General features: G+C 38.3%; 8 protein-coding genes and 3 pseudogenes across 13 annotated transcripts; 5 read left to right on the forward strand and 6 right to left on the reverse strand.

Annotated features, from left to right (window-relative positions):
• Window positions 1-18,787: 18,787 nt before the first annotated feature.
• On the reverse strand, window positions 18,788-408,327 carry Rtl4 (retrotransposon Gag like 4). 2 transcript variants are annotated; one of them, XM_085684322.2, is made up of 5 exons: window positions 408,241-408,327; window positions 248,176-248,273; window positions 154,437-154,474; window positions 30,621-30,664; window positions 18,788-21,831 (listed from the first exon to the last, which is right to left on the reverse strand). In XM_085684322.2, exon 5 carries the CDS (start codon window positions 21,581-21,583, stop codon window positions 20,666-20,668), a length of 918 nt encoding a protein of 305 aa, XP_085540448.1. In that variant the 5' UTR covers window positions 21,584-21,831; window positions 30,621-30,664; window positions 154,437-154,474; window positions 248,176-248,273; window positions 408,241-408,327; the 3' UTR covers window positions 18,788-20,665. The 2 variants fall into 2 exon arrangements, with proteins under 2 accessions (XP_085540448.1, XP_048297884.1); XM_048441927.3 differs by lacking the exon at window positions 154,437-154,474.
• LOC125405573 (jupiter microtubule associated homolog 1 pseudogene) lies at window positions 321,433-321,850 on the forward strand (annotated as a pseudogene).
• Window positions 408,328-408,586: 259 nt separating the features above from the next.
• On the forward strand, window positions 408,587-686,304 carry Trpc5 (transient receptor potential cation channel subfamily C member 5). The gene is made up of 11 exons (XM_048441898.3): window positions 408,587-409,452; window positions 533,182-533,580; window positions 574,088-574,609; window positions 621,533-621,869; window positions 623,967-624,106; window positions 629,898-630,220; window positions 645,913-646,108; window positions 673,137-673,340; window positions 673,576-673,617; window positions 675,845-675,934; window positions 678,695-686,304. Exons 2-11 carry the CDS (start codon window positions 533,203-533,205, stop codon window positions 679,385-679,387), a joined length of 2,925 nt encoding a protein of 974 aa, XP_048297855.1. The 5' UTR covers window positions 408,587-409,452; window positions 533,182-533,202; the 3' UTR covers window positions 679,388-686,304.
• On the reverse strand, window positions 577,919-581,043 carry Trpc5os (TRPC5 opposite strand). The gene has a single exon (XM_048441912.3). It carries the CDS (start codon window positions 580,986-580,988, stop codon window positions 580,656-580,658), a length of 333 nt encoding a protein of 110 aa, XP_048297869.2. The 5' UTR covers window positions 580,989-581,043; the 3' UTR covers window positions 577,919-580,655.
• Window positions 619,342-619,897, forward strand: LOC146889216 (small ribosomal subunit protein eS24 pseudogene; annotated as a pseudogene).
• Window positions 686,305-694,296: 7,992 nt separating the features above from the next.
• LOC125405366 (UDP-N-acetylglucosamine transferase subunit ALG13) lies at window positions 694,297-742,410 on the reverse strand. 4 transcript variants are annotated; one of them, XM_087903102.1, is made up of 24 exons: window positions 742,271-742,410; window positions 733,985-734,068; window positions 732,572-732,622; window positions 731,831-731,877; window positions 731,141-731,213; window positions 727,705-727,786; window positions 727,362-727,524; window positions 726,097-726,172; window positions 725,208-725,316; window positions 723,425-723,489; window positions 722,637-722,737; window positions 721,105-721,232; window positions 720,148-720,394; window positions 719,650-719,763; window positions 719,150-719,288; window positions 718,521-718,641; window positions 717,551-717,583; window positions 717,403-717,458; window positions 709,057-709,125; window positions 706,613-706,778; window positions 704,339-704,512; window positions 699,696-699,736; window positions 697,766-697,946; window positions 694,297-695,199 (listed from the first exon to the last, which is right to left on the reverse strand). In XM_087903102.1, exons 2-24 carry the CDS (start codon window positions 734,012-734,014, stop codon window positions 694,943-694,945), a joined length of 2,523 nt encoding a protein of 840 aa, XP_087759228.1. In that variant the 5' UTR covers window positions 734,015-734,068; window positions 742,271-742,410; the 3' UTR covers window positions 694,297-694,942. The 4 variants fall into 4 exon arrangements, with proteins under 4 accessions (XP_087759228.1, XP_087759226.1, XP_048297792.1 ...); XM_087903100.1 differs by lacking the exon at window positions 742,271-742,410 and adding an exon at window positions 734,690-734,827 and having other exon boundaries at window positions 706,613-706,661; XM_048441835.3 differs by lacking the exon at window positions 742,271-742,410 and adding an exon at window positions 734,690-734,827.
• LOC146889215 (UDP-N-acetylglucosamine transferase subunit ALG13) lies at window positions 734,900-750,677 on the reverse strand. 2 transcript variants are annotated; one of them, XM_087903103.1, is made up of 4 exons: window positions 750,522-750,677; window positions 748,517-748,679; window positions 746,011-746,149; window positions 734,900-735,037 (listed from the first exon to the last, which is right to left on the reverse strand). In XM_087903103.1, exons 1-4 carry the CDS (start codon window positions 750,600-750,602, stop codon window positions 734,938-734,940), a joined length of 483 nt encoding a protein of 160 aa, XP_087759229.1. In that variant the 5' UTR covers window positions 750,603-750,677; the 3' UTR covers window positions 734,900-734,937. The 2 variants fall into 2 exon arrangements, with proteins under 2 accessions (XP_087759229.1, XP_048297826.3); XM_048441869.3 differs by lacking the exon at window positions 734,900-735,037 and adding an exon at window positions 742,203-743,484.
• A 46,656-nt stretch (window positions 750,678-797,333) lies between these two features.
• LOC125405562 (glutamine synthetase pseudogene) lies at window positions 797,334-798,345 on the reverse strand (annotated as a pseudogene).
• Window positions 798,346-882,793: 84,448 nt separating this feature from the next.
• On the reverse strand, window positions 882,794-894,934 carry Sertm2 (serine rich and transmembrane domain containing 2). Its single transcript, XM_048441819.3, has 3 exons — window positions 894,717-894,934; window positions 894,456-894,556; window positions 882,794-887,208 (listed from the first exon to the last, which is right to left on the reverse strand). Exon 3 carries the CDS (start codon window positions 886,408-886,410, stop codon window positions 886,141-886,143), a length of 270 nt encoding a protein of 89 aa, XP_048297776.1. The 5' UTR covers window positions 886,411-887,208; window positions 894,456-894,556; window positions 894,717-894,934; the 3' UTR covers window positions 882,794-886,140.
• Window positions 894,935-1,006,944: 112,010 nt separating this feature from the next.
• Window positions 1,006,945-1,091,767, forward strand: Dcx (doublecortin). The gene is made up of 7 exons (XM_085685074.2): window positions 1,006,945-1,007,158; window positions 1,008,737-1,009,126; window positions 1,016,808-1,017,148; window positions 1,059,369-1,059,471; window positions 1,061,677-1,061,814; window positions 1,076,609-1,076,703; window positions 1,083,749-1,091,767. Exons 2-7 carry the CDS (start codon window positions 1,008,763-1,008,765, stop codon window positions 1,083,803-1,083,805), a joined length of 1,098 nt encoding a protein of 365 aa, XP_085541200.1. The 5' UTR covers window positions 1,006,945-1,007,158; window positions 1,008,737-1,008,762; the 3' UTR covers window positions 1,083,806-1,091,767.
• Window positions 1,091,768-1,121,998: 30,231 nt separating this feature from the next.
• On the forward strand, window positions 1,121,999-1,147,944 carry Capn6 (calpain 6). Its single transcript, XM_048441780.3, has 13 exons — window positions 1,121,999-1,122,118; window positions 1,128,363-1,128,542; window positions 1,138,965-1,139,096; window positions 1,140,431-1,140,639; window positions 1,141,138-1,141,330; window positions 1,141,912-1,142,105; window positions 1,142,343-1,142,420; window positions 1,142,515-1,142,701; window positions 1,144,095-1,144,217; window positions 1,144,382-1,144,584; window positions 1,145,137-1,145,258; window positions 1,145,622-1,145,758; window positions 1,146,323-1,147,944. Exons 2-13 carry the CDS (start codon window positions 1,128,378-1,128,380, stop codon window positions 1,146,503-1,146,505), a joined length of 1,926 nt encoding a protein of 641 aa, XP_048297737.1. The 5' UTR covers window positions 1,121,999-1,122,118; window positions 1,128,363-1,128,377; the 3' UTR covers window positions 1,146,506-1,147,944.
• The last annotated feature ends 5,489 nt before the right edge of the window (window positions 1,147,945-1,153,433 follow it).

A 1,153,433-nucleotide genomic window follows, 5' to 3' on the forward strand; every position in this document is an offset into this window, starting at 1 on the left:
GTACTATGGCATATAATCTGTGCAGTCTCAAAGAATTCTATGAAAGGGCTCTTACTATACCCTTCATAAATAATGAGTAGTTGTCCTACAGTTCTTCATTTCTGTTCTTGGGTTTCCTAAACGATTCTGATGGGATGACCAAACTAGAGTGTGATATATGCTTTGCCTTATGTGGGTTTTGATTCTTTCGATCTTCCAGACTCCCTAGAAAGAATTTCTCTGGTCCCTGATACTCTGTATTCCACCTGGCCTCCAGTTCCATATTCCTACTCAGCAACTACTACCTCTCCTGATTCTTATTGGGGGACTTCTGGCAGAGGGACAAGGAGACTCAGGAACATGTTTGTTTTTTATTTTTCTGTAAACAGCATGCCACCCTCAGGTGGCATCTTTGCAGAACTTTTGACAGGTGATTTTGTGGAGGTAAACCTCTAATCTTCCTCAATTAGAAGCCAAACTCTTTCCACTGTGAAAATGATGCTGCCTTTCAGAGGCATCACTATTGGCTGTGGATTGAGATGGCAGTCCTGTGAATAGAGATTGATTTTGTTGTCCTTTGATGGGCATTGAATGTGCTAGTAGGAGGAATAATCTCACAAGTGAATCCTAAGAACTGATGAAAGCTTACATCCACTTGATGTTTATGCTCATGTCCAAGAATATATAGCACCAAACAGGAAAAAATACCACCCAAAAGAACTTCAGTGTTAGATAAAGGCAGAGGAGAAACACTGTCCCTATTCCCCTCAGTCAGACAACAAGAGGGAAGCAGGTAGGCTAACTGCAGATCTTCGCTTCTCTCCCTGCCGCCGAGTCCAGTCTGCCGCTCTCACCCCAATACTGTAGCAGAACACCAAATATGGCCTCCCATCTCTCCAGTCTCTATTTCCTGGGCATCATGTAGATCTTCTCCTATAACCTTCCTTCCCAACACATCCCATTGTCCCAGCCCCCAGCTGCAGCAGGCAGACCCTAGGAACCCACCCGCAAAGCCTGCCAGAGAAGCAGGAAGGTCAGTAAATCAAGTAGGTCAGCTTCAAACCTTTACCCCCTCCTCTCTCCAAGTCCAATCCCAGAGTCTCATCCACAGCTCTGTAGAACACTGTCTGTAGTGGCCTCTCTGCACTCTCTACTCCATTATGAGGGAACTCAGCAAATCCTGGTAGAACACCCGCTATCCTCCTTTTCTAGACCCCCTAAACTCCCTTATGTCTTCTAGCCCATTCCTATTTCTAACGGTCAGCTCCCAATACCTAGAAAAATATTCTACCTGAATTCCAAGTAGAGACACCTGTGAAAATCCCAGAACTCCCTACCAGTCAAACTACAGTGACCACACTCTCCTAAAAGCCAGAGAGGGCAACAGAAACCAAAGAACAAAGTACCTACCCAAAAAGATCAGATCAGATATCAGCATCTAGAATTATGATTACCCCAAACCCAGATGCCTAGACACCAGTGTAAACATAAAATCAGTAACAGTCAAGACAATGTCTTCATTAGAGCCCAACAACCTCAACATAGTAATCCCTGAGTGGTAGGCAGAAATCATGTGATCATCTCAGAAGATAGAGAAAGGGCCTTCGACAAAAATCCAGAATAATTGCATGATAAAATCCTTGAAGCAAGTAGAAACAGAGGAAATGTATCTGAACATATTAAATCTTCTGTATAACAAGGTGATAGTCAAAGAAAACCCAGAAATATTTCCATGAAGATCAGAAAAGAGACATTCCTGTCTACTTGCTCTGTGCCCACTCAATATAGTGCTTAACATTTTAAGTAAAATATTAATACAAGATAAAAACAAAAATATACAATTAGCAAAGGAAAAAGTGAAAATATTCTTATTTTTGGATGATGTAATCCTTATTTTTAGATATAATTCTATAGGTAAAATTCTAAAGCAATGGTTGTCAACCTGTGAGTCATGACCCCTTTGTGGGTGATATATTAGATATCCTGCATATTAGATATTAACATTATAATTCATAAATGTAGCAAAATTACAGTTATGAAGTAGCAATGAAATAATTTTATGGTTGAGTATAGTAATATTTCATTTGTATTTTAATAAATAAAGCTTGCCTGAAGATCAGAGAGTAAAGCAGCCCCACTAGTCATTCATACACACCAGGCTGTGGTGACACACACTTTTAATCCCAGTAGCCGCACTAGTTAGCCATAGAAGCCAGACAGTAATGGTGCACACATTTAGTCCTATTACTAGAGAGAAATATAAGACTCAAGGAGACAGGTCTCTGGCTCAGTCTAATTCTGAAATTCCTGGATGCAGGATCGACTTTTCAGACTGTGGTAGGTGTAAGAATCAGTGGCTTGCTGCTTTGCTTTTCTGATCTCCAGGTTGAACCCCTGTTCTCTGTCTCTGGGTTTTTATTATTTGTACTACACTTGGGAGCAACCTCAACATGAGGAACTGTATTAAAAGGTTATAGCATTAGAAAGGTTGAGAACCACTGACACTGAATCCTAAAGAAAACTCTTTGAGCTGATGAACACTTTCAGCAAAGCAGCAGGATACAAAATTAACCTACAAGGCTGGAGAGATTGCTTATTAGGATCACTAACTGTTCTTCTAAAGGACCCATGTTCTATTCCCAGCATCCACATGCTGGGTCACAACCACCTGCAATTCAAGTCCCAAAGGATGTGATGTGCACTTTTGGTGCATGCGCGCGCAGACACACAAACACACACACACACACACACACACAATGCATAGTTATATACACAGAAAAAACACCCATACAAATAAAATTCAAAGAATTAAAAGCCAATAAAACAAAATCAACACGCAAAATTCTGTAGCCTTTCTATATAACAGTGACACACATACTGAGAAAGAAATCAGAGAAACAATCATATTCATAAATGTCTCAAAAATATTTGAATAAATCTAATGAAAGAAGCAAGCAATTTCTAAAGCAAAATCTTCAAAACACTAAAGAAACAAATTGAGGAGGACACTAGCTATTTAATTCTCATGAACTGGAAGAATTACTATTGTAAAAATATCCATTTTATCAACTATAATCTCAGATTCAATCCAATTCCAATAAAAAATACCATTTTTCATGCAAACAGAAAGTCAGGAAATATGAATTGCTCTGAATAGCCATAGAAATCCTATGCAAAAAAGAACAAATATAGAGGTATTGCTATATCTGACTTAGTGTTATACTTCATAGCCATGGCGACAAATACAGTGTGCTACTACTAGTAGGAAAACAGAAGCATAATTCAATGAATAGAAACAAAGACCCAGATATAAACTCATGTAGCTAAAGCCAACTGATTTTAAGCAGAGATTTCAAAAATACATGTTGGAGAAAAAAAATAACAGCCTCTTTGAGAAATAGTGCTAGGATTCCTTCCCTAAGTCTCACTCTGTGCAAGATGATGATGATGATGATGATGATGATGATGATAATTCCAAATGAACCACAGACCTCAATGTAGGATCTGAAAATCTGAAACTATTAGGAGGAAAGTAAAGAAAAAAATGTTCCAAGGTATAGGAATATGAAAGGGTTGTCTGACTAGGACTCCAGTTTCTTAGTATATAAAGCCAATGTTTCAAGAATATGATCCCTGAAATGAAAAAGAAAAAGTTAATGGAGTCAAGAATGAGTCTTCAGAATGTCACAAAATCATTGCCAGCTATACATCTAACAGATGATTAATATCTAGAATAGAAAAATAGTTTTTACAAACAAAACAGCAAGATATCAAAAAACCCTCATTAGTTAGATTTCTATGAGACAGTTTTCAAACAAAACAAAACACAAACACCATTGTCTTGATTAGGGTTACTGTCGCTGTGATGAAACTCCATGATGAAAAGCAGCTTAAGGAGGAAAGGGTTTATTGCACTCAACTTCCACATAACAGTTTATCAAAAGCAGTGAAGGTAGGAACTCAGGCATGGCTCTCTGACTTACTTAATCTGCTTTCTTACAGAACCCAGACCACCAGCTTAGAACTGGCCTCACCCACAATGGACTGGACCCTGCTACATCAATCACTAACTTAGAAAATGCTTTACAGCCTTGCTTACAGCTCCATTTTACGGAGATATTTTCTCAATTGAGATTCCCTTCTCTCCGATGACTGTAGCCTGTGTCAAGTTGACATAAAGTTAGAGATCACAATTCACCCCCTGTTAATTTGACACACAACACTTTTTAAGATGTAACCTTTCATTTTGGTTCATTCCGCCAAGATCTTAGATTAATAAATATAAAACAAACACAAAGCATATTACAAACATCAAAATCAGTCTTTTCCAATTCAAACACTTTAAATTTTAAACGCTGTAAAAGAAAATCCAAAAAGTCTCTTTTAAAATCCAAAGTCTCTTTTAAAAATTCGAAGTCTTTCAACTGTGGACTCCTTAAAATTACAAAATAAGCTAAATACTTTCTTACTTCAAGAGAGAAAAATCAATATATAATCACAATTTAAACAAATAAAAGCTGAACTCCAACAGTGTAAATGATTAAATGTTCAATATCTGGAGTTCACTCTCTGTCTTTTAGGCTCCTCTAAAGGGCTTAGATCACTTCTCCAGCTCTGCACTCCACTCTCCAGTACACCCAGCTTGTCTTCTAAGCTCCAGCAGGCTCCACTCCACAGCTGCTGCTGTCCTTGGTGGTCCTCCCATCATACTGGCATCTCGAAAATGTTGGTGTGTTCTATTGCAACTGAGCTGTGCTTTCACCAATAGCCTCTTCTGGGCTCCCTTCATGGTACAAAGTTTTAACTTTTCTCCATGACCCCTTCAGTCCTGGGCTTCCATTGCCACTGAAGCTGCACCTTCAGCAATGGCCTCTCACAGTGCCAAGCCTCAGCTGCTCTCCATGACCTGTTCATGCCTTCAAAAACAGTACCACCCAGATGACTTGAACCACCAAGTTTGGCTGCCAGCTCAAAGTTCAACCTTTTCCTGCCTCTGGAACACAGCTTCTTTATGCTCCCAGGAAGCATATTCCAGAAGATTTCACTTCAACAATTCTGGTCTTGTCTTAATCACCTCTAGTTTCTCAGCTCCCGCTGATCAGCATCAAGTATCCCAGCAAAGCAAAGTTTTCGCTTTAGTAGTTCTAGTATCTTGTTAATTATATTCCATTTCTCAACTCCAGTTAACCTGACCCCATGGATTCTTCACACAAATGGCCTGATAAAGTCTTTGTTTCCCTCTGAAACTTCAAACACGAGGCTTGAATCATGTGCATGGCTTCAAAAATCTTATCTTCTAAGTTCTTATAGAACAGCACACTGAGATCTTAATACTCAATGGCTTTTCTACTTAATGTTCCGAAGTCCTTCCATAGTCTTGCCCAAAACAACATAGTCAAATCTGTCACCAAAATATCGCACTATTGTAGTACAAATTTGTTTTAGCTAGGGTTACTGTTGCTGTGATGAAACACCATGACCAAAAACAACCTGAAGAGGAAAGGATCTATTCGACTCACAGTTCTACATAACAGTTCATCATCAATAGTAGTAAGAGAAGAAACTCTCAGATAGGGAAGAAACCTGGAGAAGAAGTGCTGCTTACTGGCTTGCTTCCCTGTGACTTGCCCTCCCACATCAATCACTAATTTAGAAAATGCTTTAGAGGCTTGCTTACAGCCCAATCTTTGTTATTACCTTAGAAATAATACCAATCAAAATTTCCCCTTCCTCCCCTCCTCTCACTTCCCCCTACTCCCTCACATACCCTTCCCCCACCCTCTCCAGTCCTAAGAGAGGGTAAGGTACTCTGCCATGTGGGAAGTCCAAGGCCTTCTCCACTACATCCAGGCTTAGGAAGGTAAGCATCCAAATAATATAGGATCCCAAAAAACAATTCATGCAATAGAGACAAATCCCAGTGCCATTATCATTGGTCCCGCAGTAAGCCCCAATTGTCACCCACATTTAGAGGGTCCAGTTTGATTCTGTGCTAATTCAGTCCCAGTCCAGCCGGCCTTGGTGAGCTCCCATTAGATCATGTACACTGTCTCAGTGGGTGGACCAACTTCTCGTTGTCCTGACTTCCTTGCTCATATTCTACCTCCTTCAGCTTTTCAACTGGACCTTGAGAGCTCAGTCCAGACAAAACTGAGCTTTTTGTCAATAGACAAAATGGCAACCTACTGAATGGGTGAAGATCTTCACCAACCCCACATCAGACAAAGGTCTGATTTCCAAAATAAATAAAGAACTCAAGAAACTAGATATCAAAATTATAAATAACCCAATTTAAAAGTTGTGTACTGAACTGAACAGAGAATTCTCAACAGATGAATCTCAAATGGCCAAAAGATACTTAAAGACATGTTCAACTTCCTTAGCTATCAGGGGAATGCAAATAAAAACAGCTTTGAGATAACACCTTATACCTATCAGAATGGCTAAAATCAAAAACACCAATGATAGCTTATGCTGTAACATGAAGGGGTCTGCTTGTTGGGGTATCTGTCCCACCTGGTACCCCACAGCCAGCAAGTCACAAAGAAAATCACACAGAGGACTCCCTAAGATTATAAACTGATTGACTCATTAGCTCAGGCTACTTATTAGCTCTTATAACTTATGTAAGCCCATTATTTTTATCTATGTTAGCCACATGGCTCAGTACCATTTTCAGCAGGGCAGCTTACATCTTTCCTCTCCGGTGGTCTGGGCAGAACTGCGGAGGGAGCTTCCTGCTTCCCAGAATACTCCTGTTCTCATTGCCCTGCCTCTACTTCCTGTTTGGTTGACCCACCTATACTTCCTGCCTGGCTAATCAGCATTTTATTAAAATATATGATTGATTGAATACAGACAATTCTCCCACACCATTATGCTGGACAGGATGTGGAGTAAGGGGAACACTCATCCACGATTGGTGGGAATGCAAACTTGTGCAACTCTTTGGAAATCAGTGTGGCAGTTTCTCAGAAAATTAGGAGTCAACCTACCTCAGGATCCAGCAATACCACTCTTGGGAATATACCCAAGTGACACCCAATATTACTACAAAAACATTTGTTCAACTATGTTCATAGCAGCACTATTTGTAATAGCCAGAACCTGTTTATAGCCCAATCTTATGAAGGCATTTTCTCAGTTAGGGTTTCTTCCTTTCAAATGATCATAGTCTATGTCAAGTTGCTATAAAATTAGCACTCACAGCCATTAAACATATGAAAAACATTTAAATTAACTATCTTTCAGAGAAATCGAAACTAACACATTGAGATTTCCTTCCTTCCCTATCAGAATGGCAATTATTAAGAATGCATATAATAGTAAATGATGTCAGAAATGTCCATGAAATAGATTAAAGATCTCAATATCAATCTGACCATGCTGAACATGATAGAAGAGAAAGTGGAAAGTAGCCTTCAATAGATGAGCACAGAAGACCACTTCCTAAACATAACCCCAGTATCAGAAACACTGGAGAACAACAATAAATAAATGGGACTTCCTGAAATAGAAGTTTCTATAATGCAAAGGACACAGTCAATAAGACAAAAAGTCAGCCTACTGAATGGGAGAAAATCTTCACCAACTCCACATCAGACAAAGGACTGATCTCCAAAACATATTAAAAAAAAACTCAAGAAATTAGACATTAAAATTCTAAACAACCCAACTAAAAATGGAGTACTGAACGAAACAGAGAATTCTCAACAGAAGAATATCAAATGGCCAAAAGATACTTAAGGAAATGTTAAACTTCCTTAGCTATCAGGGAAATGAAAATCAAAACACTCTGAGATACCATTTACAGCTGTCAGCTAAGATCAAAAACACTAATGGTAGCTTTTGCTGGAGAGGATGAGTAAGGGGAACACTCATCCATTGCTGGTGGGAATGAAAACTTGTACAACCATTTTGGAAGTCAGTATGGTGGTGTCTTAGAAAATTGTCAATCAACTTACCTCAGGATTCAGCAATGCCACTCTAGGGAATATACCCAAGTGACACCCAATAGTACTACAAAAGCATTTGTTCAACTATGTTTATAGCAACATTATTTGTAATAGCCAGATCCTGCAAACAACCCAGATGCCCCTCAACTGAAGAATGGGTAAAGAAAATGAGGCACATTTACACTTTAGAGTACTAATCAGTGAAAAAATCAGTGGAAAAAGAAAACAATGATATCTTGAATTTTGCATGCAAATGGATGGAATTAGAAAATATTATCCTGAGTGTGGTAACCCAGGCCCAACAAGATGAATATGGTATGTACTCACTCATAACTGGATACTAGCTATAAACAAAGGACATTGAGCCTGTAGTTCATTATCTTAAAGAAGCTAAGTAATAAGGTGAACCCAGAGAAAAATATGTATAGATCACCTGGAAATTTGAAACAGACAGGATTGACTAGCAATGTTAGGAGCATGGAGGTGGTGGAGAGGGGAGGGTAGAAGGAGAAGAAGAGGTGAAAAGGGAAGAGTAGAGAAGAACTTGAGGGAATGGAGTGGTCGAGATGGAGGAAGGACAGAGATGAGAGCAAGGAGAGAGATATCTTGATTGAGGGAGCCATTATAGGGTTAGCAGAAACCCGGCTCTAGAGAAATTCCCAGGAATCCAAAAGAAAGACCCCACCTAGGACCGTGGACAATAGAGAAGAGAGAGCCCAATCTTGACTTGCCCTGTAGTCAGACTGATGTTTATCTTTAATATCACCATAGAGCCTTTATCCAACAACTGATGGAGGCAGAGGCAGAGACCCACATCCGAGCACTAGACTGAGCTCCCAAAGTCCAGTTGAAAAGTAGAAGAAATGAGAATATGAGCAAGGAGGTCAAGACCATGACGGGTTCATTACTAAAACAGTTTGCCTGAGCTAATGGGAGCACACCAACTCCAGCTGAATGGGGAAGGAACAAGCATAGGAACAAATCAGTTCCTCTGAATGTAGTTGACAGTTGCATGGCTGGGGCAGACTGAAGGACCACTGGCAGTGGCACCAGGACTTATCCCTACTGCATGTACTGGCATTTTGGGATCTTATTCTCTTTGGATAGATACCTTGCTCGACTTAGATAAAGTAGGGAAGGCCTTGGACTTTCCACAAGGCCATGTGCCCTAGCTACCATTTGTCTTTCAGGTAAGGTAGGAGCTTGAGGTTTAAGCTCTTTGCAAGGTGTTTGCTCTGTACAGGGTCAGCCTATATCCAACCATTGTCAAAGAAAAACTCATGGATACAGAAGAATATATAAAGATTTTTCCTGGCTGAGAATTCAAAAACTTCTTTAGTCAATTTAAATGTGGGATATGATGCTTAAGACTGATATCCCTTTCCCAATAGCATCACTACAATGTGGAGACTTTCTTACTGTTACCAAGCAACTAACAACTATTTGCTGTCAATTCTTAAGTTGGAGAAAGTGGTTGGTTTAAAAATAGCACAGCTTCAATTGAGAAAAATCATTGTATTGGGAGCTTTAGGGTTGTAAAGGAGAGAAAGAACTGCATAATATGCCTTCCTTAAAGGATCATATTGGCTTATATGGTTGATACTGTACAGACAGGTCCTGACTCAGTAATGCATATTACCAAGATCTGTTTTCTTCTCCTTTACTTCTCAGGTGTGTTTCTGCAGCAAATCTTAAGCAATAGATTTTCTTCCTTTGATCACTGATCACAAGGTGACTGATAGTAACAGTCAGGCAGGACCTTCTGCATTCCACTGTAGTTAGGAGCAGGTAAGAGAGCACCCTTACAGCATTCTCAGGAATAGTCATAAAATTCATATGTACATAAGTTCAGGATACAAGCCTGCCTCCTGGGAAAGGCACAGAGGCTCAGTCAAAGATGTTGGATGGTAGACAGAAGTCTTGTTTTCAGGGTTGGAGGTAAAATGCTACCCAAGAAAGTAGACTGAAAAAAGCAGGAATTTTTATCTCCACACAAAAATTAGACTGAATAGTCAAAATAAGAATGGTTGCCTGGAAGGCAAACAGCAAATATCTGATACAATCATATCTGTTCAATCTCTTATTTTTTGATAAATAAAATGTGCTAGTGTATATGGATGTGGAAATTTCAAAAGCTCCTAACCCTAGATGAAGACCTACAGGCAATTAATACCCATGGAGAGAGGGAAAATCAGTCTTCTCCAGGGACAAGCCTTCTGATAGATTATCCAATACAAAGTGATCAATCCCAAGCTCAGATATACATATGAAACAACATTAAATGGAATGTACACATACACACCCCCCCCACACACACTTAAACAAGAGGTCACAAATTCAAGAAAGAATGGAGTGACATGAGAGCAGTTGACGGGAGAGAAGAAGGGATGGAAATGATATACACAGACAACTCAAATATGAAATTTTCAAAACAACCTTTAATTTTAAAAGGAGAAATATTACATCCAAAATAATTAAAATTGGGAGACTTTTATTTACTCTAGACAAATCTTGCAAAATAAAAGAAAAAATTTCATGATAAATAAATGTCATGGAAACTAAACTAATGTTTAGCCTACCAAAATGTTTTAGACAAGCAGCTATACCAAGACTACTAAATGACATCACCTTGTCATATATGTTAAACATGGAGAGGCACATATTAAAAAAATGTAGGAAACAAACCTTTTATAAAGAGAAATCTAAACAGTGGTAGACATCAATAATTGGTGTTCTTTTATAATTTAAATCACTGTAGACATATATGGTGACTATTAATGCATTGTACTCTATTTTTTGAAAATTTCTAAGAAAATAGATATTCAAAGTGTTCTTGCCATATATAAATGGCATGGGTCTGAGTTAATGCTCATGTAAACCAACTTAGGTTAGCCATTTCACACTGTATACATGTTTCAAAACATCATGTTATCCTTGATAGAAATATGTACCTTTTATGATGGGGTTGGAGAAACTCTTCTTCAGTAATATAGCTACTGATAAGTTGCCCATTATCCTATAAATAATCCCTTATTCATGCTCCTATAAGCAACCTTTTTTAAACTTATTGATTTACAAAAACAAAACACATGTAAAGAGAAAGAGGACTACTTAGAAAGAAAGAAGTAGTGGGGATGGGAAAGGAGACAGTAATATAGATGAATGTGATTGAAATAAATTATATAACTGTATGCAACTGTCATAATGAAAGCCATCATTATATGTGAGAAACATGATAATACAGAGCTTACTAATAGGAAAAAAGTAAAACCAACTATTAGAGCTTAGGGTGATTGTTTCAATACTTACCTGATAGGCTCAAGGTACTTGTACAGTTAAAATTATTGGTGACACTTGCCAAGGGGTTTATATAGAGTTGCAGCCTTGCTACTGGAAATGTGCCACTATGGGTAGCCATTGAGTGTGCAAAGCTTGATTCCACTACCAGTTCACTCTCAGCTTTGTGTTTCCAGTTGAAAAGCTGTCTCTCAGTTTCCTGCTCTGGTTACCTACTGCCACATTGTCCCTACCATTGTGTTCTCTACCACTTTGGAATTGTAAGCCAAAATAACCTATTCCTTCTATAAGTTGCCTTGGTCAACTTTTTAGCACTGCAATAGAAAAGTAACTAAGACAGGTAGAAATGGGCTATTTCTGTAAAGAAACTGACCATGTGAGTTTTTGAGGAATGTGGAAGACCTTAGGACTTTGGATTAGAAAAACGGTTGAAAGCTACAAGTGCATCTTTATGGGCCAATGTAGTAGGACCGTGGGAGATAGCAGCGGTGAGAACTAGGTTGACTGTGAAGGCCCAGCTCAAGAAGTTTCTGAGTGGAACAATATTTGCCCCTGGGCAGAGGGCTGTGATATTTTGATAAAAATATCTGGATGACTTCTTTTTTGTCCTAAGATCTTGCCTGAAGCAAAATTGAAAAAGTGTGGGCTAATTTCTTTGACAGAGGAAATATCAAGAATCTCCTATGTTGGTATTATTATTAATGTTTATGTGGGTGTAAAATGATAAACAGAAAGTAATGCAGAAAGAAAGAAAACATATACTGTTTGGAGGAAAAGAAAGTACTATGAAGCTCAATGTTGCAGTCAAGGCAGGCACTGAGTGGGGCCATAATTATTAAGGAGACCAGCACAATTAAGGAGGGGGCTTCTTCTCTTCACTAAAACAAGAAAATTCCACAAAGGCAAGACTTCCACCACCTCATTCTGGTGAAAAGCAGAAAGCCTAAGGAGGTTTTTTTGATCCCAGAACACAACTGAATGAAAACACCTTCTGCTAATTTGCTTTAACGGGAAGCATGTCCATCCCAAGCTGGCAGTCAAACTTGGCTATTGTCCAAGCTAATGGAAGTATGAAAAATGAAAGAGGAAGGGGTATGTTGATCTTCCTCAGTGGTTTCAGCATGTGGCAAGCAGAATGTGACAGGGGTGTCCCTGAGAAGGCAAGGGCCTAACAGAGGCCACGGAGTGAGGCTGTGAATGTGAAGCCTGGGTTGTGGTGGAGAACCCAAGAGGTAGATTCCAGCACTGTGAGACATCTGCAAAGGAGAGCTGCAAACAGCAACCCACAGGAAATTAGAGAGAGGTATGCTTCATGCAGTAGATCTGAGGTCTGAGCAATCTATTCTTTTAAACTAACTTACCGAACATTGGACATGTAGCTACAGGGTTTGGCTCTTGCCCCACTGAGATTTGTCTTATGTCGGCGCAGTATTTCCTCACTATGCCCCTTTGTCACCTTTTTGGAAGAAAATGCACACCCAGTTCCATTGTATGTTGGAAATCTGTAGTTTGCTTTTTGATTTTAGAAGGAGTTATATTAAGAGATCATCTTGCATCCTAAAAGAGTCTTTGTACTTTTTTATCTGTATCGAGACTACAAAAGACAATGGAGACTTTTGAAGTTGGACAACGTGTATTATGCATTGTGATAAGGCTAAGAGTCTATGGGGGCTAGGGAGTGGAATGTGGTAGGTGGAAAGAGAAATATACTCCACAGCCTCAGGCACTTAAACACTTGGTCCTCCATTGGTGGTACTGTTTGAGTGAAATTGTGGAGATTTGCAGTCTTGTTAGAGGAATTATGCCACTGTGAACAGGCTTTGAGAGTTCATTCTCTGTTGTGTCTTTGTGGTTGAGGAGAAGATCTCTTAGATTTCCGTTCTGACTGCCTGCTGCCATGCTGCCCCATTATTATGTACCCTCTTCATCCAGAACTGTAAGCCAAAATGAGCTTTTTTCTACAAGTTCCCTTGCTCATGGCATTTTATCACAGTAATAGAAAATCAACTAATACAAGGGGTCAGGAGGCTTTTATAAAAAGGATCAGTTAATAAATATTTTTGATTCATTGGGCTGTGCATATAATAACAGGAGAGCAGACAAGATACTACATAAAAGAATGAATATGATTGAGTACCAGTAAAATTTTATTTACAATCCAAATTATAGGTTGGACTTGCCTCATAGGTGATAGTTTTTTTGGATATTGCTATAGATGGAAAATAATATACAGTGTAGAGTATGTAAATGTAAGTATATTTGAGACATACTGATGTTACTATCATCTTGATGCCTATGTTCCATATACTTAACCACTATAAACTTCAGCTTTTGCATCTGCATAGTAATGAGAACAATTATGGATATCTGAAAGGGTTGTTGTGGGAATTAAAGAAAAATGTGGCATAGCTAAAAAGGCACATATAGAAAATTGTCAATAAAATGTGGCTGCTATTTGATAATCATTAACATTAAGCAAATAGTGGGATTTCTGATGGATAATATTGTTTGGAAGTTGACAGGATCTAGAATCACCTAGAAGAAAAATATCAAGGTATGTTTCTAAGGGATTATTGAGTTTAGGTTAGCCTCTTGGCAGGCCCGTGAAAGATTATCTAGATTAGATTAACTGGAACATCTGTCTTCGTTGGATTCAGCAGCATCTCAAGCCATGAGGTACTGGACTGAATGAAAACAAGCAAACATGCTAGTAGCAGCATTTTTTGCCCTCTGCTTACTAACTGGAGATGTCCTATGACCAGTTGCCTCCAGCTCCTGCTGTCATGACTCCCCAATTATGGTGGACTGTGACTTTGAACTAGGAGCCACTTTTCTTCACTGAGTTGTCATTATCATGTAATTTTGTGTCAGCATTGCGGAAAGTAACTAACACCCAAAATACATACCATGAAATGACACTACTGTCATAAAATAAACCTGCCCATCTGTACTTAGGGCATAAGATTTGGTTTGTTGGCAGAATATGGAAATGCTTGAAACTTTGGCCCCCATAAAGTCCCTGAATGCTATAAGCAGAGATAAATGGGCCATTCTGATGAGATATTGGAAGAGCAGAATGCCGAGAGACCAATGGAAAAATGGAGGTAAGGCTAATGAGTGGTGTAGGATAATTGTCTATATTCTGTCAATCATGTTTTAAATAAATGTTGATTGGCCAGGCAGGAAGTATAGGTGGGTCAACTAGACAGGAAGTAGAGGCAGGGCAATGAGAACAGGAGAATGCTAGGAAGGAGGAAGACCATTTCTCCCATTCCTGCCCAGACCACCGAGAAGCAAGTTGTAACCCGCCCAGCTGTGAAAGGTACCGAGCCATGTGGCTAACATAGATAAGAACAATGGGTTAATATAAGCTATAAGAGCTAATAAGTAGCATGAGCTAATGAGTCAATCAGTTTATAATCTTATGGAGTCCTTTGTGCGATTTTCTTTGAGACTTGCCAGCTGTGGGTTACCGGGCAGGACAGAAACCTTCATGTTACAAATGAGGTTTCCGAGAACAAATGCTCTATCAGGAACTGAGTGCATATGGTGTTGTGGCCACTTTTCTAAACAGCAGCAATCAACACCGACACAGATTCTTTCACCTTCTTTCACAGATTGAGAGAGTACTGTTTTTAAATTATATATAAGCTGAATTTAACCCACATAAAGGAAAGCTTGATTTAAATGGCAGGGTGTAACCTTGCGGTCTCTATTGTATCATTTATTACAAATTGAAAACAAGTGGATTTAAAAATGAATTCATGGATGAAAGACTCATCATTAATAACTAAGGGAAACATACTTGATAGTTGTTGTCAAACGTAATATTAATATGCAAAAAGAACAAGCTTGTCTTCCTATGAATACCCTTAAGAGTCAGTTTGTTGGATTGGATATTCCCTGAGGCTGATGCTTTAAAGCACTTATCAAGTGTAAATAGCTAATAACTGATATCTGAATTAATAAAAATGTATATTAACCTTGAGTTTTATGTGATGGTGGCCTATAACAAGCATCAAAAGACAATAAACTTGTCCTTATCTCCTGGCATTATTCAATAACTGCAAACAATGTTGTTTAAAAATGACTCAATAGCCTTAAATGAAGTAATAGAAGTATGGAGGCCTTTTGTTAGTTAGAAACTGTTAGAGTCCTGACTCAACAAACAGGAGCCTACCCAGTCAGATAATGTAGACGCAGTGTATTTTTAGATGTGTCAAGTAATTAGAAACACAAATGAAATTTCAAAGTCCTAGAAAGAACTGATTTGTTCTGTGCTTCGTTTATAGACTGCTGTCCAGAAAATGAGTTTCAACCAGTTGCTATGTGAATACCAGTTATTAGAGTGGCTGTTTGTTATCGAGCCTGTGGGAGGTGTAATTAAGTCAGCTAAACTAATCAGGATGGGCGTGACTTCAGCATATTCCCCTTCTGTCTCCCATAGCACAAAGCTGTAGCAACAGAAAGATATGCTTTGGGATCGTGGTGTGGCTTAGTGGTAGAGTGCTTGCCTGAAATGTGTGAGACCCTTGGCTACATCCCAGCAGTTAAAATATATATATATACTAGCATGAAAAGAGAAAAGACGAGATGTGCTCTCATTTTTATCTCAGTTACAAACAACATGACTGGGGTAGATAAGTCAGCTGTTCCAAATCTTTATTCATTATCCTTAAATTGAATTTATAACACCTACCTCATCAATATGCAGTGAGCATGAAATGTTATAAATGGATATTCCATCTTTTAGTAATATGAGACTTAACTGAGAACCATTGACAAATCAAAGTTCTCATTACAGTGTCTGGCATAAAGTAGGTGTCAACCAACAATTAACTTCCCATTTCCTAAACATATTCAGAGCCAGATTTTATAGCCAAGTGGATGAAAGACTACTTTATCTGAATCAAAGACTCATAGTCCTCCACTATGTTACTATGAAATGAATGGGATTAGTGACTACAACCCTAACCAACTTCTCACTGAGCTGGATAGATAGAATCCTCATAGTTGTTTAATCTACATGTTAGACATCAATAAAAGGAGAAAGAAGTTCAAGTATACCTAATAATGGAAATCACTATTAGGTAGTAATACCAGCAATTTAGTGTGTGGATGCCCAAACTGTAGTTGTGTTCAAAGACTAGAGAGCATGGGATGCGTCCTGAGATACAATTACCAAAATTGTTCTATTGACCCTACTAATTGATCTAACTCACTTATGAAACTTTTATTTTTAATCATTGTCTGTGAATTTCGAGCCATGAGGACAATAAAGATCTTTAAGACAAGATTTTGTGGGAAGCATTTTTCATTCTTCTGATAGCAGCTTCTGAACCTTAATAAAGAGACAGTTACAGAGGCCACCAATGCAGAGGACTTTTCAGATGTAACACAAACTCCCACATCCATACTAAGTGTGTGTGGTACTTGATTTTGACAACATTCTGGTAGAAATTCCATATAAACTAAATGTTATGTTTTTGGAGATCACATGAGAGAAGGTGCATTCAGGGAGGTATGGCCATAGACTCTATTTGTCTTCAGAGGTAATGACTGTAGTAATAAAATCAAAGTTCTGCATGGTGACATCCCAGAATTAAAGAAAGGGTGAGTAATTAGATCAACGTGAGTAAAAGCAAGAGATGTGATTTTCCTCTAGTATTTTGTAATTGGTACAAAATGGAGGTGGGGTAAGTAAGATCAATCATATACTTCTCCCTCACTAGCGTGTTTTTCAGTGGGTAAAGTCTAGTTACATCTTCATCCGTGGGAATATACTCAGACAGACTTCGAATTCAGTAGAAATGGAAAAATCAACTACTTTTTGCAAGCACCTTGTTCTGATATGCATAGAAGTAGATTAGGGATGATAGGAATTTTATTTAATCTCTAGACAGAGGCTAGAAATAAAGGGAGAAGCCAGCTACTGTTGAGGAAAGACATCCAGGGAGACTGGCACCAGTATACCTACTGGGATTCACACTGTGGTACTGACTTTATGTAGGGAATTTTCTCAGAGTACTCAGAGGTGTGTGGGATAATACAAAGGATTACTGCTAGTAATCCCCTCAGGAAACTCCTGTGTAAGGCAAACACCTTCTTTACTTACAGTGGGAAGCAACTGCCAAACAGGCTAGAAGACTTGAGTCCGGTGACCAGGGAATATGTCTAAAACAAAATTGAAATAAGAAAGTAACTATAGTCATAGTACTAGGAGACCAATCAGTAAAAAGAAAGTGGGGTGAGTATCACAAGAGCTGATGATACAAATTGGGATGGCTTCATAACACAATCCCTGCCAAATGGAATACAGGGCAGTATCCCATCTCTGAGATTAAGGATATCAGTGTTCTATTTTTAGTTATTCTTTCTATGTATAGGCATTATACAAATCATTCTGTTGTTAATGTCTTCTGCCCACTTAGGATTGGGGCCTACCTCACTGGATGAACTCAATCAACAGAATAATCTCCTTAACGCTGTATCCTTGGCTAGAGGGAGGGGTTTCTAAAGCCTTTTACAGTAACAGACTATACCTTTGAATGTGTGATACATCTATTTTGTGTGTGTGGATTCTAATTCGTTTCATTAAGTCCAATTACTTCTAATTTCTTTTATAACTCTGTTATGCTAACTTATCCGTCATTCCAGTTGAATTTGACAGTATATAGTGCATGATTACTCTATAATCATTTTTAATGATAAAATGTTTGACAGTCAGAAGTACAGAATTTTGACAACTCTCCATTGCTTTGTTCTACAAACTTCTTGAATGAGGCCATGCAAAAGATGTCGTTTACTGAGAATAATTCATAAAGATACACCCAGAAGTGAAAAAGGAGTTGAAGCTCTTAGCCGTGAATTGAGTACCTTCTTTTGGACATTGTGAAGTTCAAAGATTTCTTGCAATAAATGTTATGAATCTTGAAAAGATGGTTCATGGTGATAAATAGGTGGCCTTAAGGAAAAGAAGCATAACTCATCAACTTACATGTTGAATATTCCTATTGACATCAAAAGCACATAGTATATTCAGTAAGAAACTGACTAAAGGGCCATTTGAGTGAGTTTCTATTTAGAAATTATGCCTATCTTGACAATTTTCACAAAAATATACTTGAATCATCTAATCTATAATCATGAATTTCCTCTCTGTATGTGGAAGTGTTCTTTAACTACTTCTAACAATGCTTTGTATTTTTCATTATAAAAGTCTTAAATTCTTCTTATTAAATTGTAGTCATGGATCTGGATGTTTCATTTACATAAATGAATTTATTTACTTTACATTGTTGAATGTTTGTTGCACATTTGCATAAATATGATTAAGTTTTCTATATTGACATTGTATCATGTGACCTTACAATTTTTTCTAGTAATTTTGAATTGGGTATATATTTGCATGTTCTTTGAGAATTTCTTTTGCATGTTCTTTATGAATTTCTGCATTTTAGATGATGTCATCTACAAATAAAAGTGGGTTTATTTTTTTTCTTCTACTACTTCCCCCAAGAAAATAAATGAAAGAAGAAAAAGAACATGACAATAGGTCATTTGGAATAGTCTTTTATTATAGAATTGGAAGAGATAGATGATGATTATTTATGGTAATCTCAGAATCAATCAACATTTAAACAACCCTTTTTGATAAAATTTCTCATACAATCTCAGTATTGCAAAGGGGATTTCTTAGCACAATCCGAGTATGTATATTCATATCATCTTACTATGGCAGTTTAAAGAGTAATGTAGATATAACACAAGCTACTGACAAAAGAACTAAGTGCTTGTGAATGCAAGTAGGGACTGACACAGTGGTTAGTGAGGCACTGATGGATGAAGAGATATTCTTGGTACAACAAGATGAGAGCAGTAAGGCTCAATATGGGATTCAGTATTGAAAAATAAGCACAATTCTCCAGGATCAAGACCAAAGTGCAATGGCACTTCATGTTCTCAGAGACCTTGGTGACTACTAACGAATATTCAATGAGTGATCTTCAGAAGATCCATTACAGAGAACTACATCAGCACCGACAAGCAAGGAACAAAGAACTGACAATTACCAGCAAATACTGAGCAACATTAGATGTTAACATTTCTAAGAAGTTGTGCCTTTCTAGCACATCATTCCACTTTTTGCAGAAGCATCATCTACACCATCTATTTATACACAGAGCTGATGTGTGCCAAGAGTACAAGACAAGCAAAAGAACACCCCAGTTCTTGAGTTTTGTGCACAGATGGTGTTAATGTATATGCACAGGGTTTTTCAGATGAGTTGGTTGCAAAAGTTCCATGTCATCTCATTGCTTTCTGATGTCCTCAATTAGATGACAACACCCAAAGGTGGTCCATTAGAATATAGTTTGGTAGCAATTGGCAGTGTTTTTAAATGGTGAGGCCTAGAAAATCACAACTACTGCAGGCTGGAAAATGAGCTCTTGGTGGAGATTTGTCTCTATTCAGGTAGCAAGAATGTGCTGCTGTTAAGTAACTACAATATTACACCTTAAACAACAGTTTACAAATAACTTAGTTGTTTCTTATCCTAAACCATAAGACTTAGCCATCGATATGTTCAAGTCTCAAATAGAAACATTAGTGTAGATATGACTAAGCTTGGGTTGGCGGATTTAAAGTATGCTAATTACCAAAAAGGCTATTCCTCAAAGAAAGGTGCCCGTGATTAAGCAGTACTCAGTTCAAATGATGATAAAATCTGATTTGCCAATAGTCAAGAAGTTCAACAGGTTGGATAAGTAGGTGTCTTTAGATGGAAACAAAATATATAGTTTCATGGAAAGGTAGTAGATATTCAGGTCCAGTAAGATTGGCTTGTATCAGCACTATATTCTGATTAATAGGCAGAACAGAATTCAGATTCTAGTCTCTCAATGACAAGAATATTGGTAGGATATGATGATGCCACTATGATCGCAAAGAACCTGAACAAGTAAATAACTAAGACACAGGTCAGTAAAGAAGATAAAAGCTTTGGACTCTGTCCTAGACACACAAGCTATAGGACTTGAACCATCAGAGTCAACCAAGATTTCCCTTCATTGGTAAGGAAGTGAAACTCAATATATTGTTAGTGTTAATATTTTGTATGTGTGACTCAGACTGGAGAGACTTTTATCTGCAAAATTTCAAAATTCTTGAAAAAAATGGCCATAACTAGAAAGTTCCTGTTCGTTGTCTTCATCATTGTTGCTGTGTCAAGTTTGGTCAGGGGCCATCTTCCAACCAACAATTTCCAGTTGTTTAAATTCCTGGCAACATAAATATTCGTGCTTGTTTTTAAGATGATGTCACAGCAACTCATTTGTATTTTGCAATTTGTGAAAGTTAATAAATCACTAAGGCCAATGGTGAAAGGGCTATGTGTTTACAAAGTGATTTCCTATACTCCTTTTACTTGTGAGCTACATTTTTCTCCTTGCTGGAGTTCGAGAACGTTTAGCAAGGCATTCTCTTGTGAAATGATCAGCCTGGCTACAGTAAAGACATAACTGAGTTTCTTGCTGGCGGGCTCTCTTGGCTGGGGTGACGGGCAGTTGGGCTCCCTGATTTTGCTTGGGCTCATCCTTGGCTTGTAGACCTATGGGACTGAGGAAGGATTGGTGGTGATTGCTTGTGGACGAGAACATTGGAACCTGACTTTCTGACTGTAGGAGTTCTGGCCTGTCTTTGTATTTTTTGTCTAGCTGAATGCACTGAGTGACCAAATCTGGTAGATTGCTCATTATATCTGTGATTTCTTCATCCTGGGTAGGCTCAGTTTGTTCCTTTTGGAAGTTGTTGCTCTGACTGGTCTCACTATAACTCAGATTTTGAGGAAGAACTTGGAAAGCAGTAGCATCCTGCTGATTGTTGTCTCTACTGTTAACCTTAACATTCAGAGGCAGGGTAATTTCTTGTTTCATGGGTTCACCAAATGACTGCTGTAACTCAAGAAGCAAGTTTTCATATTGTTTCAATAGATTACTCTGGTTGGACTCAGAAACGACATCACAACTTTGCATCTGCTGAGATAGGTAGTCAAAAAAGTGCTTGACTCGGGCATCATCTGCAGGATTGGAAATCTTGAGAGCTGTCAAATAGGTAGTTACCTGAGCAAGAAACCCTGTGGCACTGGTTGGCTTACCATGAAATTGAGGAAGATGGTTGCCTGAATAGGGTACAGATATCACTGGGGTATTCGGGACAGGCACAACTTGCTCTCTTAAAGTGGGGTTATCATCATTTGGGTGCTGCATTTGTGATGGTACAATCAGGTTATCTCCTTTCAACAAGGAAGTCTCTGCCTTTAAGGTAGGTGGCGATTCTGTATACTTTTCCATTGTCTTCTGGAATTATGTAGAACTGGATAGAAATTCAGTATCAGTATATAAGACCAAGGGGCAGGCAGTGGTTTGGTTTGGGATCAGAAAAGACACTGTCATGTACAAGCAGGAAACAGCTATTCAATGTCACTAGAGAATGCTGAGAGTTGAGCTGAAGAGATGCCACAAGAATGTTATCTTCTATTCCTCACAGCTTTTTCATGGAGAATGTCAGTGTTCAACACGCTCAGAAGACACACATCACTCTGGAACACACAGAAGAGAGGATTTGTATTAAGGAAATATCATAGACACAGTAATATTTCTGCCCTCTCTTTCTTTGTAAGTATAGACATTAAACTTCATACTAACCCTTTATTCTAAAATGTCTTTTATAATCACTGTCAAAGATTTTAGATTAGAGTTCAAAATAGCATTGGCTATCATCCAGACCAACAAAATTTATGATTTCACAGATTGAAAACAAAGACTCAGAGAAACAAAAATGTTCGCTCAAGGTCACCCAGCTAGTTAATATCAGATTTGGTATGCTCATCAGGGCAGCAATCCAAAACAGCACTTCCTCCAGCAATTCATATTCTGCTTGAGTGTTATGATACATCATACTACTGATCATTCAAAACCTGATATGGGGACAAGAACATTGGATCTCAACAGAGGGGTTTTTTAGGAATACAGAAATCCAAGTCCCATCACGGACCCACTGAATAACTTTTCACACTTTGTCAAAATTTCCAGTGTGATTAGAATGTGTATTGTGGTTTGAGAATTACTTTGTTTAAAATGAAATGATTACTGACTGTATTTCACACTCACTCCTTTAAGTCTATTTTACTGCCAGATATCTGGATGCGGTGTTGTTAGTTAATCTGTTTTTTTCCCTACCATGTCCTTGTCTGAGGTCACATTTTTGTTGCCATGGAAATAATTAGGACATCACAAGTAAGATGAGTACATAAGGTTGAGAACCTCACAAATAAGAACAGGATGTTCTTAAAGGTATAAAGATAAAAATGTTCAACACTCTTCCAAGAACTGATAAATAGGATAAAGTAATGAATAAAAATCAAAAATATTCCCCTAACATATAACATGTCAGTTGGTTTGAACTATGCTTTACTTTAGTCTCTTTCATTGCTCTTCCTTTCGGGGCATATAATCTATATGTACTTATTAAAGGACTTTTAAAAATGTACTTATATGTACTACCAGGAGGCAAAAAAGTACATCACTGAATCTTTCAAACTATCAGTCTCTCAATGGATAGGAGGTGGACCTAGGGAAAAAAACCAATATTACTGTCATGCTACGGGGACATAGCAACAAATAAACTCCTAGTGGCATTCTGCTCTGCCCATGGATCAGAGTCTTGATCATCTATCATGAGAGAAGCTTCTTTGTGCAGTAGATGAGACCTAATACAGACCCATAACTGGACAATTTATAGCTACTGAGAGCCCTTGAGATGCCAGTCCTAAATGATGTTTTCATCACTTTCTCTTCCACCAGGGTTCAGGAAGCTATGTAGAAAAGAAGGCAGAAAGATTGGAAGAGCCAGAAGGGATGGTGGGCACCAAGGAAACTCTGTCTTCCAGATACAAGAGGACTGAATGAATATTTGAACTCAGAGACTGTGGCAACATCCACAAGTTCAAACCAGGCACGGTCCCAGGGCTGGGAGGGGGAAGTGGATACCAGCTCCCATACCTAATCGAAAAGCTATGTCCAATTGACATCCGCTTGCAAAGGAATCATTATTTTTCTCCAGTGGAGTCTCATTGGGTATATTAACTACACTTAAGGGGGAGCCCATGCCCAGCAATAGATGGTCTAAGGATGGACCCATGCCCAACAGTAGATGGGCAGCACTAAATGAAACTCAGTGATATTTTTGTAGATTGTTTTATCTCATATTGCTTTGTTTAGGTATTTTTGTTTTACAGGCATTTTGGTTATATACTATGATGTCTGGTTTTATGCTTTTGGTATGTGTTTATTGTGCATTTTTCTTCGTTTTTGCTGCTGGTTTGTTTGTTTTTATTTGTTTGATTTCCAAAGTGAGAAATAGAAAGGATTGAAGTTAGCAAGAAGTTAGCAAGGATTGGGGAAAAGTTGAGGGAGGGGAAAATGTGATCAGGATATATTATATGAATATGTATATATACATACATATATATATATATATGCATATCTGAGCAGTAACTGCAATCAATGCACTTGGACTTGGGAGTCCAATTCAGGAGAGATTAAGAATTTGGAGAAAGGTACAGGCTAGTCAGAGCTACAAAGTGAGATGTTATCAGTAACACACAATTAACCAAGACTTGTTTTCATAGGTTTCTTTGAACAGTCCAATGCTCTAGACTAGTGGAATGCATTGTAAGACTGAAACAGCATAAAACTATAGTCTAGAAGTCTGTGACAAACACTAGTAAGGATTACTTTTGATCACAAATAAGTCATTTATGTGTAAGTTTCAGTATATATATATATATATATATATATATATATATATATAGTCTAGGTGGCAAAAACACAGGATTTCTTCTAAAATGAGTTCAGTACAGTTGAGCGATGAGTGCTTACTCATGAGGCCTATGCATATCACGTGCCGATGGAGGAGAAAGAGCCATTTCTTGTTTCCTTTTCATATCTTAGTATTCTGGAGCCCTGTTATACCTTCTAAATACCTCCTTTCTAGGTTACCATCTGTGACTATATCTTTATCATTCTTGATCGGTTTCAACCAGTACTAAGATAATAAAATGTTAACAAGAGCTAATCATCAGTTTATCTCAGGATATTACTTTTTACTCAATATGTGTAACAATCAACTTGGTTCCAGTGTCTAGAAAGCCTGCTTCAGGGATTCTGGGGTGGGTTCCAAGAATCAGTACTCTCCCAACCTGGACTGCTCTTGATTTGTGATGTAGATAGTTTCTGTGCAAAGTATGGTACCTCAAGGAATAAAGATGTAGTAGTAGTGTCACAGAGAAGTAAGGATTGGAAGGAGGTATCTTTCAAAATAAGAAGGTGCTTGAGAGATATGGCAGAGTTGATGCCTTATTTGACTTTTACATAAAACCCATAAACAGCAGACACCATCTTTCAGACAGCAGCAGAATGCAATACACAACAGGCTCTGCAGAAAGAATGATTTGGGCCCAACCCAACCGACTCAACCAAAAGCTGTATGGTCTGGGCAATTTATATAATCTCTCTGAGAATCACTGTACAAACTTTAATATATTTCTTACAAAATATAAGCTCAGTATTTCTCTTTCTCTCTGCATAATATATATATATATATGTTTCTGTTATATGTATATAAAATGTGTGTGTATATGTGTTCAACAATATGTTTGTGTTCAAATGTATATGCATGGATCACAGCTTTTCTCCTATGGCATTATTCATATTGAATGCATGTCATTAGTCAGTAATGTATAGCCTCTGGCCTAAGTCAAGAATGAGTTTTCAATTACATTTTGTCTTTAGTCTTAACAGTGCTAAATGTGGTTATCAAGGCACAATATTTCTCCAACTCACCATGAACATTTTCACAGCACAATAAATACATCTACTCATAAAAGAAATGCTTCTAACACCTACCTCCCAGTGGTTTTCATGGCTAACTGGAATGAACAGACAACTGCACAGCTCCATGCATATGGAAAAGACCCCATAAATGTTAGGTATCATTTTTCTAGGTCCATAGGTGTGTCATCTGTGTTTTATAAGTCAAGTTTCACCTTTTCCGACTTCAGAAAGGTGACACAGAGCATTATTGTTTATTATATAACATTTCCTGCAGTATCTGGGGAAATATCCCATAATTAAGCCATTAAAATTTCAGCAGGAAAAATGTTTGAATATTCATACTGAATTGGATATAGACAAAATTCATGTCAAACCAGGCCAAGTTTTGCTGCCAACTAGGTTTTATCAACAAAATAATGAAAAAGTGGCTTCCATCTCATAGGCCTCTTTGATTTCAGAATTGAAAGAAGAAGCATTTATAGATCTCCAGTAAACTCCTTTTTTTTTAATTGGCAAGGTATGGTTATAAATTTCCCTTTATGCCTTTGCCTTTTGCCCTTTCCTTTTATTTTCAGCAATTTCATATCTTTGTGAGGGCTCTTGATTCTATATAGCATTATGTATTCAAGGTGGCTTAGCATTTAATATTCCTAATTATGTAGCAGGGATGAAACACTTGGTAAGATTAAAAGCATTAGCCTACATGCAAATCATAGAATGCCACTGTTGTCAATGGCAAATACCCATTCCCTCGGAGAAAATATACCTGGTCATTTCGGTTAGAAAATTACTTTTTCCTAAGATCATTGACCTTCTGTTGGATTCCCAATAGAAGATACTATTGCAAAGACTACCAATCTGAAGGATTGGGCCTTCAAGAGCCAAAGCAGAAACAAAGCAGCAACCTTAAATGCATACGTTTTGGAGCATCAGACTAGTATAACTGGACCAGATCCGATACAAAACTGCATAGAGATAGACCTTTTCTTAATATGGACACAACACACTTCAGTGATGACAACCATAACTCCAAATACTTTTAGTATTAAAATACTTTTAGTAAACTGTTGTGAACCATTTTCTTTATATTCATTTGTCTCAAAAACATAGTTAATAGTTTCTCTGGACATAAAATGTCCTTCTAAAACCTTTTGAAACCACATTGGAAGAAATACCTTGCTGTAGCTCAGATCTATAATGTGCTACAAAAAAAAAGGGTTTGGTTTTTATCTTAGCTCAAGTAGAAGCTGATGTGACCTTTAAGATGTAGGACATGACAAAAGGCGCAGATCACCAATGCAAGTTTTGAAAGGGATACTGGGTTCATAGTCCAGTCTTTATTACTCTATTTCCATGTTCTGGACTCTATTAAAAGCCTAAAAGCAGCAGGGCTGACTACAGATCAAAACCTCCAGACCAGTGAGCCAAAATTAATCTTTTGCTCCCCTTATCTGACTGGTTCTAGTAGCAGAAAACTGACTGTCTCCGGCCATCAGTGCTCTATTGTCTGTAAGACAAGTTTTTCTATCTCTAGACCTAAGTACCTTTATCTCCATACTGAAGAATATTGGGCTTCTTAGTAAACTTTAGTGTACTCTAAAAATTATAACTCAAGTGGTTAGCAGAGGAGCAAGGAGTGCTTCTTTAGACATTCCTGGTAATACTGATTTAGGTGATCCTCAGCTTTATCTTGAAAATATTAGAGACTGACCACACACACATATCAACACACACACACACACACACACACACACACACACACACACACTGTCTCACATATAATTACAAGGTTCTCAGAAGCTTCTGGACTTTTACCATATAGAATTTTTGATTTCCTATGTGGAAAGTCTGGGACATTGACTCTGGGATGAAACCTGGCAATATGACTAGTAAATATCCTGTGCAAGTGAGGTTGAAGCAGAAATTGCAGCTACTGCTTTTGAGAAACTTTCGGTTTAGTGCTTTCGAAGGTCATGTTTTAGCATTGTCTACATTTTTGGATGAAGGGAGGAGTCAGGGCTTCACTTTTTAGCTTAGATTGGACTGAAATTGCTATGTAGCCAGGGGCTGGCCTCAAACTCACATTCTTCCTAATTCATCAGCCAAGATTCCGGGTATGTACCTCAATACTGAGTTTGTCGTTTTCAGAAGTAAAAAATATATATATATATATATGTGTGTGTGTGTGTGTGTGTGTGTGTGTGTCTCCCAAAGCCCCTAAAGTATGGTACATGGATTTTTTTTTTTAAGCCTTCAGTACTTTCTTAAGTAGTGTTTCAGTGAAGGTCAGGTCTGGGCACGTGACTTTCGGCTAACTTGGAGATAAAAGACCATAGGTAACAGCGGAGTTTACCCTCTTCTTGGGACTTTGTGGCTCCCTTCCAAAGGATACAACATTCTATTCTTCTTTATCTATGAATAACAGAATAGTTGCCCACAAACCCCCTATTATAACCACAGCAGCACAGCTGCCGTGACTTACGTTCTCTTGGCCATTGAAATGAATCAGAACTCTCAGACTTTCTTTTAATTTTCTCTCTCCTTTTATCCTCAGCCGGAGCCATAGTTTAGCTTTTTATGAAGTTACAAGTAACATGAAAATTCCGTCCCCCTTCCCCAGTTTTCCTTAATAATGTTTCTTAAGTTATCAGGGAGCTACACTTGCTACATGGAGATTTCTCTAAGATTTTATCACTCAATAGCCACTTTCATGTTCATTATGTCATTTCCTGGCTACAGTTTTGCCGTTTTTCAAGTCATAAAGCAAGCTACTGAAATCTTAAGTCTAAGTCAGGGAGCAAGGGAGGAGTTTGAGACAGAAGCAGTATTCTTCAAATGACTCTCATGGAGACTGCTTTATTCTCTGAGATGAGGAAAGGACTAGTTAAAGCTAGAATTGGGAAAATGGGAATAGAGATGGGATGACTATCTTTGTAAGATAAGTTGCGAGTTCTATATCATTGGAGAATAAGCAGAACTAGAATTCCTCCATGGTGGGACATTAGAATAGAGACTCCAAGTGTCAGAAAACAGCGAGGCATCATAAAAGTGATATTGTTCTTTCAGACCCATGGATTCTATAACTTGCCTGAACGTGGAGATAAACTATGAGGAAATGGCTGTTAAGTGAGTAGATTCCCACCTGCATGTCTCCCACTTAAGCCAAACTTTACCCATTGTGAGCCCATACTACAGTCCCTATTCCTGGGGGAGACTTAGCGCCTAAGATACACAGGTCTTGTTTACTAATTTGAAGGCTTAGCTGGGTTTCTTTGTTCCCTATGCTTACATCATTTCAAAGAGTACATGCTGTTTCAAGTAAACAATTAGGGAAAGAATGGAAAAATTCTGATCTACAGATCGCAAATAGTCATAAAATGAGCCCTTTAAATTTGAAATGAAAGGTCTTCTCCTGCATTCGTGTTCCCTGCTGTCTCTTTCATCTTTAATTCATTAAGTGCAATTCACTTAGTGCTGAATACCACTTGCAACTGATGAGCTGACAGAGCCTAGCCCACTTAGATTCAAACTTCCTTTGCATTTGCAGGTCCCTGTGGTGTTGGGCAACCTGCTGCTCTGCTCAAGGTAGAGAAAGCTTAATATATACAACTTAGTATGTATCATGTTTCCTGGTTGCAGGAAATCTTGTAAAAGCCACACATTAGTAGTCGTTCTCAACCTGGGGGTTGTGAACCTTGTGGGGTCAAATGACTCTTTCACAGGGGTCTCCTAGCAGATATCTTGCCTATCAGAGATTTACCTTATGATTCCTAACAGTAGCGACATTACAGTTAGGAAGTAGCAACAAAAATAACTTTGTGGTTGGGGGTCAGCATAACATGAGGAACTGTATTAGAAAGTTTGAGAACCACTTGATTAGAGAGATCTTACAAATGAAGAATGTGAGACTCAAGAAGCAGAAATTGGTTTGAGTCATGTTTATGGGCCACTGTACCCTGGTCTAATTCCAGGCCCTTACTAGTTAGTGTTTTTGTCCTCACAAAGTCTTGACTGAGAGGGAGTAAGTTATACAGAGATTATATGCTCCATGACAGTCAAGAACGGGCACTCTGTTATTCCATAGCTGGTAACATCTCACATACGTGTAGAGGATTTTGTGCTTTCTAAGTATCCTACTACTATTTCACTCATCTCTTGGATAAGCTGTGAAGTTGGGAAGGCATGGCAGCCTCATTCAATCCAGCTCGGTAAAATAAGGAGAACATAGAGTCTGTAGGAAAGTGATGGGAAGTTTTTGATGTGAATTGGGGGCAGGGAAGCAAGGGGTGGGTATGGGTATGATTAACATACATTATATATATATATGTATGACATTTTCAAAGAAGAAAGGAAAAAAGTGTTTAAAAGACTACAATTATTTGATGTTCAATTTGGAACTAGAATCCTCAGCATGTGTATTTAACACAACTGTGCCCTTGAAGGTAGTTTTCAATGGTGTTTTTTTTTTAATCTGAAAGTTTGAAATGAGATACTTTGAATCAAAATCCAAATCTCACTTAACCCAGACTGTGAGACCTTTAACAAGTTACCTCTGTGAGCCTTAGTTATCACATCTGCAACATCTGTGTTGCTAAGAGAGTAAATTTATGTATCTCACATATAGCTGAGGCAATATCATATATACAATTACTGGCATTTAGTAGATGTCAACATTAGCAACCATTTACAGCATTGTATTTTCTGCAGACACTGGAAATGTGCTGTCCAAAAATCCTTGTCACCAGCATCTGTTTCTATCTGAAGACCTGTATTGTTATGGAAAAAGTAATTGTGCCCATCTTCAGATGTGCAGCAAAAAGGTGGCTTAATATAAGTCATTTAACATATGACCTGCCCACATATTTTTCCATTGCAATATTTGTATCACTTGTAATGGATTATTAAACATCTATATCTCTTATTAAACTATAAGAGAAAGGAGAGAAAAATCCAACTTCATCATTATATCCCCAGAACACAACATCCTTTTTTCTATATACAGAGGCACTCAGTAATTCTCCTTTGAATTTATAACATTTATCCACAGTAGCCATAGACACAACTAGATACTGCAGAGCTGGTTCTACTGTTCCTATCCACTATATAGATCATCTTTTATTCTTTACTAAAATGAGCAGAAAATCCATCCATGTACCAGTGCATCTAAAATGTGTTCATACCACAGATGTGTTAATCAACCATATAGAAATAATGTAGGTAAAGAACTGATGCATTTGGGTTAATGTTCAGGAGACGGGTTTCCCAACCTTATACTTACTCACTCACCTTTGGAGAGCAGTGAGAAGAAATGTTTTGTTTGGATGTGTATGTAATTTAGCTTGTACCTTTTCCTCTGTTAGAAAAGGTTTCCACTATCCCAGACCCTAAATCAAGATTGTATAGAGACTTGGAAAGAAAATAAATGCAAATGAAGAGTTATTTAAAGATATGGCATTTAAAGTTAAGCTTTAGTGAAGATGGGAAAATCACTTACCTCTCATGTATAATTGGGCCACAAAGTTGAGCAATGCGGAAATTCTGGAGAAAATGAAAACAAAAGGTAGAAATAGGTGGGATTCTCTCAGCGTTTGACCACCAACAGTAGCAAACCAATTTCTATATCCTTATTACTAGAGCTATCCCCTTTTATATGTTGGCTTTCCTTAGCTCCTTGACATTGAGACAGACAGTGGTTTATGCATATCTCTGACTTTAACAGTTGCTTAGATGCTGGCATTCTTCTTAGGCATGTTAATGTCCTTAAGCTTCATTTTCATTATGCATAATTGGAGCCTCTATTATCCACCACAGATGGTTGATCATTGTGTTTAATAAATCTTTAGTGAATGCTTGTTTTGTGCCAGACACTACGTTGGACACTAGGAAACAGTAATGAGCCCTCATGAAGTATAACACTGTAGAACACTGGAATTCATGCATATAAACTTCTTAACTTAGCACTGCTTTATAACATCCACTTAATAAGAGATAGCTACTGTTGTAATACTTAAGATATGAGGATGTACTAATTAGCACAGGATCCAGAATTAGATTTGGATTTCAATTCTAGTTTAATGATATCAACATCATGTAATAACTCTGAGGATCTAGATATGTTTTAGACTTCATCTATGCCTAAATTTCTTCACCTATGCCTAAATTTCTTCACCAGTAAACTAATAATGAACATAAATTTTTGTAAGATTTGGGATTTAAAACTTATCCTTTCTAAAGGCCAATAACTCTGGTCTGAAAATGTTATAAGCTAATCAAGGGTAAGATGCATCTCAAACTTACTGCAATTTGCTAATGCAAAAAGGAAAATTAAAGAAAGAATATTGTTAGAAAGATCACTAACAGGTCACAATCTATGTGCAGATATTGACAGTTCATAGGTACACAGTCTATGTGCATATATTGCAGGGATTGACAGTTTATAGGTAGTAAGTAAACAGTTCCCTGCTTAATATCCACCACAGGTGAGAAAACATTGTTACTATACTCATGACCCTTCCTTACAACAGACAAAAATGTAAACTTTGAACTTCTGACTCAAGGAAGGTCATGATTGCTTCTTTCTTTCTAATAAGTCATATTCCAACAATATCTAAATTTCTATGCATAAGACTGGCTTAAAATATGTTTTATTGGCTATATGTTTTACCAAACTAAAATGATTTGAAAAGCTTAGTTAATCTTTTAGCTTTTTTTGTTTCTGTTTTTTGGAGACAGGTCTCTCTCTCTCTCTCTCTCTCTCTCTCTCTCTCTCTCTCTCTCTCTCTCTCACACACACACACACACACACACACACACACACACACTATGTAGCCCCAGCCTGCATGGAATTCACTATGTAGACCTGGATGGCCTTGCGCCTACAGAGAGCCACCTGCCTTTCCCTCCAGAGTGCTTGGATTAAAGGTCTGCACCACACCTAGCCTCAGTGAATGGGTTTTGGCAAACATATGCAAAACACCACTGTTTAACACCACCACATCTGAAGATGATAGATTTCTAGTACCTCCAGATTCAGTCATGCTACTGTCAGTTAGTTTACCCATCATTAGTTCCAAGCCACCACAGATTTACTTTTGGTTCCATTAGGTTGACCTTTTCTCAACACTTAATATAAGTTTTATCATACAGCATGTGGTCATTGAGTCTGCTTTCTTTCATTTATAATGCTTTCAAGGGTTCACCCACATTGCGGCATATCTCAATATCCCATTCCCCTTAATTGCCAAAACTATTCAAGTGAATGCATATAATACATTTTATTTCAAGTTATTGGTAGAGTTTTTGTCATTTTTTTTAGTTTCAGGGAACTACAAATAAAGCCACTGGGAAGTTTTGCATAGAGTTCCGGGAGCATACATGCATTTTCTTCTTTTCAAATTCATTAAAGTACATTTGACAAGTAAGAATGCTGCATATTTAAAGTATAACATGATATTTTGATATACGTATGCACAGTGAAATGCTTATTGAAAACATATCTTTTGATTAAATATATAAAAGGTGTTCATGAGATAAGTCAATGTTTAACTTAAGAAACTACAAGCTGTTTTCTACAGTGATTGTACCATTTTTTCATTCTCAATTATAATGTACCTTATCAATATTTGTCTTTGAACAAATGCTCAGCCTTTATATTTTTCTGTATTTGGTGTCACAGTAGTTTTGAATGGCATGAGTTGTTTGTCCTTTCTCCTATTTTTCTACTATAATATTTATCTTTATATCTATTTTGCTTTTTATAACTAAAACTTTATTGTAAAGAACTTTTCAAATAAAATATATTATGCAGTGTGATTAGCCAGATCCAAAGTCTATACATGATCTTTTATACAATTAGAAGTTCTGGAGCTTCACATTGTCTTTTAAACCTTTACTATGACTTATATTTTATGCATTTATCCATAAAGAAAAAATAAATTACATAGTTAAAACTAGATAATCAATTAGCTTCACACCCTCTTTCATGAATTGTGTCTTCACTATCTGGATTTAAATCCTTCCTCATTACCTAATGTTTGCTAGGATCCACAAGAATACACAGTAGAAGACAATTGATATTAACAAGGACGACCCACCAGACAAGACATTGTCTGATGGAGGATAAACTCATAAACAAGGTTTATGGATCCATTGCCTATGAGTTCAGATTGATTCTGCCTGTAATTCTCTTACGAGAAACCATGACATGACTTCTCCCGTAAAACAGCCATGAGATTTATCCCACAACCTTGGCAGTGTGTTTCTCCCTTTTTGGGCACCATTATTCCTGTGTACTGACAGAAGGATGACTTCACCGCACACTGTAATTCTCTTGAATAAAACAATCCCTCATAGTTCAGCCTCTCTTCCACAAAATGGTGAGAAACCTAGAAGCATGTTCTCTATAATTAGCTAAGCTGACAGGGCAAATTAGCTATACTGAGAGACTCGGTGTATGGATCACAAGCTAGACTTTTCACAGATTATACTTAAGGACATAATTGCAGATGTCGGGTTTGTTAAATCAAGGTCTTTTAGACACACAGAGAGATGGACCACTTGCCAGCTTCTCTAGCCAGTCCCAGCTGATAATGGAGACCAGCAACAACTCCCTAATAAATTCCTTAGCAATTACCACTCTGCACGAACTTCTAACCTCAGTTTATGGTACAAAATTCAAGGCTCAGCTAACTAGCTGCTTATGCTTAAGTCCTCAAATGTATATGGGTAGCAAGAATTACAGTTAACCAATCAGCCAAGTGAAGAGAAATAACTTTAAGCAAGAAAAGGTTCACAAATAGCCCTGAAAGCAGAAGACGGTCTGGCCTCTCAGTTTTGACTAAAAAGGTTGCACGCTTCCCTCCTTGTACTGTGGGGCTACATAGAGGAAAAAGAAATGTATCCTTAGGCTTGTTTAGAATTCTCTGACTGTCACTGCTCCCATTAGACACAGCATGTAGTTTATGAACTAGTCAAACTAGGTACCCATGGAAGACTGGAGAAATGTCAAAGATAAAGGAACCAAAGCCTCTAAATACGTATTTCAAAGCAGGGCAACAGATGAAGACTTCCAAACTCCTTCTCAGCTTGGTTTTCACATTCACAAAGACCTATCAAAAATTGTCCATCTGCCAATGCTTTTCCTATCCAACACCCTCTAGCCTTGATATGGTACTGTATGTTTTTAGAATCCTGCTTACTTCAACTGACAGCTTTTTTTTGATCGACCCACCAGCAGTAATATCACTTTAATTCATCTTCACACTTTAAGACTGTCAAGTCATTCTAACTTCTGTGAGGAAGTGTCACTGCAAAGGAAACTGGTTGCAGTGTGCCACTAGACCTTAGGGGTTCAGTCTCCGGGGAGTCTTGAAAGTTATGCCAGAGTGACTGCTTCCAAGCCACATGATCTCTTATTTTCATTGAAAAAATAATTCAAGAAATAAAAACAAAATGAAAGTATATAAATATGTTCAGCTGGTTCTATAGACAACCCTGTATTATCCAAGAAACAAAACACAGAATCAATATCTTTAGGAATGATTACTGTATCAGTCATCAAATGAGTTTAAGTTAAAGTAGAGGCAATGTCGTGTACTAAATTGTCATTGATAGTGCATTTGTCATTGATAGTGGCAAGACATGCAGGACATTTGTATTCTTCTATCTTCTACTCTTTCTTTTGCCCAAGGGACCCATTTCATTTTTGAAGTTATGCTACAAAGTAATTGGTTTCATACAATGTTTAATCAATCATTTTCATCTTCAAATGTGCTTTCTAGGACAACTGACATTAAAATGTGACAAAAGGAAAAATTATCCAGCTTATATATCATCTGAAAACAACAAGAAGTCCACTTGCTTTATGTTATTCCCGGAAGATGATAACGACCGTATGTACTGATTGAGCTTTAGCTAATTTTAAAGAAAATAAACCTTATCACTAATTTTTGACATACGCCCTAGAGATTCCATATTCAACAATGATGGAAGTTGTGATTTTTAATGACTTATTCAGGTATGATCATCACTGAAGAGGACAAAAGAATACTGGAAACAAACCATGACTTTCACAATTAATATAGAATGTTCCTGCAAAAAAATGTTTCATTTTCTATACAGTGTACCCGAGTAGTGGCAAAGATGTGACGTTAATCAGCTAAAATCCATTGAGATCTTATTTGTAACAGTTCAAAATCCAGCATCTTGGGTTGGAATTTAACAGAGTGGTAGATCATGAGTTTATCTGGGATGATGCTGAGAGTTCAATGCCCATCGCTAATACATAAATAATGAACTGTTAGGAATTCGGTGTGTAGCTCAGTGGTAAAATGTTTAGTGTGAATAAAGCCCTCTGTTCATCTTACCTAAGAAAGAGCATGCATGAGTCAAGGTCTATTGATGAGGACCTAAAGGAGGTAGACAGGAAGCTGATGGGTTTCCTTTCATGTCTCTGAGTTCCATACAGTCACAGATTTATCCAGAGTTACTTATGTTAAAGTTCATTAGCAACAGCTTTCAACATTCCTTGAGTGCTTTGCTTTGGTTTTTGCTATGGTTTGTCTCACAGATATTCATACATTTGATGGTTGGTTCTCAATATAGTGATGTTAAGGGTGTAGAGCCTTTAAGAGGTGGAGTTAGAGTACGAAGAGATTAGGAGTTAGGGATAATCCTTTGGAAAGGATTAAGATTTTGTGACACAACAGCACTGTCACTCAAGAGTAGGTTGCTATTTTTAAAAAAGGTATGTCTCTCTTCACTCTCTGTTTTTCTATCTTGCTGAGTGCTATATCCTACTACATGCTTTACCACCATGATTCCATATGCTATGATCCTATTGAAGCCATCACCACCCTGATTCCATATTCTGTCATGTGACTTAGGAATGTAGACACTCACCTGAGGGCAAACAGTGAGGAACTAAGTAGTTAACATTACAACCACTTAATAATAACTTGAATTAAGTCTATTTGTTGACACCTGGGGAAATCTTTCAGCTCCAGGATCATAGTGTAATATTAACTTATAGTCAAGATGAGCATCAAAAATATAAAGGAAAAAATGATCCAAATAATGATCAAATAGCTATCAAATTACTGAAGAGCTATAGCTTTATCTACAAATTTTTAAAATGGGTCTTCAGCCCACCTAAACAATAATGCTAGAGGAGACCTAAAACATGCTAGGTATGGATGCCAATGGAAGATAACCCATAGCAACTTCTACTACTACCATCACTTACAAAGTATTTGTTTTGAGCCTGACTAACATATTCATTTACATGTATAATTTCATATAGTTATGAAAACAACCTAGTAAAGTCGCATTTACTTTACAATGAAGAAAATGATTGTGAAAGGCTAATGGAGTTCCTAAAACCTTATATTAAGTAAATTGCAATGTTCAAAGTCAAACCCATGTTCTTTTGATTGAGAAGTTCCACAGATTCACAAATTATATTGGACTGGTTAACCAGTTAATGTCTGGTAATAACTACACTGGAATTGATCGAAATAATTTATTAGTTTGTGGAATTCCTCGAGTTCTCAACTTGCTTTTTTTTCTATGATTTGAATATTGCTTAGTGACCAAAAGTTCATGTGCTGGAACCTTGCTTCCTTGTGTGGTGTGGATGAGATGGAGAAACCATAAAGAAATGAAACCAGTGAAAGAGAACTAGTTGAATTATGTTGAATTTCATCAGGATTCAGTTTGGTTTTATAAGTTTCAGTTTTCAGGGACCCACGTATGTTGTCTGTTAGGTACAGGACCATTTCTTTTACTGTTTTTCTGTCATGTTGTGACATAACCAACGAGGCATTCATCCGAGCACTGGTAACATGTTTGGATTTCTCCAGCCACTAGAAACATGCTTGACCTAAGCTCCATTATTTGACAAGGTTACCCAAGCTCATGTATTTCATCAAAGCAACAAAAATCCTATTAAGGCAATCTATCTGCCTCCTTCGATCCATTGTATAACATTCTATTACTTCTTAGACTTTTCTACAAAACAAAGTTGTAGTAAGTTGAATTAGCTTGGGTAGGACAGTAGGGAGATGACCAGCAAGAAACAAGGTAAGAGTGGTGGTTCGAATGAGAACATCTCCCATAGGTTCATAGGTTTGGTCCTCAATTAGTGGAACTGTTTGGGAATGATCATAGGCATGGCCTTGATGCAAGAGTTGTGCTACTGGGGTTGGCTTTTGAGGTTTCAAGAGTCCAGGCTGGGCCCAGGGTTTCTCTCTCTGCCTGCTGCCTTCAGATCAGGATATAAAGTTCAAAATTCATGCTCCAGCGTCAGACCCACTTACTTCCCACTAGGATGATGGTAGACTAACCGTCTAAAACTGTAAACAAGCCCCCAACTAAAGGTTTTCTTTTGTAAGAATTTCCTTAGGCATGGTATCTCTTGACAGTAATTGAATAGTAACTAAGGCAGTAGGATATATAATTGGATTTAATAAATTTGGAAGCTTTCCCATGAAACTTGTTTATCATCTCCACATACTACAATTAATATGTGAACAACACAAATTATCCCTGTTTTACAGATGACAAAAGCAAAAGAGTCCCCCATGGAGGTCAAATGTCCTAAATGCCAACCCTGTATTTGATAGCTAATAAGTACCCTGTGTCTGTCTGTGAGCATCTTTGTTTACGGCTGCCTTTATCTGAGACATGAGGAAATCGCTACTGTTGGGTCAAGTTGATCAGAGGGGAAGGCTGAAAGTTATACAACACAGCAAACCTGAGTCTATATGCCAGGTTTGGAGTACTAGAGAAGTATTAGAAACTTACGTGAGAAATCCCACAATTTAAGTGGAATATTGTCACCTCTTAAAATTGGAAAAAATGTTATTCATCAGGGATTGACAAGGGTTTTTCTGGTTACTCCAGATAGCCTATTGATTTATACAAATGAACATGTAGAATGGAATCATATTTGCTTTCAGAAACACTATTTTTTGTTCCTGAGGAGACTGGTAATTTTATGAGACCCATTGATTTTTATAAAAGTGACAGGATTTAGTCTTGAGCTCCCATGTCTGTGGCAAGAGGAAAGGCTGGCACCTTCAAATCTGAGATCTTTTTGATAATGAGAAGTAGGCTGTGAAATTTATACCCTAAAATATCTATGCCTCTTCCAATTCAATCTATTCCATTTTTGTGTTTTATTATTAAGCAACTCTAGTTTGCATAAAGAGATATTGAATACAATTCATTAAAAAGGAGAAGAAACTTCTGATACAATGCTTATAATAAAATAATATGCAAAAGAATCAAATACTTGAACATGGTCATCTGATAAAAAGACAAAAGAAAGAAACAGAGGATGTGTGTTTAGCTTTAATAACCTAATGAATTGTCCTTAGGGGGAAATGCTTAAAGAAAGAACTTTAAATCTTTGTTTATGCCTTGCCAGTGATTCTCAAGGTATGTTCATTTGACTCATTTGTGATCAATTTTTCTGGCTTCCTCCTTACATTATGCTTTCTGTCAGCTTCCTGGCTGTCACCCTGTGAACTTCCCATTTTACTGCAACCTCCCTGTCTCACACCAAGAATGAGCTCAAATGCAAAGGAAGCCAATTACTAGTGATGTGTCATGAAGGCATGGGCGTTGTTAGTAATCACTATCCACTTCCTTCATGCTATTTTGAAATTACATTTTCCTACAATGAAGACAGTAATGCTATTTCCTGAAACCCCTGGGAAGAATGGTAACTACACAAAAGTTGTAGCAATCACAGATGCTTCATAAATGCTATTTTCTCCTTTGGAAAATGACTGGGTGCAGAGCTGACATTCAATTTGAATAATTTCTGAAGATCACAAAAATGTGCAATGGACTGTGAGTATAGAGAGATGCTAGGTGGTGGTGACGATGGTGTGACGGCCAAAGGATATTGTAGCTGGTGCAGAAAGGATCCACGGTGCTGGACATGGTGCTATAGCCAACACTCCTAGCACCCAAGAATCCTAGCAATATTTTATTTAAAAGTCATAAAGTAGAATATTAGAGACCATCCTGAGGTACATCTGTTTCCCAGCTAAAAATAAGGTGACTCGTGGTAATAAGTGCCCAGAAGACAAGAAATAAGTTCCTAAAATTCTAAGCTTTACTTCTGGCTTATAATTCTCATGCAACAAGCTTAAAAGTAACTGCTCAGTCTCCAAAGCAAGTACACATTTGAACAAAATGGAAAAACCAGAGCTGTTCTTAAAATAGAACAGAACATTATGGTCCAGTGTGAGCCAACAACTGAGTCTCAAATTTAAGTGTCAGAGAGACAGACAGAGAGACTAGCTTACCAACGAGCTCACCTAAGTAGAAATTCATGAGCTTTCACCAGAGACAATGTAGAGGAAGTAAAACCTGAGTTACAGTTCCTAAGTTACCTGTGGGTCCAAGTGGACAAGAATGAGTTAAGAACTTTTGGGTCGTTCAGTATTAGGGCACTCACAGGCTTTTGTGTGGCTCACTCCAGCAATGCCTCAAGGTTCTCACAGCGAAGATCAGAGAAAAAATATTCTGCTGTTATCAGCATGTGGAGAGGGAAAGTAACCATTATGAAATCCTGCAGAGCGTTCTGCTTTTCTTAACAAGGAATGCCCCAAGGAGAAAATATTTAATCAAAACCTAATTCAGTGTATTTTTATCAGCACTTAACCTTCCTAGGCTACTGGCCATACAGAAACCCAGGTCTCTCCAGACCTCTATGTAAGTAAAGGTAAATATCCTATTGTAGCCCTCCCTGACATTTGATGTAAAGGAAGAGAGACATCCAAGTCCAGCCCCTACTAGTTGTTATTTCTCATATAAAGGGTAAACAAAAACTTGAGAAGTACTTGTCATATTCACTTGCCATAGGTACAGGCTTGCCAAAAATTGGGGACTGCTTCCTAAACTATGGAATGCTTCACCTCCCCTTACAAAAGGGCTCTTAATTTCAGTTGATTTTGTTTTCTTTTCACAATACATGTACAAAGCAGAATAAAAAACAAGAAAGGCAATGTGAAGACCGCAAACACATGAGAACCAGTAAGGCGTGCCCAAACCTAAACTGAATAAAAATTCTGCTCCTGTCTATGCATGTGACATGATTAGTTGTGTCCGGTTTCTTCTTTATTATCCCTGTTTAAAGGACCTGGAATTGTGAGTTACAGTAAGTCATTTATAACTTAGGTTGATTTTTGTTAGAGTATTTTATCATAGCAACAAAGATGAATATAGAATGATATTTTATAATTATATCCATTACTTATAGAAAACTATAAAGCAATCATTGATAAAAGATCTTTAAAAATTGAAAAGCAAAACAAACTATGATTAATATACCAAGGACTTTATTGGAAAAGGAGACATAGGAAAGCAGGAACATACGGGACATGTAAACAGGAATAGAAACTCGAAAGTGTGTTAAATAGAAATGTGCTGGGCGGTGGTGGCGCACACCTTTAATCCCAGCACTCATGAGGCAGGTGGATCTCTGTGAGTTCAAGGACAGCCTGATCTACAGAGCTAGTTCCATGGCAGCCAGGGCTGTTACACAGAGAAACCTTGTCTCAAAAGAAAAAAAAAAAAGGGAAACAGAAATGTTACAGACGTACAACAATGTAACTCATATTCAGAATCATGTCAATGTGTAAACTAAATAAGTTGATCTTATCCAACTACAGAATAAAACAGTGGCTATGAGAAGGTGAGAAGACTTTTCAAGTGGGAGGATGGGAGTAATATGTCTAACAGGTACTGTGGCGCCGTCAAATAGAACACATAATTGATAAAAAAATAATAACACATAACTGCCAATGCTTGGTAGCACATTGAGGAATTATGGTTGATAACTAATTTAATATATGAAAATAGCTAGTAGGCAAACATTCCATGACCCAACACAAGGATATGGAAAATATTTAAGCTGATACCAAAGTACCTTACTCTAGTTTTTATATGCTATATAGACACATTCAAATATCATGTTATACATTACTACATACATAGTATATATAAGAAGGAATAAGTTAAGGCATATATATGTGTGTGTGTTTCTGCATATATATATATATATATATATATATATATATATATATATATATATATATACTATTTTATGTCAGAAATAAAAGTAATTTAAAAATACCCTGCATCCCTGATGAAGAATATCTTTGTTAGGCTAATTAAATTAATGCACTAGGCAAGGTTGTGGAAGAAGTCTATGAGTTTGCTTATATGACAATAGAAAACTCCGGTTATAAAGCAAAGAAGAAAGGGAATCAGAAGATAATACAAGGACTACACATAAAAGGGGAAAATGTGTAAGAAGGAGGATGGATAATAAAAACTGGCAATTTCCCCCAAAAATTAATGTCAGGCATTGAACAAATTTCTAGTAATCATAAAAATCAATAATTAGGAAAAATCACTTCCTCCAAAATTAAAACAATTTTCTGATATGAGGACTATTACTTTTTTACTTCACATAAATATTTTTAATGAGGGGCAATTTATATTTATACACTGGCAAAGGTAAGAGCCATAATAGAATTTTCACAAATATGGAATGAAATATTTAGTGCTAAGAGAAAAAAATCTACTAATCTAGAATGCAGTCCCTACGAAAGCATCATTCTAAACTGAAGGAGAACATCATGAAATATATTATCAGTAGGCATACTTGGCCAGAAAGTGTTAGAGAGAAGGAGGTCAAATTTCACTTTATTGCTCAGGGTATTTGCTAGTGTGCATTTGCATGGGAACTATGCTAGAAAGAGTAGTAAAGAGCAATTGGGACAGTTACAATACTTTCTTGTTCTAAAGCACTAAAGTTCTACTTCATGCAATTTGAAATGGACTTTGATTCAAAAATACAAGCTACAAGTTAAAACAAACACAGAAATCATTTAAAAAGAAATATTCACATAAAATACAACACAATAAAAAGGAGGAAGGAATTGTATATACAACTGCTTAGGGAATTGCAAATGAAAACAACATTGAGCTATTCCTGAATGTCTGTTTTAAAGAATTGAACAAAATGACTGGAAATGGTGAATGCTGGCCATGATATTGAACAAGAGCAACTTAAGTATTCATTGTGGATGACAGAGCACAAAAGAACCCTTTTGAGGATCATTTGGCAGTTTTTATTTTATATAAAGCTCAACATCCTCTTACTATATGAGCTAAGAATGGTTTTCTTTGCTATTTCCCTAGGGAAATTAAAGGTTTTTCTATACAAAAAAATGCTCATGCATATTTTGTCAGTTCTATTCATATTTTAGCAGACAGTAAATTACATTAACTGGCTGATATATTCAGATATTGTAACATCATCTAGGACTCCAATAAAATTACCTATTAAGCCATTAAGAGGCATGAAGGAAACTCACATATAGTGAAAGAAGTTAATTTGAAAAAAATTCTACACATTGCATGCTTCTAAATAGAATCACTCTAGAAAAGAGAAATCTGAACCAATAATAAAAATATTGATGATTGTCAGGAAATGGGACAGGGGAAAGCAATTGAAAAGATGGATCACAGAGGATTTTTAGGACAATGAACTAGTCTATGATAAATTAAATATTACAGTGATACACATGACATTACAGATTCATCAAAACCCTTAGAGTGTTCAATACCAAGTGGGAAGCTTAATGAACATTTGGAGGAATGGGTAATAATGATGAGGTAAGTCTATTGATTATAACAAATAAGTCCCTGCAGTAAGGGATGCTGACAGTGGAGGATATATGCAGAGAAGATGTATATAGGACATCCCTGTACTTCTTGTTCAGTTCTATTATGAACCTCAAACTATTTTGGAAACTAAAGTACGTTAGTGACCATTAGGTAAACCCATATTAAAAAAAACTTGATAAGATGTCATCTTGCACAGTTAGAAAGATTACTGCTAAAAATGCAAAAATTAACAAAGGTTAGTAATGGAGAGAAAGGTGAATAGTTAAGCCAATATGAAAAGTGGCACCATGATTGTACAGAAAGGACAAAATATTAGACTAAAAGAAGATATAGAAGTATAGCTCAGTAGAGAGTGTTTACCTAGCTTCACAGCTACAGTTTTATCTTGGACACTTTATCTTCAGAAACAAACAAAAATAAAATTACTACTTTACCAACTGTCCTATTTCTGAGTATGTATACAAACGAATAAAATAAGTACGTTGAAGAAATATTTACATACTGTATTCATTGCAGCACTAATTATAATTCCATCACAATTGAATCAATAGACTTATATATTGGTGAAAGGAGGAAAGAGCCATGAAAAATGAAGGGAATCTTGTCATTTTGGCAAAAAAGTATCGAAGTAGAGGACTCTATGGGATTCAAAATTGAGTGGGCACAAGGACACAAATACGGCATGTTTTCATTCACAGGGAAGCTGAAAAGGTTCATCCTGTGGGTGAGAATATAGTGATTATCAGCAGCTAGGAGAGGAAGCAGGTGGGCGAACAGAAGAAGGAAGTTGATTAATGGGTGATAAAATTCAGTTGGAAAGAACAAGAATTCTAAGGTAACTATATTTTACAGCAATTTGTTTTCAATTTTACATAGCTACAGGACAGAAATTTGGAGATTCCTAACAAAAATGATAAGAAGTACAAGTTATCCTAATTTGATGATTCTAAATTGCATATCTATATTAAATCATCACAGTGTATTTATCTACATGTACAATTACATGTCTCAACAAAAATTAAACGTCCATCCTACATAAAATATATTATTTTTAAAAAACAGTAAACAAATATATTTTAATGTCATATCTTTTTATTTTTTATGCTTAATATGCTAGGAGAAAATAAAACCAAAGCAGTTGAAAGCCTATTTCTAGGTGAGCATTATGACATTAATGCTTTTAAGTTGCTTTTCACATGGTGACATTTTATGAAATTGCTACCCAGCCTGTTTCAGACTGGTTGCAATCTTAGTAAAACTGTGGACACGGAAGATCCCCATCCTGGGCAAGGATCCAAAAAGTTCATTAGTCACAACCTCACAATGGGATAGCTGCCAAAAGATTTCTTTGCAACCCCCTCACACAATGAGAATCAACCTTTATGTTTTCAATGAGGATTTTGCAATGGCTATGAACTTTCTGTATCTTGAAGTCAAAAAGATAAATCAGATTGTGTGTAGACAGATCAAGGAGAATGACTAATTAGAAATAATTATGTTTAAGCCACAGATCCTCACAAATATTAACAGAGATCATGTTATTTGTTACCTTGTCAACTTGTGTTTATTAACAATACTGAATCAACACACTCCATAGTGTGTCTTTAGTATAGGAGGTCCTTCTTTCTGTGTGTTGCTTGTATTGGTTAATGAATAAAGAAACTGTCTTGGCCTGATAGGGCAGAACTTAGGTAGGTGGAGAAGACAGAACTAAATTCTGAGAGGAAGAAAACAGAGTCAGGAGACGCCATGGACCCACCATCGGAGATAGACAGGCTGAGCCTTTGCTGGTAGGCCAAGACCTTGTGGGAATATACAGATTAATAGAAATGGGTTAAATTAAGATGTAAGAATTAGCCAATAAGAAACTAGAGCGAATGGGCCAAGCAGTGACTTAATTAATACAGTTTCTTTGTGGTGATTCTGGGGCTAATCTAGGTGGGCAGCCCAGACAAACAAGAGGCCTGATCTTCCTTGCAACATGTCTTAACATTGTTATGATTGGACATGAGGCAATTTATATTCTTTCCTTTATAGGAAATCTACAAATAGGGAGTCCCAGTTAGATACATAATTCCTTTTGCATTTTCATGACAGGTTCTCATTAATCCATGAGGGAAGTTTGTAAAATTATCTGTGGCACTAGATATATAAACTAAGAGCTGGTTATTGCAATAGGTACTAACCACTGATATATATAGCAGAAGGACATGGGCAGAGATGTATAAGAAAATTGAACTGATGTAATTCAAGGATATGATGCAGCATTGGGGATTTTACAAAAGAGAGATAATAAATAAGCAATATCCAAGAACTTGGGCAGGAGGTCAATTAATCCCTGTACTGGTTTAAATCAAAGAGCAATATGACCTAGAAAACGTATGTTGTGTACTGTCTTTTTTTCAAATATTGCTCCATCCATCTATCCATCCATTCATTCATTTCAAGATCATTTTTTAAAAAATTTAGGAACCCTAGTCAGGTGGTGGTGGTGTAGACTTTTAATACCAGTACTCAAGGAGTCAGAGACAGGTGAATTTCTGTGAGTTTAAGAGTTTGAGAACATCCTGGTCTACGTAGCAAGTTCTAGGACAGCCAAGGCTGTTATATAGAGAAACCTCATCTTGAAAAAACAAACAAACAAAAGCAAAGGAAAAAATATGGAATCCCTTGATAATATATGTGGAACTCTATGAAACTTAAGGTAATAGTTTGAAAATCACATGGCACAGAGTTTAACTGGTAAATTTTACGACACTCTGCTTCAATGAGTTTAGGATTAAAGACTTGGGAATATTTGGCAAATCGTTATGTTTTCATGCATGTAAGACTAAAGTCTATTAATCAAAACCATCCAGCTAGTCTATGATTAGACTACTAGACAAGAGATGAAGAATGAATCAATCCATTTTCTGGCAACTCGTAAGGCTTCCAGGGTAAAAATCAGATACCCTCTCCAATAACAAAATAAAGCAACAGAAAAGCTTGCCTATAGTCACCTATTCTAAACAATACTTTCTGTCAAATGTAATTCTACTTGGCAATGTATTATTTATTATTATTAAATAACAGTGACAAAGGACGAATCAAACATAATTAAATATGAATAATTAAAAATGTTCTCAGTGAATCACTGGTAGCTAATATAGGCATTACTATATGATACACATGAGAAGATGAAATTCTAAGAACATTAATAGAAACAAGGGTGCAGACAGAAAAAGCCCAGGTTCGCTTAACCACAATACAATGTTCTACTAGTTCATTCAGTTCACCCTTATACAGAAGATGACTAAAAAGAAATGAGTCTCTGGTGCAGTCCCCACCAGCAGGCAAGCAGGTAAGAGAACTGCCTTCAGGCTGTGTCCCCACCCCCGCCACCAACTGGACTCTGTTCCTCCAAGACCCACTGCCACCCAGTCCCATGTACCTGAATATCTTCCTCATAGCCAACCCTCCCCCTCAACCCAGAATACTATATAGGAACAAGTACAAACCACACCAGTTGGAGAAACAGGTAAGTGATTGCTTCTCTACTGGATTGCCCCTATGTCCAGACCCTAACTAAATCCCAGGGCACACCCTGTGTCCCTTCCCCTCTCAACCAAGCACCAGCAAGGCAACAAAGCCCTAGTCCTGTCTCTGGTGGAACTCCACTGCTCTAGTGGAATCCCCACCAGCCTGCAAGCAGGCACCCGAACACCCTCTCTTTGGCCACTCCTCCCCTGAAACTCCTACAAATGAGATAGGCACAGATGTAAACCATACCACTTGGAAGAACAGGCATGGGCACAAGCCACACTAGTTAGAAAAACAGAGGAGTAAACACCGGTGTAAGAATGTATTCAGCAACCAAAAGACCAATGTGGTACTACCACAACTCAGTGATCCTATAACAAGACCTGAACATTCCAATGCAGCTGAAACACAAGAAAATAAACTTAAAAGTAACTTTATGAAGATGATAGAAGCTATTAAAGAGGAAATATATAATTCTCTTAAAGAACTTAAGGAAGAGACAAACAAAAAATTGGAAGAAATCAATAAATTCTTTAAAGAAAGCCAAGAAAAAAAACATCAAACAAGTGAAGGAAATGGTTTAAGACTTGAAAATTGAAATTGAAACAACAAAGAAAATACAGCCAAGAGAATTCTGGTAATGGAAAATCTGGGAAAACGATTGGGGACTACAAATATAAGCATCACCAACAGAATACAGGAAGAAGAGGAGAGAGAATCTCAATTGTTGAAGATACAAAAGAAGAAATAGATTCATCAGTCAAAGAAAATATTATATTCAATAAAATCTTAAAACATAGAGGAAATCTGTGACACAATGAAAAGATAAAAATCTAAGAATAATAGGGATAGAAAAAAAGGAGAAGAACTCCAGCTCAAAGGCACAGAAATATATTAAACAAAATTATAGAGGAAAACTTTCCCAACCTAAGGAAGAACATGCCTATAAAGGTACAAGAAGCTTACAGAACACCAAATAGACAAAATCAAAAAAAGTTCCCTCACCATATAATAATCAAATCAATAAACATGCAGAAGAAAGAAAGAATTTTAAGAGCTGTAAGAAAAAAGTCCAAGTAACATATAAAGCCAGACCTATCCGAATTAGAACCAACTTCTCAATGGAAACTCTAAAGTCAGAAGATTCACTAAGGGACCACGAATGTCAGGCCAGACTACTATATGAAACAAAACTTTCAATCACCATAGATGGAGAAAACAAGATAATTCTTGACAAAATCAGATTTAAACAATACCTAGCACAACAGAAAGTACTAGAAGGAAAACTCCAACCCAAGTAACTCAGCTACATCCACGAAAACATGGACAATAGATAATCTTACAACATTAAAAACCCAAAGAAGTGAAGCACAAACACTACCACCACCATTCAAACCAAAGAGGAATTAATAATCACTGGCCAATAACATCTCAAAATTAATAGACTCAATTCTCCAATAAAAAAGGCACAGGCTAACAGAATGGAACAAAAATCAGGATTCATCCTTCTGCTGCATACAAGAAAGACACCTCTATTTCAAAGATAAAAATTACCTCAGAGTAAAGAATTGGGAAAAGTTTTCTCCAATTATATGTGCCTAAGAAGCAAGCTGGAGTAGCTATCCAAATATCTAACAAAATGGATTTCAAACTAAAGTTAATTAAAAGATATGGAGAAAAACATTTCATATTTACCAAAGGAAAAACCTATCAAGAAGTCTCAATTCTGAATGTCTATACCTCCAAATACAAGGGCACCCATAATTGTAAATGAAATATTACTAAATCTTAAATCACATGTCAAAACCCATACACTGATATTAAGAGATTTTAACACCCCACTATCACTCCTAGACAGGTCTGCCAAACAGAAACTTAACAGAGAAATAAAGGAACTAACAGGCATTATGATTCAAATGGGCTTAACAGAATTCTATAGAACATTCCACCCAAACACAAAAGAATATACCTTCTTCTCAGAACTTCATAGAACCTTCTCTACAGTTGACTACAAACTCAGTCATAAAGCATTTCTTAACAGATACAAAAAATTGGAATAAATCCTTGTATCTTTTTGGACAGGTTAAAGTTAGAGTTCAACAACAACACAAACTACAGAAAATTTACAAACTCATGGAAACTAAACACCTCTCAACTGAATCACCACTGTGTCAAGGAAGAAATAAGGAAAGGAATTAAAGACCTCCTAGAATTCAATGAAAATGATTTGACAACAAACCCAAATTTATGGGACACTATGAAAGCAGTGCTAAGAGGAAAGTTCATAGCGCTAAGTGCCTATATAAAGAATTCACACAAGCGACTTAAAAGAAGCAAACTCACCCAGGAGAGGTAGATGACTGGAGATAATTACACTCAGGGCTGAAACCAATAAAACTGAAACAAAGAGACCAATACAAAGAATCAATGAAATAAAGAGTTGGTTCTTTGAGAAAATAAAAATAGACAAAACCTTAACCAAACTAACCAAAAGGCAGAGAGACAATATTCAAATTAACAAACTCAAAAATGAAAAGGGTGACATGACAAGAGACTCCAAATGAAATCCAGGGACTCGTGAAGTCATACTTCAGAAACCTGTACTCCACAAAATTGGAAAATCTATAGCAACTGGACAATTCTCTGTAGCTGAGTGGCATTAGATTATTACATGTGTATTTGCTACTGGTGCTTGTGGTATCTGATGTTCACCATACCTCAGTTTACAAATACATCTGTAGTGCTATGTGAATTAACTCCAAAATTGATTCCAAACCTCAAAGAGGGCCCTGGAATCAATTGGTAATGTCTTCCATGGACTCAGGAATAGGGAGGGAAGCAGGTAGGCTAAGTATCTGCAGGAAGTCAATGCAAATTCATTAGATCAAAGCAGCTTTACAGAAGACTCAGCTGAGTTAAGCTGCCATGAATAATGGATTGGTGCATTTTATTGATAAATTCTGATTATACTGAATGAGGAAAGAATCTATGTTTAATATGAGCAGAATTTTTTTCAAAGAAATAAGTTCAAGGTCATCCTTACTTACTATATATAGTATACTTACTATATATAGTATATATAGTAAGTCTGATCAATCTGGGTTGCCTGAGATCCTGTATTTTGATAAATAAGTAACAAATGGAGAAATTTTGAACTTTCATCATAATATCCCATTTACATCTCTATGTGATGCTCATATTGCATTGAACCCACGATCTTAAACTCTAGAAATGTCCTACTGATCACTGAACTCTCCATTCTGTGCTGGCTTGACCTCTTGGTTTAGCTTATTTTTCTTAGCTCATTAGGGATTTTTCCATTCTCCTCTTCAGTTCCACACAAAGATCCATTTCCTGTGATGTGCCTCATGAAGGAAAAGAAAATCAGCAAGCCAAATAAATATACCACACCAAACAAAACCACCAAATGAAATTAATACACCAAGCCGAACAAATATACCAAACCTAAGAAAGAAAATAAACTCCATCATAGAGTTGCTGCTTTGGACTCAATATGTCACTTAAATTTTGGATTGGATTTTCTGAGTCAAAAGGACATTAATTTGGACATTCAATTGTGAGTATACATTGTTTTTATGTTCTTGAATTGTTTCCTAAAAAAATGAGGATGTAAAGAATGTTGGTTACAAGTATGGAATCTCCTTTAATATTGCTCTATGACTTTGTGCAAACAACTTTACCTTTCAAAGTCTAAGTGATTTCATCTATAAACTGTGAGCTACATCTTCCTCTTTCAGTCATTAATTAAAAAGTTAAATGGTATGTGAAGAGAAAAACTCTTTACAGTATTAATTCTAGATTGCAAACCTGTTGCATTCATTTTAAAAACTACCTATCATATTTTAGTGTTTTGTGTAAATTATGCTTTTTGGCCTCATGGCATCATATTGTGAAATTGAATGACAGTTGATATACTCTTTGCAAACTGTGTTCTAGTCCACATGCTTTAATGAATGCCTACTATGTGTCTATTCTTGTATTGGTGATATAAAAATTGGTATAATTCATACAATGTCATGATTTTAGTAAAATACGTACAATAACACTGGTTTGACACTTATCACATGGTAATAATAATACAATAGGATACAAAGGAGGGAAATTTTAAGTCCACTTGTTTATCAAGTAATGTGTCATATGCTCTTCTCGTTTTTTATTGATTTGTATTGAGCTCTACATTTTTCTTTTCTCCCATCCCTGCCTCTCCTCTCCCCCTTCAGCCCTCCCCCAAGGTCCCCATGCTCCCAATTTACTGATTTCTTTCTCATTTTTTTATCATGAAGACTATACACATTTTTGTTTTATTTTGTTTTCATCCCACTTCAAATTTGGCGTAAAATACTTCTGGCAGAGCCGGAATGTAAATCAGGTCTGTTTGATTCCACAGGTCATGATCTTAAGCACTCTACTTCTACTTCCTAAGAGATGACCTTCTTAGTGAAAGGACACCTTTTCCTGTTTGATCTCATAAACACTTTCACATTATTCCATCTCTGTCCACTTCCTTTTTTAATCACTACAGTTTAAAATGTCCTTTGGCATAACAAAATGAGTCAGGAGAAATTTATGGTAACTGCTTCTTTAGTCTCCACCTAGACTTTCTAGAGTTATCCAGCTGTAATGGAAGACAATATTGGCAAGCATTGGCAATCCACTTACACTCAAGCTTCAGGACTTACAGGCTCAACTTAAGCTAAATAGATGTGTCCCCAGTTCAAATATGTGATCCATTCTATATTCATTTTTTATTATTATAAAAATATCTGAATGTTTTATAATGGAAAGGGGCTTATTTATCTCATAGTTTCAGAGAATGAAAAACCTAAGTTGGAGTATCTGTTTGGCCTCTGTTTGACCCTTTTGAGTGTATTACAATATAGCAGATAGTGCCATGGCAGAACAACTTGAGATGCTCTTGGGACAAACTCCTGGATAGAAGCTCTTGTGAACAATTTCTGGAGGAGAGAGAGAGAGAGAGAGAGAGAGAGAGAGAGAGAGAGAGAGAGAGAGAGACTAACTTCCAGATAAGATGCACTTTCCACTTGACACAGTAAATGAGAAGAGTCAGAATAAGACAATGTAGACTATATTTCCAAGAAGAAATAAGAAATGCTTCTTAATTTCATGGAGATCATGATGAGATATGTGGAAAGTAAGAAGGAAAAGAATGGAATTTGGAAAGGATAGATACAGTTCCTCCACTTTTATAGGTTCCCCCACCATGGTTATGCTGTGAGCCTGGTATAACTCTCAGTTCTGTGGTTAATTATGACACTCCCTACACACTCAGGGGTCATACCTCAGGTAGAATGCTAGCCATGCTAGAGAATATGGTCTGGGGGCTATCAGGAGGGTAAGAGGAGCTGCTGACATAAAAATTGTAAAGTTAAGTGTGGTTAACAAAGGTAGTTAGTATGCAAAGAAGGGAAGTTATTAAATGAAGACAACTCTGGAGAAAATTGAACAAAAATCTAATTCAATATCAGAATGAACCATAGGAAAAGCAAGAGTTCACATGTTCAACAAACACTCCCTACTACATATAACCAGCAATACCAATTGCCATGGACCCATGAAGAAGCTGTTTCAACACTTGGACTTTTTGTTTTCTAACTTTTATGTTTTGATTACACTTCTAGTGAAACTTTTTCTTTTTTATGCCTATAAAATATATTCTATTTAAATTCATATATTCATAATTTTTCCTCACACTTTTCGTTATTAGGCATTTTTTTCTTTCTTTTCAGTTTATTTTATTATTATACTGTTTTTTCCCTGTATGTGTCACTTTTTAATTCTGCTCTACTTTCAGTAGTGTCTCTCTTTGTTTTAAAGCGCTTATGTTTTTATTTTAATACATTTCTTCCATTTAACTAATGTTTCAAACCTTCTCAATAGAAATTTTTTTGTGTTGTTTTCTGGATTTTTGGAATATATTGTTCTCTTCTCTACAACTCCATTTGTATTTCTTTTGTTTACCTTTTGTCTCCTCCTGTTTTCCTCTTTCTCTGCATCCTTACTTCATCTTGCTTTCTTCCTATGTTAATAATAAATAGTTTTTAATCTCATAGCACATTCTGCATTTGATTTGGCACTTTCTGTTTGCTATATTTAGCAACCCTATATCTTATATTTAACAGAGAAAATGGATGCTTCAAAAGAAGTCAGTATTCACTCAGGTCAAGAACACTAATCCAGTACTATAGAAAATTCTGAAGGGAATATTACAGTATACACAAAGGAGGATAAAAGAAAGTCATAAGGTCAGGAACACAGGAAATAATACATTTCATGAGATGTCAACAAAGGAGAGATGGAAAAGATTCCATCATGTTCAACACAGTAACCAGCAAGTTCTTAATACTAATCAGAAGAATGAAAAGAACAAACAATAATCCAATCAACCAGAAAAATAACACAATTATAGAAATCAGTAACTATCTCTCAGTTACAATCTCAAGGGTAAATGGCCTCAAATAGCCGATGCAGAGAAGCAGACTGACTCAGTGAGTGGATTAAAAAGCTATCTCTTGTTTCAAGAACTGTATCTCACTGATGAACACACACAGAGTCTGAGGCAAAAGATAGATTTATCAAGTAATAAAATTCATAAACAAGGGGGTGTGACTATTCTAATATCTGGTAAAATAAACTTCACATAAAACTAGTCTATTGAAGCAATACTAACCTGATATTAAAGTCAGGTAAGGATAATAAAAGAAAAAGGGAACTATAGCGCCTTGGACACAGACACAAAAATCCTTGATAAAATTGCTACAATCCAAACTATAGAATTAGTTGGGTGCATAGGGGTTCACGGAGACAGAAGCGATAAACAAAAAGCTGGTATGGGTCTGAGTTATGTCCTCTGCATATATCTTATGTCTAAGAAGCTTGGTGGGACTCCCATCAGTGGGATTGAGGTACTGTCTCTGACTCCTTTTGCCTGCTTTTGGGACCCTTTTCCTCCTACTGAGATGTCTTGTCCAGTCTTGATATGACAATTTGTGCCTAGACTTATTGTTATATGTTATGCCCTATTTGGTTTGTATGTCCAGGAAGCCTGCACTTTTCTTTGGAAAATGGGAGAGGAGTTGAGCTGAGGGAAATGGGAGGTGGAGTTGAACTGAGAGGATTGAAGGGAGGGGAAACTGCAGTCTGGACATAATGTTTTAGAGAAAAGAAAGAGTAAAATAAAGAAAGGAAGGGATTAATATGATAATCATACATCACAATTGAGTTGGTTTCATTAAAGTGATGGAAATATGGTTCAACATATACCAATCAAAGTGGTAATTTCTAGTGAAGCTACAAATTGCTGTGGGTGGTATGGAAACCAGCATGGAAGTTTCTCAAAAAACAACATACCACTCAACTCTAACTTTTTTTGTTCCTATATGTGAAGGACTGTGAGCTATCATGCCTCAGAGATATTTGCATATCCATATTGATTGTTACTGTTTAATTTACAATAGCTAGAAAATTACACTACTCTAGGAAGAACAGATAAAGTAAATGTTATACAAATGTAAAATTAAGGTATATTTGGATGTAAAGAAAAAATTATAATATTTGGAGAAAATTTTAAAATTGGAAACATTATGTTAAGATAAATCAGACTCAAATAAATATTACATTCATTGTCCCACGGAGTATATACATTCACATTTGTATATATGTTTATAAACACGGATATGAGGTGTACATGGATCTTGAATTTGGAAAGTGATGTATGAGAGAGAAGGAAGATATCCCAAGTGAGTGAGTGAAAAGGGAAGGGGTATAATGTAATTTGCAATGGCGTTCATGTGACAGGAAATCAAAAAGTAGTAGTATTTTTTAGGAAGCCGATGACCTGCATGGTAAGTGGAGATGGATAGAGATAAATAGAACAAAGTAAAATGGTATGTATATATACAAAGATCATCAGGAAACTCATCATTTTGTAAGACAAATTACAGGTACTTAAATAAACTTGAAAGATAATGTGGCAAAATATCCAGATTCCAGGAAGATAGTGGTTTTACACTTTTCATAACAGCCAACCCTTACAGTGTCCCACAAGAACTAAACTAGTCCATTTCTAGGGCAGTGATCCAATAATCTAACCATCTTTCACTGGGCTCTGACTCCTATGGGTTTTAATACCTACTGACAGTACCAAACTGGCGAATCTCTAGGACATGAATCTTCAAGTAAAATAGCCAGTTCATAGCAATTGTCAACTATGTCACAGCCATAATGGCCTAATTATTTCATACTCTCCAGTCACTTATAAGAAATTGTCTAGACCACTCTAAGGTAAAGCGAGATATAACAGGGTTAATCCATTTCTAATCCTTCCTCAGAATTTTGGTAGAGTCATCAAGAACTTTGGAAGAAGAAAAAGAAATCATAGCCACCTACTCACTGTCTTAGTGTTAAGTGCTAGTTTAGCTCTTCACAGAGAGAAAAAAAATCCCATTTCTAGTTGTTAATGTAATTTTCCGTGCTTTGAAGCCCTACTCAGTAATCTAAGGAAACTAACATTTTAGATCCTGTAGCAGGGTTAGGACATTAGTTTGATAATATTTTTTGCCATAAGGTATTTTTATTTCAGGAACTATGGTAGCCAGTGTCACATCTCTTCCAATTACCAAAGATTTGACTTTTTTCTGGGGAGTCTTCATAAGGTCAAAGGATCTACAACGACAACCATTCCCTCTCTTGTTACAAAAAGTGTCCTAATCCCCTCTGCATTTCTGATGTGGGCACAGGTTATACCTGGTTACTGCTGTAGATCTGTCAATAAACATATTTAACTTTTTTTATGGACGTTTGTTTCATTCCATGAGGTCTTTGTGCTATAGTTTTATTTAGTCTGTAATGTGGCCAAGATAAACGTCATTATTTTTCCTTCATATATGGCAAAACTAAAACAAAAGGCAATGTTCTAAAACAGAAGCAGTGGTTTATATCCACTGTAGTCATCACTTGGTAGATGGAGGTAGCATGATTTGTAGTTCAATTTGGGTTATAAGAACTGTCTCAAAAATCCTTTAAACTGGAAGGAAATTTGAAAGCCAGATCTCTTCTTATTCTTGTTTGTTCTTGTAGACAATCTATACATCCCACAGTTTAAACAAGACATAGATGTTGCTCCTGTTGTAAAACAACACAAGAGAGACCTTTGCAGTGGGTATCATCGGGGGTGAGTCCAAACAGTGGTGGCTGATAGAATATGTCATGCAGACAGAATTTGAGTGTGGAGTTTATTGAGATAAAGAGAATGTGAAGGGAAGAGAGAATGGGAGAGACAGAGATCAGAGAGATAGACAGAGAGAAGGAGAGACAGACAGACAGAACTCTGTCTCTGTTAGAAAAGAAGAGAGAAGGGAGTGGGCCGAACTTGTCTCATAAAGGGACCTTTGTACCTGCATGCAGACTAGGAACCTGGCTGGACAGGGTACAGCCTGGGTACATCCTGTCAGATGACAGGGCAGGCAAGCATAATGCCTGAATCCTAACATCTCCTATATCACTAGATATTCTAGTAGTCATATAATATGTTTCTTCTTAATCACTTCAGAGCCTCTGAGATTCTAGAACCTTGTCTGAGCACAGACAGAGATTTATACCTCACTGGATATTTGGATAAGCCCTGAAAGGAACTTCTTGAAGATTTAGGGTGCTAAACCTAGTTGTATAATCCCAATGTGTTTAGGCTAAGGATTAATTCTTTTTTGCACCCAATAGTAAATAATATCTAATAGTTACCAACTGTTTTCCCTGAGACAGGAAGCATACTATATGCTTTGCAGAATTCATTCCATTTTCTCTCTTAACTAATCTATGAAAGCATGAACTCTTTTACTCTTTATTGTTTTGTGGTTTTAACCATATAAATATGTTGTCCATCTCCCTAATAGTACAATACTAGAGGCTTTCTAAGGTACAAAGAAATAAATTCAAAAAAGTTGAGCATATGCATCTGATTCCCAAATGCATTGCTATGTGTGAATTATGAACAGATTTTTGAAATATGAAACACTGTATACCTTAGCCATTCAAACCACAATTCAATTATTTCTGCTTTATTCATATCAGGTAGCCATCATCATAGTCAATTTTTGAATATATAATTTCAGTTCCACATAACTAACCTCTTTACTCTGGTGTTTTATAGTAGAGACTGGTCTGGTGTGTACCTAACTCTCTGTTGAAAATTCATTGAAGATCAAACACTTAAATGCCACAAATAACACCCAAAGGTGATGAAAATCAACCCTGGGAAGAATTGTGGAAGCTAAGAAAGACCCTGTATTTTAAAGAGTAGCTGAAATTGATTTGTGCTGTAATATGTACCTAATTAATTTTTAAAGTCATCCAAAAACATGGGCTTTTATTTAAAAATTCTCCGGTTTTATTATATAACATAAATTTAATTGTGTGTATGAGAAAAGAATATCTGTGGGTTGGATTCAAATTCTTCACCACTAGTTTGTACTTCTCTACCCAAGAGGTATGGTTACTAAGATTCAGTTTGGTTGGGCTATCTTTTTCTATCTACATAATTGGAATTGGAGTTACCTGCCTTTATAACTTTGAGTTGCCTATGCTTTTGACTACTGTTGTTTGAGGTCGCTTGTTTGTTTCTAGTTGCTCGGATCTGAAATAATCACACAGAAACCATAGTATTTGCAATGCTGTTTGGCCGATAGCTTAAGCATATTTCTGGCTAATTTATAATTTAAATTAAACAATCTCCATTAATCTGTGTATTGTCATGAAGCTGAGGCTAACTGGGTAAAGTTCCATCCGGTGTCTGTCTCTGGCGGGGCTACATAGCTTCTCACTGACTTCGTCTTCTTTATCACAGCACTCAGTTTAGTATCTCCCACCTAGCTATGTTCTGCCTTGCTATAGGCCAAAGAAATTTCTTTATTCATTAACCAAATAAAAGCAACACATAGACAGAAGGACCTCCCACATCAGACTTCAGTAAAAATGTTGCTTTCCAGTTAACTTTTTGAAAAGTCTCATTTCATATTAGCTCATATCTAAGCTGTGTTCACTCTCTGAAAAGAGATTTGAATGGTACACCCTGTATGGTTTTCAAAAGATACTACTTGTAGTAAGTTTTTTTTCACTGAGAAACTTTGTGTTCCAACTGCCTGATCTCAAATACCTGGCAGCCACTTCCCAAATTATTATACAAGCTTATATTAAATTATAAATGCTCAGCTAATAACTTAGGCTTATATTAACTAGCTCTTACATTTTAAGTTAACCCATATTCCTTATTTATGCTCTGTCATGTGGTGGTACCTTCATTAGCATTCTGTATTCATCTCTTGTTCCCTCTGCCTCTCTCTGGCTGGTAGCTTCTGACTCTCTCCTTCTTCCCAGCATTTTTCTTCAGTTGTTGAACAGTCAGCTTATTTATTAAATCAATCATAGTGACAAATCTTCACAGTGTACAAAGGAAAGTTTTTCCACAGCAGAATGGTAAACCCTTTACCATTTTCCAAAGAAACTACTTGTAGCAAGTTTATCTTACTGAGAAGTCAAATCTCATACCCAGACTCTAGTTTGTCACTAAAATTCAAAGTATAAAGTAAATATCGTTTTTGCTTTCTCAACCTCCAAGTGTATTCTCAACATCAAGACAGGAATGGAATATCTGTCACTGACATTCTCCCTTTTCTGTCAGATCACACTGCCCACCAGGTGTTTTTGCCAACTTTTCACCAATGGGGATCATTCAAAGGCTGCATTTGTATGGGTGCTTACCTTAAAAGTTACGTTGTGTTAAGGATTAGATGATGTGTACCAGATTTCTATGATAGTGTATGAACCTTGGCAGATAGTCATTAAAAATAAAAGTACTGTTTACCATTTTGCTAGGGTTTGTGACAGTATACATTCCTGGTGAGAGGAAATATAGCAGAATATGACTGGCCTACTTTATGAATAATATAAATGCAGTGTTTCTGACATAATGTGGCCCATCTGAAATAAGAAATAAGAAAATAGTCACAATCTCCCTCAGTCTGGGCCTTGCTTGACACCTTCATCATAGTGAATACAAGAATGCAAGGCTCCAGTCACACTGTCCTAGTGTGTGATAGGTGCTGGTTTTGCTAATTCGACAAGATCGATGGAATATTAGCCTGGCCATAACCTCAGCATTGTTATGGCATTTCACTGGCAAGTCATGTAAAAAAGGCTCTTGTTCACTCTCACAGGCATCAGTACTACAGAAATGAAAGTTCATTTTAGACAGAGTGGTGTCCTTTTAGTTACTATAGTAAGGGGGTTAACACAAGATAGGAAGTTATTATGGTCTGAATTATGTTCCCCTGCCCTCAAACCTGCACTGAATTCCTAGCACCTAACATCATGGAATGTAAACAATTTTAAGAAATAATGTCATAGTCTATTTTATTTATTTTACTGCTATGACAAATCTACAGCTTAGGCAGTTTATAAAGAAAATAAATTTTTTCTCACAGGTGTGGAGGGTGGAAAGTCAAAGATTTAATGACAGTCTCTGAGGAGAGGTTTCTTGCCTCATCAAATCATGGCAGAGGATATCATATGGTAAACATGTAAGGGAAGGGGTAGAAGCAATTGAACACTCAAGAAAGAAGTTCAATTTATAAGAAATTACCCTACAATGGTGATCTAAGTCCCATGCCCAATGATAAAGGCATCAATCCATCCACAAGCATGTAACCTTGAGGACTTAATAACTCATAAAGTTCTCATCTCCCAATACTGCAATGATGGGGATTAAGTGTCAGCATGAATTTGGAAGTAGCATTCAAATAATAACAAACTCTTTGCCAAAGTAATCAAGTTGAGATGAGATCATAGTGGATTATGACAGCCACACAATCTAATGTATTAAGTACTTTTAAGGAAGGGAGAGACACATAGACAAGACAGACAAACACAAAGGAAAGACCATTATATGAAGACATAGATGCACAAAAGGAAGACACCCATGGGATGATAGAAACAGAGCTTAGCATGATGTAGTTATACATAAAACATCAAAGACTGTCAGTAAGAGCTAGAAGCTAGGGAAGAAGAAAGTTTGACCCTGTTGATATCTTTATTTTGGATTTCTAGCTGGTACATTCATAGGGCAATATATTTTTCTTCTTTCAAGTCCTTCTGTATGCTGTATTTTGTTATCACAGCTCTAGGTAAACAACCTAGGAGGCAGAATAGAAGGAGAGTACTATTGAAAGTCAGGAAACTCCTGGTTTTTTTATTTTTAAATTCTTAGCTTGGATGATGAATTAATATCTCTGAGTTTTATTTATAAATAAGTCTCATAAATGTTGTAAGGAGGCTGCTAGTTAGCTCCTATGGGCTTAGCCCCAAACTTATCACACAGAAACTATTAATTAAATCACTGCTTGGCCCATTAACTCTAGCTTCTTATTGGCTAACTCTTACATATTAATTTAACTCATTTTTATTATTCTGTGTATCACCACGTGGCTGTGACTTACTGGCTAAAGTTCTGGCGTATGTCTCTGGCAGGGCTACATGGCTTCTTCACTGACTCCAGCTCTTTTCTCTCAGCACTGAATTTAGTGTTTCCCACCTAGCTCTGTTCTACCCAATCAGGCCAAGCCAGTTTCTTTATTAACGAATAGTATTCACAATATACAGAGAAATATCCCAAATCGCATGAATAAAATAATAACATCAATTTTGAGCCAATAGGATTATTATAACGATTAATTTTGAAGATAAGAGTCTATAACATAATGACTTTTCCACAGTCATAAACATATATTTTTAGAACCCAGTTTAGTTTAAAGATACATAAATGTCTCATGCCTGCATAACCTCGAACCCAGAAACTTCTATGGCATATATACAATAGTAATTCCTGAGGTATACACTTCTTCTTAAGTATATACCCAATAGAAATGCATGTGTAAGAGTGTTCATAGAAACAACACAAAGAATACTTTAAAACACTGTAAGGTTGTTAACATTAAAATGAAAAATAACTGTGGTATATTCGTACAATGTAGTGCTACATAGCAATTAGTAGGAGTTGCTCATAAATGCCAAATGGGATGCTGATCTCTAATGCAGTTATGAATGAAAAAGATAAGAAACAAAACAATACAGATTCTAAACAAACATAAAATTTAAAACTCAGGTAAAAATAATATGCGTTATAAGCCCTAATGGTGAGTGAGCTTGAGAGAAAGCATTGGCTGGAAGCAGCATTAGGAAAGTGTCTGAGCTGCTGGTAACAATGTTTTCAGATAGGGAGATTGGTTACTTGGGCACTTTCACTTTGAAAACGTCTCAAGTTGTGTATATGATATTTTAATGAAAATTTTAAAAATGTATACCACTTGACTTAATAATTTCATATATAAAACTTCTACCTAAGGGAAAATAAAATGATTTACCTGAGAAGTATCAGTATAGCTATATTATAATTCAGAAGAAATAAACTATATGATATGCCCACATAATGCAATCAGCATTAGGTCGGAAATTATTTCATATACATTCTTCAATAAAAAGTTGCTTTATCAACTTCAATTGACTGTTCGTTAATGATACTGTTAGAGATTGCTGAACTTCATACTTTTTTTACTCTGTTTTTCAGTCACAAGGGAGACTAACTTGTCTGAGTAATGTGCCTGCCCAAGCCACCTTCTGTTCATGTCAACAGCAGAATAAATATGAGCATGAGATGAACTGGGCCTGGGCCATGCAGTATTTAAGGCTGAAGAACAATAGAACATCAGTCAACTGGTGGAGAGCAAAGGTTGCAGCTTATATGAGAGAAACACTAAATGAATAGCACTAGAGCATCTGGCAAAATATTTGCAATTAAAAGAAATATAGAGTGCTATTTTACTTCTTACGCCACAAAATCTAGATATCTCAAAGTGGGTAGCCTTAAAGACAACAACAGAAAAAGAAACTTAAAAATAAATATATTTTGACATACAGAAGGTCTTTTGAATCTTGACTCAAATTCTTGAAGCCCTAAAGGCAAGACCATACCATTTAGAAGTTCTTCATGGAAAAAAAATGAATGATATGAAAAGAATTAAATACAACTTTGGATTGTCATATTAACAAATCTACATCAGATGCAGAAATACCCCTCTCCTTACACAGGTTCATTATGTATTCCAGAATAGTCTTGAACTTGTGATCCTCTTGCCTAAAATGCCCAGTACTGAGATGATAGGAATGAATCACCATGCTAGGCTGAACAATTTTCTTAACAAAAGGTCTTTACAACTCCAAAATCTGGATCATGCTCAATAAAAGCTGGGGAAAGAAAATAAAAAAGCAGTTCACAGGAAAATACAAAAGTTATGCAAAAATAAACACATTTGCATGCAAAATTCAAGATGTCATTGTTTTATACCACTGAGTAAAACTCTATTGTATATATGTTCCACACCTTTTTTAACCATTCTTCTATTGAGGGGCACCTAGGTTGTTTCCAGGTTCTGGCTATTACAAATAGTGCTGCTATGAACATAGTTGAACAAATTCTTTTGTGGTATGATAGGGCATATCTTGGGTATATTCCCAACCAAAAAGAGGAATATGAACCTTCATCTGGTGATGGATGGAGATAGAGACAGAGATCCACATTGGAACACTGGACTTAACTCCCTAGATCCAAACGAGAAGCAGAAGGAAAGAGAACGTGAGCAAAGAAGGCAAGACCAGAGGGAACCTTCACCTGTTGATGGATGGAGATTGAGACAGAGACCCACATTGGAGCACTGGACTGAGCCCCCAAGGTCTAAATGAGGAACAGAAGGAGGGAGAACATGAACAAGAAAGGCAGGACCGTGAGGAGTGCGTTCACCCACTGATACAAGGGGACTGATCTAATGAGAGTTCACCAAGGCCAGTTGGACTGGGACTGAACGAGCACTTGATCCAACCAGATTCTCTGAATGTGGCCGGATTCTCTGAATGTGGCTGGCATGGGGTCTTTCTCAAAAGCCATTGACAATGACACTGGGACTTGTTTCCTCTGCATATACTGGATTTTTGGGATCCAGTCTGTTTGGATGCTCACCTTCCTGGACCTGGAGGGAGGGAGGAGGAACTTGAACTTCCCACAGGGCAGGAAATCCTGACTGCTCTTAGGGATGGAGAGGGAGGAGGAGAGGGAGTGGGGGAAGTGGGAGGGTGTTGGGAGGAGGGGCAGAAATGGAAACTTTTATAAATTAATAAACTTTTATAAAAAAAATAAACACAATTACATAGTACTTAACCTAGAGCAAGGTACTGCTTTGAGTGATTTGCACAATGCAGTCCTATCCCACAACAACCCTATAAAATTGGGGATGGTATGACTCATATTACAGAAAATGAAACTAAGAAACAGCGAATTTAAGTGACTTGCCCAAGGCAACACTGTGCTAAATAATCATCCTGGGTTTTGAACTTATGTTTAATTGTTCACATGCTGTTTGAACATTTTAGCATGCACACATGAATTATTTTTCAATTGCCAATAATGCCACTGGCAAACAAATTACAGAGACTATCAAATTATTTAAATTGGCTCAATGAATGTCCATATTCAAATTATCTGACATTTATAAAGGCATAATACGCATCAGGTTTTATTCTGTTTATGTTTTATCATAAACAGTTCTATTTTTTCTTTTCTAGTTCTTTCAGAGTTTTATGCAACATATTTTGACAATATTTATCCTATCCTCAAACTCTTTCCAAATCCACTCCCTGTCCCCTACCCACCCAACACTGTTTCATCTTTTTTATCCCTAATGATCATTTTGTCAGGCCCAAAATTTTATGATTATGTGGTCTTCCACTTGAGTGTGGTAGACTTCCCAGAGAAAATCTTTGAGAAAACTTAACAATTGGTAATAGCTCTACAGCTAGGGGATAGGATTGTGTGAACCTCCACTTCCACTCCTTGTGCTGGGATTTGGTCTGGCATGGGCTTGCACAGGTTTTCTGCACGCTGTCAGAACTCTTATGCATATATATATATATATATATATATATATATATATACACATGCTGTGTGAAGAGTGGGTTTCCTTGTAATTATCTACCACACCCGGATCTCACAATCTTCCCATCCCCTCTTCCCCAATGACGCTTGATAGTACAAATATAAACTCTTCTAACTTTCTTCTCTGTTTTTGTAATAAAATACTGACCAAAGAAACTTGTGGGAGGGGCGGAATCAAACTTACTCCGCATAAAGGTTATAGTCTATCATCAAAGGAAGTTAGAGAAAAAAAAAAAAAAACTCAAGACAGGAACGGAGGCAGATTCCATGAAAAAAAGGTTGCTTACGGGTTTGAAATACACGACATACTCAGTTACCTTTCTTTTCTTCTTTTTTAATTGATTTTAATTGAGCTCTACATTTTTCTCTGCTCCCTTCCCTGCCTCTCTCCTCCCCCTTAAGCCCTCCCCCAAGGTCCCCATGCTCCCAATTTATGCAGAAGATCTTGTCTTTTTCTACTTTCTACTTCCCATGTAGATTAGATCTATGTGAGTCTCTCTTAGTGTCCTCATTGTTGTCTAAATTCTCTGGGATTGTGGTTTGTAGGCTGGCTTTCTTTGTTTTATTTTTAATCAGCTACCTCCCTAACAGAGTGTGGATATACCTGCCTGAGAGTGGCAATGACCACATACATCAATTAGCAATCAAGAAAATGCTCCAGGCATGCCTGCAGGCCAGTATGATAGAGGTAATTCCCTAATTTGGCTTGTTCTTTCCACACATGCCAAGTTGAAAATAAAGATGAGTTATCAAATATACAATACAAAATATACACAAAATAGAAATACAAATAGATGAGTTTAAAAATGAAGAAAATCCTAGAACTCTTTCCATATTCCTATTCATTGACTTGTAAGCTTTGGGTTTCCCCTATTGTACAGAATAGTGCTGTATACCTGAGTCAGTAAACTCTTTACTTAAAGAGCCAGACAGCAAGCATTTTAAATTTCATGAGCTACCTGTTTTCTATTGAAACTATTTAAATCTTCCATTGTAGTACAGAAGCATCAAGAGATAATAGGTAAAGAAGTGGATATGGCCATGGACCAATAAGATTTCATTTCAACTTTCTAGGTTACAACTTGTAAGCATCCTCCATAGGTTACTAGTTGTGCCATCCTTTTGTAGCTATGCTGTTTTATCCAGAGGATCCATTGCTGATATGGTGCTTTTTACTATTGGAGGGTGTTGCTTCCCTAGGGTCATAGTCACAGACATGACTGTAAGACTTTAGAATGTGTCAGTAGAGATTTTGTGCTGTGATCCAACTTCTGTTCTTAATTACTGCTCATCTTCGGAGTTTCACCTCCCTGATGTTCCTCTTCTTTCACCCACTTTTACATATTCAGATGCAAATCCAGATGGACCTAACTTCACTAATTATATCTTCATTGTAGTTGAGGAGAAGTGTCATTATTCTTTCCATTTAAAGGCATTTATTTGCTCTGTAGTTACAGACACCAGGGGACAAGTGTTAACAAAGAAGAAAAATGAAAAGAAGAATAGAGTTTATAATGAACCCTCTTAGAGATTAGGAAAGGATTGTGTATGAAGTATTAGTGAGCTAATGTTCTTTCATAATCATACTTTTAAAAAATTGAGACAGACCTTCCACATTGTGGCTCAGATTGCTTCAAAACTGATGTAGCCCAGACTGACCTCAAATTCATGGCAAAGTAGTGGAAATGTGGCATGAGCCACTGTGTCTTGCTTATACTTTCATACTCTACTGAATATTTTGTCTGGAATGGTTTTACAATGGATCAAGAGAAAAACAGGATAGACATTGAAATTAATTGGCTACAACAGTATGTTATTTGCACATATGGAATTCTTTATGTTATTTAGCTCAGTGGGATTCGGATTCTTCCTTCCAAACTTGAATACTGTCAAATCTCACAGTCAAAGTGATCTCTAAATTTATCAAGTCAGCTTCACCCATTAAAGAAATTACCGTGCTGTCAGCCGTGATGGAAAACTGCCACTATATTCTGTTGTATATGCATATACATATTACATAAACATATCATATATATGGTATTTTGTAAGGCATTCTACAAAACACTCTTGTTGCAACATTTTTCTTTTTTACATTGCGCTATAATATGCTGTTTAGAACCTTCACTTTCTACACACCGACCTTTGTTAGTCCTAAGAGAACCACACAGAAAAGGCATAGGTAAATCTACAGAGAGTGTACTATATTTTACTCATTTTCTCTTTTACACACTGTATTGTGTTTTTTTAGCCTTTACTTATTGATACAGTCTTTAGTCCATTTATAATTCTATCCATTGTCTTTCCAGTTAGTGTACTTCCTATCACAGAGGCATGCACAATTATTTAGCTATTTAAAAATTTTTAATTTGTTTTTTTTCACTTTTATTTGTACAATAGTTTTTTAAAGGCAAGAATCTAACTATCAATGACTGAAAATTTTGAGTATTACTTCAGATCAGGTATTGAGCACATATATGTATTATTCATTTAATCACTCAATGTTACTATAAAATGTGTGCTATTAGTCCTGAAAGTTAAATGTGAAGAAATTAAAACACAGATGAAAAATAAATGACCTAAGATATCATCATTAGAAAACGCAACTGGGACATGAACCTACCTCTGATTCCAAAGTTCAAGCTTCACACAATCAGTCTACACATCATTATTACTGCATGCAAGCACTTTTCCATGGTCACATATGTACTACATTTAGCTCATGTCAAACTTAAAAGCAACTGAACAATTAAGTAGCCATTGAAAAAAATCCAGAACTTTTTCCATCAAGTCACTGGTAAGTTGGGTTCTCTACCTTCTAATTATTTTAACTTAGCCATTCACCTTGGCATTTATCCATGCCACATTTTATTTTATTATTTTTAACCAATAATTTCACTTGTCACGCTAACACGATTGTTAGGATGAATTAAAATAAAATATAATGATGTGTGTGTTGGAAAATATCACAAGGAAGCCCATCACTTAATTCTAACCTAAAAATTACAGTGACAATGGATCTTACAGGTTGGTGTGGGATCCAAGGGCTATAAATTAGGCTGTCACCCTGATCTGCAAAGTAGATGATAATCCTTATACTCTCCTGGGGCATATGCCCTCTAACTCTTTCTGGCTCATAGTGTCAGATCTTAAGGATGATTTCTTTTGTATTTCTGACCACTGTGACTCTCGGTTACTATTTGTTTTCCAATGGCAAGACCTCTACACTCAGGTTACTCAGTAGTTTTCTTTTTCTAACTCACCCCAGGGTTTTGGGTTAGTGTCAAACTCTATAGATAAGCCCTAGATAAAGACTTATCAGTTCTTAAAATTTTCTTTGAGAGTAGACTACTTCAGATTGTACACAATTAATTTATTTTCATTTATTTAAACAATATTTTTTAATTCTTTGAGAATTTTATACAAGGGATTCTGATCATATTAATCCCCCATAAACCCACTACAGATCTGTTCTAACTTAAACAACTTGTCTCATGTAGATAGAAAGTTTCTCTTTCAAATACCCAAATCTATTTTTCAAAGATCTAGTTCCTGAAATTTACAATAATCCCAGGCACAAGGAGACTTTCCAGTCACTTCAACTATCTCATTTTATCTATGTGACCACCAGCCATAAAATAAATAAGGACCCTCTCAAGCATAGCAAGATTTAGTAGAATCTGAATTCCCCACTTCAAACTGATACCCTACTAAACTTCGATAGAACCGAAGAATCAATAGACTGTATTCCTTAAAATACACAGGCCCTGGAGGCACTTACCTCCACTGCACATGTGCAAAGAGGGGTAGTACTCGGGGTTTTAACTCAAAATTTAGGTCCCTTTCAGAGCCAAGTCACTTTTTGAAATTTGTTTATTTTTTTAAAAAGTTTTTCTCATTTTTCTTCCCTCCACCTTCTCCCCAACCCACCCCATCCACTCCTCAGAGAGGGTAAGTAATCCTATAGGGAGTCAACAAAGTCTAGCAAATCATTTTGAGGCAGGACCAAGGCCCTTCCCACTATATCTAGGCCAACCAAGGTATCCCTTCATGGAGAATGAGCTCCAAAAAGCCACTACAAGCAGTAGGGATAAATCCTGGTCCCACTGTCAGTGACCCCATAGACTTCCCCAGTCATACAACTGTCACCCACATTCAGAGGGTCTAATTCAGTCCTATGCTGGTTCCCCTGCTATCAGGCTGGTGTTGCTGAGCTCCCTTTAGCTTAGGTACATTGTTTCCGTTGGTGTTCCCATCGTGGTCTTGGCCCCTTTGCTCAAATTATTGGTCTTCCCTCTCTTCGACTGGGCTTTGAGAGCTCACCCCTGTCTTCTGCTATGGATCTCTGCATCTACTTCCATCAGCTACTGGATGGTGGTTTTATAGTGACAAGGTAGTCATCAATTTGACTACTGGGAAAGGCCAGTTCATGCACCCTCTCCTAGTCATTTTTAATTCTAATTCTTCAGACCTTTTGGTGCAGACTGACCCCTCCTTTTCTTGGGGCACTTGGCACTGTGACTCTTTGGGTTGTGAAGACCTCTAACTTATTTTTGAGATGGAATATAATAGTTTAGAATACAAAACCCAGAGAACCCTATTTCAAGGGCCATGGGTTGTGTAATTTTCTGGTTCTCACTTGATGCAGGAGAATTGTCTGTATTCTGTCAATCATATTTTAATAAAACGCTGATTGGCCAGGCAGGCAGTATAGGCAGGAAAACCAGACAGGAAGTAAAGGTGATGCAATGAGAACAGGAGAATTCTGGGAAGCAGGGAGGTTCCTCTGCCGCTCCTATGCAGACCACCGAAGAGGCAGCATGTAACTTGCCCAGCTGAGAAAGGTACGGAGCCATGTAAGGCTAGCATAGATTAGAATAATGGGTTAAGATAAGTTATAAGAGCTAATAAGTAGCCTGACTAATGGGCCAATCAGTTTATAACCTAATGTAGACTTTGTGTTATTTTCCTTTTGGGACATGCCGGCTGTGGGGTACCAGGCGGGACAGAAACCCCAACAAGCCGGCCCCTCATACTACACTCACTGATTAAAACATCTGGTTGTTTTTCAGAATACTTCTTTTCTGTAAAATAAATGTTAAGATTAAAACATCTAGTTGTTTTTCAGAATACTTCTTTTCTGTAAAATAAATGTTAAGATATTGATGCTGAGAAAATAAGTGGATCTAGGATAAGAGAATGAGAAAAGATCTCCAAAACAAATCAGTCTTACTGTCCATCAACACTGGAAATGGTTAATAAATGATGTCACAGCCATGCAATAAGCTATTACTGTAAGAAGATAGAAAATTGCTTTATAAATAGAAAACATACAAGACTTTGTCCCCAAATGGTAAGAACTAATAAAAGAATTAAACTGCAGAATAAAACAATCTCTAGTGCTATTATATGACAATAAGGAAATATCTGAAATAGGAATCCAGAAAGCAACCCCTTTTTAATAGAACAAGAAATAAATATGATCAGAGAAGTGAAATGTCTGTACAGTCAAAATTATAAATACTTATGAAAAAATTCACACTGGGTATGTGATGTGGGATTCCCTTCAGTATGCTGTGAATACCATTGGTTAATAAAGAATCTGCTTCAGCCTGTGATAGGGTAGAGTAGAGCTAGGCAGGGAAAACTAAACTGAATACTGGGAGAAAGGAAGCAGAATCAGGAAACACCAGGTAGCTGCGGCAAGGAACAGATGTGCTGGTACTTTACTCAGTAAGCTATAGCCAAGTGGCTATACATAGATTAATAAAAAAGGATTAATTTAAGATATGAGTTAGCCAGAAATATGCTTAAGCCATTGGTCAAACCGTATTGTAAATAATATCATTCTATATGGTTATTTTGGGGCTGATCAACTGGGAACTATCTAGCAGCCTCCTACTATAAATCAGCCTCCTACTACAAATTGGCACTCCAATGTGTGCTAGCTAAATCCACATAAAACATGCGAAGGCTTGGATAAAAATTCTAAACACTAAAAACCAACATTTAACCATATTTTGTATGGTCTCTGCTTGCTGGCAGCATGCTGCAGCTTCTTTAAGAGAGGTCTTCTTGATTCAGTAGTAACAACAATAACAAAAAACCCACATTGTTTCAAAACAGCAGCATCTTGGTTCTCCATCACAAACAAACTCTGACTCTTTCAGGAGGCCTAGCATTTAAGTGGAGTTTGTGAGCAGAGTGCTACAAACTGATTAATGGTATGACATAGACACACTGTATACCTGAAACAGGAACACTGTGCATGACTTGCAGAGACAGTGAACATGTTTCCACCATGTTGGACTGAGCTGAGCCAAAAGGCAAAGCAGCCTTGGTCATAGCCAAGACCACTTAACATTTAAAAAGAAAGAAAGAATGAAATAAATAAATAAATAAATAGATAAATAAATTCTGGTCAGAAAAGGATTATAGATATGCAATAAATACAAATCTATTTGGAAAAGACCTCTAAATGGGCCACAGTGTTGGATAAATGTACATAGATTTGGGAGAGGGAACAAAAAGGAGTATAGAGAGTTAAAAAAGAAGTAAATTATTTTTGAAAGAATATTTAAAGAAAACAAAGTCTTTAATGAGACAGAGTACAGACAATCATAGATTAAAAGGAGTAAAGAAAAATAAGCCACGTAAAGATGGACAATACACAGAGAGTCTGGATTATGTATATTATTGTGATTTCTTTGAATTTTTTGACTGAAGAGAGACATTTGATTCTGGGAACTGCTAAGCTAAACCAACATATATGTTTCAAAGGTTTCTTTACTTTAAAATTTGGTTTAAGGATATGTTGCTTTGGAAAAGAGGTTCTTTGTTTCCACAGTAGATGAGAACCTATGGATTTCTTCCAGACTAATGTGGTTTGATGGAGCAAGACCTCATTGAAAGGTCGCCATGAACACCCCCCCAAAAATTACTTCTCTCAACAAAAAGCAGGAAACAATTTCGAAAGAACTACACCCATATTCCCAAATATTATTTATAAATAGTTGCTTACATTTAAAGGGGGCTAAGATATAGAGGTGAATACTTTGCATTGGTATGGATCTCGATTTATTGATACAAATTTTAGGTAATTTTGTTATATGTATATAACTGCTCTTGATTAAGATATTGTGTTTGTGCAGCTCATTTAAAATGTAATATATAATTAAGAAATATAATTTAATAGATAGTCATCTGTAATAGTCAAGCTTGTAATCATGTTAGTTTTCTAGATATATAGAGATACATTTCTGTTAGATAGGCATTCTTCAGATCTTTCAGAGACATTCAGAATGTGACATTTAAAATGTTTTAAGATCTTAAGACTTTTCATGAAAATAAGACACATCTGTTCCTGGCAGCACCAATAACTTCAAGAGGAAGATGGGCACCGAAGAGGCTCTTTATGGAGTTTGCTAGTCATTTGGGCAAGAAATTGCTCATGCATGGACTGCTTGATATTATACTTTATGAACTAGACATGCATGACCCATAGAAAAATGGTCAAAAAGCTACTAAAGTTGCCTAAAGAAGGTGAGGCAGTCTTTCAGGGTTCCTGCTTCATTAAAGAGTCTGCCAGACATCCTGCAGAACACAGAAGAAAGCAACTGACAGTCTTTGTCATTACAAGGCAGAACATATCTTCAAATTTTCTGCTTCATGGAAATGTCTGTTGGATACTATGGGCCTGTGGGCTGAAGATTGTATGCCCCAATGGTACAGAAGAACTTTGGTTGACTATCCATGTAGCGAGATGTCTCTGTCAATTCTAGAGTTTTGAAGTTGCTTACAATGCACTTCCTTTAATTTAGATAATATTATATCCTTCAGGAGTCTTTTATGGAGTTGAAGAATTTATAGTTATAGTTTTCCTTAGTTATGATAAAAGATAAAGTAGATATAAATATTGTAACTGTAATTCATTTTTGATACCTGTTTTGTTATACATAATTTTACTATGCTGAAGTTATAAACCTTCCTTTTTATTCAGATAGAAAAGGGGAGGAGATGTGGGATTCCCCTCTGTATGCTGTGAATACCATTGGTTAATAAAGAATCTGCCTTGGCCTGTGATAGAGTAGAGCTAGGTGTGAAAACTAAACTGAATGCTGGGAGAAAGGAGGTGAGGTCAGGAGACATTATGTAGCCACTGCCTGGAGAAGACATGCAGGAAATTTACCCAGTAAGCCACAGCCATGTGGCTATACATAGACTAATAGAAATGGAATCATTTAAGATATGAGTTAGTCAGAAATATGCTTAAGCTATTGGCCAAACAGTATTGCAAATAATATAGTTTCTGTGTGGTTATTTCAGGGCTGAGCAGTCGGGAACTAACTAGCAGTCTCTACAACAGGTATGTGGTTCAAACGGTAGAATGTTTTCCTAACGTGAATAAAGATTTGACCTCAGTATTCATTACTACATAAACCACAAGCACTTACTAGTCTGTGCTACATGAGAACGTGGAGAGAGAAAGAGAGAGAGAGAGAGAGAGAGAGAGAGAGAGAGAGAGAGAGAGAGAGAGAGAGAGAGAGAGAGAGAGAGGTGAACTGGGAAAATTACTGCTGTTTAAATAACCTAGAGTGGTCTACAGATTAAATGAAATCTTTATCTGAATACCAAAAAATTTCTTCAAAGAAATGCAAAAGCCATTCTAAAATTTATATAGAAATCAGAAACACACACACACTAAAAATAAAAATCAGACAGATACCACCATCTGGAGCAGAAAGAAAATATCTGGAATATCTGAATTCAAAATGTCCTTTATGAGCTAGAGAAGGGGTTAATATTATTCAAATGCTCAATAATACTGCACTTGCCTAGTATACATGTGGTCCTGGTTTCATCCTGCAGTGCTATGACCATAAGAAAAGAAGCACTAATATAATACAATGTGGCAGCTATCAAAACAACATAGTGCAAACATAAATCAGGACACATATGCCAATAGAACAGAATAGAAAGCATAAAAGTGTATCCATGAATCAACAGTCAACAGTTTTTGACAAAATTGCCAAGAATACCTCATAAAGAAATGAAAGTCTTTTCAGTAAATGAGCCTTAGAAACTGTACATTCATATATAGAAGAATGAAACCAGGCAACTAAATTATTTCAATTATAGAAATATGGTAAAATTGATTAAAGGCTAAGATGTTAGACCAGAAATCATGTAATTAGCAGAAGGCACATAGGTAAAATGCTTTCAGGAAATTTTAATGGGCGAAAAAAATATGCACAAGATCACAAAAGTATAGAAAACGAATGAAGATACCGACCAATATGATTATATACAATAAATATAAAGCATCTGTACAGCAGGAAAAACACTTGACAGAGCCTGCAAACAGCTTACAAGATGGGCGAAAAAGATAGCAATGCTTCATCCAGAAAAGGTTTTGTATTTGCTAGTTTCCCATTGTTGTGACAAAGTACCTGGATATAGTGGGGAGGACCTTGGACTTCCCACAGGGCAGGGTTCCCTGCCCTCTCTCAAGCAGGGAGTGAGAGGGAGGACAGGGTGTGGGGGAGTGGGAGGGGACTGGGAGGAGGGAAGGAAGTGTAAATATTTGAATGGAAAAATAAATAAAAAGGAAGACCTTGGCCATCAGTGGGTAAAGAAATTGCTACCAAGTCTGAGAATCTGAGTTCTGGCCCTGGAATTTGCCTAGTGAAGGAGAGAAGCAAATCCTGAAAATTGTCCTCTGACTTCCACACACAACATGGCATATGCATATGCATGCACATAAACATAAATAAATATAATTCTAAGATTTTTTTGAAAAAAGAACGACTCATCTTAGAGACTTCATTTCATAGTTTTCTGAATGTATTGTGCCTGAGCCTGTGGCAAGGCCTATAAGGGAAGAAAGGGGTGGTAAAGTAAATGTACTCACTTCACGGCAGCAAGAGATGAGAGGATGGGCAAAATTATATCCTTCAAAGTCATGACCCTAGTGATCTAATGCTTTCAGCTCTGTCCAGACTCCTAATATCTCATTCATCAATGACTTCTCAATAGTTATAGCCCTTATAATACAATCCTCTCTTAAGGTCCAGCCTCTAAACTTTGATGAATTGGTGATCAAACCTTCAATATAAGTCATTTGTGTATGCTTTTTAACTAAACCATAACTTGATTAATAACCAGAATAAAAAAGAACACTAAAACTCAGTAGCATTAACCTAAATAACCAAGTTAAACATGTGTAACAGAATTAGACATTTAAAAAAGATTTACTAATGGTCAAAACTCTGTGGAAAAAATGTTTACTGTGCTTGTCAACATAAAAATGCAAATCAAACATAAAAAGTTGATTAATATATTTTAAGAAGAACAGATATTATTAGAAATATAAAAATGCTCCTTAAGATTATAAAACTGGGTACCATTGTCTAATTGTGGTGGGAATGTAAATTCATATAGACTTATATTGGTCACTAAAATTAAGATAGAACTATTCTAATTCTGCAATCCCAATACACACATAAGAAAAATAAATTCAGAATGTTGAAAAAAAGTATCTGGACCCCAATATTCATAATAAGAATATTCACAATAGCCAAAAAGTGCAAATAATATAACCGTCCACTAACTGATTTTTAAAATCGTGATATATATACAAGCTGGAATACTATTCCATTCATTTGTAGGATCAATTCTATTCTTGTCATTTATCACATCATAGATAGTAAAAACAGTCATATTAAATTAAGTAGTCTAGGCACATCATGTCATTCTCCTCATTAATTGTCTTAGGTTCTTTTTCTGTTGCTGGATAAAATACTCTGACTACAGCAACTTCAGGAAGGAAGAGTTGATTTGGCTCTTGATTCCAAGTTACAGTTATCACTGTGGGAAAGTCAAGGCAGAAGGAACTAGACAGATAATCATAGCACATCACTAGTCAAGAGGAGGTAGAAACTAATTCATTCATTCATAACATTTTTTTCTTTCTTTCTCCTCTCTTATACAGTCTAGTACCCCATAAACAAAGAATAGAGCTGCCCAATACTCCCACATTAAATAATGTTGTTAAGATAATCTCTGATATTGTCTGATGTTATTTTCCAAGCTAATTCTGTATTGTGTTACGTTGACAATGAAAACCAGTCACAAGTCCCACAAGTCCACCCCTTGTCAATCTGACACACAAGCACATCATTTTACACCATAAACACCATAACTTCTTGTCTCCATAAGCCATGGCTACCTTATACTATAAAAGCACACACAGTCCAACTTTAAAAGTTCTCATATTCATTCATTCACATATTCATACTCATCACAGTCCCAACACTTTAAAAGTCCAAAGTTTCTTTACTGTGATCCACTGTAAAACCAAAACATTAAATCATACAGCTCCATCACCTGCATCTAGGGATTTTGATGGAATTGTCTTGGTTCCAAGGGGTTTTGGTAGCTCTGTCCCTCTAGTTGCATTACCTGCAGTACACACAGCATCATTCTGAGTCCTATTCCAGTTTCATCCCATGCTTGCAGCCCCCTTGGAAGATGTCCTGTGTTCTGACATCACTAATGTGCTGGGGTCTCCACTGAAGCTGTGTCATTTTCACAGATTCATTCATTGATGTCCAATGGCCTCTCCTCACGTACTCCAACCCTTATACACAGTACCTGAACTTAGGTATGCTGCATGACCTCCTCAATCTTGCTTGAATTATACCTCAAAACTCACTACCATGAGGATTATATTGCCAAATTCTCCTTCCAGCTTAATATAAATACTGGCTCTCTTGGACTACATCTGTATTAGATTCTGTGTGATGACCAAGAAGAAACATGCTTTATTACTTAGTGCAGAGTGACAGATTTATTTTAAATGGCACTAACTGCTAACAGTTACACCTGATTTTATTGTCTGCATTCTTCTTATCTGAAACCTTAAGCTTGCCCACATGCCTTTCCTTCATAGATCAAATTAGTCAATTTTATTTCCATTGAACTTCAGGCAGGACTAAAAGTGGCCCCAGCACCTTGCAGTAGTAGTCTGAGTAATTAATATATAAACATAAAATGATACATATGGTATTTTATTAGTGCTATTACCCAAAACACAAGACAATAATTTAAAAGAAGGAAAACTTATTCTGAATCATGCTTTTTGAGGTTTTTGTCTGTATCCCTTTACTTCTGTGGATTCCAAACACTTTGTGAGATAATACATCATAGTGGTGGGAGCCCATGTGATAGAAGCTACTCATGTTGGGACAGTCAGGAAACAGAGAAAGGGAATATAAGAAGACAAGGAAAAATATAACATCTGGAGACGTGCCCCCAGTCATGATTTCTCTCAGGTAGATTTCTTTCCTAACATCTCCACCACCTACTGAAGTAGTTCCAGTACAAAAGATTCATGTGTTCAACACATGAGTCTATCACAGTTCATATTTAATGTATATGCCAAACATAGATAATTTTGAAATGCCATAAAATGGTGTGACAGACAAAGATAGATAGACATTTGTGATTTACTGTACATTAAGATCAATTATTTCTTCCTGTAAAAAGAGTTCAACATACACAGAACATACTGTGTTGCATAAATTATCTTTGTAGGGGCTGGAGAGATGGCTCAGAGGTTAAGAGCACTGACTGCTCTTCCAAAGGTCCTGAGTTCCATTCCCAGCAACCACATGGCCCACAAATCACAATCCCAGAGAACCTAGACAGCAATGAGGACCCTAAGAGAGATATACATGGATCTAATCTACATGGGAAGTAGAAAAAGGCAAGCTCTCCTGAGTAAATTTGGAACATGGGGACCTTGGGAGAGGGTTAAAAAGGAGGGGAGAGGAGAGGTAGGGAGGGGAGCAGAGAAAAATGTAGAGCTCAATAAAAATCAGTAAAAAATCCTGAAGATCAGATAAGCAGAACAGTAAGCCATTAGGTAAGTCTTTTATCTCTACCAATGCTCAGACTGAAGGGGCAATCTTCAGACTGCCTAGACTGCACTGTGCCTCAACCAAATCTCACTCTCCAATGTGTTCTTGTCTTCTCTTCCTTATATTGCTCTCTCTACCCAGAAATACCACTCCTGTCTCCACCTCCCTAGTGCTGGGATTAAAGGCATGGGATCCCAAGTGCTTGGATTACCTTTGTGTGAGTTATATTTCTCACTTTTAGACAGATTCAATCTCATGTAGCTCAGGGTGGCCTTGAGTCCTGGGATTAAAAGTGTGTGCCACCTCTACCTGGCCTCTAGTGGCTTAGCTCTGCACTATGATCATCAGGGGAGCTTTATTTATTATAACACAAACAAAATATCACTACAACATAAAGTGCAAGTCCACCAGGAAGTGGAGAACTTACAAAAGGCATTTTTAAAGCCAAGGTGTGCTTATACTTAGCAGACACCCTATCCAGAATACAGCCTACTATAACGAGAATTGGAGGATGAATTGCATTGTGGTAAGATGTGGGGTGGGTATGGAATATGCTTTTCTTTCATAGAGCAGATGAAGGATGACGTTGAAAGCAGATATGCATAAAAGTTAACACAAGACTCAAACTCTGATATATTTTTAGGAAATAACACTTAAGAAAATTGAGAATTTCACAACCATCTCTTTAAAAACTGTTCCTGAATATTTCTTGGAAAGTTTTTGTGTACCCTTGAAGTTACTTGCATTCCAATCTGGAGACTTTTAACTTAGAAAACATGTATATGTCCACTGCAAGACGCTTTTGCATTAAAAACAAGCATCAGCAAAGTCATATCATTCAGAAATCAAGATTGATTAATTTAGAATCTGAAAGCCTAGGGGCCAAGTAAACTACATCTAAACAATTTTAAAGAATTTGGGATTCAGTTCTGCCTAGGAGATAGAAAAAGGAACATGGTGAATTTGGAGTAATGCATCAAATTTATGTCAGGAGCTCTCCTTTCTCTCATTGCACATTTTGAAACCCAGATTTCTAAGTTTGTGTTTGTACTTTAAGAAGAACAAATATGAGTGGGGAAGAAGAAGAGAGAAAGAGAGGGAGAGAGAGAGAAAGACAGATAGAGAGGAGGAGACACCAAGAAAGAGAAAGATGGGGGAGAGGGAGGGGAAAGAGAGAACGGGAGAGGAAGAAGAGGGAGAGGGAGGGAGAGAGGCAGGGAGGGAGAGAGTGTCTTTTTCAAAGGTTGCAAACACTGAGCAACAACTTTGGGAACAGAGCTACATAAAATACCTGGTCCAGGAGCCTTTCAGCCTGCAAGTAATAAGCTGAAGATGTGATGCCTGTGTGCAGCAGGGCAGGACTGGTTCTTCCCAGACTCGAGGGCTGATGGTGCCTCTCCCTCCCTTGCGAATACACAAACTGACAGGTGGCAGCTTGCTTTTCAAACTGCTTTTCAAAATATTTGCATACGAATTATGCAGAGAAAAAAATGCTCCTTACCATAGTAATAATGGATTCTTATTCAGCTGGGATTAATAATCATTATATTTGCCTGCAGGAAATTATAAATATTTATAAGCAAATACTCTCTTGAGATTTAAATATCACACAGAGGATTTAGCGATTGGTGCTGGGAAGGAAATACACAATGGGACACAGTGCATAAAGCTATGACTAAAGTCCCAGGCCAATTGCTCTGTTTATCACACAGCAAGCTGATAAGCAGGCTTAGTCTCTGGTCAAGTATTAAAGTCCTCAGGTTACCATTTTTGCTACTTTTAACAGTATACTTTTATTTTGGATGGTCTTTTTCATAGTTGTCATGGTCAGTCTCATGGCTGTATTGTATTTGCCCCCTACCTCTCTCGACATGTTGTCCACAAAACTGATTTCCTTCTTGACATTCTTACTTGGATGTGCAGTACTCAGATCTCAAGCTATGTTAAAAACTGAACCATCATTCTACCCACAACATCCCTCATTAAAAGGGCTAGCTTCTCTGCACTTCCTACTGCACAGCCCACACCTGGAAAGCCTTCTGTGGTTTACCTTCCAAATGTATCCAGAACCCACTTGCTTCTTGCCACAGTCATTGATACCACACTGATTATTTTAACAACTATAATTGCCTCCCTCAGGTGCTATAATAGACTCCTTTAAAATCAAACTACAGTACAAGTGATATTTACTTTATTGGGAATCCCTAAATACCTCAACCATTGCTTCTATAGAGTAGGCTATCAGTAAATATCTACTGGGCAAGGTCGCATATGGCATAGTCCCCAAAGATCCACACTTTTACCACTTAGTTAAGTAGCTAAGGGATTTCAATTCAACAGGTACTTTGTTTGAATGGAGGCTTCCTATTATTGGAGACATGGCCCAGAATGGGGTATTGAGATCCATCTGCTTCTCTATGTCCATGTTCTGCCATGAGAACAATTCTACCACTCCTTTGCAACCATAGTATATTGTGTTAACAAGACTGCAAAGCAATGAGACTGGTAGATCATGGACTAGAACATTCCAAACAAGCCATAATAAAATTCTCTTTCTAGGTTGATTGTTTTAGGCATTTAATACAGTTCAGGAAAGCTGACTATCTCACTTACTAAGCAAAGGCAGATTTGTAATCACTTTGTTCCTTCCCAAAGACCCAAGGAATTACACCCCCAAATATAGGAGCTTCACTCATCCACTCATTTAATAAGCATGTATTCAAATATTGACTGTGTGCTATGAAGACCTAAGAAAAGAACTCGACTGTCTAGATGATCATAGATAATTCTAAGTGAGACCCTATATATTCCTACAGAGATGTCTGAGTTTTAATTCTCTTTCTATTTGAAGGCCCCTAGATAACTCAAAACTGAACTATGCAATTTCTACCAAAATTAAACTGCATCCTAAGGTTGAAACAATATAAAAACACCCTGACTTGGGCAGATACTCTGCTGCTTTCTGTTTATTCTCCAATACATAGCCCCAAGTCTATACAAGCAGACCTTCTGGCAACAAGATTGATTCCAAGAGGTATGCCAGTCATTAACTGCTCTAAATTCCCATTAGTTTTTCCAGTTCCTCTTAGTCTGAGATTAAATATGGGCACATTGTATGCTGACATAAAAAACACAGATAAGCAGTAGCTAAGGTCTTTCCAAGCATCATAATTATTTTGAAGATATAAATGAGGTGCCATGTGAATGTGTAATCTAACCATTAGCAGCACATTACTAACTTTAATGGGTCTGAAAACAGGTTTAGATTGTGTTATATGCACACAATTGTTTTTTTTTACTAATTTTTATTAGAGTAGTTCTTCATTGGGTTAAAAACAAGAATTATCTAGGTCATTAAAGCTTGTCCTTTTATTGCTAAAATGTCAATAAGCATGAGGCCTCAGCCCTACACAAAAAAATAAATGCAACTTAGTAAATTGGAAGTGTAGAGAGGTAGTCATCCACAAGGAAGGACATACCACTTGTTTGTTCAGTGGCCAAATTTCAGCCATAAAACATATATACAATCAACACTATATGGACTCAAAGGGTTTTATTTGGGAATATATATATATATATACATACATACATACACATGTATATGTATATATATATGAATATATATACACATACATACATACTCAAATATATATATATATATGCTTGAAATAATGATGAAAAAGGTGGTTATGAATTTGAAAGAGTAGGAAGGGCTGTATGAAAGGGTTGCTATGGAATAAAGGTAGAAGAGAAATGTAAAAAAAAAATGCAATCTCTGGTGATCTTGTCTGCTTCCAATTTCCAGGAGGATCTATATATGTTTTTCTTTAGGTTTACCTTATTATTTAGCTTCTCTAGGATCAAGAACTATAGGCTCAATATCCTTTGTTTATGGCTAGAATCAACTAATGTGTGAGTACATAACATATACATCTTTTTGGGTCTGGGTTATCTCACTCAGTATAGTGTTTTCTATTCCCATCCATTTTCATATAAAATTCAAGATGTCATTGTTTTTTTTCTTCTGAGTAGAACTCTAATGTGTTTATGTACCACACTTTCTTTATCCATTCTTTCATTAAGGGGCACCTAGGTTGTTTCCAGGTTCTGGCTATTACAAATAGTGCTGCTATGAACATAGTTGAACAAATGCTTTTGTAGTATGATTGTGCATCTCTTGGGTATATTCCCAAGAGTGGAATTTCTGGATCCTGAAATAGGTTGACTCCAAGTTTCCTGAGAAACCGCCACACTGATTTCCAAAGTGATTGCACAAGTTTGCATTCTCACCAGCAATAGATGAGTGTTCCCCTTACATCCTCTCCAGCATAGGTTATCATTGGTCTTTTTGATTTTAGCAATTCTGACAGGTGTAATATGGTATCTCAAAGTTGTTTTGATTTGCATTTCCCTGATTGTTAAGGAAGTTGAACATGACCCTAATTATCTTTTGGCCATTTGAACTTCTGTTGAAAATTCTCTGTTCAGTTCAGTTCAGTAATCCCTTTTTTTAATTGGGTTATTCAGAATTTCAAATGTAGAGTTTCTTGAGTTCTTTATATATGTTGGAGGGCAGGCCATGGGGGTGGGGTTGAGAGAAGGGGAGAGGAAGAGAGAGAAGGGAGAAGAGGAGGATTGGGGAGAGTTTGGGGAAATGGGATGGTTGAGATGAAAGAAGGGTGGATATGGGAGCAAGGAAGAAGATATCTTAATTAAGGGAGCCATTTTAGGGTTGGCAAGAGACTTGGCTCTAGAGGGGTTCCCAGGTGTCCAAGGGGATGTCCCCAGATAGGTCCTTGGGCAGTAGAGGAAAGGGTGCCTGAACTGGCCTTGTCCCATAGTCACACTGATGAATATCTTGCATATCACCATAGAACCTTCATCCGATGATGAATGGAGATAGAGACATAGACTCATATTGGAGCAGTGAACTGAGCTCCCAAGGTCCAGATGAAGAGCAGAAGGAGGAAGAACATGAGCAAGGAAGTCATGGCCATGAGGGGTTTGTCCACCCACTGAGACGGTGTGACTGATCTAATGGGAGCTTACCAAATCCAGCTGGACCAGGACTGAATGAGCATGTGATCAAATCGGACTCTCTGAATGTGGCTGACAATGGGGACTGACAGTGAAGCCAATAATAATGACACTGGAATTTGATGCTACTGCATGTACTGACTTTTTGGGATCCTAGTCTGTTTGGATCCATACCTTCCTAGGCCTGGATGGAAGGGAGAGGGCCGTGGACTTCCCACAGGGCAGGCTACCCTGCTCTCTCTTAGGGCTGGAGGGGAGGGGGAATGGGGGTGTGGGAGGGAAATAGGAGGAGGGGAGGAGGTGGAAATTTTGAATGGTATTTTTTATAAAGCAATAAAAAAGAAAAAAGAAAGAAAAAGAAAGAAAGAAAATGGAATCTCAAAATTAAACTAAAAATGTAAAAAATACTGTAAAAACAAAAGCTTTGAGTAGACCTCAGTGTTATCTAAGTCTAAGATTACCTAGTCCAGTATTTTGTGCTCATTGGCATTTCAGCCCAAGTAATGCTTTGTTGATAGGAAGGTGTTATCATGTGTGTTGCAGAGACTAGCTGCATGTGAATATTTTCCCATCAGGATGCTGGTAACCCCCAGATTTCCTGAGGCTGAAAGGTAAAATGACTCCAAATATGGCTAAATGAACTCTGGGCCAGGGTCTGAATGGCTATTTCTCTGTATTGGGAGCTAATGGTTTAATCTAAGTTCATTTCATAAATAAAGAAAGCAAATAGTGACTCCAAAAGGAAACAGAACCATCCCCGTCTATACTGTTACCCACATCAAAAATGTGAGTTCTTCCTTGGTTTCTTCATGCATCTCACACAAAATATACAATGTACTACCTGCACTATGTTCAAAATCTTTTTAAAATCCATCTTCTCTCCTACCTACAACAATCGCTGTCTTGGATACTAATACTTTCTTTCCCATGGATTGTTAGAAAAGCTAATTAAACATACTGCCTGAGTCTAGTTTTGCTCCCTCTCAAATCTGTTTACCCCACAGTGACTAGACTCAACATTTAAAATTTAAAGATTGGTTTATTTCACTCCAATACTTAACACTCATTGTTGGCATCCTGTGCTGCAATGTCTCTTGTCTTTCTGTATTTCTCAGATGAAAATGTGATCTCAAGAAGATAAAGACTATGTCTCTTTTTTTAATTCATCTATCTTCAGTGATGAGCACATAGGAGAATGTTTTTTTTTCTTGTATTTGATGCTGAATCAGTGGAAGAAATTTGGGGGGACTGAGTATTAATGTAGTTGTTACTACAACATGCAGTCTCCCCTTCATATTGAAAGAGCACAGAGAAAAACTTGTGTTGTAAGTCTACACTTCCTTAAATAGAAGATACTTAATATAATGTAAGAGATTTTTCCTGGTGACTTACTGTCATCATTAAACGCAATATGGTGTTTTCATGCATTGATGCTTTAGGAGCTAGAAGGAGAGGTGTTATTATTTCACTTGGCATTTGAAAGTCCCAAAGAACTGAAATTTTTTCCTGTGTCTTTTTACTTAGCAATTTCTAGTCATGTGTCATTCCTTATAGCTCTCAAGATGATTGATGCAAATCTCCAAGGAATAGGTGCAGGGGAGCCCCAGGCTCTGTTCCCTTTCTATTCTGGTGTTTTGAACTTGTTATATACAGAGAAAAAAGAGGCCAATTATGCTAGAACTGTATACAGAAAACTGAAACTAAATTGTCACAGGCTGATCATGGAGTAAATGCCTTTCTGTGAAATAAATATAAGTGTTAGGTAATACAGCAGTTAGGCATCTAGCAGCTATTTGGACCATTAGTAGTATTTTGTATACTTTTTCTGCTTCTTGGCTGTGCTCCAGCAGGAAGTGGCTGCCAGAAAGGAAATTACCTACTCCTTTCCATTACATACATAGATGAGAATCCATGCCCTGCTTCCTAAGGTCAAAATACACCTCCCAGGATTCTGTTGCAGTGTAGACTTAGGCCTCAAGACTTAACATTCGACACCTTAGAAATCTACAGTGCCTTCGAAGAAAAGGAAGCATTTGATATTATTTGCAAATGATGCTAACACAAATGTATATGAAGCTTGCATAAGTTTGTGGTACGTAGCTATAAATGAAGAGGAAACTTAACTTTCAAAGAGGCATTTGATAGACTGAGGTCCATGAAAAATGTGTGTCACACATCTTTTGTAGGCAGCCTAGCATATTAATGAAATAAATCATTGAATTCATTGAATAAACAGATCTTTATCTTGAAAAGTAGAACACTTGTCTTGGTAGAGGATCTGAATTACATGAGCATACATTCTGCTACAAAATTATTTAATGGAAGGACGAAATGTGCCTCAATGTTTTTTTAAGAAGTTAAAATACCTGTGTTCTAATGTAAGCAACAGCTCAAATCCAAAACTAAACTCCAGGGAGGCATCAGAAGTGAAGAAAGGTAGAAGAATATACTCCATACCAGAGGAAACAGATTCTGCATGAACAGCTAGAAGAACTTGTCCAGAAACATTAACTCTACTAAAAGTTCTGCCATGAATAAAAAGGGTAGGAGTATGTTGAGTTGGGTTCAGCTGGGTGGAGAGAGATAGGAGTAATAGAAGAGAATAAAACCAGGCAAGCAAAGTTAGACCACTTGCCTATGTGGCTGTAGTTAATACATTTCTAATACCCTTATACTTAAGAAGGTATGGGGTAAACAAACAACAAAAAGGTGGGACCCTTTGTCTCCTGAGTCCTGGGAAGACCAGCTAGCCCTGTTGCCCTGCTGAGCAGTTCTTCCCAGAGAGGCCCTTTGTCTCCTGAGTCCTGGGAAGACCAGCTAGCCCTGTTGCCCTGCTGAGCAGTTCTTCCCAGAGAGGTGAGTGGGTGCTAGCCTGGGCAGCCTGCCTGCCTGTCTGGGAAGGGAGCACAGCCCTCCCCCCCTCAGCTTCTGCGGCAGGGTCTTCGGTGTTCCAAGGGACCCCTCCCCTCCCCCCACTGCTGCGGGCCCTTTGTCTCCTGAGTCCTGGGAAGACCAGCTAGCCCTGTTGCCCTGCTGAGCAGTTCTTCCCAGAGAGGTGAGTGGGTGCTCACCACTGCCCAGGAAGAGAGCACAGCCCCCCCCCAGCATCTGCAGCAGGGTCTTTGGTGTTCCAAGGGACCCCTCCCCTCCCCCCACTGCTGCGGGCCCTTTGTCTCCTGAGTCCTGGGAAGACCAGCTAGCCCTGTTGCCCTGCTGAGCAGTTCTTCCCAGAGAGGGCTGAGGAGCTCTATCCAGAGAGTGCTGTGAAGTCCTACCCAGAGAGTGCTGAGGAGTTCTATCCAGAAAGTGCTGAGGAGTTTCATCCAGAGTGGAAGAGATGGGCAGGCGCCAATGCAAGAATTCCTCCAACAACCTGAAAGGCAACATGACACCGCCAGAATCCAGGGAGCTCGAAACTAGAAGAATTGAACACCCTACGCCAGAAGAAATAGAAGAAATTGACTCTAAGCGCTTCTTTATGAAAATAATAGAGGAAATTAAACAGGAGGTGAAAATCTGCCGTAAAGAAATGGAAGATAAGTATAACAAAAAAATTGAGGAAATGAGTAAAGAAATGGAAGAGAAATATACCAAAAAGTTTGAAGAAATGAGTAAATCCGTAAATGAAATTCTAGGAAACCAAGAAAAAACAATCAAACAGGTAATAGAAACAGTTCAAGATTTGAAAACTGAAATGGAGTCAATGAAGAAATCACAAACCGAGGGCCGGCTGGCTATGGAAAATCTGGGTAAACGAACAGAGACTTCAGAAACAAGCTTAACCAATAGAATACAAGAGATAGAAGAAAGAATCTCAGACTCTGAGGACACCATAGAGAAATTAAACACTCTGTCCAAAGAAAACAGCAAATCCAACAAATTCTCATCACAAAACATTCAGGAACTGTGGGACACAATAAAAAAACCAAATCTAAGAATAATAGGAGTAGAAGAAGGAGAAGAATTGCATTTCAAAGGTCCAGAAAATATACTCAACAAAATTATAGAAGAAGAACTTTCCCATCCTAAAGAACGATATTCCTATGAAGGTTCAAGAAGCATACAGAACACCGAATAGACTGGATCAGAAAAAAACATCCCCTCGTCATATAGTAATCAAAACACAAAGCATTCAGACTAAAGAAAGGATATTGAAAGCTGCAAAGGAAAAAGGTCAAGTAACTTATAAAGGTAAACCTATCAGACTTACACCAGACTTCTCTATGGAAACCATGAAAGCCAGAAGGTCCTGGATAGAGGTACTGCAGAAACTAAGAGACAATGGATGCAAACCCAGACTACTTTACCCAGCCAAGCTATTGTTCACTATCAACGGAGAAAACAAAATATTCCAGGATAAAAACAAATTTAAACAATACGTAGCTACTAATCCAGCCTTACAGAGAATACTAGAAGGAAAATCACAACCCAAGGAATCCAACATTCCCAACACTGCCTACATTAACTCAGACATTTAGCGACCCTCCACAAGCACAACTCAAAGAAGGAAAACACATACACGCTACTACCCAAAAAAATGACCGGAGTCATCGATCACTGGTCATTAATATCACTTAATATCAATGGTCTCAACTCACCTATAAAGAGGCACAGACTTAGAGATTGGATACGAAAACAGGATCCAACATTCTGCTGTCTACAAGAAACACACCTCAACCACAAAGACAGACACCTACTCAGAGTAAAGGGTTGGGAAAAGGTTTTCCAAGCAAATGGACCTAAGAAACAAGCGGGTGTGGCCATTCTAATATCTAACAAAATCGACTTCAAACTAAAATCAATCAGAAGAGATGGAGATGGACATTTCATACTCATAACAGGAACAATTCATCAGGAAGAAGTCTCAATCTTGAATATCTATGCCCCTAATATAAAGGCACCCACATATGTAAAAGAAACTCTTCTAGAACTCAAGGCAGTCATCAAACCACACACACTAATAGTAGGAGACTTCAACACTCCTCTCTCACCAATGGACAGGTCAATCAGACAGAAACCTAACAGAGAAATAAGAGATTTACTGGAGGTACTGAATCAAATGGACTTAACAGACATCTATAGAACACTCCACCCAAATAGGAAAGAGTATACCTTCTTCTCTGCAGCTCATGGAACCTTCTCGAAAATTGACCACATACTTGGTAACAAAGCAAACTTCCACAGATACAAAAAAATATTAGTGACCACCTGTGTCTTGTCAGATCACCATGGATTAAAATTAGAATTCAACAACAATGGTACCCCCATGAAGCCAACAAACTCATGGAAGTTGAACAGTCAACTACTAAATCACCCCTGGGTCAAGGAAGAAATAAAGGAAGAAATTAAAGTCTTCCTTGAATATAATGAAAACAAAGACACAACGTATTCAAACCTATGGGACACAATGAAAGCAGTGCTAAGAGGAAAGTTCATAGCACTAAGTGCCCACCTAAAGAAAACAGAGAAAGCACACATTGGAGACTTAACAACACACTTGAAAGCTCTAGAAAAAAAAGAAGCTGATTTACCCAGGAGGAGTAGAAGACTGGAAATAATCAAACTGAGGGCTGAAATCAACAAAATAGAAACACAGAAAACAATTCAAAGAATCAATGAAGCAAAAAGCTGGTTCTTGGAGAAAATTAACAAGATTGACAAACCCCTATCCAAACTAATCAAACGGCAGAGAGAGAACTTGCAAATTAATAGGATCAGAAATGAAAAGGGGGACATAACCACAGACACAGAGGAAATACAGAGAATCATTAGATCTTACTACGAAAGTTTATATGCCACAAAGTTGGAAAATGTAAAAGAAATGGACATTTTTTTAGATAAGTACCATATACCAAAGTTGAACCAAGACCAGGTGAACAATCTAAATAGACCTGTTAGTCGTGAAGAACTAGAAGCTGTTATCAAAAATCTCCCTACCAAAAAAAGCCCAGGACCAGATGGTTTCAATGCAGAATTCTACCAGAACTTCCAGGAAGAGCTAATACCTATACTCCTTAATGTATTCCACAATATAGAAAAAGAAAAGTCACTGCCAAACTCCTTTTATGAAGCTACAGTCACCCTAATACCAAAACCACACAAAGACACAACCAAGAAAGAGAATTACAGGCCAATCTCACTCATGAACATCGATGCGAAAATTCTCAATAAAATACTGGCAAACCGAATCCAAGAACACATTAGAAAAATCATCCATTATGATCAAGTAGGCTTCATCCCAGAGATGCAGGGATGGTTCAACATACACAAATCTATCAATGTAATCCATCATATAAATAAACGGAAAGAAAAAAATCATATGATCATTTCATTGGATGCTGAAAAAGCGTTTGACAAAATTCAACACCCTTTTATGATAAAGGTGTTGGAGAGACTGGGGATACAAGGATCATACCTAAATATAATAAAAGCAATATACAGCAAGCCGACAGCTAACATCAAATTGAATGGAGAGAAACTCAAAGCCTTTCCACTAAAATCAGGAACACGACAAGGCTGTCCACTCTCTCCATACCTCTTCAATATAGTGCTTGAAGTTCTAGCAATAGCAATAAGACAACATAAGGGGATCAAGGGGATTCGAAATGGAAAGGATGAAGTGAAACTTTCGTTATTTGCAGACGATATGATAGTGTACATATGCGACCCCAAAAACTCTACCAAAGAACTCCTACAGCTGATAAACACCTTTAGTAACGTGGCAGGATACAAGATCAACTCCAAAAAATCAGTGGCACTCCTATACACAAAGGATAAAGAAACGGAGAGGGAAATCAGAGAAACATCACCTTTCACGATAGCCACAAACACCATAAAATATCTTGGGGTTACTCTAACCAAGGATGTGAAAGACCTATTTGACAAGAACTTTAAGCCTTTGAAAAGAGAAATTGAGGAGGATACCAGAAAATGGAAAGACCTCCCCTGCTCTTGGATTGGGAGAATCAACATAGTAAAAATGGCAATTCTACCAAAAGCAATCTACAGATTCAATGCAATCCCCATCAAAATCCCATCAAACTTCTTCACAGACCTTGAGAGAACAATAATTAAGTTTATATGGAAAAACAAAAAACCCAGGATAGCCAAAACAATCTTATACAATAAAGGAACTTCTGGAGGCATTACTATCCCTGACTTCAAACTCTATTACAGAGCTACAGTATTGAAAACAGCTTGGTATTGGCATAAGAACAGAGAAGTCGACCTATGGAATCGAATAGAAGACCCAGATACTAACCCTCAAACCTACGAACACCTAATTTTTGACAAGGGAGCTAAAGGTATACAATGGAAGAAGGAAAGCGTCTTTAACAAATGGTGCTGGCATAACTGGATGTCAACCTGTAGAAGAATGAAAATAGATCCATATCTATCACCTTGCACAAAACTCAAGTCCAAATGGATTAAAGACATCAACATCAATCTGTCCACTTTGAACCTGATAGAAGAGAAAGTGGGAAGTAGTCTACAAGATATAGGCACAGGAGGCCATTTCCTAAGTAGGACCCCAGCAGCACAGACAATAAGAGAAACAATGAATAAATGGGACCTGCTGAAACTGAGAAGCTTCTGTAAAGCAAAGGACACTGTCAGTAAGACAAAAAGGCTGCCTTCTGACTGGGAGAAGATCTTCACCAACCCCTCATAAGACAAAGGTCTGATCTCCAGAATATACAAAGAACTCAAGAAACTAGACACTAAAACTCTAATTAACCCAATTAAAAAATGGGGTACTGATCTGAACAGAGAATTCACAACAGATGAACTTCTAATGGCCAGAAGACACTTAAGGTCATGCTCAACCTCCTTAGCGATCAGGGAAATGCAAATCAAAACCACTTTGAGATACCATCTTACACCTGTCAGAATAGCTAAAGTTAAAAACACCAATGATAACCTATGCTGGAGGGGATGTGGAATGAGGGGAACACTCATCCATTGTTGGTGGGAATGCAAACTTGTGCAGCCACTTTGGAAATCAGTGTGGAGGTTTCTCAGGAAACTGGGAGTCAACCTCCCTCAGGACCCAGCAATTCCTCTCTTGGGAATATACCCTAGAGATGCCCAAACATACTACAAAAGCGTTTGTTCAACTATGTTCATAGCAGCACTATTTGTAATAGCCAGAACCTGGAAACAGCCTAGGTGCCCCTCAATAGAAGAATGGTTAAAGAAGGTGTGGAACATATACACATTAGAGTTTTACTCAGCGGTAAAAAATAATGACATCTTGAATTTTGCATGCAAATGGATGGACATAGAAAACGCTTTACTGAGTGAGGTAAGCCAGACCCAAAAAGAGGAATATGGTATGTACTCACTCATAAGTGGATTCTAACCATAATTAAAGGTCTTTGAGCCTATTATTCGTGATCCTAGAGAAGCTAAATAAGAAGACGAACCTGATGAAGATTATTTACCTATCCGCCAGGGGGTAGGAAATAGTCAAGAGTCCCAGGTAACCTTGGGTGCATGGGGGGGGGTGGGAGGGTTGATGGAAGGGGAGAGGGTTAGAGAGAAGGGAGTAGGGGAGGAATGGAGAAAGCTCGGTTGACCGGGATGGGGGGAAGGGAGGAAGGATGAATGTGGGATCAGGGAAGAATATATTTCAACTAAGGGAGTCATATTAGAGTTTACAGGAAACTTGATTATATATGGGATCCCAGGTCCAAGGAGAGATCCCCAGATTGTTCTCTGGACAGAGGAGGGGGTGCCTGAACCGGCCTTGGCCCGTGACCATACTGATGAATATTTTGCTTATCACCATAGATCCCTCATCTGGCGTTGGATGACGATACAGATTGAGGCCTGCGTTGGAGCACCGAACTGAGCCCCCCAAGATCCAAACGAGGAGCAAAAGGAGGAAGAAAATGACGAAGGACTGCGAGGGATACTATCACCCACTGATACAAGGGGTCGGATCTAATGAGAGTTTACCAAGGCCACATGGACCGTGACTGAACGAGCATGTGATCCAACCAGATTCTCTGAATGTGGCCGGATTTTCTGAATGTGGCTGGCCTGCAGTCTTTCTGAGAAGCCATTGACAATGACACTGGGACTGGTTTCCTCTGCATATACTGGATTTTTGGGATCCAGTCTGTTTGGATGCTCACCTTCCTGGACCTGGAGTGAGGGGGGAGGAACTTGGACTTCCCACAGGGCAGGAGAACCTGACTTCCCTAGGGGACAAAGAGGGAGGAGGAGAGGGAGGGGGGGAGTGGGAGGGCGTTGGGAGGAGGGGCGTAAATGGAAACTTTTTATAATTTAATAAAATTACAAAAAAAAAAACAAAAAGGTGAAGGACAGGCAATTGAAGGCAGAAATCAGAAGCAGAAGCACTCAAGTCTGAAGAGATATTAAGGGTCCGATTTTCAGTCTAAATATCTCTGGTATCGACATGAAGTCCCCTTGTTAGTTTTTTTCCCATCTGGAGTTGGGTGAATTCATAGGCTATATATGAATATCTTATATTTAAATAATTTTTCAAAAACTACACAACACTGGCAGTTTGCAAGCCTTAATATATGTCTGAGATTTGCATAATTGCATAATTAGCAATGTTGACACTTGTAGAAATAAGTTTAGTTTCTCACTCAAACTGATCTGGGATAGTTGTGTGCTACAAAATGTCTGACCTCCTATAGCTTTCAAGTAAATAAAGTCCACTTAGCATGGATCTTTGAAGACTTAGTCTCTGTATTTCTCTAATCCATGTTCATCTTTTTCTTCCTTGGCATTGTGTCCCCAGCACACTTATTTTCTTTTCAATTCCTTGTAATCACCAACCTCTATTTTGCCTCTGGATTTCTATATTCATTGTTTCTCTTGCCTGGGACTTGTTCTTTCATGCATAACATCCCCATTGGCATACTTCTACTGATACCTGTGGCATCAACATGGACATAACCTCTGGGAAGTTTTCCCTGCCCCTGTACAAGACTGAATCAGGCAGAAGCTCTTCAGTACTCTTTAATAGAATGAACATTTTATCTTTATTCCATTTTGCTGCCTAAAATTATAACTATTAGTAGACTGTGAGTTTCATAAAGGGCTTGACACTTCTATACAAATTTGACTAATGCAATATGGTGTTATATGCAGAAAGTATTTATTAAATTCAATTAACATAAACAATGATTTGATTTCAAAAGATGTGCTGGATCATAAATTATCTATGGCAGAAAAATTATCTGCACCTGTCCTTCCTAGCCCATTTAATTCAACAAGTCTTGAATGAACACGCCTGTAACATCCATGGTATTGAGTTCTGGTAACACTTGGGTTGCTATTATTGTCTATAAAATAAAAATAATTTGCTTCTATAATAATTAAAACAAAATAACCTTATCACAAATGGTTTTGCTTCCCTTTGTCCATAGTTACCTCCTGAAAATCCCTTCCCATCAGTGCTTCTGGCTCACGCTGACTGTACATCTCACTGTGGTCACTTACTGAAGTTCCTGTTTATGGGTCAGTTCTCAAGCTGCTGAAGAGTTTGTGTTTAATATGGAGAGTGTGTCATGTCTATGCCAATGGTGCTGAAGGTTAATGGTGCTTCAGATAATGAGATTTTATTAAAGATATCCTAGCACAAGGAACATGTTAAATTAGAGGATGCTTTACAGAATGCAGTTAAACAGAATGAGTGTCTATTTTTGCAGAAAAGCTGTGACTTTCCTTCTGCCTCTTGTTTGTGTTTTTTCAGTGGTTATCATTCATAAGTAAAAATTAGAAACTTTGTAAAGATTGACCTTTCTTTACCATGGGAGTAGCAAGGCTCCCCACAACTGTGCTCAACTAAAAAACTTCTATAGAGGGATTATCGGAGGTTATATCAGAACCAAATGGAAGACTACCATATAGGTGAACCTACAATTTTCTAGTGTTTTTCCCTCTTTAATTTAAAAGTAGCAGGCTTCACTTTATTAATTTCAGTGAAGATGGCATTTTACCCTAGAGACAGATGTTCCAAGCATTTAATAGGAAAAAAAATGTTGTTGATGTATCTATCCCTTTGTTTTTCAGCAAATTGGAAAGATCGGAGAACCTTGTTGAGATGGTCTACTGCCAAGCCATATTCCTTGCATTGCCTACCTGGGTCTTTGCTGCCAAAGAACAGCCTGCTGTTGTTTGCCATCGACTTCCCAGTGTTCTCATAACACAGGCTGACTTAGGAAAAATGCCTCTCTAAATCTTAATCTTTCTTCTCTTCCACCTTATACCTGAGAAGATCATTTTGTCATTTCCTTGGGAAACAGAAAAGAGGAATCGAGCCTTGAAATGAAAGAAGAGTGAGGCAAGATGAGCTACAGAGAAAACTTTTTGTTTTTAATGTGAACCCTTGGGAGAGACACAGTTAAGACCCTGGAATGATATTTCTGTATGCTAGAGTCAAAAGAACTAAAATTCAATACTCTGACTAACAGTCTCAATTTTCTCAAGACCAATCTTAGGATATAGACATTCAGTGTGAACATCAGTATACTACCCAGAAAATCTTGCATGATTGTTTTACCCAATATACAAGTAAGAAACTGAATCTGCTGTAGAGACGACAATAAAAGAAATTGTAGCCTGGAGTTTCCTTAACTTGTGCATTATGGGAATCAACCACTACACAAAAGATGTATACTGAGTAGAGCCATGTTTCTCATTTGATGCCCTGTCACTAGCACAGGTAACAGTAGCAAGAGCTCACTATTTGGTTGTCGATTGAGTAAACAAATACAAAAGCTTTTGTACTGTCTTTCATATGGACATCAAAAAAGTACTAGCTAAAATATTCTAGTTGTCGTTTCAAGATCATATACATGTAACTTCCTAGACAGACATCTATGCAAAAGAGATCTAAATATGTATGTGTAATTCAAATATTCTTTGGATCAATGATAGCAGAGAGAGAACAGGGAGTCTATATTCATTTTGAAGTGGCATATATTGTTGACAAAAATATAACGTTAAAAGTATGAAACAGAAGAAGAGAATTTAAATTACTATTCCAATGAAAGAGCCAGCCTGGATCTAGCTGAATAGTTAGTGACTGTGAAGAAATGCAAAATGAATGGATTTCAAAATAAGGCTTCTTTATAGCAGAAATTCCAACTAACCAAAGTGAAATGCTATCATTAAAGGTGAAAAAGAAAGAATGAGAAGGAGATGGAGTCAGGGAAAGAGGCAGAAAAATGAATGGACTGAAAAGCAGAGATGTATTGGTAACTTAAATGTGTCTTATTCATGTAGTTTTAAGGCCATAGCTCATGGAAGATATTCTACATGTTTCCCTAGACAATGTCAAGAGAAGCCCTCTCTTGTATGGAAAAAGACTGTTGTATAGGGATTGCTTTGCAAGGTAGAAGGAGAAAAGGATGTGCATGATGGAGTCTGTGGTTTCCCTTACAGCAAACATATTGGAGTTGTCTCTATAGAATGTGACAAAGCTCAGAATTCTTGGTCTTGAAATAAAGAGGATAAAACAGAAAGTATGAAGTTTTAGAAAATGTTTTAGAGAATTGGAGCAAAAAGCTAAATTGTAACAATTATCTTTCCCCAAGTGCAGGAGTCAGAGGCAGTGAGATAGAAAGAAACAAGATATATAACTAAAAACATAGACCCAAGGGAAAAAATGGGACTAGAAAGATTGATAGTTGAATGCTTTTAAATCTATTGAAATAAACTATCACTATTTGGGATTTGTGGGTGTGTATTGTATGTGTGTGCCTGTACTTGTCTGCCTTAGCACGTACCATATTATCTTGTTTACCAAGTGCAGTGACAACTCAGCTGGGGAATTTTTTTTCCATTAGGAAGGAAGGACAGCTGTGCACTTGGCAAGATGATGTTAAGCAAATTTTGGGCTGACCTTTTGTATAAAATGATGTGAATGTATTATGAATGTTTTCTGTCCCGTGTGCTGGCTAACTTAAAGCTGATTTTATTTAAATAAAATAAGAATTTTTATCTTTAAATTTATTTTTCTTCTCTGCCTCTGTACCCCATGTATAACTCCAGGTACACTGTCAGAAGACATAATATTTTGAGTTGGGTTCCGTGACTATCTCCAATGACTGATTGTGCACATCAGGATTAATTACATGCTTTTATGTTTTTTATTTAGTATACAAAAGGAGAAGACTACAAATTTTTAAAGCAAGGTTTTTGACTAATGAGTTCCCTTGCCATAACACTGTTGTGAACAAAGGGCCAAAGAGAAATGCTGCTGTGAGTTTAGGAAAGAGGAGAAAACCCCAGAAAAGTATGTAGCCACTTAGCAATCCAGATGATTGGATGAGGACACACAATAACAACTGTACAATGAAAATAAGCAGGAAGGAAAAGAAAAGAATAGATTTGCTCTTTTCTTAACGATATTCTGATGCAGGTCTTTTGGTAAGAAACAAAAACAATGACTTCCTGGGGATTGCTGCCTTATACTTCCTGAAGTAGGCCATCAGTGCTCTATTCTGTTAAATTTTAAACATCCATTCTTCTCCATGTGAATTCCTGTGCTGTAGATTTGGTTCTGGATAACACCTCCAACAATGGAATCTAGAACTTGAGACCTAAAACAAGGACAGATTGGTGAGCCAAGATCGTGAGGAAAACCTTGTGTTCCCAATTCATAGCTGCGTGGAAAGTGACCCAGGAGTGAAGGTATTGTTACCATTAGCAGATGTCAAAGGAGAAAAGATCAACAGTACAATCTGCAAAATAATGGCTGAGGGACAGGAAATCATAAAAGCCACAAATGGAGCTCCTGCTTCAAGTTCATGCAAAAGGGGTTTAATGTATACAACACATGTGGAGGAAAAAAGCTAAAACATTATCCTTACATAACCAACATTTATTGCTCACAATTGCGGTTATTATGATTATTCCACATTAACCTTGTGTAAGAGCCTGTGAGCCTTCCCATATTCCTACATGAACATCAGTCTGATTTAGTAAATTACTTCTCCCATTTGTAAAATTGTACCTTTCACAATATGCATTAGTCCTGGTTAGTGGTGGGGGAGCAGACATACATTGCCTGCATCAGGATGCTGTGCTGTGTTGTGGTGCCTGTGAAGTAGATTTAGAAGCCATAAATGTGCTATATTAAGGAGCCTGGACTTCAATGTCACTCATAATGGGCAGTCAGCATTAGCTATAAAAGGAATGGCAGAAGCATCAATTAAGGGGGGAAAAACGCTTGCTTTTTTTCCCCCTCAGTCCAAAGAGGCCGGAGGATGGAGAGAAAGTAGTATAATATAATATTAAGAATAGACAAAGAGAAAATTTCCCATTCTGGATGCAGGCCCGTGCACTAAGGAAAATGAGAAGAAATAAACAAAGTTTGAGCATATCTGTAGCGTTTTTATTAACTGAAAAATTCATAATGTTCAAAATGAAATCATTCTGGTAACTGAAAGTACTCAACTAAACACAGAATCTTCCCAAGAGTTATGTAAGACAACAAGGGGAAATCACCCAAATTCTAGTTCATGTTCAAGTCCTGGTTATTTATTTTTATTAACTGCTTCTGAAGTCTAACAATAATAATAGACAAGTAAGGTATTATTTATTTAATTAAACTGTACAGTTCTGACGGATCACTATCTTAGAGACCTATTGTTTATATTGGCAGGCTAACAGTCATATTTCAACAAGGAAACATAGATTACTGAGAAATTTATTCTTGGTCAGTTCCAGCTTGATTTGTCAAAGCCCTGTGTCCCATGTGGGCTATCTAATAGGCCCTTCCTTAAGTTATCGAAGTCAGCCAAAGACAATAGCAAAGATCTACATTGTTGTGGGAGTTTCTTGGGCCTCTCTGAAGAATAGCTCAAAGAAAGGTTTCCCATACCTGGTATTGAGGATTTTATTAAGGACGCTATTCCTTTTGGGAAAAGAATTATTAGCTCAAGTGGTGTAACATCATTTAACTTTATACATGCATACACACACACATGCATACGTGTGCGTGCACACACTTAACTAAGCATAAAACGTGGCTGGCAATAAAGGCTGACTGAGAAGCCAAGGACAATGGCACTGGGATTTTATTCTACTGAATGGACTAACTTTGTGGGAGCCTGGTTTGTTTGGATGCTCACCTTTATAGACCTGTATGGAGGGGGCAGGAAACCCTGGCTGCTCTTAAGACTAGAGAGGGAGGAGGAGGTGGGGAGTGGGAAGTGGGGAGGGGGAGGGATAAGGGAGGCAGGGAAGAGGTGGAAATTTTTAGTAAACAAATAAAATTTTAAAAAATACTACACTTCCCTATGTCTTTTTCAAAGACATTGAGCCTATAATTCGTGATCCTAGAGAAGCTAAATAAGAAGGTGAACCCAAAGAAAATCATATAGTTATCCTCCTGGATATTGGAAGTAGACAAGGTTGCCAGGCAAAACTTGGGTGCACAGGGGTGTGTGTGGGGGTATATGTAAGGAAAGATGGGTAGAGAGAAGGGAGAAGGGGAGGATTAGGGAGAGCTTGGGGGAATGGGATGGGTGAGATGGAGGAAGGGTGGATATGGGAGCAGGGAAGCAAATATCTTAATTAAGGGAGCCATTTTAGAGTTTGCAAGAGACTTGACTCTAGAGGGGTTCCCAGTTCCAAGGAGAGGTCCCCAGATTGTTCATTGGGCAGCAGAGGAGAGGATGCCTGAACTGACCTTGTCCCATAGCCACACTGATGAATATCTTGCATATCACCATAGAACCTTCATCTGGCGATAGATGGAGATAGAGACAGAAACCCACATTGGAGCACTGGACTTAGCTCCCAAGGTCTAAATGAGGAGCAGAAGGAGGGAGAACATGAACAAGGAAGTCAGGACCACGAGGGGTGTATCCACCCACGAAGACAGTGGGACTGATTTAATGGGAGCTCACCAAGGCCGGCTGGACTGGGAGTGATGGGGCGTGTGATGAGGCCGGACTCTCTGAATGTGGCTGGCAATGAAGGCTGACTGAGAAGCCAAGGACAATGGCACTGGGTTTTGATTCTATTGCATGGACTGACTTTGTGGGAGCTTGATTTGTTTGGATGCTCACCTTTATAGACTTGGATGGAGTGGGGAGGACCTTGGACTTCCCACGGGGCAGGGAACCCTGACTGCTCTTAGGACTAGAAAGGGAGGGGGAGGTAGGGAGGGGAATGGAAAAAGGAGGCGGGGAAGAGGTGGAAATTTTTAATTAATTAGTTAATTAATTTAAAAAAATAGCCATAATGTTCTCAAGTAGGAGTCAGGTTGACACAGGAGGAGTTGGAGACAGTTAAGGGAGGTGTGAAAATGATGTAATTACAGTACTCATGTATGAATTCTCAGAAAAATAAAAATGAACTTAAAAATACTAATAAGAAATTGTTCTTTGACTTTGAATCAGTACTATTTGTATGTTGTCAAATTCATTTTCTAAAATCATATCTGAGTATTCATTGATCTAGATGAATCATAAAATGTAATTTCCTTGACCAAAGTATCAATTTAAGTATGACCACTTGACCTAATTCATGCCAACAAAGAAGAGCAGATAAGACTTCCACAGAAAGTAGTGGGAAAAAAATTCTGTCTTCCTCTATGTAATTTAGTGGGAGTTGGAGGTATGAAACTGTGTCAGCCACTTAACTAGTGTCATGAGAGAGGTTAGGAATCACCAAAAACCACCATGTGAAGTATTAAGACAAAGCCAGTACATCTGTTAGGATACAAAGATGCAGACAGAAAGATTGAGTTGTCATATTAATCAACATCCATGGAATTTAAATAAAATTATGCAAAAACTAAATTATACAAATTAATTTGATTTGTATTTTTAATTACTCAAAGCAGAATACTAATGAATAACTTAATTCTGCCTTGTTTTTTTTTGTTTCTTTGTTCTCTTTTCTGCAAAATGAGCCAGTTAGGTTTGACAATCTGTCACCTACAGGTGGCCATTAATTTACAGATGTATTTTAGAATGGTTTAAAACTGAGTTTGTATAATGCATTGAATAACCAATATTATAAAATAGAGAAAATAATACCACAAGATCCGTATTTGTGGTATATGAACAGTGTAAGAGGAGGGCCCGCTAGTTCATCCCGGCAGCCCAGAACCAAAATAATCACACAGGAATTGTGTTCATTAAATCACTGCTTGGCCCATTAGCTCTATCTTCTTATTGGCTAACTCGTACATCTTAATTTAACTCATTTCTATTAATCTGTATATCATCACAAGGTCATGACCTACCAGCAAAGTTTTAGCACATCCACCTCTGGCTGTGGATCCATGGTGTCTTCTGTCTCCCTCCTTCTTCCTCCCAGCATTCAATCCAGTCCTATCCACCTACCTAAGTTTTGCCCTATCAGGCCAAGGCAGTTTCTTTATTCATTAACCAATACAAGCAACACATAGACAGAAGGATCTCCATCACCAGAATAATACTGATAACATTTTCTCTAGGTCTGAGGCATATAAATCAATTCTTATTTAAAAGTTTGCCTTAATTCCTTCTAATTGTTGTAATCTATGCCCTTGAGGTCAAGACATCACTAGAAAGCTTTCTAGTATTACTACTCAATGTATAAATGGGCATGTCTAGAGAGAAGATGCTAATAGTATGCTAGCAGCCAAACACCAAAGACTGGCTATATCAGCATCGTTTGTCAAATAAGGTCATTTAATAACTAGGTGAGGTACTAGGTAACTAGGTTGTATCAGCCAATATTTTTGATGTCTTAAGTTCCATGCTGCATTTGAACCTTGACAACAGCTTAAGCACAGTACAAATGAGGATGAGACAGGATTTAAGTGATATTATTTATATACCAGGGAAGCACATATTGGTATTTTTGTTTCTTAAATGGTCTTTTAGTCTGAGGTTTTCATTAGGATGTCTATTGCTTTGAAGAGACATCATTACCAATGCAATTCCTATAACGAAAACATTTAATCAAGGAGGCTCACTTACAGTTTCACAAGTTCAATTAGTCCATTATCATTATGGCAGGAAGCATGGCAGCATTCAAGCAGATATGGTGCTGGAGGAGTAGCTGAGAGTCATACAAATGGCAGGCAACAGAAAGTGGACTGAGACACTAGGATGAGCATAGGAAACATTAAAGCCCACTCCCATAGTGATGCACTTCCTCCAACAAGGCCATGCCCACTCTAATAAAGCCATACATCCTAATGGTACCACTCCCTATGAGATTATGGGGGTCGATTATATTCAAACTACCACACCTGGTTAAAGAGTAAATCCATTCCTTTTGATAAAACCATACCATGAGATTTCAAAATGGGAAAATGATTGAAGATTAGTCAATAGAAGTACAATTCCCTTTTAGCAACAGTGACTGGCTCGAGAGTGAGCTCACGATCCAACTTTTTTAATCAAAGAAGTTCCTAAGATACTATGAGAATAATTAGAGATGAGGAGCTTGTTTTTCTGTGATTGTTCATATAGTAGAATGTAATAACTTTAGAGATGCACAATGTCTTTTCTATTATATTTCAAGGGTTAGTTTCTAGCACAAACAATGGAGCAGAGAGAGGCTAGAGATCTCTACGGCTAGCATTTGGAATCTCTGCTATACTCAGTTAAGTTCCTGAGACTGAAAACATTCCTGCTTTGATACAGTCACCCTTATTTACTCTAGTTTGGATTGTTCTGTCATTCGTGAAGTGCTGACATTAAGAAGTGGCACTTTATTGTATATCCTGGCCAGTTGTTTTGTCAGCTTGACACAGACTTAGAGTTGTTTTCGAAAAGAGAACCTCAACTGAAAAAAAAAATATCCCCATCAGAGTGGCTCACAGGCAAGTCTGTAATGGATTTTCTTAGTGGTTGATGCGGGAGGGCCCAGCTCACTTTAGACCTTGCCACCCTGAGCTGACAGCTCTGGGTGCTTTAAGAAATCAGGCCGTGCAAGCCAGTTAGCAGCATTACCTCATGGCCTCTGCTTTAGTTCCTACTTCAGATTCCTGCCTTGGGGTCCTGCCTCAATATCTGCGAATGATAGAGAATTACATGAGAGTTATAAGTTGGAAGAATTCCTTTTCTCCCCAAGTTGCTTCATCAAGACATTTTTTAAAAGCAATGGAAACCCTAAGAAATCTTTACTAAATTGTAAATGTTACCTTGGTCCCTGATTTGGATAGTGGTTACTTTGGGGTTGGAATAAATTTGGAACTCAACAAAGGAAAAAGTTTAAGTAACATATAAAGGTAAACCTATCAAAATTACATCTGACTTCTTAATGGAAACCATGAAACCCAGAAGGTCCTGGATAGATGTGCTGCAGACACTAAAAGACCATGTGTGCAAGCCTAGATTACTATACCCAGAAATACTTTCATTCACCATCGATGAAGAAATCAAGATATTCCAGGACAAAAACAGATTTAAACAATATGTATTCACAAACTCAGCCTTACTGAAAGTACGAGAAGGAAAACCCAAGAAAGCTAACTACACCCACAAAAACACAGACATATGATAACCCCTGCCAGTATAGCCCAAAGAAGGGAAACACACAAACACTACTCCCAAAAAATAACCAGAGTTAACAAGCACTGGTCATTAATATCGCTTAATAACAATGGACTCAATTCACATATAAAAAGACACAGGCTAAGAGAATGGATATGAAAACAGGATCCAGCCTTCTGCTGTATAAAAGAAATGCACCTCAACCTCAAAGACAGACACTACCTCAGAGTAAAGGGTTGCGAAAAGGTTTTTCAATCAAATGGAACTAAGAAACAAGCAGGTGTGGCTACCCTAATATCTAACAAAATTGATTTTAAACTAAAATCAATAAGGAGAGATGGAGAAGGACACTTTGTACACATAACAGGAAGAATTCATCAATATGGAGTCTCAATCTTGAATATCTATGCCCCTAATACAAGAGCACCCATATATGTAGAAGAAACATTACTAAAACTTAAATTGCACATCAAACCCCATACACTAATAGTAGGAGACTTCAACACTCCACTATCATCAATGGACAGGTAAACCAGACAGAAACTTAACAGAGAAATAAGAGAATTAACAGATGTAATGAATCAAATGGACTAAACAGACATATATAGAACATTCCACCCAAAGACAAAGAATATACCTTCTTCTTAGCACCTCATGGAACCTTCTTTAGGTATGTGTATTGTCACCACATACTTGGTAACAAAACAAACCTCCACAGATACAAAAAAAAAAGTGAGTAACTCCCTGTGTCTTATCAGATCACCATGGATTAAAGTTAGAATTTCACATCAATCCTACTCTCAGAAAGCCTACAAACTCATGGAAATTTAACAGTCAACTACTGAACCACCCCTGGATCAAGGAATAAATAAAGAAAGAAATTAATGTCTTTCTTGAATTCAATGAAAATGAAGGCATAACATATCCAAACCCTACAAGACACTATAAAAGTAGTGCTAAGAGGAAAGTTCATAGCACTAAGTGTTCACATAAAGAAAATGGAGAAAGCTCACATTAGTGACTTAACAGTACACCTGAAAGCTCTAGAACAAAAAGAAGCAGACTCACCCAGGAGGAGTAGAAGACAAGACATAATCAAATTGTGGGCTGAAATCAACAAAATAGAAACAAAGAAAACAATATAAAGAATCAATGAAACAAAGAGCTGGTTCTTTGAGAAAATCAACAAGATTAACAAACCCTTATCCAAACTAATCAAAAAGAGGAGAGAAAACATTCAAATTAACAAAATCAGAAATGAAAAAGGGGGTATAACAACAGACTCTGAGGAAATTCAGAGGATAATTAGGTCTTACTACAAAAACCTGTACTCCACAAAATTGGAAAATGTAAAATAAATGAATAGTTTTTAGATAGATGCCGTATACCAAAATTAAATCAAGACCAGGTGAGCAATTTAAATAGATCTATTAGCTGCAAGGAAATAGAAGCTGTCATCAAAAACCTCCCAACCAAAAAAAGCACAGTGCTGGATGGTTTTAATGCAGAATTCTCCCAGAACTTCCAAGAAGAACTAATACCTATACTCCTCAATAGAAACAAATAATAGAAACAAAAGGGACATTGCCAACCTCTTTTTTATCAAAGCTACAGTTACCCCAATATCAAAACCGCACAAAGACTCAACAAAGAAAAAGAATTACAGCCCAGTCTCACTCAAAAACATGGATGCGAAAATTCTGAATAAAATAATGGCAAACCAAATCCAAGAATACATCAAAAAAAATCATGTATCATGATCAAGTAGGCTTCATCCCAGAGATGCAAGCTTAGTTCAACATACAAAAATCTATCAACGTAATCTATCATATAAATAAACTGAAAGAAAAACCATATGATCATTTCATTAGATGCTGAAAAAAATTTGACAAAATCCAACACCCCTTCACTACAAAGGTCTTGGAGAGATTAGGGATACAAGGATCATACCTGAAAATAATAAAAAACAATATGCAACAAGCCGACAGCTAACATCAAATTAAATGGAGAGAAACTCAAAGCGATTTCACTAAAATCAGGAACAAGACAATACTGTCCACTCTCTCCATAGCTCTTCAACATAGTTCTTGAAGTTTTAGCAATGGCAGTAAGACAAAATAAGGAAATTAAGGGGATTCAAATTGGAAAGGAAGAAGTCAAACTTTCTTTATTTCCAAATGATATGATAGTGTACATAACTGGCCCCAAAAAGTGTACCAGAGAACTTATACAGCTCATAAATACCTTCAGTGATGTGTCAGGATACAAGATGAACTCAAAAACATTAGTAGCCCTTCTATACACAAAGGATAAAGAAGCTTAGAGGGAAATCAGGGAAACATCACCGTTCACAATAGCCACAAATAACATAAAACACAAGAAAATAGTGTTCCTTGGCAACACTAACCAAGGAAGTGAAAGATCTATTAGACAAGAATTTTAAGTTTTTGAACAAATAAATTGAAGAAAATACCAGAAAATGAAAAGATCTTCTATGCTCTTGGACAGGAAGGATCAACATAGTAAAAATGGCAATCCTACCAAAAGAAATCTATAGATTCAATGAAATCCCCATCAAAATCACATAAAAGTTCTTCACAGACATTGTAAAAACAAGGAAGTCAGGACCGCAAGGGTACTCCCACCCACTGAGACAGCAGGGCTGATCTAATGGGAGCTCACCAAGGCCATCTGGACTGGGACTGATTGAGCATGTGATCAAACTAGACTCTCTAAACATGGCTGACAATGAGGGCTGACTGAGAAACCAAGGACAATGGCACTGGATTTTGATTCTACTGCATGTGCTGGCTTTGTGGAAGCCTAGTCTCTTTGGATGCTCACCTTCCTAGACCTGGATGGAGGGGAAAGGTCCTTGGACTTCCCACAGGGCAGGGAACCCTGACTGCTCTTTGGACAATAGAGGGAGGGGAAGGGGGAAAGGGGGAGGGAAATGGGAGAAGGTGGAAATTTTTAATAAAAAATGCAAGAAAAGATGAACATTAAAAAAATAATGATAATCAACTTCATATGGAAAAACAAAAAGCCCAGGTAGCCAAAACAATCCTATACAATAAAGGAACTCCCAGAACCATTATCATCCCTGACATCAAGCTCTATTACAGAGCTACAGTAATCAAAAGAGCTTGGTATTGGTATAAGAATAGAGATGATGACCAATGGAATTGAAGACCTGGATATTAATCCACACACCTATGAACAGCTGATTTTGGACAAAGAAGCTAGAATTATACAATGGAAGAAAGAAATCATCTTCAACAAATAGTGCTGGCATAACTTGGTGTCAATATATCGAAGAATAAAATAGATCTGTATCTATCGCCATGCACAAAACTCAAGTTCAAATGTATTAAAAACCTCAATATCAATCTCACCACTCTGAATCTGATAGAAGAGAAAGTGGGAAGTAACCTTCAATGCATGGGCACAGGAGACCACTTCCTAAATATAACCCCAGTAGAACAGACACTAAGAACAACATAAATAAATGGGACCTCGTAAAACTGAGAAGATTCTGTAAAGCAAAGAACACAGTCAATAAGACAAAAAGGCAGCCTACTGAATGGGAAAAGATCTTCACCAACCTCACATCAGACAAAGGACTGATCTCCAAGATATATAAAGAACTCAAGAAATTAGACAGTAAAATTCTAGATAACCCAAATTTTTTTTTAAAAAAAAGGAGTACTAAACTAAACAGAGAATTCTCAACTGACAAATTTCAAATGGCCAATATATACTTTAAGGAAATGTTCAGCTTCCTTAGTGATCAGGGAAATGCAAATCAAATCAACTCTGAGATAATATCTTACACCTATCAGAATGGCTAAGATCAAAAACACCAATAATAGCTTATGCTGGAGAGGATGTGGAGTAAGGGGAACACTCATCCATTGCTGGTGGGAATGTAATCTTGTACAACCACTTTGGAAATCAGTATGACAGTTTTTCAGAAAATTGGGAACCAACCTACTTTAGAATCCAGCAATACTACTCTTGGGCATATACTCAAAAGATTCTCAATCATAGTACAAAAGCATTTGTTCAATTATGTTTATAGCAGCATTATTTGTAATAGCCAGAACCTGGAAACAACCAAGATGCACCTCCACTGAATAATGGGTAAAGAAATTGTGGCACATTTACACATTGGAGTACTACTCACCAGTAATATGTATATATATTATGCATACATGTATATATGACACACACATATATATATATGACATAGTACAAATAACTGCAGGATTATTTTCTACACATTACATACTTCCATTTTATTTCTTTTAGAATCTTTCTTTCCCATTCATCTTTCTAAATATAATTAAAATTCCTGTTTATGATCTGAACTAACATGGATATAGTTCTGTTTTGTAACTAATTGGTTTAATCCTTGTACCAGACCAAGGATAAAGCAGCTTCAGTGTAAAACCTTCTGGATAAGAAAAAAAAAAAAACAATGAAAAGCTAAATATTTTGGGTTGGTCTGCAGTACGGATTTGAACATAAAATAGTCTGCTATGACTGTAGTGCTCAACTCTCAATTTGGAGTCTGAAATCTGTGGCCTGGTTTAGTTGAGCATGGAGTTATGGAATATCTGTGCCACAAGTGTTCATAACAATGTTTAATTTATCATCTCAACTACTCTTTGTGTACACATCCAGGAACTCTTCTCATATCAATTAATGAACTCTATGTTTTCATAAGGATACTGTGATAACATCAACATGAGATCCAGTCGTCATTTGGCAAGGCACATGCCAGGTTAATTGTAGATGGCTTAGTGGATTATATCTGTGATGGAAGAGAGAACAGATGATTCTCACTGTAAATTTAAATAGTCTGAAAATGTGTGCCTTAAAATGTGGCATTATTCTCTTCCTGATTTTTGTGTGCCTGCCCAGAATTAGCCGACCAACTTGTTCTGTAAGTAAAAATAAAAACAATACTGCAGAGGAACATGGAAGGATTGGACCACATGGTCAAAGCAGGCAGGCATCTTAGTGGAAAGTGTACTCTTTGGAGTAACTTGAGGTTATATTCTAGTATGTTGGACAGATACACTGATTCTTGAGTCTAAAGAGTTCAGTCACAGGAGGGGTACAAGTTCTTATTGCCCTGAGAAAGGAGCTGAGAAGGAACACATAGGTGTAAGAGAAACAGGCCAGTTTTGCTCAAGATACAGGTCCAGGGTGGGAACCAGGCTGAAGCAATAGAAGACATGAGCAACACAAAGGCCATGCTGTGCAAAGTTAGGGTTTTTATATAACATTACATGGGCTTTTGGCTCATTTGTATAGCATACACATTTAGCATGCTCTATTCCATGTAGTTTTAGACAGTTATACATAGCATATTTTTAGGACCTTAAATGTCTACCCAAGGCTTTGTGTATATATAATGATCCATAGGTCACCTTCAGACATTCAGGAGTACCTGTGACATTTAGTCAACCTGGGCAGCCATGTTGTAGCTTTCCTCTTGGTCAACTGGATGTGTTATGTTAATTTTGTATGGCTTTGGGGCAAGGCCTTTAGGACCTTATTCTGAGGCTTATTCTCCTGCCTCAAACAAATAGCCAATTAAGGCTTAGGAGAATCCCATGCTGGTGTGGAAAAATACTAAACTTCTTGCAGTTCTGACAACATCATGCCCATTAACTCTCTTTAATTGTTTCCTAAGTCAGCTCATTAGACCAGCAAGGGACTGTTTGGAAATAAGAAGAAACTTCAATTTCTGAAGGATTTCTTGTAAGTTCAACTCTTAGAGAAGTATCTCAGGCTCCAAAAGAATTACAGCCATGACCCCATGCTGACAGGGAATGGGCAGGGGCACTGACAGAACACAGGAGACAGTTTAAATTCTAAACAGAGAAACATATGCCTCTCCCTGCTGAGAACGAAGAAAACCTAAAAACAGAGACAGAAACAGCAACCCAAGGTCCAACAGTTTCCTCCCCAGAAAAGGAGAGGTCCAAGTGTCTCACAGATAAATCTGTGCTATCTCCAGGTTTGGTTCCCACACGTTCAGAAACATTGTAAGTTTCTCCAGGTGCCATAGGCAGGAAATAGGTTTTTCTCCCTTCTTGCTCAAATAGAAAATAAGTAACTATTCTTTACCAACTTCAGTTTTCCTTGTTCTTTTAGAATCAAGAAGGTGTGTATGGTACCAGGTAATGAACCTGAGCAGTGTATCTTGGGGTGACTTTTGTAGCCTTGAAAGAAGGGTGCTAAGCTTTCCTCTAACATGGTGTAGTCAATATCTCTGTCTTTTTCTCCTTGCCCTCTCTCCATTCTCAAGTCTAAATAACAGAGAAAATGTAGGTACCCCCCCCGCCGTTGTCATATTGCGGCTTCAATTTTAATTCTTCTCCTTGGGCAGAAATTAATATTTTTTTACATGCTACTCCTACCTCTTAGCTTTTGTTCATTTCTTTTCCTCCCCCCCTCCCGCCCCGTTTTATTGCTGTGAGGAGAATACTTTCTTGTATTAGTGAAGTTACTAAAATGAGGTTGTTTTTATTAAAAACTCCCACTCTGCCAAGGTTACATGAGAAATTAATAATCATCTAAAACCTGTTTAAGCAACTTCGAATTAGAAGAGAAAATGAGTAATTTTTCCATCGATTGTCAAATGTATTTTTCTTCGTGCAGACTTGATTGTTTCCTCCTGTCTGAGGAAGAGGCACAGCTAGTTGTCAGAGACACAGAAGTGTCAACAGACAAGCAACATTTCCATGACATAATGGATGTGATTCCCTAATGCATTCTTGGTAAATGTAAGGACTCAGCGGGGGTTAATCATTTACAGCAACAGCAGGCCCTAGTCTTTCAGGCTCTCCTCTGCACTTCTGGAGAGGAGACCATTGCCAGCTAGACTTCCCAAGGGTGAAACTCTGAGAGGGTTTAACAATAGATGCTCAGGCCCATTAACCTTGCCAAACTCTTTCTATTGTATTAAACCTCACCTTTTTCTCTAATACAAGGTTGAGTTTGTGACTGCAAGTTCAAAGAACCCCCACTGTTTTTTAGCTCAAATAGCAACATGGTAAAATGTTGCTGTCTTCCAAGCTACCCATTACTTCTGAAGGAAGAAAATTCTAAGGCACAGGCTGTGATCTTTAAAACATTCAATTCTTTTGAAATACTAGAGAGACACAAAGATTTCTTTTATATCAACAAGTGAAGGCAACTTTTTTCACTATACTTGATAATCCAAAGCCATTTTCATGCTTGTATATAACATATTTTGAGTATTTTCTCAAGATATGCCCTATCACCTCCCCCTCTCCCTCTCCTTTTCTCCTATTAAATCTCCTTTGTTGGCCTAGATGACTTTGTTTCAGCTTTCATGTTATTTATACATCTGTGCCTTTACGTACCTATATCAAATCTAGGAGCCCCAAATGAAAGAAAATAAACGAGGTTTGGCTTTCTGAGATTGGTTTATTCATTTACCATGATTTCTGTCAGAATCATCTCTTTACCTGCGAATGACACAACCTCATTCTTTATGGCTGAAAGAAATTGCACTGTGTAGACATATTATATTTTCTTTACTCACTGCTTTCTTTTTGGACACCGAGGTTGGTTCCTTAAATTAGATATATATGCTGCTACAGTGAACATTGATATGCAAATGCCTCTGGGATATGTTGATTTGAGGTCCTTTAGGAACATGCTCAGCAGTGGCATAGCTGGCTCATATGGCAGATCAATCGTAGTTTTATGATTTTATTCTCTGACAATTTTGTATATGAGCAATGCATTTACATTATATCCCCTTACTACTTACTACCTCTAACTTTTCCCATGTCTCCTTCCTCCTTCTCAAATTTATGGCTTATTATTCCTTATTTATTATTGTTAAATATATACTTCTTTATAATATATACATAAATACATAAAATATATCATATATGCACATTATAAAACAACAGGCTGAGTTCATTGAGTATTGCTCCTATTATATGTGTTAGTTTCTTGAGAAACATCCATACTGGTTTCCTTCATTTCTGGACTAGTTTACAGTCTCACCAGCAGCAGGAAAAGGATCCTTTCTGTCCATATCCTTGCCAGTACTTTTGTTTTCTAAATGTGTACCATTCCAACTGGGGTGAGATAGAATCTCAAATTAGTCTTAACTTTTATTTCTTTGATAGGTAGTGAGGCTGAACATCTTTGGGTGTGTAATGGCTAATCATCTCTTTCTTTTAAAAAGTATTTTATTTTCAATAATGTGTATGTAAGGAGACAGGTTTGTGGACACAAGTGCAGTTTCTGGACACAAGTACAATACCTGTCAAGGCCACAAAGAAGATGCATACATTGAAGCTGGAGTTAAGAAGGTTGTCTGCTGTGTAAAATGGATGTTGAAACTCTGGTTCTCTACAAGGGTAGCCCTGTGTTTCGTATATATAATTTAGTACACTGTGTTTTGACTATATTCACCCTTAATACCCAGATTCCCCATTTACCAACTCACCTAACTTTGTTTCTCCTTCTCCTTCTCCTTCTCCTTCTTCCTTCTTCTCCTTCTTCTCCTTCTCCTCCTCCTCCTCTTCCTCCTCCTTCTCCTTCTTCTCCTTCTTCGCTTCTTGGCTTCAAGGCCAATTTGTGTTGCTCAAATATTCTTGGATATATAGCTTTCCACTGGAGAAGGGTTGAATTATCAGGGAATACTCTTAAGAGAAAATTGATCCCTTCTCTGTTGACAGCTCCTCAGCTAGGACTGGGACTTTATGCCCAACTCTTCTGTTCATGCTGAGTTTGGGCCTAACTTGGCCTTTCAGGGGCTGGGTACATGTTTTTACAGCCACTGTGAGTTCATATATGCATATATATTATATATCTATATAAATGTCATATGCATATATACACTATGTACACACATATGTTGTTTCCATATATACATACATGTGTGTATGTGTATATACAGTGCATATGTATGTATGTATATATATATATATATATATATATATGAATCTACTGCTGTGTCTAGATACTATTATATAACACTCTTATTTTTACAGTCCTGCACCTTATTCTGCAATGGTATTTGATCATCGGGAGGCAGAGGTGTAGTAAATATTCTCCATTTAAGACTTAGCATTCTGCAATCTCTTATTCTATGCACCTTGACCAGTTATGCATCTTTGTGTTAATTATTGTCCATTACAAACAGCCGCTTCGAGAGGTGATCAATGCATTCATCTATATGCACAGCAATAACTCATTAGAAGCTGGTTTAATACTATGTTCATTTAGCAGAGTAATAGTAGCATGTTATTCCCTTGGGCCCTATGACCTGTCTAGTCATAAGTTATTGGATCAATAATGATGCCAGGTATGGCTTTCATCTTTTGGAGTAGGACTTAAATCTAAGCAAAGGGTAGTTAGCTACTTCCTTGAGTTCATGCCATTATTGCATGTCTTGCAAGGCCAATAATTACTGTGATTAACAGGATTCACAGATGACAAAGATTGATGATTACTTTTCTACTTTCCTGGCCTATATAATATCTTCCTTCTTTCTGAAATCTAGGCAGTAAGGGTTAAGTTTCCAAGTCGGTACAAGATTAATTTCTCCATATTCTATGACTCAAGTATGCAGCGGCTTTAGCAATAAGGTCTTATCACTAAGTTACAGAGCATGTGGTCTTTGGTTTCACACTGACCTAAAACTTTAAGAGAAGTTACTCAGTTTCTAATATCATGCATTTCATTTGTTATCATATGGTGTCTAGTAGGAATATTTTGCCTCATACAGCAATTCCATTTTAACTATTTATATGTATGTGTGCACATATTTTAGAAATCTTCTAAAGTCATTGATTGCATATGACTATTTTGAAAAAGTTTTTATTGTTAATTATCCCTCCCAGTATTCATTCCTCACCTTGTTCTCCCCTTTCCCACCCCAATTTAATCTTTCCTGCTCCAGAATTTCCTTTTAAATCATTTATACCAGAGTATTCTGTCTCCTCTTCCTTGAAAGCCCCTCACCCTGACCTGTTAGGATTTTCCTGAGCTATAAATTAAGAAATACACTATCAAAAGCAGTTGTATGTAATATAAAGTCAGGATTTTGAATAAATAGCAAAGACAACTTTGGTCATATAAGATAGATAATAACTTTGTGTTACATTATTAATGATTAGACAGAAAAAAAACAATAGCCCTCATAATAAAGAGTCAATTAAAATGCATACAATATTCCCACATGTTTTCTCTTTTCAGATATTATTTAGGATCATAGCATAGTTGAATCCTGGTATCTGAAAAGTGGGGAAATTTCACTTTCTAATGGTAAGCAAACCTGCTATGGTTGGTTTATGCAACATTTTCTATGTTATATGTAAGTTGCTTTCTGATTTATTTATTGATTCTGGGTTCTCTTCTTGTCGGCAGAACAGAAATAAAACAGATTAAAAGAATAGCAATAATTACCTGATTGATTTGGAACTTTAAAAATGAAAACAAATGCAATCTATTAATATATTATTTACTTATTTATTTATTTTTAGATAAGTTGTCATGCACTGTTTCTTTCCCACCAACAATATATAAAGATTTTTTTCTTTTACTTTCACATTCTCAACAGAATTTTGTATTGTTAGATGCCATGATCTCAAATCATCTGCAAAGTTACATTCCCAATAACTTAGGGATCTTCCATAAGGCCCTATCTACTAAAGTTTTCACCAATATTACTAGCCTGGTAGACAATCCTTTCACACTTGAGCCATTGGAAGACATACGACATCCAAACAATAGCAGGAGATTAATGTTTACACATAAAGGGAAAGGTTAGGAAAGGCTTGAATACTAAACACAGCAAAGTGAAAAGACACTCCTCCTCATCCAATTTTCTACCACTCATTATTATGATTTCCAAACTACACTTGTTACTTTTTCAGTTATGGTAGTGACCAAGTTACCAATGTCAACCATGTTGATGCTAGTCCTGGGATGCTCCATTTAAAAAAAATATCCATGTCAAAGTTTGGAAAGACTGTAATATCTTTAGAGATTAACAATATGTAATTTGTACACTGAATTCTCTGAAAAGTCTTTTATCAAATAAATAATTTATATCTTTGCATTTCTCAAAACAATTTGATCATAGAAACTCTTTTTATAGAATTCTTACAAGCATTCATTGAGACTGATCCTAAGGGATAAAGAGGATATTTTAAAAGACACTAGTATAGGATAATAAACAATTTAACTTATCTATCAAAACATTAATAAGGAATAATGAAACAGAAAACAGTAAATAATCTAGTAATTAAACAATAATAGTAATCAGTAAATAGGATGGAAGAAGAAATAGGCATTGTCAAAACAGAAGTCTATCCAATCACAACCAGACACAATGCAAAAGAACAGATGTTTGTGTGGATCCCAGCCTCAATGGATACATCTACATCAGGGCTTCTGCATCTGTAGCTCAGGGAACAAGGTGAAAGAGGAGACATAAAGTTTATGAGAGCAAGAATAAGAGGAAGCCTGATGTGAAAGTCTCTCCTCAAAGTAGCTGCATAAATAAGGTGGTCGCATCTGCTGTAAATGGAAGTTTCTTTGAGAAAGTATGGTAGCTACACTTATCTGTGAGTTTAAGAATAAAATTTAGAACATAGTAAGGAATTATACTGATCTAGTAAAATGGTCGTAGTAGACTCTTTTGCAAAGTCTGTGAACTCACTTGGCTAGATTTCCAGAAGCAGGCATGATTTCCCTCCTGTTAAGTGAGTAAGTCCAATTAGACAGCTGTCGGTTATCGTCAACATGGGAATTTCACTTATTTCACACACACACACACACAGACACACACATATATACATATATATACATGTATATATATGTATGTATATGTATGTATATGTATGTATATATATATATTTCCATGCTGGTACTTGCTGTGTTTCACAGGTATTGTAGCTCTTTTGTTGCTTCCCTACTTTGGCAGCTGACAGGGTACTCTCCAGAACACTGGAAGCTGAACCACAGTAAAGATATTTTCATGGCAGATTCAGCTTGAATCATCTGAGTCTTGTGTTCTATGAATTCCGTGTCTTTAGCAATAGGGATCCAACCTTAACCTCTGAGAAGCAACGGAGGACTACAACAATAACCTATATTGTTTATGGAGTTACCTGGACTACTCTCACCAATCATTCAAAGGGGGGTTTCCTGTGCCTGGTCTTGGAGGTTTTGTTCTTATATGGTTCACTCCTAAACAAAGAACTACAGGAAACTAATGACTGTTGGGAGAATAACTAGCCTTTCCCAAGGATGAACCCCCTTATTGTTTGTCCAAATCAGAATAGAAAGCCTGGAAACCACATACCTACTGACAAAAAAGTGAATTCAGAACGCTGTACTTCACTTATACTTGCATACACTTAGACAGAGAGAGGGGAAGAGAAATAGGGAGAGAGAGAGAGAGAGAAAGCGAGAGCGAATGATGAGCTATGTTTCTATGAGTTGGAAGACATCTTCAAAACCTGGGAGTCTAAGATTAGACTAATTGTTCTCAATTATCTAAAACATTAGATCTCATGAAGAATTTGTGGAAAACACCAGTGTTCAGCATCCACTCAAGACCAACATAATCAGAATTTCTATAGATGAGTACCAATCATCTTATTATTTAAGGTGTCACAAGTGATTCAATATGTAGTCATAGTTCACAGTAGCTGAGTTATGATTTTAACCCTTGACTAAAAGTTATGATTCTACTAGATTAAAAATAATACATCAAAGAATAAGGGAGACTATTATACTTAAGGAAAGGAAGGGAGCTAGTGAGTGGTGGATGAAGCTAGAGAGGAGAACGTGGAGTGAATATGATCAAATATATTATATACATCTATGAAAGGATCATAATGAACGCCACTATTTTGTACAATGAGTGTATACTAGCAAAATGTGATGCTTCAAATATAGCAGAGCTAATGATTCAATTATTCTATGTTGCATTTACACATATGTAGAATAGGTAACAAACACCAAAGTGTGACCTGGAGAGGCATTCAATAGATTTATCCTCCTTCTATCTCTAAATTTCCATTGAGTTACAAAATTCTAGAGTTTTTTCTTTTAGAGATGTTATTTTATATTAGCCCTCCCAAAAAGTCCCTTCTTAATGCAAATGCTCTCTAGAGTAAAAGAACATTAAAGCTATTATTAGTCACTGGCACTATGTACTATAATGTATTAGCTTGTCACCTAACAAGGCCAGGAGGGACTAGGGAGGATAGAGGAAAAGAAACATTACTTACATAGGTGTGCCAAGAATTACATCAAAAGTTTACTGTCTTCCTTCCTTGTACTCCTCTGTCGCCCTCCCATTTTATTATGAAGATTACTCATCTGACCCTCTACATTTGCTGCTGTGAACTAATTGAGCCATTTTTATCCATTTTGTTTCTGATGGTGAAATTGTATTTTGTATCCTATAAGGAAATGGAGTAAGAGAGCTATTTTTGATGTTAATAACGCTTTTCAGTAATGACTTCCACTAACCAGTGCTGTTAAAATATCAGATAATGACAGGTTGATTCTAGACAGCCCTTCAAACTACCCTGCTAAAATCTGATGCTGTAGTCCTCCAATTTAATGCTATGGACCTGGTGAGCTTTGGCACAAAAAAAGTTATTTGTATCCCCAGTATCACTTTAAAAAAAATAAAACAAAGCAACAACTGCTAATCTGGGGGATAAAAAGCAAACTGCTACAGAAGATGTAAATAAGGTGAAAATGAGCAAGAATTACAGCACTACCACCTTGCGTCCCTCATGTTGACTTTAACATATTCTGGAGAGTGAAATAAAAAGTTAAAAGATCTCAAAAACTGAGTTCTTTGGAGATCCCATTCATCCTAACTAGAGTATCCAATACCATTTGTACAAATTCATTGACTTTTATACCCATTATTTGACCACGGATTGAACATTATGGAGCCTTAACACTTTACTTTTAAAAGAAATTGTGTGTGTGTGTGTGTGTGTGTGTGTGAGAGAGAGAGAGAGAGAGAGAGAGAGAGAGAGAGAGAGAGAGAGAGAGAATCCTCAGGAGAGTCCACATTAGTTTTCTTATTGAAACACGACCTCTCACTAAATTCTGGGGCATGCCATTTAGATGAGGCTGCCTGACCAGAGGTCTCTATAGAGCTCCTGCTATCTCTTTTTTACCAGATGGATGATGGGGCTAAAACTTAGGTCCTCACAGTTGTTTAGCAAACATTTTATGGATTAGTTTATCTACCCAAATCCAAGAGATTTCTTTTATTGCCAGAGTTTATGTATCACCCTTCTTTTTTACTCATAATTTTGTGAGTCACACTTGATTGGCACTCGATGATAACATTTTTGCACACAGTCAGGCCTTAATGATATCTGATTTTCAACCTCTACTACATTTGGTATCAGCAAGCTTCCCTACATCTCTTTTCCCCTTTGGTTCATTTTCTGTTATATAATGCACAATAAGCCCTTGTTCACAAATGCTTTTACTTGCTCCTTGAGAGAGGGAGTATGCTGTGTATATGCAACATATCAAAGTATTCATAAAATCTTTTCCCTCTAACATCCTCCTCGGAGGATTTCCACCCTTAAAAAATAGCTTGGACTATTGGTTCCAACAATTTCTTCAATTCTCAGTTATTTCATCTACGTTCTATGCATAATTTTCTATACTACAGAACCCCTCTGAATCCACTGATTTAGTTCTTATCAAGGTTTTCATAAACACACATTGAATTCATAAACAATTCAGTAAAAATGGTTCACTAAACTGGTTACATAAGCTCTGTTTAAATTACTGAGTTTATTTTGTGCTTTGTTCATGATAGTACCCTTCTTCATGTGCACTGACATATTCTTTCGAGGACTGAACTGTATTCAGAGGAAACAAAGAGAAGACGTCATCTTCATAACACAGGTAAAAATACATTATCTTAAATATTTGGCTCTTTCAGCCAGGTACAGATGGATTTTGGTCTAAATTATTCAGAAAACTGTAACTCCTTAACAATTTTAGATGTGTGTGTGTGTGTGTGTGTGTGTGTGTGTGTGTGTGAGAGAGAGAGAGAGAGAGAGAGAGAGACAGACAGACAGACAGACAGACAGAGACAGAGACAGAGAGACAGAGATTTTACTTATTTTCTGTTATCAGTATACCCAGTCTACTGGTCTGCTCTACTAAATATACTATGCTATTATCTTCCTAAACTCTAGATCAGGCATAAGAAAACTCTCATCCACAGGACAAATCATTTCCTTAGTCTGTGTTTATAAATGAAGTATTGTTGGCACCCTGCCATATTCTTTTGCTCACACACTGACTAATGTTGATTTGAGGCTGTAATAGGAGAGCTGGAAGTTAGAGCAGAAGCTTTGTTTTCTACACAAACTGAAATATTTATTACTTATCCTTTTGCATGCACAAGAATAACATTTCTTGGCACCTGTCCTGTTTCTTTTTCATTGATTCTGTACATCACTACTGCATTCAGTGTTCTAAACGACACTTTTGCCATGTCACATTCCTGTTCAAAAACCTTAAGTAGACAATTGATATGTAGACAGTATACACCGTTATGAACTTACTTGTTTTTAGTGTCCAGAATGCATTGCTTTAAAAAAAAACAATTTGAAGTTCATCCTTACTACAACGTCTCTTATTTCATAGAAATATAAAGTTATTTCCTTAACCTAACATCCAAGGCCTTTTCTTAACCATGTTTTTAATCGTTCCATATAGGAATCACTATTTTTCTGAACCAGTTGCTTATCTATAATCTTTAACCTAATTTGGATCCCTCTTAACTGTCTTCTTTGCTTTTTTGAACATGAAATAGTTCTCTTTCTCCTTTACTGGGACAGTCTTTCTTCTAACCTGCTGCCCAAATATGATTAAGAATATTGCCCCTTTCCAGTCCCCAAATTATTCTAAATTGAACAAACACAATTTACAAGTATCTTAATTATAAATTCTATTCAAACTTAAGAACTACTTTAAGCTGTTCTAATTCAAGCAAGCCTTTGCTTGATGAAACTCACACAGTGCTTTCAATCTCCTGATTATTCTGCTGTCAAACTGACACAGCCTAGAGTCACCTAACCTGAAGCTTGGCTCAGATCCGACTTGCCTCTAAATTTGTCTGTGGGAGATTTTCTTTATTGGTAATTGATGTAGAAGGGGCTCAGTACACTGTAGGCAGCATCATTCCCTTGACAGGAAGTCCTAGGTTGTATGAGAAAGCAAGATAAGCATTGTTCTGCGAGCAAGCCAGTTAGCAGCATTTCTCTATGTTTTCTCTTTCAGGTTCCTGCCTTGTATTCCTGCCTTGACTTCTCTCAATGACGGACTATGACGTGCAAGTATGAGTCAAATAATTCCTTTCATCCCCAAAGTGATTTAATCACGATGCTTTTATAAGACCAATCAAACTAGAATTCTCTTTCAAGGTTTTAGTATCTACCTACTTTGCAAAAACAGTATCTTTCTAGGTAATCTTGAATGGCCTGATACTGTATAGTCTATGTTGGCCTCAAATTAGTGGAAATTTTTATATTTAACCTCATAAATGCTGGGATTAAAAGAGGGTACCAGTATATTTTTCTTAGTATCTAAACACTAATATCTATAGTATTGAGTCTTAGACCAGAGAGACAGACTTTTATTTTTGTAATAATGACATTCAATTAGAATATAACTACTCAGCCGGGTGGTGGTGGCACACACCTTTAATCACAGCACTCTGGAGGCAGAGACAGGTGGATCCCTGTGAATTCGAGGCCAGCCTGGTCTACAAGAGCTATTTCCAGGACAGGCTCCAAGGCTGTAGAGAAACCCTGCCTCAAAAACCCCAAATATATCTATATCTGTCTATATCTATGTGTCTGTCTATCTATCTATCTATCTATCTATCTATCTATCTATCTATCTATCTATCTATCTATCTGTCTGAACTCTCTAAAGAGGAAACATGCCATAAATTTATAAATTTATCCCTGTTTATCATCTAGATATTTTTTCATATGCGTAAATTGAATTATGTATCTTCATTAATCAACTTACATACAATTGCACAACTATATGCAACCACGACATACATAGAAAATTCATATTAGATTTATCTTTATAATCTAAAACAAGAATAGTGTAGGTAGCTATTAATCCCTTTTTGACATTACTGGTAAGTCTTTGATCTTTCAAATCATTTTTGATAAACCTCTATTTAGCTTTTATGGCTTGACCATTTTCATTCTCAAAGTGGAACAGCAGAAAGAATATTGTCATAGAAATCTAAGGATTGGAATTTTAAATTTTGGTTCCATCACTACTTATTCTACTCTCTAGGCATTAATTTTCTTATCAGTCAGAGAAACAAGTTTATACTAGTTTACTTATAAGAGCTAAAAATTGCAAGTTACAATACTGAAATAATTAATTAATATAACAAGCAGATGACTTTCTCAATATGGTTTTGGATAAGTAATATATTCCATAGAATTAGCTGGATCCATCTGCAATTAATTTATCAGTCACAAATTGATTTTCCCAACCACTTTTTGTTTAATTACTCCAAATGTTGTATCTGAGACAGAGAAAATTTATTTAGACTGTGTGAGACTGTGCATACTAAACACATATGTTCTGTTAATGAACTTATCTGGTTAATGGGATTTGGGGAGGGGGGAGAATCTGAGAACACAGAAACTTTTCTTTTCCTCCTAGATCTCAATTACAAACTACTTGTTTTTCTAACCTAACTGGGCACTTGTGCCCATGTGTATCTGGATTCAAGAATGCCTAACACAGAAATTTCTCCTTCCCTTGTACATGGAAGGTGTATGAACCCTATATTATAGACCCTCAAATGAAAATTGCAAATAGATAAAATATTGAAATTTGTGGTGGTTAGGTTTGAAGTATAGTTTCACTTCAAAAAGTTTAAATTTATGATGCCTAGACTTGCCTTGAACTCATGATCATCCTGCCTCTCTGTGTTCTGAGTGAAGGCATTTTAAGTATGGGCTACTATGCCTGAATAGATCATGATTGCCAAGTCACTGGGATTTATAAAAATTGAAAAAGAAATTGAAGTAACTCAAGCCTTTCTTCCATGATATTTAAGGAAAATTAAGAAGAAAACATGTAGAAAAATTATCGACATACTTCAACAGGAGGGCTACTGTGCCTAATTCCTAGTACTGCAGGGATAGAGAGTGCATCATATTCACTACAGAGTTACTGACACATGAGGCATGCCACCTACCAGAATCTCAAACAGCTGAAAACATAAATAGGCAATCTCGTCTCCAAATACCGAGCAGCCAGTAGGAAAAAGATAAAGCAGAGTATTGAATATGTAATCAGTGAAAGCCACCTTCTGGAAGGAACAACCAATACATGGGTAATGAAAATGTGATTCATATATAAAATGGAATTTTGTTCAGCTGTATAGAAATTATGAAATCCACAGGAAAATGAATAGAGCTAGAAAAACTCATTCTAATTAAGATATTCCAGGGTTAGAAAACAACCAGGTCATATTCTCTTTCATATGTACATGCTAGATTTGAAACTTTAGGTGTTATGTATGGGCAAATTAAAGTATTCATAGGAGGCAGGAAAAAAATATGAAGTCATGAGAGGTGGAGGGAGATTTCAAAGAAATGGGGACAGAATGGTGGCGTGTAGGGAAAAAGAGATACAATGAAACAGAAATGATTAGGTAGGGTGAGGTATAAAAAGGTAAGGTAGAGACTGAAATAAGAGTAGGGTTAACTAACATTAAATACTTCTGAAAGTGCTCTATGCACATCTACTACTGTAATAATTACATATGCATATGTATGTTTTTTAATTAACCCTATCACAGTTGGGAAGCTAAGAGGCCCCCAGGCTGAGTCTACTACTATTCTCCAGCTAAATATCTAAGAGTATCAAACTGGCCTTTAAGTTTGTATCTCTCCACCCATGTAGATAGATAGAATTAATCTAGGTACTGTATATGAGAAAGACAAGGAATATGTGTCTTTCATAACTCACATTATCCTCAGTTACTCTTTCCACTTCCCTTTAAATCTCTTCCTCATTCTACACACTCCCAATTCTAATTTAGTAATATATTAGTATATATTCATATTAATACCTGTGATGTTTAGTTTTCTATATCTGGCTTATTTCACTTAACATAATGTTTGCCAGCTACATTTATTTTCCTAAAAGTAACATAATTTCATTATTTTTGTCATATCTGAACAAAGTTCTATTGTGTGAATATACTTCATTTGCTTTATCTGTTCATCTATATTTAGCTACTTAATGTACAGGTATCTCTGTTGGATGTTGACTTAGATTCCTTTGCTTTATACAAAGAAGGCTACAGTTAGGTAGTTTCATGTTCGCTTTTTTTTTTATTGAACAGCCTGCATTATTACTTCCATACTGGCTGACCTGTCTAAATTCCCACAAACAATATGTAAATTTCTTTTTGTTATGATTGATATTATTGTCAAATAATATCAAGAAACATGAAAATATAATTTACAATTGGGAAAATGCTTTCAAAAAATAATTCTGATGAGGTTCTATTAATCACATTGTATAGTAGTATCTTGAAACTGAGCAATAGTACAAATAACAGAATTAAAACTGTATGGAGGTTTTGAATATATATAAATTTGTTAAAGTAATATACAGAAATAACAAAGACATAAAAATATGTTCAATATCACACATATACTGTGGGATAAGTGCAAAACAAACATGATGAGCTATTAACTAATATCCTTTTTCTGTACTATTAGAAGTACTGACAATAACAGCAAGTGGCCTGTTGTACACATACACACCACACACACACACACAAACATATCAATAATTAATGCATTAAAAATGTGAAAAAGAGTAAGTAGGGGTAAGTGGGAGGATCTGTAGTGAAGAAAGGGAAGTAAGAAATGATGTTATACTCTACTCTCAAAAAATAAAAGAAATAATATTTCTGGTTGCTGAATCTGTACAAAGAATTCACTTGGTTTTTAACCAGTCTTACAGATATTTAGAAATTCTAAAGGAGTCACCACATAACTCAGCATTCAAATTCCTAGATCTATCCAAGAAAATTAATAATCATATGTTAATAGAGAAACTTGTAAACAAAGATTATAGCAGCATTGTTCATAATTGCATCAAAGTAGAAGTAACATAATATTGATCAATGCATGAATGGTTAGCCAAAACTATGTAACACATATCATTTAAAAACATAAATAAATGCAATGCTTGTATATGCTATAAATATTGATGAATCTTGAAAACACTATGTTAAACGATAAGATATAAGATGCCTGCATTATAATATTCTATTATAATCAAATTTACAAACATAGGAAGTACATTAATAGTTTCAGTCACATAGATTATCGGCACCGAGGAAATCAGTCAAGCTGATGCATGAATTATAATAATATAAAATAGTAATAAAACCCTTTCAGAAATATAAACTAGAAAGCATATGACAATGTAATAAAGAAGTAGGCAGAGGTAAGAAAGAAGCAATTCACAAGTCAGTAAATCCAAAAGATTCACTATCAGCCAAGGAAAGGCAAATTAAAGCAAAAATGAAGTGGGACTTTAAATCTTTTTGAATGGCAAAGTTCAAATCAAGTAGCAACCAGATATTGCTGATGGAAAGTTAAAGCTCTTTTACAAAGCAATCTACAAACACCTATTGAAATAAAACATTAATCTATTCAAGTCAGCAGCTCCATTTCTTACAGCTAATGCCATAGTGATTAAAAACCACACGCACAAACATGTCTATGTCAGCATTCTTTATGGTGATCAAAATAAAAGCAAAAGACTGGAACAAACTAGAGAGTGCTCGCTATTGAGAAAGGGCTGAATAAATTACCCTATATTCACTTAATAGAATATTATCTAGCAATTAGGACTAACACATCACTTCTGTCCAAGACAAATAGAAATAGTTTCAAAGGTATTTTTGATTTATAAAAGCAAGATACAAAAACACATATAATCATGTTGAAAATAAAGACAAAATGTTCAAGGTCTTACCTGTATATTTACATAATATTAAGAAAAATATGGAGTATTAAGGGTAAGCATGAGTTATTGTGAGTTATCTGACAATAGAAAAAAAGAAAAGTAGAAAGCAACGGCATATGAAAATGCAAAGGAAACATGTATGCAGATTATACAGATGTCGATGTAAAAGTAGGAATTCATCTACATATGACACTTGAAAGAATATTAATATTATATAAAATTTTAGTAAGGTAGAATGAGAATGTTTATCTACATGCAATTTTTGTGAATTGGAAAAGTTATATAAGTAATAAATATCATTATTATAAAAGATTAGATTACTAGTATATATATGTAACAATTAAAGTTCCTTCAATATGCAACTGGAACTAGCCTAACTCCAGGCAAACCATTCTTTGGTATATAACACTGAAATTGGCTGGGTATAAATCATTTTGATGGGGTTATAGAGGCAATAAGAAACTTCTGGAAACAGAAGAGAACTTCTGGGTAAAATGGGGGTGGGGCACGTTAGGGGTTGGGAGGTGGTAACATGAGGCATCAGGATGGGAGGGTTGGGACAGGATGGAAGGGTAGAGAAATTAAAGAGATGTCTGGATGGGGTGTGGCTTTATATCTTAAGGAGTCCTCTGTGTCATTTTCTTTGGGGCTAAGCAGCTGGGGGGCTGGGCAGGACAGAAATCCGAACAAGCAGGCCCGGCCTTTTCATGTTACAGAATGGCACCCATGTGGATAACTGCATCCACAGAAAGCCTGAGAAAGCTTGGAAAAGACTAGAGTAAAGCATTTTGGTTTTCAGCCGTAGCAGGAAAAAGGCTGCACTGTTTTAAAACGTCTGCTTTCTGGGCCGTCCTGCCAGGGAAAACGCTGACTCTTTCAAGCGGGCAGTCCAGACTATGGAAACAATGTTGCAGCTTGCTTCCTGGCAAGGACCTTGAAAAGCCTTAAGAGCTTTTGACTGTTGTTTTCTTCATATTCCTTAGTAAATTAAAGACCCACATGGTCAGAAAGAGAGATCTACAGTAAAGAGAGATTCAAAGAGTAAGAAAGCCTCTAAGTGGTTTACAGTGTGTTAAAAATATATGCAGGCTTGAAAGGAAAAAGGTTTAAAGCCTTAAAATAGAAAAGAAAGAAAGAGAGTAGTTGGGTGTGGTGATACACACCTTTAATTCCAGCACTGGGGAGGCAGAGACAGACGGATCTCTGGGAGTTCAAAGATAGCCTGGTCTACAGAGGGAGTTCCAGGACAAAGATATGCAGAGAACCTGTCTCAAAAGGCCAAAAGTTAAAAGTAAAAATAAAAGAAATAGAGGTTAAAATAAAGCCACATAAAGATGGAAAATACACAGAGAATCTTGATACTGTATGCTATTATGCTCTCTTTAAATTGTTTGAATGTGGAGGAAGGAACAACACCTTCTAAAAAATATTTGCTTATAAATGCTGCAAAATTAATCCAAGATAGGTATTTTGAAAATACCTTGGCTTCAGAATTGAAGTCAAAAGGTATGTTACTTTGGAGAAGAGATTTTGCTTTTGTTTCCACAGAAAATGAGAGGCTCTGGATTTATTCGGAGTTAAGAAAAATCATCTTTGACCAAGGGAGACCACCTCAGCAATCTCCGGTAGGAACAGATGGCCCAGATGTCTGAGTTCTTCATCCAGAACAGGTTCAAGACTGCTACCTGAGATGATCAAGACTCACGGGACTTGACTATAGCTCTAAATTTTCTTTAGGTCCCCATAAGATTATCAGCACCCCCAACCAGCAGGAAGTAGCCTGGAATACTACGTCCACATTCCCAAAAACTGGACTATGGATATTTTCCTTTGTTTGTTTTTTATTTTTTAAAAAAGAGGGGGAAGTGGTGTGGGAGAATTGTCTGTATTCTGTCAATCATGTTTTAAATAAACGCTGATTGGCCAGGCAGGAGGTGTAGGTGGAAAAACCAGACAGGAAGTGGAAATGATGCAAGGAGAGCAGGAGAATTCTAGGGAGGAGGAAGCTGATTCCTCCCACTCCTGCCCAGATTACCGAAGCAGCAGGATGTGAGCTGCCCCACTGAAAAAGGTACTGAGCCACATGGCTAACATAGATCAGAAAAATGGGTTAATCAATACATGAGAGTTAGCCAGTAAGAAGCCTGACCTAATGGGCCAATCAGCATTATAACTTATAGAGATCTCTATGTGTGATTTTTCTCTGGGACTAAACAGCTGGGGAAACAGGGCAGAACAAAAACACAAACAAGCTGCCGCCCCTCATGTTACAATATAAGTAATAAACATCATTATTATAAAAGATTAGATTACTAGTATATATATGTAACAATTAAAGTTCCTTCAATATGCAACTGGAACTAGCCTAACTCCAGGCAAACCATTCTTTGGTATATAACACTGAAATTGGCTGGGTATAAATCATTTTGATGGGGTTATAGAGGCAATAAGAAACTTCTGGAAACAGAAGAGAACTTCTGGGTAAAATGGGGGTGGGGCACGTTAGGGGTTGGGAGGTGGTAACATGAGGCATCAGGATGGGAGGGTTGGGACAGGATGGAAGGGTAGAGAAATTAAAGAGATGTCTGGATAGGGTGTGGCATTTTGGGATTAGGGAGAAACCTGGTGGCAGGGAAACTCCCACGAATCTACAAGGATGACCCTACCTAAGACTCCTAGCAATAGTAGAGAGGGAGTTTGAATTGGCCTTCCCCTCTAATCAGATTGGTGACTACCCTAATTGTCATCAGAGAGCCTTTGTCCAGTAACTGATCAGAGTCCATGTAGAGATCCACAGGCAGGCACTGGGCCTGGTCTGGGAATCATGTTGAGCAGAGGGAGGAGGAATTGTAAGAGTCAAGGTCATGGTGGGAACCCACAGAGACAGCAGACCTGAGTTCATGGGAGCTCAAGGACTCTGAATCAACAGCTCGGAAGCCTGGATGGGACCGACCTAAGCCCTCTGCATGTGTGTGACTGTTGTGTAGCCTGGTCTGTTTGTGGGGTTCCAAGCAATTAAGCTGGCTTTTGGAAACCTAGTCCCAATTCTGGGTTGCCTCGCTAGCCTTGATGCAGGCTGAGGAGCTGGGTCCTGCCTCAGCTTGGTGTGCCATACTTTGTTGAGGCCCATGGGAGGCCTGCCCCTTTCGGAACTGAGACAGAGGAGGATTGGTTGTGGTGGAGGGAGAAGGGAGGCAAGGTAAGGGAATAGAATGGGAGGGGGACTGTGAACTAGTGTAAAATAAATGAAAATTATTAATAATAAACTCAATTTAGCCATAAAAATAAACATCATGTAGAGCTTATCCATCAAACTTAAAAATTCTGGAGTCATTGCAAATGTGACAAAGCCTAGGTGGGGAAAACTACACTACTGCTTTCCTGAAACAGTAACGCCAGCTCTTCAACTTTCTCATGCTCTAATATTTTAATTTTAAATGAGTCTAGAAATCAAAAGGTTTCCATGTAGCATCTTTATTACATACTTCTTTTTGTTTACTTTTCTTCATTTACTCCCTAACCCTATCTCCTTGGAAAAGCTTTGTAGTTTTACAGAATCTTTTATTTCAAATTGTTCAGCAATCTTCCAAAATACTGCACATAACCAAAAAGATTAAGTGGTATTTGGATGATAGTCCATGTTAAATTAATGATACACTTTCTGACCATGGAGTACTTAATTTATCAAAATCTGTTCGAAAATGTTCAATTTCTTAAAATATTTGTATCATAAGAAATGAAGACACGTGAGAGTTACACTCAGAATATCTGAGTTCAGTCTCAATTCTACTGTTTTCCAGCTCTTTGATACTGACAGTTGAGTCATATCACTATAAATTAGTTTCCTCTCTCAAAACAGTGTCTAATGAAATACCCTCATGCTATTAAAATATTTAATAAGATATAATAGATTAAAGCAGGTTGCCATTTCCTTTCTCAATATAGACCTTTGGCAAGGTTATTTGACTTTCTATTTTATTATAAATACTATTACAGAGTCCTGAGCCTAAAAATGTTCAGGTGGGTGGTAACATATACTAGCCATCTCTATTCATTTTAATTCTACTTAGGGAAACTTCAGTGTTCAATCTGTGAGCGCATTCACCAACAAAAGAGAAGTCATACAGAAAAGGGTTGTCCAGCATAGAAAGAGATAAATAGCTCCGTAAAAATGTCTATTGCAAATCCAATACAGTGTCTAGGAGCTGTTTATTTTAAACTTGAACTGTAGATCCATGGCTCAGCTAAAGCTTAGAGTATCACCTTACACTCTAATCACCCTTTTCTTTATCACCAGTCCCATTAGTCACATTGACTACATTATCCTTCCAATATATCATCATGTCCTCAGCCAAGAGAATTACTTAATAAATCTTCCAAAGTTTTGCTAGTTTCTTGTTATAGTTTTCTTTCAGTTGCTGTAAGAAACACCATGACAAAACAAACAATTAAACAAACAGAAAAACAAGTTGGGGGATGAAAGATTTTTCTTTCAGCTTCTAGGTTGTAGTTACTGAGAAAAGTCAAGGCGGGAACTTGGAGACAGAACATGAACCATGAAAGAATGGTCCTTACTGACTTTATCTCATGGCTTAATCAAGTTTAATTAATGGCCTAGGCCCACCTGCCCAGTTATGGTACCACCCGCAACAGGTGAGCCATTTCTACACATCATTAATCAATAAAATACCTCCATAGGTATGTCTACAGGCTAATCTGATGGAGGCAACTCTAAATTGAAGTTTCTTCTTTTCAGATGTGTGAACTCAAAAACTAAGATTTGCCACCATACTTCTCAACATTGATCCTAAATATAGAAAGCCATCTAGATCAGAAAACGTTAGTCTCAGAGGACACTCTTCAAGGCCAGCATCAGTATTTCTATAAAAACAACCGCAATGAGAAAAAACTGACCAATTTTAACATGTTGATCATTTAAGAATCCATTCCCAATCCTCAGACATTCTGACAGAATGGTCTTAAAATGGTCATAGACCCAACAGTACCAGATTTGATTCAGGGGAAAGTGGAACAAAATCCAAGACAACAAAAATACAAACATTTTAATCAGAAGTAGAAGCTCAAAAGCATGCATCAAAACTAGTCCATCCAAGAGAAATATAGACACACATCAAAGATCATGCTTTAATGAAAATTTACTGCATCCTTAGCTTGTGCAGGTAATTTCATGCACTCATTCTAGCTCAGCTTATTCTGAAATTTTGAAGCCCCGACAGACTATCTTAGTGACAAAATAGTCTACTTTTGTTGCAATACAACACTTCTCTCTCATTTTGGAACTCCCAATTCTTTTCCCATGGTTCAATTATTGAAATTTCTCTGTAAAGAACATGTCAGAAAGAACATGGCAGAAACAAGGCCCAGAAAGTGCTAACACATTGTAATGATTTCTAATTATTTCTTGCAAGAGATACTTTTCATCAACAGAACACAAATTAACAATATGCATCATATGAATTTCAAACTCATATCAAATAAAATATTTTAAATACACAAATACTGTATAATACCTATCTACATATATTGATCTATCCACATCATTAATAAGAAATCTAGGGCTGAGAAGAGAGTTCAGTCAGTGAAGTGCTTTCTGTGTAAGTTTGAGGACCCATGTTGGATTCTCAGTACCTATGAAATACGTTGGGCCCAGTGGCAAGTGTTGTAGTCCCAATACCAGGGAGGCTAAGACAGGTGGGTTTGTTGATCAGCCAACTCAAACTAATCAGCAGGCCTCATACTGGTGAGAGATATTGACTCTCAAAAGAAAAAAGAAGTAGATGGTATCAGAATGGAAATAACACGAGAATTTCCTTTGTTCCCTACACAAATATACAGGACCCACACACACAAAAAAAAAAAAAAAGAAAAGAAAAGAAAAAGAAAAAGAGATAACTAACTAATCTAGAGTAAGAAAAATACAATGGTGATTAATAATGTGGTAGGAAAATTGAGTGAAAAGAGGTATCAAATTAATTTAGGGGGAGTAATGGAAGTGTGTCTTATCCAAATTAAAGTGAATGATACATGGGTATATGGGTTTATCAGACCTATCCTTATAACTGAAAATAAAGCTACCCTCAGCCTCAATCTTGCAAACCTTTCCTTATAATGGCAATGAATGCAGAGACTCAGGACAGACCAAAATCCTAAGAAAAAGCGACAGTTGCAGGTCTACCCCTAAAGAAGACATTTTGATAAAGCCTTCAAGACTGAGAAAGTGTAAAAGGGAATAGGAAGTATGTAAAAGACAGGAGATTGGGTGAACGGCTGGAAATGCTATTCTGTCTATACCCTCAATACCAGCCACTGGCAGAAACTTAAACAAATGATTGATGCTTGCACTGTGCCCATGCAAGACCATTCAGGGACTGAAGAGTCATGGACAGTGGAGGAGTCGCTAGGTCCTTCTGCTCTACCAATGAACTATTTCATTGGTTGTCAACCATCTCTGGGAGAGTGAATATGACTATCTTCAGTTGGATATCCACTAATGAACCCACCTAGGTTCTAAAGGATAGTTCCAGACCCGTGGTCACACAAATGGCACTTGTTATGTTCATGAAAAGACATAAATTTGAAAGATAGATTTGTTGTAAGATGAGGGCAAGTGCACAGGAGTGCTAGGTGTGTAGAAGCTAAAAGTGCTCAATATGCACTGTACACATGTAACTAAAAATTAAACTATGTAGAATTGTGCATCTAAATGCATGTACTTTATTTTATATAGATTATACCTCAATAGAAATACATATGTGAAAAATGAATAACGGTTTGAGGGTTGAGCTTTTTCTAATTACTATGAAGAGAAGCTTTATATACCTGAAGGAAAGGATATGACTACTCTGTCATATTTGTCAAACATGTCTATGCTATGGAAATTCAAAATGACCTTTTCACTGAAAAGGAAATAAAAAGCAGCAATTTGCAATCCCTTCCCGCACATTCTTTCTGGCATCAGCTGTTACCTCACACCATGGCCAACGTGGCTTATAAAAGAAAGCATTTATATGCAGATTATACTTTCAGGGTATTTGAACCCATGCCCATCATGACAGGGAGAACAGTAGCAAGTAGACATGGTGTTAGAGTAGTTTGAGTCCCAGCATCTACAAAAATGTTGGATGCGTGGCAAGTACTGTCCCATAACCAGGGAGGCTAAGGCACATAGGTCCTTGGGGATTGCTGGTCACCCTGACCAAACTAATCAGCAGGCATTAATCATACTAGTGAGAGATACCAACTCTTAAATGGAAAGAGAAAAGGTAGATGGCGTCTGAATGGAAACAGCACATAAAAATTCCCTTTGTCTTCTACACAAACCCATAATACACATACACAACACACACACACACACACACACACACACACACACATACACGAACCAGAAGCATGAAGCAAAGACAGCTGACTTGCAATGATGTGAATTTCTGAAACCTCAAAGCCCACCCCAGAGACATAGCTCTTCCAACAAGGACATACCTCTTAATTCTTCCCAAATTGTTCTACTGGCTGGGGATTAAGTGTTCAGACATATGGGTCTATGGAAGCTACTCTCAGCCAAACCACCACAGTTAGTTTTGCTCTATAGATCTGACCTTGAAAGAACCAAAAAGACTTGGAGCATTCTTTGTCTTCCCTCTCCTTTCATCTTTAGCTCTTGGCTTGATTATAGGTATATTAAGTTCACACAGTTCACTATTTATAGGTTGTTATGAAGTCTGGCTGTCAGTAATCAATAAATCAGGGCTCGAAGGTTTCTTTAAAAAGAGTCTCTTTTCTAGATGTTAAAATTCAAGCTTTTTATAAAGAGTAATTAAGGCAATGGTTTCTGAATCAGAGGGGAAGTTAAGATTCTATCAGCTAAAATAATTCCACAAAATAATTAAAGGCTGTTCTTTAGAGAGGCAGGTAAACTGCATGGAGCATAACTAGAAAATGGAGTAAAGAGTTTTAAAACTCCTAATAAAAGCTATTTGACATTATTATTACTAGCAACATTCAATCAAAAGCTTACCTATTTAAAATATTTGCTATTCTCTCTCTCTCTCTCTCTCTCTCTCTCTCTCTCTCTCTCTCTCTCTCTCTCTCTGTGTGTGTGTGTGTGTGTGTGTGTGTGTGTGTGAGAGAGAGAGAGAGAGAGAGAGAGAGAGAGAGAGAGAGATTGTATGATGTCTGTATGTGAGTGCCTGCAGCTGCCATAGGAAGGCATCAGTCGTAGTTACAGAGAGTTATCAGCCTCCCCAGTATGGGTGCTGGTAACTGAAGTCAGTTCCTCTGTAAGGGCAACAAATGCTGTTTAACTACTGAGCCATCTTCCCAGACCATACCTGTGGCTTTTCACTCATCAAAATGATGATGTGAAGGCCAGTCATAATAGCATAGGTTTATAATCCCAGTACTGAAAATGTAGAGGTAGGAAATCGTTGCAAGTTTGACGCAAGTGTGGTATACATCAAGAGTTGTAGGACAGTAAAGAATACTTCGTAATGATCCTTTTTCAAAATCAAAACAAAATAAAGGTACAATTAATAAATATGTTCATATGTGATATCCCTCAACTCAGAAAATCACTTCACTTAACAAACATCAACAATATAGTATGTTATTAATATCTGAGAATCCATAAACATAATTAGAATATTCTACAAATCTGATGGAAAGAAGCACAATGAAGAAGTTAAAAGGGCAGCAGATAGGAATCCAAGGTTTGGTTTGTTTCTGTCTTTTATATTGGAGCATATGGTGAAAGGTCATACTGCCCTACTCTTCATTCTGGGTCTCTGTGTCCAGCCTTAATACATGAAGAGGTGTTTAGTCTTACTGTAATTTGATATGCCATGTTTTGTTGATACTCATGGGAGACCTGCCCTTTCCTGAAAAGAAAGAAAGGGGAGTGGATTGGGGGGGTGTAGAAGCAGAGGAGATGAGGAAGGACTGAGAGGAGGGAGGGAAAACTGCAGCTATAATGTAAAATCAATCAATCAATAAATAAGTTTTGGAAAAAGGTCATACTGATAAACTGTCACTTGTCTTGGGGTAGCAATGTTCCAGATGGACATAAAGGAAGATTCTAAGTTTCTGAGGTTTAGGATTGAGAATGACATAAATTTGCTCATACATAACAGGAAGCAATCCCAGAGATTCAGGCAAAGTGAAGCACAAGTAAGATCACTTTTACAAATGAGGGCAACTCGAAGAGGTTTGGGTGTTAATGTTTTCTTGAGATATACAACTTCCCCAAGTAAATATTTCTAAAACAAATGTTTTCTGTAATTGCCACTGGCACCATTGGACACCGTAGGCAGATATATTGGTCTTTATTTGCTTCCTATTCTGTAAGTGAAGCACCACCTACAATTAAAGTTAGTAATCATTTCAAACCGATCCAAAGTAGAATGAATCAATCAGAAGATCATAAGCTTTGGATATGCATAGACCTTTGAGTTCTAAACCTATAACTTACTACATGTGAGACTTTCTTTAACTTCTACATTCCATTCTCTTCCTCTATAAGGTGGTTGGTTATCAAAGTAGTTTTTTCACAGAGTTCAGAAGATTATATTATATGAGAAACATAAAATACCGAGCCATAGTATCTGACACATGTGTAATAAATAGAATAGACAGGAGTTCCCCCTTAATCTTAGCACAAGTCTGATACTTGAGAGTAGAAACGTACATACATCGTTCTATTTGTGTCCTATCACAGCCATCGAGGATAAGGCCAGAGTTGCAGTAAGTAGCTAACACTGAAAATACTCAAGGAAGGAGAAAAACTAAGGGAAAAAAATGGTTTCCCGTGTAAGGCTTGCAAGGCTTGACTAGGAAGCAAAGAATAGGCATTGATCCCATTTGGAAATATTCAGGAATAAGAATAGTATCAACGAAATCACTGCTAAGTAATTACCTCCTTGGGAATGTTCAGAAACGATTTGGCAATGTCACATTCATTAAGGTGGAATTACATGAATTTGCTGATATTGTATTGCTTTTCAGCTGTAAAAACTATAATTTCACGTGATTCAACCACATGTACCGTTGATGAAATTTTAAATTGTTAAAGGGCTTTATTGACATTTTTTGTTGTTTGTTTATTTTCTTCTTCTAAAAAATGAATCAGGGTAGGCTTAGAAATTGTTTCCTACTCCACAGAAAAGAGACATAAGTAGCTTTGATTTGGTAAAAAGGAATCAGTACTATGTGATTGTCAGACTCTAATGTCATATTATTAGTCTCTTTTGCATTTCATATTTATGGTAGCATGTGGCTAAGAGTAAGCTTGTCTTGTAATCTTCCCCTTGTTCTGATTGGAGTCAGAGAGAATTTTGATAGGTCTGTAATTTAGGCAAAATGCTGTTTAGAGACTAAAGAACAGCAGGAAAAATTGGTATCATTCTGTTAACTTGCTAGAGAAAAAGTGGCAAAAGGCAGTGTACTTCTCTGCTTAGAAAAAAGGGGAGGGAGGAGATATTGGCTGTTAATGAAGAGTAAATTGCCACAACTATGGCTTGAAGAATGAACTGAATGGTGTTTGTTAAAGTGAAGGTTGGCATGGAAGTGGAAACAGTATTTGATGGATAAATATTATATTGTTTAAATTCTAGAAAGTTAAAGTCTCTTCTAGGGCCCTTAGAAAGTGTTTAGTCTAATGCTGTTTTATGGATGACAAAATAGAGGTCCAGAGAAGGAAATCAACTTTACTAATATCAAACAACTAATAATTATATGTTCTCAAAATGATACATGTCTAATCTTGACTGAAGACTGAGCTGTAATAAGGAAAACAAATACAGTGAGGTTAATTGCACATTCTTTAGTAATTTTGGTGTGACGAGCAATGGAATGTAGGACCTTGTGTATGTTAGGCCAGCAGTCTACACATCTCCAGCCCCTTATTCTGGTTTATTGAGGCATCAGTTTTATTATAGAATGGTTATTTAAAATTAGCATGAATCATGCATAATAAGAGACAGAAATCTTGAAGCATTCACTGGGCTATTACTTATACAACTTTCAACCTGGATAAAAGGGAAAAAACCTGAATAATTCCAGAGATTGAAAGCAATGAAAAATAGGAACAAACAAACACTCTACTGATGATGGGTATTAAATCTGTCATAACCATTTCAGAGAGAAACCTGGTGTGACATCACTTCATGAAGAAAACACATATCCTATGGTTCACCAAATCTCTTCTTAGTATATATTCCAAGTACATATGCACTTGGTTCCGTATGGGATATATATATATATATGTATATATATATATACATACATACATACATACATATACGTATACATATATCCATCCTGTATTTCTGTCTGGGGTTGGTGACTATCTAGATTTTTAACCTTCAATAAAAAGTGGATGGGTAAAATACAATGGATATGCAATGCACCCCAATTGCATGAAAGTAAATGTATGCAAAAAGCAAACTGAGTCCTGTATATGTATGTATATATATATGGAACATTTGTAAGAAAAAAACTAAAAACAAAAAATGTAGTAAATATCATTTCCATGAATTAGAAACAAAACTAGGGATCTGAGAGTACCTAAGGAAGACAGAAAAGACAGTGCCTTCTGTACTTCAAGACCATTTCAAGGAGCTTGGTCAGATATCTAGCATACATGGTAGGGAAGAATATCTTAAGAAGGCCTAAAACTACATAAGAGAATGAGAAAGATGGAAAAATGGTGGAACATGTTTCTTGAGACAATTGCAATAGGCACAACTACAACAAAACAAAGATAACACTATGAGACATGTTAGGGAAGACGTGTGGAAGTGGTGTCAAGTTGTCAGGTGATAGTATTGTTTTCATATTCAGAATCTGTTTAAGTGCTACATGAAACAAAATTTCCAACAGACATAGACCGTCAGTTTTCCAGAAAGTAGTTTTAAATACCAAATCTAATCTTCCCGACTCTCTTTCCTTAGACCAGTTACTGCTAGCTATGTACGTAACTGACATCAATATGACTGGAGAGCAGAATGCAAATCTGTATGATGACAGCAGCAGAACATTTTTAGTGCACTATTCTGTGAGCTTGGCAGTGTGTAAATAAATCATTAGAGTACTCTCAGCTTTCATGCAGAAAGTATAGTGCTGTGTGTATGGGAAGTATTTTATATTTGCTGAATTACTTTTTAAATTTTTTTTCCTCTAAATATGAAAGTTCAAGTGTCTATCTTCTCTTTCACTTCCTCATAGAGCACCAAGCTTTATGACTTTGTTATCTGACTGACTGTTACTCATTCTTATGGACCTTAGTCATCCCTTCCCTTCATCCACAGTTGCCAAAGCAGTATCCCATAAAAGCACCATAACTATGAGCTCTTTACAACAGCCTAAGATCCTTTTTACATTTACCCTCTCATCTAAGTAAAGAGAGGAGAGAGACAGAGAGAGAGACAGGGAATGTCAACCTAATCATATATCATGTCTGGGAAGAAGCATAACTTCATCTCTTGACAGCTGAGTAACATTAGGCAAGAGATGCCATTTCTGTAAATCTCAGTTTCTTCATGTGCAGCAAAGTAAAAAGGTCATTCAGGATGTTGTGGCAATAAGAAGATCATGCAGAGATCATGAAGCACCGCAGCAGAGAGTTCAAATGTTTTCTGCAATAGTTGTTCATTTTACTATTTCTTCCAACTGCTGCAGCTTTAGAAATCTGAACATGAGAAAACTTTGTACTAAAGTATTCTATGGGACTACTCCTTTCTTTTAAAGCATAGATAGTTTCCAATTAGAATAATCAGCAAACCAATATTATATCTGAATTGCTAAACTTCTACTCAAAGAGAATTGTAAAAGGTATTCTTAGTCTGGATAAAAATATTATGAATGATATCTAATGAGTTTAATTAGTCCAGGTCTAGAAAAGCTATCAAATGATATGCATTTGCAATCTGTCTTCTAATCAACTCCAACTCTGACTCAACACACACTTCACCTTCCGGACAGGGATCAGAATATCTGAGTATAGGGGTAAGTCTGTGTCTTGATGCACAATTTATGGAAATAGACATATAAAATACACAGTTGACCTCAGAAAAAATGGGCATGAAAAGAGAATGTCAAGAGTGTCTTGGCAGGAAGATTTGAAGAGTAGAGTTGAAGAGAGCCAAAATCTGGAAGCACTTGTCATATGCAGACTATTCGCATATGTAGGGTACATAAAGTGGGATTTTAAAAAGCTCATTCTGTTATTCGGAATATACAGTTATCCATTGGTATCCCTGGAAGTGTTGGTTCTAGGAGCCCTCTTGCATACAGAAATCAGAGAATACTTACAGACGTCATATAAATTGTAGACTATAGTATGTATGTTATATAAGTAGTTGTTATGACAAACTCTTAAGGAAATACAGAAAACAAAAGACAGTATATGCCCAGGCAGATATATTTTCAGTTTGTCGAAGTTTATAATTGCAGATCTACAGGACCAACTATACAATGTCTTTTACATTTTGCACTCTATAGAGAGCATATATTGAAGATTTTTTTTAATTTTCCAATCTTTGATATTACAATATGATTACATTGTTGGGTATTTTTATGTCGACTTGACACAAGCTAAAATTATCTGAAAGTAGGAAACCTCAATCATTATGTAAAATGAGAAAAGATTGTTTTCAATAAAAAGAAAGAAAGAAAGAAAGAAAGAAAGAAAGAAAGAAAGTGCTTTCATAAGATCAAGCTGCAGGCAAGCCTGTAGGGTATTTTCTTAATTAGTGATTGATGGGAAAGGGCCTAGGCAATTGTGAAAACCCCTGGGATGGTGGTCCTGGGTTCTATAAGAAAGCGGGCTGAGCAAGCCATGAGGAATAATCCAGTAAGCAGCACCTCTCCATGGTCTCTGCATCAGCTCCTGTCTTCAGGTTCTGGTCCTGTAAGAGTTCCTGTCCTGACTTCCTTCAATGTTCTACTCTAATGTGGAAGTAAAGGACAAATAAATCCTTTTCTCCTCAACTTGCTTTACTCATCACGGCAATAGTAACCCTGACTATGACATTCTATCTTTCCCCTTCCCTTTGCTTCCTTTGAATCCTTCTGGTACCTGTTATGCAATCTTTCAAATTGATGGCCTATTTTCTGACCATTTGTTATTAGACAAATAGCAACTAAAGAAAGAAGAGACCAGAAGAAACAAGCTTCCCCGGGGTAGTGCTGTGAAGATTACTTTGTTATCTAATCAGTTTGCACATGTGACTGGTGTACCTTTGAGCTCAGCATGAAGACACTGTGTTTTATTCATATTATATAGCAAGACCTCTTATACCAGCTCAAGTTAATTTAGAAATTTATTCTCTCATTCCCTAAAGAAATAAAAAGTGTTTTAAATGCAAAATCTTTCCAAAGTTGTCCCAGAAGTCCTGAGGTACTTTCTCCAAAATATATTAATTTTTTCTATACTTGGAAGTCAAGCTCTGTTCCTTATTAGGAAAATATGCATCACTTCCAATCTGAATCTTAGATTATTAATGACAAGCTGTCATTTATCTGTTAGTACTTTACAGATACCATCTCATTTAGTTCTTATAATAACTCTTGTACATGGGAATTATCATCTTCATTTCATAAGTAAAGAAACAGATACAGAATATTGAAGTGACTTTTCCAAGGTCACTCAGCAAACCACAATTCAACCCCAAATCTATCCAAGGGTGTTACTTTCAATTACTATTCATTGTGTCCTTGAAACAGACTAATGGTAGCATTCTTACTGTGCTGGCTAGTTTTATGTCTACATGACACAAACTAGAGTCATCACTGTTGTCTTTGTTAGCCATTTGGCTTGGTACATTTATCAGCAAGGCAGTCCTATCTTGCTTCTTCTGTGTCTGGATGATGATTGCAGACTGAGTCTATTCTCTTCCCAGGATTCTCCTGTTTTCCTTGCCCTGCCTCTACTTCCTGCCTTGTCACCCTGCCTATATTTCCTGCCTGGCTACTGGCCAAACAGCATTTATTTAAAATACAAGTGACAGGGTACAGACCGCTGTCCCACAGCACATCACAGAGGAGAAAACCTCAATTGAGAATATGCTTCCACAAGATCAGGCTGTAGACAAACTTGTATGGCATATTCCTAATTAGTGACCCATAAGGAAGAGCATAATCTATTGTGAGTAGTGTCATCTATGGACTGCTGGTTTTGGTTCTTTAAGAGAAAAGACTGACAGTTGGGTTAGGGAAGCAGGTAGGCTAACTTTAGGTCTTCATCACTCCTTTCTGTTCTTCAAATCCAATCTCCCCAGTCTCATCTCCAGCCCTGTTATCAGGTCACCTGCTGCAGCCTTCCTGCACATCTCCAGGGGATCATTGGAGATCTCCTCCAACCTTCCTTCACATTCATCCAATTGTCCCAGCCACCAACTCCAGTAGGCACTCCTTAACCCACCAGCCAAACCTGCTAGAGAAACAAATATTCCTTAGAAGCAGATGGGCAAGCTCTATATCTTTGTTTTCCCTCCTCTCATCCAAAACTAATCTTCCAGTCTCATGTCCAGCACTGTAGTAGACTATTTGTTGTGGCCTCTCCTTACTCTCTAATCTTATTCCCTGGGGACTAAGCAGATCTTGGCAAAACATCATGCTTTCTTTCTTCTCATCTAGGGAACTCCTCAGTTCCCCAAGAAAATTCCCAGTTTCTAAGTAAAAGCCCTCAATACCTAAGACCTCATTTACTGGGAACTCTTAGTGTCCACTATCAGGGTCCCAGAAAATTACCTACCAGGATTCATGCAGCCACCACACTCTCCTAAGAACCATAGAGAACAACAGAAACCAAGGAAGAAAACACCCACCAACAAAAAACAGGACCATATATCAGCACCTAGAATTACAATCTTCCCAAACATAGGTGCCTAGATATCAATGTGAAAATGCAATCAATAACAACTAGGAAAAATGTTTCCACTAGAGCCCAGCAACCCTACTGCAGCAGGCACTGCATACTGCATCATAACTGAAACGCAAGACAAAGATCTTAAAATACCTTTTATGAATATGATAAGTGTCTATAAGAAGGAAATTTTAAAAATCACCTAAAGAAATATATGAAAACACAAACAAACAGTGGAAGGAAATGGATAAAACAGTTCAAAACTTGAAAGTAGAAATGGAATCAATAAAGAAAATCCCAACTGAGGGAAATCTGGAAATGAAAAAAAAATTAGCCACTGAAACAGGAACCTCAGAGGCAAGCCACATCAACAGAATACAAGAGATGAAAGAGAATCTCAGGCATTGAAGGTACAATAAAAGAAATTAATACCTTGGTTAAAGAAACTGTTAAATCTAAAAAAAGAATCCTGGCACAAAACATACAGAAAACCCAGGACATTATAAAAAGAGCAAAACTAAGAATAATGCGAGAGGAGGAAAGAGAAGAAACCCAGATCAAAGGCACTGAAAATATTTTCAACAAAATCATGGATGGAAATTTTTTTCTAACCTAAAAAGAGAAATGCCTATTAAGGTACTAAAAGCATGCAGAATACCAAATAGACCAAAACAGAAAATAAATTCCCCATAGATCATAATAATCAGAACACTAAATTTTACACAACAAAGAAATAATATTAAAAGCTACAAGGGAAAAAGACCAAGTAACATATAAAGGCAGATGCATTAGAATAACATCTGATTTCTCAAAGGAGACTCTAAAAGCCAGAAGGGCCTAGACAGATGTTTTACAAACTCCAAGAAGCAACAGATGCCAGCAGAGACTACTGTACTCAGTAATACTTTCGATCAGAGTAGACAGAGAAAATAAAATATCCCATGATGAAACCTAATTTAAGCAATATCTAACTACAAGTATGCTAGGTCTCCAACAAACTCAGGACAAATGATTAACTAAGTACCATTAGCATATGAAAGTTCCTCTAGGCTTACTCAGTACCTGTGGCTTCTCTCAGCACTTCTCACCCCACCCCTACCCACACTAAACCTCTCCAGTCCAGGGGCCTTGATTCCCTTCTTGCAACTTCATCTTCCTATATAAATAACCCTATCATCCTGACTACATGTTCTCTTTTGTTCTCTAGGCTCTATTCTTAGCGCTCTCTCTCTCTCTCTCTCTCTCTCTCTCTCTCTCTCTCTCTCTCTCTCTCTCCCCCCCCCTCTATCCTTTCTCTTCCTTACTTCCCCGTTCACTTATGGTGTGGTTCAGTCTGCTGGCCATGTTTAGTCTACCACCTTCTTTCTTTGCTCTGTACTACTCTTCCTGGGTTTCGGCACCAAATGTGAGGGGCATAGTAAGAAACCAAAATAGTCACTCCACAAGTGAAAAGAGGAAAGATTATTGCAAACTGCCAAGGCTGTCTCTTGGGAAAACAGAGAGAAGCAAGGAATAATTAATCCTAGACCTGCAATCAAAATAGGGAAAACACACACACCACCACCACCAACACCACCACCATCATTGCCACCACTAACAACAACAAAATAACAGGATTCAATAAGCACTGCTTATTGATAACTCTCAACATCAATGGTTTTGATTTCCCAAAACCCAGAACAACAAGAAGGCATAAATGGGATCTAAACAGAGAAATTCTGGATCTCAATTACATCATAAATCAAATGGATCTCACATATTTACAGAACCTTTAACTCAAGGATAGAGGAACATATATTCTTTTCAGCAGCTAGTGGAACTTTCTTAAAAATTGAGACATACTCAGACACAAAGCAAGTCTCAATAGATACAAGAAAATTGAAATAAATTCCCACATCCCATCTGACCACCATTAATTAATGCTGAATATCAACAATAGACACTTACAAACTCATGAAAACTGAAAAACTCACTACTGACTGAAACATGGATCAAGATATAGATCCATCCTCACGGAGCCCTCACTATATATTTAGAACCTCATAAGAGCCACCAACAGAATGTACCCCCACACTCTCTCCCTCTATTTCAATTGATCCCTCTCCCACTTCCTTCCAGTCCCTCTTGTATATCCTATTCCTGGTTCTGCTTCTCCCCTTCTGCATTTCCTACTTTTTTCTTCTCTATCATAAAGAAAAGGTCTGCATCTCCAAGATACAAAGAAAACACTCTCCATAAAACCACATACTTCAACACCTTGATCATGAACTTTCAAGTTTCTATAACTGTCCATTCCCTGTTGTCAATGCCACACAAACTCTAGTATTTTGTTATGGTAACCCATAATTGGTAATAGCAAAGCTTGTATCAATAAATAAATGGTGATTTAATTGTCAAATATTTAAATCATCTCTTTCTTCAAATTGTAGTACAAATATGGGCAATCCAGAAGACTAGGCCTTATTTTACCAGATTTTTAAATTTCTCTCACTTCTGGAATCAATATGAGAGACATGGACAAAGGCCATTTTCTCCTTTTTCCATACTCAACACAATTAAGGAGTATTTCTGCTTGAAAAAAAAAAACAATGTGCTAATTTGAAGGGCACTGGGTAGCATTGGTAAGATTCTTTTTTTTCTGTGTTTGGAGACAGAGTTTCTTTATTTTATTGATATTATTGAGTTCTACATTTCTCTCTGTTCCCCTCCCTGCCTCCCCCCCTCCCCTTCAACCCTCCGCCAAGGTCCTCATGCTCCCAATTTACTCAGGAGATCTTGTCTTTTTCTACTTTCCATGTAGATTAGATCTATGTATAACTCTCTTAGGATCCTCATTGTTGTCTACGTTTTCTGGGATTGTGATTTGTAGGCTGGTTTTCTATGCTTTATGTTTAAAACCACTTATGAGTGAGTACATGTGACATTTGTCTTTCTGTGTATGGGTTACTTACTCAAAATGTTTTCTAGTTCCATCCATATTCCTGCAAAATTCAAGATGTCGTTATTTTTTCTACTGTGTAATACCCCATTGTGTAAATGTACCACATTTTCCTTATCCATTTTTTGGTCGAGGAACATTTATGTTTCCAGGTTCTTGCTATAACAAACAATACTGCTATGAACATAGTTGAGCATATGTCCTCGTGGCACAATTGAGCATCCTTTGGATAAATACCCAAAAGTAGTATTACTGGGTCTTAAGGAAGGTTGTTTCCTAATTTTCTCAGAAATCACCATACTGACATCCAGAGGGGCTGTACCAGCTTGCATTCCCACCAGCAATGCAGAAGTGTTCCCTTTTCCCCACAACCTCTCCAGTATAAGTTGTCATCAGTGTTTTTGATCTCGGCCAATATTACAGGTATAAGGTGGAATCTCAGAGCTGTTTTGATTTGCATTTCTCTGATGACTAAGGATGTTGAACATTTCCTTAAGTGACTTTCAGCCATATTAGATTCCTCTGTTGAGAGTTCTCTATTTAGGTCTGTACCCTAATTTTTATTGGATTATTTGCTCTTTTGATGACCAATTTCTTGAGTTCTTTGTATATTTTGAAGATCAGACCTCTGCCTGAGGTCTAATTTATTAATTGTTTTTCTCAGTGTCTGTGATACTAGGGTTATATTTAGGAAATAATCTCCTGTGCCAATGCATTCAAGTGTACTTCCCACTTTCTCTTCTATAAGGTTCAGTGTGGCTGGCTTTATGTTGAGTTCATGTACATGGAGATAGACATGGGTCTGTTTTCATTCTTCTACGTGTTGATATCCAGTTATGCCAGCACCATTTGTTAAATATGCTTTCTTTTTTCCATTTAATATTTTTTTGATTCTTTGTCAAACATCAGGTGTTTGAAGGTGTGTGGATTAATATCCGAATCTTCGATTTAGTTCCCTTGTTCCTCCTGTCTGTTCTTATGCTAATACCAGGCTGTTTTAAGTACTGTAGCTCTGTAGTAGAGTTTGAAGCCAGGGATTGTGATGCCTCCAGAAGTTCTTTTATTATATAGGATTGTTTTGGTTATCCTGGGTTCTTTTGCTTTTCCATATAAGTTGAATACTATTTTTTCAAATTCTGTGAGAAATTTTGCTGGGATTATGATGGGCATTATATTGAATCAGTAGTTTGCTTTTGATAAGATTGCCATTTTTACTATGTTAGTTTTGCCTACCCAAGTGCATGGGAGATCTTTCTACTCTCTGGTGTCTTTTTCAATTTCTTTCTTCAAAGATTTAAAGTTCTTGTCATACAAGTCTTCCCCTTGTTTGCATAGAGTTACTCTGACCTATTTTATGTTATCTGTACCTATTGTGAAGAGTGATGTTTCTCTGATTTCTTTACCAGCCATTTTATCATCTGTATAGAGGAGGGCTACTATTTTTTTTTGAGTTAATCTTGTACCCTGCTACATTACTGAAAGTGTTTATGAGTTGTAGAAGTTTCTTGGTAGAATTTTGGGGGTGGGTTTTTTAACCTATCATACCATCAGCAAATACTGAGAGTTTGATTTCTTTTCTGATTTATATTCCCTTGCACTCCTTTCGGTGTCTTATTGCTCTAGTTAGGACCTCAATAACTATATTGGATAGATATGGAGAGATTGGACAACCTTGTCTTGTTCCTGATTTCAGTGGGATTGCTGGGAGTTCCTCTCCAGTTGGTTTGGGAGTTCCTCTCCAGTTAGTTTGATGATGGCTGTTGGCTTGCTGTATATAGAATTTATTATGTTTAGGTATGTTTCTTGTATCCCTGCTCCCTTCAAGATCTTTATCATGAAGGGATGTTGTATTTTGTCAAAGGCTTTTTTGGCATCTAATGAGATGATCATGTGGTTTTTATTTTTCAGTTTGTTTATATGGAGGATTACATTGACAGATTTTCATATGTTGAACCATCCCTGCATCTCTGGGATGAAGCTGACTTGATCATGGTGGATGATGGGTCTTGATGGGTCTGATGTGTTCTTTGATTCGATTTGCCAGTATTTTATTTAGTATTTTTGCATCAATGTTCATGAGTAAGATTAGTTTGTAATTCTCTTTCTTCATAATGTCTTTCTGTAGTTTGGGTATCAGGGTAATTGTAGCCTCATAAAAAGAATTTGGCAATGTTCCTGTTCTGTTTCTATTGTGTGGAATAATTTGAGGAGTATTAGTATTAGTTCTTCTTTAAAAGTCTTGTAGAATTCTGAGCTGAAACCATCTGGTCCTTGCCTTTTATTGATAGGGAGACTTTTGACGACTGTTTCTATTTCTTATGTAGTTAAAGGTCTGTTTAATTTGCTTTTGATTTAACTTTGGTAAGTGATATTTATCCAAAAGTTGTCCTTTTCCTTTAAGTTTTCCAATTTTGTGGAATACAGGTTTTCAAAGTATAACCTGATGATTCTCTGTATTTCCGCCATGTCTGTTGTTATGCCCCCCTTTTCATTTCTGATTTTGTTAATTTGGATATTCTCTCTCTGCCTTCTGTTTAGTTTGAATAAAGGTTTGTCTATTTTGTTGATTTTCTCAAAGAAACCTACTCTTTGTCTCATTGATTCTTGTATTGTTTTCTTTGTTTCTATTTTTTGTTGATTTCAGCTCTCAATTTGATTTTTTCCTGTCATCTAGTTCTCTTGGGCAAGTTTGCTTCTTTTTGTTCTAAAGTTTTCAAATGTTCTGTTAATTCACTAGAGTGGGATTTTTGCAGCTTCTTTATACAGGCTATGAACTATCCTCTTAATATTGTTTTCATTGTGTCCCATGAATTTGGGTATGTTTAGTGGTCATTTTCATTAAATTTTAGGAAGTCTTTAATTTCTCTCTTTATTTCTTCCTTGATCCATTGATGATTCAGGTGAGCATTGCTTAATTTCCATGTGTATGTGGTATTTCTGGAATTAGTATGTTGATGACTTCTAGTTTTAAACTATGGTGATATGATAAGATACATGGGGTTATTCCAATTCCTTTGTATTTTTTTGAGGTTTCCTTTGTTACCAAGTATGTGGTCAGTTTTTGAGAACGATTCATGAGGGACTGAGAAGAAAGTATATCCTTTTATGTTTGGGTAGAATATGTTATAGATGTCTGTTAAGTCCATTTGAGTCATAACATCTGTTAGTTCCCTTATTTCTCTGTTCATTTTTCGTCTGACTGACCTGTCCAGTGGTAAGAGTAGAGTGTTGAAGTCTCCCACTGTTAGTGCGTGGGGTTTAATGTATGATTTAAGCTTTAGAAGTGTTTCTTTTACATATGACAGTGCTCTTGTATTTGGGGCATAGGTGTTCAGTATTAAGATATCCTCTTGAGGGATTTTCCCTGTGACTAAAATGAAGTGTTCTTCTTTGTCTCTTTTGACTGATTTTAGTTTGAAGTCTATTTTGTCAGATATTAGGATAACCACACCCACTTGTTTCTTAGGTCCATTGGATTGGAATATTTTCCCCAACCCTTTACTCTGAGACACTGTCAGTCTTTGAGGTTGAGGTGTGTTTCTTGTAAGCAGAAGAAAAATGTGTTCTGTTTTTGTATCCAATCAGTTAGCCTGTGCCTTTTTATATGTGACTTGAGTCCTTTTATATTAAGGGATAATAATGACCAGTGATTGCTATCTCCTGTTGCTTTAGAATTCATTGTTGGTGATGTTAATTTATGCATTTTCCCCTTCATTGGGATTTGCTGCTGTGAGACCATTAATTGTCTGTGTTTTTGTTGATGTAGCCAACTTCCTTGGGTTAGAGTTTTCCTTCTAGTACTTTGTGTAGGGCTGGGTTTGTGGCTAGGTGTTGGTTAAATCTAGTTTTGTCATAGAATAACTTGTTTTGTCCTTCTATGGTGTTTGAATGGTTTGCTGGGTATAGTAGTCTGGGCTGTCATCCATGTTCTCTTAATGTCTGCATAACACTTGACCCTGACCTTCTGGCTTTCATTGTCTCCAGTGAAAAGTTGGGTGTAATTCTGATAATTCTGCATTTATATGTTACGTGGCCTTTTTCCTTTGCAGCTCTTAATATTCTTTCTTTACTCTGTATGTTTAGTGTTTTGATTATTATGTGGCAAGGGGACTTTTTTTGCTCCAGTCTATTTGGTGTTCTGTAAGCTTCTTGTATCTTCATAGGCATATCTTTCTTTAGGTTTCTTTAAGTTTTCTTCTATGATTTTGTTAAATATATTTTCTGTGCTTTTGAGTTGAGCTTCTTCTTATTTTATTCCTAGTATTCTTAGGTTTGGCCTTTTCATTGTGTGCCATATTTCTTGGATATTTTGGGTTAAGCTTTTGTTAGACTTAATGTTTTCTTTGACTGATGAGTTTATTTCCTCTATTGTATCTTCAGCGTTTGAGATTCTCTCTTCCATCTCTTGTATTCAGCTGTTCATGCTTGCGTTTGTGCTTCCTGATCCTTTACTCATGATTTCTGTTTTTATAATTCCCTCAGCTTTTGTTTTCTTTATTGATTCTATTTCAGTTTTCAAGTCTTGAATAGTTTCTTTCATATTTTTGATTGCTTTTTCTTCTTCTTTTTTTTTTAAAGGGATTTGTTGATGTCTTCCAATTTTTTTGTTTGCTTTTTCTTCCATTTCATTGAGGGAATTTCTCATTTTCTCTTTAAGAATTTCAAACATTGTCTTCAAGTTATTTTTAAGTCAATTTTTTCTGCTTCATCTATATTTGGTTGTTTAAGTCTTGCTGTTGTAGGATCTTTAGGTTTTACTGGTGTTGTGCTGCTCTTTGTGGTGTTGCATGTATTCTCAACCTTTTCTACTCATCTTTTCTTTTAATAGGTGTGGTTGGGGCTATCTGTGATTCTGTTGATTAATCTTCTAGGTGCCAGTGAATCTAAGGCTCAGATGGTTGTTCCTCGTGTTACAGTCAGTGCCACATTTCTAGCTTCCCCTTTGGTCACTCAGTGTTCCTGGAGATCACTCAGCACTTCCGGGCTTTGCTTCACTCTCTTGGAATTTGCTGTTTCAGGTCTGCTCTAGCCTAGGTTGTCAGCTTAAACCTGTTTCTGTTAATGTCCCTGGTCTGTATCTGCTTCTACAGAAGTCCCTGGCTTGGGTTTGGTCCTGTAAAGGACTCTGGCTCTGGTCTACTCCCCAGGTTCCGGTGCACCCAGACCTGCAGAAGACCAGGCTCCGGCTTACTCCATCAGGGAGGTCCCAGACTCAGACCAGCATAAGTTTCTGATTCCTGCCTATTGCCTTTGATGTACCAGACCAATGCCCAGACCCACAGAGGTCCTGGCTCAGGCCTATTCCCTCTGAGATCCCAGATTCACGCCTGGACCAGCAGAGATCTCTGGTTCCTGCCTACTCCCTTGGAGGTCCCAGATTAATGAACAGTCCCGCAGAGGTCCTGGCTTGGGCCTAGTTCCTCTGAGGTCCTAGACTCATGTCCAGATCTACAGGGGTCCTGGCTTGGGTCTACACCCTTGAATGTCCCAGATTCACATCTGGACCCTCCGGGGTCTCTGGCTCTGGCTCACTCACTCTATGGTTGCTCCCCTGTATGTGTTCTGGTGAAGTTTGCTGTTTCAGGTCTACCCTGGTCAATCCTAGTCCACCAATGTCCCTGAACTCAATCAGCTCCTCCTCCCATGAAGCTTGCCTTCTCAGGCCCACCAAGACAGGGTTTCTCTGTACCTTTGGAAGCTGTCCTTGAACTAGTTCTTATAGACCAGGCTGGCCTTGAACATATGAATAAATTTGGAATCATCTAATACCCTGGTATTTTCTTGATATGTGTAAAAGCTTACTCCATCTAGATATTGGGAAATACTACCTTCTACCTGTTTCTAACGTGTAAAGCACAGACTACTGCATTGAATGAATATCCAGAATAAATCACTGAAATACAATAACTGTCTAAAACCATTCATTGATTTGTAGTATGTGCCAAACAGTAGGCCAATCAAAGTGTAGAACTGCTATTTATACATAGATTATAGATTATAAAGCCAAGTACTGAGAATAGAGATCTGTCAACAGTAGATTCTTCTCAACCTAACTTCTAAATGCTGTTTGCATGTGCTTTTATCTTTTTATTCAATTTTTTATTAGAAATGTCTAACTCATAAACAAGAGTTTTGATGAAAGAAAAATTACCAGGTTCTCAACATAGATTTATCTCAGCATGGTAGGTGATTTTCTTTGTTACATTTTAATGATATAGTACACACTTCATTTTTCATTTTGAACACAGATTTGAGCTCTGTTAGAGGTCTTTCTTCAAGACCTCTCTAATCCTGCTCACTTCCTTTTAGTCCTGTTCCTTTAGTAAAACAACCATAAAATCATACTGCAAGTCAATATTATATTCCTGAAGCCACCTCACATTTCTCAGGAGATCTCAACCCTTTCTTTTATTTGTAACTAGTATTCCTAGGGAAATATCTGTCTGTTGGAGGAAAGATTGTATAGCTCCTCTATAAGTCACTTAAGGAACTTGATTCTCAGTTTCCTCATCGATTAGATAAGGTCAACACAATTGGTGCTATCTGTCTTACCCAGATGGCATGATAAATGACGAGTCCATCCTGTGAGTGGATGATAAGGAGGAGGTAAAGAAGACAGTGAAAACAAAGCGTGGACATATGGCAAGCAATCTGTTATGTGACTTTTCCTGGGGAGTCATGAATAAACATCTGTGACAGACTGAAGGAACAATAATCCTACAGGAGCCTAGCTCAGCTAATCAGTGAGATTACTGGGGTGATTTACAGGAACATGAGTGAAAAGATAGTTACATGAGCACGGATCAGTCAGAAGGCATCACTCATTCAGCCTGGGTGAAGACTCAAAAAAGTCACCGTCTCTCAGCTCCTTGAAAGACTGGCAGGTAGCTCTAGCAATGATTCTTCTCACCACTAGCAATCATCTGCTGCTTACAGAGGCTTGATGATGGGCCTTATGAATATTGTCTATTTCACTGCTTTTTTAGAACATTGTAAGTGTCTAAAGCTTCCCAAGTTTTAAGAGCCTCCTTCTTCCCTCCTCCCTCTTCCCTCCTTCCTGTAGAGGAGAGGTTGTTTCCATTAGGAAGAAATAGCTGTACAACTCAGTATTTGTTGATAGAAGAAAGAACAACACAGAAGGAATCTCATAGCAAGATTGGGACTCTTAGCAGTACTGAAAGTCAGAAGCAGCTGAGAATAGATGAAGTGAGGTTCACAAATGAATGTAAACTCTGGAAGCAACAAAAAAAAAGTGTTGAATCTGAGTAAGAGGAATAGAAAGAAGAAATGACAGGGCAAATGGGAGGGAGTAGAAAGAACACTTGGGGATGAGCTAGAAATATAACTCCATGGTAGAGCACTTGCCTAGCATAGGTGAGTTTCTAGGTTCAATTCTTAGCAAGAACAAAAGTCTTTTAGGGTCTTATAATGTGTGTCCTTCTGGGATTTTTACAATAGTTCTGAAGATTCTGCAGTGGTGAAATTATAATTTTAAATCTATGCTCATATATGTGCCCACTAGTGTGCCTATAGCCAGGGTTTCCAGTTTGCCTGGTTAGATTGTTCTTTCTTTTGTAGGGATTGTTTAAGGCAATGGTCCTGAATTAAATGATACACTGCTGACAAATATATAGGGCAGATCCTCATCAGTAAAAAAGTGATAGCTATTGATAGTGGTTTGCTATTTAGAGAGTAGTAAATTAGAGACAGCATCAGGAGGTATTAACAGGAGGAGTAGGAAATGAAAACATTAGAAGTACTTAGAAGTGCTGAAGATGGTAAGTCCATAGAAAAGTGTCAGCATGAAGATCCCTGGGATCCCAGAGGTGGCATATGTACATGAGGTTCCTCACAAATCCAGAGAGAGGAGGCAAGGAACCTGAGATGGGGCGAGGAAGTGCCAAGGACAAGTTCCTCAGCTTTGGGGATTTAGCTTTTTGACTGTTGTGTACACTGATTGTTCTGGAATAAGCTACCTGCTGTGGCCACTCAAGAAACCCTCCTTCTTTGTTCCTACCAGCTACCTGGTAAATACAGTTTCCAAAGAAGGTCATAGAGAATAGTAAATATTGAGTGGAGATGACTCTTAGTTGGTTACAAGTCTGTACCTACTGCCTCTACATAATGCTAGCATGAGACAGAGAATTGTCAAGCAAATGCTCATCTGGTTGTAGTGAGAGACTTCTTTCTACAATGAATTGCCTATTTTTTTTTTTAAATTTCAGATTAACGAAAGCCTTGCTCATTAAGTATTCTGGAGTCTCCGTGGTAGTGGATTTGAAGACTGGCTCTTCCAGTTATTTATGTGATCTAAAGCATAGTATGAAATCTCTCTAAGCCTTGTTCTTTTCGCTGTTTCATATGTAAAGTAACTGTCCCTACACAACCACTATTAGGTAGAAGTGGAGCTAAGGGCATGTGTAAATTCTAGTTGCATGATTACTGTGGGTTTTTTTTCTGTTTTCACACATTGTTCTCTTGACTAGCACACCAAAGCCTACACCCAGAATGTAAACAGACTCTGAACAAATGTGCTTCAAAATCAAATATTCATTGAGCAGAGTGATGCTGGAGCTTAGACAAAGGGGCAAAGTATAGAAATGGACACCTAAACACGCACTTGCAATCAGTTTCCATTTGCAAATCTGTCATTCTTTCTACTCCCAAGTAACATTTGGCAACGTTTTCTGAAAACAAACAAGTTTTGAAAAAACGTGTATCTTCTAGACCTCCTGGTTCCTATCATTCTTAAGCCAGCATCAAGGTGGAGCAATCCTGTCAGATAGATAGCAGAATTTCAGCCTGAGCGTAGAAGGGTCACTCTAGGTCACACAGTGAAATCTCTGAGGGCTAAAAGAAGTCAAGTGACTTACTCCAAGTTCCATAGAAAGTCAGTGGCTGCGTGAGGAGCTGAATTCAAACCTCCTAATTCTTGTACAGCTTTGCAAAGAAGGTAGTGTGGAAAAATGCTTAAAATTGTGCAATATCCTCCCAGTAGAACAGCACTGGCTGAACAATGGCATGTTTTATTCAGGGAATTACAATTGCGTTCCTTCTCCCTCTGCTGAGCTCTGTTTGGCACATTGTCGGTACTGAAAATGGAGTAGTTGTAATTCACTGAGTACTCACTCTCCCTTCTATGGGCATGCAATGTGCACAGCCATTTCATTGCAAGTAGATTGCTCATGTTAACAATAATCAGCATATATGCCCAGTCTAGATCTAGAAAACAGTTGATATCTCCTAAGATATCTCCTAAGATATCTCAAAAACAAAAGATATCATTTTCATTTTTTGAGAGTACTTAGTGTTGTTCCCAGAGCAAAAGGGATTGAGAGGCTTTTAACATTGACAGATGTCAAAGTCAAGCAAGAAATCCCACCATAGGGAATGGGCTCCAGAAAGCCATTTGCTCAGCCTTGATACAAGAAGAGGGCCTTGATCCTGCCTCAAGTTGGTATTGCAGACCTTGTTGACTCCCCAAGGAAGGCCTTAGCCCTCTGGGGAGCAAATGAGGAAAGGGAAGAAAGAGGGGGCAGAAGTAGGGAAGTGAGGGGGTACTTGGGTTGGTATGTAAAATGAAAAGTAAATTTTTTAATAAAACATAATGGCAGGTCTCTAAGTAATATGTCAGTAAATAATCAAAATAAAAACAGGAGATACAGGGAAAGAAATATGAAGGGATAATATGGGATAAAGGAAGCACAAGGAAAGTTGGCTGGAGAATGTAGGAGTTTAATGGGCGAGTCAGAAAGCATTGCCTGTTTCCCAACAATTACTATCATGTAGCACCTAGTACTATATGGATAGCTGTATGAGGATATTTCCAGAAATAGCATCATCAGCTTGCCCTATCTATTGGGTAACTTTTGTTTGTTTTCACATCCCCAGAAGACATGCAATGTATTTCTCCAAATTTCCTTGACCTGAAAACATGTTTGTGGACTGTTCTATCAGAAGTTCCTTTATACAAATAAATCAATAAAAATATACAATTCTATAGATAGTCTATCTATTCTGGGGCTTATGAATATCTGCTCAAAAAATCAAATTCTTCAGCAGCTCTCCTGGTCTGCCATATTGCCATACGCATGCAGTGTGTAGCTGATGGTGTGGAGAACAAAGCTCTCCACACTTCTAAATGAAGTCTCTGCCATTCTGAGGATCTTTCACTTTGAAGGTCTCTGAGGTGTTGGTGGGGTCTTGGGACCCACAAAAAGAAATGACTCAAATCGTGTTCCTAATCATTAGGCAGCCTTGCATGGGCATCAGTCTGAGCAAGGTTGAGTTCCTTCACCTGAAGATTTAGACCTCTGCACCGATTCACACAATCACATTTGAGTTTAAAAGGAGAGAAGTCTGCATTAGCATCTGCTAAGACTAAATGCAACACTGAGGGATAATAGCTAGCTGATAGTAGATATTAGTGTAAAAATACTTAATGTTACATGATAGTAATATAAGAACTGTTATATCCAAATACAAGATAAAACCAATAACATGTTATAGAGTTAATGAACATAAAGTCAAACAATGCCTATATTGGGTCATTAAAATGTAAAAATAACAATGCATTCCAAGTTTGTTCAAAACCCTAAGCCATTTCCCCAGATATTATTTAAACAGTCTTGAGCAAATACAAATCAAGGTGTGGAGGACTTAGGAAGAATAGATAACATTTTAAATGCCAATACATAATTGTTTAGCTCTGAATGAACCCATTAATAGACTTTGGTGTAGAGTAATTTACAATCTCAGAAAATTATATCTTCTCTGCAAATTGAAGTGAACTTATACTATATTATACCCAAAAATAATATTTAAGTGATTCTAAGGAAATGGTCTAAAAGGACCCTAAGCTGGTTGACAGTGCCCCTCAGTACTTAACAAAACACTAGGATGCATGAAAAGATGACCCATAGGACAATGATATGGAAGTTGCTAACCATGATGAAGAGTGCCTCTGGACTTCATTCCATAGGAAAAAGAGTCATTCTCGATCCTTTAGATGGCACTCAGAAGCAACTCAAGTGTTTTCACCTGGAGGCTTTTAACTTCAATTATACATTTTAAGTGAATATATTCATAATTTTAATAAATATATAGAGACAGTGAGAATACAGATAGGAAAGGGTACCTTTTAAACAGAGGTAGTTATGCTTTTCATTGGTTGAAAAATTAAGCTACAAAAGAGCAAGATAAATGTCTCATCTATCAATGTACTCTCATCACCAAGCACAAAACTGAATACGTGTATATGCTCGACCAATAGTTTTTCAGTAAATTAACTGAGCACTAACTAGATGTTGGGCAATAAGCAATTGATTTAAATTATTTCATTTTATTTTAATGTTAACAATTCTAAGAAATACCTTGTGTCATTACCCACATTATTCAGATTAGGAAAATTATATCTACTATTATAGAGATATTTAACCAACCTTATAAAATATATACGCCAAAATCAAGGACTTAAATTCTTGTCATCTTAAATCCAAAGCCAATATTCTAGTATTCTGCAATTTTGTCCTTTCTTCTATTTGGAAATTCAGACACCTGTTTGAGTTCTTCTATACACTATAAACATTTCTGATACCTCATAATAGTGATCTTTAAATAAACAACTCAGCCTCTGAGCATTTTGAATCACACACACACATGATATTTTTATAACCATTAATAAACTATGTCCGTAAATCTGTGATGCAGTTTGTTCTATTAGCATTGACAATTTACCATGAGCCTTTCAAGCACTGTATTATGCAGGATTTCTATTATTTTAGGTATTTTTCACAGCACTATAAAAACGAAGTAGGTGTTACTATAATTCCGATTTTGCAGATCAGAAAATTAAGGTTTCAAAGAGTGAAGCAAATTTTCACCAGGTGACAGAAATAAGATCTGAACCTACACATGTCTTATCCAGGGCTCATGGCATGAGTCATTCACCAATTCACTTTGATGCATGACAAACTAGCCAAACTAACCTCAAAGAACTTACTCTTGCCTTAGCAAGCGCCAACAGGGCTTGCATGAATAGAAGTCTCCTCTATCTGCAATTTTGACTTTGCTTCTGTATTCCATCAAATCTCTACTTCCTCTGGAAAGTCTCCCCTGATTTTTATATAAATGCATACATGCATACAGACACACATATATGCATATTTAGCAATGTATCCTTTGATGCAGTTCTTATCAACAACATCTGTGGAAAATGCAAAAGGTTATTAACCTGAAGCCCCGCACTGGTCTCCAGCCTCTCCGGTACACAATGTTCCCCCATTCTGCTTGACTAGACTAGAGGCTCACATAGTGGCATGCTTTGGTGCACGGGCTATGGCTTTGATCTCTGTCCCCTATCACAGTAACATCAGAACTGCCGGAACTGCTGGAACAGTAGTGTGGCTACAGTGACACAGGAAGGGCACTGCTTTTAAAAATGTACCCTTTATGTTATTGTTTCTCTAACTACTCACCACAGTGTACATTTAGTGCTGAGAGATTAAAAAACACACATAAGCCAAGTGGATAAAAAGTAAAATATCATCATCCAACTACCTAGGGAGAACGTTTGATGACAGTTGAACAGTTCAGTGCACATCCTTTCAGACGTGTTGTAAGCGTACAGGCTTTTATTTCCTTTCCATTAAGACTCAAACTGTTCAAAGTCATTTGTAAACTGCCTTTTCCGTGAAAATGCAGAGCAAATATTTTACAACTGCACTTAATATGTCCTTATACCATTTTGAAAATGACTCCATCATACCTCATCATAAAATGCAGTTGACTTATAATTGAACATTCAAATAGTGTCAATTCTTTACTATTCAAATAACTGAAAGGAACATAAATGATCCTTTCACTAGGAGAGAAATCAAATAAATACGGTATTATTATTCCATAGGATACCTTGCCACCTTTGTACAGCTTCATGGAGAATGCTAAGTGATCACATGAATTCAGAACCAAGATACATTCTTAAGTAAAATGAGGAAAATGCAAAACTGCATGGAAGGACACTTGCTCAGCGATATTAGTTGCAGATTTATTCATAATAGTCAGTATTTGGAAACAACCTAGATGCCCCTCAATTGTGGAATGGCTAAAGACAATGTGGTACATTTACACAATGGAATATAACTCAGCTGTTAAAAACAATGACATCATGAAATTTATAGACAATTGGATGGAATTAGAAAAAAAAGCATCCTGAGTGAGGTAAGCCAGATCCAGAAAGAAAAACATGGTATGTACTCACTCATTAGTGGGTATTAGATATAAAACAAAGGGTAACTGTGCTGCAAGCTAAATAACAAGGAGGGCTCAAGTGGAGGATGCATGATTCCCACTGTGAAGGAAAATAGAATGGACATTGCTAGTGGAGGATGGGAATAGAAACAAGAAGGATAAAGTGGGGGAAGGATAGAGGGATACAGATACAACTGAAATCTAGGGGCATCTCTGAGACGAGCTAGGAACCTAGACCAATGGAAACACCTAGGGATCTAGGAGGCAGATCCTTACTAAGACTCCTAGTGATAGGGGACACGGAAACTGAGTCAGCTATCTCCTGTAACCAGGATAGGCTTCCAGGGGAGGGACTGGGGTACCTCCTTGAGACCCACATACTGAGAGGTAACTCACCTGAGGGCCAGGACCCAGAGACAGGATACCCCAGAGACCTAGGGTAGAAACAAACACAAAAGGCAAAACAGTAATGAAATGTTTCCTAATGGTATTCTGATATATTCATAAGTTGGTGCCTAACCCAACTGTAATCAGAGAGGCTTCACCCAGCAACTGAAGGAAACAGATCAGCGAAAGCAGAGACCCACAGTCAAACTTTAGGCAAAGCTTAGGGAACCCTGTGGAATAGGGGGAGGAAGGACTGTAGGAGTCAGTTGGGTCAAAGGTACCACAAGAACAACCACAGAACCAACTAACCTGTGCTCATAGGGGCTCACAGAGACTGAACCAATAACCAGGGAGTCTGTACAGGACTGACCTAAGTTCTCTGCATACATATATTACAGTTGTACAACTTGGTGTTTTTGTAGGACTCCTAAAAGCGGATTCTGTCCCCTGTTTTGGTACCCCATTCCTCATACTGGATTGTCTTGTTCAGCCTTAATACATGAGGAGGTGCCTAATTTCACTACAACTTGATATAGCAAGACTGTGAGGCCGGCCTGTATCTGAAGAGAAACAGGAGGAGGAGGAGGAATCGATGACGAGGGAGACTGGGAGGAGAGGAAGGAAGAGAAACTTTGGTTGGGATGGTAAAAACATAGATATGTATATATATATATGTGTGTGTGTGTGTGTGTGTGTGTGTGTGTGTGTGGTGTGTATACGTATATATATATATGTGTAATATATATGTGTATATATATATGAAAAAAGAAAGTACTCTGGCATATTATATACAAATAATTATGTATACAAAGATTTTTCTGGAAGTATATATACAAAATACCAAATTATAAGCAATTGTTTTGCCTAGGGAGATATAAGACAAATGATAGGGGTAAGTTTTTTTTATTTTATATCCATTGAAATCATAAAGAATTTCACCTGGGGCAATATATACATATATAAACACCATGGAGATTGAAAAGAACTTTTTTATTAATATTTGTCATGTTGATTCTAGGTGACTTTTCAACATATTGGAGAAAGAAAATCAGGCTGAAATTACCCTGAAACTTAATGCCAGCAATGGTGACAGATAACACTGTGTCAGGAAAACTAAGTCACGGGGAGATCTGAAAGGCAAGCTTGCCACCCTAGTGCAGAGTCGCTGAAGGCTATGTCTCCAGAGATGAGCTATTGCAGACTATAGAGCTGAAGGTGAAAAAAGGGGGTTTCAATTCTGTTTCTACACATAATGGCTCCTCAGCTGTGCTCTCTAACATGATTAAAGGTTGGCGAAAGGACATCAAGGCTGAGAATTTGGCTGTCATTTTACTCAAAGGAGATACACTTTGAAATGAAATCATGGTCAAAATATATGTAAAAATCCTCATAATCATTCATCATGATACAGTTCACTGGTATCAACACAAAATATTCACTTTTAACTTGATGTATATGTCATAGCTCTAGAGTTAAAAGACATTTGATAACTAGTGATCTTAACACAGTACTTCCTGACTTTCCTAGGACAGGGCAGATGGAAAACAATAATGTTTCTATGACACACTGCAGTCAAATTGTAAGTTTACTCATGGCCAGAAGCAAAGACTGTTCATGGACTCCAGCTGCCCCAGTAGCTACCAGACCACCTAGAGAGATCAATAGCTCAGGACATCCATAACTAGCTCAGAGCAGATCAGTATGCCACAGTTTCCCAGCTGGAAAGCCTAGTTCAAAGAAATAAAGGAACCAACTCCCCAAAGCAACAGTTAAAATAAAAATGCCAGCATGAGTACCCTATCATGAATGACTTGTGGTTGGCAAGAGCAGGCTGAAAAAGGAGAAAGGAACAAAGGCCCTTAGGAACTCACTGATGGAAAGACAGTTGGTGTTCCCTTATACAGCTCAAGAGGAAGAAGGCACATGGGCATTGGCTACTATGTTTTACAGTAGGTTGTTGAATCCAGTTTGTTAGGAGTAAAACCTAATTCAAAATCTTCCCCTAACTTTGCTCTCCTGCATTTAAGTCAAGACACGAGTGTTTTGGGGCTTGAGCACAAAATTGGGTTCCCTGAAGAATCTCATTTCCCCTTTAAAGACGATATCTGATTGTGTGGTTCATTCGGGTCAGGAAAAGGCTGTAGTCAAAAGTACTGAGCAGTTGACACTGGCTAACTAGTTGGTGCATTCTTTCCTGGGGAAGACTCTTTCTCCCACTCTCAGAAATCCTTAGTTGCCTGTAGTATTTTATGTAGGTTTGAAGATACCTGAGCTAAATATATATGCATAGAACAACACTCAATGAAAAAAAGAGGCTGCGAATTTGAAAAAGGGAAAGGAGGGGTATATGGGAGAGTTTTGACGGAGGGGAAAAGGGAAGAGGAAATGATGTGATTGTGATCTCAATAAATAAATGTGATTACTTGTAAAGCAATCATTAAGTATCAGACTACACATCCTTCTTTCCAAATACTAAGTTTCATAGGAGATAAAGAATTTAGAAACCCTGAAGAAAATCTTCTATAAACAGTAAGACAAGGAAAAATAGAAGGCCTGATTTATAACACTCAAAGTCAGAGGAAGACTGAGCCCCTAAAGATTTTAAGGCTCTGTTATCATTCCTCAGTCTCCCTCCCTCCTGCTCCCTCTCTGTTTTCTCTCCTCCTTCTCTCCTCTCTCTCTGATATTCCTTCTTTAATTACTTTCTTCCGTTCTCCCTCTCTTATCTTTATGGATATTGACTGCATGTTAGAACTTTTACATGCTATATTTCCTTTAATTTAGTAGATCAAATAAGGCATAGAAAGCAACACTGTCAGAATCTAAGACATACAATAACTATGAGGCAAACCAGACAAAAGTATTCTGAGGTTATAATTAATACTCAATATTAAGGTCAATTGCTGCCCAGACAGGAGAAATGATTTCTAAGTGATGAATTCAGGAATTAATGGCAAACCTGGGACACAGGCATTTTAATCCAATATAATTATACTACTATCATATCATTAGAACCATCAAGCTAACCAATCAATGAATAAATGTGACCATGTGTGTCAGTATCTATGCCTTTTAAAATACTTTGAATACAGGCTTGACTAGGTCTCAGACTTTGTCTGTACTCAAAATACCGCTTGTCAAAATTAGCAGTTCTCAATAAGTAGCATGTATGAAAAGATCTACAGTTAGAGCTGCCACTGTCCTGATAAGTGTGTCCCAAAACATCCAATACACTTTTCTGTGCTGTACCTCTATTAATTCAATTCATGAAGCCTCATGAGAAATCTAGCATAAATTAACATACATATTGTATCATAAAAATTTTGATAGGCATTCTCTGAGAAAGAGATCTAGAAAACAGCGACTACACTATGGCCAGAAGACTATACTATAATTTTACTTAGGATTTAAGGAAGAAAACAGAAGTAAGAAGCATGAATAATATTACCTTCTGTTCCAGTACATTGTAGCAGATTAGACAAACCTTAGTGGAATGCAGAGAAAAGCATTTGCCCTTGATATATGAAGAGATAAACAGGAACACAGGTTTTCCATTTTCACTGTGTCCCATCCTTTGAAACTAAGAATATCTGAAGGAGAGAAAAGCCATGAAAGAGAAATAAAAACAAAAATGGATTTGCATAGGGTGTAAACTCAGAAAAGAAAAATAAACAGGGAAATCCTGTTTTGAACTGTGACTGAGAATAATCACTTACTGAGTTTCGAAAGAGGAAAAGTGTGTGTGTGTGTGTGTGTGTGTGTGTGTGTGTGTGTGTGTGTAATATCTCAGTGACTTTGAAGAAGTCATCAAACTATGGTATGCAAACCATGTAAAAAAATTTGATTCTCCGTAGTTCCTGGAACACTGTGGGAATTCTAGAGCAGACACAAAGCTTACACACACATACACACACACGCCCCATAATAACTAATATTATAAAGAGTAAATGGACTAATGGGAAGAACTGGGAAATTATAAGGCAACCAAAATAGTATTTGAATTGACTGAGTTCAGGTCCTTCAATATGGCTGGAGTTTGGGGACACAGGTGGAATGGTGATGAGACTGGCGAAAGAGCAAGTAAGGGCCAGGTGCAATAAAAGGAGATGTTGTGTACTGCAAGGGAGGCCTTGGCCCCTGCCGCTCATGAAACCTTAGCCTGTGCTCCTCGTGAAATCTCAACTTTACTGAAAGAAAAGCACTTTGAATCCTTTCTCCAGACTGCACGGAAAATGAAGGAGGTAGGTACCCAGCAGTAATTTTAGCATCAATGAATATATTTCAACAGTATTTTTATTACTATATTTCAACAACATGAATAGAACAGATTATTGTCACTTGCTTAAATTTAGAATTGAAATATGGGGAAGAAGCCTTCATGCAGTATACATTCTATCCAAATTACACAGTGAGTCCAAAAGAATAAAAAATATACTAGTTTAATGAGCTGTACTCAGGTGTATGGTGAACCTGGCATAATAGATAATGAAAATACAAATGGGAAATATCCATTATGATCATTTTCTCTGGAATCCCTCCTATCAGCTATGGATGAAAACAATTGTCCACAATACATAGAAACTATCAGCACAGAAGATTTCTATGAGGGTGAACTTGGATAATGGCGTGGAGAACAGATAGGATGTCCCCTGTGTGGGATCCTGTCGGGTCTCATGTATAGGGTTCTCTGTGGCCTCTGATTTGTGCAAATAGGCAGTTGACAGCAAGGGAAGTGAAGGAAATAACTGGAATGGGCCTTTGCAGAATGCGACTTACTGAAACCACTTGAGAGCAAGGACTGAAGAGGGAAGAAGTGGCGTATACGTATACACTTCAAGGAGGAATGAAGACAGGCAGCTTGTGAATACAACCAAAAAGCAGTAGTGCTCTGGAGGCCCGAGAGAAGGAAGATGCTAAAAGGATGGGCAAGGCAACAAGATCAATTAGGAACAAAAGACTATGAAAAGGGAGATGAAAGAACGTGTCAGCACTTCTCTGGAGACGTTTACTGCGAAGTCTATGTAAGAAACAAATAAACTTTGATACACTTAGAGGAAAGAAAGCTATCTTCAAGGAACAAGTAGCTCTTATGATGCACACAAAAAGGCCTCTGATCGAGAAGCTGTCGGCTACACTACACTATGATTCAACATTCTAAGTCTTAGGAGGCAGAAGTGTTATAAAAGTTGAGTTACAAGAAAATTCCTTTGCAGCAATATCTGATTATGCTAGAGAAACAATGGCCCTTTTGGTCAGAGCTTCATTTTCCAAATCCTTAGCTGGTTCAGTTTGGTGCGACTATTAAAATATTCACTAAACTGGAGCATTCAGAGAGCGAAGATCAGGGATTCAGGTTGCTAATTGCTAATGAAATAAACAGGTTAGGGTTGGAAGTGTAAAATTCCTTATAGGCTTATCTGTTTGAAAACTTGGCTCTCAGCTGAGGCCAGTGATGTAGGATATTGTGGGACCACCTAGTAAATAGGATCTTAACAGAGGGAGTGAGATATAGGGAGAAGGTCTTCTGATTTATAGCCCAACCTGGTTCTGGCCCAAATTCGCTGCTTTCTTACTTGCCGTGGTATAAGCAAAGAGCTTTTTGTTCCTACTTCCACTGCTGCAAACAGTCATGAATTCTGCCATGCCTTCCCTTCCGTATTAGACTATGTCCTTTTAAACTATGAGCCAAAATAAAGTTTCTCTCTCTCTCTCTCTCTCTCTCTCTCTCTCTCTCTCTCTCTCTCTCTCTCTCTCTCTGTGTGTGTGTGTGTGTGTGTGTGTGTGCTTATTTTATCACAGTAATGAGAAAAGCAACTCATAGAGTTGCATTTTTTTAAAAAAAAACCTGAAATTTTTAAATGAACATGCTGATTTCTCCAGTGCTTAGCCAGATGAGTACAGATTCTGCCCTAACTCCGAACATTCTTTCCAGTGTCCCCAGAATCGAGCCTGGATTCCATACCCAGTGTTCTGGCCTAGTTGGGCCAACCTTGTCTATACCATATTCAACTTCCAGTCTTCCCACAGTAACTGCCCCGCCTGCTCCAGACCCAGACCCACAGGCTCATCCCAAGGCTCAGCTAACCTCTCCACCCAGGCAGATCCTGCACATCCTTCTCTAGGGTCTTGCTGAGTGACTCCACCTGATCCTTTCCTCCACACACAATTCTCATTCCCCAGATCTATCCCCAAACTCCAGGCAAGGACCAGGATGCATTCCTTACAAATCAATCCATTCCCCTCTGTCCATCTGAGACATACACAACCTAACCCACACATTCTTTCTCTCTCCCCAACTTGCATATCAGACACAGAAATAACAAAAGTAGTCTACATGCCCAGAGTTCGTCACAAAAATGCAAACAGGAGAAATCAAGATAACATCTCCAATCTGAAAACCCACCAGGCCAACAGAGTTGTTTTTCCATTAGAATTACCTAGATGAATTCCAGAACATAGAATTTAAAAGAGCAATTATAAAGTACATCAAAGAATTAAAATAAATTTAAAAAGACTTGAGGAAACAGTTCAATAAACTTAAGGAGAAAGAACTTAAAGAGACTTAAAGAACTTAAAGAACTTAAAGGTCTTTAACAGACCTGAGTGAGCACTGCCCAATAAAACACAAGCATAAGGCTTATGGAAATGACAACAACAATTAAAAAGTTTAAAATTAACTTCAATAAAGAGAAACATTTAAAATAATTTAAACTGAAACGAAAAGAGAATCAAAACCCAATAACGCAATTAGAAAACTCAAAGGAAATCATTGTACGTAGAATGAATCAAGCAGATAGATATCAGGACTTGAAGTAGAGAATCAAAGCCAAATAAGCAAAGAATATGAAATAAAATTTAAAACATAGGAAGAGAACATATAGGAAATGTGAACCATCATGAAAAGTCCAAACTTTCAAGTTATAGGCATAGATAAGGGAGAAAAATCGCACATCAATGATGTAGACCATGTCTCCAACAAGATCATAAAAGGAAAATTTCCAAAACTTAGGAAAGACATATTTATACTGATACAAGAAGCATATGGAACACCAAGTAAACAAGATCAGAATAGGAAATACCTATTATTGGTAAAGCACTAAGTACACAGAACAACAACAAAATGAGTATTGAAACTGCAAAAGAGCCACAAGTCATATATAAAGGTAAACTCAATGATAAGAACTGATTTCCCACTGGAAACATGGAAAGCAAGAATAGCCTAGGTCAATGCATTCTCAATTCTAAAAGACTTTGTTGGTCAACCTAGACTAAATATACCCAGTAAAACTATCTGCCACAGTTTAAGAAGGTTAAAAAAATTTTGTCCAAATATAAACATTCTACAAATTTATATACAGTATTCAAATTCTACATAAAATATGTGAATCAATACTTCTGTCTAAAGAGAGGAATAAGTAGAGCAAATACCTGAAGAAAAGGAAAGGAAAAGAAGCCATAATGCCAAAACACAAAGGACTACCAAGAAAACAAACAGTATCAAAACTAAACAATGCAATGACTGAACTCAACATACACCTTTCACTAATTATAACTTTAAATAATGATTGCCTCAATTCTCAAATCAAAAGACACAGGCTAAGCTGGACTGTTGATTACTTTCGTCCTTCGGATGCTTTTCTGGCATCTTCTAGCATCATGAAAGCTAGTCCTCAGGGAGGAATCTTTCAGGTCAGAACCAGGCTGGAGGACCTGTAGATCCTGTGTCTGAAAGCGTGTGGTGTCTTCAGCAGTAGGGACCGGACCTGCCATATATACAGAAGTAGGGGTTTGGAAAGAAATAGTAGTGATTTATAATATTTTGTGAGTCTTTTGGACCAACAAGTGAAACGAGGACTTTTCACACTTTATGTGAGGACTTTTATCTTAGATGGCCTATGGCTCTTGGAGGGAGCATTAGCAACCAAGAGGGAAATTTTTAATTTAAACTATTTCTATCTATCTATCTATCTATCTATCTATCTATCTATCTATCTATCTATCTATCTCTATGTATTTACAAAATAACTTATAATAATGACCAGCATGGCATAATAAACCTAAGCATGCAGTAATGGTGTGAACACCATGAAGGTACCCAAAGCTCTCTAATTAGATTCAAGACCTGATCAACAAGAAGAAAATCACACTTAGTACTGGAAACTGAGGCAGTTCCCCTGGACTAGTGAAGTCATGGATCTTGGAGAAGAACCTACAACAACCAATTATCTATTAGACCAGCATAATCCTTAACTACATTCTAAACATTTGCCCTTATCCCTATCACAGGTAAGTATAGTCCTCATCCCTCATTATGGGAACTTGTCTTGACAACATATAGAGAGCATTACTGAAAACAATAACCAATCAAAACACAGAGTTGTGGAGTAAGTCCCAACTAGTGTATCTACAATATAACTACTGTACTGAAGGCTCAAGGATCATTACAGAAGAGCAGATAGAAAGACTCTAAGAGCCAGAGGAACTGCGAATTTGCTGTGGCAGTGTATATTCTAGAAATATCAGAAGCTACTCCAAGGAGTCTCACCAACATGACTGCGTAAACATTATTTGAACAAGAATGACAGCAGCAGACATCCTTAATGCTGACAGAGGAATGCTCATAAAGCCTTAACTGTAAACAAAGTAACTACAAACAACTAAGAAATGCTGAGAACAAGAGAAATAGTCTTCCCCAGAGAAGAATATAGCACACCAATTGATGATCTATTACCACATAGTCATCCCAAAAGCATATATCCAAGTAATGTTATACAGACTGAGCAGGATGTACTTATATATAGGATTTCATATATATAAAACCTTATATGCATCAAGCAGTGGTGGCACACACCTTTAATCCCAGCACTTAGGAGGCAGAGGCAGGCAGATCTCTGTGAGTTTGAGACCAGACAGGTCTACAAGAGTTAGTTCCAGGACAGGCTTCAAAGCTACAAAGAAACCCCATCTCAAAAAACAAAAACAAAAAAAATAAAAAATAAGCAAACAAATAAAATCTTATATGTAACATTTAACAAATATTTGAGAGGGAGCAAGGGAGGGTGTCTGAGGATTTGGAGGGAAGGAAGGAAAAGGGAAAATTGTGTAACAATATTATAATCTCAAAAATTAAAAAGAAAAAGAACATGCTAGATATTTTTGAAAAATTTAGATTAGAAACATTGGCATTGATAACTGTGTAACATATTTAAATACATGACAGATAAAGAAAGATATTGGCAGATAAATGATTGAATTATTGTGTATTTCTAGGAAAAGTTGAAAATATCTAATACACTGCCATCATCTCTGATATCTCTGTTTGTGTTGTGTCTTCCAAGGGTCCTTAAGCTACAGTACTTGATCATTTTATTTTAGTATTCAATTCGATGGGAATTTGTAAGATAGGTGCATCATTCATAAGTGTATATAATACAAATATTTTAGATAAATATATAAATATATATTTCATATACACTTATGATATATATATATATATGGGAAAGAGAATCAATATCATTTATCAGCTTCTCAAAGTGGTCATAAATCATTCAAAGATGAAGAAATCCTTTCAAAAATGTTATATTTACAATGAACAGTTTGTTCAAATAAATATTGTTTTATTTAAAACCCAGCAACTTAGCATTAATACTTAATATTTGGCCAGTTAGTTCTGCCAATCAGTTCTTGACACTAGGCAATCAAGAACCACGTATTTAAATCTTCTTACGGTCAGGAAAACTTTTAGGTTGTTCAAGATAACTAGGCAGGAGAGGAATAGGTGGGGCTGCCAGGTAGAAAGAATAAATAGGAGAGAAGAAGGAGAGAACAAGAAAAGGAGGGGAGGAGGACACCATGTATCAGCAACCCAGCAACACAGCCACAGAGTAAGAAGGAAAAAAAGAGATACAGAAGAAAAAAAGGTAAAATCCCAGAGGCAAAAGGTAGATGGGATAATTTTAGAAAGACTGGCTAGAAATAAGCAAAGTTAAGCCTGGGTATTCAAGTAAGGATAAATCTGTATAATTATTTGGGAGTTGGGTGGTGGGCCCCCAAATAGCAGATAATAAGAAAAAAAAAAAACTCTAGCTATCTTTTAAACAGTGAAGGTGTCTCAACAGTATTTTCTTCAGAAAATAGTATAAACTAGAAACTTTTATGATTTTAATTAGATTTCTTGCAGTGCCAGAGAAGGAACTGATTTTGATCAAGAACCATCCCTTTTGATTTGCCCCAAAGTAGGCATGATTCTTCCAGATGGCCTAATGTTCAGAGGATGGCTTGGGAAAGTGTTTCTCATTCTTAGATTCCGGCATCAACAAATAGCTTCCAGGAGATAAAGATAGCAGGTAATTATATCTTTGCAATAGCTCACTTAAAAATTATGGAAGCTTTAAAAATACAAATGGATAATGGATAGTGCCTTCAGCAGAGTTGGCAGCTAAAGGGCAAAACTATGCAGAAGGAAAAATTAGATATAAGAGGAACATGTGTCTACTAGTAGATCTAAAGTTTTCAGAATTGGCTGTATATCTAGAAAATCAAGGTCAATAATGGAGATCCCCATCTGACTCAGCCAGCCATAGAAATAAAGATGAAAGCACTCCTAACACAAGGTCTAGTTTGTCACATATATCTCTCCAGCCATTTTGTCCACATAGATCATAATGGTCATCATTGACATTATCTTTGAATTACAGAAAACAAGATCCCTAAGAAGATTAAAGACCTGACTGAGGTCCACAATGGCTTTTCCTTTGATTTTCTGCAATCTGTCCATGTTGCTTTAAGGAATGCCTTGGACAGAAGCATTCATAAGTTCAGTAGGAAGAGCAAAGGTGCTCTCTTCACACAGCAGACATGTTCTTGGGAAGTTACATGTAAGTCACAGACTAAAATCCAGCAAGGAGTACACAGTTTGCTCTGCTAAAAGGGGGTTTACATTTATCAGTATGGCTCTTTAAAAATACTATGCACACAGAAACTATGTAACATATTATATATATTAATATTTTTCTTACCAACCACTATATATACATATTCATCCCTTCTTACACACAGAAAGATGGATTGAGCTATTTTACTACAATCTGTGATGAAATATCTAAGTTCCTTCACAACTTATTAAGAAAACAGATGCCCACTTATGAGTGAGTACATACCATGTCCATTTTTCTGGGTCTGGGTTACCTCAGTCAGGATGGTTTTTTCTAGTTCCATGAATTTGCATGCAAATTTCAAGATGCCATTGTTTTTATGTTAAGTAGTACTCCAATGTGTAAATGTGCCACACCTTCTCTATCCATTTGGCATCTAGGTTGTTTCCAGGTTCTGGCTATTACAAATAATGCTGTTATGAACATAGTTGAACAAATGTCCTTATAGTATGACTGAGCATTTTTTGAGTATATGCCAAAGAGTGGTTTTATTGGATCCTGAGGTAGGTTGATTCCCAATTTTCTGAGAAACCACCATACTGATTTCAAAAGTGGGTGTACAAGTTTGCATTCCCACCAACAATGGAAGAGTGTTTACCTTACTCCACATTCTCTCCAACATAAGTTATTATTGGTGTTTTTGATCTTAGTCATTTTGACTGGTGTAAGATGGTATCTCAGATTTGTTTTTATTTGCATTTTCCTGATGGCTAAGGATGTTGAACATTTCCTTACGTGTCTTGGCCATTTGAGATTCTTCTGTTGAGAATTCTCTGTTTATTTCTGTACCCCATTTTGTAATTGGGTTATTTGGAATTTTGATGTCTAATTTCTTGAGTTCTTTATATATTTTGGAGATCACTCTTCTGTCTCATTTGGGGTTAGTGAAGATCTTTTCCCATTCAGTAGACTACATTTTTGTCTTATTGACTGTGTCCTTTGCTTTACAGATGCTTCTCAGTGGATACTAGCTGGAAAGCAAAGGATATTGAGCCTATAGTTTATGATCCTAGTGAAGTTGGGTAACAAGGCAAAAACTAAGAAAAACATACCTAGATCCACCTGGAAAGGGGAAATAGGGAGGATCACCTGACAAGATTGAGAACATGGGGGTGGGGGGAGTAGGGAGAGTGGAAAAGGAAGAAGAGGGGAAAAGAGGAGGGGGAGGAGAACTTGGAAGGGACAGATAGTCAAGACAAAGGAAGGACAGAGATGAGAGCAAGGAAAGAGATATCTGATTGAGGGGGCCATTATGGGGCTAGCAAGTGACCTGGAACTAGAGAAATTCCCAGGAATCCACAAGGATAACCCCAGCTAAGACCCTAAGCAATAGAGGAGAGGGTGCCCAAACTGGCCTTGCCCTGTAGTCAGACTAATGAATATCTTAAATATCAACATAGAACTTTCACACAGCAACAGATGGAGACATAGGCAGAGACCTGCATCAGAGCACTGGACTGAACACTCAAGGTCCACTTGAAGAGTGGGAGGAGTGAGAATATGAGCAAAGAGGTCAAGACCATGGTGGGGACACACACAGAGACAGTTTACCTGAGCTAATTGGAGCGCATCAACTCCAACCAGACAGGGAAGGAAACAGCATAGGTTCAAACTAGTCCTTCTGAATGTGGGTGACAGCTTTATGACTGGGGCAGATTGCAGGGCCACTTGCAGTGGCACCAGAATTTGTCCCCACTGCTTGTACTGGCTTTTTAGGAACTTATTCTCTTTGGACGGATACTTTGCTCAGCCTAGATACAGTAGGGAGGGCCTTGGATCTTCCCCCATAGCAATGTGCCTTACCCTCTCTGAGGAGTGGATGGAGGGTGCACTGAGGGGGTAGGTGGAGGGAATGGGAGGAGGAGAGGGAGTGAGAACTGGGGTTGCTATGTGAAATGAAAAAGTATAGTTTGTTTTCTTTTAAAAGTAAAATAAAAATAAAATGAAAAAAAAAGCAAATATCAAGTTGTTAGGTTTCTAAAATTGCAGTTCAGGGAAATTTCAACTTAATTGGTGTTATAAACCAAATCTTCCAGTGAATCCTGTTTAAAGGAAATATGCACACAGGATATCATGTTTTGTTTTCTCTAATGGTAATCACCACATTTCACAGAATGGTAAACTCAGTACTTTTTCAGGTATTCTTGGAAATGAAGGCACACAGATATTCAGTGTGGGGAAAAAGAGAGATCCTTACTTTGCTAGTGGTTACCCAGTAGTACTGCCAATGTCTCTGAATTCAGAGAGAAGTTTTCTTTTCTTTCTTTTTCTTTCTTTCCTTCCTTCTTTCTTTCTTTCTTTCTTTCTTTCTTTCTTTCTTTCTTTCTTTCTCTCTCTCTCCTTCCTTCCTTCCTTCCTTCCTTCCTTCCTTCCTTCCTTCCTTTCTTTCTTTCTTTCTTTCTTTCTTTCTTTCTTTCTGTTGTTCTTTGTTTTTGAGACAGGGTTTCTCTGTACTGTAGCTTTGGAGCCTGTCCTGGAAATAGCTCTTGTAGACCAGGCTGGCCTCGAACTCACAAAGATCTGCCTGTCTCTGCCTCCCAAGTTCTGGGATTAAAGGTGTATGCCACCACCACCCAGCTCAGAGAGAAGTTTTCTATGAGAGGAAAAGGACTAATGGACTACACAGACTTTTTATTTTTAAATAATCAAGTAAGAGTGCAAAAGCAGAAGATAGTGAAGACTCTTCTATCATTTTGGCTTCCTTGGGTGAGAAATTAATTGTGCTATGAGCAGCTCCCTGAATGTACATCAGACCCGACAAGCAGATTCAGATATTTTCAGAGACTTTAACAGGAGAAAAGAGCATGGAGAATACAAGAAAAAAAAAAAAACAACACACATTCACTCTAGAACTTATTGACAAGATTAATTGCCTCATAACTGCTTTAATAAAAAGACTTCAAGCATATTGCAACTATAATTATCCATAAAACACCTAATAAATTCAATTTCTCCAGAAATTACCCTGCTCCAACTGGGGAGTGTAGGAGAAGTGGGGGAGGAGGCAATTCTGCTCTTTGGAGGGCAGGGAGGATAGAAGGAGAAAGACAGAGGTTTGAGGAGCTAGACAGTTCTTAATTGGTTCAAGCACGTAGGGCTGGGTAGTTTTATTCTGCTTTTCACTTTGTGATGTTTCATAGTGATCTATGTGTCAATTGATTTGCAGGTCAGTGTTTCTGTTTAAAAGAATTTTTTGTGTTTTTTTTTCTTTTTCAAGATAGGTCTTCTCTTTAGCTTTGGAGCCTGTCCTGGAACTAGTTCTTGTAGACCAGGCTGGTCTTGAACTCACAGAAATCTGCCTGTCTCTACCTCCCGAGTGCTGGGATTAAAGGTGTGTGCCACTACCACACACAATATTTAAAAGAATTTTTAAAATGACTGTCACTTGCTTTTTTTCTGTGACCATAGCTGCAGTCTCTGTTTGTATATACAAAAATACTTACTTATGTATGCACAAATTTAGTTCCAGTCGTCTTTAATATGTATATTCCATTTCTCATTCTGGTCACATTGCTCCTGATTAAACTGAAAGCAAGGAAACACTGTTCCATGCTAATTCCCACACTTGCTTCACCCTGCTACCGAGGTCACAATCTACCTGCCTAATGGTTGCTTAAAGCACATTTCCAATGTTTCCACTTCTTTGTTCCCTGAGGCAGACATGCTCAGAGATGGTAATATCCCCCTCCTTTCTATGTGGAACATTTCTAGCTTGGGTCCTAGTCCTACAAACTGCTGCTATGCCCTTGCTGTAAAAGAAGTACAATGACAAAGGGCTGAACTTTACACTGGAAGTCAAAATGAGCCTAGACCCCCTCAAGGGCCATAACATTCTGTGCCAAGTCACTAATTTTATCAAATGTTAATTCCTTTAAATGCCATTTTTTAATCTCTGAAAATGTCAATTCAGTAACACAATTTGTACCTTCAACTTCACAGGGAGATACGATGATATATACAAGAAAAGGACAAATACATGCAGAATGCTTTCACTACTTCATACCTATTTTTCTAAATTCTGAAACAATAATTCCGTGTTAATTATTCTGCTATCAACCACCCTAAATGAATAGACAGGGAGCCCAGTCACAATGGATACATTTGCGACACAACTTGCACACCTAAGGCTAGTGGACCATTGGAGAAGAGGGGGAGGACAGATTGTAAGTATCAGAGGGACTAGAAGTTTGCTGTGAGATCGTGTCTACTAGAAATGTCAGAAGCTACACCCATGAACCTCTTCAATATGACTACCTAAGCATGTCATGAACAAGGAGCATACCAATAGACACGCTAGCGTGGATGAAAGGCCCCAACCCTATAAAAAGAAACACGGGTGACTGAGAGTGGGAGAAATAATCTTCTGCAGGAAGAGCACACCAATTGGTTATCCAATTCTAATGGCCAGAACTGAAAACATGCATATAAATAACATTATATAGACTGAAGAGTATGCATTTATGTGTTTAGGAGCATACATTGTGGTGGTTTGAATGAGAATAGCTCCATAGGTTCCTATATCTGAATGCTTGGTCCGTTGTTGGTGGAACTCTTTGAGAAGTATTATGAAGTGTCCCCTAACAACAAGTGTCCCCTTCTCCAACAGGAGAAGGGGCTTCAAGGTTTCTCTCTCTTTCCCCCTCCTTCTCTCCCTCCTTCCCTCCCTCTCTCCCTCTCTCTCCCTCTTTCTCCCTTCCTCCGTCCCTTACCCCCACCCTCCCCTCATGCTTCTGGATCAGATGTAAGCTCTTGGTTACCACTCCAGTGTTTTGATGCCAGCCTGCCTGCTGCCATTTTCCAGTCATAGTGATCATGGACTGCAAATCTCTGGAACTGTGAGCCCCCGAATTAAATGCTTTCTGAGTTTCATTTGTCATGTTGTAGTGTCACAGAAATAGAAAATGAACTAAAGCATATATGTATATAAGAATACATGTATTTATATAATAATTAAAGCAAAAGGAAGTCAGAAATTTGAAAGAAAGTAGGGGTATATGGAAAAATCTGAAGTGAAGAAAGGGAAGGGGAAAATTATTTAATTATATTATAATCTCAGAAACTACAAGAAATAATTTTTTAAAAGAACTATTAAGTTAATTAAGCCAGGTACAGAAAATAATTATTGTGCTTTTCTGTTCACAGCTTAAGCTGAGAAATTGAGTATTAGCAAAGCTGAACTATGTGTCCAAGGTTACCAGCTTGAATCCATCAGCAGGACTGCATTGCTGTGACTCCAGTGGGCTTTGTCTTTTATGAACTCCATGTTAAAATGTAATAGCTATTACAAGATTTCAAGAGGTGAGACCAGGTGATATTTTTAAGACAAGCTTTGTGATTTGCCATAGTAAATGCACTAATCTTTTCACTCTATTAAGGAACTGATAGATGTGTTAAGTGGCTTTTCAGTTCTTTGACAAGATGCCTCAAATGATCAACTCAAAAGGAGGCAAGATCTATTTAGGGAATGGGATAGAGGAAGACAGAAAGAAGAGAGAAACAGGAAGACAGTGAGAAAGAGAGAGAGAGAGAGAGAGAGAGAGAGAGAGAGAGAGAAGAGAGAGAGGAGAGAGAGAGGAGATTCTCCTATCTCCTTAAAATGCATACTTCAAATGACCCAATGGCTTCCTTTCGGTTCTACCTTCTAAAGACTGTGCTGTACCTCACAGTAGTGAGTGACCAAGCTTGTGACTTATAACCTTCCAATTGGGAAGTTTTAGTTTCAATTATAGCAGTGTCCTAATATATTCTCTGGAAAATGGTTTGCTACAAAAGCCATAATGTACCAGTCCAGCCTGGACAAGTTTCATGCCAGGTTAGGCTATACAGAAAAATTCTGTCTGAAAACAAAGCAAAAACAAAAAGAAGTCCAAAAGTACATTAATCCAACTTGACTATGCTTTGTGAAATCCAAATCTTTCATGACAGAGACCCTCTGGGGACTCTGCAAACAAAAGACTATTTAGATGATGTAAACCTGTGATATTGAACTAAAACCGTGAGCCAAAATTAGTGTATTTCCCTTACCATTCCCAGTCCTGGACTGTTGTGTCTTAATAGCCAAGAACAAGCTAAGATATGTATGAGCCTCCATCCACAGGTTCAAGCCAGTGGTTCATCTGTAACACAATACTGAGCTGCATAAGTAGGAATGTGCAATATTAATAAAATCAAATTTAAGCAGTACCCATTTACAAATCCTGCAGTACAGAAGACACTAGAAAGAAAACTTCAACCACACACAAGAAATAAATAACTCTAGGCCAGCAAATCAAAAGGAGGTAGAACACACACCACAAAAACAAAGTAACAGAAATCAACAAATACCGCTCATTGGTCAGAAGCAAAGCACAAAGGTCCATAAGCCCGCAGATCTTGAGAGAAATCAGGAATGTTAAGCACAGGAATATAGGAACCTATGGAGCTATTCTCATTCAAACCACCACAATTACATTGTCTTTCCAATGGGAAAGATGAAAAACCTGTTCTTCCACCCAGAAACCTGAGAACTGGAAATGATTAAACTGCCTGGTGATCTGAGCTATCTCTTGGGCCAGGCCATATCAAGCTCCCAGAGATAGCTTGTAATCTAAATGACCCTTATAGCCAGAGGCTCCTCCAAGCTCCCACAACCAGGACAAGAGGTAGATAATAGCCCAAATTACCTCTATACTATCGGTATGACTGAGACCAGACAAGACCTTTAGGCCCTTGAGCTAATACAAGTAGCCTATCTCTAGAACCCATCTTCTTGGAGGAAATGACATGTACCCTGAGTTGAGTCTGAATGTAATTGTACTTTGTGCACCAGGGATTGTATTACACCAGGAAACCATTTTTTCAAATTGTATTGGGCTTGAATACATTGGGAATAAATCACCTGTTATTAGACCGCCGAAAATCTGATCTGGTGGATGAAGTCAACCTGCACTGGGTTTTCATTCTTATCTTTTGCATAATTTGCTTCCCTGTATGACACCTGTGTAGAAGGGAGCCACGGGCTGTGTTCCCGCCTGCCACCCAGGTAGCTTTACCTGAAATATTTACACGGAAACTGTATTCTTTTAAACACTGCCTGGCCCATTATCTATAGCATCTTATTGGCTAACTCTCACATCTTGCTTTAACCCATATTTAGTAATCTGTGTAGCACCACGAGGTGGTGGCTTACCGGGAAATATTCAGCATGTCTGACCTGGGGGCTAGCTGCACACCTGCAGAGACATCCCTCAGTCATTGATAATTTTCAACATCAGATCTCAATTCCCCTATAAAAAGACACAGAGTAGCAGAATGGATGTTAAAACGGGATCCCTCCTTCTGCTGCATCCAAAAAACATACCTTAACATTAAAAATAGACATCATCTCAGGATTAAAAAAAGATATTCTAAGAAAATGGACTAGTGTGCCAATTTTCATATTGGACAAAATATACTTCAAAACCATACTAATCAGAAGAGATAGGAAAGGACATTACATATTCATTCAAAGAAACTATCTACCAAGAGGACACTATAATTCTTACCATCTATGCACCAAAGCAAAAGCACACTCAAGTTTGTAAAAGAAAAACTACTACAGTTAAATTGTACCTTAAACCTCACACACTGGATAGTGAGAGACTTCAATACTCCACTCTTGCCAATACATGTCATCCAGACAAAAATCAAATAGAGAAACACTGGAGCTCATGTCACAAAACAACTGGACCTAACGTATATTTGCACAGCATTTCACCCAAACACAAAAGAATATACCATCTTCTCAGCACCTCATTGACTAGAATAGGAGGGTCAACCAGGGAAGCAGAGGTAAAGAGGGGACAAGGGAGGGAATACAGGGAGAAACTGACAAAATAAAGGGCCATTTGAGGGATCATATGGAAATCTGATACAGTAGAAACTTTCTAAGTTATATACATATATGAGATAGAGCCCAATTAGACATTTCTCATCACAAACGAAATTTCAGTACTGGCATTGGGTTACCTCTAATCAAGTTGTTGGTCAAAGAGGTCCCATGGGATGCCCAAACAACATAGGTTGTTACAACGCCTACACAAACTGACAGCAAGACCCGATTGCTGAAAACAATACCTATACAATCCATTGAACATGAAGAAGTAGAGCTAGTGTCTCCCTAGAGCCTTCACCCTACTGCCTAGTGTTCTTGTTATGAAAAGATACTCTTCATGTATCTACTGAATGAGAAATGTAAACCCCAGTCCAGCAACAAACCCTTCAGTCTACAATGCTGTCCTGCCCACACGATAAACTAGTGCAATGGTGACACAAAGCCAACATCTGGTTTGACTTAAGACCTACTCCAGTGCCGTGCTCAGTCATCTTCAGAGAAGTCGCCTCCTGAAGTATATGGGAACAAATGCAGGGAACCATTGTCAGACATCACACAGTGAGTGAGTGACACTGGAACACTCAGTTCTAAATGGGATGTCTCCATCAAATCCCTCCCCTCAGAGTTTAGGAACCAACTAGGAAGAAGAAGTAGAAATAATGTAAGAGGCAGAGGGGGTGGAAAACACCAAGAAAACATGAGCCTCAAAATAAACTGAGCAAAGCTCACATGAACTCACAGAGACTGACGCAGCACGCCCCTGGCCTACACATGTCGCTACCAGGTCATCAGCATATATATTACAGAATTCAGTTTAGCATTTTTATGGGACTCCTCAGTGTGGGAATGAGTGAGTGGGTCGCTGATTCATGTGCCTTCTCCTTGGTTCTTTTTCTTCTGTTGGTTTGTCTTGTCCAACTTCGATATGATAGTTTTTGTTTTGTCTTATTATATTTTACTTGTTATATTTTTTAAAATGCAAGAATGGATAAAGGAAAATCCAGCCACTAGGTTAGTGGCTAACAACTGAACTTTAATTTACACCCTCTGGGAGAAAGAAAATGAGTTTTCTCCAATGGTGATACTGGATATATCAAACACTCCAGGGCAGGCCTCACATTCAGGAGTACTTGACCAGCATATAATGGACTCCATAGTTTTGTTGTTCTGTGTATGCTTTTATTTGGTTACAGTTTGATATTTTTGTCGCTTGTTTTCCTTTTAGGTGTGGTTTTACTTTATTTTCTGAGTTTGGGGGAGTTATGATGTTGCATTGGGTTTTGTTTATTTTTTGAGAGAGAACTTAAAGTTGGATGGGAAGGAAGGGAAAGAGAATGTGGAAGGACTTGGGGGAGGGGAAGATATAATCAAAATACATTTAGAGTTAAAAATGGAAAGGCACAATGTTTCTTCTTTTTGTCTTGCTGAAAATACTGAATGAAGTGAGCTAGAGAGGGGTGTGTATCAGGAGGAGAGAAGTGGGTCTGGATTGGGTCAGAGCAGACACTCATCTTAAAGATCCATGATCAAAAACAACCATCCTTAATTCTTTTTCCATTCATTTCTCTCCAATCTCCCTTTACCTTAAATGTCCATTTTGAGAGGGCTTGTCCTGGTTTAGGACAATAATATACTGAAAACAGGCAAATATTAGTATGTGTGGAAAACAAAATCAACCTTTGGAAAGTGATTTTTTTCTTAACCTTCCAAGCTATGAGCCACATTAATAAAGGGGTCACTGAAAATGTTCCTGAGTGATTTGTATTACATTGTACAATGTCCAATTGCTTAAGAAATCTATTTAGGCAATTGTTTTGAGAATTCCATTAATATTAAAACTCAGGTATGTCAGTGTAACCATTAGAGTATCTTTGACCTTCACTAAATCTGCTTGCCAGGCTTGTTTCAACTTCTTTTTTAAGACTTAACGCCAGAACATTTGAAACAGCTTAGGGAAAGTCAAACGCCTGTGTGTTCTTCAGTGTCATGAATCTCGCTAGAGGCATATCAAAGATGCAAGCCCCTCAAAATGGATTTTCAACTTTGATCAACAAAGGCATTGTGATCACAGGGTATGTGCACTGAGACACTGTTTTTAAAAGAGAAAGGAAGCATAAACATTGGTCGTTTTGCCAGCTTGGCTTAGAATGTGGCGGTAATGAAAAAAACAGGAACCTTCAACTCTGTTGAATCCTTTGAGAAATTGTCCTTTAAATTATTCAGGGTCCATTTGTCTCCATCTAACAGTGCACACAGTGTCAGATTAATTTTCAACAGTTAAGAATTAAGGCTCTTGAGTAACTCTGAGAGAAGAATGGGCTAGTGATACATGCTAAATTGATGATGCCTGGGACAGTATGCCTCTTTTGTGTCAGGGGCTCAATGAGTTGTCAGGAATTAAACAATGTGAGCAGGGGAGGCCAGATGCTTGTGAGTCATGCCCGAAAGTGACAAGGATGTGAAGCACCTTTCCCTTGAAGAATGACTACAATCAAATGCAAAAGATTCTTTCAGATCACATAGCCAGCCAGGCCAGAGAATGGCGCTTGGACTTCTTAGTTTAGAGAACCTTGCCTACTACATTGGTTCATTTTATGTTGAAAATATTGGAGATTGGGTACTTTATTTGAATAAGAGTTTGATTTAGCTCACAGTTATAGATGTTATAGATGCCTGTGTCTTGTTAAAAATGAGCACCTTCTAGTTACATGACAACATGGTAGATAGCATCAGGGCAAGAACACATACAAATGAGTTTACACAGATGATAAGAAAGCCAAAGGCATTGGTGGGGCAGATATGCTATATGTATGCCAATCTTATCTTTCAGGACGTAGTCAGCCTCTTGGAAGAACTATGCAAATCCCTTCCAAGAGCAGCACCCCAACAATTTAGTCACCGTCCACTAAGCCCCAGCCCTTAAATGTTATTCCACTTCTACACTAACATACTAATAGCCAATTTTCCAGCAATCTTTGGGAGACACATTCAAGCCATATACAAACAATAATACCCACTAAACATTAAATTTAGCATAATCTGAATGTTAGATTGTTGATGGTTACAATCACCTGAGATATTAAAGTGATACGGTTCAGGAAAAATGTGTGGCGGGTACAACCCAAGGGTAGAGTACTTGTTTAGAATGCACAAGGCTCTGACATAAATCCTAAATACAAGGAGAGAGAAAGATTTGGGGTTGGGAGAACCGGGAGAAAGGAAGGGAAATGACCTACTCTCGGTTTTTCCTTGTAATAGTGGAGGAAGGTACAACTGATAAAACTGATGCTCAGAGAGGGTTAAGTAGATTATTATTTATGTTCATATAATGTATGATATGAAAGAGGTATTTGAATTCAAAAAATATTGTTTCATATATGCCAAATTGGGTATTCACATTTTCAACTTTTAGTTTTTGGAAAAGAATCCTTCTGCCAAAAACTTGGCAGGGATGGGAAATGTTTCAGCAGTTAAAGTATTTTCCATACAGCAAGAGAAACAGAGTTCAAATTTCCAGAAACCACTAAATACTGGGTGGTCATGACAACCCACTTGTAATTTTAATGGTGGGATGCAGAGAAAGAGGACCTCCAGAGCAAGGTGGCTAGGGAGATTAGATGAACCAGTGAGCCCTAGGTTGGATGAACAAACCCTCCCTAAAAGATATGGTACAAGAACAATTGAAAAAGATTTTCAATATCCACTTCAAGCCCTCCTCCACAAGCATACAAGTACACACACCTATTCACATGTGTGTTTCTACACACTTGCAAAATATGCATGCACACATGCCTACATACCACATACATATGCACATGAAAAAAACTAGCCCAGAAGCCCATAGCTAGGTGTGTGTCTATGTGTATGTGTATGTGTGTGTATGTGTGTGTGTGTGTGTGTGTGTGCAAGAGAGAGAGAGAAAGAAAGAGAGAGAAATAACAGAGATTATGTTTTTTAAGTGTGCCAAAACTATAAATGAAATGCTTCAGTACATTGGTCTAGGAAATGACATTTTTTATGTAACCACAAAAAAAATCATATATTTAAGAGTTTCATGTCTAACTTAAATAAGAAACTCAAACAACTTAATAATAAAGCTTCTAGTCTAATCAAAACATGAGCATAAGCAAAAGATTGGAATAGACATTTGCTAAACGAAGACATAGAAATGGCTTACATGTATACTGAAATGTACTCAGTCACACCAGTCATCAGTGAACTGAAAATCAAAACCACAAAAGCATATTACAACCTCAGGCACACTAAAAAAGACTGTCAACTAAAAAGTAAGCTCACTCATTTTTATAGAAAAAAAGAAGCGAGAAGAAAGTTTTGGTGACAATATGGAAAAAAGAAACCCTACACTGTTAAACAGAAATTTCAGAAAATAGTAAGTAGATTATTATTTAAAAAGCCCAAAATCGAACTATCCTATGACTCAGAAATCCCACTTCAAAGTAAATAACCAAAAGAAATTAAAACTCTATGTTAAAGAGGTGTCCACATATCATATGGTCATTGTCAAATTATTCATAAGAACAAAAATATGGAATTCAAAATTTGACACATACTTTATATTGAATGTGTCTTGTTTTTGAACCATTACCAAGTTAAAGAACAAGAAACGGAACAATTGTAAGGCTGAGACAATTTATAGTCCCTCTTTTGTCTGTTTCTCAAGTTACAGTGTTTTGTTTTCAAATCAACTCTGTGTAGTGTTTCGCATTTTTGTCACATATACTTAGATTTGATAGTTGATTGGAGATTCTGAGAACGCAGATGGGATTTCTGACCGCAGTAATGCAACTACAAGTCTTACGATTAGTGGGACAATAGTTGGATACACTTAATATCTAAACATATTTATTATAAAAGCTCTATTTTATTTTAAAAAGAAGTTTCATTCTGTAGGATAAATTATGTGACCGTCAAAAATTCATGGTGACCTTCTTGAATCATTTGCTCAGAAATTTGGATGTCAGTAGCTCTAGTTCTTGTCATTTGCCTGGTCAAATATCATGAAGAACACTTTCAAATTTCTTTCTAGAGGTAAGGGCTAATAGTCTGTCAAATAATAGAAACTGCCAAACAAAATGGTACAGAGTTAAAAACATGACACAAATCAAGGCTCAAGGAGAAACAAAGGATGGTTTAAGGAACAAGAAAATATTTTAGAATAAAATTCCACTTAGAAACACTGAGAAGTTATGTTCAGAAAGTGGATGATAAACACTAATTTGGGAATTGTATTTTTTTTTTAACTGGACAAGATTCTTTGCATCACTCAAGGTGGGGAATGTACAAGTTAAAATAAAGCTTCCCTAAGTCTGAGCCTTTAATATAAATGTATAAATAAAAAATTATAATATAAATAACATAGAATATATAAAATATAAATATAAATAAAAGTGTATTTCCCTAGATAATTAAATCACTTTCCCATATCAAAAGGGCATGGGATTATTTTCAGCGTCTGGATAATTTTCTAAACATAGCCTGGAGGAAGAAAGCGTTGGGATTTTAGCAACCAGAATCCAATTTCTTGTTATCATAAGTTTCTTACAGTACTCAAGATGTCTGCCATTCATGTTCTCACAAGTCAAAGATTCCTCATTGGATCATCTCTCAATTAACTGTAGTGTTCCTGTTGTTCCCCATGACAGGGAAGTTTAGGATTAACTCATTTGTTTGTTTTGCCTGATTGTGGTGCTGGGGATAGAATCCGCAGTCTTGGGCATGCTAGTCAGCTACATCCCAGACAAATATGTAGTTTTTTTTCTCCCCTGAGGTAAGGAGAGTCTGCCACATATTAAGTATTAAGTGAGAGAATTGAGCTCAGAGTCTGATTCCAAAACCACTTTCAATCATTCCTCTTCAAGAAATCCTCCACTTTACCCTTCTTTCCAGAGGTACATGGTCTCTCTAGTGTGGTCTTTTAACGATGCTATGGGGTAAAACACATTTCATGCTCACAGTTCCCCACTAACAATCTAGAATTCATCTTTCTCAAATTTTTTAGACCAATCAACCTTGGTCTATCTGCATTCTGTAAGACTGCAATATTAGAATCCAGGCACAGCCCTGGCCTCGCTTCTGCAGCAGCCTTTAATCCTTTCACACAAACAGACAGGCAACTTCCTGAGACATTGTCCTTAAGTCCCTAGCAGGTGTCAGGATCGCTCACCTAGGGGAAGCAGGCTTATACAAAAACAGGATTATGGCCACAGTCCCGCTAGCCACCCCCCCTCCAGTTGGAAGCAAGTTTATACTAAATCTTCTGTCATCAACAAAGTATACAAACAGATTCCTACTTCTGCTACAAGGGTTGTTTCTTCTCTTCAGGTGATCCACTATGTTGTCTCCGGTACTAGGGCGTCAACTCTCATAATAGTTCCTTCCACACTGTTTAGAGTTGGTCTTTCTGTCCATAGCATTAAAAATTCTTCCAATGAACACTTTAACCCTGATAATTTATTTCAGTGTCCCTTTGAACTTTCATCTGAGACCCTAGCATAGTCACCCACCCTCGCCATTTCTCTCATTTTCAAACAGGTTGGGAGCAAAACTATTTAACGCTTTGAACAGACTAGCTCTCTAAGAGTAATACAGAGTGTGCTCTATTTCTCAACCTTTAGGATGATGTAAACCTACTGCTGCAATTCCAGAGTATCTTACCACACTAACATCTTACAGAAGACACCTTGGGAAAGACCCATAAAGTCTCACCAACATGGTTGACTAAAGATAAGCTTAACAAGGACAGCAATAGACATGACAAAGTGAAAGAGGTAAGACCCCCAAGACCTCAATCCTTCACACACACACACACACACACACACACACACACACACATATATATATATATATATATATATATATATATATATATATATATATATATGTACGTGGCTGTAGTGATATTTTCTTTATAATCTAACAAATAAAGCTTGCCTGAAGATTAGAGTGCAGAGTTAAGCCACTAGTTAGTCATAGAGGTCAGCCAGTGAAGGCACACACTTTAAATCCCAGCACTCAGGAGACGGAAGCAGATGGATCTCTGTGAGTTCAAGGCCACCCTGGACTACACAAGATTGAATACGTCCGAAATAGGAATAGAGCTCACACAAAGGTGATGCCAGCACTTGGGATCACACATCGTTAATCCCAGCACCAGGGAGGTGGAGACAGGTGTGATATGGCTGTGCAGAGAGGAATATAAGGCAGGAGGAGACAGGAACAGATGCAGTCTGAAATTCAGTCTGAGCAGTACAGCCTTTATTTTCAGAGAGACAGCATTCAATTTGAGAATTTGTAGAGACAGGATCACCCTTTTGGTCTGAGCATTGGTAGAGGTAAGAACTCTAGTGGTTGACTGCTCTGCTTCTCTGATCTTTCAGCACTAACCCCTATATCGGACTCCGGGTTTTTATTATTAAGACCAATTAGAAATCATGCAACAACAGGCAACTCAGTAAAAGCTGGGAGTGGGAGAGGTGATCCTCTCCAGGGAAGAGCACACCAATTGGTTGACCAGTGTTGAACAGTCAGCCTTGAAATCACATACAAGTAACATTACATGGACTTCACAAGTTACATTTAGGAATATATATATATATATATATATATATATATGCATTTAATAAAAACTGATGAAAAAAGACCACAAATTTGAAAGAGAGCAAGGAGGAATAAAAGGGATGATTTAGAGGAAGGAAGGGAGAAATGTTTAAGTATATCATAGTCTCAAAACTTTTTAAAAAACAAATTTAGCTTAATTTAAAAAAGAAAATAGGCACCACTATCTTGGGATCCTTTCAAAATCAATAGTTTGTGTTTCCTTGCACGTATGACCTTGAGCAACATGAATGGATTTACTGGCACATTTTAGAAAAGGACATGGTGCAAGCTGTCAAAAGGTTGACTGGTCTGAATAATGCATTCTTTAAACTGAAAGCCAAAAGTATATAGGGGGAAAAAAAACAAATGAATGGAGATCTCCAAAAAGATAACAGGGAGAGCTGAGAATGGCTGATGAAGCAGGCTCAGAAATGAACTATCCAGCCTCCCTAAGTCTCCCACAGAAGAAATAACACCACAGTGAACCATGCTTACTCACTGTATGGTCTTTCTTTCAAACACTGATTTGCTTCACTTTTCTCTTCAACAATTCTGTGAGACTGGTGTGAGTTTCTCTTCATTTTGTGCAGTGTTAATGATACGGAGTCTGAACATCTCACCCAAAGGCCACCCAATTAGCAAGTTTCAGAGTTGCCTTTGAACCCTTGCTTTGTTTGTCTCTGCAGCTGATGTTCCTAAACGCTGTGCAGAACTACCTTTCCGAGAAAAGGCTGTTCAAAGAATCTATGTAACGGTTCCTGGGAAAAGACCAGAGTTAGCTGGATGCTAGTGCAAAGCTGATCTAAATGACCTGCTCTCGCCTTTAGCCACAAGACTTCCTCCTTTGGATGAAGTCCCAGAAGTTTATATTGTCTGGTGGCTGTTTCCTAAATGTGACTTTGGTGAGTGTAAACTTTTGTCTACTGAAAGCTGAACTCTGAACTACCTATTACTTGACAAAGTGATTGGACTAAATGCCACTGGGAGACAGTGGCCCAATAAGGCAGAATAACACAATTCATTATTGAAGGATGTAAGCCTGACTCTGGTAAATTCTTTAGTTTCAGTACCTCAGTTCATGTGCCTATAAGTAGATGTTAAGACTAAACTAGTGACTATATCAAAAGCCTTAGACTATGACTAGTTCACGATATAGAGTTGCTTAGTTTGAGTTATAATTATTGTCCCCATATGAGGCCTATTCTAATTTGATAATGGTTATCTTCGAGGCCCAAATAAATCAAGAGGAGCATTTTATAGTGTGAGCACTAAAAGAAATCAGAAAGCTAAAAGTAACCTGAGCCAAGAGTCTGTGGAAACAAAGACACTAGTCAAGTAATGCCAAGTACTTGAAATCTTCCTTTCTTGCCAGTGCCATCTTTTGAATTCTACTCCGTGGCTGTCTACAAGACCTTGGAGAGTTTTCTAGCGCTACCTGTTCCCACCTTTTGTGTTTTTAATCTGAATGCATGCCTGCTTCTTAATTATTGCTTTTTTTGTTTGTTTGTTTTGTTTGTCCGAACTGCCGACCTTTCTTTGTCAGGAGACTCTTTATTTTACCACTTCTCTTCATTAGTGTTTTTTATTCCTTTTTTATGTCTACCTCTGTGTCATTGCTGTCATTGCTAGTTTTCAAAACTGTCCAAGATTTCTAATTAAGCATTGAAAATCCCCTGAAGTGTTTACAGAATGGGTTTGCAACAGATTTTTTTTATAAAGGAAACACAACGTTCCTAAAATATAGCCAGGTAGCCCCTGCCCTTGAAATTTTTCTCTAGGCTACCAAACTGAATGTATCAAATTCTCCTTTTCCTCCAGACGAGTCGCCCATGATATTTTACCCAGAACCACTCTTCTGTAGTATTTACCTCGACTAGTGGCTAAGAACCTTGAGGTCTTTAGAGTCACATAGATCTGGATCAGAGCTGTTTGCTAGTGACCTTAGACATGTTATCAATTGCTGTTCAGCTTATTTGAGAATCGATTTTCTTCTGTTTGAAATGTGAACAATGCTAAAACCTACTTTATAGGGTTTTTGGGTATCAGATGAGAGACAGCAAATAAATCTGTCAGTATGGTTCCTAGAACATAACAGTAGTTTACACCGGGGCTTACTATATGGCAAGCAGTGTTTTAGAATGCTTTGTAAGTATTTATTTACTTGCTTCGAATCACATAAGTACCATTGTTTTCTGCAGTTGTGAATGAATCGTGTTCTGCACTGAAAGGGTAGCTCCTTGTTATAGCTCACAAAGCACAGTTGGTATCTAAGCTCCCAAAGTCATTCTCTTCAGCGCCTTGCTTTGGCATCTTCCATGCATTATGTACTCAAACTGTCAACACAATTTCAACAAAGGATGAGAACTTCTTTGCAATTAGTTCATACCAGACTCTGCTGCAAGTTTTCCATATATGAAGTTCATTAATCCTAAATCATAGGAGCTAAGGATGTAGCTCCCCAATCTATAGGTAATGAAATTAAGGTCCAAATATTTAACACAATTTGTTGAAAGTGAGCAAGCAAGTAAATGAAAAAGCAGAATTCTAACCACACATCTGTGAGATGCTACTGGGAATACTATTCATCATCCTGAATATTCTTTCCTCATAAAATAGAAGGCAATAATATTACCTTTTTTATATGATAGTGTACATAAATGACCGCAAAAGTTCTACCAAAGAAATCCTACAGCTGATCAACACCTTTAGTACTGTGGCAAGATACAAGATCAACTCCAAAAAATCAGTTGCCCTCCTATACACAAAGAACAAAGATACAGAGAGGGAAATCAGAGAAACATCACCTTTCACAATAGCCACAAAGAGCATAAAGTATCTTGGGGTAACTCTAACCAAGGAAGTGAAAGATCTATTTGACAAGAACTTTAAGATTTTGAAGAAAGAAATTGAAGAGGATACCAGAAAATGGAAGAATCTCCCATGCTCTTGGATTGGGAGGATCAACAGAGTAAAACTGGCAATTCTACCAAAAACAATCTATAGATTCAATGCAATCCCCATCAAAATCCCAGCGAAATTCTTCACAGACCTTGAGAGAACAATAATAAAGTTTATATGGCAAAACAAAAACCCACAATAGCCAAAACAATCCCTTACAATAAAAGTACTTCCAGAGGCATTACCATCCCTGACTTCAAACTCTATTACAGAGCTACAGTACTGAAAACTGCTTGGTATTGGCACAAAAGCAGAGATGTTGACCAATGGAATTGAATCGAAGACCCAGATCTTAATCCACAAACCTATGAACACCTGATTTTCGACAAAGGAGCTAAAAGTATACAATGGAAGAAAGAAAGCCTCTCTAACAAATGGTGCTGGCATAACTGGATGTCAACCTGTAGAAGAATGAAAATAGATCCATATCTATCACCATGCACAAAACTCAAGTCCAAATGGATTAAAGGCCTCAATATTAATCTGACCACATTGAACCTGATAGAAGAGAAAGTGGGAAGTAGTCTACAAGACATGGGCACAGGAGACCACTTCCTAGGTAGAACCCTAGTAGCACAGACAATAAGAGCAACAATAAATAAGTAGGACCTCCTGAAACTGAGAAGCTTCTGTAAAGCAAAGGACACTGTCAGTAAGACAAAAAGGCTACCTTCCGACTGGGAGAAGATCTTCACCAACCCCTCATTAGTCAAAGCTCTGATCTCCAAAATATATAAAGAACTCAAGAAACTAGACACTAAAACTCTAATTAACCCATTTAAAAAATGGGGTACTGAACTGAACAGAGAAGTCTCAACAGAAGTTTGAAAGGCCAAAAGACACTTAAGGTCATGCTCAACCTCCTTAGCAATCAGGGAAATGCAAATCAAATATTACCATTTTTAAGGCTATCATTTAGTTCATTGCAAACCAGGTGGTGACTGTCTAAAGAAGGTGAAAATTGCTATGTTAAACAGAAAGCTTTTGTCATAAGATTCCATCTAGATATAGAGATGCCAGGATAGCACCCTTAGGTAAAGAAGAGTCATTCTAATGCCCTCAACTGAAAAACAGTAGTAAAGTAAAAGTAAATCTACTTGACCAGAAAAACACTGAAAACAAACATTCTTGAAAATACACCTCTTTCTGTACTTCTAGTAACTTAGTTATGCCCCCCATGAATTTCTGATTAAGTAAATGCCCTGCAGCCAGATCTTAAGGAGGCATTTTCTCAACTGAGTTTCTCTCCTTTCACATAACTCTAGCTTATGTCAACTTGACATAAAACTAGCCAGCGTACTTATTCATTCCAAGTTAATAACCATTCTTTTCGTAACTTACATTGTGGGTAAAATGGAACGCTATACTCTAAAATGACCAAAGAGAATATGAAATTGACCCTGACATTCTTCTACTTAAAAAAATAAATGTAAAAACAAAAAGAATATTTCTCATGCCCGACATGGTAGATCATGCTCACAATCCAAACAGTTGAAGGAATGTGGGGTGGGGGATTGCTTAAAGTCTATGGTTAGACTGAAATATACTGTGAGACTCTACTTCAAAAGCCAGAGATAGGATGAAAGAACGAAAGAAGAAAGGCAGGAAGAAGCTGTACATCATGATTCTTAAATTGTTTAATAAAAAACATTCTGGGGAGGATTATGGTTAAAAGGTACCAAGTTTCAGTTTTATAGAAGAAATAATTTCTAGATACCTGACAAACAACATAGGGACTACGGTAAATCACATTTTAATGTATATTTGAAATTCGCTAATGGAGTAAGAGTTAAATGTTCTTATACAAGCTAGAAACTATCAAATATATGAAGTGATTAATTTAGTAATAAGCTTTATTGTGGCAATTATTCCACAATAATAGATATTAAAATATCATAGTGTAAGATTTAATTATACACAAATTTGTCAATTATTGTATAAAAAGCATTTTAAAATAACAAATTTCTTGAGTTTAAGGCAATATTATAAACCTCTTAAAGACATGGAACATGCATGTGTTCAAGTTTTGGTGTAGTTATAGTTTCATCTTCAGTCTTAGGTACATGATATTTTTATCAAGCACTTAATGAATAAATGCGTGATATAAACAAGTCTCATGTAAAATAACAGTACGTAACTCGTTCTATGCTTTAACAAGTCAAAACACCTTCACACTGCCAGATATTTATGTCGTTTTGTTGTTGTTGTTGTTGTTTCTTTCAGAAGACTGATCTCAGAATTGAAGTCAAGTTTTCATTCACGTTTTAGTCACTATTAATCTTACGTCTTGTCTTATTTATGAAATGTTAAATTTCCCATCTTACCCTTTTGTCTCTGAAAGCCTTTCTTGTTCTCCTTAAATCCTATCAGACAGTATCACCATATCAACTTAGTTCCCATTGTGCCGTTCTTATCTCTTTCTTACAATCTTAAACTGAGGTGGGCCTACTGTTGTTCTATTGTGGTTTCCATTCTCTCCAGAACCAAAAATTTCACAGTATTCCCTCACATTAGGTGGCTCTATCATTGATTCTTGGCTCTGTTTCTTTACCCTACAAAAGCTATACTCACTACAGACTCAGCTGGTATAGGCATCAGTTACCTCTGTATTACTAAATTTCATGAAATAAAGCTCACCATCCTTCAAATGCCCCTTCCCTATACTTGGGATGCAGTTAAAAAGAAGCATATGAGATTATTCACTTTTGTAGATTCAAGTTCAAGAGTACCCCACTCCTTTTGAGTATACTCTTTTTCACCAAGAATACGTTTTCATTGTCAAGGCCTAATGGCTAACCCATTTTTCTTTCAGTGATTGGCACAAGTCTTTCTGCAGTCTTTCAACATGAAGACATTGTCTGAGAAGGACAGAAAAGAAGATGAAATAATAAACTAATTTGAATATAAACTTGATGCCACAAAGCAACTGTTGTCAACTCCATAACCTCTCTTTCTTTTTCTCATCAAAATTTACCTGCCCTATATCTTGCTTCTTAAGGATCATGCTCAATAATGTTACTGGCTTAAAAGTGAATCTGAAGAAAGGCATAAATATGATTAGTGCTATCTCAAAATGCCTCCTTTGTCATTATGGAACCCAAAATGGTCATTTGTTGCCATGGAATTATAAACTGGAAATCTAGGTATCTGACTGTTTTTAATGTATCATTATTTTCTAGTTTTTCAGTACGGTAAAACATCTTTAATCAAACCACAGGCGGTTGAAACAATTATTCATACTAATTGTTGAATACAAAGAGATTTCAAACTGACTGGAAAACAGGTTAATTAGTCCCTGATCTAACTAGTAGTTATGACCTGTTTGAGCAGAATTAAACTTTTTGACCATTGCCATTGGTTTATCCAGGTTTCAGAGAATGGAGGTTGCCTTTATTACAACAGAAAAGAGAAGTGGTCCTCTCTTAAGGTGCTGTCAATGATTTCAATTGAATAATATAAATATTACCTGGAATTTAATTGACTTTCTCCATAATTAATTTTGATGCCACAAAGCAATGATGAATTATGTCTTTCCCTAGAGTGAACACTACCCCTCAAGGCTACTGCGACATGTGGCTAGGAATAAATTGGACAACAAGAGGAGAAAGTGGGCTCCAAGGATCAAATGATTATAAGCAATGCTTAAAAATATTGCTTCTGCATATGTTATTTGAAATTATCTTTGGCTATGTATTGAAAAAGAAAGAACAACTAAGTGGGGGCAGGAATCATAAGAACAAGTTCTATGTCTAGTCTGGGATACAGGCTTTCAAGGCAGAGTGATTTGTGGGGATAAGCTTATCAAGTATGCTCATCAAGCATCTTACCCTAGAACTATTCAATCAACTCACTTACACATCAGTTTACCAACAAAAAAACAGCCACAAAAATATTTACCTTGCTCTGAACTGTCAGGAGTAATAACTTACACATGCAATGCAGAGTCTGATATACACGAGGTCTTTAAGAAGCATTGATTCCTTCTATTCTTTTCCTTGAATTTTGGCTGGGATTTTGGACAAATCATGAACTATCCTAACAAGAAGAAACAGACTTATCTAGTTTAGTGATGTCACTTTTACAGATGACACCAGAATCCAGTAAAGTGTATCTAACCAGGATCTGAGTTCCCTCTCCAGCGTTCTGAGGATGTCTATAATTTTCTGAACTTGCTGTTCCTTTCCACATAAGGACCATGGACAGGACGATCTCTTTATCTGAGTTTTTTTTCTAGGGCTTACATTTAAGTCAGCTTGACATTTTAAATGGACAACCATCAATCTATAGCCCATAATTTTTTATAGCTATGTGCTAAGCAGCTCTGAGAATTACTTGGAATGTGGCTATAATCAAAGCAGACAAAAGAATCAAGGAGCCAAAGAAAAGAAATGCTATGGAGAGGAAACTGACAGAATCTGAAAATCTGCTTTTAAGTGACAAGAAGGAATGGGGGAGGGACACCTCAAATGTAAGTTTGCACAACCGGAAACATCATTGGACTATAAATAGAATTGTGTGTGCATGCATGTGTGTGTGTTTATGTGTGTTTTTCTCTGTGTGTATGTGGGAGAGAGAGAGAAACAGATGTTGGAGATTAGCCCTATCACCTTAAACACACTAGTCATAAACTGCACAACTGAGGTACATTCGCAACTATTAACAGATGCTTAGACTCTTCAAGTAGGAATGGACTGATAGTACCTCAGAAAAGACAATGAGTTCGGTTTCCATGTGCTTTGTTGAAGGGACCAGCAAAGCAAAGCACTCAGGTAGTGACAGGCAGCAGGAAGCCAGCCTTTTGGATATGAGGATGACTTTAGGTTTCAGTGTAAGATTGCGGTACCCTTGGAGCATCTGAATGCAGTTTGTGGTGCAGGGTTCACAACAGAGCTCTGGCTACAGCTAAATAATTGGGATGTATTTACATAAGAATCAGGGAACAGGTGAAGCTAGGGAGGAAGAGAAGAATAAAGGCAAAGTAAATGAATGACAGGAAAGGAAGAATAGAGCAGAACTCCACAGCCTAAGTACATTATTAGACCAGAGGTAAAAGAAGAATTCATTCGGCATAAGAAGTGCTAGTTTTATCTACTTAGTGTTACTCAGGCTGCGTTTTAAGAAGCGTAAGTATAAACCTCACCTTGTTTTATCAATTTTTACTATTTCATGAGCCAGCTGCGTTCTCACTGCATTACAAATTCTCCTGTCCCTGAGGATATCAAAGGACAAAGCGTTCCACATGTACTACCAGCTTGAATGACGGGTGTTACTTAAAAATGAGAAAAACAAATTAAAACCCCCATATGCCGAAGGTTAAACAAGGACTCACTCCCTGACTTCTGAATCAAGCCCATGCCCTGGGTTATCATGACTCGACAGCTACATGTATTTACCTTTACAAGGAGTTTTCATGACTCATATCCAAACTGAATTCTTAAAAGCGCCTTTGTGAAGCTGGCAGAGTAAGGAATATGACCTTTGTTTTACAGGTGAGTTCCCTGAGGCTCAGGGAAATGAACAGATTTATCCAGAGTGATCTGACCCAGTGGCAGGGCTGTCTGTGGGATGCAGGTGCTCATTTTCTTTGCCTACAGCTATCATCCCAGTAATATGCTGCAAAAAAAAGATTATTACGTAGTAGCTTTATATGTGTTCAGAAGAACCTGTTATTTGTGGCTCCAAAATCTGCTTCAGTAATTGATGATAATGCCCATGGTCAAGACCCCAAAGTCAATTTCAAGAGCTCACCATGGTGACAATGCTCATACAGAACACAATATAGACAGCTCTGTCCTTAAAAAAAGATTTCTGAATAGTATATAAAGTCCAAAGGGTATTTCCACAGAGTTTTACTTTCTTACACTAACCACTTTGTAAGTTGTCTGAAGGCAAAACTCACAAAAAGAAGCTGTGTCTACAGAGACTTATGGACTGTGGAGCGTTTGTTATGTTGCAAATCCAGAGGCTAATTGCCTTATCTTGGAATAGGTATAGCCTTCCAGAATAGTCATTCCATGCTCACCTCTGTGTCAGAACTAATATCTTATGGTTAACAGCTAAAAACCCTTTGAAATCCATAAACTTAGCAGGCAACTAGCTCCCACCAATCCAAAAGCTGGGAATGTCATCAGATAGCATCTTGAGTCTGTAGAAAACTTCCCCTCTCTCTCTGTACCTTCCTCTCTGATGTACCCTCTAATAATTTTTTTACTCACCTTGATGTATGGCTTTTGTTGTTCTGTAAAACTATCGAAACTTCATGAAATTGCTCCCAGTTTGGAACATAGAATTTGAGGTAACCGTCAACCTTACACAAGCTAGAGTCATCTAAGAAAAGAAAAGCAAAACTGAGAAAATGCCTCCATAAGATCAGAGATCAGGCTGTAGGCAAGCTTGTAAGGCATTTTCAAAATTAGTGATTGATGGGGGAGGGCACAGCCCATTGTGGGTGGGCCCAATCCTGGCCTAGTGGTACTGTTTTTTTGTTTTTGTGCTTTTTTTTTTTAACAAAGTAGGTTAAAGAAGGCATAAAATAGAAGCCAGTAAGCAGTTCTCCTCCATGGCTTCTGCTTCAGTTCCTGTCTCCAAGTTCATGTTGTACTTAAGTTCCTTCCCTGAGTTTCTTCAGTGGTAGATTATTATGTGAAAATATAAGCTGAAATATACCCTTCCATCTCCCAGTTGCTTTTCCCCGGGATATTTTTTTTCAAAACAATAGAAACCCTAATTAAGAAACTGATATCATACCTTTCTACATACTAGTATAAAAATCTCAAAATATTATAACTGTTAAATTGAGTTTTCAGGGGCTGGACAGATGGTTTAATGTTTAAGAGCATTGGCTGCTCTTTCAGAGAACCCACATGGTAACTCCTAACCTTCTGTGACTCCAGTTCCAGGAGATCTAAAACCCTCTTTTGACTTCTAGGGGTACAAGACATGCAAGTGCAGGCAAAACATCCATACACATAAAAATAACAAAATAATAGTCCATGCCTTATTGCTATCCATGGGAGAGCTTCCCTTTTCTGAATAGAAATGGAGGAGGAGAGGATGGGGGTGCAAATGATAGGTGGGAGAAAGGGAACTATTGTTGGGATGTAAAATAAATAAGTTTTAAAAAACGAAAACGCTTTTAGAGAGAGAATGATTATTTTTATAACTATTTGCTAACAATGGCAGTAGTTATATTACTTGTTAGGTTCATATTCCATCCCAAACTCTTTAGTTTGTATCAAATATCCTTCCCTCACTGTCTACAAATACCTAAGACTCAATCATTCGGTACCATAACAAGAGACCTTCGACAACTACAACATTAAAATCACATGTGTATATGTGTGTGTGTGTGTGTGTATACACATATAAAATATATATAATGTATTATACACATATAATTATATACATAAAAGCCTCACTATCTGATTAACCAGGTTGTATTTATATATTTATGCATGTCTATTTAATAATAATGAAAGAAATAGAAGCTATCAATTTGAGAAAAGTGTAGAGGACCACATTGGAGAGGTTGGAGGGAGAAGATATAGGAGGGATAAAGGGGTGAAGTGATATAATTATGTTTTAACTTTAATTTTTTAATCAAAAAAGAGAGAGACCTTGCTACTCCATAGCCACCCTCATTACTGGTACCATTTCTCTAGTCCCCCAAAATTGTCACTGCTTCTATCACAAAATTAGAGCCTATTTCCTCCTCTTCTTCTTGTTATTGCTAACCAATGACTCATTTTAATGACATAGAAACATGTTGACCCTCTCCAATACTAAACCTATTCAAAATATCTCTTCACATCACACCATCCTGTCAGTTTTTAGATTTCCTTTCCATTGAATCATTATGAAAAGATGTTCTACATTTCATTTTTCTTTTTAACTCTCTGCTTTTTCATTGATACCTCAATTTACTGAAAATTTAATATATCATTCATGACTCCACTGAACGTTCTGACACTGAAGAGGACATTCATCTCTTTCATAATTCCAAATACAATGGATACTTTTCTATTATTAAGTGACCTCTATGTTCTATTTGACATTGTTAACAAACCAGTCCTAAAACTCTTATCATATTTTTATCTTAAACTATTTAATAAAAATTATAAGTATTAAAAATATACAGTGTGATAGTTTAATATATGCATTTAGTCTGTGTTGATTGCCACAAAGTAATGACCACATCCATCAACAAATATAGTAAACCACTGTTGGCGAGGAGTTTGAATTTTGTTCTTTTATTAAACTTCAAGTACATAATGGAGTATTATTAATTATGGGTATCATTCTATATAATAGACACTCAAAATGATTTAGTCATATAAAAAGCAAATCTTGCCATTTACATAGTATGGAAAACATTTTGCTATGAGAAACAAGTTAGGAAAAAAGGGAAATACAGCATGACTCACCTATGTGTAAAATTTTAAAAGTTATACAATAGAAGCAGAGATACAACAGTGTGGCTAGGGGAAGAAGAGTAGAAAAAATGAAGAAAAGTTGTTTGCTCTCCTACTTCGACTTTTCCTGAAATTATCCATTCTAGTTTTCTATCTTCTAGACATTCAGTGTTGCTCAAAACTCCATAGTCTCTTCCTTTGTTCAAATGAGAAATTGTGTTGTCTTCCTATGCCTTCATTAGGGAAAAGATCTCAAATCCCTGTATGTCCTTCCCAGTGCATCTACCTCCCTGATCTGTGATCATCTTCCAGTTAGTCACAAATTTCATTGAGAGGAGAACCCATGTCCTATCTATTATTATATTCATAGTACTTTGCATAAAACTGAAGTTTATAGCCTCTCTTTCTTTGCAGAACTCTCATCAATACTCTGTAAAAACATTTCCTCAGCATATTACCACTCTAGAAATGAAAGCCTTCCTCTAATAAATATATCTGTCCATCAAACTTTTTTTTCCTTTTTACTGCAAAAAGATTTTTTTTCCCTCATATAATATATACTGATTACGATTTTCCCTCTCTCAACTCCTATGAGCTCCTCTTGGATATCTGGATTCACTTTCTTTCTGTTTCTCATGAGAAAACAAAGTTTTCTATGGTATAATAAAATAAAACATAGTAAGACAAAACAAAATTAAAACATCAGAATTGGACAAAACAAACCAACCAAATGAAAGGAACCCAAGAGAAAGCACAAGAAATAAGACCCTTTCGTTTCACACTCAGGAATCCTACAGAAACACTAAACTGGAAAGCCATAATAATGCATGCAGAGGACCAGTAGCATAAAAAGTGAGGATAAATATATGCATATAAGGAAAATAAAAATATAAAATAAAAATATGAGATAATTTTTTTAAAGAATAAAAATACAAAAAAGGTAGAGCCCCACTGGACCATAGTCCAAGAATACAGTCATACAAGAAGAATTTTGGGTGTTTACAAAAATATTTCAAGAAAACAAGTGTCTTGTGCTGTCAGTTTTCTTAAAATATGAAATTGTTTTTTGGAATGTGTTTGCATGTTCCTCCCAGGCATAGCAGATAGGAGTGAGTCTACTTTAGATTATTTATTATTGCCTGTTGTTATTATTCAATTAAATGTTTAAAATATCCTTTATATGACTCTATGGAAAAACATGCTAGTATGGGAAGTCCTTCTGTATATGTATTGCTTTTATTGGTTGATGAATAAAGAAATTGTGTTGGGCCTGTGCGTGGCAGAATAGAGATATAGGCAGGGAACACTGCTGTGGGACAATGGTCTTGTACTTTGTCACTTGTATTTTAATAAAATGCTGATTGACCAAGTAGCCAAGCAGGAAATATAGGTGGGATTACCTGGCAGGAAATGGAAGCAGGGCAATGAGAACAGGAGAATTCTGGGAAGAGGAAAAATCAGTCTACAGTCATCACCTAGGTACAGAGGAAGCAAGATGAGAATGCCTCACTGAAAAAGGTACCAAGCTACATGAATAACATAGACAAGAATAATGGGCTAATTTAAGATGTAAGAATTAGTTAATAAGAAGCCTGAGCTAATATGCCAACCAGTTTATAGTTAATGTAGGCCTCTATGTGTTTCTTTGGGACTGAACAACTGCAGGACTGGGAGGGACAGAAACTTTGGGCAATGAAAACTAAACTGTATGTTGGGAGAAAGCAGGCAAAGTCAAGAAGAGTCAAGGAGACACCATGGAGCTGTCAGAGGAGAAAGAAGCAAGCTGCCAGCTGGAACCTTGATGGTATATGCCATGAACTTTATGGTAAAATGCAAAATAATACAAATGGGTTAACCAAAGATATAAGCGCTAGCTAGCAATACGCTTAAGTGATTGCCCAAGCAGTGATTTTAAATAAAACAGTTTCTGTGTGATTATTTTGGTTCTGGGAGGCTGGGAATGAATAAGAGGCCTCCTACAACAACATGCTATGCCCTTGAGATTCTGTAAGTTTTAACTCATGAGAAATTTACTCATATGACCTTGTTTAAACTTCTGAGTATAAATCATTTGAAGTTCTAAATGAAATTAGCTATTGTATAGAACTTTAGTCTACCTCATTTATCTACTCCATTCTCCCATGTCCCACTGTAGCTAGAACAGTGACAGAGCTTTGACATGGCATTGAGACAAGGGACCTCCAAAGATGCTGCTGACTTCATTTTCTTTTGGTCGTCAACTGCTGGACATGCAGCCTACCCTTAAGAGTAGTTTCCCTGGTGAGACTCCATTAGAGGAAACTTAATTTTTTATTTGAAAATGTTTATCAATTGGAGGTTGCTTCTGGGTTAGGGATGGGGGCATGTGTCTACTTCTCCTTTCACCTCTAGGACACCATCTGGTGTAGACCCATGAAGGCCTTGTGTAAGCGTCCTCAGTCTCTGTTAGTTCATGTGTGTATCAATCCTGTTAACATACAGGGAACTGTTTTCTTGGTGTCCTCAATCCTTTCTAACTCTTACACTCTTTCTACTTTCTCATGTGCAGGGTTTCCCGAACCTGAGGGGATGGATTTGATGAAGACATGCCTTTTAGCGCTACATGTTCCAAAGTCTCTCACTTTCTGCATAATGTCTGGCTATGATATGGGTCTTTGTATTTGTTTCCAGTTGATGCAGAAGGAAGCTTCTCTGATGATGACCAAGCAAGGGACTGAAGTATGAGCATAGCAAAATATCACTAGGACTCATTTCATTGCTATATTTTTGCTTTGTTTTCTATTTCATGGCTGGGTGGTCCAAATATATCTCACTCTCTGAATAATGCTTGGCTATGGTGGGTCTAGCTGCTAGACACTCATATCTGCTGCAGGAAGTAGTTTCTCAGATGATGGTTGAGCAAGGTACTTAGATATGAGTATAGCACAACATCATAAAAGTAATTCTATTGCTATGTTTTGTTTTGCATATTAAGAACAATAGTTCTTGTTATTGCCTTAGGTCCCTGAGCTATTAATTCTAGGTTCTTGATCAATATCAGGTATGGATTCCATCCTGTGGAGCTTTTAGTCAAATTAAGATATAGTTGGTTACCCCAAAATATTTTGGAGGCAGGAAACCATTGTAGTTCAACAGGTTTGTGGCTGTGTTACTGTTTACATTTCTCCTGTGGTGGTGTGCAGAGTACCTTCCCTTGGCAAAGACATCTCTAGAAGGTGTAAAGGCTTTATATAAGCACCATCTCAGCTTCTCCACATTCAATGACCCGTGTTGGTATTGTCTTCAACAATGAGGCCTTACTGTCAGCTTGTAGAGAGCAACCTATAGTCTTGGAAACAGCCTGGGCTGTTTGTGGGGTCTCGTCGGATCCCTTTGGTCAACAACTCAATTAGTTGACTTATTTAGTTAACAAATTAGTTAACCTACTTGTGGTACTAGATGTTTCATTTGGTGACAAGAGGTGCCAGTTTGGCCTCTGTCTCTCCATTATTAGGTATTTTGTTTAGATTTTCCTTATATCGGTATATGTTTCGACTTCACTGGGAGTTATAGCTGTTTAAATTGCTTATCTGATCTTGATTTAACTTTGGTAAGTGGTATGTATATAGGAAATTATCCATTTCTTTTATATTTTTCAATTTGGTAGAGTACCAATTTTTTTTTTGTTTTGGTTTTGAGAGACAGGGTTTCTCTGTAGCTTTGGAACCTTCCTGGAACTAGCTCTTGTAGACCAGGCTGGCCTCTAACTCACAGAGCTCTGCCTGACTCTGCCTCTTGAGTGCTGAAATTAAAAGCATACGCCACCACGGCCTGGCTCAGTACAGATTTTTAAAGCATGTTCTTATGAGTCTCTGGATTTCTTCAGTGTCTGTTTTTATGTCCCCTTGTTCATTTCTAATTTTGTTACTTTTGATCTTGTCTCTCTCTGCCTTTTAGTTAGTTTAGATAAGGGATGCCAATCCTATTGATTTTCTCAATGAACCAGCTCTTTGTTTCTTGATTCTTTGTATTTTTGCTTGTTTCTCTTTTATTTGTTTCAGTGCTGGGTTTAGGTATTTCTTGCTGTCTACTCCTTTTGATTTATTCTAAATTAATTTCACTTACTAGAGTCCTTTTTCCTGTGAAATAAGTTCTCATTTGCAGAGTGAAAGACTCTTGTCAGCTGACAGAAGAACTGCAACAGAAAGGGCCAGCCTTCTTAAAGACTGAAAATGCCACTGACTTCGAGGAAATCTTAAACGCTGTACTTGCTTCCAAGATCAAGTCTCATTGTCATTAGAGATTTCTATGAGCTATAGCTGATATGCAGAAATGAGGTAACAGCCAGCCTTAGCCTTTTGTAAATGGCACTGGTTTTCAATCAACCATGGTTGTGTAGCCTACTTTCAAATCAAAACAAAACAAAAAACAGCATATCACACTAATAACTCCAAAAGAAATCAAAAATGAAACTTCCACTATTTCGAGAGTCAAAGATTGGTCTTTGTTCTGATCCAAAAGTGGAGTTCATCAAGAATGACTGATACAAATTTCTAAAGCAGTAAACCTAGGTTTTTCCCTGCTCCCTAAAATCCATCCTATTAATAATGTCTTCCCTTGGAAAAGAGTTCTAAACCATAGCTAGAGATTTTGTTTCTTTATGTCTTGCAAATAAATATTAAAGTATTGGGGAGTTATAAAAAATATGATTACCTGGCTATGTTTAAGGCAACCTGTAAAGAAGAATAGAAGCAAAGAAGGGTTCTGAAAATTGCTTTGATTGCTAATGGTTTGACAAGCAGCTGCTCACATTACTAACTACCACTTTTTCTTATAATAATGACTAGAATTGCATGTTACATATACCAAAAAGAATACTAAAAAGAAGTAATGTAGCAGCTATGACAATGAAACAGACATCTAGACAGCACTTGATTATAGACCTGTGGGAGGTTATTATACAAGAAAAGGCCTAAATTCTCAAACAAATGTTGAGTGCTTATTGTATGTCAGCACTATGTCAAGTGTTATTTATATTTCCAAGAGCTAATAATTATTGACATCACTAGTTTACTAATAAACACATCAATAATTTTGCTTCCTTTTTGCCAAGGTAAGATCCTACTCTGTTGCTCAGGCTGATCTTGAAGTCCTGGACTCAAATATTTCTCTTATCTGAGTCTTTGAAGTACTAGCACTACATATATGAGCTATTGTACCCATATCTCGCTCACTCGCACACACACACACACACACACACACACACACACACACACATACACACAAACATTCTTTTATTCTGTGCATGGAACTGACCTGGAACCTCACACAAGATAGGCAAGGATTATACCTCTGAATTACACCCCAATTTACGAAAACCAGAAGTATCATCTTTCCCATAACGAGAAATGCTGATGGATTGCTGGGATGTAACTCAGTGGAAGAAGGAATGTTTGCCAAACATATGTGAGGCCCTGAGTGAAATCCCCAGTACCAAAATGTGTTAATGGAGATAAAGACTCCATTTAGAACAGTACTAAATAAAAATGTATGAGGTTTATTTGATGATCATTTTAAACTTTAAATATCATCAAAAAGTATAAAGGAACACTTGCATAAATACAAAGATGTACTATTTTTGAATATTCAAATTCAATATTATAAGATGATGATTCATGTGTTAGTCTGAAGTTTATTGTATTAATTTAATTGTGACCCAAATGGTTATCTCAACAGAAATTTTGTGAATTTAAACAATCAAGAACAGAAGCATGCATACAGCAGTCAGAAAACTAATGAAAAGCATAAAGCAATGGCAATTACAACAAAGCAGGACGACTAGTAGGGACAGATATAGGTCAACAGAGTACATAGTCATGTTGGTGAGACTTCATGGGTGTAGTTGCCCAATGTAAGTTGAACAAGGATGGCACCAATGAAAAGGATAAGGTGGATGAGAAAAAGCCCACAAGATTTCAATACTACACACACACACATGCGTGCACACACAAACTATATGTAACTAACGGGAGCTGGGAATGGGAAAAGTGGTCTTCCCCAGGATAGAGCACACAAACTGCTTATTCAGTACCAAATGGTCAGCCTTGTAAACATACATACAACTAACATATATGGATTGAACAGGTTATATTTAGAAATATATGCATATACTGCATGCATAAAATAAGAATTAATGAAAAAAGATGCCATGATTTTGAAAGAGAGCAAGGAGGGATATACAGAAATTTTGAAGGTAGGAAAAAGAAGGGAGAAACAGAATTATATTATAATCTCAAACATAACTATAATTACTACATGTAATAGATAAAATGTGGGTTAATATATATTACATGACATCATTTGTATTTTTATAATGCATTCCACTGCATATGAGTAGAATATGTGTGCAAGTATTTACACAAAATACTACAATGATTCTTTCAGGAAAATTGGACTAAGAAAGAAATTTACTCTTCATTACTATACCAATTTGTGATGCTCAAATGAATATATACATATTGTATCTGTAAGGACAGAAAACTGATCCAAAATAATAGTAAAATTTAGTAAGTCAAACAAAAATCTAATTTTAAAATGAAAATACATGGGTTTTTTTTTGTTTGTTTGTTTTGGCTCTTTGAGACAGGGTTTTCCTGTAACTTTAGAGCCTGTCCTGGAACTAGATCTTGTAGACCAGGCTGGCCTTGAACTCACAGAGATTCACATGCCTCTGCCTCCCAAGTTCTGGGATTAAAGGCATGTTCCACCACCACCTGGCTGTTATACATGTTCTGACTAATGGGGAACTCAAAAATGTGACCATATGAAAAATATTTGCATGTTGTTGCTAATTACAAGCTAAAATTACACCAATTAAATGACATGACTAATGAAAGGGTTAAAGCAATTTTAGTAACTGTATTATCCAAATCAAGAGAATTTATTGCACCAATTTACTGTGTACACTTTCAGCTATGCCTGCCTAAAGTATTATGTTCATTTCATAAATTAGGAAAGATATTCTAAGAAAAGTATCCAAGAATAAAAAGAACTGAAGAAAAAAACTGAGAATGTTTAGTTTCTGTGCTGTTTATTATTATAATTAATATATAGTTAACATTTTAATTTTTGAGAATTTCATATGTGACTTTCATACGGGATGAGCTCTCATTCTTTCCAGGCACATTATATAGCCAACAGTGACCTTTATCTCCTGATTTTCCTGCTCTATCTCCAAGAGTGCTGGGATTACTGGCTTGTCTGTCATGCATAGTTCTTTTCTTTCTATCTTTCAAGGATTGATTTATAAATGAGAGGCAAGAAAAATTAGAAAAGTATCTTAAAATATGAGAAGACTATGAAGTTAAACTCATTTTACATTCTTCCAAATAGCATTGCTAAATGCTCTATGATCACAGGTGTTGATGGTAGTAGCAAGCCTTAATCAGTATAAGAATGTTCTACCAATCTAGTTGTAAGGTAGAAGCAGAAAGGGAGAAAAATATTTATTCTATCTTCATGCCATATTCGCTGCACCAATAATACTAATCCTCACATCAATACTGCAAGGAAAGTGTTATTATATGTTTTCCATGGAAGAAAATGGAAATCAATAATGATTTTTACCTAAATCCCATACTTTCTTACTTCCTCCCACTATCCATCCTTTCATTTCTCCATTCCTTCTGTTCTTTCTTCTCTTCCTTTTCCCCTCACTTCTTCCCTTCTTCCACCTCCATCTTCTGTATTATGAACAACAAATGTAGGGTCCTATGTATATTAAGCACACCTTCTTCCATTGAGATCCAACACAAGCTAGGACATGGAGTTAAATATTCCTTACCACATTGTCTTTCAGTCATTCTCCTTTGTTCATCCTATAATAATGCAGATAAAATGTTCTTCATAAAGCATAAATCTGATAACCTTTCCTTATTTCCCTGCATAACTGACTTAACTAAGTATACCAAATTCTTCATGATCTGATCTTTGTTTATGTTTCTATTGTCACTTATCGCTTATGGCCATAGAGACTGTTTGTTCATTATCCAGATACATACAAAAAGGGTTAGTGTTTCAGTGGGAAAATATGCATCCCTTATAGCATATTTTCATATATTACCATAATCTGGCCTTGTATGCTATCTTTTATCTGGTTTTCAATTGTTTGTAAATCATACTTAACAACACTTTGATCCTTATTAAAATGGTAAGGAAGACCACTTGAGAGGGACTGGGGCTGTACCTTAGTTGGTAGAGTGCTTGTGCAGTGACAAAATGTCCTAAATTTAATCTAGAACACCACGTAAACTGGGAATGGTAGTGCACTCCTGTAATCCCAGCACTGTAGAGTTAGAGGCAAGGAGTCTGTACTTTGAAGTCACTCCCAGTTAAATAGTGAGTTTGAGGAAATCCAGCTATATGAGCCTCTATCAAGAAAAATGAAAAAGAACTTCCAAGCCTTGCATTAAGGGAGAGAGACAGATTTTAACTCTGAATATTGCAAACATACATGGCAATTTACCAAGGAAAAGAACATAAATGGAGATCAGTGAATGGAAATTTTTCTAAGAGAAGTCTCTAGGGTAGGGAAACTCACCCAATAGGATCCTTGAGAAAAGCAGATGAAGGATTGAGATAGCAAGAGTAAAGGGCAAGAAAACAGATCAAATAGAAAAAGTAGGGAGATAATATAGCAGGATCACTAAAACTCAGCTTCAAAGTCCAAATGCAGGACAGAGACTTAGTCAAGGAAAATGCAGAGGACTTCCACTTTAGTTTGGCCATGAGGAATGTGAAGAGATACAATGGAATTACAGATCTGTAGGGTCAGTCTCAAGTCAAAAGTGATAGAAATGAGACACAGGTGCCAAGCTCTGCGTCACATTTCTATGAGCACTGAATGAAAGGGAGATCAGAATAATATGGACTTCATTTCTGTGAGTCTCCCACAGGTTTGTGATAGCAGCTGAAATGGCCTTTCCGGTTCGGGTATATGAAGTTCCAAGTCAAATCTAGGAACCAAAGCATAGAGATGACTGTGATTTCCAGGGTGTTCCTGGGTGGACTACTGCTGTGAATTTCTTAGTGAACATCCTTGTAGAGTTTTAATTGAAGCTGCTTCTTTCTATTTGTGTGGGAAAATCACACCAGTGATTTGCTAAAGAGGGAATTGAAATGAGCTCAATGAAATGGTGCAAACAGCTTGCAATAGACACATCTCTTCCCTGACAGGAACTTTTTTTGACGTCTATCAGAGAGTGCCAGAGGTAACACTTAGGATAAACAGCCTGAACAACCTAGTCACTTGACAGGTACAAACTAATCATGGGGTCTCATGCTTCCTTCCCTCCTTTGCACCTCAGGAGGCATAAAAGAGGGACAGACTTTTCGTTAAAACCCTAAACATGGCTCAAATCTCTCTTACCTATTATTACACTCCACATCTGGAATAATCTGAATTAGAGTCACTCAGCTAGGCTGGGACATTAAAACAAGAAGATCGCATTGAAAATGGTCCACAGAAGGAGGTAACTGTCTCACCTTCATAGACAAGCTATATGTTTTTTATCAAAGTGTTTTTCACTTCTAGTTTTGACACAAACATAAAAAGGAGGAGTTTTGATTAACTCATCCAACTTGAGTTTTCAGTACATCTGTCCTTGTCAACCCAGGAAAGAAATCTTTATCAATTACTAAAAGCCACTTAATCAAAAAAATTCAGAACCAATTATAGTAGAATGCAATGAGAAGAAAAAAGAAATCACTAAGCCAGTTATCATAGTATGGATTCCAGCCTGTCAGGGTCTCTGAAATCAGATTTGTGAAACTACAGTATCAGGAAAATTAGAGGATACACAGTTTACAGAACTCATAGCATTCTAATGGCAGACTTCGTTAAGTTTATAATTTGAGAGATTTTAAAACTGCATTTCCCAAATTTACACTTATATATGTGCATGTCTCTCTTATTTATAATAAACTATTTTTCAAATTTAAGCTATACTTTTGATTCCTTTTTATTTTTGAGATTATAACATCATTTACCTCTACTTTTTTCTACCTCAAAATGCTACCACAAACTTTCTTACACTCTTTCAAATTCATGGCCTCTTTTTTTTAAATTTTTGCTACGTGTGTGTGTGTGTGTGTGTGTTCCCAAATAAATAAACATAGCCTCAGTTTGTATAATGGCATGTGTGTGTGTGTGTGTGTGTGTGTGTGTGTGTGTGTGTGTGTGTGTTTAGGGCTGACTGATTGATATTAGATGACCAATCAATATGCTCTTCCTTGGGGAAGACTATTTCTCCTAGGCTCAACTCTTCTTAGGTGTCTGTGGGTTTTGTTTAGGGTTGCAGTCTTATAGACTTTCCTTTGTCGATTCTGGCATGTATAATGGAACTATCCTTTTTCATCTCATATTTTGGCAGTCTTTTGAGTGAGACTTTACTGGTGTAGCTTCTGACATTCCTAAAAGAAAGAACCTCACAACAAACTCCCTGTTCCTCTCTCTCATACTCTTTCCACCTCTTTTCTACAATGATCCCCTAAGCTTTAGATTCAGGGGTTGTAGTACAGATATATCAGTTGAAACTGGACTTCACAATTCTGCATGGAACACTGAGTTTTATTTCAGTAATCAATCTGGCATTAGAAGTTGTCAGGCAAGCAAACTACCACAGTAGCTGTCAGTTGTTATGAAAAGGATAAGATCACAGATTAAGAAAAAGGGATTTATATGTATGTAAGTGTGTGTGCATGTGTGTGCTTGTTCATGTGTGTGCGAAGGTTCATAAGAATGGGCATGTATGTGGAGACCAGAGAATAAGTACAGGTGTCATTCCTCAGGTTCCACCTACCTTTTTATGAGACATATCTCACTGACCTGGAGTTCACCAAATAGGCTAGACTGGTTGACCAGAAAACCTTGGGGATCTGTTTATCTCTGTCACTTCAGCATGGCATTGTAAGCACCACCATGGCCAGTTTTTATTGTTCATTTGCTTGCCCTTGTGCCTGCAAATTAAACACTTTACTGATTGAGCCATCTCTCATTCACAAAAGGGTATTTTTATTGCTTTCTTTTATTTGATAAAGATATCATCATATTTCTGACCACTGAAGAAAGAGTGAATAGAAAGCAAAGGAAAAAAAATCAGGAACAAATCAGACTGAAGAGATGACTCATTGGTTAAGAGTACTTCATGAATTAACTGTAATAATCTGTTGCAGAGCAAGAAAACACAAGTCAAAATTTACTTTAAATAGGTTCATTTAGCCCAATTTCATTTTCTCATATGTATGTTTTTTTGATAACATGGACGGCAGAAGTTGTTCATTTAAAGATGTTTCCACCAAAGTTATCCCCTAGAGCTCAGAAAGGACAGGAATCAGATGGACCTCTTTCTTATGCTCCCTTGGAGTAGAAACCTGCTTTCCATTTATCATTGTATCTCATGTTCATAAGGTTCAATAGTATGGTTTTTCATTCGAAAGCTTATAACTTTATCATCTAATTCCTTTGGACAGGGATTGGAAAGAGGGCTCAGTAGTTAAGAGTGCTGGCTGCTATTGCAGACGACCAGTGTTTGATTCCTAACACCCATGTCAGGTGGCTCACAACTGTCCATCATTCCAACTCCTCAGGGTTTAGTGCCTGTTTCTGGCCTCTACATGTGCAAGTATTCACACAAAAGCATACACACATACACAAGTAAAAAAGTCAAAATCTTTAAAAATTCTTTGGATAAAACTATAACCAGGAATTTCCATACATTTTTTATTTTATTATTATTTTTAATTTCCATACATTTTAAATAAAGAAGTATATCTACTTTAAAATGAAAATACTACTTCAGATTCATCTTGGTTTATCATCATTGGGAATTTCGAAATGTAATTTGACACTGTGATTGGAAAAATATTAGAAGAGTGCTGATTGAGAAAGTCAATAAGGTATCTCTTTTAATCCTCCACCCTAAGTTATGAGAAATATAATAATAGGTAAGAGTGAAAGACAGTGCAAAGTAATCTGATGTCATAAATGATTTGATCCAAACTCAATTTAGTCATTCTAGATGCTGTAAGGTTGTAAAAATGAAAAATTTCTTTAGTAAGCCAGCTTTCAAATACCTTTTATACAGTGTTATCTTGTGCAGAATACAAACAGTATAAACAAGGTCTGCACCAAAGATAAAGAATATCTTCCATCATTGTATATTGGACCACTGAAGTAAGTGTAAAAAGAAAGAAAAGGAAAGACTGAGATTTAAGACATGACTCTGTTGTTAATAGTAATTGCTAAGAAACAGAAATATATGTATATCTATACGCATATGTATTTGTATCTGTATCTACGTGTGTGTGTGTGTGTGTTTATGTATTTGGCTCATGTACTTCTAGATGCTGAAATATTCAGGCAGAAAAGAGTTAATGATATGATTCAATTCTAATCTGAAGGTCTTGGAACAAGGAGAATCAATAGTATAAATTATAGCTTCAGTATGAGTCTAAAGATAGAATACTCTCCCAAAGAAAATCAAGTAGTAAGAAAGCAGTTTTTCTTACTCAACTTTTTATTCAGTTAAGTCAAACAGATTACATTAGACCTATTTCCATTAGGGATATGGTCTTTCTACATGTGTTGTACCAGGTCTTCCAATTCATCATTAATCTTATCCAGAAGTGAACAGACACACCGCAAATGATTAACTACATTTGTGTACTCTCTGGTTCATTCATTCAAAATTAACTAAAGCAGGTACTTAGAAACTCAGTTTGTAACTAACTATTGATAAAGATAAATGTCCAGATCAAGCAATAATTTGCCTACTTGTTCATATATTGGTCTCCATTCCTGTCCCTCGAAATCTTTATTAATTGGTATCAGTAAAATTAAATGCTACCTCTCAGTACTTTCCATGCTCTCTCCCAAGTGTCCATCATGGGATCATTTGGTGATAATATGGTAGAAATGTAAGACCTTTTCCTTAACTCACTTATACATTTTTCTAACTGGCTAGGCTTCTTCCAAAAGTGTTGAATCTTTTACTTTTATTTTTTCTCACTATCCACTTGATAATACTGGAGTCTGGCTTAAACACAAGCTGCTACTCAGTCTAGAAAGGATGCTCATAGGACTTAAGAGGGCAGTACTAGAGTTGAAAGGAAGGACCATCAAGGGACAGTTAGGCTCTTACAGAAGAAAACTTCATAGAAACGCACAAAATCTTACATTCAATCTTTCCTCCTTTCCGAATGTCAGAATCCATTTTCCAAACACTTTGGCTCCTGTAGAAGCTATAAGGATGTTAGGGTACATGAGACGCTGCATTCAAAATAGGCACTCTCTCAACAGATGGTGCAAAACTTGGTAGTTGAAGGGAGAAAGCTATTGTTAGGCAACATTTTAAACAAGAAAAATAGTTTGTAGGGGCTAGGGGAGACTGTTTTGTTTTGGTTCAAAACAGTAAATTACCTGAATGGATTACTCTATCTGACAATCTAAGAATGTCAAATTATCCACTGAAAAATCTGGCGTCCTAAACTGCTTCTTGCAAATGTATATTATTTGTTCAACAGATTTTCTGTTCTCAAGTATTTGAGGAGAAATTTTTAACATGTTCTTTGCATCACTAAAGAAAAATAGATTTTTAAAAGGAGACTCTAGAATCTACAGGATGAAACACCACATTTCTCTGGAAATATGCAAGTTCCTCTCGGAAATAATTATAGCTGCCTATAACAAATGGTGACTTTCATTTGTGTTGATCAGACATGAAAGCCTCGACAAGTCACTGCCAACTTCGGGATAATAACATTCCTTGCATCTAAAATCTGAAGAGTTTATAGACACTTATTCCCTTTGTTGTATATGGAGAAAACTGTTGGCCAAATCTGTTTTAAAGACAGCAGATTTGGCAACAATTAAAAAATGTGAGAGAGGCACAGTTTTGTGAGGCCAGTTTTCATGGTTTGAGGCAGTCAATTCTTCCGGTTCTCAAAGCAAATGACTTAAAGTTAAAGCCAATAGTACCTTCAAATATCACTGCTCTGGCCAAAAAATAATTATCACTAGTCATTGGGAATATTCCAAATTGTCTTCTGGAGTAATTCCACTCTATTTTGGACAATAAATTGAAATGAAGCATAGTGGAAAGAACATGAGCTTTGGAATTAGACATAGGTTTCATTTTTGGCTCAGTCATTTACTGGTTGTGATATGTTCAACAAATTACTGAATATTTCTGAGTTTCATTTTCCTGAACTAAAATATAAATAATTGACTTTACCTCCAAAATTTAGTGATAAACAAGTTTTTCTTAAAGCACATGATGTGCCACATGGGTGAACATTATAAAAATAATGCTAAATTGAAAAAATCATTTGTGATGATATATTATAGAATTTTATTCTTGTGAAATAACTAAAGTAGACAAATCTATATGGATAAAACAATCAATTAGTGGTAGCTGGCCATCTGGGAAGGATTGAACAAGGGAATCATTGGTAATGCATACAGGTTTCTTTCGAGGCTGATTTAAATCTTGGTCTTTTAGATGTTACATTTACAGTAATAATTAAAATGGGAGGAGCTGAAGTGTGTGTGTTTTGTTAAATGTTTTATTTCTCCCTATTCCTCTCCCTTTACATGACTCTTTTTGGGTTACTTCAATATTTCATAGAAATTCATTCTACGGTATTTGAATTTTTATAACATAATATATTTATATATAGTTTTAGTAGTTTTCTGTTTATTACTATGTAGAGCTATAGATAGGTGACCCATTATATAAAGACATAGACAGATATGAGAATCAGCGTATTTTACTTTTAAGAATTGTCATATCAGTTTGAGTGACGTTAAGATTTTACATCCATTAGCTATCTTACTCATTTCAGATTTTAAACATAAACAATCAAACTAAATCAAAGTATTAAAAATTTCTTTTTAATACTTTGGGCACCCAATCAAATAATGATATAATTTTTGTTTAAATTTTCTTTAAATCTGACATGGAGATTAGTAATTATATCTGCCTCCAGTTTTACTGACTCCCATGCTTCCTTTCATAAGTTCCATTGAATTCCTTATAGTTGTTATTCCATTTCTATCCCAAGAATTGATTTTCTTTAAGTAGGCACAACAATGATGAAGTTTTAAATTTAATACCATTTTTCTCACCCTTTAACTCTTCTTCTAACCTTTTTATTGCATTGAGTGTAGAGGAATGTATATCCTCAGAAATAATAAATATTGCTATATTAATATACTATTTCCTTATACTTCCCTTTTATTTTTTGAATAGTATTTCTGTTGCTTATAAGATATAGTTTTTATATTTGCTTTCGTACTAATCTTTATGGCTCCTAAGGGGCTTCAGATCAAAAATATATTAATACTCAGTTCTTTATATGTGAGTAATAATTTTGCCAAATTAATGGGTATTCATGCCATTCCAGTTCTCTCTCTCTTGCTCGCTCTCTCGCTCTCTCGCGCTCTCTCTCTCTCTCTCTCTGCCTCACACTTGTGGATCAAGATTTAAGCTTTCAGTTGCTCCAATAACAATTTCTGCTTGCCTAATGCCATGCTCCCCAACATGATAGTCATAAACTCAAACCCTCTGAAACCATAAGCCCCAAATAAACATTTTCTTCTATAAGTTTCCTTAGTAATGGTGATTTATCATAGCAAATAAAAATAACTAACACAGATGTTGATGTCAGGAAATGAGCTATTGTAAATGCTTGACCATGCTGGGTTTGAAGCAATGTACAAGACTTTGGGACTTTAAACTAGGAAAGTAGTTGAATGCTGTAAATACAGCTGAATGGCTATTCTAATAGGAGCGTGGAAGATGATAGTGATGACATTAATGTGGATTATGGAGGTGGTTCATCTCATGAAGAGGGGAATAATATTAGCAGCTGGCATAGAAACCATTCTTGTGGTATTTTTGCAAAGATTGTACCTGCTTTTTACCCTTGCTTTAGAAATCTGCCAGAGCCTAAACTGAAAGATAAGTGGTTTGACTTTCTTGGTGGATGAGATTTCAAGACAACCTAGTATTTACTCTGTTATGTGTTTGTTTGTTTGCTTGTTTTAGCAATCATTCTTATGCAAGAATGCAATGAAGAAGTTAGAATGGTACAAAAGACCTGTACAGTTTGAAGAGAAAAATAGCACCAGGAAATTGACTGTTGGAGTCAAGGCTTACATGGAAAGAGTTAAGGAGATTCAGGAGAGGCCTAACCTGAAAGGTAATAAACTGTGAATGCCCTCAGGATAAGACCCCCACCCAGACAAGCTCCTAACTTGTAAAAAGGGCCTTAAACATATTCTGCTCACAGAAAGTAACAACAAACAAAAGTAAGGGGTAGAGGGCAATGTCAGCTATAAACTAATAGCCATACTTGGCAATGCCTCACACATGATGCTGGCTCTAAAGTCATCAGGGATACAAAGGACTGAGACAGTCATTGAGGCCAGGCATAAGGCAGGAAAATCCCTGCCCAGAAACACCCGAGAAGGCATCGCATGAAGCTATGAAAGAGAAATCTGAGTTATGGTGGAGACCCCAAGATGTCATAGATGCCAGAGCTGTGGGATACCTCCCAAGGACAGCTGCAGACAGGGAATGAACAAGTCAGAGACAGATGTATCTTGCAATAAGAAATGAAAAGCCTGAGTCATCTAAGTCTTTGACTTTATACATGAAACTATAGGATTAGGATTTTTGCCCTGCAGGATTTCATTCTTGCTTTGGTCCATTATTTCCTTACTATGTCCTTATTCTTCAGTTTGGAGTGGTAATATAGATTCTGTGCCATTGCATATTGGAAGTACGTAGGTTGCTTTTTAATTTTACATGGGTTTATAACTAAGAGATTGCCTTGAGTCTCAGAAAAGGTATTAGTCTTTGAACGTTTAAATAGTATTGGGACTGAAATATTATGGGTCCTTGTTGTGGAAATCTACTTGTTTGTTCCCAGCGGCCCAGACTCCCTAAATAATCACACAGAAACTGTATTAATTAAATCACTGCTTGGCCCATTATCTCTAGCTTCTTATTTGCTAACTCGTACATCTTAATTTAACCCATCTGCATTAATCTGTGCATCACCATGAGGTTGTGGCCTACCAACAAAGTTTTAGCACTCTGTCTCTGGTGGAGGCTCCATGGCTTCTCTCTGACTCTGCCTCCTTTCTCCCAGCAATCAGTTTAGTTTTTCCCTCCTATCTACGCTCTGCCCTATCAACAGGTCAGGGAAGTTTCTTTATTCATTAGTGGTAATCACAGCATACAGAGGGGACTTCCAAATCAGGTCATTTCGAAGTTGCATTATGATTTGGTAATGAGAATAATAGGATCAGGGAATTGGAATGTGGAAGTTTGAATGAAAACTGTTTTCTATAGTCTTTGGCATTTGAATACCTCATCCACAATTGGTGGTACTGTTTGGAGAGGCTTCGGAGGCATGGCCTTGCTCAGGAAGTATGACAAAAAGGGTGGGTTTTGAGAACTTAAACACTTGTCCCATTTTAAGTTTGCTCTGTTTCCTGCCTGTGGTTTGAGTTGCAAGTTCTTAGCCGTTCCTACTGCCATGACTGGTTCTTGAAGCAATGCTTCCCTATTGTAATGGTGACAGACTCATCACCCTGCAGCAGCAGTCCAAAATAAACTCTCCCTTGTATAAATTGCCTCCATCATGGTGTTTTAGCACAGCCATAGAAATCCTAACTAAAGTCTTGCTGTTGAGTGGTGTCTATTCCGTAATTACTATTGCCATACCCACTTCTATCTTTCATGGCCATCAGATTCCAGCTTGTTCAGTCTTCCAATGTGGACACAAATACCAGCATATCTCCAGAAATCTTCCAGGCCTTCAGTGCCATACTGGCATTGCTGAGTCATCTAGCCTCCCCAGCACATGGATTGCCAAACCTTACCATGTAAACAAATTGACTTTTGTTAGCTTACAATGATTTATGTTTCATGGAAACATTTTTCAAACACGATGTTTTTTTTTCCCCACACCCCCTTCTTCCCCATTATTTCTCCATTCCTTCTTCTCGCTCACATCTAGTATCCTCCTTTCTATTTTCATGTCACACATGACATTTCTCTTTAACTTTTAATATATATATATTATATATAATTGTTCTATTTCTCCTATTCCTCTAAGGAATCGCAACTAACACACTATAAATAGGGTTTTTTTTGCTCTAGGTTCCTTTACATTTGTTTTTTTTTTCAAAATTTTAATTATTATCTGTAGACAGAAGTTTCTGTCCCGCCTGATCTTACAGCCATTCAGTCCCAAAGAAACACAAAGAGGTTTGTATTAATTATAAACTGTTTGGCTTATTAGTTCACTCTTATTATTATCTAGCTCTTACAAGTTAAATTAACCCATAATTCTCATCTATGTTTAGCTATGTGACTTGGTACTGTTTCTTACTGAAGCATTTTTATCTTGCTTCCTCTGCATCTGGGTGGTAACTGCAGACTGAGCTTTTCCTCTTCCCAGAATTCTACTAATTTGGTCACCCCACCTATACTTCCTGTGTACCTACTGACCAATCAATGTTTTCTTAAACCAATATGAGTGACAACTCTTTACAGGGTTTAAGAGCATTATCTCATAGCAAAGTTCTTGTTTTCAAAACAAGAACTCAGAATATAATCTCTTTTGTTTAGCCATTTCTCCTGACTATTATCAATAACAACTTATAACCAATACTCTAAACAAAGACAAACATCCATAATTTATTTTTTGAAATGTGGGCATAGTTTTCTAGGATACTTCCTGTTGATTGGGGGTGTTGATAAACTTATAGACACAAAACCAAAATTTAGGATTATGGTCAATACCTAACTAGAGTATTCTGTGAGCCTGAATCATCTCAGCCAGTCACCTTGAGGCTGTCCTAGATGTAGAACTCAGAGACAGGGATTCTCTGTGTATCTTTGACTGTCCTGGAATTCACTCTGAATACGAGGCTGACTTTAACTGGCAGAAATTCATCTGCCTCTATCTCCCAAACGCTGGGATTAAAGGTGTGTGAGTCTCCCAAGTGCTGGGATTAAAGGCTTGTGTCATCATACTCAACTACTCTATTTCTTTTCTAAAAATTTTCTCTATCCTTTTTCTTTTCTCTCCAAAGCCTATGTATGATTTCAAATACACTGTAAACCATTTAAAGGGGTTTTTCTGTCTGAATTCGTCTTTATTTTGTATATTTTTATCTTTTTCTTACCACATAAGTCTTTAATTCAATAAGTGATATGGCTAAGATTAAAGCCCTGGGTATGGTGGCTGGATCTGCCCCACTCCTTGGCTTCCTGAAAGTCTAGCTTCATGACAGAGGTACTGGTGAGAGCCACTTTTTTTTTTACCACAACTCTGTGGAGTTTCTAGGTCTATGCCACAACCAAGAAGCATGCTGTTGGGCTGCTCATAAACATCATTTAAGTGTTTTGTATCAGGGCTTCTTAAAAGAGCTGCACAGTTTTTGGTGCTAATGCTGAGTCAGGAAGCCTCTCTTAAAGGAGTCACACATCTGCTTGCCTCTAGCAAACAGAATCTACCTGAGATAGTGCTGCTCCCAAGAAGCCATGCTTGACTTCGTTTTTTTTTTTTTAAGATTTATTTATTTTGTATACAGTATTCTCAGTATTTCATCTGCATGTATACCTGCAGGCCAGAAGATGGTACCAGATCTCATTACAGATGGTTGTGAGCCACCATGTGGTTGTTGGGAATCAAACTCAGGCCCTTTGGAAGAGCAGGCAATGCTCTTAACCACTGAGCTATCTCTCCAGCCTGACTTTGTTCTTTTGTCTGTCTAGAATCCTTTTTTTTTTTAAAGTTTTCTCAGACTTCATGTGGAAACTGTTGCCAAACATTTGAACATTATTTGTACTGCCTGGTCCCGCAGCTGTATTATAAACTATTATTATGAGTTCCTTTGTGTTTACCATATTTGGGGGATCACATGATATTTTTGTCAGAAGCAAAGTATTAATGTTGCTTTTAATTTCAAGCTCTTTTCTATCTAATGATAGGTAGCTATAATTTTTCAGGAGTAGTTTAAGTTAGCATATAAAGTAATGGGTTTAACTAATGACATTTTCTTATTTGTTTCCCATGGCACTTTCTTTCCCCATTACTTTCCCCCTCCTTAGTGATCCTCATCCTTAATCCTTTCTGCTTTCAGGTTATGTGTTTTCTATTAATCTCTTTATTATTCAAATTCTTTCCTTCTTCCCATCCCATTTATAGCAATCTAATGTTTGTGCATGTGTATGTATGAATGCATGCATATATACTAATTAAAATTTGGAATCCTCAAATGAGAAACATAATTTTCAATTAACACAATAAGTTCCAATTCTGATCTTTATTTCTTTAAAATGTCGTGATTTCATTTGTCCTCTTTATAGCTGAGTGAAAGTCTGTTGTGTATATGGACTACATCTTTAAAATCTGTTCTCATGTAAATAAACATGGAGGCCAGGTCCATTTCTTAACTATTGTAACAAACATGGGCATCCAAATACTCTGTGGTATTCTGACTTATATGTCAAGGGGTATACACCCAGAAGTGATATAGTTAGGTAATATAGTATTTCAAATTTTGACTTTTTGAGAATTAACACTTCTGATTTACATAGTAGCTTCCCAAATTTACATTCCCAGTAGTAGGGAATAAGAATGCCTTTCCCCCCTCATTCTCACCAACATCTGCTGTCATTTGTATTCCTCATGATAGTCATTCTGACTAAGTTGAGATGTGATCTCAAAGTAGCTTTAAGCGGTATTCCCTTGATAGCTAAGCTGTTGAAAACATTTTAAAATAGTTAAAAACCTTCCAAATATTTTATTAGGTGTGTGTGTGTGTGTGTGTGTGTGTGTGTATGTGTGTGTGTTAGAGAGAGAGAAAGATAGAGCGAGAGGAGAGAGAGATTGTGCATGTACATACAGCTTCCTGACAAGGACAGAAAAGCATGTCAGTTCTCCAGCGCAGGTGTTGGGACTCAAACTTCAGTCTTCAGGAAGAACAGTACCTACTCAGTCACTGAGATATCCTCTCCAGGTACCATTTTCAAAAAAAAAAAAAAGAGTATTGGTAATTTGTCTTTGCAGAACAGGTTATTCAGTTCATTAAGGCGTTCATTGATTAGATGATATTCTAGCTTCCTGTCTGTTGCTGTATTAAAACATTCTGACAACAGTGTCGAAATAGCTCAGGGGAGGAAAGGGTTTATTTGGCACAATCTACTGTTGAAGGATGGCAGGGAAAGAACTTAGAGCAGTTTACTGCAGTAATATTTTATTTGTATTTTAATAAATAAAGCTTGCCTGAAGATCAGAGACTAAAACAGATTCACCGGTCAGCCTTACAGGCCAAGTAGTGGTAACACACACCTTTAATCCTTGTAGTCATAGTAGTTGCCATAGAAACTGAGTGGTGCATGCCTTTAATCCCAGTGGTGCACACATTTAATCCCAGTCCTAGAGAGGATTATAAAACAGGAGGATCGAGCTCTCAGTTTCAGTCTTATTTTGAGGTTTCCTGGGGGCAGGACCACCATTTTTGGACTGAGGTAGAGGTAAGAGCCAGTGGCGGGCTGTTTTGCTTTTTTCACCTTCAGGTTGAGCCCTGATTTCTCTGAGTTTTTATTAATCATGCTTTAGTTAACCATGAAAGACTATTGCTTGCTGATTTGTTCTCAGGGTCATGATTAGCTAGCTTTTTTACATAGGTTAGGAACATCTTCCCAAGGAATGGGCTGGCACCTTCTGTGTCAATTAACAATCAAGATAGCTCCCCAACAGACATCCTGGTCTTCCTACCTGAGCTCAGGAACTCTCATTGAATACCTTTTCAGATGACTCGAGGCTATCAGATTAACACTTATATGCTTATTTAGGCTCTGCCATTCTTTACATATTCTAGGTATTAATCTTCTGTCTGATGTATAGTTGGAAAATATTTTCTCCCATTCTGTATGCTTTCTTTTCTATTTGCTGATCAATTCCTTAGCTGTGCAGACATTATATGCAGTCTTACCTGGCAGTCCTTAGTGCAATTTCATGTGCTAATGGTGTCCTCTTAGAAAGTTTTGCCTAAACTTATACTTTGAAATTTTTCTAGCCATTTCAGCCTTACATGACTTATGTACCAAGATCTTTAAATAGTTTTTAATTGGTTTTTGTGCAAAGTAAGAGAGATTGACATAATTGCATTCCTTTGTATGTCCTATAGTTGGTTTTATAGGTGTACATATTCTGCCCCATCTGGGAAGCTTTTCCATTCTGTTTCAGCAGTTAATGTTTTTCAGAACCCACTTTTCCTCATCTCCTTCCAAGACTCCTGAAAAGAGGAATGAGTGATCTTTTGTTACTCTTCAACACCCAGGAGATTCTATATATACATTTTAATTATTTTTCAGTGTATTTTCTCTCTGTTTGTCACTCAGTGTCATTTCCATTATTTTGCAGATTCTTTTTATAATTTAAATATTTTGAGAACTTCATACATGAACACTGTATTTACATCATTTCCACTCTTCCCGTATCTCCTACTCTTTCAAATTTACTCCACTATTTATCTGCTTTATAATTTTTTTATTTCTTCACTGTGGTATATTTTTATTATTGTTAATTGAATCACTTTTTTATGGTTAATACTTTTAAATACTTATCAGATAACTCCAGCGTCTGACTTTTCTCAGTGTTATAATCTGTTAATTATCTTCTCTTATTCGGATTATGGTTTTGCTTGTTCTTAATACAAGTATCTTACAATTATATTTTTAAGTATTTAAGTATTAAGATTGGGAGTCTCTACAGCAGTGGTTCTCAATTTCCTAATAGTGCAACCATTTAGTCCTTTTAATTCTTCATGTTGTAGTGATGCCCTGTCATAAAATTATTTTCATTGCTACTTTATAACTGCAGTTTTTCTGCTGTTTATGGATCATAATGTAAATATTTGATATTCAAGATATCTGATATATAACCCCAATGGATCACTATCCACCTGTTGAGAATCACTACACTAGATGCTATTTAACCTTCTTTATCACAGAGTGTCTTAATGTTTAAGTGTGATTTGTTGATATGAGAGGGAGTGTTTATTCACCTTCTGCTTGGTCTATTAATACTGTTGTAGAAAAAGTGAAGGTAACAGTACTCTGCTCCATTGTAGATGATACAATGGAAACTAAGCCTGCAGTGGAAAGGAAATCTAGAAACTTATCCTTGCTAAATTCAGCCTAGGGAACATCAGCTGTAGAGAGGAAGTTCAATTGGAAACTTTAGTTGGCAGCCTCAATTTCCTTGCCTGTTCTTTCTGGAAGTTGTGAGTGCTGGTTTGATGATGTTTGTTCTTATTGTTATTTTCCTTGGAAACTTCACCTAAAGGGACAATCTGCTATTCTCCCAGTAGCACAACCAAGAGAGTAACAAACGTTCAAACATATGCATCCGTGGAAGACTTTCTCATTCAAACTACAGCATTTGTGTCTGTGTGAATTATGTTCACATCATTACAACTGTCCATGGCTGTCAGAGACCTTGGATTTCCCTTGATCTGAAATTATAGAGGGTTGTTAGCTGCCCAGTGTAGATGCTCATATACAGTCATCTCTAAGAGCACTACATTCTCTTAACCAGTGAGCCGCCTCTTCAGCCCCTCTGGTGTAGATCTTAAATGTCATCTAAATGCTATGAGTTAAAGGCTTGGTTGCAGGCTGTAGTGTTACTGGAAAGCAGTATATTTAGGAGGTAAGAAATTAGGTGATTGAGAAAATGCACTTGGCAACAATATTGAACTACCAGCTTGCGTCTCTCCTTTTCTCGCTGTCTCTACTTTCTAGGTGTTCTCATCAAGCAACTTTGCTGTATTAATTCTGTCATGCTGTTTTATGTTTATTTTTCACAGGCTTAATGTAATAGGGCCTATTGACCATTGATTGAAACTTTCAAAATGATGCGACAAAACTAAATCTCCTCCCCTTACAAATATTTTATCGCTGGCATTCCCTAATAGCTATGGTGTTGTAAAACACCTCCAAAACAAACCTTCCCTCCTGGAGGGAAGATTGAGGCTTATAAATCTGAGGCACTAACAAAATTTACAAGGCTTAGAAATCTCAGAAAATTTTAAGATATACAAGGTCCCTCCTCAAAAAGTGTGTGTGTGTGTGTGTGTGTGTGTGTGTTTGTATGTGTGTGTATAACGTGGAGTAAACACATGTCACAACACATGTGTGAAGTTCAGAGGACAGCTTTCTGGAGTCTATTCTTGTTTTCACTTTGTTTTAAGCAAGGGCTTCCCTCCTTTATGCCATCTCTCAACATTTTGAAAGCTAGCTGAGCCATGAACTTACAGATGATTCTCCCGCCTCCATCTTCCACCCTAACACAATAATGCTGGTATATGGAGTGAAAACATCCAAACCCAGGTGATCCGGGTTGCCCAGCAAGGGTTTTACCCACTGAATCTTCTCCTCAGGTGCCTCATACACATCTTTTTAAAAAATATCTCAATGGAAGACAAAGTCACACTTATTTCCCAGTAAAGAGCATATTACTGAAATACAATTTTCTCTGAATGAGTCATTTCATAGTGGGCCCCCTTCCTCATTATGGAACAACGTGACACATTTCTTCAGTACATCATGGCTTTTAGACTTCATTGCATCCCAATTTGTATTCATTCAGCATCATCTAATAGTCTGACCAAAGAGCTATTCATTTAGTGACAAACAATGTGGCATGCGTCCTTTTCGATTCCAGGTATAGAGCTGTTGAAGAAAATATAGGTATTGTTTATTAGTATAATATATTCAGGAGAAAATGTGAAAGAAATGTGTACAGAATGTGTACCTCCATTACCAAAATACTCAGAGTAATTTCACGTTAATGTTTGATGGGCTATTAAGAATTAGGCTATAAAGACTTAAAGGTAAGAAACTGTTTCCTTACTTTATACTGTACTTACACTAGAATAAAGCAGGAGCTAAACCTTGAGGAAATTGCCAATTAGCAGTTAGTAGCCATCTGCCCCTCTAATGAAGGCAATTCTTTTCTTATGAACTAGCCCTTCAGAGGCCACTCAGACTCAAGGGCTATCAAAGATGAAGGTCGCCGGCCTGATTGTCATAGAAATTCTATAACAAAAAGTACGACCCTTATGTAGCCTGTGAATTATTGGGATCAAATAGATATGAAGCCATTTGTTCCGCTCTTTTAGGTGACTAATTCACATACTGCCATCCAAGCCATCAAAGTCTTCCTTCCAGAGCAAAACAATCTTCAGGCAAAATCAGATGAGTTTAGTGTGGTATGATCATAGACAAGGCAACCCTTTTTTTATTACCTCTAAAGTGAAATCATAGGCCAATAGGATGACTCAGAGGGTAAAAGAACTTGAGTTTTATCCCCCAGAATCCAGTGGAAGAATAGGACCAGTGACCAAGTGTTGTTCTCTGACCTCTCTAGGTACATCAGAGACAAGCACACCTGTGTTAATACCCACTAATGACAGTGAGTAAAATAAAAACACAAAGAAAGAAAACCATCATGACATCTATCCTCAAACTACAGGTCATTCCTAATAAAGATGGCGGAGTTAGAAAATACAGTCACTTTACTTAAAAGCCATTAAATTTTCTGAGAAACTGCTATATTGATTTCCAAAGTGGCTGTACAAGTTTGCACTCCCAACAACAATGGAGGAGTGTTCCTCTTGCTCAGCGTTCTCTCCAGCATGAGCTGTCACTTGAGTTTTTGACCTTAGCCAATCTAACAGGTGTAAGATGGAATCTCAGCATGTTGTTGTTGGTTTGGTTTGGTTTTGATTTTGTGAATCAATCAACCTCAACACCCAGCTAGATGTTAAAAACAATGGCATCATGAAATGTGAAGATAAATGGATGGGAAGTAGAAAAACTCACTTTCAGTGAGGAAACCCAGACACGAAAAGAAAAACATGGTATGTACTCATATATAAGTGGATATTCTTTGCAAAGTAAAGGATAACCGTGCAACCATCCACAAATCAAGAGAGGCTAGGTAACAAGGCAAGCTCAAGGGGGGCATGCATATCTCCCTGAAAAGGAGAAATAGAAGTAATTTTGTAGGTGGACTGGGGTGAGTGGGGATGGAGCCCGAGGGATCAAGTGCGAGAGATCCATGTAATTCACAGGGTACATAGGAGGTCATACTTCTATCATAAAATTTCTATGACTATCAGGTCATTGACATTCCTCTTGATAGCCCTTAAATCTGAGTGACCTCTAAGAGGCAGGTTCATAAGGAAAAATCAGACTGAAAGAACTGACTGGAGAGGGGGTCATTTTAGGGTCAGGTAGAAACCTGGTGAAAGGGAAACTATTGAGAATCTACAGGAATTATCCCAGCTAAGATTCCTAGCATGAGGGGATACATAGCCTGAACTGGAGATAGGAAACCTCATCTGGTCTGAAGACTTTGTAGAGTTAGGAACTAGGATTCTTGAAATTGGCATGCAGATGGATGTAACTAGAAAAAACATCCTGACTGAGGTAACCCAGACCCTGAAAGATGAACATGGCATGTACTCACTGTTAAGTAGATACTAACTGTAAGGCGAAGAATAATGAGCCTATAGTCCATGATCCTAGAGAAGCCAAATAACAAAGTAACCCTGAGAAAAACATATATAGATCCTCCTGGGAAGGGGAAATAGACAAAATCTCTTGAGAAAAATGGGAACATGGGAGTGGTGGTGGCGGAGTACGGAAGGTAAAAGGGAAGGAAGAGAGAAGGGAGGAGGAGAACTTGAGGGAATGGGATAGTCAAGATGGAGGAAGGACAGAGATGGAAAGCAAGGAAAGAGATGTTTTTATTGAGCGAGTCATTATGGGGCTAGGAAGAAACCTGACACTAGAAAAATTTCCAGGAATCCACAAGGTTGACCCTAACTAAGACCCTAAGCAATAGAGGAGAGGGTGCCTGAATTGGCCTTGCCCTGTAGTCAGGCTGATAAATATCTTCAATATCACCATAGAAACTTCATCTAGCAACTGATGGAAACAGAGGCAGAGACCTGCATTGGAGCTGCCTCCTAAAGTTCAGTTGAAGAGTGGCAGAGGTAAGAATATTAGCGAAGAGGTCAAGACCATGATGGGGACACCCACGAAAACAGATTACATGAGCTAATCGGAGCTCCCCAACTCTGGCTGGACAGGGAAGGAATCAGCATATGACCAAACTAGACCCTATGAATGTGGGTGACAGTTGTATGACTGGGACAGACTGTGGGGCCACTGGCAGTGGCACCAGGATTTATCCCTACTGCTTGTACTGGCTTTTTGGAACCCATTATCTTTGGATGAATACCTTTCTCAGCTTAGATATAGTAGGGAGGGCTTTGGTCTTTACCCTCTCTGAAGAGTGAATGGGGTTTGGGATGGGGAGGTGGAAGGAATGGGAGGAGGGAAGGGAGTGGGAACTGAGATTGGTATGTAAAATGAAAAGAGATTTGATTTTTTTTTAAATAATGTAACATAAAATGGAAAAAAAAAGAACTAGGGTTTTGTTGCTCTGCTTCTTTGATCTTTCAGTATTTCCACCGATATCTGACTCCAGGTTTTTCTTATTAAGACCAATTAGAATTTTGCACTACAGATAACCTCCGACCTTCAGTCTGCCCTGTCTGTGGCATGCCCTGGGGCAAAGGTGGCACAGATACTGTGGGAGTGACAAACCAATGACTGGTCCAGCGTGAGATCCATGCCACAAGAGTGAGTCCACCCCTGACACTGCCTGGAGCTCCAAGACCCAGAGGCTGGGTGATCCAGGGACCTAGGATAGACTCAAACAGGACTGGAGAAAAAACTTACAATGTAATGATGCCTAATGTTATTCTGCTATGTACATAGATTGGTGGCTAGCACCGTAGTCATCAGAGATGCTTAATCCAGCAATCTGGGGAAACAGATACAAAAACCCACAGCCACTAGGCCAAGCTGGTGAAATTCTCCTGAAGAGAGAGAGGAAGGATTGTAGGAGCCAGAGGGATCAAGGACATCACAAGAAAACCCACAGAATCAACTAACCTGGGCTTATGGGAGCTCAAAGAGACTGAAGTGACAACCAGGGAGCTTGCATCAGACTGACTTAGGCCCCCTGCATGTATGTGGGTTGTGTAGCTTGGTCTTCTTGTGGGACTTCAAATAGAGGGATTAGGAGTTGTCTCTGACTCTTTTCCTGGTTTTTGGGAGCCTAATCCTCATACTGGGTCACCTTGTCCAGTCTTAATACATGGGGAGGTGCTTAGTTTTACTGCAACTTGATATGCCAGGTTGTGTCAGTATCTATTGGAGGCCTGTCCTTTTCTGAAGAGAAACAGAGGAGTAGTTGGGGGAGGAGCAGAGGAGAGGTGGGGGGAAGCATCGGGAGGAGATGAGTGAGGGGAAACTGCAGTCAGGATACAAAATATTTTTTTTTAAAAAGCCATTTAATTTAAGGGCTCTTTCTTTCCTTCCCATATGATGTAGGAAACAAACTTCTAGACAGTTTCTCAGTGTCAAAGTCTGTTTCTGTGGGTCTTCATCTGTTAAGAGAGTGCTTGCAGCATTCCAACTTCTGTTTCTCTTGTTTGTTTCCTTTGATCTTTTGGCTTTTTAATTGAAGGATCCTTGTAACTGAATCAGGCTTTATACAGATAATCCAGGATAATGCCTCCTTCTCAAAATCCTTGTTATTTGCATGAACCAATCCCCCTTTCCATGTAAGATAACATGTTGATGGGTTCCAGGGATTAAGGTACAAACACCTGCAAGGGCTGAGGGCGCCTCCCATATTACTTGGCATAGTTACTGTTCTGTTGCTGTGACGACAGCAGAGCAAGACAACTTATAAAAGAAAGCATCTAATTGGAGGCTTGCTTACTGTTTTAGCAGTGAGATGATTTCCTTTATGGTGGGAAGCATGGCAGCAGAAATGCGGGTGTGGTACTGGAGGGGGCTCATAGATGACACTTTACAGCTGATCAACAAGATAGGGGTAAAGAGACCGGGCAGGGTGCGAGCCTTTGAAATCTTAAAGCACATCTCCAATGATATACATCCTCCATAAACGCCACAGCCCTAACCCCTCCTAAAGTAACCATCAACTGGAAACCAAACATTGAAATATATGAACCTATGAGGCATTCCCATTTAGACTAACACACTATTGCTTTTATTAATTTGTTATCTCAGAGTCCCGAATCCCTTGATCCATAACTCTTGATCTCTTGGCTTATGATATCTGTACTGACTTCCCATTTTACAAATTGGGACATACAAAGGTGCCTTCATACAAAGGTGCCTTCACTTACCTAGGCTGCAGATAGGAAAGAGCAAACCATATTTGAGAAAATGTTAAATGTTATAATGCTAGGCTCCCAGAACCAGTATATCAAAATTAGACAAAGATAAACACTATGTGATCTCCTGGGTTTGCACAAACATTTATTTTCCCTCCCGGGATCTTGAGACAACTTGTCTTTATTTTTAATTTTAATTTAATTTTAAAATTAATGTATTCTTTCTAAGTTCCATACAAATATAGAATACATTCTGGTCATGCTTACCACTCCACACTCTTTTTTTTTCCTTCCCCATTACCAAACTCTTCTCACCTCTCCAAAATTCCCTTCTACTAATAAGTTTTTGTTCTTGCTGGGCTTTTTATTTTGTTTTTGTTTTATGACTCCATGGTTTTACTAGGTCTGCTTTTGTAGGCATGGGTATGGCAGTGACAACTGGTGGAGAATTCATTGGTAAATATGTCACTGAAGAAATGGTTCCACATTCCTGAGAACCCATCAACTTCCAATAGGTCTCCACAGAGTGTCTGGTCTGAGTACCCTATTCTCCATGGGTAACTCTGCAGTCTCCATTGTCTGAGAGATTCCTTCTTATTTTCCTTCATTTCCATTCTGTCTCCAAAGCAATAGCTCTCTTGGTTGCCATGAACATTTGGTAAAGTCTGGGCTACATGACTCTATGTGAATACTTGGAAGGAACTATTTCCATATTACCCGATTTAAAATGGATTATTTCTTCAGTCTTTTTCTAAGTTGCCTCTTGGGATCTGATATTTTCCTATATGCATATGGCAATATTTCCCAGATTTATACAGCCAAGGATAGAGAAGGATCAAAGTCAGAATCCTTATCTTAGGGATGGTTCTTCTCTGGATGCACCAACAAAGCCAATCTGTTGACCTTCTGAGTAGTGTGCCAGATCAAGGTTTATGGGTACCTTGCCTATACCTTAAAGCATATAGCAGAGTTTATTTACTGAATAACAGAACTAGAATTATCAACTTTTCTTAAGTCACAAACACTAACTAAAACAATATTGTCTAGTAATTTGAGAAAAATGTTGAGATTTGAGAGCCAATCCCACTATAGAGTTTGTGTTCAAACTCTGTATTCACAGACAATACTTTCTCATGTTGCCTATTGAAAAACATTCTGTCTATAAAGTCAATGTGAGAGGTATTTTGGGGAGGTCCAAACTGAAAGAATATGGTCATTTTGAAGCACTGAAGAATTGTTAGACTAAGCGGTAGTACAGCATGTCAGGCTGAGGCAATGGAGTTGCCTTATTGAGTTGACTGCAGGGTCAAGTTTGACTCACCTTAGCTGTCCTGTCACTCGATATGGCAGAAGCTGTACTCTGGACTAGGGTGGTTATTTTTCCATGTGTCCTTGACTGAGTTCATTGACATCAGTTGGTGGTAGAGGATAGTATGTGACATTTAAGCCAAAATGAAATGTCTATTCATCCAAGTTTGATATTATCTGTGATGAATAATTTTTGAGTGGGTCTTTGTTGTGTTGCTTAGTTTAGTTCTAAGAATCAATTTAAGACAGGAAATGGAAGGGGAAAGTACATGAGTTCTGAAAATTGGAAAGTCTGTCTTGTAAGCTTTAAGAGTAAAAATATAAAGCATATTGAAGAAACCACTTCTTACTTGGTAAATACTATCCAAACCTGGAAGCTAACCATGAATATAGGCACTCACCAGACCAGAATCATAAATCTCGACTGCGCACTTTGTCCCTTTTTTTTACTCCATTAACTACCAATCAATCATAATGAGATTGTTTGAAAGTAATAAATCAAGTCATTCAGGCTATTACTACACTGGAGGAAATATGGCTGATCCACCTGCTTTAAGTAAGACTTGAAAATAAGATGAATTTTAGTCAAAACAAAAAGAACCTGTCAATTTGGCCTCTCACCAGCCACTCATTTGCTCAAATAAAGATGGAGGGAAAGAGCAGTAAATATAAGATAGGTAGGTAGAATTCAAAGATGAATTACGGTTTGCAACACTTGACCTATGTGCATCCTGTAAAACTCAAAGGCTCTGATATGTTGATCAGTAGTTACAAAGCAAACAAAAAATATGGTGATCGTGATAGTATTTTAGTATTTTGGCTAAAACTCAGGGACTGTCAGAGCACAGTAATACACAGTGTTGAGGATAATGCTATCATAAAGGAAGGGTTTGATCTAGTTGCCAGGAATTTCCCATTATTTTACAAGAGCACAGGTCATTATTTTCAGATACATTGATTTCTGTTTTCAATGTCTCTCTATATATTTACCTGTGTTAAACAGGTACATAATAATACATAAAGTAATAGCATGTCTTCAAACTTAAGAAGAGAAAGCATGTTGATTACCAAGCCAACCATTTACTACTGAGCACAGAAATTTTGTTGTTTTATTTTTATTTTAAAGCAAGTAAGTATTCACCTTATCTTTAAAAAATAATGTCAAAACATTGAGTACAGGGGCTGGAGAGATGACTCAGCAGTTAAGAGCATTGCCTGTTCTTCCAAAGGTCCTGAGTTCAAATCCCAGCAACCAAATGGTGACTCACAACCATGCGTAATGAGGTCTGGTGCCGTCTTCTGGTCTAAAGGCATACACATAGACAGAATATTGTATACATAATAAATAAATGAATATAAAAATACATTGAGTACAAAGGGACTAGCATTTTTTGCATGTCTAATATGTGATAAGGCATTATGCTGATGGAAATTAGTTCTTGTTCCATGTCTGTAAGGGAGCATATTAGCATTACATCTGCATAACAAATATGTGAGGAAACGTCTTATAAAAATGGATTTATTTATATTACAATTTTGGACATTTAAGCACATGATATGTTAGTCTCAAATTTTGAGGCTGTAGCAAATGGTCTGCATACATAGTGGTGCAAAACTGATCTCTTCATGACAAGAGAGAAAATGATAGGAAGAAAAAGAGAAAGAAAGAGGGGGAATGTTGTAATTTGAAAGAAAATGACTCCCAAAGAGTATGGCACTATTAAGAAGTATGGCCTTGTTGCAGTGGGTGTGGCCTTATTGGAGGAAGCACATCACTATGGGTGAAGACTTTGAGGTATCATATGCTCAAGCCACACCTAGGGTTTAGTTCACTTCCTGTAGTCTGTGATGTGAGATTCCCCTATGTATGCTGTAGTTACTATTGATTAATAAAGAAGCTACTTTGGGGTCTATAGAAGGGCAGAACAGAGCTAGGCATGGAAAACTAAACTGAATGCTGGGAGAAAGAAGGCAGAGTAAGGAGAAGCCATGTAGCCCTGCCAGGAACAGATGCTGGGGATGGAAATTTACCTGGTAAGCCACAGCCACCTGGCAATACACAGATTGATGTAGATGGGCAAGTTTAGGATGTAAGAGCTAGCCAATAAGAAGCTATAGCTAATAGCCCAAGCAGTGATTTAATTAATACAGTTTCTGTGTGATTATTTCGGGTCTGGGCAACTGAGAACAAACAAGCGGCCTCCTACAAAAGGTCTGTGCAGATTGATGTAGATGGGCAAGTTTAGGATGTAAGAGCTAGCCAATAAGAAGCTATAGCTAATAGCCCAAACAGTGATTTAATTAATACAGTTTCTGTGTGATTATTTCGGGTCTGGGCAACTGAGAACAAACAAGCGGCCTCCTACAAAAGGTCTGTGTATCAAAAATGCAGAATTCTCCAGTATTATGTCTGCCTGTATGTCACTATACTCCAGGCAACATGCTTCCCACAATGATGAAAATGAACTAAACATCTAAAATCATAAGCTGCCACCTCAATTAAATGTTTTCTTTGTAAGAGTTGCTATGGTCATGGTGTCTCTTTGCAACAATAGAAACCCTAACTAAGGCAGGGAGAAAATGAAGAGAGATATAGAGAGAGCCAAGTGCTTAGACTTCCCACTAAGCCTTACCTCTGGGATATTATATTCCCTAAAATAGTGTTATCTTAGAGACTAAGACTTTTACATATAAGTACCAAAGATAAACCTAAGACCCAAACTATAGTGGAAGCATTATTAACCTTATTAGGAGAAAACAAACACCATAGTTCAAAAAAGTTTCAATGAATTATCTAATGCCACAAATAACTGCTTTATTTAATTTCAAAGTCACAAGCAATAGATTGTCAAATTCTCAATGAAATCTTCCAATAAATAAAATTGATGTTCTGTAATTTAAATTAAAAGTACTGAAATGTCCACCAACAGGCACTATTTCTCTAGTAGCTCACAACTTGACTCCCTGCAAGATATTCAAGGGTTCTTTGAGTCTAAATGGAGAACAGAAGATTGTCCATTTTTCAAGGAGCTATTTCTGTTTAGCTCCAAGTCACTGACTCTGGGCCATAACAATGATGTTTGGCCTTCTTCTGAACTCTCATCACCATGGAAACATCACACTCTGAAAGATGGATCCAATTCAAATACCAAAGGACAAATCAGCTAATAAATCTGGACTAGATTAATATTATATATTTGCTTAAGGTTTATTTCTATCACATGCTCAATTATGTCTATTGTGACCCTTCTGTGAGCCCTTGCTCTGTTACCAGGTACGTAATTGAAAAGTTGTTTAGATAAGGAGTTAGAAGGAAAGAAGTCTGTTTTTTTCTTTGCCTAATAAAACGTAATCGTGTCTTCTGAATTCAAAGAGACATCCATACAACCCTATTTCTGCTTCTTGAACTCAAAGAAGTTGACGGATGTATAGCTACGTACTCGACTATGTTTTGCTTTATGAATAGTAGTAATAAAAGTTTAACATTATTTACATATTCATTTACAGAGAATCGGATCTGAAAACAGTGATAATTTTAAGCCTTCTTTGAGATCCTCTCATGGAACAGGAAGAATGGCAGTTAGAACAGGGTATTTTAAAAAGGTTAAAAAAATTGTTCTACCTAGGTGGGAAGCCAGAAGACTCACATTTACCACTTAAAGAGACAAAGAAAAAGTAGATTTACTGTCTATTTCAGCAAAGGCCCTTGAAATCTCCTCTACCTTATCCAGGTGATCAAACTGACAAACTAAGAAATAGGAAAAATGACTGAATATAATCTTTACCCTATCCTCAGAACACTCAGCATGAGGTCCTAGAGCAAAATCTAATAAGTAGCAATTGACTGTCATTCCCAGATATGTTTAAAGATGCCTGTCATATTCATTTGGGTCAGTTGATCATGAAGGAACAGAGAAACATAGACTGTGCTATGTCATGCAGAAAAGTCTTGTAAGTCCAGTAAAACATACTTAATAGAAATTAAAACGTTTAAACAGCACATTGATATCTATTATCAATAATGCGTAATACCTCCACCATAAGATAAGCAAAACAATGACACTAATTATGACTCCATAATTAGGCTTAAAGTGGTAACCTGACTTCAAAGAGAAATCATGAGAAAGAGGATTTATTGACTTCTATGAGGAAAGCAGACACAATTCTTTGCAGAATATGTGGCTATTTGCCTTATTTGACATTTTGGGGGCTTTACCACTTATATCTGAACTTCGAGTGTTTACTACTTATCTCAGATGACCTTTTTCAAATTTCCATTGATCCATTCAAATTTTAGTACCAGAACCAGCCCTGATCTCATTTACTTGGGCTTCTAGTCTTAATATATTCTATTTTGTAATTGGTCATATTTTTCTTCACCACTTTATCTTCATGTATTAATCTCTGACTATGTCCATGGGAGCAGCAAAAACAAAGTTATATATCACATATATGTGTGTGTGCAAATATATGTATATATATATATGTGTGTGTGTGTGTGTGTGTGTGTGTGTGTGTGCTGTAGTCACAGAAAACTATGTGAAAGTTCTATTTCTATCACATGTTACCATGAGCATATTACTTAACCTCTCTGACCATCAGTTTTATTAGTTGTAAAATGGCACAGGGTTCAGGGACAGTGTTAGAATTTAAGACGTAATGCATCTAAGTGCCTGACACACAGGCAATAAATTGTAACTATTATGATCATTGAGTTTTTAGTCTTCATACTTGGCACAGTGCCTGACATATAATAGACGTTCAGTAAATATTTATTGAGTGGAACCAAACAGCCTACAGAGGCACATAATAAAATATCATCCCTAGAAAGACTGGATAGGAGTAGACAAGATAATTAGTTGGCTAAATGAAAATTAATGATGTTGAATTTTTTTCTGGAGGGGATACCTTTTTGTTATAAATGTCAAGCTTCACTCACCCCTTGGAGGTTTTAGGTGTCTATTGTTTTTCTTTATTAGGAAGCTAGTGAAGAAAGAGTAGACGTAGTGGCTTGGTTTTAATAAACTGATTTTAAAACTTCTTTTATAACAATGTTTAGATAATTATTTATATAATCATATATATATACATATATATATGTGTGTGTGTGTAGATAGATAGATAGACAGACAGACGGACGGACAGACAGACAGACAGGTAGATAGATAGATAGATAGATAGATAGATAGATAGATAGATAGATAGATAGATAGGGAGAGATAGGGAGAGGGGATGATCTTGCTAAGTGAAACAATTCAAACACAAAACGAAAAGTTTGCCTGATCTCACATATATTTAGAATAAAAAACAAAAACCATTCTTATAAGAGCAGAGTTTGAGGCATCTGGTTGATGAAGGATGGGGTTGGGGGAAAATGAAAGATGGTAGTGAAATGATAGGAACTTTTAGTTATAGTATAAACAATCGGAGGGAGGATCTAACAGTAACATGGTAACAGTAGTTACTAATCCTGTATTGACTCTTTGATATCAAATGAGAGAGCAGAGTCTATGTGTATGGACTACAAATGAAAAGAGTATTTTAAAGGTGGTGATGGATGTGTTCATTAATTTGACTAAAATAATCATTTCACAGAGTATGCACATACCAAATCCTCATATTACTGAACATTAGTATACATTATTTAAAGGAATGCAAAGAAATGTACTATGCTTCAATAAAAATGAAAAACTTTTTTTTAAAATTTTTAACTCATAGGCATTACAGAGAAGAGGTCAAACAAAAGCTCATTATGATCCTAAGTTCTGGCAATCATCAGCTCCAAATCTCTTAAATTAGGAGGCTTCCAGAGAAAGGAGTAAGCAGTGCTTTTCCTCAATATGGCTCAAGTCCTTTTTAACTCAGATATAAACCCTATCTTCCACAAGTAGAGAAGGATGCATTGCAAAAGGCTGTTGAAGTACAGCTCCAGAAGTCTCCAGGCCCTGGGCTGTCAGTAAGTGCACACAAGTGTGTCTAAATATTGTCACACCATTATGTGCGGTTTCTTCAGTGAAGGCCAACAGCGAGTGACGTCAGCTGATGCTTGGAAATTCAAGAGGCTACTTTGAGCCTAAGATCCAGAATGAGTCTATGGTAGGATGAGAATCTCTGAACTACATACAACTTTCTCATTTATGAATGGCTAAGTTTATTTTCAATAATCCTCTAACAATTTCCTTCCTATCATACTCTACTATTTAGGTACTGTGCTGACTTTGCCAGTACTGATATTCAACAGGTCTCACTTAACCATTTGTCTGCAATTATACATCTCATTTGCATATATCTTCTACAGTAGTTATTACTGTATAAAACAGACTACCCTGATAAATTCATTTCTGTACAGGTAATCTACAATTATGACATTTGGCAAAGCAGCCTTCAACATTGTCTTAGTTTAAAAAAAAAGCATTGCTGGAAAACTTCAGATATCTGAGACATGGTGTTCCACACCTTTCATCCCAGAAATCAGAAAATAGATAAATCTCTGTGAGTTCAAGGTCATCTTGGTCTACATAGTGAGTTAGTTCTAGGTTATCCAAAGCTACATAGTGAGACATTGACTCAAAAGAAAAAAATTCTTTAGACACCACAAAGTAAGGTTAATAACTCTCTTCTTCATGACACACTTGACAACGATGACTTTGAAGGAATCAGACCTAGGCTTGTGAACTCCAAACACATCTCTTACCTATACCCTAAAGACTCAGTTCATGGATTGGTTTTTGTCTGCTTCTCTCAGAATCTCTTCATCACTTCATCAACTACCGTGCCTGACTACTATCAAAGTACACCATGCATGGAAAGGTAAGGTTTGATATGGAGTGCATGGGCCTCATATTAATCCCAAATACCTCTTTTTGTGTATTCATGTCCCAGGTGGATAATCTTTAAAATAAGAAAGATATTATGATTATCAAGTGAATCATCTATTTGCAAGCATATAAGTTGCAGGACAACTAAACACAAACTCTGCATGTGTTGACATTCACGAACAATATTTGGAACAAGACTATCACCAAAGACAAGTTTAGGTAATGGTAAGAAGAGGAATTGATGATTGACAAATGGGGACATGCTAGAAATATGTTAGTTGATAGAGTACTTTTCTATCATACGTGGAGGACTTGACTTAATCTCTAGTATTGCATAAAAACAGGAGTAGTGGTATATGCCTATTTCCTAGTACTCATGAGGTTCAGGCAGGAGGATCCAAAGTTCCAGGTCATTCTTGGCTATCTAGCAAGTTCAAGGCCAACTTGGGATACATGAGAAACTTTACAAAGTAAAATATCAAACATTTTAGTATTCAAAACACAAGGTTTGGTAAAGGACAAATATATGAAAATCACTATCATTACTTAGGTACTTAATGCCTGTTCAGCACTTCCTATAAATATTTTCCAATCTTTTTAATGACCCTAAAGCATCAGTCATAACACTATTTTACACCTATGGAAACTGAGACTTGTAGAAGTCTACCTCCATACATACCTCATCATTATAGGAACTAGAGTTTGAGTTCATGTATTTATCACTCCCAAACCCACACTCTTATCTTTATTCCCCAGTGCTTTTTAGTACCATGCTCCTGGGTTATTTGGTTAAGGGGAAAGCCTCCAGTAATGGGAAATAACACTAGGAGGGCTTCCTGGAGGAGGATACTAAGCTAGACTTCCTGGGAAAGGTACTGAATGTTTTCAGAGAGGGCTAGAAGAAAAGAAAAATACTGAAATGGAAAACAATATGCACAAAACATATCTCTCAAGTGGGAGATGGTTCTAAACACTAGAGGAAGCATTTAGTGTCCTACCACTTTCTATATCACTGCCGATTTCCTATTCACATCCTCTTATATTCCGCCATTCAGCAGGCTGCTGCCAGCCCATATTAGTCTTGAAGTATCTAAATGTACACATTTTCTCAGTTCAATGCATCCACATATGAACCATTTAATAAACCACGGTAGAATTACTTACACTATAGAAATGATAGGTAATAGACATAATTTTAGCTTTTTCTTGATTTTCTACATTCCTTTCTAAGATAGGTATCAGATATCATTATCAGCACACCATTGAACAAATTCTTCAGTAGTGCGCCCAAGGAATCTGCATTTTTTTCAAAAGCTAATGCTCAAATTCTTCAGTCAATTAGGTTTGAATGATTTTGGCACAGTAATCAGAAAAGTGACTAACATGCTAAAACATGAGCCTCATCACCCAAACTTTTTTCTGACATTCAGCTTCACCATGGAAAAAGCAATTGGTTGAGTACCTGGAGTGCAAACTTTGATCAAAATGAACATGGGTGGGTGGAGGCTGAAGGATGAAATGTACAAAGTAAAAGAGCTATGGCCAATTACAGCTATTCATTCTTAGTCATCCTCTTTCTCACATTTTGCATTATTCACATCCATAATACAGAAGAGAAAATGACTGTAAAATCCAGAGACTACCCAGGGAAGGGGAAGGCCTGGTGCTGGGAAAGCGGTGAATTTAGACAGTCAAATGGAGAAAGTTAAAAGGGTCAGGAAGTATGGTAGCTATGCCAGGAGGCCCCGAAGTTCAAATGCCTGGGTTTCCAAATCTGTCCTTCTATTTATTAATGGTGTCACCTCTGGCAAGTTATTTAATAACTCGGCACCTTGCATTTCTTAGCCATAAAATGTGACTATAATTAGCAACCACATGCTGGGGTTGACATGAAGATTGAATGAGTTCATATTTATGAAATGCTTAAATGAGTGTCTGGCATACAAAAACTATTATCTGTGTTTTTAAAACAAATTGGCTAGTCAGAAAAAGAAAACATTCCTAAGGGCTACGGGTTAGAGACTGCTTTAACTGTATTGTGTTATAGTCTGCCCAAATGTTCGATGAAAATCAAATTACTGTGGACTGCAACATTGAACTCCCATCCTCTATCAAATGCTCGCCTGCATAGCAGTGGAAGGAGACATACTTGTACACACGAACAATATGAAGCCTTTCCTGCTGTTTGTGGCACAGAGCAAACAGGAAACTCAAACAATACCCCCCTCTTCACTATGCAGAAGATTTCTGACTAACTTGATTAATCAAGGTAGAAAGAAATGTATTTATTCAATCTCATTTTGATGCTTTCGCAAACATAATATTGCACTGTTTTTTTCTTTTCATGATATGCCTCTATTGAGATGATGAGTTTTAATTTTTATATTTTAATCGGAATATAACTACACCACCTGCATCTTCTTTTTCCTTCCTACAACCCATGCCAGTTCTCACCTTACTGTCTCATTCCCTCCTAAATTTATTATCTCTTTTCTTTTCACACACTTATGTATATGAATGCATAAGTACAACCTGTGGAGTCCACTTAGCATTTCTTCTATGTGTATTTTGAGATATGTGTTGGATAATCAATTAGAGAGCTCATTCGTGGGAAAGACTAATTCTTCTCTCAGCAGTACTTTCCTGTATCTCTCCATCTAAGGGTGGGCCCTATCAAATTTCCTTTATTCACACTGATATACTGAATTTTTTTGGTTTTTTGAAACTGAGTTTCTCTGTGTAGGTTTGGTGCTTGTCCTAGAACTAGCTTTTGTAGACCAGGCTGGCCTCAAACTCACAGAGATGTGAATGCCTCTGCCTCCTGAATGCTGGGATTAAAAGCATGCACCACCACTGCGAGGCTTGAAATGATTCTTAAGCTAACTGCCGATTCTTCTTTCTCTAGCTCTCTGGATTTTCCCCTGTCCTAGTTGTACTATTAGGACCAAACCTAGACTGCAAAATTCAGAGCATGTATCTAACCATATATGGGTCAAGCTAAGCATATCACTGATTAACATAAATTCAGCATTAAGGCCTACAAGGGAAAAAGTGTGGAAAGGCTAATAGTTTTGCCAGGGAGGAAATGATTATGGTTTCTAGGAATTAGAAGAAGGCATCACTATATGAATAGGAAGGTAGCACCATAAAATCCCACTGAGAAAAACGAGTATTAAGTTACATTGTAACATCTTTCAGTGATAAAAAGAAAACGCTCTACACTAAGTCAGCAGTGAGAACGTTGAAGCAGGAAGATTGCAAGGTCAAGGTCAGTTGGGATACATGACAAGACTTTGCTTCAAATAAACTTCCAGGGGACAAGGATAATAGAGTGTCCTTTAGTTTGTTGAATGAAGCAAGGATAAGAAAGGCATCTATTGTGCAAACTTCTTGAACATTTGATAGGGTCTCCTGGAATATGCTGGAATAGTCCTAGCACATCTTCTCTTAAAGGAAAATATATTAACTAAAAATTCCTTCAAGGTATCCTCTTATGACAATACTAACTGCAAATGTCCACATAAATATCTTGAACGTATACCAGATGTTCCTGAGGATGGAAAACTACAGATTATTGCCCCCTTCTGAACACATACTGAGAAAGGTGTTGTCTCACAGGAGTGGCAGAGGTAGAAGGCACCTTACTTAGCCCACGGCCAGTTTATCCTTTTGTCCTTAAACTACCTGTCTCATTTAAGATATTCAGGTTCAAGTTAGAATAGATTGCAGCAAGGAAATAGAATTCTTTTAAGTAGATAATATAAAACATGTGTAAGGAAACTCAATGATAATTGTATTATCTCTGGCACACTGTCAGGGAATTATCTGCATTGTATTAGGTGGTGGAAGGATGCCAAAAAGCTGTTTAAAATGCAAACCCGGTGGTGCCAGTCAATCAGACTTTGGTTACAAATGAATAAGAGCGCTGGAAGGCCTCATATTCATAATTTTGGTCACCTCCATCTTTACTAACAGTGACAAGAACTGAATACAGTTAACAAGAGCTTGAACAGGCTGGTATAAAAAATCTTTGCGATGATAATCTCATATCCTAACCTTTCTTCCTCTTCTCACATCCAGTTCATACTATTTGCAAAATGTTCCCCCAAGGAGAGATGTTAAGCATCCTGTGCATGCTTCAGCTACTGCTGAGAATTGTCAATAATTCTGTCTTCATGATGCATTAACGTTTGTATCATAATACGCTCAATCTGCACTAAACGAGGGTGAAAACATTAGTAATGATTTTCTTCCCTCCGTCTGCACTCCTTTCACTGGTAACTGTCTAGAAAGCCCACAAGAGTTGTCAGCATTACATACTCCAGGGCCAAGGGATTTTCTTAGCAACCATGTGCCATCAGCCCCATCCAGCATTTGTTTGAATCTTTCTATTGAAGAAATATCTTCAATGCTTTAGATAATACAAAATGTGTTTTTCTCACCATGGCTACTAGAGCTAAGCCTCTTTCTAATTCAGTAGTTCAATATGATTTCCCACATCATAAAATAAATGTCCTGTTCATCATTATGTGATGACCCACATATATAATAGAGAGTATAGAAAAAAGAGGAGATTTCTGTCAAAACTGAGTTCTAATCTTCAACTGATTACACATAGAGTAGTATGATATAGTCCTTTTTTTGTAGTTGGGAATAGATCCCCTGGATATATAAACCTCTATATATTCAAGCAAAATGTAAGTTCTTAATTTTTAGGGTAATAGACAGCTCCTTTGTTGATCTCTCAGAACTTGCAACCCAAACTAGAAAGGGGATCTAAACTTCCATACTGACTGTGAAAGGTCAAAGGAATGGGGGCACCGAATACACTTGAGGCACTTGAGATGAGCTTGAGATAGTTTGCCTTTTCGTATTCATTATATCTGTTGTGCAGAACAAATACCAAGGACTTCTTTACAACTAAAGCTTGAGCAGAACACAAGCGTGCAAACAGTCAGAGCAATTCAGCAATCCCCACGGACCCACAGTTAACTCAAACTATTTCCTAATAAAGAAGCTTTGTGTTGGCTTTTGAAACTCATTTCATTGTTGTCTCCTGTGCTCATAACAGATTGAATTACTTTTAGGAAGCAAAGCCCTCACCATTCTGGATTTAGATAGGTTTGATGAGGTTAATGTGCCATCCATCTGAGCTCATAGAAGTACATGACCTGGGCCTAGCCAATAAGACTGAAGAACATCCAACCATCATGTAAGCCTAGGGAGGTTGGCTACCACATTTTCTAGCAGTTGGGAAGAACACTGTCAAGAACACTACCAAGGAAAAGAAAGATAGAAACAAGAGACAGGAAGACTTGTAATAACCTGGCTGGAACATCTTAACCATATACAAAATCAGCCCCCAAAATGGGGGTTTGATGGATTACTTTTGCCTTGAAAAAACACGTTGAGTTTTTGCTTTTATTAATTATTGTTCACAAATGAAGTTTCAATTCACAAATAACCAAACTATGGTGTCTGTTATTTGGAGAGCACTTCAGAGTTCTTTTTAAAAACCTAATTAATAGAATGTTTATTTTCTTTACTGATAATAGTCTTACCATTGTTTTGATTTGGGTAGAATTCAATTTTACTAGAGACCTTTGAAAAAATATGACATAAGTCCACAAAGCAAATTGTTTTCAAATCAGCAAATACTACTAGAGTAACAAAACAACTGGATTTGAATCTTAAAGAGGTCTCTCTTTTATGTGGTTATCCAAAATTCAATTACATTCTAGGAAAAAAAAACACAGAGCTCCTTTGAGGAGATATGTTTGTATCAAGAGCCAAACTAGAAAAGACGTCTGAGAAATTTTTAATGCATACATATAAGCCTACAAAGACATGACTGAAAGGAATACTGGGGTGGTTTGGATCTAAAGAACTAGAGAGACAGTCATAGTGTAAAAGTTATAATGGCAAAGAACAGAGTGCGAGAAGGTGTGGAGGAAGAAGTACTCTGTACATGGAAATCTTCATGGTTAAGTCTTCAATGTCTAAGCAAAGCCACACCCAATACAAAGTACACAGACTCTAGACTCATAGAGTCTATGTACTCTATGCAAATTATTTGATCATGTCCTCCACTACAGAAACACTTTGGAAGCTATATCCCAATGTATGTAAATTTACTTGTTTATCTGTGACATGCAAATTACATTGTAATCCATTAATATCCCAATGCAAATCATATTATTAGGACAAGATTATTACTTGTCCTAATATAATAATGAATATTATCCATTATTAAGGATAATAGGCATAAATATAAGGCATTATTTGCAAATAGTATTCATGATCATTTTCTTCTTCTTTGGTTTTATTTTAGACTACTTTACCAAATTAATAAAGTCACCACAGTTTTCACTTATAAGGCAATGACGGATGAAAATCTTGTACTAGAAGCAGAAGCACCAATTATGCTATTTATTGCTGTTCATTTCTACTGATAATGTTAGCATGATCGTTAGACAAATGTCAGTTTAACAAAATATTTATTTAAGCTGCATGTTTATTTTGTGAACTTTTATTTTATTAATGACATAAGTATATTCATTTGAGCATATGTAAAGCACAGTGCTTCACAGTGGTTTGAAAACTAATACGTGAGTCTATAGTTCTGGAATTCATAAATGTGGTGGTTTAAGTAGCAATATTTGCCAAATACTTGGTCTCTAGTTGGTGGAGTGTTTAGGAAAGTTTAAGAGACACAGCTTTTCTAGATGAATTATATCACTGTGGACTGGCTTTGAAATTCAAAGTCTCTTGTCATATCTAGGTTTCTCTCTCTCTCTCTCTCTCTCTCTCTCTCTCTCTCTCTCTCTCTCTCCCTCTCTTCCTCTCTCTCCACTTGCATTTGAAAATGTACACCCTCAGCTTTCTGTTTCTGTTAACGTGTCTGATCCTTATTGCCATGCCTCCCCACCATGGTGGACTCTTAACCACTTGGAACCATAACCTCAACTAAACTGTTCTTTCTAAATGTTTATTTTGCTCATCATAGTTTATTATAGCAACAGAAAAGTAACTAAAACAATGGTCTTTCGTAGGGCACAGAATCGATACGTGGTTCTCATTGCTTCTATGTTCATTATTTAATTTCCATTCATATATGGGAGCATCGATCAGGTCTAACCTCTGAACAAAACAGTGTTAGTTTTTCTAATGTTTAATGAGAGCTATTGATTTTAAGACTCATAACATTCTGGGGGATCACTGTTGTCAGGAATGGATCATTAGATCTTTACACAGCTAGTAAGAAATTACTGTATTAAAGTTTTCATTAAGTATGCAAAGTCCAGAGGTTTTAAAATAAGAAACATAGTGACCTCAATTTTTGAATAGAGCTTTTACACTGCTATTGGATCAAATGATTCAATTTCTAACCCTACGGATGCTAGAATGAACTTCCTGTCACTCTTGACTAAAATAAACATGTTTAAGGAGACTATTCTATCCCTGGGTTCTCTTAACCAATACTATATTTTAATTTGCAAATCCATTAAAAAGAAGGAGGGGGTGGGTACCCATTACTGGACATATTTTCATGGAGAGGCAAATGAAGTTGGGGAAGGGAAGAACACAGAATTCAAATATAACCTAGAATTTTAAAGTTGCTTTCACATAAATTTCTGCAACTAAAATTTATAGTCAAATAGCCAATTGACAAAATATTTCTCTAATGCCTAGTTATGGATCCTAAAATAAAGTCTTCTTTTAAAAATGGATTCATTGTTGGGGGATTTGGTCTATGGTAATTATTAATATGCAAGCATTTTATGTTTAGAGGTATGGTTATTATAAATTCATGACATTCTGAAACATTTTATGGAAACCACTTTTGTTGTTTAATTATAGTGTTCATCCTTAATATAAAAGAATATTTTGTTTTGATGAGGCCAAAGTAGACCTCTGTGTCAGGCTTCATCTGAATTTACTAATTTCCTCTGCTGTGTTCCTGACAGAGAAACAGAGCCTCAGGAGAAGGTATCCCAGACGGAGGACAAACCACATCACATTCTCTCTGATTCATAGATCTTAGTTCTGAATGTTTAGATTTGAGTATATAACCTACCTAACCACAGAAGCCAATTGAGGACAAAGGGGCCATAAGGGAGCTCTAGAGAAAGGAAGAGTAGACCACAATTGCTGAGAAAAGATAAAGGGAAGAAATGGGGTGGGAGAATTTAACTGGGAGAGGAGATAAAAGAGAAAAATACTAAGGAGTTTTGAAAATGCCATAAGTAAACATTGTTTCCTAAACTTCTTTAAAACACACACACATATACATATATACATACACAGACACACACACACACACACACACACACATATATATATATATATATATATATATATATATATATATATATATAAATGGAGTTACACAATGTGGAGTCATAATGCTTCCTTCTGGAGCCATTTACTAATCAAAACCCTTAGTGCCAGACCTGGCAAACATCAGTTCAAATTGGTGGTTGGGAGTCCAAGAGACTCACAAAAGCATAAGCTAATGCCATTACTCTATTTTTGACCAGAACTTGAATATAAGACCCTGTTGCTAAAGATATCATACACTTTGGACCTATGCCTTGAAGGAATTGAACTGGACATGACCTGAACACTTCTTCCTGAGAACTAGTTCTCATAGTTCTGGAAGGTGCTATGCAAGCTGTCAATGGATAAAAGTAATGAGCAGTCTTATTTATCTGGGAAGTCTACAAACTACAAAATGACTGTCCCCATGATGTATCTCTAATGGCTCAACAGTGGTATCTTTATCTCCAGAGTAACAGAAAGCTGCTTAGTTAGATTTGAGGCAAGCTCAATATGAAGGACCTCATGCTATAAACCTAGCCAACTACCTATATCTGTAGAGGACATAGACTAGTGAATATCGAACTACCATTTCCTTAAATTAACATAACATCTAACTATGCTAAATACTTATGTGAACATCCATAGATAAGTGCAGGTGTGACCCCCTATAAAAGAAGCTTCTTTATAAAAGCAGACAGAGACTATAACAGAAATCCACAAGTAATCAAACTACAGAGAATCATGGGAGGCCCATTGCCAACTGGTACACATATAGCATATGCCTAAACAGGTAACAACACTGAGAGGGTAGTGGGACATTGGTTGTAAGAGCTGGAGGACAAGGACATTGCTATAAATTAGTGTCTTCTAGAAATGACAGAGATGTTGGAGCCATAAGATCTTAACAATATGGTTGCCTAAATAAGACTTTTATAATGACAGCACCAGTTGGCATGCCAACATGTCTGTGGGAAATTTTACAAGATACAATTTCTAGATGACAAACTACTTGTGGTTAGAGGGTGTTGGGAGGGAGGGAGGGAGAGAGGGAGGGAGAGAGAGAGAGAGAGAGAGAGAGAACCTAGATTTCTATTCCTCAGAGAAAAGAGCCCAATAGGGTATCCAGTCCCAAGTGGTCAACTCTAAACACACATACATATGAACAACACTAAATAAGCTCACACAACACACACATGTGTCTGTGTGTGTCTGTGTAATAGTCGGCTGATTGTGAATATAAATATTTGTTATATATATGTTCTATATGCATATATATGCAATAGTAAAAAATAGTCATGAATACTAAAAAGGTTTGTGAAAGATAGAAGAAGTTGAAAGGGGATAAGAAGAATGAATATTATGTAAATACAGTATTCATACATGAAACTAAAAAATTGATTTTTAAAAATTAAAAAAACAGGAGGAGCTCTTCCCTGAGAGGTGAGTGGGTGCTCGCCTGGGCAGCCTGCCTGTCCTGGAAGAGAGCACAGCCCCTCCCCCCTCAGCTTCGGCAACAGGGTCTTCGGTGTTCCACGGGACCCCTCCCTCCCCCCACTGCTGCAGGCCCTTTGTCTCCCGGGTCCTGGGAAGACCAGCTAGCCACATGAACATGACAAAGGAAATCAGAACCACAAGGGGAGCGATCACCCACTGATACAAGGGGACTGATCTAATGAGAGTTCACCAAGGCCAGTTGGACTGGGATGGAACGAGGACGTGATCCAACCAGATTCTCTGGAGGAGGCTGGATTCTCTGAATGTGGCTGGCCCGAAGTCTTTCTAAAAAGCCATTGACAATGACTCTGGGACTTGCTTCCTCTGCATATTCTGGATTTTTGGGGATCCAGTCTGATTGGATACTCACCTTCCTGGTCCTGGAGGGAGCGGGGAGGAACTTGAACTACCCACAGGGCAGGAAACCCTGACTGCTCTTAGGGGTGAAGAGGGAAGAGGAGAGGGAGTGGGGAGAGTGGGAGGGTGTTGGGAGGAGGGGCGAAAATGGAAACTTTTATATTTTAATAAACTTTAAAAAAAATTAAGAAAAGAGTTCCCATATGATCCCAAAATAATCACTTCTGGGAGCAAACACAAATTAATTTAGAGAAGAGATTTGACCCAACATGTGTATACCCACATTCACAGCACCATTATTCACAAGAGTCAAAGGGTTGAAAGAACCATGTATCTATGAACAGACAAATAAGTAATCAAAGTTTAGCTATACGTTGTAGTACTCTTAGCTTTAAAAGGGCATAAGCTACATGGATGAACCTTGAAAACACTATGGTGAACCAATTAAATATACACAAAAGACAAATTTTTATTGTTTTTACTTCTCTGATATATATATATATATATATATATATATAATTAAGTTTAGAATAGGATAGTAATATTCAAAGTATATAAGAAATTTCTTCAGTTCAATAACAGAAACCCTATCAGTAATCCTATGGGAAATAGGCAAAAGAAAGGAATCAATATTTCTCAAAAGACAAAACAAACAGAAAGGTATAAAATATTATAAACATAAAACAAAGAAAACCAACCTACAAACCACAATCCCAGAGAACTTAGACAACAATGAGGACACTAAGAGAAACTTACATAGATCTAATCTGCATAGGAAATAGAAAAAGAAAAGATCTCCTGAGTAAACTGGGAGCATGGGGACCTTGGCAGAGGGTTGAACGGGGCTGGGAGAGGCAGGGAGGGGAGCAGAGAAAAATGTAGAGCGCAATAAAAATCAATAAAAAAATATTATTAACTACCTCTCATTCCAGTATGTCTAACACCCAGGAAATTGAGGCAAGAAACATGTCATGAATATAAAAAGGTGATGAAATTAGACCACAAAATAAGTTCTATGCCAGCTTGGGGTAGAGAGATAGACATTATCTTTAGAAGAAATTCACTAACCCTCAAGAAAATTCAAATCAGATAGTCAATCATGTTGTTTCACATCCACTTGAATGGCTATTATCAAAAAATTGGTGGGGGCGGAAAGATGTCTCTTTAGTGTTCAGAGCACCTCCTGGTCTTGCAGAGGACCTGGTTTCAGTTCTGAGTACACATATGGTGGCTCACAATTAACTGCAACTCCAGTTGCAGAGATCGCATGCCCTCTTCTGATATCTATGGGCTCCTAAAAGCACATAGTGCAGACACACACACACACACACACACACACACACACACACACACACACACACGAACTAATTAATTAAAAAACAGGATAACAAGTAGAAAGGATATGGATGAAAAGGAAGCCATACATGTGCTCATAAGAATGTAAGTTGGTGCAGTGTCTACTGTCAAACATCATAGAAGTTTCCTCCAAAACACTGAAGTTTCAAAAAAAAATAGTTTTTAGAAAATATAAAGTCAAATGGACAAATAACAAATAAAGAGTAATGGAGACATTGAAACTTGACCAGTAATGCCTGGATGACTTGTTTATCATACCCATTTGCAATCCATTTTTTACACTGTGTCTTATAATACATAAATTTAATTAAACTGACACTTGTGCTAAACAAAAAAACATCTCATGATGGTAATCTCACAGTATGTGTAATTGAAGTCAGGTTCTGGATCTGATGTCTCTATGCGTATATCTGTTGCAACATTATTCACAATAGTCAAGGCACAGAGTTAGCTCAAGTGTCTATAAACAGATTATTGGTAAAGAAGAGATTATGCATCAATGGCAATGCTACTTAGCCTTTGAAAAATGGGAAGTCCTGCCTAATTAGAAAATACAGGTCAACATGGAGGATGCTATGCTAACTAAAATAAATTAGACATAGAAGACAAATGGTTTATGATATCAATTCAATGATTAATATAAAATACATAGAAACAGAGCATAAAAGGAAAATTGCAGAAAGCAGGACAAAAAGATAAAAAGGAGGTAGTACTTGAAGGGAGCAAAGTTTCAATAATTCAAAATGAGTAAGTCTTAAGGTTTGTGAACAACACAGTTCCTATAAAAAAATACTGCATTCTATGCTAACTGTTCTTACTCCCAAATAAAAAATTGAAGAAATAATGCTGGGCGGTGGTGGCACATGCCTTTAATCCCAGCACTAGGGAGACAGAGGCAGGTGGATCTCTGTGAGTTCGAGGCCAGCCTGGTCTACAAGAGCTAGTTCCAGGATAGGCTCTGAAGCTACAGAGAAACCCTGTCTCGAAAAATGAAAAAAAAATGAAGAAATAAAAATAACATGAGGGAATACATTTTTTAAAAGAGGGATATGTTTATGGAACAGATTTTGTTGATGTTTCATAAGCATATACTTATAAAGTTATAAACTTTAAATATTTATAGCATTTTTATGTGAGTAGTGTCTCCAGCAGTGAATTTTGTACAAAGTAAAACAATGATATCCAGTGGATTTGGAAGAGGATCATGAGAGATTATTCTTTAATGTGCTCAAAGTTTCAGCTGAGCAATAAGATTTTTTTCAGACATGTAAGGAATTTATGCTAGTGTAACAGTGAGAACAGACAAAATGCCATTCAACTGATTACTTATAAATGGCTAAAATGTAAAACTATTTGCTATGCATGTTTTATCACAAGTGCAAAAAAGTAACAACAGAAAATCTTTAATGGTAAAAAAATATCCATGTCTATGCATCACCAAAAAGTGTTGTCAATTTTCCTTCTAAATATTTATGCTTGCATCTATAGACAATGACTACCCTCGACCTTGGTCAGACAGTCTTTTTGCAGTGGGCAGTAGTCAATGCAGAGACTTATAGCTGGAGACCTAAGAAGCAAAGACTGAAGGCTTAGCTCTAAACAGGTCATCTTTATCAATCCTCCACCCCCATCCCCCACTAAAGCTCAGTGAGCATCAAAGAGGAGGGGTGGAAAGAATGCAAGAGTTAAGAGATGGGGAGGAGTACTGTGAAATGCTGTCTTCTGGACATGCCATTGCCTTTGTACACAGGAACTCACATCAGCTGTGGTTACTTGCACAAGACCTATATAAGATCAAGCCAACCAAAATTTCCACATTAATGGGGCACATGATTGCTAGGCTTCAGTTCTTATTGAGAAACTATTGTCAGCTGATGTCTGCTGAGACAGGGAGAATTATTCCTTTTTAATTGTATTGCCACTATTAGATTCCTTATGCTCCAATTATGCTTCAGTGGGTAGTCCAACAACAACGCATATTTACCTGAACCTCATGAGTTACCAGAAAATGGAAGACAATAATGAGGAAGGACACAGAAGAAAATATAAGTCAAGAAGAATACGTTTTGGAGTCATGGGGGATGATCAAGGAAAAAGTATGGAGTGAGGGTATATATGGACATATTTTGTTTTATATATGTAAAAAATTCTCAAAGAATAAAAAGCAATTCAAGAAATAACATATGCAAACAACAAGAGAGTACATTCAGCCCTTAATTGTGCTGGGCAGCACCAACTATAGTAGACAGTGTTAGAATTTCAATCTAGATGAAAATTTTTAACAAGCACTGATTTAATATGTTGAAACAAGGGTACTTTCTGTATGCCTAGACTATGTGAAGCACTTCTCTAAAACCATCTTACCTATTTGTTTATATCTTTCTATAATCCTATAGAGTAAATAGTTGTATTAGTCGTATTTCACAGAAAATAATAGAGCATGAAAAATCTAGTGCAGCATGTGACTTTTAAAATATTACTGCATAGTAACACAGTCTGCTATAAGTCCCACATGTTAATTCATAGTAAAAACACAGTTTACTATAAATCCCACATGTTAATGCATAGTAAACACATAGTCTACTATAAATCTCACATGTTAATTCTTTCTTACAAGCAGTTGCCTACTTAGTTGTACTTTAGTTAGTTGCTGTGACTGATTGCTTTGTTATTTATTTTGCTGACTAGATCTCTCAACTTGGAATAAAAGAACAAAAAAGTTTGTTAGGTATTCTTTTGGACAAACATGTTGAGGAGAATAAGTATTTCTGCCCATATGACATACAAGCATATCTACTCCTGGGTTATTTGGTACCTAAAGCTGATGATAGGTAGTGGGAAAGACAGGGAGTGAGCCTGGAAGTCAGCATTCTCATTCATACATCACTGTAATTAAATACAGTGACTCTTGTGAGAACACCTTTTAATAAGTAGAGACTGTTGATTGAACTCGGGCAAGAAAATATCCACTGATAAAATGAGATATACTGAAAGGTGAGGAGGGAAACACTGAGCTGAGACTGCCTTCCTAAGTATTTTGCATCAGTATCACCTGCCAATATATGTGCTCTTCAAATCATCAGTGGTAATCCTCTGTTAGGCCCCCAGGCATATGTGCTTCCAGCTCGATCCTATGAGACTGCAGTAACAGTAATTCAAAAGCTCAGCCTCTCTCTCTGACTAGCAGATAACCAAAATAGCAAGCGAAGCGCATAGTATTTCAGACATGTGGTCAAAGGAAAGCAAGATGTTTTGTTCGGTGCCACAACTACAGTAGCAATGGCCACGCGCGGTGGGCTGAGGATCAAGCCATAGCCTACATAGGTATCTCTTATTTAAATAAAACATAACCAAAATACTACTGTTATCATTTGTAGGGGTAGATAGTACATATTATGATACTACTAGATTATACACTCTTCATTCACCCTATTCTAAAGCCTTGTTTTTATTTCTTCCATGACTATCCTCACAGTTATATTTTCCATAATTTTGTTCATTTCTTAAACTAGACTGCAGACTTTAAGGGAAGGCAGGAACTATCCTTAATTTTGCTTTTTATTTGAAGTTCAATGCTAGCATGGTATGTATATCCAACATATAATTCCAAAACACTTGTGGGGAAAGGACCTAATGGGAGGTGGGACTAACTACAGGGCTCTGTCCTTACCCACGAAACAATGCTGTTTTATTGCTCTGAACTCCCAGGACCTCATTTTGATCAGCAACTAAGATCAGTCTTCTGTAACATTGCACAACAAATGCAAATGTGATTCTAAGAGCTCTGTCAAAACAGGTAGAGAAATTACAGGCAGTTATCCTAAAAAAAGAAAAAACCCAATCTATTAGATGCTGCCTTCCTGTCTGCCTCCCCTACTGTCTAATTCTAGGCAGCACGATTCCAAGTGGAATATATACTCATCCGAAGCATCTAATCACATCGAACAGGCCTGGGTAGAAGTTTACACACACACACACACACACACACACACACACACACACACACACACACAATGTCTGCTCCATCCTCTGGCCCTCTGTTCTAATTAGTCCTTTTTCTAAGCTCCTTTGTAGCTCGGCTTTGAAAAACTGTTAAAATTAAAAGAACATTTTCCAGATCCAATCCCCTCCTTGCACTTCCAAGTCATCAGTTGTCTATTTATGACTGTGTGCTTCATTTTCCTAAGTTCTATTTCTAGGCCACTAATATCATCTCATGCAGAGAGAGATGTATTCAGCATTCCATGTGGTGTCATTTTCTGAAGGGGGTGAAGTCTCATTTTGAATGCCTTACTATTCTTTCTTACAGAGTTTTGGAGCACATAAACCAACTGTCTCAAAGGAATAGCTCCCTTCTGCTACTGCCATCCCTATTACTGAATTCTAATGGTGAACAGTGAATGTGTATACAATGATACAGCTCTCAAGAAAAAAAGTTCTTTCCTCTGGGGACAATTTTATATTCTCCAGGACTTTGTAAACTCTACGTGCAAAAGGCAAGGCAATAACCCACAAGAGACTCAAATATGTACTCGATGATTCACTGCCTTCCATGTTTGTCATATTGCAAATGACTGAGTAATACAGAATCTGCCATGACTGACTGAGTGTTATCATTCAATAAAAGCTACATTACATTGGTGCAGTCATTACATACTTCTCATTAAGAGGTTGCTGAGATTACGCAGTAGGTACTCGTGCTTTTATGAAAGCTTGATGATCTGAGTTCCATACTCAGATCCCATGAAGTGGCAGGAGAGAGTTGACACTTAGAGCTTTCTTCTGACCTCCACAAGCTTACCCTATCCAGAGATCACAATCACACACACACACACACACACACACACACACACACACACACACACACACATACACACACAGTGAGATAGAGAGAATAAATATTTAATTCTCAGTAAAAATTAATATATGTCAGGTACTAGTTAGGTGTTTTATCCATTTTCCCATTTATGCAGTTTTTAGTGATCCCAGCAACTCTTGAAGTTGGTGCCATTACCATTTCCATTCAATACACAAGAGAACTGATCTATAGAGTGGCAAATACCTTACCCCAGGATCAAAAGTTTGAATTGAAAGTTGAGACTATAATAAATTCATCCTACTTCAAAATATCACAGTTTTAATATCCACCTATCTTAGTTACTTTCCTATTGCTGTCATAAAACACCATGACCAAAACATCTTATAGAAGGAAGGGTTTATTTGGACTTAAGTTTCCAGGGCAATGAGTCTGTGGTGGCACGGAAGCAGCACACACAGTGGCTGGAATAGGACACTAAGAGCCTACAGCAGGAGCTGCTAAAATCAAACACAGAGAGTACACTGGGAATGGTGTGAGGCTTTCAAATCTCAAAGTCTGTCCCCAGTAACATATTTTATCCAGCAAGGCCAGACCTCCCAAACTTATCCAGAAAGCATTGTCAGTTGGAGACCAAGTATTAAAATGTTCAGAGAAGAGTAGATCACCTCTTAAATCTACTTAAAGAGAAATTATGGAGGATGTGTCATTCAATCTACCATACTACCGTATAATGTCGTATAATCAGGGAGATAGGAAGGAACAATATAAGGGGGCCAGGGGAAAAATACGTGAAACGATTGTGAGCTTATTTCCATAGTAAAGCAAATTCAAAGAATCCAAATATAAAAAGGCAATTTAGAAAATGACATCCTAACATGTAAGAACATATTTCAGAAAGGAATAGATGTAAGAAGAGGAGGATGTACAAGAGAAATTTCTATAGACATACATACCTCTGAGGAAGAGGTAACAGGAAGTGACTGCCAAAAGATTATTGGCTCTTGGGGATGGATGAGAACAAGATCATTGTGGTGGTTGTATACCTGAGTATTCTAAAAAATTCTGGATTAAAATTTTTATAATTGTGATTGTGTGGTATGTCAATCATATTTTCATAAAGGTCTTTAATAAAACAACAATGAAGGTAAGTATAAAATTAGAAAGCTTAAGAACATACTAATAGAAATATGTTTCAGAAAGAGCTATAAAGCAACTAGGTACTTAAAGTAATTTGTTCTGTAGCTTTTGGAACATACCAGAAAACCTCTTCCTAAATTTACCTGGAAATTTTGAAGGTAGCATCATTGCCTGTCCACATAACAGTGCCTCCTCTGTACATCTGGGCTTGGTTTGCAGAATGGTGGGGACAATAGTCCATATCTACACTAAATCTTCCTTTTTGAAATCAGACTAATGTTATATCCAATTTAATCCTGTTGGTGGAGAGATGTTTTGTACGCCAGTCTGGGAGATGGCAGGCAAGGAAGAGTTATGCCATTGTCACTAGAAACCCAAGAACAATATTCTGAGAACTGATAACAAAAGATATCAGGGCCTAGAGAAAACACAGTATAGACCTTCATGAGGAAGTGGGGCCTGGCTACATACCACATCCTGAAGGTTCTTCAGTAAGTTGAAAATTAGTCCTTTAAACAAAGACTTCCTAATGCAATTGAACTATTCTCAATTTGTTGGTCTCTGGCCTGAAAATGACTCGAGTGCTTAAACTTACACTCATGTCTTCACAGAGTATATATTTAGCATTTGTTTATAATAAAACTTGGTTCATTTTTCAGCAGTTTATTGAATCTGACTTTATAACTTGGTTAGGATCCCCCATTTAACTTGTACAATAAGAAGATAATTATTTTTATTTTTCATTCTCTCCAAATGATCCTTTTTACTGAATATTATCCTGGTTCCTGGAAATAATCTTAATGAATAGTTTTTGTAACCTTTTAATATATTTTAGTATTTCTAAGTAAACACAAGGCTTTGTACATTCTAGGTAAGCTGCCTGCTATGGATCTATATCCCTACCCTAAGGATTTTATATTTTAATTCCTTGCTTAATGATAAAGTGAGAAAATTTGAGAAATAGATTTTGTAACTATTGTTAGAAAAGATAGACACTACAAACACAAATAGGTCTGACCTTATAGTTAATGATTAATGAGGCTGCTCAAATCGAACATGTCACTTGAATTAGTCCACTTCCAACAGGCCACGTTCCCAATACTGCAGAATCAACATCTGTAAAAACACCAATGATTTATTAAGAAAGAGAGGAACATGAACATCTTTTATACACAAACAATTACTTGGTGACCTTCTCCATTGAACCTTTCCCTAACTAATAGTGATTTAGAGTTAGGACGCCATCCATTCATTTAAAGGATAATTTCCCCTGGCTTTGCAACAGATGCTCTGATTTAACCTTTGACCTTAATTCCACAAGTTTCCATTCTTGGCAAAATGAACAAAGTCTTAGTCTAATAACTTTCTCAGTAGGGCATGTTCTTAGGTCATGCAAATAAATGGGGTCAATTTATATAGCATGGCTGGTATCCATTAGTGTTGCTAAGTATATATTTAGAATGTATATGAGCCATACAAGTAGAGTCCAGTATAGCAATCCTGCATTCATTTTATTAAATCTTGAATGCATTAGATCAAGCAATTTTTTAGAGTTTTAGAATTCAAAGCTGGGTCTTAGGAGCCTCTAGAGAAGTCATAAGGGAAAATAATGACTTCACAATCTTATGATTGATCTTTAATACCTCTTTAACCAAACCATTTTTGTATGAAAAAATCACATGAGTAAAATATCAATATTTTATAAATAATTACTGTAGTCTATCCAGACATCATTAATCATGAGCATTCATAGAATCTCCAAATAGTAAATTTAAAGTAACAAAGAAAGCTTCTTTCTCAAAAATACTTGGTTACATTTACTATTCCTTAACTTATCACATCCATTTATTAAACATTTGTCAGTCCCAAAGTAGAGTTAATGACAAGGAAGGATATAAAATAATTGAATAGAATGCGGACAGTAGTGGTTAAAAGAAAAAAAAATGATAGGGTAAGTCAAGATAGACCTCCAAGGAGGCATTTAAAGTGAAATGGTATAGAGAGAAAAGATGAAGCTGGAACTCAGTAGAGTAGTGAAAGAGATGTACAATGATTCATTCTGGATTTAGAGGGATAATTTTGCAACATTAAATGAGTTGAAACATGATTGAACTAGCTCTGGAAAGCCCCGCCTGGATTCTGGAGATCAGTTTCAGGTAGTCAGTCTTGCATAGCTGACCTGTTACTTAATGAGCCATTTCACCAGCCCTTTAAATAGTATAAAGTTCCCGTATATTACATACAGCATGCCTTTCTTATATTGTCTGCTCCTCCATAGCATTTATAAAATTGTGTGGCATTCAGAAATAAAGAAATAAAGTAAAGAAGGAAGAAAGGAAGGAAGGAAAGAGTTGTTTGTGAAAAAAAATAGGGGAGAACCAAGAGAGCATCAAGACTGAGTACTGTAATTTAAGTGAGTAATGATGTTCTCAACATAGGCTGGGGAAAGTATTCAAGACAAACATATCCTGAGTAAAATGGAAAATGGCTGATGACGGATTAAACACAAATTTTGAAAGAAAAAAGAAATCAAAAACTATTCTTCAGCTTTAGCATTAAGAAATTGGATCTGTAACTGGACCAATAAAATCACATGAAAACATAAATAGAACATCATCACAAATAGGATCAACCAAGGTCAAAAGAAGAGTAGAGGACCAAGTTAAAGCAAATTATGTAAATTTCTGGTATGTCGCTAAGAGAGTGTAAGAAGTCAGTGGGATATAAGAGTCTGAGAACAAGAGGAATAATAAATTGAATACTCATCACTCAGAAATGACATAAAAGCTAGAAACCTGACTGAGATTGGGCTGCACAATTTCTAATTAGTCTTAATAATAAAAACCCAGAGTCAGATTTTTAGGGGGTGAAAGCTAAAAGATTAGAGGAAATAGAGCAGTCAGCCACTAGTTCTTAACTCTATGAAACCCTCAAACCGAGCGGAGTATCCTGTCTCAACAAATCCTCAGAAGGAATGCCTTCAGCTCCTGGCTCCTCCCACCTTATATTCCTCTCTCCACCCAGCCATATCCCTTTCTGCCTCTACCTTCCTAGTGCTGGGATTAAAGGCTCGTGACTCCCAATTATTTGGGATTACAGGTATGAGCCATCACCACCTGGTTCTGTTTCTCTTTCAGACTGGATCAATTTTGTGTAACCCAGTGTGGTCTTGTACTCACAGAGCTCCATTTGTCTCTTTCTCCCAAATTTTGGGAGGATTAAAGGCGTGTGCCATCACTTCCCAGACTTTATGGCTAACTAGTGACTAGATCTGCACTCTGGTCATCACACAAGCTACATTTGTTAAAATACAAACAAAAAATCAAAACATTTCCCCTTTTTATCTAAAATAAAAAGGATGCTAGATATGTAACTAAAATGAGAAAAACTATATGCAATAAGTACAATAACTATATGCAGTATATACACATAATAAATAAATCAACAATGTTTAGTCCATTAACAACTAATGAATTCAGTGAAAATACTCCATATCTATGTCAGTAATTACAGATGGTGTAGAGAAATTAGGCCACAAATAAATCCTAGATAATCCCAATGATAAGAGACCAGGAAAAGAGGTGAACAACCAAATTGCAGAAAAGAACCACTGTCAGAAAAAGAGAGACACAGCAGGATGTAGAACCGTGAAGCTCCAGAGGAGAGTATTTCAGGAAGGATGATGTAGTCTTCTTTGTTGAGAATTTCTGAAAGATCAAATAAACTGAAAACAGAAATGATAACAGAATTTCGCCATTTAATAGATCAGTAAGAAGTTTTAGGAAAGAAGTAGGAAGTATAGTTTTTCAACTTTCTGATATGCTGTCACTTATCTAGCCACGTGCATATTCAGGAATAAGAACAGCAATACAGAGAATGAATGATGTAAAAAAAATAGAGAGAAAATTGTGAAGAGTAAACAGCATAAAAAATGTTAACTTTCCCATTATTATATAATACTCTCACTTTAACAGATGAAGTCTTTGACTTCTTAAGGGCTAAAGGAAATAACCACACGACAGATGTTCCTAAAGAAAGACATGCATCCCCTGCTACCCCTGTAGAACAGAACAAGTCAATAAAGATTCAAAATGTGTACAGGGAAATGTCAATATTAATCCTGTGCAGAAGGCATTCAAATCATTGTAGCAGAGAGATATAGAGGCAATTTAAAACCATGACCTTCATCAACGAAGGATATCCTAGAAGCCTTAGCCCATTGTAGTATTGCAACATACAATCACCTCACCCTCCTTGATCTTTCTGTCCAATGGTTAACCAACTCATTTGCCACTGATTTGGGTGTTTCACAAGTACATATCTTCTAGCAAATGGTAGAGATGGACTTCTGAGAAAAACAGATGAAATATACTTGTAATTACAACTAAGCATTCAGTACTGGCTCATTTTAAAGTAACGAGTGTTTCTACAAGTGTGAATATAATTCTTTTATGCTGAAATTAATGCAGAACACTTTATTCATTGCTATTTCTGAGTATATAAGCTTGTTAATCAACAAACCCGCTTTAAGATCTAAGTACACTATACTTTTGAGAAATGAAATCACATGGTACTCAATCTGTTATATTTTCCTATATTAACAGTGATGAATTTGTGTTCAACATAATTTTGTATAGATAATTTTCTAAAATAATCTTATGCTCTTATTTTAAAGGTAAAAGAGTTATACTTTTGTACTAATTAACTATACTTTGCATAGTTTCAACCGTTTTAACCTTAAGTCTATTTATAACATTAATTGGATGAGTTCTTAAGTCATAAATAACTCTTTTACAAGACTGATATTTCATAAAACTTTTAAATAAAAATTCTCTTTGCATAGTGTAGGCTAGTTTAGATCTCATTATGTAGTCAAGGTTGCCCTCAAACTTGTAATCCTATTATCTCTCTGCCTCACAAGTTATGAAATTACACTTGTGCCACCACACCCAGCTAAAGGTGATCTTAATGATTGACTTTGTACAAGACCCTTAACCATATACAAGAATATTTGGGGGACAATATAATGTGTATGTCCTGTGGCCACAAAAATCATCACAGATGATTGGGGAAGTTGTATATCAGTGAGATGAAATTGTATTTCATTATCAACTGTCATATTGAAGTGTTGAAGTATATTCGCCTGAAGCAGCTATTTGCTCTGATAATTATCTGAAGATTTAGAAGGTTTAGAATTACAGCATTAAAGAAAAAATATATATAAACAAGGTAACATGATATATAATCTCCATAGAAGAGTCAATCATAGTTTTATATTTTTTTAAAAAAAATCAATACATGGAACAAAAGCCCCACAATCTAATTTATACTTGCTCCAACTGGAATGAATTACTAATCTATACATTATGTATTGAAATCTACAAAATGATCATGAAAATCAAAGACTTAAATAAATAAAGCAGCCTACCTTGTACATGTACTGTGTAACTCAAAATGTCAGATTTCTCCAAATTGATTCACGTTGAGTTGAAACAATTCCAAAATGGAAACACATCCAGTGTTCATGGATTGGTAGAATTAACATTGTGAAAATGTCTATCCAACCAAAAGCAACCTATAGATTCATTGTAATCTAAATCAAAATATCTACAAAATTCTGTACAGAAAAAAATTCAAAATTCACATAGAAACAAAAAAGACCCTCAGTAGACAAAGCAGTCCTGAACAAAAAGAATTCTGAAAGGATTGCTATTCTAGAATTCAAGATATATAAAACAACATAATACCAGCCAAAACCAACTATGTAGATCAATGGAATCAGAAGAACCAGCCATGAGTAGTTGTAATTACAGTCATATGAATCCTGGCAAAGAAGCCAAAAACATATACTGGAGAAAAATAAAACAGCAACTTCAACAAATGGTGTGAGGAAAGCTTTTGTCCACATGCAGAAGTGTGAAATTAAATCCCTATCTATTACCCTGACAAAAATAACATCCAAGTGGATCAAGGAACCCAAATTGAAACATGAAACAAGAAAAATGATAGAAGAAAGGATAGAGAGGACACTACAAAGTACTGCTTTCAGAAAGGACTTTCTGAATAGGAATACAGGCTCCAAGGAATGAAGGTTAACAATGGATATTTGGGATCTCATAAAACTAAAGAGCCTCTGAACAGCTAAGGAAACAATTGCATAAAGAAACCCACAGAATGAGAGAGAACATCTAACAGAGGATTAATATCCAGAATATACAAAGAATCCAAAAAAAAACCAAAGAAACAATTTTAAAAAAGGCTTAAACTCTAAACATATAGTTTTCAAGAAAATAAATAAGAATGTCTAAGTACTTTTAAAAGGGTTCATCATCCTTATCAGTTAGGAAAATGCAAATAAAAACAACTTTGAGATTTCATCTCACTCTAGTCAGAATAGCTAAAATCAACAAAACAACAGACAACAAATATTGTTGTGGTTGTAGAAAAAAACAAATTCTCATTTATTGTTGTTGGGAATGTAACCTGGGACAGATACACTGTAAATCATTGTGGAGAATTCCTCAAAAAACTAAAAATAAATCTGCTATATGATTTATTTTAGTTGATTTTAGTATAGCATTCCTTGGCATATACCCAAAGGATTCAACATCCTACTGCACCAAGACTTGCTCATCAATGTTCATTTTGGATGTTTTCACAATAGTCATGGAATGAAAATGAGATAAATGCCCTTCTATAAACTAGTGAATAATGAAAATGTGGTGGATATACACTATGGAATATTATTCAACTGTAAAGAAAAATAAAACGAAATTTCCAAGCAATTGGATGTAGCTAATAAAGATTATATTGAGTGAGGTAATACCCAAACCTTCAAACTCTTAGATGTGACTATATAACACAGAACAGCCACAGAAACTAGAAAAATATAAAAAGACCATGGAGGTGGTCTTAGGAGGAGGCTAGCAGGAGTATAGGTGATGTAAATGACTCCAACTGGGAGGAGGGAAGGGGGTCAATACTGAAGGAGAAGAAAAGACAAGTGACAAATGGCACCAAGGTCTTCTGATAAATTCCCAAGGAATCTCATTATTTTATAACTTCATAAAATTATATACAATGCGTGAGTATATGTATTTGTATGTACTTTAAAGGAATTTAAGTTACTTGAGCTGGCACTACTCCCAACAAGAACCATAAACTGCATTAGCTAATTGGTTAAAAAAAAAAGTACTATACACAAGAAACTTCCTTTCAAATAGTTTGTCAGAGTAGTCTAAATGCCCCCCCCCAAACAATACAGATTATCAACATAACCCTTGCTTGCCCCACAGGGGATGCAGACGGGCCTCATATTGATGAAGACACTAGACACTTCGGACACAGGTATCAATAATTAGGGCTTGATATGATCCGAAAGTCTCTTTCCTCCAGTCTAGCTTTTTTTGGCTCTAGAATATACTATGGAAACTAGCAAAGGAGGAAAGAGATTAAATAGCCCTACTCCTCAGCTACAACATATATGAACCTCAACAATTACCAGCATATCAAGATATGCATAAAAGAGCAGTCACTAGCTTTCACATGTCGGTCGCAACCAACAGCTGTCTAATTAGACTTAAAGTCAACTCAAAAGGTGGGGAAGCAATCCTGGTATTCAAACCAAGTTAGAACCCCTGGGCTTGTGAGGTAATAATAGATCTTAGGTACAAATCTACTATAATTTTGATAGACCATTATAAGTCTTTAGTACTTTCTAAATCTTATCCTTATACCCACAGATAAGATAGTTACTGTCCCTCATAGAAAAGATTCTTTTTACAGTAAATGAGGAGCATTATAGAAAACCCACAACTAAATACAACAAAGAGACCAACAGACTGTGGGAAACCCAACCCCAATAAACATATCTACATAACAAAAAACCTGTCATTTATGTTTGTATGGCTCAGGGAAATTTGTGGAAGAGGAGGCAGAAAGGTTGTGAGAGCCAGAATCCAAGAAAGTCTGTTGTGAAACTGTTCTTCCTAGAAATAGGAGCATAAATCAGATCATTATATTGACAATACTAATGGACAAGTTAGTGTGGAAGGGGAAAATTTTCGTTGTGTTCCATGTCTAGAGAAAGAGCTACATGCAACACATGACTGCTGAGAAAAGTTTAGTCTCATCCAGGGATGAATTCCCAGGCAGAGCAGTCAGTATTGAAATCATGTACACAATATTAATAAAATGAACTCAGCATGCAGTGTGTGTATACATCCACATATACACATATATTTATGTAACAATGGTAACAAAATAAGACTATCAACTTGACAGTGAGAGGGGTTTAATAGGTAGATAGCTTGTGGAGACTGGAAGTAGGAACGGAAAAGGGGTAAAGTGATAATTTCATTCAATTAAAAACATTTAAAAATAAGATTTAAACAACTTATAGGCGTGTTGTTTCAGACATAGATAAGCTTACTCTAAAATTTATATGAAAAAATCAAGGGCCCAAGTATAATTAAAGTGATAGTAATAACGAAAATATAAGTTCTCATTCTACTTTATATGAAAGCTGGTAGCACTCCAGATAGTACTACAATAGTGGAAGTTTGGACGTTTAAATAAATGAAATAAAAGAGAGAATATAGAAGTAAATTCAGACAAATATGCTCAAAAGATTTTGAAAAAAAAAACCTTAAAAATATTTAGTAGAGATGGGCAACCTCTTCAGCAAATCATCCTGGAACTATTGAATGCTTTGGGGCGTAAAACTGAAACTCAGCCTGAACCTCCCTCACCTTACACCAAATGTCTAAATGCAGAGCATGAACTTAAATTCAAAACCAAAAACTATAGTACTTAATAAAACGCAAGATAAACATCCTCTGGCTCTAGTAATGAGAAAAAAATTCTTAACACTGATAATTCATAAAATCATAGTCTACAAAAGGAGAACTTGATAAACTGAATTATATTAAATTTTTTAAAAAGTTCTTTGAAATACCCTATGTAGGAACAAGGTACAGACACAGAGGGATGGGAAATAGTTGCAATCAACATGTTCATCACAGGGCTAGTTTCTTGAATATACAAAGAATTCTCAGCACTGAAGCAAATGAACTAAATAGAATATGAGGAAAAGACATTTCATTGAACACTATATATGTATAATAAATTAATATGATAGGTATGGTTAATTATATCAATATAAACTTCCTGTGAGCTGAAGGTCCCTGGAAGGGAGTGCAGGGCCCTTCCAGCTCCTGCTGCAGGGGCTTCTCTGTTCCATATGACCCTGTTTCCTCCAAGCCTGCCCTATTATCTGCAAGGTCCTTGGCTCAGGAAAAGTTCCTGTTCCTGCACTGAGGCTCTCCACCCAGAGGGGTGAGAGTGCTCCTGCCCAGCAAGAAGGTCCCCAGAAGGGAGTGCAGGATACCTCCAGCTCCTGCTGCAGGAGCTTCTTTGTTCCACATGACCCTCCCCTCCCCAGTTCGCCCTTTTTTCTGCGGGGTCCTTGGATTTCCAGAAGTCCTTGTTCCCGTGATGAAGAGATTCACCCAGACAGGTGAGTGTCCCCCAAACTTGCCCTATTGTCTGCGAGTTCCTCGGCTGAGGAACAGTACCTGTTCTTGCACTGAGATGATCCACCCAGAGAGTCAGTCACAGCAAAGATTGGACCAAGACACCAAGACTTTCCTGGCTGCATTTGAAGGAAGAGATGGGCAGGTGCCAATGCAAGAATTCCTCAAACAACTTGAAAGGCAACATGACAACACCAGAATCAAGGGATCATGCAACAAGAAGACCTGAAGACCCTATTCCAGAAGAAGTAGAAGAAATCGACTTTTAATGTAACATTATGAAAATAATAGATGACCTTAAATAGCATGGGAAAAACTGCATTAAAGAAATGGAGAAGACAAACATAAAGGTAGAAGAAATGAATAAATCTCTCAAAGATACACAAGAAAACCAAGAAAAAGCAATCAAATGGGCAATAAAAACAGTTCAAGACTTGAAAAATGAAATGGAGATAATGAAGAAAACACAAACTGAGGGAAGGCTGGATATGGAAAATCTGGGTAAACGAACAGGAACTACAGAGACAAGCATAACCAACAGAATACCAGAGATAGAAGAAAGAATCTCAGACGCTGAATATACTATAGAGGAAATAAACACATTGATTAAAGAAAATAACAAATCCAACAAAATTTTAACACAAAACATCCAGGATATCTGGGACACCATGAAAAGACCAAACCTAAGAATAATAGGGGTAGAAGAAGAAGAATTACAGCTCAAAGGTCCAGGAAATATATTCAACAAAATTATAGAAGAAAACTTTCCCAGCCTAAAGAAGGATATGTCTATGAAGGACCTAAGAAACAAGCGAGTGTGGCTATACTAATATCTAACAAAATTGATTTCAAACTAAAATCAATCAGAAGAGATGGAGATGGACACCTTATTCTCATATCAGGAACAATTCATCAGGAGGAAGTCTCAATCCTGAATATCTACACCCCTAATATAAAAGCACCCACATATGTAAAAGAAACATTACTAAAACTCAAAGCATACATCAAACCACACACTCTAATAGTGGGTGATTTCAACACTCCTCTCTCACCAATGGACAGGTCAACCAGACAGAAACTTAACATAGAAATAAGAGAACTAACAGATGTAATGAACCAAATGGACATAACAGACATCTATAGAACATTCCACCCAAACAGAAAAGAATATCTCTTCTTCTCGGCATCTCATGGAACTTTCTCAAAAATTGATCACATAATTAGTAACAAAGTAAACATCCATAGATATAAAGTAATTGTAGTAATCACCTGTGTACTATCAGATCACCATGGAATAAAGTTAGAATTCAACAACAATCCTACCCCAGAATCCAGCAATTTCACTCTTGGGAATATACCCAAGAAATGCCCAATCATACTACAAAACCATTTGTTCAACTATGTTCATAGCAGCACTATTTGTAATAGCCAGAACTTGGAAACAATGTCGGTGCCCCTCAATAGAAGAATGGATAAAGAAGGTGTGGCACACATACACATTAGAGTTCTACTCAACGGTAAAAATCAATGACATCTTGAATTTTGCATGCAAATGGATGGAAATAGAAAACACTTTACTGAGTGAGATAACCTAGACCCAAAAATATGTATATGGTATGTACTCACTCATAAGTGGATTCTAGCCATAAACAAAGGACATTGAGCCTATAATTCGTGATCCTAGAGAAGCTAAATAAAAAGGTGAACCCAAAGAAAATCAGATAGTCATCCTCCTGGATATTGGAAGTAAACAAGATCGTCAGGCAAAAGTTGGGAGCACGGGGGTGGAGGTGGGGTGGGTGTAAGGGAAGATGGGGAGAGAGAAGGGAGAAGGGGAGAATTGGGGAGAGCTTGGGGGAATGAGATGGTTGAGATGGAGGAAAGGTGGATATGGGAGTAGGGAAGAAGATATCTTAATTAAGGGAGCCATTTTAGGGTTGTCAAGAGACTTGGCTCTAGAGGGGTTCCCAAGAATCCAGGGAGATGTCCCCAGTTAGGTTTTGGGCAGCAGAGGAGAGGATGCCCGAACTGGCCTTATCCCGTAGCCACATTGATGAATATCTTGCATATCACCATAGAACCTTCATCCGGTGATGTATGGAGATAGAGACAGAGACCCACATTGGAGCACTGGTCTGATCTCCCTGGGTCCAGATGAAGAGCAGAAGGAGGGAGAATGTGAGCAAGGAAGTCAGGACTGCGAGGGGTATGTACACCCACTGAGACAGTGTGACTGATCTAATGGGAGCTCACCAAGGCCAGCTGGACTGGGACTGAAGGAGCATGTGATCAGACCAGACTCTCTGAATGTGGCAGAAAATGAGGGCTGACTGAGAAGCCAATGATAATGGCACGTGGGTTTTGATTCTACTGCATGTACTGGTTTTTGGGAGTCTAGTCTGTTTGGATGCACACCTTCCTAGACCTGGATGGAGAGGGGAGGGCCTTGGACTTCCCACAGTCAGGGCACCCTGACTGCTCTTAGGACTGGAGAGGGCGGGGGAGTAGGAGTGGGGGAAGTCGGAGGGAAATGGGAGGAGGTGGAAATTTTTAATAAATAAATAAATTTTAAAAAGCCAAACTGAAAAATAGATAAATAAATGAATAAACAAACTTCCTGTGATGTTTATACCTATGGAAAATAGCATCATGGAGAGAAACTAAAGTTTATTGATGATAATTTAAATGATTTCATTCATTTATTGTATGTGTTTATATTTGTGCATATTCTGTGGCATGCACTCGTAATGTCACAGAACAACTTGTGGAAGTTGGTTTCCTTCTTCCAGCATGCGAGATCTAGCAATCAAATTCAAGTCATCAAGGGTCAGTTTTAATGGCAAACACTTTACCAACTGAACCATCTCATTGACCCTCCATAAGATCTCTGTTTTATTTCTTTTCCTTTTCTTCTTCTCTTCCTTCCTTCCCCTTATTTTCCCTCCACCCCTCTCCTCCCTGTTTTCTCCTTCTCTTTCTTGTTTTGTAACAGAGCTTCATTAAGTAACTTAGAGTGACCTTGAACTCATAATTGCCCTACAGTCATTACAGGTTGTGATTGCAGGCATGCCCCACCATCCCTGGCTTGCATGTAGATTAAAGTACAGTAAAAATAAAAGTATTATAAATCAATAAATATTTAAAAGAAAATTAATACTAAAAAGTGTATATCTGGAAATGAAAATATTTCTCACATAGAAGGAAGTTCTTTTGTAGGCACTCATCTTAGTGGAATTTGCTTTGTCAGAGGCTCTTTTGCTCTCTTACTTGATTCTCAAGTATATTCTCAGTGAGATAGGTACATTTTGGATCTCTCTCCTTTCTGTGTATTGCTTTTCTTTGCCAGGTTCTTGACATGCTTCAAGAGTACTACAACTACCATTGTAAGACAAGTAGGAAAAAATTCTCTTTGGGGAATATAGGACTGGAAGAAAGTAATATGTATGCATATTAGAAAAAACAAGATGTTAGACTCTGGAGAAGGCAAGATTCAAATAATAATTATAGGACAAATGCTTCTTGACTCTTTTTTTCTTTTTTGGCTGTATTCCACCACCCCTTGTAAATACACAGGCGGGCCTTTACATTGGGAGTTGTAATAGGTGCCGATACTAGGATTTCAAAGGGACTGCCTCTGAAGCTAATGAGAATGACTGAGGAATCATAAATGACAATGATGCTTTGAGCTTTGACCATCACTTCTAGTTTACTGTTGTTGACTTTGAATGAGGTAAGTCCACAAGGTTGGTGCTCAAATCAGCCCCAGTATTGTTAATGTGGGTAACTTATCACAGTGTATAAGTATATACAACTTGCAAACTCATAATTTACTAAATAGATTCTGATGTCTACCTGTCAATTTGATCCCTTTGTTCTTGTGTCATGTCAGAGAGAAGAACACTGACTTGGGCCACTGCACAGACAGGTAGTTGAGATCCAAATCCCAGGTATTATAATTAAAAAGTTTTAATCATCAGTTTTCGAGACCTTGAGGAACAAAAATTATTTTTCAGGATGTACTTTCTCCAGGGCCAACAAGTTCAAAGTCAACCCTTCAAGAAATATTTACTAAGAACCCAGTGAATGTCAGGCAATTCTAAGCTCCAGAGATGTGTTAGTAAACAAGTCAGACAAAATGTCTTGCCCTCATGTGTCTTACATAGTAGTGAGGAGAGATAAAATGAACAAATAATATTGACTAGGGACATTATTTACTAAAAAGTAACATGTCCCAGGGTCTTTTATCTTGTCCCATTTATATACACATGGTTATATCTGAAGAGCATGCTCATCTCTCTGTAGAACTTTACAAGCTCCATCTCGGTGCTCCAGTTTCTACTGTCACCTTTTTAGCTGAGCCCTAATCTATCATGTGCTCAGCATCACGATCTCATAGAAGGCCTTCTACTTGTCTTCTGTCTCCTTGTGTGATGAAAAATGGTAATGGATTAGCTATTTGCGAGGCTGAAGAGAAATGATCATAAAAGTGATGCTAACAGAAACTATTTCAAAATTCTGCTTCCAGAATAAAGCACCAAAATACATTTCTATCTATGTCATCCTTAAATACAACTACAATGATGGAAACTACACTAAAAACAAATGGGAGAAGATTCTGAAGAGTATAGAGAAAAAAATCCCAATCTCAACACCAAGCTTAAAATGAATTACTTACATGTTTTGATCTCCCTTTGCATAACTCAGAGTTGTAAACAAAGAACTAATAGCCCAATTTTGTCAATGGTACACATGAAGGGAAAGAAATCTGAGTTGTACTACTCAGAGAAGTAGGAAATAAGTTTAACAGGAGATGAAGTTTTCAACTATACAGTTCATTCTAGCTGCATATCATGTGAATATGGGGGTCTAGCGTAGTACTAGGTAAGATCACATAAACAGATGTTCATTACTGGATATCCAGGAATATTGTCATCATCGGACAAGTGTGGAACTTGGACATCTGTTTTCTTAGCATTAACAAAAACCCATCTTTTTCTTATTATACCTAGCAATCCTTGTTATGGATTGCTCATTGTGTGACTATGCCACATTTCATTTAATCATTTATTAATTCATGAGCACATATGTGGTTCAACATCATAGTTATTGTGAATAATATATCAATAACATGGATATGAAAGCATATCCCTTTAGATATATGCTCAGATGTGAGATAGATGGTAATATGAAAAATCTGTTTTTCTTTTATCGAAAAATTGCCATACTGATATCTATAGTGTCTCTACTACTTCCTACAACAGTGAATGAGGGTTAACTATTCTCCAGATCCTCACAAACATTTGCTATTTTTGTCCCTTTTTGTCATAAATGTTCTGAGATGATTATATCTCATAATGGTTTTAAATTGCATTTCCATGGCTGCTAATGAAGTTGATCTTCCTTTCTTAAAGCTGTTGCCTATTTGAAAGCATTTCTTTAAGCAGTATCTATTCTTACTCTGTACCTACAGTAGTTTGTTATGTGCTTTATAAAGAGCTAGTAGGGCTTAAAGATTCTCAACACAAAGAAATGTTGAATTGCTAAGGAAACTGAGTTGCTAACTATGCTGATTTGATCATTACTGAATAGAGATACTGAAGTATCACAACTTTCCATAAATCCATATGATTTAACCCTAAATCTTAATTTTAAAGCACAAAATAAGCACAAGCATTTAAAAGAAATAATTAAAGCCAACCACTTAATTTCTTGTAAAAAATAGAAAATTATCATTTTACTTTAAGATGCAGATATTATCCTACTCAACCAGAGAAACAAAAATTTTCAGTCAATTTACGTCTCACAAATGCAGATAAAAAAACCCTTCCAAAAGTGTTAACAGTTTCATTTTATAATATAAAAGAGGTCTATATAAATCAAGACACAATAGTATTTGTGTCAGAGGTACATGACTGATTCAGTATTGAAAAACCATTAAATGTACTCCCTGGAAATTCACTGACCATACCGACCAAGGAATCATGTAAGCAATCTTCACTCTCCCTCAATGTCCCCCAATTCCAATGCCCCAGTCTCATCGCTGGCATTGTAGCAAATCACATGCCCCGATGTGGCCTCTTCTTTACTGCCTTCATTTCAGGGAAATCACTCAGATCTTCTCCTATACCCTTCCCCCTTGTCTCAGCTACCACACCTTGGGCACTCCCTGGAAACCCACTGGCCATACCTGCCAGTACATCAGGTAGGTTGTGCTCACTATGCCTCATCTCCTACAATTCCAATACCACATCCTTATTCCCATCTCTGTAGCAGACCACCCACTGTGGTTTCTCCTGTTTCTCTGCCCCTAGTCTCAAGGACCTATAAGGATCTTAGTGGCACAGAAAGCGTTTTTACCTCCTGTAAACCTTCTAATCACCCTATCCCCAGCCCATTCCCATTTCTTAGTGTCAGTTCTGAATACCTAGAAAAAGTTCTACCAAAAACACCCAGTAGACACACTTATCAGGATCTCAGAAACATTGCCTGCCCATCACACAACACACAACCAGTACATTCTCCTGAGAACCAGGGAGGAAAACAGAAACCAATGAACACAACACCCACCCAACAAACAAAAGACCATATATTAGCACCTAGAACTACAATCATGGTACAGCTGTATTTCTGTCAGAGGTATATGACTTCTTTAGTATTGAAAAATCATTAAATGTTCTCCCTGGAAAGCCAGATGCCTATATGCCAGCATAAAAATATAGTAAGAGCCAGGACATTATACCTCCACTAGAGTCAGAAACCCTTCCTGTGGTATATTGTGTATAACAATGGCTCCCATAGGTGCATATATTTAAATGCTTAGTTACCAGGTAGGGGAAGGACAACATTGATAGGGTTACAAGATGTGGCCTTGTTGAAGCAAGTGGGGTTCTGCTTTGAGGTTTCAAAAGCACCCACTAAGCCCAATCTCTCTCTCTCTCTCTCTCTCTCTCTCTCTCTCTCTCTCTCTCTCTCTCTTTCTTTCCCTCTCTCTCTTGGCTGAAGTTGCTGATCAGTATGTAGAACTCAGCAACTTCTTCATCACCATGTCTGTCCATGGGCCACCATGGTTCCTGCCATGATGAAAATGTAATAAGCCTCTGAAACTGTAAACAAGACCCCAACTAAATGCTTGCTTTTATTAGAGTTGCCATGGTCATGGTATCTCTTCACAGCAAAAGAACAATGATTAAAAAATTATAACATAAGGACATGTGCTCAACTATATTCACAGCAGCATTATTTGTCATAGCCAGAACCTGGAAGCAATCTACATGCCCTTCTGGTGTGGGAGAATTGTCTGTATTCTGTCAATCATATTTTAATAAAACGCTGATTGGCCAGGCAGGTAGTATAGGCGGGTCAACCAGACAGGAAGTAGAGGCGGGGCAATGAGAACAGAATAAGGCTATGGAGGAGAAAGGTCCCTCCGCCATTCCTGCGCAGACCACCGAAGAGACAACACGTGAGCTGACAGCTGAAAGAAGTACCAAGCCATATGGCTAACATAGATAATGATAATGGATTAATATAAGTTACAAGGACTAACAAGAAACCTGAGCTAATGGGCCAATCAGCTTTATAATGTTATGGAGTCCTGTGTGTGATTTTCCTTGGGAGTTGCCGGTTGTGGGGTACCGGGTGGAACAGAAACCCCAACAAGCCGGCCCTCATGTTACACCCTTCCATCGAATAATGGATAAGGAAAATGTGGAATGTTTATACAATGGAGTACTACACAGCTTAAAAAAATGACATCTTGAAATTTCCAGGCAAATGGGTGGAGCTAGAAAACATTATATTGAGTGAGGTAACCCAGACCCAGAAAGACAATTATCACATGTACTCACTCATAGGTGCTTTTTAAACATAAAGCAAAGAAAACCAGCCTACAAATCACAATCCCAGAGAACCTAGACAATACTGAGGACCCTAAGAGAGACATACATGGATTTAATATACATGGGAAATAGAAAAAGGCAAGATCTTCCGAGTAAATTGGGAGTGTGGGGATCGTGGGAGAAGGTAGAAGGAGAGGGGGAGAAAATGAAGGGAGCAGAGAAAAAATATAGATCAATTAAACAATTTTAAAATGGAAAGGAAAATATATAAATTTTTAAAAAAGAAAGTACAACAATAGGCTCTAAGAAATATAACATAGTTGAAACACAAGACAATGACTTCAAAATATCTATTATGAATATGCTCAAAGTCCTTAAAAGGATACAAAAATCCAATAATGAAATCTATAGAAAACATAAAAAGCAGAATAAAATGAAGAAAACAGTTCAACACATGAAAATGGAAATAGAATCACTAAAACTGAGAGAAAATGAAATGAAAATTTAGGAACTCTAACTGGAACCTCAGAGGTAAGCCTCAGCAACAGAACACAAGATATGAAAGAGAGAATATCAGATATTGAAGAAAAGATAAATAAAATAGATATGCCTTGGCCATGTTAACAAAATATTTAGACTAAAAGAATCCAGGCACAGAACTTTCAGGATCTGATAAACTATGAAGAGACCAAATCTACATAACAGGAAAAGAGGAAGGAAAAGAAACAAAGGTCAAATGCACAGAAAATATTTTTAACAAAATAATAAAATAATATTTTCCCATCATACACAAAAGAAAAGTTTATTCAGCCATAAAGAAAACAAAGAACAAAGTTTAACTGAAGGAAAATAGATGGAACTAGATACCATCATGTTAAGTGAAATAAACTAAACTCAAAAGGAGAAGTTTTGTCTGTGTATTATCTTCTACATGAGGTCTTCAGAGAAGAAAGAAAAACCAATGCCATTATTATAAAATGGGACTGCTAAGGAATCAGATACATAGGTTGGGGAGAGATGGTAACAAAATGTAATAAAGGTAGTGAATATAATCAAAGAATATTATCAACAGTACTGACTTAGTTAAAGTTTTAATTGCTGTGATGAGACACCATTACCACAATAACTCTTATAAAGTTGGGGTTCCTTGCTTACAGTTTCAGAGGTTCAGTCCTTTAACATCATGATGGGGAACATAGCAATATACAGGCAGATGTGATGCTAGAACTGAGTGTGCTTCATCTGGCAGGCAACAGGAAGTCAACTGACACACTGGGCAGTATCCTGAGCATAGAAACCACAAAGCCTGCCCCCTTAGTGACACACTTCCTCCAACAAGGCCATGCTCACTCCAACAATTCACACTTTTTAACAGCCACTCCCTATAAGATTATGTGAGCCAATTACATTCAAACTACCACAAGTACTAAAATATCACAAAGGAATTTACTATCCTATATGGTTTATACACACACACACACACACACACACACACACACTATATATATATATATATATATATATATATATATATATATATATATATATATACACATGAGGGGTATAAAAGACATCAAGCATGGGAGTATTTAATAGTAACCCCAGTACCTAAGAGGAAGAGACAGGAAGATTGGTATGAGTCTGAGATGAGTCAAAGGTACACTGTGAGATCCTATCTCACACAAGGGAGAAGGAGAAGGAAAAATGAAGAGGGAAAGGAAAGAAGGGAAGGGGAGAGACAAAAAAAGGAAAGGAATGGAAAATGCTTTTCAAAAGAGTTTGAAAAACATTGGTTTATTCTAGCAAAATATAAAAGCTTTATATGATACATAACTATGTTTATGTGTTAGAGTCAGAATATTAAAAAATTATAATTTGCATATAGGTTAAATTTCCATTAAACTCCCATCAAAGTACCAACCAGTCTTTTTTTATTTTTTAATTAAATTTATTTCTTTTATATCCAGACTGCAGTTTCTCTTCTCTCTTCTTTCACACCCTCCCCCATCTCCCTCCTGCCTCCCCAGTCTACTCCTACTCTGTTTCTGTCTAGAAAGGGGCACACTAACCATGGATATCAACAAAGCATTGCACATAAAGTTGTGAAAAGACTAAGCATCTCCTCTTGTGTTGAGACTGGGCAGAGTAACCCAGTATGAGGAATTACATTCCCCAAAGCCAACCAAATCATTAGAGACAGCCCCTGCTCTCACTGTTAGGAGTTCCACAACTTGATCAAGGTACACAACTGTCACATGTATGTAGAGGACCTAGATCAGTCCCATGCTGGCTCCCCCACCCAGGTTATTTTAGCTAAGAGCTAGATCATTCTAATTTTTGAGACTAAAATTTAATTATAGCATTTCTCCCATTCATTTTCTCGTTTCAAAGCCTTCCATATCCATGCCCACACTCTTTTAAATTCATGGTCTCTTTTTGAACTAATTGTTATTGAATACACACACACACACACACACACAAACACACACACATATATATATATATTCCCAAATATAAATAATATAAATTGTTCAGTCTGAAAAATATTACTTTCATTTATATATACATATATAATGGGGAATCAATCCCACACCAGTTAGATTTTAAAGGGGTATTTATTTTGGGGGGTAAAACTTACATACACACAAACTGTCAGGAAAGGAGCCTAGTCACTGGAGCAGGAGCCGGAACCAAGAGAGCAAGCGAGCAAGCCGAGGCTTGCCGTTCTTTTTTAAAGAGAAATATACCACGACCCAGTGGGCTGGTAATTCAGCGGCTATTGGCTGAAGGAACAGAAGGCGCTCCCGCAGCATTGTGGACTCGTACTTCAGCGAGTATTGGCTGAAGGAGCGGAAGGTACTCCCGCAGCGCGCACACACACACACACACACACACACACTCGCATACACACATACACATACATGTATATAAAATTGGCAAAGAAATGACATAAAACTGGCAAAGAAAAAATGAATTCATAATATCCTTATTTACAGATGATATGATTCTTTACTCATCATTTTATCTATAAGTATTACATAATAAAAATCATTTTATATGTATACATGTGTGTGTATGTGTGTATGCGAATGTGTGTGTGTTTTCAGGGCTGGTCATCTGGTATTGGATAGCAAATCAGTGTGCTCTTCCCTGGGAAAAACTAACTCTCTTGCTCCCGACTTTCCTCAGTTGCCTACAGTTCCTTGTGTAGGGTTGAGGACTCATGGGCTTCTCCCTATGCATTTTGGCATGTTCCTTGGTGTCATCACATACCCAGCCCACATTTGGGCAGTCATGTTAGTCAGACTGTATAGGTGTAGCTTCTGATATTCCTAGGAGACACAATCTGACAGCAAACTCCCTGATCCTCTCTCTGGCTCTTACAGTCTTTCTGCCTCCTTTTCTGTACTATTGGTACATGAGTGTTTTGTTAATGTATCAGCTGGGACTGGGCTCCACGAGTGCATTTTGGTCTGCTATGGTTTTCTGTAGTGGACTTTGTCTGCTGCAAAGAGAATTATCCTTTATGAAGGATGAAAACTGCTTTTAAGCAAAAATAGATAAAGCAATTTTGAGGGGAAAATAAAACAAAGTGGTAATAATTTGGTTTCAAGAATAACTTTAAAGTATAATACAAAAGACCATGTGGTATTGGCAAATATAAATATAATGAAAAAAACAGAATTTGTAGAACTAAACCAAAACAAACATGTGAATTGATTTGAGGAAAAAATAGAAAACATTTTACTAAAATTTAGCAATTTTAAATTAATAAAAGTTATTAAATTTTAAATTAAATTAATTAAATTTACTAAAATATTAATTGGATTCTTGGCTTCCTTTCATCAAATCTTATCTTTGTTACTTTTTCATTACAAATATGATTGTTTTCTATCACTTTCACCTTAAGTAGTACTCAATGATAAATACAGCACTTGACAAAAGAAAAGCTACCTTGTAGAGATGAAACTTACCTCAAAATAATAAATGTTATATACAACAAACCCATAGTCAAAATTACATTAAATGAATACAAACTGAGAGCATTTCCTCTAAAATCAGGAAGTAGACAAGGATGCCTACTCTCTTCTCTCTTATTTGATATAGTTCTTGAAGTCTTAGCTATAGCAATTAGTCAAGATAAAGACATAAAACTGGCAAAGAAAAAATGAATTCAGAATATCCTTATTTACAGATGATATGATTCTTTACTCATCATTTTATCTATAAGTATTACATAATAAAAATCATTTTATATGTAAACAAAGACCATACAGAGACCTTGAGGAAACTTGTGGGCTTAAACAATTAAAATAAGGTTGCAGAATACAAAATAAATAATTCTAAAATAGCCTTCATCTTATAGCAGCAATGTAGTCTCAGAGAAAAAATAGAAAAATATCCCATTGAAAATGACTCTAAAAATAAAATATTTATGAATATATTTTCTAAAATAGTGGAAGTAGCCTTTATCAATTCAAATGATAATTTACTTTCATTATTATTCATTCATGAATAAACTATAGATGTTCCAAAATCAGTTGTGACACTTCAAACACAGAGGAAAGGCCAAATCTGTCTCTCTGCTTGTTTTTCAAAGAAAAATTATTGAATATATATAGATATAGATATGTAGATAGATAATTTTAAATAATATATATTCAGACTTTTATACTTTATTTGCAATATTAGGTTAATAAGATAATATGATTCTTATATCTTTTTCATACATCCTTACTACTATTTTACCCTCCTCCATCCTTTCTTCTCTTCTGTATTCATCTCCCTCCTCCCTCTCTAATTATAAGGCCTAAACAAAAATGATAGCAATATGAGACTAAAATTTCAATATTGAAAGGGAAAATATCAAAAGTCGTCAACCTATAGATAAAGAACTAACTCCTAAATAAAGAACTATAAGCAGCTACAGAATGCTGAAGGTGGCAGAAATAGTCTTTTCTAAGAAAGAGGCCCCTAATTAGCTATCTAGTACTATATGGTTAGCCCTGAGATCACTCTTTTGTAGATAGTTAGGTAAATAGACAGACAAACAAAATATTTAATATTAGGTAATGAGGAAGGACTGAATGCAGGTAATGAACACATAATAAAAAAGATATAAAGCTAATTGTTTTAGTAATTTTAACTCTGTTGTGAACTTTTGGGGATTAGTTGTGGTGGATAATAGAAAAAAATGTATTTGATAGTGAAAGTTTAAAATTTACTGTGAAGCTCTACAGTTTAAGAATGGCTATTTTAACTGTATAGAATATCAATTAGATATATAGAATTTTGGATCTGCTTAATTTTGTCTTATAATGTTTCTGCCTGACAGCTTCATTTTTTAATTAAAATTGATTTTTCATTCTATATATTCTGATTACAGTTTTCTGTCCCCCAACTCCTACCAGCTCTTGCCTACTTCTTCACCCACCAAATCCACAGCCTCTAGGTAAATCCATGTGAGCCTGTTTGAAGAGATAACAAGGATTTATTATGATACACTCATGGACACACAAGGTAAATGGCCACCATGTTCCTCTGTTCTCCCAGGGGTGAATGGAATCAGAAGTCCAATCTCTGACCACCACACAAGAAAGAGTGTGACTACCATGTCTGTTCTTTAAAGGGGATCACAATGGCAGACCAGAAGCACTACCTCTATTTGGTCAGATAGCCCAAGGTCATGGGGAGAGTGAATTCTGTAAACAGAGACAGTACTTTCTTTTCCCAGCCACCCAGACCCGAATAATCACACAGAAACTATATTAATTACAACATTGTTTGTCCAATAACTCAGGCATATTTCTAGCTAGCTCTTATATCTTAAATTAACCCATTTCTATTAATCCATGTATCACCATGAGGCTGTGGCTTACCAGTAAGTTTCCAGCATCTTTCACCTTCAACAGTTACATGCATCTGTCTGATTCCACCTTCTTTCCTCCTCTATCTCTGCCTAGATTTCCTGTCTTGCTCTATTTTGCTCTGCCATAGGCCAAAAATAGCTTTTTGTAAACCAATGGTAATTAAACATATTCACAGCATACAGAGGAAAATCCCACATCATAATACCCACTGTATCTTTCCCTTTTGTCTATAAAAGAAGATTCTAAACAAAACTATATACCATAAAGACAATTATCAAGTTTTGTTCAGGAAAAAGAGAGGGTAATAACATACACAAAAATAGAACTAAAACCAAGAAGAACAACATCAAGCAAGAAACGCATACTAAATGTCCAGGCTACAGATAATGGCAAATAACAGAGATTATTTCAATAGCTGTCATACCCTGAAGAGTTTAAGTCTTGTATCTAAAATGCTTTAACTAAGATAGGAGAGTATAGTAACTGCAGATGGGTGCCCTAATGCTGCGGGGGACTTTAGGTGACCATCCAGGCAGTCAGCTGTTTCTGTCATTTCTCACATTTTTCGAAAGTTGCTTGCTTGCACTTGTGCGTACACAATTAATATTATTTTCTTTTGAGGTCTTTAATGGAGTTCAAGACTAGATAGTTATAACTATAGTTTTCCTTAGTTATAATAAAAGATAAATTAGACATAAAATTTTAGACTCACATAGATAGGATAGATGATAAAATGTTTTCTTTAATTTTGTCAAATACAAATAGACTGGATACTGTCACTGATTCTTACTTGATAACTTGATAATTTGCTGCATATAAATTTATGATTTTAAAGCTAAAACCTTCCTTTTAATGAAAAAGAAAAGGGGAGGTAATCTAGGATGTCCTTCTGTACACTGTGAATATGTATTCCACCCATTGGTTAATAAAGAACCTGCTCTGGCCTATGGCAAGATAAACTAGAGTCAGGTGGGATAGCCAAACTGAATACGAGGGGAAAGAAAGGTGAGGGTGAGAGAGATGCCAGTGAGCCACCCATAGAAGAGGATGCCAGAATACTTAAGATAACACTATAGCCACATGGTGATATACATGCTATTAGAAATGGATTAATTTACAAGTGAGAGCTAATCAGAAATATTTTAAGTTATTGTCCAAGCAGTCATATTAATATTAGCCTCTGAGTGATTGAATATTCTATAATGGTTGTGGGGACCAGCAGGCATGAGAGAAACTGGTCCAGTGAGCCCAGTCAAGACAGAGAAAAGCCTCCAACTACAATAACTTTTCTTTCTTTCTCTTTCCCATTAGAATTCAAACTGGCATCTAAAATAATAATAACAACAAGATTAGATAAAAACAAACCAGAATAGCACAGCACAAACAAACCAAAAAAGAACCAAAGAAAAAGCAAAAGAAACACATGCAGATGCTGAGAGACATATTTTCAAGCATAGAAAGCTTATAAGAACAAACTTGGAAAACAATAATAGGTAAGTGAAAGATCTGTAGACATTAACTAAAAGAACAAATGAAAAATGGCCAAAGCACTGTGAGAGAAAACAAACTACAAAGATACCATTAAGTTTTCTTTTGTGTGTGTGTGCTGGTTATCCACTGCTGGGCATGGGACATGCCCTTAAATGTGGTTATCATTTGGAGACAGCTTCTGAGTTAGAGATTGGGGTTTGTGTCTACTTCTCCTCTCAGCCCTGGGACCCCATTTGGCTTAGACACATACAGGACATATTTCTGCTACACAGTCTCTATGAGCTCATATATGAATGAGTCCTGTTGTGCCTAGAAGACCTGTTTCCTTGGTGTCTTCCATCCCCACTGACTCTTATAATTCTTCTGTAAAGTTCCCTGAGCCCTGTGGATTTATTGGAGACATCCCATTTAGGGCTGAGTGTTCCAAACTCTCTCACAATCTGCACATTGTCTGGATCTGACTGTATTTATTCCCACCTGCTGTAGAAGGAAGCTTCTTTGATGATGACTGTGCAAGATACTGATCTATAAGTACAGCAGAATGCCATTGGCAGTCATTTTCTTGTTAAATTCCATTTGCAGAACAATAGAATTTGGTTTTCCCTTATGTCCCTGGCCTATCTAGTCTCAGGTTTTTGGCCACCTAGACAGTATCCAGCATAAGTTCCATCTCATGGAGTGAGCCAATCAGGCAGTGCTTGGCTACTCTAACAACTTTTGTGGCACTATTCCACCAATATACCTTGCAGGCAGGTCACCATTATATATCACAGGACTTGTAGCTGAGTTGGTGTTTATCTTTCCCCTCTGGTGGGTTGCAGAGTACTTTCAGTACTATAAACACTAGCCAAGATGTGTGAAGGCTCTAGGTAGACACCAGCTTGACTTCTTCGAGTTCAGTGAGTTATGTAGGTGTTTTCTTCAGCATTATGATTTTACAATCAGTTTGCAGAAGCCAACCAATAACAATAGTCTGGGCTGTTTGGGAAGTTTCCATGGGGCCATTTTTAGCCAACAAATAGATTAGATGTAACCCATTTCAAGAAATGAAGGTTTCATTTGGTGGCGAGTAATGTCTACTTGGGGCTTTGTCTTACCAATTATTTGGTGATTCCATGTTGATTTCGTTCATATATATATTTAAGAAAATTCTCCTGCATTATGTTTCCATATGATCCTGGAAATGGCCCTCAGTTTTCACTGTCCCTTCCCATATTCTCTTCCTTAACCTTCCTTCCCTCTGCCTCCCTATTTGATCTTCCCATCCCAGTCTCCAACCCCTGTCCACCCAGAACTATATAATCTATTTACCCTCCCTGGGAGATGCTTCCCTCCCCTTTACCTGTTTACTCTGTACTTAGCCTCTGTGGTTACATGGACTGTATCCTGCCTGCTGAAGACTTAGCAGCTAATATACACATATAAGTGCATTAATACCATATTTGTCTTTTGGAGTCTGGAGTATCTCACTTAGGATTATTTGAAAGTTCTTTATAATAATAAAACTTTTATTATTTAAAATAAGAACTACTTCCAGGTGGTAGTGGTGCATTCCTTTAATCCGAGAACTCAGGAGGCAGAGGCAGGTGGATCTCTGTGAGTTCGAGGCCATCCTTGTCTACAGAGTGAGTTCCAAGACAGCTAGATTTACATAGAAAAACCCTCTCTCAATACCCACCCAAAACATACTACCTTTCAGAAAAAGGCATGACATAAGAAACTATGCATTAAAAAATAATTGTTAATTAACACAGAGACTGTGAACAGCTTCTAAACTCCAGGAATTAGAGTCATACACAAGATGCCAAGGGGAAGTATAAATCTCGTTCAGCAAATTCAACATGCTTATCCCCCAATCATCAGTCTAGAAAGTGATAGCAAAGCATTTTTACATAGAGCATTGATTTTAAATATTCCAGACTTCAAAGACAACATTGAGTTCCTCACACCCAAGCCCGCACCTACAGCTTCTTTTTCTTTATTTATTCTTTTATTTTCCTTTTTACGTTTTTGACAATTAGGAGTGAATAGACACCTTTGAACATGGCTAGTAGAAGGGGTAGAAACATGAGTTGAAAGGGCAAATGTATCTATATATCTGGATATATATTGGATATTGGATACATACTAGTCAACTAATTTAATATTAAAAAATATAAATAGAAGGCATGAAATTATACATTCAGTGAGCCAGCTACAAAAGTAATAACAACTTACTTTCTCGGCTCTTCCTTCCTAAGAACCACAACAAAGTCCATAGAAGTGTTTGATAGATTTAGTGTATTTTATGCCAGAATCACCGAATACAGGCTAGGTTATTTATACAGAAGCAGATTTATTTTTCACAGTTCTGGAGTTCAATGCCAATGTGTCAAAGCCTAGAGAGAGAGTTCACTCTGCAACAAAACATGGCAGAAGTGCAAATTGGCATTACAAGGCAGAACAGAAATCAGGAAGAGCCATCCTATTTTTCTGGAACTCACTCCTAAAGTAATAGAACTACTCTTGGGGCAATATTAATATATGCATGAGGCCAGAGCCCTTAGTGTCTAATCACTTCTTAATTCTGTTACAATGGCAATTATATTTCACTTGAAGAAGAAGCAAAAGAAGGAAGCAGAATGTTGAGTGGGGGAACATGGAAGGCTACACACTACTATTATTTGTGCAGGTCTGTTCTACATCTGTTCTATGTCAGTTCATCGTTTTGTATCACCCCTACCTCCCAATGCCCACATTCACTGTCTAATCTAGAGGTTGGGCATGATGGCATTTGGGAATGCCTACTCTGGTTGGACAAAGAAATTCATTCATTAATTATGGGAATAAAGAATTCTGTATTTGGGTAAAAGGTGAATTGTGAGCCTGTACTTCAACAGTTTTTTTAGATCATACATAAAAGCTGTAGCCCTGGGGGAAATAATTGGCTTCACAACAGAATGGGAGTTTCTGCCTATTCAACACAGTTAATGCACCTGCAATGCTTGTCAGGGCTTCTAGAGGACTCTCTGACTTCATAATCCAGAGAGGAAAAACAAACTTCTATTGTATCTTAGGAAAGCTCAGTTCTCCATGAAATTCTCATAGGAAAAGGAAAACTTGCAAGATATTCATACAGCCCACCATCTATGAGAACAAATCTCTAACAAAATTTTACTAACTCTGAACTCTCAAAGAAAGAATGATATAATTTTTCATTCTTCCTTATGACTTAATAAAATTTCTTATGGAAAATGAAATATATATATATATGTGTGTGTGTGTATGTGTGTGTGGTGTGTATACATCTATGTATATATATATATATATATATATATATATATATATATATAATGTTTATACAATCCATTTATATATTGGTGGACACCTAAGCTGAGTCCATGATTAGGCAACTCTGAGTAGTACCACTATAAACATTTATATGCAGGTGTCTTTATTGTATGATAACACTGATTCCTTTGGGTATATTCCCAGGAGTGGTAAAGCTGAGTCATATGGTAGATCTATTTTGCATTTTCACAGACAATATACTGCATGCCAAGCACCCTTAAGAATTTCATAAGCATACAAAAGAAATATAGGACAAGTTCTTGCTTTCAGGAGTTTATACACTAGCTGTAACACACATAAATTAATAGCGAAAGACTCTGGCAATAACAATTGGTCTGAAGATGTCTTTGCTACTTCGTGAACCTGATTTTTGACATTTATAGGTATGAAGGATGTACTACATCCTTAAAGACATTCTCAACTTAAACATTTACTTAAAAATAAGCTCATATAAAAATACAGACATAATTTAATGTGCTACTAAAAAGGAGGCTCAGGTTTTTATTGTTTAGAGTTGATGTTGCGGTAGCTGTTGTTGCTGTTGTTTGAAGATCACATTTTCTATGCCCAGAGCAGAGATATCTTCTCAAAGCATTGGGGTCACTGAAAGTGGAGTGTTGTAAAAGTTCAATGCCAAGACTAAGGAACATTTTCTCTCTAAGGATCACTAAATGCAGTCACGAAAGTCAATGACTCATTCTAAGACCTCCTGGGGGAATATATAGAGGGCAACTCCAAAGTCAGATTTAAAGTTTCCAGGCTCTCTTTGTTCATCATCTGCTGTCTAAATGCAGAAGGATTGGAAGATGATTCGTATCAGGGCCATTATTTTGGCAAAGTGCCCAGCATCTGCCTGAGAATGAAGGCTGTGTTTTGTTGCTCATGAATAAGACTGGTAAATCCTTTGTAACATTGCTGAGGGGACAATGTCAACTTCAAGACAAAAGGTCATACACAGGCTGGAGCTGAGAAGAGTACAACAGTTTAGGTAATGGAGTTGGTCAGGGATTTTTGGACACAGAATTTAGAGTCATTCGGTACTGTTCAACTATAGCTACTGCACCTTTGACAGTTTTTCAGCATTTGTCCCACCTCAATTACTTTATAAGCAAAGTTATAATAATAAATAATAAATAAAGATTGTTAAAGAAACAAGATGTTGTGTGGCGAAGGGTAGGCTCTGTACCTGGCACCTCATAGATAGTCAGGAAACAGTTTATTAGCATCATATTTACCACCATTGTAATAATGAACTTCTGGCCATATTCATGGCAAGGACAGTCTTAACTTATTATAGATGACTTCCCCGAGGTTAAGTGCTTTGAAAGTGTCAACACCACATTAGTTCCTATGGTTTCAAGTCTAAAACCCTTTGGAACATAACGCTTTCCACAATTGGCTTCACCCAGTCTCTCTCATATCATTTGCCATTGAAGTCATTCACTTCCGTGTTCAGGACTGTTCAAATGCCTTATGGTGCTAACCATCACTGGAGTATGATGTCAGTTTTCTAATCTCCAGAGAGTGTATGTGTTAGTTGATCATCCTTGTGCATGGTACTCATGAAGCTTAGGGTAACAGTTGCTTTCACATCCCCGTGGCATGTCAGTTCACTACCTCATGTTGATACAGTCCAGCTGACAGTGATTCACCTTAGTTTCCTAATAAAAATGAAGGTTCTTGTGGCCTTGTCTGCCTAGATCTAACCAATCATTCCCTATTCAGAGAGTGAGGCACTGTTGCAAGGTACCTCCTACGATGGATAGGCCTCTTATTGCATGACTGAGAACCAAAAATACCATCCAATAACAAACTTCGAGTGTTATTTTTCAGGTGGAGTCCCTTAATGACATGACTGAAACTCCAAGACATTCTTGAAAATATTACATTAAACTTTTGATGCTTCTGTCAGATTCACAGCAGGGCATAGAAGCTCCACTCCAAGAGAATACATGAAAAAAGTTTAATTAAGGGGAATCTTTAATTTATGTGTGAATGATAGAATAAGTCAACAAAGGATAGTAAAATTTTCAGACATTGGCAATAGCAGAGTAGCTATTGCCACTCCAGACTACATAGACAAATCTTATGGACTTTCCATATATGTATTTATTAATAGGGTCATTACTACGAAGAGATGCTTGAAAAAGCAATTTAAAGGAGGTAGGTTTTATTTTGGCTCATGGCTGAGAGGAATGTATGATGATAAATGAATGGTAAGAGAGAAACTAGGCCAAAGGTATCAACCGAGAGGCAGAAAAAGGATAATAACTATATTTATCAGATTATCAGACTTTCTCTATTATAATTCAGTGAGTGACCTCAGCTCATGGGATGATACCACCTACTCTCAAAGTAAGTCTTTCCCTCTTAAATAATCCATTCTGGAAAGGACCGCACGGATAGATCCAAAGGTATATTTCACCAGTATTCTAAGCAATTGATTCAAGTTGTCAATCAAAATTAATCATCACACACTCCTACTTGTGACCTTTGGTAGAGTAATTCAGCTACTAACAACCCAGGATAAACTATAAATAATAAATATATGGAAAGCTTTCTCTTCTCATCTATTACCATTGTTTCAAATTGGCTGTACCCAGCCAAGATGTCAAAAGCCAAAAATAGCTGAATTGACACATCAGTGGAGGTCAGACTCCTGAGTGGCCAACTGAATTCAAAAGGTCAATGACTAGGTCTAGAGGGACAAATAGAAACTATTTAGTATAAGTTTAGTATAAGTAGATACTTCTATTTAATACAACTCTTCAATCATTTATTGACAAAGTAGTTATAATCTATAGCATGCCCTTAAAATCTTTCCCTATATTGTGCCAAGTCAGAGCTGTCCACAAGAGAAATTAACCTAAAATTCGAATGATTAAAAATGATAGAATCCATTTTAACACTCTGAAGGTCATTGTGGGACAAACTACCATTTCACTGAATAATTATGATTACTTAATTGGTGACCCATCTCATTGTCATGAAAAAAATTGAAGACTTTAGTTCCTTCAGTTCCCACAAGACATTCTGCTCCAACTTCTCTAAATCCAGCATCAGCTATATATAACGCTCTCTACTGAAGGGAGCTAGCTACTCCTGCATGCCTTCCGCATCCTTAAAGCTAGAGGCGATAAAAGATGAATACAAATTCCAGGTGTTCTCATGGGATCCAGTTTAATCTTCTACACTTTCAATTTGTGTTTGTCCCCTCTCACTCTCCATGCTGATCATGGACTTAACACCAAATGTGAAATTAAAACTTATACCAGGTTTTTTCTTTTGGTTCATCAACCAGCTCCCAAAACATGGCACAGAGACTTATTAGTTTTGAATGTTCAGCCTAGTTTCGGCACATTTCTGGGTAGCTCTTTGAACTTAAATCAACCTGTTTCTCTCTGTCTAACTTTTGCCTCCGGGCTTAGTGCCTTTCTTACTTCTGTATATCTTACTTTCACTGTTTTTCTATGTCTGTTTGTCTGGATGTCTTATGATTTGCTTCTTGCCCTGGGTGTGTTCCTTGTTCTCTTCCCCTTCTTCTCTCATTCTTCCTGAGCCTAGATTTCTCCTCCTCCTATTTATCCTTTCTGCCTGATGGCCCCACCTATCCCTCTCTCTGCCTATCTATTGGACATTCAGTCCTTTATTAGACCAATCAGGTGCCTTAGGCAGGCAAGGTGAAACAAATACATCTTTTCATAATTAAACAAAGGCAGCATAAATGAAAGCAACACATCTTAACACAATTAAAGTAAAATTCTGCAGCATAAACCAATGCAACATATCTTTGTCTAGTTAAAATGATACTCTACAATAGAGACTTGTAGAAACTAACCCACCCCTACAATTGTATAATGGCTAAACGATCTTACTAAAACCCTTTATTCTCTGTTTCTGTGGTGGTTCTACTGGTCTGAAAAAATTTTAATTGAGACCTGGGTAAGCATCATCACTATCTTAAAAGTGAGATAACAAAGACATATAAAGTCAGGTCACTACAGACTGTGACTGCACAGAGAAGACCAAGAGGTGAATGACCAGCCTCCCAGCTGGATAGCCTAGGCTCTAGGCTCTAGGCCCCAGGGCAAAACCCCAGAACCCTGCCCTACCAACTCAGCCACATTAGATAGTCAGTGGGAAAGCCTCCTGCAGGCAGGGTGCTCCAACACCCCATCTGACCCTGCAATCTACAAGTCCCACTCCACCCCAAAACCCACCCACCCCCCACAACCTCAGTGGTTCCCTGCACAGAGCAGACTAAGAGATGAATGAACAGCCTCCTAGCTGGACAGCCCAGTCTCTAGGCTGTAGAGTTCAGGGCAAAACCCCGGGCTCCTCCCCCATCTACCTCAGCTGCAAGGGCAAACCTCCTACAAGCAGGCTGCAACAGCACCCATCCATCAAACCCTGTAATCTCCAAGTCCCAGTCCACCCCCAAACTCACCCATCTCCTGAGACCTCGATGGCTCCCAGAGACACAGACAGCAACTGAACAAAGCAGACCAAGAGCAGCTCCCTGAGACAAAGTGACTGCACTGTTTGGTTCAAGAGAGGATCCCTGAGACACAGACACAAACTGAAACTACTGGACCCAGAGCCAAAGACACTGCCTGCACCAACTGGAAGAAAAGATGGGTAGATGCAATGCAAGAATATATTCTACAACCTAAAGAGCAATATGGTACCAACAAAATCTAGTAGTCCTATAACAGGAAGACATGAACATCCCAACCCAGAAGAAACAGGAGAAAACAACCTTAAAAATAACTTTATGAAGAAGAAAGAGGCCCTTAAAGAGAAAATTAAAATTTTCCTTAAAGAAATGAAGAAAAAGACAAACAAAAAAAATGGAAGAAAATAATAAATCTCTTAAAGAAACCAAGAAAAAGCTGTCATACGAGTGAAGGAAACAGTTTAAGACTTGAAAATTGAAATAGAGGCAATAAAGAAAACACAAACCAAGGGAATTCTGAAAATGGAACGTCTGGGTAAATGAACAGGAACCACAGAGGTAAGCATAAACATAACCAACAGAATATAAGAGAAGGAAGAGAGAATCTCAAGCACTGAAGATACGATAAAGGAAACAGATTCATGAGTCAAAGAAAACATTAAAGCCAACAAAGTCCTAACACAAAGCATCCAGGAAATCAGGAGGCACCATGAAAAGACCAAACCTAAGAATAATAGGGCTAGAAGAAGGAGAATACCAATTCAAAGGCACAAAAAAAATACATTCAACAAAATCATAGAAGAAAATTTTCCCAAGCTAATGAAGGAAATGCTTATGAAGATACAGGAAGTTTACAGAATACCAAATCGACTGGCCCCTTCAAAAAGTCCCCTCACCACATAATATTTCAAAACAAAAAATATGCAGAATAAAGAAAGAATATCAAAAGCTTCAGACCAAGCAATATAAAGGGACAACCAACAGAATAACACCCGATTTCTCAATGGAGACTCTGAAAGCTAGAAAGTCCTAGACAGACATTTTGCAGACAGTAAGAGACTATGAATGCCAATCCAGACGACTATACTAAGCAAAGCTTTCTATCACTGTAGATGGAGAAAACAAGTTATTCTATGACAAAACAAGATTTAAACAATACCTGTCCATAAATTCGGGTCTAGAGAAAGCACTAGAAGGAAAATTCAAACCCAAAGAAGTTAGCCTATAAAAACACACAGGCTAGCAGAATGTATACAAAAACAGGATCCATCCTTCTGCTGCATACAAGAAACACACCTCAACCTCAAGAAAGACATTTCCTCAGAGTAAAGGATTGGGGAAAAACTTTCTAATCAAATTGACCTAAGAAGCAACTTGGTGTAACTATCCTAAAATCTAACAAAATAGACTTCAAACTAAAAGTAATCAAATAGATGAAGAAGGACATTTCATATTCATCACAGGAAAAATTGATTAAGATGAAATCTCAATCCTGAACATTTATGACCCAAATACAAGGGCACCCAAATTGGTAAAAGAAACATTACTAATACTTAAATCACACATCAAACCACACACACTAACAGTGGGAGAATTCAACACCCCACTCTCACCAATGAACAGGTTTGCCAGACAGACAATTAACAGAGACACAAGGAAACTAACAGATATTATAACTCAAATGAACTTAACAGACATCTATAGAACATTTCACCCAAACAGAAAAAATATATTTTCTTCTCAACACCTCATAGAACTTTCTCTAAAATTGATCACATACCTGGTCACAAAGTAAATCTCAAAAAATACAAAAAAATGGAATAATCCCCTGTATCTTATTGGATCACCATGACTTAAAGTTAGAATTCAACAACAATGCAAATTCTACAGAGCTTACAAACTCATGGAAATTGAATAATGCTCAACTGAATCATCCTTGGGTAAAGGAAGAAATAAAGAAATGAAAGACTTCCTAGAGTTCAATGAAAATGAAGGTACAATGTGCTCAAACTTATGGGGCACTATGAAAGCAGTAGTAAAAGGAAAGTTCAAAGCACTAAATGCTTATATAAAGGAGTTGGAGAAATCCCATACTGGTGAATTAACTGAAGACCTGAAAGCTCTAGAACAAAAAGAAACAAATTGACCCAAGAGACGTAGATGACAGGAAATAATCTAATTGAGGGGTGAAATCAATAAAATAGAAACAAAGAGAATAATACAAAGAATCAAGGAATCAAAAAGTTGATTCTTCAAGAAAATCAACAAGATAGTCAAACCCTTATTCAAACTAACCAAAAGACAGAGAAAGAATATCCAAATTAACCAAATCAGAAACGAAAAGGGGGACATAACAACAGACACTCAGGAAATCCAGAGAATCATCAGATCATTTTTCAAAAACCTGTACTCCACAATATTGGAAAATTCAAAAGAAATGAACAACTTTCTTGATAGGTTTATATATCAAAATTAAATAAAGATCAGATAAACAACTTAAATAGACCTATAACCCCTAATGAAATAGATGCAGACATTGAAAGTCTCTCAGAAAAAAAAAATCCAGGACCAGATGGCTTTAGGGCAGAATTCTACCAGAATTTCAAAGAGCTCATTCCAACACTCCTCAAGTTGTTGCAAATAATAGAAACAGAAGAAACATTGCCAAATTGCTTTTTGAACTATAGTTACCCTGATGCCCAAACCACACAAAGGTGCAACAAAGAAAGAGAACTACAGACCAATCTTGCTCATGAACATTGATGTAAAAGTACTCCATAAAATATTGGGAAACAGAATTCAAGAACACATCCAAAAAAAAAAAATCATCCGACATGACCAAGTAGGCTTCATTCCAGAAATACAGGTTTTGTCTAACATATGGAAATCTGTCAATGTAATCCACCATAAAGACAAACTGCAAGAAAAAAATCCCACATGATCATCTCATTAGATGCTGAAAAAGTCTTTGACAAAATCAAATACCCCTTCATGATAAAGGTCTTAGAGAAATCAGGGATACAAGGAACATATATAAACATAATAAAAGCAATTTACAACAATCCTACAGACAACATAAAATTAAATGGAAAGAAACTCAAAATGATTCCACTAAAACCAGAAACAGGACAAGGCTCCCTGCTCACTCTATATCTATTCAATATAGTATGTGAAGTTCTAGGTAGAGCAATAAGACAACAAAAGGGGATCAAGGGTATACAAATTGGAAGCAAAGAAATCAAACTATCCCTATTTGCAGATGATATGATAGTATACATAAGTGACCTTCAAAAATCTACCCAAAAACTCCTAGTGCTGATAAACACCTTCATTAATGTGGCAGGATACAAGAGTAACTCAAAGAAAATCAGTAGTCCTCTGATGTATAAGTGGTAAAATGGCTAAGAAAGAAATCAAAGAAACATAACCCTCCACAACACCCACAGAAATAAAATATCTTTGATTAACTCTAGCCAAGTAAGTGAAAGATCTATATGATAAGAATTTTAAGTCTTTAAAGAAAGAGATTGAAGAAGATATTAGAAAATATAAAGATCTCCCATGTTCTTGAACAGGTAAGGTCAACATAATAAAAATGGCAGTCTAACCAAAAGCAATCTACAGATTCAATGCAATGTCAATCAAAATTCAACACAATTCTTCACAGACCTTGAAAGAATAATACTCAAGTTCATATGGAAAAACAAAAAATCAGAATAGGTAAAACCATTCAGTACAATAAAGGAACTCCTGGAAGTATCACCATTCCTGATTTCAAACTCTACAATAAAGCTGTAGTAATAAAAACAGCTTGGTACTGACATAAAAACAGACACATGGACCAATGGAATCAAAGACCTGACATTAATACACACACACATGAACTCCTGATTTTTGACAGAGAAGCCAAGATAGTACAATGGAAAAAGGAAAACATAATTAACAAATGGTGCGGGCATAACTGGATTTCAACGTTGGAAATAGATTCATATTTATCATCATGCCAAAAACTGAAGTACAAATGGATCAAAGATCTCAACATAAATCCAGTCACACTGAACCTGATAGAATAAATATTGGGAAGTAATCTTGAACACATTAGCACTGGAGTTTACTTCTTAAATATAATACCAGTAGCATGGACACAGAGAGCAACAATCAATAAATAGGACCTCTTGAAACTGAAAAGCTTCTATAAGGCAAAGGACATGGTAAATAAAAAAAATGACAGCCTATAGAATGGGAAAAGTTCTTCACCAACCCCACATCTGACAAAGAAGATGATCTCCAAAATATATAAAGAATTCAGGAAACTAGACATCAAAATACAAAATAATCAAATTAAAAAATGGGGTACAGAATCCTCAGGATAATAATCTCAAATGACTGGAAGACATTTAGGGAATTGATCAACATCCTTAACCTTCAGGGAAGCGCAAATCAAAACAGCTCTGTGATACCATTTTACACCTGTCAGAATGGCTAGGATCAAAAATACTATGGAAAGCTTATGTTGGAAAGGATGTGGAATCAGGGGAATACACCTCCACTACTGGTAGGAGTGGAAACTTATACAGTCACTTTGGAAATCAGTGTGGAGGTTTCTGAGAAAATTGGAACCTCAAGACCAAGCAATACCACTGCTGAGCATATACCCAAAGGATGCTCAGTCATACCACAAGGACACGTGCTCAACAATGTTCCTAGCAGCATTATTTGTAATTGTCAGAATCTGGATACAACCTAGATGCTCCTCAACTGAAGAATGGATAAAGAAAATGTGTTACACTTACACAACTCAGTATTACTAAGGTGTAAAAAAAAAAAAAACCAATGACATCATGAAATTTCCAGGCAAATGGATGGAACTAGCAAAAAAAAAATCCTGAGTGAGGTAACCCAGATTCAGAAAGACAAATACGGTATATACTCAACCATAAGTGGATATTAGACATAAATCAAAAGATAACGAGAGTATAATCTATAGCTCCAGAGAAGTTAGGTAACAGGAAAGACCCTAAGAGGACACATGGATCACTTTGGGAAGGGGAATTAGATGAGATCTCCTGAGTAAACTGTGGGCAAGGGAACACAGTAAAGGGGAAGAGATGGGAGATAAGAACATGAGGGAACACAATGGTGGAGGGTAGAGATGGATGTAGTGGGAGAGCAATGAAAGAGAAATCTTGATAGAGAGTATCACTATGGGGTTAAGGAGAAACCCAGCGCTAGGGAAATTCCCAAAAATCCACAAGGATGACCCCAGCTATTCCTCCTAGCAACAGTGGAGAGGGTGCCCAAACTGGCCTTCCACTGTAATCAGAGTCATCATAGAGCTTTCATCCAGTAACTGATGGAAGCCGATGTAGTGATCTACAGCCAAACACCAGGCTTAGCTCCAGAAACCCAGTCAAAGAGAGGGAGGTGGGAATAAATGATTAAGGAAGGTCAAGATCATGATGGGGAAATCTACAGACAGCTGAACCAAGCTTGTGGAAATTCATGAACTCTAGACCAACAGCTGTGGAGCCTCCATGGGACTGAACTAGGCTCTCCATATGTGGGGAACAGTGGTGAAGTTTAGACTATCTGAGGGGACCCTTGGCAGTAGCTCCAGGATGTTTCCTGCATGAGCCAGCTTGTTGGAGCCTCTTTCCTATGGGGGTTTGTCATGCTTAGCCTTAATGCAGGGGTACCAGCTTGGTACTGCCCCAACTTAATGTGCCAGACTTTGTTGACTCCCAGGAGTGGATAGGGGTGGGCTGGGTGGTGGGGTGAGGGGGGCACAAGGAGGAATTGTGGGAGGTAACTGTAATTAGAATGTAAAGTGAAATTTAAAAAAAATAGGTAAATTGTGAAAAGTCAAAAAATCTGCACAAGAAACAAAGTTTTGAACCCAAGCAATTTAGCATGAGTGTGTGTATGATTATCTACTTGTCAAACCTCAGTTTAAAATTGTGCATAGGGAATTAAATGTGTACTACAAGAAATACAATCCCTTGATAGCACAACAATATCACACAGGAGCCAGAATGTGATTCTGCATTTATCTGCATGCTTATTTAGCACAGCATATCTAAAACTTAATATATCTCTAACAAAATAGCTGATGAAGAAGAAAGAGACTCACTTGTCAGAATTCAATGAAGGGGAAGCAAAAGTGGGATACAGTGGGTGCTTATTTTATAACAGAGAAACTAACCTGCAATAGCACAGCCATGTAGAAGTTGATTTCAGTACTAAGAATCAAGGGAGAGATGGTATAAAGTGCACAAGAATGTGACTCAAGAAATTTGTCCCACAATTCTTTATTTTACTACAGATTTTCTATATAACTCTCCATGAAGTCTCTTTTATCTGATCCTCATTTCATCTTTATAAGATGAAATAATTGGACAGAATGATCTCTAAAAGCCCTCTCAGTTAGAGCATTGTATAGCAAGCAGCCTATTAAATTAAGAACAGTTCAACTTCTAGCGCAGTCAAGAAAGAATCTGGGAATCTCAGGTGACGGAATATTTGCTGCCTGAATAGGGACACAAAGGTTACGCTGACATTCAGATGCTTTTGCTGAAGTTCAGAATGTACCAAGGCATGGAAGGGACAGGTTACTTGTTCTTAAGAGAAGCAAGGCATGGAGGGACAGTTACATGTTCATAATGGAACCAAGGCACAGTGGGCAAGTTCACATTTTCGTAAGAGAACCAAGGCATGAAGGGGACAGTTTTCATGTTCATAAGCAGCTAGCTCTTGCAGTCGTTATAAATTATAAGCCATTTCTCATGCTCAGATCTCATGTGAATTCTTGAGTTACAATAAAAAAGGCAAACACATTCAATTTGGAGAAATGATCTCTTCATCCAAAAAGTCTCCAGGGTAAGTTTTATCAAATAGAAGAATGTGAAAGCAAAGCATGATTCAAGAAAACCACATGACCTTCTGCCTAGAAAATGATGGATCCTTTCTGCCTTGGTCAGGAAGAAAAACATGAACTAGAATTGATTCACTCTATTTTCTTGAGGGAAAAAGTGAGACCGAAAGAACTAGAGATGTCATTTTAAGGCATGTGGATTCAGATTTTCTTATTTTCATATTTTCCTGATATAGTGGATTTGAGTACAAAAATATTTCTTTTGCTCAGTGATTGGTTTTTGTAGTCTGATCTGGATATATTTTGGAATTATATTGAATTAGAATTTAAAAGCATATAAACAGTTTAGTCATCATCCAGTTATCTCAAATAACTATGATAACAGCTTCTGATTTAGTCTAATATCCTGACTGTTTTATATCTAACTGAAAAATTGAGCATAAATGTTTTCTTCTTAGTTTTAAAGAGAATGAGACAATTCTGAAAAGACTGTTGTTAGCACCAGAAAGAGCTATTTCCTGAAAGTGTATGGGTGGAATGATATCACATTACTTTGGCATAAAGTCAATAAGGAAGGTAGTTATTTAATGTAAGAGAAATGAATATCATTTCATTGGGCTAGTTTTTCCCCAACAGGAAAAAAGAACTTAATTAATTGCTAATGAATTATATTAGTTCAAAAAATGAAAAGTACAAACTGAGCTTTGTGTTTGGAATAAAAGCCACATCATGAGAAACCATTTTTCATATCTTACTTATTTGTTCCTTTCCTTATGACATACGTGCTCATTAAATTAATGGGTTCATTCAAATTGTAGAAAGAATGGGGTTTGTGGCAGGTACTATGAAAAGAAAGCAAGAAAGTATTGTCACATTCTTTTTAAGTTTTATTTTAATTGAAAATAGATTTTCTTTCATACAATATATTCTGATTATTGTTTCTCCTCCCCCAACTCTTTGTTCTTGTGGCTCTTTGCATTTCAGAATTTCATGAAGATGATGAGAATCAGAACTTCAGTCCACATTTTTATATTTTCCAGTTTGCCTTGAAAGTCCCTGCATATTTTGGTTTTATTCCAATCTACCTCCTAGATTCATATTATATTGTATTAGAAAAAGATAAGGGAGGTGTGTCACACAAAATATCACAAGGATAAGACATATATGGCATATAGAAGGGAGCTTCAAGTGCCAAGACATAAGAGTGAAGAGAGCATGCACCTACCCTGCAGTAACATTTATCTTTACCATTGCAGTTTTGTGATTATTGCTTTTCTATTACAAAAGAATTTTTCAGACTCTAAACTCTTATTCACTAGCTCTAAAATAGCAACTTTATCCAATCAGCATCTCTATAAGTTCTCTTGTTCTAGATTGTTTTATTTCAGAGCATCTCAATATATTACATATTTGTCTATCGTCTTTGTAAGCCACATGTTGATGATGACTGCTTTTGTCTGTCTTGTTCAGGTACAAGTCTGAACTATATTAGCACCTATAATAGTGATTTGCACATAGGTAAGTCCTCAAAAATGTGTTTAATAAATGAATAAACAGCATCTGATTTTCTGTTTTACTGTATATGAACCTGTGGGCCTCCATGTGGTTAAGATCTACAGTTCTGACCTAATCCTCCCTTTCCTCTGTCTTGTTTACCAGTACCTAACACAAGATTCTGATTAGTGAACTGCACCTACATATTAACCCAGTAAGAAAAATAGCCACATCTGAAGACTTTTGCAAACAGTGGGGACCACCCTCGAAACAACACGTATTGTATATTTTCCTTCCTGAATTTATCTTCTTATGTTACTATATTTTAATGAGTAAAAAGCTTTTGATTTTGACAGCTCCTTTCGATGCTCTAGCAGAAGAGTACAGGTATGCATCACATAATACTCCTAACTAAAGAAGGCCCTCTGCTATCTGGGAAGACTTTCCACTTCATCCCAGCATGCAGCTTCAGGAGGTATGCACACAGAATGGTGAGTGAGGAAGGGAACACCCCTCTACCCAGTCAGATCAGCTGAACTGACACTAGCAATCGGCAGTTAGCAGATATCACAGCCAGGTCATTCAAACCTGATGCTTTTGATCTTATCATAGGAATCAGAAACATCCCTGGTCATCACCCACCACAAGATTCACACCGTTCATCCAGGCTATGTAGACTTACTAGAATTTTTTTCTGTTCTAGGTAATAGTAGCATTTTACTAGGCCAAAATACTGACTCACAGAAATACAAACTTCTACTATACTTACTCTACTTACTTACATTTATTAGAGGACACTATATATGGGGGACTTTGTTACTCCTTTACAAGACATTCTGACCCACTATCCCACCTCTAGAGCGGATAAAGTATATGCGAAAGATTTTGGGAGTTATTTCAGTGCTAGAACTTTGTTTCCAAGACTATTCAATCTAAGCCATTACTTTCTCCTTGACAACTGCCATAATTACATCCTCTATGCAAAGAACATACCAAGGGCACTTCTTTTCCCATTGACAATTCAAGAGACTCTTCACACTCTCTTTGCTCACTCTGTGTTACAGTTAAATTATCTAAAAGGGTGCACAGTCAATTGAGAGAAACTCAGGGAGAACTGAATTGCTTTCTACTTGAGATGTGTATCCAGCAAAAGTTATATGATTTTAAGGAAGCAGTGTAGGAGTTGGAGCTTGAGTGGAATGAGCTGCATGTTGGATGAACTCTCAGAGATGAGATAATGAGAGAGGAGCTCTCTATGATCTTTGACAAATAAACAGGAGGTCTGAGGGTAAAAGATTAAGAGGACAAGTGTGTGTGTTTTTGTGTGTGTGTTCATCTGTATATGTGTGTACTATATGTATATATGGTTTTATACATATATTCATATATTTATGTGCCTGTACATGTGTGTTTATGTGTGCAGAGGCCAGAGGTCAACATCAGTCACCTTCCTCCTTTCCTCTTTATTTTTGAGATAGGGTCTTTCACTGAACTAGTAGCTCAAAAGTTCACCTAGACTGATTATCCATTAAAGTTTATAGACTTGTCTGTCTTCACACATCCCCTTCCCCCAACCTGAGAATTACAGGGCTTCATTACCAACCCAAGCATTTTTATGGATGCTAAGGATTTAAAGTCAGTTCCCCAAAGTTATCCAACAAGCACATTGTCAAGTGAGTCATCTCTCCGGGGCCCATACTGGCATTAATTTAATAAATAAAATTAAATATCTTGGAATAACTTTAGATTCACAAAAAAGTTACAAAGCCTGCTTGTAAGTATCCTTTTGCTTCTCATTCACTTTCCCCTAGTGTTGACAATCACTAAAGATAAATTTTTCACAAATAAGAAATTAATTAACACTGGTGCAGTCCTATTACCTAAATTATGAAACTTCACTAGTTTTTACACCAATTTCATTTCTCTGTTTCTAGATCTAATTCAGGATTACACATTACATGTAAAAGATATCTTTTTGGTGCAACATGATAGCTAATCAGAAGCCAAGACAAGGTCCAGGCTCATCAGAGGGGATTAGCTTGTACTTGGTCTTTTTTCCTGAGTCTAAATACTAGGCACTCTATACTGCATTATGCCTGCAAGAAGAGTTAACTAAATGGCATGCAATGGACAATTTGCAAGAAAAACATCATTCACATACTGGAAAGACATGAGAGAAAGCAAGCTAAATTATAGGTTTCAAATAGAAATCAAGAGTATTAGAAAAAGGAGTTTGATGGCCACTTTGCCAGAGGTTCCAATGTTAAAAGGTTTCAAGAATTTAATCAACGATAAAATAATTGAATACAAGTAACTAATAAAGGGAATGACAGAGGTATGCTCATGTATGAAAAAGGCACTATGAACATACAGAATAAATTCCTTGCCTTCTGTTCTATAAAGAATAACAACCCTATATTATGAAATGGGCATGTAAGAATCACTAAATTTATGTCCATCAAAGTCATCGAATACTACATACCAGGGGTTAGGAAATTGCAGCCCTGAGGGTGAAATCTTGTCTTCTGCTTACTTGTATAAATTTTCATGGAAGGAAGCACTTAGCTTCTCCTACTCTTCTATACATTATCTATGGCTGCTTTTGAATGGCAAAGACAGAGTTGAATAGTTGAAGCTGAGACTGCTAATGGCTTGCAATACCTAAAAGATTAACTTTCCAGCTCTTTATAGATTTAATTAACAGCCAGAGAAATAGAAGTCTAGATAAGTCCTACCAGTGGAAGCTATGTAACCTTTAGTCGATATATGCAGACTCTGATAGAGGTCTGGTATATGACTACTTACATACTCAGTAGTGCAGAAAGCTTCCTAGAATCTCTAGAAATGTCAGATTGTTGAATTTTCTTGCTACTCCATACCCTCTGTGCTAGAGCCTCTCATTAAGAATAAAGCAATAATCCATGGAAAGGATAACTGCATATTGAAAGAAATGAATTATTCCTTAATAATTCTCTGAGAGTTCGTTGTAGTAACAAGATAATTTGAGAACGAAAATGAAGGAAACACAACTTATTTAGATAACTGTATACGTTTGCCAAGATCAAGTTCTCCTCAGGCTACCACTAAAGGACAGTTTGTATCACCTAAGTAATTATTGGATACTTAGGACATGCAAGGTCCCTGTAATTACAAATATGAGATATAAATTATGCTTGAAGTGAGAAATAACAGATACATACTCAACTACCTGTAATAAGAGTACAATGTGGGAAGTACCCAAAACATGTAAGTAGCCCCAATCTTTGCCCTCTTAAGATGGCTCTTCATTTATTCTCCCTACAACATCCTTCCAAAAATTTTCCACTGTGCTACTATGTAATCTCCATCCCAAGGCAAGCACCCTCTCCACAGTACTTAAAGCCACTTCCCACAATAACTCGTTGACTAACTGAATTATGGCTTTAAAAGAACCTTGTTTTCCTTCCATCTCTCTTAAGAGCAGGCTGCTCCATTCTCTTATACTTCAAGAATCTTACTACCACCGTAACTTATTTTACTATTTCCATTTTAGTGATAAGAAAACTAATATTTACAAAGGTCAATCAACTTGGTTACACAGCTGACAGGTAGCAGGACTAGGATGAGGACACGTGGAAATGATTGGCGTCTTTATGAACATTCTAACCAGCCTTTTAGAGCTTTCATCATCCCCCATTATGCTATATTGCTAAAACTGAAACAACTGATGACTAGTACTGAATAAAATATTTTTAGGATCAGGTACTTAGAGTACCTGACACAATGAAATGTTATGTCTGTAGAGGAAAGAGATATTTCCTAGGCTCATTTGATGGTCTGTAACCTGTTCACTCTTGTTTCATAAGGGAAAGACATTTTGGAAAGAACTTTAATTATAACCTTTTGAGCAGTTATTTAATAGGACAAGCATAAGAAGCCAGGTACCAGCTGGAATAAAGACAAATCAAAAGAGATGTAACTCAGGGAACTAACTGGGGTGTATTTAGGAGGATTCTGTTAACCAAAAATGTTTCAAATCATTTGTTCCAGGACCTCTGGTGTGCTGTAAATGAGTTTACATTTGCTAATATGTGGATGACATATTATTCCTGCAGACTCAAGGCTCTGGAGCTCATCTTTTTATACCCGGAGTCCACAGAAATATTATCTACTAATATAACAGTTTCCATACAAGGGGGTGAGAAGCATTGACACCGAAGACAATTGACCTGATATCCCAGGTAGCAAAAATTCCATCCCTTGTGTACCGTGTACAACTCCTGTGCGCCTAATCTGCTTCTATGTTAGAAACACAGTGTTTCTCAAAGCATTTGGACAGTAGAATATTAGTTACTTTTTTGTTGCTTTCACAACATAGTTCACACAAAGCAACATAAGGAATGCAGAATTTCTTTTGGTTCCTAGTTGAAAACAAGTCAGGTGCTGTAGTACACACCTCTATTCCTAGTATTCTCCTTGTGAGGTAGAGGCAGGAGAGGCAGGAGTTCAAGGGCATTCCCAGCTATATAGTAAATTCAAGGCCACATAGTATGTTCAAGGCCAGCATGGACAATAGAGTGGAATCCTATTTAGAAAGATAATAATCATGTTAATTACACTCTATCATGGTGTGAAGACATAATTGGAAAATGAGAGATCTAGTTACATTGGGTCCAAAGGCAAGAAACACAGAGAGATGAGTATCATTGCTTAGTTATGTTTCCCCCATTTTATTCAGTCTGGAACCCCAGCCTGTGATATGAGGCTATCCACATTTAAAATGGCTGTTTCCTACTAGTGAAAGCTCCTTGTATATACCTTTACAAACATGGCCAGAGATGGCTAACCTGGGTGATTCTAACAGGAAAATTCTCAGTGAAGGTTAACCATCAAAGCAGGGAATGAAAAAAAATGTGAACAGATTAAGCAGCGCCCCTAAGAATGAGGTACTCTGATGACATACAAGGTAAACTTGTACAAATTCTTTTAAATCAATTCTGTCTTGGCAGACAATTTGCTTAGCATGCAAGTGAGATGAGTAAGCAGAAATTAGCATATCGCCAAATAGGTGAATATTTCCACAGTCACTATGTCCGTCAGATCATCGCTGATTCAGGGCAGACCAATATATTATGATTCTTCAAATGAATTAATGAGAACATATACAGTCTTAGAAGGCTCTACACTAAATTGTTGATAGTGTTTGTCCCTTGTGCTTCTGCGTCTGTTTACTTTAATATTGAGCATGCATTTGTCCTATACCAAAAATAGAAATGAAGATACTCCCATTTTTGGAAAATAGGTACATGATGCAACTGCTTATTTGTTCTGTGGGAGCAGGAGAGACTTCACAGGTAGAAAATACCACCACAAAAATAAAGCACAAATGTTCTCTTAAATACTTCAAAGTAACATTGAAATTCAGTTTCTGCTATCAAGCAGCTAGAAGAGAAAGTGGGAAGTGTAATTCATAACACAGACATAGGGAAGAACTTTAAAAAATTATCCAGTTTCTTGAGACTTAAGGCTGACACCTGGCAAATGAGACTTCATGTAATTAAAAGGTTCATAACATAAAAATCTGTCAGCAGCATGAGGAGTTACCAAACATGATAAGAGAAAGAAAATATTTGCTAGCTGTACATCTGATAGAGGATTAATATCAAGAATATACAAAAAAACCCAAAAAAACTAAATATCAAGAAACAAACAACCCAAATAAGAATGAGCTCTGAAACTGAACAGAGATCTCCATAAAGAAGTAATATAAGTGGGCACAAAATCTTTTTTATAGGAATTTGAGTAGAAGCACACTACATGGGTATACAATGCTTCCCCCAGAAAACATGGACTATTAAATAATATTCTTAGTGCCGCGTGTAGTCACTTAGGAGTTATGAATTGGTCAATTCTCAGAGCTCTTCCACACACTGCAGCATCTTGCCATTGTTCTTGGATGCTCACAAGAACCTGATGATGTTTTCAGCCTCTATTGCTGAAAACATTGCACATTTTGGTTGCTGGACATAAATCAAGCTGAAACTGAGATGCAAGATTTTCCCTACCAGATAACCTTAACATTACCAAAAGGTTTTGGACATACTGCTGAGAGACAAAAGTAATCAACAATCTTCCTTACTTTTGAATAGTGAGAGCTATAGTGATGATGTTAAAGGCAAAATGTGCCTTTTAGTACAATAAATGCATGAAGGTTATAAGGTTAACCAAACACTTCTGATTGGATTTGTGGCCTGCTTCATGGGAGATAATTTATGTCTGTTATTATGAGCCTGGTCAAAAGTCCATGGCTGGAGATTTCATAACCTCTAGTAGGTAGCCTACTACTACTGTCTTGTTCAATGGATATATTGTTAAACTACTTCCTAAATATTTATGTATATATCCACAGAGTAGTCCTGCTTTCAACCTTGGTCAGAAAAAACATTTCTTTGCAGCAGACCAAGTTAATGCAGAAAGTCACAACTGGTCAGGGTGCTGAGAATAAATGTTAAATGGGTGTTTTACCCAAAGGAAAAGACCACTATGTAACTCACTCCAAGCCTCAGGGAACACTATAGAAGAGGGGATAGAAAACACTAAGAACAAAATGATGGGATGGAGTAACATAATCGTTGCATCATTATCACACAGCAGCTTTGGTTACCAGCACAAAGCATCTCAACATTCTTTTATGGACTGATGAGGGCCACATTAGAACCCACCCTTCTTTGAGGAGTTATTGCCAGCTATTGGTTGCTGGGTGGGCCATTTTTTTTCAGTGGTTTATCCATTGGTAAGTTTTCTATGGTGTAATAGATACCTCCAGACTTAACAAGCATGGGGTTAAAATAAATTTCTGGATGGTGGTGGTACATACACAAGCAGAGGCAAGTAGATCTCTGTGAGTTGGAAGCCAACCTGGTCTCTGTGAGTTCCAGAACAGCAGAGCAGTTACACACCACACACACACACACACACACACACACACACACACACACCTGTCTCAAAAAAACCCAACAGTAATAATAATAAATATCGTTAATGTACAGGGAAGAGTTGAGAGAAAAAGATAGTTCAGCAAGCATGAAAGGGAAATTGGGTGACTGTTATCACAAAACATATATATTGTGAAATGTTCAAATATAGTGGCAAAGTCAAGCAAATGTCTTTTAAGAAATGATATAATTCAATAAAGAATAACTCCAGCTAAGAATCTAAGCAAAATGGTACCTAAACGACTCTTCCCCTGTAATCAGATTAATGACTACCTTAATTGTTACCATAGAACTATCTGTTATCCAGTAACTAATGGAAGCAGATTAGAGATCCACAGCTAAGCAGTGGGCCAAACTCCTAAAGTTCGGTCACAGAGAGGGAAGAGCAATATTATGAGCAAAGGGGCCAAGACCATGATGGGGACACCCACAGACACAGTTGACCTGAGCTAGTGGGAACTCACTGATTCTGGACTGACAGTTAGGGAACTTGCATAGGACTGAACTAGTGCCTCTGAATGTGGGTGGAAGTTGTGTGGCATGGGGAGTGTGTGCGACCACTGGCAGTGGAACCAATATTTATCCCTCGTGCATGAACTGGCTCTTTGGAGCACATTCTCTATGGAGGGATACCTTGCTCAGCTTAGATACAGGGGGATGGGCGCCTAGGTCTTGCCTTAAGTAATATGACAGACTTTGTTGACTCCCCATGGGAGGCGTCCCTCTCTGAGGAGTAGATGGGTGGTGGGATGGGGAGAAGGTGGGGGGAGTAGTAGAACGGGAAGGAGAGGGAACTGGGATTGGAATGTAAAATGAGATTGTTTTAATATATATAATCAATATAAAAATAAATGAAAAAATCTTGTAGAAGTTTTAAAAACTTCTTACTATCTTAGTCCATTCTTTATTTGTGAATACCATAAGACAGGTAACCTATAAAGACTCAGGATTTATTTGGATCAAAGTTCTGATGGACAGAAGTCTAAGAGTATGATGTTAACAACTGGTATAAACTTTCAGGCTATATCATAACACGGTAGAAAGTATCACATGGTGAGTACAAGGGATAATGTCAATTCGGGTTTCTCACCCATCCTTCAAAGCTATCAGTTCATCATGGAGGCTACTCACTGGTAGACATTTTTTTTCCTAATTACTTCCCAACACATGTAATTTGGAGGGCGTATTCAAATCATAGATTCATAGCACAGAGATATAGCATTTTGAAAGTTGTTACAAACATAAAAAGCAATACTAGCAGTCAAGTCAGGAAATCAGTAAGCATTTCCTTTTTTAAAGAAAAAGTAAGGGAAGGCCCTCTGACTGGAGAATTTCAGTCACACAGACATGGGATTGTCTGTGCAAGACAAATGAAAAATAAAAATTAGTGGAAACTCCTGAGTTTCTGGTGAGAGTGTTTAGTTTCCATTAGAAAGAGGCAACAGAGAAAGGAAGCTAAGTAAAATGCAGATGGATTTGCATTTGCCTGAGGAGGAAATTTACCCAAATGCCACTAAAAGAATTTGCTGCACCACTGATTCTTCTTATCTTGCTGTTGTTCTCCCATTTTTCCTTTCCTTAGTGATATAAAAGAATTAATGAACCTAACAAAGTCCCCTAGACAGGATACTGAAAGATTCACCTTGTGAAATGTGAATATGCCATGCAGATGGGACCTTACTGTTTTTGTCACTGACCATAATAACTTGAGACTCTTAAGTAGATCATAAAGTTTGGATATAGTTACCAAGACCTTTTTCACCTGCAGAAGCATGGTGCATTTTTTATTCTGAGGAAGTGTTTGTCATATTTCATTATTTCCTGTCAGATGCACAAAGACAAAAGTGTAGAGTGTGTTTACCTTTAAATAGAAGAAATCAAGAATGGAAACAGAGTATGGAAAACTTTCAAAGTCAAAAGCATAAGATGGATAACCACAGAAGAAGCTCAAATGGTTCATACACATTTCCAAAGTACTTCTTTCTTTGTGTCAGGTTCTGTTTGTAAGATTTCACACACAGGTGTATACCAGTCAGAAAAACAGGTGAGTGACCCACATGTCAGCTGAACTGTCCCACTCCCTAGATTTGGCTCCCAAAGTCTTATTCTGCATCTCACTTCCAGTCCCACTGCCAGACCCCTGCCACCAACTCTTGCAGGCTTCCCTTGCTCAGGTGCAGATCATGTTAATCAGAAGAACAGGTACAGTAGAGGAACTCATGAGGCCAAGTAAGCCAGCAAAACAGACAGGCTAACTCAGGCAGAGGTTCCCTGCTGGATCAGAAACCATACCTGCAGCCAGAATCACAGACAGGCAGGCCAGCAGTGGACTTCTTCCATTCACTGAGTGCACCCAGGCCTCACTTACTTTCTCACCATCACATGTCACCCGCCCCCAAAGTCAGGCAGAAATCCCCTGCTGCACCAAAGATCAAGGTAGCCTCCAGAAGGTCATCCGCTAACTTGGATAGAGACTCCCTACTGGATCAGAGGTCATGGCGGCTACAAGAAATTCTGGCCACAGGTTCCAAAAGACCAAAGAGGAAACAGAAACCAAGTGACAAAGCACCCATTCCATAAAGACAAGCACAGAAATCACCCCCTAGACCTATAATCTTCCCAGATGCAGATGTCTAAATGCTAGTGTAAGAGCACAACCAACCCTGTATGAAGGGCCGCCCCCCCCCCCACATCCAGGCCTAGGAAGCTTTGCATCCAAAGGGTAGAGAGGAGGGTGAGTGGGAGAGTGTGACGGGAAAGGGAGGAGTGGATGAACTGTAAATGTTTGAATGGAAAAAAATAAATATAATAAATAAATAAATAGATATTAAAATGACAAAAAAAGAACACAACCAACAACAGCTAGTGCAATATAGCACAACTGAAGCCCAGATGCTATCCTACAGCAAGACCTGAATATTCCAATGCAGCTGAAATACAAGAAAATGATCTTAAAATCAACATTATAAAGATGATAGTGGTCTTTAAAGAGGAAGTTTTAAAAAAAAAAAAACCCCGAAATGAAATCAAGGAAAAAAACAACAAAGTGGAGAAAATCAATAAATCCGTTAAAGAATGCCAAGAAAAACAAGGGAAAAAAGAACAAAACAAACAGGTAAAGAAACTGTTCAAGACTTGAATATTGAAACAGAAGCAATAAAGAAAACACAAACTGAGGAAATCTGGAAATGGAAAATCTTGCTAGGTGGACAGGAACTACAGATGCAAGTATCACCAACAGAATAGAGACTCTTAGGCATTGAAGATAGGGTAAAAGAAATAGATCCATTGGTCAAAGAAAATGTTAATTCTAAACAATTTGTAAAACAAAACATCCAGGAAATCTGGAACACTATGAAAAGACCAAAACAAAGAGTAATAGGAATAGAAGGAGAAGAATCCCAACTGAAAATCCCAGAAAATATATTTAACAAATTTATTGAAGAAAATTTTTGTAACCGTACAGCCGCTGTGGAAATCAGTGTGGCGGTTTCTCAGGAAACTGGGAGTCAACCCCCCTCAGGACCCAGCAATTCCACTCTTGGGAATATACCCAAGAGATGCCCTATCATACTACAAAAGAATTTGTTCAACTATGTTCATAGCTGCACTATTTGTAATAGCCAGAACCTGGAAACAACCTAGGTGCCCCTCAATAGAAGAATGGTTAAAAAAGGTGTGGAACATATACACATTAGAGTTTTACTCAGCGGTAAAAAACAATGACATCTTGACTTTTGCATGCAAATGGATGGAAATAGAAAACACTTTACTGAGTGAGGTAAGCCAGACCCAAAAAGAGGAATATGGTATGTATTCACTCATAAGTGGATTCTAGTCATAATTAAAGGTCTTTGGGTCTATAATTCGTGATCCTAGAGAAGCTAAATAAGAAGGTGAACCTGAAGAAAATTTATATAGTTATCCTCCTGGATAATAGAACTAGGCAAGATTGCCAAGCAAAGTCGGGTGCATGGGGGGTGGGGGGGGTGGAAGTACAGGAAGATGGTTAGGGAGAGGGGAGCAGGGGAGGAATGGGGAAAGCTCGGTGGACTGGGATGGGGGGAGGGAGGAAGGATGAATATGGGATCAGGGAAGAATATATTTCAACTAAGGGAGTCATTTTAGGGTTTACAGGAGACTTGATTATATATGGGATCCCAGGTCCAAGGAGAGATCCCCAGATTGTTCTCTGGACAGAGGAGAGGGTGCCTGAACCGGCCTTGGCCCATAACCATACTGATGAATATTTTGCTTATCACCATAGATCCTTCATCTGGCGATGGATGGAGATAGAGACAGAGACCCACATTGGAACACTGGACTTAACTCCCTAGGTCCAAACGAGAAGCAGAAGGAAAGAGAACGTGAGCAAAGAAGGCAAGACCAGAGGGAACCTTCATCCGACGATGGATGGCGATACAGACGGAGACCCACATTGGAGCACCGGACTGAGCCCCCCAAGGTCCAAGTGAGGAGCAGAAGGAGGAAGAAAATGAAAAAGTAAATCAGGACTGCGAGGGATGCGATCACCCACGGATACAAGGGGACTGATCTAATGAGAGTTCACCAAGGCCAGTTGGACTGGGATGGAACGAGGACGTGATCCAACCAGATTCTCTGAATGTGGCTGGCCCGAAGTCTTTCTGAAAAGCCATTGACAATGACACTGGGACTTGTTTCCTCTGCATATACTGGATTTTTGGGATCCAGTCTGTTTGGATACTCACCTTCCTGGACCTGGAGGGAGGGGGGAAGAACTTGAACTTCCCACAGGAAGGAAACCCTGACTGCTCTTAGGGATGGAGAGGGAGGAGGAGAGGGAGAGGGGGGAGTGGTAGGGTGTTGGGAGGAGGGGCAGAAATGGAAACTTTTATAATTTGATAAAATTGCTTTCTCATTAAAAAAAAAAGATGGGAATGCCTATAAAGGTACAAGAATATTACAGAATACCAAATAGATTAGACCAGAAAAGAATGTCCCCTCCCTACATAATCAAAACAATAAACATACAGAACAAAGAAAGAATCTTAATAACTGCATGGGAAAAAACACTGAGTAACATACGAAGGCAGATCTATTAGAATTACACCTGACTTCTCAATAAAAACTCTAAAAGCCAGACAGGCTTGGAATAATGATGTCTTTCAGACTCTAAACCCATGAATGCCAGGCCAGACTTCTATATCCAGCAAAACATCACCAAAGATAGAGAAAACAAGATATTTCATGACAAAGTCAAACTTAAAGAAGATCCACATATCCATTCATACAGAAAGGACCAAAAGGAAAACTCCAACAAAGGAGGTTTACTATACCCATGAAAACAAGGCAATAAATAATCTCACTCCAGCAAAATCCAAAGAAGGGGAAAAAACAGACACAAAACACACACATATACACACCAGCACAACCACCACCAATGACAAAAATAATAGGAATTATCAATTATTGGTCATTAATATCACTCAGTATCAATGGTCTCAATTGTCCAATAAAAAGACAGTGGCTAACGCATGGAAGTGAAAACAGGATCCATCCTTCTGATACATAAAAAAATGTATTTCAACACCATAGAGAGATATTACCTCAGAGTAAAGGGTTGGAAAAAGATTTTCCAATCAAATGGACCCAAGACAAAAGCTGGTATTGCTATTCTAATACCTAACAAATAAACTTTAAACCCAAATTAATCAAAAGAGACAGGAAAAGGGGCATTCCATGCCCATCAAGGGAAAAATACACCAAGATGTTGTTTCAGTTCTTAACATGTATGCCCCAAACATAAGAGCACCTACCTTGATAAAAAGAAACACTACTAAAACTTAAATCACACATCAAACATCATGCATTCATATAGAAGACTTCAATACTCCACTCTCATCAATGGACAGATTATCCACACAAAAACTAAACAGGGAAATTTTAGAGCTAACAGATATTATGAATTGAATGAACTTAATAGATATCTACAGAACATTCACCCAAACACAAAAGAATATACCTTCATCAGAGAACATTCTCCAAAAGTAACCTCATATTCAAACACAAAGCAAGTCTCAACAGAAACAAGAAAATTAAAATATTCCTCTGTATCCTATCAAACTACCATGTATTAAACCTCGATATCAACAACAAATTAAATGAGAGAAAGCCTATAAGCTCATGGAAACTGAACAACACTGTACTGAAGAACTACTGGGTCAAAGTAGAAATAAAGAAATTAAAGAGTTTCTAGAATTCAATAAAAAGGGAAGTACTACATTCCCAACTTTATGGGACAAAATTAAAGCAGTACTGAGAGGAACATTCATAGAACAAAGAGCCTTTATGAAGTATTTGGAGAGATCTCATACTGGTAACTTAACAACATGCCTGAAAGCTCTAGAATAAAAAGAAGGAGACACACCTATGATGTGGGATCCCCCTCTGTATACTGTGAATATGGTTTATTGCCATTGGTTAATAAGGAAGGTGCTTCAACCTATGAGAGGCCAGGATATAGTCAAGTTGAAAGAAATAGAGAGTTGACAGAGTCAAGGATATGCCATGTAGCTGCCAAAGGAGAAGGATGCTGTCTGAACGTTTCTGGTAAGCCACAGCTTCATGGCAACACACAGATTAATAGAAATGGGTTAACTTAAGATTAAATTACTAGCTAGAAATACAACTGGGTCATCCACTAAACAGTGTTGGAATTAATATAGTTTCTGTATGATTATTTAGGTCTGGGAGACCAGGAAATTAGGGTACAGTTTCTGTTTACAAATAGTGCCCTCTAACTGGGGTATGGATCCACATATGACCTAAAAATAATAATTTAAAAAAAAAACGGGGTTTCTAGACCTATAAAAACAGGAGTGAAATGTCGCTCCTTGGTAGCTGAAATTTTTTTTCAGATAGGCTCTATTTGCTGGCAGTGAGTGTGGCATGGATCCTTTAAGAGAAGGCTTCCTGACTCAGCATGAACACCAAAGATTGAATGACTCCTTTGAGAGATAGCTTCCTTATTCATGCTGGCAGCATGAACTCTGGTTCTTTGAGGAGGTCCTGCACTTAAATGGGTTTTGTGAGCAACGTGCTACTAGTTACTTATTGACAACTCACTGAGTCCCTGGAGCTGGGGCAGTGAGCATGGCTAGCAGAGGCAGTGAACATACCTCTGCCATTTTGGACAGGGCAGAGCCAACAGGCAGGGCCACAGAGTTGATACTAGCCCATGCCCACTTAGCATTTTAAAAAAGGCACTTCTTGTCAGAAAATGATCAACACTTTCAAAGGACTACAGAATATGGAATTTTAAATATTTTAAGAACTTAGACTTTTCTTAATAGTGAGACATGTCTGCTTCTGGCAGCACTAATTACTTCAGAAAGGTTGATGGGCATTGAAGAAACTTGTTATGGAATTTGTCATCAATTTGACAAGGCTGGTATTTTGGGCAAGAAACTGTTCTTGCCTGGACTGCTTTATGGTATGCTATATGAATTGAATATGTAGGACCCAAAGAAAAGTGACTATTGAACTTTCCAAAAGACAGGATGGTCCTTCAGGGTTCCTACATCACAGAAGAAACTATCAGACATTCTACAAGATACAGAAGAAAGCAACTGATGAAGTATGTCAGTACAAGGCAGAATAGGTCTTCAAATTTCCTGCTTCGTGGATACTATGGGCCTGTAGGCTGAAGATAGATGCCCCAAAGGTACAGAAGAACTTTGAGTGACTTTCCAGGTAGCAAAATGTCTCTTTAATTCTAGAGTTTTGGAAGTTGCTTACAATCCTGTTTACTTAGGTAATATTAAATCCTTCTATGTTCTTTGATGGAGTTGAAGGCTAAATAGTTATATTTAGACTTTTTCTTAGTTATAATACAAAATAAATTATGTGAAGCTTTAGACTCACAAAAATAATTATAATTCTTGCTTAAGACCTGTTTGGTTATAATATATTCTGTAATTTTACTCTGTTAAAGTTAAACCTTTTCTTTGTATTAAGACAGAAAAGGGGAGATGTTGTGGGATTCTCCTCTGTATGCTATGAATATGTTTTATTACCATTGGTTAATAAAGAAGATGCTTTTAGCCTATGGTAGGACAGAATATAACCAGGCTGGAAGGAATAGAGAGAAAGAAGGAAGACTCTAGGACATGCCATGTAGCTGCCAAAAGAGAAAAATGCTGCCTGATCATTTCTGGTAAGCCACAGACTCGTGGCAATATACAGATTAATAGAAATGGATTAATCTAAGATTAAGGAGCTAGCTAGAAATATGCCTGAGTCATTGGCCGAACAGTGTTGTAATAGTTTCTGTGTGATTATTCAGATCTTGGTGGTCGGGAAACAAAAGCACAGTCTTCAGCTCCACACCTAAGAAGAGTAGATGGCAGCAACTAATCAAACTGAGGGTTAAAAACAATAAAATAGAAACAAAGACAACAACACAATGAATCAATGAAACAAAAAGGTGGTTCTTTGAGAAAATAAACAATATTATCAAACCCTCATTCAAATTAGAAGACAGAGAGAGAATATCCAAATTAACAAAAAATCAGAAACCAAAAAAAGGACATAACAACAGATGCCAAGGATATCCAAAGAATCATTAGGCCATATTTCAAAAATCTATACTCCATAAAATTGGAAAATTTAAAACAAATAGACAACTTTCTTGATAGATACCACATACAAAAGTTAAATGAAGATCAGATAAACAATCTAAACACCTATAACACCTAAGGAAACAGAAGCAGTCATTAAAACTCTCCCAAACATAAAAGCACAGAGCCAGATGATTTTAGCACAGAATTCTACCATACCTTCAAACAAGAGCTAATACCTATACTTCTCAAATTATTCCACAAAATAGAAACAGAAGGAACATTGCCAAATTCATTTTTGAGGCCACAGTCACCATGATACCCAAACCACTCAAAGATTTAGCAAAGAAAAATAAATGCAGATCAATTTCTCTAATGAACATTGATGCAAAAATACTCAATAAAATACTGACAAACTGAATTCAAGAACACATCAAAAAGATTATTCACCATGATCAAGTATTCTTCATTCTAGAGATTCAGGGATGGTTCAACATACAAAAAGCATGTCAGTGTACTCCATCATATAAACAAACTGATAGAAAAAAATATGATCATCTCATTAGTTGCTGAAAATGCTTTTGACAAAATCTAATACTCCGTTATGATAAATATCTTGAAGAAATCATGGATAAAGGGGGCATACCTAATCACAAGAAATGCAGTTTACAACATGCCTATAGTCAACATGAAATTAGCTGGAGAGAAAGAAACTCCAAATGATTCCACTAAAATAGGAACAAGACAAGGCTGCACTTTCTCCATATCTGTTCAATATAGTAAATGAAGTTCTAGCTAGAGCAATGAGACAACTCAAGTATTTCAAGTGGATAAAAATTGAAAAGGAAGAAGTCAATATATCACTATTTGCAGATGATATGATAGTATATCTAAGTGATCCAAAGAGTCTACAAGGGAATTACTACAGTTGATAAACACCTTCATCAAAGTGAATGAATACAAAATAAATTCAAACTAGTTCTCCTATACACAAATGACAAACAGACTGAAAAAGAAATCATGGAAACAACACTCTTCAAAATAGCCTCAAATAATATAAAGTATCTTGGAGCAAGTCTCACCAAGCAAGTGAAAGACCTATAAAAAATTGTGTGTGTTTGAAGAAAGAAATTGAAGAATATATTAGTAGATGGAAAGATCTATGTTCGTGGATTGGGAGAATTAACATAGTAAAAATGGCCATCCTACGAAAAGCAGTCTACAGATTAAGTGCAATACATCAAAATTTCAAAACTATACTTTACAGACCTTGAAAGAATAGTACTCAACTTCATATGGAAAACCAAAAATCCTAGGATAACTAAAATAGTCCTGAACAATGAAGAACTTCTGTCAGTATCACCATCCATGTACTACAGAGTTGTAGCCGTAAAAATTGCATGGTATTGACATAAAAATAGACATGTTGATAAGTGGAATCAAATCAAAGACCCAGAAGTAGTTCCAGACAACCATGGATGCCTGATTTTTGACAAGGAAACCAAAATTAGACAACAGAAATGCATTTGCTGCATCTTCAAGGAGGATTTGGACAGTGGGTGGGATGAAGGATCTTTCTGGGAACAAGAAATAGAACAGATTTCTTGGGTTGACTGGGGATAGGTGGGGATAAGAACAGGAAGGATCAGTTTTTAATCAGCCATAAGTAAAATTTAGTCTTTCATGCTTATTGTTGTATATTCTGTATCAATTTCTTTTTTATTATTTATTTATTTATTTATTATTCCATTCAAAAATTTACACTTCCTCCCCTCCTCACATTCCCCTCCTGCTTCCCCACTCATCCTCCTCCCTCCCCCACCCTCCTTAAGAGAGGGCAGGGAACCCTGCCCCATGAGAAGTCCAAGGCCCTTCCCCCTACATCCAGGCCTAGGAAGCTTTGCATCCAAATAGACTAGGGTCCATTGTTTGTACTATTTCTATCATAGTTAAAGTTGAAACAATGTCCTAATAGCCATGAAAACCTTAGCAACCTTATCCTAAATTATGAGTAATACATTCTTGCTACTTAAGCTTTTTTAAATATATAACAATGAGGTTTTCAATGTAATATTCTTGTTGGTTTGCAATACTAACTTTAAAACAATAACATACCCCCTCTTTTTTTGGTCAGGATGGTCATGGGAAAGATGAAATTGAAAGAATTTGATTGTGTTCTCTTACTTAGTTTGACTTTGTAGTTTTGTACATGAATTGTATCAAATATAGAAATGATACAATGGTTAGATTGCTAGAAATTTGTTCAAGGTTTTATAAATGAGTATTCTTAGTAAGATGTCTTTTAAAGTTCTTCCTATAAATGTAATTAAACAAAAAAAAGAACAGGAAGGATCAAATGGGTGGAGTAAATAATGGAAGAAATTGCTGGAATTGAGGGGGGAGTTTGGGGAATGAGGTGGAAACCTAGTGCAAGAGACACACCATGGAATCTATGAGAGTAACCCTAGAAAAGACTCCTAGTAATGGGGGAACTCACCATCTTCTGAAACCTAGCAAAGCCTCTAGTGGAGGGATTTGAATACCCACCCAGACACAAAACCTTCTGCCTATAGCTTGACCTGCCTGATGAATATTCTGAGACTGGAGTCTGGAAGGATCCTCATCAAAGAAACCAGAAAGGCTTCATCTAGCAACTGATGGGAGCAGATGCAGAGCCAAGCATGCAAACATCAGGTAGAGCTTTGGGAGTCCTGCAGAGGACATCAGGAAGTGGTGGGGAGTCCTGCAGAGGACATCAGATAGAGCTTGGGGAGTCCTGCAGAGGAAGGGGAGGAAGAATCAGAGGAACCAGAGGGGTCAGGGACATCATGAGAACACAGTACAGAGAACCAACTGAATGGTACTCATGGGGGCTCTCAGAGATCAAGGAGCATGTACGGGTCTGACCTAGGTACTCTGCTTGTATGTTATGGTTGAATAACTTGGTCTTCATGTGAGATTCCTAACAGTGGGTGATGGGGTTGATTGTGGGGCCCTTTTCCTTCTACTTTCTTGTTCATCCATGTTGCTAAGGTATGTGCCTGGTCTTATAGTATCCTATTATGCCATGTTTGGTTGACATCCCTTGGAAGCCTGTTCTCTTCTGAGGGGAGGCAGAGGGGAGGCAGAGGGTTTGGGGGAGAAGGGAAGTTGGGGGGGATGGAGAGGAGGGAGGGGAAACTGCAGTTGAGACATATGAGACAAGAATAAAATTAAGATTTCACACACATAAATTCATTTTATCATCACACAGCCTTAGGAGGTTCTCTTACTTCACACTTTACAAATAAACAAACTGAAATGCTAGATTTTGACAATAAATGTACTCAAGAGACAGAGATGGAGGGGCGAGTCACCACAAATTTGAATCATATCAAGATTATATATTTTAAAAAAACTAAAAGGATAGGAAGAGAAGGAGGGGAAGGGAGGAAGGAAGAGATGGGGATGGAAGGAGGTATGCAGGGAGAGAGGGTAAGGGAGAGGGAGAAAATGATGTACAGATTCACTCAAATAATTCAGCAAGTGGTATAGCTGAACAACTGAGTCTGGGGTCTTTGCCCACAACTCTTCACTCCATTATTTCTCTAGAAAACAAGGCAGTCCCATGCACAGACTGCAGTAACTCTGAACAAAGGAAAGTTGCTGCAAGTATCCGATCTCAATTTCTCTAGGCCTTTTATTCTCTCCAAACATTCATCTTTCACCTTACTTGCACTCCTTACATTCACTGATACTCAGAACATTCGCAAAGCATTGGCTCCAAGGTCTTAAAATTGAGTCTTTTACATTTTCCTTACTCTTTTGATCTTTTGAGGCTAGTGGTTCTTAATAGGAAAGGCTTCTGTGCCCTTAACACCTGCTCCACTTCTTCCTGCCCACTTGGGTTATTCAAGAACATGGTCTCCATTAGAAATGAAAAATGAAACGGAAGGAATTAAAGAATGTGTGGAGAATGCACTGCATCCTGTGTTTATTCTCCCTATTAGCAGACAGAGAGGCTACGTCAGCAGTAAGCGCTTAGAGTGTTAGCATTTAACAAAAGCCTCTGAAGGACATTACTGAACAATACGAATCCTTGGGCCATCACTAATCTTTCTCAGGAACATCATATGAATTACTCATCCGAGTTCTAAAGAAGAGGCTGATCCTTTGGATGGAGAAAGTTTCAATAAATCAGTTATTCTTTAGGTTGGAAATCTCCTTAATCACCTTATTCCTGAAGACTATAAATTTTTTCAATATGAATTGCTTTTCCTCAATACTTAATTCCAGTTTCAATGAATATTCTTACCATTAATGGCATTTTAATGAAAGGCAAAATGCTAAGATGCAGGCACTCTAAGTCAGGAAAGAAACCTTAAGAAACTTTTGGAGACCCTGATAATGCACTTGTAAGACCCCATCATCCCAGATCTGGAAGAATAAAGAAAAGAAATGCCACACAGGCAAGTCCCTCACACCCTTCTAAGCAAGGCCCTTCTGGTTTTTACCTGTCTATGTAGGAGAAGCGATGTGAATACAAATTTGAAGTAACAAAAAGTACCACAAATAAACTAGAGAAACAATATTTCAAATAGAAGTGAGCGAGCAAGAGAATTGCAGGGAATAAGATTTTGTACTGACCTTGGCTCTGCAGGAGATCGATAATTCAAGGTGATTAGTTTTAGTCAACGCAGTGCTTGGAGAGCTTATTGTGTCACTGTAGCAGAAAGGAAGAACCCAGGTGATATCTAGAGGGAGGATTCAAACATGGGTGGGGGGCAAAGTTCATTTCTTCAAAAATGCTCCACGACGCTAAAGAACAGACAAACTGACCATGGACAATGTATCTTAATCTTTTAGTGGCTATTAAGATTGTGTGCTCTAGTCTCAAAACCAAGATAAATGTGAGCATTTTCACAGCTCTGAGAATGACAATCTTACAGTTGTTGTGTATGTTTTGTGTCATGCTTCTGCACTTTGTTTTCTGAGAATGCATTCTAAAAGCCAGTACAGCAACTTAAGGTGAACATGGCCTATACCAGCTCTGATTCTCAAAGTGGGAATGGTTTGCCATTTCTACACACAATAACACCCAGGAAACAGTATATGATCAGAAACCAAAAAGGAATGTAGCATGATATCAGTAGAGCAGGGTGAACTCCTTGAGTATAGATCATGGAAAGGGACAAAGAAATAGAGTGAACGATGCCAGGTACAAAAATGATTGGAATCTAAAGAAAGGTAGGGGTGCCTGACTCAAGCTGATATCAGGCAGGAAAAACAGGTCTGCGTTGCTCTTTCCAGGAGCTCTTAAATATGAAGTGTACTATAACCAAATAGCCATAACGAGGAATTGAGAAGATTGACAGGTACCCTGAGGGAAGTCAGGAAGGCAAGACTTTGAAACCCTACGACTTTCTAAGGAGGTAAATGGCTTAGAACTAAAAATATGTTGTAGAAACTGATTCTTAGATCTAAAGGAACAGAATATAGAAGTGAGAAGGACAAAGACCTTTGATGCTTGGTAGATAATAGGCAGAGCCAGCAGCACTACCACGGTGCACATATTCCCATGGCCTGTTGGGCTATACCATGGTCAAAGTCTGTCTAGTGAGTATAAGCAGAATTCAGAAAGAAATAGGGTTTATCTATTCCATCCCTGCAAGGTCTTGGTTTTAGCTCTTGTCTAAGACAAGGGGATTTGACTTACCTAATCTTTTATTCTAGAAATAAGTTAATAAAATAAATAAATAAATATGTTTCCTTGTAGATATGGCTATGGAGAAAATAAATGAGTTGTGAAAGCTAACATACCATTTCTAGAGAGCATCCATATAGAAGGCCAGACCCGAGCGATGGCTAGGAACCCTTTGAGAGAACCACTTGTGTACCCCAAATAAACTACAAGGGACTCCAACTAAGAGAGAAGAGACTGCTTTGAGACTATGAAAATGACATGAACTTTGAAGTCATACTCCCAGAGTTTAATCTCAGAACTATCACTCAATATTTGGCTCATCAAAGACAAATCACCCCCCACCTCTGCAGTTGAGATTTCCAGCTCCAATTTTTAAAGAGATAGATAGTTGAGGTTTCAGATAAAATGTATGTTCTTCCTATGATCCTTCCCCCAAACTGTCTAAGGCTGTCTTTGGAGGGAGAAAACTAGTTGACCCGTTCTCAGAGACTGTTGCAATTCCCTCTGGCCTTGAGAGAATGTATTGGAGTCAAGGAGTGCGAGAGTCTCGTAGAGACTCAGCCCATTTTCAAAGGAACTACTGCATAGGAGAGCTTGCGCTCTGTTATGAACCTTAGATTCATCATCTCATTCAATCCTCTCACAGCCCCATGATGGTACTATTCTTCATTTGACAGTACATGAAATTGAAGCGCAGAAACATTCTCTGATATTGCCAAAAGCTTGATGCTAGTACTTTACTGAACTTTAGTCCAAAATTCATTGATCATTGATCTCTCTCTCTCTCTCTCTCTCTCTCTCTCTCTCTCTCTCTCTCGATTACAAATGTTACCACCATGTGAAGTCAAATTTCTAATTATGTAACAAAAGTCTTTATTTTCAGCCAAATTAAATATAGTAGGATTCCATGAGAAGTGCTTTCTGAAGCAAGAAAGACGCTACTCAGTATGCCCATGTCAAAGCATATAGAGACAAGATTGGGCTTAGAAAACAAATACCACCACTTGCATTTGACCTGCGTTCAACAGTTTGCAGAACTCTGGATCAAGGAATAACGCACTGGAGCTTCACATTAATCCTTGAAAATACACGAAGCTGTTATTTTTACTGCTTTCTTTTTCAGAATTAGGATAGTGAGTCTTAAGAAAGTCAAATAACCAGCCCCAGGTAATGAAGTTAGGAACTTGGCAGCACCAACATTTAGATAATAGGATTTCTGACTGGATTCTACACATCTGAGTACTTTCTACAGCTAAGGCATTCTACTGTTGCCTGTGTGATATGAATGCTCAACAAATAATCAATGACATCTACTGCCTGCCTCCAAATCAGGAGGACACAATGCAAATGTGATCTTTGAATCTTAAAGCGCCGAATATGAAAAACAGATAAATGAAGGGAAGTGCAAATTGTGTGCCAGGTGCTTAGTATTCATCATTTAGCATCAGCAGCAGGCGTCAACGTTGAGACAATTCTATTTTCAGATGCCGCTAAATAAATTCATCTCCTTCCCCTGGTATGACAGTAATAGTAATAAATTCTCCTGAATTTTAAAGACAGGACTCTACCTCCTTCCAGCCTCTGTAGCTGAAAATACCACTCAAAATGGGAGGAAACAAACCCATACTAGAAGTTCCTGAATAAGCTGCTCTTAGGGGAGGCTTTTCTACTGGGAATGACAAAGAACATGAAGCAAACCCATGAATTTCTGTGATTGAGTTAATGATAATTAACCATAACAAAAGTCTCCCAGTGGCTTAGTGCTAACGTCACATTTGGACCTGAGGCTTATTCCATTCCATCTGATTTTTTAATCTGAAGAATCATTTCAGTTTAATTGAGACAGGTCAAGACTGCTAGGAAATCCAGTAGGTTAGAAAGTACTGTGAGCACGGGGTTCTAAACTGATTTCTATCATTAATGATGTCAGATGAATCATTTCTGCTTCCATTTGTACAAAACTAAGGCAGGTCCTTTAATCTGCTGCAGGAAAAAACCCATCTGACATGGTTTATTTGGTTTTATAACTAATAATGTAAACATTGTCCCTGCATCATCTATGTCAAAATGCCAAAATATAACAGGAAGAGTGAGAAAAAATTGTTTTCTAGCTGAGAGGAGAAGAACAATCTTCCCTCTTTGGAGGGCAGTTTGTTCCCTTACAGAAGTTTATAGCAGGCAAAATTGATTCAAGTACAGCAGATGTTCTCCCACGGTTTTATTGCTTATCATTGTTATTGTTCTTAAATCAGGATGATTTGGTTATCCATGGACCATATAACAATATTTTCTGTGATAAAACTGTCTATTTCTTTTCTAAAACTTTCTCTTCTAAATTGAAAATGTAATTATGCTTAGTTGGAACCAATATTTCTGAAAATACATACAGTTGAAGAAAATATTAAGTTCTTAAATATTAGAGCATTACCATGTTAAGTATGTGGAAATGGTCTTGATCTGAATGAGGAGGGGACATTGGAACATAGTTTTCTTCAAAAAAAAAAAGAGAAAACTTTAAGACTAGTCCTGGGAAACATCAGGTATGACAGTGTGTGCTTGCAAAAGATTAAATTACATATGTTTATTACAGAAGTTCCTGATACATAGTAGTCACCGAACACAGAAAAAGGTGCTATTTGCTCTTACTTATGTTTCGGATGTTGCCTTTGCCTTCTGCTTCTCTAGCAAGACAACTTCATGTTCTATCTTCTCCAAAGTTCATATTCTCTCTCCCCCGACTCTCTCATAAATGACTAAACTCATTCCCATTGAGGGTCTTACTGTCGATAGAGCTGTTGATATTTTGAAGAGACAATGAAAGGTAAAAGGAGTGTTTTTTTTTTCCCCAAAGGAATTCATCCTTTGTGGGCAAATGCTACCTGCTACCATTCTGATGAATACATAATCAGGAAGAGGATTTCATTTTAGAAATAGAGATGTTCACTACTTGAGAGCAAAGTAATCAGACTGCAAGATTTTCAGGTTCACTAACCTCCTTTACATGCACTTGCAATATAGACTCCTAGTACATGCAATCTCAGCCTGCATGAAGGTCTGCTGAATCACCAGCTACTCAGGAACTGACATGAAAGGATCACTTTAGGCTAGGAGTTCAAGAAGAACAGGCAGTATACCACAGGAATGCTTTGTAGCAAAAGAAAAAAGAAGGGAAGTCTGTTTGTATTTAACTTTTTTCTTTTTTGTTATTTTTTTTAGTTAGAATACAGACTAATAACCTTCATTTTAGCATTTTCATACTTGGATATACTTTATATGTAGTTCTCATTTTCTACTCCATATTACCTTCACCATCTGTCCTCCCTCTGTCTTTCATTCCATTTCCTCTCCCCCAGTAGCACTTCTGTAACTGGCTTTCTTTTGGGCCACCAACCAGCTCCCAAATTATGACACAAAGACTTATTACTTATGAATGCTTGACCTTATCTTATGCTTGTCCCATTAGCTCTTATAACTTATTTTTACATGTTTCTCTTCATCTCCATTTTGCTTTGAGGGTTTTTAATCTTTCTTTCATTCTGTATGTCCCATTTTTCCTGTTTCTTCCATGTCTGGCTGGCCCCAGGCATCTCTTTCTCTCTCTTCCTGTTCCAACCAACCTAGATTCCTCTTTCTCTTTATTCTCTCTGCATGACAGCTTTGCCTATCCCTCCTCTGCCTAGCTATTGGTCATTCTGCTTGTTATTAGACCAATCAGATACCTTAGGCAGGCAAGGTAAAATATCAATACATCTTTACATAAATGAACAAATGTAACATAAGTGAATGGAACACATATTTACATAGTTAAAGTAATATTCCACAACATAAACAAATGTAACACATCTTTACATAGTTAAAGTAATATTCTGCAACATAAACAAATGTAACACATCTTTACATAGTTAAAGTAATATTCTGCAACACCCCTCTTTTGCCTTCATGTCATTTGTGTTCAATTAGCCTCTCTTCCCTACATCCCCTTAGAGCCTTCCTCCTCCCTTATCTTCTCCCTATACTTTGATGAACACACAAACACACAATACATCAACACACATGCATACAGACAAATATACCCGCACAAACATACACACACATAAATTTAAGACACAAGTTTTTGAGTTTTATCTCTAGTGATTCATGGTATGCATATTTGTAATTCCAGGATTCAGGAAATAGACAGAGTCAGGAGGATTTGAAGTTCAAGATAACTCTCAGCTACATAGGAAGTTTGAGGTCAGTGTTGCCTATGTGAGAACCTATCTTTAAAGGAAGAGGAGGAGAAAATGGAAACAGAAAGACTGAGATCACAATTTCAAATAAGTAAGAAAGCATAGCTGTAGATCATATATCAGTCTGAAAGAACAGGCACATTTGTTTATCTGCAGCACAGGAAGGCTTGAACACTGGAGCTTTCTATACTGTTTAAGCACAAGGCAATCACCAATATCATTCATGAACAAGAAAAGGCAGGCAGATGTGTCTTAGTTGCCTGAGGTGTGCAGCACTCACTAATTATGCATATGCAAGATAACTGCTGGTCAGGCAACACATCACTCCTGTCTCTGCCTGTAGTAGAGTATTGACCCAACTAAGGATGGAGAGGACAGATGAAATAAAAGTAGATGGCTAGAGAAGTCTCCAGAGGAGTAGCAACGTTACAGACTTCCCCCAAGAACCACAGGCTTTAGGCTGCAGTGCTCTGACTTTTCTGTCTCAGCTCCTGCCCTGAAGAAAATATTACAATCTTAAAGAATATCAGAGCTACAACTAAGCTAGCTATGTAACTTAGCTACAGCTAAGGTCACTTAAACCAACCTGCCCTCTGCAAATAGGAAATTTATTCTGACCCAGAAGTCATCACTTCACTTAAGGGTTTATTTAACAAAACATATCAGGGAGAAAATAATCAAGTGCATGCAACAGCCCCATGTCCTTCATTCAGGATAAAAGCCATTATTACATATTTTCAGAGAGAAATTGAGGTCGATCCATTAAAGTTATTATCCTGGAGTACAAAAAAAAATTAGAAAGCAACGAAACAGACAACCATGTATTTGCTCACAATCTAACAGACTTTGCTGCTCTTAAAGCTTCTGATTTTTAAAATAAAGCTTTACATACACAGTTTAAATTCTTTGTATGTTTCACTCACCTCGTCATTTTTTCTACCCAGTCCCACAGGTTGTGACTGTATTATTAAACTGGTAGAATCATTCAAAATTGTTTCTTTTTGCTTTTCGCCTTCCTATGTGTTTGTACAGTATATGCTATTTAAATATTTGAAAATGTATGTAAATGGTCCTATAAGCTCTGCACATGCCACATGCATATGTCACATTCATTGTATTTATCCACTCTTCCCCTCAGAGAAAAATTTTGCTTTCTAATTTCACTATAGAAAAATAGTTTGCCATAACTATTTTACAAATATCTTTGTGATTATTGAGTTCAGATGAGAGATTCGCTCTCACATATACAGACAAGGAGAATTTTGAGCATTGGGCGCTGAGAAGCTTCAAATTCATAGAATTTCTCCTCCACACTCAAGTTATCAGCAGATTGAAAATTATTTTTTTAATCTTAAGCCTTAGTAGGACTATTATTAATGCATAAAATTCATACTAGAAAAAAATGTTTATATGTGCAACTACATATGCATTGCAATTCTAAAATCAAAATTATTATATTACCTTTGCAATAAGTGTCACAGGCAATACTGGAAAGTAACACTTCAAACAGAGTACAGGAAAAATGTATTCAGCCTGAACTTGAACTAAGAGGAAAGAAAGAAAGAAAGAAAGAAAGAAAGAAAGAAAGAAAGAAAGAAAGAAAGAAAGAAAGAAAGAAAAAGGGTCTGGTCTTTTTGACCTAGGTTTCTCCCTCCAAACTTATCAATTAAAATCAACCTCTTTTGCTGCCTGAGGAGGAGTGAATTAAAGAGTAAAAGAATGCTTTGAATTCATTTTACCAATGTATAGATGAAGGATGCTTGTTCGTTCCAGGCTTCCCAGACCCAAAATAACCACACAGAAACTATAGTAATTAAAACACAGATTGGCCTATTAGATAAGGCTTCTTATTAACTAACTCTTACATATTAAATAAACCCATTCCTATTATTTTGTATTTTACAACAAGGCTTGTGGCTTACCAATAAGGTTCTGGCAGGTGTCTTTCTCCTTTGGCAGCTACTTGGTGTCTCCCTGACTCTGCCTTCTTTTCTCCTATATCTCTGCTTGGAATTTCAGCCTTGCTCTAGTCTGCTCTGCCATAGACCAAAAGAAGCTTCTTTATTAACCAATGCCAATAGAACATATTCATAGCATACAGAGGGGAATCCCACATCACCTCCCCTTTTCTATCTAGATAAAAAGAAAGATTTTAACTTTAACATAGTAAAATTACATGTACCAAAACAGTTATCAAGCAAGACTTACAGTTGCAATATTTATATCTATTTTATATTTTATGATAATTAAGGAAAACTATAACTATAAATTCTTCAACTCCATCAAAGACTCCAGAAGGATATAATATTACTTAAGTTAACAGGAAGTGCATTGTAAGCAACTTCCAAATCTTTAGAATTGACAGAGATATCTTGCTGCCTGTACAGGTACCCAAAGTCTTCTGTAACATTGGGGCATCCATCTTAAGCCCACAGGCACATAGTATCTGGCAGAATTTTTTGTGAAGCAAGAAATTTGAAAATCTCTTACGTCTTGTTCTGGCAAAGTTCATCAGTTACTTTCTTTTGTGTCCTGCAAGACGTCTGGCAGTTCTCTCATAAAGCAGGAACTCCAAAGGACTGTCTCACCTTATTTTGGCAAGTTTAGTAGTTGGAATTTCACATCACCAATGGACTCCTTCCAGTGTAGAAGAATCAGAGAAGAATCTTCTAGTGTGGAAGAAGCATGACCCAGCCATAACATGATATGACAAGTATCTTCAGTATAATCACATATTGACAAATTAATCACTTGAAATGTCTGTCATTTAGTTGCATTTTCTGACTCTCACTTTCCTCACATGCACATTAACATTGGAATAGTCAGAATTTACATACTTCCAATGTAATAAGAAAAGAAAAGTGGTATCACATTGCATTAATTTGTATTTCTCTAACTCTGAAGCTGGGCATGCTTCAGATTGTTGATTGGTGACGTGCTTGGTTATCCATTTTCAATGTTTCTAGGTTAGCTGTCATCCTTTTTCTTGTTTATGTCAATATGTGCTTAATATACTTGGAATTATTTCCAAGATAGATGTACTGCAGTCTACTTTTGTGTTAACTGTCTTTTGGTGCATAGAAACTTTTCCTTTTATACATTAATTAATTGTGATCCCACTAAGTTTTGTCTTTCTTATGTCATATTTATGAAATCTTTGCCTGATTTGATGCCATGCATTCGACTCTAGGAAAACTTTATAGTTTTTCTTTACCACTTAGTTATTTAATATGTCAAAGCCTCTCTTTCCTTCAGGTTTGTTTTTATTAGCTTTATTGATTATTTTTTTTATTATTTATATATGCACTTGTTACTGCTGTGTATGGCGTTTTAACAATGTTTTCTACATTTAATTGCTGCTATATAACTATGACCTGTATTTTGAAAGTATTTCTCTTGGAGCTGGAAGGATGTCTCAGGTGTTCAGTTCCCATGTTGATGGGAATATTCACAACTACCTGTAATTCCAGCTCTGAGGCTTCTGATGTACTACTCTAGCATACAGGAGCACCTGCCCTCATAGACAAAAAATCTACATATAATCAATAAAATAAATATTTTAAAATATCTATCTTATATATAAATAATTCTGAATTATCTTACAAGTAATTACAGTTTATCTGTAGAGTAGTATTCTTTTTCTAGGTAATTACATCCATTATCTCCATTCATGCTATTTGACTTAAGTATGGGTTATATTTGCTGTGAATTTTGCAATAACATTTTCCCCCTAGTGTACACATTATTTTTCAGGGTTTTTTCCCTGTGTTTTTCTTATAAGTTTCTTATTTTTTTCCTTACACTTATTTATTTCACATGTGTACTAAGCTATCTCATCAGTCCTGTTTCTCTTTTAGATGTCTCCCTTAATGTTCATCCAATTGAATGCTATTCCATTGACAATGAGAGATCATCCTATATCCACATCCTCAGATCTGAATTTATAAGTGTGCATCACCATGCTAAGAGTTTTGATAGTTTTGTGGATGTTAAGATTTTTATACTTGTATGACAAAGATTTTATCAACAGATTTACCTCATAAACTCCTGTTAGAACTTTTGTACACTTACTTTTATTAGTAGCAAACTACAAATGTATGTATTATAATTTTATGTATGTTTTAGTGAGTAACCTTATTTCATTAATCTATTACTAATTTTATAAAATAGTACAGTTGCCCTCCTATACACAAAGGATAAAGAAGCAGAGAGGGAAATCAGAGAAACATCACCTTTCACGATAGCCACAAATAGCATAAAATATCTTGGGGTAACTCTAACCAAGGAAGTGAAAGACCTATTTCATGTCAGTTTTTGATTAGATTTTACATGCAAGAATGGATTGACTTAATTATATAATTTTTATATGATATTTTTTATTGATTTTTTACTGAGCTATACATTTTTCTCTGCTTCACTCCCTGCGTCTCCTCTCCCCTACAACTCTCTCTCTCAAGGTCCCCATGCTCTCAGTTTGCTCAGGAGATCTTGTCATGTTCTACATCCCATGTAGATTAGATCCATGTATGTCTCTTTTAGAGGCCCCATTGTTGTCTAAGTTCTCTGGGATTGTGATTTGTAGGCTGGTTTTCTATGTTTTATGTTTAAAAACCACTTATGAGTGAGTACATATGATTATTGTCTTTCTGGGTCTAGGTTACGTCATTCAAAATGATGTTTTCTAGCTCCATTCATTTGCCTGCAATTTTAAAGATGTCGTTATTTTTTCTGCTGTGTAAATGTACCACATTTTCCTTATCCATTCTTCGATTGAGGGGCATTTAGGTTGTTTCCAGGTTCTGGCTATGACAAACAATGCTGCTATAAACATAGTTGAGCACAAGTACTTGTGGCACGATTGAGCATCCTTTGGATATATACCCACAAGTGGTATTACTGGGTCTTAAGGAAGGTTGTTTCCTAATTTTCTGAGAGATCACCACATTGGGTCTGTACCAGCTTGCATTCCCACCAGGAATGCAGGAGTGTTCCCTTTACCCAATTACCTCTCCAGCATAAGTTGTCATCAGTGTTTTTGATCTTGGCCATTCTTACAGGTATAAGATGGAATCTCAGAGTTGTTTTGATTTGCATTTCTCTGATGACTAAGGATGTTGAGCATTACCTTAGGTGTCTTTCAGTCATTTTAGATTCCTCTGTTGAGAGTTCTCTGTTTAGGTCTGTACTCCATTTTTTTTGTTATAATGTTTGGAGACATCACAATCTCTGACTTCAAACTCTGTTACAGAGCTACAGTACTGAAAACAGTCTGGTATTGGCATAAAAACAGACAGGAAGACCAATGGAACCAAATTTAAGATCTGGATATTAATCCACACACTTTCAAACACCTGATTTTTGACAAATAAGCAAAAAATATAAAATGGAAAAAAGAAAGCATATTTAAAAAAATGGTGATGGCATAACTGTATATGAGCATGTAGAAGAATTAAAATAGATTCATATCTATCACCATTCACAAAACTCAAGTTCAAATGGATCAAAGACCTCAACATAAACCCAGCGACACTAAACCTTATAGAAGAGAAATTCGGATGTACACTTGAACGTATTGGCACAGGAGACCACATCCTAAATATAACCTCAGCAGCACAGACACTGAGAGAAACAATTAATAAATGAGACCTCCTGAAACTGAAAAGCTTCTGTAAAGCAATGTACATGGTCAACAAGACAAAACAACAGCCTACAGAATGGGAAAAGATCTTCACCAACCCCACATCAGATAGAGCTCTGATCTCCAAAATATACAAAGAATTAAAGAAATTGGTCATCAAAAGAACAAATAATCCAATAATTATATAAATTTGTAAGAAAGTCTGAAATTATCTAATGTCTCTTTCCTCCTTTCAAATAAGAGAAAGACTTTAATATGTTCAATATCACTGAAAATCATATTTCTTGTGGTTATTTTCTAGACTTTAGCTTTTCATTGAAAATGTCTGTATGTCATTATTGTATATAGTTCACAATTAATTAAATATTTAGCATAATATATTGCCCCTATAATACTCATTGTTATTTTTCATAATCCATTTTCATTCTGGTTTTCTATTTTGTTAAATTAAAAACTGATATACTCCTTTGTAAAGATTTTTCTGTGGTTGATAAATTATCTTAGTTACAAAAATTTTTTATTTGTCCCTTACTCCTAGATGAAAAAAATTCAATAACTTTAGACTGAGATATATCTTCCCACAGCCCTTTGAATATTAAAAAACCCTTCCATTACTGTCGGTATATTATTCCATATTTTTTTATTTAAAAATTTGATTTCTCTATTTTTATACTTCCAAAAGTGTGTATTTTTCTTTCATTTCTGCATGGTTGACATTTTAAAGTGATGCCTATATATACATGAAAAATTTTAGTGCAGTTTTTAATATTCTGTGGCAGGTTCTCAAGCCCAGGATAGAACTGAACTCCATATGTAGCCAAAAATGAACCTGAATATCTGATCCTCATGCCTCCACCTGCTGAGTACTGAGATTATAGCCACCCAGTTCATGTAATGCTGAAGATAAACCCAGGGCTTCAAACATGTTAGGTAAGTAGTCTACTAACTGAGCTATATCCCAGTCCAATATGCACTTTTTTTCAAAACCATTATCTTTTTACAATGTTTTTTATTTGATTTGTCATTGACTCATTTCCTAATTTCTGATTTCAATGAATATCCCTTTTCAGACATAAGTGTCTTCCATTTCAAGTGATTGTTTTTAAGTATCAGTTGAAATAAGATTAATCAAGGACCCTGTCTCTATGCTTAGCAAGTTTTTAGTTCTCAATATTTATAAACATCTTTCAGCCTAAAGTACAGTCCATAACTAAATGGTTTAGGCCTGGTATGACATTGATCCTTTTCTTGTGGGACTCCTAACAGTGGGAGCACGTGTGTCTCTGACTCTTTTGCCTGCCCTTGGGACTCTTTTCCTCCTATTGAATTTCCTTATCTAGCCTTGATATGAGGGCTTTTAACTGGTCTTATTGTATCTTGTTTTATTGTGGTATCTTGGATGATTGCTCTTTTCTGAAGAAATAGAAGGAAGTGGATCCTAGCAAAAGAGGAGGGAGGTAGGAAGCTGGGAGAAGTGGAGGGAGAGGAAACTGTTGTCAGGATAAGAGAATAATCAATTTTCAATTAAAAAAAGATTTGAAATGTGAGCTTTGGGCTACATTCATACCATGACAGTCATGTGGTATAGGAGGGCCTTCTGTTTATGTGTTGCCTTTATTGGTTAATGAATAAAGAAACTGTCTTGGCCTAGTTGATAGGGAAGAACTTAGGTAGGCAGAGAAGACAGAACTGAATGCTGGGAAGAAGAAAGCAGAGTCAGAGAAACACCAGAGCCACCAGAGTCAGATATGCTGAATCTTTGCCGGTAAGTAACTACCACGTGGCGATATACAGATTAATAGAAATGGGTCAAATTAATATAAGAGTTAGCCAATAAGAATCTAGAGCTAATGGGCCAAGAAGTGTTTTAATGAATATAGTTTCTGTGTGATTATTTTGGTTCTGGGCAATCAGAACGAACAGGCGGGCCCTCTTCCTACAGTCATGTAAATAGGTAAACTATATAGTTGTCAAGAAACATTTATCATCTCACATTGACAGATCTTTAAGTTTTACATTTTGAAGCTGGAGGTAAAGGATAGAGAGGAGCTAGCTGTAAACTGTTAGATGGCTAAAGTCATGTCCAACAATTACACACAGACTGAGAGAGTTCTTATGTGAAGACTAAGAAACATTTTGGTTAAAATAATATAAATAAATTTCTGATCATTAGCTTACCTATGGAAAAATGAAGCAGACTTTTCAATAATCACATTTGATAAAGAATAAGACTGGGCAATGTGGCTCGTAGAGTCCTGTGGGTCATGAATGTGGAGGTGTCTTCTTGGTTCCAGTTGCCTTAGAGTTCTCCCTGTGGCAGCCTACCTCACCCATTGGCACTATACCACTATCCCCACCTTCCAGAGTGTGGACCTCAACAGCAGAAATAGCTCCTGGGTTTTGCCTCCTAGTGGTGGGTCCAATTTTTCATTAAACTTTGATGAAGCAACAGAACAGCCTGTGAAGAAGAGAATGTCCTCTAACATATTGGGAACACTTCAAGAAAAATCCCCAACTTGGGCTAAGTCAACAGGTGACAAGCGCAGTGGTGGCACAAAAGATTAGGAGTCACGTGGAACACTTCTGAAGCAAGCTCTGGAAAAATCTTAGAACTCAAGACAGAAGGTGATATGCATGACAATGCGGACACAGACTTCCAAGCCAACCTGGGGGTAATGGAAAGTAAGCCAATACCTGCTGCTCCTATGCCCACCTGGTGGCTTCAGCCTGGCCCTGGCTCTATCTAAAAGAAACCCAGCCTGTTCTTGGGTTAGTTTCTCCTCTTACAGCTCGTCCCGCTGATATTTTCCATGCTTGTGAACTTAACAGCATCAGCCTGACTATATATCTTTCAGATTTGGGTCATTAAAAAAACCAAACACTTGAAAAGAAAAGGACTAAGACTACAAATTGGTCCAAACAACTCACTAAATAAATAGCAGAGACAATAAAATAAATGCAAGTATAAAAAATCCTGCTGGGATTTCTTTTCCATAATTACTGTATTATATTATTTTAAATATACAGTTTTCAAACAAGTTTACAATACATGCAGAGAAATAAGATATTATAACTTATACATGTGAAAATATGTGGTCAGTAGAAATTTTTCCCAAGGATGCTCAGATGTTGGATTAATTAGACAAAGACAAAGATATCTTCGTTTTGGCTTTTTGAAACAGGGTCTCTCTATGTAACAGGCTTGACTGTCTTGGAACTAGCTGTTGCAGGGAGGTTGTTTGTTGGTTCCCGGCTGCCCAGGTAGCTTTGACCCGAAATAATCACACAGAAACTTTATTAATATAACCATTGCTTGGCTCATTAGCTCTAGCTTCTTATTGGCTAACTCTTATATTAATTTAACCCATTTCTATTAATCTGTGTATGGCCATATGGCTGTGGCTTACCGGGTAAAGTTTTAGCAGTCTGTCTCTGGTACCAGCTCCATGGCTTCTCTCTGACTCGACCTCCTTTTCCTCAACATTTAGTTTAGTTTTCCCTGCCTACCTATATTTTCTGAGCAGGCCCAAGACAGTTTCTTTATTAACCAATGGTATTCAAAGCATACAGAGGAGAATCCCACATCAACTAGCTCTGTAAAGCAAGTTGGCCACAAACTCAAGAGATCCACCTGCCTCTGTCTTCTGAATGCTGGGATTAAAGACATGCACCACCATCACCTGGGCCACAGTTATTTTAAATATGCTGAAAGAACTAAAGAAACATAGGAGACTGATTCCTTAACATTAAAAAATAGATATTATAAAAGGAATCAGATAAAATTATGGTATTGAAAAACACAATAATTACAATTATAAATTCATAAGAAGGGCTTATCATCAGATCTGAGAGGGTCAAAGAATTATTAAACCTGAAGATAGATCAATTAAGTTACAGAGTGTCAATAACAAAGTGAGAAATAATGAAGGAAAAATAAAAACCAAGAGACTGGTGGGTGCTATAAACTACAATATTTATTATAATGATAATTCCACAAGAACAAAAAAAGATAGGACAGATAAACTTTGTGAAGGAAATATAACTAAAATTTCTCCTAATTTGAAAAGAAGCCTTAATCCTACGTCTTCTAAAAGATTAAATAATCCTAAGCAAGATAAACTCAAAGAGATCAACTCATAGACAAATCATAACTAATTTATTCAAAGTGAGGTTGAAAGGAAACCTTTAAAGATATTCAGTTCTACTTATGTACTTTTAACCTAAATATGTCTGCCTTGTAAGTCATCTAAATAGACAAATATAAAATTTATTTTCTTTTTGTTTGCTCATTGTGTTTTTTGTATTTGAGACAGGATTTGCAATGTACCTTGTGTGGCTACAAACTTGCCATCCTGCTGCCTCAGCCTGGCAAGTACTGGAATTACAGGCATTGTCATCATGCTTAGCTAGAGTGTTGCCTTCATAAAAATGAATACTGTAGAGTATTTAAATGAGAAATATCTCTCATAGTCTTGGGGTTTTGTACATTTGGTCTCTAGTTGGTGGCACTGTTCAGTGTGTATAGATTTGCTGGAGGAAGTATGTCTCTGGGGGGAACTTTGAGAACTTAAAGCCTCACCCCACATTCAGTTGGCTTTCTCTGCTTCTTGCATGAGGTTCACTGCTCCTGCTGCCAAGCTTGCCACCTGTTGTCAAGCATTTCTTCCCATACTGAATCCCTTTAGAACCATAAGCACACATATGCTCTTTCTTCCTATAAGTTGCATTGGTCATGGTGTTTTATTACAGCCCTGAAAACGCAACAAATTCAACTTGGATGGCAAAGTGTATGTGCTTTTCTTTGTTATTATATGAATTTACAGAAAGCCTACTAGAGCCATAATCAAAATATTTTTAACAAATCATCTCAGAGAGAGAAAAATACATTGAATAGTAAGTAAACCAATATATAAAAATCATGACAGAAATATTGCAACAGTCACCTTCTGTTTATTCAGTTTGTTTAGGAAATGGTATGTTTCTTAATCACTGGGCAACTAGGAGCTCTCAGTCTGTCTGCTTTACATAAACTGACATTTTTAAACCATCAGGATATAATAATTATATGGATTACACAGAAAACAGAAAATCTACTGCGAGTAACCATTCTTCATCAACTAAACCTTGTTTGTAGCTTTAATGTCTCTGTGAAGACTATGATTTCTCATTATCTAGTAGCAAGGTTGTAACTAATTTTAGAAACTTCGGACGAATGCACACTGTGTTTTGCCAAACGTTAAGTGTTGCTTAAAAATGATCGTATTCCAGATGTCAGGTTGTGTATTCCTTTTTTTTTTTAACAACCAACAGGGTAGAAAATGCCAAGGATCTTTATTTATTTGACCTTTTCCATGAGTTGGACTTCTGATATATATATAAAATGTACAACCTGAGTATAAATTAACCATTCTGAAATTAAATATAATTGCTGTGTCTTGTGGTAAAGTAAGTGCTCTAGAATGGTTTCACGTAACTAATTTAATGCTAGGTAGGTTTTTCTTTAAGATTTTTTTAAGGACAACTTAAGATACAAGTAAGTTCATCCAACTTTCAACTTTAGTAAAGATCAAAGCTGGTAAGAATCTATTTAAAGTGGTTATAAAGAAATTTGAATATTATGGTCTATTCAAGAAAAATAAAATGGAAGTAAAATGAGACCAGAATATTGTTTGTATTAAGCCTATGCCTAGAGTAGAAATAGAGTAGTTCAGAACTGTTGGAGGAAATGTTATCAGAGAGTTTTCAGGACATAAGAGGACAAAAGATATTTCTTCCAAAAGTCTTTACCAAAACTACTTATCTACTTGTGTTGGTCTGGAACACAACCAAAAGCTTAGTTCCTTAAATATAAGAGAAGACATAATTTGTTAGGAGGGAAGTAATTTATTTATTCATTCAACATTGTGTAAGAGAAAGTTACAATGAGCATGACCCTATGAATAAAGCAGACACTGTTTCCATCCACATGGATATGTGGAGGTTATGATCTAATAGTTAATTATCCTTCCTTTAAGTCCTAAATTATACAAACTTCTTTTAATAATTCCTTGAACTCGGGGACTATATAGAGAGATCAATCAGTAAAGAGCTTGCCATACGAGCATGAGGACCTAGGATTAAGGCCAGGAATCAATCTTTTAAAAAAATTCTGTCACCATGTCACCAGCATGCATAAGGTCAGTCCCATGCATGCTCCTTAGCTATCAGTCCAGAGTTTGTGAGCTCCCATGAACTCAGGTCAACTGTCTCTGTGGGTTTCCCCTCCTGATCTTGACACCTCCCCCTTGTTTATATATTCCTTCTTCCTGCTCTTGAACGGGACTGCTAGAGCTTGGCCCAGTGCTTGGCTGTGGATCTCTGCATCTGTTTCCATCAGGTACTGGGTGAAGGTTCTATGATGACAATTGGTCACCAATCTGATTACAGGGGAAAGTCAGTTGAGGCACCCTCTCCACTGTTGCTAGGAGTCTTAGCTGGGAGTCATCCTTGTGGAGTCCTGGGAATTTCCCCAGCACCAAGTTTCTCCCTAACCCTATAATGGTCCCCTATATCAAGATATCTCTTTCATTGTTCTCCCTCTCCATTCCTCCCCAAACTAGATCATCCCAGTCCCTCATGTTCCTATCCCCCATTCCCTCCTCTCTACCTCTACTCCTAGTTTACCAGGGAGATTTCATCTATTTCCCCTTCCCAGGATGATCGATGCAACCTCTTAGGGTCTGCCTTGTTACCTAGCTTCTCTGGGGCTGTGGATTGTAGCCTGGTTATGCTTTGCTGATCAGTAGCTGTCCCTGGCACATGAACTGGCTTTTTGGATCCCATTCCCTATGGTGGGATGCCTTATTCAGCCTTGATGCAGGGGGAGGAATTTGGTCCTGCCTCAGTTTGATATAGCAGGTTTGTTGACTCCCCATGGGAGACCTTACCTTTTCTGATGAGTAGATGGGGGTAGGTAGAAAGGAGGTGGGCAGGAACAGGGGAAGAGGAGGGAGGGAAAACTGTGGTTAGCACGTAAAATAAATAATTTTTTTTAAAAAAACTTGGGTGATATTTCTACATGAAGGGACGAAGACACATGGATCCCTGGGCCTCATAGGCTAAGTAGCCTATAACTTTTGAGTTCTAGGTTTGGTGAGAAATCCTGTCTCAAAAGTCAAAGCAAATGGCTATTGAAGAACAACAACAATGGTTGACATCTGACCTCCACATGCAAATATATATATACATGCACCCACACCAGGACACACAGAAATGTGAATAAACAGAACACACCAAAGAGTACTTCTTACATTTGAATGGGCATAAGTTTAATCCTAGTGGCATAAATCCAAGTGCTAATCCTAGTACTTGGGAGGCTGAGACAGGAGAATCACAAGTTTGAAGCCAGTCTATGCAGCAAACTGAGAGTCTACTCCAATAAAATATAATTAAACAGAACAAAAATGTTTTCCTAAATACCTTCCACAGACCATCTTACATCTGTGTTGACTATCAAACCTTGAAAGTTGGAGCAAAAGAATGGTATCATCCTTCAACACCTTTCAAGATGTAGAACATTAGAACATCTGAAAAAAATGGAACCCTGTAACCTTAATCGAGAGACCATTGAAAGTCCCTAAGACCATACTCTATGTTAAAAAGCTTTGAGGAACAAGATGGCATGCTTAAATTTCTGTGTTCCTCATATGTTCAGTCTGAAGACAGTATTCTCCTTTCAAGCAAAAAGGAAAGTATCTTGAACAAAAGACCTGTATCTTAGTTCTTACATGTTTTGGGCAGACCTGAAAAGAAGAATCAAGCCCCTTCCAAATGACATATTTTGTAGACTTTTGTCAGCACTGCAGTGTGCTGACCAACAAAAGATGATTTCTCCTCTATTGCTTCCCTATAACATGTAATTTGTAAACATGCATAACTGTAAGCATGCATCTTACAGGTTGTCAACATGCATTATTTTGTGATCAGAGGATCATATCTTGGCTCATGATTGTTGTAAAATAGCTTGATTGATCAATCTTTACTTTGAATGGAGTAAAGAAGCACACAAATCTACCATGCTGAGGGGACAAGAAGGAGGACTACAGAATTGAGTGAAATTTATTTTGCTCTTGAGAATATTTAGGGCATACTAAATACATTAAATCTTAGTTTTCCTAGTGGCTAAATAAATGAAAGTGTAAAATGACATTTGGCAATGACAAGAAATCATGAAACTTCCAGCTAACTCCAACACTGGAGAAGTGGCACAAATGGCTTCATTACTGATATTTCTCTATATAACACATAAGAGATAAAGACAAACTTTGGTGAAGATTCAGAACACACTCAACAATCAGTCCTCCCCAGGTTGTGAGGAAGGACTGGAGAGAGCAGTAGAAAGGGAAGAAAAACAAGCACCTGCAAATAATTATCATTTGGGTGACTACAACTCTCCAAGTGCTTTATAATTGCTTTTGGCTCAGCTCTGAGCTGTTTTCCATTGAGTATTTGCTAAGTAACTTAAGAAAGTAAGATGGAAAATGAAGCATCTAGATAAAGTAGCTACAATTCATGACCTATAAAACACTCACTATCAACATTCACAATTGACTTGCATGTCTTAACCTGATTGACAACTGTATTCTTCCCATTTGGAGAATTAAACATGGGAGAGAAATTTAAAATATATTGATACACCCTGGTTGTTCTAATTTCTTTCCAAACAACATTTCATTATGTAGATCAGGGAATACACAAATTCCAAGTGACTCGCCTATCATCACCTACCACCTACACCACCACATCTGGCAAAATTTCATCTGCTTCTTTTTTTTGCTTGTTTGTTTTGTTTTGTTTTCAGTGATGGATATTAAATTCAGGGGACTTTCTTCATATGAATCAAGTACTCTTGTTGCAAGGGAGTCACTTGTGAGCCTCTTGCTGGTTCCCGGCCACCCGACTAACTTAACCCCGAAATAATCACACAGAAACTGTATTAATTAAAACACTGCTTGGCCCATTAGCTCTAGCTTCTTATTGGCTAACTCTTATATCTTAGTTTAACCCATCTCCATTAATCTGTGTGTCACCATGAGGTCGTGGCCTACCACCAAAGTTTCAGCACGTCTATCTCTGGCAGCTCCATGGTGCTTCTCCTACTCCACCCTTCTTTCTCCAAGCATTCAGTTCCATCTTCCCCACCTAACTAAGTTCTGCCCTATCAACAGGTCAAGGCAGTTTCTTTATTCATTAACCAAGAAAAGCAACACCCAGACAGAAGGACCTTCCACACCATACTCTACCATTGAGCTACATCTCAAACCCTCAGGTATATTTCAGAGAATGTGCCCAGATTCCTTCCTCATGGGAGAATGAGAAAATGGAAGAGAGTTCAGCAGCTCCTGCCTGACCTTGCTCTTTAATTACCTTGTGTACATCCAATAATTGGCAATAAGAAGTCTGGAAACAAAAGAGCTTTTGAGAATCCAGAAAAATGGGTAAGTGAAAAAATAACCTCAACTAATGCTTTCTGAAAATAGCATATGACAACTTCTCAGTTCTCTAAGTGCTTCTATCGAAGCAAAAAGCACGGTTGGCCATTTAAGACAAAGTCACTTAATTCCATGTTCCCCTATAGCAATCATAGATTGGCCTTAAGGGTCCATAAATCAGGGTTTGTCTCTTTATATGATAGAACACATGGGCCAGAAGCAAGTTGGAGGTGAAAGGATTTATTTCACTCACAGTTCCATGAAACAGTTCATCATCAAAAGCAGCAAGGATAGGAATTCAATCAAGCAGAGCAGAAACATGAAGGGAGGAGGTGATATAAAGGTCCTGTAGGGCTGCTGCTTACTGATTTGATCTCCAAGGCTTGCCTAGCCTGCTTTCTTATAGAACCCAAGACCACCAGCCCAGGGATGGCACCACTCACAATGGACTGGGCCCTCCTCCATCAATCACTAATTATGAAAATGCCTTACAGCCGAATCTTATGGGGGCATTTTATAAATGGAGATTACCTCCTCTCAGATATGCTAGCTTGTGTCAGGGTGATATATAACTAGTCATGTCTGGCATTCATTGAGGGTAGATTCCCTTCCTTAATCAGTTTTGCAACCTACCTCCTATATCCCTGTTATATACTAATTTTGAGTGATGTGGGATTCCCTTTTGTATGCTATGAATACTATTGGTTAATTAATAAAGAAAATTGGCTTGGTCTGATAGGGCAAAAGAATAGAGGTAGGCAGGGAAAACTAAACTGAATGCTGGTGCTGTGGGAACTCCTTCCGCTCCTTCAGCTAATAGCCTTTAAGATACCAGCCCACTTGGGTGTGGTCTCTTTTGCTTTAAAAGGCAGCGATAGCCCTGTTCTCTCTCTCTCTCTCTCTCTCTCTCTCTCTCTCTCTCTCTCTCTCTCTCTCTCTCTCTCTTTTATAACTACTAGACTCTGTTCCTGGTCACTCAGAGGGCTGTTGTCTAGGGCAGTGATCTGTAAGTTTTCCCCTCAAATAGATAACCCTTTTATTAATCATAATTCCAAACTGGTGTGGGATTGTTTTGTGACTTACGTCTACATGCTTGGAGAAAGAAGGGCAGAATCAGGGAGAAACCATGGAGCCGCCAGAGACATATGTGCTGAAATTTTTCTGGTAGGCCACGACCTCATGGTGATGCATAGATTAATGGAGATGGGTTAAATTAAGACATAAGAGTTAACAAATAAGAAGCTAGAGCTAATGGGCCAAGAAGTGATTTACTTAATACAGTTTCTGTGTGATTATTTCAGGTCTGAGCTACTGAGCTGGCGGGAACCAACAAATGGCTTCCTCCTACATTTGAGGAAAGAAAATATGTTGCAATTGCCTCACCTTAGAATTTGAAATGCCAAGGTTAATCATTGGTAACAACCTTTATAAATAGCGTCCTCAAAGAATGACAATAGCATTTGGTAAAGACAAGAAGGACTTTCCTTGCTTGCCCAGGCAAGGCCAAAAGCCTCCTGCAATAAAGAGGAAATCCTGTTTCACATTTAGAGTTAAAAGGTGAAAAGAAAGAGGATACACCTGCAAACGTGTTAAGAGGAGAGGAATGACGAGCTCCTTAATGATATATGTGCTCACACAGCCCAGAAGTCACTTCCTTAGTGCAGTTATTGCAGATCTCCACTGTTGTCACTTTCCCCTCTTCCTAATAGCCCAAGTCTTCTTGTCCTAATATACTGGTTCTCTCTGGACACTCTCAAACTCTCACCCCATCCTCCACTCGCATACAGTTACTTGCAGAATTCCATTGCTGAGCCTGCCAGCTTTCTTAACCTCTAACTCAGAAAGTCTATTCTTTCTTCCACTTACCTAGCTCCCTCCCTACAGTCAGATATCTATATTGCCTTCCCTGTGTTTATATGTGTGTGTGGTTTCTTGGAATTTTCCTAAACTCCAATAAATTTGCTTTCAAATATTCCTTTGAATCTATTTTTAAATTTTATCTGAAGAATTGAAAGAATCCATGTTCCTCAGAACCATCTGACCTCATAATTTATAATTTCATTGATACCGTCCCTCCACCTTCCTCCATCTACAGTGGCCTCTTAAATTTTTCATCAAAAATACAAATACACATGCGGAAGAGGAGACTTAACATTTAAGAGCACTTTCTCCTTTATCGGAGGACCTAGTTCCCAGCATCCATGCAGGAGCTCACAACAACCTGTAACTCCAGCTCCAGAAGATCCAATGCCTACCGCTAGTATCCATGGGCACCTACATGCACTCACAAACATCCATAATTTTAAAATAAATCTAAAAACACAAACATACTTCACTTTTATATTCATCTTACTGTTTCTTTTATCTAGAAAAGATAATAATCATTATTTATCAAAGTTCTCTACCCTTGTCTCTCATAGCATTATTCAAAGTATGTAATTGCCAAGGTTTTGTCTATGTTTGATATATACTTCCTCCCACTAGAATAGAAGCTCATGAAGTTAGGAGACTGGCCTCTGTTGCTCATTGCTTGTATTGTCTGTGCCAAATATGCTAATGGTGATCTGGTGAATTTTAAATAAATATGAGTCAAATAAACAAATGAGCCACTGAGCAAGTCTTTACAGAAATTAATACTGAATCTTAATAAAGTGTCCCAAAGAATACAGTTTAAAAATTGGTAATTTCCCAAAAAAAAACCATCATGTAAGGGTTTTGATTAAGTGAGGAACATGATGACAGCATGCAATGGTTACTAATGTAAAATCTGGTCACAAGGAATTATCAAAAGCAATTAAAAATATTTTCTCATAGGTGATTTGGAAAGAGAGAAAAAAATAAGTAACTTTTATTATTGTTAATGTTCTGTTCTTCAGATATACGAAAAAAAAAAAAACCTGACAAACAGTTCAGCCCCAAAAGTGTTTTGAGGATTTGACAATTCTGTTAATTGACTTGACTTTTCAAATCATTCAAGGCTTGTTGAAACTTGGCTTATTTTCAAAATAGATCAGATCCATAAGTTTAATTAATGGCATGCTGTCTTTTTTGAAGCCAACATCAAATAATGAAATTTTATATTTGTATCATTTTTAGTTTTCTATTTTTCTTATGTGGATTATTTCATTTAATGTTATTTTGGGAGGTGGATATTATTGATACCACTGTTTTCTACATAAGATTTCCATATAAGAAATCTGAGATATAGAGAGGAAAAAATGTCATTCTCTCTGTTACACACTTTGCATATATCAGAATCAGGATTTTAACCTAATTTCTAGCTCCTGATTGAGTATTATTTTTATGCCTTTTGGACTCCATATTTTGCTCACAGGGAAGTTTGATTTTGTAGGGTAAACACTTTATCCTTCTTTGATGATATTTCTTTGTTTCAGTGCTGAAAGTCTTCTGTTGCAGTAACTCCCTGAGTCTCAGCAAACTTGGATGACTACCCTAGTGTCCATCGAGACCAGAGGTACAATCTCACTCACCATGATTTCTCCTCAACTGTAGCTACATCTCAACTCAATCAAATGTAACTGAGCTTAATAATTTACTATACACATATCTGCTGCATAAGATAACAAAGACTCAAAGAAAACAAAGATTATATACATAATTTTCTTTGTGGTAAACATAGAATGTGATGTAAATAAACATTTACTCAAGAATATTTAATCCTTCTGTTTTGAACAATGTGATCTGTGGGCAGAAAGAAACAGGAAACTTGAGGTTAGAGGGCTTCCTGGGTCAAGAAAAGTAAGGGGTTCTCTGTGCTTTGATTTCAAGCAATATTTTTGCCTTCTGCTCATTTCATAACGATGAAATTAAATATGTATAAAATGACTGGGTACATTAGCAATGTTACATTAGAAAAGCGTGAAAGTGATAACAAGCCTAGCATCTTGTGTGCCTTGTGGTAGGATGGCTTGGTTCTTGAGAGCTATTTCTGTACTCAGAAGTGCCCTGGCAGGTGAGCCATAGATCATTAAAGCCATGGAAATGAACAAATTAGCTTACATCGTTTGGCCAGCGCAGGTACAGTCTTAGCTTGTTCTCATTATGGCCACCTGATGGCTAAACACATAGCATTCTTTCATCCTTCTTGAATCCTATTTACTTATTCATGAAATTTGCCGAATGTGTTCCCTGCCTCTGGGTGCAATTAGCAACAAGCAGGATGTGACATCCTTGTTAGTGCCTAGACCACTTCTCAGAAGGCAGGGAACTCAGAAACAGCCCCATGGTCATGTTTATAGATACTCAAAACAAATGCAAATTAGTAAAATGAATAATATTAAAGTCCTGAACCTCGAAGAGCATGTAACCCACAGTTTCTTTATCCAGAGAGGAAATGACATATGTAAAAAATTCATCTCTGAAACAGCCGGTTGTTTATACTAAGAAATCTGGTGGTGCATTGGTGGCAAAATCTAAGATTAAATCTGAGAAAAGAAACACATGATGAAAAAACAGGGGAAAAAGCATTTGCAGTTTGGCATTTCATTATGAGTCTGATATTTCTACCAGAGCCAGAATGAGAGCCACAATGAGGCTGCTGTCACACTGACCATGGGCGCTGAACTAAAGTAATACTTTTAAGGTGGGCACTCCCCTCCGCATTCCCTGGCAGCTAAAACCTGACAATGCTGACCTTACTACATCAGTCATCAAAATAGATCTACTTTCATTTTGATGTTTCCCTCTGCTCCTTCAACTAGGGATCATCTCAAACTGACAGGCCAGGTGCCTCACTCTCAAAACCCCTTTCCCACTATCTGCATTGCTAAGGAGAGAGGGTAAAGCAGAAAACAGCAGCTATAGAGTTGTGTTATTGTTGTTGTTGTTGTTGTTTTTGCTTTCCAAAGTTCCTCACCAAATAGTACATGAATCGAAAAACCTTTGATCATCTACCCTGCGATATCCCAGTAACTCCTCTGGCTTCATTTCCTATTTTAGATCCAATCTCTTGGTGTTGTTTACAAGACTGAGGACACATGGGGGGTCTCTTGCGTGCACTATACCACTGAGCTGTATCCCCCCCCCTGTGGCGACACTTTCTTTCACTCAGCTTTCATCATGCCCCTAACCTGTACATATGCCAGCCATTGTCTTGGTTGAAGTCCTTTATGTTTGATTTCGACCCTCTGCCTTGAATAGCCTTCCTGACATATCTCCATGTCCTTCTATTTTACTCACATGTGACATTCTCCGTTATCTTTTCCCTAGTATCTCTAAAGCTCCCATTCTGTCACATGGGATACTCTCCATATATCCTGTCACCTTCCTCTGGCTCCTGGGTCCCCCTGGTTCTCACGGTCATCTAGCATACAATGGGATTTTGGGATTTTTTAGTTCTCCTCTTTTAGTACTTTTCTCTTTCAAAAGAGTTCTAAGCTTTAGAAAGTAAGGACTGCTGTCTTTACATAGGGGTCACTAGCACTTAGAAAATGCCCTTTATTCTAGCTATTGTGAAGTGAGCAGGGATAAGTAAAAATGTCTGTGTAGCTGTCGTGGGATCAGTTACACAAGCAATGCTTGCTTCTTTTCTGCTTCTTCTTGCTTGGACTTCTTCATTTATCCTTTCATCGTAAGGTAATGCTTACCTTTTTATGTAAAAAGACAGGGGAAAAAGATTCTGTTTTCTAATCCAATATGCTATTCTGTGCATTTTGATGGTGAATTGGGTGAATTTAGACCATTGGTATTTACAGCGGTTATTAAGAGGCATGCATTGTTCCCTGTCACCTTGAAGATTTTTGCTAATGTTTGGGGCTTTCTTAACATTGCTTTGTTTAATGAGTGCTGTAACAGAGCTAAAAATTTCCGTCTCTAGTCGATTGAGTTTATTTGTTTGTCTTCAGGCTGAAGTATTCCTTCTATTACTGTCTGAAGGGCTGGCTTGGTGGCCACAAACTCTTTTAGCTTATTTTTATCATTAAGGTTTTCTTTTGCCTTTAATTATGACACTTTGTGGGAAATTTTGGTTTTTCAGAATGCAAGCCTTTCTTGATTTTATTATTTGGAATGAAAAGTCATTAGTTATTGTGATGTGAATGTTTTTGTGTAAGACTTGGCCTACTAAAACTTTTAGTATACTTCTTTGCTTTGTACATTTAGTGTATTAACTATAATATGATGTGGAAAGTTGCATTTCTAGTACTGTCTTGTGTCCTGTGTGGTTCTTGTATATGAATGGCCTTCTTTTCCATGTATTTGTGAGATTTTCTTTCATGCTTTTTATTAAAATATTTTCCACGAATTTTACATGAAAAAAAGAAAAAGAAGAAAAGAAAATGCCCTTTAGCAGGGCAGTGGTGGCACACGTTTTTAATCCCTGCACACAGGAAGCAGAGGTAAGTGGATCTCCGTGAATTCGAGGACAGCCTGGTCTACAAGAGCAAGTTCCAGGACAGGCATAAAAACTACAGAGAGGGCCCTTTGTCTTCCGGGTCCTGGGAAGACCAGCTACCCTGTTACACTGCTGAGGAGCTCTTCCCAGAGAGGTGAGTGGGTGCTCGCCTGGGCAGCCTGCCTGTCCGGAAGAGAGCACAGCCCCTCCCCCCTCAGCTTCTGCTGCAGGGTCTTCGGTGTTCCACGGGACCCCTCCCTCCCCCCACTGCTGCGGGCCCTTTGTCTCCGGGGTCCTGGGAAGACCCGCTAGCTCTGTTGCACTGCTGAGGAGTCCTACCCAGAGAGTGCTGAGGAGCTCTATCCAGAGAGTACTGAGAAGTCCTACCCAGAGAGTGTTGAGGAGTTCTATCCAGAAAGTGCAGAGGAGCTTCATCCAGAGTGGTCGAGATGGGCAGGTGCCAATGCAAGAATTCCTGCAACAACCTGAAAGGCAACATGACATCTCCAGAATCCAGGGAGCTCGAAACTAGAATAATTGAACACCCTACTCCAGAAGAAATAGAAGAAACCGACTCTAAGCAGATCTTTATGAAAATAATAGAGGAACTTAAACAGGAGGTGAAAATCTGCCGTAAAGAAATGGAAGATAAGTATAACAAAAAGATTGAGGAAATGAATAAAGAAATGGAAGAGAAATATACCAAAAAGTTTGAAGAAATGAGTAAATCCGTAAATGAAATTTTGGGAAACCAAGAAAAAACAATCAAACAGGTAATAGAAACAGTTCAAGATTTGAAAACTGAAATGGAGTCAATGAAGAAATCACAAACCGAGGGCCGGCTGGCTATGGAAAATCTAGGTAAACGAACAGAGACTTCAGAAACAAGCATAACCAACAGAATACAAGAGATAGAAGAAAGAATCTCAGACTCTGAGGATAACATAGAGAAATTAAACACTCTGACCAAAGAAAACAGCAAATCCAATAAATTCTCATCACAAAACATTCAGGAACTGTGGGACACAATTAAAAAACCAAATCTAAGAATAATAGGAGTAGAAGAAGGAGAAGAATTGCAGATCAAAGGTCCAGAAAATATACTCAACAAAATTATAGAAGAAAACTTTCCCATCCTAAAGAACGATATTCCTATGAAGGTTCAAGAAGCATACAGAACACCGAATAGACTGGCTCAGAAGAAAATATCCCCTCGCCATATAATAATCAAAACACAAAGCATTCAGACTAAAAAAAGGATATTGAGAGCTGCAAAGGAAAAAGGTCAAGTAACGTATAAAGGTAAACCTATCAGACTTACACCAGACTTCTCTATGGAAACCATGAAAGCCAGAACATCCTGGATAGAGGTACTGCAGAAACTAAGAGACCATGGATGCAAGCCCAGACTACTATACCCAGCCAAGCTATTGTTCACTATCAACGGAGAAAACAAAATATTCCAGGATAAAAACAAATTTAAACAATACGTAGCTACTAATCCAGCCTTACCGAGAATATTAGAAGGAAAATCACAACCCAAGGAATCCAACATTCCCAACACTACCTACACTAGCTCAGACATCTAGCGACCCTTCACAAGCACAGCTCAAAGAAGGAAAACACATACACTCTACTACCCAAAAAAATGACCGGAGTCATCAATCACTGGTCATTAATATCACTTAATAAATGGACTTAACTCACCTATAAAGAGGCAGAGACTTAGAGATTGGATACGAAAACAGGATCCAATATTCTGCTGTTTACAAGAAACACACCTCAACCACAAAGACAGACACCTACTCGGAGTAAAGGGTTGGGAAAAGGTTTTCCAAGCAAATGGACCTAAGAAACAAGTGGGTGTGGCCATTCTAATATCTAACAAAATCGACTTCAAACTAAAATCAATCAGAAGAGATGGAGATGGACATTTCATACTCATAACAGGAACAATTCATCAGGAAGAAGTCTCAATCTTGAATATCTATGCCCCTAATATAAAGGCACCCACATATGTAAAAGAAACTCTTCTAGAACTCAAGGCAGTCATCAAACCACACACACTAATAGTAGGAGACTTCAACACTCCTCTCTCACCAATGAACAGGTCATTCAGACAGAAACCTAACAGAGAAATAAGAGATTGATTGGAGGTACTGAATCAAATGGACTTAACAGACATCTATAGAACACTCCACCCAAATAGGAAAGAATATACCTTCTTCTCTGCAGCTCATGGAACCTTCTCGAAGATTGACCACATACTCTGTAACAAAGCAAACTTCCACAGATATAAAAAAATATTAGTAACCACCTGTGTCTTGTCAGATCACCATGGATTAAAATTAGAATTCAACAACAATGGTACCCCCAGGAAGCCAACAAACTCATGGAAGTTGAACAGTCAACTACTAAATCACCCCTGGGTCAAGGAAGAAATAAAGAAAGAAATTAGACTCTTCCTTGAATTTAATGAAAACAAAGACACAACGTATTCAAACCTATGGGACACTATGAAAGCAGTGCTAAGAGGAAAGTTCATAGCACTAAGTGCCCACTTAAAGAAAACGTAGAAAGCACACATTGGAGACTTAACAACACACTTGAAAGCTCTAGAAAAAAATCAAGCTGATTTACCCAGGAGGAGTAGAAGACTGGAAATAATCAAACTGAGGGCTGAAATCAACAAAATAGAAACACAGAAAACAATCCAAAGAATCAATGAAACCAAAAGCTGGTTCTTGGAGAAAATTAACAAGATTGACAAACCCCTATCCAAACTAATCAAACGGCAGAGAGAGAACTTGCAAATTAATAGGATCAGAAATGAAAAGGGGGACATAACCACAGACACAGAGGAAATTCAGAGAATCATTAGATATTACTACGAAAGTTTATATGCCACAAAGTTGGAAAATGTAAAAGAAATGAACACTTTTTTAGATAAGTATCATATACCAAAGTTGAACCAAGACCAGGTGAACAATCTAAATAGACCTGTTAGTCGTGAAGAATTAGAAGCTGTTATCAAAAATCTCCCTACCAAAAAAAGCCCAGGACCAGATGGTTTCAATGCAGAATTCTACCAGAACTTCCAGGAAGAGCTAATACCTATACTCCTTAATGTATTCCACAATATAGAAACAGAAGAGTCACTGCCAAACTCCTTTTATGAAGCTACAGTCACCCTAATACCAAAACCACACAAAGACACAACCAAGAAAGAGAATTACAGGCCAATCTCACTCTTGAACATCGATGCGAAAATTCTCAATACAATACTGGCAAACTGAATCCAAGAACACATTAGAAAAATTATCCATTATGATCAAGTAGGCTTCATCCCAGAGATGCAGGGATGGTTCAACATACGCAAATCTATCAATGTGATCCATCATATAAATAAACTGAAAGAAAAAAACCATATGATCATTTCATTGGATGCTGAAAAAGCATTTGACAAAATTCAACACCCATTTATGATAAAGGTGTTGGAGAGACTGGGGATACAAGGTTCATACCTAAATATAATAAAAGCAATATACAGCAAGCCAACAGCTAACATCAAACTGAACGGAGAGAAACTCAAAGCCTTTCCACTAAAATCAGGAACACGACAAGGCTGTCCACTCTCTCCATACCTCTTCAATATAGTGCTTGAAGTTCTAGCAATAGCAATAAGACAACATAAGGGGATCAAGGGGATTCAAATTGGAAAGGATGAAGTTAAACTTTCGTTATTTGCTGACGATATGATAGTGTACATAAGTGACCCCAAAAACTCTACCAAAGAACTCCTACAGCTGATAAACACCTTTAGTAACGTGGCAGGATACAAGATCAACTCCAAAAAATCAGTGGCCCTCCTATACACAAAAGATAAAGAAGCAGAGAGGGAAATCAGAGAAACATCACCTTTCACAATAGCCACAAATAGCATAAAATATCTTGGGGTTACTCTAACCAAGGAAGTGAAAGACCTATTTGACAAGAACTTTAAGTCTTTGAAGAAAGAAATTGAGGAGGATACCAGAAAATGGAAAGACCTCCCCTGCTCTTGGATTGGGAGAATCAACATAGTAAAAATGGCAATTCTACCAAAAGCAATCTATAGATTCAATGCAATCCCCATCAAAATCCCATCAAACTTCTTCACAGACCTTGAAAAAACAATAATCAAGTTTATATGGCAAAACAAAAAAACCCAGGATAGCCAAAACAATCTTATACAATAAAGGAACTTCTGGAGGCATTACCATCCCTGACTTCAAACTCCATTACAGAGCTACAGTATTGAAAACGGCTTGGTATTGGCATAAGAACAGAGAAGTCGACCTATGGAATCGAATAGAAGACCCGGATACTAACCCTCAAACATATGAACACCTAATTTTCGACAAGGGAGCTAAAGGTATACAATGGAAGAAGGAAAGCATCTTTAACAAATGGTGCTGGCATAACTGGATGTCAACCTGTAGAAGAATGAATGTAGATCCATATCTATCACCATGCACAAAACTCAAGTCCAAATGGATTAAAGACATCAACATCAATCTGTCCACTTTGAACCTGATAGAAGAGAAAGTGGGAAGTAGTCTACAAGATATAGGCACAGGAGGCCACTTCCTAAGTAGGACCCCAGTAGCACAGACAATAAGAAAAACAATGAATAAATGGGACCCACTGAAACTGAGAAGCTTCTGTAAAGCAAAGGACACTGTCAGTAAGACAAAAAGGCTGCCTTCTGACTGGGAGAAGATCTTCACCAACCCCTCATCAGACAAAGGTCTGATCTCCAAAATATACAAAGAACTCAAGAAACTAGACACTAAAACTCTAATTAACCCAATTAAAAAATGGGGTACTGATCTGAACAGAGAATTCACAACAGATGAACTTCGAATGGCCAGAAGACACTTAAGGTCATGCTCAACCTCCTTAGCGATCAGGGAAATGCAAATCAAAACCACTTTGAGATAACATTTTACACCTGTCAGAATAGCTAAACTCAAAAATACCAATGATAGCCTATGCTGGAGAGGATGTGGAATGAGGGGAACACTCATCCATTGTTGGTGGGAATGCAAACTTGTGCAACCACTGTGGAAATCAGTGTGGCGGTTTCTCAGGAAACTGGGAGTCAACCTCCCTCACGACCCAGCAATTTCACTCTTGGGAATATACCCAAGAGATGCCCTATCATACTACAAAAGTATTTGTTCAACTATGTTCATAGCTGCACTATTTGTAATAGCCAGAACATGGAAACAACCTAGGTGCCCCTCAATAGAAGAATGGTTAAAGAAGGTGTGGAACATATATACATTAGAGTTTTACTGAGAGGTAAAGAACAATGACATCTTGAATTTTGCATGCAAATGGATGGAAATAGAAAACGCTTTACTGAGTGAGGTAAGCCAGACCCAAAAAGAGGAATATGGTATGTACTCATTCATAAGTGGATTCTAGCCATAGTTAAAGGTCTTTGAGTCTATAATTTGTGATCCTAGAGAAGCTAGATAAGAAGGTGAACATGAAGAAAATTTATATAGTTATCCTCCTTGATAATAGAACTAGGCAAGATTGCCAAGCAAACTCTGGTGCATGGGGGGGTGGGGGGATGGACGTAAGGGAAGATGGTTAGGGCGAGGGGAGAGGGCGAGAATTGGGGATGGCTTGGGGGAATGGGAGGGGGGAGGGAGGAAGGATGGTTATGGGAGCAGGGAAGTTTATATTGCAACTAAGAGAGCCATTCTAGGGTTTACAAGAGACTTGATTCTGGAGGGGTTCCCAGACAAAATTAAATAAAAATAAATAAATAAATAAATAAATAAATAAATAAATAAATAAATAAAAAGAAAAATAAAAAAAAAGAAAAAGAAAACACTTTACTGAGTCAGGTAAGCCAGACCCAAAAAGAGGAATAAGGTATGTATTCACTCATAAGTGGATTCTAGCCATAATTAAAGGTCTTTGAGCCTATTATTCGTGATCCTAGAGAAGCTAAATAAGAAGTTGAACCTGAAGAAAATTTAGGTAGTTTTCCTCCTGGAGATTGGAAATAGATAGGAGTTCCAGGTAACCAAGGGTGCATGGGGGGTTGGGAGGGTAGTTGGAAGGGGAGAGGGTTAGAGAGAAGGGAGCAGGGGAGGAATGGGGAAAGCTCGGCGGACTGGAAGGGGGGGAGGGAGGAAGGATAGATATGGGTTCAGGGAAGAATATATCTCAACTATGGAAATCAGTTTAGGGTTTACTAGAGACTTGACTGTAAATGGGATCCCAGGTCCAAGGAGAGATCCCCAGATTGTTCTCTGGACAGAGGAGAGGGTGCCTGAACTGGCCTTGGCCCATAACCATACTGATGAATATTTTGCTTATCACCATAGATCCTTCATCTGGCAATGGATGGAGATAGGGACGGGGACCCACGTTGGAACACTGGACTTAACTCCTTACGTCCAAGCGAGAAGCAGAAGGAAGAAGAATGTGAGCAGGGAGGGCAAGATCAGAGGGAACCTTCATCCGGCGATGGATGGCTATGCAGACGGAGACCCACATTGGAGCACCGGACTGAGCCCCCCAAGGTCCAAAGGAGGAGCAGAAGGAGGAAGAACATGAAAAAGAAAATCAGAACTGCAAGGGGAGCGATCACCCCCTGATACAAGGCGACTGATCTAATGAGAGTTCACCAAGGCCAGTTGACTGGGACTGAAGGAGCGCGTGATCCAACCAGATTCTCTGGAGGAGGCTGGATTCCCTGAATGTGGCTGGCCCGAAGTCTTTCTAAAAAGCCATTGACAATGACTCTTGGACTTGTTTCCTCTGCATATTCTGGATTTTTGGAGATCCAGTCTGTTTGGATACTCACCTTCCTGGACCTGGAGGGAGCGGGGAGGAACTTGAACTTCCCACAGGGCAGAAAACCCTGACTGCTCTTAGGGATGGAGAGGGAAGAGGAGAGGGAGTGGGGGGAGTGGGAGGGTGTTGGGAGGAGGGGCGAAAATGGAAACTTTTATATTTTAATAAAAAAAAAACTACAGAGAAACCCTGTCTCGAAAAACAAGAAAGAAAGGAAGAAAGAAAGAAAAGAAAATGCCCTCATTAAGGAAATGTACCTATTAAATAAAGAATATATATATTCTTATTTCTATGCTTATAAGTTATATTTAATATATATTATATTTAAACATATATTTTATATATTATATTTAAATATATATTTAAAATATATAATAAATGTCTATAAATAGAATAAATATGTGGATATATATATGGAAATGAATGAATAAGATTTATCATACACACACATATATATATAAAATATATAAAGTATGAATCTGCTGAGGGTTTCTTATTTCTAAGAGAAGAGAGTGAATGAATGGCTTAAGTGCTTACATAGATAGGCCTCCTTCTGCAGACAGTTTCAGGAGAGGCTTGGATACTTGATAGCTTAGAGATGGCACCCCTCATTCCATATCTACCTTCGAGGCAGTATATCAGAGGCACCCAGTCTTCATCTGATGTACTCAGTGGAAAATACACAATAGCATAATATTTAGTGCTTATTTATGGCTAAAGCTCTATTTCTTAAGCTATCATAAACTGAGAATTATTATATACCAGATCTTTTATATAACACATAAAATGAATACAAGTGAGGGTATATATAATTGCCCTCATTTTGTACAATAGCAAACCAAGACTCACGAGAAACTGAGTAACTTGATGGAAGTCTATGACAAGGGGTGTAGAGAGGTGAGTCAGTATAAAATGTATCACTAGCATCCAGAGATTCTTCTCTCACTTTGCTGCCCTGCTCTAAAGGTAGAGCAAGGGAACATAGGCGTATACAATGTTTTTGGTTTTGTTAATTCTAACCTGTAGGTCAAAGTCATCAGTCTTGGTTTTACATGGCATTTGTAGGAACATTTTCAATTTCCAGCTACAAAATGCTTCTCTAATGACAGGAACTGAATTGCTGCCCTGCCCCACCCCCTGCAGTACATGACAACAAATATCTATCTTTTCCCTTTCAGACTATTCATTAAATTTGCTTGACTATATTTCATCCTATTAGCATTGCTGGCTAGAAGACCAAAGTACCAGGATTTTCCACTCTGTTGCTTTCAGTCTGACCATTCTGACGACAGCATAATACATCATTTATTCCTTGTTTGGTGCATGCTAACAGGAGCTAAAGAATCCCAAGCCTATAGCACTATGCAAGCACCTTCCCAGAGAGAAAAATGTTCCACCAGGCAGAAAATGCGTGGGAAGAACTAGAGCTCATTGAGATATATTAAAAATTGTTCCTATATTTCTTAGAACTACTTTATGACAAAATAATCTGTTATTTATTTGATATATATTGATAGAAGGGACTGATCAGGTCCTGTGGTTAGTGAATATAATGGAAAGGACAATATATGTTTATGTGGTTATGGGAAAGAAATGTATAATTCAACAAATGGCTACATAATGTGGCAAATACCATGGTGGCTGTAAGAGGAAATACAGAGAGCAAACAAACTCCCCCCATTGTTCCAACATTTCCTGGAGGATATAGAAGAGAGTTTTCTTAAAGAGGCAAAGACTTACACAGTTAATTCTGATTTCATCAACCAGACAGTTATATATCAGCCACATTTTCCAAGATACAGTAGTGGACCTTATTCATTTATATGTTTACTTCAAAATGGCATCAGCAGGAAGCCTACATCATGGTTAGTACACTGAACTGCAATGGCCAGGATTCTGGCCCATACATCTTGGTGATTCTAAGGCATATGCTTTAGAAGCACGGTCATTCCCAACACAAGACAGGAGTCAAGTGAAAATCTAAGTTCTGGAATTCTAAAAGCAAAAAGAAAAGCATATTAAATTCTCCCAGTGGAGTGGTTTGTAAGCTACAGAACAGTGAGGTGGGATTAGAATTGTATGTGTAAGCCTGTCAAGACACGAATGACCAGGCCCCTCCCCCAAGGACCTCTGACTGCCAGGTGCCACAGACAGAATACTTTAACTGTGCCAACTGCTGGACCCTGTACCCACCCCACAGAGTAAAGAGCCCAGTCTCTGGACATGAAATCCCACTAATGCCCACCCTGGAAAGTTCTACCCTAAAAAGTTCCACCTCCTTTCAAAAAAAACTCTATATAAATCCTCTATCCTGTTCAATTTGCTGTTGTTTCTTACCCAAGCAGAGGAAGCCACCTCCTGTTTTTTTTCCCCTCCCAATAAATCTCTTGCTGTGCATTGTGACTTTGTGATATTCCTTGGCTTCCAGTAGCAGGAAATCTTTCCCTTCACAGGTATAGGTATAGCCTGACTTCTGACAGCCAGGATACCTTTCCCTCCAGAACTGTAACACCTACAGGTATCGCCTGGCGTCCAACAGCCAGGATATTTTTCCTCCAGATCTGTAACACTTACAGTATGGAATTATTTTTTTTTTCATTTTTCTTTTTGTTTTTTGAGACAGGGTTTCTCTGTGGCTTTGGAGCCTGTCCTAGAACTAGCTCTTGTAGACCAGGCTGGCCTTGAACTCACAGAGATCCTCAGCCTCTGCTTCCTGTGTGCTGGGATTAAAGGCGTGCACCACCACCGCCTGGCCTATGTATGTACCGCCCAGCTCACAATATAGAAATCTTAAAAGGTATCATTTTGATACTTTATATATTGGGTTTCTGGACCTGTTGGTGTCATTTACTTGTTTGTTGCCATGTACTGGGGAGGGTGGGGCAGGGCAGCAATACAGTTCCTGTCCCAATTAAGGATGCTGCTCTAAAGAGGCTAAGAGCATCATCTGTTATAAACATTCTATAGAAAAGGTACTCCTGTACAGAAAACTTTAGGGTAATAATTCTGATGGTGAAGGCCTTGCTGCTACAGGAAGAAATTGGCACGTGATGCCATAGACAAAGAGAAAAGAACGACGAGTATGCTGAATGTCCATTTACTCTCAGCCAGCATCAGAAGTCTTGGAATCAGATCATAATCAGGATTTCAAAGTCAAAATGGCCACATGCAACGTGGCAGAACAAGGAAAGTTGTCCATTGGAGGAATTGGAAGGTACAAATAACAATGTAAGAGGTTTTCACCATCTTACTTCATTATTCATCTACATGAGAGGAGATGTAGTGCTGCAAAAGGGGTCTTGGTCTGGAACTAGCACCAAAGTGTAATGAGACATTGAATTCCCATTAGCATCACATGGGAATAGTAAGAGACACATATACCTAGGCTGCAATCCCAGTGATTCTGATGTAATTATCTGGAGCAAGTCCCAGACCCTGGAATACTGTTAAAGCTTCCAAGATGATTTCAACATGTAGTCAGATGTGAGTGTACTTTTTCACTGATCTTAATCTTAAGCGGACCAGCCTAAGTTTCTCCCTGTTAGTCTGTGGCTCTCAAGGCGTGGTCTCCAAAAAAAAAAAAAAGAAACAGCAATTAGACTCCCACCTCTTTGGGACCCCAATTTCAGATCTATTGAACCAAAAACACTGGGGACGAAGCCTAGCAATCTGTTTAAATGAGGTATCTGGGTGGTAACCACTGGATTTAATCAGCTGTGACATAAAACAATCTATCTTCTCTGCAACAAAGAACAACTATAGGCACCCTGACTTGTTTCTGGAAATAAAGAGAAAATGCTAGTATCTTAAGAATGACTATCACTTTACTTCAAAACTAATATCAACTTATAAGTGAGCACAAACCATGTTTATCTTTCTGGGTTTGAATTACCTCCCTCAGGACGATTTTTACTAGTTCCAACAACTTTCCTATGCATTTCTTAGTGTTATTTTTTTAACAGGTGAGTAATACTCCAAAAGGCAAAGGATCATCATGCTACAATCCATAGAGTCATAGTGGTTAAATAACAAGGAGGGCTTGAGGGGTGTGGTGGTTTGAAAAAAAATGGCCTCCAAAGGAAATAGCACTATTAGAAGGTGTGGCTTTGCTGGAGTAAGTAGAGCCTTTTGGAGGAAGTGTGTCACTGTGGGTGTGGACTTTGGGCTCTCATATATGCTCAAGCCCTGCCCTGTGTCTGAGGTCACTTCCTGTTACTTGCAAGTCAAGATGCAGAAGTCTCAGCTAGTTCTTTATCACCATGTCTGCCTGACCTCCCCCATGTAGCACCATGAGGGTAATGGACTAAACCACTGGAAATGTAAGCCACCTTAATTAAATGTCTTTTTTAAAATAAGAGTTGCCATGGTCATGGTGTCTCATCACAGCAAGAGAAACCCCAACTAACACAGAAGTTGGTACCAGGGACTGGGTTATTGCTGTGATAGGCCTGACCATTCTAGTGTAGGAAGGACTATGAACCTTGGGACTGTGGATTAGACAGGGAGATGAAGGCTATAAGAGCTACTAAATGGGCTATGCTTGGAGGACATTGGAAGCAATTAGTGAGAAGTGTGATTTGAACTGAGGGTGCCTAGCTCAAGAGGTTGCCTAGAGACAAGCTTAGGAAGTAAATTGAATGAGGGAACCATGCATGTTCTAGCCCCAGTAAGCAGCAGAACTTGACTACTTCAGCCATATTGTTCTGGAGTTAAGGAGAGAAGAACGGGGCTATGAAATTTTTCTTGGTGAAGAAAGAATGTCACTGAGGCCAGTCATGTGTCAGGGGTGTCTCTGAATGGAGGCCTAGGGAGGCCATTGTATGAAGCTGTAAAGTTGAAGCTTCGATTGCTTTGGAGATCCCAAGGTGTTGGAGATGCCAGAGCCATGAGATACCCGCTGAGGAGAGGTGGTAACAGGGTATGGGACCAGCCTACACTCTGTTAGGGACTTTTGAAGTTGGAAAGAATGCACTTTTGCATTGGGATATGGCTACAAGTCTTTGGGGACCAGAGACTGAAATGTGGTAGCTTGAAAGAAAATGGCCTCCAAAAGGAGTGGCACTATTAGATATGGCTTCGTTGGAATAGATATGATTTTGTTGGAGGAAGTGTGTCACTGTGGGGGTGGTCTTTGAAGTTTCATATTTGCTCATGCCACACCCAATGTCTGAGACTACTTCCTGTCGCCTGCAAGTCAAGACGTCTGAGTCACAGTTACTTCTCCAGCATCGGGTCTGCCTGCATACCACTATGTCATACCATGATGACAATGGACTAAATCTTTGAAAATGCAAGCCACCCTATTTAAGTTTTATATATATATATGTGTGTGTGTGTGTGTGTGTGTGTGTGTGTGTGTTGCTTTGATCATGGTATTTATTTCACCACAGCAATAGAAACCCTAAGACAAGGGGGTGTTAAGTTGGGGGCATAGTCCCCAGTCCCTAACATCAGTCACAGCCTCCCTGACCTGGGAGTTGCTTTGGTCTGGACTTGAAATCCCAGCATGCCAAGTCAGGACCACTCACACAGGGTATTTATGTGAGCTCCCAAAGGAGAAACATGTGTTCTCCCCCCCCCCCGCCAGTGGTCGCATTTGCGGCCTCCCAGCTACCCCTTGGGGCCACCCAAGAGCACAGGAAGGGGGAATAGAATAGATATTGAGGGTGGATTCTGGGCAGGTAGGGCCAGGAACAGGAAGAATCACATGTGGGGATGATGGCAGGAGAGAGTACTGGGGGAGACAACTGGAATTCAGTTTATCTTGGGGATAACTTAGAAATCAAGTGCAATGGAACACCCAGGAATTTATGAGGATGATGCTATCTAAGACTCCTAGTAATGGGGCATATGAATCCTGAACCAGCCATCTCCTGTAACCAGGCAATTCTTGCAGTGAAGGGTTTGGGACTCCAACCCAGCCACAAACCGTTCAGCCTACAATTTGTTTGGTCTACAAGATGTTGTGGAGTAAAAGGTGGTGCAGAAATGGGAGTGACCAACCAATGATTAGTCCAGTTTGAAACCCTTGCCATGAGCAGGAGTCCACCCCTGACACTGCCTAGAGGGCCAGGAACCAGAGGCTAGATAACTCAGAGCCAAGAGGAGCCTAGCATAATCATCATCAAAGAGGCTTCATCCAGTAACTGATGGAAACAGATGCAGAGACTCACAGCCAAACATCTGCTAATCCTGCAGAAGAGAAGGAGAAAGGATAGTAGGAACCAGAGGAGTCAAGGACACCACTAGAAAGCCCACTGAGTCAATTAACCTGGGCTCATAGAAGCTCACAGAGACTGAGACGACAATCAGAGGGTCTGCATTGGTCTAATCTAGGACCTCTGCATATATGCTACAGTTGTGTAACTTGGTCTTCTTGTGGGACTCATAATAGTGGCAGCAGGGCCTGCCTCTTACTCCTTTGTCCACTTTTGGGACCGTTTTCCTCCTACCGGGTTGCCTCGTTCAGCCTATTTTTACTGCAACTTGATATGTCATGTTTGGTTGGCATTCCTGGGAGGCCTGCCCTTTTCTAAAGGGAAATGGAGGGGGAGTGAATGGGAAGGCAGAGGTGTGCTGGAGGGGAGGGACTAGAAGAAGAGGCAGGAGGGTAAACTGTGGTCAGGATGTAATATATGCGAGAAGAATAATTTTTCAAAAGAATGGGTATCACATCAAACTGTAACTGTTAGGTTTAATCCAATGACAGCAGGTGCTATCTCCTGAAATATTTAATAATTAACAAAATCAATGACTCAAAGATGTAAATTATTTCTGGTACTGAGGGCTTTATTTGCTAGCATATGATTTTTAGTTGGGTTATTGTGTCCTCTGTTACAAGGTAACTCCATCTAAATTCTGTGTGTGTGTGTGTGTGTGTGTGTGTGTGTGTGTGTGTGTGTGTGTACATTTCTACAATATCATACATAAGACTTTCAAAGGGCCTTTAGTGTTAGTTTTACCCCCTATATTCCTTTCTCTGCCATCCCCTCCTAACCCCCTGTCTTTCTAGTCCCCCTGTTACAATTTCTGCTTTATCCTCTTATAACACTATATTAAATTTCCCCTTCCTTGGAAGATTCCTTATACTCCCTGCTCCTTTACTAGCTACCTTGTCTATGTGTGTATTCCAAATAACATACATATCTAAAGTATAAAAGCTAATATCTACATATAGTAGAAAACAAAACATTTTTCTGGGTCTGAGTTACCTCATTTATGACTGTCTCTAGTTCCATCAATTTGTCTGCAAATTTTATAATCTCATTTCCCTTTACAACTGGATAACAGTTGTAATAATGTATAAATGTACCACATTTTCATTATACATTCATAAGTTGATGGACATCTAGGCTGTTTCCAAATTCTGGTTATTATGAATTCAGTAGCAATGAACATGGATAAGCAGACATCTCTATAAAAGACAGAGAATCATCTGGGTATTTATTTAACAAAAATGGCATAGTTAAGTGTTTTGGTAGATGTATTTTCAGCTTTTTAAGTAACCTCCACACTGATTTCCATAATGGCTGTATGATTAATTATATATTTTTGGGACATTGGCCAAATCATTCCCATAGAGCATTCCCCAAACATCACAAGTTATTGCCTATGCTATTGTTTGCCCTCCACATCTTGACAGAAAAACTATTACTAAAACTCCACATACTTATAACATAGAACAAGAGGAAATCTTGCTAGTACACAACTGGAGGTTTCATCCTTATTTGCTACTGTTCCTAATGCTTGAAGCTGCTATAGAGACTACCAAAGGAGGAAAGTCATCATAAATCACAAACAGCTCCCAACTCTCTGAATTATAAAAATGATTTGCCTGCAAGATCTACCTACTAGTACAATAGTAGCTAAACATTATGGGAATAACAAACTACTTGTTTATTGGATTTAAAGCCCATTGTATGAGATGAAACATGTACATAATACGGCTAAAGTGGCCAAGAACCTGAAACTAGATAGGTCATGGGCCCTAAGAGAAAATACTATTATTCTGCTAAAGGAACATAACAATCAAATGAGTACTATTAACATATTGCTACACCCACAGTCAATGAATCACTCAACCCTCATCAGAGAAGCTTTTTTTCAGTAGACAATAATTCACTCAAAGGCCCCCCAACTAGACAGTGCACACAGAGTGAGAGAATTTGGAGCAACCAGGCCTGAATGGGATGTCTTCAGCAAACTCCTACCCTCAGGACTCAAGGATCTATGCAGATGAGGAAGTAGAAAAATTGTACGAGCCTGAGGTGGTGGATGATTCCAAGGAAACAGCTTCGTGTAAGTACAGCAGGGCTGATACACCTATGAATGTGCAGTGTCTGAGAAAACTGAGGGCAAAGACTGTCAAGGATGTGGAGAAAATGTATTCTTCAATTACTGTTGCTGAGATTGCAAATTGGCCCAGTCACTCTGAAAATCAGTGCAGAAAATCCTCAATAAGCTAAAAATAAATATACAATATTCTATACAACTCTTAGACCTATTCCCAAAGGATTCAACATCCTACACCACAGATACTTGCTCAGTCATTTCATTGCTACTCTATTCACAATAGCTAGGAAACGGAAACAACCTAAATATCTTTCACCAGGCACATGGGTAATAAAAATGTAGTACATACACACTATAAAATACTGTAAAGAAAAATGAAATCACCAAAGCCTCAAAGAAAAATGAAATCATGAAACTTGCACGCAGATTGACTTTACTACAAAACATCATGTTGCATGAGGTAAACCACAGAAAGCCAAATGTCACATGTTCTCTCTCGGGCTCCTATATACAAGTATTCAGATTTTAGTACATATCTGGATGAACTGAAGAAACTATCAAAATAAAAGAAGATCATGTAGAGGAGAGAAATAGAGAGGGAAATAGCAGGGAACAAGTGATCTGAAGGGGAAAGTGGAAAAAATGGGAGAAATTTTTACATCAGAAGGATGAGAGAGATAAATACAGAAAAAAGAGGGAAGGGGTAAAATAATGGTAAGGATGTCTACAAAAGTCAAAATGCATCATATTATTATCTATCTACCGATAATTACATAAAATACATATAAGTCTACATGAACATATATATGTAGTTGAAGTTTTTCAATCTGAGATGATAATATTCCCCCAAGCATCATTAGAATATCATCGTTTTTTAAAAGTACTTATTTATTTATTTATTATGTATACAATATTCTGCCTGCAGGCCGGAGGAAGGCCCCAGACCTCATTACAGATGGTTTTGAGCCACCATGAAGTTGCTGGGAATTGAACTCAGGACCTTTGGAAGAGCAGGCAATGCTCTTAACCTCTGAGTCATCTCTCCAGAATATCTAACAAAAATACCAAACACAGGAATTCTAAGCCTTCTTTTGAATTGTTAGTAAGGAATAGCCAAGAGACTCCCAAAATATTATAGGCTATTATTGGTGCCTTTTGTTACCTTACAGAGACTGAAGGTAAGACCCTATTGCTGAAGGCACCAGGTACTTCAGACACAAGGCCAATTGTCTTTGATTTGAGCTGGAAAAAATATGAAAACCTCTTCCCTATGGACTAGCTGTAAGGGTACCAGAAAGGAAATAAACAACTATGAGGCCTATGGACTTCAACAAATACAAACAAATGTCATCCTCATGACAGATAACCATAAGGGTACTATAGTAGCATATATACCTTGTTAATTAGCAACAGCCCTCTGAGCATAAGGCTTACTTAACAAGATAGAAACCATGGCTGGTATCAGAAACTTAGCCGAGGCTAGCAAAGTCATGGATTTTGGAAGAAAACCTACAACTGTCACTTATCTAATCTGTCACAGCTCCTAACTACATTCTAAATATTTATCCTTATACCCAAAGATAAGTATACATCTCACTCCTGTCAAAGAAGCTTCCCTTTGCAGGAAATGGAGACCTACAGAAAAACCATAAATGGTCAAATTGCGAAGAAAAAGAGATCATATTTTATTCAGCCCCAACAAATATATCTACAACACAATTTCTGCACCTAAAGCTTAGGGGACATTGTAGAAGATAGGACAGAAAAGTTGTAAGATCCAGAGGATCAGAAAGTTTGCTATTTGGTTGTGTGTCTTATAAGTACAAAAGAAGTTACATATGTAAGATCTCATCAACATGGTTGCATAAATAAGACTGGAACAATGTTGACACCAATAGAGATGCTAAGAAAGCTCATGGTGCTCAACCCTAGACAACAAAACTACAAACTACAAAATACTGAGATTAAGAGAAATTGTCCTCCCTGGGGAAAAGACACCATTTGGTTATCTAATACCAAATGGTCAGCCCCGAAGTCCTATATGCTGTGGGATAATCCTCTTGCACACTGTAAAGATTTGTTACTCATATCAGTTTAATAAAATGCTGATTGGCCAGTAGCCACGCAGGAAGTATATGCAGGGCAAATAGACTAGGAGAATTTCGGGAAGAGGAAACACAGAGATGCAGTCATCATCCAAAAGCAGAGGAAGTAAGATGAGAATGCTTTACTGAAAAAAATGTACCAAGTCATATGGCTAACCTTAGATAAAAATTATGGGTTAATTTAAATTTTAAGAGGTAGTTAGTAATAAGCATGAACAATAGGCCAAACAGTTTATAATTAATATAAGCATCTGTGTGTTTCTTTGGGACTGAACAACTGCCAAACCGGGTAAGACAGAAACTTCATTCTACACCTATGCATTCAAGTAACATTATACAGATTGAGAAAGTTATATTTGTATGTTTAAAAATACATACATAGGCCAGGCGGTGGTGGCGCACGCCTTTAATCCCAGCACTCGGGAGGCAGAGGCAGGCGGATCTCTGTGAGTTCGAGGCCAGCCTGGTCTACAAGAGCTAGTTCCAGGACAGGCACCAAAAACTACAGAGAAACCCTGTCTCAAAAATAAAAAATAAAAATAAAAATACATACATGTACACATTATACTATACACACAAATACACAGTGATAAATGATCAAAGTATAAAATAAATAAGTAAAACTATGAAAATAATTAACAATGTCTATAACCCCAGAGAGTCACAAGTTGTAAGCCAGCCTGGGTTACATGATGGGTTTCAAATCACTCTAGACCACACAGAGAGACCCTAACTCAAGACAAACAAACAGAGAATTCGAAGGACAAATACTGATTTGTACCTAAAAGATTCTTTTCTTAAAACAAAAAAGAAGGAATTTTGGTTGTAGTAAATGAGGGATAGCTCAGTCTGTATATTGCCTGCTGCCTAAGTATAAGGACTTAAACTGAATCGCAAGGAACCATATAAAGGCATATGCTTATAATCACAGTACTGCAGAGAGACAGAAACAGGAAAATCCCAGGAGTCTAGACTTCTTGGTGAGCTTCAGTTCAGTAAGAGGCCCTGTCTCAAAAACAAGGTAGATGGCCCCCTGAGGAACAACACCTAAGATTGTTCTCTGGTTACCATGTACATGTGTTCCCGTACATTTACTCTCTCTGTCTCTGTCTTTCTCTGTGTCTCTCTCTTTCTCTCTCTCACACACACACACGCACACAAATATAATAATGAGGTGAGAAATATGTTAATTAATTTGATTTAATTACTTCACAATGAATATATAAATCAAAATATGTTGGGCATTGCAAATATATACAACTTTAATTCATCAATTATTGGTTAATAAAGCTGAGGGAAGATATGAAAAAACAATTTTCTAAATGTATTTAAAATTATTAGCATGTGAACTTGGAGAGATGATTCGATGGTTAGAAGAACACTGTATATCCTAGACCTATTTACAATACAACAACTACATACAGCTTTGTAGTTTCCCATGACCTGGTTGAATTGATTAAAACAAGGACAAGACATTTTCATAGTACATGGTTACTGTTTAGTCTACTTAGGAAAGTGCCTTGGGCATAGCCAATGTAGGCATTTACCCACACCCTGATCTTTGACTCGGTACACTGCATCAGGAAAACAAAAAGTACTGCAGAGGAAAGAAACAGTTTTAGAGATCCATACTAATGAGTCAAACATCCAAAGTTTTACATTCGTCCACCTATCAGGATAGATGGCTATATTGCCTTTTTGATTGCTGTTATGGAGAGGCATATATGATTTCTTCTTTGAAAATGAACTTGAAACAACTTTAAATTTCAGTTAATCAAAATAAACACACTAAGGCTGGGAACCTATTGTGCAATGTCTGCCTCCCTCTCTTTTTGCCTCCCTCCCTCCCTCCCTGTCCGCCTCTCTTCTCTATCGGCTTCACCCTCCAAGAGCAAGAGTGAGCCCTAGCAGGTAGCCAGTGATAATGGCTGCCTTGCCTTCCTTCAGTTTCCATTTGAAATGTTCTCTTTCAGGGTTCTACATACTTGTACTACAGACCAGGTTGCAATCTTAATTTAACTCTCTTACTTCACACAGCTTCTTTGAGCTTCCATGTTTAGTGTCGGCAAATATAGATCACAGTATTGTGGTACCAGGACAAAATACCAGAAACTGTTTTCACACTTCTTCATTTGCTAAAGACATATCCTGACAGATCTTGAGAATTAAAATCCATTCTCTTTCTAAAGATCACCAGGGATAACGATCCCAAAACTCTCAAGAACTTTAATACTAGCTATCAATCACCAGTTTCCAAAGAATAGAAGTTACTCAACTTAAGCAAGATGAAAATCAAGTAATGTATTGCTGATGCTCCCAGTCTCCATCATTTCTGTTCTTTCTCTCACTACATTTCCCCACACTCCTTCATGATATCCTCATTGTATTCCAGATTTTGAATGATTTCATATAGTAGATATATACAGACCACTTAGCATAGAAACCCTTCAGGATACAGTTACATTTAAGAAAATAAGCCCAATAATGCTAAAAACAGATTTTAATATCAATGAAATAGAAAGAGAAAGAAGAAAGGAGAACAAAATTGGTACATACATACATAAAGATAAAATAATTTTTACAATTTATGTATCATTAAGGTATATTTAAGCAAAAATAATAACTGGAAAGACATGTAAAATAAAACTTGTGAATATAGTGGAAAAAAGGCTTAGGAGAAACAAATGGAAGTGTTATTGTAAGGCACACATGTGCTACCAAAAGTAGTACAATATTTTATTTACAGATGTATCTTTCACTCTTTTAGAAGTAGTAAAAATATCTAACAGTTAAAGCTTATAAGCCATTAAAGGAGATTAAATGTCATTATAAAAATACAATTCCTCTATATAGCAAATACAAAAACTAAAAAGAGAAAAAGTGATGCATATGATAAATTAAAAAAGAATAGAGAAAAGATTTCAGTCAAATCATAAACACATTACCGTTGTTCAAACAGTTCAATTAAAAGATATATATTTTCAATTTGAATATAATGATACAAATCTGTATAATGTCTAAGAAAAACACTTTTCAAACAAGACAGATATAAACATGTTGAAGAAAAGTGGGTGTTTTTTAAGGATACACTTTGAGAGCTTGTTTGGAGGTTCTAGACAACAATGAGGACCCTAAGAGAAAAATACATAGATCCAATCTATATGGGAAGTAGAAAAAGACAAGATCTCCTGAGTAAATTGGGAGCATGGGAACCTTGGGAGAGGGTTGAAGGGGAGGAGAGAGGCGGGGAGTGGAGCAGATAAAACTGTAGAGCTCAATAAATATCAATGAAAAATCTGAAAGTTAAGGTAACGTTTTATTAGACTGCATTGTGAAACTAGGACTTGTATTCAAGGTACACTGTTGTTTTCCAATTAAAGTATTTGATTTCCTTTTTATAAAAGATATACTTTGTAGACATTATTTAAACACAATTTGGATGACTATTAGTCTATTTTCTTATTGCTATGATAAAATACTGCGACAAAACAGCTTATGAGACAATGAGTTTGTTCTGGTTCATCATGTTGGGAAAGTAAAGGTACCAGTAACTTGAGGTACTTGTCATGTCATGTGCACAATCAGGAAGCAGAGAGTGATGAAAACGTGTTGCTGCTCAGCACTATTTCTGCTTACACTCTCCAGAATCTTAACCTGGAAATTGGGGCATCCACAGTGGGCAGGTCTTTCCACCTTGATCTCTCCCTGTTCCCTCTCTCTGTCATTCTCTTCCTTCATTCCTCTCCCTTTTCCTTTTCCCCACAAATACACACACACACACACACACACACTCCCAGAAGTCTGACTTTTAAGTGATTCGCAATTCTTCTGAGTTGACAATTACTACTGACAATCACTACAATACTGTATAAGAAAATAATTTTAAAAGGAAAATTATACAATGATATCAAAAAATGTAAAAATGCAAAAATCCAAGATTTGTTAGTCTAGCCACATTTGCAATGAAAGGGAACTTCAACTCTTCAATTCTGTAAGAATAGCAATATAAATCTCCATATAATTATTACTTTTTGATGAAATATTATTTCTTTTCCCTTGGGATCAGAAACAAGAAAAGAATATTTATTCTCAACATTTTCATTCAAACCAATAGGATTTGTTTAGCAGCTACCAGTTAGGAAAGGAAAGGCAAAAAAAATCTTACTTAGATCAGAAAGAAAGATGTTAAACTACCTTTTATTTGTAAATAACATGTACAAAATATGTAGATGAATAAATGAAATCTATAAAATAAGTAATCAAAAGTAACATTAGACTCGGAAAAGAATAAATGTAAATATCAATATAAAAACTAATTTCAATCTGGACAATTGGTATCAAACACCTTTTATCCCAGCACATGGGAGATGAGGCAGGCAGATCTCTGTGAGTTTGAGGCCAAACTGGTCTACAAAGGGAATTCCAAGACTGCCAGGACTGTTACACAGAGAAACCATGTCTCAGTAGAAGAAAACGAATTGCATTCATATAGATTACCAATAAAGACTTAAAAATAAATAAAATGAGAAATACTTATGACAGCATCAAAAATGATAAATTTAGGAATGAAGCTGACAAAGCCCATTCAAGACCTCTTTACTGAAACCTATAAACCATTGCTGACAGAAATTGAGTAGTGAAACAAATATAACTGTGCTTATGAGATAGGAGATTCACTATCACTGTCATTTCTCTATAAACTGCTCTTTAAATTTATGGAATGGCATTCAAAATCTGGCATGAATTATAGTTACAGAGAAGAAATTTGTGACCAAGGCAAAAGAGTATACTATAAGAGTTACAGATGCTACAGACATATACCAAATCACACTAAACTGAAGGTTTTTTTGTATGAACCTATTTCATTTTATTTTTGAAACATTTCAATATTCAATACAGGAAGGCCTCAAACTCTGGGTTCCTTTACCTTTGCCTCCCATGTTCTGGGATAACTGGCATGCACTACACTGCTCCTGTCTCTAAGATAAAATTTTAAATGGATTAGTATGCAGACAGATTAATATACTTCTGCCCTCTGAATTTGGTGCCCACTTCCATTTGCATATTTCAGGACTTAATGCCCAGCATAGTTGTAACATGAGGGCCAGCTTGTTGGGGTTTCTGTCCCGCCCAGTACCCCAACAAGCCAGCAAGTCCCAGGGAAAATCACACGGAGTCTACATCAGGTTATAAACTGATTGGCCCATTAGGTCAGGCTACTTATTAGTTCTTATAACTTATCTTAACCCATTATTCTGATCTATGTTAGCCACATGGGCTCGGTACCTTTCTCAGTGTGACAGCTTACATGTTGCCTCTTCGGTGGTCTGTACAGGAATGGCTGAGAGAAAGCTTCTGCTTCCAGAATACTCCCAGTCTCTTTGCTCCACCCCTACTTCCTGTCTGGCTTTCCCGCCTATACTGCCTGCCTGGCCAATCAGCGTTTTATTAAAATATGATTGACAGAATACAGATAATTCTCCCGTACCACATAGTGTTAAAAGGTGGGACCTGTAAGCGATGAATGGATCATGAGAGACAGAGTTTTGAGAGTACCTTTACAAAAGAGGCTTTAGGGAACATGTTTATCATTTCCATATTACACATCCTAGAAAGCAGCAATTAAACTCTCAGTAGACAGTCTCTAGATACCAGTTTGAAATTTTCAGACTCCAGAATTGTATTAGTAAATTTCCTTTGTTTGCAAATTCTTCAGTCTGGGTTATTTCACTATAGCATCTGAAAAGCACAGATCTACCATTTCTGTCTGCAAATAAGAACTAGAGATGGTAACAAAATCACAGGAAAAAAATCCACCTAGAGTTCAGATATTCAGTTCTAATGCCATTCTCCAGGGAAAGGAATTAAATTTAGTTGAAGTATGTGAGTATAGGACATGGAAATCACAGTGTAGGTCTGGACTATCCTGAAGCAAAGTGATTTTTAAAATGGAAGATGGGACCTTATCAAAGAGTTACATATTCAACCTGAAAGAGCTTTGAATGTTCAAAACTGGATCAACTTGAGCTAAATAATGATATTGTGGAACTAAGGTCCCATTTGCTGATGACAATACCTACACAAGTCATTGAACATGGTGATGTTGAGCCAGTGCCTACATAGAGCCTTTACCCCTAAGTTCCAGCATCTTGGATTCAGGAAGGTGTTCTTAATGCTATCAAAAGAAAAAAAACATAAAGCCAGCCACAATGCCTTTATCTACAATGGCGTTTTGCTTGGAAGATATACTAGGGCATAGGTGTCATAAAACTTGAAGAAGTAACCAACCAATAACTGATTTGACATAAAGCACACTCCATGAGATCAAACCCATTTCCAACACTGCATGGGTGAATGAACATCTGAGACTAGATACTCCAGGGACTTAGGGAAAACCATATAATACTGCTCTTAAACAGAGGGAGGGGTCTAGTGATAAAATGACTTCCAATGACATTCTGCTATGCTCATAGATCAGTGCCTTGCTCAGCCATCATCAGAGAAGAGTCCTCCTGCAGTAGATGGGAACAAATACAGAGACTCACAGTCAGATGTTACCCAGAGTTACCCTTGGGACATTCAGCACTAAATGGGATATCTCCACCAAACCACTTTGCTCAGAGTTCAGGGAATTTATAAGAAGAGGAGGTGGAAAAAATTTAAGAGGCAGAGGGGATAAGGACACCAAGAAAACAATGCTCTCGAAATCAACATGAGAAAAGTTCCTTTGAACTCACAGAGACTGAATTAGTATGCAAAGGGCCTGCATGGCTCTCCATCAGATCCCTAGTGTATATATTATGGCTTCCAGATTAGTGTTTTTCTGGAATTCCCAAGGGTGCAAATGAATGGGGCTCTCATTCCTAGGCCTTCTCTTAGAGCTCTTTTCTTTCTATTGGTTTGTCTTGTCCAACTCCAATGTGGTAGCTTTATTTTATCATATTTTAGTTTGTTATTTTTTATGAATGGTGAACGAATGAATGAATGAAAACCTGGCCACTAGGGTAAAGATTAAGAACAGAACGGTCACTTATACTTTCTGGGATAGGAAAAAAATCAGTTTTCTCCAATAGAGAGACACTGAGTATAACAACCATTCCTGGAAAGACTTCATGCTCAGTAGTAGATGATCAACATATAATGGATTTCATAGATTTTTGTGTGTGGCTAATTTGTTTACAGTTTGTTTGTTTGTTTGTTTTCTTTTGGGTGTGGTATTATTTGTTTTCTTGGTTTTGTTGTTGTATTCTGTGTTTATTTGACTTTTTTGAGAAGGAATTTAATGTTGAGTAGTTAAGGAGGAGGACTTGAAAAAGGTAAAGAATATGGTCAAACATATTTGAATTTAAAAATTATTTTAAATAAAAATATTATTTTTTAAAAATTGATAATGTGGGAGTACAGGACAATTAACAAAATATCTGAGAATACTCATACTTACATAAATTCTTCAATAAACAACTGCTTCTCACTCAATAATTCTAATTAATAAATGAAACTGAGTAAGTAAAAAGAATATAGCTATTTGAGCACCATAGTAACAGTTGCTACAGGCAAAGTACACTGATAAATGCTATCACTACTGCATCCAACCTTAAGAAAAAATAGGGTAGTTACATAACTTCTAAATATATTTTCCAAAACTTTTACTAATTACTGTGGTGACTTTAACATATACCCACACATTTGTTTAATAATCCTCCTTCTTGAGGATTAAGATAAATTAATTCATCTCCTCTTAAACTGAAATTGGTCATTTTCATTTTAAAGAATAAACCATGAACACAGAAAAACACTAATTTTATTGAGAAGAAATCCAGCTAATAATACCTGAACCAAGTGATCAAGTTCAGTAAAACTCATGGTAATCATTTGCCACCTATATTATATGAGGAGAAGGGCACTTCAACTCTATGATATTATAACCTTAAATGGACAACCTCAATCCAGTAACAAGAAGACTATCAGACAAATCCAATATGAGGGACAAAATACCATGCTACTGTGTTTCAATAGTGTCAAAGTCAGAAAACTGCAAGTAGAAGAAATCTGATTAAAATCTATGGTCAAATAATATACCAGAATCAATTTACTGATTTTGATTATTGCACCATTTTTAATGTGAGCTATGAGCATTCGAAGAACCTAAAAATAGTGGAGATGGGAAAATTATATATTTTTCAACTCATTTGTAGCTCTAAAATGACTTTTTCAAATGCTTAAAAACTCCATGCAAGATCTGTTGTAGATAATGCCAATTCTAAAATGTGGCATAGTGATTCTAAAATTCAGTTGCAAATGCAAATAATCTAGAACAGCCAAAAACACTTTGGAAGAATAATAAAGCTGGGAGACAAGCTACAAAATTTCAAGATTTTAAAAAGCTCTTTATTGAGGTAACATTGAATATAAAATGCTGCATCTAGGTATTACAGATCAATTTGTAAGTTTGAAGATGACTATGTACCCATGACCCATGAAACCACAATGAAAATCAATTCCATAAAAATGTTTGCCCCTAAAAGGTCTCTCTCTCTCTCTTATATATAATTAGCTTGTCATAAGAACATTTAACATAAAATGTCCTCTGTTGGTACGAGAGAATTGTCTGTATTCTGTCAATCTGTTTATTTTAAATAAACGCTGATTGGCCAGGCAGGAAGTATAGGTGGATCAAGCAGACTGGAAGTAGAGGCAGAGTGATGAGAACAGGAGTATTCTAGGAGGCAGGAAGCTCCCTCCGCACTCCTGCCCAGACTCCAAAGAGGCAAGATGTTATCTGCCCTGCTGAGAAAGGTATTGAGCCATGTGGCTAACATAGATTAGAATAATGGGTTAATATAAGTTACAAGAGATAATAAGAAGCCTGAGTTAATGGGTCAATCAGTTTATAACCTACTGTAGATTCTGTGTGATTTTCTTTGGGGCTTGTTGGCTGTGGGGTACCAGGTGGGACATAAACCCCAACAAGCAGGTCCTTCATGTTACACTCTGTTAATTGAAGTAGAGTAGCAATACTCTATTATAGAGAATTGCTAGTTATAGACACTATGCTCTAGCACTTACTCAGTTTGCCTAATTGAAGCATCATAACATACCCCAAATTTATGGAACACAATGAAAGCAGTGTTAAGAGGAAAGTTCATAGCACTAAATGCCTACATAAAGACACTGGAAAAATCCCACGCTAATGAATTAACAGAACATTTGAAAACATTTGAAAAGAAGCAAACTCACCTAAGAGAAATAGAGGGCAGGAAATAATCAAATTGAGAGCTGAAATCAACAAAATAGAAACAAAGAAAACAATACAAAGAATCAATGAGACAAAGAGTTGGTTCTTTGAGAAAATCAATGAAATAGACAAACCTTTATCCAAACTCACCAAAGGACAGAGAAAGAATATCCAAATTAACAAAATCAGAAAGAAAAAGGGGGACATAACAACAGACACAGAGGAAATTCAGAGAATCATCAGGTCATATTTCGAAAATCTGTACTCCACAAAATTGGAAAACTTAAAGGAAATGAACAATTTTCTCAATAAATATCACTTACCAAAATTAAATCAAGACCAGATCAGAAAATTAAATAGACCTATAATTGTTAAAGAAATAGAGACAGTCATCAAAAGTCTCCCAATCAAAAAAAAAAAAAAAGCCCAGGTCCAGATGGTTTCAGCTCAGAATTCGATAAGATTTTCAAAGAAGAACTAATACCAATACTTTTCTAATTGTTCCACATAATAGAAACAGAAGAAACATTGACAAACTCTTTTTATGAAGCTATAATTACCCTGATACCCAAACTACATAAATACATTACTAAGAAAGAGAATTACAGACCAATCTCACTCATGAACATTGATGCAAAAATACTAAATAAAATACTGGCAAATCGAATCCAAGAACACATCAGAATCATCATTCACCATTATCAAGTCGACTTCATCTCAGAGATGTAGGAATGGTTTAACATACCAAATCCATACTTTCTCCTCTTCCAGATCCTTGCACACCATTTAAATCTCTGTTGTTATGAGTTTCCCTACTTTAATAAGTAGTGCCATATAGGATTTGTCCTATGAATAACTTCCTTAAAATAATGTCTTGCAGGTTCAGCCATGTTGTCACACATGGCTGGGTGTCTTCCTATTTTAAAGACTATGTATATATGTGACATTTTTATTGTCCATTCATCAGTAGATGTTTCAATTGGTGATATATTTTGGATAATATGAATAATGTTTCAAGGAATGAATCTCACCTAAGTCCTGATTTCACTTCCCTGGATTAGAGTTATATGTCACACATTTGTGTTCTAGCCCCACAAGTATAATGGAGGATCTATAAAATAGTAATGGATTTTAGAAAACCATATCACCTAATAACATCTTAGCTATCTTCATGTTGTATCACAATGTATTTCTCATGTGTTTATAGTAACACTAGTATTAACAAACTTGTTAGTTGCCAGTCCCATAAAAGTATAGCATTATCCAATCTGGTATAGTGTATAATAGTAGTGAATGATAATACAATGGCTGTTTTTTTCTATGTTTATTGAACTATACCTTTATTGTTATTTTTATTGTGTCCCCACTTATTTAAAACACTTTAGTATAAAACTTTATGCAAGTCACATTAAAACATTAATTTCACATTGACCACATCTCTTAAATGTATCCTTTCCTGTTTTGCATGATTTGATCATGTTTCTTAATTTAACACAAATTCAGGCGCAATCAACTGTACTATATAGAATATTTTACCATAAAGACTAGACATTCAATATGCACATAGATTTATATGAGCACACTCAGTTTTTAACACAAAGGCAAATTAGGCTAACGTATTTTCCAGAATGGTTCTCCACAAAATGCTATATACAGTAATGTTATTGCTATATCATATAATAGTGCTATTTTTAAATTTACTTTACATTTTTTATCATATTTGTCTATCTGTGAAGAAGTATGCACTTTCTGTATAGATCTTGCCATCTACTATATGAGTTCCAGAGATCAAATTAATCTGGATTGGAAGCAAGTTCCTTTGCTCACTGAGTTCTCCCAAAACAACCTTTTTTTTTTCAGGATCTCTATGCTGTCATCCATAGTGCCTGTACCAATTTACATTCCCACCAAGAACTATACAAGGATTGTCTATAGCTGCACACTTGCCAATGCTTAGTATCTCTTTTACCCATGCTTGCTAGCTTGATGTATGTCAATATGACACAAACTAGAGTCACTGGAGAGGAGGGGACCTCAACTGAGAAAATGCCTCAATAAGATTTGATTATATGCAGGCCTTTTGGGCATTCTCTTAATTAGTGAACGATGGGGGAGGGCCCAGTCCATTGTGGGTAGTGCCACCCCTATGCTGGTATTCCTGGATTCTAAAGGGAAGCAGTCTGAACAATCCATGGGGGAACAAGCCAGTAAGCAGTACCCCTCCATGGCCTGAGCATCAGCTCCTGCCTCCATGTACCAGCCCTGCTTGAGTTTCTTGCCTGACCTCCTTTGATGATGAACATTGCTGTGAAAGGGGAAGTCAAAAATATCCTTTCCTTAACAAGTTGTTTTGGTTATGGTGTTTCACCACTGAAATAGAAAGTTTAACTAAGACAGCAGGTATGAGGAAATTATTTCCTTGGAGTTTTGATTTGTACTTACTGAATGATTAATGACATTTCATCACAGCAATAGGAACCTTAACTAAGACAGCAAGTAAGAAGAAATTATTTTCATTGTAGTTTTGATTTGTACTTACTGGATGATTAATGACATTCACATTAATGATCATGCTGTTCGTCTGTACATAATTTTTAGAGAACTGTCTTTTCAGTTCTTTTGTATGTTTTTTGCAGAGCTAGGAATCCAAGTTAGGGCTTTGTGCATTCTATGCATGAATTCTGTCACCGATAAACAGTTCTAGATATTCCACTCAGTTGTGCTTCCCCTTGTTAGGGAATTTTACGACTTCCTTCTATATCTATCAGCTATCTGCTTTGCAAACGTTTTCCACCATTTTGTAGGTTACATTTTTTTAATTGTTTGTTGTTTTATTTTGGGCTACTTTTTGCCCTGATGGAATTCCATTTGTCTATTTTTGCTTTTGTAAGCTTGTACTTTTAGTATAATGGCCAAGAAATCACCCACAATGTCAATAACAAAGTCCTCCCAATATATTCTTCTAGGAATTATACAGGCTTGGGTCTTTAAGTCTTTAATTCACTTTCGTTGACCTTGTTGAATCATGTGTCATTTCATTCTTCTGTGTGTGACTATCCAGCTTTCTAAACACCCTTCGTTGAAATTCAGACAATTCTCCCTTTGTATTTTCATCACCCTTATTTAAACATCAATGAACTGTATATGTGAGAAAAATGCATAAAAATTGGAAAGGAGAAAACCAATTATCTCTGTATGCAGGTGACATGATTTTATACAAAACAATCCTAAATGTGTTATAAAATAATTATGCCTAATAAATTCAGCAAAGCTGAAGAATAGAAACTGCCAACATACAAAATAACAAGCTATCCACACACTAAGAAATTATCCAAAAGGGAAATGAGTAAAATAATCCCATTAAAAATAGCATTAAGAATGAATTCCCGAGGAATAAAGTTGTTAAGGAAGGAGTTTACAAATACGGACACTGAAAAACGATAAGACACTCAGGATATTTTATAAGGCTAAGTAATTAAAACAGTATGCCATTCACTTAAGAGTGGATCCATGGAACCGTGGAAAAGAACATAGACCCAAGAAATAAACCTACACATACCTGCTCAATTGACCTTTTAGTGGCAAATCAACAGAAGATTTAATAGGAAAACATAGGATTACCAATAGACAGTTCTCTTAAAATTAGTCATATAAAAACTGAAATTCATCTCACAACTTAGAAAAGAGTAAACTGAAAGTTGATCATATACTTAAAAGTAAACCCCCAAATTTTAGAACTTCTAGAAGACATAAAAGAATTCTTTAGGTAAAAGATTCCTTGGATACAGATGTTAAGAAAAAACTCCATCTAAAGTAATTAAAAAACATAAATCTTCAGCAAGAATTTTAATTATTTTCTTGAAAGAAAAATACTAGAGGTGTAGGAAAAGGCAGTCTAAAGACTGAGTACTGGCACAGTGGCACACACCTGTAATTCCAGCTCTTGGGAGGTGGAGACATGAGGATCAAGAGATCAGTGGTGGACCAATAGGATGGATCAGGAGGAGAGGTGCTAGCCACTATGAACAATGACCTTAGTTCAATCCCAGGGATGCATATGAAAAGAGAAGAGAATTACAGTGGAACATACTGACTCCTGCAAGTCACCCTCTGTCTTCTACACACATGACATGGCTTATATGTATGTGCATACATATGAGCACACAAATAAGTAGATGTGATGAATAAGTAAATATACAACATATATCAATGTCTGACTGGGTTACAGAGCAAGTTTGAAGCTAGTCCATACTTTATGAGATCCTGTCTCAAAATAAACAAATAGACGGAGAAAATCATTGCCAAGCTTATGTAATGGATATCCTCCAAATCTCAATATAGCAAACACCAATTTGACTTTCAGGGCTAAGAACTGAATAGGTTAGCTGGGCATGGTGGCACATGCCTTTAATCCCAGCACTACAGAGGCAAAAGCAGCTGGGTCTCTGTGACTATGAGGCCAGCCTGGACTACAAAGCACATTCCAGGACAGCACAGCTAGGGCTTTTACACAGAGAAACCCTGTCTCAAAAGACAAACAAACAAACAAAAAGAATTGAATAAGCACTACAACAAAGAAAATGTACAGATCACCAATAAACATGCAAAAAGATGTTCACTATCATTAGTCCTTTGTTAAGTGTCAACTGAAGCCACAGTGATATACTTTTACATAACTTTTGGAATGACTAAAATTTGATGGAGTAATAATATTAAGTAATAATATTATGGCAAGGATATAAAGCAACTGGAAATTCCATACAGTCTTCTTGGAAATATTCAGTAATGCTTTTACTTTAGAAAATAATTTCACAGTTTCTTTAAATGTTAAAATTTAAACACAAATATGACATAATTTAGTTATTCTACCCTTCAATATTTATACAAGAGAAATGGGAGTGTGTTTCCTTTCAAAGGCCTAAACATGAATATTCACAAACACTAGAAACAATTCAACTATCCATCTGTGTGCAAATAAATTAAAAAAAAAAAAACCTGTCGTATATCCACTCAGGTTTTTTTCCTTCTTCATTCCTTGCCATCATTGCACCACTTTGAATCATAGCATCTCTACTTCTATCTAGGTAGATGAACATTCTGGATCAGATTTCTATTTAGACAAATGTTTTAACTACTGAAATTATGTTTCAAGAGATCTGCAAAGCACTGACCATCCATTCGTGGCACCCATGAAAAAACTGAAAGCATGTACTATGAACCATAGACCAGAACAGGGTCACCTCATACTTGTAGTGAAGCACAGAAGTTTGGTTTGGGGTTTTTGTCTGTTTGCTTTTGTTTTTGTTTAATGTTGGCTTGTTTGGGGTTTTTTTTTTGCCTGTTTGCTAATTTGTTTTCTAAAAATACACACAGTTCTTTTTGAAAAAATAACAATTTAATGTAATCAGCAACTAGAGAGTAAGCTTTGACTGTCACTCAAAATATATCCCCTCGAACACCAGTGAGTAGGAACCAATGTGTACAAAGAATTTGATGCAGAAATGGAGCTTACCATGGTTTTCAGTGTAAACCAATTACTACAGGTGAGTCTAGTAGGAATGTAAGTAGAACATTTGGTCAAAAATTCCCCCGTAGGAATATATCTTAAGATGGGAGAGAAGATAATCATGATAATCATTTCAATATATTTCAATCGTGAGCTGAAAAGACTCAAGATGTCTAGTCCTAGCAGAGCCAGGGTCCTTTGCTCTGTGAAAATACTCTGGTTGAGAGTTCACTTTCACTCCTTTCAGTTCCACATCTAGATTTTCAAATTTCCATCTTAGATTCAAACTATGGGATTCAAAGAACTCTCTGACAATCCCGACTTGTTATGCAAAATTTGCATGCGTATGCCTAATTCTGGGAAGAGAATCTTAAATAATGTCTAGAATGCCAAAGAAGTCTCTACCTCTAAAATATTTGAAATTAGTGATTTGGACCTGGTTTCTGTGAGTAAGCTTGGCATGGAACTCATTCTAAGATCAGAGGTTGCCCACCTGCCTGGCCTGAAAACTCTAGAAGTAACAACTAAGGCTGGGGCTTTATTTTTTTCTGCCTGCCTGGTTATCTGCCTCGCAAAACACATTAACCAAATTGAATCTCTCAAAGTAGTGGGGCGCATGAGGAGAGGTAATGAAGGGAAACAAAAGCTAGGGGTAATGACAGGTTATTTGGTGTTGTGTCTTCTGTTGTTAAGGCACCAAATAACTTGTTTAACTGAACATTTTGTCATTTGATGCACTGCTTCTGTCGCATGTACAGGTAGCCCAATACAAGGGAAAAAGGCTTGGACTTCTTGAGATAAGCTAAACATGGCTTCAAACCAAACTCCATCATCCTGGAGCAAGTTTCAAGGCATTTTTTGGTGGGCGGGGCTTTTCTTTGTTTTCAAAATGGGAATGATAAGTGCCTGTTCCTGTTGCTGTGCAGATAAAATATTACAAGACAAAATGACTGGTAATACAAGGAATGTGCTAATTGGGAAAAAATTACTAGAATCCTCTATTCTCACCATAAAACTATTTGCTGGGTGTTGTTTTTTCTTTCTTTCTATCCTTTTATCTATTATACTGCTTGGCCCCTCCTTTCTCTGTTCATTTCTTAGTCTGTCTTTTCCAGTACCTTCCTACTTCCTTCTCATCTTCCTTTCCTTCGCACACGCTCCTCCTAGTCTACTGTCAGGAAAGAAGGAAATATGAAGCAACGTGAACTATTCTAAGGCAAGAATAGTCAAGGAAAAAGAAAAGGCATTTGCTAAGTAAAACTTAAGAAATATACCAGATCTCATTATTGGAATGCAACATCTTCGCATGAAATTTTATATAAAAATATGCAATTACCTCTAAATTTACCCTGTCCTATGAATGGCTTCTACCTCAGCCAAAACCCGTGACAGGTTTCCTGTTGTACTCAGAGCTGAAAATGAATCCCTGGGTGTCATGGAGATTTGAAGTTCTCCCAAGAGCTTCTGAGCTTTTACTTAAATAAAAATCCAAACATGCAAGTAATGTTTACTCAGGGATTTGTTTGGTGCCTTAATTGAAATACAGCATAAGCTCTCTTACCAATGGAATCAAGACAGATAGATGTCCAGATTGCTGAAGTACCCTTTAAAGTAGTAACAGTAAGTAAGAAATAACACACACGCCTTAGATATGTTTCTAATTTCCAATGTGAATCTATATTCACTTTGCAGTATTCTGATGCAGAATCTAAACCTGCACAGTCAATTTCTCTGGATAAAATGCCCCCATAAATATCATCAATGGTTTCAAATCTTTTATTCCTTTTAACAAGGAAGTAAAACCCAGTACATAGTTATAAGCATATTGAATGAAAAGTCCTATGTTTTACAATTTTGTTCTCAACATGTGTTGCTTAGGCTTCTACTGAACAGCAGTGTTGTTAGTGAGATATATTTGATGGAATTTTTGTATCATTTAGTTTTAACTCTGAAGCATATCATACATAAAGTGAAATGTAGATATAAAATATGTAACATAACCATTAAGTGAACACCCATGTACTCATACCCCAATAGAGCAAATATATCACGCATGGGAAGCTGGCACAGTCGCCCTGTCACAGTTGCATGCATGCTGTCAAAAATCGATCTAGTTCTTTATCTCTACGCCAATAACACACTTCAATGGTGGAACACAATGAGACCTTAAATAGAAGCTGGCCCAAGTGCTCCAACCTTGCTCTTTTTTTGAGATTATTTCAGCCACTCTAAATCTCTTACACTTCTGTCTGAATACAAAGAGAAATTGTCCCCTCAAAAAAAAGCAAAATATTCATACTGGCGTTTTGTTTAGGAGCAGGGTAAATCTACAGACAAATTTGGGGTAACATATCCTAGTAATGTTAAGCCTATCTTCTGACTCATAGATATCTCTCTACTTATTAATATTTCCCAGCAATGAAATAAATTTTCTTATTAATTAGATCTTGTGCATATCATATTAACAAATAGCTAAGAATTTAACATTTTGATGCTATTTTAAAGTTATTGCTTTGTTTATCCTGTTCAATGCTAATGGGAAAAGATAACATTCTTGCATTATTCATCGTTCATCTGAGGGCAAATTCTTGACATTTTAACTTTTAAATTTTATGTTAACTGTAGTAGTTTTTTGGCTAATGCAATTTATCAGGTTAAGAAGATTCCCTTCTGGGTTGCTGAGCATTGTTATAAGGAATAGACACTAGATACCAGACATTGTCAAATACTCTATATATCTACTATGATCATATTCTTTTTCATGTGCCAGCATGGTGAATTAGATTGATAGATATATTGGTTGGAAAAGCAAATCTTGCATTTGTTCTCTCACTATGTCTTATCATTTTATGTATTTTTAGAAACAGTTTATCAATATTTTGTTCAGAATTTCTATTCTTTGACTCATGAAATAAAATGATTTTTAATTATCCTTCCCTGCAAACTTTTGTGTATTTTTGATATTGCGATACTACTGACATGCAGGATGAATTAAGAAATATTCCTTCATCTCCTCTTCAATTTAGTGAAAAGTTCATTTAGGATTTGACTTCATTTCTTATTTAAGGAAATCAGCCTAGAAAGATTGCTTTATTTCCTTTTTCTTTTCCTATTCTTCTTTTCTTCCTTTTTATGTCTCCAAAGGTCTTGCTATTTATCTGAAGCCTCACCTCACATTCATGATCCTTCTGTCTAAAACCCCTGAAAGCTGGTATTGCAGGCATGAGCCACCATGTGTGCCTAACTAAAATGTTTAATTCGTATGTTAATTACTTCCCTGGAATGAGCCTTGGCAACCTGTATCTTTTTAAGTACATAGATAAAAATTTTATGTCTCTAACATTGAGGTTCAATTTAATTTTCAGTATTTTTTTTGAATTTACAAAATATTCAACTATTGTGCACACAGTTTTCTACCCTTTCCTCCTCTTTTGTTGAGAACTCAAGTTAGACATTTTGGTATTCTGCAAACCTCTTCTTTATGATTTTGTGTGTAGAAAGGGAAGAGAGTCTCATAGACCTACTTAAAAACTTCCATCTTTCTTCTAGCTTCCAAGCATAGGAAATGTTCTAGTATTTTAATATCTTGTCAATTAATTCTTTCACCTGTATCATTTGTCACTTTTTTTTCTCCTTATTTGGTGTCTCCCTGTCTTGTTGCCTCTGAAGATATAATAGATAATTTAGTTGTGCAATGTATGTCAGTTGTAGCCACTTGAGAGCTAGAAAATTTTGATTCGTTCAAACACTATTAGTATTACAGTATTGGGCTCCTTGATTTACATATCAGAAAATGTTGACGTTATAAATCATGCCCTCTTCTGTTTTATTTTACTAATATTTCTGTAAGATTCATATAATTTTTTGTTCACCAGTGAAACTATTTGGCATTTATATTTTCAAAGGTTTTTAGATATAAATTTAATTCTTTTAGTTGGTTTTGAGATATTTGTATTGTCTTTTCCTCCTGTAATCTGTTTTAATCTACTGTATATTTTGTTCATAATACTTTTATTTCTAGGGATTATATTTTGCTATAGTTCAAATTCTTTATAATTTCCTGGCCCTTATGAATATTTTAACAATATTTCTTACTTATTTAAGTATTGCACAGGTATTATTTCTAAATCTATGCTGTAAACAGTTTATATTTCACAAATTCAACCCCGGAGGACTTTTGGATCATTTTAACTGACTTTGCAATTTCTCCTGCTACATATTTAGCACAGTTATTTTGGCTGTACATTACTCATTCCTTATTCATTTAGAAATAATTAGAAATTTATTTCTAGAATAACATTTTAAATTTTATTTTTATGTACAGGGGTGTTTTGCCTGCTTGTATATCTGTGGACATTCTTTTCAAATTTAGGTTTATTCACTTTTTATGTATTAATTTTTTACCTTCATGTATGAATATGCACCACATGCATGCGTGCCTATGGCGTGTAGAGCCCAGAAAAGCTGGCTGACTCCCGTCAGTCTGAAGTAACAAATGGTTGTGCACATCATATGGGTGCTAGGAATCTAACATGGGTCCTCTTCAAAAATGTCAAAGGTCCCCAGTTTTCGTGAATCATCGCAGAGACAGCAGAGCTCATTACATTTATGTGTACGCAGTATGTTCAAATGTGAGCATGCATATTGCCAGAAGATAACCATGAGAGGTACTTCTACATTTTCTTTTTGTAGTTTGGGTCTCATTGGCCTGGAATCCCTAAGTAGAATAGGTGGGCTGTCCAGGGAGCTACCTGTTTTCCGACTCAGTACAAATTAATAAGCATATGCCACCATGCCTGACTTTATGAAAAATGCAGTTTGACTTTTTATCTAATAACTTCTGCTTCCCAATATTTCATTTCCTTGTGCTTCCATGTATCTTCGTGGAGGAGGAACTATTCAAACCCTTTCCCTATTTTCCGGCCACTTTGCTATTGAGTTACTGAGTTCTTTATGTTTCATATTAGACATATATAGTTCACATGGTTTATAAATATTTCTCACATTGAGTAGGTTTATATTTTTATTTTTTAAAACATGATCTATGTACAAGTAACATTAATAATGTGATGTCAAATTTATCTTTTTTAATTTATCTACTTTCTATTGTTCCTGCTTTAAGTGTCATTTAAGGCTTTAAGATTTTCAGAATTTTAGTTTAAATACTTAGGTTTGCTCAATTTTGATATTAAAAACAAAACTTATTATTTGAATTTGATAACCTGTTGGGCCAGTGCTGATTATTAAATAGGGCCCTCTTCTCTTTTTATTAATGACAGTGGCACTTTTCTCAAAAACCTGGATATAAGGGTTTATTTCTGAACTGCCAATTTGGTTATACTGCAACCATACGTCTGTCTTTATGCCAGTACCACACATTTTTAATTTTTGTAGTTATGCACTGGGATTTAAAACTTGACATTCTGAGTCTTAACATTTTTCTTCATTTTAAATAATACTTAAGCTAACTGTGATCCTTTAAGCATCTGAAGACCAAATTTTCCTATTTCTTCAAAAAAGAAAAATAAGGCAATGCAGTTTTGATATGGATTTTGCTGCATTTATAGACTGCATTTATTTGTATCACTATCCTAATAATTCTGCCTTCTGATTTATAAGCATGAAAATAGGTTTCTATTGACTTATTTATTTGACATTTTTAATAATATTTTATACTTTTTAGTATTAACACCTTTTATTTTCTTGAACGTTTGTTCCTCTATATTTTAGTCCTTTGGATAATGCTATACATCATTTTCATCTTGTTCCTCGGTACAGTACAGCAACATACTGATTTAGGTGTTGATAATGTGTCAATGAATGAAATCTGGCAAATACTTCTCCCACACTGAGGTACTCATGTACTTTTACCTTTCATTCTATTCATTTGGTATTTTACATTGACAGTTTTGCTTGACCATATCTTTGCATTCATAAAAAATGCAATAATGGCCTGCAGTAATCTTAAATTTCATTAGATATAGTTTGCTATTTTTTTTGGGGGGGGGAGTTTTGCATCAAGGCAAATTACTATATGCTATTGGTTGTTTTTTTCTTTAGTTTCAAAATTAGTCCCTCCTCTTCTATGATTTTAAATAGTTTAGCAAAATAAATGATGTTATCTTTCCTTCAAAATTCTTGTGTAGTTCAACAGTAAAATCATTTGTTCATGGACTTTTATTTTTTGATATTTATTGATCACTACTTCAGTAGCTTTATATAATTTTTCTAAATGGCAAGTCTACTTAAGAAAGATGTGTATTATCTTTGTTAGTCAAGTTAAATAGTGCTCAGTCAAAAAAAATCAACTTCTAGAATCTTTGGTCTTCTTTTTTCTATTTTCTGCTTTATCTAATGAATAATCCTCATTCTTTCCCCCTCTATAAGTTTTCTGTTGAGTTTGCTATCCTTTCTCTACTTTCTTGTTGTATATGCCTAGGGTTTTATCATTATTGTTGTTTCTTATTGCTCAGGGGCTCATGCTCTTTTGTAAGTATTTAACCACTGTGGTGCAACTCAAGTCCTAAAGTTAATTTGTGTATCTGAGATTTCTCTTTATTTCTAATGGAGGTGTTTATAGTGATACTTTTATTTAGTACTATTTTTCTGTACCTTATAAGTTTAGTTATATTGCATTTTCATTTGAATGCATCTTTCAGTCTCAGGATAAAATTATTTCCATCCAGAGATGTTTGCATGCCCTCTGTCAAGCAGCTAGCAACCTGCAAGGTATCACTTTAAATTACATGACTTTGTTTCTAGTATTTTATTGTTTATACATTCACTTCTTAAAGATTTAAACTTCAAATTTGTGTACATCTTAAGTTGAAATATGGGTGAGGACCATCTTGCTTTAATGATTTCTTAGGAATTGGTCATCTTGCTAACATTTTTTTCACAGCAAGACAGCTTTTCATGCTGTCTTCTGAGACTCCAGAATTGCTAAAATTAGTTCACTTTTATTTCATGGGGTTTAGCTTTTTTAGAAAAATTGTCTTTAATAGCTCTTTACTTTAGGTTGACACAAGATAATAACTTCTGTCCCATCTGCCCACTTAAGAGTATAAAAATGATCAATTTCAGTCAGTTTGTTTGACCCAGGCTCTAAATACAAAAGTAGCCTTGGAGTGTAGCTTATAACTTCATCTTTCGGTATCATCTTAGATTTGAACACAGCAATACATTAACAATTAGCCATTTCTTAGTTGCTTTTAAAATAATTTAAATCATATTTTTAAACCAGTGGTTATTAGTTATTTTATTTTTTATTTTAAAAGCAGGAGATTGAACCCAGGATGTTGAGCATGATGCCTGCTTGGAAAAAAAAAAAAAAAAGCTCCACCACTGAGCTACACCCAAACCGCGATGGTTAATTTTTTAATTGGAGAACCTTTTCAATAAATTAGCATTTCCAAGCATGGTGTGGCAGTTCACTTCAGTAATTACAGAATTCTAATATTTGGAAGTTTGATGGAAGAGGACCAGTAGATTTGAGAATTCTCATATAGGAACAAGAAGTAATTTTCCTAGAATTCTGAGATAAACCTTTATAGAGTTGAAATAAACTCACATGAATTTCAATGACTCATCTTTAATTTCTTTACTATAAAACTCATATGGATGTAAACTCATATGAATTTCAATGAATCATCCTTTTAAAGCTTTTCAAATATAAAACATTTTTTACATTTTGTCAATATTGATAAATTAACTTGGCCTAAAATTCTTTTTCTGACTAATATTATAAGATTATTGGGACACTATTGTTTCTTTTTGTATCATTGAAAACTTCTTATACATGATCATATATCTGTCTGGATCTGCTATTTTGAAAATAGGAAGATCTTCAATTAAGGAATAATTCATTGAATATAATCATAATTAAACAAACTCCTTTTATTGAGTCACCTTTGTGAAATTATACTATCTAGAAATTGGTTCATTTCAAAAACAGTTTTCAAAGTATTACCATACAGTATTTCACAATATTCTTTTATTATTCTTTTCTGTATCGTTAGTCAAGTCACTTATTTGATTTATTCTTATATTGTTCATTCAACTGAGTTTTCATATAAATAATAATTCTGTTTTTGTAGTCATGTTTCATTACTTGTCATAATACTAAAATTAGATTACTGAATTGCAAGAAAAGGTACAATTGGCTTAAAATGCAGTGGGAGTAAATACAACTGAATCTTGACTCACAATTCTCAATTGCTGTTGGTGATATTATTCTAGCTTTTAAAAAAAATACACCTCTTAGCTGAAAGCATTGGCATACTCATAGGTTTTTAGATAGACTGGAATCTGTAGTCTTTATTGCAAATCAAATTTCCTATATTTATGCAGGAGGAAAACAACTGTTTCAGTATTCCATGAAGCATTTTAAATGTGCTTTTCAATCTTCATGCTCAGATATGTGGTTGTCTTTGAGTTTACAATAATGTGATACTTTTTGTGCTTTCTCAAGAAAAGGAAAATCACTGGTTTGGGGCTTTTTGTTAAATAACCAATAAACTTCCAAGTGTTAAACAATTTTAAGAATGTATATACATACGAAAAGCCTTGACCTATGAAATCTTTTCTTCCTAAAACTAATTTATGCTACCTATAAATATATTTTTTAAAATAATCTATATTGATTATCACTTGGAAAGGATGATTGGTATGGGAAATCCTTCTGTATATGTGTTGATCGTGTTCGTTAATGAAAAAAGAATCTGCCATGGCCAGTGACAGGGTAGAATAGAGCTAGGCAGGGAAAACTAAACTGAATGCTGGGAGAAAGAAGGCAGAGTCAAGAGGACGCCATGTAGCCCTGCCAGAGACAGATGCCAGATGGAACCTTGCTGGTAAACCACAGTCATGTAGCAAAACACAGATTAAAAGAAATGGGTTAAATTAAGATGTAAGAGCTAGCCAATAAGAAGCTAGAGCTAATAGACCAAGCAGTGATTTCATCAATACATTAACAGACATTGGGTTGATAATGTTGTTAAGTTTAAAGATGGTGTAAAAAACAACAATGGTTATCATCCGTGTTCTCAGTGGTTCTCTATGAAAGTTTCTTGGTTGGTTTCCTTTCTTATTCTTGCAACAGATATGTTGAGCTCCCACAACTCTCTTCAGGCTTGTAAGCACACCTATTCTCATCCTACGTCTTGTTGTCTTTTCATAATTGAAAAGTATGCAATTAAGTCTGAATGCCATCAATGTCCTGCCTTTGCATTCTAATATTTCAGACAATTGTACTCATTATTTTCCTCCTTCATTTCAGAGAAAACGTACCCCCTTCCATTAGGTCTAACATTTCTTCCTCGAAGACAGTAAATCTTTTTTGAGACTAATACATCCTCACAGCTAAGATCAACACCTTCACATACCTGTACTTTAATTCCTTCTCACTAAAGTCACATCCCTTGTTACCTCTTCTATATGGGAACATACTCTCTCTCAAGCCTACCGCAATCCCATCAATGATACATTCCCACATTTGTGACTCTGAACTTGAGCCCTCTTACAGACCCTTCTTCCTGTGTTTTAAATCTATTTTCCAATTAAAAGCAAAGCACACTGTTCAATAGCTACTCTTAAATTTTTAACAGGTGTGTCTACAATTTCCCATGAGAAAGAAACTTGTTGAAAAAAATAGTCAATATAAATATGTCAAAGAAATTTTCTGTATCTACTGACATGATTCTCTGATTTTTGTTCTTGAAGAACTGGTGGGGACAGAGTGAGGATAGGGATGCACATGATTAAAGAGCATCATATGTGTGAAGTTGTGGGAGGTAGATATCTATATGCATATATATGTATGTATATATATATATATATAATTGTGAAGAACTAAATTTCAAAGCATTTTACTTGCAAAAATGTATCCATTTCTTCAACTGCTATTCACTGTTCATCTTGATTTGTGGATGATTATCTTATCAAATATCTGCAATTCATGTTCATAATGGAACTTACAAAACAGATTTCCAAAATATGGGTTTTAGAAATATTAATAATCTCACCATAAAGAGGTAGGCATTACTGATAGTATGATGTCTCCTTTGTTTTATTGTATTTATAATATATGAACCTTCTATGTATATATGTATTATATCATACATACTTGTCCTAGCCAGCTTCCAGAATGAAACTTCAATCCTGCCCATCTCCAGAAACTCACCTTCTTATATAATTCCTGGCTGGATTGTAACAGGGATGGTCTATGTGACAAATATATGCTATCATGATCTTTATGAGATTAAGTTATAGAAAACTGTGGCCTTTCTTTTCCTTAGTATATGTTATTATTTGGATTCCTTGCTTTGGGGGAAGCCAGCAGCTATTAGGATATGAACTTGGACTATTTCTTAATTCATGACAAGAGCCTCCTGGCCAATAGCCACAGAGAATCTGAAGTTTACCTACAATTATCTGAATGAGCCTAGAAGTGGATTCTTCAATCACAGTACATATTTAGTTGACTTTCTGGCATGTTGTCTGAAAACTCATGAAGAAATGTAAGCATGAAATATACAACTAACACCATCCCAGATCCCTCACCCTCACAATCTGTATAATTTTAAATACCTGTTTTTTAGATTCTATGTTTCAATTTAATCATTTACTTAGTGGTAGATAATAAAATAGTATTCTATGACTTTATTCTCCCAATATTACATCCAGAAACATATTTATATCTTATAAATATAAGCCCTGTATTATTTTTAGTTATTGGTTATATTATAACATAAGTATAACAATTTGTAAATCATTTACTATTTACACTTAGGTTGGTTCCACATGCTTGTTGTTACAAACAATATTGTGGTTACAAATAATATATCTACCCATTAAACAATGTACATTAATTGAATTTTTCCTTGGAATAAATTACTTGAAGTGTAATTGCTCGTTTAAACCTATAATGTTTTCAAACACACACACACACACACATACACACACACACACACACATATATACAATTGCCCTTTACCAAAGGCTATATGAATTGATTTTCTACCAATCATATATGTACCCATTTCCATATTTCCATGTGAACATTAGGTTTTTCTATTTTCTTTATTCTAGTTTGAAAATGATATTTCCTTAATTTCACGTATAGTTGAACCTTTATAACATTATTAGTCATATGCATTTGTTTCCTTTGTAAATTAAGTGTTAATAGTGTTTACCTATTTCCTTATTTTGCATCATTTTATAGGTTTATAAAACTGCATTATGTGTCAAGAAAATTTAATCTCATTTCTGGCTTGTATGTTATAAATATTTTCCTGAGTTTTATAATTTTTAATGTGTTTTTTCAAGTTTTTTTTAATTTTGTAGTCAAATATATGTGATACATTGTGGTTTCATTTTTCATGCAAGTAAAACTCTCAAAATGTCTTCTGTGAACCTTTGTGACATTTTTCTTTAAGTAATATCTATGCACTTTAAAATAAACATTTTAATTAAAATAGAAGTATATAACATTTCTTTTTTTTTATTTCTCCTCTTTTTTATTCCTTCCTCCAATCTGTCTCCTGCCCCCCACTATCTTATTGATATCTTCTTCCTCTTTAATATTGTTCCATACACACATTTATGGATATGTATGCACAGATATATAAATACAACCTGCTGCATTCTTTTTCTGTGTGTAGATGGCATTTTTAATCTTAGCTAATTTTGTTTTCACGGTAACACGAATTAAGCACACCTTTTCCACATCCTCACTAGGTTTTGCCCCTGATATAATGGCCAAATATTACCTGATTTATCACTACCTTAACCTCAAGTAGCACAGCTTAGAAACAGGTATCTGCTGATTGAGGGAAAGATAGAGAAATGAGCATAGAAATCTGCCTTTAACCATAATAAAAGGCCTACCATAATCAAACTTATAACTGAGCAGCCACCCATATTGCAAACTCTAAACCAGTGTCCCAGCAATCTTTTGGCTTATTCCACAATGCTAGACTTCCTAGCTCTAAAGGGTATTAAGTTAATTCTCCATAGATTCTCAGATAGACAATCACATTATACTAAATGACTATTTCTTTCTCCTCTTTTTGAATAAACATGCCTCTTAGTTTTCTTGTATTCAGTCTGTGGCTTTCATAATGATGATGGTAACAGTGGTTATTAGAAGCAACACTGACTTATTATTGATTTTAGTAACTATTCTTTGTATTGCCATAATTACAATATTGTCTATTATTGTTATTTTCCATGTAATGGAAATATTTCTCTACTGTAATTAAATACTTACATCAGACTGAATGTTGACTTTCCTTAAGAACCGTTTTGGTATCTATCAATCAAGGTAATCCTTTGAGTTTTTCTTAAACTATTAACATAATTAACTTCATTAAATTATTTTGTGACTGAAATCCAGGTGAAATGAGTGAATAGCACTCTCCAGAGATTGCCTCCTGGCAGAAACATAAATTTAAATAACTATGAACATATGAAAACATCTTCGTTAGTATTAAGGCAGTCATGTAACACAGGTGTATAGCACAAAAACAAAATATTTTTCAAAAAAAGATAAGAAGGAAAGCATTATATTATCTAAATTATCATTCTCTCACCATTGAAAGAGTATTATCCCAGAGGTATCATCTACAGCCAAGAGAGAGGTATTATATGATTGAGATGATTATATGATTATAATATGATTATATGATTATATATATGATTATATATGATTATATGATAAAAGGGAGAAATGAAGACAGAACTTGTCCTTGAACTCTAACAAAAGGTTCATCACAATAAAACTCAGAAATGACCAGGTATGCATATCCCAAATTCCAAACCAATGCCGTAGGCCAAGTGTCTGGATTTCAGAATGTACAGTGGTTATGATCTGTATTCTGTATCACTTCTGAGAGGACTTCAGCTGCCCTTGCCACCACAAAGTCCTCAGTAGCATGCCATCTCCTAGAGGTTTCAAGCGAAACCTAGTGCCATAGCAGCCCCAATAGTCCTTAAGGCTCAGTACAGTGGGCACATGTTTCGTTCCAGCCTCGAGGGCTATGGGCTTCATATCCACACCAGAGGACCCAGTCAATAAGTGTAAATATAGGCTCGAGGTCTAAACAGCAAATGACTTAAACAATAAGCAAACTGCTAAAAAACTAAAATTTAAAAAGAATATGCTGAAAACAGCAAGAGAAAAATTAACAAACACATAAGGAAATTTTAATATGAATACTCGTTATTTCCTGGCAGAATACTTACAAGTCAACAGAAAATAAAATTATAGTCTAAGTGCAAAAGGAAAAAAAAATGTCCCCACACAAGAATACTATCGTCAACAAAACACTTCTTCACGAACAAACAAAAGTTGAGGAAGTTTATCACCAGACTTATATTAAGAACATAACAGAATTCTTCAACCTGAAAAAAACAATGCTATTGAGTAATATATAAAACTATAACACACTAGTAAAAACAAGCATTTAGATTGAAAATGGTTAGTGCTGTAATTATGAAAAATAAGCATACAGATAAAGAATGGTTTAGTACTGTAATTATGGTATTTAAGCCATTTATATCTTTAGTGTGACTGTCAAAATATTTTTTAAATGTCTATAATAATTTGCCAACGGGTATGTAAGGGTAAAAAAATTAACTTTTTCATATATCCTTATGGCTATTTTAACCTCCTTTCTCCTCCCTTTGTATTTACCAGCTGCCCTACCCAGCTATGAAGCCTAGAAAGCACAACAACCAGTATGTTATGATAACCTTAAGGAAGTGGCAGTAGTGCAGTAGTGGCACACATATGTTGGCAATAACCAACAGCTCTCATTTGGACTTAAGACCACTCAACAAGATAGAAATTATGTCTGGTACTGGAAATCTAGGCAACTGTTCAGAGCTAGTTAAATCATGTATCTTAGAGAACCTACAACCACCGCTTTAATAAACCAGCATAATCCCTAGCTACATTCTAAATATCTGTTCTTACTACTCTTCAAGGGAACTTACCTTTTCAACAGATGGAGACCATTATAAGAGACCATTACAGAAAATCACAGTCAAGTACCAATGGATATATCAACAAAACAAGTCCCACACCTGAGGCTCAGGAAACATTATGAAAGAGGGGTAGAAGAGTGTAAGAGTCAGATCATTAGAGAATTTGCTATGAGACTGTGTCTCCTTATAATGTTAGAAGCTACATCCATAAAGAGTCACGAACATGGCGGCCTAATCTTGAGCTGAAAAAGGACAACAACAGATGTGCTAGAATGGACAGGTGAAAAATCACGAGGCCTCAACCCCACACCAAAAAACTGCAAGCAACTAAGAAATGTTGAGAGAGTGAGAAACTGTCTTTCCTAGGCAAGAGCACATAAATTGGTTATCCAGTACCAAATGGTCAGTGCTGAAAATATACATGAGTAACATTATATAGACTACGCATATTATATTTAGAAATATACATATATTTATGCATAACAACTAATGAAAGAAAGAGGCCATAAATGTGAAAGAAAGCAAGGATGGGTATATATGAGGCTTTGTATAAAGGGAAGGGAAAGAAGAAATAATGTAATTATATTATCTCAAAAAATAAAAGAAGTAATAAAAAAGAAGTAAATGGTGATGTTGAAATTCAAATAGGAGAGAGTGTAATAAAAATGTTGTTTTCTCTTATTTTCAATAGTATTTAAATTCTTATTGGTTTAAAGTAATCAATTTTAAGACTTTTATAAATCTCACAGTCATTATAAAGCAAAAACCTGTAATAGGAAAGCAAACATAAATAAGAAACAAAAGCATACCAATAGATAAAACTACTTCATTCCTAGAGACAGATGAGAGACTGCCAAATATTAGGCAGAATTTGAGAATTCCTTTGGAAGAAGTGGAGGAAAGATTTTAGGAACCAGAGTGGTCAAGGACACCACAAGAAAACTAACAGAATAAACTAACATGGGCTCATAGGGGCTCACAGAGACTGAACTACCAGGGAGCCTGCATGGGATTGACCTAGGCACTCTGTACATGTGTTACAGTTGTGTAACTTGGTTTTCTGTGGGACTCCTAACAGTGGGAGTAAGGGCTGTCTCTGACTGTTACCTGATTTGGGGACCCTTTCATCCTATAGCATTGCCTCATCCATTCTTAATAGAAGAGGAGGTACTTAGTCTCACTGCAGCTTAATATACCATGGCTGGCCTGACCTTATCTCTGAAGAGAAACAGAAGAGGAGGAGGAGTCAATGGGTAGGAGAACAAATTAGGAGGAGAGAAAGGAGGGGAAACTTACTTTGGGATGCACAAATAAAAATAAATAAAAACAAAAATAAAAATGTAAAAATTACTTCATTACAAATGAAGATAGCAATGCAAGAAAAACTAAAGAAGACTCTTCAAAGTATCTAGAAAACAATGAACAAATTGTCACCAGTAAGTCCCTCTCCATCAGTAAATATTTGACTGTAAATTAACTCTATAATTAAAAAACTCTGTGGCAGAGTGGAAAAACACAGGATGCTGATGTGGGATTCCCCTTTGTATGTTGTGAATGTGTTTTGTTACCATTACTTAAAGAAGCTGATTGGGCCTATGGCAAGGCAGAACAGAGCTAGGTAGGAAATCCAAGCAGAGACAGGAGAAAAGAAGGCAGAGTCAGAGCGATGCCATGTAGCTGCTGAAGAAAACAGACACCCAGTAACCTCACCAGTAAACCACAAGCCTAGTGGTAAAATACAAGATAATAGGAATGGGTTAATTTAAGATGTAAGAGTTAGTTAATAAGAAGCCTGAGCTAATAGGCTAAGCAGCATTTTAATTAATACAGTACTGTGTAATTATATCAGGTCTGGGTGGCCGGGAATGAGAAAGCAGCCTCCACTTACAGGATGTAACCGTACACTGCCATGCAGACTCCCTTCATATGGAAGGACACATATAAACTGGAAGTTAAGGGATGAAAATTAGGTAAGCATAGAAATACTTAGATAAAAACATATATTGAGTGAGAAATTATTTTTAAAAATGCATATAATTTTAGTTTAGATGTAAAATGAAGTAACACTAATTCATAGTGGAGTACCTAAATAGATAACACTAGTATTAATAGTCTGGGAAGGAAAAACAGACATCCATAGGAACATTACTATCCCAATTTCATCAATAGGCATACTATGTATGTACAAAATTGATACAGAAATATTAAATTTAAACTATACTTTAGCTATGCCAAATGCTACATGATACCCCCAAACTGCATAATATTCATTCATCTCAAGCTTACCTGAAACATTGTCCTGGACAGATTATATGGTAAGCTATAAAATCTAAACAGGTTTAATAAAATTAATAAAAATTATTAAACATATTTTCTGTCCACAATTGTATAAAACTAGATAACATTAACATAAAGAACTTAGAAAAATCAGAAATATATAAAAACCAAAAACCTATTCCTGAACAATTGGTGGCTGACTGAAATGAATTATAAAGTAGATTAAAAGACAGATTAAAATTAATAAAGGATCACTGGTATGAGAAGGTTTACACTATCAAAAAGACTAGTCTAAAAATATTGATGCATTTCTACTCAGGTAAAGCTGCCTTGGTTGGAGAAGAACAAAGTAGAAAATGAACAGACAAATGAGCAAGATTTAATCAACTAATAAAAAATGTCCTGTCACAGAAAAGCCCAGAGTGTGACTGCTTCCACTACTGAATTATATTAAGTTAAAGAATTTGTGTCAATATCTCTTAAACTTTCTTTCAAAAAAAGAGAAAGGAATAGTATCAAAATCATTTCATGAAGCTAGCATTGCATTGCCCTGATAACAAAAATTAAAAATAGGTAATTGAAAACATAATAACTTCTATGGTGAACATAGATGAAAGAATCTTCAACTAGTATATTTGATGGTGAGAATGTCAGGTTGGAATGGATAGTTCAAACCCTGTGATGGCACAAGTGGTTCTGTTTTAAATCAATGGTTCAAAAAGTAAAAGAATGTGCAATTGTGGGAGAGTGACCTTTAGAAAACAGAGGGCTGATAAGAATGGGAGGGCAATGAGGAGGAGTGGGAGTAAATAGAATGTGTTTTATGCATTCATGAAATGGCCAAAGAGTAAATTTAACTAATCAACCAATAAAAATCTTCAAAAATAAAAAATCTGGGGAAAGGGAAGAAGTGGGGGGACTGGGAGGAGGGAAGGGAGGGAAGGTTGTGGTTGGGATGTATTGTATGGGAGGAAGATGAATATGGTATGTACTCACTCATAAGTGGATTCTAGCCATAAATAAATGACATTGGGCCTATAATTCATGATCCTAGAGAAGCTAAATAAGAAGGCAAACCCAAAGAAAATCATATAGTTATCCTCCTGAATATTGGAAGTAGACAAGATTGCCAGGTAAAAGTTGGGTTCATGGGGGTGGGGGTGAGGGATGGGTGTAAGGGGAGATGGGGAGAGAGAGAAGGAAGAAGGGGAGGATTGGGGAGAGCTTGGGGGAATGGGATGGTTGGGATGGAGGAAGGGTGGATATGGGAGCAGGAAAGTATAGATCTTAATTAAGGGAGCAATTCTAGGGTTTGCAAGAGACTTGACTCTAGAGGGGTTCCCAGGTGTCCAAGGAGATGTTCCCAGCTTGTTCCTTGGGCAGCAGAAGAGAGGGTGCCTGATCTGGCCTTATCCCTATAGCCACAATGATGAATATCTTGCATATCGCTATAGAACCTTCTTCTGGTGATGGATGGAGATAGAGACAGAGACCCACATTGGAGCACTGGACTGAGCTCCCAAGGTCCTAATGAGGAACAGGAGGGAGAACATGAGCAAGGAAGTCAGGACCACGAGGGGTGTGTCCACCTACTGAGACTGTGGGACTGATCTAATGGGAGCTCACCAAGGCCAGCTGGATTGGGACTGAAGGAGCATGTGATCAGACCAGACTCTCTGAATGTGGCTGACAATGAGGGCTGACTGAGATGCCAAGGACAATGGCACTGGGTTTTGATTCTACTGCATGGACTGGCTTTGTGGGAGCCTAGTCTGTTTGGATGCTCACCTTCCTAGACCTGGATGGAGGGGGGAGGACCTTGGACTTCCCACGGAGCATGGAACCCTGACTGCTCTTAGGACTGGAGAAGGAGGGAAGGGGGAATGGGGAGAGTGAGGGGGAAATGGGAGGTGGGGAAGAGATGGAAATTTTTAAATAAATAAATAAATCTTAAAAAAAGAGAATTAATTTAAAAAAATAAAAATGAGATAACCAAAGCAGTCTTGAAGCAATTACCATACAGATTTCAAGCTGTATTATGGAGACATAGTAAAAAAAAAACAGCTTGATATTGGCACAAAAAACTAACACATAGCTCAATGAAACAAAATGAAAGACCCAAACTTGTGTCCAAAAAGACAGCTAATACATACTGAGAACATCTTCTTCAACAAGTGGCTTGAAAATTGGAATCACAGCCATGGGAAGAAGTATATAGAATAGAAGAAAAAAATGGTGGAGGGGTGGTTGCGAAAATTTCAACTAGCCAGAAAAAATAAATTCAAGACATATATTATACAACATGGGGACTATAGTTAACCACACAATGCATTATTAATAAATTATTAGAGAGTAGATTTTAAATGTTCTCAGCTTAAAATTATACCTGTGGGATTCAGCTAGTCCACAGTATGTGTATATCTGCATTTCAAAACATTGTATTATTCATAATAAATTCTATTTTATGTGAAAACCTTTAAAAATCAAAAAGGAAATATCCCCGAGAAAACAAGCTGTGCATTTTAAACCGAGTCCTTCTGGGTCAGAGAATATTACTCTTTCCATCACTTCTATATTTATTGGTGTACTACTTTAATGGAATGTTTTAATCCGTATTCATATATGAGGTTTCCCTTTTAGTTCTGTCTTTGCCGTACAAGGTTTTCAGAAGCCAACTCATTGTTAAAAATGATAAGTATCCCTTACTTAAGAAAAACTAAAATCTCACAGAAAGTATCTCTACTGTAAATGTTCGGGGAAAAAACTACTCATTTAAGTGTAGAAAGTATCACTTCTATATTTTTGTTGTTGAGAGACTTGCTAGTTATCTAACAACTTTTGATAAGTTTTATTTTTGTCTTTTGAGACAGGTTCTTTTTTGATCTTTAGCTAAGGTTGCCCTGAAATTCACAATACTCCTGCTTTGGACTCCTGAAATGTTGTGATTACAGGATGTCCAGCAAATCTGGGCATTTTATACTTATTATTTTTCTGTCTTCCTTAATTTGTTTCTGAAAATTTTCACAGAATTTTAGATTTACTACATTGCCATTATCACTACCCCTCTCTCTAACTCCATGCATAAGAGGAAGCAAAATGTGCTTATTTTCACTGAAGGCTCTGGAGTCAGTCTACCTGGGTTTGAAATCTTTCCTTGCCAATTTACTTAAATTCTCAGAATTTCTCAATTTAAAAAAAGAACCTATTTCATCATCTTCTTCACTGTACTGCTGCAATGATGAAAGTAGTTAATTCTATAAATGTGCAAAACAAAACAGTCTCTTAAATATAATTAGCCTTCAATTATTACTGTGTTAGTTTCTTAGGTCTGCCATACAAAATACAGCCAAGTGGAACATTTAAAGCCACATAGATTCATACTCTCTGTTTTGGAGGCCTGGAGTCTTAAAATGGTACAGGGCAATATTCCCCTGAAAAGCTACAGGAGGAGAAAAAAGAAACTGTTTTTTTTTTCTCTCTTCTATTCTCTGGGACCTCCTGGAATTTCATACATGTTAGCATGGCTCAAATTTCTACTATCATCTTCAGGCAGCTTTTGTCTCCATTCCTCTGGTTTTGTGTTCCTGTATTGACAAGGACATTGTTGCTGTATTTAGGACCCACCTTAATCCAGAATGACCTCACCTTAGCTTAATAATATCTGCAAAGCCGCAATTTTCAATAAGGTCACATTCTGAGGTCAGGGGTGATCTCATGAATATTAGGAAGATATAGCTCAAATACATCTAATGTGCATTCTTAGCACTTTTTCCTCTTATCAGTTACCATGGATGTGCTACTGTGGTTCATTTTGAAAACTGACTGGCATTTATTTCTTTTCTGTTTCATTTTTCCTTTGTTATACAAAGTTTTCTTTTCTTCCTGATTTTTAAAAATGTTTTTCTATCTACCTTTATGATTTACTTTTCCCTTTTTTAATTTGGCAAAAATTATAAGAATTTGCTTTTATTTAACCTCTCAATCTATTCTCTAAACTTTTATAATGCCTCATTCATCATTCTTATCAAAACAACATTATTGAAGTTTTTATTTTATTTTTGAGGTCAAATTATTTAATATGATATATTTTCTATGTTTTACATGGTTTGGCTTGGTTATTTAGCTGTGGTTTTTAACATATGGACTCATTTAGTCATGATGATATCTTATGATATTATGGCCTAAATTTTTGGTTTATGAAATACTTTTCTTTTTTGGTGTTAATGATACAGTATTTTAAAATATTTCACAAACATTTAGTTAAGCCATTAATCTTGCAGGCACAAATATGCTGAAATAGTTATTTTCATAGAGCTAAATACTTTAGTTATACTATGAAATTGACATGTATCTTCCTACCTTTCTTTTTTGAGTGTTTGTAATGCAGAAACTTATATTTGTAAATCCAACTGTCTATCTCATCTTTCTTTTTAGGAACAAACGCCTGCCTGATTATTAAATGGGTTTGTTGCCACTCAACATAAAATAGTATGTTTCCAGTTTCGCTCATGGCTACCATGTAACTAGATTCTGACTGCTGTGATATATTGCCTGTGTGGAAGTGGCAGCTCATCTTCCTCTTCCCCCTTCTGAAATATAGAATTGATAGGCTGGAATTGGAAAAGCCAGTTCAGACTACAGAAACACTACAGATTACCCTCAACTTATAATGGAGTTATGACCACATAAAACCATCATAAATTAAAAAATATTTTAAGTCAAAAATTACATTTAATGTAACCTATAAACCAATATAATAACTCTACAGTCCACTTAAAGGGTAGGTCATTTCTTCTCATTCTCATACAGCCAAAGGAGAGTTGTAGTTTAGTTGTGGCCTAATATCACTGGGGGTCCATAGACTAGGGTTGCTAGACTAGGAAAAGATCCAAAGTCAAACTTTGAAATACACAGTAGTCTTATTTTTGTGTTCACAGCATTGCACTGAAATTGTCCTTGATAGCATCCTTTTGCTGCTAAATTCCAAGGTACAGTTTTCAATCATTATTAAACTTTGTCTTTCTAGAACATTTCACACTTAATTTACATGATATGATTTTCTTGTGGCTTTCTTCCAGAAGCTCAGAGTCATATTTCTGACTTCTAAGCTAAATGTTTCACAGTTACATCAAAACTGAATGGCTCCTGTGCCCCCTTAAACTTACTTCCCTTAGTTAATGTTTACATAGCCAAACGTGATAACATCCTTCTTTTTTCTTCCTTCTTAACTGTATTTCCAATTATCTATCAAAGCATACCTCACAAATACCCCTTAAATTGTATCCTAGATAATGTAATAATTCAGATACCCCACTTACTTTTTTCCAGTGCTGGTGCTGAAATCTAGTACATGCTAGGCTGGCACTTTACTGTTGAATAGCAAGCATCTATCCCATTGACTTTGTCTCAGGATATTCTACCTTCATGCTTCTAGCCCCTCCGTCATTCATAAAGCTACCCATCTTAAATATATTTGGTAGTATATCCATCTTGCTTCAAAACCTGTATTGATTCTTCATTGTGAAACTTCATTGTTTTAATTCTCCATTGTTTGCTCCTTTCTTGTAGAAAACCTTTGACTCTAAAAACTCATCACACCTTCCCCACATAATACCTGTGCTCTAGGTACAGATTTCTCATCCCACTAGAAATCATGCCAGATGCACATCTTTTCACGGCCTCATAGGTTGATACCTGTTTTCTTTTAATAGAAGATCATCTTTATGTTCTATTTATGACACAGTTATATTCATCAGTCAAACCCCAGTTAAGATGTCACCTCTTTCAAGAAAACTTCCCTGACTCTCACAGTTAGGACTCAGTCACTGGTGCTCCTTAAGACTATCAGTATTTTTGCTGACACTGTTGCTATAGTATTAATCAAGCTGTTGCTCTCTTATTCGGGGCCCATTTCCCTCCTATATGGAACAAGCTCTATGAGAATCAGAAACTGTAATTTATTGTTAAATCTAGCAGTGCCTACCTCAATAAAAGACTAGTAGCCAGAATCAGATTAAATAAAAGATTCTTGGCTAACTATATACTTATGCACTCCCAGATCACTAGTGCCTAAAATCTCCATTTTCACATTTCTTACTATAGTCAACCTTATTAAAATATGTTTCTTGAATGGGCCTAAAGCATTCATGGTTATTTTACCATATCTTACCTGAAATTGTATGAAATCATGAGTTTTCAATACTATCAGGAAAGAGACATAATATTTTGTTGACAAAAAACTTTGATTCTTTTCCAATAATTATCTGTATCATCTTAGTAGCTAAAGATGAACAATTCATTGTTTTTAATTAATAGCCATGTTCTTTCAGTTGAACATATTGCCATATTTACCTACTGACTACACTGCACATTCCATGATGACAGAGATTTTAGGTCGTTCCCTGAGAAACCCCAATCAACACCTATTTTTTAAATGAACGAGTAATAAAAGTGTGTGTGTGTGTGTGTGTGTGTGTGTGTGTGTGTGTGCGAGCGCGCGCGCGTGCTCGCGTGCATGAACTTATATGAACAGGGAGGCTAAGACAGTTGCCTCAGTGGTTAACAACATGTACTGCTCTTACAGAAGATCCAAGTTAGTTCCCAGGCCCTGTATCAGGCAGCTCACAATCACCAATAATGCCAACAGCAGGGCATCTGACATCATCTTCTCATCTCTGAAAGTACCCACGTAAATGTGTGTGTACAAATAAAAACAAAATGCATCTTTAGTATTAGAAAGAAAGGATAAGGTAGCTAAATTATTATTGTTATTTTGTTTCGGAGCTCCTACCCCCTTTATTAATCAAGGACAAGGCAAAACCTTGAGTCTTTTGCATCAAGGCACACCTCCACAGTCAAGACCTCTTGTAGTTCACAGTCTGTTGTTCTATTATTGGAATCATCTGACCATGGCATCTGTCAGGAGCAATGGAGAACAAATGCTTACTTTGAAGTATGCCCTAAATATCAACTCATGAGAGCATGGTCTACTCATACACTCTAGGATTGCTATTATCCCTTACAGAGCACCTTACTGGGGTGTATATTACTTTTGATCAAATGTCTGCCAAGAAGAAACTTAAGGGGGCAAGGACTCATTTTGGTTCACGGTTTGAGAGAATATAGTCTATTGTGGTAGAGTAGCATAATGGCAGAAGGCTCTAATAAGTGGTGGGACATGAAGCTGGGACTCATACCCGCGCATCTTTTTTGCCCTTTATTTGCTTTTATTTTATCTTTTACATCCTGACTACAGTTTCCCCTCCATCCTCTCCTCCCGGTCCCTCACCACAACCTCCCCTGATCCCCATTCACTCTTCCTGTTTCTATTCAGAAAGGGGTAGTCCTCTCATGGGTATCTGCAAAACATAGCAAGCACATCAAGTTACAGTAAAACTAAAAACACCCTCCCTCATATTAATGCTGAGCAAGGAGACCCAGTATAGGGAGTAGTGCACCTTCACATCTTTTTTTTCCCCTTATTTATTTATTTATTTATTTATTTAAAGAATTTCCACTTCCTCCCCTCCTCCCAATACCCTCCCGCTCCCCCCACTCCCTCTCCTCCTCCCTCACCATTCCCAAGAGCAGTCAGGGTTTCCTGCCCTGTAGGAAATCCAAGTTCCTCCCTCTTCCCTCCAGGTCCAGGAAGGTGAGCATCCAAACAGACCAGGATCCCAAAAAGACAGTTCATACAGATGAAACAAGACCCAGTGTCATTGTCAATGGCTTCTCAGTCAGCCCCCCATGTCAGCCACATTCAGAGAATCCGGTTTAATCACATGCTTGTTCAGTCCCATTCCAGCTGGCCTTGGTGAGCTCTCATTCGATCAGTCCCCTTGTATCAGTGGGTGAACGCACCCGTTGCAGTCCTGACATCCTTTTTCATGTTCTCCTTCCTTCTGCTCTTCATTTGGACCTTGGGGGCTCAGTCCAGTGCGCCAATGTGGGTCTCCGTCTCTATCTCCATCCATCGTCGGATGAAGGTTACCTCTGGTTGTGCTTTCCTTGTTCACAATCTCCCTCCCTCTGCTTCTCATTTGGACCTAGGGAGTTAAGTCCAGTGTTCCAATAAGTGTCTCTGTCTCTATCTCCATCCTTCGCCATATGAAGGTTCTGTGGTGACATGCAAAATATTCATCAGTATGGTTATGGGCCAAGGCCAGTTCAGGCACCTTCTCCTCTGCTGCCCAAGGAACAATCTGGGGACCTCTCCTTGGGCCTGGAAACCCCTCCAGAATCAAGTCTCTTGCAAACCCTAAAATGGCTCCTTTAGTTGAGATATAAACTTCCTTGCTCCCATAACCATCCTTCCTCCCTCCCCCCTCCCATTCTCCCAAGACATCCCCAATCCTCCCCCTCTCCCCTCTCCCTAACCATCTCTCCTTACTTCCACCCCCCCACACACCCCGTGCACCCAAGTTTGCCTGGCAATCTTGTCTACTTCTAATATCCAGGAGGATAACTATATGATTTTCTTCAGGTTCACCTTCTTATTTAGCTTCTCTAGGATCACGAATTATAGACTCAAAGACCTTTAACTATGGCTAGAATCCACTTATGAGTGAGTACATACCATATCCCTCTTTTTGGGTCTGGGTAACCTCACTCAGTAAAGCGTTTTCTATTTCCATCCATTTGCATGCAAAATTCAAGATGTCATTGTTTTTTTTACCGCTGAGTAAAACTCTAATGTGTATATGTTCCACACCTTCTTTAACCATTCTTCTATTGAGGGGCACCTAGGTTGTTTCCAGGTTCTGGCTATTACAAATAGTGCAGATATGAACATAGTTGAATACTTTTGTAGTATGATAGGGCATCTCTTGGGTATATTCCCAAGAGAGGAATTGCTGGGTCCTGAGGGAGGTTGACTCCCAGTTTCCTGAGAAACCGTCACACTGATTTCCACAGTGGCTGCGCAAGTTTGCATTCCCACCAACAATGGATGAGTGTTCCCCTCACTCCACATCCTCTCCAGCATAGGCTATCATTGGTGTTTTTGAGTTTGGCTATTCTGACAGGTTTAAGATGGTATCTCAAAGTGGTTTTGATTTGCATTTCCCTGATCGCTAAGGAGGTTGAGCATGACCTTAAGTGTCTTCTGGCCATTCGAAGTTCATCTGTTGTGAATTCTCTGTTCAGATCAGTACCCCATTTTTAATTGGGTTAATTAGAGATTTAGTGTCTAGTTTCTTGAGTTCTTTGTATATTTTGGAGATCAGACCTTTGTCTGATGAGGGGTTGGTGAAGATCTTCTCCCAGTCAGAAGGCAGCCTTTTTGTCTTACTGACAGTGTCCTTTGCTTTACAGAAGCTTCTCAGTTTCAGTGGGTCCCATTTATTCATTGTTTCTCTTAGTGTCTGTGCTACTGGGGTTCTACTTAGGAAGTGGTCTCCTGTGCCTATGTCTTGTAGACTATTTCCCACTTTCTCTTCTATCAGGTTCAAAGTGGACAGATTAATGTTGATGTCTTTAATCCATTTGGACCTGAGTTTTGTGCATGGTGATAGATATGGATCTACATTCATCCTTCTACAGGTTGACATCCAGTTATGCCAGCACCATTTGTTAAAGATGCTTTCCTTCTTCCATTGTATACCTTTAGCTCCCTTGTCGAAAATTAGGTGTTCATAGGTTTGTGGGTTAATATCTGGGTCTTCTATTCGATTCCATAGGTCGACTTCTCTGTTCTTATGCCAATACCAAGCTGTTTTCAATACTGTAGCTCTGTAATAGAGTTTGAAGTCAGGGATGGTAATGCCTCCAGAAGTTCCTTTATTGTATAAGATTGTTTTGGCTATCCTGGGTTTTTTGTTTTGCCATATAAACTTGATTATTGTTTTTTCAAGGTCTGTGAAGAAGTTTGATGGGATTTTGATGGGGATTGCATTGAATCTATAGATTGCTTTTGGTAGAATTGCCATTTTTACTATGTTGATTCTCCCAATCCAAGAGTAGGGGAAGTCTTTCCATTTTCTGGTATCCTCCTCAATTTCTTTCTTCAAAGACTTAAAGTTCTTGTCAAATAGGTCTTTCACTTCCTTGGTTAGAGTAACCCCAAGATATTTTATGCTATTTGTGGCTACCGTGAAAGGTGATGTTTCTCTGATTTCCCTCTCTGCTTCTTTATCCTTTGTGTATAGGAGGGCAACTGACTTTTGGAGTTGATCTTGTATCTTGCCACATTACTAAAGGTGTTTATCAGCTGTAGAAGTTCTTTGGTAGAGGTTTTGGGGTCGCTTATGTACACTATCATATCGTCAGCAAATAACGAAAGTTTAACTTCATCCTTTCCAATTCGAATCCCCTTGCATCTTAGAACAGAAAGTATCCAGAGGGCCAGAGGGAGGCCAGACTCTAAACTTCAAGACTCATTCCCCAGTCACTTGCTCTAATGGGTTCCAAAACCTCCCAAAACATTACCACCAGCTAAGGAGCAAGCATCCAAACACATGCTCAGATCTAAAGCATAGCATGTAGTTTCATCCATCTACCTTGTGTGTATGCATATATGTATATACATATGTATGTGGTGCGGGAGAATTGTCTGTATTCTGTCAATCATGTTTTAAATAGAAAAATGGGTTAATCAAGATGTGAGAGTTAGCCAATAAGAAGCCTGACCTAAAGGGACAATCAGCTTTATAACTTATAGAGATCTCTGTGCAATTTTTCTCTGGGACTAAACAGCTGGGGGGCCGGGCAGGAAAGAAACCCAAACAAGCAAGCCCCCTCATGTTACAGAATGGCAACCACGTGGATAACTGAATCCACAGAAAGCCTGGGAACACTTGGGAAAGATTAGAGTAAAGCATTTCAGTTTTCAGCAGTAGCAGGAAAAAAGCTGTGCTGTTTTAAAATGCCGCCTTTCTGGGCCGTCCTGCCAGGGAAAACTCTGACACTTTCGAGCAGGCAGTCAAGACCATGGACACAATGTTGCAGCTTCCTTCCTGACAAGGACCCTTAAAACGCATTAAGAGCTTTTCAGTGTTGTCTTCTCCATATTCCTTAGCAAATTAAAGACTCATGTGGTCAGAAAAATAGAGATATACAGTAAACAGAGACTCAAAGAGTAAGAAAACCTCTAAATGGTCTACATTGTGTTAAAAATATATACAGGCTAAAGGTTAAAGTTCTCAGAGTAAAAAAAAAGAAAGAATGAGTAGCCTGGGAGGCAGAGACAGACGGATCTCTGGGAGTTCAAGGATAGCCTGGTCTACAGAGTTATTCCAGGACAAAGATATGCAGAGACCCTGTCTCAAAAGGCCAAAAGTTAAAAGTAAAAATAAGAGAAATAGAGGTTAAAATAAAGCCACGTAAAGATGGAAAATACACAGAGAATCTTGATACTGTATGTTATTTTCTCTCTTTAAATTGTTTGAATGCTGAGGAAGGAGCAACAGCTGCTAAAAGATATTTGCTTATAAATGCTGCAGAATTAATCCAAGATAGGTATTTTGAAAATACCTTGGCTTCAAAATTGAAGTCAAAAGGTATGTTACTTTGAAGAAGAGATTTTTCTTTTGTTTCCACAGAAAACGAGAGGCTCTGGATTTATTCAGAGTTAAGAAAAATCATCTTTGACCAAGGGAGACCACCTGAGCAATCTCTGGTAGGAACAGATGGCCCAGATGTCTGAGTTCTTCATCCAGAACAGGTTCAAGACTACTGCCTAAGATGATCAAGACTCACAGGATACTTCAGTCAGGACTTGATCATAACTCTAAATTTTCTTTAGGTTCCCATAAGATTAGCAGCGCCCTCAACCAGCTGGAAGTAGCCTTAAATACTATGCCCACATTCCCAAAAAATGGACTATGGATATTTTCCTTTTTTTTAAAAAAAAAAAAGAGAGGGGGAAGTGGTGCGGGAGAATTGTCTGTATTCTGTCAATCATGTTTTAAATAAACACTGATTGGCCAGGCAGGAGGTATAGGTGAGAAAACCAGACAGGAAGTGGAAATGATGCAAGGAGAGCAGGAGAATTCTGTGAAGGAGGAAGCTGATTCCTCCCACTCCTGCCCAGACCACTGATGCAGCAGGATGTGAGCTGCCCCACTGAAAAAGGTACTGAGCCACATGGCTAACATAGATTAGAAAAATGGGTTAATCAAGATGTGAGAGTTAGTCAATAAGAAACCTGACCTAAAGGGACAATCAGCTTTATAACTTATAGAGATCACTTCTGTGATTTTTCTTTGGGGCTAAACAGCTGGGGGAACTGGGCAGGACAGAAAACCCCCAACAAACAGGCCCCATCATGTTACATGTATGTATATATACTTAAGCATACATGTATTTTTCTATACATCACAGAATCCTCATAGTGTAGGAATGGCTAGCTGGTCTATGAATTCACAATAGGAACAGCTATACAGCATTGCTTAATATTCCTGTGCAGGTGATGGTGAATCTCTGCTGGATCACTCTGCTTATAAAATCAAATATTACTTCCAGTACAAAATTTTATGAGACTACTGATATATTCCCCACCAAGACTGGCCTCAGAAAACATAGTTTTCATACTGGTGACCTGGCTGGCTTTGAGCATGTCAAAACAAATGTCATCATCAGATCTTTGGTCATAATAGGTTATACTGTATGTGTCAGTACTCAAACTCACTGAACTGACAAATGAGATGTCTATAGTTGGTTGAGACCCACTTGAATTTAATCAAAACTGAATTCTCAGATTCCTTTAAGTAAATTACTATATTAAAGTTGATACATTTACTAATGTGGCCTTGTACTATTGTAAATGTCTTCAACTATCATTTCACTTAATCATCTTAACAAGATGAAGGTAAATGTAACTTTCACATCCATTTTAAAAGTTGAAAAATTAGGCACAGACAGTCATCACTTGTGCTGGAAAGAGTATTCAAGCTCAAAAAGTTTAACTTCACATTCCATATGTCCTCTGACAATTTAAAAGTCATGGCATCCAGATAAATAGTCTTTCTATCCTTTCTGTTGCTCTTATCTTAAATCTCCCAGTCACGTTCTCTGCTATCTCTACCTTCTGTCATTTATTACAAACGTTAATATTTATTCTCCTCTACACACTAACTGGACCAATATTTTGATAACTTCTATGGTATATAGATTTGTTTTTCGATCAATGCACTGAGGCTTCAATTATATTTCCAAATATCCCTTCCCCAATGACTGTACTTCAGCCACTTACTCTCAAAACTAAACTCTTTTTAAATACTTTTTCTTTTTCAAGATTAATATAACTATATCACTTCTCATTCCCATTCCTCCCTCTAAACCTTCCCATGTAACCACCCTTTTGCTTTCTTCTAAATTCATGGCCTCCTTTGTCATCAATTGCTGCTACATACATATATGCATATACACATATTTCTAAATATAACCTTCTATTTCTGTAGAGTGTTACTTGCATGTCTATGTTTTCATGGCTGGAACTATCTAATGCTGTTTTGTGTTGGATAAGCAATTGGTGCCCTCTTCCCTGAGAAAGACTATTTCTCCCACTCACAAACACATTCCTGATTTTCATAAACACCAGCTTCTGTTCATTCTCTCATATGCCTCATTCTAACCTCTCTCTACTTTTCCTTGGAATGCTTTCTCTAATTTAATTCTCAAGATAATGGAGATTCTCAAGATAATGGAGTCTCTCAATCTCAGTTGGACCACTTTCCCATTAACTCCTCTATGTTCACTCTACCCACACTCTCTCCTGATTTTACTTTCCCTATATGGAGCTTTTTATTAAACAGTTCACCTCATTCCTAGCTCCCTCTGTGCACTTAACTTCCACCACACTCACCTAGAAAATCTCACAATAAATTAAGTACCTTCTTTTTCCTCATCTGTACTCAGTAGGTTGAGAAATTTTAAAAGAAACACCATCAACATTGTCTGATGATTCCAGTTCCTTACTTGACTAGGTATCTCATTCTCAAGTTTTTCTCCCATTTCTTCAAAATCTCTAAATCTGGGGTATGGACAGATGGCTCGTCAGTTAAGAGCACTTGCTGTTCTTGCAGAGAATCTTGGTTTGTTCCCCAGAATTCAGAGGGCAACTCATAACCATATGTAACTTGACTTCCTGGGTTTCTATTGCCCTCTTCTGGCCTCCACAGGCACTGCACACATGCAGTACACATATGTCTATGTAGGCAAAAAGAGTCTTACAACACAATAAAACATGAATCTTGAGCCACATGCCCAGCTTTTTAAAACAAACAAAAGAAAATCTCTAAATCCTCACACCCAGACTTTACCTCCTCAGGAAATAGTAAATAGCCACAGAAAATAGTAAAATATCTTAAATATATTGCCCCATCTGCAAACCAAGAAACCTGCAACTTTTCTGAATCTACATTAATACATTTACTCCTTTCATGATGTAACAAAAAAAGCTATTGCTTTGCTCTCCTCTCACATCTAAAGCTATTATTGTCATATTTTTAGTGCATCACTATGCAGTTTATCTCTGCACTGTCCCTATTGATCATTTAAACACCTCAAAATCCTCTTGACATAAATAAGCAAAACTCTCATCCCAACCACCCTGACATCACGTGCCGTACCTCCTGGGTTCACCACTTTATTTCTTCTGCAGTCTGAACAAGCTAACCACATGCTTACTACTTCCATCTCCTCATCTACAATTCACTGCTCAATCCAGGATATTTTCACAAAAATCAAAGAACCAAGGACCATCCATCTTACCATTAACACAGAGAGTTACATTTTGTCCTTATTTCACTAGACTTCTTAGCAACACTTTAGCAACTTCTTAGCAAAACATTGCCAATACTTTCTTCTTAGAGACATTTTTTCTCAGTCACCATCCTCAATTGTCCTCAGAATATCATTCTATTCTCATTGTCCTCACTCCAGTATTCTCTGTTGCCTTTGATGGCCTTTACTTAAGGACTTGATCTTTATAAGCACCAGAGCTTGGCCTTCACAATTTGTCTCTCTTCTCTCTCCTATTTATATTCTCTCCCTAGGTGATATCATTTTAATGCACGGCTTTAAATAACATTTATATGCTGACAACTTCCAAATCTTGCTACTGACCTTGACCTCACTTTTGTACAGCATGAGACATATGTCCAACTTTCTTCCTTCTCCCTTTGGATGTTGTAAAGCCATCTTTAACTTTCCATCTCCTAAACTGAACTCATGTCCCATCTCTGAAATATGCAGATCCATCAATTTATATACATAATTGAAACAGTATCATGATTCACTTACTGGTTCAAGCCAGAAAGCTTAAAAGTCACCTTTGGCACAACACTCCAGAATTCATCATTAAGTTTGACTAATTCTGTTCCATAACTATTTTTTGACTCAATCATCTTCTTTGTATCTTAGATGCCAGTGTTGCTTCTTTCCTATATCATTTTAGAGCCACCCTAGCTGGTCTAGTCTTCTGCCTCTTCAATTCATTCACCATAACCAGATTCATCTAACATTATTTCTTTGTTGCGTACCTCTTCTTCAATAGTATCTCATTATTTTTTAGTGTGAAAGTAAAAGTTCCTAACATGGCAATAAGTCTTTGCACTCTCTCATATAGTTGCATAATTGCATAATATACTCCTTGAATCTTTTTGTTGCTGTTCTTTCCTCTTGGAATCTACAAAGCCATTGCCTTTTTTCAACTTTCTAGAACATGCATTATTTAATGAGTAAATGTGCAATATAAGTAATATGTAGATGATAACCAAGAGAAGAAGGTTGGGACAATATTCCAGACAAAGGTAGTAGCGTATAGATCTTCAAGAAAAAGCCATTCCAAAATCTTTTATAATTATCCTGGTATGGAAAATAAAAGCAGTAGTGGAAATGGAGAGAGAGAATCAATTCTAAGTGATTCAGAATTGCCAATGGACCTTAGTGATTTTATGGATACACAAGCTAAGGGATAGGGAAAAGGCCACAATAAACTCAAGTCTAAAGGTCTGGTATAAGAAAAATCTTAATTATATTTAACTCATTACACTTAAACTAGAGTATTAGAATATAAAAACATTAAAACCATTGAGTTTTAACTGAATATTTAACATGTAAGAGATCAGGTATGAGATGGAACTAAGGATGTTTCCTTGTATGTACATAAGAGATAATTAGGAAGTGGTGTTTTCTATTTCATAGTTATATAAATATAAAAAGAGTAACTTTATAGCTTTTCCATATTGATTATAGAATTATATATAGAAGAGTAAAGCAATAACACACAACGTCCAAATTGAAGAAGCTTAGGAATAAAAAAAATGATATAGAAATATCATAGCAACCTGCCAGCAACAAACTATTTTATACCAATAATTGACTTGACTACAAATTGATAATGTTCTTCAATTTAAAATCAGAGATTAACAGAATATATTTTTAAAACATGATTCAAGTGTGTACTATTTAGATCCAAATGGTAGAAAAAATATTCCATAGGAATAGTCAATAAAATTTAGTCTGAGTAGTGACACTAACACTAGACAAAATGGACTTCAAGTATAAAAAATAGTCACAAGACACAAAAAAGAATATTAAATATTTATAAGAGAAACATAAATAAAGCATAAAGCTATAGACAGTACAGATAAAAACAAGAATCAAATGGTAAATATATATCTAAATGTAATAGTTGAAGACTTCAATGTTCCACTTTCAGTATTATAAAATAAGATGAAAAATCAATAGGAAAAAAAAGGAATTGAATAAATATTCCAAGTCAAATATAAAAGATGTACAGATAGACCTCAGGGATATTACAGAGCTGGTTCAGGTTACAGCAGCAAAATAAAACACAGTAAAGCAAGTCATGTGAATTGTTTTGTTTTCCACTGCACATAAAAGTGATATGTATAGAATACTATAGTCTAGTAAGTATATGAAGCATTATGTCTTTGACAATGTACATATTTCAATTCATAAATTCTTAGGCAATCATTATCACTTTTCATAATGGGGATGGGGGGGGAAGGAGGTAGGATGAATATGGGATCAGGGAACAATATATTTCAACTAAGGGAGCCATTTTAGGGTTTACAGGAGACTTGATTATATATGGGATCCCAGGTCCAAGGAGAAATCCCCCAGATTGCTCTCTGGACAGAGGAGAGGGTGCCTGAATCGGCCGTGGCCCATGACCATACTGATGTATATTTTGCTTATCACCATAGATCCTTCGTCTGGCGAAGGACGGCTATGCAGTCGGAGGCCCACATTGGAGCAACGGATTGAGCCCCCCGAGGTCCGGAGGGGGAGCGGAAGGAGGAGGAACATGAAAGACGAAATCAGTACTGCGAGGGATGCTATCACCCACTGATACAAGGGAATGGATCTGATGAGAATTTACCAGGGCCAGTCGGACTGGGACTGAAGGAGGACGTGACCTAGCCAGATTCTCGGAATTTGGCCGGATTCTCTGACTGTGGCTGGCCCGGGGTCTTTCTGAAAAGTCATTGACTATGACACTGGGACCTGTTTCCTCTGCATATGCTGGATTTTGGGGATCCAGTCTGTTTGGACGCTCGCCTTCCTGTACCTGGAGGGAGGGGGAGGGAGCTGGAGCTTCCCACAGGGCAGGAAACCCTGACTGCCCTGGGGGACGGAGGGGAAGGAGGGGGGGAGTGGGAAGAGTGGGAGGGTGTTGGGAGGGGGGGCGGAAATGGAAACTTTTATAATTTAATAAAATTTACTAAAAAAAAAAAAAGAAAAAAAAAAGAAAAAAAAATAATTCCAATTTGAAGCAACAACAACAACAACAACAAAAAAAAAAAAAAAAAGAATTTATGAATGATGTTTTGTTGTTAGTGGAAGATGATGCTTACGGTTTATGGCCAATGAATGACCATGTAGTTGCTGAGATCATATTTTAGTATAAGACAAGAAAGTATGCTTTGTGAGTTAACTATTTCTTTCATGAAGATTTCTCTGCAGCCTGTGATCCTATTTGAATTTACTCAAGGGAGAAATTTCAAAACTTGAAGTCACTACTCACAAACTCTGCCACAGCTTTGTCAACTAGGTTTACACAATCCCCCTGCCTCAGCATCTTGAGTACTAGAATATAAACAATACATCGCCACATTCAGATCTTTTCACAACTTTTTACAAATCTTCCTCATTAGCTTTAGAACTTGTATTTTCAAATTTCTTTTCTTTTGGAAATAGTGTGTGTGTGTGTGTGTGTGTGTGTGTGTGTATGTGTGTGTGTGTATATGTGTGTGTGTGTGTGTGTGTGTATTTCTGGTCTGGGATTCACTATATTGACCAGGATGATGTCTTTATGTCCTTAAAATCAGAAAGATCCACTTGCTTTTATTTCCCAAGTGCTAGAATTAAAGACACGTGCCACCTACTAAACCAGCACAAATAACTTTCTTCAGCTCATATGGAACATTTTTCAATAATATATATGCTAGAAGTCTCAATTAAATTAAAAAGACAGAAATCATACACAGCATTTTCTCTGACCACAATAAAATGAGTTCATGAATAGAAATCAATAATAAGAATGCTACAGGAAATTTTTGAAATATATAGAACATAAACAACAAATAAATAAAAGAACAAATCATACAGGAAAATTTTAAAATGCTACAAGAGACCAAAGAAGAGACAATTAGCATTAGTTAACTTTAAAAAATAGCCTACATAGAAAGCTCTAAGCTAGCCAACCTTACAGAACTATCTCCAAAAAAATAAAATCCAGACCAATAAAATTTAGCTAGATGCACTAAGAGAAAAAAGGAAATATTCAAAAAACAAAAATTGTTAAATGGAATAGGGTACATTACTGGCATCCATAAAGAAATAAAAATGAATACCAGAATAATAATAAATAGTTACAAATCAGAAATTAGGTAATGTAAGTTGAATAAAATAAAACTTCTAGAAACTTGCAAACTGTAAAAAATGAAGAAGAAATAGAAAATCTAAACAAATCAGTCACAAACATTGAACCTAATCAAAAATTTTACCCACTAAAGCATCTTGTTATGATTTGAATAAGAATGCACTTATAGGGTCATATATTTGAATAGTTGATTATCAGAGTATGGCGCTATTTGACATTTCCTCCAACAAGGCCACACCTCCTAATCTTTCTCAAAAGCCCACACCAGGCCCAGTCCCTCCCTCTCTGCCTGTAAATCAAGATGTAGCTCTCAACTACTTCTCCAGCACATGTCCCCATGGGTGCCACTATGCTCCCCACCATGATAATAATGGACTAAACTTCTGAAAGTTTAAGTAGGCCTTAATGAAATGTTTTCTTTTATGAGTTACCTTGATCATAGTGTCTCCAGTGGCTTCACTGTGCTGCAGCGGTTATTTAAAGAAAAATTAACACCAACACTGGCTAAACAATGGGACCCTACACAGTGGCTCAGTGGGCAAATCACCTGCCTCCCAGCTTGCCAGCTTAGATTCAATCCCTGGGTCCAGATAATAAACAGAAAGAACTTCCTATCTTCTGACTCCCACATGGGTTCTCCTTCCCTTTCTCCCCCCCCCACCCTCCCTCTCTGTCTTGCACACACACATACGCATAAGTAAATATAACAAAATTATAAAGGGAAGAAATACTTCCTTACTCAACTAATAAGACCACTCTTAGTCTGATACCAAAGTCAGACCAAGATACCATAAAAACATACAACAATAGTTTTATACCTCTTATAAATATAAATGAAGAAATATTAGTAAGCTAAACCCAACAACATCATACAAGTACTATTACATATTGTGACTTAGTGGGATTCGTCTTTTAAATGTGTAGCTGTTTCAATATGAAAAAACAGATCTAATATGGAAATGGTAGAATTATGAAAAAAAAGTAGGACTGTCAAAATTGATGTAAGAAAGAAAGAATTCAAGAAAACTAAGCACTATTTCCATGACAGAAACATTCAACAAACTAAGAATAGAAAAGAATTTCTTCAAAGTTCTAGGGAAACCCTGTGATAGCATCAAAGTCAGTAGTGAAACACTGAATGATTTCTCCTAGTATCATGAGCAAACTGAGGTTCCGTATCTTTCTAGTTCTGTGTAATACTATACTAGAAGTTCTAGCCAGAACAATTAGGCAAAAAAAAAAGAAAGAAGTCACATCAAAATTGGGAAATGAAAACTAAAACTTACAAATGGCAAAATCTTATATAGAGAACATCTTTACAAAGGCCACCAAACACTTACTAGAGGGAATGGGTAGGTTGGCAAAATTACAGCATGTAAGATCAAATATGCAAGCATCAGATATATCTGTACACTAGTAATGAGACACCTCAAGATAAAATTTAACAACAATTTAATTTGCCATACTATCAAAAGAATATATTAATAGCAAAAAACAAAAAAGTGTAATATTTACATACTACTAAAGGAAAAGAAACTTTTTTATTGATTTTATTGAGCTATACATTTTTCTCAGCTCCCCTCTCCTTCCCCCCCCAACCGTTTCCCATGGTCCCCATGCTCCCAATTTACTCAGGAGATCTTGTCAAGAAAAGAAACTTTTAAATAGATGAAAAGATACAACATAGACTGAAATAATTCTTAGAATAGAAATAATTCCCAAAGCTATCTAAGAATATGATTTCATAAATATAAAAAATTTAATGAGTTTTTCTAAGAAATAAAAATACTGATCTTCACATCTATATGGGATTGGGAGAAACTCAAAGAGATAAACCAATAAAAAAATAAACTAAAATTAGAGAATTCATACTTCCCAATTTCAAAATTTAATGCAAGCTTTAGTAATCAAAAGAGTTTGTCACTGGCAGAAAGATATGTATAGAGACCAGTAGCATAGAATCAAGGATTCTGAAATAAAGTAACATGTTTATGACCAAATTATTTCCATTTTCAAATGTCTGGATAGGGCAAACTTTACTCTTTTCAAGAGCAAAAATCAGAAGAGGAAAGAGTTCAATTGATTTTTGACAAGGTACCAAGTTCATTCAAAGGGATGACTATATATCTACCAGCAAAAGCATGATGTTGGATCCGTATTCCTTACCCTATAGTAGGGGCAGTTAAAGCGAAGGCCATACCTGCCAATCCCAAAGCTACTCAGCAAATAGTAATAGAGCAACAAGACCTGATTAGAGTTTGCCTTATCAATAGTTACAGCCACCTACCCACAAGAAAGATCGTTTTCAGTGACTCGTGTTTTGCTAGATTCTGTGACTCTATAAATCCACCTTCCAAATTTACTCAGGCCAGTTCCACTTGCATTCTTATTAATGCTGAGCTCAAGGAAGCCCTTAGCTAAACCATTAACTGTGTTTCTATTTACATTTCTTTTGTTAAACATAATGACTATTTTAACTGGAGACCTCATGTCTTGATTACAGGGTTCCTGCTCTGATATAAGCTTGAATATATCTTTGGAAATAAAATATATTTTCAATTACAGTCATTCATGGACCTAATTCAAGCAAAATTTTCATTAAATAAATAATTAGTCTTGGCAAGAGGATTATGTCTTATGAATGTGCAGTTTAAATGTGGCAGTTGTTTCATGTGTTGGTCTTTACAAGTGACACATTTCTACATATTTATATGTTATTGACTAGGAGTTGTCCAAAGCAAGAAATGCAACCCTGACGCACCAAAACCTTATTTTGTACAGCAAGCGCTTGCTCAGCTGATTAAAACAGATATTCCACACTTCCTCCTGCACGTTACTTTGCAGAATTTCTGATCAGAATGCCACAATTCACTTTAGTGTTGTTTGACTTCCTGGGGCAGACATAGTGCTGGGTGTTAAAACCTACAATCACACCAAGACACTTTTTCAACACTCCACAGTATTTTAAGAACAACCTCTTCTTGCATTCTGCTCCATTTCCTTTGCTCTTGTCATTGTTGGGATTTTTCTCTAACACGCAGATAGTTAGGAGCTGCTTCCTTGAGAATAAGCATCTGCTTTCACAGTGTTCAACTGACGACAGTCTTCATGATACCCTGCTCATCTGGATGCGAGGCGCATTGTTAAGATACAAGCACGATATCTGGTGTAGTCATAAGAAGTTTCATGTTGGGTTATGGTAAATAGCAAGACAAAGAGTTATATCTCTAGGGCAGAGTCTGAATGAGAAAGTCACTGTTTTGGGAGAGATAGCAAAACGATGAGAACTCAAGGCTAAATTCAGTCCAAAAACTGGTTATCTATGAAAATCAATAACCTCTTCTTCTGCAGGGAAAGGAAAGCTTCATGCTGGAGCCATTCCTTCCAGATCTCTGCTATAATCAAACACACTAGTGGTAGTGTGTACTTACCAAAAGTTAAATGGCAATGTGGAGGTAGCAAGGAAGCCAAGCATTTGTCGAAACTGATTAATCTGTAGAAATCTATTTTTTCTCACAAATATTCAATATTATCTAAGACTCTGTACAACACACAAGGTGTGGGCATGCCATGTGAGTTGAACTGAGATAAATATGTTTTTTAAAGTAGGGCATGGCTTTAAATGAGAATAGTTGTCAACATGGAGGCGATTTGCTGCTAATGGAACATTTGATCCCATACAGAGATGTTTTCTCTAACACGGTGGGGGGGGGGGATGAGGAAGATGCCTATTGTAAGCTATACATAACGGCACTGCTAACCTTCCCACAGTGAACACTACATCACTACAACATGGAAGCATTGGGTTCTAAATGTGGATAGTATCAAAACTAAGAAACTCTATCTACATCAATCTTTTGGGCTCCATGTATCAATCTCTTTTTGTCCATTACCCTACAGGAAATTTGGATCTACATATGCCATTTACCCCTGTTGGCAAGGCAGTGGGAAGGAAAAATTATGTAAATTGTTAAGTCTCTGCTGTAATGTGACAGCCATAACTGTCAAGAAATTTGAATACAACAAGTCATGGAGGCAAACCAGCCTATAAGTTGGCTAGATGTGGGCTTCAATGAGTCAAATAGTTGCTTTCAGTTTGACTTTGCACCTCTTGTATAGATATGGCCTTTTGTTGTGAACAACCCTGTAAGAATTTAACAGACACATGCTCTCAGCCACCAAAGTAGAAAGGTGAAATAATTATCCTATCTACAGAGACTGTGAGCCAACCAGCCCCAAGGCTGACAAAAATCCCAAACAAAGCCTTGGGCATCTCCTTAAAATAGCTTCTCATACTAAGAGAGCATCCACTACATTTGTTCTGGAATTGTAGATCCTGGAGCTTTGAACTGTTGTTAGCATATCATGTTGTTCATGTGTTAATCTGAAAGAGTTTAGAGGATGGTATAGAAGCTGAATGAGGCAGACTCAAAAAGAGAAATTTTGGTCTTAACCACAATCCATGGGAAAATCACCAAAAGTTGGAAGCACATGTTATTCCCTTATGTTAAAAACAATCACACTGTGTAGAGGACTTTGAAGAAACCACCTCACAAGAACAGGGCTTTCCTTCTGGCTGAGTTTGCTGGGCTTGGAGAATAAGCCTCAGCTGCAGGGCAGTTTTGCCAAGGGAAGTTGGAATCCCCAAACACTTGTCCATAGCCAGCATATTCTACTTACCCTGCAAACCAAAGGAAAGAGTCTCTTAATTACGACATAGATCTGTCTTGCATAGAAAACTGCATGTCAGAGTTTACTAGGTCACAGCAAAACTGCCTAAGAACAAGGCGAAAGGGCAGAAAGCCTCAGAAACAAGCACATCTTAAAAACTATCCCCTAAGTCAGTTTTTAAAAACACCCTGGCGTGTTTAGACAGTACATTTCTACTCTCGCTCTTGCCAGGCTCCGAACTCTTAAATCCTTCACAGTAATTAATACCGTTCTTCTTCAATGTCTGCTTTCCACATAAAAGCTTAGTACTCCAAGATACTCGACCACCTCCTTGCTAGCAGACCAAAGGACAAGGGGAAAGCGTTTTTCTTAGTGGCACAAGAGGAAAGTTGCTAGTTCTCACACAGAACTCGAGCAATCCCAGCTAAAGAGGAACTGTAATGGAAACCCTCAGCTATTTAGGCAAGGGAAGGAGTCCTGGCTCGGTCAGAAAGTCTGTCTGCTCAGGCTCACGGTGTGTGTTCCAGGGACTGCGGGGAAGTACTGTGCCGCTGAGCTTTTTTAAAGCTGGGGTTGTTCTGAGAACGCCCGCAGGGGGAAAACCGCGAAGCTCGGGGTACCAGCTTGGAACCCCAAAAAAGCGGCGCTTTGCATGAAGTTCATTTTCCAGACAGAGCTGGCAAAGGAGACAAAGCAGAGAGGTCTGGGCATTCGGGTGGGGAGGGTCTTGAGATGCTGAAGGTTAAGAGACCTAAGTACCTGTACGGTGAAGTAAAAGTCTCGGGCTTGGGCGGGGTGGGGGGAAACATTCAGCAGATCACAGAAGCGTTTTAAAGGGTTGGCATTTGGAGACTCTCAGAACAGGGTAAGGGGTACAAAGGGGTTGCGGACTGAACAGAGAGGTCTGTCAACTGACCTGAAGACACAAAGATTTAAGAGTCTCCCGAGTGTCCAGTGACACCACCCTTCCCCCAGACACTGAGACCAAAACTAAGCAACTTGGCTCCAAATCTTACAACAAGACTATCACCCTCTGCTTCAGTCTAGCCTGGGTCTTGTGCTCCGAGGCTGCTGGCACCAGGTAAAACTGAATCCTGACAGAAACCTAGAAACCGGCTCCAGAAGATACCAGGTCCCTGAGGACACTGAGCCCCCTGATCCACTGTCCCGCGGGCCACATGCCCTCGCTCCAAACTGATCAACTCCTCTTTCTCCAGGATGACCCGCACAGTTCAGGCGCCACTAACACAGAGCCCTAGTTGAGATGGACGGGTAGGGGTCACTGCCCAAAACAGGAGACACTTGGGGAAATAGGTAAAAAGGAGATTCTGTAAACCAGGCGCCAGAGGCGCTCCTGTACCCGCTCCCCTCACCCGCGCTCAGCCTCCCCTAGCCCCTCGGGTCTCTGCCACCACCCAGGGGAGGGGGAGTCTTGGGGGAAACCAAACGAACGAAACAGAAAATTCCGTACCGAGGGGGGAGAGATGAGACGGTGGGACAGGGCAGCGGGGGCTGACTTGGGGCTGCGGCTGCGGCTTGCGGCTTCTTTCCACCCCTGGCCACCGAGCTACAGAACTGGGAGGAGCGGCTGCCCCTGCAGGCTGCCCCGTCCTCCTGCTTGCCCTCCCCCCTGCCTGCCTTCCCCGCCCCGCCCGCCTCGGCTGAGAGGCGACCGCCAGCTAGGCTTTGGCCAGGGGCTGGGGGAGGTGAGAGGTGCTTTCGCCAACCACTGTTCCTCTCTCTTCTCTCCCCCCCCCGCACCGCTTCCCCCCCCCCCCTCTCTCTCTCTCTCTCTCACACACACACACACACACACACACACACACACACACACAATCAACCGCGACGGGTTCTCCACAGCTCTCAGCCACCCCTAAAAAAGAGAGAGGGAGACGAGCAGCAGAAGAGAACCTGGAGCAGATAGAAGGGACAAGAAGAGCTCAGGGTTGGACATTTTGGGATCTAGGGGTGGGGGGGAGAAAGGGAGCGCGACTCCTTGATTTTTCCCTCCCCACCCCTCTTTGCTTTTCTCTCCCCTTGGCTGGTATAGGATTTTCCTGAAGCAGCAGCAGTAGGGGACAGAAACCTTTAGTCTAGAAAAGAGGGTTGGAGAGGTGACTGGAGCTCCTATCAGCTACCTAGCCTGAGGGTGCGTGCCTGTAAGAGTGTGAATGCGGTTCCTTTCCACGCTCACCCCTCCACACATACTTCTCTTCCTACCAGGGTATCAGTTAGCCTCAATTTCCTGGTGTTGGCTTCTCCCCTTGCTCTTATTGTTTGTGGCTTGCCGCGTGAAGCGGGCGCGTGTGTCTGAAGTGACTCAGGTTGGGAGAAAGAGCTAAGAGAGGACCAGCGAGAGCAGGGCAGAAGCAGCACTGGAGCGAAGAGTTTCGGGCACTGGCGAAGGCGAAAGGTGAGGAGGTCTGGTCAGTCAGAGGGAAGTTTGGCAGTAACTGAAGAGCAAAGAGGGAAACCCAGGTAGGAGTCAGTCCTTGGGTCCCTCTTGGCACCCTGATTCCTCTGCCTGTGCTCAACCACCCACCCACACGGCAGCCACCCGGGACTGTCCCAAGCGGCTGCCTTTTGCGCGCCGCGGAAGAGGAGTCCAAGAAGGCTGTCGCACCACGCGCCCTGGTGCACGGACTCCAGACAACGCAAATCTGAAGAAAGCTCTTGGCCTGGGGTAAGTTGGTAAGGGGCACGGGTGCTGTCCTATTTGTTGCTGCGGAGCAGCAGGGAAATGAGGCTTGAATGAAGGTGCTGAGCTGCTGTGGGCCGGAAAGGTGCTGGCTGGCTAGCTGATTGTGGGCTGGGGTGGTGGGGTGCAAATGGGGACCAGCAACAGATTGTTTTGGGACACCTGGGACAGTCATGAAATGGAGGAGGCAGCCTTGGAGGTTTAGGACTGTTGGCACCTACCGAAAGCATCATTTTCATTAGCAATGTTCTCCTGAATCAGAGCCTAGACAGTGAGTTATTGTGATTTCCTGAGATAGATATTATGCTCCCACCCCACCCCACTCCCGGACAGCCTGCTCTCGGGCCCCTTTAAAATGGTCCCAGGATGAGTGTAAGAATAAAGATACTCAATCTTCAAGGACAGCTTCCAACGAGGGAACCAAGAAGCTGATCCAATAGGGGCTCAGGGACCAGAGCTTCCTTTTACCTTGCTGGTTTTGTAACCTTCAAACTTAAGAGCTGGCCAGTTCAGTTTACCTGGATTCCTTTAAGGAACCCAGAAATGCAAAATGGGGGTACTAGTCAGATCTCTGCTCTACAGTGGACACATTCCTGCACCGTATGCAGCCACTGGAACACTCACAATTGTGTTCCACATACTCAGGTTCTGAGCTCAATTCACAGATCCTGGCCTCCCTGCTGCATCTGTGAGAAAGCCTGGGAGGAGGTCCTTTTCCCTATTGCTGAGGAGGGATGTTTGGCCCACAGCCACGCACCTGGTGATAGCCAAGTGTTTTGCAATATTATCACTCCCTTATGAAAAACCTGGAGCCGGGAAACCGGCCTGGAACACAGAATCCCTGAACTTTACCCGAGTTTATTGTATGAGTAGGAAAGGCAAAGACTAATCAATTATGTTCTACTTAGAGATGGTGTGTGTTTTCCCTGGCTTCGAATGAGTAACAATTACTATACTCACATGGTACCCAGTTGTCTATTGCCATATAGCTATCTTTGTGGTATTTAGCTGGAGTGACGTGTTGATATGTCAGTATTCCCAATTGCCTTTTTTCTATTTCTTGGATTTAGGGGTATTCTATAGATGATTTGCATCGTTTCTCATTTTCCACAAAGTCTTCTTAAAAGCTGAGATTTAAATGGTGCCTTTCACTTATCTTGAAAATCTACTACATTAAAAGGCATGGTAGTACCTTCACATAGTGCCAAGTTAGTTTTAAAGCAAACGTTTAGCCTGAGAAAGGGGGAACAATAAAAGTCTGTAAGGTTGAACAAAGAACAGAATAGCACTTGAAGCCTGTGTTTTAGTTCCAAAGTGTTGCTGTTTTCATAAACTGTGTATCTATATCCATAACCTATATGTGTGGGGGTCTATATCTGTATATAGATAGATTTGGTTCTTTTGCGTGTATATATAGTTTTTCAAGGACTCCAATCAACCCCATACAGTCTGGGACCTGCTTCTGTAGAAGGGAGGGTGCTGAAAGTGTGTGTTCAAAAACATCCATGCTCTTTAATTGAACTTTCTATTTATTAGATGCTACTGAAATATAATTAATTCCCTCCTTTCAACTCGGCAAACAAGGGAAACAGATTCTGCATTAACTGAAACTGTTGATGTTGCGTCAGACAATTTGCTCTAACGCATATTGCCGAGAGACACAGAATGAGGCTTACTCAGGTACAACCTGAAAAGGTGCCCATGCTGTTATTTTGCCCCATTCTGATACAAATCTCTTCTTGTATAGATTAAAATAGCAAGGACAAGAATACAGATGGGTAGAAAAGAACCAACAGCATCACGATTAGGGAAGAACTCTAAGTATCAACAGGGATGAAGCATAAGGTGTTGCGTATTTGCTCTATTCTTAGTTAGGTGAGTATCCAGCTGCTGAAATGGTCCTGACCTGGGATTACTCAAGAGACAGGCAGATAGGCAGCTGCAAGGAGTCAGAAGCAATGTAGACTCAGCTTCCTTGATACAGATTTGCTCGGCTTTAGCATAAGCTTCAAGAGCAGATAAGGATCAGGTGATATCGGCCAGCCTTTCCAGATATAAGATCTGTAATTCTGATTCTGTTCGTTCTAGAGCTAACAACTAAAACAAGCGTGGCACACAGAACCACAGAAGGCAGGGCCAGAAAATCAGAGATTCAGAATGGGGAAACGAAGGGAACAGGAGGGCCAAAGGCGTTTGGAAACACATGGAAAGAAAAGCATCCAGGTGTTTGCTTTGGCTTGAAACAGAATTAGTTCAGAAAATCACCTCAGATGTGAAATACTGTAAAACTCCCTGCAATTCGACTTGTAAACACTGAGTAAACAGTAACAAAATTCCTTAGAAGCAGGGAATTGGGGACCTTGGAGAGCATGTGCAGCCTTGTCATTGCCTTTCACTCCTTAGCATACTAAACTCCAATCTACTAGCCACTCGGGTGTTTAATTATCAAATGAATATTTCACACGTGTCACGCTACTTCCAGCCTGCCTGGCTCCAAATCTTCTAATTTGCCTTTCGCCTGGCTCCGTTGCTGAAGAACAGGAAAGAAACCATTTCTGACTGCTTTCCTTCTGCAGAGACTTGGGTTTGCAGCTGAAAACCCCAAGCTGTTCTGAAGCCTCCTTCTAGCTGGTGGGAAGTGGGGGCCCTCATCATACTTCAAGAAGTGTCCTGTGCCCCATGATGCCACCAAACTTAATCCTGTCCAGTCATTTCCCATGGTTTGGGGAACAGGTATGACACATTTTGCAGCCTAGATTCCGAAACGATGCCAGTCTAGGCAGAAGCAGAAGCTAATCAACCCCGAAAGAGGACTACAGTGAAGTTAGCCCTTATTTCTAGAGACTAGGAGCTGCTGATCCAAGCTGTCCTCTCTCTAACACCCGCTACACTTTCCTCTGTTGATGGGCCCCTAAAGCCCCTGTCCAACGAGACTAGCAGACCCATCCTGTCAGCAAGGAATGTTTCCTGGATGACTCAGCTATGGTCTCATAAACACACATGTATTTTGCATCATCTTCATCTGAGTGAGAGCAGATTGTTTAAAAGAATGAAAGCTCGTGAGGCTCGGAACAATTACAGTTCCCTGGGTCACGGGAATTTTAGAAGTGCCCCGGGTTTGGTTCGCCTTCACTCCTTGCACGGTTGTCCTTTGGATTCTGACAACCAGTGAAATTACCCCCCAGCCATTTTACTTAGCAAAAACGAAATTAAAATTATGCTGAGAAAGTGACAGGTGTAATAGCCTCATTTTTCTCATAGAGAAATCTGTACTTAGAAATTAGAAATGGCTTGTTTAGGTAACAAAACTAGCTAGCGACCAAGCCAAAACAAGAACTCAGGACTATCTTCTCATACTGAATAACTTTGATAAAGATCCCTGGAGATCCTTCCAAGAAATTGACTGGATTCTAAAACCGAATTTACAATCATTATATTCTACTTTCTTCCCATATTTACAGTTACATGTTTTTATTATATAATGTCTAGTTTGTTTGGTTTGAGACAGTCTCATGGTATAGCTTAGTGCGACCTTGAACTCTCAACCCTTCTTCCTCAAGCTCATTAGTACAGGAATCCAATGTATCCTTTCTGTAACAGACAACTGTTATTGCTTTATCTCAACAACTTCTCACTTATCCACTCTCTTCTAAACACACACAGGGCTGTTAAGATGTTTCAGCTATTCTTTAACTGTACTTAAGCTGTACTTGTCAACAAGTCTGACAATTCAAGTTCAATTCCAGGGACACACGTGGTAGTAAGTAGTAAGAACTGCCTCCTGAAGTTCTCTTCTGACCTTTACACCCATACAGTAGTGTATGTACCTCCCAATACACAAAAATATATCAATCTAAATCACACACACACAGACACACACACACACACACAGAGAGAGAGAGAGAGAGACAGAGAGAGAGACAGAGAGAGAGACAGAGACAGAGAGTTGTCTTGCTACTGAAGAAAATATGGCAAATACCCACAACTATTATTCAGAAGGAGATCAAGGCTGATGCAGTATTAATAGGTTTGTACCCAAATAATCTTCAAAATGAGAGAATTACAACACTTCATCAGATAAGTGGAAGACGATTTGTGTAAAATAAATGATGTAGGTAAAGTAAATATAAAAACAGTTTCTAATCTGAACCAATGACCTTGTAAAACACTCCCAATGGGGAAAACATATCATATATAAATCTCTATCTAGGCTTCAATGATGATTTCTTCGAAGAGCAGACATTTGACACAAGATGAAAATGACATTGATTTATCAAAATATTTTACAAAAGTAAGCTCAACAGCAACAAATACCTACATGGTATTTGTTATTTACCATTTTCCATGCAGTATCTCATTTAAACTTTCTCAAGAATATGAAAAAACTACATCTCCATTCATATTTTATAGATGAATCAGTAGCTAAAGCTCAAGGGAATGATGTAATATTCCATTTTATATACATTTAGTGACTTAAGTGTGTACTATACCTGTCACTGTTTTATAGATTAATAATAGTGACTCCCACTTCATCCCTATCCATTAGCAAGTAATACCTTCTTGCTTATTTTGCTCACCCATAAAATATGATTGCTATAATAATTGTAAACTCGGATAAATTCACTATGCATTTGAGTCTGTAAATACTTAGTTGGCATATGTAATCTGGATAGCCTAATTGTAAAGACACAGAGGCAGACCACAATCTCTGAGTGCCAGTTTTTTGATGTGTAAGATACCCAACTGCTGTTGGAACTGAGGTTGCTCAACATGCTTTGACTTTTCAAGTAGATCAGATTCGGATGGCATTAGTCATCGTAGACCATACAGATAGCTAATTTCTAAGATTTCCATGGCCACAGTAATAAACAATACACATTTTAGCAATCATTGAACATTTTTGTATTAGCTTTCTTTTTCTGCTAAGAAAATTTAGCATACACATATTAATCTAGTACTCATTATTAATTTAAAATAGTTCATGTTTAGATTTTTATTGTTGTTGATATCATTTTATAACTCAGTATATCCGATATCTGCTAGGAAACCCACTGAACTAAAATCAAGGAATCAGCAGAATGGTATTTTCTTCTGGAAGTTTGAGGGGAAAATCAATTCCCTTGTTTATCCAGGTTTTCTTGGCACAGTTCACTTCCTTGGGCATAGAACTAAGACCCAGCGTGCTTTGAAGGCATTCAGGGAAGTCCTTTCTAGCTACTAGATGCATTCACATTCCTCAGTATCCTTCTTTAAAGCCAATTACAGCAAGTTGAATCACATTTATAATCTCTTACTCTTCTTTATCTTTCTTCTTCTTCTTCTTCTTCTTCTTCTTCTTCTTCTTCTTCTTCTTCTTCTTCTTCTTCTTCTTCTTCTTCTCTTTCCTCTCTTGTTGTATTTTAAAGTTAATTTACAAACAAATAACGTTTATATGAAGATAGAAAGTTTTTATTTTTGCATACATTGGAAATCTATCAACTGAAGGTGATTACTATATCACCTCAAACTTCTATCACATTTATATGGTGAGTACATTCAAGTTAATCTTTTCTAATTATTTTAATATGTATAATGCATTTGTGGTGAGTACATTCAAGTTCAACTTAATTCTAACTATTTTAATATGTATAATGCATTACAGTTTCTCCAATCTAACTTGAGTTGACTAACTTGAGTTGAGGTGGGAGTGTTACATTGATCCTATTCAGAAATCCAGAATAACCTACATATTTAACTATTTAATATCTTAATGCTGCCTGACACCCCCTTGTCATGTAACATAACACATACAGGTTCTGAGGGTAAGGGTTGGTGAACTGGGAGACCACATCCTCTCTAGCAAAATCTTCTAGGTACTGAGTAGTATAATACATGATATCAAATGATTGTGAGCATAATTTATTTGGTAAGCATTATTCCCATTTAACAGATGAAAGAAGAGGAGTCAGAAGGTACATAGTAGTATATTACATGGCTACTAAATTATACAAGTATAATTATAAATACAAACCTCTCTTCTTTTAAATACTGCATTTTCCCCTATGGTCTACATTATGCTGCCTCTTTTTACCAAAAAGCTCTTTGATTGTTATGATTGTTTGCTCTGTTGTTATTTAGGGCTTTTACTTTCCATAGTTTTAGTTATCAATGACCAACTTCAGTCTGAAAATATTAATTGGAAAATTTCAAAAGTAAATAATTCATGAAATCTCAATTCTGAATTGTGTAATGAAAGTTTATGCTGTTCTGTTTCATTCTGACCAGGACCTAAATCATCCTTCTGTCTAATATATAACACTACATACACTATCTATTCATTAGTCACTTGGTGTCCATCACATTACCAGATTTATCACAGTGTTTGTGTATAAATAATTGCATCTGCATATTAGCCAAGCAGCACCTCACAATCCCTATGACAGTCACCACATTTTCTACCATCAAATAGAAATTTTATCATCTCACAACATCACAGGAAGAAAGATGAATACACTACAACAAAATATTTTGAGAAAGAGAGAGACAGTAAACACATAATTTCCATTGTAGGACATTATAGAATATTATAGACATTATAAATATTCTGTTTTATTATTGATTGTTGATGTCAACCTCTTAATGTACCTAAATTATATTTTTAAGAAGACAGAAAGTAGAAATTTATTCCTTTGAAATTTTTAAAGATACATTTATTTTTATGTGCTTGAATGTTTAGTGTGTAGACATAGACACACACACACACATAGACACATACATGCATGTGTATGTATGCATGTATGCATATATATGCACCGCAGGTGTTTCTGATGCCAGAATAGTCAAAGAGAGAGAACATCAAATTATCTTATTCCCTGGTACTAGAATTATAGGTGGTTGCAAGTCACTATATGGGTTCTGGAAAGGGAATTGAACCTGGGTCATTTCTGTAAGAGCAACAAGTGCTCTTACCAACTCTCCAACAACCTCTAAATCATAAGTTTAACTACATCATAAGTGTGTATGTATAAGAAAAGAGCATAGTACAAATATAGTTTAGTTCTGTCTACAGTTTCAGGTACTAAAGATCTTAGAATATATCACTCCAAAGACGGGAGGGGTGGAGCATAATTAGTTTCTGCATTACTGTGATTAGCTACCTAACTGGAAGCAGCTTAAGGAAAAAGAGGCTTATTTGGGCTCATGATTTGAGATGCTTTGTGGTGATGAAGGCACTGTGATCATGCAGAAACAGGAGCATGTGACAGCTGTTGTTGGTAGTCTGGAAAGAGAAAGACATGGATTCTACATGTCTTTTTTTTCTTCTTACTCAGTCTGGGCCCCTAACGCAACACTGCACCTGATTTTAGGGTAGCTTCTCCCTCCACAGTTAAATCTCTGTTAAGCCATGCCTAGAAGTATGAACTTCTAAACTCAGTCAAGACCATCACGGGAAGGGGGTGGGCACTACTTTATTTTCTTTCCTGTTTTCTCTTCTTTATGTTCCACTGTGCAGAGGTGAACCCTGGGGCTTTGTGTATGTAATGCAAAGGCTCTGCATGGATCCACATCTCCAGCCTTTTATCATCCTTACTAAAATTTTGAATAGGTAATTTATGCCTGTGGTTCAAAAATCGAAATATATAAAAAAGCATTCAAAGCAAACTTCATTCCCACTCTATTTCCCATCTGTGCACCTGCCATCACCCCTATCGTTTTGTTTGTTTTCATCCAAAACTTCTGAATGAAAATATAGGTAACTGTGAATACTAAGATTTCATGCTATGACAAACTGAAGCTCCAGTCCATTTTATTCTTTTGTTATAGCACCATAAGGCAACTTTAGAAGAACTATTTTCAATGTTAAGTGACAAAGAATTAGGTCAATCAGTTATCCCTCCAATCGGTGGTTTCCACTGAGTTTCTAAGATGCGTTATATCCCTATTTAGATCCATGGTGAATACCTGAATAGCTTGAATATTGTATAATCCTAATGTCTCAATTTTGTTGTTTTCTTTCCATTTTATGTAGGTCATTTCAGAGTCTCATAGTTTCAGAAATTAAAAATTGGGGTAAGAGAAGAAAGATAGGAGAAGAAGGAAGAAGAGAAGAAAGATAAAGATGAGAATGAGGACAAGGTGAGGAAGGGAAACAGGAAAAAAAAAGGATGAGCAAGGATTCCACAATACACAGCCGAGGGAGAGCTCTGAAAGATTCACTACATATAGTTTTGTTACTATGTAAAGTAATGAGGGGGTCATGATGCAACGAAGTCCAATACTTTATTTGTAAGTTGTCTTTGAAAACCTTACGCTGCTCTCTCTTATCTTGTAGGAAAATATACAACTCTTACATAATTATCTTCATTGAAACAGCCTGCCACATAGCTAGGTAGCCCCTTATATATAAATAGGTGCCAAGAACAAAGCCAACATAGCTGAATAAATCTAATAACAAAATCAATGTACCAGAGATAATTCCATTTTAAGGCTTGCTGTGAATACTTATTTGTCTTTAGCTTCAACTTCGGAATCTCTTCCTCCCAATGTTAGTAGAAGGCAATGTACATGTATCTTCTAACCAAAAAAAAAAAAAAAACAAAAAAAAACAAAAAAAACATTTGATTGCATTTTTTTCTGTTTGCTTCTATCCTTCAAAGCAGTATTTTTAAGCTTTTGGCAATGATTTGTTAATGTTCTGCTTAGTAGTCAATATGAGTGTTTTAAATGAAATAAGATAGCCAAGCAGTGGTGGCGCATACCTTTAATCCCAGCACTTGGGAGGAAGAGGCAGGCCGATCTCTATGAGCTCAAGGCCAGCCTGGTCTACAAGGGCTAGTTCCAGGACAGGCACCAAAGCTACAGAGAAGCCCTGTCTAAAAATATCTAATAATAATAAAATAATAATAATGTGAACACCAGATAGTAAGAGTAAATATTACCATGTGAAACCTTTTCTCTTTCAGTAACACACATGTATGAATGAAATGTGTGTGTGCATGTGTTATATTTGTACATACATGCCCATGTTTGTGGATGTAGTGGGTCCAAAATAAAACTTTTTTCTTACTTTTTGTTACTGGAAGAAAACTTGATCAACATTTAGGCAAGGAGGGGAGCAGAGAAAAATGCAGAGCTCAATAAAACTCAATTAAAAATGTAAATACTTTCAAATTAACTAATAAATACATATTCCCTGCCTCAAAAAAGTCAACATTGTTTAAAATGCTTGAAACCATTGAAAACATGACAGATGTTATAAATATTCTAAATCCTCATAAATAAATGAATCCCCTTCCATCATTTTGAAAGCTTGACCTTTCTGAGAGTACTCATCTAAGTAGAAAGGGATTCCATACTGTCCCTTGATATCGTAGCTCCTATTCTTGCTATTGGGGAAATGCTCAGAAAGCAGCAAATATCCAAAGAAAAACTAAGAAGCCCTATTTATTTCTGTGATGCACAAACATCTTGAGATTTATTACACATCAGAATTGGGGCCTGTACTTTCCAGTTGTCACTTTCATTGGCATCTCATGGATATATTGCTCAGGGGACCCTGGCTAGTACTGAATGTGGGCTGGAAGTCTGAAACTTGCATGAAATATTTAAACTCAAGGGTTTTTTACTCTGCTGTCAGCTTCAGTCAGTGGTCGTCTCCAGAAATCTTTCCAGAATTAGAAACTTTTAGTCTGATGTTAAACACCAAGCAATGACAAAAGATTGACAATAAAAAGATAAAAAAAAATAATGCCATAGTTTCAGAGCAGAAAAGGACTGACAAAGTCATAGTGAGTAAATAAAATCACCCTGAAATCTTGGTGTGACAAGAGAGGTTTGCCCATGCTAATTGTACTGCAGTTGGGTCAGGGATGTGAACCACGAAAAGACTAGCAGAAAGAGGAGGCCGTATTTAAAAGTGATTAAAATTGTAGTCTTCCGGGGGGTTACTGATACCCTATTTTTAATCAAAGGGCAAGTTTTCACTCAGTATAGACTTGTGCCTAAAAGGAAACCCTATGGAAAACAAACATTCACGCTCATTCTTTTTCCTGTAGAAGCCTACCAAATGGTCAAAACTGAGCCAGATGACAGGAGAAAACATGAAAAGAGATACTAAGATGCCTGGGTATGGCACTGCAATTTAAGCTCTTTATAGAAATTAATACTTCCAGAAGATGTGACATTTGCTGTGGGAAAATTGTGGAGGGCTTTGTGTATAAGGCTGAGGTTGGATCGCATTTGGTGGATGAAAGGAAGAAACAAAATGATTTGGAGATGGGAGGGGAACTAATGATAGCATGTTCAGAAATGAATAATTTGAAGCAGTATTGCAGAAATATTGAACAAAAAGTAAGCATTCCAACTAGGAAGGAATTCCAGAATTCTAGACCCAAAGTTAGAACAGTAGTTAGGTAGAGAATAGGGGCACAAACCTATCAGGCTGATTCTGGCTCTGTCATCTTAACTATGAAAATATAATACTGGAAATATCTACCTTACAAAAATGCTGTAGATTGGAGTCAGTTTACATGTACAAGGTATTCAGCCCATTATCTACCATTTTTATTTGTCAAAACTGATATTGTTGGTATGTAGTGGGAAACCTACATACCAACAATGAAAGATACTATAAAGCTTAGATATACTGTAATAAATGATTGTATGTGTAAGACAAACTTAGTCAAATTATTACTGTGATTTTAAGTTTCTATATATTACTTACCTTTTCCACATTTGTGTGATAAATTACTTGGATCTAAGCAAATTAAGGAATGAGTATATTTTTGGCTCAAAGTTCAAGAGGACAGTCCATCCTAGCAAAGGAGTTCAAGCGTCAAGAACTTGAGGTGGGGGTCACATAAATCATAAATCTCAGGAGGCCAAGAGTGAGGAATGCTTTTGTCAAACTAACTACTTTTGTATGCAGTTTGAACCTAGTCCATGTAATGTTTCCACTCACATTCAGCATGGCTTTTCTCGCTTCAACTTCAAGTAACCTAATCAGTTAATCCCTCACAAGCAGACTTAGAGAGAGGCTATTCTTCAATGATGATTTTAGATACTGTTAGTGTTAGTCAGTGTTAACTATCATAAGTCCACCTCTTTGTCATCTTGATCTATCATTTTAAGCCATAATGTTCCACCCTTTATTTCCATAGGCTCATGACTGTGTCATAATGTAAAATGTATTCCATTTCAAATCACTCCATAGTCCTTAACAGTCCAAACACTGTTCAAAAGCCCAATGTCTCTTCTGGGACTCAAGGTAATGTCTTAAATAAAAGCACCAGCAAAATAAAAATGCTGCATAGTTCCCATAAACAGTTGTACAGAGTAAATATTCATATTTAAAAACAGAGGAATGGGGGCATTAACAGACCAAGGAAAATAGCAAACCAAAGCAGGGCCAACACCATGTCCTTCATCTAGGTTTTATGATAGACTTTTCTGGACTCCAAAGTCATTGTGTAGCCCCATCCCTCTAGCTCCACCAGTTGCAGCACAGATAACCTCTCTCTCTTGAGTTTATTCAAGTTCATGCCTGCAGATTTTTTTTTAACAAATATTCCATAGTTCTGGCATCTTCAATGTCCTTGGGCATCTGCTGGAACATAGACTTTACCTTCACAGCATCACAACACAGCCTCTGGTCTTCCTAATAGTGACCCTGATACTACTATGCATTACCTTGGTTTGGCAGCTAAAATCTTGGAATAAGATCCCATGATCCCCTCAATCTTTATGCCTACAAAACTAGTATTGCATGGACAGCACTGCCAAGTGCTGCTGTTAGCTTGAGATATAGGTTGTCCCTTGAACTAGAACTGCAGTGACTTCTGTCTGCCTAGGCAGTTGTTTTGGAGCATGGCATCACTTCATGAGCATCCTTTATTCAGGCTTTCATCCTTTCAAATAAATTCCCATTTTCACAAATTGAAGTCGTCAATGGGTAAAGTTTTACTCTCAGGACCTTTCCTGTTGTCCCAGTGAAGAAAGTGAAGTTTCTCTCTAATAATTGCAGATGTTTGGCACTATCCCCATTATTCTACTTGCCTGCTATTTTAAACTTTCTCTCAAATTTCTCGACAAACCTCATATCTTTCGTATCATTTTTGTTCTCTTCTGCTAGAGTTCTGAGTAAGAGCAGTAAGTAGTAGTTGCTATCTTGCAATATCTTCCACCACAATTTAATTTCATTAGATTTGAATTCATCCACACGAATAGCCGCTTGTTTACTTCCTGATGGAGTTCCTTCTCCCAGAATCTCTCTAAGCCAGGCTTCCACTTTCAGCATTGTTTTCACCTTTGGGGTAGAGCAAGCTCCCCTAGAACAGTCACTGTGCTCCGCTTGTACAGCAGGAAACATTCCAGCCCGAAGTTCCAGTTTTCTCTACTTTTTTCCTGCAAACAAGTTCCACAGCCTAAGAACCTCATAATCACCTTCACCAGAGCAATACCAGGTAACGAAGAAACTAAAGAAACTATCCCCAAGGAACAGTGAGGGTGTGATGAAACGAGAAGATAATGAGCCAAGGTTTCAATTTACTATTAACTTTGGAGTCAGAGGGACACCCTAATGAAAATGGCCACAGGAACTTTTGAGATATGGCATTGGAATTTGAGCTAAAGTTTAAGAAATTTAGAAAAAATTTTGGGAGGTCACATGCATCCATATATAAAATTTTTTCTCTGGAAAACAGACTAAAAATAACCAAGGAAGAAACCCAGTAGAATGAGAGAATCAAATACAGTTCAACTTCAATGGCCCATGTTTGCTAGAGAAAGAAGGGCCCCCCAAAGAAATGACTAAAAGCAAAAGGAGGTATGTACAAGGCACTTCGGGGATTCTCATAGATGAGAAACTTAAAAATCTGTAACAGATGCACTGTAAATTATGCAATGTGCAAAACGACATTCAATTTTAAAATGTGAATTCCCAGTGTTAATAGGGAGTAGAGAAATGACGCAGTGGTTAAGAGCACTTGCAGCTCTTGCAGAGGACCTGGGTTCAATTCCCAGCAACCACATGATAGCTTCTATCCATCCATAACACCAGTTCTAAAGGGTCTGACTATCACTTCTGGACTCCTTTGTCACTGCTTGCATGTGGTGCTCATACACACATGCAGGCAAAAATTCACTCACATAAAATAAAAAGATACAACATTTAAAATATATATGGTATTTTATTGACTCGAGAAATCTGGAAGGCCTCAGGCATGTTTTAGAACGTGAATGATAGATGACATTTGGAGATGTAGTAGGAGTACTATTCAGATAAGAACAAGTTGTGTAATCAAATGTGAAGAGTTAGAAATCGGTACATAAAATTTAAGGGAAGAGAAAGCTAATAAAACGTGAAGAAGGAGAAAAAGACAAGCAAAAAGAAGAGAAAGCTTGTTTAGTTTTTTCAAATCAATCACAGTGCCAATCTGGGGTTCCAACTGAAGACAAAATGTTCAGTGTCATCCTGTATTTAAAGCCGAACGTTTCATGCAAATGCTTTTTCTTATCACATGAAACTGGACCCCCACCCCCGGCTTAGAAAAGTTAAATGACTGAGTAAACAGTAAAGCTGTTAAAAATAATGACGAATGATCGCTGAAGTAAAAGAACATGTTTGAGTGAAGATCCACGTGGGTGAGTAAAGAATGGTGAATTGAATTTGTGTCACATTGAAATTCTGATGCCAATGGTGCATATAGATACAGTTAAGCAGTTAGCTAGATGGTTGTAATACTCAGAGCAAAAATCTCAGCTAAAATATGCATTTGGCAGCAATTATCTAATGAGGATAGGATAATAAATATTTATTAAGTATATACTATATTAAATATACAGGTCTGGGAGTTTTAAAAACAACAAAGTAAGCATCACAATAATCTTATGAATACATTGCTATTTTTATTCCCATTTAACAAAAGTAATGAAAGAGAATTAGAGAGCGCATGAACTCAAGATCACATAAATAAACTCATGATTTAAGTCAAGTAGGTACAGAACAGAAACCTTGTTCCCAATCTCTACATCAATGGTGGGCGTGAGTTATGCAAGCAGAATCACTGCAGCAGAGCAGAACAGGGTTGTGATATGGTGTCTCCTAGTTTCCCCAGCATGACTGCCTAAATGTAAGGTGAACAAGGACAACAATAGACATGCCAAAGTGGCCAGAGGAAAGACCACGAGACTTCAACCGTACACAAAGAACTACAGGTAACCAAGGTATACTGAGAGTGGGAGAAATTGTCTTCACCAAGAACAGGCACAACAATTGGTTACTCAATACCAAATGGTCAGCCCTACAAGTAATATTATATATGTATATATATATATATATATATATATATATATTGAGCAGGTTATATTTAGGAGTATATATGTATAGACATTTATGCATGAAACAAAAGTTTACTTAAAGCAAAAAGAGGTTATGAATTTAAAAGAGAACAAGGAGAGGCACATATTGCCATCCCCAAAAGAAAAGAACTAGAAAACAATAATTAGGTCAACTGTTGATCCTGGAACATAGTGTTTGAGAGATAGGTGGGAGTAATAAATCACTCAGAACAGATACAGCATTTGTATAGCTAGAAGGAAAACTAGGAATAAGTGGTAGCATCAAAAGAACTTTAGCCATTGGCTATTGCAGAAGCCTTGAATAATGTAGTAGTTAGAGCAGATGCAAGGAAACCACAACCAATGGATGTAACTGACTCTGTTGCCTATTTTTATACAACTTGCAAACTCAACATGCTCTTTACATTTTCAAATGTCTGAAAAAATCAAAAGAATGTATCTCATTATATGAAAATCATATGAAACTTAAAATTTGGTGTCCATAAATAAAGTTTTATTGGAACAGAATCCCTCTCATTTATTTATGTATTGACTATGGCAGCTTTTCTACTACAGTGGCAGGACTGAGCAACAGAGAGTATATGGTATGCTAAGCCCCCAAATTTTCCTCATCTATCCTATTATAGAACATATTTTGCTATTCCTGGCTTAGAGTATGGACTTTCAGACATGGGTACCTAAGTTAAAGTCCTAATTCTGCTGTTCACACATTCATGAGACCTTGAGTAAGTCAGTAAAAATCTCTAGCAACCGCCATCTGTGGTAGTATTCAGGTAGTATCTGTACTGGGCTGACTTTGGCGTTTTGACAGGATATGTCCTCAGCTGCAGCCACTAAGAGCATCTCCTGTGCATTCACTATGTATCCTGTCAGAACCCCAAGGTCAGGCCAGTACAGATCCCTTAATACTAACAATCTGTATCATGGAGACTAAAATATGACAAAACTTTAAAGGATCATTGGAAAGATCAAATAAGTGCATTGCATAGTACCTTGTACATGACAAAGAATGAAATTTATGCCCTGGCAATGCTGAAGCATGCACAGGCAGCCCGTATATGGCAGTTCTGTTGAACTTGTTCATATTGGGTTTCATGATCTAAGTTGATAAGGACAACTGACCAGGTCTCTTCCTCAGGAGGACACCAGATCTCATTACAGATGGATGTGAGCCAACATGTGCTTGCTGGGAATTGAACTCAGTACCTTTAGAAGAGCAGGCACTGCTCTTAACCGCTGAGCCATTTCTCCGGCCCACATTGTACTTAGTAAGGACTTAATAGTCGGTAACTATTATTAATGCTCTGATGTTGTAAAACAAGTGATGGGGATAGATGGAAAGGCAAATTTCTATGATTGGCAAAGGGAATTGAAGATGAGTATTACCAAAATGGAACTACCCTAAAGATTTTTCACAGTGTAGTTGAGGGCTGATGAAGCAACTCCAAGATAAGGAGAAATTTTATTTTTAATAAGAAGACTCAATCAATCACATTCAAGGGCTGAAAAAAAAATGGTATAAATGAGTAAGGACTGAGCACCTGGGAGGACAGGAAGTGGAACCATGTGCTGAGGGAGTAGGATGAGGAAGACCATGAGCGGAGCGGCAGGGTGAGCCTTAGAAAGGGATAGGAACAACTCTTCCTTGAAAAGTAAAATAGAGTTACAAACAACTATAAGATTTGATGGCCAGGCGGTGTTATTGCATGCCTTCAAACTCAGCACTCCAAAGGCAGATGCAGGCGGAGCTCTGTGAGTTTAAGGTCAGACTGGACTACAGAGTGAGTTCCAGGACAGCCAGGACTACATAGAGAAGCCCTGTTTTGAAATAAAACAGCAATCAAACAGTCAGTCAGTCATTAAATAAATAAACAAACAAACAAATAAATGGATGGCTGGATAGAAGGAGGGAGAGAGGGAGAGGGAGAGGGAGAGAGAGAGAGAGAGAGAGAGAGAGAGAGAGAGAGAGAGAGAGAGAGAGAGAGAGAAATGGATGAGTTGGACATAGTATATATACCAAAGTCTATTTCTTCTGTGAGTTCACGAATAAGATTTTCTGTTGTGAGGCAGCAGGGGGATTTGAAGGCACACTAATTAAGGGACATGGGACTTTCACAAGGAAGTTGATCCAGGAGATTCAAAAAGAATATGTAGGAGGTCCTGGTGGGCTTACGGAGCTTGGAAAAGAAGCCTCAGTATGTTAAGCCACACAACTTTCTCCATAGGTATTAGGAAACCTCAAAGGGAAAAAAATCCATCAAATGGAGGATTGAGTGGATTCAGGATTTGGTAGTTGTACTGAAAAGCATAGCAAAAGCAATGACACTACTGGCAACTCTAAGATCCCTTATCAAGCTGTCCTGGGAACCACTGGCTCTGAGACTGTGGCCTTGTCAGCAGGCTATGTAAGTAGTTAACCTTCACCGTGTTCTCATATGCTATATGGTTTTCACACTGGCACTGCCTTCCCAGCCATTTCTCCGTTTCTTTCCCTGAAATCTCCCTGCAGCATAACAGAGACAGACAGTGCATTCAAAATCTCCGAGGGAAAACATAAACTGTGACTTTTATGGAGAAGGAATAATACTTCTGAAGGATGGAGACCAGTACTAGAGACTGTTTGAGTACCTTTCGGAATGCCATGAGCCAAACAATAAAATCGCTTTTAATTTGTGAAATGCAGGACTAGAATTTTATGATGTTCGGCATGGATCCAAATAAAATGCAACAACAGCTGGTATATTAGGTTTTCTCCTTTGAGACTGCAGGGGTAAAATCAGAGGGCTAGCCATCCAACTCTTGTTTGAGCAATCTGAAGTCAAAATAGAGAAGGGGGAAGCAGATATTTTCACAGATGCCCACAGATCCAGAGAATAAATGCTTTGACTGGGAGTTAAGACGACAAAAAAGCAGGAGGACAAATATTCTGCCAAAGGTGCCTACTGAGGCTCTTGGAGACCAGACTTGCAGCCCAGGGTATGCTCCAGATAAGACTCAGCCAGAGTGCCTGAGTGTCCCACTGGGCAGTATAGGTCTCCTGCAGGTATTTCATCTTCTTTCCCTGACCTTCCAGCCTATATAGAAGACTAGCATACATTCCTAGAGAGTTCCAGGTACAATCGAAAGTCTGATAAAATGATGGAGAAGGTAGATTTGCATTCACATAATACTTCACACACCAAAGCCCCTTCTCACATATTATTTTAAATGCACTCATCCAATATCATGAGCACCATACCTAGCATTCAAAAGTTCTAAATTTAATCCCTTGATCTGCTGCTTCCTAGGGGTATGGCTTTAACAAAGACATTGAATCATTCTAAACCTCAGCTCCTATGATTTGATAAATGAAGATAACAGTAATAGTGCCCTTGTGTAGTTGTTGGCCGGATTAATTAACACTGCCTCAAACTCAGCCTCATGCATGGTAAATATTCGTTAACTGCCGTTGCCATCCCGATTTAACATACAGGACGTTAAAGCAAAATTTCCATTAAATTCAGCTTGAAGCCTGGCTCTGTGGCTTACTCTGCTTGCAGATATAAGGCCTTGTACAAGTTGTATAACCTCTTTGAACATCACTCTTCATTGAAATCGGGATTCTTAATCAAAAACTTTATATAGTGTGTGAAAAGTAAATAACAACATAGTGTTTGCAATCATTTTCTCTTGAGAAAGCTTTGCCTCTTTTTAAAGGTAAAGAAGCAAAGGTAAGTTCCCAATAAGCAAATGCTAACCTGGCGTGGGAACCGAACCTCTACTCCCTTTCTGGGACTCTGCCAACTTAGAGTCTCCAAGAAGTGCTTGGTCCTCTGGAGAGATAGCTCAGCAGTTAAGAGCATTTGATACTGCCACAGAGACTCCATGTTTGGTTCCCATCAGGCAGCTCAATGCCTATAATTACAGCTCCAGAGGATCTGAAGCCCTCTTCTGACCTTCTTGGACATCCTCATATATATATATATATATACATGCACAAACCTACACAAACGTATTTTTAAAAAATGGCCCTCCACTCATACATAGGGTGGAAACTTTTAGGGAAGCGTGCGTTTCTTTGAGGCTTATAAGCCAGAATGGCAGCATCACTGACTGACTGGGCTACCTGCTGCAGGCTGACATCAAAAGACAGAATCTCACACCATCATCTTGACTCCAGCACAAGTAAACGCAGAGTATGCCAGCCATATCCACTCAAAATGCTTTCTCCTCCCCACTTCCATCTGACGCTGGTGTTTGCCTCCTCATCATTCTGGATTTGTTCCGTTAGGCCTCAACCTTATTCAAAAGGCGAACTGCCTTAAACATACAATGGTACCTATTACCAATGAGCCAACTATCAGCACAGCAGTCAGGTGACGTTTGCTTGTTCTTTGTTCTTTGACAGGGAAAAGGGAGAAATTTCCAGTATATGATACCTTTTTGGCTTACTGTATGCTAGAAGGCACTGGAGACAGCAGGAAAGACATAATGAATAGACAAAGGTATAGAAAGGAAAGCCTGTTGAAGCAGCCTCTACCCCTTCTTGGGATAAAGGGCAGCAAAGGAAAGATGAATGAACCATCTCTAGCATTGTGAAAGGTACCAGAGCTAGAAGAGGAAAGGTCACAGCCCAGTATTATAAACAGATTGGAAAATCCTTTCTCTACCTTGTTTCTTCACCTGTAAAATGAAGTAATCATGCTATCCACCCCACAAAAACTGCATGACCTACTTCTAAATCCCTGTCCCTGTCTAAGAGATGATTAAAGATCCATTTAACTTAGAACAGGTTCCAGGATTCAGTGACCTTGACCGTGAGATGGCCAGGTGAGATGCACCTGGCATTCCTCCTGGCCCCTCAGCTGTTAAATGGAGCAGTTCTTGCACCTGTCATGCTCCATCTCTCTTCCTGTCTCTGGAAACAGTGAAAGAGTTTGCTAATTCTTCCTAGGCTCAAGAACTGTGGTCTGAACGCAGCAAAATTTGGCCATGGGAAAAGACACATTGTTTCTGAGGCTGAACACCTTCTACTAGCCCGCCGTACCCTTTCAACATACCGGGAATCTCTAGTTCCAAACTGGGGTAGGAAGAACAATGCTGTTTGTGTAAGCCCTTGGGAACATAGCTCTGGAGTTACTAACACAGTGACATAATTGTCGTATCAAATCTGAGGTAGTAGAACACATAGAAGCAATATGGAAAAAAGTTGTCTTGGGAGAGGAAGCAGTGCACCAGTAATTGCCAAAGTTATTATTTTTTTCTCTTCTCCCTTTTCCCCTTCCTTGATCCTACTTGAACCAGAGGAGCCACATGGGTGGTAGTCAAAACAACACAGGCGACAAGGGAAAGACTGGCCAGAACCAGGGACACTTATAGGTCATAGGTGGTCAGGAGTTTTGTAAAAATATCCGCATATATGTCTTACTATCCCACACAAGCATCTTCTGATGGACACAGAAATGAATGAAATGTGATTCATCCTAGTGAGGGAGAGAAGGGAAATGGGAATATTAGTAAAAGAGACAAGTCCTTCAGACCTGTTTATCAGGGCGCTATGTCACTGCTTTAACCACACAGAACTTTGAGCAAGGCTGTCTCCCCGGGTGTGTGAAGGACGTAGGTAGAATTAATTGTAGGATGCTGTGATATCACCCTGACGAAAGACCTCATCATATCCCCCAATAATCCCTGTCTCTAAAGTAACAAGAATGGGGAAGAGCCTTTTTGAAGATGAAAATTTAGGGTTGATAAGGAAGAAACAAGACCAGTCACATTATCGCTCAAGTTCAGCAATTTGAGTTAAGTTTCTGTATACTCCCCTAGATTCCCTTTGTTTTATCAAACAAGTTTTATGAGCCAGACACTGTTTCACAGCTGTTGAATCGTAATGTTCATCACAACCCTCTGAGATAATGACCACAATAATCCCCATTTTAGAGACGACACGAGACAAATCACAAGGACATTCAGTACATTACCCAAGGAACAGAACTAGCTGCTGAGATTACTAGGAGACACAATCTCACAGCAAGCTCCCTGATCCTCTGACTCTTATAATCTTTCTAGCTCATCGTCCAGAATATTCCCTGAGCCTTAGGTGTGGAACTTGTTTTGTGGATTTATTCATTGGCATGGGGCTCAATGACTTTGCATTTTGATTGCTTGTGGTTTTCTGTAATGGTCGCTGCCTGTTGCAAAGAGAAGTTCTGTTGATGAGGGGTGAGGACTCATCTGTAGGTAAAAGGATGAATGTTTAGAGTGTGGTTAGGGATTCTGCTGCTTTAGTAAAACAGTGTCAAAACCTGTGACTTCATTAGCCTGGATAGTTGGCTAGGTTTCCAGTACTGGCTACAATTTCCCTCAACTATAAAGTCTCACCAACATGACTTGCCTAAACATTAGCGGAACCAGGACAACAAAAGATATGTCAAAGTCAACAGGGAATGGACCATGGGGCTTCAACCTTAGATAAAGAACTACAGGCAACTAAGAAACTCTGAGATGGAGAGAAATTGTCTTCTCTAGAGAAGAGCATACCAATTAGTTATCCAATATCAAATGGTTAGCCATAAAAACATACATACAAGCAACATTATACAGACTGAACAGAATACATTTAGGAATATATATATATATATATATATATATATATATATATATATATGAACAATTAATAGAAAGGGTCATGAATTTGAGAGAGAGAAAGACAGGATATATAAGAGGGTTTGAAGAAATGAAAGGGAAGGGCAAAATGATGTAATTATCATCTATCATCTCAAAAATTATAGGAAAAAATCAGCTGTAAGTTGTGAAACCAAAATTCAAACGCAGCCTAGCCCAATTCTACAGAAAAAAAGCCCTAGTCTTTACCACTATGCTATACTACCTGACAACTTAAGTTCAAATTATACTGATCATGTTCTACTGCAGTGAAATATTTGTTGGCATCCTCCTATACTAATATAATAGATAGTAGATCTCATGGGATCCAGGACCAGATCTTGACAGTTCACTATCAAATCCCTAGAGTTTAATTCAAAGACTGGATTACTAAGTGATCTCATTAATGAAATTCAGATTCATTAGTATTCAGTGAAACAGCTAAGTGCTAAATTCATGGGATATTTAGGATAAAACAAAATTGCATAAGATCCAACTTCTAACTTCAGGCTTGCTTTATTTGTAAGACATATAATTGCAATGCCTTGAAATGTGGGGTCATCTTCAGAATATGCACAGAGTTGTAGATGCCTATGGGACCTTCATGAAGCAGAAGGGTTTTTTTTTGTCTACTTAGGAAAATCAGAAGACCAGTATAGAAAGAATGTAAAACCTGACCTAAGGCTTTAAGGAGAAATAGATTTTTCCCGGAGAGCAAGCACCAAGCAGGAACATTCCTGCCAGGAGAAAGACATGAAGAAGGTGAGCCTGGTGATGGGGACAGGTAGTTTCAGGTTACTGGAATACAGCATACATGAGTAGGGCCATGGAAGAGATACGATGAGCTAGGTTGGAGCTTGCTGGTCAGTTGAAACCTTATATTCAGAATAGGATATGCACTCACTTTTAGGTGCATAAAGAGATTAGAGTTGCCATGCCGGTGTTAAAATGAAGACAGAGAAAAACATGAAAATGAGGAGCCCACAAACAGGTGGTTGCTGTAGTTCTGTTAAAGAGATTATTAGTTATTAAACTCATCCAATAGGGCTAGCTATGGGAAGTGTTTTAAAGACGACATTGATAATTCTTGGCAGTAGAATAAAATAGAAAGATAATAGAAAAGGAAGATTTAGAAATGATCCCAAAATTTCTGGCTTGATAAACTGGGTAGATGGCATTGCCCAAAACAGTTATGAAATATATGAGGCATGTTACAATGGGAGTGATGAGTTTTATATTAAATATATTGAGTCGACAGTATGTGTACAAGTATCAAGCACTAGTTGTGGTGTTCAGAAGGCAGCTTGACAGCTCTCGGGCTCAAAAAAAGACAAAAGGAAATTAGATTTTTATCTCATCACTATACAAATCATTCACTGAAGTCATGTATGTGACTGAGATTGGATTTTTTTTATTTTAATCACACAGACCATGATTTGATTCATCTCCATTGAACAAGAACTCTCCAGGTTTTCAGATAAAAGGAGATAAATTGCTTTTTCATGACCTATTCTCCAAACATTTTCTTAGGTAGATTACTCCTGATACACTTCCAAAGAAAATCTCTGTCTCCTACTCTCTAAGCAAAGAGATTACTTTATTTAAATCAATATAAAAATCAAGGAACCATTAGTTATCTAGGCTTAAGGCCTTCAAATGCATTCAGAAAGATAACAGCAGTAAACTTCAATCCCTGTGGTGTATTTAGTTCTCATAGGCCAAAAGGAATCATAAAAACCATGGAAAAAAATCAGGCAGAGAGACAGTGCTGTACAGGGCAGTAAGGAGGAATGTAGGAAAATGAGCAATTCAGCTTCTGCCTCGACTGCCTGGAAGGGACAACTGAGGAGACTAACAGAAGCCCAAGGAATGAAATAATGTGAGAATATCAGAATGCAAGACACCGTGGGCTTGACTGTAGCCTCGAGTTCAAAGAACTCTATAATCTGAAGGTTCAATCACATCCCCTTATCTCAAGATCCAGTGATAACAGATGGATCAAAGAGCCAACAAAGTTCTCTGAGAATATCCTTTCCAAAACACTCCAAGACCTAGCTTTATTTTCTTTAAAAATGGCCTCATGGAGCTAAGGATCCTGAGTACTGGGATTATAGGCACTGGCCTCCACAACTAGTTTATACAGCACTGGGGATTAACTAGAACTCATAACTTGATTCTTTCCTTTTATATTTATTTTAAAAATAGTAATTTTTATTTTCTGTGCATGTATGAGTACACACCAGAACATAGATGGGCTACTTTTATACTTGGTTTTCCGAGAGACAAAAAAAAAGTTGTCAAATCCTCAGAAAATGGTGGTGTTTCTGTGCTACCTTTTGGTTGCTGGGAATGGAACCCAGGTCCTCTGCAAGAGCAACATGTGCTCTTAACTGTTGAACCAACCATTTCTCTGTCCACAAGGCCTAGCTTCTCAAACTGTGAGTTGTGGCCCCACGTGGAGTTAAATAATTGAATGTGTCATTCATGATAAGTTTTTTTTTTAATGATAAAAGATTTCTGAGGATGTGACAACCCAAAATGAACTGTAAGGAATTGCGGCAACTTGGACAGCACTTACCCTGGTGCCATATGGCACCACTAACTTCACTGTAGCCTCGTATCTGAACATGCTGCAGGTGCACTCTGTACCACACATGCCACCACAAAACCCAATACTAATAAGCACTTCCTGAACAGCAAAGCACAGATTCAAGAATGTTGTATGTTATGAGTTGTGTGTTTTTGCTGTATTTGTGAACTTTTCATCTCTTATGAAATCTTATACTGGTGTAATTATGGGAAACAAAGACGTTTCATATTTTCCGACCATGAGTCCTCTACATATAAATTAGTATATCTTTGCACTGGACTGTGTTTTACAAACTGGTTTTTGAGTGGCTGACTTGGACTTCTTTAAAAATTGATAAATGAGGACTAGTGAGATGATTCTGTTGGCAAAGTGTTCTTCTTGCAGGCACAAGGGCATGAGCTCAATCCACAGATTCCTGTCTTAGTTACAGTTTCTCATGCTGTGAAGAGACACCATGACCATGGCAACTCTTATGAAGTAAAACATTTAATTGGTGTGGCTTACCTTTTCAGAGCGTGGTCCATTATCATCAAGGTAAGACATGGTGGCAAGTGGGTAGACATGGTTCTGGAGAAGGACCTGAGAGTTCTACATCTTGATCTGCAGGCAACAGGAGACACCGTGTCATAGGCCTAGCTTGAACATATATAACCTCAATGCCCACCTCCACAGTGACACACTTCCTCTGACAAGACCAGACCTTCTAATAGTGCCACTCCCTATGGATGAAGCACTCAAACATCTGAGTCTATGGGGGCCACCACAGACACTACTGAAAAAAAAAAACCTGGCAATGTACCTTTGTAATTTGATTAGTGGGGATATGGAGATGGGCAGATAGGAAATAGATCTGGTTAGCCTATGTGGTGAGTTTGAAGCTAATAAGAGGCACCATCATTTTTTAAAAATTAGCAATGCCTGAAAATGGCACACAATGTTATCTTCTGGCCTACATATGCATGCACATGCATATAAACACATATACGTACATGTATACATAAAATCGCTAAGTGAATTTTGTTTGAGACTAGGGCATAACTTCTAACAATTTATAAAATGACCCTAAGCATATTCCTGCTGTTTTATGCTATGCATTTATGCCAAATGGAATTCTAAACATTGACCATTATAAACTCTGAAAAATTTTGAAAATGCTCTGCGCGCTGCAACATCAAACAGTCAGGCAAGATTTTAATTCTTTATGTGAAAATAAACCAATACACCCATCTCATCAGGGTGCAAAATTTCTTTCATCTTCAATAAATGGTAAAAATTTATGCATAACAAAAGTTGTTTTAAGATAAATCTCTTTAAAACTTATTTCAGGCAAAGAGGAGTCATGAGTTCAATTAAGGAAGCCTTGGTCAGGGAATAGAGATATTTCCCAGTGGTTAAGAGCACTGGCTGTCTTTCTAGAGGACTCAGGTTTGATTCCCAACACCTTCGTGGCAGCTCACAACTGTCTGTAACTCCAATTTCAGGAGACCCAGTGCCCATTTCTGGCTTCTGTGGGCACCGTATGCACATGGTACTTAGGCATACATATAGGCAAACCACACATATACATAACATGAAAATAAGCAAAAAGAAGCCTTGGTCAAATACATTATTGAATAACACCAAAGCAGAAAAAGGAACATTCCTAGGGATGTCACCACTATTTTTCAGTCTCCTGCACTACATGTGTGAGTGCCCTTAGCTTCTTCCTCGCCTTTTACCAAGATGGACATCCAGTGACTTCATGTCTTGATCATTTCTCCTCTGTGTTTTGTTACCATTTCACCAGATTTCTCCACTTCTGCTATCCTAATTACACCCCTCACCTGCAAGCTAATGTAATTCGCATTACTTTCTTCCTGCCACAAGTTTAATCTTCTCTTGATTTTACCCTTTGCGGAAAACCTTTAAATGTTTCCTCCCAATATAAAGGACAAAGCTCACACTCCTTTCCCGCAGACCATAGACCGTGTGCTACCAGCCACAAACCACATATTCAGTGTAATCTCTGTGTTAATAAGTATTCTGTCAAATTGTGGCTCCTAGTTCTGAAACGCTTCTAATGAGTTAGACAAAGATCAGGGTATTCATTGCTTTGGGTTTACAGCACAGTTTCATATCCAGAGGCCATGTGGCAGAGCAAACCAGGGAATAAATAAGAACAGACCTTGTCTGGGAGCAAGAGTCCTAAGAACTTCCCGGTCCAATGAAGGTTCATAGCATCTGCCAGCAGTGTCACCGTGAGGAATAAGTCCTTAATATGTAGACAGTGAGTGAGATACTATCAATATTCCAAAAACCCCTCTGTTCTAGAAAACCCACAATTTGCAGCATAACCTTTGTCTTTTCCACATTTACTTATATAATACATGCTATCAAGAATAGAAGACACTTTTGGTTTGTTTGTTTGGTTGACTTGGCTTACTGTGTGTGTGTGTGTGTGTGTGTGTGTGTGTGTGTGTGTGTGTGTGTGTGTGTTGGGTGTGTCTGTGGTTGTTATTGCTGTTGTTGACATTACAGAGTGTAACTATATAGCACTGGCTGACCTTCGATTCACTATGAAGTCAAGGCTGACCTCAAACTTGTAATCCTCCTGCCTCAACATTCACCATGCTAAAATTGTAGGCATGCACTACTATGTCAGGAAAGAATACTGGTTTTGCTCTAACATGACTTCTAAAATATTGTCCATCCTTCACAAGACACATCAAAAACCACCACACCCAACAAATATCTAGACTATATCTAGTATCTAAAACCATTGCTAGCTTTCATATGTTTTTATGATTAATCCCTCCTCTGAGTCCATTATACAGCGTCTAAAGACTGCAGTTGACTCTTTTACATCCTTCTTTTATAACATTATCAGCCACTGTGCTATGTTGAAACAATTTTTCTTCCCAGGTAGGTTTTACGGTTCTAGAGAGACTGTATTTCTTTATCTCCATTCCTCACTTCACACCCTGCAAATAACATATTGTCTTGCATATAGTGGGAAAGCCATAAATATTTTTCAATTATTTTTACAACAGCATATTTCTAGTCAGAAATTCTATTTCCTTGGGAGACTGTGACTATCTGGCAGTTTCTAAAGCATCTGCAAGAAGCAGGACAAAAGTAAAATAAGCTGGCTGTCTCAGTACAATACAATTGAATTCCAGATAGAGAAGGAAAACACACTGGTGCTAATTAAATGGAATAGCCTGAAGTAATAATGAATTCTTAAAGTGTGTAGGAGAGAGAGAAATATGACAATAACTCATAATGGAAAATAAGATCATTATATCATTGGAAGGACTTGTTCCTGGTTTTAGACAGAACTAATTGCAAACACTCAAAGCCTTGCAGTTTGCAAACTCACTTCTGTGAATTAATATGAAGAACAAACAGAGGTGGCTGTACCAGAAGAACCTGTTACTGGATTTTTGTTTTTTCTTTGTTCTGTTTCACTCCCTTTCACTCGCTGACTGGTCCATAATCCACTAGAACTCCTCACCTCTCTCATACCGGCGTGTGTGTATGTGTGTGTATAAAAACACAAGCGTAGTAGCTGCCTTGGTAGAGACTGGTCTTCTCTGTCTTTAATAGTTTGCACATGAAATGCCAGCTCAGGCTTCTGTTTTGGAGCTTGTCCCCAGCTGGTGACACTATGTAGGCAGGCTGTGGAACCTTTAAGAGCTAGAGGATGGCTAATGTTTGCACTGACTTGTTGATCAGCAGGGGCAAACCTTTGGGGACCATTAGCCTGGCTTCTAGTTCTGGTTGTTCTGTTCGTTGGCTCACTGTGATGTAAGGGTTGCCCACCACAAGCTCCTGCCACCATCAAGTTCACCATGTTCTTGTCACAGTACTGAACTGAAATGTCCCTGATATCAGCATCCAAAGTCGATCCTTCCTCCATGAAGAAGCTTCTGGTCACTGCAACATGAAAATAAGTAACACCCACGGCATTCTTAAAGAATTCTAATTGTTATGTGACCACAGTCAGAATCCCAAGCGAGATGGTGGAGACTTTCAAGGAACCTATTTCCTGTCATGTTGTGTTTTCACCCAGTTCCTCCTTTACTTCACGTTCTAGTAGGACTCACCCTCATCTCAACTGAAAGGCGAATACAGTCATAGCAGCCCCCCTGTCATTCTGCTTCACATATGGTGTTGCATTCTCTTTAGTTTCAAGTTCTCGGTGGCCTTACAGTGCAGCAAGCCTGTCTCATAACTAAGGATCATCCCAACAGAAGTCCCCTAGAATTTGTGCATCACAAAACAATCCAAAGGGCCCGAAGGCTGGTGTTCAGTAGGTGGTGAAGACACCTCCCACCCCCACCCATTAATTCCTTTCACAGCCTGCCCTGTAGTTTTCATTGTGAATTTTACCAAAATTGAACTTGGCCATAGAGTACAAACAGCTTGGCGCAGTTCAAGAAATCCTGTGGGTGTTTAATTAGTAAACACTTGTGACTGGCTCTAAAAGCCTACAGACTGAATCAGACCCAAATCAGAACATAGGCAATTCAGGGAGTGTTTTCCTCAATAGTAGAAGGATGTTTCCAAGTGTGAAATATAGCATCAAGGTTTAAGAAATGGCCAATTGTAGTAGGGCTCGGAGGAAAGCTGAGAGTAACCCAGCAGGCATTTTCATCTAGGAGTCCAGACAAATATGAAAACGGAGAAAGGCACCTTTTATGTTCTCCAACACACAAGGCATCTGTAGAGGCATGTATTTAAAGAAAAAGCAAATTGCAGCTAACAAACCAACCTTCCTTAGGAAATTCCTTCCACATAGGCTCTGTTGATGACTCTAAATCGATTCGGGGCCATTCATTCAAATCACACTCTAATCAGCTACATACCTTTTGGCAGCGTGATTTACTATGGGAATTTCTGGTGGGAAGTTCTGGTATGTTCATGTGTTCTGTTAGCAGAGCAGCACGGAGCTAAAGTGGGTCACCAATCCGTCTAGGAACAGGAGGCAGAAAGAACCAAGGATTCTGACAGAGAATCTCAATAAGGTTCTTTCTTTCAAATATATTAATATCAATATATAATTTATTATATTAATAGTATGTCATATGTATAAAAACTCTGACATGCATCAATAGTGGAGAATATTGTATATTAAGTCATTTAAAGAGCATATTGTTATTATTGACAACCTCACTTTAACTCATAAAGGCAATATGTTTTGTCCTCTCCTCTCCTCCTTCCAGTTCTGAGTAGCTAGCGCCATGTGGCCCCAACCCAAAATTCTCACTTTGAGCTAGTTCAGCAAATGTAAATGTATCCGTGCATATAGCAGAAATATGTGAAAACTATTGGGTAAGGAATGACCAGGTCCGGTGAAAACAACAGTGATTAATCAAGATGTGCTCGGTGCGCATTTTTATGTAAATGTATGCTTTTTTATATTCTATTAAATTTGTTCTTTGATAATTTCATACATGTATACAGTGCTTCCTAATTATTCCTATCCACTCTCTTTCCACCCAATGTGATTTAAGTTTGAAACTTTTTAAAACCACATGCTTACTAAATATATACTTTGAAGTTTGGAAATCAATTTTTGAGTACCTAATTTTCTTTTTAACACTAACTATGACTAGAAGGGAAAATTAGTGCATTTGTTAGGGTATCTTTCACCTCAAAGATTTTGTTATTTTCTTCTTCACATTGTAGATTAACCAGAATCCTCAAAGGGTCACACTCCAAATGAAATTCTGCAAAAGTCCCTTTCCTTTTATCTTAATATGACTACCCTTATTTCCTACTCTTTTTTGCATAATTCTCCTTTGATTTAAACCAATATACAACATGTCTGCAGCTAGCCATCCAAATTGTCCATAGACGGTCTCCACGAGACATACTCTAGCATTCTCTAGACTATGAAGCTGATGTTAGTCTTGTTCTAAGATAAGCACAGGCGAAATTGAGATAGAAACACTAAGTAAACTGGATGCACTGGGAAAGATGGGGCACAGCGAGTTTTGGAAGCATCTTTTCTTTAACCTTTCTAACTTTCCATCCCTTCCACTGCAACATAATACAAGCAAAAGTTCCAGAAACCTCCTTTATCCACTGAGTGTCTACCCTCAACTAAGCTCTTTGAGGGGATTCTATGCCAATGATCTGAATTTGGGGTTCAGAAATGGAACTGCATCACATGGCAGAAATGTACCAACTGAAAACTATTAGACACAGATGCAGCTGCTAAACTACTTTAAATTGTCATGAAAAGGGGGAGGCAGAGACCATTCCATGTATTACACATGGAATAGTACTAAATATAATATAATATGATATACTATAATATAATTAATATACTATAATATAGTCTTGCTGAATAGCCTTCTGAGGAGTAGAATAGACTTAATGGCACCATGCAGTGACGCAAGGTTTGGTTTAGTGAGTTACAATTAGCCTTTTACCATGTTTGAGCATCGTCAAATAGCAATAAGGTTGGTGAAGATTCAGGATTGTTGAGTCATAGCCCTATGCGAATTTTGAATGGGAATTTGATAGAACCATTAGTATTTGCTAAAGGTTATTTTGCTCATCCTACTCCTTGTATTGGAGAGAGAGAGAGAATGCATGGAGTGGTTAAGGTGTCAGGTTCTGAAACTAGTCACTCTGTGTGTTAATCCCAGTTCCATGATTATCTTTGAAGTCTTGGCAAGTTTTTGTAACTTTTCTGTATCCAATTCCTTTTATCTATAGCATGAGGATAATGATATTTTACCTACAGGGTTACTGTAGAGATTAAATATGAAGCATACAGATCAGTGTCTAGTATGTATTGAGTACTCAAAATTCCGCTATTATTAATATATTTTCTTAACTGCTTTTAAGAGTAAAACTTAAAACCAATGTTTACTATTTTAAAATTTAAAGGGACCTTAAGTAAATCATATCTCTCCCCCGGGTCTCAGTTTCTTTCATTATAAAATGAAAATATCAAAGATTTTGTAGGGATCTTCTTTTTGGTAGCACACACTTTTATTGGAGATCTGCTAATGTCAACTTTTGCCTAAATCTTGGCAAAAGATAATATTATGCATGTCCCCCAGGTTCTGTTAGTCCCCAAGACAGAGGGTGAGCCTTTCTACTCTGCCATTTCTTGGTTCTTTAATCCTGTGACACAAGAAGCACAGAATCAAAGGCTGCCCCCAGCTCATCTGCTTACACCAGCTGTTAGCAAGCAGTGCGGCTCATCTTTTAGCAGTGAAAGCTGCAAGATGAATCTAAGGACAATGTGTTATTTATCGCTTGTCTCCCTTTGTTCCCCATCAAACCTGACATTGGTCAATGGACTCACACAGACCAGCTGGTAGGCAAAGGGACTTCAGTTAATGCAATGGCCTGTTTGTCATCCCTGACTGTTACACTGAATGTCAGGCTTAGATTGCTCCAAAAAGAGTCCAGCCTAGCAGACCTGTTCCAAGCTGGGAGAGGAAATTGTAGCATTGTTCTTTCTTCCCTGGGAGGGGGCTCTGCAGATGTCACTTGGCTTTTTCAAAGCTGTTTTAAAAACAGAATTTTTAATCACTACCCTTAGTTTTCTCGCAAAGATACTGCATGGAAAGTGAGCTCAGGCTCACAGAAATGGCAAGCAAAAACTAGCATAGGTGGTTTTTCACCTTTCAAATATGACCTTACCAAAAAAAGGAGACCATTTGTCATCAGAAACAAAATTATTCAGAGAGCTTATTAAGATACTAGATGTCTGGTACTTACTGAATCTGCCTTGGCAGGACTAGGGTACAAGAATTTGAACTTAATGTCCTTCCCTTAAGATTCATTCGTCTACTATGAATTTGGTCTAATAGTCATCAGATTCTTGAATCCAGCTTGGAAAGTTGATCAGTTTTAGGGGTAATCTCAGTTTTAAATCAGTTATCTTTGGCCAAAATATGGATGTCAAATGGAGATGGAGACAATTAAATTGAATCAAGAGCAATGTTTTCTGTCAGAATAACCCAATAGAAGTCATAGAAGCTCAGGCTTGATACTTCAGGAACAAAGTCCTGCACTTTTTGAAGCCCCAACTATGTGAAGGAGACTTTTGTCTCCAGGAATAATAATAAAAATGTAAGTGGATATGTTCCCTTAATTGTGCACTATAAATTTTTTACATCCATGAACTGTGAAATATAACTTATTTTATAGTCAAGGAAATAGAGAAGTCTTAGAGAAGGAAATCCATTTTTCCAAGGTCACATAGCTAGTTGGTTGGTTATAAATCATAAGTTATTGATGAAAAGAAGAAACTTATTTGACTTATTTGCTTCTCTGCCTCTATTTCCCTCATTCCTCTAAATTTTAAGATTAAAACAGGAAAGATTTATTTAAAATTACATTTATTGGGGTGGGAGGGGTGGAATGGGTTATGTGAGGTACATGGAGGTCAGAGTATAACTTAGTTAGTTCTCTTCTTCCAACATGGAATTTGAACACACGTCATCAGGCATGGCAGTAGCCATCTCTTTGATCCCCACTATTTGTTCTGCTAAATGTATAGTGATGGAGGTTTAATGTTTGTTAGCTAAAATAAAACCTCTTCTACACATTTGTGCAGATCCCTAAAAAGAATTCTAATAGTGCTTATAGTGAACGTGAAAAAGAAAAGATTCAAAACCCCTATTCACAGAGGTTTGGGTGCTCTCGTCAGGCCTTCAAATGACTGGAACTAAACTTTAGGTGTTACAGCTCTCTATAAAGACAGAAAAGCAATTTTAAAAATATCTTACAAGATAGAAGAATAACTATTGTATTAAATTAATTATATAGATTTAAGAAGAATAACCAAACAACTGAAGTTGCCAGCTATAAATGCAGCATGCGCTCACTACTCCTGGTTAGAGAGGTTGCCAAGCACTACCACAGAGAAGGAAACATAATCAATAGGAAAAATGACCCCCTTCCAGAATCAGAGTGAGCATATGCCCTCCACCCCTCGGGATAATGAGTGAGAGCCCATCAATAACTTTTCATGCTCGACTAAGAAGAAAAATATCCATACTACGTGCCTGGAAAACGGACTTGGAGATCATGTAGTTCAATTCTTTTCATTTGATTTCCAAAGAAATTGAGGCTCAGAGAGAGAAATTGATTAACTTGTAATCTCATGGCTAAATATTGCACTATAAGTATTCCCTAAGTAAAGCTCATTGGTAGAATGTGATTTTCACTGAACGATATCCCTTTCCCTGTTACAAAATTGCACAGTGGATCCCTATTGCCTACTGAGTTAAATCTAAGCACCTCAGTTTTTTATTATCTCATCCTTTTATTATTATTAACATGTGACACTCACTCCCTTAAGAATTATATTCTCCTACCTATACCAATCCACATACCCCAAGAATGCCTAGCTCAGAAATCATTGCCCCAGGATCCTCATTATTCTCCTCTGCCTTATCAGATTTATTTTCTGATCTTACATGATATCAGAATATGGTAACATCTGTGTGCTATAGTCAAACCCCATCTGTGTTAGATCAGTTAAATAATATAGTAAATGGAAAGAATAAAACTTGATAAATGCACAGTTTGTGGGCCTTTTAAATACATAGATCAACCTAAACTAGTAACTCATTTAGTATTACCAAACACAAGCCCAGCCAGGTCTCTTGTATTAAGATTTTTGTCACCCTCCATTCCCCTCTTAATTCCAAGGATTTTCTGATTGGAGTGTATGTAAACAAATTACACACATACACAGACACACACACACACGTCATACCCGTGTAACCTGCCTAAAACCACCTCATTGTGTTTTCAAACTGATACTACCAGCAAAGTCTGGTGTCTCAGGTATGTCATGCTGTCTTAGGGTTTCTATTGCTGTGAAGAGACATCATGATCACAGAAATTCTTATAAATTTCATTGAAGTGGTGGCTTACAGTTTCAGAAGTTTAGACCATTATCATCATGGCTCGGAGCATGGCGGCTGGGAGTATGGGGGTGTTCAGGCAGACTTGGTGCTAAAGAAGTATTCATCTTGATTTAAAGGCAACAGTAAGTACACTGTTTTGCTGGGTGTGGCTTAAGCATATATGTGACCTCAAAGCCCACCTCCACAGTGACACACTTTCTCCAACAAGACCACACCTACTCCAACAAGACCACACTTCCTAATAATGCTACTCCCTTTGGGGCCATTTTCTTTCAAGCTACCAAACATGCCAACTAGTAAGCAGTCCAAATGAAGAGCACTGCCAAGTTCAAGGTCCTTAGCTAGAGAGTAAGTTAAACACCAGTCTAGGCAAGTTACTGAGCTCTTGTCTTGAAATTAAAATTAGGAGTAAAGAGAGTAAGGATGTCATTCAGAGGGAGAGTGCTTTTCTAATATGCATGAAGTCCTAGATTAAATCCCAATATCATAAAAAAGAAAAAAAGTAAACTCCAATGCCACCATCCATGAGAGCAGAAAGTGGGATATTAAATATTGTTCTGTCTTTTACAACATACCACAGAGGCCATGTCCTTTGGGATAATAACTGAAGACACCATTTTTCCAGAATGTATTCCTCAAGAATGTTAAGAGGAAATTCAATTCAGCATGAAGACTGTTGGAACAAGCTATGAAAAAAATAGGCCTATTTTGGCAATGTAGACAGTCTTTAAATATTAAAGACCTTAAAGTCATAGTCTATAATATTCTAATATACAATGCACATCTATGAGAGGATAGTAAAGTCTATTGTGAGATTTTATTTGCCCAAGTTATTTGACTGTGGAGCCCTCCTACAGCCCTGCCTGTGACACCTCAGTGTTTTTTTGGAACAAGCTAAATTACTGAATCATGTCCTACACTCTCAAAGCTTTTCTGTACATTTTTATTTCAGCCACAAATATGCAATATTTATACATTAAAATATATTTTATCCCATCACACATGCTGTGCATCTCACTTTCTGAACTGGTGACCCCCTCTAATTGACTATGATTCCAGATGGATCTGGGGGAGGGAGTGGTAGAAAAAACATCATTTCCTACCCAAATTGGAGGCAAGGCAATTCAGAATGCCTTTAAGCAAAGGCAGCCTCATGATAGCTGACGTTATGTAAGCAGAAAGAGATGTAACTGTAATCATGGCAATTCCTAAGAGCTTTCATATGCACTATCTCTTTCTTAATAATTATGATCAGTATGACCATTCCCACTTTATAGATAAAGCTTTGCAAGATCAGATGTTTCGCAAAAAAGTGTTCATCATCAGAGACAAGACTTTAAAGGGGGTCTACACATTCCAATTTCAATGTGTCCTTTAGTGTAACAAGGCCAAAAGAAGAAAGATTATCTTAGCTTTATGATACCCCAAACCCATTGATACCCCAAACTCCTTGCCAGACCAGGAGGCAAGAAAAGGTGAGAGGTATATTTTTAAAGGTTTTCTTTGATTTCTTTTCTACTTCCCAAAGTTAATCATTCTGTTCATTATAGACAGGCCAAAAGCAGCAAATAAACAAAATGAAAATAATTTAAGTACCAATAAACACCCGTAACTATCTATCCAGAAACTATTACCTTTGACACTTTGGCATATAATGTAACAGAGCCCTTTCTATGCACGTTAGGTTCCAAACTATACTTTATTTCATAATCTAGCATTACTGGAATTACACTGTTTTTGAAGTGATGTTCACAGTTGATGCCCTAGTAACCTCCTCATAAAGATGATTAGGCATGAGGATGTGTCTTAAAATTATGCCATCTCAGGTCTAGTGAAAGACCTTATGTTTCCCCCAAATTATGCCAGATTGTTGTTTTGGAGCCTTCTTCCATCACTCTGTAAAACACATCCACTGATTGGGTCCACAGACATTTTCTCAATAAACACCAATTTCAGGGCATTTTTAAAAGTTTTACACTTTTCCTTACTACAAATAGGACCCCAGGAACTCATGATAAGTAAAGAATTAAGAACATACTCTATGCCAGCCATTGTTCTGAATATTTAAAATAGAACAATGGACTCAACCTTCCATGGGTTCTTAGTAGGAACTGCAGACATTAAGCAAGCAAGCATGTGGATACATACTTACAGAAATGTTTGAATGATCAAACTGAATAATGAGAAAATGATTTCTTAGACATTAAGGAAGGCCTTTCTAGAGAAGCTGAGCTCTGAAAGCTGCTCGAAACTAGAAGGGCTGCATCACAGTAGAAGAAAAAACACAACGTGTTTCTTTCCAACCTGGATAAGTGGTCTATTTTTCAACCAGACAGCAAGCTAAAGAGTAAACACAATTATTGTTTTAATTAGCATTTTTAAATTACTTGCAAGACTGAGGCAGGTATGGTGACCAACCTTCTATAATCCCAGCACTGGGACTAGAAGGGAAATAGCGAAGGTAGGTGGATTCTTGCAAAGTTGAGGCCCACCTGGGATGCACAGTGATTTTCAGGCCAGCTTGGGTTATACAGTAAAACCCTGTTTTCAAAACTACGACTGAACATTTATTTTTGCTTTGGTATTTTCTCTCTACCAGAATAGCTTGTATCACCCTACTGGGATCAAATTACGTCTACCAGTAATAACCATGGTAAAAAGTTAAGACGGTGCTTCCCTGAGTGGCTAATCTCCGGAAACTTTTGAGTATATGCTTCTTGTCTGAAAAACCTTTAGAAATGCATTTTCACACTCCAGAACAGACGAACTGAATTGGAAACTCTGAAGGTAGGGGCCTGACAATCTGGGTTTTAATAAATCCATCACATGATTCTGATAATTTGAAAACACTTTCAAGGGGAGACACAATGTCTGTTTGTGAATAGATGTACGTCATCTGATTAACACCTCTACCAAAGATACAAACCAGAGATTATGGGGCTCAGATGAAGAGCGATAAAGCCTTAAGAGTTCATTTATGTACCCATGCAATAAGTGTCTTTAAATACCTACTATACACCAAAGGCTGTACTAGATACTTACAATTCAATAAAGAAACAGGACAAGAGTTATTTCTTTATAAAAATTAACTGTCTAGTAGAGTGATTAGTTGTGAGACTGGGTTCTTGCATACACTTTTGTAAATTTGTTGCTGTTCTTGTTTTGTTTTGGTGTGGTTTTTTGCTGTTATTGGCTTTGGTTTGGGGTTTTTTGGGGTTTTTTTGTTGTTGTTTTGGGGGGTTTTTGAGACAGGGTTTCCCTGTGCAACCTTAGCTGTCCTGGCACTTGCTTTGTAGACCAGGCTGGCCTCAAACTCTAGGATCCACCTGCCTCAGCCTCCCAAGTGCTGGGATTAAAGGTGTGTGCCACTACTGCCCGGCTACATTTGTAAATCTTAAAGAGAAAGAATAATGGAACAATTATAATGTAAATTGAGGAAAGATTATCCAAAGTGAAAGGAGAGAAATGAGCAGAGGTGTCATGGAACTTGATTCTCCTAAGACTGAGCTAGAGACTACTCCAGAACATACATAGATTCCAGATAGGGAAAATGTCATGACTCTACATGATTCTTACAAACCCTGCTAATACTCTGAATTGTATCTGCCTTTTCCCATTTCCAGACAGCCCAGTCCTGACTTCCGTGGATTCTTGAAGTATGCCCCAGGGATTTGTTGCTCTATGTTAATGCAATATATAAAATCGAGTCACCTTGACTTTGCATTTATCTGGCTTATGTAAGCTCTAACCTTTTGCTGCAGTGCAACAGAAATGCCAGACCCATTTTGTCTAGGCATGTAAACAAACACTCAAGGAAACAATATGTCTGGGGACCTGGTGACGGTGAGAGCATGACAGCCCGCAGAGGTGGAGACTCAGGCTTCTGCTCCGAACCTTGGTATAGAGGGAAACGCCATACTCAGACTCCAGTCGACTTCCTAACAGAAGTCATCATTGAAGTAAAAGCTTTCGAAAAAATCCCCAGAACTCTTCCTTCTGGGGAACAATCCGCTGCCAAAAAAGAAAACAACAACAAACTTTATCCAGAGGAGAGATCTGAGGAGTCTGTGATGAGTTTGCAGTCCCACCAAGTCCCTCAGTCAGCTGTCTTTCTTCTTTTCTAACACAGACAAAAAAATACACACAAGTGCTGGGTAGTTTAGCTCCCTATGGTTTTTGGTTAACATAGGGCAAGGTTTCTCAGCCTCATTTGTATAGGCTTGGTAATTCTTTGCTGCAGGGCTCCCTTGTGTATTATGTTTAGGGACATCCATGGACTCTACCCACTACATGCCAACAAATGTCACAGTATATGTAGTCATCAGCAATATTCCCTGGGCAAAACAGAGATCAAATAAAGTTGAGAAATACTAATCTACAAACAAGGTTGTTTAGAAATCATGGACATTAACCTCCAGGGAGCCATGTACATAATACTTTCAAATTTGCTGAATCAAGGCACTCTCAAGGAAGATATAGGCTAAAGTTATAGCTCAAATTCTAGAGTGCTTGTCTATCATGAACAAGACCCTGAACATGATTCCTCGCCAATAATAACAACAACAACAATAATAATTGACAATATTTGAAGGTACATATAAATAATTTTGAGTGTTTAGCTCCCTCTTATTTATATTAAATCTTTAGCTGCCTCATTTGGTATACCTATGTTATCAGAATAATATTTTAATCTCTAAAAATGAATTACTAAGAGCCAACAATTAGAGAACTTGGGAGCAAGTCATGGCAGTGGCTCTATACGGGTATGTGACACATATCCCCCTCTTTCCCTGCGGCTTATTATTCATGAGTTACTTCCTATGCCCAGGAGCCTTTCGCCCTCTATCAGTTATATTAGTTTTGTGTGGATGTTCAATCTTAGTGGCAGAAAACAACAGAAACTCATCCTCTCACAGGTTTGAAGGTGAGAAACTTGAAATTAGTTCCACCGGGATATAATCAAGGCCAGGCTGCCATCAGAGGCTCTGAGTTAAACTCTGTCCCTTGCCTCTTCCAGCCTCCTGTTAACAACTGACACGTTCCTTTGCCTTGTGACCACATTTGCTCTCTCCTCTGCCTCCATAGTCACATTCCCCGCTCTGTTTATGATTGAATCTCTTCTGCCTTCCTTCCATTTTCCCGTATCCTCTAAGAGTCATAGCTTCCAGAGGCATGGATACTTTAGGAGTGTTAGTATCAACCCATCATACTGCCAATTTAGATTGCATAAGTAAAATTTTATGTATACTTTATAGATAAGGAAACAGAGGCTTGACAAAGTTAAAAGGCTCTAAGAATTCCCCTCAGCAACGACCTTTCAGAGCCTCCCCACTTGCCAGTCACTGTTTGGCAAACTCACCTTGCGGCTTTCCCATCTTGAGGTTCTGTGCACATTACTCAAGCATCATATATTTATTATTGCACCAAACACTACGGGCAAAACAGTGGACACAATGCTCTGCTGTCAAGCATGTTTTTACTCCATGTTAGTCTGAAAGGTTATTTGGTTTTTGAGACTATAATATAATTATATCATTTACCCTTTTCTTTCCTTCCTCTAAAGCTTCCCATATACTCCTCCTTGCTCTCTTTCAAACTCATAGCACCTTTTTATTTGGTCATTGTCATCTTCATCATCGTGGTTGTTGTGCGTGTTCCGAAATACATAACCGCAACCTGCTCAGTCTGTATGTTATTTGTATGTGTATGCTTCACAGGCCTGATTGTTCAATGTTAGATAACCAATTGGTGTTTTCTTCCATGAGATAGACTATTTCTTCTGGTCCTAACATTCCTTAGTTGTCTACTCATGCTACCTGTCTCTCAAGTTCACACACACACACACACACACACACACACACACACACGCACAGGCATGTGCACAACCCCACAACATTTCTATAATAATCACCTCCGTGAAATCAAGAATCCAGAACTTCAGCCTCCCCATTTTCGTTTAACCATGGCCCAGGAGGATATAAACCTATTACCCTCACTTATAAAATAATAGGCCACTGTGTAATCATAATCATGAGGAATGAGAAGATAGACTTTTTAAGCTTGAGAAGGTTCTAGAAAGCATCATTTCATACCTAGAGGATTAAGGATGAGAAACCATACATAGATGCACAAAGTATTGGAATAGCACCAGGGAAATGAAAAGAGACTTATTATAGCACAAGAAGAAAGCAAACTATTGCCTTTTAATATTCATCGAGTCTATGGCAGCATGCTGTTTCACACACTCATCAGCATTTTACATTGGCAATAAAGAGTAGGCATATGCCGTGTATAATTTTACAAACCTCTTTCACAAAATAGTCTCTGGATTGGCTCCTCATGACATCTCTATATGAAGGGCAGCTATTCTCATCATTCTATTTCACAGGTGAGAAAAAAAATTTTAGAAATTAATTTTCTCTAGGCAGAATAAATTCCATACTTTCTTTGTAATCATTGTCTCTTCCAAATAATGTATCCCATTTAAGAATGGCATAGGGACATGCCTCATTAAAATTATAGGCCATGCCTACTGACATGTCAGTATTGCATGTTCCCTTTATTTGACACCACAAATGTCCCTTTATTTGTTCAGTTATATTGTTCAACCCTCACTCACTTTTCATGTAATTCAGATACCCGAACAAAAGGTGGCAGTAAGTCCCTGGGGTAAGCGGCTTAAATGCTTTACCTTAAATTGCTAGGTTTGGCTTATATTATGACTAAAGTTTAGATTTCCAGGACTTTATGATGTCAAAATTTATACTTTGCTAGTCCATCTTATTTTAAGTAATATTTTCAGCTATGCTTAAAAGTCATGGACATAAAATTATATTATGAGAATAAAATACGTAACGTGTTATATTTCAAAATAATCTTCTATTAACTACAATATTACCAAAGCTTGGCCTTATCCTCAGGCTGTAAGGTCAGTACTACTTCATTCTAAGTGTTTTGGGGCAAATCCCTTCCTGTGTAGTACATGATGATAAGATTTCTGTTTAACTTAACAACAAAAGAGCCAAGGGCTTTATTCTCAAGAGGGAAAAAGGTTTTTTTCTTTTTTCCCTTTCCTGGTTTCTCTCAAAGCTCTCAGGTAAAGTACTTCAGAAGAACATGAGGCTGTGTCTCTTTTGCAGTTCCTGACTTCCAGCATTTCTGCTTCTCCTCAGCAGAGAATCTATCAAATGGCAACATGTTATTACTGAAAGCAGAGGCCTGCATATTTTTTATTCTAAGACCAAAAATGATAGCACAGTCCCTCTTCCTTTCAGGGATCTGCAAAAGTAGCTCCGTGGTCAGTGCATCATAATCTGTCCATGTTGTGAAGTTTTCTAGAAAATTCTTAACTACCTGCAACTTTTAGAGCGCCTTTCCCACACAGATATGCTTGTTTCGTCCAAGTTAATGGTTATAAACCTAAATGCACACCATAATATCAAATCAAAGAAACCTATTCATGCATATATGCATATATACATAAATATAAAACATGTGTTTGTGTACTTTTATAGAGTGATATGTAATTGCTGAATAATAGATCAACTGGTACATTATAGAAAACACAGTTCATGTTCTCAATGGAAAAGTTGTTACTTTCTAGGCTTGGCACCATGCTACAGATCATGAACATTCAGAAGACATATAAGCTGAAGAAATGTAAGCCACAGCTCCTGCCTCAAGAGATTTGCAAGGCAATTGAGATTCCTAAAGGAAGCAGTTCTATATCATTGTAATATCTACATCAGCACATATTCAAAAGAATGTGTAGAAATGGCATGAAGCACGGTGAATTGCAGTACAAAGTCTCTTGGGAGAGAAATAAAAGGTTAGGTACAAAATGCATAACCATATACCAAAATGAAGAATTAACTCAAGAAGTTAGAGAGGGGAGATTACAGCCCAAATCCAGACATGCCTAGGAAAATCAGAAATCGGGATGGAGAAACATACTCAAGTTATAAGCTATCTAAAGTTAAGGAATGATGATCAATTTTTTAATGATTTATTTATTTTTATTTTATGTGTATTAGTGTTTTGCCTGCATGTATATCTGTGTGAAGGTGTTGGATTCCTTGGAGGTAGAGTGACAGGCAGTTGTGAGCTGCCACGGGGGTGCGGGGAATTGAAGCCAGGTCCTCTGGGAGAGCAGCCAGTGCTCTTAACCACTGAGCCATCTTTCCAGCCCTGATTACCAATTTCTCAACATCTGCTTCTTTATTGTGACTGCATTCTAAAAGTTAAGAATAAAAATGTTTCCAGAGAGAGTCTGTAGTCCCAACTAGTGACAGAAGAGAAAGTAGATGTGGCGAAATGAAGATGACCTGCCGATGGGATGAAAAACAGAGAGAGAAACCTTGGCGCTGAGATGGTAATTCACAAAGCAAGAGCACAGGTCTTCAGTGTTACCAGAAGTCTAAACATGGTGAAGAAAGGTGGAATGCTATATTTGATATGGTGAAACTTGAAGGTTAATGGTACATACGTCCTTAAGAAGCAGTTAAAAGATACAATCCAAGACAAAGAAAGAGAGTTTAAAGAAAGAGCATTCTTTGCTTTTGGATTAACAGAACATGGCCCATTAAAAACATCAAGGTCCTTCTATGTCTAATGTGTCACCTTCTGTTTTTCTCTCATATGTTCAGCTCCGTTCATCTTCCCTTCCAAGTGATCCTATATTTAATGGCTGTCATATGGCTCAAGAAACTTGACCTCAACACTGTCATTTCCTGGATACTAGGAAAAGGACTTATACTAAAGTCCTTGCAGAAGAGAATTTTCAGATAAGATATGCACTAGTCATATCTGCAAAGAGCATCTGTCAGCTTCCTCGTAGGCTACACATAGGGAACTGGCTTCTAATCCTTAACACTGACTCTCGCATGCTGCTTCTCCTGAGTGGACTGAAACATGCAAATTAACGCCAGTTTATTTGATGAGCATTTGAGTCATCACTGTTCTACTGTCCATAAAGTAAATGAAAACAAATTTCAAGTTGACCAGCTTACCTAAGACTGTTGAGAACAAGATAGCCAAGGCTATAAAATGCCTTTCAGCAAATCAAAGGAACCACATACATAAAATATGTTGGTGTCTTTCCAGCTACGGAGCAAGGGGCTATATAATCCATGGGGAAAAATAGATCAGAGTCTCCTGTCATTTTCAAGGCACTGGTCCAGAAATTAGCAAACAAAATCTCAGCAAGATATCTTAAATCCTCTTTACCAGCTGAGTTAGTCAGTTGTACATAAAAAAATTTAAAGAGACAGGACTTCAGTTACTAAGGAGATTATGTCTGCTTCTTAGTCTAGTGATTGTTAGAAGAATATGAGGGTCTCCCTTTTCACTTTCTGAGATTTCAGTTCCCTATGGTCAGTGGTGGCCCAAAACTGTTATGTGAAAATTCTAGATATAAACCATTCACAACTTTTAAATTGTTCGCTATCCTGAGGAGTATGATGAAATCTTGCACCAACTCATTTTTTTGCCCAACTGATAAATGACTTATCCACTTGTCCAGTGTATCCATGCTGTATGTACTGCCCCCTCTGATAGTCACCTAATATCTTCTCTGTTATCAGATTTATTCTTACAGTATCACAGCAATTGTGATCAAGTAACCTTTGTTTTACTTAATAGCAGCCTCAAAGTGCAAGAATGGTAACATTAACTATTTAGATATATCACAGAATAGCCATAGAGTGCCTCTCAAACGTGAAAGATAAAAGTACAATAAGATATTTTGAGAGAGATCATAACCACATAACTATTTTACAGTATATTGTCATTATTCTGTTTTAGTATTATTGTTTAGCCCTTGTTAGTTATATTCTTACATTCAACCTAATCTTAAGTATTCATGTATAGAAAAAGTATACATATAGAATTTAGTACTATCTGTAAGGAGGCATCATTGTATCGTATAGGAACATACTTTCTACAGATAGTGAAGGACAGGAGTATAGTCGTTTGAACAGTGTATACTGGAGAGTCTGGCTACCAGGATTCAAATCTCAGATCTGGCAACTTGGAGCTGCATAACCATAAGCAAGTTTTTTCAGCTCTCTAAGCCTCTGTGGTCTCTGTAAGCTGGAGATAATAGCACGACATTAGCTCACAAAGAGGATTGCATGAATCAATGTATTTACAACACATAACATAGTATCTGACACACAGTAAGTATTCAAAGAAAACTACAAACGTGGTTTGAGTTTCTTCCAAACTGGGTGACTCTTTGACATCAGCTCCATAGGTATTAGCAAGAAACAAACTATAATGCTAATGCTTAGAATTATTAATAATTTTATACAAATATATTCACTTCCATGCTTATACATAATGTAACAGACTCAGTTAAACCTCCACCTCCTCACACTTACCACTTCAGTGCATGAAATCCCAAATTTCTACTGTAAATATTGCCATTTCTTTTTTTCTGTACATATCTTTTTTATTACTTTATAAATAATACCAATCAAAATTTCCACTTCCTCCCCTCCTCCCACTTCCCTCCTGCTCCCCAAATCCCTTCTCCTCTCCCCCTCCAGTCCTAAGAGAGGGCAGGGTACCCTGCCCTGTGGGAAGTCCAAGGCCTTCCCCGCTACATCCAGGCCTAGGAAGGTGTGCATCCAAATAGAATAGGATCCCAAAAAGCCAGGACATGCAGTAGAGACAAATCCCAGTGCCATTATCATTGGCTTCTCAGTCTGCCCCAATTGTCAGCCACATTCAGCGGGTCCAGTTTGATCCCATGCTCGTTCAGTCCCAGTCCAGCTGGCTTTGGTGAGCTCCCATTAGATCAGGCACACTGTCTCAGTGGGTGGATCAACCCCTTGTGGTCCTGACTCCCTTGCTCATATTCTCCCTCCTTCTGCTCTTCAATTGGACCTTGGGAGCTCAGTCCAGTGTTCCGATGTGGGTCTTTGTCTGTATCTCCAACCATCACTGGATGAAGGTTCTGTGGTGATATTTAAGATAGTCATCAGTCTGACTACAGGACAAGGCCAGTTCAGGCACCCTTTCCTCCACTGTCCAGGGTCCTAGCTGGGGTCATCCCCATGGACTCCTGGGATCCCCTCCAGAGCTAAGCCTCTTGCAACCCCAAAATGGCTCCCTCAATTAGGATATCTCCTTCCCTGCTCACATATCTGTCCTTCCTCCATCTCAACCATCCCACTCCCCCAAGCTCTCCCCAACTCTCCCCTTCTCTCTCTCACATTAGAGACTTAACAGCACACTCGTCATTTCTTTTGCTGACTTTCTCTGGATTCCAGAGCCCACTTTTTCAATCCCTGGTGATGCAATGAGCATACAACGAGAGTAATAGCATTCCCATGAAGACTAATAAATGTGCAGATGTATTTAAACTCCAGCCATTCTCTATGGTAGCTAGTTCAATTATACTCTCACTATGACCTGCCTACTATTTTATTTTATTTTATATTTCATGACCCCATCTGGAACCAGGATTTTCTTCAACTCACAAAGAAACTACTTAACAATTTCTGTGATTGTCTCAGGATCAGTTTCTCAGTAAACAAAAAACTAAACTCTTCTCATAAACCTATGAGAAAACAAAGAGCAAACATCATACATTCTGCCACAAAGAAACTGAATTGTATATCATATGAATAACGAAAGAGCTAGACCTAGAAGTCACATCTCCTGAGTTCCTGTATTTGTTGTTGTTAACGAGTGTATGTCATCCCTTTTCCCAGGCATATACCAACTAATAATGCCAGGAATCCCAATATCTTCTTCCTCATTGTTATCAATTGATTTCCTAAAAGTCTTTTCTTGACCAGGCAAGGAAGGGTCACACTCTAGCTGACACATATCATTAGACTTTTCCATGTGTTGCATGCATATTTGTGACTTTGTTCTTAAAATATCCGATCCTAACTCACCATCTACCTAATGAACACTGCGTTGTCTGCCAGAATCTGTGAATGGATTGTTGAGATTCATCAGGACTCTAACATAGAAATTCTGAATGAGTGGCAACTGATCATTTAAAGTAATGCTTAAAGCACTTATTGCGCTGAAAACAATGTAAGATTCCTTTGATAATTTTTTAGACAATTGAATATCGAAACAACCTTAGGGTCTTGTGTTACCATCAGTTCTCATTACATGAGAAGATGTATGTAACAACTGAATGATGAAAGTTATCTGATTAATAACAATGGGCAATAATATTTTTTAATATGAGACACCATCATTTCATGACTTCATATTCTGTTTCTCTCACCCCAAAGGGAAGTGCCCTTATAGTCTTGGATACCATAACTGAAAGGCTACTTATACTGCGCATTTGCTAAATGTAGATTACAAGAAGGTTACGTCCATTGGGTTCTCTCACTTTAAGAGAGTCCTTAATTAGTGGCCATCTGGCCTCCTAGGAAGGACTGTAATTAAAGTAGCCATGAAGGAGCAGTGAACACGCAAACAGTGAAATCTTGCCTAGCTGTGCCTTAGCTCTGGGATACCCAGTACTCAGGTAAATACCAAGGGCACATCGGTCTATTTTTATTTTTTCATCAAAATGATTTGGATCCAGAAGATGAGATTAAATACATCACTGACTAAATTATGTGGCAGACACAAACGTTACTAACATCTGCATCCCCTTAGCAAACCTGATGCAGTACCGATCTCCCACTTCCATTGTCCCTGTGTGTTCCAGTTGATTTTTTGGCTCTGCATGACAGTAATAGGAGTTTCTCGCCACTTTGGGCTAGTTGAAGGAACTGAACAAGACCCTTGACTTTGTCAAATGTGTGCATCCATGTATTTGTCCCAAATCATCTAAGAGTAAGTTACAATCAGTTACTTAAGAGAAGAATCAAAGGAATGATCTTGACCCAAGCTTCCAAATGATATCTGCTGAGTTTGAAATGATCTCTGATGCAATATTCACATATGAGGTTGTGAGCAAAATAGTATTTTTTCTAATATTGTTTAAAATAACAGAAACAAGAGAGGCTTTGTGTCTCCTATACCTTGCTCTCTACAAAGCCTGTAGGTAAGCACCTTTAGCAGTTCCACTTGATCAGAGAGAATGAAATCAGAAATGGATGACTGGAAAAGGGCACAACCCACGTATGTGTTTAAACTATAGCATTTAGCTATAGCTATCATGTATTTCTTGGAAAGAGGTCAAATTATGAGACTCACTTAAGAAGGAAAGAGCAACATGAAGTATGTATTGACTAACTCTAGGCCTTACAGTAACCTGAGTTTACTGTTAAAAAAGAACCTTTACCCAACTCTTAGTTTACAAAGTCAATAGCCTTACAGACATGCAATGAAGCTAAGGATCCAGAGCTAAGCAAAACAGTCACATGGGTACCAACCATACACACTTAAATATATAGGATTTCTTCAAAGTGAGGCCCTACTGGGCATGGCTCAGAATCAACACTTACATTTTGAGCATAATTCTAATTGATTCTTTAAGTTTTGTTGAAAGTTCACCAAGAGATTACTGAACAAGGATGACTAATGGGCGCACTAAGGTGAATGTGGGAAAGCCCACAAGGCCTCGACTTTACAAGAAGAACTACGGGACTGAGGAATGCTGGGTTGTGGGAAAATTAGTCTTCCCCAGGGAAGAGCACACCAGTTGTCTAGTACCAAATGGTCAGCCCTGAAAACATACATATAATTTAAATTAGACAGACGGAGCAGATTATATTTAGGAATATACATGTATATACATCCACGCATGTAACAACAATGAAAAAAGAAGTCATGAATTTGAAATCAACCAAAGAGGAGTATACTGGGGAAGGGTAAAGGAGAAAAGGAAGGAGAAAATTAAATAATTACATTATCGTCTCAATTTTTTATAAAGTTTAGAAAATATGTTTTAAAGCTAGAGAGTGGATTCTTTTAAATGATTAAAAACTGCATAGCAAGTGGAGAGAATAAAAGCTGACAAAATAATTCTGCAAGTTGGGGACGTCTAGTGGTGTAGTGAGCATTCTTATAACCTGTAATGGGTCCTGAGGGCATCACTGCATAAAGCACACTGAGAAGCTGAAAATCCTAGCATGGACCCCGAGTCAGCAAGAGAAGATGAAGTGATAGTCTATATATTCTGCCTAAGGAGGCAAGGAAGTGTGCAGTATATGCTAGAAAGTCTCCTAACCTGAGTGATTAAGTTAAAAATTGTAGCATGCAAAGAAGCAAATTTAAGCTCCAGAAAATTCTGCTCCCCACAAATATTCTTTTTCAGAGCTCCATCTGTTGCTGCGGTTTCTCTCCCCATCATTTTGACCTTCTCCTTTACAGTCTTGGTCACCTCCTAGTAAGAGAAGATGTGTCGCATCCGTCTTATCAGCACTGAAGACGCAACACCGGACTCTTCTTAACTGCGATTTATTCAGGACCCTTGAGTAATCTTCTCACCCTCTCGCTATCTCTCGCAACCTCTCTCAACCTCTCGCCCTGGGGAAAAGCCAGTCTACAGCTTAAATAACCTCTGGGTAGCCAACCCCAGCACGCCATGTGGGACACGCAGATAGGTCCAGAAATGCGGAAGCAAGCCAGATCTTTAGCGTTAGCCATATATGGAGTTTAAGCACCTGAGAGCACTCACCGTTGGAAAGGTGGAAGGCGGGAATCAGCGCCACCTGTAAGGTGTGGCATCACGCAGCTCTCTACAAAGATGAATTTCTGCCTGAAACTCCTTTTTACAGTGGAAAAATACAAGCATGGGTTTTCCAAGTTTTTCTATGCTTGGAAGAAAGGGGGATTTTAAAAAAATTACTATTCATTGTGAATCACAGAGTATTCCTACTCATATTGGCCATGAATTTCCAATAAAAAAAATCTAGTACAAATTAAGATAACCTGGAAGTGAATGATAAGAGCCAATAGTACAGCATTGCAGAAAAACATTGGTCCAATTAGATTATGAAATAATTAGTGTGATTTCTTATATCCTCAGCACTTGGTTTCCGCTTCACATGCAGCAACTGGCAGGTCTATAACCTACATTTTCTGAAAATGTCAAAGAAACAGATTGTGGTTGTGAGGAGCAGTTCAGGAACTTTGAGAAACAGTAAACATAATGGGCCAAGAGCAGAAGGAAACAGAATCAAGATGAAGGGGAAATCGCATGCCTCTCTTCAGAGCTACTATAGAGCTAAAACTGTACCTCTAAAGGATGGTCACACTCCAAGAAAGGACAGTGAGAAGTGATAAAGCTAAACTGACAAAATGAAATTGTCACAATTTTCCCAGTAACTAAATAATAAGATTTCAGGGGAAGTCGCCAGTAGGAACAAGACAAAGAAAAACATCTAATAAGTGTGACTTCAGTGGTAAGAAATTAGAGAACAGGTCTTTAACTGGATCGCAGCCTTTAGTGTTAAGAGAGAAAGCTCATGAAGGTAGAAGTGCTGTGTAAACTGCTAAGAATAGATAGAAAGAAGACTTGTCAAGAAAACTGAGGCTACTAGGAGAATTACCTAGGATGATGATCGAACAACGAACTCTTACAAGTAATTATAAAAAAGGGAGAAAGATGGAAGTACCAAGGCAAAAGAACCCAAAGAAAAAACAAATGCTTTAGCAAAAGTTATCTGTGGCTACATTTTGAAGGAAGATTATAACTGCTCACCAGACTTTGAAGCACTGTATGATCTACTTCTCATTGCATTCATCACTAGGAAAATCTCGCCACTGCTCTACACCACTCAAGTGCCATGGATATCGTGTAAACATTAGAATTCCTAAATGAGCAAGATTGCCCTTTTAAGAGTTTCTGTGGAGATAAGGGTTGTCCTGGGAAGGATTTATAGCATTCATCAGCCAAGCCTTTGAGAATTAGTTCTGGATTCAGTGGCCCAGAACAAAACCTAAGTGTCAAGATTGACATCAGTAGGATGGCAGCACAGAGAGTACCAAACTCCCATTCATTCACAGACACATTGGAAAATAAGCAGGAGCTGTCAGAACAAACTCTGTCAGAAATCTGGAAAATGGTCAAAGATTTATAGAAACTCAGCAAGTAATGAATCAAGAAAAATGAAACTTCCACATAGTTGAAAGGTTTTGGAAGTTTTCCCTCCACTCCGACCTCACCTGTTTCCCCATTTGGCAATAGTCTTGAAGGTGGCAGCCTATGTTCCCTGTGTTAGACACTGGAGCTCCTGATTTCAGAGAAAATGGAGTAGAATTCACCAAATACTTGTGTGGGTCTGTCTAAAACTGGCTTCCTGGAGGACCAATGCCAAGTACTCAACTCCATTTCACCTAACTCAGAAATCTCTCAACATATGACAGTGGTGGGCATTGCTGAAGAACACTGTAAGGTGGATGACAAATTTATATCCATCTTGGGCAAAATATCATGGTTGCTGAAAAGAATATACAACCTAAAGTCTACATGGACACTCTAGAGAAATATTTATTTTGGTAAAGGAGAACAATCAGAATCACATGTTTACTGTACAACGCAGCAAGTCATGCATATGTTCGAGGCAGGGCATATGTTCAGAAAAGACCTATGAAGACCTTAAGTGCTTACTGATGACTCATCTCTTGGCCTCATATAAGGCTAAATCAAAAGTAATAGCCTAACTGTTAACAGAGGGTGCCAGAACTGAATCTATCAAATATGTGAGAAATAATTTAAGGAAATCTCTGTCAAAATACTTGCTGATCACAATCTAAAGGAACAGATACTTCAGTAACCAAATACGACAAGGACTGCAATCTGGAAAAACAGCTGGGATATGCTGTTAAATAAGTAGACAATGGAAGCCTTTCCTCATTGTAGTGAGGGGCTGCGGGCAGGCCTGCTTTTCATCCTGCCCAGCTCCTGCATGGCTAGCTTAGTCCCAGAAATAACAACACACAAATTGTATTCATTTAAGCACTGCCTGGCCCATTATCTCTAGAGAGTTAGTTACTGACTAACTCTTATATCTTGATATTAACCCATTTCTAATAATCTGTATAGCACCACGAGGTGTAGCTTACTGGGAAAGATTCAGCATGTCTGACCTGGTGGCTGGCTCCATGGCGTCTGGCTCATAGCCCTCTTCCCAGCATTTTGTTCTGTTTACTCCGCCTACCTAATTTTCTGTCCTATCAAGGGGCCAAGGCAGTCTCTTTATTGACCAATGAAAATAACACAATAGACAGATAACCCTCCTCCATCACCTCATCTAAAACAACAAATCTTAGAAGGACGAAAGTATAACCCTCAAAATATAACATTAGAACATTAACATATATTTCAATAATAATTAACAAGGCATATGAAGGAATAGTAAAGTATGGCGTACATTGGGGAGGAACAAGAACTGCTTCCTAATAAAGTCCATTGTTAAAATAAAATTTACACATTGAAAAAAGGAAAAGATTTAGCCAGGAATTATGGTACATGCCTATAATCCCAGAATTTGGGAGACAGAGGCAGGCAGATCTCTAGGAGTATGAGGTCAGCCTATTCTACAGAGTGAGTTCTAGGACAGCCAGGACTGTTACACAGAGAAAGAAACCCTGTCTCGAAAAAAAATTAAGAGTATCTTTCTTTTATGAAATTATGGTATTGACAGGACATGCATAGTAGTATCTGTAGAGGGTTTTAAGATTTAAAAATATTCTTGGCAAGATAAAAATAACTGAGTAAAAGCATATTTGTATTCCTAAAGAAAGGGAAGAGAGAGAAGAGAATTTTTCAAGCAACATTGTAACTTTTCATTTTAAAAAACTAGATAAAGAAGGGCAATGAAAACTTAAAATAGAAAAAGAAAATGTTTAAGCAAGGATAAACAAAACTGAGTATGAAAATAGCAGAATCATTGAAAATAAGAACAGACTCTGACAATATCAGGAATATTGACAAGCTCACAAGTAGACAGATAAATAAAAGATGTAAATAACTAAAAATGATAGAATCATTTCCCTCAGTCTTACAGAAGTTTCAAAGAATAAGAGAATATCACAGGGTTTAAGAGTTGGCTCACCAGTATGAGCACCTGAGTTCAGATACCCAGCACTCACATAAAAGCCAGTAGCGTAGTGGCCAACCCATAATTCCAGTACTCAAGAAGCAGAGACAGGGGATACCCAAGGTAGTCAAATTGGGAATTTCCAGGTTCAACAAGAAACCTTATCTCAGTAAAGACTGATCAAAAGAAGATACCCATCATGTGTGCACATATGTACACACCTACAGACATGTGCTTCCACATGTATAAGAACATGCATACACACATAATAAAGAGACATAAAAAGAGGCAATACTCTAAACAGTTGTGTAGCAACACATAAGACAACATAACTGTAATGAGGAAATTTTTCGAATTACTTAAAAATTTTTAGAATTACTTTGAAAATCAATAAAAGTTATAAACTACAAAAAGATGGCATCAATGATGTAAATCAAATAAAATAAATTTAAAAATAATTCTCAACAAAGAGAATTTTACAGTGTTGTGACTTCACTGTGAATCCTATCAGCCAGAGCATAATTGAAATTAGGGCTTTCCTTTCAAATTGTTTTAAAATGTGGAGGATGAATTGAATACTGGTCAGCTCATTGAATTAAGTTAGCATCACCTCACTACCCCAAAGAGATAAAGATAGTATGCTGAAATATAATGGATTCCAATATTTTTTGGGGGGTTTGGTTTTCAAAACAGGGTTTCTCTGTAGTTTTGAAGCCTGTACTGGAACTAGCTCTTGTAGACCAGGCTGGCTCAAACTCATAGAGATTTGCATGCCTCCTGAGTGCTGGAATTGAAGGTGTGCTCCACCACCACCCGGTTAGATTCCAAATCTTTATGTGATACACAAATGTTTTAATCCATTTACCTTTCTCATCTCTCTCTCTCTCTCTCTCTCTCTCTCTCTCTCTCTCTCTCTCTCTTCTTTCTTCTTTCTTCTAGAGCAAACGATGTAGATTTATTAATGAAAAGTGTGAATTGGAAGGTTTCCAAGAAAAGGACATTCTTTTTTTCACCTTCTTGGTTGTAAATTTAGATGGGGGGGATATGATTTTTATATGTATCCTTGACTGTCCCAGAACTCATTCCATAGACCAGGCTGATCTCAAACTCAGATATCTGCCAGCCTCTGCCTTCTGAGTACTGGGATAGAAGGTGTACACCACCACGACCTGGCTCTCTTTCTTTTCTTAAGGCTTGCTTACAGTTTCAGAGGCTTATTTCATAATCATCTTGGTGTGGAGCATAGCCATAGGCCTGGGCCTGATACAGGCTTTTGAAACTTCAAGGCCAACTTCCACAACAACACACTTCTTCCAACAAGGCCACATCTACTCCAACAAGGTCATACCTCCTAATCCTTCTAATCCTTTCAAAGAGTTCCTCTCCCTGGTGACTAAACATTCAAACATATGAGCCTATGAGGGCCATTCTTATTCAAACACTACACTATGTGGCAGGATACTCTTTCCAAGTGCTAACCAACAACAAGCCAGAATGTCCAGTAAGCCATACAATCACAAGGGAAACAACCTACATTGGGATATACTATGTTGTTAAGCTATGTTGTTTAGAACATTATGCATATGAAATGAATTTTTAACTTAATTTTCATTCTATAATGAACCATACTGTAATTATGTACAGATTTCTTGTTTATTGAAATGTTTTCAAACAATATAATCTGATCAAGGTTTTCCCCCAGAAACTCCCATATTCCTACCTGCCCAACTCCATGTCTTTTTCTCCCTTTTTTAGAAAACAACCAGGAAAAAACATACAAAAAAATCATAAGAATTTGATTTTTTTAAATACACATAGTAATTTATGTATTTTTAATCTCCTTTTGTAATGTATAGACATAGCTATGTTGACACTTGGTTGCTGTAAGCTTATTTTATTGTTTACTTCTTTGAAATTATTTTATACCTAGACTGTTTTACTAAACTTTACCAAAAAATCAAATATACAACTTTGAATATTATAAAATACATTAGCTTCTGATTTTAAAAGAAGATGTTGTTTTACAGTAAAACAACATTTTTCAGTGTTTTTCACATTTATTGTGGTATATCTCATTATAAATTTAGGAATATCTATACAATGAGATGGAATACACGATATGACTTGGATGAGCCTGAAAGCATTAATATTGGGCTAGGTGAATAAAAATGGACACAAGAAATCATAAATTATATGTTTCCATTCATATGAAACATGAATGATATATAAATTATACATACAGAGACAGAATGTAGTTCAGTAATTGTTAGGATTTTGGAGTCAAGTGAAGTGGGAAGGGATGAAGAAAATGGGCACATCCATAATAATGTTTGACCAACTATCTTGGCATCCCATCTAGTAGCCCTGTCAAGTTGACAAAGTTATTAATCACAGGAGTGAAGTCTTATCTCTTTCTCTGGGCAGATTGGAAGTGAAAAGTCATTAGTTCCCTCTTCCGCACAAGCAGGATTCAGTATCAGTGGGTCTTATTTTTGCAATGATACAGATTAGAAAACTTATAAAACAGATTCCTATAGAAGTGAATTTCAGAGTCTTTAGGAAAAAAAGGTGATTACTAGTTAGGATGACCTTTACAGATTTTCTTTTATTTTGATTGATAAAAGCACATTACCCACCCACCCATCCTACCCCACCCCTGCCATATATACACGTCTGAGGCTTGGGTTTGGTTTGGAAGTATGAAAAGGTATTAGCAAGAAAGTTATGAACTTCAACAGAACATGAAAAGTAGAAGTGTAGATTAAAAATAGATTATAGAGGCTCCCTGGTTGTCAATTCAGTCTCTGTGGGCTCCTATGAGCCCAGGTAAGTTGATTTTGTAGGTTCTCTTGTGGTGTCCTTGACCCCTATGGCTCTTACAATCCTTTCTCCTCATCTTCTATAGCATTCCCTGAGCCCCACCTAATGCTTGACTGTGGGTCTCTGCATCTGCTCCCATCAGCTGCCAGAGTAAGGTTTTCTGATGACAATCAGACTGGGCATCAATTTATGAGTATAGCAGAATATCACTAGGAATCATTTCATTGACTTGGTGTGCCATGTTTTGTTGATTTCCATAGGAGGCCTGCCCTTTTCTGAAGAGAAATGGAGGAGGAGTGGATTTGGGGGTGTGCATAGCAGAGGTTGGGGGAAGGAATTAGCAAGAGAGGAAGAGGGGAAACTGGAGTCAGTAGGTATAATAATAATAATAATAATAATAATACGATTATATAAGCAGAAAATAGGAACATATCAAGGAGATAATGCAAATATAGGGAGTTCTATAAACTAGATACAACAACATTTGTGAAAGGAATTACATACAATCATACACTGAAACTGAGTAGGTAAATAAAGGAGCTCTAGAAGGTAGAAGATGAAGAAGCCCAAAGAGACCAGGTTAATAGTAGAGGTTGGCATGAGACTGTGAAGAGGAAACGACTCATAAATCAGACAACTTCTCCATCTCAGACAGGAGGCCTTTTAGACCTTTTCATAGTATTGTGAGACCTGCTTGTCAAGATCTGGCCAGTTCAGGACAAACATGAAATTCCTCCATAAGTATCTTCTTCAGCAAATTCTGCCAAGGACTACAAGAAAATCACATGAGGCTGGAGGCTGAGAACAGATTTCAGTAGCAGGTGGTAGAATTACAAAAAGAAAGGCCAAGAAGAAAGGAGACCAGAAAGAACACGAAAGCGCCTCAGTCGTGTTTGAAAGCAAAACTAAGCAGAACTCCCTCGATGCCCAAGAACAGGTCTAACAGGAGTGTTTCACTCTGTTGGGATCAGAGCATAGAAATGCTGAACTGTACCAAAGTAAAAAATGGTCTTATCAGTAAACCCCATAGCAGTGAATCTTACCCAGGTAAAATGCTACTCACAGTGAATCCCTTGGTGATTAGCACATTTCTTTTCTCGAATTCCAGCCAAGCTGGAAAGCCTTACCTGCCTTGCTTTCTTTTTGTGGTTGAAATTTCAGAAATGCTGTAAACTTCTGCCCCAGTTCTAACTGAGCTAGTCATGATTTCATACTCCCACCTCATGACAATTACAGTACAATTCACCATTTGTGATGCTGATTGAAGGTACTTACTTGTTCATTTAATGTGAGCATTTAGCTCATACTATGTACCAAGCATTAATGGTTCGGAGCAACAGAGATAAAGCAATGGGAATGTCATAAAATTCCCCTATTTCATACAGTTTCCGTTGTTGAGAACTTTTGAATGTGCTGCTCAGAGGATCTGATAACCCAGACGTTTAGCCTCTCCTGGCGTACATGGCACTAGCAGTCTCTCACTTCCAACAGAAGTTCATTCCTCTCTGTAGCGATCTCATCATGTTCCTTCTGTAGCATCTGTTGACGGTCGGGATATGTTATGATAAATGTGAAATAACTCCTCCAGTTATGGAGCTGATTGCCTGGTTCCCATTCTCCGTAAGAATAGCAATAGACTGGGATAAAAAGGAGAGTAAATGTGATTTAGAGCATCCAGTTCTCACAACAGACATGGTGGATCTTTAGCTACTCATCTGTTGGACTGAAATGTAGACCTATCCATGACCATCAAGCTCCTGAGCCTCTTGAAGCTTTTGAAGTTAAACACTTTGGGAACGCTCACTCAAATCCTACAGATACTTGCTACTTACCCACTAAGTGCCACACAGTTGACACCTAGTGACAATTGCTCATGTCACTCATTCTTCAATTCCACTCTGTCAGGTAGAAAGAAGAGATACTCTTAATTTTTATATGCTATAGATAGAGTCTAGGGTCTTGTGTATTTTAAGAACTTGTTCTATCTCTCAGTTCTATTCCAAGTTCCCGTTTTTGTGTTTGTTTTGAGATAGGGTTTAGAATTAGCCCAAGCTGACCTGAAACTTACAGTTCTCCTATTTCAGAATCCTTAGTGCTGTGGTTTGGGGCATGTACAACTAAATGTTATTACCCAAACTAAGCTTTGTTTTTCAACGTAAGATGTGGAAATGACTTACCCAAGGTCATGGGCAAACTGTTTCAGTAACTTCATAAATCCTGCCCTCTAGCATTGTTTGCAAGTATCTTTTTCTTATCAGTCCCTCCAAGTGCACGTGTTATGCACTCCTACTATAACACACATAACAGCCACATTCAGTCGTCTTTTCTGCTCAGTGAGTCTTGTTCCCTTTGCATGGGAATACCAAGAGAAAAGGAGAGGAGATGGTGTTGGTAGTGAAATGATATTCCATAGAATAAGACTAAGAATCTAAATTTCTGTCCCGAGTTTGGAAGTGGGGAATCCGAGGTCTGAGAAGTTTTGTAAAAGACATAAATATAATGGGAGTGCCAGAGTCTCAGACATTTGAATGAATTGTTAAATTAATATTTCATGGCACAGCTTGGTGGTAACGAGAATTCTTCAGTTTTGACTTGACACTGGAGTAGATAGAAGCATCTTCCCTGGCCATCTACAGGCTTTTGTGTATTCCATTTCTGTTTGCTTGCTTTCTTCTTATTGTTTATTGCTTTCCTATTCTCTTTGTTTTGAGGGCTGATGCTATGAAGTAGTCTTACATTGCAAACATGGAGAGTATCCTGCCTCACCAAGACAGTTCTAAGTTTTATTTAAGGGGTGTAATAGAAAAATTAAACAAAGCAATACGAAAGTGGCCAGTGATTCTTTATGACTTAGTAGAATAGATTGTCTCTACCCTAGCTCCCATCAGACCTTTCTCCAAAGTTTCTAACAATAAGAAAGTAAGCTGATTTTATGCCAATTACCTCTATTCTCCTGTGACCCTGTAGTGGAACTGGTAATGAGAAGGATAAAGATCTCGAAGGCCAGCAGTAAATGGAAGTTCTCGAGCAGCCTGAAGCATCAGGCAAGTAGATAAACATCCCCCAGAAGAGTTGAAAATTGATTGCTGTCATGGATGGAAAAAGTCAGTTTCAGTCAGGTTATTGATTATTTGGTTGTTGAAAAATTATCCTCAGTGCCTGAACCCGTGGAGCCATGAACAATGAAAATGGAAACATTTGCAAAAACAAAAATAAATAAATAAACTAAGCTAATATGATAGGGATCCAAATGAGGTGCCAGTTCAACTCAAAAGGTAAAGAACACTGGAGGCAGCTGTGCCTTTAAATTTAATCGTGGACAAAGTCAAATGTGATTGTTGCCAGTCAGGCCCCAGAGATTCCATTTTTATTTTTTCTGCTTCTGCAAAAAATAATACTTGCTCGTCTCATCACATTGATGATGCACCGTCAGCACTAGGGAGGACAAACTGTGTGCTTTTCAAATTCAGGTCTATGTACGCCACTCAGGGAAATATTTTTTGGGACTTTGGGATGTTACATTTCCTTCTGTGTTCCTCATTGCTGAAGCTTTTGATGAAGGGAGTTTAAATAAAGCATTACGGTACACAAATGTCATTTCCATGCAAAGCATTCCTGCCGCACCTAGATGTTTAACTCCCTTTCTGAAAGATAAAGAGTCTAAACTTTTGCTCTCAAATAACCCTACCACTACTAGGTCCATGAGGAAAAATTGGGCATATCTTTGCCTGAGTTTTTCCCTTTGTAAGTACTTGTCTTAAAGACAAATAAGACATTTAAAAACTGAGAAATTAAGCACAATTCATGGTTTAAAAGTCATCATGTTCAGTGTGTTAGATATGAATAAGAAGATAAATTCAGTGTTATATACAAATTATTTTTATTAGCCCAAATCTCAACTCATAGGCATTTGAGCCCTGGGTTTGATTCGTCAACTATATAAGAATGAAGAAAGTGAGCTGGAAATTGAGCTGGTGTACATTCTCTCTCTGCTATTGACTGTGGACATGACTAGCTACTTCAAATCCCTACTTCCTTGACTTCCTCACAACGGTGGACAATATAACCTGGAATTCTAAGCCAACTAAATCCTTTCTACTTTATCTTATTTTATTTTATTCTGTTTTTGTGTGTTTTTGGAGACAGGGTTTCTCTATAGCTTTGGAGCCTGTCCAGGAACTCACTCTATAGACCAGGCAGGTCTTGAACTTACAGAGATCCGCCTGTCTCTGCCTTCTGAGTGCTAGCATTAAAGGCATGCACCACCACTACCTGGCACTTTCTACTTTAAAGTTGCTTCTGTGGGGGTATTTGCCACAGCCACAGGGGGCCAAACTAAAGCGGTTGCAGAGACAGGGAAGGCACGGCAGCTGGAATGGATCACTCAGTGGTGACGGGAATTCACATGGGCATCTTCTCACGTGGTACCAGGAAGCATAGAGAGTTTGAGGGAGCAGCAAAGCAGAGCTTGACTCCTCCATTCCCCATGAACCCGTCCTCAGCTCGGTGCCACATTCTAAAGCAGTGGTTCTCATGCTGTGGGTTGCGACCCCTTTGGGATGAAACGACCCTTTCCCAGAGTGGGCACAAGGGACAGCCTGCATATCAGATATTGACACCACGATTCGCACCAGTAGCAAAATTACAGTTATGAAGTAGCCAACAAAATATTTCTATGGTTGGAGATTGCAGCATTAGGGAGGTTTAGAACTACTGTCTTAAAAGGCACAATTTCCCAAATGACCAGCTGGGAGCCAAGCATCTAAACATATGAGGCTGTGTGAGATATTTCACTTTCAAAGATTATCTTCTTTCAACAGAGCCGACAGAAAAAGCATAATGAGATGATTATGGTCACCACCCACTGAAGGCTCTCCCTCTCTAGCCCTCCATCTCCTCTTCTGAAAATTGGAGTTTTTGTTCTTTTGTTTGTTTTGTTTTGTTTTGTTTCATAATATCCTTAGCATGCCTTGGTTCACAGTCTCCGCTACAGTTTCTGGGGATAGTTGGTTCCTTGCTAGGCTCTATCAAACTCCGAACTGACTTCTGTTTTTCGTTCATAATTTCATCTTACCGAAAAGATGGCTGATGGTCTATAAGCAGCAGAATTCAAAATAGGACCCAGACTTCCCACATTTCTTTGGTGAATATATCCCTTGCCCTGGGTATTGAACAAAACATCCATGTAAATACAGCTTTGAAAGTATTATAGATGTAATTAAATGGCTAAATAATCTGACCATAAAATAGAGCAATTGTTTTGGTTAGACACATGGAACAGCATAAAAGCTTTCAAAGTGGAGAAAGTGTTTTCTGTGGTTGATAAGAAAGAAGTTACAGACAAGACAAGAAATAGTGCAAATCCTTTAACAGCTGAGTGAACCCTAGCCACTGATGGTAGTAAAAACCCATTTCTGCCAATAACTTGCACAAAATTAAAAGAAACCCTAACTCCTGCCAGGTCATACAGTCTGGGCCAGACACCTTGAGTTCAGTTTAGTGAGACCATAACCAGAAATGCAAGCATACTCTGTGCAGACTTCTCACCTACAGAAACTATGAAAGCTATCTAAATATATGTTAGTTGAAGCCATTATGTTTGTCGACAATTTTATGAAGCCATAAAAAACCTAATATAGGTCCTTTTAGTCACCAAATATCAAGTCCTGTTAGTCTCTCCTCTTGTGTTGCTTTAAATTTCTCTTGAGAACTATTTTATCTTGTTCACATCACTTCTCTGAACAGAAATAAAAAGAATTTAGAGATAATAAATTTGTAACCGGAGCAGTATTATATCATTGAGGTACAGCTACAACTTTCTCTCATTAGTGAATTAGAGACTTGAAGTCAGATGGTAGTGAGCTTGCTCAGGGGGTGAAGACACTTGCTACCAAGCCTGATAACCTGGACTTCATCCCTGAAACTTATATGGTATGAGAGAACCAATTCTCACAGTTGACCTCTAACCTCCACACAGGATCCCAGGCATCTTCATATGTACATTTGCACATGCACACATACATAAATGAATAAGTGTAACTTTTAAAAATTAAATAATATGAATTAAATGCCCGGTTACATAGAATCCACAGTGATTTCATGTATTATTTAAGCAATTTTAGGATTCAATACAACTCCAATTCCTTCATTTGGCTATAGTTAGTGGAGCATTAGTGCATGTCAGACAACAGGGCTATCATAGTGAATAAGACATAGACAATATCTAACCTTGTGGAACAGACAGTATAATAAAACACGTTCTAGGGAAATGTAATGAAAATCACATTTGTTATTGGCAACTTTCTATGATGTGTGCTCAAAATGACCATGGAAAGAGGAAGCTCTCATGCAGAATTCTTAATAATGTTTTTTCCATGCTTTGTTTGTAATAATTCTTCAGCTGTGTTCTGCATTTTACATTTATCATGCATCTCATTTAGAACTAGCAACATTTCGGTGACTCAGTAACCATGTACAGCTTCTGGTTACTGTCCTAGATAGCACCCACCTACCTGACACTGCAACACGGTGTGCTACTTTCTTATACTGTGCAAACTGTCAAGGGAACTGCCTGAGATTCCATCTTACACCTGTAAGAATGGCCAAGATCAAAAACACTGATGACAACTTATGCTGGAGAGGTTGTGGGGTAAAGGAGACACTCCTGTATTCCTGATGGGAATGCAAGCTGGTACAACCCCTTTGAATGTCAGTGAGGCGATTTCTCAGAAAATAAGGAAACAACCTTCCTCAAGACCCAGTAATACCACTTTGGGGTATATATTCAAAGGATGCTCAACCGTGCCACAAGGACATGTGCTCAGCTATGTTCATAGCAGCATTGTTTGACATAGCCAGAACCTGGAAACAACCTAAATGTCCCTTGACCAAAGAATGGATAACAAAAATGTGGCACATTTACACAATGGAGTACTGCAAAACAGAAAAAAAATAACAACAGCTTGAATTTTGCAAGTAAATGGATGGAGCTAGAAAACATCGTTTTGAGTGAGGTAACCCAGACCCAGAAAGACAATTATCACATGTAGTCACTCATAAGTGGTTTTTAAACATAAAGCAAAGAAAACCAGCCTACAAACCACAATCCCAGAGAACCTAGACAACAATGAGAACCCTAAGAGAGACATACATAGATACAATCTATATGGGAAGTAGAAAAAGACAAACTCTCCTGAGTAAACTGGGAGTATGGGGACCTTGGGGGAAGGGTTGAAGGGGATGGAAGAGGCAGAGAAAAATGTAGAGCTCAATAAAAATCAATTAAAAATAAAATAAAATAAGATAAAAAGAAAAAAAGAGCTTCCAAAGGCCATGGGAACATGACAGCAAAACATTCAACTAAGGCATAGAGAAAACAAGAAAAGTTTTCTATGTGTAAATCAGGTGACTGGTGAAGAAAAGGATGTTGCAGAATAAGGAAATAACCTAAGCTGAAAATTGACCATGCAAAATACAAAGCTCAAAATTTAGTTTGGGCGAAATACTAAGGAAAGAAAGCAGATGAGCAGACCATGTACAAGATTTCTGATTCTATTAGATCATGGATGGAGAATGTACCCTCCTGAGGATTCAGCATCACTCGGATGCATGAGCTCTGCCTCCTGCTACTTAGGAACTCTCATTATCAAATCCTCCTCTGTTTGAAAATGTTAATCTTTAAATTTTTCTTTCTGTAAGTATCTTACACCTCAAACCTTCCATGTTTGTAGAATTAAAGGTCCTCTGTTTTGTTAATGCCAATCAACCAAGAAAAATTCTCCTTGGAGCCCAAAATAAGAGTTTTCTAAGTTCTATAAACTTTATATTGTTATCACACTGGACCCCTTGGCTTGCCCCAATAGTCTCTTTCTCTTTAAGAGCAATGATAATAATAGTAGCATGCTTTTTAACTTATAATATGCCATGCTATGTGCTTTTCATTAATTACCATTTCATATGTTTAATTTTGAAATTATAATAATATTACATCATTTCCCACTTCTCTTTCCTCTCTCCAGATCTCCTATGTACCCTTCTTGCTCTCTTTCTCTTAAATTCATGACCTTTTTTTTAGTTCTTGTTACATAAATACACATATCACATATATACATAAGTATATATATTCTTAAATCTATAAATATAACCTGCTTAGGCTATATGGTGTTACATGTATGTATATGATCTCATGGTCAACTGTTTGGTATTGAATAATCAATTAGGGGATTCTGTCTTGGAGAACACCATTTCCCCTACTCTCAGAGTTTATCTGATTGCTGTAACATTTTGTCTAAGGTTGAGGTCCTGCAAATTTTCCCATTTCTATGTAAGCATGTTCACTGGTGACATCATTGTTCATGTCTTGTTTAGGCAGCCATGTTGATGAGACTTCATGAGTATTGCCTCTCTGACATTTCTAGGAGACCCAATCTGACAGTCAACTTCTTGTTACTCTTGCCCTTACAATCTGTCTACCCTTTCTTCAGCAATGATCCCTGAACCTAAAGTACAGAAATCGTGGTGTAGATATATCACTGTGACTCTACTTGGTCCTAAGTCCTGCTCAATTGGGCTGGAGAGATGGTTCAATAGTCTAGAGCACTGCCTACCCTTCCAAAGGTCCTGAGTTCAGTTCCCAGCAACCATATGGTGGCTCACAACCATCTGTAATGAGATCTGATGCCCTCTTCTGGCCTACAGACATACATGCAGACATACATGCAGATATACATGCAGACAGAATGTTGAGAATATTGTATACAAAATAAATAAATAGATTTTTAAGAAAAAGAGTCCTGCTCAACAAGAGGAAAACAATGCCTGGTACTGGAAACGTAACCACCTGGGACTAGTAAAGTAGTGGATATTGGAGAAGAGCCTACAAACTACCATTTTACTTAACCAGCACAAGTCTTAACTATATTCTAAATATTTATCCTGATACCAATATGCCCACCCACAGATAAGTGTACTTCTCACCCCTCTCCAAAGAAACTTCTCTTTGCAACAAGCAGAGATGATTACAGAAAACCATAACTGATCCAAATAGGGAGAAGAGATCCTATGGTGCTCAGTCCCAATTATCATTGTTTAGCTCTAACTACAGTCCTGGTTTGACTCCTTTGTTACCCTTTGCGTAACAAATCAAGGTTTCAAAGAGCACCATGGTTTATTCAAGGGAGTGTGGCAAGTGAGAGGGACAGAAGCAATGTAAATCCAAGCAGACTGAATTTGCATAGTTAACACTTGTCTGCTGTTGCAGTTCCCCCCTTCACACAAATTACCCAAGCAAACACGTGACAAAAGCTTGCCCATGGGGAATAGATGAATAATTTCAACAAAGTTCCCCAGAAGGTGAGATGGTGGTCATTCTGGGAAAGGGAGTTTGAGTAGATGGTGGTGGAGTGCCAGCATGTAGAGCATGGGAGAGAAAGGCCGTTACTGAGCTGCCACTCATTGTTTCTGAGTCTGGTCACACAGGCCAGCATTTATGCCATCTCTCCTCTACCTCAGGCTGTCCAAAAGAAACGTGAGTACATGTAAGAGAGACTAAATAGCTTTAAAAAATCTATATAACTAGGCATGTTTCATCTGCATAGATACACTTGCACACACACGCGCGCGCACGCGCCAACCTCCCCAGAGTACTCCTCTGGAAGATGTACAGCATTCAATGTCTCAGGACTGCTTGGCTCATTTATCACCTCTGTTCTTGCCTTTGATCCTCTAGAGAGGGAAGGTTGGGTAGCATTATGCAGGAACTGCATTGACACTCACCCTGAGCAAACAGAATGACTAACCATTTTCCTTCCAAACTTAACATCTCTGTCTGGTTGTCCCAAACTTCTGTCTCTGTAAAGAATAGTTAAGGTCTCAGGAACTGGGTGGTGTTTTCTAAAGTTGACTGTGAGATTCAAAAGCAACTCAAAATATTCTTCTGCCTGATCTGCTACACTAGATTTGGGCCAGATTTGATTTGTTTTGTTCTGTTTTCTTGGAGCCTGTGATCTCTAATTTGCCCTGTGCTTTAACAATATGCCCGTTCCTCTTCAAATGGTAAGATGACAGCTCTCAGCACGGCACATGGGGATGAAAACAAAATCACCCAAGCCCTACAGACACCAGATCAAGTTAAACAACCTAATTATTTAACTCTTTCCTTCACTGTCTTCTGCCTCCTATTAGGGGAACATTTGCTTGGTTCTCCTTATCTGCTCTATTGGTCTTTCACTTGTCATTGCAAATGGGCACTTGGAAATTTTGAAAAAGGGCTCCCCTGTGTATCTTGTGGATGTGCATAAAGTCTTACATTGCTTACAGTGCTTAAAACCTACAAGAATTAGGCTTACAAAGTCACCCATCACAGCCTTTTGTAAGGAGTACTGGATGAAGAGAACAGCATTTCTTGTCTCAAGACAGTAGTTTGAAAAGTGTAGTACCTAGAGTGACCAACATTCATACTACTTGAGAACTTACTAAAAATCCAGAGCGACCGCAGTAATCATTAGCTAGAAATTCTGGGGCTGGGGAAAGCTGTATGATTTCAGCTGACTGTGATCTGAGGCAGCATTTCAGAGCCATTGCCTTCCATAATCCTCCCCAACATAAAGCCTGGAGTTAGACGTACCCTGGCTAAATGACAGGAAGAAACAATGAAAAAAAAGTGGCTTTGGTTTTAAGAGTGGTCCTCAACTATGAACTCACATTAGAATTTCCAGCAGAGCTCTGAAAATATCTATATCAAGACCCCATACACAGAGACACTCAGTAGATTTGACACAGGCCTAGACTTATTTCTTAAAAGCTCCCGAGGTATTTCTAATACACACCCTAGGCGGAGAACTACTAGTTTAAAAATTATAGAGTAGGATATCTTCTGCAGACCTTTATGTTTTTAGTAAGCAACTGATATGTGTCCTTATTTAGATCCAGGGATTGCCAGAGTGGCTCATGGGTAATTTGGGAGGTCTTACCAACTAGATAAGAAAGCTGGCAACCTCTGACTACCTACTATGTGCCCAGCTCTATGCCAAGCACTATGCCCACATTTCCTTGAGTGGTTAGAACAACTGGAACTAATCCCTGTGGAGCATCTCATGCAAGAAATTAGGGTAATATGGTTAGTTCACAGGAGCATACACAGAGAAGTTTCTCACCGCAGTCCCTGAAGGAATACATGGTGAGAAAAAAGAAGGGAGCCAATCATACATTTAGGATGGCTTATATCCCAGAAAGCTTAAATAAATAAACTCACGTTTTCCCCCAATTTCTTCTAAAATGTTATGAAAAGCGTAATGACAGGAACGGGTTGAAAACTGTTTCTCACCTGAAAAATGATGGGCAAAACTGAGCTACGATCTCTGGAAACCTTGTTCTCTAAAAATTGTGAGATAACCAGGTAACTTTTGCGAAGATGGAATTTGAGTTCCAGGTTCACTGAGATACTATATCTCACAAAATGTGATAGAGGGCCATCATAAAAGTAACCAATGTCAGACTTTGGCCTCCACCTATACATGCAGAGAAAGGGGATACAGAGGAAGGCAAGGAATAAGAAAGACACAATACAGTAACCAATGGAGTTTTTTTGGCATCTAAGCCATTTTGTTTCAAAATCTATCCAGCAATACTAAAAACAATTTTAGAGGCCCAGACAGTCCTCATAAATAAAGGGATGACTAGCAATAGTGGAGAGGGTGCCTGAACAAGCCTTCTCCTAAAATCAGATTGGTGGCTACCCTAATTGTCATCATAGACCCTTTATCCAGTAACTGATGGAAGCAGATGCAGTGATTCACAGCCAAGCACTGGGCCAAGCTCCCAGAGTCCAGATGAAGAGAGGGAGGAGGGATTATACGAGTAAGTGGGGTCAAGACCGTAATAAGGAACTCCACAGAGACATCTGACCCAACCTAGTGGGAGCTCACTGCTCTAGATCAACAGCTAGGGAGCCAGCATGGGACTGAATTAGACCCTCTAAATGTGGGTGACCGTTGTGTGACTCAGTCTGTTTGTGAGACCCTGGCAGTGGGTCCAGGATTTATCCCTGGTTCATGAACTGACTTTTGGAGCCCATTCGCTGTGGTAGGTTACCTTACTCGGCCTTGATGCAGTGGGGAGGGACTTTTTCCTGCCTCAACTCTATATGACAGGCTTATTTGACTCCCCAAGGGAGGGAGGCCTTACCCTCCTAAGGAGAGGATGGGGGGATAAATAGAGGGGAGAAGCAAGAGGAGGGGAGGTAGGGGGAACTGTATTTGGTACATAAAATGAATAAAAAAATAAAATAAAAATTAATATAGAGGTGTATATATAAAACATTCTGATGCTGTCTCCGAATATGTTCTATATACCTGATCAATTTCTAGCAGGCAGAAAATCGCTCCAACTACTATAGTACTACTACTGGAGGTAGCTTAATCATTAATGAGCAGCTAGCAACCATCTGAAACCACCTGATTAAACACTGTACTGACCCATTTAATAATTAGAGCTTTCTGCTCTCTACAAAGTACACTTGAGTCTCTTCAAGGGAGAAAGCAGTGTGGAGTAGATGGGAAACATTCTCCACAGATGACTGGAGCCAGCTGTTTATGCTTAACAGAATTCAGGCTTGGACGGACACTTTGACAACTCTTCAACGTTGGAAGCCGAAAAATATTTTATAAAGGATCACAGAAAACCCTAAAAACAGATCATCAGGAGACATTCAAATAAAGGAGAGAGCTAGGACAACGGAGAACAGCTAGTCTGCATCCAAATTCCTATTGCTCAGTAGTTGTGTGAGCCTCAATATGTAATTTAGCATCTCTGAATTGCATAATCATCTGTCAAGAGGAGGCAATAACAAAGTTTTGAAGATAAGCTATGTAGAAAAATGGCCTATGGGATAGTCCTCGTGCTGCATACACACACACACACACACACACACACACACACACATCTTAAGAGCTCCATCAGTGAGAATGGTATTATTATTTTAAATTACCTTTGCACGTAAAAGCAAAAAGGGCCTAACAATTAATGAGATTCATGTAGACTCCCATGGGGCATAGCTAAGAAACTATAGGTACAATCACAGAACTGCCCTATTTGACTATTTTAATGACAAGCACACCAATGTTGCTTGGTTCAACCGAAGATGTGAATCAGTGTTCCACTTCTTAAAGTTGAATCTATTGAGAAATGACTTGTGCACAGGAAAACAATAGCAATTCCCAAATGTTTGAGTGTTAAACTGAATATATTACTAAATATTCAATATGGAGAGCCAACAAGTGGTACTAGAGGCAAGCAGAGCCTTCTCTCTCTGTACCTCCCTCCCTCTTTCCTACCCCCTCTCTCCCTCCCTCCCTCCCCTCCTCGCCACTTCGTTAACTGCTTTTGCAAAATTCCTTTCATTTTGGCTACCTGTATGGCCCCACTCCCTTCCTTCCCCACCTCCACAGGGATATAAGGACAAAGGAATACTCAGTTCCTACTGCAGATGTCCTGGCATATTGCAGGACCCTAGCATGCTGCAAATGCTACCACAGAGCCCCACCATTCAGGCAGAAGTGCTCAGCCCAGTCAGAGAGAGTTGAGATGGGTAACAGACTTTGATCCTTGAGATTGTGTGAGCCTCCCTCCAATGAGAACAAACTGTTCAGGGAGCCAGTTTCTGCTAAAAGGCAGCAGATGACTCTAGGTTGCAGTCATTATGATGCCTGTAACCTTTCCATCATTAAAAAAAAAATCTATGCACATTCTGTTGATCTCTGTTTACCTCCCCTTTTTTGGGTGGGTACTGGATTTTACACCCACAAGATCAGACACATTCTGATTTGCTCAAGCACTACCAATACAGGTCCCTCTATCCTGGAAACAACAAAATCAACCATAGAGATTAAGTCCTTCTAAACTTAAGGAGAGGGCAAAAGTTCTCAAAAACAGCCAAATTCCAGCCAATGAGTCATTCTTCCATGCATATAGAAGCTAGCTAATCTTTTCCTCTACAGCTATCTCAGACTTAGCCTGTTCCTTGCCCATGTCACATTGGGAAGAACTGAATGCTCTTTCATAGAGAATTAAGACCATAAGCCCGAATACTAATTCCTTTCTCCCTTGATGCAAACTGGTAACTAGCTAGCTAGTTCTCTCACAGGCAAATATTTACGGGTTGTGCATTTATTTAACATGTATGTAACAGTAACTCTGATGGTTTGGTTGTGGTTTGTTCCTCAAGGGCTTACAGTGTGACAATAAGAGAGATGGTGGGACCTTTAAGAAATTGAGCATAGTGCAACATGATTAGGTCATTGGAGCCCTGCTCTTGAAAAGGAACCATGGGTTCTCATGAGGTCCTGTTAGTTCTCATATGAGGAGTTTTATAAGGAGCAATTCTGACCTGGAATTCTAGGCTCCTGTCTTGTCATGTCCTCTCTCCCTTATGTATGTGCTTCCAACATGATGCCATAGCACAATGGGAACTCATCAAAGGCCAAATACATGAATGTTGACTAATTTAAAGCCCCAAATTTTCAAAATTAGGAACTAAATAACCCTTTTGTCTTTAATAACTCTAGTATTTGATTTCAATAACAGAATGAACTATCCCAGGTCATTTATTATTCTCATGACAACTTGAGATATATGTACAACAATTAAGCCCATTTCACACATGAAAAACTTAATGGAGAAAAGAAGAAATAACAGGCCCATGGTCAAAGAGCTAGTTAATAGGACAGCTGGATTTTGACCCAGTAGTATGACTGACTCCAGAGACTGTTCTCCAAATAAGGAGAATACCTTTGCCTCTCCTAGGAGTAAAGCCCATTTTCACCAGGGCTGGAATTGAGAGGCCTTAAAGGTGCCTGCTGTAACATGGCTTAAAGGGGGCTACTCAGAGGAGCAGATATTGCTCTGTGCATTGATGATATTACGAGACCATTTCCCAGCATAAGAAAGCCCCACAATTGAAATATTACCTTCATATAAATTCACACTTCTCTCCACTAAGGACAAACCTTGATTACTGGGAAGTTCCACAGAAAAGTGAAGGATGGTGTGACTGATAGCATGAAGTGGTGCCAACGGAAAAATACTTAATGCTTAATATACAGCAAAAATGTGACTCAAAAATGTAGACTCCAATTTTGAAATCCTTCTCCCTTGTATTACTGAGTTGAAGTTCACACTCTATTTCTTTTTCACAAGCACCTGAAGTCCTTCTTGAATTGGGAATAAAATTAGGCATGAGCAATCCAATTATCATCAGTCATAAATGCACATTATTATAGCCACAGCTCTGCAGAGTATCAAATTATTAGGACTTGGATCCATGAGCAGGCGAGTTGTGAATAAGAAAAGCAATGTTTAGGAAATGTTGATGGCTGGCAGAGCTGCCTTGGCTACAAAAGATTCAGGGTAATCTTCCTGAGCATCCCTAAGTAGCATGAAATTTCATGAAAATATTAGATATCTAGAAGGCAAACCCCCATAAAAAGAAGTAAGACTCTACCTAAGACACTTGCAATTCCACCCTCCTCTGGTATCAGAGGTTATGCCATAAGGTAGGACTAACACAAACGTGACAGGCAACAGGAAAGTTCTGTTCTCAGTGGAAAAGTCTCCCAGGCTAAAAAGAAGGCCCCTGGTGGTGCACATGGTCTGGCCCAAACACATAAGCAATTTCTTCTTGGCTGTAGTAAAAGAGCCATGCCTCAGTGAGGCCTGCCTCCAGTACACTGACCCTAGAGCCATATAGAACAAGGTAACATGCAAAGAATTCAGGCCCTTCCATAGACAAAAGAAGACAAAGCTCTAGACTCCAAAAGTGATAGGCTTCCCGAAAAGCTGGAAGCCCAGACTTCCAGCTAAAGATGGCTACACAACCCAACACCCTTACCAACTGACTCTGGCTTCTCTCACGCTTGAGATTATGATTTATATCCCATTTCTGAGTCATTTGATATCTTAGACACTATTATAGTGTTTATAGGCATTAATTCATCCAAAGCCACGCATGGCACTGCACACCTTCAATTCCAGCTCTTGGGGGCCTAAGGTAGGAGAATTGTGAGTTCAATGACAACCTGAGCTTCATATCGAGTTTGAGCATAGCTTGGACTAGTTAGTGAAACCCTGTCTCAAAAATATGCAAAACAAAAATCAAGTTTTGACTCCTTTAATCATTACAACAGTTTATTGAGGAATTATCATTATGCACAACAAACAGTTTTGAGAAGTAAATGGTCAAAGGTTGCATAGCTCATAATTGGTACATTGAAAGTTTTCTGTCTCCAAAGTGACTTTCTCTGCTTCTAAAATACAAAAATGCACAGCTAAAGAAATGGCTCAGGGGTCAAAAGCACCTACCATGAAACCTAACAACCTGTTCCATGCATGGTGGAATAAGAGAACGTACTCCTATGCATTGTCCTCTGAGCTCCGCACATCTCAAGGCACAAATGAAAATAAATACAATGCACAAAGTACTTTAAAGCAAAATACGATATGAAAAAGATGTGACGCCTGCATCGGGCTCCATCAACTTTTCACCTCTTATTTGGAAATATAAATTATTCTGAGGTCTGTGGCATACCAAAGACCCAGTAGTGTGGGAATCAGGGAAGAGATTCCCTGTGTCACATCAACCAAAGCACCTGTACTAGTTATTTTTCTGTTGCTGTGATAAGATGCTATGACCAAAAGAATCTTTTTTATTAAAAAATTTACTTCTCATTTTAAATACCAACCTCAGTTACCACTCCATATCCTTATTCCTGTCCCCATCTTCCCTTTTCCCATGCCTCATCTACTCCTCAGAGGGGGTAAGGTCTTCCTTGGGGAGTCAACAAGATCCAGGATACCAACTTGAGGCAGGACCAAGCCTTTCCCCAACCCCCTATCAAGGCTAAGCAAGGTACCCCACCATAGGAAATGGGTTCCAAAAAGCCAGTTCATGCACCTGGGATAGTTCCTGGTATGACTGCTAGCCCCCCACAACAGATAAAGCCATCTAACTGTCGCCTACATTAAGAGGGTCTAGTTTGGTCCCATAAATAACCAAAAGCATCTTACAGCAGAATTTATTTTGACTTAAGGTTCCAGAAGAGGAGGAGGAATTAAATTTCATAATATTGAGGAAGACAAAACAGCAAACATCCAGAGGAGGACACAAAGAGATCTCAGCCACACATAGAACACAGGGAGTTATATCATGAAGTAGGGCAAGACTATAAATCCTTAAAGCTGCCCTGCCCCCAGATTTGTACTTCTTCCAGTATGGCTGCCAGTTCTAAGGTGTCTATAACCTCCCCAAACAGTATCATCAACTGGGAACCAAGTGTTAAAACATTATGAGCCACTGAGGGACATTTCTCATCTAAGTTACAGTAGTATCAATTCCCTTGTTTATGCTTAATTTTAGCACCCTCACCATGAGACTAAATTCTAGACATATTTTTTGATAACTTTAACTGGGACATGGAATAGAGAGCCCATTTTTTTTCTTAAGTTGCCATTTGGAGTAGAGTAGGGTACTTCATAAGACAAATATAGGATAAAGACAGGCTATCCCAATGAGTGTCTTCTCTCTTTAAATCTCTTTACTGCACAGATGGTTGGGTCATGGTTGGTAGACTTGTGTATAGTCCTTACATAAGAAGTTGCAATAATGCTGGTTGGCAAATACATCTGCCAGGGTGCATCAAAACTCCCTGATTCCCATGAGTTCAAATTGTCCCTTCCTCAGAGTGGCCTAAAGAGAAAACAAGGCCATCTGCTTTGAACCTATTCAAAGACAATTTAGGGTGCCCTCGTGCCCTAGAGGGTAGATGTGGGAGAACAGGGTCAGAGAATTGCTGGGGATACCTCAGAGAAGGTAAATCAGCACCATTCATCTGCTATGCCACCCTACTCTCTTGTAGCTGAAATAATTGGCAGCATCCACACGGAATCTGAGACCCAGAGGTTGGAAGAAGTGAACGCTGTGCTCTCTAAATGAAGCCCATGTAGAAGTTCACTTTCTAGTCCAAAGAGACTGTCCACCTCTGGCACCTAGGAACGATCTTTAAAGAAATCTTTCCCCTTCAACAGAAGAAATAAAATGAAGCTTTATGACGAAGCAAGAGGTTAGATCACTTTCAGGCTGGTCTCCAGTGTGAACTAACCACATTCACGGTCTTTTGAATGCCAAGCATGTGGGAGGGAACATGTGAAAGTCTCCAAAGCAAACACATGCTTCTCAAACCAGTACCTCTTCTAGTCCTGCTATTTGGTCATGCAGAGCTGACCTCAAAGAAGTGACACTCATGGGAAGTGAGACAGGGACATTCACAAAATCCTGTTGATTCTAGTTTCACATCCTCTCCTTCGTAGCATCTTTTTAACCCTCCCCCATGCCCAGAACTCACCACTCTCAACTCCGTTACTCTACACCTTCTTCATTGGCTTCCCATCTCTAGGACTGACTGCATGGTCATATTCTCTGAGTAGCCTGTGCTTTAAAGCTCTCTCTGTATCAACATGAAAGTCTCAATAATTTTCAAAGAAGTCCTAGATTTTTTTTTCATTTTGCAGTGGATCCTGTAAATTATGAAGCCAGGAGCGCCTGACTCTCCCCATCTGAGCCCGTTTTATTGGCAGCACATTTTCTAATGCTGAAAATGGTGCCCTTGCATGTCTAATATCTCTTCAGTACCTCTAGAATAGAACTACAATCCATCAGGCATACTTAAAGGCCCTCTTTTACCTGGCCTTTATGTAATCATCTATACATCTCACACAGGTTCTACCCATTCTACAAATGTGGATCATTTTTGTCAAAACTAACAATAGCAAAGCCATTAATAGCTCACATTCTGGAGTTAAACAGATATCCTTTAAAGTCCTGGTTTTTGTTTCCTGGCTATATAGCTCTTGGTAAAATCTTTAACCTTTCTGAACCTACTTCTTCACAAAAGGAATACCAATAGTATCCATCTCCTAAGGTTAAGTGAGATGATCAAGCCACACAAAAGTCTCTCAACACACTGCCTGACTCCTGACAAATGCTCAGAGAATGTTCAATACTAATAATATTGTTCATTGCTATCATAGTTACAGAGATGACTCATTCTAGAAGTCACTTTTCTTTGTTTCAATCTAATCTGCCACATTGTTGGCTGGATTCGTATACCACATAGTGGCCTGTTGAGTCCTTGCACTTCCATCTCCTGTAATGTCAGATAACCTTCTCTGGTTGTAGATGCCCATAATTTGTAGGCTGTTTGGCTGTGTTCACCAGCTCCTCCTGTCTCTCTCTGCTAGTGTGGGAGAGACCTCATGGGCTAGCAGAAGCTGCAGAAGCAGCCACAAAGTGGGGGCAGCATATTTGCTAAGTAGGACTTCTGAGGAAAGAAACTCTGGGAACCTGTGTTCAGGATTTGAGCTCTTCTTCTTCCTTGCAAGGTTATCCATTTTCCTGCTGGATTTGCTAGAAGGCTTTAGGGCAACACGAATTTCAGATGAGCATGGTCTAAGGCGTCAGTGTGAAATGGCTCTGGATGCCCCACCTCAGTTGTATCAGTTCAACTCTCAAATTACAGCAAGGGTTTATCCTGAACTGTTGACGTCATTCATAGTCAAGGAAGAAGTGGTTCATGATGTATGAAATAGGACTGCCCCAGAGTTTCCGCTTTCTGCATGAGTCCTTTGCCACACCCCAGTGGCAGTGAGGAGAACAACAGCCGGCAGCCTCACTTCCTGATGGGACAGGAGTATTTGTTCTCACCCTCAACTCATGAAAGACTTTAATTGTCAAAGTCATAGTCAGTAGTATTAAGAGGATGGAAGCTTATCAGTGTTTAGAAGTGGAGCCATTCAGAAGTAAGGATTAGGTTTGTTCTTCAGAGTAGAAGCCTCTATAATTGAATACTAGTAGCCTTGTAAAAGAAGTATAAAAACCAGACAGAACACACGTGTATTCCCTGTCTCTTACCACAGAGATACCCTAGATCACCACAGCAGCCAGCCAACAGAACTTCAATACCATATGAGGCCTCTAGACCTTGTGCCCTTAGAACCATTAGCTGAAATAAAGTACTTATAAAGTGGTCTGTCTTCCATCAAATGGAATAATATACACTCCGCTCCTTCGGCCCAAGTACAAAGGTGCTTTATTCTGCTCTCAGAAAGGGAAGTCTCCACCCTGCTAATAATTCAGAATCATCTGTAGAGATATGAAATTCACCATTGTTAAGGCAGCCTCAAAAGTGATCAAAGCTAATGATATGGGGTTCAGGAGAGGACCCCCAGTATTGGTGATATCGAGTCCCCACACATTTCTTTTTGAAATTTTTATGTATTTTTAAATAAAACAGAATTATATCACTTTCCCCCTTCTATTTCTTTCCCCCAACTCCTCCCAGGTCTCCCCTGTTCAACCTGTCCCAAGAACCTCCCTCTCAAATTGATAGCCTCTTTTTCTTTGATTATTATTATTGCACATATAAATACATGTGTACACATATGCACAAGTTATGAGTCAATTTTTGCTGTTTGTGTGTACATGGTTTCAGGAAGGAAAAGAACCAAATGTAAGATGAGAATAATAGCTTCTAGGCCAATAGCCTAGTCTCCACGTCACCATCTTCCTTAAATACCCTTGTGTCACCTTGTCACCATCTTCCTTAAATACCACTATGTCACGTACTACTGGAAACTGAAAAAATAAAGTACAGAATTCCCCAGTAACTCTCTGGTCATTTTCATGTCTCCTTTATCCATGTCTTTTACTCTGACCTTTATGGGTCTTTACCTGTCCTCAAAGGCACCCCCTACCTTCATCTCATAGAAAGTTCTCTCACTGTTTCCCTGACCTAGAATGCGCCCCCTCCCCACCCCTTTGCTAACAGCGGTTCTCAAACATGAGCACGCAGACAAATTTCCTGGAGAACTTGTTAGAGCACAGCACGTTGGCTGTGCTGAGTTCCACGCCAGATTTTTCTTAGTACCGTTAAGGTGGACCTGAGATTCAAGTTACTAACAGATCCCCAAGCACTTGCTGCTGCTCTTACTGCTGGTCAAAAGAGCACCTGTGGAAAACAAGTTGCTTGGGGGGACTCTTACAAAGCCTGACCTGTCCCCTTTCAGGACAATGCCTTCCTTTACTTCCCACCTCCTCCCCCCAGGTGAGAGGGAGCACTGCTACCCTATATCCCCCTGTGGATAAAGGGTAGTGGGTGGTGATGATATTATGTTATTATCACTTATTACATTCATTTTGTAGAAAACTTATCAAATTTTTGAAGAATTTTTACAAAGCAAAGCATACAAGTTAATACCCCCACAACCTTTCCACTGAGAATTCTTTCGTGTTCCACTCGTGATCGAAGCAGTGCTCTTCATGCAAGAGTTCAAAGGCTCAGTGGTAGAACATTCAGCCAGGAGCACTGGCCTGGGTTCAATGCCCAGGAAAGCATGAAAAATCAAAGAGAGAGTGGGAAGGAGAAAGGCAGGGAGTCCAGTTGTGGATAACAGGGTGTGCTTATTGGTCACACTTCCACAATCTTCCATCTGAAACATTACTTATATTGGGTAATATGTTGGCTGAGGCCCTTGTGAAGATCCCAGGCCAGCCACTGCCGAGAATGCCTCTTAATTTGGTTTATCTGATCATTCCCTGTCATGAGATTGAAGTTACATAACTGAATGCATAGAATATGCAGCTGCTCTCCCCGCCTTGAATTTCCAAAGAGCTTCTTGGAATTGACAGAGAAACTCCAGGAAGGAATGATTCTAGTCGGTAAAATTCAGGAAAAAAATGATTCTAGACAGTGAAATTCCAGGAAGAAATGATTCTAGCAGGATCTGCTCTTGGGTTTTGCTCATGCCGTTCCTCTGATTGAATATACTTGGCTCATCCCAAGTAGGTTCTCCGAGTTCTAGGCTGCTTTGTAAATTAAATTTTTAAAATTTAATGTAATGGCTTCATTGTAACATTTTCATATGTGTCCTTTTTTAATATCTTTTTTTAAATATTTTTTATGATTTATTTAACTTTTTATTTTATGTGCATTGGTATGAAGGTGTCAGATCCCCTGGAACTGGATCATCAGACAGTTGTGAGCTGCCATGTGGGTGCTGGGAATTGAACCCGGGTCCTCTGAAAGAGCAGTCAGTGCTCTTAGCCACGGAGCCATCTTTCCAGCCCCCCATATGTGTCCTTTTATTCTTATTTTATTTTTTTTTTTGCCTTAGCTTTGTATTATTTTTTGAGATAGGCTCTCTCTATGTAGTTCAAGCTGGCTTCAAACTCATTACCTTCCTGCCTCAGCTTCAAAGGACTACTATTACAGGCTTATACTACCTCGCCTCCTATGGAAAAATTAATAGAACAAGTTTGTCTTCAGCAGCCTTCCACCTCTCTTCACTGTCTTCCTCTTATTCTCAAGGATTTTTAAAAAAATATATTACATTTATCTTTTTGGGAGGATGCCATGTGCCAGTGTGTTTGTGGTGGTCAGAGGACAGCTTGTAGGAGTTAATTCTCTCCTCCCATTATGCTGGTCTTCAGAATGGCACTCAGTTCATCAGGTTTAGGGGCAAATGCCATTAACTGCTGAGTTATCCTGCCAGCCCTAACGTTGCAGGTGCTCATGTTGCCAGGCTTGGCTTTTTCCTGGGAGCACTCGGATCTAAACCGGGGTCCTCCTGTTTTCATGACAAGTGCCCTCATCCATGCACCATGTCTCCGGCTATTCAGGCAGGATTTTCATACTGGTTGTGATAGTTGTTCAAAATATTCCACAACGAAGGTTCTTGTACTCTAGCCAAACTTTTCTGCTCTTCTGATGTGTCCTCCAATCGAGGACATCCTTTACTAAGTAAGGTGCTCTATGGGTAGGATGACAGTAAAACAGAACCCATAATTGTTAAGAGCATTAATTCTAGTGTCAAATAAGTCTGGTGGATACACCGTCGATCCACTACATAACAGTAGGAACATACTAAGCTCTCATTGATCTGTCATGTGATGATATTTATATATTCATCATAAGTTATGATGCCTAAGTTATGTATAGCACATACCATCTAATCTGCTCACATGAAGTGTTAAATAAGAAGATGTCAATACAAAGATATTAAAAACTTTACTAATACTGTTTGCTGAAGAGTTTGCCACTTACCACCTGCACTCCTGTTCCTTTCCACAGAACTAGCAATTTCTGTTACTATGTTGTCAATGTAGTACTATGCAGCTCAGGCTGGCTTAGAACTCACAGTTCTTTTGCCATTCCTCAAGGGCTGAGATTGCCGTTCTGAGTCACCACTTGTCATCAGGAAGGATCTCGGAGGGAGCTCTAATTTTTCACTATAGAATGATTCTTTTCAGATTATATACTGAGTCACTTACTTTCTCTCACTTAAATTATTTCTTATTGAAAGAAGTCTTTGGTCTTTGTGGTTTTGCATTCAACAACTACTATTTGAGAGTACTTGGGCATTTAGGAACTTTTTGGATGTCTTAAATAACAAAGGGGCATTTAGCGGGTCAGGGTCTGCAACCTTGCCTATGCAAAGTAGTGCCACAAACAGATTTGTCATACTCCAAAGCCAGTGCTATTCCCACTAAGGAACATCCTTGTCAAACTATAACTAAATCTCTCAGTACTCCTTTGCCCTCTGCACCCAGCTGCCCTGGCCTTGTTTCTATCCCTCCACAGTACCTTGGACCAGCTATTCTTCCTTAGACTACAATTCTTTCTGAGAATTCCGTTAAGTCTCATGAACGCCACAAATCTTGGCTTAAGTAGTATTTCTCTGTGGAGGCCTTCATTAATTCCCTACTTGTGATGGTTAATCTCGATCATCAGTTTCACAGGATTTTAGAAACACCATGAAAACGAGTCTCTGGGAGTGTCTGTGAAGGATTATCTAAATGAAGTTTGTTAATAATTGACCTCCGATAACCCACCTAAAATGTGAGTGGTGTCATTGCAGAGGCTAAGGTCCTGGACTGAAGAAAAGGGAGAAGATAAGCTGAACACTCCCTAGCTGACTATGAATTCAATGTGACCAGATATCCCACAGCGACTTCTTGCCATGAGCTACTGTACCCTTGCAATGTGAGCCAACAAAACCTATTTCTCCCTTCAGTTGCTTTTGCTAAATATCTTATCAAAATAACAAAGAAAGTAACTAATAAACTATTGTTTCATACATGTTCTTCAAACCGTGCGCCTTTCCTTTAGTGTATTTGTTAGTTTGTAATTATATATTCACTTATTCAATTACTTAATCAATGCCAGTTTCACCCATGAGATCACAGCCTCCAAGAAAGCAGGAAGCACATCTGTTTTTTCTCACCACTGTGCACGGAGCACCTCGCTGCGCACTTGTCTCGTTGTTGGCCTTTGGTCTTTGTTGCAATGAATGCCAGCATGTGCAGTGAGTGCTGAGTCTTACTAAGCTGCAAAGAAAGGCGGCAGCTACCGACCTGATTGGTTTCGGAGGCTCTCAGAGAACTTGCTGATGTGAAATGGGGAATTAGATAGAGTCGAATGAGTCTTCCCTTTAATTATTTTGTTTTCATTCAAGCATATTAGGATGCAAGGCTTGGTCACAATACATGTTTCCAATTTCTCCCTTATTCTAAAATGCTACACTGAGACACTCTGATTGATTGCTTACTCTCAATCTGAATTTTTGTTAAACAAAGAGAACATTTAAAGCACATTGTCCCTTCATTATTTTAATGTTTCTCAGGCGTGTAAGAAGACAACAGTCCAATTTTTGGAAAATTTGAAAAATACACTGTCAAGAGTCTAACAATCTTGGAACATGGTACAGCTTTGCTGGACCTAATTAAATCCCAGATCTTGTGAGTTCTGCATCAAGATTCCAACCAATAGGCTACTTAAGCTCTAAGTGGTTCTCAGCTGTGTTGCCTTTTTAATGCCATAGTCTAGGTGACCAGAAAGAATGAGAAATGGAAATATGAGATATGGACAAAGGGAGAGGAACCGCAGAGTCAAGCAGAAGCACACTTCAGTGGTGACAATGGTGCCAATGAGGAGAGAATATGGTGCCGCACAGCACAGATCTCACCCTGACACAGTACATTAGCCAGATAGTGGAAGACTGCATTTGTGTGATTGTATCACCACTAAGATGTCTATGTGAGCACATTTTCTGCACCACTAAAACATAGTGTTAGCGAAATTTTGGAACTGCTGACCCTCATTTGTTTTTTTGTTCTTTTTTTTCTCCTCCTAGACATCAGATGCTTCTTGCTCCTCCTCCCCAGGTGTTTTGCTAAGATTTGAGCTGGCAACAAGGTTAGGGTCCTCGAGTACTTGCCACTGCTCCTGAACTGGAGTTCTAGAGAACTTGTGTTTGTAAAACCAGAGAACTTTTTCCCCACTAAATCTCCTTGTGACTCGTATGGTTATAGGATTTAACACAAATGGAACTACCACAGCCTTCCTAGTTTTTAGTTCCTTTCTCTTTCAGAATATAAATTCTTATCTCTGAGCAAATATCTATGGATTCCATTTTATTTGGAGCTGTAAATTCACAAACTTAAATAATCCAAAGCTTCAACAATGTCACCAATAGCCTTTAGATTTTCTACGTTTTGCTGCCACTTTTCTACTATAACGTTTTTATTTATTTATTTTCTAAAAATCTATCTTTTCTCATTTTACATATCAATCCCAGTTCTCACTCCCTCTCCCCCACACACACCCCATCCATTTCTCAGAGAAGGTAAGGTTTTCTATGGGAAGTCAACAAAGTCTGACACATTGCTTTGAGGCAGGACCAAGGCCCTCCCCACTATTTCTTGGCTGAGCAAGGTATCCCTCCAAAGAGAAGAGGTTCTCAAAAAAGCTAGTACAAGCAGTAGGGATAAATCCTGGTCCCACTGCCAGTGGTCCCACAGTCTGCCCTAGTCATACAACTGTCACCTACATTCAAAAAGCCTAGTTTGGTCCTATTCTTGTTCCTTCACTATCAAACCAAAGTTGGCGGGCTCCCATAAGCTCAGGTAAGCTGTTTTAGTGGGCACACCCATTATGTTCTTAACTTCTTTGTTCGTATTCTCACTCCTCCCACTCTTTGACTGGACTTTGGGAGCTCAGCCCAGTGCTCTGCTGTGGATCTCTATGGTGACATTTAAGATAGACATCAATCTGACTACAGGGCAAGGCCACTTCAGGTACCCTCTCCACTACTGCTTAGTGTCTTAGCTGGAGTTAAAGCTTTTTCTTTAAATATTAAAACATACTGTCCTGATTTGGTAATTAGGAAGAGTTATCACTTATGTTTTAAAATTATTTTGACTCCTTGAAAAGAAGAAAAATAAAAATATGAGAAGGAATCATTTTATTGGAAAAATACTTTATGTATATACAAATTAATAGCACAGAAACACACAAAAAGGTCTACTTTGCCTTTCTATCGCTTCCATCACCCTCAACATTACCCCCCTCAAAAAAAACATGTTTCCCAAAAGACTATTAACAATTTCAGTCTTTGGGGAAAATGTTACTTTAATAAGAGCAGTAGATTAGTCTCTTATGAAGGAAGAATCAGAGTCAGAGAGAGATGGCCTTCAGTAGGCAGCATCTCAATTGGCAAGGTTTGAGTTAGTGCCGTTAAAAGCCATGCTACACTGAAAGGCTATCAGCCTTCCTTGTTTCCATCTCCCAGGATTTTGCCAGTATTTCCCACTATAAAAAAAGCCTGTAAGAGCTGGAGAGATGGCTCAGAGGTTAAGAGCATTGCCTGCTCTTCCAAAGGTACTGAGTTCAATTCCCAGCAACCACATGGTGGCTCACAACCATTGGTAATGAGGCCTGGTGCCCTCTTCTGCCCTTCAGGCATATATGCAGACAGAATATTGTATACATAATAAATAAATATTTTTTTAAAAAAGACTGTAAGACCAGGAAGTCTGCTGTGAGACTGTGTCTCCCAGAGTGATCTCCTATACATGAACAATGACAATATGAACAGATATACTAACATGGAACGGGGAAATCTCACAGGGCCCCACCACTAGACAAAGAACTACAGGCAAATAAGGGATGCTGAGAAAGAGAATTAGTCTTTCCCATAGATTAGCCCCCTAACTGGGTGGTCGGCCCGGAACTCAAATGCATACAAGCAACACTAAACACATTCAGCAGGGTGTGTGTATTTGTGTGTATGTGTGTGTGTGCGCACACGCATGCATGCACATATGTATATAACAGTAACAATAAAAGGAAAAGAGACCATGAATTTGAGAGGAAGCAAAAGGAGATAATAAAGAAGTTAGATAGAGGAGAGAGAGTGTAAAATGATTTAATTCTATGGTAATTTTAAAAATTCTCCATTAAAAAACCTTAGGTATCTCATAATTTGTGGCCAAAATGATTATGTGGAAAAAAATCATTTCCCACTCTTGAGTAATCAAAGCCAAATATAGCCATCCTTGGAATGGCATTATCTTAGAATAATTGTTGTTTCTTAGAGTCAGAAGATCTAATGAGGAACAGCATGTTTTTTTTGTGCTAAAGATCAAACACAGCAATTAGCTTATACACTATCACTGGCCTATATCCAAAGCCCTCCTGGGTTTTCTGTTTGCTTTTCAACTAACATTTAGATTACCATTCTAAGTAATGGGCTTCACTATAGCATTTTCATATTTTGATACTTATGTGTCATTATACTTCATTATCATTTTTCATCTTCTCCATTGTCCCCCCATTTCCCTAGCAGCCCGCCGACTATTTCTCTTCTTTCCCTCATCTGTTTTCATGTCACATGTATACTATTACTCTTGTTTTGTGCCTCTCCCATAAGATCACTTCCTCCCCTTTTATTATCCCCCTTTTTACATTTTAAAAAGTGATTTATGTATATGGGTAATTAGCCTACATGTGTGCTTGTGCACCATGAGCATGCTTGGTATATTTGGAGTCCAGAAAAGGGCATCGTTTCCTTGGAACTTGAGTAACAGAGATTGTGGGCTACCTTGTGAGTTCTTGGAATCGAACCCAGATCCTCTGGAAGAGTTACCAGTGCTTTTAATCACTGAGCCATCTCTCTACTTGCATTTTTTTAAAAAAAAATACTTTAGCATAGGAAACGTCATATAGTTTTGCACACAAAAATGCATATTCTGGCCAGATCAGTTTTTAGTTTTCTTCCCATAAATACACTGAAAATGTGTGACTGTTCTCTCCTATTTCTATAATCTATTTTCTGTGCTGAGGATTTAACCTACGGCCTCAAACTATGCAACCTCTACCTACTGAAATACATCTCCAGCTATAGTCTGTCTTATTACATAACAAACTGCAAAAATATGTTTCTGTAGATATCAGATATTCATATTCACACCTCACGTCTATATAATAATATATCATAACTCCTCATGTACTTCCATGGCACACACAAGTATTATACATACACATATATAAATAATAAAATTTAAACCTAGGTTCTGTATATGAAAGAAACTATGTAGCATTTATTTTTCTGAGCTGGACTTATTCCACTTAACATAATGATTTCAAGTTCCATCCATTTTTGCACAAATACATGACTTAATTTGTGTTTAAAGCTAAATAAAATTTCATGGTATGTATTAACATATTATCTTTGTATATTCATCTAGGCTGTTTACATTTCTTGACTGTTGTAAATAATATATAAATAAACATGGATGTGTATGTTTCTCTGTGGTATATTGACTTAGAACCTTTCAGAAGTGTATCCAAGGGTGGTCCTATAATAGTTCTATTTTTACTTTTTGTTTTGGTTTGGTTTGTTTTAGTAACTTCCAAACTGAATTCCAAAGTTCAGCTCGTCGTTTTTTTGAGACAGAGTTTTACTGTGTAGATTAGGCAGCCCTTGAACTTGATCCTACTGCCTCAGTTTCCCATGTACAAGAAAACTACAGTCATGCAACAAACATCATGGTCAACTAGGAATATAAAACTACAAGCTGATTACGATCCAGTGACCATGATGATGAGATTACAATAAGCAAAGAGAAAAGCAATGGAAAAATGAGATTAGAAAGATCACTACGAGTAGATTTAAAAAAAAAAAAAAACCATCTCATTCCTGTAAGCAGAGTCATGGGAGCTCTTTGAGCAGATAAACAGCATGATATAACTTATGCCCTTTCAAGGTGACTTTGAGTGTTGTTTGAAGATGAGATGGAGGAGCTTTGCATGTTGCAAGGGATAAAGGATATATGCAGTCAGTAAAGGCAGGAGGTTATCTTGATATCGCCAATGAAGGGAGATGGATATTGTAGACCAGATAATAGCAGAAAAGATAATAAACACTTGTCAGGTTCTAGGTACATTGTGAAATATCCAGAATGTTTTTTATATACCAGACACTGATCTGTGTGTTTGGATACAGCACTGAACAAAACAAACAACAGTCTCTTCATAGGGCCTGCTTTCTAGTAAATAATAGCTAACAGTTTTTGAGAACTTCTTGTGTTTTAACAATTTTGCTTTCTTAACTCACTTGATCCTCACCACAACTCAACCACATGAGAATATATGGATATTATCTTTACTTAAAAGATGATGAAATTGGGACTGGTGAGATGTCTCAATGGTGAAGAGCACTGGTTGACCTTCTAGAAGTCCTGGGCTCAATTCTCAGCAACCAAATGATGACTCACAACTGTCTGCAACTCCAGTTCTAGGGAATTCAACACCCCCTTCTGGTCTCTATGGGTACTGGGCATGCAAGTGGTATACATACATAAGTGCAGGGGGACCATCCATATGTATAAAATAAAAATAAATATTCTTTAAAAGATGATTAAACTAAAGTACTACAAAGGAAAATTTTTTCCTTGACAGCTTACAAATTCAACTTGAATGTCCAAGAACAAGTCGCTCTGCCTCATGACTGCCTTTTGGCCACGCCATTATTTTCACAGTGTTGCACCTCTCCGGGTGCTTTATCTAATTTTAGCTTACATATTTCTTATTGCTGTGTGATAGAAATTTTCATAGAGGAATACCAGGGTGATATTACTATCCCAAATTTCTGGAGTTGGCTGTTAATGTGTCAGGTCATCAGAAGACCTAGTGAGCTTCCTCCTTTTTGATATGCACTTAATATTCATCATTATTGATACCAAGTGTCCTTTAGCATGGTGCTATCACACACACACACACACACACACACACACACACACACACACACACACATAATACAGGACAGTTTAGAAAGTACTTACTGGGCCAAATATGTGTGCAGCCTACCAATTTGTGTTCAGAAATAAGTGCTTTTAACTACATGTATGGTTGTCCCTCAGTATCTGAGGAAGGTATGTTCCAGAACCCAGAAATCAAACGCCAGAGGCATTCAAGCCTTTTATATAACATTATATAATATTTGAACAAAGCAATACATATCTTCTTAAATGCTTTTAATAATTTCTACATTGCTTATAAACCCCAATGAAATGTAAGTGTCATATTGACAGTTGCTATACTGCTTGATTTAGAACAGTGGGTCTCACACTTCCAAATACTGCGACCCTTTAATACAGTTCCTAATGTTGTGGTGACCCACAATGATAAAATTATTTTGCAGCTACTTCATAACTGATTTTACTACTGTTATGAATTGTAGTGTAAATATCTGATATGCAAGATATCTAATAAGCAACCCCTCAGTTTGACTCCCAGTTCATCTTAATGAACAAATGCAGTTTAAAAAGCTTTATCTTCAAATTCTTTCTGAAACAACTTTATAAAGTATATAAATATAGATTTCCATAAATGTATATGATTGAATTATAATAAACTTTGCATGCTTAAGTATGACATCTGTATGCACCTATGGGATCATCATCATGATCAAGATAATGGAGAATGAAAATAGGATCACATGCAAACATTCCTGAGCCAAAGTTGGATATTTTTGGTTAACATATTTTTGGATTTAAAAAAACAAGATCTCATTGAATAGCCCTGCCTGGTCTCCAATTCACCATACAGACAAGACTATCTTAATTTACTGTATAGACCAGACTGGCAAACTTGTGGAAGTCTTGTACCTCTGCCTCCCAAGTGCTGGAATTCCAGGTATGCACTCCTATACCCAGAAAAAGGTATTTTCTTAGTGTACTAAACAATAATTTTCAAGAGTTTCAACTAATCATATCAACTATATACTTAATACACTTATCTGTTTGATTCCTGTCACAGTTTGTCAATCTGTAAGTAGAGATTTTCAATACTAAACTTCAATTTCAAGTATCAACCTGATACCCAAGCTAAGTACAATAATCAGAAAGATGACAAATTCTGAGTTAGAGAATCAGTCCAAGGAGTCAGTGAGGCTGATTGATTATTTTTTCTTTTTAGAAATAAAATATGTGGATTATTTATCAGACAAAATGAAATCTTAGTGATCCTTTTGGGCTTTTATATATGAGGAAATATGGGCTTGGTGTTTATAAGCTTTTGAAAAATCTTTATATTACCTAGCAAAGATATTTCCAGTCTATGACAAAGGTGCAAAGCCAGACAGCAGCTAAACTCATTTAAAAGGAAAAGACCGAGAGAGGGGAAGAGAGAGAAAGAAAAAATCTACACACCTGTTTATTTGATGAATGCGCCTAGTAGTGATAGATTACCACCAAGTTCTTAGGAAATTATACACAGGAGCCCTGAAGCGTTTTTCTTTATCAAATTGATTTATCAATCACCTTTGCTCAAGTACAGCCTGCACCTCCCACATTGCTATAACATTTTCACTCTAAATGGAGAGGAAAACTGAGGCGGAAGAAGGATTGCTTCAGCATCTGGACCATGACAAACCACTGCCCTGGGCCACTTTTACCCACCCGTTTGATTTACAGTCTTGTTCATAAAATCTGATGGTGGGAAAAGAAGATGAATATCATTCAAAGCAGTATAGCATTAAGATGAAAAGAGCAAGTTCTGTGTACTAACATGGATAGTGAAGCATTCTTAAGGAGGTATTGGATGCAGGGCCAAAGAAGAAGAAGGAGGAGCATTGCAAATGCCATGTAGCCACCAGGGATAGAGATGCAAATGAGAGCAGCCACTGCAGTGTGTATTGAGGGGAAAGAAGCATTTCCAGCATTAGATGTTTCTAAGCGCACTATACTACTGACCTAAAAGAGACAGGCGCCCCTTCCACCGAAACAAAAAGGAAGAGAGAAGAAAAAAGGAAAGAGACAGGCAACTAGTGGGAGTGAGACAATAGTTCCAATTAGTTCTGTCTTTCCACCATATTTAATGGCTGTCAGATTTCTGGGTCTTTTCATTTCAGACACATCCTTGTCTACCTATCAGAGATAAAGCAATCCCACTTAGGCAACGTCTGTAAGCAACAGAAGTTAGCACAATAGAAAACTTAATCGGGGAAAAGAAATTCTGCAGATAAAATACTCCCCCTCTCTTCACCTGTGAAAATAGAGAAATATTCCATAGTAGGAAATGGCTAGAACAATTTCCAACCTCTACGCTGTAGGCTGTCTGATAGTCAAGCATTTCCACTGCCCAGTTTCTTCACTTAAGGCAGGCTGTAACTCATGCAGTGGTGTAGAAAAAAAAAAGTCATTTAAAAGAACTAAGGAGAACAATATTTGTTTGTATTTCATTGACTAGGTAGAAATTGAATCCTAATTTTCCTAATGCAAATATGTGGAAAGACACTGGTGATGTTGCTTACAAAAAAGAAAATCTCTAAATTCCGACAAGTCTTCAATAGTGAGAAAGACCTGGCCACTCTCAGTGGGAATGTCTTTCTAACCCGATTTAAAGGTAATCTTTCCTGTCAAAAAAAAAAATTATATTATACAATGGCCTCCTCTGTGGCATTTGTTATATAGAGCGACAGTGCTGAATTGCCTCAATACCCACCCCCATAAAAAACAAAAACCTCATGTTTCTCCAGCAGTAACTAGAGTCAGATATCCTGGGAGTATGTGTGCCAATGTACACTAAAGGTATAGGCTAAATAAATATGGAAGCCTGGAGAAATCCATTTAGATCAGCTTGCTATGAGAGATTCTTCATTTAATATTGTAGCTTATGGAGCTTGAAAAGATGTTAAAAGTGTGGTTGATTGGTTGGTGAGGTAAAACAAGAAGCAATGAACTCCCTGTGACTAAATTAGAAGTGTCAGAGCTCTCTTACATTAACGAAGAGAAAGAGATCCAAAAGTGTAGTGAGAAGAGGATTTTGAGGGGATTTTTCATTTCAGACCACCTCAGCAATTCTTGAAAAGTCCAGAAAACATGATTCTCTATGACTGTGAAAAATAATTTGTAAGTCGACTATTAGCATCACTACAAGTTCTATGATTGCTTAGACCTTACTGTAGTCCCAGACCTTGTGAAATGTCAAGGTAATGAACATAATTGAGTGCAAGGGACAAGTGCAACACCCAACCACCACCAAAGTGCACGTGTGATAATAGAAAGGTGTCAAAGCAGCAATCAAAATGGTGTGACTTATGCAAACCTATGGCAGTAATTAGCTGATTATGGAAATCCTGAAAAGTGAAATACACAGGAAGTCTAATCAATACTTTGACTTGCAGAACTGAAAAGGTCCTGTGTCAAATGAGCGATAAGGTCTAGCCACAATCATAAGGGTAGAGTCAGTGAACTCCTTGACTTCCATTAGTTTATAGACTTAAACACCTTGAGTGAAGAAGAGGCTAGTTCCCTTCATAAAGGATCTGAGTCCACTAGATAATTCTATACTGTTCATCTTTCTCCTAACCTTCCCAAAAGAACCCAAAGCTTTCTGACAATAGAACTGTGCATTGTTCTAAAGTGATAGTGTTGCTCACTTTCAGAGTAGTAGCTTATGGAAGTCAGCTCTGGACTGTTTCCAAAGTGGACACAATGTTTTACCCAAACCCTTCAGGTAGCTTTTTCCAAAACTCAGGCCACAAAATTGAAATACATACACACTTGGCAGCTGGAAGAATCACCATATTCCTTCCCTCACCTGTACATTGAGAAATATAAGTTGAAACAGATGCCACTAGAACCACCTGTTTTTCAATAAACAATGAAACAAACGCCATATTGTATTTCTGGAAGGACTGCAAAGAGAAATGCTAATAAAGTCTAAGAATCGTAAGAGTAGAGTCAGTGAACTCCTTGACTTCCGTCATTTTACAGTCCAAGTACACCTTGAATGAAGAAGAGGCAAGGTTCCTTGATAAAGGATCTCAGTCCACTAGAAAATTCTATACTGTTAATATTTCTTGATTAACAAATGTAGATTTTGACTAATGAGGACTTGAAAGGTATAGGCGTAGTGATTCTTGCCACATCACCATTCAAATTACCCTCTTGGCATATTTAGACAATAGTTGGATCATGGAGGATAGCAGTGCATTATTATAAATTGAATTAGATATTGATTCCCATTGCAGCCACTGCATTAGATATAGTTTCATTTCGTAAACAAATTAACACACCCCCTCTGAGTTAATTTCTCTGATGCAGTGATAAAATACTTTTACAAAGGCAACTTGAGGGATAAGTCATTGATTCTGGCTCCCAGTTCAAGGGTACAGACCATTATAGTGAGGAAGTCAAAGAGGTAGGAGCGTAAAGGAGCTGGTACATGACATCCTTAACTAGGAAGCAGAGACTGGTTAATGCATATTGCTACTCTCCTCCCTTTCAGTCCAAAATCCAAACCAGGATCTACTACTTACAGTGAATAAGTCTGGTCACATCAAATGTAATCAAGATAATTCACCCATGGGCATATATAGATGCCCTTTTCCCAGACAATTACAGATTCTCTCCAGGTAAAACAAAAACCATCACATCATTGCCACTGGAATGCAACTACTGATTGCAATGGATGTTCTCCAGCTTTGTGGATAAAACATCACCGGAACCCTCTTCATCTTGTTGGTTCTGTTTCTCTGGAGAAACACTTAGTGATACATACCTCTAATACACATTTCTTGATACACTTTGTAAATAATAAATGTATATGACTACTTACTATGAATTTTATGTATAGCTTTGAAAGTTGCACTTGAGTTAATAAGTGAAACAACCAAGCTACATGTAGGAATTTTGTTCATCTATCAGTAACACAAATGCATTCTTTGTTTAATGCAGAATGTTTTCATGGTAAGAGAATTTTCTTAATTATTGCACAAATTAAACTTTCAAAATATAAATTATACACCATTAAAGGATACTGATATATATTTTAAAATATTTTTGTCTAGCATGTGCAATTGTTGTGAATTTCCTTCTAATAACAGTACCAAAATTTCACTACACTGATCAGCTCAAAACAATTTCTCCTTGTTTTCTCCTTTGAAACATAAATTTTCTTAGAAAAAAAGTGTTAGATTCCAAGTATTTTATTTTACTAAATCATATTTCTTCTATTAATTATTGTGACAAGAAAACACACCTTGTTTAATTTAAACCCTTTGAGTTGTACTGGTAAATTTTTGTAGCTTAGAATGCCCTCATAAATGTCCCATTGGGAATATGGGGAAATGCGTGTGGTGCTGTAATTGAATGGAACAGTCTGTAAGTGTCAATTAAGTTAAGTTGACTGGTGGTCCTGTTTGCAACTCCTGTAACTTCTGGATGCATCAAATGCTTTATCAATAAGAAAGGACCTTCTTTATCACTGATTATGTTCCATGTTCTGAAGTTTACTTTGTATAATATTAATATACCCACTCCATTTTCCTTTTCTTAATCTTTTTTATTTTATTTCTTTAAAAAGAAAGCAACTACCTTTTTTAAAAAAATTTTACCTACCAATTCCAGTTCCCACTCCCTCCCCTCCTCCCATTCCCTCCATCTTCCTCCCACTTCAGCCCCCCATCCACTCCTCAGAAAGGGTAAGGCACATTGCTTTGGGGAAGGTCTAAAACCCTCCCTACTATATCTAGGCTGAGCCATGCACCCCTCCAAAGAAAAGAGGATCCAAAAAAGCTGGTACAAGCAGTAGGAATAAATCCTGGTGCCTCTGTCAGTGGCCCCGCAGTCTGTCCCAGCCATGCAACTGTCACCCACATTCAGAGGGACTAATTTGGTCCTATGCTATTTCCTCCTTTTCATAATCTTAAAATGCATATCTCAACCATCCTTCTACTTTATCCAGTTGTGTCTTTATATTTTAAGTAACTTTACTATAAACAGCATAAAGTTGAGACTTCTTTTTACATCTCATCTGAAAATGACTGTCATGTGGCTACTAATATGGTTGGGTTAGTATCTGTCATCTTGATACTTCTATTTATCTTATTTATTGTTTGCTGTCTTTTCCATTTTTTATTTCCACTAAATAGAGTATTTTCTATAATTTCACTATATTGCTTTTATTTCTTTCTTGTCTCTATTGTATTATTTTTCGTTTTATTTATGACTTATAGTGCACATTTAAACTCATAACATTTTACCTTAGATTGAAATTGTACCCTTTCATGTGTTGCATACAAAATAAAAATACAATGCTTGTGTTTTTTCATATTCCAGTCTTTGTGATATTAATGTCACTGGCTTTGTTTTTAAATGCCTCAAGTCTTTGCTTAATTAAATAGCACATTACATTTGAAGAGACAAATAGGGAAACCACTTTTCTTTCTATATACTTTATCTGTTACATTTCCTGTTGCTGTGAAAAAATATTCTAACAAAAGCAATTTAATGGGAAATGATTTATTTTAGTTCACATTTAAAGGATACAATCCATCATGGCAGGGAAGTCATGGCAGCAGGAGCTAACTGCAGCTGATCACATCGCATCCAGTCAGGAACCAGTGTGATGATTGCTAATACTCATCTTTGATTCACTTTTTTATTCATTCCTGGACCTTCTCTCATGGAATGTTTCCATCCATATTTACGGGTGCTCATCCCAAGTCCACTATTAACCTAATGTCGATAACTGCTCACAGACATGCCCAGGACCTTGTCTCTTCAGTAGCTCTGGATCCTGTCAAGCTGACAGTTGATATCAAGCATCTGATATACCCATGGAGTTTCCAATTTTAGTTTTCATCATTTCATTTTACAATCCCATATTTTTATGTTATCTTTCCTTGACTGAAGTATTTCTCCTACTATGAATCTGTTGCTTGTGACATCTTTCAGGTTTTTTCATCAAAAATCTTATTTCATCTTCGTTTCTGAAAGATATTTTTGAGTCTAGCATTCTAGGTTACTTAATTGTCTTTCATCAATATAAAGATGTTGCCTTATTTCCTTCTTGCTGTATAACTTCTTAGAACTCTTCAGTCCAATTATACTTGTAGCTGAGAACTGAAGTTTTCCCATTCCTCTGACTGCTATCAGATTTTTTATCAATAATGCTGAATAATTTGATTCTGATGTGTCTTCACATCAGAGTTCCCTTCATGTTTCTTATACTTCATGTCCATGATCTATACATATGTATGTTTATTTCATAAAACTGATATGTACTTCAGCCACTATATTTCAAAGACTTTCTTTGCCAGCCCTATTTTTCTTCCACTATGGAAATTTCAGTCACAAATGTGATGTCTCTTTCAAAGATGCCCTTCAATTTGCTGATACATCTTTGTCATTTTTTGTGTGTCATTTTGAATAGCTATTGCTATATATTTATGCTTTCTTCTTTGTTGTGTAATTGCCATTGAACTTCTGTAGCACAATGAACTCACATATTGTACTTTTCATCTCTAAATGTTTAACTTGGATCTTTTATACTTTCAATGTGTCTGCTTAACTGTGTCTTAGGGCTGGATACTGGTATATGATTCATATATGGCACACATACTAATTGCCCAGTTAAAATGTATTTCAGTGTCTTTTAGTGTATTGATAGATCTGTGAAACAATCATAATCCAAGCAATTACAAATGGACAAAAATATGTCTTTAGGCATCAGAAAAATGGAAATAAAAACTACTTTGAGATTCCATGGCACCCCAGTCAGAATGATCACTATCAAAAAAAAGATTAATGAGGTGAGGATGTGTGGAAAGAGAGAACCTCTAGACACTGCTGTAGGAATACAAATTAGTGTAACCACTGTGGACATCTGCATAGATGTTTCTCAGAAAACTGAAACTACAATCTAATATGATTCCTGTGTATATATCCAAAAGAATCAAAGGCAGCATACATCAAAGATCCTACATGCCATGTTTATGGTGACAATATTCATAATAGCCAAGTTACAGAATCATCTTAAGTCCCCAGCAAGAAATAAATGCATAAAGAAAATGTGGCATCAATACACAGTGGAGTATTATCTAGACATAAAGATGAATGAAATCATGTCGCTTGCTGGGAAATGTTTGCAACTAGAAATCATATCAGTGAAATAAACCAGCAGAACAAAATAAAATTGCAAGTTGTCTCTTACATGCAGAATAGGGATTTTGACAAAGAGATGCGAAAAGCAGAGGGGGATTATTTGGGAACAGATAAGGGACCAGGAGGAGGGAAGAAACAGGACAAGAGAGAAACATGGTTGTCATGTATACAGACACAGTATGTGTGTGTGCAAATTTCACAATGAAACCCATTATTTTGTATGATTATTATATATCTGTACAAAAGTCACTACAGCAAAATTTAGAACATTTTCTTCTACTCAACAACCACTTACCCTTTAGCTATCGCTTGCGCATTTTCCTTCAGCACAGTTGTTCTTAACTTTCCAAATGCTGCAAACCTTTAATACAGTGTCTCAGGTTGTGGTGACCCCAACCATAAAATCATTTTCATTGCTACCCCATAACTTTAATGAATCACAATGGACGTATCCAATATGCAGGATTCCTAATATGCCAACGGTGAGAATCAACCCCCCAAGGGGTCAGGACCCACAGCTTGAGAATATATTTTTATCTCTATAAATTTGCCTATTCTGAACATCTCATAAAATAAATTCAGAAATTTGAGGGTATTTATAATTGGCTTCTTTACTTAACATATTGTTTTCAGGATTCATCCATGTTGCTATATTTCCATGTACCACAGTTTCTTTTGTGTCCAAGTAATATTTCAAGCTATAGCTGAGCCAAATTTTATCTTTTCATCAGTCGATGAACACACAGGTCATTTTTAACTATTAGTTATGATTAAAATGCTAGGCACATTTATCCACCAGTTCTCGTGTAGGAATATGTTTTCACGTCTCTTGAGTATATGTCTAAGAGTAGAATAGCTGTATCAAGTGGCAAGTCTGTTAGGGAGGTAGTAGACTGATTTACAAGGTGGATGATGCATTTTGTATTGCCAAATTAGTGTGTGTGGATTCCAATATCTTCATAGTTTCAGAAATGCCGGCAATTTTTTAATTATAGCCATCATAACACATATAAAGTAGCTTTTCACTATTGCTAAAATTAACATTTTCCCAGAAGTAGTGATTCTGGCCATTCATCTGTCTTCTGAGGAGAAATAAAAATTTCAAGTCCTTTTCCCATTTAGAATATTTCCTATTCTTTGACAGTTTCATGCATGTATATAGTGGATTTTGGTCTTTTTCACTCCCTAATCTCCTGTCTTATTTTTTTTTCTTTTTTCCTTCCTAAATTCATTTTTCTTTTCAACATGGTCCTCTTCCTGTTTTCATACCTTTCCTTTGTGTATAACCCACCAAGATTACTTAAGGTTGCCTTATGAGCACAGATGTAAGATTATTTACTGGAGCATGGGCAGCTTATTAGTGGCTACAACACTAAATAAAGTAACCCTTCTTCCTCCAGTCACCATCAGCTATTAACAGTCTCTCAGTGAGGTCTGGGCTGTCATGATCCATTCCTCCTTTAATGATGAAATATTGATATATCCAATCTGCAGGTCTTTGTGCAGGTAATCACAGCAGTGGATCACTGGCCTTATCATTGTGGTGGTTTGAAAGAAAATGGCTCCCAAAGGGAGTGGCTTTATTAGAAGGTGTGGACTTGCTGGAGTAGGTGTGGTCTTGTTGAAGGAAGTGTGTCACTGTGAAGGTGGGCTTTGAGGTCTCGTATGTGCTCAAGGTAGCAGCCAGTGTTGAGACCACTTCCTCTTGCCTACAAGATGTAGGACCCTCAGCTATTTTTCCAGCACCATCTCTGCCTGCATGTTGCCATGTCTCACCACAATGATAATGAACTGAAACTCTGACTGTAAGTCACCACCTCAATTAAATGTTTTCCTTTGTAAGAGTTGCTGTAGTCATGGCATCTCTTCACAGCAATAGAAACCCTGATCATGTGGGATGTGTGTGTGTGTGTGTGTGTGTGTGTATGTGTGTGTGTGTGTGTGTGTGTGTGTGTGTGTGTTGCTTTTATTGGTTGATGAATAAAGCTGTTTCAGCCAGTGGCCTAGTAGAGTATAAATAGGTGGGAAGTCCAAACAAAGATACAGAGAAAAAGAAGCAGGGAGACACCATGTTGCTGCCAAAAGAGAAGGACTCTGGAATCTTAACAGTAGGCCACAGCCTCGTGCTGATACATTGATTAATAGAAATGGGTTAATTTAAGATCTAAGAACTATTTAATAAGAATTCTGAGCTAATAGGTCAAGCAATGATATAATTAATATAGTTTCTGTGTGATTATTTGTGTCTGGCAGCCAATAACAAATGAGTAGTATCCATTTACACCCTAAGACAATCCTCAATTTTACTTTGGAATTTTTTTTATTAATGTTGAATTTTGAGACATCTTTAAAATGTCCATCATAAGTTGTCTTTTTTCTTTAAATATTTTTTTCACTCAATGTATTTTGACCCTTTGTAAGTAGCTTCTCCTTGTGTGTAAATTTTCTTACTGTTTTTTGACATTGTTTTTCACATAGCACAAGATTCTAAGGTCAATGAAGTACAGTTTATTAGTGCATCCCTTTAAGGTTCAAGCCATCAGTATTATCTCTATAAAAGTACCATGTTCATCAATATTATTTTTACCTTTAGAAGTTGTATTTTTTTTTATTTTGGCCTATGATCATCATGAACTAGTGTTTAAACATGGTGTGAGGTCTGTCTAGATAAATTTTTGAAAGTATATCTCCAGTTGTTTCACACCTTTTCAAAGAAAGACAACATCTGCTCTACTGTATTGCCTTTGTTCCTTTGTCAAAGATAAATAGTCGGTATTCACAATGCTCTACTTCTGACTCTCTTATCTATTCTATTGATCTGCTTGTCCATTCTACTGCCAACCCCATACTATCTTGATCACTGTATCTTTAAGGAAATCTTTTCAAGGTGGCAGCAGGCATCTTAATTTATTCTTCCCCTTCAATTCTGAGTTCACTATTCTTGGTATTTTGTTTCTTTATATAAATACTGCAACCAGCTTGGCAATATCCAGAAAAGAAAACAAACCTCGTTTTGAATTTATAGTTCTAATTGAGAACTAATATCTCAACAACATTTAGTTATCCATTCTCATAGATATCCTTTTTTCCATTATTTTAAGGTTATTTTAACAAAATTTTATAGCTTTCTTGTCTATATATTCTTAGATTTACACCTCAATTCTTGATTTGTTGGGAGAAGTAGTACAAACTGCAATGTGGTATTTAATTTATAATGCTGCATATTTAATTTTGGTATATAGGAAGGTGATCAGATTTATATTATTAACACTGTTTCCTGTAACCTTGGCTTTAGTTTCAAGAAAGTTTTTGCCTCCTGATTCTTCCAGATTTTCTACATAGATAATTGTGGTTTTTGAGAACAAAGACATTTTGTCTTCCTTTCTAATTTGCATATACTTCATTTCCTTTTCTTTTTGTTGCATTAATTAGGCATTCCAGTATGACAGTCAAAAGTAGTAGTCAAATAGACTTCCCTGTCTTATGAAGCAAAAAGAATGTTTCAAATGTCACCACATAAAGAGAGATGTTAGTTATAATATTTTTTGTAGAAATTCTTAATAAGGGTGATGAATTCTTCCTCTATTACAAATTTATTGAAAGTCTTTTTTTTAGTCTCAAATGGAAGTTGGGCTGTTGTCAAATATTCTCTCTGTGTCATATTGTCATATGAGTTTTCATCTCTAGCCTGTTGGTATAATAAATAATATTAATTCATTTTCTAATTTTCATAGGCTAGTAATTTTATAAGACATTATTGGTATACAAAGAACAATAAATATTTAATATTTATGACTTAATGATTTTTCAATATATAGCATACCTGTGAAATTAATGTGATTTATAGTATAAATATATCCAGGATCTGGAGAGATGGTTCCACAGTTAAGTGCACTGGCTGCTCTTAAAGAGAACTGAAGTTTGATTCCCAGCAACAATATCAGGAAGCTCCCAACCACCTTTAATTCCAGTTACAGGGGACCCAAAGTCCTTTTCTGCTTTTCTCAGTAAATACTGCAAGTGTTCATAGACATACAAATACACATATAAATAAAAATAAAATTTACCTTAAAATAAGAACATAGCCATTCTCTTTAAAAATTTCCTCCTAATTTATCATTTTTAATGAGGATGTTTAATGTAAGACCAACTTTCTAAGCATATGAGACCTGGTATTGTACACTAGATTTTGGCACACATTTATGTTTTGTAACTCGGACTTTGAACCCTTTTATTTATATCTACCCCCATCATAGTTCTTAGTAATCACCTCTTTATTCTGTTTCAATCATTTTGACTACTTTAGACTTGCTGTATGTATGATATTGTGGATTTCCAATTTGGCATATTACTAACATCATTTAGCATAATCACTTAGGTTGTAAATCAAGAATTTCTTTTAGGTTTTAAAGTAAATAATATTAAACTGGTTGGTTAATATTAAATTGTATAGATTGGATTTTTTTATTCATTTACTGTCAATCACCATGTCTTCATATTTGGCCAATTGCAAATAATGCTGAACTGAGCATAATAGCACATCCATCCATAATTCTGTTTCAACTCCTGTTAGACCAGATTGTCCTCTTGCTTAGATGCAGCTAGCATTTTCTTTGAAGTTGTGTATTTCAAGTTATTAAATGTGGTACCTCAGCAAGTCATATTATGTTTGTTTTCCATTCTTTTTTCTTTTGTCACTTGTTTTGTTATTTTCATTACTGTTGTTTATTTTATGACTTCTCAGGCTAGTTCTGTGATGCCAATATTCTTTGTCTTTTGTAGCCACAAAAGTCTGTTCACTTAACTTGATGGACAAATGATAAAAAGAGATATCTTTAACTGTCTTGTACTAATCGTCCTCCTACTTTTCCGAGCCATTGTGTGTTGAAACAAGCACCAATGTTCTAGCAGTTAACATTTATGTATTAGCCTCCACTTTCTATTGTTTGAGACTCAACGTTATTATTTACATGGACCAGTAAGGCCTTCTCAGGCCATTTCTAAGAAAATATAGAATGAGAGATAAAAGTGTTTGTCTTTGTATGTTTGGGTTATTTCAGTCAATATAGTATTTTCTATTTCCATCCATTTATTTGTGAATCTCATTTATCTTCACTGCTGAATATTATTCCATACTGTGCACACGGCACATTTTCATTATTCATTCATCACTGAATGGACATTTATGCTGCTTCCATTTCCTGGCTGTTGTAAATAGAGAAGCAATGAGCATGCCTGAGCAAGTATCTTTGGAGTAGGATGTTGAGACCTTTGGGCATATGCCAAGGAGTAATATAGCTGGGTTATATGGGATATTGCTTTTTAGCATTTTGGGAATTTTGAACACTGGTTTCCAAAATGCCTGCGCCAGTTTGTAATCCTCCCAGAGTGTATAAAGGTTCCTCTTCCCCCACATCTTTACCAATATTTGTTATCAGTTGTTTTCTAATTCTTAGCTATTCTGATTGATATGAGATGAAATCTCAGTTGTTTTAATTTGCATCACCCTAATTGCTAAGGATGATGGCTTTTTGAGATGTTTCTTGGTTATTTTTATTTCTTCTCTTAATAGCTCTCTGTTCCGATCCATAACTACATTTTTAAATTGGATCCTTTGTTTTCTTGATTCTTTTTTTCTTGAGTTCTTCCTGTATATGGATATTAATCCTCTGCCAGGTATATAACTGCCAAGGATTGACTTCCATTCTGTAGAATTACTCTTCCATTGATTTATTTTTTACTTTTCTGAATAGAATTATTTTAATTCATGAGGTCCCATTATCAATTGTTAATACTAATTCCTGAGGAAACGGTATCCTATTCAGAAACTCCTTTTCTTTCCCACACCTGAAGAGTACTACCTATGTTTTCTATTAGAAGTTTCACATTAAGGTCTTTGATCCATTAGCAATTGATTTTTTGCAGAGTGAAATATATGAGTCTAATTTCACTCTTCCATATGTAGACATCAAGTTTTTCAACCACCATTTATTGGAGATTGTAGTGATATTTTGCTTATGTTCTAACAAATAATGTTTGCCTGAAGATCAGAGTGCAGGGCTAAGCCACTAGAAGCCAGGAACTGGTGACACACACTTTTAAGCCCAGAACTCAGGAGACAGACAGAAGCAAAGGGATCTCTGTTAGTTCAAGGCCACCCTGAATCTGTCTAAAAGAAGATCAGAGCTCACACAAAGGTGATCCCAGCTGTTGGGACCACACGCCTTTAATCCCAGCACTAGAGAGGTGGAGACAGGAGTGATATGCCTGGGAAAAGAGAGGAATACAAAGCAAAATAAGACAGAAGCTCGATGTAATCTGAAATTTGGTAAAGACAGATGGAGTCTGGAGATGCAATCTGAGGACAGCATCACCCCTTCAGTCTGAATATTTGTAGAAATAAAAGAACTCTCTAGAGGCTGGCCTCTCTGCTTCTCCATTCATCAGCATTAACCCCTATATCTGACTCTGGGTTTTCATTATTAAGACCAACTAGAATTCATGCAACAGAAGGTGCTGTCTTTTCTCTAGTTTTGTTGTTGTTGTTGTTGTTTTGCTTGTGGTTTTTTTTTCAGAGTTTATGAAGCTATAGTTACATGGTTTCTTGGTCTGGCAGAAAGCACCAATCCAATGTAAACATGCATGTTTTGTTACTGAAACATATACATAGTGGGTTTACATATATATATACATATACATACATACATACATACATACATACATACATACATACATACATACACTGGAGTTATATTTAAATCATGAGCTGGGGCTGATGGCACATTCTGAGGCAGCAGGCTCACAAACAAGTTCAAGTCCCACCTGAGCTGCCAAATGACTTTAAGACCAGCTTGGGCAACCTAATGAGAATGTGTCTCAAAGTAAAATGGAAAGAGGGCTAAGGATTTATCTCAGTGGTAAAGCAATTGCCTAGTAAGTACATGACCTGGATTGAACCTCCAGTACCACAAAGGTTTGGGTTGTTTTGTTTGTTTAGTTGGTTGGTTTGTTTTGCTGTAGCATGGGTAATTTTATATTATAAAATGAATTGTTTATAAGTGTATATATCATTTAAATTCAAATTTTATTTTAAAGTTTTAATTAAAATAGAATTATACCCCTTTCCCACTCCTCTTTCTCCCTCCACACTCCCCCAGTTACTGCCCATTCCCACATACTACTTAAGTTGATAGCCTTTTTATCTTTAGTTGTATTAGATGAGTGTGTGAACAAATATGTATAAATAGAACCTGCTGAGTCTGTTTTTGTGGTTTGTGTGTATATGGTTTCAATAATGACCACTCCACATTGGACAACCTACAAAGGGGGTCATCCCCAGGGGAGATTACTTCTCCTTCTCTCAGCAGTTAATAGCTGTCTGTCATTACCTGTCTAGGGGTAGGACACCATGAAAATTTTTCCCTTCCACATAAACATACATACTATTATTGTTCAGGTCTTGTTGATGTAGGCATTTCTAGGAAAGGCTTTTTCACAGCAGACTTCCTAATATTCTGGTTTTTCTAATCGTTCTACCCTTTCTTTCAAGATGTACCCTGAGTCATAGATTCAGGAGCTGTGATGTAGATTAATCTGCTCGGGATAGGCTCCTTGCTGTCTGTTGATCTCTGAATTGTATCCAATTGTGGCTTTCTGTGATACTCTCCATTTGCCATAGAGAGAAGCTTCTCTGAGGAGAAGTGCGAGCCACACTTACCTCTCGGTTTAAATATAAGATTTAGAAGGCAATAAGGAATTATGTTAGTCTGGTAAAGTGGAGGTAGTATGATGTGGGATTTCCCTCTGTATGCTATGATTAACATTGATAAATAAAGGAACTGCTTTGGGCCTATAGCAGAGCTAGGTGGGGAAAACTAAGCTGAATGCTGGGAGAAAGGAAGCAGACTTTAAAAGAAGCCATGTAGTCCCACTGGAGACAGATGCCAGAACTTTAGCTGGTAAGTCACAGCTATGTGGTGATACATAGATTATTAGAAATGGGCTAAATTAATATATAAGAGTTAGCCAACAAGAAGCCAGAGCTAATGGGCGAAAAAAAGTGATTTATTTAATAAAATATAAATAAGATTATAAATATATATAATATATTATATATTAATATATATAATAATATATATTAATATATTATATTATAATATATAATAATATAATATAATAATATAATAGTATATAATATATTATATATATTATATATTATATATATATAAATATATATAATATAAATAAGATTATACACAAACATGGTTTGGTAGCAGCAGTTTCTTGGCTGGGTTCTGTTTGCTAGAAGCAGGCAAAGGTATGGCTCCTTTAAGAGGGGCTTATATGTAACTTTACTATGTTAAAGTTAAAACCTTCCTTTTTAATTTAAACAGAAAAGGGAAGGTGATATGGGATTTCCTTCTATATGCTGTGATTACCATTGATTAAGAAAAGGAACTGCTTTGGGCATATAGCAGAGCTTTATGGGAACAGATTTAGGCAGGGAAAACTAAGCTGAATGCTGGGAGAAAGGAGGCAGAGTCAGAGAGAAACCCTGTAGTCCCACTGGAGACAGAGGCCAGAATGTTAGCCAGGAAGCCACAGCCACGTAGTGATACACAGATTAATAGAAGTGGGTTAAATTAATATGTAAGAGTTAGCCAGTAAGAAGCTAGAGCTAACGGGCCAAACAGTGATTTAATTAATACAGTTTCTGTGTGATTATTTTGGTTCTTGGAGGCTGAGACAAACAAGCAGAGAGCAGCCAGGAACCAACAAGCAGCCTCCCTCCAACAGTAGTAGATTCTTTTCTAAGGTCCATGACCTTACTAGCCTCAGAAAACCGACTAAATTTCTAGAACCAGGCATGATATCTTTCCTGTTGAGTGAGTCTTAAGTCCAATTAGATAGCTGTTATCTGATGTGAATGGCACCTATTGTACCTACATTCATGCATATCTTGCTATGCTAGTGACTGTCAAGGTTCACAGGTCTGCAGCAGGGTAGAACTGTCGAATTGCTTCTCTCCCTTGGCAATTTGCATAGTATTTCCTGGAACAATGGAAGCTAGACCCCAGAAAAGAAGCTTTCAGATCAGATCCAGCTCAAGGCATCTGGGTCATGTATCCTGAGAGGGTGATGTCTTCAGCAATAGGGGCTCACTCTTAACCCCTGAGAGGAAACTGAGGGCTACCTTGATAATTTATATTGTTTTGAGAATCATGTGAACTACTCTGACTAACCCTTTAAAAGTATGTTTCTTATCAGGCACAAGGGTTTGTGTTAGTCTCTGGTTCTTGTAGGGAGCATTGTCACCCCAGGTGACTTAACTTACTTTAAGATATACATACATATGCACACATATACACATGAGCATGAATGTGTATATGTGTTTTAGAATATACATTTCTTGAGATATAAATTCTGTGTTAAATTTCCACATTTGACTCATTTTCTATGCCATACTCACAAGGTGATACATAAAAGAACAGCATTTCTTTAAAATGACAATTTTTAATAGACAACTTAGAAACAAGAATTTCCTAGTTCATGGGGTTGGAATACTTGCTGATCTTGCAGAAGATCTGAGTTCTGTTTCCAGCACCCACTTGGCTGCTTACAACCCTCTGCAACTTCAGTTTCCAGAGAATCTGGTGCAATGCCTTTTTTTTTTTTTTTGCCTCGGAGAGCACCATATGCATGTGATGCACAGACATAGACATAGGTAAAACACACACATAAAAATAAAATAAATGTTAGGAGAATTTCCCAATTAAAAAAAACCTCAAGAGTAATATTAAAATGAATATAAGTCAGGGGAATAGAGTTTTCTTAGAGATTCCTTTCAGGCAGAACAAATACAACTGTTTTGGCTGGGTCTTGGTAGAGGTTAAAACCCATTCTGTTCCCTCTAGTTACTACAAAGATTCAGAACATTTCAATGATTGTATTTCTACAATCAGGATCTCAGGGCTACCAAAAATCTATGGAGTGGGTTAGTGTTTTAGTGAAGGTAAAATGCTCACAATTTTTCCTATTTCTATCAAGATTGAGGTATTTTTCTTAAATAAATGCTTTTTGGATTATTACAAGGCTTTGCTTAATTTCCAGAATTCTAAAAAGAATTTATAATATTTTTGACAGTTTTCCCCAGAATTTTCATAGCTTTCATGGGGGATTTGAGTCACATGAGTTTTTAAACACTGGTGTATGAGAAATTAGTCTTATATTCTGAGCATATTCACATTTCAAAAAATATTCTTCTTCATCTGTAATAGAGGCAAGACACTTGAAAACAAAATTTTTACCTTGAGGGTAAAATTTTTCAGCTGAGATCAGAGACTGATTTATTTTGGAGGTGACCAAGGCAAGACTTCTCAACTCATGCTCATTATTCAGGAAATTTCCAGTAAAGACAGTAAGCATGGGATGTATAATGTTTGTTCTGTATGAGCACTGGGGAATGGTATTTTGCATATTTAAGTTGGTTTTCTCTAGTTATCTGCTGTCACATACATGTTGTGATCATTGTCCTCCTTAATGCCAGCATGAAATCTTATCCAGATAACTGGGGCTCTTTTTCTCCAACCCACTGGTCTGTCCTGTGACCTCTAGTTGCCTTCATTTTCACTTTATTTCTGTCTGTTCATCACAGTGAATAGCAGTCTCTGATTCAGTCCTTATCCATAAACCCTGGCCTTAAAACTCAAGGTGACAAGCTTGGACAATTAAAGGATTCTTTTCACTTGTTTTTTCCATCCCTCAGTGGCCACTTTCATTGGCTTATATGTTCTATCTTATTTTTCTTTGTTTCAAGCAGAAGGTTCGATTCAACTCCTGTTACTTCACTTCATTTGAACCAGAAGCATAAATATGTTCTAGAAACTCTTTTAACATTCCACCACTTCTTTCTGATAAAAACCAAGAAAATAAAAAATCTAGCCCTAACTTGAAGCATTTGCCAAACCATAAGGTATAAAAGAATCACAAATACCTTTTTCCATGACCAATTTTAAGCTCTTAAAAATATATAATGTTTTTACAAGAGAGGTATAAGAAAAATTAACTCGAGAAGCATAAATAACAGAAAAATGTAGCAAAAAAGAAATAGGATCTGATATTTAAGTTACTACTTTGTTTTTACATATTTAAGTGTAAATTCATATAATTTGATTTCAATAGTAACCAAATTGAAAAATCCTTCTTACAAATTTAAAAATCAGCTACGTAGCCATCTGTATCATACAACTGGCTCTATGTCTGTGAATTCGAATCACTGTGGAAGTCAGTAATCAAAAAAGAGAATCCATTTATCCTTGCTCCCTGCTCACCAGTGTGTTTGGCTGTCCTGACAAATACACACATATGCATTTCACTCTACAAAAACAAAATCTATTGTGGTGATACTTTTTTTGTGCTCTAACAAATAAAGCTTGCCTGAAGATTAGAGGGTGGAGTTAGCTACTAGCTAACCATAGAGGCCAGGCACTGGTGGCACACACCTTTAATCCCAGCACTTAGGAAGTGGAAGATTTAACCAGTCTAAAAGAGAAGCGGAGCTCACACAAAGGTGATCCCAGCACTCGGGATCTCATACCTTTAATCCCAGAACTAGGGTTTTTTTATTATTAAGACTAATTATTAAGAATTCACACTACAATCTATACAAAAACTTTTGAAATAAAAGTTCATTAAGATAAATCTTTATGTCTTTTTCAATTTCCAAGAATCACTTTTCAAGATGATAAAGTACTTCCTGTGAGCAGCAATACGTTTAACCTTTTAGTCACCTATCACCTTTCAAAAGCATTGACCCATAGGGTATGTGCTTGGAAGGTATAGTAGAGACAAATGTAGAAGAAAAATCAAAAATGAGAAGTACAAATGCACAAATTAAAATGTATCCCTTGTACTTTATTGTGGGAAGTCAGTTCTGAAATATTCACATATCAGAATATATTACAGGGTGCACAGTAGTAACTGTGTCCCTTTTTCCTGGCCTAATTACTCACTGTGGGAAAAGTCACATTATGTGCTAGCTATCTGTCCTACCCTGAAAACATATTAATTTAAGGAATAAAAATATAATAAGGCCATCAAGAACCTTAAAAGTTTACGATAACTTTACAATAGTAGCAAAAAATATTTTAAAAATGAAGGATATACAGTAGTTCATATAATAGCAGAAAACTCATAGTGAAAAGCCAAAGGAAAGTGTGGATGATTGATATGATAAAGAAATTTATGCCTGTAATACTGAGAAAGAAATCAGGAAAAGAATCCCATTCATATTTCCCTTAAAATACATTAGAATAAATCTACTCAAGGGAATGAAAGACCTCTACAGAAAAAAAAGAATCTTTAAAACACTGAAGAATAAAATTGAAGATACCAGAACATGGAAGAAAATACTAGAACATAAAAGGGCCTCCCATATTCCTCCATTGAAAGAATTAGCATTGTGAAAGTGGCTATATTCTGCCATAAGCAGTCTACAAGATCAGTGCAATTTTCATAAAAACGCCAATGATGTTCTTCACAGAAATAGAAAATGAGTTCTTAAAACTCAGATGGAAGTGACTGGAAGATGGCTCAGTGGGTATTGGGACTCACATGGTTGAAAAGTGAGGACCAACTCCCACAATTTGTCTTCTGACCACACACACATACTACAGTCGCACACAAGTACACCATGTAAGTCAAAGAAAAATTTTAGAAAGCTCATGAAAGTACAAAAGGTCCTAGGTATCCAAAGCAATTCTGACTGAAAAACAATGCTGGGGGCATCAGCATACTTGATTTTCAGCTATAATACAAAGACATAGTACTGAAACAACTTGGAACTGGCACCAAAACAGATCCAAAGATCGGCAGACTAGAATAGAGGACCTTGGTATTAGTCCATAAAACTTCAGTCACGAAAAAGTCAGAAGGATATATTAAGGAAAAGACGGCCTCTGCAACAAATGATGCTGGTAGAGCTCGATGTCCACTTTAAGATGAGTGAAACTAGGTCTTTTCCTTACTCTTTTACCGAAACCAACTCCAGCTGGGTTATAAACCTTAATAGAATGCCCAAAACTCTGACTCTAACAAGATTAAAATCTTGGGGAATCACTTTAAGATACAGGCAAAGGCAATGACTTTATGAATATATGAACTCTACTCACTTAGGAAACAATGTCAATAATTGACAAAGGGAATTTCAAAAGAATTTAAAAATTCCACACAGCAAACAGTTAATTGAATGAGTATATAACCTATAAAACATAAGAAATGTTTGCTAGCTATGTATCTGACAGAGGATTAATTTCTAAAATATCCAACGAACTCAAAACAACTGAGCAATAAGAAATCATAAATCCAACCGGTAAAGGGGCTAGTGAAGTGAATGAACCATTCTCAGAATATGAAATACAAACGGCTAGTAAATAGTTAAAAGATGTTCAACCTCACTAGTCATGAAAAATGCAAATTAAAACAACTTTAAAATTATAATTCATCCCAGTCAGAATGGCAGTCTGTGGGGAGAGAATGACATCCTGAATGAATGTGTATTGTTGCCATGACCACAGTCATGGCCAGGACCCCAGTGCCTCAGAACCATAGAAATGGTAAAGCCTTCTCTGGGTGGGGCTCAGGGGAATGGCCCTCCCTTGGTCTGAGTACAGATTTTGACAGTGTATAAGAAAAGTATCAACCACATCTTTCTCCTTTCATATGACTGCAGGCTGAGTTGCTCCTCTACTGAGCATGCCTACCAGTGTCAGCTAACATATATATATATATATATATATATATATATATATATATATATAATTATAATTATAATAATATATAATGTATAATGAATATAATAAGCTGAGTTTCCAGACTGCAGATGCATCTCCATCAGAGCACAGGACCCATTCAATTCCAAGTTTTTTTCAGTGTGTGTCTGACATTTCTCCCCTCCATCCTAGTCAGGTTAATTCCAAAATCAAGCAGGTCCCAGCAACAGTCATTAAGAAAATAACTAACAGGACTGGAGAGCTGATGCTGTAGTTAAGAGCACTTGCTATTCTCCCAGAGGACCCAGGTTCAGTTCCCATCACCCACGTCACAAAGCTCACACCTGCCAGATCCTTCTAAGCCCTCCTAACACCAAACCTGACCTAACCTTTTACTGCCTACCATAGGTAGAGGTTTGTGATATCAATTGTATTATTCTAAAAATAAATCGATGAATGGATTTATTCCCATCCTGTGAATTTCTGAATTTTTTACATGTGATTATTTTGGGTCTGGGCACCCAGGAAACGAACAAGCAGCTTCCGCCAACATTCTAAACTGTAAAGAAATATAAAATGGGGAAGGTTTCTTCTACCAAAATGACAGAGTGTGAGTATATTTGTTGTGTAAGCATCATGCAACTTCATAAAAATCCACAAGGGCAAAATCTTCTCTGGATCTTAAATGGCATACTGGTCTCTAAACACAACAGGAAGTGAAGCCTTGGAATGCCTAGAGAGAAAACTCACAAAAAGGTTTCTGCTTCAATCACTACATCTCATTGACAAAATAATCTTCTGGTAAATGAGAAAAGCCTGAAATGTGGAATCCAGAAATTTGGATTATGATCCTAACTCTACCACCTATTAGTGCTAGGAGTCTTAGAGTCGTTTATTTCTATGATGCTAAAAATACTCAAGGCAGATGATGACTCTGTGAGGTAGGCAAGGATAAGTGAGAGAATTAATGAGACAATGTATGCAAAAGAAATTGGTTAACTATAAATCTCTAAGAAAAATAAAAGCCTGCTGACTCTAGAGACATTTCAGCTGGGAGTGCCAGTGGCCAAGAGGGACTTTTCTAATGAGAGACACAAAATTCCAAGATAGCAGTAGTCAAGAAAATCTGAAAATAAATAAAAGTTCCACCGTGCACAATACATTACAAAACTCACAGAATCTAATTTGCTGAACTGCTTACTATAAAATGTAGTAGCACAATGTGTCTAGCGAAATGCTACTTCAGAAAGATTCAGGTCAACTGACATTAGTCAAGTGACAACTCCATGAACAAGCTGTCTGCCAGGAAACAAAATATGAGGAAGCCATTAATTTATGTACATAAATGGAAAACAATTTAGCTCATCGGTAGACTTTTGCCTATTTCAGGGTTTTTAATTATAAATTTCTCCTAGGACTTTAGTGACTACTAGCATACACTCGAGGTGTCATTGGCAGCTTGGTTTGCTTTTTATTATGGTCTCGAACCTGTGTTCGTATTTTAAAGTGCTGATAAGAACTTCCTATAGTCATATCAGAGTATATTACATATTGACTCAATTTCAGCTGCAAAAGATACTTCCCAACAAGGAAACTAGTGGGACAAAGGACAGGAGATACAAGGCAAGACAACTGTAACCTAAAATACTCTGTGATAGAGGGAAAAAAAAAAACTGAAAAGTCTTCAGCCAAGAAGAACAGTTTACATCGTCATTTAATGAAGAAAACAGGGTACAAACTGGATAGGTAACTAGAAATGAGAGGAAGAGGAAGAGCCAGGATACAAAACACTCGGTAAGCAGACCATTGCACAGGTTAGTGTCTGCTATTTATATAAGGATGTATGCATATTGAAGAACTAGGTGAAATGCTTAAAAATGTAACAAGCCTACATCAGTAACTGTATGGGGCCTATAGAGTGCATCCTGACTAATACGTGATCTGCCATCCAGATGTGAGAAATGCTGAAGTTATTGGTGGATGACAGTGATATATGTTACATGAATAACAGAGGTAATAGGCATAATATTCATTCTTGAAATGGACAAAGGAGGAAACTACCTCTTCCAACAAAGCAATCCTTAGACTGAAGTAGAAGAAAGACCCTGCCTGATTCCCCTTATGATGCAAATCAAAGGTCACAATGATCCATTAAGATGGCGCTGAGCAAAATGACTGCTATTTCTGGAAGTCAGCACTGAAAAGCTGTAGTCACAAACCACAGAAAATCAGAGTAATCCCTTCTTTTCGGCTAGCTCTGTTCTACCTTTGCAGAAGGCTCATGATATTAGACTGAATTCAGGGCAGGAGATGGGGATTCTATCTGGATTATCTAGTATATTTAATCAATAACGAAGGCATACATTGTTTGAATGTTTGCCCTCAAGATTCCTATCTTTTGGCCTGAATTATCCTGTTTGCCATTCTGTATCAAGTATGTAAATGACTGACAATTGTACCCTCACTTGGTGCTGCACATAACCCACTGAATTCAAAGCACTTTAAATGCTGCTAAAGCTTTTAAAACACTTATTATATTAATAAGTAGTTGGTTATAGGTCTGGCATTGATCTTAACAAATGTTCTTTTTATCTTCTTCAAACTATAGTGAAGACAATGGAGACATAAGTCTTACCTGAATTCATCCTTCCAGTGAGCGAAGAGCTAGGACTATAACCAATTCTAAAATGTATTTTTTCTTTGCACTGTTTGACACAGAGCAGCATATACTGGTCTTTCCATCTAAGTCCCTGTCATGTGTTTTTCTCTTTTGATTTTGAAGCTATACTATTGTGACTTCCCAATTTCAAATGTTGCATGTTGGGCCAGACAAAGAAGAAAAGAATTAAACAATTTTGTGGGAAACATAACTTTGTATAAAACTAAACTTCTTTAGGTAAGAACAAGGTTACAACGGTTTTAGAGATCCCAGTATGCACAATGAGAAAGTCACATGGAAGGTGACTGTATTTATAAGGGAGCACTCAGCAGAACTTCCTATGTGCATTTAAGTGTTTAAGATCATTACTTGGCAGAACTCTCTGGGACAGAGAAACAAAGTTAAATGTAAAGATACACTACCAACTGAAGACCAAATGGATGAAATAAGCACCTTGGAAGTAATAGTGGAAGTCAGAAAGAAATAGAATCTCTTTAACAGAAATTTGGTTTACCTTGACAATATCAGGGACCTGGCAATCAGTCTACTGTGTGGCCTTTCTTTGTTACTCAGAAAGCACTCCTCTCATTCCTAAGCATAGACTTGAATGTTATCTTGTGCGTCTTCCTATGTGTCCTCTCTTCTAGTCTGTTATCAAGTTCTGTTTTGCCCTTCTGTTGAAGTAACTCTAAAATTCTTCTCTTTTCCATTCTAAATGGATTCCCTTCATTTGTAGCAAGTTCCACTCTCTCACAGTTTAGTTCTCCATTGGTTCAGCAATTAGAATCACTTTATACATCTTTGTTGACATCTTTTTCTTTAAGAACTTAAGAGGGCTTCCCAACACCTAGTTTCTCAACTAGATTTTCACTCTTTCAAAACAAAGTTGGACACACCTCACCTATTCCTATATCATTTCCTTTACCTATTCCTATATTATTCTCTTTCTTTTCAAACCTAGCCCTACCTTAGACAGTGTAAATTCCTATCCTTGACTTCTAATAAAATGAACATTCTCCCAGCTCCTATAGCTTTCTATTTAAATACTACTTGAACCTTAAAGATTCAACCCAGACTCTAGCATTCTACTTATTTTCCTAACTACTGCCCTCAATACCTCAACTTAATATTAACCTTTAGGACTTTATTTACTGACAGCTATGCTCAGGGCATTGACCTCTGCTTTGTTTTTGTGTTTTTATTTTTGTTTTCTTTTAGACATGGAAAATTGCCTGGGATGGTAGTAAAGATGTAGATGCTCAGCCACTGGGAGGAGCATCAGGAGTTCAGGCCATTCTTGTTCGCATAGTAAATTGAAGGTCAGCTGGGATTACCTGAGACACTGTAGTCAATCATAAAGAAATGGGAGAAAAAAAAAAGAACTGTTAAAATCTGCTACCCATTTTGTAATACCTTACTCTAAGAAATGATTCCTTGTGACTATGGGGAATGATAGGCCATCAGTTGAAGGGCTCCAAATGTTTCATCTTCACAAGATCAAAGGGCCATAAGTTGAAAACTCTTAAATGGATTCCATCCACGCCAAAGTGTCCATTTGTTAAAGCAGCACAGACTCTTGGAATATCTGAGAAAGAAAGAACTTTGAACTATCATTCATATTGAACACACAAAAAAAGCAGGGTTAAGTTTTGTTTCCTGGGATTTCTTGTGTTTTTCTCCCCATGTAAAAACTACTGTTGATAAAGGAAACCAATATTAGGACATTCATCAATATGTAGTGAGAGTTTTTTTTTAAATGCCCTGGTAATTTTACTTTTGGGAAGCTGTACTGAGAAAATAATTGTGAATATATATAAAGATCTAAATATATATAAATATATGTATGTCAAAGGCTAATTTATAACAATAAATGTAAATGAATGCAACCTTAAATGTCTTTAAAATGGAGAATAGTCAAGTTTATTAAGATTTATGAACTGTTATATAGCCACTTAGCATGATGTGTTAGCATATGACTGTATGAAACTCAATATCTCACTCTTAAATTGAGGCTACTCTCCTACAAGGGAAAATGGTGCTGAGGATGGGGATACAGAAAGTGTTAATGTAGGAAGTGATATATGAAATGTTCCTACAAAATATTAAGTAAAAACACTGGGTAAAAAAACCCATATTAAGAATGAACACATTAACAATACACAGAGGGGAAAGATAAAGGTTTAGTTTAAATATCATTTGAATTTTTATGAGAAAGTGTTCATAAATTACTCATATGCATACATCTTTCTAATTTTTTATTTTGAAGTATTTTCATAGATATAGAGAAGTTGCAAAAATAAATCTAAAGAACTCCCATGAACCCTTTGCCCATATCCTCCTAATGTTACTACAATTAGTAAGAAGTCTTTCCACCCCATTTAAAGAAACTTTGCCAATAAACTCCTGTGTGAACATTGTCACTTCAGATTTCAAACTTAAGGGGTAAGCAAAGGACAACACCGATTTGTCATGACCTACGCAATCAAGGATAAAAGCAGCTCTCCACCTTATATCCAGATGCTGGACTTTTAACCAATTATACTGCCTTCTAGTTTCTACAGTCAGTGTTGTTACTTTCTGTCCTCCCTTGACTGCTTCAAAGAACATCCTGAAGACATGGTGATAATGAGTTTTGAGCAAGAGATTTAAAGTCCCCTGTGCAGCAGGAGTGACATGAAGGAGAAAATATATAATTTTGCTCAAAGTGAACAGTATTGGCTTAATCTAGCTGCCACTGGTGTGGCAAAACTTCCCTGGACATTATCAAGTAAAAGAAATATCCTACATGGATAAGAGTACTGCATAAATACCCAAAGCCATAAAAATGCATTATACAAATCAAAGGGCCCAAATTTGATCATATATACTGTATAATTTTCTGTAGACTTGGAAGAGTCTTCTTTACTATAGACATTTCAAAGGTGAAGGAGGCATTTAGGTCAACAAGCATGAAAACGTCCTATTCCTCCAGAATCCAATATCATATCATGAGCATGTAACATGAGAAGGCCTGTTTGTTGGGGTTTTTTCTGTCCTGCCCGGCCCCCCAGCTGTTTAGTCCCAGAGAAAAATCACACAAGGAGATCTCTATAAGTTATAATGCTGATTGGCCCATTAGGTCAGGCTACTCATTAGCTAACTCTCACATCTTGATTAACCCATTTTTCTGATCTATGTTAGCCATGTGACTCAGTACCTTTTTCAGTGGGGCAGCTCACATCCTGCTGCTTCTGTGATCTAGGCAGGAGTGGGAGGAGTCAACTTCCTCCTCCCCAGAATTCTCCTGCTCTCCTTGTATTATTTCCACTTCCTGTCTGGCTTTCCCACCTACACCTCCTGCCTGGCCAATCAGCGTTTATTTAAAACATGATTGACAGAATACAGACAATTCTCCTATACCATGAGCATGTATATGTTAAGTGTTTAAAATGTGGCTTGTACAAGGGAATCTGCATGGGATCAATCTAGACCCTCTGCATGTGTGCAACAGTTGTATAGTTTTGTTTGTTTGTGGGGCTCCTAGCAGAGGTATCAGGACCTATCCCTGGCAATTAAGCCACTTTTGGGGAACTAGTCCCCATGCTGATTTGCCTTGCCCAGCCTTTATGCGGTGGGAGGAACTTGGTCCTAGCTCAACTTGAGGTGCCATGCTTGTTGAAGCCCATGGAAGGCCTGCCTCTTTCTGAACAGAGATGGAGGATGAGTGGATGAGGGAGACATAGAGGAGAGGCAGTGGGAGAGGAGGGGATGGGAAGAGAGGAGGCAGGGGAAACTGAGATCAGGATGTAAAATGAATGAAAAATTTAAATAATAACAAATAAAAAATAAAATGTGACTGGTACAGCAGAGGGGCTGAATTATTTAATTAATTTAAATATTCACCTATGGTTTATGGTTACTATGCTTGAAAACAGAGATCTAGGCCTTTCTCCATCCTCTATAGAAAATTTCTTCCTGGGAGAAAGAGGCAGGCAGATCTCAGTGATTTCAAGGCAAGCCCAGTCCACAAAGAGAGTTCCAGGACAGTCACATAGAAAAACCCTGTCTCGAAAAACCAGAAAAAAAGAAGAAAGAAAAGAAAGAAAGAAAATTTTCCAACAATTCTAATCTCTTTCTGATCTCTGTGATAACTACATCTACTACCAACAGCACTAGATGTCTTTGACAATGATGATGGTCTGTCTCAGATGCGTATTACATTCATTTTGGGAGCTATTTTAAAATGTTAATATAAGGGAGTGTTGACCCAGGCATGGGTACTTTTTTTTAACACTCTTCAAATGGATCGAATATACAGCAAAAGCTGAGAACCTTTGAACAATACACTGCTGCTGGGAATTCTATCTCTTTACTTCTCAGTGCTTAGTTTCAAATGTTGACTAGATTTCTCCTCCAAACATCTTAAAACTTACCTTTCATTTCCCTTGTTCAAATCCTTCAAGCTGTAATCGCTGGACTTCTGCATATTTAATATTTATTTGTTTTACAAACAGTCTTTGTTCCTCAATTCATCGTGACTTGCTTTTCTCATTTCCTTTTCTGGATATTTTTACATTATTTTCTTCCTCGCTCCTTTCCCTCCTTCTCACCTTCCCTCTCTCTATATATCTGTATCTCTCTATCTCTTTCTGTTTTGCTGTCTCTGACTGTCTCTGTCTTTCTCATTTTTTGAGTCAGAGTCTCACTATGCAGCTCTCACTGTCTTGGAACTCACTATGTAGACCAGTCTGGTCTCAGAATCACAGAAATCTGCTTGTCTTTGCCTCCCATGTTCTGGGATTAAAGATGTGGGTTACCATGGCTGGCTTTGGTTGTTTTCTTAATATCTGTCTTAGAATTTACAGTTAGTATCTTCGAGTATTTCTCGAATGTATATATTCATTTTGTCTATTAAATATTGATAGGTCAATCTTTCAGATACTTGGTGTCGAATTTTGATTGGAGGAAAGGAGTGTGCGTTCAATTCAGCGGTAACCAAGGAAACATGCAAATGTGACTTCTTGCTGGGTCTGCATGGGTGCTGAGCCAGCTGTGCTTCTCTCGCTGGGCCTGGAAAATGTGAGAAGTGAGAAGGCAGGAAGGAATCCAAGTTGGTCACCAGGCTGGGTTGCATGATCAACTTAAACTGGGCCTTCTGGTAATGTGGGGAGGGCGCAAGTGGGTGGGAATCTGGGGCAGTCATGGCTGAACTAGTGCACAAACTACATGAACAGAGTGAAGCCTGAGAGACTGGGACCAGTGTCAGCAAGCAAGCTTCTAGGGACTTTACCAGCCTAGGCCAATGCATACGCTGGGTGAATGGAACTTGGCCTGGGAGTGTAACACATGCAAAGTTAATTTCTGCCAGCTTGGTTGATGGGTAGCAGAGTGAGAATTGGAATTCCTTAGTGTGCCATTTTTTTATGCTGTCTTTCCTTCACTTTGCTCAAAATTTTCACATAATTTTTATGCACTTATCATTCCGTTTAAATATCATTTTTTCAGTTCTGTATAAACCCTGGATATTGATACTTTTTAGAATATATATCCTAGTGTGGAAAATTTGAATATATATCCTGATATGGGAAATTTTATTTTGTAGATAAAATCTGTCTATTCAGTAACATGTTTTCCTATCCCCTTAGGCCTAGTTTTATACTCTCCAATAAATGTGTTACATGACTAGTACTCCTTTCTGTTAAGTTTATTCCTAAGGATCCTTACATGATGTTCCTATGATGAACTGGATGTTTTCATGGAAATTTCTAATTGACGGTAATAATTTTCTTGTATTTTGTCACCTCACCAAAATTTCTTGTATTTCTAGCAGTCTTTTGTTAGTTTCTTGGATATTTTCTTATATGTATATATTCTGTGTATATAAATATGCTTTTTATTTTTGTCTAAATATTCATGATCATTTCATGTGCCTCCTGATAGATTACTCAGAATTTAAAATTCTGAATACCAGTAGTTACAGTACCATCTCTATGTTGTTTTTGGATTTTAATGGATATGAGTTTAATATTTCATAAATTGTTGGATTTTTATTAATTTGAAATATAAATTTTGTAGAATTATTTTACTTACTTTATAATTTTACTTAGATTTTCTTAAGTAAATGAGTGCTGAATGTTAATATTTGATTCAGAATTCTTGAAGGTTTTGTCATGATTAAAATTGGTGTACAGTTTTGATTTAGGGGCATTTTCATTAGGTTTGAACATTAAATTATTCTAGCTCCACAGAGTTAGTTTGAGATTGCTCATTCTTTTTGTGATCTGAAATATCCTTTTTTGAAATATTCTTAATATGAAGAAAATCAGGTGTCTTTTTACAGTTCTATACACATATAAAATCATCTAAACTGAGTGACTTTTAATAGGTAGATATTTCAAACTATTTTAATGGAACTATTGTTCACATTTTCTATCTCAGAGGTTTCATTTTGGTAATTTATATTTGATAAAATGCTATTATTTGAGTGGTGTTTTTAGTTCTTTTAACAAAATTGGATAAAAGTAGATTATTAGCAATTGGGAGCTATCATCTTACATCTAGTACAGAAGTTGAGCGAGATTCATGAGGATTAGTTCAAAGACCTAATTTAGGGCATCCTTACCATGTACGCTACGTGGCTTAATGTTTGGCTTTCTGCACATAATGGCTGCTGAAGTCTTTGGTTTCACGTGAAAATGACATTTGGGAGGGGAAAGAAAGAAAGAAAATAATCTCTCAGAACATCTCATTGGTCAGAATTATTTCAAATCCCCAAATTTAGCTTTCTGCATCTCCAAAGAAACAAAATTGCCAATATTGTGCTAGCTTTATACTGATTAAGTGAGGGAGTTGCTTCTTGCATGAGAGCATGAGTTTATGTTGGTGACATACATACAAACAAAAGGAAGGTCCTACCAACAGAGCATTTCCCTATCTATCTCTACTACTCTGTTATGTAGCATGCCCATGCATATTTATTGAGAACCTACTATGTATTGACTTCTGAGAACTGTCAAGTAAACATGATGTATAACGCTATTGTTCATATGGTATTTATATGAAAGAGCTAAGTGCTTAAATAATAAACAGTATGTGGACAATTGAAGAAGCTTCTCCAATGAGGAGTCAGAGATGCTCTGATCTACTGGCATAGAAATATGTCATTGGGAGTCATTTATTGATATGTTCCTTTAGCAGAATAATAGCATTAGGTTTTCTGCTAGGGCCCATGACCGAGCTAACCACAGGTCCTTGTTCACTTAAGTAGTATCAGGTTTGAGTTCCATCTCATAGAGTGGGCCTTAATCCTAAACAAAAATGATTGGTTGCTATTATAACATTAGGAAACAGAATATTAATTTCAGATAAGGAAATAATTGAAAAGAGAAAAGCATGATTACTAACATCAAATATTTCCAGGCTATCAATGGAAGGAAAAAAAATGGGTTTTTGTACATTGCTCTAGCGGGAGCAAGTACCGGGAACTGAAAGTTGTAGGCATGTGATTTCAGAAAGAAAAAGATTAGTTTCCTATCAGCACAGGTACTCTGTAACCACATGGTCATTATCAAGAACATTGTCACAGGAACCTTTTCATCTGACTGGAGCATATTATAGACGACCTGCAGAACATTCTGCAGGAGAGTAATCATATAAACTTGACAGAGGATGCCTATTGTTTGACTACTTTTATGTTTAGAAAGTTTGTACTGAGAGTGGTGACTCACGTCTATAATTCGAGCATTCTAGAAGCTAAGGTAGAACAACGCGTTAAAGGCCAACCTGAGCTGCATAGCGAGATCCTGCTTCAAAAGTCCAATAATAAATAAAATGAAATGAAAGTAGGAATTGAACAAAATGTGATTGGAAAGAAGCCAAAATGCTCTGACAATCAACACCCACAACCCTCCTCTGACTAATTCACAAAGGGGTTTTGGTCTATGAAATATACACTATAGACATCAGAGTGTTTGGCATACAGCAAGATTTATTGTCAGATATCCATACTTTAGGTGGCAAAAATGTACCATTAAATGTCTTTGCATCACAATGTCAATGAAAGTGTGTTCTTTTGGATAGTTAACAAGGATAATGGAGAGAGGTCGCAGAGTTCCAATAGTAAAACCCCAATCCACCCGGCACACAATCTAACCAGTGTGTGCGTACCAGATACCTCTAACGAAGCTAACTTTTAATTAGGTGGAAAGCCAGACTGTATTCTTCACAAAAAAAGGACCTGTGCTGGGCAGTGATCTGGGCTGGGATTTGGCAAGTCGACTTTGTACTCTGGCCTTCTGCCCAGTCCATCGATTTAGCTCCTTAAATCACATGATTTAATCCCACAAATGTCACAGGTGCCATTAGACAAACTCCTCTGGTCAGCATCAAAGGAAAGAGAGAACATGATAAGCCCTCTGAGACAGCTTGTTAGAGAATTCTTAATCTTTCATGCTTGGGGAACTCCACTGGCAATGGACTTTACTGGCAGAATGTCATGAAATACAGGCTGGTTTTGTTTTCTTTATTTAAGAACAGACCTCAAACGCTTGCCTTAAGTTAATGAGGGGCAATCCGATAAAGGTAAAGAGCAACAGGAAGGAATCTTCCCGATAACAGTTCTTCAAGAGACCCCAGGCACTCACATCACCAGTTCCTTAATTCCTTAATAATGGTGAAGAGAAACTGATAGCAAGCATATGGAGAGGAGCTAGGTGTCCACCTGAAGTGAAGGAAAAGTAACGAGGGTCGGGTGGCTCCAATGGTGGAATATAGAAGAGTTCAAAGAGTGTAGTAAGTCAGTAAACATCTGCATGGTCCCGTATATCAACAGGTAACACAGGAAAGTGGCTTTTCAGCACACAGTGTAGAGCTAAGTGTGGCTGCTTAGAAGAGGTTCCCAAGAACAGATGGAGAGACCCACAGCCAAACATTAGGCAGAGCTCAGGGAATCTTGCTGAAGATGGGGAGGAAGGATTGTAGGCCCAGAGGTCAAGAACATCACAAGAAAACCCACAGCATTAACTAACCTGGGCTAATAGGAGCTCACAGAGTCTGAACCGCCAACCAGGGAGCCTGCATGGAACTGACCTAGGCCCTCTACACATATATGTAACAGTTCTATAGTTTGGTCTACTTGTGAGACTCCTAACAATGGAAACATGGGCTGTCCCTAGGATTTTGACTGACTCTTGGAAGCCTATTCCTCATACTGAATTACCTTGCCCAAGCTGGGGGGCAGGGGCAGTGCTTAGTCTTACTGTGATTTGATATGCCATGCTATGTTAATACCCATGGGAGGCCTGGCCCTTTCTGAACAGAAATGGAGAAGGAGTGGATTGAAGGGAGCAGAGAGGGAAGGGAAGAGGAAATGAGGGGAGAGGATGAAGGGGAAACTTCGGTCAGGTTAAAACACCAATTAATTAAATTTTAAAATGATATGCGCATAAAAAAGAGGTTCCCAAGGTCAGACACAAGGCCTCTCCCTTTTCCCTTTTCCACATCTTTCCTGTCCTTCTAGTCAGATAAACTTTTATTTACAAGATAATAACATTTCTAATGGTGGAATGCATGTAAAGCTATTACAAGATTTTTAGCCATGTGATTCATTATTGCTTCCAATGACTGTTTTTGGAGATTTAGTGGCTTAATGCAAAAAAATCACTCTGTAATATCGTTTTCTCAAACTAAACTCTGGAGGTGAGCTTTTCAACTTAAGGATTCTATGAGGAATCTCCTACCGCAGCTTACTGCAAACAAAAAACAGTGGATTAGTTCAAATGTAAGAGACAATGTGAAAAACTAGACTATGGTTTGACTGTATATCATCCAATTATGCTTGCTTCAAGTCTCAAATTATCATGAGTTTAGTGTCATCTTCCTTTATGATTTTAATCCACATACCTAGCATCTGGCATATAGTAAGAATGTGATGAACGGTACTGCTTGCTGCGCTCATTACTATTAGAAGCAGTTGTAGTGATGGTGCAGTCCCAGCACCTGGCACAGTGCCCAGGAAACATTAACTATTCAAAACTATAATAATTATTTTTATATCTTTATTGCCCAAACTTCCGACATAATGCCTGGCACATAATAGAGAACTGAATGTGGGGTTTTTTTTTCCCTTCAATTTCATTTTTGCCTGGGACACATGTATCTTCTGTTTCCCCCACAGTGGTACCTTGGTAGGATGGCCATAGGGCTCCCTAAAATGCTCATCCAGCCTTTTCGTCTATTGTGGCTTCTTAAGAGTCGAAAATCTTTAAGGTCACTACTCACCTGGGAAAACTGAGGTTATGAATTACACCTCTAAGACTTGTATTTTGCTGTAGCTTGAAAAATAGCCATCCCTGCTCTCCCCAACAATCTCTCAGCCAAGCCATGAGCAATCTCATCACTTACGGTCTTCCCTCTCTGGAGCAGAATGGTCCTCACATTTGTATATTGAATTTATCCTCCCCCCAAAAATAGCACAAGCTTTGTTCCATGAACCCTTTTCCAAGGCCTCCAGGTCTTGCTGAGATCACAAAGCATCAAATTAGTGCCACCTACTTAGTACTTAAGTCTGCTAACTTCCAATTCGTTTTGTTCCTTAAATGCCTATTTAAACTACGACCTGCCGTGTTCTAGACCCATATGAGTGCTGGGAATACAGAGACCTAAGTCCTGCTACTCTAGTCATTGGAAGACAAATGTGTAGTTGGCATCACTGAAGAAATGTGATCGACCTACCAGTAGAGAATGGAAAGACTGGCTGAATTCCTGCAGGCACTGGGTAAAACTTTTGTAGAGAACAGAACTGATGATTGAGGAGGTATTGAAATATGAGGAGAAGTTGGCTAAGTGGAGAGAATAGGGTGATGCCCAGATGTGAAGAACTTGTCAGAAAAAGAACAAGTTCGGAACATGGTTCCATATGGCTAGAACTCGAGAAGGAAAGAAAAGAGATAACGAAATAGTGTGGAAGGTTGACTCATTTATTCATTGAGTATCAATCTAGTATCCAGGTTGTGCCAGTCACTGAATAGGGAGTGGGCCCCAGAAAACCAGGACCTGGTACAATTCTTGCGCTTGAGCTTTAAGGCTAATTTTAAAAGAACAGTGAACTGATAAGACAAATAAGTAGAAATTGTGGTAAGCATTGAAGAGGGAGAAGACAGGGCCATAGAGAGAAGGATGTGTAGGGGATGGTTTAGAGAGCAGTGAGAAGGCAGCTCTGGGGGGGATATATTTGTAGGAACTAAAAGGTGGAAGGAGAAGGTAAAAAAAATGATTTAATTTGGAATCAAAGATCTCTGAGTTGGAAAAATCTTGGCATCACAGAAGAATCAAAAGAGTCATCATGGGGTTAAACATTTGAGGCTAGGATGAGTAGTTTAAGAAGAGGTCAGAAAAGCAAAGAAAAGCCAAGACTCTGCAGGCCTTATAAAAGGTGTTAATTCCATTAGAAGACTGGCTGGAGGGGCTGGGACGCTCAGTAAGTAAAGTGCTTGCTATTCAAGCATGGGAACCTGATTTTACATCTCCAGGTACCCACATTAAAAAAAAAAAAACTGAGCATGAGCGTGTATGATCCCAGCACTTAGGAGGCAAAGAACAGAGGACCTCCAGAATTTGCTGATGGGAAAGTCTAATCAAATTCATGAGTTCAAAGTTCAGTGAAATACCCTGTCTCAAAAGATAAGGCGGATGGTCACAGAGTGAGACACCTGATATTAATCTTGGTCCTCCATATGTGCATGTGTACACACACACACACACACACACACACACAGAGAGAGAGAGAGAGAGAGAGAGAGAGAGAGAGAGAGAGAATCAAGAAATCATGAAAGATTAGCAAAACAGAATCAGATTTGTGCTTCATAGAATAAATTAGGGGTAGGCTGGAAGTGGAGGGGAAAATAGTGGAGTCAGGCCGATCAGAATCTCCAACGTGTCTTAGCAGTGCAGGTGAAAATGGTGAAGGCAGGGTCTGTTCTGCCATCTTACCCCCACCACAGGGATTAGTAGATACCGGACACACTGGAAGTGCTTCGATCAAGTAAGTTATTGTGACAGAAGCCTGAGAGTTCCTGAGTCTGTCTTCAGGACTCACCCTCTTCTCCCCTCCCACTTTCTGATGCCGACACAAATGCAGAGAGGCAGTCTAAAGTTGGTCTTATCAAAGTCATATGCTGTTCGGTGGCAAGTGCTTCCTCCGAGTGCCAATTTCCTTTAGACTCTGCTAAGTTCTTTGAAAGTAGCTGTTCTGGTTTTCTTTCTGTTGCTGCAAAAAACGCCATGACTCAAAAGAACTTGGAAGAGAAAAGATGTATTAGTCTTACACTTGCCGATCGCTGTCCATCAGTCAGGGCAGGAACTCAAGCAGGTACAGAAAGAGGAATCATAGAAGCAGCCAATTACTGGCTTGCTCTCCAAAGCTTCCTCAGCTACCTTTCTTTTTCTTCCTTCCTTCCTTCCTTTCTTCTTTCCTTCCTTCCTTCCTTCCTTCCTTCCTTTCTTTCCTCCTTCCTTCCGTCCTTTCTTTCTTTCTTTAAGTTTTTCTTTTTCTTTGTATAGCCCTGGCTGTCTTGGAATTCACTCTGTAGACCAGACTGGTCTGGAATTCACAAAGATCTGTCTGCCTCTGTCTCCTGAGGGCTGGGATTAAAGGTCTGTGCCACCACCACCCGGCTTCAGCACCTTTTTTTACGCTGCCCGAGCCCAACTCCCTAGGGATGTCATCACCCACAGTGAACCAAGCCTTCTCATATTAATTTGCAATCAAGCTAATGTGATAGAGGTCAGTCCTTGATTAAGATGGAGGCCAGTCCTCGTTTGAGGGTGCCTCCCTCTCCAGGTAACTGGAGTCTGTGTCAAGTTGACAAAACCTAACCAGCACACTAGCGAAAGACACAGCAGAGTCTCTGGAGGGAGCCAAACAGCACCTGCTCTTCTGAGATCTGGACAAAGAAAGAATTCGTCATTTGGGCCTGTTCATGGCAAAAGGCAGCCAACAGTCATCTTCAAATGCTAACTTCCCAGAAGATCACACGGATATGAATTGCAAATGCTACTTGATCTAATATATGCTTCTCACTCTGCCAAAGCAGGGATGTAATTAACTGAAAGAGTGAGGTAAATGTTTGTGGAAGTTCCACGCCTTCTCTTACAGCCAGGAGATGAGACAAGGGGCTCTTTATCACATCTCCGTCTCCTTCCACTACTGAAATGGTTCCTTAATGAAAAGTACTAAAATACGGCCATCTTAACTCCAGAGGGGCTTGGAGACCGTGGAGCCAGAACAGCCAATCAGCTAAGAGATCTAATCTCATTTTCTGCCCCTGAAGAGTACCATCATTCCCACCTCACAGGGCCAGTACAAGCAGTCAATGAGGAATGTGAGTGAATTTGATCTGTAAATTGCAAAGCAAGAGCTCTACCCTGTGATTCATTCCGTGTGATTACAGGCACAGGTGCTTTGCTTGTCTTGGTCTCTCGGAGAAAATTTAACCACATTGCCAGAGCTCAGTACAAACCTATTTAGTTTTCACCTCACCATCAGTTCTATTAAGTGTGATCTGACCTTAGATCTGGCACAGACAAAACAGACCATTCATTTCTCAGAATTAAGTCAAATTGATTCTCCAGTCTGTTAGCTTCAGAGTTTGGCGTGGTGGCAGAAAGGAATCAGGGGTGGCTTTGGGGAGTAATTCCAGGCTTATATTTTGTGGATGGCTTTGTCCTGTGGAAGTCAATACTTTTCCAATGACCTTCATCAAGGAGCAGGGCTGCACTTAACACTAAACCATATATGGGGGTGTGAGTGCGTGTGTGTGTGTGTGTGTGTGTGTGTGTGTGTGTGTGTGGCTTATATATTTATATATATGATATATGTATATATGTGTATATATATATATATATATATATATATATATATTCTCATGTATCCTAGGCCAGCCTTGAGCCCACTGTGAAGCCAGGGATGACCCTGAACTTATGATTTTCTTTGCACCACCCTCTGAGTGTTGGGATTGCAGCTATGCACCCATCCAGCTCATGTGGAGTGAGGAATCGAACATAGGGTTCTGTGGATGCTCGCCAAGCATTCTACCAACTGAACTGAACTCCAAGCTCCTACAACAGCATGTCAGTCTGAAATGTGCATCTGGAACAGTGGCAAGTGTAATCTTGGAAAATAGATTATGAAAAGATCCACAGACCCCGGAGATCAAAAGCAACTGGCCCTACGTGAGCAGCAACTTAGCACCACTTATCACAAGTATTAAGTATTCCTGGAGATATATTCGGCTGTGGAAAGGAAGGAAAGGGCAGTAGAAGTTGCACTATATCTTAGGAGGTTTAGTAATCTATAACTCCTTAAACTATCAGAGTAGCTTTTCAGGGTAGCCGCTGTTCTCTAGCATGAGACTTGGTAGGCACTAGATGGTAACTGATAACTGCTAATAACATTAATATGGATAATATCGGGAACAAATGCAGTACAGGGTTTGAGTAACTTATCCAAGATCATGGAGCTGGTGAGTGTTAAGTAACTGTTCGAGCCCAAGTCTTTCTGACCAAAGCCTGGGTTTCTGCTGCTCTGCTCCTCAGCAACAGTGAAACATTGATTTCATTGAAATGCTTCGAAATTTTGAAATCCCATTAGAAAGGGATTGATGAGTGGCCATTTGAAACCTTCAGATACCTATAACTATCTTTCATCTCTCTCTCTCTCTCCACACTTAGCTTTCTAAGTTGATGTGAGCCATGGCCCAGCTGTACTACAAGAAGGTCAATTACTCACCGTACAGAGATCGCATTCCCCTGCAAATCGTGAGAGCTGAGACGGAGCTCTCTGCTGAGGAGAAGGCCTTCCTTAGTGCCGTGGAGAAGGGGGACTATGGCACCGTGAAGCAGGCACTGCAAGAGGCTGAGATCTATTACAATGTCAACATCAACTGTGTGGATCCTTTGGGCAGGAATGCCCTGCTCATTGCCATTGAGAACGAGAACTTGGAGATCATGGAGCTACTGCTGAACCATAGTGTGTATGTGGGCGACGCATTGCTCTATGCCATCCGCAAGGAAGTTGTGGGCGCTGTGGAGCTTCTGCTTAGCTACAGGAAGCCCAGTAGAGAGAAACAGGTAAGAGAATTCACACTAGGTTGGCAACAGTCAGAATATCAGGGCATCAGAGTCCAAAGGAAAGGTTTGGCAGTCTGGAATTGAGAGGGCTTATCTTAGAAACTGTTATCAGTTGTCTTGGGAGCTTCCCTGGGTGGTCTCAGGTGTTTTACTCCTTTGTTGTGTCTTTTGGTCTTAGTTACTTATACATATTGAACACTTGACAGTGTAGAGGCACGCTCTTCATGTATAGAATATGTCAACTCTTTCCACTTTCTTTACCACCTCCCATTATATCTTCATTTCCTTCCCTTACTCAAATGTTACATTCTAGAAAAGAGAGCAAAGCCAGACCTGTGCTTTCTCCTTGAAAGGCTCTTCTTCCACAGAAAATGCAAGAAGACTTTAGCCTTGCGTGCCATAGTGCAAAGATGAAGAGAAACCTCATTTGTTTTCCTAGTACACGCTATGTGACTGAATTCTACTCATAGGCATTTGCAAGTTTGCTTCCATGAATCTCACAATTTCTAAGTCACCGGAAGTTGGTATCTTTGTATAGTCATCTTTGATTCTCAGTCAAATCTTGCCCCCATATTCAATCCCTAAGCTTCATGGTTTCTCCCTCCATCTTTCTTTCCTTTCTAAGCCAGCCCCCTCGAGTATTGCCTGCTCTGTCATCACTCTCCTAGATGAGAGGGTCTCCAAGTGCAGTCCCTAGACTGGCAGCAGCAGCATTTCCTGAGAACTGAGGAAAACTGCAAAGCCTTAGCCACTACAAGGGTACTAAATCGTAAGCTCTGGGGTGTTGCCCAACAAGTCGTGTCTTAGAAGACACTCAAGGGGATTCTGATGGGTGCTCAGGTTTGAGAATCACTGTCCTACCCTAACATGAAACTTTTTCTCATTAATCTTACTGCATCGATTCTTTTTGCAGACCTGAAGCCATCCTGAAGAATCTGACTGGTTTATCCTTTCTGAGTTAGGAAAATGATCTTACTATTCCTGTCCATGCCTTTAATACTACAGTGTTCTCCATTAGTTTGTCCTCCATTGTTAGGAGGAAATGCTCGAGGTGATGTACTTGACAAAGCAGAGGTTTGTTTTGCTAACCATTTTTGGAGGCTGGATGTCCAAGATAAGGTGGCTTAGCTGACAAACCTCTGACAAGGGCCTCCTTGCTTGCATTATAGGCATGATAAAGAAAATGAAAAGGGAACTGGTCAAATATAGAAAGAGACAAACCAACACCTTGATGAACATGGACAATGAAAAACTGTCAATCTCAAGCATTATGAGATATGACCAAAGCTGGCTTTAAAAGAAATCCATAGCTTTTAATACTGACTCATTTAAGAAAAGAACAGTGAAAAGAAACTAAGTGACAGCTCGCAAAGTACTGGGATTTTCAGAGTAGAAAATGGAGAAAAAATCTGGAATGGACAGATTAACAGTTCCTTGACTAAAATACCTAAATCCCCTTCTCCATCAGCATTTATAATACCCCCAAGGAAGGAAGGATTTCATCTTTCTTGTTCCTTGTTATATCATGCTACCAGAGAAAAATGCCTGATAAATGTTTATTTAATGAATGAGTAATATGTAACCAGCACTGAGCTTAGCATCATAACATGACTTATTCATTTAATTCTCTAGGGAACTCTATAAACTGGACAATATTATTATTATTTATTACTATTATCATCATCATCATCCCTGTTTGCTAGTGAGAAACGAGATTATTAAGTCAATTGTTTAAGATCACACTAACTATTGGAGTTAATAGTTCCTAAACCTTTTTATTTGCTAGGCTCTGATCACACAACTAAATCAGGCTGTCGCTAAAAGTTTGGCAACAAAAGCTGAAGAGATGGCTTGTTAAGAACATGCATTACATGCCATTAATCCCATCATTTGGGAGGCAGAGGCAGGTAGATCTCTATGAGTTTAAGGTCAGCCTGATCTATAGAGGGAGTCCCAGTACAGGCCCCAAAGCTACAGAGAAACCCTATCTCAAAAAAAAAAGAAAAGAAAAAGAAAGAAAAGAAAATAACATGCATTGCTCTAGCAGAGGACCTGAGTTCAATTCCTAGCACCTAAGTAGAATGTATTGTAACCACTTGTAACTCAGTTCCAGGATATTATTCTATGCCCCACATTTTGGTCTCCACAGGTACCTGCACTCATGTGCACAGTCATATAGACACACAAACACACATAATTTAAAATGATAACCTATGTCTTTTAAAAATTGGCAACATTACAAGGCGTCTGAATGCACAACAATAAAAAGTGACTCAGACTCAGCACATTCAGTGAATGTCAGGTGTTTCTGGAAATGCTTATTCAGGATGTATCTGTCACACAACCTCATTGCAGCCTTGGTTCTGAACACACAATATGTACCCTTCACATCGCACACGCTAGCACTATATACAATGACACTTCTCAGCCCAGACTGGAGACTATTGACTGATGTGAACTGCAGTGTTTTATTTTGCATACCAAGGGTTATGGTATTATAGAAGCATAATGGTATAATTATGGAAAACAAAGACTCGGTCATATTTTTCTCATAATCCCTCAGCATGTTAAGCATTAAATTAGTATATCTTGGGATTCGATTGTTAAAATGTTTGATTTTAAAAGCTGTTCACTGAGCTATTTCATTAAAAAAAATCTGTTAGTGGATTTTAGCTTGGGATCAGCAGAGAATATCCAACAGTTTCTTAAATAGTCCTAAACATAATTCTGCCATTGCATACTATGTAGTTATATATAGCAGCATTCTCAGCACTGGTGATTATAAAAGTAAAATATTGTTCAACTCTCAAAATCACCAAAAATGATCTATATTCTGCAGCATCAAATATTCAGTAAAGATTTAATTCTTTATATAAATATAAGCAAGGACATTCATCTTATTAGTATGCAAATTTGGTCTCATCTTTAATAAAGTAGATCTTTTTAGACTAAATTTATTTATTAGTATCAGCAAATACTTAATATATGTATACCTATATTATATACCTGTACACCTGGGTTGGAAAAAATTTCATGGGTGAAAGGGAGTTTTAAAAGCCCTACACTTGGCCTCATTGCTTCTCTGGAAATCTTAGAATCCTAGCACAAAGAATATGAGATGCATCCAAGAATAGAAGACAGATGAACTCCCTGGTAACAACAGGCCTAAGAAATTTAGAAAAGAAGTTCAGTTTGTTTCCTACTCAGTCCATCTTACCAAGGTCATCAAACCTGATTTGTTTTGTATCCCATTCTCCTAGCTAAGCACCTGGGAGGCTTCTTAAGGCCTTCTCAGCTACGAACCTCTATGTTCCTGTACCACACTGGCTCTTTCCTTTATTTGAAAACAATCTCATGCCACCTTGTACTAGTGGGTCCCCTCCTTCGTAGGAACATCTAGTATTCTTACTGCGCCCTATAAGTCTAATGCCCCCTTTTTTCATTGCTGTTTTAGTTAGGGTTTCTATTGCTGTGAAGAGACACCATGATTACAGCTCTTAGAAAGGAAACCATTTAATTGGGGTGGCATACAGTTCCTGAGGCTTAGTCCATTATCATCATGATGGCATGCAGGCAGACATAATGCTGGAGAAGAAGCTAAGAGTTCTACATCTCGACCCACAGGCAGCAGGAAGTGAACTGCATCAGTAGATGTAGCTTGAGCAAAGGAGACCTCAAAGCCCACCCCCACAATGGCACACTTCTTCCAACAAGGCCACACCTCCTAATAGTGCCACTCCCTTTGGGGGTGGTTTTCTTTCAAGCCACCACACTTGCTTACCCTCTCCATACTGAACCAGTGCACACAAGATAAGGGGTGATATATAAACATTTGCTGAGGGATATGAAGGAGTTAGAGGTATCTTCCAGAAAAATCACAAGACTTTCTTTGAAACAGGACTTTTGGGGATTTTGCAATCAATCACATTTAGCCACATAACTGTCTAGAGGAAGAAGAGAGCAGAGGGCAATTTCCTAGCTGGGTAGTGAGTGTAGACTGAGTCCATGTTTGGGGGTCCCATTTCGCTCATCTTTTCCTCTGTTCTAGTAAATGCTGGGGATCTGCCAGTCAGGAAGGAAGGCACCGTGTCAACTTATACTAACGTGCACATTGTGACCTCTCCTTGTTAGAAGTAAAATTTACCTCATAGAAGCAAACTGCTCACGGGGACAAAATGAGACATATAAAGCCTAGGGTAGGTGACTCATGCAGCCGCAGTTTTGTTGGGACCTTTTGTCATGCACCACCACGATAATCTTTCCTTGGTCAATACCCCACTCTCATAAATAAACACTGTAGGTTAAACCATACAGAGCCCTCAACTTCATCCGCAAGTCTCCTCAGTAGCTTCGTCCTCTCTGCCCCAGGCCCAGTAATGAACTTCTACTATTTCATTGTCTTCTGTTACTTCGAGAGTCACTATGATAGGTCATATATGAGGCTGCCACAGTGTTAGAGAACCCTATATTTCTTCTAGACAAAAATGAGATTGGTTTACCTGGAAGCAATCAGGAATTTGAGCAAAGCAGGCCTCGGAAAGGCCCTTGAGTTCAGCGGCGCAGACCATTTGCAGGAAGGTACCCCCTTCACAGTCTGAACAGCAACAGCAAACCTCTGGCACAGAGCACCACTACCAGCTGTCCTTCGTCGTTCTGGAAACTGACTTCCATCAAAACTGGGAAGAAAAAGCAGGGCCATCTTCTGCATTAGTAGACAAGGTCCTAAGTTCCAGGCTGGCAGCAAAATTCCCTCTGTAACTCCTTTATCCCATCCCCCCTATGCTCCGCTGTAGGAAGTTGAGGCCTACCAGGCCCAGAGGAGCCAACCTGGAGACTGCCTGGTGCCTCATTGGCTAGGCATGATCAGAACCTCTCACAGTACCAGTCAGATTCCAGGTTGGCTCCTCTGGGCCTGGTAGGCCTCAACTTCCTACACTCCTCCCCCTACTCAGCCATATTAAAACTACTTTACAATAAAGATCAAAGGCCCAGCATAAACGGCTGTTATTGGCTTCTAGTACCAGTACTCATACAGAGACCTGAATTTTCAATAGGAACCAAATCTTAAAATAAAAATTTTGGTATCTTTTCTGGTAGACTATCCACAACCAAAAGATGTAGTGGGGGTACGTGTGTGAATGTGAGTGTGTGTGTGTGTGTGTGTGTGTGTGTGTGTGTGTGTGTGTTGCTCCAGATTCTGACCCTTTTGACCAACTTTTTAACCTACCACAGACTATTTCTTTGGGAGGAAAATTTGACAATTTAGGGGCTTTGTGATTTCTTTTCTTTTTCTTTTTGCAGATAAGCACTAGAATTAGTCACAGAATACAAAATTTAGAGACAACTAAACATCTGATGCCAGCCTACTTCTTTTATAGAATGCTTACTGTCTTCTGGCCACTGGCTTTGGGACCTCTTAAAGGAGCCTTGTCAACAGGGAAGGCAGATTCAGCTACAGTTCAGAGAAGAGGCTGGTATTTGTGTGAATGTAAAAATCTAACTCTGAATCATTTGCTGTGATTATGGGAAACTTGTCAAAAGCCAGGCTCCTGAGCCTCGGTACATGCCCACAATATTAGAACCTCAGGATTTTGGACTGAATCCTACACCTTAACAATCTTGTCTCCACCAGTATCTAGATAAGATGTCTATAAGGCTCTCTGTATTTATTTTCTATGGTTACCATTAAAAATTGTCATAAACTGGATGGCTTAAAACAAAATAAATGTGTTGTTTCACAAGGAAAAGAGCAATAAGAAATGAAGGCAATAGTAAGGCTGATTGCTTCTTGGGGTAGTGTCCGATAAGAAGTGTGGGTTGCCTACAATCCCTCCTGTTTTTTATACTTGTATCACTCCAGTCTCTACCTCTACAGATACAAAGTACTCTTCATTGCCTTTCCTCTGTGTTCATCCCAATTGCCTTCTTCCTAAGTGGATGATCCCGTCATTATGTACAAATGCATCTACAAAGACCCATTTTCCAAATAAATCCACACTCAAGGTTACTATAATTTGAACATAGCATTAGGGGTGCACAGTTCTCACTCTATGAGATATACTGGTTCAGAGAAGTGGCTTTCACGGTTTTCTAGCAGTAGAGCCATTCATAAAATCCCACTGAAACTAGAAACAACCAAACAGAGCTTCCTTCGTCTAACTGCAGATTGGACCCAAAACTTATATTCATTCCCTCCCACTCTTGCTTTTCCTTGACCTTTGAGGAGTCAGGACAACTTGAATACCATCAGTGTATAGGCTCACTGTTCAGTGCTAGCCAGTTCAATTCAACCAAGAAAGATACTAATAACTGCTACCTGCTACCTAACCCAGAGGTCTGTTTTGAGGAAGAATTAAGATTGAAATATGTGCAAGACTTTGGGAAAACTCTGAATGTTAGACTGAGGTCAGTGATGATCATTTTCTGATTTACGACTTTAGTTTGCTTGCGCTTGTCATATGGTGTGAAAAGACAGATGGCCCATGGCCCTGGTCACAAGGCACCGTGAGTGCAGTATGTGGGAGGGTTCACAGATCACCTCCCCCTGTCTGGCCTAGATGGCGACAATCTTCCTTCTGTTACCAAAGAAGCTGCATGACCTCAAAGGCATTCTTCCTTTGTAACAAGAGTTTAAAGGTTTGTACAATGGATAAGTAGAGCTTCCAGTCATTGTACCAGCAGTCCACCCAAGTAATTTTCTTTCTTGGTCACTTGCATCACTGCAGACATCCAGAAAGAGGCTAAGCCAACATTTTCCCCCATGGCCCACCCCTCTGGGCTCTGCCATAATTACTCATTTGTCTGTGGCAGATGGCTCCAAATTAAAATTGGTCTCACAGATGAGCTACAGAGATTAAATCTCAACAACACTGATAAGTGTTTGTGTTGAGGTTATAGAAAGTCAGCAACAGGATGCTGGTGCCCTGTCCCCGCTTCTATCTGGCTCTTGACCTCAGGATGAGGTTTTACAGTATGGAGGACAGACACTGAGAACATGCACAAAGGTTACTTGAACACAGGGAGAGGACCTAAAGATCCTAGCCCAGCAATTTAACTCACAGTGAGATAGAGAAGAAAGTAAAAGAAAGATTGTAAAAAAAATCTCCTATTTATAGATCATCTATACTTTGGAGTCAGCCACTTACTAGATGTGTTTCCTTGGACAAGTCACTTTAGTGCCTCTATACCTCGGTCTTTTTATCTCTGACTTGGAACAATGAGGGAATCTTCTTTATAGAGTTATAGTAAGAGTGGAATGAAGTATGGAAGCATTTAACTGGGATGGCCCCTGGCATGATCTAAGCACCCACTAAAACAGCTAGTATTGCTCCTACTCTGACTAGTTAAGTCATGCTAATGTCATCTGCGGGTCAATGCCACCCATTTTCTCAAGTGAAACTGGGACATGGCTCACTCTGCGAAGTGTCTCCTGTGCAAGCATGAGGAGAACCTGAGCTCTGATTCCCAGCACCCATCCATGGAAAAGTTGGATTTAGGAGCATGAACTGTCACCCAGCACTGGGTGGAGACAAAGAGACAAGTGAATCCCCAAAGCTCACTGTCCAGCCAGCCTCACCCAATCAATTAACTCCAGGTTCAATAAGAGACCCTGTCTCAAAAATAAGGTGAAGAGTCACCAAGGAAGACACCTAAAGTCAACCTCTGGTCGCCAAACATATGCACCCACATGCACACCTGCACACCCATGAACAAGTTGAATACACTACACACAGGAAGGGGGCACACATGCATGCAAATTAAGTACACATTGTACACAGTGGTTTAAACGTTCAATCTGAGGTGTTAGAAAGGTGGCTCAGCAGTTAAGAGCACTTACAGCTCTTGCATAGGACCTGAGATTGGCTCCCAGCATCCATCCACATCAAGTAACTCACAACTGCCTGTAATGCTAGCTTCAAAGATCAAAGATTCTGCTCTCTCTCTCTCTCTCTCTCTCTCTCTCTCTCTCTCTTTCTCTCTCTCTCTCTCTCTCTCTCTCTCTCTCTCTCTCTCACACACACACACACACACACTATCTCACTGGTAGAAGAGTTATCTAAATGATAATTACATAAAACTTTTGAAATAATAGTTTGCTATGAGAAATTACCTGAAAAAGCAACTGACTTGATTTTGCTTCACAGTTTGGTATGGTCCATTAGAACAGGGAAATCATGGAGCATGCGCTTAACACAGCTGATCATATTGCATCTGTACTCAAGCAGCAGAAAGAGATAAATTCAAGTGCTTTTTAATTCAGTCCAGTGTTTCTGGCAATGAAATGATGCTGACCGCATTTAGGGTGGGTTTTCTCACCTCAATTAGTCCTGTCTAGAAACTCCTTCACTCATGAGTCTTGATTGTGTCACATGTAGTCATTATGAATCATCAGATAATATTAATATCCCAATCAACTGTGTTGCCTAAACTTCTCAGGGTTAGAGTAATGAATTTTTATCTTTTTATTAATCTGAATAATAGCTCATTTTATTATTTGCTTTCATTTCCGTGTTATTCCTTCAACAGTCTTAGCCTTCTTCTATTGTCTTCTCCAATCAACACCCTCTCCTCTCTCTGACCCCACAGTTCAGTGTCTATGTTTTAGACCATATTTTAGCACATTCAGCAACTTAAATGAGACAAAATTAATATATAAAGTTTTATATATTTAATGGGCATGGCTTGAGATCTGGACATAAGTGTAATAAACATAATAAATAAGCAGAATGAACAACTCTATCACTTCAGAACATTTCCTGTTGCCTCCCCTATTCTGACTGTGTCCTGTTTTTATCTCCTGGCTTCCAAACATACCCTCCCAGCTAGATTTCTCTGACTACTATTTGTTCCTTGTATTCTGGTTCCTGCTGATAAACTCAAACAAGATTAAGTTAGTGCGATGTACAAAATGTTCTCTGTCTGAGGCGCATGCCAGCTCCATGAAGTTCTCAGCAGAATGAAGAAAGCATGATTCGAAGGAACTTCAATGAATGACAGTTCTGTGCTTCACTCTGACCTTCAAGGGTTGTTCTCATCAGTTAATCAGTGACAAGGGACCCTGAGCTCCCTGAGATAATACTACTTTGTGGAGTGAGGTTTCATCCTCATGGAGTTCTGGGGATTGAACTCGACATCAGGCTTGCATTCTTGGGCAACAAGCACCAAATAATAAGAAAGAAAATATCACTGAATATGGTTGCACATGAGACAGAGGAGTGAATAGCAAATGTCAAAGTGAATTTGGAAACAGTCTGGGATACATGAGATCCTTTATCCCCCACAGCATGGAAGAGAGAATGTGGAATCATGGTTCCACTTAGTTGGGCAACTACTGGCATGAGACTGCTATTGGGTGAGGACAAATCAGTTTTCCTCGGTGGAGTGACACCTGGCATTTTGACCAAAACCCAGGTCAGGCCCTATACCCAAGAGCAGTTGGCCATGAAAACTGAACTCAGTGGTTTTGAGGCTTTTGTTATTTGTTTTTAAAAAGAAAACAGAGAGAAAAAGAGGAAAGAGAGATGGAGAAAGGGAAGGTATGAAGTCAGGTGGGTAGGGAGATAGAGAAAGAGAATGATCAAAATACAGTGTATGAAATTCTCTACTAATAAATAAAATATTGCTTTAGTATAAGTAAATCAAAGAGAGTCAAATAATGGTATAATGTAAGGAAGAGGAAATTGGTACCAATGACAGATCCCCTCTCTTTCTCTCTCCCCTTTCCCTTTCTCTCCAAGGAAAATGGAGTGATGACTTGAAACTTTCTGCAGCTGGAGAGCACAAATTCTAAATTCCTTTCTGCTCTTCCAAGGCAGCTTTACAGATACTACCACCTAGCTCCCTCGTCCATCTTAGAACTGTGGGTGGAACTCTGGCTTAAAAATTATGAACAGAGACACCCCAATGTCCTCATCATTAAGTAGGCTTTATACTTCGGTCACCAGACAGATAATATGTCTCCACCACATAGTATCTTAGACCAACAGCCAAAGTCTCAAACACTGTGTGCTTTGCCTGCTCACGCAAAACGAACATGTGTCACTTTTTTTTTTAAATTTACTCAAGTTCTCCATGTACACCATGATTTCTTAACTGTTTGATGCAAGATGTAAACCTTTTCAGCTATCAGGCTTCAGGGTTACTAGCACCCTTGTGTACATTCATTTGCTTATTTTTGAGTTTTGGTGTAAAAGCAATATACGGTAGCTATAAGAAGTTTAGCAATGTATATGAGTATGAGAAGGAAAATATCTCCTGTTTCCGATTAGCAAAACTAACTCCCTAAAAGTCAAGATTAAGAACAACATATGCAGGTCCTTCTAGATATTGTCAGTACTTATTTAAATAGGAACACAGAGAGACTTTTCTTAAACAAATGCTTTACAATAAGATTTACTTCTAAGAACACAGTTTTGCTTTCTCTGTACGAATGTTTATCCATCCCGCATTATTTCAATGAATATTGCCTTGTACAAGTGTGTCCTTATTTGCCTGGCATTTTATTAAGTGAACAGTTAGGTGGCTTCAAGTTTGGATAAAATCTTTTTGTTTTCTAAACAATGCTGTTATGGATCTCCTTGTACAGACTTCTCTGAACAGCTGTGAAATTATTATCTATAAGGCCAATTCCTAGTAACGGGATTAGAGAGGCATAGAACATATGCACTGTTTAATTTGAATACCAACAGTCCCAAGGCATGACTGCTTCTTACATTTTTGTCATCATGGATCAAAAAAGCATTAGAAACTACATTTCCAATCTGACAGTCAAAAAGAACCACTACCTTATTATAATTTCATATTTGACTTTTTGAAGATTTAATTTAAGGTCAAAAGAGGTGATTGGATCCCTCAGAACTGACATGTGTTTGTAAGAAGCTCAGATTCTTACTTGGGAGCTAGGATCAGAACTTCAGTCCTGTGATTGATTGTTCGGCGCTGAACCATCTCGCCAGCCCTACATTTGATTTTTATTATAAGCAAGATTTAACATATTTTAATATCATAAGCCATTTGTTTTATTCTTCTTTGAACATCTGATTATATGTTTTATCCCTTTTTCTACTAGAGTTGTCATATTTTCTAACTTGTCTAAGTTCTTTTTATATTAGACTCGTTAAGCTTACTAATTTTGTAAATCTGTTCACCTTGATATATTAAAGATAAGGAACTTAAACCAAGTTCCACAGCATGTCTGGAGCAAAAAGCAAAGCTAATTATATTTTAGGACATCTAACTTTGCTGCATGTAAATGTAAGACTATCTTAAATGACATTTAAAATATCTTAATATCTTTCTAGGATAAAAGTATTCATGCATAATAGCTCATTTATTTTTAAGTTGCCAGTTTAGTGCTTTAGCGTCTTGTTTCAAAAGAAAGAAGGGGACCAACTAGGCCTGCATGCTCAGCCAAAGGGAAATAAAATAATACAGAAATGTATAGGTTAATCTTTAGTATAAGAATGAGTTCTAACAAAATAGCATAGCAAAAATCTATTTCACTCATTGTTTTTCTTGTCTTCATTAGTAGTACAGTAGCTACTTCGAAACCAGAAAACCTGTCAAAAGGTAGAAAAGTTGAAGAAAAAAAGGTTTTCCTTGGTGTATTAAATAGTGGAGAAATTTATGAGTGAGAAAATCGTATAGACAGATCTATACGATTTCTCATTTCATTTCTTCAGTCGTCTGCACTGATCACATGAAGATGATAATTTCCAAATTCCTTCTTTGTTTGATGTCATACAGACATGCATCATCAAGGTTAAGAATGCTTAGCAATGTAACAGTTTCTATGTTCAAAAAAATATGTCTTTTCCTTTTCCTAGACTTGCAATCATTCAGGAGAGTCCTCCAAGTTAAACACAGAAATCCAAAGATTCAGAACTAAGGTAGACATTATAAAAAGGGAGGGCAAAATCTTTTTTAAAAATTAGGGATGAATATGTTTGGAGGCTTGGACTGTATTTCAGTGAAAAAGTCCATTCCTAGCATGTACAAATACTTGGGCTCCATCTCTAATACTTCCTGATAAGATGTTTGGGACATTAAGGTGGTATATCAACATGAGTATCAAAATGGACAGTCACGACATCCTGAATAAGAAATAATAGGCCATAAACATTCTTATTGATGCAGAGATGTTTCCTCCAGTAGTCAGTCTTTGGCCTCAGCACACAACAGCTTTGACAAGTTTGAAGACAGGAAGCCTTCTCTAGACTGATACTACTACGGGCAGCCTCAATTACTTATTACTGTCATTATTTTTTTGTACTTTGCCTTGATGGGAGCTTTTGGAAATTTAGGAAATTCACAAGAGGAATAAATTGTTCTCCCTTGTTTAAGGGTAGAAACAGCAATTATAGAATCTTAATGTCTGAAAGGAACTCAAAGAATAGGAAAACACATGACATTCACAAGAAAAATCTTTAGACTCGCAATCATTCAGGAGAGTCTAAGAATTTGACCACCACACCACTCCCCACTGACCACTACGATCATCCACCCACTTGATCAGTTGCAGTAGCCTCCTAAACAGGTTTTTGTTTGTCCATTTGTCAGTTGATTTCACTCTACCCTCACACACTGTGTTTTTCCCACAACCTGTAACCACTTATCTTTTATATATATAAAACAATTTTCATTCACTATATTCTGCTCAGGGTTTCCCCTCACCCAACTCCCCCCAGATCATCCCCACCTCCCCTCATCCAATCCCACACCTTCTTTCTTGCTCTCTTTAGAGGAGAAAAAAGCAGATAAACAAACAAAAAAATGAAAACTTAAAAACAAAAAGCACAAGAAACATACATACAAAACAAATAAAAACACAAAATCAGAAACCATAATACACAAAGAAAACAACAGTAAGACAAAAAATGCCCAAACAAAGCAATATGAGACAAAACGTCTACAGGTTCACTACCGTTGAGTTCATTTTATGTTGGTTATGTACTGGTGCGCATGGGCACTACCCTTAAGTGTGGTAAATATACTCAGTGAGACTCTATTGGAGAAACAAAGTTTTTCCTTTGCAATTAGATGGTCAATTGGAGATAGTGTCTGATTAGGGATGGGAGTTCATGTCCACTGCCTCCTCTCAATGCTGAAGCCACACCTGGCTTCCACTTGTGCAGATCCTGTGCAACCTGTTGCAATCTCTGCGAATTCATATCTGCATCAGTCCTGTTGAGTCTGGAGGACAGTTTCCTAAGCATCATCCATCCCCCCTGCCTCTTCCATCTGCCTCCTTTTTCACACAGATTCTTGAGCCCCAAGTCAGGTTCAATGAAGACATTCCATTTAGAACTGAGCGCTCCAAAATATCTCATTCTCCATACATTGTCCAGTTGCGGGTCTTTGTGTTAGTTTCCATTTTACTGCATGGACAAGTTTTTTTGATGTTGACTGAACAAGACATTAATCTATCAGAATGTTATTAGGAGTCATTTTATTACTATAACCCTTTAACAGAATAATAGTATTGGTTTTGCCACTAGACCCATGGCTTATCTAGTCTCAGGTTCTTAGTCACCCAAGCAGTGTCAGGCATCGTTTTCATCTTGTGGAGTGGGCCTTAAATCCAAGCAGAGACTGTTTGGTTACTCTCACAACCTTGGTGTTACAATTTCACCAGCATATCATATAGACAGGTCACCACTGTAGACTGCAGGTTTTTGTAGCTGGATTGGTGTTTACCTTACTCCCCTGGTAACATGCACAGTACTTTTCAGTACCAATTCAAATATAAGAAAACCAGTCATTCTGCTCAAAGTTGACCAAAGTTCTTCAGTGCTTAAGGAACCCTGCATGATTTGACCTGTTATCGTCTGCTCTTTCTCTTGCTCAACTGACTCTAGCTATTCTCACTTCTTTGGGTTCTTGTTTTGTTTAGGTGCTATAGATGGAACCTAGAGCCTTATATATGATAGGTAAATGCTCCACCTGTAAACTATATCCAGAGGACATTTATGATTCATTTTTGTTGTTTTTATTGTTATTGTTGCTGCTGATTTGTAATTCTAGGGATGGAAAACAGGGCTACTTCCATGCTACAAAGATACTCTACCATTGAGTTTCTCACTCACTCACCACACTCAATTGTTTCAAGAATTGTGTAGCTCAAGTGTGTTTGGTTAAGTGATTCTCATCTAGGTAGCTGCAAGGCTAGGTCTTCATTGTCTTTTGGATTTGCATTCTAATAACAATTTATGAGACAGACACGCCCTTTTCTTCCTACCATCATGCTATACTTCAGGACTCTTCTTGGCATTATCATCACCAGTCAGACATATATGTGCTGCCTCTGTCACCTTCTATTAAAGGGACTTTATTTGTTATTTTCACTTGTGAGCCCCCAGTGCCTACAGTAGTTTTCAGAACATGGTAGGCTTTCCATAAATAATTACTGAGTGAGTGAAGAAGAAATAATAGTGTTAGACCTGAAAATATTGTCTTGTTTATCTCTTAATTTTATTGTGAAAGTGATGGATAAAAAGTTATCTGTCAAGGTTCGATGTGCAACTTCTATAGCAGAGCGAAGAAACACGGCACTTCGGACTTTGAATTGATTATTATATCCAGGACACTGAAATTATTCTCCTATTAAATCCATTCTGAATGAAGTCTATGGCATCCTCCTCACCACTGTGAGTTATGTTCCTTGTATCTACCCTAAATCCTACATCTTTTTTCCATGTTATGTTACGTGTATGGATGTTTTGCCTGATGACTGTGCACTACAGGCATGCACTGTCCGTTGGGGCCAGGAGAGGGAGACGGAGCCCCTGGAACTGGAGTTAAAGACAGTTGTGAGTCATAAGTAGCTCTTCGATAAGAGGACCAGATTTTCCAAGAGCAGTGAGTGTTCTTAGCCACTAAGCCATCCCTCCAGCTCCAAATCCAACATCATACAAACTAAACCATATTCTCTATTTCAGTTCTTGGAGGGGCACTCTAAATATATACAAACCTCACAAAACAGTATTTTTTATACTTTCTCTAAATAAAACTGAAAGCAAGATTTTGGTCTCCATGGTGCCCTAAAAGATATCAACATCATAAAATACATCTCTAATTCCATGACAGGGGTCTAGGAGCATATGATTAGAAGGGCATGTAAGTGACAATATCACTGATCGTACAGCAGTGAAGTCTGGGCAGAAGACTATTAAAAGCATGTACTCTAATAAGAAAACACATTTGTAAAGTTTAAAAGCCAAGTCCATTAAGTTTGTAGTCAGCTTCTCTTGGCATTTAATTAGAGGCCTTCACTTATGATGCGGAAGTATTCGTAGTTCAGATTGTTTACTAACCAGGTAGCCTTCCTTCCACTGAAAATGGTAAAGAAGTACCGAGTGGAGATTCCTGGCTTTGCCTTGGTGTCTTTATCTTTCTGGCTCCCCTGTATAAAGAATGATTTCTCTCCTTGTTAAATTTTCTTACCAAAATCAGAGTGTCATTATTTCTATTTGTAAACCAGGGAGTGATACAAAGTAAGCACACAGTTCCTAGTGTCAGTACTAAGTCCTTCTGGGTAATTGCTTGTCTGATCAGGGGAAAGTGATTTCTGGATCCTAGAACTTAGTTGGAAGAAAATGAGTGAAGCTAAACTTCAGTGGAAATTGTTATTTGGCTATTGTTACTACTGTTTTACTTAAACAATCCAGGAGCAATGCTGAATGAAAGGATTCCCCTGCTGAAGTCATTTCTAGCCAATTCATTTATCTTCAAGACTAGAGAATACATCAGGCAGAAGTGTATGACCTGATAAAATCCCGAACTAGCACTCAGTGCTAAGTTATCTCCTTTCAACCTGGCTGAAATAGTTTTTCACAGACATTTGAGCATTGTAGCCCATGGACTGAGAAGCTAAGCTTGAAGCCAGAGGGAATGAATGTCAAGATAGGAAAGCTTTATCATTATTTAGGGAACTATACTAACTGGCTTGACTTTATTATAGAAATTCACGATTACAAAGCACTCTAGAATTAACATTGGGGAGCTTCTTTTTAAAGGTGGATACAACACTGACGAAGTAAGGAACTAGCACCTAGTTCTTGATATAGCTGTCATTTCCTCTCCCTCTCCTTTTGCCTATTTGGCCACTTTATTAGCCTGACTTCTCACTTTCCCAGCACAAGTCAGAAACCATAACATTATCTCTAAGCTCTGACCAGATATTTGTAGTGATCAGAAACTTCCTATTCCTTTATGAAATTTTATGGATTTTTATTGAGCTCTACAATTTTTCTCTGCTCCCATTCCTGTCTCCACCCTCCCCTTCAACCCTCTCCCAAGTTCCCCCATGCTCCCAAATTTACTCAGGAGATCTTGTCTTTCTCTACTTCCCACGTAGATTAGATCCATATATTGGATCCTCTTAGGGTCCTCATTGTTGTCTAGGTTCTCTGCGATTGTGATTTGTAGGAGATTTGTAGGATGGTTTTCTTTGCTTTATGCTTAAAAACCACTTATGAGTGAATACATGTGATAATTGTCTTTCTGAGTCTGGGTTACCTCATTCAAAATGATGTTTTCTAGCTCCATCCATTTGCCTGCAAAATTCAAGATGTTATTTTTTTCTGCTGTGTAGTACTCCAATGTGTACCACATTTTCCTTATCCATTATTCAGTTGAGGGTCATTTAGGTTGCTTCCAGGTTCTGGTTATGACAAGCAATGCTGATATGAACATAGCTGAGCACATGTCCTTGTGGCATGATTGAGCATCCTTTGGATATATACCCAAAAATGGTATTACTGAGTCTTGAGGAAGGTTGTTTTCTAATTTTCTGAGAAATTCCACTGACATCCAAAGGGGCTGTACCAGCTTGCACTCCCACCAGCAATGCAGGAGTGTTCCCTTTTCCCCACAACCTCTCCAGCATAAGTTGTCATCAGTGTTTTTGATCTTGGCCATTCTTACAGGTGTAAGATGAAATCTCAGAATTGTTTTGATTTGCATTCCTCTGATGACTAAGGATGTTGAACATTTCCTTAAGTGTCTTTCAGCCATTTTATATTCCTCTGTTGAGAATTCTCTGTTTAGGTTTGTACTTCATTTTTTTATTGGATTACCAGTTCTTTTGATGACCAATTTCTTGAGTTCTTTGTACATTTTGGAGATCAGACCTCTGTCTGATGTGGAGTTGCTGAAGATCTTTTCCCTTTCTGTAGGTTGTCGTTTTGTATTGTTGACCACGTCCTTTGCTTTACATGAAGAAACTTCCTTTTCTTTCCTCCTCCTTTCTTTCTCCTCCTCCTTCCTCCCTCTGCCCCTCTGATTTTTTTCTAAGACAGAGTTTCTCTAGCTAGTCCAGGCTGGTCTTGAATCTGCAGTCCTCCTACCTGTTTCTGTGTCCTAAGTACTGTGATTATGGGCATGCATCAATATATCTGCTAAGAAAACATTCCTCTAAAAGAGTTTTATAATGGTGGAGGGTGGAGTCTGAGGGTGTTGAATTTTATGGAAAAAAAAATGAAGTGTGCTTGCCCATACAGGTTCAAAAAGATAATCTCACACTGGAGGAGAAACTGAGGAACATATCATAAGAGGTAGAATGGTAAACAGGTAGAAATGTCATTTAAAAAGGTTAATCATCCACTATAAGTTAAGACCATGTCATCTCTAAAGACTCCTCAAACCGATTTTGCAATGTGTTTATCAGCTGTGCCACATGACCATGATGAGCAAACTCAGGGGTGGTATTTCTGTGTTTGCTCCTCCAATTCTTAGGGAGCAAGAAGCAAATTACTCAATCTCTCTATAGCTTCACCTCTTCCCATTGAAAAGTTGAAAGGTAATGCTAAATAATCTCAACAGAATGATATGAGAACAGGAAGGAGCAGACTTCCACATTACTCTAAATGTATTTGATAAACCCCCAATAAAGAGGTCTGACTGGCATAATTGGCTTAGTAAAGGAGCAAGAGTGCAAAGCCACATTAAATAAAAAACCTTGCAAGCTCACTAAAATCGTATACACAGAACCTCTAGCATTCTAGGGAATGCCTATTTGCTGGTAGTATACTTAATTACAGATTTAATGAAAGCAGTGACAGTCTATTCTTTATAAACAGAAATAATTTTAAAGATTTGTGTTAAATGAGAATGAAGCCTAAATCCATTAGGGAAAATTAAAACTACAAGCATTTCTATAGAAGGAAGTGCAACCTCAAGTGTTAAAAGCTTAATGTAAGCCTACTGCATAAAAATCAGCATTTAGAGCACTTAGAAATAGGAATAGTAGTAGGGAAAAGGGGAAAAATGAGAGAGGAGATAAAACAGGTTAATGAAACATGAATAGAAGCCCTCAAGTGCATTTTCAGAAACAGGATTAACAGGAAGGGACAGGAACCTCACCAGGAATGAGACCCTAGATGCGATAGAAAGCAACCCAGAGTTGGAATAAAAAAAAAATCTGCAATTCAAATCCCCAGATCTTAAATGGTTTAATTCAGCTGCTACTCCACAGGCCCCGTTCAGAATGACAAGTAAATCAAACACAGGTAAGACCTGCAGACTTTCAGAACTGTTCGCCCTGAAAAGCCAGCGTCAGGAAATTACTTTGTTCACACAGTATACCTGCTGACATGAGAAGGTAGTATGCCAATGGAAGGTTAATCATTTCTTTTCAAATGATCAGCAGAATCTCAGACTTTCTTAGTAGTGGATCTTGAAATGATTAACTTTACTGCCTTCTGGGGTATGGAGCTGGGGCCCTTCTAGCCAATGCTAGCAAAGCTGCCCCATTTTGCGCCTGCCAGCAAAGCAGGTAGTTATTTCAGCAACTCCTGCTGCAAACCATAGGGCTCCAAACACCTTGCCTTCTGGGGTGATTCATCAGAGGATTGTCTCCTTTAAAAGCATTTTTCAACGTGTAGACCCTGTCCATTCACAATGAGAACCTGCAGGAGAGACAGGCCAAGCTGTCAGTGTGGGCATGCTCAGGCAGTGCCCACCCCACGTCTCCTTAGCTGCTTCCATAGCAAGAGGAAGTTCTTCTCTCTCATGCATTCATATTTGCTGTTGTGGCCTTTGTGTAAGATATGTTGAAAATGGTATGAACTGAGAAATCTCCAACTTTTGCCTACCCACCAACCTAAACACTGCATTTGAAGAAATTAAAACTGGGTGAGTTCAAGGCCAAGCTGGCTAACTCGGCAAGACTGTGTCAGGGTTGGGAACTCGACTCAGTGCCCTGGCTCTCCCACCCCACCCCCACCACACACACACAACAAAAGATCAAAACTGGGCTGGGGTTATTGTTCTGTGGTGGGTATCTGCCTAGCATTCCCAAGACCCTGACTTCCATATCCAGGATCAGGAATAAAAGGGAGGAAAGTTAAAAGGGAGGGAAAGAAGAAAGAGATAAAGGAATGGGGAAGGGGTTGAATTCTTACAGAAACTTGTTGTTGTAATTCCCAGAAAGATTTAGCACAAATAGTTTGCTCCAAATCTAATCTAATGAACTGACATTTGACAATAATGTAGCCGGATAAGACCTTCTAAGATATGGCGACACTGAAATATGTTACAGAAAGTAGAGGCGCGCACTGATCCACAGCAGACAGAGAGCAAATATGCACAATAAAGCATTCACACAAGCACACTGCTGATTATGCAACTAACACCCGTTGGTGCAAAACACGATTTCCTAATGCACGCAGGAGATTATAAAGATGAATAAACAAGAAGGAAGGCCGAGAAAATATAAGAATTTAAAATGCAGCGTGAGAAAAGTGTAATTGCAGAGAGATGTTTTCACCTGTAGTGGTGTATTTAGGTAGATTCTTTATTATCATAACAGAGGCAGAACAAATCATATGATGATTCTCTGTGAGTAAAGAATGCTGAATGAATGAGACAGATCATTTACAGATTTAACAAGTCATTCTCATGCCATCCCACAGGAAAAGCCATGAGCCACTTGTAAAATGGAATTTTCCTTGCAGTTCCCAGTGCCTCATGCACGGCTCCTGAAGACTCCACCACTGAGTTAGAGTCCCACTCTCAAGAGAACAACAACAAAAAATCTTAAAGACAGTTTAGGCGTCTAAAGGAATTCCTAATCCAGCATAAATTGTTTTTGTTTGCAACTCAAAGGGAGGAAATGTGAACGGCTCTAAGTATCCATAAAAATGTGAATGGTCAAGCATATCATAGTGCCGAGGTTCTCACAAACCAGGTTTGCTCAACTTAAAATGTTTACCTGGTGTGACATCCAGCTGTCAGGAGAAAGCAATTCAAAGGCTATTACCCAGCTGATAAGCCAGGGGGAAGGAGCCATCCAGACTTTGTCCTGCAGTACCCTTCCTGGGTGACAATAAAACAGATCTTCATGGATGATGTATTGTGTACAGAAGCTCTGGTCGGAATCAGGTTTAGCATGATGTCCACGGTGCTGATGGTCGGACGCACGTCACTGTCTGTCTGGGGCTATCTGCTGAGGACCTTGGCCCCTGTTACAGCAATGAGTCTCAAGGCAATGAAGAACAGTGGACCACCAGTATGTTTTCTGCAAGCACTGTTTGCTTAACAAAACAAGTGCTTGGAATGTTGGTCTTAAAAGAAGGATTAGGAGGGCCCACCCGTGGCAACCTCTGGAATTTCCATTGCACCCTACCAAACAAGGCTCTTTTATACAGACAGATTTTCTTCTCAGGAGTCTCTTCACTCTTGATAAAAGTGTCAGGAAGCATGATAGGCTTGGCCAGTGGCAAAGAGATTTCAATCAAGCTTCCAGGACATTCCAGTGCTGCAATAGAGCCACTGGCTAATAAGTCTATTTCACCATTAACCAATGGACTCTCCTAAGTGATGGTTGGATACAGGAGACAAGCCTCTTCTCCTTCAGTTCCTCTGTGAAATTAAGTCTACTCTCTCCTGTTTCTGATGTTAAGTTCCTCCTGGTTGGTCACCTCTGAAGATTTCTTTTGCTGCTTTTTTTTTTCTTTTCAAATGTTTTCGAAGTTGTCTTAGCCCTCTTAGAAACAACTTCAGGGAGACTTAGGAAGCAAATTCATGAATTGAGGGTTGTTGGACTTTGCCATCCTTTGCCTTTTGAGGCTGGGTTTGTACTGATACTTTATTCACAATATAGCTGACACAGAGAACTAAACCTTATTTTTTTAGATAATTCTTCTTCCCTTCTGCATCACCAAATAAGTTTGCCCTAGATGTGTCTATTTTTGGATCTGAAACTTTATTGTCACATAGCAAACTTTCAAGCTTACTAAAGCTGGATTATACTGCCCAGTGGTCTGTTTATCTTGAGGCCTAGAATCCAGGCTGAGCGGCAACACACTGGACATCCTCACCGAACACAGTCACTCATACGATCACTACGGAAGATAGGCTCACATCCTCCTAAACACACAGGCTCCATCAGAATACTAGTACAGTGGGAAAAGAGCAGCCGCTTCTCCAGACAGGAGAGCATTGCTCAACTGGGGACCCAAAGCCTGTCAGCAGCAGACTCCACAGCATCTTCAGGAGGAAGCTTATCTCCAGCTGAACCTCTAAGGTCCAAGAGGCATCCTCAGAGGCCTGCACAACATCCCTTGAGAGGACTTGGGCACCACAGAACAGTCTGCTGGTCACCCGGGATTCTACCTTGTGAGGAGTTTCAGAGCTCAAGGGACAGTTGGAGTTTGGCTGCCCAAACCGGCAGTCTATTATTACGTCACTGCTATCCACTTAAGATGTGCTAACCTCTAACCTCTGAAAGACTTATAAGACACCCCAATACTGAGCTGATGAAACAGAACCTTGGCAGAGTATTAAATAAAACCCACGACGTCTCTGTACCAACTGTCAGTTGTTCAGAATTCTCACATGTATGTTTGGGGCCTCTGTGGGGTCTCAAGTTTGTGAATGTGATCACAGAGGAAGTTGAACTTCTTCCTTATACACCTGGCTCCCTTTGCTGCCCTTTTCTGACTAAAGAAAAGCTATCATCACGGCTAATGAGCCATCCAAGAGCTGGACACAGTATTTCCAGGCCCACTGTTCATCCATCTTTGAGGTCTCTAATAAGTATTAACAGAAAGTGGAATGAAAACTAAGTATGTTTAATTCTGAAGCCGATTCCCGTTGAAGACCTCCCTTGGCTTAGCGCTGGTCTGTGCCGCTAAGACACTGCTGCAGAGTGAAGGAGCGCCCTAAGCTGGATGGTGTCTACATACACGTGTCGTTCAGATAGAGGCATATGTTTCACAAGTGACTAAAATGTCATCATTGCATTTAAAATACTTTGCCTTTGCAAGTTTCAAATTGGGACACATTTGACTTCAGAGAAATAAGGACAAGCAAGACATCTGATTTCAGTTTCTTGATTCTGTCATAATCAGTACCTAGCTTGCTTCCGTTTCTGGGTAGAGACAGTATCCCACACCCCTTGTGGGGAATGTAGGGGAAGAAAACCACAACAGGCAGTAGCAGCAGTTAGAAGCGAATACAGCTTTCGTTCTCCATCCCTAACCATACAAGCTCCTGATCCTTTAACACTTAGTCAGTCCTGACAAAAACAGAAGGCATCAAGGCATGGCATTTGGAATCTGAGGTAGCAGTGTTGACAATGCATCTAAAAGTGATGAGAGGGGAGAACAGGGGCGCAAAGAGAACAAGAGAGAGTGAGAGGCGAGGGTAGAGGGGGAGGGGAAGGGAGGGAGAGAGAGGGAAAGAAAGATTATGAGGTAGGGACACTGTTGCATTATTCCTGCTCAAACTGTGATAAAGGAACACACACATACACAACACACCCACAAGTCTATTGGTTCTTTTTGCATAGCTTTGACAAAAAAAAATCACCTCAGAAAACAAGGGAGGAAGGATTCACTTTGACTCAAGTTTTCAGAGGCTTTCAGCCCACAGTTGTTGGCTCCATGTGCTCGGGCAAAATGTGCTGTTGAAGCCTGCAACCCAGTAGCTTCTCCACTTCAAGAAAGATGGGATTCAAGAGAGAAAGGACTGAGAAAAAGATGAAACTTTCCAAGTCATGTCCCCCGTGACGTAATTTTTCCAGCTATGTCATATTTCCTACCATTTCCACCACCACTTACCAAAACAGAACCGCCAGTTAGAGGCAATGTACTCAGGAGGTGATCCTTTGGGGGACATTTCATATTTGAGCATAATGAGGAAAGGAAATGCATGATCAGAGCAGAGAAAACTTTTGCTTGTCAATAACTGTGATTAGAAAAAACTTGCTTACAGCTGAATAATGTCAACAGGAGAGACAACAGTTCAGTCGCAGAATGACTTAAGTCACTTTTTTCTACCCATCAAAAGTTACGTGTTCTTTCTCTCAAACAAATAAACAAAAAAAAATCAAGACAAATAAATAAAACTAAACAATAAAGTTGAAGGGACAGGGATGTGGGAACAATCTGGGAGTAGTTAGAGGAAGGGAAAGAAGATGATCAAAATATAGAGAAAATTTTAAAGAAAAATAAGTTATTTAAACACACACCACAGTTACATGTTCCTCAAGTGGGTTCTATTTTATCAGTGAAACATTCATCTAATCTTAGCCACTGTATGCTGAAAATCAGTTGCTTTCTTGATATGGCCACCAAACAGAGATGCTTAACGCTCACATTTCTGCTGAGGAAGCAAATATTTCTGAAATGTGTCCCACTGAGACAGCTAAGGAAAGTTAAGCTTCTTGGCGTCCTTCAGGCTCATGGGGCTTCCTCACACTACTCAAGTCTTGCTCCAGAGACACGAATTTACAGTTCCACGAACATTTTACAAGAAAAGCCCTTTGGAAATATCCCAGATAGGAATTAAATCCCCAAATCCTGTTTACAAAATTGTTCCTAATGTGTCTCTGGCAGTACCAACAAGTACAAAAGTGTCCTGCAGGGCGGACATGGGAGGACTGGGAAATGACAGTGACTGGGGAGCATGATGTGAAATTCCCAAAGAATCAATAAAAATGAATTTTAAAAAATGTTTCTTGCCACTAACAGTGCCATTGTAGCTTTGGCTCATATTTTCCCCTAATGGAGTTTCCATCATGAAGATCAATGATACATCCACTGCTTCCTTTGCATGATAACTGAAGATAATACCATCATGGCCCAGAAAAGCAACCACCATTATGACCTCCCCATTTCTCTACTGGCCCAGCCTTCCCCTATCCTCCAGCAAAAGCACTTCAATTTCAGGGAGTAACTCTTACTCCTATTCTCAAAAAATGACACTTGTTATCCAAGATCAAGAGCCAGTCTTGTAGCCAGGTGGTTACACACGCCCTTAATTGCAACACTCGGGAGGCAGAGGCAGGTGGATCTCCGAGTTTGAGGCCAGCCTGGTCTACAGAGTGAGTTTCAGGAAAGCCAGGGCTACACAGAGAAACCCTGTCTCAGAATTAAACACACAAACAAACAAATAATAAAGAACCAGTCCTGTTCCTAGTCTTGAAGACTCTAAGAACTAGAAAAAATCAGAGCTCAGCAGGACAACATCCAGTCTCCCAAGCTTCGGGTCCCTTCAGAGTCTCATACAGTGAGAGGATAATCTTGAACTCTTGATCTGATCCTCTTGTCTCCACTTCCCACATCCTAGGACTACAGGCATGAACCACCACATAGACTCCAGTTTCTTCTGAATCTTATGTTTTGGTACCAATGCCTGAGTCCTTACCTTGATGGTGTGTGATCAAATCTCTCTTACGTATTCTTTTATTTGTTTCTTTATTTATTGTTTCTACTCTATTCAATGTACTAAATGACAGGAAATTTTAGCCTCACCCAGTGGAATATTTAAAGCTATGGTTTAAATATGCCTCCCCCCAAGTTCTATATGTTGGAAACTTAATCCCTGGAGTCATCTATTAATGATATTTAAAAGGCACGATCCTTGGGAAGTGACTGAGTCATAAGGGATCTACCCTCACCAATGGATTGACCTGTGCATGGATTGATAGATTAATGGGTTTATTATAGAAGCAAATGTTTTGTTTGCTTTTTTATAGAAGCAAACTCTTTCTGACTTGCTTGTTCTGTCTGCACAGACATCATATCTTTCTCAATCTTATGCAGGAAAAAGGCCCTGTGTGATGTTTGCTGGTGTTGGCTTTGTGCACTCAGATTTTTCAGCTTCTAGAATTATGAGACAAATACAACTATTTCTAAATTACTGTGGTTTTAAGTTATAGCAACTGAAAATGGACTAAGATAATGCTACAGAAAAGGGAGCATTGCTACCAAGGAATACCTAAGAATGTAGATGTAGCTTTGGGATAGGATCATGGGCAGAAACTGGAAGAATTTGAAGATACAGACTAGAAAAAAAAAGAATTATATTACTACAGACAGAGCATTAAGGTTAGTTCTTGTAAAGGCTCAGAAAACAAGAATGAGAAAGTTCTGTAACTTCCTAGAGATTAAGTACTGATGAACCACTAAGGGTTAGAACCATCAGAGAGATCTCCCAATGAAAGTAATGACAAACACAAATGTGGGATACAAACTTACAGAAATATGAAAAGTAAATGCTATTCTGATAAGGTCCTAGATGGAACTGGGCAAAAATATTGGAAACTGGGGTGAAGGCCATATTTATTATTATTTTTTTTAAAAAAATTGGGACAATATGGAATGCAGATTTTAAAGGCAATGAGCAATGAATAAGGTTGAAAGAAGAAAGTTCTAAGCAATAAAGCATTCAAGTTAGTGAAGGACTACATTTTGTGAGTTCATGAAAATTTTAATTAATTTTTTCTTTGACAACTTTATACAGTTTTATAATGCATTAATGTTCACTGAGAAGAAAGACTTCACTGATTAAGGTTATGATTATCTTCTATCTATGGGTATATATGTAATTATTTGAATGCAGTTTGATGCTGTATCAATGTAACTTAATGACAGTATTCAGTTTCTCCCGGAGACCTATAACCCCCCATGCCATGGATTTTTGACTTGGTTTACAGAACCAAACATAAATTCCTTCCTTTAGAATGAACCCCAAATACAATCAGAATAGCCTCATAACAGCAGTGCCAGGACTACAGAAATGGGTATAGCTTACCTGGCAGGGTGACTTCTTAGTTCATACTGTTAACAGCTAGAAAAGACGATTGGGGCCGTTTATCTTCCCCAGCACCTTCTGGGACTACAAAGGAAGCTTCCAGCTCAGTTTCAATTTGACTTCTCTCTCTTGAGACTAAAATGTGTGTTGTTTTCAGCATTAGGGTCCTATCATGTAGTTCTAATGGGCAATCAAGAGGAATGGAAAGAATGTGTAATGTTTGTGAGGTGGAGCTCCAGGACTTCCCTGAGCAACAACTCATAAGGAGGTATTCTACCTCCAGCACTGAGACTCTTGTTTAATAACCCACAGCTTCGAAGAACAGCTTTTTCCAGCCTCCGTGGCTACTTTTAACTGCTTGCAGTGAAATGGGATAGCAAAGAAATAACTTAAAATAGAACTTATAATTAAAAGGGAAACAGAGCAGAAAGATTTAGAAAATTCACAGCCCAGCCATGTGGTAGAGACTAAAAGAACATTTCAAAAGAAGAAACCAAGAGTGTAACTGAGCAACTGTTTGATGGAGAAATTAACACAAATAGGACAGAGGGATCATCAAATAAAGGAAGAAAAGCATATTAGGCATTTCAGAAATCTTTAAGTCTGCCCCTCCCAGTCCAGGTTCAAAGTTTCAGAGGACAGAATGGTTTTACTGACAGGCCACAGACATGTACATATGCTCATTGCCCAAGACTGCCGCAAGGATTGAATGGCAAATGTGACTGCAATGCCTCTTATTCTCCTTAGCTAAAAGTCAAGTAGGACAAAGGGTGGCTTGACCTTCTGCTGTAAAAGAGCAAGCTGTACTTGCCAACGTCTACCGTGTGCTAATTCTGCCAGTGCACACAATACAGTGGGCAGAGACATGGAGCCTTCCATCTGAAGTTCAAAGCATATTACAGACAACGTGGAAAAGCAGTCAGAGGATTGTTGCATGTTCAGAGTCATTACAAACAGTCCCGATTAGATAAATATTGAACAGGAGTGTGCAGTTAGAGCTGTCACAGAGATTCTCCATGAAGACAGTGCTTACTGGACCTGAAGTAAGGCTGCCTGCCACTGAGACCCTCGAACTGTAGGGCTACCAGGGTGCAACTCCAAACTGGTAGAGCTATAGTGAGGGGTGACTTTCCAAGGCCTTGAGATTCTAAAACCAATATGTCTAAGAAGGAGTATGTGGAGTCAGTTCTAGTGTTTAAGACTGATTTATCCTCTGGAGGTTGAGACATGTGTGGGACTGGTTAACTGCTTTCTTCTCAATTATTTCTCCCCTCTGAAACGGGGCTAACTGACAGACAGTAATCGTTTATTTTAGATTGTGTTCTTTATTCATTGCTTTTGAGAGTGACTGTGAGAACACTAGAGTTTTAAAACTTTCCTTTCACACACTATGAACCAAATAGTTCATTTTGTTTATCATCCAAGCTCCTCTAAGCCTGAACTGGAATACCTGGTGGTAATTCCCATCTTCCAGCTATATAGTTTTAAACTCCCCAAGCAAAATAGAGACTCCTAGTTCTTCTATTCCCACGAAATCTTTTCTTTCCATTCATTTCTGATTTTATTTTGCTGGCAAGCATGTTCTTAGCAAGATCTGTAGCTAAAAACACTTGTAAAATAATAGATGGTTATTCATATTGAATCCTATTATATAGTTGATGGCAAACTGGTTACCATGTACCACTGTGGTCTCCTGTCTGTATCAGAGTTCTCCACCATATCCAGAAGCCATATTTATGTTAGCTAAACTAACACTACTTGTTTGATGAGTAGTGATATGGCCAAATAATCAGTTTTTCACTAGAGGGCTGAGAAGGGATAGGTACCATCCTCTTTCTAACAAAGCATCTACAACAGGATTTAATTTTTAAAAAATCACATCGAGACCTATGGAAAATGAACCAAGAACCATGGCCGCCCTGAAAGGCTGTTTGCATCAAACTCAGCTCCAGCCCCTCTTGCAATGGTAACTAAAGCCCAAGTCACATTGGCAAACAGGGTTTCATTCTTTTGTAAAATACAAGAAATACATTGTTGAGACTTGCACACCTGAAATTGTCCCCATTACAAGTTGCCTGGGTTCAAATTCTGACTTCACTACTTTCTAATAGTGTGACCTTGTTCAAGACATTTAACTTGTCTTCAGCTAAGTTTTCTCAAATGTAACATGAAGACATTATTATACCTAAGGCCAAGAGTAGTCATGAAGACTAAATTGTATTCTTTGGCATGTTCCTTGTATGCAAGTACTCAATAAATAGTAACCATTAGTGTGAGGCTTATGCTTGCTAAGGTGATGCTTGCCACTATTACGTATGTTGTTGATTTGTTTTAACTTTCTTTGTTGAATTAATTAATTGTGTTTTATTTATGTACACACATAAATGCACAAGTGTATATAAGTTTATATGGGGTACATGTTATGTAGAGAAAACATGCTGATCTCTGGTATCTTCTCTATCATTCTTCACCTTATTTTTTGAGACGAGGTCTCTCCATGAGCCATTTAGACTAAGTTGGCAGGCCAGTGAAGTCCAAGGAACTTCCGGTCTCAGCCCTACCAGCACTGTGGTTCCAGGTCCATGTCACTATAAACAGTTTTTTACATGGGTGCTTGCTATGCAAACTCAGTTCCTCGTGTTTCCACAGAAACTGTTTTTCCCACCTCTCTAGGCCCATATTATTGATTTTTATTTAGCTTTTTAAAAATCAGGTGAGTTCTGTGGCTTTTTCCTTGCTGTGGTTTGAATATAGGGCATGTTCTCTGTAGTCCCATGTATTAGAAGATTGACCCTAAAATGGTATTTTGGGAAGGTGCTGTGGACCTTTAGATGAGGAGGCTTAATTGGAGGTTCTTACATGATGGGGTATACACTTTAAAAGGATTGTGGCATCACAGCCAGAACTTGCTAGCTCTCTTGCTCCAGTCTGAAAGCAAGTCTTTGCCATCTGCCGCCTTCTCCAGGGGCCAAACCAATTTACCATCTGATCATGGGTTTGAACTCCAAACTATTACCTAAATCTTTTCCCTTTATGAATGGATTAGCTCCTATATTTTTGTAGTAACATGAAGCTGACTGATGTACTCTTGTTTTGTTCATTGTAGGTGTCCAATCTAAATTATTAACCTAAATCATTACATACATTAACCTTAATATCAGCTGACATGATCCAGCAAATTTGAGTTCTTATGGCTTTGTTTTTTTCAAGTCTGGAAAACAGATTCTTCCCCATCTGATGCCAATGCCTGTCTCCAGAGTAGCTCATACATCACAACTCCTAGCTATCTAACTTTCTGTGTGGGCAGCAAAGAATAGTAATGGATGTGATTAGGTATTGGTGTTCTCCGCTTCTGTGTAATACAGAAAAATGACATATCATTTCTAATAGTTTCTGGAAAAGGCTGAACATTGATTTTCTCTGATATGCTAGGATGGGGAAGGAGAGACATAGCAGATGGAAAGGGGGGATTGCAATTTCAATCAATCTAGACATAAGGCAGGAGATTAATTTCCAACATGCTGCTACCAGGCTACTTCTCTGAGGAAATGGCCATCAGAGAGGATGAGTCTGTGACCAGATGGTGCTGTGGGTATGAATGAAGTGGCTACTGAAAAGGGTCTTCCTATTAATTGCAAATTTCAGAAGGCTGTGGTAAATTCTACCAAGAATGCCTGTCTAAGTCAGAAAACATGGGGTCTAGAAACCTGCCAAGTAGTCTATTCAGGGTTGAGGTTAAAGGAAGTTGATTGATCACTTGGATCCCCATAAAAGCTTGGGCTAGTCTTAAAAATGAGGAGACTGGGCCATCATGTATCCTTCTGTGCTATCCTTTGTCAATAAAATTTAAGAAAAATATAAGGAAGGTGATTTTATCTCACTCTGTTCACTGCACTGCTTGGATGAGCTCTTAGCGGAGCAATTCTATCCTATGCTGACTAATCTAGAAGGATCCCAAGGTATAATCCTTAGTTTTTAACAAAGATTCATTGGGGGATGGTAGGAACAAACTCAGCGGGGTCTAAATGCAAAACCTCAGAGAGAGACAGGCAATGTAACTTCTTTAGTGGCCACGTCCTTAGCACACATCATTGCAAATTCTCAAATTCAATCAAGTCAGCTGATGTACCAGGTTTCTTGCAGATAATATAAGCCAAATTTAATTTATTAGCCTGATGATTTCCCTCTCTTCTTCCAAAATCCCTGCCAGCTTCTTTTTTTATTTCATTAAAAAAGATATGGTTTTTTAACTGGAAGCCTAAGATCATTCAGCCTGATTTTATAGTTCAAAGAGAAAGCAAGTTAGGTAAGAAAATAATAAAACTGAAGTTTGCATTTGACCTCTATCTAAACAAAAACGGCAGTTACAGGATATTTAAAAGGTCAATAACAAAGTCTGATCCTCACACAAATTTAAAATTAAGATATGTCAAAAAGTTTATCTTATGAATTAACAAGAAAATTTGTAAGCAGGACTTTGCAAATTGTGGCATATAAACAAAATTCTGAGGTCATCACCTGCTTTTTCAAATAGTATTCTGTTGGTGCACAGCCATATCCAATCATTTAAAGCATTGCCTGTGGGCAATTTTGGTGCTACAATGGCAGCATTGTAAGGCCCCATAATGCTGAAATCCTCACTCACTGGTCTTTGACAGGAAAAAAATGTTATAGACTGCCAAGAATGTGGAAATAAATTCACAGATGTATGCATCAGATCAATTATCTGCACAATTATATGTATCCCACCAGATAAGAAATATTTGCATTATAATGTATAGAGCAATATGTTTTTAAATTAAAGGCATAAACAACCCAAAAAATGTAGTAGGTAGGACTTCCAATTTCCTGTTTCGCACATTGCAAAGGTGTTCTCAGCTTTCTTTGCCAATTGCTAAGGAGCCTTTATAGGTAGCAAAGTTTATCTATACATGAGAAGAATAAATACTCTCTGGTGAATTGTAAGACTTTGGGAAAGCCTGCAGTTACTCTAAGACACTAACAGTTCAGTTCTGGAAAATTACAGCTTTCGGACAAGACCCAGGGGTTCTTTCTGGATGTCATCAATTAAATATAAATAACCTCTATCAAGAGATGATCCAGATATGCTTGTCAATAATTAATGTTTAATGACTTGATACTGACTTTCCCCCCGAAGACTATTTGATCAGTCGGTAACTTATAAGGATACAAAGGTCTAAGGACATCCATAAAAATTTTATTAACTTTAGATAATAAGACTTACCCAGAAATACAGTAATGCTTAAGAACAGTTCCAAGCAGACAGTACTGGTGATGTTCACTACAGCACAAATAATAAAAGCCCAGAGACAGATATTAGGGTTCAGTTTGAAGATCAGAAAAACAAAGCAGCCAATCCACTAGAAAGCTATTACCTCTATGAAATTTTCAGACTGAAAGAGAGCAAGTTCCTGGCTCATCCCACCTCTTATTCCTCTCTAGTGCTAGGATTAAAGACATACAACACCACTTCCTGGCCTCTATGACTAAGTAGTGTGGCTGCTGGGATTAAAGGTGTGTGCCACCACTGCCTGGCCTGTCTGGCTGACTGGTATGGCTGTTTTGCATTCTGATCTTTAGGCAAGCTTTGGTTATTAAAGTAAAAATGAAATATTACTACATTTCCCCTTTTTCTAAAATAAAAGACTATAAATAATATAAGAAAAATTGTAGACAGTATAATAACTATATACAATATATACAGGCAATAAATATATCAACAATTTGCACTTGACAAATTCAGAGAAAATACTCTATATGTATCCTATCTTGGTGAGTCCAAAGTCTTGTGCCTAATTTACTTTCTATCATAACTTGCTTTCTTCATCTGGTAAACAAAGAAAACTCTATCTAGTTTTCCATTCCCTCAGAAACCCAAGAAGGAAATAATATTAGCTGAATAAGCAGTAAATGCGAGCAAGCGACTTTCAAAAAATGTGAGAAATGACAGAAACAGCTGACTGCCTGGACAATCACCCAAAGTTCTTCTGCAACATTAGCGCATCCATCTTCATCTTACAGGCCTAGCATTTTGGACAGACCTTCCTTTCTGTGAAGCAGAATATTCTGAAGGGCTATCCCTCCTTGTCTTGAGAAAATTTGGCAGTCACTTATTTTTGTGTCCAGATTGTCCAATTAGGACAGCATACTGTCAGCAGTCAAGGCAAGGGCATTTTCTTGCCCGATGACTTACTTTTTCCACAAAGAAAGTAAACTCCATGTGAAGTTTTTGTGATGCCCGTTATCTTCTCTGAAGTAAATTGGTGCTGCCAGGAGCAGGCATGTCTCATTGTCATTTTAAAAAGGAACTGAATGTTATTAAACATCTTTTAAATTGATTTTTATATTAAAACATCTTAAATGTCATATTTTGTAGATCTCTGAAGTGTTCAAAGATAATCTGTCTATCTAAAATATATCCTTGCTTGACCTTGAAAACATAGCTAATGTGACTACAAGTTTGATTATAATAGGTGATTAACTACTAATCTGCATTTCCTTATTATTCTAAACAATTGATAATAATTTTCAAGGAAGAAATTTGCCTTACTTTGTTAGATGAGTTATATAGGTTCAATAATTTGAACACGAGTTGAAATGTATGTATAGTATGTTCTAACAAATTAATGTCAACTTTGTGTCAGTATGTAAAATTTGTATTCAATATACAAAATTCCACTCCAATGTAAAACATTTAAAACTAGTAGTGCTTTTAAAAAGGAGATTCAATAATCTAACATTTTATTTCATCATATCTATATCCTCCCTTTTTTCTTTTCAGAGTAGATTCAATAATCCACCCTTTTATCTTATTATATCTATATCCCCTTTTTTTCTTTTCAAAACAAGAACTCCATCTCTAACCTTCTTTGTTCAACTTTCCTCCTGACTGTACCAAATATCAATGTGTAAGCAAACCTCCTAAACAATAACAAATATCCATAACCCATTGAATGATCAAACACCACACACCCTACCTCTTGGGAATGCGAGTGCTGTATTCTGAAACGTATTTCCTGCTGTCTGGAGGTGACAGTATCTTTAGGGGTTTCTGAAAAGAAAAATTTGGGTTAATTGTCAAGTTTTGAGAGAAGTAGCTATATCATTTGTTGTCTAGTCTCTGCATACCGGGAACATGCAGGGCTTGAGTCCTGGCTAGAGTAGTCTGTTAGACAGGATCACCTCAGCTAGCCACCTCGAAATTGTTCTAAGAAGTTTGCAGTCCAGAAGCTGATCTTTAGGTGGTGTTTTTCAGCTCAGCGGTGTTATAGTAGTCCTGGAGGGATCGTCATTGTAAGACCCATCCTCCTATGGAGACTAAGGGTCACTGTTAGACATATTTATGGTTCACTGCTGAGAACTGTTAGAGACTCAAACCCAAAATCACATAAAGGAAGGTAGATGAAACCTTTTTCTAGAATTAGTTACTGTTCTATATGACCACTAACATCATGACAAAAAGGTTCATATATAAGATATATATTTCTTATATCTTAAGAAAAACTGTTAAGGAGTCAATATAAAACCAAAGGATTACAGGTTAGTATATGAAGTAATCCTTAAATATTTATTTTTCTTCTGTCCCATACCTGACATGAGACAGAGATTTTGGATTTCACTTTAATAAGCATGCTTGGGCTTAGAGAAAGAGAGAGCCACACTCCAACTCCAAAGTCAGCTTTGATTTTTAATTCGACTGAAACTATAAAAAGACCATTTGCATTAATATGTCTGAAGAGAACATCAGAAGCAAACATTTGGGAAGATTTATGAAATTTTATACTGTTGGAAATGTGATATACCAATAGGTCAATTTCCCTTGAAATAATTTTTTTGGAGAATTCCAAAGTCTGGTTGATTCTTCAATATACTGAGCATCTAGCTGCTCCTGTACCAGCTGTTCTAAAGCCTGCAGTTTTTCTATTGTTAAAGGCCATTGCTTAACCCATACAGGTTTGTCTGTCAGCCATTTTAAAGGTAGGGCTGTTGGTGCCTTTGAATTATCAGCAGCTGTTGTTCTTATACAACTTGATTGGTTGGTGACTGTTCTTTATAATATCTTGTAATATTTTTCCCAGAAACATACACTAATTTATGGTTTCTAAGATTGAGGGAATGTTAATCTGAGTATTCCATTGTTGTAATGAATCACATCCCCAAAAATTCATTGATATATTAGCCACAATTGATTTTCATATTCCTCTCTGTCCTTCTGACCATATACATTTGACCCATCTTGCACTTTTCTTTACCAGAGATAACGTTCCAGTCCCTAAAAACTGAATATTTTCATCATGAAGAGGTCAATTTGGATGCCAAGATGCTGACGAAATTATTGGTACATCTGCACCTGGGTCTACCAGACATTCACTGACGACATCAGTTATTCATATTTTTAATTTTGGTCTTTGTTCATTTTTAGAAGTTTGTCACAATACTCACATTACGGTTTCTCCTGAATGTTTTGCTCTCTCTTCTCTAGCTGCTCTATTATCAAGAGCAGTATGGTTTCTTACACTAGGCATTAGGTTTTTTAATTACTCTGGGAAGGAGTTTCTAATATGATGCCAGGAGATAATTGAATGAGATTTGGGATAGGGGCCTACAAGAAGCCCCTCACAGAGTTTCCTGATGACAAAGGATTACCTTGAATATTTCTCGTTGGCCTACATTAAACTATTATTTGTATTTGAATTTGGTATCATTCCACTTATAGATGAAGTCAATCTTGGAAAGAAATCAATAAGCTTTCTTTGGGCCCTGTATAACTTTAGTAAATGACTCAATTTTCTTTCCTAATTCGGTCCCAAGCATTCAAAGCTACTGCATGGCATAAATCAGGGTGTGGTCATCATATGCACCTTGACTTTCTATAGTAGCATATTATCCTTCTCCAGGACTTTGACCTTGGGAGATTTCTCTACCTCTAGCTTTACTCTGTTGTTCAAAAATCTTAACCTCTTCTCTGAACCAGGTACTCCGTTGTAATTGTGGACCACTGTCCAGCCTCTATGGCTAACTAGTGTGGCTACTAGGATTAAAGATGTGTGCCACTACTCCCTGGCCTGCATGGCTGACTAGTGTGGCTATTTTGCACCCTGCTCTTTAGGCAAGCTTTATTTATTGAAATAAAAATGAAATAAAGCTACAGTTTTCTGAACATGGTAGGGATGTGTTATCAACCAAAAGCAGAGACAAAAGTCCTAGGTTAACTTGCATTAAGCAAGAAGATAAGAAAATATACATATAAAAGAATGAGGTATTATTGTTAAGGTTTTGATACATCAACGTTTTAACCAGAACATCAAGGACAATAATAAAAAATAATTGTAAACCAAGTACAATGGTGTGTTTGTGTGATCTTAGCATTTAGTGGAACAAGGCCAGAAGATTTTTGTCTAACCTGGGCTGCAAAGTGAAACCTTGCTTCAAAGCTACTGCATGGCATAAATCAGGGTGTGGTCATCATAGTTTTTACTTTTTAAAAATTACTGTTCTGGGGAGTGTTTTGTTGATATACTTGTATCTGTTCCAATAGTTTTAGAGACCACATTTGTTAAAATCTTCATATATTCCTATATAGGCAGTACACATATGTCCATTTATACTATGCCCAGCTGTTTTAGTTATGTTTTCAACCATGTTGCAAAACACAAGAAACAAATAATGTAAGTGAGGCAGGATTTATTTGGACTCACAGTTTCAAAAGACTCAGTTCAAGGCCAGGGAGTGTGGTGGAAGAGAGTTGCTCATTTCATGTCTGCCAGGAAGCAGGGCAAGGGCTTATAGGAAGGGGACAGAACAAGATAGAGGCCTTAAGGTATGTTCTCCCCACCTGCTTACCTCAAACTCGGTCTCACCCCATCAATGGATTAATTCTTTAATTATTTCAGAGCCTTCATGACCTAGTCGCTCTAGAAACACCATCATAGATATTCAAAGATGTGCTTTACTAAATTCCTAGACTTTCTAGTCTGGTCAAGTTGAAAATCCAGGTTAATGATGGTTTGTTTGCTCTGGACCGTATCTGCCCATCATCTCAGGCACTTTGAACTTTTCACAAATCCCTACTTCCCTTTATTTGGAAGGTCTCACCTTCCCTGGTTCCTGCCCCCAGCCAACGTGATCAAGTTGCAGCTTCCTCCCATTCCTTTCACAGACACATTTTTGGTTTTTAACTGATGTATTCACCAAAAATATCAGTCTATGGCTCTGGAGTGAAGTTTTTATTATACACTGTGCCACAGGAATGAAAGATATGTCGAGTCAGACACATAGGAAAATAAAGATGATGCCCTCATTAAAGCCCCAACAGCTGGGATTTTGAGTGAAGGTGCTGACAATGGTAATTTATACTTACCCTCCCTCGTTCCTTATCTGCTCTGAAAAGTAGGGCTGGACCGAGTTACTGGAGCAAACCATTGGATTTGGGGGACTGGAGAAGCTCACAGAGGCTGATTTCTCCCAGTCTTTGATTTCAATTATTACTATTGACTGAAGAGTCTCAAAACCACAGGATCAACCTTAACCTTCCCTTCATGACTCCTACTGCAGAACCATAATTTCCTGATGCTGTTCCAACCAAGTCTCCAAATTCACCATAATTGAAACTGAACCTTCAGAGCTCTAAACTTTCAAAGATGGAAATAAAATGGGATGGTATGTCCACTCTTGGTGGTGTCATTCCCTGGCAGGGATCCTGGACTATGTGCTTAGACAAATGGTGCTGAGCACTAGCATGTATTTAACGGTGACTTCTGACTAAAGACGTGATGTGGTCAACTGCTTCAGGCTCTTCCTGCTTTGGCTCCCCTGCGATGGTGGGTACAACCAATCCTTCCTTCCTCAAGTCATTTTGGTCAGGGTATTTTGTCACTGCAACAATAAAGAAACTAAGACACTCTTCAATAAGGAAAGAAGCTTTTGCATAAACGGGGAGCTTCCCTAGTCTGTTCTATTGCCCAACAGCACAGAGCACAGTACTAGACACACAGCAGTCTTTAGCAAAAAGGAATTCAAATATCCTCTTCTCAAATTAAGGCTTGAACTCTTTTGTTTACAAACTCGACTTCTACATCTTGGACAAATGCAAGTTCATTTCTTTGGGCCCTTCCCCCACAATCCCGGTTGGGATTGTTTTCGCTCATTGAACTCTAGATTTCATGATTGATGACAAGTTGTATTAACCACTGGGCCCTCTGCTCAGTGCTCCTTTTTATTGATTTTATTGAGCTCTATATTTTTCTCTGCTCCTCTTCCCTCCTCTCCCCTCCCCTTTAACCCTCTCCCATGGTCGCCATGCTCCCAATTTACTCAGGAGATCTTATCTTTTTCTACATCCCATGTAGATTAGATCCATGTATGTCTCTCTTAGGGTCTTCAATGTTGTCTAGGTTCTCTGGGGTTGTGATTTGTAGGCTGGTTTTCTTTGCTCTATGTTTAAAAATCCCCTTATGAGTGAGTACATATGGTAATCGTCTTTCATGATGCCATTTTTTTTCTGCTGTGCAGTGCTCTTTTGTAGCTCATTTGAGAGCTGTCTGTTCAACTAATTTGTCCATTTTTACTAGATGATTTACTATTTTGTCATTCCCAGGCACCTATCTCCCAGTTGATCCTAGGTTCCATTCAGCTGACAGTTAGCACTGATCTCACAAGGCTGCAAAGCAGCACATTGTGAGATCATTGGAGCACAATGGAAGATGGAATCAGAAGAGGAGCTGTCTCAGATGTGGTCTGGAGCCTATAGTATTTGAATAGGCAGTCACAGGGAAGACATGGTCACTGAAGACTGCACTCTTTGGGAAAAAAATTCCTCTCTGGTCTCAAGTAACCAAAATACCAAGTTGAAAGTCATAAGTCCCTTTATGGGAATCAAGTAGCTCCAGTGAATTTTATATATATATATATATATATATATATATATATATATATATATATATATATATATATTTCAAGAATAGTCTTCCTGGGGGCTGGAGAGATGGCTCAGCGGTTAAGAGCATTGCCTGCTCTTCCAATGGTCCTGAGTTCAATTCCCAGCAACCACATGATGGCCCACAACCATCTATAATGAGGTCTGGTGCCCTCTTCTGGCTTGCAGGCATACATGGAGACAGAATATTGTATACATAATAAATAAATATTAAAAAATAAACATTTTAAAAAGAAGAAGAACCTAAAAAAGAAAAAAAAAAGAATAGTCTTCCTATCAGCTCCATGACACACATAGGGTTAAACAACAGTCTTAGATAGTTGTATGGGTCTTGGACAGGCTTGCCAGCACTGAAAAGAAGAAAAGAAAGGAAAGGAGGAAGAAAAGTATAAAGAACGAGGAAGGAGTGGCTGAGAGGACAATTTGAGCAGCATGTTAGAAAGCAGACCGTACCTCCACCCTCACCTGGAGAAAACTGTCCAACAGGTTGACACCCACTCCACCTTCTCCCAAACATTTGAGATAAGGACAAAGATTGGAAAATGTGCCCTACCTAGAGAAAGGACAGATCTTCCAGATATGAGCTCTTTTCTTCCTGGGCAGACGATGGCAACCTGCTCACTGTCCATCTCTCCCCACTCCATGGCCTTACAGCAGTTGTGTTTATGTTCATGGCCCACTCAGACCTATTTCTTCCGAAGCCTGTAGGCTTATGTTAATTTTTGAGATTATTCTTTCCTCTGTCCAATTTATTTTATGAGCTGAGTTGTTCACTTCCCCTGGTTTTGTTTGTAGCTTCTCTTTCCCAATGTTTTCCAATGCTTACTCACTTCTCTATCCTAGCAATGGATAACTGACAGCCTTCAGAGGCCAGTGCAGCTACTCAGGGAGGAAAGCGGGGCTTTTCGCAGTCTGCTTCCCTTAATCTCCCTCCCTCTCCCCGTTTTATGGCCCCTTCCCTATTTTAGAAATCCCTTAAACAAAGTGAATTTTTAAAAAAAAATAAAAGGAAAGAAAGAAAGGAGGTAAAAATGATGAAAACCAGTATCTCATGCATTTGTAAGGTCACCAGTAACTGTAGATTGTTATTGTTGCTGTCCTTAAAAAATAGAAAGAGAGTGTTGATTAAAACAATATTTTTCTATTTAATGAGACTCCCAACTGTCTTCCACCCCATTGAAAGTGAGTTTTGACACTGTGTACTCCTTTTCCTCACATGTAATCAGATCAGTATTTCCCCCATCTACTGGAATGTTACCCATGCTTCACACACTCAGATTTTTCTTCCAAAAGCCTTTCCCTCACTGTCTTGGTTCTCGTCAATCTTCTGGTTCTTATGTGAGTCTAGTGAGCTCCCTGGGATTCCATTTTGTTTTCATTTTTGAGACAGAATCTCCTGTATGTCTAGTGTCGTTGAACTGTATAGATATAGCAAAGGATGTCCTTGAACTTCTGATGCTCCTGCCTCCATCTCCAAGGTGCTAAGATTACAGGTATTCACAACATTGTCCAGTTTCTATGGTCCTCGTAACCGAAACAAAGACTTTGTGCATGCTGGACAAACTAACTCAACTAACTCAACTGTGATGCCAGACCTTCTTGCTTTCTTTATTGGCCTGAAAACAAAGTCCCCAAAGATTTATTTTCAAATTGGAAGACTGCTCTAATTCATTTATCAGAGTGTATGTACTTCTCCAGGTGTGCTCCATAATGCATGATGAACTTTGGCTTATAGATACCATTTCCACCAAACATCGCATTCTAGACATAAGAGTTTTATCAAATGTCCCCTTGTCTTTAGCAATGCTGCCCCAAGCATGGAATTACTCATTTACAATATTACTTCTCCCTAACAATATCTAATTCTTTCTACCTTCCTGGACTTAGAAGAAATTGAATTAGTCCTCTAAAGTACTGTATGCATACAAAGTCAATACCATTTGTAAGAGTCTTTTCTTTTGCCATTATGGCTTTATTTAGTTGCATGGTCTTCAAAATGATTGTTTGTCTTTGGTCTTTCAAGTCATTATTTAAGCAGTCTCAACAGCTCAATTAAAGCTAAACATGTAACACCGTAAACCGTTAGGACTTTATGATCTGTGCGACTCAGCCAGAAGGCCACAAACATCATCTCCTTCTTTGTTTTCCTTGTTCTTTTATATAGAACTGGAAATATCATGATAGCCTAATTTTAGGAGCTGACTTTGACAATTTCACTACCTGGGTTGAATTTTGTCTCTACTACTAAAAACTACATAATCTTAGGTGTGTCCATCAGTCTCTCACAGCTTATTTGCATGGGAAGAATACCTACCAACTAAGTGTTGTGAATAATACATAAGTAAATGCAAGTAAAGAGTTTTGGAAAGTGCCAAACAGCAACCCACAAACATTACCCGTTTGGGTAAGAAGTCACAAGAGACTAGAAATTTCAGTTTCGGAATTACCAATTGAAGCTCCTTGTGTTCCTAACAATAACCCTGCCTCTCTGTGGTTCTCATTTCTTGCATGTAGGTACCCACTCTGATGATGGACACCCAGTTCTCTGAGTTCACACCAGACATCACTCCCATCATGTTGGCCGCCCACACCAACAACTATGAAATCATCAAATTGCTTGTCCAAAAGAGGGTCACTATTCCACGGCCCCACCAAATCCGCTGCAACTGTGTAGAATGTGTGTCCAGCTCAGAGGTAGACAGCCTGCGCCATTCAAGGTCCCGACTGAACATCTACAAGGCTCTGGCAAGCCCCTCACTGATTGCCTTATCAAGCGAGGACCCCATCCTCACTGCCTTCCGGCTGGGCTGGGAACTCAAGGAGCTAAGCAAGGTGGAAAATGAGTTCAAGGCTGAGTATGAGGAGCTCTCCCAGCAATGCAAGCTCTTTGCCAAGGACCTGCTAGACCAAGCCCGGAGCTCCCGGGAACTAGAGATCATCCTCAACCATCGAGATGACCACAGTGAAGAACTTGACCCACAGAAGTACCATGATCTGGCCAAGCTAAAGGTGGCAATCAAATATCACCAGAAAGAGGTAAGCTGAGATCATCTTTGGTTCCTGGAAGCTTAAAGCTTTCAGTGTCCACAGGATCAAAGCAACACTCAGCAATTTTCTACCACTGAAGACTTCATCCGTGTGTGCGTGGCTAGGGATTCCAATTAGACCCATTGGTCTGTGAAACAGACAGCTTCTGTGTAGTTTCTTTTTGACCAAAAAAGTAGTCACCTGATTCTTTGAAAGGAAGGCATTTTATCATTCAACCAATGTTTGTCAAGGACTGTTTTCTGGGTATAGAATACTGAGGAGAGGAGAAACAGCAATCCTCCTGGTTTGAAGATGTTTTAAAAGTTTAACTTTAGTGTATTTGGGGACAAAATTTATAAAGATAATGATCTTCATAATTTATATTATAATATGAATATACTTGATCACTGATTATTTTACAGTTAAAAGCTTTCTTTATGTAAGATATGAAACAATATAGCTAGTTTCTGGTTTGAATGTAAGTAAAATAAAATCTAATTTTATCTTCACAAGATTATCTGCACAAAGTGAATTTAGCATATTTATGATAAAAAAATTCCCTTAAATTTCTTGGAAATGGGGCCAGAAAAATGGCTCCATTGTTTAGAGCACTTGTTGCTCTTACAGAGGACCCAGATTTAGTTCTCAGTGCCTCTTGATGGCTCCCAACCATCTATAGTTCCAGTTCCAGGAGATCCAGTGATCTCTTCTGAGATCTGGGGACACCAAGCACACATGTGGTACACATTCATACATACAGGCAAAGCACACATACACATAAATCATTCAAACCCTTTTAAAACTTTTCTTTAAATGTATGTAGTTTTTGTGTCTTAATAAACTGAAGAGAATGACATATTAATTTTTTATTTATTATTCTTATATCCATTTTTCTCTTAGTTTTGTTGCTCTTGTTGTTGTTGGTAGTGGTGGTGGTAGTGTGGTGTGTATGTATGTGTGTGTGCATGTGTGTGTGTGCGCGCATGCACATCTGAGAATTCACTTGCGGTGTTTAGGACAGGATCTCATGAAGGAAGCTTCTTGGACACATGATCTTTTTCCCAAAGGACTGAGTTTACAGACATGTTCCACTAGTTTCAGTAGCTGCTTACGGGATGGCGGGGAGTTGTTTCATTTTGGGTTTTGGTTTCTCCAGATACGGTTTCTCTGTGTAGCCTTGACTTGGCCTGGAACTCACTCAGTAGACCAGGCTAGCCTTGAACTCATAGCCATCCTCCTGCCCTGCCTCTTGAGTCCTGGGATTAAAGGCATGTACCACAACTTCTCAACCTAGCCCTTATATTTTTTTCTACTTTTGTCCCTTGTGTTTTGTCTTTTCCCCTTCTACACACTAATTATTATTATTATTATATATTAGTATTATTAAGTGTGCACATAACTTAGTGTGTGTGTATCCAGCTGTGATATATGATGCATACACATGTGTGTACAGGCGTAGTTACTCATTCACATGCCCAGGGGTTAGAGAAGGACTATGGGTGTCCTACTGCACCACTGTCTGCTTTTTCTTTTGAGACAGGGTCTCCCATTGAACTTCAAACGAGGCGGGTGGCCAAGAAACTCCAATAATCATTCTACCTGTCATACCCCACCATCTACACATGGCGCTTTAGTTACAGCATGCACAACCATACCCAGTGCTTTACATGGGTTTGTGGGATTTGCACTCTCAGGTCCTCACATTTACACAGCAAGTGCTCCTACATCCGGAGCCATCTCCCCAGCCTAATTATTAGTTTAAGTGGATCCTATCCTGTGATGTAATGCAACAAATTCAATCAAGAGTCACATATTCAGGGTCCATAAACAATTTGGAGACATTTTAAAAAGATATCTTTCTTAATGACCTTAAGACCCCAAAGAAGGCTGGTAAAAGACTGAGCAAAAATCTCACAGGACAAAGGTATTCAAAGAGTAACAACTTCTACATGAGAATGGGAGAATATTAAAAAAAGGAAAAACTGTTTCACAGTAAATCAGGCATGGTGGTGCATGCCTGTAACTGCAGTTTCAATCTTCTCTTGGTATATCCACATTTCTCCTTTTAGGGAATGTTCAGTAGGTGACTCGGTGTTTAAGTATGGACCTCTGTATTTTGTTTATTTTATTTGATATTGGATCATAGAAGATTATCTTAAATATGAGAGCAGATTCTGAACTTGAAGTTTTGTTAAAATTAAAATTGCTAAAGCATATGGGACATATAGAGCTAATGCATTTTGCATTATCAAATAGCTGTGAGCCTATGAGAAACAGAGACAGAGTGTTATGACTTAAAGGTGATATGTTCCCGTACAGGATCATGTTTTGAGTGTTTTCTCCCCAGCTCATGATATTATTTGAAAGGTTGTAGAGCCTTTAGGCAACAGGGCTTTTGTAGTAGGTCTCTAGGAGCAGGCCTTATGAGGTTATACTTACCACTCAATCTGCCCATCTCATTGCTTCCTGGTCCCTGGGCAACTGAGCACCCAACACCATAGACACAGCTGCTCTCATCATCATGTCTTCCTTATTCTGGTTAACTGCAACCCTCTAAAACCATGGACTATGAGCCAATATAAACCTTTTGTCCCTTAAGATGTTTCTGTCATGTATTTGGAAACAGCAAAGAGAAAAGAAACTGGCATAGTATTGCCCTCAGAAACAAAATCTTAGCCTAAAATGGAAGCTAATTCATTATTCCCTAAAGGGCTTTTTCACTGCAGTCTTCTCATAATTATTCCTACTATGATTCAAAATAGGATCTTCAAAAGAATTTAATTTGGTGAAAAAGTATGCTCCAAAGAATTAAACAAAAGCCAATTCTGAATTAGAATTTTTACATTAAACAGTAGAATGAGGAAGCATTTGTCTCTTAGTAACAGGTGCAAACTGTTGGACTGTCTTTACATGTCAATTTAATCTTCAGGTGTTTTTATATTGACATTTGTTGGTATGGAATGACTTCGGAAATGTCACAATTTCACATATTCTAGTCCATTGACAGATACACCAAAGCCTTTAAAAACCGTGTTATTTCATTTGTTTCTTTTAACCATTAAAAGTAAGCAGAAACGTGTAATCTTCATTTTACAAAAGATGAAGCACCATGTTCATTTACTTCTTAGAGATCATCTGACAAGTCAGAAGTAGACAGTCAGGCTCATGGTACAACATTCTTATTCGTTATATTCCATGCCCTTCTGTTAAACAGAGTCTTTTCATGGCAGTGTGGTAGCCTAGAAATTTACTACTAGGTAATTTAAGGTGACTACAAGTCCTTTGGTTTTTCAATCAAAGTTTATTAGTTAAAATCTCTTAAGAACAATCATTAGATTTGGAAAATTAGTCAGTAAAGATCATAAGAAATTATAACATAATAACTTGAACAAATCATTACATATAAGGATGCAGATATGTAGTTTATAGAATATATGCAGGTATATAGCTTTCCTCGTTTAGCTAAAGCATTAAGATTTATACTTTCTACTTCAGTGCCATCTACCAGCCTCTCTCTCTTGATTTAAACACCTCTAAATTTGTCTCAAAATATATAGCCTTGCGCCCTCTCCATTTCTCTATGCAATACAAAATCTGATTTTGGCATTAACCTAAAGAAGATCCAAAACAAGGCTACCTGAATAATGCACCAGCCACTCACCTCACACCCCTGGAAAAGACTCAACATCTCAACCAGATACGTCTTATAAGCATATAATTAATATTTCTTTTTTTAGTTTAACTTTCTACTTAATCTATATCAACTACCATCTCACTACTTCTAGCAATATCTTAGGTACAGACTAACTCACTTAGGAAGTAACCCCATCTCAAACAATTGTGTAACTCTTAGCAATTTAAAATGTTCTCTCTACTGAAAATACCTTCCCCACTAGCTCTTGTTCTTTAGTGTGCTCTTAGCACTAAACTTTCTCCTTATCACCGTTACCTCTGCTTCTAACCCTGTTCCATATAGCAACCATACTTAATACAACAATCTATTTCTTGAAGTAGAATTACAGTGTAGCAGTTCGTAAATGCATATGATTATACAATCAAAACAGATAGTGAAATTGCAGTTAGTTCTTAGGTGCCATTACACTCCCATCTCTCCAGGTGTTACAAGTAACTAAGAGGCTAAGCAGATCCACTTATTATGAGCTTGCACCATCTCCTTGTTCTGACGTCTAAGAATTGCAGTGTCCGTTATGGTTCTGTCTTGTTTAAGGTGTTGTTTTATTGCAAAGTCTAGAGTAGACTTACAGGCTTCTCTTGTTAGGGCCTGCTTCAGTTAATTTTATGCTCTCTAAAATACTGCCAGTTTTAACAAAGTCTTATTAATCAGTTGTGGAATGGTTGTAAAGCCTATATTCTAGAGTTCTACTTGGATTGCTGTCTACCCTTTAGTGTGCCTATCATGTTTGAGCAGCATCAAGTTCGCTCTCTCTCACCAAATAGAATTAATAGTTGACTAGTGGCCTCTCTCTAGATGTTTCCTAAATTTGTCCAGTTATTTATGATTTGAGTTTTATTTCGACAGAAAATTATACCCCATATCCTACAGTTAGAATTTCCCTCACAGTAATATATATTTCCCCTAGTTGTTTCAAAACCCTTACTTAAAGTGTAGGCTATGTTTTCTAACTGTCCTACAGTTCTTTGATTGTTATCATTATTGATAAATATTCTTATTGAATATGAAAAGAATCTTAACTGTTTCACTAATTATAATTATTGCTACTCATTAACATTTCCAACTGGCATGGAAAAATAAACTATTTCTTCTTTCTTTCTCCAATCTGCTTAGGTTTATTTTAAGTGCATCACCCATTTGCTTCTTTGGCTGTACCTATGTGCCTAGAATCATTTTCTATTGGGAAAATAAGATTAGGTTTGCTTATAAAAGGTTATTATAGCAATAGTCTTACTATAATATGTAACTAACCTCAGCATTTGCATTTTACTATAATTTTCATTTATTTTGTTTGTACTTTTGTCATGTATCTGTCATATTAGTTAGTTCAGCCTGCATTATCATCTATATTAAATGCCATATTAATTTTTTAACAATGACATGCTTTAAGACTCTACATAAATTGGTAAGAAGACCGTACTATCTGTCCATGGAGGTGAAAGAATTGCATGCACATTTATTTAGTTGATCTCTGTTTCAGGATGAGGGTTCTTCAGCTATCATATTTCACCTTTCTGACATGTGCAAGATTATTGTGCCTCAATACAAATATTACTAGGTTAAGGTTTAGCCATCCTACTTTCTGTCCATATGTCTTAAACTCAGTTATACACAAGAAGGTTTGCCTTTCCCTTGTAGACCACAACCTCCAGGCTGATGACATAAGCGTTTGACTTGCTGTTGATAAAGTCATTGTCAGGCCTTGTCTTGCCTTTCTAGAACTTCTTTCTTTGGTCTTTGGTACAAGCTTCACTTTCCATCAGAGAAAAGGATTGTAAAAAAAAAAAAGCTGCAGCATGCATCAGCATTTGTGGAAGCAGTCGTTCACTGGAATATCTTGGCCCCAGAATTCACAAAGGTTTGGTCCAAGTAGATCTGAAAAACCTTTCTATATCTAAAAAAATGTTTCTACAATTACTTCCCTTAACTCTGCCATAGAAACCTCTCTTTTTAACATGCAATGTCACAACATTGTGCTGTCCATGTGAAAATATTCACTGTAATATGGGCCTGATTGCCCTTAGAATTTCCATGAATCCCAGAATAGTAACAGTCAGAATCTCTATGTGGTAAAGTTCATCAGTTCTTCACTCTGTTCTTTGGTAGATTCTGTCCCTTGCTATTATTCGGTCATATGAAGAATCCTAATAATGCAAGGAAAGGAAGAACTACATAACTAAAGTCAGTCTTTTGAATTAAAACTTAGAAAAAAAATAGTTTTGCCAAAATGAAATCAAAGCTTCCCTATTCTACATGGTTTTAATAATGAAAACATGCATACCTAGAAGAAAAACACTTAGTGCTAACGCTTAGAAAGCAGAACATATTTGAAAGAGAAAAATGATTTTAATATGTTGGATCTTATTCGCTTTCTGTATCATCCTTTATTGCAGGGAGTATATCCTCATAGATGTCAGTCATATCTATCATAGTTTCATCCATATCAAGGATTAGGTCTTCATCTTCTTTTACGGAAAGTAATGACTCTAAGTCAGAAAGATCAGCAAGATCCGGTAGAGAATCTTCATCAGGAGGAGGTGCAACTGCAGCCGCTGCTTCTGCTGTATCATTCTGCTGTGCCGAAGGAGCTTGTTCCTGGGTGACAAACTGCAGCAGCTCCTCAGCTATTCTTATTAGCTGGGCTACGCAATCAATAAGTCCGGCAACCAGTGCAGGGATCGACACAGATTCCATGGCTCAACCCTCTTCTCAAGAGATAAAGTATTACTGAAAGCAAATGAGTTCTTGATTAAGAGTGGATCTTGTGGAGCCTATTAATGACCCTTCTGTTGGCCTGGAGAAGAAATGAGGCAGTTGGTGTGATTATGATGGTGATAATCAAGTATAGAATGACTATAGTAGAACTACAGAACTTTTTGTCGAGGTTGGTTAATCTCTCACAAAATGTCTGAACTAGTAGTGGATTACTATTGTAATCACCACCTGATTGTCACATCCAAGACAACACAGAAAATCAGATCTAATAATGAAAAAAGACAAGTACAAAGATCAGCATCCTTGACCTTTTATCCATACTTCAGGTTATAGATACAAGATACAGCTACACAAGAATTGTCCATAGAGTTAAAGGAGATCTCTAGCTATTGTTCTTCTTTTTGAACACCTAATGAGGATCTATTGCCTCCCATCTCCTTTGAATTTCTCATGATATTTATTTTTGCTCAGGGATTTCAGAATAAAATGAACATAGGTGGTTTTCATATCTCTCCTGAACATCTCCACTGAGAAAAGACACCCCATCACTCAGCCTTTTACTGTGTATGTTAGCATCTTTGCCTCATTGCCGTTTATATCTGAACTGTTAAATGCTTTGATGTTTTTAGTTATTAATTCATTAAAGTTTTCAATTGTCCTGCATCCTGGGGACAGATATTACTTGCAATAAATTGCAAATCTCTTCATTTGTTCTTATTAGTTAGGCTATGCAATCAATAAGTCTATTAACTATTAGAGGAACTGACACTGATTCCATATCTCGGTAGTCCTCTCAATAGATAAAACATTACTAAAAAGCTATAGCAAATGGTGTTTTGATGATAATGAATCCTGTAGAGCTGACAATGGTTACTCCATTCATTTAGATGAGAAACGGGGATTTTAATTTGATTATGATGGTGACGAATTGTGGCATGAGGCCAATGGTGCTATAGAACTTGTTGATGATATTTGGGGATTGTGTCAATTGCCAAAGATTAAATACCTGTAGAATATTGACAGAGTAAGATACTAATCCTAAATATGAAATAAGTGTACTACTAATAGAAATAAGTATTAATATAAAATATTATATTTAGTGAAAATTAGAGATAAAAGAGTATATATTGTCCATTATTCACATAGAATGCTAAAAAATCTATGGTGCAAAAAAAGAATAACTGTATCTAGGGAAATGAGAAGTAATTAAGAGAATCATAAGTGAACTATCTAGAGTGGTATTAATAGTTTTACAGAGTTTTAGCTTATATAATAATATGAAATTGCTGGATCTCATTGTTTACTATTGTGCTTTTCACTGTATATCACCCCTCTGAAAGTAACCAAACATAATCAATCCCCTACCTGCAAAGCATATGTTAGATGAGATGGCATACCCATAATATTGTAATAAATTCTCAAAGTTGTGGAAGGCCTATAACATATAAAGCACCAGGAAACCTAATTTTACCTTTTAGTGTCTAATAGTTACAATAAAATAACTATATGAAGTTATGATTGGGAAAATTGACAATCATAGGTTTTAATTGTGTTATTTATAGTCAGTCACATGGTGCAGCTCGGAAATTACTTCCAAAGATCTATGTCAAAGGGAACACATTTGCGTATGTATACTAACATGTTTGCTTTAATGGGTCCATAGCTGACATCTCATTCTCCTAACAGGAATAGAATGAGAACGTTCCTTACGGTTGTTATCCCTTGAAACTGGCTAAATTCTGAATTGAATGTGTCTAACACAAACTGATGGAGAGACGTGGATCCGTCCCCTATGGGGTCCATGTCATTATCAATTGTTTCATGGCGATTCAGAGATGTGCCCATTCAATCCTCCCCCTCTGATGTGCTGAATTTATTTAAACTGTGGAAAGTTACTCACCTCTAATAGAACCAAGATGGACCAAAGGCTTACAGCTGTGCCTAGAAAATGGTTGCTGGAGTTCTGCTTTCAAATAGATTGCAGATGCTCCTGTAACAACCAAAAAAATAAATAAAATAAAATAACACATACACACAGATAAAAGAAAAACAAAGATCAATTCCCAAATCAGTAGATCTAAGGTTATCAGAAAGGGCTGGAAGCAAAAAAAATGCAGAGACCTTCTTAATGTGATCTGATGGTAGTGGCATTTTTTGTGGTATTTGCTAATTCTGGGCACAGGTGGAAGATAAAGTTAGTCCAAAGGTAGAAGGTCTCTACCAGGGAGTGAGAAATGCCAGCAAAACTGTTGGCAATTGCAGGAGATCAGCATAATGAACTGAATGGAATTTTGAGGGCTGCAAGGCTAGTTTTTTGAGGTATGCAGGGGTAGTTTTTCTTACCTGAAATTAACTGAGTTCTAGGCTGGTCCCTGGGTAGGAAGCTCTCACGATGAGGATGGGTATTACCACAAAAAGACTGCTGGTCTCCTCTTCAAAAAGGCACCTAGATTTTGAAGTTGGAGGGACATAGAAGAGGGCAATGGATCAATAAGACCAATACTACTCTTGAAGGACACTTTGGCAAAACTCTTCTAAAACATATAAGCATATATAAAGAGCCATGCCTCATAAGGGAGGATTTATACTATCAGATATCAAGCCTGAGGCACAGAGAGACAAACATTTCACATTCTCTCTCATATGTGGAAGTTACAATTTGTCCATTTGAAGGCAGAATACTGATTACTAGAAACTGGTAAGGTCTACAGGAAAGGAGGATAAAGAAAGGTTAGATAATGGGTACAAAAACAAGTTAAATATAATGATTATATTCTGTATTTCCATGACACAGTAGGTTCACAATAACAAACTATACTTTCTGAGTAACTAGAGAAAGGACCTCAAAGATGCCAATCATAAATAAAGGACATGTTAATTACCCTGATTCTATTAGTGCATGTTGTATGCACACACAGAAACACTATGCATATACCGTGAATTTATGCAATATTGCACATTAACATAAGCGAACATTTTAAAGTAACAAGGCTAAATGTATAGCTACAGTCATTAAGGCCACATAGTACTGGTATACAGGTAGACAGACCAATGGAATCATGACCATGCTCATACATCAAATACTAATTTGAAATGGATGGTAGACTTAAATCTGAAATATAAAACAAGTATGTCACTCAGACCATAAGAGAAAACCTTCATGATCTTAGGAAAGCAAAGATTTGCCACATACCTTCAAAATTAGCTAATTATTCTTTTCCTTAAAATAAGAGCTTTTATCTATCAAAAGATACCTTAAGATGGTAAAATGGTCAATAATAAAGTAGGAAAATATTCAGAAAATATTCTCAATAGAAGGTTTATACCTACTTACTCTGTGCACATATTTTGAACCCCTACAAATCAATAAGAACAAGACAATGCAAATGTCAAGGCAAGAAAAAGAAATTAACTACTATTTCATAGAATAGACTATCTACATGAACTACAAATACACAATTATTTGTCACTATTACTCATAAAAGAAATGCAAATTCAATCCACAATGATATATATCAGACCCCACCAGAAGTGGGACATTTGAAAGGACTGATAATAAGAAACAGAACAACGGAGCTACTGGAACTCACATACATTGCAGGCAAAAGAGCTGGCTTGTACAACTACTTTTGAAAACTGCTGGACAGCATCTACTAAAGCTAAGTCTACTTCTACCGCATGAACCTGTAGTTTTACTGCTAAGTACATATCCAAATTAGAGTGTGAACATCTACCAGAGTACATGTAAAAGAAACCAGAAGTATAAAAATATATTATATGTCAATCACCTCATGCCATTTAGATGAAATTTAGGACAAAGATGAGTGTTTCCAGTGTTGTTTGACCAGCCTGTCATTAATACTAAAGAAATGAAGCATAATATTTGGAGAGGGCTCTCTTTGTCTGGTGTAGATACTTCATGTCAATGGAAAGGCAGGAGGTCCTGATTGCCAGTTTTTAATTGATGCAATGTGACATAATCTGCCTCTCATAAGTAGCTGAGAGAGCTAGAATAAAAGTGATGCTAACTCATAACTTGAATCTTTCTGTCTTACTTTTTGTCAGCATGACTAGTGAAAAGCCACCATCTTCTTCTGAGTTCGTAGCCTGTTATTTGACACTAGTTCCAACTGGAAATCTGGCAATAAGCATCTAGCGGTGGGACAGAAAAGGAGCAAAAGAATCCAAATCCACTGGGCCAGTGTTTATAGTCGATAAGCTTCCCTGCATCAGGCAAGGTAAATTACTTTATATCCAAGGGGAACCGCGGTAGTTTTAGGGCAGTGATTAAAATGTGCCTTTGCTGAGTACAGGTTCCAGTTCCGTATTCGCAAGTAGGATTTTTTTTTTGTGCTCCCTTCTGCAGCATTGCAGTGCCATTTGGACACAAGCATTTAATTTCAATGCCTAAACAAACAACACTTCTGTTAATGGTTCCTCAGCTGGTGTTGGGATTACACCTCCCTGCCCTCCATGCTGGGAGCTTTATCTGAAGACCGTGCAGGTTTTGTGCAATACAAACTGCACTCGGTGGGGAAACAAGGAAAGTAAATAAATAATCTCCAAAGTGGGTGGGAAAGGATAAGAGGCTTTTGAATGTGGTAAAAGAAGCAGTCGAGAGAGTAAACACATTCAAAATACATTGTATGAGATTCTCAAAGAATTACTAAGAAAATATTATTTTTAAAAGCCACTTCTAGACGTATATAACTTCTCTTTGCTCTCTTCACCTCCAGGGAAACATCAGGAAGACCTATCCCATAATTTTTATATACTAGGAGGATCTCTGGGGAGATACAGTAAAAATAATCAACAGGATTTATCCCTACACCTGCTTTTTACACTTTTTTTGTTTATTCTTTGTGTCTTTCACATCATGCCTCCCAATCCCACAGAGCTTTCCCCCCACCAAAAAAAAATTAAATTAAATTAAATTTAAGAGAAAAGGTGGGAGAAAGAAGGGGAAAATATCGTCATGGAAGTTCCAGTGTGACACACAATGAGTCATGTGGTAAACCTCTTTGTCCATACATTTTTACGTGTGGGTGTTCATCACAAAGACTCATTGGTCTGGTTCAAGGCCCCTGGTCTCTGCTACATAATTGATCGATGCTGGGCCCTCACTGGAACTCTTCCTGGACATCCCGTTACTGCCCTCTGCCACTTACACCTATTTTTGAAAGTTAGAAATTTACAAAAACTACATGCAATAAGGCATACACCTGTTACAGGGTCCGACATTTGAAATGTCCATGCACCATCTTTAATTTATTAAGAATAAGGGAAAGCGGTGTGTAGCTGAAGGGCTAAACACGGCCCCTGTTTGAAAAATATATAAAAAATTCAAAACAGAAACTAAAATAAGGGAGAGCAGAATGCCCTTGTAGTTAATTTAAAGCAAGTTCTTTTTACTTTCTTTCCTCCTCTTTTTGATTTGTTCATTGCTGAAAGACTTACTTACCCTTCAGAAAAATAACTTGAAAATGTCTTAGTTCTTTTCATAGACAGACACATAGCTTTTCAAAACGCTATCTATCCATGGGGTCAGCCACCTTATCTTGACTTAGGGGGACATAAACAGGCTTGTCTCTGAAGCTTAGCTGCTATAAGAGTACTCCAGAGAGCCCAGAAAAAAAAAAGATGTAATACTTCCAGAAAGAGCTTGGATCCTCAAATAGTACTAAGTGCAGAAGAAAAGGCTGAAAATGAGGGTGATAACAGAAACGAGGGATAAAACAGAGCTGAGGGGGATAGGAAAAAGAGGTTCAGTTTCATGAGAGGGAAAAAGAAAAGTTGGAGGGGTTTGATGGGAAAAAATAGTCTCTTTAGGAGAGACAACAAAATGATGGTAGTGACTAAAAGGGTTGTATATTATGACAAGTAGACTAATATTTTCATCCTAACTTTACTAAGTGGAACATTCCTAAGCTACATTTGCCTTAATTTCCTTATCTGTAGAATAAGAATAGCAGGAAGATTGCATGAGTTATTTCATGAATGTGTTTAGAATGGTTCCCAGTTTATAGTATGTGTTGTATAAATTCTGGCTGTACAGTCTTGCTAGGGGAATTCCTGGATCCAGGAAGGAATGCATGGTGAATCCTGGTCATTACTAGTGACTTCTGGAAGGTGAGAGAGAAGATGGCTGCAGGTCCTGCAAAAACTGGAAGGAAGTAGTAGTGACATAGTTCATCACATAACTCAAACGAACTTTCCGTCATGACTTTGAGAAAGATGCAAAGGCGAATACATTCTCTAGATATTGAACACTTCTTATCATATGTCCACCACGAATTCACCAAAACTAGAACAGACTTTCAAATCTTCCTATATGACTCATTTACATAACAAGTGTGGTACGGTAGAATTATCTGTATTCTGTCAATCATATTTTAATAAAACGCTGATTGGCCAGGCAGGCAGTACAGGCAGGAAAGCCAGACAGGAAGTAGAGGTGGAGTAAAGAGACAGGAGTATTCTGGGGAAACAGGAAGCTCCCTCCGCCACTCCTGCGCAGACCACCGAAGAGACAGGATGTAACCTGCCCAGCTGAGAAATGTACTGAGCCCTGTGGCTAACGTAGATAAGGATAATGGGGTAACAAAAGTTGTAAGAGCTAATAAGTAGCCTGACCTAATGGGCCAATCAGTTTGTAACCTAATGTAGACTCCATGTGATTTTACTTTGTGGCTTGCCGGCTGTGGGGTACTGGGCGGGACAGATACCCCAACAAGCCGGCCCTTATTCTACACAAGTGGAAAAAACACAATGCCTCTCACCCTTACCATCCCGGCCTGGGTTTTGTTCTAAGTTTCAAGTGCAAGACTGAGCCCTGGAGTTCTGGCCTCCTCACTCTTTCTGCAAATGTCAGTTGGCCAAAAGAGGGCACACTCATCCATTTTCCTAATAGGAGTGATCAGAGATAATACAGTCCTCTTCTGTGCCTGAAAATGTACTTACGCCATCTGACCAAGAATGCACTTTTCTGGTTTTAGTGACTTCAAAATATGATTCCATAACTCCATTCAGTAACTTATCCCAGGGTTTTACAGGTTCTTCCTTCTGGAACCATATCCTCAAGCACATTCCCATATATTAAACTACAATAGTCCTATCTGACAAAGATTTTTATGGCACAGCTGAGCACGTGGAAACAGAAACATATTTCACATCACATCTCATTGGGTCTTTACCTAGCTGTGGGGTCGATAGGGTAGCATGGGGGCTATATCTCCACTATGTATCTAAGAAAATCAGAAACCTTAAAAGTCAAACGATGCAAGTGCATAGCTGGAAAGTGTTATAACTAGAACCTGATTTGCTGCTCTTCCCATAGATCCCAATAATATACTGCAAAGTCCCTAATCCTTGAAGAAAAGTCTTCCAAATTCCTTGTTAGAACAGATACATATGCCACATATGCCATTACCCAATGCTTTAAAAATCTAATAATGTATTTTGCTAATATATGAGAATCAAACCAGAAAATCATCTATAGATCCTAGGGAACTGCCAAGTGACCGTCAGAGACTAGGATTCCCATCGTCATTCCCTTCAAGAAAGAAAATATGATTTGAGTATCCAGTGAAATGAATCAACTGTTTCTCCCAAGCCACTCTGCCTTTCTCTTAGATGATACATTACACCAAACAGTTCTCTACGGGAACACAATAACACAAACGAGAAAATTACAGTACAAGTAAGCAACTGTGACCTAAAGTAAATCCCCACGGCTGCTTCCACTGGGCCACTAATTGCTTATGTTGAAAGCTTTTTCCTGTCGCCACTGCCACACAAGAAGAGTGGAAACTCTCTTTTTAAATGCACCACTAAAGGGAAAACTGGTATTTGCTTGGCAGGAGGAGAACAGGATACTTCATGCTTGGCATACTGCTACCATTGGCATTGGATGAGAAGCTGCTGCGTTCTGCAGGGGTGGCAACTATTTTGTCCTCAGGATAGCATAGTGGAAGATACAGCTATATTTATGCGCAGGCTTTTTAATAGAAATGCCTGTCGCCCCTGGTAAGCTCACATGAGGTGACAGAAATGGCACAGCCAAGAAAAGGCAAGCCAAGTCTCTAATGCCTTCTGGTAGCTAAATACACAATTTCAAAGAAGGCCTGGATCTTTTTCTTGGGTACCAGAACATTACTATACAGGAAGGTATACAGTAACTGTCCCAAAAATTACTGAGGTAGGCCAGATTTGTCTTCTATGTCCCTTCTCAAACCACAGAAATTAAATGGCTGGAAGTTAAATCTACTGCCATGTCATCTCTGATAGCCACAGTGAAACAGAAACGGTTCGTTTGTAAACCTTACACTGAGGGTAGAAGTGTCGATATAAATATAAACTGATAAATGTTTGATAGAAGCCTATCATCGAGATACAAGCATCATTGAACCATGAAGGCATGACTACCACAGCCACACAGATATGTACAGAAGTATTAGAGACTGGGGAAGAAGGAAGGGCGGAGAAAAGAAACATTGTTTTAAGGAAGATAGACATCGGAGACAGAGAAACTTAGGTTCAAACCTATGTGTTTCTTTACCTTAACCATTCAATTCAGCTTACCATGACTCTCAGTCCTTATGAGAAACAAATATGATGATAATACCTTAGGAAATTATATCCTTTGTAACTTAGACAATTTTTAATTGTTGGAAGACACCCTAACAATTTAGGTAAAGCATGAAAGTGTGTGATCTGTTCAGGCATAGCCTTAAGCATTATCTCCCTGACATTCATTGAGGCACGAATTCACTTCCTTTAAACTTGTGTTTTGTCTTCTATATGCTGAGGGTGGTGAGGGCACCTGTCTCAAGGAATGGTATGGTCATCAAGTGAGATAATACCGAAAGGTCTTTTGTAAGTCATGGAGTTCAAGGCAGAACAAAACAAAAACAAAAACAAAACAAAACGAAAAAAAACCTCGACTGGAGTAACCAATCAATCTGGTTTTCCAGGGATTACAGCTTTTACAGGACTCAGAATTTTTGACATTTAATGAAGAAAACCTCGAGCAGCCTGGAATAATTAGAACGACTTAGTTATCACAAGACCTTACCTTAACTGAGCCCATGATTGCGCTGTACTGGTCTTCAGCAGGCATAGGTTCTAGTTTAACCTTACCTTGTCCCCGAGTAGACTTTTACTCTTCTTGGACTCTTGCTAGGCCTTAACTAGCCTCCAATTAGAATTTAACTAAGACTAGTTTTTTGGGGGGAGGGAAGAAAAAGAAAAAGTCCACTATGCCAGCTCAAACTTCCTGTATCTGAAATTAGATTCTGAATAGGCCTTCTCTCTCTGGTTTGTGTCCTGGCAAGATGTTAAGAATACTGTGAATAGATGTTAACCAGGCATGGCCTGTGACTAGGTTAACTGGGTTCTATTAGGACTTACCCAGGCTTAGGCTTAGCTACATCTTAACTTCACTAGGCCTGAAAGGGAACTCCCACAGAGGAACAGGTAGCCATAGCTGTAACGGGCCTTGAGCGGGACAACCTGTGAGGAATAATACAGAAACTGACTATAGAAAAGCCCTTTGTGTGAAGAAGCCATGACCTCAAAATGGGTTGATCTGGCATGGGCATAAGAACCCTGTATGAATGCTATGGTTGGTTATTATACCAGTCAGTGTGATGGTATAGGTTAACAAAGTTCAGACTCTAAGCCCTTGGGCCCCCACATGGCCCTTGGACCGATCTGTAATCAGACAAAGATAAACAAGACAAAGCCAACTAATTCTGGCCCGACACGCCCCTTCTCAAAATGCTGGCTAAACTAAATGCCAGCCTTGAGCTGTGTTACCTAACTGGGCCTTTTCTAGGCCAGGACTTCTGTGTATGATTGTGTACAGGCCAGACTACCTATACTGGAGTAGGAATGACTTACTAAACTCCGCCTAACAACACAACTGGGACAGTTCAACTGAACTACCTGTTCAGGTCAGAGGAGAAGCCCAGTATGCAGAAAACGAAAAGGGCTCAGGCAGTGAATGGCTCAGGAGGCAGAGGCCGGTGAGTCTCAGAATTTGAAGCCAGCCTGATCTGCGGAAAGAGTTCCAGGGCAACCAGGACTACATAGAGAAACCCTGTCTCAAAAAACTTAGATAGATAGATAGATAGATAGATAGATAGATAGATAGATAGATAGATAGATAGATAGAGAAAAGGGCTGTGCCAGACTAGTTAATCAAGCAGGAGCTCCTAAATACACATGCTTTCTGACCCCTAGGATATTTGCATTCGCTATGCATGAGACAGTAGCAGACTGTCTTGGTCCCTGGTTTAGATGTGTTCCCAGGAAGTAAGGATCAGCAATGCATACATCCCTTAGTTTCAAACAGTGAGAGAGCTCTAATACTTTTATGTGTCCTGCTGGGAATGGCTCTGCCAGGGTCCGTGACCACTGGGTGCTGCTACAATAGGTTATCAAAAAATACAACATAGCCAGCTTTCTACTCAGATCGAAAAAGGCTTACCTATTGTTCAGGAAATCATAGTCAACTATTCAAAATCAGAGAGATTCGCTGACAGCAATGACCCTCCCAAACTGTAGAGGATTAGAGTTGATTACCACAGAAAAGGGAGGCATATGCATGATTATAAATGAGGACCACGGTTTTTATGCTAGTAAGTCAGGAATTGTATGAGAAAATGCCAAAAAGTTATTAGAAAGGACTAAGGCTAGAGGTACAAATGAGAGAAAATGAAGTACGGTATGGACAACACGGTGACCCTGGCCGGCTCCTCTAATAGTGCCTCTAACAATAATAATAATGTTAGGACTTCTATTAAGACCCTGCACCTTGAACACCCTGTCCAGCCAGATTCATCAGAACTAGAATGAAAGCAATACAAGCTACAAATGATACACCATAAGTACCAACCCATTTCTTCAAGATAGACTCCTAAGACATTACAAAGGTGAGGAGGAGGAAATGAAGTAGAATCAGGCAGGAAAGACCAATTATCGGATTTACTTAAAGCACTATTTGTACTGCTCCTTTCCAAGCATGATTTCACCTGCTACCTAGAACAGAGTGACCTGAAGAAATCGCTCAAACAATGAGTTGTTGCCCTTAACAACCTGACCACCCGAGCTTACACCCGTCAGCTCTCAAATGTGACTTTAAAAGCAAAAGGCTGACTGCCACGTAAGCGTCTGTGAAATATCAGCTGCTTACTCACCCCACCTTGTGGCTTTAGAGTATAAAATGAGAACGCCAACTGGACCTGGCACGGGAGCCTTTCTGGAACTATCCTGGCTTCGGTTCCCAGGTGAAGACAGCTCCGCTCTTCCTCTCCCATTGGTGTCAAAGTGCTTATTCCAGAAAGATTCCCACAACACCTTTTCTGGATCTATAGCCCAGCTGGGGACTAACAAGGTTTTCACAAGATCTCAACTGAGATTTAGACCTGGGTGGGATTAAAGTGGGTTCTGAATAGGTCTAAACTATGTTTACATCCTAGTCAAACTTTAATAGAGCTAGCTAGGGCTTTAAATGTCTTAGGTTCTGATTAGACCAAAATTGAACGCTGATTAAACTTCAGCTGAGCCTGACTGGGCCTTGGCTGAACTGATGATGCTTTTACTAGGCTTTGGTGCTGCCTAGACCCTCAAGGTCCAGACTAGGCCTTATCTTACTGAACTAGCCCTTGAAAAAGTTTTAGACTCTTGCTATATTCTAGCAAGACTGTGACAAGGCTTTGTATAAACTGAAGTTCTAACTAGATTTTAGCTTCAGTCCCTACGGAGGTATTAACAGGGCTTTGCCCTGGTTAGGCTTCAACTGAGCTGTTGAGGTTTTAGCTGGGCAGGAATAATGTTATCAACTGAGCTGTTGAGGTTTTAGCTGGGCAGGAATAATGTTATAGTTTAACCATAACTCAGAGAGGCCTTTATCAAGAAGGATAATCTGGAAGTAATCTCAAGCTTTGTGTGGACCTTAAAAAAGATTCACCCAGGACTTACCTGTCTTCTGACTACATCTTCATGATAGGCATGGGTGTAGGCCCTGCCATAAATAGTTTCTGTCTAAAACTTAAGATTTGGGCTTTAACCAGTCTCCAATTGCGCAAGCACAGCTAGGACTTGACCACACATAAACTAAGGGTAGGCTTCAGCGAGCTGAACTGGAGCTAAATCAGACATTGTCTTTATTTGCAGCTGCCCAATACTCAACTACACCACAAGTGGACAAAATAAACTTTAATACTTAAATAATTTAGGTGAGTTTAAACCAAACTAGTTTGCTTTTAACTAGAACAAGGCTTTGACTATACCTTAATAGGACTCTGACAGATCTCAACTGTCCGGCTAATTATACTGAGACTACATTGCCAGTCTGTTTAGGGTCTTGACTGTGCCTTAATGGAGTTGACAGCATTTTAACCAAGCTTACTAGTACTTAGGTAAAGAAATATTCTGCCTAGGTGTTCACTGGGGTGACTAGGCTTATTCCAGGTTTGGTCTCTCAGTAGGCCTTACCGGGGCTCTGACTGGGCTCAGTTACTGGTTAAGCTTGAAGTACAATCTAACATTTAACTATCTTGAAGGTCTGCTTAGGAATTAACTAGACTTGATTACATCAGAGCCACACCTATGCTCTGGTTAAATCTAAAGTAAGCTCAATAACACTATGTGATTTGTATGACTTTCCTAGGACATAATTTGGTTACAACTAGAAATTAACTAGGCTTAGGCTTTGGTGAGGGCTTCTCTAAGCTGACTTAGACTGAACAACGTTTGGGCCCTGACTATGTCATAACTGGTGTCTAATTATATTTAAACTAGGCTTAAATATCAGCTAGGTTCTAAGTAAGCCTCTAATTGACACTTGAACTAAACTACATTTATGAATTTATAACTCTTTAATTATATATATTATGAATAACAATAGGTTTATTCTCAGGGAGAGGACTTGTCTGGGCTCCTGCTAAACCTAAATTAGCCTTATATACTCAAAAGAGCGTATGTTCCTTCTAACTAAACCTGCACTACCTGGGTTTTAACAGAATCTAAAACAGGATTACATCCTGGGAAGATCTGAACTAGACTCTAAGTAGGACTAAATGAAACCTTTCATTAGCTAGGTCTTAAATGTGCTCTAACTAACCCTTAACTAGTCTTAATCCCTGCCAAGAACAGTTAGACTTAATTATATCTGAATAAGGCTGAAGTCCCAAAATGTTTTAACTAATATATTAATAGACCTGAAACAAACTTCTTTTCTGCATAGAGGTTAACTAGTCCCTCTATATAAGGTTTAGACACAGGCCATGCCTTAACTGTGATCTATGACATCCTAAACTAGACTTAGGTACTAGCTACACATTCTTTGGACTTTGATCAACAACATTTTCAAAAGTTTAGGCCATGCCTAGACTTCAACTAGATTTTGTTGTATATTCACTAGTCTGGGGCATTTGCTGACTTTTAAGTTCATCTAATAGAACTAAACATTGATATCATTGCTAGCACTTAAGTACTTTATATCTCAGACTTAGTTAATCTTCTGTCCTAACCAGGTTTTATATATGTACTCATTAGAGTTTAGCGATGTTTATAGCCTGGCTAGAAGTAACAAGGCTCTTACTAGACCCAACATAGTCTTAGATTCTAATTAGAGTTTAACCAAGCTTGGGATATTGCAAGAATTTGACTGGACTGTGAGTGGAACTAGGACTGGATCCTGATGAGAGCTCAAGTAGCCTCTGAATGAAGCAAAAATAGACTTAGATGTTAGCTAGGGCTTAGCTGGGCTATGCCTGAGTTAGGCATATACCCCGACAGGTGCTTATCAGGAATCTTACTAACCACAATTAGATTTGTTACTACTCATCAAAGCGTGAACTTGGTTAAGATGGAATCAAGTCTAATTGAATTCTAGGCATGATGTGGACCTAGTAAAGTATCAGAGTCCATTTAAGGCCAAGGTAATGCATAAGCCCAGTTTAGGTTGAGACAGGGCCCTATTGAGCCTGAAGACTAGTTAAGGTCTGAAAAACAAGTCCAAGCTTAACTAGGATATAATAAAGCAAGTGGCAGAAGTGACAGCTTGAGTTTAAGATTGCATTGGGCTCTTAGAGAGGACCCGATTTGGGGTCCTACCATCCACATCAGATGACTCAAAACTGCCTGTAACTTTAGCTACAGCAGATACAATGCCCTTTTCTGGTCTCTGCATTCATGTGCAAATACCTACATACACACACACACACACACACACACACACTTAAAAATAAAACAAATGCTACCCAAACATGGTAGTAATATTAAAAATATCCTCACGTACACCTTAACTAGACTTTACTGTATCTTAATCAACCTGGGTCCTAGCCAAGTCTTAACTAAGCTATAACTATGTGTATGAGCTACAAGATAGTCAGAGACTAACTATACTAAGACTCTAACAAGGGCTTAACTGGACAGTTACCAGGCACTGGCTAAGGCTTCCCTGGCATTGGCAGTGAGTGGATTTGAACTACTCTTAAAACCTAAACCTAAACTCTAAGATTTACTTTTTTCGGGTTTTGTTTGCTTTTAGAGACAGTGTTTTAGAATGTAGCCCATGGTGAACAAGAACTCACTGTGTAGATAAGGCTGAAATCCAGATTTGCCTGCTCTGCTTCTGCCACCCACTCAGCCTTCTGCGTGCTGAAATTAAAGCCATGTGCCACCACTGCCCCTTTTGTTGTTGTTGTTTTGGGTTTTGCTTGATTTTTTTTTTTTTGCTAGGGTGGGGTCGGTCAGAATTTCACTATGTCTGGCTGAATTAGAATGCACTAGGTAAACCAACTAAAAAACTCACAAACAAACTGACTGCCTCTGCCTCCTGCATGCTCAGACTGAAGGCACATGCCACTGCTCCTGCTCATGTTTTTTTGTTTTATTTTTGTCTGTTTGTCCATTTGTCTAGGGAAGGGGATTCATTATATAGCCCTCTCTGAACTACAACTCACTACTTAAACCAGACTCAAACTCAGATGTGCCTGTCCCTGCCCCAGCCCCTGCCCTGAGTGCTCTATTCTTTGAGGCACTGGAAATGGAACCCAAAGTGTCTCTCTCTCTCTCTCTCTCTCTCTCTCTCTCTCTCTCTCTCTCTCTCTCTCTCTCTCTCTCTCTCTCTCTCTGTTTGAACTAGGATCTTGCTATGTAGCCCTGACTGGCTGGTATGTGCTATGGTATACCACTGAGTTACCAAGAAAGAAAGAGAATATCTCTGTCTCTGTCTCTGTCTCTGTCTCTCTCTCTGTGTGTGTGTGTGTGTGTGTGTGTGTGTGTGTGTGTGTGTGTGTGTGTGTGTGTGTTTGAACTAGGATCTTGCTATGTAGCCCTGACTGGCTGGTATGTGCTATGGTATACTAGATGGGACTCAAACTCCAGCATTCTTACCCTGTCAGTCTCCCAGGGGCTGATTGCAGAAGTATGTAAAATCATGCCTAGACAAATAGTTTTTAACTAAATATGCATCTTTACTACAGATTAATAATATATCTTAATTTTGCTGAGGTTCCAGTTTTACCCTATGACCTTTTAAAATCTTAGCTACATTTTAGAACCCACTTAGACCTAAACTAGGTGTCTAAACTTTAAACAGTGATACCTACACCTTAAGTACAGCTTGACTTTATTCTTAAGTAGACTCTAATTACACTTGAGTACTTTGCATTCCCAGGTTTGAGACCATTCCTTAATTCAAGTCTGCTTAGACTTTGACTAACTTGCAGTCACTTTTCATTAAGAATAAATCCAGTTCGACCTCTTCTAGTCCTGAAGTACCACAATTTTTATCCTCTTTTTACCTCCAAAAGTCTGCAGTTTCAGGCTGCTCTCTGAATCACAGAAAAGTCAAGAATATAAACCCCATCTTACCCCACCGCAGCAGGAGAGAAGACTGCATCCAGCTCCCAGGCACCCGGCTCCACTGCACCCGGCTCCACTGCACCCGGCTCCACTGCAGCCGGCTCCACTGCACCCAACCATGTTTATAGTGCAACACAGGAAGCAGTTATGCGTATATTATCCCTCAAGAAACCAAGGGATGTGTTTTCTTGCAACACCCAACCTGGAAGCATATTTTTGTCCTGCCCAGTCACATGATCTGTACTTTTTCAAAGACTTTTATACTTTGTAGTAACTTCGTGACAGATATGGAAGGAAGTGTTCCCATGAACACAAGACTTCGCTAGAGCTTGGATGTGCAATTCATAGTTAAGAGGAAAGATAACTGATAGACAAGAATTGCACGAAAGGGGGTTCTGTACTTTTTACAAGGCTAAGCTCTAGGATTTGTAGACCCTATGAGCCCTGTGAAGTTAGCATATCAGTCCCACTGTAAGGAAGTGGGCGGTCTGATGTGGACAACCTTGGCTTATTATAGGATATTGAAGTTTTCTGTTGACCTCGAAGGAACAAGATGATAAAAACCAGACCAGAGCATGAGCAGTCACCCATATCTAATGGTTTCATGAATTCTTAGTGACAAAAGACTGATAATTTCTTCCAAATCCCCACTGTGCTATTTGGTTTAGAAGTGTTTTATGCATTTACTTTTTAGGTAAACACATGTTTTCTTTCATTAGTCCCTTCAACTGTTGACTGATTTATTGGATTTTACCACAGAGTAGTAGGAAGATGTGCAAGGAAATAACAAGGAATTTATGAAGCCTGCAAAATGTGATGCAAAGTGACAAGAGATCTGAGTTCGTTTCCCAATTCTTATCCCAATCCAGCTCAGTTTGTTTGCATTCATTCTCTGTGACCATAACAAAGAAACACCTTCCAGAAACCACAGGCCCCCATTAAGATGACATGTTACAGTTTCAGGGACACACTTCAGAGCCACCCCCCCCCTTATTCTTTTTTTCCTTTCTGTGATGTTCACATTTCAAGTTCAACCAGATGAATGAATACCAAAGACTCTGGGTCTCTGTTCTATTTGACCACTGAAATGTCTGTACATTTTTTTGTCCTCATCTTTTCTTCTACGTGGTTTGATAAAGTCCCTGGATACATTGGTTTGTTTTATGCTTCTGTTTATTGGTTTGGTTTGGTTTTCTTCAAGATAGGGTTTCTCTGTGCTGCCTTGGCTCTCTTGGAACTCACTCTGTGGACCAGGTAGATCTTGAACTCAAAGATCCACCCACCTGTGACTCCCAAGTGCTTTTTCATTTTTTTGAGACAAGGGCTCATACAACCCAAGCTGGATTCAAATTTACATGAGGGATTGGGAAGGTTTATTTGAGGGGAAGGACATAGAAGAAGAGTAAGGAAAGAGATATCTTGATAGAGGGAGCCATTATGGGGTTAACAGGAAACCTGGCACTTGAGAAATTCTCAAGAATCCACAAGAATGACCCCAGCTAAGAATCTAAGCAATAGTGAAGAGGGTTCCTTACTGCTCTTCACCTGTAAGCAGATTGGTGACTACCTTAATTGTCATCATAGAACCTTCATCCAGTAACTGATGGAAGCAGAAGCAGAGATCCACAGCTAAGCACTGGGTCAAGCTCCTAGAGTTGTGTTGAAGAGAGGAAGAAGTGATAATATGAGCAAAGGGTCAAAACCGTGATGGGGATACCCACAGAAACGGCTCCCCAGAACTAGTGGGAGCTCACTGACTGGACAGACAGCTGCAGAACCTGCATAGGACTGAAGTAGGCCCTATGAAGGTGGGTGACAGGTGTGTGGCATGGGCAGTCTGTGGAGCCACTAGCAGTGGAACCGGTATTGATCCCTAGTGCATGAACTAGCTCTTTGGAGCCCATTCCCTAAGGAGGATACCTTGCTCAGCCTATGGTGCGGGAGAATTATCTGTATTCTGTCAATCATATTTTAATAAAACGCTGATTGGTCAGGCAGGAAGTATAGGCGGGAAAGCCAGACAGGACGTAGGGGTGGAGCAAGGAGACTGGGAGTATTCTGGAAGCAGAAGCTCTCTCTCAGCCACTCCTGCGCAGACCACCGAAGAGGCAACATGTAAGCTGTCACACTGAGAAAGGTACTGAGCCCATGTGGCTAACATAGATAAGGATAATGGGGTAATATATGTTATAAGAGTTAACAAGAAGCCTGACCTAATGGGCCAATCAGTTTATAACCTTATGGAGTCCTGTGTGTAATTTTTCTTTGTTGCTTGCCGGCTGTTGGGGTACTGGAAAGGACAGAAGCCCCAACAAGCCGGCCCCCGTCATGTTACAAGCCTAGATACAGGGGGGAGGGCCTTGATCCTGCCTCAAGTGATGTGCCAGAATTTGTTGACTCCCCACAGGAGACCTCACCCCCTCTGAGGAATAGATGGGAAATGGGGTGGGAGGAAGTTGGAGGGAGTGGAAGGAGGGGCGTGAGAGAGAACTGGGATTGGTATATAAAATAAAGTTTGTTTTCAAAAAATAAAATAAAATAAAAGTTACTATGTAGCTAAAGATCGTCTTGACCTCTATAACTTCCTGTCCCAGCCTGATTTTTATGATTATAGGAATATGCCATCATTCCTAGCTATAGAATATTATTTTCTTAATCACAACAAACCACCACCAGTCCTTAATATCAGCCCCCACATTTGTTAATATGACATCCTCATATTCTAATACATTGTTCTCTTTGTTTTTTGTGGTGTTGGGGATTAAACCCAAAGCCCCAGAAACTTAGGATAGCACTCTACCCCTGAGCTATATTTCTAGGCACCTAACTCTCTCTCTCTCTCTCTCTCTCTCTCTCTCTCTCTCTCTCTCTCTCGTTCTTCTGTCTCTGTGTCGGATTTCTTTTTAAATTAGTTTTCTTTAAAAGAGTACACAAAGTTCCACTATGCAGTTTTTATGCCCTGCTTTTGGTGATTGGCGTACCCCACTCCCTTCTCCAAACCTTTGTTCCTCTCCTGCTGATTTCTTTCCTTTCTGAACTGCCTCTCTTCTGCTCCCATATGTTCATTACCCCTTTGTTCTCTGTATATATAGGCATTCCCCAAACTCCATCCTACTGTTTGTTTTTCCATTTATGCCTTCCTCTTATTTTATTCATTCCTATGTACTATTTTTCATTTCACAAAGGATCTGAGGTAGTTACAATGTCATATTACACATTTTCCCATAATTACCATACCCAACTCTGGGGTCTCAACTACCATCTCTATGCAAGCAACTCTCAAACTGTTTCTCTGACTCTACCTACACACCACATCTACGTGCCTGACCATCTGCTGGACACTGTCTGGAGTCATCTCAACCTCACCATGGGCTCAGCTACACGACCAACTCATCCTGCTTTTTACCAGGTTATTCCAAGTTTTAGAGCTGAAATTCCAAGGTTCTGGGAATATGATGTGGGATATCCTTCTGTATATGTCTTGCTTTTATTTGTTAATGAATAAAGCTGCTTTGGCCTATGACAGGGCAGAATATATCTAGACTGGAAGAGATATACAGAGATTGTAAGCGGAGTCTAGGAGACCCCATGTAGCTGCCAAAGGAGAAGAAACCTTACGACTGATAAGCCACAGTCTAATGGTGATACACCAATTAATAGAAATGGGTTCTTTTAAGATATGAGTTAGTTAATAAGAATCCTGAGCTAATAGGTCAAACAGTGTTGTAATTAATATAGTTTCTGTGTGATTATTTGGGATTGAGCAGCTGGGAAACGAACGAGGAAGCTTTATCCATAGGAATGCTCTCTAAATCTCCGTTCACTCAGGCCAGTAGGTCATCACAGCTAAAACAAACTTCTCCATATCAGTCTGAAACTCTGCCTTCCTAATCTTCAGATTCCCTTATAGTATTTATTAACAGAAGCATCATCTTTCTGAATAAACTTTAGCTCTTCATTTTCCACTCCATCATACTACTGACTGTAAAATATTGTCATATCTATCTCCAAATATTGCTTTCACATCCCTTCTTTTGAACCCCAGTTGTGACCTGGACAGTCACAGAAACTCCTACTCGGTCCTTCTGCCTCCAGTCACTCTCATTTGTCTGTCCAACTATTTTTCATGCTCTAAAGAGTGAGCCTTCTGGTACACTCAGATGACCATGATGCATATGTGATCACCATTCCCCTCATATGGGGGTCATGTAGCTGGAACCTAAAGAATAGCATTAAAGTAAGTTTCTCAAGCCATTGAGCATAATGGCTATATGACATGCTAATTAATAAATATCATTAAGACCGATTTAATGTACCAAATAAATTACCTGGGCTGTAAGTAAAATGGTCGTGGGGATACAATACCTCAGGAATTCTGAGTTTGTCAGGTATACCTTCCAGTCTTCCTATTTCATCTTCAGAGTCAGAGAAGACAACCTGAGGCAAGGCAAGAGGCAAATGCCGAGAAACTCTGGGTGCTGCAGAGCAGTTATATGCAGATTTGGTATTCATCTGAAACAAATTCAACTCAATGTTGCATTCTGCAGGAACAAAGAACTTCGGAGAAAATTCATTCACTCCTCACTCCCTTCCGTTGTTGTCTTAACTCCCTTACAGCCCTACCTGCCAATAGTTCCTGTTGAAAGGCCCATAGGCTTTCTATTCAAGACTGTCACAAAAGCCAAGAATTTACTTGAGGGCCATTGCTATCTCTTAGAGGAAGTAAGCATCCCATTTGGATAAAGAAGGACCCCAAACATGATATAAAAAATAAACTTTTTATTTCCTTTCAGACACTGGCAAGAACTGAGTTGTTTGTGAAGTAACTCGTCTTGAAAGTAGAATACTGACTTCCACAGAGACATGAGAAAAAGACAGTTACCAGCATAACTGCCACCAAAGATTTGCTTCTCTAACAGTGGCAATTTTCTCCATGCTCATTACATCTAGATAATAAAGACGTTCACGCTCTCCCCACAGAAGACTCCCCTATCTGGTGTCTTGCCATTTTTCCCTCTTGACATATTATTTCTTTATCTAGCTTTTTCTCTACCGCTTAATTCAACAAGTCTATTTTATAAAGACTGTACTTCTCAAAGCAATTGTCTTCTTATTTTAGGTAACCCCCTGACAGATAGAAACACACCTATGCACATATCACAAATAACCATGCTTCCCTTCAATGTTTGTTTGGATGCTGTGCACCAAGTCCTAAGGCCTTCTTGTACACACATGCTTTACCACTCAGCTGCCCTCCTAGCCCCCTTTATTATTTAATATCAGTAAAGCTCTTCTAAACAGGAGGGGATAGAAGGCGTCTCAGCATAAAGAAATTTAGAGTCTCATTAGGGAAACCAACCAAGCACAACTAGGAACAAAAATAACACACTCATTTGTTCTCTGCAGTTGCTACAGGAACTTCGAGAATGCTGACATCAGCATCCGCTGGAATGTTTCTGAAGCATTCACATCTTTCAAGATGGAGTTAGAGTCCATTCATGTGCCACACAAGGACAGGGATTCTGAAGATTAGACAAAAATCATAACCTTGGAGCTGAAGATTCTGTCCTCCCCCCCACCCCCGCCCGTACATACCACAACTCTCTCCTATGTAGCTTAGGCCGAAAGTATTCAGCAGCTTGTTCCACAATAGGTACCCTGCTGCTAATCCCCAGCCCAAACTGCCATTAATTTCCCTGTCCCTACTCCTAACTACTTCTAACCGTAAATAAACTTTTGTCTTTTCCTCAGCAACCCACAGCCCTAGAAAAGCAAACACTAACAAGAAAAAGAAAACTACAGATAATTGGTATTCAAGTGAACATTCATCATGTGCCAGGGACAGTACTATATTCTATCTGTCCTCTTTGCTACTGAAAATACTTTAGCTGGCAATTTGAAAGAATTTACTATGTGCCAGGCAACCGGCGGGATCATAGGAACTTTCATATGTAGAATCTCACATACAGCAACTCTGAGACAATTATACAAATAAGGAGACCGAGCCACAAAAATGTCAAAGAATTTGTCAAGCACATACTGCAAAGTAGGGGCAAAAGCAGAGTATAACTTCGGGTCTATATCAGAGCTTATACACTAGAGACTGTGTGGGATAGTGGTTATCCCATGATCAGAAAGCAAGTATATTTTTGATGTTGTAGGACCACATTTTCTCTTGTGATACTCACTTCTGCCACCCTCATTACCAAAGAAACCTTAGGTATCATGTAATGAATGAGCATCATTTCTGCAAACTGTACTTTCTAAAAAGAAGTAATCGTAACAGGCTCGATTTGGTCCATAGGCTCTTGTATTCAGATGACCTCTAAGTTAGTGTATTAATGGTGTGATGAGGGCAACTTTGGTTTAAAGACCCGGTTCTTACCCTGTAGACAAGCCACATGTTTCTGTCACAATTTCTTCATCAGCATGACAAAAATAATGTATCCTCTCGGAGTCATCATTGGGAGAATTAAGAATGAAAGGAATGAGTAATTGTAAATTATCTGGCCCATGGTAAAGCTCCCAATAATTCACTACTATTTAAAGCCCTCCATTGGGACTGGAGGATTAAGTGAGTGGTAGAACATTAGCCTAGAGTTCGTCAGCCCTGCAGAAGAAAGGGGAAAGAGAAAGGTTGGTGGGGAAGCCCACCATAGACCAGTCCCTAGAAGGAACGAAAAGGATATGGGTTAGGATACTTCCTTTTCTCTTTAAAAACTCAAGCCACCAAGGCCCTAGTGGTCCCTGTACTCAGAAGAATTATCACTTCCGTGGAATTCCAAATAATTTGATTCTCTTTTCAGCTGCAGAAATAATGGGTTCTTGTGAGTTTACCTTTCTGTTTCAATTATTAGTTAGAAAGTTTCTGCCTTCCTTGTAGCTCTGTCCCACCCCAGGAATCCTATCCTGGAGGCAGCAGTCTGATTGTTACAAATGTTAGGATTCTGCTTCAGGAATTCCATTCTGGCAGCCTGAGTCAAGATGACTGTGTCCCAATTAAGATATTAAAGGTTCTAGATGATGTAGGTTCTTATAAAGGTTGCTTACTTAAGTGAACTATTTTGGGTATAGCCTAGACAGAAAATTTTCATTTCAATGCTGAGGACTGGAATCAAAGCCTTGTGCATACTAAGCAAGAACCCTGTTTCTCAGTTACATCCCCAAACTTGAAAGTGACTTCTTAGAAGATCTCCAAGCACTAAAAGCCCTCCTATGCTTACCAGAGAAGGACTGCCTGCAAAGGTGGAGAAATGAGTACAACGGCTAGGAGGACATAACTGCAAACGTCATACTGTGCCTGGGTTGCATTAAACACACGGGAGCCACAGTCCATTGCTGTCTTATGATTCTGAAAAAAAAAATGACCCAGTAAAAGTCACCCCCATGAGTTTCTTCTTTGTGTCAGCAAGGAATAATGAGGGGGGAATTTTCCTAAGAGAGGGAAGGTTTCTAAGGGAAAAATCCCCTCAAGTTTTTACTTTGAGTGAAAAACCTACTCATGCAATCCTTCATCTAGGCTTTAAAAGCAGCCCTGAGATACCTCAGCTGGTCAAGGCATCCTTTTTGCAGGCCTGATTTCCCAGTCTCTCACAAGAAAGGTTTCTCTGTTATCTACCAAGTTACCCTCTATCCTCTGTTACGCGTCTTGCATAACAATCCAGTTTTCCATTCCAGAATTCAGTTATTAGGTTTTCATCGGATCTGACTATAATAAGAAGTCTGCTGACTCCAATTGAATGTACTTTTCCAATACAATAGCACTCTTGTACCTCACCATCTTTTCTCTCTTCTGCCACCACCACCAAACTCCTTTCCAGAAGTCAAAGCCAAAAATTAGCATAACAGGACACATCCACAGAATGTACACAGGGACTGATAATGGAAGCAAACACGACGCATACAAATTATGTCTAAGCATGACTTGGTTAAATCATACATCTCATCACCTCAATACTCTCTCTCTCTCTTTCTCTTTCTCTCTCTCCATATTCATGCATATGTGTGTGTGTGTGTGAAGCAGCTATTTCTCCATCTATTTCACAATAATAATAATGATGAAAATAGCTACCCTTTATTGAGTGAAGGACTTCATTTAATCCTCATAATAATCCATGATTGAATAAAATACTTGTTTCTTAGTTGCCTGACAACTGAATTAACTCCCTTAGTCCTCATAATGACAATAAGATATGGGTTGCTTTATAATCCTCATTTTGCAGATAGGAAAACTGAGGGCCAGAAACATTAAGTAACTTGTCCAAGGTGATCCTGCAAAGAGGCTGTCACTTGAACATTAAGTTTCTACTTCTGATTATAAAGGAAAGACTATGCCCTTGGCTTTGCAACATTATCATTAGAAGAGCATACTTTAGGCCGGCAGCTTGTATCATTCTGCCATGTGATTAAAGAGACATCCATCTGTCCAACATTGAGAACATTGTAAAGTACTTCCCACCCAATATCTGTACAATTGTCCTAACAGTCTTGTGAAGCAGGCAACACTATTACATAGAAAAAGAAACAAACCCAAAGACTCCTTTGAGTTCCACTACAAATCACAGGTCAAGTCAGACTAAAAGATCAGTATAGATGCCCCTCCACTTATGATATAGCTTGTCCTTAAATCCATGACTGGTTCAAAGTGTAAGTCAAAACTGCATTTACTACAGCTAACCTGTAGACTATCCCAGCTCAGTGACATAGTGCACTGTAGAGTATTCCTCACTTCCAGTTGTGATCATGGAAGTAACTGGCAGCTGTGGTTCACCACTACTGTTCAGCATCATAAGAGTTTCAGACCACGTTAGGGACTGTCCCACAAAGAAAGAAATTTAAAATTCAAAATGTGATTCCTGTTGAATGTGGACAGCCTTCAAACTTTCATAAAGGTAAAAATTCATAAATTAGACATTAAGTTTTGTGGAGTTTTTATTGATATGAGGCCTCAGTCAGTAGACCAGGCTAACCTCAAACTCACAAGTAGCCCTGGCTGGCCTTGAAATCATAACAATCTCCCTACTTCAATCTCTTGAGTGCTGGGATTATAGGGTAGACCATCACACCTGGTTGAAAGAGTTATAAATTGAATACTATCGATGCATTTTCTAAAGGTCATTATTTTTACTTATCTGAAGTTTCTGTTTTACTGGGCAACCTGATTTGCATATAGTAAGCTTGGCAAACGTGATGAGTGCTGCCTTACCACTAAGAATTACCTGACCAATGGTACAGACAACATGCTGTTGTCCTAAAAGTGAACAAACTTTAGAGTTCCAAAATGCTTTTGCTCCTGAAGGAGAGGCAGGAATGGGGCTGAGATGGGACTTGTCAGCATCAGAGCCCCTTGCATCCTCCCAGGGCTGGGCTTGGTGCCACAGCCCTCAAAGAACAACCAACTATCTAAGGCATACCACCAGGATCAGTTACAACTTTGGTTCTCATCAGATTCCTTACTCCCTGCTGGGTTTGTGGTATTAGTTTGACCACTGGTTTATAGTTCTCTGCTATGGTATGTTTGTTCTTCAAAGTATTTCCCCTTCCAGCTTCTCAAGTTAAGCCAGTAAGGGTGCAGTTCTGAGGTGACCTGACCCTGACCATATGCCCTATATGAATTCTTGCATGGCTTTACTCAGCTATGAGGCTCTCCATTTTCCCTAGCTGTCATGTGCTGTATCACCCGCTCCCTCCCTGCTGAGCAACTTTCCAATACAGGGTCCCTTTCCTTTCAGAAGGCCCTTTCAGAAAAGGAATTTATTCCCACCAGCCTCTGCTTACCATTTCATGTCAGAAGAAACCAATGTAAAAGATATAATCCAGCTGTTCTAATTTTTTTAAAAGTCCATCTACCATATCCAACCCAAGAGAAATAGAGTATTTGTTAAGGAACCCCATTGAACCAAACTGACCACTATGTGTAATTATTTTCAAATAAAAAAATGTACTTAAAATATGTGTTTTGAGATAGTTTTCAGTTTCTAGTCCTATTTTTCTCCACTTAATTCATCTTAGTGGGGCTCAGGTCTAGCTTGACATAGGAAGTGTATTTTCTTATTGACGTCTTTTGTGAGCCTGCATGTTGGAGGAGGCCACTTGTTTCATTCCTGGCTGCTTAGCCCCAAAATAATCACACAGAAACTGTATTGATTAAATCACTGCTTGACCTATTAGCTCTTACTTCTTATTGACTAACTCTTATATATTAATTTCACACATTTCTATTAATCTGTGTATTGCCACATGGCTGTAATTGACCAGGTAAAGTTTCCAGTGTCCGTCTCTGGTGGCTGCTCCATGGCTTCTCTCTAACTCCACCTTTTTCTACCCAGCATTCAGTTTAGTTTTCCCACCTACCTAAGTTCTGCATTGCTATAGATCCAAAGCAGTTTCTTTATTCATTAATGGTAATCACAGCATACAGAGGGGAATTCCACATCACCTCCCTTTTTCTATTTAAATAAAAAAGGGAGGTTTTTAATTTAACATAGCAAAATTACATATAACAAAACAGGTATCAAGCAAAAAATTGCAGTTACAATATTATATCTACTTTATATTTTATCATAACTAAGGAAAACTATAATTATAACTACATATTCTTCAACTTCATCAAAGACTCCAGAAGGATATAAGTACCTAAGAAAACAGGAAGTACATTGTAAGCAACTTCCAAAATTCTAGAATTGATAGAGACATCTCGCTGCCTGGAGAGTAACCCAAAGTTCTTCTGTGCCTTTTGAGCATCCATCTTCAGCCTACAGACCCATAATATCCAGCAGACTTTTTCATGAAGCAGGAAATTTCAAAGGCAGTCTGCCTATACTGGCAGTTTGCTAGTCACTTCTTTCTGTGTCCTGCAGATGTCTAGCAGACTCTTTCATGAAGCAGAAACCCTGAAGGATCATCTCACCTGTAGGCAAATTCAGCAGTCATTTCTCTGTTGGTCCTACATGTTCAGTTGAGCAGTCCAGGCAAGAGCAGTTTCTTGCCCAAATGGCTAACCAACTCCATAAGGAACCCTCTTCAATGCCCATCATCCTCTTGAAGTAGCCTGGTGCTGCCAGGAGCAGATGTGTCTCATTGTCATGAAACGTCCTAAGTTCTTAAAACATTTTAAATGCTATATTCTGAAGGTCTCTGAAAGATTTGATGAATACATATCTAACTGAAATATATCTCTATATATCTAGAAAACCTAACTAACATAACTAGAAGCTTGTTTATTATAGATGATTTTCTATTGATCTATATTTTTAATTATACATTACATTTTTAAATGAGCTGTATAAACACAGTACCTTAATTAAGAGGAGAAATATACATATAACAAAATTGATCTTAAATTTGTATCAATAAACCAAGATCCATAACAATGCAAATCTCTATAGCATACCTCCCTTTAAATGTAAAGAAATACTTATAAACAATATTTGGGAATATGGGCATAGTTCTTCCTGCTTCCTGCTGTTTATTGGGTGAAGTAATTTTTGAGGTATTCAAGGTAACCTTTCAGGGGACCGTGGTCCATCAAACCGTATTACTCTGGAAGCAATCCACAGGTTCTCATCTTCTGTCAAAGCAAAAGAAGAACCTCTTTTCCAAAGCAACATATCCTTAGATCCGTATTTTGAAGACAAAATATCTTTAAAATATATATGTTCATTATTCAGCTTAGCAATCTGCAGAATCAAATGTCTCTCTGCAGTAAAAAAATTCAAAGAAAAAATAATAATATACATAATCTAAACTCTCTGTGTATTTTCCATCTTTAAGTGGCTTGTTTTTACTTTATTACTTTTTAATATTTATTTTATTGTCTTTAGTCCTTTAATCGATGATGGTCTGTATTCTGTTTCTTTAAAGACTTTACCCTCTTTTTAAACCATTTACTTCTTTTTATAACTGCCTATATTCTTTTTCTTCTCTCTCCCAAGCCTACATACATTTATCCAACACTGTGACCCATTTAGAGGTCTTCTATGTCTGTCCTATTGTGTGTATCTGTAATTTTTTACTGCCCAGGAGTGCTTCTTAAAATGCTAAGCACTTCTTATGAATTTAAGTGGCACCATTGCTAGGGGAAATACATCAGTACCTGCTTGCCCTGCCCATTCCAGCATGGTGGATCTGCTCACCACTGCTTTCTCCAAGAACCATACACAGTACCCTATCTCTAGGCACACAGCTGGTCCACGTTGCCATCAAGCAAGCAGTAGCACATTGCTTATAAACCCCATTTAAATGCTTAGTCTCCTGAAAGAGACAGAGTTTGCACTGGCAGAATGGCCCAGAAAGCAGGCATTTCAAATAGTGTAGCTTTTTTTCTGTTGCTGCTAAGTCAGGAAAACCTCTCTTAAAGGAGCTGCAGCATGCTGCCAGCAAACAGCAAGAAGTTGTGTTAAACTCTGAATTTTTGTGTCTAGAATGCCTTTTCAAACCCTCTCAAGCTTTAAGCAGATTTTGATCAACCACGTTGGCATCAGTTTGTTGGAAGAGGCTGCTTGTTTCCTTCCTGGCGTCTTAGCCCCAAAATAATCCCACAGAAACTGTATTAAATCACTGCTTGGCCCATTAGCTCTAGCTTCTTATTGGCTAACTCTTACTTATTAATTTAACCCATTTCTATCACCACATGGCTGTGGCTTACCAGTTAAAGTTACCAGCATCTGTCTCTAGTGGAGACTCCATGGCTTGTCTCTGACTCTGCCTCTTTTCTCCTAGTATTCAGTGTAGCTTTCCCCACCTAGCTAAGTTCTGCCCTGCTATAGGTTCAAAACAGTTTCTTTATTCATTAATGGGAATCATAGCATACAGAGGGAAATTCCACATCACCTGCATCTGTTTTTCTCTTTAAACAGCCCAGCTCCAGGATCAGGTCTGCAAGTTAATAGCAACAACATAGCCGGCTTTGTATAAAATATCTCACCAATGCTGAGATAAGAAGGCATCTCTTTCTTGCATAAAGTTTACCATAACTTTGTAAAAATGCCCTTACAAAGAGACTCAAGGCTACTTCCAATCATATACCGGGCTAAAACTCCCTACTAAATATATTTATTGGTGTCAGATGCCTGCTGCCCTGGTAGCAATAGAAGGAGCAAATTTAATGAAGATACAGCTTTGCAAACTCACTGTTGTGGTTGAAGGTCAATCCTAGAACAGTGGTTCTCAACTACTGTTGACTCCTGAGGTCAACTGACTCTTTTCCTAAGACCATTGGAAAACACAGATTTTACATTACAATTCATAACAGCAGCAAAGTTACAGTTATAATGTAACAATAAATTTTATGGTTGTGGGTCACCACAACATGAAGAACTGTATTAAAGGGTTGTTGCATTAAGAAGGGTGAGAACCACTGCCCTAGAATGTATTTCTCGATTCCATTGCCATTGGTTGCTTTCTTGAGCCCAGCTTGATTGGCAGCCACAAAGGAAACAAAAGTAATTGCATCTTAAATCATTTCAGCTGAGCTAGTTTTCAAACACCCCCTTATTCACAAACGATCTTTTGCAGAGCTGACCTCTGATACAATAGAAGTCTGGCCCATTTCAGTGTGCAGCCATTTACTGATGAAAAAAAAGAGGTGACTCGCACTCCCTCCCCACCCCCCCCCCCTCTCCTTTTGGTTTTTCAAGACAAGTTTTCTCTGTGTAGCCTTGACTATCCTGGAACTTGCTCTGCAAACAGGTTGACCTCAAACTCAGAGATCTCCTGCCTCTGACTCCCTAGTGCTGGGATTAAAGGTGTGCTCCATCACCACCTTGCTGACCTGCATCCTCCCACATTTAGAAGATGATTACTAATTCTTCCCTCTCAAATCTTTCTATTTTCAAAGTAAAGAAAGAAATATTTGTATCCATTATAAACTGCCCAGCTTGAAACAAGTTTGTTTGTTTAATAAGCATTTAAAGACAATTTGTTGCAGTAACTGCAGAGAACAGTGAGCTCTACTCTAGCAGCTGTTCCTCCTGGGAGACCCAAACCCTCAGGTGCTCAGGTCTCCTACATAAGGTTCCCCAGTATTCGCATATTTTCATAAATACTTTAAATCATCCTCAGTTTTCTAATAATACTAAATATAATGTATGTGCTACTTAATAGCTGTTAGGCCAAATTGTTTAGGGAATAACAAGAGAAAAAAAGTTTATGCATGAATCACGGAATGCCAACTATACTATCTCACAAACTTCTAGCTATTCAACACATGTTAAGAAAAACCTTCCTTCTAATCTCTTCTATTGAATTTTATGTACTTTACCGTCTGAAAATAGCCAGTGAGATGGTTCAATGTGGGACCAACATTCTTTATCCAGGTAGAGATTTAGTCCTTCCTACCTACCTTCCTTCTTTCCTTTCTTTCTTCTTTACTTTCTTACAGGCTCTATAGCAGGCCACAGGATGAACTGAGGAGTTACTGTTTATTCCTGACAGAGCCCATGCAAGCTCCATGCCTGCTGACTTGTTCTGTCTCACAACCTCGCTCACTTCTTAGAAGTTTACTGAGCCCAGGTCCTCTACTCTCCAAGGAAATTCTCCTACACTTTCCATTGCCTCTTCAGATGATGGAAACTGAATACCCAGAGAAATCTGTCCCTACGTTTTTTTTTTCTTTGATGAGTGCTTGCTACAGCATGGTGCACAGTAGGCATTAAAATGTTAGTTATGGCTATGGTTATTATTTCATCTGTCTGAGCCTCAATTACCTTACCTGTAACTGGTTGTAATGATAGTACCAAATTCCTAAGTATGTTGTAGTAACTTTCTTCCACTTCCGGTAGGCACACACACACACACACATAAGTCTGCTGTACATGGTAAGTATCTTTATTTGGAACTTCTGTGCAACCCCATCTACGCTAGACAATCATTGTTTCCCTTCATGCCCCTGTGACTGTACACAGTCACTGTAAGAGCAGTGCTACTACCACTGCCCATTATCACCAACGAGGATAAGATGGCATATGACTAGCCCAAGAAAAAGTTCAGATTTGTATTTCATTTTATTCATTCTTTTATTTATTTCGATTCTTTGAGGATATGTCTCACTCTTTGGTACTAGTTGGGATGAAAATCATTAATACAGTGGTTCTCAACCTTCCTAATGCTGACACCCAACCATAAAACTGTTTTTCTTGCTACTTTATAGCTATAATTTTGCTAGTTATGAATCATTATATAAGTATCTGATATGCAGGGATATCTGATATGGGACCCCTGTGAAAGAGTCATTCAACCCTCAAAGGGATTGAGACCCCACAGGTTGAGAACTGCTTCACTAATATAACCCAGGATGGCCTCAAATGCACAGCAACAAAAGTTTAAATTTGAAGTACAATTTATACTGTGTGCATATTGCTTTCGTAGCATAAGAAGTCCAAGCATCATGAATCAGGGACCATCTGTACACATAAAGAGCTTTTAAAATTACCCAAAGCACAGGAAATGCTGTGCATATTTTGTCTCTGACTCTTATGACTACTGATAGAGACATGCCTTGAGGGACTCCAGAATTTAGATGAAAAGAGAAATGGTGTCTGCATTTCTGAGGACTTGGCAGGGGAATGTGCTATATGAGTTATGTGCTTCAGTGGCCAAGGGGGAAAGAGTTCTGACAGTTGATCATTTAAGTCAGAATTTTAGCAGGGAGAAGAGGGAGACATTGCTTCATATTGTCAAATGCCATAAAAGCCACGAAGCACGCTGAGATAGAAATGGCACATACAAAAGTGTCCCTCCCTCAGCAGCCTAAAAGTCTAATATAAAGACCAAGTCAGAGGCACAGTCTCCACTCAGAGCAAGTACAGCATGAGGACCAGCAAGAAGAAGCAAAGTCACCTGGGCTTAAGAAGGAATGACAGGTCACCTCTGGCTGGAAAAATCAAGGAAGGCTTCCCGAAAGAAGCATCGTACTCTGATTTCATGATTTTCTCCAGACTTTCCTTGGTACTTTGGTGCCTGCTGATTATTCCTGCTTCCGAATAACCTAGGCTGCTTCCTTTTCGTACTGCATAAATCTTCCTCCTTTCTAATGAATGTCCTAAGTTCCCATGACAAAGCTGTGAGATTTCCCCAAAACTATTATATAGATCTACACTGAATGAGTGTCTTTCATTGTAGCCCTTTCTCTTATAAAATGGCAATAGGAAATAAAATATGCAAGAGCTTTTCTCTAACCTTTACTTGGCATGAATAATCCTTGGATTTGGAGAGGGGGGTGGCCTTGATAATCTGTAGGAGCCAACCATCTGGAGACCTAGCCTGTCTACCCTCTGTGTGGCTTCTGCAAGCATCTTAGCGCTCAGGTGCTTGCCTTGTAAATAGTTTCCTAGTAATTAGGCTCTTGAAGGCTGGAAAACATTCCAAGTCTCTCAGGTCATGCTCCTCTAGCAAGCACTAGGCAGCACTGGGCTGCAGTGGGTATAAATACTTGTTGAAAGTTCCATATGCATCCCTTGCAATAAGCAAATCAATTTCTCATGTGCTGAGGGGTCAGCAGGTAAATGAGCTATTAAAGCCAACTGACTATTTAGACAGCTGTAGAAACACGCCTCTCATATGTGACTTTTGTTAGGGAGATGGTTCTCCCTTTATAAACCAAGTCAGAATTCTACTAAGAGGAAAGCCAAGAAAACTTTGCAGTTTTCTGAGCAAAGGATAAGTTCTTCCCTATCCAACTTTGCATCATTCCTGCCAAGAAGTACTCCTGCAAGGGGCAAAAAGTAACCCCTTCACTCCACTTAAAGCAGCGGTTCCTAACCTGGTTTTAGCAACCCCTTGGCGGGGGTGGGGGTGAAACAATTCCTTCCCTGGAGTCACCTAAGACCATCAATAAACACAGATATTTACATTACAATTCATGACAGTAGCAAAATTACAGTTATGAAGTAACAACAAAAATAAGTTTATGGTTGGGGGCTCACTACAACATGAGAAATTGTATTGTGGGGTAGCAGCATTAGGAAGGTTGAAAACTACTGACTTAAAGCACAACCTTAGGCTGCTGAGATGGCTCAGTTGGTGAAGAACTCAGTCATGCAAGCCTGACCGCCTGGGTTTGATCTCCAGAACCCATGTAAAGGTGTAAGGAGACAACCGATTGTACAAAGTTGTCCTCTGACTATCACATGTGTGCTGGCAAAATTCAATTTTAACAGAAAGAAAGAAATCTTAAGCCAGGCATGATGGCTCCCAACTGTAATCCCAGCATGGGAGAAGTAGAGGCAGGAAGATCACCATGGTGGGATTAAACTGGCTTGAGCTCCATAGTGAGACCCCATCTCAAAAATGTAAGTGAACAAAAGGAGTTTAATGTCGAAGGGGGAAAGGCAAGACTTTCAAAGAGTTCTGTGTATTATGTCAGACACATATCTAATGAATTGCAATCATTGCCTGAAATTGTTGGGGAATGAGGCAGTACAAAGGCACAGGACAATGGCAGTGAGGAAAATTGTGCAGAAGATTTGCATAGTTTGGAAAGATGGATCACATGCAAATCTGGCACCAAGCTAAGTGAGGTAGCTCAGCTCTTTGGTACTTTTCTGTGTTCTTAAGTAGGCCCCCTCTGTTTTCACATTTCCTACATGCTACTAAGGGGCCTGATCATTTCTAGGCTTCACTGGCAGGCAGGTCCCTTAACTGGCTAATATAATATGCTAACTGGAAACTGTTGACACTGTTTAAATTATTCATATACTATCACTACCTATAGATATGAGCAAAATTTTAGTGAGCGGTATGAGCGTTTTTATGAGGGTGACAAGGTCTAAAAGCAAGATGTGAAGAGATTCATCTTTCTGTGTTTCTCAGGTCACTACCCATTGATTGTCAGAGAACACAGTGTTTGTGAGCTTAGCTCAGGGAGTCAGCCAAACTAGGGTTCTGGCTCTACTACCCACTAACAAATGTACCTTAACACCTGTCGTGTGAATTCTAATTGGTCTTAATAATAAAAATCTGGAGTCAGATATTGGGGTGCATGCTGAAATATCAGAGAAGTAAAAGAGTCAGCCAGTAGAGGACCTTTAACCTCTACCAAATAAATCCTCAAACCAAAATGGCCAAGATTCTGTTTCCACGAATCCTCAGACTGAATGCAACAAATTCCTGTCTCCTCCCACCTTGTATTCTTCTCTCTGCCCACTCATATCACTTCCTGTTCCACCATTTTAGTACTGGGATTAAAGGCTTTTGACTCCCAAGTACTGGGATTAAAGGTGTGAGCCACCACTGCCTGGCTCCATTATCTCTTTGAGACTGGATCAATATATCATAGCCCAAGGTGACATTGAACTCACAGAAATCTGTCTGCCTCTGCCTCCAGAGTGCTGTGATTAAATGTGTGTGCCAACACTGCCTGGCCTCTGTGACTAACTAACTCTGATCTTCAGGCAAGCTTTATTTATTAGATCACAAAGTATCACCACAAGCACCATTGGCATCATCTGTAAAATGAGTATGATACCAATATCTGCCATTATTGTGAGCTGATGCATGTGAAAAATCTCAGTATGAGGCACTTTATAAGATTTGGTAATGCCCCTTTGGTAAGAATCATTCCTAGATGTGATTTCTAGGAGAATCATCTTAGTCCCCTGGCATGGCTTCCTTCATAGTCTAAAAAATAATGATTTTGGAAAAAGGGTTCTCTGCTGGATCTGGCAACATAGAGATAATTATTCAATCATTTATTTTTTTTAAAAAAAAGTATACCTATGCTCACAGCAGCCATGGTTGCCTGTGTAAGTTCTGCACAAAATCAAACCAGTCATCATTTCAGCATAAATGGGGGCAGGACTTATGTGGCTCCACCCCTAGATGAGGAGCTATTGGCAGTTGGGGAAGAGGGAGTCAGTTTTCTTCAAGAGTTTAGCTCCTGATTAACCATGGTCTGTAGCATGAGGGCTGGCTTGTTGGGATATCTGTTCCTGCCCAGTACCCCACAACCGGCAAGTGCCAGAGAAAATCAATCACACAGAGATCTCTATAAGTTATAAAGCTGATTGATGCATTAGGTCAGGCTACTTATTAGTTCTTATGACTTATCTTAACCCATGATTCTGATCTATGTTAGCCATATGGCTTGGTACCTTTTTCAGCTGTCAGCTCACATGTTGCTTCTTCGGTGATCTGGGCAGGAATGGCAGAGTGAGCTTCCTCCTCCCTAGCTTTCTCCTGTTCTCATTGCCCCGCCTCTACTTCCTGTCTGGTTGTCCCGCCTATACTTCCTGCCTGACCAATCAGCGTTTTATTAAAATACATGATTGACAGAGTACAGATAATTCTCCCACACCAATGGTCCACATGGTAATGTGGATGACCTCAAACGCATGGATGTTCATGCAGCACTAATTGGGTTCTGAGTTATTTTAAAATGAGAGAGAGAGAGAGAGAGAGAGAGAGAGAGAGAGAGAGAACATAAAGTAAAAGAATTTGTGGGGGAGGAGTAGGGGGCAAATAAAAACAAAATTCATTGTGTATATGTATGAAATTGTCAAAGGATAAATGAGAATATTTTAAAATATGTATTTAGCATCAACCTTATGTAAGGCATTTTGCAAAGTATTGGGAATCTATTGAAAAATAAAGCATGTTCTAAATCCAGGAAGCTATTCAGAAGCTCCTATGTTCCTTAAACTTCATTTTCCTTTGCTTTATTGGTTTCATTTATTTCTTTTGATATTCCTGAACAGAAGAATTGGGAAATAAATGTACCATTTTCCCCAATTCTCACACATGACAAGTTAAAAAGTCACAAAAACCACTTTCAGAATGGCAGAGTCCGGACTTCTGAAAATTCACTCTTACAAAATAGCACCAAGACCTTGAGAATTTCCTTAAAATTGACTTTTTCCCAAAAACTCTAGACATGAATCAAAAGCTTCCAACAATCAGAGATTAATTTATCCAAAGAAACCAGCTGAGTATCAGAAAGAACAGCAAGGTTTGCAGCATTTTAACATATCCTATTCCCATCTTCGTTTACCCAGCCCACAGCAACATTGAAAGCCAAAATCCCTGTTGCCACAGTATCTGTAAAAAGTCAGCACCTGGCATCCACTGGAGTGAGCGGAGTGTTTATAGATCACTCTGAATAAACCTATCCCTAGTGAACTGTCAGTATGACTGTTAGGCAACTCTCTAAAAAGATGTGTCAGTCACAGTCCTTGCCTTCTTACACCAGCAGCCCCTTTCAAGGGCATTTTGGAAAACATTAGCAACAGTTGTTTAATAACTAGGCTGCCTGAGGCAGACCATAATAGTTGGGGATCATAGTAGAATAAACAACAAAACCAATCTGATTGCAACAATGTATAAAAAGGATCACACACCTAACCAAACGGTATGTATCCTAGAAATGTGAAAACAATTTAACATAAAATCAACCAATATAATGTAGTAGTGGGGGGAAGAATAGGGCCCATAAATAAGATCTCGTTGATTGACACAGGAAAAGCTCTTGATAAAATCCGGCAATCTTTCATGATTGAAACATGTGAAAAGTGTAACTAGAGGAGAACCAGATAAAAGCTAACTATGGAAAACTATGAAAGGCTTTTTGCCCCAAGATCTAAATTAAGACAAACACATTCACACCCTCACTACTTCATCACTTTGCTAGAGATAGACATTAGTTCATTTAGGTAAAAAGAACAAACCAGCATCCAGTTCAAAAAGGAAGAATTAAAACTCTATTCACAGATGACATAGTGTGGTAAAGTGAAAATCCTAAGGAATAAACAACAACCAAAACTCTTAGTTCTAGTAAGTGAGATGGTTACAACTACAACATACAAGATCAACATGCAAAATCAGTGAACAATAACCATGGAGGAGACACGAGATCAGAAACTAGGCTTCAACAGACCAGACCAAAACAAAATAGTCACTTACGCTGTCACATAATCAAGCAAACACTTTAGGGATCCGAATAATACTCAAAGTAGATGAGCATTTTGGACAACAGGAGGTTCAGTCTACCTGAGTCCACATAACAATGAAGTTCTCTGTACTTTGATAGCACAAAAAGTAAATAGAAGTAACCTGATGTTAGCAATTTGCTCTTTTCTCTTTTTGTTTTATTTTCTTCTCCCTCCCTCCTTTATGTAATCCATTGTTCTGCCATTGTCTAGTGGGAACCTTTCAAGTTGTAGAATACAGGTTGTCTCAATTTATGAATCATGACTAAAAGCTCGGTGCTTTAACTAAATTTGTTAAAGTTTTATCTCTAAATAGTTTCTATTCAGTATCACTAAACAATCCAAAATTCAATTTGAAAAGAAATAGCGTTGAAATTAATAAAGTGCTAACCAATAGAATTAAAGAATTAAGTGTAAGACATGTAAACTAAAAACTATAAGTCATTGTTAGAAGAAAATAAAGACCAAATAAACGAAAAGATATACCATACTGATTAACTTAAAATTTTAGTAATGTTCAAAGTTATATAACTAATACATAGCAGAGCCAGGAGTTGAACCAGTATATTTTATAGAATACTATAATCTAAACTAATGTTTGCTGTACTTTACACTCAACTCTGGCATTTACTGGAAGGCTGATCACTTAACTGGATAAGATAATATGCTAACTGGAAACTGTTAACAGTATTTAATAGCTCCATATATTCTACTTTCTAAATATGTGAGTAAAATTTTGATGCTTCTCCCACAGCAGTAGGTGATATGGGCATTTCTATCAGTGTGGCAAGGTCTACGAGCAAGATAAGAGGAAATCCAGTTTTCTCTGTCTCATACCACATTACCCAAGGAGTCTCAGAGTACTCAGTATTTGTGAGCTAAGTCCATAAAGTCAGCCAGACTAGGGTATCAGTTCTAGCTTACCTTCTACCAACAAATGTATCTTGGTGTCATTGTCATTATCTGTAAAATGAAAATGATACCAGTATTCTGTTCTACAAACTGTTATAGAAACATGCAAACATGCATGCCAGTGTGTCCATACACATACTTAGACTGCTTATGTTTCCCCATTGCTCTTAATGCTAGTCTGCATTATTTATGGTGTCTCAAGATTAGATCATTTGATATGCTGTTTAACCCCTCCCTACCCCCAGTCTCATTTTTTGTCACTTACAGCCTCACAGTACAAGCTGCAGCCACACCAAGACTGCTCCCAAAATGAGCCACATTCTTCTTTACCTCTTTCTATGTCTTTGGTTATGTCATCCACTCTGCCTTTGTTGTTTTCTCCTGTTCCCTCTCTTCTGTATCTAGCCATCTTCTATGCATCCTTTATACTCCACTCAGGTACTTCCCCATGCTTCAGAAGCCTCATTTGTATTCCCTTTAATGCCTTGTTTATACTCCTTCCAGTTCCTGTGCTGCACGGTTGTAAAACTGCCTTGGGAGGGTAGTCTTTCCTTGCACATTCATGTTGTTGCCCATCACAAAAATGTCCCCCTTTCCTCCTTGGCTGTTTGAGGACAACAACCACCATGAATGACCCTGTAATTGTCAAGATCAGGAAATTCATGACCAACCATCTACCTCAGAAGAAACAAATGGTCGTCTATGTCCTTCACTCTGGGAAACCAACAGCACTGAAGAAAGAAATTTGGCCACTGCTAGCCAAAGTACATAAGACCATACCAGATGTCATTGTTGCATTTGGATTCAGAACCCATTATGGTGGTGGTAAGACAACTGGCCTTGGCCTGATTTATGAATCCTTTAAGTATGCAAGCAGAATGTGCCCAAATACAGACTTGTAAGACATGATCTATTTGAGAAAAAAAAAAGAACAGTGCAAGGAACACAAAGTCATGTTGAAAAAATGTCGTGGATGAGGCATTTGTGAAGGCCAACATGAGAGCCAGCAAAAAGCAAGAGGACTAAAATCCTGCAGTGGCTTAGTCTGTCATGGTGGGGCACATTTCTAAAGAGAGAACTAATAAACTAAAAGCTTTAAAAAAAAAAAAAAAGGCATCCCACTCTTCATACACTGTGGTCCTCGCGAGACTAAATATTCTCGATTTTTCTCATTGCATCTGAAGTTCTAGCTTTACCCTCCAATTTTCCTATATCTTTTTGGGTTTCTTTAGCATAGTCTCTGATGCCTAGAAAAGTAAAAAGGATCTATTTGATTTTGTTATGAATTGTGGAAAGGAGTTATAGGTACATAATAGAAATTATAAATGTATTTGGGTGAAACGAGGTCAGAGAATAAAAATATTTTGGAAATTAGAAAGCATTTGATATATTGTGTGTGAGAGTGCTTTGCCTTTGTGTGTATATGTGTGCCACATATGTGCCTGGTGCCCACAGAGGTGAGAAGAGAACACTGAATCCTCTAGAACCAGAGTTACAAATGGTTGTGAGTTGCCACGTTGAGGCTTGGAACTGAACCCAGGTCCTCTGCAAGAGCAACAAATGTTCTTAAACCCTGAGCCGTCTCTTCAGTCATAGAGATAAAAAGATTATTTTTCATAGTTTCATAATTTTCATCTGCTTTAAACCTAAAAATATGGTGGCTTAAAAACAATAGAATTTTCTCATGCATGTAATGGTTCAATATAAATATTCTTGGTCAGCATGATAGTTCTCTTCCTCATGGATAAAGAGGGGCATGAGCTCACAAAAGCCCCCAAATGGGGTAAGGTCGGGGAGGAACAAATGGACACCATCTATGGGCCAATCCTTCAACTGTTACACATCATTTCTATTCCTACTTCATTAATGAGGATTTAGTCACATGGCCAGGAATGCTGAGAAATAGTCTACCCATGTGTTCACGGAGACTGATTCAACTGAGAATTTCTGATCATTGTAAATGTAATAGCAAAGTTAGGATAGTTTGCCTTAGGTGTTAGGTAAATGGTGGAACAGGTTTCTGTCCTTTCTACTAGCATGCTACACGGTGTAGCTATGTTAATCTGTCCCCCTGGGAAGCTTGACTAGTCAAATGTAGGCAGTATTTCAAATCATGGTTGACAGCTGAGCTCCCTACTGAGTCACTTACCAGGAAGTAGCAGCTGCAGGGTGACTTGCCTTGCTGATTATTCCTTAATTATTAATCACTGACACTTTGTAAATTGCCTTAAGTCAAATCCCAGCTGGGTTAGTATACAATATTATAGTATTGGCCCCCAAATATTTTTCCCGTGTTGTATATCTAGGCTAGAAGGGGTATTAAGTAGATAGCAAAGTAGCAACACGATTTGTTGCAAACCAAAACAAAATGGGAAAAAGGCAAAATTAAAAAGGGGACTAATTTCCATTTCAAACCATAGCCACAGGCACGGCTTATTCTCTGGTAGTTTGTGTTTCCGCAAACCAACTGCACACTTGATGGTGACCGCATGTAGGTGATGGGAATACGTAGAAGCAAATCAGTCTGAAATAAAAATCCCCATGATTCTCAGCTGAGAGGCATGCATATTCCCAGGAAAATTTAGAAAACTGATGTCCAGGCACTATCTCTCCACACCTTAAAGACTCCATCAGGAATGGACCTGGGAATTAAATTTTTCAATGTGCTTTTCATGATTTTCAGCCTTCACTGTGATTAGTTACATAGTCTCTTGCTGGAGAAGACTGTGCATAAGTATTATGAACGATGACTTTTTCCTGAACATCTTAGGTGCCTAACGTGTTCGCTCTCTCTGTCTCTTTTTTTTTTTCCTCTAGTTTGTCGCTCAGCCAAACTGCCAACAATTGCTTGCCACCTTGTGGTATGATGGCTTCCCTGGATGGCGGAGAAAGCACTGGGTAGTCAAGCTTCTGACCTGTATGACCATTGGCTTCCTGTTTCCTATGCTGTCTATTGCCTATCTCATCTCACCCAGAAGCAACCTTGGCCTCTTCATCAAGAAGCCCTTTATCAAGTTCATCTGCCACACAGCTTCCTATCTGACCTTCCTCTTCATGCTTCTCCTGGCCTCTCAGCATATCGTCAGGACAGACCTCCATGTACAAGGGCCTCCCCCAACTATTGTGGAATGGATGATTCTGCCTTGGGTTCTAGGTGTGTGAAACAGAACAACAATAATGACCAGGCTGTCTTCTAGTCCTCCTTTAAAAAGGAGGACTACTCTTTACATGCGCTCAGAGTAGCTCTGACCTAGGAACCCCTCCAGTAGGCCTTTGTTGAGAATCTAAGAAATGTGGCTCCTACTATCCTAGGTTCTGATCACTCAATTATGCATGGGCCACTGGAGACCAGGCATGTTCTCAGTGTTTGCATCTGCTCACATAACATCTCTTAGGATGGAGGGAAACTGGCTGTTGTGGTTTAGGGGAGAAAGCTTTGTGTTGGTCCATATAGGCTTCAGGTAAACTGGATAAGGCAAGCACTGAGCAGTCTTCCTAAAGCGCCCTTTCCCATAACCAGGAGGCACATGGATTCTGCTGATTTCTTGTGATTGTGTCCACTTCACACCATCCTAGCACCTGTTCAGGCTCCATGTGCTATTGGGATACTGATCCCACAGTCAGCAGAGAAACCTGGGAAATTCCACTGGCAACAGTGAAGTTGATATACTTATGTCTCTAGGCCTAATTCGATGTTACCAGACCATCAAGCACATGACATCTTCTAAGTCTTTGATCACCAAACTATGAACCCCAAGCTAGCATTATGAGCTTCACTTGGGATTTTCTCGGAGAGATCTTAAGTGCTACCCTGGTTCTGGAAGTTAACAGCATCCCCTTAGAGGTTCATATGTAAAGTCTGGTAAGTGACAAGCTTGACCAAAACCACACACTTTTACTGAAATATCTCTGTCATCAGGCAAAACTCCACAAAATACCAACATAATGAAAGGAACACAGAGAAAATGGGATCCTAAATTATTTGGGGCCACAATGCCTAGATTCACTACTTACATCTGGCAATTTGGTCCCTGGTCGACTTACTCACCTCAAAACTCATGGAGAGCCTTTCTCCTTAGCACCCAGTGGAAAGTAAGGACCATGGAATAATACTGATGAAGCCAAGTACACTCCCAAATGGGAAAACTGTAGAGTACAGCGCCTTAAATTTCAGTAGCTAAATCAACTTTAAGACAAAATTGAAATAGCATCCAATTAAGGACAAAGTGGACGATAAATATTTCAAGAAGTAGTCATCTTTCTTAGCCATCAGAGAAATAAAAATTAAAACTACTTTGAAATTTTCTCTCATCCTACTCATAATGGCTATCATCATGAAAGTAAGGGATGCCATGTACTGGCAAGGGTGTGGGAAAAGATGAAGCCTCGTTGGCTGTTGGTGAGAGACTTAAGCAGGCAATGTGGAAATCAGTGTGGTAGTTTCTCATGAAACTGTAGTATGCCTGGCTCAGGTACCCAAGGACCCACTATCCCACCATAGCCACACTTACACTTGCACTCTGTGTTTATTACTGCACTATTGACAACAGCAAGGAACTAGAACCAGCCTAGATGCCCATTGACAGATGAATAGATAATTAAAAACAGGATACACACACATAATGGAAGTTAATTCAGTTGTTAAGAATAATAAAATTGAAAGCTCTAAAGGAAATGGGTGGACCCCAGAAATATTCCATTGAATGAGGCTACCTAGACTAAGAAAGATAAGTACCTCATGTTCTTTTATATGAAGATCCTTACTTTTAATGGACAGATAAATATATGAGTGTTGAGTGTGAATATAGGTCATAAAAATAGAAAGAAGATCATGCGAGAAAAGGGGGTAGTGAGGAAGAGGAACTAGAATGCATGGGACTTGAAAGCGGAAAGGAGTAGAAGGGTAAAGGAGGAAGGGAGGTGAGTGAGAAGCGGGGTTAGGAACAGCAAAAGCAAATTGTGCTTTATGTCTCAAAATGCCACCATGAAACCTAAGACTTCATATGTAAATTTTGAAAAATAAAAGTGAAGAGTGCCCAGAGGAGTGAAAAGCATAGTAAGTTTGATAAATTCAAACTTGGGAGGTCGAGTTGACAAAAAAAGAGCTAAGTGGTCTCCACCTCTCAGAGTCTCACCCACTCAGTCAAGTTCACTCATGAATCTCCTCCTTATTCACTTGGGGTACTCCTGTTGTGATGCTCAACACTGCCTTGATAAAGTAATAAATAAACTTATTGCCTCCATTCTTCAGGTTTCATTTGGGGGGAGATAAAGGAAATGTGGGATGGTGGATTCACGGAATACATCCATGATTGGTGGAACTTAATGGATTTTGCAATGAACTCCCTCTACCTGGCAACTATTTCCTTGAAGATTGTGGCCTATGTCAAGGTAAAAATGAAATGTGTAGCATTTTTCTTCCTCAATTATTTTGGATGTGTTATGTCAATAAACTTTTAAACTTGTAGCCAGGAGTGTTAATGGGAAAAATGAATGAGTGTTCCATCAATGTTAGAAAATACGACAGAGACTCAATAGTCTGTAAGTAGGGTCTACTTAAGCAAAGCCAGTGGAGAACAGAACATGTTTTCAGGTGAATCCTTAAGCTTCTCAGACTTCATGGTAGAGGTGTCTTCACCCTTCAGTGCTTAAACATCAATAACGTTCTTTTGAACGAGCTGGCACGCTGATATAGTACAGAGTAGTACCAGGAAATTCACTAAATCCATTTCCTCCAAAAAGCCTCTAACTTTTCCCTTTAGTAAAACCAGTTATTGCATATGTGATTAACATTTCCCATGCCATATCCATTGGTAACTCCTCCTCCCCGTGGAGACATACGGAATAAAGCTGTTTCCCCTCTATAGTTGTACTTCTGGAATAGGTAGGGTCAGCTCTCCTTTACCTTTGGAGTCATTGGTTCGCAAAGCCAAACATCACCACCTCCTTCACCATTCTTCCTATGACAAGCAGCAGAACTCCCGAAGCTGTGTGGCACATAGGTCTACAGTAGCCTCTGCTTTCTTTATTACTTTTTCTGTCAGGATAAGCATTTGATCAGTTACAAATTCCAGATTTTCAGTATCACCCAACCTGCATCCCTCTACCAGCTCAGAAAATGTAAACTCTGTGCACACCCCTTCACTTTGATCTTTTCCCTGCGCATGAGCACCTTAAGTTATCCAGAAAATTGTTTGAAAATGTGCACAGTTTCAATTTTTAATGAGATCTGTAAGTGGGTAATGTCTGGTTGCTCGTTCCCAGAGATACAGCCCATGAAAGATGACCTTCCCCAAGCCAAATGAGACAAGGGTGAAGGAAAGAAAGTTCCAGGCACCTCTTCACAAGTCCCTGTATTTGAGGATAATCACAGGTCTTAGTTCAGGTCTGGTACTTAACACAATGTGTGGCTGTGCTCCTTCTACCTAGAGTTGAGTTTTTTTCCCCAGCAGGAAAGGCTGACAATTCATTCCCCAAGATGTCTAGTCAGTCATGCTTTTGATACTAAATTTTACTTTGAGGACTTTGAGAATGGGAATATGGCTGTCCCCCAAGTCTCCAACAACTTAGTTTATTTTTATATCCCTAATATGCATATTGCATAAATTGCAAGACCTTGAGAGTTATATAGAGCATGAATATTGAATGCATTCATGAAACATTTTTGAAAGGAGCCCAAGAGTATGCCTTATGCGTGTGGTGATCATTTAACACATCCTTACAACTTTCTTAGAAGAAAAAGCCTGGTGAAGACAATGTTTAACTCTCTGGTTAACCGTGAATGGGTTAACTCCATGACACTCTTTAGCTAAGTCATACAGTTTTCCCTTAAAAAATACATTGTATGCATGTATAAAATTAATAAAAATATTATAAAACTATAACTTATAAATCTTGAAATTGCTAGGTTTTGTTTAAACAGGAAAGTTTAGAATGCTTGATGAAAAAATCATTTCTATCTGGGGTATTAAAATGTGTCTTCAGATGCTCAGCATCAGCTAATCATACCATCTTCCCAATTTCACTGGTAAAGCTTCCAAAGAGCTAAATACTTCTCGATCACAAAGTATACTAAACTCACTCTGCTAAGCCAATAAATTCTGCCTCTTACCACTCTAAGGAAACATAAATAAGAGATGTCACATGCAGAATTTGGATTTTTTATTTCAAGACAGGGTTTCTCTGTGTAACAGCCCTACCTTTCCAGAAACTTGCTTTGTAGACCAGGCTAGCCTTGAATCACAGTGTTCTGCCTGCTTCTGCCTCTTGAGTGCTGGGATTAAAGGCATGTACCACCACACCCAGCATGAATTTGGATTTTTAAAACATATTTATGTGTATGAGTGTTCTGTGTGCATATGTTTAGTGACTATAAAGGTTAGAAGAGGTGGTCCTATTCTCTAAACTTGGAATTACAGGCAATTAGTTATGAGCCACCATGTGGGTGTTGAGAATTGAATGCAAGTCTTCTCCAAGAGCAGCGAGTAGTCTTAACCACTGATCCATCTCTCTAGCCCCCAGAATTTGGATATTTTAAATGAGAACTTGTAAGGGGAAAGAGTGTGGTCCTCTCATCCACAAAAATGCAACCAGTTTAGAGATTCCCCGAACAGGATGAGACAACCATTAAGACTGAAGTCACACCCAGTAGTGATGGTGCACACCTTTGGTTCCAGCACTCAGAAGGCAGAGGAAGGCAGATCTGTGTGAGTTTGAGATCAGCCTGGTCTAGAGTGAGTTCCAGGATAGCCTGGACTACACAGAGAAACCTTGTCTTGAAAAAAAAAGTTACAAAATACAATCTAAAGACCCCTTAGAAAACTTCAAATCACTGTTGTTTGGAGTCAATGCAGAATGGTATTGAAATTAGATGAATCAGCATTTTAAAATTCCTTAATTTATTAATTAATTTATTTTTAATTGTGTGTGTGTGTGTGTGTGTGTGTGTGTGTCCACATTTGTGAATGGATGTTATTGAATGTCTTCCTCGATGGTTCTCTGCCTTATTTTTTGAGACAGGGTGTCTCCCTGAACCTGAAACCCACTATTTCAACTAGCAGGGTAGGCCAGCACATCCTTGGGATCTATCTGTCTCTACCCTCCTCCTAAGCAGCAGGGTTGTACCACTGCATTTGGCTTTGGCATGACTGCTAGGGATCTGAACGCGGGTTCTCTTGCTTTCACAGTAAGCACTTTACCCACTAAACCATTTCCCAGATCCAGATTTTTTTTATTTATTAGAGAAAAAAATCATTAACAACACATACTTCACCTCACAGGGATTAAAGCAACAAGAACCAAAAGACGTTCACCAACGTAACCCAAGAGAACAACGCTACATATGCTTGACCTTCGGTACCCACACAACCCTTCAAATGGAGGCGTATCAGCATTTCAGCTTCTAGCATATCACTTAGGTCTATCCCTCCTCCACCATGACCCAGACACAGACTGAATCTGGACTTTACTGAGTTGTGGGTATTTCTCCAACAATTACTTTACTGTAGATACAAACACCTCTCCATGTTCACACCATCGTCAAGTTCCCATGTCAGGCTATTCCTCTTCAGATTTTACTTTTGGATTAACAGATTGTAATTCACACCTCTTTTGGAAAAAAACAGTGAGGCCAAGCTTCAAACGCCAATCCATTTCAAAGAATATAAGGAAAGTCATTTACTACCCAGAATCAGTAATCTAGCTTCTGGACACATGGATCTGGTCCCTACTCACACTTGTGAGCTAAATCACCACCATCCAATCCCTCTGCCTCTGAGAGCCTCAATCCTGCCTCTGATAAATCAGAAAATTAAACTTCATTAGTAATTTTCAAGTTTTGTGTTCTATGGAAACATTTCATCAAGCAGAGATTACACAGAACTGCAGTATATAAAACAGCCCAAAGGGCTAAGTTTGGCATGAGCAATTTATCATCTAGTCATCTTTTGTGATTCCAACAACAGCCATGAGATGCCTCCATTAAGCCCTGAGAGTCTAAGAAATACAGTTTAAAATTTACAATATTAGATGTAATTAAAAATTACAATTTAAAATTTACAATACAATATTACAAAATTAATATGGGTTATGAAGCTATGGTCCATGGACCAAACTTGACCCACTAGCACATACATTTGCCTATGTACAGTCTTTGGCCATTTTAGTGCTACAAAGGAAGCAAATGTTAGAAAGTTGTGACGGAGACCCTCAGTTGACAAAGCTGAAACTATGCACTATCTGACACTTGACTGAAAAATGCTGTTGACATCTGGGCTAGACGAACTCTGAGCTAATTTCCTTTCATCCACCTGCTAAGGTGCTGTTCTTCAGAGATATAAGATGCAAACTAGAGATGTCTCGGGAGAATTGTCTTTCATGCTTCTGAGCATCCTGCACACTCAAATTCGTCGTCCTGTGGGTAACAGATTTCTCTGTGCTGGAGAGACAGAATAAAAGTAAAATAAATTATAGGCTGTACATATGCCATCTGATTATTTCTCATTTTAAAACATGAGTGCTGTTTGGTTGTCAGCAAATTATCTCCACCTCTCACATAGACCTCAAAATGTGTGACAACCTTTGTAACATCTGTGTTGTGAGATCAACCCCCATGTGAATGACATTTTATGGAAACAGTGCTAGACTTAATGTAGAGCTATGTGGGGTTCTGGCTTTATCAGCAAATTTGCTGTGTGATCTTTAGCAAGTCACTCTGCCTCTCTGGATTTCAGCTTCTCCATTTGTGAGACCAGCATACCACCCACTTGCTCACAGCGATGCAGCGACTGTTTTTAGCCTGCTTTTTTTCTTTGAAGGAAAATGTGGAAAATTTGGCTATGATTATGCAAACTTGTTCAGTCACCAAAAAGACTATGTGAAATAGAAGCACACATGTGGCGTGGTCTCTCTTATTCCTCTGACAATGAAGAATATTGGCCATACACACGTGATTTTAACACCATCAGTTTTATTGGTTGTTGGAAGTGAAGCACACTTGAGAAATACAAGATAATTTGGGCCCCAACACAGTTTCTCAGGAAAGTCGTCTACATTTAGTCCTAGAGAAATCTGGGATATTTAAATGAGAGTATAAAGTAATGATGCTTCAGATTGAATTCCAGGCAAAACCCACCTCTGTCCTTGGGAAGGGTTAACAATTAGTCCGTTATATTTCCATACCATCCTACCTTATGGAGTATAGAGACTCTTGCACATAAACACAGTACCACGAACAATACAGCAGGAAGGGGTGGCATTAGTCGCCTTTTATTGTGAAGGTAAAATTACAGTTTTAAGTGACCGTTTCCAAACTGGAGTCCAGACTTCACCATCTCACACTTTTCTATGAGGCTATTCTCCACATTTCAGAAGCTAGAGGCCTTCAAGAGGCTGGAAATGCGCAACCAACCCTATAAATACTGGCTATTCCCTCTCCTTCAACTTCCTGGTTCTTCATTTGCACTGGAAGGCCTTTCTAACTTGTAAGGTTGTTAAAGAAACAGCAAAATACATCCATATGCTGCTATGTAGAGAAGTACTAAATTTGTTACCTGGAAGGTTGACATGCCATTTGCAATGGTGCAGAATATATTACAAACTGCTAAAAATGCAGCAGAAAGCTCTGAAGAAAGGCTCCCTAAGGACTCGCTATCAGCCCTAAACTGTAGGCAGCAGAGTCTCGAGAATGAACACTGAGGAGGTCGTATCTATCTATTGTCCTTCAGTAACTTCAAATTGACCATGTGTTCGAGTCAATGAGGGGGGAGCATAGATCTGAATTGAAATCTCACCAAGAAGAGGAATAATTGGTCCCTACTAGCTTGAGCACCCCAGTGGCTCCTTTTCAGCAGCACACAACAACAATCTGGTAAACTCACAGTTAGAAATGTCTGTTGATAAACCCCAGGTGGCTGCTGCAGATGATGGCTCTGAAATTCCTTCTGCTATGTATATATGCTTGGTATATATTTGGATAAGAGTAGGAGGGAGAGAGTTATTAGCACTGTGTACTGATTGAATGGGGCAAAAACGACAAACAAATAGTGCCATGCACGGGGAATTTTATGTAAGCTGGGTGTCGGGTGCATGTTTTGTGTGTGGCAGGGTACAAAGAGGAAGATTTGGAAATGCTCACTGTACTTCTCATATTGTGCACTTCTGTTGTTTTTTTTTTCTTTTTCAGTATAATGGTTCTCGTCCAAGGGAGGAATGGGAAATGTGGCACCCGACTCTGATTGCAGAGGCGCTCTTCGCAATATCCAACATTTTAAGTTCCTTGCGTCTCATATCCTTGTTCACAGCCAACTCCCACTTAGGGCCTCTACAGATCTCTTTGGGACGCATGCTGCTTGATATACTCAAATTCCTCTTTATCTACTGCCTAGTACTGCTGGCTTTTGCCAATGGACTGAACCAGCTTTATTTTTACTATGAGACCAGAGCTATTGATGAACCTAACAACTGCAAGGGGATCCGGTGTGAAAAACAGAACAACGCCTTCTCCACGTAAGACTCACATCTCTTTTTTGCCTTCTTTCTGCCTTCTTTTTGTTCTATTTTCCATGCGCAATTTCATCAGTATCTCTCGATGGGATAGTAGAGCTCGCTGCAGATCTACCCAAAGGGTCTGGGGTAGGAGAAAGTTCTTCCTTCAACACAAAGTACATGAGAAGAGATAGAGATTTAACAGAGACAGAGAGAGCCTTGTGGTGACTCCATAAAAAAATGTATGTCTGAGTACTTTTTGTAGCATTCAAAAGAGTGGCAGTCACAAGACAAGTGAAAACGCAAGACTATTCCTAAGAGCTCGCAACCACAAAATTAACTTGACAACTGTAAGTCAAGCTCAAGGCAAAGGAGACAAAGATGTCTTAATACATCAGGACACTAGGACAGAGTAATTGGCTTGGGGCAAGATTATAGTCAGCTAGCCTACTAGACCAATTTAGGGATTGAGGCGGGGATTGATTGGAAATGCCTGTGCTCCATTTTGGGTGTAGAAGGAAGCTTATTGCCCTTTGTCCAGAAGTCCACAGTCTCTAGGCAGGTAAAGTCTGTGCCTTTCCTTCCTGCTGTGAAGACCTCCTTTGGAATATTTTCACTTCCTAAATGGCTTTAGAATGATAGTGGAAATAGAGGAGAGGAAACAAACAGCAGCTAGATGATGTGACACACTTGGGAGGCTGAGGCAGGAGGCTCGTGAGCTTGAGAAGAGCCTTGGCTACACAGTGAGACCCTGTCTAAATGGAGCAAAAGCAAAAAAGGAGGGAAGGAGGGCAGAGGGAGGACAGATAATTCATGCAATTTTTCGTAGGTCAGAAACTGCATTTTGCATCAGTGTGCCTTAACTTTGTCCATCTCAAGATCCATTATGGAGGCCTAAACTTGTTCGTGATTCTCAGTCATGAAACGAATAATTCATCTTTTTTCATTTTTTTTGTTTTTTAACAAATAGTTGCACATATAAAATGTATACAAATCTTGGAGGTACAAGGTGAAGTTATGATATATGAACACACAAAGTACAATGATCAAATCTGCATAGTTAGCATCCTCATCAATACAAGTATTTCTCATTACTTTGTGGTGAAACATGCAGAAACGGTTCTAGCCAGTGTAAACTGTACAATGTGCTATTCTCATCTGTAGTCTTCCTATTGTATAACAGATCATCAGAACTTCTTGCTTCTATCCAACTGCAACATTGTTTTTGTTGGCCAACCGCTCCCACCCTTCCCACTTTCCCCTCTTCCTCAGCCTCCAATAACTACCGTTCTGTTCTGTGCTTCTACAATATCAACTCTTTTACATTCCATATACTGATGAGATCGTGCAGTCTTGGTATGGATAGCTTGTTTCACTTAACATTAATATACTATGCATTAATTTATGTTCCCATGGATGTTAGAATTTTAATATTCTATGGCCAAATAACATTCCAGTGAATTTATGAGTCCTTTAAACATGTGTGTGTGTGTGTGTGTGTGTGTGAGAGAGAGAGAGAGAGAGAGAGAGAGAGAGAGAGAGAGAGAGAGAGAGATCACATAAATGAAGGCGTAATTCTAGACATTAATTCTCTCCCTCCAGTATATGAGTTCTGGAGCTCAAACTCAGGTCATCGGGCTTGGTGACAAGCACTTTTACTCACGGAGACAACTTGCTGTCTGTTTCATTGATTTATTTTTTTCTTTTACTCTAGACGTCAGTTCAGAGTTCAGTGAACTTTGGCATTCTAGAAAAGATTTTGGTAACTACAACCAGGTCAGAGGTGGTAGCTTATGCCTAGAATCTCAGCACTCCCAGGATAAGATAGGAGGAATACAAGTTTGAGCCCAACCTCCATTACACAGCAACACTCTATTTCAACAACAGCAACAACAACAACAACAACAAAGGCCAGAGATTAAAGAAGTCTGTCGTTGTTGTTGTTGTTGTTGTTGCTGCTGCTGCTGCTGCTGCTGCTGATGATGATGATGATGATGATGATGATGATGATGATTCTGCTGCTTCTGCTGCTGCTGCCGTTTTGGAACAAAGTCTCCTGTTATTCCAGACTGGCTTTGAACTTTCCATGTAGCTGATGATCACCTTCAATTGCTGATCTTCGTGTCTCCACCTCCCAAGTGCTAGGATTACAGGTTTTCGCCATCATACTCAGTTTTGCAAAGGCATTTTAACTTGATCAAATATACTCACAGGGAAAAAAAATCCAATGTTTTCTCTCCTCCTCATGTAATTTGCCTCTAGCTGTATTTCCTAAAATGAGTTATAGAAATCCCTCAGTTCAATCGATTGGTAATAGGCATGAAAATAGAGTCTGAGGTGAGATGTATTTTAGAAATGTTCAGACAAAATTTGAAAGTTCTCTTCACTGTGGGAAGTCTCAGCATCCTTCCACTATGAATCTCCCTCGTGGGAAGAGAAAGAGGTCTTCCCAAATACGTAGTCTCTAGACATTCTTCCTCCCTCTTATCTTTCAAATGATCTCCCCAGTCAAATGATCTCCCCAGTGAACATGTTGGAGTGAAGCATGTTGGCTCATTCCTTTGCACACTACAGCACACTTCACCTCCACCAGACTACAAACCATCTCTCCTCCCAGAGGGTGGAACCAAATCTCCCAGAGTGGCTTGGTCAAGAATTAGCACTGTGTTGTTAAGCCAAGCAAGTGTACAACAGTAACTTAGCACCTTCCTGAAGTTTCTTCACTAGGAACTTTGCCTTCTTCTCCTGCAGGACTCTGGGGACAGAACTCATAACAACCTAGTTTCATTAAAAAGCACAATTCTGCAGTGTCTTTTGCACCAAGTGACAGCATTATTCCCATAAAAGTGTTCCAAAGCATGAAACAATTGAAGGCAAGGTGCTTTCTAGGAAGTCAGGTCCTCACCAATTCTCCATCCATGTGAGTTCTGCCAAGGAAGTGTATGAAATGCCTCCCTGTACGTTTGTAATCATTATTAACACTCCTGTAGCCAATGGATATGTTGTTCCCATCGTTTGCTTAGCAGAAATTGTCAACAAGAATGGGCATCTGCCATACATGAAATTATGTCTCTGAAGTATCAGGTATGAAGACACATTGTCATGTTGGACCCAAATTAGCAGTAATGTCACTTCAACTTTCTCCTCTATCTTCGGATTGTTTTCCTGATTCAAATTTGTTTCAAACACTTTGACTTTGACATTGATAATAATACCTATTAGAATGCATGCTGCTCAGCTGGAACATCAGAAAGACAGCTTTTTACAGAAGGGGAACGTGAGGTTGTTTAAATACCTCATAAAAAAAGTTTGGTGTCTGCCCCACGTTTCCTCTCCCATATGGTTCTCCAGGAATACCATTGCTTCTGTTCTTTAAGATACAGTGAAAGTTCTTTTCCCCTTGAAATGTATTTTGTGAGGAACACAATACACTTGCTGACAACTACATGGCAACATTGTTGTTGATTTGAGCTCCACATTCCACACTGGGAGTACCAGCCTTTCATCTGCTCTTGGAAGAGGCAGTTGGGAAGGCACTGTCACTCTCTGGTCATAGCCTTTGTGAGGGTTACAGAGTGATAATGTAAATATGCTAACCTGAAAGTCCTGCATCTGGTTTCAGTGGTCCAGACACTCACCTACAGATGCCTCCTGAAAACCCCTGGCTCTTCATTCCACAGGATACTCAAGATACCGAATGTCCACAACTAAACCACTTATGCTCATGTTGTCCCTCTAACTTATTTTCCCTTTATTTCCTCAGCTCAGTAAATGACAGCAGCTAGGATTCTAGCAGTCGTTTGACATTCATAAACTATTCTCATATTATTCATGAAACATCCAGGGTTTCAACTCACACAGTCAGTTGTACTTTCTAAAGTTCCTGCAACACACACACAGAGAGAGAGAGAGAGAGAGAGAGAGAGAGAGAGAGAGAGAGAGAGAGAGAGAGAGAGAGAGAGAGAGAAAGGCAGTTGGGGAGAAACACTGCTTAAGTTCAGGTCTAAATCTTAAAAAACTCCAGCCATAGCCTCTTAACTGGTCTTTCTGCCTGCAATCTTATCTCCCCCTCATAATAATAATTTCACCATGTGGAAATTTCTTTCTGAGTCCCAGTATCATCTCATCAACCCCCAGGCTCCATGCCTACCCAGTGTCTGCTGTTCTCCTCTGTAAACCCAGCCTCTTTACCGTAATGAAAGTTTACACCGGGTCCCTACATGCTTTCACTCTCCTTCATAGTCAATATTTTCTGCTCCCCAGATAAAAAAAAAAGCTTCTTGTCTCAGTTGCATTGGTCTCGTACATGATGCATCACTCCCTCTGCCTGGAGTTCCTGTCCCCACTATCCAAGTTAGCTTTCTGTTGTAATAAGTGCCTCTGAGCTAAAGCAGTTTGGAGAAGGAAGACATTATATCACCTTGCACTTTGAAGTCATAGTTCATCGTTATGGGAAGTCAATGCAGGAATTCAAGGTAGAAGCCTGAAGGCAGGAACTAAAGCAGAGACCATGGAGGAATGCTAGTTACTGGCTTGATTCCATACTCATGATCAGTAACAGTTCTTAAACAGCCCAGGCCCATCTGTCTAGGGATGATACTGTGCACAGTGGGCTAGAACCTCCTACATTAATTAGAAGTTGATAATATGTCCTTACAGACAAGTCCACATTCAATTTGATAGAGGCAGTTCTTCAGTTGAGGTTCTTTGTTCCCAGTTGTGTCAAGTTGACAACCAAGATAAACCATCACACCTACCTAGCCAAATTGGCAGGCTCTTCTCCAACCTTATAGAAGCTAACAGTGTCACTTGTTCTAAAGCCTTTTCTTACCCACTTTCAACTGTGGATTTCTTGTATTGCACTACAGTATTGTAAACACCTCTTCTGTAATATGTAACCATCGATATTTTAGCTATCTGTCTCTGTCTCCACTAAACTGAGATGTTCATCATAACCAGGTTTGTATTTACCCTACAGGGGCCCAGAACATAAACGTATTCAAAAGACCCATCAATAACTGAAACAATGAAGTCTGGTAATAACTATCATTTCTAATCTGGAGATAGATTTACATGCATGCAAACATAAGAAATAATATAAGATAACCTATGAAGCTTTTATCTGATGTTCCACAGTGGCATTATCTCATTTAAATATGCAGTATGACCAGAAAATAAGCATTGGTGAGTGTAGCAAACTCATTTAGAGTCACCAATTCTACAAGGAAGCCATTTGCAACGTAGCTGGACATGAAGCAATCCTATTATTAATTGTATATCACTTGCTTCAATTTCTACCTCTGGGGTTGTTATCTATCCAGCTCTACCACTCTACTGATCGCTTTAAGCTTGCTTTCTGCAAAACCCCTTGGCTTTTTTCGCTATTGCTCTCATCCAGCACTTGGACACTTGTCCTAAGAGCAAAGCTATACATGTATCTCTATTATATTCCATCTGTTAGTTTCAGCCCATTGCTTCAGGCTGATGAAATGTTTCTAATCTTTTTTATTACATTTTACGGGGGGGGGGCATTGTGCCATGATGTGAGTATAGAGGTCAGAGAAGTGGTGTGGGAGAATTGTTTATATTCTTTCAATTATGTTTTAAACAAACGCTGATTGGTTGGTAGCCAGACAGGAAGTATAGGTGGGAAAACCAGACAGGAAGTAGTGGTGGGACAATGAGAACAGGAATGCTCTGGGAAGAAAGAAACTCTTTCCCCAGTCCTGCCCAGATCACGGAAGAAGCAAGATGTGACCTGCCCTGCTGAGAAAGGTTACCAAGCCATGTGGCTAACATAGATAAGAATAATGGGTTAATATAAGTGATAAGAGCTAATAAGAAGCCTGAGCTAATGAGCCAATCAGTTTTTATCTAATGTAGACTTCTGTGTGATTCCTTGGGGCTAAACGGCTGTGGGAACAAGGCAGGAAAGAAACCCCAACAAGCCAGCCCTCAATGTTACAGAGGATGAGTTTCTTTCTTAATCTTGATTCTTCATTTCAGTGTATTAGCTATCATTCCCAGTCCTGTGTCATATGAAAATCTATGAAACCTGCCATTGATTTTCACTCAAAGCATTGGTAATTTTGTCAGCCTCTGTCTTTGCTAAGTGGAGTATTGGTATGTTATATTAAAATGGCACGTATGAATATTATACATAAAAAGTGTCTATATCCAAAATTTGCAAATTTTTTTTATTCACTTTTTCATTTACATATTATTTACATGTTGGGGTGAGCATGGGCCTTAGTCTGTGTGCAGAAGTCAGAGGACAATACACAGGAGTGGCTTCTTCCTGTTCACCATGTATGTTCTGAGGGTCAAACTCAGATCATCAGGTTTGAAGGCAAGCACCTTTACTTGCTCAGTCATATCACTGGCAAGTATAAAAACTTTAAAACATAAACAGTGGATGTATTGTGGTCACAACTATGAAGCACTAGAGACATGAATGAATAATAATCTATGAAGACCCAAAAAGCTACAAGGAGCATAGGAACATGAAAACAGAGAGTTTAACAGTAGTAATAAAAATAGCTAGTATTTGACTGAATGCTGTGAGGTCTGAGTACTCTTATAAATCAGGTCTACATGAACAAACACACTCATCCTCCCTCTCTAGCCATGACATAGGCAGTCTTACCCCATTGTATAGATGAAGACACTAGCGTCCAAAGCAATTAAACAGGCTGCTTCCAGTTGCATAAACCCTAAGTGGCAGAGTCATGATACCAATACAGACATACAGGCTCCAGTCTGTACTGTGTACAGAGATATTGGAATATAACTGGTTCTTTGGAGGTATATAAGGTTGGTTGTAGAACAGTGTAATACTAGCACTTAGAAAGCTTGGGCTGAAGGATAGTGAATTTAAGACCAGCCTGGACTTCCTAACTAGTTCCATGTTATCCTGAGTGATATCATGAGTCTCTGTTTCTAAAAGAAAGAAAGAAAGAGAAAGATTTGTCATGCGAAGATAGAATAATCATGGATAGATATGGTGCTAAAGAGGATAAAGGTATATTACCTAGCAGGCTAGTCCCACCTTCCTCGCACCAGACAATTACCACTTATTGGAATCTATTCCTACTTAATCAGTAGAGATTTCTCCAGCTGTCATTTAGTGTATATTTTCCCACCCTATTCACTTAGATACAAACTTAGTCCTGATTTAAGGCTCTTCTCTAGTTCTGATCACGTTTTAAGGGTTCCTTGTTGTTGTAGAAGGCTACTTGTTTGGTCCCAGCTGCTCAGCCCCAAAATAATCACACAGAAACTTTATTAATTAAAACACTGCTCAGCCCATTATCTCTAGATTCTTATGGGCTAATGCTCACATCTTAATTTAACCCATTTATACTATTCCGTGCATCACCACGTGGCTGTAGCTTACCGGCAAGGTTCTGACATGTCTATTCCCAGCAGCGGCTACATGGCATATCAATGACTCCTCCTTCTTTTTCCCAGCATTCAGTTTGGTTTTCCCCACCTACCTCTATTCTGTCCTACACAGGCCCAAGACAGTCCTTTATTAATCAATGGTGTTCACAGCATACAGAGGGGAATCCCACATCAGTTCTTACTAGTTGTTCCCTGCTTTCCTCCCATCCCTCCAGTTTCTGTGGTTATAGATGGTTTCACTCATTTGAACTTGCCTTGGTTATGCAGTTCTGTAATCTTTTATAAATTTATTAAGTGAAAATGGAGTACTACACAGCAGAAAAATAACGACATCTTGAATTTTGCAGGAAAATGAATGGAGCTAGAAAACATCATTTGAGTGAGGTAACCCAGACCCAGAAAGACAATTATCACATGTACTCACTCATTGGTGTTTTTAAACATAAAGCAAAGAAAATCAGCCTGCAAACCACAGTCCCAGAGAACCTAGACGACAATGAGGACACTAAGAGAAACTTACATAGATCTAATCTACATGGAAAGTAGAAAAAGACAAGATCTCCTGAGTAAATTGGGAGCATGGGGACCTTGGGGAACGGTTGAAAGGAGGAGTGTAGAGGCAGGGAGGGGAGCAGAGAAAAATATAGAGCTCAATAAAAATCAATAAAAAGTGTATATTCATTCACTGCCATGAACCAGGCAATGAGGATATTAAATAAGATGGACTCATTATAATAAAGAAGTTTATAGTGTAATGGACAACATAAGTAAGCAACTAGAATACCTACCATATTTGTGTGTGTGTGTATGTGTGTGTGTGTGTGTGTGTGTGTGTGTGTGTGTGTGTGTGTGTGTGTTGCTGAGAATTGACTTCAGGGCATTCCGCATACCAGTCAAATATTCAATGACTGAGCTAAAATCCCAACCCCATTCAGTAGCATCTTTCACATTTACCATATACTAAACATTGTAATGAGGATGTTCCATAAAGCATCACAGGGACTACAGTAAGGTGATTAAGTGTTGGAGCTTCACTCAAAGAAGTTGGTTATATATCGTACCCTGCTACTTGCTGTACATGAGGTCTCTCTGGTATTCAGTTTCTTAGCTGACCAATGAAGAATAAGAGTAGGTACTTCATAAGGTTACAGTAGAATACTTTAGTATATGCAAAGCACATAACAAGATGCTAGGCATATAGTATATTCACTAGTTTTGCATCACTGTGAAAAACTACCTGGCAAACAACCAATGGAAGCAAGATTTCTTTTTTTATTGATTGTTATTTACCACATTTTCCTTATTTATTCTTTGGTCGAGGGGCATTTAGGTTGTTTCCAGGTTCTGTATATAACAAACAATGCTACTATGAACATAGTTGAGCACATGTCCTTGTGGCACAATTGAGCATTCTTTGGATATATGCCCAAAAGTGGTAATACTGTGTCTTGAAAAAGCTTGTTTTCTAACTTTCTGAGAAATCACCACACTGACATTCAAAGAAGCTGTACCAGCTTGTACTCCCACCAGCAATGTAGAAGTATTCTCTTTACCCCACAACCACTCCAGCATAAGCTGTCATCAGTGTTTTTGATCTTGGCCATTCTTACAGGTGCAAGATAGAATCTCAGAGTTGTTTTGATTTGCATTTCTTTGATGGCTAAGGATGTTGAACATTTCCTTAAGTGTCTTTCAACAATTTTAGATTCCTCTGTTGAGAGTTCTCAGTTTAGGTCTGTACTCCATTTTTTATTGGTTTATTTGTTCTTTCAATGAAAAATTTCTTGAGTTCTTTGTATATTTTGGAGATCAGACCTCTGTCTGATGTGGGGTTAGTGAAGATTGTTTCCCATTCTGTAGGCTGTCGTTTTATCTTGTTAACCATGTCCTTTACTTTATAGAAGCTTTTCAGTTTCAGGAAGTCTCATTTATTAATTGTTTCTCTCAGTGTTTGTGCTACTGGAGTTATATTTAGGAAGTGGTCTCCTGTGCCAATGCATTCAAGTATGCTTCCCACTTTCTCTTCTATGAGGTTCAGTGTGGCTGGCTTTATGTTGAGGTCTTTGATACATTTGGACTTGGGATTTGTGATAGATATGGCTCTATTTTCATTCTTCTACGTGTTGATATCCAGTTATGCCAGCACCACTTGTTAAATATGCTTTCTTTGTCCATTTTCTATTTTTTGCTTCTTTGTCAAGAATCAGATTTTCGAAGGTGTGTGGATTAATATTCAAGTCTTCGATTCGGTTCCATTGATCCTCCTGTCTGTTTTTTTAAATATTTATTTATTATGTATACAATATTCTGTCTGTGTGTATGTCTGCAGGTCAGAAGAGGGCACCAGACCTCATTACAGATGGCTGCGAGCCACCATGTGGTTGCTGGGAATTGAACTCAGGACCTTTGGACATGCAGGCAGTGCTCTTAACCACTGAGCCATCTCTCCAACCCCCTCCTGTCTGTTTTTATGCCAATACCGGGCTGTTTTCAATACTGTATGTAGCTCTGTAGTAAAGTTTGAAGTCAGGGATTGTGATGTGGGGGCAAGATTTCTTTGTGCTTATATTTTCAGTACACCATAGCAGGGAGGACATGATAAAGCATTGTAACCCATACCATGGAAACAAGAAAGCAGAGAAAAGGAATATCTGTGCTGATGGACTTTCTCCTTTTCCTTTTATTGTATCTAAGCCCCCAAGCTAAGAGATAGTGCTCTCCACACTCAGGACAGACCTTTTCTCAATGAGTTAATCGTATCTGAAAATAAAGACACAGAAGACAAGTGCCTTACCAGTCTCGTAGGTGCTTCTCAACACAATCAGTATTAACAACAAATAATTATACAAGTAATTATAAAGTACGGTATGTATATATGAAAATGCTACAATGGTCCCTACTACTTTCTATGCTGATTTTCAAGTTAAAAAGAAGACATGGGGCTATAGCTGAGTTAGTACACTGTGTGCTAACCCAAGCATTATGTCGACTGGGTGTGGTGGGCCACACATGTCATCTCAGAATGGGAGATGTGGAGACAGAAGGCTGATAAAGAAGATCGATGTCATTCTTGGCTACATAGTGAATATGAGATGAGCTTGAGATAAAAGAGACACTGTCTGAAAATTAAAACAAAAAATAAAGAAAAGAAAAGAAAAGAAAAGAAAGGAAAAGAATAGAAAAAAAGAAAAATTTGCTATCATACAATGAGTGCAATAAACGTTAGAAATTAGTATTTTTCTCACCAGTGATCATTTTAGGAATAACTAATATTTACAAAGGTTCTGTAATTTTAGAAGTTATATGTTCAATAAGTAGAGAACTGTAAAGTTTGACCTTAGCCACTCCCCTCTACTGCCTTTCCACTGTGCTGTGTCCCTTTGTAGACTAATACTAGAGTACCTGGAAATGCAAAAGAGGAATAGCCAAGCCTAGCTTGTAAAAAAAGAAAAGTAGCTAGAGCAGTCATTCAAAGGAGATGAGGCTTTATCCAAGCCTAGAATGTCAAACAAAAGTTGGACCAAGTGGGCTATAGGAAAAGCACGTTCTTTCCAGAGAGGGAAGTTTGTCAGGGGCATGGTGGAGTGAGAAACAGTAGGTCCCACGAGCTGAAAAATGGAGAAGGTAGATGACAAAGGGCCTCAACCTTCTTTTCCTCTATTAGGCCTAGCAAAATCCAGTTAAATGGTGAAACACAAGAGGGTGTCATTTCTTTTCCCAAGCAGCTGTTCTATTCCAGTTCTATTCTAGTTCTTCCCTGGTTGGAATTAGGTTCACAGGGGTAAATTCTCTCCATACTCCTCTCCTATGGAATCTTTGCTCCTCGGAAAGATGTACAGCAAATGTCCCGAGAGCTGCAGCAGCCATCTCTTTTGCCTGTGCCCCTCCTAGCTGTGTAATCTAATTGTGGCTGGCTCCCCACGTGCTAGCTTTTGCCTCAAGCACCTAGCGTGGGTTTGCTTTCCATTCCTTCATTATCATGTCTCCTAGAAACTTTGTATCTCGGCACGTGCCCCTTTTTGAGCTTGCCCCTCCCATACGTCTATTGCTGCTGAACAAAAATTGGCTGACTGACCTCTCCAAAAGTATTTCCTTTGAAATTGAAAGGCTGTCCTGTTGTGTGATAGTTCACTCTTTTTGCTTTGGGGGGCCCTCCACCCAGCTCCCAAGTAAACCACACATGGATGCGTATTCTTCTTTTTTGTGGCTTGAGAGACAGCCGTGGGTGCTGGGAACTGAACTCACATTTTTGGTTGTGAGCCTAGCCTTTAACAGCTGAGCCATCTCTCCAGGCCATGGAAGCTTGTTCTTAATTATAAGTGCCCGACCTTAGCTTCACTTTTTTTTTTCTAGCTTTTCTTAACTTAAATTAAGCTGTCTACCTTTTTTCTTTGGTTTTTTTTTTCCTTTTCTTACTTCTGCACATCTTACTTTCGCTCCTACTCCATGGCTGGCTGGGTGGCTGCCCCTAGCATCCTTCTCTCCTTCTTCTCTGTTGCTCCTTTCTTTTCTCCTCCAGACTTCTGCTTATATTTATACTCTCTGCCTGCCAGCCCCATCTGTCCTGTCTACGCTTTGCTACTGGCCATTCAGCTTTGTATTAGGACCATCAGGTGTCTTAGACAGGCAAAGAATCACAACTTCACAGAGTTAAACAAATGCAGCAGAAACACAAGTCACACACCTTGAAATAATATTCCTCAACACTTTCCCACTGATATTAGAATTCTAAAACTCGGTTAATGTGTTTATCCATTTCCGTGATGATTTTGATATAGAATAAGCAATGCCACTAAAGTCAGCTGAGGATTCAACTGTTTCTGTAAGTCATGGGGTTTCTTGCCAGTATCTTTCTAAAATAGTCTTATCCATTATACATACCAGGCCCTCTTACCTTTTCTGGACACAGGGTCTCACTTTGTAGCCCTAAGTGTCATAGAACTTATGTAAACCAGGCTGGCCTCAAACACACAGAGATCATTCTGCTTCAGCCTTCCAACTTCTAGAATTAAAGGCACATGATACCATACCTAGCCAAGTCCTTTATTTTACTTGAGCATGCCATTCAATAAGCCAGCCTCTACTGGTGACCAGATCACACGATGACAATTTGTGTGCCCTGTTAAGGAGTTCTCGCTATCTACCATTGAGGAATAATGTTCCTCAATACCCTTCTTTGTCTCTTCTTGTACCACTTTATCCATAAGGTGGATTTTACATTCTCAAATGTATACTTTTATGGAATGTTAGTATGAGCCAATAGAATAAGTAGCAGTGAATTGTGTATCAATATTAACCATTGAAATTTTACTTTTTGCAGATACAGAAGTAGGTGAAGGAAGTTAACATAGTCCACTCAGGAGATGCAATTAACTCAGAGCCTACCAATGCCTTGTTTATGGCATTATTGTCTGTTGTGAAATCAACAGATACTGAATATTTTCTCTATTTGAGTATATTCAGTTTCCTACGATCTCTGATGCTTCAGGATGTAATTTCTATGCATCATAGTTGGTTTTTTTTCTTTTTTCTGAGCCCTAGATGCCTTAACTTATAGCATCTAACTGCTGTGCTAGATTTTTGCTCCATTACTGGTGTCCTGATGGTCCTAGCTTCTAATGTGTAAAAATCACTTGTGCTGTGTCCTCTTAGCAGAACTAGATTTCTGCCCCTCGTATCTTCTCTGTAATTTTAGTCTTCTGAAGAACTGTGGGATCATATTGCTTAGTTCTGACTTCCAGTCTCCTGGAAATTCAGAAGAGGTGATAAGAATGGGGCTCAGTTGGCAGAGTGTGTGCCCAGTATGCATAAAACCCTAGGTTCTTTACCCCCAGCAACGCATAAGTCAGTACAGTGGTGCAGATCTGTAATCCCAGCATTTGCCATATTTTTTGCTTCTCGTGTCCTGGCCCTTGAACTATAGACTCCCTTCTTACTATTGATTCTCAAATGCCTCGTCATTTCATATTTATTTGCAGCAAACACAATGTAAGCTTTGAAATGGGGATAAATGTAAGCTTCTAGAAGTTTAGAACTAGAACAGAGTGGCACCTCCCAAAGATCGGGAAGAGAAGGAGGGAGGAGGGAGAGATAGGAAAGCTTGGTCAATGGGAACAATGTTGCACTAAAATAGAAGCAAAATGTCCTGGTGTCCTTGCTCTCAGTAGGGTGACTCTAGATAAAGCTAATGTGTATTCCAAAGTGGCTAGAAGAGTGGATTTTAATGTTTCACCGCAAAGGAATGACAGATGCCAGAGACAGTAAAGATGGTAATTAACCTGATGTGGTCACCACACAGAATCCACCTGGATCAAAACTTTATCTCACAAATTGTATAATTATTATATGTACATTACAGATTCACTAAGACAACTCAAAGAGATAAGATCTTTTTTTTAAAAGGAAACAAATTCCTGGGTTTGAGGTATAGTTTAGTGCTAAAGCACTTACATGGCATGTGCAAGGCCTTGGTTCCATCTTCAGTAATGCAAAAAAAAAAAAAAAGAAGTATGAGTGTAACTTTCCTTTTCCAATTTGGGACCGTCTCCCATAGACCATGCTGCCTCCAAATCCCTATGTAGTCATGGATAACATTGAACTCCTGATACTCCCGATACTTCTGACTCCGCCTTGCAAATGAAGAACAATACACTTTGATCAAACTGAAAAAAAGTGTATTCATTCTTAGATTCATGTTTCTTATGTTCTATAATTCTTTGTACTTGGGAAATGACTTATGTGCCCCCCATGAGCTAGCTGCACTGTATTGCTGTAGGCAGATTTCTGAATGCAAGACAGATGAAACCCCAGGTGCCAAAAGTATATCTGCAAAGTTCCACATTTGGGTATGGAGACTAAAACAGGAAGCAATAATTTGCAAAGCCATCTAATAGAGACTGATGTAATGGTTTGGCGAGGTCACAAAGACCTGCCCTTGAATTCTGGCTCAGGACTTGCTAGCTGAGTGTCCTTGAGCCAATCAATCTCTGAATGTAACATCATCAATAACAATAAAGATTTTTAATTTATTGGTTTCTTATTTATTAAAAAGTCGATATTTCCTCCACAGATTTTGAAATCCTCTAGTTCTCATATAAAAATCTTCTTTAGGGTTTGTCCTTAAGGTCTCCATCACCTGTTTTTCCCCTTTATTTGCAGTGCTACATCAGTTTATAGATTAGTAACTCATATTCTATTATAAAAGCTATTGCTTTTTATAGTAAAGTTTTATGAGTCATGATAATGTAGTCATAAAAATGTAAAGCATGCCAGAATGTGATGGCATATGCCTTTAATTCTAGCAATCAGGAGGCCGAGGCAGGCAAATCTCTTTGAGTTTGAGCCCAGTTTGTACAGGGAGTTCAAGTGAGCCAGAAGACCTTGTCAAGATTTTTAAAAAGAACATGCAAAAACTGTTTATATAGAGAGATCTTAATAATACATAGTGTATGTATTATTAAAATATATAACTTATTTTGAGATTCATCAAGCTCTTCCACTGAGCTTAGTACCATCCAAGCCCCATGAGAACCATAAAGTGGCAGTTTTTGTTTGGGGTAAAACTCAGTGGTAGAGATCATATTTAGCATATGTGGGACCCTACATTCCATCCCCAGGACCAAAACAAAGATAAAGGGGGAAGACAACTTGTCGTTATGTACTTACTCAATGAGTGAGAGAAAGCAAGTGCCAACTGAGATTTCAACATAGTGCAGTATAGCTCAATATAGCTTTTTTTTTAAGTTTTTTATCATTTTTAATTACACATAATGATGTGTGTGACCTTATGTCAGTGTAGGCATATGAGTGCAGGTGCCTACAGAAGCCAGAGACCGACTCCCTGGAGCTAGAGTTACAGGCTGTCATGGTGTGGTCCTAGGAACTGAATTGGGGTCCTCGAGAAAAGCAGCAAGTGCTCTTAACCATTGAGCCATCTTTCCAGCCCCCCTATCTCCAACTTTAAAGCTCCATATTCTTTAGTTCTGAATGTGCTGACCCCAAATAATTAGGAAAGCAGTCGATAACATGGTCTGAAGGTGGGAAAGGTGGCTAAGGGAGGAAGTGGCCTGTGAAATAAACTCTGAGCATTTTGAGGTTGCCAGTACACTGAGAGGGGAAAGATAATATCCCAGAAAGAAGAGCAAAGTATCCAAATGCAATGTCCTGGCTACACTGTCATGTTAACAAAGAGACTAATATGTGCGAGCATGCCGGTCACCTGCCCCAAAACTGAGTGTCCACATAGACGACCTCATGTTTCCTCTTGTGCTCGTATTCAGAGAACTACTCTGTTCTCGCATCTCTTCCAGGCTCTTTGAAACCCTTCAGTCACTCTTCTGGTCTGTATTTGGCCTTTTAAATCTCTACGTCACCAATGTGAAGGCCAGGCACGAGTTCACCGAGTTTGTGGGAGCTACTATGTTCGGAACATACAACGTGATCTCCCTGGTAGTGCTGCTGAACATGCTCATTGCCATGATGAATAACTCCTATCAGCTTATTGCCGTGAGTAATTGTTTTACCAAGGGGCTTCCTTGGGTTTCTGGAGAAGGCACAGTGCTGTGGTGCCCATTGCAAGCTCAATGAAACAGTCTGATCGCCTCAATGAATATCCATTAGTCAGTTATTCATCTGCCTTCTTTCCAGAACAATGCTGTTTGCAGTAGTCTAGATTAGGTTACTGAATTTGATGACTTTCTTGCTATCTGATGAAAATGTTTTAACATATTTAAGACAATTTTTTGTCTTGGTAAGGAAACCTCAGGGGATATATGCACAGTGGGCTACTCAATTTTGCACCTCACTTATATTCTGGATAAATCCAGTTGATCTGTTATTAACATTGCAAACATCCTCCCCAGATTTGGAGTTCGATTGCGAAGATGACCTTCTGGGAAGAATAGGGGCTATTTTGTTTTTGATACAATGTCTCATAATATTCAAAGTTGCATTAAACTCACTGCGTAGCTGAGAATGACCCTGAACTCCTCCATATCTCAGGTCCTGAAATTACAGAAGTGCACTATAATGATCAGTTAATAAGGGGGGCTATTTCTTGCTAAAGTAGAGATGAGTAACTGTACTCTACCATCAGATCAATCTTCTTAGATTCAGCTCATTGTTTTTAAGACAGGTCTCATTGTATAGACCAGGCTGGCCTCTAATTCCCAGCCCTCTTGTCTCAGCCTCTGGAGTACTGCTGTTGTAGGCATGCACCATGACATCTTGAATCTTGCATTGCTGATTTTTTAGTGCTATTGGGAGATAATGGAGTCTTTAGTAGGTGGGTCTTAATGGGAAGTTAGGTCATTGGGAGTATACCCTTGGAAAGGATTCTAGGATCCCACCCCCTTTCTCTTCCTCCCTGTTCCCTTGCAGTCACGCTCACCTGCCCTGCTGTGCTGGTCTGCTACCAGCTGAAAGCAACCATTGACTGAAGTCATGAGCCACAATAAACCTTTCTCTTTATAATTTGATTTTTCTCCTATACTTTCTCATGGTGACACAAAGGTGAATTTGTAGAATTTTTGCCATTGGGGATTTTATTTTAAGGTGTAAAATTGTCTGCGAGGGTACTTTAGATCATAGATGCTTAAATGACTGGCTATAAAGGGAATGGGAGTATAGAGGAAAATTTTAAAACCAAGGACTGTAGTCTTGGGACTGTCTTTTATCATCAAGTCAACTTGGGTAACTTATTTCCCCTTCTTAGACCTCTGATTCTTCATTCAAAAAGTGATGTGTTGCATTGGTAGTGAGTAATACCATTGCCAGCGCTGTGAGCCTATGTTTACAGATCAGGATAGCACAGCAAGGTCCTTCCTAGCTCTGAAATTCTATTCCATTGGTGTCGGGAAACAAAATAATACAATATAGTTCAGTTTCATTTCTTGCCTCTCATAATCTCTCTGCTCTCTCTCTCTCTCTCTCTCTCTCTCTCTCTCTCTCTCTCTCTCTCTCCTCTTCTCCCTTTTTTCCTTTCTCCCCTCCAAGTCCACCTTCATTCAAATCCAACTAGACAAAGAACTTTGAGATGATTCATGCTCACGCCTAGTCTGTTCTCTACAAGGGATACAACACACATGGAATCTAAAAGGTTTCCTTTTTCTGTCTGCTAAGGCAGTTATAGTTTTCTCACTAAGTATCTAGCAGTTAATTATTCCTAGTGACAGAAAAAAAGGTAAAATTTTCTTGTCATCTAATATAGGGTTTCAGGGTGTCCCACTGAGCGGGGTGACATTTTCTAGCAAGAATGAGAATCATCAACTCCAACATTTGGTCACCACCTGCTGGTAGCAGGTTGGGTTTCAGTACTCCCTACTTCGGCACCTGAAGAAAATACTTTGATTCCTGTCACTAAAGGCCTGAGTAGGTGGCCTGAATGGGGCCTACACCATCTCACACATCTGCAGTCAGAGCAAACCAATCTGAATCCTTCCCGCTGCTCTGGAATTTCCTGCTTGTATATTTACAGCATTTAGAAATGAATCCAATTGGATGTTAAAACTGGGCAAACTGATGGCACAAATACCCAAGTTTTTCTAAGCAGTAAAGAATAGAAAGTAGATTTCATTTCATTTGTACTGTTTCTACTTCAGCCAGGTGATGGTGGTACACACCCTTAATCCCAGTACCCAGGAGGCAGAGGCAAGAGGATCTCTGTGAGATCAAGGTCAGCCTGGTCTACCGAGCGAGTTCCAGGACATCGAGGGATACCCAGAAACCATGTCTTGGAAAAAGAAATCTCTCCATCAGAACTGTCCCTTTAGAAGCCCTCTGTTATACGGGGAAAGACTTTAGAAAGAGAACCCACTGGAGACACTTATCTTCTCCTTCAAGGGGTACCAAAAGCTGCCTCAGCCTTGGCAGGAATTTGGGTGTCAGCAAATATCACTGGGAAATTATTCAGTGCTTATTCTAGTTCAAAGGTGAAGAGCCACAGCTATCCCAGGAAAAGTTGTGCTCTTTGTCAGTGCTTCATGAAGGATTGAGACACTGGGGAAGTGGGCTGCTTTAACAGCCAGTTGAATCTAAATAAGAAAAAACATGTACAAATGAGAAGACATACATAAACTTATCACAAAATGCCAGCAGTCAGAGTCAGTTTTTGCCATGTAGTTCATGTATTTCTTCCTTTAACATTTTCTTCCCAGTTCTGAAACAAATGTGATTTGAGCTGTTAGTCACCTAATGGCAGTTTAAAGGTATAGGTCCTGTCTCTTCCTGAGATCAAGTAAGCAATGAAAGGCTTCATGGGGGCCATGTGTGTGCCTGAGGAAGAGTCAGAAGGGATACCAACAAGAAAAAGTGATTAGACGCACAGAAAATGTCACCGCCGTTATGGTTTTGCAAAGGCTCAGGAATGGGCAGCAGTTCCCAAGTCAAGGATACCAGCAGCCTCCATAGAAAATAACAACTACCAGGGGACTTCCTGGAGATAAAATAAATGGCTATATTTGCATTTCCAGAGAGTTCTGGGCTGAGATTCAGAAAGAATTGCCTCTTGTTGAAAACTAGGCCTTCCTGAAGATTGGTCTCGGAATGTTCTCTTTATTGTTACAGACTATATTTCTGGATTATTCAAGTGTCCATGGCCCAGAAGTCACAGAAAAGAAGGTGGTTATTTTGGCTTCTGCCTTATTCTTTCAGTCATTGTTCACAATATACTAGCCATTGGGACAGTCTGGAGTTTAATTAGGACAGTGCAAATGCTAACATCCACACGTGGACCCCACACACTGTCACATCACTCCTTACTTGAGAGACATGTGCTCTACAAGTACCGTAGTGTTGGGATTAGAGAAATGTCTCAGTGGTGAAAAGCACTGGCTGTTCTTGCAGAGGAGTCTACTTGAGTTCCCAGCACCCACGTAGTGACTCACACCTGTAATTCCAGTTTCAGAAGACCCAATGCCCCCCTCTGACTACTTATAAGCACCAAGCACACATGTGGTGCACATACATATATGCAGGCAAAAATAAATGCAATAAATAAATCCAGAATTTAAAAAAAAAAATAGAATAGCGCAATGCCATTCTTTATCAAATTGTATCACAGCTCCGAACTAGCCAATCTCCTCAGCCTAACCAGTTTCAGTAGTGAAATATTTTATTGTCGTCATCAGGGGATGGAGGACCTACTGTTTGGCCTGACTTCTTCCAGGATAAAAATCTTGCGTCTGCCTCAGCTTCTAAAGCGTTGTTTCTTAAGAGAGCAGAAGACGATATAACCCCGCCCACACACCCCCCACCCCCACCCCCACCCCGGCCATCAGTCCCACCAAACAGTTCAAGCTCTGAAAGCTGGGCTCAAGTTAAGCAGCCGTGGACTCCCTTTCCAAGTGAAGGACTTGTTCGTCTCAGAATGCATTAGGAAGTGCATAGCTGGATCTTTCCCTTGGAGGGCCTCAAGCAATCCAGAAACTGACTTTTTCTCACCCCGGTTTCTGCTTTTCTATGATGCCAAACCACACTGAGGGACCTGATCCAAGACTACCACATTTCATAAAGGAAAAGCAGATATGCCCATCCATCAAATACATAGAAAATGTTCCCGCCCTTGGGTAATATGGAATGTATAAATACTTGTTAGTAATCCATTTTCATCAGAAACTTACTTTTTCTATTACTACTATCTACGGAGACTCTACCCAGAACACTGAGCTAACTGCCTGACCTGACAAGTCCCATTTTTTTCATCTTTAGCCAAAGCTAAGAGAATAGAGTTTTTCTAAGATATCAAAATTCAGTAGCTACCATTTAATAAATAAGAAATAACTGGCATATGGTCACACTTTTATCACTGTAACTATAGTAGAGTTCACCATTCACCCATGGGCCACACATTATATAAATGTATTCAGTGCATGTTATCTCACTAAATCATCACACTCATTTTATGAGGTGTTGTTATTAATTCCACATTGTAAATGAGGAAGCTGAGGCAAAGAGACTGAAATGACTTGTCTAAGGAGGCATACTCCATTTCCTTTCTGATTAGCGTGCTTAAGTTATACACATTAGTGAGTTTCAGATAATATTTCACGGCGTGCATGCAAATCCAGCCTCTCTATCTAAGCTACCCTTCCTCCATCTCCAGCAATCACTATTCTGCATTTGGGTCACCCTTTCTTTAAAAGCATGCACTTGTGAAAGAGAAGATGTTCTACTTGCGCTTCTGAATCTGGCTTAGTTCACCTAACATAATGTCCCACATTTCCATCCACTTTGTTGCAAAATAAAAGGTTTTCATTTTCTTGGTGGCAGAATAATACTCCATTGTGCACATTCACCACATTTTCTTTACCCATTCATGTGTTGATCGGCACCTAGGTTGATTCTGTATTTTAGCTATTGTGATAATGCCACAATGAACATCTGGATGCAGATATCCCTTTGGTATGCTGATTTCATTTCTTTTGCATATATGTCCAGAAGTGAGACAGCTGGATATTATGAATTCCATTTCTCTTTTGTTGAGGAGCCTCCATATTGTTTTCCATAATGGCTATGCTAATTTTCATCCCTATCAACAGTGCAAGGGAATTCATGTCTTTCTCCACAGCAGCATTTGTTATTTCTTGTCTTTAGTTTCCGTTTTTTGTTTTGTTTTGTTTTAATAGCCACGGACAAATTCACAGTAAGGCCTCCTGCTCCAAATTAACAACAATATCGTACCTCCTCCTTTTGGCCTGCATCCTGATCAAAGGCCCTGATGCGCACAGCATATTCAGCTTTTATCTAAGCTCACCCTTCCCTCCCCTTGGCTGACTGGCTTGCTGGCTCAGGCTTCTAACCAAAGGGATCCTGTAGGGAGACTTGCCTTGTTTCCACAAACCATGTCGTCTTTGATACACTTGTATGCTCAGCCCCACACCTCCACCTCCAGCTTTCTTCTCCTTTAAGGTGGCCACCAGATGTCAAACAAGTTCTTTCCCCTCTACTCTACCCTTATTTCTGCCAGACACATGCCCCCCTATGGTGAGTCACATCTTTACTTTCTTTAGACACAGTCTTTTGGTTTTATGTGTATGGGTTTGGTCTATATACATATGTGTGCAGCATGTGCACTCTCTCAGGGACTGGGAAAGAAGTTCCTGGAGTTACAGAGAGTTATGAACTGCCAGAGGAGAACCTGGGTCCTCTGAAGAAAACAAGAAGTGCTGCTGGTTCTGTAGTAACTGTGCCTCCTCAGCCTGTGGCTCGCGCCTTTAATCCCAGCCCTCAGATGGCAGAGGCAGACAGATTTTAGTGAGTTCAGCGTCAGCCTGGTAAACACAGCAAGTTCCGGGCCAACCAAGGCTGCATAGTGATAGCTTGTCTAAAAAAAATCATATTCTGTCAAAACAAAAACAAAACAAAGCCTAGAGCCACAGAGAATAAGCAGGCCACCAAAGTCATGACAATTATCTCACACATCCTGCCTTGGGACACCTCAGCGCTCTTTCCCAAACAGATCTTGCATGCCTAAAACGTCTCTGGAAATTATACCCACACTAGTAAATGAACCGTCAAACCTGGTGCTCAGGACTGGAGGTTGAGGTACTCTCAGCAAAGTCCATACAGTTAGCAGCAGCTGTTACCTGCTCAGACCGCCAGTCTCTGTCTGGGCTTGGTTTGGCTCGCCCCCTGGTGGTCTAACTTAGGAACAACATTTTCTTCGTCCTATTGCTTCCTGGCCTCAGATTTTGTCTGCTAGCAGTTCGAAGGGTGGGTATCTGCTGGAGACCAGAACAGTTCGCCCTGAATTTCTTACAGCACAGGGTAGCAGAATTCTGTTGACTGCCAAACTCTGTTTCCAACTGTAAGTGTAGCCTGTGATGCTTGCTGCTGCATGCTAAGGATTTTACTGACTGGCAGAGGGACAAGGAAGAATGGGAAGAATTTCTGCTATTTAAAAGCACCTAACAGGGTAGATACCAGGGTTGCTTCTCTGTTACCCAACAGGCTGCCTGTCCTGGATGTTCATCAGAAGCAGAAATAATTCTCATAAAAATTCCATCTTGGGTCCACCTAACAGAAACAGGACTGCTTATGCCAGTAACCAGTTAGTCCCAATGCCTCTCCCCAAGTGCCTGAGGAAGCATGAGGAGGGACACCAGCAAGAAAAAAGTCATTGGAAACACAAAATATTACCAGTTCCTGAATCAAAGATGCCAGAAGCCTCCGTGGAAGTTAGCCACTGGTATTAGGCTTCTCAGACGAGTTTCGGGCCGAGATTCAGAAACTATTGCTCCCGTTGAAAAGCGGGTCTCCCTGAACATTGGTCTCAGGGTGTTCTAGTCATAAGTTAAAAACTACATTGGTAGACAATTCAAGTGCCCATGGCCCAGAGGTCCTTTTCTAGGGAGTGTGGCTCTTCATAGATTTTTGCCTACTCTCACAGTCCTTGTTTTGGGTGCCACACATCTTTTGATTAGAACAAAAAAAAATGATACAAATATTCCTTTATTTCTAATTGACCTGAGGATTTTTTTTGTCTGCTCGCCTTTTCTTTCAATGTTTAAGACAGGAACTCACAGTGTTGCTCCCACAGACAGACCTTGAACTTTTCATCCTCCTGCCCACGTCACCCATGTGCTCGGGTTACAGTCGTGTGGCCACAAATCCAGTGTCTGTTTGGGATTTAGAAACTAAATATGGCATTGGACATGGTTCAGCAGCTCTAGGAGTCTCACTGCTTTTGCCGAGGATCCAAAATGGGTCAGACAGCTCACACATGCCTGCGACTCTAGCTTCCAGGGATATGATGCCCTCTTCTGGCCTCCGTGGGCATGGACACACACACACACTTTAAAACAGGTTTAGAAAATATAAAATGTGAGTTCTGAGTTACCATTAAGAAAGCCTTTCTCAGGCCCAGTTGGTGGTGGTATATGCCTTTAATCCTAACACTCAGGAAGCAGAGGCAGGGGGATCTCTGAATTTGAGGCCAGCCTGATCTACAGAGTGAGTTTCAGGACAGTCAAAGCTACACAAAGAAACATCATCTTGGAGGAAAAAAAAAGCCTTTCTCTTCCTGTAATCACCAGAGCCCAGTGGCTTAGCCTTCCTCAATACAGGCGGTAAAGTGGGCAGGGAGTGTTGACAACACAGAAGCCAAAATACCCAAAGGAACATCAGGGATGTTGTCTGCCTTTTACCTGAGATGAAGCAGATTTATATTACCTCAATTGTTATGTTAAATCTGCTGGATTTTGTTTATTATTTTTATTTATTCTTCTCTCAATATAATATATCTTGACCACAGCTTCCCCTCCTTTCTCTCCTCCTAGCCTCTCCCCCTCATCTCCTCTCTCCACCAGATCCACTCTACTCCCTGTTTCCTCTCCCCAAAAGAGAGCAGGCATCCCAGGAACTGAGCATAGCACAAGCAAGATAAATCTCTTTTAAAGAGTGACAAGGGAAATATCATGATAAAATAAAAAGAATAACACCTCTCTCTCTCTCTCTCTCTCTCTCTCTCTCTCTCTCTCTCTCTCTCTCTCTCTGTCCCTCTCCCTCTCCCTCTCCTCCTCCTCTCCTCTCCTCTCCTCTTCTCTCGTCTCCCATACATTCCCAGTCTTTTCTCTTCCTTTATGTTTCTGTTTGCATCACAAAGTTCTGCTGTCTTTTGCTCTCCATTTCACTTTTCCCTGGGTAACAAAGACCCAGGGAAAGTGTTATCTCAAAGTCTCTCCTAATAATAGTGGCACATCAGAAATCTCTAAGCGTGGAAGAAAAGAAAACATTGTAGGCTTCTTCACTCATTAAGCAATCAACACTTATTAAAGAAGACTTGAACTAATGGGTTTTAAACACTCTCGGCTACCTCCATCCAGTGTCCGTGGCCTGGATCTAAAGAGGACTGCCTGGTAGATCTTCTAAGAGATAATGCCATGGGGTTTTGCTCATACAACCTCTTTCACACATTTCATATGGGCAAACTAATTGATGTAGAGATATTTTAAGGCAGAGGGTCTCCAGTCTAACCAGGACACATATTCTGAAATATTGTAGCCTCTCAGTTTTAAATGTGTTTGAGGACTGGAGAGACAGCTTAGCAGTTAAGAACACTGACTGCTCTTCCAGAGGACCTGGGTGAAGAAGGATGCTTAAAAGAAACCCCACACTAGCTCAGAATTGAGAATAACAGGTGGTTATTTATTTAGGGGTAGACTCTTAAGTCACAATCCTCTGCTGGAATGGAGAACACAACTTAATCCCATAGCAGGAAAAGAGGGCGGATGCGTACTTTACATCTGCATATATAAAGGAGGCCCCGCCCAAGTAGGTGGGTAACTTAAAAGCTACTGGCAGTAGGAATTCCTACAGCGCCTGGGTTCAGTTCCCAGCACCCATGTGACAGCTCACAACCATTTGTAACTCCAGTCTCCGGGCTTCTGGCATCCTTGTCTAGCCGCCATCAGCACCAGGCATTCAGATGGTGTACAGACATACATAGCAGCAAATACACCCAAGTACACATAAAAATAAATTTAAAAGAATGTAAATGTATTTGGAACATGAGTAAATGAATGGCTTTTAGTACACAGTGAAGCAGAATATTTTGAAGCATGGATCATTTTAGACAAAGCTGATTAAAACTCATCATATTATCCTCTAGCCAGGGGCAAGAGACTATATTAATTACTTGTCATACTTTTTTGACAAAGTACCTGGTTTCTATTGCTGTGAAGAGACACCATGACCATGGCAACTCTTAGAAAGGAAAACATTTCATTGGGGCTGGCTTACAGTTCACATGTTCAGTCTGTTATCAAAGTAGAACATGGCAGTGTGCAGGCAGATAGGGTGCTGAAGAAGTAGTTGAGAGTCCTATATCTTGCAGGTAATAGGAAGTAGAATGAGTGTCACACTGAGCAAAGCTTGAATAAAAGAGACTTCTAAGGCCACCCCCAGAGTGACACACCTCCTCCAACAAAGCCACATCTACTTCAACAAGGCCTCACCTTCTAATAATACCACTCCCTTTGGGAGCCATTTTCTTTCAAACCACCACATCTGAAAAAAGTTGTAGCATGGGGGCCTGCTAGTTGGGGTTTCCGTCCTGTCCAGTTCCCATAGCCAGTAAGCCCCAAAGAAAATCACACAGAGAGTCTGCATTAATTATAAACTGATTGGCCCATTAGCTCAGGCTTCGTATTAGCTCTTGTAACTTGTATTAACCCATTGTTCTTATCTATGTTAGCCATTTGGCTCAGTACCTTTTTCAGCAGGGCAGGTCACATCCTGCTTCTTCGGGGATCTGGGCGGGACTCCCGAAGGAGTTTCCTTCTTCCCAGAATACTCCTGTTCTCATTGCCCTGCCTCTTCTTCCTGTCTGGTTGACCCGCCTGTACTTCCTGCCTGGCCAATCAGCATTTATTTAAAACATAATTGACAGAATATAGAACTGTCTTGCACCATTTCCCCCCTCTTTTTTTTAAGAAAACAAGAATATCCACGGTCCATTTTGGGGTGAAATGTGGGAGCAGTTTTCCAGGCTACTTCTGGCTCGTTGGGGGCACTGATAATCTTATGGGGACCTAAAGAAAATTTAGAATTATGATTAAGTCATGACTGGAGTATCCTGTGAGGCTTGATCATCTCAGGCAGCAGTCTTGAATCTGTTCTGAATGTAGAACTCAGACATGTGGGCCATCTGTTCCTACTGGAGATTTCTCAGGTGGTCTTCCTTGATCAAACCTGATTTTTCTTAACTCAGAATGAATCCACAGCCTTTCATTTCCTGTAAAAACAAAGCAAAATCTCTTCTCCAAAGTAGCATACCTTTTGACTTCAATTTTGAAGTCAAGGCATTTTCAAAATACCTATCTTGGATTAATTCAGCAGCATTTATAAGCAGGTAATTTTTTGGGGGGGCAGCTATTGCTCCTTCCTCAGCATTCAAACAATTCAAAGAGAGTATAATAACATACAGTATCAAGATTCTCTGTGTATTTTTCATCTTTATGTGGCTTTATTTTAACCTCTATTTCTTTTATTTTTACTTTTAACTTTTGACTTTTTGAGACAGGTTCTCTGGGTATCTTTGTCCTGGAACTCCCTCTGTAGACCAGGCTGTCCTTGAACTCACAGAGATCCACTTGCCTCTGCCTCCCAAGTGTTGGGATTAAAGATGTCTGCCACCACACCTTGAATTCACAGAGGTCTGTCTGCCTCTGCCTCCCAAGTGCTGGGATTAAAGGTGTCTGCCACCACACCTCAAACTCACAGAGATCTGTCTGCCTCTGCCCCCCAGGCATTGGAATTAAAGGTGTATGCAACCACCCCCAACTACTCTCTTTCTTTCTATTTTATTTTAAGGCTTTAACCTTTTTTAATCCAAGCCTGCATATATTTTTAACACACTGTAAACCATTGAGAGGTTTTCGTCATCTTTGAATCTCTCTTTACTGTATATCTCTCTCTTTTTCTGACCACATGAGTCTTTTATTTGCTAAGCAATATGGAGAGGATTAAAACCGTGGCTTTGATGGCTGGATCCAGCCCATTCCTTAGCTTTCTGTGATTCAAGCCTCATGGTGGAGATACTGCTGTAGCCATGTTTATCACCACAACTCTGTGGCATTTCAAGGTCCCTACCAGCAAGCAAGCTGAAGCATTCTGTTCACAAACCACATTCAAATGTTCTGTAGTCAGACAGCCTGCCTGAAAGAGTCAGAGTTTGCCCTGGCAGGATGACCCAGAAAGCCGGCATTTTAAAACAGCACAGCTTTTTTTTCCTGCTGTGGCTGAAAACTGAAAAGCATGTGGTCAGCTTTTCATCAACACCATTTAAGTGTTTCATGGCAGGACCTCTTAAAGAGCTGTAGAGTTTTGCAGCTAAAGCTGAGTCAGAAAGCCTCTCTTAGATTAGAGCACTTGCTTGCCTCTAGCAAGCAGTACAGACCCGAGAAATTACTGCTACCAAGAAAACCATGCTTTATTCTTTCCTAAGCTTTCTCAGGCTTTCTGTGGATGCAGTTATCCACGTTGGGTGCCATTCTGTTGTATAAAAAGCGGGCCCTTTGTTCCATCCTGCCTGGCTAGCTTACATCCGAAATAATCACACAGAAATTGTATTAATTAAATTACTACCTGACCCATTATTTCTAGCCTCATATTGGCTAATGGGTTAATCTTAATTAACCCATTTCTATTAAATCTGTGTATCACCACATGACTGTGGCTTACTGGGAAAGATCCTAACCTATGTCTGTCTCAGGTCAGAGATGCATGGCATCTGCCACACTTCCCTTATTCTCAGCATTCTGTCCTGTCTACTCCATCCACCTAAGGGCTGTCCTATCAAAAGGCCAAGGCAGTTTTCTTTATTCAACCAATGAAAGCAACACATAGAAAGAAAAATCCTCCTACAACAAAAAGTAAATTAAGGAAGTATTTATTTGCAGTTCATTATGGAGACAGGGACTTAAGGTAGCTGGTCACATTTTACCTGCAGTCTATAAGAAGAAAAGGCTAAATGCTGGTACTCAGCTCACTTTTGCCTATTAGTCTAGGACCCCAGCCCAAGGAGTGGTGTTTCCCACATGAAGTTGGCTCTTTTCATCTTAACCTAATCTATGAATTCTTTTACAGACATAACAAGAGGCTTATATCCTATCAAACCAACAATATTAGGCATTGCAGTGAACTTTCCTGGAAAGGGCCAGTTAGTAAATATTTTAGGCATTGTGGACCATAAGTTCTATCTCAACTACTCAATTCTTTTCTTACAACACAGAAGTAGCCAAAGGTAATACATAAAGTAGTTGGTATAGATGTGTGCCAGTAGTTTTCCATTTATGGACACTGAAATTTCTTTAAATTTCAATTGCCAAAATATACCTTTGACTATTGGTTATATTAAAGTTTAAGACAAATATTCTTAGCTTGTGGTATATACAAATACTAAGTAGCCAGTTTTCCAATTACATGGCTAATTTCAAAATATATGTCTTTTCAACCTTTGCAGAACAAAGAAAGCTTCATGAGTAGGGATTGTGGTTTATGTTTTCTTCATATTCCAGTGATGCCTAGGAAAAACAGACCCTACCTACATATAGTATGTTCTAAGTAAATATATTTTTGAATTGATAGAAAAATGCTTTGAGTAATCTCTGATTTATAATTTTTCAGCCATGCTTAAAAATAGATAAGTGGATTTATATTCATTACAAGTGTTTCAATAGCAATGGTAGGGGAATTATCTAACTAGAAGAAAATCTACCTCAATTTTAGATTTCAAGATAATAATGAATACAGTTCCCAGTTTTAGTCCCTGGCATCAATAATACACAAATTATTTATACTTAATACAGTGCTATCCACTTTGTAAAACATATTTGCATATGGCTTTGACAATGTTATCTTCATCTTACAGATAAACAAGCTTCTTGTAAATGTTGAGACATGGCTGAGTTCATGTGGCAAATTTGTTCATCCCTTCCTTCTTCGCACAAGTGCACATGAGAGCCAATGAAGTAGAAGTCATTGTCTTTGGTGATATAGCCACTGGCGAGTTAACCATGCTCTACTGGATAACTTCACACCCATTTGCACATAAGTAGCTCTAGTTAAATCTGTTTGCTTACAAAGCCAAAGAACGTCAAAACTAATAAAAAAGACATAAAAATGGGGTGAGATTGTGGTGGGAGGTGAGAGGAAGACAAGATGGGGCTGAGGGATGAATATGATCAGAACATATTATACACTTACACACATGCGCACACACGCACACACACACATATTTTTCAAAGAATAGATTAATTTTTAAAAAATATCCTTTCTTGTCATGATGGCACACAAATGTAATCCCAGCACTAGAGAGATGAGATGAGGAGGAAAGTGAGTTCAATGTCATCCTGAGTTATATTTTGAGACAGTCTCTCTCAAAACAACCTAGTAACTGTAGCTGGGGAACACGATAACCAGCAGTTTCATGGGGTTAGACCTATTGCTACAACCACTCATGTAGTTTGAAAGGATAAAATAGGCTATCATAGGGCATCAGTACTAGACTGCAAAGGATGCTATAGGCAATGAGTGGCCAGAAAGTTACAGCTGGAAATCTTTCTGCCCCTGATGTTCCATGGCTGGGTATAGGCACTTGATTTGAGGTCAATAAACCATTTAAACTAATTCCCAGTGGATTTCAGAATGAACAGTTAGTTCTAATCACCTAGAAACCTCAGACAGAACAGGCTGTCTGAGTGCTGGAAAGGAAATCAACCTCTTCCTAGACTACTACACACATGTGGTAAGTTAAAACAGGGAGTCTGGGCTTGAAAGAAACTGAGAACCATATTTTTGAAGATTCTAGCATTTTTTAATTAGTTAAAACAAAAGTGTAAATCCAGCACGGGCCATCATGCTAGAAACCGCACCACTTGAGAAACTAAAGACAGGAAGGTTTCTCACTGTGAAAGTGAAACCAGCTTAGGCTACACATTATGTCCCAGGCCAGCCTGGGCGACAGAGACTCCGTCTCAGAAAGAAAGAAAAGAAAAAGGGGAGAAAGGGAAAGAAAGTGAGAAGGAATAGAGAGGGAGAGAGATTTAAAATTACAATACCTTTAAACTATCTTAAATTGCATTTTACCCTATAGGATGCAAGGTATAACTTTTGCTAAGGTTCACAAATCTGCATTTTAACAGTTGACTCACATGATTCTGATGAACAGCAATTCTTAAGACACAAATCCCAAGTTCTACCAGGAGCAAAGGGCATCCCAAGTGAGATTGACATCCCTTGAGATGACAGAGCAAATGAATATTCTCACTTCTGTTTAGGGTGTGCATTTCACAGCAATTTTTGTAGCTTTTTTTGTCAAGGGGAAACAGAGCTTGTCGGATGTTCGAATGAAGGTAGCAATTGATAATTAGTGCAAAGGATCCCAAAATAGCCCTCTGATGAGTTGTCCCTAAGGCCAAAGATTCCTGGGAACAGCCTTTAGCTTTCAGGGTTATTATTAGCTCTGCTCTCCCTGGGTTTGGGTTGTTTTCCCCTCTGCATTATGTTAGAACTTTTCCAATTTGCTAAGCGAGATGACTGCTGGCAGGAGATCTGAGAGAGTGCTTGAGACTGTCAAGAACTCATACAGAAACTGGCCCCATAGTTTTGTTTGTAAGAAAAATAACCTTGAGATTGAGTTTATTGAGAAATGTGAAAGTGAGCAGATACATTCATTCCACCAAGCTCCATGTGCTTACACTCTGAGTGAGTAGGTAACCTCAGAGGGTATGTTCTATAGTCAGAGTATGTTGGATCCACACAGCAAAAGGAGGCAAAGCAAATAGAAACTCTGACCGGCTTTGCAGGAGATCATGATCTCAAAGACAAAGCAGGGCACACAAATGGATTATAACACATCATTAAATTATCACGGAGTTCACATGATGATAGCACAAAAGGCTTAAAAGTTTTTGGGAGGTTGGAAAGGAATGGACCACTATGTGGTTGAGTGGCTGATTTTTGAAAATGTTCCAAAGTCAGAGTTGAGTCTGAGGGAGGAAGGCAAAGAGGAGTGGACATGAACAGCAGACATATGAAATAAACAAGATGAGACCCAATATATAATTAGTCTACCCTATAAGGTTAAAGACTAGTCCTGTCCTGGACAAAGAAAAAACTCCTAGGCATATTTAGGGAGGGTTTAAATGAATGTGTCAACAATAGTCACATCTATAATAATCCTGCAGCTCAATTTATATTAAGGTTGGGAATGAAATCAGCATCTAGACAACAGATTATATTGTTCACATTGTTCACAAAATCAGTATGTAAATACTCACCTTTTTTTATTAACCAGTGGCTCATGTGATATGGTCTATTATTTACTGGTGTTTAGAATTCAGGGGCTACCCAACAACCCCAAGCATTGTGCCCGGATACTTGCTACATGCTACTTGTTCAGTACCGGAACTGAAAATTGACCAGGTGGACATGTATGAATTGGTTTACAATAAATGAATGAGAAGAAAAAAAACTAGTGCAAAGATTATTTACAATAACTTCTCTGTCACTTCCCTGCATCTTTGCTAATTCCCAACGTGAGGCTACCTGAGCGCTTAAGAGGATGGGACAATAGTGATAGGAATGGGGTTCTGTCATCTTTTCTCTAAAGTGCTCAGCTGAAATTATTAGAGGAGCAGCTGCAAGGAGGAACATCAGAAAGACCCCTAAACTCAACAGAAGTTGATTGTGACTTATAACTTGGCCCATCACATATTTGCATTCTTTGCCAAAAGCAAATATATTTCTCCCTAGACTTGTAGCAAATTACTTTTTTACATTTTCTATTTAATTTTGAGATTATAATATAATTACATCATTTATCTCTTCCCTTTTCGCCCTCTAAACCCTCCAGTGTAATCCTCCCTGCTCTTATTTCAAATTCATGACCTCTCTTTTTCATTAAGCAAATTACTTTTTAAAGGACACAGCTGCTTATATTTTTAAACATGTACCAAATCCCAGGAGGCTGAAAGTACTGGATCAGGAGTTTGAGGCCAGCCTGAGGTACAGAGAGACACTTTATTTCAAACAAACTAAACACACACACACACACACACACACACACACACACACAAATACAACACATACTCCCCCAAAAGAGCTGTACTCACATAAGAATTACAAAAGCAAGCAAACAGTAAGACAGATGATTTCCAAATATCAGAGTGTCTAGCCAAATTATATCAAAAAGTAACTGAATATGCACAGGAATCATAGCGTCATTCTTCCTTGTGCTCACATGTGATATATATATATATATATATATATATATATATATATATATATATGTTCATGGGTATGTGCACATGAGCATGCAAAAGTACACAAGCACATGTGGAGACCAGAGGTTGCTGTCACCTGTAGTCCTTGATTATTCTCCATCTATTTTTTTGAGACAAGGTCACTCACTCAGCCAGACTCATTAAGTCTGCCAGACTGGCCAACCATTGAACTCCAGAGTCTGCCTGTCGCCACACATCCAGCACTAGGATTACAGGCCAGAATCATACAATTTTATGTAGGTCCTGGAATCCAAACATGGGTCCTCATGCTTGCACAGCAGGTACATTACCCACTGACCCTTCTTCACTACTCCTCATATTCTCCCCATTTTGAAGATGTCCAGGAATCGAATTTTGCATTTGGAAATACAATTCAGTTCATTTGAAGAAACACATATTGAATGCCTTCTTCATTTAAAGAACCATGTCAGATACACAAATGTATTTCCAAGATTGGCAGGATCTCTTCTCTAGGATGTCAACATGTGCAGTGATAACTCAAGGTTTGTTCTGGTATTTTATGCTCAGAACTAACACATGACACAGCTCTTCCTTCATACCAATAAGGTAGTCAGTAGCTTATGGACTTTACATTGACTTCAACAACATTTTAGCTTAGTACCTCTTTCCTACAATTTTAATGGCTGAGAAGTTTATTGGTCTGAAAGCACACAGCTAGCAAGTGGCAGAGCTTTCTTCCTAACCGTGGTTCAATCCTCAAACTCTTGCTCGCTTCACAATAACAGGGTTCTGCTCGTCATGCTGCTACCTCCTGTAGCATGATTAATAAAAACTCAGAGACAGAAACTGGGGTTCAACCTGAAGGTCAGAAAAACAAAACAGCCAGCCACTGGCTCTTACCTCTACTTCAGTTCGAAATGGTGACCCCGCCTCCAGGAATCTCAGAATGAGACTGTGTTTGTAAGCTATCTTGTCCCATTTTATATTCCTCTCTAGGGCTGTGATTAAAGACGTGCACCACCGGGATTAAAGGCATGCACCGCCTAGTTTCTATGACAAACTAGTGTGGCTACTGGGATTAAAGGTGTGTGTCACCACTGCCTGGTCTGTAAGGCTGACCAGTGGGGCTGTTTTACTCTTGATCCTCAGGCAAGCTTTATTAAAATACAAATGAAATATCACTACAATTTCCTATCTGTCTTTGCATCCGAAAGTACCCACACCAACACAGCCTACTATAGCCAAATTTCATCACAGCCGTGCTGTGTGTGCACACAAAGGTGTGCAGATGTACATGCACAGTCAATTCAAGCTCTCTCAGTTCAAGCTCTCACGAAGGGCACTTGTCTGTGCATTTTATTTTGTTTTTCACTTTTCTATCAGTTTAGAGAGAATCAGGCTTTCTGATAGCATTGTCAACAAAAGTCGCTTTTGTTGTTTCTCTCCCTCCTTGTTCTGTCCATCTCCCACGCAGCACTGAGCACTTCAATTCCAGTAGCTTCCTTTCGACTTTTACGTCACATGTGACCTCTACCATTCTTAGCCTCTTTTGTCTTCCTTTCAAGGACTTTCAACTAGTTTTATAGTCGATAACTTACTCTCGCAGCCCCTTATTTATATATTTAAACCACTGTAAGTTAGGATCCACATATGAGAGAGCATAAGGTTTTTTTTTTTTAATTTTATCTTTCGGAGACTTGGTCACCTCAGTTTTAAGATTATACTGCCAAGAACAATCCATTTTTCTGAAAATTGAATGATTTCAGTATTTTTTCTTTTACAGCTGAAGAGCCCTCACACTTTCGTTTCACTGATGAATCTGAAGAAACAAAATTACATATCTCCCTTAAATTTGGGGGTTGAGATCTAAGATTTATATAAGTTTAAACAGTAATATGGGACATAAATTATGGAATATGGTAGACTCACATTTAAAATTGTGAGTCTAATTGAAAATAACTTTTCAATTCCTCATTTGAGTATTTCTAATGGAATCAGAATGCCATAGTTACTTGTTACGCACAACCAACCACATGTTTAAAAATAAATGGTTTAACTCCTTCTGAAAGGCAAAAAGTTTCCATTACCCTTCTCCTTGAATTTTTATTCGCATTACACATAACCACATTTATTACATTTAGAGGATCTTCTTTTTGATTACCTTGTCATTTGTTATGACAAACTATAAACTAAAATTTAAGTTTTACTCTCAGTAATCATAAGATAATGATAAAATTATTCTTTGAATTTAGCTATCATTCAAGTAATATGAAACTGTTCAAAGAAACACAACTACTATACCAATTTTGATAGTCACCAGACATAATTTATTTTTATTGAAAATGTATTTCTTAAAGATATGAATGGGGTTTTTACTCCAACTAGTTATTATATTCATTGATGAATACAGAATAATATTCAAAAAGAAGAGTCAGCATCAATTATATTTTATAAGAAATAGTTTTATCTGTAAGATAGTTTTATTATGCTATTGTCAGTTCATTCAGAGTTATATCAAATTGTCATATAATAAATTTTTCATAAAATAATATTATTAACAGTCTGTCATCTGACAACTTGACTGGGTTTACTACAAACGTAAATGAATTAGAAAGCATGCACTTGTTTTACTACGATAGCTCTGTAGTACAGCTTGCGATCAGGCACTGGTGACAGCTCGGGAAGTTCTTTATTGGACAGGAGGCTTTTAGCTATCCTGGGTTTTTTGTTTTTCCATAAGAAGTTGAGTATTGTTGTTTCAAGGTATGTAAAGAATTGTGTGGGAATTTTGATGGGGATTTCATTGAATCTGTAGATTGCTTTAAGTAAGACAGTCATTTTTATTGCTAATTCTACTAATCCATAAGCATGGAAGCTCTTCCCATCTTCTTATTGGGATGGGGTGGAGGGAGGGGACACTGTGGCTGAAATGTAACATATGAGAGAATAATTTAAAAAGATTTAGAAACCATCTGACTTAGAAAAGATTTGCTGAGGCCAAGGAGGATGACTCAGTGGGAAAAGTTCTTGCCATGCAGGCATGAGAACCTGGCTTTAATCACGATGGTGTGGACTCAAGATCATGAGAACAAAAGAAGAGGAACTCTGGGGCTTTCTGTCCAGCCAACATAGCCAATTAAGCCAGCTCCAGGGCCCAGAGAGATTTTATCTTTAAAAAATGTGATTGAGGAAGACACCAAACATCAACGTCTACTTTGCACATGCATGCACAGATGTGCATGTGAAACACACTGACAGAGAAAATGAAAAAGGTTTGTTATCTAGTATCACAGTCATTTGGTTTCTCACTTTATGGAAATGATCCTGTGTTTGGTAGTGTCAGAAGTGAACTCCCTGACTATTATCTCCTTAAGCAATTTTCTTTCCTTGAGAATGGACTGGACCTAAGGAACCACTTTTGAGATGAACAATATGGTGACTACAAGTAAGAGAAGGAGATTGGATGCTTGAAGTCATGGAGAGTACATCTTCAATGTTCTCTCTTAAATGTATGAAGCAAGAGATGTATTGATTAGATTAACTCATTTAACAATGCATATGTATATCAAATATTCTGCACACCATAAAATCATGCAATATTTAATTGTCAATTATACCTTCCAAAATCTGGGTATAATTGAGGAAAAAAAGAATTTGCAAGATTAGGCTACGATCATATTGGCTTTTTTCTTCTCTCACTGGTTAAAGGCATTTAAAATGCTATGAGCTGCCCTAGAACATGTGACAGGGAACAGAAAATTGTACAGTCAACACCAATAAGCAACTAAGTCCTTAAGTCCAATAGACAATTAAATACTGAACCCTGACAACAACTATGCAAGTGAGCAATATGACCTATCAACTATCACTTTCCGAACGTAAAATCAAGGTGTTCTCAACCTCAAAGACAGACATCACTTCAAAGTAAAGGCTTGGGAAAAAATTTCCAATCAAATGGACCTAAGAAACAAGCTGGTATAGATATCCTGATAGCTAACAAAGTAGACTTCAAACTAAAATCAATCAAAAGAGATTAAAAAAAGACATTTCATGTTAGTAACAGGAAAAATCCATCAAGAGGAAATCTCAATACTGAACATCTATGCCCCAAATACAAGGGCACCCTCGTATGTAAAAGAAACACTTCTAAAGCTTAAATCATACATTAAACCCCACACACTAATAGTAAGAGACTTCAATACTCCACTCTTGCCCCTGAACAGATTAGTCAGACAAAAAAATTAACATAGAAATAAGGGAACTAACAGTCGTTATTACTCAAATGGACCTAACAGACATCTATAGAATATTCCATCCAAACATAAAAGAATATACTTTCTTCTGAGCACCTCATGGAACCTTCTCAAAAATTGACCACATAGTCGGTAACAAAACAAACCTCAACAGATACAAAAAAGTGGAATAACCCCATGTATCTTATCAGATTACCATGGTTTTAAACTAGAATTCAACAGCAACACTAATTTCAGAAAGCCCACAAACACATGGAAATTAAACAACGCTCACCTGAATCATCAATAGGTCAAGGAAGAAATAAAGGGAGAAACTAAAGACTTCCTAAAATGCAATGAAAATGACCACACAACATACCCAAATTCATGGGACACAATGAAAGCAATGTTAAGAGGAAAATTCATAGCAATAAATGCCTACATAAAGAAGCTGTAAAAATCCCACACTGGTGAATTAACAGAACATTTGAAAACTTTAGAACAAAAAGAAGCAAACTCACCCAAGAGAACTAGAGGATAGGAAATAATCAAATTAAGAGCTGAATTCAACAAAATAGAAACAAAGAAAACAATACAAAGAAACAATGAGACAAAGAGTTGGTTCTTCCAGGAAATCAACAAAATAGACAAACCTGTATCCAAACTAAGCAAAAGGCAGAAAGAATATCCAAATTAACAAAATCAGAAATGAAAAGGAGGACATAACAACAGACACGGAGGAAATACAGAGAATCATCGGGTCATATTTTGAAAACCTGTACTCCACAAAATTGGAAAACTTAAAGGAAATGGACAACTTTCTGGATAAATATCACTTACCAAAATTAAATCAAGACCAGATAAGCAAATAAAACAGACCTATAACTGCTAAAGAAATAGAAATATTCATCAAAAGTCTCTCAACCCAAATAAGCCCAGGACCAGAAGGTTTCAGCTCAGAATTCTACAAGATTTTCAAAGAAGAACTAATACTAATACTCCTCAAATTATTCCACACAATAGACACAGAAGGGACATCGCCAAACTCCTTTTATGAGGCTACAATTACCCTGATGCCCAAACCACATAAAGACATTACAAAGAAAGAAAATTACAGTCCAAAGTCACTCATGAACATTGATGCAAAAATACTCAATAAAATACTGGCAAATCAAATAGAAGAACACATCAGAACCATCATCCACCATAATCAAGTCAGCTTTATCCAGAGAGGCAGGGATGGCTCAACATACAAAAATCTGTCAATTTAATTCACTATATAAACAACTTGAAAAATAAAAACCACATGATTTTCCCATTGGATGCTGAAAAGGCTTTTAACAAAATACAACACCCCTTCATGCAAAGGTTTTGGAGAGAGCAGGGATACAAAGAACATACCTAAACATAATAAAAGCAATATACAGTAAGCCAACAGCCAACTGGAGAGAAACTCCCAGCGATCCTGTTGGAATCAGGAACAAGACAAGATTGTCCACTCTTTCTATATCTGTTCAATATAGTTCTTGAGGTAATAGCTAGAGCAATAAGACACCAAAAGGAGATCAGGGAGATACAAATCAGAAAAGAAGAAGTCAAACTCTGACAATCTGCTGATGAGATGATAGTTTATATAAGCAACCCTAAAAATTCTACCAAGGAACGTCTGTAACTCATAAACACTTTCAGTAATGTAGCAGGATCCAAGATTAACTATTAAAAATTAGTAGCCCCTCTGTACACAGATAATAAATGGGCTGAGAAAGAAATCAAAGAAACATCACCCTTCACAATAGCCACAAATAGCATAAAATATCTCAGAGTAACTCTAACCAAAAAAGTGTAAGACTTGTATAACAAGAACTTTAAATCTTTGAGGAAAGAAATTGAAGAAGACACCAGAAAGTGGAAAGATATCCCATGCTCTTGGGTAGACAGAATTAACAAAGTAAAAATAGCAAAAGCAATCTACAGATTCAATGCAATTTCCAGCAAAATTCTTCACTGACCTCGAAAGAACAGTACTCAACTTCATATGGAAGAACAAAAAAACCCAGGATGGCCAAAACAACTCTGTACAATAAAAGAATTTCTGGAGGCATCACAATCCCTGACTTTAAACCCTACTACAGAGCTACAGTACTGAAAACAGCCTGGTACTGGCATAAAAACAGATAGGAGGACCAATGGAACCGAATAGAAGACCCAGATATTAATCCACACACCTTCGAACACCTGATATTTGACAAAGAAGCAAAAAATAGAAAATGAGAAAAGAGAGCATATTTAACAAGTGGTACTGGCATAACTGGATATTAACACGTAGAAGAATGAAAATAGAGCCATATCTATCACCACACACAAAACTCAAGTCCAAATGGATCAAAGACATCAACATAAAGTCAGCCACACTGAACCTCACAGACGAGAAAGTGGGAAGTACACTTGAATGCACTGGCACAGAAGACCACTTACTAAATATAACCACAGTAGCACAGACACTAAGAGAACCAATTAATAAAACTGAAAAGCTTCTGTAAAGCAAAGGATATGGTCAAAGCAACAACCTACAGAATAGGAAAAGATCTTCATCAGCCCCACATCAGACAGAGGTCTGATCTCCAAAATATACAAAGAACTCAAGAAATTGATCATCAAAAGAACAAGTAATCCAATAAAAAAAATGGAGTACAGACCTAAACAGAGAACTCTCAACAGAGGAATCTAAAATGGCTGAAAGATGCTTAAGGAAATGTTCAACATCCTTAGTCATCAGAAAAATGCAAATCAAAACAACTCTGAGATTCCATCTTACACCTGTAAGAATGATCAAGATCAAAAACACGAAGACAAGTTATGCTGGAGAGGTTGTGGGGAAAAGGGAACACTTCTGCATTGCTGGTGGGAGTGCAAGCTGGTACAGCCCCTTTGGATGTCAGTGTGGCGATTTCTCAGAAAATTAGGAAACAACCTTCCTCAAGACCCAGTAATACCACTTTTGCATATATATCCAAAGGATGCTCAATCATGCCACAATGACATGTGCTCAACTATGTTCATAGCAGCATTGCTTGTCATAGCCAGAACCTGGAAACAACCTAAATGCCCCTCTACTGAAGAATGGATAGGAAAATGTGGAACATTTACACAACTGAGTATTACACAGCAGAAAAAAAAAATAACAACATCTTGAAATTTTCAGGCAAATGGATGGAGCTAGAAAACAAATTTTGAGTGAGGTAACCCAGAAAGACAATTATCATATTATTCACTCATAAGTGGGTTTTAAACATAAAGCACAGAAAACCAGCCTACAAATCACAATCCCAGAGAACCTAGACAACAATGAGGACCCTAAGAGAGACATACATGGATCTAATCTACATGGGAAGTAGAAAAAGACAAGATCTCCTGAGTAATTTGGGAGCATGGGGACCCTGGGGGAGGATTGGAGGGGAGGGGAGAGGCAGGGAGGAGAGCAAAAAAGATTGTAGAGCTCAATAAAAAGCAACTTAAAATGTGGCAGAGAGGCTATGTAAAATGAAATAGTCATCTGGCTTGAAGCAAAATAAATAAAATAAAATAAGGGTGTTGACTAAAGGCTCAGAAAAATCCATGTCCATGTCTCTTTTTAAGCTTCTCGAAACTTCTTGAATTCTTTGGTTAACACCATTCTTTCTACTTTAAGGACAAGAATAGCTAGCTGAGTCTCTCTTATCTTACCAATTTGTCATTCCCTCTCTGTCTCCTTTCACTAAAAAGCAAATTTATGATTATACTTAACCCACCTAGATAATCTAGGAAAAAAGATTTCTTCAAGGGATATCTAAGTAGCAGCCTTAATTTCATAGGCAATTTTAATTTTCTGTTTTCTTGTGCTATATAGCATAGTCAGTTTACAATCATTAGATTGGGGGCATCTTAAATGTTCTCACCACATTTGTTGACTATGTGAAGTGATTGATATGCTAATTAGTTTTATAAAATCATATCACAATGCATACATATATCAAAACATCATGGTTTAGTCCAGGAAAATATGGAACTTCTATTTGTTAATTAAACATTTGTAAAGCTTATTTTAAGCTGAGTGTGGAGGTACTTATCTTTAATCCCAGTATAAAGGGACATAGGCAGGAATATCTCTACGAATTCAAGGATAGCCTGGTTTACATAAAGAGTTCCAGGGCAGACAGGACTATTTAGTGAGTGTAGTTGTTTTTTTTTTCTTTTTCTACTCTTTACTATTGGGGGGGTCCACCACCCAGCTCCCAAATAATCACATGGAGACTTATTCTTTGTTATGAATCCCTGGCCTTAGCTTGGCTTGTTTCTAGCCAGTTTTTCTTACATTATCCCTTCTACTTCTTGCCTTTTGGCTTTTATCTTTCTCTACTCCATATGCCTTTCTTACTTCTTACTCCGTGACTTACTGTGTATCTGGGTGACTGGTCCCCCAATGTCCTCTTCTCCTTCTCCTTTTCTTGATCCTCCATCTCTTCCCAGATATCTTCTCCAATATATTCTCTCTGCCTTCCAGCCCCACCTACCTTTTCTCCTACCTAGATATTGACTATTTAGCTCCTTATAGTCCAATCAGCTGTTTTAGACAGGCAAAGTAACACAGCTTCATTGAGTTAAACAAATGCAACATAAAGAATGCATCACATCTTTGCATCATTAAACATATGTTCCACAGCAGAAATAAATGTAACACATCTTTAACTAATACGCCACAAGTGAGTCCCTATCTCAGAAAAATACTTTAGAGAATCCATTACTTCATATACCAGATGAACCATGTTTTGCCTTGTTGTGTTTTGGTGGAAATGCTGGAATGCAAAGCCTTTAGAAGTTAAGTATGTGTGCTATTACATATATCCCAACCCCTACAATAGGAACTCTTTATCTAACATTATTTTAAGATCAAAGTTAATGGGTATGAATGCTCAATTATAAACTACCATGGTCCTTGAAATAAATAAAGATTTACATATTGTATAAATGGAAAGGCCTTAAAATGTGTTTTAAAAATTCCAAAGTTGCAAATATCATGACATTTTGTTCAAAAACGCTGTGGCACATATTCTATGACCATAACACAGCTGAGAAGTTTAATGTTGGTAGTTACTAACTTAGAGTTCCTCTTTGTCAGAGTTCCCTTTCTATCTCAAGCATGTCCTTTACAGATAATCGAGGATCCTTTATTCTATTTGACCATCATATCATTTCAGCTTATTTTAAACTCAAAGTCATGCTGCCTTTTGCTGATAATAGCACAGATCATCCCCTAGCTTTGAAAGCAAGAAGTCCACCGTATATGTAAAATAACACCCTGAAATCTGCACAAGTCAGTGGAATAGGTCTGGAATTCCTCTTCAGATAGCCCATTAGATCTGCCCAGCAGCTCCTTGAAAAATATCTATTTATAGAGATTCTGGTCTTTTTGTGTTCACTTATTCATTTATTTAAGGGTGTGGGGTATGTGTGCACATGTGCACACACATGTGCAAGAGCACATGCACACATTTCACAACATGCATACAACTGTCAACTTGAGGCTGGTTCTAAAATGCAATGACAGAGAATTTGGTTTGGGAAAAAGTGACATACAGATACCTTGCTGTCCTAAAGAATTTTAGAAGACCCTTCAGTTGGAGATGGAAAAATTTTTTTTCCCATTTGCTAATGACTTTAGTTGGTGAACAATAAAAATATCCAGTTCTCTCATGAACCTCCCAATAATATAAACTAAAAAAGCTTCCTTAACCCCATCTTTACCTCTTGAAAATAACCATGATTTGTAGTTTGGTATATACACACCTGCCTAGAACATGTAAATATGTAATTTTTCAGTTGAATTAAGCGAGATCTTTGCTCACAATATATATTATTTTACACTCAGGATCTTCAACGGATGCATATATTCATATATATTCTATACATAAAGTACAACCTATATTTTAAAATTAGATTGTAAGTAACTTTGTTGTTGAAATATAATTTATTTAAATAGCCTTCTACTATTGAATATTTAGGTTGTTTACAGTCATTTTTTATTACTATACTACACTACACTATACTATAGTATACTATATTATACTGAAGAACACTGTGTATAATCTTTCTGCAATCTCTTCCATCTATGCCATTCTTCATTCTTCTACCTTCTTGTTTTTTGATTTTTCACTTCTAGTAATTGAACCTAGGGTTTCATACACACTAAACAAATGCTCTACCACGGAGTCATACCCCTACCACCTTTTCTTGTATTTTAAGGTAGGATACAGCTCAGGCCAATCTCAAACTCATGATCCTCCTGCCTCAATTCCCTGAGTAGATGGGTTTAGAGGCATGTACTACCAAACCCAGCAATATTTATTTCTCAAAGTGGATTGCCAGATCAATGTGATTTGCACTTACAGGGTATATGTGATTCAAGCTTATATAGCTACATCTGGGCTGTCCTCTACAGAAGCAACTACAGGGGCTAAAATTAGACATGTATGTATTTTCCAGTTTCCTGTCTCTCCCAACTTGCATTTGTGTCTTTCATAGGATCATGCTGACATTGAGTGGAAGTTTGCAAGAACGAAGCTCTGGATGAGTTACTTTGATGAAGGTGGTACCTTGCCACCTCCTTTCAACATTATCCCCAGTCCCAAATCATTTCTCTATCTTGGCAACTGGTTCAATAACACCTTCTGTCCGAAAAGAGACCCTGATGGAAGACGAAGGAGACACAACTTGCGAAGCTTCACAGTAAGAAAAAAAAAATCTGTCTCTTTTTACAAGAGATTGTTTTCTTCCTTTCTCTTCTTTATGACAGTTCCTACCGTAAATGTTATAAAATAACTCCAACTAAAGTTCTTGCTATCTCTCAGACAGAAGCTATTGTGTCATTCTACAATCCTAATATTTACTAACTCCTTGGGGTGGGTAAATGGGTAAGTGCTAGCCAACTGATGGAAACCTCTCTGTCCATTTTGAATTACAGGAACGCCATGCTGATAGTCTGATCCAAAATCAACATTATCAGGTACTGCTTACCCATGGGGGCTAAACACAATAGTTCTTGATCAGTTCTGTGGGGCAGAGAAGCAAACTCTATTCTAGCTATGTCTAGATTTAACTTGGGTAGGAGCCCTGGAAAGACTCTAATTCACTCAAGACTGAAGTAATTCATCAGGTCGGAGTCAACTGCCTGATAACTCTGTTGGTATCCCTTTAACACTACCTCGTATGGACGTGAGTCAGCCATACCTTAGAAAGCTCTCTTCCTTGAGATTAAGCAGCAGATGAGTAGTTGCTCGGTCAATGAGTAAATGAGTCCCTGTTGTACACAACGCACTAAGACACACATTAAAGAAATTATAGTGGAAAAGCAAGGCAACTTAGAAGCCTATCATCTTTCAGGGATGGAAGATATTACTTCATTAAAGCTAATAAAATGAACTGACTAGATGGATAAAACTTACTGCGAACAAAAAGCACATACAGCAATGGGAATACACAATAAGTAGCAAATACAGAATAGGAGGAAATTATGAGCAACTTCAGTGAAGTAAAATCTTTGATCAGGTCACAGATCTTTCTAAATTATAAACATGACTTTAATCAAAGGAGCAGATATGTGCTTCTGATGGGACCAAGCAGAAGGCAACTAAGCACACCGATACGTGAGATATTTATGGAATGTAATCTTTGAAATTCACAGATAAGAGCCTATATTTAACATCCTAGATCAAAATAAATGCAAAGTAGGGGACATATCTCAGGTGGCAGAATGATTGCCTACCACACATGAGGCCCGGAATATGATCTCCAATGCCACTTAAACTGAGTGTGATGGGGGCAAAAAGATCAGAAGTTCAAGGTTATTCTCAACTATGTAACAATTTTAAAGGTCATCTTGAGTTACATGGAACTTTATCTTAAGAAACCCAGACAGAAAAAGATCCTACAAAGTTTAAAGGAAAGGAAACTCAACCTTATTCCACAAGTGGCTTCCCAAATTTTATTCGTCTTAGGCACAAATAGCAATGTGCAACACAAAGTACAGTGTTGCACAGGTGACCCTTCGCTCACTATGTCTGCCGCCATCTCTAATCATGCTAGAAAATGCTGACACTGAGGCAAGATTCATCGCCTTCGCTTTCTGCTTCAAACATCATTAACAGGACATCTTATTGAAGTTCAGTGAGTAGCAGAAACGGTAGCTACAGCATTGCTAACGATTACTATAGACTCTAGAATCAGCTTGAAGTAGAACTGAAATCTAATTTTTACATTGCCTTGCACTGTGATCCTGAAGACGCCAGTTAACAACACTAAGCCTCGGCTTCTTAACTTGTAAACCAGGAGGAAAAATAAAAGCTAAATTACAGGGTGGCGAAAATTCAGTGGGGATGTAAACCAGGATTAACAGTAAAGACTAAATTATGGAGCTGGGGAAATTCAGTGGGGATGGCACCTGGCACATTGCAGTAAGCAGCAGCTATCGTCAGTACCAACCTGGCAGCCATGTGTGTTCCATTAAACCTCAGGCTAACAGAGGCATTCCCTGTAAAAGTGAAGTGTAGGTTGATTCTATAAAAAAAAAAAAATCTTGATCATAAAAGTACTAGCTCGTGATAGGTGGTGATGGCACATGCCTTTAATTCTGGCACTTGGGGAACAGAGGTAGGCAGATCTCTGTGAGTTCCAGGCCAGGCTGGTCTGCGGAATGAGTTTCAGCATAGCCCAGGCTACACAGAAAAAAAAAAAAAAAGAAAAGAAAAAAAAACCTGTCTCAAAACACACAAAACAAACAAAAAAATTACTAACTCACTTAGTGACTCCCAACTTTATGAAGAGAAAAACCCCCTATTTCACTAAAAGTAGTAAAGTTTAATTTATCCCAGAGGAATGGATATTGAATTCAATATGAGCATTCAAAGGCTATAATACTTTCATCATACACACACACACACACACACACACACACACACACACACACACACGCACTACATGCTTATTTTATACTTGAGTAGAAATTCTTCCTGTAGCGTAAATTTAATGGTAACTGGCACACTCTGTCACCAAAATTAAAAAATGCAATTACTTAGTAACTCAATGAACTTAAGTTTTTTTGGCAGAAAACTGTTAGATACAGTGAAGATTTCCTATGGCAAAGATGATCTAAGTGAGTCTTCTGCGCGGATTCCTTATTTACCTGATAGTCTGAAAAGGAAACTGAATACCTCTTCATGCTTTTTCAATTCCAGGAAGTTATCAGAAATTTAGTCAAGAGATATGTGGCTGCAATGATAAGAAACTCCAAAACAAATGAGGGACTAACAGAAGAAAACTTTAAGGTAATTTAATCATGAAGTGGGAAAATCTCTCTCTCTCTCTCTCTCTCTCTCTCTCTCTCTCTCTCTCTTTCTCCTCCTATATCTTCAAATAGTGCAAGAAAAACTCAATTACAAGTCTTATTCTTCTAAAAATTATTCTTTAAAATTTTTTTAAAAAAATTGAGTTTATCAGTTTTGTGTGTGTGTGCGCGCATGCATGTGTGTGTTGCCTGCACATTTGTTGTCTAGGTGTCAGATTGCCCCCTGGGAGTGGTGTTACACAGGTTGTTGAGAACCACCATGTGGATAGTGGGAACTGAACCTAGGTCCTCTGGAAGAGCACAGTTCTCTTAACCACTGAGCCATGTCTCTAGTCCCTGCAATTCTTATTCTATCTTGGAATTATCTGTCATCCAGTAAGTGGAGAGAATTTTCCTTTTCTAAAAAATATGCTTGTAATTGAAATAGAATATTACTTTTCGTCCTTCCTCCTGCTCCTCCCAGCTACACACCTTCATATCTCTCCCATATTCCCAACTCTCTAGTTCATAGCTTCTTTTTTTGTTTCATACATGTGGTATGTGTGTGAGCATGCACAAATACATACATATATATGTATATATACATATATACACACACATACATACAACTTGAGTGTAAACAGAGACTGTGCTTTTGTTTTCTGAATGCCCAGATCTGAATAATCACACAAAACTATATTAATTACAACACTCTTTGGCCAAAGGCTTAAGCATATTCCTAGCTGGTTCTTACATCTTAAACTAACCCATCTCTATTAATCTGTGTATCACCACGAGACTGTGTCTTACTGGAAAGGTTCTGGCATCTTTCTTCTTCAGCAACTACATGGCATCTCCTTGACTCCACCTACTGTCTCTATATCTCTGTTTGGTTTTCCTGCCTGGCTTTACTCTGTTAAGCCATTGACCAAAACAGCATTATTCATTAACCAATAAAAGCAACACATATACACAGAAGTACATCCCACATCATTTTGTACTTTTGTTATTATATTTATATGGTTTCAGTGCTGATCGCTTTACACTGAACAACCAATTAGGGAACTTATCTCTGGGAGAGGTTCATTCTTCTCATAGTCACTATTGCCTATAATTTTTTGTCTCAGATTGGGGCCCCACACAATTTGGGGTCGAGAGCTTTTTATCAATGTCTGTCACATTCAGTTTTATGACCAAAATGATCCTGTTCTTTCCTTTGATATTATCAGGGTGAGAATAACTTACTTAACTGATATAGCAAGAATGCATGCTAAGGGATAAGGCAGCAAAGAGAAAACGCCTGGAGACCTTAAATGCCTTCTTTAAAAGATCAGCAATTAAATCCAGAATGTGTATTTTTAAATTTTAAGCCTAAAGAAACTACAATTACATAGTAGAATTTTCCCACTGTTGGTATCAACCTAAAAGAGTGATTCTCACACAGGGGCAGTTCTGTACTTAGGGCACATTTGGCTGTCTGGAAATGTTTTAAGTTGTCATACTGGCATCTAGTAAGTACAAAGAGGGTTGCTACTAACAATCCCACAATTAACAAGATAGCTTTCCATCATAGAAAACTATCCTAACAATCTGGGTGGTATGGTGCGCACCATTAATCCCAGCACTTGGGAGGCAGAGGCAGGCAGATCTCTGTGAGTTCGAGGCCAGCCTGGTCTATAAAAGTTAGTACCAAGACAGGATCCAAAGCTACACAGAGAAACCCTGTCTCAAACAAACAAACAAACAAAAAAACTATCCTGCCAGACATATCAGTAGAGCCTAGAATAAAAAACCCTATCCCAGGATACACGACACATGCACACACAGATATATAACATCCCTGAAAGGCACCCAGGAATTCTATTATCTTAATCCACAGATGGAACTTAGGTGTTGAGGACCAATGTGCCAATCACTTTGCTAAGTTATGATTGCATGTCAGTTCATGAGTATAGGGGCTAGGGGAGTTGGAAAAAGGAAAATGGAGATGGAGAGGTACCAGGTACAGAAAAGCCCTGTAGTCCATGATACAGTATTTATAGTGTTTCCTAAGACAAGAGATGTTACCAAGACATTTTAAGCAGAAGGATGACTTGATCAGATTTAAACTTTGAAAACCTCTAAAGGAAAAAGTTAACAGTATACAGGCAGCTGTCTCATCACCTGATACTTCATTTCTTCAGTTTCCTTCCTGGATCCTAAAGGTTTTCTCTTCTTCAGCTGTCCTTTTACTTCACTCAGGAGAGCCAGGATTCTCATTAAGTAACTTGTCAGCAGCCACTTTATTTTTGACATCTTGTGTGTGAGAGTGTTTTGCCTATATGTGCATCTGTCTGCATATATGTATGTGCACCATGAGAACACCTCATGCAGGTAAAGGCCAGGAGAGGGCATTGTTGGATCCCCTAAGAACTGGAGTTACAGATGGTTGTGAGATGCCATGTGGATGCTGAAAATTGAACCCAGGTCATCTGGGAGAGGAGCCAGTGCTCCTAACTGCTAAGCCATTTTTCCAGCCCAGTTATTACTTTGTTAGGGATTAGTTTATGTTCCTGTTCCACAGGTTCTGAAATCAACCTTACCCACTGTAGTTTCTCCAATGATCACAGGAGTCTTTCTGTGCTGGAATGAAAGATTTTTACAGTATAATGTGTGCTTCGTGGTTTATTACTATGTAAAACAGCCTATCCAAAATTCCAAGTGTCTTCTTTGAAGACCTTCTCTTTTTTTCTAACAAAACATGTCTCCTTTCTTTTGCTAGGAATTAAAACAGGACATCTCAAGCTTTCGATATGAAGTACTTGACCTCTTGGGAAACAGAAAACAACCAAGAAGAAGCTTTTCCACTAGCAGTGCTGAATTCTCTCAAAGGGATGATACCAATGATGGCAGTGGTGGGGCACGGGCCAAGTCTAAGAGCGTCTCTTTCAATTTAGGCTGCAAGAAAAAGGCCTGCCACGGGGCACCTCTCATCAGAACCATGCCAAGAGCCAGCGGTACTCACGAGAAGTCAAAAGCAGAGTCATCAAGCAAACGGTCTTTCATGGGCCCCTCTTTCAAGAAACTAGGTCTCCTATTCTCCAAGTTTAGTGGCCAGACCTCTGAACCCACTTCAGAGCCAATGTACACCATCTCCGATGGCATTGCACAGCAGCATTATATGTGGCAGGACATCGAATATTCTCAGATGGAGAAAGGGAAGGCAGAGGCCTGTTCTAAAAGCGAAATGAACCTCAGTGAAGTAGAGTTAGGTGAAATCCGGGGTGCTGCTCGGAGCAGTGAATGCCCCCTAGCCTGTTCCAGCTCTCTTCACTGTGTATCCAGCATCTGCTCTTCAAATTCTAAACTTTTAGACTCATCAGAGGATGTATTTGAAACTTGGGGAGAGGCTTGTGACTTGCTCATGCACAAATGGGGTGATGGACAGGAAGAACAAGTTACAACTAGGCTCTAAGTCAAGCCACCCGTCATCTGTTCTGGAATTCAAGAGAACACTTGTAATTCCTCATTCTCAGAGGTGACAGCAAATACAGTTCCCTCATGGTCCCCCAGCCAAGCAGTGGAACTCTTATTATTTTCCGTCTTTTATAGCCACATTCTTTATGTTCTGTTTTACTGTTATTATAATTTGCCTTTTTATATTTATAAATACTAGATTCATGTCGAAACCAACGGAAGGGGAATAGCCCCAGTCAGCAGAGGTGCAGTTGGGTGCTTAATCCCTTTGCTTTGCTGTTCTTACCTTTGCCTCGTTGAAGCTCCTGGTGCCACTTTGCTACCATAGCTGCCGCACAGATTCCTGACTTTCCTCAGGATCTCACACCCATCTCCCCACAGAGCTGAGGGATATGGTCCGCAGTCCCTCCCAGCTATCAGATAAGGCAAATAAATCTGCCTGTCTTTGTTGCTCTTCAGTGCTACACGCTGCCCCATGCTGGTTCAATGAACAGCATGAAAGGGAGACTGGACTCCAAAGAATTGTCAGCTTGTGGTTTCTAGGTAGACCTGGCCTTTCTGTTTTGTTTTAAGACACTATAACTTCTAATTGTGGGAATTGTTGAGGTTTCGTTTCTTAAAGATGTGTTAGTTTCTTAATGTGTGCCAATGAGATATTTACAACGTGTGTTATAGCTAATAATTTAGCTGCTTTGCTTTCCCGTGTTTGTATATTTTGGTTAACTTATATACTTTAAATTTTGAGAGTATCAAAGTTAGTATTTAGGATGTGTACTTTTTTCCAAAAAAATCTTCTACTGCATTCTAACCAATAGTTACTACAGCTCAAACATTGGCAAGAAAAAATATAATTAGCTGGTATATTTATAGGGTCCTATCTACTGTGGATAGTTTTAATCATCATTGATATAAAGGCATTTCTAAGATTAAAGACTGGATTTGAAATATTTTTTATCAGAAAAAATGACATTTTACTGAGGTGTTTAAATATAGGGGGGAAAAGAGCACCTCAATTTAATTAATTGCTTTCTGGAAAGAAAACCTAGCAGACACAATTTTAGGTTCAGATAACCTAATTCAGGTTGCAGCTGCAATATCCACTGGGGGACAGTGGAATCTGCATGTGTGAACTGTTAGAGATATAATGTAATAATCCTAGTGGATTCGTAGAACTCAATTCTGCCTTCAAAGAAAGCTACATTTACACATTCAAACTCTTTCCCATAGTCCAGGAGTACCTAATTACAACACAAGTTAAAGCGAAGTTAGGATGAATATGGTAGCCATTTTAGGATTGATATCCACTAAGCAATGGCCTGCCGAGCAAGCATAGTTTTACCATCATATGTGTTGCTTGTGGACATTAACAATTTATATGGTAGAAAAGTAAAACTGTTCATTGGGCATCACCTGTTCTTTTTAAATGTCAACACCAACAAGAATCCATCTATATTCTTGTGTAATGTCTGCTGGATGTGAAATGAGGAACCGTTAATGTAAATGTGTCTGTAAACTTGCTTTTGACAGTGTAGTTTATGTTAAACTGATTTTCCACCTCTATCCCTAGTATTGGTGAATGATGGTAAAACTGTTTCTTGTGGAAATGAGCCAAATCATGGACAAGGGAGGTAGGAAGTTGTGCTGAATACAGCTCAGATACACAGAAAAAAGAATTATGAGAGCAAAATGAACCAACACACATTTGGCAAGGGTCTGTTCCAAAATAATCTTAGTCTTATCTGAAGTGCTCATATATTCAAATCCAACTGCTGCCCTACTTTACTGAGGGACTATTACAAATAGTTCCAATACTGAGACAGATTACTTTCTAAAAGGAAGAATTCTAAAGTAATTTCAACATTTCCAACTGTAGCATTTATTCTTAATGATAAATTAACCGACTACAACCATAACTCACAAAACCACCAACAAAGCCAATATATAAGCATATAGTAAAAACATCTTTCTCAAAAATATATGGACTATTAACAATCTATGTGTAACTGTTCTAATGGTCAAGTCGGTAGAAAGCCATGAAATTATGTTCAGATGCAGTCTTCTCTCAGTTATGTTCTGGAGAGAAAGAAAGAACATTACAACAACCATTCTCTCCTGTTGAAAGAAACTAGCGCCATATTTCTTGGGAACAAATTCCATTGCAGATCTCCTTAAAGTTTTCATCTTTGTGTCTTGGGCTTAAGACTTCACTAGCTATCTTGAGACCTCATTTAGAATAAAGGCTGCAACTAAACAGTCATTATCCGAAGTTCCATGTGAGTGATAGCAACATTTTTATTAACATCTTTCTACCCTGTCAATCAGTTACAGTTTAAAAACATTTTAGGGATGGATAACTTTCCTAATAGTCAGTCCTGAGTTCTGTTCCTGGTACCAATAAAAAAAAAGTGAAGGGCTGGAGAGATGGCTCAGTGCTTAAAAGCACTTGCTCGAATAGAGGACCCAGATTTTATTTCCAGCACCCACAGGGCAGCTCAATCTGTAACTCCAGTTCCAGGGTATCTGATGCCCTCTTCTGGACCCCCAAGGCAGCAAGCACACAAATAATACACAGACTTATATGCAGACAAAACACATATGCACAGAAAATAAAAATAATAAATCTATTTTAAAGGGAGAGGATTTGAAATAAAGAATTCTTAAGTATGTCTTTTCATGCCTGAGAAAGTATAAAGACAACTTGAGAGAAAATTTATAAGGAAGAGAGAGAGAGAGAGAGAGAGAGAGAGAGAGAGAGAGAGAACTGTAGAAGAGAGGATCAACTGACTTCAAATTTTTCAAACCTCATATTTATAAATAAAAAAGTTTAAAAAAATAAAGGAGGTACCATTGTATCCAGAAAAGGGCACCAAGTTGGTCAATAAACCCCAATTTTCTAGATTATAGAAACATTGTCTAGCACACAAATGTTATATATAAATGTTCAAATAAAATGCCCTCTATACAGATACCCATTGTTTTCATTTGTCTAAAATGGTGTGAACTCCAAAACTGCACTTAAATGTCAATTTAAAAAGCACTGTTGCAAAGTAAAAATAACTATAAATACAAGAACCACTTATTAATTACATGAAACAATAACAACATGACTTACTTCCATTACAGTAAGCTTTCTGCTAACTTCTAGGTACCTTGGGTTTATTTTTCTGATACCATAATTAAGGTATTCTTAATAATAATTAAGGTAAACATACAAAAAAGTCTGAATTATATCAGAAATTATATCATTGTTAAAGTACTTATTCCATTTTTCATGTCAAGTACAGTGAAGTGCAGAAACTGGGGAAGATTCTAAACTCAAAGTCATCAACCAATTTGAGAGCAGCCTGGACTATATAGTAAGACCTTATCTCAGAAACACAAGTGCACACAAACAAGGTTTATCTTGCTTAACATGATCTCCAGTTCCATGCATTTCCACGCCAATGATATTAATTTCATTTTGAATAGGTGAAACTCCATTGTATATACCATATTTTTTTATTCACCTGTTGACAGCTGACTACTTTGGATCCTTGTAATCAGCTCCTACATATCTATCCTCTCCTGACACCTCTAAAATGGCCTTCCTTCCACTCTAAATCTCTTAATAGAAGCAAAAAGAGCTCAATAAGTAAGTAGAAGCTGCCTCCAGTGAAGGGCATTTTTCACCCATGTGCAGCAGACTTTAGTGGGTTTCAGGACAGGAGCTCTACCCTCATTACCTCATTGCATGCAGGTATGCACACATACACATGACACAGATGACACTGTTCTCATCAGTACTTGAAAGACTAGATCAAAGTGTGCCTTTTGGCAAGCAGATTAAGATGTGCTGGGAATTTTATGTCTTTTCCAACGAACTTCAATGTATCCCTAACTGCCTTCCAATCGAGAAGCCCTCTAGACAAATTTTCAGTCTCGTGCAACACTTAGAAGAGACCCTTGAAAAAGAAGGCAGAAAGGGCACTTGAGAATTTCATGAGGGTTCTTAAAAGTGACAGAGAAGAAACAAAGGCTCCCAAAGGACAAACAAGTGTGGTTAAGCACTACAAATAAGAATAATCATCAAATTGTTGAACTCTTAAGATGATCAAATTGAGATAAATTGTTTGAATAAAAATGTGGTTTCTGGGGCTGTAGAGGTGACTCAATGGTTAAGAGCATTGCTTGTCTTCCAGAGGAGCAGAGTTCAGTTCCGAGCAGTCATGTCAGGAGCTCACAACAGTAACTACAATTCCAAGGAATTCCAGCCCTTTTTTGACTTCCTTACAGACACACACACACACACACACACACACACACACACAGAGAGAGAGAGAGAGAGAGAGAGAGAGAGAGAGAGAGAGAGCGAGAGAGAGAGAGAGAGAGAGCTCTGTGCTGTCTTATTGCTGGGTGAGTGGTTAATAAGAGCTCTCACCTAGCATGAGCAAGATCCTAGGTGTGATGCCCCCAAAAGTATCATTTTTCGATGAAAATATTCACATCAGTCTTTTCTCCAACAAAATCTAGAAACTCAAATTCAACAACGTGTGTAAATTCTGGAAATCTCTTTTCAAATTTTGAACATTAGAGTTTAATTTCAGAAATCAGTAGTTTCTTTCATTAAGTCATCAGGCAAAATTCATACTAGGACTATCATTTGAAACTACAGTGTCACAGATTGCCTTTCCAAATATGGAGGAGGACTGACTTAATTTTATCGAAGAAATGAGTCTGCTACAGCTTTATGAAGAACAACTAAACTAGGGATGGTACAAATGGAAAGAAATCCAGATTATATCTATCACATTTTGTCCCATAAATTTATAGTAAGCACAAAACCTATGATTGCAAATGAGTTTTATAAACTTGCCAGAACTTATGCATCCAATGAATGACATCCACCAAACAAGTAAAAAATATCTGTACTTGCCCGGTGGTGGGGTGCACACCTTTAATTCCAACCCAAGCAGACAGATCTCGGAATTCGAGGCCTCACGGGTCTACAAAGCAAGTTCCAGAACAGCTCAGACACACAGAGAAACCCTGTCTTGGGGGCAAAAAAAAATTAAAAAAGAAAGAAAAGAGGCTACACCGCACCCATATTATAATAATGCTACCATTAGTTACCATATTTTAGACATTCTCCGAATAACCTAATAACACAAAATCATGATTCTGTGAGATGTGAATTTTTAGAAATATTCAAAAATAAGTTTGGTTCAAAATGATTGAATGAAGGGTAACAAACCAAAATACTTACTTAGTTAAAAAAAAGTAACAATTCAAATACTCTAATTACAACAGGCACATTGGTGAGTTTTCAATGTGTACATACCTAGAACCAGTTAATCAAAATGCATCCTATTACTTCCCAAGATGCTTTGTTACCCTTTGCAACTTAAAATCAACTTGCAGCATGCTTGGAGTAGTGGTAGCTTTACAAAAATAAATATAGTGCCTCCTAAGAAAAATTTAAAGGACAACATACTTAATTAGAGAATCTCCACATATTACGGGACAATCAAGATTTAACCCCTGAAATCCTGGTGTTTGAACAACGAAGTACATCAAGATTTCCTGTGGCCTAAGATCTAAACAAATTGAGAACTGTTGTTATAAATCTTAGGTAATCCAAAAGAAACATTTTATTGTGTACAGGTTCTGACAAGAGGGTTGTTAGCAAGAAGGAGTAACAGGAAGGGCAAACAAATAACAAAAAGGTAACAAACAACAAAAAACTGCTGAAGATTCTACAGGAAAAAATGGAAGGCAAAATTTTGGACTCAACATTCATAGCAGCAGATGTAGGAGATGAGGCTCAAATAGAAATACGAAAGCAGCTAGCTGAATTCTCAGGTCATCTGAAAAATACAATGTCCAAAGTACGTGCTTCCATACAAGATCTAATCATTTCATTTAAAATACAGCTTCATCAATCCCATAGCATCACACTTCCACAAACAAGGCACTTAGTTGCCTGGAGTCAAACAAGTGACAACTGTACCTGACATATTTAGGAAGGAGAAGCAGTCAGAATTTAAATGTTTTTCATCAGTTCTACAAGCAATGGCACTAAAATCAATGCTAGTGTGGGTACACAAGGACAGTTCTAAACCCAGGCCATCAACCTCATTAATTTACTTAATGTTAAAGGGAATCGAATTTCCTAAAGTACTAAGTTTAGACTAAGCTATTTGAATCCCCCCACTTTAAACAAAGTATGACCATGGTCTCTTATTTCAGTGGTACAGCAGTAACAGACCTTGTCCAGATCATTTCTGTTCAGATAAGACTAAGTACAACCTTTCCAAGGAAAATAAATGGATGTATTTTTATTGCTTTTCATGTGTATGCTAGAGGTAATAATCAAGAAGAGAGAAATATTTTAACTGCTTACAGATTCTGTTTCTTCAGTAATTTACAAAATGGGGACAGAGAATTTCTTCCTAGTCAAAATAGTGAATGCAATTTGGAGCTACAGACTGAACAGTTGATAGGAGAGAGAAAAACTAGAAAATAGAGGCTATGCTTGATAAATTTTCTCAGCGTAGTCAGTGATCCCTAGCACATCATCATATAGAAAATGTGTCAAAAGTAAGGTTATAGTTATATCTCCTGAGTTTAATTTATGAAAGAAAAATTTTGGTGTTTTTACAAATGGCATTTTGACTCTGCAGATTATTTTAAAAGCTAAAACCTGAGTAATTACTTTATTTAAATATTTTCTGTAACAAGTGCAAAGTTAATGTCAACCTGAAATGTGTGAAAAAGAATCTTGTATAATAATTTTGTGTGTTTTTAGCTCCAGTATGAAGAAAAATAAAGCATTTACTCCCCTCCCACAAAATGTATGGCTACTTAGAAGTAAGATGTTTTGTTCCTCCTTTTCCAATGTAACCATTTATACCTATTAATAAATGTTGATGGACAGCACTGGGTTTCATACTATAATTTAACCAGCAGAAAACACTAACAGACTACTGTAGTACAAAATAATTTGAAAAGTATGACTGAAAATATTATTTTAATAGTTCTTATGTAAAAGGCCATTACTATTAAGGGTTGAAATAGTAAAACCGAAAATGGTCCACTCACCTCAATTAATTTCAACTACAAATTTTGTGGTCAATGTACTTCACAAAAGTAGTCTTACACAGAGCTAGTGAATATCCTTGAGAAGTATAAAATTTTAAAAACTCAACTATTGATAGGCTTCCACAACCTCCTAGATGTCTTAGCAAGATCTGTCTGGACCTTATAACTACTATAAAATCTTAGTTAATTTCAACATTTAAGACTTTTCAATAGATAAAGACTTTTTCATACAATACATTTTGATCATGGTTCCCCACTCCAATTCCTCCCAGATCCTTCACAGTACCCTACGCACCAACTTTGTTCTCTCTTCAAACCAAGCAAGACAAAACAGAAACATTAATAACTTCTGAAGTCACCAAGGCATTGTTTTATTATGAAACTTTTCTAGCACAAGGTGAAAGTAGAGAATAGTAAATACAGTGGACCTAAGCTTTAACCCCAAAGTCGTTTTAGCAAACAGTGCATCTTTTCCTGAAACTACGTTTTCCACATGTTCCTGACAAGTCCTATGAGGAAAACTCTTTGATAGTTCAGCTAAAAGACATATATGTCTTCTAAATCAAGTTGCTTCCATCAAAATCCAATATTCTCTAAGCTGGAGGTGGGAGGGAACAGGAGATTGTCTTTCATTATATTAATTCTCTTACATTCTTAAACTTTTATTGTAAGAGGAAAAGAAAATGCTTCAAAGATGTATCATGTGCAATGGACTAAATCTGCCCCAGAGTTGGAAAAGTCTAGATTCAGTTCAAGCTCTACCACCCTCCCCAACACATCATTTTGTTATTCATATAGATTTACATCTGAATTAAGTTTTGAAAGTCTAGTATTCACATTAAAATATAACTTGTTTGCTTACATTTTTATCCAAAGATAATTAAATGGTTATGCTTTGATTAGAGACTCCAAGGAAATGAAACGTTTGAAATTCACAATTCTTAAATTTCAACAGTAAAATAGAATATTTTCATCTGCTCTTAATTAAGGAGAAAGACAATTAGTTTTGAGAATAAATATACACAGCTTAAAATGAATCCTTCTTATTGCTGTGGAAACTACTTAGATTTCTGCCTTTAGCATAACCAGATTTAATCAGAAAAGAAGTCCCAAACCTTTGTTTCTCCTCCCAATAATTCAAAAATTGCTACTTGGTTAACAATAAAGAGATCAGCTTTTGTAGTGTCAAGGAAAACTAAAGAGGTAAAATGTAAAAGTTAAGGCTTGGGAAAGCTCCATCAGCAAAGGGCTTGCCAGAGAAGCTTGAGGATCTGACTTTAATTCTCAAACACCCATGTAATGAGCCAGATATGGTAGTGTATATTTCTTTTTCCAAGAAGGTGGAGACAGACTGATCCCTGGCCAACGAGTCAGTCTAGCCTAAATATTGATTCCCATGTCCAGAAGACTGTCTCAAAAGAAAGGAGATGTTTCTGAAGAGTACTACCAGAAGTCATATTTCAAGCCTCCACATGCATGCACAGTTGGGGATAAATATACCCATAACTACCTAAAAATGTAGCCTGCCAGTGTTTCTGGTGTTTTTGTTTTTAAATTACCAAGTTATTTGTTTTCTTTATGGTTATCTTCAGTAACTACTTCAGACTTGTGCAGCAATACAGGTTACTCTAACCCTACTACAGCCTAACAACAAGAAAAGAAATTGACTGGAATATGTTGTGTAATGTTTTCACTTTTAGCTTTTTGAGGGGCCCATCACCCAGCTCCGAAATAAATCACACACACACAGGCTTATTTCTTAATTATGAATGTCCAGTCATACATTGACTTGTTTTTAGCTAGCTTTTCTTATCTCAAATTATCTTCACTACCTTTTCCTTCTGGGCTTTTAACTTCTTTCTTCTGTATATCTTATTTTCCTTCTTACTTGTGCCTGGCTCAGTGGCTGGCCCCAGTTTCCTCCTCTCCTTGTTCTCTTGTTGCTCTTCTCTTCCTTTCTCCTTTTATTTATACTCTCTGCCTGCCAGCCCCGCCTATCCTTGCTTCTGCCTAGCTACTGACCATTCAGCTCTTTATTAGGATCATCAGGTGTTTTAGAGACAGGCAAAGAATCACAGCTTCACAGTTAAAACAAATGCAGCATAAACAAGTCACATACCTTAAAATAGTATTTCCAACATTTCCCTTTTTTTCCTTTCTAAACAAAAAATGAAGTTTTAACCTTAACATAGTAAGACTGTATACAATAAGAACAATTATCAAGTAAAGATTGCATGTACAATGTACTAAATTCCAATTCATTTGTTTCTGGTAAATATAAATACTCCATAATCTATTTCATCTCAGTAAGTCCAAAATTTTATACCTAACTTGCTATCATAGGTATGAAAACTGACACTATATATATATATAGTCTTCAACTACATCAAAGGCACCAGAAGAAAATAATATTACTTAAATAAACAAAAAAATGGATTGCAGACGACTTCTAAAAAATCTAGAAATGACATAGACATCTGACTGCCTGGACAGTCACCCAAAGTTCCTTGGCATAGTTGGGGCCATCTTCAGCCTACAGGCCAATACGATCTCACAGACTTTTCAATGAAGCAGGAAATTTGACAGACTGTATTGACTGTATTTGACAGACAACCTATATTGGCAATTTTTCAGTCACTTTCCTCTGTGACCTGCAGAATGTCTGACAGTTTCTTCTGAGTCAGAAACCCTGAAGATCATCCCACCTTTTTCAGTCTGGCAAAGTTCACTCGTGGTCCCTTTCCTGTGGGTCCTGCATGTCCAGTTTATACAACATACTGTCAAGCAGTCCAAGCAAGAGCAGCTTCTTGCCCAAATGGCTAATCTTGCCACAATGACAGAAAACTCCAAAAGGAATTTCTTCAATGCCCACCATCTCTGAAGTAAATTGGTGCTGTCAGGAGTAGATGTGTCTCATTGTCATGTAAAAGCTTAAATTAAAAAAAACATTTAAAATGCCATATACTGTAGATCTTTGAAATGTTTGAAGGCCATCTATCTAAAATCAAACTATGTATGATCTGGAAAGCATACCTAGCACATATCTACAAATTTGATTGTTATAGATGAATTAACTACTGACCTGTGTTTCTTTATTATCCTAAATAGTTCATAATGATAGCTTTCAAAAACTAAAATTTTACTTTACATTTTTAAATGAACTACCTAGACACAATACCTTAAACAAGAGCAGAAACATATATACAATATGTTGTAACAAAATAACCTTAAATACTTAACATACAAAAATCCTTTAAACAAGAGCAGAAACACATATACAATATGTTGTAACAAAATAACCTTAAGTATTTATTAACATATGAAAATCCTTTAAAGAGAAATTATATGCTATAACAAAAATTACCTTAAATTTGTATCAACATACAAAAGTCCTTTAAACAAGAGGAAAAACATATACAGTGTAAGAAATTTCAGCAGTGTAACAATATTGGCTTGAGTTTATACTCATATACCAAAATCCATGCCAATGCAAAGTATTTGAGATAGTTATTTTATCCTATATTTCTACAGTAGCCTAAATATAACAAACATCCACAAAATAACCCACAAAATAACCAAAGACCACCTACGCCCCTTTTTCTCTGGGGAATGTGGATGTTGTGTTCTCTAGACTGCTTCCTGTGGAATGTGGGCAAAATACTTTTAGTATCCCAAAAAGAAAATTTGAGATAATGGCCAAGTTGGAAAGACCAGTTATAACCTTTAATGATAGCTATCATCTGTCAAGTTTCAGGAGCTCTCCCCTGATCAAACCAGATCCATATTAACCTGCAATGAATCCGCAGCCTATTTCGAAAAAAAAAAAAAAAAGCAAAACCTCTTCTCTAAAGGATTTTTGATTTTCATTTCATAAATACATTTATGTTGAGGCATTCTTAAAATATCTAGGCTGGTTTATTTCAACAGTCTCTTTCAACTCCAGGTCTCTCAGCAGCTGTCCTTCGCTTTTCAGCAATCAAAAAATTCAAAATCAACACAATAACACACACCCATCTTTACATGGCTTTTTTCTTTTACACTACTTGTACTGTCTCTTTAAAAACTTTACTTTTTTATTATTTTTAATCTGTTTCTTCCTATGACTGCCTATACCCATTTTCTTTAGCCTAAGCACATTGTAAAACACACTGCAACCTGTTTAGAAGTTTTGTTTTGTTCCCCCCCCCCAATCTGGACCTCTTTTACTGTTCATCTTTAGCCATTTTTGACTGCACAAGCAAACTTTAGATTGCTAAGCTACACCTGGATCCTCTGCGTGCTCTAGCAGCTGGCTCTGACCACTCTCAGATAAGGTCATGAAAGACAAGCTCAAAGCTTGTGCCCTGTCTGAGGTTACTGAGAACTGCTTTAAACCTTTCTAGCTATGGAAGCCAGAACTTGAGTTATCATAAGCCTTTTTTTTTTTAATTGTTTCTAGTTTAGTGCTGCCAGCACCTCTTAAAGTTCTTTTTATTTTCTTTTTCAGCTTTCTCAGGCTCTAGATTTATTTTTGAGCCCCACGATGGAATGCCAAAAATAACTGTGTGATGTTTTACTCTTTTGGCTTTTTGAGGGGCCCACCACCTAGCTCCCAGATAAATCACACACACAGGCTTATTTCTTAATGATGAATGCCTAGCCATACCTTGGCTTGTTTCTAGCCAGCTTTTCTTATCTCAAATTATCTTTACTACCTTTTCCTTCTGGGCTTTTATCTTTCTTACTTCTGTATACCTTATTTTCATTTTCTTTCTTACTCCGTGACTGGCTTGGTGGCTGGTCCCTAGTTTCCTTCTCTTCCTTTCTCCTTTTATACTCTGCCTGCCAGCCCCGCCTATCCTTGCTTCTGCCTAGCTATTGGCCATTCATCTCTTAATTAGGACCATCAGGTGTTTCAGACAGAAAAAAAAAACCCAAAAAACCCAAAAAACAAAAAAAAACAAACCAGAGCTTCAGTTAATCAAATGCCACATAAACAAGTCTCACACCTGAAAATATTCCCCAACAGGAATACATAAGCAATGTGGTTTAAAATAACAAATGTTGTATACTTGATTTAATAACAAGTTCAACTCATTACACAATGGTTTAAATTTTTAAGGACAATTATCAAATTATGCTGCATTGAATGGTAATGAATGTACTTAAGACAAGGCAACATGTTGTGTAATCTTTCATACTCCTTTGGCTTTTTGAGGACACATCACCCAGCTCTCAAATAAATCACACACACACGGAAGCTTGTTATTAGTTACGAATACCCAGCCTTAGCTTGCCTTGTTTCTTGCCAGTTTATCTTAAATTATTCCCAACTACCTTTTGTCTCTGGGCTTTAATCTCTATTTCTGTATCCTTTCTTTACTTCTTTCTGTGGCTTGCTGTGTAGCTGCGTGGCTGGCCTGATGTTTTCCTCCCCCTTGTTCTTCCCTTCATTCTTTCACCTCCCAAATTTCTCCTTCTATTGATACTCTCTGTCTGCTAGCCCCTCTCCCATTCCTGCTCCTGCCTCGCTATTGGCCATTCAGTTCTTTATTAGGACCATCAGGTGTTTTAAACACAGTAACATAGCTTCAAAGTTAAACAAATGTAGTGTAAACAAAATTCACACACCTGAACATATTCCCCAACTGCAACAATGTAAAGTTTGCAATAATAAAAGCATACAACAGAAAACTTATGGCAGAAGTGATCACTTCATAACCATATAAATCCCTGAGCCATATTTTCAAAATGTATCAATACATTCTAAAACACTCTTTAGAAGTTTAGTGAAACAACGACAGATGAATTGACTTGCTGTATTAGTTTAGAAGTGTTGGGATACTCAAAACATCAGAGAATGGTTACTTTATGCTACATGAACCAGTGTTCCATTATCTGACTTGTTTCAGGGTCTTCCTTGGGCAATCCACACTGGACTACAACTATGTGACTGAGTCGGGCCTATAAGCCACTGATCCTTTTCCCAGCACTTGATTGCTGAAATTGCAGGTGTGTACAACCTTGCTTAGTTCTCATCCGATTTCCTTTATTGAAGGTTTCTGATGCCACTGTAGTTTTATGAAGAGCGAGCAAGAACAAAACCTCTAACAAGAGACTAGCAAGAACTTAATAGTTTTGTTTTCGTTTTTACGTCAATAAAGTCTTTATTCCCTAGCCAGCAGACTACACAGGAAACTTGCCCAAATCATATAGCCATTTTTTTTTTGCTTTTTATGCACAAAAAAATATGTACTGAAGTCAACAAACTTCAATTAGCAAGAACAATAAACAGCTAAAGAAGCCAAAAGAGGAAGATTGGTACACGTAGAGACTTCACCAGAACTATGTAAGATGGATTAGGCCTTTGTTCTCATTTTGGCAGGTGTTGGGGTCCATGTGCTGGGCTCTTAGGTCATAATGGTGCCTTGTGTCTCCAACATGGCATCAGTTGTGCTAATGTCTGGGTGCCTGTTATATCTGAGAATACAAAAGTGAGAGAAATTTCTCACCCAATCACACAAGGATGCAGGGACCAGTCTGAACCAAGCAAGTGTTTCTGAAATACAATTCCACAGAAAAGGATACCAGCATCGATAATAGGCAAAAGTGGCTGGTGTAATGATTTGGCATGAGACAGTAGTTCTTAAAATCCTAATTGCGAGAAATACTGGCCCATTTTCCCAAAGGCTGCTACTCCAGAATGGTAAGCTTTGCATTCTTCTAGCATAATCCTCTTCCCACATTCCCCATCCTATTGGTTAAGAAAGTAAAGCTTTATCTAATAAATATCCTGGGGCTTGTCTGATTGGCGGCTTGGACACAATTGGCCTGCAATTTGCCAACTCTGAGTTCCAAGACAAGCAGGTGCCTTCTGCTTATCTGTGACTCTATAATGAGCTCTAAGCATACCTCATATGCTCCCACAAGTTACCCTCTAACCTACACAGGTGTATAGACAACAATACTCAGCCAACACGCACGCACACACACCTTAAAAAAACTTAAAAATTGAAAGATACTATTTGTAAACATGTTTTGTAGTAATCAAAGACTATTTTTGTTGCCATGTGTCTGGTAAACAAAGTACTTGAACAAATTAAGCTCCAGAGGGCTGGTCAATACGAAACTTGTTTGGATACACAAAAGGCAGAGGTTAAAAGGGATGATGGAGTGAGTATGTCTCACACAGCCACAGACAAGCATGCTTTGAGAGAGAGTGCATACCTGGAAACACAAAATGCCAAGACAAAACAAATGCTGACTTACAGAAAATAAAGCAAGTAACCAAAGTTTTTTAAGGAGGCTAACAGAAATATGCTAACTCATATTCATGCTCTAGTGTGTCCGTCATCCCTTTCTTAGACCATATGCTTAAAATATGTTTTAAAATATCTTCAATAAACCTTGACTGTGCCCTAAAAATAATAGTAGTGTTGAGGAAGGGAAGATAGATAAAAGAATGTATATGCTGTGAAAGCAAAAAGCAGACTTGGAGGTGGGAACGTATAAGGGGCCAGGGAGACAGGAGAGGACAGCAGAAAAAATAGGAGGACCAACAAAAACAAATTGTGTTTTTAAATGCCATAAGGAAATCTAATACTTTCTTGGCTAACTAAATAATTTCAATTGAAAAAAAAACAACCTGAATAGAACAATATCAGCAGAAAAAGATATGCTAGTATTTACTGCTATAAGGCTGAAATTAAATAATATTTTCAGTGGACTTACAACTATTCCTCACCAATTCAAGCTATAAATTCATTCTTTGTAATCACAATGTCTGCAGAAACATGCTGAAACAATTAAACATCTGGTATCCTCTTTGTTGCAAAAAGAAAACTCCACTCATTTTGGCAATTTTAAATGCTGGTTTTTATTTACTGCAAATTGTGCAAAGGACACTATAATACTGCGCAGTAGGACAGTTATGTAAATCCAGTATTAAACAATACCATATGTGGCAAACATAAAGCAGAACACCATGTGCTTTCAAAACTTATTAATATCAGACTACAATTTGGTTCTGACAATTCTTAAAGAAATCTTATTTAATACAAACAAATGCTTAGAAGCATAGGTTCTTGTTTTTTTCTGTTTCATAAATTTCTTGAAAAGTGGAAATCGTTATCAATTTCAAATAGTCGATTAAGATGCACCATATCTTAAGAAAACAAGTTCTATGTTTTCCTTCTTTTAGCAATTGGCACCATCAGTTAATACAATGTTCACAAGCTGGCTAACAGAAAACTGCCTACAATGAAATTGCTCATTATAGGCACTAGAAGTACATTCATTTCAATTTTCTTATCCGTAACAAAGTGATATTCCCTTGTTTTAAAGAAATATTTTACTTCAAAAGTAAAATAATTTTAAAGACATACAATAGTCAAATAGTCAACATTTTTATCACCTACACCATACTTAAGAACTAATAAGACATTTATCAACCATAAAAGTAAAAATGGCAGTAAAGAATATTTCATATTGCCAAATATTAATTCTGAGGTGAATAATGAGGTGTGTTAGGTAGAAGCATATAGTTAACTGGTCCAGAATTTATAGCACCATGCATTTGGGCAGAACCATCATATGCTGCACCAACTGGATGCCACATGGCAACACTGGGATAATCTGATGCCACAGGAATGCAGGGATCAAAACCTGGCAATGTTGACCCATAGGGATCTGCCATTACTGGATAATAAACTGCTCCATGAGGGACAGGTACGGTATCAGCAACGGGAAAAGTATCTGAAATGAAAAAGGTTTTATATAATATTTATATATAGAGAGACACACACACTTTATCATAAAAACTCACAAAATATAAATGAATATTCATACAAAAAATATTAAATATATTATTAATTTATTAATTATAAGAAAGAACATAAGACCTGTCAGCAAGGCTGCTCAATGGGTAGGGATGCTTGCTGACAAGTCTGACAGTCTAGTGAGCAACATGGGAGGAAGCTGACTCCTTTCTTGGGCTGTCCTCTGAGCGCTGCATGTGAATAATGGCATGAACACATACACAAAGGCAGACATACATTCACACTCACACAAATGCACAAATAAATAAATGTAATTCAAATATTTTTTTAAAGATCACAGAGGCCAGAGAGATGGCTCAGTGCTTAAGGGCATTTGTTGCTCTTCCAAACGGCCTTGGGTCCAATATCCAACACCCACCATGGTAGCTCATAACCACCTCTAACTCCAGTTCTAGAAAGAAGATCCACAGCACCCTCTTCTGAACTCTTCAGAAAAATGTCCCTACATGAAAAGATCACAGCAACTACAAAGAGGAATGCTTTATTCTTGGTTTTTGTTTTGTTGTTCTTTTGAGACAAGGTCTCTACACAGTCTGCTTATCCTGAACTTGCTACGTAGAACAGGCTAGCCAACAACTCAGAGATTCACCTGCCTCTGCCTCAAGAGTTCTGGAATTAAAGGAGAGTACCACACCTGGCATGATCATTTTAGATATGAATAATAGTTTCTACAAGGTGTCTGAAATCTTCCAAATTAAAAAGTTGCATGCACATGAGCTTATACGTACAAATCAATCAGGATGGGTAACATTATCTGTTCATAACTGGGAATTCAAAACTTTTACCAAGTTATAAACATCTTGAAAACATAGAAACAAATCTTTAGAAGAAACTAGATTCACTAATAGCTCCTACTGGGTACTAAGAGTTTTGGATTACTAGAAAACTGTTAAACTCATAATAACAAGTTGAAGCTTGCAAAACCTCTAATTTTTTTTCAAACAGAATTTTCTTTTGCTGTAAATTCCCCCTAAAATGACAGGCCCATATTTTCATTTGAGAAAATGTAGGTCAGGCCAACCATGTTTGTCTATCATTCTCTCAAGGTAAAAAAAAAAAAATGTTACATATTAACAGCCCACTAATAGCTCAATACAAGTACTTTTTCTAACTTGTCAATTGTGGTGACACATACAGAAAGGATTTGCCAAAATAGAAGGAAGCAGGGGGATCATGAGTTTAAAAACACGTTTAAAGTCCTGGGTACCAAATAGTGATGACACATGCCTTCTTTAATCACTGAACTCAGGAGGCATAGGAAAGCGGATTTCTGTGAGTTCAAGCCAAGCTTGCTCTACAGAGAGTTCCAGGACAGCTAGAGCTACACAGTGAAACCCTGTATCAAAAACCAAACAAGAAAAAAAGTCCTGGGTTACACATAATTAAAAAGAGACTGGTGGCTCAGCAGTAAAGATCACTAGCTGCTCTGCTTGCTCCTCTAGAGGTCATGAGTTTTAGTCCCGGCAAGCACATATTGGCTTACAACTTTCTATGAAATCCAATGACATCTTCTTGTGTACAGGCAGGCATACAAAACATTCATTTATAGAAAATACATAAACAAACCTTAAAAAATAAAATCAAGCTTCATTCAAATTATAGAAGTGTTTCATGACTAGTTTCTATATTTATCATGAAGAAAACTAAATACTAGTACCAAGAAAGAAAGAAGCTGATTTTTATAAATGAACCTCTAAGAAGAAACAAAAAAATCCACATTTTATACAAACTATAGTAGTAATAAACATACTGATTTATTAGCACAGTTTGGTGCCAGTGCCATGATATGGTACCAGAAGTTTTATTCATCATTGATTTTAGTACCATGAATGTAAATGTTACAAGTCAATATGGAGGTTTGAATGAGAATGGCCCCATAGGGTTGGTTATATATTTGAGTAGTTGGTAGAGCTATTAGAACTATTAAGGAGGGATTAGGAGGTGTGACCTCCTTGGAGTTACCCCCCTCCCTCTCTCACTCACACACACAGCCTCATGATGGTGGATCAGTAGCCCTTAGCTACTGCTTCAGTGCCATGTATGACTGTCATAATGTTCCCCACACCATGATGATCACAGACTAATGCTCTGAAACTGTAAGCAAGCTCCCAATAAATTCTTTCTTAAGTTGCCTTGGTCATGGTGTCTCTTCACAACAATAGAAAAGTAACTAAGAAAGTTAAAGAATGAGATGGGGCTACAACTCTAGCGGAACTCCTGCCTGGAATGCATAAAGCCCTGTGTTCAACTGCAGTACCACAAAGAGAAAGAACACATAAAATCTTAGTATCATTTGTTAAGACTACTGGCTTCATGCATGGATCCTTTCAAAGAGCCTCAAGGATCACAAGGCATTTACATATTACATTTTCAGAACTGATAGTCTAAAAGCATATGAATTTAATGAAATATCTGAAGATGAACTAATTATACACAATAAAATCTAACTGACTTTCTTGCTAGCAATCTCATTGTATACTCACCATTTGTTGATACTCCCGCCTGTGTGTCATCTGCCCTCACTACATCACTGTACAAATGAGGAACACTTTGGTCTACAAGAGGTTGCTCAGTATACTCCGGATAACTCTCTACATGAAGCTGCTGCTGCTGCTGCACATGTGGCACATAGACCATGGAGTGCCAGTAGTTATGATGATAGCACTGGAAAAGGAAAAGGAACAACTGAAAATTTGAAAGTCCTTTATTGTTCTCTATTCTTAAAGTAGGAAAATTTCTAGGTTAAAGAAATCAGGTCTCAATTCTCAGGTGTTGTAACATCGGATAAGGATCTTTTACACCACCTATAGCTCACATTTATACCACCTATAGTTCATATTTACACCTAGGATTAAATTTAGGTAATCATATCATGGAAACCAAACATATAAACAGACTTGTACACAAAGATTATCAATTGTAGCCTTATTTTTAAAGTAAAAACTACTGAAAAACCTAAGTATTCAATGGAGTTGAGATAATTATTATTTATCCATGGCAGAATACTACACAGGCAAAAAGTCATGCTATCAAATATATAAAGACAAAAAAGCAGGCAGGAGAGAAGGCTCAGCAGTTGAAAGCACTGACTACTCTTCCAAAGGTCCTTAGTTTAATAGCCACCAACAAGATGATGGCCCACAATCATCTATAATGGGATTCAATGCCCTCCTCTGGTGCGCAGATATAACATACAGAACACTCATATACATGAAATACATAAATTGTTTTTAAAAAGACAAAAAGGTACTCAAGATAAAAGATTAGAAAATTACGTAACATGATGCAGATTTTTAGTAAAAATTCAAAATCTCTAAGATTGAGGAAAATTACTAATTCTCCTTTTCTTAGTACCTTATAAGTTTCCAAATAGACTGTAGTGAACACTAAAACACTATCATTTTTAATATAAGAAAGTGAAAAAATGTATTATTTAATCTACCATTCATCTCCTAGAAAGGAATATACTATAACCACCTGGCTTGGTTGATGGTTTTGTTTGTTGTTGTAGTTTGTTTTTTGAGAAGAGTTTCTATATGTTATTCAATCTACCTTTGCCCTCCTGAGCTGAAGTGATCCTTCCACCTCAGTTTCTTGAGGCACATATTATAATGCCTGGCAAGGAAAATTATTCTTAAATACCTCAGTCTTGTGAATTATATATCAAAGTTTCCATATGAGTGTAATAACTAAAGGGACAAGTAATTATCAAGTCTTAAACTACATTTGAAAACATAGTATCAAAGAACAAATACGTACTCTACTATTCTTAATTTAGGGTATGTTAAAGAAGGTTTTCTCAGAGAAATTATAGCAATGGGCTATAAATTAACTGAAACATCTTGAAGAGACTATTAGTTTAATGTCATTTTCTAAATATTCATCTGCATCATTATCAGGAAATATGCTATCTGGTTATAGGTTACATTAGTTAGAAGTGAAGTGTATTTAAAGGGGAAAAATGATCCCTGGCTCCACAAGTACCTATAACTCTCAAACTCGGGGAGGTGTTTGGCAAGATCTAAAGTTGGTCCTTTAAAAGGTTATTTAAATGTCTTTAAACCAAGCCTGGTTTTCACACAGAATATAGAAATTACCATAAAATATTAAGTAAACAATGAATCATTCATTCATTCTGGGCATATACCACTAAAGGGCTGGCATATAATGCTAAATATGAAGCATAACCTAATACATATGAAGTTGTGTTGCTTAGAACCTAGTCCCCACTCTCTTCAACTGAACAGTATTTCATAGTAAGACAAACTGGGACATGCTAAAGAAAACTAACCAACATCATCCTCAGAGATTTCCTGAAAGGAATAAGACCTTTCTAGATATTCAGAGTATGGCTTGTAAAGTTCAAAAATCTGATTTCTCAAAAAAGATTGTTTGATACAGTATTATTCCTACCTGCAATCCAAGATTGAAATAGTACTGCAAAACTTTTGTATCTAAAACAAAACAAAACTTTTATTAGATTGACACAAGCAATTTAAATTACCACTTAAAAGCATTTCCCTGCACATTACTAAAGTAATATAGTCATAGCCATCTCACACACTACCACCCCTCTCAATTCTGTTTTAAAGGACTATTTTTTCACTTGCCATAGCTATGATCACTTTGTGACACAAAATTTATTCACTCAACACAAATTTCATTTCTGTTCTTAGTATTAGACTGATGCTACTAAAATGCCATTCTGTTACTAAGAAAATAGCTAGAAAAGGCATTTTCTTGCTTGTCTTAAAATGAAAATTTTTACTACTACCACACCTCAGTTGCTAGCACTACTACACAGTACAAACTGCTGCTCTACTAATGCTGAGGAGTGATGCCCACTGAAGAAACTTGGCATACTCACCTTGTTTTGGTTTATCATAACACACTACCACCAGAACTCCAAAGAGGGGACAGTAACCAAAGCAGGTGAAAATGAAGTAAAGCCTAAAAATGATAAAACTTCTCCAAGAATATAACTCAAATAGTTCATAAATTAACCAAAAGCAGATGTACAGCAGAAGGTGGAAAGTTCGCAATATTCTTGTTTTTGTTTGTATTATTTTAATGTGTGGAATGGACCCCAAGGCCTTGGAAATACTAAATAGAAATTCTACCACTGAGCAACATCTTCATCCCTATTCTGAGTATTTTAATAGTATCCATAAGTGTATTTAATTTGACTGACGTAGGTCCATTATAAAGATAGCCCAAATTCCACTAACAAGATAAATTTGTGGAAAATGTCTTTCATAAGCTATAGCCTTCCTATGGAAATGCATTCATTTATTGCTATTTTGAAAGAATCAGTTTAGATTTTGACTAATATATAGGGGGTATAAAGCCAGATGCAAGAGTTAATGAATATGAGGATAGTAGGAAATAAATTCTCTGGCACACATAAACATGAACACAAAACCATACCAATGTTTATGGCAGTATCATTAATAGTCAAAAGTAAAAACAACCCAAATCCCCATCAACTAATAGATAACAAATGTGGCACAACCATACAATGAGTGTTATTCAACTATACATAGTGTGAAGTACTGGTACCTATATGCAGGAAGGATGAACCTTACAAACATGCTATTATTCACAAAGGCCAAAATCTGGAACTAGCCTAAATACCTATTGATAAATGGATGGATAAAGAAAAGGTGGTATATATACACAAGTCTAATTCAGCCATAAACAATAACAAAGTCATTATATCTATTGGAAAATAGATGGCACTACAGATAGTATGTGAAATAAGCCAGACTTAGAAAATGTTTGCTTTCATATGGCGAATCTTTGTGGGGGAGGGGATTTCAAGACAACATTTTTCTGTGTAGCCCTGGTTCTCCTGCAACTCTCCCTTGTAGACCAGACTGGCCTCAAAAGCAAGAGATCTACCTGATTCTGCCTCCCTAGAATTAAAAGCGTGTCCCACCACATCTAGCCTAGAACTCCTTATCTTTATTTATTCATGCCAAGGTTGACACCCTACTACCAACTGTATTTGATGCACTAAAAGAACAAAATTAGGAAATGAAATACCAAAGTACCAGATGATAGTGGGAATGTGAATATGGCCAAAATATAATAATACACAGTAGAAAAATGTCACAATGAAATTCATTATAGTATGGTATGGTGATACAAAAGCTCATAGTTCCAGCCTTACAAAATCCCAACACAGAAAGGAGAAAATAGATATGTAATTCCACCACTAGTTTAAGGGCTAATAGTGCTAATAGCTTCTAGTCAGTTTTCTTTAGTGGTGTGAACCCTGGTAGGCTACCACACTACAGAGCAGGTTCCAATCCTAATAGCAGCTTGGGTAACACAAACTGGATTCTCTGTGCAAAGAAGAAAAAAGAAATCTTAAGATTGTGTGGGAAGGGATGGAAGGTTGAGAGGTGCTAAGGAGAGAACTTGAGGGGCATGAATATGTTCAAAAGACATTTTATGAAATTCTCAAAGAATTTATAAAATATGTTTTAAAAGAGTACTGGAATATTCAATTAAATACTAATCACTGAAGAAAAACCAAGTGAATCCCTAAAGAACATAGATGAACTCAAACACTTATGCACAGTTTAAGAAGCACTGTACAAGTTACACACTGTACTGATTACATTTATATGAAAAACTAATCTATGATAGAAAACAAAATAGCCGAACAATGATGATATCTAGGAAAAAATGAAAATGCACCAAGGGAAAGACAGCAAGGTGACATAAGTCAATTGTGGGACAGTACAAGGAAGGTAAGTATCTGCCATGTGGGTATAAAGGCATAAATCCAAACCCCAGAACTCATTTACAAAATGCTAGGCATGATGATGCACAGTCGTCACCTCAGCACTGGAAAACTGGGGCAGGAACTGGGTTGGCTGGCTGGATAGTCTAACCTACTTGCTAAGTTCTTGAGCGATCATAAACAATCTCAAGAGAAACAAAAGGAATGTCTGAGGAACCACAGAGACTATTCTCTGGCATGCACATACACGAATAAGCACATTCAGGAAGAAAAATTGTTAAACCAAAAAAATTGATAAAAAAACCAAAATGTTGAGACAATGACAATATTTTACAACTCAATTGGTAATGAGCTACATAGATAACGTTTGATTTTGTGTTGTAATGAATACATGAGTACAAATATTTACAAATTACCGAATCTTTCAAGACATGAATACATTGTACATAATAATTAAGTTATTGTACAGTGATATATTTAATTAAACATTCTATTTTGTTTTATTTTTCAAAAGAGGGTTTCTGCTTTGCTTTGGAGGCTGTGTGGAATTTGCTCTGTAGACCAGACTCACCTCAAAGTCACAGAGATCCACATCCACCTGCCTCTGCCTCCTGAGTGTTGGGACTAAAGGCATGCTTATTGCTAGGATTAAAAATGTGTGCCACCCCCCAGAATAAATTAACATAGTCTTCACTACAAATATTCACCATTCCTTTGTGGTAAGAACATTTAAAATCTTTTCTTACTTATTTTGAAATATAAAATATATACAACCTACTGTGCAAATACAGCACCAAAACATAGTCCTCATATATACATAATTCTGTACCTAATGACCAATCTTTCTTAATTTACCCTCATATATTCTTCTCAACATCTAGGAATTAATATCCTATTTTGTATTTCTATGAGATAAAAGCATGTTTCCACACTTCTCAAATAAATTGAGACATGTAATATTTGTCATTTTTTACCTGGCTTATTTTACCAAATACTGTGTATGACTTCTAGATTAATTCACAAATGAGAGGATTTTGTCTTTTATATATATATATATATATGTATATATATATATATATATATGTGAGAAATATTCCCTTGTGTATATATACTCATTTTCATTATCCTTTATGGTTTGGGAGGTCTACCGATAAATACAATTTAGCTTTAAAGCTATCAAAAACAAGATGAGTTAATTTCCAGTCACATGGACAAAAGGAACAATGAGCAAATACATGATAAAACAATACAAACATCAACAACATAATTTTGTTGGCAATTATACTATCAATTAAAAAAAACAACAATGTTTATCTGGCTATCTTCACAATAATATGCTAGAAAAATAGAAATTCAACATTATATGATGATTGAATACTACTTGGGTGCCAAAGGTGGACAGAATAAAGGAGTCAGGATTTAGATATTGGGTTAAATTAGGTAGAAACAACAATAATACTTACAAAATATGAAACCAAGAAGAGGAATAAATGTTTTGTGTTGACTGGTGAAAGACAAGAGGAAAAAGATGAGGAATTTCATTAGAGATCATTTAGGTTTGAAAGTTAAATAGCTAAGTGAAAATGTCTAGTAAGAACCAAAATTTCTGAGCAAGGGCTAGCTAGATTTAGAATAGACTACAAAGATATACTGTATGGAAAAAGAACAGAACAGAGTTGGAGAAAATCTTGTTAACTAGTTCAGGGGCTGGAAAGATTTTGGGGGGGAAAGCAGCAGCTAGAAAAAAAAATCAGGAAAATGTAAGCAAGAAAATATAAGCAAGCTGCTAACAACTTTCAACTACAATTCTCTTTGAGTAATACTACCAAACTCAGGGCAACAAAGAACTTCCAATAGAAAAATCACTGCTGGTTGTTTAAGGAAGCAGAAATATGTGGTTGATATTCAAAGCAGATCAGGTGAATAGAAGTTTTCTCCACATCCTCAAAATTCAGTTGGTATACCAAGTATCAAAAAGCTAACAATTTCATACACTTGAGGAAAGACTAATAGAAGAGAGCTTTTAACACTAAATCCCAATTTAAAATAAAATACTTGAGAAAAAAAACAAGGTGGATCCGATTGTCAGGAAAGACATGGAGTTACAAGAGGGGTGCAGAGGAATAGTCAAGATTCAATCCAGCTATCTACAAGATTCTCCCAGTCGCTCCTTGTTTGTCACTTAGAATTATATGCTCAAATCACTCCAATTTAGTTCTGTACCCATCAATTATCCAGAAAATATTCTAGATTTAAAAACCACCTCAAACCTAAATAACCTGCACCAAAACTCAAAATACACTACCTTGGGGCAGATCACTTCCACTTGGATCACAGGAAAAAGGTGGCGGTGGCGGTGGCGGTGGTGGAGGGAAGCCTGAAGCATCTCCTGCTTCAAGAGAAGTTAGAGAAGGAAGTGTCGGAGGAGGTGGTGGTAGTGGTACTGCCATTGCTGTTGCTGCTGAAGGCTGAAGATAGGCTGCAGTAGAAGAAATGGGAGAATTATTAGGGACAGGATGGCAATATCAAAGAAATAAAACACGCAATAGTACTGCACAACTGCTGTCCCTTATAAAGCAATAGCTGACTCACTTTTTTACTCCCACCCTGTATAATCACAGAACTCTGAATCTCATGGATTGACTTAAAAAACACACACTTAAAGATTACTCAATGCAAATTTAAAGATGTTTCCAGTAACCTATCACTCTTGGTCAAATCATAAGATACACAAAATTGCACAGAGATTTAAGTAACCTTACAAATTCTCCTGGCAGCCTCCAAAAAATGTAGGGAACTTTAAATTATCAAGTTTCAGTTCTAAAAAGACAAAGAACTTAAAATGGGATAGATACAATATTGTACCCTCATAATATTCTGTATCTATTACAACAGTGTTAAAAGATTCATCTAGTAGTTTCAATTTTAATACAAAATTGAAATGTATTTATGTTTGCGTATTAAACCTCCGATGATAAACAGTATGTTCCAACATGGTAAACGTATCTACATGTATATAATATACCAGGCTAAAACTCTGATATCTTTACAAATGCTAAATGAAACAATCCTTCAAATTTAACTGAACAATTTTAGTCAATTTAGAAATTAAAGAATCAAACTTCAAAGCTGTGCTAGATACATGATATTTTTAACAATAGATAATAAAGAGTTAAATTCAGAGTCCTAACACATGGAGTTTAGCTTAAAAACAATCCACAAGCTGAATTTGTTACTCTGGAATTTAGCAAGAAAGGATCTATTTTTGCCTTTATTCACTGGCAATGCTAATACATTCATCCTTTAAATACAGTTACATGGTAATAGTAATTGAAGGATGTGTCTACAGATGACACCAAAGCAAAAATGAACTCATAAGCAATTTGAGGGGTTGAAGAAACAATCATCTTTTGACTGAAGTGTTGCTTTCTTTAACAATGCATTTGTGAAAATTTTATAGAACTGGATAACAGGAAGTAAATTTTATTAAACCTAAACAGGAAATTTTAGCAAACTCAAGAAAGTCTTTAGGACTATTTTTTTAAGACAAGGTTTCTCTGTGTAGCCACTGGCTATTCTGGAAGTCCATTCCTCTCAATAGACTAGGTTGGCCTTGAACTCAGAGATCCACCTGTCTCTGCCTGGATTAAAGACATGAGCCATCACCACCACCAAGCTAAGAGAATTCTTATTAGCTCTTTTAGAACTTTTAAGAAAACCAGGTCACCTAGTTTTGTTGCAGATGCTGTCTATGGCTCTGGATTTTATTTTTCCATTTTTATATGGTGACTCAGATGGAAAAGCTATGCTGTTGGCTACCACTTTTCTAAAACTCAAAATTTAAATTATAGTACTTCTTTAAAATTCAGTAACTACTCCACAAACAGGTGCTGTTGGCATTCCCAAGCTCACAGTAATTTGTGTCCATAGCTTGTCTAAAATTACACAACCAGTGAGTAGTAAAACCAGGATTATAATCTCAGATTTCTTAAATTCTAGAGCTTAGTATTTATTATGACATTCACAAGACAAAGAGTTATTACATAAGTATAGGTTTTATAATAAACTTTAAGGAAATTTATTGCATAAAATAACATCTTTATGTCAATCCTCAAGTAATAAAAACATAGCTCATGGGGCTACCACGATGGCTCAGTGGATATAAGAAATTGCTAGTGACCAGTTTGATTCCTGAAATTCACACAAAAGTGAAAGAATCATCTCATTAGTTCCCTCTAGTCTCAGCATGTTCATCCCTGCGCCACATATACACATAAAGAAAATAAAAAAATTACAAAACTCAAAATTATTGAAAAAATGCAAGAGCTCTATTTGTTCACTGAATAGCAAATGGCAGGTAAAAAAATCTTATCAGAGCCCTATTACAAAAAACAAAACCACCAGAATTTAGATTCCTGACTCATATCTTACAGATTCCTTGGCGATAAAACAACCTTCTTAAGAACAATTAACATTATTTCTTGAAACTACAATGCCATCTAATAATTAGAATAACAGTATGCACATATCCATGAGTAGAAAAAGAGGTTTCTAAGGCAAATAAACACTAATAACCTACCTTGACTATCTTGTGCAGGAGGAGGTACAAAGACAGGCTGTATGGCATCCTGTGAGGAAACATCAGAGGTACTTATAGTTTGATTATTTCCTGTATAGTTAGGTATGACTGGAACAGGAACATGACTGGCCCAGGAAGCTGTAATTGCTGTAGAATTTTCTAACACCTATTAAGTGGAAGAAAGGTTAAAATTCTTAAATTTGGTTTCTCAAATCATATTTGTTTCTTCTCTGAACTTTAGGAAATTGTAATTTTTCTGGTGACAAAGCACTGAGATATCAATCTGTATGCAAATTATTTATAAAGTTACTACTTTTACAGGATCTCTGATTATATTGAGAGCCATCATTTTTCTGTAAAGATAACACATTAATATTAAAACAATAAAGCCAAAAGTTGGGCATGCTGGAAAGTTTCCCTCCAACTCCTATTCTCTATATGCCTAGCTGTCAACTTTCTAAAATGCTAACTTCTTGACCACCACAGATTTGTAATATATATTCATTCTCACTTTTGTCTATATATAAGACACACACACACATATATATATACATAAACATTTAAGTAGAAAAGCTGCTTTGTATTTAAGTGTAACTGAATGACTTAATGAAACTAATTTTTTTCCAATTTGGGTGCAAATTTAAGAGAGCATACTACTTCCCCAGGGCGTATGGTATACAGTATCATGTAAATATAATAAATAACAGTCTGGACTGTGAAGGTGCAAGCTTTTAATCCTAAATGTTAGGAGGCGGAGGCCAGCCTGGTCTATATAGCAAGTGTCAGGCAGGACAGCCAGGGCTACTCAGAGAAACTGTATCAGGGGAAAAAAAAATAAAGAAAGAAAAGAAAAAACAACCCAAAAGAAACAAATAAAAAACCCAAAATCAAACAAACAGCAACAACAAATAGAAAAATAAATAAGTCAAATAACAGACTCTTAAACAGTGTCTTTACTGTCAGTTTCCATTTCTCTTCTAAGTGACACAATATGGCTCTTACCCAGTCAGATCATCAAATCCTACTAGAATCTAATCTTTACATTGTTTGACCTCGTAGTGAATAGTTATATTCACTCCTCCTGGAAATGTTCTCATTCCAGGGTTTCAATGCATTCTTCTACTTTTGCCCTGTTCTCTACTATTCCTTATCTACTCATCTTCAAAATTTTGCCTGTGGTCTAAATGCTGGTCTCATACTCTTTCCTTTTCCAGCACTACGAATTCCGCTACCTTTGGAAATGCCAACTTCCAATCCATATCTCAGTAATTAAGAAACTTGAAAAGTAATTTAGTATTGACTGATTCATAAGAAGCTCACAGTAAACCACAGAACAATATCTTATATAGTAGACGCCTAAGTGACTTGTTAAAATAAATATTAATCACTGTGCCAGGATGAACAGAAGGCAAAATAATACTTAATGGAATATAAGCAGCTGCTCAGAATTTTGATGAAGGCAAAGAAAAGAAATCTTTTTTTGTATTTAGTTCACTGTAAATGAGTGATAATATTATGAAGATTACCTTCTGGGAGGGAGTAGGGGAGGATTGGGGAAAGATCGGGGGACTGGGATGGGGGAGGGAGGAAGGATGGATATGGGATCAGGCAAGTATATACCTCAACTAAGGGAATCATTTTAGGGTTTACAAGAGACTTGATTATAAAGGGGATCCCCGGTCCAAGGAGAGATCCCCAGATGGTTCTCTGGACAGAGGAGAGGGTGCCTGAACCGGCCTTGGCCCACAACCATACTGATGAATATTTTGCATGTCACCATAGAACCCTCATCTGGCGATGGATGGAGATGGAGGCGGAGAACCACGTTGGAACACTGGACCTAGCTCCCTAGGTCCAAATGAGAGGCAGAAGGAAAGAGAACGTGAGCAAAGAAGGCAAGGGCAGAGGAAACCTTCATCCGACGTTGGATGGCGATACAGATGGAGACCCATATTGGAACACCGAACTGAGCACTCCACGGTCCAAATGAGGAACAGAAAGATGAAGAAAATAAAAAAAGTAATCAGGACTGCGAGGGATGCGAGCACCCACTGATACAAGGGAACTGATATAATGAGAGTTCACCAAGGCCTGTTGGACTGGGACTGAACTAGGTCGTGATCCAACCAGATTCTCTGAATGTGGCTGGCCCGGAGCCTTTTTGAAAAGCCATTGACAATGACACTGGGACTTGCTTCCTCTGCATATACTGGATTTTGGCGCTCCAGTCTGTTTGGACTCTCACCTTTCCAGGACCTGGAGGGAGGGGGGAGGAACTTGAACTTCCCACAGGGCAGGAAACCCTGACTGCTCTAGGGGATGGAGAGGGAGGAGGAGAGGGAGTGGGGGGAGTCGGAGGGTGTTGGGAGGAGGGGCTGAAATGGAAACTTTTATAATTTAATAAAAAAAAATACAAAGTTTAACAAAAAAAAAAAAAAGATTACCTTCTGGGTGTAGTTGTATGAGGTAATTGTGTCTTGAGGCACAGAACATGGTCCACTGTCCTGAAGAGACTTTAATAAATACAGAAATATAATTGAATAAAGGGAAACCAAGAAACAAAAGGCAATTTTCACTCTTCTTTCTATCCTCTATTATAGCCTCTCCAGGCTCATCCCCAGCCCAGTAGTGGCCTGCCTGCAGGTGACTCTTCTCCCACACTATCCCATTGTCCCAGCCAATTCCCATTCTTTTTTGACATCTCAACCTGAAAAACGCTTTCTTTCTAGTTCCCCCAATGGCTATTCCTGGCAGTGACTGAGGTATGTAATTTACACTATCCTTCCCCTCCACTACAATTTCCATATTCCATTCTCACCCTCAGACAGATTGCTTACAGATGCCCCTCCTGCCACCTCCAAATCCATTAACTAAAGACTTCAACTCTGAACCAAGGTCCCTCTAAGCTTTTCATCCCTGTCTCTCCAGATTATTCTTTGCCTTATGCCAACCTACCAACACACCTCCAACCAACTCCCTAGGAACCCCACCTCTTGATGTGAGCAGGATACCTTGCTTTTTTCCTGAAGCCCCTCCCTCTCAACCTTTAATCCCAGTCAACCCTCCATTCCTCTCAGCAACCCATCAACCTGTAGAAGCACTCAATAGCAAGCAACCCACAGCTACAACACTTTCCTAATACCCAGTAAAGGCAAAAAAAAAACCCAAATAAACAAGAAATGTAATAAATACTCAACAAAAACAAGACCTGATATTACCACCTAGAATCACCTCAATTATACTAATGTCGGATATCTAGACACTAGTACAAAAGCACAAACATCAACAGCCATAACGATATAGCTCCTTCAGAACCCAGTAACCCTATAGGAACCCAGTAGGAACCAAGAAATGCAATATAGCTGAAGTACAAGACAAGGAAGGACTTCAAAACAGCTATTATGAATATAATAGATATGTTTAAGAACTTTAAAGAGAATATGAATAAATCTGTTAATGACTCTGTGGGAAAAAAAAAGTTCAAGAGAAATGAAAGTAAAAATAGAATCACTAAGGAAAACCCAAACTGAGATAAAACTTGAAATAAAAAATTTGTAAATTCAAAAAAATCTCAGAAGTAAGTTTCATAAAGAGAAGACAGGGAAGAGAGAATATTATGCATTGAAGACAACAAGGTAGAAGAAATGGGTATCTCAATCAAAAAAAAAACATTAAATTGAAAGCTCCAGGTACAAAACATCCAGGAAGTCTAAGAAATTATGAAATGACCAATTCTATGGATAATAGGAACGGTGGAAGGAGAATATACAAAAGTCAAAGGCACAGAAAATATGTTCAACAAGATCATTATATGAATATAACACCAAATAGATTGAACCAACAAAAAAATTCAAAACAATATATAATAATCAAAACATTAAACGAACAGAAAAAAGTATATTAAAAATTACAAGGAAAAAGAACAAGTAATAAAAAGACAGACTCCTGAGAATAACACCCAATGAAGACTCTAAAAGTCAAAAGGGCCTGATGTTCAAACTCTAAGATCAGATGCCAACCCAGAGTTCTACACCAGGGAAACTATCAATCAAATACATAGAGAAAATAGAACATTCCATAATAAAACCAAATTTAAGAAGAATAGGTAAGTTTACCAATCTTGTTCTTCAAAGGAAAACTATAACCTAAAGAGGTTAATTACACACAAGAAAACACACGAATAATTCCAGACCAGAAAATCAAGAAAGAGAAAAGAAACATGAAAATAACAGGAATCAACAAACACTGCTCACAGAAAACTCGCAACATCATGGTCTAAACCTCCCTGCACCCCCTAAAGACTCCAACTAACAGAGTGGATTAGAAAATAGGATCCTTCTGTCTGATGCATCCAAGAAACACACCTTAACATTAAGGGAAGACATCACCTCAGGGGGAAAGAATGGAAATAAATATTTCAACCAAATGGAAATAAGAAGCAAGCTGGTGTTGACATTTAAATATCTGATAAAACAGACTAAACATTAAACTAAAACTAACCCGGAGATAGGGAAGGACACTACATACTCAAAGGGAGGCAGCAAATTTCATAAAAGTAAGACTACTACAGCTTAAATCACATATTGACCCTCAACACACTGAGAGTAGAGTACAACACCCCACTCTCATCAATAGACAGGTCATCTAAAAAAAAAAAAACTAAACAGAAATGTTGGAGTTAGATAATACCTTAAAGCAAATTTACCCAAACACAAAAGAAAATACCATCATCTCAGTAACTCATGGCACTGTCTCTAAAATACACAACATACTTGGACACAAAACAAGTCTCAAGAGATACAAACGAGAAAGCTGAAATAAAATTCTACATTTCCTATACGATGACCATGAATTAAAGCTGAATTTTGCCAAGTGGTGTTGGCTAAGTATTTAATCCCAGCACTACAGAGGATGAGGTAGGCAGATATCTGAAATGGAGGCCAGACTGATCTACAAAACTAGTTCCAGGATAGCCAAAGCGATTACACAGAGAAACTTTGTCTCAAAAAGCAAAATAAGCAAATTCAAGGGACATACCTCAACATATTAAGAAATTTACAGCAAGACCACAGCCAAAAGCAACCTAACTGGAGAAAAACTCAAAGCAATTTCACTAAAATCAGGAAAAATACAAAGAGGTTTACTCTTTCCATCCCTATTCAATACTTGAAGTCTTGGCTAGAGCAGTAAAACAACTGAAGACCGACAAGGGAATAGAAATAGAAAAGGAAGAAGTCAAAGGATCTTTATTTACAGGTAATACAATTTTATACATAAGTGACATTAAAAACTCCAAAAACTTCTATAGGGAATAAGAAAAGCAGCAGAATACAAAATTATCACAGAAAATTCAGTAGCATTAATACACACACACACACACACACACACACACACACACGAAAAATAGACTGAGAAAGAAATCAGGGAAACAGTAGCTGCCACAGTAGCCTCAAAACAAAACAAAACCTTGGTGTAACTCTAAGCAAACAAATGAAACACTTACATAATAAAAATGTCAAGACATTGAGAAAAGAATCTGAAGAAAACTAAAGGAAAGGTTTTCTGTGGTATTAATAAGGTGAAAATGAAATGGACGAAGCTAGAAAACATTATTTTGAGTGAGGTAACCCAGAAATAGAAAAACAATTATCACATGTACTCACTCATAGGTGGTTTTTAAACATAAAACAAAGAAAGCCAGCCTACAAACCGCAATCCCAGAGAACCTAGACAACAATGAGGACACTAAGAGAGACTTACATAGACCTAATCTACATGGGAAGCAGAAAGTAGAAAAAAGACAAGATCTCCTGAGTAAATTGGGAGCATGGAAACCTTGGGGGAGAGTTGAAGTGGGGAGGGAAGAGGCAGGGAGGGAAGCAGAGAAAAATGTAGAGCTCAATAAAAAAAATTTTAAAAACTGAAACTGGCTGTCCCACCAAAAACAATCTATAGATTCAATACAATCCCCATCAAATTCCAACACAATTCTTCAGAGACATCAAAAGAACAATTTTCAGCTTCACATTAAAAACAAAAGACAGGGCCTAGAGAGATGTTCAGATTAGAGAACCTGATTTTAATTTCCAGCAACCACTTGGTGGCTCACAACCAGCTATGATGACATCTGGTGCCCTTTTCTAGCGTGAAGGCATATATGCAAAGCAGAATACTTATACATAATAAATAAATCTTAAAAACAAGAAATAAAACAGTATAACAAACACAATCCTAAATAATAAAAGAAGTGCTGGAAGTATCACCATCCCTAATCTCAAATTGTACTGTAGAGCTATAGTAATAAAAACAGAATGGTATTGACACAAAAACAGACATGTCAATCATTGGTATAGGTTTAAAGACCCAGAGAGAAGTCCACACCCCTAAGGACATCTGATTTTTGATGAAGCAGGCAGAAATACACACTAGAAAAAAGACATCATCTTCAACAAAAGGTGCCGGTCAAACAAAATGGCTACCCGTAGACAACAAATAGATCCATATTTATCACCCAGCACAAAAGTCAAGCCCAAGTGAATCAAGAATCTCAATGTAAGACCAGTACACTGTCACTGATAAGAAAAAGTGGGGGAAAAGTCTTGAGCTCATTAGTACAGAGAGACTTTCTGAAGAGAACACTGTTAGCAGACACTAAGAATAATTAACAAATGGGACCTCATGAAACCTAGAAGCCTCTAAATGGCAAAGGACGCCATCATTCAGACAAAGCAGAAAGAAGTAGAATGGTAAAAGATACTTACCAACTACCATGTGACAGGGCTAATATCTAAAAGGTATAAAGAATTATAAAAACTAAACATCAAATAACACCATTATAAGGTTCAGAATCAAGCAGTTTCAAAAAGAAATACAAATGACTGAGAATCACATTTTGAACATAAAGAAATGTTCAAAGTCCATAGCCATCAGGAAAAGCTACTTTGAGATTTCATCTCATACAACTCAAAAATGGTCATAGATTAACTCTCTACCAACAGATGGATGGATAATGAAAATATGGTATATTTAAAAAAATGGACTATTACTCAGCTGTTTAAAAGAAACAGAATTTGCAAGTAAACATAGATGGAGCTAAAAAATTATCCTGAATAAAAGGTATCTAAAACTCCAAAAGTATGTTACGAATTCTTGTATATTTGGATGACAACCTTTAAGCCTTTGTTAGGCATGCTACAATCCTTATAACCAAAAGAGACAGTGGCAGTATGCACATGGCATACACAGATTCAAGCCAGATGAATGTAGTGAGGAAGTAGACACAAGCTCCCATTCTTAACACAGAAGTTATTGTCAATTGACAACCACTTAGAAAAATTTGTTTCCTCCAATGGAGTTTCACTTAGTACACAAAGCACACTTAAGGTCAGGCCCGATGCCCAGCAGTGGATGGTCAACACAAAACAAATTCATTGGTATTTTTAGAGAAGGAGGAGATGGTGTCCCCTTGCTGTAGTTGGTAATTACTTTACTGGGCTTTTGCTTATGTTATTACAGTTTCTAATTTTTGTGTTTTTATGAGGTATGAGTGTGTGACTTTGTGTTGCCCATGCTTTTACTTTTTTATTCTGTTTTTATTTGCCCATTTATTCTCTAAAAAGAGGTAGAGAGAAGACATGGATGAGGATGACTGGAAAGATGGGGGAGATCTGAGAGATGAGGAAGGGGCAATAGTGATCAGAATATCTGGCATGAAAAAAGTTATTTTCCATAAAATAATTAGAAAATAATAAGTGAAATATTTTAATTTGCTTTAATGTCAAAAACTAAATAAAAGTGATCTTTCTAAAATCATTTAAGTTTGGAAATAACTATCATAAATAATACAAAAGTGATCATACTAACTCCTGATTTAGGTGCTCATTTCTTATCTATAGTCACTACATCCTCCCGTAGAACAATTAAGTACTAAAATGCAAATGAAGATCAAAATGTAATCACTTTCTCAGTGACCTTTCTGACCAAAAAACAAAAATACACCTTCAAACATACTATGAACAAAAAGTTACTTTAATGGATTGTAGCTAAGAAGGATGTAACAGATTGAATAAGATCCAAACAGTCCTGCCCACTGGTATAAGATCTTGACTTTGTAAGATATAATTCAGAAAGACTATATCTCATATGTGAAACAAGGTGATTGAAAAGTAGAGTGGTGTCTGGCAGTGATAGCCCACGCCTTTAATCCCAGCACTCAGAAGGCAGAGGCAGTGGATCTCTGTGAGTCTAAGGTCAGCCTGTTCTACAAGAGCTACTTCCAGAACAGGTTCTAAAACTACACAGAAAAACCTTGTATCAAAGAAAAAAAAAGAAAAAAAGAAAAGCAGAATGGAACATAACAGAGGCACTGATTGCTATGGAGTATGTGATAAAGTAAACTCTGAAGAAAAAGGAACATGAAAAGCGAATTTAAAATGACAGAAACAAGTGCTCACTCTTGTCATCTTTAAGGCTGGGATTTTATTTCCCTTTTCATTTCAGCTATTTCAAGAGATCATTTTTTTAAAAGCTTATAAGAATAGTTTGGGTGGGAAAAGCTTTTAATTAAAAGGAAGAAAGGAAAGACAAAGGATAAAAAATTATATCAGAATTTTCACTTGCTTACTATGTTATTTCATAAAACATAAAAGCAAACATTTACTTCATAAAACTATTAGTTAATAATTCAAAAATATAGTCACTATACAAGTTCTTCAAATATCAAGTTCTCCAAGATACATGATAGGAATGTCCTTTTTGTTTCAGTATCACATTATACAACATAAGCCATATACAGAAAGAAAATTTCTGTTCACTCTCTCTCATATATGAAAACTAAAGGAATAAAATTTTAAATAAAAAATACCTGAAAGTGGAAGACAAGATGATTAGCAACTAAAAAGGGGCCAGAAGTAAAAAAAAGGGGGGGAAATAATGGACATAAGTAATAAATGATACCTCTGAGAAACTCAATGTGTACAAATAACATGTAACAATCATAAGAAAATGAAAATAAAAATAAAGTTCAGTGTTCACTGAGATGTGGGGGAGGAATCCAAAAGCACAATTTAGCTCAACACAAACTGGTAACTATAAACAGGATGCTGTAGCAAAAGAAAATTAAGTGGGAAAAAGATTATGATTTATGAGAGTGGTTTAAAAAAATGAATGTCAATAATGTTTTGATTTTTTTTAACAGAAGTATACAGGACACCATTAGTAGTGCATAGACTGGAATGAAAGGGAATAAAATCTCTTGCATATAGGAATCATAAGGTTAAGAAACACATATTAGCTTTGAATGACAAAAACAAGTTAAAACCCAGTTCCATAGTATGTATCAATATAGATTAATTTTTATTATTTCATTAACTTTTCTATAAAAATAATTAAAATCTCTGTATACATTATGATGAATGACTCAAAATAAGACTTAAAATGATTCAACACATAAAATTATTTCCTGGATAATTTATGGATCCTTCACCAGCACTTGATGTACTAAATCTACTTGGAATCAAGTGGAAGAATAAAGCAAGGCAAATCTAAGCAGTGCATCTAATCTACAAAAAGAACTAACAATATGGCTACTGATAATCAAAATCTAAATAAATTAATCAACTAAAAAAATCATAAGCCAAAAACTAAATCTGTGCAAGTAAATAAAATAATTTTGGGGGCCAAGCAGTGGTAGCACATGCCTTTAATCCCAGCGCTTGGGAAGCAAGGCCAGCTTGGTCTACATAGTGAGTACACAGAGAAACCCTGTCTCGAAAAACTAAATAACCACAAAAATAAAAACATTAATAATTCCTGGCTCTCCAGTTTTCTTTAGGATGTATATCAGGTGTGGTGTCAATTTGCCTTTTATCCCAGGACCCAGGAGGCAAAGCCGTCAGATCTCTTTTGAGTTCAAGACCAGTCCATTTACATAGTGAGTTTCAGGTCAACCAGAGCTATATAGTAAGACCCTATCTCAAAACACTAAAACAAATAAGAAAACCAAAAACAATGCAGGACAACAAGTCACTCACTATTCATCAATTCCAACTTCAAATATGGCCAAGGAAAAGAAAGCTTTAGAATCATTGGCTAAGAGTCCCCAGATAGTTCCCATAAATAGCTAAGAGGCCAATAACACAATATATGACCTCAAGATCTCAGAAATGCTACAGATCAGTAATTTTTTTCTTCTATATTCCTATATTCTAAGCAGGAATTTTATTATTACTTTTCATCTACTCCATGACTAAACTGAGCTGCAGGCATGGTATGAAGACTTTATTTTTAGTTTTAGATCTCCAAGATAATGTATGTGGGGTGTGTGTGTGTGTGTGTGTGTGTGTGTGTACACATATATATACACACATACACACACATATATATACATACATACACACATGTATGTATGTATATGGATTCAGTATCTACATATTACCCAGGAATACTGGGCTTTGCAGTTGCCTCTTTTGGAGTAAAAGTTAGTGCTAGTAGTTTGACTTTGGGAAGGAGATAACATTGAACACAGTTCCTATTCTTAGTCCTATCAAAGTATTTCCAACTTTCTGCTTTCTAGACATAGAAAGGCTCTAGTGGGATTTGCTGTGGTAAGTAAAATGAAAAGGAAAATGGTTAATTGTCCTCTCCAGTGCCAGCACACCATACAGTTTCTGCCTTGCAATCATGAATGAAGGCCACATCTGAGTCCCTAAGCAAGCTCTCCTACAGACCTCCACTGTGTCCTACCTATACAGTATATGAGCTATTCATATACATTATTATTAAATACCTACCAGGTTTGCTGTAGATACAGTTGTGGTATATACACTGGAAGTTTCATAGCCTTGTTCTAGAGGATATAGCCAAAGCAAAAAAAAATGAGCATCACTTTAACATTAAATAAACAATGAAGAATATCAAACTAAATCTAATTTCACTGACCTGAAGAATAAAGATAGTCTCCATGATATCCTCCTAGAAAACAGAAATGTGTGTACATAGATCTTTTTAACTTGGCAGAGTAAAATGTCCAGTTTGGGCATATTTTCAAAACTAAAATAAATATATAAGACTTAAAGTCATTTGAGCCTTCTTATTAGTCAGCAAAAGACAAAGTAAGCTGTCAATAGTACAAGTCTCTGCTCAAAATTCCCTGAAAGATAAAGAATATTATAATAGTAGCAAAGACAATTTTAGAAGAATCTTATTAATAAAGTCACTGAATATGTCTCACACATCCATACAGTACATAATTCTCCAGAATTGTTCAATAATAATGTATTATTGACTGGTAAATAGTAAAAATAAACAAATGCCAAATAAAGAAAAGTAGCTATTTTAAGTATACATAGAGACAAATACAAATTATAGTCTGGGTATAAATGAGGAATGGTCTTTGGGAAAGGATGAGATTGAAGATCAGATAATATGAATGCATGCACACATGCACACACTGAATTGTACACTGAGTAAGTAAATTGCTTTGGTATGTAAATTTTATCTCAAGTTAAATATGTGTCAGTGCCATTATCAAGAGTATAGCCTTTAACATTTTGTTGACTTTTGAACCTCCATTTCCTCACATATAATACAGGGATGCTGTATTTCCCATAATTATCTTAAAAACTGCCTTTAAATTATAATCATTTACTAGAATGGATGGCATATAGCATTCAGTAAATGTTAAAATGTTTTCAATTTAAGTAAGAACTCTTGGGGTTACATGGGTCCTGGGATTTGAACTCATGTCCTCGGGTTTGCCTGGCAAGCACTTTGTCCCTTGAAGCATCTCACCATTCTTAATACTTCTTTCAAGTTATCAAAAAGGTGTGAAACTCCCAAAATAATATTTCCAAGTTCTGATATACAAATGCAACAATGAACTTTTCAAAAATTACACTAATTCACTCACCGTTGTCACACTGGTCAGTGCTGTCTTCTGAATTCAAAGTTGGTTTGCATGAGTTATAGCCCTGACTTGCAACACAGTATCCTGAAGTAACAGGAACCATTGAAGTGGGACCACCATTGTTCTGTACCAAAGAAAGACATATACACATGGAATTCTTCCTGTATTTGTCAGAGAAAAGTTTGGAAGGATATTCTAAACGTCAGTTAAAGACACTAAATTTTGAGTTACTGCTTTAAGAGAAATATGCCGCTACTTTAATACTTTAGAGTCCAAAAGAGAAAATGTTAGTTCCCTTATACACCAGACGGTCTAAATCACTATCTTCTCAGTAGCAGCTACAAAACATGTTTTCTTAACTATAAATCACTAAGGTAATGGCTTCATAGCTTCTGAAGATTTTATTAAGTTATTCATATGAAAAATGTTAAAATTAGGGCTGTGGATGTAGTATAGAGGTAGAATACTTTACATATGCAAAGCCTGGTTTTAATCCTAGGGGTGGGGTAAGAGTAGAAATCATACATGATATCACACACACACACACACACACACACACACACACACACAACACATTTCACCATACAGCATTTAAAAAAAAATATTTTTCAGTAAAGTTATCACCCACTTACAGGTAAAGTTGAATAAGCAGTCTCATTCCCTTCAAGTGCATAAAATGTAACAGTTTCTTCCACACCATTCTTTGGAACAAAACCATATTGGCATTCCTTATTCATGCAATGCATCTGACGGTGGCTACGTCTAAAAGAACTTAAGTTTGGAAATTAAAATGGGGAAATAAGTTAAAATATGACAGTAATTTGCTTCTAATTTTTTAGTGAAGACAAGTATCTGATAACAGATGCCTTTGGATTTAATTTATGTATATGGGTATGATTATTTTGCTCACTTCTATGCCTGTACCCTATGTATCTAGTGTCTATAGAGAGATCAGAGGATCCCCTAGAGTTTGAATCCCATTCTCCAGAAGAACAACTAATGTTTTTATTCTTTATGCCATCTCTCTAGCCCCCAAACTAAGGTTTTAGAAAGATAGTACACATTATCATTGCTTAGCAATAAAACTACCCACACCATTTTTTTGTCAACTTTTAATACTTCAAATACTTACCGAGACCTATAGGAGACATTATCATAGCTCTGGCAGCACCTTCTACCTTGGTCAGGGTAAAATCCAACTTTAGGATTTGGCATGTTTTGCCTGTTTACTAAGTGAGACGAATCCCTAAAAATTAAAAAAAAAAAACCTAACTCTAGAAAGTCTCAATAGTTAAGTAGAATTAACATAGTTTCTGAAACCATTCAACTAGAAAGACTTTTGCAATGATCTTGGGCCTATCAAACACTAATGGAGACAGGCATATTTCATATAGACACTTATTTCTGATGGCATTCTATCTTTAAGCATCTAAGTATTCACATTTTTGTAGACAATGAATATACAGTTATGCCAATGGATGACAAGGATAACTATGTGTCAGGTCTATGCTCTCTTTTGGTACAAACTATAGAAGCTATATTTGTCAATTATACTATAAGTCAGTATGGGAGTTATTTCTAAAAACCAAAACAAAGGCATACATTATCATGAAAATCAGTTAATTCTTACCTGGGCATCCCATATCCCCGACCTTGTCTTTGAGATGAATGTTGAGGGTAGAAACGTTCACTAGACATAATTTGGCCAGCTGTCTGTGAATAGTACAATAGTGGGTCATGCCCAAAATGCATACTATGCTGAATTCTGGGTGGGACAAGTGGGTCTCCCCTGCTATAAGCCATGGTCATATAAACTTCTTTTCCTCGAACTTTCTTGGACATCTTCTTCCGTTGCTTCATGTTCATCTCTGTCATAACTTTCAAAAAAACAAATAATAAATAAGCATTATATCTAAAGTAAATGGTTATGTTCCTCTATCCTCATCATACCTTAAAACTGTCACATAGATACTTTTCTTAGAAACAAAATAAGTATAGAAGTATATAAGGTAGAAATTGATACAGTTTTTCAAAGATATATACCAATTGGAAGGGCCAAAGAAACAGTTCACTTCTATGTTGATGGCTGTTTTAAATAGTATTTCAACCCTCTCTTTAATACTGGCAGATTTGGTCATCAAAAAATAGTCATCTAGTCACCTGCGTTATTTTTCTCTAAAAAATACGCTGAATACATCTGGTTGTTTTATGAGATGTCTTCCTAATTCTTTGAAAATACTTAAAACTCTGTTTAAGTTTATGAGGTAGTCTAGAAAGTGGTTTCTCAAACAAGGACAATGCTGTCACCTGCCTCCTACAAGAGTATATCTATTAATGTCCAGAGACAATTTTATTGCTATGACTAGGCAAAATAGCCTATTGGTGCCTATGGGCATAGGCATCAAGGATCAATCTAGAATATACAGGATAGCACTCTTTTCTCCACCAAAGCATTAGCTATCCCAACACAGCAGTGTGGAAAAAATGCTACTCTACAACAGAACATATGACATACCTTTAGAAAGTATAATGTAAGTAAAGTGGAATATAAAATAAAAAAGAAAAGAAAACCAGTTAGGATACAAACCCATTTGTGGGAAATAGCCTCCAGTTATAGCCTGGTAACCTCTTCCTTTACGGGTTGGCATAGTAATCCAGGAAGGAAGAAGTGCCACTTGGTTGATTGGTTTTACATTAGTCATCGGAACTGCATGCCTTTAAGTGAAAGATATCATGAAGCCATTATAACACACACCTAACTCTCATCCAATTAAACAAATGTAGCCTTCTTGCTTCAGTTTTAAACACATTTCCTTTTTCTGTTTTTCTTGGAGACAAGTCTCACTATGCAGCCTTAGCTGGTCTGGAACCCACTGCCTCAAGCTGAGATATTTGCCGCTTCAGTCTCCTGAGTGTGAGAAATGAGGCATGTGCCTCTACCCCTGACTCAAGTGACTCAAGTCTGTTGTTACACTAGCTTTCCTATCTATACATTTGTTGGTTTATATAATTTAACAGCCATTTAGTGTCTATCACATCCAGAAGAAATAAGATAATAGATTGTATTAACTCACAAAAATCTGCTTTCTTTCCATGAAAGAAGATCACATTTACTAAACAGACTCCTATCAGACTTGGGTATACAAATTACACTTATTTTGACCAATTAAAAAGAGAAATGTTTTTAGAGTATCAAATTGCCATGTCATGGTCTTATTTTTTCTATATCTGTGATCATGAAAACATATTTCAAAACAAAAACTTTAGCCAGAATCTGACTACAAGTTCAAGATCAGAATGGAAAACTAGTTACTGTCTCAAAATAATCAGTAGTAATGTACATACAAATATTGAAAAGGCAATATATTTAGGAATATATACACACATGTGCATGTAAAAATTCATAAAAAAGTGAGAAGAGAAAGTATATGGGAGGGTTTAGAGTGAGATAAGGGAAGAAAAATGATGTAATTAAATTCTTGTCTCAAAAAAATTAAAAATAGCATGGGCTGGGAAATACAGTCAGTTAAACTGCTTGTCTAGTACGTACAAGGTCCCAGGTTTAATCCACATTGTTGGAGGAAGTATGTAACTGTAGAGGTGGGCTTTGAGGTCTCACATATGCTTGAGTCATACTCAGTGAGACAGATGACTTCCTGTTGCCTAAAGAATCAAGATGTAGCAGCTCCTTTTCCGGCAATATAGTTGCCTGCACACCACCATGGTCATCCCTGCTACCCCCATGATGATAATGGACTAAACCTCTGAAATGTAAGCTGCTACCTCAATTAGATGCTTTCCAAGAATGGTCATGGTGTCTCTTCATAGCAATAGAAAGCCTAACTAAGAAACACTGGCAGAAACTCAACAACTCACTTTTCAAATTATCATGAATATTACATCAAAATTCTGTTGAACTTGATATATCAAACTGTCCAATGTCTAGAATGGAGAATTTTTATATATGAAACATATTTTGATATTTTACTTCTCAACATTGACTTTTATTAAGCAAAATAATTAGTTTAGCAGATACAATTGAGTTTCTCTACTAGAATCCTGATAATTCTCAATCTAATGAGCAAACACCTATCAAATTTAATTACTAGAAAGTCTTACTTTTCTGCCAATTCCTCAATGAAAACTATTAGTGAGTTTTTGTCACTTTCAATTTCTTGAATATGAGCATTATAATATTTTCCATCTGGTTCCAAGCAAACCTGAAAGATAGGAAATAGTAGTTATAAAGTAATTCATCTGGTCCTGTCAACTGACAAATCTGTGTTTAGCCAAATAACCATTTTTCTCTAAATATAATTCAATGTCTACTTTTTCAGATTGATTGATTATGCATTTAGTGTTCTGCCTGCATGTATGTCTGCAGATCAGAAGATGGAACCAGATCTCATTACAGATGATTGTGAGTTACTACTGGGAACTGAACTCAGAACTTTTGGAAGAGCAGTGTTCTTAACTGCTATGCCATCTCTAGCACCAATGTCTGTTTTTTTAAAGTAACTGAGATCATAGCCAGTATATGAAACATATATCAGTTTACATCAAATTATTACAAAAATCAGCAATTAAAATTTAACACAATACAAAGAAATCTTTCTTCTAGCATTTTGTAAAGAAGTCTTCATCAACGTTTTTGTTGTTGAGCTGAGGATACAATCAAGAGCCTTAGACAGGCTGGCCAAGTAAGTACTCTAAAACTGAAAGTTATACCCTCAACCCTTGTTTTTTCAGACAATGTCTGAAAAAGCTCAACCTGGCCTTGAATGTATGATTCTCCTTTCTATGCTTCCTGAGAGATAGGATAACAGACATGCATCACTATACCCAGAATAATCAACCCATGTCAATGGTTAAAGGTACAAATCATTATCTTTAAAGAAGGAACTGACCTGACACTTGTCCCCTAAATTGTAAAGTCTTCCAGCATATTCTATGCAATCGGGTTTTTGAAGTTCTATTAAAGAAAAAGATTAAAAGCTCAATTTAATTGAATCCTTCTTACTGCCCATTATTTAATTACCGCATTTACTTTAACACAATGTATTTGATGATGCTGTTAGTAGAAGAAAAAAAATGTCCCAAAGGGTCATTCTAACACCCTTGATGGGTTATTACTATGGTCAATTTATTAAACAGATCTGCAAAATCAGTTCCGCAATTTAAGTTTAAAGCACATTTAAGTAGAAATTTGTAGTTTCAGATTTGGTTAAACACAAAAGTCAGGATTTGAAAGTTAATACCAAGAAGTCTCATGCACATGTGTGTAAGTACTTATCAGTATTTCTTTTATTTTATGTTATACAAGGTCTTAACTTCATTCTAGTTAACCATGCTGAATTCATCAAACTTCAAGAAGTTGAATGTGAGATATTATCCTGCGCAAGCAATATATTAAGGACTAGTTTGATTAATTCAATTATATAATCTACAGAAAACAATAATCTATATTAAGAGTTATTTTTATTAAAAAAGTTATTTTTATAAATATGTTCTATAAAGAGCCAGACAGCCAATTTTAGATATTTTTCATCAATAAACTTTCAAAATTAATCAGTTCTCCGTGGGTGAGGGCACTTGTTATTGAACATTTAAAATTTGTCCTCTAGACTGGGTGATGGTGGCAAAAATCTTTAATTCCAGCACTCTTGAGGTAGAGGCAGAATATCTTGAGTTCACGGCCAGCCAGGTCTAGAAAGCAAGTTCCAGGAGAGCCAGGCTACACAGAGAAATTCTGTCTTGAAAAATCAAATAACAAGGGTACAAAATTTGTCTTTCCATGCAATGCACCTTTAGTACTGAGTATACATAGATAGATATGTACGTGAAAATGAATATAATTAATAAAAATATCCATTCTTAAAATATTTAATGACCACTGAGGTTTGAGTTATATAATTTTCATGTCTCAAAAGTAAATAATAAAAAATAAAAATGCAAATATCATTCTCAGCTCATGGACCAAACAAAAATGTGTGAGGTCAGAACTCGTGCACTGTCCTGATTTATTTATGAATCAACATAATCACAAGACTTAAATTTTGAATGAGTTTTTTTTCCATTCACTAAACATCCATTGTACTCTTTAAGTTACCTACAGGCTCTCTCTGTTCATCATCACAGTTTTAGTCCCAGTTAAACATATAGCTCCATTTATAAACCTACTTTTCATAGATTTAAACCACATACAGGTAGTACTAGGTTCCTTTGATCTTTTTTATTTAAACAGTGTAGTAGTTTGAAATTTAATTTGTTCCCCATAATCTCATAGGGAATGGCATTATTAGGAAGTGTGGTTTTTTTGGAGGAAATATGTCACCTTGGAGGCGGGTCTAAGGTCTCATATATGCTTGAAACACAAACAACGAGACAGATCACTTCCTGTTGTCTGTTGGATCAAGATGTACTAGCTCCTTCTCTAGCACCATATCTGCTTATATGCTACTATGCTCCCCACCATGACCATAATGGACTAAACCTCTGAACTGAAATCAAACCACCCAAATTAAATGTTTTCCTTTATAAGAGTTGCTGTGGTAATGATGTCTCTTCACAGCAACTGAAACCCCAACTAAGACAAATTGTTTGATGAAAGCATGTCTTCTAAAAAATAACTTACAATATGATCTCTTGTATCTATTGGGATTAAGAGTTATCCTGCTGATACTTTATTACCTTTTCTACTGTCCAACCAAGCATCAAATTCTATATTGCGATAGATTTCTGGAGCTAGACCTTTCAACACTTTATAAGGAAAGGGAATCTTCGATGGAGTTTCTGGAAGCTGAAACAAAATTAGTAATGTTATAAACTCATCATCTTTAAATTCATCCTTTTGTGAAAAATGAATCAAAGTTCATCTCTTCTTTTTAAAAGTATACATAATTCCTCTTTCCATTATTAAAACAAAAATTTACCATGTATTTAAAACAAGAGACTAAAAGAGCAAAATGTGTCTAAAATCAAGTAATTTTACATACAGAAATATTTCTTCAACTTTTAAGATGATTAGCATGTAATTTTGTAATTATAGGTCACTTGATATAATGAAGCAATATCATCAGAATATTGACTACAAACTAAGTATCTATTAAATTTGTATTATTACTTTAATTTCAAAATAAAAGTTTCTAAAATACCTTAAGTGTTCAGTGTTAGTTTTGAAAATTCTACTACTTAAGAATAAAAATCATCGAGCTGGAAAGACGACTTAATGGTTAAAGCACTGGCTGACCTTCTAGAGGCCCTGAGTTTAATTCCTAGCAACTATATGGTGGCTAGCAGCCATCCATAATGAGATCTGGTGCCCTCTTCTGGCCTGCAGGGAGACTTGCAGGCAAAATACTGTATACATAATAGATAAATAAAATCTTTAAAAAAAAAGAATAAAGAATAAAAATTATCACAAAGTACATATCTTTTTAGGAAAGTAGGATTTCCACAAAGGAAAAAATAAACTTCTTGACTCTAGATAACTAGAATGGACTATCTTGTTTTAATTATTTTAAGTTATGGTGCTCTAAGACAAGTGAATAAACATTCTCTGCCTGAGAAAATATCAAACCTTCAGTTCTTCTGTTCCTTGCTTACTGTCTTCTGGAGTATTTTCGACACTGGAGCAGGCACCAATCTCTTTGACTCTAATTGAAAAGATTCAGAGAAAATATTATTATATAAATCAGCAATTGTTTCTCTATGTCTCAACTACGTCACCCCACTCAGTGGTAAGTAGTTCAATTCTAACAAATGAAGCAAGTTTTCAACACATCCTCATTAGGTTTCTATGGTAAGTATGTACTAAAAAATACTTAGATTATTTTCTGTTAAGATGGTCCTGTAATCCTCACTTTTAAATGTTCACAGCTTCTGATTCCTCTGCCAACAAACTGCTTCTAATCATAGAGAACTTATGTAATCACATTACAAATAGACACATACACAAACACACCATATTGCCCACTGATTTTGAAGGTATCTCTTTCCCCTGTTGCCAGTACAAAAGTAAGTAGCCATGTTCATAAAATTCAGAGTAGGTCACTCTTCCTGTCATCAACAACAAAAAACTAAAGATATCAACTAACTAGAAAGAATAAAATGCTACCAGGCACCTCAAGTGTATATTCCCCAAATCCAGTTAAGAACTCAGTCCTGGCCAGCTTCTTCATTACAGTCTTGTGACATGATTAACGGAAGTATAAGCTAAGCCATGGCATTATTTCTAAACCACATGAACATCAATGAGTTGTTTTAAGCTGGCAACTTCGTAATAATCTTGCCTCTTAACTACTGTAGCTTCCATAAATCTAAAACCCTTAAAAATTAGCAAAGAATGAAGAAATCGTCACTTGGACAAAACTGTTGCCACTCCTCATGCTCCCAAATAAGCTTTAAAAAAATATTCTTCTAATGGTTCAGTGAGTACAGGTACTGGCTGCTAAGCCAGATAACTGACCTGGATGTTATACTGTCTTCTTAAAGCAGATTCTTAAACCCAACCTGACCTCCTATGTTATGACAATTTGTTGTTGCCTAATCAACAAATAACTTATATATAACTAAATTTGGAGAATACTTATTCTAAAATCTCTTCTAGAAAAAAAAGCGATGCCTCTAACTAACTGAACTCTTAAGTCTGAGCATTTCACAATACAATTTGGTAAACTTTTGTCTTCCAAATAAAAACAATTTATCCCTAACATACATATATGTGCACATATGCAATCAGGCTATTTCTACTTTCAGATGCTAACTCAAAGAAGTATGAAATCATAGAGTTGACAACCCTTAATCATAGACCCTTAATCATAGACAACCCTTTTCTTTTAGTACCTATCCTGGGTTGAGCTCTTCTGATCAGTACTGGCTTCTACATTTCCAGTCAAGGCATGGTTTTTGTTTCTCCTGGAACCACTTCGAAACAAATCAACTGCAGTTTTCAATAGTTCTTCATCCACAGCAAATACATCTTTATAAAGCATTTCATATAATATAGCTGAAGGAAGAAAAATAACCAAAATCCCAATTATCAAAATAAGACTCTTCATAACAATGTTGAAACATTCTTAAGCCAGCATTTAGGTTCTATAGGTAGTAACAATGTTTTAAAAGTCCTTCAGTTTAAAGACTGGTAACAAATCGTCTGAAGTCACACCCATACATTTACTTAGTATACCTTGGCAAATTCCTGCAGTTGATTGAAATTCTTTTGAGTACACAGAATCATAGTGGCCATTATTTGAATAACAGAGAAGAATCTAAAGAAAAAATACAGAATAATTGTTATTGTTAATATATCTTTTATAACCATAAAATTAAGATGGAAATCAGCAGTTAATAAACTAAATGGAATTTTATTCTTAAAAGACATTTAGCAAAATGTAGAAATAAGAAAATACAATCTACACTTCAAAAATACAACCTACACTTTTATGCAACAAGACTTAAAAACACCAGCCTCAATCATATTCCTGAAATTCATTAAACAAGTCCTGACTGATGGATTTGCATTAAAGATGGAATTTTTCACAAATTCAATTGCTGAACAAAGCAGAATGCCTACTAGATGTTGGAAGTCCAATCTTAATTTCTTGAGATAACTGGAGAAATTATGTAAAATATCCCACTATCCAAAATCAAGACAGAGTGAAAAGGGACAAACATCAAACAATTTGTTCAAAGGGCTAAAAGAAAAATCACTGCAGAATAGAATATGAAGAATATACCATGGAGAAAGGACATTTCCAGAGAAATTTTAAGTTACTGATATGGCTAAAAAAAAAAAAAAAAACAACAAAGTGTTAACTTCTTAGCTGATTCCTTAAATTCCCAGGCCTTTACAAAACAATTTCAGGGCTGTGTTTATTAAACTAAAACTTTTCAGTAAATGTTTCCTACCACGAAATTTGTTCATGTAACAGCTGTAAACATTGTTAAAATTTTTGCTCAAAAATCTGTTTTGAATCAAGCACTAGTGAAAGAGCAATTCCAAGTGAAAACTCAAAAACAAGCTCATGTAGGAGAGCAGAATGTAACCTTTTTTTTTTTTTTTTTTGAAACAAAGGACAAGGTTTCTCTGTGTAGCCATAGCTGTCCTGGAACTCACTCTGTAGACCAGACTGGTCTCAAACTCACAATATCAAATATAAATCTTATAGATTCTGGGGCTAAAGGTGTTGCTTAAATGTACAATACTTGCCTACCATGTAGGATGACCTGGCAATTACGGAATCACAAATATAAATAAATTTGAAGTGTCAGCATAGCTAGAATACATAATAACTTAGGTCTGATTCTCAATTTCCCTAGACTCATACAGAAGAGAAGGATAAAAGAAAGTTTAATTTTTAATATAATATTTATGTTAATACTTTAATGTTTAAAATTAATATTTTAATATAGCACTGAGCTTTAATAACACTAATTGTATGGTAGTGGCACAAAGACAAACAAGCAACTTGATGAAATAAAAGACCAAGAAATAAACCCACAATGCTACAGCTACCAAATTTTTGAATCTGTTAAAAATACACACTGAATCATAGATTGATTCCTCATCCAGGTGTCAGAAAGAAAACTGAAGAAAAAATTTACAGAGATCCACAACCAAACATTGGGCAGAACTTGGGGAATCAGGCTGAAGAGAGGAAGAAAGGATTGTAGGAGTTAGGGTGGGAGTAAAGGGCACCACAAGAAAATTCACAGAATCATCTAGCCTGGGCTCATGGGTGCTCAGAGACTGACCCAACAACCAGGAAGTCACAAAATGAACAAGACTCATTTAAAAATGGAACTGTACAATGGTAAGAACTACTAGATGGTGAGTATACAGATATTCACAATATTATTCTATGAATTACGCTCTAAGAAAAAAATCCAGAATCGAGCATTGGGAGAGAAATAGAAAGTTTGAAGATCCCTGGATAAGATCTACATTTCCAAATCTCATCTGAAGCTGTCTACTGCTCAAATATACACAAGAACATGCTATTTCTTCAACAACTTTGATTATTTCATACTTTCGCTTAAAATTTTTAAAGTTAGTATTAAGAGATAAGTGCACTGATGTCCAAAATTTACTTCAACTAAGATTTTTTTTTAAAAAAATGGATTAGTGAATTTATCGAGGGGGAAATATATGTATTAAGAGACTAATGGTGGCAGGCACATGAATGCGTCTTAATTTCTTTGTCTAAGTTTGAAAAATTTCGTAATAATGAGAAAAGTTTCATTTGGTTAAATATTTTGTACAATGAAAAGACAAATTTTCAACAAGACCTATTCTACCCCACATTATTCAGCTCTAGCATATATTTATGTACATTCCCCTCCACATTCAATTAATTAAACCCCCAAAGGGTATCCTGCTTCCAAGCCTTTGCATATAAGGTTCCCCGTGAAGAGACTGACCTTCACGTTTGATGGACTTAGTTTTTTAATGTGTCACTATCACAATGACGCATTCTAACTTGCTTAAGTGGGTATCTTTCTTCTATGTTCATTTTATGCATTACTTGTAGTATGAAACTAGTCATTTAATTGCAATTAACTATTTCATGAAAGTCTTTATACCCCAAAAGCTCCTAGGAAAAAAGATTTCATTAATCAAGTACTGGTATCCTCAAAGTCCAGAAAAGCACTTGTTAATACTATAGGGGCACCATGTTTGCTGAACGAATTAGATGATTGCAACTGGTAAAATAAGTAACTCCATTTATTTTTTTCTAAGGCATCTCCTTCTCCAGTCAGTTATCTCTAATCCTAATACCACTTCCTTAGTTTAGATCTTTTGCCAAAATTACTATAACAAAGTTCTCATGTCTATTCTTGTCTTGTCATCATAAACTATTGCCTGAATTATGTTCCATGGTCTGAAATAAGACTTCAAAACTGAAATATTGCACAGTCCCATATTCACTGACTGAGTACTTAAAACCCTTTTCTTAAAAACCTTTTGGGATACTCTGCTGGGAAAGAAAGTTGATTGCCAGCTGAGCATTTTGAAACACAGCTACTTTGGGATATTTTCTAAGCACTTTACTAAATTGTACAACCCTCAAGATACTTTGCAGAAGAGGAAAATAGAAATGTAAAGGTGAGGAGAAAAAACTACATGACTTGGAAACCAACCAGGGAATAAACAGAAGAAAAGAGCTTCAGGGAAGTTGGGAATGTTTTCAAAGAATTAACAATTAAAGGAGGAAACAATGGACTGTAAGAAAGTTAAATTAGCAGGAAACATGTCATGTAGACTAACGATAGAAGACAATGAAATGACACTGAACACCTAACTTCAGATTTAATCCTTATCCTTTTGTCAGTGAGGAGCCAACTAGGGTTTTATGTAATTTTGTGGGTTTTCTTATTAAAGGGTGATAGCAATCTGTTTATAAGGTAGCTAGTACCATTGAGAATGACAAACTAGAGAGGAAAAGGCTGCTAGCATACAATATTACCAGTTAGACAATGTTTATTAGGCGACTCAATAGCACAATGGTACCACATTGGGCTTCAAGATTAGGTTTACTGTTTCACTAATTAGGTCAAAAGGCTTATTTCTTAATATTGTGATAAACCAGCAGCATCCTTCAACTATTCATTCATTTTCTTACCTTGTTTTCAAAGCCATTATCTGTGACATGTATTGGTGGCTTTCCAGGATACCGGTAAAGAATGAAATCTCGACTACAGGTAGAAAATAAAAGTAGGTGGGAAGAAATTATTAAGTATATACATAAGATAGCCTTAAGTAGCCTTGTAAGACTTTTCTTAATTTCCCTATGAAATTTTAATTCAAAACATAATGTGACCATTTGAAGGATTCAACTATTGAAGTATCTAAAATTTTTTGTTCTACTTTTACAATAGAAATGACACTACCCTAGTGACAACTTATTTTAAAAAAAGTCAAGCATTCATAAGTTTTAAAAGACAGCTATCCTGATTTCCTACTGGAAATATTACCAGTACAGCATTTTCAGCCTCTTAATTTGTCTTGAGATAACATCTTGTTGTGTACCCCAAGGTAGTCTTAAACTCAGCATCACCTTGCCTCAGTCTCCCTTGCTCAGTTCTAGTATTATAAGCATGTCCCAGGGCACCTGGCTTACATTTAATCTTCCTTTCAAACAAACACAAATTCTAGGACAAAACTAGTAATAAGGTTCTTCACCCAAGAACTCTATCAAATGGATTTTTAACTTAACCTGTCCTAAAGGACTCTGACAGAAATCTTAATTATACAATCATTCTCACTCACGTTCATATTTTCCCTCTTTCATTTTTCCTCTGGTACAACTTACTTATAAATTAGAGAAAGAGCTCTTAATTCCAGTTGGCCAGCACTCTCCTAAATATAAATGATACAGAATTTTGATAAATATAAATGATACAGAATTTTGATAAACTTTCAGAACTATTAAGCAGTGTTTATAACATTTTGCAGTGATTTGATGTTTCAAGTAAAGTATTTGTATAGCACATGGTAATTTGTTCTGAATGAGAAAATTAAGATCGTTAGCGACTCTATAATATAAACTCAAATGGACCCAAAATTCTTCTTAGCTATAAGGTAATAAATACACAATTTTAAAAGTATAAAAGGTATAACTACTATTTTTAAAAAGGTGGCAGGATATTTACTAAATGTCTAAAAAATCAACTAAAAATTGATTACTATCATCAAATAAAAGGATTTCTAAATTATTATGAATCTTCCTTCTGCAAAAGAGATAACTACCAATCAGGAAAATTTTTATTTTTAAGAATTAGTAAACATTACCATCCTTCTTTCCCATTAACGTGAAAGGCTTTATGTGTTTCCCAACATTGTCCTCCCAAGCACTGTGTACACTCAGTAGGCTACAGAAACTGTCAATACAATTCTCAATAATCAACACAAACAGGCCATTGCTTCTTATCCAATAATTGTGTTATTCAACAGTTAAATATTTAAATACTTTGAAGAATTATAGACATAAAAGTATATTTGGGTTACTATTTCAACAACCATGAAAAGACGATATTCTCATATTTGAACTTACCTTGGGATCTCCCAACCGTTCAAGATATTTCTCAAAAGATCCCTCTACATACTTCAAAACAGAAAAAAAAACTTGACTTAACCAAATATATGATTTTATTGCAATCTGATTATATTCTACAGATATCGGTATCTAATGACTTTTATTTGAGATTATATTTCTGTTATTTCTCCCTTCCCTTTCCTCTCTCCAAGCCCTCTCATATACCCCTACCCACTCTATCAAATTCATGGCTTCTTTTTTTATTGTTATCACATTCATATGTATATGTATGTAGACATATATAGTTTTAAATATAATCTGCAGTCTGTACAAGGGATAAAATGACTAGTTCACAGCACCTCCAGATAAACATATACACAAAAGTCTTGAGTGGAAAAAGGTATCTCAGAAGCTGTCCACATATTAGTGGATTTCAAATGCTTTACCTTCCAGTTTTTTTTAAAATGTCAACTTTAAGTAACTTTACAATTTTAATTTTAATCAATTAAGCAAGACCAACAACCATTAAGGATAAAATCTTGATAGGAGACATGTATACAAAGTTAAAATAATATAAAGAGAATTTCACTGGTATCAAAAAAAAAGTCCTGGGCACAACAAACTTTTGCTGGTGGTGGATATGGTCTACCTTGCTTCTGATGGCAGCTGCAATGACTTTTAAAATGGTCAGAACTAAAACTGTTAGTCTTAAAATGGATGATCTTATTGTAAGTAAAACATGCCTCCATAAAGAACTGAATTAAAACTCACGTTCTCTATGGTTCTGACATATACCTAGCATTAACTAAATAGAGTAATTTAAATAGCACAAATTTTGACCATGAAGCCACTGTAATGTATAAGATATTTAAGATAATGAATTTATCTATCACACTCAAAGGTGTCCTTGTGTCCTTAAAATTGGTTGGTATTTTTTCTAATTTTTACTGAGAAGACACTTAAATACAGCATAAACTTTTTAGGGGGTTGGGAGAGGAAGATCAAGCTTTGAAAAGTATGTTTAACACATCTTTTGTTAAGCAAACTGTGGTCTAGGAAGTAACAGCACTCTTAATTTACAAGTTTGATTAAAATGCAGAAATCTGAAGCCTCTGCTCAAACCTACTGCATCAGAATGTATAGTTTAACAAAAGGCCCAGTGTTATGTGTATGCTCAAAATACTTGAGATATGCTGCATTAGAACATAAGTCTTGCATTTCAATGTCAGGAACAGTATTTCTCCCAGGTGTGGATGAAGCTAATCAACAAGATTTAAAGAAGCCTTTACATTATTTTACAGTTCACTGAAACCTGTTGAGAAAATCGAAAACAAACTTCCAAGGGCAGGAAGGCAAATATGCGAAAAAAAAATTTGCCTACTTACTATACACATTACCAACAACTCTGTTCAGTGCATATATTCTACTTACAGACTCAAAAGTTTCTTGATTTTCCTTCATATATGAGACACAAGCTCTCCTGATGTGTAAATGATGGATCTGGCTGTAAAACAGCTATAAAAGATAAGACTAGTTCACTGTCATATCATTTGAAATTTGAAATAGAAGCTTCTCAACACAATGAATTTAGACATTTAGTTTCCTAATCTAGAACACATGTTGGAAACAGAAAAATTAAGTCCATCTGTTACTACACCTGATCTTCACCAAAGGCAAAGAAGCCATGTCCCCCCCCCCCCCCCCATCTTACAGAATGGTCATCTCTAGTAAGATCGAAGGCTAATAATTCTCTCCTAGACTTTCAACTCCATAAAGGCACAATCTATTAATCTTTTTCTTGTGCATAAAACAAAAGGGAGGACACGCTTACAAACAAGTGAGATTCATTTCAAAGTTTCTTTAACCCCACATTAATTTACCCCTGCCCCATTACAAACTGAAAATGAAAAGCAGAAAAGTAGGCACAGGAAAACAGTATTTGCTCTAATTGGCAATAGCACAGTATTTCACTGTACTTTTCAGGCAGGCCTAGATATTGTCAATGAAAAAAACAGAAAAGGTAACGCTTTTGTTTCTTTCAGTATGCTACAGATGGAGGGAGCTACTCGAACATGCCACATCTCACTCTGAAAACTTAGAAACAAGACATTATCCAGTTGTCATATTTATATTTACCTGCTCGGAAATAGCCCGAAAAAGGCAAGAGGCATCCTTGGCAACCACCTTCCGAAACAGCCCTAAACTGCCTAAATATTCATCCATTGATGCCTCACTCAAAGACTTCTGGCCGCAGTTTTTCCATCCTTTATGCATTGTGCATGGGGTGAGGAGAAAGGAACAGAGGGGTGAAAAAGAAGAAAACACAGAATGCAGGGAGGACTAGGCAATGGCGGCAAGTTGTGTAGGCAGGTATCCGAAACAGCTCAAGGTCTAGGCAGAAGGCAGGTGCGGCAGGGCTGAAGAATCTTGGCAATTTCCAGAAGCAGAAGCAAGAGGCTGACTGGCGCAGGACAAGACAGGACCCTGTGGAAAAACAAAACGAAGAGCAGATGCTCCAAAGAATAAGAAACTTGAGGGAACAAGGGAAGAAAAAATTAAACAGTTACAGAAAGGTAGGACTATCAAAATCAGCTAAAGGCATAAAAAGTGACTAAGCAGCTGAACTCTGGGAATCTGAAGAAAAGCTTGGGGAAGTTACTTCAGGAGGCTGCAAAGATTATAAAAAGGCTCACGTGTGTAAAACAGCTTACTCCACGAAAAGCATTGAGAGCATTCCAAGAATTTCCAAATAATTTCTGTCCTCCAGAAACCCTCCAGAGTTTAAAGGAAGTAGGGGTGGGGTATTTAACTAATTCTCTTTAGTACTAAGAACATCTTTTTTAAAAGACAAAGAAACGGGGAGGGGCCTCCATCTGCTGGGACAAAGATCAGTTAAAAGTAAAAATGCCAACCGTTTCAAGAATAAAGTCAACTCAGTCAATTCTAGATTAAAAAATTGTCTACTAGGACCACTGAAAATAAATCCACTAATACTACTAGGAAATCCTGATATAATTCTTGAAGAATGTCAAGTTGGTGCAGAGTACTAACAAAAACAGGGAGTTTTTAACTGGAAACAATGAGAGCTAGAGATGGCTCAGCAGCTAAGTGCTGCAAAAGACTAGAGTTCAGTTCCCAGCACCCATGCTAAGTGGGTCACAACCACCTGTAATTCCTCTGGTACCCATGAGCATCTGCACTTGTATACAGTGCATATACCCACACAAATATATGTAATTAAAAATAAATCTTTAAAAAGTGGAAACAATGAAAGCAGCATGAAATTAAATACCTTAAAGAGAAACTTTTAAAAAATGTACATTTAAAATTTGATGGCACATTATTAACATGTTTGACATGTTGTTACATGTTAGTGTACTCTGCAGAAAAAAATTCTCTGAATCCTGGGGGGGAAGAGCTCCATTTCTATTATTTTGTTTTGACATCAAGTATCTTATTTTTACTTAAATGCCAAAATACAACCCTCATACTTAAAATGTTAAAAAGTAAGTTTTAGGGGCATACACCTCAGTAATAAAGTTTGCATACTAGAATCTTGTACACTAGATTCAATACCAGCATCCCAAATAAATAAATAAATAAGTCAAAAGCTTGTTTTTCCTATTGATCTAGAAATGTTAAAGTTGTACCTTTCCTATTTGTACAGTTATAACACACTAAATTAAATATGTAAGGTCCTAGCTACATGGGTTCGACAAAAAAAGTATACTCTAAATGAAAAAAAAGTTGACTTTCAAGACATTGCAATATAAAGTAGCTATCAAAACTGTTATTCTTCTATGTGAGTCAGCAGTAATCAAGACCACTGTCTATAGAAGAAACAGGGACCATCACTTATAATTTAAGAATGAAATAAAATCATGATAAGGAATAAAATCTTGACTTTCCTTACCATACTAATTTCATATTACCTTGTTTCTTTTCTAAAGAAACCATAATATACAGGAACTTCATACAAGTTCTGAACTATACTATTTGGTTATAGGCAAACCATTTATTTTTTAAGATCACTAATTCACTAAGAAAGACATATTTAGGATTACAATTAAAAAGTTGATTCATTTTGTCATATTCTACAAGTAAAAACAAAATACAAATTCTTTACATCTTCTGAACTTTAAACATGGGTATATAAAACCTCAACAAATCCTATTCATATACTTCCATTTGAAAAAAGAACTGGAGGGGAAGGGGTCAGAAAGACAATCAAAATATAGAGGAAACCAAGAAACAAAGACCAGAAAAATCCTCAACAAAAGATAACAAGAGAAAAGAAAAGTATGTACTAGGAAACCAAGCAACAGACAAAATTTATTTTTGACAAAGGAACAAAGGCAATACAATAGATACAATATTTATATCAAGTGGTGCAAGAATTGGCCATTTGTAATACAAAAATTAACCCTAGGCCTAAATCTCAGGCTTTGTTTTGTTAGTTAATGAAAAGCAGACTAAATCAATAAAGTTTCTGTGTTTATCCTGATAGCTGCTTCCCAAGGGAGAGTTAAGACAGTAAGAGAAAAGCTGCAAGGGAGCCCCTCTGTATTGTATATTTTAGCTTCTGATCTACAAATGTTTGGAAATCAATACATAAAATCAAAGTTCTTAAAAATATTTTAAGAGAAAGCATTTAATACCTTGGGTTAGGCAAAGTTGTTGAAAAGCATACAGATTGTACTTTCACAAAATTAACTTTTGCCCTACAAATGAAATTGTCAGATAGGTGACAACAGAAGTTACAAACTAGGGTAAAATGCATGCATATCATATATTTATCAAAGAAATATTTGTATTGAAAATATATATAGGGATGTAGCTCAACTGATACACTGCTTGCTTAGCACGCTAGAGACCCCAAGTTCAATCCTCAGGAAAACATAAAACTGGCATGGAGGCACAAGGCTTTAACCTCAGCTCTCCAGTAGTAGAGTCAGGATTTCAGGCATATACAACCTCCTGCCGCTACATAGTTTGAAGCTGGTCTCTACCACACAAATAGTTAGCAATGAACAATCTAGTTTTTTTCAATGGGCAAAATATCTTAGTATTTTACTAAAGGTAAATGAAGGGGAAGTTATCAATATAGTTAAGGTGGCAGAATGCTTGTCTTGTGTATAATATCCCAGCTTTAGGAGCTAGCTACAAGACCAGGACTTTAAGGTTATTTTCCACTAAACAAGAGTTTGAGGCCCGTCTGGGCTAGAGTCTCTGTCTAAAAAGGGAAGTGAGTAAAAATGGCTAATAAGTAGTTAGAAGATGTTCAGCATAATTAGCCATAAAAAATGCAAATTAAAACCACAAAGTGACAATTACACATGTACTTGGAAGGCTCTAAAACAACTATGAACAAGAGCGTGGAAAAACCAGCCCTAAAAAGCCAGATGCAAAAGGTGTGATATGAAATATGCCAAAAGGCAAATCTAGATAAAAATCAGATTAGTAGTTACCTGGGGGTGTGTTGGAACAGGCATTGGCAACAAACAAGCATTTAGAAAGATAAAAAATCTGAAAATCTTTCCCAACGGTTTCACTAAAAATTACTGAATTATACTCTAAAAAACTGGTTAATTCTGCCAGGCAGTGGTGGTACATGTCTTTAATCCCAGCACTCAGGAGGTAGAGGCAGGTGTAGCTCTGTAATCTCGAAGCCAGCAAAGCTAGTTCCAGGACAACCAGTGCTACACGAACACTGGGGGGAGGACCTGGTTAATTTCTAACATTCATCATAAGTGTAGAATTAAAATAATTTTTCATAAATTCAGAGTTACACATCCATCACAATTTGAGAAGACTATCACTTGAAAATGAAACCCTATTATCTTACAGCTACTATCCTTTAATTACCCCATCTCACCAACTTAGTAGTTGCCTGCCTATCTTTAGATTTACCTATTCTGAACATTTCTAATCAATGTAACCATACATTATTATATGGTCCTGTGTGACTCACTTGTCACATTTAGCACAGAGTTCATTTTAAGAACCACCATTCTAAAACAAGGTGTTTTACAAGTTATTACTAATTCTTTAAAGCATAATTTTAGGGCAAATCCAAAAGTTTAATAAACACTGCCATCTTTGAGATTCACAGTCCCTATTTTAAGCAATATTAAAGGTTCTTAAAGAATGCCTGCTGAGCTATCAGAAGATATAGTAATGAAGACTTTGAGAATGATGAAAATACCAAAAAAATGAAGGAAATAGTACCAGAAGATAACTTCAAAACACAAATATTTAAGGAAAACAACAGCATATAACTTACTTATAATCAGGTAAACTAATTGGGAGAACTTCTCCCCATGGAGTATATGAATAACAGTACACTTTAAAATAGTACTGTAAAAAACCCAAACAGGCCCTGTGTCTATAACTAACATAAATGTGCAATTTGGGGGATATTGATAATTTAAAACACTATCTTATTATATCAGTAAATGATGAACACGCACTAAGAATTCAGTGCTCCAATTACCATTCCCAGATTATCCCCCATTGCTTGGATCCCTTCATCTACAAAATGGGACAAAATGAAACTATTTCTTAGGATTACTAGAGATTAAATAAATTCATATATAAAGCAAGCTAAATAAGTACCAATATATAAGCACTTAACAAGTGTTAAACACAACTATTGTTCTTTCTTCCCTAGTATCCCCAGAAAAATATGGTATCATTTTGTGCAGCACAAAATTGGCTCACCACGTTTATCACCATTACTTGTTCCCAAATATTCTCCAAAAGCCAATTTCAAATAATCTGCCCACACATCATTTACCAGAGCATATGCAGATTTAGTCACCTCTGTAAATTGTTACATGAACATGAATTGAGTGCTATTATCTCACTAACTGCAAAAAAATGCCTACAGTACTTTTAGTCATTCCTGACTTTAGTCTTAACTTTTTTTTATATTGCCCTTTATATCTGAAATCAAATGCCTGACTATATGCTGCAGTACCTTGTAACAAGTTCATTGGTTAGACCTCCCAACCATTCCAGCTCATTCACTCCCAACTATAAGCCATCAAATCTAAAATTCTCAGTTTCCGAGATCATCTCATAACATCAACCTCTCATATACTCAAACACCAAATTTTCTAGGACCAGAAGAGTCACTTCTGAAACTGTCCATGGCATCAATTTCCCAAAAATCATTTTTTTGCCTCCTTATATCTAGAAATCTAAATAACACTAATAAAAAAGTATTAAACAGCATTCCACTTATCCAGTGACTAACTTTATTCAGAAATATTTCAAGTAAAATTGTTTTTTTAATAAGAAATAGTAACATATAAACCTTTTAGCCTTTTTTATACACTGGTACTATTTTCAAATATCTTTTATCTCTAATTGTCTATATAATTGTCTTAAAGTGAAATAAGTCAATTAAGACAGTTCTTTAAGCCGGGCAGTGGTGGCTCAGGGCTTTAATCCCAGCATTCTTTGAGTTTAAGCCAGTCATTTCCAGAAAGGCTAGTTCAAGCTAGAGCCAGGGCTGTTACCTCGAAATACCAAAATAAATAAGACAGTCCTCTGCCCTTAAACCTCAGAGCACTTTTATAAATTTCAAAACGTGAATCACAAGTTTTAGTTCTAAGTAGGATTGTCATGCACCAATGAAACTCCTGGTATGGAATTACTACTATTGAAAAAAAGGATAACTTTTAAAAATGTAAATTTAAAAATGTCCCTGGGTTAACTATGAAACAAAACAAATAAAAGCTTAAAACGAATATTATGCTATGGTAAGAAAAAATGCAGGACTCAATCAAGTTGCTTCTAATGGTATTTCTGGCAAAAGGCTGTTTTTTTAAGCAAGTTGTCACCTCTAGTATTTTTCCTCAGTTGAAAAATTACACAACTTAAAATGTTGAGAAACTTTGTCAAACAAAATTCAAATTATCTTGACTTAAAATCTCACAATAACTATAAAATATCACAAAGGTAAAGTCAGAAATATTACCACACACAACAAAGGATTGTTGAGTAACTAGAACTACATTATGTGGTCTAGCAGTTAAGTATTAAAGAATTGGAAGACTGTTGCTTTTCCAGGTATAGTTGAATAAACTATTTCTGATTCTTTATGGTTAGTCGTTCAAGTCAAAGTCATTTAAAAGGCTAAGCGACCAACATAAACATCATACCACAATTTCCTCAAATGAGAAAGGTATTTTAAAAGACCCATTAAACATTAGGCTTCTACTTCTAGATGTAAATAAAACCTTTTGTAAAATTAATATAGAGCTGGTGAAAGGCTGGGAATATGACTTAGTAGTGTGTGCCTTGCAAGGACTTGAGCTAGTGCCCCATCAAGGACACAAAAATGCAATACATAATACAATGGGATTATAAACTCAAAACTGAGGTGGAAACAAGAGGATCACTGTGCTCACTAGCCAGCCCCTCTAGTCTAGTAAATGACCTGTGGCCAGGGAGCAATCATCTTAGAAGTGGATGTTATTTGGGGATAAACCCTGAGTTTGTTCTCGGGCCTCCTCAAGCACAGGCATGCAAATAAATAAGCACATATTTTTTTAAAAAAAATGATAACTATATATAATGAAGGCTAAATAAATTACTACTAATTCTCACCTATGGAGATGCGGACTATTCCCACTTAGATATCTAATTCTCACCAAAATTTTAATTCAAACAGAGTACTTTCTCAGGAACCTACTTTTACCACCAGTAAAAATTTAATATTAACCCAAGTAAGGGACAATCAGGGAAAATAAATCTAATATATGCAAATACATTGCCAAGTAAAATGTTTGAAACAAAAGTTATGCCTTTAACAGTCACGATCCCATCTATTGACCTGATTTCATTTCTTACTGCATAGGCTCAGGATAACCTGAAACTCACTATGTAGCACAGCTGAATTCCGGAGTGCTGGAATTACAGCACCATCATGCCAAACTCTCAAATTTCTATTTTTATGAATAAACTGTATCTAAAATTTCTACCAATGAACTATTAGACTTAAATATATTATCTTAAAAGTTCTGAGATCAAACTCAGAAATTTTATATAGAGTTCTTGTAATTTAAAAACTATATATTGAAGCAATTATACATATCACACATTTGTAAAATATTTTATAAAAACATAAATTACCAAATTCTGTTATACGTTTCATCACTGTAGAAGGTATTATTTAATTTTGAGTTTGCATATAGTTATTTTTCTGTATATCATGTGTACCACACACATGCCTGGTGTCCACAAAGGCCAGAGGGGGTAGGATACCCTGACATGTGGATATTGATAGATAATAGAACCTGTGCCCTCTAAGTTAACATACATTTTAATAACCAAACTTATGTCCTCTGAAATACAACTCAACTACTGAGCTTGCTTCAGACCCCAGATGTGAATTGTAGTAGCTCAGTGGTAGAGTCATGTGCGAGGTCCTAGGTTCAAACCCTACTATGTCTATCCAAATGAATAGACCAATGAAATGGATCACCAGCAAATGTCCTGCTGCCAAGCCTAGACACCTACATTTGATCCCAGGGACTAACATGGCTGAAGGACAGAAATATCCCAGTTGTCTTCTGACTTACACATGAACATATCCATACACACACAAAATTAAAAATGTAAATAAAAAACAGCCAAGTCATACTGTTATATCTTTGGATTTATTCTCTATTCTTTAAAGCATTGATAAGATTATCACATTCTACTTACATGTGTGCCATGGTGAGCTGGTAGAAATAAGAGGAAAAACCTCAGGCTCAATGATTATTCTCCACCTTGTTTGATACAGGGTCTCTTTTTGCCATTCACTGTTGTGAACACCAGGCTGCCTAGCCCAATGTCTTCAAGGGATTGTCTCCATCTACCATCTCATCATAGACAAAGGATTCTAGATACACACTACCATCCTTGACTAATGTTGATTATGAGGATGCAAACTCAGGTCCTGACACTTGTGCACCAAGTACACTTTTTTCACTGAGCCATCTCCCCAGCCCTTCTCAGAGGAACAAATATTACCAGGTATGGTAGTGTGTGCCTGTAATCTCAACACTTGAAGGATCAGAAGTCCAAAAGGTGAACATATCTACTTTATTCTTCAGAATAAAACTTACTTGAAGTACAGATGATCAATTACTTTGATCACCTTTTTCAGATAACTATTAGCTCCCACAAAGTAAACCCATTTTTCTCTGCATAATACAAAAAATGCTATCTCAAGATTATAAACCAACAGATGGTGACTTTCTCACCAAATGTTACATTGTTAGCATTTTATTTTCCTCAAAGTAACATGTTACTAATATCTGATTTTTATTAACATTTTTCAATTTTTAGTCTTGTGGTTTTGTTTGTTTCAGTTTTTGGAAACAAGAGTTACTCTGTGTACCCCTGGCTGTCCTGAAACTTAAATCTGTAGACCAGACTGGCCTTGAACTCAGAGATCCACCTGCCTAAGCCTAGGGCTGGGATTAAAGGTGCGCCTTGGTTGTTTTTTCTGGGTTTTGTTGTTGTTGCTTAAGCAATCAGATATCCGGTTAAGATTCTAGAACAAAACTATGAAGACTACATTTTCAAAGTTAGGAACTCACTACATTACTACATACTCAATGTTAGAGAAGTTTCATAAATTTACTGAGATTAGGATTCGGACCCAACTGCAATGTTTATGCCACAAAATTCTCTATATATTCTATTTTCATAGTAAATATATTAATTTGTATGGTTCTACAAATACATGTCATAAACTTATTTTGATTTTATCACATTTCATGAACTGGATTTAGGGGTATTTTAAAGTACTGAGAGTTTATTTTTGTAATCCAACAACTTTATCCAAAAATGCAGAAAATTTTTCTGGCTGGCCAGGAGGATAACATTTCAGTGTTGATAAATCCATTGACTGTAACAGCCCAGGAAGCGTGCTAAAACAAAAGAAGAAAAACATCAGGTAACATGAGAGAAAGTTCCATAGCTTATCTGCTGCCCATTTGATGAATGAACTGTGAATTTTTGTAATTTTTATATTATGGGGATATACACACTATTATTGCCAACACAAAGAGTACGATAAAATGTTGGATAAATTGAATAGACATTTTTAGTTCAGTCAAATTAAGGGTTTCAGAAATGTCATTTCAAGGAAAATGTAATTATACTGCTTTTTAAAACTCTCCAAGACCACATAAACATAAAATAAAGCAAAGTTAATTTATGAAAACAGAATAAATGAAACCAAAACAATAAGTATCAGAAAAGAAAGCTAGGGTGACTATACTAAATATCATGCATATAGACTGTGAGAAACTATTTTACTGAAAATTAGCATGAATTCATAACTAATCAATATGTAGTCATCATGTATATTGGAAATAAGGTTCTAAACAACAGGATAAAATTTACTTCAGAAAATTAAACAAGTGAACTAAATTTGAACAGACATACCATCATCCAACCTAGGTTTGGGTAAAATATAATCAATACTTCTTGATACTATCAGAAATGACTTTTCTGAAATTAATAGTTTCTAAAACTGTTTAAAAGAAAGGGGGAGGGCAAAGAAATTGCTCTGAGTGTAAAGGTGATTATCACCAAGCCTGAAAACGGTGAAATCAATCCCATAACCCACACAGAAGGAGATAACAATTCAAAGTTGTCCTCTGTCTTTAAGGCCCACAATATAGCACACATACATATGTAAATGATTTTTTTCAAATACAGGTCATTTCATCCTGCAGAAAAAGTTAGGCTGTCTAAATTTTTTTTAAAAAAAAATCTATTATTTGTATTTTATAATATACTAACAAAAAAAAATCAGAGCTACCTAGCTGGGGACAGTGGTCCACACCTATCTATCATCTCAAAAGCGCAGAAGGATCAGAAGTTCAAGGTTAGTCTGTGCTATACAGAAATCATCTCCAAAAAAATAGAAGTGAACACATTTTGAATGAAATTCCTTTTCAAGAGCCCCTAGAAATATTAACTTTGATACATTGTTTAGGAAGATAAGATCTGCTCCTGTCATGTTGTCAACTTTTAACAGTATCAAGTACCTAAAGGCAGATACATCAATTATCTGAACTGTTCCTAATTTCTAGTTTTTCTTGAGTCATTTTACCAAGACAACACTTCCCTTCTTCCATCATTATAGAGTTAAGCACACCACCAATTTTACTGTTTGAATAGTAGTCACTGACTAAATCTATCTTCTCCCATTGGGAACATCAAGCTTTGCTCACTGATATATATGTACATACCAAATGTCTAAAAAAGCATGTCATAATAATTTTATGACACTAAAAACATGTCATAATGTTTCATACTTAATGAATGCACAGGTATATACCAAATGTCTGAAAGAAACAAAAACAAAATCCAAAGACATACTTACCATGTTCTAACTTTATAATATAAGACATAGATATAGGCATACAATTAATTTCTTTATGAGATTACTTTCTTAAAATATCAAGTTCGAAAAGTTTTTAAAATTAAGCAACTGGGAATTACTGACCTGGCCCTTTGGCAAGCTTCTAGTGTCCCAAAGAAGAACTAACAGAAAAACAGCATTTTTCTTCAAGCTTCTACTGTGATGCTGATAAAACAATACTCCTTACCAAAGATCCCTTTGCTTAAAGTGCTCCGTGGCTTCTCATTAAACATAAAATAAAATTAGAACTCTTAAATGAGCTATGCCCTCCCAGCTTCATATTCATTCTTCCCTGGTTACTATGCTTTTACCATACCAACCTTCCCTGTTCCTCAAACATTCCAAACTCCAAGTTCATTCCCAAATTAAAGCTTTTGTAACTCAAGTTCCCTTGTCTTTAAATTTCATATGACTGGTTCTTCTAATTCAGGACTCACCTCAAACATCAGGTCATTTGTCAAGCCTCTCCTGAAGTCTACCTAATTCTTCCTTATACCAGCTATAATATTGTCTTGTCTTTTTATTTCTAGCATAGTTCATCATGTGAAACTCTAGCACCATAATGTAAATACTATGTTTGCCACTATAACCCAAGCACTTAAAACAGTACCAACTTTTTATTAGGTAGAAGAGAATATGTGAATGAATATATATATGGACTTCCAGTGGATTTACTAAAAGTCAAACTTTAACAACTAAAACTCATATATATGAAACTGTCCAAATAACTGAATTAATTAGTCCTTAATATAAGCATACACCTTCTTTGAACACTAAAAACAAGAATAGTAAACTATAAAACTATGATTCTTGGAAATCTGCACATCTGTATGTACTTTCAGACATTCAAATTCACATACACAGAGTTGGCCATGAATACAGAAGACAACACAGAACCAAGTCAAAGCTAAGACAAAAGGTTATAGTGTGTGAAAAGTGTAAAAGTCAAAAGGTTAGACAGGTGGGTAACAGTCGGGGAGGAATTTAAGGAAAGAGTTCAATTGATCAGTCTCTAGTATACCTGCAGGTACAATAGAAGAGATGTCCTTCTTTGTGCAACTGCTTTGCCAATTCAAATTGATGATTGTTCATTAACTTTTCATTTACAACTACCACAAGTGGTTTGCCTTTTTCCAGACTCTCCAAACAACTTCCTGCACCTACAAAAATAATACTTATTAAATCAATTTTTTAAACTTGTGGTACTCTATCATCATAGTTTTATTTCTAAAATTAATTTAGTCAGTAAAACTGTAAAACCAAACCTTTTACTTATTTCTTAAAAATGACAAACATTAAGTTTAGTGGCATATGTCCCAAATTCCAGCATGTGAGAGATTAAAGCAGGAGCATCATGGGTTACACTGGCACACTCTGTATCAACAACAAAAAGAAAACGTACCAACTAATTTTTCTCTAATGTTTTTTTGAGGGGAGGGGAATAGAGAGTCTACATCCCAATCTTGCCTGAAACTTGCTACTAAGTCCAGGCTGACCTTGAACTCACCATTATCACAACTGTCCTGTTACAACCTCCAGGAAGCTCTGAGATTACCGAATCCCTAGCTGCTGCCACTAACCACTATTGCTTCACTTCTATCCAAATACAAACAGAAAAGGCAGGTTTATGCCCTGAAGACACCCACATTAAAAGCTGAGTTCAATCTGTAACACCAATTAGGGGAGGAAGGAGACAGGAAATCCCTAGAGTTCATTAACCTATCAGGTGACCTGAACTGATATGAGACCCTGTTTCAAAAAATAATGTGGATGGCTTAGAGATGGCTTATCCTGTTCTCTTTCAGAAAACCTAAGTTTGATTGGGTCACTCATAGCTACCTGTAACTCCAGCTTCATCCAGGGTGTACAAATACACACAATTAAAAAAATACATATTACAAAACCATGGGAGCACACCTTTAATCCCAGCACTCAGGAGGCAGAAGCTGACAGATTGTTGTGAGCTTAAAGCCAGGACTATATATATATATATATATACACACATATATATATATACACACACACATATATATACACACACACTAAATGTGGAGAGCAACCCAGTAAGACACCCATTGTCTACCTCTAGACTCAACACACACAGATGCATTACTCACACAAACACAATCACACATGCAAGGACTGACATCAGATACACACATACCAGATACAAAAAATAAAAGTGATTTTTAAAAATTATTGAGTTTTTAAGATGGCCCCAGAGCCCACATGGTAGAAGACAACAGACACACACATACGCACACGCACACACATAGGGAAGGATAGGGGAGAGGAAGCCAGTTTCTGCCAGTGCTGGGATTAATAGCACACAGTAATGTCTATCTCTAAGGAGTTTTCTCTCCTCAAATCAAGTCTTTAGAAAAGCCAGCATGTCACCCACAAATACCCAGAGCAGACAAAACTGCACTGTTCCCCCAAAACAGCTTTTCTAAAAGTACTAGAAATCTCAGGAACTCTGTTAGTTTGATCTCTTAAGGCTAGGCTACAATATACCTTCTAAATCTATTAGCCTATGTCTCTGAATACACAATTTATAGATCTAACATTTTTAATTTTCTTACCATACGCTATTCAAAAATAAATATTTTACTGCATCTATTTTACAAATATTCAACAGAAGTGCTAAAAAGACAATCTTTAAATGGTTATTACTACAACCCACTCCTACTACTGAAAAGGCTTAATGTCCTTTAGATCTAAGCCCAAATACTAATTTCAAATTCACAATCTGGCCAGGCAGTGGTGGCATGCACCTTTAATCCCAGCACTCGGGAGGCAGAGGCAAGTACATCTCTGTGAGTTTGAGGCCAGCCTGGTCTACAAGAGCTAGTTCCAGACTCCAAAGCTACAGTGAAACCTTGTCTCAATAAAAACCAAAAAAAAAACCAAATTCACAATTTGTTAATTTGTTATCATCATTGAATACATCATCTTTCCCCTCTGTTTAGAGTTTCGTACTATAAAAGTAGGCTAAAATAGCTTTATACCCTCTTGTCTAGAAATATCCTCCTCTCCACTAAAGTTATCAATGGATACATTCAAGTCAAATAATTATACTAAAACGAAGCTGTTATGAATTATTCTGTGTAATTAACTTACAGATTTTTAAGACAGGGTCTCTAGTAGCGAAAGATGGCCTTCACCACTTCCTCTCAAGGGCTAGAATCACAGCCATGGGGCCTGGCTTTCCTAATTGTGGTGGTAAAAACTGGAACCAGGTCTTTCCACATGCTAGGCATTACACTGAATTAGATCTCTAGTCTTTGTAAATTCAGTCTGAAAAGGTTAAAGTGTCTGTTTTTTAATCAAAGATAAAAACCCAAGATTCTGGGGCTGGAAAGATGGCTCAGCAGTTAAGAGCACTGACTGCTCTTCCAGAGGTCCTGAGTTCGATTTCCAACAACTACATGGTGACTCACGACCTGGGATAAAGGTGTGCATGCAAATAGAACACTCATATACAGAAATAAATTTTAAAAAAAAACCAAGATTCTCAGGCATTTTACCTGCGTGGCTGATGACGAGATCTGCTTGCTGAAGGTCTTCTTTCAAAGAATCCTTATATCTGTAAACATCCAGAGTGAATGACTCAGTATTGAATGGTTCAGGGACCACTGTGCCTCTCCCAATTTGGAGGACAAGTTGGTTGTAACCGAGACTCTTGAGAATCTAGAACAGGAAATAAGAAAATGCAGTCCTTTTAAATGAAATCCTTCAAGAACAGCAGTTAAACAACCTCCAAATTGCTGCTCAAATGAAGGGCACAACTATACAAAACCTAACTGTGGCTTTCAAACAGTTAGCTTTCATAATTAGTCAGTTAGCTTTCAAAATTAGTCCTTTCCCCACCCGCCCCTGTCCAGGCACCACCAGGGAACGATACCTTGAATGAGGAGTCTGAAACCAGGCGGGAATCAAGGGAAGAGCCTGTTTGGTTTTGGTGTTTTTTTTTTTTTTTTTTTTTTTTTTTTTGGTTTGCGAGACAGGGTTTCTCTGTAGCTTTGGTTCCTGTCCTGGAACTAACTCTTGTAGACCAGGCTGGCCTCGAACTCACAGATCCGCCTGCCTCCACCTCCCGAGTCCTGGGATTAAAGGCGTGCACCACCACCGCCACCGCCCGGCTGGGAAGAACCTGTTTCTGTCTCACCAGTTGAGCAGGCACATGGGCGAACTAGTAGGGTAGGACAGGAGCCACTAGGCTAAGAGCGCCACCCCGAGGGCAAGACCCTCTTTGTCAAAGAGTTGGGGCAACCTATTTGGGAGCAGGGAGGGGACTAGGGGTGCTGTGGACAAACCATTACTGGCTGGAGGGGGGCGCAGACAGAGACGCTAAGGGCAAACCATTACTGGCTAGGGGGGGTCCAAAGACACAGATGGCTGCGGGCAAACCATTACTGGGTGGGGGGTGGGGGTGCCCGCAGACAGAAACGCTGCGGGCAAACCATTACTGGCTGGGGGGGGGGGGGTCCGCAGACAGAAACGCTGCGGGCAAACCATTACTGGCAGGGGGGGGGAGGTCGCAGACAGAGACGAGACGCAGCAGGCATTCCACAGATAGAGATGCTGCGGGCAAACCATTACTGGCCGGGGGTGGGGGTGGGGGTGGGGGTGTTCCACAGAGATGCTGCGGGCAAACCATTACTGGCCGGGGGTGGGGGGTTCCACAGAGACGCTGTGGGCAAACCATTACTGGCTGGGGGGGGGGGTCGCAGACACAAACGTGGCAGGGAAACCATTATCAATCTGGGGGTGTGTCACAAAGACGCTGCCAGGAAACCATTACCGGCCGTGGGGGGGGGGGGAGGGTCGCGAACTGAGGCGCTGGGGGGGGGGGGGATATATCGGGCCTGAGATGGAGAAGCCCGGACAGACGCCAAGGAGAAAACCGTAGCCTTCCTGACAGGGGTGGGGTCCGCAGACCCGTGCCCAGTCTGAGGCTGGGGGTGGGGTCCGCGGGCCGAGGCGACACGGGAAGGAGACATTAGTGGCCGGAGAGGTGAAGGGTCGCGAACCAAGGTATCCGGAGGAGCCCGACAGGGCTTCGGGGAGCGACCCAGCCACGGGAGCGAAGGCGTGGGTAGTAGAGACTCTAAAGTGGAGGGGACAAGGCCCGGCCGAGGGGTACGGGCTTGGGGGTGAGGGAGACTGCGAACAGGGTGGGGTGCCCTGTGAGGGAAGAGGGAAGACTGCGCCGGGGGTGGGACAGGGCAGCGGTAGACAGCGCAGGGGGTGGGGCACGGCTGTGGTGGAGAAAGGATGAGATGGGGCCTGTGGAGTGGAGAACGGCTGTGAGGAGACAGGAGAGAGCGAAGGGAGGCCTGGCGGTGGTGGAGAGCTGGCTGTGATGGACACTGAGGTCGCGGAGGGATGGAGAAGGAGCCCGAGAGGGGACTAAGGAGGCTTGGGGCAGGGCGCCGGGTACCTGAGGAGCAGCTGCCACCCTTCCTTCTGACCACGGCGGCCGGGGAAGGGCAGCGGAGCTGAGACAGCCGAGCCCTGGGCCGGACTCACCTCGATGCTGTCCGGAGCGGCCACACTAGCGACGAGCTCGTCGAAACTGGTGGTCCCAACAGTCACGAACGCTCTCTTCATCGCGCGGGTTCCAGATTCGGAATTCCTAGAGCGGACGTGACGTCGGCGGGTCACGTTGACGTCGCATCGGGCAAGGGAGGGGGAGCGGGAGGAAGAAGCCGTTAAGGTCGCGTGACTCCTGGCGGGGGTGGGGGGCCGGGAACCTCTGCTCCGCTGGGCGGCCGCCCCCGCCCCGCCCCGCCCCGCCCCTTCCCCCGGAGTTCTGCAGCGTGTCTGGCACACTTCCTGAGCGCCCTACACATTTGCATATAAACACCCTTTGGCTCCCCCAAAAAGTCGGACCCCCGGATAACGGGGTGGGTGGGAGCTTGCCGAGTCTAATTGTTGTCTACTGAGAAAAAGAAAAACCCCCAACACCTACTTAGACTTTGTGCTGAAGGCATCGTTTGAGTAGCACAAATCTTTCCCTGATCGGGTTGAGATTTTTCGCGGGACATCTTAAATGGTCACCGCTTTGTTCTGGCGTGCCCTTTGCCTTTAGGAAAGAATAGCTTTTCTCAGGCAAACCTTACCAGATCTTTGAAGTACACACTCTCAGTCCTGGCTTTATAGCTCACCAGAGGAAACATTGTTTCCAAACATTGTTGGGAGCTCAAGGTCAGCATGGGACATATAGAGAGATCCTATCTCTAAATAAAGAAAAACAATAAAAAGCAGACTTTTCTTAAAGACTGTAATAAGCATCAGGTGGTGGTTCATCCCCATTATCCCTACACTTGGGAAGCTGAGGCTGAAGGATCAGGATTTCCAGGTCAGCCTGGGCTACATGAGGCCCTGATTCCAAAAGCAAGTAAACAGACTCATCACAAATCACCAAGTATACGTGAAAATTAAAATATTTATTTGCTATGAAGGGCTGTGACTTTTGCAAAAGAAGAACCAAGATTTTTCTAGTTTAGGGTTTTGTCTTATTTTGAAGTTTCTGTAGTAGTGAGGTGAGTCACTTGCCGTCCTACAGACTTATGGCCCCAGGCCTAGTTTAGAACATTTTAAAGTTTGTTTCAAAAAAAAGAAAAGAAACATTAAAAGTTTGAAACCGGGTGGGCGGTACCGGTAAACACCTTTAATTGAAGGCAGTCTTGTCTACAGAGCAAGTTTCTAGAGCAGGCAGGGCTACACAAAGAAACATTGTTTCACAAAAGAAAAAGTTTCAAACAGTTTTGATTGAGTGAATTTCCTGTGTAATCAAGTTAATTTTTTTTTCGAAACAGTGTTTCTCTGTGTATCTCTGGCTATCCTGGAACTAGCTCTGTAGACCAGGCTGGTCTTAAACTCACTGAGGTTCTCCTGCCTCTGCCTCTCCAAGTGTAGGGATTAAAGACATGCTCCACAGCTGGCCGGGAAGTACAAATTTTTAGACAGGCTAGGCAGTGGTAGCAGCGGCAGGTGGATCTCTGGAGTTTGAGACCAGCCTGGTCTACAAAGTGAGTTCCAGGACAACCAAGCTTCACAGAGAAATTTTTTTTTAATTTTCCATCTTTTTTTTAAGCTTTTTTTTATTTATTCATTTATTTATAAAAAATTTTCACTTCCTCCCCTCCTCCCTATACCCTCCCATTCCCCCCACTCCCTCTCCTCCTCCCTCTCCAGTCCCAAGAGCAGTCAGGGCTTCCTGCCCTGTGGGAAGTCCAAGTTCCTCCCCTCCTCCCAATTACCCCCCCCACTCCCCCCATTCCCTCCCCTCCTCCCTCTCCAGTGCCAAGAGCAGTCAGGGCCTCCTGCCCCGCTGGAAGTCCAAGTTCCTCCCCCCTCCCTCCAGGTCCAGGAAGGTGAGCATCCAAACAGACCAGGATCCCAGAAAGCCAGCACATGCAGACGAAACAAGACCCAGCGCCATTGTCAATGGCCTCCCAGTCAGCCCCCATGTGAGCCACATTCAGAGAATCCAGCCCGATCACATGCTTGTTCAGTCCCAGTCCAGCTGGCCCTGGTATCCCACCAGACCAGTCCCCTTGTATCAGTGGATGAACGCACCCCTCGCGGTCCTGACTTCCTTTTTCATGTTCTCCCTCCTTCCGCTCCTCATTTGGACCTTGGGGGCTCAGTCCAGTGCTCCAATGTGGGTCTCCGTCTCCATCTCCATCCATCGTCAGTGAAGGTTCCGTAGATCCTGCCTTCCCTGCTCAAGTTCTCCCTCCATCTGCTTCTCATTTGGACCTAGGGTGTTAAGTCCAGTGTTCCAATGTGGGTCTTACACAGAGAAATCTTGTCTCAAAAAAACAAAAAAGAATTTTTTTAGACCTGCATGACGGCCCACACATTTAATCCCAGCACTCAGGAGGCAGAGGCAGGTCAGTCTCTTACGAATTTGAGGCCAGCCTGGTCTACAGAACTAGTTTCAGGACAGCCAGAGCTACACAGAAAGAAAAAAAAAACCTCTCGAAAAACACCAAAATAATAATAAAATATCTTCCAGACAAGACTTTTTCCCCCAAGCAAAGGAAATAACAACAAAGACAGCACAAGGCACAGAGAATCTGTTTCCCCCTATTATTTTGGTTTGGTTTTCAGTTTATTCCAATGGTGAACAAATCTTTGGGGTTTTATCAACGCTATATCAAAAACTTGTTGAGAGGAGGAAGAAATGGAATTCAAAGATATTAAGAGAAATGTTTGTGGTGTATGTGAGGGTGGTATATGTTCATGAAGACATATGTGCAAGTGCCAGCGTGAAGGACAGAGGATGCTATCAGGTATCTGTCCTTATCACTCTGCCATACTCCCTTGAGACAGGGTCTCTCGCTGAACCTGGAGCTAGGCTGACTGTCCAGCAAGCACCAGTGATCTTCAAAGTCTCTGTCCCCAACAGTACTGGCTTCACAGGTGCTAGAGGCCGTGAATGTTAACTCAGGTACTCGGGATCCAAATTCAAGTCCTCACATTTGCGCAGCAAACATTCTTTCACTTTGAACCATCTCTCCAGCCACCAAATTCTAGATTTTTAAAACGTCAATATTTTAGGTCGTTGGTGGGTTTTTTTCTTTCTTTCTTTTTTATTTATGTAACCTTTTCTTATTCAAAGTCTTACCAAGTAGAAGGTTGGTTTTGTTTGGGGGGGGTGGTTTTTGTTTTGTTTTGTGTAAAACTAGACCGTTCCTGAGGGGTGATCTCGCTGAGGGCTTCCACTTGCAAAACTACACTGACTCATTCTGCGCTTAACTCGCTACACACTACAGGAATTAGGCAGAAGATTTAAAAACATACAAACAGAAACACGGGGACACAGGTCATCTTTGATCCTGCCCACTTTATTGTGCTCAGGGGCAGCTTATGTAGGGCTCTGGCCACGCCCCAGCTCTCAGGATCTTTCAGCTGCAGACTCATCAGAACTCACTCCCCTGCCATCAGGGTCTCATGCGAGTTGTTTACAAGAAATTCGGGATTCGGTGGTTTGCAGTACCCAACAGGTTTTTTTATGTTTTTGTTTGTTTGTTTGTTTTGTTTTGTTTTTCAAGAGAGGGTTTCTCTGTAGCTTTGGAGCCTGTCCTGGAACTAACTCTTGTAGACCAGGCTGGCTTCAAACTCGCAGAGACCTGCCTGCCTCTGTCCCCCCAACCCCCAGTGCTGGGGTTAAAGGTGTGCACCACCACCACCTGGCCTAAGTGAAGTTTTATTAAGAAGTAGAATAACATCAAGGAGGGATCCCTAAAATCAGATGCTCTTTTGTCATAATTCTTGGTATTTAATTCACCTGTATGCTTTCTTCTCCTTTGGACTATAAAATCTTCAATGCTAGAAAGTATAACCAAACCATCTCTGAATTAATTATGTATACAATCCCAGTATTGAGTACTTTTGCAGATATGCAGCTCATGCCCAATACATCTTCACTGAGTTGAAAATTAGCAAGAGCTAACGGTATATAGCTCAGTAGTCGAGCACTTGTGTGCGATCTTAGATTATTACATAAAACAGTATCAGCAGATAAGCTTTAAACAATGATAAACCAGAAATGCTTCATCTTAGTCTTTTAACACAGCTCATAACAGAATCAATGAGATGCCTTTAGGTTTTTTTTTTTTTTCATTTTCTATTGCTCATCTAAACTTTCAGGGACTGAAGAGATGGCTCAGAGGTTAAGAGCACTGGCTACTCTTTCAGATGACCCTGGTTCAATTCCCAGCAACCGCATGGTGACTCATAACTGTCACAACTACAATTCCAGGGGATCTGACACCCTTACAATACCAAGGCACATAAAATAAAATTTAAAAAAATGATTTAAAAAACTTTCAGTGTATCTTTTCTGTATTACTATAGTAAATGTATTATTAAAGATGAAAAGTTGAAATTATGACACATTTGCTATTCAACTGTGCTTTATGTAACTTTGTGTTCTTGTCAACTTGTCACAACTGGACTATTTCTCTTACTCCTCCCACTCCAAATGTTATAAATGGCTCTTCTTCTTCTTCTTCTTCTTCTTCTTCTTCTTCTTCTTCTTCTTCTTCTTCTTCTTCTTCTTCTTGCTTTTAGGAATGGCAGAATGATTCTTTTCTTTTTTTTCTTTTTTTTTGGGGGGGGGAAGGATTCAAGACAGGGTTTCTTTGTAGTTTTGGAGGCTGTCCTGGTACTAGCTCTTGTAGACCAGGCTGACCTTGAACTCACAGAGATCCGCCTGCCTCTGTCTCTCGAGTGCTGGGATTAAAGGCGTGTGCCACCACTGCCTGGCTCAGAATGATTATTTTCTAGTTGCACTAGTCAAGTCTTAGTTCGAATAATACTATTATTGAGTTACTTTGGTGAAGAACCATAGAGAAAAAAAAAATGGCTTAACTTGTATTTCAGTGAAGTTCAAAATGTTCAGTATAAGTTTCCCGGTTTTTTGTTTGTTTGTTTGTTTTTGTTGTTGTTGTTGTTGTTGATGTTTTGTGGTGCAGGGGATCAAACCCAGGGCCTTGCACATGCTGGACCTTTCCACCAGGCTATATCCTATTTTTTCAAGATCATAGTGGTAGATTCATTTACCAACAGTTCATAAAAATTCTAACATGATCAAAATTTGAAAAGGAGAAACTGACACAACAGAAACAATCAGCTACGTAACATTGGTCTTTCGGTCTTTGTTTTTCTTTTGTCCTTGCTGTACAAGTCAGGAACTGAAGTTTTGCTTGATGGGTTAATTTGTGGGTTTGTATTTTGTTACTGTTGTTGAATTTTTTAAGACATTGTTTTGGGTAACCTAGGATGGCTTAGAACTCCTTATAGAGCTAAGGATAAGTCCTTGAACTGATATGCTGGGATTACAGGTCTGTGTCACACAACTATGGGTTTTAGGGATAAGTGTTTTAGTAGATTATAGTGAATAGTAACTAGCTGTATCACTACTTGAGGTATCAAAGACTGGGAGAAATGATCTTTTACTTAATACTTCTAATAGGCAAAGCTTTATGGCAGATAAATCTGACCTCATTTTACCATACCTTGTTTTGACAGTTTTGAAGGGCTGGTGCTTAGATGAACTTGGTGTCATAACTCTGATGTTTTACAATACCTCAAGATTTCAGGAATGTTTAAATTAGTTATTTTTGTTTTATTCTATCTGCATCAAATTTTGCTAGCATGCAACAGAAATTATACTTTGTGAGTCAGGGGGAAAAACACCAGCCTCCAAGCCTCATGACTTGAGTTCAAGCCCCAGGGACCACATGATAAGGGCAAGGAATCAACTTCTGAAAGTTGTCTTCCAAGCTTGTGAAATGACCACCATAGCACATGCACCACCACCACCCCCATACAGACCCAAATATGTAAGTAAATGCAATGTATTTGTTAAAAATTACTCATCAGTTCAGCAAGGTAACACACCTGTAATCATGTTACCTAAGATAGGGGAAGAGGCCAGGCCCAGTCACCAGAACAACTAAGCTCGGCCACCTGTAGTCGACAAGTCAGTTACAAAGTCAAGTAGACTGGAACCAAAGGCTGCTGAGGAAGCTGGTGGCCGGGACTATGACTGCATGTCTGCAGTGCTGACCAGCTCCACCTTCTTCAGACCTGTCTACAAGGGCAAGAGGAGAGGCAGTCCCTGCTTTCCCGCCTAAAGCAGTGAGACCTTCATGCCCACTCAAGAGGAGAGGGCGGTGTCACATACAAAGGCAGCCAAGCTGTGGAGTGAGACCTTTACAGACATCAGACATGGGTGGAGAAGATCACCAACCCCAGCCTGGAAACCTTCAAGCCCATTTGCCTGGCCTAGGTGTGCTTGTGAAACATGACAGATGGCAAGAAGCCCTTAGAGTGACTGGTGACCCCTGTCCTGGCGTCCCTGATCTGCATGCCCTTAATGTTCCTTTCCTCCCGAGGTTTTGCTCTAGGGCCACAGGGAGTTGAGTGTGCTCTAGTTTGCAGCAAAACCCAAAGCCAGTAGGAATGATACCTGAGGCCCCCGCTTTTCTTTCAGAATCTCAAACTGTCGGCTGCTCCTGTTATGGGAGAGAAGTCTGATCCTTGCCTGCCTTTGTCGTTTTTCCCTAACCAGCTGGGTAGTGACTGACTTTGCCAATGTCTCAGGGGCTGTAATCCCAAACCCTTCTGCTCCCTTGCCACTGAATCTCAGCTTCCCTCTTTCGCTGGCCACTTCAAAATCAAGAGGGAGAAGAGGGGGCCTCTATTTCTCTGGATGTTAATATTACTGGCTTTGTCCTTTAACTAACCAGAAAGTAGGATATAAGCAGCCCCAGCAGCAGCCAGTATAGTGTTCCACCCTGCCCCCCAGGGGAAAAGAGGAAGCTCTGAGTGAGTGAAGTTCTGAGTGTGTGAGTGTGTGTTGTTGATGTGAGCTGGCCGTGTCAAGGGTCAAAACCTCAAACCTGTGGAAAAGTGTCTCTGCCCTTGAGGCTCAGAGGGATGACAAAGTCTTCCTTTGGTGCAAGCCTGACTGTTGATAGCGAGTACAGAAAATGTCCCCTGTAGCTTTCCTCCTTCAAGGCCTGAAGACTACTCCCCTACAGAGATTAGCTAAACCTGCCTCCTTGTTTATCTCTAGCTAATAATCCTGCCTCCCTGTTAAAGTGTATATAATAAACACACTGAGCTTCCATGGTGCTAGAGAGCCCAAACTGTCTGATCGCAGATTTTCTGTGTGTCTGTGTGTTTGTCTTCATTCCTTCACTGTCCTAATCAGGTCAGTTACAAGCTGTGCGAAGTGTGACAATGCCCCATCATAGACACTTTCTGTTCTTAGAGCCTGAATACTTGGGAAGCCTCTCCCTCCACCCCCACTAACCAGAATTTATTCCCCTTCCTTCTCTCAACCATCTCGGGGACTGGGTCCTTAGGGTCCTAGTGATCAGGCATGGCCCCCTGATGCCTGAAGCCCTATGGGCACAGCATTGCCCTGGACAGGGATGCAAAGGCTGACCCTGAAGGAGTTTACAACTCTGGAAGGCTGACTTGCCTGGTTCTGGGTACTGGAGTGTATTTGGGGAAGGGTAGATAAAAGCAGGTGGCAGAGAAAGCAGATTAGAGAAATGAGGTCCAGTGAGTCCCCTTCCCCAGAAAGTCTATCTTCGCAGATTCTGATATGAGGTTTAGGTTTAAATAGATGGGAAGAGGCATATATAACTAAGCAATCCTGGGGGAGGTGTGATCTGGCCTGTCATTGACCTCTCATTGTCTAGACTCCAGTCTGTCCTTCAAGCTGGTCTGACAAGTTGTTAGAACTGTATGGAATCCTTTTCTGAGAGAGAAGTCACATCTCTGGCTTGCATCAGATGTTAGCTTTCTCCTTTCAGGGTGAGATTTCTTGGAGGGAATTCTAATTCCTTGGGGACCAATGTTTTAACTGTCGAATAGATGGAGGGACGTAAGTATCTCTTTAGGATATTTTCATTCCTACCAGAACGGTTACAAATCCCAGTAGTTAGATAAAAGGGGGTCAGGAGTTCGCCTTCATCCTTAGCTTCATAGGGAGTTAGAGGCCAGATTGATCTGTATGCGACCCTTCATAAAAGAAAAACTTACATCTTATACCATTATTTATAATTGTTGGCAACATGACTTGTCCCTTAAATGTGGTAGTTTGAATGTAATTGATGCTCATAAGCTCATAGGGAATGGCACTATTAGGAGGTGTGGCTTTTTTGCAGTAGATGTGACCTTGTTGGAGGAAGTGCATCACTGTGGGGGTGGGCTTTGAGGTCTCATATATGCCTAAGCAATACCCAGTATCTCAGTTCACTTCCTATTGCCTGCAAGATGTAAAACTCTCAGATACTTCTCTGCACCATGTGAGCCTGCACACTGCCAAATCCTGTCATGATGATAATGGACTAAACCTCTGAAACTGTAAGCCACCCAATTAGATGTTTTCCTTTATAAGTGTTGTTGTGGTCATGCTGTCTCTTCTCAGCAATAGAAACTCTGGGACATTTAGGAAAAATCCATTCAGAAATACTCATTAAGCACTCAGTATATGTCCTTCATACTGTGTGTGTGGTTACCAAATTGTGATAACATACAAGATAGCGCACTGGTGGACACAAGAGAAAGACAGATGTGTGGAGTCCTGGAAAGCTGCTTATGATGAGGGACCAACCAGGACTAACACTTCAAGCCGAGATCATCAAGGATGTAGCTCTTATCAAACAGGATGATAAAGGACTTTATCCGCATAAGAAAAACAGCCAGTGATGTAATGGTATTGGAAAGTTCAATAAGTCCTACCGGCCCCAATGAGGTTTTTATTTTGTTTTGTTTTGATTTGGATTTCCTTTTTGTATTCCCCTGGAAGTTTTTTTTTTATTATTCTTCAAGAACTGAGTTTATGCCAAGTGTGTCAGTGTATTTAAGAGGATTGTTTTGCTTCTTAAAAATTGTGATTCTACATGGGGATCTCCTAAAAGTGAGATCTGGGGCTGTCTCTGACTCTATTGCTGACTTTTGGGACCCTTTCCTCCTACCGGGTTGCCTCATACAGCCTTAATAGTAGAGGACATGCGTATTCTTACTACAAGTTGATATGCCATGTTTGGTTGATATCCATGGGAGGGCTGACCTTTCCTGAAGAGAAGGGGGAAGTCGTGGATGGGGGGAGAAGTTGTTGGGGAGGGACTTGGAGGAGAAGAGGGAGGGGAAATTGGTTGGGCTGTAAATAAATTATTTTTTTAAAAACTAAAAATAGCTTTTTTAAAATTTTAACTTTTCTTTTTTCAAGACAGGGATTCTCTGCATAGTCCTGGCTGTCCTGGAACTATCTCTAGACTATACTTGCCTCAAACTCACGGAAGTGGGCCAGCCTCTGCCTCCCAAGTGCTAGGATTAAAGGCACGTGCCATCAGCACAGTGCTGCATTTAATACATTTGCAATACTTACTTACATTGTTGTGGAGTGTACTACCTTATTTCATGCCTGTATAACTTTTTATAATTTTAGTATTCTATGATTTACATTCTCATTCTATTTTTCTTTTCATTTTTTGGTATTTTCAAGACACTATGTAACTCTGGCTGTCCTGGGACTCACTATGTAGATCAGACTGGGTTCTGCTCCCCCACCCCCCACCCCCCGATGGCTGGAATTAAAGGCAAGTGCCACTATGCCTAGCTCTCAATCTGTTTTTGATAGAAGCTTTTGTGGTTTCTAAAGGCTAATGATGTCTTTATGAACATTATTTTTGTGTTTTTGGGGTATACAATGTAATTGCAATAGGTATATATCACTGAGTACAGTATTAGCTTTAATAGGTTATAACAAACATATTCAAAATGTTGTACCTATTTCTAAGTCACTTTGGCCAAAATCTAGTGACCTTTATCATTTTCATTTTAAATATTCTGTTCACTAATATTCTGTTCACTAATGTTCAACTGTTGTTGTTGTTGTTGTTGTTGTTGTTGTTGTTGTTCTTCTTCTTCTTCTTCTTCTTCTTCTTCTTCTTCTTCTTCTTCTTCTTCTTCTTCTTCTTCTTCTTCGTCTTCTTTTCCTTCTTTTCCTGATACAGGGTTTCTATATATAGTTGTGGCTGTCCTGGAACTCATTCTGTAGACCAGACTGACCTCAAACTCATGTAGATCTGTCTGCCTTGGCCTCCCAAGTACTGGACTAAAGGCATTTGCCACCACACCCAGCTATTTATTAAAGATCTCAAGATATAGAAAAATGAATCCAATACCTAACTTTAATATTGAAAACTTTAGTTTAGTATAGTAATTTAAAGATGTTATCTAATTCTATAGAGTTGGACTGCTTTTTCTCATTCCCTTAAAGTTTCCATTTCATTGTTGGCTTTTTCTGCCTAAGTACTTGCATTATCACTAGACTCTATTTTTGTTACCCAACAGTCTTTCCAAGCTCAGTGTTCTCATTCCTAAGGTTTTTGACATACAACAGTATTTCAGTCACCCTTCTGTGAAAAGAAATTTATTCTTGCGCTACAAAAATGGCTCAATAGTTAAAAAGTACTTGCTGCTCTTGCAGGGTACCCGTATTTCAGTTCCTATCATCCCTTCAAACGTTCCACAAGTTCCTGTACCTGCAGCACCAGAATATAGACACCCTCTTGGGCCTCTTTGAACACACTCACTCATCTTCACATAAGCCTACACACACACACACATACATATTTCTAAAAAACTTATAAAAACTTTTAAAAACAAATTTGTGGTCAGAAATGGCCAAGCAGTTAAGAGTTCTTGTAGAGGACCCACGCTCTATTTCTTGCACCCACAATAGGCAGTTTACAAGGGCCTGTAACTCCAGAGTCAGTGGAATGTATCTCTCTGCTGGCCTCGTTTGGTAAATGAATGAATATGGCACGCAAACACAAGCTCAGGTGCACACACACACTGGAATTTGAAGTTTATGCACTGGGCAGCCCGTACATGGCTGTTCTGTTGAACTTGTTTATATTGGGTTTCATGGTCTAAGTTGATGAGGATGCCTGACCAGGTCTGCTCCTCAAGTGGACACCAAACCTCATTACAGATGGTTGTGAGCCATGTGGTTTCTGGGAATTGAACTCAGGCCCTCTGGAAGAGCTGGCAATGCTCTAAACCTCTGAGCCATCTCTTAATCACAGGTCAGAAACAACTGTCTGCATAACACCATATTTGCAGTTGCGATGTCCTTCTAAGAATATTTACTACACTTGTATAAAGTTGGCATTTTTATGTATTTTCTCATTTATTATTTGTTAACAAGACTTGGTGTTAGTAATGTAATGCAAATATGATGGTATATCAAAAAATGAACAAAATTTTTGGAGTGAGGAAGTAGTCAGAGCTCCAATTTTTGTAAAAGTCAAAAACTGACATGACAACTATATATAAAAAAAACAAAGTCCATCATTTTCAAAAGAAATTTCTCGCATCCAACTAACTTGAGTTAAACCCTATAATATAACATGTTTTGTTATTCTCATGTAAGCTGAGCACCAAACCTATACTATAATTTCCTCCACTTTTTCTTAAAGCCAGAAAATGAGGCTCCCAATCCTTACTTAAGAAGAAGTAATCCCAAGGTAGCAAATATAAGTATGTAGTACTATTTTTATTTACTTAGTATGTGCAGAACATGAAGACTGGATGTTTGGAGGTCATAGAATAACTTCTTAGAAGTCCATTTTGACTTGCCACCTTGTGTTTTTGAGGCAGAGTCTCCCTTGTTGATTATTACTGCAGGACTATACCCTCCAGAATAGCTGGCCTATTTCTAGAGATTCTTCTGTTTCCACCTTCTATACTGCTGTACGGGTGCTGGGATTAGAGATTGGTGCTGCATCATCCAGCTTCTTTTTTAAAGATTTTATTTTTTATTTTATGTACATGGGTGTGTAACATGAGGGTCGGCTTGTTGGGGTTTCCGTCCCGCCCGGCACCCCACAGCCGGCAAACCCCAAAGAAAATCACAGACAGGACTCCATAAGATTATAAACTGATTGGCCCTTATCTTAACCCATTATTCTGATCTATGTTAGCCATATGGCTTGGTACCTTTTTCAGCTGTCAGCTCACATGTTGCTGCTTCGGTGATCTGTGCAGGAGTGGCTGAGGAAGTTTCCTCCTCCCTAGCCTTCTCCTATTCTCATTGCCCTGCCTCCACTTCCTGTCTGGTTGACCCACCTATACTTCCTGCCTGGCCAATCAGCGTTTTATTAAAATACATGATTGACAGAATACAGACAATTCTCCCACACCATGGGTGTTTTATATATATATTCTATACCACATGTGTGCAGTGATCCTCTTGGACTGAAATTACAGATGGTGGCTTCTATATGGGTCCTGGGATTTGAACCTGAGTCCTTTTGTTGAGTCGTCAGTGCTCTTAACCACTGCCATCTCTCTGCTAGCTACTTCTTTGTTGTTGTTGTTGTTGTTTTTGTTTGTTTTTTTGTTTTTTAATTTTTTATATTTTAGATTTATTTAAAACTTTACAAAATTAAAATTTTACTGATAGAAGAGAGAATACATGCACTTTTACAAATAGGAACAAATATAATGTAAATGTCAACTACACATTAGGCAGGAGAAAAAACGTAATAGTTTAAAGAGAAAACAATTAACCGAGAAACTATATAAAAATGTCCTTCATAGCCTCCCCATACAAAAGAATGGGAAACAAGACATGGATGTATGTCTGTCAATGTAGTACTGATAACTTAAGCAGTCCAAACAGATGTCAGCATGTTGGGAAAGCATAGTAAATCGCATCTCTACATATTATATCTTCTTCAAATATATTTTAAGAACTCACTGTTGTTGTTGTTTTCATATGGGTTCTTGGAATTGAACTTCAGTTTTCAGGCTTGGATGGCAAGTGCTTTTAGCTACTTTCTTAGCCATTCTTCTAGCCCCAGAGATAATCTTTTATTTGAAGGATAGCTCAATTCATTTCAATTATTGATTTTTTTTTGTCACCAGGAATCAAACCCAGGTCCTTTTACAAGTCAGTTAAGTAAGTACTCTACCAGTAAGTAGTATCCCTAGCCCTATTTGGCTGCCGCTCACAATTAAAAAACAAATGGTAGTTATGAGATGACTATGGAATACAGTTTAAGTAAGAGGTCAGCATGTAAACATAGAATTATAGGTTGTTTTTCTTGTTCAGAGAAAAGGAAGAAGACAAGATAGGTGTGATATTTGAGCAATGCGTCATAGATTATGGATTGAACTATTTATAGGTCCTATACTTATTCCAGCCTGAGTCCCCATGGCAAACATCCATCACATTTATTTTCTTTTAGATATCCAGAAGCTTCAGTATGCTTACTTTCCTGGTATTTTTCTCGTACTTCATTTCCAACAGACACTCATTCAGTACCAATAATAAAATAAACACTCAATAAATGTTTTCAAAAAATTATGTCACTGGTAAAAGGAAATTTTTTCCAGATCCCCAGGAAGATTGCTGTGTTTGTGTTTATAAATGTTATTTTGAGTTTAGTTAAGAGAAAATCCACCAGATGGCAACCTTACCCGCATTTCAAGCATGGTATGCTATGCAATTCTCGGTAACCCATTTCTAGTCCCCTGAGACAAATATTCCCTGATTAGTGGTTGATTTTCATAGCAATCCTAGTAAATGGATACCTGGAAGTCACTTGGGAGTGATTGTTGGAAGGTGGAGGAGGGGTCTGTTAGTACATGTTACTAAGGATGAAATAATATTTCTTACTAATACTAAAAGCAAAAATACACTTTCTTTTTTACTATTGCCTTCTAAGTACATCTCTGACTTGGTGCTAAACTGAACCAAATTAATTTTTCCCTTGTTTGAGGCTGTAGACAATATCATTACCTTAGGGGTCACCAGTTATTCTAGTTACTTGATGAACTTAGTGGTATTCTGAAGGTTATCTGGCTCTCTGCTTAAACAGCAAACCGGCTTCCTCATGTCTGAGCTTGATAGTATGTAGAGAGTACTGCTGGGAATATTTAATGTGTCCCTTCTTGTTTTCTGTTTATAAACAACCTGCCCTCAGGTACTAATTAGGTGAAAGATATTGCATATATTGATCAAATACTGTTGTGTTGTTCCACACAAACAGACTTGTGGTCAAGACCAAAGTTGTTGCTGGAATGATTATGACCTGCATATTACTAGATGTTGATGCAATAGTAAATATTTCAGAAAAAAATATAATGGGCTTGTTGACATCTATTCCTTGGCAGCTATAGTTCCAATGATATCTGATATTTCATTAATTAAGCCATTTCCAAAGCTGAGAGTGATGGTGCATATCTGTAATCCTAGCAATTGGGAGGTGAAGACAGGAGAATTAGAAATTCAAAGTCGTCCTCAGCTACATAGCAAGTTGGAGATTATTCTGCTACATGAGACCCCCCATCTCAGAAACAAAATCACAAGTTGATGTATCTTAAGTAGCAAAGCGTATACATCTTCTATAAATTCATGTAACTGAAAAATCTGTTTTTCCTGTTTCCTATGTATTTTACAATAATTTCATTGAAATGTATTGTATATCACAATTCATTAACCTGCTGTGTGTTAGGTTTGAGGGAGGGAGACAAGACATGGGGATTTGACATTGAGTCTGATTGTCCGTCAGGAAAAGAGTTATTACTATTGCAGTAGGAAGTAGTGGGGATCTGAACTAAGACAGGTCTGCTTGACAAAGTGGGGTATCTGCACTTACAGGTTTCTGATAAATGTGTAGGTCCTGCAGCACAAGAAAGCAGACTTAGTTAATATATGACCTGGGTTGTGGAACTTCAGGCAGGCCACCTCCCATTCCTGTCAGCAAACAGGGAAGGGTAGAGAGGATTTGCTGTTTTCTTGATGGCTGGGAATGGAGAAAGGCTACAGCTGTTGGGCATTGCCTCAGCTTTTTTGGAGCACTTTGAAGGAATGGGTTCTAATGATCTATAATTCAATGCATTTTAGTGAATTTAGGTTCACTGAGTATTTTTTAAATAGTATAGCTTCAAAACAATTTTTTCTTTTTTTACTAAAAATTTCCACCTCCTCCCATTTCCTTCCCCCTCCCCCTCCCTCTCTGGTCCAAAGAGCAGTCAGGGTTCCCTGCCTTGTGGGAAGTCCAAGGTCCTCCCCGCTCCATCCAGGTCTAGGAAGGCGAGCTTCCAAAGACACTAGGCTCCCACAAAGCCAGTCCATGCAGTAGAATCAAAACCCAGTGCCATTGTCCTTGGCTTCTCGGTCAGCCCTCATTGTCAGCCACGTTAAGAGAGTCCGGTTTGATCGCATGCTCCATCAGTCCCAGTCCAGCTGGCCTTGGTGAGCCCCCATTAAATCAGCCCCGCCATCTCAGTGGGTGGGCGCACCCTTTGCATCCTGATTTCCTTGTTCATGTTCTCGCTCCTTCTGCTCCTCATTTGGACCTTGGGAGCTCAGTCCAGTGCTCCAATGTGGGTCTTTGTCTTTGTCTCCATCCATCGCCAGATGAAGCTTCTATGGTGATATGCAAAATATTCATCAGTGTGGCTATAGGATAGGACCAGTTCAGGCACCCTCTCCTCTGCTGCCCAAGGAACAAGCTGGGGACATCTCCTTGGACACCTGGGAACCCCTCTAGAGCCAAGTCTCTTGCCAACCCTAAAATGGCTCCCTTAATTAAGATATATACTTCCCTGTTCCCCTATCCACCCTTCCTCCATCCCAACCGTCCCATTCCCCAAGCTCTTCCCATCCTCCCCTTCTCACTTTTCTCTCCCCCTCTCCCCTTACACCCACCCTATCCTCACCCCCAATCTCCCAATTTTTGCCTGGCAATCTTGTCTACTTCCAATATCCAGGAGGATAACTTTATGTTTTTCTTTGGGTACACCTTCTTATTTAGCTTTTCTAGGATCGCGAATTATAGGCTCAATGTCCTTTAATTATGACTAGAATCCACTTATGAGTGAGTATATACCATATTCATCTTTTTGAGTCTGGGTTACCTCACTCAGAATAGTGTTTTCTATTTCCAACCATTTGCAAGCAAAATTCAAGATGTCATTGTTTTGTTTTTTTTTTCCTGCTGAATAGTACTCTAATGCGTATATATTCCACACCTTCTTTATCCATTCTTCCATTGAGGGGCATCTAGGTTGTTTCCGGGTTCTGACTATTACAAATAAAAGTGCTATGAACAAAGTTGAACAAATGCTTTTGTAGTATGATAGGGCATCTCTTGGGTATATTCCCAAGAGTGGTATTGCTGGATCCTGGGTAGGTTGATCCTGAATTTCCTGAGAAACCGCCACACTGATTTCCAGTATAGCTTCAAAACAATTTTTTAAAAAAATTTTTTTAGAAAAAATTAAAAAATAGTATACCTTCAAGGCTAGCAAGTTGGCAAAATTGGTAATGGCACTTGCCACCAAGCCCAATGACCTGAGTTCAAACCCTATAATCCATGGCATAAGGAGAGAACCATCACCTAAAAGTTTTCCTTTGACCTTCATTATGTATGTATGGGCAGGATGAGGCCTCACTCAAATGAATGTCTCTTTCTCCTCTCAGTAAATAAAATTAATGTTATACCTAGGAATAGATACTTTTCCTTATTACATAAAGTTGCTAACGAGTTTGGTAGCACATCTATTTTTGGTTCCTAATGTACCTGTTATAAAATACTGTTCTCATTTTTTTGTTTGCTTGTGAATTATACAGAATACAGTCTACAGAATTCACACTACACTGAGTGTTGAAAATTTAACTTCTCAAATAAAATTAACAAATCTAACCTTTATTACAAGTTGCTCATGTAATGAGAGATAGCAGATATTATTTTAATTTAATACAAATTCAACACAGACATTGCATGAAACAATTTAATAGTACATAAAAGTGTATTTGAGCTGGGCAGTGGTGGTGTATGCCTTTAATCTCAGCACTTGGGAGGAAGAGGCAGACTGATCTCTGAGTTCGAGGACAGTTTGGTCTACAAAGTGAGTTCCAGGACAGCCAGGGCTGTTACACAGAGAAACCCTGTCTGAAAAAAACAAAAGAAAGAAAGAAAGAAAGAAAGAAAGAAAGGAAGAAAGAAAGAAAGAAAGAAAGGAAAAAACTGTATTAGAAGGAATTACAAAGTAATTAGAAAAAATAATCCACATATGAAGAGTAGATTAATTATAATTGGTCAATGAAAGCCAAGTGCTATTCAGCAAGAAAATAAAAGAATGAGAGCTATCAAGATGGTTCATTGGATAAGAGTACTTGCTGCCAAGTCTATGATCTGAATTCTATCCCTGAAATCCACTTGGTGGAAGGGGAAAACTGAATTACCAAATTGTCCTCCAACCCTCACTTGCATGCCGTGGCATGTTCATACATGCAAGCATGCACACAGTGCACTCATGTGCATACACACACAGAAATTAAATGAGTAAATAAGATGCGATAAAAGAAGGAGGAAGAGGGCTCAAAAGACATTTTGATCACCAGGACTATCACTTCTACCACAGGCCGGAAGTCAAGCCTGGGTGACACAACTACGTCAAAAGAAGGAACTCCAGCTGAGCATGATAGCCCAGGCCTATAATCCTAGCACTCAGAAAGCAAGCCAGCGAGATCACAAGTTTGAGGTCGGTTTAGGGGCTTCGAGGACATACAGGGTTATATAGAGAGATATGTAGTACAAGTAACAAAAACCCAGAGACAAATATTAGGGTTCAACCTGAAGATCAGAAAAGCAAAGCAGCCAGCCAGTGTCTCTTACCTCTACCTCAGACCGAAAATGGGAGCATGGCAGCATTCAAGCTGACGTGGAACTGGAAAAGTAGTTGAGAGCTAAATTCTGGTCTGCAGGCAGAGAAAGGGAGAGGGTGACTGCCTGGCATGGGCTTTTGAAACCTAAAAGTCCATCCCAAGTGACATACTTCCTCCAAGGTCACACCCACTCCAACAAGGACATAACTCCTAAGCCTTCTCAAGTATTGCCACTCCCTGATGATTAAGTGTTCATATATATGAGCCTACAGGAACATTCTTATTCAAACCACCACACTTGACAAATCAGGGTTTATGGTAGCACTATGCACAACAACTAAATGATAGAACCAAACTAGGTGTTCAACAACAACAGAATGGATAAAGAAACTGTGGCATATGCATTTAATGGAGTTCTATTTTGGCCACAAAAAAAATGAAATCCTGTTATTCACAGTATGAAAAGTTCCCAGAAAGAAACTAGAATTGCCAGCTGTGCAAGGTGGCTCGCGCCTTTAATCCCAGGACTCAGAGGCAGAGGCAGGCAGATCTCTGTGAGTTTGAGAATAGTCAGCCTGGGCTACAAAGTGAGTTCTGGGACAGCGATGGTTATAGAGAGAAACCTTGTCTCAAAAAAAAAAACCCAATAAATAAATAAATAAATCTACAAGTACAAAAGTATGGTGGACTGATTACAACTTCAGTGTTATGGCAAACCTGGAATGGTGCAGCACAAAACCAAGTTATCATGGACCATTTTTATCATCCTTAATGGCCATTCATTGCACACCTCTATGTGTGAACTAATGTCCCTGTGACTATTATGTGAAACATTTTAGGATGCATTAACTTAACACATCACTGGCATCCACCAACCCCAAAGCTAAGAATGTCATCAGACAGCATCTGGGGCCTAGAGCAGAGGTTTGTCTGCTTTGCTGAAACCCACCTATCTAATGTTCCCATCAATTTTATTGAATTACATGATGTTTTTTTTATCTGAAAATTGTTGATTTATGACTTTTTTGTTCTATTACTACAAATAAAAACTTCATGAACCACTACTACATTGGAATATAGAATTTGGAGAAAACTTAATCTTAATCCACAGACTACAAACATACAGATTTGGCTCCAGAGTAAAGTATCTCTTTTTTAAAGATTTCTTTATCTTGAGTTTTTATATGTATAAGTATTTTGCCTGCATGTATGTATATGCTCGTGGAGATCAGAAGAGGGCATCAGACTCCCTGAAACTGGAGTTATAGGTGGTTGTTAGCCATACTGTGTGGATGCTGGTTTCTCTGCAAGAGCAACAGTGTTTATAGCCAACTGAGTCATATCTCCAACTTGGGTCCTCCTTGTAAACAGAAATTGTAGCCAATACCTTCCTTGTAGTAGGGACTTTGGGCATGCCCCAAGAAGAAGGGAAAAAAAACTATTAGATGAGAATAAAAGATATAATTAAATTATTATATTCACCAATGTTAGAGTGACACAAAGTAAATCCTCTATTGGCTACAACAAGAGCTATTTCCTAATAGTTTCATCAATGTTTTCCCCCTAAATATCAAAGCATATCTAATAATTAAGCCATTGACAAGTTTCTGATGCTTTATCATAAACTGTGTAATTTGTGCAGTATTTGCCCAAAAACCATGCTATTTATATAAATTTGACCTGTGAATGGGTAAATGTCTCTATTGAACGAATAGTTTTCCCCATTCATATACATAATCATGTTGAGTTATTATGAACTGTGAAGATATCCTGAATTTTGTTCTGTTTTTCACATTGAGGATTCCTAGCTTGGTAAGACAAAACTAAATGGAGAAAAAAAAAAGACGTAAAAAGGAAAGGACGTGACTGCTTTAGATATGGTGGAGGAGAAAGTTTACGGTAGATAAAAGGGAGAGCATGGGCAGAGGCACGGACATCTGGGAAAGTCAGAATGAATATGACCAGACTGAGCCAGGACCTGTGATGAGAGGGGGTGGAGGAAAGGGGAGAGGAAGACCAAGAGGCTAGGGAAGTAAAGGTTAGTCGAAAGGGTCAGGTAACCAAAGTGGCTACATTATGTAGGGAAGGGCAGTTGAGGGAAGAAGAGCCCAGGCCCTGGGTTGGAGAAGTTTAGGGTTTGTCAGCCATACCCTGTGCAGGTAGGAACTGAGGGGATCCTGGGAGAACCTGGCAGCCAGGTCAGCTTTGGTATGTTAATGGCACCTCAATTAGTCCTTTGCCAGGGGTTTGAGATCTGACAAAAACAAGGGGGAGAGTGGGGGTGGTGTGGGAGATGGAGGAACTGGGAAGAGGGGAGGGAAGATAAACTTTGATTGGGTTGTAAAAACAAACAAAAGAGAATAAAAACCAACCAAACAAGAAACAACTTGTAAGAGGAGTCTAAGATAGAATCATGAGTATTTTTAAAATAATGCCCGAGGGAACCCATGTCTGACACAGTTCAGGTGGTCAAGAACCTGAGACTAGACCATGGATACCTAGGGGAAAACCAAAGGCTGTTATTCTGCTAGAGGAAGAAACCAATAACATTGACTCCTAATGCCATTCTGCTATACTCACAGATCAATATCTTGCTCAGCCATCATCAGTGTAATTTCCTCCTATAGTAGATTCCTAACAAATACAGAGACCCACAGTCAGACAATGTGCAGAGAGTGAGATAAATTGGAATACTCTGCCCTAAATGGGATGTCTTCATTAAACCCTTTCCCTTGGGGCTCAAGGAACTATGTGGAAAAGGAGGCAAGAAAATTATAAGAACCAGAGGGGATGGAGGATACCAAGGAAACAAGACTTTCTAGACACAACAGGACTCACACACATATGAACTCACAGTCACCCAAAGTTCTTCTGTATCTTTGGGGCATCCAATCTTCAGCCCACAGGTCCATAGTATCCAGCAGACTTTTCCATAAAGCAGGAAATGAAGTAGATTGGTGCTGTCAGGAGGTTGCTTACAATGTACTTCCTGTTAACTTAGGTAATATTATATCCTTCTGGGGTCTTTGATGGAGTTGAAGAATAGAGAGTTATAATTATAGTTTTCCTTAGTTATGATAAAAGATAAGGTAGATATAAATATTGTAACTATAATTTTTGCTTGATAGCTGTTTTATTGTAGGTAATCTTACTATGTTAAAATTAAGACCTTCCTTTTCATTTAAACAGAAAACGGGAGGTGATGCAGGATTCCCCTCTGAATACTGTGATTACCACTGAATAATAAAGAAACTGCTTTGGACCTATAGCAGGGCAGAACATAGCTAGGTGGGGAAAACTAAATTGAATGCTGGGAGAAAGAAGGTGGAGTCAGGGAGAAGCCACATAGCCCTGCTGGAGACAGATGCCAGATGGAACTTTACCTGGTAAGTCACAGCAATGTGGCAATACACAGATTAATGGAGATGGGTTAGTTTAAGATATAAGAGTTAGCCAGAAATACACTTAAGCTATTGGCCAAACAGTACTGCAAAAAGTTAAATAAATAAATAAAACCAAAAACCAAAAACAAACAAGCAAAAAGAAAGCAGATTGAGCAAGCCATGTCAAACAAGGCACTAAGCAGCACCCCTCTATGGTCTCCACATCAGTTCCTGACTCCAGGTTCCTGCCCTCACTGCTTTTGATGATGAGTGAAATAAATCCTTTCTTTCCCAAGTTGATTTTGTTCACGATGCTTCATCATAATCATAGGGACTTTAAATAAAGTATTTTCCTCAAGACAGGGACTTACATATCCCAGGCTGGTCTCAAACTCTCTGTGTAGTCAAGGATAATTTTGAACTTCAGATCCTCTTGCTTTATCCTTCAGGTGCATAGATCATAGGTGTGTCCCAGCATGGCTAGTTTATGTGGGACTGGGGATGGAACTTAGTGGCCTGAGCATACTGAGCAAGCATTTTACTAGCTGAACTAAGTCATTAGGGTCGTAATTTACAAAAACAGCAGGTGGTGGCCTTGGCAGGTTGGCCCCATGGAGGGTGAGAGAGAAACTGGTCATACAGACAGCACTCACTCACATGGAGAATTTGTCAGGGCTGGGAGAGAGAGAGAGAGAGAGAGAGAGAGAGAGAGAGAGAGAGAGAGAGAGAGAGAGAGAGATTGATTGGTGGGTGCCCAGGGAAAGGGGAAGAGGAAGAGAGAGGAAGAAAAGAGATAGGGAAGGGGAAGAGAGGAGGTACAGACATGACTTTGTGGGGAAAGAAAGGAAGAAAGAGAGAATGAAAGAGAGAAGAAGAAAAGGAAGAAGAGAGAGAAAGCAGGTAGGGCTCTGGCTTTTCTCACTAATCTCTCTTCCCAGCCCCAATGTACACCTTAAAGTATCAAAAACCATCCACATTCACAGGACCAAGGATATAGATACTCCATAGTAACGAATCAAGAAGGAATAAGTGGATATAAGTTTGAAACTATTCTTCACAATTTTTCTCCGTATCCCATTTCACAAACTCTAGTAACTTGGGCTGGTGAAATGTCTGAGCAGGTAAAGGCACCTGCTATCCAAAGATTCAAGTGTGACAACCCAAGTTTGATGCCCAGGTGCCACATAAAGGTACAAAGAGAGAACGGACTGTACAAAGTTATCCAGTTACAATGGCATGTGCACAAACTCTTCACTTACACACACATACATATTAATAATAAATATTTTTTAAAAGGAGTGGTCTGTCTGTTAAAGACTATCCACTGATTATTGGTATACTACAATAATTGGTATTCTTTTAACTTGGAATGTCCTCTAAAGATGCATCTGAGGTAATATTTCTATAAGTATTTTACAAATGTATAACATACCAAGTTTGTTTACAATTTATGTGGATATTAGATTTATATACATGAGTATAAAACTCATAATTAATCTTTTTAGTTACAATCACAGGTAGAAAATTATTTCCTATATGATATAGAACTGTCTGATTCATTTTCTATGAATGTAGTTTTTGCTCTACCACAAGCCAAGAGTAAACACCTAAATACAAAAAATTCAGGCTACTGTGAATACATTTTCTCTCTCTCTCTCTTTTTTAGCTTGCTGTGGTTTTATGGTTATTACATGTATATAATTTTATAGCAGAATGTAATTTCAGATAAAATAGATTTCAGGACAAAAAGTATTTATTAATCTGAACTCTTCATGAATTATTCTATAGCTTTTTCAAATTTACCTGCACCTATATTTTCCCTTTTTAAAATTTTTATTAACATACTTATTGTGCAATATGATTGGCTTCATAATGACTTTACGAGCCTGGATTTTTATCTGAATGGTTTTAATTTTTGTATTAAAGTATTGTTCACTTATTGTCAGATGACATTTTTTAAAAAAACTTAATTAAGTGGACAAATCATTCCAGATATTTAAGTGAGAATGCAATTTCATTCATTCCACAGTTAGCAATTTAACTTCAATAAAAATCAGCTCCTACTTTTCTCAGTGGACTTGTCTGTCACAAATGTATACCAATTAAAGTAAAATCTTTCCACTAGGGTTTAGGTCATCATTTTTCTAATTATGGCATAATTCCCTCAATGGAAAAAGATCCCTCCATCTGTAAAGAAGCAATTCCCAATAGAAATTTTCTATCTTGTAGCAACAGTTATTATAAATTTCTCAATACCTCTGCCAAAGGCAGCAGGCAGCAGTCAGGACATTAAAATTATAGTGGCTAAGGGAAACATAAAATACACTGGAAGAAAGTAAAAGGCACTGTGATGCATTTGATTTCAGAGTCTTGTTTTTGCTGCACAAGATTGAAATCTTTAAAAATCTGTTTTTTTCGTACTGAGCAAATTAAATGAACTTTATTTTATGAAGAATAATACAGCTTTATTTTTTCTCAGATAGTTTGGTGTCCATATGAAAACATTTGAGTGCCCCTGATATAATTTAGATGGCAACCTAACCTGCAGTTCCTAGGCTATTGTCAAAACTAGCATGTTATGATTTAACTAGACATTAAAAGGTTATTTAATTTGTACTGATGACAATACCTTGATTGTTTCTGATGTGATTTGTAAAAATCAGTTGGCTGAAATGAATTAATCTTGATAAATTCATCTCATTCACTTAGACATGGCATGTGAGTATTTTTCACATTAACTGGGAATATGATGTTTGTTTTATGAAATCTATTTTTAATAAGAATAAATATAAATTATATAACATATAGAATCATGATCTAAACATAATATATACATAAAATGTAATAAAATTTAAAATATCATAAGCAAAATAACAATGTAAAAATGTAAAAATTATTCATGTATCTCTGGTTGTTTTATAGTATTAAGTCAACATTTAATCTATCATCATCTTAGAAAGTTGTTTGTATAATTTATGTATCTTGCTGCTATAAATATTATTCAAAGGTTATAAAGAAAACTGCTTCTTGTCTCCAAATACTTATAGGTAGAAAAATAACTACTTACACAAATAGGTATGGCTCTTCATATCTAGATGTTCTTATAATATCTCAGAATTGGAAACTAGATCATTTAGTTATACTTCTGACTCAATTCATAAATCTACTGTAATATGGCTAATAGACATTGTCACCCAGGGAAAATGCTTTGGAGACCAAATTGAAATCTGATTTCACTGTATCATTCATTAGGGGTATTCTCTGACATTACTCAGCATGCCTTTTCATTTCCTGATCTGTAGAATAAAAATAATGATATTTACCTTTGATGATATTTAATAAAGCAATCACTGTTTGGTAGGGACTGAGTTTTATAGAATACACACACATTTCAGTCAGCCTTCTTCATCTTTCATATTTAGGATTTCCAAAATTATATGTGTTGATTATCTGGGACAACCTGAAAAATACTTGGTCATTTAGCAAGCATATTTCATATATATATATATATATATATATATATATATATATATACACATATATATATATGTTCTGACTTGGTTTTTTTCTCCCCAACACTGGGCAAAAGGCAACATCTTTGAATGATGCTGTTCAAACAGGATAGCTGCATGTAGAAGAATGCAAATAGATCCCTACTTATCACCTTGCACAAAACAACTTCAAATGAATCCAAGGCCTCAACATAAAACCAGATACACTGAACCTGATAGAGAAGAAAGTAGGGGAAAATCTTGAACTCATTGGCACAGGAAAGGACCTTATGAACAGAACACCAAGAGCATAGGTACCAAGATCAGCAATTAATAAATGGGACCTCATGAAACTGAGAAACTTCTGCATGACAATAGACATTGTCATTAGGACAAAGCAGCAGCCTACAGATTGGGAATATATATATATATATATATATATATATATATATATATATATGTGTGTGTGTGTGTGTGTGTGTGTGTGTGTGTGTGTGTGTATGTATTACACATCTATAGAGGGTTAATATCCAAAATACTTAAAGAACTAAAAAAACTAGTTGTCAATAAAACAAATAGTCCAATTAAAAATGGAGCCCAAATCTAAACAGAATTCTCAAAAGAGGAAATTCAAATGACCTAGTAACATTTAAAGAAATGTTCAACATCCTTAGCCATCAGGGAAATGCAAATAAAAATTACCTTGAGAATTCATCTTACATATGTCAAAATGTCCAGCATCAATAAAACAAGTGACAGCTCATACTGGCAAGGATGTGAAGAAAGGGGAACACTCATTCACTGCTGATGTGACTACAAACTTGTACAGCCACTTTGGAAATCAGTGCGGCAGTTCCTCAGAAAGATGGGAATTGATCTACCTCAAGATCCAGCCATTCTTAGGCACATACCCAAAGGATGCTTCATCTTACCAGAGAGACGCTTGCTCAAACATGTTCAGTGATGCTCTATTTAAAATAGCCAGAAATTGGGAACAACCTTGATGTCACTCAACCAAAGAATGGATAAAGAAATGTGGTACATTTATACAATGGAGTATATTACTCAGTCATTAAAAAGAATGAAATAATAAAATTCGCAGTCAAATGGAACTGTACCAAATCATCCTAAGTGAGGTTTCCCATGCCCAGAAAGTCTCTACTCATGAAAACCTCAAGTCTTTGTCCTAAAGGATCTTTAAATAACAAGGCTTCTGCTCTTTTTATTTTATTTTATTTTATTTTATTTCAAGACAGGATTTCTCTGTGTAGCCCTGGCTGTCTTGGAACCGACTTTGTAAATCAGGCTGGCCTCAAACTCATAGAGATCCGCCTGCCTCTGCCTCCTGAGTACTTGGATTAAAGGTGTGAGCCACCATCACCTGGTCCTTTTTTTTTTTTACTTTTAATGGCACTGTTACAAGTAAATTAACATGATTTAGAAAGTAGTGGGGCAAACAATTTTTAGAAAAGTCATGCAAATGTAAACTGCATTCATAAAGAGGCTCTCAATATCATTATTCATCAAGCCAATGATAGTCAAAATCACACCTTGGGGCTACTGGGATGGTTCATCAGATAAGGGTGGATTGCCAACAGTCCTAGTCCTAGTGTAACCTGACTTCAATCTTCAGGATTCACATAGTAGAAGGAGAGAAGTGACTCCCAAAGGTTGTTCTCTGACAACACTATGCTCTTTAAGGAAACAAATAGTTAAATGTACATGAAAAATTTAAATCATACCATGATGCTAATGCAATTCATTAGATGGAAAATAGCAGGGCTGATGACAATATGGAGAAATTTAAACTCTTATATAAATGTGAATTGTGTAGCCATTATGGAAAACATTCTAGCAATTCTACCATCTATCTCAAACTACCATTTGACTCAGACTTTTTTTCTATAAATTACATTAACAACATGTGTTCAAATAAAAATTCTTCCTGGATGTCTATCACAAAATTATTTATACCAGCCCTGACTTTGGAATAGCCAAAATATTCATAAACTGATGATTGGATAAAAATGTGCCTTTTCTATACAAAGGAATATGTTTTGGCATTAAAATAATGAAGTATTGATTATGTACCATGACATGGAAGTTCCTTGAAAACAGCATGACATGTGAATCTATTAAAATTCTTATTACATGATTTCATTTATATGGCATATCCACAGCAGAAAAATCTATAGAGACAAACCGTAGTGATTGTTTGGGGATAGAGTGAATGAGGTTGCTATTAGAAACAGAGTATGCTTACAAAATAATGAAAATGTTCTTTTATAAAAAATGATTTATCTTATTTTATATGTAAATATCTTTTGCTTATGCACCCTTAGCATGGCTGGTTCCCAAGGAGGTCAGAAGAGGGTGTTGAATCTCCTGGAAGCAATTATGCATGGTTGTAAACCACCATGAGGGTGCTGGGAGTCTAATTCGGGTTCTCTGCAAAAGTTACAAGTTTTTTGAACTGCTGAGTCATCTTTCCAGCCCCCAAAAGATTATTGATTTTGTTCTATGTGTTTGATCGTTTTCAGTTCATACAAATGTACCATGTGAGTCAAGTGCCCATGGAGGCCAGAAGAGGGCGTCAGACTCCTGAAACTGAAGTTATGGATGGTTTTGAATCACCGTATCAGCACTAGGAACTGAACCTGGGTCCTCTGCAGGAGTTGCAAGAGCTTTTAACTACCAAGGCTTCTCTTCCGTTGAAACTTCTCTTTTTTTTTTAAATTTTTCTTTTAAAGATTTATTTATTTATTACATATACAACATTCTGTCTGTATGCTTGCAGGCCAGAAGAGGGCACCAGACCCCATTACAGATGGTTGTGAACCACCATGTGGTTGCTGGGAATTGAACTCAGGACCTCTGGAAGAACAATCAGTGCTCTTAACCTCTGAGCCATCTCTCCAGCCCTGAAACTTCTCTTTTAAAATGTATTTTATTTTATTCTGATTATGTGTATATATGTTGGAGGGATGTGTGCACATGAGTGCAGGAGCCTGTAGAGGTGAGAAGAGGGCACTGGATTCCCTGGGTCTGGAGTTACAGAGGAGCTACCCTATGTGAGTGCTGGGAACTGAACTCTGGTCCTCTGTAAGAGCAGCATGTGCTTTTAACTGCAGAGCCATCTTTCTAGTCCCACAATAAAAATATTCTAAAATTAGATTATAACAAAGATGATACAAATAGCAATATACTAAAATTTAAAGGGATGCATTTTATAGACTGGAATTTATATTTCAACAGAGCTTTTAAAATGCAGTAAAGACAAAGTAAGTGAAAAACTAACTCAGCTATTTCTCTTCTTGTCCTCATGGCTCATTTTGTTCACACCCTGGGGTATATGGGACTGTTTTGGAAACCTGTGGTGTAAAAGTCATTCTCTGTCATGAAAATAATATTATGTAGTTGCCAAAACGGCAGATCAGCAACATATACTCTCTACTTTTAATGGATGTCAACTTGATAGTGAATGCTTGGAGAGGTGGAAATAACATTATTGATTTGGTACACCAGGATTTTTCTTTTGGGGGGTCACCAACAAGATTCCAAATCATGACACAGAGACTTATTAGACTTATTATTAATTTTGAATGCTTGATCTAGCTTAGGCATGTTTCTGGCTAGCTCTTTTAACTTAAATTAACCCTTTTACTTACTTCTGCCTCTTTTTTTTAACTTTTCTTTCTTTCTGCGTATCTTTCACTGCTTCTCATGTCACTGTCAGGAGGCTGCCTGGCTTCTTGCCCCACGTGTGTCCCTAGTTCTCTCTTCTCTTCTCCTACTCCTCTCTTATCTTCGTCCTCAGCCTAGATTTTCCATCTTGCTTATTCTCTTGGCCTGGAAGCCCTGCATATTCTTTTCCTGTCTAGCTATTAGTCATTCATCTTTTAACTAGACCAAACAGATGCCCTAAGAAGTTAAGGTGAAACAAATGTAACATATCTTTACATAATTAAACAAGTGCAACATAAACAAAAGTAACACACCTTTACACAGTTAAGGTTATATTCTGCCGCATAAACAAATATGAAACATCTTTGCCCAGTTAAAATAATATCCTCAACAATTTAGACTTCATTTTACCTTAATTTTATTCTACTGTCATGCATATTGATCCAAATGGGGATTTACTTAGCCAAGAATATCATTTTAACCAATTAAATTCTGGCTGAGGGAATTGAATGAGCCTTAAAGACCAGCAAAGCCACAATCTTCCTTGTTATAACGATTTATCTAATGATTACTGTGGTAGTTTGAATGTGAGTGGCCACATAGGCTCATATATTTGAATGTTTGGTTCCCAGTTGGTGGCCTGTTTAGGAAGGATTAGTAGTTGTAACCTTGTTGGATAAGATGTATCACTGGGAATATGTTTCAATGTTTCAAAAAACTATGCCATTCCAAATTAGCTCCTTGCCTACTACTTGCAGATAAAGATAGATGTTCTCAGCTACTGCTCCGGCACCATGCCTGCTTGCCTACCATGATGTGTAACATGAGGGCTGACTTGTTGGGGTTTCTATCCCACCCGGTACCCCACAACCGGCAAGTCCCAAAGAAATCAACACAGAATCTACATTAGGTTATAAACTGATTGGCCCATTAGCTCAGGTTTCTTGTTAACTCTTATAGCTTATATTAACCCATTATTCTCATCTATGTTAGCCATATGGCTTGGTACCTTTTTCAGCTGTCAGTTCACATGTTGCATCTTCAGTGGTCTGGGCAGGAATGGCAGAGGAAACTTCCTGCTTCCCAGAATTCTCCTGTTCTCATTGCATCACCTCTACTTCCTGTCTGGTTTTCCCGCCTATACTTCCTGCCTGGCCAATCAGCATTTTATTAAAATGCATGATTGACAGAATACAGATAATTCTCCCGCACCATTTCCCTCTTTTTTTTTAAACAAAGGAAAATACCCATAGTCCATTTGTTGGGAATGTGGGCGTAGTATTTTAGGCTACTTCCTGCTGGTTGGGGGCGCTGATAATCTTATGGGAACCTAAAGAAAATTTAGAGTTATAATCAAGTCTTGACTGGAGTATCCTGTGAGGCTTGATCATCTCAGGCAGCAGTCTTGAATCTGTTCTGGATGAAGAACTCTGTCATCTGGGCCATCTGTTTCTACCGGAGACTTCTCAGGTGGTCTTCCTTTATCGAACCTGATTTTTCTTAACTCAGAATGAATCCACAGCCTCTCATTTTCTGTGGAAACAAAAGTAAAATCTCTTCTCCAAAGTAACATACATTTTGACTTCAGTTTTGAAGCCAAGGTATTTTCAAAATACCTATCTTGGGTTAGTTCAGCAGCATTTATAAACAAAAGTCTTTTAGCAGCTGTTGCTCTTTCCTCAGCATTCAAACAATTCAAAGAGAGCATAATAACATACAATATCAAGATTCTCTGTGTATTTTCCATCATTATATGGCTTTATTTTAACCTCTATTTCTTTTACTTTTTTCTTTTAACCTTTGGCTTTTTGAGACAGGTTCTCTGTATATATCTTTGTCCTGTAATAACTCTGTAGACCAGGCTGTCCTTGAACTCACAGAGAGTTTCTCTGTCTCTGCCTCCCCAGTGCTAGGCTCAAAGGTGTTTGCTACCAAATCTTGAACTCACAGAGACCTGTCTGCACTGCCTCCCAGGCATTGGGATTAAAGGTGTGTGCTACCACACCTTGAAGTCACAGAGGTCAACCTACCTCTGCCTCACAGGCATTGGGATTAAAAGTGTGTACCACCACACCCAACTACTCTCTTTCTTTCTTTTTACTTTAAGAACTTTAACTTTTATCCTGCATATATTTTTAACACACTGTAAACCTTTAAGAGATTTTCTTTGTCTTTGAATCTCTCTTTAGTGTATCTCTCTCTTTTTCTGACCACATGAGTCTTTAAGAAGAGGATGAAAGCCGTGGCTTTGACGGCTAGATCCAGCCCATTCCTTAGCTTTCCGGCCTCATGGCAGAGATACTGCCAGAGCCATTTTTATCATCACAACTCTACAGTGTTTCAAGGTCCCTGCCAGCAAGCAAGCTGCAGCATACTGCTTACAGACCACACTCAGTTGGACTGCCTGCCTGAAAGAGTCAGAGTTTGCCCTGGCAGGACAGCCCAGAAAGCTGGCATTTTAAAACAGCACAGCTTTTTTTCCTGCTACAGCTGAAAACAAAAAAAAACATGCGTTCAACTTTTCATCACCACCATTTAAGTGCTTCGTGGCAGGAACTCCTAAAAGAGCTGCAAGGTTTTGCAGCTAAAGCTGAGTCAGGAAGCCTCTCTTAGATGAGAGCCTTGCTTGCCTCTACCAAGCAGAGCAGACCTGAGAAATTACTGCTACCAAGAAGCCATGCTTTATTCTTTCCCAAGCTTTCTCAGGCTTTCTGTGGATTCAGTTATCCACGTGGGTGCCATATGTAGCGAGAGAAATAACTACATCCATATTCCCAAATATTGCTTATAAATGTTCTTTTACATTTAAAGGTGGATATGATATAGATATGAATAATTTGCTTTTTATGGATTTGAAGATCATTTTTGTTATATGTATATATGTTTCTGCTCTTGATTAAGGTATTGTGATTATGTAGTTCATTTAAAAATGTAATATGTATTTAGGATATATAGGTTGTTAATGGATAATCATTGATAATAGACAAGTTAGTTAGATTTTCTAGATATATAGAGATATATTTCAGTTAGATAGGCATTCTTCATATCTTTCAAAGACTATAGAATATGGCATTTAATGTTTTAATAACTTAGGGCTTTTCGTGACAATGAGACACATCTGCTTCTGACAGCACCAATCTACTTCAAGAAGAAGATGGGCATCGAAGAGGCTCCTTATGGAGTTGGTTAGCAAGAAACTGCTCTTGCCTGGACTGATGCATAAACTGGGCACAAAGAACCCGCAGAGAGAGGACTGCTAAACTTGCCTAAAGGTGAGATGATCTCTTGGGGTTCCTGATTCATGAAAGTGTCTGCGAGACATTCCTACCATGATGGTCATAGATTCACCCAAAACTGTAAGCAAGCCTCTAGTTAATTGCATTCTTTTTTATAAGTTGCCTCGGTCATGGTGTCTTATCACAGCACCAGAACAGTAACTAAAGACAGTTACTATAAATATTCAGAGACTTTACAACTATGCTGGCCCCTATACCAAAATTACTTAAAGACATTTTTTAAGCAATTGTTATCTTTTAAATCTGCACAGCTTGCTGGGCAGTGACTGCACATGCCTTTAATCCCAGCATTCGAGAGGCAGACACAGACACGTCTCCGACTTTTGAATTCGAGGCCATCCTGCTCTACAAAGCAAGTTCCAGGAAAGGCAGAGCTACACAGAAAAAAAAAAAACCTGTCTTGAAAAACTAAAACAAAAAAAGTGAAGCTTAGAATCAATAAAGCATTGTACAAGTCTCCTTAAAGTTGTCTACATTTATTACTAATTTTCCTTTGTCTCTGTTCCATTCATAGTGTTTTCTATATTTTATTTCTAGGGTTTTCAGACAGGATCTCAATATTCCTGTCTGGCCTTGAACTCTCTATATAACTTAAGGACGACCTGCATTTGCTTTAGTGCTGCGATTACAGGCATGTACCCATAACCAGCTTATGAAGTACTGAGGATCAAACCAAGGGCTTTGTGTATGTTAGGCCAAAACTGTGATAACTGAGACATGCCCCAAGCCATATATTGTTTTCATATTGGAATTTTCTCATAACCACAAATTGTATATTGGAAATTACCAAATTAGTTAAGATATAGTTATGTAGTATTGCTGAAAATCTGTAGAAGACATATTTTATTAATATCTAAAGTTCTTATAAATCCTAGCAATATAGAAAAACATGACCACAAATTTTGCAGGCTAATGCTGCATTGTTTCATCAACAGTGTAAGCTCATTTGAAGAAGATGCTATTTAATTAAAAAAATTTTTTGAAAGGCAAACTTTGCAAATTTCACTTATTCAGAGAAGCAATCATTGTAAGTTTATGTATGCTATAGACTAAACTTTTTATCATGTGATATATTCTTAAATCTTTTTATTGTTTAATTTGAACATATAAATTAGTTCTTTGATAATTTTGTATGCATTTTTTATCATATTCATTTTTCCTTCCACCACCTTCCTTTTCCACGCAGGGTTGTATAACTTTTTTCTTTATCAAGGCCTACCCAAATATTCTTTGATGTGTGGCTTTCCTCTAGAGCATACCAGAGGATACACTCTTAGACAAAGTTGACTTTTCCTCTCCCAGCAGCAAACCATTACTTGGCTAGGAGTAGAACTGCCTGCCCAACTCCCCCTCAGTGTCAGATATGGAGCGGCTTGAGCGTGCCCAGGATTACTGCATGTTGTCACCACCTCTGTGAGTTCACAAGTGTAGCTGCCCTGTGTCCAGGGCATGTCCTGTGTCCAGAAGATACTGTTTCCTTATCGTTACCCACCCCTTCCAGCTCTTATATTCCTTTTATCTCCCTCTTCTGCAATGATCTGTGAGCCTTTGGAGGAAGAGATACAGTATATGTGTTTCATTTAGAGCTGGACATTCTGTAGTCTCTAATTCTCTGCACATTGGCAAGTTTGTGGGTCTCTGTATAGATCATAACCTATTATAATTAGAAGCTTCTCTGGTGAAGGTTGATAGATACCTTAATCTACAAGTATAATGACAGGTCATTAAGAGTTCATTTAAAAACATATACATTTAGATCTACTAAGATCTATGACCTGTCTAGATACAAATTCATAGCCATATATGTGGTTCATATTGTCAAGTGTGCCTTAAATCCAATCAGAAAGTGGTTTGTTATTTCCATGACATTCATGCCACTAATGTACCCGTGGGTATCTTGCCAGGCTAGTAGCTCACAGAATTCACAATTGTGTAAGGCTGATGGACTTGTTCTCCTCTGGTAGTTTCAGAGCACCTTCCAGTGCTATGTAAACTACTTGGTATGGGGGGGGAGTGAAGTTTCTGATTCAATACCAGTTTGATTTCTCTATGTACTGTGGACTCAGGTATGTGGCGTCTTCAGCAATAGGGCCTTACAGTCAAGCTTTGTGGAGTAAACAAGATAATTAACAATAGTCTAAAATGTCTTGTTGGGGGTGTCTATAGTACCATACTGGCCAAGAACTCTAAAAGAAGTAGCCTATTCCTGGCATTGGGATTTTTATTTGTTGTATTGAAAGTATTTTATTCACTTACGCGTGTGTGACACATGTGTGTGGATGTCCACAGAGGCAGAAGTGGGGGGGGGGGCGTCAGGCAGTTGTGAGATACCAAATGTGGGTTATGAAAATTGAACTCTGATACTTTAGGATAGCAGCAAGTGCTCTGAACTGCTGAGCCATTTAAAGCCTTGCCTGCTAAGTATTTTTGTTTTTATTATGTGAATTCGAGATTTACTGACTTTTCAAGGTTTTCATGGAAATTCTTCGGAAGAATTGAAATAATTCACAGCTTCCCTTTTGTATACACTCACTGACTTGTTCACTTGCTTGTTAGTCAATTCACATTTATATATCCTTTGCAAAGTTATAAAAAATGTGCAAGTTCTAAGAGTGTATGTTATAGTTACAAACTTTATATACTTTATATATGGAGAAACAAAAATACAATGTAATAATATCTGAATAGTGTGTTGATAAGGAAACCTCAAAAGTACTTTCAGATTCTTCATTAGCTATAGAGATATCCATGCATCTTTTTAATAATTAAAATGCAATCAGGGAGTATATATATATATATATATACATGTATATCATAAAGGCTTTGTAGAAACAACAGTTTAGTCAATGTTAAGGCCTAGAAATTAACACACAACAAATTTTGAACATTAAGAAAATGGTTACTGTCTAGAAGAATCAACATGAACAGTTAGATCCTGACTCAAATTAGGGACCTGGCCGGTAGCTGGATTTTTTTCTTTAGTGACTAAGCTCAGTCTTATCTTCTTAAATCATACCTCAACTTCAATTTGGGTAAACTGGTGTATCAGCTGGGTGTGGTGGCACACACCTTTAATTGCAGCACTCAGAAAAAAGAGGCAGGCTGATCTCTGTGACTTTGATGAGGCCAGTCTGGTCTACAAAGTGAGTTCCAGGACAACCAGGACTGTTACATAGAGAAACTTTGTCTCAAAGGAAAGAAGGAAGGAAGAAAGGAAGAAAGGAAGGAAGGAAGGAAGGGAAGGAGGGAAGGAAGGAGAAAAAGAAATTGACCTTTAATCTTTAAGTAGTCTCCAATCTCAGAATGGTGTAAAAAATCCATATTTTATAGCCTGCTTCCCCATTGATACTAATTTCTTCTTTACACGAGCATTTCAAAAAAGGAGAACAAAATAATTTTTTAGGATTTACAAATGACTAAATTTTCTCAAGTATTTAATTTAATGCTAGTGCCAGTGTGAAGACTTATAAATATCATATAAATAAAAAAATTCCTAAAATGCTAAATTAATTATCCAAACTGCCACATAACAACAATTAATTAAAAAGAAGGCCATTAATTTGAAAGCAAGTAAGAAAGGTTATATAAGAAAGTTTGGGGAGGGAAAGGAAAAGTAGAAATGGTTTAAGTATATTATAATCTCAAAATAAAGGTCATAAAAGAAAATTTTTAAGAAGACACCAAGGCAGATGAAATGGCTTAGTGGGTAGGGATACTTGCTGGCAAGCATGACCTGATTTGAATACCTGAAACCCATTTGGTAAAAGGAGAGAATTAACTCCTGCGCCTTGTTTTCTGATGTGCACAAGTGCACCATGAAATGTGTGGGGGCAGGTAGACTGACCAATGATAATGTACAGATATTTTATGTATTCAGTAGGTAGGTAGGTGGGTAGGTGGGTGGGTGGATGGATTGATGGATGGACGGACAGACGGACAGACGGACAGACAGACAGACAGACAGATAGATAAGGAAATGTAAAAAAAATCCTTGAGAAAAACAATATCTCAAATATTTGAGCAAATACTGCTTTATGGCTGCTTTGTAAAAGGGTTAGGCCTTCACCGTCTAATATGAAAGTCACTAGATAAATGTACCTACTGAGTACATAAAATGTGAGTAGTATAAAATAAGGTGATAAGGTGGATGTATAAAATATGCAACAACTTCTGAAAACTTGTTATAAGGAAAATGAATCTAAATATCTTTATATTAGTTATAATATTGTACAGAAACTATTGTTGTATTTTGGGTTAAATAACATTAAAATAAATTTCACATATTTTCACAGTTTTAATGTAGCCGCTAAAAATCTAAAATTATTCATGAGGTTCATATTTGTGACTTAGGTAATCATTAAATTGTGCTTGTTTTAGGCCCTTGCTGTGCAATACCATGGTCCAAGTACCAGTATCATTGGTATCATTTGTGATAGATTTTGTTCACCCTCAAGCCTCACATTATATCCCATGCTGATATTAACCCCACGGTGCAGCACAGGCTCTCCTCCAATTCATGGCTAACCAAAATCTAAGTTGAAGTCTAATCTTATACCTTCCTACTGCTGGAATTACCAGCATGCACTACTATGCCTGATTAAAAACTTTGTCTTTTTTGTTTATTTGGTTTTTTTTCTTTTGTGGTACTTGAGCAAACCAAAGTCTCACACATGCTGGCAAGAATGCTACTAATTTTTCCTTCAATTATATGTATATGAAAATACCTGGGCTGTGGGATATTTCATTTTTATAAATTATTTTATATATATGCTATAATGTGTTTTTCAAAATATTCATATAATATATAATAATCAGATAAATACAGCTAAGATCTCAAATCCAGGCATGGTGGCATGCACCTATAATCTCAGCAGAAGGATCAGAAAGTCAAGATCATCTTCAACTATAAGCTGACTTTGAGAGACCCTGTTCCAAAAACAAAAACAAATATAATTAGAATCTCTATGTCTTTAAAAATCTATTGTTTCTTTGTGTGACAGTTAATTGCTTTAAAAGATAGGATCTCACATATCCCTCCACTACATAGCAAGTCATAGGTGGGCCTGAGCTAACACCCCCTCCCCACCCAGAAAACAAATTTCCTCTTCCTCATAGATGCTCAATTGATAGATAGATACCTGTAAGGAAATAAAATGTAATGTTGGAATTATCTTTTTTTCAATTGACTGGATTCTTAGCCAAGACAAAAGCTATGAATTGATGGATACAATATTTTGCAATATATCAGATTTTTCTAACAACTAACATGAAATCCCACAGACAGAGACAAGTATAGATCTTTATAAAAGTAGAGAATTCTGAAAGGTCTACTTAGTAACATCTAGCATACTTTAAAAAAAAAAAAACAAACCCGGAATCCTTTTGTCTACTCTTCAGTGTTTCATAATTTGTACAGATATTGAAATAATCTGTTGATATCTAATACAGATATTACAATACTGCTGAGTTTATTAGATATTCTCTGACAAGAGGGTACCGAACTAGCTCAAACTGGGAAATTTGAGGTATGATGTTTATAGGGCATTTGGGGAGGAGTTAGAGACTACATATGCTGTGGCTCAATGGTCTTTTATCTTGTCACTTGTATTATTTTTAATTAAACCCTGATTGGCCATTAGCCAGGCAGGAAATATCCGTTGGGCAACCAGGAAGGGAGTAGAGGCAGAGCAATGAGAATTCTGGGAAGAGGGAAGTTTCATTCTGCATTCGTGATCCAGATGCACAGGAAACAAGATGTGACTGCCTTGCCAAATAAGGTACCTAGCCATGTGGCTAACATAGACAAGGATATAGGCTAATATAAGTTATAAAAGTTAATAAGAAGCCTGAGCTAATGGGCCAGTTTTATAATTAATGTAGACCTCTGTGTGTTTCTTTGGGACTGAATGACTGTAAGACCAGGTGGGACAAAAACCTCGGTCAACATACATAGGCGATTTTTAGGCTGGGACTTGATAAAGATTGGGTAGGGTATCTGATATAATAGTTTTAGGATGATAAACGTGGTAGCAATGATGATCTTGAAGTAAATTAAGCTTGATTAGTTGATTGATTCTTCAAGAGCAAGGATTAATTAGAGTGGCTAAGAAAAAGAAGCTGTGCTTAATTTCAGTATTATTTACAAATGAGATAGGGAAGCATAACTATTTTGCTGCTGTGGTGGCATACATCTGTAAGCTTCTCACTTGGGAGTAGACCAAGGAGGATCAGGAATTTGAGGCTAAGTTCAGCCTTTGCTACATGTGACCCCCTTTCAAAAATATGCTTGTTCTCAGAAATGCTTAATGCAGGAAGAGGCAATTATGCTGTTATGTTTTTGTTAAAAAGTATGCTACACCCAGTTGTTTCTATAGCTTGCCCCGTTAGCCTAATTACTACAAAAATCTAATTATTTGCAGCTTTAATGATATATAATTGATAATGCATGAACTTTTGAGGCCTGAACACACTCCATTCTAAAATGGCTACCAAGTAGAACCTGAGGGATGCTTAAGGATCGCTTTGTGCTGAAGCCATTTGAGATTGAACAGATGCAGAAAGAAATCTCCTTGGAGCTTCCGTCATCGGGCTAAAAACAGACCTTTCTGAGAAATGGGGACTGCCATAAACTTTGTCTTTGAGGAGATTTCCACTCTCCAGAGACCAAACCTAGCAGAAATCACCTCTCTCAGGGAGTTTCGTGGTCAGGAGGCAGAAAGACTACTTACACTTGAATAAACAAAAGTCACAGAGCATCCAATCTCTCATTTTTTTCCTTCTTTAATCATTTGGGTTAAAAAACTAAACCAAACCAAACCAAACCCTTACTCTCATTTTTTCTTCCCCTAGAAACCCTTCTCTTTCCTCTTTTCTTACTGAGTGAGGCATATAGGCTCATATACCCCTTTGAGGTACTCATTGCCAAATAGCCCTACGTAGATGTGTATTGTAATGTAAAGAAGAGCTATTTTCTCCTGCTGATCTGCTTGTTATTTTATTCATATGCTTCCAGTGACCCTAGTACAAGATGGGTAAAGCAAAACCTTTTCATCCCTGGTAATTTTAACATGCCGTTACCTATTATTGCATTGGCAGCTTTTGATAAGTGGTTTTGAGTAAATAAACATTTGTGAATTTTTATGCTCATAGAAATTAGAGTAAAACAAGTTTGAAAGTTTTCCTGTTTTAACTCTTTACATAACTGTAGCTGTATCTATAGATAAGTTTGTGTACAAAGTTCCTATAGATGTAAGTACAGGTATGTAAAGAGCATATGTATACGTTCATCTATACTATTCTTGCCATTGTCTTTCTTTGCTGCCATCAGAACCCAGATTCTTCTGTCTTCCAATTTGATGGAAAGTCATGAATCCTCCAGGCCTTCAACATGAAATTGGAAATCCTGAAGCATCCAGCCTCATGGACTAAGCACTTACTGTGTTTTCAGGATCTCCACTGTAAAGACAGCCATTGTTGGACTGGCCAGACTGTGGTGTATAAGCCAATCTAATAAATCTCCTTTATTTGATCTATTATATAGATTCCTCCTCTACATTCACTCTATTACTTTTGCTTATTTAGAGAATTCTAACTAAATGCAAATATTAATAGCTAAATGTTACTTCCTTTTCCATTGTCTAATTCACTAAGCATAAATTTATGTCCTATGTGTGAGATTTAAACACGCTATACTTTACAAAAGCCATCTCAAAAATCCAAAATATCTTTTTTTGTTTGTTTTCACATCCCAACCAAAGTTTTTCCTCCTTCCTCTCCTTTTAATTTCTTCCCCATCCACTCCTTCTCCTCTGCTTCACTGCAGCAAAGATAGGCCTCACCATGGCTATCAGCCTGCCATGAGATATCAAGTTGCAGTGAGATTTGACACCTCCTCTCCTATTAAGACTGGATGAGGTAATCTGATAGGAGGAAAGGGTCCCCAAAGCAGGTAACAGTGGCAGAGACAGTTCCTGGTCTCACTGTTAGGAGTTGCACAAGTAGACCAATCTACATAACTGTAACATATGCACACAGGGCCTAGGTCAGTCCTATGCAGGCTCCCTGATTGTCGGTTTAGTCTCTGTGAGCCCAGGTTACTTGGTAAAAATCCAAAATATCTTAAATATATTTAGATAAGCCTTTCAGAAAATAAAACTCTTCTCTTAATTCTTTTGGTGTATGTGTGTGTGTGTGTGTGTGTGTGTGTGTGTGTGTGTGTGTGTGTGTGACAGAGTTTGAGGTAGCCCAGGGTGGCATGGTCAAATTCACTATGTAGCCAAGAATGTCCTTGAACTTCTGATTTTCCTAACCTCACCTTCCAAGTGCAAGGATTAAGGTGTTTAGTGCCACTGTTGGCTTAAAGCCATCTTGCTATATCTTGCTTGATGCCCTCTTGAAATACTAGATTAGTTTGTGTATGAATAATATTTTGGAAAAGTAAATATTTGCTATATTACTTTTAAATATTTATTAAAGTTTTAAATGCATTTTAACTGGTATATGGAAACAAAAATTGTATATGTTTTATGGGGTAATGTGATGATTTGATATAAGTAACCTGATTTAAACACTATACAATGTATACATGTATTTAAATGACTTCTAAAATATTAATGGTAGCTGTGGTTTGGAATACATACTTGCTTAATTCTACATTCAGAATGTAATCCTCTCAGACATGGTGACTATTTTAGCTTCCTTTCTGTTGGTGTGATAAAATATTCTGACCAAAGCAATTTAAGGGCAGAAAAGATTTATTGGGCTAAATTTCTTGGATCAGAGTTGATCACTGAGGGATGTCAAAGTAAGAATTCAAACAGAAACTTGAGTATAAAGAATCCATGGAGGAATATTTCTTGTTGGTTTATTCAGGCTAGTGTTTAGCTGCCTTTCCTATATAGCCTGGGGCTACCTGCCCAGTGAATTATGCTTCCTGAAGTGTACTTGTCCCTTCTCCATCAAGACAATATACCACAGAAGCAATCTATCTGCTGATCTGATATGAACAATCCTACAATCTCAGGTGACTCAAGGTTATATCAAGTTGAGAGTTGAAATTAATTAGGATAATGGCTCATGTTTGTAATACCAATATTTGGGAGGTTTATGAAGGGGATTGCCCGATAGGTTAAAGCCAACTTGGGCTGCAAAGTGATAACCCACTTCAGAAAAACAAAACTAAACAAAGAACATAAATCACTTAGGAATCATACACACAGAGATACAGAGACACACAGAGAAATAGAGACAGAGAGAGACACATGAAGAGAGAAATAGAGTAGCTAGTTAAATACCTGCTGAAGTAAAAACAGATCCATCACTTTCATCACTATCTCAAGGACTGCCAGTGAAAAAAGAATTGCATTGTTTTTCTATTTCATAAAAGATGATGCCCAAACATTTTCTATACTTCTTTCCTCCAGAGAAGCACCCCTTCCTTCCTTCCTTTTCTGACTAGTAAATTTTGTCTCCCCACAGTCATCTCAGATGTTCTTTTTCTAAATTTGATTCTCTCTCTGTCTTTGTTTAATCATAATTATCCCTTTGCTTTTTAAAAGCATCTTGTTTGTCTGTATTATATGCTCTATAGGAAAATTAAGTTGATAAACATTTGCTTTCTCTGTATATTGCAGACTTCCCCAAACAGTAATGGTGGTTTGATGTGTGTGTGTGTTTCAGGCAAGTGGCCATGATTTCAGATTTATACGCATAGACATCTCTATCCACAGGACTACAGTCCAGCATTATAAGTATAATTCATGATTTCTTCAGTTATTTTCTTTGAACAATGAAGAACTAAACATACAAACATCTTAATATCTGCTGCTGATAACTAGATACATGTTTTTCAGGCATTGTTAGACTTCCTTCAAAACTGACCAAGCCCAAGTTTAATTCAGTTCTTGGTTTCAGGTTGTCAGCTACTAATGAAAGAAAAAGCAAAGCTACCTAGGAAAAAGAGATGATTTGATGAGTCTTGTTTACTTGGCCCTCATAATGTGATGTTCAACAATGTGGTGTTCTGTCAGCTTACATTTCATCAGAACTGCTTTGTTTAATTCTGTTGGCTAATGCTGGTGTTCGCATTATAAATCGCACCATGTTATTGTTGCTAGGAAACATTGTAGTCGCTTTCGACTAACCAAATCAATTTTGAAAAAAATAATAGCATATTAAATTTTATTTGTGAGTGCATATTATGTGCATTTCCAGCTGCATAAAATTATAATAAACAAAACATAAAACATTTTTGTCATTTTTTGTATATGCCAAGGGTGTGTACATTTGTATTACTCAGATGACATTGTTATTTAGTATTACATCAGGCTATGAGAGAGGTCAGACAGGAAGTGGTCCAGGGTCGTTAAAAGAAAACCTAAGTGCTCATCTAATTTTATAAGCTGTAAGTGCTTTGCTCTTTTCCTGTGAGGAAATATCAGCTTAATAAAATAGGCCTGGTTTTATTCCTTTCTTCTGGCAATTTAGCTTTCAATCTGAATATATAAATAAACAAACAGTTAGGCTCTTGTATTCAAGCAGTCAGATTCTCCACACCAAGAATTATGTGATGAAAAAGAATGTGGGGTCAGTTACAGGAACCTATTTGAAAAAATAAACTGATGAAGAAAACTGAAACTCTCCCATTGTCCACATACAGAATCTTCGAGGATCAACACCTGTAATCATTGCTGTGGGCGTGATGGCAAAAAGGTTTGTGCAAATGCAGTTAAGCTTCCAACCAGTTACTTTTAAATTAGAGAGGGGAGATTATCCTGAGTGAGTCTGGTTTAATCAGGAAAGTATTTTAAAGAGAAGCTAGGTAGAGGCTGGCATATTCCTGCTGGCCTTTGAAGGTTGCCATGTATCTGGGAATTGCAAAGCAGCTGATTCTGCTACATTCTATCTAATCTTGGAGGAAAGTCTAGTGCCCCAGACAGATATCTCTCCTGGTGAACTCTTAGGTTTTAGATAAAAAACAAAATGATGGTCAGAAAACACATGTAATCCATGCCTATACTACCAATTCAAGAAAATAACCAGATTTTTTGTTAAGCTACTAAATTTATGGTATGCTTCTATGGGTTACTATTATTCCCTCCTTTGATCTAAGAATAAGCTCCTCCTATAAATAAATTGGTAGGTTTTTAGATAAATAAGTCAGAAAAAGAATGAAATGCCCAAGAACAATTTGAAGTCTTGGTTAGGTATATTTTGACTAATAGGTGACTCTTTTCTACTCTTGGTGTGGGAGAATTGTCTGTATTCTCTCAATCATGTTTTAAATAAATGCTGATTGGCCAGGCAGGAGGTGTAGGTGGGAAAACCAGACAGGAAGTGGAAATGATGCAAGGAGAACAGAAGAATTCTGGGGAGGAGGAAGTTGATTCCTCCCACTCCTGCCCAGATCACCGAAGCAGCAGGATGTGAGCTGCCCCACTGATAAAGGTACTGAGTCACATGGCTAATATAGATCAGAAAAATGGGTTAATCAAGATGTGAGCATTATCTAATAAGAAGCCTGACCTAAAGGGCCAATCAGCTTTATAACTTACGGAATCCTTTGTGTGATTTGTCTCTGGGACTAAACAGCTGGGGAGCCAGGAAGGACAGAAAAACCCCCAAAAAACAGGCCCCCTCATGTTACATACTCTAATAAAGAAAACAAAATTTTTTGAAAGAAATATGCATGAATGTTGTTTTCATATTGTCTTATATGCTCCTGTTGGAAAATTTGGAAACAAATAGCTGGGGGGAGAAATTAAGGTGCTTGCTACACAATAAATGTGAGGACTGGAGTTCAGACCTCAAGAAATCCAGAAAAATGTGAGATGGGCTTTGTGACCTGTCTTTTTAATTGCAAGTTTGGAAAGCAGCAACAAGGGATTCCCCAGAGAAAGCTCTCTAGCAAGACTAGCCATAGCTGCAAGATCTGAGTATGATTGAAGAGTCCCTTGCTGTGGGATAGTCTTCCTGTATGCTGTGAATATGTGTTGTTCTCAATGGTTGGTGAATAAATATGCTTTGGTCTATGGCAAGGCAGGGTAGATCCAGGTGGAAAATCCAAGCAGAGATACAGGAAAAGAAGGGCAGAGTTTGGAAGACACCAGATAGACACTGAGAAAGCAAGACATATAAAAATTGAGATAACAAACCAAAAACCACATGGCAAAGCACAGATAAAAATATGGGTTGATTTAAGTATAAGAGGTAGCTAATAATAAGCCTGAGCCATTGGTCAAGCATTTATAAATAATATTAAGCCTTTAAGTTATTTAGGACCTAGCAGACGGGAAAGCAATCTCCAGTTATAAATGTCTTACCAATGTGGAGCTCTCAAATTTCCATAAAAAGAGGCTTCAAGACATACAATTACAGAGCTACAAACAGCTTCCTAGTTGTGTTTCTCATGTGCGCTTCAGTACAGAAACACTTCCCTTGGCCATAGCATGGCAGACTCCCATGGTCTCTCAGGGCCACTGTACACAAGGGCTTCTCCCAGCTACTGTCTGTGGGCTTGAGAGCACAGCTGCATGCTGCATGGTGGGTTACCACAGCATCTTACACAGGCCACTGTAAAGAGTCTTCTCCCAGATGCTGTCTATGGGAGGTAAACATGACTCTCCTTGGTACTTCCACCATGTTGGAAAGTCTAGTGGGGCAGAGCCAGCAGCCAAAGCAGAGGCTTTGGTCCTAATCATGCATGCTTATCAGTTTAAAGCAGTGGTCAGAAAAGGATTACAGACAAATTCAGACAAAAAGGCTTCTAAATGAGTTATAGTGTGTTTGATAAATGTGCATAGGCTTGGGAGATAGAGGATGCAAATTATTCATATCTATATCATATCCCCCTTTAAATGTAAAAGAACATTTATAAGCAATATTTGGGAATATGGACGTAGTTATTTCTCTCCAAACTTCTTCCTGCTGTATAGGGGCGCTATTAATCAGGTTTTTGATGGTATAAACTGTGTGCTAGATTCATCTCAGTCGGCAGTTGAGCAAAGTAATTTCTTGAGGGTGTTCATAGCAGCTTTTCAGGGGGATGTAGTCTATCATACCATATTGGGATAGAAGCAAACCACAGGGTCTCATCCTCTGTGAAAACAAAAGAAGAACTTTTTCAAAGCATCATAACCTTAGATCCAAATTTTGACAAGAATTATGGGTTGCTATAAGATGTAAGAATTAGTTAATAAGAAGACTGAACTAATGGGCCAATCAGTTTATAACCTAATGTAGATTCCGTGTGATTTTCTTTGGGACTTGCCAGCTATGGGGTACTGGGCGGGACAGATAGCCCAACAAGCCAGCCCTCATGTTACAAATGGCACCCAGATGTGGATAACTGAATCCACAGAAAGTCTGAGAAAGCTTGGGAAAGAATAGAGTAAAGCATATTTTCTTGGTGGCAGCAATTTCTCGGGTCTGCTCTGCTTGCTAGAGGCAAGCAAGCACTCTCATCTAAGAGAGGCTTTCTGATTCAGCTTTAGCTGCAAAACCTTGCAGCTCTTTTAAAAGGTCCTGCCACGAAACACTTAAACGGTGTTGATGAAAAGCCGAACTCATACTTTTCAGTTTTCAGCCATAGCAGGAAAAAAGCTGCACCATTTTAAAATGCTGGCTTTCTGGGCCGTCCTGCCAGGGCAAACACTGACTCTTTTAGGCAGGCAGTCCGACTGAGCAGAATGCTACGGCTTGCTTGCTGGAAGGGACCTTGAAGCGCCACAGAGTTGTGGCAAGAAAAATGGCTCCAGTGGTACCTCTGCTATGAGGTTGGAAAGCTAAGGAATGGACTGTATCCAGCGGTCAAAGCCACAGCTCTCCATATTTCTTAGTAAATTAAAGGCTCATGTGGTCAGAAAAAGAGAGATATACAGTAAAGAGAGATTCAAAAAGGAAGAAAACCTCTAAATGGTTTACAGTGTGTTAAAAATATATGCAGGCTAAAGGTTAAAGTCATTAAAAATAAAAAAAAGAGAGAAGTAGGGTTTGGTGATACACACCTTTAATCCCAATGCCTGGGAGGCAGAGGTAGATTGACCTCTGTGTCTTCAAGGGGTAAAGGTAGTTTGACCTCTGTGACTTCAAGGTGTGGTAGCACACACCTTTAATCCCAATGCCTGGGAGGCAAAGACAGACAGATATCTGTGAGTTCAAGGTGTTGTGGCACATACCTTTAATCCCAGCACTGGGGAGACAGAGACAGGTGGATCTCTGTGAGTTCAAGGACAGCCTGGTCTACAGAGTTATTCCAAGACAAAGATATACAGAGAACCTGTCTCAAAAAGTAAAAGTAAAAAGAAAAGAAATAGAGGTTAAAATAAAGCCACATAAAGATGGAAAATACACAGAGAATCTTAATGCTATATGCTATTATGCTCTCTTTTAATTGTTTGAATGCTGAGGAAGGAGCAACAGCTGCTAAAAGATATTTGCTTATAAATGCTGCTGAATTAATCCAAGATAGATATTTTGAAAATACCTTGGCTTCAAAATTGAAGTAAAAAGGTATGCTACTTTGGAGAAGAGATTTTGCTTTTGTTTCCACAGGAAATGAGAGGCTGTGGATTCATTCTGAGCTAAGAAAAATCAGATTTGATCAAGGAAGACCACCATAGAAGTCCCTGGTAGAAACAGATAGCCTGGATATCTGAGTTCTACATCCAGAACTGATTCAAGACTGCTGCCTGAGATGATTGAGACTCACAGGATACTCCAGTCAGGACTTGATTATAACTCTAAATTTTCTTTAGGTCCCCATAAGATTATCAGCACTCCCAATCAGCAGGAAGTAGCCTGGAAAACCACGCCCACATTCCCAACAAATGGACTATGGGTATTTTCCTTTGTTTAAAAAAAAAGAGGAAAATGGTGCAGAATTATCTGTATTCTGTCAATCAAGTATTTTAATAAAACACTGATTGGCCAGGCAGGAAGTATAGGCGAGAAAACCAGACAGGAAGTAGAGGTGATGCAATGAAAACAGGAGAATTCTGGGAAGCAGGAAGCTCCCTCCGCCATTCCTGTCCAGACCACCGAAGAAGCATCATGTGAGCTGACAGCTGGAAAAGGTACCAAGCCATATGGCTAACATAGATCAGAATAAAGGGTTAATATAAACTACATGGGTTAACAAGAAGCCTGAGCTAATGGACCAATCAGTTTATAATCTTATAGAGTCCTATGTGTGATTTTCTTTGGGGCTTGCCAGCTTTGGGGTACTGGGTGGGACAGAAACCCCAACAAGCTGACCCTTCATGTTACAGACGATGGTCTTCAAAGTAACCCTTCTTCTCCTGGCTGACAGCCCAGGGAATGCGGAAGCTGACACTGCTGTTGGCAACACCAGCAGGAAAGTCATTGATGTTGGAGATTTCAAGGAATCCAGTCAGATGCTAGGCATGGTCCAGGCCTCCCCTTGGGATCATAGGCCTAAATATGGTACTGGTTCTGCTTGCTTAGTTTTTCAATGATCTCCTCAATGTACTCCAGACCATTCTCCTCCTGAATGGCCTTGGCCCAAAAGTTGGTATGGCAGCTTGCACCATTCCGGTTCCCAGGAATGAGTTGGGATCAAAGATTGCTACTACCCCAGAGTCTTCACATACACGATGCGAAATGATACGGGCCACTCAGCAATGATCTCCCATGTTGATTCTTTCACAGGTTCCTGTCTGAAATTCTCACTGGGCAGGCAAGACCTCAGCATTTGTTTCTGTAATCTCGATTCCAGCATACAAACAAACCCAGTAGTGAGCCTCCACAATATCCCTGCCATAGGCTTTGTCTGCTTCCACACCACAGTAATATGAACCTGGGGGCTCAGGGAAGCCATTGGAAAGCCAACCAAAAAAGTGTACATCTGTTCCCATGAGAGTATATTCCTGTTCCACTTCAAATCATGGGTGCTGGTGGCTTACCATGTCCATTACCTGTTTACAGGTGTGCCTTAAATTGGTCTCTACAAACTTTCAGTTATACTTGAAAACTTCACCGAGCACCTACTTGGGTTCTTTGAGGAAGGGCTCCCGAAACGTGGTGATACATGTCACTGTCAGAGCCCTCAGACTGAAAGGTACTAGATCCACCAAAATTCCACTCAGGTAACTCTTACACACTTGGGCTCACAGTCCAGGGTACAGATCTTGCAGCACAGTCCTTATCTGGTACATCAACCCAGATATACATGGACTGGACTTTCTCACCCTGGGACAGGGACATGTACAATTGCTTGATGCCTTTATTCAGATGGGAACTTGCTGAGGTGACCATGGTGGAAGGAGTTCTGAGCAGTGTCTGGCAGGATGATGGATGGGGTGTTCAGGCTACAAGAGCGAGGCAAAGAGGGAGATGTGTGTGTGGATCAGATGGTACACTCTATTCTCACTCTCAGCTCTAAATAATAGATTTTTTCTCATAAAATATATTCTGACTACAGTTTTCCCATCTCTACTCATTCCAGTTCCTCCCTACCTCCCTTTCCATTCATTTCTGTTTCTATAAGAGCTAGTTTCAGGACATGCTCCAAAGCTACAGAGAAACCCTGTCTTGAAAACAAACAAAAAAACAAACAAAAAACCAAAAAAGAAAAAAAACAGGCTTCTGAGAGATAATGCTAAAGCATAACAAAATAAAAGATAATAAAATCAAGCAAAACCATCACATCAAAGTTGGACAAAACAAACCCAAAAGAAGGGGAAAAAAGCTCAAAAGAAGCTCAATAAACAGAGACCCACTCATTCATGCACTCAACAATCTCAGAAAAGCACTAAACTGAAAGCTATAGTACATAGGCAGGGGACCTGTTGCAGTCATGCAGACCCATGTACGCGCTGTGCTTGTGGCTTCAGCGTCTGTGCATTCATATGAGCTTTACTCGGTTGATTTAGAGGGTCTTGTTCCCCTGGTGCCCTCCATCACTTTTGGCTCTTATATTCTTTTCACAACCTCCTCCATGGGGTTCCCTGAGCTCTGAGGAGAGGGATTTGATGGTGACATCCCATTTAGAGCTATGTGTTCCAAGGTCTCTCTCTATCTGCCCAGTGTCTGCCTGTGGGTCTCTGTAATTTTTTCCCCATCAGCTGCAACAGGAAGCTTCTCTGATGACTGAGCAAGATGCTGATCTGTGAGTATAGCAGACTATCATTAAGAGCAATTTTATTGTTAATTTTTCGACCAGTAATATTTGGTTTCATCCTAGATCTTTGGGGTATATAGTCTCTGGTTCTTGATCACGTCAGATATGGGTTATATCTGGTGGAGCAATTGGCCTTTAGTCAAATCAGACATTGGTTGACTACTCCCACAAACTTTGTGCCACCATTGCCCTGGCATATTTTTCAGGCACGAAAAATTGTAGATCAAAGATTTTATGGCTGGGCTGTTTGCATTTCTTCTTTGGTAATCTACTTCTTCCCAAACCAAAGACTCTAGAACATAGAGGTTAAGTTTCTATTCAGGAATAAACTCATCCTCTCTATGTTCAAGAAGTGTGTGTGAGTGTGTTGTCTTCAGCATTGGGGACTTGCCCATTGGAAGAGAACAACCTATTGTCTTATCAACAACCTGGGGTGTTTGGGGATTTCCATGGGACCCCCTTGCGCCAACAACTCAATTGGATGTAACCCAGAGTCTAAGCTTTGGTTTGTGATAAGATATGGCCAGTTGGGAGCCCCCCCCTCACTATTTGGAGACAGGATTCATTAGGATTGCCTTCATATATTTTAGGACTTTTCCACTACACTGGGTTTCCATACCATCCCTCCAATATACCTTAATTCTAGCTGTCTCTCCTCGTATACCCTCCTTCAACCCTGTCTCTCCTTTCTCTTTCCACCTAATGCTCCCATTCCCATCTTTCTTGTCCCCAGTTCGCTCATAAAACCTATTATATTTTCCCCTTCCACAGAGATTCATTTGCCCCCACTAGTCCCTGTTCTATACCTGATTTCTCTGGGACTATGAATTGTAGCTTGGTTATAATTTATTTAATGGCTAATAACTACAAATAAGCAAATGCGTACCACATTTATATTTCTGGGTTTGGGTAGCTTCACTCCAAATGATTTTTTTTCTAGTCCTAACTATTAGCCTGCAAATTTCATGTTATCATTTTCTTTTAACATATGAGTAATATTTCATTGTATAATTCTACCATATTTTCTTTATTCCTCTGTTGTGGGATATCTAGTTTGTTTCCAGTTTCTGGCTATTAGGGATAGAATGACATTGAACGTGGTTTAGCAAGTGTCCTTGTGGTAGAATGAAGCAGTCTGACCTTGAACTCAGATACCCACCTTCCTCTGCCTCCTGACTGCTGCATTAAAGGTGTGGGCCACCACCACCCAGGATGGAGTCTGTGTTTTTCCTTTTTTATTGATTTTTAATTGAGCTTTACATTTTTCTCTGCTCCCTCCCTGCCTCTCCCCTCTCCCTTCAACCCTCCCCTAAGGTCCCCAAGCTCCCAATTTACTCAGGAGATCTTGTCTTTCTTTACTTCCCATGTAGATTATATCTATGTAAGTCTCTCTTAGTGTCCTCATTGTTGTCTAAGTTCTCTGGGATTGTGGTTTATAGGCTGATTTTCTTTGCTTTATGTTTAAAAACCACCTATGAGTGAGTACAAGTGATAATTGTCTTTCTGCGTCTGGGTTACCTCACTCAAAATAATGCTTTCTAGCTCCATCCATTTTCCTGCAAAATTCAAGATGTCATTATTTTTTTCTGCTGTGTAGTACTCCATTGTGTAAATGTACCACATTTTCCTTATACATTCTTCGGTCGAGGGACATTTAGGTTGTTTAAAGGTTCTGGTTATGACAAACAATGCTGCTATGAACATAGTTGTGGAGTCTATTTTTTAATAGATAAAGGCTAGCTATGAAAAATGTATAGATAGTATCATATTTAATGGTGATTATTTTTCCTCTACTATAGTTTGAATGTACTCTCCAAAATCATGTGTTGATAACTTAATCCCAAATGCGAAATTATTTGGAGGTAAGGGCAAATTTTCTAAGTCATAATGGCACCAACTTGATAAATAGATTAGGAGAAGTAAAAGAAAGGTCTTTAAGGAGGCAAATTTGATTTTTTATGCTCTTATTCCTATTAAACATTCACTTCAGTTCTTTCACTATAGTTCATGATCCTAGAGAAGCTAAGTAATAAGGTGAACTCAAAGAAAAACACATGTAGACCTACGTGGAAATTGGAAACAGACAAGATCTCCTTACAAAATTGGGAGCATGGGGACGAGGGGTAGAAGGAAGGGTAGAAGGGGAAGAGGAGGGGAGAAGGGGAGGGTTGGGGAGAACTTGAGGAAATGAGATAGTCGGGATGGAGGAAGGACAGATAGGAGAGCAAGGAAAGAGATATTTTGATTGAGGGAGCCATTATGGGATTAGCAAGAAACCTGGCTCTAGAAAAATTCCCAAGAATCCAATAGGATGACCCCAGCTAAGACTTTAAGAAATAGAAGAGAGGGTGCCTGAACTGACTTTGCCCTGTAGTCAGACTGATGATTATCTTAAATATCACCATAGAACCTTCATCCAACAACAGATGGAAACAGAGGCAGAGAGCCACATCGGAGCACTGAACTGAGCTCCCAAGGTCTAGCTGAAGAGTGGGAAGAATGAGAGTATGAGCAAAAAGGTCAAGACTATGATGAGTTCACCCACTGAAACAGACTGCCTGGGCTAATGGGAGCTCACCAACTCCAGCCAGACTGGGAAGGAAGAAGCATAGGGCCAAACTAGGCCCTCTGAGTGTGGTTGACAGTTGTATGGCTGGGGCAGACTGAGAGGCCACTGGCAGTGGCACCAGGATTTATCTCTACTGCTTATATTGGCTTTTTGGGATCCTATTCTCTTTGGATGGAAACCTTGCTCAGTCTAGATGTAGTAAGAAGGGCCTTGGACCTTCTACAAGGCCAAGTGCCTTACCCTCTCTTAGGATTAGATGGGGGTGGGGTGGGAGGGTGTGTGGTGGGAATGGGAGGAGGGGATGGAGTGTGAATTTGGATTGGTTTTTTTTTTAGAAAAATCTAATAAATAAAAAAACTTTCACTACAAGACAATTTAGTGAGAAGGCTCCTGTCAAACATCAATCTCTTGAAATTCCAATTTCCAGTCTCCAAATCTATGTGGGCAATACATTTCTCTTTGCTATTATTAGATTGTCAAGACTGCAGTTTTCTATTGTTAACTGTACAACATGGACAAAAACAGCCTTTATTATCTAGAGTAAATGGCATGTCCAGACTTAACCACTTCCATTTAGCATTATATGAAATGCTCTATCCAGTGGAATTGAGCAAGAGAAGGAAATAGCCCACACTTGAAAGCAGTAAGTAGAATGATAGTGTATAATAACATGAATATCTGAAGGAATCTATTAAGAAGCTACTAGAACTAATATGTGACTTTATTAAGTTTGTGGGTTATAAAATCAATGCACAAATATCAGTTATACTTTTATATATTAGCAATGAGCAGACACAAATTTACCTTTAAGAGTCAATGTCATTTATACATAACTTAGGCTTCAAAACCACCTAAAGGTACTTAGGTATAAATAGAGATAAAACTGACAAAAGATGTTCAAGGAAGGCCTGGCAACACAAATCTGATCCCTGGAAACCATGTAAGGGTAGGAGAAAACCAACTCTACAAAATTGTTCCTTACATACACATGCATGCTGGGGAATATGTGTCCTCCTTGCATTATATGATCACACCACACACACACACACACACACACACACACACCCCAATCAATTAGTTACTAAAAAGGGAATAACAACTGTATAGTAAAAATGAGAATAAAAAATAAATATATTTTGGTTGTGAGCTTATCCTTTAATGGCTAAGTCATCTCTTCAGCCATATCTACATCTTTCCAAAAAGTATGATCAGTATAATGGAAACAAAGAAAAAAATACAAAGAATCAATGAAACAGAGAGTTGGTTCTTTGAGAAAATCAACAAGATAGACAAACTCTTATCCAAACTAAGAGGAAGAGAGTGAATTGGTGTAAGAGGTTCTTCTGTCTCTGTGTTATTTTCATTGGTTGAATAAAGAAACTGCCTTGGCCTTTTGATAGGGCAGCACTTAGGTAGGCGGAGTAGACAGAACTGAATGCTAGGAAGAAGGGCAGAGTGGCAAAATGCCATGAATCTCCTCCCTGGGACAGACGCTGGTTAGAATCTTGCCAGTAAGCCACAGTTATGTGGCAATACACAGATTAATGAAAATGGGTTAAATCAAGATGTAAGAATTAGCCAATAAGAAGTTAGAGCTAATGAGTCAGGCAGTGATTTAATTAATACAATTTCTTTGTGATTATTTTGGGTGTAAGCTAGAGGTGGAGCCCGGGGCCAAAAGCAGGCCCTCTTTCCATTCAACAGTGAATATTCAAATCAACAAAATCAGAAACAAAAAGGGGACATAACAACAGACACGGAGGAAAACCAGAGAATCAGTAGATTATACTTCAAAGACCTATGCTCTACAAAATTAGAAAATCTAAAACAAATGGACAATTTTCTTGATAGGTATCACATACCAAAATCAAATCAACAACATATAATTTACATAAATCCATAATCCCTAAGAAAATAGAAACAGTCATTAAAAGTCTCCCAACCAAAAAAAAATCAATAGACTGGTGATTTTAGCACAGAATTCTATCAGAATTTCAAAGAAGAGCTAATACCAATAATCCTTAAATTGTCCCACACAATAGAAAGAGAAGAAACATTGCCAAATTATTTTTTAATTCATTCCAGTTACTCTGGTACTCAAACTACACAAAGATGCAACAAAGAAACAGAATTGCAATCCAATCCCCTTCATAAATGTTGATGTAAAATGTTCAATAAAATGCTACCAAACTGAATCCAAGAACACATAAAAAATTGTGTCCTATGATGAAGTAAGCTTCATCCCAGAGATGCAGGGATGGTTCGACATATGAAAATATGACAATGTAATCCACCACATAAACAAACTGGAAGAAAAAAGAACACATGATCATCTCATTAGATTCAGAAAAGACCTATGATGAAATCCAACACCCCTTCATGATAAAAGTCTTGGAATGATCAGGAATAAAGCAAATATTTCTAAATATAATAGAAACAATATATAGCAAACAGACAGCCAACATGGAGAGAAACTCAGAGTGATTCCACTAAAATCAGGAACAAGACAAGGCTGTCCATTCTTTCCAAATAATATAGTATTTGAAGTTCTAACTAGAGCAATAAGGCAACAAGAGGAAATCAAGGGTATACAAATTGGAAGGAAAGAAGTCAAACGTTTGCTATTTGCAGATGATATGATATTATACATAAGGGACCCCAAAAATTCTACCAGGGAATTCTCAAAGGTGATAAATACCTTCAATGATATGACTGGATATATGATTAATTAGAAAAATACTCAACAACCCTCCTATAAAAATGATAAATGAGCTGAGAAAGAAAACAGGGAAACAACACTTTTTACAATAGTCACAAATGATATTAACCATCTTGGGGTAACTCTAATCAAACAAATGAAAGACCTAAATGACAAAATTTTCAAGTCTTTGAAGAAGGAAATTGGGAAAGAGATGAGAAAATGGCAAGCTCTTCCACGCTCATGGGCCAGTAAGGTTAACATAATAAAAATGGCAATCTTACCAAAAACAATCTACAAATTCAATGCAATCACCATCAAAATGCTAATCTAATTCTTCACAGACCTTGAAAGAACAATACTCATCTTCATATGGAAAAACAACAACAACAAAAAACCTCAGAATAATTAAAACAATTCTATATAATAAAGGAACTTCCAGAGGCATCACCTTCCCTGACTTTAACCTCAGGGAATAGAGCTATAATAATAAAAACAGCTTAGTATTGGCATAAAAACAGACAGGTAGATAAATTGAATGGAATCAAAGACCCTGACATAAATCCACACACCTATGAACACCTGATTTTTGAGAAAGAAGCTAAAATTATACATTGGAAAAAAAAGCAAGAATCTTCAACAAATGGTACAGACATAATTGAATGTTGACACATAGAAGAATGCATTTAGATCCACATCTATTACTCTGTTCAAAATTCAGCATAAATCCGGTTACACTGAACCTGGTAGAAGAAAAAGTGGAAAGTAGCCTTGAATGTATTGACACAGGAGAGAGCTTCTTGAATAGAACACCAGTAGCACAGACACTGAGATTGACAATTAATAAATGGGACCTCATTAAACTGAAAAGCGTCTGTAAGGCTAAGGACACTGTCAATAAGACAAAATGGCAGCCTACAGAAAGGGAAAAGATCTTTACCATTCCCACATCTGACAGAGGATTGATCTCTAGAACGTATAAAAGAACTCAAGAAACTAGACATCAAAATTCCAAATAATCCAATTAAAAATGCAGTACAGATCTAAATAAAGAATTCTCAACAGAAGAATTTCAATTTGTTGAAATGCAGTTAAAGAATTGTTCAACATCCTTAATCATCAGGAAAATATAAATCAAAATGACTCTGAGATACCATCTTATACCTGTCAGAATGGCTAAGATCAATAACATGATGATGGCTTATGTTGGAGAGGATGTGGAGTAAGGGGAATACTCTTCCACTGTTGGCATGAGTGCAAACCTGTACAGCAACTTTGAAAATCAATATGGTGGTTTCTCAGAAAATTTGGAATCAACCTACCGAAAGACCAAGCTATACCACTATTTGGCATATACCCAAAGGATGCTCAATCATACCAGAAAGACACTTGTTCAATTATGTTCATAGCAGCTTTATTCATAATATCCAAAACCTGGAAATAACCTAGATGTCCCTCAACTGAAGAATGAATAAATAAAATGTGGTACCTTTACGCAATAGAGTATTACTCAACTGAAAAAAAACCAACAAAAAAACCATCCTGAGTGAGGTAACCCAGAGCCAGAAAGACAAATATGGTATGTACTCATTTGTAAGTGGATATTGGGTATAAAGTAAAGGATAACTGGGCTACAATCCACAGACCCAGAGAGGCTAGGTAATAAGGAGGGCCCAAGGAAGGGTGCATGGATCTCCCTGGGAAGAGGAAATAGATGAAATCTCCTGGGAAAGCTTGGGGTGGGTGAAGGGGTGTGGGATGGGAACATGAATGATTGGGTTGAAGGGTTGGGGGCAGGTCAGAGGGGAAGGAAATGAAAGATATACCTTTATGGAGAACAATTTGTGGTTAGGGAGAAACCTGGTGCCAGAGTAACTCCCTGGAATCTACAAGAATGACTCCAGCTAAGACTCCTAGCAATAGTGGAGATGGTGCCTGAAATAGCCTTTTCCTGTAATCAGATTAGTGGCTACCCTAATTGTCATCAGAGAGCCTTCATCTAGTGATTGAAGGAAACAGGTGCAGAGACCTATAGACAAGTGCTGGGCCAAGCTCAGGTAGTCTTGTTGAAGGGAGGGAGGAGGAATTGTACAAGGAGGGGAGGGGATAGGGGGTCAAGGTTATTACAGCAGAACCCACAGAGACAGCTGACCTGAGCTCATGGGAGTTCACGGACTCTGGACTGACAACTAGGGAGCCTCTATGGGACCCACCTAGGCCCTCTGCATGTGTGTGACAGTTGTGTAGCTTGGTCTGTTTGTGGGGCTCCTGGCAGTGGGATCACAACCTGTCCCTGGTGCTTGAGCTGGTTTTGGGAAACCTATTCCCCATATTGGGTTGCCTCTTTATCTTTGATGCAGGGGGAGGAGCTTGGTCCTGTCTCAATTTGATGTGTCATGCTTTGTTGATGTCCACGGGAGACCTGCCCCTTTCTGAACAGAAACAGAGGAGAAGTGGATAGGGGGCAGAAGGGAGTCGCGGGGGGGGGGGTAGGCAACCTAAGGAGAAATGAAGAAAATTTAATTAAAAAACTATAACCATTAAAAATGAACTATGAAAAAATAAATTAATGGAATAATGCACCTAGTTCATGTGCCAAAGGAGTTTATATTGCTAACATATTAATTTTCCTGAAACAGATTTGTAATTCAACATGGTTTCAATACAAATCTCTGTTAGTTTTTATTGTTGTTGTTGTAGTTTGGTTTTTATTATTATTTATTTTATTTTATTTTATTTATTATGTATACAATATTCTGTCTGTGTGTAGGTCTGCAGGCCAGAAGAGGACACCAGACCTCATTATGGATGGTTTTGAGCCACCATGTGGTTGCTGGGAATTGAACTCAGGACCTTTGGAAGAGCAGGCAATGCTCTTAACCGCTGAGCCATCTCTCCAGCCCCTTGATTTGCTTTTTGAAAGAAGTTAACAGTCTGACAATCAAATGCATGGGGAAATGAAAAGGATATAGTCTATGCCTAAACATTCTGAAAAGATCAAGCTTGGGGGATATTATTGCCTGATTCCAAATCTTGTTATAAACAAGATGGCATTGGTATCAAGCTAGATAAATAGATCGATGGAATGGAGCAGAGTCCATTTATAGACTTATACACATAAATTACTGATTTTTAAATTATATTTCTTGTGTCTAAGCCAGTGAGGTTTTAAGAGATCTTTGCAGGATTACGGGTGAGGGCTCCCGTGTTTATCTGAACACACCTAGACTCTCGCATACTAGATGACACGTAATGAAATCCAGGCTAACCAGAGATGCTCAAATCATGCCCCAAACCCAAGGTGATGCCAGTTTCCTGCCCTTTGTCCACAGACACACTGCCTGGACATAATGCCCCCTATTTACACCCTCACATGATGGGGGTTGCATGCTGTTTGTACTCATTTGGTAACAGTGTCGTATGTCCTTAGCTGATTGGGTAATGTATTTATATATAGCAATGAATATACACATTACTAGATTCACATCCTGATGTTGGTCTGTTGAGTCTGCTTTCTGGGTAACTCATCACAACTCTGTTGTCCTCATCTCCTTCACTCCCGCCCAGTCACTGGTGTGAAAAAATACCCTCCATTAAAGAATGATGGTAGACCCAGTTTTGTGCAGGTAATCACAGTTGATCTGAGTTTGGGTGTGAAATGGGCATGCTGTTCCTGGAAGACAGCTTTCCTGAGTGTTCTACCCAGGACACTATTTTTTGACAAAGGTGCATATATGATTTAACAGAGAAAAGATCATCTTTTTGCCAAAGATGCTAAAACAAGTGTCTATCAACATGCAGCAAATAACCTTAAACCTTAAAAAAAACACCTATCCTACATTATGTTTGACAAAAATAGCTCAAAAGGAACCATATTTATGTGTAAATATATTAAATTAAAACTACTTTTCACAGAAAACATTGAGGGAAGATTTTTGAGACCTTTCTTTAGAGAATACATTGATGTAGGTGGGCCTTCTGTCTATGTGTTATTTCATTGGTTAATAAAGAGACTGCCTTGGCCCTTTGATAGGACAGAAAATCAGGTAGGCGGAGTAAACAGAACAGAATGCTGGGAAGAGGGCAATGAGGCAGACGCCATGGAGCCAGCCACCAGGTCAGACATGCTGAATCTTTCCCGGTAAGCCAGTGCTACACAGATTATTAGAAATGTGTTAATCAATATGAGAGAGTTAGCCAGTAACTAACTCTCTAGAGATAATGGGCCAAGTAGTGTTTAAATGAATACAATTTGTGTGTTGTTATTTCTGGGGCTAAGCTAGCTGTGCAGGAGCCAGGCAGGATGAAAAGCAGGCCTGCCCACCACTCCTTCTGCAAATGGTGCCCAGACATGGATAACTGAATCCACAGAAAGCCTGAGAAAGCTTGGAAAAGAATAGAGTAAAGCATGTTTTCTTGGTGGCAGCAATTTCTCAGGTCTGCTCTGCTTGCTAGAGGCAAGCAAGCACTCTCATATAAGAGAGGCTTCCTGACTCAGCTTTAGCTGCAAAACCCTGCAGTTCTTTTAAGAGGTTCTGCCATGAAACACTTAAACGGTGTTGATGAAAAGCTGAAGGCATGCTTTTCGGTTTTCAGTCATAGCAGGAAAAAAGCTGCGCTGTTTTAAAATGTCGGCCATCCTGCCAGGGCAAACTCTGACTCTTTCAGGCAGGCAGTACGACTGAGTGTGGTCTGTGAGAAGAATGCTGCAGCTTGCTTGCTGGCAAGAACCTTGAAACACCATAGAGTTGTGGCAGTGAGCACAGCTCTGGCTGGTATCTCAGCCATGAGGCTGGAAAGCTAAGGAATGGGCTGGATCTAACTGTCAAAGCCACGGCTTTAGTCCTACCCATTAAAGACTCATGTGGTCAGAAAGAGAGAGATATACAGTAAAGAGAGATTCAGAGACAAAGAAAACCTCTAAATATTTTACAGTGTGTTAAAAATATATGCAGGCTAAAAGTTAAAGATCTTAAAGTAAAAAAGGAAGAAAGAAAGTAGTTGGGTGTGGTGGCACACACCTTTAATTCCAATGCCTGGGAGGCAGAGGTACATAGACCTCTGTGACTTCAAGGGGCAGAGGTAGATTGACCTCTGTGACTTCAAGGTGTGGCAGCACACACCTTTAATCCTAGCACTGGGGAGGCAGAGACAGGTGGATCTCTGTGAGTTCAAGGACAGCCTGGTCTACAGAGTTATTCCAGGACAAAGATATACAGAGAACCTGTCTCAAAAAGTAAAAGTAAAAATAAAAGAAATAGAGGTTAAAATAAATCTTCATAAATATAGAAAATACACAGAGAATCTTGATACTATATGCTATTATGCTCTCTTTGAATTGTTTGAATTTTGAGGAAGGAGCAAAAGCTGCTAAAAGATATTTGTTTATAAATGTTGCTGAACTAATCCAAGATAGATATTTTGAAAATACCTTGACTTCAAAATTTGGATCTAAGGTTATGATGCTTTGGAAAAGTTCTTTTATTTTCACAGAGGATGAGACCCTGTGGATTGCTTCTATTTCCATATGGTATGATAGACCCCGTCCTCCTGAAAGGTTGCTATGAACACCCTCAAGAAATTACTTTGCTCAACTGCCGAATGAGATGAATCTAGCACACAGTTTATACCATCAAAGACCTGATTAACAGCACCCCTATACAACAGGAAGAAGTTTGGAGAGAAATAACTACGTCCGTATTCCCAAATATTGCTTATAAATGTTCTTTTACATTTAAAGGGGGATATGATATAGATATGAATAATTTGCATTGGTATGGATTTTAAGGTCAATTTTGTTATATGTATATATATTTCTGATCTTGATTGAGGTATTATGATTGTGTAGTTCATTTAAAAATGCAATGTATAATTAAAAATATAGGTTGTTAAAGGATAATCATCGATAATAGTCAAGCTTGTAGTAATGTTAGTTTGATTTTCTACATGTGCATAGATATATTTCAGATAGACATTCTTCATATCTTTCAAAGACTACAGAACATGGCATTTAATGTTTTAATAACTTAGGGCTTTTCATGACAATGAGACATGTCTGCTCCTGGCAGCACCAATCTACTTTAAGAGGAAGATGGGCATTGAAGAGGCTCCTTATAGAGTTGGTTAGCCATTTGGGCAAGAAACTACTCTTGCCTGGACTGTTGTATAAACTGGACACAGAGAACCCACAGAGAGAGGACTGCTGAACTTGCCTAAAGGTGAGATGATCTTTCGGGGTTCCTGATTCATGAAAGAGTCTGCGAGACATTCTGCAGGACACAGCAGATAGTGACTGAACTGCCTTTGAAATTTCCTGCTTCATGGAAATGTCTCTGGATACTATGGGCCTGTAGGGTGAAGATGGATGCCCCAACGGTACAGAGGAACTTTGGGTGACTGTCCAGGCAGCAAGATGTCTCTGTCATTTCTAGAGTTTTGGAAGTTGCGTACTTCTTGTTTACTTAGGTAATATTATATCCTTCTGGAGTCTTTGATGGAGTTGAAGAATGGTTAGTTATAGTTATAGTTATAGTTTTCCATTATTATGATAAAGATAAAATAGATATAAATATTGTAACTGTAATTCTTACTCGATAACTGTTTTGTTATATGTAATTTTACTATGTTAAAGTGAAAGCCTTTCTTTTTTGTTTAAATAGAAAAAGGGGAAATGATGTAGGTGGGCCTTCTGTCTATGTGTTATTTCATTGGTTAATAAAGAGACTGCCTTGGCCCTTTGATAGGACAGAAAATCAGGTAGGTGGAGTAAACAGAACAGAATGCTGGGAAGAGGGCAATGAGGCAGACGCCATGGAGCCAGCCACCAGGTCAGACATGCTGAATCTTTCCTGGTAAGCCAGTGCTACACAGATTATTAGAAATGTGTTAATCAATATGAGAGAGTTAGCCAGTAACTAACTCTCTAGAGATAATGGGCCAGGCAGTGTTTAAATGAATACAATTTGTGTGTTGTTATTTCTGGGGCTAAGCTAGCCGTGCAGAAGCCGGGCAGGACGAAAAGTAGGCCTGCCTGCAGCTCCTTCTACAAACAATACATACTTTATTTTTATTATTTTATAAGATTTATTTATTATGTATACAGTATTCTATCTGCATGTATGACTGCAGGCCAGAAATGGGTGCCAGATCTCATTACATATGGTTGTAACCACGTGATTGTTGGGAATTGAACTCAGGACCTCTGGAAAAGCAGTCAGTGCTCTTAACTGCTGAACCATCTCTCCAGCCTCGAGAGCACATACTTTTTTTTAGAAAAATATTTATTTGTGTTTCATATATATTGATGTCTTACTTATATTTACATCTGTGCACCATGTGTAGACAGTGCATGTTGAGGCCAGAAGAGGCCATCAGATCCCTTGGAACAGGAGTTACAGAATGAGCCTTCATTTGGGTTCTAAGAATCAAACTTCAGTCCTTTGGAAGAGCCGCTAGGATTCTTAACCACTGAGCCATCTCTCTAGCTCCAAGAGCACACTCTTAGTATAACACCTCAAACACAACCTATAAAAGATGAATGCAAGGACTGGTGATATGGCTCATTGGGTGATGCCAAGCTTGGTGTCTGAATTCCATTCCCAGAACCCACATAGTGGAGAGAATCTACTCTGGCAGTTTGTCCTCTGATCTCTATACATGTGCTGTGACACCTGAGAAAGCATACATGTACATGCGTGCACAGACACATATACACACTTAAATAAATAAAATATAATAAACTTTTAATTCATACACATACACATACAACTTGAGCTACATAATGATACTATTTCACAAAAAGTTGGTAAAAGACTTAAAAAATAAAAAAATATGTTCTTTAAAATATATTCTCAAGAGGTTAAAAGAACTATAAAGTAGAAGAAAATATTTGGTATGTATAGCAAAATATATACGTGATACATAACAAATATTCAAAAGTTAGTAAGAAGTTCATTACTAGTACATTAAGAACTGTGGTCTGAGGACAAGATCCCAGTATACATAAGCTGATGCAATGGTGGTTTGTGGTGGGGCAAACTACATCTAGAGGTGGCTTTTTCACCAGGCAATTGCATCCATGTGGTACTGGTTTTTATGGCATAGAGGATACAAGTTGAAGGTTTCTTGTTAGCAACATTATTTGTAATTGTCAGAACCTGGAAACAACCTAGATACCCCTCACCCAAAGAATGGATAAAGAAAATGTGGCACATTTACATATTAGAGTACTACTCAGAGGTAAAAAAAAACATGGCATCTTGAAATTTGCATGCAAATGGAACTAGAAATAAACTATCCTGAGAATGAAAAAAAAGAACCAGATCCAGAAAGATGAACACGGTATGTACTCACTCATAAGTGGATACTAACTTTAAAGCAAAGGATATTGAGCCTATAGCTCATGGTCCTTGATAAGCTAAGTAACAAGGTGAACCCTAAGAAAAACATACATAGATCCACCTGGAAAGGGAAACTAGACAAGATCGCCTGACAAAATTGGGAGCATGGTGTTAGGGAGAGTAGGGACGGCAGAAGAAGAAGATAAGGGGAGAAGGGGAGGGGGAAGAAGGAGAACTTGAGGGAACAGTACAGTCAAGATGGAGGAAAGACAGAGACAGAGAGCAAGGAAAAAGATATTTTGATTGAGAGAGCCATTATGGGGCTAGCAAGAAAGCTGGCACTAGAGAAATTCCCAGGAATCCACAATCCTAAGCAATAGAGGAGATAGTGCCTGAGCTGGCCTTGCCTTATACTCACACTGATGAATATCTTCAATATCATCACAGAACCTTCATTCAGTAACTGATGAAAACAGAAGCAGAGACCTGCATTGGAGCCCTGGACTGAACTTCCAAAGTCCAGTTGAAGAATGGGAGGAATGAGAATATGAGCAGAGAGGTCAAGACCATGATGGGCACACCCACTGAAACAGTCGACCTGAGCTACTCCTAGAAGCTCACCAACTCCAGCCAAATAGGGAAGGAAACAGCATAGATCCAAATTAGTCCCTCTGAATGTGAGTGACAGTTGTATGGCTGGGGCAGACTGCGGGGCCACTGGCAACGGCACCAGAAATTATTCCCACTGCTTGTACTGGCTTTTGTAGAACCTATTCTTTTTGGACGGATATCTTGCTCAGCCTAGATATAGCAGGGAAGGCCTTGAACCTTCCCCAAAACAATGTGCCTTATCCTCTCTGAGGAGTGGATGGGGATGGGAGAGTAGGTGGAGGGGATGGAAAGAGGGGAGGGCATGGGAACTGGGATTGGTATGTAAAATGAAAAAGATAGTTTATTTTCTTTTTAAAAAATAAAAAAACAAATTGAAGGGTTTATGGAGTCTTGCTTTATGATTCCAAAAGAATCTGAAACTAGATAATGTGTGACAGGGTTGGGGTTCTTTTTTTTTTTTGAAAGTAAATTTTATTAAATTATAAAACTTTCCATTTCAGCCCCTCTTCCCAACACCCTCTCACTCCCCCCACTCCCTCTCCTCCTCCCTCTTCGTCCCTTAGGGCAGTAAGGGTTTCCTGCCCTGTGGGAAGTTCAAGTTCCTCCCCCCTCCCTCCAGGTCCAGGAAGGTGAGTATCCAGACAGACAGGATCCCCAAAATCCAGTATATGCAGAGGAAACAGGTCCCAGTATCATAGTCAATGGCTTTTCAGAAAGACTTCGGGTCAGCCACAGTCAGAGAATCCGGCCAAATTCCGAGAATCTGGTTAGATCACGTCCTCGTTCAGTTCCAGTCCAACTGGCCTTGGTAAACTCTCATTAGATCCGTTCCCTTGTATCAGTGGGTGATAGCATCCCTCGCAGTCCTGATTTCGTTTTTCATGTTCTTCCTCCTTCTGCTCCTCATTTGGACCTTGGGGGGCTCAGTCCTGTGCTCCAATGTGGGTCTCAGTCTGTATCGCCGTCCTTCGCCAGATGAAGGATCTATGGTGATAAGCAAAATATACATCAGTATGGTTATGGGCCACGGCCGATTCAGGCACCCTCTCCTCTGTCCAGAGAACAATCTGGGGGATCTCTCCTTGGACCTGGGATCCCATATATAATCAAGTCTCCTGTAAACCCTAAAATGCTCTTCCTGGAAGTTCTGGTAGAATTCTGCATTGAAACCATCTGGTCCTGGGCTTTTTTTGGTAGGGAGATTTTTGATAACAGCTTCTAATTCTTCGCGACTAACAGTTCTATTTAGATTGTTCACCTGTTCTTGGTTAAACTTTGGTACATGGTACTTATCTAAAAAAATGTCCATTTCTTTTACATTTTCCAACTTTGTGGCATATAAACTTTCATAGTAAGATCTAATGATTCTCTGAATTTCCTCTGTGTCTGTGGTTATGTCCCCCTTTTCATTTCTGATCTTATTAATTTGCATGTTCTCTCTCTGCCGTTTGATTAATTTGAATAGGGGTTTGTCAATCTTGTTGATTTTCTCCAAGAACCAGCTTTTTGATTCATTGATTCTTTGGATTGTTTTCTGTGTTTCTATTTTGTTGATTTCAGCCCTCAGTTTGATTATTTCCAGTCTTCTAGACCTCCTGGGTGAATCAGCTTCTTTTTTTTCTAGAGCTTTCAAGTGAGCTGTTAAGTCTCCAATATGTGCTTTCTCTGCTTTCTTTAATTGGGCACTTAGTGCTATGAACTTTCCTCTTAGCACTGCTTTCATAGTGTCCCATAGGTTTGAGTATGTTGTGTCTTTGTTTTCATTAAATTCAAGGAAGAGTTTAATTTCTTTCTTTATTTCTTCCTTGACCCAGGGGTGATTTAGTAGTTGACTGTTCAGCTTCCATGAGTTTGTTGGCTTCCTGGGGGAAGCATTGTTGTTGAATTCTAATTTTAGTCCATGGTGATCTGACAAGACACAGGTAGTTACTAATATTTTTTTGTATCTGTGGAAGTTTGCTTTGTTACCGAGTATGTGGTCAATTTTCGAGAAGGTTCCATGAGCTGCAGAGAAAAAGGTATATTCTTTCCTATTTGGGTGGAATGTTCTATAGATGTCTGTTAAGTCCATTTGATTCAATACCTCCAATAAATCTCTCAATTCTCTGTTTGGTTTCTGTCTGATTGACCTGTCCATTGGTGAGAGAGGAGTGTTGAAGTCTCCTACTATTAGTGTGTGTGGTTTGATGACTGCCTTGAGTTCTAGAAGAGTTTCTTTTACATATGTGGGTGCCTTTATATTAGGAGCATAGATATTCAGGATTGAGACTTCCTCCTGATGAATTGTTCCAGTTATGAGTATGAAATGTCTATCTCCATTTCTTCTGATTGATTTTAGTTTGAAGTCGATTTTGTTAGATATTAGAATGGCCACACCCGCTTGTTTCTTAGGTCCATTTGCTTGGAAAACCTTTTCCCAACCCTTTACTCTGAGTAGGTGTCTGTCTTTGTAGTTGAGGTGTGTTTCTTGTAAACAGCAGAATATTGGATCCTGTTTTCATATCCAATCTCTAAGTCTGTGCCTCTTTATAGGTGAATTGAGTCCATTGATATTAAGTGATATTAATGACCAGTGGTTGTTGACTCCGGTCATATTTTTTTTTTTTTAGGTAGTAGAGTGTATGTGTTTTTCTTCTTTGATTTGTGCTTGTGAATGGTCGCTAGATGTTCGAGTTATTGTAGGCCGTGTTGGGAATGTTGGATTCCTTCGGTAGTGATTTTCCTTCTAATATTCTCTGTAAGGCTGGATTAGTAGCTACGTCTTGTTTAAATTTGTTTTTATCCTGGAATATTTTGTTTTCTCCATTGATAGTGAACAATAGCTTGGCTGGGTATGGTAGTCTGGGTTTGCATCCATGGTCTCTTAGTTTCTGCAGTACCTCTATCCAGGATCTTCTGGCTTTCATGGTTTCCATAGAGAAATCCGGTGTAAGCCTGATAGGTTTACCTTTATAAGTTACTTGACCTTTTTCCTTTGCAGCTCTTAAAATTTTTTCTTTAATATGTATGTTTTGTGTTTTGATTATTATATGGCGAGGGGATGTTTTTTTCTGATCCAGTCTATTCGGTGTTCTGTATGCTTCTTGAACCTTCATAGGAATATCGTTCTTTAGGTTGGGAAAGTTTTCTTCTATAATTTTGTTGAATATATTTTCTGGGCCTTTGATCTGCAGTTCTTCTCCTTCTTCAATCCCTATTATTCTTAGATTTGGTTTTTTTATTGTGTCCCAGATTTCCTGAATGTTTTGTGAAGAGAATTTGTTGGATTTGCCGTTTTCTTTGACCAGAGCATTTATTTTCTCTATGGTATCTTCAGATTCTGAGATTCGTTCTTCTATCTCTTGTATTCTATTGGTTATGCTTGATTCTGTAGTCTCCGTTTGTTTACCTAGGTTTTCCATAGCCAGCTGGTTCTCGGTTTGTGTTTTCTTCATTGCCTCCATTTCAGTTTTCAATTCTTGCACTGTTTCCTTTACTTGTTTGATTGTTTTTTCTTGGTTTCTCATGGTCTCATTCACGGATTTACTTATTTCTTCAAACTTTTTGTTATATTTCTCATCTATTTCTATACTCATTTCTTCAAACTTTTTGTTATATTTCTCATCCAATTCTTTAAGGGAGTTATTCATATCCTGTTTAAGGGATTCTATTGCTTTCATAATGGCACTTTTTTCCACTTCTTCTGGGTTAAGGTGTTCAAGTCCTTCTGTTGTAGGGTCCTTGGGATCTGGTGTTTTCATGTTGTTTTTCAGATTGTTGGATGAGGTCTTGCCTTGGCGTCTGCCCATCTCTTACTTCAAATGTTCTCTATTGGAACTTCTGTTACCGGGTCAGGTTCCCTTCTTGGGCAGGGACTTCACTGACAGAATGCCCACCTTTCCTCAGGCAGGCTATTGAAGCACAGGCACTCCCTCTTTCCGGGATGCGTTTACAATGCAGGCTCAGCTTGCAAGGCAGCTGAGCTGGGGAAAATTTTATGGCCCCAGGGGGAAGGGAGAAATATAGGAATTCGTACCTGGATGGGAGCTGGGATGGCAGGCGGGAGGGGGTAGCCAGCACTGCAGGGCGACCTGGGCGACTGTGGGGTCGGGGAACGCCAAAGCTCCTCCCCACCAGGACCCTGTCAAGGCCCGAAGCAAACTCACCCCTCCGATGGCCCTCTGCTAGAAGTCAGGGCCCCTGCTGGTCAGGAATGTGGCTGAGCTGGCACCTGGTCCACCTGTCCTCAGGGAGGCCTTTAAGACCCAGGAACTGCCTCGAGCCGGGCTGCGCCTACAGCCCAGGCCCAGCTCGCAAGGCAGCTGAGCTGGGGAAATTTTATGGCCCCAGGGGGAAGGGAGAAATATAGGAATTCGTACCTGGATGGGAGCTGGGATGGCAGGCGGGAGGGGGTAGCCAGCACTGCAGGGCGACCTGGGCGTCTATGGGGTCGGGGAACGCCCAAGCTCCTCCTCGCCGGGACCCTCAGGGTTGGGGTTCTTGCATTGAATTCTTGAGAGGCCATGTGTGCATCTGTGAGGGTGGTTTAGGTTTCAGTGGAAATATCAGAATGTTGGTGACGTCAAGACCATGGGGGCATGTGTGGTAGGAGCTATGAGTATGGAGTGGACCTGGCTTAGCAAAGGATCTGGATGTGCTGAGGTCAGAAGAGCTACTAAGTCATGGCTACCTAAGTTTTTGGAGCCCTGTTGAGCTACCATCGTTTTGGACCTCCAAAAGCTTGACACGCAGCTACAGGATCTGATGTTTTTAATGCTGGATTTTGGTGTGATTATTTCTTGCTATGTGCAATCCTTCCATTTTGGATTAGAAACGTTTACTTCCATTATATGTTAGAGGTACACAACTTGTTATTTTATTTTATAGGAGCTTACAGTTAAGAGTCTTTATTGACGTGTAAGAATTGTTAAAGTCTGTGGGACCTTTTGAAGTTGGATTGTATTTTGCATCATGGAATATATATGAGACTTTGGACAATATATGGAAAGATCTGTTTAAAGTGATTTGTTTGGGCTTTAAGTTGACAAGAAGTGAAGTTGTTAACATTAATCACAATTGTCAACCTCATGAGATTTAGACACGGGAGACAGGCTTCTGGGCATGCCAGTGTGTAATTATTTTGATTAAGTTAATAAGGGTGATCGAATCTACCCACTCACTTTGTATGGCACCATTTACTGGGCTTTTGTTTTGGACTGTATAAAAAGGAAAAACTGATTTGAATGTTGACACATTCATTTTCTCTGGTATTTGACTCTTAATGCAATATAACCAACTGTTTAAGCAATTGTTGCTTTGATTTACTCATCATGGTATACTGGACCCCTGCAGTTTGAGCCAGAAGAAATTCTTTCTCCCTTAAAAAGCTTTTGTGGAGAAATTGTTTATCACAGTCACAAGAAAAGATACAAAGAAAATGTTAAAAATTAGTTTGGCAATTTCTCAAAAAGGTAAATGCACTATTACCAAGTGATGAAGCCATTTCATTTCTAGATGTTTACCCAAGTCATAGTGGTGGTATGCAATAAAGGTCTATGCCCTACAAAATGTGTATATGAAGATAGGTGCAGTGGATTGCACTTTCTATAGACAACAGGAACCAGCTCTCCAGTCCTACTCCAGCTGTAAACCTGGAAGCCAATGGACCTTTTCATGGCAAGGCTTAATTGAATGTTTCTTTGGGCTGACAGCTCTCAAATAGCAACACAGAGACCATCATTGATTATGAAAGCCCAGCTAGCTTAAAACATGTCCCTAACTAGCTCTTATAACTTAAATTAACCCATATCTTTTAATATACGTTCTTTTATGAGGCTTGGTTACCTTTGCTCTGTACTGACCATCCTGTTTTTTGAAAGTCTGGCTGGTGACTCTGCCTTCTTCTTTTCAGTGTTCTCCCTCTGCCCAGAAGCCCCTCCCATCTCTCCTGCTTAGCTATTGGCCATTCAGCTTTTTATTTTACCAATCACAGCAATACATCTTCACTGTGTACAAATATCCCACAACACTCTCCTTCATTGTTGCACAGACACTTCCCAGCCCTTTACCCCTTCAACACCTAGGCTTGCCTTGGCAACCCAGTTGGGATTTCAATGACCCTGACCATGGTGTAAATGTATTAACCAAAATAATTAATGTTTATACAAACTAAGCATAAACTAAAATTACTGAAAATAAGTCAAAATTAGTTGTCATGTTGTGTCTGAAATAACTACTGTGTTCTGTCTAAACATATGTTGCAAGAATACCCTGACCTCAACCAACATTGATGTAACTGTGGGGGTTTGCCTTTAAAAATGCTGTACCCCTGAGGTTTGGTACCAAAAGACTCAGACAGTCACCTCTTTTTGGTAAATGGCAAAAATTGAAGCACTCTTCTCTTATATTCTTAATTGACTTAATTAATGTGATGTCTAGATCTTTCTTGAGTGGGTCATTTCAGTATCATTTAAGGGATGGATAAAACAGAAATTAGATGGGCACAAGCATGTAGCTTTGCTTTCTGATCAAAGATGCCATGGGGCCGAATGCTTCATGCCTCACGAATTCTCCATTATGGTGGGCTGTACTCGAGAACTATGAGCCAAAATAAAATTGTCCTTCCTAAGTTTCTTTTACCAAGCATCACAGCTACGAGAAAAGTAACTAATCCCAAAGGAAAACAGATAGTAGAGACTGAGAACAGAGAGAACAACGAAGAGTTTATGGCTACAGTTGGGGATATAGCTCAGTTGCTAGCATGACTGCCTAGCATTCAAGGGCTCCAGGGATAGATACCTAGCACTGCACCTGTCATCTTAGCCCTTGAAAGGTGGAAACAGGGGGATCAGAAATTCAAGGTTGTTATAAGGATTAGAAAGAGAATTCAAGGCCAGCCTGGACTATATGAGACCCCGCTTCAACAAAACAAAGTAAAAAAATCTAACCATGGTACTGAAGAGTTCAAGAAGAGCTGATTCAAATATTATACAATACATAGACAGACACAGCCACACACACATACACACACACGCACACACAAACACACACACACAGAGTACTGAAATTAATGTTTACAATTTATACTTTGTGTATTTATTTTAAAAATTAAATTTAAGTAAATCACACATCAAAAAGTGTAGAAGTTTCACTTTGAAAAGGGATAGAAATACCCCTTCTTTTTCAAATAGGAAGGCAAAAAGTAGATATGACGGAACTGTAGACTGGTTTATTTAACGTCCAGCTATCATAATTTCTGTTACGTTCTTTATTTCTCTTCCTGAACCTAAGGCTCAGCTGGTGTGAGGCTTGGAAAGAGGAAGTGAGCAATGTCTGGCAGTGGCCATTTGTAATGTGAATCTCAAATACACCAACAGATTTCTTTTCAACAATGAAGGCAGCTAAATGAGAATCAGAGAAACAGCAGCCTCATTTTGGCATTCTACATCAAAAGCACTTTCCTTAACAAGCCAGTTTTTCTCTTTCTTAAAAAGATTTATTTATTTATGGATAGTGTTCTGCCTGCCTGCATGTATGCCTGCATGCCAGAAGAGGGCATCAGATCCATTACAGATGGTTGTGAGCCACCAAGTGGTTGTTGGGAATTGAACTCAGGACTTCTGGAAGAGTAGCCAGTGCTCTCAATTTCTGATCCGTCTCTCCAGCCCTTTTGTTTTGTTTTGTTTTGTTTTGTTTGTTTTGTTTTGAGACAGGGTTTTTCTGTGTAGCCCTGGCTGTCTTGGAACTCATTCTGTAGACCTGGCAGGCCTTGAACTCAGATGCTCCTGCCTCTGCCTCCCAAGTGCTGAGATTAGAGGCATGCACCACCACCACCCGGTTGCTAGTTTTATTCTTAGGTTTAGAGACTTGTGCCTAGTAACTTAGTTGGCGATTTGTTTCCTGCATGTTGTCCAGAGGTTCTAATGTGGTTACTGGAGATCTAAACTCAGGTCCCCATACTTGCGTGGCAAACACTTTACCTACTGAGTCATCTTCGCAGACTTCTCTTTTAAAATGTTGGGAAGCTTACAGAAACGAAGAGGAAAGTCATTGAACTCGGTGAGAGATAGTTTATCCTTTCTTCAGTTAGGCCAGTCCATCTTGTACCAGATCATGAATTGTACAGAAAAGTAAGTGTTGATCTACCTTATCCCTAGGAGCTTCCTGAAAAGGCCAGACATTACAAAAAGTTACATCAGGAAAAGTGAGATTCTTCAAAAATATTTATCTTTGCTTTACTTTAATGGCACTTCCTGTTGGTATGTGATTTACTAGTTGCTATTTGCTCAGAATTTCCAGATGAATCCTGTGACTTCTGCCCTTTTTTCAGCTTCTTCCTGCTTTCTCAAGAGTCTTTTCCTTCCGAATGTTGATTCTTCAACTGCTGAGTGGATGAAATAGCACCTTTATTTATATGCTGTACAGTGGGTGAAAGAAAAATCTTATGACCATATCCATAAGTTGTGAAAATAGCATATGATTCATCTGAGAAGCACTTAATATGCACTTAGGTACACACACTACTGACTCTGATACATTAGGGCATTGGTTTTAATCTTTGGGTTGAGACCCTTTCAGGGTCAAAAAGAACCTTTCACAGAGTTGCCTAAGACCATTACAGACATTTATGTTATGATTGATAACAGCAACCAAATTACAGTTATGAAATAGTGACAAAATAATTTTATGTTTGGAGGGGTCACCACAACATGAAGAACTGGGTTCAGGGGTCACAGTATTTGCAAGGTTGAGAACCACTGCACTAGGGGATTCTTTAGTTCAGGAGTTTTAATTACACCTGTGTATGTACGTATGTACAAATGTATGTTATGCGTGTGTGCTCATGTGTGCCTATGCATGAATTCTATACCATGTGTGTTACAGTCAGAAGAAAACACTGTTAATCAATGAGAGAATTTACAGTGCAGAACATCGGCATTGCTATCTGTCAAGATTGCACACCTGTTCTCACCACCGTGAGTGGGTTTCTATCAAAATACAAAAAGGTCAGCTTTTCAGTCTCTCAAGGCTGAAGATTATAGGAGTTTTAGTAAAGTTAAATTTCAGGAAAAAGGTTGAAGCAATTCTCTTAGCACACACACATTTACTTTTCCATTTCTGCAGTCTGATATTCTTGTAAGGAGCTTTTCTAAAACTCCGAAGAGAAGCCAGCAGGTGCTAACTTCTAAAATCCTCGCCCCTTTTTTCTTGCCTGTTTTAAGTTGAGACATGCCTGTGCATCCTCATGAAGTATCCCATAATAATAACTTGATTCATTTATGATGTGTAATAAATGATTAGAGTTCTGAGCTAGCTTTTCCATCACTTCAAACTCAGGTCATCAGATGAGAAGGAGGAGACTTTACCCACTAAACAATATTGCCTGCAGGTGATGATGGTTTTTATAGTCCCTGTGCCATTTCAATGACTTTCAGAACATTAATGGGCTGTGTTATATGGTGCTATAATCTACCTATAGCCATGAAAAGTTGTGTATCCATCTAGGACTTAATTTCTTTATAAAATCAAAGATGATAAACTTTTAATCATTTATGTACCATTCAGCTTAGAAACTCTATTTATTCATCTGCTAAGCATACATATTATTAGGTCAGTCATTCTTTAATGAACACGCTAAAAAAACAGGTAGAGAAAAGTACAAATACAGATGATAAAAATGAAGAAGACTTGGGAAACTACATTTTTATCAATACTGCTCATGTGGCACTTGACTATGATTTATTTTCTAACATCACTTCTGTAATTTAGCTTATGTATTGAATGACCTTATTAAACTCACTTAAGTAAGTCAACAAATAGTTGCACATCATCTACTACTCACAAGAACTGTTGTAGACACTGCGTATACAGTGCTAAAACATCAAATCAATTTGGATTACCAAAAAGATTAAAAATACATTTTAAGTAAAGGACTGCTTTAGGCCCTTTATAATTACACTCTGCTATCTTGAATATGACAGGTCCTCAGATAATTATTTTGACTTAGACTTGGTTTAAAATGGAATCTTTATACAGGAGCTCTATGCTCTTGAAGCAGGTCGATTTACTTTGTAATCTTATTTTAGATGTATTTATTTTATGCATATGAGTATTTTTATGGCATGCTTGTCTGTATAACACATGCATGTATGGTGCCCATACACACCAGAAAGGGGCATTGGATCTCCAGGAACTGGAGTAAATGATAGTTGTGAGCTACCATGTAGTGCTGGCTACTGAATCCAGGCCTTCTACAAGAACAACAAGTCCTCCTGACTCCTGAGTCATCTCTCCAGCCCAAATTTATGATATTTTGAAACATAAATTGATAATTTATTCAGTTATAAGACACCTCTTCATGCTGCAATTTTGCAGAATTGCATCAGGTACCTACTTTTAGAACAAGGTTTGGTAATACAAATGGCTCACTTACGGTAACGATTAAACAGTGAAACTTACACGTTTAGTTATTGAGACAGAGTATCATGTAGTTCAGGCTGGTCTTGAATTTCCTATATGAACATGGATGACCTTGAACTTCTGATTCTCTTGTCTCCATCTCGCAATTGCTAGAATTACATGGTATGCACCTCTATACTCATTTTACAGAGTGTTTGGGATCAAACTTGGGATTTCATGAATTCTGGGCAGACACTCACCAACAAAGCTTCATCTCCAGCCCAAAGTTCTCCTTTTAAAACCATAATTTATGGCTTGAAAATGCTTTACAGATTATTACTCAAAACACACACACACACACACACAAACACACACCTGTATACATCTATTTTTTTAGAACAGAAAGGAAAGCTTAACAAAATAATTTGTTATGTGTGAAATGCACTTTTATATAACTTATAATATTTTTCTTTAATTAAAAATGCTTGTTGTAATAGTGCCAAAATTTCCAGACTCATTTTGTCAGACCAGTATTATCTTGATACAAAGGCCAGATGAAAATGCTACCTGAAAAATGAAAAACCGTATCTTTTATGAATATTTATGAGAAAATTCTTAACATAAGACAGTACGCCAAATTTAACAGCAGGTTAAAAAAGATTGTTGTGAACTGAAGCTCCCGTATAATAAAGCCACACAAGAGAACAATTCTATAAGACCATTTGACAGATTAGGAATCTGTGATTGCAGCAAACTAGAATGTTGCAAGTCTATAGGTAAAATTATTACTGGCTATTGTTAATCCCCTTAGTGGCGATGCATTGCCCATCTCTGTGTCTAGGTAACTTTCTTTCATCTAGCAGGTGAAGTTATGGGAATGTGTTAGCTGGCTCCTACCAACCCTCAAACCTAAGAATGTCATCAAATAGCATCTAAAACCTACCAGTTTTCCCCACTTTTCTCTAACTCACCTATCAGATATTTCCATCCACACACTTAAAAATGCTTTTATTTACACCTTTCTTTTGTTTTCTGACTATAAAAAGTTCACATAACCACTTTCAAAGAAGAACATGTTATTTGAGGGTAAACTGAATCCATGTTTTTAGGTCACAGTAATATTAGGATATTAGGCTCAGAATAAAGTCTCTTACTCCCTTTAAAGTGAAAGCTGTGATTTATATCAACAATTTATATCATGACCAAGTGGGATTCATCTTTAGGACACAAGGTCATTTTAATATGAAAAAACTCAATACAATATTTCATATTGATAGAACAAAGAGCAAAAATAGTACATCATAGCTGTGTAGTGGTTGTGAACACTTTTAATTCTAGCACTTGGGAAGTAGAGGCAGGCAGATCTCTGAGTCCAAGGCCAGCCTATTCTACAGAGTGAGTTCCAGGATAGCCCAGGCTACACAGAGAAACCTTGTCTGGAAAATGAAAAAGAAATCATGTCAATTGATCTAGAAACACTTTATAAAGTCCAGCAGCTTTTCAGTTTTCAACACTCAACAAAGTAGGACTATAAGAAAACACAAAAGACCTCATATGACAAGCCCACAGCTAACATCATACTGAACGGTGAAAAGTAGAAAGCTTTTTCTCTAAGTTTAAGAACAAGAAAAAGATACCAGCTTTCACCGCCTATTCTCTTTTGATTGACACAGCAATGGGAATCCTGTTCAGATGAATGAGGACAGAAAGATAAACAAAAGACATCCAAAATAGAACAGAAGAGATGAAATTGATCTGCTCACAGATAACACGATCTTACGTATGAAATGTTGTGTCTAGGGAAGGGACGTGGGTCTGGGAAACGTTGAGGGAGGGAATATGATCAAGCAAGTTATAGGAAACTCTCAAAGAACTATTTTTTTTTAAAAAAAGATGAATCTTATGTGTCCAGTTTATGTATAAGTCCAGGCAAGAGCAGTTTCTTGCCCAAATGGCTAACCAACTTCATAAGGAGCCTCTTTGATGCCAATCTTCCTCATGAAGTAGATTGGTGCTGTCAGGAGCAGATATGTCTCACTATCATGGAAAGCCCTAAGTTATTAAAACAATTTTAAACGCCATATTCTGTAGTTTTTGAAAGATATTGAAGAATGTCTATCTGAAATATATCTATGCACATCTTGAAAGTCTAACCTGACTACAAGCTTGACTATTATCAATGATTATTCATTAACAACCTATATTTCCTAATTATACATTACATTCTTTTTTTCCCAAAGTTTATTAAATTATAAAAGTTTCCATTTCCGCCCCACCTCCTAACACCCTCCCACTACCCCCACTCCCTCTTTTCCTCCCTCTCCATCCCTAAGAGCAGTCAGGGTTTCCTGCCCTGTGGGAAGTTCAAGTTCCTCCCACCTCCCTTCAGGTCCAGGAAGGTGAGTATCCAGACAGACTGGATCCCAAAAATCCAGTATATGCAGAGGAAACAAGTCCCAGTGTCATTGTCAGAGAGGACTGCTGAACTTTCCTAAAGGTGAGATGAGCCTTCAGGGTTCCTGCTTCATGAAAGAGTCTGCGAGACATTCTACAAGATACAAAAAAAGTGACTAAACTGTCTTTAAAATTTCTTGCTTCATGGAAATGTCTGCTAGATACTATGGGCCTCTAGGCTAAAGATGGATGCCCACATGGTACAGAAGAACTTTGGGTGACTGTACAAACATCGAGATTTCTCTGCCATTTTTAAAGTTTGGAAGTTGCTTATTTCTTGTTTACTTATGTAATATTATATCCTCCTGGAGTCTTTGATGGAGTTAAAAAATAGATAGATAGTTATAGTTTTCCTTATTGTAACTGTAACTCTTGCTTAATAACTGTTTTGTTATATGAAATTTTACTATGTTGAAAATAAAAGCTTTTCTTTTTTGTTTAAACAGAAAAGGGGAAAAAAAAGATGAATCTTAAAAAGCGCCCTAAGAATTTCACCAAACTTAAAGCTGGTAAATGATCTCAAAAGTCACTGAATGCAAAACCAACAAAAAATTCAGCTGTGCTTCTCTACATTAATAATGAATTATCTAAAAAGGAAATTAAGAAACAATACCAGCACTTGGGTGGAGGAGACAGAAGGACTTGGAATCCATGATCTCCATCTGCTACAGTGCCTATCCAAGGCCAGCAGGAACTACATAAGCTCCGGCTTTTGAAACATTTTGATTATGTATCAAAAGCCCCTTCTCCCTCCAAAAGAAAAAGTAACAAAGTTGGACGTATTGTGTTTCTGATCCCTGAATTTTGCTAGCATCCCTCATACCATGTGATCTCTTATACATGTGCTTCTGCTCAAGTTATGCTATTTCCTAGCATTTAAATTCATTCAACCCACATTGTATTTTCCCTGATTTTTTAATAGTTTTCTTCCTTCTTTCCTTCCTTCCTTTCTTTACTTCTCTTTCTTCTTTTCATTTTTAATATTTCTTTTCTTAAAACCACATTGAATGAGGTAATCCAGACCCAGAAAGACAGACATAATATGTACTCACACATAAGTGACTTCTAGACATAAAACGGAAAAACTAGCCTAAAATCCGGAATCCCAGAAAACCTAGACAACAAAGAGGACCCTAAGAGAGACATACATGGATCTACATAGGAAGGAGAGAAAGGCAGGATCTCCTGAGTAAATTGGTAGCCTGGGGGTCATTGAAGAGGGTAGAAGGGGAGGAGGAGAGAGGGGAATGGGGAAAATATATATCTCAAATATCTCAATAAAAACAATTATATATATTTCTTTTCTTCGTGTGTGTGTGTGTGTGTGTGTGTGTGTGTGTGTGTGTGTGGTGTCTGTGGATCCCAGAAGAAGGCATTAGATCCCTTGAAGCTGGAGTTAAAGGTGGTTGTGAGCTGCACAGTGTGGTTCTGAGAACTGAACTTTGGATCCTCTGCAAGAGCAGTATTTACTCTTAAAACCCCTGCAAACCCCTGTCTTTTGCTGCTGCTGCTACTGCTGTTGTTATTTTGTTTGTTTTGAAGTGGGGCCAGGATCTCATGTAGCTCAAGCTGGCCTCAAATTCTGAGTAGCAAGGATGACTTTAAACTTCTGGTCCTCCTGCCGGAATTCTTTCAAGCGCCAGGATTATGAATGTGTTCAACATATACACAACAGGCCCCTATATTTATAAGGAATTAGGAGACAGTAATTGAAAAAAAAAAGGAAATGGATTCATTTTCAGTTTGGCTTAAAGATGTGGAATGGAAAGTAGTTAAAATTTCTCTCTACTATGTACTCATCTTGCAGTTAAAATTTTAGAAACTTGTGAGCCAAAGGTCAAAACATACGTGAATTTAATTGTGAGACAGACTAATGAATTGGTCCTGGGAGTAGAATACTGTGCTCTAGGTAGGCTTACCAATTAATAGTGTCTACTGTTCTTGAAGAGTATTCAAATTCCATCCCGAGACCCAGACCCTTTCTATGTCAGGTAGCTCCCGACCATCTGCAACTCTAGCTCAATGGGATCTGATGCTCTCTTCTGACACCTCAGTGTACTGCACTCACATGTATGCATACATGTGTGTTCGCGCACGCGCGCGCGTGCACACACACACATACACACCACACACACACATACCACACAAACACACACGTGTGCGCGCACACACACATGGAATAAGTTTTTAAAAAATAATTGAGTTAGTGAGATGAAGAATTTCTATCTACTCCCAGCTTTGTGGTGACCTTTGTTCATAACTCTATTCTTTTAACAGGTGCAAAGTGAGCCTTTTATATCTTTTCTCTGAAAGTCTGCTTTATGTTCCAGATTCCTGCACCCCAGTGCAACAACCTAATTTTACAAGTGAAAAGAAAGTGGTACTCTGAAAGCAGAAGGAAGTGATGCAAAGGGGGGGGGGGTGGGGGAGAGCCTGCTCCTTAGCAAAGGCAGCTTCTCAGTGTCTGTCTCAAATGTCATCTACCAAGAGGTTCTCCATGGAGGCTGAATAGAGAGGCTTCCTTATCTTGGACTCTCAGTCATTAAACTGCGACACAAATACATGTATTTTTCTTTGGATATTTTGTTGCAGCAACATAAAACTTTCGAGTATAACAGTCAAATAATCTTTAAAATGTTCATAAAGCCTAAACATCAGGGAAGTGAGATAAGTCTTTTTTTTTTTTTAAATAGTGTTGGTGGGATAGAGAGATGGCTCAGTTTTTAAGAGAACTTGGTACTCAGTCATAAGGATAAGTTTGGATCCCAACATCCATGTAGCAAACTCAGTGTCCCTCAAACACTTGTTGTAACTTCAGCTTCAAGGGGTATACCTTCCTCTTCTGGCTTCCAAGCATACATGTGCACACACACTATATATTCTAAATAAAATAAGATAAAATGTCTTTTTATAAGAGTAAAGTTGGATTCTTGATTGCATTGCTAGTCGTTAGAGGACAAAGACACATCTCAATGCTGTCACCCTCAGCTGTCTGAGGAGTTTTTCTAATCTTTTAGAGACCTTGACCCAGGACCAACTGAGATTCCTGACTTTGAAGCAGAAAAAGTTTCAGGTATAATCAGTTTGAAGCATTGATTTTATTGATGTTAATAAAGGCTCTCAAGTATAGAAATTCAGGGTAAACAACAACCAAATTTAGATGTGTGTCTTCAAGGTAGAGATACAAAGAGGGATCTATGACTTTAGCATAAGTCATAGATACCTCTTTGGTGGCTCTCAGTTTATATCTCAGTACGTCATTAAGTACAGGAAGGAAACATGCAAGCCACCGGCAGAGAAAGCAATCAACAGTCCTATCTAGCTATAGCACCTACAACCACAGCAATCACCAACATAATAAGATATTCCTAAAGATGCAATAGTGGCATTTTAGTGCACTAAATTTGTGCAATAGCAACCTAATTGAAGTTAAGTCCCACTCAATAGGAAGGAATTCCTGTCTGGTACTATAAATATAGCTAACTATTATGGCTGGTGAGGCCATTCTACCTAGAAAAGAACCTACTTCTTCCACTTTTCTGACAGAGTATGCTACCAAACTGAATATATATATATATATATATATATATATATATATATATATGTATGTATGTATTTCACATACACACAGATATATAATTCAAATGCACACAGATAAATGATTCACATATACACAGTTATATAATTCACATACACAGAGATATATAATTCACCCACACAGACTCACACACACGGAGACACATACACAGACACACACAGAGGCACATACACACAGGCACGCACACACACACATATATTTCACAGTGCTCTCAGTATAGAGTGTTCCTTCCTGTACTTTCCCACAGCAAGTCCAATAATGACAAATGAAGACTTAAAAAGAATTTTGAAGAAAATTCATATATAAAACTCTCCCTATTTCTAACTGCATTGTAAACATCTATCCTTACAGGTAAGTGTAACTCTCATCCCTCATTAAAGAAACATTTTTTTAGAGTTGAGGAAGATCATTACAGAAAGTTACACCGGGTTAAAATGCAGACATCAGTTGATCATGGGCTGCTTGTCCCTAATCAATATATCATAATCCCTATAATTAAGACAGAAGGGCAGGCAGAAAGATTTTGAAAGTGAGAGGAACAGGACATCTACTTTGAGGTAGTCTCATCTAAGAAAAAAGGAGGACAAGGAGTTGGGAGAGGCAGAAAGGAAAGACTGAATCTGGGAGAAGTTGGAAAGAGGAGTCATGGGTGAATGTGATCAAGATACAATGCATAAAATTTTCAAATGCTTAATAAAATATTATATCCATGTTAAAAGAGAAACCTTTCCCCTTCTTCTCTTTCTTTTGGTAAGTGAGATTATTAGGTAGCCCTGGAGATGCCCTAGATATAATTATAACCAAGGAAGGTAAAATCAGAACTCACTAGGAACCTACATGGGATTTGGCACATGTCCTTTCTCTATAAATGAGGTTTCTGGTAATGTTATTAAAAATTACAGGTTTACAGATGGAAAGGGAGAAAAGCCTTTGTTGCAAGGAGCCGCTTGTTCATCCTGGCTGCCCAGAACCGAAATAATGACACAGAAATCATATTATTTAAATCACACTGCTCGGTCCATTAGCTCTAGCTTATTATTGGCTAACTCCTACATCTTAATTTAACCCATCTCCAGATGGAAATAGAGAAAATCCGTAAGCAGTTATTTGTTGTGTTGGAATTCTTGCTTCATTAATGGCTTTGACCAGAATCCTCAATGACAATTTCCGCTGTCTTTAATCCAACCTCAACATCATGTGTAAAAAGTAATTCAAGCAGGTTAAACACTTGAACATAGCATCCCAAACTATAAAGGTTCTAGAAGAAAACATTAGGAGAAAATAGCATCTGGTCACTTATTTCTTGTATATGACACCAAAAGCACTGGCAAAAGAATGAAAAAAATAGACAAATATGACTGTCTCAAACTTCAAAACAGTGTTTGTATAGCAAAGAAACAGCGAAATGAAAAGATGCCTTATCCCTGAGACCAGACTGTGCCCTGTTCTATGTTACTCCATGTTGTGTAAGACAATTGTTTTTCAGGCTTTATTTTGCCTTGACAGATTCCATTCACAAGCAGGGTTTGACTACATTTTCAGTGCAAACACAGACAGGATGACTTTGCACCTTGGTGGATACAGAAAAAAACAAAAAACACCATCTGTCCAACACTACCTGTAGGGCCCTGTCTTCCCTGTTCCTCGAGGCCAAAGCACAGGATGCAAGAATTGTTTACACTAACCAGCTTAGCTTCCCCTACTCATTCTGCCAGCCAGAGGGAATTAGTTCAAAGTCTTGTTTCTGTCATTGCTATGATAATTTCACCTGCTAAGGAAGGTCCTCACAGGCGCCCTAAATCTCCTCCCATCTGTCTGTCAGGGTTCCCAGCTCGTTACCCCTTACATGGAGGCTTTGGCCACTGGTGCCATGCAGCCAACACCCCTCTTCTCACTCCCAGGTGGTAGGGGGCTCTCGTTCTCTTGCCTCCAAGTATATAAGCCTACGTGTGCTAAATAAAGTTGTCATTTACACTTTGGGCAAATGATCCTGTCTCACTGTGTGTCGCATGTCTGTTTGCAACTCCTAGGATATTGATCCAGACTCGTGGTCCGGTATGGGAAGCGTGCCCTGTATCGGAGAGTGGGTTTCGCAGATAAGCACGGGACAACTACCCACAAGACACAGACTGTTGAATAACTTAGTCCTAAAAATAGTCCTTGGTATCCTGTAAGTTTATGTAAATAAATTGGGACCAAAAAGCACATGGGCATATTATCTTCATATTAGGATCTGGTGAGATGACTTGGTGGGTAAAGGCCACTAAACATGACCACCTGAATTTGATCCCTGGAACTCACATGGTAAGAGAAGAAGTTTAACTTCTGACATGGCATGCACATACCCAAACACATGTTTGTACTGCCCCACATTCGCCTGCTAAGTAAATAAAGATATTAAAAAAAAGGGAAGTAAGAGTGTTCTTTTTTTAAAATTTTATCTTTTTACATGTGCCATGTGAGAGCTCAGCAAGCAATTCCTCACTAAATTCCAGTTCCTTAATCTCAGGCATGGTAACCTTCTGTCATGTGAAAAATAAATTTATATCTTCTATAAATTTCATATTTTATACCTTAAGACAAGGGATTATTACTTGGAACATACAAAGAAATCTTACAACTCAATAGGAATAAAACAAATTCCTTGATTAACATTAATTAATAATTTTTTTAAAATATATTTTTTGAGACTTCTCTGTGGCTTTGGAGCCTGTCATGGAACTAGCTCTTGTAGACCAGGCTGGCCTCGAACTCACAGAGATCCACCTGCCTCTGCTTCCCGAGTGCTGGGATTAAAGGCATGCGCCACCACCACCCAGCTAATTTTTAAGTCAGTCTGGTCAAGTAGTCCTGACTGGCCTGGGACCTTTGCTTCACCTTGGCTTTCTGTTTGCAGCTATCGTCTGCTTTTCCCTCCCATATGCAGAGGTTATGGGCATCACCATTCTTGACTTCATTCTTTTTAAGATACAGGAAAACTGTAGGGTAAAAGGGTCAGCCAAAGAAACCCACCCTGGACCTGAAACCAGAGCTAGTGAAAGAAACCCACCGTGGCCCTGAAACCTGAGCTGGTAAAAGAAACACTTTAGCCCTGAACCCAGAACCTAAGAAACACACCTGACTCTAAAATCAGAGCCAAAGCAACACATTTTGGCCCTGGAACCACACCCAGTGAAAGAAATATGCCCTGACTACAAAACTAGAGCCAAAAAGGCTAAAAAGTGACAGTCAAAGAAACGTTGTTTGACCCTGAAACCAGAACCAACTCTGTCCCTGAACAACTAAACCAGTCAGTCCCTGAGCAGGAAAACTAACCAATTTTGGAGCAAACTTCTTGAAGTCCTCTGGCTGTTCAGTTGCTGGCTGTCCTTTCCCACCCAGAGACAGCCACTCTCCTAGACTCCTCCTTCCCAAATACATCTCTTTCTTAAAAGAGTTTTGGGTGAAGATCTTTTGCTGGTGTGGCATGGAAGAACCTTTTCTGAGTCATTCCCTTAGGGGGGCTGAGTTGAAAAAAAAAACCCAGAAGAAAGAGTTAAATCTTCTTGAAAGCTCCCTTGAGAAAAGAGCAGAAAAAGTAACTGGAGCCAGAGGAAATCGCTACATTTCTGCAGGGGTTTTCCCTTCAGCAAAGTGAAGCAGAACGAGTAACATCTTGGACCAGAGCTGAGCAGAGCAGAAGAAGAAATAGATAGCTCTGCTAGGATCTTCCCTTAGGGCAACAGAGCAGAGCTCAGGTGCAAAGGCCTCTTGGAGAGGAGCAGGATTGCTACATCCTGCGGGGAGACCATCCCCATTGCACCACAAGTTCAGGTATCCCTTGGCTTCCCCATGAGTCAGGATACTTTTCCCTCCAGAACTGCCCCTTCCCAGCTTCAGGTATGGCCTGACTTCTTGACAAATCAGGACACCTTTCTCTGCATCACCATTCTGGGCCTCATTTTTTTTTTAAGATACAGGAAAACTAGGCAGGAAGTCTATAACTTAAGTGCTTGATAACACTGTGGCTGAAATTGAAAAAAAAAGAACAGTACTTGGGGCTTTGAACTTGTAGGATACAGCATATGCTCTTCTTAATTACTAATTCAGATACCAACATATTAGGTAAACAAAGAAACACAGTTCAAGGAAGTTTTGGAGTATTTATTCCACAGATAAAACATCTGATATATTTTAATAATATTTACATTAAAATAATAATTCAGATCTGGATCATAATGGCTAATATGTTTTATATGACCCAGGAGACTTTTTCTTAATGACCTATACCAACTGTTTTAGCCTCCTGAAGACTGTGATCCTAGTCACTACTCAAGACTCATCTATACCAGATCTTAGCCATAACCCTCCTGGCTATGAGAGACCTTTGAATTTTCAATACATGCCTCCCCCCTGACATGCAATAAATGTGATGTTTGGCCAATAAGAGGAACTATGGATGAAAATTCCTAAAAAGAAGCTGCTTCTGGCTGTGAACAAAAAACTCTTGCTATGAGTCTGTGTCTGCAGAGACTTCTGGACTGATTGCAATCTCAGTACTGTGAAGAGATTGGGATTTCGTACGTCAAAGGCTAATTACATTATTGTGGGCTACTTTTAGCCTTCCAGAAGAGCTGTTCCTTGTTCCACTCTGAACTCACACCATAATAATAAATAAAAATCTTTTAGGAGCTATTAATTTAACAGACCACTAGCTTCAACCAATCCAAGAGATAAGGGTGTCATCACATAACATCTTCTGCCTGTAAAAAATCTTGTCCCAGTCTTGATGTCCTGCCTTTCTGTTGTATCTCCTAATGTATTTTAAAGTTGCTTTGCCTTGATATATGATTTCCTTTGTTTCTGCGAAACTATACAAACCCCGTGAAACTGCTTCCAGGTTGGAACATGGAATTTGGGGTAATCTAAATCTGTGTTCCTAGGCCATGGTCACTCTAAATAACTCCAGAACAAACTTCTCTTATTCATTTAAATAATAGCAGTATTTACATTAAATGCAGGAGTTACTTTTAAAAAGTGTGTTGAAGCTGAGTATGGTGTCATTTTTGTATTAGAGTTAGAGTTAGCCATAATGTTCCGTTAGAGAAAAGCTCCTTCTAGTCAAGATAATAGCATCACTTGCTTCTGGAGACCTAACATTGCATTTGAACAGGATCAATGACCTGGTTATGGGACCATCCCACAGGAAGGAGAGACCCCTCCCAGGAACAGGGGTTCACTTTAAGCTATGCTAGAGAGCTAGGCAGAACAGTTATCTGTTTAATGAGATACTGCACTTTTCCTTCCCAGAATTCCATCCCACATATCACAGTCTTTCCAAGTTCCGGTGAGACTCATGAAGTTGTTTGGGTCACCTGACCTTTCTCAGTCCTCAGGTATGATGTTTCTTTTTCTGTGTCTTTCTTTCAACTGCTGGCCTGAACCTAAGTAAGCTTTGACTGGTACTTTGGAATTCATTTAAAAAACAAAACAAAACAAACAAACAATCCAAAAATCCCATCCTCATTATGTGGCTACCTCCCACCACGTGATGGATCTCCATGTCTGTTTAACTCAAACTGCACGGCTGTTTTCTTGCTCAGATGTACAGCTTGCTTACCCTGTTATTTTTAAGCCTCCATTAAAATTGTCCGCAAGTTTCTCTTTGAGTCCACTCTTTAATTATTTTATTAATGAGTTTAAGAACCCCCAAAGGAGATGTGATTTTTCCAGTTTCCATGAAGGGCCTTCTAAAATTTTCAAAAAATTTTGGGGAAGCAAGACTGTTTCAAGTTCAAGACCAACCTGGTCTACATTTGAGTTTTTGACTATCCAGGGTTAAATAAAAAGACCTTGTATCAAAAAAAAAAAATGTGATGAAGGAAGAAGAGGGAAAGGGTCAGAAAAACTAAAGTAGTTGGTTTGGGATTAACTCAAATCTTGGTTTTGGTAAAGGTACAAACAATATTGTCGATGCCTAACAGACAAAGAGAACCATGAGTACACCTATAGCTGACCCAGACGACTTTATTGTTTTTTCTGTTGGAATACCTGACTTTGTGCAGTCAGTCTCAAAAAACACCAATGAACACAGAGAGGGATTGAATCACAGTCAATGAGCCATATATAAATCTGAGAAGGCAATGTTTTAATAATGGGAACAGGAAATAGATTAGGGATAGGAACCTTGACGCTCATCCTTTGCCACAAGCCAGAAATGTTGATTTTGAAGAAATACCAGATATGTTTGGGAGCTTTGGTTCCTAGTCTGATTTATTATTCTCTTTTTCTTCCTTCTACTCAAGCTAACGAGCACCACAACCTAGTATGTGAGGAGTGATTGAAACTGGGGTGCTTGGACACGTGGTGGGTGGGATGACAGGATTGATCAGCTCACCTCTCCAACAGGCCAGAATCTAAAAAAAGTCTTAACCCAGAAATAGGAAGCCTTGATGGTCCCACATCTCTGGGACCTGTGTTTGCTCCACAGGAGCTCTGCTTTATTCCTTTCTCTTAAGCTCTCCCCTATGGTCTAATAGCAAACACCTTTCTAAATCTTTCCCCTTCCTGTTGCCCATGGCACCTATTCTTTGAGATCGTAAGACAAAGGACATGGGAACCACTGGCTCTAGGGTGGCTTTGAGAGGAAATCAGAGCAAATCATGTTGAGTCTTAATATTCGTCTGACCATCTGTCTAACTGCAACCTATTCCTCACCCACATGGGAGACCAAGAAAGGTAGTTCTTCTAGAGACCAAAATGGTTTGAATCATGTGCATATCTCAGTAAGAATAGTGCCATCGCATTCTGAGGCTGATTAAGTATAGAACTCCATTCAGGGTCCTCTGATTTCTGGCATGACGTGCTCTGTGAAAGCTGAACCAAACAGTGGCATGACACATGGCCAACTTGTTTTACAGGTCACTTTCAGAATTTCCAATCTCATAAAAGGACCACTTGTAGATTTTTATAGCTGACTTGCCCTTTCCAGCAACCACCACAGCCTAAAGAATTACTTAAGCACATTACTCAGCTATGTTCTCTGCCAGCTTCCTGTAATGCAATTTATCACTGACCCAGTCTAGGTGTTTGCTAATTCACTCAGAATTAATTGTGCACTTTAATCATTCTCATTTGAATCAGTTCCAATATCTGTAGCTTTTATAACAATAAGTACTAGCTCAGACTGATTAAAAATTTTCCCATCAGTTGTGTATGATGTATTACCATAAATTTTCTATTGAATTTTTCTTGTGTGACTCATAAATTGGCTTAGATGACAGTTTCAAAAGTGAGTCCAGTGTTTTCAAGTGATAAATATATTCATAGAATGAATGCCCTTTCTTTTCTTAGGAAAACATTCATACACTTACATTCTGATTTGCTGACACAATCTAGTTATATTAGTTAAAACTAATAATTACCATTTGAATATTGTTGCAAGAATCCTTATTTCCTGTGAGAGTTTTCAACTCTTTAAGATTTCTGAATATCATTTTATACACTTGTTTTTCTGCATAATAGTTTTTAAATGATGACGTTATGGTTTGCAATGATTGAAGTAGTCTCACTATTAGCTAGCGATAATGACTATTACCCCCATTCAGAGCCTGTATTAATGGCTGGACTGAGAAAATACAAGGCTACAAGGCTGCTTTGTTAACTTGGGTTCTGCAAATTTTGATAAGTCACACACTCATACAAGTCTGCAGAGATCAGATTGAATCTTGTCTAAGTTGCTCAACGTTGTGTAAATGAGTAGCTTTCAAGCTGTGCCTTGGCCGGGGGGACTCCATTTTACAAGTAGCACATGGATCTCTTTTGAGTGCAGACACCGAAGCAGGTTAACTGTGCATTTCCCTGTGTACATGGCCAGTTCCAGCAGTCCTGTCATACCTATTAGGCAGAGATTCATAACTAACTTATTCTTCGAAGTAAAAAGGGCATCCCTCTATTAGAGTATCAAAGTTAATTAGAGAGATGAATATACAGGTATATTAAAACTTTATCAGGCGGTGATGGCACACGCCTTTAATCCCAGCACTCGGGAGGCAGAAGCAGGAGGATCTCTGTGAGTTCGAGACCAGCCTGGTCTACAAGAGCTAGTTCCAGGACAGGCTCCAAAACTATCAGAGCTCTTTTTCACACTGCTCTTCTGAAGAGGCAGACTGGTCCTTGCCTCTTCTTCCTCTTTCTCTATCTCTGTATTTCTCTTTCTCTCTTCCCTCCCACACTCCCTTTATAAACTCAATGAAACTCTCACATAAGCTTTGGGAAAAAAACATATCAGAAAAGTCATGGTTGAGAACATATTGAACAGACCCCATAAAAAGGACATGCAATTGTGGGTGCCAGCCATGATAAGCTAAGTATGAACAGGTCACCCAAAGGAAGTTCTTTATTTCCAACCATTATCACCTACCAGAGTAGAACTTGGTCCTCGATAAATTTAATAAGAGGCCTGAGTTTCAGTAGTTTACCCTGAGGCAATACCTGGTTGCAGGACCCGACCAGACCCATTCAAAGGAAATGCCTAACATTCTAACTATGGTAGATAGGATCACCTGCCAGCGCACACTCACCAGGACACCCTAGACAAATGTCAGCCAGTTAGGGATCATGAACCTCAGAGACCCCCTCACTCCCACCTTTACTATAAAAACCCAATTCTAACTGAGCTCAGGGCTCTCTAATTATTCCAATTCGTTGGACACAGAGAGACTGAGTTTGCAAACTTGATTAAAATAAAGGCTCTTTGCTTTTACATACGGGACTCAGTTTCCTTGTTGGCTTGTGTGGGGACCTTGCAGATTTGGGCATAACAGTAATATTGTGAAGATAACCGTCCTAATTATCATGTGATCACTCAGTGTGTGTCAGTGTACTGACAGAAATCTTGTACATGTTTCAGGGGCTTCGGCTGAACTTGGTCCCTATTGCTCATGTGGTCATCTGTTCTTCTGTCTGGAGCATGTTCTATACTTTGACTCTACAGTCATGTATTCCTGAACCTTCACTTTATATGCCTCCATCTTAGATGCCTCTGCTGGTTGACCCAACCTATAAGTACTGGCTCAACCCTGCCACTCGACAGATGTGGGAGTCCCTTCTGTGTGCTGTGATTACCATTAATGAATAAAGAAGCTGCTTTGGATCTATAGCAAGGCAGAACTTAGGTAGGCAGGGAAAACTAGGTTGAAACCTGGGAGAAAGAAGGGCAGAATCAGGGAGATGCCATGGAGCCGTCACCGGAGATAGATGTGCTGAAATTTTGATGGTAGGCCACAACCTCGTGTTGATATACAGATTAATAAAAATGGGTCAAGTTAATATGTAAGAATTAGCCAATAAAAAGCTAGAGCTAATGGGTTAAGCAGTGATTTAATTAATACAGTTTCTAAGTGATTATTTTGGGTCTAAGTGGCCTGGAACTAACTAGCAGCCTCCCTACCACATTCTACACCCCTACAGCTTAGCTTGGTGTCTCTGGAGCTCTCCAATTAAATTTAATATCTGTTTTAGATTTTAGTCGGGGGAAGGTTCAGACAGAGTTCACTATATATCTCAGGCTGGCCTATGTGTTAGATGCTTTTTTTTTTTCAGAACGGCACTATTGGGAAAGAGGAGCCCAGTAAGAGGTCTTTAGTCTTTGGAAGAGTGCTCTCCAAGGGGATTGTAGGATTCTAGTCTCTTCTTCATATTTTTCCTTATTTCCTAGCTCATGAGGTGAACCACTTATACTGAATTCCACCACAGTATGTTGTGCTGTGTCATTAGATGCCCAAAGAAATAGACCCAATCAGTCTTGGTTCTAGAACCTTCAGTCAAGCTCTTTTTCTCTTGCAAGGTAAAATGTCTCAGGTATTTTGTTAAATTGCTTGTATATGTTTAATACCCTTGTTTATTTTGAGACAGGGTCTCACTGTATAACCCTAGCTGGCCTAGAACTCACTATGTTGACAGGACTGATTTTTTAACTCCTACCTCTGATTTCCTAGCGCTCGGGTTAAAGGCACGTGCCATAGTGTCCAGTCTTATCTTTTTCTTTTTGAGACAAGATCTCAGGTATCCAAAGATAGCTTTAAATTCTCCATATAGCTGAGAATGACCTTGAATTTCTGATCCCTTATCCTCCAAATCTCGTTGTTAGAATTACTAATATTCTCCATCATGCTCAGTTATGCACGGGTGGTGATCAATCCTAGGGCATTGTCTATGCTAGGCTAGAACTCTACCAAGTGAGCTACATCCCCAGTACCTGACAAATAAAATTCCATCTTCAATGTATCATCCTCATGATACTTGGAGTATTTATTTATTTTCTAGTATCTAAAGTGTTCTAGATTCATTTTACATTAAAAATTTCAGGAAAAGTTAAGAGAAAAAGTGAAAGTGCTTAAATTATCATTTGGACACTCTAGTTAAATGCTATATGCTAGAGCTACTTAATGATGTTTTGAATTTTTGAAATGTGCAAAAAATTTCACAATAAAACTTTTATTAAAATTACATTCTCAGAGCATTATCTTAACAGGATGATCAACCTATTAACAATTATTGCAGTTATAGCTATATTTGTACTTAGTGCTGATATCTTTTGTGTGGGTGATCCTGAGAAGAGAAACTAGGGCTTTGTATATGCTGCTAGTACTGCCTATTAAATGTATTCTCATTCCTATTTTTGTTTCATTTTTTCTTTTCTTTCTGTTGTCTAGATTGATCATGTTTTGTTTCCATGGTGAATATATTCTTTTTATGCATCTGACTGATTTTTAACATATATAATTATTTATATATGTACATGTATAATAAAACCAAAATTTTAATCTTTTTTATTAGACAATAATCATACAATATTTGCAATATTCTTCCTGTTGTCAGCCATATTTAGATCTCCTAGAAGTTTATTCTCATGTAAATATAATTTTTTATATTGTGCATCTATAATTATCTGAACTTACCTAAAAACTTAGTTTTATTGCTTGTTGATTTTCTTTTTACTTTTATTTTATTGTTGTGAGGTAAACGCCACGAAGACTTCTTGGACATGGATTTAAGTCAATAGAAAGTCTTTATTACTCAGAGAGTAACTACACTGGGTGTTTAGGATCCCCTTGTACCAATGAGACTTTCTCTGCATGAACTTTTAAGCACAAAACCCATATTCTGGATTAACATACTTGATTTAACAAGAACAGTTATAAATGTAGCTACAGAAGTCAAAAAGGAAGGTTAGTACATTTTAGAGACTTTCCCAGAACTATGGACTTTGATAAAGTAGGCCTTTGTTTTTGTTTTGGCAGGCGGTACTGTCTACATGCTGAGTTTCACAGCCTGAATGGTGCTTCTGTTGCAAGGAACCGCTTGTTTGCCCCAGCTGCCCAGAACCTAATTAATCACACAGAAACTGTATTATTTAAATCACTGCTTGGCCCATTAGCTTTAGCTTCTTATTGGCTAACTCCTACATCTTAGATTAATCCATCTCCATTAATCTGTGCATTGCCACGTAGCAGTGGCTTACTGGCTAAAGTTCCAGCATTTGTCTCTGGCAGCGGCTCCATTGTTTCTCCCTGACTATGTCCTTCTTCCTCCCAGCATTCAGTTCCATCTTCACTGCCTACCTAAGCTCTGCCCTATCAACAAGGCCAAGGCAGTTTCTTTATTAATTAACCAAGATAAGCAACACACGGACAGAAGGACCTCTCATACCATTTCCCTATTTCTGTTTAAACAAAAAGAAAGGTTTTAACTTTAACATACTAAAATTACATATATCAAAACAGGTATGAAGCAAGAATTGCAGTTACAATATTTTATCTACTTTATCTTTTATCATAACTAAGGATATCTGTAATTATAACTATAAATTCTTCAACTCCATCAAAGACTCCAGAAGGATATAATATTACCTAAGTAAACAGGAAGTACATTGTAAGCAACTTCCAAAGCTCTAGAATTGACAGAGACATCTCACTGCCAGGACAGTCACCCAAAAGTTCTTCTGCACCATTGGGGCATCCATCTTCAGCTTACAGGCCCATAGGATACAGCAGACTTTTTCATGAAGCAGGAAATTTCAAAGACAGTTCCACCTATATTGGCAGTCTGTCAGTCATTTCCTTCTGCATTCTGCAGAATGTCTTGCAGACTCTTTCATGAATCAGGAACGCCTTTAGGCAAGTTCAGCAGTCATTTCTCTATGGGTCCTGCATGTCCAGGTCAGCAGACCAGGCAGGGGCAGTTTCTTGCCCAAATGGCTAGCAAACTCCATAAAGAGCCTCTTCGATGCCCATCTTCTTCTTGAAGTAATTGGTGCTGCCAGGAGCAGATGTGTCTCGCTGTCATGAAAAGTCCTAAGTTCTTAAACATTTTAAATGCCATATTCTGAAGGTGTCTGAAAGATTTGAAAAATAACTATCTAACTGAAATATATCTCTATACATCCAGAAAATCTATCATGACTTCAATTTTGACTATTCTATTAGTCAACTCTATAAACCTATAGTCTAATCTATAAACCTATATTTTTAATTATACATTACATATTTAAATGAACTACACAATCACAATACCTAAAAACAAGATCAGAAATACATATAACAAAATTGATCTTAAATTTATATCAATAAACCAAGATCCATACCAATGCAAATTATTCATATCTATATCATATTCCCATTTAAATGTAAAGAAACATTTATAAACAATATTTGGGAATATAGGCATAGTTGTTTCTCTTCAAACTATTTCTGCTGTTTATTGGGTGAAGTACTTTTTTTGTGGGGGTGTTTACAGCAACCTTTTGGCGATCTTGTACCGTCATACCACACCAGTGTGGAAGCAATCCGTAGATTCTTAGCCTCTGTGGAATCAAGAGAAGAACCTCTTTTCCAAAGCAACATATCCTTAGACCCAAATTTGGAAGTCATACCTTTATAATACACATGCTGGTTTATCTTAGCAGCCCATACAATGAAATGATTCTCTGTACTTAACCCACTCATTGTCAAAAAACACAAAGATAGCACAATAATATGTATAATTCAAATAATGTTTTTTCCATCGTTATGTGACTTGTTTTTACTCTATTACTTTTTATATTTACTCCTTTAATCTATGACTGTCTGCACTCTGTCTCTTTAAAGACTTTACCTTTTTTTAAAGCATTAACTTTATGACTCTCTATACTCTTTTTTTTCTCTCTCTTCCAAGCCTACCTACATTTATTCAACACTATGACTCATCTGGATTTGTCTTTACTGCATATCTGTAATTCTTTCCTGTCTAGGAGTGCTTTTTTAAATGCTAAGCACTTCTTAAAACTGAAGCTTATTATTAGGGAATATGTGGCAGTTCCCGCTTGCTTGCCCAGTCTAAAACTTAAGCTGCACAATTACTATGATATATATGGTACTTCCTGTTCACTCCACACAGTCCAGCATGGAGGCGCTTGCACCTCTGAGCCCTGCACATCGCCCCAGTTTTAGGCACAAAAGTGATCCATGTTGCCATTAAGCAAGTAGCAGAATGCTACTCACAAACCCCATCCAAATACTTGCTCTCCTGAAAGACCCAGAGGTTGTGCTGGCAGCATGTCCAAAAAGCCTGCATTTTAAAATGGCTGCAGTTTTTTTCCTGCTATGGCTGAATGAGGAAAATCTCCCTTAAAGGAGCTGCAGCATGCCACCAGCAAACAGCAAGAAGTGTTAAATTCTGCATTTATTTATTTATTTATTTATTTATTTATTCATTTATTTATTTATTTTGGTCTAGAATTCCTTTTCAAGCCCTCTCGGGTTTTCCATGGATTTAGTTGGCCATGTGAGCACCAATTTGTTGCAAGGAACTGCTCTTTCATCCTGGCCACCCAGAAGCAAAATATGCTTCCATCATGGAGTCCGTTGTGCTAAGGTCTGGGGCCCCATTGCGTTATGGGCAAAGATGTTTTGACTGTATGCATTTCCGTGCATCACATGCATGCTTGGTGCCAGAAGAGACTGGAAGAGAGCATGTGATCCCTTGGAACTGAAGTTTTGGATGATGTGGGATACTGGGAAGCAGACCTCTGTCCTCTAGAAGAGGAGCCAGTACTCTTAACAACTGACCGGTCCCTTGAAACTTGGTTGCTAATTTTGATTTTATCTCACATCTTTCTATATGAGAGCTTTTGAGTGTTTTTAAATTTTTTTAATCCCTGAGACACAGAGATTCTGTCCCTAAGTGACCCCTGGCACATATGTTATATGGGTCTTCTTTTACTTTAGTAAGCACTTAGTTGTCTCCTTTTCGTCTAAAGGCTGATATCTTTTATAATTTCCAGGAAATAGTTTCCTCTTCTGTTTTTCATTTTGGATTTACCATCATATAATATTGAAATTATGAATGTAAAGTCATTTGTGTTATGGATTTCTTAATATCCTTATTTCTTTTTCCTTCTACATTGTATTGTTTGACTTGATAGTATAGCCCACAATTTTTTTCTCTTATGCTATGTAACACATGTTCAGTTTCCTTTTATTTATTTATTTCTTAAAAGTTAAATTTTGTTCTTGGTTTTATTAAGACAATCATTATATAGCACTGGCCAGCTTGGAACTGGCTATGTAGACCTTACTTTGCTTGAACTCACAGAGATCTACCCACCCCTGTCTCATGCACTGCCACACCTGGCTGATTCAGCTGTTTTCAAAATACCTATTTCTATTTGTGCGTATGTCTGTGTGAGGGTATGCACGTATATCTATCTATCTATCTATCTATCTATCTATCTATCTATCTATCTATCTATCTATCTATCTATCTATCTATCTATCTATGGTCATGTAGGCAGAAGAGAGTGCTGGATCCCTTTAGAGCTGGAGTTCCAGTCATCCAATGTGGGTGCTCAATGTGGGTCTTGGGAACTCAGCTCTAGTTCTCCACAGCAATGACACATGCTTGTAACACTGAACCGTCTTACTGTCCCCATTCCTGTTGGTTTACAAAAGTTTTTATTTTATTTTAATAAAGGATGTATATGTGTGTGCATGGCGAATGTGTGTGTATGTGTGTGCACATAAGTGTGGGTGCTTCTATAGACCAGAAGAGGGCTTCAGATTCCACAGAGCTGGAGTTGCAGGCAATAGTGAGTTACCTGATGTGGGTACTGGAAACAGAACTCTTGTACTTTGAAAGAGCAACAAGTGCTCTTAAAGGCTGAGTCCTCTGTCCATCACTCCTGGTTCTGTTTTAAGTATGTTTTTTTTTCTTGTTCATAACCTCTTATACTCTGAGAACATTACTTATACCTTAAGTATGTTTTTCACTCTCTGTCTTTAGTTTTTCTCTTAGATGCTAGTCTTTGTGTTTATTGATTGTGAAATTTCTTACATGGTATCCATAGCACAGATACGAATGGGTCTGTCTTGGTTGTATGCTTATCTTTGTTCTTGAGAGTCTTCAAAAATATATCTACAAATAGGTGTTGTTTTCTGGAGTAAAGCCTGCCTTTGATTAATTTGGGGAAGGAAATGCAGAAGTATAACATGCTACTAGATGGAGTATGCTAATAGTTTGACTTCTAGATTTAGCAGCTCACCATTCTACGTATTTTAAGCAAAAAAGCAACAAATAAAAGACAGAAACAAAATTTGTGCCAAGACTAAAGCAGTGTGTAAGAGCTGGTTCCCAGAGGCACAGTTATTTAAGATGCTCTGCATAGAGCTCTCTAATTAATTATGCTGAAATTCTGCATTTCCCAAAGGCTCTTTCTTTTATAACATTGCATCTAAACTTGAAGATCAAGAAATCTATCTTTACAATGGTTTTCACATACATTTTTGATCTTTTTTAGCTTTTTATAATCAAAGATTTAGTTTTACTTCATGTTTATGAGTATTTTTCTTGCATGAATGTATGTGCATCTTATGTGTCAAGTAAAGCCAGATGAGGGCATAGGGTACCCTTGATCTGGCAGTACATATGGTCGTAAGCCACCATGTGGGTGCTGGAACCCAACCCAGGTCTTCTACAAGAGCAGCAAGTGTTCTTAATTGCTGAGTTGTTTCTCCAGTCTTTATTTTCATTTTTCTAGCTATAAGGAACATGATTTTCAATCTCTAAAAGCATGTGTTCTGTATCAGAACTATCATACCCTTGATTTCCTCTGTATCAGTCACCCAATTCTCTGAATTACTTTTTTTTTGTAATTACAGTGTGTACACATGTAAGGTTGTGCATGAACTATAATTCAAGTACCAGTTCTGGTCACTATACTTTATCAGTGCAAACATTAAGTGCTGCTTACTTTTCTATGGCAGTCATTATATATATAATCTGCTCAATATTAGGCTTGCCTAATTTTACCTATGTGTAAAACATTCAAATTAGGAGCTGTTGGATAAGAGTATTAAATCACATTTAGGATCATCACCATAAGATTTACATTTGTGCAAAACTTACAACAGATGGATTGTAACAGGGCCAATTGCACACTCAATTCACATATCCAAGGTGAATATATTATGATGTTCTAAGTATACACATCACTTTTTGGTCACTTGTTCCTGATTCAGTGCTGTATGTGGTCACTCTACTCTTATATAGAGCTTGACTATTTGTTCCTGACTGGAGAAGAGCTTTTGAGCCAGAACCTTCTCACAAGGATATCTCAAGTTACCATTGGGAAAGAAAAACAATTCACCCCCCAAATAACTAATGGACTCTTGCTGACACTCACACAAATGTTATATCACTGTGCATTTCACCTCTCCCTCAAAGAGATATGCCTGGCTGTGGTGTTTATTAATAGATTAGACCTTATGCTGTATGTTATATTGGATAATTTTGTAACAAATGCAAATACTTTGTTAAGATTGGGTACTTCCCTAATTGCCATCAGAAATAGTCTATCTAGTAACTGATGGAAGCAGAAGCAAAGTTCCCAGACAAGCACTGCCCTGAGCTTCAGAGAGTCTTGCAGAAGAAAGGGAGGAGGGATTGTGCCAACTAGAGGGGTCATAGATGGGAGAACCCACAGAGACAGCTGATCTGGGTTTACAGGAGCTCATGGACCGTAGACCAACAGTCAGGGAGTCTGCATGAGACTGACTTAGGCCCTCTGCATGTATGTGACAATCATGTAGCTTGGTCTCTTAGTAAAGCTTCTATCAGAGAGAGACGGACCTGTCCTTGCTCCTTTGCTGGCTTTTGGTAACCTGTTCCCCATGCTATATTACCTTGCCCAGTCTTGTATGGAGAGGAACTCTGTCCTGCCTCAACCTGATGTGCCATGCTTTGTGCAAGTCCATGGGAGGCCTGCCCCTTTCTAAATGGAGGTGGAGGAGGAGTGGATAGGGAGCGGGGATAGATGGGAGTCAGGGGAGGGTACGTGAGGAAAGGAGGGAGGAGAAACTGGTTTGTATGTAAAATAAATGAAGAAAAGGTTATTTAAATGCATAAAAACAGTTTGTTAAAATATAATTGCTCAGTTTCTTTTTATTATGTCAAAGACAGTGCAAAAAATGTAACAGAATTCATTATGGATTTTAGACTCACTTTCCCCCAGCTTTGGTGGTAATGTTTTAGGTATTTTTGTTGTTGAGTTTTTTATTCTTTAAAAATACATTAATGTGTGTGTGTCTCTCTGTCTCTATCTCTCTCTCTCCCCCTCTGTGTGTGTGTGTGTGTGTGTATGTGTGTGTGTGTGTGTGTGTGACAGAGAGAGAGAGAGAGAGAGAAAGAGAGAGAGAGAGAGAGAGAGAGAGAGAGAGAGAGAGAGAGAGAGAGAGAGAGATTGGGATTGTAGTTATGTGTGTGAATGTAAGAGATCTATTTCAGTTTTCAGGAGTTGGTTCTCCATTCCATCTTGTTGAGACAGCATGTCTCTTGTTTCTGCTGTGCTGTGTTGCATATTCCAAGCAAGCTGGCTTTGTGAGTTTACAGGCAATTCCTGAGTCTCTGCTTCCTGTCTTGCAATATTAGTGTTGCGGTTAGAAATGTGTGAGACCATATCTGTCCTCTTACCTGCTGACTCGCCTTGAAGGTCAATTTCTTTCTTTCTTTCTTTCTTTCTTTCTTTCTTTCTTTCTTTCTTTCTTTCTTTCTTTCTTTCTTTCTTTTTTTGGAACCTTGTTCTCGTGTAGCCCAGTCGACCTTGAATTTGCTATATTGCCAAGATCATCTTGAAATTTTGATCTTCCTGCATCTATCCTGAACATTCCAGGATTAAAAACTTGTATCACCATGCTTATTCTTGTGATTTAGCTAATAGTGGTTTTGTGCAACTAAAAATAAATAAGCATAGGCTCTGTTACTAAGTAACTTGAATTCTGATCCCTAATTCTTCTGTGGAGTCATTGGAGTTTGTTCAAATTTTTCAACCTATTAACCTTCTTTCTCGGTTTCATCATTGCAGCCTACGGAAATGGTCAGAATAGTACATAGTATAAGTCCCTTAATAAGTGTATACAGCCTCAAAATAAGTATGAAAGGCTTGTCCAAAATGCCATACACTGTGCTAGGTGTAGCTCAGTGAAAGAGTGCTTCTCTAACATAGACAAAGTCTTAGTACTAGGAAAAGATTGTATATTGCATACTTTTATGAATATGAAATATCTGGAGATAAAGATAGAATAGTAGCTATCAAGGATTGAGGGGAGAGTTAGAAAAAAACAGGGAATGACTGGCAATGAGTATGGGATGCTCTTACCTTTTTATTTTCTCTTTTGTAGTGATCTGCTTTTAGTGTGCAGTCCAGGCTGCTCCAGTCTCGCCTACTTCTTGAGTGCTGGGAGGGAGTGTGGAGTATTTTTCTGAGGGAAAAATATTCTAGAGTTAGTGGCGATCATTGCATAATTCTATGGCTGTATTCAAGAGACTTTTAAAATTTGTGCTGCTGGTTTAGGGCTGTAGCTCAGTGGCAGAGCATTTTCAAGGCCTGTGTAAGAACCCAAGTTCAACCCCAAATATAAATGAATAAATAGGCAATAAATTTCCCCTGTTTATTTAAACTCATACTTTATTCTGTAGTAATTCAATTTTTATGTTTGGTTTTTAGAAACTGTGCACAGATTAAATAAGTAGTGAGATAAAAAGAGCACTCCTTTTTAGAAAACACATTATTATAATTGAATCGTAGTTTTGCAAACTGTTCCCATAAGAAAATTATTCTGCAGTTATTACTGTTAATCCATTAAATCAACAAAGTGGTCAGCTTCAGCATTTTTAGAGGCTCCTTCTACAGCGTTTCCGATGCTGCACAGTGGTGGTTGGAAACCTGGCCTTATTGTTTAATTCTAGAATGTGAGAGCCTATAGGAGATGGAGCAAATCACAGTGTGCTTTCTGCAGGGACTGGTCCTCTATCTGGAACCTTATAGCCATTTAGCAAACATTCGTTGAATGATTCTATGAATATGTGACAAAAGTAATCACAATTTCAAAAAGTCTGCAAAACTTTGCAAAGTAATTAATCCTCTCCCCCTTCTAAGGTGTAGTAAAGCTATATCATTCATCCAAATATTATAGCAACAGAAAAGGAAGAAATTTTTGTGTAATCACTTGGTATACCTACAAGTGCTGCTAAGGCTGCTTAGAAGCCTTAAAGATTATCTGAAAGTAGAATTCTCTTTTTTCCCCTTTTTGAAAATAAACAGCACACATAGTATCAAGTGCTAAGCTGAAAAGTGACTGAACAGCACAAACTGGAGCTTAGAGACAGAGATCTTAATGAATAAATAAGAATAAATAAGAAGCATTGCATTTCAATGGGATTCTAACTTAAAACACATGGTGATTTAGTTTGAGATAGACAGCCTACTCCTTATTAATATACTGAGAGAATCCATGGTGCATGCTTGTTTTAATCATCTCAGGTTTCCATATCAAAATGCTATAGGCTAAGTGGTTTAAATACTGGGGATTATTTTATGATGATTCTGAAAGCTAGAAGTTTAATATTAAGATGTTGACCAATTCAGATCCCTGGTGGTGATTCTCATCCTAGCTTTCTGTAACTGGCCTTTCTTGCCTGTTTGCTCACTTGGTGGAATGGTGATGAAGCAGAGAGTGAAAAGAGAGTGGGGGAGATCTGCTTTATTTTTATAAAGGCATTAATATTAAAAAGGCTCTACTGTCATGACTTCATTTAAATAAAATTGCTTCCTAAAAGTGATGTTTCTAAAACTCATCAAATTGGGTATTAATACTTTGACATATGAATTCTGAGGAGGCCATAGTTCAATTATAGCTGTGCTCTAAATGGTTTTGCAATCTAATAAATTGAGAAAATATTCATTTATTCAACAATCAAGCCTTTATGGAGCCTTTACTAGGTGCTGCATTTTATTCTAGACTTTCAGGGATATAGCAGTAAATAACAACAGCCACAATGCCCGTGCTTTCATAGACGTTTCATACCTGTGTCTATCTTACAATTTAGCTCCTCTATGAAACCCTTGCTATGGGACTAATGCTGCTTCCTGACTTGTTTCTAAATAGAGCCTTGACTGCTTTATAATTCCATTAGTGATCAGGTGGCAATACTGAAAAAAATAAAAGACAATGGCCTCTTTGCAATAAGACTAATTTTTTCTTGATAATATGAACTGGATTGCATTGTCAAGTAAATAAGGAAAGAGTATTTTTGTCTGTAAAATATTTTTCAAATGATGTTTGGTTTTCCTTTTGTGACAGGGGCTCTTGTCACCCAGGCCGGTCTCAGAATCCCTCTATAGCTGAGGAGAACACTGAACGTTATCCCGACCTTACTTCCTGAGCGCTGGAGAATTAGAGTCCGACACTGCCCACTCAGTTGCTGGGGATTTAACTTTCAGTTTTGTGCATGCTGGGCAAGTACTTGACCAATTGAGCTGCATTGCTAACCTTTCTGGTTGATCTTGAGGCTCCTTCTACTTCCGTGGGACTGAGTATAAACGATGATGATGAGTCCCATTTCCATTTTCCCTTCGAGTCTTGCTAAACCAGACCCAGATTAATTGCACCAGGTAGAAAGTGTAATATATGTGTTGCAGATTGGAAAGCATGTTAGGGAAACAACCTACCTCTTCCTCTCATTATCAGGGTGAAAGGAGTACGTTGTTGTTTTCAGTTTTACATAATTGGAGGAATTTTGTAACTTCATTATTTGATCCAAAAAATATTCAAAAATACAGATAGGAAAGTGAATGAATGGATTTTCTGTCCAACACCACCAATGCTTTGTAATTGATATTTTAGTTTACTTGCTTTATCACATATTCTTCCATCTATTTGTCATTCAGAAGATGAGGATTTCGAGTACGTTTTGCTCATACGATTACTAGAGCAGGTTCAAAAATGGAACTCTTAATTGTTACAGCTTTGTCCCATGTTCGACTTTGAATTTAATCTCTTTCATGTGACAAATCGAGTTTAGTTTTCAAATGCTGATAATTCTGTAAGGAGTAATCTCTTCTATTAAGCTCTTGTCTAATTGAAGGGGATTAACTTGGTTGAAAGGCTTCTGGTGGTTTATTTATTTAAACATTTTTGCAATTGCCCAGCAGGTGTCCAGAAGCTCAGATAACCCATGAATCTCATTCATCTTAATAAGATATGCTTATAATAATAATTCTATTAAATGTCACTTCTTATCCCTGGGCTTTCTTGATTTAATCCAGAATGAGTCTATTGCTGCCAGCGTCTTTTGTGGACTGTACATGTTAAATTAATTACAAGACTGGAAACATGATTATCTCTATTCATGTTTGACTTGATCTTTGTCCTTTTCACCCTTTTTAATTTTCTTCTGTACACTCAGTTCTTATTCACCTTCGTGATAATGCTGAATATGAAAGAAATAATATAAAGGATTAAAAACCTTGTCAAAAGACTATCAAATTCTTAACCCTTAAATATAGTTGGATTTAACACAATGAACTTATGCTTAAGAACATTAGCCCCACTAAAATTTACATGTAAAAGTCATCAAGAAAATGCTACGTATTTAGAGTATCTCTTGCATCCTTAAATAATGATCATGGGTCAAATAAGAAAAGAAAAATAAATGAGCAAATGAATTGAGACAAGGATTTTTCCCAGGAGAATTCAGACCTTTATATATGGGATATTTTCTTCTGTCTCCTGTGGTAGTGAAAGTTTAATATCTCACAGGTCAGCTAACTGCTTAATTGCAACAGAAAACAATAAAAGTAAAAAGATATCTCTGTAAAAGAAAAGAATGTCTCCGAGTTTCCCAAATTGTTTGTCAAGAGCAACAACTACATCTTACTATTAAACACCCAGCACATAGGAAACATATAGTACTTGTTCAGTAGCTATTTTAGAATAAAAATATGACCCTTTCATATTCAAATTTTTGCATGTGGAACAAATTCAGCAAAACTGGCTCTTGAGACCCAGATGAGGGGGTTGGAAAGTGGGATCCATATGTTACCTCTGGCCTCCCAATCCAACTCCCTTTGTTTGTCTATGTGCTACTTATATCTATTTTCTTGATACAACAACATATAGTGCGCTACCTATGAAAGAGGTGACTACATTATTCAGAAATCTTAAACTTTTTACTTACTGTCCTTTTTACAAAGCATGTTATCCGAAATCTCCTCTAGGGGATTTTTTTTTTTTTGCAAGAATAAGGGGGAGTGTGAATTGAAATCAGTGAGATACCAATTGACACCTTCTAGACTGGGAGAGAGTAAGGCAGGGAGGGAAGGAAGGAGAGAGAAAGAATTTGGCAGCTTTTCAAAAACCAAAACATGGAATTACTATATAAGCAGCTACAGATTACATACCCACAGGCTCTGAAAGCAGGGACTCAAATATTTGCGTGTTAATGTTTATTCTAGTACTATTTACAGCAGATAAAATGTGGAAACAATTAAAATATCCATCAACAAATGAATAAACACAATGTGATATAGATATACAATAGAATCTTACTGAGCTCTACAAAAGACCTAAGTGTTGATGCATGCTACCATACGAATGAATCTTGAAAACATCATGGTTAGTCAGTGGAAGAAACCAAACACAGCAAAACAAATTCTATTTGATACACATATATCAAGGGCAGTCAAATTCAGAGACAGAAAGTATATTGGGAAGGAGAGGGAAATGTTTGGTTATTGATAAATGATTGTGAGGGCTAAAGTTGGTAGCAGAATCTACTGGGGCCTATGACCCCTCCAACCGTGGCTTCACAGACATACCCAGAGAGCCTATGACCCCTCCAACTATGGCTTCACAGACATACTCAGAGACCTAGGTAACAAATCTCTGGGTATGTCTGTGAAGCCACGGTTGGAGGGGTCATAGGCCACCATAGATCCTGCTATTGTTATTTTGCTCAATAATCATGCTGTCAAACTGCCTTCTAAGTATTTATGCTTATACCCAAAGACCTGGACTGCTCTTAACTTTGGTCAGAGAAGATTCTTTTTACAGTGGACAGCAGTCAACTCAACGAAGAGACACATAACTGGTCAAATTACTAAGAATAAGAGATTGAGTGCTCAGCTCTAAATGGGACATCTGTATTAACCCTTCACCACCAAGGCTCAGGGAAATCATGGAATCAGAGGCAGAAAGAAGGTAAGAGCAAAAGGATAGGCAGGAATGCTGGGAAATGCTTTCCTCTGGGCATGATGTTGTTATTGAAATTGTGAACTCGGAGCATCTGTGCTTACCTGCACAAGATCAGTTCAGCCCAAATTCCAGTATAAATGTGGTAGGTGATTTCTTAATCCTACAAATATTGAAGGGGTTTTCAATGGGAGTTTGGTGAGAGAGTGAGGATCGTTCTTTTCAAAATAATATTTTTTACTTTTTTGAGATAATAATTATAATACTTCCCCCTTTCCTTCTCTCCTTGTTGTCTTTCAAATACATGACCCCATTTTCTTTTTTCTAATTAATTAAATGTTTTCATTTATTTTGCATTCTGACTGCAGTTTCCGCTCTCTCCTTTCTTCTCATTTCTCCATCCCCACCTCCCCACCCACCCTGAATCCATTCCTCCTTTGTTTCTGTTCAGAAAGGGCAGGCCTCCCATGGGTGTCAACAAAGCATGGCATATCAAGTTGAGGTAGGACTAAGCTCCTCCCTTTCTATTAAGGCTGGGAGAGGAATCCAGCATGGGCAAGAGGTCCCTAAAAAGTCAGTTCAAGCTTTAGGGACAGGCCCTTATCCCACTGCTAGGTGTCCCACAAATAGAGCACATCACATACACAACTGTCACACATCTGTAGAAGGCCTAAGTCGATTCCATGCAGGCTCCCTAGCTGTCAGGTCGATGACATGTCGAGTCCATGAGCTCCTATGATCCCAGGTTACTTGCTTCTGTGGGTTTCCCTTGTGATGACCTTGACCCCTCTGGCATGTACCATTCTTCATCCAGTAACTGATGGAAACAAATATAGAGATTCACAGCCAAGCACTGGGCCAAGCCCCGGGAATCCTGTTTATGAAAGGGAGAAAGGATGGTACGGGCCCCATTTTTTTTTTTAAATTGTAGTTAGTGAAGATGTGGTCACTAGTAGTCTTCTCATGCTCAGGGGATATTCACATACTTGTGCACATGTAGGCAGCACTAGCTGAACTCATCAGGTTATCTGAAGAAAAATTTCAGTAGCTAAGAGCATTTGCTGCTTTTGCAGAGGGCCTGGGTTCAGCTCCCACTGCCTACATGGAGGCTCACAACTATTTAAAATTTCAGTTCCACAGGCTCCAGTGACCACTTCTGATCTCTGTATGTATCAGACATGCATGTAGTGTACATGCAGGCAAAAGACTCATACCCATAAAAATAAATCTAAAGACAAGACATGAAGTTGGGAGAAGGTGTGTTGGAGGAACATGTGGAAATTGGATGGTGTCCCGCGCTACCGTCTGGCCAGCAAGAACGACGCGGGGCACTTAGGATCCTACTGCAGTAAAGCTTTAATGCCCCTTGGGAGAGCGAGCATCAGCCAACATGGCGGAGACCCAGAATGAGGGGAACCCAGCCCTTATAAAGGAAACAGTCCTCGCTTCTGACGTGTCACTCTTGGATTGGTCCGCTGCCCATTAACCCAGATGATGCCTCGGGAGTAGGCAGGGACGCAGCGGTAGAGAGTTAACAAGCACATGCGCTGGGATTAAAGGCCGTGTGCTACATCACCTTGAACTCACAGAGATCTGCCTGTCTCTGCTTCCCAGGCATTGGGACCAAAGGCGTGTACTACCACGCCTTGAGGTCACAGAGGTCAATCTGCCTCTGTCTCCCAGGCATTGGGACTATAGGCGTGTACCGCCACACCTTGGGGTCACAGAGGTCAATCTCTACCTTTGTTCCTAGAAGCAATGGAGAATGTGGTTATGGCCCTCCACAGGACGGAAGAAATTTGAAGTATATATGATCATATATCATTGTATATTTGTATACAAATTTAAAAAATCACACTATATATATATGTGTGTGTGTGCATATGTGCGTGCATGCACATTCATGCATCACAGCACAGGCGTGAAAGTCAAAGGGCAACTTTTGAGGGCTGGTTTTCTCCTTCTACCTTCTATGTTGTGTGGATAAAATTCAGGCCACTGGACTTAACCCAGAAGCACCTTTATGAACCGTACCATTTCACCACCCCAGCTTTCTACTGTCTATATATCCCAGGACTCCAGCGCAGGAAAGAGCACTGCATATTTTTTTCCCACCTCAATTGACCTAAGCAACCTGAACTCTCCCAGGCAGGCCTAGAGCTTAAGTAATTCTCACAGGTGTGCCTGGAGGCTTGTCTCCTAGGTCACTTCCCATCCTGTCGAGCTGACGACTGACATTTACCGTCATAACCTTCATGGAAATTCATGGGGGATGAAAAATTCTCAAAAGGTCACGGCATGGTTCAAGTTCTCTAATAATCATGAAATGGCGTACAGAAGTATGCAAGTGCTCAGTGCTTGCTATCGGTTCTCATAGATATGGAAAGGACCTGTGACAATAAAAGGAAACCATGAGAAGGTCTTGTGATGACAGTGCTCTTGAGTCGCTTGATTATGGTAGTAAATACGCACACCTACATATGTGTATCGTACAGCCACAGATGCAACAAACACCAGTGATTATATAGTATAACTGTCCAAATTTAAGTAAGTTCTATGTATGGTATAAATCTCAGTTTCTTGATTTTATCACATTACAGTGGTATAAAATGCCAATGACAAAGGCTAGAGAAATAGTATGAGAAACCTTGTGTTAGCTACTTCTCTCTTGCTGTGATAAAATATCATGACTGAGGCAACTTGCAGAAGGAATAGTTTATTTTAGCATATGGTTTCAGAGGGAGAAGAGTCCATCATGGTGGGGTGGAGGCATGGCAGGAAGTAGTAGATGTGGCCCTAGGATCAGGAAGCTGAAGGCTCATATCTTGAAGCACAAGCACAAAGCAGAGAATGAACTGGAAGCAGTGGAAGTTTTTAAACTTAAAACACAACCTCAGTGATAGACATCCTCCCGCAAGCACCACCTAACCTCCCCCCCCAAAAAAACAGCGCCGCCAACTGGGGGTTGACTGTTAAAATATCTGAGTCAATGAAGGATATTTCTTATCCAAACCACCATGGGCATCCCTGCTTATGTTTCTCTTGCAAATTTTTGTGACTCTGTAATTATTTCAATGAATGTTTACTTATATGAGTATTTGTGTATAAGACGATGTAAACAAAACAAGCTTTTACACAAATATACATTGAGAGAGATAAAGATGTAAGTGAATGAGTGCTACCTTCAATTCAAATATCATTTTCTGAGTGAAGCTATGACCAAGATTCTGATTAAAGCAGAGCTGAATAAATACATTTTCAATGACCATCCATTCCATTAAAGAGACTCTTTCTGAGAGGTTCCAATCAATATAACATTAATCTCTCAAGAGAAACCTATTAGCCAGAAACATAAAGTAATTGAAATCTATCAGCTTCCCTCGAAATAGATTAATTATGATGATTGCATAATTTATTCTTTTTTTCTGCCGCTCTACTAAACCAATTTATGTAAAAACCCACAGATATGGCCTGATTTGCCAAATGGAAGTCCTAGATGACCTCTCTGAAACATTTGTCCTGTTAACCGATTTCTCCTTTTTCAAAATGACCCATTTCTTCAGCTTTCCTGACACCGTTCTTTTTAAGTTCCCATTTATGTCTCTCTAGCCAATTTTACTTGTTTCTTTCCCACACAATTTCTATGTTTTCCTGTACATTAAGAAATAAACTCTGCAAGAGTCCCTTATATCCTTTCCAGTATTAACTTTTCTAAGCTAAGACATTAATTATTAAATACTCAATTGTGTCCATTTAAAGAATGCCCAGAGTTCTCTAATTTAATTTGATTTCTTTCTTCCTAGTCCTCGTCTTTTTTTTCTTTTTTCTTTCCTAGTCTTCCTCTTTACAGGTGCCATATGGAGTGGATGTTCAATAAGTATCTGAATTAAAGTAGAAACACTCTTGATGTTCTGAATAACACACAATTCTACTATTTTTGAAACTTAGAAACTGCAGTGAAATTGTCTGTCAGCTACCTTTTGTGACTCTGAAATGGGCTTGTGCCTAACTAGTTTTCATATATACAGTTGTGATTGCTTGAGAGGCCCACATCTCAACTCGGTGTGTAGGACCATTTCTCTAAGTCCTTCTCTTTCTACTAATATCTGCTTAAATCTATAGTAAATGTCTCTTCTTAATAAGCTAGTGCTTAGTACTGATTTGTCCTGAAATTTCTTTCTGTGACACAGTAAAGATTTTCAGCTGTACTCAGAGTCCAGATACCTAAGAACAACTGAGTCTGCTACAGCAGACAGCATGGGCATCTGTTCCCAGCTTTCACGCACACTGCCGCTGACAGTTCCATGTCTGTGTCTACCAATGAATGATCAGAGATGTGTTTGTGTGTGTGTGTATGTGTGTGTGTGTATGTGTGTGTGTGGGGGGGGGAGATGGAGAGGGAGACACAAAGAGGAAGATAAAGAGAAAAAGTGGAGAAGGGAGAAATGAAAGTGTTTCCTATGCTATAAAATCATAGTTATAAACTATCCTGGATTTATTGTTTGCTTTGATTTCTGTTGCTGTGACAAGATATCTGGCCAAACAACTGTAAGGGAGAAGGTTTCCTCAGTTCACAGTTCCATATTATAGCCCAGCATTGCGGTGAAATCAAGGCAGGAACTCGAAGCAGCTGGTCACGTGACAGCCACAGTTAAGAACAGAGAGAAATAAATGCATGCGCACCTCTTGTGCTCAGCCCATTCAGTTGAAAACTCAAGACAGAAATGATTCCATCCACTTTTATGCTAGTTCTCCCTGTATCAGTTAATATAATCAAGACAATCACCCACAAACGCTTCCACGGGCCAACCTTTTCTAGGTAGTCTCTCATGGAGATTCTCTTCGCAGGGAATTTTCATTGTGTTAAGTTGATAATGAAAACAAACCACCACAAAAGTCTTTTGAAGCCCAATTTCTGGTTGTGCAATCAAAGAACTTGTGACAATCCACAAGTGAAGGGTCGCAAGCCTTTAAGTTATTTCATTAGTACTATTATAAATGTTGTTGGAAATCAGGGGTGGTGGCTCATGACCTTTATCTCAGCCTAGGAGGCAGAGGCTGGTGGATCTCTGTGAATCTGAGGCCAATCTGGTCTACATAACAAGTTCCCAGACAGCCTGAGGTATAATGTGGAACCCTGTTTCGAAAAGACAAAATGCTGTTGTCAGAAGGTTATTTCCCCTGGGTTTTCGACAAGGCCATTTGCAATCACAGAGCACAGGCTGTTGTGGTTACCTGAAACATAGTTTGGCTCAGAGCCATGGCGATGAAATAAGCAAAGCAATATAGAGAAAGCTAAATGCACGGTAAATATAATGGCATTGTGAACATTTTCTCTTAGATACAGGGAAGAGGGTCATTGGGCTTAAACCTGAGATTGCATGTCTAACTCCCTCCTTCCCTCTGCACATGGTCTTAGGGTGTTAGGATATGTAAGAGGTGGAAGAGACTTCATTTTCATGAAAGGTCCACATGCTTAGAGTGGACCTTTACTCAAACCAACCTGTTTTTGAGTCATTCATGTTCCTGTAAGTAACTCCTCACCTATATTCCGGTAAGTAAACCCAACTAATTCATTATTTCACTGAGCTGAACTTGGATGAAATAATTTCTCTGGACTGTTGGTGCCATATTTAAAGTGAATAGATCTGTCGTCATGTCTCCTTAGGAAAGGCCAAGCAGCACACTGTGCTTCTCCAAATAGTACTAAAACAACTTAATAATGAATCAATGCTGAGCTTTTGTCTGTGCAACGTAAGGTCAGAGAATTATTAGCTTAACAGGAATTTAAGAGTGAAGTCACAATATTTCTAAGATTTTAAGTTCAGTTTTAGGTAGATCTTTGAGTTGTGTAGGGGGCTTGACTACAATTAGGTAATGCCCATGATTCAATGACTTAATGTTTTCCAACTTAGCCTTCTAACATGAACATTCAGAGCATTTCTGTTAGTTCTCTCAGAAAGTTGTTTTAATGTAAGATAGCTCTGCTTATTGCCCTCGGGGGATTTCCAGCTCCTCACCGGGCAGTGTTACTGGTACTTATAATAATAGTGATTGACTTTTCCCAAGCATTGCTGCTGGCAGATTAATGATTAAAGCACCACCCTGAGAAAGAATTTAGAGATATACATTGCTAGTAAAGTTAGGTTAAGATGTTCTTGTTAATGACTTTGATATAGAAAATCTTGAGAAATAATTTAAGGTTTAGAAAGGAACACTTAATAGTTGAGCAGGGGACTCAATGAGGTCAAGAGACAAGAAGAAACTCAGCCCAGTTATGACATAGCTGATATACCTTTCATGCTAAGGATGGGTTGATAATCAAAGGCAATGGTTAATTTCTTGTACTCAGTTTTGCCCTCAGCTTCCTGGTATGATTTAGTAAAAAATTGTTAATGAATGATCATGTACTCTGAGAACTTAAGTAGAAATGACTGATTGGTTTTTAGATATAAAAGCTTAGATTTAAGATATGAAACTTTAGAGTCATAAAGAAATATTGTAACTTTAATTCTTGTTTGATACATGTTTTGTTATATGTAATTTTATTACATTAAAGTTAACATAGTAAAATTTATTTTTAAGTTATTTATTTATTAAATTTATTTATTATTAAGTTTATTTAGACAGAAAAGGGGAGATGGCATGGGATTTCCCTCTATATTCTGTGAATATGTTTTATTACCATTGGTTACTAAAGAAGCTCTGATGGCCAATGGCAGGACAGAATATAGCAAGGTGGGAAATCTAAGAAGAGATAGAGGAAGAAAAAAGGTAGAGTCAGGGAGGTGGCATGTAGCTTCCCAAAGGAGAAAGATGCCAGAACCTACTGGTAAGCTACAACCTCACGGTGATATACAGATCAATAGAAATGGGCTAATTTAAGATATAAGAGCTAGCTAGGAATATTCCTGAGTCGTTGGCCAAATAGTGATGTAATTAAAAAGTTTAAATTTGTGATTCTTTTAAGATTTTTTAATAAGATTACTCTTTGAGATAAATAATAAATAATTGATCCTTTCTTTGTAACTGCAAAATGCAGCCTGCCAGTAAAAGAACTGGCTGAGAAAAATACCTTGCTTGTTTACACTTTGTTAATCTATAACAAGTTGCTTAGACATGAAAATATGTGGAATTTTGGGAATAATGTTTTTCACCTGCAATATGTAAAATGCTTAATCATGTAAGGGGTATGGGGAACATGGCGTGTTTTTACTTGTATGCATTGTAATCATTCACTTAAAAAATAGAGTGTAACCACATTATAGTCTTTATATCGCTTGAAAGATTTTGCTAGAGTATATAAGCTGTAGGGGAAAAATAAGGAAGGAAGAAGGAAATATGTAGAAAGAATACACCAGGAAAGAGAAGGAAAACAGCAGGAAAGATGTAGAAGCTAAAACATCAGGGAGGAAGTAGAAGGTCAACATCAAGGAAGAAATAGAAGTGGAGCAAAAGGGAGTATTAGGAGATGAACCAGGAAAGACTGACAGAGGAGATCTGGGAGGCCCTTAAAATCCATGGGAATGAGTTCAGAGGATAAAGGTTCTTTCTCCCACAGCTCAGTAGGGAAACCAGCAATGTTAACCAGCAGGGTTGTCTCTTTGAAGGAGGAAATGCATTTCTGTTTTCTGTCCAGAAGGCTGGGAGTGGGTGTTGTTAACGAGCTATAGAACCAGACCTCACCCAAATTCCTCAGAAGGTTTATCCCAGAATCTACCTCCCTAAACACCTAGTTTTAGCTTTGTTTAGTAAATAGAATCCATCCTTAGGGGAGAGGTCACTTGTATTTTATAACCTGCTGACCTCTGTACTATTTTAGTCAGATCCTAGGCCCTTAAACTATACAACCCATTTTCATGGTCACTTGTACTTTGAGTTAAGTTTCAATGCATGTATGCTTCTTTGTGCACCAAGAATTGTATTATACCAGGAAGTTTTTTTTCTAAAATTCTATTGTGTTTAAATATGCTTATAATAAACCACCTGGTGTCAGACTCTCTGAAGTTTGAACTAGCACAGACTAAGTCAGGCTGAGCTAAGTTTTCCTGCTTGCTTCTCACGGTTTGTTTCTCAGCTGGCTATGATGCTTGCATGGACCTCCCCAGTATTGAATTCATTTTAGATCATTGATATGGAGCTCTTTAGTGCATTCATAGCAAGAAAGCAATGTGAGCTGAATTCATCTTAAAAGGTAACCATGGCCATTATATTTTAAAGTCTTGGGAAAGGTAAGTGCAGGAACACAAAAGCCATTAAGTTAGCCATTGCCATAGTTTATATTCGAAATGAAGGTGATCCAAACTAGGAATGGTAGGAAGGAAGGCAGTAATGGATAATTATTTGGACATGTTTAAAAGTTGGAACCACCAAGATTTGTTGTTGGGTTAGATGTGTGTGTATGTCTGTGTGTGGTGTGTTTGTGTGTGTGTGTTTGAAGGGGAAGGGAGGAGAGAAAGGAGGGAGAGAGAGTAATTAAAACCTTCAAATATTTTGTTGTTATTTTTGATTTGAGATAAAACTTTGTCTATCTGGGAGGAAATCTCAGTTCAAAGGAGGAAACTATTTCAGACAACAGGAGAAGGACAGGGATTGCGAGGGCTGCATTCCAGGTACTAGGAAAGTTTGGTCAGCTAGAGACATAATAACAACAACAACAAAATTACAAGTATATGGGACACTTGTCTTGAACTGCCTTCTTTACAACTCGAAGACCTGGACAATGAGACACTCCTCAGAACAGCGACTGAATATGTTTGAGATGGCATGTTTCAGGAGGATTCTAGGCGTCACACAAAGAAATGGGCTGTGCAATGGTGACATTAAGAAACACCTCTATCTACAGACAGAAGGTAATGGCGCATGAGATACTTCGGTCATGTTAGGAGAATGAATGATAGAAGATACCAGAAGATAGCACTGTTTGGAGGAGCACATGGGATAAGGCAAAGAGGAAAGTCCAAAAAAACACTGGGTAGACAGCATAAAGGAAGATTGTGGAACCTTGAGTTTGACAATAATGTAAGCATCTAGAACTGCCTAGGATAGGGACAACTGGCTGCCCATGCATGGTTAAGCATTGCCAGGGCATAAATGATGATGATGATGATGTAAACCTGACCTGGGACTCATTATGTAAACCATACTGACCTCACTCACAAATATTTGCCTGCCTTTGTTCTCTGGGTGCTGGGCATAAAGGCAGATGCCACCATGCCCAGCATTGTTGTTTCAAAACAGGGTCTCATGTAGGCCAGGTTGTGCACCAACTGACCGAGAATGACTCTAACTTCTTGATCTTTTTACTTTGGCCTTCCTAGTACTGAGATTCTAGGTATGTGTTTGTTGGTTAGTTTTTGTCCATAAAACAAATTAGTGTCACCTGGGAAGAGGGAATCTCAGTTGAGGAACTAGCTTCATCAGATTGTCTGGTAGGCATGTCTGTGTAATATTTTATTGATTTTTAATTGATGTGGGAGGGTCCAGCTCACTGTGGGTGATATCATTCCAGGGAAGATGGCGGTGACTTTTATAAGAAAGCAAGCTGAGCAAGTCATGGGTATAAAGGTAAAAATAAAATGCTGTGGGATTCCTGGTGGCTGTAGCAGAAACTCCCTACAGTTTCTGCAGGAGTTTCTGCAGGCTTCCGAGCGTGGTAGGCAGCGGGTCATGTGGTGGCAGGCAAGGGGCAGCAGGTCCGAGAGCAGCCAGTCCCAGGCAGGGATGAGACTATGCTGCAGGTCTCTGAAGGTGGCTGGTCCTGGGTGGCGAGTCAAGTGGCAGCAGCTGGGGAGAGACAGACAGATAGGCATGCCATGCAGAGTGAGGTTGGATATTTATTTAGTGGGTTATGGAAGTATGGAAGGGAAGGGGGAAAGGAGGAGAGTGGAGAGAGAGAGAGAGAGAGAGAGGTGAGAGTCAGAAGCTGCCTCTTTGAGAGAGAGAGAGGGAAAAACGAAGAGACTCAGGTTGCAAGCAGGAAGGAAGATCTTCCTTCCTCAGTCAATGCGGGAGGGAGTGGGCATGGCTTGTCTCTTAAAGAGACAGAACAGATCATTACAATGGGGAGCAAGCCAGTAAGAGCCCCCCCCCCATGAATGCCTTTGTCTGAGTTCCTGCCTTGATGTCCTGTCAGTGTCTTCTCTTCGTGTAAGATAAAATAAACCCTTTCTTCCCCAAGTTGCTCTTGGTCTTGGTTTATTATCACAGCAATAAAAGTAATTAGTGCAGTCTGTCACCACTCTATGCAGAGCTAGAGATCTCGGGCATCTAGATGAGCACTCTACCAGTGGAGCTACATTGCTACCCCTCTTCAACTTTTTTTTTTTGATCTGAATAAATGGTGACATTCCAGAGAGAAATGTCTCAATGCTCCTTCATTAAATGGTTTATGCTATATGTCTCAACTATGCTCATAGAGGGTAGGGACAGAGTCTAATTAAATTTTCTTCCACTGTGATTAGTACAGGGTTATAATACAAGAGACTTTAGTGAATATTGCTAACCAAATCTGCTAAGCGAGTAAATCAACCAACCCCCTCTCCCCAAAAAGGAGTAAGTTTAGATGTTGGCTACCAAAGAAAGTTTCCAACTGTAGTGACTGTTGCTATCCCATTCCCTGATACTTCAATAAAAGAAATGCATAGTATCTTACTGCCCATAAGGAGTAAATTGACCTGCTTACTGATAGAGTTCATCTAGATGAGTGTCAGTATCATAAAACTGCATGTGAAATAATACAGATATTTACATGTATTTGAATCCAGAGTATCAGAAAACAGCAAAACACTATTTTGTACATTTTACTCATATAGAAGAGGGGACAGATTAATACCTACCAGAAAATTATAACTAAATTGTACATGTTCATGAGATGCCAACCTGTTAGTTTTGCTCACATTCTAAGCCTTTGTTAAGTGCATAGATAAGGTAGATTTTTCTGCTGTAATTTAAATATGAATTTTTGTTTTTTGTAAATTTGAAATGGAACAGAAGGACCTTTTCTTCTCTTGTTCTACATGCTATTCCCAGTAATCATAGTGTTATATAGAAATACAAAGGAACAATAGTTCTTGGTTAGTAATAGAATTTATGTATAAAAGCAAGTGATACATATTCATGTCCATTTCAGAAACTCATTATTATATTAGTCATTACTGTGTCATGACTTTTTTGATTGAATATATATATGAATTCATTAGAAATGTGCATAGCTGTCATGATGAAGTTTCTTTCATTAAACTGTGATTAAACAGTCATCAGCATATTTAAATATTGCTTTACAATTTTTCATATGGTTCTTTCCTAATTACCATTTGAAAGTAAGCAAGCTTTGTTATCTACAGTTTTATTTTTTTTCTATGTCAAAATCTTGGTACAATAATCAATTTGTGACATCATTACTAATTTCTAGAAGAGCTTATCATAGTAGGAATGACATATATACAGCTTCATAAGTAATCAAACAAATTAGTGGATGATGAAGTCAAATGATGCATTCCTTTTTTCCTGTTGTTTATTTCTTTTAAGAGAGTATCTTGCTATGAAGCTATGGTGGGCCTAGAACTCCTTATATAAGCCAGACTGTAGTGGAATTTGCTGTGATCTTTTTGTCTCTGCCTCCCAAGTGCTGGGTTATAGGTGTGTGTTACCGTATTGGGGTTTTAAGTGAAAAAATGAAGCGTTTACACTTAGTTACTTAATTTCTTAGTTAGGGTTTCTATTGCTGTGACAAAACACCATGACAGAAAAGTAAGTAGGGGAGGAAAGGGTTTGCTTGTCTTACCCTTCTGTATCACTGTTCATCATTGAAGGAAGTCAGGACAAGAATAAAAACAGGGCAGGAACCTGAGTGTAAGAGCTGATGCAGAGATCATGGAGGGGTGCTGCTTACTGGCTTGCTCCCTATAGCTTGTTCAGCCTGCTTTCTTATAGAACTCAGGACCACAAACCATAGCACCACTCACCATGGGGTGGACCCTCTCCCATCAATCACTAAGAAAATGCCCTACAGATTGATTTTTAAGGAGTCATTTGCTCAATTAGGGTTCCCTTCTTTCAGATAACTCTAGTTTGTGTGTCAAGTTGACATAAGCCTAGCCAGCATACCTGCTTACTTAGAGAAATGGTCTCGTGTAACAAAGGCGGGTCTGGAAACCACTGTGTAGCCCAGTCTTGCCCTGAACTTACTGTGTAATGCAGACTGACCTTAAACTCCTAGCTTTCCTGCCCCAACCTGTGGAGAGCTGGTGTTCCACGTGTATGGTTACCACGTACAGTTCTCAAAATGATGCCTTCTAATTAAAATTAAATGAAGTAATTCAAACCTAAGTTCCTACTATGAAACAAAAGATTTTGAAGTGGTACTAAGAGCATAGGCTAGAAAGACGTAACTATCACATTCTAAATTTATTATGTTTATCCTTTCTACATGTAAAGTAAAGTCTCAAATTTAAGCTCAACTGAAGTAGAAAATTTCTTAATTCAGCATTTGAACCACCGGTGAGGTGAAACTAAGAGAATATACAAAGAACAGTCACGCCTCCACTCCAGAGGCTTAGGCAGGGGATGTGTGAGCTGGAGACCAATCTGAGATGACTAATCACACCCTGTCTCAAGAAGACAAGGGGCTTGTGGTGTATGTCAGTGGTAGAGCGCTTGACTAGTGTGCAGACAGCTCTGGGTTCTCCCACTGTTCGATGAAAACAACAGCAGCAACAATACCTCAGGTGTCACTCCAATGTATTAACACTGGGGTGTTGTTACTCCAATCTCGGTAATGAAAACTAAAATTTGTGTCAAATCTGTCTTTCAGTAGGGAAATGTATTAACACTGGGGTGTTGTTGCTCCAATCTCGGTAATGAAAACTAAAATTTGTGTCAAATCTGTCTTTCAGTAGGGTTGACCGAAATTAATTCCATCGTGGCAGAATAGAGCAGCTGGGCCAGGGCCTTGCCCCTGAGCAAATTCAGCCAGAAGTGCTAGAGAAAATATGATAAGAAGGAAGACTGTGATACTTAAAAATCATTTCAAAAGCTGTATTAATTCTTTTTTTTAAAGTTTTATTTATTTATTTTGTTTACAGTGTTCAGTCTGCATGTATGCCTGCAGGCCAGAAGAGGGCACCAGATTTCATTACAGATGGTTTTGAGCCACCATGTAGTTGCTGGGAATTGAACTCAGGACCTCTGGAAGAACAATCAGTGTTCTTAACCTCTGAGTCATGTTTCCAGCCGCAACTGTATTAATTCTTTAAGTGTGCAAGTGCTTTGCTTGCATGTGCATCACGTGCATGCTGTGCCCCCAGAGACTAGAAGAGGGTGCCAGAACCCTTGGAACTGGAGTTCTGGATGCTTGTAGGTTGTCATGAGGGTGCTGGGAACTGAGTCTGTAGAAAAACAGCAAGAGCTTCTAACCCCTAATCCATCTCTCTAGCCCCAAAGGTTTGATGCTTTGCTATGCAATTAATCATCCAATTACTATCAATTTAGGTGCCAGGTTTAGTCAGTGAGGATACAGAAAGGAATTCTTTCCTCCAGGATCTCGTGCATGCGAAGGAGAGGATTGCAACGCAGGGAATAATGCCCGAATGTAAGCAATCATTGCCACTGCGATCAAGAGAGGAAAACTGAAAGTAGTTTCTAGTAGGAGGGATCAGGAAAAGTAGTGCACCTAGATAGTGAGGGGAACCAAACTATGCTTTTGTTTGTTTTGCCTTTGAGACAGGGTGTCACACAGTCTAGGCTTACCTCAAACTCCCTGTGCAGCAGAGTCTGACCTTGACCTGTTGCTCCTCTTTCTTTTTTTCTTGCAGGAAAATGACAATCTGCTGATATAATACAGAAGTGGTAGGGACTTTGCAAGCAGTAGGAGGAGAGAGTGGGTTTTTTTGTTTGTTTTTGTTTTTGTTTTTTTGGCGCACACTTTTAAGCCCAGCATTTGGGAGGCAGAGGCTGGGTCTATAGTTCAAGGTCATTCTGGACTCTCTGACAAATCTGAGTTCAGCAGAGGCTAACATCTTTGAGACTATCTCAAAAGTCGAAAACAAGCCTGGTGGTGGTGGCAGTGCACACCTTTAATCCCAGTACTTGGGAGGCAGAGACAGAAGGAGTTCTGTGAGTTCAAGGCCATCCTGGTCTACAGAGTAAGTTCCAGGACAGGCTCCAAAGCTACACAGAGAAACCCTGTCTTGAAAAACCAAAAACAACAACAACAACAACAGCAAAACACAAAAACAGAAAAGGATATTCAGTTAAATATCACTAGATATCTGGGAACAACTTTCTACTTTAGAACTGCATGTATTTAAAGTGTAGTTCCGAGGTGCTTGATATTATAGTAGCTTGATATACCATGCCTTGCTGATGCCCGTGGGAGGCCTGCCCCTTTCTGAAAGGATATGCAGGAGGGGTGAATTGAGGGGAGAGCAGAGGGGAGGAAGGGTAGGGAGTGGGAGGAGAGGAAGGAGGGGAGGCTGCAGTCTGAATGTAAAACAGCTACATAAATAAAATTAAAAAGCAAAATGAAGTGCAATTTGTTACATTGTATCCCTTGTGCGTGCATTTTCACAAAACTCCCGACAAGGAGGGGTGAGACGCCTCCTTCTTTAATCCCTGCGATCACAGCCTCAGTTATTGTACTCCTGAAGGAGAAGGATTCGTATTAGAGCGCAAGTTAGAGCAAGCAAATAATCAAGGTTTATTTTAGCAAGCAAGAAAGCTAAAGCAAAGTACAGCCTCTGGCGTGGCGGTCGACTAAACTGAGTGGGGGTTCAAAGGCTGTCTGAGTAGCGGGAGGCACACATCGAGGTCTACCAATAAGTACTCTTCTCCCTGCCTGTGCCTGGTAAAGGGCTCTAAAAGGCTCAAGAGTGGCAAACACGGCGCTGACAGATTTGTCTTTTACTCTTCTCTCCCCCTTCCTTGCTAAAAAACCATCAGATTACATCCCTAAAGCTGACCCCCCAAGGTCCAGTCCCTTATTTGGCCACTGACTCATGCCTAAAACAAAGTGCCAAGGTCCAAAAATCAAAATTCATAATTTGTCTAACATGTGCAATCAGGATTTACCAACGCACCCCAGCATAGGTGCCCCCTCCCACTTTCCCCTTAAAAATTCACCCCTACAAAAACCACTTGCTGTTGCGGTTTGCTGTCTGCCTCAGCCAGATCCAGAGGCAGACCCCCCCTTCCCCTCCTGGATTAGAAATCTCCATTGTGCTAAGATTTTGAGTCTGGGAGTGTCTTGTACCGACTTAGAGGGGTCGCCTCTCCCTTACACCTAAAGTGGTCGGTAGTGTTCTTCCTGAAACCGGTAGAGGATTTTTTAGAAGTTATCCTTATACTCTGGGTTCTATGTGTGCAAGCGTTAACTACTCAGAAGGCTGAGATGTTTACTGCTAGAGCAGTGATGACTTGAATGCGCTCTTCAGGGGGGCTTTGTTAGTGCTGCCTGGAGCATGCTGATAATAACTTCATTATTGTTCCTAGGGCTCTGTTCTTTTTCTTAGCTAGTCAGCTCAACTATCTCCTACTTGGCTCAAAACCTTCTTTTTACCGTCCTCTGTGTTTCCAACCTCAAGCTTTTAACCCCAACATTCTTTTTAACCTTCATGTTTGTTCTACCTTATTATCAGTATAGTGAATATATCTACCACCTTAAGACGTAATTCTCTTGAACTCTCTCTTTGGTTCATGCATTAGTTATTTTTATTGTTGCCATGACAAGCTATCTGTCCAAAGCAACTTGAGAAATGAAGGATTTATATTAGTTTATGGTTTGAAGGTATATAGTCTATCATGGCAGTGAAAGACATGGCAGCAGGAGCCCGAGGCACAGAGTCATATTATGCCGTCAGTTAGAAAAGAAAGAGATGGATGTCAGGACTTAGGTCATTTTCTCCTTATGCAGTAGAGAATCCCGGCCCATGGGATGGCGCTGTTCACATTCAGTGTGGAAACTTCCTCCTCAGCTAAACTTCTCTGGAAATACCATTGCAGACATGACAAGAGGTGTGCTTCCTAGGTGATTTGAAACCCACTCCAGTTGGTAATTAAGATAAATCATCACAATTCATTACCAAGTAAATAATGATGTTTTCCTTCCTTACAGATTTGCTTCCTGTACGATTTTATATAAATGTAATCGTAGTGATGTGTTATATTTTGTTTGGTTTGTTATCCTTAGTGTAATTATTATGAGATTCATCACTGTTTCTTCAAATTCCCTATAGAGTGGAGGTAATCTTGAACTTCTGGTCCTCCTGACTCCATTTCCTGAGTACTGGAATGAGAGACATGCGCACCATACTCAGCTGTTTAAATCATTTGATGACAGGCATGTTACAAAACACATCAAAACGTATGTGACCCCCCAACCAGGTCACATGTGAAATTTTAATTTTTATTAGCCATTTTATAAACATAGAAAGTTTATATTAGTTCAACTAATGTATTTTATATTATCCAAAATATGAAAGATAGTTCTCAATATGTAATAGGTATGCAAACTAGGAATGATCTAGTTTAGATTCTTTGTTCATATTACATCATTGAAAGCCCAGATGTGTTTCAATTTAAATCAGTGACATTTCTTTTTTTTTTTTTGAAAGTAATTTTATTAAATTATAAAAAGTTTCCATTTACGCCCCTCCTACCAACACCCTCCCACTACCCCCACTCCCTCTACTCTTCCCTCTCCATCCCAAAGTGCAGTCAGGGTTTCCTGCCCTGTGGGAAGTCCAAGTTCCTCCCCCCTCCCTCCAGGTCCAGGAAGGTGAGCATCCAAACAGACTGGATCCCAAAAATCCAGTATATGCAGAGGAAACCAGTCCCATTGTCATTGTCAATGGCTTCTCAGTAAGACTGCAGGCCAGCCACATTCAGAAAATCCGGCCACATTCAGAGAATCTGGTTGGATCACATGCTCGTTCAGTCATGGTCCATCTGGCCTTGGTAAACTCTCATTAGATCCGACCCCTTGTATCAGTGGGTGATAGTATCCCTCGCAGTCCTTCGTCATTTTCTTCCTCCTTCTGCTCCTCATTTGGATCTTGGGGGGGCTCAGTGAAGAATATATTTCAACTAAGGGAGTCATATTAGAGTTTACAGGAGACTTGATTATATATGGGATCCCAGGTCCAAGGAGAGATCCCCAGATTGTTCTCTGGACAGAGGAGGGGGTGCCTGAACCGGCCTTGGCCCGCGACTATACTGATGAATATTTTGCTTATCACCATAGATCCTTCATCTGGCGTTGGATGGCGATACAGACGGAGGCCCGCGTTAAATCAGTGACATTTCAAATCCTCCATACGTGCATGTAACTAGAAATGACTATTTAAATTTTTTTTTATAAATGCAATCATAAAATAGATTCAGCTTCTGTAAGGGTTCTTTTTTTAGGCAGCATGAGTGTGTTTCCATTATTTATTTCATTATTTCATCATTTATTTCATTATGTACCTCATTTCACCAGGAAATGCTGAATTCACTTACCATTTCAGCAAAAATAGAAAATATATAAAAAAATGAAACAAAACGTGGAAATGGGATGGCTCCCTGGGTGGAAACTCTTGCCATGCGAGCCGCACAGCCTGAGTAGAAGCCCTAAACCCACAGTAGGAGAAAGAACTCACTCTCCAAAACGGTCCTCTCACTTCGGTACATGTGTCATGGCACCCATGGGCCTGCTCACACAGTAAGAATAAAAATTTTAAAATAAAGAGATTGAAAATGGAAATAAAATGCTCAATAAGAGCAAAAAGCAGGAGAAATAGTCTTCCCCAGGGAAGAGCACACGGATTGGTTATCCAATACTAAATGGTCAGCCCTGAAAAACATACACACGAGTAACCTTACACAGACTGAGCAGGCTATACTTAGGAAGATATATGTACATACATCCATGCATGCAATCACAACAAAAAAGAGTCCATGAATTTGGGGAAAAAAGCTAAGAGGGGGATATGGGAGAATCTGGAGGGAAGCAAGGGAAAGGGGAAATATATGTATATTATAAACTGAAAAATAAAAAGGTAGGCAAAAGAACAAAACAAAGACAGGACCACATGCTTATGGTGGTACACGCTGGTTGACGAGTGCCGACTAGGATGAGGCAGAAGAATTACATGCAAGACCAGCCTTGCTTAAGGATGGGAGTGTGGCTTAGTTGGTAGAGTGCTTGTCTAGCACACATGAAGTCTTGTGTTTTACCCCTAGCGGCACATAAACTAGGCATGGTTCCACACTCCTGTAACCTCAATACACGAAAAGTGGGATGAGTTCAGGGTCATTCTCTGCTGTGGAACAATGGTCTTTTAACTTGCTACTTGTATTATTTTTAATAAAATGCTGATTGGCCAGTAGTTAGGCAGGAAGTATAGGCAAGGTGACCAGGCAGGAAGGTGAGGCAACGAGAATGCTGGGGAGAGAGAAGTGCAGTCTGCAGTCCTGACCCAGATGCAGAGAAAGCAAGATGTGACTGCCTTGCCAAAAAAGGTATTGAGCCACGTGGCTAACATAGACAAGAATTATGGACTAATATAAGTTATAAGAATTAGTTAATAAAAAACCTGAGATACTGGGCCAATCAGTTTATAACTAATATAGACCTCTGTGTGATTTCTTTGGGACTTAATGAATGTGGGAACCTGGCAGGATAGAAACCTCAAACAACAATTCTCAGCTTCATGTAACCCTGCCGCAAAACAAACAAAACAAATAAAACAACAAAGAGGAGATGAGAAACATAAACTTTGTCTTTTACATTGGGTATAATAAATATGTTAATGCTTAAAATTATTCCCAAAGATCATAGAAATTGAATATCTAATTTATCAACAAATACTGTAAAAATCAGTTGAAAATTTGGAACAACTGCAAATAGTGCAGGAAGGGAGATAAAAAGCATGAAGAAAAAGTAAAGATGAGAGTTAGATCCTGGCCCCACTGCCGGTGGCCCCATATACTGTCCAGCCGCATCATTGTAGCCTATGTTCAGGGAGCCTAGTTCAGTCCTATGCAGGTTCCCCAGTTGTCAGGCCAGAGTCACTTTTCTTCCACTAGTTCAGGTGAACTGATTCAGTGGGTGTCTCCATCATGGTCCTGGCCCCTTTGTTCATAGTATCACTTGTCCCTCTCTTCTCCTGGAGCTCGGTCCACTGGTTAGCTGTGGATCTCTAAATCTGTTTCCATCTGTTTCTGGAAGAGGATTCTAGCATCTCGGGGTTTGTGGACTGTAGACTGGTTTTCCTTTGCTTTCTGTCTGGAATCCACTTACGAGTGAGTACATACTCTATCTTTCTGGGTCTGTGTTACCTCAGGATGGGTTTGCCTAGTTCCATCCATTTGCCTGCAAAATTTAAAGATGTCATTGTTTTTAACTGCCAAATAGTAGTACTCCATTCTCCATAGATACCTTACTTAGCTTAGGCAAGGTGGAGAGGGCCTTGGTCCTGCCTCAACGAGGTGATGGGACAGACTTAGTTGATTTTCCAGGGAAGGCCTTAATTTCCCTGAGGTGGTGGGGGGAGGGAGAGAAGCAGGAGGAGAGGAGGAAAGAGGAACTGGGATTGATATGTAAAAATACATAAATTAAAAAAGAAAACACAAATATAAAAATTTAAATCAATTGGCAATCCCTGTAAATGGAAATGAGCTGAGCATATCAATTAAAAGAGTATATTAAAAGAAAATAAAAAATCCAGTCTTAGGGTTCCTATTGCTATGAGGAGACACCATGGCCATGGCAACTCTTATAAAGAGAAGCATTTAACTGGCTTACAGGTTCAGAGGTTTAGTCCATTATCATTATGGCAGGAAGCGTGGTGGCATGCAGGCAGACATGGTGAGAAGGAGCTGAGTGTCCTACATCTGGATTGCCATGCAGCAGGAAGAGAGAGTGAGTGAACCACTGGTCTTGGCTTGAGCATAGGAGACCTCAAAATCCACCCTAGATGACACACTTCCTTCAACAAATCCACGCTTCCTATTATTTCCACTTCCCATGAGCCTATGGGGTCATTTTCTTTCAAACTACCACGAAATCCAACTGATCTTCCACTTGTAAGATGAATGCCCAAGTTACAGAACCTGTTTACTTTAGATGAACAAGTGAAAAACTGTGTACCCAGCAAGGACCAATTAATAGCAACCTCATGAAGCTCTATTAATGTGATAAAATATTTATCCAAGAAGGTGGATAAAACAATTGTGGCATATTTATTCAGGGATATACGACAGTAAAAATTAATGATGATGATCTCAAACTTAATAAGCAATCATTATCATAATAAGTTGCTGGAGGATATGTGCATTATGATCCATTTATAGTATTTAAAATATGCATCGCATGTTTTTTAATGCACCATATATAATAAAACAAATCAAATTACACATTGTCATGTGAAGCACCAAGCTGAGAATAGTGATATCATCAGCAGAACCTGTTGTCTGGTTTGTTTACTTCCTCTGGTGACTGAATATCAGTTCCCTAAGTGTTGTTAGAATCTCAGAGGGAGAAAGACAAGGCCAGAATTTATTGGGAATTGAAAGTTTGGTCAGCAGGGTACTTTTAGATGGCGATGCAGTGCAGTGTTAGAGCACACACTTATCCTCATGCAAGATGACAACAAGCATAAGAACAAAAAATAAATAAAACAGATTTTTCAATGTGGGAATTTATTTAGGGTTGTATATGAATTACGGTACAACAGCTTCCATTTAGCAGAAACAGCAGAGTTTTTAGTTTTACCTTCTCATAAATCTTTGTCTTTATACTATTTTCTCATTGGCTCCCTTCTTCTTTACCTACTACCCTCTTTCAGTCTCGCTCCAGCCAGTCCTTCTGTGCTGCTTAGATTTTTGTCAACTTGACACAAGCTAGGTTCATCTGGGAAGAGGAACCGCGACTGAAAAAAAAAAAAAATGCTTCCATCAATTTGACTTGTGGACAAGTATGGGAAGCATTTTCTTGATTAGTGATTGGTATGGGAAGACCCACTGAAGCATGGTTAATAAAAGCTCAGAGACAGATACTGGGGTTCAACCTGAAGGTCATAAAAGCAAAACATCCAGCCACTGGCTCTTACCTGTACCTCAGTCCAGAATGGCGATCCTGTCTCCAGGAATCTCAGAATGAGACTGAGAGCTGTCTCCTGTTTTATAATCCTCTCTAATTCTGGGATTAAGGGCCTACACTACTACAACCTAGTTTCTATGATAAACTAGTGTGTCTACAGGGGTTGAAGGTGTGTGTCATTGTGTCTACGTGGATTAAAGGTGTGTGTCATTGTTGACTGGTCTGTAAGGCTGGCCAGTGTGGCTGTTTTACACTTCTGTTCTTCAAGCAAGCTTTGTTTATTAAAACAAATGAAATGCCACTACAGCCCACATCCGTGTGGATGGCGCCATTCCTGGACAAGTGGTCCTGAGTTGTAGAAGAAAACAGGCTGAGCTAGTCAGTAAACAGCATCCCTCTATGGCCTCTATTTCAGCACCTGTATCTAGGTTGCTTTTTGGAACTACTATCTTGGCTTCCATTCATGGTGGGCTACAATTGTAAACTGAGAAAAACAAAGCAAAACAAATATTTGGTCATAGTGTTTTATTATATCAACAGAAGACAGCTACAAGTTGATTCTATTTCCTTACTGTATGTATTCTATTACACTCCCTATGCCCCCACCTCCCTTAAACTCTATTTCACTCTCATGACCCCTTTCAGTTTCAAAACCACAAACACACATACATTAAATACACATATAAATAAATAGTATATGAATTACATATATATTTATAAAGACAATTATAAACATACACAAATAAAAATCCAGATTCCACATGTGAGAGCAAATACAGGGTACTTTTAAGTATATATCCAAAAAATAAATTGACACTTTCAAGAAAAAGTTGATGAGTTTTGGGGGAAATTCCTGTAATGAAAAATCAAACCATGTTTCTAAACAGAGTCTTCTTTTAATGCTTATGGAAGGCATATTGGGGCCTACGGGTAAGGAATTTCAGTGTCAGTATCTATGCTGAGAAGGAAGGTAGATATTTGAATTCTCAGTATTTAACAGAGGACTGGGCTCACAGAAGTGTGCACGGGGGCTTCTGTTCTGATTCTAATGCTTATTTCTTTAAAACAAAAGAGAAGCAAACAGGGTAAAATGTTTCAATTATGCCAAGGTGTACTAATAGATTTACAGAAAATTCCTTTGCTTTTGCTTCATATTTATTTAGAAGCTGGATGGCAGGTCCCCCCAAAGTGTCAGAGTAAAAACAACCAACAACATACATAAGGTATACCTTCATTGCCAAGGGGCCATAGTTTACTCACTTTCCTTGAATGAGAGGTTCTTTCTATAGCATTATCTCTTCTTTTACCCACATATATGCATGTATACAATAAATACATATATAAATAAATACATGTATCTGTGTACATATACTTTGTGTGGTGCAGATATGTACATACATGTGTTTTATGTGCAGAGAGGTATAGGCATATGCTGTATCATGCAGATGCATCTGTTCATGAACACAGACAGAATCTAAGAAGTTCTGTGAGTCATTTATTTGATTGAACTTCTTAGCCAATAACCCCTGCAGCATATACTAGGCCATGTGCCATGATGGTAGCAGTTGTCTGCAGATGAGAGTGATGGCTCAGTGGCGCTTATTTACTTTGTGACCCGGGACAGGTTGTTTCAGATTTATAAACCTCAATATCCCATAGATAAAATGGGGTGAAAATAATGGCTACTATGCAGGTTTTTGTTAAATTTATCCTAAAAAACATCCAAGTAAGCTAGAAGGCATAGAGCTTGAGACAAAATATATTAGTAATTAGAGAAAGGTTTTATTTTTAAGTTATATATTTGTGGGTTTGTGCACACATGTGCAGGTGCATGTCCGAGGAAGCCACAAAAGACTGTCAGATCCCCTGGAACTGGTGCTGCAGGAGGTTGGGAGCCACCTGATGTGATTTCTGGAAACTAAACTCAGGTCCTCTGTGAGATTACTATGCTCTCTTAACCACTGAGATTTCACCACTTCACCATTTCTCCAGTCCCAATAATTGCACTCTGATCATCACCATTATCTCTGATAAAAATGATAAGCAATTTCCATTTAAATAGTATTTCACTTTGCAATGCTGTCTTGTGTGACTGGAAATCCACATTACTGGAAACACAATGAACTTAAATCATTTCCCTTTAAATTTGATATTCTGGTTGTAGTTTTACCCTTTGAAATTATACAGGCCATGTCTTTAAAATTTCAATGTGAATGCTTTAATAGCTTGAAATGTTGAATTTTGAAGGGTTTAGTATATTAGACATGACAGTAGCCTATCTCCAGGCATTTAATGAGGTTTAGAACCTAAGGTTGGGTGTAAAAAGGTTTTTTAGATTAATTTTGTATTGTTTTTATTAAGCTATATATTTTTCTCCGCTATCTGCCCTTCTTCTCCCTTCCCCTTATGCCCTCTCCAATGGTCCCCATGCTTTCAATTTACTCAGGAGATCTTGTCTTTCTCTACTATCCATGTAGTTTAGATCGGTGTATGTCTCTCTTAGGTTATCTGGGATTTTGAATTGTAGGGTGGTTTTTCTTTGCTTTATGTCTAAAATCCACTTATGAATGAGTACATATGATATTTGTCTTTCTGGGTCTGGGTTGCCTCACTCAATATGATGTTTTCTAGATCTATCCATTTGCCCAAAAATTCCAACATTCTATTGTTATTTTTTCTGCTGTGTAGTACTCCATTGTGTAAATGTACCACATTTTCCTTATTCATTTTTTGGTCGAGGGGCATTTAGGTTGGCTCCAGGTTCTAACTATGACAAACAATGCTACTATGAACACAGTTGAGCACATGTCCTTGTGGTACGATTGAGCATCCTTTGGGTATATACTCAAAAGTGGTATTGCTGGGTTTTGAGGTAGGTTGTTTCCGAATTTTCTGAGAAATCTCTACACTGACATTCAAAGGGGCTATACCAGTTTGCACTCCCACCAGCAATGCAGGAGTGTTCCCTTTACCCCACAACCTCTCCAGCATAAGAGAGTGTTTTCATCATGGCCATTCTTACATGTCTAAGATGGACTCTAAGAGTTGTTTTGATTTTCATTTCTCTGATGGCGGGTGTAAAACTTTTTATATTTTCTTTATTTGCATTTGGATCAACATTTCTACTTTTACTAAATTTGTTATTTTTGCAGTCAAATGCTCTGCCACTGAGCTATACCCCCTAAATTCGTTATTTTTGATCCATCTTCATATATTTTGCTGTTTTGTGGTCCAATTTCCTACCCGTTTTGTTTTCTCAAACCTGTCTTCTACAAGCCTAAACATGATAGTATCTTTCTATTGCATTAGTATCTTTATTTTTATTACCACTTCATTTGGTTCTGTAATTCTGTCTCATCCATTTCAAATAGTCCCTTTATGGACATCTCTTTCTCATCTTTAAAAATTATTTAACTTTAAATTAAAATGTAATTACATGATTTTCCCTTTCTTCTCTCCAACTATTTGCACATCACCCTTGCTCCCTTTCAGATTCATGGCCTTTTTTCCTTTATATATATTCTACTGAGTTCTTTTTTTTTCCTGACACAGGGTTTCTCTGGGTAGCCCTGGTTGTTCTGGAACTCAATCTGTAGACCAGGCTAGCCTTGAACTCAGAGATCTGCCTGCCTCTGCCTCCCCAGTTCTGGGATTAAAGTTATACACCACCACCACCCAGCTCTGCTGAGTTCCTTTCGCATTGCTTGTATATACAAGAATTCAGGGCTGACCATTTGGTATTGGGCAAACAATTATGGGGCTCTTCCTTGGAGAAGACTAATTTTCTATTTCTCAGAAGTCATTCATTGCTTGTATTTCTTCATGTAGGTGTAGGGCCTCATGAAAAGATTTCCTGTTCTCATTGGGGTGTCATTGGATAATGTCCTTGTTCAGGTTTTACTTAGGCATTTGTATTGCTGAGAGTATAGGGGTTCAGCTTCCCTGTCATATCTAGAAGATACAATTTTGCCAATTTCTGGTTTTCTGGCTCTTACAATCTCAATCACCTTTGCCACAATGTTTCCTGAGCGTTAGGTGAGTTGTGTTGTAGCTGAGTCAGTTGGAGCAGGGCACCCCACAGTCAGCACAGTTCTCTGCATGCTGACCACTTCTCTGTTATTTATGATTGTGCACATAAATGGTGTATGTCCACATGTGTGTGCACACATGCTTGCATGTGAGAAGGTCAGATGTCAGCTTTAGGCATTTTCCTCAAGCACTCCACCTCTGAGACAGAGATTCTTACTGAGCTAAATTGACTGGCCGGCAAGTTACAGGGATCCTCCTGTCTCCGTATCTCTAGTGCTGGAATTAGAGACACATGCCATCAGACCAAGATTTTTGCATGTGTGCTGGGTTGCAAGCTCAGGTCCTCATGCTTGTGTGGCAAATGCTTTATCTATCCACTGAGTCATTTCCTTGATCGTCAGTTCCTGACCTTTGCATTTAGAGCTTGCATGTGTTCTCCCGGCTTGACATCATGGCTGTGAGTCACTCTTCTACTTTTCATGTTTCAAACTACCTCAGGTTGAGACTGCTTAAACCTTGGATTTTTCCCTTAAATTGTAAACATGTGACTAGCATTCCCAAAACAAAAGAGGAGCATATGTGCACATATTTGATGCTACGCAACTGTCATTGTTTGGTGTGCACTACATATTCTTCCTGAGTGATCACATCCAACAACACTTGCTAAATTTATGTGCACAGTTGAACTTCTTTTTCTGAGCTCTGGACCCATTATTCAACTGCCTGTTTAATGTCTGCATTTTAATGCTTGAAATGTTTTCAAACTAAACATGTCCCCAATTGAATTACTCTCCCCTTTGACCTGCTTTTTTTCCATCTAAGTGAATAAGGCCATTAGACCCTTGCTCGACCTTATTCTTTCTTATCCCACTTATGCTGTTCGCTACCAAGTAATGTTGACCTCATCTTTATCGTAAGTCACTTTGATAATGCCTTCATTGGTCCATTTACATTTTATCTTGCTCTTCTTCATCCCATTGTCAACGGTGCTGCCATAGTATGATTCCCTAAACTTACAACAAAATTTTTTTTTAAAAAAGGAGGGCATTGCTCATAAAGTTCTACACACATTAGTCTCTGTTCCAGGTTAAAATGCATGATGAATACATGAGTAAATAAATAAATGATTTATTCAGATTTCAGATGTTTTAAATTTCTTATTTGTTACTTTTGTAAAGACTTAATTTTTTGAGGTAGTGTATCTTGTATCCTAGGATAGACTCAAATATGTAATGCAGCTCAGGTTGACCTTGATCTCCCAATCCTCATATTCCACATCTGGAGTACTGAGAGTCTATGTGTGAGACGTGGTGCCCAGTTTCTGCGGTGCTCATGATTGAATCTGAGGCTTCCTCTGTGCTAGGCAACTGCGCTACAGCCCCAGCCCAGGAGTATTTTCATTTTCTGCATTGGGTAATCTGTTTTCCCCTCAATATTATATCTGATTTAATAAATAAACACTTCATATGAAAACAAATTAGGAGCTTGAAAGTGAGTCAAGTTACCATTCAAAATGTCTTCACCTACATTTATTCCTATTGTGCATATCCAGTCTTCGTCTTCCATGATCATACTCAAAGTGAGAACTGAGAAGGTTTTCCATCAAGTTTGAAATTTTTTCACTGACAACGACATACTGGTAGGATTTTGGAAGAAAAAAAATGAAGACATTGCAGTCAATTCTAGTATCTATAATTACTATTTCTTTGGAGAACTAATTTTTTTTCAGAACAGCCAATTCTAATGTCTATAATAACTCTTTCTTTGGAGAAATAAATTTTCAGAATGATGAAAGAATCTATCTAGTTCATTCTTTATGGGTGATTAGAGGAAGCTTGTCTAGTTAGTTATTTCTGATTCAGTGTTAGAGTTTTATCATGGATCACAAGTCATTGTACACTGGAAGCCCTCTATAATTTTAAAAAACCTCATTTATACCTAAGAGGAAGTGCTCTCATTTCTGGAGTTGGGGAGGAAAAAAGAAAACAATCACATATATAAAGAATTGGCATTGGTTGTGAATAGTCAGTCAAACATTAGAAAACTGGGGTTTACACTATAGTTTATAATTCTAGTATATTTCTGCTCATTCCTATGATCCATTTAAGTTAAAAAACGCAGGGTCTAATTTTGTGTAAACTTTCCCACAGTCTGGTAAAGAGTCTTACTGCAATTGCCTTTTTTAAGAAATAGCAGGAGCCACAGATATAGCTCAATTAGTAGAGTGCTTGCCTAGCATGCATGAAGCCCTGAGTTTGATACCTAGCAATGCACAAAATAGGTGTAGTTGTGTACTTTTTGCAGTGGTCAGGTGGAATCAAAAGAATAACAAGTCCTGATGCCAATATTCTGGGCTTGTGGCCCTACAGAGGCCAGGGTCTGGGGTGGTGTACATGGCTCCTGTTGCTGCTGAGGGCTCTGCAGATGCCCAGCATCTGATCTGCCATCTGAGACCATGTTGGTGTCCGAGGGTTATGCTAACACCAGGTTCATGGCTATGTCTGGACCTGAGCTGCTGCCAAAGGCCATGTCTGGGTCCTGCTGCAACTGGGGTTTGTGTTGATATCTATGTCCCTAGTTACCACAAGGGCTCATAGGAACCATGTCTGCTGAAGTCTGAGGGCCGTGCTGAGTTGGCTCTGCCCTTCACTAACCCTGGATAGTTGGATACTGCAGTAGGAGGGCTGGTCCTGCCCCTGAAGAGAGAGAGAATTTCCACACTTAAGAAAGATGGCCCCACCCCTCAACATGGAGTGTTCCTCACCTGGGTAGCACACTAAAGCTCACCCTGTTGGAGGGGACACAGGGAAGCCATCCCTGAGGTACTGAGAACAAGAGAACTTGTCCAGCTCTTTGCTGTAGGCTGCATTGGGTGAGCTACCAGAGGCAGTGCTGAAGAGCCGGCCTGAATAGTGACAACGAGGAAAAGCTGTCTGTCTGACCAACCTAGCTATTACTCAGACCCAGAATCAGGGTCATGAGCTAGCCCTCTCCCAAATTCACCTCAACTATGAACTGTTGGAGCATGTGAAGGGGACAAAGCCAAAGATCCAAAACTTCAGGATCTCCAATACACGAGGCAAAAACAGGACATTCCAGAGGTGTCCTAGTGAGAGCCCATCATCTATAGAGTGTAGCAGAAACCAGAGGCCTCTAACCAGACCAAAGACTCATGGCAAGGATAACTTACAAGTAAAGATGAACGGACTAAAGGGTAAACTGTGTGACTCACAGGGCCACACGACAGCTACCACACCGAGATTCTTCTCCTTTTCTGTGGTTGTTGTTTTGTTTGTTAGGTTGTTTTTTAAATTTTGTTTTGCTTTTGGGGTTGCAAGGGCAGAGGACAGATGCAAGGGGACAGAGAGAAGAGTGGGGTCAGGATACATGATGTGAAATCCACAAAGAATCAACAAAAGCTAAAAGAATAATAAAAGTTTCAGGTCATTTCTTGCAACACAGTGAGTTTGAGATCATTCTGGGATATATAAGACTAAAGCAAGTGGCAGAATTATAATTATTTGTTTTGAGTTGCTTGAGATGGAGAATTAATCAGCCCTAGGATGTAACTCTGTTATAGAATGGATATATTTGAAATGTCTATTCAATACTCACAAGCAAAGCATGGGGAGAATGCCGAGGTAGGAATACAGAGAAGTGCAGTACAATCTTGATTTTTGTCTCTGTATAACTATGAATAGTTTACAAATCTCCCCTGCTTCCTGTGCTGTCTTGTCAAATACACTGCATCCATTCTCTACTGTTATTTATAAGGTTACTGTGAGGGTCAAATGAAAGTACAAAATGGAAGATCCATTTAAAATGTAACCTATTGGCTTAGATTAATGGCTCAGGAGTTAAGAACACTTGTCCTTGTAGAGGACCCAGGTTGGTACCCATCTGGTGGCTCACAATCATTTCTAACACGAGTGCCAGTAATAGGAAACTCTCTTCTGACCTCTGATGGCACCAGAAATGCACATGGTGCAGTTGCATATGTGCTGCAAACTACTTATACACATAACATAGATCAATTTAATTTTTAAGAAAAATATCCCATTGGTGTGTGTGTGTGTGTGTGTTAGAGTATAACGTCACTTCAGATGCCTGATCTCACTCATCCTTCATATTCATTCTCATTGATAGTTGAATGCTATTTGATTTTTTTCATCTTAGTGCTAAATAACAATTTTGCCCATCAGTTTGCAAGTGGGAAAAGAATGGTAGCTGGGAGGTTAGTAAACACAGAATAATAATGAGACTTCCAAATGATAAGTTCCAGAAATTTGTAGCAGTTATTACAATTTATATTGCAATGAAGAAGCTAATGCAGTGCAATTTACATCTTCGGACAACAGACGTTTGTTATCAGCAAACAAAAGCAGTCAGCGCTTATTATCCAGGATCGAAGTGACATGCGGCATATTAACATAAATATGATTCCATTTGAATACAATATGAATCTAATGCAAATGTAACTGACTAAAACCAAAGAATTCTCGACTTTCTCACACAATTCTTCATTTCTGTAAAAAGCAAAATTATTTTGTTCAAATGCAGGTGAATAAAATGTCTTACTTAATATAACTAGCTAAATGTATTAAATGGACTCCTTACACCTACTTAGTAAGTATGATGGGATCTACACATTCAAAATTAGTTTTTGAAGTCCAAAATTTTTTGGCATGGAAAGAAATGTTTGGTTGGATAAATTAATCTTTACTTGTTTAACATTAACATTTGTTACCCAGTATATGATGCATAACCCTTTGCAATATGCCTTGTTTCATATGACTAGTAATTCTGAAATATATGCAATTATATATCATTAGTAGTGACCATATTAATGTATACGATTTGGAGAATTCATGTGATCTTTGTATTATGTTACATTGAAATGAATTGTTGATATATGAGCATTTTATATACATATGATCCAATAAAATAAAATTTTTCTTAAAATAAAGTACACATACAAGGAAACGACCTACTTGTTCATAGCTCAGTTTACATGCAATTTGAGGGAGAATGGGATGGGGCAGGGAATCGTCGAGTCTGTATTTTGCACAGAAAAATAAATTCAAATTAGGCCCATTGATTCTTATAGCTGACTTTAAAAGCTGTAGTATACTAATTAATACATTCAAGGATATGATATACTTGAATAGAAATCGAGACTTTTTTCTTCACTGTCATGAAAACATTCAGTTTATTTTCTTAAAGATTAAACACCATGTGAGTTACCATCATGACACTTCTGCTTAAATGCATTTCCATTTATGTTAAATCACTGGAAGCTGTGGTGGATTATGTTGCTATTTTGGTGTAATCTCTACTGTGTGCCTTGATTCATGCTCAGTTAAGATCTGGATCCCACAGGGGTTTTTGTGATGAAAGAGGGTGCTTGTTTTCCTGGTGAGTAACCTGATCATAAATTAGGACTCATCACCCAAGGTAGTACTTCCAAAGCAGTTTTAATATTCTGCAATTTGGGTTGTAGTGGTTAGGTAACTGGAAGGCTGCGTCTCCATCAGCTTCAGCAGCAAGGCATTGAGGAGCTTCCTGTTCACTGCTGTTGAAATTGTAACCATTTCTAATATTTATCCAGCCACTGATTTCTCTATGGTAAAGTGCATTTAAATACTGTGGGCACTGAAAGGAGAACCTGAAATAATGGGATACCTGCGTCCTTAAGTTCTTGGGTCTATTGCCCTCCTTGGAGTAGCCTATGTATGGTTAAGAGTAAAACATTTAGAAAGTCCATGGAGTCTGAGTATTGAAGATAAACACAACTTAAACCACCAGTAGGTCTTCCTGTAACAGTGCCTTTGCATTTCGGAAAAGATAAAGGTCAAAGTCCTAACCACATCTTAGGCTACCTGCTAATTTCTTCTGAATGGTGCAGAATGCAGCTGCTACCTCTGACAATGCACAGTTGTAACAGGTGTGACAGTCAGCATTGCTGCTAAATTTAGCTCTGCGTGTGGGGATTTCATGCTGTGCAGCCCCTTGGAGAGGGGAACATTGGCAAATGACTGTGTATAAAAGTAGAAAGCACTTGGGAGTTTCAACACCATGCTAGATTTAGATCACAGTAAAAGGGCCAATCTAAATTGGTTACAGACTATAGAGAGACATAGGCCTGGCACGGGTGCCATGAATTTCACATCAATTCCATTTTTGCACAATCACCTCAGTCCCCAAGGGGCATTTCATGAAATTTAATGACAATGCTTTAATTACAAGGAGCAACTGATTTTTTTTATAAGCATGTAAAACTCTAAGACAGGCATCCCATTTCTTTGGCGGCAAGAATATGACCAATTTTCCGACTTCTAATTTGTAAACGTCGCTTGTCTCCTTTGGTTTCACTTTGAAAAGTAAAGTTTTCTTTAATTAAATTATTCATTACTGGCACACTAAAGCTACTCATGAGAATGGAAACTTTTAAAATATACCTCTCTTATAGACAATAAGTGAAACACTTCAGTTTTTGGCAGGGATCAGGAAGGAAGGAGCATATTCTGGGAAAGACAAATGTGACATTTGAGGACATTGATCTTAATAACAACTTGTTGCAGGGTAACTTTTAGTTTTATCCCCTTCAGTCTGTGTGTGTCTTATACTCATATCTAAAAAGTGATAATGAAATAGCTCTCTGAATAGTTTTCAACAAGAAAAATTCGAGACCCAGAAAGCTGGCATGCTTTGGTCAAAGTCAGAGTCACTCAGTAACAGAATCCCAAGATCATTTCGTTCTGCTTTGAAATATACACTTGTGTCTTCGTTACCAAGTCAACCTTCAAATCAAGTTCACACTTATGTGCAACTCAATCCTGCTTTGGGGTAAGAAGGGAGAAAAAGACAAAGAAGCTGCATGTATAATGCAAAAATCCTTATGAGAAAAGTTTGACTTAATTTTTCCTTGATTTGGAAGGAGCTCATTGTCCCAGATTGCAGTAATACATCTGCCATTATCTGAGTTTTTAAAAGTCCAGTAATAGTAATAACATAGATAGAATATGCGCATTTTTCTCATTCACCGGAAACTTTCTGCAAAATTTCTCCTCCAATAGTAGCAGGTTCTTTAAATCTCTTCCTTAATTTGGGAGAAATCGGAAGGCCTATGATAATTAAAGCATTGTTCGTTTGAGAAAAGATTAATAATCCGTTCCATTCACCTGTGACATGATTTAGCTCCAGGTCAAGAGATGTCCGTGTTACATATGAAATCATTCTTTCGAGTTAAAGTAATAAATTAAAGCCTGTCATTTTCTTGGGGGTCCTCAGAACATCCTAAGGGAAATTCGTGTTTGCAGCTTCCAAGGATCTTGCATTTTAACAACTGCTGCATATGAATTTCTGTGGTCTGAGGTTTGTTCAAGGCTCAGGAGCTCTCTGGTTACTATGGAAACCTACCAGCTCAACCAGCTGCTATTTGCCGGTTTCCTTTAAAAGAATGACTCTTAAGCCTCTTAGATGTCCCACAAGCACAGTGAAGATGAAGAATGACGAATAGAAAACACGAGCAGCTTGCTACATGCGAAGCCTCACAAGGAAAAGAAAGCCTTCTTGTACATCAGCCCTCCAGGCTTTGCTGATATCCGATGAAGTCTCGCCAGCGGTCTGACTTTAAGGAGTGGGAATTCGGCTTTGCATTTCCACGTCTGTGAACTGAGGAACACTCTCTGTGCTCTCGGTGATGGGTGAGATGACATGCTTGAGTCGAAGAAGCATTGTGAAGAGCAGGATGAGAAGAATGGCCAGCAGGCTCAGAAACAAGCCTACATACATGTACAGGTTGGAATACTTGTCTGAAGTGGTGTCAACCTCTGTTGCCAGAGTGGGGAAATGAGCCCGCCCCGTGAGATTTCCATGATACTTAAAATGCACCTCCGTCATCACTCAAGATTTGAGTTGATATTTGCTTCTATTTGATTTCTATTGCCCTTGAGGCATTCCACAGTCACCTGACCTGTCTGTGAATGTTTTGGTGGTGCTTCACCAATGTGATACAGACCAAAATCAGTAGCGCATAAGCAAGAAGGCAGTGAGTAGTCCTCTAACTTACCAGTTGTTGCACGTCCCTGTGCTCTAGTAAGCAGACCCCTGGCAAATAGGCCTACCAGAGCGTCTTAGTCAGTTTAGACAACAAGTAAAGAAATAGTCAGTGTTCACACTCTTAATCTTTCACTGGTGAAAATAAATATGGTGAAACAACTTTATAATACTGGCATGGAGACAAGAATCTCTTAATGTATTATATTAGATTGTTGAGGTTCTCTTTTATTTTGTTTTGCTTTGTTTTTAGTACCAGGAGAAAAGGCTCCTTCTTATCAACAGTTCATCTAGATCTGCAGACTAATGATGTTGCTTTAATCGGGTTCCCCTGTGAGGTGATTTGCTTAAGGTTTTGTATATCACTGGCTCAGCATATCCGAGTTTTCAGCCCTCTTGCCTGACTTTGTCAGTCTTCCCTAAGGTTGGAGATTACAATGTTCCCGCTCAGATGCCCAGCTTGAAGGATGTCAGAGTATAGGGCATGAATTGTCTACAGCTTTGTTGATTTCCCTCACGGTATCCTGCAGGCGAAGGGTTGCCAGAGCTACTGATTCTCAGCAGGAGAGGGTCTCAGATATGCTGACGACAGGCCAGGGCTCAGAGAATTCAACTGTCAGGATTGCTCACAGGCTAATTTTCCTGAAAAATAAATAAGAGAGAGAATGGTTCAATTATCTAAAAAAAAGGTAGGTGGCAAATTATTTTGAAATAGATATGACCATAGGAATTATAAATTAGTTTTCTGTAGGAAAATTAGATTTAAAATAAAAAACCCCATGAGTTTACATAATTTTAAATGCCTTTTTCCTGTGCAGGAAATGGCCTTTAAAAGGCAAAGGAATAAAACAAAGAGATTAAACAGAAAGGGAGAAAACAAAATGAAACAAAGAGGTTGAAAGAACAATCATATCGCTTGCTAAACTGAAGCTAATTACCAGGCCAGATTCCTGTGGTGTTTTTCATGCTGACAGATCATGAGATTTACTTAGCGTTCTTATTAATACACAGACCTGGTCCCCAGCCTAGATTTTTGGCTACCAATCTTCAAGGTACTACTTGAGAGATTCAGACTTTATTTGTCTGGGATGAGGCTAAAGCAGTGCTAACTTTTCAAAGCTCCCCAAGTAACTCGAAACTGCAGCCAGGACCGTGAAGCACTGGAAAGCCAGCCGTTGGATTTCAAACCTTGGCTTTCGGTCTCCAGGTGCCAGCGCCAATTGCCGCTTTCATGAATCACAGAATGTTTAGGAATTCAGGCTTCCCTAATGTTGTTCTTGTTCTTTCTCATTTGGGTTTATGGTGTGGGGATATACATTTGATTAATATTTGTAGATAAAAAGAACTTGGAGGGCATGTCTATTCTGAGTAAAGAAATGGATCCTTCCAAAAGATGTAGGGTAAATCCCTGTCTTTATCGGTAAAAAGATTCCTTTGTGTAAATAGAATGGTTCTGATTGCCATCTCAAAGATTAACATGGAATATAAGTGGCCAAAATAAACAATAGAAAAAAACCACCATTTGTCACACTTATGTAGGCAACAGTAGCAGATTGCCACAGTAGCCTCCTACTGTCTTTTTTTTTTTTATCAGATCTAATGAGTGTTAATAGAAATAGCTCCAAAGCCACATTACTCACAGTCACCTAGAGTGTGAAACACTTCAGTTTGAGTTTATATTCTCTAGTCTTGATTGCTATATTTTGGGTGATTCATATGCATCTTAGTCTTTCTGCCAGTGCTTCTCAAGCATCCTATCACTGTGATCCTTTAATACAGTTCTTCATGGTATGGTGACCCCCAACCATAAAATTATTTTCATTGCTACTTCATAACTGTATTTTTCTACTGTTGTGAATCATAATATAAATATCTGATATACAGGATATCTGATAAATGAGCCCGGTGAAAGGGTCACTCAATCCCCAAAGGGACGGAGACCTACAGGTTGAGAACCACTGATCTCTACTTAGTGCTCCTGCTTCCCACACAAAGCCATCTTGCTCATAAGATATGAGCAAAAGAGAAAGAGTCTGCTTGTTTATCCTTGATGTAATGGTCTAGGATACATACTTGCTATACTTAAAAGTATATATTTTTTGATTTGGGGTTATCTGAGATCAAGGTCTAGAAATGCACATTCTATGCGAGTGATTCTTTGCACATTGAACTTTGAGAATGAACTGCTGTTTTCCCTCTATATAGCAGATTTATTTTATTGATTGCTTGAAGGTCTTTTTAAATTAATTTTTTATCACATATATTGTGATTCCTTCCCATCCTCCAATTCCTCTCAGATCTTCCTTACCCACTTAACTTCATATTCTCTCTCTCTCTCTCCCTTTTTTAAAAAACAAAAATGAAAAATGAAAATCAAAACAAATAAAAACCACATAAGGCAAAAATAATAAATGAAAACAAAACAAAAATTACACACACACACACACACACACACACACATGCCATGGAGTTCATTTGGGGCTAGCCAACTACTCCTGGGTACAGTTTGCCCTAGAGTGTGGCTGACATACCCAATGACATTCCATTGGAGAGAACAGGTGTTTCCCTTTCCCAGCAGGTATCAACTGTTACTAGCTTCTTGGTTAGGGGTGTGTCCATTTCTCCTTAGTGCTGGTATTTTGTCTGATTTGAACATGGGCAAGCCTTGTGCCTGCTGTTCTTATCTCCAGTACCTGTGACTCTGACCTTATGTGGTAATAAGGCCTTTGCAGATGTAATTAAATTAAAATGAGATCATTGTATTGGCCATAATCCAGTGACTGATGTCCCCTTAAGAAAAGACTGTAGCAGTGATGGATCTACAGACCAAAGCATGCTAAAGATTGCTGGCAGACTCCAGAGGCTAGATGAGGCGAAGAAGGATTCTCCCTTACAAATTTCCAAGGATGCGTTTCCCAGCTGATGCCTGCATTTGCATTAGTGGCCATCTAGACAACCTTCTAGACTAAGAGAATAATTTTGTTTTTGAGACAAAGTTTCACTATGTAGCACTGACTGGCCTGGAACTTGTTATGAAGGCCAGGCTAGTCTCCAACTTGCAGAAACTGTCCTGACTCTGCCTCCCAAGTGCTGTGATTTGAGGCCTGTGTCATACACACAGTATCAATTTCTGTCATTTTAACCCATCAAGTTTATGAACCTATGTTATGGGACTTTTAGTAAAGAAACACACAAAAATAGTCACCTGGAAGCTCTGGGCTTTGCATGATAGTATTTCTTAGAGGAATTGAGAGAAGTCTCTCCCACCAGAATAATGCACCTGGAATATGCTAGTCGAAATGCAAATTCCTAGGCCATTTCCCTCGATATCTGGCAAGGCTCCCTGGGGACAAGACCTTGAAATTTCTGTTTGTAGCAAGTTACCCACTTTGTTTCTAAGCATATATTCTTTAGGGAATGTGTTTTAGTCATGGGTATTCTTCAGGATTACTTATTAAGCTTCTGGAGTGTGTTTACAGACACACACACACAGTACAGGTACTGAATCACTCAGCTTATATGGAGGGTGAACATCTGCATAGCTTAAAGCTTTCACAGGTGGCGTTAATATTCAGTCAAGGCATAGAAGTTCCATTCTCTAAACAGAACAGAGTAGTTCAAATTTAGGACCCTTAGCAGTCATAGGCAACTCACACAGAAGCATCTTTTGATTCCCCTTTGGGTATCAAATACCTTGTTTTTCTTAGATAGGGTATCAGTCTGAACAGTTTTCCTTCCCAACCAACCTTCTCCCTGTGGCTCCTTTAATTAAGAGTACTACACTAGCTTAGAACCAGCCTTGGTATATGACATTAAGCTCAAGAGGTGGAGGCAAAAAGACCAGGAAGGAGTTCAAGGTAATTTTCAGATACGTGGGAAAATCAGGGCCAGCCTGAGCTATGTGAGAGCTGTCACGACCCCTTCCATCAAAAAAACAGACAACAGAAGGAATGATACTAGCCTAGCCTCGAAATAAGAGCTTGATACGCTTTCCACCCTTAACGTTTTAAAGTTACTTTCCCACACACCTTCCAGATGAGAAGCAGAAGGAAAAGTAAGCATTTGCTATGTATTAAGCCAAATGAGAAAGACCTCAACAATCTTATAGTAGCTTTCTGATTGCCCTTGTAGATAAAATACACAGGCCTTATCTTATGCCTTGAAATTTGGCACATTGTCATCATTAGTAAGCTCAGGCTTTTTGTTTACTGAGGAATACAGTGAACAACCATAGACACACACCTGTGAGTAAATGCCAACTGCAAGAGGATAATCATTTATATTTTCCTCATCTCATCCCTCTATCTACTTCTTTCAAGCAGTAGCCAATACCCAACACCTTGAAATTTATTCAGCAACCAATGCCTAAGTAATGTTCATAGAATGTATTTTAAAATTTGAAAAAAAATCCAGCAACAAAGGGATATATAAAAAAATAAAAAAAATTCTATACAGTGGAAGTTTTCATTCACAAAGATCAAAGTTAAATTGGTTCCATGAAAATGGATCCAACTGGAAAGATTCACATTACACAAATTATGTTAACCTCAGGAAGACAAATAACAGGTTTGCTCTCATCTACAGGTCCTAGCCTTTGTATAGACACATAGAATCACACACACACAAGGGAGGAAGAATGAAAATAGAAATAAAACTGTCTAGGAGGAAAAGGGACTGGTGGAAGGGTGAGGGTATAGGAGATATATACTCAGTGTACAATATGCACTAGTACGATATGTCTTGATGCAACACAGTACCACACACAGTGAATATACACAATGAAACATTTTTAAATGTTTTGGCTTATGCATAATGCTCAAGTTGTTATTTTTACCTTACATTCTATTAATATATGATTTGATTTTGACTTCCTTACAATAACAGGATAAAGAAGATCACAAATTGCGTTGAGGCTTCTTATTGCCATTGGACTTTGCTCCATTCTCCTTAGCTTGATATGTAAGATTATCAGTGTGCAGACTGCCCTTAATTCATTCTAATATCCTCCTTTCCACTAATACCAACTCAACCTGATTCTCTGCTTTCATATTTTTGTTGAAAAAATTCCCTCTATCTTTATATATCTCTGTACAGGGAAATACTATCATTCTTGAAGCTTCCGCTCATGAAACTGACCTTGGTTTCTCACCCCAATCTTGATTTCCACGTTTTATTTTTCTCCTAGAGGAATTACCCTTGGTAAAAACTGGAGATATCTATTTGCTATGTTTTCTACACTCCTTGAGGTTCTCATACAGTATCCCGTCTCTTGTATAAATCTGCTTACAGTAGCTGGTCAATAACAATTGAATAAATGCATGGATATGAATGAAGAAATGCACTTAGTACTGAAGGCTTGCAGAAAAATACAGCCCTTCCTTATTTCTGAGTTAGCTGTGACTGTAATTGCCCCTTAGCATTGGTTGCAGATCCCCACAGCTTCCAAAAGTCCAAGCATGCTCAGTATCTTATGTAAAGTGGCTCATTTACATAGAATTTTTATACATCTTTCTGTATGTTATGATCCATCTGTAGATTACTGGTAATGCTAATTACAATGCATATAGTACATAAATTATTATATCTATTTTTACAGACTAGTGAGAAGAAACAAAAGGTTGTACAACTCAGTAGCACACATTTTTAAAAATTAATTTGCCATCTGCAGTTGACTGAACCTGCAGTTGGTTGGAATCATGAATTTACTTCTCTCAGATAACAAGCGCTAACAGCACAACCTGGAGCAAAGCCTGCATTTCTTTTCCTTTCTAATCTTCTCTCACTCTTCTCAATGGCTTATTGTATAGAGACTGAATTCCAGAGTATAATATGGAATTAAAGGAATAATAACTATTAAAACTTCATTCTTCAATTTTCATTTTAGTTATGCACTTTTAAGAGAAAACTACAGGCGTGAACTAAATTTTATTCTCTCTCTCTTTTGGCTGCTATGGGGATTGAACCTAGAATCTTACGCCTGCTAGTCAATTGTTCCACCACCAAGCCACATCCTCTAGCAGTTAATTTTGAAAGTTTAAAAAGTATACTTGTGAGGATATGACTTTTGGCAATGAATGAGAGTGCATCTTGGGTCCTATATCATTGACCACGATTTTTTCTTAGGTTTGAATATTTATTAATTACTTATCAGAATTCTATAAAGATTGATTGAGGTTAGATAACAACAATATCTGTGACAATTGATATCCGCTTTGATGGTTCAAAAATGAATTGTATAATTTCTAAAAACTTCTGCAGTTTGTAAATAACAAATGCCTGGGTAGATTTAGACAGTTTCATTTGCAAAATTCATAAAGGGCTTTGAATTTAACTTTGTAAAATGAAAAGTTAAGGATCAGGAAATTGTCCCTGTGTTCCTGTATCTGTGACAATGTCTCATGAAAGTTTTCCAAATAGCAATACTGTGGTTATTTGATAATTAATTAATGAATTGCACAGATAACAGGACTTCTCCATGCGAAGCTCTGCACCATATGAAAGGAAAACAAAACAAAACAAGAAAGAACACTATTTCTATCTATTCTGAAGATCTGATTATCATGGAAAGATTTTTATAGAATTATTTTCTCATCCTGTATTCTTTTCTTGAAATCATATAAATATAACTTAATTTCTAATCTTTGTAGAAAGTGATTGAAAGGTGTTTCTGGATAAAGATAAAAGTGAACAATGGACATTAAGGTGAAGCTCTAAAAAAAGACATAGGAGAGGAAATTACGAAAGAAAAGAGAGAAAGAGAGAGCATGGAAAAATTCTAAGGTTGGTATAGATAATGAGGGATGTGGGAGAGAAGAGGTGGGAAGAAATGAGCTTTTGAGACAAAGAGAAGGAAGAGAAATGGGAAAATATTGGGAAAGGAGAGAGGAAGAAAGGAAAGGAGAAGGAAGTTTGGAGAAAAGGGAAAAGAGACAGACATTAATATAGTTAATTGGCAATGTCAACATAAACCTCACAACTATCTGCTTTACTTCACTTCTAATGTAAATAAACATACCCAAGAGTGATATGAATGAAACTTTGGTTTTGGTTTTCTATTTGCATATTTAATCATTAACTTGGTAAACAAATTCTTGGTAAAAAAAATCTTCTTGTATTTTACTATAAGATTTGGATTGCTAAGTTTAGTGTATAAAGCCCCATAGGAGTAAAATGACATGAATTTTTCTCCCTAAAATAAGGAAAGAATGTAGCACTTTCTTTGTCTATCCACCCCAAGGGGGATCACAAATGTGAGACTTATTCCTAATGAGGAATAAGCAATAAAGTTCTATGCAGGTCTACAAAATCAGACTGACATTTATTCAGTCAAACTTTACTGAGTGCCAATCAAATTCCAAGCACTAAAGTTAGTGCTGGGGACACAGAAATCATTGTAAACTTATCCTTGTTTTGGTCATTGGGGTGCCCCAATGGTTATTTATTCTTTTTATTGATAAAGTTCTGAAAACAATCCTGGGCCATTTTATAGTTCTTTGCTTGCTACCTGCTATAAAAAATTTCAGAGCTGAACTCCCAATACACAAACAGGAAAGAAAAACAACCAATAAATTCTGGAAAGCAAGTCCCAGCTGTTAATTGGTATCACTTTTAAGAGTTAACATATTCTGTTTGCATGTATCTGCCTAATGAGGAACCGGGAACTAAGGGAGGAAGATACTCTTAGAGTATCCAGTTTCTTAACAGCCTATGGAAAACCAACGTCAGCAGTGAGTGCTCCTTCAATGGTTAGAGACATGAAGTAATAAGCTTGCACAAGTGGGAGTTGCTATATCTTCTACCGCAGAAGGTGCCTGTTACACCTACTGGTAAATAAAATTCATGCTCACTTCGGCATGAATAGCATCATTGTACCTCTACATATTTCTTACCTTTCCTGGGTCACAGAATGAATGAATGCGGTTGGCCTTTTACATATCCCCCTTGAAGCTCACACCAGCAGACAACTTGTTCAGGAGCACCTCTGGAATATCTGGAAAATAGAAGAAAACCCTGAAGAGTCCCCCTACCCAAAGAAACAGTACTATGCCCATGCAATGTAAGCTTTCTCTTTCACCTTCCTGAAGAGTCAGTCTTTTCAGAAAAGCAGAAAAGCACCTTCAGTTAGTTACTTAAAATCTGTTAGCACTTACGGTTTCAGAGGGCAGTTTCTGATGTCCGTTTCTTCTAAGCTTCAAAGAGCACTGAGAAGTCTCCGGATGTGTAGATGCCCTCTTGGAACATTTGAATAGAAACAGCCCGAATTGGTTAAGTTCCTGGCTCCTTCTTTACAGGCAACAGTTTAGCGAATGCAGGAAAGGTGACGATTCCACTCAGCTCAGCTCTGCCTGAGCGGTGTGGAGCCCCAGAGGGAGGGAGGAGATGCGAGAGCAAAGTTTGTACAAGCCTTCCACTTTAACCCTTTCAAGCCTCCTTCGCTGAATCTATGGGATTAGCTACGGCTTTCTCCCTTTGTAAATGCTGCTTCGTGTGTCATTTAAGAGGATCAGATCTCTTGTTCAGTTCAAGGGATTTTCTCTTCCTAGTTCTCATAGCAATGTGGGCTTAGAATGGAAGCATGCCAGAGTGTGGTGGTATTTAAATAATTGCATCTTTACAAACAGAATGAATGTATGTGTATATTTCTGGGCTTGAGAACCTTCTTTTAGACATAATGCTAATAAAGTTTAGATTGAATATAATGTGGAAATTAAGCAGCAGCCTGTTACGAGTTAAGGACAGAAAAATCTTTGAAGGAGGAATATGTGTTCCATTAGAAATAAAATAATCTACCTGTAGTTTAAATACTCTGTCTTGCATATACTAAGAAGGAGACTAGCATTTCTTGAAGGGCAAATATACATACAGCACTGATTAAAAAGAAACTTCATTTCCTGGGCCAGGTGTGATGACAGTATTTGAGATTTGAGACAGGATGATCAGGAGCCGGAAGCCAGCTTGTCTACATAGTGTGTTCCAGGCTATCCTGGGCTACATGAGATTGTGTTTTCACAAACAGAAGCCAAAGCAAAGAAGTCAATTTCTTTTCCATAGGAATATTGTGGTTTGTGCAATATGATCCTCGCTTTAGTAGCTGAGCCCTGAAATTCACAGAGAGAGTCTACAGTGTAACTGAGGGAGGATGGAGCCAGTGTGTTAAAACAAGGCAAAGTGCTCCCCATGTCTCTCCTCTTCTCTCTGTAGCAGTGCTTCTTAACCTGTCAGTCACGGATTTCTTTGAGAATTTAATGAAAGTCTGGTTTGGAACAGTCAGCATTGCTCCTCCAGTGTTGTATCAGCACCAGTGCGTTTTTTATTCAACAACACCTGGGCAACAAGAATTCCTATTACAATAACAATAAGAACTTCATTAATAGTAACCAGTGTCTTGCCAATTTGAAGACATTACTGGGCTGGGCATGTGACTCAATAGCAGAGTAATTTCGTAGTATGCATGGGGGCCTGGGTTCAATTACTGGCACTGCAAAAAAATTAAATAAATGGCTATTTGACTTTCCTTTTATTCTCACACTCTCCTTAACAATTTAGGATTTTATGTCCTCATTTTCCATCATTCCAGTGGTTACAATTGTTTGAGGTCTCCTTGAAATCCTAGTGCCTTACTTACCAGGTAGAGGGTGCTGGGATTTCTCTAACTGGAACACTATGCTTATGAGTAATGAAACTGCAGGATGAAGCTAGTACATTTTGCTAGAGAAGTGATTTCACATAAATATTTGGAAAAATAATAGTTACATAATATGATTAAAATTCAACTTTCTAGGAAGATAATAGATGTTCTACAGTAGATGAGAAACACTGGAGCTAGACCATCATGTACAGAATTTACATGGAAAATGCTCTAATAGATAAGAAGCCTTATTAGAAAGGGAGCAGCAAAGAAGTCTGTGGAAGAATTTCTTTGCAGAGAGTTATTGTCATCTTTCACTCCATCACCCATAAGAGTGACACGACCAGAGTGAAAATCTCTCCTACGCCTCAAGTGCTCTCAAGCACCTGGGAAGAGGAGATATTCTCAACAGAGACACTTAGGCCATTCCCTTTGTCAACAGGTGTGCAAGAGTCCAAGCTTGAAGATGAGTGTGCTTAACAAGTGTTAAGAGACCAGGATTGAAAATGAGTGTGATCAACAGGTATGCAGGAGTCCAAGCTTGAAAATTAGGATGCTTAGCAGGTGTGCAAGTGTCCAAGTTGGAAGTTGGCCTGGAAAGAAAATGTCTTCTTTGTATTTGCAAAAGAAATGGACCTAGGAACAAAGAAGTCTGCTAGGCATGGAAGAGCTGGGCATTTACATCCTCTATCCTAAAACCCTTGAGATCATTCTCACTTTCAAAAAGGGGAAATTTTTTTTTTATTGATTTTTATTGAGCGCTACATTTTTCTCTGCTCCCTTCCCTGCCTCTCCCCTCTCCTTCAACCTAAAATGGGAGAGTTTAAATGGCAAGTGATGCCGCAGGGCGATTGGTAATGAAAAATCCCCAGACTATCTTAATACAAAAATATACAGCTTTAATAAACAGAAGTAAGACCTACAACAGCTTACACCAGAATTCAAACGATCCTTCCAGGTGCAGAAGCCAGGCGAAAAAGAGAGTTAGTGGAGCACTTGCTACATTTATAGGCAGGCTTTAGCCTGAGGGTGGCACGCCCCCAAAACAGAATGTGATTGGCTGAACTCCCCTATCAGGCAAGCTAACTCATACCTCTGATACTCGTGCCTGCAAAGCTGATGCAGGAGGATTATCATGAGTTCTAGGCCAGGCTCAGATACTTAGTGAGTTTGAGGCCAACCATAGCTGTAGTGAGATCTTTTCTCAAAACAAGCAAGCAAGCAAACAAACAAACAAACAAAATAACCACCACCAACAGTAACCAACAAATAACTAGTCAGAGACCCTTAAAATGGAATGCCAACCCAATTTTCCTCATTTGGTCAAGTCTCAAGAAAAACCTACCTGTCTCTATAACACAGAACAGAGGCAGTGGAAGAACCTAGGGCCTGGGTTGACTTTCTCCCTAGGAAAAGATTTATTGTGGTGTTTCTAATACACTACATGTGGGGTGAAGGCAATTAGAGATATCTGTGAATACAGCCCAATACAAAATCATATATCTACTTAAGACATTATGAAATTATTGTGTGTATGTGTGTGTGATTTCTTTTTACTTTTTTTTTCTAATTTGGCTGCCCAATTCCTTTTTTTAAAAATTTATTCTTCTGTCATGTATTACATCCCAATCGCAGTTTCCCCTCCTTCCCCTCCTCCCCATCTTTCCCCCCAGATCCACTACTCCTTCATTTGCCTTCAGAAAAGGGCAGGCCTCCCATGGATATCAACTAAAGATAGCATGTCAAGTCACAGTAAAAATAGTCACATGCCTATGATGTGATGAGGCAACCCAGAAGGAGGAAAAGGGTCCCAAAAGCACGCAAAAGAGTCAGAGACAAGTCTTGCTCCCACTGTTAGGAGTCCCACAAGAGCATCAAGCTACACAGCCATAACATACATGGAGAGGACCTAGATCAGACCCATACAGGCTCCCCGATTGTGATTCAGTCTCTGTGAGCCTCTATGAGCCCTGATTAGTTGATTCTGTGAGCCGTTTCTTGGTGTAGAAGGTCCTTCTGTATTTGTGTTGCTTTCATTGGTTAATAAAGAAACTGCTTTGGGCCTGGTGATAGGGCAGAACTTAGGTAGGCAGGGAGACAGAACTGAATTCTGGGAGGAAGAAAGAGAGAGACAGAGAGTCACCATGGAGCTGGCAGAGACAGACATGCCAAATCTTTCCAGGTAGGGCACTGCCACGTGGTAATATACAGATTAACAGAAATGGGTTAAATCAAGATGTGAGAGTTAGCCATTAAGAGGCTAGAGATAATGTGCTGGGCAGTGATTTAATTAATATAATTTCTGTGTGATAATTTTGGTTGTATTTTGTGTGTAAACTAGCTGGGATGACAAGGAGCTCGCTCCTACAACAGTTCCTTGTGGTGACTTGACCCCTATGACTCCTACAATACTTCCTTGTGATGGGGAATCTCAACCAATCACATTCTGCCTAAGGTGTGGCCATTCGGGCTATAAAAGATTGAAGTGCCTTGCTCCCTGTCCCTTCGGTTTTCCAGCTCCATTGGTGTTCGTGGGATCCTGGGTCTTGTAGGTTTTTCCTTTTTGATTAAAAGCTAAATCTTTTATGTAGTATTGGTTTGTTTATTCTATCGATCGACCACGCCCGCCACATCCTTGCCTTTCCCTGCAGGAGCTCTTCCTAATGTTTGGCTGCCAGGCTCTGCATCTAACCCATTCAATTGTTGGATGAAGCCTCTCTGATGATGATTATGTTAGGCTCCAGTCTACGAGAAATGCAGAGTATCAGTAGGAATCATTTTATCTACTTTTAAAAACCCAGTCATGTTTGGTTCGGTCCTATGTCTCTGCACTATCCAGTTTGTGCTTCCTGACCCCCCAGGCAGTGTCTGGCATGGGCTCCCTCTCGTGGCATTGGTCTCAATTTGGACCAGTCTCCCACAAGTTCTGAGCCACCTTTACCCTACCACATCTTACAGGCAGGATGACTGATAGGTCAAAGATTTTGTGGCTGGGTTGGTGTCCCAGTCTCTCCACTGGAAGTCTTGTCTGGAGGCAGGAGATGGCCACCCAGTTCTTGAGTGAGTGCTTTGTAGCCACCAATTCCACGGTGCAGTATCAAAAGGTTGGGCAAACCTGGACTAGTAAACTGTATCACAACAAATTTTATGTATGTTGTGGACTTTACCTTCTAGTCTTATTTTGTTGAGTTTTTAAAATAATATTTATTAATTTTCTTTGAGAAGTTTATAAAATGTATCTTGATCATATTCATACTCCCACTCCTTCCCCCAACTCATTCCACATATACCTCTCCCCACCCCAGTCACCATTTTGAGTCCTTTTTCTTTTCTTAAAATACTTTTTTTTGAGAGAGGGCTGGCTTTATTGTTGATATGCAGCAGAGGATGTCCTTGAACTTCTGACCTTCTATTGCTAAGTGTTAAGATTATATGCTTGTGTCACTATGTCCGGTTAATTTGGTACTAAAGATGCTTTCACTTCATCTTCCCTAATAGTGAGAGGTTTAGGGTGGTAATACCTCCTGAACCTTAAGTGCAGCCGTGTAACAGTGCTCTCATGCCGAAACACTGATAGAAGAAGAGCATTTTACCAAATGATGTACAGCCCGGCCTTGCCTCTTGTTCTCCTATAAATTGTTATAATAGCCAGTGGCACAGTGTGCTGAAAATTAGATTTCATTTTCCCCACAGTTTGCCCAAAAGTAAATAAATCCACTTTTCCCAAGGTAGCAGGTAAGTACATATGTGCTAGGTAACAGTGGAAAAATAACTCACCAGAATTTGACATTTATTCTCTGCAACAGAGGCAGAACATTAGATCTACAAAAGCCAGTGTAGCCCTCAGCAGAAGGAGAAGGTTGATGACATTGAAAATTGTGCTAGAATTGTTCTGTATTTGGTTAGTTTCTCTTGACAGACCACGTTTAAGTGTTTCGAGGGAATCAAATGGAAATTAACTCATCTTGGACCCTATAAAATAAAACCATCTAGAGGAGGGGAGGCAGAAATCCCAGCAACAGGAAGCTGGAGAAAACCTCTGAATACTTCAGCATAGAAGGAGTTGAACACTAAATAGAAATGTGTCAATTCAGAACTCCCAGACTACAGAAGACAGATTCTCGGTGACAAAGCCTTTGAAAAGACCAGAGACCCCAGTAGTGGGAAGCCATGTCACTAAGGGAGAAAGGACCAATTCCCTTATTTTCCTTCTATACTCACACGCCCACCCTTTTGAAGATTCAAAGTGGAAGGAAAAGAAAAAACCATGTGTGCCCCCATAAAGTCCAATATCATTTCTCTCTTTAATCTCTTCCAAAGACATTTGAAGTCTATGGTCCTTGGTATGGTAAGGGAAGAAGAGTTTATCTGGAGGAAAGACTGAAGAGATATTCTTTTTTTGGGGTGGTAGTGGGTTGTCTCATGTGCTCATAGTGGCCTCAAAATTACTCCCTTCTTGAGCCTGAGCATGATCCTCCTCCAGCCTATACTTCCCAAGTACTGGGATTATGGTCCTTTGCCACCAGACAGTAAGACTGAGGAATTTGATTAAATTCTTAGATGGACTACATACCGATTGCTAAATCAAGATTATGTTTTGTCTTTTAGTGTGACTGGAGAATTGCCATCTGCCCAAGTTTTCATCTAAAGCAGTGTTTATCAGCATGTGGATCATAATCCCTTTGTCAAGCCTCTGTTTTCAAAATAATATTTGCATTAAAATTCATAACCATAGCAAAGTTATGATTATGTAGTAACAACAGAAATCTTACGGTTGGGGGTCACCACAACATAAGGAACTGTATTAAAATGTTGGAGCAAGGCAAAGGTTGAGAACCACTGATCTAGAAGAAGTCAGAAACAGCATCTCCCAATGGTGTGTTTTATTGGAGCATTGAGAGACAATAATAAATTGCACTTTAAAAAATGCCAGTTGTGGGCTGGGAAGATGACTTAGTGCATAAAGTGTCTGCTCTGCAAGCTTGAGGATTCTTATCTGGATTACCACATGAAAACTGGGAATAATGAAGTGGATCCATGCTATGGGATTCCCCTTTATATGCTGTGAATACCATTGGTTAATTAAAAAAAAAACTGGCTTGGCCTGATAAGGTAGAACAGAGCTAGACGGGAGGTGGGGTGGGGTGGGAACTAAATTGAATGCTGGAAGAAAGGAGGCGGTGTCAAAAGAAGCCATGGACCACTGCCGGAGACAGACGTGTTGAAACTTTGCTGGTAGGCCACGACATCATGGTGATACACAGATTAATGAAGATGGGTTAAATTAAGATGTAAGACTTAGCAATAAGAAGCTAGAGCTAATGGGTCAAGCAGTCTTTTAAAAATATAGTTTCTGTATGATTATTTTGGGTCTGAGCTGCCAAGCGACCAGAATGACCAAGCAGTTTTCCATTACAATAGATCCAGAACCTCATCACTGAAGGAACAGAGACAGAAAACTCCCTGGAGTTCTTAGCTAGATGGATAGACCCCATGTTCAGTGAAAGACCCTGTCTGGAAAAATACGGTGGAGTGTGATGGAGACAGATACCTGATATTGTCCTGTGGCATCTACATGTAGTGCACACATGTGTACATGCACCTACTTGAATGCATGTATGCATACATACTACCAATTGTACTCGACAGTTCATCCTTTTATTCAACAAGCATCAGAGTATAGTGCTTCATGCATTGTGCCAGGAGTAGGTCATACAATGAGAAGGTTTAAAAAAATGCTTACCCTCAAATTGCTTACTGCCTATAGCAAAGGTTAATACATCTTTTTTTTTCTACAAAAAAACCCCAGATAGACTAGATAGATATTAGACTTTATAGGGTACACATGATTTTACCTTTGTCCTTTCTCTCTCTTTCTGTCTGTCTCTCTCTATATGTTTGGCCTTTGTTGAGACAGGGTCTCATTGTGTAGCTCTGGGTAGCCTAAGACACACTATTTAGACCAGGTGGGCTTGTATTTGTTACAATCCTCCTGCCTCTGCTTCCTGAGTCATGAGATCATAGGCCTTTACTACCATACTCAGCTAGTGTGTATTATTCTTTTTAAACTAACCGTTAAAAGCAGGCATGTCTCATATCTGCAATCCCAGCACTCAAGAGCCTGAGATGGAAGGATAGCTGCAAGTTCAAGGGCAGCTTGTGCTACACAGCGAGTTCCAGGTCACTTTGGGTCACAATACAAAAAAAACAGAAAATGAAAAGAAGCAAATAAATAGACAAGCCAACAATTTAAAACTAAAAATGTGTCTTCCTTGAGAGCTAAACGAAAAGAGGTCATGTGTCAGAGTTGGCCTCTAGACCCGTGTTTGCTGCTTCTTAAACTACAGGCAAAAAAAGAAATACTTAAGTACCAGCAATTGCTATACATTATTATTAATTTTAAGAATGCATTTATTCAGCATCACAATCATTCCACTATGTTTAGCAATCAACAGCATGGGCAGGAGAAAAAAAGGTCCACATTAAAGCCTTTGTTGGAATGCTTTATACCCTCTACAGAATAGAAACTAAAATGACCTGCTATACAATTAGTCATAAGTACAGTCCTTGATTTTTTTGCCTACACATGAGTATTGTTTAAGACATCATTTTCCTAGTAACTAGGCACTGCTACCTCTGTGGTTGGCTGAGCACACAGATCTGTTGTAACCTGCAGCTTCCCTGTCATTTCTCTGCCTCTCCTCTCCCGCTAAGCTTTGTTTCTCAGCAATAATTAAAACCTTCTGCACCATCATAGCCACTGCTGCTGCTGGAACTGCTGGATCCACTTTGATTTTGAGGTTTCACAAATCGTTGGCCTCAATCATAATAGGAGTCAGAGCTTCTGCCTCTAAAGTTTCTTCCTTTTCGTAGATGTAAAATTTGAAGGCTGACTATGGAATTTCCAAAACCACTGTAGCCTCTTCCATCTTCAAAATTTCTCTCACTACAATCATCAAAGCTGTCTCTTCTTTCTTGGTTTATGGATTTCATTTGAACCAGCACAGCCACTGTTCTGGATTCCATAATGCTGCCTGCCTCTTTTATTGCCTCTGCTTCCTCCACTGTAAACAGGGCCACCTCCTCCATAACCACCATTACCAAATCCATTATAGCCACAAAATTCTACAACATCCATCCCCACCTCAGCTGCCTCCAAAGCCACCATATCACTGTCACTAAAACTAATTTGGTGACTGGTACCAAATTTTCCAGCACCACCCCAGCCTCTTAGACTAGAGGAAGCACTAGCCATCCCTTGCTTCCACAAGGCTTCTCTTACTTCACAAAAGTAGCAATTCACATGATATTATTTCTGAGCGCCAATCTTACCCATGGCATCATGGTTATCAAAGGTTACAAAGCAAAGCCCCTCTTCCCTCCACCGCCTTTGTCCGTAATGATTTGAAACACTTCAACTTTCCCATACTATTCAAAACAATCTTGTAGGTGATGTTAGTCAATGTCAGCGTTAAGCCATCAATGAAGATCTTTTTCACAGTTAAGTGGGCATCTCTTCACACAGCTTTGGTTTTTTTTGGTTTTGGTTTTGGTTTTTTTGGGACCTTTCATTCATGGCTGTACCCACTTCCTTCACAATGGTGTAAATGACAAATGCAATCTCCCAGAGAGCTTGGCGTTTGGATCTCTTTATCATATAGTCATTGAGTATTCCCAGTTGTTCAAAATGGCTTCTCAGACTCATCAGTTGTTTTGAAGCTTGGCTCTCTAATGAAGAACTTCCCCAGCTATTCAGGCTCCTTAAGAGACTATAACTGAGAAATGAGGGCAGCAAGATAAGACAATTCAGTGATGCTTCCTCCAGGATATCCACAGGCAAAAAAGAGTAAGCTAAGGAATGTATCATTCTGTAATTAGAATTGAAAATGTGTTTAGGGCATTAGGAGACAACAAAAAGAATTATTCAGCAATGATTGGGAAATCAAGGCTCCTTGGAAGATGCAATGTTGGCCCAAGACCAGAATGAATAGGATGTAAAGGCAACGAATGGTGTTCAAGGTCAAGGGAGCTGTCAAAGAGGGAAAGAGTTTGTTTCACTTTAACATTTAAGTGTGTGTGTGTGTGTGTGTGTGTGTGTGTGTGTGTGTGCGCGCACGTGCGCGAGCATGCTTCTAGGAATTGTTTCTCTCTTTATATTGAGTGGGGTCTCAGGATTCATAGTAAGTGTCCTTACTTTCTGAGCCATCTCATTGACCTTTGGTTCATGCTAGAAAGTACAGAAAGAATAATATTTAGAGAGGTTAAATTATTCAGGAATGGAGGCAAGACTCAATTTAGGTGTGCCTGACTCCACACCTGTGCTCCTAACTACTGAATCATATTGCAGCCCCACTATTAAAGCTATATCTAATATCTGTCTCAAGAATTTACAAATTGAAAACTTTGTTTGGCTCACTTCTGTTTTCTCTGAGGGAGAAAATGTCAACATTCTAAAGGGCTTAAAGATCTTTAAGGTAGGAGAGTGAATCAATAATGTTAGGTTGGCTTTATTGGACCTCTAGTTCTTCCTTAAAACACAACTCCATTCTCCCAGTGAGACTTAGAATATACTGTGCAAATTCAAGGAATTTTGATGTTTCTTCCTTACAGGAGTTTTTTTTTTTTTCATGGTAGCTAAGTTTGAAGAACACTATAACATGAATTCTAACACTTTTGCTATAGATTTAAACACTTAGAGAGTATGGAAATCTCTGGCTTGCTGTACTGCTTCCATCTTTATCAATGACATTAGTGATTGTAGGCCAGTGAGTTTACTCAGTATAGATTAAATCCAGCAGTTTTTAATTGATTGCATTTTGGATTTTTATTGAAGTAACATTATCCGAAAAGTTAGTTTGGCCATCCAGTTACTATTTTTTGAACGAACTCACATTAAGGACTGCCTTCTACCCATAAAATCAGTCAGAATTGAGGGAGAAATGAGGAAGAGAAAATAGGAATGGCCCAACCTTTGCTGTTACTGGCTTTCCAGTGATCTATGATCACACTCAGGACTGTGCTTTGCACATAGGAAAAAGAGAGAAGCTAAGCTAATTTCCAGACATTTGTAAGCCCAAGGTTCATGAATTTTGTTTTGAGACAGGGCCTTACTAAGTATCTGCTTTTGACCTGGAGCTTGCTATGTAGACCACAGTGGCCTCAAACTCACAGAGACCTGTTTGCCTCTGCCTCTTGAGTGCTGTGATTAAGGTATGTGTTACTATTCCTAGCTCTGAACATGTATTTTTAAAACAAGCTCTCCAGCTAAATAACCATTACCAAGGCTTGCAAATACCCACAGAACTAATTGAACTAAACAATATATCAGACTCCCTTGATCTATGCTTAGAAATTCTTGAGAATGAACTCTATAAAATTGTACTGTAATGTTTCAGTTCATTGTGATAACAAAATGGTCTTTTATTACCAAATAAATTGGATGTTATTGCAACAATGAATATGATACTCTTTGGTGCTCTATTTTCAGAAGAAACATCAAACTGTATTTGAAATGATTTTGTGCATTTCATAAAGTTGAAGACCAAATACAGATTGCTGGCATGTATTGATTCAACATCCCGAGATACCAAAGGAATAGAGAAGATAGAAATTTACAATGATGGAGAAAATGGGAATGGCGCTATTAGATAATGAGGTTGTATGAAAGTTAGGAAGCAGAGGAGTGGTAATTGGTGAGGCTGTGTAGGGAAAGCCACAGTTTAGAGTAATCGCAGGGGTGATACCCTGAAAGGGAAGATTGGATGCTGTGGTTCAGAAAACTGTCCCTTAAAAGTCTGTGACTGAAGGCTTGGCCTACAAGGTAGTGCAAGTGGGATACAGCTGGACCTGTAGGAGGGTTCACAGAGTGGAAGGGGATGGTCCTCTAGATGTTGGAGTCATGTCTTTGCAAAGGGTGCTGGAACACTGACCTCTCCCTCCCCAAGCCTCTTGTGAAAGATGTGCTCACACGCTCCCTCACACATGCATAGTTGACGTTGCCATTCACGCCATGACATGAGGAAGTTTAGGGCCATCCCTTAGTGAGCTCACGCTACTTTAAAATTGTGAGTTCAATAAGTTATTTGCCTCTAATCTTTCATTGTAACAATACGAAGGCAATTAAAACAATCTTCTCACATAATCGACTTGAAAAAGAAACTAACACAGAAAGTGGGAGGTAAATGAAGTCATTTTTCACACAGGTGATTCATTAATCTAATGAGCAGAATGATATATATATATATATATAGTTTCAAAAAAATTGTGTTATATTCTTTACAGAAATGTAGAGATCTTAGAGAAAATTCATCCAACATTTAAGACATTTAAGACATTTAAGACATTTAAGACATCCTACAGCAAGATGACAAACTTCTTCCATATATATAAGGTTTCTGACTACTTTTTAAAACTTTTAATTTTCTATTCTTTGATATGAATAACAAATCAGTGATCAACATATTTGAGAAAATTTTTCAACATAAAGAGAGAGATAAATAAATAGACAAAACAGAGACAAGCATTAGAATTATGGTGTTGTCCTAGTTATTTTTCTATTGCTATGACAAGACTCTATGGCCAAGGGATCTTAAAAAATAAAGCATTTAATTTGGGGCTTATGATTCCAGGGAACAGTAAAGCCCATGACTACTATAGAGGCAAGCATGGGAGCAGGCAGGCATAGCACTGGAGCAGTAGCTGACAGCTTACATGCTGAGACAAAAAAGTTGAGATAGGAAGAGGGAGGGGGGAGGAGAGCAGGGGGCACTCATTGGAAAGGACATGAACTTTTAAAAGGCCCACATAAGATTGTAGCCATAATGCAAAATTCACTTAGGCCAACTTCAAAAGTCTGCATACTCTTTCGGTCTCAACACTGTTTAAAAATCCAAAGTCTCTTCTGAGATCCAACATAACCTCTTAATTCCAACCATCTATAAAATCAAAAAGCAGATTATGCACTTCCAACATACCATGGTCCAGAATATATATTACCATTTCAAAAGGGAAGAATGGGGACATAGTGGGGAAATACTGAGCCAAAGCAAGACTAAAACCCAGCAGGGCAAACTCCAAATCTTGCACCTCCATGTCTGATGTCAAAGGACTTAGATGGCTCCATTCTTCCAGCTTTGCCGACTGTACCATACTCCTCTCTCTTGGACTAGTTCCATTCCGTGTCTACAGCTCTTATTGGCAGATATCTCATGAGCCTGGCATCTCCAACATATTGGGATCTCCAAGGCAATCCAACCTTCACTTTCCCAACTTCACAAAATAGCCTCCCCTGTCCTCATATGGGTTTAAAGGAGTTACCCTACAATAGGGTATTGTATCAATACAATTGGGGGCAACAATACCCCAACTAGACACCTCATGATAGTAAATAAAAGTCTTAGTACCAGAAATGGGTCACCTCTCTTTGGTTGGTCTATGGAGTCACATAGACACCCCACAAAATTACTGGCTACTGTCAATACTCTTGGCTACCCTCTAGAACTATTGTTAAAGACAATGCACAGTTGGGTCATATAATGTGGAGAAATCAACTTAGAACTCATCTGGAAGTCTCATCTGCACTGGCTAGGTGGTTCTGGAAGGTGCTGTGTATGTTGCCAGAAGAAAAAAGCAGTTATCAATCTCACTTGTCTGTGAACTCTAAAAGGTTCAAAACTAATTGGTCTGAGAAGAAATGGCCACTGTTGCAATAGTGGCATGGATGTCATGGAGTAACTAATCACTTGCTGATTCTTATCTAAAGCTCAGTTAATTAAATGGAACCTGACACTGTTAAAGGAGCCACAAACCTGTGACTAGACCCTAGTGGAGAGCACATTTTATTCTACTAAATGAACATAATATCAAAATAACTCCTAATGAATTGTTGCTATACCCATAGATCAGAGAATCTCTAAACCTTCATTGGAGAAACTTTTTGTAGTAGATGGTAACTAACATAGAGACCTCCAACTAGTCAGTGTGCAGAAAATGACACTATGGAGTACTCAACTCTAAAAATGGGGCATACACTTTATACCCTTCCCTCCAAGGCTCAGGAGTCTTTGCATAAGAGAAGTTGGAAAGATTGCAAGAGCCAGAGTTGGTCAATAATGTCAATGAAACAGTGGAACATATGAACTCATGGTCATTGTGACAGCATGTACAAGACCTGAATCAAATCTAGCTGGATAGACAGGACAAAGAAGATATGAAATCACATCACTAACTGAGGAACAATTGGCATTTGATAGCTTCTGGGAGAAGATGAGTGAGTTTTCTTTAATGACATGATCCCTGGTATGTTGAACACATGCCAGAGTAGGTCCTATTCTCAGGACTAGCTGTAAATTGCAAATTGGACTTGATGGAGAAAAATGTTGAGTGGGAAGGTACCTTTAAAGTTTGTGCCAGCTGCTATGTTGAACCTTGTAGCATTGTGACATGGCATTGCTATTAGCAAGTTTCATGCTTTAGAGCTACACAATTAGTTTACAAAAGAAAAGGTCATACTATTTGGTGTTTAACCACATTATAGTTGAAAACACCTGCTATAAAGAAATTTACATTATATTATGAGGAGCCAAATTTAGTTTTCATTATACATTCTTCCATAGTTTATTATATTTGGCGTCATACACATACTACATTAATAAATACTTCTTAATTGCTTAGGAAATTGTTTTCAGTAATAATTTTATGTTTTTGCATAGAGACAATTGTCACCAAGGATAAAAGGATTTTGATTAGGAAAAAAATTAAGTAATAAGTATTCGTTGAACATTTACTTTGTATCAGTAATTCTATTATGAGTTACAAAGGTACTCTAAGACTATTTAAGACTCAGTTTTGGCCGGGCAGTGGTAGGGCACTCCTTTAATCACAGCACTTGGGAGGCAGAAGCAGGCAGATCTCTGTGAGTTCTGAGGCCAGCCTGGTCTACAGAGGGGGCTCCAGGACAGCGAGGACTGTTAAAAAGAGAAACCCTGTTTTGAAAAACTTAGAAAAAAAAGGATCTAGTTTTCATGTAGGAGAAAGTTGAATCAGTACAAGAAACAAGAAACAATATAAAAGTAAAAATGCATAGTTAACATGTAGTAAAAGGCTTAATTGTCAATGTTAGATCATGGTTACTAGAAAATCTGGCAGCGAGAATGTGTAGTTAGCTTGGATGGAAGTTACAAAGGACTGCAAATAGGCTGCCTATGGTTTTAAATTATGGAAAAGATAGAATAGGTCAAGAGAGGGAAGGCCTTAGAGGAAGGAACATGAGCAATGGCCTGGAGCAGAACTTTTTCTTTTTATGTATTATTAGAAATTTTAATCTTCTCTAATATCACTAAAAAGCTTTTTCTGTTTAAATCTTCCTAATATAACAACTTTCTCTGAGTGGATCATTTTTTTCTCTCTGACAGTGCAGTAAATTTTCTGTCGCTTTGCAGAATGGAAGCTGCCATTCACCAAATGAGCCCTTCTCCATTCTGCTCTCCTTTGGTGCCAAGTCTTAATAGAGACAAATGGCTTCTCCCATCCTGTGGCTGCCATCCATCTTAGGCGGGTGACTATGAGAGTGAGTGCCTGACCCCCTTCCCGTCAAATAATAGAAAAACCTTTACCTTTATTTATTGCCATACTTTAATTACTAGAAATAAAAGTATCAATTAAGGAACAAAGGGTTTGAAAAGTCATTAAAACAAAACCAGGATTTCTGAGCACATCAAAATGTTTTCTATTTTTCCTGTGTAGGAAGTGAAAGTGTTGAGGGTGATTGGTGTCATTTGGGTTTAATTCTAAGGAATACAATGTCACAGTATGCATTGTTCCATGGAAGAACATTCTTGGGAAAAGCCATAGATGGCCTTATGGGTGGGCCCACCAATTTAAGGCTGTGAGGTCAGTTCAATGACAAATTTAGTCAAGTGATTAGACTTTACAGGTGAGCCTGGAAGCTCTTTACAGACATAGCCAGAGTCAGTCCATCGGGCTTTTGAGCAGTTTCCTGGCAGGAATTACTATGACATTTAGAAAAAACGTGTTTGTTCCTGATGTGTTGCTCTGTGTGTGATGTAAAAACAACAGGAACTGGCCACCCGACTATTTTTCTGCTCTTTTTCTGTTTAAAATCTAAAATGTCATTCCTCTACTCCCTGGTGGTACAATTTCGCACCTCTATAGAGCCTCGGGTAAATGGCAGGTCAGATTTTACTGGCTTCCTTTGGCTCTTTAACACTTTAATGTGAATTTGTTTATCTGAGTCTGTGTGTCCGTGTGCAGCAATTTTTTAGAATAACAATTCTTTCTTACAAGTTTTAAGTTATGAAAAACGATAGCACAATTTGTATGTTATGAAATCTGACATTTGTATGAGAGCGTTTGCAACATATGCAAATATTTAAGAAATAATTATGAAATGAATGGCCACTTGCTAACTGCTCAGCCTAAGAAATTGAATGTAAACAACCAAAACCTTTTAAGTACTCGGGTCTTCTCTCCTCCTCTCCAGAGTTGGCTATTATTCTAGGATTGAGCGTGTTGCCCTTTTGTTCTTACTGATGTATGTGTCTGTGTACAGTGTGGCTTGGTTTTAATGCAGCTTTCAGATCTTGACATATGTAAATCCATACTGTATTGATTTTTTGAAGCAATCTTTGCTTACTATTTGGTGAGATTAACTGATGTTGATATGTGTGGATTTGTTTAGTCATTGTTATTGAACTTTCTATTATATAGATACACCATAATTCACCTATTCTCAGGTCAAATGCTTACATTGGATTAAAAACATTTTCATACGGCAATACATGCTACGATTGGAAAGGAAAATCTCAAGAAATATGTAAACATATGAAGTAAAATTTGGCCCATTCTCCCCATCCCCTGTATGAGAGCAATCACTATTAAGAGTTTAGTTCCAGGTATGCCATGTTTTGTTCATATCCATGGGAGGCCTTCCCTTTTATGAATGGAGGAGGAGTGGATGGGGCATAAAGGGAAGGTGGGGGAAAGACTGGGAGGAGAGGAGGGAGTGAAAGCTGTAGTTGGGCTATAAAATAAGCAAATATTTTAAAAAATTTAAGAGTTTAGTTGCTATATTTCAAGATTTTTCTTTACAAAAATGTTGTATTGTGTGTGTACATGCATAAGGAACAAATTTATACTTACATAATCTGGTAATAAATTATTTTTACTAAGTCACGTATTATGGATATCATTCTATGTCATTAGTATATATTTTGTCCCTTTAAGTGTTGTCTATGTGTACATTAGTATTTGTAACATGATTTCTAATTGATCTTGATAATAAAAACCTGGAGTCAGCTATTAGGGGTTGAAATCGAAAAGATCAGAACAACCAGCCACTAGTTCTTACCTCTATGAAAGTTCCTGTCTGAGGTCTCATAGAGAAGGTATTCAATCTGAGGACTTGTAGAGACAGGATACCCCATTCAGTTTGAGGATTCCTGAAGACAAGATATTGCCCACTTTGGTCTGAGGATTTTGTAGAGGTAAAAAGTCTCTCTAGTGGCCGGCTCCTTTACTTCTCTGATATTTCAGCATTTTCCCCAATATCTGATTCCCAGTTTTTTACTATTAAGACCAGTTAGACTTTGCTCTACAAGTATGTAGATATTGATGAGTATTACTAATGAAAAGTTGCTGCCATGACTATTCTTAAAAAGACATTTGAATGAAGATAAAAATAGAATTGATTGAAAAACAGTTTTAATTTTTCACATACTTTTCTTTACATTTCTGTATTGTAGTATATTTTCCTCATGTTTCCTATAGTAATTCTACATGTTATTTTTTTCTTCTAATTATCAAAATATAATTCATTTGTAGATAATTTGAAAAACAGAGATAAGTAGTAAGAAAAAATCAAAATAGCAGCTCCACAAATCTTGAATATGTCTATACTTTTCACTCATAAGATGTGAATTTTGGAGGAACTGTATTCAGTAACTGAAACAGACTCTTAATCACTTTTGCTTATGTTTCCATGCACAGAAGACAGTGGAATTGCTCATATTAAAGATCTATCACGTTGTCAAATTCAAACAACTCTACAATATTATTTATTTGGAAATTCAGCTTGATCCTTATGAGATGAATCTGTTGGAAGTACTTGCTTTCAAATCTGAAGACCTAAATTTGATTCCAGGGAACCACGTGGTAGAAAGATTGACGTTATTCATGCAAGCTGTACTCTGAATTACACGCGCGCGCGCATGTGTGTGTGTGTGTGTGTGTGAGAGAGAGAGAGAGAGAGAGAGAGAGAGAGAGAGAGAGAGAGAGAGAGAGAGAGAGACGGGGAGAGAGAGAGAGAGAGAGAGAGAGAGAGGATCAGGTCATAAAAAATAAAAAGAAAAGTCCAAAACTTCTACTGCAACATAAGTGTTACTTACATGTTTTTACACTCTCTTCCATACCATTAGCAGCAATTGCATTTGCAATCTTCTTTTTAGAGCACTTTTAATCAAACTGAAAATAATTTGATGGTGCTGCCCACAGAAACAGCTGACCTGAGCTTGTGAGAGCTCACCAACACTGGATTGATAGTGGGGGAACCTCCATAGGATCAAACTAGACCCACTGAATGTGGGCTCAGTTGTGAGGCTTGGGCAGTTTGTGGGGCTACTGGCAGTGGGACCAGGATCTATTCCTAGTACTTGAACTGGTGTTTTGGAGCCCATTCTCTTTGGAGGGATACCTTGCTCGGCCTAGATATAGTGGGGAGGGCCTTGGTTTTGTCTGAAAGTCAAGTCTTAGAATTTGTTGATTTTCCATGGGAAGCCTTATCCTTTCTGAGGAGTGGATGGGGGTGGGGTGTGAGGAAGGGTGGGGCAGGAGTAGGGGAGGGAGAGGGAACTGGGGTAGCTGTGTAAAATGATAAAATATTGTATTAAATAATTCTTAATAAAAAATCTAAAAAGAAAATAATGGCTGTTCATTTTTATCATATTGTTCTTTTTTATCATTGACACATTTTTGAATGTGCATATATTTTTCAAGTCTTCTTAACACTGGAACTGTAAGTTTTTGTAGCTATGCCTGGGCTAATAATGACTACTGATGATTGCACTAATGATTTCCCCAAATGAATAGAGCTTCTCTGCGTTATCGAGTATGCAAACATGATAATGCCATTCTGCAGTTTTGTTTTGTTTTCATATTTCCACAAAATACTTTTATGCTAGGCATTTTAATGCATTGTTCTATTTTTTGTGGTCCTCTTTTATACTCAATATACAAAGATCCACTTTTAAAAAATAATTGGGTTGTCCTATAGAGAATAATGTACTATAATTTGCTCAAGCATTGTCTTATGGATTGCCATGTAGGCTTTATTTTAGTTGTTTGATATTATGACCAATACTCTACTGTACCGCATCTGCCTGTCCTACATGACAGTACAGTGCTACTCATGTATTGTGATGCCTGCACTACAGGACCATTCGCGAGCCGGACAAGGGCCTGGAGATTTAAAGATACAAAGACACACAGACAGAGACACGGGTCATCGTTGAAACAGGAATGCCCCCTTTATTGTGTGCAGGGGCAGCTTATATATGGATCCTTAACTGATAGCCACTCCCCAGCTGAACCCACCAGGAACCACTCCCCTGCCATCAGGATCTCCTGCTCAGCGCAGAGGAAAACAAGTTGTTTACAAGAGATTCAGGATCTGGGGGTTCACAGCTCCCAACACTGTAGGAGTTACCAGTTGTTTCAGTTTATCTGGAACTTTTTTGGATTCATCATGGAAAGTTTCAAACTCCAGGAAACCTCACTTTTCCGCTAAAACTGAAATGATGGATTGCCATAGTCTGACAATTTTCCCGTTTATTTATTTATTTATTTGTTTATTTATTTATTCATTCATTCATTCACTGGTACTTTGGCTGCCATTGCATCTATTCCCAGGAGTGAGATTGCCGAGTCATCTGATTTGATTCATACATAACACTCTGTGGGAAGGGTTTCTGGAATAGAATTCAGGTTCCTTCTTGGGTGTAGAATGTAGATAATGAGTCACAGATTAAGAATCTGGTCTATGGTCTATATTAGAATTCGCAATAAAACTCTTTCATCAGTTGACCATTTCAGTAGAGGAAGAGGAAACTGCAGAAGGAAGACGAAGGATGGGTAAAGAAGAGAATGCTAAAGAACCTAATGACAGAATTCATCTTCATATTTTAATCTACAACCAATCAGCACTGCTGTGTATGTCTGGTTTCAGCACAGAGCAGGGAGATGAGAGTCTGGAATTCTATATTGTTTCATGTCTTTTTAAAAATTCAAATGAGAAGAACTAGTGTTTTTTTTTTTTTCTTTCTGGTGTTCGGTGTACACTAGAAAACTAGACTCCAGTCTTAAGACAGACTTAGAGCACTTCAGCTGTTATAAGGGTTATAAAATACGAATATTGCTCCCAGTAATCCACAGATGTCTTCTTGGACTGTTTACAGATGTTGGGTTATATTACCATCTCTTCATTAATACTGAGCAAATAAGGTTTCAGCTGGCTTATTTAATATGCACATGTACAGCTTCTTCTGCCATCTGAGGTAGCAGATCGAGCTAAGATTCTCAATATTGTTTGTCGCCTGGTTTTCGTAAAGCGGCAATTAAGGAAGGAAGAACATGTGCCTTCCAGGACCTTGTGCTCATCTGTCACTTCTGAAATAGCTTCAAGGTGATTTGTTACATAGTGCTGACTGAATGATTGCTTTTACTGTGACAATTGCCAACAAATTTCCTGTAAGGGCAGAAAAGGAGAGGGGCAAAGGGAGAAGGTTAAGAAGGAACATTCTAAGGCTCTTTGCTCCTTATAATATTCTTATATCAAGTCATTAGAAATTCTTAGATTTAAAACATCGGGGGAAAACAGCAAATAAGCTGCTACACTGTGATGAAATCCTCGGTGGATGGGAAGCTGACCTTGAGACACCAATTTAACTGAGAGACAGAACTGTGCAAGGTCTTGCACACTTATAGTCCCAAACTACATGACAGCTTCCATCAAAAGATTTCAGATGCTGGGTTTGAGAGAGGGGGGGGGGAGAATATGAAGCAGGGGACAGTGGATTTATTTATTTCTGTTGAGTGGCTGTTGACTTTACTAATGTATGTACTGGCCATTAGTTTCTTGTCTGCTAGATGTGGCTAGCAATGCCTGTGCTGTCTGGAAAGACAATATCAGATAGTCATTCTCAGTGCCAACTATGGGATCAAACGACTTTAGTTTCAGTCTTGATTGTGTTGTGGATTTGCTATGTGACTTGGGCAAGAAACTCTGAACCACTCATCACTTTGCAATCTGTTACATGGAATAATGACATTGCTTCCCAAGGACTGTTAGAGGTTAGTTAAAGTCATTCTCTTTATATGTGTCTCGGTGTTTTGCACATGTGTGTATGCATGTTCACGGGTATGTGGATACACTAGTGCGTACTTCTACATATTCATACATGCATGTGTGTGAGCATGTAGAGACTTAGAGACTGACACTAGGGACTCTTCCTTGATAGGTTTCCCCCTTATTAATTGTTACAGGCTTCCTCAATTGAACTCAGAGTTTGCCATATGGCTAGGCTGGCTTGCTGACTCCTGAGATCCCTGTCTCTGCCATCTAATCTCTGGGATGGCAGGCAATCTGCCGTACCCACCCAGCATTTATGTGGATGCTGGGGATTTGCTCTTCACTCTTGTACTGTAAGTGCTTTATTTATAGAACCTTCTCCCCAGATCCCTCCTTTAAAGATAATTCATGACAAGTACACAAAACTGTGTCTCACATAGTTTTCTGAGAATTGCAATCATGTATGATCATAGGCACAGGATCTAGCCAGCCTGTGTCTAAATCATGATTCTGCCGGTAAGTGACCCTAGAATATTGCTTAGCCTCTGTATGCTTTCATATTTTCATCTGCAAAGTGGGGATAGAAATGGATACATACTTCAACTAGTTAAACCAATTTATTTCAGACTAGCACAATGAGCTTCCATAAATAATGAGGTTAGGATTTTAGCTTAGCTTTATCTAATTTCTAACATTCTTATTTTATGACATTTGGTAAGTTTTTATTTAGAGTCAGCAAGATGGCTTACTGGGTAAAGGTACTTGCCTTCAGGCCTGATGACCTGAGTTCTGTTCGTGGGACCTACATGGTAAAAGGAAATAACTGACTCCTACAAGTTTTTTTTGACACCTACATGTTGTACGTATAGTCTTCCCCCATTCAGTTAGTGTCCTGTTCTTGTGACCAGACACCATGACCAAGGCAACTCTTATAAAAGAAAGCATTTAATTGGGTCTTGCTTGCAGTTTCAGAGGTTTAGTCCATTGTTATCGTGGCAGGGAGCATGGAAGCATGTAGGTTAGCATAGTAGCTGAGAGTTCTATGTAAATATAGATCCATATGCAACAGGAAGAGAGAGCCACAAGACCCAAAATTGGGCTTTTAAAACCTCAAAGCTTACATCGAGTGACACACTTCCTCTAACAAGGCATATCTTCCTAATCTTTTACAAATAGTACCATACCCTGAAGACCAAGCATTCAATATATGAGCCTATGAGGGTCAATCTTATTCAAACTATCACGTTCCACTACCTGGATCTCATAGTCTTGTAGCCAAATCACAGTGCAAAAATACATTCAGTACAACTTTTAAAGTCCCCATAGTCTGTCACAGTCTCAACAGTCTTTAAAAGCTCAGTCTCTTCTGAGACTCAAGGTACTCTCTTCACCGTAACATTCTGCAAAATTGAAATGCAGATCACATACTTCCTACATACAGTGTGGAACACACATCACCATTTCAAAAGGGAGGAAATGAAACATAACAAGGAAATGCTGGACAAAAGCAAGACTTAAATGAGCTTGGCCAACTCCAAACTCTGCATCTCCATATCTGAGGCCAAATCACTCTTCAGATCTCCAGCCCCTTTTAGCTTTGTTGACTGCAACCTACTTCTCTCTCTTGGACTGGATCCACACCTGATCTGCAGATTTCTTTGGCAGGTATTCCATGGCTCTGGTATCTCCAACAGCTTGAGGTCTCTAAAACAATCCATGTTTCACCTTTACTGCTTCACATAAGGGTCTCTCTGGGCCTCCATACAGGGACAACCCTGAAACATAACTAGTCTCAGTGGCTCTCCTTAACCAAAGAGAGATTCCAGAACCCCTTTCTTGTATCCTTGACTCTGAAGCCAGAACCACATGGTCAAAGCTGCTTATGTTTAGTCCTGCTGCTTGATGGAGCTGGAACTCAGTCTCCTCATTCAGTTACATCTGTACCAGTTTTCTGTTGGTGATGATTTTTTTTCACTGTTTAAGCATTTCTTTAATTCCCCTTTACAAGTTGGAAGCTTAGCTGGTTGAGGTTTTGCCCTGAGGTTATCATTCACTTTATCCCATTTACCAACAGGCTTTTCTTTAAACTTTTATCTCTTTGAGCCCTTGACTTAGCTCCATTATGCTTCAGGGTGTTCCTTTTATCCTTAAAATGCATATTTTGTGTTTTTTTCTTACTTAGTGTGTTCCTTTTCATTATAGATCTGTATAAGAGTGACCACTAATAACCTTATGACAGAGTCAATACTAAGCTGTACTGAAATCTTCTCTGCCAAAGTCATTAAATCAAAAATTCTTCATTTTAGCCACAGACAGGACTTTAGACAAGAGCAGAAAGCAACCACATTCTTTGCCAAAATATCATAAGAATGGTCTCTAGACTACTTACTAATATTTTTCTTCTCTGAAACCTTTTGAGCTGAGATATAATCTAGATTGCTCTCAACACCACTGTCCGCCATGCTTCTACTAGTATGGCCCATTAAGCCATAGTGTTTAACATGTTCAACTGCTTTCCTAAACCAAAATTCCAAAGTCCATTCCCTGAGGGCTAAGTTTTTAGATATATGAGCCTATGGGGATCATTCCTATTCAAACTACCACACTCCACATGTACAAAAATAAATAAATGTCAAGAAAAACTTAAAGAGCTCCCCAAACACAGTGTTACTCCTAATGAATCACTCTAAGAATGAGAGATTTGCCTGGTAGCTTGGGTGAAAAAGCAACAAGACTGCTCTAAGCATCTTCCTTATTGCTACACTTTTCTGCCTTATCTTCTGCACTGTGAAACCAAGAGGACAGCAGTGGTGCTTAGCAGAACTGAAGTTCATTTTGGAACTATTGTTGCAAATATCATCTGGACCCAGGCAGTGGATAAAACTGATCCAAAGTGCCGACTTTAGAAGTCCTATATTTACAAGAATGCAACAACAGTAAAGAAAGAAAGGAAATCAATTGATGACTGGGTAGATGGTTCCTCCCTTGAGTTCTACTAGACTACCATATAACTAAAATCAGCATAGTACCGACCCCAACATCTGTGTTGTGAAAATATGTAGTTGTTCATCTAACTTCACCTATGGAATTCAGCCTACATGGCATTGATTATAATGCTGACTAGTGAGATGGGGGAAGTCCTACTCTGCACAAGTTTTAAAAATATCTCTTTCCCATGGAGACAGTAAGAACAGACATCAAGGAAAAGGCAATAAACAGGCATATATTATAGTTGTAGTTGAGTAGTATTTCCCAAAGAATATGCTGGACACTTTTCATAATATTCTTCATGGGCCATATTTTAGGGATGCATATTATAGAAAAACATTTAGTATAAAAACTTTTCTCTTTTTAAATTTAGTTGTCTGTCTCTCCATCCATCTGTCAATCCGTGTGTGTGTGTGTGTGTGTGTGTGTGTGTTTATGAATGTCATGTTGTGTATTTGGAGGTCTGAAGACAATCCCAAATATGGATCTTCACCATCAACCATGTTTGCCTCTATATCCTTTTTCACATAAATTTTAGGAACTTAAACTCTGGTTTTTATGCTTGTTTAACAAGTGGTTAACTCACTGATCCATTTCTTTAGCCCAGAAAGGCTATTTTGCTTTTGAAATGTTCCTTTTAATGGGGGTACAAGATTGTCTTTTGATAAATATGATATGGGCTCATCTAAGATTATGTCTTCGGAAGACTTTGTAACTCAATTGATACATGATTCACCAGTGGAGAATACTAAAAGATTGTTTATTTACTTTTTCCCCAAATAATACCATGGGATGACAACTACTTTGAACTGAGCCACAATTTCCATATCCTCATTCATTCTGAGTGTGCACTTGTGGAAATGGATATAACAGGCTACAAGCTTTAGCCTTTAGCAAACAAATATGAATATTAGATAAACAACCAATAATTCTTTTAGTATAAATTTGTTCTATGCGATGATTATATTTTATTTTTAAATATTTTTATTATTTAAAACAGTTTTTAAAATTTAAATATATTTTGATCACATTCTTCCCCTTCCCCAAGTCTTCCCAGATTTTTTCCTTCTCCCTACCCACCCAACTTTAAGTTCTTTCTTAAATATAAACAAAGAAAATCCAGTACTCCAACAAAACCTCTCCCAACCAAGAAAGCAAAACACACCCCATAAACAAAAAAACCCACCAAATTGTAATCAAATAAAAGCACACACAAAAAATGTGTGGTCTGTTATGTATTGGTCAACTACTCCCAAACATGACATCTGCCTTGGAGTAGTCGATAACACTCAGTATCATTCTATGAGAGAAAACTAATTTTCCCTCTCTCAGCAGGTATAAATGATAAGTCAGTTGTTAACCTTTAACCTAGTGTCTAGATATTCATTTATTCATTCATTTAGAAATATAGCAACATAAACTAAGAAAAGATTATCACATTGAAGTTAGAGAAGACAAACAAACAGAAGGAAAAGAGCCCCAGACAAACAAAGAGAAGACACAAGAATTAGAGACCCACTCATTTACCTACTCAGGGATCCCATAAAAATACTTAACTAGAAGTCATAATATAAGTAAAGAAGGCCTGGGTCAGACCTGTGCAGGCCCTGTGCATGGTGCTTCTGTCTCTGTGAGTTCATATATATCCACTGTCACTCCAATGATTATATTTTAAAAGTGATGTGAAATTCAATATCATGTTGTATTTTTATTTTTGTTTAATTTTTGAGACAGACACAGTATCATATAGCCTGTATTGGCCTCGAATTCCTTATATAGCAGAGGATAACCTTTAACTCCTAATCCTTCTTTCTCCACATAACAGGGGCTGGGATTAGATGCATATGCCACCAGGTCTGGTTTATGTTCTACATTTTACTTTACAGAATCACCAACACTGTTTGTATGGTGTTTTATTTTTTTAATTGTTTTTATGATTTCTTTATTCTTTTTATTTCCTGTGGAGGGCCGGACCACATTCTCCATTGCTTCTAGGAACAAAGGTAGAGATTGACCTCGGTGACCCCAAGGTGTGGCGGTACACGCCTTTAGTCCTGATGCCTGGGCGGCAGAGGCAGATTGACCTCTGTGACCTCAAGGCGTGGTAGTATACGCCTTTGGTCCCAATGCCTGGGAGGCAGAGACAAGCAGATCTCTGTGAGTTCAAGGTGATGTAGCACACGCCTTTAATCCCAGCGCACGTGCTTGTTAACTCTCTACCGCTGCGTCCCTGCCTACTCCCGAGGCATCATCTGGGATAATGGGCAGTGGACCCATCCAAGAGTGACACGTCAGAAGCGAGGACTGTTTCCTTTATAAGGGTTGGGTTCCATCTTATCTGGGTCTCCGCCATGTTGGCTGATGCCCGCTCTCCCAAGGGGCATTAAAGCTTTACTGCAGAAGTATCCTATGTGTACCGCGTGGTTCTTGCTGGCGAGACGGTAGCGCGGGACAATTTCCTATTGTATAGTTCAGTTCAAGGAAAGGGCAATATATGTAAGAAGTGAAGGAACTCAAGCACAGAAGTACTATTGCATGTTCTCATTGATTTGTGGAAGCCAAAGCCAATCTCAAGGAACTTAACATTTGGAATGTTTGGGGGGGATGGGAAGAGGTTGGTTAATGGTTCCAGGGGTACATCATGATAAACAGAACTTCTAATATGATACAGTAGTGTGATGGGTCCTTTTAACTGTCAATAAAATTGACATGTTAATTGCTGTTGTTATTGACAGTTAAAATGTTTGAATGTTGAGTTACCTGGGAAGAGAGACTCAATGAGGGGTTGTCTAAATCAGGTTGGCTGCGGACATTTCTTTTTTTAAATATTTATTTATTTATTATGTATACAATATTCTGTTTGTGTGTATGTCTGCAGGCCAGAAGAGGGCACCAGACATCATTAGAGATGGTTGTGAGCCACCATGTGGTTGCCGGGAATTGAACTCAGGACCTTTGAAAGAGCAGGCAATGCTCTTAACCACTGAGCCATCTCTCCAGCCCGGCTGCGGACATTTCTGTGGGGCACGATCTTGACTATTTTGATTGGGATGGGAAGACCCTGCTTCAAAATGGGTGGCAGCATTGCTTGATTTTGAGTCCCACTCTTGACTGTAGATGTGACTAGATGCTTCACCTTCCAGTCTCCACTTTTGGCAGAAAATTTTGTCACAGCCGTATAAAACAATGCTAATATAAATAGGGTATCTCTGATTGAGAAGAATCAATTGTATATTTCAAAGTAGCTAATAGGATTTTGAATATTTCCAACACAAATAAATGATGATAACTAGGCAATGGACATGTTACTTATGACCGATATGATTATATCTAGCATCCACACATAAAAATTTCACACTGTATTTTATGCATATGTATAATTGCTGTGCATCAATTTAAAAGAAAAATCTAATTTAAAAAGAAATAAATTGAACTAATACTCAGTTACATTCCAGCATTAAATAAGGGAGAGAAATGACAGAGTGAAAGCAAGTACATTTCAAAAAAAGGCAAAATTAGGCAAGGCCTTTTTTATTTATTTTATTTATCCATATTGCATGTATAGGCAAGTCTTTTTATGAAGAAACTATACAAAATGGAAAAATGAATAATTTCCAGGGAATAGTTAACAAATGATTGACTTTGTAATTGTCCCTGTGGTGGGGAGATGCTACAGAGTAAATGTACACTAAAAGTCTCTAAGGGAGTAGAATTTTTTTAAACTTTTCTGAGATGGGGTTGGTTTCTCTGTGTAGCCCTTGCTAAGCTGGACGTCACTCTATAGACCAGGCTGGCCTCGAACTCACATAGATCCTTTTGCCTGTACTTTCCGAGTGCTGAACTTAAAGACATGAACCACTACTGTCCTGCTAGAGATTGGTTTTTACTCTGACAAGTGGATCCAGGGGTGGTTGACTCATCTTTTATTATGATCCCCTCAATTGTAGATATACTTATCTTTTGGGCAAAATTTCATAATAAAAATGAAAAAAGGTTTTCTCTATTTGTAGGCTATCTGCCCAATGTTAGTGTTTGACTGAGACACACTTTTTTTTTCTAACTCAATGAAAATACAAAATTTCAATTGGTTTATTTCTAGTTAATGCTTAAGTTAGACGTTTATTTTCTGAGTCAAGTGTAGTTGTACAATTCGAGACAGACCAGTTTGTGTGAACAGATATTTTTTGTTTGGCATAAAGTGCTTACTATAAATCACTTAACTTTGCCTTATATTTGACACACAATAACTCACTGATAGATACCAACTGGAAGGATGCCATTTGTTAAGTGATTGTGATGTATATCAGTCTCTGTTGCTAAATTAGAGATGGCCTATGTGAAATTGCTTGTGTGCAATTCAACGCTGAAATGGACCACAGGCACAGGTAGTGATAAATCAAGCTGCAGTGATTGCACTACACTTAAGGGAAACCATGAGTGGTGTCTGCCAGACCGTACTACAGAATTAAGTCCCTGTCTTGATCCTTTTCTTCAGAAAAACGGCCCTTTGCTTTAGGCTGCAGACTCAGGAAACATACTATAGGACCATAATAAATGTCTTTTTCATGGGCATACCACTTAACTGCTCTGTACTCTGGGTTCCTCTTGAATAAATACAAAGTGCTTAAGTAAGTAATATCTAAAGTTACTTTAATATCAACATGCTATGGTTCCATAGTCTGAGAAATACTTTCAATCCATCTGTGATATTCCTTACGATTTTCAAAAACTTATTAGCTTATAAAGAATGAGGCTCCATTGTGGAATTTTTTAAATAACATTCTTTTTCGTTGTTTCCCCCCCTTTCCTCTTCATCTTCCCTCCCTCTGTGTGTTCTATCCTTAGCAACCACATTTTCACTTCCATGTTGCATGCAATCTTGCCATCTCCCTGCCTCGCAAAACTCCTTCTTCTCTTGTGATCTCCCATCTAGCTTTGTACTCTCTACTCGCCCTATAACAACTCCCCTAAGAAATCAGGGAAAGAAATCATCATCACCAATCTAAAGATAAGAAAAGCAGGTCTGGGGCTGGAGAGATGGCTCAGTGGTTAAGAGCACTGACTGCTGTTGTAGAGGATTTGTGGTTGAGTCCTAGCACCACATGCTGGCTCGAAGCTGTCTGTCACTCCTGTTCCAGGGGATCTGTCACTCTGTTCTGGCTTCTGTTTGTTACCAGGCATACACTTGGTGTGCATGCAGGCAAAACACACATACACATAAAATAAAACAAAAATACATGCTTTAAAAAGGAAACCAGGGCTCAGAGTACATGGCACCATCAAATATGCAATCCAATTCAAGGAAAATTTAAACATCACTGAGACAGACTAACATTTGTATTGATGCTTATATATAACATTTGATATATAACAGACATAGAATTGCAAGACTGTGGTGGCAAACTCGGACTATTTAGCACGTAGCACTGAAATAAATGAATATCCATATGGATAAAGTGAAATTGGATCTCTATTTGACATTATATACAGCAATCAAATCCAGATGGTTTTAGGGCGTCTGTGTATAAAATGCAAAACTGTTAGTATAAAAGAACATTTTATTATAAGCAAGAAAGGTTTCTTGAATGAAGCAAAGGTATAAACTAGAAAAAGAAAACATTTCAATTTTCTGGACTAAAATATTGCAAGAGAGACAGCGAAGTGAATGGATTAAGAATTAAAGAGTTGAGTTTAAAGCTTGAAGTTTAAAGATTGATATAGATACTAAATGTGATCTCACATATTTGAAGGGTTAAGGAAGAAGGTAGAATTTGTAAGTTAGAATCTTAGCCAAATCAAGGGAGAAGTCAAGGGACCCAGATTCATCATCTGTGTCAATATAGATTAAATGAGATAAACCAAGAACCAGAGCAAGGCAAACAGCATCAAAAAAACACTACACACAGAAAGCGAGATGCCTAAAGGGATTTGTCTGGGAGCAAGGGGCAGGGAGGCAGCATTTCACTTGTCATTTTGTACCACTCTGTGCTATTTAGGGTTTTATTCCCCATTTACATGTTCCCTATATAATAAAAAACATAATTAAAAGAGTAGGCAAATAAATATGACCAAGTTGTAGGCTTTGACCTCATTTTCTAGCCAGAACTTTCAATATGACATGAGAGGATCAAGTTGGCAGGTTAGATTCTAAGCACTGCATCTGGTAAGTCCCTGGAGAGATGATTGCATTTCTGAAATAAGGCAGAAGCAAGTTGGAAAGTGTTTCAATTCTTTTCCCGTCTCCTCTGTTTACATGATTCATGGGGAACAGATGGCCCATCTGTCTGTATTTAAGAGAAGTGTGTGTGTGTGTATGAAGGGGGGTTGTTCTTGGTTTGTAATCAATGAAGCAATAATTACAACCATTTCGAGTAAACTGGACTCCATAAAATGTTGTTTTGATTTATGAATGAGATGTTGGACAAAGAGAAGGTAGGATGATTGAAGTGTAATTACAGCATATTGAGAAAAGAGTCTTTAACACTGAAGCAACTAAACACCTCACTAGAGCCCTGATAACACTATGTTGGGGGAATAGGACTATGTCTGTCCTTGATTGCTCTAACCCTACCTTACCTAACCAATTTGACACTATAGCTGGTATTTTGTTCAAAACTGACATATTCCCTTTCATCCAGGAAACACTACTGTTACTAAGAATAAACTGGAGTCAGCCAACTTTGAGATCTAGGTAGGAAAGCTTTATTTCTTCCTTTATAGACCCCTGGCATGTTTAAATATTATTATTTGAATGCTATTAACTCCTTCCCTTCTGAGAATGCTTCTCAGCAATAAGAATGAGAATGCTTTGTGTTTCTCAAATAAATGTTGAATAGCTGTAAAAAACGATTGGATTAAAGACAAGGACAAAAATAAATTCTATCCACTTCCTGGGGTTTTGGAATGCATAAATAGTCATGTCATTCTTAGCAATGTCTTTTATTTGCTTAGTGTTCAGAATATCTTATCAGCATGCTAACAAAAAAATTAAAAGGAAGGTTCCCAGCCATTAATTCATGCTTAATTAATGCTTCCTTTCTTTCCCTTCCTTCCTTTTTTTCTCTTCCTTCTTTCCTTCCTTTCTTTCCCTCATTTCCACTCTCCCTTCCTTCCTTTCAAGATGCTAGGAATACAGAGAAATCCTGCCTTGGCAAAAAAAAAAAAACAAAAAACAAAAAACTAAACAAAAATGTCTTGTATTTAAGTAATAAAATTCTTGGGGCCTTTGCTATAGAAAACTAAAGTGCACAACCAAACTCATTTTAATTGTTTTTCTATTCCTAGCATCTCGAAAGGAAGGAAGGAAGGGAGGGAGGCAAAGAGGGAGGGAGGGAGGAAGGGAGGGAAAGAAAGGAAGGAAAGAAGGAAAGAAAGAAAGGAAGAAAGAAAGGGAAAGGAAAGAAGGAAAGAAGGAAGGGAAAAGAAGGAAGGAAGGAAAAGAGAAAGAGAAAGGAAGGAAGGAAAGAAAGAAAAAGATAGATGATAGATAAAGAAAGGAAGAAAAGGTGGGAAGATGGGAAGGAAAAAGGGAGGGAGAGAAAGAAAATAACAACTCAACACTCAGATCTCAGGACATATGATGAAAGGGTGCTTCTTCACAAGAAGCAGAGATATTAACCACACATGGTGGCACATATCTTTACTTCCAGAACTCAGACAGGAACAAGGGGCTGCCACAAGTTCAAGGCCAGGGCTATATAGTAACAAAAAAGAAACTGAAAGACACACATACACAGAGAGGCAAGCAGAGAAAATTATTTATAGAAGAAGGTGAACTTCTCACATGCAGAGATGAACTTGTTTAGTTGTAACCATTTTCAGTGGTTGATGGCTTGTACAGAAAATCGAACATTGCCTTTGTAACCAAAGATCACTCTTAAGGCAACCTGTTTGCATTTTTCTGGGGGAAGCAGCCCTTAGCTCATTTTTTTTCTTGTGGGTCTTATTACGCTGTTCTGAGTGTTGGTGACACATAGGCACAGGTACAGAGTCCTTGAAAACCACAGTGTGTGCCTTTGTGGGGTTAGAGGAGGGCAGTGTTGGTGATGAGGTGGTAACCCCAAGGGAGAAGGCTTCAGGAGCATTTCCAATGCCAGAGCAGTACCACGCATCTGAAAAGCTGTAAAACTCTGTCACCTTGTTAGATCTGGGGCTTATTGTTTGTGGTAAATTGGATCATGGAGCAAGGCCTGTCTCTCTTATAAGTGTGTACAGCAGCCAAACACTGACATTTACCAACTGTTGAACTCAGAGAGCAGAAGAGACACCATCTGTCTGATTGACTGAGGATGACCAACACCCAGAGGCTGTTTCTCTATTAGTTATAGCCATGGCCAACCTGTGGCATGCAGGTTCCTTGCATCCCAGGGTATAGGAGACCCTAACACATTTGTATATATCATGTGGCAATGTCAAAACGTGGGTCACCTCCGACAGAGTGTATCAAAATTAAAACTCCCACTTGATACTTATGTTCTCCTTCACTTCTCACCCACTCCTCAGGAGAAAACATCAAGATAGATAAAAATTGTGTGTGTGTGTTTGTGTGTGTGCGAGTGTATCTTAGTTAGGTTTTTATTGTCTTGAAGAGACACCATGACCATGGCATCTCTTATAAAGAAAACATTTGTGTTTAATTGTGGTGGCCTGCTTACAGTTCAGTGGGTCTGTCCATCATAGCTGGGAGCATGGTAGCATGAAGGCAGGTGTGGTGCTGGAGAAAGAGCCGTATGTCCTACACCTTGCAGACAAAAAGAAGTTGACTGATTGTCACACTGAGTGAAACCTGAGAAAAAGACCTCAAAGTCAGCCCTCATAGTGACAGACTTCCAGCAGAAGGCATGGCCCAGATTAAAGGTGTGTCCTGCAACCTCAAGGTCTGAATTAAAGGCGTCCATCCTCCAGTCCCCTCCGAAGACCACACTCCCACACATCAAGGCCACATCTCCTGATAGTGGCACTCCCTAGGAGCTTGTGAGGAAACAAACAACTACCACAGTGTGCAACACAAATCAAGGGATGTGCTTCTGGGGGAAAGACCAGACAAGATCTGACTCTCATGTTTATTTCACAAGACACTGCCATGCCGTTCCTGCCATGCCAGACTGAAACTGTGAGTTCAAATAAATCCCTCACCCCTTAAATTATTTCTGTCAAGTATTTGTCATCTGAAAAAACTAATGATGAGACAACTCATATACCATAAAAGAGAATGCTCCAGCGACGGAAGGGAGCAAAGTGTGCCTGCCTAGACGTTGCAAATGTTGATGAATTGAAAAAGCGTTGTCCTAAGGGTTGGGAAGGTGGAGCGGAAGATAACTGCTTGCTGCAAAAGCACAAAGATCTGAATTTAGATCCCAAGAACCCACAGGAAAAGAATGCCATGCATCAAGTGTGTGGGACTGGGGTACACAGTGGAGGCAAGGGGATCCTGGGGCTCGGTGGTCACACTGTGTATATGGGAATGATTTTTTAACGTATATGAGAATTATCTCCAGGGTGATGGAAGGTCCTCTGGAATTATTGATAATGGTTGTGAAACATTGCAAATATATTAAACCATTGAATCGGATTTTATTTTTTGAGAGAGGTCTCTTAAGTTGAAGGATGATTCTAGTCTTATGAATTGTATGTTAATAAGCTATGCAACTGAAGATGCACTTGAATTTCTGACCCTCCTGTCTTTACTTTCTGAATGTTGGGATTACAGATGTGTGTTACCATACCCATTTTGCCTGGCAATCTAAATGTCCACTAACAATACATCCCTCAAATATTAGCTGAACTCCTGTCACAAACATTCCCACTAGTTATGTCTGAAGAAAATGAACTGGAGAAATGGTTTCATGGGTAAGGATACCTGCTGCTATTGTCAATGAACTAAATTCTGCCCCCAGAATCCAGGAAGAGGAAGTAGAAAATAGGCTTTATAAAGTTGTCCACTGACCTCCACATACAGCTAAGGCATGCACCCACCTCCACACATAAATAAATGTAATTTATGAAGTACTACATTTAGCCGAGTATGTAATGGCAATTGACAGCTTCTGGGAGAGGTATGATCAGTTTTCTTTAAAAGTGTGGCCCCTGCTAAGTTGTCTGTGCTCCAGTGGAGGGCCACACATCCAAGAATACATGGACAGTGCAAACTGGATTTGATGGTGTGAAAAAAAGAGGATGCCTGAATGGTGGGTAAGGAAGAAGGCTCATCTGAATGAAAATGATCAAAACGCATTGTTCGAAGGTCTCAAAAACTAATGAAATATTTTTCATTAAAACTTAATAAAAGGCTCCTAGCAGTGAGATCAGGACCTGTCTCTGGAGCTTAGCTGGCTTTTGAGAACCTGTTCCCAGTGCTGGATTAATTTTCCCAGCCTTGATGCAAGGGGAGGAGCTTGGTTCTGCCTCAGCTTGATCTATCATGCTTTGTTCAAGCCCATTGGAGGCCTGCCCCTTTCTGAATGGAAATGGAGGAGGAGTGGATGGGGAGGGGAGTAGATGGGAAGCTGTAGGACGCAGAAGGAGAGGAGGGAGGGGAAACTTCAGTCGGTATGTAAAATAAATGAAAAATGTTATTTCAATATAATAAAGAATAATAAAAAGACCAAGAGGAAGAAGAATTGAATGCAGTACATTACTTGATTATTGTCCAATGTCTGCACATGAATTTGGTATGACTTTATTCAGAGATCTGATCTGAGAATATCAGTCCATCACAACGTCAAACAAGTCTCATTTTGAAAGAACTGCAGCCTGCTGTGCATTATCTTTGTGACACGCGGCAATAACTTAAACGTGTCTGGTATACACACAGCTACCTTTAAAAGATCAGAAATGTACGCAAAGATCCATATCTAAGAACATTCTTACTACATTGATTGTAAACGGTGATGTACTGAAATCATTCAAATGCTCTCTGATGGGGGAGTGATGGGAAAAAGCCATGATGAATCCATAAGGTAGAACATTGCACTGCCATTGCAAAGGCATGATTGGAATATTGGTAATGATGTGGGAAATCCCTGCGAAGTAAAAATCAAAATAGATGCAGGACTTGGTGCACATGCTTTTAATCTCAGTGCTCAGGAGGCAGAGACTGGAAGATCTCTGTGAGTTCAAAGCCAGCCTGGTCTACAAAGTGAGTACCAGGTTAGCCAGGGCTACACAAAGAAACCCTGTCTTGATAAACCAAAACCAAAAACCAAAACATATATACATACATACACACACATTATATACATATACACATACATATACATACACACACACACACAATATTAGTGGACATTTATATTGCCAGGCAAAATGGGTATGGCAACACACATCTGTAATCCCAACATATATGTATATGTATATGTATATATATATATATATACGTATATATATATATATATATATATATATATAAAAACAATTTTAGGACCACCCAACACTTGGGTCTACGTGGGCAGATTACAAAACATTTCTATTTTGTTTCCATATACTTCCATATATTTTAGAAGATTTTCTCTGTGCACAACTCCTACTACATGTGCACTATATTATTTGAAATATCAACAAAAAGACTAATAAACTTCAAGGAGTTACCATTTCCCTGTGCCTTTCTGGATTATCTTTCTTTTTGGTTGCTTGTCCTGTTTAGTCAATTCACGAGAGACAGAATGATGTCCAAGTTTTACCATCAAGTGGGTCAATTAAAGGGCAAGGGCATAAGATTGAGTGAGATAGTTGAAGGATGAGAACTGTGGAAAGAAAACTAAGAAGTGTGGAATATGATCAGTTAGCAGCTGGAAAATATCCAATGAGAAGACTTGTCTTTCACGAAAGACTGAAGAACAGAGGATTAAATTGCAGCTGGAGGGAATTAAAGCAAAGCTATTGCAATACTATTGACAGTAAAGACTGGTAAATCCAGCAGTGGTTCGCATGGAAATTATTGCTCACCCATGCAAGATGATTTCAACTCTAGATTTATTTACAGGTGGGCACAGAGAACGAGTGACTTCATGTAGTATTGATCAGCCACAGAATCTCATGATTTCATATTTTAGTAGGAAAGAATGGTGGCGACTATTTATTAGAAGGAAGACAGTCAAGGAGAAGTAAATGAGAACTGATAATCGATTGCATTTTTATCTTTCTACCACGTCCACTGGTAAGGGATTTCCATATTTTCAGAACACAGTCAAATATTACTTATTGCCAGTACACAATGGCAGAGTTTTGTTTTTTGTTTTTTAACACAATGCAATGAATAAAACTCAAAGCATTTTCTTCAGTTGACTTCTTCAGTAGCTCTTAATATATAACAGCTCCAAAGAATTCTAGGTGTCAGGATCCTGCAAATGGTGAGTTTTGGCACTGGAGCTCTGGGAGATTGGCTCAGGCTCAGGGACACATTTAGCTGATGCTATGTTTTGAAATCACCCTGCAGTGCTTCTAAGTGCCAAATCTCAAGCTAACTCAATGGCTTGACTCTGCAAACTTAACAGGATCCCAGGAAGCCCATTGCAGCAGTGTGAGTTGTTGCTGTTGCTCAGCTAGGGAATTGTTACTGTGAGTTACAGCTCTCTGTGCCCTAGACAAAAACACTGAGCCCAAAGGGAGTGTTGCTGATCTTTGAGTAGGGGAAAAGATCTGGGACCTCAAAAGAATTTGATGGTAATTCTCTCCGAGGGGCAACATGAGAGGCAATGAGAAAGTCTGAAAGATTACTTCTGAAAGACAGCTAGTTGATATAAATGTGTGCCTTTGGCAGGAAAAGCACAGTATTTCTGTAATAGAAACAAAAACTTGCTGTGCATCTTTTTTTGGTGAGTGAAATTAGGATGACAGCAAATTCATCCATACTCAAGTGAAGTTGTAGACAGAAGTTTCTACTGGGTGGATAACAAGTCAGATGTACACTGTTTCTTCAGGGAACGGGTTTCAACACAGAACCAAGAAGAGAAAATGAGATGGCAAGATGAATATACCTCTCTTCCAACTTCATCCCCAGAACAGCATCATTAAACTCCAAAAACACATGTTGATATATATGGGTGTTTCTTTATAAGTGCACATGGATACAGGCTCATTATGTTTAAATATTGTGAAGAAATATTCAAACTTGCTGAATACCCGTGGACGCCAGACATTATGCACTCATTACCTTATTCTATACTTACAAGGGAATTGGTGCTCCTCTTTTCAGGAGAGTGAGGCTAAGACTTAATGAAATGCTCGCTCAATACTTTGGGACACTACTGAGTCTGAAAAGAAAACTGATACAGGGATGGGATGCTAGTCTTGGATTTCTACTTAGGTTTAACTATCTTTCAGTGAAGTAATATTACACACACGCACATACAGAGAGACAGACAGACAGACAGATAGACACACACACACACACAGACAGACAGACAGACAGACACACAGACACACAGACAGACAGACAGACAGACAGACAGACAGACAGACAGAGAGATACACCAAATGTTTTGGTCCTTGGAATAGGGATGGACCTCCTTGGAATTCTGAGTCGTCATAAATTGATGAGTAGAAAGCATGCTACTTAACTCTCCTTTGGAAGGCTTCTGCTTTTATCTGTTTCAAGGCCAGCTTTCTTAGCTTTGTGTTTACTAATCTGACTTCCCTGAAAGCCATCTTTTGTGACCTTACATCACATAGCCTCACTGAACTTTTAACTGGCTTTTCTCCAAATGAGTCATGTTCAGTCTATAACTTCATTATCCAGGAATATCTCATCCTGCTTTTCCACCTGGATAACTGCCACTCTTCACTAGAATAATTGCTGAAGGTGCCAGGCAGACAGTTCTACCCTAACTAGAGAGCACCCCACCTCTTGGGGGGGGGGGGGAGTCAATACCGAATCAAATCAGAGAAAGACAATAGGATGTCATGTGAACCTATCTTTCCCAACTCAGCTCCAGAGAATCCTTATGCATGTTGTTTAGTATGGATGCTCCCCAGGGTAAGGTGAGGGCATGGGATTTAGTTTAAAGCTAATAATAAGTAACATGAAGTTAAACAACAATTATGCAAAACTACTCTTAAAATTTATTCAACCATTTGCATGGCATCCCAAGATGCATGATGTTTTGCACAGCCTTGTATGTATATATGAATGTGAAATATATGTATCATCAAATTGTAAAATCGCTTTCAGAATAATGCAGTGAGTCACAAAAACCGTGAAAGGGAGAACTGAGATCTCACAAGGGAATCACAAATGCCAATCTGCCTGTCCATGCTCACAGAATTCTGGGACCCGCTGAGACTTCTTGGTAACCTGAATTATTAAAATTATGTATTTGCTTCCCTTCAAAGCAGTTGTGATCCTTTAGGCAAAAGCTCTATAAAACTTTCCCCTCTAAACGAACTACTCTTAAGGGTAAGAGTAGTTCTACATGCCCAGCAGTAGAACTCAACAGAAAATGAACTCAGTGGCATCTTTGTAGGTTCTTTGCCTCATAATGTAGTGTTGGGCCTTTAAAAAAATATTTTTTTAAAAGGCTTATTTTTACTTAATAATACATATATTATTATTCTTTCTCCATATGTCTCTTACCCTCCAGGTCCTCTGCGTATATGTTATGATGGAGTCCAGTTTTGGGCTCTTATAGAATTTCTGTGTGGGAGCAAGTGGATCTCTGTGTCTATATCTGTTTCGTGTGCCATTCCCTGGCCATTTTTCTTCTGCTTGTTTTGTCCTATACAGACATGGGCATTTTGTTTTGACTTATATTTTATCTTATTATTATCCTTTAGGAGCCTATTTGTTTTCTAATGAGAGACAGAAATGGGTTGATTCCAGATGGGGAGGGGTGAGATGGGGAGGAACTTGGAGGAGTAGAGAGGGGAGGCTATAATTAGGATATATTATATGAAAAAAATTGTTTTTAATAAAAGGAAGAAAAGAAGATCCCCACAAAAACAAAAACAAAACAAAACAAAGTTCCCCTTCTTTCATGCAGAATTTTCTTCCTAGGATTCTATTCAGAGCTCTACCACAGGACCTAATGGGGTTTGCCATAATTATTGAAGTATTCGTTTTCTCAAATAAACTGGGAGCTCCTCCACAGTATGATCTGTACCATCTTCTTTATGCCTCACATACCATAGCACCTAAGTCAGTTCTTTGCAAAATGAAGCCAGAAAAATCTCAAAATTATTGGAAGTTATTGGGAAATTGTACCTGTGTTTAGCTTTTCTGTGTGAGGAAGGAAAACACGTGTCCTCGATTGTGACTGATAACTTCATTATCATAATAGTAGCTGATGCTTTTAATAACAAAAGAAAGAAACTGAGTCCACATGACATTTTTATATAATTTACCATCTTAACAACTTAAAATATATTGTCCAGTACTAAGTATAACGTTGCTGTAGAGGCATCACCACCATCAATTTCCAAAACTCTTTCACCTTCCTTAGATGAAATAAAAAATAAAGTAAAACCCACTGAAAATGACAACTCCACTTTCCCACCCTCTTGTCCATGGTAATCACCACTTCTTTCTTTCTCTGTGAATTTGTAGTAGGCACTTCATGGAGAGAGGTCGCCAGTGCTTATCTTTCCGTTGCTGGCATATTTCACTAAGCATAATGTCTCCCAGGTTCATCCATGTTGAAGCATATGTTAGGATAGTCTATCTTGTGAATATATAAGGTTTTGTTTGTTTCCTCTTTTGACAGGCAGTTGGATTGATTTCATCTTTTAATTGTCATGGATACTGCTGCTATATGCGTGAGCATACAAGTATCTGTTTATGTTCCTGTTTGCAATTCTTTAGGACATCTGTTTCTTGTGCCATTCCTTGGCTGGTTTCCTTCTGCTTGTTTTGTCTTATACAGATGTGTGCATTTTGTTTTGTCTTGTATTTTATTTTATTATTATCCTTTAGGAGCCTGTTTGTTTTCTAATAAGAAGTGAGACTGCTGGTACATTTGGTAGTTTTAGTTTCGATTTTTAAAGCGTTTCACCTTACTATTTTCCATAGTGGCAACATTATTTTACATCCTTGTCAGCAGTTTGCAAAAGTGCTGATTTCTCTACATCTTTGCTGACACTTATTTTCTTTCCTTTTCTCTTTTATTTTCATCTTAACTGTGATGAAACTAATGTATTTGGAGTAATAGCTTATAGCTTTGATCTCCATTTCCCTAATAATGGACATGTTGTCTTTATTGGCCTTAAGTGTATTTTATTTGGAGAAATGTTTCTTAAATTCCTTTCTTTTGAATTTTTACATTGATTGATTGGTTGACTGACTGACTGATTTTGTATGTGTGTGTGTGTGTGTGTGTGTGTGTGTGTGTGTGTGCACACAATTTGTGCATGCACGTGGAGGTCAAAGAAAAACTTGTATGGTAGGTTTCAGGGCTTGAACTTGGGTCATCAAGGATTGGTGGTAAGTGCCTTTACCCCCCTGAGCTTCTCATTGACCTTCCTCACACATTTTTAAGTAAAGTTTTACTACTACTACTATTATTACATTGCATTCACTGGTATTTTTAAATTACTAAATTGAGGAACCCCGAAGTCTGTTCTAACTTTCTAGACCAAGTGTGTATTGTAGTGAACTACCTAGTAATGTCCTTGTCTTATCTTAATTTCTGAAATCTGGGATTATATTCTCTTATGTGGGCAAGAGGGCTTTGCATCATGGGATGCAAGGATGAGCTAGGTGGGCCCATTCTAAGCACTGTGATGAACCTCATAGGAGCAACAGGGTAAGAGTTGGAGAAGGACCAATGAAAGCAGAGCATCAAATAACTCAGGTCTATGAGACAAAGCTTTTAGAAGCCAACAAGGGCAAAGAGTGGTATTTCTTTTAGTACCTCCAGAAAGAATGCAGTCCACCAACACCTTGACTACAGTCCTAAAGGATCCATTTCAGATTTCCAGCCTAGAACTGTTAAGAATTTTTTAAAATAAATATTGTTTACAGTAATGCCTAACAGTAACAGTAAGAAAGGAATGCCCTACTTTATTGTTTAAGCTACTTGGAGCTGTTTTGTGTTTTATTCAGCCAAGTTTATCTTAATTGACACATCAAATAATTCAACAATAAAATAACAACCAATTGCACATATTCAGTAAACTCTGACTACGTAGCAATCAATTCCATTCAAAGAGGTAGTTGCTAGGCACTCAGCATATGGCAAGGGTCTGGCTCCATAACGAAATGGTGATGTTTGGTGATGTTCCAGTTAAAGAATAACCAGAACGGCACTCAGTAAATGTTTACTTGATTAATACATGAATGATTTTGTTGACCAATTTGATTTTTGGCACTTAAAATCCCCCTTGTTGGGGGAAGGCACTGGAGAAGTTTGCGGAGCTGAGCTAGAAAGGCTGTGGATGCTTCACGATGCTCTGGTTTGGCAGGCATGTTTAAAGGTATACTATGCATAGCTGATTGTTGCCCCAGAGGCTCATCTTATAAACTCAGGCTCTTGTGCAAAGCTCAGCTTGCCTCCCGCAGGGATCGTTTCCTTCTCTGTTATTTGTTGTTCCATCACTAGGCTGAGGTAGCACCCAAACAACAGACCTTTTCATTAAGTCCCCGAGGACAGAGACCTAGTCCAACTACTTTGGACCATTCTGCTAAAGGTCCCCAAATCATCAAGGAAGCTGAAATGTCTCAGCCCCTCAATCCTCACATCCTGATTCCACATTAGTAGTCAGACACTGTTGCCTCGAAACAGGCAAAAACACAAAACAAACAACAAACAACAAAACCTCACCAGCACCATCAACTTATTTCCCTACCTTTCCTGATGTTTGTATTCAAGCCTGACACTGATTTTCCCCTCTTTCCTCTCTGATGACAGTGTGGGGAATTACAGAACAGCATGAAAAGATGGCAAAAGACCCTGTGGATGATTTAAAGGGAAAAAAAATGCTTTCTGGAAAACATGTAAGCAAGCCCTGTGTTTAGATGTAAAGCTGTTTCCCAAGATAAAGTTTTCCATTCTGTCGTGCATCTGTTTTCCAAGGAATAGATCCAAACAACTGGAGATGTAATTATCTTCCTTTCTAGGCCAGTTGAGCATCTCAGTTAAGGATTATTTAGAAATTTAGTTTCCCTAAATCCCCTCAAGCTGTTTGAATTTTGGACTTTTCACAGTAGGTCAGTGGCCAAATTAAAGCTTACATACTGTCTCAGACAACTGCCTCCCAGATCTTAAGAATCATGAGAAAATATTTCTGTGAAAACAGGTCTCCAGCTAACGGCATGACACTTGAGCTTCAGGGCTTAAGAGGTGACCCAGCCTGTCTAGAAAGATTTGTCTTGCCTTGTGGTGTCTCACAAATTCACATCCAATATGGTACTTTTTTTTGGCAGGAAAACAGGCCTGGCTTCAAATCTTTGTTATATCACAACACTGCTTGAAAGTAACTTTGAGGTCATTTAACCATTTTGGGTCTAAATTCTGTCTTCTGCAAGATAAAGATAATCACAGTTCTGGTGAAGGCATTAGAAGAAATATTATGCACACAAATGCTTGGTAAATGACAAAAAAATTGGAAACAATTGCAGTGGCAATTTGGGGTCAAGTTTTTGGCCTATGGTGATCTAGTCTTGGTATCAATAAAACCATCCTTCCTTCAGGACCTTTAAAATTAACTCTTGATAAACAACCCCAGAGCAGTTCCAGTCCTGCAAGAGAAGACAGCGTTCAGCAGTCCCGTATTCCTCAGTTCTGCCGTAGGTGATTTATTATGGCATCTCATAAGGGACGAGCAGTTTTCCCCCACAGCAATGAAGCATTTAATCTAACAGATTTCAGATCATTACTTATTATACCAAATCACAAATCCTATTGCCTAATTGGACAAACAGATATTCCATTCCAGTAATGTTCTTTTACTTCAGTGACTCCCAATCCTCCAGAGACAGCAACCTGCATTGCTGAACAGGTTGTCCTTTCCCCTCTCTCTCCCTGTTGGGTTTTGTCAGATAACTTCTTTTTCACAGGAACATTAAGATTCAAGGGGAATATGAATCTGTCCCTGCTTGAACTACTGAGTACAAAAAAATATCATTAGTGTCTATTTCATTCCACTTCTAGAGGAGTACATTAATCACTTTCCCTTTCCAAAAGAAGTACATAGGGCCATTAAGTGATCAATGCAATTTCTAAGCTTGCCTTATGTCCACCATGAGAATGATACTGAGTGTAAAGAAAATTTGTCTCCTTATCACTAAGGGGAATGTCTTACGTCAATGTAAGACCCCGATAACTTTCTTGCATCATGTCTTCTAAACTTGGCAATTAGAAATAGGAACAAACACATACATAATTTGCTGTTCAGATGGATCAGAAGAGTAACAGAGACATGAGAGAAGCCTAGATGTCCTATGCTTGGATATAGGTTTTGTTGTTCATAAACAGAACCTAATTGATAAGACCTTAAATAAGCATGCTAAGGTCTAAAGGTAGGTAGATCTCTGCTATAACATTGTCCAGGAATCTAGACTTCTCATACCAAAGCACTGTTTGAATAGTTCTCCTATCCATACAGAACAAAAGCCTTTCTGCAATGTTGAAGAATCAAACAGCGCGGAGGAAATAGGAGGAGGTACTGTCTGGTGAGGTTGACCAAAGAGTTCTTTCTTGATGCATCTTCCATCTGCATCTGACTGGCTTTTATCACATGGCCCCAAGGAGCTACAAGGAAGCAGAGGAATATACTCTTTACTCAGATTGTCACCAGCTAACGACCATTTTACTTTGTGAAAAGGGGATAATGGACATAAAAAACTGATAATGGGCATTAAAATAAAAATAACATTTTACTACCTTTTCATGCCTTTCAATTTCTAGAAGAAAAGCATCAGACTAATTGTATTCTGACTATAAACACATTCAAGTTCCATTTCTGACCATAGATACCCTTAGGTAGCCACAAAGACAGGATTGACACATAGTTGATCTGTCTTACTGTGGTTGTTTTGACACTGAATTTCTGATAGCCTTTCATATTGACTGGCGGACAGCTACTGCTTTAAGAATCCACACTTACCACACTTACCTCTTTGTCCGACCACCTCCACTATGATCTGTACTTCCTATGGCTCAGCAACTAAAGAGTTGAAACCTGGTTTAGCTAAGGCATTGACATTTCTAATTGTTTCTAACTAGGCAAGATAGCTAGCAACCGATTTTGGCCATCACTCCCATGCTGGATATGCCCCATTAGGAGTTAGCTCAAGACTTGCCTTTTGCCTGACCACAAATACTTGACATCTAGCATTAGCAAACATTCCACACACTTGATCATGACTGACGTAGCATCATTTCTGCCTAACAAAAATACAAAATTACTTTTGTAGGAAAGGAATTTCATCCCAATCTAGTTAAAGGAAACTTTGAAAGAGATCACTCCATAAAGCAAACATGGGAAGCCACATGAGTTTTAAATGACAAGGTCTGACAAGAAGAAGAGGCAGTGTTCTACAAGAAAGCAAGAGCACATCTGGATGGAGTCTCTAAGCAGCAACACTAACATCTTTAAAAACAGAATTTTAAATGAATGTATTCCCCTTATCCAGGCAGGAAGAGTCCTGCGGATTGGCTTCCTCACTCTTATTTCCCACAGGAACACCTAACAGGCAGAATGTGTGGAGACTCAGAATAGTGGCATAAAACTAATCATGCCCCAGCGTGCGCCTTTAGCCCATCAATATTCCATCTCCTTTTGCATGCCTAAGGAAGTAGGCAAAGAAAACCTGGCTTAGGAAATTCTCTTAGCCATTATGAGCCTTGGTGACAAGCAAGATGAGATAAAACTGTCTGCCTTCCAAGATGGTTGTGAGGTTCAAAATGAGAAAATTCACATTTTATCTTACAGTTGTGGGAAATGGTGGGTATTTAGAATTTTTCAGGTCCTTCTTTGTCAATTTGCCGCCATTTCTAGGTCACCATTTGCTGCCAATAGTAGGAATTTAAAGGCCAGATTTGTTATTTCGTCCCTGTACTCCTCATATTCAGGAGGTTGAGGCAGGAAGGTCTTGAGTTTGAGACTACATAATAAGTCCAAATCCAGTCTGTGCTACAGACAAGACCTTGTCTCAAAAACAAGTGAACAAATAAAAATAATGTACTCACACCACAGATCTTGGGCCTAATTTCCCATCGAATTTCAGATGTCTCCATCTTACCTGCTACCCCTGCTGGTGCCCCAGGGCTCTCGATTCTGTTGGAGATCACCATATTAGCAGAGTCCCATACGAGTATAAGAGGTAAAGGTTTCAAGTGACTCTTCAAGGTAGAAGCACCTTCTGGTGTGTGCCATCTTTGTACCAGTTTCTCTCATTCTCTACTCTCATGCAGAGCTTGTTCCTCTCTGCCTGTGTCATCTTCTTTCCATCACAGGCTAGTTTGCCATGGAGTCACTAAGAAAGCCCCAAATGCAAGTGCATCTCTAGATGTTCTCCTCTCCCTCTGCTGCATCCAGGTTTGTGAACAGGGAAATTCTGTTGCCTGTCGAGACTTAACCCTCCCAACCCCGTGTGCGTGAATCCGATCCTTTTTTCTACTTTCAAAGCCCTATTACTTTTCTTATACTTTCATTCTTTTGGTTGTTTTAGTTAGCTCCCTCCCACTAGGATTTTAAACGGGTTCAAATATTGTGGTAGTCGGGATGTAATTGAAACTCACAGAGGGAGGCACTATTAGGAGGTGTGGCTTACTGGAGTAGGTATGGCCTTGTTGGGGCAAGTGTGTCACTCACTGTGAGGCTAGGCTTTGAGTTCTCCTATGCTCAAACTACTCCCAGTGTCAATGTTGGCTTCCTGATGCCTGCAAGATGTAGGACTCTCAGGTATTTCTCCAGCAACATGCCTGCCTGCATGCTGCCATGCTCCCCGCCAGGAAGATAATGAACTAAACCTCTGAACTGTAAACTGCCACCCCAATTAAAGGTTTATCTTTTTTATTGATATTTATTGAGCTCTACATTTTTCTCTGCTCCCCTCCCTGCCTCTTCTCTCCCCGCTTCAACCCTCCCCCAAGGTCCCCATGCTCCCAATTTACTCAGGAGAACTTGTCTTTTTTTTCTACTTTCTACTTCCCATGTAGATTAGATCTATAAATGTTTATCTTTTTAGGGGTTGCTGTGGTCATGGTGTCTTTTCACAGCAACAAAAACCCTAACTAAGACAATTATCTGCTGTCATTGAAAAATATCCTGTAGTTAGGAAGTGGTGAGGTGGCTCAGCAGTTAAGGATATTTGCTGTTCTTCTGAAGACTAGAGATCAGTTCCAAGCACCTAAGTCAGGCTCACAACCTCCTATAACGCCAAGAAGGCAATCCCAAGAATGAAATTCAGTTCCACAATGTATCTTTAAAGTGGAAGGATGATGAAATCTTGAAATCTCAAATTCCCAAACAAAGTTACAGCTTTCCATTCATATGTAGCAATCATATAAGAAACTTAAGATATGAGATTCTAAGGCCTAGAGAAATTGTTCAGTGATAGAGATGTCTTGCTGATCTTGCACAGGATCTAAGTTCAGTTCCCAGCTCCATAGTAGCTCACAAACACCTGCAACTCCAGCTCCCAGAATCCAATACCATTTTCTGGTCTCACCGAGTACTGCACACATGCTTTCACACATAATTAAAAATCAGTGTTTTATTATGCTCACAGGCACCTTTAAACACTGTTTATCATCTTTAGATGCCAAATATATCCTAACTAAAAACAGGTAAGCCGGAGTTTATTCTATTTGTGCCAGTTTTATTTCTGCATCATGCTCTATTTTTTGTTTTGTTTTAATTTTTGCTTTTGGTGGGCAGGCTTTAGAGGTTGATTTTCAGTCTGTGCAAGTCTAGCTTTCAAAGAAAATTCAATTTTTTTTTCTGGGGGGGTCATTCTTTTTTATTGTTTTCATTGAGCTATATGTTTTTTTCTGCTCCCCTTCCTTCCTCCCCCGCCCCTTCTACCCTCCCTCATGATCCCCACGCTCCCAATTTTCTCAGGAGATTTTTGTCTTACTCTACTTCTCATGTAGATCAGGTCCATGTGTATCTTTGTTGTCCAGGTTCTCTGGGCTTGTTTTTCTTTGCTTTATGGCTAAAAGCCACTTCTAAGTGAGTACATATTATATTTGTCTTTCTGGCTCTGGGTTACCTCACTCAGTATTGATATTTCCTAGCTCCATCTATTTTTCTTCAAAATTTATGCTGTGGTTATTTTTTCCTGCTGTGTAGTACTCCATTGTGTAAATGTGCCGCATTTTCTTCATGCATTCTTCGGTCGAAGGGAATTGACAAACAGTGCTGCTATGAACATTGTTCAGCACATGTCCTTGTGGCACGACTGAGCATCCTTTGGTTATATACCCCAAAGTGATATTGCTGAGTCTTGAGGAAGGTTGCTTTCTAATTTTCTGAGAAATCGCCATACTGATATCCAAATAGACTGTACCGGTTTGCACTAACACCAGCAATGGAGGAATGTTCTCTTTACCCCACGCCCTCTACAGCATAAGCTGTCATCCGTGTTTTTGATCTTGGCCATTCTGACAGATGTAATATGGAATCTCAGAGTTGATTTGATTTGCATTTCTTTGACAGCTAAGGATGTTGAGCATTTCCTTAAGTGTCTTTCGGCCATTTTAGATTCCTCTGTTGAGAGTTCTCTGTTTAGGTCTGTACTCCACGTTTTCATAGGATTATTTGTTCTTTTGATGAGCAGCTTCTTGAGTTCTTTGTATATTTTGGAGATGAGTCTTGACTGTCATTCTTAAGTAACAATTTTTAGTAGTATTAGTCTCATATGATGATCCATTTTATTCTACAGATAATGACATCTGTCTGTCACTATTACAAGAGACGAAGAAAATTAATAGGGTAAAACATTTTAGAAATGTACTAAACTCGTAAAGTCTCAAACAAAACTTGCATTTTCTGTACTTACTCCTGTGAAATATTATTTCCTGTATATCATTTCCCTTGAAAAGTAGTTTCCCATTGACTTTCTTTCGTTAAGGCCAGAGAAAGATCAGGGTGGCTTGTGATCTGTCTTCCACAAGTAATCGCTCTTTTCCCCCATCTCTACAAAGATGTCCATTGCAGCTGAGACAGAACCTTCTCTTTCTAGGAGATCTTCAGGAGTCAGAAAACTCTTTCTACAATAATCATCATTGGGACAATGTCCCCAAAGGCAGGTGGGCCACAATAGCCTTTCACTATTTGATATCTCCACTCTTGCATAGTAGTTACATAGGGTCCTTCCATTTGACTCTTAGCATCAGCTGCATCATTGGACGTAACCAGCAAAAGTCTGTTGCAATTCGTCTTGTCATTGTTTTCACCTTTCTGCACATAAACCTTGTAGTTCAAGGGGCATGGGTCACAGTATGTTTTGAGATCTTAGTAGTGTGAAGATCAATTCCACCCACTCGGGTGGGTTTTCCCACTGTCCCACTTGGTTTTCACAGTTGCTCATATCTAGTGTCCATGAGGTGACCTGCTTTTAACTGACTATGGGCATAGAGTAACTTTTCCTAATTTGTTTTATTAACCACAAAGTATCATGATCTAGCTTTGTTTCATATCAAATGATTATTATAAGAACAATGAGTATTTGAAGAATAATGCCTTCAAATACTCATATATAAATCAATTTTGCTAATTATAAAATAGTATAGATGCAAAATTGATTGTAAAGGCCTATTTTATTCTGAAAATGGCATTCATTCCAACTGCTCTCTGAGTTTACCTATTATATAATGACGCCCTCTGCTGTTCTCTGGTGTAATCTACTTCAGACCAAACAGTACTTGGTTTCAAGTACTTGTTCTGCTCAAGATGGTTATTAGAGTTTGAGTGACATTTGGGAATCATCGCCCTCGTTTTAAAGATGAATCAGAAAATCATGCACATAGGAAGGAAACACATAAAGTCAGTCACAACACAGGTTGACCTTCGACTTCTTGAATGCAAGATCAGTCTTCTTTAGTCAGAATGTCGGTACAGGAGGAAAATATACTTGAGGTGGTGCATGCCTGTCATCCCTGTACTTGGGAGGATGAAGCAGGATAATTATGAATTTTTGAGCAATCTAGACTATGTAGAAAATTTCAGGCTAGCTTTGTTTATATAATGAGTTTCAAGGAAAGAATAAAATCAAACCAAACCAAACTTGCTTTTGAGTTTTCCTCAAGTGTCTCAATCTACTTGATTATCTTAACTGACACTTGTTCTCCCTACTAAGTAACCCAACAAAGAAATCCAAAGTCACTTTTTGGTCTTGACTTTCCCAACAAATATATTTTTGCTGTGTGATCTCAACCAATCCTGTGTTTAAGTGTTTCACCCATTTTCCCATTGCAGTAGCTTTCTAAATGTTTCAGTATCTGCTGGGTTCATTCCATCTTCATTCAATCAATAAATTCCCTCTTAAAATCCTCATTATGTTAACCAAAAATAAGTCCAGTATTACTTGCTTTCCTTCAAAGATGGTACCTAAAGAAGAAACATAAAAGGAGAAGAGGGATGTTTAGTGAATAGGAAGGGAAGAGTATTCTTCTCCTTTGGAAGGACATCAGTGTGAGTAATGGGAGTGGGGTGGTTCAATACCATCAAAGACTTTAGGTACATGTCTGAAAATATCATAATGAAGCACACCATATTATGCAATTAATACACATAAATTAAAATGCACTTTAAAAACCCTATGATATTTCAGATAGTATTATGGAAATCCAAATTTAAAAGATATGTTCTCATAGAAGTCAAAATTCAATGGAGAGAAATAAATATGAAAATATAGGTCAGGCTGGTGGCAAATACCTATAATCCCAGACACCAGACACAGAGACAGAAGGATTGCGAGTGTGAGGCCATCTATACAACAAGACCCTATCTGATATAGATAGATAGAGATAGATAAATGCACAAATGAAAAATTCTGGTTCTGCCAAACATGAAAACACAGGAGTTGGCTAGTTCAGGCTACATATCAACTATAGCTAGGAGTCTTAGCTAAGGTCATCCTTGTCGATTCCTAGGAGTTTCTGGTTACCAGGTTTCTACCTGACCCCTAAATGCCCCCATTTCCAATCATCTCTTTCAGTATTCTCCCCCTCTATATACCCCTCGTGTTCCCATCCACACCCGCCCCCGTCCACTCATAAAATTCTTTCTAGTTCCTCTTTCCAGGGAAAACCATGCATCCCCCCCTTGGGCCCTCCTTCTCACCTAGCCTCTCTGGTGCTGTGGATTGTAGCATAGTTATCCTTTACAGTTAATAATACACTTACAAGTGTTTACATGCCATGTTTGTCTTTCTGAGTCTGGTTTACCTTATTTTTGATACACTGAGTTTAATTAGTATTGTTTCCATGGGCACTGGCCTCGAGTAATATACCAGAACAGAAGAATCATTTGTTTCTAGTTGCTGAGTTTTTAAAGCTCATGTCTTTGAATACATGTTCATTATCTTTTTTATGAGCGAGGGTCTCACTGTGTAGCCAAGATTTAAGATGAACTCACTGTGTAGTTGAGGCTGGCATGGATTCATGACCATCCTGTCACCATCTGCCACACCCAAGTGCAGGCACTCTAAGAGTGTGCCACCATGCCTGATTCTCAATAAAAGTCTGTAAAAAATACACAATTTTCAAACATTTTCTCAATTCTATGGCATGTTTTTCACTTTTTTTGATAATTTCCTTTGAAATATAAAAGGTAAATTTTATTTTAATTGAGATTGAAAGTCACATAACATAAAATTGACCTTCCTAAGTGAAACATTCAGTGGATTTTAGTGCATTTAAAAATCTTACACAACCACAACTGCTATCTACTTCCGAAATATTTTCTTTATCCCCAAAGGAAATTCGGTGCTCATTAAATAGCTGCTCCATCTTCTGCCTTCCCTCTAACCCCTGGCAACCAGATTTGTGTTCTGTCCCAATGGATTAACTTTTCTCAATATTTCAAATAAGTGGAATCGGTTTCTTTCTGTCTGTTTTCTTTCAGTTGCTATAATGTTTCCAAGACTCTTCTGCACCGCATCTTGCACCAGTATTTCACTCTCTAGGTAGATGAATAATGACAAGTGTGAGTTTTCCAACTTTATTCTTCAAGATAGTTTTTGGCTACTTGGGGATCTTTACAGTTATCTTTCATTTCAAAAATTGCATGTCCATTCCCATAAAGTGACATTAGAAAGTTTTATTTAATTGTTTTATTTAGGACTTTCATACATGAATACTGTATTAACATGACTTCCACCCTCTCTTCCCTTCCATCCCTTCATATTCACTGCCTTTCAAATTCATGACCTTTATTTATTTATTTATTTGCTAAGGACTGCATAGACTAGCATTAGACAGTATTATTATTATAACAGCATTGGGTCTTCCTTGAAAATAGGATTCCATTCTATTTTATTTAATCACCTTTAAATTCTCCTAGTAATGTTTTCTAGATTTTAATGCTAAAACATCCCAAATTTCTGATTATATTTTTATTGTCTTATTTGGGAAGACTATGCCTAACCTCAAGTTAAGATTTATTCCTATATTTACTTTAGATGATTTCTATTTCTTCATTTCTACCTTTCTTCCTCCCTTCCTTCTCTCCTTCCCTCCTTCCTTCCCTTCTTCTACTCTTCTTACTCTCTTCCTCTTACCTCTCGCTTCACCACCTCTTCTTCTACTTCTTTCTGTGACTTTTATAGCTTTAATTCCTACATCATTGTCTATGGTATTCTTGGCCCACCAAAATTTTATAAGAAGTGAGATAATTGTTAGGGGTCATTATATGTTTATTGATCTATGTGGCTATTAAATTCTTTTTGTTATTTTTATAACAATATGGTTTTGATACCCATTAATTCTCAAAGTTACTGCAGAATTTAACACCAGGGCCAGGGTACTTCAGGAAAAACTTCAATTTTATGTCATACTAACATCAACCTGGGGCTTCACACCTTAGCTAGAGGGTAGAACATGTGATTTGTATTCATGTAGCCATTTAGATTGTTCTATGCTACTGCCTACTTGCTTGAAAGTTATTGAACTTGTGGTAAATGAGATGAGCTAAAGTGTGGGATGCTCACAACAAAACACTGTTTTTTTTTCTCTGATCCCATTTCTCTTATGACTCTTTCCTCTGCTTTCTAAACTTGTTTCACATAACCTGGGAGATCACCTGAGATTCTGTACATGGTGGTCGCCATCATGAAAGTAGACAGAAAGAAGAGAGGAGGAGAAATAAAGATATATTTCTCAGAAGCTGAGAGGGAGAAAGGAGGGAAACCGGAAATGAGTTAGGGATGAAGAAAATGGGCATCTGAGAGGGTAGCAGCTTTAGCATAGAACTCTGTTGAGAACGGAGACAGAGACGAATTAATTTTTAGGAGAACAACAGCTGGCTATAACCACATTCGAGCTGGAGAAAAATCAGAGGGGCAGGGTAGCAAAGAAACAGTACCCAGAATAGGGAAGTAATCTTTTTATGTTTTAACAAAAATAAAGCTATCAATAGCATTCCAGTAAAGGGTAAACATGACTATTGTTTTTGATATATTTCATTTCACTATTGTTTCTATATGTATTTTCTAACGCACATAGCAATTATCATGGGCGGGGGGCGGGGGATGTGCTCCAGTTGCATCATCCAAAGTTGACTCTAGGGGCAAGTGTGGCAGAGTTGAGGGGTTGCAGGTCTTGTATCAATATGGAAAAAGGTTCAAATCTTTTTACTTCTACCTCACTCCCATACTTCTACATATGGGTATCTTGAGCATGTTATAAAATAACATTATTTCTTTCCATTCCTTTTTGATTCTCCAACTCTTCATATGTCTCTTCCCTCTCAAATTCATTGTCTGTTTTTCAGTTGTCATTGTTTTACACACACACACACACACACACACACACACACACACAAGTATATCAGTAAAATTACTTTTAGTATTGTTGCATACATATTGAGTGCTGACCACTTGGTATTAGATAATTAATTAGGGGGCTCCTCCCTGGAAGAAAAGTTTCTTTCTACCCAATAAAGTATTACTTATATTGTAGATAACAACAATTTAGTTATATTATAATTTTCAAGAGGCCCCAAATGAATATGCTACAGTGGGAAGAATGATCTCTTTGTGGCACTCTGAGTGAGTTTCACAAGCACAATTTTGAACAAACTGAGCCAGATTCAAAAGAATGTATAGCATATAACTCAATGTTTGCAAAGTACAAAAGAAAGGAGAGGTAATCTATATTACTAGTGATTGAGTTAACGGCAACTTTGCAAGGGAACCAGGTAGTAACTTTTACAGCTGGCTCCTTTTGCTCACTAAGAAATTTATGAAATTTACTATGTGTGTGGAAGAAATTGTGTTTGAAAAGGGCATGAGGGACCCCCAGGACATGACAATATTCTGGATGTTATGTGTATCCCTTTTGTGAAAATTTATTTCTCTTCTGAGTGTATTACTTTCTAAAAGAATCCTACATTTCAATAAAAATTTAAAATATGATGGAACTGGATGTGTTTAGTGTATAGTTTTACTTAGCACTCAGGAGGCAGCGATAAGTGGAGCTCTGTGAGTTCAGGGCCATCCTGGTATACACAGTCAGATCAAGGCTAGCTAGGGCTGCCTAGAGAGACCCTGTCTATAAACACACACACACACCAATCATGATGGACATAGGATATATGATAGATGGCATATGTGTATATGTATGTATGTGCATATGTATGCATTTAGATTATCTTCGCTTTTATATTTTGTAAAAATTAAGTTATTTGCTGCACATTCTTTCGCACCTGGCTCTTTTTGCTCAACATTTTTCTTGTGAAACCCATTCATAGTGTCACACGTGGTTGTAGATAATACCTTTCATTGTAGAATATTCACTTTGGGCCTCTTGAAAGTTATTATGCAATTAAATTTTATTTTTCACTATAAAAGCAATGTGTATAATAATGTGCCAAAATACAAATCATCATCGGTGCCTTTCTCCGAGGCAGTCTTCAGAACAAAGGGATTTTGTTTTTAGGCCACAAGATGGCAGCATTAGTTGCTGTTTTATGCTCTCTACCGCTCTGATTAAACACAGAGGCTCTAAGCAGCTTGGAGAGGAAAGGGTTTATTTGGCTTTCTCTTCCAGGTCACAGTCTGTTACTGAGTGCAGTCAGGGGAGAAATTCAGGTAAAACCTGAAGCAGAAACCATGGAGCAATGGTGCTTCCTGGCTCCCTCCCTCTGACCTGTGCTCAAGCAGCTTTCTTATACAACCCTGAGCCACCTCCCCAGGGGCGGCACTGCTGACCCTCTACATCAATTGGCAATCAAGAAAACACTGCAAAGTCATGGCCACAGGCCACTCTGAAAGAGGGAGGGTGCCGATTGGGACTTCCTCAGGTAGCTCTGGATGGTGTCAAGTTGGCAGGCGAAGTTATCAAGCAGACTACATAGAAATCAAATTCCAAGGTTTTTTAGAAAAAAAATCTTAAGTACTGAATATTTGGTATATTATTTTAGAAAAGAACTTAGTTGGGTTTGTAGTCAGAGTTCCCTAAATTTTCAAGTGAAAAAATAATGTCATCGAATGAGGATGTGCCCGAGAATCTGTTGTCAGTCAGAAGACAACCCAGGCTGACCACTCAGATTCCTGAGCTATCAGCTCGTCCTTTCGCACTTCAAGCTCCTATTTTCAGCTTCAGCTCCATCCTCCCCCAGCTTGGAAGAGGCCATTTCCCAGTAATCAGTGTTCCCCCTTAATTCTAGCAAAGTGAAATCTCAAACGGAGTAGAAAATGCATAGAATTGGCAGGATTGACAAGCTGCAGCATGACATTTCCTTATATGGGCCTTTATAAATATCACATGGCCGATTCTGATGGAACAGGCTTAGGTTTCTCCTTCTTTATATGTGGCAGATAAGCCAGTCTCTCTAACATGTACTTGGTTCCCCTCCCTTTATCCCCTTCGTTTTCTCATTTGTCCGTCCCAACCCTTGCTGTCACTCTCTCTCTCTCTCTTTCCTGCTCTCTGTTCCACTTTTCTTGTTTATTTCATGTCTTCTCGGGCAAGAAGCATTGAACTCCGTTATTTAAAAATTGACTGCCCGCTGTGCTAAAGCATAGCGCAGTGCAGGTTCATGAAAGAGGCTATGGGCGTCTGAGAGAGGTGAAGCAGCCAAGCAGACTTATTATAGTCCGTCTTTGCTGGTTTCTTCCTTGACATCACTCCTTGTCTACACATGACCAAGGGGTTCCCTTGTGACATCTAAGAAAACAGGGTTGTCACTTTGCCTTGCAGCTCACTGCTTCCAATCTCTGCCTTTACTTCTCTACCCACGGCCCTGCTTCTTGTCACCAACAAGTGTAAAGGACACAAATGCAAAAACGTATCAGAGGGAAGCCAGAACACATGACTGAGAGGAACGTTTTGGTTGATTTATGTGTCTGGGTAAAAACGAGAATCAGAGCAGACATTGTTTCAATGCTTGCATCTGAAAGTGACCCTCCTACCTCTCGCTCCTCCCTCCCTCTTTCACACCCTCTCTCTGAGACATGGTCACTTTTATCCCACACTGGCCTCTAGCTCCTTCAGTAGCCAAAAGTAATAATGAAGTTGTAATCATCTTGTCTCCAGCCCCTGAGTACTGGGATTGCAGGTGTACAAAATGATGCCTGGTCATATGTGGTGTTGGTGATGGAGCCCAGGGTTTCTTGCATGCTAAGTGAACACTCCCATATTATCCAGCCCTTGAAAACCACGTGTTTCTGTTTTCCTGATAGGAAGTAAGAGAAGCTACAGAACATTTCAGAGCAGAAGTTTTCTTCATCTAGATTATCGTTTGTTTATCAAGGGTCATACTCCATGTGCAGAGTGATGGGGTAGTTCAGCTCATCATTTTACAAGCGAGAGAGGGGAAAACCTGGTGGAGAAAGTAAGTCTGCCACCCCCTTAGGGTCACGGAGTTGGGAGAGCGTAGATTCAATTTGCATCGTCTAAAATTGGGAAGGAAAATAATCTTGCTTAATTTGAAAGTTTTGAAGAGTGTAAATAGAAGGCACGAGCTCTCCTGCCCTTCACCTACTTCTCAAAGGGCTGGCTAGAACCACTCTGACAAAGGCAACGACTGAAGCAATTTTCTGAATCATTTGAGCTAAAACCCCATCGCACAGCCATAGCCTTTAAATATATGTGGTGTGGCTATAAAGCAATGTGACCAGTTTCCACAAACCACACAAGAAAACTGGGCATGCTATTATATATTCATACTGAATGCTCTGAATTTTCCATGAATACAGAGGACAGGAAATCCAGAAATAACCCCCAAACTTGTTTTGAAGCTAATTTCTACCTCCACCTTCAACAAACCTTTTGCAAAGGGCCAGTAAAGAGAGGTCAAATTGATTTATCCACACCACCCTGTTTCTTCTTATCTCTTCTCTTGGGCCTGTTTATTTTACTGCCTACTAATGCAAATACCAAAGAAAGTCACAAAATAAAAAGAAAAGTCAAAAGGAAAAGGGGATTGTAAAGAGATGACCAATGAAAAACGGTCGACTTGTGGAGGAAGAGAAACACGTGTCAGACCACTGGTCATGATGAGTGCAGTGAGAGCAGAAGTCACTGTGTTGACTTCTTGCCTTGTTCATGGCACAGAAGATTTCCTCCTCAATGAGGTGTCTTAAGTTTCAGCAGCAATGACATGACCTTGAATGCATGTTACAGATGCAGGATCTGAGGGCACCATAACATACCTTAATGAAAGACAAGTAAAACCATAAATGTACACAAGAGAAAAGTTAAGAAATGTGATAGCATGGTCATTTTTTGCATATGAAACGTCCCCCCACTCAAAGGCTCATGTGTTTTGGTGGTCCACTTGCAGCACTACTGAGAAGAGTTTGGAGCACGAGGGTGTTACTACAGCAATGCATTAATCCATCAATGAATTCATAACTGATTTTGTTACTAGAATGTAAGGCCTGGTTGGAGGAGGTAGATCACTGTTTGTCTGGCTTTGAAAGGTGTATCTATCTTATCCCTAGTCACTTTCTATGGCTCCATTCTGCTTCTAGGTTACATGAGATGAGCCATGAGATACATAAGCACACTTCTGCAATACCATTCCACCATACGACTGCCTTGCTACAGCCCTAGAAGCAAGGGAGACAGCTAAACATGAATCGAACCTTCTGAAACTATGGGCCCAAATAGATCTTCTAGGATCAGATTCTCATTTTTAATAGAGTTCTAGAGCTTTAGTGAAGATCTTCAGAAGTCTACTAGTCCAATCTCTTCATTTTAATCATAAAAAGACTGAAACTCAGAAAGAGGAATTGACTTGCAAAATTTATTAAACTAATAAGCTCCAGAAGCATGGAGAGAAACTTGGTGTTCCAGGTTCTAATCTAGAGTTATACTCAACAAACTCTATATCAGTGCCACATACATGCCAATATGTATGAAAATGACTTTGGGATCTTTTGCTAAAAGCTACTACTAAGGAGAAGTTGTTGACAGAGGTTTCTGTCTTGCCCAGTTCTATAGCCGTTCAGTCCCAAAGAAATACATAGAGGTCTATATTAATTATAAACTGGCTGGCCTATTAGCTCAGGCTTTCTTATTAACTAATTGTTATATCTTATATTAGCCCATAATTCTTGTCTGTGCTAGCCACATGGCTTAGTACCTTTATCAACTAGGCAATCTCATCTTGTGTCCTCTGCATTTGGGTGACAACTGCAGACTGAGCCTTTCCTCTTCCCAGAATTCTTCTATTCTTGTCACCCTGCCTATACTTCCTGCCTGGCAACTGGCCAATCAGCATTTTATTAAACCAATGAAACTGATAAATCTTTACAGGGTACAAGACCATTGTCCCACAGCAAAAAGTAACATTGACTAATGAGATAAACAACCTTTCACCTTAAGGGGAGGGAAGTAAATCTATTTCTGTCATCTTAGCTTATTACTGAAAGCCAGGTGATGGGACTTCCTCAGTCAATTTGTCCCAATCCATTGGCCCTCTGGAGTCTTCCAAGATGGGGTGGCTATGGCTGTCAGCATTTTCAAGGTCTCAGAGTGAGTGCATGTGAGACAACAAGAGAAGGCTGACAAAAAGGAGCAAGCAGCATTTGCAGCTACATCTTCTGGTAAATTCCAAAGATCAGGAGAAATAAGAACAATCTAAGAAGTAAATCCTATCCCACCTGACACTTCCATTTCTCAAGACTACCAGGAAGTATGAATTTCACCCCAAGTGCTTATTTTCCTCTTTCATTTCTTCCATCTCCGGGATCAGATCAAGTTTGTCTTACCACCTCTTAGTGCTTGTCCATAGTCTCAGTTTTTAAAGTGAGCTAAAAGGAGACAGAAGAGGGGGATTGTCAGAGAGCCAAGGTTATTTTCTTTAAGAGGAGTATGTTATTGGTATGGTATCTTGAGTCTCTGTCTTAAAAGATGCAGAGGGAAAAAAAACATAAAGCACTTTCCTACTTTTTCAACATTTCATTTCTGATTATCAAAATTATACAGGGGAGTCCTCTCTCCCATAACCCGATTCTCTACTGGACACTAACTGGGTGCTCTAAGTTTTAGCTCAATTATGCCATTGTCTGCCAGGATGTAGCATCAGATTGCACAAGCTGATGCCTCAGTTCGGCAAAATTACACCCAACTAGTTCAGGTGCCAGTCACAAAAAGTATCTTATCTCCTGTACTTGGACTACAAATTCGGAAGTTCCTGCCTGTTTGAGATAGTGGTGTAACAGTGACACAGACGTTGTGGGAATAACAACCACTGCCTCATTGGCTTTAACTCCACCCCAAGAAATAGAACCCATGCTTCATACCACTCAGGTGGCTAGGTACCTAAGACCAGTTAGGACATAGGTCTAAGGAAAACCAAATACTAGTGTTCAACTTAAGGAGCATAGCGATAAAATGACTCCTAATGACATTCTACTGGACTCATAGATAAATATTTCACTCTGACATCATCGGAGTAGCTTCCTCTTGCAGTAGATGGTGACTAACACAGAGATTTGCAACTGGACAATGTGCAGAGAGAGAAATTGTGACACCCTAAGCCTTAAATTGGATGTCTTCATCAACTCTATCCCCTCAGGATTCAGGGAGCTTTGCGGAAGAGGAGGCAGAAAGATTTTAAGAGTCAGAGGGGATGGAGGACACCAAAAAAACAGTGTCTTCCAGGAACAACAGGACTGACGCACATCTGCACTCACAGAGACTGTGGCAGCATGCACAAAACCTATAATGGGTCCAAGCCGGACAGATTCCAGTGCTGAGAGGGGGAAGTAGACACAATTTCCCATCCCTAACCAAGAAAATACCTTCAATTGACAACCACTTTCAAAGGGAAAATGGAGGCTCGGGGGGCATATAGACCATGTTCATGGGAGGGGCGGTTCCCAGTAGTAGATGGCCAACACAAAATAAATTCAACGTTGCTTTGGGAATTTTTATTTTGTCTCATATTGCTTTGGGCATTTTTTTTATTTCATTGGTCTTTTGCTTGTGTATTACGGATTCCAATTTTGTGTCTATGGGTTTTGTTTCTCTCTCTCTCTCTTGCTCTTTCTGAGTGTATTTTTGTGCTTCTTTGCTTTTAAAAAATATTCTTTTTTCTTCTTTGTTTGCCTGTGTGGTTTCTAGAGAGAGAAAGAAAGCATGGAGTTGATGAGTGGGAATGTGGGGAAGATCTATGAGGAGATGGGGGAGGGGGAACTGTGATCAGCATATATTGCAGGAATTTTCACTAGAAATAAATAAATAAATTGAGAAGTCCTGTTACTCCTTTCTCAGGTTTTTGATAAGCTAGAAAAGTGAATAGAACCAGGGAGGGGCAGTGAGATGACTCAGCAGATAAATGCTCTTTCTGCCAAGTGAGGTGCATGCAATCAATCTGTAAGCCACTCATGGCACAGAGAGAGAACCGACCCTTTCAGTGTGTCCCATGACTGCTACACAGGTGCCATGGCATACCCACACACTTAGAAACCAGCACATGTATGCATGTGTGTGCGCGTGTGTGCGTGCGCGCGCGCGCACACACACACACACACACAAATAATGAGAACTGGCACTCAAAGTTGTCCTCTGATATCTGTGTCCATGAGTCCATACTCTCATAGACAACTACATGTACTTACACCATACACACAGATCATACAGACACATACAAAGATTAAGAAATGAGAGAGAGGTTTAAATATGGCTCAGAGGTTAAGAGGACTTGCTACTGGTTGTAGAGGATCTAGATTTTTTTGTTCCCAGCACTCACATGACAGCTCACAATTGTTTGTAACTCTGATTCCAGTGGTTCAGATACTCTCTTCTGACCTTTGAGGGTACCAGATACACATACATGGTGTTCATACACACCAACAGGCAAAATATTCATACACCTAAAAGAAATAAATCTAAAAACAATTTTAAAAAGAAAGGATACAGATGAACTCCCAGATAAAGAAGAACATGGCACAAGGCCTGGAAATGTGTTGAATTGCAGCAACTTCTGTCTTTGTTGAGCTGATATGTGTTTGCCAACTGTGCAATTCTGAATTCTGCCTTTGTGTGTGGAGAGTATTACACAGACACCATTGATTACACCATTGTCATTGATCAACTCAGCCCTCAGTTCTTCTTCCCCCTTGGGAGACTGAAAGATGAGCTTAAGTTTTAATCCTCTCATCATGTGGTTGTTTCCTTGGCAACTAGGGCCTTTAACCATCAGTCATCTGCTGGCATACAAAAAGATTCTTATCTCTTTGGAGATTCCAAGCATTTTTGGAGTTATATGCTAGGAGCCTGGGTCATACTTTTATTATTTCATAATTTCACATCTTTAAATCTTAACGAAACATCTGTAAGACCTGCATGAGTCAAAATTCCTCCATAGTAAATGACTGCAATCTCGCTTTCACAACAATAGATTTTGAAGATCAGAAATTTATTCAGAGCTTTGCTGAATACTTAGTGATGGATAGGATGGTGTGGAAAATTCAAGATAGCATCCCTACATTCCCGTGTCTTGTGCCTTTGTGGAGACTGAATTTAGCTTAAATTGTATTCTTATAAAAACTAAGCTTCTTACATAGACATTGTCTTCCGTCACATGTATTATTTTAGAAGAAGCAGGAAGAAGCTGAATATTTTTTATAAACTAACAAAAGAAGTCTTGTAATATAATTACTGCCATATCGTGCAGTTATAAATGAATGAGTTATAAACTCACCTTGATAGAAAGGGAGGGAATGTTGACCTTGTTTCTGAATATAAGGAATGGTAATGAACTTGAGGCTATTTAATACAACTCCATAGTGTCTAATAGTTATACAGCACTGTGGGAACCCTAGACTGAAATAATTATACTATCAAAGATTTCTCCTTCCAATACAGTTTGAAGCCCACATAAAATTACAAGCTCTCGTGTTGTTGTGACCTTGGCCTAACTAATTGTGTGTATATTAAGTGGTAGAAGCAGTTTTGGGGTGGAGGAGGTTATATCTAGAAACCTGGCATATAGAGCAAGGACATTCAAGGATGCTCAGGGAATATGACAGACTGCTTTTACTCATTGATTTAGCTAGGTAAATCATTCCACAAAATTGATTATATTATACCATCCATCTCATTTTAGACATTCATTGTAAATAATTTGACAACTACATTGTTTGAGCTTATAAAGGGTATTGCTATTTTTTTTAATCAAGAAATGAGGCTGCATAAACAAAACACACACAAACTAAGGATACTTATTGGTTTTTTCCCCCACCTTTCATGAGACAAAATCTTGTGATTTAGCCTAAACTGGTCTTCAATTTACAGTCCTTCAGTCTCAGCCTCTAAGTACTGGGATTACAAATATCCGCCACCACTTCTACCTACACTTCACATCTTACTTTGGCGTAAAATGAGAAGGTGAGTGAGGACACAGAAGAGGGTGTGCATAATCTCTCTTTCCTATCTTCCATCCTTTTCCTTTTATAGAACATACACAGGGGCTATCTCCTTTCCTCTGGTCCTACTCAGATTGCTTAGACACGTGGAATATTTCTTCCTGTACTAGCCCCACCTGGAATCAGAAAGGATAAAAAGAATATACCAAACAGAAACAGAAGATCAAAAACAGCCAAGAGAAAGAAGTCTGTTTATTAATTTGTTTTAGCAATATATTTTCTATATTTCATCCTAGCAGAGTGGCCTAATTGTGTGGCTTCAGCAGGTCACAGACTACATGAGAGAATACATGTATCCCAGCCGGGACCTGAACTCACTACATATAGGAGGATGATCTTGAACGTCTGATCCTACTGCACTATGTCCAGTTTATTCAATTGTGCGGATGGAACTCAGTGCTTGATAGGCAAGCACTTTAGCAACTGAGCCACACCCTGATCCGTTTCATTGTTTTTTTTTAAATCAAATGTCAAATTTTTACAAAACAATTTATTACAGTTATTATTTTTTTTGAGGAGGGGTGTTTGCGTGCATCACAACACACATGTGGAGGCCGGAGGACAACTGGGAGTCAATTCTTATTTTCCATCCTTAGGACTGAACCCAGGTTGATCGACACAAGATCATGTATTCTCTGAGCAGGTTGAGGGATTCTGATACTCTTTCTTCTTTATTTCCCTACAGTTAAAGTGGGGGCCACCTACTCTCACCGATGTTGTACTCTGTGCCAGGAGTTGTACCAAGCATGTTATATGTTTTATTCTACTTAAAACCCATAAGACCCCAGGACACTTTCCCTGAGAGGGCAGAGATCAACAATGAGCCAGCCGGTGCCGTGAGGCCTGGGTGCAAGGACAGTTACAACTTCACCCCAGGACACTTGCTCTGGGTTGATAGAGATCAACCATGAGCCACCTGGTGCCACGTGGCACTGGGCAGTTGGGCACCATTATAGTGAATGAATATATGGTGGGGAAATGGGGGAGAGAGAGAGAAAGGGAGTGGGAGAGGGAGGGAGACAGAAAGCTTTGTGTGCTGAGGAGAGGCAGTGAGGAACAAGCTGATGTGGGTAGCCTGCTTGTCATCAAGGGCCATAGCGATGTCCAGGCCTGGGCTGTTGCCAAGGGCCATGTCTGGGTTCATGGCCCTAATGCAGCAATGGTGGTCTATGTTGATTGATGTACATGGTTCCTGTTACCACTGAGGACCCTGCGGATGCCTGGAGTCTGGGCAACCCCCTGTGACCACGACAGTGTCCAAGGGATATTCATTCACAGGGGTCATGCTGTCACTTTCGGACCCGAACTGTGGTCAAGGGCCATGTCGGGTTCCATGGCCCTAACAGAGCCAGTGTCTGCCTTGATGTCCGTGTCTCCTGTTACCATTAAGGCGGAACAGAAACTTGGGGGAGCGAATCCACCTGGAGACATGTTGGCACTTGAGTGCCATGCTGCCACTGGGGCTATGCTGATCTGGGTGACCTGTGATGATGACATCTGTACCCAGATTGCAGCCAGGGTCCATGTCTAGACCCATGGGCCTATTGCAGCCTGGGTCTGTGTTGATGTCCATGACCCGTGTTGCCATCAAAGGTCACACAGATTCCCAGGATTTGGGCCACCACCTGTGACAGAGTTGGTGTCTGAGGGCTGTGCCAGTGATGGGGCCATATAGACCTGACTGATATGTGCTGCCAATCTGGTCCATGGTATCACACCAGCTAAGCTGCAACAGGAGCCATGTCTGGGTCCATGGCCCTGCTGCAACCGTGGTCTGTGTTAAGTCTGTAGCTCCTATTACCACCTAAAGTCATGAGGACAAGGCTGCAGACTTGGCTCCACCCCTCACTGATTACAGTACTAGGGAGAATTGGCCCTGTCCCCCACCAACTGCAGCACTCAGGAGATCAGGCCCTGCACCTTGCCTGGGCAAAATGAAAGAGCTGGTTCTGGTGGTGTGGGTGTCGGTGAGTCAGCCCCAGGGGGTGAGAGCAGTAGAACTGGTCCCCTTTTCTTGTTGCCTTGCAACATCCATCCTGCAGTGGGTGAGCTGGGGGAGGGGTGCTGGAGAGCTTACTCTGGTGATGACAATGAGGAAAGGCTGGCAGGCTGGCAAACCCAGCTCCCACCCAGGTCCAGAACCAGGGCTTTGAGTAGGCCCACCTCAACATTCACCTCACCTATGAACTGCTGGAGCAGGGGAAGGGGCTGGACCTGCCAGTCCAAAGCTGCAGGATTTCCATCATACAAGGAAACACCAGGATATTCAAGAGGAGTCCCAGTGAGGACCCAGAATGGAGGGTGTAGCAGAAGTCAGAGGGTTCAAACCAGACCGAAGTTTCATTGTGTCAACACTTCCAAGTAAAGATGTATGGACTAAAGTGGGTACTGGGTGACTTTCTGTGTTACACTACAGTTTTTATACCGAGACGTTTTTCTGTTGTTTGTTTTAATTTAATTTTTTTGTTGCTGTTGTGGCAGATTACAAGGGCAGAGGGCAGATACGAAGAGACAAGTAGATGAGAAAGGAATCAGTAAAAGGTTTTTTAAAGGACCCATATGAATTATATAAAGTATATGATATTATCTCTAGTTTATGGGTGAGAAGTCCAAGGTTCAATAACTTGTGGTTCACATTGTGACCATAAAGCAAAGGTTAGTTTGGAACTCAGGTAATCTGTTTCTCAAAGTCTGCAGATAGTGATCTCTGTGTTTTCCTCAGCTGAGCAACATAGACAATAGTAATCATAAAGTTATAAGGACAATATGTTTATCATCAGTAAAACTGTGTAGAGACTATGTGTAAGTAACTGCTATAAATGGCCAATATTAATTAAACAAGATTAGATACTTATAAATAGCAGATAACTATAGAAATTATAGTTAGCATTTCCAGTTTTTAGTGTACCAAAAATTAATGAATAAGTTTACTTATATGGATCTATTACTTATGCACAACAGCCTGGATAGCAGGTAGTATTATGATCACAGTTTACTACTGTTGAAAATGGGGCATACTGTAACATGAGGGCCAGCTTGTTGGGGTTTCCGTTCTGCCCGGGACCCCACAACCGGCAAATCCCAAAGAGAAATCACACACAGGACTCCATAAGGTTATAAACTGATTGACCCATTAGGTCAGGCTTCTTGTTAACTCTTATAACTTATGTTACCCCATTATCCATATCTACATTAGCCACATGGCTCAGTACCTTTTCCAGCGGGGCAGCTTACATCTTTCCTCTCCGGTGGTCTGCGCAGGAGTGGCTGAGGAAGTTTCCTCCTCCCTAGCTTTCTCCTATTCTCATTGCCCTGCCTCCACTTCCTGTCTGGTTGACCCACCTATACTTCCTGCCTGGCCAATCAGCGTTTTATTAAAATACATGATCGACAGAATACAGACAATTCTCCCACACCAGCATACAGATAATTGCTGTGAAGTGGCAAGCAGCGGACTCAGCAAATATTTGAATGCAATAAGTTTAATTAGGGAATTAAAGTTAATAATCATTATATAGTAATGTATTTTTAGATTGTATCAGTCCCTGGAAGCTGAAATTAAAGACACTGTTAATCTTTTTGAAAAGGTGAAGATACATGTCTTCCTTTAGATGAGCAAATCATTTCCATTCTGGTCAAATTTGTTAGGAATCATTAGTGAGTGAGGAAGCTCTATGCTACCACTTGGAAAAGATATGAAAATAACTATCCTTCAAAGATCACATCTTATTATTTATTTTCTTTTTAAATAAATAACTAAATTTATTTTATATTATTTCTTTTACATCCATTGCATTTTCCTTTTAAACTTTAAAGATTATCTTTTTATACTGGATCCCTTAATCCTAGAGCTCTTATATTATCATAAGTTAGTGTCAGAGCTGCCTTCAGCTGTCAGCTTGACAGAACTCAGAGTCATCTGAGGAGAGGGACAGTTATTGTGTGACAATTTTTTTTCCTGGGGAGAGGCAGCACACATATCTACTCCCCACAAAGGGAACCCACAACAGCTGAAAGTACAGAACCACCAAAGTTCAACTTAGTGAACCAATGAGTTTTATTAGAGTTATTGGAATATGGGTGAAGGGTTATTTATAGAAGCAGGAATGATTTAAAGACAGCTTCATCACCAAAGCCCATCCCAGCATGGGTGACAGCTCACAAAACTGGGAACCTGGAGCACACTGCACAGCCTACAGGCAGCTTAACATATTGGAGAGTGTCCTTTCCAGGTGCCCCAGTTGGTCTAAACCCCTTCTAGGCAGCTTGTCTACTTTCTGTTTTTTTAAGGCAGCCACTCTGGTCTCAATTTTCTTTTCCAGCTTGGCTTGTTGGAAAGTCTTAAAAGTCTTCTTTGCAGCTTTATTGCTTACTCTGAAAGGAAGGGACCCTAGTGAATCTGGTCAGTTTCAGGAACTTCCTGAAGCTATTTTGATTTATTTGCCTTCCTGCTTAAGAAGCTTCCCTACCAGATGGAATGTTTCGATCTCTGAGGAAACTGTTGCACAACAAACCTCAACCCAAGAATTGTTCATGTCAGTTTGGTCTGGGGGCAAGTCGATGAAACATTTTCTTTTTTGTTAATTGATGTAGAAGGGCTGGTCACAGTATGGGTGGGGTCAACTATAGACAGGTGGACCTGAGAGATATAAGAAAGGTAGCCGAGCAAAGCAGAGGCCTCTGTTTCAGTTCTTGCCTCTCCGTTCCTGCCTTGAACACCTGTCCAAGCTTCCCTTCATGATAGAACTGCAATCTGTAACCTGAATGAAACTCTTTCTTCCCAAAGTTGTGTTGGTCAGTGCTTTATCACAACAAAAAAGAGACTAGAAAAGTCAGTCTTGTTTCCAACTTGTACCTCTTCCACTTCTCTAGAAATGGTACCTCACATAGAGATGGCTGCCTCCCCTGCCATATTCTACTTACTTTGTACCCAACCAATAAGCCTGATGCAGAAATCATAGTCAGAAATCCTTATTACTACAATAGCTTAGCTTTTCTTCCATACAGTCTCAAGAAATGTCAACCCCTTTGATGACACATTACATACAAACTTATATACTAATTAATTTCAATGTTTTCTAACATCTGTTGCCACCCACACTTAATCTCCATATAAACATGTATCAGGAACACAGACTTCTATGCTCAGAAATTATACCACGTTTATTTTTATCTCTTCATGTGTTTTCACTTGCCTATTGCTTCCTTTATGAATGCTATATATTCTAGCTAAGATAACACAATTCTCTTACTGTAATAGGCTTTTGATATTTCATACATCATCTTGGGTTCTATAATATAATGTGAATACCCTAAAAGTTCAAGGTATCTTGCTGTAATTCCCTTTGTTCTTTTATGTCAACGATTGATATTTGTTATTTATTCTTCTCTCATACAATTCATCCTGATCAGAGTTTCCGCTATTGCCACTCCTTCCAGGCACCCCCAATCTCCCCTCTCCCCAGATCCACTCCTTCTCCATTTGCCTTCAGAAAAGAGTAGGCCTCCCAGGGATATTAACTGAACATAACATAATATTTAATAAGATTAGGCATGAACTCTAATATCAAGGCTGGACAAGGCAACTTGGTAGGGTGTCATCCTATCATAGCTTTCCATTTAAAGTTAACCAATATTTTAATGCAAAGTTATTGTATGGTTATGCTTACCATATCTCAATTCAAAGCAGAGCATCATATAAGATAAAATTGTATCATCAGAGAAAAAGCACAATAGCTCTATAAAAGAATTGCTCCACATTTCTTAAATGTGTATTAACTGACCCATAGAGCTGAAAAACACATAATATAAAACACACAGTTCTACAAACACAGCCAATAGTTCTCCCTAAGAATTCTTAGAACGAGGAAGCTCAGATACACGTAGAACTCAGAAACATCTACCAATCAAGAGGATAATGTTAATATTTTAAAAACTATTCAAGAAAAAGAAAACTAACTAAACAAAACCACTTAAGGATTATTGAAAATGCAAAGTCCTCATAATAAAACCCATGGTAAATTCATAGATCGCACAAAAGGAAGATCTTGAACAGAACGTAATGGTATTGGTTACAAATCCTAGTACTCACAATACTGCAACTCATCTGAACAAGGCACACACACACACACACACACAAACACACATACTAAAAAGCTAAAGATAAATCTACTTCAATAACCTAAAATGAATCCAAAGTAAACAGAAGGAAATAAATAAAAATTAATGAAGGAAACAGCAACAAATTATAGAAATGTATCCTTAGAAAATATGAAGAAATGTAAGATATTCATCAGTGTGGCTATAGGATAGGGCCACTTCAGGCTCCCTCTCCTCAGCTGCCCAAGGAACTAGCTGGGGACATCTCTAAGGACACCTGGAAACCCTTCTAGAGTCAAGTCTCTTGCCAACCCTAAAATGGCTCCCTTAATTAAGAAATCTTCTTCCCTGCTCCCATATCCACCCTTCCTCCATCCCAACCATCCCATTCACCCAGGGTCTCCCCATCCTCTCCTCCTCACTTTTCTCTCCCCATGTCCCCTTACTCCCACCCCACCCCCACCCCCAAGATCCCAATTTTTGTCTGGCAATCTAGTCTACTTCGAATATCCACGAGGATAACTATATGTTTTTCTTTGGGTTCACCTTCTTATTTAGCTTCTCTAGGATCACGAATTATAGGCTCACTGACCTTTATTTATGGCTAGAATCCACTTATGAGTGAGTACATACCATATTCATCTTTTTGGGTCTGGATTACCTCACTCAGAATAGTGTTTTCTATTTCAATCCATTTGCATGCAAAATTCAAGATGTCATTGTTTTTTACCGCTGAGTAGTACTCTAATGTGTATATATTCCACACTTTCTTTAGGAGATATAGACAGAGACCCCCATTGGAGCACTGGACTGACCTCCCAAGGCCCAAATGAGGAGCAGAAGGAGGGAGAACATGAGCAAGGAAGTTAGGACCGCGAGGGGTGCGCCCACCCACTGAGATGGTGGAGCTGATCTAATGGGAGCTCACCAAGGCCAGCTGGACTGGGACTGAAAAAGCATGGGATCAAACCAGACTCTCTGAACGTGGCGAACAATGAGGGCTGACTGAGAAGCCAAGGACAATGGCACTGGGTTTTGATCCTACTGCATGTACTGGCTTTGTGGGAACCTAGTCTGTTTGGTTGCACACCTTCGTGGACCTGGATGGAGGGGGGAGGACCTTGGACTTCCCACAGGGCAGGAAACCCTGACTGCTCTTTGGACTGGAGAGGGAAAGGAAGGGGACTGGGGGGAGGGGGAGGGAAATGGGAGGTAGGGAGGAAATTTTTTTAATAAAAAAAAGAAAATATGAAGAAAATCAGCAGATATCTAGAAAAAAATGACAAAAAGAAAACAAATGATTAACATTAATAATGAAAGAAAATATCACTGATTATAATGATTCTGGCTAAGGCAAGAGGATCTTGAGTTTGATGCTAACCTGGGCTACACAGTGAGACTGCTTCAGAAAACCAAGTAAACAACAGAGCATTACCACAGACCTTGAAGACATCAAAGGATAGTAAAGGAACATTATAAAACTTCTGTACATAGTAATTGGCTATTTAGAATACATGGGCCACTTTCTTGAAAAACATGAAGTATCATGAGTGATTATAGCCTCTAAGTCAATTATGTACGTATGTAAAAATGTCCTTCCATAGACATTACCATGTATAATGAATATATAAGATCAAATATATATTAAAAATAAAATACCAAAATTGACCTCTAAGGACAAAATTTTGCACCATGATCAAAGGAAGTCATTCAAGAATAAGTATATTGGAAAACATAAAAGCCAGTAGCTTTTTTGTTTTATTTTATATTTCTTGCTTTTTAACTCCAATTTTCCCGGTGTAATTTAAAATGTAACAATGAATTAATGATTATAAATTTATATTCCACATCCTGTATATGAAAAGATGCAAGATTGTATTAAAATAACAACAAAAGGCTGTAGAGATGGCTCAGTTTTTGAGAGTGCTTTCTGCTCTTGCACCGACCCATGTTCAGTTTGCAGCACCCATGTCAGTCAGCCACCCATAACTCCAGCTCTAGGGGACCCAATTTCCCTTTCTGATCTCCACTGGAGCAAGATGACAGATACGATCTCTCTATTATTTTTTATGGCTGTAGGTAGTGCCATAATAACCTTAAAATAAAAGTATAATTAAAAATCAGAACACACAGAAAAAGATCAAATTTCTGAATGGCATGATAATGTATCTAAAATAGGATTATAGTTGGCTTTTACTTTTCATCTGGCTGGGCTTAACAAGACTTTTAATTGGTCTAATATGAACTACGGTATTAGTATATTCATTTGTGTTATGTGAGCAGATTAGCGTGGAATCATAGGTCTCTTATTTCTCTCTCTGTCTACTTTCCCACAAGCTTCTGAAGTTATTTAAACAGTCTCCTCATACAAAGCATTGACTTCATGCCACTTCACTCCTATCTGCATTTCGATCTTACATTTACTCTGTAGAGTCTACCACCTGCATAGCAAGGATCAAAGGCATACCTTAAGGCTAGGATCTGGGACTGGATTGCAGGCTTTAATCTGAGGAAAACACAGAAAGGATTTAGAACATTAGAGGTGGGAGCCACAGGAGCCTTAACTCCATCTCTCATAAAATACACAATAGCAGAACATGGTAAATGAGAACAGGGCTTGTGGGAGCTGGTGGGGTTTTTATTTTGTGCCCAACACATTCAGCTTTAAAAGAGAATCAGAAGTAGGTATCTGCATTCTTTTTCTTTTCTAGAAATGCTGATTCTTGTATTCTGGGGAATTAGTACTCCGTCACTCATAAAAGAAATGGCAAATCTCTGTAGAACATTTAAAAAAAAACACCAATGTTTGCTTTGATTTTAAAAAGCTTTCACCTCCAGGAGAGGGAGGAGCTATGATATGAGCAAGGGGAGGGGTAAAGACCACAATGGTGATATCCACAGAAACAGCTGACCTGAGATAGTGAGAGCTCACTGACGCTGGACTGATGGTGGAGGAACCTTCATGGGACCAAGCTAGGGTCACTGAATAAGAGAGACAGTTGTGAGGCTTGGGCAGTCTGTGGGGCCACTGGCAGTGGGACCAGGATTTAACCCTTGATGTGAGGTGTCCTTTTCTATATGTGCACTTATTGGTTAATGAAAAAGCTGCTTTGACCTATGTCAGGGCAGAATATAGTCAGACTGGAAGGGATATATAGAGAGAATAAGCAGTGTCAAGGAGATGCCATGTAGCTGCAGAAGGAGAAAGACACCACTGCCAGAACCTTTCCCTTAAGCCACAGCCTTGTGATGATACACAGATGAATAGAAATGAGTTAATTTAAGATGTAAGAGTTGGTAAATAAGAAGCCTGAGCTAATAGGCCAAACAGTGTTGTAATTAATATAGCTTCTGTGTGATTATTTGGGTCTGAGCAGCTGGGAACCAAAAGAACAGTTTCCCTTTACAAAATGGGGACAGTGTGGGGCAACTACATCCACTGAGAGAGGTTGGGAAGGAATTCTAGACATAGGAGAACTGAGTTAAGCGCAGATAGATTCTATTTGCTGGCGGTGAGCAAAGTCAAGGCTCCTTTAAGAGAAGGCTTCCTGACAGCATAAGCAGCAAAAGCAGCAGAGCTTCTTTATAAAATATCTTCCTGTTTCATGCTGGCAGAACAAACTCTGCATCTTTTGGGAGGTCTTGCACTTAAATGGGGTTTGTGAGCTGTGTGCTACTAGTTGCTTAATGGTGGCATGGATCTGTTGTGTCCCTGGAGTTGTGGTGAGCATGGCTTGCAGAGGCAGTGAACATACCTCTGCCATGTTGGACAGGGTGGAGCAAACAGGCAGGACTGTTGAGTTGGTCTTAGACACGCTCATTTAGCATTTTAAAAAAATAAAATGCTAATGGTCAGAAAATGATCACAGATATTCAATAAAGACAGATTCATATGAAAAAGGCCTCTGAATGGGTCATAGTGTTGGATAAATGTACATAAGTTTGGGAAAGAGAAGAAAAAGAGTATAGACAGTTATAAAAAAGAAATAGGTTTAAAAAATAAAACAAAGTCTTTAAAGAGACTGTAAAAGTAATATAAGATTATAGACATAGATTAAATGAGTAAAGAAAAATAAGCCATGTAAAAATGGAATATACACAGAGTCTGGATTATGTATATTATTGTGTTTTCTTTAATTTTTTTGACTGTGAATGAGCTAACTACAGAGAGATATTTCATTGTATGGGCTGCTAAGCTAAACCAACATATATATTTTAAAGTTACCTTGACTTCAAAATTTTAGTCTAAGGATATGTTACTTTGGAAAAGAGGTTTTGCTTTTGTTTTCATAGAAGATAAGAACCTGTGGATTCCTTTCAGTCTAATGTGGTTTGATGAAACAAGACTATCTGAAAGATCTCTATGAACCCTAAAAATACTTTGTCCCAAAACAGCAGGAAGCAGTTTGGAGAAAACAAAGCCCAAATTCCCAAAATGATTGTTTGTAAATGTTTATTTTATTTTGAAAGTGTTGTTTATAAATGGTTAATGAAAATAAGGGGGATATGATATTGAGATGAATACTTTGCGGTGGTATGGATCTTGGTTTATTGATACAAATTTAAGGTCCATTTTTTATTTGCATATTTATACTCTTGTTTAAGGTATGTGTTTGTGCTGCTCATTTAAAAATGTAATGTGTAACTTAAAAGTTATGGATTAATAGATAGTCATCTATGATAGTCAAAGTAGTCATATTAGATTTTCAGAGATATATTTCAGATGGAAAGGTATTATTCAAGTCTTAAGAACTTAGATTTTCTCAACAGTGAAACGTGTCTTTCTCTGGCAGTACCAATTACTTCAGAGAGGTTGATGGGCATTTAAGAAACTCACGATGGAACTTGCCTTCAATGTGACAAGGCTAGCCATTTGGGCAAGAAACTGCTCTTGTTTGGACTGTTTTTCGTATGTTATATGAACAGTACATGCAGGACACACAGAAAAGTGACCACTGAACTTTCCAAAAGATAGGATGGTCCTTTATGGTTCCTGCTTCACAGAAGGAACTGCCAGACATTCTGCAGGGTGTAGAAGAAAGAAACTGATGAACTTTGCTATTACTAGGCAGAACAGATCTTCAAATTTCCTGCTTCATGGAAAAATCTGCTGGATACTATGGGCCTGTAAGATAAATATGGATACCCCAACATTACAGAAGAAGTTTGGGTGACTGTTCAGGCAGTGAGATGTCTCTTTTAATTCTAGAGCTTTGGAAGTTGATTACAATACATTTACTGTTTACTTAGGTAATATTATACACTTCTGGGATTCTTGATAGAGTTGAAGACAAATAGTTTTCCTTAGTTATGATAAAAGATAAATTAGATATGAAACTTTAGACTCACAAAGATAGGATAGATGATCGAGTATTTTCCTTAATTTACCAAATACAAATGGACAAAATATTATAACTATAATTCTTGTTTGATAATTGTTTTGTATATGAAATTTTATTATGTTAAATTGAAAACCTTCCTTTTTAATTGGACAGAAAATGGGAGATGATGTAGGATGTCCTTCTGTATATGTGTTGCTTTTATTAATTGATGAATAAAGCTGCTTTGGCCTTTGGTAGGGCAGAACATAGCCAGGCTGAAAGGGATATATATAGAGAGAGTAGATGGAGCCAAGGATATGGCATGTAGCTGCTGAAGGAGATAAATGATGCCGCCAGAACCTTTCCAGTAAGCTACAGTCTCATGGTAATATATAGATTAATAGAAATGGGTTAATTTAAGATATAATAGTTAATAAGAAGCCTGAGTTAATAGACCAAACAGTGTTGTAATTAATATAGCTTCTGTGTGATTATTTGGGTCTGGGCAACCAATAAATGAAAGAGCAGTCTCTCTTTACAATCCCTAGTGCTTGATCTGGCATTTTGGAGCACATTCTCTTTGGAGGGGTACCTTTCTCAGTCTAGATATGGAGATGGACGTTTGGTACTTCCTCAAAGTGATGTGTCAGACTTTGTTGGCTCCTCATGGGGGACCTTTCCCTTTCTGGGGAGTAGATGTAGGGAGTGGTGTGAAGGAAAGGGTTGGGTGAAAAGTAGGGAATGAGTGGAAATGGGGATAGCTATATGGAATGAGCAAAGATTTTATTAAACTAACTAACTAAAAGCTTTCACCTTGTTCTTCTTATCTTCTCTCTCTTCCCTCTCCCTCCCTCCCTCCCTCCCTCCCTCCCTCATTCTTCTGTGTGTGTGTATGTGTGTGTGTGTGTGTGTGTGTGTGTGTGTGTGTGTGTGCATGCATGCATGTGTGCAATTGCTCCTATTTCCATTTTCAGGACTTGAACAGTTTCGAACAGTTTTATTTGTTCCTATCAACTATTTGTCATTTTTTCTTGATGTTCTTGACATTCTTTAAGAAATTTATTGATTTCCTCCATTTTTTGGTTGTCTTTTCCTCCGTTTTTTTCTTTTCTTTTTAAAATACTCTTATTTTATATACCAATTCCAGTTCCCTCTCCCTCCCATTCTCTACTTCCCCTACTTTCTCCCCACCACAACCCCATACACTCCTCAGAGAGGGTAAAGCCTCCCATGGGGAGTCAACAAAGTCTGTCACATCACTTGAGCCAGTACCAAGGTCCTCCCCCTTGTATCTAGGCTGAGCAAGGTATCCCTCCATAGAGAATGAGCTCCAGAGAGCCAGTTCATGCACTAAGGATAAATACTGGTTCCACTGTCAGTGGCCCCACAAACTGCACAAGACACACAACTGTCACCCTTATTCAGAGGGCCTAGTTCAGTCTTATGTAGGTTCCCCAGATGACAGTCCCACTAACTCTGGTCAACTGTTTCTGTGAGTTTCTTCATCATAGTCTTGGCCTCTTTGCTCATAATATCACTGGAGTTGACATAAAATTTGCATACATGAATATACAAGTCTTATATCATAGATTGATTATGTTTTCTTTTAGTGTGTGTGTGTGTGTGTGTGTGTGTGTGTGTGTGTGTGTGTTCGTGTATGTGCCCGGGCACATGTGTGGATGTCAGAGGATAACCTTCAGTTCTTTCTTTTTACTATGGGTTCTAGGATTTAACTTACATTGTCAGATTTTCATAGCAACTGAGCAATCTTGTCAGTTCCTAATAAATTCTTATTTGTCATAGTTGGCTTTCATTATCAACTTGACACACCTCAATTGTAGAACTGCACGCACTGTATTAGCCTTTGCTTAGTTGTTAATTGCTAAAGGAGTAGCCAACACACTGTGAGTGGTACCCCAGTGCCTGGGCTATGTAAGAATAATAGCTAAATATGAGCCTGGATGAAAGACAGTAGGCAGCATTCCTCTAAGGTCTTCTCTTCAGTTCCTGCTTTTAGGTTTCTACCTTGAGTTCCTGCCCTGACTTCCCTCAGAAGTATAAGATAAAACAAATCCTTTCCTTCCACATGTTTGGTTTTGGACATGGTATTAAACTAGGAAATTATTCATTCTATCTATTGATGGACTTTATTCATCAATTTTCACACAAGCATGTCGAGTACTTTGACCATACTGTTTTGGTTTTTTTTTTTCCAGCTGAAAAGAACTGAGTATCTACAAAAGTGAGAATGCCTGTTTCTTCTTGCTCCCCCACCTGGAGCAGACACTAGAAAATCAAATTACCTTGCTTCCCTTCCCTCCCTCTCTCTTCTGAATCTGGCTGTGAAATCCTGGAAAGTTATCCTGACTTTCTTCTTCCCTTGAAGATTTTCCTGTGACAGATGCTCCGGGAAGACAGAGAGCTATACGAATGTCAACCAGCCAGCTTTGCCAAAGTTCTAGCTAACTTTCTACCCTACATCATAAGCCTCTTTCTGCTCTATCAGAGTTCACCACAGCTATTCACTTCATCAAACTTCACACAAAATAAGCGCTTATCTTGATTCTTTGGGCTTTCACTGTTGGAGAGGCCTAGCTAGTGTAAAATGCATAATTAAAGGTAGTTGTGTGTTTTCCTCCTGATAGTCTGTCCAGGACCCCGGCAGGTGTAAAAGAAACCTCCCTTGAATATAGCAGAAGCACCACTAATTCTGGAGTGTTGAAGTTGATCTTTTAACTTGCCTTTGATATGAATACAAGTTACTCCACTGATCAATAATGAGATTCTTTCTGTTGTGGAGTAATATTCTGTCAGACAGAGGTAGCACATTTTGCTCATCTATTACATATTGAAGAGTGTTTCTATTTTTCTGATCTTAGGAGATTATGAATAGTTATGAACACTCACAGAGAACTAGCATTAAAAAATTTGAAGGCGTTTTCATCATTTTTACTTCCATTTCCCTCTCATTCCCATCCCACTGAACTCCCCTTTCCCAACAAATGCCCACTTATTTCTTGTGTCTTCTTTTTTTGTTCTACTTTTGGAGACTCCCTGAGCTTAATTAAGGTAGCCTATATGAACATGGATAGGGGTTATTTATTGAACTATGGAAAATTTAACTATGGTTATATCATGGAAGAAAATGACTCCCTGTTCCCTACCAACCAATAACTGCCAATAATTGTTCATGAAGTCCCTCCCCTGTACAGAACAGGATGTTGATGGGTTCAATTTTGTGCAGGAAATGACAGATGCTTGTGAGTTCATGAGTACAAAGGCCATTTCATGTCCAGAAGACATTATTTCCTACCATGCCACATATTTTTCATGTATTATTTTATGTTCACCATCTTATTTTTAACATCTCAAGTTATTTACTTTTGTTTATATTTGAATAAACAGTTGTTTATATTTATATGTATATCAAGTTTTTTTCATGTGGCAAATTGGGTTTTCTAAGATGGAGGCCATCATAGCTACTATCCTACAAGCTGTTCTGCTGTATGACTTTGTCATTCTTCTACTAAGAGATACTTCTTTCCATATTGAATTTGGGAAGCTTTATCAATCAGTTAGAATGTGGTGGGATGGACACTTTGTTCCTTTGGCATGCTTGATCTCTGAATTTACTCAAGCACATGATAAGTAGGTGCTCATATTCGTCACTTTTCTCCTCCTTCAGACAGAAACAGAAACTGAAGGAAAAGAGATTTATTTTGGCCATAGATTACAGAATCTGAAAAGGCATAAACGTCTTGTTATAGTGTTGTGAGAGCCTACAGCTGCTTCTTCCCATATCTTGACCAACCAGGAAGTAGTGTTTGGTATCCAAAGTCTAGAAACTGTTTAGGGTTACAACTCTAAAACTGACTACCCAAAGAACTCTACCTCCATCAGTTAGTTACACCCCATGACTCAAAGGTTTTACAACTCACCAAAGTGGTACATTCATTCATCTGGGGATCAAGTGTTCAAACACATGAGCCTGTCAGAGGAATTTCATATTAAAATCACAACAGATCTAGAATCCACAGTCTTCACTAAAGTGCCTTTGTACTATCCCAGCTTAAAAAATACATATGAATACACGCTACATATATGAAAAAAAAGCTGCTTAGGTCTTTTACTCATTTGAGTCATCTCTAGCAATTTATGACATTTCAGCTCACACATAAAGCAAAGACCAGTCATACTTGCACCATACACAGGCTTTTCTGTAGATCTAAGTTTTCACTTGCCACCTTCATTGCTCACTCCTTAAGTTGACGTATTTACTAAACCAGGTTTCAACGAATTGAGTTTAAATATAGAATTGGCTTTTATTAGCAATCCACAAACCAAGCATGAACCTATCTATAAAACAGAAAGGCCCTTTATAGAACTGGTCGTAGTAGAGGACACCTGTAATCCCCGTTCTTGGGAAGCATAGACAGGAGGCTCAATAGTTCAAGGCAAGCCTGATCTACACATGTAGGCTAGTTCAGACAAGTCTGCATGTCATGGTAATGGGTCTTTGTAAAAATAATAATAACAAATAGTGCTCCAGTGAGCATGGCAGATCATTTAGGAAACAACACAGTACACAAAACATATTAACAACAGCTAGTAAGTATAATATTTCCGATTGATTGGACACCTTTTAATTGGTTGTGGTGAATATACTGCTTTCTTGAAAACTGTTTCATTAAGTTCAGTTAAACTATATTGAATTTACCATAAATAACATTATTTTGGTCTCTTTAAATTAGTTTAGGAGCTCTGCCTTCCTTAAATCATTTATTTATTTATTTATTTATTTATTTACTTACTTACTTACTTACTTACTTATCAATTTATTGTTCATTTCCTTTAGAAGTTCATTGTATATATTTACTGTACATGCCTCTATGCCACATAATGATATTTTCATGCAAGTGTTTATTGTATGGTGAGCATATCCCTTCTATAGTTACTTATTTTTAGAACAGAGTCTTGCTGTATATTCCAGATTGTCATTAAACTTGGGAGTCTTCTGTCTCGATCTCTTATGTGTTGAAATTATGGGTGTGAGCCCCATGTTCAACTTTTAACTTTACAAGAAACTGTAAAACTGTTTTCTGGAGACGTACACCCACCAGTAATAGTATTCACTGAAATTCTCCCAGCAGTGAGTTGTTCTTACCATTGTAGTTTTGTTATTATATTATTATTATTCAAACTACTGGGGGGGTCAACCCAGGGCCTCATGGACATTTCACAAGTGCTATCCTTATAGATCCAATTGTTCTCAATCCTCAGAGCATTGGGGGTTTTCTTCCTTCCTTTCCTTGTTTTCTTACTCACAACTATTTAGTGGGTGTGTGTGTTTATGCCACCCAGTACCTGTGAAGGTCAGAGGACAATCTTCATGAGTTAGTTCTATTGAACTCAGGTCACCAGGATGGCATAGCAAGTACTTTTACCTATTGAATTCTCTTGCTTTGCATCCCTCATTTTTTTCCATTAAAAAAAAATTAAAGTATAGTCACATCACTCCCCCCATCCATTTTCCTTCATCTAATTCTTCCCATGACACTCCCTCTAAACTCTCTCAAATTCCTGGCCATTTATTCCTTAATAGTTATTATTACATGCATACACACATGCACAAGCACTTAATAGTTATTATTACATGCATACACACACATGCACAAGCACACGCATGCGACACGCACACACACACACACACGTGAAAGAGATACAACTTGTTGAGTCTTTTTAGTGTTGTATATGCATTGATTTTAGGTTTACCACTTGGTATTGGCCTCTATTTAGGGGACTCCTGTATGAGGAATGACTACTTCTCCTGCTTTCAGAGTTCCTTTGCTGCCTGTGGTTCTTTGCGTAAGGGTAGGGCCTCATGAATTGTCACCCTTCTATTTCAGTATGCCTATTTCTGTTCTTTTTCAGTTCTTATTTAGGCAGCCATATTGCTAAGATATCACGAGTAAAGCTTTTCTGCATTTTTTTTGATGGTTTCCTTCAGATCTTTTCTTTATTCTTCCTTTGCCTTCTCTACTCTTTATTTTCTTGGTCATTTCCTACTCTCTTTCTTGATGTGTTCCTTCTAACTCTCTCCTTCCTGATATTTTCTTTCTAACTCATTTTAACTTTCTCGTTATTGATGCTTTCCTTCCAGCCCATTTTAAATCTTTCTCACTCTATCTTTGTTTATTTTTTCCTTACAGCTTATATATCCCAGCAAAATCTTTCAGGCAATATAAAAATTACAATGTAGTTAAATACTGTTTTTCAAGTGAATGACTACAATTAATACCAAAAACCCAGTAAAAAACAGCATGTTTTCCATATCCCTTACATGATTAAACAACTTACATATTACATGTGAAAAACAAATTATCCCAAGAACCCACATACATTCATACCCAAGCAACTTGTTATAGAATAACTGTGTGGTCAAGCAAGGTATTCTTATAAGGTCTTTTATTAGCAGGCTGAGTTTTGGAATTACAAAGAGTCAAATACTTTATTACTTAACTTGAAAGGTAATCTTATCAGGAACCTTAAAGGAATCATGAACCTAAACTTTTAAATATGAAAAAGAATCAGTCAACTCTACTTTAAATCTTTAGGGTACATAGCCACTCATTAATAGTTTTTTATATCAGGAGATTGAGGACAGAAATGGGTATAAGGAACTAAGTTACATAATCTCACAGTAGATACCCTACTTGTCTGGCTCTTAAAGTCTTTCTATCCTCTCTTCTACAGTGTTCTCTGAGCCTTAGTTGTAGGAGTTGTGTTATAAATGTAGTCATTGGATCTGGGGACACCATGATCAGCTGTTCTTTGCATTTTGACCAGTTGTGGTTTTCTGTAATGGTCTCTGTTTGTGTAAATAGAAGCTTCTTTGGTGAAGATTTGAAGTTATACTTATCTATTGGTATAAGGATGAGTAGAATGCATTTAGAAATTATAATGGTTCAGGAAAATCTGAGATCTATGACCTCACTAGCCTCATATAGTTGACTAAGTTTCTAGTAGTGGCATGATTTCCTCTCATGTTAAGTGGGCCTTGAGTCAATTAGGTAGCCTTTGGTTACAACTAAGATATTAGTGCCACTATTGCATCCTTAGGCCTGTCTTGCAGTACTAGTCATTACTGTGTTTCATAGGTATCCTAGCTGTGTAAGATTCTTGGTTGCTTCCTTCCCTTAGCATCGCTACAATGCATCTCACCTTCCAGTACTATGAAAAGCTAATCCTCAGGAATGCGGCATTTAGATCAATCCAACTAAAATCCTCTGAGTCCTATGTCCAAAGTATGATGATTTTTTTTTTGGAACAGGGACTTACCTTCAATTTCTGGAAAGCAACCAAGAGTAATAGCAATAGGCTATATTGCTTGTGAGTCTCTTAGGCTCCCCTTAGCAACAACTTGAAAAGAAGTTTCTGATTCCTGATGCTGGGGTTTTTGTTATAGTCTATAGTTCTTGAAGGTAGTATTATCAGTTCAAGTGGTATAATTTCATTTCAGCTATAGAACAATACAGAAGAAAAGAGGAGCATAGGAATAAAAACACTAAAGGTACTTGAAAAAGGCATAAGGAATAATTATTTTATATTTACCTAAAATTACATATAATACTTATGAATGTATTCAAACACACACACACATATTGTGTGCATATATATATATATCATTGTATTTTATTCCTAAGTAATATTTCATTATGTGAGTAAAACATTGTCTATCTAATCCTCTATTGATAGACACCTGGGTTGTTTCAAGTTCAAACTACTGTGAATAATTTTTTACAAAAATCACATAGAAGTCTTCCTCTAAATATATACTGTCATTATCTTGGATAAAAACCTAGTGGTTGAACTGCTGAATCATAAGGTGCAATGCTGTAAGAAAGTGTCACGCTTTTTCAAAGTGTCAAGAAATACTTCTATTGTCCAAGGTGCCTTAGGAATCTCTGACTGGTCGCTTCCCCAGGATTAGAAGTGCTCTTTATTCTGGAAATTGTGGAGGAGGCATGACTTCCACACCCTTCCTGGATCAGAATTGATTTAGGAATATATGTGGCTCTCTTAGCAGCTCTGTGCTCACAGCTGTCAGCCCTGGTCAGAGGGAGGCGGGCGCTTTAATTATAATGCTTCTGACAGTTCTGAGCAGGGAAGCCAGTGCCTACTGCAGCAACAGCTGAGCTCAGCCTGAAGCTGCCATGTGGAAGGCCCACCTCACAGTTATTTGACTCCTCTCCTAGAAGCTTGCTTAATGGAGCAAGAGTTTCATGTTTCCACATGCTCAGCCCTGTTCAGATGCAGGTGGCATGCACACTCCAACTTAAGAAGCCTTATGTCATTTTCCTCAGCTTGACATAGTGTTAGTTGCTAGTGCAGGATATGCGCCCTGAGACAACTTCAAAGGGGAGCTCTCAGATCAATTCATATTCCAGATTTGCTTTCTTTGAATGTACAATTTCTGATTGCCCTTTGCCAAGGTTGCTCTGTGATCCATTACCAACTTACTTTCCCCATGACTGATTAGAAGCGCAGGGGCTCCAAGAGAACAGGGAATCTTGGTTCTCTCAGTCCATAAATTCTCTATATTTCCTCTTATAAATTGAGCTGTGATGTTTTTTAAAAAGGGGATTTTTTTCTTTTATTATTTTCACATGGATTTTGTACCACAGGCTGGCCTTGTAGCTCAGGCTGGCTTTGCACTTGACCCCCCTGCTTCCATGTCCGGGGTGTTAGGATTGTCGTCGGGCCTCATTTCACCCACTTTCTTGGCTGCACCTGTTTTGTGGAAGTGGATATTTTCTACTCTGTATTATCGGCATCTAAAGTGATTTTCCTCATAAAGTATTTAAAATATTTTATAAGGATAAATCAGATGCAAAAGAATATTGTAAATTTCATGTGAAATGAAGGAAAGACAGGATAGGGATATACAGTGAATTCAGCAATGCTATTTTGACACACTTTAGTCCTCCTATTTGTGACAGCCATAAGGGAAGGAAGAGCTGTGCATGAATCATTTTTCTATTTCATGCAAGATATAAACAACTCTTAAAAAAAAGCTTTACTGAGATATAATTAACATACTATAAAATTCACCCATTTAAGTATAAAGTTCAACAATAGAGTTGTATAATTATCATCATAGAATATTTTTATTATCCTTCAAAGAAGTCCAATATCAATTAGCAATTATTTTCTATTTCCCCATGAACCCAACCCCTGAATATTATGAATCTATTTTCTACCCCTGTGGATGTGCCTATTCTGGATTTTTCATAAAAATTGACTCATACAATACGTGATCATTCATATCTGGCTTCTTTCAGCTAATATAATGCTTTGATCATTCATGTTAGGGTGTGTGTCAGTACTGGATTTTCTTTGATTTGTGCACAATATCACATTCTATGTTTTTTTTTAAAAAATCACATTTTGGTTATTCATTCATCTACTAATGGACATTTGGATTATTTACTTTCTGACTATTATGAATAATGCAGTATGCATATGTGAAAACGAATTTTATATTTTCTTGGTATCTGCCTAGGAGCAGAATTGCTGGATTGTATGGTAATTCTTATTTTTCATTGCTGGAAAAACTGTTTTCTAGACTATTTTCCAAAGTAAAAGCACTATTTTGATGATCAGAGGCTGAGGGCTCCAGTTTCTCTAGTCTTGTCAATACTTTCATAAAATTTTTCCCTCATATTTATTGTTTGGCTATTTCATATACATGTATGCAATGGATTTTAATCAAATCTACCCACACTACTACCTCTGGGATGCCCCTAAAACTTTTCTATTTAAAACTAATGTCTTCTTTTTTATTATTACCAATGCTAATAACTCTCCAAATCAAATTAATGCTGGCAATATATGCACTGTATGGGACTATCCCTTGGGGGCATAAGTAATCTATGTGGCCATCTGCCAGAAGAAAAGTGACCCTCTCTTCCTCACCAGCCCTCAACTCTGGATAGCTTCCACTCCCAAAAGGTTGGGCCTCATATACCATTCCCCAAATACCTACTAAAATTTTGACTGACTTGATCCTGAATAGCAGCAGTTCTTAACCTGTGTGTCATGACTTTCACAGGATTCACGTATCAGATATCCTACATTTCAAATACGTACATCACAATTTATAGCAATAATAAAATTACAGTTATGAAGTCGCAACAAAATAATTTTATGGTTTGGGGTCACCACAACATGAAGAACTATATCAAAAGATCGCAGCATTAGGAAGGTTGAGAACCACTGCTGCATAGGTTTTATGCAGGCAACCACAACTGTGGTAAGTTGACATGTGTATAAGACATACCATGTCAAGAGACAGATCTCCTTGGATCTTCCTCCTCTTCAGTGATGTTCCTTGGTCCTTGACTCTGTGGTAATGGATAGATATATCCCATTTAGTGTTGTACTCATAGTCACTTATTAGCACTTTGAGGGTCAATGAATTTGAAGAACAGCAATTGGTAATAAGAGTACTAAATGTCTTGTTCTTTAGCTAGAGGGAGCTCAGACATGCATCCGTTTTGAACTTACATATCTGGATTATATGAATGGTTGTATTTCGCAACTTAGCTACAATATTGTATTCTATATGCTTATTTCTTATTCTTTTAAAATTAGAGTACAAATTAATAAGTTTTGTTATGACATCTTCACACATGCATATCATATACTTTTCTCATATTTCCTCTAATTATCTTCTTCAATAAACCCCCACATTTGCTTTATGCCTGCTGTCCTTCTGAGGAGGCAGCTCACTGCCTTCCTCCCTCCTTCCCTCTCTCTTTCTTTTTCTTTCTCTCTCTCTCTCTCTCTCTCTCTCTCTCTCTCTCTCCATATACCTTTATACCCTTCCAATACCCACTAAATAAATTCTCCATACCCCCCAAAATAAACTCTTACAGGTCCTCTTTGTCCCTTCAAACCATCCTATTCAAGTCCTATGTCATATCTATCTATCTATCTATCTTTCTATCTATCTATCTATCATCTATATATCTATCCATTTATCTATCTATCTATCTATCTATCTATCTATGATATATGTATAAATCTAGATTCTCCATATTACAGAAACATGATATGTGTATTTTACTTTGGTTTATTTGCTTCCAGTTATATCTATTTTCATGCAAATAAAATTCATTTTTAGTATTGACAATAGTACCATTATGTATATTTATTACATTTTCCTTCTTTTTTGAGACAGGGTTCCTTTGTGTAATAGGCATGGCTGTCCTGGAACTCTCTCTGTAAAGTAGGCTGGCCTTGAACTCACAGAGATCTGCCTGCCTCTGTCTCCTTAGTGCTGGGATTAAAGGCATGTGTCGCACCACCCAGTCCATATTTTCTTTATTCATTAGGCTGATGTTCCTTCTACTGAATGGAATGATCTATGCTTCATCACTTTAAATCTCAGCAGGGTCTTGACTGTTACAATCAACCAAGTAATGCAGGAGAGGTGCCACATTTTAGAATCTAAGTATTTAAAAACAAACACAACTTTTTGAGATGAAGGCATTTAAGTTCCTGAGATCACTCAGCTATCTCAATGTAGAACTCCTAAAGGAGCTCACTGGTTATAGATCCCCATCTAAAAACACTCCCAAAGTTATGTTCCCAAAAGTGTGAAATGGGCACCACACTTAACCAGATATAACAAAACAATCTAACAAATTCTAAAAAATTCTCCTACAGGCCAATTCATGCATCCAAAGAGTTACTTCACTTCTTTCTGAATGCTTTTACTCCTTTGCTTCTAAAATTCATTTGTTTTAAAAATTTCTCTCTGAGCATCCTCTTCTCCATTAAAATAGCTATTGCATAAATCCTAAATCCTAACTCCTTCCTACAGTCATATTCTTTATGAACTTCTATGTATACACACACGACTAAGTTTAATTTTCCCTCTTGCTCATCAGCTTTTCTTCAGTTTAATTTTCAGACCTCAAATATATAAGGAATGGAGAAATTGATTTCCTCTCCAACATCAGCTACCTCTCTATGAGACAAATGAAACCAGTCCAAGTAGAGACCCACAAGAAGGACGCAATGTGAACAACTGAGGTCTCCAAATCACATCCAGATATTTGAGGGAACCAACCTAGAGAATTTTTCTACCCCGGGGCACAAAAGTTACAGAGCAGGTACAAACCACTCTCACCATTTCTTGTCCAAATTCGTGACAAGAATCTATGAGGAAAGTAAATTGTTGCTTTATGCTTTCAAAACAATAAGGTAATTATAAGAAGGGACATACACACAGAAGTTCAAGGACATTTGTGTAGGGTAACTTTTAAATAATCTACAAATTATAGCTATCATTTGATTTTACTAAGTACCTGAGCTTTACCCGCATTATTTCATTTACCTACAACTTGCTTACAGACTTGTCATGTTATCTAATTAGAGAGCTGAGTAAAGAGAAGCTAGATGAGACTAACTAAATGCTTGGGGCTTCAGTTAAAATGCATATGCTCTTCCCAGTGCCCCATGATTTACTCAGGAGGGCCATATTGTCTATGGAACAAAAGATAGGATTCTAGGATGTGATTCCAGGAATCGGTCTCCATTTCCAGTTCTTGTCTTTCTTAGCTGCTCTAAAGCCATATTCACTAGATGACTGTAATTAATATGCTACTTTAGCTTCTGGTTAGGTTCCCTGCTTTTCAGGTACTTAATTTGCAATATTTTTAAAGTTACTACATTTTACTTATTTATATTATCTGTGGAGGTGCATTGTGTGAACGTGGAGGTCAGAGGATAGTTTGTGAGAGACTGTTCTCTCCTTCTGCCACACAGAGTTTTAGAATTGAGCAAAGATCATCAGGCTATGGATGTATCCCCTTTATCCCCTGAGTAATCTTGCCATGTTTCAAAAATAAATAAATTAAAATGGCATATACCTGTCTCCTGTCCAGGAGAAAGTTTGACCAATGTAAAGACAGAGAGAGGAATTGTCTATAAATATTACTTGAACAAAAGCAGAATAACATTCTCAACCTATATCAATAACGAGTACATGGGTACTTATGTCGTCTTTCCAAAAGTATGAGGAATATGTGTGGCCAAAAGCTTATAGCAAATCCAAAGAAAAAAATTCCAGGAGGCATACACTACATAGGTTTTATCCAGTTATTATAGGCAGATCCAGTTACAAAGGCTTGTTAAAAATATCCTAAGAGGCAGAAATCATGGTTCAGTGGGCATTACCACTGCAGCCTGGTGACCTGAGTTCAATCTCCACAATTGATGTAAAGGTAGAAATAGAGAACTGACTTCACAAAGATGCCCTGATCTCCATACTTATTCTGGGTCATGTGTACCTACCAGCATATAGCCATTGTGCACATAGCTACATATACACAATAATAATAACTAAATACTTTAAAAAATTCTCAAAAAGTAAAAATATCCATGTATAGCTCAGGAAGCAGAAAACAGAAATGCATGGGAGGCTTCATCCCAACAAATTGCTTTGGTCTTGTGCTCTGTGCTAGTCTTTGTGCTAGCACTTATGGAGACAAATAAGGAAGAGACAAATAAGAAAAGGACAGGTACTGCCCATAGAATTGATGACATTTTTGATTGAGCCTTCAATGAATGAAGTTATTACATCAAGGCCATGGGAGAGTGACAAACCTAAACTACTGGTGACGGTCCAGGATGATTATCGACCTGGTTTTGTGTTTACCTGGGAAGTATCTTTTTCCTCTGTTTATTGAAAATAGGTTTTAACAAAATCACATAATATATCCTAATATGTTTCCCCTTCCTCTACTCCCATTCAGATTCATACCCTTCCTGTCTCTCACTAGATAACAAAAAGATTTCTAAGGGGTAGTAATAAAATAAAACTTAACATAAGAGAATAAAAGCTTATTTGTTGGAATAGGACAAAACAAACAGAAGGAAAAGAGCACAAGAAAAGTCACATGAAGACATAAACACTGTGACCCACTTGCTTGCACACTCAGGAATCTCACAAAAACACTAAAATGGAAGCCTATATATATCACACACACACACACACACACACACATATGCAAAGGACATTCCTTTACCTCTTCTTCAGCAGGGTTCTCTGGGTCCTGGGGAGAGGATTTTGATGGAGACATCCCATTTATGGCTGAGTGTTCAAGGTCTCTTGTTCTGTGCATAATGTCTGGTAGTAGGTCTCTGTATTTGTTCCTATATGTTGTTTCTCTGATGATGGCTGAGCAGGGCACTGAACTATGAGTATAGCATAATGTCATCAGGAGTCATTTTATTGCTACATTTGTTTGTTTATTTATTTGCTTACAGAAAAATAGTATTTTATTTTACCCTAGGTCCCTGGGTGATATAGTCTCAGGTTTTTGGTTACCCAAGCAATGTCCTATCTTGTGAAGTGAGTCTCAAGTCAAATCTGATATTGGTTTGTTATTCCTACAAATTTTGTGCCATCATTATATTAGCATATGCTGTAGGCGGGATACCATTATAGATCAAAAGGTTTGTGGCTTGGTTGGTGTTTAAATTTCTTCTTTTATTAAGAGTACTTTCCTGTACTAAAGATGCTAGCATGTAGAGGTGAAGGCTCTATGTAGGCATCAATTCAACTTCTCCATGTTCAATGAGTTGTGTAGACTTGTCTGGGCCCTGCCATCTGTTTGTGGAGAGCAAACTATAGTCACGGCAACATCCTGGGTTGTTTGGGGATTCCTATGAACACCTTTGTTCAACAACTCAACTGAATGTAACCCAATCCAAGAACTTGAAGTTTCATTTGGTAACAAGAGATTTACGTTGACAAATTTTCTGCTGTAACACTCTGATGTTCATGTTATTGCCTCTTTAGGGGAAAAGGCTTGGTGCTTCCTAGTTCTCCATTTTGCTGATACCACTGACTCCATCCCTTAGGTTTTGTTTTTATATTTATTATGGTAGTGTCTATCCTTATTGTACTTAAGAGATTTCCATTTAAAGTGAATGGAATTACAATAGTATCTTCCATATTTATAACTTTCCACCTAATGTCCTTCAAATTCATGATTATTTTGCTTCAGCTTTCCAAGTACTAGGATTACATGTGTGTCCCACTATACCACAGAATCTGAGTTTGTGTATTTATTAATTTTTATTTAAAATATATCCATTTATATTATTGTGTGTATGCACAATGTGCAGTGTGAATATACCATGGTGTGCATGTGGAGGTCAGAAGACAATTTTTTCGAGTATGTTCTCTCCATCCATCTCTATGTGGCTTCTGGGAGATCAAACTCAGGTGGCTAGGCTTACAAGGAAAGCACCTTTACCCAGCCTGCTTCTGAGTTCCAATCTGTCCAAAACGTCTCAAATTTCTCTTTCTAGTCATCTGGCAGTTATCTTGCTGTTATGCTTGAGTTGTGGTACTATTTTAACTCAGCCGTTTGAGGATATTGCCCCACTTGTTCCTGCATCTGATGTTGCTAATATCATAATGATTCTTATTCCACTGTGGTCTTTACTTTTCTATCTGAAATGCTTTACTGTTTTTACATTATTCGTGACAGTCTAAAGTTTCACTATATTGTTAATATATTTGTTTTTCTTATTCTTAAAAAATAACAAGTGTTTAATGAGGAAATGAAGTAAATAATTTGCTTTTAATTTATGGAGTGTGTGTGTGTTTAAACTAGTCTTTACAACCTGGGCAAAAGACAATTAACTATGATTCTAGTATCAAAAACAGCCATGTATTAAATATTGTCTACAAAGAGTGTTATTGATTTGCTGAAGGTCCCCACAAACCAAGGTGGCTGGTTCCCTGGGCATCCCCGGCAGCTAGCCATGTGGGCAGTTGGTGGACAAGGGGCAGACAGATAGGCACACCATGCAGATGGGTTTGCTGCAAGCTTCCCCGGGGTCCCAAGCAGAGATGGCGCACGAGACCACACAGCAGACTCCATATGACTATGGTGGGCGGGCAAGAGAGACAGGCACACCATGTAAAGTAAAATTAGATATTTATTAGATGGGTTATGGAGGGCAAGGGAAAAGGAGAGAAGTGGGGAGAGACAGAGAGAGAAAGAGAAAGAAGGAGAGAGAGAGAAAGAGACAACCTCTCTGAGAGAGGTGACAGGAAGAGAGAGAAAGTTAGGGTCTGAGGCTGCAGGCAGAAAGGGAGTGGGCATGGCTTGTCTCTTAAAGAGACAAAGCAATCATAACATTCTCAGCTCCTTTTTTATAATAAAAAGCGGGGTGTTAGACACCACAGGTGGAAGGAATTGGGGCGGCAGAGTCTTAAGACTTCTTCCTGCTTATTTGTGGGCATCGTCTTTGGGGGAGGAACCTGAGAAGGCTGGGTGCTTGCCACATCCTGGCATAGCTGGTCTCTTTGCTTCTGTCCGGTGACTGTGGCATGGAAATGTCTGGTGTCTCTTACACCTGGTTAAGGTAATGGCAGAACAGAGGACAAAGTTAAATTAAAGAAAAAATATTAGGACCAGGGAATTGAGGGGGATTTATCTGACCTGTTTAAGGTGGATCCTTTAATTCGACTCTCTGGAACTCATAAGAATTTTCTTGGGTTTGTGAAAAAAGAAGTTTTAGATGCATACATTGTATAATGACTATGACATATTTTTGTACAATGAAAAGTATTTTTAAGACTATGGAAGGCATCATGAGAAATTTGATCTGAGATTTGTTTGGTGAGGCTGTCCTTTTAAACTGACAACACCTCTCAGCTATCAAACTGTATCAGAGATCCTCGAGAAGGATAAAATTTTGCTTGAGTTACTGATTAAAAAATGACAGAGAACTTACTTGGTTGGCACCCAGAGCTACTATTTAGGGTCCTTCATAATCGCTGAAGGTCACATTTGCCTTTTGCTGTCTAGTGCAGGGCCTGCCAAGCTCCAGAAGATCCTGTGGGCTAAGAAATCTGTAGGAAGACAGGCCTACCTTGACCTGAGCAGCTAGGCTGTCAATTCCAGTGATTCTGTCAACATCAGGAGATCTTCAGCCTAGGTGAAAGGCAGTTTTGCCCAGTGCAGATGGACATTGTTGTGTGTCCATTTGTCTTCTGTCTTCTTTGGAGGAAGTAGAGTTTTGTTGCTAGGAGCCAACCCTGTCTCTTTTTGTTATGAAAAGTTTTTTAATAATTAAATATTTAAATATCACATTCCACAGATCTCTGAGCAGTTGAGGGCTGCTTATTAGGTATAACTATAGTATAGAATCTTTCTGGAAGGTTGGGTCTGAGCTTGACTATACTGGCTCTTAACAGGTAAGATTTACATTCGTAAAAAGGCAGAAAGAAGAAAAAACTGCTTGTAATATAAGGCTAATGGCAGAACTCACAATAGTAGAGAACAGTTTAATATATTTTAAATGAGGGTTGGATTAAATATAAGGTATTTTGTGAGAGAATTAAAAGTACATACCAGTTTAAAACATGAGACTTATTGTTTTTGTAGTCTGAAATGAGATGTAATGAACAATTATAACATTAAGCATAGGTGTATTTAAGCTACATGTATGATTACACACAGAGAGAGTGAACAGGAATTGGGCAAAGTGAAAGCTCTTGGTGGGTCCTACCAAAGGCATGCCACTACACAAAACATGTGTAACAGAGTCAACAAGAGGAATTTAGTGAAAAAACATTAGTAAACTGGGGGAACAAGACAGGACATGCTTTAGTAAAGATGGGAGAATTTGGTCACCTGACCTGGCTCTCAGCCAAGATGGTAGCGAAATCCCCTGACCCCAGTCAAAATGGCAGCAGCCACATGTTGTAAGGAAAAGTCAAAATTTTTGAGCTGTAGAGATTTTAAGCTTAATAAGAGAGACCTAGAGGTGTGATCTGCCCCATGGCTGAGTCGCCATGCCACAAGCCACAGAGGGGAGCAAAAGGTTAGAACTGAAAAAAACTGCACCGTGCCACAGCTGGAATTGAAAAAAGCCAGGAGATGGACATGGGTGGTTGCTACCCACAGCTGAAATTGTGAAAACTCATGAAACACCACTAGGCACACTGTGAGACGTCTCTCGACTGTGGGTGGGGTGTTAATCAGTGCGAACACTGCAGGGACCCATGGCCGAGCGTCCTCTAACCCCGGGTGGGGTGCTATGGCCTGGTTGGATCTGGACAGGGTGACTCAGAAACCAGAGAGTCCAGAGGCCACTCTGAGTAGCCTTTTACGGTGATGGAAAAAAGGAGAAACAAGAATCTGTCGAATGCACCGCACAGAATGTACAGTGCTAGAGTGGGCTGACTAACCCTGGCTTAGTCCAAACACAATTTTAGTTAAGGGAAGCAACCATAGAAGAATGGGACACGGGAGACTCACCGACCAGCTGGGAAGCCAGTGGTGGGAGTAGGAAAAAAAACCCTGGTTCAGGATCCAATCTCTGGAGAGGAGCGGGAGGGCCTGAGTCACGGCACCAAATGTTATGGATTTGTTGTGGTTCCCCACAAACCAAGGTGGCTGGTCCCCTGGGCATCTCCGGCGGCTAGCCATGTGGGCAGTAGGTGGGCAAGAGGCAGACAGATAGGCACACCATGCAGATGGGTTTGCTGAAAGCTGCCCGGGGTCCCAAGCAGGGATGGTGCACAAGACTCCATATGACTGTGGCGGGAGGGCGAGAGAGACAGATAGGCACACCATGCAAAGTAAAGTTAGATATTTATTAGATGGGTTATGGAGGGAAAGGGAAAAGGCAAGAAGTGGGGGGAGAGAGAGAGAGAAAGAGAAAGAAAGAGAGAGGGAAAGAGGCAACCTCTCTGTGAGAGGGGACAGGAAGAGAGAGAAAGTCGGGTTCTGAGGCTGCAGGCAGGAAGGGAGTGGCTTGTCGCTTAAAGAGACAAAACAATCATAACAAAGAGTTCAAAGATGCTGGAAGCTTTACTCTATCAAAACAAGGAAACAAACTAAAAAAGAAGATACAAGATTCAGTAACAAGGGATCCAGTAAGAAGAACTATGAGGGATTCACTAGGACAAGGGCTATGTATCAGGTCCATAGGCTATACAGTTAGAGTATTATGCATGGTGATAGATACAGAGTCCTTGGGAAGAATGTTGTTAGGTTTAGGAAATATGTAGAACTACTTGACAAACAAAGGATGGTTTCTAAACACATTCAAACAAGGACGATTCTTAAAAAACAAAACAAAACAAAAAAACAGACACTTGCTAACTACAATAAAAGCTAATTGATAGATTAAGAAATATTTATGCACTATATTAATGTTAAATATATACTAGAATAGTTGGATGATGATCTGAAGAGTAATACTGTGAGCATGTAGTGAGAGTGTACTATTTATTTTATCAAAATTGATATTTTAAAATCTATAGATGTCTAGGGTCTCTATTTTGTGGGTGTGACTCATGAGTTTAATTAGGGTTGCTTCATGGCCAAGGGGTACTGTAGAGGCACCTGGGCAATTTATTAATGGCTACACCACTGAAGAAAATGTTTCTTTCTCTTCTAACAATCATTAATTGTAAACTCAAGGAGGGATAGAATCTCATGAGCTCCTTAGCATCTGTAAGAAATGGCTGGGCGGAATAGGCCCCTCCCCCTCAACATTTGGTTAGCTGTCTATAAATCCTCAAGCAGCAGTGGAACCCTACCTCCCGATATCTGTTAACTGTCTATAGCTCTCCAGGGAGGGGTGGGGCCTCATGAGTCCCTTGCCCCAGCATCTGTTAACTGCCTATAAATCCTCAGAGAGGGGTAGGTCATATAAGTCCCTACATTGATTTAAGTTTCTTAATTCAGTTTCTTAAATATTGTCTTTGTTTGGAATCTACAGAGCACTTTTAGTCTGAAGACTGATGGTTTTAATTTTGTTTTTTTTTTTCCTAATTGTAACGCCTGCCTTACTCTCTATGGTATAGTTCACACTACTGTACCATTCACGAGCAGGGCAAGGGCCTGGAGATTAAAGGACCACACAAGAGACGTGGGTCATTTGTGAGGAGAGAATGCCAAATGACAGTTATTCAAGCTTAGAAAAAGTGTTATATACCTAGCTGCTGCACAATGGAAATCCCCCCAGGCAGGTGGGAAATTACCAGGCTCAAGAGTAAACAAAACCTCTAAGCTAACCAAGTGGGGGCAGAGGGAGCACAGGAACAAGCAGGATGTTTAGCGGGAAACTGTTACAATATGTCTGGGCAGAAACTGTCCTCAAGATGAACCTTGGGAAGAGAGGCATCCCTGTGGGGCCTACACATAATCATTTTTAAAAATATTGTTTCCTAATCATTGTCTCCAGTTTTATTCATTGAGACTCATAAGCCTTTTCAGGAGGCTTGGGTTTGCCATCTATTCCACGAGGGCTCACATTCCACGAGGGCTCACATTGTCTGTCTCCTGCTCCTACCTCTGCTTTCTGAGTGCAGGTATTAAAAGCATGCATGGTATATCAGAAATATTTATTCATTCTGTTTTTTCTCAATTTAAAGGAAATATGAAAGAAGTCATTTTCTATATTTAGTCAAAATAAATTTTAAATTTCTCAGACGAGTTTTTTTTTTATTCAAAAGCAGGGCACAAGCAATCAGATCCTCAGAAAAATAAAGCAAGAAAATATCCAAAACATTAATAATTGTGTACATAAAAAATAGCCTATCAAGAAAGACCAGTACAATGATTCAAAGTGTAAAGTGTCAGACCCTGAAACCTATGTAAAGGAAGAAGGAGAGAACTGTCTGAAAAGTTGTGCGGAAACTGCATGTCAACCACACAAGCACTGTGGCACAGCAGCTTCACCCATTTTACACACACACACACACACACACACACACACACATACACACACACACATACACACACACAGAGAGAGAGAATAAAAATGAATTAATTTAAAAAGTTTACTAGCAAATGAGCAATAATATACCAAAGAAATTTAAATGATTTTATCAATTGATACAAAAAAGCATTTGATTGAATTCATGACCTATTCATTCATTTAAAAAGAAAAATATAGAAATAAAAGAAAGCTTACTCAAGTACACAGAGAAACGGTATAATAAATTATTCTTAGAGCTAACATCATGTCTAAGTAGTAAGGACTGAATATTCTCCAGTGAACATTCGAAACAAGTTAAGGGTGATTCCAAACTGTGCTACTTACTATTTCACTGGAGGTTTCATGCAGTGAAATGATGGAAGAAAGAGAAATAAAAGGCGATTAATATTGAAAAAAAAAGAAATAAAGGCATTTGAAGGTGCTGCGATGACATATGTAAAAATGTCCATAGAAGTACAAAGCCATCTGCAACTACCAAGTTAATTTAATAGGTATAATGTACATAGTTCAAAATATATAAATCAAACACAAGTTAGCAATAGACATATACAAAGTAACATTTTAAAGAAGATATTATTTACAACCCTTAATGTGAAATATTGATGTGTAAATATAATAAAACTTGTACAAAGAAGTATATGACGAAAGTTACAAAACATGCCAGGTGATCTCAACTGGTTCAGACTGGACCAGACCAGTTTAGACCAGCTCAGACAGGTTCAGACAGGCTTGAACAGGTTCAAACCAGTCTGGTCCAGTCTAAACTGTTCAGAACCGGTCTAGTCCAGTGTGAATCAGTCTGGATGGGCCTGAACAGGTCTAAAACCGGTCTGAACAGATCTAAACCGGTCTGAACTGGTCCAAACTGGCCTGGCCCAGTCTGAATTAGTCTAAACCAGTTTGAACCAGTATGGTCCAGTCTGAGGTGGTCTGAACCGATCTGACCGATCTGGTCTAGCTTGAACTGGTTTAGACTGGTTCAGACCAGTCTGGTCCAGTCTAAAATGGTCTGAACAGGTCTAAACCAGCCTGGTTCAGTCTGAACAGGTCTGAACTGGTCTGAACTGGTCTGGTCCGGTCTGGACCAGTCTGGTCTGGCCTGAACCGGTCTAAACGGATCTGAACAGGTCTGTACTGGTTTGGTCCAGTCTTAACCGGTATAAACAGGTCTATTCCGGTCTGAACTAGTTGAGGCTGGTCTGGACCAGTCTGAATAGGTCTGATCCGGTCTGGTCTGGTCTGAATCAGTCCAAACCAGTCTGAACAGGTCTAAGCCAGCCTGAACAGGTCTAAACAGGCCTGAACCGGTCTGAACCGGTCTAAACCGGCCTGGACCAGTTGAAACTGGTCTAGACCTGTCTCAACTGGTCTAAACTGGCCTGAACAGGCTCAAACCGGTCTGGCCCAGTCAGAACCAGTCTGGTCGAGTCTGAACCAGTTGAGACTGGTCTATACCGGTTTGAATCAGTCTGAACTGGTCTGGTCTGGTCTGGACCGGTCTGAAACAGCCTGGATCAGTTTAAACCGGTCTGGCCTAGTCTGAATCAGTTGAGACTGGTCTAACCCGATCTGAGCTGGTCTGAACTAGTCTGGTCCAGTCAGAACTGGTTCTGGTTCGGTCTTAAGCGATCTGAACTGGTCTAAACTGGTCTGAACAGGTCTAAACTGGTCTGGTACAGTCTGAACCAGTCCAAACCAGTCTTGTCCAGTCTGAACTGGTCTTAACTTGTCTGGACCGGTGTTAACCAGTCTGGCCCAGTTGAACCTGTCTGGACCGGTCTTAACTGGTCTAAACCAGCCTGAACTAGTTGAGACTGGTCTGAACCAATCTGATCTGGACTGGTCCGGCCTTAACCAGTGTGAACCAGTATAAACCAGTCTGGACCAGTCTGGTCCAGTTTGAGCCAGTCTAAACCGGTCTGGTCCAGTCTGAGCCAGTCTAAGCCAGCATGGTCTAGTCTGAACTGGTCTAAACTGGTCTGGTCCAGTCTGAACCAGTCTGGACTGGCCATAACCGGCCCAAACCGAACTGAACCAGTTGAGACTGGTCTAAACCAGTCTGGTCCGGTTAGAGCCGGTCTAAGCCCGTATGGTCCGGTCTGAGCCAGTCTGAACCGGTCTGGTCCAGTCTGAACCAGTTTCAATCGGTCTGAGCCAATCTAAACCAGCCTGGTCCTGTCTAAACCAGTCTGGACTGGTCTGAACTGGTCTGGTCTGGCCTGAACCGATTGACCAGCATCATTTGTTGAAGATCCTGTCGTTTCTTCAATACGTATGTTTGGGCTCTTTGTCAAAAGTGAGGAAGCTGACAACTGTGACCTGATATGTAATTTCCCTAATTCTGTTCCATTTGTCAACAAATCAGTTTTCATAGCATCACCATTCTGTTTTATTTCTATAGCTCTGTAGTATGTTTTGAAATCTGGGATGGTGACACCTCCAGCAGTTTTTAATTGTTCAGAATTATTTTGACTGCTGTGAGCAATTTGTGCTTTATATAAAATTTAAGAACTTTTTTCACTTTTTGTGGAGGACTGCATCAGAATTTTAATGGGAATTGTACTTAATTTGTAATTTTATTTTTATAGCATGACAATTTTTATAATACTATTCCTGTCAATCCATGAATATGAGATGTCTTTCATTTTGTTATTATCTTTTTCAATTTCAAGTGTGTTAAATTTTTCATTGGAAATGTCTTGCACCCTGTGGCCAGATATATTCAAAGATTTGTGTTTGTGTGTGTGTGTGTGTGTGTGTGTATTCATGCTTGCAAGCATGTTATTACATGCATACCCTCGTACAATACTGTTGTTAATGGCATGTTTTCCTTGATTTATTTCTTAATGTATTTGATATTTGCACACAGAAAGGCTACTGGTTTTTGTTTATCAGTTTTGTATCTTGCTATATTGTTGAATGTGTTTATCAGCTGTAGAAATTTATAGTGGAATCTTTATGGCCCTTTACATATAAAATCATATCATCTACAAATAGGGATAATTTCACTTCTTTCTTTTCTTATTTATATTAGATTTCTCTCTTTTCCTTGTCTTCTTGATCTAAGACTTTAATCAAGCACTATATTACGCAAGTATGAGGAGAGTACACAGCTCTCGGTATAGCTGGTCACCAGTTACTGCTCTTGTATCACTACTATCAGTACAATTCTCAGCTTGGCCTACAGCTCTTTCTTTTTTCCAGTCACATATTGTCTGTATTCATATATTGTTTTGGAATATTAGTTGAATATGTGTTACATTTGTTTATGCTGTAGAACATTTGCTTAATGATGCAAATATGTTTTTCATTCTTTTTAATTGATTTTTATTGAGCTCTACATTTTTCTCTGCTCCTCTCCTTGTCTCTCCCCTCCCCTTCAACCCTCTTCCAAAGTCCCCATGCTTCCAATTTACTCAGGAGATCTTGTCTTTTTCTACTACCTATGTAGATTGGATCTATGTATGTCTCTCTTAGGGTCCTCATTGTTGTCTAGGTTCTCTGGGATTGTGATTTGTGGGCTGGTTTTCTTTGCTTTATGTTTAAAAACTACTTATGAGTGAGTACATGTGATACTTATTTTTCTGTGTCTGGGTTACCTCACTCAATATGATGTTTTCCAGATCCATTCATTTGCCTGCAAATTTCAAGATGTCGTTTTTTTTTTTTTGTTGTGTGTGTTTGTGTGCTGTGTAGTACTCCACTGTGTAAATGTACCACATTTTCCTTATCCATTCTTATATCAAGGGGCATTTAGGTTGTTTCCAGGTTCTGGCGATGACAAACAATGCTACTATGAACATAGTTGAGCACAACATGTCCTTGTGATATGACTGATCATTCTTTGGGTATATACCCCAATGTGGTATTACTGGATCTTGAGGAAGGTTATTTTCTAATTTTCTGAGAAATTGCCATAATGACATTCATAAATTTTGCATTCTTTTATGTTGCATTTGTTTAACTCTGTGAAACTGTGTTACTTTGCTTGCCAAACACCTGATTCATCAAATAAAGATTTAAATGGCCAATACCACAAGCCTTTAATCCCAGTACTCGGGAGGCAGAGGGAGGTGGATCTCTGTGAGTTCGAGACCAGAGAAGGCTACAACACTAGTTCCAGGACAGGTTCCATAGCTACAGAGAAACCCTGTCTTGAAAAACCAAAAAAAAAAAACCACCAAACAAAAACAAAGCAAAACAAAACCAAAGAAAAATAAAGGAAAAAAATTACAAAACACTTAAGAAAGAAATTAAAGATAATCTACATTGATGGATGGACATACTATCTCAGTTCCTTTTCTTGTTGCTGTGATAAAGCACCTTAACAAAAAAAAGCAACTTAAGGAGAAAATGTTTATTTTAGCTTACAGTTCAATGTATAGTTAACAGCACTGTGAAGATGGTCACATTGCACCTCTAGTCAAGAAGCAAATGTCAGTGAATGAATTCTGCTGCTTGATTCCCTTTCTCATTTAATCAATCCAGGATCTTAACTAGACAATGGTCCCACCCCTAGTGGAGGTTCTTTTTATATCAATTAATGTGATGAAGACAATTCTCACAGGTCTGGCCATAGGCCCATCTCCCTGGTGATTCTCAGTTCTGTCAAATTGACAACACAGACTGCTGCACATATTATTAGGCATGGAAAACTCAGTACATCTGTCATATAGGCTAGTATAAAATGTGAGAACGTTTTATATAGACAAGACCATCATAACATTTATATGGGACATCTGAAGAACTCCAACAGGGAAAATAATTTTAAATTTAAAATGAGTGGAATAAATATATTTCATTTCAAGATAGTAAACTGACACTATACTCACAACAGTTTGATAGTGGTGGAGGTATAAATGCACAGATCAATAGAATAGAGAAACTAGAAATAAGCCTACACCAATACACATGAGTTGACACATAGTAGTTGTATTTGTTTATGGGATATATTATGATTTCTTAATCTATATATAATGCACATTGATCAAATCTGGATATTAACATTTCTACTGTCTCAAACATTTATCAGTTTTGTGGGGAGTTGGTTACCATAAAATTCTCTTCTAGTTCTTTAGAAGTTTATATGAACTTGTTGGGCCTGTACAGTGGCTTGGCAGATAAAACAGCAAATGCTTTTTCTGCCAAACCAGATGATCTGATGTTGATTCCTGGAATTCACTTAATAGAAGGAACAAGCCACCTACTCTGACTTCTACAGGCATGCATGCTATGACACACACAAATAAATGAAGCTTTTTTTTTTTAAAAAAAAAGTATTGCTATAATGGATGGGAGAAAGATAATGGGAAAAACCCCTGGTTATATGAATACATTTTAGAGATTGAAATATCAGGCTTCTCTACTGAACTCTAGCAAGACAGGAGAGAATGGGATAACCCATTCAGATTAATGGAGGGAAAGACTTGTTAGTCAAGAATACTATACAAAGAAAAGTTATCCTTCAAAAATGAATGACAAAGTCTTTCTAAGACAAGGGAACACTGATAGAATTCATCACTACTAACCAAGGGACACAATAAATGCTTAAGTTAGTCTCCCATTTGAAAACAAAAGAAAAATAACTCTTATCATGAAAACATGAAAAAGTATAAAACTCATTGGTAGAGCATATTTTATATATATGGGACAAGAAAACTTATTAATATAGAAAGTGAGCAAAACATAAAAATTAACAATGAACATAAAAGGGAGTAAAGAATATGCAAAATGTCAAGAAAACAAATGAAAAGACAAGAACAAGTTCTTATTTATTTGTTAATAATAACCTTGAAGGAAAACATACTAACTTTCCAAATTAAAAGATAGATACCGGTTGAATGTATTTGTTAAAACAAACAAATGTGTGCTACTTATGAGAAATGCACTTCACTGCTAAAGACATGCAGGCTAAATGTTAAGGAATGGAAAATATATTTCATACAAATGACCAACAAAAGTAAGTAGGAAACACTTGCCAAAAGTAAGTATCAAGTACTCATATCAGATAAAATAGACTTTAAGTCATGTACTGTAAAAAGAAAGAAAATATGTTACGAGACAAGAGCAACGATTCAGCAAAAGCATATTACAAGCATACATATATCATGTCCAAACCAGACCACCCAAGCACATAACACAAATATTATAAGAGCCAAGGGAGAGATAGATTCCAGTGCAATAACAGCTCAGGACTTCTACACCACAGTTCAATAAATGGATAGATTATCTGGCTTTAAAACAATAGAAAACATCAGAGTTAAGCTATAGTACAGGTCAAATGTACTGAACAGACATGTATTGAATATTTTTCACAAGAGCTACAAAGTAAATCATGAGAAGTTAGTTTGCTTTATTTCTTGAATAAGCCATAAGTTGGGCCACAAGGACAACACTCAATAATTGGAAAACTTCTTAATTGCCTCAGTTATTGTTCTATTGTTGTGAAGAGACACTTTGAAGCAGTAGCTGAAAGCTTTCTATCCTCATACACAGGCATCAGACAGAGAGAGAAAAAGAGTGAGACACACACACACACACACACACACAGAGACAGACAGACAGACAGACAGACAGACAGACAGAGACGGAGAGACAGAGGAGACTGGACCCGGCTTAAACTTTTAAACCCCAAATCCCACTCTCCAGTGACATGCTTCCTCCAAAAAGATGACATCCACTTCAGTAAGGCCATACCTCCTAAGCCTTCCCAAACACTTCCACTAACTGGGGACCAAGTATTCAAACATATGAACCTATGGGGGGCCATCCACCTTCAAATTACCACACTAATTATATTATGTGTCTTTCCTGAAAAAAAAATCACTTACAAGAGCAACTTTTGAAATTGAGCAAATACAAGGAAGTAACATGTGGAGTGATCCACTGGGGCAGCAAGAAATCAAAAGGCAGATAAGAAATTCTTGACAAATGAAAGTGTTAACACAACATACCAAAACTTAGATATGACTTGAATCTGTTCTCCAGGGCTTTCCGTGGAAGATCGGTCCACAGTGAGGGGGAAAAGTGGAAAGAGGAGCAACTTTTAAGAGGTGTAGCTGATTATAGGGTGGTTAGGTCACTGGGGATGCTACCCTCAGAGAAGACTCACAGTGGTCATGGAATGAGTTAGTTCTCATGAGAGTGAGTTATAAAAAGAGCAAGTCAGGCTCCTGTCTCCCTCTCAGATTGCCTGTACTGTCATATATGCCCCTTTCCTTCTACACACTTGATGTAGATGGGCCTTCTGTCTATGTGTTATTTCCATTGGTTAATAAAGAGACTGCCTTGGCCCTTTGATAGGACAGAAAATTAGGTAGGCAGAGTAAACAGAACAGAATGCTGGGAAGAGGGCAATGAGACAGACGCCATGGAGTCAGCCACCAGGTCAGACATGCTGAATCTTTCCTGGTAAGTCACTATCTCGTGGTGCAACACAGATTATTAGAAATGGGTTAATCAAGATGTGAAAGTTAGCCAGTAACTAACTCTCTAGAGATAATGGGCCAGGCAGTGTTTAAATGAATACAATTTGTGTGTTGTTATTTCCTGGGCTAACTTAGCCCTGCAGGAGCCGGGCCGGATGAAAAGCAGGCCTGCCCACAGCTCTTCGCTACAGAATACAGTTTCCATGTAATTATTTCGGGTGTAAAGCTAGCCAGGTGGGCGGCAAGAAGTAGCCTGTCGTTCCTTCTACATACACTTACTCCAGGGTGCTATCTACCAAGCTGAGCTTTAGTTAGATGCTTCACTACACTCAATGTGCTCTTGCATTATCAAAACTGTGATCTGAATAAACTTTTTTTCTTTGTAAGTAGGTCGAATTTTTTTCAGCAGATTATTTTTTTATTACTTTAAGATAAAATAAACTAATATAGTATAAAATACCAAGAAAGCAGAACCAAGAAAGGAAATTAACAGCAATAAATTTCTACATAAAATTAGATTGAAAAATAACCTAGCAAAAATTTAAGGACACATTAGCAGAAGGAAAGAAATAACAAAAACCAGAGCAGAAATAAATACAATTGAACCTAGAAATACAAAGCACCAGCAAAACAGCAAGTTGATTGTAAGATATATAAAATTAACCAGGATTTAAACCCTAGTACTTGAACTGGCATTTTGGAGTCCATTATTTTTGAAGGGGTACCTTGTTCATCCCAGACATAGAAAGGAAGGCCTTGGTCCAGGTACAAAGTGATGTGTCAGACTTTGTTGACTCCCCACGGGAAACCTTAGCCTCTCTAAAAGTGGATGGAAGACTGGGTTTGGGGAGAAGGTTGAGGGAAATGGGAGAAGGAGAAGAAATGGGAACTGGGATAGGTATGTAAAATGAGAAAAGATTGTTCTAAAATATAAATTTAATAATAAAAAGTAATAATCCAAAGTAAGAAATTCTTAGTTAGACGAAGAAAACAAGAAAAAAATTCAAATAAATAAAACAGAAGCTGAACAAAGAGATGGAGAACGAACACTAAAAATATAAACAATGATTATGAACAACTATTTGCCTGTAAATAGTTTGGATGTGTATTACAGCACATCCAAATCAATAAGCATAATGCGTCACATCAACACAATGAAAAACACAACCCACAAGAATGTAGAAAAGCATTTTTTAAAATATTGCTTCTTTATGACAAAAAACTCACAAATTAATATAGAAGGATCATACTCAAACCAGCATCAGATTGAATGAGAAGAAACAATTTCATCTAAGATCTGGAAAGAGAAAAGATGCCACCTTCCATGACTTGTATTCAATATTATGTAGAAAGTCCTAGCCTTCCTAGCCATAGCAATTAGGCAGGAGAAAGAAATAAAAAGGCATTCCAATTGAAAAGGAGGAACTTAATCTTGCTCTTTGTTTTCAGATGCATTAACTATTGTATAGCCAAACCTAAATTCCACAAACCTTAGAAAGGTTAATAAAACATCGTAAAGCTTAGAATATAAAATCAGTACAATGACTTTATGTTATACTTTGTTGAACAATAAGTGAGCAAGAGTTCCATATATCACGGCTTCAAACACTTGTGGAGAAAAAATTGGCTAAGGCTGTGAAAAATAGGTACAACTTGAAAAGTATGAAACATTTTTTCCTACAAAATAGCAAAAGTTTAAGAAGTGTACATGTGCCTTGTTATATTCTGCACCATGTCACTGGGCTTTGCAGGTATTACAGCGTTCACAAATTAGAGCTCTGTGACTACCCTGAACTGACAATTCTGTCAATGGCATTTGTCCAGTAGCATGCTCTCTTAAGTTTTCAAACAATTTATTGTTATTACGCCTATTATGGTGATCCACAATTGGGATGCTGCTGTTTATGCTTGTTTCAATTGGTCTGTAAGAATCACAAGCTGTACCTGTAAAAGATAATGACCTTAAGTGATAAATGTTGACTTTGACTGTGTTCTCATTGTCCCACCTGTTCACACACCTCTCTTACTTCCCTCGGATCTTCCTATTCTCAAAGACATAACAACATGGACACTAGACCAATTAATACTATACCATGACCTCTAAGTGCTTAAACAAAAAGATACTTCCATGTAAGATCTTACGTTTACCAAAGTTTTAATCCGGTAAATTCAGAACCACCAAGTACTAAGAAGTCTATTTTATTGCAGAACTGTGCCTGCAGTGGAGGTGTACATATCAAGGTCCTGTGGAAGAACTTATGACCAAGATTCAGAGTCAATGTGCTTCTGAAATAGGGTGATTCAGAGTCAATGTGCTTCTGAAATAGGGTGGTGACTTTCTTTTTTTATTTTTATTTTATTTTATTTCACTTCATTTATTATCATTATTATTAAAAATTTTCACCTCCTCCCCTCCTCCCATTTCCCTCCCCTTCCCCCCCCCACTCCTCTTCCCCCTCCCCCCCTCCCTCCACTCCCCTTCCCCCTCCTTCTCCAGTCCAAAGAGCAGTAAGGGTTCCCTGCCCTGTGGTAAGTCCAAGGTCCTCCCCGCTCCATCCAGTTTTAGGAAGGTGAGCATCCAAACAGACTAGGGCCTCACAAAGCCAGTACATGCAATAGAATAAAAACCCAGTGCCATTGTCTTTGGCTTCTCAGTCAGCCCTCCTTGTCAGTCACATTCAGAAAACATGAACAGATGGTTACTGAATGTCAGGTTCTAAGAATTGTGTTCATTTGTTGAAACAACATTTGAATATTTATTTACTCACTGAGTAGTGCTAAGATCTAACCCTTGCTATAGGTCTAGAGGCATTGGGCTAGATAAGGGGGAGACGAAAATAAGCGAGTATCTAGTTATACAACATCTAGTTTGACAAACTTAGTACCTGGTGTCGTAGCAAGGCAAAACCAACTTTATCACATATAAAAAGCATATTCTTATAGAAAAATGACAAAGATTACATACTAAAACAACAGTGGGGCTTTGTGTGAGTAATTGGGTAGAAAGCTAAGTACTGTATGAATGAATACAGTGTAAGTAAGAGTAGCTTATGATTTTAGGCTCTGGTAAACTTACCATATGTATCTGTTTACCATCTGATATCCTAATATTCGCATGCGTTTTTATGTCTTTTGATCTTTAAAATTAGTCAACTAAGTAGCAAGTTTCTTAAGAAATTTCCATACAAACTTTTCCCCCCTTTGATCGACACCCCCAGTCTTGTATCTCTGCTTCTGTTACTAATCTTCCACTATTCCCAGTATTCAATTCTCCTCTTCCTTCCTTAACCCATTTTCCTTCTTATAGGTTCCTTTGTACACATGCGTGAGTACACACATACACACATTATAGGCTAGGAGTCATAGTCTTAGCCTTGGATACCTCACTCAGTATAATATTTTCAGTTTGACCCATTTTCTTGCAAATCTCATAATTTCCCTTTTACTTGTGGAGAAATAGAATTATGCATATGCACTGCACTTTCATTATTAATTTAACAGCTGATTGACATCTGAACTGATTCTGTTTCCTTGATTCTTGTGAAAAGAGCAAGAATAAAGTGAATGTGCAAACTTCTCTATGATAGAGTTGTAGTCTCGTTTAGCTATGTTTCCAGGAGTGTAATAGGTAGGTCGATTTTGCATTTTTCTGAGGAATAGCTGAATCAAGTTCTACAGAGGTTGCACCAGTTTATATTCCCAACATCAGTATATAAGGATTCCCCTTTCCTTACATTATTCCAGCATTTGTCTGTTTTCTTGATGATAATCATTCTAACAGGAATTCTGATAGAATCTTAATATAGTTTTAATTTGCATGTTTCTGATGGCCAAGGGTGTTTGAACACATAAGAACTATTTCTTGGCTATTTGTATTTCTTTGTTTGAAAAGTATCCATTCAGTTTTTTCACACATGTATGGATTGGCCATTTTTGTGGTGATTGTTTATAATTAAGTAGTCTAGAAATTAATTGCCCATGCACAAAAACATAGCTGGAATTTTTTTCCATTTTGTAGACTGTCTGTTCACTGTACAGATAGTTTCATAGAAGCATTTGGAAGAGATTGAAATCCAACTAAGGCTGTAATTAAGTCACCCACCAAATTAGACCTTGAGTCTGACTTTAGGCTATTACCTCTAGGGCTAAAATAGATTATAAAACTATGCAGTTAGTTGAGAATTTGAAACTTTGACCTACACATATTATCTCTCCCAAATAGTCAGAAACGTTGTGTGATTATTAAGCTATCATAAAACCATTGAAACAACCACATGTCATGTCAAAACTTTGCCTTCAACACATATAGTTAGATACCAGATCCCAGAGATCTATCTTTAGTGATCTGTTGCTAAGGATCACTTCTGTCATGATAACTTTATGAGGTCAGGGTTGGAGGATCAGAAGTTCATGACCAGTCCCTGATATATAGGAAGATGGAGGACAGCCTAGGCTACATCAAAACCTATAGTAATAGTAGTAGTAGTAGAGGAGGGGGAAGAGGAAGAGGAAGAAGAAGAAGAGAAGAAGAAGATTAGGAAAAAGTCTTAGAAAAAGAGGAGAGTGGACATCCTTGTCTTGTTCCTGATTTTAGTAGAATGACCTTGAGTTTCTCTCCATTTAATTTGGTAATAGCTGTTGGCTTGATGTATATTGCTTTTATTATATTTAGATATGACCCTTGTATCCCTAACCTCTTCAAGACCTTTATCATAAAGGGGTTTTGAATTTTGTCAAATGCTTTTTCAGCATCTAATGAAATGATCATATTTTTTTTTCTTTCAGTTTATTTATATGATGGATTATATTGATAGATTTTTGTATGTTGAACCAGTCTTGCATCTCTGGGATGAAGCCTACTTGATCATAATAGATAATTTTTTTGATGTGTTCTTGGATTCGGCTTGCCAGTATTTTATTAAGTTTTTTTTTTTTTAGATTTCATCTCAGCCTTTTAGGAAGTTGCATTCTTTTTTGTTTGTTTGTTTGTTTTTTGTTTTTTTCATTTTATTTATTTATTTTTCTTTATTTTCTTTATTTGTTTATAAAAATTTCCACTTCCTCCCCTCCTCCCCATACCCTCCCATTCCCCCCACTCCCTCTCCTCGCCCCCCCCACTCCCTCTCCTCCTCCCTCTCCAGTCCAAAGAGCAATCAGGGTTTCTTGCCCTGTGGGAAGTTCAAGTTCCTCCCCCCTCCCTCCAGGCCTAGGAAGGTGAGCATCCAAACAGACTAGGATCCCAAACAGCCAGTACATGCAAACGAAACAAGACCCAGTGCCATTGTCAATGGCTTCTCAGTCAGCCCCCATGTCAGCCACATTCAGAGAATCCAGTTTGATCACATGTTCGTTCAGTCCCAGTCCAGCTGGCCTTGGTGAGCTCCCATTCGATCAGTGGGTGAACGCACCCCTCGCGGTCCTGATTTCCCTTTTCATGTTCTTCCTCCTTCTGCTCCTCATTTGGACCTTGGGGGGCTCAGTCCGGTGTTCCAATGTGGGTCTCCATCTGTATCGCCATCCATCATCGGATGAAGGTTCCCTCTGGTCCTGCCTATCTTGCTCACATTTTCCCTCCTTCTGCTTCTCATTTGGATCTAGGGAGTTAAGTCCAGTGTTCCAATATGTGTCTCTGTCTCTATCTCCATCCATTGCCAGATGATGGCTCTCTCTGGATAGAACTACTCAGCACTGCAACAGGGATAGCTGGTATTCCAAGGACCCAGGAGACAAAAGGGCGGTAGCAGTGGGGGTAGGGAGGGGTCCCGTGGAACACCGAAGACCCTGCCGCAGAAGCTGAGGGGGGAGGGGCTCTTATTGAGAATTTTTGCATCGATGTTCATGAGCAAGATTGGTCATAGCAACATTATTTGTAATAGCCAGAACCTGGAAACAGCCTAGGTGCCCCTCAGTGGAAGAATGGATAAAGAAAGTGTGGAATATATACACATTAGAGTACTACTCAGCGGTAAAAAAACAACGACATCTTGAATTTTGCATGCAAATGGATGGAAATAGAAAACACTATCCTGAGTGAGATAAACCAGACCAAAAAAGATGAATATGGTATGTACTCACTCATTAGTGGACTCTAGCCATAAACAAAGGACATTAAGCCCATAGTTCACAAGCCTAGAGAAGCCGAATAACAAGGTGAACCCAAAGAACAACACATATAGATCCTCCTGGAAATTGGAAGCAAACAAGATCGCCGGGCAAAAGTTGGGAGCATGGGGGTGGGGATAGGGGTAAGTGTGGGATTGGGGAAAGGGGAGAGGGGGAGACAGAAGGGAAAGATTGGGGAGAGCGTGGGGGAGTGGGAGGGTGGAAATGGAGGAAGGGTGGATATAGGAGCAGGGAAGAAGATATCTACATTAAGGGAGCCATTTTAGGGTTGATAAGAGACTTGGCTCTAGAGAGGATCCCAGGTGTCCACGGGGATGTCCCTGGCTAGGTCCTTGGGCAGCAGAGGAGAGGGTGCCTGAACTGGCTTTTCCCCACTACCACACTGATGATTATCTCGAATATCACCATAGAATCTTCATCCAGCCACGGATGAAGATAGAGACAGAGACCCTCATCAGAGCAACGGACTGAGCTCCCAAGGTCCATTTGGAGAGCAGAAGGAGGGAGAAGATGAGCAAAGAAGTCAGGACCGCGAGGGATTGGTCCACCCACTGAGACATTGTGCCTGATCTAGTGGGAGCTCACCAAATCCAGCTGGACCAGGACTGAACGACCATGTGATCAAACTGGACTCTCTGAATGTGGCTGCCAATGGGGGTGGACTGAGAAGCCATTGATAATGGCACCGGGACCTGTTTCTACTGCATGAACTGGCTTTTTGGGACCCTAGTCTATTTGGATGCACACCTTCCTAGGCCTGGATGGAGGGGGGAGGGCCTTGGACTTCCCACAGAGCAGGGTACCCTGCCCTCTCTTAGGACTGGAGGAGGAGGGAGGAGAGTGAGTGGAGGAGCAGGAGGGGAATGGGAGGAGGGGAGGAAGTGTAAATTTTTGAATGGAAAAATAAATTTAAAAAAAAGAAAAAGAGGAAGAGGGATTTAATTCAGTAAATCAAACACTTAAAAACTAAGAGAAATGTTACAGGAGTGGGCACACTTTTCCTTAGTGTTCTAAGGATTTGTGATCTTTATTACATTAAGGAAAGAACATTTTAAGAGGCCACCACTGAAGCCAACAAGAGCAGTGACATTCTTCCTGAGATCAGCACCCCCCTTGCTGTTATAGCCGTGGCCTTTGATACTTAGAAAGTTGTTAATTGTATATTGTAATGTTGCTGCAGCAACATCCTGGCCATCTATGACTTTCGTTGCTAGGGCAAATACATCAGCAAGATAGTATTAACTTTGCTTCCCCATTCTTCATGTCATGCAAATGCGTATAATGGGACAAACCTAAGTTTCTTGACAAACACAATATTCATCTTTCAACCCTCTGCAATTCAAGAGGGTGCAATTTAAAGGAGGTTGGGATAAATGCTGAGAGGCAACTTCAGCATACTACAACTTATATGTAGCTCCTCATAGTCTATTTTGTTGTCTATGGAAACTTGTATTTGAAAAAGTCATAAGATTAGTGTGCTAATGATAGGTATTTGGGTTGTTTTCAATTATTTCACCATTTTAAAGAATTTTTTGCTTTTTTTTTCGAGATATGGTTTCTCTGTAGCTTTGGAGCCTGTCCTGGAACTAGCTCTTGTAGACCAGGCTGGCCACAAACTCACAGAGATCCACCTGCCTTGACCTCCCGAGTGCTGGGATTAAAGGCGTGCGCCACCACTGCCCCGCTTTAAAAAATATTTTAATGGCTATTGTTGTTGCTGTTTTCTTCAACATGCATGTGAGTTTCTCTTGAACAATTGTTTAGTCTGTCATTGTTACTATCACAAAATACAACAGAATGGGTAATTTAGAAATCCCAGAAATTCATTTTTGGTATTTGGTGGAAGGGTAAAAAAAGATCATTTTACTTCCTTGAATGTATTTCGTAAGAGCATTAGTTCAAGGTAGGAGTGGTGGTTCAGGAAAATCATCACATTTTTTGTGGGTAGCCTAGACTATTATAGTGAGTTCCAGGTCAGCCAGGGTTACAGAATAAAATCCTATCTAAAAATAAGTGAAAGGGGGGCTTAGTCTCATTCATGAGGGGTTTACTCAAGGCCTTATAACATCACCAAAGGACTCACCTCTTAATAGTCTCACCCAAAGTCACCCCCCACACATTAGTAGAATCAGAACTTGAAACAAGGAAGTCTGGCTGCAAAGTCCTTCCTCTCACTGTTGAACTTTCCTATACTAAGGTCCTATTGAAATCTGTTGGCTTCCAAAGATCTGTCTTCCAAGCCAATGCTTTAACTATATGGTCATTTCCATAGCTGTATAACAAATCTTGGTAAGGTAAATTTTGATTTATAATCGACCCCTTTCTTTCATCTTCGCTATATTTAAAGCTTTATATTCAATCATGGCAAGTTTAACACCTTTTTGGGGTTTCATAAAAGTTCTTATTCAACTTTTTCTTCAAATGTATAGACTTTGAGGGAGGATCGATATTCTTATGGCATATCTTTGTGTCATACTGTGAGCATGGTTTGAGTCCTCTTCTCTCAGAAACCATTAACTGCCAATAACTCCTCAGGGAATGGCAGGTCTTCCTAAGCACCTACCCCACCCACAATGTAATGATGAGGTCATAATCTTGTACTGGTCTTCTTCAAGTAACAACAGCTACTATGAGTTTGTGAGTACCATGTCCAGAAAAAACTCCTCAGCTTAGTCCAGCTCTTATACTCTTTCAGCCCCATCTTCAATGATGTTTCCTGAATCTTGGCAGGGATGATAGAAATGTCCCACTCAGCACTGAGAACTCAAAAGTCACTTATTCCTATCACATGGACCAGTTATGAATCTCTACATTAACTGTTGACAACTGCAAACAGAAATTTCTCTGATAATGACTGAGAGCAGCCATAATCTTTACTTAATCTTAATCTACTAGGTGGAAACATAAACATTTAGAAGGTAGTTTGACAAATTTGGACATGTTGAGCAAAACAACAATAATTGGTTTCTCCCCAGGCCTTATGCCCTCCACAGACATGGGCATTTGGCTAGATTTGTAGAACCATATGAACTCCACTCTATGAAGAAGACTTCAACCCCCTATCCTTGAAAACCATTTCCCTTCTTCTAGACTCCTTTGTAGTTCAATGACCTCTACCTACACTTGCTGATCAAGGTTTTCTGTCCTGCCCAGTTCCTGCAATCATTAAATCCCAAAGAAATCACACAGAGGTCTACATTAACTATAAACTGATTGGCCCATTAGCTCAGGCTTCATATTAACTCTTATAACATATATTAGCCCATTATTCTTGTCTATGTTAGCCACATGGCTCAGTACCTTTTTCAGCTGGGCAGGTCACATCTTGCTTCTTCTGTGGCAGGCTCACAACTGCAGAGGAACTTCCCTCTTCCTAGAATTCTCCTGTTCTCATTGACCCATCTCTACTTCTGTCTAGTTGTCCCACCTATGCTTCCAGCCTGGCTACTGGCCAATCAGTGTTTATTTAAAACATAATTGACAGAATATATACAATTGTTCCACACCATACACTCATTCCCACAAACACACAGACACACACACACACACACACAGAGACACAGACATACGGACACACAGTTATATGGTAGAAAACAAAACCTTTTGTCTTTCTCGGCCTAGGATACCTCTCTTGGTCTAGTATTTTCTATTCCACTCAATTTCTTGAAAATCTCACAATTTCTCTTTTTACCCATGGATGATTAAAATTGTGCATATATCTTGCATTTTCATTATCTACTCATCTGTTAATGGACTTCTTGGATCTTTCCATTGTCTGACTTTCATGCGTAGAGCAGCAATAAACACGGATGTGTAAGAGTCTCTAAGGTAGGCTATAGTCTCCTTTGGGTATATGCCCAGGAGTGGGAAGGTGAAACATTAACCAACATCAGCCTGAAATGTTTTAAGAGTGATGCTGGCCTTTATGACCTAAGTACTGACAAATAATAGTACCCAGGAAACAGAACCAAGGAAGAAAAAATTCATCAAGTTAGAGGTCAGTCTGGGCTACAGGACTACAAAACTGGACTTTGCCTCGAGAAAACAAGCAAATGTAAGTTTAGAGGAGTGCTACCTTTCAACTCTGACTTTCATGATTTCTATAAGTGTTTTCCCATGTACTGTCTGTTTACTATCCCTGATACTTCACTTCCTATAGTACCAATGTTGGATGCACTAGCTCAAATGTTAAAGAATTTTCACATTTTATTTTCTTTGAAGAAGGTAAAAGGAAGGGAGCTGCAATGTCTAAGAAACTTGGTTTGGCTTGCTGAGACCAGCCACTAGGCAGATTAGGCCAAGGTTTTAGCCAAGTAAAATTGCCAATTTTCTAAGAGAAAGGGCTAGCACATCGCTCATTAGAGCATTCTGAGTTTGCCTGTGCAATCTTTTTCTTCCTACCCTGCAATTTCCTGTGGGTTATAAATGAAACCTTTCTAGCTGTTAATGCAGGCTGTGAATTGAAGGAAAAAAAGCATGTAATTAATCATAGGAGGTTGGGGGTGTTCGCTAAGCTTGTGTTACGGGGGAGAAGCTGGACAAGGCACTAGGACCTAGAAGGCAACTATCCACCCTGGCAGGAATTTCTTGCTTGGAGCTCAGACAACAAAGGCATAGAGAGATTGGTTTTCTTTCTCTCAGCATCTCCACCCAACCAGCAGAGAACCGGTGAGTGGGGCTTTCGAGTGATTTCCAAGCCGAATGTAACAGATGTCAAACGGGAAAAGCACAAGGCACACAGCTCTCTTGCTCTGTGTGTCTGGATCTTTCTTCTCTTTCATTTGCCTTATTCTATAGGATTTTTGTCCTCTAGGATTCTACCTGGGATTTTCCTTTGGAAAAGTGAGTTTGTTGCTCCTTTGTTTTCACTATGATGCTAATTTGGAATAATAGCACTTCTGATTCTAAAGCATAGCTTTATTTGCACAGCCCGCCTGGGGGAAATGCTTGATACTTGTCTTGAGGAGGTGGGGTCTTACTGTTGCAGGTTGTCTGACAGAGACAATGCTGAGCTCAGCATAGGTCATACTGACACTGGAGAAAAAGGGGGACTGAGTCTGACAAATACACTGACTCCAGTCCCCCTTTACCTCCTGTCTCTCTGCTTTCTTGCAAATCTCGATGTGGTACTATGTAGCAGCTGAATCCTCTTGCTTTGTGAGTCTTTTTTCCCCATCTGTGAGACGAATGTTAATAGTTTGGTTCCTTGGACGTCACATTACCTTTGTGAGCATTCAGGGCTTTGGTCGTATTAATTGGTTGCATGTTTTCATTGTTTGGGTGGTTTTTTTTTCTCGTGGGGAGGGGTTCAGCTGGGGGGAGATCAGATCAGATAAAAGCATGACAGATGACCAATTTTTTCTGCCTCCATCAATGCACCTAGGCAGGAGACAAGTTTGGAGGGAATTGCCTGCTGTGAGGGTGAAATGTTCCTTCAGTCAGGGGAGAAACCCAGAACAATGAAAGGTGTACTTGCCTGCAAAGGTCCCATATGCTATTCAGAGACCCATTTGGGAATCTTTCCACAATTAATGTATTCCATTAAAAGGTGTCATTGCATCAGGGTGGGGGTGGGAGAGATGAAACACCTGAAAGGAGAAAAAGGATTCTGTGAGCAAATAGAAACAAGAGGAAAGCAGAGCTAAGAGCTTGTTAAATAACTGGTTTTTCGACATCCTCCTCCCCCTTTTCAAGCCCCAGCTTATTTTTTATGAATGCTGTATAGCGGCACCAGCTTGATGGGAGAGGGGTTGATGAATAGCACAAAGACACTGGGTATTCCCTGGAGGCTGTTCCTTTAAAAGAGAATCCTAGTTTATTCTGGGGGAGGGGATACACTTATTAGAGAGGGAAAAAAGGATTTGGAATAAAATGGAAAGACCCCTTTCCCTAGCCATTGTATTGCAATGCAAAGACTGCTCCCTAGGCTGGGGTTGCCAACCTTGGCTAGCTCCCTGCTTCTCTTCAAGGGGAATTTTGTCAGGCTAGGGATTCATTTACAACTGTTAGTCATGTGGCCATGTGTGAAGAAGCAGATGCCAGTTTTAATGTATTTTGCCCGAAGTTACAAATTGATAGGAGCCACTGTCAGTAAGTTCCAGGGTTTTGAGCTATTTCAACACCCCCTCCCAAATTTGGAACAGTGCCAAAAGTGCCACCCTTTTCTAATCTCTGGCTGCTATCCCCCCTCCCCAGCATCCAGTCTTACTGCCCAGCCCCTCCTCCATCTCTATTAAGATCAATATTCCTGCAGGTCAGGGACAAGCAGCAGATGGGTCACGGGCTTTTTTCAACCAGTTCTTTTCACAGGCAGCAGATTGCAGCTCGGGATCTGGCTAATATTTGAATTTCTTTTCTTTTCTTTTTCCTTACCCTTCCTTATTCTTTGCCTCTCTTTATCCCCACCCCTTTCTCTAACAGTCAGGTTGCTGTAGTTCCAACAAAATATGGAACTTGATTTTGGACATTTTGATGAAAGAGACAAAGCGTCTAGGAATATGAGAGGGACACGGATGAATGGGCTCCCCAGTCCCACTCACAGTGCCCACTGTAGCTTCTACAGAACCAGAACCTTGCAGGCACTAAGTAATGAGAAGAAGGCCAAGAAGGTACGTTTCTACCGCAATGGGGACCGCTACTTCAAGGGGATTGTCTATGCTGTTTCTTCTGACCGTTTCCGTAGTTTTGACGCATTGCTGGCTGACCTGACTCGATCCTTGTCCGACAACATCAACTTGCCTCAAGGAGTGCGCTATATTTACACCATCGATGGGTCCAGGAAGATCGGAAGCATGGATGAATTGGAAGAAGGTAATTTAAGCAGTGGGTGGCAGCTCCTGGAGACAAAGTATGTTCTTGCTTATGGTTACATTTTTAGTCTCCCTTGAAAGACACTAGGCTATTTGTTTGCCAAAATAACAGGTTGACTGATGCCCAGGCTTCTGATTCCAAAGTCACCAACAGGACAGCTAGCTGTCATTCTTCACGTGGCTGCATCTCTGCTGAGGTTGAAATGTACACGGGTGTGCTAAGGCTAAATGTGCTTATCTGCTTGGGTATACAAAGGAAAATGTGAATTGTGGCAGTCACTCTAGATCTCGTCCCTAATTAACTCTGTGTGGCACCATCAGAGCAGGCCATGGAATCATTAGGGGAAGGAAGAATGTTTGGTTGGTTTAACAGATAAAACAATTGTGTCCATATTTCCTGTGAACAACTGAGGAATTGTTTGGGAATGGTTGCTCATTAGAAATACATGTCCCAAATGCGGGACTTCCTGGATGTGTTTGCAGAGGATTAGACATTTAGGGAAGTGGTTGCTGCTCAGCTGTTGCTTCTAAAAATCTCACTTAAGGGTGTGTCTGAGAGGCTGAGATCATTGGGAGACATACGAAAGAAAGCTGTAGGTATGTCTGGTATTTTAATGAATCCCATTTCTATTAGAGTAGGTATGAGTCACTCTACCTCAGTTCTTTCGGATCCTCTCTATAGTTTGCAATTGCAACTGAAATTTATGAGTTGGCTGCTGAAAACCTTGACAACTGTGGGCCCATGTGATAACAGAGAAAAAAAGTCCAGATCTTCACAAAACTTGTTCAACCATATTTTCATTTTTATGGATATTTAGAAAATAGATCTTGTGCCTTATTGTTAACATTTTATATTGCCATATAAACTATTGTGACCAATTTGACCCACAGGTACTTTAAAGGATAGCCTCAAAGGAATAGTGGCAATGAAAATGTTCTTTCAGTCTTTCCTACTTTATTCAGCCCTCCCTCCTCCCCCACTGCCCTCAATCCTAGAGCAAAGGTGAGTCAGTGCAAACAGATCTCTAGGGATTCCAGATTACAAATAGCCAATGAGGAAAAAGAAGCAGCACATTTGGTGACTTAGTAGGAGTACCCCACCTCTGCCTCACTGTGTTGAAGTTTCCTGTGTTCCTAGATAAAGAGACATGAAAGTGTCCCTTATCCAAGGTTCTTTTTCTCTTATGCAGTTGTGGTTTTCAAAGTGTAATTTGAAGTGACTTGGGTAAGCCACTTGTAAGAGACAATATACACATAGTGGTTTCATCTGAGTTTAAGAGATTTCTACATAGCTGATCTTGAAAATCCATATGGAGGAGGATGATTAGATCATATCAAGAGAGGGTAGGCAAACATTGATCCTAGGCTTTCCTGATCACCAAAAGGTTAATCATTCTAATGCATATCTTAAAATAAAAGAAGGGCAGTTGGGGTCAACTCCAAATCTGGATGCTCAGTCAAGGGAGCTGTCCAACAGAGGAATCAATAAGGTGTGTGTCTTTGGTTGTTGGAAAATCTATACCTCAAAGTTGAGGCATTTCCCTGTAATAACTTTTACAAACAAAGCACACTGAATCTCCTAGATTGTCTTAATTTTCATCGTCTGAGAACATTTAAAGGCCATAATACATGCTAGATCAGAATCTGAACCAGACATAGTATTTTGAGTAGGAATGAAAATATTAATGTCAATATTACACAGATTTGCCTCAATCAACCTTTTACAAATATTCCCCCATATATATATGTATATATGTGTGTGTGTGTGTGTGTGTGCAATAGTGTATGTTGAGAAAAGTTGATGATAAACCATGTCAGTTTAATCTGTGTAGGTGATCAGTATGAATTTTAAAAACAATCCACAGCTTTATTCTTACCTGTGTTCTCTTGGTACCTGCTAAATTGGACCCATATACCACTTCTGGGTGTTGTGGTATTTCCTGATGTGTTTCCAAACAGTATAGAATCTGCATAGGGATCAAATAAATGTACTCATCTTGTCTTCTGTGAGCCCAAGTTACAGCGGATGCAAATGCTCTTGCAGACATATGTCAAGGAAATCCAGAGGATGCCAATGCTCTTTCAGACATATGTCAAGGAAATCCAGAGGTATTTCTGGGGGAGTGTTGCAACTGTGATCATTTTTCCTCTGCCATAAAGCTAATTTGGAAAGGGCCCTGGGATGAGGAAGACATGAAAAGGGTTTTCTTTGCTCTCGTTTCGTCAGAGTAACTTATCTACTATAAAAGGTCAGAAATCCCTGTACTTGGTTACTTCTAGAAGAACATGGATAGACGATTAAAAGTATTAATTCGCACTGTTTCCTGTTAAGATTTAAAGTGAGAATATTTGAAAAGATTCCTGGTGAAGAATCAGGAATATCGGGTTCTCATCTTGGAGCAGATTACAATGGATAATGAAATATTAGGAATGAAATTTGTGTCAGATTCATATCTGATAGCTTCTAGCCTGTAGAAACTTGGGGAAATCAGGAGAAACCCTATGTCTCAGTTTTTAAAATCGATAAAATGAAAAATATTTCTTTGAGAATCAATTAAGAAATGATATGAAGCATTTTGCATTCTTTTTTATACACAGTGATAATAAAGGGTAGCTATTGCTGCCTGAGTCCCTCTAACCTAAACCTCATTAATTACATGACTATGGGTTTGTCTCTATCATCAATGGTACTAATGTTCTCTCTTTTAAAAATAATTGCTTTAGCCTGGTACAGTGGTTCACACCTTGTAACCCAAATATCAAGAGTCTGAGGCAGGAAGATTGCGAGTTTGAGGCCAGTGTGGACTACAGTGGTCCTGGAATACATTACAGATCTACTGAAACAGGACCTCAAAGTCTAGGGACTCTAAACTCATTTTTTTTTGCACTCTTTATTGAGAAATTTTTTGAGTATTATGATTTGCAGCATGTTGGATGAGGTGATTTTGATGAGTCCTTTCCATTAACAACAGTGATACAGAGTTCCTAAATGCAGAAATCCTCATTTCTGTTCCTTTTTGCTTTGTAGACTTCAGAGGAATGGATCAGACAACACATGTTTCCAAACGATCAGAATATTAAATATTTAGCCTAAAATTGGATAAAATAAGAAACAAATGCTAATCACTCTGACCTTACGGCAGCCCCAACACTCCCTTTGTCTGGTGGCTCTAGTCAACCGTCTGCCGCTGGATGTGAAAAGCAGCAAGGGAAACATTTTAAATCTAAACCTCATTTTTCATGTCAGCCTTTCCCACAGCTTCTTGTATACAACAGGGGTCTTGGCAAAACCACAGAGGATGTGGCCTTCATTAACTGTATCCCCAGCTGGTCAATGAAGGATATTCATCAGTCGCATTTCTTTTTGTTTGCCTTTTCTCTATCTTTCATTAGAGATTCCTTGTTCATTTCCATCATATCTAATTTTTCTTTACTTCCATACTTATATACACTTATCAATTTAAGGGTTATATTTGTGACTAGCCAATTTCTGTGTATTAAGACAAATTTGAGCACTGTTAATTATTAAGAACATTGGAGGAATACATAAAAGTGGGACAGCCTTGGATAACTTGAGCGCTATAGTATAGACATTGTATAATTCAGCTGCTTTTCCATAGTGCACTTGTTCCAATGATATGAAACCGCCTTTTTACTAAGTATCTTATTTCTAAATCAAGTGCATCCCCAAAAGCAGGGGTTTTTAAGATACTCAGGAGTGATGCATGGGCGTCATGATACAACAAGCTATCATTTAATATTTCAATGTAACAATGCAATAAAGTATCAATCAATATTTTTCCTGTGCTAGGAATTCCCAGAAAAGAATAGGAAGTACAGGGAAAAGTGTTTTTGCATTAAGAGATTGTAAATGTATATGACTCTTTGGCAAAGGAGCCTTCCTAAGGGTGAGGAAGGGATCTCACTGGATCATTTTGAACACAGTACCTCTTCCCTTTATACCCTTTTAGTTGGGTTTTCATCATTTCATGTCCCTTACCCCACATCCCAAAGCAAGTGAATTCTAGCAAATTGTCACTTTGCTTAGCTGAGAAGTAGCTTTTTTTCAGGTTCCCAGTGGAAACTCACCACTGGAGGCTGTGGTATGGTGGAAACTCAGCTATGGAAGGGGGCAATATGCCTCACCCAGCTCCAAGTGCTAGGCGACCATGGAGGAAGCAGCAGCTCTCAAATTAGACCTGGGAAATGTTTGCAGAACCAGGAAATCTTATCTATAACAAAGCAACACGTCTAGACCTTCCCAATAATAAAACTTGAAGGTCCTTGGAGATGGTCATCTAGGTTTTTGTATTTCATTAAAGCAATAACTATTTCCTCAAGCCTGCTCGAGAATGAAAACAGGAAGGAAATTTCCTCTTATACACCTTTAGGTTCACAACAGACTCTGCTCTCACTAGGTAAAATGCCTTCACTTTATAGATAAAGAAGTCAAGAATTAGAAAGATTATATGACATGTCTGAGGTCATATGGCTCCTGAGTGTCTGGCTGGGATTTGATTTAAAATCTATCTTCTTCATCGTCTTGGCGGTTGAGATTTACAAGCATGAACAACCATGCTCTACTAATAAAGGACTAGTGTTTTAGTTGTTTCTTTTAGTCTTTTGTAGCCCAAGCTAATGCCACACATGCTATATGACTGAAGATGACCTTGAACTCCTTCCCCCTCCTACCTCTCTCTCTAAAGTGCTGGGATTATAGATGTGCATAACCTTGCCTGACTAAATCACCGTGCTTCATCATCATAAATGTCTTGCCCTAAGTGGGCATTAGCAGCTGCAGCAGGCAGCAATGGCTTTGCTGTGTGCAAGCTCTAACGCTTCTGCATTGGTGATTTGCAACTTCAAGAGTCTTTTCTAGCGCCATGAAATGTGAATTAATTAATTAATAGGCCAAGGTCTCCCTAGGTAGGCCTGCTTTGGTCAGGAACTCACTCTGTGAAGCAGGCTGCCTCCAGCTCACAGAGATCCTTTTGTTCCTGTTTCCTGAGTTTGGCAATTCCACATAGAGCAGGCAATCCTATCCTTGAAGCACAGGACCCCAGAAATGTTCATGTTATACAGTCCAGACAGCTCAGGTCATAGACAGCTGCCCTTGATGAGTTTCTTCTCTCTTCTTTAGCTTTGGTCCTTCCTCATCCTGCATCCTTTCCCTTAACGTTTACCTCTTTCTCTTTCCCGTTTCCTCCTAGTTATTGGTCCCTTTAGACAAGGGCCTTAATGATAATAATGAGAACTTACGGAGTGCTTACTATGCTCCAGTATCTGAGCTCAGCACTTTTCATCCACCCCTGGACTTGTGCCCATAGCAACCCTATAAGGTTGGGCTTATTATTAACACCCCCCACCTTGCAGACAAGAGACTGCTGCTAAGGGAGTCAGGTAATTTGCCAAAGGTCACACAACTAGAAAGTGTTGGGGAATCGCAATCTGACTGACATCACAGCAGCTGTTCTTTTTCCACTGCTATGCCTTCAGGCCAAAAGTAGAGAGGCGAGTGATTAAAATGTACCCTCAGAAGGTGCTCAACATAGATTTGGCTGAGGGCAGAACCCTGTGGAAAGTTCTCGGGTGCCATATGATACTCTAATTATTTGCCATCATATTCATTTTCATCTGGGGGTAGTTAATCATACTTGTAGTTCAGAGGCTTAGAGGTTTCAGAGGGGGAGTAAAAAAAAAAAGACCAGAGCCCCCTAATAGGGCTACACAGCTGCCTCCTCAGAAGAGTTTGCGCATGAGTTAAATCATAAATATAAAGCCCTGGATGTTTCCACTCCACCAGTTGTCTGACAGAGTTTGAAAGTCTATGGCAAGTAATGGAAAACATCTGACTTAAAGGCAGCAACCTCTTGGAAGATGCTCATGAATATGATGAAGAGCAGAGGCAAGAGGCCATTTCTAGTGTATGTGGTGGGGGAGGATGTTGGCTGTGACTATATAGAGGAATCGAAAAGGCCTCTTTATCTGTGTCACACTTTACAGATCCTAGCCTCTAAGCACTGGTGTTGTGCCGGATTTGCATGCCATTGAGGCCAACAAAGTTAGGGTCTCTTAGCTTGGAAGCTCAACTTCCATCCTGACTGAGCACATGAGCACCAAGTAGGTCAAGTGCTTATGATTGCCCGTGATCCGTCTCTTTTGGTTCCCCTCCTGTAACAGATCATAAGTGAGATTAAGCATCCTTGTGTGCTACTCTACCCCTACACACATACTCTTCCTTTCAAAACCACCCTAGAGATTGCCACTGAGTCTTAGTACTAACTGAGAAATGTATTAATTCACGTGACTTAAAAGATTTGGTGCAATCAATATTTGCAAAGAGAATGAATTGTCAGCCTGGTATTTCTGAATATCTCTATGTAATTCTTCTGCTGAGACCAAAGGAAGTAGAAGAGCAATCCGACTTTAATTGTGTTTAATTTTTTTTTTGCCCTGGCTAAGGGTTATATATTTGTCTATGTATTTAGTTTTATTCCTGATGACTTAAAGCGTGATAAAATCACTGTTTCTGCAGTCCAACCTCTGGATGAACTTCTGTATACCTCGAGGCTAATGTGTTTTACTCAGCAATTTCAGCTTTTTTTTCCAATATAGTCCTCCTGCAGGCAGGGCGTAACTCTCTCCTAATTTTCTTCAGTTTCTAGTTCCAGGCATCCAATCTCCCCCTCTTGCCTCTGGCCACTGCATTTCTTCTACTGTATTAGTCATTTCCCCCAGCCCACAGTAAATGTAAAACTCATACTAGATCTTTTCAATTCAATCAAGCTGCATAATGCAGTCTCCCACTCACTAGTGTGGCAACCAAAAGCAACTCATGGAGATGGCATCAAATTCACAGATGTAATGTGCAATATTTAGGAGAATGGAGAAAGATGCAAGGAATAGTAGTCATAGGAAAGCATATTTTCTAAGGAAGAGCTAGACTTGCAAACACTAAGAATGCTGTGTGTGTGTGCGTGTGTGTGCATGTAGCTTATTTAAATACTTTCTTCATTGGGAGAGGGATAAGCAGTAGATTACACACTTATACACACATTTAGACATTAAACTCATGAACACACACACAGACATACACATAAGCACACCCTTTACATTTAGATAATTTTACCGTTTAGCATAACAGCTTGTACAAAGTCTTTCAACATTCAGTGTGTACTGAATGTCTGATATGTAAGGTTGCTTATTCACTTTATTTGAAATGAAAACAAATTAGCTTTAAATTTTTTCCTTGCTTCATAATATAGAAAAAGATGAGACTATGAGTGCAAACGTAGCATAGGAAGATCAGGACACAGAGACGTGTTCAACAAGCTCCAGTGGTACATGGAAGCTAATGAGCATCATATGAAGGGTCAAGCATTTACATTCCAATAGCATCTTGCTGATTGCATTATATCATATGTGGAGGTGTTTGCTATTTTTATAACATTTAGCTTTACAAGGTTCTTCAACTAGATATGCCTTTCTAGTGAAGAATGTTTAGCCGATTACTTTTGAATTTGAGAAAGTCAAGTTGTCAGAGGGTAAACCTGGATATAAGGTTGGTTATTATCTCAACATTTCGCCCCCAAATTTATTTTGATATGAGTGTATAGTAGCTTGATTTTCATCTGCATATCTACTACTGGATTAATCACATAACCATTTATTTCTTCCCTTAGGGGAAAGCTATGTCTGTTCCTCAGACAACTTCTTTAAAAAGGTTGAGTACACCAAGAATGTCAATCCCAACTGGTCTGTCAACGTAAAAACATCTGCCAACATGAAAGCTCCCCAGTCCTTGGCTAGCAGCAACAGTGCTCAGGCCAGAGAGAACAAGGACTTTGTGCGCCCCAAGCTTGTGACCATCATCCGCAGTGGGGTGAAGCCTCGGAAGGCAGTACGGGTGCTTCTCAACAAGAAAACAGCCCACTCTTTCGAGCAGGTCCTCACTGACATCACAGAGGCGATCAAACTGGAAACTGGCGTCGTCAAGAAACTCTATACCCTTGATGGAAAGCAGGTCAGTGCCTGTACAAAGTACTTCTCTCATCTCCCAACTGTAGATCAGTGGTTCTCAACCTGTGGGCCACGACCCTTCCTCAGGGGTTGGCTAAGACCGTTGGAAAACATGGATGTTGTCATTATTGTTCATAACAGTAGCAAGATTGTATTTATAAAGTAGCAATGAAAGTACTTTTATGGCTGGGGAGGGTCACCACACCATGAGGGACTGTATTAAAGGAGCTCTAAGATGGTTGAGAACCACTGTTTTAGATGTTCATTTTATACCTTAAACCATTACGCATGGTTGAGGATCGCTCCCTTCATACCCCTTCATCCTGAACTGATACTCTTTATCTCATTTGGGAAAAAGATCTTCTCAACAGACAAAGCAATGAACCAGAAATTGGCCTTTTTGAAATTCATTTTACTTTTGATTTTGATTTATGAGGCATAGTGGTCAGTTAGACCCCAGATCTTTATTCGCCAAGAAAACAATGTCTTCAAAACTAGGTTTTACAAGTTGATATATATTATGATGCAACCTTGATCATTTTATATACATAACTAAAAATATGATTTCTTCCATTATTTTTAAAGATACTCCCATGTTGGTATTCTGCATCCATTTGGATGAAAAGGAGTTGAAGTGACCCTATGACTTATATGAAAGGAGACCGAAACGTGTGGTGCATTGTCTTTGTCTTACTCTAAGATATATATATATATATTTCTCTCCCTTTTCCTTGTAACATAACTGTTTTAATTTGGTTCCATGGATGGTTTGTGTGAGATAGGAACTATTTCAGGATTCTAAAATTAGCCCAAGAAAGATGCTACCATCTGTTCCCCTCCAAATCAGGTTCTTCATGTCACTGGTTACACTACTGAAGTGGCACCTATATTAGTATCTGGGAAAGAATGCAGCCAGGCGTCTCCATAAGACAGATGCACCATTCTCTTGAACATGTATATCTGTAAATATGTAACAAAAATGTTCCAAGATAATTGTAACAGTGACAAGTTCTATTGGTTCAAAAGATCATTTCAGTTGCTCATCTAGAAGACAAGTGATGATTATTAACAGTCCTCTATCCTACCTCTTAAAATATCTTTCATAAGTGAACAAAGGTAGAGTTTCTAAAATGTAGATTTCTCTATATCAAAATTACTGTTGGGTATTTAAATGCTGAAGTCTGCCTTTCCCCATATTGACTGATATATATTGCATGCTACAAGATTTCAAGTTGCAGGAAAAGTCATTTATATGCTATGCACTTAGAAATTTTTGATGAATTTCTGTCTTCTTTCTACTTATCTTTTTGTGCTCCACGAGGCCTAGAACCATAGTCCAGGATCACTGAGAGACTGTCTCAAAGGAATAGGCAGAGGATGCTAGAGCATGGTACCCATTATCTCTTTCTGTCCTCTACACAAACATGGGCACATGTGCCCCCTACATACTCCATGTGCATTTTTTCTCTCTCTCTCTTTTATACCACACACATACAATCACATGTCACAAACATCCACACATCACAGCATTCATACACACTCTACAAGAATTCATACATATAACACAAGTGTTCACACACAGCACAAGCATTCACACACAGCACAAATATTCACATATACATAACACAAATATTCAGACACGCATCACAAGCATTCACATATACCCAAGCATTTGCACATTCAGGAACACACACACACACACACACTCACATCATTGACACACACACACAATCACACTCACCTTAAGCATTCACCTGTCCATCCACACATACCACAAACATTCACACACACACACACACACACCAAGCATTCACACACATACAAATACACACCCCAACAAGCATTCACACACATACAAACACACACCCCAACAAGCATTCATTCATATAAGCACACATATTACAAGCATTCACACATATCACAAATGTTCACATACACATACCACAAGTATTCATAGACACACACCCACACTCAAACACTATTTTAAAAAAAGCTTAGCCCTTCACATTCACAGTCAGTGCATTATCAAATAAATTTATTGGTATTCACGTCTCTCTTAATAAGTATTAGTGCTCTTTGTCTACTTTACCTCTACTATTCTTAGTATGGGTTTCCAGTATTGTGTGAAGATGGATCATTCCTTGGCATTCTTGACTACTCCTGATAACGTATAAAAGGTAACGTACAGATCTTAAATAAGCAAGCAGCCCTCCAAAGGTCACACATAATGGGAAGTCCTCTCCAATGTCTTCAAGCATCAGTGACAATTTCTTTAGGGAAGATGCTACAAAATATGCTACAATGCCATACCAGGAGATGATGATGGTGTGTAAGTATAGAAACAAAGAGTATAGAAACAAAGGGGATGCTCAATGGACAGTGATAGACACAGGAATTGGTTAATTCAGTCAAAGCTTTGGATCGCTATTATAATCTTCCATAGTGACAATCACTTTGATATTCATCAACTGGGAAAAAGCCTCCAATTCTAGCTTTTCACTTTTCACTTTTTAGTGATGTAGTGTGATGTGATGCGGAGCCAATCATGCCACTTTTCTGAGCCTCAAGATTTTTTTTTTAATAGACGGGGTCTCTCTTTGTAGTCCTAGAGTTTGAGTTGGCCCTAAACCCTCAGAAATCTCAGCAACCCTCCTGCCTCTGCCTCCTGAGTACACCACCTTTAATCTGTTCTTGTATAAGATGGTCTCTAAATGGTATTTGCATCAATATTATACTAAGATCATTCTTGTTATCTAAGGTGCCATGATAAAAAGAGATTTTCTGACTTGTAATTTTTGTCTTCACTTGCTTCCCAATGTGAATGATGTAAGCGGTAGAAAGTAGAAGATTCACAAGCAAAAGCAAGAGAACAGGCAAACTATTGGAACTGTGGGAGCACCAAGCCTCACAGTGCTGGATAAGGATGACTGGTTGATGTGGGTGGTTAGCATCCCATAAGGCTTCACTATTTGTTTTATTTTTAAACATTTATTGGTGTTTTTATTTGGTTGCAAGAAATGTGTTTCATAATGACGGTTTTGTGAATGTATGATTCGCAGTTTGATCACATTCATCCCCCATTACTTCACCCTCTTCTTTTCACAAATATGTAATTTTTCCAGTACCGCTTTTTTTTTTGAGAAGAAAAAGGCAGAATTTTTACGTCTATCTCCACCAAGGATATTAGCTTACTCTTTTCTTTTTGTTGTATCTTTATCTGGCTTGACAAAAAGAGTTGTACCATTCCTTCATTACATTCTACTGTATGTAATGGTTTCCAAAGCCTTGGTGTTCTTTTTTAAAGGTCTAGTATACCAAAGTCTGGGTCTGGACTTTTTTTTTTACTTTGAGATAATTTTTATTGCTGCTTCAGTTTTGTTTCTCATTATAGATCTGCTTAAATTGCGTATCTCATCTTGGTTTAATTTTGGTAAGTTATATGTAGGTAGAAAACCATCTATTTCTGTTAGTTTCTTAAGAAGGTATGACTTAATGATTTTCAAGATTTCATTTTATCTGTTGAAATATCTCCACGTTCATTTGTGATGTTATTAATTTTATTCTTTCCTCTTTCTTTTTGTTACTTTGCCTAAGGGTTTGTTATGTATTTTGTTTAATAGACTCTCAGTTTTTTTATATTTCTATTTCATTGACTTTTGCCCTGATATTATTTCTCATTGATTAATGCAATGTTAACTAATTAGTAACCTTAATATCATCAGAAAATGTTTTGTCATTAACACAAATGATGACATTTCACTATAACGATAATTTGAGGAAAGGAGATTATGCAAAGGTAAGCATCATTGAGGTGATAATTCTTAGAATTGTATTTATCATAGATGAAGGAGAAATAGGATTCAAGTGATTCTCAGTTTTTGCCTCCGGTGTATGGGTGGATGGTGAGACCACTCAAAGAGATTAAGAAGATCCAGCACAATAAATTGGACTTTAGGTATACTGAGTTCTGGGGCTTTGCTACAACTAAATAAAGACTCTAGAAGAGATACAAATGGCTCTAGATCTCAGGAGATGGGATCTGGGCTGGGGATACAAATTTAAAAGTAAACTGTAAACAATCATAGCGAAAACTCAGGCAAGTATCTAAGTTCAGCTAGGATGTATGTGACCGGTTGTCCTAAACCCTAAAGACCATCTACTGAATTTGAGTGAAAGGAATGGGGAAAGGAGGAACCCAAATGTGTTACATAGAACCCTGAGAAATCATGTGAAGATAAGTTCAGAGAGGCTCAGTGAGAACCTTGAAGGCAACTGGGCAGATAGAGTCATGATTACATGAGACCGTAAGAAATTGGTTTCCTTTAGCTCGATCCATCAAAACTTGTCTGCCCATTGTTCTACAATTCTAAAATTTCTTTTCCTGTTTTTCTGTTATATAGAGTTGGCTGAAATGCCATTCCTATATACCTCACTGCATATATTCCCTTTAGCATGCAGTGCTTAATCCTACAGTGTTCTTGTTCTGTGTTATCAATTAATGCCCTGTGCCTGGATGCATCAGATTCTTCTTTGGTTTTCTCAGGACCTTGGTTTCAGCATGCAGATTTAGGTGGTAATGCCCTAGCAATTTAATTGCAACACAAGATCCACACTGACCAATTTAGAGCACATTTCCTAAATTATGTTATATGCAACATTAGTTGAATAGAATGTTCTATAGACAAATGCATAGCATTGCATAGTTTTTTATTTTATTATATAAATGTTCAAAGTAGACATCTTCAAAGAAACCTGCATGATTTTGTTTAAGCCAGTATTTCTCAAACTATTTTGAACAGCAACAAAACTTAAAAAAAATAGGTGATCAAAGGCACATGGGGAAATCACTGACCTCTGCATTAGGTATTTACTTGCATTTTAATAAATCATCTTGAAAAAGAAAAATGTTAAAGGCCCAGAAAAATAATTACATGGAAAGAAATCAGGCACCACTGCATTTTGACAGTGTTTAAAATCTGGAACAAAAAGACTTTTTAAGGTAGGGCATCGCTAATCATAGAGGTAACACCCATCCTCCCATAGGTCAGACAAGGCTTGAGAGCACTCCTCTCTGACACAGACCCTAGAATCATAGAGATCAAAAAATGGGAGTGGTTGCTTTTAGACAATATATTTAAAGCCCTCCAAAGTCAAAAGACATTAGAAAAATCCTTTGGTCCTCAAAGTTTGGCTTCTGTAAGCACAGTGGTAAAGACAGAGCAACATCAAGTTGCTTGGTTTTGAACTTGCACATTAGATTTAGTCCTGTACAGGCAAGCCCCCCTTCCAAAAGCCCACTTTTCAGAGTCTATGGGGAAGTCAAATAGGGTTACTAATCAGTGTTAACTTCCATAGGTGGTACTAATTAACTAGACTGTACACTTTCTGTTGCCCAAGTCCAGATTTCTCTAGTTGACAACAATTTGGCAAATCCTAGAAGTCTGAACAGTTTGCCCAGCAAGCTAACAGTTCTTATACAAGGTTTGGGGTCAGAAACCAGTACCTTTTGAAGTCAATCTGTGTCTACATACACACATGCATGCCCTTGTTTCTTTCCAGTATTGGGTGCCTCATTCCATGAACTCAAATACAAACATTTTTATGCCTGGACAGTTCTGGGTTTATTCACCCAAGGTGTTACAGCCAAAATATTTGTCACCACAGTTTCTGTGCTATGGCAGTTGATAGGTGAACTTCCTTTCTCTTTCCCCACAGAGGATGCATCCTTGCTTTGCTTAATGTTTCAAGTGTTTGACTTGTCACCTGCTGGGAACTGATGTTTGTATTTTCTCAGCTTGTTCTTTAGTGGGCAACCTAACCTTTAGGTTTCAGGTCTTCTGTAGTAGTTGCTATACTTTGGAACACCTTGCAGTGTTTCTTGACTCTAAGCACTTTTATTTTTATGAATTCTCTTCTGCATTAGAAAATTGCCAATGTGTTTGGTTCAAAGGGAAGTATATTAATATGTATTTAAACATTTTATTTAATCTGAGTTCACTAATGTTTCATAAGTTTGGTTTTTGAAATATGCAGTCCATGTAGCCTAGATTAGCACTGAACTCATTGGATAGCTGAGGATGACTTTGGACATATGAACCTTCTGCCTCTACTTCCCAAACGCCAAGATTACTGACATGTGCCACTATACTCAGGTTTTGTATGGTGCCAAGGCTTCATATATGCTAGATAAGCACTCTACTGACTAAGCTGTATCTTCAGTCCTTGTTAGTTTCTGTTCTGAAAAGAAATCAGACACATTTTGCTGGCTTGTAAAAGTATTGTGGATCCCCACCAAGTACCATGTCTACTGTTCCTAGTGGATAACCAGCTCTGGACTAGCTGATTCCTAGACTCAGATTGTGAACTCACTTGCACTAAATAGGGAATAAGGATTCTGGCCTGAGCTGGGTGGTAGTGGCACATGCCTTTAATCCAAGCACTTGGGAGGCAGAGGTAGGCGGATCTCTATGAGTTCGAGGCCAGCTTGGTCTACAAGAGCTAGTTCCAGGACAGGCTCCAAAGCTATAGAAATACCCTGTCTCAAAAAAAAAATTCTGGCTTGAAAAATTAATCCAAAATGTGGTAGCTTCTTGGATCTACTAGTTGGTGATTGAAAATTACCAAGAAGGACCATTCTCTTTCTCTAGTTTTAATATTTTTTAGCCAGTGTACAAACCTGGATAAAATGTCACTGCTAGTCGACATTTTCTACGGCCAGGTAGACTCAAGGTAGGAAATAGAGATCTACTTCCTCGGCATCTTCCACAAGAGGTTCCTAGGACTGGTGGATGGCGCCATCCATTTCCATGCTGGCGTTGCTTCTTGTCATTTAGCCTGCAGCTCTGGAGAAGACAGCTCTTAAGGTGGAATGGAAGTTAATTAGCAAATAAGATGGACTATTGCAGTTTATCCAGAGAGAAGAGGATGTGTGTTTTTATCCCATGCCTGTATTTAGTAGCAATTAATATAGATCTTTTTTAATCTCAACTCCGACTATAAATTTCCTTAGCAGCAGCCACCCAGCCTGGCATGAGTTTCTGAATGATACACTGCTGTTATATTGGCTGACAAGGAGTCTGTTGGCTAAAATATTGCCAATAAATCCCATCTGGAAACTGGTGGAAGTTGAGATTCAGGATGAACTAATATGAAAAATAAGAATTTATGGGATTCACTGATGGAAATTTGCTTTACGTAGCCATGACTTTTAAAAAAATTTCTTAAGAAGGACTCTAGAGGCAATTGCTATATCCTAGCAGAAAAAAATTCACACACCCACCTTCAGCCAGTTTAACAGTTCTGTCTCTGGTTCAGTTCAATGAGTAGTATTGACTTAGGCTATTCTACAGGGACCTTGCTGGAGACCTTGAGGTCAGATGGCAATCACACTCCTCCATTCTTGTAGAGTAAAAAATCTGTTTAAATCAATAGACTCCTATTCCCCTTGCTGAATGTGGCTTTCAAGAATGACAGCATCTGTTCCATATTGCCCTTGCCCTTGTCAAACCCCAGCATGAAATAGAACAGAATGGTATGGAGTAGCTAGGTTTGTGTATGTAATACATACAGCACAAGTGTAAAGGATACGGGCCCTGGAAGTCTTCATTGAAAAGACAGAGCTGGTGGGAATATAAAATGAGAGTAATCAGACTGAATACAATTATAAAGAATTAAGGTTGATCAGAGTTTGCAGTCCCTAGGAAATGTCCCTTTGGAATATATAGAAGAACTTGATTTTCCATTATTCAAAATATAGTAGATCAGCGGTCTTTGAATGCTAGATTTTAAAAGAAATAAAATATATGTGACATAAGCCAAGCACCACCACAAATCCAAAATTTTTATTTATAGATTGTTGTCTATATTTATGGTATAAAACATATTTTGATGCATGTGTACATTTTGCAATGATCAATGCATTTTGATATATGTGTAAATTGCACAGCGATCAGATTGTGGGTAATTAGTATTCATGTCCACTGAAACATTTTTGATTTCTTTGTGCTGAGTTTATTCAAAGTTCTCTGTAGTAGTTTAGAAGTCATTCCAATGCATTATTTTTAGTTACACAGCCACAGAACTTAATTGTCCTCTCCAATATGTTTATTATGAACTATGTGATGATCAGAGTTTTATAGAGGAGCAGAAAATCATAGGAGAGATGAATATCGGAGATTTTATTTTATGGAATTGGGTCATGTGATTAGAGAGACTATATAAGCGGAAATACATAGAGCAAACAAGCAGGTTAGAGGCCCAGAGAAGAGTTCTCAGTGTGGAGTCTAAAGTTGTTGATAGTACTTGGCAGATGACATGCATCAAGACTTGAAGTTCAATAAAAATTAGTGCAAAGGGCCCTAGACAAGGAACCCAGAGATACTTGCTCTGCTACCAAACAGCCAGATTATTGTAGGCCAAACTCCTGCCACTCCCTTAATCTTCATCTGTTTCTGTCCATAAAAAAGACTCCCCCAGACTTCCTTCCACAGTGAAATAGTTCTACACATTCAATTCCATGTGCACCTAAAGTTCTGTGATTCCAAAACTCAGGTTTGGAAGATAGCAAATAGCCCAGCTTAATACACCTCCTGGCAATGTCTAGAAGTAGCTCCATATTCATAACAATTCTGACAAATCAATCAATTTTAATTATCTTTAGCTAAATAATAATCTAAATGCCTCATTTTTCCAATTTGTTCATGTCATCCTCAATAGTAGATTTCATTAATAAGAACTCTGTCTGGCAACTCTTCATGGTTGCTAAGCACAGCACTGTTCTCCTCTATATAGATAGCAGAAGGAGAAATACTCAGCCTTGTGGTGTTCATAGTTTATTAAATGGAGGCAATGGCAGGACTAGAAAAAAGTATTTAGCATTTCAGGTGAACATACAAACAACCCTTGCAGACACAGGCATTTCCCATGTTTGTGAATGTTTCATTATAAACTTTGAGCACTGTCTAAAACCTGGGATATATCCAATGTGCATGGTGGATCGATAGAGGAGTGACCTGAGAGAGAATTGTGAGGATCATGGACTGAAGGAATGTCAGGATCATAAAGGCCAATCTTAGATCATAAAATTTTAGAGATACAGTGAACCTTTGACATCAAAATATCCGTAGAAAAGTAGTCTGAGTAGCATGATATTCATTTGCAAGGGATCATCACAGCAACAGGATCAGAAAACACTAATTACCAGTTAAAGTATTCCTGATTCACTAAATGAAAATTAAAAAACTGTGGTCAAAGTCTTACTTTCATCCCATTTTCCTGGCCCCTCTAGGTTAATAATAAATGTCCTACTTCAATTGCCAGAATATGGATCATTGAATTGATTTCCCAGTAAATAAAAATGAGATACATTGTCCTAAAAATTCACATTTTTCAGACGGAAAAAAAACAGAAGATGACACAGATTCATAGCAGAGGACATTATTTAGCCAGTTTTTGCATGTTTGCAGTATAATTGTCTGTCTGGGACACAATCATGTTTGGAAGCAGAGTGACACTCAGAAATTTTAGCCTAGTATGAGACACCATTTCCTGGGTGAGAGGGAACTTCCCTTGCTCCTGATTCATGGAAGCTTGCACTGAATTAGTTTCTAGGAACTACACTCCAAAGCCTGGAAAGCCACGGTAAATACTTGGCTTTCCTAATTTCCATTTAGTCTGTATTTAATTAGATCCACTCTTTGTCTCTCATACTTCTGTATGAAGTGAGAAGTTCAGTGTTAAGTGGATTTTCTGGTTTCCTTATTTAGTTTCATGTCACTGAGCTATATTTGTTACTGTCTGAGAGATCATTTTTGTTGTGTAATTTTCTTAGGGCAAAATGGCACAATGCAAGATGAGGCTTGATGCATGCTTACCTCATTTCGTGAAGTTTCTTAATTCACAAGCCTTGTTTTAGTATCAGTTATACTGAGACTATCAGAAAGCTTGTATTATACCCTTGTTATTTTATTTCCAAGTATTTTGAGTCTATCTTCCTAGCATATCTATCATTCTTCCCTGCCCTTGGTTTCCCATCTGCAAAGTGCAAAGAGGAAATAGTATACACTAATTTAACAGACAGGTACTCTGCCTGGCATTTGAGTAGGTGCTGGGAATATATTAAGATGTGAGAGCTACATTCTTGTTTTCTGCCTTTAAGAAAGCCACTGCTGTCAAATGAAGAAGAGTCCTGGGGATCTTACATAAGATTATGGGTGTAAAAATTGACCATATAAGGTATAAGGCATGTTGAAAATGTTGGTTATGATTTGAATTTAGCAAACTTGTTTCCTCCTCTGACATCCACTGTACATAGTGTTTCTCTGCAGTGCATGAGTCTTGGAAAACATTCCACTGATAACAGCTGGAAGAAGGGGATTGGATAGTGATACCAGGTTTCTGCTGGTCTTATCCATCATACTTTCATTCCCTATCAGTTGTCACAACAGCACAAATGGGCTTGACCAAACATAATTCTCTCCATTCTCCAGACACAGAATCTGCTATTCCGTGACCTCACCCAGTATCACAGAACTGATACATAGCAGAGCCAGAACTAGAACTCAGATCTCCTGATCCCTTAGGTCGGTGTTCTTTTCCCACAGCAAGCTTACTGATCAAGCAAAATCCATCCCCAAAGTTCACCTCATGCTAATTAGGTTCCTGCAAACACAGATGTGAAGCAAGCTGTGATCTTTTTGAAACATCTTAAACCTATCCAGCTTTTCTTCATCTGCTTGAGTTAAAGCACACAGCAGCTGTCAGAGACGCATAGCTGAATTCCTCTGTTTTGAATTTCTATGTATCAGAAACCTTAGGAACTACTGGCAGGCAGTCGGATGACATGTACATTTCAAGAATCAAAGGTTTGCATTAGATAGCTACATTAGGAAATTGGAATAATATTTTTGCATCATCCAAAGCTCTTTAGAGTGGATTAGAAATAAGAACCCATATCTTTCAATACAGGCTGAAACTGGAGGACTCCTTGTTCTGCTGGATTTCGTTTTTTGACACATAGCCTAATTTTCAGAGCAAGTAGGTGCTGAGGAATTTCAACTTTGGACAAGCAGAGTTACTACGACTTATGGCTTATTATAGACATTTCCCATTTGCAAGTAAACACCAAAGAGTGAGATAATCTTCTTGAACATACAAAATATGATTTTTTTTCTCAAAAAAGAAGATTTCTTTTTTAAAAAATAGATTCTGGATGGGGCCATCTCCTTCATAAAGTAGGCATACTGACTAACTACCTGCGTGAGTCTTGAGGGCGAAGCTGCTTTATTACGTGCCTGTCTCTCCACTCCCTCCTACAAAACCTTTACACTAATACTAGTACCCACCGGCAATTTTCTATCAACCCAAATTCAAAGAGCTTTCAGAAGATACACATGCCACTGAGATTTTCTAGGCCATGGACCATTCACCAGTACTGTCATTTGACATCATATCCTGCACAAGTCTTTGCATTACATTTTAGGTTCTCCAAGTACACTTCAACCCAGGAAACAAATACTACACAACTCTTTGAACCATGACAATTTCAGCTAAACATAATGCTAAAAATATCAGGACATCAAATAGGCTCAGTCAAATTAGCTATTAATAGGGCATGGAGTATAGAAGACAGGTAAAAAAGGAATTATATTCCAAGCACAAAACTAACAAAATTTTTACAGGAACATTTTTTCCCCATAAACTCTCTGTTTTAGCAGTGCATTGTGCTGTACACCTGTAATTCTGACATTGGTTAGGTGAAAGCCATGTAATGAGTTGGAGGCCTGCCTGAGCCATATAGTAAGTACAAGGTCAGCCTGGGGTACCTAGCAAGACCCTGTCTCAAAACGCAAACATAAACAAAAGCTAGCCAGCACACATAATAAAACACTCATTTTTCAAGGATAAAAAAAGGGTTAGGTGTGGAAAAGACCTTTGACTGTGATTGAGAAGCCAGGCTTACATTGCAGTTCAATTACTATGTTCCTATTCAACTAATTAGGCAGCCATTTAATCTCTTAGAATGTGAGTTTCCATGTCAATGGCAAGAGATAAACAAGCTAGCTTTAACTAAATCACAATTATTATTTAAATATAATAAAATCATAACCCATATATACATATGTATACATATATATATTAACTGACAATCAAGGAGAAAACTAAAGAGGCATTAGAAAAAGTCCCAGTGTGAATCTACAATGTTGATAAGGTGACAATACTCCTCAAATTGATCTGTTGATTCAATGATTCAAGTCAAAATACTAACTGAATTCTTTGCAGAAATTGATAAGCTAGTCTTTAAAGTCAAAATAGAATAACAAAGCAAGACACAGCCTGGGCATAACAGGAAACGAGAAATTAGGTCTTTTGGAGTTAACTGGTGACTTAAAGAAGAATATTTGGTTGTGTTAAGAAAATCTGTTAAGAAAAATTATAAGCCCATATTTTGCACTGTTGTACCCAGTACCACAAATATTGATTCACATGGGAATCTTACTGAAAATATTAGTTAAAAATGGACTCTAGGCCTGTTGTGGTAGCAAATAATATTTAATTTCAGCACTTAGGAAACAGAAGCAGGCAGATCTCTGTGAGTTCAAGGCTAACACGTTTATGTAAAACATTCCAGGCCAGTCTAGAACATAGTGAAACCCTATGTTAAAAAGAAGTGGGGGAGGCTTATTCCAGACTTGATAAATCAGATTTTGTGCACTGCATACTTGCATGGCCTGGGTCCTGGAACCCTAACTGGAGGTGGTGGAGAAAAAGACAGCAGATTCACATACAGCAAAACTGGGGTCGGGTGGTCTGGGCCTCAGATGGAGAAACCACAGCAACTTGGAGGCTCCATGTGTCTATCATATACAGTTGAACAGCAAGGCAGGGTTATTAGATGCAGATAAGAAGGAGATGGGGCTATTATATACAGCTGAACAAGGAGGCAGTGTTAGCTAATCTCAGTAGGAGCAGGCTCCGTAGGGGAGCAGACATAAACATCTGGGGAAGAAAGCTAAGGTGAACATTTTCTGCGCATTGCCAACATTCACCTAGATCAGAGGAAGGCTTTGCCATCTCCTTGAGCCACGCCTAGGAAGACTTTGCATTGCCATGGGGCTGGGGCCTACGTCCTTGACATGGGCATGCTCGTGTCCACATGGCACATTCAAGCAGGACTTGCCCCTTACAGGGTGGGACTCAGGAATCTAATTTTTAATAGATAAATTCATATAAGTGTTAATGTATGAAATCTGGTGAGCTAAGCCAGATTTGATGTTTTGATTTCAACATTTAGATTTTAAACACTGGGTACATGTTCTAAAAAAGCAGATGTTTGAAATAGACAGACGATGGTCCTGGGCACAGTAGTACATACCCACTGAGATTATAGAGTCTCAGTACTCAGGAGGCTCTCATGAGAGTCCAAAGACAGCTTGGCATACATAGCAACTCCCCCCTCCCCTCTCTCTCTCTCTCTCTCTCTCTCTCTCTCTCACACACACACACACACACACACACACACAGATGGGATGATGGGCTCTTTCTGAGATGAATTAAATTAGACCTTTTGTATGCCCACTATCTTTTTATCTGTTCATTAATTCCTTCATCACTGTCTTAACTGTGGTCTCCTGTGCAGTCGCAATTCCTGATCTTTTAGGTTCTTCCAGGTTAGGAGAGCTACTGCACATGGCCTCAGTCTTTCATCTTGTGTCTTAAAAGTCTCACAACCCTGCTTCCTGCTGGTGCTCAAACCTTAGTAGAATGTCAAAGTACAGCGAGATTTCAAGTTGTTCAGAGTAAGTCGAGTACTCTTAGGTCTTTTGGGGTTCATTTCTATAGCTCTTTTATGCAGAAAAGTGGTGAGAGAGGGGGATGGGAGAAAGGGAAAGGAAGAGAAAAGGGAAAAAGAGGAAGAGACAGGAGAGGAGAGGAGGAATGGGGTTCAATTATCAAATATGGAAGATGAGCATCAATGTTATAGAATCAAAACCATGTGCACCACACAGAATATTTGATATTACTGGGAAACATCTTTACTTCCAGCCACCCTTCCTTAGCTCTCTCCTTTTCATACCTAGGGCTGATTGCTAGAGCAGGTGGAGGTGACAAAGCTGGACTCAAGCACCTCTATTTTGCCTTAGTTCACAACAGGAAGGGCCTTCGGTTCCTGCTTATCTTTTCCCACTTTAGCATAGTATTAGACCCCAAGACAAAGCTCAGATTGATGCAGGTCCCACCCCACCCTCCTTCTCCTGGCTTTCTTTCTATAAGTCATGCTTTTAGTGTTTGGAGTCTGGCAGCTGCGAGGCCTGGTTGCTAGGAAACAATTTCTCAGCACAAAGAGCCCTCAGCTGGGAAGGTCAGGGCTGTCAGTATGAAACAGCTGTACAGAATTTTTATTTGTCTTCCCCTTGTTTTGGTTAATCACAGGGCATGAAACCAGAATCAAACTTTTCATAGAAATGAAAACTGCTGGAGAGGACCAGTTCAGCTGCTGCTGTTGCTTTGACTTTTTTCTTTCTTTTTCTTTTTGCTGATATTCAAATCATAGCCTTTCTACTCTGGCTCTACACAGCCCCAACAAGCTGAGCAGGCTAGAAGTGAAGGCTGGAGGTGGAGGGGTCAGGTGTTCTTTAGCCTTTGACGGCCTGCCTGAGGCAGGAAAGGCACAGCTGAATTGTGAGCCGAGTTAACCCCCTTCTCATTAATTGGCCATTTCTTTAGGGTTTGAGCTGCAAAATGAAATACTGCAAGACGCGTTCAGATGGTTAGATTCAAGCTGTGTGCGCTGATGCACACCTATAATGGCAGGCCCTGTGAGGGTGAGGCAAAGATGCCTCTGAGATGGAAGCCAGTATGTGCCTGTGAGTGAGATCCTGTCTCAGAAGTGAGGTTTATATAAACAATGGGATATTCAAGTTAAACAGCAGTTTGTATTTTTATCTGATAAACACATCAACCCTAACCTGTATGAAATAAATTTGGTATGAGGTTTGTATGGAATTGATACAAAAATAATACAAGTGGAGAAATGGATGATTCTAGGTTTGTTTTATTTCTTTTTTTATTGAGCTATATATTTTTCTCCACTACCTCCCTTTCTCCTCCCTCCCCTTCTACCCTCGCCCATGATCCCCGTGCTCCCAATTTACCCAGGAGTTCTTGTCTTTTTCTTCTTCCCATGTAGATTAGATTCTAGGTTTGTTTGAACGAGTAGGGTAGAAGCAGAAGCCAAGGACTGTAGCTGTAGCTTACTGATAGCTTTTTTATTTTGTGTTTGAGTCCCTGAGTTCAGTGTCCTGTGCTGCTGAACACTGTAGTTGAAGTCAGAAGGATTTTTTTTTGAGAGCCACATAAAGAAAAGGCAAAATCATTCTTTAGTACTTTGTTTCATTTCTAGTTATCCATCATATACTAGTATAGTGATTAAACTTAAATGTGCCACACTGTGAAAAACAAGTAATTACAAATAGAACCAGATGGGTGAATTCAATCAGCTGAGTGACGTGGGACAGATTATTGCTCTTCTAGGACTCAGTTACCTTTTTCAATCCATGAAATAATGATTTCTCAGATGTGTTTCCTCTTCCATCAACAGCATGAGCAAAGCTGGGGTTTTCTTACAAATGTGAACTATCAGGCTGTGAGTTAGAGCTTTGGAATGAGAAAGTGAGTGTTAGGATACACAATCTATTTTTCACAACCATCCTGGTAATTTAAAGTAAACACATCTAAGACCCACCTAATGAGAGGAATGTGGAGATCACTGCTCTTCTCTCCTTCATTGGTTCCGCTCAGTGATGCTCAGTCCCAGTGTTTGGCGGCTTTATTTGAAAATGTCTTTATCTTCTTCTTACTATTCTCAGGGATTTGTTCTAAATTAGTTTGGGGGTAGGCTTTATGTAACAGCATAGACATTTTTATAATATTTATAACTTCATAGCCCCTCTTATTTTCTGATATCCCCCGTTATCCTCAGGCAAGATATTCTAAGGTACATGAAGGTTTCTGTACAGTTCAACAAATCCTCTGACTACTACGTGCAGGTTTCATATCGAGACTAGACAAAGGATGGTGTTTAATAGGGGTGCTAGCACGTAGAAAGAATTGGCTAAGGATACAACTCATCTGCTTAAGCTGGTTTCATCTATAGCTGACTTCAATTCTGGTTTTTCCTTTGAAAACCTAATTGTTTCCAAAAGCACATTCCTGTTTTCACTCTTGATTCTTCTTACAAGGTGATACAAAAATCTCATCCCGCTGTGCTTATAAGTATCTTATTGCTAAAGGAAGGGAAGCCGATTCAAGAGGGGCAACTCATGGAGCTAGTGACCACCCCCAGCTTGCCTACCAAGGTAGCTGGCACGCAATGTGCTGTCCATGGTGCTGAATGTGGTTGTGTTGAACGTAGGAATCTGTGAGAAACACAGATAGACAAAGGAAGAGATGCTGGGTTGCTATAGTAGTCTGTCCTTTTCCTGTTTCATTTCCCAAAGGAGACAACCTAATGAATTTGGTAATAAAATCATGCCACTTAGTCAAGATGGCCAGAGTAATTGTGCCTTTTATAGAGGACTGCCTTCCTTTGGAGCTTTTCTATTGGAGTAGCAGAGAAACAATACTCATAGCTTGAGTAACTGTATTTTATTCTAACAAAGAGAATTCGATGTAAAGAGTGTACTTACTTAAGAGCAAAGGATCATCTTCCAAGTACCTCATGTCAATGTGAATTAATATGCAAGGAGAGTTTCAAAAGAAATCCAGCAAAAACAGGCCTAGTGTGGCACTCACAAATTGTTTTACCAAGCATTAGAATCTTGCAATACCTTGAGTACTTATAGAAAACTTAGGCTATATATATATGTATATATATACATACATATATATATATAGTACAGAAAAAATACTATTCTTAACGGTAATCCTTTACATAAGTATATACAAAAGTGTGCACTCAGAAACAGGCCGTTGACAATGGTACAGTTCTCAGCTATTATTCAGATACTACTAAGGTTATATATATTTATTTGTATTTTAATGTGTAAATATATATATTTTTTAAAAAAGATAAAGTCTTGCTATCTCTCCCAGAATGACCTGGAACTCACTATATAACCTTGTATGGCCTCATACCCATGACAATCCTCCCCTGTGTCAGCCTCCCAAGCACTAAGATTCTAAGCATACACAATCATGGTTGACTTAAATAATTGTGAAATTAGGAGAAACAAAAGGCTTGTGTCACTATATCTCAGTGCCAGAGTCATTTGGTAGAAGTTGGACTGATTACCAGCTCTCCTGTAGAAACTGGTCTTCTGTAAGAATGGTGGCCACCAGAGGGGATGCTATCTAAAATGACAGTGAGGGAGGTCACTGGTTAATAAGTCACTTGTCCTCTTTCTTTCTCTTACCATCAATCCTATACATGTATTTTTCCATTGAGTGAGCACAATTGGAAGTTAAGTACGATGGGCACCAAAATAGGTGGTCAGCAACAGTCCACATATTCTCTAATTCCTGAGTTCTCTGTGAATATGTTAACCCAACATTTCTGAAAACTACTCTAGGCTATGTTCAAATAGACAGATGGATTCAGAGTGATAGTAGGGAATAGACCAACCTTAACATGTCCTCCAGTACTGACCACTGGGCCTTGGCTCTTTTCACCTATTTTAAGATTCTCAGCATTTTGATATTTTAATAGCATTCAACGTAAAATTCTGGCTGGGCGGTGGTGGCTCACGCCTTTAATCCCAGCACTTGGGAGGCAGAAGCAGTTGTATTTCTGTGAGTTCGAGGCCAGCCTGGTCTATAAGAGCTAGTTCCAGGACAGGTTCCAAGGTACAGAGAAACCCTGCCTTGAAATAAAGAAAAAACCAAAACAACCCCCACCCCAAAACCAGAGTAAAGGTCTATATGTTTATAGTATACTGTGTTGTCATGACACACAGGGCATATATTTTCAGACTTTGGTATGCTTTCATAGACTTTAAAGCTGATGTGTACTTGGAAAAGAACATACCTAGTTTTCTAAAGAGCTTGGCTTGAACAGGGCAGAAGAAGATAGAAATAATACACTGCCAAATCAACTCAGAGTGCCATATGTAGGGATGTATTGTGACCCTACATAAGATGCTAAGTCTTTTAGAATCCCACTGTTATCTGTAAAATATGCACAGTAATACTTAATGGATACTGTTTTTTAGTCATTTTGATATGCCAGCAAATGTTCCTAATTCACAGAATTCTTATGATAATTATATAGTACTGCTGTAAAATACCTAATGCATAGGAGATACTAAAACAAAATCAAATCTACCAGTCTATTATTAAGCATTTCACTTCTAAAGAGACCTGAATTCATCTGGGCCATGCAAGGTCATCAGAATCTTTTCATGGCCAGAATATGATTCTACCTAATGTTAGTGCTTAGCATGTCTAGCAAATATGTTCCAGAAACACACAGTTAACTTTGGAGAAAAGAGAAATACAGCTACTCCTTGTATCAGCAAGCATGATTTTTATGTACTAACAGCACTGAATGAAGACCAGAGCCATTCCTAAAATATGTGATCATATAGCTTGAAACACGAAGTATACATTCAGGCAAAATGTTATAAAGGTATAGGCTGCTCATCTTTGATAATTACTTATATAAATATCATTTATCTATTCTGTGTAATCATAAACCAGGGAAGGAATTTCTTATGACTTAATCTTAATCCATCTTTTATCCAGGTATATATCTAGGTGGGGTGACCAACTCCTCTACTAAGAGGATAATGACAGAAATGTCAGTTTGACTGTGTTTTGACCTTAAGTCCAGGAGCTGAAAATATGAAGTCATGACAATGATCCTACCTGGGGGTATTAACTCCATCGGTTCTGTGATAATGAAATATTGACTTCCCTAAGAGAGCTATGTTTCATTGCATAGTGTTATCAGCTTTCCTCGATTGAAAAGAATACTTTGATTGCTGACTACATCATAACCCTTGGCACTCAGTTCATTAAATTGTTATCCATTTCCCTTCCTGTATAGAAGGATATGTAAAATAATCCTTTACACGATTGAAAGAAGCCTGAAAATTCAGAGGGGCTGCTGAGTTCGAAGACTGAGAGCTCCTATTTATTTTTGTCCTACCTTTGTTGCTCGCTCACTGAAGTGAGCGTACAAAGCTTTGAAACTGATTTGCCAGTCATTGGTAGGTGGCTGATGGTGACAAAGGAAGTTCTGGTCTTTTTCCAGCTGTCACCATGCTTCCTTTTCATGGCTCAGCTCTAGAGTTTTCTACTCGATATTCACCTACTACTCCTCTTCTCAGAACATGCCGTTCTCTTCCCCATACCAACCAAGTAACATCATTCAACCTGTGAGGGCAGACTGAGAGACTGAATGAGCCATTAGGGGACACTGAGTGATAAGATGCTTCCACAGGAAGCTGCCTTTCTTAGGAAGAAATGGCCCCCGATGTGCATAAACAGCCACCTCAAACGGAGTACAGATAATTGTCCGACTTAATAGGATATTCATTAAGCAGACTGGTAGCATAATGTAGCCTGAGTGAGTCCCAGCCCTGCTCATTCTCTGGTTCTGTGGAGATGTTAATCACGCTGCTCCTGGCAAGTCTGTCAGCACCGAAGCTGATGATGTAACCAGTTTTGCAGCAAGCCCTTTGTCTGAGTGACTGCCGCACAGCTGCTGGGGCAGAGCACCAGGGAGCAGAATGTGTTAATGGGGGAAGGTGCTTTTTCCACTTTTTCCAGGATGAGGTCCTTACTGAGTGCTTTGTGTGTCGGTTGGCACGACCATGCCAGCGAATGTATCGGTGGTGGATAGTCTCATTGCAGGGTTTCTCAAAATGATGATGGGGTGGGCAATATTGGGAATACAATAGTTCTAAAAGCTCAAATGATACATTTAGAATTTTTGCACTTCACTGTGTGTAAAAGTTAACTATCAAAAGGAACTCTAAACAAATATTGCATTCTAATTAATGATATCCCTGCAGAAGTTTTAAAGGATGAAGTGTACTTATTAGGGTAATATGATTTAACGTATCAAAAATAAGACAGATTGCTAAAAGGGTAGCTAAATGAAATATACAAAATGTTAATTGTAGAAATAAATGAAATGTATTTTACTATTTGTCTAAGAATTTTCATAAAGTATTCAAAGAAATTGGAATCACCTTGAGCAAGTTTTGGTTTCTCATTTTGTTTTGTTTTAACATTACTGCCTGGAGGGTTAGTGTCTGAGATCCCTCTAAATTTTAGAGTAAGATTTGTTTGTTTGCTTGTTCCTTTGTTTGTTTTTGAAGCTCCCCAGGTAACTTTAACATATACTGAAGGTTGAAAACAACTGCTAAGGTAAGTCCAGTTTTGGTGTATAGGATTGCTATAAATAATGAAACTTAGGTCTTTGTAACAAATTCTGGGCATTCAAAGCTGGGTCCTAATGAGTACCCCTGGGCTCCAAACAGGGAACTAACAGAAAAGGTCCTGACAGATCGAATAGCTTTGTAACGTTAATGAGTAATATACATACAGAGGCTCCGTTTTAAACCCTAAAGAATTGTCCATCCTAAAATGTTGGTAGCCAAAATTGAGAGATACTGCTATAGACCTGTTTCTTTCAAACTGAAAATTACTTAAGAGCTACACAGAAATTTTGTTAAAACAGGTATTTAATTCAGGAAATGTAAGGTGAAGTCTAAGAGTTTGGCTCTTCCTGAAAAGCCACTACACGATGCCCACGTTGTCAGTCTACAGATCTACACATTAAAAACACTGGACTTACCTTCTTTGTATTTCTGACAAACTGTGACTATCTGAAATTCCTATCCTCTCTTGGATATACTCTAGGGTCTCAAGGGGAGGTTAATAAATGGGTGAATATAGATAAATGTGTTTCTTGTCATTAGTGGGGTCATTAAAGTCTGAAGCCAAAAGCTAATGTCAATAAGAATTTCAGGAATTGAGCCTAACTAAATAGATATTTTGTTCTGGGGTGTGTTTTGTGGGGCTAGAGCAATATTTTAAAGCAGAATTTTCCACAAAGGCTAGATGTGCCTACACTAGACTGAAACATGACAAATAAAAACCCATAAAAAACTAATAAAAAGAAAAAAAATTGGGGTTCAACCTGGTCTGAAAAGCAAAACAATCAGCCACTGACTCTTACCTCTACTTCAGTCTGAAATGGCAATTTTGCCTCCAGGAATCTCAGAATGAGACTGTGCCTGAGAGCTGACTCCTCCGGTCTTATAGTTCTCTCTAGTGCAGGGATTAAAGGTGTGCACCACTACTGCCTGGTTTCTATGGCAAAAGTGTGTGTCACTATTTTCTGGTCTGTGAGTCTGACCAGTGGGGCTATTTTACTCTCTAATCTTCAGGCAAGCTTTATTTATTAAAACACAAATGAAATGCCACTTCACTAGATTAATATAAGCAGTCTTATGTAGTTTCATATCCCTGGCTCCCAGCACAATGCCTGGCTTATAATAGATGCTTGAAATGTAGTTGCTGAACCAATTACAAAGAGGATGCTACAGGAGTAAAACTCAGGCATCCAGGAAAGCAAGAAACTGTTATTGATATGGTAAATAAAAAAAAAAGAATGCTTCAGCAACTCCCCACTTGAAACAATAGCTGTGAAAGAGACCCATTCTTTGGAATTTACCTTTTCTTCAACCATTGAATGGAAGCGAGAACAATTAAAATAGCTGTGTGTTCTTCCTCTTCCATATTGTAAGTTAGAGAAATGCACAGCAGGCTGAGTTGATGGTGAGGGACATTTTGCTTGTTCTCTTTCTTTTGGGAAAAGGACAGAAGACCCAGGCTCTGGCAGAAGAAACGGGATTGGTGAAGAGAGGTATCATCTAGCCCTGCTGGCTTCTTTTCCCTGCTGTCAGCATCTTTTGACCCCATCCTTTTCACTCCTGAAAGTGTATGCTGATAGACATGATTCGCAGGGTAGCAGCTCCATTTTGTAATTTATAATGACTTGGAAAGAAGATAGTAACATATTTAGCAACCATCAGCATTTATATCTTGTGATGAATAAAGGCTCCAAAGATTAAGTTATGATGATTTGGCTAACCTGCATAAAAAAGAAAAGGCATGTCACTAAGGGAAGTAGATGGAAAAATAAGACATTGGGAGCTAACACGATAAAGATATTCTAGTTGATTTTGCTCTAGGCTTTCCTTATGTGCATGGCCAGTGATTTCTGGTTGGAAAAGCACAAACTGAGACAGTGTTTTCACTCAGGTTCACAATTATGACATTGACCACCAAAGAACTATTATATAGCATTTTGTGAAAATTTGTCACGTCTTTAGATTTTCCCTAATGCTAGGGATATGCAGGACAAAGGAGGACCGCAGAAGACAAAGGGAATGGGCATGTGGCAGAGTTATTACATATTGTGCTTCACAGCAAGGCATTATCTCTATTGAATGCCAACTGGAAACAGTCCAGCATTTGGCCAGAGACTGACCCTGGTACAATACAATTCCAAATTTCAAGAAAGTATTGTGGAAGTTTTACTGCCTGAACTTGTCTTGCTTCTTTTCAGAGGCGCATGGGTTATTTACAAGGCATAATGATAACTTGCAATACTCCCTTTTCTGCTAGGAAGAGATTTTATCAACTCTCTAGATTTTCACACCAGGGTCAGTCTCATTTGGCTCAATTTCATTATGTCTGTAGACTTCAAATAACCAGGGAACATCTTGTCAGGGAAAGGCCAGATGGGCAGACAGGGAAATGATCCAGGCCCTGAGGAAATTAAGTGTTCAACCTGTCCTTGCTCTCCCACAGTGCCAGTACGTGAGCCAGACAGAAAGACAGACAGACATAAAGACAGACATTCAACCTACCTCAGAGCTGGGGAATCCAGGGCAGGGGCACACTAGGGGAGTGTGGGGAGCTAGAAATTCAAATTCCCATGTTGTTAGCTCACACAGTGAAATCTGATAACCGCCCTCCCTGTGCTCTCAAAATGAACTCAGCCCCCTCCTTGAACTGGGAGTCTGAGCCACAGAACCTGACAGTACAATTAGCCCTCTCTACACCTTCTGGGAGCGAGAGGCAAAGTGGAACATTGAGGACAGATTCACAGATAAGGGATGCATGGTCTATTCCAGTGTTCTAAATAAGGAGTGTTATCACTGCTTTTACAGTTCATGTTTCTGAACAATTTCTCTGGATAGTATGCCGTAAATAGATTTTAGACTGTTAAATTCCAGAGTCACATTTGCATCCCCCGCACCTAGGAGAGCATTTGATATGCGGTGGCATTAAACATTCCCTTAAAGAGCAGATCTTACATCTGGTAGTTTGCTCCCAACCCTTATTGGATTTCTTGATTACTAGCCTTACTCTTTGACCCACGTTCGAAATATTAGTCCACAGATGTCAAGAGAGATGCTTGAGATTTACCATTTAATAATTTTGGTAGTAAGGAGTCAGAGTGCACTACTAGATTGTGAAATCCCAAACCAACTGATTTAGAAAAGGAACTGTTAGGAAGAATTTGTTAAATTTAGACAGAATATACATAGATGAGGATCTGAGGGCAAACAAGAAATACCATATTGACTTTATGTTTAAAAGCATGGGCTAGATTGTGAAAATTCATACCATGGCATGAAACTAATTATATTTTGAATCAATAATTCTTGATCAGAAATTATTTTGTCCAACCAATGAAATATAAAAATGTCTTCAGATATTATTGATTATCTTGACTGTGGGTGTACTGCTGGCATGTAGCAGATAGAGGCCTGGGATGCTGGTCAACATCTTACAGTGGTTTGGATGGCTGCCCGTAGCACAAAATTCACAAAATTAGCTGACCCATAATGTCCAAAGTGCTATGGTAGAGAAGACTTGCAGTAAACAAAGAAGCAAGATTCAAATTAGAGACAACAATTATAAAAATTACAGAGATGAAAACAAGACTAGAAAAATAACACACCATAGCAACATCAATGGAAATATCTAGATGGCAGAATTATGCATCTTTTTTATCCTTTCTCTTATAACATTTCAAATACAACTAGGCTGCTTTTAAATTGAAAACAGTCACATAAGTAATATGTGAATGTATATCCTGCTTATTAAGTGTTACACAGAAGATTGAAGGTTTTTTTTTTTCTCCACTTGTGCTCCTTTCCCAGAGGTACCAGAATTGTGGTTTTGGCCTCTAGAAGCTTAATCCACATGTTTACACATATATTACGTGCAGCTATATAGAAAATATGTAGAGTTTTTGCCAATCTTTAACAGCTGCATTGTACGTGCCTAGCTGAACGTACTTGCAAAGACATCCTGAAGTGGGCATGGGATGTAAAATTGCTGACCCATAGAAAAGGCATATTTAAGATTTTGCCAGCTAATTGCCTTCCAAATCACCCACATATTTAATTTCTTGATATCCTCACCAACACTAGATGCTTATCTACCTTGTATACAATTGACAATCAGATAAAAATAGCATCTTGTTTTGGTTTTAGTTTGCATTTTTCTTGTGCTTACAGAGCTGAGATCCTCCTCATGCATTTCTTAAATCTGTCATGTAGTCTCCATATAAATACTGGTATTCACGTTTTGCTTGCATTTGCATTGTAATCCCTTTATTGATCTTTTAGTAAAGAAGGAAAGAGCAAGCTTGCGAATCTCGCGAGGCAGATCCTGAGTCTATCTCAGACCAGCGACTCTTTCTTGCCATTAATAAAAGCCCCAAACAAAACAGCTATATTATGAACCGGGATACCTAAGCGCATTCCCGCCACTTTTGTCTGCTTCTCTGGACTGATCCAGTATCTGGACACTGAGCAGCCAGCAGTTACTGCCAGTCAGATTCGCTTCAGCCACATACAAATGTGTTATGTGGTAAAGCATAAAAGACCATGAAAGGCAGCGTGTGAACTGGATGGTATCTGTGGCCCGTGCAAATGGCAATTAGGACCATTAAATTTCACTTAATCTTCATTAACGACATCTGTTGTCTAGCATGCATGAGAAAGTCAAATATGGGGTTGGGGTGATCATGACCTCTACAAGTAGCTTTATCCACTAGTTTTTCACCACGTTAGCCATTAAGCTGAAAGCGATGTGACATATAAAATATATAATATATAATAAATAGTGAACACAGACTAAAACTAGATAGAAGGCTTCTTCAGGATGCTAGCATGAGCCAGTTGTTCAAACCTGCAATCCCAGCACTTGAGAAGTGTAAGTAGGACTACCAGGAATGCAAAGTCATCTTTGACTGCATAATAAGTACTAGGTAAAGTGGGCCATATGAAATGCTGACTCTACATAGCCAGATAGACCGATCTGTCTAGATATTAAGATAATATCTGTCATAAATAGATATTATGTTAATATATATCTTTTAAGGCTTTTAAGTTGGGTCCCTTCATGGGAAAGCTCTGAAGGGTGAACTAAAACTTGTCTTTGAGGTCAGAGATGCCTGAATTGGGCCATATCAAATCTAGCTTTTCTGGTCACCTCCATCCTTTTGGTTTATTGTATCCCACACACCCTCAATACTCTTGGAGCTGTGTTATCTGCCACACAACTATGGATTTTAAACATTTCAGACCTCTCCAAACTTGCTATCTGACCCTCGCTCTTTCCTATCTGCTTGCATTCCCCATTTTGCTTGTGCTCTGTTGTGGAAGGCAGAAGTGTCCATACTAGGTCCATAAGGAATATCAGAAAGGGTGGGGCTTCCTGCACTCTAGCTGCAGTATACACAGGTTAGGTTTTTCCTGACCATGCACACGTATGCTGCTGCTCTGCCTTTCTAACTGAGCAAGGGTTTTGTTGGCAGGGGTAGATCAGTAGACGAGTGGTTCTTTTGTTATATGTACCAAGCACCTCACTTTCATAACCTTACTAGTTTTAGCTTTACATTTCTCTTATTGACTGTTTGGTCCCAATCAGTTTTCGTCATCAGTCTGTAAACAACATGCGAGCATGGACCACATCTTTTTTGCTTCTCAATATATTCCCATCACTTATCACAAATGTCTGCCGTATGCTAATGGCTAACTAGCATTTGGTCAATAAATAATGTAAACAAACATTTGCGGCTCCGAAGTTATGAGGACGCAGTTAAGTTAGACACGCAGGCAGGAGAATTGGAGAAAGGCATCTGTGAGGAGTGAGCAGTACACCATCTCTCTACTCTTAGCAGAAAGGTCATGCTCTGGCTCCACAGTCCAGCTACAAGTAAGGCTGGACTTACTTCCTAGACACAATCGTCCTTTGACTCTGACTATAATACCATTACCTAGGATGTTTGGGAATGGCTGAAGCTGAAGGCTTCCTTCAACAGTGTACTATGTCCTCACTAGTTCAAATCCACTATCTTCTCTAGGACAGGTACATTAGCAGACACAAATCCATCTTGCTCCCTGGAGCCCAAGGATAGTGTCCAAGCAAGTCATGAAGCTGGATGGTAGGGGAACTGAATGACTTGGGGAAAACATTTCTATTACATTTGAAACTTACATATACTGGTACTATACATGTGATCTATTGGATCACAATTGCCCTGAGAATCTACCAGGACACCATTCCTCTGACTTTCATAGAAAATGGCATGGAAGATTTGGAAGAGTAAGGGCTCTGTAGAGAATTTGGGAATGGATCAAGTTAGTGTTAAGAAGGAACTTGACTGAAGTATTGACTTAAGAAGCCAGTAGCTGAAGTGATGATGTTTTCAACTCTTTCAAATCAACCCTTTTTATTTATTTTTCAAACTTGATTTCCACCCCCACCCTAGCTCTTCTACTGATTTCTTAATTCTTTTCTTGAATTTCTGCAAGGCCTTATCACTGTTGTTAACAGCAGAAATGGGATTCTAACGAGTTGTGGAGCCTTTCACGCATGGCTCAGTCTCTGATGTCCAGGAACAGGAGCCAAAACCTCGAATGCTTTAACGATATCAGCTCCACAGTTGCCACTAATCCGAATAGTGCTTATTCCCAGAGCCAGCAATTTCCAATGAGACCATGCTAATCTCATCAACTCAGAAGCTGGATAAAGCAGTTGGCTTGAGTATTACTAATTTCATTTTCATGCTTATGTTTGCCATCATTCACTGAGCGACAAGAACAAGTCGACTATGATAAGGGCAAACTCTGCCTTCGCATTGTGCATTGTAGCAGTAAATTTTACCATAAATGAAATGTATCGATGATTTAAAGCCAGTTATAGAGGAAACACGACACTACAAATGAGCTTGTGATGGAGCATAACTTGGTTATTTGCTTAGTTGGCTATTTGGATTGGTTTATTTTTCACAGTTTACAAGGAGATAGTCCCCACAGGCCTGCATATTGGATTTATAGTACCACTTTAGGAGTTCGGTGCAGTTTGATTTCAACAACCTTCATATGTACTGAAGGAGAACGATGGATTTTTTTTCTAGAAATATTTTAAGACACAAGAGTAAATTTTATGGGCCCATCTAGTCTCACCTACCATGAAAATCAAAAACTTCATAAATTGTGACCATCTTTAAAAATATAAAGATATTATTCTTTATTATCTTTAAAACACACACAGACACACAATAATATCAAGTTTGGGAAACTCTGCACATAAAGAGATGCAAAAACATATCTTCTTAGAGTCATGTAGTTTATTATTCTGTGATCTACTTTTGTTGACTTAAAATCTGTTCTGAAATTTTTCTTTCCAGTATTTCTAGATCACCTTTCTGGAGCTCAAATGGGCAATGCAAATCCTCTTATGAATCTCCTATTAGATATTTGGGTATGTTTCTGATGGTTATTTTCTAAGCCCCATTTTCTGTTTTCCAAAACAAACAACCTAAATTTTTGGTATGAATATTCCCACACTATTTTACACTGTAGTTATATTTCCCTAAACACACTCAATTTTGTGAATGGCCCTCTAAACACATAGTGTCTGATTAGAAGACCATTGGGGAATACATAGAAATTGATTTTATTAATCTGCCCACAGTGTACCTTCAAGTTCAAGATTTCAATGTTGGACTAAAATGCTTCAAACAATTATTCATTGCAATAGAGTACTTTTTAAAAAATGATTTATTTATTATGAATACAGTGTCCTGTCTGGATGTATCCCTGCAGGTCAGAACAGGCTGCCAGGTCTCATTATAGATAGTCATGAGCCTCCATGTGGTTGCTGAGAATTGAACTCAGGACCTCTGGAAGAACAACCTGTGCTCTTAACCACTGAGCCATCTCTCCAGCTCCTGCAATAGAGTACTTTAAAAATGAGATCTTAGCCAGAATTTCAGTTCTTAAAGTGACTAAGAGTAGGACTTCCCTCACTGAAATGAGGAGGATGCTAAATGATAGAATATTCATTTTAGCTTCCTTCTCGTCCCACAAAGTAGCCCAAAAGGAATCTTAAGTGTTTGGAGAACATAGCTTGTAAAACACTAACAGAGTTCAATTTCTTTAGAGTTTACCTCAGGGAGGCAAAATAGCACAGCCAGGCCGTCCTGTTACTAACTAGAATAGATGAAACTGAAGTTTGCTTTCCTGGTTCCCATTTCAGAGTCCTTTCCCCTCCTACATATGTCGGTATACTACGGCTCCCTCACTGTCAGCCTTTCATTTTGACGGTTCCTATTAACCTGAAGATAGGCTAGCTCCCAAGAGCTGCTGTTTTAGTTCATCTTATGCAACTGAATTTTCAAAATGTAAATAAGGAAATTGTATATTTATTAAGTATATCCAATATAATGCTGCCCCGAATAGAAAATGACAGCGTGCATCTTTTACTTTGTTCCAACTGTCCTGTCTTTGTAAAACTTTCTAAATCTTGATTTGGTCATCTAACATCAGTTATTTGATTGATTTTGTTTCTTTTGGCAGTTCTTCAATTATAGGTAATTCATTGTACTAAAATGACTTGCTTTGCCAACAAATATGTAATCAAGATATGATTTTTCCCAGAAACTTCCGTCTCATATTTCGTGGCATTTCTTCATCTGATGAATGCATCCTCCACTATTGAAATCCATTTCCAATGGCACTTAATTTGTGAAATATATCTAAACTACTAGTTTCCATTCTTGAAACAAAGCACACAGGTCCCATTTCTATACTAGAACAGAAGTAGAGCACCTAGAAAAACTTCCTCTACTATACTGTAAATTCTTTAAGTGTCTTCTCCATTCACTATACTCTTAGGCCCTGAGCTGGTGAAGCAGACAGACTGTTCAGAAAAATTGTGACATTGGGTGGAAACTTAGCATGAAAGAATGAACTCAGGAGGAGGTATTTTGCTACAGCATGATCAGTAATAATAAAAATGTATTTCTCAATGGACTCCCCCTGGCTCAATCAGATGTCATTTTATCAAAAGAAAAGTTTGCTAGGTATGCCTTGCATCAATCCTTGTTTGTATCCACCATCAAAAATTTCTTATGAGTGCTGAAAAACTGTGCTTTAATGACCACTTTCTATCCTTTCTGGGTATTAGCATCAAGATGATTATTGATTTATAATTTCTAATACATACTTCTTCTATTTTGCAAAAATTAGGACAATATTTCCTTGTCTTTAGCCTTTTGGCTTCTCTTCCATTTTCCAAGAACTTTCCAGGTGGTGGTGAGTCATTTGGAGAAAATGGCCTCTTTCACTTGGACCTTTCAACAGCATTGTTTGTAATGGTCAGGGGCCATGACTAGGAGAGCTGTTTCTTGGAAAAAGTGTATTTGAATTGGGCAAATCAGAGGCTGAAAGTCAGGATGGCCAATAAATGTGTTATTGACAGAGGCCTGGCTTAAAATGTGAGCCAAGTCTAGGAAAGCAGTTTTCTCTGAACTGTGGTCCAACAAGAATTTCTGATGGCCGTCCTGTCTTTTTTTCCTTCCCATTATTTTGGCTCTATATTCTCCTCATTGCAGTACTTTGATTCCTCTGAACAGAACTTGGATGGCTAGAGCATCAGCACAAAAGGGACCATAAAAATGCACAGCTGTCTTAGAATTTCCAGTTAGATCCTAGGTTAGGAGCTGTTCATGACCAAGATAATAAGCAAAACTGGAAATGATTTCAAGAAATAAAGTGTACTGATAATCCATTTAGGATACACATCTGTATGTCCTAAATACATATATATTTATATTTTTATTATATACACACACATATACATAAAAAAGAGGAGGCATCCACTAAGTAGATAGACAAAAATAACACAAAGTACTAATTAAGTGAAATCCTAAATATAACATATTTCTTTGAGAATCTACTAGGCATCCTGTCCTGTATGAAATATTAAGAGGATACAGAGGCATTATATTAATAAACATGTTGTAACACTTAAAATATTTTCTACCTTAGTAAAAGAATGACAGATTAATTTTTCAAACATTTTCTTTAAGAACATTTGAAACCAAAATCCAAGTGAGTATTTTAAAAGGCCTCCAGTCACTGGAAAAACAAAATCCATCCAAACTGTGTTGCAACCATGTGCTAGTTAAATGACCCTTGATCTACTGTAAATGTGAAGAAAATGAAATTGAAAAGCCTGCAGTTTGTCCCCTGACCCAATGCAATAGGCCTGATTGTTACTGAGACTGCAAAATTACATTATGCATATCCAGTCTCCCTAAGGTTCTTGGCCCTTCAACGTGGAACTTACCACTTATTTGAGTAAGTCCTGCAGTGAGAAGCAGGGCTGCGATCCTCTACAGGGCTGATCTGTTGCTATAAACCTGGAAGCTGGACTCCTGATCCCAGCAGCCCATTCGAAGGGGCAAATGCAAACAACACTCCTTTGCTCAAAGTGGAAAGGTTTGAGTTGAGTGCCTTCCAGGCGATCACACTGGTGGCCATTTTATGAAGTTTATTTCTGTCTTGTACACATCCCTCAATTTGCATTCCTGCTGAAACTTGCCACTAGGTCTGCTTCCCTGTGTGGGAGGTAGAATGGATTTAGAGGGTAGAAAAGAAAGGCCCCTTTGTGAGGGCAGTGGGGGACCGAGAATACAGAACTTTCGCTTAGCGTCACTGTTCGGTGTCTTCAGCCAAACATTTTGTCCCTTTGCCTCTTTGAACGTTGTTGGAGAGACTCTTTTACTAATGACCTTGGACTTTGTTCCTCAAGCATTTGATTTTTTTTTCTCTGCGCTTAAATGAATTTGGCTCATTAGATTGAAAGAACATGAAGACTATCTAAGAGAAGTGGAACTGTTCTAAAGATGGCTTACAAGCAAAGGGTGAATGGTAAAACAATCATTGCTCCACAATATGTTTTACTAAATTTTAGGGACATGAGATGTCTGCTATTATAATTTTATTACATCAGGTTCTGGTCTTCTCTGGGGTCTGCATCCTGTCCAGGGTTGTGAGATTACTTAGAGAGAACTAAGATGGAACACTCCAGCATGAACGAGCTTATCAGAATTCTGCATCCAGCTTACTCTTTGCCAGCATCGAGTCCTTGGTTATTGTCAATGCGTTGGGCCTATATGACTCCCTCCCTTAATGATGATGAATTTAATTATGTGCACAATCTTAAAAGGCTCCAAAGCAACTGGTTTGAGACACAACTTGGAATAGCCAAGTAATTTGGATGATTGTATAAACAGTGTCCAAACTTTAATTTTTGGAAGATTAAATGTAGATTACACACAAGAAGAGAATTAAAGTGTAGAAGGAGCAAGTCAAGAGAAAACAATGTACCAGGAACTGTGCTCCTTAGATGCCAGGAAGCACATCTTTCTTTAACTCTCCTAATAGTTGCCATAGCGAGGGAAGCATTGTAGGCATTCAATGAAATTTATTCAATAAGAATCAATTGAGAATACATTTTTGTCTGTAGGATTAATTCTGAAGTGTGTTAGTAATTCAGAGAGGTCCTTATTGGCAGATGTTTCTTAAAATAATTGTTTTTAAAAGTACTACTTGGTAGGGAAGTCAAGCGCTCCACAGAGACAAGGAGACAGAAAGTAGATCTCTCTTGCTCATGCGCTCTTCCTTGGCCCTTTCATTTCTTACTCCCTCCCTTTCCCACTGCCTACTGCCTCTAAAATGGGATTCACCTTACCTGCTCCACTTGATGACTGTGACTCCATGCACGTGTTTTGTGAAGCAGCTATAATAATTTGTCATGACAGCTGGGGAGCCTGTGAGTGACAGTTGTGTGGCTGCTGCAGTCTGTGGGACCGCTGGCAGTGAGACCAGGATTTCCAAAGTGCATGAACTGGCTTTTTGTAACTCATTCCCTATGGAGGGATACCTTGCTCAGCCTAGATACGTGTGTGGGGGGAATTGGTCCGCCTCAAAAGATGAGGCAGTCTTTGTTGACTCCTCAACTGGGATTGGTATATAAAATAAGATTGCTTTAAAAATAAAAAGCCAATATTTTTTTTATGAAGTACGGATGGTTTTCAAGGTACAGCCATAGGAACTATCTCTTCATGTTTTAATCTGAAGAACAAAAACAAAAGCCATAGTTAGTCAAAGTGCATTTGCATCACTTTGATCCAGGCTCAAGGCAGTTACCAACCCCAAGCCCTATTGCCCTCTCGGCACAGAACGGGTCAAGTAGGAGTCCATGGATTCAAGTAGTGAATCCGTGGACCTTACAATGATGCCTAGACTAGAACTTCCAAAATCTAGGCAGGCTGAGTCATTAACTAATAAAGCAGTTGGAAACTAGGAAATAAGCTTTTATTAGGCTTGAAGTAAGGCCAGGGGTCAAAAGACACCTCGCAACAGGCAGTAGGAACAGCTGGAAGGAGATGCCCTATGAAGTGAAGTGTGTTACATTTACCTACCGCTTTCACACAGTAAATGTCAAATAGCGTACCCCCAAGTTACGCTACAAGTAAAATGGCCTCCAAATGCTGCGCGATGTCACTGCTCTAGAAGCTTTACATTTTGAAAAAGATTGGTCTGGAATCTTTTAGCATTCACCATTTTCTAGATCATTCTCCAAGCACTGATCATAGAATATTTAGTAGAGATACCTGACATCTCTTTCTTCCTAAATGCTCTTCCACATTTGCCTCATCACTTCCTTAAAGGTTAATGAAACTGCCAGAATGTCCTCAAATCCCACTCACGTACAAACTGAAGTATCCTTCTGCTCCTGGTTTTCAGTTTGAACAATATACAGTCTATATTCAATTGAAGACAATTATGAACACCCTTTTGCTTCTGGTAACTGTATTCTAAAACCGTGTGGGTACACTCTGTGTTCTTGTTGCTTATCTGTTATTTCTTCATTTCCCTTTCTTCAACCACATCCTTTGTATTGGAAGTTAATAGATGAAATGACATATCCAAGGGCCAGGGAAGAAGAAGAGGGAAAGAAACTTTGGTTAGGACAGTTTAGTGACTATATGAACTGTGGCTGAAAATAGAAAGGAAGGAATTGTCATAGCCTGAAATATAGAAGACGTGGAATAGATGTGGATAGCATGCTTATAACAATATTACTATTGCTTAAGTGCTAGTCACACGTTTCAGGACACAAGACATCCTTCCTCTTTCCTAGGGTAGATAGTACATGCATGCTGCAAGTCTCCCCCCCCACCACCAGGCACACTCAAGCATGTTCTTAACTGCTATATGACCTTGTCAGCTGACCATAATGAGTAGGCTCCCTTGTTTTTTTTTTTTATTATTACAGCAGTGCTCAGCCAGCTGAGAATAGGCGGGGAGGAGAAAAGTGAGTGAAATTGGGATGTCTATTGCCTAGTACCCTGCCTGAGAAATCACTAACTGTCTTTCCTTAGGGTCACGACTCCTCTCAGGGAGTCCTCTTCATATAACTCATCCGCTTCTCCCTGGGTTCTGGCAGCTGCTCCTTTTCCTTTAGGCCTAAGTCTGGTAATGGACACCCCTGACAGAAAATCCGATCAGACTCCTTGACTGGATTGTCCCTTGACGTTTTAGGGCAGGGAGAGGAAAATACAGAGTCACAAAGCAGAAGGTAAATGCGTGAGAAAATGCTGTAGGTTTGTGGCCATTGTTATGCTGTCTGATCACGGCGAGACAAAAAGGTCCTAAGGGCTTTCTCAGAACATTTATGATAGTGCTGTGTACCCTTTACCAATTGAGCAGTTTTGCTTTTTGTTCTATCCGCAATCAGCCATGAGAAACGGTTTAGAGGCCGTGGCTCTCCTGCCCACTCACTCGTGCAAACTTAGTGTCCTTGTTAAACTCCAGCAACCTGGGGGGGCAATGGCCCGAGGCACATTCAGGTCTCTGCCTTGTTGTAAATCAGTTTGCACTCCTTTGCTTCCCTTGGACTTAGTTTTCACAGAATGAGCTTATATCCTTTGGCTTCTCTTGGAATAGTCTCAGGAAGCCTGGGAAGGGGGGTACAGTTAAGCCTCTGGGATTCCACAACAGCTGCCAGCATTCTGGCGAGAGTGTATCTGCTCATTAACTGTGTCCAACCTGGAATGTTTCATCCTGTCAGAGCAAGAAATGTCCTCGGAAATCAACCAGTCCAGAGACTCTCAGAATCTCTAGATGGCCTTCAGGGACATTCCTAACCGTGCCTCCCCCAGCACCTCCCCATTTCTGTTGAAACTTAGCTGTCCAGGTATACATTTTGTTTTCCTGGGGAGAAGATGTAGCTTTTGCCAAATTCTCTGATGGACTCATGACACAAAGACAGCATATACCTTGAAGGACCAGCATCGCTACTTTCCAACAGAGGAAGCTAGGCCCAGGAAGAAAGCAGGGAGGCAGTGACAAATTTTAACTTCCAACATAGACAGTGGCTTTATTTTTGAAGCATACATTTTTTTTTATTTTGCTCTAGTAGAATCTACAGCTATGACTTTACCCTGCTGTGAACATAGCAGGCCCCAGATAACCGTTACACACAATAGACCACAGCAATAGGCCCAACACATGCATTCTCCCATTTTAATTCACCTTACTAAACTGAACCTGGAACTGTGGAGGGCCCAGGGCCAATCTCCGAGTTTAATGGTGCCAAGGGATCAGGCAGGGTTTTTCCACCCCAGTTCTCTCTGATGAATGGAGATCTGTCCCGTCCCTGTTTCTCTGAGCCAACTTGTCCCCAGGGCCCCGTGGAGAGGCAGGTGTCAGTCCTGGGCATGGACCCCAGCACCTCTGCAGCTGCTCTCATCCGGGCCACGTCTCCGGTGGGAGTCGATAGAGACTGTTGGGGAAATAGCAAAAGAAAAGTAAGGAAAAAAACACCCCTCAGTGCTGAGGGGTTGCCAGGCTTCCAAGGGACTGCCATCACCTAAGATCTGATTATTAAATAATAAACCAGCTCCTGGCAACATAGAGTAGAATGGCCTGTTTCTTCCTGTCTTCTCTTTGTGCTTCCTCTTTCTTAAAGCAGTGCTATCCTGTGGATTTCCCTACCAAGGGCTTCCCTGTCCAGTCTATAAAGAGCCTTTGCTGTATGCCTTAGGTACTCTGAGTGGAATAAGTTATATCAAGTTCTGTTGTAAGCCGTGTCACTAACGAGAAATGTGATCTGTAAAAATCACTTAACCTTGATGGCCCTTTTTGTTTTATTTAGTAGAGAGGCTAATGAGCCAAATGAGGTAATGGAAGCAGCAAGTGTCGCTTGACAAACGTAAATCAGCAAAGGTTACAGAGAGTGGCTGTGGCCTTTCACCATGCAAAGGCAACTACTAGAAAGCCTGAAAAGGGGATAAATTCAATTGTCAATATTTCAACTGAATCCTGACTTTCTAGATTTCAATCTTGAGGAAATCCAAGAAGGGGATAGACAGAGTTACTGTTGGCTTTTAGGCTAAGACCAGTGGAAAGACCAGTTGACCTTAAACACAACATATTTCAAAAGTTTCTTATGGTATTTTACTACCTGACTACCTCTGAAAATGTTGGTTTTTGTCACTCACACAGCTTGGCTTTGCTATAGGAATAAGTAAATTCACCCCAGAAGGGTTGGCAATTCCCAGAGGATGATACAAATGGGGGGAAAGGGTGTCAATTTGCACCTTCACAATCAGCCGTCAAGATTATTTCCTGGGGCCATGGGATGGGTCACAAAGTCAAACTTACCATGAAGTAAAATAAAGTAAATACGAGACATGGACAATGTTCTCAAGATATACTTGAAGGGTAGAGAAAGGAAACCAATCCATCAAGGTGGGAGCTGCTTAAAGCGAAAGTCTTTCATTGAGAAAAGGATTGTATTATTATTTTTAAATATTTATTAACTTATTTATTATGTATACAATATTCTGTCTGTGTGTATGTCTGCAGGTCAAAAGAGGGCACCAGACCTCATTACAGATGGTTGTGAGCCACCATGTGGTTGCTGGGAATTGAACTCAGGATCTTTGGAAGAGCAGGCAATGCTCTTAACCACTGAGTCATCTCTCCAGCCCCAGATTGTATTATTTTTAAATGAATGGTTGGAAAACCAACCCCGAAGTCGATTTACAAAAAATTCAATCTTTATGGCATACAACTTTCTCCAAACTAGGCTCCCTCAGGATCCCGAATGATTTAGTTCAACCAGCTATAAACTCACTACAAAATATACTAAACACATAAACAAATCACCATAAGGAAAAAGAGGAATAACGTATTGAGACTCCACACGTTTCAGTCACTAGAACTATCAGCGACGCAGTGTCAGTGACTTTCTTATGAACTGGCTAAAGAAATCAAACCAAACATTCAGGTGGAATACGAAAAATAGCATATCAAGTGAGGAGCATTCCAGAAGCTACCAAGGGAAGTGCTGTGGGCAGCCTGGTTCACCTGATGACCACTGTTGCTAGCTCTTAAATGAGGCTAGAAAGCGGAACGGGATCTGACAATAGTCAATTTGCTGTTGATCTTGGCAAGAGCAGCCTTGTTGGAGCTCGGGATGTAGATGGAATCCTCATTATGTTAGGATGGGTGGAGATTGGATGTGTGGAAAAGAATGTAACATAGAATAAATCCTGAAAGGTTTTCAACTTACTTTTTATTAGTATACAGTCATGGTACAAAATGAAGAGTTACAACATAATATTTTCATGTGTGTGTTTAATGTTCTTGGGCCATATTCAACTACTATGACCATCTCTTGTCTCCTCTCCCAATAATTCTTTACTGAACATTTTCCTTTTCCCAAATAGTCTCCCTCCTAGAAAGATTTCAAACACAGTAAAAAATTTGTAGAAATACAAGTATCATTGTTTTTATTTCCTCAAAGGCTTTAGGGAAAGTGCAGGTATTGAATAAAGGGATCTGTGCCAAAAAAAAAAAAAAAAAAAAGGGCTCCTCAGAATTAAGAAGCTGCTTGCACAGGCCAAAAAAAGAAAAATGTTGCTCTGAAAATCCACAAGCAAAACTTCAGGATAACTCCAAGAAAAAGAGTGTGATAAGGAAATCAGGGTCACCTAGAAACCTTACACAGCTTCAGAAGCCAAGTGGGTGTCAGCCGCTGACTGGAGCCTGTCCAGCGCTGGCAGGCAGAGAATGTTCCAGAATGAAAGTGGCAGTAACTTCTAGAAAGCCTCACTGGTAATGTTTACTGAATCTTTCATTAACTCACTTTGCAAAGCTTGCCAGCCACTCTCTATGGCCAGGGCACATTGTTGGCAAGACTGAGAAATCAATGTGGTTTGTCTGCTTTGCCACAGGGGTTCCCTCTTCCTCACCACCAGGACCAGCCCTCCTCAGTGACACTCTTTGTCCTTCCCTTCACCCTGAATTATACCAGGAGGCAATTAATTGTGTGTTTTGTCTGTGCAGCAGGTTAGCATATGGATGGAGGCTATTGTGTTGTGCAGCTTTTGGGGCGGGGTAAAACTTTTTGCTATAGTCAAAAAGATGGAGCTCTGTTTCTCTAAAGCTGCTAAGAGAATAGCATGCTCCTGCCTCTCAGCATTTGTTCACACAACTACCTCTGCCTAGACCACCTCCTGTTTCCATTAACCTATATCCCAGCTATGTTTTCAGACTCAGTTTGAGTTTTCTTCCCTGTGAAGTCTTCCTCAGATCTCTGTATAAAACATTTTTATTGCCGTATGACCCTTGATGGGTTTCATAAACACGTTGTATTCAAGCTTTTCATGTATTTCTGCCATATTTGTCTCCTCTATGCCCCCACTTGTCCCACTCTTTGTTCCAGAGTGTCTCACTTTTGCTTTCATGTCATGTATTTAAATGACTGTGTGAGGTCACGGTGATCTTTATTTTCATTGTCTTCTTTGTCTTCATGCTTCCTCTTGCTCTTTGTGCCTCCGCAGCAGTGCTAACAACAGCCTGCGTTATATTCTAATTATTTGTGTAGTTCACACGTGCTTATTACATTGTCAATTGTGAAGGCACGGGCTTTTGTTGTTCGCTTTTGTATTTCTCATGCAGCCCCTTTGCCTTAGAAAGTGCATCGTGATCAATATGGGGGGAGCTGAGCTTTCACACACAAAAAAATATTACACATGTCAAACATGAGTCGCACCAATTTATAAATACTTCTGAAGAACATTTCTTTCTCAAAGATTAATCAAATGAATTATGGGATACAGTAGCAGCAGGCACATGTAAAAATGGCCACTATCTGTAATATGTGGACAGAGAATCTAATCAAGCCTAAATCAAATCACGGTGAATTTTCCATGTGCAGCTAATAGACTCAAACTACTTCTATACAGTGATCTGTTGCCTCCATTTAGCCACTAGTCCTTTGACATTTAAGACACTGGACCATCCAAATAATATATTGTTTGTGCTAATGTACAGTTGCACTGGCGTCTCTCTCCTACTTGCTTTTTTAAAATGAAGAGCACTGAGGTAATGGTTAAGTGTTAATCTCAGTTAATTCTTATTGATTTTGTGGCAGTAGTTGACTAATATAAAGACGGGTGTCATACCTATATGTTCTCTCCTCTGCCTTAAATACTCAAGTATGACTCATACTTGAGCTGATGTCGGCAGGACCTCTATTCTTTGCGAATCCTGTGGCATTTCAGTGAGTGGTCATTCGTTGTCACTTTGTTCTAAAAAGATTGCTTCAGAAAGCTAGTTAGAAAATTATGCATTTGAAGTGTAAGCCAAGATAGACTTGGTGCCATTGTTAGCATAAAATGTTTAAAAGACATTATTTCATTTGAGATTTATTTCTTATGTCCCGTTATTATTACCCTTTTCTTCTTTCTCTTCTTCTTAAAATTCATTCTTCTCCTTGTCCCTGGTTTCCACCATGTACTCAGTTTTCACTAAAGGGAGAAGTTTTTCTTGTCCATGGATTAAAAATATGGTTAACAACAAAACTTCATTTTTCAAAACGACAGTCTAATGTATATTGGACTCTCTAGTCTCCCAGGAGTTTTAGAGTTATAGCAAGTCATGTTCTTTCAGGCAAATAAATTATTTTGTTCTGAATTGAAGCAGGATGCCTGAGTGCTAGTCCCAACTCTTTCATGAGCCAATTTTGAAACCTTGGGAAGTTTTGATTCTTTGTGCCTTGTGATTTTCATTTTTTAAGATGGAAAATATTCTATTTTCTCATCATGTAACAAAGATGGGGGCTGCTGTGTCTCAGCATCAAAAGTATTTGGAAAATCTGGGTATCCACATACACAAGATGTGTTTGTCTACATTTTGAAGCCAGTAAAATAGGGAGCAGGATCACATAGGAAACCTGATGCTTAACAGCTGTATTGCAACATGAATGTGTTTGAAGCCAGAACACCATTGTGAGTTTGTCAAAAGCATAAGGAACATTGCCTTTCTTATAAGATCCCCAAAGGGAGGGCTAGTCTAAAGCTTTTTGCACAGCCTGAGAGGAGCAGGAGAGTCTGGGTAGTTGTAACTGCAAGTACTCTAACAATCTGTACTGGGTTCATATCCTAGAATAAGATATCATGGCATGTGACTGAGATAAAAATCACCCATTAAATATTAAGTTTTTTAACATTTAAGATATCTCTGTGAAAAACAATGTATGAATCTATAGACAGTTCTTCTTCTTAAATTTCTGCTTTAGTTACTTTTCAAAGTCTCTAAATGTTAATAATATCTGTTCCCATCCAAAACTGATTTCCTCTTTCTACTTTTTTATATCCATTAACACCCCTCACCCGAAAAGTTCTCCCCTTCTTCCTTGTATGCAGTCTAAACAGATACAACTGAAACTAAATTATTATTAGGCCATTAACTCTTCATCAAGATTTACAATGAAATCCGGAGATGTGGTGTGGTATAGTGGGCAGGATTAGGTAAGTGTCCATGAAAGTCAAATCAGGTCTTGAAAGAACGTACTAATTCCTGGAGATGACCAGGGATGTTCAAGGGTGAGGCACTCCTCATTCAAACAAAAATGAAAGCAAGGGCAGCCCCAATCAAGACAACAATGCAGACCCGCTTAGTGTCTGAACGTTAAAATCTCCAGATTGTGTTGATTCGGTGTCCAAGGCATTAACAGGAGGTCTGGAGTAGAGCTCATAACCAAGCTCTTTTATTGGAACTTTAGTTCCAATTACCACATGCAGATGCTTCTTGAACTAATCTTGTCAACCAGAGACTGGGTCGCTTGGATGTGCTTGTTAATCAATAGCTTCCATGACACCTATAGGTTCTCTTGTCTTTGAAGCTAAGTTGAAATGTACTGTTTTCAGTGTGTGTCAGTCCATCCGACTATGAGCTCTGTCATGTGATATCTGTGAGTCTTATTTTCCTGTCTGTCAGTTCCTAAGGTCTATGTAAATGCTCATCATACTGGATGATGAGAGGCACCTTAGATTAGATGTTTGCTTAGATTTATTGTTCTTTGTCTTCTCATGGGTAATTTACTTATTTCTGGGTCCAGGCTTCTCCCCTCTAAAATAGTGAATGCCATAGTGTTTTCTGAGTCTGAAATGAGATGACAGATTCGGAAGTACTCAGGTCAATCTATGTCCTATCTTAGAGTAAGGATGCAATCAGTGGACACTCTGATTGCCATTATATGATTGTGTAGTACAGAAGTGAAGGACAGACAAGGCAGCTGAAAGGGGCATGGGTGTATTTGATGAGGTTGAGGCTCGAAACTAGGAAAAAGCTTAATAGGAGTGACCCTGGCAGTCCTCCAAATCTCTCTTCCTTTCTTTGGCATCCCATAGATGACTGGGGGGCTTAGACAATAAAGGGTAATCTTCAAGCAACTCTTTCTTTGTGTAAGGCTTGCAATCATCTTGGCTGGGGAAACAGATTGAATAGATCTTGGGCGGGGGATGATGTTATTAATATAAACATTTTTTTTCCAAATGCAACATACTGCTTTTTGCACATAGCAAGCTGTTGTTAGTTTGCGAGGCCTGTGCCTTTACAAAGCCATTGCTGGCAGCTTGAGTGAGATTCTTACAACAATTAGAGGCTTTGAACACTTACAAGCCAAGAAGTTGGATAAGCATGTTTTTGACTCTGTGGTTCCTCCTGGGGTTTGCCTGATGTGCTGGACTAATTAACAGATGCAATTAGGAAAGCTGAGAAGTGAGGAGACTCCGGGGATCAGGCTACTTTCCCAGGGACCCTCATTTATTTGTTCAGAAGGGAACTGGGAGACTGTCTCCACTGTGAAGGAGTAGCAATGCATATCATATTCAAGGGTCCTGGGAACACAGCTTTATGGGACTCATTGCCCGTGATGCAGTTTAAAGTGGTCAGAGCAGATTTCCTCTGTTAGATTTTTCCCTGTAGAATGAAACTCTGACTTATTATTATACAGGGTAATTTTTTAAATGAAGAGTCCAGCTTTCTTTAGAACATGTGAATATGACGAGAGGAATTTCCAACTTCGGATTTGCTACAAGGTCTATACATCAGAAGCTGTAGACAATCTCTGTCACTCGCCTTAGCCTAAAACTTGACCTAAAGTTTGCCTAGACCATGAGTACCTTGCCTTTAAGTTGCTAGAAGAGGTAACATTTGTTGAGACCTGAAATAGCTGGCTTTTCTTCAGAGGGAGCCATTTCAGTTGTGCATCATCTCAATCTTTGTCTTGATGGCATGGAGACAAGATAAGCATATGTGGACAGGCAATGATACATTTGTGTTCACTCGCTAGGGATCATAGTACAGACTATGGATGTGGTAAGTATTTTGTGATAAAGAAGGAGTGGTGAAGAGAGAAAGATTCCTGATAGTGATGATGGCCTAGCTGTGAAGTTGTGTACGTCATCCACATGATGTGACGTGATTGTTAGAAGGACATCAAACACTAACCCAGCATTTCTGCTTTCTCCACAGGTCACTTGTCTCCATGATTTCTTTGGAGATGATGATGTATTCATTGCTTGTGGTCCCGAAAAGTTCCGCTATGCTCAAGACGATTTTTCTTTGGATGAGAACGGTAAACACTGTCATTGGGCTTGCTTCACTTTTGTTCTGCTCCTTTTCATCTCTTAGGATTTCCATGAGCTTATGTGTCCTGGAGAATATTTAAAAATGGTAACACAAGGGTCGATATTGCTAGTATTTCTCCTTTGTATTTGCATACATGATACACCAAGTGAAAGGTCACCTGAATCTCCCAGGCTTTCATGCTACTTGAAACTTGCTATCTACCCCAATAATGACCACATTTCTTAAACCATGTACTGAGCTAACCTGCACCATCAAGAAAGAATTTTTGCATTAAGAACTGTACAGATATTACACATATGCATTATTTTCTAGCCATTCTCCTCTGGCTTTTATGATACGTGGTAATGGTCTCACATTTTTAGAAAGCTTTTTATTTTTCATTCTATCCTTAGTGTCAAACCCAGTTCCCACCTTTGTGTCTGCTACTCAATTCTCTATGCGTTGTGATTTAGAACTACATAGGATTGTTAGCCTCAGGGAAGACCTGAACATCTCTTCGTCTAATATGTTATAAGTAAGTTAGGTCACACAACTTAGGATGGGATATTGGTGGAAAGACATACTAAAAATACATTTCTCACTCGAGTAAAATGTGAGAAAAACAAAGAGAGTTTCACTAGTCAACAATCCATAAGCAACTCAAGACAGGGTCCTTTTTTAAAGTGGCATTTCTACAGTTTTTCTTTTAGAAAGGCAAATGACCATCAAATAGCTAACCAAATCCTGGCTGTATTCAATTTTCTATCCCCTCTGTGTCTGTGGCTCTTGACACTGATAACTAAAGTTCATCAACACAAATAAAAAGCAAAACAGACCAAAATGAATTGTCTTCTCAATTAAGTTTCCTAAAAAGTTCAACTGACCAAACTATCCTTACTTGTCTTTTTAGTGTACCTTAAAGTGGGAGTCAACAAGAAGGTCTCTAGGAAAAATCTGCCCTCTACCATGTTGTTTGATTCTACTTTTCATATCATAGAACAAAATAAACTGTGTAGGTAATGAGCTGGAGAGATGGCTTAGCAGTTAAGAGTACTTGTTTCACTTGCAGAAGACCTATGTTTGGTCCCCAGCATCCACACAGTAGTTTGCAACCACACATAAATTCAGTTTCAGGGAATCCAGTACCACTTTCCGACCTCTACAGGCATCAGGCACACACATCGCACATACATACATACATACATACATACATATATAGAGAAACTTGGAGGAATGGGAGAAGAGGAGTCTGGGGTCGAGATGTATCGTATGAAAGAAGAACTTAAAAAAAGAAAAAAAGTACATTTAAAAAATTCTGCAGGATATATACTGGAACACAGGAGATGTAGCTACTTTACCTTGTATTACTACTTCCTTGATTTGTCGCCCTAGGCAAGATTGAGCTTGTAGTACTCTCGTTTTAAAGGAAAGGAACATAATTATTTTCCTAATAAATTACCAGTCTCACTGACTCAAATTACTGCTAATTCAGAATGCTGAGTGATCACAGAAAGAGTGTTCCAAATTCATCAGATTGCAGCTCGGACAAGTGCAGAGACATTTAGTCTACTCTTCTCTACAGACCCATAAGTGTTCTAGAGTAATGAGCACCAGAGTTGTTATTAACCCATGTATTTATTAAGCCAGCATAAGGGATTACAATATACCCTGAAAATAAAAGAGGAACGGCTCTGTAACTACAGTACAGCGTAGTAAGGCTTCCTTTTGAATGAAATGGCATGACATCTGTTGCAAGGAGTGCCTACCACAATGTGCAGCAAGTAATAGACAATGTATAGGAGCTTACTCAGGGATTCCGCGTCTGTACAACTGTGAAATCTGAGGTATGTCAACCTGTACTCTAATAAAAATAAATGCCAAGCCTCCACAGGTGCCATTTTCAAGTATGGCTTTGTCAATTTCAGATGATTAAGCTGACATACGATCCAGATGACTTGATTTAGAATATCTGTCCTTTCTCTAGATTTGAGGAACTTAAATATTTAGTTTACCCCATGAGACTTTTGGAAATTCCCCCCATTCCTCCCTCACCATAGTCATAGTTTCTACAAAAAAGTGAGCAACACCTTGTAATCATGAGACAGTTAGGTGCTGTGGTCTGTGGCGATCATTCTTGTTTGAGATGCTGATGGTAAGCTAAGGGTCTCAGTAATAACTCCTAAGCGGCCCTTTTGTGTCATTTTGCCCCTAGAATGCAGAGTTATGAAAGGGAACCCATCTGCCACCGCTGGCCCGAAAGCTTCCCCAACACCTCAAAAGACATCAGCTAAGAGTCCAGGCCCAATGCGTCGCAGCAAGTCTCCTGCTGACTCAGGTAACGACCAAGACGGTGAGTGTTCTTTTCCTATTGTTCATGTTGACTTCATTTATAGAAGCTGATACTCCCCTGCATAAGATAAATGACTTCCTCAATGTCGCCAGTGTCCCCAGGAAGACCAATTCTATCGTTTCAGAGATATAAAAACAATTTTGTTTGGAGACAAACACATATGTTCCTCATGAGCTGCCCACCTCGCTTTTAAAGACAAGTCTCTTGCTGGGATTTGGGCTTGCTGATTAGGTGAGATGTTCAGTATGTGCCAGGAAGCATCTACCTATGCCTCTCCAATGCTAATATTACAGGCACACGCACCCCCACATTGGCATTTTAATATGTAACTATCTCCTTAGCTCTTGCGCCAAAGGACACAAAACAACAAGATTCTGTGAAAGAACTATAATCTCTGGCCTGTCCTTTGGTCAGCCTAAGCAGCCTTCCTTGAGTGTTCTGACCTTCCTGAGAGACTGACTCTAATAGGACTAATATAGATTATAATGCATGCTTTGTATGTTATATCCTTTTTGAAAGTTGCATTATTAATTTCACAAAATAGTGGTCTTCATATGGCATCATCACATGTATGCTGTTTAAATATTTAGTGGTTGCATTTAAAAATTAAAAGAAAAGAATTAATAGGATAGATCTTATTTAGTAATCAATTGAAAGGTAATCATTTCAGCATGTGACCAATATGAGAAATTATTGAGATTCTTACGTTCTTTGAAATTGCTCTGAATTTTGTGCTTAATTAGCACATCAGAAATCTAATTAAACACATTTTAATGTGACTATTTACTGTATTAATGTATGAATGCCTTATTTTGGCAAAACGATTTCATCATCTCTGTTGTCCATTGTAAGAGAACTATAAATTAAGCTACAAAAGGACAACTCTATAGGCTGTATTTTTTTAACATTGAGAACTTGAGGGGCAGTTCAGATTTTCAAGGTCTTCCCAATGTCACACAACTATTTAGTATTCAAGGATCAGAACCCAGGACTCCTCTCAGGAGGCATCTGAGGTAGGGTGTGGGGGTCTCAGTGTGCTGAATACAAAGATTTCTTTTGAATGGTCCTTGCTTCTCAGTGTCCTTCTCCCAGGTTCTACCTCCAGATGAAGGGTGTGGGGAGGCCAAGAGATGCTGGGGGGGAGGTTCTGGGTCATTATCTTGTGCTGAATTGAACACAGTACCACAGGTAAGTTGGTGCTTTTGTTTCTAATGATCTGCTCTGAACAGATTCTATTGATTCCTCTAAAGTCACTCCGAGGTGTACTGATATCCTTGACAGGGTTGCAGGCAGACAAAAACTCCCCCTCAGGTCTTCACCTTCTTTAAAAAAAACTCACTTGTATTAAAATATTACAGTATCAACCACAGTTAAATTTCAGTGGGAGGCACTTGCCTAGAATAAGGGAAGTCCTTGATTTTACCTATAGACATGCAAGGTTGGGTAAATAAATGTGTTTTCCAACAGGAAAAGAAACACTTTTGTCCATTTTATTTAAAGAATTCATAACACTGCAATTTACAAGACATGGTAAGAAATAGATTTTAAATTCCCATTTCATCTTGTAAATCTACAGTATCTCACAATCTATGATTGAATTTGGCTTGAGAAACAGCCTAACGAACAAATCCCTGAAGAACTGCTTCTGGGCTCTCAGTTCTTGCTTCTTGATGGATGAGTCTGGGATGAGGAACAAAAGCATTTCTATTTAGCAGAAACAATTAAGCAAAGCAATCCAGACACTGCAGCCAAGGGCACTTTGGAATGGATGTGTGACAACCATAGGTCTGTCTTTTGACTTTGTTCTGAAGTGAATCTTAGCTGCCCTGGCTCCACTCAGATAGCATTCCAGAAAATGTCTTTGTGCAAATACAGAGGAAGCAGGGATTACTTAGAGCAGAACTAAAGAAATCTTAGAGCATCCCAATTCAAGTAAATGTGGAACTGACTGAACTGTGGGTTGAGATATCCCTCTGTAAGGCATTAGGGCGATAACAAGTATAAAACTGAGGATAAATCTCACAAGGGTCACAGTGGGAGATAAGTGAGAGATTGTGAAATGGATTCTGTGATCAAATCCTGAAGCCATTATGCATAAAGGAGGGGGAGAATTACATACTCGAAATAAGGCAAATCTCAAATTTCTGTGTCTTTGTTGGTTAAAGAGATAATAGTAATCAGGAAAATCGTGTGAGATCACATATAATAAAATGTTTTTAAAATAAACAGAGAGAAACTACTATTAATGGGGGGCTCTAGAGTTAATGGATTGTTTGGTAGGCTGATTTTACTTTGAGTATCTCAGAATAAATGCCACATCAAAACAAACAGGCTTGATTTTGAGTGTGCCTCAGTATTGCTATTCCAATGGATGATCAGGTCAGGATGAAATGAATGAGCATTAAAATCAGTTTTATATCTGATCTTCAAGGGCTAGAAGCAAAACACGTGCCTAGGCCCTTCATTTTTTTGTGTCATTCTGGTTAAGCGAACTTGAACTAAGGAAGTGTAATACGGGCTGGGATAAAAACGAAAGAAAGAAAGTGTAATACAATTTATATTCTCACTACCTAGACAACCCTTTAATCACTACACTTGGGACCACTTAGCGACATCTTATGTGCAGCTACATATATCTTAGTCTTCAGGGATGTGTGTATCCTCCAGACAAGGGAACATGCAGCCTGGAAACTCGGCATGAACTCTGCACGCCAGGTGATACTGTTCACTCCTTCTCTGACTACCCGTACTTGAAAGTGGACACTTTTACCGTTCTGTGAAGACTAGCACAGTAAGCCCCTCCACACACATTTTATTGTAATGTTTAAATCCTTGGAAATCCAGGTAGCTCAACCTACTAATCTGACCAGCCATCCTGTTGGGGCATGCCTTCTTCCATTTCGACAGGACCAAAGAACCGAAGGTTAGTGCAGGAGCAAGGACAGACCTAATCATTCCCCAAAATCCTAGGGAAAAAGATCTTGTGGAGTTGAGCGCGGCAACTGTGCTGCACAGCTGGGGCGTGAGCTAAGGAAGTTGACAGACAGAGCACAGAAACCATCTTCTCCAAGAGTTCTGGGATATGGGGGGGATTTATGCCATGCTGGCTCCTCTATGTTCTTTTGTTCTGTGACATTGTGTGTGTGTTCCCAGCTGGTTTGCCTAATTGAAAAAAAGCTTTGGCTAACCACTTTCTAACTTGGGCCGGAGAAGTTAGAAGTTTTCTTGAAGATGAGCCCCCGCTCTGACAGCTGCTCCTGCTTTCATCTTGGCCCTTCCCTTTTCTCGGCCACCATTTCCATGTTTCCCCCAGTTCCTGTGGGAAAAAATGTCAGAGGAAGAAATCCCGGGAGCATTTGTTTTTTGTTTGTTTGTTTGTTTGTTTTTTTAATGAATGGCCTATGTCACAAAAGTTGAAAACCAAGAGAAAAGAGTACACATAGGCTTTGGAATCAGAAATCTGTAATCCAAATCTTGGCTCTGCTTCCGCCCACCTGGAGTGTATGGGTCAGGGAGAGGGTTGATGGTGCTGTGGTCAACTCATCATAGACACCCGGTAAATGAATAATACTAATTTTAAAAATATTGATAAGGTGGTCAAGAGGTTGAAATGTATGTGGCACACCTTCATTGTACAGGGGAAAATGAATTCTACTAGAAGGCAGGAGAGGATTTGGTCTATATAGAAAGCTGAGAGCAGTGAGACACTTTTGTGATTCTGTGGACTAGGAAAGACAAGAGTCAGTGAGATGCTCCCCAATTACTAGAGAGCTAAAAATGATAGTAGGGGGAAGGGGGGCTCTCAATCAGTGGTGAAGCTTCCAATCACTCCTAAGATAAAAGGCAATATGATAGCCTCTCTAGAGCAGTGAGTGGTTCTTCACCTTCCTAATGCTTGGACTTTTTCACACAGTCCCTCATGTTGTGGTGAACCCTAACCATAAAATTATTTAATTGTTAGGTCATAACTGTAATTTTACTACTGTTATGAATTGTAATGTATTTATCTGGTATGAATGAGCTCTGATATGCTACCCTTGTAAAATGGTCATGGCCCACAGGTTGAGAACCACTGTTCTTTCAGGATTTGCCAGTCCAAAAGCACACACAAAGTTCACCAGACAGCATCTCCACTGCATCCTGCTTCTTCTTTTATTTGATATTTGTAAGAAGTTGCTCTAGAATCCGTACAAAATTGTGTCATTTCAAAGTTTCTCTCACAGTGTAAAGATAAAATGTGCATGTAAAAAAATTGATCTATGCAGAGGAAACCAGTCCCAGTGTCGGGAGGGGGGAGGAACTTGGACTTCCCACAGGGCAGGAGACCCTGACTGCCCTTGGGGACAAAGAGGGAGGAGAAGAGGGAGGGGGGGAGTGGGAGGGTGTTGGGAGGAGGGGCATAAATGGAAACTTTTTATAATTTAATAAAATTACTTTCAAAAAAAATATATAAAAAAAATTGATCTATGTTTTAAGTGCAGGGGTTCTTTAAGTTTGCTAGTTCATGTCTGTAAGTCTCATTTCTTTATGTCCATCTTCAGATTTTTACCCCATCAGCAATTTCTGAGAAAGTATGGGAACATATCTTCAGTTCTTCAACAAGGTCGTCCATGGCAGTTAAATGATGAAAAGCCCATGCCCATACTTGTAGGAGGTCAATGATGAAGGCCTTTATCTTTTATGGATAACTTCAGATTGGTTCAGTATGTAGGGACATGAAAACAGTATATCACTCCTGTATATAATCATTTAAACAAATCAGAGACTGTAGAGAAAAGCATATATGGAGTGTATATTTGTGTACATCATAAGTGTTGGTTGAGAAGAGTTTTTGAGGATACGGAGAAAAAGATCTGGGAATTGAAGAACTTGTACTCAGATCTGTACTCAGTAAACGAAAACTGACAGACGTACATACTTGTGAGTGACAATTTTCTATGTTTTGTCAAGGTCACTGAGTTCATTCTCATATAAATGAGAAAATGAAGAGGGGAATTTTAATGTTGGAGCAGAGTAGCCACCCTTCGTAGTTGGGGGACAAGTATGAGAAAAGGAGAATGTCTAGAGTATACAGCAACCGTATGGAATGAAGGTCCAAACTCAACCTTGCTAGTGTTCAGACCTCAAGATAGAGCATTGGGGCAAGGCTTGACTATGTTCGTTTGCATAGGTCTCTATGACTGCTCCGTTCTGGAAGCTTTTGCCAGGTTCTGCTGGGAAAGCCTTTGGGCGATGTAGACAGTCCATTAACTTCTTCAACTATTAACTCCTTCATTTCCTTCCTACAGAGAATAAGTGACTTTTTGCAGTACCCCAGTCTTGCCTTTCTTAGAGCATGTCATTTAATTTTCAGAGAGCAAACTCTGGTACTTAAACACTGCATTTTGGTACAGGTAGCATTCTTTATTTGGCTCACAGAATAAGTGAACACAATACCCTCTCCTTGTCTGACCTCCAAAACTCTATCTACTCAAGAGTCCCTATTTTCCTTCCATATTGCTTTAGTTGGAGTTAAGAAAACTAATTGGCCACTGCTGTATCTTTTGTTGTGTCTGCTTCTCTTCTGAACCCATCCTATCCATTCCTAGTTTCATTTTCAGAGGCTGGAGTAAGTTTTCAGTTTAAATTTGCTTGTGTGAATTTCAGTTTCAAATGCTCCTGAGGTTTCTCTTTAGCAATCAAACCCAAACTTTTATTTTATAAACTGAAAAATAAATCCAGGACTACCTAGTTCCTTCCCTAGCCCTTAAATTGCTGGAAAAGTCTTGAGGTGCAGCTAAGTTGACCACATTGGCCTTAAATTTGCCATCATTCTGCCTCAGACTGTCAAGGGCTGAGATTACAGGTCTATTCCATTGCCCAAGAGCTACCCCAAATATCTTAGTGGGTCACACAACAAACCAACCAAAATCTGGCTCACATCCTTAGTCTTCTGCTGTATTGTTTGAGTATCCCTCCTGTGACCAAACCCTTGAGCCATTGGCAGCTACTTGCACTTTGAAGACGTATTGTATTCTTTCACACCTTTTTGTCTTCTGGTGCAATTGTAATGCCTAGAATAACACTTTCTCTCCTCTTTACTTTGCTAGTTTCAATTTACTTTCTTAAACATAGTTTTTTTGATGTGAACTAATTTAAAGCACATAGTGGATTTTAGTTAGCTATAAAGTTTGTCACAATTATTATGATTTAATGCCAGAATAACTGTGACTCCAAAATGGAGTTCCCAATTCATTAGCAAAAGCATTCCACTTCCCTGCCTTTTCCCATCCCCAGTCTCTGGCATCCATGAGTCTACTTTCAGACTCTGGACATTTCCCTAGTCCAGATTTGGTTTTCAAAATACTTAGATGTTGCTTCTTCTTTACTTCCAATTCCCCTTATTACAAATTCTTTCCTTTGGGCTCAAATAATATCCAGTGCAGGCCTTTATCTACATACCTACTTGACTTAATCCTTGCTTTTGCTCCCCCTCCCCGAGGAAGTGATGTATTTTTTCTGACACCCCAATATCTAATCTTTGTCTCATAGGTGGTGTTCCATGGCTGTTAGCCAATGGTATAAATGACAAGGAGGAAAGCTTCTCAAGAAGTAAATGAAAGATAACGGAATAAAGTCAGTCAGTGGGTTCCCAAGTGGTTTTATTTTATTTTTTAGCTCATTTAAACATAGATAGTCTCAGCAGCCATCACAATGGTGCAACTTCTGTGTCTTCCATTGATGGGTGTGTTTTCGAAAACAGGGAAATATTATCATAAGCAGTGGAGAGGATTATATAATCAGGGAATAGTTATGATATAGAAGCTTAAACCGTGTCTGTGGGACTAACCACAATATTCTTAGGCAATCTTTGTACTTAAGTGTTCTCTCTCCCCCTGCCTCATTCCACTGTGCACTACTGAGTCACTCCCCTCTGTTTTAATTGCATACTTCAGAATATCTTATTAACAACGTAGGTCCTATGATTAAAAAAATATTTCAATGTGAGAAGGCAGTACATGTCATGGAAAACCATTTAATTATCACATTTTGATGTGACACCTTTCTTTTTTTCATATTAAAAGTGCTCATTAACAGGGGGATGGAAAACAGCTTGAAACTGAAGTGGAAAACAGAGATGTTAGAACCTCAATCATCTCGTTTCTATCAGGTTCTTAACTGGAGACAGATTGGGGCTGTATCTTGGTGCTGTTCACAGTTACCTAGAATTAATTTCCAGGTCTCTATACATTTTGCTCTGTTTGCAGTCCTTTATTCTAATCTACTTTTCTTTCTTGTCTCCATTACAGACCTTCTACTATTATCTATTTTCTCTTCAGCTTCACTTTAGTACGTTTGAGCTCTTCTTTAAAATTTACTTTCTATTTCTCCAATTTACTTCATTCTCATTTCTGTTTCTTTCCTTGTGTGATTTCTTTTTTTTTTTTTTTTTTTTTTTTTTTTTTTTTTTTTTTTTTTTTTTTTTTTTTTTTTTTTTTTTTTTTTTTTTTTTTTTTTTTTTTTTTTTTTTTTTTTTTTTTTTTTTTTTATAGTAAATTTTATTAAATTATAAAAGTTTCCAATTCCGCCCCCCCTCCCAACACCCTCCCACTCCCCCCACTCCCCCCCCTCCTTCCCCTCCGTCCCCCAGGGCAGTCAGGGTTTCCTGCCCTGTGGGAAGCTCCAGCTCCCTCCCCCTCCCTCCAGGTCCAGGAAGGCTAGCATCCAAACAGACTGGATCCCCAAAATCCAGCATATGCAGAGGAAACAGGTCCCAGTGTCATAGTCAATGGCTTTTCAGAAAGACCCCGGGCCAGCCACAGTCAGAGAATCCGGCCAAATTCCGAGAATCTGTCTAGATCACGTCCTCGTTCAGTCCCAGTCCGGCTGGCCCTGGTAAACTCTCATCAGATCCGTTCCCTTGTATCAGTGGGTGATAGCATCCCTCGCAGTACTGATTTCGTTTTTCATGTTCCTCCTCCTTCCGCTCCCCCTCCGGACCTCGGGGGGCTCAATCCGGTCCTCCAATGTGGGCCTCCGATTGCATAGCCGTCCTTCGCCAGAGGAAGGATCTATGGTGATAAGCAAAATATACATCAGTATGGTCATGGGCCACGGCCGATTCAGGCACCCTCTCCTCTGTCCAGAGAGCAATCTGGGGGATTTCTCCTTGGACCTGGGATCCCATATATAATCACGTCTCCTGTAAACCCTAAAATGGCTCCCTTAGTTGAAATATATTGTTCCCTGATCCCTATTTATCCTACCTCCCTCCCCCCCCATCCCCGGCCACCAAGCTTTCCCCGTTCCTCCCCTACTCCCTTCTCTCTAGTCCTCTCCCCCTCCATCGACCCTCCCACCCCCCCATGCACCCGAGGTTACCTGGGACTCATGTATATTTCCTACCTCCTGGTGGATAGCTAAATAATCTTCATCAGGTTCATCTTCTTATTTAGCTTCACTAGGATCACGAATAATAGGCTCAAAGACCTTTAATTATGGTTAGAATCCACTTATGAGTGAATACATACCGTGTTCCTCTTTTTGGGTCTGGCTTACCTCACTCAGTAAAGCGTTTTCTATTTCCATCCATTTGCATGCAAAATTCAAGATGTCATTGTTTTTTACCGCCGAGTAAAACTCTAATGTATATATGTTCCACACCTTTTTTAACCATTCTTCTATTGAGGGGCACCTAGGTTGTTTCCATGATCTGGCTATTACAAATAGTGCAGCTATGAACATAGTTGAACAAATGCTTTTGTAGTATGTTAGGGAATCTTTAGGGTATATTCCCAAGAGTGGTATTGCTGGGTCCTGAGGGAGGTTGACTCCCAGTTTCCTGAGAAACCGCCACACTGATTTCCACAGTGGCTGCACGAGTTTGCATTCCCACCAACAATGGATGAGTGTTCCCCTCACCCCACATCCTCTCCAGCATAGGCTATCGTTGGTGTTTTTGACTTTAGCTATTCTGACAGGTGTAAGATGGTATCTCAAAGTGGTTTTGATTTGCATTTCCCTGATCGCTAGGGAGGTTGAGCATGACCTTAAGTGTCTTCTGGCCATTCGAAGTTCATCTGTTGTGAATTCTCTGTTAAGTTCAGTACCCCATTTTTTAATTGGGTTAATTAGAGTTTTAGTGCCTAGTTTCTTGAGTTCTTTGTATATTTTGGAGATCAGACCTTTGTCTGATGAGGGGTTGGTGAAGATCTTCTCCCAGTCAGAAGGCAGCCTTTTTGTCCTACTGACAGTGTCCTTTGCTTTACAGAAGCTTCCCAGTTTCAGTAGATCCCATTTATTCATTGTTTCTCTTATTGTCTGTGCTGCTGGGGTCCTACTTAGGAAGAGGCCTCCTGTGCCTAAATCTTGTAGACTACTTCCCACTTTCTCTTCTATCAGGTTCAAAGTGGACGAATTAATGTTGATGTCTTTAATCCATTTGGACTTGATTTTTGTGCATGGTGATAGATATGGATCTACTTTCATTTTTTTACAGGTTGACATCCAGTTATGCCAGCACCATTTGTTAAAGATGCTTTCCTTCTTCCATTGTATACCTTTAGCTCCCTTGTCGAAAATTAGGTGTTCATAAGTTTGTGGGTTAATATCTGGGTCTTCTATTCGATTCCATAAGTCGACTTCTCTGTTCTTATGCCAATACCAAGCTGTTTTCAATACTGTAGCTCTATAATAGAGTTTGAAGTCAGGGATGGTAATGCCTCCAGAAGTTCTTTTATTGTATAAGATTGTTTTGGCTATCCTGGGTTTTTTGTTTTGCCATATAAACTTGATTATTGTTCTCTCAAGGTCTGTGAAGAAGTTTGATGGGATTTTGATGGGGATTGCATTGAATCTATAGATTGCTTTTGGTAGAATTGCCATTTTTACTATGTTGATTCTCCCAATCCAAGAGCAGGGGAGGTCTTTCCATTTTCTGGTATCCTCCTCAATTTCTTTCTTCAAAGACTTAAAGTTTTTGTCAAATAGGTCTTTCACTTCCTTGGTTAGAGTAACCCCAAGATATTTTATGCTATTTGTGGCTATCATGAAGGGTGATGCTTCTCTGATTTCCCTCTCTGCTTCTTTATCCTTTGTGTATAGGAGGGCCACTGATTTTTTGGAGTTGATCTTGTATCCTGCCACGTTACTAAAGGTGTTTATCAGCTGTAGGAGTTCTTTGGTAGAGTTTTTGGGGTCGCTTATGTACACTATCATATCGTCAGCAAATAGCGAAAGTTTAACTTCATCCTTTCCAATTTGAATCCCCGTGATCCCCTTATGTTGTCTTATTGCTATTGCTAGAACTTCAAGCACTATATTGAAGAGGTATGGAGAGAGTGGACAGCCTTGTCGCGTTCCTGATTTTAGTGGAAAGGCTTTGAGTTTCTCTCCATTCAGTTTGATGTTAGCTGTCGGCTTGCTGTATATTGCTTTTATTATATTTAGGTATGATCCTTGTATCCCCAGTCTCTCCAACACCTTTATCATAAATGGGTGTTGAATTTTGTCAAATGCTTTTTCAGCATCTAGTGAGATGATCATATGGTTTTTTTCTTTCAGTTTATTTATATGATGGATTACATTGATAGATTTGCGTATGTTGAACCAGCCCTGCATCTCTGGAATGAAGCCGACTTGATCATAATGGATAATTTTTCTAATGTGCTCTTGGATTCGGTTTGCCAGTATTTTATTGAGAATTTTCGCGTCGATGTTCATGAGTGAGATTGGCCTGTAATTCTCTTTCTTGGTTGTGTCTTTGTGTGGTTTTGGTATTAGGGTAACTGTAGCTTCATAAAAGGAGTTAGGCAGTGACTCTTCTGTTTCTATATTGTGGAATACATTAAGGAGTATAGGTATTAGCTCTTCCTGAAAGTTCTGGTAGAATTCTGCATTGAAACCATCTGGTCCTGGGCTTTTTTTGGTAGGAAGATTTTTGATAACAGCTTCTAGTTCTTCACGACTAACAGGTCTATTTAGATTGTTCACCTGTTCTTGGTTCAACTTTGGTATATGGTACTTATCTAAAAAAATGTCCATTTCTTTTACATTTTCCAACTTTGTGGCATATAAACTTTCGTAGTAAGATCTAATGATTCTCTGAATTTCCTCTGTGTCTGTGGTTATGTCCCCCTTTTCATTTCTGATCCTATTAATTTGCAAGTTCTCTCTCTGCCGTTTGATTAGTTTGGATAGGGGTTTGTCAATCTTGTTAATTTTCTCCAAGAACCAGCTTTTTGATTCATTGATTCTTTGGATTGTTTTCTCTGTTTCTATTTTGTTGATTTCAGCCCTCAGTTTGATTATTTCCAGTCTTCTACTCCTCCTGGGTAAATCAGCTTCTTTTTTTTCTAGAGCTTTCAAGTGTGTTGTTAAGTCTCCAATGTGTGTTTTCTCTGTTTTCTTTAGGTGGGCACTTAGTGCTATGAACTTACCTCTTAGCACTGCTTTCATAGTGTCCCATAGGTTTGAATACGTTGTGTCTTTGTTTTCATTATATTCAAGGAAGACTTTAATTTCTTTCTTTATTTCTTCCTTGACCCAGGGGTGATTTAGTAGTTGACTGTTCAACTTCCATGAGTTTGTTGGCTTCCTGGGGGTACCATTGTTGTTGAATTCTAATTTTAATCCATGGTGATCTGACAAGACACAGGTGGTCACTAATATTTTTTTGTATCTGTGGAAGTTTGCTTTGTTACCAAGTATGTGGTCAATTTTCGAGAAGGTTCCATGAGCTGCAGAGAAGAAGGTATACTCTTTCCTATTTGGGTGGAGTGTTCTATAGATGTCTGTTAAGTCCATTTGATTCAGTACCTCCAGTAAATCTCTTATTTCTCTGTTAGGTTTCTGTCTGTTTGACCTGTCCATTGGTGAGAGAGGAGTGTTGAAGTCTCCTACTATTAGTGTGTGTGGTTTGATGACTGCCTTGAGTTCTAGAAGAGTTTCTTTTACATATGTGGGTGCCTTTATATTAGGGGCATAGATATTCAAGATTGAGACTTCTTCCTGATGAATTGTTCCTGTTATGAGTATGAAATGTCCATCTCCATCTCTTCTGATTGATTTTAGTTTGAAGTCGATTTTGTTAGATATTAGAATGGCCACACCCGCTTGTTTCTTAGGTCCATTTGCTTGGAAAACCTTTTCCCAACCCTTTACTCTGAGTAGGTGTCTGTCTTTGTGGTTGAGGTGTGTTTCTTGTAGACAGCAGAATGTTGGATCCTGTTTTCGTATCCAATCTCTAAGTCTGTGCCTCTTTATAGGTGAGTTGAGACCATTGATATTAAGTGATATTAATGACCAGTGATCGATGACTCCGGTCATTTTTTTGGGTAGTAGCGTATATGTGTTTTCCTTCTTTGAGTTGTGTTTGTGAAGGGTCGCTAGATGTCTGAGTTAATGTAGGCAGTGTTGGGAATGTTGGATTCCTTGGGTTGTGATTTTCCTTCTAGTATTCTCTGTAAGGCTGGATTAGTAGCTACGTATTGTTTAAATTTGTTTTTATCCTGGAATATTTTGTGTTCTCCGTTGATAGTGAACAATAGCTTGGCTGGGTAAAGTAGTCTGGGTTTGCATCCATTGTCTCTTAGTTTCTGCAGTACCTCTATCCAGGACCTTCTGGCTTTCATGGTTTCCATCGAGAAGTCTGGTGTAAGTCTGATAGGTTTACCTTTATAAGTTACTTGACCTTTTTCCTTTGCAGCTCTCAATATCCTTTCTTTAGTCTGAATGCTTTGTGTTTTGATTATTATATGACGAGGGGATGTTTTTTTCTGATCCAGTCTATTCGGTGTTCTGTATGCTTCTTGAACCTTCATAGGAATATCGTTCTTTAGGATGGGAAAGTTTTCTTCTATAATTTTGTTGAGTATATTTTCTGGACCTTTGAAATGCAATTCTTCTCCTTCTTCTACTCCTATTATTCTTAGATTTGGTTTTTTTATTGTGTCCCACAGTTCCTGAATGTTTTGTGATGAGAATTTGTTGGATTTGCTGTTTTCTTTGGACAGAGTGTTTAATTTCTCTATGGTGTCCTCAGAGTCTGAGATTCTTTCTTCTATCTCTTGTATTCTATTGGTTAAGCTTGTTTCTGAAGTCTCTGTTCGTTTACCCAGATTTTCCATAGCCAGCCGGCCCTCGGTTTGTGATTTCTTCATTGACTCCATTTCAGTTTTCAAATCTTGAACTGTTTCTATTACCTGTTTGATTGTTTTTTCTTGGTTTCCCAGAATTTCATTTACGGATTTACTCATTTCTTCAAACTTTTTGGTATATTTCTCTTCCAATTCTTTACTCATTTCCTCAATTTTTTTGTTATACTTATCTTCCATTTCTTTACGGCAGATTTTCACCTCCTGTTTAAGTTCCTCTATTATTTTCATAAAGAAGCGCTTAGAGTCGATTTCTTCTATTTCTTCTGGAGTAGGGTGTTCAATTCTTCTAGTTTCGAGCTCCCTGGATTCTGGCGATGTCATGTTGCCTTTCAGGTTGTTGGAGGAATTCTTGCATTGGCGCCTGCCCATCTCCCCCACTCTGGATGAAACTCCTCAGCACTTTCTGGATAGAACTCCTCAGCACTCTCTGGGTAGGACTTCACAGCACTCTCTGGATAGAGCACCTCAGCCCTCTCTGGGAAGAACTCCTCAGCAGGGCAACAGGGCTAGCTGGTCTTCCCAGGACCCAGGAGACAAAGGGCCCGCAGCAGTGGGGGGAGGGGAGGGGTCCCTTGGAACACCGAAGACCCTGCCGCAGAAGCTGAGGGGGGAAGGGCTGTCCTCCCTTCCCGGAGAGGCAGGCAGGCTGCCCAGGCTAGCACCCACTCACCTCTCTGGGAAGAACGGCTCAGCAGGGCAACAGGGCTAGCTGGTCTTCCCAGGACTCAGGAGACAAAGGGCCCGCAGCAGTGGGGGGAGGGGAGGGGTCCCTTGGAACACCGAAGACCCTGCCGCAGAAGCTGAGGGGGGAAGGGCTGTGCTCCCTTCCCGGAGAGGCAGGCAGGCTGCCCAGGCTAGCACCCACTCACCTCTCTGGGAAGAACTGCTCAGCAGGGCAACAGGGCTAGCTGGTCTTCCCAGGACTCAGGAGACAAAGGGCCCGCAGCAGTGGGGGGAGGGGAGGGGTCCCTTGGAACACCGAAGACCCTGCCGCAGAAGCTGAGGGGGGAAGGGCTGTCCTCCCTTCCCGGAGAGGCAGGCAGGCTGCCCAGGCTAGCACCCACTCACCTCTCTGGGAAGAACTCCTTGTGTGATTTCTTTGTTCTGTTGTTTCCTTCTTTCTTTGGTTTCTATGAAAGACGTGGTAGTAAAGGACGAGGAGGTGAATAAGACAGTGTGGAAATCGATAGTGGGTCTGTCATACATCAGTCTCATTTAGCTGACTCCAAAGGGGATATATCCTAGCCCAAAGTGCTCATATTTCTTCCCCTTAATGTAAGACACATGCATTCCTTGTGTCTTATCTTTCTTAGCTCAAAAAATAAAGTAATGCTTTCTCGAACTACCTCACAGAGACGTGAAGATCAAATCTGGTGATTAAAATGAAAAAGTTTGGAAAAGAAGTAGATTCCTGTTACTGAGAAGCACTGGGCAGGGTGAAGGTTCTGGATGCCTTGCTCTGTGCTGGACACCATTAACTGAGGACAGCAGTTCTTGGGGCATTGGATGAATGAATTTCTTTTCACTTTAGTTTGCTTCTATCTAATCATTTGATATTGTACCTTGTTTGAATGCTCTTAGTGTCTTAGGAGAAGCAAGAACGTGCTATTTTATACGCTGTTGGTTTTCATTTTTCCCTTTCTCTTGCCTTGCGTTAGCAAATGGAACCTCCAGCAGTCAGCTGTCAACACCTAAGTCGAAGCAGTCTCCGATCTCTACACCTACAAGTCCGGGAAGTCTTCGGAAGCACAAGGTATTATGTCTCTTATACCTTACTAAACTCCTTTGCACTCAGAGTTTCCTAAAAGGTGGCATAGAGGTTTGCTCACCCACTGTACTTTCAGAGCTCATTTTGAAGTCAGAACTTACTCTTGTTGACTCCATGAAGTTGAAGTACCAAGAATTCCGACAGGAAACAAAGGAATGCTGAGAGCAGAAAAAAATAGTATTCCTCAAGGAAGAGCACATCAATTGATTATCCAATACCAAATGGTCAAGCCTGAAAACATAAATACAAATTACATAATACTAACTGGACACACATGCGTGCACATTCATGGGTGCGCACAAACACACACACGCACACACACACACACACACACACACACATTATACCTTGCTTTTTACCTGTATGTGTAGTGACATCATGCACTTAACCTTAGCTTGGTCACAGCAGAATTATTTGGACCATAGAAACCAGCAAATAAATCAAGACTTTTATTTTTCTCCATAGAAAGTCAATTGCTATATACTTAACAGCAGGACTAGAGAGATGACTCAGTGGGTAAAGACCCTTGTCACCAAACATGACAACTTCAGCTCAGTCCCCAGAAAAGACATGGTAGAAGGAAAGAAGTGACTCCTAAATGTTGACCTCTGAACTCTGTATGTGTGCTGTGGTACATGAAAGTGCACACACACACACGCACACACCATGTAAAACGTCAAAATATTTCATAGCATACCACTATCTGATACGTTTTATCATTATCTTTTTTAGCACACTTTTAGCTTGCTTTTAGCTTTAATTTGGTTTTTGCATGCCCTGCTATTGATAATACTCATTCCTTTTCTTTAATGACCCCCTTTTATTTCTTATATTGGTCCTGACCAGCACCGTTTTATTGTCCTTCCTGATCTACTGGATTTCAGAAAATGCTCAACTGTCTCTGTAGTCCGTGTGGGAGATTGTAAGATGGGTGAAAATCACTTGCCAGTCAGTTTTTGGTTGTTTACTATGTAGAAAAATTTGTTAATATAGATGTTACAAGATGGAAGCAAACTCTCTGAAATTTCAGTGTCATGAAGATCCTTCTAGACTACATTCCGTCTTAGGGTGCCTTCACCCTATGCCTTTCTGCAACTACATTCCTTTCTGGGAAGTGGGCTCTACGCCAATGCCAGCACTTTCCATCAGCCTTTCCCTAAGCGCCAGAAGCATCCTGGGCATTTTCCCTGCACATTTGTATCATTCAACTGCCATGTACGTCCAGTTCACTTAGGTTGAGAATCCATTCTTTGTTAATCGTTCAGGTGAGTTTTGGCATTATCGAATTTGTTTCTCCTGGTTGAACTTGTAGATACCTGTGACTTGCTTATTTGTCCACAGAGTTCTGTAAACAAATTTAGTCACTGCCATAGGTGGGAGAATTGTCAGGGCTGTGTTGTTATCTTCTCTGTAGAGTTCTCAGTATATTGCACTCTTAAGATTAATTTTTCTTAAAACTGAAAAGCAAACACGGTTTATGTACTTTTCTAATCAAACTTTCAAATTAAATATACTTCTAGACTTTGGTATAATATTATTTTAAAGACATTTTTTATCTCTTCAAATTTACAGAGGAATTATAATAATAGCGATCCTATATTCCTTTTTATTTTATTTTTATTGATTTTATTGAGTTATGCATTCTTAATGCGCATTTGTCAGTCATTTCTGTTTTCCTCCATTTACCTTGTTTTTGGTGCTCTCTTTTTCTTTCTATATATGTATATGAATACATATAACCTTTACTTTTTGCCATTTTTCTGAGATACTTGAGACTAAGTTGCATGCCCTATTACACTGGAACACCCGATGTAGGTTTCCTAAGGACAAAAATGGTTTATAACGATGGCACAATTTTCAACATCATGAGAGTTAGTCAAGAAAGATATAAAGTGGTTATAGTCTGTATTCCAATTTTATCAATTGCTCAGTGACATTCTTTTTTTGGTCCAGGATCTAATCTAGGATCAAGTAATACATTCACTGGCAGTGTTCTTTTAGTATTTTTTGACCTGGAAAGGTTCCTGCGATTTTTATCGTTCAGGACAGTACATTCTAGAAATGAAGATGTACATACCTTTCTGTGCATCTTATCAGGAAGCAATGGCCTCCCATTTACATGGTCAACACTGGAGATTAAGCTGACTTTTTGGAATAAGCTTAAAGTGTGTTGAGACCTTGTTTCAGTCCTTCCTTAATCTCAGGTCTGAGCTTTGCATCTGTCCTTTCACGTGCTTGCTACCTGAGCCTTAGAAGCACCAATCTCCCTGGGCAGTGGCCAGAACAGATCTCAGCTGAACTTCTGTCCAAGTGGACATGAAAGGTGTGAGTCATGGTGGAGACAGGAAGCAGGTGGCCGAGGCAATCTCTTTCCTCCTATGCAACTGGAAACAATCTAGATGTCCTAGCATCCCCTTGGTAACTTTTGATTGCTGTGCTGGGGCTCTAAGCTGTAATCAGATGCTTGGCTTCTCTTAGGCAGCTCATGGAGAATCCTCTTTAATGCAGCTGCAATGGGGTTAGCCAAAGTCCGCATACTCAAGTGCCGCAATACGGACATGCAGTACATCTTAAGGTAGTTAATGAGAACAACATTTCATTTTTTATTTCCATAATGCTTTAACCTTTCACAAACCATGTTCTTGCTTCTCTTTGAAATATCCCTGTGAAAGACAAAGGACAGATAGCTAGCCTTCCCATTTTACAGATGAGGGCAAAAGTTAAGAGATTAATGACAGCCTTGGTATGATTTAACAAATATTTACTGAAGACTGCTTTTGAAACTAATCCCAGGTCAAAGATATTTAAAAATGTAGAAACGTAGACGAACTCTTAGATTAAAATGATTTTCAGAACAGTGATTTCACCCACAATTCTAAACTTGAAGAATTTTCTGCAAAATGGCAACGAAAGGAAAATTTATCTGATATAGTGCCTGAACATATAACTAACATCGTTTAAATATGCACTCACTTCTATTTCTACATTTCTTTGGTCAGAAAGACATTTAATGAATAAAGTAGGGGCCTTGTCCTGAGATCACAGGCACCATTCGCTAGAATTTATGTGGCTTTGGGTAATACAAGGAAGAGCACAAAACGGGGGGAGGACATTTGATGGGGACCCAAGGAAGATGGGAACTGGCAAAGACTTCACAGAGGTGCTGTTTAACTGGAGCCTTGAAGACTGGCTAAGCTTTGAAAAGGCTGGTGAGACAGCCGCCGGAGCTTTAAAACATCAGGAAGAGCAATGCTATACCACTAAGAAAGCACAGGGTGTGTTGGAAAAATAGCAAACCTAACTAGAAGCTAGGTTTCCCCAATGTCCTTCCAGACTTCTTTTGGACTATAAGCTCCTTGGACCAAAGACTGACTTTTGTTTTCTCTAATGCAGTAGTATTGCCAGCACAGCTGTATTTGCTACAAACATTTTGTTCTGTAGGGCTCCAAGGGACTAAGCAAATGAATTTCAGGTGCAAATTATTTGTGTTGTTAAGCAATATGTGTGTTTCTGCGTTTCGGTTATTTCTACATATCAATCAACAAAAACAGAATGCCGAGGCAATTACTTTTCCTGAACATTGTTCTTCCCTTACAAACCCCCTCAGGCTTTCAATATAAAATGAACTGATAGAGGTATAGAAGCAGTTCATTTACAGGTTTATTCCTAATGATTCTCCCCATGACCTGATCTTTACTATTTCTAAGTCACAGCCATTGCAAGTAGAGTTTTCACAATTCTACCCTTAACCTCTCCTCATATTCTTGAGGTAAAGTCTGCAACAATAATCTAGTATAATTATTTCCACCAAGCAAACAGCTATTAGATACCATTTAAAAATAAAAGATAGTTAAAAACAATCAACAATGCCAGACAAAATGCATTTAACACTAAACCAAGAATTGAATACTGAGTGAAAGAGGAAAGACAGAAAAGAATAAGATACCTGGTATAATTCCTATTTATCATTAATTGCTTTAAATATTAGTAGATTTAATCATAACAGATTAATCACCAACTCAAATTAAAAGCCTGTGATTGCCAGAATCATTTTTGGAAGGCATGACCCGTTTTTATGTTGTCTAAAACAGAAACAATATAGACTAAAAGATTCAAATATGCAGAGAATAGAATCACAGGGAAAAGTGATGAAGAAAATGGGAAGATATAGATCAAACGATACAAAATAGTGGGTAAGATGAATGAATAAATATACAGCTCTAAATACAAAGCACACTGTAGCTAAAAGCTATGATGACAATACAAATATTAGAAAACTACTGAACTTAAAGCAAATTTGTTACTAGGGAAAAATCAAATTTCTGATGACAAAAGGAAGGGCTAACACTTCCATAAAACATATTTATAAATATATATAGGCCCCTTAAGAACATTGTGTCAGTATATGTGAAACAGAAACTGGTGGAATTAAGATAGGCAACCCGACAGTAACCCAATTACATTAACTGAAAATTTCAATACCTCAAATTGAATAATGAGAGACCAATAAGCAAGACCCTTAGCGTCTTGAGATGGACTACAAGATCTTTACCTGTTCTTCTAGTTCTAAAATCTTTTGAACTATGAGGCCAATAATTACATTTTATTTTCCTGAGTTTTGTTAAAAGACAAGAAATGAGATGGATACTGAAATTTAGTGAACTCCATGAGTGTTTCTCAGGAAATATACAAGCCTATGAATAATATAAAGGTCACTTTATATCCTGGTGAAACAGTAGCCTTCAACATTCAGCTCAACATTCAATTGTTTAATTGCTTTCTTGATATAATCTAGATTAATACCAACTTTATTTAAATTCTGTCTTAATTTTTTTTTGCGACAGTGTAGCACCATTTCTTTCCCCCTCCTTGGGCCTCTTATAAACATACAAATTATGTCTTTATACACAAAATGTCCATCAACACATTTTTGTAATTACCAGATCGTACAGTTGTCATTTGAAATAAACCAGACACAGAAAACTATTGCATGATCTCACTTGTGTGTGGAATTTTTTAAAAGAAAAAAAAATCAAATACCTAGAGATGGAGAATGAAACAGTGGTTGCCAGAAGGACTCGAGGGGTAGAGAAAATGGAATGTATATATCTATGGATACGTCATAACAGACAGGTTATATGAACATAGAAGACAATCTTTATAAACATATATACAAATCTCATCTACAAAGTGACTGAATTAAATAAAACTTTATGAAGGAAGTGCATTTAGTTGCCCTTCTTATACAAGAAAATAATTATAAGATTCCATAGATATTTGCTTCTCTATAGCAATTATTTTTATTATCTATATGTATCCTATAACCTTATGTTATAAATGTCAAATCTATATGATAAAATATGAACATATTTTCAATCAACATTAAATGAAAAGAATTACAAAACAGTGTATACAGTCTCTGGAATATATTTGTAAATTTGCCTTACCGATTTTTTTTATTAATGTGGGTCTGAATTATTATCATAACCCCTCGAGGAGCTCTTTTTAATATTTGTTGTAGGACATGAATTCCAGCAGTGAACTCTGTGTCCATGTTCCATTCGGGATGCCTGCATTTACTTCTTATAGTAAAAATTTGGATTCGAAAGGATTTTCTCGAGTTCCTTAAATGTTTTGATTTGTTGATGACCTTGGTTGTTGATGGTCTCTGTGAATGTTGTGTCATGACTTCAACAGTCTATCAAGTGGTTGGCAACTGTACTTTAGCCTTTATTTTCTGCTTGCACAGGACCCCAAAGTCACTTGGGCTGACAGAGGCACTCAGTAACTAACCTGTAGCTCGCTACTTGGATTCCCAGGAATATATGTTAGAGAGATTCAAAGTTCCCCATGGACTTCTAATTTTTACAGTTTTTCCTTGTAGAGTCTTTAGATGTTTTATTTACCCCAACTTTTACTCCTGAACACAATCATACTTTACAGAAAGTCATTTTTTTTTTAGATAGAGTATCACAATGTAGCCCTGACTACCTGGCACCTGCTGTAAAGACCAGACTGCCCTCATACTCACAAATATCTACCTATGTCTACCTCCCAAATACTGGGGTTAGAGGCATGCAACATGACACCAAGCCTGGCTATGATGTTATAATTTTAAGCAATTGTATTGATTGATGCTTCTTGAAAATGCTGATTGTAGCAAGTGTTCTCTGAACTGAATCCTGTGAGAAGGAGTTTCCACAAAGTTCCTACTCAGGTCAACACGACAATTCTCTGGAAGTAAGATGTTGTGGTTTCTCCCACCCTAACTGTGTTACTCAGTGGCTCTTAGGTTACAGGTTTGGTGACTATTGGAGGTTGCTGGCTTTCAAAGATACTGTGGAGTTTGGTAGAGGGAAAGCAAAAACAGGGCAAGCCAGGACACCAAAAATCTTACTAGTTTTACTTAAACTCAGCCATTTTTCTTGAATACATGCTTCTTGTTTTATTATAAGCCTTTGATTCATTTCCAGAGTTTCCGAAAAAGTTGATTTTGAGAGTGTTATAATATTTATGGAGGATCAAAATTTCAAAGCCCCACTGCGCATGTCTGTGAGTCTGCAGCTCAAAGACGCTTTTGTTGGTGAGCCATTTGCACTGTAGGCACGTGTTTGAGAATCAAATCCAGTTACAGAGTCAGTTCTGCTGTCTGTTGCTTTGCTTCAATTCAATTTTATAAGTGCTTTTTGCTATTGTATTGCCCCCTCAGCATTGTAGTTCTTACACACACACACACACACACAGAGAGAGAGAGAGAGAGAGAGAGAGAGAGAGAGAGAGAGAGAGAGAGAATAAGAATCAAATGAGAACACACCAATCTACAAGATATTAACTTTTAAGGGAAGTTGAGTAAGAAACACGTTAATATAGAATACTGGCTATCTCTTCATGTACTTTAAGAGCTCCCTGTGAATGTATTAATTATTTTAAAAACAAAATCAGAAAAATACTATTTCAAACAAGTAGAACCATTTCAAAACTCAAGGTACCAAGTACAGGAGAGTTAACTTTGTGTCTTCTCTTCTTACAGGACTTGTACCTCCCACTGTCACTGGATGACTCTGATTCACTGGGCGATTCCATGTGAAACCTGTCATTACAGCAGAATGCATTCGCTCAAGTGACCAACAAGGCTATTGGTGCTTAAACATTTTTGTTATTGTTGTTGTTCTTCTTTTTCAGAAACACTCTGTAGTACGTAGGGTTTATTTTCTTGTTGACTTCTCCTCTGGGCCACTAATTCACAATTACCAATTATGAGAGATAGATTGATAAGCATCCTTTTGAGTGACTTTCCAGAACTGCAAAATGTGCTAGTTCACGACCTTTCTACTGAATGCTTAGGGGCCTTTGTACTTTCCCCACTCAATTTGTTCAGATGCTAGTCTTTCTTATGTGGAAGACTGTTTACATACATATCACTTAAAATGTTTGTGTGTGTGGGAAACATTCATATGCAGATCTAAGAGTGAAAAACCTAAGTGTCCCTTGCTTCTGTATCTTCAGAATGCTGGAGTATCTCAGGAGCCTGGCAAGTCAGATCCTTGGCCTCACTCTTTGCCCTTAATTGAGCCCCCAGTGTATTGTCTAGCACTAATCCTGTCTGTCAAGGAGGAGAAACACCAGCTACTTATAACGTGACACCATGTGCTTAGGACTATAGCTGAAAGAGATGAGGTAGAATTGGGTGAAAAGCTGCCCAGATTTCAGTAGTAGGATTTATAAAGCACAGTGGATTCCTGGTCAACCCCTCTGCTGGGGAAATTTGGAATCAATAAGCAATTGTTCAGTTTGAGTGATGTCACATATCTGATTCCTCCAGGAGGCTTTCTGACATACAAAGTGGTACATGAATAGTATGGTATCCATCTAGCTCTGTTCTATTGAATGCCTTGTAAGCAACCAACACTACAAACACTGTGAGAATTTGTTTTCAGGTCTGACACCTTTTGGTAGGTTTTTATAGCAAGAAACCATATCCTTTTTATAAAAACGCAAGTCTGTACTTCAGGAGCAAAACTCTTCAGGCTCCTTTTTTATAAACTGGTGATTTTTTTCTTTGTCTAAAAAACACAAGCAGAAAATTTACCAAAAAAAATGCAGAAGAATACTGTAGTTTAGAAATCATGCTCTCACTGCCAAACAGAAAGCTCCGGGAGAGAACACAATGACTAGAGGCCAATTCAATAGAATCAGTCTTTTGATACCTTTTTAACAATTACACTTACAGTAATAATCTCAACGTGGACCAGACGTTCTAATTATATTTTAAATGAAATGTTATGGCATATTTTAAGTAACTTTTTTATCTATAATCCTGATATTTCATACTGAAGATGCAGAGACCTTTCACTTGTCTTTAACACTAGAAAGGGTTTCTTTTTATTAAGGATTGATCACTTGAAATAACTCTCGCTCTTTGAGGTTTATAACACTGATTTCTGTCTGTAATCATAGCCCATAATAGCCAAGACGACTAAATTTAGGTGAAAGCCATGCATGCCAAGTCTGTGTTTGATTTTAATAGTTAGGAAGATTTCCTTTATTTCTTTGTAATTGCTCAGTTAGTATGAAAGATGCAACATTCAAAGCAAAGATATTTGGCTGATGAATGATATGTAGTTGTCCCTCCATTCTAAGTAGAATGAGTGTGGGGCTCGTGTGTGTGTGTGTGTGTGTGTGTGTGTGTGTGTGTGTGTGTGTGTGTGCATGCGTGTGCACGTGTGTGTGTGTGTGTGTGTGTAGGCTGCTTCATAATTAGGAACTAGTAAAGAACAACTCAACTTGATTGATGGCAACTTGGTGGCGTTGCTAATGTGTAGGGGGAAGTAGAATGGAAGGGGTAGCTAGAGGCCCCTTGAAAATTTTCAGATGTCCTTAATTACAAGAAACATTTTTTTATTTTGGTTCAGGAGAGTTGATAATGGGAATTCTGGTTTCTGGTTGAACTGATCACTGAAGAACCCAGAATGAGGTTCTGCTCTTGCCTTTATTTTACACCCACATGAAATGATGAAGAAGCCCTATTTACTTAGCCCTTATTTCTTTCTAGAAGCTCAGTATTTTCTTAGTGCCTCCCAGAACGTTTGAGTTAATTAAAGCAAATTGGTTATTCTGGATGGATAGAAATTATGGTGGGAGGTCTATTTTTATCTTCTGGGCCAGGTCTTCCAACACACTCTATGTCTGTCTTTCAGCAAATCCCTTGTAGTCCCCTGTCTTCATTAACGATGAGAGCGTGGAGATCCAGACAGCTTAATGATCTACTGAGAGAGTAGGAGTAGAGAAACTTCAAAGTTCCTCATGCCCAGGCTTCTCAGTAGTTCTCCGAGTGTTTTCTTACTTGTGGCATATACACCACTGGAGAATACTATGGCCATAGTTTCTTTCGAATGTACGTAGAACAGACACTCCTCTATAACAACCGTGCCCTTTCTGTCCTCCTTTGGACGAACTACAAGGAAACCTTTCACAAATGTTTTTCATTTATAGGCAGGCACATATACATCTAAGAAAACATTTTGTTGTTACTGCTACTTCATGTGGCAAGGCTTGGTGTTGTTCAAAACTCAAGTGTTCAATAATCATAGCATTGTGAGCTGGTTCATATTCAAGTGACTTTTTTTCAGAACTGAGCTCATACATTCCCCTTACTCATTTCCAGTTTTATCTGATCCAGTTTTACCACTTTAGACACATTGTAATGCGTATGCGTGGTCAGTCAGCAAGCATTTGCCACTGCTTCCCATCATGTCTCCCTCTCTATTACACACACACACACACACACACACACACACACACACACACACACACACTATGTTGCTTGTTCCTACCTCCTGACTTTTCTCCCCCACAGAAATAGAAATAGGGGCAACAAAGGGAAATGTATATATGGGTGCTGGGTTGAACAACTAACTTCGTAAGTAGTGGTAATTAGAGTTAAAGTGGGAGAAAAACTTCTTTTCTCCTAACTGTTTTGGAAAGGATAGCCATTAGCATGACTGCTTTGTGTCCTTATGGACTTGGTATTAGCCTAGACCGAATCATAGCATTTTCCAGCTGGAAGGAAGCTTAAGATCACATCATCTGCTCCAAAATCTTCATTTCCTTAAGGCCAGGAAACAAAGAAGTTAAGTAACTTCCCTGCAAGGTCGCACAGCTGCCTATTGGCAGTGCTGGGATTAGAACCTACACCTCTTGGCTCTTATTCCAGGCTTTTTCCCCCCAACTAGTCTGTATTGTCTTCTGTGAGGCTCCTGAATCTTCTTTCCCAGGGTCCTGTTGCATCCTGGTTTCATATGCTACTTTGTTCATCTCAGCAACCGAATCTGGTCCTTCCTCTTCACATTCTCATTGTTTGATCCACATGGGTTGCAGACAGCCCCGAAGAGAGAGAGGCATGGAGGACCAGAGAAATCCCGACTTGAGAAATCTCTCAATAACCCTGCCCCCACTGAAGTAGCCCCGCCCCCACCAAACTACTTCTCTGTTCAAATGGAATGGAAAATGACTACTTTTTTTCCTTATCAGCTTCCTTCTATGCCATTTCACACTCATTGTTTCTCTCAAGATAAGACAGTGGTTTCTTCTTTCCAGAACAGAGAAAATAAGAAATCAAGAATAGAGCAATATATTTGTTTATCCTGACTTTCTGAGATGACTTTTTCTTTGACATTTTAAAAACTATCCTGGCTACCATTTCTACTATCAACGATTTCTTTAAAATATGGTACTGAGCCAAGCTAGAGAAATATAATCAAGTCTTGTTTTAGTACTCAATCTCAAATGTCCCCATAGCCATGCTGCCCTGATGGAAACAATTTTCAAGTATATACAAGTGGTTTTGTCACTAAACTGTGCCCTGGCTACCATTAAATATTGGTTCTTTGTGCTTCTACCAAAATAGCACACAATAACTTTGCACATTTTATCCTAGGTCTTTGTGTAGCCTATTAATGTGGTTTTCCATGACATAAATTAGGACAACATGATCTGTACGTGTGGGTTTCCTTGCAGCAAGGATCTCGGGAATCTCATTAATATTAATTGAGCTCTAGAAGACTTCTTACTAGGTTTACCCAAGTTCAGGAATTTCTCTTTTCTCCCCCTTTCAAGTTGGGCATGACCAAGGAATCCTAAAGTGGGTGTGTAGCTTCTATATCCTAGATACTTCTTAGAATCATCCATCACCAGTTTAAGGCAAGCAACACAATGCTTGGTCTACATAAAATTGTGTCTCTATCTCCAGTCTCTTCAACATCCTAGGTTGAGACTCCACCATTCCCTCTCACATTTGATTGCAAATATGTTTCCCTTTTAGAAAACAAGGAAGTAATATAAACCCCATTTCCTTGGGATGGGAGAAGTAGCATGTCTTTGTGTCCCAAATGAGCTTCTGCAGTGATAAGAATGTTTCAAGAGACTAGGATGCCTCAGAAACAACTGTGTCACGAGACTTCTCTAGCAGAAGCCCCATGACAATGTAGCTTCACTGACTTTCTTCACAGCGGTCTAGTTTGCTATGGAAATAGAAGCAATGGATATCTATCTTTTCTTTTTTAAGCAATGATTGGAGCTTGTTCTTGGGTACACGAAGTCACTTGGAACCACATCTAGACCTCATTTATACATTGCCTTCCCTATATAAAGAGGTTTAGCTTCTAGGTTCAAACTGGTTTCCTAAGAAGGTCAGGGGCTGGGATTTGAGAGATGGCTCAGCATTTTTAGAGTACTTCCTGCTCTTCCAGGGGACTCATGTTCAATTCCCAGCACCCACATGGCAGTTCACAACTGTCTGTGGCTCCATTTCCCGGGATCTAAAATCCTCACACAGACATGAATGCAGGTAAAACACCAATTAACATAAAATAAAATTAATTATTTTTTTTTAAAAGGAAGGTCAGGGATGTCTGGAGCTCATATAGGGAAATAGGAGTATCTATAGTCCTATGATTTAGAAGAAAGATTGAGTTTTGACCTGGCCATTTAAAATATGTCAGAGGTCATATAGGACTTCTTTTGTAGCATAAGAACCCTGAAAATGCTAGGATTCCTGAATTTCTTTCCTTGTCTGGAATTTAGAAACTGCCATGCTTCTGCCTCTGCCCTACTGAAACCACATGTGTAGTATCACTCACTGTTCTGGGAATCCCGCAGAATTTCCTCTTCCTTAAAAGCATGGCCACCTGGAACAATGAGAGGTCACTGACTTTTCGTGCTGCCTTTTTGGTTAGAGAGTCATCTTCCTTGGCTACAAAACAGGGTTTCCTTAACCATCACACAAAGGCCTCATCTCTTCTCTCCATCTAGCCTTTTAGGTTTGCTTCGCATATCTCCTCTTTAAGGATCAATACAGAGCTCACGCTTTGACCAAGCTGCTGTGAGACTGGCTAGCATTTGGGAAGCAAAGTGTTTCTTAGTTTACTGATGTCAAAATCTTCCAGAATTAGAAGTAATTTTTGTTCTCCCTATTTGAGTTACTTGGATCTAGGGGAGTAGAGAATTCTCATTGGAAAATAAGGCACTTTCCTGCTTGGGTTAGAAGGGCAGGTGAATTGGAAAAGGTCAAATAGAACACCGAAGTCAGAAAAGAAAATCTTGTAAACTAAAGCAAAGACGTGAAGGCATTGGAATGTCTCATTTCTGGGCAATAACTCGAGGAAATAAGTGGCTTTTTGTCGTTCTACTTGCTGCTTCCTTTTCCCATCGATGTGCCCATTTTCATTCTCAGTCTAAACTGTTATGAATCTCTCATTCCATAGTTTTCTTTTTTTTTTTAAAAAAAGACACCCATTCTTTAATTCATACAGTCCTTCCCTCTCTTTTGAAATCTTTTCACTTCTTCCTTGACTCACCACTGGGCATATGCCTCTTTCTTAGCTTTTAAGTTTTGCCTTGGGATTGAAGAGAAATTATTTTCAGTCTCAACAATTTCAGGTCCTACCCTATTCAGTCACAAGTAGGTTGAGAAAATCAATGCGATTCTGGCCCTTTCTTCCTTTCTGTTTTAGTCTCAGCAGATCTTTTCGAACATCGCTCTCGCAGCTCATGGATGTTTAGGTCTTTACCTTCTCAGCAAGCATTGTACAGAACACTTTGTGTTTCATTTTTAGTCTGCCATTTCGTGCAACGCTGTAGTGTGCTCAGATACATAATCAACTGAACAGGAAAAAAATCCACCCATCCATTCAAATTGGCTTGATAGTCTTAGTTGATTTCATTTAATTTACTCATAGTTTTAAAAAGCTGCAATATAATATCATGAGAGACCACAGGCAATTGTTCTTGTCATTTGCTTAGGCCGAGTGCGGAGGGGAAGCAGGAACAATTTGTTTAAACTTTTACCACTACTCCTTAAGCTCTCTGTTATAACATTATGATCTGTTTTCTGCCTGTTGAATTGTTTAAGCTAGACTAGTAGGCAATTGGGTTCAATTTAAGCCAAAAGAGTATTTAACAAATTCAGGATACAGAAGAAACTACTTAGTTGAATGCATTTGTCCTTCTGATACTAGATTTACCTAAACATTTTCCTTTTAACACTAACTATTTATGATCTAGCACAGGCAGCCCATTTATGAGTAATTAGCTTGCTTAAGAAGTCTGCTAATTAATTCAGCAAAGTACACAATTCCGGAGAACGTCACTACTTGGCAATACTTATGCATTGTCCAATTTTCCAGTGACTTTTCTTTATAAATTCTTTTAAAGGGGGTTGAGAAAGTAAGAGGTTATGCTAAAATACATTCGATGTTTGGTAGTATATTATGTTGCAGCATTAAGTCAACAACCCTTTACGACTTGTATACATATAATGCATGGTTTGAGACTGGAGTTTGCATTTTTCATGTGCAGTAAATTTAAAATGTTTTTGGTTACCTTTTTGTGCCATTAAACTTGTACAGAAAATGCTTTTATGGCCATTTTCAGAGGGAGAAAGTTTAAAATGGAAACAGCCCCCCCTTTCTGCCCTATAGCTGTAGTTAGAATTGAGTACCTGTAGCAAAACAGCTGTAATTGGTGGTTGTAGTGTTAGAGGTGTTAGCTTGCTAGTGACTACCTTTGGAGAGTAAATGCATGGTCTTGTACATCACATTTCTTAAATAACTCATTTTAGCCTCTGAAAAGACTATATTATCCCATGTGGCCCTCTTTCCTCGCTCCACTCCCTGCTCCCAGATATCTTACAATTAACTGTAAATAACTGATTTAGGGGCCAAGAATTCCTGCCAAGTAAACTCAGCAAAGAGCAAATAAACCAAAAAAGGGGAGGAAAGGTTGAAAAGAATTTTACAACTGTTTCTCAGAAGTTATTGATCACCTCTCAAGGAATGGCATGGTGATAAGTACTCACCGCTCCTTTACATAAACACCAGAGGAAAACTGGGAGTATCTCTGGTTGCCAGATTACATTATAGAACTGAATAATTTTTGGAATCACACAACCCAAAGATGTCCTTGATCCCTGCATTAGTTTTGAGGTATACGAAGACATCAGAAGGCTGGTGACCAATAATTTTCTGAGAAAAAGAAAAGCAAAAGAGAGACATGCAGCAGAAAGATAGGGGTTTCAGCTACTCCTCAGCCAGCAAAGGCAATGGCGTGATGGATTTAGATGCATTGCTGTCTTTCCCCCTGGCAACACGGCACACTCTTGGACTGGGAGTGATGCGAAGGCAGTGTTTCAAGAAAACACTCTCTTTTTGGTTTACTAGTTTCTCTTGGACTGGTATGTTAGGCAAGGCCCGTGTAAGCTGGTTAGAGCAGACCCTTTAAATCTCCCGTGACCGTTAATCTCCCCCACCATAATCTGACGAGGGCTCTTTGGTTTGAGGACTTCAAGGTTGCCTAGGGAAGTTCCCCCATGTGTGTGAGGTGTTGCGAACCATGAACACTGTGCATCTGCAGTGTTCAATGCTGGGCAGCCAAGAAGCTGCTCTTGTGATCCTTTTTGGCTCTCAAGCTCTGTTCTCCATCGCATTTTCATTTCTGTATACATTTGCAAGATGTGTGTAATGTCATTTTCCAAAAATAAAATTTGATTTCAATATTTCTGGCTGGCATTCTCTTTTTTTAATCATCAAACCAATGATCATATAACCACAAAATGTCCGAGCTGGAAGGAAAGTTAGACATTAGATTGTTCAACCCCTTAATTTTATAGATGAGGAAACTGAGAATCAATGCATGATGGAAACACCATAATTAACAGCACAACATGACTGAACATATAAGATCTTGGATCTCTATAGTTGACCAGGAAGCAAATCTCTTTTGATATATAAAATATTTTGGCTAAGGTGGATCTGTGTCACCAAATAAGAGACAAATTCTATTACTGTGTTTTCCAACTGTAGAACGATTTCACAATTCTTGAAAACACTGTTACTCTCCGTTAGGTAGTTACTGACACAGTCACTCTGGGAGAAGGAACACATAGATGTTGAATTCATAAGTATCAGATTCATTCTTGGGCATAAATTACTCACTTCTCCCATCAAATCTTAACAAGGCTTGGGGAGAGGTTGGTGAAAGTGTGGGAGAAAATAGCACACAGAGAAGAGGTTAAGATCTCAGGACCACTTTGATCAACACAATTCTGTAAGGGCGAACCATACAGTGCCTGCTTAGCCTTTGTTGAAGAAGCAAACATAGACACTCTCCAGGACTGAGAAGATTAAGAATTCCTCCCCCAAGTAGTATTTAACATATCCCATGAGCATCAGTCTGGTGGAGACAAGGTTGAGCAAGATGCAACTCCTTGGTATTTCTAATTCAAGTAAAAAAAATATGAAGACTTACTAGGTCTCTTTAAATAAAAATTTCTTTCTACCTCTAGTAGAAAGAGAAAAATCAGTTAAGCATTGTATGCATATGTGTGCTTTATAGAAGCAATGTAGTTAATTTAAAGTACTATATTTAGTTTTGAAACCATATCCTTTTCATATTTTAAGTATTGAAAATATTCTTTTTGCAAAAAATGGGTATGGATGCAAATAGATATTTGTCTTCAATATCCCAATAAAACAAAATTTAAGATGACTAATCCTACAAGGGCTTCACATCAAATCTATCTTTCTTTTAAATTCCAGCCTGTGGCAAACACTGGTTTAGCCTAATAGAATGAAGAAATGTCAAAATGGGTATGGGCTAAGTTGTAAAAATCGGGTTTTTGGTATTTAAAGGGAGCTTTTTTCTAAGGCCACCTAATCTCGTCCCTTCTCACTCCTCATGTATCACCCACTTTAAAGCTGAGGAATTGTTCATCAGTACAGCCAAAGAAGTATGTAGGTGATGCGCAGCCTTAGGCCCCTCTCTACAGAGACTAAACCAGGAACTCTGAGAATAGGACCCATTGCTTCAGGGTGAACTAGTCCTACAAGAGAGTTCTGAAGTCCTCCCTCATTTGGCAGCTCCCGGCTCTGGTGAATTCCATAAGACTTAACTAGACTGCACGATCCTATGTGCCATTTGGGTTCAGTGTTTGCATCTCTACGTAAATATCAGATGAAAGAGACTTATTTTTCATAGTTTCTAAAGTCATTTTTTTAAGAGAGAAGTTTGTAAAATTAAAGACAAAGCATACATAAATAAAGAATACTTCTTCCCAGCTATATTAAGGAGTCAAGATGAGGACCTGAGATGATGACCAGAGATGTGGTGGGGTAGCGGTGATGACGGAATTGTGAATGTAAGACGATCAGAAATTGGTGGACCAATTGGAATATGGGAGACATGGGGAAAAGAGAGGAGAGAAAGTCTAGGCTTGATCATTTCAGCCTGCACCTCCCCCCCCCCAACCCGTTCCCTGAGTTTCCTCTGTTCTGGACAGCTCAGTAGCCTCTCACCTACCTCCTCCCCTGACTTCAGCCCTGGCGCTACAATGCTCATTCACACTTCACTCCTGCTGACACAGTCTATCCTTCTTTACTTGCCTAGAAAAATACCCTCTGAATGCCCTTCCACATTTCTCCACCTGTCTAAATGGCACATGGAGCCAAAACCTACCAGCAACGGAACTCAAGGCATATTTATAAGAAAAACAAGCCCAAACATGGAGAAAAACTGGCAAATTTCTATCCTGCACTTTCCAGGGCAGGCCTGATCTTATGTAATTCCCCTCCTTTTCCAAATAAAGGTGATTTGTTAAACATATAACTAAATGTGATTTTGTTTTTATACATTTCTAAAAAAGAATTTCCATAAATATACTCACAAATTGGAAAACATCCCTTGTCGGGCCACACATCTGCGCTAAGGGTGTGGAAAGTAGGATTCTCTCAGAGGAGAGGCTTTCCCGAGCTCTCCTTCTCAGCTCGTCTGTACTCCCCCACCTCTGGGGGAGTATGGGAGAAGTAGCACCCCTTCATTTTTAATCCCTCCTTTTCAGTTCGCTACGATGCTAAGAAAGTCTTTCAGGTGGCTTGATTATATCAAACCTGACTGCCTCAAGGAGATAGCTTTAAGTAGGAAAGTAATTTCTCCTTGAAACAAACATTTTCCCCAATCAAGAAGAGTCAGCTTACATTGTTGTAATCCTTTCTTTTCCTTGCCTGTGTACCCATGAATAGTTCTGAGAATGCTCTCATGGACCTAGAGAAGGGTGAGCCCTACATTTCTGAATTAAGGGCCATGACCTCCCCCATCCCGAAATGAAACAATGCATATAGAATTGCAGACTGTCAAAGGTGGGCAAGGCTTTATAAGCCATTCATCTAATGTTTTCCTAAGTTTCTTGGGGTAAAATTACATGGAGGAGTTATTACAAAGACCAGTTCCAGGATCTCATCTCAATCCAACTGCATTAGACTGTCCAGCAGGCTGGATAGCTGTACAGTGTGAAAGAGCTTCAGTGGCTATTTTACCTGGGGATTTTATAGCACTTCCTAAACTTTGCTGTGGATGGTATCATCTGAGCAGCTTGTAAAATGTAAAGCCGGATTTAGATGTGGGGAAATCAGGTTCTGCAGTTTTCATGAGCTACTCATTAATTTTCTACACTTCTAATCCGTGGGTCGCGCTTTCAGTAGCAAAATACTAAGATCAAGACCCACTTTGCTTAGAAGAGAAAAAAATGGAGGCCTGGGGAATATAAATAATATATTCATGCCCAAACACAGAGGCAGAGATGCCTAGCACTGAGGACTCCTGACTCCCGACTCAGTGCTCTTTCCATAGGAGCCGGCTGCCATCATCAACAGGCCCTGGAAGCAGCCTGGCTGAAATGGCACTGTTTCCAATCAAAGGCTAATTGGGAAAATGATGTTTCCTGAAAGAGAAGCAGCCCTGGCTTGTCTCAGTAATGAGTGGGTACACTGGCAGGAAAAAGACAAAGGGTGGGGGCAGGGACAGAATTTATGTCTCACTTTAATTGAAGAAATGAGCCAAAGTCTCCTTACAAAGGGTCTGGGGGGACGGAGAGGAATTGTGGTTATACAATGTCCTCCTACATCATCTAAGGGAGGGAGAAACACACACACCCATGCACACATTTATGCACACACACATGCACACTTGTGCACACACACATGCACACATGCACGCACATGAACACACATTAACACACATGCACAAAACACACACAAGCACACACACTCTAAGGCCTTAAGGCAGTGCTGTGCTGGAGGTGCTGCAAGGAGCTGCAAGCATCCAGAAGAGTGTTGGAGGAGTGTGATGAAGGCTGGAGATAGAAACTTCAGTATAATAAAGCATTAATGATGAAAAATGAGCTAAGAATTACTCTGACTAGAATAAATCTTAACTTTAATGGTTCCCTTCAAGCACAGGCTTCCCCCAGGAGGTGAAACTTGAGCTGAGGCTTAAATAAGTTCAAGTGTGTTAGTCAAAGGGCGAGGTGTGACATTTCGGGCAGAAATACTGGTATGGGCAAAGACAAAGAGGTGTGATCTATGTCTAATGTGTTTGGAGACTAGAAAGGCCTTCAGTGGGGTAGAGCAGCCTGATATGCAGGGCAGGAGAGTGTGAGTGGCTGAGAACCTTGCTAGAAATGTCTAAAGGGAATCATTTCCTTGAAAAATATACAAAAAGTACCAGGCCCCCATGCTAGGTTCTAGAGGGTAAATAGACATGGCCGTGCACATCGAATTCCAAATATTTCTAAGTCAGACATTAATTGTGATACATTGGGTCAAGTGCTGTGACACAATGAAGTACAACACGGCAGATGAGTCCCATAGGATACGGGAATCCCATGGGATACCTGATCTACCTAATTAGGGCTAGGAGAGCCTTTTCCAAAAAAAAAGTAACCTGTTGCCTGAAACCCAAAAGTGAATAGGTTAGCTGAAGGGAAGAGAATATTCTAAGTGAGAAGAAAGGCATATGTGAAGTCCCTGAGGAAAACAGCGCTCAGTGGAGCAACTGCAAGAAGGCTAGCCTGGCTCAAATGTTCAGCAGGATAGAGGAGAGGTGTTACCAAGGACGCCAGTGGAGGTCAGACTGTGCGGGACCTATAAGCCAAATTAAGGAGTTTGACTTTCCCCCTTGAAAAGCACTCGGGGAGTCATTAAAGAGTTCCAAGGAGGAGGATGAGATGAACAGACAAAAGTGTAGGTAAAAGTCACTCCTACTACTGCCATATGGAGGCTGGGTATGAGGGCCATGGGAACATGAGTCAAGAATTTCATTGAGGGCTGATTTCATGACCTAAATGATCCATTATGGCAGCTTAGACAAGAAGAGTGCTATATAGACAAAAAGGAGGGGAAGCAGGAATTTTGAGGAGGAAGCATTAACAACATCTGAGAGAGGACCAGGGAGGAAAATTTTACATTCTAACTGGAGGAAATGAAACATGACAGGAAGGTTGCTGAGCCAGGCAGAACTGAAAAACACTGGGACATTTGGAAGCTTCCTGCTGGCAGAGACAGGCTCTCACAGAAACCAGGCATTCAAGGAACAGAGATAGGGGTTGATGGTGGACTCCTATTTCCACCTAAATATATGGCTTGCTCAAAGTGGACACCAATCTCAGCTGTTCAGGCTATATTACAGGTAGGCTGGAAAAGTGGATGGGGCTGCCAAGAACAGGGAGGGGTTTCCCCTGTTGAGCCAGGTGCAGTGACTCACATCTCAAGCTTCACCAAAACTCAGCCACATAGGTGAGATTTTTCTTTTGCTTACACATGGGAAAGAAGCTCAGAGAGGTGGCAAGGCCTGGTAATAGTCACGTCATTAGGAAATGAGACTTGAATGACCTTTCATTAGACTGTGATCACCATGGATAATTTTAATGATAAGCTACGTCTGCATAAACCATAGCCTATGATTGCCATTAAATCAGAGTTTAGACTCTTTTTTAGATGGAATGACAAAGAGGTTACAAGTTGATTTGAGGCTGCCATCTCCAGTATGTATTGTCGCTTATCAACGTAGACAGTATGGGAATGAAAACCAACAACAACAATAAAGAAGATGTGTTACAGGAAGAAGATACTAAACAGGATGCCTCTTGTCTCAAGAAGCCTAGAACTAACAGGAAAAGACAAAAATGCTCCCAAAAGTTTACCAAAAGGCTCATGTCTAAGATGGCTAGAACGCAAACATATTGAATCAAAGGAGTTTGAAGAAATCATTTAATTAGACCTTTGGCTTGTGGGCCTCACACTCGCTGGGTTCATTTTCCACTTTAACACATTTTCTTTGTCTTAAAAATGTCAGCTTAAGGGGGTGGGTACTGAAGAGAGAGCTTTGTGTGTGGTTAGGAGTGCTTGCTGTTTTCCCAGAAGACCTGGGTCCAGTTTTTAGCCACCGTGGTGGCTCACAACTGCTTTTGACGCCAGCTTCATGGAATATGATAGCCAGTTCTGATGTCTGCCAGCACCCACACACATGTGGACACAGTACAGACACACAGACACACACATAAACAAAAATAAGATAGAATCTTTTATAAGAAAATTTAAAATGTCAGTTGGTGTTCTTAGCACAAAAAATATAATAATTATGTGAGGAAATGAATATTTAGTTTGAGTTTGCCATTCCATATTGTATATATATTTCTAAATATCATTTTGTACATCACACCCACCCACACACCCATACCAAAAGATTCTAATTTTCATGCTATATGGATTTTATCATAACTGCATTTTTTTTCAAAGTAGTTTAAAACTGTAGACTGAGGTCAGTGTTTCCTTGGGAGTGCTTTCTTTCTTCAGAAACCTCAGCTCCTTCCTACCTTAAACTTTCATCAGTGTTCCTTCTAAATCTCCTTCAAAATCTTCTTCAGGGTATGGAAGGGATGGAAAAGACTCTCTGATCCACCTCCTTCATATCGTCCTGTCTACTCAGCCAACAGGGTCCTGTATCCCTTGCTTAGACCCAGTGGTTATTCCTAGTCTATTCTGAATGTGTTCATGGAACGAGCTTGGTGAGACGTACTGGATGAACGCTGCAAATGAGCAGGGGAAAGGTGTGGACAGCTTGTTCCAGCTCCGTAAGTTATAAGGAGCTCTGTGCCTGTCCGGCAATAGCATAGCTTTGTAGACTTGAGGCAAGCCTGTGCTTCCTCTGAAATGTCCTTTCACTGCAAGCACAAAAACACAGTAAACCGCGATCCAAAAAAAACCTGTCCACCAGTGAATGGAGCTTTGTAAGCAGGTTAATGTATAACACTTTAGAAAGCTGGGAGAGCGTATGTTTACTTTTCCAACAGGAACCACATCAGGGGTGTCAGATGCCAATAATCCCAGGATTCTGTGGTCGTGTGCTTTGAATCTGCAGCCAAACTTTGGCATCCAGAGGAGAAGGCTAGTGATTTCCAACCTCTTCACCACCAAGGATCTTTTTCTTTATTATTTTTCCCCTGTGAGCCCAACATTTGGAAAGATTTGTATCTGGTAAAGCTACACTTATTATGGAATAATTCATTTTCCCAACATTTTACTCACCCAGCTTCTAATCCATATGAGATAACCACACAGAGCTAATACAATTTCAGTCAAAAGCAAAGAAACACGATATCTTACTTAGCCCTTCGCGGCTTTGTCTTGGCTGAGTATATGATTCCTATTAGATTTCCTTAACACTGAGAAACAGCTTGAGGGTACTACTTACTGCATTCAGAGGTCCCAGATTGAGGGCTGCCAGCACAAGGTGACAGTAAATTGAAAGGATGACTATCAGCTTACAAAACTCCAAAGCTCGTAAACCACGTGTGCAACTGACTTGGTTGAGGTCTCCCTGCTTCCTGTCACTAACATTTCAGTATCTTGAGTTCTTTTCTCCTATGTAAATGGCATGATGTCAAAGAGAACTCCCCACGGGAAAATAACTCGGGCTTACCAGGCACATAGGAAATTTCTTTCCACTGCTCCAGGGAGAGCCTCACATGGGAGGATCTGCCTCATCCCCAGTCCTGACTAGCCTTCCCCAGATCTCAACCGCTTGCCCTCTGGATGATGGAAAAGTCAGAAGTTGTCTAGGAGCTCAGCTAAGCCTAGCATCCTTTACCACGCTAGATACAAAAAGGGCGCACATCTGTTTCTGTCGATGCTGAAATACTAGCAACTTCTCGTGGCCAGGAATCTTGTCTGAGCTTTCTCTGTATCCGTATACAACCAACTAATAGAGAGCAGAGACGGGCATCAACACAATCTCGTGAAATAAACCACAGGGACTTGTAGGCGGGATTAATAATTTAGTTTCCAGGAGTAGAAACTGGCTTGGGAACTGCTTCAAAGAAGATCGTTCTGCCCATTTCTGTTTTTTCGCTGTTTGACACAACAGTGGCCACTCAAAATAAGTGCTTGAATGAATGAATGGTGCAGTGTATTACGGAAAAGCTGAAGAACACTTATTTCAGGAGCATAGGTTAAGAATGACGGGTAGAAAACTTTCTCACATTTTTTATTTAATCAGTTGTCACCCAATCCTGCTCTGTCCATGGCTACCAATTGATCACTAGATCCTCTTCTGTGAGATTCAGTGCAACTCATCCGCTATTTTTTTTTTTGCCCTCGACTTCATCACTCTCACATTACCATTGTTTATACGCATAAACCTACAGGCACCAGTTTGATAAAAAAGAACATGGGTCAGAACCTTGGCACAGCCTTGTGGAAAGGTTGCTGATCCTTGCTCTAAAAGCAGCTTGGAGAGGCCTGGAAATGAACGCCGCCTAGACATGTCTCTCTCTCTCCCTGTGGTGTCACTGGGTGTAATTTAAGCGGAGACATTCTTGCAGTTGTTACACCCAGGCAAGTGCGGGGGAATGAAACAGTTGTCTGTGACTGATTTAAACTGTGGTTTTTGACAACTGTGCCCCTGATTGAAGTGTCCCATCTGTTAATTTTAGTGTCCCTGGGAGCTGGGGAATGAGCCTCCACGGCAGCAGGATCGGTTCTGTGTGGCCCTTGACAGCATGGGAGGATTTTTTGATTCCCAGATCAAATCAGGCATTTTCTCCACATCGAAGCAGCATTTCATCAAGATAGCTCTTTCCAGCAGGGTCCTAGGATGAGGGGCTGGGCAAAATATGAAGTGCTGGTAAAGGGGGGAGCAGGGGAGAAACCTCTTTAAATGGCTCGTGAATAAGCAAGACAATCCTTACGTGAAGGTCACCAAAAGGTCCTCCTTCTCAGATTTCCACACCTACCCTCATGCTCACCCTCTCCTCACCACCCCACCTCTCACCCCCAAGTCTCCTGTCAGCTCCTGCTTCCAGCAATGGCCTCACATGCTCCCATTTCCGATTTCAGCGTTATTGGGACATTAGCAATCATTACCATTTACGGAGGCTTTGTCTCTTGTTTGTGATTGGTAACGTGAGAAGAAAAGGTGATATTGTTTGGTTAGAGGAAAGAAAGGGACAAGTGATGAGAGGAAAATGATACCTCCTATGGAAGTTTATCTTGAAGAAATATCTGGTCAGTGACAAGAGGTAAGGGCTCTGTGTATAGAATGGCAGAATGGAGCTGGAGAATTAAGAAGACGTGAGGACAGTAGATAGACAGGAAGGAACCCAAGGTACACAATTTTGCCTTGCGTGGACCTTGCTTCCCTTGTCTATTCCAGAAGAACTTAACAGAAACATTTAAATCCTACCCCTCACCCCCGCCCAGTGGCAGGATTTCCAGATGCCCAGCCAACGAATCTATGGCTGTCTTTACAGCTATATTTGGCCCGACAGGCTCCTGTCTCCACATACCAACTTGCAGAACTCATGTGAACTCACTCCACATTTAGGTTCTTCCATCGGATCTCTCATTGCTTGCCAGCATGGACTCAAACCTATCCCAAACTTCATCACATTTTCTCATGAAATCAAACCTTATGTTCTATGGATCTCCTTTCCATGTACCTCTAGTACCTTCTTTTTCTCAAGGGCCCAGTTTTTTCCAGTTCCAACTCAAGACTCCCTATTACACAAAGTGATTTCCCTGGAAAGTAAAGAAACTTTAGGTAAATGACCACACTGATCTCAGAAGCATTAGTGGATGCCTTTTTCCTGTGGGTGTCTATGCTCTTTTGGATGGAATGCCTCAGGAATTGGAGCTTCTAGAGAGATACAAGTGGAATGTCTCAGGAATTGGAGCTTCTAGAGAGATACACGTGGAATGTCTCAGGGATTGAAGCTTCTAGAGAGATACACATGTAATGTCTCAGGAATTGGAGCTTCTAGAGAGATACACGTGGAATGTAGGAAAGAAGGAGAAAGCTTACTCTGAAGGTTTAGATATCCCAAAGCTGGGCCCGGATAACCATGGCAACATGACAGCAGTAGCTTGGTCCTGCCATGAGAAAAATTGAGTTTGAAGTTCAGTTCTGTTTCAAAGAGATCCCGCTTATGGAGGTGACAACTAAGCTAGGTGACATGGGAGAAACCCATTGCCTGTGATAGACGTGCAATTTCAGTAAGCTGAATCGAAAGGGCTAAGGGAGAGCTTGCTTCCTATGTTCGCAGTGTCAGATCAGTTGGCACAGGGTGCTGCGCTTTACCCAGTGATTCCCAGAAGTCTGAAGATGCCGTCGCATTTGTAATCTCTTATCTTCTCTCTCTCCTTAAAGAAGAGCTAGAGCTTGGAGTGGAACCTGGCCCACTAGCACTAGGCAGGTATCAATCAAGTCTGCACTTTCTAGACTCTGGTTTAGTTACTGTGTGCTAACTATCTTTTCTAACTCTCATCCTTTTCCTGCTTTTCCATCACCCATGGTCTACTGTTTTTGTTTGTTTGTTTTTTTACCCTGAACATAGTCACACTTAATTCTTCCAGGAAGTGAATTGTATAAAATGATAGTATTACCTTTCCGTTTTTCATTGCTCCCAAGCTAAACAAAAGCAATCTGAGAGCTAAGAAGGATTGTCCCAGTTATCTTTTCTGTGTTTTCTTGGGAATCAGGAAGAAATTTTATGTGTGTTAGGATTATTCCTTCAATATTAAGTAGTGAAGCTACAAGGATGGCTGAATGTGAGATAGTTGCTGCCTTCAAAATAAACACAAAAAAATCAAATAAAGATCTGGAATGAATGCTATAGCTTTGAGGCAGTTGACCAGGGAAAGGGAGTCTGGGTAGAGAACAAAAATGTGGGAAATGCCTGACAAGGGGAAGGACATGCTAACTGCTGCAATTCTTCGGGGTATTATCATGCTAGCTTCAGGCAGGCAGCACAAAGGCTGGAAATTAAGTAAAGCTGGCTCTGAAGGCTTTGTGGATGAAACAAGGAGTCTGAAGAGTTTTCTCTATCCAATTAGTTCTCATAATCTGTCAGTTTACCCTAAAACAGTAATTCTCAACTGAGAATCTACCTCCCAGATGACATTTGACCATGTGTGGACACTTTGGGCTGTCATATCTTGGAAAAATAGACTTTCTCGCAGGTAAAGGTCAAGGATATGAATGAATATTTTACAGTGCACATAATAGACCCATATAAAGAAATAAAATTCTATCCTATATGTCAGTAATTAGTTGAAAAATTCTATCTTTATAGAAAACTCTTGGGGCGTTGAGATGGCTCAGTGGGTAAAGCAACTTTCCATCAGTCCTGAAGACCTGAGTTCAATCCCTGGGACCCACACGGTAGAAGAAAATTGATCTCTACATGCAAGCTGTCCTCTGTTTCTGCAGGTCTTTTCATGACATGATGCCTCACCCAATAAATAAAAAAAACTTTAAAAATAAAACCTAGAAGGGGCTCAGTGGTAAGGATGCTTACTACTCTTGCAACAGATCCAAATAGTTTCCAGCAACCACGTCAGCTGTTTCAAAATCACCTGTAGCTCTAACTGCAGAGGATACGACTTCTTCTGAATGCCTCAAGCACTGAACTCACATATACATACTCCAATACAGACACATACATATTGTTATAATTGAAAATAATTTTAAAACTACCAAAAATAGTTTTTGATTCTTAAAGACAGGAACTGTGCCTGTATCTCGAAGATCCAGAAGTTTCTTAGATGATAAATGTTTGAAAGGGTGCCTAATATACTACTCTAGGAAACATGTATGCATATATGAACATATTTTTATTTGGATCCTGATTTCTATGACTCCTAGTTTTGAGAAGTTTAATTTTGGTTTATCTTGGTATGGATTACTTTTCTTCTTTTCTATCATTATATTTTGTGATTATAGTGATGTGGGATGTCACTATATGAGGGAAATGTGGGGGTTGGTCTCTACATTAGAATCTTTCTTTCCATTTGATGGCTTTTGAGGGGAGAGGATTGGAAGATGCGGCCTTGATGAAGGAAGTATGTCATTTCAAAAGAATTTTGAACACGGTCCACTTCCCATTTGCTGTTAAAATGTGAGCTCTTAGCTGCTGCTCCAGACACCTGCCACCCACCACCTCCACACACCACCATGATGGACTCTGACCTTCATCCCGATTCTTTTCTTCTATATGTTGGCTTGGTCCTTGTGTCTAGATATAGCAATAGAAAAGTAACAAATCCACAAGTCATGGACCCTGCACATGCTAGCCTCACAATCTAGTGCTGAGACACTGCCTCACCCTCTGCTTAGGATTATTCTGTTTGAGGTTCAGTTAACGCCTTGAATTTATAAATTTGTCTTGAAATTTTAAAAAATGTGTAGTTATTACTTCTTTTTTTTAACACCTCAAACACAAAGACAGACACTATCTCAGAATAAAGGGTTGGGAAAAGGTTTTCCAATCAAATGGACCAAAGAAATAAGTGGGTTTGGCTATACTAATATCTAACAAAATTGATTTCAAACTAAAATCAGTCAGAAGAGACGGAGATGGACACTTTATACTCATATCAGGAACAATTCATCAGGAGGAAGTCTCAATTCTGAATATCTACGCCCCTAATATAAAAGCACCCACATATGTAAAAGAAACATTACTAGAACTCAGAACATACAACAAATTTCACATTCTAATAGTGGGTGATTTCAACACTCCTCTCTCACCAATGGACAGGTCAACCAGACAGAAACTTAACAGAGAAATAAGAGAACTAACAGATGTAATGAACCAAATGGACCTAACAGACATCTATAGAACATTCCACCCAAACTGAAAAGAATATACCTTCTTCTCGGCATCTCATGGAACCTTCTCAAAAATTGATCACATAATTGGTAACAAAGTAAACATCCATAGATATAAAGAAATTGTAGTAATCACCTGTGTACTCTCAGATCAGCATGGAATAAAGTTAGAATTCAACAACAATTCTAACCCCAGAAAGCCTACAAACTCATGGAAACTGAAGAGTCAGCTACTGAACCATCCCTGGGTCAAGGAAGAAATAAAGAAATTAAAGTCTTCCTTGAATTCAATGAAAATAAAGACACAACATAGTTATTACTTCTTTATATATATTTTGAGCCCAATTCTTTTTATTTTTTCCACCTTAAATTCTTGGGGTTTAAATGTTAGCATCTTTACTATTTATTATTTTATATCCCTGAGTCCCAAGTCTCGTTCCCAAGTTTTCTCTCTCTCTCTCTCTCTCTCTCTCTCTCTCTCTCTCTCTCTCTTCTTCTTCTTCTTCTTCTTCTTCTTCTTCTTCTTCTTCTTCTTCTTCTTCTTCTTCTTCTTCTTCTTCTTCTTCTTCTTCTTCTTCTTCTTCTTTTTTACAGAGTCTTACTATGTGGCCAAGGCAGCCTGGAACTCCATATGTAGCCAAGGCTGGTATTAAATATGGGATTCTCCTGCATCAGTGTTTTGAGTCTTGGAACTAAAAACATGCGATACCACATGTGGTGGTTTGAATAGGTACAACACACATAGACTTATGTGTTTGAATGCTTGGCCTATAGGGAATGGCAATATTAGGAGGTGTAGCCTTGTGGGAGGAAATGTGTCATTATGGGGACGGGTTTTGAGGACTCACATGCTCAAACTATGTCCAGTGTTGGATATGGTTTACTTCCTGCTGCTTGCAGATCAAGATGCAGAATTCTCAACTCCTTCTTCAGCACCACATCTGCCTGCATGCTGCCTTGCTTTGCATCATGATGATAATGACTATACCATTGAAACTGTAAGCCAACCCCAATAAAATGTTTTTCTTTCTAAGAATTGCCGTAATCATGGTGTCTCTTCACAGCAACAGAAACCCTAACTAAGACAGAACATGTGACTATTTTTCTTCACACTGAATAAATTTTTTAAATTAGTTTTCAACTTTCCTGCTTCTATAATCTGTTTTTTCAGTTCTACTCTCATATAAACTCTTTTTATATATGTATATATAGATATACATTAGTTACTGTCGTCTTCTTTTTGCTCTTTGCATTTTCTGTTTCTTTCCTAAGATTTTCTATTTTTTAAAAAATTTTTCTTTTTATTAGAAATATATAGTTCTGCCTACATAGCACATCCTGATTATGCTTTCTCCTCCTTCTACTCCACCCAGGCTCCCCCTACCTCCTGCCTTCTGGATCAATTCCCCTCCTGTCTCTTATTAGAAAACAAGCAGGCTTCTAAGGTATAGTACTATAACATAACATAACATAATATGATATAATATAATATAATATATTAAGATAGAATAGGGCAAAACAAAAACAAACAGAGGGAAAAGAATCTGAGAGAAGGCACAAGAGTCAGAGACCACATCTTTACACACTCAGGAATCTCATGAAAACATTAAACTGGAAGCCATAATAAATACACAAATGATCTGTAAGATATAAAGAGATAAGGAAAACACAAATAAAATAAATATAAATATGATAATATAAAATTTTATAAACTAAAAATAAGAGCCTTGACATGAAATTGAAAGAAAGGAACCTCCAGAGATGAGTTTATTTTCTGTTGCCCATCTAGTGCTGGACATAGAGTCCACCCTTAAGAATAGTATGTTTCTCCAGCGGGGCCCCTTTGAAGAAAACTAAATTTTCATTTGCAAGTAATTATCAACCGAAGAAAAGATTAGAAATGGGGGGGCCTGCGTCCACTTCTTTCAGCACTGAGATCCCATATGGTGCAGACCCTTGCAGGTCCTGGGCATGCTCAGTCAGTCTCTGTGAGCTGATATGTCCTGTTAATTTAGAGGACCTGAATTAGTTATTGCATATTAACTTTTAACCTCATTCTACATCACGTTGTTTGCTGTCTTTCCATCTGCACGGAGGTGAAAGCTCAGTTGATTGCTGAACTAACTGGCACTTCACTTGTGGGGGCGTGAGAGTACTGAGGGTATGTACAACTTGGGTGTACATACCCCAACTTAGCTGCGTGTAAACCCACAGGGGTGGGATGCATTTATTTCACTGATAATCAGTTCCAATATGGTGGGTATGCCACAAAACGTTTTCTATTGTTAGCTTATCCTTGTCCTAGTTGCGTGCCTGGAGGGAAAAACTTTCAAAAGAACATTATTTCTCTGTCTACTGCAAGTTCCAGGTTGGGTGCTTCTACAGCATATTGTCTGCAATATACGGGTCTCTAAAAATAAACCCAGAGAATTTACAACTACATAGTTCTTCAAGTCCTTGGCTGCTTAAGTTGCTTGCTTCTTCCACCCCTTCAGTATTCCTGTATTTTCTTGTTGTGCTATGCTTAGAGATTTTTTTTTCAAAGTAAATTTTATTAAATTATAAAAGTTTCCATTTCCGCCCCTCTTCCCAACACCCTCCCACTCCCCCCACTCCCTCTACTCCTCCCTCTTCATCCCTTAGGGCATAGAGATTTTTAGTTTTAAGAGAATTGACCTGAGCAAGGAGTGTGGAAGTAGTCTCATTTCTCTATCACCAGTGAATCTTTTTTTTTGGAAAAAAGTCATGCTTTTCTGGACAAGCTTTTACCTTCCCATATCTCCCCCTCCCACACAACTCCATGTCCTTTCTTTTTGTCTCTCTCTTTAGAAGACAAACAGGCAAAACTCAAACAGAAACATAACAAAAGAAAAAAGAAAAACCACAACACACACACACACACACACACACACACACACACACACACAAGACATTCAATTAGAAACCATAATATACAAGCAAAGACCAGTCAGACAAAACAAAGCAATAGGAGACCAAGAATCTACAAAAAATTCCATTGAGTTCATTTTGTGTTAGCCATATATATAAGGTCTATCCTGAAGAGTGATTAATATATCCACTGAAACTCCATTGGAGAAAACTAAGTTTTTGCTTTGCAAGTGGATGTCAACTACAGATATCTTCTTGGTTAAGGGTTATTACCAGGGATTTAAAAACATACATTTTTTGAGATTTTTATTTTTATTTTATGTGCAGGAGGGTCTTACTTACATGTACATTTATGTACCACATGAGTGCAATGTTTCTGGGGGCTAGAAGAGGGCATCAGAGCCTATGATTACAGACAGATGTCAGTTACCATATAGGTGCTGGGTCAGTGTGCTTTAAGCTAAATCAAACCAAATTAAACAGCCAGTGCTCAAGAATCTGCAGGGATCCCAGAACTATGACTACATAGTGAATAGGCCTCAAAGGACCGTTTAGACCTTACTCATCTCTTTCAATCCAGACAAACCAAGAGAAGCTGAGAAAGAAGCACTGATGTGCTTTTTAGATGATGTAGCAGGGGCGATTTATGGTGAGTGTTCTTGGAGGGTAAGACCTATACAGTAATAGAGGACTCTGCACTTCTGGTGGCTATGCCTAGTTTTATGTTCTGTGTTTGCTGTCTTGAATCCTCACTTATTTTGAAAAAGAGTCCCCAATTTTCATTGTGCCCAGAGCCCAACAAATTCTCTATATAGCTAGTTCTGGATGGAACATATAGGAGCCTTTAGCCACATCCCTGGGAGTAGAGTTTATTCTCCTAGCACACAGTAGAAGGATCTGTGAAGTTACAGCCTGAAGGGGAAAGTCCCCAACTGTGAAGTCTGCTCCTTCAAATTTCACAGCACATTCTCATTACCTTACACTCAGCTAGGATCAGTGACCTGTGCCATTCCCTGGCGCGGGGGGATGGTCTCCTTGAGCTGGAAGTCCTGTTACTGTGTCTCTAAGTCATAGATGTGCTGCTCAAAATGGACCAGTGCATTATAACTGTATCTTTCTGGAAGGGATGCTCATTAGGTTAGAGAGAATACATTTGAGTTGTGGGTCCAGCTTTTCACTACATATTGTCTATTTTATAAAAAACTAGAAAAAATGCATGTTCATTTCTAGTTGTAAGAAACTGTACCAAAATCCAGTTTACTCTTCTCTTGGATTTCCCCAGTGGTACCATTTTGTAAAATTCTAATGATATCATAGATATTCAACTATGATATCATCTATTATGATACCATTCTGCAAAACTCTACTATAATGATAGCATAGTGACCTTGACAGAACTCACTCACTGAGATTTTTCATTTTATTAATATTTAACTTCATACATGCATTTGGATCTAGACATTGTCATCACATTAAGTCCACAAATATCTCCACTTACAGCCGTATTACTGATCAATGCCATCATCTGAAGAGCCTCTGTGCGATCTCTCTGTTATAGCTACATCCTCATCCCCTGCAGTACTCACTTTCAGTCTTTGGCAAACATTATTTTGCTTTCTATTTTTATAACTAGGGTTGTTTCCAGTTGAGCCTACTACAGATATTACCTACATTGTTTTAAAAAATACTCTTATTAATTCACAAATACTTAAATGATCAAGAAAGGAAAAGTGTTTTTGAATCACCTATCAGTTGAGGGTTGTTTTCAATTTAGAGGCAATGTGTCCCAAAGATGAAAAGGGAGGCTTTTTCAGTTTGAAGAATCTTTTTTTAAAGAATCAGTAGTCTACTATTTCCTTCCTGTATGTCTTGAAGCTGTTTATTTAGCACATTTTCACACACACACACACACACACACACACACACACACACACACACACACCCCACACCCCAGAAAAAACAATGCTTCTGCCTTTCTGCCTCAGAGTTACTTTGTGAGGATGAAATGAGATTCCACATAAAGGTTTTCAGTACTTTGGGATTTTTGAAACCATGGCCCTTTTCTTCTTGGCTCCAACTGAGGAGTTGAAAGGAATCTAAGACAACGAAAAGTCAGAATTCTAGATTTTTAAATGAAGTCTTAGTACTCCCAAATATTTGCAAAAGGAAAGGGAGGACAAGAATGGCTTATAATTAGTTTAATAAACCTTCCAAAGAAGTCTAGGAGGGAACTGGAAAAATGTCTTTTCACTAAGTCAGACAAATTCTTCCCCCATCCTCTACTCCGTCTCTGAGAATGGCGGGGGCTTAACTAATTTAGTCACTCATCTCTTTCAAAATCCTCTCATAACAAGCTATAGTCTTCCTTCGTCCAATTGAAAAAAAAAGTCCCAAATCAGTGGAAGACAGATGAATGACATACTTTTTTACTAGTATGAAAAAGATATTTTCCCCTTATGTTGGAAAATTTTCCTAATTCCTTATTTCTAACTCTCCCCATCTTTATTTCACCCCCAGGATTAATGGTAGCTCCAAGCAGCCTCCTTCTATTCTTAATTCTATAAGGTTTCAAAGACCTGCGCATGGTCGTAAAACTCTGACAGTTTCCTGTTATTTGTCCCTAGACCAGAAGATTGCTTTATTTGACATATTCTCTCTCCTCCCTCCCTCTCCCACTCTTTCTTTCTCCCCCCTTCTCTGCGTGTGTGCATGTGTACAATGTGTGCATATGCACAATGAACCCATTTCAAGTTTCTTGCTATGATGCCTCATTCCCATTATGAATGTCTGTAGATGCCTTTCCCAAGTAGTTGCTTGTGTACTAACTTACTGCCTCACCCCATGTTTCAAAGTATAAGAAGTACAGAAATATATACTCCAGAGCTTTTGTCCTTAAGGTTTTTATTTTCAGTCTGGTAGAATCAAAGTGTATATATGCAGGAAACAATGGCTAACCCTTCTTTATACTTTTGAAGGTGCTGGTTACTCAACCCATAGCATCCCAAACACTATAAGTGCATGTTCTGCCACTGAGCCATCCCAATACCCTTCAAGGATTTCTTCTCACATTTAAATTTTTTGTTTTCATTTTATTTTGGTGTATAGACATACATGTTGTGTATGTGTGTATTGGTATGAATGTGTGCATATGTGTTGGGGGATGTACATGTATGTGTGAAAGCCATAGGCCAATGGTAGTGGGTATCTTCCTCTATGACTCTCTAGCTTATTTTTTTGAGATAGGGTCCCTCACTCCGCCAGGAACTCATTGATCCAGGTGAATTGGCCAGCCAATGAGCTCCTGGGATTCTCCTGTCTCTGCTTCCATAGTCTGCAGTTACACATACCCACTGCCATACTTGGCTTTTAGTGGTTGTATTCGGAATATAAATTCAAGTTGTCATGCTTTAATAGCAGACACTTTTCTGACTTAGGAATCTCTCCAGCCCCCCACCCCCTCTTTTTAAAAAACAACTCAATATGCAGTTCATGTCAACACTGACCTCTTTTATTTATTTTTATTACTTTTTTAAAATTTTGCATATCAGCCACAGTTTCCTCTCCTTCCTTTCTTTTTATTTCTTCCCTCACCTCCTTTCTAATCCCCCCATCCACTCCTCAGAAAGCGTACAGCCTCCCATGGAAGTCAACAAAGCATGGCATCAAGTTGAGGCAAGGCCAAACTCCTCCTCTCTGGGTCAAGGCTGAGCTTAGCTTCTCACCATAGGGAATAGGTTCCAAAAGCCAGCTCATGCACCAGGGACAGATCCCGATCCCCGTGCTAGGGGGCCCACATACAGACCAAGGTACACAACTGTCACCCACATACAGAGAGCCTAGAGACATCTTGGTGTTCCTACATCCATCTCTGAAATGTTGAGATTACTGGTATGTACCACTATGACCAGATCCACTGGAGAATAACTAAGCATGACCCTGTATGATATGATATTGAATAAAGCCAAGATGATTATTCTGAGAGCTTGGATGGGCAATGAAGGAAAAGGACTTTAAGGAGAAATTATGACTATATAATCCAAGAGTGAGTAGATAAAAAAGTGGGACTGAGTAATTGCAGTGGTGGCTATCTTTGATAAATAATATAAGGGTTCTCTCCAGATACCGGGCATCTAGCACTAAAAGGTAAGAGCCTGAACTTTGGATTGGGTCTTAGCTTTTCCATTGCATTATTTATAGCCACCATATGTTGCCCAATGTTTACTGACATATGAGTTCTGAGTAAAGAACTCAGTTGATTTCTTGCTTAGTCTTCTGTTTATAACTTTGTCCACTCTTATCTGGTACTCAGAGCTTAATTCCCTGGAGCCGAGCATAAAACCTTGGCTATGTTTTATGTTGGAATGTAGACAATAAGATGCACCTATTGAACATTTTGACTTTGAGACAGAATGCTGTCATCTATAAATTTTATGTGCAGGGACCATTCAACTGTATTAAAAGATAGATAGATAGATAGATAGATAGATAGATAGATAGATAGATAGATAGATAGATAGATACTCAGAAGGGCCAAGTATATGGCTCAATGAGCAAAAGTTTATGCCATGGAAGTCTACAACCCGAGTTGCCATCCCCAGATTTCATATTAAAGAATACCTCTACTTAATCTTTCTCAACATTACTTCTCCTATTTCATCAACAGTCTAATACTTGTATTCATGGAAATTTTGTCTAGTTTTGAGAAATAGAGCACAAAATCCAAGGTAGGCTAATGACAAGTAGTGAGGCAACAAACCTCTTGGTTGAGGAAGGGCATTGGTGGCCAAGAACTGCTGCATGTAGTTTGGCATGGTCAGAGACTATCAACCGCTGAAATTCTTAATTTAAATTAGCAGAGACAGAGATTTCTTTTGACTCACATCAAGAAACTAGAACCTTTAAATGACAAGGCAAATGAATGGCTTCCCTAGATTAAAGGAAGTTCTGTTGATTGCCCAATGAAGCATATTTTTATGTTAACCAGGCCAAACAGGGAAAATTCAATTTACCCTCTCTCAAAGTCTTGGTTGAACTCCACCCCGCACTGGCACAAAGCCATTTGGTTTGGAAGCTGACAGCCCATCCTCTTCGTGGCTTCTGTTCACAATTTTACTGGCCCTGGGGGACTATAAACTAAAAAGAGGCAGGGAATGCAGCTAGTTACTCAAAAGGGAATGCCACTTCCCTGCACTGTTGAACCGTACTACACTAGTGGGCACTGAATAACCACTACTGGCACACGGGGGATGCTCAGTTTTATATTCTAGAGTTGGAAAATGCCCAGGATAGAGGAAATGATTCAGCTAGGCAGAAAGCAGGAGGAAGCAAAATACTTGAGGGAAGACTGAGGCAGAATTCATCAGACTATGTAGCACTGGACAGAGAGTGACCACTTATTTGTCCCACAAATATTGGGCTATTAATTATACCTAAAGACTCCTCACTGGTAGCTCCAGAGATTTCTGTAAAAGATCAGTTTAAGATAAGGGAAGTAAAAGGGACTATGGTGTGGGGAGAGTAGGAGCTCCAGAGAGGGGATAGTAACACAAAGGTACTATGAAAAGGAAGTGAGAAATGGGGGGGGTTAACTGAAAAGGAGTGGAGGAAAAGAATAAAGAGGGAAAGAAAAGGAGGGAGGAAAAACCAAGATAAGGTTGTTTGAAAAAGCCCTAAGAAACTATTATTTTTGTTTAGAACACATATATAACATGTGGGGGTGTGTAATTGTGTGTGTGTGTGTGTGTGTGTGTGTGTGTGTGTGTGTGTAAGTAATTTAAATGAAGTTCCACCACTAGGGTAGATAATGCTCCCTCCAAGAACCACAGACTAACAAAATCTCCAGTACCATGAATGGAAAGCTTTCTTTCAAGTTGTTAGTTATGAGAGTATAAGGCACTCCCAAAACAATATAAACTACTCCTGTTATCTTTGTTTTCACTCTTGAAAATAGACCCCATTGCTGAAGACCACACATATTTAAGACATGAGACTTGGAAGAATTGAGTCGAAAGTGACCTAGAAGCCTCCTATCTGAAGAATAGCTCTCACAACGTATGAATTAGCTACTCAAGTTACCATAAGGTTCAATAGTGGCACTTGTATGTTGTCAGAGTTTCTGTTCTGCCTGGTTCCTGCAGTCAATAAGTCCCAAAGAAATCAAACAGAGGTCTACATTAACTATAATCTGATAGGCCCATTAGCTCAGGCTTCTTATTAACTCTTATAACTTATATTAGCCCATTATTCTTGTCTATGCTAGCCATATGGCTCAGTACATTTTTCAGCGAGGCAGTCACATCTTGCTTCTCCTGTGGCAGGCTCACAACTGCAGAAGATTGGGTTTCCTTCTTCCCAGAATTCTCCTGTTCTCCTTGACCCACCTCTACTTCCTGTCTAGTTGTCTGGCCTATACTTCTTGCCTGGCTGCTGACTAATCAGCATTTATTTAAGATATAATTGACAGAATAAAATTATTCCACACCACTTGTATCTTGGAAGTAAACAACAGTCTTCTAACTGGGCTTAAGGCCTATCCAATAAGAGATAATTTGTGACTAATAATGTAAATCTAACCAATCTTCAGTGACTTATGAGGTCAAAGACTGTAGAGAAGAACCTATTAAAGCCATTTTCCTAAAATAACATACTTCCTAGCTGAATTCTAAATACCTATCTTTACAGCTATAGATAAGTGTAACTCTCACCTCCACATCAAAGTCACTTCCTTTGGCGTCAGATGGAAACCATTAAAGAAATTCACAACTGTGGGGTGTCCGGCCCTACTTGATACATTTATAGCACAATGACAATGCCCAATGTTCAGGAAACATCACAGAAGAGGGAGTATAATGATTTTAAGAGCCCAAAGGACAAGGAAATCCATACTAAGGCAATGTTTTCTATAAAATATATAGAGTTGCACTGATGAAGTCTTATCAATATAGTTTCCTAAATAAGAAATGTACAATAATAATACCAGTTGACGTTGCACATGCGTGTAAATAATATCATAATGCACCACCCCTAGATGAAAAACTACATGGAATTAAAAGCTGCTAAGAGAAAGATATTCAGTTTCTTCTAGGGATAAACCCCTTTACAGGTTATCTTATAGTACTAAACACTTGCACATATGAACAAAGCAAAGTGGACTTATCAAGTTGTATACATACATGCACACAATAGTTAATGATATAGAGACATTGAAATTGAGAGAAGAACAGTTGAATGTGTAATAGGGCATAATAGAAATAATTTGGAAGTAGTACTTATGAATAAAATTTTCAAAAACAAGTAAAGATAAGGAAAGTCAGAATTTCAAAAATTTATTGTATTTTGCTATTATTTTATTTAATTTGTGAGATTATAATATAATTACATTTCCACCTTTCCTCTTTCAAATCCTCCCATATAACCCTCCTTGTTCTCTCTTAATGCACAGCCTCTTTTTCACTAATTGTTATTGCATGCATGAGCATATTAGTATACACACACACACACACACACACATATATATATATATATATTCCTAAATATAATGTGTTCAGTTCACATAACATTACTTATATGTATATACATTTTCAGTTCTGACAATTTGACATTGGACAATCAATTCTTGTACTCTCCCCTGTCACCCATTCCAAGCTTTTCTCAGTTGCCTATAGATCTTTGTGTAGGGTTGAGGTCTCCTGTGCTTTTCTCTGTGTAAAAAGAAAAGAAAAAGAAAAAAAAAGGAAACCATACGTACCTGGTACTTGAAACCTGGCTAACTATTCAGTGCTAGAGAAGTCATGGTTATTGGAGGAAAGCCTACAACCTCTAATTACTAAACTGCAATAGTCCTAAAGAACAATCTATAAACATTTTTTCTTATACCTACAGGTAATAGTAGTCTTTACCCCTCATCAAGGAAACTTTTCAACAGACAGAGACCACTACAGAAATCCGCAACCGATCAAAATGCAAAGTTGTGGAGCACAGTCCTAATGGATACATCTACAAAACATTCCTGCACCTAAGGCTCAGGGAATGTTGAAGAAGAGCAGGCAAAAAGATTGTAAGAACTAGAAGATCAGGGAATTTGTGGTGAAATTATATCTCTTAGTAATAACATAAGCTACACTCATAAAGTCTCACCAATAGGACTGTCCAAATGTGAGCTGAAAAAGAATAATATCAATGAACATGCCAAAGGAAAGTCAGTTTAAGACAATGAAAATGTTCCCACTTGATCTAAACAATAGAACAGAAATACAGGCTAAAAACAATAACCTTTTGTTCACTGATGGTTGAAATCATGTGTCTTGATTTTTAATATTACATAAGTATACTTAGCATGGCATCTGACAAATAAATAATAGTAACTGTAGAAAGGAGCTGCAGGCAGGCCTGCTTTTCATCCTGCCCGGCTCCCGCACAGCTAGCTTAGCCCGAGAAATAATAACACACAAGTTATATTCATTTAAACACTGCCTGGCCCATTATCTCTAGAGAGTTAGTTACTGACTAACTCTCATATCTTGATATTAACCCATTTCTAATAATCTCGTGGTAGCACCACGAGGTAGTGGCTTACCGGAAAAGATTCAGCATGTCTGACCTGGTGGCTGGCTCCATGGCGTCTGGCTCATAGCCCTCTTCCCAGCATTTTGTTCTGTTTACTCCACCTACCTAATTTTCTGTCCTATCAAGGGGCCAAGGCAGTCTCTTTATTGACCAATGAAAATAACACAATAGACAGATAACCCTCCTCCATCAAGTAGCATGTGGAATTCTGCTCTGTATACTGCGAATATCATTGGTTAATAAAGGAACTGCTTCGTGCCTATAGAAAAGCTATAAGGAACCAGAGCTAGGTTGATAAAACTAAACAGAATGCCAGGAGAAAGCACATAGAGCAAGAGAGAAGCCATGTAGCACTGCCAGAGATAGATGTCAGAACTTTAGCCAGTAAGCCACAACCATGTGGCAATACACAGATAAATAGAAATGGGCTAAATTAATATGTAAGAGTTATCTAATAAGAAGTTAGAGCTAATGGACCAAGCAGTGATTTAATCAATAAAGTTTCTGTGTGGGCCAGGAAATAACAAGTGGCCTCCTTCAACAGATTGGCACCCAACATGGGGCCGACTAAAATACACTTAAAACCTGAGAAAGTTTGAAAAGGAATTCTAGAAACAAAAGGACAGAGTTAATCATGGTTTGGTAGTGGCATTTTCTTGGGTGTGCTCTGTTTGCTAAAAGCAAGCAGAGGCATGGCTCCTTTAAGAGAGGTTTTTCTGTTTCAGCCATAGCAGTAAAAAAGCCACACTGTTTTGAAATGCTGACTTTCTAGGCCATGCTGCCAGTACAACTTCTGGCTCTTTCAGGAGGCTGAGCTTTTAAATGGGATTTGTAAGTAGTGTGTTACAAACTGCTTAATGGCTTGACATACCATACTTAAAATTGGGGCAGTGTGCACAGCTCAGAGGCAGGGAATGGACCTCCTCCACCATGTCAGACTGGGTAGAACAAGCAGGCAAGTTGTTTAAGCCCTAGTAATGGTACAGCTTAAGTTTTTAAGAAGTGCTTAGCATTTTAAGAAGCACTTCTGATCACAAAATAATTACAAATATGCAATAAAGACAAATCCAGATAAAAATAACTCTAAATGGGTCACAGTGTTAGATAAATGTACATAGGCTTAGGAGAGAGAAGAAAAAGAGTATAGAAAGTTGGAAAAGAAGTAAATGGCTTAAAAAAAAGCCAAAGTCTTTAAAGAGACAGAATACAGATAGTCGCCAAAGTCTTTAAAGAGACAGAATACAGATAGTCATATATTAAAGAAATAAATAATAATAAGCCATGTAAAGATGGAAAATACACAAAGAATATGGATTATGTATATTATTGTGTTGTCTTTGAATTTTTTGACTGTGAAGGAAGTAAGTAATCAACATATATATTTTAAAGATATCTTGATTTCAAAATTTGAGTCTAAGGATATGTTGCTTTGTAAAAGAGGTTCTTCTTTGGTTTCCACAGAATATGAGAACCTGTGGATTAATTCTAGACTAATGTGGTTTGATGGACCAAGACCCTCTGAAAAGTCACTTTGAACAGCCCTCAAAAATTACTTTGCCCAATATACAGCAGTAAGCAGTTTGGAGAAGAACTATGCCCATATTCCCAAATGTTGTTTACATTTAAAGGGGATGTACTATAGAGAATTGCATTGGTAATGGATCTTTGTTTATTGATACAAATTTAAGGTCAATTCATTTATATGTATATTTCTGTTCTGGATTAAGGTATTGTGTTTGTATAGCTCATTTACAAATGTAATGTATAATTATAAAATATAGGTTAAAAGAGAGTCATCTATAATAGTCAAGCGTGTAGTCATGTTAGTCAGGTTTTCTAGATACATAATTCAGTTAGATAAGTATTCTTCAAATCTTTCAGAATATCACATTTAAATGTTTTAAGAACTTAGGACTTTCCATGACATGAGACACATCTGCTTCTGGCAGCACCAAGCTACTTGAAGAGGAGGATAAGCATCAAGAGGCTCCTTATAAAGTTGATTAGTCATTTGGGCAAGAAACTGCTATTGACTGTACTGATTGACTGGACATGCAGTACTCACAGAGAAATGACTGCTGAACTTGCCTAAAGGGGAAATCGTCCTTCAGAGTTCCTGCTTCATGAAAGAGTCTGCAAGACATTCTGTGGTGCACAGAAGAAAGTAACTGACAAACTGCCAATATAGGCGGAACTGTCTTTGAAATTTCCTGCTTCAAGGAAAAGTCTGCTAGATACTATGGACCTGTAGGCTGAAGATGGATGTACCAACAGTAAAGATGAATTTTGGGTGACTATCTATGTAGCAAGATGTCTCTGTTAATTCTAGAGTTTTTGAAGTTGCCTACAATGCACTCTCTATTTACTTAGGTAATATTATATCCTTCTGGAGTCTTTGACAGAGTTGAAGAATTTATAGTTATAGTTTTCCTTAATTATGATAAAATAAAGTAGATATAAATATTGTAACTGTAATTCTTGCTTAATACTTGTTTTGTTATGTATAATTTTACTATGTTAAAGTTAAAATCTCCCTTTGTATTTAAACAGAAAAGGGGAGGTGATATGGCATTCCCTCTGTATGTTGTGAATACCATCGGTGAATAAAAAAATGCTTTGGTCCTATAGCAGAGCTATAGGGGAACAGAGCTAGGCTGGTAAAACTAAACAGAATGCGGGGAGAAAGGAGGCAAAGTGAGAGAGAAGCCATGAAGCCCTGCTGGAGGCAGATGCCAGAACTTTAGCCTGTAAGTCACAACCATGTGGTGATACACAGATCAATTGAAATGGGTTAAATTAATATGTAAGAATTAACCAATAAGAAGCTAGAGCTAGTGGACCAAGGAATGATTTGATTAATACAGTGTCTGTGTTATTATTTTGAGACTAAGCAGCTGGGAAATAACAAGTGGCCTCCTTCAACAATTGAACGAATAAATAAATCACTTTACTAATGACAGTGAGATAAATTTTGAATCTCGTTTCTAAGCACAATATATGAGTTAGATAACTCATTTAATCCTCACCCTGGTGCTCCAAAATAGGTCTGCTTTTATTCCCATTTTGTAGAGCAGGAAACCATATATGAGAGAAACTGTGTCTCACCTTAAGGTGTATAACTAGCATGCAGCAGAACTTTAATTAAAAGTTTGTAAGGGAAAACAGGAACATCCAGGTTGTCTCTTGACCATTTGTGATGTCAGTGTTACTAAAGAAGAGCCAAGTAGTCTGTGAAGCAGACCCAAGGTTCTTCATTTTTTGTTATCACGTCCTTTTCCCAGAGGTTCATCCTCAATCTCCTCTATTATCCCTACTGACACATATATACATTACTTCTCCCTTTCTATTGGAATTGTACTCATTGTTTAAAATTCAGTTAAAATCCTACCTGTTTTACAAAGCCTGCCTTATATACTCTCCCTCGAAGAGCTCTCCCACTTTGAAACTCCTAGCTGTCATAGACCATACTAATTGGTACTTGAAAACTGCACAGCACTGTGGTGAAGATTCAGGCTGCAGAATCAAATAGCAGGAGGTCAATTTAAATCCCAGCTCTGTCAATTTACTAGGTGTACTATGTGGGGAAGTTACTTAATCTCTCTACCAAGGAGCATGATCTTTGAACTGGAACGAGAATTAAAGTCCAAGATAGACGAAGAGATAACAAGAGAGTCTGTGGCTGCCTTCAATGAATTCAAGTTTCCAGGCCCAGACAAATTACACCTGAAGCTACTGAGAATTTACAGATGTCATCATAGTGACAGTCTTAATAGACTTTGAGAAACTGTGGCCAAGTGACGAGGTATGAGGAGGAAAGAAGCACATAGTTTAGTTTTTATGGTGGGGTGAATATAAATCTTGGAAACACGAGAAGAGTGAGCATGGCATTGGTTCTTGGCAAAGGTATGGAAAGCACTATTAAGCAGGTCTTTTGTGAGGTGTAGAGAAAGAAGAAATAACTAGAGGTAAGCATGAGCTCACAAAAGAAAATCATGCCTAATTAAGCCCATTTCCCTTCTGAAAGGGTATCTGCAATGGGAAGATGATAGGAACACCATGTCTTAGGGTATCTGCATTTCAGCAGGATTATTTGGAAGGTGTTTTACATAGTTATAAAGATGGAAAATGGGAGCCTGGATGATAGCAAAGCTTGTGTGGATTGTTTCAAGTTTGAACAAGCTTGTTAAAAGTGATTGCTGATGATGAGGGGACTCTAAGGTGACACTTAGTTTACCCTATACATTATCTCATTCGATGTGTTCATTAGATGTGCTAATAGAAACTTGCTAGTGTAAAAAATGTATTCTCTTTTATATGTATAGAATACAGAGATACATAAGTGCACACATATCTGTAGAGTACACCTCTGGTCATAAATGCCCAGGGAATATGGTACCAACTTCCTCAAATACTCATTTAATGGTATAATTAAATGAAAGAAAAGTTTAAGAAAAGGTATAGATTGAAATACATAAGGAGATGGACTAGCTTACCCTGAAAGTTAAATATATAGTCAGTTGTACAAATACACAATGAAGCACACAATAAGAGTTCATGCAAGAAATTTCAGAGGGTTTTAGTTAAGATACAAACTCCACACAGATCAGTTTTATGCCTAAAAGACAGCAAGCACAGAAAAAGACCTGGAGACCATAACTTCTGACGCATGGTATAGAAGAATTAAGGATGCCTCTCTGAGCAGGGATAGATTACTAGAGCTTCTAAATGGCTGCTGGGTAAAAGAGGAATTAGAAATACTTTGCATGGTGTCAAAGTTTGCTTAATCTAAGGACAATGATTTAACAATTAGGAAATGGCCATATATAGAATAAACAGCTTTACATAGGGCTGAGTTTTCCAGATTATCTGTAGCTATTTCTGCACTGAGGAAGAGGATGGATATCTTTTCATGCTAATGTTCAGATTTTATGATTTCCTAGTTACTTGAAAATTATGGACATTGAATTGATGGCTGAAGATAAGCCCAGACCAAATATCCTCTTTTCAGTTCAATGCCAAAATCCTACATACGTCAGAGTTGTTTAAGAAATAACTCACTCTTGAGCCAAATTGGGTGACAATATTTAAATGCCTAATTCTCCTGGGCTCTGGTATTTTGTATTGCTCCCTCTATATTGATTTTAATCTTGCATAAAAAGACACAGAGGAAAATGTCAAAGGATAAGTTTCAGAGATTTAGTTATAGAAATGTTCAGATTTGTTTCATGAAAAAATATTGGTTTGGAGCTAGTGAGCAGCGAAAGCATACTTCCTCTGCCTCTCTTTTTTGCTCCACCCTCTCCTTCCCTCAAACCCTCTCTCTTTATTTCTTAGATCTTCAACTAACCAGAATGAGGATTGGCAAAGGGGTAGAGAGAGAAAGGGTATTAATTTTTGGTACAATGGTAAACAGCACACTGGGCATGCAACCTGTTGAATGAAATGATGGTAGCGTTTAAATTTTGTGAACATGAAACCGAGAACAAAAATCATAAGCATCATATCCTTTAAACTGTGTCACAATAAAAATCTCTGGAAAGGGGGATCAGGGCCTCAAGTGGGAGTCAAGATAGCTATTTTACAGGGGACTGAGCATGCCGCTAACACTTCTTGGTTGGCCTTTCACAGCACACAGTTATTTGCTTTGCTTTTTGCCCAGCACTGCTTGGCAGCATCTCGACACTGTACTGTTGCTAGAAATCGGACTTCTAGCAGCTGCCATGGAATCAAACTCTGTTCACCTCCCTTCTCTCTGCTCTTGGCCAAATGTTACTTGCTGTTTCACAAAGTGACCATTATGTCCCTGCATCCTATTAGGTGCCCTTTCATTTCCATTTGGTGCCTAAGTCCTCACTGCAATCATAGAAGTGCCTATTAGGAGCACGTCTGCACCCTAGCTCACTATAACTTTGCCAACATTTGAACATTTTTATTCTCCAAGTCCTCTCTCGAGTAATGTCCATGTCTGCAGTTTTCTCCCCCTGGGATAGAGGAGTTAGAAACATATCAGACCCATTTCCTGAAAGTCCAATTTCTCCTTGAAACAGAAAGGCTTTTCAAATGTGGCTTTCTGGGTTTTCCAAGTTGCTGGTGGGTGGATCTGGAGTGGGCATCCCATCTGCACATCTGGCAGGGACGCCTTCCAGATTTTCCTTGTGACTCAGGATCAGTTTCTGAGTGCTGGGCGGGGCAAAAGCTCCTGAAGTTGCTGTGAGGCACCTCCCCCTGTGAGCAGAGCTTGGTACAGCCCAAATAGTTTTCAGGTTAAGAAAGCCAGAATCTTTGTTCAGCTGCACTGGCTGAGCAGACTTAGTGGGGTTACCTGGCTAAGAGCAGCAGCAGCAGCAGCAGCAGCAGCAGCAGCAGCAGCAGCAGCAGCAGCAGCAGCAGCAGCAGCAGCAGCAGCAGCAGCCTCAGCAGCAGCCACAGCACCAGGGCTTCTGAGAGAACTCAGGTGAGTAGAGCGGGTGTCTACAGATTTAGTTTAAAAATTTATTTTCTGAGATGTAGCATATAAGAGACTCAAAGAAACTTCAGATTTGTAGTTATTCAAACTTTGCGTCTTTGAATATGGTGGCTTGTCTGGATCGAACTTGTGTACACATGTGCATATGTATAATAGTAGCAGTTTTGAAACTTCAAAAAAGGGGAATTTTAGGGAGCTGGATGCAGTGATGTTGGTGGGGCAGCCAAGCAATTTTCTATGTTATGTGCTGCTCATAAATACTTGGTAAACAAGGACAAATCTGGGGGAAGATTGGGAGAAGTTGGATGGCTGGCAGTTTCTGCTGACCCAGAGTTATAGGTGAAGCATTGAAATTCAGGCACAATCTTGGAGGCACACTGTGTGCCCACAGCCTTTAATCCCTTGAAGTGGGGTGCACGGGCCATGGGCTGCTGCACAATGGAGAGCGGCAGCCGGGGCTATCTTAACTCCTTGTCTGCACAGTCGAGAGACCTTCCTGCTCTGGTGACAGGTTGATCTTGGTTATTCTATTATCAGCCCCTGGGCCTAGTTTAGTTTCCCTCTGATTCTATCTTTGGTTTAAATTTTGAATTGCAGTCAAGGTTCCATCCCCCACCCGACCCTGCTCCACTCTTGCTGGGGCTTAACTGGGCTGCCTTCAGTCATGGTCAGGGAAAGGGAGCTGCCACACATTGCAATGGAAACAAGTGGGTGTGAGGATTTCAAACTAGAAGTTTGGTGAAAAGCACGTCGGAAAATTCAGACAATTCTACTGTTCTGCCTGCCACAGCAAAATGTGTCCTGGTTTCTATTAATGTTTTATTAAACTTTAGCAAATGCTTCATTTATTAATCTTTGTTGTGAAATTACAGGCTCTTTATGGTCTGAATGAAGAAACAAAATTGGGGTGGGGGTTGCTAATTAACTCTCTCGTTCCCTGGGTGTTTTTCATTTGTGTGTTCATGTGTTTGTGTGTGTGTGTGTGTGTGTGTGTGTGTGTGTGTGTACACATTCTTGCATGCATGAATGCAAGCACATACACTCATATGTACGCATATGCACTCATGTGCACGAGTTTGAACAGAATTCTTTATTCATCATTAGTGCTTCCAGTGGTCCAGAGGACAGCTTAAATATTTACATAGTCAGGAATAGGTTAAAAAACAGACTTTCTATGTAGCCTCGCAAGTTTTCAGTTCCTAAATTAAAAGCAGAAAACAGCCCCTTTGTGACCCCCAGTTACTTTGATTAGCCTTGATTTGAAATCATATTTGCCTTCTGACAGCTTGCAGTTCAAAAACAAGACTCCTACGTGAATTCTTGCAAAAAGAAGACAATGAAAATGCTCAAAAGAAATGTCTTGCTTCCAGTTTTGTGTCTTACTACCACAGTTCTTCTTTCTTGTTTCAAAATAGAATCTTGGTGAAAGAGTCAGTAGGTTCCAGTTTTAGTGGCAACTCTGGTACTATGCAACCCTGGTAAAGCCGCTCCACTTTACAGTGAAAGAAAGCCGTTGTACTAACTGGCTTCTAAAAGTCCTTCCAGAAAAACATTCTATAAAAATCAGAATTACATTCTCGAAGGACTGTAAAATTAGACTTTTAGGATAAGCTTAGTCAGCCAAGAGAGCAAGTCAGCCAAAAATGGGAGATGGAATAGGGAGGAAAGAATGACAGAGGGGCCATTTTATATAGGTCTTCTAAATGTCAATGTGTGTTTTATTTTAAGCATGTGATCATATTTCCTGTTTCTAAGAAATGAGATTTAATTTGCTAAAATTAAACATTCCCTAATACAACTGCTATATGTTAACGTATTTTTAACAATCAAAAAGTACACTCATGTACTTTATTTCATTAGCTCTTTCAAATAATGCCCTGAGATGCGCAGGGCAACCATCATATTCCGGTTGTGTCTATGGGGAAACTGAGGGTGAAACATACTATCTAAAGTAAGTGAGGGCATTGGAGGTGGGGCTTGATTGTGAATCTCCTGATTATGCATGATCTTGGTATGATTTTGATTTTCTTTCCTTGAACACAGTCTTCTCTCCAGACAGAGTAAATCTGACCTGTGGAATACAGTAGAGTTGATCAGGAGAGCATTTGGCTCCTTTTAGATCCCAGAATGTCTAGCCAAAACCTCGAATCTCAACAGCCACATCTAAGTTCCCTGGCAGATATGTGACCACAGATGCAAGACACGATTCTACTTCTGCAAAGATGGAAAGCAGTGGTTTCTGTGTAGCACGTAGATACTGAATTTTATTCTTCCCATCAAAACACAACAAACGTCCCTCATCACCCCCCAGTAGTGGGGATAATATTATGCATAGAGTGGGCAGAGTTAGGTCTCCTGTACTAAATTGCCTGCTCCCCACCCCACTTTTTGTTTTACCTCTAATTTTTGCAGAATAAAGGAAAGAAGGTAGCCGAGGCAGATGATCAGAGCCATACTTTCTTGCCCTATGCCGGCTAACTGTACTGCCTACCTCACCTACTCACTTGAATCCAAAGAAATTTGTGACCACAAATCTTTCTATCAATGTTGTTTCCAAATTAATTTGGTGTCTGTTCTAAGGCTGACCCACAGTTAAAAATGCAAATGATTTTCCACTAAGAATCTGCCTGGCTCCTGAAAGCTTCAAGTCCGACGAGCTGCCAAGGCCCTTTCTCCTAGCTGCAGCCTTGAGTTCCACGTGGCAGACTTCCTCCATCTTCCCCTGGCCATTTCCAGCTTCCCATGTGCTGAGCCTACCCCTATCCATTGTCGTGGTAGACAGTGTCCCTCACATTCTTTCTTTCGACAGTGGATCTGAATTCTAATAATTCTGCCTATGGCGATTGCCTCAATGATAAGCCTGCAGTTTGTTCTGCCTAGGCAGAGTTACCACTTGCTCTCGGGCCTCAAGTCGCCCTTCAGAATTGTTCATATTCCAGAGGTTACCTAAAGATTTGGGGGTTTCATTAAAAATCTCCAGCTTTAATCTTTGTCTATCACCTTTCCTAATGTGTGATCTTTAATTTAATGACCGTCTCCTCCATACCGCCACCTGGTGCAGTGGAAGAGTAAGAAAGAAGCATTTCAGTCTCTGCGTGGACAGAGGAAAATTGTGCATAATTATGCCAGTCTATACATTGCTGGGTTTCCCATTTTCTGAGAGCTAGCTAATGAGCCTTTGGATAGAAAGGGTTTGGATTCTCACATGATCATTAAACCATGGAAATAAAGAACCTTTTCAATACCTACCATGGCAATAAATTCTAGGCAGAATTCCTCAAAGTTGGGCATCATGTTTGCTTTGGAGGATTTTTCTCATTTGAACTACAAAATCTTTTCTCTAAAAAATACAGTGACAAAAAGATGAAGTATGGTATAATGGAAAACCACACACCAGTCCTGGTATTTCACAGACTGGGGTTTGAATCGATCTTGCTAGTTTCTAACTGTTGTTTCTCTGAGTTGCCATTTTTGAGAAAACAAAATGAAGGGCACAGGCTGTGTCTTACAAATCATGGCCACTGCAAAGGAAGAGCATGCTAGATAAATTGAACAATGCACATTTCAAATAATTTATCACATAAACATTGATTTTCTACTTAAGACAGTTATCTACTTGACAAATGTCTGTACAATGCTGAGATATTGAACGAGGTGCCTAGGAATAAGAGTTTTAATGCCTATTTTGCAACCACAGGGTATTTTCTACTTATGTAAAATTGGTTAACACTAACCGTCTCAGTAGTTACATCTATAGCTTAAGGGAGAAGAATATACATCTCTGGTCTCATGATAAAAATCCTGATATGCAAAGAGATCAAGGTCATAGAGCAAATGGAAAACAGTTGCCTTATTATTTAGTCAGCAATGGGGGTCAATTCTACTGTGTAAATCTGGCAGGATTTATAGCAAAATTGTACCCCCAATGAAAGTTCAAATACATGTTTCTCCATGAGTCACTAAAATGCAAGCATCCTCATGCAAAGGCATTTACTCTACTAAGATTTGACCCATCGATACCAGTTATACACTTTGTCTCTGAAATAACCTATTTGGATCATAGTGTGGTTTATTATTTCTTTGGTTTCAGTTTAGGGGTGTGTGTGTGTGTGTGTGTGTGTGTGTGTGTGTGTGTGTAAACAGCTTGTGAGTGCCAGTTCTTTCTTTATACTATGTAGTTCTTGGGGGATTGAACTCAGGTCATCAGTCTTGCTAGCAAGTGCCCTTCCCCAATGAGCCATCTTGCCAGCCCTAAATTTTTTTTTGTCTTTAAATCAAACCTAATTTTGTTGAATTGATGCCGCTTCTGTGTTTAGACAGGCTCTCTTTGTAATAAATTCCTGTTGCAAGCTTTTGTGAGTCTTACTATTTGACTGATTAGCAAAGGAGACTTTGTGAGAGCACATGGGCAGGAAATACCCATTTATCCAGAACGTTCAGGCAGTAGGAGGCTCTGGCAAACTACATGTCCTAATTGCCTCAGACTGTCCCATATTTACAGCCCCAGTCTCTGGCAATCCACCAAATCTTCTAGGGAAAGCAAGAAGCTCAGGGTTATTTGCTGTAACTTTGAACACACATGAAAATTAGAGTCCTTTTGTAACAGACTCTGAAAAGGAGCCTGGGCAAACACTCAGGTTGGCTCTGATGTTTAACTGAGAATTATTACTGATGCCACCAATGCTTCCAAATACAATGAAACACATTAATATCTACAAGGGAACAGACTTAAAGCTGGTTAATGGAAAGCACACGGTGTTTTGTAGTGTTTCCACAACCCTTAATTTGAAAAACAATTGATAATAAATAAGGCTCTGGAAAACATTGTGGCTATGTTCAATATCTTAATATTTGGATTAAGAGAAAGAACGAGTTTCTTACAGATAACTGTGCCATAAAATAACATTGAGAAATTAGAGTCAAATATTTATGGTTTTTAATCGGGGAAACTATTTTATCATGACACAGTGCATGGCAAAAATAAAGGGCATGCAAAGACCAAGCAGACAGGTATTATTGATATTACTGCTTTTATAAAAGAATAAATGCCACACGAGTGTCTGGGAGAGGGCTTACTTAGGGAGCCATGTGATGATGTAAAAGCACGGAGACTGTGGCAGCACACATGTGGAACTCCAGCGAACTAATACAGCCAATTTAGGGCTTTGCTTTTTGTTCCTTCTTCTTGAAAATTTCATTCATTCTTTTTTAGAACTCTGAACCATAGGGTTTTTTTGTTTTAATTGTACTGGGTTCATAAAATCATGGGAATAAAGGTTTAATGTAGTTGACACCATAAAAATTTCACAACATCTTTTCATTTACTATGACATAGAAAGATCTATTATCACTACAAAGCTATTTAAAATCAAATTTTCCTTTTGAATTATCTTCATACAAACCAATTATTAAGGATATTTAAGTGCAGTCTTCCAGATTTTGTATAAAAAAACCCCACTATATTAATTTTGTTTAGGTGGCGTTTCCTTTTAATGTTTTTTTTTTTCAAAGAAAAGGAAGAAATAGTGTATTTTATTGCTATGGGGTAAAAACCTATAGTCCATCAAATTAGTGTAATTGAATTTCAAGTCTGCCTTTTGATTTTAGAATCTGCAAATGATTTTACACTTTGAAGGGGAAAAAAAGACCACATAATCTTTATATCTTTTTATGTGTGTTTGGAGGCCATCTGCTGAGCTCTGTTTCTCACATTAGCCTCCTTGGCCAATAGCAAAATAGACGAGCTCTTTAAATGATAAAACGAGAGTGGTTGTGTAAAAGGACTTGTTAGAATTGAAAGAGGCTATTCCCCCCACCCCCATGCATCCAGGGTGCAGCTTTCCCGGACACTGACTCATTCCAAACAAGGTAAAGTAACTCTTTCTCCTTTATCGTCAAATTTTAACTGAACTTTTCTGAGCTCTTCCATGTCAGTATAAATGGAAAATTACCTTAGCTGACAATCTTTACATTTCTTATTTATTTTCCCATGAGACTGCTAAAGTACATGTTGTTCCGTTTGGCAGATAAAAAACCCAAGGTCCTCAAATGGTTAAGTGTTTACCCAGGGCCCAATATTTAGCTGAACTTTGACTCTTCTTAAACATAGTGTCTTTGCCTCAGTCCAAAGGCTCTGGGAGGAAGCCACTGCAACGACTGACATTTGTGGAATTCCAGGGAATCCTTGAAAGACCTAAGAAGTTCCACCAAGTAATAATTTTTGTCATTCTAGACATAATTGGATAACATGGGTCCTCCTATGAAGCTCTTCAAAAACCAGAAGTACCAAGAACTGAAGCAGGAATGCGTCAAAGATGGTCGGCTTTTCTGTGACCCCACCTTCCTACCAGAGAATGATTCTCTGTTTTTCAACCGACTGCTTCCGGGAAAGGTTGTGTGGAAACGTCCTCAGGTAATTCATTTTTCTGTCTCCTTGATCTACTTCTGATTCAAAACTTTACCTTACCCATTTTTTTTTTACCTACATTGACCTACACTTTAGAAAAATTGAAAGTCAATCTTCTTTCTTCCTTTCTTTCACTGTTGTGCTCTCGTTCTCTTTGTTGAGTTATAATTAACAAATAGAAAATATACAGATGTTTTCATATGCCTACACAATTTAAGATGACTAATATAAATAAGTTGACATATCCATCATCTCACACACAGGTAGATTTAAAGCAGGCTTTAGCCTGAAGAGACTAAAATTGTAGTCGATTAGTCATATAAAATGTGCAACAGCAGAAAAATAAATATACTATGCTTATATGTTTAGAACTTCATTTGAGTAAACATTGCAATCCAAAAAGAAACTATACTCTTGTCTCTTTAGCTAACTGCCTATCATACTTATTTAAGGATAATCTCAGATCAATGAGGCCAATATCATTTTATACAGAAAGCATCAGTGAAATAATTTCTATGTAGAGAAGGCAGAGCTTGTATTGGGGGAGGGAGTCTTGTGAACTGTTTATTAGATTTTATCCACAGTGTCCTTTCAGTATTAGCCAATGGGATTTACATATGACTTCAGCCTTTCAACGCTCATTAACATTCACTACTAATAGGTCTCTTACAGCAGGGCTCAACAACTCTTCATAAGCTGTATATGAACTAGAGCTCCGTGTATTCTAAGATATAGTGATAGAGTCTGGAAAGTAATTAGCAACTTTGCTTTATCAAGCGTTATGACTGGACAGAAGGACAATCTATTAAAGCTCCTTCCCAAAGATGATGCATATGGGCCATAGTGAAATAGCATAAAGGACAAGGACCTGAAGACTTTGTTTGTAAAGACATGTCTTTTTATATATGGTTATAAAACACATTAGTTACCAACTCAATGTTTTTCATCTTTAATGAATCAACAATCATTTTGTTGTAATTTCTACCAAATAAACTCATAAAAGGTATAAAGAATTGCTTTAGTTCATACACATTGCCACTAGGTGGTGCCAGGATACATTGGCTTCAATATCTTTTTTCTGTTATACTTGAAGAAAGGGATGGAACAACTGAAGTCTTGAAGTCTTTTCTTTAATATTATGGTTTTTACGAATAATCAAAGGCTTTAGACTTAGATATCCTAGTGACTAGTGTTGACTCACATGAACGGTACCTATTAAAAGTATGAGACTGGAGCTTGGAAGTGTAACTCAGCAATAAAGCAGAGGTTCAATCCCCTGCATCAAAAAAAAAAAAAAAAAAAAAAGAAAAGAAAAGAAAAAAAAAGAAATTATAAGGCTGGGAGAAATCTCCATTTCTAAGCTTATAAGTTGTTGACACCTCTGCAGATGATTTTCTTGCCTGTAATAGAAATCTGGGAAATATGAGTAGAATTCATTAGCTGGTGTTTAGGAATACAAAGATGTAAGATTTCCTACTTCTTAAAAATATGTGGAGAGAGAGAGAGAGAGAGAGAGAGAGAGAGAGAGAGAGAGAGAGAGCAGGTAACAGAACTTATGAATGGAGGTGATAACAAATGGCAGATGTAGTTCATAAGATAGCATGGAATTGGGGGCTGGAGAGATGGCTCAGTGGTTAAGAGCACTGACTGCTCTTCCAGAAGACCCGGGTTCAATTCCCAGCACTCACATGGCAGCTCACAACTGTCTGAAGATCCAGTTGCAGGGGATCTGACACTTTCACACCGATGCACATAAAATAAAGTTAAATAAACCATAAAAATATATTTTAAAAGATAGCATGGAATTGAGAGAAGTTTATTGGGTAGGTAAAGAGTAGTTTGAAGATGCAGGCAAGAGAATGATTAATGGTGGTGAAGTCTTAGGGGAGATGGAAAGAGATCTATCTGGTGGGTGGCAAAATTGGAAGCCAGCATGAAGCCGTTCCCCAGATGTAAGTCAAGTAGACAATCATTAGGGAATGTATGTGTGGATGGATATAGAATGAACACAAGGAGAGGAGCAAAAGGAATTTGCATTTGTGACATGCCTGGTATGGATTGAATTCTTTTTTTGAAGTTGTCTATGCATTATTGCACTTTATCCTTATTGACCACGGCTTAGAAAGGCAGGTATGTTACAATTTCTTTTGTGTAATTCATTTTTTTATTTAAAAAAATCAAAGGGATATGGGCATTTTGGCACTTGCCATTAATCCCAGTACTCAGGAGGCAGAGACAGAAAGATCACTGAGTTTGAGGGCAGCCTAGCTTACAAAGCAAGTTAGGACATTTAGGGCTATCAAGAGAAATCCTGTCTCAAAAAAAATAAAAATAAATAAATAAAGTATCAGGGATCTGCAACATGGCTCATTGCTGACTAGCTTGGAGACCTGAATTTGGTCCCTGGAACCTACATAGTGAACGGAGAGAACGAACTCCCAAAAGTTGTCATTGGACCTCCATTTACATGCCATACATGTGCATACACACACACACACACACACACACACACACACACACACACACACACACACTAAATAAATATAGGGGGCTGAAGAGATGGCTCAGTGTTTAAACACACTGACTGCTCTTCCAGAGGACCTGGGTTCAATTCCCACCACCAACAGCTGTCTGTGACTGCAATTCCAGGGAACCAGACACTCATGACAAAACACTAATGCACATAAAATGAAAATAAATAAAATAGAAATAAATGTAAAAGCAAAACAAGACTAAAAATAGTAGATTGCTTCCTTTCACATTGATGCAGGAACTAGATCTCCAAGAAGAAGGTAAAGAATCACTCAGGATCCAATCCCTGGCAAACTAAGATTTGACTCAGGAGTTGACTCCAAGGTTCACATAAATTTTCTTTCCTATCACAATATGCTTGGGTCTCTTTCATAAACATACACTTATGTAGCTTCCTTTCTAAGAGTGCTCACATTCATCCTCGTTGGTGCTGCTCTTACATGAATTGATCCATGTTCTCTGAACATGATGTGAGAACAGTGTTAATAAACCCAAAGGCAGAGGCACTTGAGAGCCTTCCCTAGAACATTCTCAATGCCATCCTTGTGGTCATCACACCACTATGACCTAGGACTAGGCCTCCACATGCTGGCCCAGACGGTGGACATTGAGCTACTAAGGAGTTAAATAGTATCATGATGCTGGAAACATAAAATGTTATTTTATGGTATATAATTAAGAAGCTACAAAAAGTTTTTGAAAGGGGGTAGGTCATCAAGTCAAAGTAAGGTTCTTGGCTATCAACTGAGCCTTCCCTGAATGCTGGGTATTACTTTACAGCTAGAATGGAAGGCAAGCTTGTGTTGAAGAACCACGTCACTGTTCTCTGGCCTCCCATCAGGAAAGTTGAGCGACAGTTCTAGGCTCCTCTGAATTGACTCAGGAAGATCAGATGGGTCTTTGCCTTATTGTTTTATTAGAAATGCTGAGGTATTGGTTTTCAGGAAAGTGTCTCAACTTTTTTCCCATTTTTATACCACATAACCTCATACCCAACGAAACTTTTAGTTTTTTTTTGAAAAATTTAAATAGACATGGCATGATAAACCAACTTTCCTCCCATCCAACACTCTAGGTAAGTGATTTGACACTGAGATGCATTTCCCAGTCCTTCTAAAATTTTGTTTTGAGAATAAATCTTGGCTAGTTGTTCTCTTGACCCAGTTTGAAAGTAGCTGAACTACAGGTGTGTGTGTATGTGTGTGTGTGTGTGGAAGTAAGTTTGGCATACTTTTTTCCCTCATTGTTGAAGTTTAAATCCAGGTTCTTGGATATACTAGGCAAGCTCTCTACCACTGTTCAAAACTCTAATCTTGAGGTTTCTATCTATTCTGTGTTCAAAGTTTCTATCTTCTAAGACTATATACCTCTAACTTTTTGAAGTTTCTTCAAGTATCAATGGTATTCCATTGGTATATACCAAATTTCAATGGTATTCCAAGGAAGCCACTCAACTTCTTTGACAGATAAGAGTTAGTACCACTTTGTTCCTTCCTATTTGCAAGGTTTCTTTTGTGTTTTTTTGTGTGTGTTGTTGCTTTTTGTTTTGTTTTGTTTTGAGACAGTCTTGTTATGTAGCCCAGGGTAGCCTTTTGCTCAAGATTTTCCTGATTCAGTTCTCTCAAGTGCTGGAATCATAGTCCTATTTCACTACATCTGGCTCTGACACAGTTTAAAGGAGCAGTAAATACACAGGAAATATGTTTCAAATTAGCCAGTGGCAGATCAACTATCCACACTCTTCAGAGAAAACCTCTGCTTCTTTACTCTTCCACTTTTTATAATGATCCAGTGTACCCAGATTTTCTCCTAATTTTCTGGGCACACAACTATTTTCCATGTGCCTTTTAATTTTATTTTTCTCCTGAGGACACAACTTGTAGTCTTAACAGTTTTTGAAAAGTAAGTTCTACTAAGTTGCAGTATAACAGTAAGTCTGCAGGTAGAAATTTAATCTGAATTTGCTTGTCAAATTTCCACAGAAATTTTTTTTCCAGTTCTCTCCAACCACCCTGGCTTTTTCCTGATTGCCTCACATCCCCTTAAAATAGTGTCCCAGAGTCAGATGCATCTAATCCCTGACTTACATGGAGCAAAGTCTCATGGGAGTTTGCACAGCCAACTGTGGAAGAATAAAGGGCTCCTACACAAGATCTTCTGGCAACTCTCATGATCAACTTCTAAGTTCTGACTCTACTACCAGTGACTTTTGTTTAGTATTCCTTCATGGTCATTTTGTTACATTGTCTGGGTGGGACAGGAAGGTGAGGAAGTTCCAGGTTAAAATTGTGATCAGAAGAATGGCTGGAAAAACCTTATGAAGGCAACCATACCAAGAATAGTATATAGGCTTGGGTAAAAGATAGCAAGTGAGGGAGTAACAATAGAAGCAATCCTTCTCCGTGTTAGTAGAATTCCCATCTACTGGAGGACTATGACATTTGGTACAGTAGTTTGGACTTAGATGACTCATGAATTTTCTCTTATACCCAGAGATTACGTGTTGCTACAGAAACTGATTTTAAGATGTTTTCTATTGTCTACACAATCTGATAAAGCTGAAGAGACTCGTATCCTTTCTCCAGATCCCATATTAATCTAAAATTCTGTGTTTCAAATAGTTTTCATTTTTTTTATTGAGGGAACAATTTATTTTTTTTCAAAGTTTATTAAAATATAAAAGTTTCCATTTCCACCCCTCCTCCCAACACCCTCCCACTCCCCCCACTCCCTCTCCTCTTCCCTCTCCATCCCTAAGAGCAGTCAGGGTTTCCTGCCCTGTGTGTAGTTCAAGTTCCTCCCCGCTCCCTCCAGGACCAGGACGGTGAGTATCTAATCAGACTGGATCCCCAAAAATCCAGAATATGCTGAGGAAACAAGTCCCAGAGTCATTGTCAATGGCTTTTTAGAAAGACTTCGGGCCAGCCACATTCAGAGAATCCAGCCTCCTCCAGAGAATCTGGTTGGATCAAGCGCTCCTTCAGTCCCAGTCAACTGGCCTTGGTGAACTCTCATTAGATCAGTCGCCTTGTATCAGTGGGTGATCGCTCCCCTTGCCGTTCTGATTTGCTTTTTCATGTTCTTCCTCCTTCTGCTTCTCCTTTGGACCTTGGGGGGCTCAGTCAGGTGCTCCAATGTGGGTCTCCGTCTGCATCGCCATCCATCGCCGGATGAAGGTTCTGAGGGAACAATTTATATCACATGAAATTTACATGTTTGACATGTATATTGTGACCCTTTTGGTATATGTATAGAGTTGTGAAAATATTATCACAATGCAGTTGTATAGCAATAGCTGCATCAATTGGTTAAGATCTGCCAAACTGAGCAGGGAAAGCCCACAAGGTCTCAATCCTACACAAATAACTGAGGAGAACTGGGAATAGGAGAAGTGCCTTTCCTACAGGGAGTCCTGCAAACATTCCTAGAAGTAACATTATGCAGACTGAATAAATTATATTTAGGAATACATATATATGTACATATACATTTATGCATGCAATAACAATTAATGAAAACAGAGGCCAGAAATTTGAAAGAGAGCATGGATGTGTATGGGAAAGTTTGAAGGGAGGAAAAGGAAGAAATAAATAATATAGTTCTATTACGATCTTAAAAATGAGAAAAATTAGCGGGTTGAAGAAAAGGGGAGACACAGGGAGGGGAACAGAGAAAAATGTAGAGGTCAATAAAAATAAAAAATGAGAAAAATAAAGATAAATCTCCACATTTATTTTCACTGAGTTATTCCTTGCTCACCAGCTACCACTATTCTGCTTTCATTTGTCCAGATTTGCCTATTGTAGGTTTTTCAACAAAAATTTACATTTTAATGAGTTATATAAAGTGATATAGATTCTCATTATATAACCTTACATAAATTCTTTCACTTAGCATACTGTGTAATGATTTGGTTGTTTAGACTGAATATTGAAGTTGAGCTCTTATTCCTAGCTTTCTTACTGAGTTCTCCTTTGAAGGAAGGGAACTGTAGTGGTGATAGAATGTTCACACAGAAATAAAAATTCTGAGCAAGTGAAGTTAAATCTTTGAGAGAACATTGGTCTGTGAACCCAGATCTACCTATAAACTCCCCATCTAGAGATGGCTCAAATTTCTAAGGATATCATAATGCCTACTTGGGTTAGCTCACATAGTTCTCTGGTCCCGAATGAATATTTTATACCAGGTAGCCTCTAATTCTTCTGGAAATTGTTAATCATGAAGTACCAATTGAAGGGCTGACCTTATCCCTATCTGCTCTCCAAGCTGGACACACAGTGCTTTTGAAATTTCCTCCACTTTTCTGGATGCTGGTTATATAAGGAATATTTTATTACACTGTGGTTCCTTGTGGTTTACTCTGAATCTCAATGCTTGCTGCCATCAAAAGTTACTTGCATAAATAATTGCTAAAGGTCTGCATTTAATTGTTCCAAATAGAGTGATCTATGTGGGGCTACAGATCTCATCATTGTAATTCCCATCCCCACCAGAGGTTTCTGGGAATAGGGATGAGGCGAGAAAAAGTGAGACATCCCTCAGTGTTCAGCCAAGATAATATATTTCCTAGAAAAGACGTTTTCTTTACAGAACATTTATCTTGGGATGATAGTATTTGGGGAATACTCCAGCTTTTCTTGTGTTCAATTTCTTGGTATTATGTATTCTCTACCTAAGAAATAATTTTGCTTTGCCAAATAGCTCAGTTCAAGAATCATTTCAACTGTGCCAGCACATCTGGAGCCATTAGGAACACACAGCATCTCCTCCATCTCCTCACTACTCTCAAACCACCCAGACAGTATGGATATATGAGCCATGGCCTCTTCCTGAACCCCACTTTTACCATGTCAGCGTAGCTCAGGCTGAAATGTCCTATCTGTGCTCTGCATCTCAGCTTAGAGTTACAGAAAATTATCTACAACCTTCCTTCTCAAACCCCAACAAAAGATATCCAATATATGTGTAACTACAGTAAAAAAAAAAGTCTCTTAAGAGCCATTTCATTATTTTTCAGTTATTTCTGAAAAGTTCTTAAAGCTGCCAGATTTGTATTGGCTCATTCTCCTTATCCTTTCTACCTCCTTGGCTGTTTTGTAGTCTTAATGTTTCACATAAGAGGTGGAAGATATGGCTTTACAAAGAATTATTTTCTGTCTTCCACATCATGGTACTTGCATGTCATGCAAGACTCATTTATACTCAGTCACTTGGCTTCTGGAAATTAAGGCCTATTGGCAATATTTTAAAAAAAAAAAAAAACAGGAGCTGAGAAACTCTTGCAGAGAAATGGAATGTCGAACAAAGATTATACAGTACTGGAATGGATATCTATGTGGAAACTGTGCAATATTATTACCTTACATAGGGCCATTGATAAGCTTAAAGATAAAGGAATGGGTCAGCCGAAGTCTTGGGGTCCCTTCTTTAGTATTATACTTTTATTTTATTTTATTTTATTGGGTTTTTTTTTTGAGACAAGATTTCTCTGTATCTTTGGTGCCTGTCCTGGAACTAGCTCTTGTAGACCAGGCTGGCCTCGAACTCACAGAGACTCGCCTGCCTCTGTCTCCCGAGTGCTGGGATTAAAGGCGTGCGCCCAGCTAATATTACACCTTTATGAAGAATCAAAGGTTTTAAACCTAGATGTCCTCATGACTGACTAATTAACAAGAGACTTGAGTGGCCGCCCTTATCTGATGACCTGTTTTCTTCATCAGTAAAATAAGAAGTGACTAGGTAGTCTCTAATATTTCTCATGTTTTTGATATTTGATGACTGCTATTACATTTTAAAAATCCACTGTTAAGTATTGTATATGGAATTTTGAAGTAAAATAAGGCTGTAATACAGGCTATTAATAATAACTATAACCAATTCACACAAAGCAGATACTAATCACTCAGTTCCTCATTTTGAATCTGCTTGTGTGTCTTTTTGCTCCCTTTTGTGAGTAAAAGTTCACACATTAAAAGTATTGGCTGGGTGTAGACTCCTGCTTATCTAAATTAAGCAGATTGCAAAATAACTTCAACCCCTAGTAACACTATGTAAAACCAGCAACTAATTTGCCTTAAAATACATAAAAAACATTTATTCACTTATCAATACTCACTTGACTACTTTCTATGCCAGGAAACAATCCTATGTCTCATCTGTATCCAAGAAATTATTGTATAGCTTTACATTTTGCTCCAAATAAAGTGCCAATGTCTACCAAAGGGAAGAATTATGGTGCTTATTAATTTCATCTTAGAAAAACAGAGGAAGCAGAGGGAAGAAGACACATCGACCTAACTCATCTAGTACACCTGCTCTGTGTGCTAAGAAAATGAAAAGAAAAAGCAGCTGACAGCCCATAAAGTATTTTATAAAATAGAAGTAGTCTCCTAAGATAAAAGGTAGTAATAAGGCCCCAGACATGCATCTTAAACAACAACAACAAAAAGAAAAAGGCCAGAAAATGCAAAGCTGACAACCCACATAATTCTTTCTTTTTGACAGGTTGATGCCCAATTAATCTTCAGTTTGGATGTATCCCTGCCCAGAATGTCTATTTCTTTCCAGAACTGTTTTGGCTTTTAACAGATATTTGGAATTCTTCATTTTGAACACCAGACCCTTCATCAAGGAGAATTATATTCATTAAAAAAAATCGACATTATACACCAGAAAAAATAACTGTTTCTATTTAATAATTTTAAAGGATGTGGATCTAGATTTTCTTTCCATTTGCAACTGGGATTTATTTCAGCAGGGGATGCAGAATGTCATTTTATGGGCCAACAGCCCCTTCCATAAAACTGTTTCCATTTATCAAGACTTAATTGAGATTTGATGGTTTTGAACTCTACAAATGCTGATGCTCTGAACCACATCATGCCTGCAATTATATAATGTCATGTATAGTGCTATGCCTTTGCTCATGCCTGTAGCTCCATCTGCGGTGTCTCAATGCTTCTCCCTTGTCCAGTAACCAATCAGTAGTCATCTCAAGTATCTAACCACCCACTACAGTTTCCCTTCCATCACTAGATGACTTTGGGAAATTCTTTCTTTCTAGGCACTGATCATACTTTGAAAATAGCTCCATTTTGCTTTCCTCACATTTTTTTTGGTAGTTACATTATTTGGCTTTCATCTTTCCAGCTCACAATGGGAATGACCCAGCTAATGATATTCTGAAGTAAAAACACACATGTATTCCCCTAACAAATACTGCTCCCACTCTCTGGCCAGATACTTTTGGAAAATACACCATGGAGACAATGCCTGCTGAAGTAGTCCTGTGAAAGGCTTATTAACACCTGCTGTTAATGCTGCTGTCATTTATGTTCATACAAAGGTGGGGGTTGGGAAAGCGGGTTGTCATGGAAACTGCTGTTGGTTTTGCTTTGTGTTAGAAAAGGGCTTCCTATATGGTCTCCTAACTCATTTTTCCTAGAGAGGGAGAGGCATTAATGTTCACCTCTGTCAGACCTTGTCTCTTAAAGGTAATTGCCCTTCCAAGGACAGACACTTCAGGGAAAAATCTCATCCTGACAAAAATGAGATGAAAATGCAGTGTGCTAATTCTTAGTTCTAGTCTTCACGGCTGTGGTAAAAAATGCCTCCAAAGGCCAATGACGAAGGCCTTCCAGCAGCACAGGCCAAGCTCTCTCATCCCATTTCCTCAGCTATTCACCACACGGTCATTTTTCTGTGTATACACTCTCCACTCCACGGCTTTGTGTTTGACCACAAATCTCTCTAACCTTCCCTTTATCCCACCTATAAAAATCCTAGCCACACTTAACCCTGTTTCCTCTATAGGCTGTTCTGCTTAGCTTAGCTTCTAATGACACTTAAAAATCTCCTCCCAGACTTCTGCATAACAAATTTCTATATCCCCAGGACATTTCTGATGACCCCCATCTGATTGTGGGCAACATCAGCAACCACCAGCTGATCCAGGGAAGACTGGGGAACAAATCAATGATCCCTGCATTTTCCTGCTTGGCCGTTCAAGAGTCACACTGGACAAAGGTATTGTCTTTTCTTTGGGCTCTTAGTCTGTTTCCACTTTCTCCTTGAATAACTTGACAGAACATCAGTTTCTACCTTTTTTAATGAGGCCAGAAGTATCAGGGTGACTAATTTTTGTTAATAAGAATTTTCACAAATGTAGACAAGCCAAATTTTACAGTGAAAATCTAAACCAACTCTCTTCTAACACTGGCATTTTGCTGGCCTTTCTTTGTCACATATACTCGCTGCTCTTTTTTTGCCATTTGTAATGCTTTGACTTCATATTCCTTCAAATTGTAGTCTTTGTACCAATTTGCTCTACCAATTTGGAGTAAGTAGGAGCCAGGAAGTCATTAACACATAGACGCATAACAGAAAAGGTGAGAAATACAGAAATGGATCTTTGAAAGGGGCCTAATAAATTATTAATAGCACAAAAATTCCTTAATATTCTGATAAATTTCAAAACAACAAAGAATATTTTCTTTGGTACAATAAGCATTCTCCTAATAAAAACAAATTTCAAATATTTATGTGCAAATGTTACAATAGAATTGTTTTTATTGTTACAACAAAAAATGTGTTTTTATTGTTGACATGACTAAAATCCATATTGTGTAGTCTACATGAAACTCTAGACATGGCAAATCAGAACAAGCATTATGTTTTTATTGGTTTTAATTTTTACGATTGTTGCTTTATTGCTTATTTTCCTGCATGAGTATATAGTGCATGTGTGCATGTGGAAGGGTGAACTCCCGCACATACCCACGGAGGCTAGAAGAGGGTATTTAGTGTCGTCCTCTTCAACTCTCAATCTATTCACTATCCCTGAAGCCAGAATTCATGTTTTCTCCTCTAATCTAAAAACCATAATGTCCCCCCAATCCTCTTGTCTCTCCCCTCTGAGGAGCTGGGATCACAAGCATTTGTAGGGACACATAGATGCTGGGATCCCAATTTCAGGACTAGTGATAATGGAGTAAATGTTCTCAATCAGTGAACCATCTCTCTGATCTTAATATTTCTTTTCAATGCCTTGTTCACATGTTCAAACATTTGATCATGCATCTATGTGGATAGTCTACCATATAGCTTATTTATTATCTATGGGGACCCCTCCAACGGTCTTGAATACAGTATCCTCTGTATTCAGAGCAAGAATGACAGGTGTCGTAATCTCACGCACAGTAAAACTGACCTGTGGAAACAGACGTTGTAGAAGAATCGCCATACTCTAGGTTTTGGAAAGCTTCCATTTGCTATATGGCTTGCCTAGGACTTCACTATAACCTCTATATCTTGATATAATCTTGCGAATAATACTTGACTAAATGTTCTTACCTTTACAGACAATTCCCAACCATAAGGAACAGGAATGGGATCCTCGAAAGCCAGAAAAATATGCTGGAATTTTCCGCTTCCGTTTCTGGCATTTTGGAGAATGGACTGAGGTGGTGATTGATGACTTGCTGCCCACCATCAATGGAGATCTGGTCTTCTCATTCTCCACCTCCATGAATGAGTTTTGGAATGCTCTACTGGAAAAAGCTTATGCAAAGTAAGGAGGGGTTTGATTAGTCTGTGGTCATGATACATGAAGAAAGATCATATTTGTCTTTGGGAATGCATTCCCTCCCACTCAATCCCAGAGTTAAAATTGGACTGCATTTAAGTAAGATTTAAGACATTTCTTTAGCCCTGGGTCTGCCTATTATGACTCATGGATATCAGAGGATCAACTGCTCTTCTGTTAAATTCTAGGTCTGCTAGGTAACCTTTCAGGTTGTTAATCTAAAGTCCAAAAAGAGTTCTCTTCTCTTTTTTTAACCTTGTCTGTCATCTTCTTGTAGAAAGAAGTTTCTACATGAACTAACATTTATCAACATTGCCTAAGCCCCCAGAGTTTTAATTGTAATCTCAAAGTATTTTCCACTTCATATCCAGAGAAAAGCCAGCTGGTAAAGGCTGAGCAGTGATAGTTTTAATTCTTGGGAACATGATGTCCTTGACCTGGATAAATAATTTCACCAAGATAACGCTGCATACTTGCTTCCAGACTGCTAGGCTGTTATGAGGCCTTGGATGGTTTGACCATTACTGATATCATCATGGACTTCACGGGCACATTGGCTGAAATCGTTGACATGCAGAAAGGAAGATACACTGATCTTGTTGAGGAGAAGTACAAGCTGTTCGGAGAACTGTACAAAACATTCACCAAAGGAGGCCTAATTTGCTGCTCCATTGAGGTTTGTGTTCACCCAAAACACTCCTGGCCAAAAAAAGAAAAAAGAAAAAAAGACAACAAAATTTAACAAGGAACATTGTACTTAACTCAGAGATTCACAAAAAGAGCCATTAGTGAAACTCAGAGAGCTAACATAGGTGTGAAGTACTGGCTTGGATACTGAGGTACATTAATTTCTTTTTATCCTTATGAACTTCAGACATTCCACTGAGTGCCAAGGCACTATCCAAGTTGGTGTAAATAGCTTCTGGTAAATTATTACTCTTATCTTGGCTCCTGGATATTTAAGTTCTAGCTGTTCCCTCAAAAATGAATCTGCCCTACCATATTTTTAAGTCACAGTTCATATTAATGTAGGACAGTGATTATTTGGAATTTGAACTTTTAAAATAACTTCTTATATTACTTTATTTTCTCTCTTTCACTTATGTTTGTGATAGGTTAGATATCAGGGTCAAATTTCCATCTGCATAGGGAGAACTTGATTTGGTCATGTCAGGATGAAGCAACAAAGGGAGAATAGAGTCCAGGACTTGGGTCTCCCCAAATCCTATGCCCTAATGTATCTTTCTTTGCTACCAGTCTCCCAGTCAGGAAGAACAAGAAGTTGAAACAGACTGGGGACTACTGAAGGGCCATACCTACACCATGACTGATATTCGCAAGCTCCGCCTCGGAGAAAGACTCGTGGAAGTCTTTAGTGCTGAGAAGCTGTATATGGTTCGCCTGAGAAACCCGTTGGGAAGACAAGAATGGAGTGGCCCCTGGAGTGAAATGTGAGTGGCATCTCACTTTCATCCCTACACCTCCAAATCTGTAGTTCTCCCAAACCTATCCCTCTAGATCGCCAGGAGGCCGTCAAACAACAGAGACTTCTCTGAGCTCTAGTCAGGCATGGGGTCTGCAACCCAGCCAGGTTAAAACAAGGCAGACCTAGTCCTCATGCATCTGGCATCTTTTGACATCTGGGAAACCATAATGACTTAATCTGTTTATAATTTACCTGCTTTCAGTTCTGAAGAGTGGCAGCAACTGACTGTAACAGATCGCAAGAACCTGGGACTTGTCATGTCTGATGATGGAGAGTTTTGGTGAGAAGTCTTTCTGCAAGAAGGAATTTGGTTTTCTTATTAGAAATACATACTAAGACCAATCTTCATTTCTTTCCCTGTTCCTTCCTTTTAGGATGAGTCTGGAAGATTTTTGCCACAACTTTCAGAAACTGAATGTCTGTCGCAATGTGAACAACCCTGTTTTTGGCCGCAAGGAACTGGAATCAGTGGTGGGATGTTGGACTGTGGATGATGATCCTCTGATGAACCGATCGGGAGGTTGCTATAACAACCGTGATACCTTCCTGCAGAATCCTCAGGTTAGAGTCAATTATTTTCCATTGCCTCCAAGCTACCCAGGTAGTCAATAAGAATCCAGATCTTGCTTTGGTCCTCCCTAGAGTATTCATTTAGCATCAGGTCTTCGAATCTCCTGTGTACTATTCTTCAACCACAACTCCCAGGGATTGACTCAGATGCTCATAAGACCCAGAAGACCAGGTCTCTTTAGGGAGACTTGCCTTGGCAACATTTTCAAACCTAAGTTAGGTTCTCCAGCTGCCTCCTCCTGTTGTAAATGTTACAGCTTGTAACTGTTGCTTGCTGGTGATGGCCACACACAGCAGAGAGATCTGCTTCTATATGTGGTCTCAGTTCCCCCTCTCTGTCTTTACTGTTTAATTATTTACCTGACACACACACACATCACACTGTTAGCTCTTTTCGTATAGGTCACACTTACGCAACCCATTACTATAACTTGCTTTTTCCTTTTGAGAATGAGGCAATTCTTTTCTCAGGATTGAAATCACTGCCCTGCCAGCTTCTTCTTCCAGCTATGTACCACCGCCATCCTATTATCGGTGACATTATAAGTGGTCAGACCAGGTACATCCCAAGAAAACAACAGCAAAACTCCCACGAGCATCCCAAGCTTGAATTTATAATGGCCCATATGAAGATGGGCTAAGGCACAGCAGATGTCACTCTGGCTGTGCTATGGCCTCATTGCCCATAGACATGTCTCTTCTTCCTACAGATCTTATTGCGCAGGCAATTTGGAGAATACTGAGGCTTGGGAAACTGGTTTCCTTAACTCATAGTTTTCTTTGCCCTTTGCTTCTTAATGGTCCCTACAGAAACTTTATAATTGCTACTCCTCACCAAAATGACTCTCACTTAGAACCCTATACAAGTTTCAGGTACTAAGTAACTATAACAAACCGGGGGAATGGCTTCTCTGTATGTATATACACAAGATTGACCTTTGAGGTCCTTATCTGGGTTGCTCATATGTCTGGATTGGCTTTATAAGTCAACCCAGAGCTATATGGCAAAGCCTGGTTGAGTGAATTATGAATGCTTTCTGTCTTTATGAATTCTGAAATGTTTCACTATATAACTTTAAACACAGGGTTATAATAAGACGAAATGATTAACTTTTCAGGAACATACATATTAAAACTTACCCTCTTTCACACCAAAGACCTAAAAATGGAGTTGCCTCTCAGTACATGCCGGATGTCACAGCGAGAAGCAAGTATAATGATCTTTACTTAGCAGTGAATTAATTTTCTGTGATATCATTGTATGGTCAATAGTAAAGTCCAGAAATGAACCCTGTTTCCCATTATAGATTTTTATTCCCTGAAATTTAGATTTGATTATCTTAAATCGGAGTACTAATTCATCTCTTTGATGAATTTCCCTCAGTACATCTTCACTGTGCCTGAGGATGGTCATAAGGTCATAATGTCACTGCAGCAGAAGGACCTACGCACTTATCGCCGAATGGGAAGACCTGACAATTACATTATTGGCTTTGAGCTCTTCAAGGTAAGAATAGCATTTAGATCAGAAAAAATCAGAGCATTCAGAGGCTACATTAGGAAGGGTTAGAGTTAGGAAAACTAGGAAGGGATAAAGAGGACAGCAGAAGGAGGACCTTCTAACAGACAAGCTCTGAATTTAACAGAATGGAAATCTCGGTTTGCTTCTAGGTGGAGATGAACCGCAGGTTCCGCCTTCACCACCTGTATGTTCAGGAGCGTGCTGGGACTTCCACTTATATCGACACCCGTACTGTGTTTCTGAGCAAGTATCTGAAGAAGGGCAACTATGTGCTTGTTCCAACCATGTTCCAGCATGGCCGCACCAGCGAGTTTCTGCTGAGAATCTTCTCTGAAGTGCCTGTCCAGCTCAGGTTCAGTTTTATTGTGATGCTCTGCAAACCCTTGCTCTCTTTTCCTCCGAGTCTAACCCTTTCACCCATTTTCTTCTATTCATACAGTCGAAGAGACAATATTCTCAAATTTGACCTCACTAATTGAAATAAAAGTGATCAAAACATTTCTCAGAACAGAGTTATGGAAAATTCTCCAACACAGATCAGAGATTTAGAGTTCTTCTCCGGGATTTAAGGGGAAGGGATCTGTCACTTGAGCTCTGTCACTTGGAATTTATCTTCATCTCTCTGGTTGATTCTATATTTTTTGAGTCACTGGGCTCCTCTGTCTTGTTCTCAGTGCTGGGTAGTTTAAACTACACTTTTCTCCAGCTGTACCCTCTTGTATCATTAAGTGTCAGGTCTGCAAAAAAGAAAAGAAAAGAGAAAGAAAACACCCTCATAGAAATATAAGCCATGCCTGTGAAGGAATAGGATATGTCACTCAGATTCTTACATGATTCTACAGGGAAGTCTGTTTAGGCAGGTCCAGTTCATCATGAGGTGACACATTTTTTTTTTATGTTCTAGGGAGCTGACATTGGACATGCCCAAGATGTCTTGCTGGAACCTGGCACGTGGCTACCCAAAGGTGGTTACCCAGATCACTGTTCACAGTGCTGAGGGACTGGAGAAGAAGTACGCCAATGAAAGTAAGACTGGCAGGGGTGTGCAGGAAAGCAAACTGCTGTCTCAGTTACTGCATATGTGACCAGAACACATTATCAACAACGGTTATCTCCATTGGTATTTTTAGTCCAGAGATTTCAACCCTTTTAGAGAATGGAACGTGAACATTGCTGGGAAATGTCTGTGTAGCAGTCACTTTTCTATCCCTATATGATATATGGGAAAGGAAAGGGAAGAGAGAACGAACATTCTTGCGTTCTACATCATTGTGGTGCTCCAGTTATGTGGAAATTTCCAGACTTGATTTCGTGAAGTCATAGCTTCTTTCCCCTCTAGAAAGGAAACATTAACCCCTCTGTTAAAAAACAAATGCCACTTTGTTCCAGCTGTAAATCCGTACCTGGTCATCAAGTGTGGAAAGGAAGAAGTCCGTTCCCCCGTCCAGAAGAATACTGTGCATGCCATTTTTGACACACAGGCCATTTTCTACAGAAGGACCACTGACATTCCTATTATCATCCAGGTAAGACTGAACAAGGTGTCTTGGGGAATTTATGTTCTTTACCACATATCATAGTCTCCCAAGTACCTTGTACTTTTAGGATGCAGAGCAAAGGCTCTCTGTTATGCACTTAGTTAGTACTCAAAGCACTTCTCATTTAGCAAAACATCAACTTCATTATTCATCTTTACCTTAATGTCACCTTACACGTGACCTAATTTTCAATAGGCACATGACCACATGTTCATGAGTACACCTGTGAACACTTGTACTATAAAGTCCCATGAATAGAAGTATTTGCCAGTTCTGCTAACTCCTATGTTGCTAGATCAGTATGGATAACTTTAACTTGGCAGTATTTCTGAGAATACTTCTGATCAGCTGTCTTTATGTAATAAACCCACAAATAAAAGATGATCCCTTGATCTACTTTCATCTATATTGCTTGGGACATTATCTTCTCAATCAAATAGCTACCAGGAAAAGTTAAGAATGTCTCTTGATGTACATGCTAGGTAGATGCCACTAGATGCATCAGTCTCATGGTTGGTTGTTGTTCCTCATTTTCTTTATTTGTCTCTTCAGGTCTGGAACAGCAGAAAATTCTGTGATCAGTTCCTGGGACAGGTTACTCTTGATGCTGACCCCAGCGACTGCCGTGATCTGAAATCTCTGTACCTGCGTAAGAAGGGTGGGCCCACTGCCAAAGTCAAGCAAGGCCACATCAGCTTCAAAGTGATCTCTAGTGATGACCTCACTGAGCTCTGAATATCCAATATCAGAGAATCCTGACGATTTTTCATCTTTTATGTCAGGCTCCAGGTCTTAACTAAGATTCATAATTACTGAAACCCTACATTTATTAAAGTTTCCTCTTTTCTGATATTTCCCATACCTCCCAACGTAAGTAGCATCAGTAGCTACAGAACCTAGATACCTCCAGCAGCTGGACAGGGGGAGGTGACAGTCCCATCTGGAGATCACATGTTTGTTGAGAAAAGATCCTTAGGGCTTCCGGGGGTGAGATTCAAATGGGTCAATAACAAGAATCTGGGCATTCTACATGTGTCTTTGCTGTTTCCACTTGCCCAACATATCTTCCCTGCAGGGCATGTTGAGGAAGGAGAGGCGATCAAGGCCAAGCTGGTCTAGCCTGACATCCCATCTCCTGACTGACACTACAGCTTTACCATCAACACTTTACCAGTAGCGAGAGCTGACTTCAATGGTCCCAGCCCTTATAACCACCACCACCACCACCACCACCACCACCACCACCACCACCACCACCACCACCGGAAAGTGTAGTCACGCCCTAAGTCAAGTCACTCCCCCACAGTGTTTTATCTTCATGTTGAGGAAGTTTCCTACGTGCTTAATAAAGAGCTGGAGTTCAGTGAGGCTGAGACAGTGAGAAGGGCTTGAACTTCAGCAAGGCGGAAGCCAGCTGTGTGCCACAAGAGGGAAAAGCAGAAGAAGCTGCAGTGGGTGACAAAGCCTCAGTCCCCCATCCATCCACACACACCTACACTCACACATGCGCATGTAGGTGCGCACAAACTACCATTCAGACGGTCAGTGGGCAAGAGTAAGGACTAGTGAAGTATCATGCATACCAAAAAGATGAAGGAACCCATTCAGTAATAGGACAGACAGTTTGGGGTCCCTGACTACAATGTGAAACCTCTTGCTGCTGCTACATTTACAAACAAGCCCATTGCCCTGTGCTTCCTAATATCATTGGTACTGAAAACTCTATATGGGAACTTGAGAGTCTGGGTCCCACCCTGACCCTCTGGCTTTTCCCTCTGTTGGAAAGCTCCACTCCCCAAGGGTTTGTTTTTCAGTATGTCTACAAAATGTCCTTGTGAATCGGTCATTATGTGTGCTTTCCCTCATCTTCATCTCTAGTATTCTGTCGTTATTTAAGGCCCAGCATAAATTCCACCTCCTCCATGAAGTTCTTTCAAAATCTATTCCCAAACACCACCTCCACAATATTTCAGTGCTTCTGCAATATTGAAAAATAAACATAGTCGTAGTACTTAGTCTAGTTCAGCATGCATTCATTTAAAAATACATTCTGTAGCTCCTTTTTTTAGCTTATTCATTTTCAATCATATTTTGCAGTCTTTGTAACTTTTACAGTGCCTTTGCCACACTGCCTTACACAGACGAAATCACAATAAAGTTCATATTCAATAAATTGACTAGTCTTGACTGATTCATGGTATTGGTGAGATAGCTAGGGTGGTAATCTATCAAGTCATTTTCCATAGTAATTGGAAGCACAGCTGGCAGGTGCTTTGCGAATCCGTCGCCCAGGGGTGAGTTTAATGATATACATTCTGACCCAAATCACCCCTTCATGATGAGGAAGACTGCTACATCTTAATCAAGGGCCAGAGTTCAGTGGACCTGCATCATAGAGCCTGAGATCAGCTGCACTGTGACGGTGTAGTTGTTTCAGTGGGTGGTTGGTAGATCTGGGAAGGGTCTTCTATTCTTAGGGTAGTAATTGGGGCTACATACTTTTTAAAAGCACTTAACATATTCTTTTTTATTGTTTTTATTGAGCTATATATTTCTCTCCTCTCCCCTCCCTTTCTCCCCTCTCTCTAAACCCTCTCCCATGATCCCCATGCTCCAAATTTACTCAGGAGATTTTGTCTTTTTCTACTTCCCATGTGGGCTACATACTTTTGAAACCTCCCTGGAGCTAAACTCAAGACCAAAGCTGTCCAAGCTAGGTTTTCCAAAGGAAGATCTTCCAACAAGGGAAAATAGCAACTTCTTCCCAAATCTACTTCAGAGTCAAATGGATGTGGAGCCTTCAACTTATTTGCTTGTTTGCTTGTGCACTCAACCTGCCACCTGCTCATCCTAGGCCAGACTAGTGAGGAAGTTCTTCTCATTTCCCTTAAGTTGTGCCTCTTGATTAGAAAGGATGTCTCGCAAGGGAAGGTATCAACAAAATTGCTATGAAATACAACTCCACTTTCACCGCTTATAATGCTATCCAAGATCACATTATGGCTTTAAATATTGTTTAATTTGATTAGAAATGGAGATAATGTAATCATTCTATATGGTCACCAGATGGCACTCTGATATTACAATTAAGCTCAAAGACACAGCACTTTTTTTAAGTAGGAAAATTTTCCTGAAATTAAAGAGAGAAACCAACCATTCCCTGTTGAGTATCTACTGTGTGTTTTAACCCATGATCAACTATTTATACACAAAATTTTATTTTAATGTTCATACAAAGCATCAATATTCTTCCTTTTTTAAGATACAAAAGGTAAAGAAAAGAGACATGAAAAAACTTGCCTATAGTTGCTTAGCTAGAAGACAACAGCCTAAGGAAACCATCCCTTTGCCCCTGGGCCCTTTTCAAATTAAAATAGGTTGCATGTCAGAAAGTGGTAATATCATAATATCACATATTACCAGCAATGTCTCATCAACTCTTCACCAAGAATGATGTGAACGACATGCTAAATATCTTCCCTCAGAACCTTTATTCCCAATTGATATTTCATGTATATTCATAACGTGTAGGGAGACTTGCATATATGTTGTATAAAAGACATATTGGAATGAATTTACACATCACAGAACAATTATGCTGAGTGAAAAAAGCTGGCCTGCTTGATTTCATTTATTCAAAATCTAGGAAAAGCAAGCTTCTCTGATGGCAGATTAGCACATTATTAGTTTCGTGGAAGCAAAGGAAGGTAGAAAAGAAGTATAGGCAGTCTGAGAAAAACAAATTAAAGGCAGCTTGCTATAGAAATACCTTCCTGTATATATTGCAAAAGTATTCACGATAGCATGCCAAGTTATGCAATTAGCATCTTGATTGCTCTGCTGATTGCCTGAGTGCATGTAATTTTCTGGGTTCAGCTGAATTTTACTGAAAATAGATGTTTATAAAGCGAAGCTTCATAACTATTTCACACTCACTCAATAATCTTTTGAAATTCAGACATGTATATTTAAATACATTACAAACTCAAATGGGACTGGAGAGGTGGTTCTGCCAATAAGAGGGCTTCTTGCTCTTCCAGAAGACCCTTGATTGAATCCCAGAACCTCATTCCTGCAGCTCCTACGTTCCCATTCCTGTCTCTCCAAACTCTGCCCTCTCAGAGAATTGCCAAACAAAGAAAATGCACCAAAAAGCTCAGTTCTAAATCTTTGCTGGCTACTGCAGCTTCCTCCCCCGAAGTTGCCAGCATCCTAAGTCCCCACCTAAAGTGCTCAGCTATTGACAATGCTGGGGCAAAATCCCAGCTTCTGGCAGATATGTCACCACCCCTCGCCTTCAACCCATATACGTTCCTTGCTTTAGTATGGGCTTGTGGCTTCTCCAGTATTGATCTCTGGGACTGGAGAACCTACCTCTGAGTTTCTTTGTTCAAATAAACCTGTTATTCCAATTTTTCAATCCAACTTGATCTGACTTACTGCATTGGCAGAGAAATCTATTTTCAAGGTACAGAAAACCTATTAAGAACCACATCAGATAGCTCACAACTGCCTGGAACTCTTTTGTTCTATAGGATCTACTGTCATCTTCTGGATTCTACTAGAATTGCATGCATGTGGTGCACATACATACATGCAGGCAAAACACTCATACACATAAAAACTAAATTAAAAATAATTAAAATTTCGGGACTGGAAAGTTGGCTTTGTTTTTCTTGTGAGTTTTTTCTTTTTAAATTATGGTTAGTTTTTGTTTGTTTTTCAGAGAAAAAGAAAGACATAGAGTTGAGTTGAGGACGGGGTGAGGATTATCTTGTACTTGGGTGAGGGGAAACCATGATCAAAATACATCATATGAAAATTTTTTTCAATGAAAAAAAAAACACTTCATGCTTTCCAGAGAACATGGTAGGGTTCCAAGAACCAATTCAGGAGGCTCAAACCTGTCTATAACTACAGTTCCACTAAATCTGATGCCCTTTACTGCCTTCCACAGGCATGACCCCCCCCCATTTGAAGCAGACACTCCCTGCGGTGGTTTGAATGAGAACGGCCACTATAAACTGACATATTTGGATGTTAGTAGTTGGTAAAAATGTTTGTGAAACATTAAGAGGCATGGCTTTATTGGAAAAGATATGCCACTGTTGGTGGGCTTTGAGGGTTCACAAGGTATTAAAATTGGTCATTGGACCCACGCTGTGCTGACTCAGCCCCTTCCCTTAACTGGACCTGTGTTGCCTGGCCCTGGCCTTCAGAGGAGAGCTCACCCAGCACTTAAGAAAGATCGCTCACTCCTCACCATAGGTGTGCACCTCACCTAGAAACATACTAGAGCTGACCCTGAGGTCGAAGATACAGGTTAGCCAACCTCAGGGGCTTGAGAGTAGGAGAGCTGACCCTGTTCCCTCATTGTCTGTTATGTGGTGGCCTGAGCAAGGAAAAGATGCCATCCTCCCTCTGCCCCTTGTGACTTGTGGCAGGAGAATGAGAGAAGTAGGCCTGTTCAGCACCAGCTATAAAACCAGGAAAAAGAGCCCTGCTCCCCACCGAGACAACACACTAGAACTGACCCTTTCGCCAGAGCTGCACATGAGCTAGCTCTGAAGGCATGTGAGCAGGAGAGCTGATCACTCCTTATATATGCCCCTCCCCACTACAATCAGGAGAGAGGGCCCTGCACTTTGCCTGGGCAGCACACTAGAGCTGGCCCTAGCTATATGAGCGAGTGGGACCTAGATCTGAAGGCCCGAGATTAGGAGAATTGCCCTGCTCCTTGCTGTAGGCCGCATTGGGGGAGCTAGCTAAGGTAGTGCTGACGAGTTCACTCAGGTAGTGATGATGAGGGAAACCTAGTGAACTGATGAATTCGGCTACTGCCCTGGCCCAGAACCTGAGCTATGAGTTGGCCCACCCCAATGTCCAATCTATAAACTATTGGAGCATGTGAAGGAGCTGGACCTGCAGGTCCAAAACAGCAGTTTCTTCATGACACTGGACAACAGGGTATCCAAGAGGAGCCCCAGTGAGAGCCCATTATCAGTGGTGGAGCAGGGGCCAGAGGCCTCAAGGCATACCAGTGGCTTATGGAAATAAACATTTGAAAGTAAAGATGAACACACTAAAGGATAAACTGTGTGTCTCAATGGGTCACACTACAGCTTCTTCTTCTTCTTCTTCTTCTTCTTCTTCTTCTTATTATTATTATTATTATTATTATTATTATTATTATTATTATTACTCTTTTTCTTGGTTTTGGTTTGGATTTTTGTCTCTCTCTTTTTTTAAATTTGGTTTTGTTTTAGGGGGAGGTTGCAAGATCATATGACAGATGCAAGATGACAGGGAGATAAGTTGGATCATAATGTGCAATGTGGAATCCACAAAGAATCAATAAAAGCAAAAAAAACCAATTGCAGGAAAACTATTCTGCAGTAATTCTTATTCTTTAGCTGAAGCTAAAGGAGTTCTTGTATTTATTTTATTTAAGTGATTTAAATAATGCTAATTCCATCAGTTACAACCATTTAAATTTGAAAGAGGCTTTAAGTTCATTTGCTAATATTTGTCCAAGAGAATTTGAAAAGTAGAGCCTTACTAATGCCTATTGCAGAAATTAGCTGTTAAAGATCTTATTCTTTAGCATACTATTTGTTAGAACATGACATTGTCTTCTGTCTTGTCAAATAAGAATTCAGTATTGCAGGCTGTAAAATTAAACGCCGTTTCTTGCTATAAGTTTTATTCTTGTGTGACATTGCAATCCAAGGAGGTCAGTCACAGGGATGAACTCAAGATATTTGAATGCTGTGTCGTCTCAGGGAGATTTAAGAAGCAAAGAAAAAAAGTTGTAAATCTTATTACCTGAAATAGTTGACTATGGTGACTTGAGGAATTAATGAGGAAGTCCCTATCTAGGTAATCAGGAGAAGTAGTAGATCTAGGGCTGGGAATGGACATAATATCCAGCCTGTGTTTGTTTATCATCATATCTGTAATGTCAAACGACAGGTACCATACAGTTTTTTGGTTTCATTGTCACACATCCTGTTGAAATAATGGTAGATCTGCATGCAATTTTAAGACTGAAGGGAGATTCTCAATCTCTCTCTCTCTCTCTCTCTCTCTCTCTCTCTCTCTCTCTCTCTCTCTCATTTCCCTTTAATGGTACTGTAGTCTTGTTTCTTTTGTTGTGTGATGTATATTTCTAGAAACTAAGATGTGGTGATATGAATAATAATGATTACCCCAGGCTCATGTTTGCCTACATATGAGCCTATGAATACATATGGTGGAATTGTTTGGGAAAATTAGGAAGTGTGGCCTTTTTGCAGGAGCTGTTGTCACTGGAAGCAGGCTTTGAAGTTTCTCTCTGTATGCTGTGATTACCATTGATAAAGAAACCATTTTGGGCCTATAGCAGAGCTATTGGGGAACAGAGCTAGGTGGGAAAAACTACACTGGGAGAAAAACTAAACTGAGAGAAAGGAAGTGCAGTCAGGGAGAAGCCACCAGAGAAAGACGTGCTGAAACTTTGGCAGTAAGCTGCTGCCACGTGGCAATGCACAGATTAATGGAGATGGTTTAAATTAATATGTAAGAGTTAGCCAATAAGAAGTTAGAGCTAATGAGCCAAGAAGTGTTTTAATTAATACATTTTCTGTGTGATTATTTTGGGTCTAAGCTAGCTGGGCAATCAAGA

The sequence above is a fragment of the Myodes glareolus genome, chromosome X (genome assembly GCF_982192425.1).
Source record: "Myodes glareolus chromosome X, mMyoGla1.1, whole genome shotgun sequence".
In the NCBI taxonomy this organism is placed as follows: domain Eukaryota; kingdom Metazoa; phylum Chordata; class Mammalia; order Rodentia; family Cricetidae; genus Myodes; species Myodes glareolus.

Coding starts and splice junctions, on each gene's coding strand:
- Rtl4 (XM_048441927.3), bottom strand. CDS start 21,583: ATGGAAAAGTATACAGAATCGCCACCTACCTTAAAGGCAGAGACTTCC.
- Trpc5 (XM_048441898.3), top strand. CDS start 533,203: ATGGCCCAGCTGTACTACAAGAAGGTCAATTACTCACCGTACAGAGAT. Junction 574,610..621,532: donor TCAAATATCACCAGAAAGAG/GTAAGCTGAGAT, acceptor TTTTTCCTCTAG/TTTGTCGCTCAGCCAAACTG. Junction 646,109..673,136: donor ACTCCTATCAGCTTATTGCC/GTGAGTAATTGT, acceptor TGTCTTTCATAG/GATCATGCTGACATTGAGTG.
- Trpc5os (XM_048441912.3), bottom strand. CDS start 580,988: ATGGAATCTGTGTCGATCCCTGCACTGGTTGCCGGACTTATTGATTGC.
- LOC125405366 (XM_048441835.3), bottom strand. CDS start 734,827: ATGCATAAAGGATGGAAAAACTGCGGCCAGAAGTCTTTGAGTGAGGCA. Junction 720,395..721,104: donor AGGCTATTTCCCACAAATGG/GTTTGTATCCTA, acceptor TTTTTTTGAAAG/TTATGACAGAGATGAACATG. Junction 719,764..720,147: donor CGGGGATATGGGATGCCCAG/GTAAGAATTAAC, acceptor TTTAATTTTTAG/GGATTCGTCTCACTTAGTAA.
- LOC146889215 (XM_048441869.3), bottom strand. CDS start 750,602: ATGAAGAGAGCGTTCGTGACTGTTGGGACCACCAGTTTCGACGAGCTC. Junction 748,680..750,521: donor CCGCTCCGGACAGCATCGAG/GTGAGTCCGGCC, acceptor TTCCTGTTCTAG/ATTCTCAAGAGTCTCGGTTA. Junction 746,150..748,516: donor TCTCGTCATCAGCCACGCAG/GTAAAATGCCTG, acceptor TTATTTTTGTAG/GTGCAGGAAGTTGTTTGGAG.
- Sertm2 (XM_048441819.3), bottom strand. CDS start 886,410: ATGACGGAGGTGCATTTTAAGTATCATGGAAATCTCACGGGGCGGGCT.
- Dcx (XM_085685074.2), top strand. CDS start 1,008,763: ATGGAACTTGATTTTGGACATTTTGATGAAAGAGACAAAGCGTCTAGG. Junction 1,009,127..1,016,807: donor CATGGATGAATTGGAAGAAG/GTAATTTAAGCA, acceptor TTCTTCCCTTAG/GGGAAAGCTATGTCTGTTCC. Junction 1,017,149..1,059,368: donor ATACCCTTGATGGAAAGCAG/GTCAGTGCCTGT, acceptor CTTTCTCCACAG/GTCACTTGTCTCCATGATTT.
- Capn6 (XM_048441780.3), top strand. CDS start 1,128,378: ATGGGTCCTCCTATGAAGCTCTTCAAAAACCAGAAGTACCAAGAACTG. Junction 1,139,097..1,140,430: donor AAGAGTCACACTGGACAAAG/GTATTGTCTTTT, acceptor TTACCTTTACAG/ACAATTCCCAACCATAAGGA. Junction 1,145,759..1,146,322: donor ACATTCCTATTATCATCCAG/GTAAGACTGAAC, acceptor TTGTCTCTTCAG/GTCTGGAACAGCAGAAAATT.